A 1,153,433-nucleotide genomic window follows, 5' to 3' on the forward strand; every position below is an offset into this window, starting at 1 on the left:
ACAAAATCTATTAAATAAAAATCAAGAACTACGTTTTTAAAAATCTACTGATATACTTTGTTTGTTTAAATGTTGATGCATCACATTTACTAGTTTTTAAAATTATACTCTATAATAAACAAGTGTAGCAATATATTTCATAGTATCAGTAGAAATCTGGAAAAAAACTTTATTGTTAATATTGACAGATATATTAACAATAAAATGTGGTGAAATATGGATGAGCTGGTGTTTTGGGCAGATATCTGTCTGGTTGAATATTAATATGACCTAGCTCTTAAAATTAACAACGTTCCCCACTATATTTTTGCTGGTCAGGGAACCCTGATATCTACGGGCTTTCCACCCTGAAGTGAAATTCAATCAGTTACGCTGAGACTTAATTTTGAATCTATCCTGGACCAGCTCTGTCCAAGGCCTCTATCCTAAACAAACTACAAAATGATGAAGTAAAATTAGTTTCAATGATAATTTGGTTACAGTTAAAGACCGTTGTAGCATGAAGTTGAAAAGAATAATGTAGAGTGATACCAAACTGGCAGTTGCATCTTGATGCCACATGTATAAGGGTGTGGGAAAAAGTTTGATTGATTGTTTAGATTTATTATCACATGTACCTAGGAACAGTGAATTTTGTTTTCCATGCAGCACGGGCAGGTGATACCATCCAAAGTTCATTAGGGTAATAGAAAAGAGTAGAGAATGAAATGTTATGGCTGCAGAGAAGATGCACAGAGAGTGAGATCAACATTAAATTTAAAATTTGAAAGGTGCATTTCAGAAGTCTAATGACAACAAGGGAATATTTGTTCCTAAATCCATTTGTACATGCACACAAAATATTATGTGTTCTGCCCAATGGAAGAGGGTGGAAGAGACCAGGGTGGGTGGTCTTTAATTGTGTTGGTTGTTTCCCTGAGGCAGCTTGAAGTATAGATAGCGCCAATGGATGGAAGGCTGTTTTGTGTGATGGCCTGGGCTGTGTTCATGACTCTCTAGTTTCTTGTGCTCTTGGGAAAAGCAGTTGCCAACCCACACCGTGATGGATCTAGATAGAATGCTTTCTGTGGTGCATTTATAAACATTAGTAAGAATTCTTATGGACATACTCAATGATCACTGACACAATTAAAAAAGATGTGTACCTTTTAAGACTAGAGCCAGTTGTGATGTCTAATTATATTGCCCTCTTCAAAGAGAATCATACCTTGAATTGCTAATGCAGTTCAGATAATTGTATCACTTAAGGTGATTTGTGAAATTCACAAAAATAGCTAGAATTCTGTGTTTGAGCTTTTGTTATTGGTGGTTTTATTTTCTGTTGCAAATTGTATTCATTGTACCTTTGTTATTATTTTAAACACTTTAGTTTCACAGAACAATGATGTAATAAACCCTCTTCAGAAAAGAGACATTATTAATGATGAAAAAAACAATTTAAAAAGCTTTGAGAAGACCAACAAAAGGATTAAAACATGAGTTCCAGAGCCAGCCAACAGCACAGTTATGAAATGTTGATAAATCAATGACAAGTGTGGAGTTTAATAAAGAACAGACAATGAATGCCATCACGCGTTGCCATGCTTCAGACTCCCTGAAGTAAAGAGGTGCAGGTCACCAAATATTGAAGAAGAAAGAAAATTTCACACCTGAATCAAATTGGTGCTATTACGAGTCTCTATGTTTAGCAAATGGTGGAGCGCAATTACCTATTAATCGGTGAAACTCAATGGGAATTATAGGTAGAGAGAAAGATAAAGAAAATTCTTCAGCTAACAGGTTTTAACAAATGGCCGCGAAATGAAAAGCAACGAAATTATAAAATGGGGATTTTGCAACACTATTTAACACATGCTGCATCTGAGCTTAGAGATTTGGGTCCTCCAATTCTCATCCGCTTTCTTCAGCCATTCATTGACACTCTTGTTTGCTGCTGTTCAGGTTCTAAACTTTGGAATGCCTTTCTAAAAACCTCTCTGCTTCACCCTTCACCTTTGCAATGCAGTTGAAATATATTTTTTAATTAAGCTCTTGGTCACCCATCCTAATATCTCTTTCTTTGACTTTGACAATTTTTAACTTATTTCTCTGCATTGAAAGCTTCAAAACATTTTACTATGTTAGAATGATATATAAAAATACCCTTCAGAAGGTCATTATAAAATAAATTGGAACATTTTTAGTTCCTTGCTCTGAGACTCATCTTAAATAAATATGACCATAACATGAAATTAATTTAGTGGTACAACAAATTTTAGTTTTCAAATAAATCATGCTGGAAGATCTCATTTCAAAATAACAGGTGATTTCATGTGTTGTAATGGCAAGATAAGCCAGTAGTACTACAAATTACATCCATCAGAATTATTTCAGAATTATAATTGAAAACATACTCTGAACCTTAACCTACCTGATTTTCCTAAATTTGAATGATCCAACAGCCCCAGATAGAGGATTAGGGGCTCAGAACACTTCAACCCCATGGCATCACTGTGGACTTCACCAGTTTTCTCATTTTCCTTCCCCCCCCCCCCCCCCCCTTACCCCAGTTCCAACCTTCCAGCTAGAACTGTCCTCATGACCTGTCCTACCTGCCAATCTTCCTTTTCACCTATCTGCTCCACCCTCCCCTTGACGTGTCACCTCTATCCCCACCCCCATTCACCTATTGTACTCTTTGCTATCTTCTCCTCAGCCCCAACTCCCCCAATTTATCTCTCCACCCAGGAGGCTTTCTGATGAAAGGCTTTTGCCCGGAATGTCGATTTTCCTGCTCCTCGGATGCTGCCTGACCTGCTGTGCTTTTCCAGCACCACTCTGATCTAAACAGAGGATTAGGGATCCCTGTTCTATCGTCACCTGTGAAACAAAGCTTTAAATGTGCTTTTTACCTAGTCAATAATCAATAGTGCATTTGGATATGATATGCTTAAGTTTATATTTCTGATTTTTAGTGTTTTCATTACAATTGTTGCAACATTATATCTTTGCAATATTGATATCGCTTTTCCAAACCTTTTGTATTTACTGGTTGTATCCTTGTACACAGTTCAAGAGGCTAATTAGCCCCTTCAAATAAACTAAAGTAGCTTTCACTGAATACTAGGGATTATTATTCACATTGATTGCACCACTGTTCAGCAGGAACATTTCTGCTCGGTCTGATCCAATATGTTCAGACAGGGTTGAATATTGGCTTGTGACAAATTAGTTTGCAGAATCCGAATGAATTTTAATAAGGATGCATTGATTTGTATAAATGAGAAAAATGAAATCTTTAGGCAAAAGTGCAGTTTTCAATAAATTCAAGCATCTTTTACTGACATCGGACAATCACAGTTTTGCACTTTGAACAGTGAAGCAGCACCAATGCATGAGTGAAAATGTCACATTTGTTCATAAGTTCATTCATGTGGAAAATTAATGTAAATACAAGCTAATCCATATCTTTCTAACCTGAACTGCTCAATCCCTGTCCTTTCCTTGGTCCCTTGGGAGTGAGAGGAATGAAATTATTCTCAGTAAAAGCATGATCACATTTATAGAATGCATTAAAATCTTTGCAAACTTGTTTACCTTAAGCGAAAAAAATGAACAATGAACTAAAAAAAACACACAGGAACTAAATATTTGATCCAGAGAGAAAGAAAATGGAGCAAGGTTTCAAAGATGCCAATCACCAATACTGTCCAGCCAACGTGTGTGTTTCTGCCCTCCTCCTGAGCACAAAATACCAATAATCAATTAGTTTCACCAATCTATATTTTTCTGTCACTGTTTCTGCCAGTGGTACTCAAGAGAGAAATGATATTTTAAAAATTGCACCCAAGCACAAATCTGTGAATGAAATCCTTAGAAAGCAGATGGAACTCAGCAGGATTTTTTACAGACTTCTCTGATCATTATCAGCAATAAATGGAAAATGAAAAACATTTAGTGAGTATGGATGCATGTTTACTCACTGAGTTAGAAGGTTTGTTTTCAGACTTTTCATCACCGTACTAGGTAACATCATCAATGAGCCTCCACTGATGCACTGGTGATATGGCTTGCTTTCTATTTATGTGTTTATGTTTCTTTGGGTGGATGATGTTATTTCCAGTTCTTTTTTCTCAGAGGATGGTAAATGGGGTCCAAATCAATGGTTGGACATTATTGATAGAGTTCCAGTTGGAATGCCATGCTTCAAGGAATTCTCGTGCCCATCTCTGTTTGGCTTGTCCTACGATGGATGTGTTGTTCCAGTCAAAATGGTGTCCTTCTTCGTCTGTTTGTAAGGATACTAGTGATAATGGGTCATGTCTTTTTGTGGCTAGTTGATGTTCATGTATCCTAGTGCCTAGTTTTCTGCCTATTTGCCCAATGTCGTGTTCATTACAGTTCTTGCAAGGTATTTTATAAATGACATTCATTTTGCATGTTGTTTGTATCGGGCCTGTTTCAGTGTGTTGGTAGGTTTCTGGGCTACCATGATGTCAAAACATCTGAGTAGTTTGGAAGTCATTTCAGAAATGTCTTTGATGTAGGGTAAAGTGGCTAGGGTTTCTGGGTGCGTTGTGTCTGCTTGTTTGGGTTTGCCACTGAGGAATCGGCAAACTATGTTTATTGGATATCTGTTCTTCTTGAGTACGCTGTATAAGTGTTTCTCTTCTGCTCTTCGTAGTTCCTCGGCTACTTCTGCTCTTTGTAGTTTCAGACTACTTAGACCTCTTGGCATCATGGTAGCCCACAAACCTTCCAACACACTAAAACAGCGACTAATGAACTGGAAAGACCTTCTCCAAACAACAAGAAAAACAAATATCACTTACAAAATACCTTGCAAGAACTGTAACAAACAGTGAATTTTGAGAAGATTTGTAGCTTAGGTGAGGTTCTGGAAGTAGGTTTGTCTTGCTGAGCTTGTTTTCAGACATTTTGTTATCATACTAGGTAACATCTTCAGCGAGCCTCCAAATGAAGCATCAGTGGTGTAGCCCACTTTCTATTTATATGTTTGAGTTTTCTTGGGTTGGTGATGCCATTTCCTGTGGTGACATCATTTCCTATGATGATGTCATTTCCTATTCTATTTCTCAGGGTGTAGTAAATGGAATCAAAAAGAATGAGTCGCCAATGAGCAAAGTCCAATGATTTCTAAGCAACAAATCCAAACAAGTTGACAAAACATGTCCAGAAACCCAAGCCACTCTCCCTGACATCAAAGACATCTTGGAAATGACTACTAGACTACTCAGACCACTTGGCATCATGGTAGCCCACAAACCCACCAACACACTAAAACAGCAGCTAATGAACTTGAAAGACCCTATGCAGACAACAAACAAAACTAATGTCATCTACAAAATACTTTGCAAGAACTGTAACAAACACTACATTGGACAAACAGGCAGAAAACTAGCCACCAGGATACATGAACATCAACTATCCACAAAACGACATGACCCATTCTCACTAGTATTCTTCCATACGGATTTGAAAGGACACCATTTCAACTGGGACAACACACCCATCGTAGGACAAGCCAAACAGAGACGTGTGTGAGAATTCCTAGAAACATGGGATTCCAACCAGAACTCTATCAACAAACACATTGACTTGGATCCCATTATAACTTAAATCATTCAAAGTAATCGCTAAATTAGTGATTTTTTAAAAAAGATTTGTAGCTCAGGTTGAGGTTCTGGATGTAAGTTTGCTCGCTGAGCTGGAAGGTTCATTTTCAGACATTTCATCATCATACTAGGTAACATCATCAGTGAGCCTCCAGTGAAACACTGATGGTATGTCCTGCTTTCTATTTACGTGTTTAGGTTTTTTATGTGGGTGATGTCATTTCCACTTTTTTTCTCAGAAGATGGTAAATGAGGTCCAAAGCAATGAGTTTATTCAGAGAGTTCCGGTTGGAATGCCATGCTTCAAGGAATTCTCATGCATGTCTCTGTTTGGCTTGTCCTAAGATGGATGTGTTGTCCCAGTCAGAGTGTATGTTTATAATTGGGCTCATAAGAAAGGTTTGGATTACTTAAAATTATCGAAGTGGCAAACATTATGAACATAATTATGTAATGGATGTTCTTTACAAACATAATACGTCAAATAACCATTTTTAAAAACAATTCATGCAAAATGGGATTGATCAAACTAATAAAGTAATGAAGAGGTCAGGTTGTGTTTATCTGGGCTAATTATTTAAAAATATTGGCTATGTTGAGTGGAACTTTAAATTTATCTGGACACTGATTTAGGTTGAGAGTGAGGAAGTTATTTTTCCAAAGATTAAGGGCCTTCATCAGTTCATGCACTGAATGAAATCTTTTTTTAACACATTCATTCACGGGATATAGGCATCACTGATTGCCCACCCCCAATTGCCCTCAGGAAGGTGGAGGTGAGTTTTTGAACTGTTGCAATCCTTAGGTTGGTGGGTTGTGAGCTTACCCAGAACGCAATTAGGAAATTTCAGGATTTTGACTCAGCGACAGAGAAGAAATGATGGTGTAGTGCCAAGTCATGATTGTACATACTTGAAGGAGAACTGGTGGCTGGTGATATTCCTGTGTATTTGCTACCTTGTCCTCTTACAACTGAAAATCAAACAAAGAACTTTGGATGCTGGAGATCTGAAAAAAAATTGAAATTGCTGATAAAACTCAGCAAGTCTGGCAACATCTGTGGGCAGAAAGTGGAGTTTACATTTTGAGTTCAGTGACTCAAAACTGGTGAAGAGTCACTAGACTCGAAACATTAACTCTGCTTTCACCTCACACACTTGCCTGACTTGGAACCAAATCACTGTTCCTTCACTAACACTGTGTCAAAATTCTGAAACTCCTTTCCTCACAGCACTCTGGGTATACCTATACCATGTGGACTACAGCAGTTCGAGAAGGCAGTTAACTACCATCCTCACAGGGGCATGAGTGATGAGCAATAAATATTGTCATCACTAGTGGTTCCCACATCCCATGAATGAATAAACAAAAATAGGAGATACACAACTTTCACACATCCCTTAAAGGCTGTCACGATGAATTGCCCATGTACTTGATTAGATTAGATTCCTTACAGTGTGGAAATGGGCCCTTCAGCCCAACAAGTCCACACCGACCTTCCAAAGAGTAACTCACCCAGACCCATTTCCCTCTGACTAATGCACCTAACACTATGGGCAATTTGACATGGCCAATCCACCTGACCTGCACATCTTTGGATTGTGGGAGGAAACCCACACAGACATGGGGAGAATGTGCAAACTCCACACAGACAGTGGCCGGAATTGAACCTAGGACCTTGCTGCTGTGAGGCATCAGCGCTAACCACTGAGCCACCATACTGCCCTTGTAGAGAGTTCATTCCTTTCCAGACACTCCATGCCCATTCAAGGAATGAGGGAACCATTGAACACCATCACCCTACTATTTGACTCTAAACACTCTTCCACTTAACTGCTTGAAGGACAATTATTACCACTGGGCTTCCCCTTTGGAACTAATGGCAGTTCCCACCTGGTCTCTGACTACTGGGCGCAGCTCCCATCAGGCTGATTAAATCCAATCTATAAATCAAAGTCAAGATGATCCGTCAGACTAGGTTTGATCACCTAAAGATATTTGCTTAAATTTAAAAAAATGTTTTATTTCTCACCACAGCCAGGATATCATGTGGTTCTGTGTGGGTTAACAATATCTGTATCGTGATGCATAGATCATGCCAGTTATAAGTGACAATCCAGGTAGACCCCTCGAAAACCTTCTAGCTGAGAAGTGAGAATGCTACTTGTGAACCAAGGATGACAACTAATACTAGAGTTATCACTACCACTGATGTATGAATGCAAAATAGACACTATGGCTCATAAATTAAGTAAATTAACACATTTTAAATTGCAAGTGGTTCTTTGCACCAAATAATGTGTGAAGTATCAGTTTATATGTGAATGTGATAATTATTTTAACTTGTGCATGAAACATTTTAGTTTCAGAATATATCCATATCTATCTATCTATCTATCTATCTATCTATCTATCTATCTATCTATCTATCTATCTATCTATCTATCTATATACACACACACTGAGAATGCAATACACACAAACTGCTGGTTGTCAGTTGTAAACCCAATAATGAATCTACATCAATACTTTTCATCTATAAACTAGTGAATTTCATCTGCAAATGATGGCACTTCCTAGTGAAACCATTTTATATATCATTCATGGACTCCATTTCTACTTCTCATTGCTGTGGAAAGGCAGCTAGCATTATCAGTGACCCCTCTCACTCTGGTAATGCTCTCGTCCAATCTCTCCTGTCAGGCAGAAGATAGAGAAGCTGGAACACATCCAACAACAGGTTCAAGAACAGCTTTTTCCCTGCAGTTATTAGACTGCTGAATGGACTTCTCTAATTTTGAATAGATCTTACAAATGTTGATCTTGCTTTGTGCACGTCCTGTGCGGTTGTAATCTTGCATGCTTCATTATGTCTAAGCACCCTATAAGCTGCATGTCCTTGTTTGCTATGATCTGCCTATACTGGTCACAAAACAACGCTTTTCACTGTAACTAGGTACACATGACTACAGTAAATCAAATCAATTCAAATTGATCCATGCAGTGGCATGTAGTGAACTAGCAATTCCTTATACAAAAAAGAAAAGATAGCTTAAGTTTCAAGGTTCCTGAGCAAGTGTAACAGTCTAATAACCTCTCTATTACTCCCAATGAACTCAGTTGTTTTTTTTTCAGTTATACAATTGAAATACATTGTAGGAGAACCCTTCCACATGGCCCTTCAAATTTAAACTTACTACATCATTGAAGCCAAGGCATTAACTAACATTGATCCATTCAGTAGCAGAGTGTAACAAGACTCGCCTGAGGAGAATTAGTCATTGTGCAGTTGCTTGTTGATGTTAGTTTTTATTTCATTAGATGGAAACTAAGTAAACTTCTACATTTAATTAGCAATCTAAGGATCAGAGCATTTTTGAAGTATTCGCATTTCAAAGAGGCTGGTATGGCTTTCAATCTTATAAAGAGCTTGATTTTTATTAAAGAAAAGCATTTGAGAATGACAAGAAAGGTTAAGAATCATATAGCACCAGGTTATAGTCCAACTGGTTTATTTGGAAGCACTAGCTTTCAGTGCGCTGCTCCTTCATCAGGCTCCTTGTTCACAACCACCTGACGAAGGCGCAGTGCTCCAAAAGTTTGTGGTTTCAAATAATCCTGTTGGACTATAACCTGTTGTGTGATTTTCAATGTTGTACACCCAGTCCAACACTAGCACCTGCAAATCAGAAGAAAGGTCAGCGCGGATATTCAGTGTGTCTTGAATAAATTTGCCTAGGGTACGTAGAAATTTAGCGTGCAGCTACCGAAAGCAATGATTCGTGGGCCTTTATTACAAGAATGAGAAAATTTTGTCAGAAGTGTACTGGTCTTTGCTAAGGATATACATGTGTTGAAGACAAAACATTGTAGTTTGCTTCCTGGAACAAGAGGGTTATCCAATGAGTGGTTGAGTAGATTGGAAGTATATATATAAAATAAGAGTAGGGCTCAATGACACAAAGATTCCAAACTATCATGCTGAGACCTTGATTTTTATCGGGATGGAGAGCCCTCATTGTTGTGAAAATGTTGCAATATGTTGCAAAGCACAATTTCTGCCCCTCAACTTGTCATCTCTAATTAAGGAGTAGTCCATTTTTTTATTCAGTTAATGACCAGCTGCCTCCACTGAAATGGGATTTTGGAGTCTTTGATGTCTAGGTCCTGGATTGTGGGCATTACATGAGGTAAGAACACGTCTCCTCTCAGTGCATTTTTTATGGTTAGCCAGATAAGGAAAATTACCTTGGTAAGCATTGTCTTTGATATATTTGGAATGGAGGTCAGGGACTCTTTGGAGAGTGGGGCTGGCTATTCAAACCTTTGGGGATGGGGAGAAAAATCTTTATGGAGGGAGGTTAGGTGTACTTTAGGATTGTTAACTGTGGAGAGGATGTATGTAAATACTGCATGGATACTTGTAGATTTTTTGAATTCGTTCATGTGATGTGGGCTAGGTTGACATTTATTTCCCATCTCTAACAGCCTTTGAAGTTTTGTTGGGGTTCATACGCTGCTGTGAGGGAGGGAGTTCCAGAATTTTGAATCAGCAACAGTGAAGGTCTAACATAATAATTCCAAGCTAGGATGGTACATGGTTTTGAGGTATATATTTTGGTTGTGGTGCTTCAATCTATCTGCTGTCCTTGTCCTTTTGGGTAGTGATGTTGGAAGATATTGTCTAAGGAGCTTTGATGAGTTGTCACAGTGTAAATAATAAATGGCATATACTGCTCCCACTGTGGCAATATTTTGGAAATGAACAGTCAAGGTGATGGACAAAATATCAATCAAAAGGATAGTTCTGGATGGTGTCAAGTTTCTTGGAGCTGCATATGCCCAGGATATTTAATGCATAGACATGGTATGTGAAAACAGAAAGGTGAGAGTTGGAAATAGGCACTAAATTCACATTAAGGAATGAGGAGCCACATAGATTGTAAAATAGTGTGAGACTGTGTGGATGGGGCATTCAGATTGTGTAATGTAAAGAGGAGTGAGGAGTTTCTGAGGGATGAAGGCTGCAGGAATGTTGTATATTTGTCAGTGATTGAAAGGATAAGATACCTCTTTTTTGATCTGGTCCTTCAATTTTGTTTTGTGAAAGATACCATTGACTATGAAAAGGCATGCTTGTGGGTTTAAAGAAAGTACAAAAACTCATTGCGTTTGGAAAATTTGCCAAGAAACTATTCAAATAAATATGGAGCAATAAAAAAAACCTGTCCATATAAAACCACTAAAAGATATATGCTGCGTGATCAATTTCCTGACCTATGATGGGATGCCCATTGATGGACAGCTCCAATTTATTGTTGCATGGAAATTCTTGTTGACATAAGCTATTAACCATGTCAGTGAAATGTTTATTTACTCAAGAGGTTGAACATCTAATTGTAAAGATTGTTTTCGTAAGTGAGTTGATGAAACAATTTCACTGTTTTGGATGTTTTCTATTAATTAGAGTGTATTTTTTCTTTCATTTTTAACATAATCAATTGATTGGTAACTTTATTTTCAGGCATGATGCCTCCTGATTAATACCCATGCTGAGAATAGGTAAACTGGCATTGAGAGAGAAGAACAAACTCCCATTGAGTTGCATGGAGGCTGTGAAGTGCTGTGGGGATGGTAGGGGACAATGAAGCATCACGGACCATGGGAGACTGGAAGTTCGAACTTGGGTGGTAAGGGGCTATGAAAGTCCACAGGGTGGATGCAGAGGCATTGATTGGCATGAATAGAAAATAGAGAATGTGAGGTGCAAAAAAGTAAGGAATGCTTTCTGTTTTAGTTGTTATTTTTAACATTTGAACAGAAGGATGGAGATGCCAGATAGGTTTTCCACCCAGGTGCCTTGGGATCTGAGCAGCTTTTCGTACTCATCTCAAGTCATCCGGCCCAAATCATATTCCAGCACAGTCCCACAATCCCAAAATCTGAAGTGTGGTGGGCTATTTTATAGGTTGGTTTCATGGAGCCAGAATTTCTCCTGTCTCTGTTCCCTTGATGTGGGAACAAAAGTTAGGGCTTGAGATATTGTTTCTCTTAACTGGGGAATCTACAACCCAGGATCAGTCTAAGTCCTAACTGACTGAGTCCTTTACCTGCAATGAGGAGAACATTTCTTCAAAGAGACCAGATTGGAAAGTAGAGGTGAAAAGACAGAATTTTAGACAAGTTCCAGTGGCCATGTAGTCTACCCTAGTTCCTATATTTCTTGCTATTTGATATATCTTTTGTTAAGGACTCTGCCTGTTTGTATTTTCCAGATTTCTGATGGACTGAAAAGAATTGTTCTAAAGACCAATTTTCGCTATACCTTAGTAGCTTCAAAATAATATTACAAAACCAGAAAATGGATAAAAATGCCAGCACTGCTATTTTGATCCTTAACAGAGCAACAATCATTTCTTGAGGAAATTGAATTGGATTAATGTGAACTTGCTGCTCTTGGTGTGCATATCTACTCCAAGAGGTCTCATAGGATAGGAAAAAGCCAAGCATCAGATAATGAGAGCTTGCATATTAACTTCAAAGCTCCAGTAACTAAGTGGGACAGAGATGAAACAATTGTATCAGAGGGAGAAATTGAACTTTATCTAACATTAGAATTGCTGACTATCAAGTTCTTTAACATTTGATGGCATAATCACTTAAGCAGTTCAGATGCCTTAGCATCATGTAATGTTAATTATTTCTGCATTAATTCGGACTGCACAATACATAAGAGATCTGTAGGAAGTTAAAACAACTAAGTTTTTTTTAAGACAAAGCAAAAAATTAGCTTTGTGCACCATTTGACTATCTGTGCACATATAGCACATTTCTAAAAATAAAAAGAAAATTTTGATTGTTCACTTTGTAATCAATAATATTTTTATTTCACAAAATTCTCAATGCCACTTTAATTGCAAAGTATGGTTGTAGACATATTTCTCCTGAACTTGTTCAAATTGGTTTTATGTAAAAACTTCCAAAGCTAATACATTGCACTTTGAAGTAATTTCATTTACCCTTATCACAATCTTTCTTGAACTAAATACATCTTTTTAAATTTAAATGTATGCATCTAAGTGTGAGTACATATTCATAACATTTCTGTACTTGAGAGTGCTAAGTTTTCAAAGACAATGGGCAGAGACTTATATGAGACTGAGCAACTATGGTGAGAATCAATCATAAAGTCCAGTGAAGACTATCTCAATACTGGGAGCATCTTGCTCCATCTTGTATCCCTTGGTTGACCAGCTTGATAAGTGCTTCACTAGGAAGCAGTGAGTTGCCAATTAAGAGGGAAATAATGGCTTGTAAAACACAATTAAAGCTACAACATATCTTATTAATGTTCAACTTCCCATCACACTGAACTAGCCAGACAGTGATAATTCTTGACATCAAAACCAGACTGGGTACTTGGTTCAGCTTACCACTTGCTCCAAAAGGATCTCCATGTTCAACACTAAGCACCAACATCTCAGACATACTCTATAGGACCAGCTGCATGCGCCCCACATCCTCAGGCATAGGCATCTGAGGTGTACCACCACCTTCCAAGAAAACTCATGGCACATCTCCAATCCATTCACACCCATTTACGCTATGCTTCTGTACTTCAATGCTACACCTTGAGCCATAACAGCAATTATCACTGGAATGCTGCAGCAAGGACACGGTGTTCTTAGAGACAGAAACCCAGCTGATGGACAGGATCAGGCTGCAGCTCAGGGCTCTCCACTTGCTGACATTGTGTTCACTCAGCCCGAGCCTAGTTGGATGCTCATTGCATCCCTGCCCGGCATTATCTTTTCATTTTTTAAAAAGATTTTGTACCTTCAGTAAGATATACAATGCTCATATACTTCTTTCTTGCCTCGCTCTTTAGTGCAGACACAATGCCAGAAAGCTTGTCATCATTGTCAGCACTTCTCAGTCATCAAGAGAAATTGCCTTGGTACAGGTGTTGCTGGCGCGGTGAGCCAAGGGCAGCCTCTGATACCAACTGGAATATGACAACTACTCAGTGTGGTTAAAAATTAGGTGCTATCTAAATCAGGGGTGAGGAGTCTCATGTTGGGCAGCCACCACCCATCTTGAGACTGTTTTTCCTGAAGAAGGGCTCATGCCCAAAACGTCGATTCTCCTGCTCCTTGGATGCTGCCTGACCTGCTGCACTTTTCCAGCAACACATTTTCAGCGGCAGTTAAGAGTCAGCCACATTGCTGTTGGTCTGAAGTCGCACGTAGGCAGGACCAGGTAAGGATGGCAGCTTCCTTCCCAAAGGGCATTAATGAACCAGATGGGTTTTTCTGACAATCAGAAATGGCTCATGGTCATCATTAGACTCATAATTTCAGATTTGTATTGAATTCAAATTCCACCACCAGTCATAGTGGGATTTGAGCCTCTGCCCGCAGAACATTACCTGGGTCTCCGGATTAACAGACCAGTGACAATATCATAAGGCCATCGTGTGTGCAAACCACTTCAAGCTAACCTGTATCTTTTAAAGGCATGGGTTCATCCACAACTGGGAGCAAGTGATCTGAACAGAAGTCTTTGAAGGAATGAACTTTCCTCACATTTCACACCACTCCCTGTAGACTCCACAACCTTTAATTAGTACAATCCTCCAAGCACTTCCACTTAACCAGTGCCAACCAATAGAAATTAATGAGCAGCCATCTGAAAGGTGGTTGAGGATCCCTTTACTTGGTACCATTGTGAAATGGGGGGTCATTCCTGTTGCTGAACATGTGATCTGAAATTAAGAGAGGGTTTAATGTCGAATCAATGTGACATGCTGACTGGCGCCCTATCCAAAACCATACCCAACAATGGATTAGTGGTGCTGGAAGAGCACAGCAGTTCGGGCAGTATCCAAAGTGCAGTGAAATCGACGTTTCGGACAAAAGCCCTTCATCAGGAATAAAGGCAGTGAGTCTGAAGCGTGGAGAGATAAGCTAGAGGAGAGTGGGGGTGGGGAAAAAGTAGCATGGAGTATAATAGGTGAGTGGGGGAGGGGATGAAGGTGATAGGTTAGGGAGGAGAGGGTGGAGTGGATAGGTGGAAAAGGGGATAGGCAGATAGGACAGGTCCGGACAAGTCATGGGGACAGTGCTGAGCTGGAAGTTTGGAACTAGGGTGAGGTGGGGGAAGGGGAAATGAGGAAACTGTTGAAGTCCACATTGATGCCCTGGGGTTGAAGTGTTCCGAGGCGGAAGATAAGGCGTTCTTCCTCCAGGCGTCTGGTAATGAGCGAGCGGCGGTGAAGGAGGCCCAGGACCTCCATGTCCTCGGTACCTCATACCTGGCAATGCCTACCCCAAACTGTTGTTTCAGGTCTACCATGATGACCACAGTTTGGAGTACCAAGAATACAGGCACCAAATCCAAACCAAAGTTATATATGTCAAAGTTTGCAACAAAAGAGTTTTGCTATTTTGATGAAGAGAATGAAGGTTACCTAGGTATCATAAAGTATCATGAAGATTACCTTTAGGAGAGGTGGATAATTGTCGAAAAAATAAAATCTTTGATTTAAATGCAGTTTCAGATATAGATATCCTATCAAGATTACTATTGAATCTTCTCAAACCTAAAATGATGAGAGCTCAGGAACATGTTCATTGCATTTAAAGAGAGCACGGATTCAACCTGACAAGTGCAGCAACTGACTATCGACCTCTGAAAGATTAGTTGTGTTCTAAAGCACAAGATCAAAGGCAAAATCATAGAAGCAAAGATTTTTGATGGAATTCCAAGAACAACCTTTTCATCGCTCACTTCTGTTCTTAAAAAGAATTATCCGTCAACCTCGATGGACTGAGAAATGTGTATTTTTAAGTAAAGGACTGCTTCAGACAGGTTTTTGATTTCAATTAATAAACAGTGAAACTGTGCTGAGTCAAATTCAGATAATTCCAAATTCTAGTTGTGTCAAAGTTGCAAGAGATTCCTGCTAACTGGATAACAAATCTGATGGTAAAACATACTTCCTGACTGGTAACTCCAGATTAGGCAGATGATTTGTTATAAAACTGCACCGACCAATCAGAGAAGAAGTAGGCCATGCTACAGCATGAAATCATGGCTTGGCAAACCATCATTTGACATCAAGGACTTGCTATAAAGTGATTTTCAAACACCGTTAAAATGGCTAAATCTGTGAGATTGTTAAAAATGTTGTTTATCAGAGAGAAAGTGAATTTCATACAATTGGAAAACTCTGATCTGAAGTTAAAAAAAATGTATCACTGAGGAGTAGGAGATTGCACCAGTGGGTTTTCCAAACATTCTAGAGCAAAGATTCTCCCCAGCAAGGAAGAGAATGACAACGGCTGATTAAAGCGATGAGGTAGTTCTGCTATTGTAATTCGAAGGGACAAGGATAATTGTAAAAGAAATAACATCGCTCATTGGAAAACGAAGTCACCATTACAAAGCTGCTGGGTCACCAAGAATTCACTGACTGGACCAATTCAACACAAGCCTGGTGTTATCAAATAACCATGGGCCATTTTCTCAGCGGCAGTTGCAGTAGGAGGGCGAAAGCAAGGACCAGAGGCCTGACGGGAAGGTAAGAATAAATTTTTAAAACGTTAGGCAAAGCGCACGCTGAGCAGGAGTGGACACAGGACTGTTGGGTAAGTGCAGCTTTATATCTGGGCATTTGTTTTACCCGAAACACCACTCAGGTAGTGTCTCCCATCCATCTTTCTTCTCTAACCAAAAAAAAATAACCTGTGTGCCAGATTGATAAGGTGACTAGTCTTTTTACCCTCTCTTTTAGTTTTCAGTAGGCTCTTTGGGAATTTAGAAAAGTGGGAATGGAGGTTAGGGCAGTTGAATGCTCCTCCTGCAGAATCTGGGAGATAAGGGTCACCACCAGTGTCCCTACAAACTGCATCTACGGGAAGTGCACCCATCTTCAGCTCCTTGAAAACCACGTTAGGAAACTGGAGCTGGAACTGGATGAACTTCAGATTATTTGGGAGGCGGAGTGGCCTTTTGAGAGGAGTTACAGGGAGGTAGTCATATCTCAGTTACAAGAAGAAGGTAGATGGGTTACCGTTAGGGGATGGAAAAGGAACCGGCAGGCAGTACAAGATCCCTCGTGACTGTTCCCTTCAACAACAAGTAACCAATAGGGCACAGGTCTCTGGCACAGAAGCTGTCCCTGTTGCTCAGAAGGAAAGGGAGAAGAGGAGCAGAACATTAGTCATTGGGGACTCCACAGTTAGGGGATAGATAGGAGATTCTGTGAAAACGAGAGAGACTCATGGTTGGTGTGTTGTCTCCCAGGTGCCAGGGTTCGTGATGTTTCTGATCATGTTTTCTGGATCCTTGTGGGGGAGGGGATAGCAGTCCCAAGTCATGGTCCGCATAGGCGCCAACGACATAGGTTGGAAGAGAGATGGGGTTTTAAGGCAAAATTCATGGAGCTAGGGTGGAATCTTAAAGCTAGGACAAACAGAGTTGTTACCTCTGTTTTCTTTGCCTGTGCCACATGCAAGCGAGGCAAGGAATAGGGAGAGAGAGGAGTTTAAAACATGGCTACAGGGATGGTGCAGGAGGGAGGGTTTTGGATTCCTGGATAATTCGGGCTCTTTCTGGGGTAGGTGGGGCCTGTACAAACAGGATGGTCTTCACCTGAAACAGGAGTAACAATATCCTTGGTGGTGAAAATTTGCTAACGTTCTCCAGGTGGGTTTAATCTAATTCAGCAGGGGGATGGGAAGCTAAATTGCAGTTCGAGTATAGAGGAGGTTGGGAGTAAGGAGGTCCAAGATAAGATTTCAGGGTTGCAAGAAGGCACTGGCAATCAGGATGTTGGTTTGAAGTGTGTGCATTTTAATGCCAGGAATATCCAGAATAAGGTGGGTGAACTTTGCAGCATGGGTTGGTACCTGGAATTTTGATGTTGTGGCCATTTCAGAGACATGGGTAGAGCAGGGACAAGAAAAAGTTTCCAGGATTTAGATGTTTCAGTAAGAACAGAGAAGATGGTTAAAGAGGTGGGGGTGTGGCATTGTTAGTCAAGGGCAGTATTGCAGCAGTAATACTGAGATAGTATGGCTGAGATTAGAAACAAGAAAGGAGAGGTCACCCTGTTGGGAGTTTTCTATAAGCTGACAAGGTATTTGTTATGGGGGACTTCAACTTCCCAAATATTGACTGGGAAAACTATCATTTAAATACTTTAGATGGATCAGTTTTTGTCCAATGTGTGCAGGAGGATTTTCTGACACAGTATGTAGACATACCAACAAGGGGCGAGGCCACATTAGATTTGGTACTGGATAATGAAACCAGTCAGGTGTTAGGTTTGGAGGTAGATGAGCACTTAAGTGATAGTGATCACAATTTAGTTGTGTTTACTTGAGCAATGGAAAGGGATAGGTATACAATGGAGGATAAGAGCTACAGCTAGGGGAAAGGCAATTATGATGTGACCAGGCAAGATTTAGGATGCATCGGATGGGGAAGGAAACTGCAGGGAATGGGCACAATAGAAATGTGGAACTTACTCAAGGAACAGCTACTGTATGTCCTTGATAAGTATATACCTGTCAGACAGGGAGGAAGTTGTCGAGCGCAGGAGTCATGGTTTACCATGGAAGTTGAATCTCTTGTCAAGAGGAAGAAGAAGGTTCATGTTAGGATGAGATATAAAGGCTCAGTTAGGGCAAGTGAGAGTTACAAGGTAGCCCAGAAAGACCCAAAAAGAGAGCTAAGATGAGTGAGGAGGGGACATGACATGTTTTTGGTGGTTAGGATCGGGGAAAACCCTAAAGTTTTCTATAGATATATAAGGGATAAAAGAATGATGAGAGTAAAATTAGGGCCAAACAGGACAGTAGTAGGAAGTTGTGCGTGGTGTCGGAGCATGTAGAGGAATCACTAAATGAATATTTTTCATCAGTGTTTACACTAGAAAAGATAATGTTGTCAAGGAGAATACTGAGAAACAAGCGACTAGACTAGATGGGATTTAAATTCACAAGGAGGATGAAATTCTGGAAAGTGTGAAAATAGATAAATCCACTGGGCTGGATGGGATTTATCCTAGGATTCTCTGGGAAGTCAAGGAGGAGATTGCTGAGGGTTTGCCTTTGATCTTTATGTCATCATTGTCTACAGGAATACTACCAGAAGACTGGTGGATAGCAAATGTTGTTCCTTTGTTCAAGAAAGGGAATAGAGACAACCCTGGTAATTATAGACCAGTGAGCCTTACTTCAGCTGTGGGCAAAGTGTTGGAAAAGGTTAGAAGAGATAAGATTAATAATCATCTCAATAGGAATAAGTTGATTAGGGATTTCAGCACAGCTTTGTGAAGAATAGGTTGTGCCTCACAAACCTTACTGATTTCTTTGAGAAGGTAACCCAACAGGTGGATGAGGGTAAAGCTCTTGATGTGGTGCATATGGATTTCAATAAGACATTTGATAAGGTTCCCAAAGTAGGCTACTGCACAAAATATGGATGAGGGCATGAGATTGAGGGCAATTTAGTGGTTTGGACAGATGTTGGCTAGCTGAAAGAAGGCAGAGAGTGGTGGTTGATGAAAACTCTGGGATGAGTATTTTAGTTACTAGTGGTATACCGCAAGGATCTGTTTTGGGTCCACTGCTGTTTGTCATTTTTATAAATGACCTGGATGAAACCATGGAAGGATGGGTTAGTAAATTTGCAGTTGGCACTAATGTTAGTACAGTTGTTGACAGTAATGAAGGATGTTACAGTTTACAGAGGGACATAGATAAACTGCAGAGTTGGGCTGAGAGGTAGAAAATGGAGGTTAATGCAGAAAAGTGTGAGGTGATATACTTTGGAAGGAGTAACAGGAATGCAGATGGTAAGGTTCTTTGTGGCGTAGATGAGCAGAAAGATCTTGATGCCCATGTACGTAGATCTCTGAAAGTTACCACCCAGGTCGATAGGGTTGTTAAGAAGGCATATGGTGTGTTAACGTTTATTAGTAGAGGGATTGACTTTCGGAACCATGAGGTCATGCTTCTGAAGTACAAAATTCTGGTACAGCCACACTTGGAGCATTGTGTGCAGTTCTGGTTACGGCATTATTGGAAGGATGTGTAAGCTTTGCAAAGGGCTCAGAGGACAGTTACTAAGATGTTGCCTGGTATGGAGGAAGGTCTTAAGAGGAAAGGTTGAGGGACTTGAGGCTGTTTTCCTTAGAGAGAAGAAGTTTGAGAGGTGACTTAATTCAGACATACAAGATAATCTGGGTTAGATCGGGTGGACAGTGAGAGCCTTTTTCCTCAATGGTGGTGGCTAGCACAAGGGGAATAGTTTTAAATTGAGGAATGATAGATATAAGACAGATGTCAGAGTTAGTTTCTTTTCTCAGACAGTAGTGGGGCGTGGAACGCACTGCCTGCAACAGTTGTAGACTCTCCAACTTTACGGGCATTTAAATGGTCATTGGATATGGACAAAAATGGAATAGTGTAGATTAGATGGGATTGAGACTGGTTTCACAGGCCGGCGCAATATTGAGGGCTGATGGGCCTGTACTGCGCTGTAGTGTTCTATGTTCTATATTCTAAACAATTTGTACATTCTAAATTGACACATAGCTGAAAAAAAAATCAGACCTGACAGAAAATTGGCCAGATTAAATTAAACAGTAACCAGCAGCTATTGGCTACAGAAAACAGTGGAAACCAAGATTAAAGAGAGCACAAATGTTCAAGGAAAACCAGTTATAACCAGCTTGAGGTCTGTGTACTAGAAGTGTTGATCAGACATTCTGGCATTTTGGCTGCCTGAGTATATGTACTCTACACTGCTTCGCACGGCAACAGTGAAAAGCATTGGCACAACCCCATTAGATGATTTGTACTCGGTTCATGACGCTATTGGCCAAAGGCTACAGAACTTACTGGAATGTCAGGGATGATACCACCCCAACAGTAAAGACTACGTAAAAACTCAATGAAGACTCACAATGAAGACTTGATCTGGCCCAGTAGCGGACTTCTAACTGCCTGGAGGAAGAGAGAGAGAGAGAAATTACTCACACTGACCTGTGAGACTCAGTTTCATGGAAAAGAGACACCCTTATGTCGGAGAGGATTCTGATGGTCCAGTTCAAAACCTGGATCGTTGTAGGTAATATCCTTTCTCAAATGGATAGATCTAGATAGACAGTAAACGTTGTGGGAATTTGGGAAATGCTCACGTGGTGTCTTTAATAAAATCAAGTAGAACCACAAACCAAATTTGGTGTCCCTTTTGTTCACCTCACTGACAAGAGCACTTGGGTAAAGGGTTTTTAATATATAAACTGGTCAAAGCATAGAGAATACTGGGCATCATTTTCTGTATGAGAAGTAGTGAGGGCACAGTAGTTATAGCAGCAATGACAGATCGTTGGTTGCAAAATGATCTTGCCAAATCAGAATAGTTATACCCAATAAACACTTTTAATGCACATAAAACCGAATGGTTTTATTGTCTTTTGCCAGATCTCTCATTGATGCTTAAAGATGAAACATGAAATGGCAGACAGTGGAGAAAGGAATGTGTCATTGCTATTGCTTGTGCCAACATGGATGGCACAGAAAAGCTGCCACTTCTTGTCGTTGGCTAGTAAAAGAAGCCAAATAGCTTTCCAAATGTCAAAAAAACACTACAAATGTAGAATGAGGAAATGGATGACCACCAACATTTTTGAGGTGCAGATCAAGAAAGTGGAGAAAATGTATCAAAGGAAGAAAATAATGTCATTTTCTCAAGTTGACTGTGTTTTCATTTTACTTTTGAATTGAGCACATTTATAAGAAAAGTGGTTTACATTGGGGACTCCTTGACCAGCATGAAGCTCTGCTTAACACAAATTTATCGAGCAATCTTTTCAGATTCAATACACTGTGAATTGACTGTACTTTCCAAATATGAGATGGATCTTCTTTTTCAGAACTTTCCAAAGCCAGGTGTGACCCATTGCTGTATGTCCTTCACACAAGTAGGTTTAGGAGGCTGGTTGCAAATTAAACCAAGCCAGAGAGAGAGAGATCAAACCTTGTACTGTTGTTACCAATCTGATCCATATTAGTCTCCTCACGAACTGAGCGCACCATCTTATCAAAGATCACTAGTTGCTGTGGCAATATTCATTTCTACGTTCATTTTGTGGCCTGGAGCGAGGGATAGTAATAGTTGAGGCCCAAATGCTTTTCCATGACTTGACCAACCAGACATTGCTTCCACTTTTATCACTTGCTTTTTGGAAGGATTTACAAGTTGCCGTCTGTTTGGTTGCATTATGAATTCTCCTTCCTTTGTCATCACATGCTAGAATGGCACTTAAACCCACTTAAACTGGAGTTTCTGGCTCAAAGGCTGGGAAATCCCTATCACACCATAAGTTCTTCCAAAGCAAATTACATTAGGATTCTTCTCGCATCTAATACTTTCGTTGATAGAAAATTTAGATTAGATTAGATTACTTATGCAGACAAATGCAGCATTTTTAAACACATTAATATTTCGTAAAGCAACATAAAGTATAGAACCAAGGATGCTGGAAATCTGAGAGAAAAATAGTAATTGCTGGCAAAACTCAGCAGATCTAACAGCACTTATGGGGAGAAAGTGGAGTTAATGTTTTGAGTTAGAACAAAGAAAATTTACAGCCCAGGATCAGGCCGTTCGACCCTCCAAGCCTGAGTCAATCCAAATGTACTGTCTAAACTTGTCGGTCAATTCCTAAGCATCTGTATCCCTCTGCTCCCCACCTACTCATGCATCTGTCCAGGTGCATCTTAAATGAATCTACCGTGCCTGCCTCTACCACCTCTGCTGGCAACATGTTCCAAACGCCCACCACCCTCTGTGTGAAGTACTTAGCGCGTGTATCCCCCTTAAACTTTCCACCCCTCACCTTGAAAGCATGACCTCTCATTATTGAATCCTTCACCCTGGGAACAAGCTTGTCTCTATCCAACCTGTCTATACCCTTCATGATTTTGTAAACCTCAATCAGGTCCCCCCTCAATCTCATTTTCTCTAGTGGAAATAAACCTAACCTACTCAACCTCTCTTCATAGCTAGCACCTTCCATGCCAGGCAACATCCTCATAAACCTTCTCTGCACACTCTCCAAAATGTCCACATCCTTTTGGTAATGTGGCAACCAGAACTGTACACAGTATTCGAAATGCGGCCGTACCAATGTCTTGTACAATTTTAACATGACCTGCCAGCACTTATGCTCAATGAAGGCAAGTATACTATATGCCTTCTTGAGCACTCTATCCACCTGTGCAGCAACCTTCAGGGTACAATGGACCTACGCTCCTGGATCTCTCTGCCCATCAACTTTTTCCAAGGGTCTTCCATTCATTGTATAATTTGCTCTAGAATTAGGCTTGCCTAACACCTCACATTTGTCTGGATTGAAAGCCATCTGCCACTTTTATACCCAACTCTTCAGTCTATCTATATCCTGCTGTATCCTCTGACAGTCCCTTAGGCTTTCTGCTACTCCACCAATTTTTGTGTCATCTGCAAACTTGCTGATCATACCAACTGTGCCTTCTTCCAGATCATTTATGTATATCTCAAACAACAATGGCCCCAACACTGACCCCTGTGGAACACCACTGGTCACCTTTCTCCATTTCGAGGAACTCTCTTCAATTACTACTCTCTGTCTCCTGTTGCTCAACCAGTCCTTTATGCACCTAGCTAGAACACCCTGCATACCATGTGACTTCACTTTCTCCATTAGTCTACCATGGGGAACCTTATCAAATGCCTTACTAAAGTTCATGTATATGACATCAACAGCCCTTCCTCGAAGAACTCTATTAAGTTGGTAAGGCACGATCTCCCCCAGCACAAAACCATGTTGCCTATCACTGATAAGCTAATTCTTTTCCAAATATAAATAGATCCTATCTCTCAGTACTCTCTCCATCACCTTCCTCACCAACGACATCAGGCTCACTGGTCTGTAGTTACCTGGAATATCCTTACTACCCTTCTTGTACAGGGGGACAACATGATCAACCATCCAGTCCTCCGGCACCTCACCTGTATTTAAGAATGCTACAAAGCTATCTGTTAGGGCCCCAATTATTTCCTCTCTCACCTCCCTCAGCAACCTGGAATAGATCCCATCCGGTCCTGGGGGTTTGTCCACCTTAATAACCTTTAGCATACCCAACACATCTTCCCTACTTATGCCAATGTGATCCAGAATAATCAAATATCTATCTCTAATCTCAAGATTCATCATGTTCCTCTCCTCAGTGAACACTGAGGACTTTTCAACAGAACATATGGTATAGGACCAATTATCATTTGGATATTGTTTGAAATTAATAGTCAAAAAGACCATAAGACATAGAAGCAGAATTGGACCAGTGGAACAACAAGTCTACTCAGCCATTCAATTATGTTTTTTCAATCCCATCCTCCTGCTTTCTCCCCATAACCCTTGATCCTCCTACTAATTAAAAACCTATCTCTCTCCATCTAAAACACACTCGAAGACTTAAATGTCCTAGACAATGCATAAAATTGCCAGGTAAGGCAATGCTATGGGAGGAAATTCCCTTTCAAATATAAACATTTGCTGTTTTGATATTATTTTAATATTACCTGGAAAACTCCTATTAATTCCAAAATGGATTGACTAACCCCAGTGGGCAGCACAGTGGCACAGTGGTTAGCACTGCTGCCTCACAGTGCCAGAGACCTGGGTTCAATTCCCGCCTCAGGCAACTGCCTGTGTGGAGTTTGCACATTCTCCCCGTGTCTGCGTGGGTTTCCTCCCACAGTCCAAAAATGTGCAGGTTAGGTGAATTGGCCATGTGTTAGGTGAAGGCGTAAATATAGGGGACTTGTTGGGCCAAAAAACCTGTTTCCTCACTGTAAATGATCTAATCTAAAATTACCTGTAGTGGTAGGTGTAGGGGAATGGGTCTGGGTGGGTTGCTCTTCGGAGGGTCAGTGTGGACTTGTTGGGCCGAAGGGCCTGTTTCCACATTGTAAGTAATCTAATCTAATCTATCATAATTTTCATTTACTAGCACAGTATTAATGTTATTCCCTGAGAAGAACATTATTTAGATAATAAATCTTTATTATTTTGTGTGAGTGTAATTTCCAAGTCTTTGTTTGTCTTCCAGATATTTTTACTTTGCACCAAGGTATGTCACCTGTACATGAGTTTTATATAGTCATTTGTTATCTAGTATTTGCAGAGAAAAGAAAGTGGTGCTGTAGGATAGTAGCAGAAGTACTCATTAACTCATTATGGTTGAATCCCTTAAGTCTGATTTTCTTCCCCCTTCCATTCGACTGAAGCAGCTTTTATCCAAGTTACAAATGTCATTCTGGATGATTGTGACAAAGATAAACTTTCTTCAAAGTGCTTCTCAGTCTGTCTGCAGCCCTCAGTATGGTTGACCATAAGACCATATGATTTTGGAGCAGAATTCGGCCATTCGGCACATTGAGTCTGTCCTGTCATTTGATCATGGTTGATATGTTTCTCAAACCCATTCTCCTGCTGTCTCTCTGTAACTTTTTACCCCCTTACTAATCTATGCCTACATCTAACCCTTCAACATTGCTCCACTGTCATCCACCTGCTCTCACCTGGTTCCATTCTTACATAATTATAGCCACAGAATTACTCTTAACAGCTTCTCTTCCTTTACTGCATCATTACCTCTTGTGTCCCGCAAGGGTTTTATCCTTATTCTGCACCTCACCCATTTCTGATCTGTGTGCCTTCTCTCACTGACATTACCTGAATGCACACCCTTTGTTTTCAAGTGGCACTCAGCTCTACCTTACCACCACCTTTCTGAATCCTTCACTATTGCTCAGTTATCAGACTGCTTATCCAATATTTAGTGTTGGGTGGGTGAAATGTTTTCCAAATGAATATTGGGAGGCCATAATTTTCTATCTCTCTTCTAAATGTTATTTTCAGCTATTGATCCTATTTCTGTCCCTGGAAACAGTCTGGGATGGCGGCAGTTTTTTTGTTATCTTGGTGTCACGTTACATCTTGAGATGATCTTCTGTCCTCATATTCATACTGTCACTATAACCACCCATTTTCACCTCTGTAACATCACCTAGCTTCACTCTTGTCTGAGCTCACCTGCTGTTGAAAATCTCATTTAGGCCTTTGCTAACTTTAGACTTGACTACAATAAAAGCATCAAGAGTGTGGTCCTGGAAAAACACAGCTGGTCCAGCAGCAACCGAGAGCAGGAGAATCGAAGTTTCGGGCTTAAGCCCTTCATCAGGAATCCCCAAGCCTATGCCTGAAATGTCGATTCTTCTGCTCCTCAGATGCTGCCTGACCTGCTGTGCTTTTCCAGCACTACATTCTCAACTCTGATTGCCAGCATCTGCAATCCTCACTTCCTATTTCTATAAAAGCATTCCTAGCTGGTCACCCACACATTACCCTCACTTAACTCATGATCATTCAAAACTCTGATGGCCATGCCTTAATGCACAGCAAGGGCTTACAAAACTATATAAGACTTAATACTGAAATTCTCATCCTTGCTTTAGAATTCCTCCATGATGTTGCCTTTCCCTATTGCTATAATCTCTCAAATTCCACAAATCTCTGGGATATCTGTGCTCCTTTAACTCGGGCTTTGTGCACATCCCAATTTTGATTACTCCACCATCGGTTGCCCAGTTGGATCAATTGCCTGGGTCCTAAGCTGTGGAATACACTCCCTGAGCCTTTTTGTATGTACCTTATTTTCCTTCTTTAAAATACTTCTTAAAATATATCTTTTTCACAAAGATTTTTTGGCATGGCACTTAATCTCTCCATAAGTAGCTCAATGATGGATTTTATTTTATAATGCCCCCGTATTATGTCATGGGATGTTTATTACATTAAATGTGCTCAATAAGTAGAAACTTGTTATTGCTGTTTACAGGTTGGATACATTTGCTGATGCTTTCTTGAGGTGTAGCTTTTTGAAGGAAGAATCAGGGGTCTCCCAAATATTCAGGGCTAAAGTTTGACATTTTGAATTGTGTTTTGGGGTGGTAGGTATACATTTATTGCTCCTCAGCCTTTTGAGATTGGGATCATTACATCAGCATCTTGTATTAGGTTTCTGAAATCCAGTCATTGACACAAGTTAGAAACAATCATGGAGCTAATACCAATTATGTTGGTACAGAATTAGGCACAATCCCATTTTCAGTTAATAGATATCACATTATGTGAAAGTTTAGTGTTATCTTCAGCAACAATTGATGGTTCATATGATTGAAAAGGAAAAAAAGAAACAAGTGAATTACTCTTCTGTGAAGATATTGCCACATTCTTTATCAAAATGTATGCATTCTTATTTCATCAGTGACCCAAACCCTTCAGAAATCATATACAGTTTAGACAGTCCAGTTTTTGTAAAATGAGTACTTTAATATTTTTAAGGCAATCTTGCACAATACAAACTGCTTAACATCCAACAAATCACATGATACTGTAGTACAGTATTTGGTTTAGAAATTTGCCATGCAGAGAGAAAATGAAATAAATTAAAAGCACCCATGCTTTTGGATATACATAACCCTCATTCTAAATTACCATAAGTTCCATGAACAATGTTGTTGGGTGCAAAATCACATGACTTGAAAAAAAAAGACTTGCTGTTGTTTTGGCACTGGCATGCAAACTGTCAAAAAGTAATGACAGAACAACAGAATTATACAATAGGTCACTGTAACAGCTTTAGTCATTTCTAGCCCATTAAAATTTCATAGCCACATTGACTACCGTGGTAAAACTAAGAGAAAATGTCCCAAAGAAAGAATGGCTCATTACCTGTGAAATTGAATAAATAACGCAGAACTCACCCAAATGTTAATGGTCTTTCTAAAGTCTTCGAAATATCCAACTTAAAATCATATCATTTGATCAATGGGATCTTTTACCTTCCTTTTACCATGGTAAGTTAAGCAAACATGTTGAGACTAAAGAATTTACAATAGTTTGTGATGGTTATAGTCACACACAATAGGTGTACAGATCTGGATTGAGAACACTTAGGCAATGCCTAATGTCATCATTATTTCAGTTGATGCAGGTCCATTGACAAAATGCACAGCACACTTTACATCAATATTGAGATACAGATTTTGGGAAGTATTAATTATTTGAGGATTTGAAAAAAAATTACAACAAACCTAAATTGGGAACATTTCTTGCAACCACATGAGGCATTCTACAAATGTTGTATGATTCTATATCTTTCTTAATACTCAGCATTAAGAAATGCATGTTGTCTCTTTAGATGTTATATAATGTGCAATGTATTCATTTTGGAAACCTTAATGAAATCTAGTCTTCAAAGATGCACACTTCTTTCAATATGCACAGAATATTAGTTTAAGTGCATTCTAATAGGCTAAGGAGCTTGATACCATCAGTCCAGTCTATTTTTTATAGGTTTTGGCAAATTTTAACAAAAGGAGATGAACAAATGCACAATTGATTTTATTTTAATGAGTTAACACTGTTTCATAAATTATTTTGAAAGGAATCTAAAATAAAGAAGTACCCAGTTCATAATTACTGATAGAAATATCACCGGCTGTATTTTTTTAAGGGGTTGTTTCATGTAACTATCAACAGCTTACCTCAGCTGAGTGACTATTGGATTCATTGTACCTAAACCAAAAGCAAAAGCATATTTCTTTGTTAGCGTGTTAAAATTGTACTTCAGAGTTTGCTTTAGAACAAATTTCCTCTTTCTGAAAGCCATGAAATAATGGCTGAAATGCTATTAACAAATATACTCCTACATGCTCCAAATCAAGACTACTATTGCAGCATTTTATTGCTGAAAGCGATCAGAGAATGTGCTTGGCACAAAGCCTATTGAAGTTGAATGGGAATATTCCTTGAGTAAATTTGTTTGTTTGGTAAGTAAATATCACATGACAAATCTTGCTGCTGTACTTTGTTCACACTCCATTAAGAGCATAAACATATGCGTTGCTCCTCAGGAAGAATGGATTGGCCTTTGAAGAGGAAGGCACAGATTTGCTTCACAGAATAGTACAGACAGTGAGAGGGTTGAATAATAAAAGCAAGTTGTACAACCTGGCTTTTGTTTCAATGAGAACAGAATATTTAGAGGTAATCTAATCAAGGCATTATTGAAGCACGCAACACAGGAACGGAGCATTGGACTCAATGTGCCTATTGGAAAACAGAGTTGTGGTTAGACCCAAACTGATGTAACTTCAAATTCCTCATCCTTAAATCTGTTTCCCTTCTAAAATTATTTATGGTATCAGCTATTTATATAGAGTTCCAGATACTGACAACATTGAAAAATAAAACATCTCTTTTCACCATGATATCAAAATCTTGCATCATCGCGAAAACCTCTCTTTCCTATTCATGTCCTTGTCCAAGTGTCTTTTAAATGTTGTAACTGTACCTGCATCCATCACTGCCCCTAGCAGTTCATTCCACATACAAACCACCACCCTCTATGTGAAAAAAGCTGTCCCTCAGTTCCCTTTTAAATCTTTTGCCTCTCACCTTAAAAATATACTGCTTAACTTTGAACACTCACATCTTAGATTAGATTCCCTATGGTGCGGAAACAGACCCTTCGGCCCAACAAGTCAACATTGATTCTCCGAAGAGTAACCCACCCAGTCCTATTTCCCTCTGGCTAATGCACCTAACACTGTGGACAATTTAGCATGGCCAATTCACCTGACCTGCACGTCTTTTGACTTGTGGGAGGAAACCGGAGCACCTGGAGGAAACCCACGCAGACATGGGGAGAATGTGCAAACTCCAGACAGACAGTTACCCAAGGCTGGAATCGAACCTGGGGTGCTGGTGCTGTGAGGCAGCAGTGCTAACCATTGAGCCACCGTGCCACCCCTTCAGGAAAAACCTTTGCTATTCACCTTATCTGTGTCCCTCATGATTTTATAAACCTCTGTAAGGTCACCCTTCAACCTCCTATGGTCCAGTGAAAAGGTGCCACCTTTACCTTACACTTCAAAACCTCCAGTCCCGGCAACATTCTGGTAAATCTTTCAGAACCATTTTCAATTTAATAATATGCTTCCTATGGCAGGGCGACCGGAACTGTACACAGCACACCAAAAGTGGCCTCACCAACATTCTGTACATCCTCAACATGATGTCCCAATTCCTTTACTCAATGGTCTGAGCAATGAAGGCAAGCATGCTAAATGCCTTCTTAACCATCCTATCTATCTGTGATGCAACTTTCAAAGAACTATGCACAAATTTACATGAGGATCAACAAACATTTCAAAGACATGTTTCAGTAATTGCAATATCAAATATGCTGCAGTCTGTTCACATCACATCAGTCAAAAAAACAAGTGATAACTTTTGTCCTTATTCATTGATATGCAGTTGCAGTGTAACACACTGTACAATATGTAATAAACTTCCACTGGATACTAAGAATAACCTGTAATAATTAGATACCTGGAAGCAAGTAAAAAGGCAACATTTAGATTACGACTTTTTTGGGATGGCACAATTGTTACAGTAATGTACATGATAATGCTTAAAATTATTGCAAAGGTGAAATGGAAACAAGCTGACAATCCTTGACATGTTACATGGTGTAGAATGTCAAAAAAATCGATTCTCTAGTGTATTTTCTCAAGTGACCTTTTTTTGCTTATTACTTTGTCAGTCACACACCCATATGAGAGCTAGTTGACCTTTGTGGGCAAGGAACATCCTTGCCAAATGTGTCAAAAGAAACCAGCGATGGAGGTTAAATGAAATACTCACGATATTTTGAAATAAAACTGAACTTGATGTGGACTAGTCAATCATGTATCCTGAAAACTAGTCAAGGGCTTGAAGAAGGTTCAATATGAGAACAGTTGCTCAACAGCCAAAGGATTAAAATGTGGCTGTAGCCCCATCAGAAATAAGACAATCAAGGAGAGAAATTCGTTAAAGAAAGATCAGTCCGAAAGATGCCAGATCCAGTTGACTGCTATCAACCTAGACTGACTACATTGGGAGTAACAATGTTTTTTAAAATTGTTTTTATAACTTTATTAGGTTTCATGAGTAAGTTAGTTGAGAAGTACCACAACTTTTCTTGCTAATAAAGGATGTTGGATTTGGAGTAACATTGAATCAGTTGTAGTTCTCAAATCTCTCAATAGTTATAAATACAAAAATTGCATATAACTTTAAACTAAACTATAATAAAATTATCATCTCTAATATCCTCTAAAAAAATCCACATTTTATACGCACAGGCATAATTTATTTCCACTGTGTTCATTATAGCTATAGGAAGTGTGCTGGCAGATAATGTTGATTGCTATGTGTTAGTGATGTGTAGTTGTAACAACCCTTAACATTTAACAACACAATGGCTAAACACGTTTATAAAACAATAAATAACAATTGATGATGAGGAAATGTAACATACATACAAACAATAATGGTGCTATCCAAAATGTTAATCAATGGACATGGGATGCGTATTTCCTCAATCTTCTATTTTTATTTAATATTTTGAATTTACCAAAATTTACTTTTGTGTTTTTATAATATGATTGGTGCTATCTTATGTGAACAGCAGAGAGTGACAGGTAATAAATGCTATTTAGTATCAGAATTTTGACTAAGGTTGCAATCACTTTATTTCTTTTGTTGTTAACGTGAACTGAAAAGCTGATGCAAGAGTAAAATGGAGCAAGTTAACTAATACAGGCAATAATTTGCCCATCAATACCAACAACCAGAGGAACACAGTCCTACACATAATTGAAATATCTGAAATAAGACCTAGCATTCAGTGTCACACCATCCATTGTTTGATAGACATTGTTCTTATGGATAAGAGAAGTTTGTTGAGGTACTTCTTCAGTTCCATACTTTTAACTGTTTGGTGATTGTTCATGAAAAGTATATAATTGGGATAAGGGATGGAGCATGGTACAAACTGAGAAAAGTAACATACCATTGTGATTAACATAAATGCATAATCCTCACTGATTTAAATTGTTTATTCCACTGGATGAATGGACTTTCTACTTTATCATAACTTAATATTACACATTAAATTGCATAAATGTGTGTGCACTTTCTAACTCTTGAATTGAAAGTTAAGTTCATTTCTTAAAGAGAAAATTTATAGTTATTATTATTAAAATTTTCATTCTTTTTTAGATCATTCTGTTTTTTTTAGTAATTTAGGATGTATTCTTCCTTTTGAGCTAATTTCTGTTGTCAAATGTGTGACCTTCATAACAGTCGGGTAGGATTTGTTATACTGAATTAAATCTTACACTGCTTTAGGAAAGTAGACACCTTGGATTTGTATTTCAGAATTACTCTTTTAAAAAAATGAAGGCCACAAAATTAAACTCTATTGTGTCAACAGATGTGGGTGGTATTTTGGAATTAAAAGGACACCTGTAGCATGCAGGATGCTTTCAAGATGAGGTTATTAGCACAGTCAGTGCAAGTATGAGGCACAAACAGATTGCAACTTCAGTAAGCATCACTGATCTGATACTAGCACTGACTATAACATTATAAGGTGTGGAAGCAGAAATAGCTCATCAAGTCTGTTCTGCCATTCAATAAGATCTTGGTAGATCTGATTGATTATCCTCAAAACTATTTTTCTGCCTTTTACCCATAACCCTTGATTTCCTTACTGATTAAAAATCTGCGTATGTTATTGAGCCACCTTGATGGTAAAGAATTCCATGGTTCAATACCTTGTAAGAGAAGAAATTTTTTCTCATCTCCAGGACAATCCCGTATTCTGAGATTATACCCTTTGGTCCTAGACCCTTCCACAGAGACAAACACCATTCTAAATATGCCCTGCGCTGGATCCTAAGAATCTCAGATGTTCGATAAGGCCATCTCTCAATCTTCAAGTGAGTACAAATCCAACCCATTCGAATGGTTTTGAGAAGGAAATCCTTCCATACCTGGGGTTCACTGAATGAATCTTCTCTAGACTGCCTAGGAGTATATCTTTCCTTAGTTAAGGGAACCAAAACAGTATTTAAGGTGTAGTCTGTCTGGTACCTTGTACAATTTTAGCAAGACCTCACTATTTTCATATACCATTCCCTTTGAAATAAAGGCCAACATTTCATTTTCCTTTTGCCTTCCTTATTATCACTGATTGTGAATGCCATATTGTTGGTATTCATGCAGGAAGACTACAAATCCCTCTGCGCTGCAGTTTTTTGCAGACTTTCTTTCTTTAGAAAAAATTCAACTCATCCAATTTTCCTGCCCAAGTTTCTCATGTTATATTCCATATGCCAAGCATTTGACCACTCACCTGACCAGTCCACATCCCTCTCAGACTCCTCAATGACTCTTTTGACTCTTCCCTTGCCACTTGCTTTTGTGTCTTCTGCAAACTTGTCCAAGTCTTTAATGTATATTGTAAAGAACTGTGGCCCCAGCACTGATCTTTGGAACTCTTCATTTGATGTAGATTGTAATCTGAAAATGCCACTTATCCTTAGTCTCTGTCTTCTATTAGTTAGTCAATCCTCAAACCATGTTAATAAAGCACCTTCAACAAGATGAGTTCTTATCTTATTAAGTAACATTAGGTGGAGTACCTTATTAAGTCCCTTTTGAAAATCTAAATATATTACATTTACTATTTCACCTTTATCTATCCTGCATATTACAGCTGGCTTGCATTACTGAATGATACCAATAGCACAGGTTTAATTTCCACATCTACTGAGGTTTCCATAAAGGACTCTCCTTCTTAACCTCTCCCCTCATCTGAGACGTGGTGACACTTAGGTTAAACCACTACCAGTCATCTTTCTCTGATAAGAGAGCAGCCTATTGTCCTCTAGGACTATGGCATCTTTAAATTGTTAGCTTCTGAAAGAATTCTAATATTTTTGTCAGGCATAATTTCTCTTTCATGAAACCATGCTGACTCTGCCTGATTATATTGGTGTATTTCTAAATACTCTGTTCATTTTAAACCTCAACGCACAACTAATGCCCTCTGTGAAACCTGTATAGTTGAACATGCATTCAGCAGCAGAAAAGGAACCCCACTCCCACTACTTAAAAGTTTCATCAATAACGCACAGCTCAGTTCCTGAGTAATCTCTCATGACAACTTATGAATTTTTAAAATGGCTTAGTGCCATGTTAATGATAATGTTAATGATAATGTTAAAATAATCAACCATTCATCAAGAATTGATTAATTCTGTGAATTGGTTTACTGAAAGCAGTAAAACTCAGTTTAAGTTATGAAGCAGACACTACAGGAAACGGAGTGCAGCTTGCAAATGCACAGTAGATTAATGTTTAAGCAACATTTTAAGCCCAGCACATGGAATCCTTAAAGGTAAGCACTGTTAACTGCAAGGTACATAATCCCCACTTAACATAATGTTGAGTTGGTTAAATTTGGTAATGTCCAGACAAACTATTACATATGATTCTACAATTGTACTTCTCCTTCAGCAGGAGCATAACACGCAGATGAAACAGAGGTTGTAAAAAACAAGGCAAGATTCTTCCAGAGCAAATAGGAGCAGAAGGGGGAAATGAGCTCTTAGAGGAGTTCTTATGCACCTAGGAGTTTCTAGAAGCATTTCTCTTACCTTCACACTCAAGAAATGATGTGAGTGTTAACTGTATATTGTGAAGATGCTCATAGAGCTGATGCTGTTTCATGCAATCAGGGCTACAAGCTCACACTAGGGCAAGGATGTCACTGTCAGAGGTTTGATGTTAATAAGGTCCAAGCTAGAACAGGTGACATGTTAAATATTCCCTAGTTTGTTGTCAACTGGTGCATTAGAAAGCTGAGAGAACTCTTCATTTGAGAAAAGAAGAGTTGATTATGCTTTTTTCCTGAAGATCGAGAAAAGCAGGTAGAGGGCACAAATGGCTTTGCCAGAATGGTGTACATCTCTGCGGTGCACAGTGCTATCAACTGCACATATGTGACTTTGTAGGTATTGGATATCAATACTGAAGCGTATCACAACCACAACATTTATATTTGGTGAACATACAGATTGTGCAATCATGCTCTGACAGCAGTCATAATTATTTCATTCTGTTGTACTGTCAGTCTATCTCCGGTACATCAAATCAGACAAGGATGCAGGGTGACAAGGCCCAATTACTTTCTGCCTGGCTTATGACTCTACTCCACAAACCAGCCACTCATGGGCAGCATGTGTACAATGGAGTCCATTCTGTCATGGGAGAATACATTGTATTGAAGATGACCAGGCAACATTTCCACTGTGTGCCTGTTCTCTCTTGCATGCACCCTGATTTGTGGTGGACTACAATACTGTCTAGAATTTACCTATCACATTGGCAAAGCCCTTGCAACCAGATAAATAATAAACAGCTCAGCATTTAGAAGGGAGAAGGCTGCTAGTACATCCCTATTTCAGCCACGATCACCTTATTTAGCAATGCTTCTGGTTATCACAGCCCAAATACCCATATCAGTCCCACACCTTCCAATCCCTCTGTTACAAAATATGACATGATCTTTTGGCCACATGGTTGAATTAAAAGCCAACAACAAAAAAAAAAATCAACACCACTTTATCCAACAAAACAACTAACTAAACAATGCTTTGTAAACTGGGCAATGCAATCCCACATTCCCTATCTTACGTATAACATTGTTTGGTCCATTACTTCTGTGCAATTCCACCCCAGTAGTTGCAGCAAGGCTGTTGAAAGGCTACCAATATTTGGTGAGGTAGCCAAATGAGGAACAGTACAGTAGATCATTATAAGGTGTAGATGACCTCAAAAGAACACATTGAATAACTCTGGATTTGAATCCCTTCCATTGGACATCACCTTCTTATTATGAATGGCAGCAGTCTGAGCTGGTTGGACAATAAGCAACAATGAGGGAAATGGGAGAAGTAATCCTGCCATCTTGAGAAAGGGCCTGCAAATTCATGTTCTACATAGCTACTGCCACTCCCCAAGGGTGGTGCCTTTATAGGTCTAGCAATGCTGGATAACAGATTACTGAGCTGTTGTGAAACTGTGAAACCTTGTCATGCACTGGTAGGCAACATTTCTGATCACAGTGTACAGATTTTATGAAGCTTCCACCTGCTATTAGACATTGTATCGTTGTTAAGTACATAAGATTTTCATCGGCCTTGTCACCACTTAGACACTGGAAAAAATAGACTCAAAATTGTATAAAATCCTATGCCAAATTGGAACGGGATTTCTTAATAGTGAAAGCAAGCCTTCTGACTGATCTACCAATGCACCAAGCATTTCTTTATGCATGGTCACCAGCTTTTTTTCTGTACTCATCTGAATCCATTGCTACATAATGTTGAAGTGACCTCACCCTCTGGCAGGGTTGTATCTTTTTCCTTTGCCACAGTTACAGCCCACTCATGCCCAAAGACTTGTTATCTACTTCCATACCACCAGCTGGTGGCTGTAACTATGTTAATGAATGAAGGTCTTTCTTTTTCACCAGTATCTTGTTCCTCATATACTTTAGGCTTCCTCACCACTGCCTTGCAGTGTGATAGTACTGTGAATCTGAAAGGATACAGGTATAAAGGGTAAAAGTGTGGCAAGAAAAGTGCTGGGGTTGAGCAGAAGGAATTGGGAGAAACACCATCTGTAGCATGTTTATCAGAAGAGATGGCAGAATAAAGGAACAGTTAAATATGACAAGGTTTCTTAAGTAGAAACATACCATCATTCTTCACAGTACTACTCTCACTGCTGTCATATCCTCAAGCATGGCCACACCAATGATAGCCAGCACCATCTCCTTCAATGAGGTGAGGGCATGCAGTCACATTGGACTTGTGTCTGAGTTGGTTGCGATATGTTTGGCTGATGTTCTTGTCATGTTTGTTGTGATATAGCACATATCTATCATCAGGCAAGCTTGTAACTTTAAGAGAGTTGAGTGGTGACATCAGATTGACATCATGCCATGTGGTATTCTTGGAAAAGGTCCACATCTTCAATATCAGCTGAATATCTCTTGTGACAGTGCAAACTAACATTGCTGTGGTAGCAGTTCCCAGCCAATGTGTGAACAGGATTGCCAGAACTACCTTCAATACTTTTCTGGTCCGTCTGCCACCAAATCTTCATTCAATTCCACTAATTTAACTTTTAGGAAGAGGCATGAAATACAAGGACGACACAAGTAGACAATTCTTTATATGAAATTCTGAAAACCAAAGACTTTTTCCTTAAGTTTTTTTTTCTCATTAACAAAGTTGTTTGGCGTGCAACGCAACTCCACAACCACGTCACTCAGCTGTGACGTAATGGCATGGCCCAGCACTGACAGGCATCAATTTTGTCCCAGTGCTCATAGTAATCACATGTGGGTCTGTTGTTCAGTATTTTTTAAATTTTACTATGAAAATGTCATTTAATCCTTTATCCAAAAAATTCCTAAATCCGAAAGACAGCTGGTCCCAAGGGTTTTGGATAAAGGATAGTCTATCTGTACACACAACGTTATTTCCTACTTTTGGCTCAAATGGTGGCCAATTATAATTGAAGTCAATGGGATTACATTCCATTGTCAGCACCAATCACCAATTTGCCACTTTCTAACTAAAAGCTGATGCAACCATCCCTCTCTCCCAGCAATAAGAAACAGTAACCACGGCTGTAATGTAGTTCAGCAAATCTCAGCATTCAGAAATAACTTTGCAGACATTTCTGCAACACACAGTGAAGTTGGTGCAAGTGCATAATGTAGAAGCCACAGTGGAAGCTAAATTTCTCAACATGGATGGCAAGCGACAAACCTCATAGCAAAAATTCAATCATTCCAAGAAAAGACGCTTCACTCACTAACGAATAGTTGATCACAAAGAGAAAGCGATAAAACTCCTCATTGGTGGAGAAAATTAAAACGAGAGTTTATTCTTCAGGTTTCTCTGACAATGACTGAAAAGACTCGGAAAAGATTTTTAATCTCATGGAGGATCAGTTTAAGGTTAGTATAAAGTTCTGAATTTGCAGCTTCAGGTTTAGGTTTTACAGCTGGCAATTGTGTAAAACAACTGGCCAGCTTGCTGGTAGATGTTGGTGCAAAAGTTTAGAGTTAGCTGAAAGTCTCATGGAATTGGTCATCGCTTCAAAATCAATCAATATTCCAAAAAACAACTGGTCAAAGCCAAATTGCAAACAATTGAAACATTATTGGAAGAATGCTTGAAGCCAATGTTGCAGGGCAATATTACCTTCACGCTCTTGATCACATCTCAAAAATAGCAATCATAAAGAAAGTTAATCAAGCGACCAAGTCACGCATGAGGTGCTATTTATCCCATTTACCCAGTGCAGCATCCAGCATTCTTCAACACATGCAAGGTGTGTGCTAGAAAAGGGCACCGGACAAAGATGTGCAAAACACTTAATTATCAGGAAAAGGCACGATATTGCAAAAAAAGTTTAAAACACATGAAAAGGTCAGCTAAAGTCAAACACAAGAGATTTTGAAACACATTGTCCACATGTATCCAAATACATATAATATAACATCTTCTTGATCCTAACCGTACCATGCATCAGTCAATCTGACACACCATGTTAACAACTTCAGAAAGCTCAAGAATTTACTAGGAGCCAAGTTATGTATTCCAGAAATCAACAGCATGAACTCTGAGCTAAAATCCACACAGGTGCAATGCTGACGTTATTCCATTACACATTCTGAATGAAACATATCTACACAAAGGGCACAACATTGTGAATGCCACACAATGCAAAAACATTGTCTGAGACACCAAAGATCATGGACAAATGTCATATTGATTCATTCACTTTGCTCATAATCATGCAGAACAAATCCAATATGATGATGATCAACTAATGCCATGACACATTTAGGAAGTTCTCAAACATGGACATTCATTTTGGCCATGTCGAGTGGAGTTACATGTAAGAAGAAATGTAATTTTTAAGAATAATCAATGTGTATTTCCAAAATCTTGCATCCAAGACATGGTCAGCCTTCTTCATTTTGGTCATGTCGGTGAAGAGAAAACCAAAAGGAATGGCATACAATTCTGTAAATTAGCCTGGCGTCAACAGAGAAACAGATTGATTGATACAAATGTGTGAGTCATTCCAACCTCAACAATTGCAGCAGAATAAAGAATCACTTGTGCGGCATGAAATCTCCTCTGAATCACGGTTCCAGATTGCTCCAAACCTATTTTAAGTCCTGGCACAATATAATATATTGATGATAAATCACTTCAGCAACTTTTCTTTCAACAAACAAGTCAAGGATAATTCCACATTAAGTACTATTTTCTGCAAATCGTGTCAGACAATGGTTCTCAGTACATATCGAAGCCTTTCCAAGTTGTGTGTAGGAATTGAGGCGTCACATTGTTGCCTCCTTTCTGTTTTATCCAAAACCCAATGGCCTTGCACAACATACTGTATGTACTTAAGGCAAATATCAAGAAGTGTAAAGTAACCCATTAAGAATTCAGCATTACTATGTTGAACTCGTGAGTGGCACCTCAAGACAAAGACCTACCTCCATCTGCAACTCTTACGATTGGAAGACAAGTTTGTATTGTCTTTCCATCTCATACAATTCACACCTAACTGTATTGACATAACTTCTTTCATGGAAAGAAGAGAGACAATGGTAAAGGAACATGAATGAAAAGCATGTTGCCAATTATTTCAGTTTTACTCGGGTCAAAACATAAGGGTACCAGACAATGACACCGATACTTGGATGCATGCAAAGAGGTTGAGAAAACTTGCTCAGCACAAACCTTATGATAATACTGTATGAAATGGTCATGTTCTAAGATGAAACAGAAGCTACATTCAAATTGCATATGATAATCCATGATAACCCAAGACTGTAATTCATATGAAAAATATTATGTTAACACCAAATGACAATACATGTACGGTGAACAGTTCACACCAATCTACACTAGCAGGCAACACATAACAGTGTGAAATTGTGCAAAAACATCCTGAGAATGGTACAAGACTTAATCTGGTTACATTATATGCCTACTGAATCATTATATCAAAGTATAAAGATGATACATGTGAATGCATCTCTGCTATTTTGATCTATTTCCTTGTATGGGCATCCTATGGAGAAATCCTATTCCATAAAGGAAAAGGGGGTTCTTGTGTTATTGTGTAAGACAGTACTGACATTAGTGTGACATCATGTCCCGTGATATTCTATTATAAAGGTATCAGCTCCATCTTGAATAGCTACTGCCGTACTTTGTAATTCATCTGGAATATCAAGTTAGTCAATCATCTTGAGACCAAACTATATAAATGCCAGTTGTAGAATGGTGATATATCTATTTGCCCTGTAAATATATCATCTGGGGTCACTGTCAGTAATTCACAGTCTCAGAGTTCACACTTTGAGAGTTAACATAATAGCAAAGAACCCTAACCCAATGACCGAATAGTTGGCAGTGTGTGCAAGCTGTGAGGTGCGACAAAATGGCTTGCAGCAGTGTGTGAGAGTGAAAGCAAGACAATAAACATTTCGTTTAACCTGAGCTTGATATCGGCAGTTGAATGGTGAGTGAGGGTTCTGGTGCTGTATTGGACATTGTGTGCAGTTAGTGGTTCATTTGTAAGAATATGGCATTTTAAGATGCATCCACTGACCTTGATAATCCATGTGAGATGATTGAACTTCTTGCAGCACTGAACCAAAATCCTCTGAACTAGACTAATGTATTGACTGCTATGACTATCTACTTCAGTGCCTTTATAATGTCTGTCTGGAGTACTCATTGGTTCCCTAAGGGAGAAGGATCTTTTTCTTTCTATCCAGCCTCACTGAGCACTGAAGTGGGACATTTCTCTGTCCTTCCAGTTCCGCTTTAACTCTTGCCCATACATATTTTCATGATGATTTCTAACACACACTGTTGTCAGAGTGCACCTTTATTTGGGCACTGGTTGATTATGTATCACAATCCTTACCCCCATGTTGGACTTGTTGCATTTCTAGCTTGGGGTGTTCTGCCTATTTGCAAATACCTTGGCTCTTCCATGCCAATTTTAAATAGTCACACATGCATTAATTGTGATATTGCATTTGACCTAGCTGATCAATTTCTCCATTGTGCCAATGTTGGTTTAAGTGTACATCTTTTCATAACTGAACCAAAATACGCTAACCTTTTGACAGATAATTTCATCCTTAATCCATATAATTTAAACAATAAAATGAAAGGGAAAAACAGAGTTCATATATAAAAACAGGTTATAAATTGGCAACTGATTAATGAGTTAATTAAATGGCACAAGAACCATTTATTGTGTCTTGAATGACATGTAAAAATTTGAGGTGACTGTGGAAGTATTTAGTAAGAAAGTGAAAATCTCATAGTTCCCTTTAAAATATAGATGTGCTGATTTCAAAAAGATTAGAGCTAGACTTCCAGCCATTGTTAAATGCTTAGAATTCTGTGTAAGAGAGATTCCAGTATAGCTTTCAGATACAAAACAATAAGCCACATCCAAAATGGGAAAAGAACACGTTAGATGCAGGGAACACAGAATTTATCTTACACCAGAACACAAAGATGCAGCAGGAAGAATAAGTTAACCACCCAATCGAATCAGCTTGGTGCAGAAATCAGTCTGATTACTTTCATCTTTGTGATGCAATTCCAACTCAATGTTGGACTAGGAAACTGGCATGATGAATGTTTAACAGCCTTTTAAAGCATTGCACACATAGACACATTTAATAGATGAAAGAATACTAGTTGAACACAGATAGATAAATGACTATAAGTCATGCAGGGGACAAGATGATTTTTTTCTCTTCTAGCTGTCCAGATTCTGGCCTAAATTATATACATTTCTAGATGGTTAAATACTCTGGAAAACTACTTTTTTGCTAGTCTGGGCCAACATTACACACTGAGATATGAAATGTCATTCAAGCAGGCTTATTCTTTATAACAGAAAAAATAATCCATGTATTCCAAAAGAAAGGCATGATAATCATTCTGATTAAAACATTTTGATACAGATCTTCAACTCTTCCTCCAAAATGTATTGGCAAAGCAGGGAGCTGGTAGGAGTAGAAAATGAGATTGGAATAAGTTGATGCATAAGCAATGATGGATTTTAAGAATGCCTGCCTATACCTGGCTTCAAATATTACTTTGGTGCCAGCAATGCTACAAGGACTGCTACTGCAATCTGTTCACCAACTGCTTATAGTCTCTGCATTGGACACTAGGGAATATGTCAGAAATATTTTAACTGACTGGTCAGTGATGAAGCAATAGTACTTGTAAGGATCTTGAAGTAACCTACACATGTAAATCGGCATTTCTGTAACCTGTGTTTCTCTTTCCTGAAGTAATTTTGATTCCTGTGCCAATGTAAGAGCTAACTTGACGTTCAGGAGTAATGTCATTGTCAAGTGCATTAAACATTGAATACTTCTCATCCAGCAAATCAGGAAATAAATACCACCGATTATCTTCCACTTATAGAATCCTGGAATCCCTACAGTGTGGAAACAAGTCCATTGGCCCAACAAGTCCACAGTGACCACCTGAAGAGTATCCCACTCAAACCTATTCCCCTACCCTATTACTCTGTATCTACCCCTAACTAACACATCCCTGAACACAATGGGAAATTTAGATTAGATTCCCTACAGTGTGGAAACAGGCCCTTCTACAAGTCCACACCGACCCTCCAAAGAGCAACCACCCAGACCCATTTACCCCTGATGAATGTACCGAACACTGTGGGCAATTTAGCATGGCCAATTCAGCTAACCTGCACATCTTTGGATTGTGGGAGGAAACCGGAGCACCCGGAGGAAACAAGAAGGATGTTAATGTATGCCTGTGAAAGGACAGAGAATCAGTGGGAGCAACTTTTGGATTCCATGTTTCATAGCGGTGTTCAAATGCCAAAATATTCCAGTTTCTTAATGAAAATGATGGTGAAAGCTGGCAATTTCATCATCACTACAATCGTAAAATGGTGATCAATAATCCTGAGGCCAAGTATGGCATGGTGTGTGAAGGTGAGAAGAATTCTCATTAAACAAAAGATGCTTTTTAATTTTGGAAAAGAGGAAGATCTAGGCCTTCATCTGCTATAACTTCATTATACATTATTGAATGAACGTTGAAAATGAAATTGGTTTGTGAGGATAATGCACACTAAACAAAAATGAATCAGCAGCGATTTCACATTCAAAACAATTGGACAAACTGTGAAGTGGCTGTCGATTCACTCATCCTGTTTGACATTACTGTGAAAGACCAAATTCACCCATACTCTGTACTGCAATTCTTGAAAATGTGATTTACATTGCAATGGATTGCCGTGGCATTAAGAAATATTGCATCAGTGGAAGACTTAAGCAATCTATGGTTAGACTTTGGGATTGGTCTTTAGAAATCAGCACACACTGCAACTGCAAGTAACTTTCAGTCTCTTTCTTACACGGTGCATGTGCAATAATGTCAACTTTATCCAATGCACAGTTCACAGCTCAACATTAAGATACAAGATGATTTAATTAGGAACCATCAAAAAACTAAAAAAACAGAACCTCTTCATCTCTGTACTCCTAATCTGGAAAACCTGAAAGCTTTGCAGAAAGCTTATATAGTCAGCCGACTAATGACTTGTGGACAGACCAGTGTTGCTTGATGTTTTTATTCCATCATTTTTACCAGATGTCTTAGAAACTCAAATGTCATAAGCAATGCTGAAATAATTTTCATGGTGATTCAAGTTTCTCAACATTTATGAGAAGATGGCAGTTAGAATTTTGATACCAAAATTGCAACAACAACAAACAAATTACTGCTGCAATCCATCTCTTATGGAAATAAAACTCAAGTCAAATGAAGTTCTTCCAAACATCAAAAGGTTAGTAGGACACAAAAACAGAGCACAACAGCATTTCATTTTGGATTTTACTTTGAACATCAGTAGTTATTAAAGCCCTAACAAGTGGGCATCTTTTTTGCATTCTTAATATAATCTGCTTTATGCATGCTAACAAAGAGTGCAGTAACTCAAATTTTCAGATTAACTGCTAATTCAGTGAGCCAGATAACGTTCTAGGGGTCCAGGTTCGAATCCTGTCATGGCAGATGGTGGAATCACAAATCTAATGATGACCATGAATCCATTATTGATTGTTGGAAAAACCTGTCCTTTAGGGAAAGAAACTGCTGGTCTATGTGAGATTGCTGACCCACAAAAATGTGGTTGACTCTTAACTGGCAGATGGGTAATAACTGCTGCCTAGCCAGTGATACGCTCAACTCATGAATGAAGAAAAAAAGTGTTACAATGAGAGTATTAATTCATATTGATGCTTAAACCAATAATTTGAACTTAACTGGCACTAATATTGCTTAGCTCAATCATGCTGAAGAATAGTCAGTTAAAGATTTATGTAATAACATTTATATGGTCACTTGGTAGCACAGAACTTGAATGTTGCTGAAAAGAGACATGCTGTCAAAGCTTTTCACTTTGCATTCATCAGGACAGACAGAAGCATGCCAAAAATCAAAGGGAACAACAACTTATACTGCATGAAATAAAGGTGCTAACATAAGGTCAAGTGACACTGGTTGATATAGGTGTTGTCATGCAGAAAGCACCAGGGAACTATTATCATTATGCTTTTGCTTAATTCAAAAATATTTCAGAGAAGTTGGTATCCAAGACAATAATGTTGCCTAACAGCTATAGTTAATGGCTGGAATAGATGCAATTTGTAGATTGTGAACAAGTATTAACATTCTGCAGGTAAAGTCTATTGTGCTAATATTGATTCTTGATTATCCCAATTTTCTGTAGAGTGACAATCATCGTTTGATTGCTGCTCTGCTGTTATGTATGTCTATCTAAACTGGTTCTTCATTTCTAGCTGGGTGTTCCTAGCCCTGTCTCTTCAGAAAATTGGATTTTATTATCAGTTAAAGAGCTGCAGGAGGGTCAGGAGATAAAAGGGATACAAGGACAAAGCACGTTCTCTTTTTGCAGTGCTAGCTGCTGTATGGTGAGTTTTATGTCCAATATAAATGTTTCTGAATGAGTGGCTTCAGTATGCATAAATGAGTAAGGTGGTGATATAAATGGCTTCATGGCAAGTGAGTGAGGTGGCAATGGATAGGATGGTTAATTGGGATGGTCAGGTTGAGTCAGGGGTGTTAGTCAGGCCATTGGGGATGTGGTCTGAGGATAGTCAAGTCAGGAATTGTCAGGGAAGCAGGAGAGTAGTTGAGATGTCAAGTGGGGAGCTGAAGGATCAGAGTGAGAGATTGGGGAAGTCAGTTGTGTAGTTATCCTAGGGTCAGACTAGGATCTTTTTCTGACTAGCATTTTCTTGAAACTATTCAAGTAAATACATCAGAACTGATCAAAGTTTCCTACTCAAACAAAGAGAGGGAAACCTTTTGGAGATGGTTACAGAATTGTTTAGATTAGATTACTTACAGTGTGGAAACAGGCCCTTCGGCCAAACAAGTCCACACCGACCCGCCGAAGCGCAACCCACCCATACCCATTCCCCTACACTTACCCCTTTACCGAACACTACGGGCAATTTAGCATGGTCAAGTCACCTGACCTGCACATCTTTGGACTGTGGAAGGAAACCGGAGCACCCGGAGGAAACCCACGCAGACACGGGGAGAATGTGCAATTGTCGACTTGAAGTTCAAATTTCATGGACAATTCCCACCAATGTCAGCAATGCACTTCCACTGGATTCCATCTTGGGCCATATCTTCAGATATCAACAATCCAAACACCAGAAGATCTACGATATTTGAGATCCTAGCTCCCAATACATGACATTGTATGGCACATGGACAATCTCTTTGTCCTTTCCACAACTGATGGGTAAACTCCATTATATTACTTGCCCCAATTAACATGAAATTGATGTAACAGGATGAATTTATAGGGTTTGCTTGTGGATTTGCTTCAGTTAGGTGCCTCAGGCTACTATTGAGACAACGGAAAAATGGTCCTTCCTGATAGATTAAGTGGTTCGTATTTTCTGCCTAGTTTTGACGAAGGCAATGTCCAATTCCATTTTCTAAACTGATTCTGAGCCTTTGATATGTACTTCACCATCAGTATCAAGATCTAAATATGAGAATTATGCTGATTCTACTCTCTATACTCAGTAAGTAGAAAACAGATTGATCAAATATGTTATGCATGTAGGTCTCATTCTGCCAAGAGACTTGGTTTAAAAAATGCTCTTGGGATCTGAATGCAGTCTTTCAGGGCAAAAATCTGCTCAGCATTTTTGTTCATGCAACAATCTTTTGACAAGCAGTGTTTCACAGTTATAACATTTGTTCTTCCAAAGTAACATTGCTCATCAAGAATTTCGCTGTAGCCTTTTGTACTGCAAGAAACTGAGTATCTTGTGCATTAGTAAGGATCAGAACATGCAATGTAATTGTACAGTTGAGGCTGTCTAGAGCTAGATTAAGCAGATTTCTCATTGTTATCTAATGCAACCAATGCTGGAAACAAGGGAAAAACATCTTTTAGTAATTTCGATAGGCCAGCAGTTTGGTTGTTCTACAAGAATTGCACATACAAAGTGCCACAAGTTGAACCTATTATCTTTTTTGCACCTTTGATAAGTCAGATTGTCAAATTGTTTTAAAAATAAAAAAAAAGCTTTACACAGTCACTTACTGTCTTAAGGTTCTGTGTGAAGCTATATCAGAAATGTTATATTGAGAACAATATACAAGTGTCAAAAATGTAAAGATCTGATTTTGAGATAGATAAAAAGGCAGGCCACAGAATAGGTCTGTCCAAATGAATGGATACACATACATCATAAACTAACAAGGCCGCATTAAGAATAAAACATTAATTTGCATGCGAATATAAACTCTCACTGTTTAAAGATAATTTTGAACCAAGCTACAAATCAGTGTAATTATGCTGCAGTGTTTTTCGTGCAGTAATTGTGCTTCTAACTAGATCTACATACAAAACGTTTGTTACAATCTGTTTGTTGATTGTCAATGTATTATAGAATGTTTTTTTTTCCCACAGGATTAGGGCTAGATTGGATGACAGAAATAACTGCATTGATCTGATTTATAACCCATATTAAAATAAAGTTTGATTTAGTACAATCCTAAGTTAAGCACAATTAAAAATTTACCCACTTCAAGTAGAATTTTCAACTGGAGGGGAGCAATAGTGCATCAGTAGGATACCCATTTGATCCCCTTTTCTATTGGAGCCAATTGAAAGGACAGCCAGGCAAACTGTCCAAGATTTTTCTCAACTCCTTGGGCAATTTAAAACTTCCGTTTTGTGCATGATAGAAGGGAACTGTAAATGGTGTCTAAAAGACTAATCCACATAGTTTTTTAAATGTTAATGTTATTACCAATGTTGTTAATGCCATGTTCATGATGCTGAAATTAACAGATAGTAACTGTATAATGTGAATTTTGAAATTAAGATCAAACAATGTATCACGAAAGGTAGACATTATATTGAAACTAGAAATTTGAATGATTTTTAAGATGCCATTTACAGTTTTCCTTAATCACTTAGTTATTAAAGTTATTAACACCTTGTGTTGTAGATGGCCAAAATCTGCTCAGTTTACACACATGTGGAAATTGAAATTTCTGTTCTTTATGTCAAAGAGAAAGTACTCTAATTTGTGCAAAGAAGATCAAATAGATCATTCCTTATAACTGTAATTATAACCTTCAAATTCATATCTATTGTATTTGCATGGTCTGGTATAGCTCAGGCTATAGAATTTACATTGAGCAGTTTATAATTCTTTTTAACTCGTTTGGCCTAAAGGAACTCTAAAACTAATCACTAAAGCTACAAAAAGAAACCCACTAGAAAGATGCAGTAAACAATGAAACATGAGAAATTCCTATTGATTTTCCAAACAATTGACTAAAAGAGTTTCTGTATTATATAAACCATTCAGATTGTACAAAGAATCAATTTGTAAACTTCAAGAGACAAAACAGACAATTTTCAAATGGTACCAATGTCATCAAAATATTCAGTAAGTAAACCATCTGCAAGTCCTCAATTTATTCCGCATTTTCTACTCACTATATTCCACACATTTTATCCGACTTCACTCCTTGAGTGGACTGACAGTCAATCCCTTCTGAAACTCCAGCAGAAGTTTTCACAACTTTCTTTGTTATTCTGTCTTCAAAGAATCGGGACCCTATATTTTGGTTAACCTCAATCACTCAACAATATTGTACTTGTAGAACAAATCTTACGATTGAGTACAAGAAACTTCTCAAGATGTTCTGCTTTCTTGGCATCTGGCTACAGCAGATGAATAATCAACACATTAAACATCACAAGCCGTTCCTGGCAAGTTTAAGTATCCCAGAAATGATGTTTGTCAGATCTGTGTGTGGACACCAAGGCCTGTAGGTGTGTATGGTGGTGGGGCAGGGTTGGGCTTGATGCTTCGGGTTTTCATGTAGGAAATAAACTGGTCTGGAATCTCAGCCAGAACGTCTTTAGCCAGTCGAGCCATGCTAAGCACATGGTTTCCTGTGCGGTCAATGTAATCTCGAAATGGCACAAACTGTAAGGAAATAATATTTAATGCCACATTATTTACTAGAGAAGAAAGATTACATGGAATTAAACTTACAGCAACTTCAGGAAATTATTCTCAACAGATATGAACCTAGCAGCAAAATTACCATAATTACATAAATATAAATGAAGACTAAGTAAATTAACACAATATCATATAAATATTTCATTAACCTGACTGCTGTTTTGAAATGAATTAATGCTCTCCATAATGTTTCATCTCTTTATGTGCCTGATTGAGATATTGTGACAACACGTACAAAGTACCAGAAGATGTTTTCATCTCTTCTTGACAGCCAAAACCTACTCTGTTTGATTTGGATTACGATTTTTCTTTTACTGCATCTTGAAAACCATGGGGCAATCTTCATTCACTTTCGTCTTGCAGGGTGGAATCCAACTAACTTGCACTCTAACACCATGAGTTTGTCAGATTATAACTAGATAAGGAAGTTGAAAGTTGCATGAATTATCTGTGCTGTGTGGGTATTAGGAATTTGCGCTATGAGTAACTAAATGCAATTGATATTTATTCCTTCACATTTACCATTTCATAATTAATTATGAGGTTTTACAGATCCCATGTTCGTATTGTTTAGTTTTGGCAGTGAGTTCTCCTTTTAACATGCTGGTAATCTATTAGTGTCCTTTAAAACTTCTTTGTAAAAAAAAGGGTTTGTTTTTTTCTGAATTAATTCAAGAGGGAGAGCTTTTCTGGCTTGATGAAAATTGGTCACAAAAATAAGTTACTCTCAAATTTGCTGCCAAAATTGTGGTCCGTTAATTATAAATTTTGTCACTAAAATGGAAATGCTTCAGTATTTTGGGGTGGCGCTAGAATTGAGAATTACCTCAAGTTGCCAGACAATGTGGGCTATTCTGCTTCTTGAAATTGGTATCTCTCCTTTAGTGGCCATAACTTCCATAAATTAATTATTTTTCAATTGATGTTGCCACCAAACATTATATCTCTGATAAGTACCCTCAGAATCATGAAATAATTGTTAATCATTAAAAGTTAACTTCACTTTCCCAGTACGTGATCAATAAAAAAGAGTGAAGTTCCATTTCTTTGGGTTGTTATAGATTTTAACAAGTCCAATTTTAAAAGAAAGAGCTTTTATATAGTACTTTAGCCTCTCCCTCGCTCCATCCGATATTTTTTCTGTACCCTTTATTTCTATATCTATACATGATTTGACATTGACTTCACTTTTCTTTTTACAGTGCCCTTGCCTTTGTTTTCATTCCTCAATTTTTAAATTTAATCAGTTTTGGAAACGCATTGTTAGTCTTGTTGGACACCAAGGTCTCAGGTGACCTGTTATCACATGCTGCAGACCAAATCCCATTGGGCTGAAGAGTGCAAGATAAAGTTTAGCCAATCAGGCATATCCCAGGAAATCATGGCTCAATATGTTTTCGTTTGCTTCTTTGAAGAGTGTTTCAACCACATGCGCACAGCAGTAGCTAAGTATTTACAATACACAAACTGTACTTTGCCATTTATGGTCAGCTGTGTAATCTTTATGAAAAGTGACATCATCTGAGTTCACTCTGCAATATTTACTTACACTATGTTGCTTCTGTTTCTACATACATACCTGTACAATATCTCTCTCTGCAAGTTTCCCTCGTGAAGATACTCTGATGTCATCACCATCCAATTCCACCATTGCTGCAAACAGTAAGTAACAGATTTTGTAGCAAATGTATGTTTGAAAAACTGTTTTATGAAAATTACATGGTCCCCTGTGGTCCAACATTACATGGTAGCGCAGGTGCACTAATGTGTTGGCAGAATACTAAATTTCACATGTCAATAAGCAAGCCTGAAATGCAATGGAGATCAATTTTACTATAACTAAATTAGCTGTAATCTCTTTGTGTTAAGGTCAATAAGCATTTCATAGATCAATTTCTGATTCCAGAGTAGAACTTTATTTCATTGTACTTGCTGTGTAAAGCATGGGTATGTTTTAATATCCGGCAAAACTAAGTAGAAGATTAACATCTTATTCAATAAAAATGCTATAACTTAAACGTGGCTGGAAAATGTAGCAGGTACTGTGCCATAATCTTCAACGACAACTTGTTTTTTTGGTGAGTTACATAACTTAACCAAAGTAATCAATGGTGAGGAAATGATAGGGAGTAGAGCATGTGGTGGGTATGGCAGGGAGTAATCAGAGTACAATCTATGCTGTTAATCTTCACCTTGTTGACATTGTGACATCTGGCCTAAGTCACTAACTGGTGATGTGCACGGACATAGTAAGGAAAGTAATTAATTTGCACATATTGGAAGGATAATATGAAGGAAGTCTTTAAGATGGCCTTTCTTTAAGCGGCAAATACCGCAGCTTTAAAAAAGAAAATGTGGTATTCTTACTGGAGTACATTTGAGATTAATGAGTCTAATAATGGGCAGCAGATAAGGTCCCAATGTTGAGGGTTAGATGTTTAAGACCCTCCAGTCAAAAAAGTAGAAGCTAAAGTTAGATTATTGTGGGATGTTCAGAGCACTCTTCCCACTGGTCAAAGATTGTAAATATTGGGCACAAACTAAGATGTCATTGTTACAAAGACACCAAGTGTGCTCTTCACATTGATCAGTAATTGCATAGGGCTAGAAGTTGTTAGGTGCATTTACAACGATCCATATGTTTGGGCTGGACGTTGCAAAAGATGATTGTAAAAGAAATATGACATTTGGAAAACATCACTGGGGTCTTTGCATTTGCTCAGGGATCACATTCATCATAGAATGTTTCTATGGCATTTGTTGGAACAGAGAGTTAGGAGTTAGCAATACAGCACATTAGGTTAGGTAGTTTTCATTTGCATAAGATGTTTTCAATCAATAGTTAATTGTTGGTTTGGGGTTTCGATAGCAACCAGAAATGACTAATTTTCAAAGATAAGGATACCCACAACAAGCCAGTCTAAAGATTAGCATCAGAATCAAGAATTAGGGCTAAAGTAATTGTTTTAAAAGGAAGGGAGCAGTCTTTTATTAGAAAACTGTTCCAGTGGAGTAGGGGAGAAAGAATGAGTGTGTGTGTGTTTGTGTGTGTCTGTGTGTGCGTGTGTGTGAGAGAGAGAATGATCCACTGGAGTTGAAGTCTTAATGGTTCAAGGATTTATATGTTATATGTTATATTAATCAAGTTACATTGTCAAAGGACATTAAAAGTCAAGAGACCAGATTCAAGTAGAGTGAAAAGCCCCAGATGTCCTAGGATCCTTGAGAAAGACAGATTGACATCTCTCAACAATTTGCACACTAATGATTGTTCTTTTTGTTACTACGTTTGCTTCTTGGCAAGAATATTTTTACCCTGATATTTAATAGGTAACCCAAATCACTACAATTTAGTTGAGGTAAATCAATCCATGTGACTATTGTGACCATGTCTTGATCAATATTTACTTTTCAATCAACACCACCAAAACAGGCCATCTGGTCATTATCACATTGCCCTTTATTGGAATTTATTAAGCTCAAATTGGCTGCCATATATGATACATGACAACATGTGCTTTAAGAAAATTGACTGTAAAACATTTTCAGACTTCACTATGGTGACATCTATGGTCTATTGAGGAAATAACTAAATCTGCATCATAGCTCCACAGGCACTGGCAGGCTCTTGGTATCTTGCTTCCTGGAGAGAGTCATAGAATTTACAGCACAGAAACAGACCCTTTGGTTCAACTAGTCCATGTTGACCAAGTTTCCCAAACTAAGCTAGTCCCACTTTGCCTGCTTTTAGCTTGTTTTCCTCTAAACCTTTCCTACTCATGTACCTATCTCCATGCCTTTGACATGTTGTAACTGTACCTGCACCTACCACCTCTTCTAGCAGTTCATTCCACACATAAACCACTATGTGTGTGAAAAAGTTGTCCCTTAGTTCCCTTTTAAATCTTTCACCTAGCACTTGAAAATATGTTATGGACTAGACCAGATCCCCTCAAAATATTTCAACAAAGTAGCCCAGAGTCTAACTTTGTTAGTTGTTTTGAGCCGGTGTAACGTGGATATTCCAGGAGTGTTGCAGTTGGCTCAATCACTCAGCTTCAAACAAAATTGAATTTATTTACTGAGTCGCAGGTGGATAGAATAGTGAAGAAGGCATTTGGTATGCTCTCCTTTATTGGTCAGAGTTTGAGTACAGGGAGGTCATGTTGTGGCTGTACAGGCCATTGGTTAGGCCACTTATGGAATATTGCATGCAATTCTGGTCTCCTTCCTATTGGAAGGATGTTGTGAAACTTGAAAGGGTTCAGAAAAGATTTACAAGGATGTTGCCAGGGTTGGAAGACTTGAGCTATAGGGAGAGGCTGTACAGGCTGGGGCTGTTTTCCCGGAGTGTCGGAGGCTGAGGAGTGACCTTATAAAAGTTTATGAAATCATGAGGGACATAGATAGGGCAAATACACAAGGTATTTTCCCTGGGGTGAGGGAGTTCAGAACTAGAGGACACAGATTTAGGGTGGGACGGGAAAGATATAAAAGAGATATAAAGGGCAACCTTTTCATGCAGAGGGTGGTGTGTGTATGGAATGAACTGCCAGAGGAAGGCTGATACAATTGCAGCATTTAAAAGACATCTGGATGTATATGAATATGAAGAGTTTAGAGGAATATGGGCCAAACGCTGGCAAATGGGATAGATTAGGTTAGGATATCTGGTCGGCATGGATGAGTTGGACTGAAGGCTCTGTTTCCATGCTGTACATTTCTATGACTCTATAACTACTGAACGAAACACAAAGGAAAACCCAATTTAGAATAACTTAACCTAACTGAAAACTCAATTGACTCTAACGCAACTTAACAATGCCATTGCAAATATTGGAACATCCCCATAAATACCTCTTTGGCAAAAAAAGATACAATCAAACACAGGTTCTCAATGGAGAGCAATGTCAAAGAAAGAGAGAGGATCAGGATGGAGCCCCACCTAAAGACTTGCCCAGCAGCTTCAAACAGACTGCTTGCTAAAACCAAACCAAACCAAACCCTGAACTGGGAGAACTGGCCACTCCCCTTTCATTGTACAAGTGTTTTTTGAAAAAAAAACTTCAAAGTCTTCTCAAGTAGATATTTCCAGACATATAGGAACCTCTGCCTTTACATCCCATCGTGAGAAAAGCCAAGGACAACATAACCTTGTTAAAGAAGCAGCATCATCACAAACATTCCCCCACTCTTGGGAAAAGATGTTTGTTCTTCATCTTATATATCCTCCTCATGATTTTATAAACCTTTATAAGGTCATCCCTTAACCTCCTACACTCTAGCGAAGAAAATCGCAGACTACCCAACCTCTCCTTATAACTCAAACCCTCCAGATGAGCATGTGCGAAACAAATCACGATTTATTTTCTAGCAAAACTGCAATGTTGCAATTTTGTTTTGTCTTCAGCTTTGCAACTTTGATTGAATGCTTGAATAAAGTCCTGAAATCTTGTTAGCCTTTGTATTACCAATTGATGGTAGTGCACCAGCATTTCATTGAAAGACCGAGATGGAATCACTGGTTTCCCTTCCAAAGAACATTGCTTAATATCTTTATTGCACATAAATGAGGAAAAGGACAAACAAAATGTTGTGGATGCTGGAAGTCTGAAACCAGAAGATTAGATTAGACTTACAGTGTGGAAACAGGCCCTTCGGCCCAACAAGTCCACACCGACCCGCCGAAGCGCAACCCACCCATACCCCTACATTTACCCCTTACCTAACACTATGGGCAATTTAGCTTGGCCAATTCACCTGACCCGCACATCTTTGTGACTGTGGGAGGAAACCGGAGCACCCGGAGGAAACCCACGCAGACACGGGGAGAACGTGCAAACTCCACACAGTCAGTCGCCTGAGTCGGGAATTGAACCCGGGTCTACAGGCACTGTGAGGCAGCAGTGCTAACCACTGTGCCACCGTGCCGCCCAAAAATCGCAGACTACCCAACCTCTCCTTATAACTCAAACCCTCCAGATGAGCATGTGCGAAACAAATCACGATTTATTTTCTAGCAAAACTGCAATGTTGCAATTTTGTTTTGTCTTCAGCTTTGCAACTTTGATTGAATGCTTGAATAAAGTCCTGAAATCTTGTTGATGTTGAAACTGAACAGATCTGACAATGTGTATGTGCAAAGTGAGGTGCTTTATTATATTTTTATATGTCAGTTTACATAACATATAGCACAATTAGTTTTTTTTATTGAGACAGATGCCTTGAACTGTATTTATAACAATAATTATTTAGATAATATCTGCAATATCACTGACTTACACTGGACGTACATTTAGTCTGGGATCTGTAATTATTGTGCATTACATACGCATAGCTGACTAGTTGATAACATATCACTGAATCCATGACACAGAGAATGCCTTAAGTTGAGGCAGTGGAACACCACATGTTGTGATGTACTTTAAAGATACAGGCCTGACAGTGCTGGAAGTTATGTCAAAATACGACAGAGAGAGGCAGAGTTAATGTTTCAGATGGACAACCTTTCATCATGAAGGTCGCAGACTTATTTCTCTTGATAGGTACTGCAAGACCTGCAAAGCGTTTTCAGTATTTTCTGTTTTGTCATGCACAGAAGATACCAAACTCAAAGAACTCATAAGATGAATGCCATGTTAACTAGTACAACCTGGCATTTAAAAGCACTGCCCCTCTCTGAGATTAGGAGTGATACAATGTGAATAAGCTGCAATCACGATCTCTTTCACCGTCTCACATTAGTGTCTTTGATTTTTCTGACTATTCAAAGTTAAGAAGTTCTTTTTTAGGTAAAGAATGATAGACGAGTAGAACTCCATTTTCCACAAAAAAGTAATGGTTTAATAATTTTAAAATGTGAAACTGATGGACAAAGGCATTAAGAGCTTTCAAATCAAGGTGAGAAGCTTCAGAATAATAATCAGCTATAATCTCATTGAATGAGAGAACAGGCTGATTGGCCTAATCCTGTTCTTATGTCCCATATCACAATGTGGCTAAAATCAAGATTAGCTAACACAGAACATTTCTGGATTTGAACACAAGAATCTTCTTTATCTACATACTTCAGGATCACATGTGAAGTATTGATCTGAACTCTTGCCTTGAAGATCACAATTTTCAATTGTTTCAAATTTTCAAAGGCATAAATGAATCATAAGGTCGGATATATTTATAAGATCATAAATAAAATTAATACTGTTTTAAACATTAAATTTGTTGTTATTTGCTGAAACATTGGTCAGCTAATGACAAAAGATGTGTAATATAACTTTTAAATATAAGAATATGAGAAATAGGACCATAGTAAAATTATGAGCCTGCAAGTGTAGTCCACCATTCAACAAAATCATAGCTGATCTTCTATCTCAACAACACTACTTCTGCAAAATCTCACTATCCCTTAATTCATTTGGTGCCCATAATTCCAACAATTTCTGTCAAAAGTTGGCAATTTTAAAGACTCAATGATTTGAGTGAGGGTATTTCTCCTCATCTCAGTCCCAAATATTCAAACCCCTATTCTAAGTCTGTTCCCCTGTGTTATAGGCTCCCAGCCAGGGTAAACACTTTCTGAGTATCTGCCCTGGTAACATTCTTAAGAATTTCAATGTAGCTTCCCATTTTTCTAAACTTGGGGGAACATAGCCAGTTTAGTCGATCTCTCTTTATCATGGTAGCTCTTTATCTACACAATTTACTTGCCAAATGAAAAGGTATAATAATGGTTAAATAAAAGAAAAGCACTGTGTCCAGCCACATCTGTTCGCTTTCTTCCAAAAGTCTTTACGAATACAACCTCAGAACTTTGGTGAGGTCAGCTGTGTTAATGGCAAATAAACATTTGTTGCCAATCAAAGAACAATTAAGTCTACGAATGTTGGCCTTGCCAGCAACACCCATAGTTTATAAAAAAGTAATAGAAGTTTAAAAACTGGTTAGTAATTGAGATTTCTGTGGTTATCAAGTCACCTCCTCACTCCCCAAACCTGTCCATCCTCAAAAGGAACAAATCAGAGCATGGTAGAATATTCTCCCCTTGACGGGATGACTACAAGTCCAACAACACTTAAGAGCTCACCACCATCCAGGATAAATGCTTTATCTATACCTTGTTCACTATCTTTAACATTCTTTATGAGTATACCTGCACCATATGGACTGCACTGTTTCAAGAAGGTAACTCCCCAACACCACCATCACCATCATCATCTCAAGAGCAGTTGAGTGTGGTAAATATATGCAGACCTTGCCATGGACTCTTGCAGCCCAAGATCAAATTTATCTGCTGCACTTCAGTTGAATGTTTAAGATGGTGAACGAGGTATAAATCAAGCATTTGTGCTGAATGGTGGTGAGATCTTAAGTGTTGTTGGACCTGCAGTCATCCAGTCAAGTGGAAAATATCCCATCACATTCCTGATTTGTACCTTGTAGATGGTGGACTGATTTGGAGAGTGAGGAAGCAACTTACTAACCGCAGAAATCTCAGTTTTTAACTTTATAGAAAAACGTTCGTTATTCCTTTATGAAATGTGGGTGTTTCTGCCAAGGCCAACATCTGTTCTCCTAATTGTTCTTTGATTGGCAACAAATGTTAGCTTTGCCAACAATGCAGCTGACCTCACCAAACTTCTGAGCCAGTATTCCCAAAGACTTTTGCAAGTGGAAGAATGCCAACCGTCCAAATCAAAAATGGAAAAGTTTCAATTAAGAATGGAAATGAATGCTTGATGGGATCAGTACTTCTTTATTTAACAAGAAATTTCTTGTCCTCCAGAACTTTCTTTAATATTCTTAGATATACAACTATACCTTGACACCAAATATAATAAGAAAGCACTAAGATTTCAATAATCTACTCACCATCAAATTCTGCTTGTCCAACTCCAACAATAATAATTGACATCGGAAGCTTAGCAGCCTATATAATGAGGAAAATGTAACAAATTTAGTGATGCCATGTTATCTATAGAGGGACATGTTAAAGGACATGCATATAATAGATTTTAACTGCTCAGGCATTTGCAATTCTGCTTTTGCCTTGCATGCATTCTGGCTGACAGTGAGAGTAAAGAATTGTCTTGAATTTGCAGAAGGGATTCATACTAAGTTAGAGGAAAGTCAAAAGATTGGATTGTTGGTTTGTGATTTCTACATGAAACCAAAACGGTTAATAATTGATTGAGTGCAGGAAATATCACCCCTTCTGAACATATCATAGGAACTTGGTCAGAAAGTGAAACAAGAGCTGGTAGGACACAAACTGGAAACTGAGTGCTCTTAACAGTCTCTGTAATGTAGATCACTTTCATGTAAATTGTAAGCATTTGCAGTAATGCAAAAAGCTTCATTTCATTTGTGAAACAAGATTCTTCTAGTTAGACCAGTAGGGTGGCTATCTTCATCTTTGGTAGACCACTTCAGGCTTGAATGGATCCAAACACACAGTATGAATGTCCCTGGGTCTTTGATATTCCATCGGCTTAGCTTCAAATACTGTAATTTGCTCTAGGGTTATTTTTATGACTTTTTCTCAGGATCCATTTTATACAGTGAAATACACAGTCATACCATCACTGTGGCATAGTTTATATGATTTTGAAGAAAGATATTCCTGTGATTAAAAGCATGATTAATTTATAAATAATAAATAGAGAGACTGCTGATGGAACTAGAAAGCACAGATTTCAGATGATTGGCAATGGTGGGGGTGGGGAAAGAGGCATAAGGAATAACATTCTTATATAACAATGGTTGGGATGCACTGCTCAAGAGAATAATGATTCAATAATAGCCTTCAGAAAGAGAATCAATAAATTCTTGAAGAAAATATTGCAGGGTGTGGGGAAAGAACAGGACAGTGGGACTTCTTGTATTGCTCTATGAAACAGCTGGCACTCTATCATTTAGCCACACAATAGGTTTCTGGATACAGGAAGGATTTAGAGATGAGACACAACTGTAATCAAGGGATAACATCAAACTATATATGTAGGAAAAATAAATCATCCACTGGACCAGAGGCACTTAACTGTGCTTTTGAGTTTTAAAGACAACTTCACAAGAGATTGATTTTCTTTTTACAAACTAACACTTACAAACATGCAGGGAGTAATTTTCAACTTATCGCTGGACCATTGAACTAGCACTGGAGATCAGATGCCTATTATAGAATCTGCCCAACCGTTCTTCCGTTTGAAATCAATACAAAGGAAAAGTCAGACTGTTTCTATTATGAGGGTCCAATTCATTTTCTGTTCCAGACATAAGTTCAAAATTACCCCCATAGTTTGCTGATGAGATCAAGTGTCACTGGATAGAGTATACTGTCATTTTCCGACGAGCTTGAACCTGTTTCAGTGCAAAATGTACCAGCAGAACATCAGAGTTAAATCAGCAATTTCACTCCAAAATGAGATTCAAATACAAATGATAACAGGGCTGCGTCAAGCTGGCATTCCCCTCTGGTGTGAATTAATTAAGATCATCCAAACAGTCTTTTGGACTCAATGGGACTTGCGTATTCTTAGTCAATCGCAACGTCGAAACTAACCTACTAGAAAATGTACCTACTTTTCTTGCAACTTATAGAGAGTTTCTCCATCCTTGACCTCAGAGCAAGGTGTTGCCAACAGTATAATTTGAATCTGCAAACTGAATATTGTTACATGTGACTAGTTTTTGATCCAATAGCTGTTAGATAACTGCATTCTGTGTGTTGTTTGGCTTCATCTTTTCTAAAAATTATGCGTGTCATATTTTACCCAGAGGTTGGATTAATGAGCAACTCACACCTCTGTAGTTTGTCTCACTGATATCTCACATGTGATTATAGTATCAAATCAGGTGACGACATTCCAGTTGATTAAAAGAACTAATTGGAAAGTTAAGCAGAAGGGTAAAATGAAAAATGTTCAGAAATTTCATGGATCAAGACCAAGATAAGTTGAATGCAAGCAAACATGTTAGGTCATCAGTAAAATCAAATTAACACTGAACTTTATTGATATACAGATCCTTCCAACAAGCAATGTTCAATATTGAATAACTAAGGATAAATCAAACAACTAACATAATGAAAATATTTAACTTGCTTCTACATTTTATTAACGTTGGGTTTTCCCTGTGTGCCATTTTTTGACTTTTCCTGCAGAACTTCATTAGTTTGATATTTTCCAAGGGATTGCGATTAATATAATAATGTTATAATAATAATTATAGCTAATATTTGGTAAAATCAAGCCATTGTGTCAATTTGGGAGAGTTTCTCTCCATGTACACCAAACAAGTTTTTGTACACAATTTTACACAGCTCACCAGTGTCACATTTCTAGGGCACCAGCGATACATTTAAAACCCAAAGTTAATTGCTGCAAGTCAGGACCTGCCCTTCACCATGGCAATGTTGGAGGAAATTCCCTATAGATTGCCAACAGTGGCAGGATGGCACCTAGAGGTCTTCCTGGATTCAGTGGTGCGGAGGATGGTCATGCTCTTCCCTCAGGATTTTCAGAGGAGACTATGGCACCAGGACCTGCCAGGCTAGTCTAAGGTTGCCATCCAGGTTAGCGTGTCTCCATGGGTGTGGAGGAATGTCCAGCAATTCAGGAAGAATGTTAATGAAGCTTTTGGACTGTCTTCTTTCTACTATCCTACAGATACTTCAACTCTGCTATCACACTCTCCTCCTAACTAAACACACAGTCTAGTATTCTCACTAACGCATGCAGCATCTTCCCTCAGCTGCTCTCATCTAATCAAGTCTGTCCAAGAACCTCACCGCCCCGCCCCACCCCACCCACCCCCAGGTCCCCAAGATCACTAGCCTTGTGTGTCGTCTGCACTGCCTACTTATTAGCTCATGAGGCCTCACTTCCTTTTCCCTATGTGGATGTAGCATTCTTTTGCTCCCCAAGTCCTCCTGATCTCTGAGCTTTTTATTATATCCAAGTTCTTTATTGCAGACACAGGATAATTTGCATAATTGGTCATTTCTCAGTCAATGATTGTTCAAGGCAACAGCTTATGGCAACTAGTGGGAGAGAACAGCTAGCTATCTTCCAGGTTTTGGTTAATTCACTGCAGACAGTGAGAGTGAGTGAGAGAGAGAGAGAGAGAGAGAGAGAGAGAGAGAGAGAGAGAGAGGAGGCGACCATTTCTCTTTATCAAACTGGAGGTTTCTGTCCCTACAGAGTTCCTACAGTCTCTCTTCACCTCCAAGAGCCAATCAGGGAGTTGTTTTCAAGCTCATGATTCTGGCCTTCACAACTGATCCTCACTGGACAAACCAATAAGCAATCAGGGTGAAGGAGGTACAAATTCCAGATGGTTAGTATGGTCTCATGTATTAGATATCTTACTCCACTGTTTGAACAAAGCAGCAGTGTAAACAACAGCTCACAATAAGTTTGAGTTACTTGTTTGTTTAGAGTGCAGAAACCTATTTCACAGTTTCTTTGGTTTATAGCAGTATCCTTTTTCCATTTTAGTCTACAATCCAAAGGAAAGAAAAATAAAACTATGTGATCTTCACATCACAGGCTCCACATGGATTTCACACTTTGACCTATTAAATAGACAACAATATTTGACCATGTAATTTAGCATTACAAATTAATCTGCTAATGGCTATGAAGCATAAGTCATGTAGGGTGAAAGAAATTCACCTTTAGTTGCAAATTAACAATTATGTTTCAAAATTCGATAACTCTCACAAGGTGCAAGAGCTGCTTGTCTCACACCGTGGACTATAAGGTGGGCAGCACGGTGGCTCAGTGGTTAGCACTGTTGCCTCACAGCGCCAGGGATCAGGGTTCAATTCCCGCCTTGGGCAACTGTCTGTGTGGTGTTTGCACAATCTCCCCGTGTCTGCGTGGGTTTCCTCCGGGTGCTCCGGATTTCCCACAGTTCAAAGATGTGCAGGTTCGGTGAATTGGCCATGTTAAATTGCGCTTGGTGTTAGGTAGATTAGCCAGAGGTAAATGTAGGGGAATGGGTCTGGGTGGGTTGCTCTTCGGAGGGTTGGTGTGGACTTGTTGGGCCGAAGGGCCTGTTTCCACACTGTAGGAAATCTAATCTAAAAGAATGTTCATGCAGTACTGACTTTCATGGGTGTAGTAGAGTTTGTGGTGAGGGAGAAGTCCTCATTATTGATGCTGCACACACAATTTGCTACGGTATGTGGGCAAAAAGCTTTATCTGATGAGAGAGAGGCAGCAGTATCATACTTTGTTCAGAGTTGGAGATCAGAATGCCATCTCATGCTGTCTCGGGATCTGTAACACAACCCTTCTTCTACTGGGGCTAATGAGGGCTGCATCAAGTTTCCATGTGGGTCATGTCTGAGGACTCATGCCGGTACTGTCCAGCTGGAATCTCTACTCTGATCAACTGCATGACCTGCTGATGGACAATGAGGATCACTGGGAACTGCATCTCAAGTATCCGCACACCTTCCCAGGTGGGCTGTGACAGTGATGGCAGCTGTCTTTCATCTGTATTATATGAGCGTTTGTTTAATGTTATTGGAGTATCCCGGAGGTATTGGAGACAGCTATCCAAGATGGACCCCTGGAGAGACAAGCAACAAACTGGAACCACCAGGTACTCAATCTGACTGTCACACCAGGAAGTGCCGCTGTCTAGTTTCTCTTCACCGTAATTAAGACAGGAAATTGCATCAACATGAGACATGATCCAATTCTCATGAGATGTAAATGCATACAAATGGCTGCTCACTGCTCATTAGTGAAAATCTCATCTCACTGTTCAAACCTTGGTTGGAGAATCAGATTATTTTTCTTGGCACTGTGACTCTCATTTTTCTGATATTGTTATGGGCTTGGAAAATTCAGTCCATGGAACTTAAATCATTTGTAACAAACTGTCTACAAAATGTTGGTGACCTTTTGCATCCTTTAAGAAAAGCAATCACAAATACATTGTTGATAATTTTAGTTGAAGGATTAGAGATTGAACAGCTCTTCAAAATAGAAGGGGTAATTTTGAATTTGTACAGTACTGCTAAATTGGCAAACTTCAATTTAATAAAAAATCTACAGAAATGTAAATAAGCGCTGCTAATTTGTATCAGCTGTTTCACACATGATAACACCCAAGTACTTTACAAAAGAGATAGCGTCCTTCAAATCTCCAAGTCCAAATGATTGTAAGAAATAAAATGCATCATCCCATGGTATGAAGATAGCAAAATACAAATTAAATAACATGGCAAGTAACACTGTAAAGCAGACTTGCTTGTTAAAAGAAACAGTTAGTTATTCACTTGCATGTCAAGTCATTCAACAGATATCCTTTTAACTTCACATGATTAAAGGCTTCTTTTTTCAGTGACAGTTTAATTTTTGATCCTGAAGTCATGTCAAAATTGTCAGATGTGGAATTAATCAAAATCACAATGGGAAGATTTTAGACTCTGTTCTTTTGGTGTTTAAGTATGATCTGGTAAGATGCTGTGGAAAATGTTAAATGGTGCTGGCTTGCCATCATTCCAAAAACATAGAGTTATTCCTGTGCTGTTGGCCTGAGGTCCAATCAAAATTCAATCTTAAACCTAAATTTATATTAGACCAGTGAGTTGAAGAACATGCTGCACACCCCAGGCACCTCACTGGTATAGCAGACATTACTTTCGGCCCCTTTAATGACAGCGGCTGAACTTGCTTTATTGTGGGATAGGGTTGGAAGAATAGGGTGGTGAATAGTATTGGACCATGGAGGGGCCAGCAATGTTCTTGAAAATATTTCCAGAACGACATGACATATTTATCTTGGCTCCACATTTAACTCAGTGTATTTTAATTAACAAAACCTACAATTATGGGAGCAGCTTCCAGCAGTATCTGTAGTCTAATATAAATGTAGTTCCTCTGAACATAGCAGATGCAATGCCAACTACATTGAGAGCAACCCAATTTTGGGAAGAAGTCTGAAAGCAAGTGTTAGTTTCTCTATTTGCATATACAGCAGGCCTAATGTCAATTTGATGTGTGGGCCCTGGCACCAATATTGTTCTTTATCAACTGGGCCAATAGTAAACTTGCAGCACAGAATGCCACATGCACCTATTCTTTGTTATAAGGACTTAAGACATCCATTTACTGCCAGTAAAGCTGGTACCTCACCAATGAAGCAAAAAAGAAAAATAAATATATTTTTAGCCTTAAATCCCTCTGTCCTACTTCTGTTATTAGTGGTAAGTGCAGCTCCTTTATCCAAATGACAAAATAGAAAATAAATAATTAAAAACTGGTGAAAAGTGATGCTTTTGAGTGATTCAGTCCAAGAATGTGGCCATTACTGGCAAGTCCAACATTTGTTGTGCTTTGCTAGTTACCTTGAGAAAGTAATGAGTAGACTTAAACTACTGCAGTCTGTTTGATGAATATATTACCATAATGCTGTTCTGCAGGGAGGTAATGAAATTTGGCATAGTAATGATAAAGGAATGGTGATTACAGTTCTACATCAGGATGATGAATGACCTGGAGGGGGTATCTGGAGAACTCTACTAGCTCACAAAGGAGCAACTATTACAGGGCAAATGTTTGGATAGTTTTAGGGAAGTTCTTCAGAAAAATAAAGGTGAATTATAGATTTTAAGTGTTACCTGTAGCTCATCCTTGAAATGTCAAGCTTCACCAAAATCAAGAGTTACTGACTGCATGCTTGATAATTGTCTTACAGTGTCAGAATTACGGCCCGAACAATAGGATAGCAATGGAAGAAGGCTTGATGATTAAATAAGTCATTAAGGTTAGGGACTTTTAAGCAAAAAGTATCATGAAAAATTCAAAAACAGGGAGTTACCAGATCCACAGGTCATAAATAGTATGCTATTGAAGTGAGGCTGTCATCTCAAACTTTTATCAAGTGAAGCATGGGTTCAGACCAAATATAAGTTACACACAATGACCTGAATAAACAGCTGGGGATTTTGAGCACAATCTCAATCAACAAAGGAAATGAAATAAACTTGACATTTATAATTGGCTCATGCAAATTATAAATGGCAAAATGGAACTATGGAAAAAATGACAGCATCAACACTGTGAAGTATGATATAAACTGTGTGATTTATATAGTCCTCGAATATAATTTATTTTAAGTTTGGGTTTTGAATTTTGAATTGTAACACATGGGTTTTCTGTGAGTCTGCAGTTAATTAGTTTGTAGATGCGGTGATTTAAAATTGTTCATGAGAGCTACTCTGACAGTCTAATAGGTTCTTGTTTAATTTAGACTTTTATGATTTAGTAAGGTTATACTCTATATTTTAATATCTGTTTGGCATTTCTACTTTTAGAAAGATTTTCTAAGCTTAAAATAAACACCATAGCTTGGGGAAGTGATTTTAATTTTACTTTGTTTTGGCTATTCTGGGAAGTTCTTTCAAAGGGAAAGTGTAGAGCAATGCCACTGCGAAAGGAAGAATATGGTAAAACTAGATTACCTTAGAGTAAGGTGTTCATGATAATACCAGACGAAGGTGTTGGGATAAAACCCTGAAGAGGACTGGAAGCAGAGTTCATTTAAACTCAGATGTGTGCTAGCCCTGGGAATAAGTTATCAGAGGTTCCAGTATAGGTGTTAAACTCACATTGGCTCAGTGATTAGCACTGCAGTCTCACAGTGCTAGGGACCTAGCCTCGGGCAACTGTGTGCATGTATTGAATTTGTATGTTCTTTCCATGTCTGCGTGGGTTTCCTCAGGGTGCTTCAGTTTCCTCCCACAGTCCAAAGATGTACAGGTTAGGTAGATTCATGATGGGAAATGCATGGTTGCAGGGATGGGGTGGGGGGGGGGGTGCGGGGGAGGCAGTGCAGAGATGGTGAGTCAGGGTGGGATGCTGTTCGGAGAGTAGGTGTGGACTTGTTGGACTGAATGGCCTGTTTCCACTCTGCGAGGATTCTATGAATTACATCTAAATGCAATAGGGTAATGGTTTGTGATATAAGTACTGTACAAGAGATTTAGAGTTACAGTCACGTACATCATGGAAACAGATCCTTTGATCCAACTCCTCCATGTCAAACAGGTATCCTATGTAAATCTGGTCTCATTTGGCCCATATTCCTCTAAACCTTTTGTATTCATGTATCCATCCAGATGCCTTTTAAATGTTAATAGTAGCATCCTCCATTACTTCTTCAAGCAGCTCATTCATACATGCACCACTTTCTGCATGAAAAGGTTGCCCCTCAGGTCCTTTTTAAATCTTTCCCCTTTGACATTAAACGTATGCCCTCTCATTTGGACTCACCAACCCTGGGAAAAAAGACCTGGGCTATTCACTCTATCCATTCACCTCATGATTTTATAAACTTCTATAAGGTCACCCCTCAACCTCCGACGCTCCAAAGAAAAGAGCCGCAGCCTATTCAACCTTTCCCTATAGCTGAAACTCTGCAACCCCAGCAACATCCTTGTAAATCTTTTCTGAACCCTTTCAAGTTTCACAATTTCTTTGCTATAGAGAGACCAGAATTGAATGCAGTATTCCAAAAATGTCCAAACAAATGTCCTGTACAGCTGCAACATGACCTGCCAACTCCTAAACTCAATGTACTGACCAATAAAGGCAAGCCTATCAAATGCCTTGTTCACTACCCTGCCTACCTGTGACTCCACCTTCAAGGATCTATGAACCTGCATCCAAGGTGTCTTTGTTTGGCAACACTCTTCTGGATTTTACCATTAAGTGTACAAAGGAACCTTAATTATCCGAAGGACACGGCCAGTGAGTATTTCGTTCGGTTAATCGAATGTCGGATAATCGATGCCGGATAACATAGTTAGCCATGCAGTGGGACCTTGCGATGTTATTTGGATTATCTGAAATTTGGTTAACTGAATGCCTGATAATCGAGATTCCTCTGAGTATGTTCTGCCCTGATTTGCCTTCCCAAAATTTCTCTTACTTTCTTTGGGAATTGGTAAAGTAGTATTCTGGGATTAATGGAATTGTATATTTATGATGTATTTACATTTTATTACAAGTAAATAACATGGTTTATTTTATTTTATCTTCATTATTTTTGCTTAATAAACTTCTTTCTTATTGTTAAAATGAAAACTGTGACACTACGTATTTATGTTTCAGTGAAAGATCACCTTGTTAAAACTAAACAAAAATGTGTCCTATCAAAAAAACCAAAGAACTCCAGATACTGGAAATCAGAAACAAAATCAGAAATTGCTGGAAAATCTCAGCAGGATCAGTGGTGCTGGAAGAGCACAGCAGTTCAGGCGTTGGATCCAGAATCTGGTTTCCAGCATTTGCAGTCATTGTTTTTACCCAGTTCGATTAGATTAGATTAGATTACTTACAGTGTGGAAATAGGCCCTTCGGCCCAACAAGTCCACACCGACCCGCCGAAGCGCAAGCCACCCATACCCCTACATTTACCCCTTATCTAACACTATGGGCAATTTAGTATGGCCAATTCACCTGACCCGCACATCTTTGGACTGTGGGAGGAAACTGGAACACCTGGAGGAAACCCACGCAGACACGGGGAGAATGTGCTAACTCCACACAGTCGCCTGAATTGAACCCGGGTCTCTGGCGCTGTGAGGCAGCAGTGCTAACCACTGTGCCACCGTGCCACCCACAAAGTACTCAATTCGTGGGACTAGGTGCAATGGTCAAGGATTTTGTGTCTTCTTGACATAGATTGGATCAGCCTTGAATATTCAGTTTCAACACAAAAAAGAGTAGTAACATTAAAACTAAAGTAACACATTATCTTGAAGAAATTCTTAATACCAGTTCTATTTGTCCACAAGTGCCGATGGGATAAGCTGCAGAGGCTTCAGCACATTTCAAGATGTGGCCTTCAAAGATGGTTAACTCTTCATCCATGTCTTGAGGTACAGCTCTTGAAGTGGATTTGATGGGGTCCCAGGTCCCTGTCCATCCACCCACATGGGACCATATGGACTTACTAAGGAGACAGCACCCTCCTTTGACTGCCACCAGCCTAAACAATGAAAGCTACCAGGATAAGTTCTTGGCATGTACCCACTTGCTGCTGGCTAAATCGATGTGTTGGCAGGATAATGTCATTATGTGGCAATTCATTAGTGATTTAAAGCCTCAATTTTTCACGGACACGTTGGCTATTTGATGCCTCTGCTATGGCTGGTAAAATTGTGGCAGTGCAAGGGTGGGTAGGTGGTGGGCTAGGCATCCATGCTATATTACAGGCCAGCCCACCTATAAACTTGCAGTTGAAGGGCCATAACATTCAGACCCGAGTGTTGATATCTCTCCAATTTTTAGTTCAAGGTATTCATGCAATTATGAATTTATGCAGTGTTTGCAGATATCCTTGTCTTTGCTTTGCCCATCCTAGTCACCTGCTACATATCTGCACGTTTGCTTTCTATTCCCTGTCCATGACTGGACCAGTTCATGAGCTGAACTTTATCCTCACATCTACGTTGATTTGCTGCCTGTCTTTCTTTATATGGGAATGAGTCAGAATTTTCTTGAATTGTATGTAGTAGGAATAAAGCCGTCATTAACTCCCCAGCAAATACTTCCTTAGCTTGCATTGATTCCACTCCCTTCCCTGCTATTTGCTTACCCAAACCAGGCTGTTGTAAAACATTAACTTCCTTGATCTACACAGAACACCAGAAAACATCAAACGAATGGAGGCCATTCAATCCAATACGCTTGCAACGTAAAATTAATCCCACTATCCTGCTGTCTCCCCATAGCACTCCATCTATCATTCTTTTCAATATTCAACCATGTTACCTTTAAGAGATAAAATAATGCCTCCCTCAACTGTTTTCTTTCCATCATTTATCCATGGCATATATAGTACCAATTAGAACACACTGATCTTCTACTAACATTGCAGAGACAATCGCAGTTAATGTAAATATTTAAAAATTAAACAAAAACAGGGACGAGATACATTAAATGTGAAATTGTAAAATAAAATCCATCCAGTTCAGTTATGGTAAATGTACCAGGACATTTTAATTTGATGAGTGGAAGGGAACCTATATGAGTGAAGAGATTAAGCTTGACCTTTGGTCTCAGCTGGCCAGCTTATTCTCAATTTAACAAGTTGCAGACACCCACATCTTCATTGCTTAAATAGAATTCTGCCTTGCTGGTTCCGTTCCTTCCTTTTGTATAAACTTGCTGAAGAGGAAAATGAGCTGTCACATAGATCTGTGTATCAGCTGCTCACTCACTGCTAAGCAACACATTATCGTTGCAGAGAAACTCAGGGCTGTAACACACCATACTGATGACCACCACATTTCAAATTTAAAGGATGAGTTTAATATGGGATTTAATTAAATATAAATGGTTTGGGACAGTTAGTTTTGCACTACGAGAACTGACAAAATTAATGTTTTCAAAATTCACCTTGCTGTGGGAAAGCATTCCCAATTGTATTAGTTGATGTTGACGAAACAGTTGGAAGACCTTATACATTCACTAGCCTAGAAATTCGCTTGTCCTCAAAAGCAGATACTCAAGAGATGTTAAATAGGCTAATAGTGCTGTTACAGGCTGCAAATAATATTTCATGCCAGTCATGCAATGGCTGTTGCCTCCTTGTGGTGCAAACAAAAGGTTGCCACAATATCTTAAAGGCAAGATACACACTGGCTCCAGACATGAGAACATTAGAAACTGGTGCAGGAGTAGGTCATTTGGCCCCTCGAGCCTGCTCCATAAATCAACAAGATCATGGTTGGCCTGCCCCCTAGCCTGAACTCCTCTCCCATGCCAGCTCATCCTAGCCCTCACTACCCCAATATTCCAAAAATATATCTACCTCCTTTTTAAATACATTCACTGATTTAACCTCCAGAACTGCTGGAGTGGACATTTTCTATCCTCCAGGAAAAAAAAATTAATTCTAGTCTCAAGAGTGTCCCTTTCTTCTGCAACTGTATTTCATAGTTTGAGATTCTCTTATTTGTCAAAACATGCTCTCAAAATATGCTCTCTTAAACTTCCTACTCAGAATTTTCTAAGTTTTAGTAAGATCACTCTTTATACTACTCCACTGCACCATAGATACTCTGCACTGCACCTTTTGGAATCTACCGCCATTTAAATAATATGCAGCCTTTTGATTCTTCCTACCAAAGTGTGGGACCTCGCACTTTCCCAAAGTCGATCTGCCACGTTTTTGTCCACCCATGTAACTGTTCTATAGCCCTTTGCAAGTTCTTTGTATCACCATCACAATATGCTATATTTTTGTCTCATCAGAAAAATTGTATCGATTAGATTTCCTACAGGGTGGAAACAGGACTTTTGGCCCAATAAGTCCACAACGACGCTCCAAAGAGTAACCTAGCCAGACCCATTTCCCTCTGATTAATGCACCTAACACTATGGACAATTTAGCATGGCCAATTCACCTGATCTGCACATCTTTGAACTGTGGGAGAAAGTGTACACAGACACAGGGAGAATATGCAAACTCCACACAGACAGTCACCCAAGGCTGGAATCAAACCTGGTCCTCTGGCACTGTGGGGCTGCAGTGCTAACCACCAAGCCACCATGCCATGCCAGTGCCTGTTAAGTCATTAATATGGATGGTAAATAATTGAGACCCTAGAACCAATCCTGTGCCAGTCCACTATGTAAATCTTTCCAACTTACAAAAGACCTATGAATCCTGGCTCTCTGTCTTTGCGTAAAAAACAATCCTTGATCCATATAAATACATTGCCTCAATACCTTAAACTTCTATCCTTTTAAATAACCTTTTAGATTATACCTTGTAAAATGCCTGCTGAAATCCAAATACATTCCTGGTTCACTGATTTCCTTATCTATCCTGGTCTTCCCTACACGTGACTCCAGATCCACAAAAGTGAAGTGAGTCTTAACTGCCCTCTGACCAAAGGAGGATGGCGATATTTCCTGGCCTAATCAGTGATGTGTGCACCCAATGTGGAAAAAAAAGTATCCCTTTATTCACTCTGCTTGTTCTAACCTCAATGATGCCTAGCAAATTTGTCAAACATGATTTTCATTTCATAACCCATGTTGATACTGTTTGATTGCCTTAAGCCTTTCGAAATATCCTGCCATTTCTTCCTTAACCATGGACCTCTAGCATTTTCCTAACAACAAGCTAGCTGACCAATAGTTTCCTGCTTTTTTTGTCTCCTTGCCTTCTTGAACAAGTTTGTCTAAACTGGGCTGGAAAAACAGACTAAGAAATGTCAGTGGATGAACAGTGGTAGGCATTTAAGCAGATATTTTATTCTGCTCAATGAAGATTTATTCCAGTCAGAAAGAAGGACTCAATGAATGGGATGAAGCACTCATGGTTAACAAGGGCGGTTAAGGAGAGCATCCAAACAAAAGTTAAGGCTTACAAAGTGACAAAAACTGCTGGTAGGCAAGAAAACAGTGTTTTTTTTTGGAGCCAGTAGAAAATGACTGAAAAGCTAACAAAGAGGAAAACAATTATGAAAGTAGATTAGCAGTAAATATAAAAACAAACATAAACTACCTGACATTTATGACATGTTTTTTTTCAGAACTTCACAATGTCCTTATGAAGACTTGCCCAGGTATTATACCTGTTAATTGATGCTTGCATTTTTCATATTCCTGTAATGGCTACTGATCTCCCAAGTGGCTCATGAGGCTCAATATTCACAGACATTGTTAATAATTACCATTGCATGGGCAACATTCTCTTGCCAAGGAAAACCATTAATCATCTCCCTCCTGAAAAAAACTCAGCTTCAAATCCTTTGATCATTATTTTAACTACTGATTCTGTCAATACTCCTTAAACTTACTATTGCCTAGTTCCACATCACGTCTTCAATAATTCCTCACCAAAATCTGCTTAGTTCAATTTCAAATAAAAAGCCTTTGTTAAAGTCAACGTTATCCTCTTTGTGTTTGTGACTAATGGATGTCCAGGTGCCACATAATATTTTTAAAAGTTAATTCAAGGGATGTGGGCTTCACTGGCTGGGCCAGCATTTATTGCTCATCGCTAATCACCTTTGAGAAGCTGGTGGTGAGCTGCCGTTTTGAATCATTGCAGTCCATTTTGTATAGGTACACTCAACTGTGGAGTTCATTATGGTCAACCATTGCATTCTCTCACACTACTCTTCTTTTGCGATCCACTTCATTGTGGCTGCTGTCAATTCTAATAATCCAAAAGTAGCCAGAACATCTCCACTTGTAGGTTATCTTCTCCTATTGGAAGGATACCAAAGACCCATGTCTGACCTGTTCCCATCCTCTCATTGCTGAAAATGTGTTGCTGGAAAAGCGCAGCAGGTCAGGTAGCATCCAAAGGGCAGGAGAATCGACATTTCGGGCATGAGCCCTTCTTCAGGAATCTGATTCTCCTGCTCCTTGGATGCTGCCTGACCTGCTGCGCTTTTCCAGCAACACATTTTCAGCTCTGATCTCCAGCATCTGCAGTCCTCACTTTCTCCCATCCTCTCATTGACAGTATTCATAACCAAAAGGTCTGTTTGCACACTCATACTGACCACTGATGTCATAACTTTACTGGAAAGTATGCTCTGATGATCATGCCGGACTGTTCTACAAGCTGTCATAATATCTCAATTAAACCACCAAAGTAACCACTTTGCCTGACTGACTGCTATTCATGAACAAAGCAATTCATACCAGGTTTCATCATTAACAGAAAATAACTTCATTTGTTGTACACACTTAAATTTAACAAATGGAGATAATAGAAAGGTTTTGGAATCGACTATTATGGGACTTAAACTATCACAAGTACATCAGCCTCCGCTATTTTCGCCACCACAACCAGACTCCACCACCAGAGCTAAATTCTTTCCCTACCACCATCAGCATTCCGCAGAGACCATTCCCTGTGTGATTCTCATATTAGGTCCACGTTCCCAGCCCCCCCCCCCCCCCCGCCCCCCCCAACCAACCCCCCCCCCCCCCCCACTCCTGGCACCTTTCCTTACTGCAAGAATTGCAAAACCTGCATGCACATCTCCTCCCTCACCTCCATCCAAAGCCCCAAAGGCTCCTTCCACATCTGGCAGAGATTTTTCTGCACATCCAAACACCCCACCTACTGTGTCTATTGCTCTCGATGTGGTCTCCTCTGCACTGGGGAGACAGGATTCCAACACACTGGAAATAATGCACTGGAAATTTCAGGGAACATCACTGGGACACATATACCAAAAAACGCCACCGTCCTGTGGCCAACCACATCAACTCCCCCTCCCATTCCACCAAGGACATGTAAGTCCTGGGCCTCCTCTATCGCCAAATCCAAGTTACCCAATGCCTGCAGAAAGAATGCCTTATCTCTGCCTTGGGACCTTCCAACCACATGGCATCAATGTTGACTTTACCAGTTTCCTTATCTCCCTTCCCTCCACCTCATCTCAGATCCAACCCTTCAACTTGGCATCGCCCTCTTGAACTGTCCTATCTGTTCATCTTCCTTCTCACCTGTCCGATCCACCCTCCCCTCTGATCTATTATCATCACCCCCCCATCTGCATTTGCCTCACCTCCATCCTCTTATTTATCTGTCAGCCCCCTGCTTCCCCCCACCCCCCATATTCTTGATGCAGGGCGTATGCCTGAAGTGTTGACTCTCCTGCTCCTCGGATGCTGCCTGACCTGCTGTGCTTTTCCAGCATCACGTTTTTCAATCCTAAGTACACATACAATTATTCACAATTAAGAGAGACAAAAGACATACAGTTTGACACAGCTACTATGGGTGGGAAAAACTATAGATGGGAACAAAATTCTGAAATTCAGAGCATAAAGGTGCATTAAATTACCTCTCTCCATTTCTTTTGATTTCAACACTGATGATACATTGTTATCAATAGAGCAATGGTTATTCTTCACTTCAATAGTTGATCTGGTGGACCTAGATTTTTTTTGTTAGAATTCTACCTTTTAAACTTGCTTGTTTTTTTCTGTCTTTTCATCCAGGAGGAGAAAGACAGAAATGTGTTCAGCTTGCAGATTTGGATGTCCCTAGCCATCTTCCACTTACAGCTTTATAATGACCTTTATCTCACCAGGCACGTTTTTTTTTAACTCAAAGACTCATGGTGGCTCTCAATCTCAAAGTACTTCCCTTCATTGCTTCAGGAAGTAACATTGCCTTGAATGTGATGTTTCCAAGCTGTAAAGATCTCTTGATATGACGGCTATACAGCACTCCAACTTCCAATTCAGTATGTACTCCAAAAATAGGGATGTGTGATCCCTTGCAGAAGCTGTTACCCCTCACCACTGCCACTCCTGAAATCAAGACAAGCACTTTGCATTTCAGCAATTCCTCACCTCAGTCATTCCTTCACTCTGAGGCTGTGCCCTCAAGTCCTGGTTTCACCTATTAGTGGAAACATCTTCACCACATCCAGTCTATCCAGGCCTCCCAGTATTCTGTGAGTTTCAATCAGATCCCCTGCAACCTTCTAAACTCCACTGACTTCTGACCCAGAGTCATCAACTGTTCTTCTTACGAAATGCCTTTCAATCCAGGGATCATTGTTGTAAACCTCCTCTGGACCCCCCTCCAATGCCAATATATCCTTCCTTGGATATGGGTTCAAAATTGTTCACAATATTCCAATGTGACCTGACCAGAGCCTTACAAAGCCGCCACAGTATATTTCTACTCTTGTATTCCAGCCTTCTTGAAGTTAATGCTAACATTACATTTGTCTTCCTAACCACCAATTGAACCTGCATGTTAACCTTAAGAGAATCCTGAACTAGGAGTCTGAAGTTTTTTGTGCTCATATTTCTGAAGGCTTTCCCCATTTAGAAAATAATTTATACCTCTAATCTTTCTACCAAATTGCATAACCTCACACTTTCCTACATTGTATTCCTGCAGTCATCACTTTTCCCACTCTTCCAGCTTGTCCAAGGCTGTCTGCAAGTTCCTGCTTCATCAACACTACCCTCCACCACCTTCCTTTGTGTCATCTGCAAAATTAGCAACAATGCCCTCAGTCTCTTTGTCCAGATTGTTAATGTATAATGTGAATAGTTGTGGTCCCTATGTGGATCCTTGCGACTGGCTGACATTCTGAAAAAGACCCCTTTATCCCTCTCCTTCTGCCAGTCAGCCAATCCTCTATGCTATAACTTTCTTGCATTTAACATTTACATCCTACGTGAGTGACTTGCACTAAACATTTAATGCATTGTTTTGGGCTCCAACCTGTCCCTGGCAGCTTACTGTTAGCATTCTCTCCAAATTGAGCTTTGTACTCAAGTTAAGCATTACAGCACAGCCGGTCTCTTTCCTTATGTGACCTGCACTGTTGCTGAAGTCTTTCTCTGCATAGCCGGTATTGTTGGATACTTGGATACTTACTGCAAGTTCTAGTGCAAGCCTAATCAAATGCCTAATCATTTAAAATAGTATATAAAGTAACTTATACTCATACCCAACTGTGCCTCAATCACCAAATATCTTGTCCTTTGTTCAGGTCTTTGCAGCAACTAGATTATTCTGCTGCAACTTTCTCTAGCTCTGCATTCGAAGTTTTTACATTTGGTCATTTTCAAATCAGATTTCAATTCCACTATTACTACTTTCTGAAAAATGCAAAGCCAGAAATCATCTTTATTGATTTGAATTCTCATAAGTCCTTCCTGTTGTTACTTCTCCCCCGCCTTTGAAAGCTTCAACACCAATCTCTTCAATCACACTTTTGAATATCTCTCATAACCCACACACTCGTGTGAGAAATCTCTTTCTCCTCTGTGAAGTGCCATGCATCCATTACTCCTTGAAAGATGCTCTGTAAATGATAATCGCTTTCCTACTACATTTTATTCAAAAGACCCTGACCTTTCTATAAGTTGAGATGTCCACTTTGCACAAACATTTATTTAAAAAACATCTAATTCAATTAATGTCATTGAAATACCATTATAGAAAAAGAGTATTTGCTGAAAAGTCTAATGCAGCAATTATTATTTCCAATATGTGCAAGGATGACTATTATTTATCTACATTCATTTTGCATATTTTGATAGTAAACTGATAAAGAATTAAATTGTAAAAGTGCGTATGACATGGAAAGAATCCTAAAGATATTCATTAATATTTTTAAACATTGGCTTGTGATCCAGCTCTAGATGTTTAAGAATATTTCTACAAACTAATTATTATAAGATCTAGCTAAAAGGTAAAATTGTGATTTGTTTCAGAACATGACTGAAAATTTTTTTCACAATAAGGTCACAGAACGGAAGTTACCATGAAGGACTGGAGTGAGTAATCATACAGATGAAGATCAGGGATGCATTTCAAAATCTTGCCTCGGGATAAATTATCATTCAAAGTAATGTATTCAGACACAGAAGGAAAAAATTGGTAATGTTTATGCTGAGAGCAAGTTAGCAGGATGCCGTTATAGGCATGCATGTAATTTTTACAATATTACTCACAGGATTTACAGAGGACCAGTTTTAATGCTCAAAGGAAGGCAGTGGGACTAGATTAAAAACAAAACACTCATAGGATGTGGGTATAAAGTAGTAGAACAAATCCAATGCTGGAGAAGCATATCTAGTCTGATTAGAAGAGATGTAGAGAACACTGAAACTTCATAATGTAAATGTCCATGGTGTTTAACTTTTCAGTCATGTATTTCATTAAGGTTAAACTCATACCTTGGATTTGTTATGCCATTATCATCTGGAATCAAGGTAAATTTTGTAGAAGTTTCTATTCTTGGAAAAGTTATGTGTGCGTATTAAAATCTAACAGGAGGCTATTATAATGTTAAAAGATTAAATTGTACTCTCTCTCTGGACATTAATGCATTGTTAAAGGGTTAAACTGTACTGTCTTTCTCCCAGAAGCTGAACATTCTGGAAGTGAGTGGGGGGCGACAGTCATGCAGAAATGTGGATGACTCACACTTCAGTTGGGCAGCCATTTACTACTATTGTACTGCTATTATCAAATTCAACTCTCATTCAGTCCCCTCCATTCAGAAATACTTTCATAGTCATCCCCAGCCAATCAAATTCATTTGCGTGATCATCCCCTGATACTGAAATATATCACATCGACATTGTCTTGGGGAATCACAATCAGGAAATCATCTGCATAATGATTCCCCAGGATTAGGGCATTTACATTTACATTATCTCTGACGATGACCTCATCCTACTATTGTACCTGGGATAACATGTGGTTATAGGAGGGCAGTGGCTGGAGTACCTGTGAGCATTCCCGACTGACCTATATAAAGGGGATGTGTTTCCTATATTCGGGGCTTCTTTGATCCAACTTTGCACACCTGCGAAGTGGGTCAAAGGGGTCACCTGCTTGTACAGGCTTTAATAAACTTTAACTGTTTGCAGAAGTTGATGTGTGTGAATTGCATCTTGTGTGTGAAACCTTGGGAAAAGAACCTAACACTATTTCACTGTATGCACACTGTTTATAGAAGTGATGAGTCTTCTACGTTCATCAACTAAAACTGCCCTCTACAACTAGATCACAGGGATGGGAATGCTGCTCCATTTCAGATATTACCTTTCTATAAATACTTGCGATCTTCATCTTGAACAAAGTTATTACTACGAATTGAAAGTTTTTCCCTCTTCTGTCATCCTGTACCAGTATCTGATGCTTGCAATTCAGTTACACTACAGACAAAATGCAGATCAAAATTACATGTAATCTGTTTTAGCAATGGCCTATCACACCAAGTTCAGAGTATATCTGATTGCATTAGTGTGTAATTTTTTAATTCCTATAATCTGTACATGATTTCCATCATGACCAACACTTGTATTTCTCAGAATAGAGACGAAAATGACAATGATCCATATGCAAATCTTTTGTATATTTTTGAAAGGAACAAACAAATTAAATTAAGTAACAGAATGGTTTTATATGTGTTTTAAGTATGTTCACTAAATTCAATTATAGTAGAATGTGTAGCCCTTTTATAAGTATAAAAAACACATTGTAACTTGAGTGTGGAGAACATGAGGACTGCAGATGCTGGAGATCAGAGTCAAGAGTGTGGTGCTAGAAAAGCACAGCAGGTCAGGCAGTGTCTGAGGAGCAGGATAAATATCGTCTCAGGCTTAAGCCCTTCACCAGTAATGAGGCTTGTGGGCCAGGGCTGAGAGATAAATGTGAGGGGGTGTGGCTGGGGGAAAGGTAGCTGAGAATGATGATGAAGGTAGATGAAGGTGAGGGAATAGCTGCAAATGTGTTGCTGGTCAAAGCACAGCAGGCCAGGCAGCATCTCAGGAATAGAGAATTCGACGTTTCGAGCATAAGCCCTTCATCAGGAATAAGAGAGAGAGAGCCAAGCAGGCTAAGATAAAAGGTAGGGAGGAGGGACTAGGGGGAGGGGCGATGGAGGTGGGATAGGTGGAAGGAGGTCAAGGTGAGGGTGATAGGCCGGAGTGGGGTGGGGGCGGAGAGGTCAGGAAGAGGATTGCAGGTTAGGAGGGTGGTGCTGAGTTGAGGGAACCGACTGAGACAAGGTGGGGGGAGGGGAAATGAGGAAACTGGAGAAATCTGAATTCATACCTTGTGGTTGGAGGGTTCCCAGGCGGAAGATGAGGCGCTCCTCCTCCAGCCGTCGTGTAGTTGTGTTCTGCCGGTGGAGGAGTCCAAGGACCTGCATGTCCTCGGTGGAGTGGGAGGGGGAGTTAAAGTGTTGAGCCACGGGGTGATTGGGTTGGTTGGTTCGGGCGGCCCGGAGGTGTTCTCTGAAGAGTTCCGCAAGTAAGCGGCCTGTCTCACCAATATAAAGGAGGCCACATCGGGTGCAGCGGATGCAATAGATGATGTGTGTGGAGGTACAGGTGAACTTGTGGCGGATATGGAAGGATCCCTTGGGGCCTTGGAGGGAAGTGAGTGTGGAGGTGTGGGCGCAAGTTTTACATTTCCTGCGGTTGCAGGGGAAGGTGCCGGGGGTGGAGGTTGGGTTGGTGGGGGGTGTGGATCTGACGAGGGAGTCACGAAGGGAGTGGTCCTTGCGGAACGCTGATAGGGGAGGGGAGGGAAATATATCCTTGGTGGTGGGGTCCGTTTGGAGGTGGCGGAAATGACGGCGGATGATACGTTGTATGCGGAGGTTGGTGGGGTGGTAGGTGAGAACCAGTGGGGTTCTGTCTTGGTGGCGGTTGGAGGAGCGGGGCTCAAGGGCGGAGGAACGGGAAGTGGAGGAGATGCGGTGGAGGGCATCGTCGATCACGTCTGGGGGGAATCTGCGGTCCTTGAAGAAGGAGGCCATCTGGGCTGTGCGGTGTTGGAATTGGTCCTCCTGGGAGCAGATGCGGCGGAGACGAAGGAATTGGGAATATGGGATGGCGTTTTTACAGGGGGCAGGGTGGGAGGAGGTGTAGTCCAGGTAGCTGTGGGAGTCAGTCGGTTTATAATAGATGTCTGTGTTGAGTCGGTCGCCCGAGATAGAAATGGAGAGGTCTAGGAAGGGGAGGGTGGAGTCTGAGACAGTCCAGGTGAATTTCAGGTCGGGATGGAAGGTGTTAGTAAAGTTGATGAACTGTTCAACCTCCTCGTGGGAGCATGAGGCAGCGCCGATACAGTCATCGATGTAGCGGAGGAAAAGGTGGGGGGTGGTGCCAGTGTAGTTGCGGAAGGTGGACTGTTCCACATATCCTACGAAGAGGCAGGCATAGCTGGGGCCCATGCGGGTGCCCATGGCAACTCCTTTAGTTTGGAGGAAGTGGGAGGATTGAAAAGAGAAGTTATTCAGGGTGAGGACCAGTTCAGTCAGTCGAAGGAGGGTGTCAGTGGAAGGGTACTGGTTGGTGCGGCGGGAAAGGAAGAAGCGGAGGGCTTTGAGTCCTTCGTGATGGGGGATGGAGGTGTACAGGGACTGGATGTCCATAGTGAAAATAAGGCGTTGGGGACCGGGGAAGCGAAAATCCTGGAGGAGGTGGAGGGCGTGGGTGGTGTCCCGAACGTAGGTGGGGAGTTCTTGGACTAAAGGGGACAGGACCGTGTCGAGGTATTGGGAAATGAGTTCGGTGGGGCAGGAGCAGGCTGAGACAATGGGTCGGCCGGGGCAGGCAGGTTTGTGGATTCCTTCCATCCCGACCTGAAATTCACCTGGACTGTCTCAGACTCCTCCCTCCCCTTCCTAGACCTTTCCATTTCTATCTCGGGCGACCGACTCAACACAGACATCTATTATAAACCGACTGACTCCCACAGCTACCTGGACTACACCTCCTCCCACCCTGCCCCCTGTAAAAACGCCATCCCATATTCCCAATTCCTTCGTCTCCGCCGCATCTGCTCCCAGGAGGACCAGTTCCAACACCGCACAGCCCAGATGGCCTCCTTCTTCAAGGACCGCAGATTCCCCCCAGACGTGATCGACGATGCCCTCCACCACATCTCCTCCACTTCCCGCTCCTCCGCCCTTGAGCCCCGCTCCTCCAACCGCCACCAAGACAGAACCCCACTGGTTCTCACCTACCACCCCACCAACCTCCGCATACAACGTATCATCCGCCGCCATTTCCGCCACCTCCAAACGGACCCCACCACCAAGGATATATTTCCCTCCCCTCCCCTATTAGCATTCCGCAAGGACCGCTCCCTTCATGACTCCCTCGTCAGATCCACACCCCCCACCAACCCAACCTCCACCCCTGGCACCTTCCCCTGCAACCGCAGGAAATGTAAAACTTGCGCCCACACCTCCACACTCACTTCCCTCCAAGGCCCCAAGGGATCCTTCCATATCCGCCACAAGTTCACCTGTACCTCCACACACATCATCTATTGCATCCGCTGCACCCGATGTGGCCTCCTCTATATTGGTGAGACAGGCCGCTTACTTGCGGAACGCTTCAGAGAACACCTCCGGGCCGCCCGAACCAACCAACCCAATCACCCCGTGGCTCAACACTTTAACTCCCCCTCCCACTCCACCGAGGACATGCAGGTCCTTGGACTCCTCCACCGGCAGAACACAACTACACGACGGCTGGAGGAGGAGCGCCTCATCTTCCGCCTGGGAACCCTCCAACCACAAGGTATGAATTCAGATTTCTCCAGTTTCCTCATTTCCCCTCCCTCCACCTTGTCTCAGTCGGTTCCCTCAACTCAGCACCACCCTCCTAACCTACAATCCTCTTCCTGACCTCTCCGCCCCCACCCCACTCCAGCCTATCACCCTCACCTTGACCTCCTTCCACCTATCCCACCTCCATCGCCCCTCCCCCTAGTCCCTCCTCCCTACCTTTTATCTTAGCCTGCTTGGCTCTCTCTCTCTTATTCCTGATGAAGGGCTTATGCTCGAAACGTCGAATTCTCTATTCCTGAGATGCTGCCTGGCCTGCTGTGCTTTGACCAGCAACACATTTGCAGCTGTGATCTCCAGCATCTGCAGACCTCATTTTTTACTCGAAGGTGAGGGAATACACAGGATTAATGTGGATTTCACCAATTTCCTCATTTCCCCTCCCCCCACCTTATCACACTCTCAAGCCTCCAACTTGGCAATGCCCTCTTGACCCGTCCATCGTCTTTCCCATCTATCTGCTCCACCGTTCTCTCCAACCTATCAAATTCTCCCCCACCTTCATCTACCCTTTGCATTCTCAGCGACCGTAACCTCAAGACAAACACCCTCCCATTTATATCTCAGCCCACCGGCCCACAAGACTCATTCCTGATGAAGGGCTTATGCCCGAAACGTCACTTCTCCTGCTCCTCAGATGCTACCTGACCTGCTGTGCTTTTCCAGCACCACACTCTCGACTATGTAACTTGAGTGTGTAAAGGAATATTGTGTCACATTTTTGTTAATTACCTTCTTTATTATCAATGTTTCTTAAGGTGCAGTTCATTTAAAATGATTAGTTTTGTTACGTGTGGTAGTTGAGATATTTGATAAAGACAATGTCTAACTAATGATCTCAATCAATGGTCATGCAAGTGTTCAAGTGAACCCACTTATCAGATCAATGTTTAATACATACTTTAGGTATTTAGTGAATCTTCTTTATCTTCACAATGGATGCAAGGTTTGGTGTAACAGCCGTGTGCACTAACATTGTCCAGAAAATTAACATTCAACTTCAATTGAACTGAATAAGAATTTTCATGTTATTGACCATTGAGTGATGACTATCATTTATTTGCAATCAAAGTTTAAAAATGTTTAGAATTTTAGTTATTGAACTTAACATGATTCCATCCTGTAATCAAGGTAATGCCTTATTTCACTAATTATAATTATAAAATGCATTATTCTCTATTAAATAGTCAGAAAGAAATATTATTATTCTGGATTCATGAAGAATATCTATAGTGTTTAATTTAAAATAAATACATCGTCATTTATAAATATTGTTCCATCTTCATCCTTTTCCTATTGTGCTATTCATTTTCCAGCATGAATTATATAATGAACATTATGCAGTCAAATTTTAATAACCTCTAAAAACTGACGTAAGGGTCATGATAAGTGAATTACTCTTATCTGTCCCTTTTGATGCTAGTAATATGCAACATTTGTGTTGCCTGATAATATAAATGACAGCAATGTTCAATTGAGAACTAAAAGTGGTGTTGAGTGACTGCAGTCGATGTAAGAGGCTCAAGATTGTGAAAGGTTAGACATCACTTAAATCCAGTCTGCACAATTTAAAGATTTAAGGAAAAGATCATACTGACTGAAACAGGTACTAGAAGCAGTTGCAGAGAGGGAGGAGACTCTGACCTGCAAGAAGACTGACTAATAGCAGGGACAAACAGATGTCATACACTATGTTTCTGCACTGGAGACCTGAGTGCAGGTGGTGATATATCCTCCATTCGTGTTAAACCAAGTGGCCCTCCAGACCCATTCTGCGATAGCAGTGGGAGCAAATAACTGTCATGATTAATGGAAGCAAGTTAGCCCCTGATGATCTGGATTCAGTGCTACAAGAAGAAGATTTGTTTGAATAGTCATAATTAATGAGTGTGTCTTCAAATGTCAGATCCTTAAAAACTGCATCTTTAATTTCAGAAGCTGCTCTGTTCACTATCACCCTCAGTGGCCCACCTAACAATAATCTGTGGTCACAACTTAGACTTCACAGGTACAACTCACCCTCAACACCCAGCTCTGCTGCAAGCCTTACACACACAGTTTACAGACTGTACATGCTTTCATTATTCCACTATGATCGGCACATTGACCAGACACCACACTCACCGACGCATGTCTCTCTTTCTTGCTTGCAGAGAAGGTGGGACACAATGAGAGAAAGCAGCAACTACTCATATGGAAACAGTAAGAATGCATGTCCTTCCTGCAGTGGAGGATTGAAATGGCTATGACTGAGACCATACTCAGTGGTTGGGCTGATGCCATCAATCCTGGAGCATTTTCAGATCTAAAGTTCCTTCACTAGACCCCTCCTCAATCACAGACTGTTCTGATTTATAAGGTGCAGGCAGTGTCTTGTTTGGTGTCCTGTCCAACATCTATTGTTTGCTGTCCTGATCACAACCTATCCTTAGGTCATCCACCTTCCAGATAGGCCAAAACTGCTAGCTGTCAGCCAGTGGTAGAAGAACAAAATACCGAGAAGAAGAATGTGTGGTCACTCACTCTCATACTCACAGACATCAATACAGATGCTGAAAGTGCACATATTTCAGAGAATGCTTCAAGCTGAAATCTGCACAAGGTTAGACACTGGGCACAAAAGGCATAGTATGATTCAGATACCACTCACCAAAGACCAAGGTTGTATGTAGGTTTTGCTGCAGTTGATGATTTTCAATGGTAAAAGGAAGGCTGATAGGCACACATATTCTCACATGGATGACACCTTGGCAGATATGTCATACTCCCATTATATGCCCATGGATGCAGACAATGGACATTTGACTTTTTAGAAGGAACACAGATGGGTGATTTAACTGGACAGGGCTCTTTGCTTTTTAGGTTAATATCTCTTCCTTCTGAAGTGATTATCCTAGCTTCCATAAAAAAATCATCACAGGCAAGGAAATGGAACTTCTCTCTTACTGGCTCAGTATAATTTTGACAGTTTACAATTCGGGTCGAGAGTGTACTGCTGGAAAAGCACAGCATGCCATGCAGCATCTGTGGAGCAGGAGAATCAACGTTTCAGGCATGAGCTCTTCATCAGATTCCTGATGAAGGGCTTATACCCGAAATGTCGATTCTCCTGCTCCTCGGTGGCTGCCTGACCTGCTGTGCTTTTCCAGCACCACAATCTTGACTCTGATCTCCTGCATATGCAGTCCTCCCATTTTCGTGATTTACAATTCTGGAGGTCAGTCACAGCTTTCAGCAGGGAGAAGTCCAAAACCTGCTGTACCTCAAAATAAACCAATATGAATAATTCTGAAACATCCGCCCTTTTTCCCTTCAGTGAACAAAAAAGGATTTTTTAGGTCTGCAATGTCTCCAATGACCATTTTGTAGAAACTACACAATAATGATACTCCTTAAAAATATAAGTGCATGTTACTTTTTCATTACCATCAACTTTTCTTGTATCAATAAGAACTAGGCATTTATTGCAATCGGAAAATGATTGCTTATTCTTTCTTTTGACTTAAGCTTACAAGCCTTGCTTTGTAGTTATTCTTAAAAGTCATAGCACTCAAGGGGTCAAGACACTCCCTGAAAATACATCAAAATACAGTGAGGAGAGAGGTGGGAGAAACAGCAGATTATCTCATATATTGCTACCCATAAAAGAGAGTCTGTGGTCATTGCGAAGGAGCATTGAGGAATGATAGCAGTCCAGTATTCTGTCCTCCAGCATCTCTATAAACATTGGTTTATGGGACTATATTAGTTTGGGATGTCTTAGTTGGAATGTTCAGTTTGGACCAAAGAGTCTATTGCCATGCTGTACAACTCTATGAGTCTACACCAGTAGAATTGTTGTGGTTTGCTCTTTGGAAATGGCAATGGTTCTTTGGAGCATGTACATGTTCTCCTCTCTCAGAGTGATAACATTTGAACTTCTATCTGAGGACAAGTATGTTGACCAGAAACCTTAAAGGGAGAACTGCTGCTCCACTGTAGACATTTAGCAAATTTAATTCAGGTTGTATAAACCTGAAACACTCCTACGAGTTCAGCAATAGCCATCTGAAGTTAATCAGCAATTAACATAAAAGTAGTTGATGCAATTTTAATATAGTACCGATGAAAGGGACCTTATGGCACAGTGATAGTGTCCCTACTACAGAGCCACAATGTCCAGATCAATGTCCACCTACTCCAGAGGCCATAGAGGGTTACAGCATGGAAACAGGCCTTTCAGCCCAACTTGCCCTGGCCACCCAATTTTCTCAATTAACCTCACCCTACTTGTCCCTCTTTGGTCCATATCCCTCCATACTTATCCCAGCCATAGTTACAAATCACACAACACCAGGTTATAGTCCAACAGGTTTAATTGGAAGCACTAGCTTTCGGAGCGCCGCTCCTTCATCAGGTGGTTGTGGCTACCTGATGAAGGAGAGGCGCTCCGAAAGCTAGTGCTTCCAATTAAACCTGTTGGACTATAACCTGGTGTTGTGTGAATTGTAACTTTGTACACCCCAGTCCAACACTGGCATTTCCAAATCATCCCATCCATGTACTTGTCTCAATGTTTCTTAAATGATGAAATTGTACTTCCTTCCACAACTACCTCTGGCAGCCCATTCCACACACTCATCATCCTCGATGTGAAAACATTGCCCCTTTGGACCCTTTTATATCTCTCCTTTCTTACCTTAAACCTATGCTCTCTAGTTTTAGACTTCTCGAAGGAAAGCTGTTGGCTTTCTATCTTATCTATGCCTCTCATGATTTATAGACGCCTATAAGGCCACCCCTCAGTCTCCTACGGTCCTGGGAAAGAAGTTTCAGTCTATCCAATTTCTCTTGTAACTCAAACCTTCCAGAGTAGGTGGCCATCCTATTAAATCTTTCTGCACTCTTTCTAGTTTAATCATATTTTTCCATGGTAAAACAACTAGAACTGCACACAGCTGCAAATGTGTTGCTGGTCAAAGCACAGCAGGCCAGGCAGCATCTCACCAGCATCTGCAGACCTCATTTTTTACTAGAACTGCACACAGTCCTCCAAATGTGGCCTTGTACAGCTGCAACAAGACATCCCAACACTTACACTCAATGCTCTGACCAATGAAAGCAAGCATGCCAAAAGCTTTCTTCACCATCCTGTCTATCTGTGACTCTGCTTTCAAGGAGCTATGAAACTGAATCCCTAGTTCTCTCTGTTCAACAACTCTCCCTGGACCTGACCATTAATTGTGTAAGTCCTGTCCTGAATTGACCCACCATAATTTAACATCTTGAATTCATCTAAATTAAACTCTATCTACCATTCCTCAGCCAACTGGCTGAGTTCACCAAGATCTTGCTGCATTTTCAGAAAACCTTCTTCATCATACCATCAACCTTGATGTCATCCACAAACTCATTACCCCATACCTCCTAAATTCTCATCTAAATCATTTACATAAATGTTGAGTAACATTGGACCCAGCATCAATCCCTATGGCACACCTCTGGTCACAGGCCTCCAGTCTGAAAAACAATTCTCCACCACCACTCTCTGTCTTCTACCATCAAGCCAATTTTGTATTCAACTGGCTAGCTCTCCCCGGATCCCTTGAGATTAAACCTTACTCAAAAACCTACCAACTTTGTCAAAGGCCTTGCTAAAGTCCAAGTCTTACCGTACTACTGTCATCTACTTTCTGGGTCATCCCTTCAAAAGACTCAATCAAATTTGTGAAACACAATTTCCCATGGACAAAGCCACACTGACAGTCCCAAATGAGTCTTTGCTTCTCCAAGTGCCTGTAGATCCTGTTTCTGACAATCCCCTCTAACAACTTAGCTACCACAGATGTTAGATAATGCATAACATTGTTGAACAGGATGATTAGAAAGTATCTCTAGCATGTCCTTACTGCAACTGATACTTTGCTCAGCCTTGTGTCTTTAAGAGAGAGTATTATTTGGAGCTTTGAACTCCAAGTGTCATTTGGACATTATTGTTGTCCATTGATTGATATCCACAATCTGTTTACTCTGCATGCTCCCTGCCTCTGCCACAATGCCATTGCCAAAACTGCCACAACATTTCAGACAGCTCTAATGCTTCTTTGGAACAAGAATGACAGCTATAGTACTGAAGATACAGGCTGTAAACCACAAATATTGTGGTAACTAACTCCAAAAGTTTAAAATTAAATTTGAATTTCAATAAATATTAAACTATTCTTTTTACAGTACAATCATGACCATTGATGTATCCCTAATAGTTTCCATAGGGCGTACAGTTGATGTTTAGTTGAGACACATTAGGATAATAATATAGTCTCTTTTCATCTTCATTTCAAAGCACAGTACAGACACACTGAATTTAAAATAAAACACATCATTAGCTCTGATGATTAATGGATGTAACATCAAATGTCCAGATGAATAACTCAGAGTGATTATATAAATGTAATCATAAATTCAATTGCATATCATCACTTTATACATTAGATGAAAGGCATTTTGATATTGATAATGTTTTAATATTAAAATCATGGAACAACTATGTTGTTTCCTTTTCAGGTTGTTTGACAGTCTCATACAAAATCAGCTGGAAATATGATTTAGTCTTTTGAGGTCATATACTTGTTGAAAGGTTTTCACAATCCAACTGTTTACAGCTACTTTAAAGCAGATTAAAATGCTCTAAAAGTGCTATTATGATGAAAGTAAGCACTAGCTATTTTATATCATTCATACTGCTGTTGACCCACATACCGAGAAATGCTTTTAGGCAAAAAGCAAGCAAAGATTTCTTTTGGTAGCAAACTTTCAAAAACAGACTTTATAGATAGGAGTGGTAGGGAATTTTACAAACATAGTTTGCCTAACTAGCTTATCTCCTCTTTTAAAACAGCTCCGCTTGCCACCAGCTGCTTTCTCACTCTATGATTCTCTTGAATCTGTTTGTATTACTCACTTCAAAGTTTTCACTGGCAATTTATCTTATGCACTTTGAGCAACATAATTCCATTAAGTTCTTCACTTGTTATTAAAATCATGGAAATCATTAAAATCACCATTAAGCTCCTTTAACATTTGAAAACCTTGAAGTAATCACAAAGTCACTCCTTGTCTAATGCCATATTAGTTGGATCGTCATTACTATTCATCATCATGACTAAGTACTTCTCAAACGTTCTCCCCCATGTCCTTCTTCAGAGGCTTGAAAACTGGTGCAACCTTTCAGAGAGAACTGAGATACTCAGAACCTGTAAGAGAGGGTCTGTAGGTGATATGACTCAGTCAGAGCTCCATGACCACAGCATTTCAGTTCACCACCCCACTTGAGGGAATTTTTACAGAAATCATTGAAAATCAGTGATAATCAACAGTATTGATTTACAACATGTTCATGTCAATTCAGGAAGTGCTGCTGCCTCATTTCCACAACATAGGAACAGGAGTAGGTCATTGGGTCTATCAAGCATATCTTGCTATTCAGCCTATCAAGCCTGCCTTGCCATTCATTACAATCACGATCGATGACTTTTATCCATCATATTCCCATAACCCTGTGTGCCACTGGTAATTAGAAATTTATCAATCTCCACCATAAACACATTCAAAGCTTCCAAGCCCTCTGTTGTCAATAATCCCAAAGGTTCACACACTATGTCAATCCCCCTTACTATAATGTCCCCTACTACTAACACATTCTTTTTTTGCTCCTCCTTCATCCACTAATTGAGCAGCTTCCTATAGATTAGATTAGATTACTTACAGTGTGGAAACAGGCCCTTCGGCCCAACAAGTCCACACCGACCTGCCAAAGCGGACCCACCCAGACCCATTCCCCTACATTTACCCCTGCACCTAACACTACGGGCAATTTAGCGTGGTCAATTCACCTAACCTGCAAATTTTTGGAGTGTGGGAGGAAACCGGAGCACCCGAAGGAAACCCACACAGACACGGGGAGAATGTGCAAACTCCACACAGTCAGTCCCCTGAGGCGGGAGTTGAAAACGGGTCTCTGGTGCTGTGAGGCAATAGTGCTAACCACTGTGCCACCGTGCCACCTATACCATGGTGCCATTGTCAGGCTGCTCTCCAATTCACATATCCTGCTTTCAATCACACAAACTCTAGAGCAACACAAGCCTATTTGACAGGAGCAAAGTCTAAGACTCTTCTACTACTGTCTGCTTAAGCTCTTAACCTGCCTCATTCATGATCACATCATGTCATCCCTCACTACTGATGAGAAAAAGGTAACTCTGTTAGAGGTATGACCGCCTTCCAAAACAAAGTGTCCAGGTATCTCTCCCTTTCATTCTAGAATGTAGTTGCTGCCTCTCAGCTCCGGATCTGTAATCCTGATCTGGAATTCCTCTAGCTGTTTACACTTTTTGCAGACTTGTTTGTCCTGGGTTGCCATGGTATCCAAAAGCTCCTAACTTCGACAGCTGCAACATAACATCTGTTCCTTTGTAATAAACATATGCTATTTAATTAACTTACTTTAGTTACTTTTGTTCGTCAACTTATAATAATTCTTGTGCATTATGGAATTTATTGTTAAGTGTTTATTAAGTGCTGGAACTACCTTTGATTAAAGTTATAATCTCCTTAACTATGGAGATAATATTTTTAGGTATATTAGTTCTTTATTATTACCTATTTTGTTTTTATGTCTAAGTTAGTTGCTAACCACCTCATACACCAAACATTTATCAAACAATAATTTACAAATTTCCTGTGCTCTCACAGTTGTTTTCTCACTCAGTTTCTTCAGACCTGGACTCCATTCCCAGGGTAGTAAAGGCTACACTCCAATCCCTGTGTTGTACGGCTAACCCCAGTGCCAGACTGCCTTTATTATGCTCACAAATAGGAAATGCTGCACTCTGATCACCATGCTTTATGGACACAACTGTCTCTGCTCAACTTCAGTGATAAATTGATTACTCATAGGTGGTGTGAAGAAAATACTGATACACCACAAGGCATTCAGCTCTGGAATTCTCTCCCTGGCTTTCTTTCCTTGGGATGCTCCTTCAAACCTCCATTTTTAAAAAAAAACCTTTTGATTATCTACTCAATTACCTCCTTACGTAATTTGGTGTCAAGTTTTTCTCCATGATGTTCCAATGAAGTACCTTCGGAGGTTTTTGGGTTAATGGTACAATATTATTGTAAGTTGTTGTTTATTTAGGTGTCATCCTCAATCTTTAAATTATATGCATAAAATTGGTAGAACAGGGATCAGCCAGCACTGTCTTCCAGTAGGTTTCAGTGGTCTGATATCATGATCACATACTTTTGTACTTGGTCAGCAGCCATTGTTAGAGTACTGGTATATTTAACCATTCCCTACACACCAGCAAAAGACAACATCAAAGATAACCTAGTCCAAATTTGCCAACTCTGCCTCTGAATTATACTCATTTGTTCTCAGACTTGGCAGTCGTTGAATGTTGCTATTCACTTCAAGTTTGTTAACTGGAGCCTCAGTTGGTGCATTTCCTACTGCATGCTGCATCTTGTCCCAAACAAATTGCATCCAGCTCCCCTCTCCTGAATACTAATCCTCTATTATCTAACTCCTCCACTTATGACCGAAGTCTGTTATTGGTTGAATCTATTTTTGTAATTGTGCAGGTTTCTTATCCGATTTAGTCAATTTTTCCAGATTCTTTTGAATGTTCTTTGCAAGTGTGTTGTAAGAAGGAATGGTCATCAGATGCTCCCATAAATCTCCAATCATTATTAATTCTATTGACCATCATCCAAACTTAACTGTTTCTTTCACATTTGGGTGAATCTAACTGCATCAAACTAGTCAGGGACAACATGCCTCAAATCATCATGTGTGAAGTCTTTATTCCAATGATATCCCTTGCAGACAAAAGCAAATCTTGTATATTATTGAATCTGCACATAAACAATCTGGTGACCTTTATGCTTTGCACACTGTGCTATGCTTCAAAATAGCTTTGAAATTATGAGGTGAATCTGCCACTGCTAAATATTAAATTAGCTCTACTTGATTTATTACCTTCTGGAGAGCAGTTAAATGTAGAGCTTTGCAGTTTACTTTCCAGAGAACCTCCTGCATTGAAATATTGTATGAAAAACTATATTTATATAGTTGTATCAAACTTTTAGGAGAGGGGAAGAGAATGTTAATGATGATAAGTGTGGTAATGGCAACAATGAGGTTAATAACTACAACGAATATTTATGTAAGTAAAAGAAATTTGGAGGAGATGTAGTATAATGAGAATTATGAAAATCATGACCACAGGACTCTGAACTCAGCCAGAATGAGCATGTGAAGAGGGATGTCTTAGACACTACACTAATGAGACTGTCTCTAAAGATGTAATCAAAAGTCTGTAAAACAGTGGTTGAGGAGTTGAAGAGCCTCATTTAGATAACAAGCAAACTGCCTCAGGAACAGTATGTGTACAGGCAAGATACTGTAGACTAGTATCTAAATGTACAGGTAGCACTAATAGCTTGAAGCACAAGATAAAACTCACAGCATCAATGATTATCTAGATTTGTATTTGGGTGATGTACAGTGCATATCTTGTATTCAGAAGTAACATAATGTGTTAGGGGTGGCGCATGAGTCTGGCATCATTGAGATGTCTGTGAAGGCGAGTTGGATTATCTGTATGTTTGCTGTAAGTCTGAAGTATAAAAGAATGCTGCTCGGTGAATGATGGGGTGCTGAGGATTAAACAGTGTGACAGATTCCATGAGATGTCATATGAAGATGCATTCACTGACTTTGACCATTTTGTGACACCATTACACCTCGAAGCTTGAGGATGACTGGGTCTAAACCTATGAAGTTGGCATTCCTTGTCACCTGCTACCTTCTCCTGTGCCTCCTGGTGGAACATATTGTTTCTCTTCGTTCCGACAAATACCTCCAGCACCAAGTTCATCACCTTTGAAGGTTCCCTCTCCCAGGTGTTCAACACTCTGATGTTTTAAATTCAGCAATTTTATTTGGTGCATTATCACTTTCACAGGGTCAGCCAGCCTTTAAGAAGAGCAGCATCTTCCACAATGCACTTTGTGTCAATCTCCGTGATTCCCCAACTCAGCTGACAGGAAGTCAGCAGCATAAAGTGACAGGAAGTAGTGAAATACTCACTTGGCCCTATGTCTGTGCTGTATTATGAAATAGATCTGAAAGGGTTATAATGTGAGCAACACTGAGATTCACTCACTTTGATGATGTCTGGGTACAGAATCAATTACTTGGACTCTTGGATGGTTTTTTGATATAGGCACACTTTTTTTTAATCAACTCTTGTTATTAACAGTCAGTATTAATGTTAATGCAACCTGTATATTGTTACTGAGATGTAAAACCAAAATCCCTTGTTATAAGCCAAGAAAGTCCTGCTATGCTTTGTTAATAGCCTTCTTTCCCACTACCATCTACTAAATAGCTCCTTGGACTAACACAGAAAGGAAAATTATGAACAGCACAATCCCTCACCGCAAGCCACCAGTGGTTTGTAACCAGGTATCACATGGTGGCAGCAATGCAATCTGACCCCCACCGAGAGGAGGAAACCTAGAGACCTAGAGCACTGCCATATTAAGAAAGGCTCAGGTAGCCAGTCAGCAGCTGAAAACATGTAAACACATGTCTGCACAAGCATGAGAAAATGGTGACTGCTTCATAGCTGTACTCAGAGGCAATAAGGCAGCCAGGCCTGTGGGAAAAAAGCACAGAGAAGCCAGCCCACCATGAGACATCTCCAAAATGTAAAATAGGACAAAAACGTCAAGTTATGTTGTGGTTAGGATAACCAGAGACAAATTTAAATATAAGAATTTTAATGCAGCAGAAGATCAAGCCCATTCAGGCATGCCAGGAGAGAAGAAAAGTACTAAGAAGTTAGAATACTTAATGAAGAAAAGAGCACAAGTATGCCATTTTGTCAGGGTAAAAAAGGCACAAATCTTCCCAAGAAGAAGGGAAGAGATCACAAGCCATCCATTGTGTTCTAAAAAACAGGGAACTTCCCAAGAAGCCAAAAAGATGGTAAATCTCCCTTTTAATTTTTAAGACCAGTAAGATTACACAGTACTTCAGAAAAAAAAGCTTAGAAATGTTGAAACATTTAAAAATACCTGGAAAGTTACGATGCAAGAGTATTACAACAATACAAAATTTTTATATTATTGAAATAATACAAGCTTTACAAGATAAAAAGAAGGTAACATTTGGAAGCATTTAGCCACTGCAAAACAACTAATAAATATAATTTAAAGCTTTATTAAAAGAACTTGATGGTGAACATTGATGCACAATTAACAACGACTGGTAATTAAGGGAAAAAGAAAAACAAAGACACTAGTAAGCTTTACAGTAATTTAAAATAAAAACAATACTTTTGAGAACAAGACATCAAGCTTATAAAACATCAGATTCAAAACTATACTGAAATTATACTGATGTAAAATAATTCCAAAGTCGGAAGTTTAATCAACACATTCAGGAAAAGTGGAAACAGATGTGATACATCCTAGCTAACACAAGATAAGAGATGGATTTATAGAACACAAGATTTCACCTCATCAAGAAAACTGTTTGTAAGATGTAACATTGCATCAAAGTTAAATATGAAATCAAAAGCAGAACAAACTGATACACCATTATATTCAAATGAAAATAACATTGCTGAGTATAAGGTAATACAGAACATTCGGGTCAAACCAGATCCCTCTAACAGTTGATGTTTCAAATTTCAAGAAACAAAAATTCAAACACTTTTGATGTCAGGATGGTGAAAAAGGGAGATCCATCACAATTTTATTTGACTGACCTCATTTACGTCAGTGGATATTTCACTCAATTCAAACTCGATGCAGGGGAGAGTGTCACTGTCTTAACTGACTGAATACCATGAATTCAGTACTGATATGTTATAAAGTTAAGATGCTAGGCCATTATATGGATATTCCACATTTAAGAAACAACTTCACCAAATGTCTGAAATTGTATCATTTCCTGGGTGAACAAACTAACTACGTGATGTTTGGGCATGGCTACTGTCTCAACCGCAATGGATCGATCAGAGTATGGATTAATTAGTACTGCTTGACTAAGTGGTAGGGAATCCATTTGTGTCTACTGTCAATGGACATTTTGCCGAACAGTCTAAAAGTAGAATTTTTACCAAACCAGTTGTCAAAAGTGGGTTCTGGCAGATACAATTAGATAACTAATCAAGAGTGCTCACACATCATTTGGGAGCAACTGATTCAATTAACTGCCATTTTGGAATGTGAACAGAGAAGCAATGCAGTGCTAAACGCCTACAGGCAGCAGCTTCTCTCAAATGAAGTGTAAATTCTCCAAGGAATTTATGTGTTTCTTGGGACACATTATTGACAAAGAATGGATGAAGCCAGACCAATGCAGAAGATGACTGTTTCAGAGTTACTTCGTCCAAACTTGGTTCAAGACTTGCAAAGATTTCTGAGGATAGTGAAGAAGTTGGCAAAGCTTTAGCCTCACTTGGCAATGATAAGTGAACTTTTGAGATAGTTATACAGAAAGGTGCAAGAATACTGTTAGGATTCACATCAGAATGAAACATCTGTAATAGGTCAAAGGCTAGCCAGACCAAATGTCCAGTGAGTTGGCAGTGGAGACTTGTTTTGAGCAATGACAGCATTTCACCATTACTCATGACCTGTTGGCTTTGGATGATGAGTTCATCAATCCAGCATCAATCAAAGGTATCCAGAAAAACTTGGACATTATTAAGTAGAGAGCTAGGAATTTGGCATTGATATTGTAGGCAGTGATCTCAAAGGATCTTGTAGTGGACTGTGAAAGTTGTGCTGGTTATAGGCTTGAAAACATAGAATTACTGATCCCCAACATGTTCCCCAGCAGACCATAGAAATGAGTTGAAACCAATGTATTTGTGTTTCATGGATGGTCTCACCTGATTGTTGAAAATAGACTGAATTTTAAAAAATTGTATTCCACCACCATAGATGTAGTTGTCAGGATCGTACATGAGATCTTCACTACATATGGGATCTGTGATGTGATCATATGTCAATGGAGCCCAGGTTGCTAACAGGTCTTTCAGACACCCCCAAAGTTTGATATCTAACAAGCTCATTTTGGTACCCACAGTCAAATAGGGTCGCACTGGGGTAAAATATGGGGTACAAACGGTCAAATTAATTTTGAAACAAAATACTGCCATTTTTGCAAATTTTTAAGTTCCTAGTCCATCCCACTCCTGATGTCTTATTTCCATTAGAATTGCTGATGGGGAGAAAAATTGATGACTCAGCTTACCATCCTGCCTAATTCTAGGTTCTGCAGTTGAGTACAAAAGGCTATAAAACTGTCCTCAACAAAGAGCAATCTTCTTGGGTTTGTGGGCTACCATGATGCTAAGAGGTCTGAGTAGTTTGGCAAACCCACCAACACACTAAAACAACAGCTGATGAACTTGAAAGATCCTATACAGACAACAAGCAAAGCTAATGGCATTTACAAAATACCTTGCAAGAAATGTAACAAACGCTACGTTGGATAAATGGGCAGATAGCTAGCCACCAGGGTACATGAACATCAACTAGCTACGGAAAAGACATGACTCACTCTTACTGGTATCTTTACATACAGATGAGGAAGCACACCACTTTGACTGGGACAACGCATTCATTCTAGGGCAAGCCAAACAGAGGCGTGTACGAGAATTCCTAGAAGTATGGCATTCCAACTGGAACTCTATCAACAAACACATTGATTTAGATCCCATTTACCACCCACTGAGAAAAAAATAACAGAAAATGACATCACCGCAGGAAATGAAATCACCACAGGAAATGACATCACCAAGTCAAGGAAATCCAAACACATAAATAGAAAGTGGGCCATATTGCCAGTGCTTCATCTGGAAGCTCACTGATAATGTTACCTAGTCTGGTGGCAATACGTCTGAAAATGACCCATCTAGCTCAGCAAGCAAACTTACATCCAGAACCTCAATCTGAGCGACAAATCTTCTCAAAACTCACTGATGGTACATTAATGTTTCATTGGGATGAGCTCAATGAGAAACATTAGGACAGTCATGGTTCATAGACACTCAAGATAAAGATCAATATCAAGATCAATAATCCTCAAATCAATGACCTACTGATCTTTTATATCTGAACAAACAAATTCTGGAAGAATTGGGAAATCTCCATTCTGGTGGAATTTGTGAAGTCAGAGCCTTGAGAAGAGTAGGGGTATATGTAATACATTCGATGGTATCATGGGTTACCTAAGGAATACAAGCTTGAGATTTGGAGATGTTTTATAGGGTAACAGCTCTGAAAAAGAAGTTTTGAGCCACAGTGAGTTCTGGCCTTTGATATCGTAACACAGCCTCTGGGTAGAATATTATGAAGGTGTAGAGGTATACAGTACCTTTAAGACAGTTGAAAAAATAGCAAGGACTGATAAAACACAGAGAGTCCTGAACAAAGTAAGAATATAATATTTGGGAAACAAATAGCTGCAGCTAAATTGGCATGGAACAAAAACAAATTCAAATTTGGCCAATTAGTTTAAATTATGCCCCAAGATAACAAAGTCCAATTTAGTCAAATTTGAATTTAGTATTTTAATAATAAGAAAACCAATGAAATGATCCAATGTTTTGGTGTATAAAACCGGACATTTTCAGCAGTTGGAAGGGAAACTGCCAAGGACATCCGCAAGCATAGGTTGCTAGTCAAAGAGTTCTCTGAAAGGGTGCCTGTCTATAAGAAGTTTGCGCAGTAGAACATTGAAACCAACCTATAGAAAACCTACAAAGAAGAATCAACAAAGCTGACCAGTTTTTGAAACTTGATTTTTTTTTTGGTAAATCATAATTGGGATTTTTTATCGGACCAGTATTGTAGAGTGGGAGGTAAAAGATAGGTTTAAGACAAAGGAGTTGTAAATAGTTGTTGGTTTTAATATTCTCTGTTGGACTTAAAGAATAAAATTGTTAATTTTTACTTTAAATAGTGACCAATGGGATAATTCTTTGCCTCACAAATTATACAGATTACTGGTTGAGGTGAACTTCTCTGTGTGGCTGGTTTACCCTGTGTTGTAGCAGTTTGGGGGGCTCATTTGGGAATTGAACCCAAGATCGCTCGCAATTTTAAGAGCCATTTCTCTCAGTTTTAATTAAATCAACCACAAGTCACCAAAATTAAACACTTTGTCTCACCTACATTTTATTTATAGATCTAGGACACTAACCTGCAAGTATTTAAATCTGCTGGGCTTTTTCATACCCCAAATCTATTCAAATCAGTCCAAATCTCAGACTGGATCTGTCTAAACCTGTTCAAATCATGGATGAAAAGCCCCCAAACTATTACCCCGTGTTGTAACAAAAATGTCATTTGGACTCCTAGTGGAGGCACGTATTTCTTTTCTGCCTCTCGTTACTAATAAGTAATATGCCAAACAATTAATGCAACTGTGTTACTTATACCTCCATCTTGTTATCAAAGATAAGAACCTCTCTGCTAAAGCTTATTAATGGCCCATCCTCCACCACAGATGACTGAACAGCCCCTTAACTTAGCGTAGGAAGAAGGATTGGTGACAGGACTCTAAAAATCACAAGTCACCAATGGTTAGTAACCAGGAATCATAACTGTACACACATAAACAATTTCCAGTAGGGCACACAAATACTGCCTGGGGGCTGAATCAACAGCGGAAAAACCAAATCAATGCATGTACTGCCACCCTACAGGAGAACAACACAGACATCAAAGAGTTAGAATCAAACATCAGACTCTCAAATTCTGCACAGTTCCTATACAGGCTATGTAAAGTTACTGAGGCAACAGGGGAGATCAATGTAATTAAATCTCAGAATGCTACTCTCAGTATGATATACAAGAGTGGTATTTACAGCATGATAATCAAATGGCAAAGTGCGCCTCCCAGTGTGATTAACAAGGACAAAAATCTGTGGCCTGCATATTAATTATTTCTCCAATATGAATTGTAGGAAATCCTTTGTGAGACAAAGCTAAAATGTGCATTTAGAGAAAAATGAAAATTAAAGAACAAATTAAAATAGATACAGGATGTTTTTTTTTAAATGTCACTAAGATAAATTACAGATTGGAATTCTCAATTGAACAAATTCACAGATCTGCCAATAAGGTATCTCTTTCAAAATATATTTTGGTTTAGCAAAAAAAAACCAATACAATTATTTTAAACCTTAACTGTGGGGTTATTTCTACAATCAGATGAAAGAAGCCACACAGGATATAATTTAAGGCACAGTCTTAATTCCAAATTGGTTTTGCTGTGGGCAAGTATCAGTGTGATTTAGAAGGTTGCTCAATGCTCCAGCGATAACGTCTGCGGCATTTTACTCCTGACTCTCATTTCAGTTCAATTGGATGACATCACATTGGTCCCAAGTAGGAAGCAGTAGGAAACCACATTGTTCTGAGGTTATCTGCTGACAACACTTGGATGGTGAATTTGAATACTGGGCTGTCCATGCACGGGGTTTAGGATTTGGGGTGGGAATAAATAACTCCAAGTAACCATTCTTCATCTGGACACTCTTCTGCACACTATTCAATCATGAAGGTGCCAAAACTTAGTGCAAACGTTTCTCGCCTGATAAACATATATCACCAGCAATGGTTGCAGGATAAAATCAGGAACATGAGCTTCAATTGATTTTTCCTCACTTGCCCACTGCACTGAGGTCAATTAATAAGCTGGTTCAGCACAGCCATCAAATTGTACCTGAAGCAGTTTTGCTCCGGACTGCTAAGATCTTGCTGCGATCATCAGTTGAATCATCAGATGCAAATGATTTTTTATAAGCGCAGCATTGCCCTTTTAATCACTTCAGGATATTAGATTGAAATAGGGAACAAACATTTACTGCATGAGCCAGGTCTTAAGAACTTTCTTCTACCATGTTCTCTAATCACTGAATTTTATATTCAGGGCAGGATACAAAGTATTGTTATAAGTTCTATTTGTTAAGTGTGACAAAAAATTAAGTTGTCAAGCAAACTAAAGAAAAGATGTCTTTAGTATAGAACAGATTTGAACAAAACAGCAGCACAGTAGGATAACAATTGCTAAATTAGCAAGAGTTCCATGTGCTTACTGCCACAATAACACTAATGAAACATTCAAATGCCACGCTAGAAAATGGCCTTGCAAATATCTTCCTGCTAGTTGTACTTTTGGCTGGATGAAGAAGATCAAAGTTCAAGGTGATATCACAAACTAAGAAGATACACTTATGCTCAATAATACTAAAATTAAACTGATTCATTTGCTAAAGCGTTAACATGCGATCTTTCTGAAATTCACTCCCATCTTTATGACAAAGAATGTCTCAATGCAATTGGTATCTGAAATATTTCAACACAAATTTTGTTGCTATTTTGCAATAATAATTTCAATGTTAATTCATGTTCTTGTTTACGAGTGCAGATGGCATATGTAATTCACACTTACATTTAAACATAACTGATTGTCTTAATGTGAAATCAACACTTAAGTTCAACCATACTTAAAAAATATAATTTTGAAACCACCGAGTTAGAAACTGACAAACAGCTTGATTTGTGCTTGAAGCAAAAAAATGAATCATGTGTAGGTTCAAGGCTCAGTGGGCAAGGTGCCAAAGAATCAACAAAACCAATCATTTCAAGTATCAAGTAAGTAGCATCTGTTTGTGCTAAGCTATATTTATGACCATCTTTCACAGTGGCTGCTTCTCTTTTCTTGAAAAGTCACTTAGCAATCTAAAGTTACTTCTGCTTCTCTTATCAGTGAAATAAGAAGTTCAAGTCAGCAGCAAAAATCTATTCCCCGAAGGAGATCAACAATTCCATATCTAAAAAATTCTTTACTGATAGCTTTGAGCATTAAATAATAAATCATTACTCACAAACTGAGAGTCAATATAATTTAGGCCTCAAATGGACCCATGTTAGAAATGGTCTACACAAAACTGTAGGTCAGCAACCTTCAGGGCTAAGTAGCTGCATAGTGGGCAAATCATTTCCCAAATCCCTCACAAAAGGATTTGTTTCCTTTTTCGCAGCCAACATCTCATCCATGCAGTTGTTTTCATTTAAAGGACTTCAAATTTGTTGACAGGCTTATCATGTGGCATTTTATCAAATACACTTTGGAAGCCAATGTACACCACACCATTTGCATTACCAACATCAACATTCTACTACCTCATCAGAATCTCAATCAAATCAGTTATGATTTTGCCTCAAGAATCCCATGCTGTCTTTCCTTAATTGATTCACATTTGCCCAAATGACTGTTAATTTTGTCTTGGGTTATTCTTTCTAAACACATTCCTACCAAAGAAACTACATTGGTCTTGTGTTCAAACTGACTGAAAATGTGTCATCTGGTTTTATTGTAATTCAGTTATTTGAATGTTTGAAATTCTCCAGTCCTCTGGCACTACCCATGCAAAAGGGATTGGAAGATTAAGGTCAGTGTCTAGTTACTCTCTTGCATCTGTCAGTTACCTGCAATGCATTTCATCCCATCCTATGATTTACCAACTCTAGAGCTAACCTTTCTAATATTTCCTCTTTATCGATTTATAGCCCAAACAGTGTCAGCAATGACTCCTCTTTCAGTACAACATTGGCAGCAATGTCTTTCTTCATAATGGCAGATGGGAAGTGATCATTTTGTACCTCAGATATGCCTTATGCCTCCGTACCTAAGTTTCCATTTTGGTTCACAATCAGTTTTACTCCATTTTACACCTTTTCACCAATTAAATGCCAAAAGAAGACATTGGAATCTGTTTTACACTAGCTGTCAGTCATTTTTTAAATCCAATCCCCTTTTCCTGTATCAACTTTCCAGACACACATTCATCTGCTCTATTCTCCTATTTCTATATTCACTTATATATGGCACGGACAGTAATTGGAAAAGTGCCACATCTGATGTTCTGCTTATTAATTTCTTCCCTTGTTTCTTAAATTCTGCCTGCAGGACCTCATCCTTCTTTCCACCTGTGGTGTTAGTTCCTATATGGATCATGACTGTTGGCAATTCATCTACCACTTTAGAGTGTGATGTAATCCATCAGTAACATCCTTTACCCTGTCATCAGGGAGGCAACACATCATTCTTACAACTATTTCTGCAGAAATGTTTGCCTGTTCTCTATCATTATTGCCTTCCCAATCTTCTTCCAGCACTTTGTAGAGTGAAGCCAGCTACAACACCATGTACTCGGCTCTGGTTGCACACCTCAGAGGGAAAACAAATCTCACCAGTATCCAAAACTGAACACAGATCGGAGATAGAGTTGCGTCTGTCTCCCGTACAGTTTTCCTGGTCCTGTGTATCTTTAACTATGGGGCTGACCACATCCAGAAATGTGTTATCCATGAAACTCTCTGTGGAGCACCTGTGGTTGTCCAGGGTATGAGTAGCCGAGAGTACCTTGGGTTCCCACACAGAACAGGATGGGTACGTAATGGATTCAGATACCCTGCTGTGTCTCTCCACTGTTAGATTATTAATTAACTTAATAGAAATCACCTGAAACTTAAATAAATGCAACATTTTGATAAGAATAAAATAATTTGTTCTGGTCATTGTATATAAATGATATACAAATATCATTTATATTTGACAATGATAAATTTTGGCCTGATCATTTTTAGTGACCTGCCATGCTTTTTTAAAAATAGAGTCATGGGGCCTTTTATATCCACCAGTGAGGGCGGACAGAGCCTCATTCAATTCTCATCCAAAGGACAGTTCCTCCAATTGTGCAGAACTCCCTCAGTTGACTTCAAGCTAGTGGCCCCGATCAATGAGAGTTTAGAATTGAATCAAGTCTTTGCAGTGAACTCAAAGAAACTCAGAATGCTTTTAATGATTGACCAGTCATCACAAGTCATTGAGAAGATCTGAGAAATTAGGACTGACATTGGGGCTGAGATTCTTCCAACCCAGCTTCAGCAAACCACACAAGCTAGGTCTCTCATGGAAGCCTGGCTCTATGTGGAAGCCGACTTATGTTCTATGTGTTTTTTTCCCTTGAGTAGTTTTAGCTGGTTAAATTGCAGAATTATTCATTTGTAGATCTGGGGAAGTCTTACTTTCTACAGAAGATTATATGTACACTCCATGTTTAGGAACAGAAACTATGCTAAAAGGACATTCTTAGTGCATTGGCCTGGTGAATTTTAAACATGATGATCTCCAGTCCATGTTCGACACCCAGCTGACTGAAACGTATCCAGTTCAAGTAACAACCTTTTGTGTAAACTAATTTAATACAATTAAAAGTTCAGCATGAGAGGAGTATGAGACTTGGGATTCCTTTCACGCTCGGCTGCTTTAGCCTTTCTTGAAATGAAAAACACGCACTAAAGCACAGTTAAGAATTAAGCTTGCAGCATGATAAGTAGAATCACAGTGTTGAATGTTACAATTGAATAGAATTGCCTGCAGAGGGAGCCTACACAAGAGTAGCATTCTGATTTAAGTGCTAATTTATTATCAGACATAGTGCAAGCAGAATTCTCGTGAGTTCCAATGCGACTTCTTTCCAAGTACATTTCTATTACACATGCTGACAAGTGCCAGGAGCCACCTTGTGTTTTCTGGTTGAATCACACGATTCAGCCCTGCAGGATGATGCCAAGACAGGGAAAGGTCGTCTTTTGACAAGAGATGCTTTTATCAATGTTCAGAGTGAATGTTATGGTATTACTAAAATACCAGATGATGTTCAGTTTCTTTGAGCAGAGTAACAGCAGGTGTACCTTTAGTTTGTCACCAAGAAATAAAAGCAAAGAAAAAATCTGGTCAGTTTGATGGGGTAGCTTTGTCCAAAATGCATATTATTATGTATTGTTCCCCAGTAAATAACTTGCCTATATAATGCTCTCATTGTTAAGTATATTGAGAACATTCTCATCATGCACGTCTCAGTTGTTCAAACTTAAACCTTCTCACTAAGTTTTCAGAAAGCAGTGCCTTAGCCTCATTACATTCATTGCATTCATATCAAAATAATGGGTGGCACAGTGGCACAGCAGTTAGCACTGCTGCCTCACAGCGCCAGAGACCTGGGTTCAATTCCCACCTCAGGCGACTGATTGTGTGGAGTTTGCACAATCTCCCCGTGTCTGTGTGGGTTTCCTCCGGGTGCTCCGGTTTCCTCCCACAGTCCAAAATTGTGCAGGTTAGGTGAATTGGCCATGCTAAATTGCCCGTAGTGTTAGAGGCAGGGGTAAATGTAGGTGAATGGGTCTGGGTGGATTGCGCTTCGGTGGGTTGGTATGGACTTGTTGGGCTGAAGGGCCTGTTTCCACACTGTAAGTAATCAAATAAAAAAAATCAAATCCTCTGTGAGCAGTTTAATTTTCAGCAATTAACTGTTAATTTGTGTGTAGGAATTTCAAAGCACATAGCAAAACTTGCAATTGACCATCATTTATATTTTTGAGTAAATTAAAGTTGTGAGGTTTGGTGGAATACTCACAAATTTCTTGCCCATGTTACACAGTGGATTGATTGAGAAACAATCTTGAACCAACAGGCAGTAGCTTCCGGTCAACAGTGCTGTTGGGACAACTGTTTCTAACTGCAACAATAATTACTGCACATTTTTTCATCCTTTCAGCTGATCTCTCTGTCCCAGCTACAGCAATGAACCCTTTGCTGCAGCCATCCACAGACAGCAATGAGGAAGAGGAGTAGTGGAGGAGCCATAATATCTTGCTATGATACCAGCTGGTATGTCTAGAAATGTTTTTTAAAGTCTTAGGGATGTTTAGTGATTATGAAGGAGGCAGTTGGCGGACTGGACATCTCTAATTAATAAGCCAGGTATTAAAAATTCTTGGGCATTGTTTGAACTGAGTAAGGCAAATAGATCCAAACCGTCAATGTTGCAAGCCTCCTTCAACAGAATCAACAAATTTGCCATTGGAGGTTTAAAGCTGATCAGGTCTTCTCAACGTGCAACAGCAGCAAACATCTCAACATTCACCACATCTGAAATTAGAAAATCTGGCCTTGGTCATTGCCAAGACTACAATACAATGCCATTCAATAATTGGACAAACAAGTTCCTCCCCATCATTTGGGGACCTATAATATGGGTGGGAAGAATACACGAGGTCAAACATTTGGCTAGTTGTTTCAATATATTAAAAAAGCAACACTGTGGCTCTCTGGATGGTCGTACCAATGAACCACAGTGTGGCAAGACAAAAACCCTGCACAAATGATTCATCGAGCAGTCAGACTGATGATCAGACATTTCCAAAGTTTCCAAAAGACTTGCGGTACATTTCCAGAGATGCTTATGAAGCAACCAGGTAAATACTTGGAAAGCCTTGGGAACAGGGCACACTGTAAAGGAAAGCTAAAAGGTCAGAAAAGTAGTTTGAAAACTTGGGGGCAAAGAAATGGAAAGATTGGTTAACTAGAACAAGTTGGATGAAATGAAATGAGCGATTGACTGACCTTTGTCACAAGTCTGCTTTAATCAGCAATCTCAGCTTCCTTAATGAGAAATACCTCCTGAAGTCTAACATTTTCTCAAATATTTTAAGGGAGTTTTATTTCATTGCTTTGGTCAAAATTCACTTGAGATACTATTCATTGGATGTTCTTACATTCTACTAACGTGGCTGGGTTCCCAAAGATGAGGTCTCATGATACAACGGGTCCAAAATAAAATTTTGAGGATTTGCCAAGAGAAGTCACCTAAGTAACCTGCTCACAATTCACGTTGTTTTCATCTTTTCATGTCTGCTGCTAGTTGCAAGAGAGCCAAAGCCGGACAATCTGGCTACACCAATGAGGGTCTCATACAGAGTGATATCCTGTCATTCAATACTGAATATATTCTCAAATGCGTGGCTTCTATGACTCATCACATTTATCTTTGATGGCCAACTTCCATTCAATCACTGTATTCTCACAACACAAAAAAAAACACAAATACTAAGTGAATAATCATTAAGTAGCCATATCATAACAATGCTTTAAAATTATGCAAAGTTATAATTGCAATCTAATTAAGCAAACTATTTGGAATTTAAAAGCTATTCGTCTCTGTCACTGGAGTTGGTTTCTTCAATTGCTTCAAATGATAAATTGTTATAATAATCTAGAACATTGCAGGCATTGTTGTCAACAATATTTGTTCTTCAAAATATACATGCTGCTTACCGTAGGACAACAATTTTAAGTACAGTTATTGAGGGAGTTAAGGCTATTTGATTAGTTAGATAGTCTCTTCGTATCTTCTTGATTCATAGATCTTTCCGAACATAATTATAGTGACCTATTTTCATACATGGCCTTCCCAAGCTGCACACTGCATTAATCATGCCTTTGTAACATTATGGAAAGTATTGGTATGGTTAGCTCATTTTGATTACACTACATCAGAAGTTTTCAGGACAAAATTTCTGAAGTTATGTAGTTAACTATAAAACCCAATTCAAGTTTATTGCTTTTGCATCAGCTCTACATTGGGCTGAATCTTACCAAAATTGAGATTAAGATTGAGATTCGTTGAGGGTTTCTGTTGGGGAGACTAAGCAAATTCTCTCATGCAGTCATTTCAAATTCACCACATAACAGTGTACTGCACTCCTATGATGCCTCTTTAGTCTGATGCTAGCCTAATTCTCCCACTCACTGTAAAGGGAAGTACTCACCAGTGCTGGGATATCCTGAGATCATTGGTGGCAGCATCATATTTAAAAGGCTCTGGAGCAGTCCAACCTGATTGGAGACATTCACCTTAGATTTGGAAGACAAAGGGAAATTGGTATCCCACTATGCAGCAAGGAACCCGGAAGTCCTGATGGATGGAATTATGCAGAGCAGAGATGTCCTCTTTCCCCATGACCAGCAGAAGAGGCCATGATACCAGACCCTGCCAGGCTGGTTGAGATTGCTACCTGGCACAGTGCAGTGTCCATGAACTGGCAACAGTCTAGCAGAGCCAAAAGGAGGTCAATTATCTTTGCCACTTCACCAGCTAAATGCTACCATTTTCTCTCCATTACCTGACATGCATTCTATCTCTGCCTCTGCTCCTACCTCCCAACAAGGCTCATGCTCTATCCCTCTCACCATGGCAGACAACATCCTCTGATGTTAGCCCTCACTACCTTCAACCTCCACACTCTCCACCTCACTACTAACCCTGCATGTCCTCTGCACTGCTTACTCACTTGTGGCATCTTTCCACCCACCTGCAACAGCACTAGTTTCATTTCATTCAACCCCTGCCCTTGTTTCCTGCCATAATAAATTGACCAATAATAGTCTGAAAGAGACAGGACAAGTGGTGAAGTGCTAGATATTTGTCTCCCCAACCTATTACAAAGTAAGAATTTTGGCCCTCATGGTGAGGTCCAGGACTTCTCATGTAAGATACCGAAACTCTGTATCCTGACAAACACGTCAGAAGCATCATTCATTGCTCTGTTACTCACCCATTATTGCACTATGGACATATTATTATCATACCCCTGAATCATAGCACATTCTCTCTTTTTCTCTTGCAGGTACAAGGGGTATATCACCTATCTTTATAGTCAAAAGGACAACACTACAAGACATCTCCTCCACCTCTCAGGAAGAGAGTATGGATCCCTCAGAGGAAACATAGACAAGCCTGCCTCCTGCACTGCCAGCTAGTTCAGATATTACCACCTCGATGAGCTCCTGCCCAAAACATCGATTTTCCTGCTCCTCGGATGCTGCCTGACCAGCTGTTCATTTCTTGTACCACTCCAATCTTGACTCTAATCTCCGGCATATGCAGTCCTCACTTTCGCCTAGTTATTTCTGATAGAGTCTAGAGGATCTGCTGGTGATGTGCTTGTTCCCACATCTCCGCAGGTGGTCAAGAAAGAAACGACACAGACCACTGGCACTGGAGGACTGCCAGGGAGCAAGCACCTCTCAGCCTTATGCAGAGGACCCCCTGCTGTTAGCAACGAGGGACTTAATTGACATGCTGAAGCAGCAGGCAGTTGGGCCCCAGGGCAATTTGTGCATAGGTTGCCCGACTGTAGCAACGCCATCAGTACCCTGCTGCCTCAGGTATGTGAACATTTTGGCAGCATCCACAGTCAAGTTGGTGGTTGTCACTTGGTCTGCTGGATATTTGCATAGTCCTACACTCACTGCTCGAGCCATTGGTACAATGATAAGGTGAGAGAGGAACAAAGGACCTTGAACTGACTTCAGATACCTCTTCCTCACAAGGTGGTGTGTCAGCACCAGACACAGAAGAAATGAAACATAGAAACCCTACAACATGGAAGGAGGTCATTCAGCCCATCCAGTTCACATTGACCCTTTGAAGAGCATCCCACTGAGAACAACCCCCTATACTGTCCCTATAACCCTGCATTTATCACATCTAATCCACCTAGCCTGCACATCCCAGGACACTTTAGCATGGACAATCCACCCAGGAGGGGTAAAAAGAATGTTTCTTGGACCGGGGAAGGAAGCCAGATCACCCAGAGGAAAGTACACAGAGGTCCCCCAGGTCTCCTCTCATAAGACACCACCTTAGCTATGGCACACTGGAAGTGAAAGAAAGAAGACCATCTGAGGCCACATAGGTGGTATGGGCATGCAAATGTAAATTCGTTTTCACATTGTAAATATGGTGCACGCGTGTGTGTGTGAGTGAGAGTGTGGGGGTGTGCAAGGTTTTGTGCCAATCCATAGCACTACATGATGTTTTCTAGTCCAAGATATGAAGTGTGCTATGGATAAATTAAAGGTTGTTGTTAGTTTATCACTTTTTTGAAATTCGAGAAACATTTCTGTTGCATCACAGCCATTCTTGGATTCATTCATTTTCTTGCATGCTAGTCAGGAATGCCTGGTGTGAAATATATGGACTTCACACTGTAGGTCCATGCCTAATGTTCATATAGCACGTATATGTCTCTCAACTTTATTGTATATGTATCTGTGAAATTGTATTGCCTTTAGAAGGGTCTTAAATCACTCAAAATTGGAGTCCCACTCTCTCAGAATGAAACATTTATTTTACCCAATCTGGGTGTAGTGGCACCCATTTTCATCTAAATTGCCCACTTGTTATTTACAGCAACAGTGCCCCTCAAGCAGATGTGTTCAAGGTCAGCATTTTAACATTGGTGAACCCTAGACATTGCATTGCTGGTAGACAACCCGTCTATTAGGTTTGAACATCCCCAAGCTCCCTTACAACCTCACCATCTAAATGTTCACTTTACCTCTCCTACCACAGTTTCTCCTCTTAAAGTCCCAGGTACATCAAGTAAACATGCCAGATCCATTCTCCATTTCAAAGCCAGGGTGCCACTGACTGTTCCCTCCCACATTATTCCTTCTATGTTGCCCTTCTAATGTTTCCTCCTCTTAAATGCCGAGTTGACCCCATTCACTGTTGTAATCCCCTGTACATCCAAGTACTCGGAGTCTAATCTCCCTGATAAGTTACACAGTCTTCCTCCCAGCAGTGTTCCCTGGTTACCGCAACCCTTGGCTTTTCGTGGACAGAGCCCCCAGACTGGAAAAATCCAGTCTCTTGAGAGACTTGAGGACACCATGAATGATGAATGATGAGACCATTGACTGAGATACATACAATTTTCAGAATGTGTTCTTACAGCTTACAGATAGATTAGATTAGACTCACATGACTGATGGTCACCAATTCTCCGGACCGCAGAGTGATAGACTCCATAATGCTGATTAACCCTAAGCCCCTGGAATGATATCCCTTGACTGGCTGCTTGGTAGTCCCCTGACTGAAGGGTGTCTCCCTAGGCTTGACTGTGGTCAACTTTACTCAAATGTAGGCATTTGTGTGCACCACTTAGTGAATTATATTTGTACACAGCAGACACATGTTAGTAATTATGTAGTTTGCTTCCCCCACTTGCACACTTTCGTTACTGTCATCTGTGCAGGTATCACACTGACATAACACTGTGCTATACAGAAACATGTCAACTGCCTTGACTGAGGACTGCTGACAAGCATGGCAAAGTGCCTGGCTTTGTGTCTGTGTTAAACTGCAAGATAAAAGAGGAATACTGTGATCCTTTAAGGGGCAAAGTGCAAAAAAGAAAAGCAAGACAAAGAGGAAGCTGTGAGCATCCCGGTTGACACAATGTGAACGAGTGCTGCAACAGAGAATGAGAAACAGCCCTGAAATGGAACCTGGCCCTGTCGTCAGCTGTGTGCCTGTCCAAGCATGTCAAATGTCCTTGCTGCAGTCCTACAAAGAGAGGTGCCAGAACACTCCAATGTTCCCCAGTGACATGCAGAACTGTCCCGTAAGCGGATCAGAGAAGGGGAACAATGATGTGCTGATGTTGGCACATGTTGGATGGCATGGTCTGTGGAGGTGGGTATATGCAGTCATTGACAGTGCAGGTTACCTTGAGATTTGGGGCTGGAGGCCCAGAGCAGCAAATGTCGAGCTGGAGTCACTAAGGGCCCACTCAGATCTCAATATCAGGAATTCTTAGTGTCCAGTTACTTCCTGGTGAGTGGTTGAGTGACAATAATGAGGTGAAATTAAATAATAACGAGAGTGACAATGAGCAATTATCACTATCAATAGGCTTCTCGCTATTCAGTCTGGAGGATCTCATCATGTTGTGGCTGTACAGGTCATTGGTTAGGCCACTGTTGGAATATTGCATGTAATTCTGGTCTCCTTCCTATCAGAAAGATGTTGTAAAGCTTGAAAGGGTTGAAAAACGATTTACAAGGATGTTGCCAGGGTTGGAGGATTTGAGCTGTAGGGAGAGGCTGAACAGGCTGGGCCTGTTTTCCCTGGAGCGTTGGAGGCTAAGGAGTGACCTTATAGAGGTTTACAAAATTGTGAGGGGCATGGATAGGGTAAATAGGCAAAGTCTTTTCCCTGGGGTCACGGAGTCAAGAACTAGAGGGCATAAGTTTAGGGTGAGAGGGGAAAGATATAAAAGAGACCTAAGGGGCAACGCTTTCACATAGAGGGTGGTACGGTTATGGAATGAACTATCAGAGGAAGTGGTGGAGGCTGGTACAATTGCAACATTTAAGAGGCATTTGGATGAGTATATGAATAGAAAGGGTTTGGAGGGATATGGGCCGGGTGCTGGCAGGTGGGACTAGATTAGGTTGGGATATCTCGTCGGCATGGATGGATAGGACCGAGGGGTCTGTTTCCATGTTGTACATCTCTATGTCTCTATATCTCTATCTTGGTGTCCTGAACTATTGGCTTGAATATCATGAAAGGCCTGGCTCGTTATCCTCCCTGAATTTTCCCACATTTTTTCAATAACCATATTGTTTAAGAGCAGGGAAGATTCTGCACATTATTAAAGCTACAGGTGAATCAGTGTCAATATATCTCACAAATAATGGCATGCTTCCAAGCTCTACCTGCAAGGAAGTATCCTCAGCAGGCAAAATTTAAGAATCCGAAAGCAAGGTAGAATAGCTACTATCATGTAGTTGGCTCAGTTCTAACAGGGCTAGTGAATAGATTACTTTGTATTATACTTTGGACACAGAGGTACAAGATACAAAAATTAATGTGGGCTGGTGTGAGAATGGAAAGTTATTTGCTGCATGACTCCAGAATGTTTAGTGAAAAATAGGTAAACATGAAGGATTAATAAGCCTTCCCATAATAAAAAAAAACAAGCTATAAAAGAAAATGATATTCTAAAGGGCAACTGTGGTCACTCAATACAAGAAATGTCAGAAGAACAGATGACAGTAATGAAAGTGTGCAAGTGGGGGAAGCAAACTACATAATTACTAACATGCACGCACACACAGAGACACACACACTTTAACGCTATATTCAGCATTCATTAAGAGGATGCTAATCTTTTTACTGAGTTCTTACCTTACGTAACTGAAGCACAATCAGTTTTAGGAATTTAATCTATTCTTTCATAAGGTTCCTATGAAACATTTGTGGACTCATTTTGTGAACCCTCTTATTGTACTAGAATGTTAATCAAAAAATACTATTAATCAGATTGCATGTTTGTAATAAAAATAATAGATAAGAATTATCTTAAATTGAAAACAAAATGGATCTTTTAACACATACAGACTCAATTCATTATTTTTATTATTTCACAGATTGTTAACATCAGTGGCAAGGTCAGCATTTCTGGTATTATTCAAGAAAAGTGAAGTCTTTTGAATTGTTGCAGTCTGTGTGGTGAAGGTACTTCTACATTGTTGTTAGGCAGAGTGTTCCAGTATTTTTACTCAACAAAGTCGATGTAGTGATGTAGCTTCATATTAGCACAGCAGTTTATGGCAGTATTTGTTGCTCCAGTGTTGGAGACAATGAATATTTGAGAACATAAGACATAGGAGCAAGATTATGCAAAAATGACACCCTAAGCCTGCTCTGCCACTTTGGTATGATATGGCTGGACTTACAACTTAACTCTACTTTCCCACCTATCCCAATTTTAATTGATTTTCTTTTAGTGCCAAGAAATCTAATGATCTCAGTCTTGAAAATACTCATTGACTGAGCTCTCTTCCTTCCTTCATCATACCAATGGGAGCTGATTACCTTACACCTCTGATGAGGGAAAAGCAGAGTAGCAACATTAACAGAAAGGGCACCACCAGGAACAACATAAACACCAAGTACCTTCTCCTTAACCACAACCTCTCTACAGGGCAGAGGGGATAGATATAGATCCACCTCCACATGATACCCCAATGTATAGTATGTCTGTGCCATTACATCAGGAGGCTTCAAGCCTTCAAACAGGTCATTGATATTATCTCCAGCCTTCTGGAACAAGACCTGCCCACTCATGGACTAAGGGAAGGACAACATTTGTGGAAAGTGACTGTGAGGCATGGTTATTAGATCACAGTAAGATTAATAGAGAGGGTGAGTGATGGCTATTTAGACAGGGATGTGAGGAGCCTGGAGATAGAGAAAAATGGAACTGCATAGTATGTTGCTCTTAGGAGTGTTATTGAGGAGGATGCTGGCAAAGTCAGAGTGTGGAGTTTGGGACCTGAAATTTTTCACTGCTCACCTTTCCCACCCTTTTCAGGTTTTGCATCCTCTGTGTTCCGTCTTCACTTGGGTGTGATCATGTTTCTTCCATTGACATTCATGGCTACTTCCATTCCCACCGATTATTGGAGAGGTAGTCAACTTCCCCTGTCCTTGGGATACAGCAGCTCACTGAAGTTCCTCCAATCTCAAAGCAGGGCCACCAGATAAGAGTGAGACCCTGAGGCCCCTTCCCAGGTCACCTTTCCATTCCTGTGATTGCAGCAATCTCCAAAATCAATACAGAGGTGACTGTTGGTTCTTATCCATGCATGGTGCCTCCAATCCTTTGACAGATTCGGCATGCAATTCAATCTGCCCACTCTAATTGGAGCTCGGAAGTGGGATGCTAATCTATAGCTCAATTAAAAGGCCAAGACAAAACCCACTGGTAATTGCAATGAATTCTCATCTGCTTGTAGTCCCTCTGTTTCAATAAAAATTAAGTAATGAAAATTTCACCCATTGGTTCTGGTTTTCATTCTCTTCCTTGAATAAATGGATTACATTCTTTACGTATGGTGATTATTCTAAAATTGAAGTAGTTTTAAATAATCAAAACCAATGCACCCTTCGCTCTACAGCCACCTCTGGAATGTCAGCTATAAGATCCAGTCAATTTGTTGACTCCGTGCCTCATTAATTTACCCAGCACTTTTTCTTTGCAGATTTATTTTTGAAAGGTGATGGAGATATAACCCAGAAATACATAGAATTCACAGCACAGAACCCAAACAATGCAAGGTACTTGCCATTTAAGGTTTTCTCACTGACAAGGAATTAGGTGCAAATTGTCAGTTTACTATCTTTCCCTTAATAGTCAAGGTCAGGGGTGGGGAACCTGCAGCCTTCTCGGTTATTGTGTGTGGCCTTTTGAATGAATCCAAATTTTGCAGAACAAGTATATTATTTTTTACTAATATGTTTTTTTTCATTCTTTATTATTTTTATTTTAATCTTAAAACGAATGTATTTAAAATACCAGAGAGTAAAAGAAAGTTCAACTAAATAATCCTCACAGACTGACCACCACAATTAAAAAAATGTGAATTTTGAAGAATATATAATTGAAGTTTCTTGGATGCAGCCTTATTAGATTATAACTAACGTAACGCGGCCTTCCAACATGAAAAGGTTCCCCATCTCTGGTCAAGATCGTCAGCAGACATTTTCCATTGACAAAGACACCCATTATTACTGTACCAGACATCTCCTCAGGAAAGCCCAGATGACTTAAAAATTCATGAACTTCCCAACCTCAGCAACCATTGCAGTGCAAATGATTCATGTTAGTTTAGGTATTGTAAAGAATCTGTCAGATTATAAAATAGCCCTCAAGGCCAATTTTCTGGTAATGAACAATTAATGTCAATTTCTAACTAAGAAAGAACCCCTGGTTATTTTACAGAAAGTTGCCTTTTAATTATTCAGTAAATGAATATATCACCAGGGTACCTTAAATTAAGCAAAAGCAAAGTGAATCCGAAAACATTGTCACTTTCACCATCATTGAGTCATTTTAGCTTTGGGAGAAATAACCAAGTTATTTTATTAAATCAGACTTTGAACATTTTCTTACGGGAAGATATTAAGCTTGTGAACATGTATATTACTGCACAAAATTGTTTTAATTCTTATTATTTGTTCATGGGATATGACATCAGCATTTGCAGCCTTCATTGCCCTTGTGTAGGTGATAGTAAGCTCTATCTGGAATCTCTGCAGTCCATGAGGAGTACGTACTCCCACACAGCTATTAGGAAGGGTGTGAGGAAACAGTTACAAAGTCCAAAGTCAGTATGGTGTTTGATTTGAAGTGAAACTTACAGGTGGTAGATTCCATCACTCTAAGAAGAAGGTGAGAACTGCAGATGCTGGAGAGTCAGAGTCGAAAAGCGTGGTGCTGGAAAAACACAGAAGGTCAGGCAGCATCCGAAGAGCAGGAGAGTTAATGTTTTGGGCAAAGGCCCTTCATCTCACATTCCTGATGAAGGGCTTATGCTTGAAATGTTGACTCTCCCGGTCCTTGGATGCTGCCTGATGCGGTGCTTTGCCAGTGCCACCCTTTTCGACTCGATTCCATCATTGTAACCCTTTAGCACAGGTATCCACAAATGGCTTGTCCCAATCCCAGAACTATGGAACAAAAGTTTGTTCTTGCATTTAATTATGACAGAATCTGCATATTTCTCAGTTTTCCTAGCAATGCAAGACCTCCACTTTTTATCTCCAACTCTAAGTATTGGGGCATGACTATGATTTATGTTTTGTGTGGAATCAAGTCTCAAGTGTAAACTCTACAGATTTTATGAAGATTCTTTATGAGCTGTTAATCTTTGTGCTCATAAAGGAGCACCGATCACCATTTGAAAGAGATAGATTCAACACACACAAAGAAATACTATGCTCGAACAGATTACAATGACTCCATTTCAGGAACTGGAACAGAATCGGGGTATTATGATAAACAGTTGTAGGATATCACAAAAGCATATGCAAAGATCTATCCTTATTTTATATGAATTTAGAATATAATTGTTTCAAATGTACAAAAACACAAGCACTGATAAAGCATAATCAAGGATTGATGTTCCAAGCCTCATTTGGAATCCCTCAAAGAATGTAAGACCAAGTGGAGTAGTATAAACTGAATCATAGAATAATACAGCACAGGCCATTCAGCTTCTTGTAAACAAAGAACTCACTTAGTCCAATCCCTTCTTTCTCTCCATCATCCTGGAATTCTTTTCTAGCTAGATAATTATTAGATTCTCTTTTGAAATGTGTCCACCACACTCAAGCAGTGAATTCCAAAACCTCCTTTCCTTTTTGATTTTAAAGTGCGACTTTCTATTTTTATACCACACATGGCATTGTCCAAAGGAAACCTGCAGCAACTATTGCATTTACAGTGCACTTTTAATGAAAGGAAACATGTGACAGCACTTCTCAGGTGTGTTACCAGACAAAATTCTGCAAAGAATCACATAAGGAATCATAGAAACTAGAGCGAAAGATTGGCCAGAAAGCTTTAAGGAATTTTTTTTAATGTAAGTGGAATGTCTGGTATAAGAAATCCCATAGCTCACGGGCTAGACACCTGAAGATACAGCCAACAATGAAGAGGGAAAATAAATAAATGGTGTTGAGGGGGTGGGGGTGGGGGGGCATATAGGATATTAGAGATGTAGGAATACACATGTCCAAGAGGATGGTAAACCTTGAGGAGATTATGGAGAAAGGGTAGTTTGAAACGACATATGAATTTGAACAAAGATTGAGAATCATTCATTCATGGAATTTCTGGCTGAGGATCCACTGGAAATCAGCATGAACAGAAATGATGGATGACCATACAAGTTATTTTACAGGTCATTATGCAGATGGCAGTTTTGGATGAGCTCAAATTTATGAGGATGAAAGACAGTATATGAGCCAAGGCAGCATTTGATTCATCAAGTCCAGAGGTAACAAAATCATGGATGAGAGGTTCAGCAGCTGATAGGCTGATGCAGGAATAGGAAGGGAGTATTTTCTGGAGGCAGCAGGAGGGGGTTTGGAGAGAAAAAGACAGATAATCAGCTGCTCAATTCAAGGCCAAATAAGAATATAAAAGAAACAAGGGAATTAATATGTAATGGGTTTGCATTCCAGAGAATTTTAATGGAGTAGGTTTCACATTCAGCCAACAATGAATTGTAGCAAAGATAACCTTTGAAAATGTGTGTTTGTTGAAGAACAGTTTTGGATGCTGGAAACAAAACTGCATAGATTCCAAAGATCCTCAACAGTGGTGATCAGGACATTCAGGATATTATCCAGTCTCATATCATGTTGCTGGGGTTTTGAATTAAATATTGCAGGTAGACCTCATTTGCATAGATGTAGAGGCAACACAGTGAACAGCTGACTGCAGAATTGGTTTTGCAGCATGGCATTCCAACACACTGAACAAACCTTGATGGACAGAACACTCAAAACATTTTGCATGTTTTGTATCTCTTTGGGAAACAAATAAACATGATAGAATGACACTTGGCTCATAGTAGAAGTCACTGTTCTCAGACTTCAGAATGCAAAATGGCTGGACTGCCTCAGAATGCCCCTCAAGTCAATCTATGATCACAGAGACTGATTTTCAATTATTTCTTCCTCAACTGAAGCCTTGGCCAAATTTTAGATCAAATATAAATCCATTCCATACTGGATGCTAGTGTTACCTTGTCTTGTGGATTTTATTCTCTCCATCTGAACCTAGTTGCTAAAGTATAAAATCAATTTTGTAGGCACTTAGTATTTTTAATGAAAATTGGCTTTAAATAAAGGTTAATTAGGTTTTTTTCAAGAGACTGTGAAAGCTTTCATGGGCAAATGAGCAGGCATTTAGTAAAGGCCAGATTCTAGTTCTACTGCTGTGATATCTGAGTTAGAGCTGACCATCTCTTTTTCTGAGCTCTTTTTGATGTCATATTGAATGACTTGGTAAGTGGTGACAGCGGGAGAGAAAACCCTTACAGTTGAAGATGAGCTCGGTTGAAATTGGATTGGCAATTATGTGGACACATTCCAATTTTAGAAATCAGAATGTCATGCTTGCCACATTTTGCAATTTTTAATGTCTGGAAATGTTAACATCCATTTCTTCTAGATGAGTCTGACCTAGATTTTGGGTTCTAAAATTTGCCAATCAGGGCTCATTAGCATTAAAACTCCTTTCTGCACTTGTCAAATGATTTGATGTCTACTTAAGCTATCCAAGTGACCAACAAAGCTCATGTTATTCTGAATAGCAAGAAATAAATTAGGCATTGAAATTATATCGCATAATTAATTGATAATACCAGTTGTTCAATTTGGAAAGGCAACTTTAATATCCCAAGCTCTAGATGCTAAGTATTTACTTTTATTTGTAGTTGGTATCTAAGAGTTGACATCAAATACAAAGTCTTCAAATTTTATAAGCTGTATGTATAATTTACTGGTGTATATTACCGCAAATTCCACATGCTTTAATTTTTCTGACCAACCTCCTGTGATGATTTCATCAAAAACCTTTTGAAAGCAGAATTATTTTACATCCATTGAATAGGGCTCCTAGACACAAAGTAAAAAATCACACAGCACCAGGTTATAGTCCAACAGATTTATTTGGAAGTACAAACCTTTGGAGCACTGCTCCTTCATCAGGTAGTTAGTGGGGCAGGATCAAATTTACTATATTTACTAAAATTCTGTGTCCAATGATACTACCCCACTAGCTATCTGACAGAGGAGCAGTGGTCCAAAAACTGGTACCATCAAATAAACCTGTTGGACTGTAACCTGGTGTTGTGTCATTTTTAACTTTGTCCACCCCAGTCCAACACCAGCATCTCCACATCTTACACACATGGTAGTGTTTCTGAGCCAGGCTTGGGATCAAATCCTACTTATCTCAGATGCGTCGTGTGTTAGCACAGTGACTCAGTGGTTAGCACTGCAGCCTCACAGTGCCAGGGACTCGGGTTCAATTCCAGTCCTGGGTGACTGCATGGAGTTTGCATGTTCTCCCTGTGTTTGTGTGGGTTTCCTCCCAGTATGGTGAATTGCCATACTAAATTGCCCATAATGTTATGTGCATTAGTCAGAGGGAAATGGGTCTGGGTGAGTTCCTCTTCAGAGGGTAGGTGCGGACTGTAAGGAATCTAATAAAAAATAAATAAAAATAATATAGCCTTTAATAAGGTGCCTCATGGGGGGCTGCTGAGTAAGGTGAGGGCCCATCGTGTTCGAGATGAACTATTGGCATGGATTAGGGATTGGCTGTCAGACAGAAGCCAGAAAGTTGGGATAAAAGATTCTTTTTTGGAATGGCAGCTGGTGACAAGTGGTGTCCCGCAGGGTTCAGTATTGGTTCGTCAGCTGTTCACTTTATATATAAATGATGTGGATGAAGAGACGGGGGGCATTCTGGCGAAGTTTGTCGATGATATGAAGTTAGGTGGACAGACAGGTAGTTCTGAGGAGGTGGGGAAGCTCCAGAAAGTTTTAAACAGTTTAGGAGAATGGTCCAAGAAATGGCTAATGGAATTCAACGTGAACAAATGCGAGGTCTTGCACTTTGAAAAAAAAGAACACAGGCATGGACTATTTTACAAACAGTGAGAAAATTCACAAAGCCAAAGTACAAAGGGATCTGAGAGTGCTAGTACAGGATTCTCTAAAGGTTGTCTTGCAGGTTGAGTTCGTGGTTAAGAAAGCAAATGTAATGTTGTCATTTATCTCAAGAGGGTTGGAATGTAAAAGCAGTGATGTGCTAACGAGACTTTATAAATCTCTGGTTAGGCCCTATTTAGAATACCGTGTCCAGTTTGGGGCCCCAGACCTCAAGAAGGACATACTGGCACTGGAGCGTGTCCAGCGGAGATTCATACGGATGGTCCCTGGAATGGTAGGCCTAACATACAATGAACGGCTGAGGATCCTGGAATTGTATTCATTTGAGTTTAGAAGGTTGTTGGGAGTTCTAATGGAAACTTACAAGATAATGCATGGCTTAGAAAGGGTGGACGCTGGAAAATTGTTTCCGTCAGGCGGGGATACTAGGACTCATGGGCGCAGCCTTAGAATTAGAGGGGATCAATTTAGAACAGAAATGAGGAGACATTTCTTCAACCACAGAGTGACGGGCCTGTGGAATTCATTGCCACAGAGTGCAGTGGAGGCTGGAACATTAAATATCTTCAAGACAGAGGTTAATAAATTTTCAAGCTCACAAGGAATTAAGGGATATGGGGAAAGTACGGGTAAGTGCCGTTGAATTGCCTATCAGCCATGATTGAATGTCGGAGTGGACTGGATGGGCCTATTGGCCTTACTTCCACTCCTATTTCTTATGGTCTTATGTCCAAGCAGGTTGATTAAAATAAAATGAATACTCTATCCATTTGCTCTTCTTTTATCAATTTTATGTTTAACATCTCCGCAAAACTCCAACAAGCTCATCCAACAAATCCATGCTGACTATGCCCAATTAGATAATTAATATCCAAATGTTATTTGTTACAACATGAACATTAGATACTAGCATTTTCCCTACTTCTGGTATAAGGTGAACAGGTGTGTAATTCCCTGTTTTATCTCTAGGTTTCTGCCTAAGCTGCAATAAGATGGCTCCAGCCGGAGCTCCTCTGCTCCACCCCTTTTTTTTCTTTTCTTCTCCCTCTCTCCTTCCTTCTCTTAGCCTGGGACACCCGGCCTCAGTCTCCGAAAAGTACCAGTGGCTGGAAAAAGGACATCAGCATCTGAAGTGGGGATGCCAGTGACCAGAGCAGGTATGCCAATGACCAGAGGCCCAGTGCAGGATGTGGCAGCAGTCAGTGGTATGTCCATGTGGAGGCCTCCTGTGCAGGTTTGTTGTGGAGAACCTTTGGAGAGAGATTATGTTTGTCTGTTTAACTTTGCTTCCCATTTTTCTGAACTATGATTTAGTGTGTACAACTGGAATGTTACTTTTTTCCTCTTCATTTCTCTAATCTGTAAATAAAAATTGTACCTAGGTAGCTTTCACCTAAGGGGGCACTGTAAGTGACAAGTTCTAAACTTTCCACTGTACCCATTTCAGTACATGTGACAATGAAGCTCATTCAATTCATTTAACTCAATTCAGTTAAAATGTTGGATGACATTTGTTACCTTCGATGTGCAGGAATCATTCCAGAATTGATAGAATATTTGAACATAATCACCAGTTCATCAACCAACTCCAAATCACCTCCTTTCCAACATTAGGATGAAGAATATCAGATCATGGGATACATTATCTTTCTCTAGCACAAACCTCTCATAAATATGAATTTCCTTTAACTCCTCATTCTTCCGAGCTACTAGGCTCTCTAGTTTGGGAAATTTCTTGTACCTTTTTCGGTGAAAGTAAACATAAAGTAATCATCTAGTTTCTCTGTCATTTCTTTATTGCCCATAAGGTTCCCCCACTCTGCAATGAACACAAATTCATTTCAGTAAAACAAAGAAGTTTTTACAGTCCATTTTTATGTCTTGTGTGAAATTATATTCAGATTTTACCCTTCCTTTACTTATTCGTTTCTTTGTTGTCTTTACTATAGGCTTAAAACCTGCTAATCTATTGCTATTTCTTGGACCCTTGCAGGTCCTTTTTAAAAATCTGTACAGTTCAGAACTCCCTTTGTTTGCCACAGAGGACTTTTGTAGCTTGAAGGAATGTATAGCGGCCATAATTCATGTAATAGTTATTTAAAGTTGTTCATTGCCTAGTTACAGTCACGCCTTTTCATGTATAAGCCCAAATCACCTCAGCTAATTTGTGCCTCATGGCTTCATAATTTCCCTTATTCAAATTTAACACCCTTGCTTCAGACTTAACTACCTCACTTTCAAACATTATGTAAATTTCACTCATTTCTCAAAGTTCTTGTTACAATAGTCAGTTTCTCCCCGTGTCTGCGTGGGTTTCCTCCGGGTCCTCCAGTTTCCTCCCACAATCCAAAAATGTGCAGGGTAAGTGAATTGCCATGCTAAATTGTCCATAGTGTTAGGTTAAGGGGTAAATGTAGGGAATGTGTCTGGGTGGGTTGCACTTCGGCGGGTCGGTGTGGACTTGTTGGGCCGAAGGGCCTGTTTCCACACTGTAAGTAATCTAATCTAATCTAAAAATAGTGTTATTAATTAGCCCTTAATCATTACTAGTACTAGGACTACAACAGCATGCCCTCTAGTTCACTCCTCAAAATAAGATGTGTTGCTTTCAAAAAGCAAAACTCTTGGAAGCAGTGTGAGTTCATGTGCACTACCTTGAAAGAGTGAGCTCCTCCTTTAAGAAACTGGCCAACCTCATGGAGGTTGTGTGCAGCAACACTTGTAAGGGATGTATGACCAACACTTTAGCTTAAACCGAATAGTTTTAGCACTCTCTAGTGTGGACAACTAGATGGTGCTGATGGCACAAATATGCATGGAATGAATACCAGTTGTGCCCTACCCAATAGTCCTCTCTAGTAATTCACAGTACACCATCCCATGGCTGAGCAGTTACTGAGGAGGATGTGGGTGCTACCCTGCATGGTGTGCCAGCATCACAACTGATTTTAATCCACTATGATCAAAATATTTAAAACAACACAATAATCAAATATTACAGCCAAGTTACAATAATTTGAGTATTGTATTGAGAAATTTAGATTATAGAATGATAAACATTGTGTCACCTTTCAGTCAAAGAAATTATTCCATATTTCAAAACATATTCAGCATTGTGTTACATAAAATCTTATTTAGTATCGACTTATTTCCAGTAAATAATAAAATAATCTTTATATGATCTTGTATTTGATTACATTTTTGGATGTAGGTACAAACAAATGTCAAATGTTTTCAGGAATGACTTTGACTAGAATTCAATTCACACTGAATATGATCTGCTGGATTAACAGGAATAAACTAGGACTTACATTAACAATAGCTTCTTTAGTCTGTGCCATGTCTGAGATAACTCCATCTGTTATAATGAGCAGAACAAAGTACTGTGAGCCATCTTGTACTGCTGTTGCATATCTGTAGAAACCAGACAAAGTGGGTATTAGAAAATGACAGCACTAATTAGAATACAGTGCTGGTTAAAAGAATTAGATGTCTGACAACTTTGGACAGATTGCATAATGCAGGATACTGACCACTGCATGGGGCAAAAAAAGCATCAAGTAAAATACACCATTTATCTCCACACAAAATAAGTGTGCACTTCAGACAAATGACTCATTCTGTTGGACCTCAAAAGGTGAGATCCTGAATGAAGCAATATGCAATGAGTCCCTCACAACTTGACATTATACACAGTGCTTTCACTGCTGCAAATTGTTTAAATGGAATTCACGTCTAAAAAGAAATGCTGCATCACATTTTTAAAGAAGAATCCCATATTTAGGAAATTCCTCACTTGTCCAATTTGTATCCACGTTCCTCACCAATTGGAAGATATGACCTAAAGGGAGAGGCAGAGTAGGCTGGGGTTGTTTCCTCTGGAGCATCGGAGGCTGAGGGGTGACCATATAGTGGTTTATAAAATCATGAGGGGCATGGATAGAATAAATAGATGAGGTCTTTTATCTGAGGTGGGGGAATCCAAAACTAAAGGGCATAGGTTTAGCGTGAGAGGGGAAAGATTTAAGAGGGATCTAGGGCAACTTTTTCACACAAAGGGTGGTGTATATGGAATGAGCTGCCGGAGGAAGTGGCAGAGGCTGGTACAATTGCAACATTCAAAAGGCATCTAAGTGGGAATATGAATACGAAGGGTTTAGAGGAACATGGACCAAGTGCTGGCAAATGGGACTAGATTAATTTATGATATCTGGTCGGCATGGACGAGTTGGACTGAAGGTACTCTATTAACTACGCCCATCATCCAAATGTGCCTATCTCCTGTCCAATGCTTCCTAATGTTTATGGTCTAGTACTTTCACAATGGTAAGTGAGGTGATGGGAAGAGGGAAATTTCCTTGTTAAAAAAAATTGGTTTATGCTCATCATTGGAAAGGGATTAGTTTTAATTCACAAGGGAGGACAGAATATCTGTAGTTTCCATTTACATGTTTCGATTCTCAATTTGACAGCAGAAGTTGTAAGCCCACATTTGGTCGGGTAATTGAAAGAACCGAGAACAGATACATTGCAAGATTGACAGGGAGAAATACTGCAGGACATGAGGATGTTCTGAAGCACAGAGATATTTACCATAAGTAACATAAGGGCAGAATAATGACTGACAGAAGCAAATAGGCCATTGGTTTGCAATTACTTTAAGAGTCAAATTCACGAAGATTTCAATATTTTTGTTTATGTTTTAGATTTCTATTGTCCAATTCCATCCTTTTTTCTGTACAAGTCTGAGGTTGTCAAAACAAGATTAAAAGTAGAAGAATAAAGAGAATTAAGTGGAAAGAAAAGAAAACAGAAATAGTGGAGACCCTGCAAGGAATTTGAGTAAAAATAGCATATTGTACATGAGTCAGACTAAGACAGATTGTTCAATACAAGCTACTGACTTCTTACAGAGTACAACATAAAATACAATCAAGTAAGATTGACAGTAAACATTCTAGCATGTTTCTGAAAGGGAAAATGGAGGAATAGTGAGGGTGACAGATATTGATGTCTCATTAGCGGAGCAGGGAAAAAAGAAAGCAGAATTGTTTGGTGCGTTTTTGTGGGAAGCAGGGGCAGAATAAAAGGACAGAACTCAGCTTTCTCCAGCCTGTGGAGAGGAAAACAAAGAAAGCAAATACAACCAAGTACTGCAGAACATGGAAAAACTAGGTCCAGAAACTAAACTAAAGGGAACAGTTGAAGAGAATGCAGAGAAGAGAGAATTGCAATGCTGGAAGGGTATATACATTGTGCAAAAAAAAGGGGTGCTGTTGGGAGTGTAGCAATATAGAGGGAGAGAGAAAGAATGCTGAGAGGTACACAATGGGTTTATATCCCTTTCTAATGTCATTATGAGGTGGTAGAAAGCCAAGAGAAGAATAATAACTATAGAGGAGTGGCATGGAGGAACGCTGCAGTGGAAAATGTGCAGGGACACTCTTGAGTTGGGATGTTTGCGCAGCTAAGAGATTCAGAAAAGGCCAGTGTAGTATGAGACCAGTGAAGGAAGACCACAACAACTGTAGAGGCATGTTCAAGGTAGATTGCAACAACCAAACAGGTCACACTGTCTACACATTGCAGTTGCATAAAAATGGATTCATATAGGTCTAGAATGAAGGGATGAAGAACATTGAATTGTATTTATTAGTGAAGTGTGAGGAATTATGTGTGACAAAATTCTCTAGTTGTCCATTTGGACTGCAATAAAGGCTTGCTGAAAAAATAACTTTGAACCACTTAATAAATTTGTTACTTGATGACATTACTACTATCTAATTCTTGACCAATAGCTGATTAAGAATATTAACAGTTGATACAGTGAGTAAGTGCATTGATTTGCTGATCTGTCGAGTAGGTGTGAAGCTTGGTTGCACGTTCCTATCCTAGATGATTGAACAAATCATTTCAACTTTCACAGGATTACTTTGAAGGAAATCGTTCCTTTGAAAAATGACTTTTCCTTGACAAAGCAGAGTTAGATGAAAGGCAAGTTGAAACATGCATCCAATTCTTCTTGGATAGTCTCAAAAATTTGTTGACAGAGTTTTAAAAGAATCAAATCTGGACAGTGTCTTTGAAGATTCTTAATTGGATTCAAATAATGCACAGTTTGGTATGATTACCAGGCAGCCTAAAAGCATTGTCTTAGGTGCAACATAGAAATGAACATGTCAAGAATATCTAGTGGAATGGGACTGAATAAAGCATCATTTTTCTATCCCAGCAATTTCACATGCTCTTTTTGCAGTGACTATGGACCGAGAAATAGAAGACTAATTTGGCTGAACACCAATGAGCAAAACAAGGACTACTCAGGCTATAGACAGCGAGTTGGTTCACTTCCAGCTAAGTGATTGAAGTGATTTCCAACTTAGACTAACCACATAAAGATCTGTCTTCAAAAGCAGATGAGTGATAGGCAAGTCCAGATCAGGTAAGTTATCTCCTGACTCCCCAAAAGCCTGTTTACTGTCTCCAAGGCAAAAGTCAGGAGTGTGATGGAGTATCCACTGCCTACGTGAATCCAACAGCACTCAACAAGCATCATTCTATTCAGGACAAAGCAGTTTGCTACACTGGCACCCTATCGACCAACTTAAATATCTACTCCCTCCATCAGCTATATAGTGGCGGCAGCATGTACTATACAATACGCATGGCAATTACTCAGCAATGCTTCCTCCAAACCCAGAACCTCTATCACTTAGATGCACATGATGACCAGATGCATGGGAAAACCATCATGATGTTCCTGGACAGCAAAGAATGTTGCCTGAGATTACAAAGGAATCTTGATCAGATGGGCTAATCGGCTGAGAAGTGGCAGATGGAGTTTAATTTAGATAAATGTGATGTCCTGCATTTTGGAAAGCAAATCATAGTAGGACTTATACACCTAATGGTAAGGTCCTAGGGAGTGTTACTGAACAAAGAGACCTTAGAGTGCAGGTTTATAGCTCCCTGAAAGATAGGATAGTGAAGAAGGCGTTTGGTATGCTTCCCTTTATTGGTCAGAGTATTGAGTACAGGCATTGAGAGCTCATGTTGCGGCTGGACAGGACATTGGTTAGGTCACTTATGGAATATTGAGTGCAATCCTGCTCTCCTTCCTTTCTGAAAGATGTTGGGAAACTTGAAAGGGTTCAGAAAAGATTTACAAGGATGTTGCCAGGGTTTGAGGATTTGAGCTATAGGCAGAGGTTGAATAGGCTGGGGCTGTTTTTCCTGGAGCGTCAGAGGCTGAGGGGTGACCTTTTAGAGATTTGTAAAATCATGAGGGGCATGATTAGGATAAATAGGCAAAGTCTTTTCCCTGGAGTTGGGGAGTCCAGAACTAGAGGGCATAGGTTTAGGGTGAGAGGGGAAAGATATAAAAGAGACCTACAGGGCAATATTTTCACGCAGAGGGTGGTACGGTAATGGAATGATCTGCCAGAGGAAGTGGTTGAGGCTGGTACAACTGCAACATTTAAAAGGCATTTGGATGGGTATATGAATAGGAAGGGTTTGGAGGGATATGGGCCAGTTGCTAGCAGGTGGGACTAGATTGGGTTAGGATATCTGGTTGGCATGGACGAGTTGGACTGAAGGGTCTGTTTCCAAGCTGTATATTTCTATGACCCTATGACCTCACATTTACCTTTGAAATACGAAAGTTAGGGTTTAGGTTACTTTCTTAATTTAACATCACCGACACTGATGAGGTGGTGGAGAATGACTCAACCGAGTAAGCAGGGGAAAGAGGTACTGACTGAGAAAACCAACAAGGCTAAGGACCAAGATGACCAGACCATGTTAGCGCATTCTCTGGATGATGAAGAGGTGAAGGAGCTGGCAGCCACATCCACAGCAAGTGGCAATACCTGAGGGCATTCCCCATCACGGAGGAGAGATGTCCATGCCACTGGCATGCGTGGAAGAGGTGGGGAGAGAGTGGGGGTATGCTGCTCATAACTGAATGAATACAGTGTATGCAATCCTTTCAGTGCTAAACGCATGGTGGCTCAGTGGTTAGCACTGCTACCTCACAGCGCTAAGGACCTGGGTTTAATTCCAGCCTCTGGAGACTATAGTGCGGAGTTTGCACATTCTCCCTGTGTCATGGGCTTCTTCTAGGTGCTCCAGCTCCCCCCCACAATTCAAAGATGTGCAGATCAGGTAAATTGTTCATGCTAAATTGCCCATAGTGTTAGATGCATTAGTCAGGGTAAATAATGGGTTTGGATGGATTACTCTTTGGAGGGTTGATGTGAACTTGTTGGGCTGAAGGGCCTGTTTCCATACTGTATGGAATCTTATCTTTACTGTCACGTGATCAAAATCCTGGGGCTCCTTTCCTTACAGCACTGTTGCTACACTTGAACTGCAGCAATTTAAAAGAGGTGGTGGCTCACCACCCTCAAGGGATCTTAAGGGTCAGGCAACAAATGCTGTGCCTTGCTCCTGATGCCCAACACAAAGAATAAAAGTAAGGATCTGTCTTACCACACTGTTTTTCAGTATCCCTTTTAAAAGATAGGAGAAATGTATATGTTGACAATGGGAGGATTAGTATCGTAGTGTCTTACTGTTACTGTTCTGAGAGCGTATTGCAATATACTGAGATATTGGTCAAATTATGTGGGAGCAACAAGATACTAATTCAAGGAAATATATAATGCAGGTTTAACATTTGTAATGGCGGTATTACTGTTTTATGAAAAAAAATCACAGCAAAGGCAAAGTAAGGAGTGGGTAAAAGGCCAAATTGCCTGCAGCATCATGCTGATTCCATTGACCACAGAGACAGGAAAATTTGCTGTAATCAATTCCTTGTTAAGCTGGACCAAGAATTCCCCTGCTTTTGAGATTGAGAGAATGTTAAAACATTTTTGCCCAGACAAAATACAGAAAACAATTTGCATAACTTTGCATGCAAATTAGTCACCACTTCAGACTGAAAGATATGTCAAGCAGTCTGATGTTTTCAACAGAAAAAAAGAAATCTGCACCTTACAACATTAATAAATAAAACAAAAGTTCAAAATATTGCTAAAAAGGGATATATTTGAGATTATTGGAGGCAGTAGTGATGGGAACTGTAGAAATAATAGAAAGGGATTGTTTTAGCCGTTGCAATACATCAATTGATCTGGAATTAACATTTTTGACTTTTGATTTTATCCAGCTATCCAATAATAACAATGCCAAAAGATATGTCCAGAATTTTTCTGAGGTATGTTAATATTAACATTTTGTTATAAGATTAATCTGCTGCTAAGATGCTTTGGCAGCATCTGTACAAAACATAATTACATCTGAAGAAACCAACTTGGTAGTGGACCAGTTTGGAGAGGTATTCTATTGAGAAAGTTCTTAATTGTTACTTTTTAAACCACTCCCAGATATGAATGACTGGCTGAGATTCGGGATTTGAGAATAATTCAATTTTTTTCTTTAATGCCCTATATGATAATATTGAAAATGGATCTATTGGTATGCATAGGCATTCTCTCTAGAGACCACACAGACACATCAAATCAGGAATAATAGCTTAGACTGGTTACAGACCAATAGATGCTGTCATTGTGATCATACCCTGACTGTGTTTACTGCAGAAGATCTTGCATCAGAAATTTCAGACTTGCAACATAAAATATCTGTGACATAAGCAGGCACCAATTTAAGTGTATCAAAAGTTGCCTTAAAAGTCAAAAGTAATTTCATGACTGAAGTTTTTAAAAAGGTTACTTATTTGAGATTGTTAAAGATACAGGATATTTAACGCTATTGTCATTTAATGTTTATAACAAGTTCTGTGTCTCAGATCCCAGTATATTTGTGCATGCCACATCTAAACATGAGAACATTTATTAATATGCATGTAAACTACTTAGTTGGTATTTCTTTCAGGTATCAGCTTGCAATAGTCAGTTTCTCTTTGTAAATGCATGCTCATGGACACAATTCATGTTAATTTGCATTCGGGATGGAATGAAGTTTCAAAATGATATAGCACCTGTATCAATTTAATGAAAACAAATTATGTTTCTGCCTCCCAAGACTTCTATGATGTTAGAAATTGAAAGAAATGCAGAGGCTGTAAATCAATGACAAAAATAGAATTTACTGGAAAAGCTCAGCAGGTCTGGCAGCATCGGTGGAGAGAAAGCAGAGTTAACGTTTCGGGTCGAGTGACTCTTCCTCAGAACGATTCTGAGGAAGGGTCACTTCACCTGAAATATTAACCCTGATTTCTTTCCACAGGTACTGCCAAACCTGCTGAGCATTTCCAGTAATTTTTGACTTCAAAGATTTTGTTTGGAAAACTTTGTTAACTATTCTCACTGTTACACCTTTTGTGTAATGACAATGGTAACTTTGAGCAGTAGCCTTGAATACCAAGCTCCCGAGACAAAGGAATCTTTAACCCTTAAAATTCTTCAATCTTTGATTTTGCAGCATTACAAGTTACTACTATGATTATGCATAAAAGAAAAATACTTCATGCTGTAAGGTTTTTTTTAAAACTGTTAGCAAGTTTTGAAAAGATTTGTAGCTCAGGTTGAAGTTCTGGATGCTACATGCAGGCAGAAAACTAGCCACCAGGATACATGAACACCAATTAGCCACAAAACACGACATGACCCTCTCTCACTAGTATCCTTACATACAGATAACGAAAGACACCACTTCGAGTGGGACGACACATCCATCCTAGGACAAGCCAAACAGAGACATGCACAAGAATCCCTAGAAGCATGGCATTCAAAACAGAACTCTATCAACAAACACATCGAGTTAGACCCCATCTACCACCCCCTGAGAAAAAGCACAGGAAATGATATCATCACAGGAAATGATGCCACCACATGAAATTACATGACCAACCCAAAGAAACCCACACATATAAATAGAAAGCAGGAATTATCAACACTGATTCGCCTGGAGGCCCATTGAAGATGTTACCTAGTAGGGTGACAAAACATCTGGAAATGAACCTTTTTTAAACTGTGTTTTGCTTTTGAATACCATGAAGACTTTATTTTCCCTGATTTAAAACACTATTCATTACAGAAACACGTAAAATATGAGCTGGAATTATATTGCTTCTGGCAATGAGATTGTTTGGCACATTTGATGGCACATGTTGGAGCTTGGTAATGTGGTATCCCTTGCTTTCCCTCTAACCTCTTTGCTACTATCTTAAGAATGTGTGGAGTTATACTAAATTAAATGCAGAATCAGTTATATTACTGGGTACCACAGTTACACTACTTGCTTGAGGCTCCATGAAGTCAAAAATGTCAAATCACAATTTGTATCGATATATACTTTATAGTGCACTACCTTCTGATACTAATAAGATTTGTAATTTGTTTAAAAAGATCTAAGAAACGCTAACCTTTTATTTTGCTGTTCCAGTGTCACTGCCATTTGAAGTCCCTAGAGAAAACATGTTTTGAACTCAGACTTCTCGAGGGGCACTGTAACCTTACTCTCAACCCATAAAATGTCTGCTCAACACAGGCCATCTTTTTATGACTGTGTGGGAAACTGTCAGCTCTTAGAAAACTGACCACTGGAAGCTTCTAGCCTTAAGCCAGTTAATCAAAAGTGGACTGCAAGGAAATATAGTGTTGCCATTCTCATTAATCAAACAGCCAGTTTTATGCAATTGTACTTTAGAAGGTTCCATCAACTTTGATATAGATGCCAATCAGGAGATCAATTCAGAAGACTTTTGTTCATCAGAAGCCCCTCTAATATCCCCTTAAAATAAGGGACTATAAACACATGAAATGAATACTTGTCCAGACTACCAACTGCAAGACTGATCACAACAGTGCTTTGGGATCCAAGTCTAAAGACTTTAATTTAGCAAATTACTTTTTGTTCCATAGGAACAGCCTACGGATGCCGATTAATGGCCATAATGGAGTAAGACCTAGTAGATTGCTAAGTATATTACACAAAATTTGACGAATCAATGAACCAGTCTTAATTGTAATGCTGTCTAAATGACAGTGAATTCACTGAAACACCTATGACAGACAAAAATGCTTGAAGTGAAGGATAACTATCTCAAAGTTCGACAGAGCAAGAGGAAAATGTTGACAACCCTATTACAGTAAAACTGGGATAAAATTGGGAATTTAACCAATTGGGTAATATCCAACTTGAATTGTGCTGAAGTTGGATTTTTCCATTTCTTTATTCTCTAAGTGGTGAAATAGGGTATGTATAGTTACTGCAATAAAAGTAGAATTTAATTGGCTGGTTGAAGTTTAGCAAACTCCACTTAGTAGGTCAATTACAATTCAAAACTGAAAATACAAAGTTACAGTTGGCACAATTTAGATTTAATTGAAATTTTTGAGAATTTGTGCACACTTCATTTAACTAAGCTACTGAGATTAATATTTCTGTAGTCCAGCTACACACAAATTTCAGTTTGTTTTTTTAAGTTTTGAAGATGATTTTACTTTAGTACTGGATTTGAAAGATAACATGTAGAATAGTTTCCCATTATATAGTGACCATGTCTAAATGAGCTATTAAACTGATGAAAAGCAGAATCCTCAATATATTAAATCAATAACATACCTCAAACCAATCTCAGAAAAAATATTCTCTACTGCACAAATGAGACATTTCCATTCTTACAGTTTGATTTTGTATACCTGTACTTATTGGACCATTCATACAGTGTACTACTTCAGTCAATCAGCACAATAGGCTAACTCATCACCGTACATTTCAATGTTTATCTTTTGTGTGTACTATTTTTTCTTATTTAAACCTTGAATTGGTGAGTTGTAATGGTGATGTTACAATTTTAATATAGGCTATGCCATTTGGATTGATTGTGACCTTCTTTCAGTGATTATTTTATAAAAGGATTATTTTGGAATTTTTAACCATTTGTTCGAAAATACCTGAGTTTAAAATAGAGAATGTTGATGTAACTAGCAAATTGCCAATGGCATTGCCAAATGAATCAGAACTGTGCAAGAATAAGGATATTAGTCCAAGGAATTGGCAGTGTTGATGATGAGATTGAACTCAGGATCCAATAGCATTGTTTCTAAAGTTCCAATAGCATTTGAAGGAAATCTTATGTGAAACTGAAAAAAGAAAATGCTAGAAATCACAGAGAGCATCCATGGAGAGACAGCAAGCTAACGTTTCGAGTCTAGATGACTCTTCGCCAGAGCTGAAGTGAAGTGTGGAAGGGACAGCATTTAAGCTGTAGCAGGGTGTGGGGGAAGGGTGGTGAGTGAGTGTGGTGGGTGTAGGGTGCTGGTGGAGAAATGATGTTGATACTTCAGATAAAGTGATCATAATGTGAGAATGGCAGCACAGTGGTGAGTCTACCTGCCAGACCTGAAAGGACAGACAGTCTTATTGGAACAGGCAAGGGGAGAGAGAGGACATGATAGCAGAATGTAACAAGCTAAAAGAAAGGGAATAAATGGGAGTTGGTTCATATTTTGAAGGTGTTGAACTCAATATTAAGTCCAGAAGGCTACTCTGAAGATAAGATGTTGTTCCTCCAGTTTGCGTTGTGATTCACTGGAACACTGCAACATGCTGAGGACAGACATGTAGGCATTCAAGAAGGACACTGTGCTAAAATGACCAGCTACAGAAAGGTCAGGACATGCTTACGTACAGATGGGGGGAGGGGGTGTGGTTCCGCAAGTGGTCCCCCAGTCTGCATTTGGTTTCTCCAATGTAGAGTAGGCCACATTGGGTACAGGGAATACAATACAGAAGATTGGAGGAGATACAGGTGGAATGCTGCTTCACCTGGAAAGACTGTTTCGACCATTGGCTGGTGAGCGGAGAGGAAGTGAAGGGTGTTGCATCTTTTGCGGTTACATAGGAAGATGCGTGGAGAGGATGAGTTCTGGTGTTGGAAGTTGTGGAATGGACTAGAGTGTCCTGGAGGGAGCAATCCCTGGAAATGAGAGAATGAGGGGAAGATGTATTTTTACATGGTTTTCTGCTATAGTTGTCTGAAATGGAGGAGAATGATTCTTTGAATGTACAGACTGGTGGGATGAAAACTGAGGAAAACGGAAACTGATCACTCTGTTATGATTGATGGAAAGTGGCAAGGCTGGGCGATAGGTCAGATGCAGTTGAGGCTCGCTTGGCCACATTGTGCAGGAAACCATGGTCATGGAAGAAGTAAGCCATGTCAGCACCGCTGTTTTGGAAGGTGACATCATCCATACAGATGTGATGTAGGTGAAGGAACTGGGAAAACAGGATGGAGTCCTTGCAGGACGTAGGGTGTACCGAAGGTAGATATGGGAGTCAGTGGGATGGCAGTGGGCAGCTGCCTCTAAAGAAATGCAATGTCTAAACTTTTGTGAGTGATCATTAGCAGGCTACATAAAACTGTTAGAAGGAATTATGAAAGAGGACATGCTGCTGCAGCTTTATTGACCCTGCTCCAATCTAACCATGATCTGATCTCACTATGATACAACACTTCTCACACCTCCCCAGTGGTACCTTTGGAGCAAATGTATAATTAATCCTTTACTTTCGAATCTAACATCACTGGGAAAAGAAGTCTGGGATGGAGAGCATTTGAAGGTGAGATTCCAGAATCTATGATAATGGTGTTCATCCTCCAGCAATGGAACTATGGTCCAGTTGACCATGAGTGCTGACTGTGAGTCTTAACATATGAATGGAGAAAAGAAATTGTCCTAGAACAGAGTCATGAGAACCTAGTATTAGTCAGGAGTATAGTTCTGGTGAAAAGAATATCAGAATTAGGGCTTTTTCAGACGTATGTAAGAAAGCAGCTGAAAAATCTCACAACTCTATGAGGGAAAGACCCAGTGGAATGTGACACTCAATGTCCTTGACCTTGTAGGATTACCAAGCTCCAGTCTCACTCACACTTCCACTTGCTAATCTACTCACATGCAAAACTACTAAATGGCCATATCTGAAAATTATAAAATGTGTGGTTTAGTTTATTTAAAGTCTTACCTTGTAACTGTCTATTATGTAATATCTATTACAGATATTAATATTTGAAATAAAATTGGTAAATATTTTGAGTGGCTCACCAAAACATACGTGGCTGGCAACTGCTAATATTCTAAGTTCCTAATTAAATGTGATCATAATTTGTGATAAAAGCTCTTGCAAGGGAAGTGCATGCAAGAAATTTGTCAGTAAATATCGATGTTGTAACTTAAATAATACCAGGATTTTTCCACTTATACATAAGTTCGAATGCAGGTCTACGGAAATGTGTTTCTCTTTTCATCATTAGCATTATTTAAAGGACTCAAAGCACTACAACATTTATCAACATAATGATCTGCTGTTTTCGCTCAGACTGTGACATATGATAGAAAGCATGATTTATTGGAAAACATTAATCAGCGTTAATTTAATTCCTGCGGTGCTCAATAAGTCAACAGATTCACAAAGTCTTTTTAATCTGTGTATTACCTTGTACCAAAATTTCTAAACAAGGTGAGTCAAATAAATTTCTGATTTACACATACATCGGAAAAAAGTCAAGACTGTTAAAATGGTGCGCTGAAGAGCTGCTGATGTTACCTTGCTACGTGATTAATCACTGGTGCAAAGTTTGTTGGTCCATAAAGCTGCACTGTTTTGAGGCTCCTGTGATATGCTTCAAGAATTCCTTCAATACCATTACAATATGGGTTGTCAGGGTTGCCATTCTGTAAAGATATTAAGAGGAAATAAAACACAATTGAAGGTTAGTGTGAAATTCAGGGTTTTTATCTGGTATTTGTTTCAGATCCCGGCTTTATTTTTCGTTAAAGATTAGATTAGATTCCCTACAGTGTGGAAACAGGCCATTCAGCCCAACCCCAATCCACACTGATGCTCTGAAGAGTAATCCACCTAGACCCATTTCCCTCTGACTAATGCACCTAACACTATGGGTAATTTAGCATGCCCAATTCACCTGACCTGCACATATTTGGATTGTGTGAGGAAACCAGAGAACCCAAAGGAAACCCACGCAGACATGGGGAGAATGTGCAATCTCCACACAGACAGATGCCCGAGGCTGGAATTGAACCTGGGACCCTGGTGCTGTGAGGCTGTGCTGCTGTGCCACCGTGCCACCCCAAAGTAAAAATATTATTTGTCATTTATTCACCTCTTAATGTACAATGTACTTCACAGTTTGGCTCATGTTTCAACCGTTATGCTGTTTTATTATAAAGTTCAACTGCAGTATCAGGTAATTCTGGGATAATGTGCGTTTTGGCAGCGAAATTTGGCTACAACGTCACTGAAGAATTAGGGAACGATATTTTCAAGTACATTTACCTCCGTTCATAATAGCATGATTCCAGTGGGGATTGGTTCGTGCCCTTCGTTCTGCGCACACGTGCTGTCAGTGCCAATCTGTGTATGTGGGATGTCAGCACCGGTCTTTGTGCTGTACTGACACAGCATCTTTCTGTGAGAAGTATTGTACAGAGGGCAGCTTTCTTACATTTCTTAAACATACTGTGTTAAATTTATTTTTGTTTCATTAACAAATTTCAACCTTCAATCAGGCTGTGCTATACTTTGTATTAGACCTCTGGTTCATCTTTGAGGGATCGGAAGTGATTTTTTTGTTGGTCTGCTCCTAACCCCACTTTTCCAATAGGCCCCATTATTTCTATTAAATGATTTTCTATTAAGCAGTGTTGTTTTGCTGGAATGCAACTATGGTGCTTTAGGAGAACTATCTATTTAACAACTATTACTGAAAGGCACTGAACATACTGAAATAATTTGGCACTATTTTGAGGTATGACCATCAACAATTGATCTTTACTACTTTGCATTTTACTGTAAAATTTATAGAAGTACAGAGTCCTTGTAGTGTGGCAAGAGGCCATTCACCCTATCGAGTTTGCACCTAACTTTTTCCCATAACCCTGCATTTACCATGATTAAGGGCTGGACTCCTGTTGTGTGAATAAAACTTCAAGGCATCTCAGGATCCTTGACTTTGCAATACTACTGAGTCTTACATTTTGGATCTCTATCATAAATGCTGTAGTTAAAAACTAAATGGATTTCCAACAAAAGTACCCTTGAACTTGTCATAATCAAATGAGGACAGTTAATCAGCTGATAAAATGAACATCAGATTGAAAACAATCCCTCTAATGAAATCTTAAGATTGTCAGTTCACTGCATATTGTTAATCTCAATATATTTTGCAAGAAGAGCATCTTGTTATACTAATTGGCAAATGTGACAACATTATCAAAGGCACTTCTCTTCAGGTAAACATAAAATAATGGCTGCATGTCTAGGAATTGTGTCAGTAACTGAGATATGGAAACATTTGCTTTTCCCCAGCCTTATTGTTAATTGATTTATTTTTAGTCCATATTCTCCAGTTGTGTGTCTACAACATTAATTTGCTCTCAAGCTTCTCCCAATGTCAATCGTGAACATGCAACTGAACTGATAACAAGTAGCGTGAATCAGTGATAACATTTTCCGATTTTGTTTTCACCCTGTGGAAAAATTCCCAATACCCAATTAAACCTTGCAGTTGAGCATTTTCTTTTCTTTCAGACCCAGAATGAGCAATGATAATTAAAACGGAAATGTTACCTTTAAAGAAACAACTCCCATTTATGTAGAATTTTTTCACATAATTTCATAGAGTCTATAACACAGAAACAAGCCACTTGAACCAATTTGGTTTTGTAGCATTTGTTCAGCTTTATCCAAGCCAATCAGCACACCTTTTGATCCTTTTCTCTTCATATGCATATCTAGCTTCCATTGAAATGCTTCTACATTCTTTTTTGAACTACTACTTGATTTAATGCACTCCCCATTCTTCCCAATTTTGGGTGAAAACACTTCAATTGCTTCTAGTTTTGACACATATAAGTGGAGACATTTTCTCTAATTTTGAAGCATTTCACAACCAATTAAGTACTTCTGAAACATTGTCCCTGCAGGAATGCTATTGGTAAATACAATAATATGTGCAAGATGAACAAGCATCTTATGATAAAGTCCCATGTGATCAAAGGTTCAGGAATCCATCCACCCAGTGTTGGCAACCCTAAATATCCTCAGTGTATCTCTGAATTGAGATGCAGTTTGGACATTATCCTGAAGGTGCCCAAACATACATAATAGGAAATCATACTCACAAGAAACAAGAATTTTCTGTTAATCAATTCATGCAAGCATTATCCTCCATTGGGTTCTAACTCTTTGTGTTCTATTAGTTAGCAGGATAGCGTATGAAAATGAAATCGATGCAAAAGATTGGCCAAGATCTTATTGAATTGTGGAGCATCTATGAGACACAGGTTCTGTTCCATTTTTTATTTCCCTAATAAGTATACTAAAGCTTTGCACACCTGCTCTATTCCCATCCATTCTTCAAGTGTCTTTCCTCATATGAGATCTTACATTATAAAAGCTGAAAATTAAAATATTTTACCAAAGCAAACTCATGTGAAACTCTTCCATCGGGAGGCAATTTAGCTCCAAATCCCAAAGCTGGAAACATCTTATCACTGTCATAGTCCTGAATGATTTCCCCCACTGCTTTCAGTGCCATTGCATATGCATTCATCTGGTAAGGATTCATATAGTGTAATGAGGTGGACTGAGATGGATTTCCTGGTGAAACAAATAATAAGAAAAGCAATCTATTAAAACAAAATCATTTAATAAAAGGCAGTTGGCTATGTTATTTCAAGATGCCTATGAAATTTTACTGACTTATATTAATATCATTAACATAGCAACTTATGTACACATTAGGACAGATCCCCCAATGACCATCACCCATATTCCAGAGTGTCACTGGAGTGCATGGAAATCAAGTGTATTGTGTCCGATTCAAAGGTTTAGGTGATTTGCTTCGATGCGTGAACCTTGACTCTAAACTGAAAGTTAGACAGAAACGTTCATCACCAAGCAGCACACTTAGACTCCTCTCAATGGAGAGGGCCTGAGTAAAGGTGTTTATTTGTTATGGGCACTAGTCATTCTTAGTTCAATAGGAAAAACCATCTTTTCTGTAACCAAAAGAGAAAATGCTGGAAAATCTCAGCAGGTCTGGCAGCACCTGTAAGGAGAGAAAAGAGCTGACATTTCGAGTCTAACTGACCCTTTGTCAAAGCTAAAAAACAGGGGAGAAATAGGGAGGTATTTATATTAGGCTGAGAGAAGGTCAGTCATGGCTCCAGAAGCAAAGGTAGCAATAAAGAGATGATAATGACAGTGCATAGAGAGATTATATGGAGATGAAGAACTGTGAATGACTGAGGCTGAAGCCAGTGCTGTGTGACAAAATATGTGGGGAATTGGGGGGAAGGGGTGAAGCAGAGGCAAAATGGAAAACAGGGGAGAAGGGGAGCAAAGGGGGAAGAGGAGAGAAAAAGGTGATGAGAGAGTGGGGAGGGAGAGAAAAAGAGACATTCAAGAAATAAGAGGTACAGAACAGTGAAAAAATTTTTTATTTAAAATAAATAAAAACTATTGCAACGAATGCAATAGACCAAATTGAAAGAGGTACAAGTGAAACGCTGCTTAATCTGAAATGAGTGCCTGGGGCCTTGGATGGTGAGCATGGGAAAGGTAACACCCGCTGTTGCAACTGCTGCAAATCCATGGGAAGGTGCTGTGTGTGATGAGAGAGGCGTTAGGTGTGACGGAGGAGTGAACTAGTTTGTGATGGGAGAGGCGTTAGGTGTGATGGAGGAGTGGACTAGGTCGTGATGGGAGAGGCATTAGGTGTGATGGAGGAGTGGACTAGGTTGTCCCGGAGGGAATGATCTCTGCAGAATGCAGACAGGGAGAGGGAAGGGAAGATGTGTTTAGTGGTGGCGTCATGTTGGAGTTGGCAAAAATGGGGGAGGATTATTCTTTGCTCCTAGTCCTAGACAACCTAGTCCACTCCTCTATCACACCTAACACCTCTTCCATCACACACGGCACCTTCCCATGCAATCGCAGAAAGTGCAACACCTGCCCTTTTACCTCTTCCATGCTCACCACCCAAGGCCCCAGACACTTATTTCAGATTAAGCAGCGTTTCACTTGTACCGCTTTCAATTTGGTCTATTGCATTCGTTGCTCCCAATGTGGTCTCCCCTATATCGGAGAGACAAAACGCCGACTGAGTAATCGCTTTGCTGAGCACCTTCGGTCTGTATGCAATCAGCTCCCGGACCTTTCTGTGGCTTGCCACTTCAACACACAATCCTGCTCCCATGCCCACATGTCTGTCCTTGGCCTGCTGCAATGTTCCAGTGAAGCTCAATGCAAACTGGAGGAACAGCATCTCATCTTCCGACTAGGCACGTTACAGCCAGCCGGTCTCAATACTGAATTCAACAACTTCAGATAATTTAATTCATTTATTTTATTTATCTTTTAAAAAATTTTTTTCACTGTTCTGTACCTCTTCTTTCTTGATTGTCTCTCTTTCTCTCCCTCCCCACTCTCTCATCACCTTTTTCTCTCCTCTTCCCTCTTTGCTCCCCTTCTCCCTGTTTTCCATTTTGCCTCTGCTTCACTCCTTCCCCCCCATCCCCCGCATATCTTGTCACACAGCACTGGCTTCAGCCTCGGTCATTCACAGTTCCTCATCTCCCTATAATCTCTCTATATTATCATCTCTTTATTGCTACCTTTACTTCTGGAGCCATGACTGACCTTCTCTCAGCCTAGTATAAATACCTCCCTATTTCTCCCCTGTTTTTTAGCTTTGACAAAGGGTCAGTTAGACTTGAAACATCAGCTCTTTTCTCTCCTTACAGATGCTGCCATACCTGCTGAGATTTTCCAGCATTTTCTCTTTTGGTTTCAGATTCTAGCATCCGCAGTAATTTACTTTTATCCCAACTTTTCTATGCCTGGCCACAAAGGATCAAATCTTCCCTTGGCATAAATTGTAAGGGAATTATCCGTACTTTCAATGACATGTCGATTGTCATTAAGACAAACAGCAGCCGTTCCATCATTACAACAGCAGAACATATTTCTATCAAATTTAAGATCAAATAACAATCTTTACTCAAGCTTCTTGGGTGGTTGTTTCAATTATACTATTTAAATAAAAGACCATTGCTTGGACTTTCCTCAAGGGTATTCCCAGCCACTTGCAGCAAACTATCAACAAGTTATCAAACAAAACATGCTCGTCAGTGGATAATTATTAACAACTTTTGCTAAACATTTTCAATATTTAATTTTGTAAAACAACAGCATTAGGAAAACAAGCTCACTCCCGGTAAATGCTGCCTAATGCATTGTATGTCCTTTCCATTGACTTTATTTTTTTTCCCTCTTTAACAGTAATTGTAGAAACATCTTTCCAATGCAGCACAGTAATTATACAACAAATATAAATAAACTACATATGGGTGAATTAAAATTGTGTAAAGATTTCAATTTTACTTTGAAGATTTTCTAAACCATGATAAAATATTTATTGTACCTTAATGTCTACTTTATCCATGGAAAAACAACCAACTGTTTGATTTAAACCATAATTCAGTAACTCATTGCCACCTGCATAAGTGATACAAACTCAATTAGTAGTGGAAAGTTATCAAACGCTTAAGCACTTACCATTAGAAGCTGTGAAATCAATAGCCACCGTAAAGTTTATCTGTGTTCTGTAAGATTAAACAGAGAGACATAACATTTTATCTCAAATATAATTCTGAGACTTGATTTTGTGTTGGTTTCTATTTCAATAATGGTCAACTTAGCTTTCCTTGACATGTTCAGTGGTTTAGATATAGGTTAAAGATATTTTTCAGAACAGCAGAAACATTCTGTGATCTTTGTCAACATCATTAGCTCAAGAAGCACCATAAAAAGTTAATGATTTATCACTATTTGTAAGACATGAAATTGGAATGTTGTAGTAGACTTGATTCTTAACATATTTGCATAATAGAATGCAGAAATCAAATTTTAAAAAAACTATTTTATGGATTTTTTCCAAAGAGGTCATGATCAGGCTTTGTAGCACTTCAATCAAATTGAACCAAAAATACTGCATCCACCCAGAAGGCATTCAAATGCTGAAGACAATACAAAGAAAGACATGACTCTATTCCTCAGTGCCAACAGTGAAGTTATAAGACATGGCTGAAGAAGCATTTGTAGCATGTATCCGTAAAATGATCTTAAAAGGTTCTTTCAATTAAAATTGTTGTAGCACTCCGGCTCAAAATAAAAAAAAACTTAAACACATAGATCAGGAAAATATCCTGCATAAGTGTTTTGTTTTATGCCTACATCCATGAGTTTGAGTTCAAGACAGATTGGTCGTAGAGGAGGCATGATCAAGAACTGTCTTCAGGTTTAGGCTTCATTATAACTTTTCTTGAAAAAAACTTATTAATGCTAAGTACTACAACACATGGTATTCAGAGATATACCAGCGTCTAACATTACTATTGTGTTATTGAAAGACTATTCTTAAGCAGTGCTAGTTGGTCTATTCCACATGCTTTTTTGAAAGTGTTTCCAACATTCACGTAACTCGACTTCAGGCTTCAGACTAGATCCCTGTGTGCTTTTCTCTTCTTTTCTTACTCCATTTACATTGTGCTATTTATGCCCAGTGAGGAGCAGTTCCATAACAAGGCTGTTCAAGGACTTTAAAGCCCTTTAACAAGCCAAAGGATCATCAACATGGGAATGAGCTTCCAGACAGATTGCTGCCCACAAAAGTATTTTATAAAAACATGTATTTAATTTAATAAAATATTCCAATGTGACACATTTCAAACAAAATAAGACACTGAAACATGCAAGGAGATCACTGGGGTAAATAATCAAAAGCTTGGCTTAGATTTTGAGGAGCATTTTAGAGTAGAGAGAGGGGTGGACAGATAGGTAGGTTAACATGGAGGGATTTCCAAAGTTCAAGGCTTGAGTAGCTTTTAAGCATGACAGCCAATTGTAAAACAATTAAAACGCTCTAATGCTCAAGATGCCAGAACTAATAAAGTGCAGTTATTTCAGAAATTGTTGCTTGTCTGCAGGTAGTTACAAAGTTAGAGAACAATGAGACTTTGGATAGTTTTGATTGGAATTTTAAAATTGAGGCATTACTGAAGCGTGAGTCAATTTGGTCAGCAAACACGGAGGTAATGGGAAATGGCAGTACAGTATTTACGAGTCAAATATTCCAGGGATCTAGATTAATGATCTGGAAACTTGTATTCAAATCCCATCTTTGCATCTGAGGAAGTTAAAATTTGTGAATAAATCTCATTGGAAAAGTTAGCAGCAATAATGGTGATTCTGAAACTATCAGATTGCCATAAACAAAAAAAAAAATCTGCTTCACCCGTATTGTTTATGGTATCCTTACCTGGCCCAGATATAGGGGATATTATATAGGGACAGTGAGGTTAAGAGTGGGTTTTTTTTGAGGAGAGGTCAATGAGAGTGATTTCTAGATGAGATGCAAATAGTACTTAAGATGACAGAATGTGTTTTCCTCTGTCATTGTTTACTGCTTCTTCCTTTTCAGATGTGATTGTTAGATAAGTTAATCTTCTTTCCTCTCAAGTGCTGTTCTCAGAGCTTCTGTTACTGGCATTCTGTAATTGACCAGGACACAGATCTTAGCTGAGCAGGAAAAACTATTGTGAAGTGTAAATGATATTTATAGGAAACCACTGAGTATTTTGCTACTGTGTTCAGTTGGTTGGTGAACTAGGCAATTGGATTTGATTGTGGAACGATGGTTTGTTTAGTTGATTTAATCAGCGATCAGCTTGCTGACAAATTCTGAAAACTGGTCTGGAGCTAAGTGTTACAATTGTTTTGTCAGACATTATCAGTTTGTGGTCATATTGTAATGACATTTTTTTGGGCAGTCAGCATTAATCTTTAGGTAGTGGGCTGTGTTTATGTAGTAGATGTCAAAGAAATTTAATACCGTATCTCTCAACTTGATGGCAACTGTTCACAAAACAAACAGTAATGACGTTTGCTGAAAAGACACAAAATACCAATAAACAATCTGAAATGATAAGAGACAGGAGATTGAAAGGTGCAATAGGGAAGGTGATAGCATAATGGTATTGTTGCTGCACTAGTAATCCAGAGAACCAGTTAATGTTCAGGGGGCTTGGGTTTGAATCGCACTCCCACAGATGGTGGATATTGAATTCAAAAAGAAGTTTGGAATTTAGTGAAGGAAATCTGCCATCATTACTTGGTCCTACTACACAATAATGTGGTTGTATCGCAACTATCCTGTGAAGTGGCCTAGCCAACTCAGTTGTATTTTACTGCTAAAATGTTTCAAAAAAAACAAATGCACTGACTAACTTGCATTGACCCAGGCACCAGAAGCAACAATGGCAAACTAAACCCTGTTCAGCCTGCAAAATCCTGCTTGCTAACATGTAGAAGCTAGTGCCAAAGTTAGGAGATCTGCCCTACAAATTAGTCAAGCAACAGCCTGACATCACAGAACCATTCCTTACAATGCCCTAGACAACACCATCACTGCCATCCTCCCTCATATGTCCCACTGGCAAGGCAGACCTAGCAGCATGAAAGTATGCTGTCAGGAGGGAACTACCCTTGGGATTCCAAAATTGACTCTGGGAGCCACGAAGTCACATGCCATTAGGTCAAACTTAGGCAAAGAATCCTTCTGTTCATTACTACGTAACAACAACCTCTCACTGTGAAATCAGTACTTCTCAACGTTGAGCACCATTTCAAGAAAGGACTGAGGGTGGCAAAAGCAGACAACATGCACTATTTGGGGGACCTCACTGTCATTCACCTAAATTGATTTATTAGTGCTGCAACTAACCAAACTGATGGCAGTCCTAAAGGACATACCTGTTAGGCTAGATCTGTTGCAGATGGTGAAGGAACTATCACTAGGGAAAAACATACTTGACCTCATCCTTACCAATTTGTCTGCCATAGATACACCTCTCCATAATAGTATCTGTAGGAGTGATCACTGCCCTGTGCTTGTGAAGAGGGAGTTCTGATTTCACATTGCAAATATGTCCACCTTGTTGAATGGCACTACCGCTGTGCGAAATGGGTTAGATTTTGAACAGATCGAGCAACTCAAAACTGGGGCATCCATGAGATGCAATGTGCCATCAACAGCATCATACTTGTACTCCAATACAATCTGCAATCTCAGAGCCTGACATATCCCCATTCCATCATAACCATCAAGCCAGGGGATCCAACCATGGTTAAAAAAAAAGTCCAGGAGAGCACACCGGGAATGGCCTCAGGTATACCTAAAAATGAGATGTGAAACTGATGAAGCTAAAACACAGGTCTACATGGGAGTCAAATATCATAAGCAGCAAATAATGGATAGGGCTAGGTGATTCCACAATTCACAGGTCAGTCCAAACTCTGAATGTGGCAGAACTTCAGTCATGAATGGTGATGGACAGTTAAAAAAAATCACTGGAGCAAGCAGCTCCACAAATATCCTCATCCTTAATCATGGGAAGCCCAGCATGTCAGTGCAACAAAAAAGGCTGAAGTATTTGCAATAATCTTTAGCTAAAAGTGCCAAGTGGATGATACACGATCTCCACCAGAGACCACAGTGTCACAGGTGCCAGTCTTCAACCAATTTGACATCAAGAAATGGCTGAAGGCACCGAATACTGGGAAGGCTATGGACCCTGACAATATTCCAGCAACAGTATTAAAGACTAATCATCCATAATTGCCTCACCGCCAGCAAAGCTGTTGCAGTAGAATTGAAACATAGGTATCCACCCAACAATGTGAAACATTGGTCAGGTATGTCCTATACACAATAAAGGAATAAATGCAACCCAGCCAATTATTACCCCATTAGTCTACTCTCAATCATCAGTAAAATGTGACAAAGCAACACTTGCTCAGCAACAACCTGCTCTATGATGGTCAGTTTGTCGTCTACTTAGTTTCTTATCTCATTACAGTCTTAAGTTAAATATGGGCAAAACAACTGAACTGCAGTGATGAAATGTGAGTTGACTATCCTTGATATCAAGGCTGCTTTTACCTAGTGGTTTATAAGGAAGCCCCAGTAAAATTGGAGCCAATGGGATTAGGGGGCAACTCTCCACTGGATTGACTCAAACCTTGAACAAAGGAAGATGGTTGTGGTAGTTGGAGGTCAATCTACACAGCTTCAAAGCCATCTCTGCAGGAATTTCTCAAGTTACATCTTAGGCCTAACCATCTTCAGCTGTTTCACCAATAAACAATACCCCAACATAAGATCAAAAACAGGATTGTTTGCTGATGATTACAAAATGTTCAGGACTCCACAGATTTTGAAGCAGTCCATGTCCAAATCTAACAAAACCTGGTTAACATCCAGGCCTGAGCTGACAAGTGGTAAGTAAAATTCAAGTCACACAAGTACCTGACAATGATCCACTCCAATACTCCAACAATGATCCACTCCAAGCATTGCCCATTGACACTCAACAGCGTCATGATCCCTGAAACCCCCAATGATCGACATCCGGGAAAAGCAGTCCACTTGATTAGCATTACATCAACAAACATCTATTGCCTCCACCAGTGGTACACAGTAGCTGCAGTGTGTACCATCTACAAGGAAATTGGTAAAGACTCATTAGACAATGCCTTCCAAACGACAATCACTACCATTTAGAAACAAACTTACAGTAAATACATGGGAACATCACCACCTTCAAGTTTCTCTCTAAGCTGCTCACCATCCTGACTACTAGGAAATATTTCACTATTCCTTAACTGTCTCTCGGTCAAGATGCTGATATTTCCTTCCAAACAGCATTGTGGATGTCCCTACTACAAACAGACTACAATGGTTTAAGATGGCAGCTCAACATCACCTTTTCAAAGACAACTAGAGATGGACAATGAAAGCCGATTGTGCCAGAAAAGTCTACATCCCCTGGAAGATTAACATAAAATGTACTAAGACTTGGCCTTTCATTTATTGATTGGTTTTGATCACAGGTATACTTGTGGCTGCAGGATTCCAACTTTGAATTAATTTGTGACAGTCTCAACCATGTTATTGGTAATCCAATGCCCTCAAAGTAAAACTGTTCTTCATTGGATACCAAATGAGCACTTTCACCAGAGGAGGCTATAAGGTTTCTAGCATGTTAAACACAAAACAAAATGTATAACTGTGAAAACCTTGTGGAGTTCAGGCAAAGGCACATTGAGATGTTGTTGTATAGGTAGCTATATTTAACACAAGCAGGTGGAAGTGCGAAAATCTGATACGGAGCATCCGACTGCATTCTGCTTAGAAATATCAGCATTTTTGTCATTTTAACAGGCTTGAAGATTCTCTTAAATTCAAAGAAAATTTTGAAAATACAACAAGCATATTGTTTTAATTCTCAGAATTTCCTGAGAGGTTTCAGCACAACTATTACGTAAGCAAGACACCATATCATTTTTCTCATCGAGGAAATTAGTGCGTAACTGAACAATGTCATAGATTTAAAACCAACAAGTTAGGCATATCGCAGCCCAAATTTATCTGATATCAACATTTCTGAGATTCACCATTCCATATTGATATGTGCTTTGCATTTCATTGGATGTCTTGTCAATCTTGGTGCCCCCAAAATGTTTCAGACTCTAATCATTCCTTCAGATGAACTAATTAATAAGTCTTTACAACTAAGGAATAGCAGAGGCTCTGAGAATGATGTATCTGGGCAGGAGATAACATGATTACCCATGTGGGTGACACTGTATTTTTGCTTGTTTTACGTCAGCTTCCAAATTTCAGTTAGGACAAGAGTGTTTACATATATTTTGGGCATAAGTTCCTACCAGTCAGATTGGCACAGAAACTAGTTTAGATTGTGGCACAATTTCTGTGCAAATGTGATCCAGGAAACTAGGCACCAATATACATAAGTACAAGGAAAGAAACAACAAAATCAAATTTTCACAGAATTGTTTCAGTTCAGGAGGTTGCCAGTTAGCCCATTATTTCTGTGCAAACAGAGCATCTTCATCCAACTGTTCACCTATAACACTCCACAGTTTCTGTTTAAATAAATATTGACTGCCCTCTTGGACACTTCAATCGATGCATTCCAGGCACCACACTTTCAGGCAATTTATTACAAACTCGAACTGCTTGCTGTATGAGTAAGCTTTTTCCTCACATTGCCCTTTCTTCTTTTGAAAATTACTTTAAATCTGTGCCCTCTGATTCTTGATCTTTTCACTTTCTCCCTGTATCTTCTGTCCAAACTTCTCCTGGTTTTTAAAACTTCAATTAAATCTTCTCTTAATCTTCTCCTGTCCAAGGAGTAAAAACAGAAAATGCTGGAGGAACTCAGAATCTAGAGGGAGAAACCATGTTAATGTTTCAAGTCCTGTGAATCTTATGAGAAACTGTAGAAAACGTAAAAAGAATTGTTCCCAAAGTCTCCAATTTAGCTTCATAACTGAACGTTTCTCATTGTTTGAACATTTTTGTAAACCTCTCCTGCATTCTTTCCAATGTGTTCACATCCTTCCTAAAGTATGCTGTGCTGAACTGTTTACAATGCTCCAGCTGAGATATAACTAGTGTCTTATACAGGTACATGTTCAGCACAACCTGCCCCAACTTGTACTCTATGCTCCTATTCATAAACCCTTGGATATTGTATGCTTTACTAACCACTTTTTGCCACCCCTCCAGCCACCTTTAATAACTTATGTACACCTACAATCAAAGTCTCTCTGCTCTTGTACACTCTTTAGAATAGTACCATTTCAAATAGTACCAAAAAACTTCTCCACATGGAAACTAATCATTCACTCCACCAATCTGTCAATGTACTTTTGAAGTTCAACAATGGCCTTCTCACTGTTTCTAATGCTTCCACGCTTTGTATCATGCACAAACTTTGAAGTCGTACCCTGCAATCCAAAATCTAGATAATTAATAAGTATGTGTCAGAAAAGTTAAAGTGATAATACTGACTCCTGGGGAACTCCACTACAAATCTTACCCCATCCCAAACAAAAATCTATTGACCATTACTTTCTGTTTCCGATCACTCAGCCAATGCTTTTCCACATCCCCACTGTCTGTTTTATTCCATGAGTTGCAAGTTTTCCACAAGTCTTATGTGTGGCAGTGTATGAAATACATTTTGGATGTTCACCACATCAACTGCATTTACCCTCATCAATGATCTCCATCACATCTTCAATCATTTTCTTTTCTTTGTTCCACATTGTGCTGTACTGTTGTGTCTGAAAATCAGTCTGCTGTTTCTTCTGTGCACAATATTCCTAACTCAGACATTCTTAGCTAATGAGATTTATTTAAAGTAAGATGTTCCAATAAATTCAGGATCTCAGAAATCTGTTAGTGGAGCTGAAATAGATGTTGCAAGGCTTTAATTCCATTATGGGGATCAGATCATTCTTGGACACTTACCTAATCCAAGTACATATTTGACATTTGCAATATCCTGTGTATTGTTTGATTTTAGATTATGGTAAAGTCTTTATTTTAATGATTTTATTCAATATATTCAGGACTCAAAATCCTACTTGAACGCCTAGGTACAGTAACCGATGGTTCAAAATACAACTATCACAAATCTTTCTTGAGCTCAAATCTATAGATATAAAAATAACACTTCAAATTAAATTATTTAATGGATACAAGTTCGACAAGAGTCATATTTCATGGTTCCAACATTTATAAGGTTGCATCATTTGAGCAGGAGCAGGCAATATGAACAAGAAATGTTTTATTTGTCACAAATAAATTATTTGGATGTGGAGAATATAGTAAGATTTCAAAATTTGCCAATTATACTAAATTTAAAAGAGTGTTAAGCAGTTAGGACGATATGAATTGTCTGCAATAGGTCAAAGACACATAAGCTAAAGGGGCAAGCATGAAGCAGATGGAATTGAATACAGAAAAGTGTGAGGTTATACCTTTGAGCAGGAGAAGAAGCGGGAGGCAATCTAAAATTAATAGCACAAGTGTGCAGGAACAGAGTAACCATGGGATGCACGTACATTTCAAAATAGCAGAACATGGCAAACAAGTTATAAAAAAAAACTGTGGATGCTGAAAATCAGAAACAAAACCAGAAATTGCTGGAAAAGCTCAGCAGGTCAGGAGCATCTGTGGAGAGAAAGCAATTAACATTTTGGGTCCAGTGACCGAAACCCTTCTGATTTTGTTCATGGAAAGAAAGTGGTTTGCATGGAACCTAGGCTTCATGAATTGAGTACAACAGGAGAGAATTATGCTGAACCTTTCGAAGGCCATTAGGCCCCAACTAGAATATTACATCCAGTAATTCTGGTCATCATACGTGAGGAAGAATGTGAAGAACCTTGAGAAGGAGCAGTAGAGATTAACCAGGAATGGGAGATTTTAGTTACAGGAGTGAAATTTAATACAGAAGGTCAAAACACTGCATCAGCTCATTTTGAGAAGGTCCAATGAGTTAAATACCAATTAGGCATCTTAGTACGGAGCAGCAGGCTTTCTGCATGATTGGAAACCTTGCAGACCAACAGCTGTTAGCCAATCAGATCTCAGCAGGTTTTCATTTCTCAGCAGGGAACTGATAGCTGCTGGTAGTCCTCCACCCACCAGAGGGCCAAGTTCAATGATAGAACCAGCCACAGCTGAGTGATAGTAGAAGGGACGATTGTAGAAGGGGGACTCCAAGTGATTACAGGGCATCAGCAAGAGGGCAATTTCAGAGAGTCTGGTACTCAGCAATCCCACTTTTCCCCATGCTGGATTCCTCAATCAGGCACTTTGAAACATTGAATTGTTAGCCATGACTGAAGACAATCTTTTGACAAGCTTAAAATAGAAAATGGAAAATATAACTTTTACCTTGTCAGCTTTGAAATAACTCTACAGAGGTCGGTATTGCATTACTAAGTCACCTTTTATTTATAAGTGGAGAATCCTTGACACTGATCCAGCTCTCAGAATGTCAGGATGTTTGACATGCCTGTTCTTTTTTTTATTTTATTAAACAAATTACAAAAACAGTTGATAACAAACAGTTACATTTATAGCTGCATACAAGAGACAGCAATTTTACAAGGGAGAGGAGCAGCAAAGCCAGGCCCCAAAACCTACTGTTCTCCAGTTTACAGGGACAGGAGGACAAACCTCAAATCCCAGTTTCACATAAAAATAGAAAGAGACATCAACAATGACATTTGTACATTAGACAACACTGTTACATACAAAAGTGCAGACAATACAGACCCAGCAAGCCCCCGCCCCTCCCACCTTCCGACCACTCTAAGGCAGCCCGCCACTACCCACCTTCCGGTTCTCAGTCTGCACCATGCCTCTTCCAGTTCTTGGTCAGCCCTGACACACCTTTCGACCACCTCTAGGACAGCCCGCCCCGAGACATTCCCGTTCTTATCTACCAGCCAGGGCTCCCTGAATTGTCCAGATTAGCAGGCCCAAACAGGGAACTCATATTATATGATGTCACCCTAGCTAATCTCGTTATATTCACTACAAGTTTCTCGATTGTTTTCTTGGCTCTAAATTGGTTTAAATAGTGTAGAATAAAATTCAACAAATACAATTAGGCAGAGATTAACTGTCTCTATGAATTTGAAGAGAGGTTAACTCTTGTAAACGACAAGGTGAAGATCACACAGTTGCACATCAAATCCTCCTAGCACAGGCCCCGATGAGAGGACTCGGCTGCACTTTAAGACTGCTCCGAATCAACACTGCTACACATTTCTTCCAGGATATTCCAGCACCGACCCCACAAAAAGGCACCTCATATTATCTGTTGGGGAACTCTGCACTACAGTAGAGCAGAGGTTGCAGCTGACAGGACATGTCTTCTTCTTAAAGCAATATCTGCCACATGATAAAATTAGCAGGTCCAGTCTGTGACCATTAATGACTGAATGAATGAACAGTTGAGTGGATAATTGAGTGTGGTGAGTAGGTGGAGAGGGTAATGTGGATGAGATGGGTGGCTAGGTTGGATGGGAAATTGGCAATGGGAGTTGGTCAAATCTTATCAGGGATTTACTTTGATTAGGTTGGTTCAGATCAGGTGATTGAGGGCATCATTGAGCTGGATTTGGGGACTGGGTGTTGATGGTTAAATGGGATAATTCGGGGTCAGCCTCACTCCCCTGCTGCCTCTGTAAATTCTTGGGCTCCACCCCTAATCACCCAGTTTTAGCCCTAATTCTCTGTCACTGGCTTTGTTGACAACACTCACTGTCCAACGGCATTGCTTCTTCCCGTCTTGCTAACCGCTGCCACTTAACATACTCCCACAATCACAGATTGGTTCTTTCTGGCTGCAGCTTGTGATTGCATCAGCAACTTCCTCACGATTGCATTCCATTCTGTTTACAACTTGGGGATGGTTTAGCTCAGTTGGATGGACAGCTGTTGATTGTGCAGTGTGATAACAACAGCACCAGTTCAATTCCTATACCACCTGAGGTTACCATGAATGTCTGCTTTTTCAACCTCACCTTAGGAATGGTCACGCTCAGGTTAAACTCACCTTCAGTCATCTCTTGTTAATGGAGGAGTGGCCCTCTGGGAATTATAGCAACTTTGCATATTTACAGTGACGGCTTTTCTCTGGTTAGTCATAATGGTGAGTGATTTTTTTTCTGGGTGATTTGGAAATATTATGCTGCCGCTGTGTATGACCTGGCAGGTGGTGGATCTCAGTGCCTTCCACCATTCCACTATCCTGTATGTAGCCTGACGGGACAAAATTTCAAATGGGAAATCCTCGTGGGTGGCGAGGAACATCACAGTGAAATTCATGGCACAGAAAGAGGTTATTTGATCCATTGAGTCAATGCTCACCTCCCCTCCACCCCTAAGAGCATCTAACCTGTCCCACTCCCCTACATGATCATTGCAAACTTATTTCCTTCAACCTCAATCCCATTTCCATTTGAAATCAATTATTATTTCAATGTCCACCATAAACTATTGGGAACATGACAACAGTATTGCTTACATGATTGTCAAAGTTTTTTGTTATTTATTAAGAATAGTAAAATTCTTTGAGTATGTGCTAGTATCTAACCATAAACAAGGAAAATGTCTCTATCCTGTATTAAACAACATTAATTTTTTCATTACTTTCTCACATTAACTTACTTCTAAACTCAGAATCATTCCCTGTTCATGTTAACCAGCTGATGAAATGAAATGTGGCATATTTACTTTCAACTGGACATGTAGAGTAAGTGGCTGTTGGGTGAGGTACTCTAATGAGGTGATAACCATAGAATCATTTGATGAGTGTGAATCTTAATTACCACTTTCTTGCTCTGATAGCTTTCACTAGTGACACAACAAATGAACTCTACTGCTGTCTCAAATCAATTAAAAATATTTATGGCATCAGTCAGAATAAAATAGTTTAATTGTCATGGTGCATGAAAGCCAAGGAAGGCAATTTAGAATATATCCAAATGGAAGCAAATGTAACTACTGTTACTGTTGTGATTGGAGGAGAGGAGGAAAAGCATGGCATTTTGGACTATATACTGTGTGGGCAACATCTAGAGTTAGAAAGGATGATTTGGTGACACTAGTCAAATCATTAAATCTTCTTCAGTATTGCTGCCAGAGTTTGGTCCAATAATAGGTTATGTGCTTTGGCAACATCATTTATCAGACAGAAGGCAGATCTCCTTATTTCTCCTTGACATATTGCACTCATCAGCAAATTGACAAGAATACTTTTGTACCTTTGCAATATTTTATATTACACAGGTGAGGACTACTAAATGGATGAAATGGAAGTACACTAGTTAGATGATAATTGACAGTTAATTGCCTAGTTTGTTTAAATTTAAACCAGATAAATATGAATCTGATTATTTTAAGTTTAAACATACTTGGCAGTTAACTGTTGATCATTATCTAACTGGTGCAATATCAAAAGCAATGGCTCAACGAATCAGAGTCCACTTGCCACTAAACAACATGCTCTTCTCATTCAATATAAATGTTACTTTCCCTTTACAGAGGTTGAATACGCTGGGGCTGTTTTCCCTGGAGTGTCAAATGTTGAGGGGTGAACATATAGAGGTTTATAAAATCATGAGGGGCATGGATAGGATAACTAGACAAAGTCTTTTCCCTGGGGGTGGGGAGTCCAAAACTAGAAGACATAGATTTAGGGTGAGAGGAGAAAGATATAAAAGCGACCTAAGGGGCAACCTTTTCATGCAGAGGGTGGTCTGTGTATGGATAGAGCTACCAGAGGAAGTGGTTGAGGCTGATACAATTACAACATTTAAAAGGCATCCGGGTGGGTATATGAATAGGAAGGGTTTAGAGGGATATGGCCAAGTGCTGGCAAATGGGACTAGATTAGGTTGGGATATCTGGTCGGCATGGACGAGTTGGACTGAAGAGTCTGTTTCCATGCTGTACAACACTATGACTCTCTGACTCATTGCTGGTCTTGTGAATGCAAAATTGAAGCTTTGACAAAATAAGTACTTTTTCAGCAATGTTTCAGTTCAGCACTAATGAATGGCATAATGCCTGAGGGAGCATCAAGTTAAACAGTAACAGTGCCTGTGGCGTTACATCACAGGGTCATAACAGGCATTACTGATTATCAGAGAATGTACAGCAAAACCTGCATTAAATATAAGGAGGGTAGAGTACTGGTAAATGTAAATGTTACTTTCACAGATCAGTCAAACTTTCAAGCACTGCAGCATGTTTTGTGATGGTATGTAATATTCTCTGTAGATATCTTAAACAAGGAAATTGTTTTTCAGTTGGATTCAGCCAATGCAGAGCATTTAGGGGAACGCTGATGACAAATGTTCCCTTGAAAATGTAGTTGTTGTGCACAGTCCTTTTTAGTGTATGATCCTTTAATTTTGTTTTGTGCAGCTGTGCACACAAAGTATTTGTGATAGAGCCAACCCTGCAGGGAGAACTTTCAGGCTGCAAGGAGGCTGTTCACCATGGAGCTTTGTACAAACATTTTGTGGAAACCTATAACTCTATTCAGCAGTCAGACCACCTGGAAAACATGCACAAACTCCCAGAGCAATATTACACTTATACAACTCGAGAAACCAAATGATCTCTGGAAACTCTTGTTCATGAAATATCATTAGCACTACACCCAAGATAAACTCTAGCAGTGAAGTTTAATCCTACAGGAGCAATCCAAATAATTTTGTTGAAATGAATCTCATCATTAATCCATGCAAATATTTTCCTCGATCTTTTCTTGTGGAATAATAAATTGCATCTATAAATGCATCTGGTTTCAAGCAATTATTATGATCATAGCGTTTATAAATTAACAATAGTCAATCTGACTTAAATAGTGGATTACTGGTTAACAGATGCACAATTCTGCAATCACTGTAGTGTGGTGGACATTGCAGTTATATAACATTATCCTCTGTAGCACTATATTCTGCTCATTAAGGAATGATCACTTGTAATTAGATTTCTTGCACGATATTCCCAGTGCTCATTGAAATTGCTTAATTCCTCCTCGTTCCCACTTGCCCCATATTATTGAATCATTCGTTTTCATCTCAGCCCACTCCAATGCTGCAGTTAATGATTCAGATCGAGCCATGTCAGATTTCTCTCAGTTCTTTTGAGAAATATGCACAGCAAATCACCTGGTCTGCAGATAAAAGGCAGTAGATCACAAGGCTCACAATTATTTAGATGCAGAGGGTTTGGATTATTTTAAAATAAGATGTAAGCTGCAAAAGCAAAATATTGAGAATCTCATACACTTATTAAAAAATGTATTGGCTAAAAAAAAAGCATAAATGCTGTAGCCTAACAAACTGGATTGAGCCATTGTTTGGTACAATCATTGAAAGAACAGCTAGCACCAGGAACAGAGCCAGAAAGCAGCTACATTATTGGTAATTTCATACTAATTTTCAGCTCCAGATGATTTATGATGAAACATTCTGCACAGGAAGTTGTGAGGGGTAAATATTAAATAATTGTGAATCAAAATATTGAAAAGCTTTACCCTACGTTTTCAAGTAATGGTGAAGGTAGAGTGTTCCCAAACCAAAGTGAAAAAAAAACAAGTTATGAGATTGTAGTCCCATTTCTTTCACAGGATTATCTTTAAGAAATGGCACAGTCACAGGCTATTTGATACATTCATCTATACATTATGCTTCATTCAGCTACTATGGTAGCAAGTTCTACACTCTCACTAAAATACAATAAAGAACTGCAGATGCTGGTGATCTGAAACAAAAACAGAAATTGCTGATGAAACACAGGTCTGACAACATTTGTGAAGAGAAAGCAGAGTCAATGTTTCAAGTGCAGTGACTCTTCATCAGAGAATCAGCAATTTCTGAATTTTTGTTCTGCATTCTTCCTATCCTTTGTGAGAAGATGCTTCTTTTAAACTAATGGTTGGATTCCTGGGTGATTATTTTATGTTGATGGCATTCAGTGATGTTCTGCCACACAAAGTGGAACATTCTTTCCACGTCAACTCAATCAAAGCTTTTTCTTATTTTGAAGACTCCTCGGCCTTTGTTTTGCAAGAGGGAAGGAAAGAGATTTCAGGGACAGGTGATTAAATTATCAATGAGGAACATGTCATAGATAAAGCGCAGTATTCCACTGCAGGTAGAACATTGAGGCAATTAAAAATGGCCCACACTCCAGAAAGTCCAGTGTGGTTGCTCTGACCATATATTCATGACCCACATTAAGGAGCGTTTATGCCTGGGATTCCCCCATTTCCATCAACAAAACAATTCCAAATTCTTTCTTAACCCCATAGCTTACCCACTGAGCCACTTGCTGCTTCATATGGTTTTGGGTGATCAAGTTGGCTAGTGATATGTTATTAGGACCTGACCAGCAAAATTGCCCAGAAGTCCTCCAGCAGCAACTCTGGGGTTGAAGGTCCAGCATCTTCTGTTTCCCTCTAATGAGTTAAAATCTCTCCTTTAGATTTCTGTTTGCTGTTGTTGAACAGTTATTTCCAGTAAATTGAAATACAAAACCTTTTCTCTATTCCACACAAAAGCACTGCTGGGAAACTCAGAGAAATCAGTGGGTTGCAGACAGAACTGGCTGTGACCCATTGAGACATGGCTAGCAATGATGCTGTGACAGAAACATTAGTCTCCAAAACACAATTTATGAATTTGAAAGTCTTCACATCTCCTGGAATATGCCAGAGACATCTGATATCCATAAAGAAAAGTTCAGCTTATTTACAAGTGTTGTCCACTGAAGTTATAAAATTGCATTTGTCTAATATGCAAGGATAAACATTTTCAGTGCTTACAGTATCTGTATTGTTTAACCACTTAATTTGGAGTGGGAACAGGTCGTTTTAATCCTTTTGTGGTCTATTCTAATGACACTATGCTGGGCTATTCTGCTCAACACCATAACTTTCATAACTTCCATTCCAATTTTCATAATATACTTGGCAACATTACAATAGTTCCATGATGTTTATGTGGGCTACTTCAGGACAAGCTGGCAAGGATTTATGATAAATGTGGAAGGACTTAGGGAATATGGAGAAAACAACAACATCAGCAACTAATAGTTGGGGAATGGTTTTCAAGGGTAGAAGGGAGAGATGATGTTTAAATTAGAGTAGGCTTTTTCAGGAATGAAATTGGAAACCACATTTGACACAAAAAGTAGGAGAAATCTGGAACTCTGTTCTCAAACAAGCTGTGGGCTTTCATGACATGATTTTGTCAAAATATCAAAAAGGCAAGTGAATGGCATTAAGTGAAAGTCTGTCATAGAATACTTGAAAAGAGGAGTAGGATTGTGGGCTGGCTAAACTGTTCTTCTTTCTAAAGTTTCTAATAACTAAACCTTTAAGTTATTTAAAGGAGAATTAATTTTTAAGTGATATATCTTGTCACATTTTATAACTTTGCAACCTTTAGTTTAGGGGTTCGAGCAGCATCCATGTTTGATCAAGAGTTTCCGCCAGTTGTTCTGAGCAATTCTCGTAACTTTAACGGTTGTTGAGAAATATGGAGCAACAGAACAGTTGCAGCACTAAAGGCAGTCATTTGGCCATCAAACCTGTGTTGACTTCCTGCAAGAGCAATTTAGCTACCTCCCCAGCCATACTTCCACCATCCCCCTCACATCCCTGAAATTAGTTTTCCTTCAGGTGTTTATCAAATAAAGTCACGACAGAATCTGCCTTCATTACACATTCAGGCAATACGTTTCAGATCATAACCATCTGCTGTATAAAAAGGTTTCTCTCATGTTGCCTTGGGCTTTTTCTCGATAATCAATTTAAATTTGTATTCCTTGATTCTCAGCTCTTCAGCTTTTCTCGATCCACACTTTCTTGATCTCCCATGATTCTAAATGCTACTAGAGTGGCACAGTTCTCAGTGGTTAGCACTGCTGCCTCATAGTACCAGAGACACGGGTTCAATCCTAGACTTGGGTGACTGTCTGTGTTGAGTTTGCACGTTCTTCCTGTGTCTGTATGGTCCAGTGTGATTTCCTCCAAAGATGTGCACATTAGGTGGATTGGCCATGTTACGTTGCCCTGCAGTGTCCTGGGATGAATTAACCAGGGTAAGTGCAGGTTTATGGGGATGGATGGGGGTTCTGGGTCTGGGTGGACAGCCTTCAGAAGGTCATTGCTAACTTGATAAGATGAATGGCCTCTATTTGCACTGTACAGCTTCTAGATCAACACATAACCTTTTAACCACTCAAAATGTTTCCTTCTCCAAGGGGAACAACTTTTTCCAATTATCTGTGGGACTGAATTCCCTCCTCGAAACATTCTCACTGTTTCATTGTTCTCACTATACAGACTTTACGTTCTTCCTCAAGGTGCAGTGTACAGATCTGAAAACAATACTTTAGTTGAGGCCAAACCAATATTATAATGGTTCATTATCAGCATTCTTGAGCTATGGGAATTGAACCTGTGCTATTAACATCACTCTGCGTTGCAAACCAGCCAACCCTACGGTTCCTTGAGACAATGACAACTTTAAATAAAGTGGAGCCTCGCTTAATGATGTGTAGAATGAAATGCATAGATAAAGTACATGGAAATGAAGGAGCATAAATAAACATACACTGTGCTACCTACTTATTTAACTTTAAAATTTAAAATAACAGTTTTAAACAAAAATGGATGCACTATCAGTTTGCGATTTTATTTTAAAATGACTGTGCCCTCATTTTTGGTGACAATTAAGCAATGATTTATTAAACTACCATGGGCTGATTCATTACTCATACACTGACACATTCTTACAATTTATAATGTAGGATTCTACTTCTGAATCATATTCTGCTAGTAAAATGCTGAATTTTCAATTCAGTGAGGATCTCAGGTTAAACTGATCTCAGGTGTTTCACCCGTGTGTTACAATCAGATATGTTGTGTGCATTCCAATGAGATTACTCATAGAACTACTTTAGATTTTGAAATCACACCCAATAAGAAGGGAACAAATATAATCACAGCAGAATATCTGAGACTTTAGTATACTGCACAGAAATTATCTCATTATCTGAATCAGGCTTGGTATTCTCTGTTTAATTATATGGTTTTACATAAATACAATGGGATTATCTAACTGACATGAACATGGAACAGGTCTTTTCTGAAAACTTTGGACACTTGTTAAGCTTAATGTCCTTTTTGTTTAGACACATTTCCACATTCCAATTTCATTAAAATACAATTTCCTGATGTGCTTTGCCTCCAGCAGCGTATGTTACCTGATGTAGCTATGAGATGTTATCCCTGGTAACATAAGAGCATAGTTAATGTGCTGTTGAAGAATCCAACAGACATTTATTACAGCTATAATTATATACAAACATTATATTTCATAGACACTTAATGTCTGGACCAATATGGAAGATCATAAGTTACAACAGAACATTAACTGTCCTGCTACTCCCCTCCATCCTCACCCCATCCCTTATCAATTGTAGCTTTTAGTCAACGTGATGCTGGTTTTTAAGGTTATTAATGATTTTCAGAACTTCTCTTGCCTCACACCATCAACATGGTATGTGACATTAACATTGTGAAAAATCTGTGAATTTTGTTAACTCTGTTTCTCCACAGATGCTGCTAGACTAAGCAAGTTTCTCCAGCATTCTTTGCTCTTATCTCATTCACCTAAGGCCTGAAAAGAATTGCCAATGAGGTAGTGGATGAAGTAATGTTAATTTTCCAAAATTATCTTGATTCAGGAAAAGTTCCTTTGGGACAGAATGTAGTAAATATAACCCCTTCTGTTCAAAAATGCGGAACCAGAAGTTAGGAATATGTAGGTAGGTAGATGAGACTTGTTGTAGGGAAGGTGTTAGAATTACTGGTAAGTTTATAGCTATGCACTTATAAAACCTCAAAATAATTGGGAAGAGTCAGAATAATTTCATCAGGGAAAGATCATATTTACTGAATTTACTGGTGTTCTTTGAATGAGTACATGTTCTGTGGATAAACAGAAGCATGCAGACATAGTGTATCTGGATTTCCATTAGGTAACAAAATAAAGTATTTAATAAGGTAACGTAAAAGGTTATTATGAAAAATAAAAGATCATGCTGTACAGGGTTACATATTAGCATGGAGCAATGGTAGACTAGCTGCTAGAAAACTTGTTTAAAAATGGATCTTTATCCAATAAGCAGGATGTGATTCTGCAGGAGTTTGTGCTGTGGCTTCAATCTTTTACAACTTTGTATCGATGACCTAGATGAATGGAGCTAATGTATAGTAGCTGAATTCACAGGTAACACCAATGTACCTGGAAAGTATGTTGAGAGGTAGACATAAGGATGCTGCAGACAGATACAGATAGGCTGAATGAGTGGTCAAAATCTGGCAGATAGAGCATTACGTTGGAAGTTCTTGTTGGCAGGAATAAAAAAAAACTTAAAACATGAATGACCGTAGAATTCCAAGGTACACAGGATTTTGGTGTTCTTGTGCATAATCCCAAAGAGTTAGCATGCAGGTATAGTATATCATCAAAAGGGCAAATGGCATGCTACCCTTTATTAATAATGATATTGGTAAGGCCACATCTTAAATACTGTGTGCAATGCTGGACTTCTTTAAGGAAGGATGTAAATGTACCATTGTGGCTGTTCAGAGGAGGTTACAAGATTAATAAGTAGAATGAGCAGATTGATTTACGAGAATAAATTGAACAAGTTGAAGTTGTTTTCACCAGAGTTTAGAACAGTGAGGGGTGAATTGACTAAAGAGTACAGGTTCTGAACAGTTTTGCAAGGGCGGATGTAGAAAGAATGTTTCCTCTTGTGGGTCAGTTCAGAACTCTGGGCACTGTTTTAAAATTAAAGGTTGCCCTTTTCAGCGAGAGATGGAGAGAATTTATTTTTCCCAACGAGTTATGTAACATTGGTACTTTGCCAGAAAGGGCAGCAGAGGCAGCATTATTGTATATTTTTAAGACACAAGTGGACAGATTCTTGTTACGTAGAGGAATCGAGAGTTACTGGGGGTAGATGGGAATGTAGAACTCTCAACACAACAGATCAGCCGTGATCTTAGTAAATAGAGCTGCAGTCTCGAGGAGGCAAAATGTCTACATCCTATTTCATACATTTTTATGCAATCGGACAATGTCATAAGAGCAATATGATACCTGTCTTAGGATTAATACATAAGTTATTGAATTTGGAATTACAATTCTTTTTTACGTGGATGACCGCATCCCATTGAGAGGCGTGATACATCCAGGACAAAATCCAACAGATCTATAAAAGTGACACACTCAAAAGAAAATTAAGATCAGGGAGTAAAGCAGGGAGGTAATTTTAATGATATCCTCCAGAACCTTAATTACACACAGTTGAAAATGTAAAATGACCCTTCAAAGGACACAGTGAAAGTTCACTGGAATAAAGGTAGATTGCTACAACGTAAATGATAGCACTCATACAGGCACAGCAAGTGATTGACCTCATTTCATGCTATAATTTTTATGATTATAGCAGCAGCTACTGATTTACTGAAATTTTGGGAGCAATCATTGCAAATTCCTACATTAGGCATTATTGTCTCAGTGGGTAGAAGTTATCAAAAACAAATATTCTCATGCTGTGGCTGAACACTTGGCAGTTTTATTTCTCACTGTGTGCCTCTCTGTGCCAAACACACTGTCAGTTCTGAGGACTGGAATACTTTATCTTGTTTTTTTTATCAAGGCCTACCAGACCAGGCATGGCACAACCAACATAATTCTTCCAAAATAATAGAAGTGCTATGTGGTGTGGGCCAATATGTCTGTGCAGGTAGAGTGGCAAGCTTTATTGAACAAAGTCAAAAGGCAAAAAAGCTAACATTGAGCATGAAATGGAGGACAAATGCAAGTGGCAAATAAGGAACTCAAGCAATCTGCAACTAAACAAATGAATATTAGTGTATGTCGTGTTGCTCAGAGTGGTGCTATGTGAACCAATGTTCTCCAGCCCCCATATGTCTTAGACGGTTTTGGGTCTAGTGCATAAAACAATTCACATATGTTCAATATGGCTTGTGTTGTGGCCAAGCAAGTTCAGCAGCAGGACTGCATTCTGCCAATTGATAAAGTTTCCTATATAAATATCAAATGTCTGTCTCAGAAACAGGCATTTGGCTCTTTACAATAGCAAACCGGGAACTTAATGAGTTTGAAGTCCACTTCTCAGGAATAGACTGTCTTGAACGCAGTGGGGGATAGGACGACTGAATCCAGAATAGGGGACAAACTTGCAGCTTGTATGGAAACCCCTGAGGTCATTTCCAAAATGATACCTTTAATGCTTTCCTGAGTGTGGAACAGCAAGGTGTAGTCCTGAAAACTGTTAATTGCCTCCATTCCAATCACCTCCCTCTCCTCTTGATCATATCCTCTCCACTGCATCGCCAACACACTGAAGGTTCTACTTCAGGCACACTGCCAGAGGTGCAGCCTACATTCGTTATCTTTTGGAAACCTGAATGGAAGGCATTATCAGATCATCAGTAATACACTGATGAGGCCAGAGTCCCATTTCTGAAGAACGTTAGACCTCTACTGTCCAAAATGCACTCCCAACATGTCACAACCTATTTAAAGCCTAAAAATGGACCAATATTAGTTTCTACCTCTTGTGATTTTGTCCAGATCAATGACTGGTAACTGAAGGCATATCTTGCAGACTGGCAAGGGCAAGGTGTTTGATTTCCAGGACCATACAGAAACTTTTCAAATCTTTGTTTATTTAGTGTGTGATATTGACAGATTATTTATTTGAATCTATTTAAACAGTTAAGGGGTGATTTGGGTAAATGAGTAAAATGCTTGCATCTTTACATTGAAGGAAAAAACCTAACGTTTTTAGGTCTTTATATATCTCCTATAAAGTAAAAAAAATTTATAAACTCTCATTTCAAGAATGTGGCATAGATAGCGGATTGTTCATTATATTGGAAATACCAAATAATTCAGTTAGGGACTGCATTACATGTTGGAAAAAGTTTAAACTAACATGTAAAGGTTGTATCTCTTTATTTTCTCATATTATTGAATGTGAAATGAGATACTAAAAAGGCTGTTGTAAGAAACAAAGATTGTGGGAAGTATTACTGCATTTTTAAAAGCAAGCTAGTTGTTACTTATTGTAAGCATTGTTTACACTGTTGTTTATTGAAGCATTCGGGGGCAGAGAGGTGGGAGTGGAGAGAAGTCTAGTTGCAGATGAGCTGGAGCCAAGAAGTGTGCATGAATAGAAATTCGGCCAGCAACAAGTAGCTGATTGGTTTGTGGAACAGGTGACCTCGCTGACAAACCCTATATGATTGATTCCCAGGCAGATTATGGGTGTGAACGTTTGATCAGAAGCCATTAGATCTCTGCAAGGCAAGGAACTATTCTTCCCTCTTCAGTGGAAAAAAACTTCAACCCTGAAGAAAGCAATTTTAATTGTCTTCATCAGTTGCTGCAAGCTATGGTTTTTAACCAATAATTCAGAGACTTTAAAAATATAAACCCACCGCTCTATGCCTTCTGCAAGAAAGTGAAAGAACATAGAGAAGGTAGAGTGAGAAGCAAGTCCAGAAAAGCCAAAAGGACCATCTCAGTGTACCCTGTGGACAAAGATCATTAAATTGTCTCCTCAGTCTTTTCTTCTGCCCCAACATATTTATTTTTATGTCTGTCTGTCATATTCAGAAGAGTTTGATAAGGGGATAGTTTTAATTAGTAGAGTTATATATTGACGGTTCATAACCGTTTAAACAAATTATTCCACCAAACTCTCACCAGAAAGGAAATATATAAAGATGGCATTGGATTTTCATTTGTGTTTGAAACTTAACAAGGAATACACTTCTCTGGAATTTAGTGATTCAGTTGCCAATTTAATACTTAGTCCATGTTGATTTAAATGTGTTTATAACAGGAAAAGTCTTAAAATCTTATTGTATGCTTCTTTGAATTGGCCACTGGAAATTCATATCTTCTTTGAAAAGGTGTCAGTCTTGACATGATTGCAATGATCACACTTTAAATTTGCACCAAATAGGTCTGAAGCTTTGACAGAGAAAAATGCAAGCACCTGCTCCCTTGACCACTTTAATTGATGAGGCATCTGATACAGTCTGGCAAATGCAGCCCAGCTGCTTTTATAGTGTCAATAGGAAACACTGTCTTGTTTCTAAGGCTTTCTTTTCTGAACTGAAGTGATTATCAATGCTTGGCAGGGCTTTAAAAGCCACAGAATATATCACAGTCAGGGAGTGTGTTCACAGTTTGACTGAAAGAGATGATTAAAGAGATTTTATGTCTTTGTGGCATAGTTAATGAACAGCTATCTGATTTGAATGATCATCTAAGAGAAATTAATCTGAATTTTTAAACACATTTAAAGATTATCTTTTTTAGTTACAGATTATGTATTTTCATTTACAGTTATGTTTATTATTGTTTCAATAACCAAGCACCAATGAACTTCAGAACTGGAAATCTGAAATGAAAACAGAAACAGCTATAGAATCTCAGCAGGTCTGGCAGCATCTGTGGAGTGAAAGCAGAATCAACATTTCAGGTCCAGTGGATTTTTTTTCAAAATAGTTTGAAATGAACCCAAAATGTTGTTGCAGCTTTATCTCTACAAATGCTGCCAGACCTGCTGCATTTCCCCAAAGATTTCTGTTTCTATTCCTTGTTTCAATGTCCATATCAAAGGATTGCCATTGCTATTACATTGCTATTGTTCCAGAGGAACTGCCCATAGTGGATACTGGAGGAGTGGCTATGGAGGATGACATGGGGCCTTGGATGCGGCATTGGAGTATGACAGAATGGAGGATCAAAGGGGTATGGGGTGTGGCTGGATGAGATTGAGAGAGTGGTGGATGAGGATTAGGGAAGAATAAGGAACAGGAACCTGGGCTGATAAAAACATTGGTCAGATTTTGCATTCAGGTGTGACTCTGATTTACAGAAGTCTGTAGACTTTCTTTGGGCTTCTTTACATTTCAGCACTATGTCTTCTGGAGGGGATTTAGGATTTGCGGGAATCCTATATTACCCTAGGCATTCAAATTGAAAGATTCTTGGTGAGCAACATGGAGTCTAAACCAGGATGCATTTGTTTAAACATTTAAGTCAATGTGAAATCATGGACAGAAAACATAATAAAGCAATGAATTTGATTAAGAAAGAAAGAAAGATGTAAGAGACAAAAAGTAACCTTTTAAAAATCTCCAACAGTTAATTAAAAACAGCAGGAATGAATTTTCAAACTTGTGAATTGTAAATGTCAGTAGCACGAGATGTTACAGTAATTAATACTTAACATATTGCTAAAATTTTACCTGCATTAGAATAAGTAAACTTAACATTTTGTGGTGAGTTTACTGGGGAATTTTCTTTATTTTTAATACATTCATGGGACATGGATATCTTTGCTGGGCCAACATACTCTTTAGAAGGTGGTGGTGAACTGCTTTCTTGAACTGTTGAAATCCATGTGTTGTAGATACGCTCCCAAAGCTGTTCAGAATTCCAGGAGTTTGACCCAGTGACACTGAAGGAATGGCAATTTTTTTGAAGTTAGGAATGTATGTGGCTTGGAGGGGAGCTTGCATATGGCATTGTTCCCATGTATCTGTTGACATTGTCTTTCTTGATTGAATGGTTGTAGAGTTTGGAAGGTGCTGTCTAAGGAGCCTTCATGAATTTTCAGAGTGCATCTTGCAGGTAGTACACACTGCTGCTATAGAACATCAGTGGTGGAGGGAGTGATTGGATGTAATTAAGTGAGTTGCTTTGTCTTGGTGGTTCCATTAAACTCCTGATTTGTGCCTTGTGGATGATGGACAGGATTTGGGAAGTCAGCTTACTCACTACAGTATTCCTAGCCCCTAACCTGCTCTTGTAGCTACTATACAAGGTGAGTGCAGTTCTGATCAATGGCAACCCCCAGGAATTTGAGGAGTTATGAATGATGTTGAACATCATGCAAAAAACAGTGAAAATATGTGCACATCTAATGGATGGAAAGTCATTCATGCAGCAGCTGAAGATGCTTATGGCCTACAACACTGCCCTGAGGAACTACTGAAGCATTGTTCTGAACTGAGATGTTTGACCTCAAACAATCACAACCATATTCTTTGAGCCAGAATGATTTAAAATTGTGGAGACCTTTCCTCTTGATTCCCATTGACTTCAGTTTTATTGGGGGTCCTTAATGCCATAGACAGTCACATACAGTCAAAATGTCAATGATAGTACATCCACTCTTCAGTTCAACCCTTTTGTCTTTGCTTGAACCAAGGCTGTAATGAGGTTAAAAGCTAAATGACCAGGGAGGAACTCAAACTGATGTCAGTGAGTGGATTATTGTTCATGTAGTGCTATTTAACAGCATGGCCAACAACCACTTCCATTAATTTGCTGAATATTTGAGGGTGGAATGACAGAGTGATTGTGGTCAGATTGGATTTGTCCTGCTTTTTGCAGACATGACATAGCTGGGCAATATTGTGCTTTGCCAGTCACAGCTTTACTGAGACAGCTTGACTCAGGCCTGGCTAGTCCTGGAGGACAAGACTTCAGTACTATTGCCAGAATGTTGTCAGGGTGCGTAGCCACTGCTGTATCCAGAGCCTTCAACTATTTCTTAGAGTGAATCAAACTTTTGGACACTGGTATTTGTTATACTATGGACTTCAGGACATGGCCGAGATGAATGATTCATTTGGCACTTCCAGATTTGGGTGATTAAAAATACATCGGGCTCCCACCTTTGAGGATGTGGGGATTTGTAGGTCCTCCCCTTTCCCACAGCTGTTTAATTATCTGCCACCATTCAGACTAGAAGTGATAGGAATATAGCACAGGTTTGATTCCTAGTTGTATCCATTGCATGATGCTTCCACTGTTTTGCATGCAATAAGTCTCATCTTGTAGTTTTAGAGGCTGACATCTCACTTATGGGTATGCCTGGAGTTACACTTGGCAGGCTTTCATTACTTCTTCATTGAACCTGGATTGATCCCGATCTAGCTGGTATTGGGTTGAGTGGGAGAATTTCGGGTCATGGCATTACAGGTTGTGGTTGAATACAATTTTGCTGCTGCTGATGGCCCACAGTTGATGGTTGTTCAATACCTATCCTATTTAGGACAATGGTAATATTACACAACCTGATGAAACACATCCTCAATATGAAGGTTGTCAAGTAGTCACTCCTACCTGTACTGTCATTGACAGATGCATCAGTGACAGGTAGATTAGTGAGAGTGCAGTCAAACAGATTTTACACTCTTTTGGCTCTCTCACCACCTGCTGCTGACCCAGTCTAGCAGCTATATTATTTAGGTCTCAGTCAGTTTGATCAGTAGTAGTGCTATGGAGCAGTTCTTGCTGAGGGACTTTGAAATCCCACATTCAATGCTTCTCCCTAATGGTAAAGCATAGATGAGTACTGACTCAGCAATAGTTTGGGTAAAGTGTGGTAAGGGGGAAATGGGGGCTTCCTTGCCTAGATTAAGGTTTCTACCATGAAAATTTATGGGGTACAGAGTCCATGTTGAGGACACCCAGGGAAATTCCCTCCTGACTGTATTCCCTGTTTGAGTGCAGCACTGAGTGTCAAGGAACCTCAGTCTGTATGCAAGCAGTTCACTGCAGTAAGCTCAAATCCCTTTTAGGGCTCTTGTGATACAATTGTAGTGTCCCTACCCCTAGACCAGGAGGCTTGGGTTCAAGTCTCATCTTCTTCAGAAGTGTGTAATAACATCTGTGAACAGGTTAATTGGAAAATATCTACCACAATGCTGCCACCTTTGGCGGATCTGTCCTGCCAGGGCTGTTGTGTTATGTTGAATTGTTAGTATGTCAGTATAACTATCAGACATGCTCATGACATCAGCGCTGCATCAGAGCATATGACCAGAGGGTAAGAAAATTTCATACTCTATCTTAGCTCAAATCACTGGTCGCAAAATTTGAAGCATGCTGTTCTGTTGTAAATTTGCAACCTATTATGAGTCCAGACACTTACATGTCTGAGGAATGTAATACTTGTACAGGCTAATGAGTTGTAATAAGTGTCTGGTAGATTTTTCAATAGCACAATATCCGTATCCAATTTCTTACAGGAGATATCACAATCATTGCCACACAGGTAAAATATCTTGATCGAGGCAAACTCACACCAAGTATTACAGATCACACTCCAAGATGATGAAGGTGGTCTCCTGAGCACTGTCCCTAAATTAATGATGCTGTCAGCATGACTGTATCAAGTTGTTGCTTGACTTTCTATGGACAGCTCTCCAAGCTTTGGCATAAGACCACAGATATTAGTAAGGAGGACTTTATAGGGTTGACAGGCTAGGCTTGCCATTGGTATTTGGGTCAACACTGTACTATCTGTATAATTTCCATAAAATATAGGACCAGAGCATGGCCATTCAGCCCATTGAATCTGCTCTGCCATTCAATGTATCTTTGCTGGTCTAAATCTTCAACCTCACTTTCTTGCTTTTTTCCCCAAAGCCTTTGATCTCCTAACTGTATCCATAAGCATTAGCCTGAGCTGCTGGATTATTAATACTGACAATAACACTTATGCCAATGCCTCCCTTTGATAGCACTGTCAATGATAACTTCCATCACATTAATAAAATTGAACTTTGATTGTCTCACCATTATTTTTACCACAAACTCTGACTATCTTATATAGCATCAGCAAAGTACAAAAAAAAATCACATTAATGACATTACTCAGTGTCTGGATTGTTTTGTCAAGTGATACTGATTGCAAAATATTCCTTTTACTGTTCAATTTATGCACTGTAGGAAGTCTCATTATTGTTGAGTAGTTTCCTGTGGTCATGAAATTACTTAAATAGTTCTGCAAAGTTAACACCTAGATTGAAAATTTGCATTCATACAACTTAAAGATGTTTTTAAAACTGGGATATCCTTCGTAACTCTCAAGTAAAAGCATCTACTCTGTGTAATTTTGTCTGCTTAATTTACATAAAAACTCAGAGGTCATAATTTGTAGCAGCAGGAAATCTATTGTGCCTGTAATTACTTAGATCTGCCCTTGCGTGTTGAGGATTCCAGATTTTTTTTTACAGTGGATTAGTGAAAGTAACTGATAACAGTGCTGCAAGGCAAAATAGGCAGCTGGGACCAGCACCAGCAATGTGTGTCTCCTTTACAAATGACATTGAAGGATTAAGAAATTAACAGGAGAAGAAATGAGCAGGAAATGTATGCTACACTGGGTGAATTTAGGAATAGAAAGAAACAAAGAGGGAAAGTGAGCCTGAATTGAGAAAGAGACAGAAAGAAAAAGGTCATCCATTTCACTAAAAAAAACCTCCATTTTTAAATTTGTCACAATGGAAACCTGAAGGAATGAGATTCCACAGTTAATGGTTAACTGCCAGAAATAAACAGTTACCATATAGTAGAAAGGAAACTGAAATGCAAGATTTAACTTTCTGTTGTTAATGAAAGGTGGACAGGGAGTTGATGTCCCAGTGATAACATTACCAGACTGTTAATTCAGACATGCTGGTAACAGACCGAGTTTGAATCCCACCACCTCAAACGGTAGAATTTGAATTCAGTAAAAAGAATGGAATTAAAAGTCTAATGATGACCATGAATCAATTGCCAACTGTTGGAAACACTCATGTGCTTTACTAATGCCATAAATTGTTATCCTTTGTGTATATGTGATTCCTGATCAATAGTATTATGACTGATCCTTAACTTCTCTCCAGGCAATTAAGGGTGGGTAATAAATGCTGGCCTAGCCAGTGATGCCCTCATCATGTGAATAAATTTTTTAAAAATCCACCATGCAAACAAAGCAACTATGTGTCACTCAAAGAATTTCAATGTTGAGCTAGACAGCACAAAGCTGTTTTGTGCAATTAATGGCATTGGAACAGTATTGCTTGGATTTTGACATGCATCTGCTCTTACATAAAGTTGTAGTAGCACTTACGTATAAGTAATAGTGAGTCACGTTAGTGTCACCATGATTCTGACAGCAAAGTATGGGCTAGCAGTTAGATTTGCTATCTAATGCACTTACCAATAAGGTTTGGTACATCTCACACATTCTCAATTTCTTAGAAATTATAACACACAAAAGACTATCTGATTTTTTTTTAAAAGACCTCCTTTTCATATCCATGCACAATTTTGTTTGAGTCTCATGCATCAGTTTCTTCTGGTGGTAGTACATTCCACAGTTTTTGAATTCTTTTTTTGTTTATTCACTCATTACAAGAGTAGGATGTCAACGGCCAGGCTAGCATTTATTGTCCGTCCCTAATTACTCAGAGGGCAGTTGGGAGCCAACCATATTGCTGAAATCATGTGTCAGCAGTTTCCTTCCCTTAATGACATTAGTAAACCAGATGGGTTTTTGACAATCAACAACAGATTCACAGTCATCATTAGACTCTTAACTCCAGTTTTTTATAGTTGCATTCAAATTCCACCATCTGCCATTGTGGGATTCGAACACAGATCTCCGGAACATTACTCGGGTCTCTGGATTAACAGTTCACCAATAATACCACTAGGCCATCACTTTTCCTTTTTTCCAGTCTCTTCTTTTGAATTTCTAATGGTAATCTGATATTTTAAATCTTCCCTCGATTACAAGGCTACCATTACAGCAGAAATAATACATCATTTTTCATTCACACAAAATTGCTTTTGATCTTGAAAATCTTTACAAGATTACTGTTCAAAAATGTGTTATATTTCTATCTTTACTTCAGAACTATAATTTTTCACTGCTTGTCTCCTTTTCATAATACACTTCTACATCATAAGCCAACATGTCAGATAAATTTTCTCATATATGGTGCAGATCATGCTTATCCAAACTTTTAAGTGTTATGTAAATGTCTTTATTAATACTTGCTAAATATTAAAAGAAAATAAGCAATTCCAAATTTAAATTCCCACTTAAATATATTTAACGTTATCTTTGTTGATAAATGATTATTTCCTTCATTGAATGTTTTGATCACAACCATTTATTTTTCTGCAGAAAGATATTTGGATAAAAACAAAGTAGATTTATAATTCACATTCTCTGGCAGTTGGAGAGTGATTGAAAACCAAATACTTCGGGAGTCCAAGATTACAGTGATGCCGGTACATGCAACAATGTACAGCTAAGTCCAAAAAATATTAATTGAGATGAAGAGCTAATTAATCTATTGATTTTGTGGTATTATTTTTCAACCATCCCCTAAATCACAAACCAGGTTAGGCTGTAGCCAGCTGGCTAGGCAGACCCCCTCTTAGTTCAATATCTCAACAAAATTTATACTTCTACTTTGTTGAAGTATTGTGCATTAAAAACCTGTAGTGGAGCTTGAAACTGTGACCTGTGATTCTTAGAAGATAGGAGCAGGTGTAGGCCATTCAACCCCTCAAGTCTGGTCTGCCATCCAATATGATCATGGCTGATCGTTGAGCTCAATACCCTGATCCCACCCTCCCCTCATATCCCTGAATCCCTTTAGCTACAAGAGCTATAACTACCTCCTTCTTGAAAACAATGTTTTGGCTTTGGCCACTTCCTGCAGTAGTGTATTTCACTGGTTCACCAATCTCTGTGTGAAAATATTTCGATCTCACTCCTGAAAGTTTCACCCTTCATTCTTAAATAATGACTCCTGGTTTTGGACTCCCTCACCATCGTGAAAAAGCTTCCCGCATCTAACTTGTCTAGTCCTGTTAGTATTTTTAATGTTTCTATGAGCTTGACCCTCATTCTTCAAGCCCAACTGATTACAATCCTAAGCAACTCAATCTCTCCTCGTATGTCAATTCTGCCATCTCAGAAATTAATTTGGTTATGGAAAAGTACTAGAAATGAATCAGGATGACATTGTATAAACCTAAGAATGTATCAATGCACACCTAAATATAAACCAAACTGAGACGTATTTATCATTATTCATGTTTCTTTATTTATTTGAATATATTAACTAATTTCTGTAGTGTCCTGGCAACCAACCTTGTCTGTGCAAAAAACCAAAATAAATTTAATATCTTAGACTTCATTAACTAAACTTTGAATTTTATACAAATTGATTTAACTTTGAACTCTTAGATGGGATTTCAGTTTGATTAATACGACAGACAATTTTCATGGAAGGCAATTTAAGGCAATTCTATATGGTTTCTTAGCCAATTGTTATCAAGGATTAAAACTTCAAACATATCTATACAGGTTCACCCCCAATTAAGATACTACATGTTATTGAGCCTCACAGCCCATGCATCACATTATATTCTTCTGAATCTTCTTCCTCCAGGAACATCAATCAATTTTGCAAGAAAAAAAGATTTTGACCAACAATAGTATTACATTGCATCTGTGTCCAACTAGTTTCAAAATTTACTCACCCTCCTTTAATATAATCGAGGAATGTATGCTCAGATTCAACTGTGAAAGATAACAATGTAACCTAGAGGGAAAGGGAAAATATGGTGAACTAAAAGAAGACAAAGCTGTCTTGTGAAAAAGTTGGCACAATTGCTTATCATCGAAAAGTTTACCTAAATTGATAGCATAAAAAAGCTTTCGCATAAAATAAATCCATGCTTATTTATAAGATAGGTGGTAATTCAAATTGAGTTTTAGAACAGGTTTTGTGGAGGTTTTGGTTGGGCCATGCACCTATACAAAATCCATATATTACGCACATATATTAAGCACTTAATCTGCAGTTGCATTGCTCTGCAACACAGTTATGTCTTTGCACTCAAATAACTAATACAATAAAAGTTAGGCACCTGTTTCTGAATGTTAATAACTGTTGCATTATGCCAAACAATTGACAAAACCAGCAGTATAAATGGTGGCTCATCAACCCATAGTGACTGGGTAAGTTCTTTTAAAGAGTTATCCAATTTATCTTACTCCCCTGATTTCACCCCTTAGTACTGCAAGTTTTTAGGTTTTGAATTAAAATAGAATTTTTACTATTGAATACTATTCATGATCAAATACTATTGTTTTCACCATCCTTTTTGTTGGTATATTTGAGATAATCATAGTTTGCTCGATTACAAATAATATCTTCATCTTCTCCATGAATGTTTGTGAATCATTTTGAATACACATCCTCTGGTTACCAATCTTACCGCATGTGGAAAACATTTCTTCTGATCTATATTATCAAAATCCCTCTTAATTTTGAACTTCTCCACAAAATCTCCCCTTAATTTTTTCTGCTTATCCCTGTGTAAATTAAAATAGGAACAGATACCTTCTAACCTGTTACATGACAAATGATCAAATAATGGGAATGTTATGTTTCCATAGACAGAAATAGGGAATCTTGAATTATTCACAACAGTTAATTTTCAGATATCTCAGAATGACTTAAAGTGAAAGAAATATGTCAAATGTGGATTTATCTTTATTGTTATTAAGAAAATTTGATATCTAATGAGTTTCCTTCTCAAATATTGAATTTTTTCATTACTTACTGCATAGAGTATGAAAAAGGTTTTATGACAATGATCAATGTGAGGTATGCTGGACATCACACAATTCCTAATGTCTAGAAGCAGACCATTTAGCCCATTAAGTCAAAACTGATCCTCTAAAGAGTATCCCACCTACACCCTGTATCCGAACTCTGGGACCCTGCATTTCCCGTGGCGAATCCACCTAACTTGCCCATCTTTGGACTGTGGGAGGAAACTGGAGCAACTGGACGAAACCCAAGCAGACACAGGGAGAATGTGCAAACTCCACATAGACAGTTACCCAAGAGTGGAATCAAACCTGGGTCCCTGGCACTGTGAGATAGCAGTGCTAACCACTGAGTCACTGTGCCACCCTGCAGGGCATGGCCCATGTTGTAATGATGGTGAAAATGTCAATGCATCCCATCATTGCACTGTCAAACTGATTGCATGTTCTAGTACCTGCACATATGCAGTAAAGTGTATAAAAAGCTTGTAGCTGCTGTCATCAATCCCCCTCTCTCAACAGCTTCACTGCTGAAGAACCCAGAGACAAAAACATCAATAAAGCGGTGCTGACAATGTCCCATTCATATTTATTTAATACTGCTGTGAGGAGTCCCCAGAAGAAAACTGCCTTGTTTATTAAGGCTTTTAATGGTGCACTAAATCATAATAACTGCTGAACAATCTTCCTGGCCTTTGAAAACTGACTTAACCTTTGTGGTTGTCAAATATCTCTTCATAAAAATTCCACAGTCATTTATTGTAGGTGGTTATTTTTCTGAAATTTGATCCATTAGTTATAATGAAAACCATACATACCATTGTTGAGAAAATTCACAGGATAGTGTAAAACCTCAAAGAACACCCACATGAAATATAGCCCTAGTGACCAAATGTAGAAGAATATTACTTACTGTTCCTGAATTAACATATTTCTTCTTCTTTATTTTCTTTTTTTGATTTATTACCTATTTATGAATAAGAAATTTAACATTATGTACATAACTATCAAGGGTAGCAATCACAACAGTCTGTTCAATTAAGGATATCTCATGCAGGAAAATAATCTAGAGAACTGCAAATGCTTGAGATCTAAAACAAAAACAGAAATTGCTAGACAAACACAGCATCTGTGGGAAGAAAGCAGAGTTAGTGATTCTTCATCGGTAACCAAATTCATAACTCTGCTTTCTTCCCATAGATGTTCTAGACTTGCTGAGTTTCTCCAGCAGTTTCTGTTTTTATTTCAAACTTCACACAGGTCTATGCCATATCTCCACAATAGTGTATCTTCATAACTCACAAAGAAAATCACAAGCAGAATGCATTTAAACTTCTTGAATTAATTATTGCTTATTAAGATATGAAATTGGACTTCGAGCAGGTAGAGTCAATGTCAGCAATTTTGATTAACCAGTTTACAAATGTCTACAGAAAAAAGCATTATGGCATAACTTTAAGCAGGTAAGAATATTTCCATTGGGCAATGGTAATATTTATGTTTGTCATACCAGCTGGGTTTTTGTCGGTCTATCACAGATACTGCGGTTTTTACTTCCAAGTTTGGACAATTTTGGGCAACTTTATTGCTGGCAATGGAAAATGACTCTCAGAATTTGAAGTGAAATAAATGTTTACAGCATATTCATTCCATCAGTCTGGGCTGTATTTAATTTGATGTTATAAATAAATGGGCAATTTAATAATTCACTGTACCAGTTTGATCCCCTTCCTATTAGATCGTAGACTTTGAGACTTTGAAATTGACATAATAAAGCACACTATAAAACTAGAATAAATAATTTTGTTTAAAATGTTCTGCCAGTTTTACTGATGGCTGAAAGAAAGAAATCACACATTTAGCTAACTATGATTATATAAAGATGACCAAAGTGTTTTTAAAGAAATTAAATATGTCAAAATGTGATCTTTTCTATGTAACCAAATAATGCACTCAATAGGTTCACGTGAAGATCTCATAAACAATAAACTACACAGAAAGCCAGTGAATATATTTCTTGTGCCATAGTTGACATAAATGTTGGTCAGAAGACCAGAGGACGCAACATCCTTTCAACAATCCCAACATCTAACACATGAGTTGAAAGGGGCTTTAGCTGCATTTAAAAAATAAAACTGTGAACAATGTAATTTAAGTGTCTAGGTTCTATACTGAGATGGTTGAACCCAGGAAATTGTGCATCAAAGGCAAGAATACTACTGATGTGGAAATGCCAAAGGTGGACAAAGTCAGAAGTCACATTACACCAGGTTATAGTCCAACAGTTTTATTTGAAATCACAAGCTTTTGGATTGCTGCTCCTTCATCAGACGAAGTGGAGGGAAGCGCACAGCACAGAATTTATAGGTGGAGAGATAATTTTAAGATAATTCCAGTTAATTAAGAATGTCAAAAGATAGTACAAAATGGTGACAGTGGATTGCAGTATGAGTAAAGTGTCAACAGCTGAATAACAAGTGAAGGGATCACCTATGATCTGATTAATTAAAGCAGAGAGATAATTACAAAAAAATCAAAAATAAGATGGTGCTAGAGACAAACTAAATAACTGGAATAACATGATAGGTACTGAAAATGTGTTGCTGGAAAAGTGCAACAGGTCAGGTAGCATCCAAGGAACAGGAGAATCGATGTTTCGAGCATAAGCCCTTCTTCAGGAAGGAGCTTATGCCCGAAACGTCGATTCTCCTGTTCCTTGGATGCTGCCTGACCTGCTGCAACACATTTTCAGCTCTAATCTCCAGCATCTGCAGTCCTCACTTTAACATGATAGTTATAAGAACCACATGATGAGGGTCTAACCAAAATAACAAGTAATCCAAAACTGCACAAACTAATTAAGGTAAAGAGATAATAACAAGTCATCAGGGTGATGGTGTCAAAACAGAAGAGTAAGGAAGATTTTGCAAACACCGAACAGTATGTTGGCAGTGAGATGTAGTGTGACATGAACCCAAGGTCATGGTTAAGGCTGTCCTCACGGGTATGGAGCTTGGCTATTGGTTTCAAAGAATATTACTGTCATAGCCAAATGAACTGCTGCAATATGTTTTAAAAAATTCAGAGACTGGCTGGTATGACCAGTATTTAGAAGAGTAAGAGGTCACTTAATTGAAACATTCAAAATCCCGAGAGGACTTGACAGGATAGATATGGAGAGGATATTTCCTCTTTCAGGAGAACCTTGAACTCAGGGCTCATTATTTAAAATCAGGTGTTGCCCTTTTAAAAACAGTAATGAGGCAAATTTATTTTTCACAGAATATCCTGAGTCTTTAGAACTCTCTTCCTAATAAGGTGGTGGAAGCAAATTTCTTGAATATATTTAAGGCAGACCAGATAGTTCTTTGCTAAGCAAAGATGTGAACGTTTGTCAGGGGTAGGCAGATATGTGGCTTTGAGGTAACATTCGCAACAGCCTTGGTCTTTTTGGATAGTGCAGAAAGCTTGGTAGGCTGAATGGCCTATGCTTGCTCTACATTGAATGTTCATTTTAGGTTTGTGTGGGGTCATAAAGGTGGCGTATGTGATCTGAGGGTACGTGGGGTGACAATGACTTGTGAATATTTTTCTCACTGAAGAACTAGCCCAATTTTAAATGGAGAAAACATCTTTGAAGGTAAATAAAATCAACTCCCATTAACAATTTTGTTTCAAACAAGCAAATGTTCTTAAAAATGGACGAGAGAGGAGAAATAACCTTGGTGGTCCTGTCAGATTTGTAGCTGCCAGGAGCATTCAACAATGTACTCATCACAGTTTGGCAAATTGGTCACAGGACACTTACTTTCCATGGATCTGCCTGATGTCAGCATCAGTGTACATGCATCTCCGACATACACTTGGTTATCTCACAATGTGGGATACTCCAGCACCTGCCTGTCAGTTGGAGAAGCTGTCTAACCACACTCTCCAAAATCTCTCACAATCCCCTGAACCTGTGATCTTAATTCTATTGAGTATTTGCCTCTATGTTGAGTCAGACTATGAAGAAAACCTGTTAATTTCTTCTGGGGTGCTTTTCTGGTTTGGGTTTCGCAGCAGAGCACATGCCCATTTGACACATTACATCCCATTAGGCATAGTTACCTTCAGTCCAATACCTTGTTCTACCTGAACAAGGTAAATGGGAACTTCCAGCCTCTTTGCATCATTTACCTTGTTCAGGACAGAAAGAGCTACCACCCCTGATAACATTCCTGCAAAATCCTTAAAATGGTGGGGAACAAATGGAACGATGACTTTTGCAGAATCCTTAAGATTATTTAAGTTCATTTTAATTAATAGACAATTTCTCTAATTTCAGCTGAGTTAATTGGAATTTCATTGAAGTGAACTGGTCATATAATTTTGAATATTTTAGACAATGCAAATTAGAAACAGAGGTTAACCAATGCTTCATGGTGTAATTATATGGAAAATATTGTGTGGGATGTTGGTGATTAAAAAGGTTTTATTTGTTGAATAATTTTGGAATAGATAAACAAATCAGTGACAATTATTTCAGTCAATTGATCTCTGAGTTTCAGAGTTTCCTTGTTACAATAGTGGCAAAATGAATTATTAATTTTCAACTTCAGTGATTTGTTTTAAATACCTTTGATAGTTCATGAACTAAATAAATTTTTAAAAGTAAAAAATAGTTAAATTGGCCTCACTGATCATCTGATCAATTTAAACAATCTCATGAAATGCTTAATTTTAAAAAAATTAAACCAATCACTCAGATCTATATCTTTTAGTTGATTGACACCTTTCTGGAAGTTTCATATATTTGGATGAAAGGTGCCTGCAGATTATCCAATCAAGCCAGGGAACATTTTGTAAACACAGTGTCTTTTAAATACTGGATGTTTAAAAAAAAAACTATGGACTGAAATAAGAAAGAACAGTTTTAAGACCAGTTTTTAAAAAGGGTGCTGCATGTTTTCAAAAACAACTAGCCTGATACCCATTATAGGCATCATAAATAACTGTTTGAACAAGCAGTAATTGGAGATTGAACTGTAGCCAATTTAGAGCTGAGGGATATTAGATACAGCTTTAGCTCACAACAAGAAATTGATTGGTCTATGGACTAGAGATATTTTCTCTTCCTGCCAACAACTATGTGATTGGTTCTCAGGTATCTGAACTGCTAGACGTTAAAAACAGAGAAATGTTCTGTCCTTCCCGAGCTGGAAAGAAATCTTTCTGCGCTCAAAATTCAGTGTAAACCTCAAGAAAAAAAAACTTTCCTCCTGTTATAAGCTGTGACTTTAAACTGAAAAGTCAGAGAACTGTTAAGAGAGAACCAGTTACCTTGTGTCTATTACTAATCAGTGGAAGCATTCAGAAAAAAGTAGACTGAAGCAATGTGCTGGCTCGCTGAAGCATCATACGGATCATCTCAAAGACAGAACCTTGGAACAAAGGTTACTGAAATGTCTTTCCCAATTTTCCATTCTGGCAAAGAAGCCATTTTGAGTTTTCTGATTATGTGCAAGATGGAGTTCATAAAGGGGTTAGAATGTTAAAAGCTAATAATATTTTATGTCGATTTTTATAATTATTTACCTGAAGCTAGAGACTAATTACTTGTAATGAATAGTGATTCTTGCTCAGTACTGAAACTTGGTCCATGCTTTCTATAGGAGAAAGTGAGGACTGCAGATGCTGGAGATCAGAGCTGAAAATGTGTTGCTGGAAAAGCGCAGCAGGTCAGGCAGCATCCAAAGAGCAGGAGAATCGATGTTTCGGGCATGAGCCATTCTTCAGGAAGGGCTCATGAAGAAGGGCTCTTCCTGAAGAAGGGCTCATGCCCGAAACGTCGATTCTCTTGCTCTTTGAGGCTGCCTGACCTGCTGCGCTTTTCCAGCAACACATTTTCAGCCATGCTTTCTATAAGCTTGCATCTGAGGCTCAGGTAAATTGGGGAACTTTGTCTACATTTTAAAGTCTTTAACTTTTGTGACAACACCGGCAAAGCAGGTTTTGATTTTCAGCAGACTAGATCAGTCAGTCATAACAATATAAATGAACAGTATTTTAGGAAATACTATTGGGGTAAAGCAAAGAAAAGAATGGTGGAGTTGTAACAGCTGAACTGTAGGCTTCATACCTTTCTATCTCCCTTTAATAAAGAGCACCTGATAATAAAGCAAATTAGAGGAACATTCACTGCCAAATCAAAGCCACTGCTGAGGAAACAAGGCATCAATTAAACAATCATGATCTCAGGTTAAAACCAAACACCTCAAGAATGGTAAAAGACTTTTCAAGCTGCCTGTTCTTGAGTATACTTTTCACATTAGACACTAGGTCCATTTTAAACTTTATACCAATGCTTATGTGTATTTTTGATGTCACATTTCGAAGACGTTTTTCAGGGTTAGTAATAAAATTCCTTTTTCAGTCAATCAAGAAAACCTTGTGATTGACTATGTGTTTTAATTGAAGTGAGAGTTACTTGCATGGTAAAAGAAGTCAAAACACGTTGTAACCAATTGAAGGAGTTAGAAAGACGAGATCAGATTCACCCCTTCTTCACTTAATTTTAGTACCCTGTGAAACTTATCACACCTAACAAGAACCTTTTCTCTGGAATAATTTTTATCTCATTATTATACTCTACCAGAGGATAACCATGTCACAAAAAGGTTTAATCATAGCATCCTACGTATGGAAGTAAGGAAGAAATCCTACAGCTTTACTGCTCCACACGTGATGGAAGGGAATACTCTTAAATAAATCATGCAAACTGCATTATTTTGTAAATGAGGAACCACAAACTCAATTGCAGCATATGAATTTGCAAGTTATGGTTTCTCAATGCAATTTGAGTCATAGCTTACTTTCTTAATACTGAAGAATTTCACTCCTGGTCGCAGTATTTTAGACGAGATGATGCAAACCATGAATGAAGGGCACACACTTTCACATCACAAGCTGCAGATAGAAAGCATTCTTGTATTTCACTTGTTGAATCCTTCCAAATACATGTGTAAACTCATAATGGGAGTGAGCAGCTATGGTTGAACCAAGTACTTTAAAATGTAGAAGAGCCGTATCCAAATTTTGAACTGAAGTGAGATGATGCACGGAAAGACTGCGGTAGAAATGGGATCTCTGTGCCCAAATGTGAAATGGTCAAGTGCAGGTCCAGTTTTAAGAAGCCTCAACTGTACCTGATCCAGGTCAAAGACATTGATGGCAACATAGTGGGATAGGTAACAGCTAGGTGAAGGAGATGAGGCTCAAATCATATCTAAGTTGACTGACGATGCAGATTAATTCTGGACCTGACATGCTCAAGATTCTTCAGCAGCCTAAACAAAAAGAATAATTCTCATATACTTTGAGGAATTGGAACATTCCTTTTAGAATCACAAGACTCCCAAGGATCTCTATTGGCTTATGACTACATCCTCCTCCCAACTTTATCCTTTTAATATATCTAAGACCTTAATTAATATTGTAAACAGCCTAAAATTGAGTTTGCTACAGTTGGGAAGCTTATAATGGAGATGTAACAGGGATTGACAGCTCACTCAAACTCATGTAAATAGCGCCAATTTTGGGCAAAGCCTTGTGCTTCCCAGTTAGTGTGGACCAATGGTGATTATGGACCAAGCATTAGACAAAACCCATTTTCCCTCTTTTAATTCTCTAACTACCATTACATTTGAAACATATACTATTCACACGAGCTTCTGTCAAACAAATGTTGACTATGACAGCATAAATTTGCAATAATGACGTTACAATTTTTAGTTGTGTAAAAGCCATTATCCATAAACTGCATGGATTATCCAAACCATTAAAAGATTCAAGTTACCCAGTTCTAGGAAAAAGAGAGCATATACAGAAAAAAAACCTGCTTTTTTTCTCCTTTGAACAAATTCAATAATATTACTGGCTTGTAATAACTAGATAGATTTAGGCTGAGTTAGTATTTTAGATATGAGCATGTTCCATGTTCTAGTTGTACCTGATAAAATATTTGCTGGTATTTGTCAGAAATCCATCTTGTTACATCCTGAACTGCTGTCTTCTGTCCTGCCTTCCTACTTTTTACATTTTCTTTCAACTACTTTTCTTCGAATAATAATTCTATGTTGCCACTCGATAAGTACCATATCACACATCATAAAATCTCACAAACGCATTCTATAATTTCCCATCTCAGGTATAAATAAATTCTTACATTTTCTTTCATTTATGTTTTTTTTAGACTAGATTACTTTCAGGCCCTTCGGCCCAACAAGTCCACACCAACCCGCAACCCACCCATACCCCTACATTTGCCCCTTACCTAACACTACAGGCAATTTAGCATGGCCAATTCACCTGACCCGCACATGTTTGGACAGTGGGAGGAAACCGGAGCACCTGGAGGAAACCCACGCAGACACGGGGAGAACGTGCAAACTCCACACAGTCAGACGCCTGAGGCGGGAATTGAACCCGGGTCTCTGGCGCTGTAAGGCAGCATTGCTAGCCATTGTGCCACCGTGCCGCCCACTAATACTTTGAATAATAATTCTACGTTGCCACTCCTTGATAAGTTCCATATCACACATCATAAAATTTCATACATGTATTCTATGATTTCCCATCTCAGGTATAAATAAGTTTAAAAGTGTGCATACAAGTCTTGGTTTGTACCAACAGGGTCTTCTGTGTATAAAAAGCAGTTGCTAAATCTCTGGAGCAATTACATTTAAGATTGGGAGTTAATGGACTCCAGCTTTTGTTCAATAGACTATGTACTCTCAAAACCAATATTGTTATAATTGACTGTACACTGCATTGACAAAAGTTTTTTTGTTTAAAATCAGATTATGTCACATTTCTACATCTATAATGGAAAATGAGTCTTTATCACTTGCCTTAAGGTTCCTTTTTACTAAAGACTGAAGTGACTGGAGTGCTGAAGTGACTGAAGGTAAAATAAATTCACCACTGACATAATAATAAATTTGACTATAAAAGCAGGCTGTAATAATAAACAGGAGTTCATGTAGGAATTTAACGATGATCTATGCAGTAGAAAAAGATAATGCAAAGAGAAGGCAAAAATGAGTGAGTGAAACTTAATTTCATCATGGTATGGTCTTATGAAGTTCCCATTATAAATACAAAATAATTGACAAACACATTAAGAAAAAGATGGCAAAAGTATTGTGTAATTATTCAATGTAAAATATGTTTTTAAAAATCCAATAAATTGTGTTAACTCAGAATTTTCGTGAAAGCCCAGAATCATTGCCAGAAATTAATATAAATGAGATTTCTCCTGCTCTCTTCGTGAGTTCAAAGCAACAGAATGGGAGTAACTCTGAGGAAAACACAGGCTATAGACTTGAATCTGGGACAGGAATGCAGAATGTGAGCAAACATCAATTTGCAGTCACATCAAACCTTTCACATTTAAGAATATTCCAAGGCACTTCACAGACATATTATTAGGCAAATCTGATATTGGGCGATGAACACTAATTAAACTAAGCAACCAAATGGTCATTCATGGTAGGAGGATTTTGAAGGAGCATTCTGGGAGGGGAGAGAGAGAGAGAGAGAGAGAGAGAGAGAGAGAGAGTGAGAGAGAGATAGAATTTATTGGTGAAATTCCACGGCCTAGACAACCGTGGGTATGACCATGAAGGTCAAAGCTACACAAGTGACCAGAAGTAAAGGAATACAGAGTTCTAGCCGGTTTGTGAAGACAGAGAAGGATGAGGCATTGGATGTATGTGAACACGAGGACAAAAAAATACATTTGAGTCACTCCTCATCTAGGAGTCCAAGGCAGATAAACAAGCGAAGTGAATTTGGGTGAAGGTGCATAAACTAAGATACAGGCAGTGAAGCTTTGGTTACACTAAAGTTTAAGGTAGGTGGAAACAGGCTGTCATGCTGAATGAGAAGATATCAGATTAAAACCTAAGTTCAAAGCCAAACAGATACCAATGATGGGAACCACCCATAGGTCGCAGGTCATTTTATAATCTGGGCCTCATTTAAAGTTGACTGCAATATCTCTCAAGGAAGCTGGCTGGGATGATATAGAAGATAGCAGATAGAAATTAATGTTAGTCTGCAATTAGATTTTCAAAAGGCCATTCAATAAGTTATCAGATAATAAAAGGGCGGCATGGTGGCACAGTGGTTAGCACCAGAGAGCCAGGTTCGATTCCAGCCTCGGGCAACTGTGTGGAGTTTGCACATTCTCTTTGTGTCTGCGTGGATTTCCTCTGGGTGCTCCAGCTTCCTCCCACAATTCAAAGATGTGCAGGATAAGTGAATTGGCCATGCTAAATTGCCCATCGTGTTGGGCCAAAGGGCCTGTTTCTACACTGTAGGGAATCTAGTCTAATCTAAACAGGCTGATAAATAATGTCAAAGCATGATGTCAGGATAGTTAGCTGGCTTAAGGGCAGAAAGCAGACAGTAGAGTTAAAATGTCACTCTTCATATGGCAGAAAGTAAGACATGAGATCTCATGAAGCATGATGCTGGATCCATATTGTTCAATCAGGAACAATAGCTGACATTACAGAGAACTGCAAAACTCTGTAAGATGACATGAATATACCTGTGAAAGGGTCAAAACATTTACAAACGAATAAGCCTGAAGTATCACATTTTCTGAAGAAAAATGAGGGAATACATTTCTTACATGAGGAAGGGCGTGAGAAGATGTAATTGGAGCAGATTTGCTGCCATTAACTGTTTGAGCCAAACCGTTTGATTCTGTGAATCTTATATGTGAAATATGACTCAGATACAGAAAAAATACATATTTACATATATAAACTCATTTCTTAGCACTGTGATCATTGAGGAGCTAAAGACCGTATTCTTAATGTTCATATGCTGTACGGTTAATGGAGAATGGATTAATGTCAAAGCAAAACCTCGAAGGATATATAATATTTGGACTAACATCTACAGGTGATATCACCAGTATACTAAAGGTTCCTCTTTAGTTATTCTCAAACACACTGACAACTGTGACCTTCACTTTAATTGGAAGTCTAATGTTCAAAACATAGTAACATTTATTGATTTATTTTAGAATCAGTGCACTGAAGTAAAAGAAAATTAATATAGCTTTCTATTTAAAAATATGTTCTTATATCACATCTACCTATGATACTTAAAACGTATTTCAATTTCTCTCCTCTTGTCATTTTACTTCTTGTAAAGAAAAAAAACCAAAATCGAGTCAGAATAACGGTCAATAATGCTGATGTAAAATAAGTTGAATTTAATTATTGTAGAGACCTCTTATTGAATCATCCAAACTGATGAGTTCTTTAAAAATTGATTAATGGCAGAGGAAACCTATCAAAATGTTGGGAATAATTAATCAAAGCTCACAAATGCATCGTACTATCATTATTTTTGGTCGACATAGTAATAAAAAAACAATTTTAGCTGAAAGAAAACATAATGTAGAATTATAGCGTGGAAATAGGCAGTAAGTTTTGCTGATGCTTATACCCAACATAAGCATCTTCCTAATCAATTTTATCAACATATCCTTCCAATCATTTGTCACAGAAGTTTACTTAGCTTCTCCTTAAATGCTGTCTAGATTAGAGTGGTGCTGGAAAAGCACAGCAGGTCAGGCAGCATCCAAGGAGCAGGATGCTGCCTGACCTGCTTCATTCATGATGAAGGGCTTTTGCCCGAAATGTCGATTTTCCTGTCCTCGGATGCTGACCTACTGTGCTTTTCTGGCATTACTCTAATCTGGACTCTGATTTTCAGCATCTGCAGTCCTCACTTTTGCCTCCTCCTTAAATGCATCAATGTTCCTTGCCTTAACTATTCCACATGAATTCTGATTTTTTTTCTATAAATATTAATCTTCGCTTTGAATCAAGATTATAGCTGACATTTTTGACTCTTGTAATAAATTGATGAGTGAGTTCATTAGTTCCTAGAGACAAGCTGGACATTGTTGGTATCCTGTTTGGTCACCACAAAACATGTGACAGAATTGAACAGAAACTAAAAACTGAACTTTGTGGATGTCCACAGAATCCTTACAGTGCAGAAAACAGGCCATTTGGCCTGACAAGTCCATACTGATCCTTTGTACATTTCTAAACAACCATATATCACAATTGTTTGAGATTCTAAAGCCATGTAAATTAAAACAAATTCTATGTTGCCAATGTCAGTTATAGCAGCATTGCAGCAAACAGTGTAGTCACAATATTAAATCGGAGTTAGGAAGCAAGTTTAAAAGTAGGGCCTCAAATGGTAGTAATCTTAGGATTGCTCCCAGTGCCATGTGCAAGTAGCAACAGCAGGACATATCAGATGAATGTGTTGCTGGATAGATGATGCAAGGTGGAGGGATTCAGGTTCCTGAAATATTGGAACCAGTTCTGTGGTGGTGAAACCAGTGAAAACTTGCGGGGAACAACAAACTGATGGAAAAAGCCTCAGTAGGTGTGTGAACAGAAAAGGATGACTTAAGACAAAACATTCTTACAGTCAAAAACAGGGGAAGTTATAATCAGGAGATAAGCAGATTGCAGATTAATCCAGGATAAAATTTGGTTCTGCCTTCACAAAGAAGGGCACAAATAACATACCAAAAACATTGGGGAACAGAGGGTACAGTGAAAAAGAGGAACTGATGGATATCAATAATTGTCCGGAAATGGGTTGGGGAAATTGATGGAATTAAAGACCAATAAATCCCCAGGGCCCCATAATCTACATCCCAGAGTACTTAAGGAAGTGGCCCAAGAAGTAGTCAGTGCAATGATTGACATCTTTCAAGATTCTACAGATACTGGAACAGTTCCTATGGATTGGAGGATTGCCAATGTAGCTTGACTATTTGAAAAAGGAGGTTGAGGAAAATAGGGAATTACAGACTGATTAGCCTGACACAACAGTGGGGAAAATGCTTGAGTCCATGATAAAAGATTTAATAGCAGAGCACTTGGAAAATAGTGATAGGATCTGACAGAGTCAGTATGGATTTATGAAAGGAAAAACAAGTTTGACAAATCTTTTGGAATTTTTTGAGGATGTGGATAGTGGATGATGATAGACATTCACTGGAGTTGGTATATTTGGACTTCCAAAGGGATTTCGAGAAGGTCTGGCTGAAGAGATTGACATGTAAAACTAAAGACATGGGGCTGGGGCTAGTATACTATCGTGGATCGAGAACTAGTTGGCAGACAGGAAACAAAGATTAGGAATAAGTGCGTCTTTTTCTGTGTGGCAAACAGTGACTGGGGGGTACTACTAGGATGACTGCTTGGAACCCAGCCATTCACAACATATATTAATGATTTAGATGAGGAACTAACTATAATATCTCCAAGTTTGAAGATGACACAAAACTGGATGGGAGGGTGAACTGTGAGGACAGTACAGAGATGCTTCAATGTGATTTGGACAAATTGAGTGAATGGACAAATGCAAGACAGATGAAGCAAAATGTGGATAAATGTAAAGTCAACTACTTTGATAGCTAAAACAGGACAGCAGATTATTATCCGAATGACAATAAATTGGGAAAGGGGGAGTTGCAATAAGACCCAGGTATCTTATTATTATCAAGCATATAGGTCCACTGGAATTGAAAAAGGCAACTGGTATGTTGGGCTTCACAATGAGAGGGTTTAAGTTCAGCAACAGGGATGCCTTGTTGCAACTGTGCAGCACCTTGCTGAGACCATACCTGAAGTACTGTGTGCAGTTTTGGTCTCCTTATCTCATTCTTTAAAGATACAGGGTCGACCTTTTAGGACTGAAATTAGGAGACATTTCTTCACTCAGAGTGGTGAACCTGTGAAATTCTCTGCTACAAAAACCATTTGAGGTCAAAACATAGAATGCTTTCAACAAGGAGTTAGACATAGTTCTTAGGGCTAAAGGCATCAAGAGAAGGCGAGAAAGCAGGAACAGGGGACTGAGTTGGATAATCAGCCAGGATTGAATGACGGAGCATGCTCAAAGTCAGAATGGCCAACTTTTGTACCTACTTTCTAAGTTTCTAAACGAGACAGATGCAGCAGTCCACAAATGGGCATGTACGATTTGCTGTTGACCCTTCAGCAGAAGCATCACAAGTTAGCAATTACATAGCCTGACACATTCCTCATTACTTAACCACCATTCTGGAAGACCAACTCTCACAATACATGATAGTAAAAATTCCTGATTGAAATAGAACCAAGCAGTCCTTTGAACAACTTTTTATATTCATTCACGGGATGAAGACATCAATCCAACATTTACTGTCCATTCCCACTTGGACACAGGACAGTTAAGAATCAACCACATTAATGTGGATCTGGAGTCTCATGTCTTTTTCTAAATATCTTCTATTAAAATCACTAAAGCAAAGATCTCTGCAAGTAACCGGTTTACCTTTAATGTTCATGACAGCAAAAAAATTGACCATTTGTTTCCAAATACAAAAATATAGATATCCTTTCACACCTACTCAAAAAGAGATAAATGATTGCATATATACATACAATGCAGAAACCTGGACAATCAAAGTCTCCCATTGGAAGCAATATTGAGTGGATAATGGGACAGTCAAACCCAACAGATATTTAAAGCAGAGGGCAGACAGGGAACCAGTAGTTTCAGGCTTCCAGCCCAAGTTTGTGTAATTCCAACCTATGCTACTAAATAGTCTGTTCACAATGAATAACAACAGAACAAGTGTAAACAAGATGCTGTGACTGACTAGAAGAAAAAATATTGCTAATGTTGCTAATAATACAAGGATGATTATTTGAATAATTTCTATGATTTCTACATTTTAAAGAATGAAGAGAATGCAACACTGTAAAACAAGGAAGTAAGCAAAAAGTCATTCACGCTGCAGTTGAGTCATGCTCCCAGGATGAAGACTTTTCATTAATGGGGTTGATGAGGCAGGCGGAGGAGGGGCATTGTTGTTGGGATTCAAAAAAGCCAAAAGCATCTGATGAACAAAATCAAAACAAAAATGTATGAGTGGCTGGGAAAAAAAAATTCTGCAGAATAACTCATGGATGATCAGTAACTGGTCAGACCGGAGTATAAAGTCCTCTCTAGGCAATGAGAAAACTCACAATATTGCAATACCTCTCAAACAGCAAACTTAATTTTCAACCCACACTGTGTAGCATCACAAAATGCAAAAGCTGCTAAACTGCATCAAATTCCATTTTCAACCAAATAATTCTTTGGAAGTTAATATTTACATGGATCTTATGATATTCAAAATCAAATTTTAACTATTTTGCATTCAATATTTGATGAAGATCTGGAATCCTGGAAGAGAATGACTCTCATCAATCAATTTGCGACAATAACAGCTTCCATTTATATATGACTTTTAACAGAGAAAACAAAGTTCTATAAATCTAGCTACTTGTTTCTTGATAATGAGACCATCATAATTTCCAACCCAATAAAAAAGTAGAATGAGAAAAAGAGAACAAAGATAGCTGATAATTTTAAAGACTGTAATGCTACAACCAGCAATATTGTGAACCACCTCAAATATTAAGTACCAGGGGACTAGGAAGGGTATAAATAAGCAAACCTCAATGCATTGAGGATCTTGTGGTAGCACCTTTATTTCTTGGCCAGAATTTCTGGGTTCACAAGTCCCACCAAACTTGACACAGATCTTAACAGGTCAATTCAAATGGCAGCATGGTGAGGATTTCATGGAAATTATACCATTATTAAACAACAGTACGATAATAACTAAGTAATCTATTTTTGCATTGTTGATATGGGGTAAATATTAATCAGAACACAGGGAATAACTCCCCTGCTCTCTTTAAGATTACTGCATATGATCTTTTATGTCAACTGAGAAGATGGGGCTTCTATTTAATATTTCATCCAAAATACAACACCACTTAAAATACCAAACTCACTGTCTATTGTACAGAAACTGTACGTGCATGTGTGAGTGTGTGCGTGCAAGTGCACACACATTTGTGTATCTTATTCTGAGAGTGAGTCCCCTTGTTCTAAAATGCCTAGCCAGTGAAAACATCTTTTTCTGCATCTTGGCTGAAACAGACAGCATTCTTAAAGAGCTAGACAATGAGGTCACCTCTCATTCTCTAAACTCGAGAAAATAAAGACCCAATGTCTTCAATCATTGCCCATGAGACAATCATGCCATCCCAGCATTCAGTCTGGTGAACTCCACTGCACTCCTTCTATGGCAATAACCATCCATCCTTCCTTTGGTAATGATCAAACCTGCACTCAGCACTCCAGGAACATTGGGTTCTATACAGTTGAAGGAAGACATCTTTACTCCTGTACTCCTGGAATAGCTCTTTGATTGAATGAGCACAATAGAGAGGGGTGACCGAAATTCAGGAAACCAAGATGTGAAAAATGGTTTGTTTAGAGTTGAGAAATGATGGTCAGAGAGTTGATTCTCCAGCATTGATACTGTGCACGAGCACCCTGGGGAATTTGCTTCAAACCACACTCAGAATGAATTGCACAGGGCAATGAAGATTCCTCAGGTCAATTCCCAATGCCTGGAAGAAATGTCTTTTTAAATTGAAGAATTCAGATTGTTCAAATGAGGAAACTTTCAGTCAAGAGACCCCACTCTGGAACTAAACCCCTCTTCTTCTTCTCTGACTCTGACACCCCCATTCCCCTACTCAAAACCTGACTCCCTATTCACACCCCTGAGACCTGACCATTCTTTATTATCCAGGACCCTGTGCTGGAACAAAACCCTTCACCCACTCTGGACCTGAGTATCTTCTCACTGCCCAACATCTGACCTCACCTCTACGCCAGATATGAAGCTCGACTTCACCTATTCCAGAGCTGACTTGTATTAGCTCCCGGGAGCTGATGCCCATTTCCCGCTATGGACCTGACCTTCCCTCACTCCTAGGAATCAATCTCCCTTCAATCACTGTGGACCTACTCCAGCAATCCCTCAGGGCCTGGTCTCCACCCGCCTGGTCTGCTTTCCTTTCTCACCACTTCTGGTTCTGGGACCGTTTCACAATTCCGAAGAAGCTGCGAATGGAAGCTCTTGTCAGAAATATGGAGTGCTGCTATTTAATAAAAAAAGGTGGAGTATGCAGTGTTGGAACACACCTCTGGAGCAGGAGAGGCTTGCAACCAGGCCTTCAGTTTCAAGAGGCAGGGACATACTACCATTGTGTCACAATGGCCATTAGTCAACACATTGAACCCATTGATATCAATTGTACACAGCTAAGAACCAAGCACTGACCCTTACCATAGCCCACTCATCATAATTTGACAATCATCAAATGATTCAACTGTTCGTACTTTGTTTTCTTTTCATCAACAATCTATGTGTTCTTAGTTGCGCTGGGGAGACCACAGTAACTTAGTGGAATCCTTATTCACTTGAGAATATTGAACATCACCTATTTCAAACCGACAGCCTCCTGCTGAGTTGACAAAGTCCTGGGAATCATGTAGCACTCCAGAAAGGGAAAACTCAAATGGGCCTTCACCACTTTACACAGACATGTCCTCTCAAGGAATGGGCAGTAAACTGGTAAAATGACAGAAATAACAATTCCATTTTATTTTAATTCTGCTCATAAGAACTAAGAAAACAATTTTGAAAGTTTGGAAACGTTCTAAAATTATTTCTGTTCATTAAAGTTGCACTAGCATTTGAACACAAAGAGTCTAACAATGAACCCCTGGTCAAAGTGATGACTGAAATACTTTGGATGTCATCTTGAATATTCAGGCAAACAGTCAGGAAGAGAAGTAGGAACTTACTGCTTAGGAAAGCTGTTAGGAGATTGGCAAGGTACATGTTATTAAGTATGCAATTGTTCCCTCTCAGCATATGAGCTTTGGGTGAATCAATATCTTTCAAACTTTGATTTATGTTGATACATTAACATGAAATGTATTTCTAAATTACTTAAGGAAATGGAATTTACCTTGAATTGATTTAGAGACCCAATCTTACTACCTCGGAAATGTCACATTGGAGTTGCTGCCTGTGTTATCAAAACACTCTTAATACTATACAGAAATCAACAGTTGGCTCTTGCTTTCAGAAATGGATTAGTTCTTAGCTCTTACTTGGGTGCCTTTAACTTTAAAATAATATTGAATGATAGAGTGAGAAACATGCACAACTGTGTAGGAATATTATTTTGCTGCTTTGCCATATTGTTAGTCATTCCTGTTGCATTTTCCAAGATATACTTTGTTTATTGGTCTTGGTTGTATTTATTTCAACACAGCAAGATGCCTTCACTCAAATGAGAAAACCGAAACTTGTAGTCGAATCTCCTAGCTCCATCTCAACTTATGTTTAGAGGTCTGGCCATAAATTATTGATTAAGGAGTGGTAAAGTTGGAAAACAAAGTGTGTCATGGATGGACTAGGAAGAAAGAAAACACCTTGGAAGTTTAAACAAATGATCACAGATGACAATCATCTAAAGATTAAATGAAGAGAGCAATGCACAATAATGCTTTAACAACCAGGATGGTGTTTTATATTGAGACATACCTATCTGCAAATAACAATGCATTCTCAGAGATTCTACTTTTGATATCTGCAAAACACACTGAAGTAAAATTCTCCCATCTTGTCTGAATTTGATAAGTGAGCATCATTTACATACTGAGAGTGGTTTTTGGATCAATATTGGACATGATAGTCTCAGTGCGTTGGGAACAAGTGAGAGATACCAAGAGGCCCTTTGAAATGGTGGTGAATAACATAAAAGCTACACACAAATATGGATAAAGTCATTAATAACAATTACTAAAGCTGAGTATTATCTTTTAACTTTTGCAAATACTATTTGAGGAACAAAAGTACTTTTTAAATAAACAATCACTCGAACATCCTTTTTTTCGCAGCAGGGAATGGCGGGAGCTGGGCGGAAGTGAAGTCGGAGCACAGAGCTGGTCGGGAAGATAAGTGATTGTTATTTGAGTGGAGGCACGAGGTCCACCTCTGAGGTTCAGAAGGGAAAGGGGGAGAGGAGGAGACTGCTAGTTATAGGAGACCAAATAGTTAGAGGGACAGACAGGCAGTTCTGTGGACATGGGCGAGGCTCTCAGTTGGTTTGTTGCCTCCCGGGTGCCAGGGTCCAAGACGTCTCGGACCGTGTCTTCAAAATCCTTAAGGGGGAGGGTGTGCAGTCAGAAGTCGTGGTGCACATTGGCACCAACGACATAGGTAGGAAGAGGGGTGGGGAGGTCGCTCAGGGAGCTCAGGAAGCTAAAAGCTAGGACGGATAGAGTCGTCATCTCTGGGTTGTTGCCGGTGCCACGTGACAGTGAGGCAAGGAATAGGGAGAGAGTGCAGTTGAACACATGGCTGTAAGGATTGTGTAGGAGGGAGGGCATCAGGTATTTGGACAATTTGACTGCATTCTGGGGAAGGTGGGACCTGTACAAGCAGGACGGGTTGCACCTGAACCAGAAGGGCACCAATATCCTGGGAGGTAGGTTTGCTAGCACTCTTCGGGGGGGTTTAAACTAACTTGGCAGTGGGATGGGATCCAGACTTGTAGTCCAGCAAGTAGGTTAGCTGTTTTTCAGAATGTCCAAGAATGTAGGAAGGCTACGGAGAAGGTAGCACTGACAGGGAATATTTGCAGACACAGAGATGGGTTCAAGTGTGTATACTTCAATGCAAGGAGTATCAGAAATAAGGTGGGTAAACTTAAGGCGTGGATCGGTACTTGGGACTACGATGTTGTGGCCATCACGGAAACATGGATAGAAGAGGGACAGGAATGGTTGTTGGAGGTTCCTAGTTACAGATGTTTCAGTAAAATTAGGGAGGGTGGTAAAAAAGGAGGGAGGGGGTGACGTTGCTAATTGGAAATGATATAACGGCTGCAGAAAGGCAGTTCGAGGGGGATCTGCCTTTGGAGGTAGTATGGGCTGAAGTCAGAAAAAGGAAAGGAACAGTCACCTTGTTGGGTGTTTACTATAGGTCCCCCAATAGCAGCAAAGATGTGGAGAAACAGATTGGGAAACAGATTTTGGAAAGGTGCAGAAGCCACAGGGTAGTAGTCATGGGCGATTTCAACTTCCCAAATATTGATTGAAAGCTCTTTAGATCAAGTAGATTGGATGGGGCGGTGTTTGTGCAGTGTGTCCAGGAAGCTTTTCTCACTCAGTGTGTAGATTGTCCGACCAGAGGGGAGGCCATATTGGATTTGGTACTTGGTAACGAACCGGGACAAGTGATGGGCTTGTTAGTGGGTGAGCATTTTGGTGATGGTGACCACAATTCTGTGACTTTCACCTTGGTTATGGAGAGAGATAGGTGCGTGCAACAGGGCAGGTTTTACAACTGGGAGAAGGGTAAATATGATTCTGCAAGACAGGATCCAAGGAGTATAAGTTGGGAGCATAGGCTGTCAGGGAAGGATGTCGTTGAAATGTGAAACTTTTTCAAGGAACAGATATGACGTGTCCTTGATATGTATGTACCCAGCAGGCAGGAAAGAGATGGTCCTGTGAGGGAACCTTGGTTGACGAGGGAGGTTGAATGTCTAGTAAAGAGGAAGAAGGAGGCTTACATAAGGTTGAGGAAACAAGGTTCAGACAGAGCGTTGGAGGGATACAGGATAGCCAGGAGGGAGCTGAAGAAAGGGATTAGGAGAGCTGAGAGAGGGCATGAAAAATCTTTGGTGGGTAGGATTAAGGATAACCCCAAGGCCTTTTATGCGTATGTGAGAAACATGAGAATGACAAGAACGAGGGTAGGTCCAATCAAGGACAGTAGTGGGAGACTGTGTATTGAGTCAGAAGAGATAGGAGAGGTCTTAAATGAGTACTTTTCTTCAGTATTTACAAATCAGAGGGACCGTATTGTTGAAGAGGAGAGTATGAAACGGACTGGTAAGCTAGAGGAGATACTTGTTAGGAAGGATAATGTGTTGGGCACTTTGAAAAACTTGAGGATAGACAAGTCCCCTGGGCCTGATGAGATATATTCTAGGATTATGTGGGAAGCAAGAGAGGAAATTGCAGAGCCATTGGCAATGATCTTTTCGTCTTCACTGTCAACGGGGGTGGTACTAGGGGACTGGAGAGTGGCGAATGTTGTGCCCCTGTTCAAAAAAGGGAATAGGGATATCCCTGGGATTTACAGGCCAGTTAGTTTTACTTTGGTGATAGGCAAAGTAATGGAAAAGGGGACTGATGAATAGGATTTATGAGTATCTGGAAAGACACTGCTTGATGAGGGAGAGCCAGCGCGGATTTGTGAGGGGTAGGTCTTGTCTTACAAGTCTTATTGAATTCTTTGAGGAGGTGACCAAGCATGTGGATGAGGGTAGAGCAGTGGATGTAGAGTACATGGATTTTAGTAAGGTATTTGATAAGGTTCCTCCTGGTAGACTTATGCGGAAAGTCAGGAGGCATGGGATAGTGGGAAGTTTGGCCAGTTGGATAGAGAACTGGCAAACCAGTCGAAGTCAGAGAGTGGTGGTAGATGGTAAATATTCAGCCTGGAGCCCAGTTACAAGTGGAGTTCCGCAGGGATCCCAGTTACAAGTGGAGTTCTGGGTCCTCTGCTGTTTGTAATTTTTATTAACGACTTGGAAGAGGGAGTCGGAGGCTGAGTCAGTAAATTTGCAGACAATACAAAGATTGGTGGAGTTGTGGATAGTGAGGAGGGCTGTTGTTGGCTGCAAAGGGACTTAGATATGATGCAGAGCTGGGCTGAGGAGTGGCAGATGGAGTTCAACCCTGTCAAGGTTGTCCATTTTGGAAGGACAAATAAGAAAGCGGAATACAGGGTTAACGGTAGGGTTCTTAGTAAGGTGGAGGAGCAGAGGGATCTTGGGGTCTATGTTCATAGCTCTTTGAAAGTTGCCACTCAGGTGGATAGAGCTTGTAAGAAGGCCTATGGTGTATTAGCGTTCATTAGCAGAGGGATTGAATTCAAGAGTCGTGAGGTGATGTTGCAGCTGTACAGGACCTTGGTAAGGCCACATTTGGAGTACTGTGTGCAGTTCTGGTCACCTCACTTTAGGAAAGATGTGAAAGCTTTGGAGAGGGTGCAGAGGAGATTTACCAGGATGTTGCCTGGAATGGAGAATAGGTCATAAGAGGATAGGTTGAGAGTGCTAGGCTTTTTCTCATTGGAATGGTGAAGGATGAGGGGTGACTTGATAGAGGTTTAGAAGATGATCAGGGGAATGGGTAGAGTAGACAGTCAGAGACTTTTTCCCCGGGTACAACAAAGTGTTACAAGGGGACATAAATTTAAGGTGAAGGGTGGAAGGTAAAGGGGGGATGTCAGGGGTAGGTTCTTTACCCAGAGAGTGGTGGGGGCATGGAATGCACTGTCTGTGGGAGTGGCAGAGTCAGAATCATTGGTGACCTTTAAGCAGCAATTTGATAAGTACATGGATAGGTGCTTAAGCTAGGACAAATGTTCAGCACAACATCGTGGGCCGAAGGGCCTGTTCTGTGCTGTATTGTTCTATGTTCTATGTTCTAATACCTTCTTATTCACTACCATTTTACGTCCAATAACAATAAAAGGGACTGGCCGCATTCAATTCTTCACTACTTGGCTGCAACATTTTCTGCATTTTTAAAACAGTCTTTTGGGACGTGGGTGAACATGGCTGTGAACATTTATTACCCAACCCTGGGTGGCCTTGAGAAGGTTGTGGTGAGCTACCTTCTTGAATCACTGCAGTCCACAAGTAGACCCACCCTTTCATTTTGGGGGTAATTTCAGGGTTGAAATCCTTTGAGCTGGAAATGGTCAAGTTTCTCAAGTCATGTTGGAGATGCAGACATTCAGGCAAGTGGAGTGTATTCAATCACATTGAGTACTTGTACCTTCTAGATATTGGACAAGCTTTGAGGAGTCATTAAATGAGTTACTCACCATAAAATTCCAGGCTTCTACCTGTTTTTCTACCCACTATATTTGTACAGCTGTCTCAGTTGAGTTTCTGGCAATTTTAACCCCATGATCTGAATAGCAGGGGATTTTGCAATTGTGATGCCACGAATCATCAAGAGATGATGGCTGAAGTCTCTCTTGATGGTGAGAATCCAGGTCTTACTAAATATGGACACACCTGCTTCAGTATCTGCAAAATGGTAAACAGCACTGAACATTGTACAACAATCAGCAGGCATTCCCACCACTTATTTTATGAAGAACGTCATTGATGAGGCAAACCAAGATGGTTGCACCTCATATAGTATCCTGAGGAACTCTTGCATTGGTGTCCTATCAATGAGATGATTGATCTCTAGCAAGTACAATCCTTTGTGCTCGATATGAAGTTTATCAGTGTAGAGTTCTCCCCATATTCAGTTTTGTTACAGCTTCTTGAATCCACAGTCCAAAAATACTGTCATGACATCGCCCTCACTTCCCCTCCTGAGTTCAGCTCCTCTGTTCATGTTTGACCAAGGATTTGATGAGGTGAGGAGCTGAACGAATTTGGCAAAACCCATTCTGAACCTCAGCCGATTGAGGGAAGACCAATGGGTTGGAGATTGGCTGGGTTGGATTTGTTCTGCTTTTGGTGGGCACAACATATCTGGGCACCTTTTCACATTGCTGAGTAGATGTCAGTGTTTTAGCTGTACTGGAACACCTCTGTTCGGGGCTTAGCTTGCTGTGGAGCATAACTCCTCAGTACTATTGCTGGAATGTGGTCAAGGTGCAAAACCATTTCAGTGTCCAATGCCTTCAACTATTTCTTAATATCATGTAGTGCAAATAAAACTGATGGAAGGCTGGAATTTGTGATGCGCAGGACACGACAGCTTATTCTTTAGGCATTTCTAGCTGAAGATGCTTGTAATGCTTGCATTGATGTGCTGTACTACCTGATCATTGATGAGATGACATTCATGAACCTCCTTCACCAATGAGTTGTTTCATTGTCCACCAAGTGATGGAATTCCAGAGTTTGAATCTAATCTATTGAATGTGGGATTGCTTAACTCCATCAATCATACATTGCTAACACTGTTCATCCTGTGTTGTAACTTTATCATGGTGACACCTCTTTTCTCAGTATGAAAGGTGCTCCTCATGTGCCCTGCACTCTTCCTTGATCTAGGGATGACCATCAGCTTGATGGTAATGTTTAGCAGCTTTGTATTTTCAGACTTAGCTAGCTCGGTCAGTAGTGGCACCATTTGGGTGGATGACTGCAATATCTATCATGAAGATTCCATTATATCTCCTTGTCACCTTTGATGCTTCCTCCAATGGTATTCAATATGAAGAGTGCTATTTCTTTGGATGATGGATGTTGGTAGGCAGCAACGTGGTTTCCCTGCCTATATTTGATGTAATACTGTAAGGCTTCAGGAGGTCCAGAGCCAATGGCTTGTTTGATCAGCCTGACTGTTATAGAACACAGAACATAGAACATAGAAAAATACAGCACAGTACAGGCCCTTCGGCCCTCGATGTTGCGCCAATCCAAGCCCACCTAACCTACACTAACCCACTATCCTCCATATGTCTATCCAATGCCCGTTTAAATGCCCATAAAGAGGGAGAATCCACCACTGCTACTGGCAGGGCATTCCATGAACTCACGACTCGCTGAGTAAAGAATCTACCCCTAACATCTGTCCTATACCTATCACCCCTTAATTTAAAGCTATGCCCCCTCGTAATAGCTGACTCCATACGTGGAAAAAGGTTCTCATGGTCAACCCTATCTAACCCCCTAATCATCTTGTACACCTCTATCAAGTCACCCCTAAACCTTCTTTTCTCCAATGAGAACAGCCCCAAATGCCTCAGCCTTTCCTCATACGATCTTCCTACCATACCAGGCAACATCCTGGTAAACCTCCTCTGCACTCATTCCAATGCCTCCACATCATTCCTATAGTATGGCGACCAAAACTGCACACAATACTCCAGATGCGGCTGCACCAGAGTCTTATACAACTGCAACATGACCTCAGGACTCCGGAACTCAATTCCTCTACCAATAAAAGCCAGTACGCCATATGCCTTCTTCACAGCACTATTTACCTGGGTGGCAACTTTCAGAGATCTGTGTACATGGACACCAAGATCCCTCTGCTCATCCACACTACCAAGTATCCAACCATTAGCCCAGTACCCCATCTTCTTGTTACTCTTACCAAAGTGAATCACTTCACACTTAGCTACATTGAACTCCATTTGCCACCTTTCTGCCCAGCTCTATAGCTTATTGATTTCCCGCTGTAACCTGCCACATCCTTCCTCACTGTTAACAACTCCACCAACTTTCGTATCATCTGCAAACTTGCTCACCCAACCTTCTAGCCCCTCCTCCAGGTCATTTATAAAAATGACAAACAGCAATGGTCCCAAAACAGATCCTTGCGGAACACCGCTGGTAACTGCACTCCAAGATGAACCTTTACCATCAACTACTACCCTCTGTCTTCTTCCAGCTAGCCAATTCCTAATCCAAACCTCCAACTCACCCTCAATGCCATACCTCCGTATTTTTTGCAGTGGCCTACCATGGGGAGCTTTATCAAACACCTTACTAAAATCCATATACACCACATCTACCGCTTTACCCTCGTCCACCTCCTTGGTCACCTTCTCAAAGAATTCAATAAGGTTTGTGAGGCACGACCTGCCCTTCACAAAACCATGCTGACTATCCTTGATCACATTATTCCTATCCAGATGTTCATAAATTCTATCCCTTATAATTCTCTCTAAGACTTTGCCCATAACAGAAGTGAGACTCACCGGCCTATAGTTACTAGGGTTATCCCTACTCCCTTCTTGAACAAGGGAACCACATTTGCTATCCTCCAGTCTTCTGGCACTATTCCTGTAGACAACGAGAACATAAAAATCAAGGCTCTGCAATCTTCTCCCTTGCTTCCCAGAGAATCCTAGGATAAATGCCATCAGGCCCAGGGGACTTATCTATTTTCACCCTTGCCAGGATTTCCAACATCTCTTCCCTACATACCTCAAAGCCATTCATTCCAATTAACTGTGACTCAATATTCACATCGGCAACAATGTCCTGTTCTGAGTGAATACTGATGAAAAGTATTCATTCAGTGTCTCCCCAATTTCTTCAGCTTCTGCATGCAACTTCCCACTACTATCCTTGACTGGACCTATTCCTACCCTAGTCATTCTTTTATTCCTGACATACCTACAGAAAGCCTTTGGGTTTTCCCTAATCCTACCAACCAAAGACTTTTCATGTCCCCTCCTTGCTGCTCTTAGCTCTCTCTTTAGATCCTTCCTGGCTACCTTATAACTCTCAATCTAACAGTTCAATCTAACTGAGAGGCTTGCTGGGCACTGAAGAAACAACCTCATTACTGTGCATTGGGGTCAAATTCAGCCAAAGGGAAGATGGCAGATTTTCCTTCCTTAAAGGACATCAGTGAACCATATAAGGTTTTACATCAATTCACTATGGTTTCACAATTAATTTGCTTTTACTTTAAGGTTTATTCATTTATTTCAAACGTTACTACCTGTCATGGTCGGATTCACCTGGGTATCTAGATTACTAGTCCACTGAAAATACCACAATACCACTTCCTTCTCTATACTATGCAACAATTAATTTATTATCTTACCTGGATAATGAACAAAAGACACATTCAAAGCGGTTAAACTGGCTTTAGGATAGTTATGTATAATGTGTGATCATGTAACAATGTGATTCAATGGAAAAGACAGAAAGTGTAACAGAATGTTGATTGTTGTTTAAAATCACTCCTTTTGTACTAGTGTACAAGAATAAATTTTGCTTTTGAAAAATCCTCCAATGTTTGTCCATAAAGAAAAAAGTCCTAGAAAAATAGCATCAGAAAAAAAATCCACAATAGTCTGTGGAAAGACTAAGTTCTCTCCTAAGCTGTTTTCCAGAATCCATTGGAGTTATCAGAAAGCTTTATCAAGCACTGTGCTCTGATGCACTGGAAAATGAATGCAGATTCAAAAAAAATCAGGTGATCCTCAAAAGTACCTAAATTATGCTCTGATATGTGAGATGCCCACCATCCAGTAAACCTGGGGCCAGCCCCAACCAAATCAACTCTATTTTGTTTTAGAAAGGATGATCCACTGGTATGGGGAAGTATATGTATTTGCTTCTTTATATTATTTAAAGACCAGCTTACATAAATCTACAAATTTAGAAAATCATATTAGTTGCACCATATTTAAAGCTAGTGTGTAAAATGCACATACAAAAGACATAACTATTTAATTTAAGCCAAAAACAAGTGTTATATTTATATTCCTGGGTTATGCTATAAGTACTGATGAGTATAAACCAACTTCCATTAAAAAATGATCATATGGCTTAATGATGTGTCTAAAATCACTGAACTCAAAAAGGCATCCATAGCAGACCAAATTCATAACAGTAGATTTCCAGCACATTGGAAGAAGGCACAGAGAGATGACTTGAAGAAACAGATACTTGTCCTGTGGTGCATGTTAGTTGTAGAAATCCTTGCTGGAAATGTTACAGCTCTGTTTTTGGTATTTTATGAACCTACAACATGCATAGTCAGCTCTATGAACAAGTTGTTGCATTACATCAATAGAAGGACACTGTCAGATGAACATGTGCAACTCAACTTCACTCTGTTATTCTTTCTTCTCTTCATCAAAAATACTTGGTGGATCCCCATGGGCAATTCATTATTCAAATAAAATGGGTGCCTTAACTTAAATTGACAATACCAGAAAATAAAGCCTCTTGATCAATGAAGCAGAAATAGACAATAAAACACCGAATAAAGGTTCATATTAGAATTGAAACTCAATACTTATCATATTATATTATGGCACTGAAAACAGCACCTCCTGAATAGTTATTGATTACCTGACTGAGCATTGTTACAACATTGTAACAACATTGGATAATTGCATGAACATCCAAATTACATCTTTGGAGCCTAATTTTAATATGACTAACATTCATATCAGGGACAGGTTATAAGTTTGTTTAAAGATTTGCAGGTGCAATATGGGTTGAAATCTAAGCATAAGCATTTGGAAAGTTTACATACCACGCCTGCAGTGGCTATCAATATTCATGTTTAGAACCTCAAAGATGTAGTCTCCTTATCAGTTCTATTTAGTCGACACTGAGATAAGTCAAAAGTAATAGAAGTGAACAGATCAAGGCATTGAAGGAATCTTCTTGCCATTAGGAACAAGATGATGTGTCACAATCTATGCAAATTATTAGTCTGAGTTCAAGTCTTTCAACATGACATTCTTTGATAAAAATTAACGATTATGATTTACAGTAATGGCATATTCATGTGACACTGCTCTTGTCCTTTGCAATTATATATTTAATATAAATCCCAATGAAATTTGAAAAGAATGTTCACAAATGAAAAGACAGCAACTAGCGTATAAAGCTGGCTGATTCCCTGAATGCATCATCACATCCTAAGCAACATTCAGGGAATAAATTATAGCCACGTTATGATTTGGAATAAATAGTTCAAACATAGTGCAAACAGATCACATTTTACTAAAATCAATTATTTTTTGGTAGAACATACTGTGGGTGAAAGTCATGTTATTACATTAATCAGAACGTATCTTGAAGAAATATCACTTGACATAAACTGCTTCAATTCTTTCCTCTTTTTGTAATGATGACCTAGATATGTCACACACTATAATGTGCAAAACTGAGCTTTTTTCTCCGCATATAGATTGGAAATCTAACGTTGGAAAGAATTTTTTAAAAATAGTCAGGCTACATCACATCACAATCTATTTTGATTATTTATTTTCATGTACACACAATACATGCATATATGCATAGTTTAACCTTCAAATTTCAGGTTTTATTTGTTTCTATGCTGTATAATGAAAATAAAGCCATTGGTCCGTATTAAGAATGTGCTAGATATTTTGAATAGAAGCTAATCTTGCTGTCAGATACATTAGTGTAAGTCTTGACCCAGTGGCAGGACTCTTATTGCATCCTCTCCCTTGCTGAGAACCCCAATTTAGAGGGTTATGCATTCAAATCCCACTCCAGAGATCTGAGCACAAACCTTAAGCTGACATTCCAGTGCAGCAATGAATGGGGTTACTGCCCCCAGATGAGGCTCTAAACATATGATCCTATCTGTTCTCCTGGATGAATGTAGAAAATTCCTGAGCATCACATGAAGAAAAGTGTCCCAGTCAATATCCCTCAAACAACAGCCAATGTATTTTGCTTTGTGGGACCTTAGGCTGCATCAATTGACTGCCCTATTTCTTACGTGATAACGGTGACTGCACTGTAAATGTTTCATTGGTTGTAAAGCATTTTAGGACAGCCAGAGATTCTGAAAAGATGCTATATAAAGGCAAATCTTTCATTTGAAGCTTTTAGAAATTTGTGAACTAATTTTATTGGACAGTATAACCTATTTTAAAGTCTGAGATAGACCATAACATACCATCAAATGCATCAGGAAACAGTGGAATCTTATTTTAAAAATATAATTGGGCAACAACAATGATTTTGGGGTTCAGTTAGCGTTTTATCCAGAACAGGAATCCTTATGGTTTTAATCTGGATGAAGCTAAACACAACAATTTATACAGCTCATTCAGTGATAGAGAAAGAAACAGTTGGAACTTCACCTAAGTATTATTAAGCAGAATTATCATAAACCCACGTAACATGATGCAAGGGTAAGTTGGCAAAGGTTTAGTGAAACAGATAGGTGTTAAGGAGCATTGTTACATAGGTAATAGATTTACAGAGAGAATGCCAGACCTTGACACTTTGGCGGTTGGCAGCATGGACACCAATAGAGTAACAAAGATAGTCAAGAATCCTAAGAGGCCTGAGGGGTAGTGAGGTTTGGAGCAGATCATAGAGGTACACCTACAATGACATAGCTCGCAAAACTTCTGATTCATTTAGGTAGGTAGGGGGACTCTTTTCAATGAAAGCAAGATTTACATTTATATGGTATCTTACACAACCTCAAGATTAGATTCCCTACACAGTGTGGAAACAGGCCATTTGGCCCAACAAGTGCACATCGACCCTGCAAAGTGTAACCCACCCAGATCCATTTCCCTCTGACTAATACACCTAAAACTATGAGTAATTTAGCATGGCTAATCCACCCGACATGTATATCTTTGGACTGTGGGAGGAAACTGGAGCAGCTGGAGGAAACCCACGCAGACACAGGGAGAATGTGCAAACTCCAGACAGTTGCCCGAGGCTGGAATTGAACCCTTCCCTGGCGTTGTGAGCTGCAGTGCTAACCACTGAGCCAATACACCATGCTGTATCGTAGATAAAATACTTTTCAAGTGTAGTCACTTATGTGTTGGAGGAAACAGGGAACCAACTTGCCTGCAGCAAGATCCAAGAAATTTCAAGGAATAAGCAGATTATAATAAAAAAAAAGAACAATCTATATAGCTAATGGTAGAATGTGCATTGATAACTTGGAGATGGTTTATTCATCAGAGCAGCTTAGCACCATTAAATGAGTAACATTTAAATGTATAATAGGATGCCTGTGCAGAAGACTGAGAGACCCCCACCCATTTACCTCTCAGCCTCCCCGCCCACAAACCTCATTCCTGATAAAGGGTTTATGCCCAAAACGTCAATTCTCCAGCTCCTTGGATGCTGCCTGACCTGCTGTCCTTTTCCAGTACCACACTCTCGACTCTGTTCTCCAGCATCTGCAGTGCTCACTTTCTTCTAGTATTAGTATGATGGTTTGTTTTTGAGGCTTGTGACTTTTTAAATAGTGAACTATTCAGCAGAATCTTACTGCCCCATGAATGGGTTTGCAAGTAGATAGGCCCACTCAATTCCCCTGGTGGTTTTTCACCCCATCCTCTCACTTCCGATCAGTCTACAACTTTACATTGACCCAGTGTCAGGTTTTGAACGCACAATGAAAAAGAAGTGATGATGCTTTTCTTTACAATTTAAGCTGGAAAATCCCATGAACAACACCATCAGATGCACTGCTGTTTCTGGTAGTCCTATGGAGCAGACATCAACGTTTCAGTTAGAGTCTGGAGCTTCCAGAGTACTCTCCTGGTCTGAAAGGTTGGGTTAGTGATTGGGCTAGAGGCCCAGGGGACAACTTCAGTAACGTCGTGAGCGTGTCTTCAGTGCCCCCTTGCCAAAGGGCTGCTCTGAACAATCTTAATAATCTTAACAATCCACTTTGATTTAAGCTATGAATCAAGCAGGGCTTCACATCAGATCTGGAAGCTCTTGAACAAAGAAGTCTTTCCAGTACATCCCTGGAGTAATAACAAGAGATCATCAGAAGGAAGTTTCTGTCCCTCCCTCTAAGTAAACCTTGTACTGTAGTTGAAAAAAGGCAGGGTGGGTTAATGCTTTTCATCCTGCACTCAGGCCCATTCGTAGGGAGAACTAAGATGTGTACTGCAGTATAGGAGAGTTGATTGCAAGACAATTCTGATTGGTAAAGGCATTACCATGGAAGACAAACGTCGATGCTGATTCACAGTTAACTGCCACGTTTTGTTTCACTTTGAAACCAGGCAGATTGATTCTGATTGATCATGGCACTGCCTAGAAAGGTTCGAGAAAATGGTATTCACCTATTTTGTTGAGTTGAAATAGCACAATACATGTACATGTCCTTCTGTCTGCAAAGAATAGGACCTGTGCATTAATGCATCTAACTTCCAGTATATGAAGTATTCCAGCACTGCAATTCTTAACTGCACTTCAGCATAATTCCTCACCCATTCAGGATTATCGAGCAAATGTTATCTAATTGAAGCACCACATCTGCAGTTGGACACTGTTTTGCAAAACAGAGCAAGAGAGAGATTGAGTCTGCGTGAGTGAGTGATAAAACATTCAGATTTTTTGGGTGAATGTATGAATAAACAATCTTCTACATTGAAGCACATGAAATGCTGGTTAATCAAACTGTCCTCACCCCTGGGTTAAAAAATAGAGACAGGTTCCTTTATAAAAACGACACCAACTAAAGGTGATAAGGAAGCAAACAAATGTTTCAATAGTTCTCTGATCCAATCCACAGCAGTAAGGGAATTAGCATCACCAAGAAGGACGATGTTGAGGCACGTTTAAACACTACTCTTTGTATTAGCAAGGATATATCTTTTTTATGTATGAATTTTGAATTTGTATACTCATGCCAATATTAAGCTTTATTACTGATTAGAAGTAGTCTACTAACAAGCAAGGTTGATATTTTGTCTAAAGATAGAATTAAGCAGTAAAACAGAAAAGTAGGCTTTTCATGCAAGAAACTGGATGATTATCAGACAATCCAAATTGAACAATTTTGAATTGAGAGAAGTCAGCCAATGCAATGTTGCTTGACTTGATTAGAATTTCAGTGAAGCCCTCAGATAAATTGGAAACTGCTCAAATGGAGAAAGTAAGTAGTTTGCAGATAACAATATTGAAAGGTGCGCCCAAAAGCAGCAACACAATTAGGCAGAACCGCATAGAAAACCACATCGGTACAGTGATTTTTATTCCTTTAGGCCAATGGAACATTGAAAACAAAATCCTAGTTACAATGAAAATTGAAAGCACTCGATGTAAAATATCAACTAAATGTGCCTAGCAAGTATAACCTTATGTTAGTTATGGCAGAACAGCAAAAGGTGGCTTGAATCATTCTGCACATTAATAACTGGATATCTGCAATTGAGCAGAAACCTTATTTGCTGGAACTTGTGCCAGATCTGTTGTCATCTTGTCTGCTGCAGGGAGAAAAATGCACCAATGTAACCATCTCCCTGGAATACCTTTCTTTGAATTGTCTATCATCAATTTTAATTACACATTCCAGAGCAGAATTCCACAAAGGTAGTGGCACAATTCTTCTGCTACCAGCATTGTACAATTTTGATTACTTTTGGCACACATTACTGACAGACAGCTGTTGTTTTTTCCTCATACATCATTACTGGCTGGATTAAATGTCAATTTGAGCTTACGTTATTTTCATCAAATTTGGGTGCATTGCATATATTATATATATATAATTCATTGGAGAAAGGTTTTGCTGTCTGTGCAATATTAAAGTCAGCATTGAGATAATTGCCTTCACTGGATGTTCCAAGTCACTAACACAAATTTTTAGCCCTTTGAAAGTTGTTGGACTTTCATTATTAGCTTGCAACAAACTGGCAGTGCCTACTGCCGCTTTCGATATTAACTTGTTGGACCCAGCATCACAGTGTTGACAAACAGGCAAAGAGATATATGTGTTAGGGCTTTTGTTTAATAGCAACTTGTATTTATGTAGAATCTTTAACATAGAAAACATGCAAAGGTGCTTCACAATGATGTAATTAGACACTAATCAGAGCTAGTTTAAAGAGCCTGTAAACACAAATAAAAATTATTGGCTTTAAGTTCAAGACACAGTAGGAAGGCAGACTGAGGAATGGAATAGATTTCCAAAATGTAGGGTCAAGGCAACTAGAAACAATGCTAGTCATAGTGGACTAAAGAGAATTTCACCTTTCACAAGTGGTTAGTGGGTGGAATGAAGCTTTGAAGGTAACCAAAGCTGATAATGAAAATTAGTACCAAACAACTTCTCTGACACTAAAAATGTATTTTACGTATATAGAATCTCACTCCTTCAGATTTTACTTATTGCTGAACATTTGTAAAAAAAAAATTAAAATTTCTTTTATCCCCTCTTAATCTAATCTTCATTTTTACTTCAGCTTGATTTCTTATGCTTGAAGGTACATTACATTAATTATTATATTTTTCAGGTTCCTGGTTTAGGATTTACAAGTGCCAGTAAGATTTCTTCATTTGAATTGGCTAAAGAGACATACAGGCGAAAGCGGTTACTGCAGATGCTGGAGATTAGTCAAGATTAGAGTGGTGCTGGAAAAGCACAGTAGGTCAGTCAGCATCCATGGATCAAGAAAATCGACGTTTTGGGCAAAAGCCCTCCATCAGGAATGAGGCTGGAAGTCCCGGGGGGGGAGCAATAAATGGGAGGGGCGTGGGGCTGGGGGAAAGGTAGCTGAGAATGCAACAGGTGGATGGAGGTGGGGTGATAGGTCGGAGAGGAGGGTGGAGCGGATAGGTGGGAAGGAAGATTGACAAATGGGACAGGTCATTATGCTGGTGCTGAGCTGGAAGGTTGGAACTGGGGCAAGGTGGGGGGGAGGGGAAATGAGAAAAATGGTTAAGTCCACATTAATGCCATGGGGTTGGAGTTCCGAGGTGGAAGATGAGGCGTTCTTCCTCTAGGCGTTGGGTGGTAAGGGAGCGGCGATGGAGGAGGCCCATGCCCTCGGCAGAGTGGGAGGAAGAGTTGAAATGTTCCGCCACGGGGCGGTGGGGTTGATTGATGTGGCTGTCCTGGAGATGTTCTCTGAAACACTCTGCAAGTAGGCGGCCAGTCTCCCCAATGTAGAGAAGACACACAGTTGTTTATTCAGTTCATATATTCTGCAGATTTCTTACAGACCATGAAAAACATTCCAATAACTGTGAATTGCCATTCAAATGTTCACAATAAGTATGTAGGCAGCTGTGAGAGTAATGAGAGTATCATTCCTTTGCCACTAGTGGAGAAAAAGTCATAGTTTGTTTACAGCTGGGAAAGAGGTCCTTCGGCCCATTGTGTCTGTGTCTGTCATCAAGCATCTATCTATTCTTATCCCATTTCCCAGCATGTAACTTGTATCCTTGTATGCAGCGTTGTTTTCAAGTGCTCAGCTAAATACTTCTTAAAATGTCTTAAGGGTTCCAGCCTCTACCATCCTTTGAGGTTGTAAATTCCAGATACTTAACACCCTCGAGGTGAAAAGAAACTTTCCTTAAATCCTCTGAAAACCTTTTCTTCCTACCTTAAAACTATGTCTCCTGGTTATTCACCCTCTGCTAAGAGGAAATATTTCCTTCTATTTATTCTATCTATGCCCCGAATAACTTTATATACCACAATGAAGTCTCCCCTCTGTCTTCTCTGCTCTAAATCAACCACACCTTCTCTAATCTCTCTTCATATATAACTTGTTCCATCCCAGGCAACATCCTTGTGAATCTCCTCCGCATTCCCTCTCATGTAATCATACCCTTTCTGTAGTATGGTGATCCAAACTGCAACAGTACTCTACTGTGAATCCATAATGTGTTCTGTTCTATCTCATGACTTCAAATCATGAAATTCTTGCACTCTTCCTCATACATAAGACTCATTTGCTCAGGATTGAAACTATCCTGCCCTGTTGACAATCCTTTTGGCTGCATTAGTTGTTACAGGTACTTCTAATCATCAATATTCTTCAACATCAGAGGAGAGGATTTGCACTGAACACACATTATTGTCAAACCCTACTGACAATTCACAGCATGTTTTCGTGTCGGACTGTATATTTCAGTAAGTGTCTATCAATCTCTGTAGAACGCTCTATGAACAGCAAGACCCTAAATGAATTTAACAAATGCAATTCCTTTCAACTCCATGCAAAATTTAATCAGCATAGGATAAAAAAATTCAATGGCAATTAAAGTTGACTGACGATTACTGATTAAAGATGGAATCTTACTGTCCTGCTTGCTGAGCTCCAGAGCAGGACAAGGAAGGATTTTAGAGGAATACCTACTAGGTTATTGGGTTGGCATATTGCTGCTTCTGGAAACTTTTCTTCCAGACAGGCCAGCAGGAATATAAGTAACTTGCCCATCAGTGGCAGACAGCCAATCTGCATAATTAACTGTCCATTTGTGAGCTGTCTGGCCATGCTTCCAGGATCCTTCCTGCAGTGGATTACTAGCCACTGGAGGAGGTGTGTTGTCAACTGTCAGTGGGTTTTTGGGTTAATATGCAATTCAGTGCAAATCCTTTCCTCTTGAGGCTGATCAATGTTGATGGTTAGAAGTGCCCGTGACAGCTAAAACATAAAGCCAATAATATTGTGGTGAGGGCAAGGCAGTTTTTGATTCCAAATGAATGCTGTCATGAGGCTTTGAGGAACATTTCAAGAATTTTGACCCATTGAGGACCCAGCCAGTACTTGGAGGTGTTTTGCTAGCATTAAGCCAGATTCCTGCAAGGTCTCTTCTTTTAATAAAAGTAAATATGGAGGACAAAGATCCAAAATAAAAACCAGAATATTGTAGGCTCTCAACAGATCTGGTAACATACTCTATAGAGGGGGAAATAGAGCTAATGTTCAGTATTCAATAACACTCTTTGAAATACCTATTTTAAGCCTCCAATAAAGACAGTCATCACTGAGCTGGAGCCTTAGCTTGAGATTATATCGTAGAGGAGTTTCCCTTTCACAGTCACACCTTGCAGGAGTTGTCAGATTTAATCAAAATTAATACCTCTTCAGGATGTTCCTTAAAGATCACATCACCATCATACTGTACTCATGCTCATCTGTTTTACAGGTGGGGGCTGTTCTGATTGGTTCTGAAGCTTCAGGGGTTTACTGGCAGCCTCTCAACCAATCAACTTCAGATGATCACTTGGGCCGCTGTCTTGGCAAACTGAATTGGGTGGCAATCTGGAAATGATCTCGCACCACACTTGAAACCTGCCAGTGGTAAAATCTGCCTTTGAGATGATTGGTTGATGAATTGTGTGAGTTACGAAAATGCTTTCAGCAGTACCATCAATTGACATCCAGATTGCTACATGATCTTCTGTATCTTCAAACCTGCTCACAAAAATGACTTTTTATTCCAAATTGGTGTTGGAATCTTTATATTATTTAAAGTGGACTTCAAAACAAAGTATGTTAAACATTTTCCAGTGCCAGGAATAGATGTGATCCATCTCGTAAATTCAATCTTGGGAGTCCAAGTGCTCCTCAGGCCTGAACCTCGCTCTTAAACGATTCCAGAGGTTTCCCTCCACCACTGAACTGAAAAACTGTTCTGGATGTTCGTGATACTTTGAATTAAACTGTGCTTGTAGAAAGACTTCATCTTTGACCAGCTCAGGCCATATTCCTCATTTCTGCAGAAGAATTTTTTTTTCAGTTACTTTCATAAGTGCAATTTCTACCATATTTGCACGGCAGGAATGATCTTGCAATTTTGGATGTAAGTAAGTGACTGTGATCTCAGCTGCAATATTGCTGTTTGTTGACAGCTATCCTTCAAACATATGTACCAACTCTCAAAAATGAGTGTCCTCTATTTGTGCAAATTCCATGACCCTTTAAACATTGTGTCCAGAGTTTCAGATGCAGGAGGGTAGCCTTTTATTTTTTGTCTGCTGCATCTTTGCAATTTCTGAAACGTAATATCTCACTGGCTATGATCTTTGAAGGGCCATGTGGTCAGCACCCATTGTGGGAATGTTTGAAAATTCTGGTCTCAGAGAATGCTTTGGCATCCCAATGCCCCCAGAATAGTTCCAAATATCCAAAGGGCTGGTGGTGTGGAGAAGTGGTGAAGGGACTCTTCTCTGATTATTGAGAACCAAATTAAATTTTCACAGAAGAATCTGTTGTGTCAACTAAAAATAGCATGAATTCTGTCCCTTATTTGTTGTGCCAGGCCTTTGACCACCTCTTCGACCTTTGAGACCTAGGCAGGGGAATGACAATCCTCAACATGACTGCCACTTACCTTTGCCTCTGGGACCAGGCAGGCAACTCCTGCCTTCTGGAAGTGTTCAGTGACTTTAACCAAATACCTGCCCTTTTATGCCTAACTGGAAACATTATTTACAGGATGTTCCAGTGAGGGAAACTGGAGCTATATCATTAGAACTTGCTTAATAACTAACATAGTAGCCAAGTGGTACTGAGACTTTAGATTCCAGTTACTTGACACTTAGTTTCAGAACACTATAAAACTCAAGTTTCCTCAAAGTCTCTCTTTTTCTGGTTATACCAGTCTTGTGACAGGTCTAACTGATTCTCTGCAGTACTAATGGCTGGAGGAGATATCTAATGTGACTGATCACTACGAATCCCAGGTTATTTTTGCAATTTGTTTTTATTCAGAGCTCAATCAAATATTGAGTAGATTTTGTTTTAATAACTTTAGTCAGGGCTTGTGTTGTGGCTACAATGGCATCACGATGTTACTAATAGTTATTGCTACTGCTTTATCTTATCCTTTTACATCATTAGCTGTCAAAATATGATGGATTTCCCTTCTGACTTGTTTGTTTAATTGAGTGAGATCTACACACAAACTTAGTTCTTACTTTGTTCTTGGAAATGATTACTCGTCTTGAGCAACAGTCTGTCTCCACTTTCAATCATGGTGTCTAACAGAGATTTCGCTTTATCCATCTAAGGAATTTTCCTGCGAATGCATCAATGATGGGTTCAACACCTACTTGCAGAGTAATGTGATATCCCTGCTTTAACAGGTCTATGACTTTGAATAGCTTTGGAAATTCTTGCCAAAAGTCTCTCTGTCTTCGTTCTGAGGCAATGGACTGAACTATCTTTAAGGGACCTAAACGAATACACACATTTTTGCTTAGAAACAAGTTATTCTGATTCCTCATTATACAATAATGGCCCAGACTTTCAGATTTCTGCGACATAAACGGAAATTCTGCATCAGAACCCTGTGGAATCCCACATGCAGCAGACTTTGAAGTACTTGCCTGGGAAATTGAAGGTTTCATTGGGAAATCCACCAACACCAGAAACCCTCTGAAAGGGTCCATTTAAATTGGAAATTTCAGACAGTTCCACTGCAGTTTGGTAAGTAGTTATTCTGGAAATATTAGACTATTTAAAACCTATTTGAAGTCCTGGGTAGGTAGCAAACTGATCCCCCGTAACTTACCTCACATGGCTCCAGTCCTTTGCATACCCACACCCAGATCCAACACCCTGTCTCGGCACAGCTGCTTACTCGACCCTCTAAATGTGGGAGCCTCCACCCATGCATGGTACCTGAGCTGCCATGTCCCGGGACCAGAAACCACACCTGTCCTCCTGGGAACTGAACCCCAATCACTGCCCCCAACTCTGTCCAGGAACCAACAAATCTAATCCGGAAAACACGCCTCTCTGCTAAGGACCCGACATTCCAACCCCACCTCGGCTTCACTTAGGATCCCAACACTGCTCCTCTCCCCACTAGAATCAACATCCCACCCCAATACTAGACCTGGCATAAGACCAAGTGCCTGGTCCTTGCCACAGGACACAACCCTCCCTTTGCTCCCACCACTGCACTCAATATTACTTGGCCAGCCTGACCTCCCCAAAATGCCATAAAATACTAGGCTACTTTCCCACCTTGAGGCCTGGCATCATACCCAGTTGACATCCTGCAACCCTACCTCTATACTTACCTTACAAACTTATTTTTATATATCAGCTATCAACAAAACGGCTGTCTGTGACAGTGGACTTTAAGTCCTAGAAAATGGCTGCATGGGTTTTCTTATTTCAATAATCCTGCATTAAGAGGGACCTGTTAGAATTACATTTCTGAAGGAACCCTAATCAGGATCTACTGTCAGGTATACAGACACTCTTCTTAACAAATAAAAGAATGCACTAAATGGCTATCTGAATGAGATAGGTACTGTTCAGAAAATCCATCCCACTGTTTCACTGACATGCTGTCCTCTGTGAATAAGCTTCACGGTGATTTTCCCACACATCTGAAGGTCTGTGCCTTGTGGACCTTGATTTTTTGTGTTTGCTGTTCTGAGCCTCATAGACCTCATAGTGAATCATCTACTACAATGAAAACATTGCTTCCCTGTTGACTTTAAGTTCTGTTTCAAATTCTTCAAGCATCAGTTCAATGGTACAGAATCTGTTTTGATTCTTCAACCTCTTCTAAGAATATTGTGTTCGTTTTTTTGTTCTTTACCTTTGACATTTTGAACCATTTCCTTGTTATAAGAATTATATTTCTCTGGAAATTTTCCTTTTGCAGGACCTGTGCATTATTTCTGAGGTGAAAATGTTGCTGTAACTTAAAATATTTTATGAAGTGTTTTAACTGGCCATACTGAAAGTTCGCAAGCTTTGAGAAGATTTGTAGCTCAGGTTGAGATTCTGGGTGTAAGTCTGCTCGCTGAGCTGGAAGGTTTGCTTTCCGATGTTTCGTCATTATATTAGTTAACATCATCAGTGAGTCTCTGGTGAAGCACTGGTGTTAGCGACCCACTTTCTATTTATGTATTTCGGCTTCCTTGGGTTGGTGATGTCATTTCCTGTGTTGATGTCATTTGCTGTTCGTTTTTACAGAGGGTGGTAAATGGGGTCGAAGTTGATGTGTTTGTTGATAGGTCTGGTTGGAATGTTATGCTTCTAGGAATTCTTCTGTGTGTCTCTGTTTGGCTTGTCCTCGGATGGATGTGTTGTCCCAGTCGAAGTGGTGTCCTTCCTCATCTAGTAAGGATACTAGTGAGAGTGGTTCGTGTCTTTTTGAGGCTAGTTGATATTCATGTATCCTGCTGGCTAGTCTTCTGCCTGTTTGTCCAATGTAATGTTTGTTACAGTTCTTGCAAGGTATTTTGTAAATGACATTAGTCTTGTTTGTTATCTGAATAGGATCTTTCAAGTTCATTAGCTGCTGTTTTAGTGTGTTGCTGAGTTTGTGCGCTACCATGATGCCATGAGGTCTGAGAAGTCGGCAGTGATTTTTGAGATGTCTTTGATGTAGGGGAGAGTGGCCAGGGTTTCTGGATGCATTTTGTCTGCTTATTTGGGTTTATTGTTGAGAAATCTGTGGACTGTGTTCATTGGGTACCTGTTCATTTTGAATATGCTGTATCAGTGATTTTTCTCTGCTCTTCGTAGTCCCTCTGTGCTGCAGTGTGCGGTTGCTCGTTGAAATAATGTTCTAACGCAGCTTTATTTGTGTGGGGTTGTGGGTCCACCAGGATACATGAACATCAACTAGCCACAAAAGGAGATGGTCACTCTCACTAGTATCCTTACATACAGATGAGGAAGGACACCACTTCAAGTGGAACAACACATCCATTCAAGGGCAAGCCAAACAGAGACACACACAAGAATTCCTCGAAGCGTGGTATTCCAACCGGAACTCTATCAGCAAACACATTGACTTGAACCCCTCATACCACCCTCTGAGAAAAAGAACAGCAAATGATACCACAACCGGAAATGACATCACCAACCCAAGGAAACCTAAATACATACATAAAAAGCGGATCACTAACATCAGTGCTTTACCAGAGGCTCACTGATGATGTTACCGAGTATGATGATGAAACGTCTGAAAATGAACCTCTCAGCTCAGTGAGCAAACTTACATTTATACTGAAAGTACTCAGCTCTTTCTGCTAAACAATGGTTGCACTTACAATTCTGTTTGGAGTCACGACTTCTATGACAAATGATGATGGGGATTCCAACTCTTTTGGTATTTTGGAGCATTTTCAGAAGGGTGACATAGTCATTTTGAGTCCTATTTGTACTCTTATTACGTCAGAAGAATCCTTGATGTTTCCTTGCAATACAGATCAATTTTAAGCTTTTTTTTACTTCCCTAGTGATTTGGATCACCCTTTACAAATTTAAATCCTCCTTGGAATGAAGAAAGTAATTTGTCATCATTCACAGCAACTATCATATACCCAGGCTGTGTCTTTCTCTTACTGATGTCATCATCATAATGACCAATTACTGCCATTGTGATTTAGATCAAACTCGTATATCACAGTCACCACTGATTTATTTAGTAAAGTAAATCATTAAAAGATGTTTTAAAGCATTAATGGCATATGAGAGATGTGAAAATTGCTGAACATGTAAATTTGTTAAGCAAGCAAAGGAGATGTGAGGGGCAAGTTATTTTTTACACAGAGAGTGATAGGAGTCTGGAATGGCTGTCAGGAGTGGTGGTGGAGGCAGATACGAAAGGAGTGTTTAATGGACTTTTAGATAAGCATATGAATATGTAAAGAATACAGGGATATGGACCAAGGGCAGGCAGAAGGGATTAATTTAATTTGGCATCATGCTTGGCACAACATTGTGGGCTGAAGGGCCCTTTCTTATTCTGTACTATTCTATGTTCGATGTAATCCAAAAAGCCATTTTCAGGAGTTTTTTAGAAGGAAGACAAGAATTGAAGCAGTCCCATAACATTCTCCAACACCATTATGAACACTCAGAGGCTTGACTACAGTCTGTATGAATTGACTCATTAGTATAATCAACACTTAATAAGAGTTTTGCTCCTGTAGGCATTTTGTATAGATATACAAATGACTTTTAAGCTTATCTATGACTAACTGTTAAGTCAAACTATTTTATTCCACTTCATAAAGTGGTGTAGGATAGTGAAAAAGGGTTACTGTTTTTATAAACAGTAAAATAAAAGTAAACAGATTGACAATAATTTATTTGGTGAGTCAAGAATATTTTTAGTTTTATAGCCTTTTATAGCCAACCACTATATTCTTATTAATGTAAGTCATTTCCAAAATTAAGAGATTCCTGTTTCTGTATTTTACTAGTTTATTGTTTGTTTATAATACATGAATGCTAAAATACTCACTGAATTTACTCTTGACTTGCTTGTTGACAGTATTTGTTAAATCATAAAAATACCCTGAAATATTTCTGACATTAATGCAAAACTGAACAAAGTTTTTAAAGTATAGATATTTATATAGTTTAAACCTAATAGATTCATTGTGCTGCATTGTACATCAAGTCAACCAACTGACCTCCCATTGCATGAAATCAAGACCAAATAAAATCCTCTGACCAAGTGAGGTTGGAAGGAGGACACAGATGAAGGAGGCTGACAAGGATGCGGAAAGGAAGGAGTAGGAAATAAAGTGGAGAGTAACAGGGCAAATTACATTTAATTCAGCAAGAAGCATATACCCAAACAAAAATAATTCACTGTTTATATACTCAATGAGTGGTAGTAATGTTTACAGAGAGTGCATGTGTCCAAGTAAGGATGGTGAATGGTTTGGAGGGGAATTTGCAGGTACCAGTATTCTCATGCCCAAACTTTTTCAGATGGAAGTGGGTTTGAAAGGTGTGGCATGAAGGTCTTCGGTGAATTTTGCAGCACATTTTGTAGGTCGTGGACACTGCTGATACAGAGCATTGCTAGTGGAGAGAGTGAATCATTGTGGATTTGATGCCAGTTTGCAGATATATCTTCAGAAATCAGTGAAATATAACTGAAAAAAACCTATAAAAGATTAAGTAGTGCTATGGCCTAAATAGACTTTGAGCCTTGTATCCACTCCACAAGATACAAAGGAAATACTCAAATTCTGAAGATGATACTGAAAAGTTCCATGATACTAATCCACAGTATCAAAAGACTGAGCAATGAGGGAAAAGTGGGGAAACAAACTTTTAAGTTTTGAAAGAAAAATCTTATTGAGAAATGCATGGTAACATATGGTCCAGGACAGGAAAACTCAGTATTATTTCATGTACATTACAGCAGTAAGATATAACAGGTAAATTTCAACTGACGGTTGAGTAGAATTCCTTCAGATCAAAAGTAATCAACATTTGGAATAGACATCTGATGGTTCATGGAGGTAAAAGCCACTAAATAATTAAATAATGTTTGCAGGTTTTTAATTAGAGTATTCTTTGAAAGCTGAAAGAAATAGTTAAGAGCATGCCTTTGCTTTACTATCACCTTACGTGCCCTGTTCTGTAATTTGGGATATTCCCACCCAATTTGTTAGGGAACTGAGATATGTAGAATGGTTAGAGCCAAACTATTTTGATCTTGATCTTTACTGTTGACGTATGTATCCTACTTACATTTGCCATTACGCAAAGAGAAATTCCCATTTCCCTCAGTCCCATTGGCAATTAAAATATATACTCAAAATTCAGATCTGCCTACCACAAACTGTCACCCAATCTGTTCTACTCACTTCTTCACTATCTCCTTCTGTTCTAAAGTCTGGCTCACAATAATCCTTTTAACACTTGGCATTCTTGAAGCTTGAATTTCATGAGGCATAGCAATTTATTTCTGTTTATCAATGCAATATCTTCATTCAATTTATGTTTTCAGTCATTGTCTGCTATATAATAAATTGTGTGTGTCCTTCAGCAAGCAATACATCAAAATACCCTGAGAGAAACATTTCAATTATTGGTTTAACATACTGCATTTGTCCTGTACAGTTTATTCCCAGTCCTACCGCCATGGCCTCCTTGGCAATTGTGATGTGTTGCAAGTACAGGAACGAAAATTCAAATTATTGCACTGGGAAAGTGAATTTAATTATAACACGAAATGAGCTTTTATGCAGCTTTTGGGCATCTATAAAGAGTTGATTTCTAACATTAAACTCAGTTGCATGAATTTACCTCATAAACATTGAACTGACTTTGGCCTCTGGCAAGTTCTCGATAGCTTGTTGTAAACTCTCCAATGAAGTCATGGCTGAAATCACAAGGAGGATATCATTAGCTACTTTCTATTAAGAACTGTTCCATCCCATAAGTTAATAACAGTAATACAAACTTAATTTTACAAAGTTTAGCTTGATATCTAATTAATCATAGCTAATGAGGATAAATATGATTGATAAACACAATTTAGTGAATCACAATAAAAAGATATTGACATTAAACCCAATCAACCAGGTGTTTCTTACGTTCGATTGGATATTTTCTTGCATTTCAACTCACTCAGTTAGATATTTTATTTATAGCAATGATCAAGTAAAGCGGAACCATATTTGCACACAAAAACAAAACAAAAATTGCTGAAAAAAACTCAGCAGGTCTGGCTGCATCTGTGAAGAGAAAGCAGAGTTAATATTTCGGATCAAGTGACCCTTCTTCAGAACTGATTGAGTAGTTTGGCATATATGCTGAAGGTGAGGTTGGGGGGGGGTGGTGGTGGGTGGGGGGAGTAAACAGTAGCTACACACTTCATTTGAGCAACAGACAACGCAAGTTATAAAGGTAAATAAACTAAGACAACATGAATATTTCAAACAGGGGCTTCTGCTGAACTACAATTTCAGTTGATATGAGTATATATGGATTGCACAGGCTTGATCCTACAACCTGAACACATATTTATCTTACAAGCAAATGTTTAAAAATATTTTCAGTAACACCAGCTTAGCCCTGTGTTATAAAAATTGAAAGAACTGTGGATGTTGTAAATCAGAAACAAAAATAGAGATTGCTGGAAAAGCTCAGCGAGTCTGGCAGCATCTGTGGGAGGGAAATCAAAGTTAACATTTCGGGTCAAGTGGCCGTTCCTTAGAACTTTAACTTTGATTTCTTCTCCACAGATGCTGCCAGACCTACTGAGCCTTTCCAGCAATTGTTTTTTTAGCTCTGTGATATCATTGGCTAGATTTTAATGTAGTCAGCAAATGAGTTACACCCACAATTAATTGTCTCTTTTATTGCCAAGAGACTCCACATTGGAGATTGATACACACAGGTGCTTGAAATGTTCCCTTCATGGCTTCTACAAATTTTGTGAACAGGGGAAGTGACTGTGGATCTTCCCAAACAATGATTGTTGAAGTATTATAGAATGAGCAGCCCAGAATCTGAATGAAGTAATATAAGTTTAGAATCGTGAATTCAAAGTCAAATCGGGTAGAAAAAGCAAAATAGACAGAAAGGAAGATTGTGTTAGGAGAGAGCAAAGAAATAGGAAAAGAGAAGAAAAATGATAAAAGAATGCTTTAACAGCTTAAACCTGATGGACTGAAACTCCAGACTTGTAAAAACTAATCTGAAGTGACAGTATTTATCAGCAACTAAACCATAGCACTCAATTAGAAAGGGACTTCCACTGAAATGCACAAGTCCTAAATTTCTATGGCAAGTTACGTTGTAACCATCATAAATGTACATGCTGTTCACTGTGTTTTAATGGTGTGGCACATGGTGGACACCTTTGCACATGCAGAGACTAATGGAGACTGATAGTGGAATCTCCTCTACTACTGAATGATGAAAGCAATGGCAAGAAAGTTGTGGAATGCGCAGAGGACAACTTTCTGATGTTGAGAGCAACATGTTTCCTTTTCCAACCAAGTATTGAACAGTGAGCCAAGATTCTCGCTAAGGAGTGGTTAGGGGCCTATTTGTATGTATTAGAATCTTCATTATGCTGCCATTTTACATCACTGATGTGCAATATTTCATTCTCCCACCTATCAGATAGAAACTAGATGGTGACAATTCATAGCATGAAGGTCTAACCGTGGTAACCTGGTGATTCCAGCTCAGGACTTGCTTCCCAGTGCTGCATTAATCACCAACATCTCAGAGCATGCACTATAGATAATGATCACATGCAATCCCCTTCCCCAATCCAAAAGCACCTCCAGGTTTCCAGTGGGATGTCAATTACAGAGATGCTTTAGACTTTATATACTCTGAAGTCAAGGATTGTATTATGCATCTGCCTGTGGATGCCAATTTCCCTCTATTTGACATGTTTGGGGAAATTGACAGGATGTGTGCAGGTTACATGCAGACTGCCAGTGCTTGACTGGCTCCGTGGCTGTGATTTAAAGACGGCACTGATGATAGGAATCTTAGAACAACTTGCTGTGGCCAATACTGTGATCTAAACTGAATGGAGAGTGTGATGGTGGAAAAGCACGGGAGGTCAGGCAGCATCCGAGGAGCAGGAGAATTGACACTTCGGGCATAAGCTCTTCATCAGGAATGGCTTATGCCTGAAACATCAATTTCCCTGCTCCTTGGATGCTGCCTGACCTGCTGTGCTTTTCCAGCACCACACTTTCAACTCTCATCTCCAGAATTTGCAGTCTCCACTTTCTCCTACCTGCAATAGGGTCAATACTTTGAATGGGGTTCCACAGGGATGGGGTGCATATTTAAGTTTGGAAAGAGAATGCTCAGGAGAGAAGCACTCTATGCAACTCTTCAAAATTAACACAACTGATTTCTGGCAAAATTTAACCCATTGACTGACTGCACATGAATAATGAACAGCACTGTTAGCCTCACTGATATTTTAACAGTAAATCCTGGCCCCAGGAATATCATTATTCAGTTGTAAAGACTCTGAAGAGTCCACCAGTAGGGAATTGATACTTATCTTAATTACCTTCATATACATCAAAACTATTCAAAAGTGAAGAGGAAATAAATATCTTATTACTAAACTCCCAGTAAATTATATCACAAAACATGAACTCCTGACCTACTGGACTTTGAAGAAATACGAACATTATTTGGTCTATCCCAAGAACGGCTGTCAGTTTTATAATTTGACCTTGACTAAATCTAATAGTTTTCCAAATATATTGGTTATTCCTCCAGACCTAAGCATTTCCCTGGTGCATTACAAAATCCTTAGCTTCATACTATATAAGATCTAACCAGTCACTTTAATTGTGTTGCAGTAAATTGCAATTGATCTGGCTGCTCAACCGCAGTTCAATATAAATCATAGGATATAGTAAAATAAATACAAACATATATAAACATAATATAAATTTTCTGATTATTCCACTTTGCTCCCTTCCCCATTCACATTGAATTTACAACCAGACAACATGCGGCTTGTAATTGTCAAAACTGTCCCATTGCAGAAGAAACTTCCACGAAACCTCCTGTACTTAACTAAGCATACAAAAGTGCACCAATATTGATGCAAGCACATTTAAGCTTGCAATATAATAATTGATGCACAAAGCTTCAAAAGCGGAGTGGCCATGTCTGAACCTCTGAATTTAAAATTCAAAGTGTGTGAAAAAATTCAGGCTCTGCAAAATATATCATAGACAAGCAGGAGGCTGGAAGAGCACAGTCAGCCAGGCAGCATCAGGATTGCTTGCTTGTTTACCTTGGATTCCAGCATCTGCAGTTTTTTTTGTCTCCTTGCAAAATATATCAGCAGTTTTTTCAGTTTACAGTGAAATGTTGACATGAAACGTTTCATTATTTTTGACTGTTTCTGCACTTATGACATCTTGTTTGAACATGAAAATCTTGAGACATTCAATGTCCAATGTTACAAACATACAGCTGAGCAGTACATTACGATTTTCAACAGTTTACTGCTGAGGTGCTGGTCTGAGAACTGGCTTTGAATAAGCTGATGCATCACTCCTGCTGCAATCCATCTGCTGAAGCTTTGCCTTTACTATACTTCACTGTTTCAGTGATCTCACACTCAAAGTAGTTGAAAACTCTGCTCCTTTCTTTACCATTTTGCACTATGCCCCATTCATCCTTCATCCTTGTTTTTGGTGGCTTACATTGATTCTTGAATTGACATTTCCTTATATTTTAAAGTGTTCATCCTTGTGTTCAAAAACCTCCATATCTCTATTACCTTCTCCAGACCTGCAACCTCCTGAGAACTCTGTATTCCTCCAACTCCAGCCTCTCGGATATTTCCAATTTCCTCTGCCTCACCACTGACACTTGCCACCTCAGAGATATTCTCTGTGCCACCTCGGACTTACTTGTTGGAACTCCTTTTCTAAACCATTGCCACCCTGCTTTCCCTCTAACAAAATCCTTGAAACCTACCTCGTTGACCAAACTTTTGCTGACTTATCCTAATATCTCCTTATGTAGTTTGATTTCACATTTTGTCTGATCGTGCTCCTGTGAAACGTGTTGGAACATCTAACTAAAATAAAATATTTTACTGTAAATTATGTTTGGGCTGTTAAACTACCCTGATCTCATTACTACTTAGTGTTTAAAATGACAGTTACTGTAATTCATAGCAATCATGTATGTACATGTTCTTTTGTAAAAGAATTGAGAACGTTTGTTAACAATAGAAAGCTATTTCTTAATGTGCTAATAAAGCAATAATTGTTTGCTGATTATGTCATGTGTGTTTTGTACATGGTAAGGACAAAGATCAATGTCAGAGACCATTTTTTAAATAACCCTGACAAGTTTGTCAACTCCACCCCCCGTAGGGTAGTTTATAATCACAACTGTATTGGCATGCAATCACATAAAATAAATCAAGAGAGACAAACAAATGTTACATTCCTGTTCAAGAGAAATCATCGATTTTATGACAATAAATTTTACACTTGTTGTTCAGAAGGTAAAAGCAGTAAAACTGCCTGACACATACTGGTCTGACTCATTTTGTATACTTCAAAGCAGAAGTTTAATATAACCAGTATGTTGATTTCCAAGTATTACAGGTTTTTTTTAAAATATCTCATTTTTCCCTCTGATCAGGAGCACTGTTATTTGACAAGAATAATTAACGAGTGCTAGTATCTTACTTTTTTATACCTTAGGAAATATCTTTTTCCCATCTTAAAAGAAATTACGTCTGATTAAGATTTAATTTGGGAAAGAGAAAGATTAGGAGAACCAATGGGAATTCTGCATCATTTCTCTTGCAGAAGCCCAACTATCCTGAGGGGTTGTGTTGGCCTGGTGGAATTATCGCTAGACTATTACTTCAGAAACTGAGCTAATGTTCTGAACCTGGGTTTGAATCTGGCCATGGCAGATGGTGCAATTTGAATTTTTTAAAAAACCTGGAATTAAGAATCTACTGATGACTATGAAACCATCGCCGATTGTCAGGAAAAACCTATCTGGCTCACTGATGTCCTTCTGCCGTCCTTGTGTGGACGTGGCCTACATGTGACTCCAGATCCACAGCATTGTAAGTTGGCTCTCAACTGGACTCCGAAATGGCCAACTAAGCTACTCAGTTGAAGGGCAGCTAGGGACAGGCAATTATCATTGGCCAGACAACGACGCCTATGTCTCACAAACGAATTTAAAAAAAAACACTTAATGAGCCAGTGATGGCCGTTTCACATGACGGAAGCTGCTGGAGGAATAAAATATTAGCCGCATTTAACAGTTCACCTGTGGTGGCTGCCTGGCAGTGCCCTTCTGGGAGTTTGAAATAGTGGGCCTCCATCTCCTCCAGAGCACTGCTCTGTGGGGCTGCTCTGCTTGGCTTACTGTGGTGCTTTGGCCTTCCTCCCCCTCCTCTTGTCTAATGGCTCTCCTACATTATTCCACCAGTTCAGGCCACAGCCTGCCCGCTGCTTCAGGCACCACCTCAGGGAGAGGGTAGGGAGGGTGGGTTCCATGCTCAGCTGTGACTGGTGGCCCTTAAGCTATGGGAGAAGGGGAAGGGTAGTTGCTGAGCTGACAAGGGGACAGCAGGTCACGGTTCCGAAAGGCATTTGCAGTCGCATTCTGGGTGAGTGTGGCCCTTTGGAGGGGGGATGTTGTCAGGTATCTATGTGCTCAGGGTCAAGAGACAGCCCCAGCTAACATACTGGGGGCTGGTGGGTGAGTAATCCCTGATGAAGGCCTTGGGCAAGATTGCAACACCAGGAAACACCGCAAATCACAAGGCTGGGAGCCACTTCAAGTCTGAGAAAGGGACAGATTGTGTCAAAATGATTCAAGTAATGTATTATAATAAACAACATAAAATAAATCTCCTGGCATTCAATGAGGTTTCCAGCCCCAATTACTTGATGATGCTAAAACAAAGTAATGCTAACAGGGAAAAAGTTAAATCTGGACTTCTTGTACATTATGAATGTATCATTTGGCATCACCACTAACAACAACATGGGAACAGCAACTGCAAATTGTCACTTAATGGTTTGGGAAATCTTGCAAATAAGGCAATGTCATAAAAATACAATAAGAGGTTGGTCAAATATTTTCTTGTCATCACCTCAAGTATGTAGTTTGCAGATTAAGGTATATGTTGTTGCATTTTTGGAGAATAGTTGAAGAATTTGCCAGATAATGAGCAGTCTGACAAGATACGATGTGAATATTTCTTCCAAGGCCATAGCTTTCTTGTGTCATGAATTCCTGACCAAACAGACCTGGAAAACAATCACAGCATGTGATCGTCCACTTGTAAAGGCATCTGCATCAGTCACTCTCTGCGTATCATGGAGTTAGTGATGTGTATTGAGTCAGCAAGTTGTGTGTGCATGTGTGTATTATGCAGTAACATTGTGCAAGCACAGAATCTAGTCTTAGCTGAATTTTCTAAGGAGTGACAATTATATTTAGACTGCCATTCTGCTCCTTATTTTATGTTAAGAAAGACCTTTACGTTTCTGAAAGGGAATCTGATCAGGGGCCCCTTCAGAAATGTGGAGCCCTGTTTTACATCTGATTTGTCCATCTTAGTGCAGGATAAGGTCAGCTACGCCCTCTTTTTCATAGCAGCCAGTTGCCATATTCTGTGATTTAAAGATTTAACAGGCAGATTTGACAGTTCATGTGAAGGGGTAAGAAGAGATGATGCAAGTGAGGGTAGGGTGTTGGAAGGGTTGGGTGTCAGGTGAGTAGGGGTGAGGGACTCAGGTGTGGAGGGTACCACGATGCCAATTAGATAGATTGCCAGTGTGCAAAGTAGGCAAGGGGCCAGGTAAATGATGGAATGTTTAGGATCAGTCAGGGTGGATGGGAGATATTGGGTCCAATGGCAGGTTGAGGGGGTACTGGATCCTGTGGGGAGGAGAAAGGAGGTGATTCTGCAAAGAATATTGCAGAAACTTATGTCCTGGAGAATGCTGCAGCAGGATGTCAGGTTTATCAGCAGGGGAGATGTTTACAGACAGCAATGCATGGGTATGGGTGTCAGATCCTGTGGACAGAGAGATCAAATCAGTGCTGGGGACTTTGAACCTGGGAGTTAATTGAATCCAAAGGTTGAGTCCAGTCCCTAGACTGTCAGGTATAGGGCCAGAATTAGGCCATTCGGCCCATCAGGTCTACTCTGCTATTTGATCATGGCTAATATTTTTCTCAAGCTCATCCTCCTGCAACCTCCCCATAACACTTGAACCTCTTACTAATCAATAATCTATCTATCTTAAATACATTCAATGACTTGGCCTCCACAGCGTTCTGTGCCAATGAGTTCCACAGATTAACCACCCTCCGGCTGAAGAAATTCCTCTTCATCTCAGTTCTAAAGGGGCATCCCTTCACTCTGAGATGGCGCCCTCAGGTCCTAGTCTTCCCTACTAGAGGAAATATTTTCTCCTTGTCCACTCTATTCAGACTTCTCATTATTCTTTATGTTTCAATCAAACCCCACACTCTCCCCACTTCTAAACCCCATCATGTCCACAGTCCTCAACCTCTTCTCATATGAAAAGCCCTTCATCCCCTGTATCATTCTTGTAAACCTCTCTGGATCCCTTTCAACACCAACACATTCTTCTTTAGATATGAAGCCCAAAACTTCTCACAATATTCCAAATGCAGTGGAAGAGGATGTCATCAGGTCCATTGGTGGGGTGCTTTTGCTCCCAGAGATTTGGATGTTATTGGTTTTAATGGCAGAGATGTTGGGTCCCAGACAAAGTTGGCTGACAGGGCAGGGTGTGGTGGTTGCGAGGGGTCTAGAGGAGGTGTACTCAATGTGTTATTGATAAAAGGGAACAGGTCTAAAAACAGGGCGTGAAAAAATATCTATTAAAAAGTTGTGTCTTCAAAGGGGACTTGTCAAATGTTAAACATGCTTCATGATATGTTTTTGCATTTGTACTTGGAAGTCCACTTATAGACCAGATTAAAATTATACTAGCACTTAAGCAAAATGCAAAATGTCTATCTCACTCTCAAGAAGTCAACTACTAAATTACACTGAAAATTGAAAGTGCTTCTCTGTTATTGGTGTTTCATGAATTGAAAACCTTGTTCTTGCCTGTTAATGGGTTTATAACACAACAGAAAGAAATTAATCTTCAGGAATGACATTTTATTTCCCAGTTAATTGCACTAACTGGTCAAACAATTCCATTGAAATAAATGTTTTGCACTGCATGATCGCTCAAATATCACCGAAATGGATGCATTTGTATTGTGATTAGAAACATAAAACAATGAAACTGTAGTTACGAGGAACTTTATGTTTGCAATATATTGCCTGCCTTGAAATGCAAATATAACAACTAGATAACTGTGACGTAGACCTGAAGCAAAAAACCTTTTTCCACATGAGCAATTTATGCAACTAGTATATGTGAATTAGACTTGAAACAAACTAATGGAAGAAATGGCATTTTAGAATCCCAGGCAATTTACCAGATTAAGTATTTAAACAATTAAAGGAAATTAAGTGGAAACTATTGTTAGATGCCATAATTAAGAGCAATACAACAAATTTACCTTCAATATTTTATTTCCATAATTTTAAAAAAGACAACTGGACTATTGATATCACTACCAATGGATAGCTAACATATCTAAATAACTAGAATTAAAATCTGTGGGGTTTGGAATTTTCTCAGTGGGTGTAACCATAGATCAAACACAAAAAAGTGTATCTATTCATGGGCTCATCCTGCTACAAATTTCAATGATATATTTTTCTGTATAAAATAGACATAAATCAATGTAAATAATTGGGATCTATAGAAAACTTCAAAAATTCACTGAATGGCCAAGATTTGGTGCTGTATGAACAGGTGACCTTCAGTTGTAATGAATTAAGGTTCTTATTGGTGAGAAAGTCAACTGGATCAAACACCAATTAAATATTTAAATACTGTTGAACAAGCTTCTCACCACTGAGATCCTGCCCCAACTCAGGCTGCTGGCCAATCAGACGTCAACAGTTTCAGAGAACTAAAGAAAGTTGATAGAAGTTGAGACTGTGCAAACCTGTCAGGAATGCAACTGCTTTAGTGCCTTGCAGGATGGCAGGCAATTGGGGAAAGGGTGGGATGGGGAAAGGATGGGATGGGACCCTTAGGTGGCTGTTAATTAACCAATTAAATGCCTTAATGGTGATGGGTTGAGAAGATCACCCATAGATCTTTACACTCAGAACTGAGGCAGCTGGAATGAGTCAAGTATCTCTCCAGGATCAAATGACTGTCTTATTTGCCCTTCCCATTACATTACTCACCACCTCTATAGGCAAGATAAGTGCATCCATTTCACTGAAGTATGAAAATCAAAGTTTCCCTTACTGACACATCACCAAGCATAGCGTTTTTTTAGATTAGATTACTTACAGTGTGGAAACAGGCCCTTCAGCCCAACAAGTCCACACCGACCCGCCGAAGCGCAACCCACCCATACCCCTACATATACCCCTTACCTAACCCTTACTACGGGCAATTTAGCATGGCCAATTCACCTGACCCACACATCTTTGGACTGTGGGAGGAAACCGGAGCACCCGGAGGAAACCCACGCAGACACGGGGAGAACGTGCAAACTCCACACAGTCAGTCGCCTGAGGCGGGAATTGAACCCAGGTCCCTGGCGCTGTGAGGCAGCAGTGCTAACCACCGTGCCACCCTAATAGCGTTCTTTGAAAAAATTTGCTTTCAATGGAGTTTTTCAAAACTTAACATGAATTCAAGTTTTTATAATAAAAGTCAATTCAAAGAAATAGCAAGTGCTCTACTTGATAATTTGATTTCAATTTGAAAATGACCCCTGAGCAAGCAAATATAAAAGGCAGTCCTGCTTTTGGGCAAAGGGATAGACAATTACTCAATATGAAGGAAAAGATATATGCTGTCAAAAAGCTCACTGAATATGTTTACCACAACAAAGGTCTTGACCTGCTTCAAAATCACTTGAAGCTATTTGACATTGTGGTGTGAGGACATTGACCAAAGCCTTTACAATAAAAAGGTTAATGTTGAAAGGGTTATAAGAAGACTCAGCTAGACACGTATGCAGTAAAATAAATATGTGGGCTGCAATGGAGCCAAACCAAGATATATCTCTTGAAGGGAATTGTTGATACGGCTTTTGTGTAGTGGGTGTGCAATTACGAAACTGTACTTTAACCAGCTATATGTTGTGTTTATTCCCACAGCAACTGGCTAATGTGGGAAAAATAGAACTATTGGAAATCTACCGGAGAAAAAGTTAACATAGAGGAAAAGAAAAACATTAAAGAAAACCTGGCATGTATCAGAGTTGGTTCTGATCCACTGTCATCTGAACGCCCAACAAGTATTCAAAATGAGACCCAGCAAGTACACAGAACATACTATACAATGTAGTAATTAGCCGGGAATTGACTGATTGTGCTGAACAAACAGGTAACACCACTTAGTGAGAGGAGCTTTGAAATTTGGAATTGAATGTGTAGTTACACCCATAGTTTAGGATAACCATCTCCTATGGTTTGATTATCAGCAAGTTGGTATTGATTCTAAACTTACTTGGTTTTGCGCACTATAAGAGATGGCAAAGAGTATAGGAAAAAAACACGAGGCAAGAGTTCATATTGCTGGATCAACCTGCATAGATGGTATAGCCAAGTACCTTTACAAATCTAAGCTCTACAATCTGCCAGAACCTACATGCAGTAGAGTATTATAGAAATGGGTAATACTATTAAGTCCACTACTCTGGACCAGACCAAGGGCCAAAAGGGGAAAAATGAAAACGCGAAATACAAATTCAATTTGAACTGTAAGTCAATTGTAAACAAACAGGCGTTGGTCTCAGGGAAAGAAACACAGACTGTCTAGGCTGCACAATCAGCAAGGTAAGAGGAGGCTTTGGGTGGATATGAACAATGTCTGATATGTGTACTGTGGAAAATACTTTACATCTGGTTTACAGTTTTAAATTGATCCAATTGCAACATACATGACTTTAAACATGCAAGAGATAAGAACTTGTGGCAATTTGGCAGTTTAAAATCTGATTGAAGATTTGTAGCTCGGGAATCCGTTGTTGTGGTTCTGCTCGCCGAGCTGGAAGTTTTTGCTGCAAACGTTTCGTTCCCTGGCTAGGGAACATCATCAGTGCTGTTGGAGCCTCGTGTGAAGCGCTGCTTTGATGTTTCTTCCGGTATTTATATTGGTTTGTTCTTGCCACTTCCGGGTGTCAGTTTCAGCTGCAGTGATTTGTATGTGGGGTCCAGGTCGATGTGTCTGTTGATGGACGTTCTTGCCGTTTCTGGGTGTCAGTTTCAGCTGTAGTGGTTTGTATATGGTGTCCAGGTCAATGTGTCTGTTGATGGAGTTTGGGGATGAATGCCATGCTTCTAGGAATTCTCTGGCTGTTCTCTGTCTGGCTTGTCCTACGATAGTGGTGTTTTCCCAGTCAAATTCATGTTGCTGGTTGTCTGAGTGTATGGCTACTAGAGATAGCTGGTCATGTCGTTTTGTGGCTAGCTGATGTTCATGGATGCGGATTGTTAGCTGTCTTCCTGTTTGTCCTATATAGTGTTTTGTGCAGTCCTTGCATGGTATTTTGTAAACTACGTTAGTTTGGCTCATGCTGGGTATTGGGTCCTTTGTTCTAGTGAGTTGTTGTCTGAGCGTGGATGTTGGCTTGTGTGCTGTTATGAGTCCTAAGGGTCGCAGTAGTCTGGCTGTAGTGCAAGGACTGCACAAAACACTATATAGGACAAACAGGAAGACAGCTAACAATCCGCATCCATGAACATCAGCTAGCCACAAAACGACACGACCAGCTATCTCTAGTAGCCATACACTCAGACAACCAGCAACATGAATTTGACTGGGAAAACACCACTATCATAGGACAAGCCAGACAGAGAACAGCCAGAGAATTCCTAGAAGCATGGCATTCATCCCCAAACTCCATCAACAGACACATTGACCTGGACACCATATACAAACCACTACAGCTGAAACTGACACCCGGAAACGGCCCGGAAACGGCAAGAACGTCCATCAACAGACACATCGACCTGGACCCCACATACAAATCACTGCAGCTGAAACTGACACCCGGAAGCGGCAAGAACAAACCAATATAAATACCGGAAGAAACATCAAAGCAGCGCTTCACGCAAGGCTCCAACAGCACTGATGATGTTCCCTAGCCAGGGAACGAAACGTTTGCAGCAAAAACTTCCAGCTCGGTGAGCAGAACCACAACAATTTGGCAGTGTTTAGTCTTAGATTGTTAAAGACTGACACTCCCTATGTAAAATTAAATAAACAATTGTAACCTGTAGCTGAGTCTGCTGGTGGTTTACATAGTTGAACCAGAAAAAAACATTTATTCATTTATGCTGAATTTGTTAAATAGAAGAAGCATCTTTTGTGAACATAACTGATGAACAAACATTATGAATATGCTAAGTTAATAATACATAGCTTCCATTCACACTCAGCTTTTGCAAATGAGGAAATGTCTTGGATTTTGACACTTACCTCTTTCATTGCTTGTTAACAAAAATGAACTATCAAGTGCATACCTTATAATAAATCAAATTTAGCACCCTCCTCGTTAATATCAGGAAATTGTAGGTGTGTAAGTGGATTAGCCACACAGATAATGTGGCTGTAAGTTCAGGTTGTGGTCAGCTGATTCCTAGCATCCACTGGGAATTCTGTGGTAGGTAAGTTATCTTACCAAAACATGGTTATTAACCGCAAGGTGTATGTTAGGAGTGAGGGAATGCCAAGATTTGCATTCATAAAGCAATTTACATTTGCTTTAGATCCTTTACAGGAAATGGAGCATTTTTCTGACGTTTGTAATACAGGAAATGTGGCAGCAAATTTGTGCATAGCAAGCTCCCAAAAACGGCAATGCACTTATGGCCAAGGGGAGAGTGGCAAACAAAGCTGCATTAGAACATTATTTCAATGAGCATCCACACACTGCAGCACAGAGGAACTATGAAGAGCAGAGGAATATCACCTATGCAGTGTCCGCCAAAAAGAACAAGTATCCAAAGAACACAGTCCGCCAATTTCTCAGCAACAAACCCAAACAATCAGACAAAATGCGTCCAGAAACCCTAGCCACTCTCCCCTACGTCAAATACATCTCAGAAATGACTGCCAGACTACCCAGACCTCTTAGCATCATGGTAGTCCACAAACCCACCAACACACTAAAACAGCAGCTAATGAACTTAAAAGACCCGATACAGACAACAAGCAAAAATAATGTCATTTACAAAATATCTTGCAAGAACTGTAGCCAACACTACATTGGACAAACAGGCAGAAAACTAGCCACTAGGATAATGAACATCAACTAACCCCAAAAAGACATGGCCCACTCTCAATAATATCCGTACATACAGATGAGAAGGACACCTCTTCAACTGGGACAGCATATCCATCCTAGGACAAGCCAAACAGAGACATGCATGAGCATTCCTAGAAGCATGGCATTCCAACCAGAACTCTATCAACAAACACATTGACTTGGATCCTATTTACCACCCCCTGAGAAAAAAGAACAGGAAATGACATCACCAAAGGAAATGATGTCACCAACGTAAGGAAACCTAAACACATAAATAAAGAGCGGGCCATACCACCAGTGTTTTACCAGAGGCTCACTGATGATGTTACATAGTATGGTGACAAGATGTCTGAAAACAAATCTTCTAGTTCAGCGAGCAAACTTACATCTAGAACATCAACCTGAGCTACAAATATTCTCAAATTTTAAAGTTCATTATTAAGGATGAGATTGTGGAGTACTTGGAAGTGCATGGTCAAATAGTGCTGAGCTAGCACAGCTTCATCAAGAGGAGGTCATGCCTGACAAATCTTTGAGGAGGTAACAAGCAAGTTCGACAGAGGAAACACAGTAGAAATTGATCTATTTGGATTTCCAGAAAGCCTTTGATGAGATGTGCTACTTAGAAGGCTACTAAATAAAATAAGAACCAATGGTGTTCGGGGTAAGATACTGACATGGATAGAGAATTGGCTGAAAGGAGGAAGGCAGAGAGGGGGGAATAAGGGCGTGTTTTTCAGAATGGCAGCCATTGACTAGTGTAGTTCTGCAGGGACTACACTGATTCACATTATTCATTGCTGATGTGGACAAGGCGCTGAGGGCACTGTTGCTAAATTTGTGGATTATACAAAGGTAGGTGGAGAGACTCATAATGGGATGTGGGAAAAGGACATAGACTGGGTAGAAGAGTAGGCAAAGAAGTAACAGATGGAATACAATGTGGGAAAGTATGAGTTTATGCATTTTGTTAGGAAGTATCGATACACAGACTATTTTCTAATTGGGGAAGAGCTTCAGAAATCTGAAGCATAAAGGGCCTTAGGAGTCCCAGTTCAGGATTCTGTTAAGGTCAACGAAAAGATTCAGTTGACAATTGAGAAGGTAAATGCAATGTTAGCATTCATTTCAAGAGGGCTAAAATACAAGAGTAGGGATGTATCTCTGAGGCTGGTTAAGACTCTGATCAGACTGCATTTTGATTATTGTGAGCAGTTTTGGGCCTGGTATCTAATGAAGGATGTGCTGGTATCAGAGGGGACCTTAGGAGGTTTACAAGATTGATCCCAGAGATGAAGGGCATGTCATATGAGGAACGGTTGAGGACTCTGATTCTGTAGTCGATGGATGAGGAGTGATCTCATTAAAACATACTGAATACTGACAGGCCTGGATAGTTTGGATATGGAGGAGATATTTCCATAGTTGAAGAGACTAGGACCCATGAGCACAGCCTCAGAATGAAGGGATGACCTTTTAGAACTGAGATGAGGAGGAATTTCTTCAGTCAGAGGGTGGTGAGTCTGTGCAACTCATTGCTGCAGGAGGCTGTGGGAACCTAATCACTGAATGTGGTAAGACAGAGATAGATAGGTTTTTGATAAGTGAGCAGACCAAGGGTTACAGGGAGAACGCAGGAGAATGGAGTTGAGAAACATATCAGCTATTATCAAATGGTGGAATGGACTTAATGAACCAAATGGCCTAATTCTACTCCTATATCTTATGGTCCTTTGGCCTCTAGCACCTACAACTAGAATAACAGAAACCTGGAAACACCTGAAAGTTTCTCTCCAGGTCACTCATCATATTGTGCATCATTCTGATTTGGAACTACATTGCTGTTCCTTCACTGTCTCTGGGCCAGAATCTTTGAATGCTCTCCCTAACAGCATTCTGGCTGCACATAGAGCACAGAAACTGGAATGGCTTTAAAATCCAGCCCACCCACTTCTCAAGAGGTTAATACCATACTTGCCAGTAACAGCCACGAACAAACCAGATGACACTGATTAGTTGCTTGCCTTCCACAGAATTGCATTGAAACATATAACATAGGATATTTAAATACACTTTGTATTACAATGGTTACATGCAACATTGACATGAGCACTTGCCAGCTCCCTCCTGACCATTAATGACCACCCCCCCAACCCCAGACATTTGCTGGCTGTATCACACTGACTGGGTGCCATTTGATACCCTGTGAAGCTGTGACAATTAATTTTCCTGATGAAGTAATGTTTTGCAAATGCCCCCTTACAATAGTATCTGTTTTCCAGTGTTCTTTCACAAGGTTATCTGTTCATACAATTAGTTATATGTCACTCGGTCCTTGGTGTTTCCAATATTTGTCCTTCAATTCCCCTGGTGATGGGATGGGGGCTTCTCGCTCCTACTTACAAACATTTGTTTAAAAGAATTCAGCTAAATTCCTTAATGTTAATTTTTTAATTGTATTCATAAATTCAGTATATCTACATGCATAATTTGTAATGGCAATTACTTAAAAAGTCTCTAATTATGGTGAGATCAGACTTTCCCTTCTACACTTCACTAAATAATAAGCTTTCTCTTTCTCACGATGATTTCTATGAGACATTTCAGTATCTGATCTGGTTGCCATGAGCATGAAGGCCATCATTCTGACTGTGGAAACTGCTACATCAACTAACAACTCCCTTCAGCAACATGCAACTCCAACACAGGACATTCAGCCCATCAGCCAGTCTCCATGTGAGCCTCCAACTATCTTTCCTCAACTAAATTCATCAGCATGAACCCCCAATTCTCTTCTCCTTGATGCTTTTCTGAAGTAGTAAATTTTTAAACTTATCATGCTTAGCAAGTGGGGCAATGTGGTGGTGGAGTTGACTTTAGCCGTTTCAGTCGGATGGGGTGAGTGGAAGGGGTAAAAGTGAACTTGAGATTGGCTTGACCTGGCAGCCACAAATCTGAGTTGGAAACTGAGGAACACTGATAATATCTAGTTTAGAGATCAAGCCAAAAACCACACGGATTTTCAAGCTGAATAGATGTTAGTGCAAATAAAAAGGTATCACCAAAGTTCAAACTGAGCATTGCATTGAAAGTTAGAGGAACGACTGCAGATTGAAGGTAGTTTTCTTTGGTATGTTATAACTAGGTGGGGTGCTACTAGGACACCTTTCTATTAGCAATATTTGTTTTAACTGAAATTTGATTGGGTTTTTCTGACGAAAACTAATGTACATGAATATATAGAATATGATGTGACAACAAAAGTAGAAAGCAAGCAGGTAGAGAGCAGAAAACATACACAAAGTGAAGCAAGCAAATTTGACAAATGATTACAACGGACAGTATGCTTATTATCTTGTTTCTAATGGGAAAGAAGTGCACTATTTCAATACTGATAAGTTCCCTGCAAGGTCATCCATAATAAGATGTGATAAAGAAACTCAATTCTGAGAGTCGCTTAGGGGTTACAACCTGCAATTAAACCAGGACAAATTAGAAATTTCAATAGAAATGTTGACATAACAATTTACAACTTGAAAGGTTGACAGTAAAGTATGGCCAACAATCATAACAACACAAAGCGTGAAATGTGTGTTCTGTGCAAATCTTTTCAAATAATATATGGATATTTAACAAATTACTGACCTATTTAGTGATCCAATAATGATAACCACATTCGAGAGAAAAATGTATTTCGTAGATTCTTAAAACTGGGTCAGTGACCACAAGGTCACTGATTTGAAATTATTCTCATTTCAATGCTGACTACAGCTTATTACAAATTCTTGAGGTTTAAAACCAACAGTGATCCAAAGACAGTCTTTACATCATCGGTAATAGATCTGTAAGAAGATATCATTTTTACAGTAATCAAGGGGCTCTGTGCTGGAAAAACACAATGGAGTCAATGCAGTCCAAGCTAGTGGTAGAGTTTATGTTCTGTGCAACCAAGAATAAGAAGTGCAACTCTGTGAAATGCAGCAGAGAATCTATGCAAGAAATAGTAACTTCCAAACTAATTAGTTGAAGGGTCCATGCAAACAACATTTTCTAATTGATTTTGGTGAAAGAATCAATGAAGGTAGCCCAAGTAGATGTCATCTACATGGACTTTAGTAAGGCATTTGATAAGGTTACCCATGGTAATGAAGAAAGTTAAGTCACATGGTGTGCAGGGTGTTCCAGCTGGTTGAGCAACAGGAAAAGGAAAGTAGAAGTTGAAGGGACTTTCTTGAAATGGAGAAAGGTGACCAGTGGTGTTCCACGGGAATCAGTGTGGGGGCCACTGTTGTTTGTGATATACATAAATGATCTGAAAGAGGGCATTTGTGGTCTGATCGGTAAGTTTACAGATGACATGAAGATTGGTGGAGTTGCAGAAAGCAGAGGGGGCTGTCAGACAGTACAGGAAAATAAAGATATACTAGAGTGCTAGGCAGAGAAATGGCAGACAGAGTTCAATCCTGGCAAATGTGAAGTGATGCATTTGGGAAGTCTAATTCTAGAGCGGACAATACTGTAAACAGAAGAGCCTTGGGAAAAATTGATGAGCAGAGAGATCTGGGAGTTCAGGTCCATTGTACCCTGAAAGTTGCTGCACAGGTGGATAGCGTGGCCAAGAAAACACATGGTATGTTTGCCATCACTGGACGGGGTATTGAGTATAAGAGCTGGCAGGTCATGTTAAAATTGTACAAGAATTTGTTTTGGCCATATTTATAACACTGAGTACAGTTCTGGTCGCCACATTACCAATAGGATGTGGACACTTTTGGAGAGGGTACAGAGAAGGTTTACGAGGATGTTGCCTGGTATGGAAGGTGCTAGCTATGATGAGTGGTTGAGTAGGTCAGGATTGTTTTTATTAGAAAAAAGGAGCATTACAGGGGGTGGGGGGGGGGGGGAAGGGGGATCTGATTGATGTCTACAAAATCATGAAGGGTATAAACAGGGTGGATAGAGATAAGCCTTTTCCCAGCATGAGGAATTTAATGATGAGAGGTCATGCATTCAAGGTGAGAGGAGAAAAGTTTAAGGCAGATACATGCGGGAAGTACTTTACACAGAGGGTGGTAGGTGCCTGGAATGCGTTGCCAGCAGAAATGGTAGAGGCAGACATGGTAGATTCATTCAAGGTGCATCTGGACAGATGCATGTGGAGGTGGGGAGCAGGATCCTTAGGAATTGGGTGAAAGGTTTAGATCAGCATAGGATTAGAGGGCTGTGGGGCCTGTTCCTGGGCTGTAAATTTACTTTATTCTTTGTTCTTTTGATAAACTGTTATATGATGGAGGCAGAGAATGCAGTCCACCAAAACATGTAATGCAAGATAAGGTTCAGATTTCCTTTTATTTCCTTTCCTCTTTTTATCACAGTTGGTGCTCACAGTAATATTAAATTTAGCTGACAAATAAGGTAGAGAGACTGAAATAAATTGCCTTAGTAACAAATACATTTTTGCCAGCTAAGTTGTTTGGATGCCTATAAATAAACAGTAAAAGAATTTCCAGATAATTATGAGAATTCATACATCCTTCATAATATTTTTATTTCTGTCTCAGTACAAACCTAATTAAAACAAATAATCAGTACAAAGGTGAGTGGTATTTGGGTTTCTGTCATAATTCCCTCTATTTTATGCATTATTGCTTCATACAGAGCTGATATGAGGAACAATTTCTTCACTGAGAAGGTGATAAATCTTGGGAATTTTTACCTCAGAGGGGCACAGAAGCCAGTTCACTGAGTACGTTCAAGTCAGAATCAATAGATTTCTAGACACAAGATATAAAACATAAATGGATATGTGGATAGTGTGGGTAAGTGGCATTGAGGTGAAAGTTCAGCTATGACCCAGAATGCCGGAGTGGGTTCAAACGAATGGCAGCCTTTTCCTGTACCATTGTTCCTATACATCATTTTCAAGAGAATTTGTGGCTGTGTGAGAGTGCATGTACAGGACAATGCACGTACAGAGTAATATATGTGAGGAAGAGCAAGGTTGTGTTTGAGAGATGGGAGTGGGTATGAAAGAGATAATGAAAGAATGAGAGTGCAGATGTTTATGAGTATGTGTGTATTTCGATGTCAGTGTGAAGGAGTACATGTGAAAGCATGTTAACAAGAGTGCAAACAAGAGAAAACACCAGATGAGAATGTGCACAAGGATATGTCCTTGAGAGGGTGCACTTATGAGACAGTGTTAGCCATATAGGGAAGGTCTTGGCGAGGTGTTCATCCTCATCGATAATGTGTTGCAGGCTGCGAAGAACACTGAGTAGTTTCTCTGCTCCCGAGCAATCTAGGTTTGTTCAATATATCATTTCAGTTGCATGACACTGTAATCTTTTGCTATAAATTCTGTGTCTTACGATTCTATCCTACTTCTACCTGATGAAGGAGCAGCGCTCCGAAAACTAGTGCTTCCAAATAAACCGGTTGGGACTATAACCTGATATTGTGTGATTTTTAACTTTGAGACACAGTGTGTGAGAGGTACAGTGTGTCAGTGTGAACATTAAAGTGAGTGTGTGAGTACATACTGAGTACATGAGTGCAAGACAGACTGTGATATGCATCTGAATGCAGATAAGTATATGTACATGTTCACATGTGAATGTTTATGTGCATATGTTGAAAGATATCTCAACAGTACTTTCCTATGGAGGGTAGTAAAGAGATAGATCGAACTCTTGTTAAAAGAAAAATAAAATTTCTCAGAATGTACCACATTCTGGAAGTTTGAAAGAGTGAGGAAAAGGGGAGAAAAGCAGGAAAAAAATTGCAATTTAAACTATTACAAACAAAACAAATAAAGTTACTAAGCATTTATTTATGTACTAATTATTAAGTTCAGTTAGTGTAAGATAAATTATCCAGAAACATAACATAATAAACAGATATTGGTCATTATTTGCTTTAGTAATGTTTCTAATTTGTTTCTTAATTTGTTTAAACTTGTCTTTATGAAATCCAACCACAAGTACTCCCAGTTCTATACTGCCTGGACACTCTAATCCTTCATCATCCCAAAACTTCAACTTGTCCAAAACTGTTTCACATATTCCGACTGCACTGTCACTCACCTAGCATTCACTTTCTCAGTGACCTGCGCTGACTCCCCATCCTTAATGCATTGGGTTAATGAAATAACTCCATGAAGGCTGGTAGCGCATCACCAAGTCATCCTTTATTTACAGCTCATGACTATGATCAGCTAGCTGAGAGCCAGTCCCTAGAGAGGGGAGAATTCCTCTGACTCTTGTTTATATCTGTTAGCCAGGACTCTGTGACTGGCCCAGGTTAACAACCCCAAAGAGGGAATCCATATTCAATGAGATCCATTTAGCCAACCTTGGTGCAATCAGTACTGTTAAAAATATGTTGTCATGCATAAATATTTCCATGGCTCACCTTCTCCAAACTTTCCAACTTCCTCCAGCTTGCTATTCCCTCATAAGAGCAGCAATGGCCTTCTGTATACCACCCTCTCCTTGATGACATTCATTCACCTGCTAATTGGTAGCATACCCTTCAGCTCAATTAGTTTGATCCCCTAGACCCCTTCACTTGTGCCTTTTCATTTCTCCCCACATTTAAAAATGTTCTCAATGCACATTGTGTTCTCCAGGTTTTGTCACCCTTCCTACTTGTTTTCTTCTGACTGGCTCCCTGTAGCTTTCTGTGAAATGTTTTGTGATATTTCACCATGTTGAATGCTGTCTAAATATAAATCCTTTTTGAAAGGTTAACATTTCCAAAAGAAAAATTTCTAGAACATTGTTTCGTATGCTTGATTTTGCCTTTTTCTAATCAAAATGATTACATAATAAAATTATATCTGAAGAAATAAGCATTTTAAATGCTTTAAAAATGCAGACTTATTTTCTCATTATCTTTGATTCAGATCAGTGTAAGATGAACTACTGTTGATCTTCAGTTATGTGAACAGATCTAAACGTGATTCTGTCAGCAAAACCTTCATACTATTTCTTGAAGAAAATATGTGTACAGCTGTAGACAGACGTAAATGCTGGGACAATAGCAACAGTTACACACACTTCAACAAAAGGTTTATGCTGGAGAAAATAGTGCAATCTTGACCTAAATGTTCTGACTCCCACACACTTTCTATCCTGTCAAGCCTCATCTATTAAATCGAAGTGTGATGCATTCTGAGGATCCCTCTTCCAAATGTTTTCAGATACAAAAGAAAAGCAAGACTGCAAAAAAAATTCAGATTGTCTGCCACATTAGGGAAAATCCAGTCTGTTAGACTTCAGTGTCCGACACTCCATCAGTTCCATGCATCTGTCAGGAAAAGATGCGGATATCATTTTCCAGTTGTCACTCAACCAGTGTGCCTGGAATGGTGGAAGCAACGTAGATGAGAAGAAACCCTTGCTTTTCAGTCTTTCAAAATTAAGTGCTAAGGCAATGCAATTAAACCAATACTATCAGAAAGGAACAGAGGCACAAGTTGTTCTGCGATAATGCAACAGTTGTGTTCCTCTGACACCTCGCACTATAGAAAAACACACTATGGAAAACTGCTGTAGAAAATCAAGCTGCAGAAGATTGCTATCAGAAAATCATTATATCCATTCAGTTGAAAGTTTGCATTATCCAAACAGCGTCCACAATTTGTCAATCGTGTCAAAGCCAATTTGAGCATTGTAGCAGAACAACCTGTAGTTTAGATGAAAAGAGACATTGATATTTGGATTTATGTGGAATGGACCTTGGGCATAGTACAATGAAGGATTAAATAGAGTTTACTTTTCTAAGAAATTTGAAATACATCTTTATCTGAAAGGTTGACAACAAGGGACAAGTAATGAATCATTATTGATAAAAAAAAACTAAAGGAAGATGGGCAATCTTTTAGGAGAGATAAAAACCCGATGATTTAACAAGGAACACAGAACATAGCGAAGTATCATAGGGTGGTATAGGTCTGTCAATATTGTAATCCTGGTCCATCCACTCAAAAGGGGGAATTAGTAACACTTTTTGCTGGCAGGTAATAGTGGATGGGGTGGTGCACAAGCTGGTTGAACACATGGAGGCATTTACTGCAGTTAGGAACAAGTTAAGCATTAGGATCACAACTGACCTCACAAAGAAAATCTGTAATCAGCAGTAACCGGCCACTTCACCTGACTGTATCATCAATTTATGCGAAAACAAATAAGGACCTGCCAAAATAAAATTCAAGTAGGCAAAAAGAAAAATGCTGAGTTATTGGGTTCTGTCTCATGGCTCGTTTACCTTTTAAGATATGTGCTTAAGATATCATTGCTGCAGCATAGCACATGATCTGAGAATCACTTGAGTGCTGCTCCAACAACACTCGAGCAGCTTGATACAATCCAGGACAAAGTAGCCCACTGGATTGGTACCACATTTATAAGTGCACACTCTATCTATCACGGACACACAACAGCAACAGGATGTACTATCTACAGGATGCACTGTTGAAATGCGCCCAGTTTCCTCCCATGGCATTTCCAAATCCATGACCTCTACCATCTGGAAGGATAGGACCCACATTTTGTCTTCCAAGCTGTCCTAGGTGGGTCAAAATCATGCTGTACTCCGTCTCTTATAGCATTATAGGGACACCTACACCATGTAGACTGCAACCTTCAAGAGGCAGCTTGCCTTTAAGTTGGAGATGACACAAAAGTTGGTGGAGTTGTGGCTAGTGAGCAAGGTTATCAAAGGATAAGCAGGATTGGAAAGTTGGGTGGAGGAATGGCAAATTGAGTTTAATCCAGACAAGTGTGAGGTATGTTTTTTGGGAGACGCAATACAAGAGGAAAGTATATAGTAAATGGCGGGACCTTTAGGAGCATTGATATACAGAGGGATCTTGGCATCCAAGTCCGTAGCTCTCAGAAAGTGGCAACACAAGTGGCAAAGAAGGCATACAGCAAGCTTTCCTTCAGTCAGGGCATTCAGTATAAAAGTTGGCAAATCATGTTGCAGCTGTATAAGCCTTTCATTAGGCCATATTGTATGCAGTTTTGATCGTTGACTATGGGAGAGGGTACAGAAGAGGTTTACCAGGAAGATACCTGGATTGAAGTGTATTAGTTGTAAAGAGGGGTTCGTCAAACATGGATTGTTTTCACTAGAATGTCAGAGGCTGAGGCACAACTTGATAGGAGCACATTAAATTTTGAGAGGCATGGACATGATGGATAGTTGGAATCTTATTCCCCAGGATGAAAATGTCAAATACTAGAGGACATATATTTAAGGTGAGATGGGGAAAATTTAAAGGAGATGTGTGTGGAAATTTTTTTAAATAGGTGCCTGGAACACGTTTCCAAGGCAGTTGGCAAAAGCAGATAGATTAATAAAGTTTAAGAGGCATTTGGACATACAGGTAATAGAAAGAGACACCTGTGCAGGCAGATGGGATTAATTCAGAATGGCATCATGGACCTCACAGACATGGAGGGCTGAAGAGCCTGATCCTACGCTGGACTGATCCATATTCACTACATCCTTCTCAAGAGTAACTTGGAATGAGCAACAAATGCTGGCACAGCCAGAAAAACCTGTATTCCATTAATCTCTTTAAGAAATGCTCTTCTGTTGTAAACGAGTACTTGCCCAGACATGCATGTACCTGAGGAATGAAATGTTCATATGTAATATTGCCGTAAATGTCTTTTGAATTCTTCAATACCATGTTATCCAGGCCCAATTTTTGTACTACAGGAGATATCAGGAGTATTCTTCCTGCTTTGCTGAGCATTCCTCCAGGCAGCTGAGACTTGACTGATCCAGAAGGCAACCTCAGACCAAGTTGGCATAGACTGGTGTCATGTCCTGGGAAAGGACGATGGCCAGCCTGTGCAATACCCCATCAAACAGGACCTCTAACTCCCTGCCCACAAAGAGAGGCAACACTTTCCCTTTCTTTGCATGTTTGGGACCAAAGCCAGGTACTGCACCTGACACTACTTAACTGGGTGCTTGACAGGTTTTTAAAGATGGCATGTGCACAAGGGATGCTGGTCAATTCTGGGATATCCAGTGAGTAGAGAGTTGCCCCACAAATGGTGTGTAGTGAGATGAGGCTAAAATCAGGTGAGAGGTTCTCCATAGGGCAAGGTAGGTAGATATTAAGGCAACTTTTATAAGATACAGCAAGAACACTGTTAGACATTATGGTGTAAAACCTTCCTGGAAACTCAACACAATTGACACTTCGCCTAAATAATGTTAAGATTCAGCCCTAGGTGCCTGAAGAATGTATTATTTATGCAGAATAGTGTACTGAATTTTATTTAGACTCTGCAATATCATGATCTCCACTCCCAATTTCTTGTGCCATGGGAGATAACATAAACATTGCTACACATGGTAAAACACCCTGTTGGAAGCAAATACACACTAATAAGGTAACATTTTAAATTGATGGAAAATAACTTTCAGAATGGCAACTTTCCAAAATATTTTCAAATATTTTCTATGGATAAAACTGCCAGGAAAAGTCAAATACTATGCTGTAAATCTAATCCTGCAAAAGGATTTATAAATATTAACAGTTTGGAAAGTGCAGATGTACAAAGAGAGCTAGATGTCCTTGTCAATCAGTCACAGAAGGCCAATGTACTGGTACAACAAGGTATTAGGGAATGTAATGGAATGTTTGCTTTTAATGCAAGAGAATTTGAGTGCAAGAGTAGTGAAGACTTGCTTCAATTATATAGGAGCTTGGCTACCCTGTGGAGAACTGAATACAGTTTTGAGCTCCTTATCTCAGGAAGGTTATTGCTGCCACAGATAGATTGCAGTGAAAGCTCAGCAGACTGGGGTCTCAGTGGTTAACACTGCTGCCTCATAGCACCAGGGACCTGGGATTCAATTCCAGCCTCAGGTGACTGTCTGTGTGGAGTTTGTATGTTCTCCTGTGTCTGCTTGGGCTTACTGCAGAGCTTGTTGATGTGTGGATTACATGGATTGGCCATGCTAAATTGCCCATAGTACTAGCAATGTGAAGGCTGGGTGGATTAGCCATAGGAAATACATGGCTACACAGATAGGGTAATGGATAGGTATGGACAGGATGCTCATTTGATTACCAATGTGAACTTGATGGGCCAAATGGCCTGCTTCCACACTGAAGGGATTTGATGAATCTACGATTTGTTCATGCAATGGAACTATATCCTCTGAAGAGGAAGTGTGAAAACTGGGTGTGTGTTCATTAGAGTTTCAAAGAATGAGGGATAATCTCATTGAAACCTCTAAAATACATAAAAGGACAGACATAGGAGATGCAAGAATGATGTTCCATTCGTTGGGGAGTCTAGAACCAGTTGCCACAATTCAAAAATAAGGGGGTTACCCATTTAGGACAAAGATGAGGCAAAATATTTTTCATTAGAGTTGTAAATCTTTGGAATTCTCTACCCCACAGGGCTGTGGACACTTAGTCTTTGAGTATATTTAAAATAGAGATTTTTAGGCTTCTGATCACCAATGGAATAACGAATTAGTGGGAGAGTGTGAGTAGAAGACACAAAACATTTGATAAAGGGATGATTGTATTGAATGGCATGGCAGGAATTATGGGCCAAATGGTCTACTCCTGTTTCTATGTTCTTATGTAAGGTTAGATGAAGATCCTAATGTAAGGCAGGGCCATACACCTCATTGGGGCTGTAATGGAAATCAAATCCCACTATTCCTGGAGTCATCACAAAAGCTAAACATTTTAAAAAGTATGCGTAATTCCTTAATTTATCTGACTTTCAGACCCAAGTTGACAGAAAGCAAAGAGCAGATTTCTATACTTAAGAAATGCTTAATACTATACATGAATGGACTCTTATCGTAGATAAACAATTATGAACTGCCAGCATATAACTATCATAGTTAAAACTCTAATCACCTTATAAACTCCACCTCCACACACCCATATCAAGAGACAAAGACAGTGGGGAATGAAAAAGGGTATTATGGAAGGAGGGATAAACTGAGAAAGTAGTTCAGTGGTCACTGTTTGTAGAATTGCTGAGATGATTCTTGTTCTGATCAGAACATTGCTTCTCAATCTTCCCTCTCCAGATGCTGTCATTTGTTTGCAGGAAGCACAGGATGACTGGTGCATGCCAACAAAGATCTCTGCCTTATTTATGGCAGTCACATATTATTGCAAATGCTGAAGGAAAAACAAACTTTATTTCCAGCTTGAGGTATTTTTATACTACAGAGAACAGCAATGGCTCCTGAGCTAATGGAGATTTGATTACATTATATTATCCTTTTCATTGTCCCAACCTCCTTAGCTGCCTCAGAACCAGTCCCACAGCTGTTGGAAGGCAGAAGGCCTTTGTAATTGATATCTGGTCACTAGTCTATAGACCAATCAGCTACTTGTCTCTGGCTAAACCTCCATTTGTACTCACTTCTTAACTCCATCTTGTCTGTACATTTCTTCCTCTATTGTTTGAACAACGAGCTGTTAAACAGCAATTACAATGACTGTCAGGTTACTTGCTTTCTAAAAAGCAGCAATCCCTCAACAATCCTTCTTGTTTGAAACAGTTCTTTTCCAATTTCAGTCTACAAACAAAAAGACAGCAAGATACAATCATTGCAGCACACTGAAATTAGCTACTGGGACAGTCAGCAAGTGTCTGCATTCACCCAACCCAATAGTGGTCCGTTTCCTTTTCTAGGATGATTCTGGGGGATTTGAGGCGTGAGGAGTGTTGGAGATTAATTGTGGGAGAAATATAACATTATCATTGTCACTTCTTGGGTGTTATAATACACTTGGGCAAATTGATCCCATTTTGCAATCACTCAGGCAAATGCCAAAGATCCTCATTCAAAGCAGTTCTCATATTGTCCAAACCAACAATCAACATCAGTAAAATTGACTAACTCACAACTACACTTTGTAAAATGTTGCTACATTTCCTGGCACTTCTCTTTAACAGTGACTGTAATTCTAAACATACTTAATTGGTTGCAAACCCCAATAGAACATCCTGGAAAGGCATAAGGCACCATATCAGTAGAAGTTATAGTCTATTTAATACATATTTTTATGTTTTTTGCTGACCCTATTTCATAATAGCTTTACTTTTTGTCCCTTGCAGCTGCTTAATGCATGTTAGAGAGTCATAGAGTTATATAGTATGGAAACAGATCCTTCAGTTTAACTTGTCCACACACCAGATATCTTAAACTGATCTAATCCTATTTGCCAGCATTTGGCCCATATCCCTCTAATCCCTTTCTATTCATGTATTCATTAAAATGTTGTAATTGTACCGCCTCCAACTCTGGCAGCAAGTTCCATACACACACCACATTCTACATAGAGCATAGAACATAGAACAATACAGCGCAGTACAGGCCCTTCAGCCCTCGATGTTGCACCGATCCAAGCCCATCTAACCTACACTAACCCACTATCCTCATATGTCTATCCAATGCCCGTTTAAATGCCCATAAAGAGGGAGAGTCCACCACTGCTACTGGCAGGGCATTCCATGAACTCACGACTCGCTGAGTAAAGAATCTACCCCTAACATCTGTCCTATACCTACCATCCCTTAATTTAAAGCTACGCCCCCTCGTAATAGCTGACTCCATATGTGGAAAAAGGTTCTCATGGTCAACCCTATCTAAACCCCTAATCATCTTGTATACCTCTATCAAGTCACCCCTAAACTTTCTTTTCTCCAATGAGAACAGCCCTAAGTGCCTCAGCCTTTCCTCATACGATCTTCCTACCATACCAGGCAACATCCTGGTAAACCACCTCTGCACCCGTTTCAGTGCCTCCACATCCTTCCTATAGTATGGCGACCAAAACTGCACACAATACTCCAGATGAGGCCGCACCAGCGTCTTACACAACTGCAACATGACTTTAGGACTCTGGAACTCAACTCCTCTACAAATAAAAGCCAGTACGCCATATGCCTTCTTCACAGCACTATTTACCTGGGTGGCAACTTTCAGAGATCTGTGTACATGGACACCAAGATCCTTCTGCTCATCCACACTACCAAGTATCCGACCATTAGCCCAGTACCCCATCTTCTTGCTACTCTTACCAAAGTGAATCACTTCACACTTAGCTACATTGAACTTCATTTGCCATCTTTCTGCCCAGCTCTGCAGCTTATCTATATACCATTGTAACCTGCCACATCCTTCCTCACTGTCAACAGCTCCACTGACTTTCTGTGTGAAAAAGTTGCCCCTCAGGTCCCATTTGAATCTTACGCCTCTCAACTTAAATCTATACCCTCTAGCTTTGGACTGCCCTACTCCGGGAAAAAAAAGACTTTGGCTATTCAGTCTTTCCATGCTCCTCATGATTTTATAAACCTCTGTAAGATCACCCCTCAGCCTTCATCACTTTATGAAAAGAGGTTGAGTAGATTAGGTTTATTTTCATTTGAAAAGAGGAGATTGAGGGGGGACCTGATTAAGGTTTACAAAATCATGAAGGGTATAGACAGGGTGGATAGAGACAAGCTTTTTCCCAGGGTGAAGGATTCAATAATGAGATTTCAAGGTGAGAGGTGGAAAGTTTAAGGGGGAATACATGCGGCAAGTACTTCACAAAGAGGGTGGTGGATGTCTGGAATGAGTTGTCAGCAGAGATGGTAGATGTAGGCACAGTAGATTCATTTGAGATGTGTTTGGGCAGATACATGAGTAGGTGGGGAGCAGAGGGATACAGATGCTTAGGAATTGACCAACAGGTTTGGACAGTAGATTGGATCGGCTCAGGCTTGGAGGTCCAAAGAGCCTGTTCCTGGGCTGTAAACTTTCTTTGTTCTTTGTACTTCTATATGTCTTACAATGTTCAATAGAATTGCTGTTCCTTATTTATAATTACATTCCATTTCAGTTTTGTTAATTTTTAAATGCACATACTGATAAGATCTTGTAAACAAGGCAGGTAACTCAGTTGGTCATTGTTTCTGAATGGTCCCAAATCCATTAAAGTCAGAAATTGTGCAAATAAAATTTGATACAGGCACTGTGGAATTTAGGATAACAGAACTTATGATATTTTGTCAGATAGCATCTATGGAGAGAAAAACAGACTTATTCAAAACTTATTCAAAACTCTGATAAAGAGTCATATTCAATGCAGAACATCAACTCTGTTTCTCATTCCCATAAATGCTGCCAAACTTGGTGAGTTCTTCCAGCACTGCCGGGTTTTATTTCGGACTTCTACTACTGGAGTATTTTGCTTCTATGATAGTATGTTTGTCTGGTCTAACTCTGAAAATCAATCAACTCCCAACTCTCAACCTATGAGGACGTAAGGAACATAGTACAACTCCCAAATTAAAACTGAACGACTGTGTTAACAGAAGTAAGTAATAGCTTAATCTGTATAACTGCTACCCATTTTAGCTAAAGATGATGAAGTTCCCTTATAAATAAAGTCAAGCAGTTTTATTGCAGTTTTTAAAGACATTAAGACTATTGTCGACACTGGTGACAAGTGTCACTGAGCTTAATTCAGAAATGCCAAGTAATGTGATTTGCATAAAGAGTGCAGTTTTTCCAGAGATGGCATTCACCACACGTTTGCTCTATGTCATAGTTGCCTGGGTAACTATTAGCTGTAGCGCATTACAGATGTGTTAATTGATTTCTTCAGTCTGGATAATGAGAATGCTTTAGGTTACATTTCCAATTTCACCAACATTAACATGGAAAAAGAATCAGTTTGTGCACCTTACATTCTTTTTTAACCATTGAGAAATTTGCACCATTTAAAGTTTCATTTAGCCCACTTATTCTCTTTAATTGGTTAAACTGCTTCTTAAAGTTCAATGTAAAATGGTTATTTGCAATGCTCAATATAGTTGAGTCCATGCATAAAGATTTGTTTAAAACCTTGTATATGGTGACATTTGAATTTAATAAAAATCTGGAATAAAGGTCTAATCTAATAGTGACCATGTTGATTGCTATAATAATCCATGTTTCACTCATGTCCTTTTGGGAAGGAAATCTGCCATCCTTACCAGGTCTGGTCTACATGTGGGTCTATACCCAAAACAGTATGGTTGACTGTTGACTGCCTTCTGGGCAATTAGGGATGGCGATAAACATTGGACTATCCAGCAACATCCACATCCACATCCACAAGTGAAGAAAACACTCCTGCCATCTGTAATATACAGCACTAGTTTGGGAGCTCTTCACTTTGTGTAGTTAACATCAACTGCTGCAAATGTGTTGCTGGTCAAAGCACAGCAGGTTAGGCAGCATCTCAGGAATAGAGAATTCGACGTTTCGAGCATGAGCCAAACCTAAACAATTATTTTCAATGTAATGGCAAAGGGTGGGCTCCATATTTTTCTGCTGTATGTTAAGGGTCATCACATCTGGATAGCATTGAGCTTTACCCACTGTTAGTTTGAACAGTCCTCAACATTAACAGGAAAAGCCCAAGGCCATAAATGAACAAATCAACTTGTATTTAGATAATAGCAAAATTTGGCAGGTGCTGGAAATCTGAAATGAAAACAGAACATGCTGAAATATTGAACAGATCGGGCACTGACAATGGGTAAAGGAAGAGAATCCGCTGCCTTGTTACCCATACTTGGTTAGAAACAAAAAAAAACCTGCAGATACTGGAATCCAAAATAGACAGGCAGAAGGCTGGAAGAACACAGCAAGGCAGGCAGCATCAGGAGGTGGAGATGTCAACATTTCGGGTTTAACCCTTCTAAAGACATCAACTTCTGCACCTACTGATGCTGCTTGGCTTGCTGTGTTCTTACAGCCTCCTACATGCCTACCTTGTTGGCCATACTGCCAGGTCTATCCACCATATTGTATTTGTAAAAACATAGCTTTAGTTTTGTATTGAGTTTTGAGCCAACAGCATGATCCAACATACTTTAGTCAATTAATAATTTTTAAGGTGTGATCATTAATGCAGTTCTCAAAGCCTGTCTGTTGATACCCTTTAGCAATGGTTTTACACCAGTCAAGATCCCCAACAGTGCTAAGACTAAGCAGCAGTGCAGGAAATCTCAAATAAGAAAAAGATCCATTTGGAAATAAAACATTCAAAGTTCTTTCAATTGCTGTTCATTTCCAGCTTAAGGAATCAACAGGAGATTCAAGCAATTTATGAAATAATCTATCAGTGATGGCAGAGAGATGCAAATCTGTGTAAAGCAGGAAAATATAAAGCAACCAAATGAATGATCTGGGATGAGTATATGTATAGGAAGGGCTTAGAATGATATGGGCCAAATGCTCGCAAATGGGACTAGATAAATAGAATATCTAGTCGGCATGGACTGAAGTGTCTGTTTCTATGTTGAACATCTCTATGACTGACCTAATCATTTTTTAAAAGTAGTTCACAGTAGATGGCATCACTGGCTAAGCCAGTAATTATTGCCAATTCCTACTTGCCCTTCAGAAGATGTTTTCTTGCTGCTTTCTGGAACAACTACTATCCCTGGGGAGCATATACACCACAATGCCAGTAGGAAGGAAGTTCCAGGATTTTGAGCCAGTTAAGTGAAGGAACAGCAGAATAGTTCCAAGTCAAGATGGTGCGTGACTAAGTGATTAACTTACAAAGGGTGTTTCCATACATTTATTGCTCTTGGTCTTCTAGGTGGCAAGGTTGCTGGTTGGCTATAGACCCGAGAACCTCCCATCTCTTCAGTATGATTACATACATCTATATTTAGAGGATAAACAGCATCCACTTAATATCTGATCTGAAAGATAACAAGCTGGATTTCCTGGGAGACCTTGAAATCCTCCCTGCCGGGTCCAAAAGTGGGACCTGATCCTGCTCCAGCAGTTAGCAAGATCTTAACGTGGCACCTTTCTGACATCAGCCAATTAAAAGTCTGTCTTCCAATTGAGGATAATGGTCCATTGGCAAGCTTTGTCACCCAAACAGCTCATCAGCACCACCACTGGTGACAATTGCTGAGACTACAGTTCTCAGGAGAAGATCCCTCAATAACGGAGGTGTTCAAAAACAAGTAGGTTTGGTGAAGGGAAACTGGAATCACACAGGAAGGTCCCAGTTATTAGAGGCTTGATGCAGTACAATGGTGTGGCATGACTGTTGGTGGGTGGATATTTCTGCCAGTGAGCATTGCTGTGGATCACTAAGCAGCCATCATGTAGAGTGCTGCGTATAGCACCTAGAAATCGTTCGGGGATTGTCGAAGTTACCTAGCAGCTTGTCTACACAGTATTGGGAGCTCCTGATACAGGCTAAATGTCCACATAAATGGGAAGTTGTCCTTAATTAGCCACTTCATTGACTCACTTGGCAGCACTGCAGACTGCTGCTGCTGGTTTGACTTAGCAATGGGAATGCTTCAGGCTCCCTTCTTCATGCTTTTCCTTAGCAGATTCTCAACCCTCTCTCCTTTCATCCCATCATCAATAAACCAATAACATTCAATCCAATGTTCCTGACAATGTAGTACTCTCACAGTAGTGCACTGAAGTGTCAACCTAGATAGTATGTTTTGGCATTCAGATTGAGTCTTGGACAACTTTCTAACTTAAAACATGTGCAGAAACTTCAGAATTTAATTATATATGTCATAGAACTGCTTCTTCTCAGTTTGCACTGGCTCTCAAGAATTTACTAACCAAGGCAAATGGAAGAAGTCCATAGTAATGAGACTCTTAGCCCATTGTAAAAATGCTCACCTAGGAATTAGATTAGACTTACAGTGTGGAAACAGGCCCTTTGGCCCAACAAGTCCACACCGACCCGCCGAAGCGCAACCCACCCATACCCTTACATTTACCCCTTACCTAACACTACGGGCAATTTAGCATGGCCAATTCACCTGACCCGCACATCTTTGTGACTGTGGGAGGAAACCGGAGCACCCGGAGGAAACCCACGCAGACACGGGGAGAACATGCAAACTCCACACAGTCAGTCGCCTGAGTCGGGAATTGAACCCAGGTCTCTGGTGCTGTGAGGCAGCAGTGCTAACCACTGTGCCACCGTGCCGACATTGTGCAGGGTATGCTGAAATATTGAGTGTTCATGGCTATCAAATCAATAAATCTTAATTTGCTAATTGTGTTTTTCAATTTTAAAGCATTAGGAAAACATAATCATGATATCACTGACAATGCAGGACACTGTTATGGGAAGAGAAGACCATGAACTGTTCCACTGGGACATCTTCGTGTAAAAGGAACCATATGAGTAATTGTTGACATTTTTCAAACTGGAGAGAAGACCAATAATTAAGCTGTTTTTAAGCTGTTTGTTGCAATTGGAAGGCAAAATAGCTGAAAACAACTGAAGATATCTGAAAAGCATAATATTCTGACCAGTTACACTGCTTTTAGAAAGGATCATTACCCTGCAACATTATTCATTGTAACTCTTATTCAGTGCTTTGTGGAGAGCACAACACCAAAGCTTATAAACTGATACTTTTTCAATACAGACAAATGCAGGAAATGAACAGCTATCATGAAAAAGGTTCAAGGAGAATGGGAGCACTAATATTAAAGTTGATCTCTTCTTGTCAGCCAGGCAATGTTAGCTTTGACACTTTTGCCATTAAATTGGAAAGGTGAGAATTACGACTTTAACAATATAGTTTGTACACTATCATAAATTGCAATGTTTCCCGAATCACAATAATCCAGTATAGTGCAAAACAAAAATGTTTATTTATATGTGACTGCCGGAGCTCATTTCCCAGATAATAGTCTCATTTTATATTCATTGATATGTTGGTGAATAACACTTGAAAAAGCACTTGTCAAACCATTGTAGTTGGTTTGAGCTTCTTAGGCTGTGTTCAGTTGCTGAAATAGTTGTAATCATAAATAGAGACTGAGAGAAAAAAAAACTTCTTGTGCACTCATTGCCAGCAGTAATAGGAACACTCCCACAGCGTGAAACAGTGACTTATTATGGTTAACTCAGAGTACCGGATTTCATCAGTCTTACACTAAACAACATTTGGAATATAGGACATATCATGCAATTAGAATGATTGGCATTATCAAGATGTGGATCAGATGTTAGGGCTGAAAACAACAAATGCTGGATCACAGCGTGTCAGGCAGAATCCATGGAGAGACAACAAGCTAATATTTCAAGTCTAGATGACTCTTCATCAGAGCTGAAGTGGAGGGGGCAGCACTTATGCCAAAGCTATGGGGTTGGTTTGGAGTGCTGGGGGAGAAAGAATATTGATAGCTCAGATTAAGTGATCGGAATGTGAGGATGGCAGAACAATGGTGTGGCTAACTGCCAGACTTGAAACAACAGACAGTCTGGGTGTGACCAGAAGAGAGAGGACATGGTGACAAAGAATGTAACAAGTAAAACCAAAAAAAAGGGAAGGAATGGGAGTTAGTTCACAATTTGAAGGGTGTTAAAATCAATATTAAGCCCAGAAGGTTATAAAGTGCCAAGTCCGAACATGAAATATTGGTCCTCCAGTTTGTGCTGGAACACTGCAACATGCTGAGGACAGACTTGTGGGCATGCGAGCAGGAAGCTGTTTTAAAATGACCGGCTATGGGAAGGTTGGGGTCATACCATCGCACAGACCGGAAGTTCTGAAGAAAAGTATCACCCGTGGTTTTCCACCCACTGGGATTGACAGGGCCCTCAACTGCATCCGACTTTGACCCTTCCCATCACTCACAACAGCGTGATCGGGCCCCCCTTGTCTGCATTTTTCATCCCACCACCCTCTGATACAAAGGGACATTCTCCGCCACTTCAGACAACTCCAGCAGAACACTACTACTAAACACATCTTCCCATCACTTCCCCTGTCTGCCATTTGCAGGGATCATTCCCTCTGGGACACCTAGTCCATTCATCAACCAATAATACCAGAAATGAAGGCATTCTTCAATTTACCAGAGTCACTTGGCTAAATCAAGAATCTTGTTTGTTTTCAATGAGAGATGAATAGTACCGTTGTACGTAAAGTGTAAATATTCTTCTATCTACCGTGTTACAGAACTACTTGAAATACAGTTTTCTACACACCTCTGATTTATTTTCCTGTAATAAATTTCAAGGAATAATATTTGAATATTTGAATTTGAGTGATTGTTGTTTTGGTTGATAGTTTACAGACTAATTACTGCTATGACCAAGGCTGGAGGAGTTCTCCACAGGTCATAAAACAACATAAAAATCGCTCTTCCAGGTACTGAGATGGCCAGGGACCTATCTATATCAGTTTCTAAAAAAAATCAACAAGGATTGTTCTCAAATGCATTTATTGTTTATGAAAACAAAATGTATTAAATTTAGGTCCAATATTTGATTAATATACACAGTTGGCAATATATAGGCATAAACATCTATCCCACCCAATAAATAAACTCCATTCATGAATAAATAAACTCCACCCATCCCCCACCCACACACTCACTTCCTAGAAAAGTAGGAAAAGATGTACTTCTGTGTAGAAAATGAATTTCTGAATAAAAACGCTTTGGCCAATTAGTTACTCTTGACGACAAAAGTGGAGTTTTCCAAAATACATTCCTCCAGTGTTCTGGCACGAGTGGTGAAGCCCCTAATAGGACTTGCAGACATAGCCTTCTTAAGAAATGCAATCCAAGAAATACAAGTCATGATTTGGAGATGCCGGTGTTGGACGGAGGTGTACAAAGTTAAAAAAAAATCACACAACACCAGGTTATAGTCCAACAGGTTATAGTCCAACCTGTTGGACTATAATCTGGTGTTGTGTGATTTTTAACCAAGAAATACAATTTTGAGAAGTTCCTTCACTCTTTCAGAAACACATTTAGATTTCACCCTGAATTTAACAAGATAATTTTCATTGCAGAAATGGAGAGATCAATTGGGCAGTCCTTCCTTGGACGCTTCTTGTCCCCCAACTAAAGATGAGACAAAATAAGAAATGTTTGCAACTAGTGCCTATCTAAACAACTCCAGCAGGATTGACAACAAAACGAGCTGTTATCACTAGTCATGTGATTTTCAGGAAGCTTTGTTGAAGAAATCTCCAATATTTCACTGTGAACTTTTCAACAACTTCTTTTGAAGTTATTGCTCTGTGTATTTAAATAAAAGCTGAAAATGTGTTGCTGGTTAAAGCGCAGCAGGTCAGGCAGCATCCAGCATTCCTGATGAAGGGCTTATGCCCGAAACGTCGAATTTCCTGGATTCCTGATGAAGGGCTTATGCCCGAAACGTCGAATTTCCTGTTCCTTGGATGCTGCCTGACCTGCTGTGCTTTAACCAGCAACACATTTTCAGCTCTGATCTCCAGCATCTGCAGACCTCACTTTCTCCATTTGAAGTTCTGGAGTAGAAATAGGGACCATGCGGCCTCCTCTGTACCATAACATTTCTTTGATTTTGTGAACCTCAATTGAGGCTGTGATTGCTGCTGGCAGACAATCTAAGGTCATGAAAAATCAAGCTGTATGGTAAGAGATTTATTAGCTAAGAGTGGGTTCCTGATATTATGGGATTTGTGGAGTGAATGGGGAAGGTCAGTCAGAACCAGTGACAGGCGTGTAGTCCTCAGTGGACAAGTGCCCCTGCCTAATGAGCAAAGTGCAGAATATTTAACGCAAGGTGAATGTTGTCTTTTTAAATTTGACTTGATCAACATACGGTGACTGTTCAGTATAACCTGACTCTAGGTTCAAACATATCACTTATGTGATTGACATACATAGATGCATACGCTGATAGAAATGTATTTTTTTCTGACACTTTTGTCTAACAAATCATTAAAAATCTCAGGGAATATGCTGATTAATTAAAGCGTATGTCACATGACAAATATGATCATTATGTTTGTCATTAATCTCTTTGGATCAATTTATTTTTGCAAAGAAAAAGGGTTCAGCAATATACCACTATTTTCAGCAATAATCTTTTTTTTTTGTTTTCGTTATTGTTATTTATCTGCGATCTAGTTTTACCCTCTGTAGAATGTTGCAACATCACTTCATATTTAGTATTTCCAGATGACCTAAGTTTTAAAAAAGTGTATAAATAGTGTTTTATTTAAATACTTCGACGTTTCGGGCATAAGTCTGATGAAGGGCTTATGCCTGAAACGTTGAATTTCCTGCTCCTTGGATGCTGCCTGACCTGCTGCGCTTTTCCAGCAACACATTTTCAGCCCAGAACTTCAAATGACCACTTCGACTGATGGACCCCATTCCTCAACTGGATGAGAGTTCAGTAAACAACTTTGACTCCAGTTTAGCGAAGAAATTAGCTTTTTGTCTAAAATGGCAAAACAACCAGAGAAGGTAAGGCAGGCAGAGAAGTACTGCAATAAAGGGACTAGAGAAGCAGGAACAGAAAAGGTCCTGCACTAGACTCTGGAATGGTGTGAAGTGAAAGACTATGTATGTTGAAAATGTGAAAAATGCGGGAAATACTACTGTTCTGGCAGGATTTGTTGAGAGAAAAACAGAAATTATGAAGCAGAATCTTGTTGAAGTGACCAGATTCTTATGGGCAAGCTGAAGAGCCAATGAGAGACCTGTACTGGGTCTTTCATGGAAGACCTAACAAGCCTAATGCCAATGAGGCACTGCTGAGGTGACAGGCAGTCTCTGTCCAGAATCATTATCCAAGGGCCAGAGGTCCTGCCCAGCCAGAGCTGTGGCTAGTCAGAGGTTAGCAGCTTTCACACGTAACCTGATATTAAACAATAATGAGTTAAAACTAATGTTCAAAAGTGAAATAACTGAATTTCATATTAATGTGTTGAGCACTCATATCAACTCTTCACCAGCTCATTTCAGGGAAGAAAATAAAGGATATAACTCGTGCAACTGGTGGAGGCAGGTTCAATTGACACATTCAAAAGGGCATTAGATGATTAACTAAATAGAAACAATCTGTAAGGATATTGGAAAAAAGGCATTGAGTTATCATGGTCATTTGGAGGTCAGGAGCAGAAATAATGGGTCATATGGCCTCCTCTGTACCATAACATTTCTTTGATTTTGTGAACCTCAATTAATCGTACAGCGAATAAAGCGGGAGGCTAGTGTAAAATGATACTGAGAAACCATGGTTTATTAAAAGAATCAGCCAACCCCCACTTGAAACATATTTACCAATGTGCACAGTTCATATACTATATATTTTGAATGTTCCACTGTAGCAATCAGCTTTTCAATCTGGTTTGAGTGGGCCAATCATGCAAGCCTGATTAATGGCTGTTAGCAATTAGAATACATTTAGAATGAGCATTTATTAAATGACTAGTTTGAAATAGTACAAGTATAGGGTAAAACTATAAGTTTTCCTTTCTGAGGACTGCTTGTTTCTCTAGCAACAAGCGAGATTAATATTATCAGGTAATGACTCCAGTCGTTAGGGTCAGAAAATTTAAGGAATCAAGGGCAAATTGGTCAACTGAAGATTACAGCTTGTGTTTTTGGTATGCATTCAATTTCTCATTTCCTGAGACTGGAGCATGTACTGGATTATTAATATTATGATAATTATGATCATTCTAATTCCATTAAGCTGGTGGATTCTACTCATTAGCTGTATGTGTAAGCAGTAAGATAAACACTCTCCAATACATAGATATCTTTAACAAATTATACACTCTAAACTGCTTGAGGATATCCAGTAAACTGGTTTCATTAAGATGATTGCTGGATTGTGGAAGTTAATTTGTCTGTGGTGGTGGAATAGACGTTCCTTTCGTGTACCATCATTTGATTCAATAGTCTGGTCAGGAATTAGACCAGTCACACTGGATAGCCATTGTGAACAGCTCATTAGTGGGCCTTATGAATGCCTCAGAAGGTTAACAACTGATAACAGGCAAATGTTGACAATGAGACCTTTGCGAGTAGCTTTGATGACTGAAGATGGCATTTGAGAGAGTTTATGAAATTGATCAAGACAAACAGAATGGGAGACCTGAATATACTGTAGGTACAAATGCTTTAAAATAGACAATGGAAGGTGAAAAGTAACTGAAGAAAATGCTTTTACTTTGTGGCTCAGACGTGACTTATCATGACTTAAAATCAGGTACTTTAAATCAAAAATAACTTTTATGGAACAATTGAATTTGTCAGTTTGATAGGACTATGCCTGAAAAGAGTGGATGCAATGATACATTTTTGAAGGAAGCCATTGTGAAAGACAATGGAGAGGAGCCTTCACTGAGAGGATACTGACTAATTTCAGACTAGTATTCTTGAACAGGTCGAGGAGTCATCAACATAGAAGACACCAAGAAAAGAGAAAGAAGAGAAAGTGAAGTCATCCTTCCCTACATGGACTTGCTACTTGTTACAGTTTGATTAGATTCAATAGACAATAGGTGCAGGAGTAGGCCATTCTGCCCTTCGAGCCTGCACCACCATTCATTATGATCATGGCTGATCATCCTTAATCAGTATCCTGTTCCTGCCTTATCTCCATAACCCTTGATTCCACTATCCTTGAGAGCTCTATCCAACTCTTTCTTAAATGAATCCAGAGACTGGGCCTCCATTGCCTTTTGGGGCAGAGCATTCCACACACCCACCACTCTCTGAGTGAAGAAGTTTCTCCTCATCTCTGTCCTAAATGGCCTACCCCTTATTTTCAAGCTGTGTCTGGTTTGGGACTCACTCATCAGCGGAAACATGTTTCCTGCCTCCAGAGTGTCCAATCCTTTAATAATCTTATACGTCTCAATCAGATCCCCTCACAGTCTTCTAAACTTAAGGGTATACAAACCCAGTCGCTCCAATCTTTCAACATAAGATAGTCCCGCCATTCCAGGAATTGACCTCACGAACCTACGCTGCACTCCCACAATAGCCAGAATGTCTTTCCTCAAATTTGGAGACCAGAACTACGCATAATATTCCAGGTACGGTCTCACCAGGGCCCTGTACAGCTACAGAAAAACCTCTTTGTTTCTATACTCAATCCCTCTTGTTATGAAGGCCAGCATGCTATTAGCCTTCTTCACTACCTGCTGTACCTGCATGCTTGCCTTCATTGACTGGTGTACAAGAACACCCAGATTTCTTTGTATTGCCCCTTTACCTAACTTGACTCCATTTAGGTAGTAATCTGTCTTCCTGTTCTTGCCACCAAAATGGAAAACCATACATTTATCCACCTTAAACTGCATCTGACCACTCACCTAACCTGTCCAGGTCACCCTGTAATCTCCTCACATCCTCCTCAAATTTCACCCTGCCACTCAGCTTTGTATCATCAGCAAATTTGCTAATGTTACTATTAATACCATCTTCTATAGCACGAATATATATTGTAAAAAGCTGCGGTCCCAGCACTGATCCCTGCGGTACCCCACTGGTCACCGCCTGCCATTCTGAAAGGGAGCCATTTATCACTACTCTTTGTTTCCTGTTAGCCAACCAATTTTCAATCCAAGTCAGTATTTTGCCCCCAATACCATGCGCCCTAATTTGGCTCACTAACCTCCTACGTGGGACTTTATCAAAGGCTTTCTGAAAGTCCAGGTACATGACATCCACTGGATCTCCCTTGTCCATCTTCAGAGTTACATCCTCAAAAAATTCCAGTAGATTACTCAAGCATGATTTCCCCTTCATAAATCCATGCTGACTCTGACCTATCCTGTTACTGCTATCTAGATGTGTTGTAATTTCATTCTTTATAATTGACTCCAGCATCTTTCCCACCACTGAGGTCAGACTAACTGGTCTATAATTTCCTGCTTTCTCTCTCCCACCTTTCTTAAAAAGTGGTACAACATTAGCCACCCTCCAATCCGCAGGAACTGATCCTGAATCTATCAAACTCTGGAAAATAATCATCAACGCATCCACAATTTCTAGAGCCACCTCCTTCAGTACCCTGGGATGTAGACCATCAGGCCCCGGGGACTTATCAACCTTCAGACCTAACAGTCTCTCCAACACCAATTCCTGGCAAACATAAATTCCCTTAGGATCAGGTCCTTCAGCCACTGTTACCTCAGGGAGATTGCTTGTGTCTTCCCCAGTGAACACAGATCCGAAGTACCAATTCAACTCTTCTGCCGTATCTTTGTTCCCCGCAATATATTCCCCTGTTTCTGTCTTCAAGGGCCGAATTTTAGTCTTAACCATTTTTTTCCCTTTCACGTACTTAAAAAAGCATTTACTATCCTCCATTATATTTTTGACCAGTTTACCTTCGTACTTCATCTTTTCTCTGCATATTTCCTTCTTAGTTATCCTCTGTTGTTCTTTAAAAGCTTCCCAGTCCTCCATTTTCCCACTCATCTTTGCTATGTTATACTTTTTCTCTTTTGACTTTATATGTTTCTTAACTTCCCTCATCAGCCACGGCCACCCATGCCTCCTCCTGGGATCTTTCTTCCTTTTAGGAATGAACTGATCCTGCATCTTCTGCATTATACACAGAAATATCTGCCATTGATACTTCACTGTCATCCCTGCTAAGGTATTGCACCATTGAACTTTGGCCAGCTCCTCTCTCATTGCTCCATAGTTCCCTTTATTCAATTGAAATATTGTCACTGCCGATTATACCCTCTCCCTTTCAAATTGCAGATTGAAGCTTATTGTATTATGGTCACTACCTCCTAATGTCTCATTCACTTCGAAGTCCCCGATCAATTCTGGTTCGTTGCACAATACCAGATCCAGAATTGCCTTCTCCCTGGTAGGCTCCAGCACCAGTTGTTCTAAGAATCCATCTCGGAGGCACTCCACAAAGTCTCTTTCTTGAAGTCCAACACCATCCTGATTCTCCCCGTCTACCTGCATGTTGAAATCCCCCATAGCAACTGTAGTAACATCTTTGCAATAGGCCAATTTCAGCTCCTTATTCAACTACACCCTCCATCCATACTACTGTTTGGGGGCCCGTAGATAACTCCCAAGAGGGTCTTTCTACCCTTAGAATTTCTCAGCTCTATCCATACTGACTCAACATCCCCTGAATCTAGGTCCCCCCGCGCAAGGGACCGAATATCATCCTTTACCAACGGGGCCACCCCACCCCCTCTGCCCGTCAGTCTGTCCTTCTGATAGCATGTGTAGCCTTGAATATTCATTTCCCAAGCCCTGTCCACTTGAAGCCACGTCTCAGTTATCCCCACAATACTGTAGCTACCAATTTCCAAAAGAGCCTCAAGCTCAGCCATCTTATTTCTAATAGTTCATGCATTCATATATAGTATTTTTAATTTGTTATTGCCCTCAGCCTTCCTATCAACCCCTATTTCACTCAACCTTAAAGCATGATCCGTTTTTTGAGCTTTCTGCTTCATTGATACCGTTGTCTTTCTTGACTTCCTTTGTTTTAACTTTCCCTTCAATTTCCTTCTTAAAATTCCAATTTGTTCCCTCTCCCCCGCTATTTAGTTTAAACGCAGCTGTGTTGCAGGAGCAAAACCTGCCTGCCAGAATGCTGGTCCCCTACAGTGTGGAAACAGGCCCTTCAGCTCAATAAGTCCACGCCGTCCCTCTGAAGAGCAACCCACCCAGACCCATTCCCACCACTACGGGCAATTTAGCATGGCCAATTTACCTAACCTGCACATCTTTGGACTGTGGGAGGAAACCGGAGCACCCGGAGGAAACCCACGCAGATACGGGGAGAACGTGCTTTTTAGCTAGGCAACATGTTTTATATTTAAAATCTATAATATCTATATCTATAGTTCCAATTAAATTCAACGATTCATGATTCTGGTTGCAACGGATTATTTAGATACATTGATAATTATCATGTGTGAGAAACAAAGCTCACTCACTGCAATAATTTCAGTCCGAGACAAGATCTGAATCAGTAGTGCCCTTTATTTCACACTTGCAAGTGGGTGTGATGTCCACAAGGCAGGGACAAAACACACTGAATTCAACAAATACTCGATATTTATATAATTTGGTTCCTACATATTTTTGTCTTATTTCATTGTTCCCCCCCCCCCCCATTTACATCCTCCACTTCCCTAAGACCGGTACCCATTACTCCTGTTTATTTCTTGTCTTATCCGGCCTTGTCTGTGACAAAAAAATGCTCATTCCTGTTCTCAAGGCCATTTGACGTCATCCTGCTGTGGGCACATCCTTGCTTTACCATTATTTACTCCCTCCATCTGTGCTGCCCTTCACAGCATCTTATCACTAAGCCCTTTTAATTGGGGTTTGTTCCTGTGTTTCTGTAAAAGTGGGAAACAGATGTTTATACCTATTGTTTATAAAGGCCTGTCTTCACATCATCTTATCTAGTGCCTGTATTTCTACCATTGTCTTACAGTCCCATTTTTTTCTTGCATACATTTTTAGCTAATACAAAAAAAACAATTATGCATTTCCTCCACATAGTTCCCATTCTTGTTGACTCATCTCCTGGCTGAAACAATTACACACTGATGTGAGTTCATTCACCTTGTATCAGAAATTATAATTGAGAATTGCAGAAGTAACATTAATTTACCATATCCCACATCATGCATAAATTACTTCTTCTAAAAATATTTTTTTCTTTGACAAGGTGAGCCATGTTTAACATATAGCCAATCTTAAAAATAAACTTCCACATTCCTAAGTCCTCACTTCCAAACTGAATCCGATAGTTACATTGAAATTTAAAAATAACTTGGACAAGAATTTAATGCAATCATGTTAATTGGGAGATAAGAATCAATAGACAGGGTCAATAATATCCTGCCATGCCTATTTTTAGTCAAAAATAACTACTTGAATATTCAGATATCTCAATGCTTTTAGAGATTCTGGTCATTTTCATTACATTTTGAAGACTTCCTGCTTAATATTTTTGAGGACTTGAGTTTTGAAGGATTGTGGGAAAATTGGTTTATTTCATGTCCTTTAGAGATACCTGGATTGATTTTAAAGGGGTCACTGACAGGTCACTTTTGAGTGTTGGATTTTTTTTTAAATAAGGCAGTTCTTGGAAATCACATGGTTTCAGATAATTGATTGAATTCCCATCTGGGGAAACAGATCACTAAATCTATGACTGGGAGTGGAAGATTTTTGCTTAGAGATTGTTTGGTTTTTTAATTGAGGAAAGGCCTGCCTTGCTCATCTCTCAGCTGTTCTTCTGAAGAGCATCTGGAACATCTCTCAATACTGTATTTCTGAGCAAGGTGCCTTTGCAAAAACCCCAGGCACAAATATGCCTGCTGAGTGCCTTTATGTGTGCCAGAACACTCGATCGCCAACCATTGTAACATTCTGTGCCTCAATTACTTTCCCTCTGTTGTAGTCCTAAAGTGTTTCATCTCAAAGGATATCTTTGCCATAACAAATCCATTTTCTTTCTGGAGAGAGAGAGTGTGTATGTGTATACGTATGTGTACGTGGGTTTATGTGAGTACACATTTTAGATTATGCAGAAGAGTAAACACTTATAATTTTAGGTAACAAATTATGAGTTGACCAGTTTTTCATCTTTGTTGAGTTTGTTTTTATTAAAGAAATCCAGTTGATGGATATTATTCTGCTAATGGTCATGCTAAGATCTCAGTAAAATAATTGCATTTGTGTTGGAATTCATGCAATAATGAGACTAAAGCTTTTTTTCACCTGATCATAGCATAAAGTTAGGGGCTTGCAACAAGGCACCAATGCTGGCTGTACTGCTAAAAGTGTGGTAATAAGAACTGAAATATGATAAGATATGATATGCTTAGTTTCTTCTGCTGCATCATTAAACCAACACAGTTACTAAGAGTTTTGGGGAGATGGAAGATTTATCCCTTAATGATTTAAAGAAGGAAAAAAGAAAGCTAATAGAATTGGTGGACAAATTGAAGCTAGATTAGGGAAAAGAAAAACAGAGAAAAGTAAAAGAAAGGGGTGGTATGGTGGCTCAGTGGTTAGCACTGCTGCTTCACAGTGTCAGGAATCCGGGTCAATTCCATTCACATGTGACTATGTGAATTTGCACATTCTCTCCATGTCAGCGTGGGCTTCCTCTGGGCGCTCCAGTTTCCTCCTACAGTCCAAAGATGTGCAGGTTAGGTGAACTGGCCATGGTAAATTGCCCACATTGTCCAAGGATGTGCAGGCTAGGTGGATTACCTATGGGAAATGCAGGGTTACAGGGGTGAGTCTGGATGGGATGCTCCTCAGAGGCTTGAAGTGGACTTGATGGACCGAATGTCCTGTTTCCACACTGTAGGGACTGAGTATTTCAGAAAGACGAAAGAGAAAAAGAATTTAAAAGGCTGGAACTAGAATTGGAAAGGTAAAGAGAAAGTGAAAACAAAAGTTAGGCAGGACAGTGAAAAATACTAATTTATTGAAATACCAGCTTCAAGAGCTAGAACAGTTAAAGAAGGACATTTCAGAGTCTGAGGAAACATCCAATGGCTAAAGACTTCAGTCCAAATCAAGGCTCTGGAGGGAACTGTTTAATTTTTTTGCAATGCCTTCTAAAATTCCCAGAGGCTGTTCTCTTGAGAACAATTGACGCTGAATAGCTGAAATGGTGAAGAAGTTAACTCAGTTCTTCATTTGATCGGATTACTGATGGAGATTCCGTCACTTTAAGCTTTCAATTTTACAACTAAGCTATTTTCAAGAAACTACGAGCAACCTGAGTGTAACATAATTAAAGGCATCAGCATATGACCCACAGATTCCAGTGTATAGAAACCTCAGGTGGGATGGTGAGGGGCTCCTGTATTGAGTCCAAATGAAAAAATCTAAGAACAAAATGGAACAATTGCATTCCTAGGAGCATTCTATAAAGCTGCCAACAGACAAAAGAAATAGAATGACAGTTTGTATGAAAATTGATTGATTGTTGTTGTCACATATATTGAGATACAGTGAAAAGTATTATTTTGCATGTTATATAGGCAGATTGTACCATACAAAGTGCAGCAGAGTGGCAGAACAGCATGCAGAATAGCATGTTACAGCTGCAAAGAAGGTGCAGAGGCAGATCAGAATTAACATTTAACAGGTTTGTATGAAAGTCTGATAACAGTGGGGAAGATAAAGTTCTTGAATCTATTCATTTGTATATTCAAATTTTCATAACTTCTGCCCGACAGTAAAGCTCGGAAGAGAGTATAACCAGGGTGAGAGGGATCTTTGCTTATGTTGGCTGCTTTGCTGAAGCAATGGGAAAAATAGATAGAGTTGATAAATGGGAGGCTGGTTTGTGCGATGGAACTGGGCTGTGTTCACGGCTCTCTAGTTTTCTGTGGTCTTAAGAAGAGCAGTTGCCAACAACACTTTGATTCATACAGTTAGAATCTCAGAGAAGTGTTAAAATGAAATAATAGTAGGAGATTTCAACTCTTCAGTATTAACTGGAATAGACAAAATGTGAAAGACGTAGAAGGCACAGATTCTTAAAATGTATGTTGGAACGATTTTTAAATCAGCACATAGAAGGTCCTGCAAGAGAGGGTGTGATGCTGAATCTAATTTCCAAGAACAAAGCCAGGCAAGTGGTATAAGTATCCATGCGAGAGTTTCATGGTAATGACCATAATCCATTAAGACTTATGGAAAAGAGCAAAGAAAGACATTAAATTAATGTTCTGAACTGGGACAAGGCTGATTTTAATTTGATAAAACAGAACCTAGTCAAAGTGGACTGGAAGCCGCTACTTCTCGGAAATGCTATAGCAGAGCAGTGGGTTTCATTCAAAAAGAAAACAGTAAGAGTGCTGGGTCAACATCTTCAATTAAAGGTGTTGGAACCAGCAATCTAGAGAAATCTGAATATCAAGGAACATTTAAGACTGAATAAAGAGATATTGTAGAGATTAGATTAGATTACTTACAGTGTGGAAACAGGCCCTTCGGTCCAACAAGTCTACTCCAACCCGCCGAAGCCTAACCCACCCAGACTCATTCCCCTACACTTACCCCTTCACCTAACACTACGGGCAATTTAGCATGGCCAATTCACCTGACCTGCACATCTTTGGATGTGGGAGAAAACTGGAGCACCCGGAGGAAACCCACGCAGACACGAGGAGAATGTGCAAACTCCACACAGAGAGTCGCCTGAGGTGGGAGTTGAACCAAGGTCTCTAGTGCTGTGTGGCAGCAGTGCTAACCACTGTGCCACCGTGCCACCCCAAAACAACAAATATCCTAGAGATGTATAGAAGGTGCAACTGGATATTTGAAAAACTTAGGAGATCAAAGAGAGGGCATGAGAAAACACTGATGGCTAAAATGCAGGAAAATCCAAAGTTGTTTTATAGATAACTTAGGGGCAAAAGGATAACCAGGGATCCAAGTGGGACCAAAGTGGCAATATGTGTGTGGAGCTAGAAGACATGGCTGAGATTTTAATTTAGCACTTTGTATCTGTATTCATAATAGAGAATGAAGATTGGGTATAGAAATCAGGGAGAGCAACTGTGGTATATTTGAATAGATTTGCAAGGAGAGGGAGTTGATTCTGGCCAATCGAGCAGGTTTAGAGTTTGATAAATTCCTAGGGCAGTTGAGACTTATCCCAGGCTACTGTGTGAGGTAAGGGAGGTGATTGAAGGGGCCCTGCATTAATTTTTCTAATTGTCTCCGTCCACACAAGAGATCTGCGAGGATTAGAGGACAGCTAATGTAATAGCATTATTCAAAGAAGTATTAAGAATAAATCAGGGAAGTATAGGCCCCTGTGAGTCTAACATCAGTCATGGATAAACATTTGGAAAAAGATTTCTGGGAGATGGAGATGGAGAGGCTAGGATTCATCAAGAATAGTCAGTATGTTTTTATCAAGGGTAATCATGTCTGACAAGTTTGATTGAGTTTTTGGAGGCGGTGATGAGTAATATACATGAGGATAGTGCAGTTGATGCAGTCTACATGGATTTTAGCAAGGTTTTGGCAACATATTGCATGGGAAACTGGTCAAGAAAGTAAAAGTCAATGAGATTCAGTGCAATTTGGCAAACTGGATTCCAAATTGGCTTAGAAGCAGCAGGGAGAAGGTAATGGCTGAAGGCTTTTTATTGTGACCGGAAGCCTGTGTCCAGTATCATTCCATAAGATCCTGTGTTGGATCTCTTGTTGTTTGTAGTGCAATCTAATGATCCAGACATAAAAAGGAGTGAATATCAGTAAGTTCGCAGATAACACAAAATTATTGGGGTGGTGAATAGTGGCGAGGAAAGCCTGAGATGGCAGGATGTTATAGATGGACTGGCCAGATCAACAGGATTTTAATTCTGCAAAGTATAAGGTAATGCATTTTGAGAGGATTGACAAGGCAAGGTGTTACACAGTGAATGATGGGTTTAACAGAGGATAAAACTGACCTTAGTGTGCATGCCCATAGATCCTAAATGCCACAGGACAGGTGGATAGGGTGGCAAAGAAGGCATATGGAATACTTTCCTATATTAGTTGAGGTACAGCATACATGATCAGGGAGATTGACATGGAGCTATTTAGATTATTAATTCAGCTACAGCTGAAGTACTGGGTGCAGTTCTATTATTACACTTTAGGAAAGATGTGATTGAACTACGAAGGGTGCACAGAGGGTTCACTGGGATGTTGCTTGGATAAGTGTATTTCAGCTGTGAAGAAAGCTTAGAGATCCTGGCCACCTGAAATTCATCAAATCAGTCCAGCAGTTTCAACTCTTCTAATTTATGAATGAGTTAAGAGATCATCTGAAACTAAACTGCAACTAATAGGATAGATAAAGGGAAATCAGATCATAGAACAATGTTGTGCCAAGGATTTAATCCTAATGTAAAATATAGTAACTCAACCTACGGACCCATCAACTCACTGCTATCCATGTGCATGTCCAGCAGTCACCTTCATTTCTAAGGGAGTAGGGTGTAAAATAAGAGGTTTTGCTAAAACCATACACGGCACTGGTCAGACCACACCTGGAATAGTTTTGGTCCCCTTAACAAAGGACCATATTGGAGGCAGTCCATAACAGTCTCATGAGAATGATTCTTGGTATAGAGGACATGTTTTATCAGAAGAAGCTGAATAAATTAGGCTTGTACTCATAGGATTTTTTTTAAAAATGAGAAGACATTTTATTGAAACATCTACAATTCTTAACAGACTTGACAGAGTAGATGCAGAAAGGTTGGTCCCCCTTGTGGGAGAGGACAACAGGTCAGGCAGCATCCGAGGAGCAGGAGAATTAACGTTTTGGGCAAAAACCCTTCATCAGGAGAAGTATTTGCCTTAAACATCGATTCTCCTGCTCGTCTGCTACTGCCTGACCTGCTGTGCTTTTCCAGAACCACACTCTTGACTCTAATCTCCAGCATCTGCAGTCCTCATTTTCACCACCCCTTGTGGGAGAGTCTAGGACCAAAGGGTATAATCTCAGAATAAGGGGTTGTCCTTTTAAAACAGAGATGTGGAGGATTTTTGTTCTCTCTCAGAGGATCATAGATCTGCAGAATTCTTTACCACAGAGGGCTGGTTCTTTAACATATTCAAAGTTGAGAATGACAGATTTTTAATCAGTGAAAGAATCAAGAGCGTTGGGAATAAGGAAGGAAAGAGGGGTTGAGGGTTATCAGATCATGATCTTATTGAATGACAGAGCAGATTCGATGAGCCAAATGGCCTACTCTGGTTTTATCTTATGATCAAATCAAGGAAAACATTTTAGAACAAAGGAATTAACTCTACATATTATGGGACGAAGTGACTTGCTGTTAATTTAACTGGATGGGTAATTGTGAACCCATGATAATGGTCTAAGAACATGAGTTCATATCTCACCATGGGAGATGGTAAAATTTGAATTTGGTAAAATTTGAATTCAATAAAATCTGGAATTAAAGCTAGCCTAATAGTGATCATGCCATTGTTTTGCCACTGTTGATTGCTGTAAATACCCATCTGGTTCACTAATGTCCTTTAGGGAAGCAAATCCCACTATCCTCACCTGGTCTGTCCTATATGGGACCCATAGCAATGTGGTTGAATTTGAAATGACCTGAAGATCAAATCAGGGGGAACTAGGAACAAGTAACAAATGCCAGCCTTGACTGCAACATCCACATCTCAGACAAGAATAAAATCCTTCCATATCCATGATCAGAAAGCAGTTCACAGGAGCCAATGGCTCAGCTTGAAGTTTCACAAGCAAAATGAAGAAACGGGCAGGAAACATGCCAAAGACAAATATTTCAACCAGGGGAGGAAGTATTGGGATCATTGCCTTTATCAGGTGAAAGCATAACTCAGTGGTCCATATAGGATCATCAAAAAGATCGGTTATTATTTGATTGACATCCTAGATTGCTGGGAAAAAGAATTGGCTGAGTCATGTCAATATACAAAAGCAATACCATTGTTAGGAGGAGGATAAACAAACTATGGGATGTCAAATAGTAAGGTCAGTGGAGGTTGAAAAAGATAATGGCAATGAGGCAGAAGAACTAAACAAGCCCTCTCCCAACCAGCTGGCTAACAGTGAACTATTCTGGAGGCTAGGCACCGTGCTTTCATATTTAGATGCAAAATAATGAGGAGATGTCACAAGGCTACCTGTAAAATTGAAAGAAGCCTTTCGGGACCAACCAGGGGTCTAACTTTTGCAACACGTTATGTGAATGTGGGAGGAGCCTCTTCCACAAAACAGCAGCCTCAGGTCCACAGAAACTGGCCCATGTAAAAACAGAAATCCATATTGGGAGACTGCCAAATTGAACTCAATCAAAACAGCTGGAGTTCTCCAGAGTTTATGGTTCAACTGGATTCTGCACAAATGCCACAAAGGTCAATGCATTAACAAAGAGAGATTTCTATCCAATTCCTCATTCATAAACTGAATAGACAGAGTTGGCTGTGTGATATTTCATACCATAATGAAATTGTTGCAATGTTACTGACAGGTTCCTCTAACATTCCGAACTAAGACAATATCAGCCTTTGCCGTACCATACAGTCTTTGCTACTACTGAGTGATGCCATCAGGGGTAGAAACTGTCCTTGCCACTTTTCAGAGACTAATGCAGAGACTAACCACTTCCCTGTGTGGTTTATCTTGACAACGTATTGGGATACAGTGCACTTAGAAAGGCCACTTGAAACAATTAGAAACTGTATCAAACAAAATTGAAATTAACCAATTTAGTAATAAGCCTAACCAAAAATGAATTTGGAAAAGTGTGGTCACTTTCCTAAGGCATATAGCAGGGCAAGGCCAATTACTGCCAACAACAATAAAAGTAAAAGCTGTGGTGAACTTCCCTGTCTCTAAAACTAAATGAGGAATTATGAGGTATTTGGGTCATGTGGTTTCTATCACAGGTTTGTACCAAACTTTAGTAATATGTTTGCTCCATTAACAAATTTGTCACAAAAGAGAGCCAATGTAATATGGTCAGAGGAGTACTCAGCATGAGTTTGAGAGGTCGAAAGCAATTTGATCAACAAACCAGTGTTGACTGACCCTAATTTCACCATACCCTTCAAGATAGCAATGAGTGCTAGTAATCTTGTTGTAGGAGTAATCCTATTACAAGAAGACGAATCAAGAATAGCGAAGCCAGTTGGATATTTTCTCAAAAAGCTGATTTGACATCACAGGAAATATTCTACAGGGGAAGAGGAAACCCTATAATTGCTACTGCATTTTGAAGTGTATGTATCCAGGGAAACATTGGCTCGTGCTGATTGTAACCTTTAACTTTTATGGTAAAATTCAAGAAAAAAAGAGAATATCAGACTGGTCCAATGTAGTTTACTATTCAGTTTTATCACTCCAAGATTGTTCACATTGGCAATTACATTGTTTAAAGCAATGTTTTATGAATAATGCAACTGTTTGAATCACAGTGAATTCCGTGAAAGTCTAAGGTTTCAGTATATAGGTTATATATAACAAGGGAAACAGACTTTGTGCGTGCCTTAATTAACACATTTGAGAACAGTATTTTGTTTTCTCCAAGGCCGAAATTGTTATGAAGGCTTCATATTTAACATTTTGTTGAAGACCTGAGTTTTGAAGGATTATGAAAAAACAGATTTATTTCAAGTTCCATGGAGACAACTGGATTCCTTTTTTAAGGGGGTCACTAAAATGTCACTTTAGATATTGGATTTCTTTTATTTAAACAGAACATTTCTTGGAAACAACAGGAACTCACTTCTGGGAAAACACATGACTGATTTCATGATTGGGAGAAGGGAAAAGCTAGTTTAAGTTGGAGATTATTTGGCTTTCAGTTGGAGAAAAGCCTGCGAAGGGAAATTGCTACAAAGTTCATTTCTCTGACTTTCTGATGCACTCTTGTTGAGAATTCAATGTGAAGCCTGATTGCCTGTTCAATACCATTAGGAAAACCTCTTGATATTGTATTTCTTGAGCAAATTGCATCCACCCTAAAAACAACTGCTCACTTTTTGCATTTTCAATTAATTGGTTTTGTTTTATAATAAATCAAAAATGTTGCACTTAGTAAAGACATTTTGTTGATGGATCTTTTTATTTTAAGTCTAATTTAGAGCAAGCATACGACTGACCATATCAAGAAGAAGGGCTCATGCCCCAAACGTCGATTCTCCTGCTCTTTGGATGCTGCCTGACCTGCTGCGCTTTTCCAGCAACACATTTTCAGCTCTGATCTCCAGTATCTGCAGTCCTCACTTTCTCCTCGAAGATTTTAACCTACTGTGAAACCTCTTGCAAGGATGCCTTCCTTGAAGAAGCTCTCTTCCTCCCATTCCTGAAGAAGGGCTCATGCCCAAAACGTCGATTGTCCTGCTCTTTGGATGCCGCCTGACCTGCTGTGCTTTTCCAACAACACATTTTCAGCTAATGTCAAGAATTGAGTAAAACAACTAAATTGATCTTGTGTCCTGTGCAGTAGGGGGATTAGGAGATGGTGCAAGTCTCCTATTACAGTTAGAGCAATTACATAAATTCTTGGTTCACACCATGTTGTGAAACTATAGCCAGAGACACATTAAAAATTAAACAACTTTATTCATATTGATGTCACTGCAAAATATTTCATGTTGAGCATTTCTTAAATTGATGGGAAAAAAACTCTTATTGTTTCCTTTGTGAGTACAATGTTAGAACAATGGAGATGCAATCCGCTTTTTTAAAAGTGAAGCGATGTAAATGTATTTCTGAAAGCAAGACTTCTCAGCAAAAGTTTACTTTATGTTAAAGTAAAATCTGAAACATGGACTTTGCTGTGTTTTTTAACAGTGGGCGGTTGGAGTAAATTTCCTCCCAGCATGTAAATGCATCAGAATTAACTTTAGAAAAATGCTAACAGAACTTTAATTTCATGAATCAAGTGAATTTAGACACAATACAGATTTAGCTATGAATGGAGTGACAGAGAAAGTGTCAACAGATTATTCAGAACCAAAACCAGAAATTACTGAAATAGCTCAGCAGGTTTGGTAGTATCTGATTTGATTAGATTAGATTACCTATAGTATGGAAACAGGCCCTTCAGTCCAACAAGCCCACACCGTCCATCCGAAGAGCAACCCAGCCAGACCCACCTCTCTCTGACTAATGCGCTGAACACCGTGGGCAATTTAGCTTGGTCAATTCACCTGACCTGCACATCTTTGGATTGTGGGAGGAAACCTACGCAGACACAGGGAGAATGTGAAAACTCCACACAGACAGTCGCCTGAGGCAGGAATCAACCTGGGTCCCTGGTGCTGTGAGGTAACAGTGCTAACCACTGAGCCACCGTGCCGCCCCTGTGGAGAGAATCAAATTTAGCATTTCGGGTCGAGTGACCCTTCCTTAGAACAGGTTACTCAACTTCATGTAATGCTGAGTTAAGGATTCTTTTTAAGAAGAAAATAAATAATCACCAGAAAGACCAGAGAAAGGGACAAAACAAAACTGAACAATTCATGCAATATTCCAAGCCATAACCTAAATGTAGAGGCAAACATTAAATCTCAGGCCAGACCTGAAATTAATTATCTTAATGGCATGGGTGATCAGGGTAGCAGTGAAAGAATAAAATCAAAAAGAAAATTTCCTCAAAATTCTAATAATATTTCAGAACATCATCTAGCAGTAAAATGGTGTCGTCAAGGTATAAAAATATGCCAATGTGTTTCAATGAAGAAATGCATGTCAAGACAAAGGAGGTGTGTTAGGAAGTGACCAAAAGCTTGGTTGAAAGCCAGAGCTCGAGATTGACTCATAACGAAGTAAAGGGAAATTGAAAGGGAGAGGAGTTTAGGAAGATAATTCCAGAGAGTAGGCCTTGATGGCTGATATTGGTGGGACGAACAGAGAGAGAGTGATGCAGAGTTCAATTCCAGATGTGATTTCAGAGCAGAAGATTAATTTTGTTCTCTATTATACATAATTATCACAGTTAACCACGATAACCTTCAATCCTGTGCCTACTCAGATTCCTATCCAGTTCTCATTAAACATTATTTAGTGCTGCATTACCAGTTACTTTATCACATGATCCTTCTGACATTTAGGATTACTGATAAAATAATGTGAATTTTTTTAAAACGTGAGTGAAATATGGAGAGCAAGAAAAAGCCACTGTGCCAATAGATATTATACATTGAAATTTAACTGAAGCTCCCGTTAACACAAGTAGTCAGTACAGACAGTGACACATTTGGTACTATATGAATTACGCTGAACCGTGCAACAGTTAATCAGCAAGCTTCAGTGAATCAACCATAAAGAAGCTGCACACAGCAAAATTCATGATTATCGCAAAGATACCCACCAGCCTGACACATAAATTACTGCAGACCAGACGGTATCTGATCTTTCCAGAACTCACAAGAGCTGATAAAGATGCAGAACGTAACAGGACCTGGCCTTTTGGCCGATCAGATCTAATGTAACTATGTTCCAGTGGATTATTCCTATTTCACGTGTCATTAAAATGCATAACTCTTACCTCCCATCTCTGTCCCAGTCGTATACCTCCACCTTGATTGTTCTGTAAAGAAAGAAAAAAATAATTAATACCCTATGCTAAACTAGAGATGAGTTAATTATTTAAGATGATTACCTGTTACAGTTAACATTCTCTGTAATTCCAAAGAAAGATACTGTGATTATAATTTCTGTAAGTTAGATGAGTCAGATTTTGAAGCATTGTTGGGACCTAATTATCCTTGTAAAATGTACTAACCCATTTGTGGACTACCGGCAAGTAATTGCTTACTTACAGACTCGTACCATCATACAGCATGGAAATAGATCCTGCAGTCCATGCTGACCAAGTTTCCCAAACTAACTTAATTTATTTGCCTGCATTTGGTCCATGTTCCTTGAAACCTTTCTTATTCATACACCTATCTAAATTACTTTTAAATGTTGTAATTATATCCACATTTATCATTTCCTCTGGCAGTTCATTCCACACATGAACCACCCTCTGTGAAAAAGGTGCCCCTTAGGTCCCTTTTAAATCTTTCTCCTCTCACTTAAAAATATGACCCTAGATTTGAAGTTCCCCACGCGAGAGAAAGGACCTTTGCCATTCACCTTATCTATGCTTCTCATGATTTTAGAGACCTCTAAGGTACCCCGTCAACCCTCTACATTTCAGTGAAAGGAGCTCCAGACTATGGGGTGGCACAGTGGCTAGCACTGCTGCCTCACAGTGCCAGGGACCCGGGTTCAATTCCTGCCTCAGCTGACTGTCTGTGTGGAGTTTGCACATTCTCCCCAACTCTGTGTGGGCTTCCTCCACAATCCAGATGGATTGGCCATGCTAAATTACCCATAGAGCCAGGGGAAAATATATGGTAGGGGAATGGATCTGGGTGGGTTACTCTTCAGAGGGTCAGTGTGGACTTGTTGGGCTGAAGGGCCTATTTACATTCGGTAGGGAATCTAATCTAAATCCTTATAACTCAAACTCTCCAGTCTTGGCAACATCCTGCTCAATCTTTTCCGAGCCCTCTCCAATTTAATAAAAATCCTTCCTATATACTTGTTTAAATCCTACAAGGATATCGGAAAAATGGAACATCTGAGATTGGAATATTAATATCCAATATGACCAGGCTAACCTTTATGATATAGACATTTAGTTCATTGGAAAATTTGCTTTTAATGCAGTTAGAGTCATATAGCACAGAAACAGACTCTTTGGTTCAACTTGGTCCGCTTTGTTCAGACATCCCAATCTGACCTAGTCCCATTTACCAGCACTTGCCTCATATCCCTCTAAACCCTTCCTTTTCATGTACCCATCCAGAGGCCTTTTCAGTGTTGTAATTGCACCTGCCTTCACCAATGCCTGTCCACCAATTCCTCTGGCAGCTCATTTCATACATGCACTACACTCTGTGTGAAAATGTTACCCCTCAGGTCATTTATAAATCTTTCCCCTCTCACATTCAACCTATGCCCTCTAGTTTTAGCTTCCCCATCCTAGGAAAAAGACCTTGGTATTCACCCTAACAATGCACCTCATAATTTTATAAATCTCTATAAGATCCCTCCTCAACCATCGAGACTCCATGGAAACAAGTGGTTGCCTATTCAGCCTTTTCCTATAACTCAAACCCTTCAGTCCTGGCAACATCCTCATAAGTCTTTACTGCACTCTCTCAAGTCTAACAACATCTCTCCGATAGAAGGGTGACCAGAATTGTATGCAGTATTCTAAAAGTATCCTCACCAATGGTCCTGCATAGCCACACAACACATCCCAACTCCTAAACTAAATATACTCACCATTGAAGGCAAGCGTGCCAAATGCCTTCTTCATCACTCTGTCTACTTGTGATTCCACTTTCAAGGAACTAGGCATCTGCACGCTAAGGTTTCTTTGTTTGGCAACACTGCCAACGACCCTAACATTACCTGTATAAGTCATGTCCTGTTTTGCCTTAGCAAAATGCAACACCTCACATTTATATAAATGAAATTCCATCTGCCACTCCTCAACCTACTGGCCCAAGTGATCAAGGTTCCATTGTACTCCAAGATAACTGTCTTCACTGTCCACTATACCATATATTTTGCTGTCACCTGCAAACTTACCATCCATACCTCCTATAGTTACATCCAAATCATTTATATAAACGATGAAAAGCAATGAATCCTGCACAGATCCTAATGGCACATCACTGATCACAGGCCTCCAGTCTGAAAAGCAACCCTCTTCCATCCTCTGTCTCCTACCTTCAAGTCAATTTTGTATCCAACTGGCTAGCTCCCCCTGGATTTAACCGTAGTAACCTAAATGTTAGGTAACGAACATTTTTCATCCTAAATTTGCAAAAAGGCCACAAAACAGAACGATCCAGGTGTAATTTTGCAAAAACAATTAAACATTATGAACAAACCTGAAAAGTGGTTTATTTCAAAAAACCTTTTATTCATACAGGAAATGACAGCTCCACTGGCCTAGCCAGCATTTTTGCCGATATGGAGAAGGTGGTGGGGATCTGCCTTTTTGAACTGCCAAAATTCATTTGTTCAAGATTGAATCCTGGGCTTTATACATTGAGGCATAGAATTTAATGGCCAGAAAGTGAAATCTACATTAAACATTACAGAAGTAGTATGTATCCTTCTGCAGAATTTGAAAGAGGTTTGAAAAAAAAAGTGAAACATTTCCCGGAATAGAATCCCGACAGTGTGCAAACAGGCCCTTCAGCCCAACAACTCCATACCGACCCTCCAAAGAGAAACCCACCCAGACCCATTCACCTACCCTATGTTCATCCCTGACTAATGCACCTAGCCTATACATTCTTGAACACTATGGGCAATTTAGCATGGCCAATTCACCTGACCTGCACATCTTTTGACTATGGGAAGAAACCAGAGCACCCTGAGGAAACCCACACAGATACAGGGAGAATGTGCAAATTCCACACAGACAGCTGCCCAAGATTGGAATTGAACACAGGTCACTGGTGCTATGAGGCAGCAGTGCTAACCATTGAGCCACTGTGCCACCCATGGAATAAGGGATTACAAACATGGAAACAGATGGGTGAAGTGATGGTTCTGTTTCTGACAGCAATGAAGGCTAAGAGGAGTTTTAAGAATTTAAAATCAAGAAGGGTTTAGGTAGAGTAAATAAGTAATTTATTAGTGGATGACCTCAAGTTAAAGGTAATTGGCCAAACAGCTAAAGAAGGTATGTTGAAAACCTTTTAATGCAGGAATTAGTATTTCAAATGCACGGCTTGATGGCAATGAGTCAACAGAAACTGAGATTGTCCCAATTGGTTGCTGTAGCATCATTGTGGAAGAAGGGCAGAAATTCTGATATACACTATTTGTTTCTGCCAATCTTCTGCCAGATGACAGGAGCACTGAGGAATTTTCTGAGAAGAGTATGAGAGAAGTGTGTACACATAACTCCACTTCTTGTGTTGCTATGCAGAATTTGTATTATTTCCTCTGAGGAAAGACAGAAGCAAGGACTGTTAGCAGCAGGGTAATCTTCATTGATGTAATTGAGGAATATCACATAAATATCGCACAGATAGGGGCATGCAGTGCCATCTGACACCAGGGAATCAAAGTAATTCAGTGCTAATTTCTCTTTTTATATTGGTTCAAATAGGAAGAAGAAGATTAAAACAAAAACATGCTGAGATAACAAATAGGAATATAAGAAAAAGTGCTGAAAGCAGAGCTGGATTGTTTCTACTTTCTCCTTATATGTAAATTGCATTGTTAATTTTAATTTAGTAGTTTATAGTAATAAAACAATTCCTTACAACTTATTACTGAATTGATGCAGTGAGATGCTCATCTACAAATGCTTAACATGCCCAGCTAAAACTTTCCTTTTTTTTTACAGAAAATGGCATTTCATCACATTGGTTCTCTCCCATATGTTTTGTTTTTCTAGAAGTAAAATTTAACTTTATGATGATACCAAAGAGGGACCCAACGAATAGGGTGCACATTATACACCTTGCCTTATTTTCCTTTTTAAGGAAAATTGGACAGTATAACAGACAGCTACTTTTCTATCACATTTCTTTTGCCCTTGTCAAAGTGGACTTTACCTTTAAAAACTTGAAATGGAGAGATTACACATGTGTATGCCTATAGTCTGGTTTGTAATGATATTGTTCCAGTAGTTTTGCAGGACCAATATGTTAAAAGGTTGAAGATGTACCAATTGCATAAGCAACAATACAAAGTCGTTTACTATAGCCGGCCAATCTATTTGAGGATTATGGAATGCACAGGAGAAGTAGATTCCCAGATGGTACAAAATGTAATGGGAGTGCAGCAACTGTGAATGTAAGTGGACAAAAATAATTTTATTAAATATATCCTGCTTCATTTATATGATACTTTAGGATAGAGTTTTTAATTTGAGTATAATTACCAATCTGGAAGCAAACATGTTTCAAAGTTGCTCTTGATTTCAGAAAATAAATTCATTCTTAAGTTTATGTGGCATGGTGGCTTAGTGGTTAGCACTGCAGCCTCACAGTGCTAACCAGTGGGAGGTCTGTTCAAAATGTGAAAGGCAATCAAACCCCAGATAGTCACTCATGTACCTGTTGCCATTTATTGTGAATGTTTATGAATGTATTTTAGAACAATCACATATCCATTTTTAAATTTACTGCTTCTGCATAGTTCCCAGGGGCCAGGAAAGTCAACAATAAAATTGAGGAAGGAGGGTCAATTCAGAATGAAAGTGACGGTTTTAGAACTCTTTCTGAGTTATAATTGCATGGGCAGCTTGCCTGAGGTTTTCAAACTTCCTGCCTCTACAACCCTGAAATCATCTGGAACAAAAACAAAAGGTGCTGGAAAAGCTCAGCAGGTCCGGCAGCATCTGTGAAGAGAAATCAAAGTTGCCGTTTTGGGTCCAGTGACTCTTCCTCAGAACTCATCTGGGTTCTTCAAGTCTTAATAAAAGTTCAGAACAAACTTCTCAGTAGCTGTTAAACTATGTTAATTATTATATTATACTTCATGGTAAGACTAAAGAGAAACATGCTCTGAACTGCACAGGCTCCAACTTCAGCTCGATTACAATTCAATCTCTATTCCCTTGGCTCACAAGCCTCATTCCTAATGAAGAGTTCTTGCCTGAAACGTTGATTCTCCTGCTCCTCGGATGCTACCTGACATGCTGTGCTTTACCAGCACCACACTCGACTACAATTAAATAACCATCAAGGTCAGAGATACGTCAGAGGCTTACCTAAATATTATTTAATTCCTGATTTAACACATTTTAAGGCTTGAAAGATGAGCACAACTTGCACTAGTTTCTACAAAAATGTCCCAGTTGTCTTCCAATTGAAGAAAAGAATTCAAATGTAACATCAATTCAAAGACAAAATTATTAAAACACACAACATGCTTTGGTATTCCTGTTGGATCTAGATCACTTTAACAACTTTTCCTTCACATTGAAAATACATTTTACTCAAAGGCCTATGTGTATTTTGTTTCTGAATTAATGAAATCATGGGATGTCAAGGACGAAAGGTTAGGCATAGGGCTTCATGCAAGGAAACACTGAATTTCATTATCACCTTGTCAAGTGAGAGCAGCATCATAATTGAAGGTATGGATACACACTAGTGTCAGGTAAAATGAGGCATTAAAGAACATCAAGCATTTACTTGATTTAAGATGTTCAATATCTTAAGCTAGGATAGCAAAGGCTGCTGTGATTCCTGTTGAGGTAATGAAAGATTAGTGGAATAGGAATGGCTACGGCTGCTTTTTGTGAAGGATAATTCAATAAAATGGGGAAATAAAAAAGCATGTCAGCACACAAAGTAAATTCATAACTGGCATGCTTCTGGCACAGAGAGAAGTTTACATCAACAGTATGAAAAATATCACATTGCTCTCCAATATCTCATGATTGAATGGCTGAAAATCCTAAATTTTATGCAATATGATATAACAGAACTTGTATTAATTCATAAAAGAAACATGGTTAAAAGTGAAATGTTTTAGTAGTATTCTGACCCATAGGGAATGATGGCTCAGTGACATAAAAATTATGTTTACAATTCTAGAGAAGATTCACAAACTGAATCCTGTGTCAGGTGACTGAGTTATGAATAAGGTTGTAAAGATTGGCCTTGAAAAGATGTGGATGACAAAGGAGAATGAGACCTCTATATTGAATAACCTTAAAGATTATTTCAAATTAAAGCATGAATGTAGGACAAAAGGATATTTCTACAAGACTGTCAAATACAAGTTCAGGACTAATTTCATGAAATATGTCCTGATTAATCATCAAGCTAGCAGAGCTAGCAAAACTATGGAGTTATTCAACAGGTAATGTCAGTGATCATTTTTAATGGAAGGATAGGTTAAATAATTCTCCTCACCAATTGTTTTTATGATTATGATCTCTATCTTCTCTTCTCATCCCCCCTTTGTAAGTTCATCTCATTGGGTTGAATTCTCATAGGGTCCAAGCCATGTTGGCTGTGGTGAAATTTGTGGCAGACTGAGAAATCTGGTGAGGCCTATCTTGACATTGGGAGCCATACATCTTGCTCCACACTTTAAGCTTACTTTACCTTTACCTTTTTTTGGTATAAGACCCCCAAAAAATTATATCTCAGTGACTTGGCACATCAACATCACCATGAATTAATTTCTGCCTTTTTATTTTTTCTGTCATACTTCTGGACCATTGTCAAATTTCCTTCTTCTGCAACTCTGAACTCATCTGGGATCTTTAAGTCTTAATGCAAATTCAGGCCAAACCACTCAGCAGCAAGCTATACTAATATTATATTGTACATGATAGTAAGGCTGGAGAGGAACTCGTTCCGAATTGTTATGAACCAGGACAAGATCGCCAAATTGTGTCACGATCTCAGAACAATTCGTAAGTGTTCAGTAAACTTTATTTTTAAAGTCAACCAAAGGGGAGACCTAGAGGAATTATCAAGAGCATAAAGCCATAAAATACCACAGCTTTGCATCAAAACTCTGTACTGCACAAGTTAGAACAGTTATACAATCTGCACAACTTATCTTAAAAACCAGAATTCAGATATAATATGATCAAGGATGGAGGAATGCACTGTCACTCAAGCTCCATTAATCTACATCAGGGCTTGGGAAAATCGATTATTAGGGGACAGTAACCTGAGCCCTGGGGTCTAGAAGGTCCTCTGTACTTGGATCAGAGGATCAGCCATGAATTCAGTCTCTGTTCTGTTTCTAAGGTTGTCACATAATAAAAATGATTTTTTCCCACTCGCAAGATGACCAATTAGGTATCTTAACTATAGAAGGTTTCAAACAAAACATCTATTGACTGGAGTTCTTAATAAACACAATATTCATTTGTTATCAAAACAAAATGTATTCAATAAAGATGCAATAATTGGTTAACATACACAGTATTAATGCATATCCCTGGAATACACACAAATAGAAATACTGGAAAAGCTCCTCAGATCTGGCAGCATCTGTGCAGAAAAATTGGAGTTAACGTTTCGGGTCAAGAGACACTTCCACAGAACACAAGAAGTGTCAACCAACATGAAACAATAACTCTGATTTCTGTAAAATGTTTATCTGTAGCTCTGATGTTATGGCACATATGATAAAGTGACCAATCATTCATATTTGTCCCCAAAAAAGAATTGCTGTCAAATTTTGCTCAGGAAATGTAATCTTGAGATTATCTTGCAACCATTCTATCAAAAGAAAAAGAAAATAGTTTCACCCTGAATTGAATACAAGGATTTTCTTTTTGGAAATTGGAAAGAATAGCTGGACAGCTTGTTCTTAGAAGGCTTTTCTCCAACTGAACTAGATAAAGTAACAACCTGTCTAAGCCCATCACAGTTCAAAGACAGCCCTATCATGGTCTATTGCACAGGAAGCATTTCCTATCAGACGTGATTTCTAGGAAATTTTTGATAAAAAGAATCTCAAATGTACATTGTGACCTCTCCACTGTCCTTTTAAAAAGATACCATTCTAGATATTGCCAAAAAACTTGAATTAAATATTTTTCCACAAACCTGCAGAACTTCAGCCCTCAAAGCAATATTAAATAAGAAAGACCTTTGTAACATTTGATAAACCAGTGTAATGTACTGTGTTCGAATAGCCTCCACCATACATCAAGTAGCAAGTTCAATCATGATAGATCTCATGAATTCCTCAGCAACTCTTTCCAGAGGTTAATAAGATGACAGATCATTAAATCTCATTAAACTTCACAAAGGATTGTAATTCTTCTCTTATATCAATCTGGCCCCCAAACATCTCGTCAAGAACTTTTCTGTCATGGACTGGCTCAACAATTGTTCCTGTCCCAGTTGATCATCCTCCTGCCTTGCGTTTCTTCTCTCTGAGCTTTATAACCAAACTCCAGCACCCTTCACCAGCTGTTAGCTTCACTAATGTTTGTCGGTTTTCCATGAGTGTGAATCTTATATGAAGTTAATACAGGGCTCTTTAATCTCCATTCTCTTAGTTCCACTGTCAGATTAACGCTTGCTGAGCTGCTCACCACCTACACCAGTACAGAGCCAGTGACCGTCCCACTTTCTCAGCTTTCCACAACTTCTTCAGATTTGTTACTTCAACTCATAAATGCTTAATGATTTCTCAAACTTCTTCATTCTAACTGCACAGAACTATTCAATTGCTCATCTCCTTCGCTGCAGGACAGCTAAAAGTTAGCATGCCTGACACGGAATCTGTCCTTGTCTCTGCCTCTTCGTCCAACTATTTGTCCTACAACTTCCCGATCTTCAGCCCAATCTATATTTTTTCACTGCTTTTCTGTGACCCCTGAAGTATTCTGATGGATCTATTAAAAATGTAATTTTATCCACCAAAAGATATTTGCATCTGGTTCAGGTTAGAAGGGAAAAAGTTAATTTCAAATCCAAACCAGCTCAATGTCAGGCTCAGCCACTTCTGGTTTTAATGAAGGCAGGAGGAAATATTAATGACCAATTCAATCTCAGGCAGCATCTAAGTTTTTAAAGAGGTGGGTATTTGCATTTTAACAAGGTTCCCACTTCTAAACCATCTTTGATTTGGAAGCACTTCTCAGAAATAAACCTCTCTCCTCATTTCTCCTGACCATTGAAGCTTTCAAATCTCTCTTCTGAACTCTCATGATCACCAACTTCCACTAGAGAATGGTACCTGGGGAAGGCTGACGAGGGAGAGAAGGGAAATTTGTGTGTCTGGTGGTGGCACCTCACTGGACGGGGCAAAAATGGCAGCTGATGACCCTTTGGATGTGGATGCTGGTGGGGTGTTATGTGAGGACCAGGGAGACCCTGTTGATGCTGTGGAAAGAAAGAGAGGACGTGAGGTCCGAAGTGCGGGAGATAAGTTGGAGATGAGTGACGCCTCTGTCAACCATGGTGGTGGTGAATCCTTGGTTGAGGAAGAAGATGGACATGCTGCCTGCTTGAAACTATCCTGTGTACTTTCAGACCTTACAGAATGGCTTCCAGGTCCCAGTGACAATTTTACCCCAATTTTAAAGAGTAACCATTTGCCTTTCTCTTTGTATTCATGATTTTTTTAATACTTGTACACTCCTAATTGTTGTTCACAACTCAGTGCTTTCGCTATAGCTGAAGAGATATGGGTGAAATCCAAAACGGTGATGGTGCATGAAAATCAGCAAGAATAAGTTGCCTCAAAAACCTACAGTAATTCAAGTTAATTTTCCTCAAACAGAACATTTGTAGGAATCTGTACTTGACTTAATGAGGTAAAGTGAGAAAAAGCTGGAACAATGTAACCTTGATCAAAACAGTTCATCCTGCACAAAATAACACCAAGAAATAATACCGGATGTGTTTTTTCTGCCATTCAAGGTCTTTTTTGTTATGTTGTGCTGACATGTGACTCAGTCAGCCATTAGCCTACAAAACCTTTTGAACTAAAGATGGACTTTCTGTGACAGCTACTCCATCCCTTTGATGGGACAACCATTAAGTAGACATTTCAGTTGAATGGACTGATGAAAATTTATAATAGAACTGACAACTTGAAAGAACACAACAGTGCTTATAATGAGAAATTCTCTCTGTTAAGCTGCCACAAAAGAGGCAGCCAGAACTGTGAATTTCCTGTGGGTCCACCATATTAGGAAACAGAAGGACAGCTGTTTCACACAAGTGGTAATTTAACCTACAGTAAAGCGCAATTTATTGCCAGTGGTCTTCAATTAATGAACATCACAATGAGCAATGGCAGCTACTCAATGACAGATTGATAGAGAAAGAAATGCGAACAAAGATAGAAGTTCCTAAGATTCAGGAATAAGTAAGAGGAAATGTCAACAGGCTCTGAAAAAGGAAAGCTGACAGTTCTTCCCAAATGACTGTAATTTAAACTTGTCCTATTGGCAGCATGTGGCCAGTAATGCATAATATTTTCACTCAACAATGTGGAATGTGGAAATTACCCAGGTGTGCTCTGGCCAGAGAAAAACAGAAAAAAAAATCAATCACCACTCTCTCAACTTATTGTCAATCATTGCCAAAGTGATGGAAAATGTTGCTAACAGTGTTATTAGCAGCATGTTCTCAGAAATAGCAAGTTAATTAGCATGGTCGGCTGGATGGCTGATTTACAGTGTAGAGTGATGCCAACAGCATGGATTCAATTTCCACTCTGGCTGAGATTATGATGAAAGGCTCTCCTCAGACTCTCTCCTTGCCTGAGACATGGTAACCATCAGGTTAAACTGTCACTAGTCACCTCTCTCCCTAATGAGACTAGCCCTATAGTCTGATAGGAGAAAGTGAGGACTGCAGATGCTGGAGATCAGAGCTGAAAATGTGTTGCTGGAAAAGCGCAGCAGGTCAGGCAGCATCCAAGGAGCAGGAGAGTCGACGTTTCGGGCATGAGCCCTTCTTCAGGAATGAGAAAAGTGTGTCCAGCAGGCTAAGATAAAAGGTAGGGAGGAGGGACTTGGGGGAGGAGTGTTGGAAATGCGATAGGTGGATGGAGGTCAAGGTGAGGGTGATCGGCTGGAGTGGGGGTTGGGGCGGAGAGGTCAGGAAGAAGATTGCAGGTTAAGAAGGCGGTGCTGAGTTCGAGGGATTAGACTGAGACAAGGTGGGGGGAGGGGAAATGAGGAAACTGGAGAAATCTGTGGTTGGAGAGTTCCTAGGTGGAAGATTAGGCACTCTTCCTCCAGCCGTCGTGTTGTTATGGTCTGGCAATGGAGGAGTCCAAGGACCTGCATGTCCTTGGTGGAGTGGGAGCGGGAGTTGAAGTGTTGAGCCATGGGGTGGTTGGGTTGGTTGATCCGGGTGTCCCAGAGGTGTTCTCTGAAAATGTGGAACAGTCCATCTTCCGCAGCTACACTGGCACCACCCCCCACCTTTTCCTCCGCTACATTGATGACTATATCGGTGCTGCCTCATGCTCCCACAAGGAGGTTGAACAGTTCATCCACTTTGCCAACACTTTCCACCCCGACCTCAAATTTATTTGGACCATCTCAGACTCCTCCCTCCTCTTCCTAGACCTTTCCATTTCTATCTCAGGCGACTGAATCAACACGGACATTTACTATAAACCGACCGACTTCCACAGCTACCTAGATTACATCTCCTCCCACCCTGCCCCCCTGTAAAAACGCCATTCCATATTCCCAATTTGTTCGATTCCGCCACATCTGCCCCCAGGAGGACCAGTTCCAATACCGTACAGCCCAGATGGCCTCCTTCTTCAAAGACCGCAATTTCCCCCCAGACGTGATTGAGGATGCCCTCCACCGCATCTCCTCCACTTCCCGCTCCTCTGCCCTTGAGCCCCACCCCTCCAATCACCACCAGGACAGAACCCCACTGGTCCTCACCTACCATCCCACCAACTTCCATATACATCGTATCATCCGTCGTCATTTCCGCCACCTCCAAACGGACCCCACCACCAGAGATATATTTCCCTCCTCTCTGCTATCAGCGTTCCGAAAAGACCACTCCCTCCGTGACTCCCTCATCAGGTCCACACCCCCCACCAACCCAACCTCCACTCCTGGCACCTTCCCCTGCAACCGCAAGAAATGCAAAACTTGTGCCCACACCTCCCCTCTTACTTCCCTCCAAGGCCCCAAGATATCCTTCCAAGTCCACCACAAATTCACCTGCACCTCTACACACATCATTTACTGCATCCGCTGCACCCAATGTGGCCTCCTCTATATTGGGGAGACAGGCCACCTACTTGCGGAACGTTTCAGAGAACACCTCTTGGACACCAGGACCAACCAACCCAACCATCCCGTGGCTCAACACTTCAACTCCCCCTCCAACTCCACCAAGGACATGCAGGTCCTTGGACTCCTCCATCACCAGACCATAGCAACACGACAGCAGGAGGAAGAGCATCTCATCTTCCGTCTAGGAACCCTCCAACCACAAGGGACGAACTCAGATTTCTCCAGTTTCCTCATTTCCCCTCCCCCCACCTTGTCTCAGTCTAATCCCTCAAACTCAGCACCGCCTTCCTAACCTGCAAACTTCTTCCTGACCTCTCCGCCCCCAACCCCACTCCGGCCTATCAGCCTCACCTTGACCTCCTTCCACCTATCGCATTTCCAATGCCCCTCCCCCAAGTCCCTCCTCCCTACCTTTTTTCTTAGCCTGCTGGACACACTTTCCTCATTCCTGAAGAAGGGCTCGTGCCCGAAACGTCGACTCTTCTGCTCCTTGGATGCTGCCTGACCTGCTGCGCTTTTCCAGCAACACATTTTCAGCTGTATAGTCTGACTGGACAGTGATGACTTTCGTGAAATCTTTTACTCAGAGGTAACCTGTTCATCAATGTCTAGGTTAGATTCTGCCAGGGCCACTTAGCTTTTGACCTCAATACAACATTGACAAAGGAACTAAATTTGAGGGATGAGGTGAGAACACCTTTGACACCAGGCATTATTTAACCAATTATGATATTAAATATCACCAGCAAAACCAGAGTCAATGGGAATTGGGGAAAACAATCTCCATTGGTTGGAATCATACTCAGTGCAGAAGATGCTTAAAAATGTGTTGCTGGAAAAGCGCAGCAGGTCAGGCAGCATCAAAGGAGCAGGAGAATTGGGCATAAGCCCCTCTTTTGAGCATAAGCCTCCTGCTCCTTTGATGCTGCCTGACCTGTTGTGCTTTTCCAGCAACACATTTTTAAGCTCTGATCTCCAGCATCTGCAGTCCTCACTTTCTCCTCAGTACAGAAGATGGCTGGAGTTGTTCAAGACCATTCCAGACTCAGCACAATATTGCAGGTGTTTTTCAGTGTAGTATTATAAGCCTAACAATCTTCACCTGCTTCATAAAGGACATTCCTTCCAACATTAAGTCAGCAGTGGGGATGTTTAATGATGATTGCACTGTACTCAGGAACATTCACACCTCCTCAGATGCTGAAGCTGACATGCAAACAACATTCAGGTTTGGACTGATAAGTAATATTTGCACCATATATCTCTGGCAACAAGTAATCTATCTATCTCCCTTTGAGATTCAATTGGGTTACCATTGTTGAACCCTCATTATCAACATCCTGATGGTTACCATTAGTTGGAATAACTATATAAACATCGCAGCTAAAATGCTGGGACTAGTAATTTTGCAACAAGTAATCATTCCCTGTCATTCTCAAGGCCCTTTATTTTGTGTGTACATACATCACATGAAATGCACCCGTTCAAGAAGATGGCTCACCTGCAGCATCTAAAGGGATGGACAATAGACATTGGCCTGACCAATAATACACACATTCCTTGAATTAATTTTTTAAAAAACTCAAAAAGAAATTGAACATTTAACAACCAGAAGATTAAGCCTCAAATTTTGATGTTCCAGATGATTTGCCATTAGTTCATCCGTGCCTTGATTTGTCTACAAAGTTAGTCATTTTGAAAGCACCACATACACCCTGACTGGTTTAATGTCTGGGACTGAAGCAGAATATGAGTTAGCATAATGAAATCACTATTACGAAATGGAGATAAAGAAAAATAAAGGGGTAGAAAGAAAGACGAGACGAAGCAGGAGAGAAAAGAAAGAAACTCAACGTTTAAAATTTTGCATTTTAAAAGAATAAAATTAGTGGGCGGCACGGTGGCACAATGGGCGGCACGGTGGCACAGTGGTTAGCACTGCTGCCTCACAGTGCCAGAGACCTGGGTTCAATTCCCGCCTCAGGCAACTGACTGTGTGGAGTTTGCACATTCTCCCCATGTCCGCGTGGGTTTCCTCCGGGTGCTCCGGTTTCCTCCCACAGTCCAAAAATGTGCAGGTCAGGTGAATTGGACATGCTAAAATTGCACGTATTGTTAGGGGCAGGGGTAAATGTAAGGGAATGGGAGGGTTGCGCTTTGGCGGGTTGGTGTGGACTTGTTGGGCCGAAGGACCTGTCTCCACACTGTAAGTAATCTAATCTAAATAAACCATAAGAAATGAAACTCCATGCATGAAAACACTAAAGCTAAAAGTAAGTTTAAAAGTAAAAAGAAATAGACAAGCCCCTTACTTCCTATTGTTAGATTAGTTCTGATTTACTGTTCAAAACAAAACTTTCACATTCCAAAATGCAGTTAAGAAGGCAACCCACAGGGTTGAAAGAAAGAAACATCTCAATTTCTCTGTTTCACCACGCATTTGTCCTCATCAGGTTGCCATAGAACTTACATTTAAATAATGGTGAATATTTCTCACTCATTATTATTTTGAAAACAACTTTTGAGATGTTAACATTTGCCTTTCAAAATTCAGAGATTCAAAATGCTCTCAATAATTTGTGTGAATATTTAAATATTTTTACTATTTAACGTATCAACACTATTGTTTATAAACAATAAGCTACCACATAGTTCATGTAACAGAACCGGTCTACATTACAGCATGTTACAGTTAGGCAGATCTGTCAAGCTAGACTTGTTTTTCCTTTGAAACACATTTTTTAACAAATTATATTTGGACCATGTGGAAACTGTGGCAAATGAAAGTATATTTAAGATTAGCACTTCAGAAAGAATATGCCTTTCAATACATATTTGGACGAGATTTCAAAACTTTTAGATTAGGAATGAACAATCGGATAACATATCAGAAATTGACAAGATAAAGCCAACATTAATGACTAATAAAAATATCACTCATCTTGGTCAAAGCTCTTAAACTTTAAGAATTACATGGAACAGAATCTCAACAAAAACACTATCAATTCTATCAATTATTTTCAAGTAATACTATATGATCTATAAATTACAATCTATTTAGTGATTTTTTTTTGCAATGAAATACTCCAACTTATGAAGAAGTTGGACCAAAGGGTCTGTTTCCGTGCTGTACACCTCTATGACTCTATCATGACTCCATGTCAAGCAAAAGGGAGTAATGTGGAAGAAATGGGCATTAAGCACATTTAAGCCAAAAATTACTGTAGAAGACATTTTTGAAATTGAGATAACCTATAGAAAGATCAAGGAAGAGAATTCCTCAGTGCAGAAACATATCCCTGGGGATTCTACTAAGCATACTGCTATGGAATAGGGAAAGTACCTTATTAATTCAGCATCTTAAAATGCAAAGACATAATATTGGAAGACATTGCTGAGAAATGAAAGGCCAAGCAAAATAGCTAAGGAGTTCCAACCAGACAACTGTTTAATTGGCATCTCAAAACCAACTGTTGTTTTAGAAAATGAATAGATGCAAAGATTTATGTTTTATATAATTGCTGTTAATTGTTGGTAAGTTTTGAAATCTATGTTGAGGATGCAATCAGTAGCATTGGATTATAAGTATTAACTTAACAATTTGAAGTTTAGTTGGCAGAGGTCAAAATGAAATGTGTGGTTCATTGATGCTGATACATGTCGTGTTGATTAAAGTTTCTCAACCTTGGTAATTTTCCTCAAGCATTTATATATTTCCTTGCTTAAACCATGATTGACTATGCTTTAATAATTATTTGCAGCAGCACATTGAGACACAGTCTCAGAATTTCCTGACCTGATTGGTGGAAAATGGAGTAAACAACGATATTGCAGCTAATCAGCTGTTTAACAAGGTCAATAATTTGTTAATTCTTTTTTTTCAAATGGGCATGTGAGTTTTCGATTTAGACACCTGCATATACAGCCTTTTGTATTCTCAGAGACTGGTGGGATGACACCAGATTGCTAACTCAAGGTCATTATGCTAAATTATATGGAAGGACCTGGGTCAGTGTCTCCAAATTGCAGGTGTAAGATACAGGCCTATGTTCCATGACTCCAATATACTTTATGTAATTGAGTGCTTAAACCTGCAGAAATTCCTCAGCATCTTGCTTTGACGTCCAAAGTTGCTGTTTAAAGGTTCAGAATTTAGTGACCCTGTTCTCTGCCCAAAATCTCTGCTGTGTACCTGCACCAAACTGCAGTGATACAAATCTCTGAGTCTCCTAACAGGCCTCAGGCTTTCTCTAGTTGCTCTTATTCTTCATCAGTTTGATAGACTTCCCTTTCTTTGTGACAATTTGTGATAAATTTAACCATTATTTTCTCGATATTCTCATTCAAAACTATTTATGTATACATGAAAATGGTGGATGTCTCCAAACGGATTTTCAGTTGCAATTTGACAATAGGGGAACAAATCCATTTCTACTTAATCCTTTTTTCAAGCTTCAGCTGTCCCCCTAAACATGCCACCACTTTACTTTAAATACCAGGAACCTTAATTGGCACAAGTTTATTCAATGAATATTGAAAACCCATCTTTGTCCATCCAATCAGCAATTTGCTTAAACAATTCAATTGAACCAAATCTAGTGAAACAGTACCATCCAAATGGTATCATGAGCACTTGGAACTTTTCTCCTGTTGAGTATCTCTGATTAGCCTACATCTTTTTAAATGTACAGGAAGGGTTCTTGCGATACAGTGGTAGTGTCCCTACCTCTGGACTAGCAGGCCTGGGTTCAAGTCCCACTGGCTCCACAAATCTTAGCAGGACTTATACACTTAATGGTAAGTTCCTCGGGAGTGTTGCTGAACAAAGAGACCTTGGAGTGCAGGTTCATAGCTCCTTGAAAGTGGAGTTGCAGGTAGATAGGATAGTGAAGAAGGCGTTTGGTATGCTTTCCTTTATTGGCCAGAGTATTGAGTACAGGAGTTGGGAGGTCATGTTGCGGCTGTACAGGACATTGGTTAGGCCACTGTTGGAATATTGCGTGCAGTTATGGTCTCCTTCCTATCAGAAAGATGTTGTGAAACTTGAAAGGGTTCAGAAAAGATTTACAAGGATGTTGTCAGGGTTGCAGGATTTGAGCTATAAGATGAGGCTGAACAGACTGGGGCTGTTTTCCCTGGAGCATCGGTGGCTGAGGGGTGACCTTATAGAGGTTTACAAAATTATGAGGGGCATGGATAGGATAAATAGGGGTCGGGGAGTACAGAACTAAAGGGCATAGCTTTAAAGTGAAAGAGGAAAGATATAAAAAAGACCTAAGGGGCAACTTTTTCATGCAGAGGGTGGTACGTGTATGGAATGAGCTGCTAGAGGAAGTGGTGGAGGCTGATACAATTGCAACATTTAAGAGGCATTTGGATGGGTATATGAATGGGAAGGGTTTGGAGGGATATGGGCCGGGTGCTGGCAGGATGGACTAGATTGGGTTGGGATATTTGGTCGGCATGGACAGGTTAGACTGAAGGGTCTGTTTCCATGCTGTACATCTCTATGACTCTATGACTCTAACAGGTTGATTTGAAATAGGCAACAGAATCTGCGTCAAAAGATTGGAAGATGCATTGGTGGTTGTCATGCCACACTTAGAGGCATGCGTCTTGCATGGCCTTCTCAGTGGAGATATATTTCTAACCTCAATGGAAATGTGTGTGAAAGGAAGGTTTAAAATCTTAGTCAGCATCACAGATCCTTTTTATGCTGCAGTGTTGATCTTTGATTAAAATCCTCAATCATGTCTGCCTCAGAACAAACTACATGGTAAAGTATAAAGACCGAAAAAAGTTAATTTTGCTGGTTTTGACCTGACACATCACATTGGTAAATGTCAGTCCATGTCATTGTACTGTTGTCAAGCTACAGCTCTCCCATCATCTTATTCATGACTGTGATGTCATCAGCTGTGTAAACATGACAAGGCATATTCTTAATTAGATTAGATTAGATTCCATACAGTGTGGAGACAGGCCCTTCAGCCCAACAAGTCCACACCGACCCTCCGAAGAGTAACTCACCCAGACCCATTTCCCTCTGACTAATGCACCTAACACTATGGGCAATTTAGCACAGCCAATTCACTTGACTTGACATCATTGGATTGTGGGAGGAAACCTGAGCACCCGGAGGAAGCCCACGCAGACACGGGGAGAACATGCAAACTCCACACAGACAATCGCCCGAGGCTGGAATCAAACCTGGAACCCTGGTGCTGTGAGGCAACAGTGCTAACCACTGAGCCACTGTGTAAGGGTCATATTCATATACTGCTGAAGTATTTACTGGTTAACTGATAACTCAAATGGCAACCATCAGAAACAGTACCACCCAAATGGGATCTCAAATATCATGAACTGTTGGGACTCTTCTTCTATATGGATAACCAGTACCCATGCTTCACATCTAGCTTGGAAAAGAATTTGGCGCTGTAAAATTTAGGATCAAATTCTTTCAGCACTAATATTTTTTGTGGACACCTTTTAAGTGACAGGTTAAGGTACCTTGGATCTAGTCATACATCTTTTTTTCTTTCAGATGCATGTGGTGGAGCTATACTGATCTGTGACTGACCTTCTGAAAGATAGCATTTCTCTCCAAGTCATTCAGTTCCACTCAAAGCTTTTCCTGATTGCACACACTTCACTTCTTTAAAGAAACAATCCTTGAGATGACATTCTGCATCACCTTTGAAATTGCCAACTGCATCAAAATGCTCTGGGGACAGCTGTTTGATACCACTGGTGGATTTGATTGTGTCATGTGCGGTCTGTTCACCCCAGTGGGTGATGTTTGAATTTCATAAACTGTGACTACGCAGCAATACTGCTGTTCCAACCATGGATGAATCATTTTTTGTATAATTCATATATTTCCAGAACTCAAGATGAGCCTGTATATTGTCACTGAAGTGTGATTTTGCCAATGTAAGGCATTGATGATGCATTCTATGCTGTGAGAAGATTGCTCATAGGCTGTGCCATAGAGTGCTCCTTGCTCAATGTGCATAGTGGTAATATGTTGGCATTAGCTCCCATCTTGATTTTCTTCTGATCTTCTGATCACTTGATACTGTGAACCAGCTGTGTGAGGCTAACATTACAGGAAATCCACTGATTGTCACAAAAATCTACCCTCATTCAGTAGTTTATCAATGATTGTATGGATGTACAATCAATGTAGCAGGCATCACAGAGACGTGGTTACAGAGGGATCAGGACTGGCAGTTAAACATCCAAGGATTTTCAACTTATCGAAAAGGTGGGCAGAGGGGGTGGGATTGCCTTGTTAGTTAAGAACAAAATTAAATCTATGGCACTGAATGACATAGTGTCGGATGATGTGGAGTCTGTGTGGGTGGAATTGAGGAACCACAAAGGCAAAAGAACCATAATGGGAGTTATGTACAGACCTCCTAACAGTGGTCAGGACCAGGGACGCAACATGTACCGGGAAATAGAGAAGGCATGTCAGAAAGGCAAGGTCACGGTGAGCATGGGAGACTTCAATATGCAGGTGGACTGGGTAAATAATGTTGCCAGTGGAACCAAAGAAAGGGAATTCATGGAATGCTTACAGGATGGCTTTTTGGAACAGCTTGTCATGGAGCCCACAAGGGAGCAGGCTATTCTGGACCTAGTGCTATGTAATAAACCAGACTTTATAAAAAATCTTACAGTAAGGGAACACTTAGGAAGCAGTGATCATAATATGGTATAGTTCAGTCTCGAGTTTGAAAGAGAGAAGGCAAAATTGGATGTAATGATGTTACAGTTAAATAAAGGTAATTATGAGGGCATGAGAGAGGAACTGACAAAAATAAACTAGAAGCAAAGCCTAGCAGGGAAGACAGTAGAGCAAAAATGGCAGGAGTTTGTGGGCATAATTGAGGACACTGTACAGAGGTTCATCCCCAAGAAAAGAAAGATCATCTGGGGAGGGATTAGACAGCCATGGCTGACAAAGGAAGTCAGGAAATGTATTAAAGAGAAAGAGAGATCCTATAAAGTGGCCAAGAGCTCTGGGAAATCAAAAGATTGGGAAGGCTACAAAAACAAACAGAGGATAAGAAAGAGAGAAATAAGGAAGGAGAGGATCAAATATGAAGGTAGGCTAGCCAATGATATTAGAAATGATAGTAAAAGTTTCTTTCAATACATAAGAAACAAACGACAGGCAAAAGTCGGAAATTGGGCCACTTCAAACTGATGCTGGAAGCCTAGTGATGGGAGATAAGGAAATAGCAGGAGAACTTAACAAGTCCTTTGCGTCAGTCTTCACAGTGGAAGACATGAGTAAAATCCCAACAATTAAAGGGAGCCGGGGGCTGAGTTGAATATGGTTGCCATCACAAAAGAGAAAGTGCTAGAAAAGCTAAAAGGTCTTAAAATTGATAAATCTCCTGGCCCCGATGGGCTACATCCTAGAGTTCTGAGGGAGGTGGCTGAGGAAATAGCGGAGGAGTTGGTTGAGATCTTTCAAAAGTCACTGGAGTCAGGGAAAGTCACAGATGATTGGAAGATCACTGTTGTAACGCCCTTGTTCAAGAAAGGATCAAGACAAAAGATGGAAAACTATTGTCCATTTAGCCTAACCTCGGTTGTTGGTAAAATTCTAGAATCCATCATTAAGGATGAGGTTTCTAAATTCTTGGAAGAGCAGAGTCGGATTAGAACAAGTCAACATGGATGTAGTCAGGGGAGGTCGTGCCTGACAAACCTATTGGAATTCTTTGAAGAGGTGTCAAGTAGGTTAGACCAGGGAAACCCAGTGGATGTGGTCTATCTAGACTTCCAAAAGGCCTTTGATAAGGTGCCACACCGGAGGCTGCTGAGCAAGGTGAGGGCCCATGGTGTTGGAGATGAGCTACTGGTATGGATTGAGGATTGGCTGTCTGACAGAAGGCAGAGGGTTGGGATAAAAGGTTCTTTTTCGGAATGGCAGCCGGTGACAAGTGGTGTCCCGCAGGGTTCAATGTGGGGGCCGCAGCTGTTCACGTTATATATTAATGATCTGGATGAAGGGACTGGGGGCATTCTAGTGAAGTTTGCCGATGATACAAAGTTAGTAAGTTAGGACAGGCAGGTAGTACTGAGGAAGTGGGGAGGCTGCAGAAGGATCTAGACAGTTTTGGAGAGTGGTCCAGGAAATGGCTGATAGAATTCAATGTGAACAAATGCGAGGTCTTGCACTTTGGAAAAAAGAATACAAGTAAGGGCTACTTTCTAAACGGTGAGAAAATTCATAAAGTCAAAGTACAAAGGGATTTGGGAGTGCTAGTCAAAGATTCTCTAAAGGTAAACATGCAGGTTGAGTCCGTGGTTAAGAAAGCGAATGCAATGTTGTCGTTTATCTCAAGAGGGTTGGATTATAAAAGCACCGTTTTGCTACTGAGACTTTATAAAGCTCTGTTTAGGCCCCATTTGGAGTACTGTGTCTAGTTTTGGTCCCCACACCTCAGGAAGGACATACTAGCACTGGAGCGTGTCCAGCGGAGATTCACACGGATGATCCTTGGAATGGTAGGTCTAACAGCTGAGGATCCTGGGATTGTATTCATTTGAGTTTAGAAGATTAAAAGGAGATCTAATAGAAACTTACAAGGTAATACATGGCTTGGAAAGGGTGGACGCTAGGAAATTTTTTCCATTAGGCGGGGAGATTAGGACCCGTGGACACAGCCTTAGAATTAGAGGGGGTCAATTCAGAACAGAAACGTGGAGACATTTCTTCAGCCAGAGAGTGGTGGGCCTGTGGAATTCATTGCCGCAGAGTGCAGTGGAGGCCGGGACGCTAAATGTCTTCAAGGCAGAGATTGATAAATTCTTGATGTCACAAGGAATTAAGGGCTACGGGGAGAATGCTGGTAAGTGGAGTTGAAATGCCCATCAGCCATGATTGAATGGCGGAGTGGACTCGATGTGCTGAATGGCCTTACTTCCACTCCTATGTCTTATGGTCTTATGATCTTTTGATAATAATTTATAAATATTTTAATATTAATCAGACATACTTCTTCTTTTGTGCATACAACTTCTCAATCCTTTCCTCTGCACTGTATACATAACGTTTTAATTTAATTCATTATAATTCTATGTGCAGTGTTATGACATGGATTCAGACAGCTAAACCAAATCAGTCCTTTTACTTATGTATTCACAACATAGGTGACATTAAACTGTCAAAGACCCTCAAATAGTACACAATAACTTGAACAGTGGAACAGTACAACAACACGGTAAGCCGAGGTAAATACTTTAAATCTAAACCATTTGTTTTTAGTCCCCCATACTCAAAACAAACAGACAAACAAACATAGCTAAGGGATAAATAAATTAACAAAACTCACCAGACTACTTAATTGAGTTACATGATATGTTGTTTCATAGGCATAAATATGGATTCCTTGGTTGCTTTTTTGAAATGAGAACACCCACATAATGATAGCAATACATCCACTCTGGGCTTTTGGAAGCTGGTGTAGTAGATTTGAGAGGGAGCTTTACAATCTTCATGCTGTCTCAGCAACAGCTGAAAACCATCTCCCAGAAAATATAGTTCAACAAAACAACTTCAGTCCTGGTAGATTGATTGACTCTTCCCAAACCCTCAACTACCATTGGACAACTGCCATCTGTTTGAACACAGGGTCTCTTCCAGACTTACTGGAACCAATTCCCAGGTACTCACTTAGTCAATAGCCAACTTCTGCTATCTGTTTAAACGCAATGCTCTTCCTGAAGTCACTGTGTCTGTTGGAACCCTTTTAATCAAAAATCCAGGGCTGGCCTCAGAAACAAACAAAGCTTCTTTGGTCTGTCCTTTTTCTCCTACCACAAGCTATCGCACAGTTCACAAGTCATTTCCAACACACAATCCAAAATTGAGAACAGGGTCAAAATATAATAATTAAAATTATTGAGGGTTCTTACAGCAGCAATTACAAAACAACGTGCAATGACAATAATCCAACATGTGGCTTTAGTGAGATAATTCATCAGACCATGATTCTGCTCCTTTGAGGAGTAGGTTCCACAATACATGAATGGACATGCAGACATTTCTATTTCTTCAGACTGTTTTGGTTACAAAAATACGCAGGAGCAGGAGTAAATATTACAATTGACTAAAGGTTACAACAAAGACATGAGGGAGCAGCTGGTCAGAGTTGATTGGAAGGGGAACACAGCAGGGAAGATGGTGGAGCAGCAATGGCTGGAGTTTCTGGGGGAGATTTGGGAAGCCTCGAAAAAATTCGCCCAAGGAAGAAGAAACATGCTTCGAGGAGGTTGTGGTAACCATGGCTGACAAGGGAAGTCAGGGACAACATTAAAGCAAAAGAAAAAGCATATAATGTAATGAAGATTAGTCAGAAGCTAGAGGATTGGAAAGCCATTAAACACTAACAGAAGATAACTAGAAAAACAATGAGGGGAGAAGGTGAAATAGGAGAGCAAACTAGTAATGCTAGTTTTTTTTAGTGTCTAAATGATAAAAGAGAGGCAACAGTGGACATTGGATTCCTGGAAAATGAGACTAGGAAAGTAGCAATGGGAACAAAGAAATGGTAGAAGAACTGTAAAGGTACTTTGCATCAGTTTTCACAGTGAAAGACACCAGCAGCATACCAGAACTTCAAGAGAGTCAGGACTCAGAGGTGAGTGTAGTGGCCATCACTAAGTAGAAAGTGTTGGGGAAACTGAAAGGTATAAAGATGGATAAATACACACTCCAGATGGACTATACTCAAGAAATGTGAAGGAGATGGCTGGGGAGAATGTAGAGGCATTTCAGGAAACACTGGAGTTAGGGAAGGTGCCAGAGGACAGGAAAATGGCTAATGTAACACCCTTGTCTAAGAAAGGATGGAGGCAGAAGACAGCAAGCCATAGGCCAGTTAGTGTTACCTCAGTCATTGCTCATAATGTTAGCATCCATTATTGAGAATAAGATTATAGAGTACTTACAAGTGCATGGCAAAATAGGGCCAAGTTAATATGGCTTCATCAAGGGGAGGTCATGATTCTTCAAGGAGGTAAACAGCAAGTTAATAAAGGACAGCCAATGGACCGTATCTATTTAGATTTCAAGAAGGCTTTTGACAATATGCTGCACAAGAGACTCCTAAATAAGATAACAGTCCGTGGTGCAAGTTACTGGCATAGATACAGGATTGGCTGATAGGCAGGGCAGAGAGCGGGGAAAACTGAGTCTTCTTTCATGATGGCAGCTGGTGACTATGGAGTTCCACAGGGATCAGTGTTAGGACCAGAACTATTCATATTATACAGTAACTATCTTAACAAAGGAACTGAGGGCAGGTTTGTTAAGTTTGCAGTTGACACAAGTTGGAGGGAAAGGTAGCATTAAGGAAGCAGGAAGCTGCTGAAGGACTTGAACAGGCTAGGAGAGTGGACAAAGAAGTGGTGGATGGAATACAATGTGGGAAAGTGTGAGGTTATGTATTTTAGTGGGAGAATAGAGATGCACATTATTTCCAAAATTTGAAAAGTCTTCAGAAAATCTGAAGCACAAAGGGACTTAGGAGCACTAACTCAGGATTCTATTCATGTTATCATGTAGGTTCAGTTGGCTGTTGGGAAGGCAAATGCAATATCCGTCTTCATTTTAAAAGATTTAGAATGCAACAGCAGATACGTACTACTGAGGCTGTATAAGACTCTAGTCAGATTGCAATTGAAATATTGTCAGCAGTTTTGGACTCCGCATATAAGGAAGGATCTAACAGGGAGAAGGCAGGATAATGGTGCTAAGAAACACATCAGCTGTGATCAAATGGTAGAACAGATTTGATGAGTCAAGTGAACTAAGTCTGTTCCTTTATCTTTTGGTCTTATGGACCTTGTAGCCTGTTGAGCCTGCTTCAAATATTCAGTATGATCATGACTGATCTTGAGCTTCAACTGCACTTTCCTACCTGATCTCTATCTTCTTGATAACCTTAAACTGATTCACAATGTAACAACCATAATACTCTGGAGTACAGAATGCCAAAGATTCACAGCCATTTGAGTGAAACAATTCCTATTCATTTCTGTTCTAAGTGATCAGCCCCTAACGTTAAGACACTGCCTGTGGGTTATTGTTTCCACTAGTTGGGAAAATCTTTTAAAATTTATCCAATCAAGCCTCCAAAATCACCCGTTTCAATGAGATCACCTCCCTTTCTTCGCAACTCCAAAGAACACTTGCTCAATTTACTCAGCCTCTCATCATATGCTGACTGTCTCATTCCATAGAGCAATCCAGAGAATCTTTGTTAAATTGTCTCAGAAGGAAATAAATTCCTCTTTAAATATGGAGAACAAAACTATACATAGTATTCCAGATGTGGTCTCAGCAAAGACCTGTACAATTATATTGGTACCACTCCATTCCTGTAATCCAATCCCCTGGGACAAAATGCCAACATATTTTTCTTCCTAATTGCTTGTTGTATTTGTATGCTACTTCTCTGTGTTTCTTGTATGAATATACCTCGGTGTTTCTGAACATCAACAAGTTTCACACCTTCCAAAACTTATTCTATTTCTCTATTCTTATAACTGAAATGCGCAAATTCACACTTGCCCACTTTATACTGCATCTGTCATCTTGTTGCCCATCTGTGGTCATTCCCAAAGCTCATCCTTCTGTCAAGCTTTGTACCATCAGCAAGTTTATGTCCTGCTTATGTACTGAGATTGATAAAAGCTGCAAATTTAGGAACTCCAGCATCAACGATAAAGTTCGCTCAATGCATATTTTTACAGCATTTAAATTCTAAACAGATCATTTCTGATAGCTTATCTTTCAAGAATCTGGAAATTCCAGTTCTCAGTATAATCTGATAAAATAATGTCAAATATCATTTTAACCTTGGTGCTTTTGGCTCCTATACTTGCAAACCCCACTGGTATATCGATACCCTGCTGAAAACACTTCTGTCTCATTAGGAGCAATGTCATTTTTATTCCACATAATGTATTCAGAGACATTTAATAGACATTTCAAACAAAAATGTTCCCTGCAGTTCAACTTTCCAAAAACTCCCTTCACTCTTGTGTATACAATTTATTCTGAATTTAGCAATTGTGAACAGCATCAGCAAAAATCAAGCTATATTAATTCCAGTCTCTCACATGTTGTTTAGAAATAATTTGACCTTTCATATTTCATTGGCATTGCCAATTACCCCACCTGTATGTGAAGCATTACATCCCACAGGATTTGATCAAATCAATGTATATATGCTTTCATCATCTCTAATCCCATTCCCAACTCGTGACTTATTCAACTTTGTTTTGAAGAAAGTCAATCAACATGTTGAGTAATAGTTTTGCTGAAAGTCCTCTACGTATGTTTTTGACTCTCCGCAGGTGAAAAATATGTCTTCTTACTGCAAGCTTGTTTATTTTTTAAGTCGTGTATTCTCTCCTTTTCCATTCACAATCCACAGCTATACTTTTTGTGCCTGACAGTGCTTTTAATCACACAGATCGTTCCATCTTGCTGTACCTGACAGAGCTGCATTGCAAGTGCATCATTAGAGGGCTCATAAGGATGGACTGTGTGAGAAATTTAAATATCACACTGACAAAATAGGGTAATCCCTTCTGTGTGATTAAGGAATACTTGATGGAGTTACACTTGAATGTAAAACATCCTCAGTTCCAACAATGCCTGAGATTATTTAAGAATTTGTTACGTTTATAAATGGTAAATTTATAATTTTTTTTAATGGAGAGACACCTGTGGAATACTAGCTTTGGCCTCAATAGTTCCAATATTGTCCACACTGGTATCTCACTTTACATCCTCAGTAACCTTGAGCTCACACAAAACTTTACTGTCCATATCCTAACTCATACCAAGTCTCATTTAGCCAGCATTTCTGTGCCTGCTGGTGTACACTGTATCTCAGTCAAGCACACCTCATTCTTACAACCTCTATTCATATTGTTAAATTTCTCCATCACTCCATCTCTATAACGCTCTACTGTTTTACTAGCATTTGATATTTCTGCATCCTTCTAATCCTGGTCTCTTGCATATCCCTCAATTTCACTACCTCATTGTTGGTTATGACATTTTCAACTGCCTAGACCACAATCTCAAAGTTGCTCTCTAATCCTCTCCACCCTTGTTAATGGTATTCCTTAAAGCATAATTCATTGATCGAGCTTTTGATATTTCTCCCATACAACTCTGTACGTGGATCAGTATCACATTTGTGGGCAGCACGGTGGCACAGTGGGCGGCACGGTGGCACAGTGGGCGGTACGGTGGCACAGTGGTTAGCACTGCTGCCTCACAGCGCCTGAGACCCGGGTTCAATTCCCGACTCAGGCGACTGACTGTGTGGAGTTTGCACGTTCTCCCCGTGTCTGTGTGGGTTTCCTCCGGGTGCTCCGGTTTCCTCCCACAGTGCAAAGATGTGCGGGTCAGGTGAATTGGCCATGCTAAATTGCCCGTAGTGTTAGGTAAGGGGTAAATGTAGGGGTATGGGTGGGTTGCGCTTTGGCGGGTTGGTGTGGACTTGTTGGGCCGAAGGGCCTGTTTCCACACTGTAAGTAATCTAATCTAATTTGATAGCTAACATTCTAGTGAAGCATTTTGTCAAGATAATGGCATTTTATGAATGCAATTGAATGTTGTAGCAGTGTCCTTGATATAGTCATAGGTAGGAGATCCAGTCTAAGTCTGAAGCCATCCTGGTTTGACTTCTCCTATCCCTTTATGGAACGGGATGCCATCTTCAATAGCTGGTAGCCAGTTGGAGGCTATAAGGTCTTCAGTGCCATGGACCAATGACCATTGATGAATAAACAAACAACTTGGAGCAGCAAAAACAGAGAAGGCCCAGAGGAAAGGTGGGTGGAATCAGGATGGTTATTGCTATTTGGGCAGACTCTATAGTATGACTGAGAAACTATGTCATTGCTGAAGATGACAGGGGTGTTATCATAAGGGATGCCCTTGTGGACCTTAGAATGCCTGAGTGATTTCTCCATGTGGTGGAGGATTCTCCCCCAACGGTAGGATGAGATACTTAAGTGTCACTTAGTTGATTCCTAAAAGGCTCCATTTAGTCTTAGAGCAGGGAGACCAGCCTCCATCTTCTGTAATGCTAAATGGGTCAAGTGGAACTGGAAGGCAACGGACATTCTGGGCCAATGGCCTTCCTGGTTTTATATCGCCCAGCATTGCCCCAGCCCACTCTTGTGGGCCAGATTAAATTCAGCCCTATGTGTACATGTTCTTAAGTGGCAGATTTCTACTGATGCTGGTTCTGTATTAACCAGCACCTAATTTGAACGTAAATTTGAAGGGGGATTGCAGGCCCATACTGGGGCATTCCATTATATTAAATTGTGGATTGGGGATGTGCAATCCTATCTGCTAGTTCTCCCATTTCAGTTTTGGCTTCTTCAGAATCCTTCAGGATCATAAATAAAGGTGAAGATCTAGTTATTCTCATTCAGTGCTACTGCTTCTCATTTTGATGTACATTCAGAAATAAGGGAAACCAAATGGCATTATAAATTAAGTTATATTCTTCTCATTTCCACTTGTACCTATCTCACACAAATTTTATTCACAGTGCATCTCATATTATCTTACATTAGTTTTACAATTGAAATGCTTTAAGCCTCCTGCAACATTAAAATATCCAGCCTTTTATTTTCAGACTATCAAATACTGACTGATAATTTATTGCAACTTTCTGCAATGTGTTGTAATAAAAATGCCAACCTAAATTATTTGTTAAATGTTTTACAAGCTTGCTTTTTTGTTCTACTCTCTTTATCCAATTCAAGTAACTTAAGAATAACCAAATTTGACCAATCCACTTACGGATTAAATGACATTGAGCCGTGAATCACACCAATGCTTTGCTAGAACGTTCCAGACAGTTGAAATGCTTATAGACAAAGAGGACAGTATTGGCTTCTGAGAAAATAAGACAAAACATCAATAACATTGATGATGTTTGACACTATATTGAAATTAATTTCTGAAACTGAGCATGTGAAGATTCTTCAACAATATGTGATTTCTTTTCTACTAAAATTTGTGCTTAAATCTGCACTTTCTTCGTAAAATATCAGTTTCACCATGGTTTGTTGAGGGCTTCTCTCTATATCTCTCACCACAACTTACCAAACCAGCATCATTAACAACAACCTCACCCTTACCATGCTACTTTCACTCGATTCTAACCCAACCCAGAAGAAGTTGCCAGTCACTGGCTATCCCCTGAAAGACCAACATCACTGACACCCATACATCTTTCAAAGGCCACTGTACAGTGGCACAAACACATTACACTGTACACATCACACTCACAATGTAATGGTACTACAGTCATAATTAGATTCTGCTCATGGTACATAGCCAGCACGGTTAACACTCCTTCACAAATACAACCCCATGCTCTCACCATATTCACTGGTTAACAACCAGGCCGCAGTGTTTACCTGTCGTTAACTACTTCCTGTCTATTCACCATCTCTAAGTCATGACCACTCTGTTCTCAATGCCCACTCTAGGTTTGCACCTTGCTATGCCCAGTAGGGAAAATTCACATGCAGGCAAACAATCAGATAATTCCAAAGGTTAGAGTTTTGTTTATTTTCACAGTCAGCACAAACAGACAGAAATAAACTGAAGAGAAGCTGCAGTATGCCACAACAATGTAAACGAAATGCTGGCACAACAACCAACAACTATTTTACTGTCCATGATAGTTTGCTGTACCCAGCTCTCATTAACTGGAACCAGGTATCAATTAGGTCCTGTTTGCCTTGTAGCACCTGAGGCAGCTGAGTTCTGTCATTCATAAAGAGAACTTCGTCTTCCCTAAAAACTGCAAAATACCATGGATGCAGAGAATCCAAAATAAAACTAGAAAATACTGCAGAAACTCAACTCGCCTGGCAGCACCTGTAGAGACAGAAGCACAGTTAATAATTCAATTCTCATATAGATCTTTTTTGAAAGTAAGATCAGATTCAACTTGGAACATTAACTCTGTTCCCCTCTCCACAAATATCGACAGACTTGTTGAGATTTTCCAGCATTTTCTGCTTTTGTTCCTGCTCCCTACTGCCCTGATCCTCTTATTCAGAAGATTGCTCCCATTCCCCAGTTCCTTAGCATCCAGCACATCACCTCATTGTCTACACCAGGATGATGTGGCATACTCCATCAGGAATGTACTGACTGGTCCACCTTCAGGAGCCATGTTGTTTACTCTACCACAGCCCTAAATGAAGGGTGATATTGTATCTGCATTGTCTTCCTAAGTACCTGAGGAACTCTCTGCTGTCACCTTGCTCTGAACTGAGTGCTTCTTCACCAAGTATGCCTTCTGATGCTGTTCTGCTTGCTCTCATCCTAACTTCAGTATCTTCACATCACTGTCTTTGAACCCCCTCAACAGCTGCCTCTCTTTCCCTTCCCCTAGCCTTGCTGCCCTTTGGCAATGAGCTCCCTTCGCCCCTTCCTTACCAATTAACACCCTAACCTAAGACTACTTGTCCCAGAACTCTGGCCATGCCAAACAAGATGTGACTGACCAAACCACTGACTGTTATATTTGTAGCTCCCTAACTGATGCTGTGCTATTCCCTGATTGCTGGTGACACCCTACAGGACTGACTGTGGCCCACTCTCCAGATTAAAGTCAGACATGTTCCCTGATTATGATCAGCCCAAACAGATGCCTCAGAGTCAATGAGGCCCTGGATTGTATGAAGATTGTGCCCATGAATGACAGTAGCAGGACTCCCTGACTAACAGCTGCACCCCCTAGAGTGGACTAAGGACAACTCCTCACCTCCCTCCCTCCCTACCTGGCCCTTTAGTTGAACGTTTGTGCAGTATTTGTTATGCTGTCAGCTGACATATGCTATGAGCATTAGCTTGATGTCTTGGTGTGCTGTATAACAAGATTTCCCCCTCGCACTCCCCAACCAACAAACAGATCCCAAATGACTAGCAGCCTATTTGAATGTCTACCCAAAACAGCATGTCAATCCGGTAGATGTAGTGAGTTGCTCCCAATGTCAAGATAGGCCCCGTTGGATTTCTCATGTGATTCTGCCATATTTCCCACTGTAGTCCACGTTATTAAGATTCTATCATTAGTGTCTGTTACTGACCTTGTTAATTTAAAACACTGAATGTTTTATGAAGTGTGCATAATTGTGTAAAATATTAATATAGTTGTGTTTAATAGGACACTTCATGTTCAAAATATTTTAAGAATGATTAATATAATCATGTAATGCTTATTTTTTTTCTATGTTACTTGCATATATGTTCACGTGTCGGCAGTTTAGAAGAAAATTTGTCCAGCATACAACATTCTTAATGGAGCAGTGAAAATGAATTCACTTCTAAATTCTGTTCGAAATGAACTCACTTCTTCTGTAAAAATAGTGAATCTGTAGCAGCAGAATGCCGGTTCACAATGAGTATTCTTACCCTAAATACAATGCAGAGTGATGCACAGTGAAATACCAAAAATAGAAAAAATACTGAAAAGTGAAAGCAGTTTGATATTCCTGCCAGAATTTTAGTCTGCTGCTGTAGATAGATGAGTAAAAGTTCCAAAATCAAATTTAGTTTATTGTTTATCAAAAAAACACTAAAATATAAAACAGATTATTTCATTTAACTGGAATTTGCATCGACAATAATTCCATGTAGCTTTTCCCCATATTACTTGCAAAATCACCAAATTTAATTTCCTCAGGCTGGGGTTTGTCATGGTCAGAACGGTCCTGGTACAGAAAGCCAATCTGCAAGGGTAACTCAAATAGTTCCACATTTTCCATTCATTTCCAAAAGCCTCTTTCAACAGAAGTTGTGAGCATAGCTTGCCTTGACAATTAAGAAGAAATTACTAATTTACTATCTGGGCCATGTTCTTTGACTCCATGTGTAAATCTCCTTTTTGATCACACTCCTCTTACTCACCTTTTATGAACATGCCTACGGAAGACAATATTCCTGTTATGTTAGCTGCCTGTCACTTCTCTCTTTATATCTCTCATTTCTTTTATTACTTCCCTTCTGAACTTCCTTATTCAGCTCTAACTTATGACATTTGTCATGTGAGCTTTTCTTTCCTGCTTCATCTTTCTGTATCTTTTATCTTCCAAGGCTCCAGCTTTCGGTGCTCTTCTGCTCCCCCTCAAGGGAACCATCTCCTCATTAAAAGAAATCCATTTTTCAACTGCAGTTTTGCCTGTCAATCTTTGACTATAATTTAACTTGAACAGATCAATTCTGACCCCACTGAAACTGCCCTTGCCTTGGTGAAGTATTTTTAATTCAGTTTGCTCCTAATCCTTTTCCATGACTAATTTAAACCTTATGGCATTATGATTCATGCACTTCTGGTCTCCCTCCTATTGGGAGGATGTTGTAAAACTTGAAAGGGTTCAGAAAAGATTTACAAGGATGTTGGCAGGGTTGGAGGATTTGAGCTATAGGGTGAGGCTGAATAGGCTAGGGCTGTTTCCCCTGGAGGCTGAGGGGCGACCCTATATAGGTTTGTAAAATCATGAGGGGTATGGATAGGGTAGACAGACAAGTATTTTTCTCCCAGGATGGGTGAGTCCTGAACTAGAGGGAACAGATTTAAGGTGAGAGGAGAAAGATTTAAAAGTGACCCAAGGGGGAACTTTTTCACGCAAAGGGTCGTGCATGCATGGAATGAGTTGCCAGTGGAAGTGGTAGAGGCTGGAACAACCACAACATTTAAAAGGCACTGGATGGATATATGAATGGGTAGCGTTTACAGGGATATGGGCCAAACACAGGCAAATGGGACTAGATTAATTTAGGGTATCTGGTCAGCATGCACATGTTAGACTGAAGGGTCTGGCACCGTGTTGTACATCTCTACAACTCTCTATGACTCTATGATTACTGTTAACTAAATGCCAACTTCATTCCTTAGAAAGAGTTTCAGCAATGCCTGCCTCCTCATTGGACTGAAAACATACTGATCAAGAACTGCTGAAACTTTTTGGCCTTTATATTGTTACTATCTCAGTCTAAAATATCCATTAACAATACAATGTTGTCTTAACACAGCTTTAATCTCCCTGAAAATTTGCCCCTCTGTATCTTTTCAACTTATTGGTGGCAACAGAATGCATCCAGAAGTATAACTATATATCAATTAATTCTGAACTCTGACCAAACGTAGTCAGTCCTTGATCCCTCTAGAATATCTTTCTCTCTATAGCTCTGCAATATTGTCCTTAATCTATAGTCACTATTCCTTACTTCCTTTTCTTTCCTGAATGCACTGTAACCAATAACCAGTCCAATCCCTTTTTTTGGGCCACATCCCAGTTGTCACCACAAGATCATATTCCTATCCTATTATTTGCACTTTCAGGTCACCAAACTTTGTTTGCTCAAGTCTTCTTATGTCTCAAAAGAAGAGCAAAGAAATTGAAAACTGTCCAAAGAAAACATGGTAGATGGTTACGGCATTTTCATAGTGATACCAAATAACAATGAAGTGGAGGAGCTGATGTTGGACAGGGGTGGACAAAGTTAAAAATCACACAACACCAAGTAAAAATCCAACAAGTTTATTTGGAATCAGTGGCTTTCAGAGCATTGATCCTTCATCAGTACCTGCTTCCAAATAAAGCTGTTGGACTATACCCAGGTGTTGTGTGATTTTTAACTTTAACTAAATAACAAGATGTTTCAAAGTAGTTGTACTCAGTGTTGGTGTGATTAATAAACTTAGCGGAGGATGGCAATTCTATATATGTTTGACTATGATATGCAGGCTCACAATGATTTAAACTATTATTAAATCAAAAGTAGCAACATCTTAATTAATTTCTTTCACTTTCGATCCTGACCATTTGCGCTATGAAGATACCTTTCACTGAACTGAACATGCCCAGTCAATTCTTTTCTTGAAAACATATTCTGTGCATCTCCATTCAAAAGCTACAATGCCCTGAACTTACCTATCATAATCACCATTACAGAGGGCTCTCACTGGAATACAGAACTGCAGCCACACAGGATTCAGGGTATTTTTCACCACTTCTGTTTTATGGCAAATTGTGAAGCTAAAAAAAAGAAATAAATACATTGTGAAAACAAACGCATTATTAAGGATATTAAAGCATAGTAGCAGTAATTATGAAAATTTCCTCCAGATTGTTTTGCAAGTTGACAAAATTGTAATAATCATTTTCTTATTTGCGTTCAAGAAGCAAAAAAAAACATTGTGATATATTTTAGAAAGAACAAAATATTTTCCTATGACATCCAGTTCAAAATCATCTATTTTTATTCTGATGAAAGAGTAGATCTCAACTTGCATTAAAGTTGTGACAGAGCTACATACAGTTAGTTTGGTTACCAGTGTATCCTAGATCAATAATGTAGCTCATCCCAAAAGACTGAGCTTTGAAATGCTCAAGCTTCTGATTTAGCAATGGCTGAGGTCAAAAACATTTGTCTCTGGACATTGTTATGCATTTGACAGATATCAACTTTCTTTAACCTTGGGCAGCTTGGCGAGAGTGTGGTGGTGGAAACCAATGATGAATAATTAGTTTCTTTAAATTGAACAGATTAAAGAAGTACTTTTGGCATAATAAGCTTAAACTTTGGAAAAACGTTAATGTTCAAAATAATTTTTTATATCAAGAATTGTAGTCAACAGCATGATGAATAATATCTATATATTTCTTTTTTTTTATTAATTGAATCTCTGACTTTTAAGCCAGTATTCAGTTATTCTAAAAATCTGCAGCCTCAGACTTCAGAGGCATTGTAAAGTTTTTTCAGCGCAGTACTGAGGGGAACTGCATTTATCATTGCGTCATCGATTAAAAAAGATTCTATTTGCCAGTTTGTATGGTTCAAGTGGGCATTTAAAAACACAGCACTGATTTAAAAAAAAACTTCCTGGGTTATGTTTAATAGTCCAAGACAACATTAGTTTTTGAGCTGAGAGAAAGATAACCACTGGTGCATGTATGATATTGCTGTACATTTCAAGATAGACAGGTTTCATATTTCCATACTGCAACGTCAAGAAGTCAATATTTTCTGAACCTAATCTGGTAGGTTTCCAAAGATGGTCAATTTTAATACTAATGTACCAATTAAACAGGACCTAATAGATTATTTATCTCACATTAACAGTCATGAAAGAATGGAAACAGATTCTGTGGTAAAGCTGGGAAGGGAATTGGATATATACCTGAAAAAGAAATATTTTCATAGCTACAAGGAAAGTGCAGATGAATGGAACAAATAGCTCTTTTATTGGCAGACTGATTCTAGCAAAATGTCTTCCAGACCATAAACGTTTAAGAGAATTGACTTATAAAAATATAATTGTGTCAAAATAGACACATTAATGCTACAGTCTTGCATGTGAACTACAAATGGCTCCAAAGAACTACAAGGATTTTAATGGGAAATATCGGTGTTGTATGGTCCCGGTTGAAGTTTTCCTATTTTGGTCTACAGACAGGGATGGTGATGTGACTTTAAGAAATTATTTTATCCTATTTTGCTTTTGACAGGTTGTAAGGTAGAGGTGCTGAGCTGGCTAGTTAAGACCACCTGAGTAAACTGCGTGGTAGGCCTTGGGTTTTTTTTTAAACAGCCTGAATTGGTATGACTAGCTTTCACAGATCAGGATTTCTGGGTTTTTGGTTTAGCTTTAAGTGGAAGCTATGGGATCTCAACAGAGTTAGAAATGTCAGTGAATGTCTCCTGGGTGCTACTCTCTCTGAATTTTCTCAATGTCTTTTTCCTCCTGAATGTGAGAATCTGTGTCTGAATTTTCCTTTTTGCCAAGGGGGATGTTTGTAGGATGTTATTATATTGGAGCAGTTAATTAGTAATAGTTACTGCATCTATTATTCTGTGAAGGTTTCCAATAGAGTTGTCATTCTAAATTTCTCTTTCTTCGATTGTATTTTAATAACAGTGTTTAAATAAATTATATTTTCCGTAATATTAAGTAGTTTGACCAGTCGCTTTGCTTCTAGGCTACCTTTTTAAAGTATTTTGAGTGAGTCTGGTCTGGTCTGGTCCAGTCCATAACAAGATTAAATGTCATTTCCAACCTCTTGGATCAAACATCAATGGTTATTTCGGTGGATATTGTCTTATTTCGTAGACTTATGCAGAGCAAATTGTTTACATTTGTAGATTTACTGCCAAATCATTGTTTCAAATATCACAGAGAAACTAGTCAGAAGAAAGTGTTCAGGAAAGCAGCGAACAGTTCTGCATCATCAGAAGGGATGTCAGCTGAGGTGGTCTACCTGCCATTCCAGTTTGGAGAAAAGGTCCTATGGCATAATTTGAAGTGGAGCAGGCGAGCTAGTCCACTAACCTAATTGACCTTCAACTAACTTTGTAAAGCTGACTTTCTGTTTATATCTCTCATGGAGTTTGTGTAACCTCATTGGGCATAAATTGTTTGTGGAGTTTAATTGGACACACTTTTCTCTACATTATCACAACGGTTATAATCATTCACAAGAGATAAAACATCTGAAAAATAAACCTTGTTATGGAAGGTGCAAACACTCTATTTATTTCTTTATATAGTGGCACCTAAGGCATTGAATTCATCTCACCTACAGTTAGAAAAAATAGAACTGTAAGTTAAAGAATTCAATACCATTTTCCAAGTTATTGCTGTCTTAATATAATGCAGCTCATTCTCAAAAGCCCAAGCCTGTATTCAAGATGGATGAGGACAGTTGATCGAGTACAATTTAAATCAGCAAAAAGAACCGAGCTAAGAAATTAAACTCTTTTCCTGCTGTTCTCAATAATGTGAGCTTTCTAGTTCCCCTTGGGTCTTTTCATGTTCTATTTCTAGATTCTTACCTGGTGGCTGGAATAAATGAAATTACTGGTTGTTAATTCAAGCCTCTTTTTAAAGTTTTATTCTTGCATGTGGGTATAGCTGCTGGACCAGTATTTATTGTCCATCCCTAAGTGCCCCTTGAATTGAGTGGCAGCCAGGCAGTTAAGAGTCACCTACATAGCTATGGTAATAGCTACATAGCTAGAGTCACGCTTTGGTCAAACCAGGTAAGGATGACAGGGTTCCATTTCTAAAGAACATTGGTGAACTAGATGGTTTCTTACAACAATTGACAATATTAATTGATATTAGGTTAGCTTTTAATTCCAGCTTTTATTTAAAAGAAAAAGATTGGACTTCAAATTTCACCATCTAACCTGGCAGGTTCAAACCTATTCCACTCCTGGTCTTATTAAGTTCTTGATCTCACAAGCAAGTAAGGGCTACGGGGAGAGTGTGGGTAAGTGGAGATGAAATGCCCATTAGCCATGATTCAATGGCAGAGTGGACTCGATGGGCCGAATGGCCTTACTTCCACTTCTATGTCTTATGGTCTATATCTTATGCTAGCCTGAGTCTGTAGATTACTAGTCCAGTAGCATTACTGCTACACCACCATCTCCCTTATGGAGATGGCCTTTTGTCTGCTTGCGCTTATCCAATTGTGTTACAATTGAATTAATTGTATTCACTGCTCTGGTGCATGCATGGTCTTGCTTGTTTTCTGCCCATCTGCCACTTAATCTAGTGGAGTGCTGGAGGGCCCACATGTGGAATCACTGTGTGAGGCAGCAATCCTCATCTGTATCTACTCCAGACATGCCAATGACGCTTGTACTCATTTTGCATGTTACAATTGTAAGTGGGAACATATTGTTGACAAAAATTAAACCAGAAAGGTCACATTTAATGATTCTAAGCAATCACACAGCATGTTATAACTGTAAAAGAGAGACTGCTAAAGATTGCAACATGAAACCTCTGGAGCAACACACTGATCTTTCAAAAAGATATTCCAACTGAGTCTGTTATTAACTCTACTGTAAAATGGCATGTTATCATCATTAATTTCTCAAACACTAACAGAAACATTGTGTACAAATTCACATGTATAGTAATGGACACTTCAATTTTTGTCATAAATCCTTTGTATAGTCCCAATAATTGCATAAAACACTTGCATTACATCCTTTTTTTTGAAACATAGACCATCCAGATAAGAATACAAGGGCCCTGGAGCTGGGAAATACTGAAATCTCCTCTTAAGTATTTGCTGCTCATCTGTCAATGTTGCCTGCGTCTGCTCACTGTGACCTACATCACATCATATACCACCTGGAACATAACCATGTACGCTCCACATTGATGCACACTTGAGATGTTAAGAGTGAATGACATTAGGAGAGAAAAAAAAGTTTTTATAGAGGAAAGAGTTGTACCTGCATTTCAGGGAATAAAAATATAGAAAAAATAATGAAACAAGCTGGCCCATCAAATCTACTCTCATTTATCAAAGCAGAAAGCAGCAATGGCTAGAATTATATTCTGAACGATATTTTTGTAGTATTAGTTACTTAAGAACTTGAGTGTATTTCTGAACTAGGTGTGTACACAGGGAGGAGATGGACACTTAGGCAGGGCAGAATTGACACTTCCGCTTGGGGAAGATTCAATCTCAATTTTCTCTACTCTATGTATGGCATCTTAATGAGTTATAGTGTGGTCTCTTAAAAACAATGTACATTACAAAACCTTACACTCAAGCATCTCTGCTCCATTCTGTTCTGTGTGCACTTGTCTTGTAAATGGAGGAGCAGAGTTGAGAGTGACAGCCCAGTGGTCATGTTGCAACCATTGAGGCTATATGTACATGCGTGCATCATGCAGTTACATTTTGTTTGATTTTCTCAAAGAGTAAACATGTAAGGATAACACTACTACAAAAAAAGTATTACAAACTAGGACTGCTACCTCTTTCCATAGGTTTTGTAGCACACGCTTGTGACAAAATTGAGAAGGTGCCAAAAAAGGCAAACATCATTTATCAACAGCTCCACCTTTACATTTGAAAACCTTGCACTTAATCCACATCACCACTCCATTTTCCATATAATTTTTCTTACTTTACCAACCAAACTCACACATCTTCTAAACTGTTGCTGCAGACAATGACGTCCATGAAGCAGCATTGGATAGTATCCCTTAAACAGGAAACTCCCAACTGCTCATATGTAACACAATAGGGACTTACAGTACAAGGATAATCACAATTGACACCAAATGACTTAGCAAGTCACATGCCATGTGTAAATCTAATGACATAAAGCTCATTATGTAAGATTGCTAACACCTCCAAACAGTCACCAGAAGATCTTTCCTCTATCCTCAAGTCTTGTGGACCTCATCACAGAAGTGGTATCAGTAGGTCATAGAGTCATAGAGATGGACAGAGTGGAAACAATTCGTCCATGCTGACCAGATATCCTAACTTAATCTAGTCCTACTTGCCAGCACTTGGCCCATATCCCTCTAAACTCTTCCAGATGCCTTTTAAATGTTGCAATTGTACCAGCCTCCAGCACTTCCTCTGGCAGCTCATTCCATACATGCACTACCCTCTGCATGAAACAGTTGCCCCTTAGGTCTCTTTTATATCTTCCTCCCCTCACCCTAAACCTCTATCCTCTAGTTCTGGACTCCCCCATCCCAGGGAAAAGACGTGGTCTATTTATCCAAAATCCTTTAATATCAGAACTTGTTTAAAATGCTGAAATCAATTGAAAGAATCACAGAGAGCAAGGTAAGGTTGATATTTAACTTCAACACTCTAGTTTCTAAAAATAATATTTATTTGAGAAATTGTTCGTCTCTCCTACAAACCCAAAACATACTTACGTTCCATCTTCATTACTTCTATAGAAAACCATGAAAGGATCAGATTTTCCAAAGAAATCTTTCTTGTCAAGTTTATTGGCACAGAATTGCATTGTTGCAACATCCTGCAGGAGAAATAAATGATATTGGGCTTTAAAATGCTATTATCATTTATTTAAAATTCTCTAGTATACCAACAAAGCTATAAATAAAATGCCTCCTGGATAACATTGGCCTAATTTCAGTTTGCATGCCCATTAACTCATCCTTGAGTAATCATGAACCATACGTACCAAAATGCCATTCTGAGAGTAAAGCCTAGAATATAACTTGTAAAAGGTATGAACTAATTCTTAAGAAATAATGACAGACTCACAATCTAACGTTAGCCTGACCTCCATTTGAATGTCAGTTCAATTGAGATCATGTTTAGAAATCTGAGAACTATTTGACGAAAGTTTGCCTCTGGCAGATGTGATAATGTTTATGGTATCTCCAGAAACATAGGAAACTGGGCATGGATCTTGCAGTACTAAAGAATCCGACGCAAATTTATTAGAGTTAACTATTATGTCAAAAAATACATTCCTAGGCACATAATGTCTGAACCTGAGTTTACATAGCAAATGAGCAGGCTTGCATTAGAATATCTGAAGTAAGATGACATACAAGGCCTTTATATTCTTAGGTACCATTCTTTGATACAGTGCAGTGATGATATCATGAGTATGTCCCGGGAAGGTATACTGACATATTGACCACAGCCCTCATTTGATACACCTTGGCCAGTCCAGCTTGTATTTGTGTAATCCAGATTCAATTCGTAATTTCCTTGAAATTACACATTAATTTATTCCAAAGTAACAAAGTTGTATTTTTTTCCCAAGTGAACCAAATAATCATTTATTAACTGAAAACCCAGTTTAATGTCAGTGTTGACATGAGTATTGGCAGTAGTAAAACAAAGTTTCAGTTAACATTTCCACTGCATAGCCACGCAAAATCCACCCTGCTGCAGAAGATCAAAAAGGATCAGGATTCAGGCGAAAATCCTTTCTGCATACACCTACTGAAACTATTCGTGCAGGTACTCCATTTAAGAGGTACTCCATTTAAGAGGCACTGCCTGTGTAAATATGCATCATTAAGGATCCACACATATGTGAAACTATATATATCTTTGGTTCAGGATACTTTGTAAACAATTCGGAAGAGAACAAATAATTACCTTGGAAGAAACAAGTCATTGCATAAGGTTACAGAAAGATCTCATTGCCACAATCAATAGGCCAGCATGAATTAAATGGCATCAATAATCTTTATAGTAGTACAATAGAGCTTTCGTTTCCGATCCTCACTGGTTTTCTACATTATTTTCCTCCAAGACAGTATCTTTCCCAATTACAATAACCAAAGGTTTCATGGGTATTGATCATTCTCAAAAAACTGACTCAAGTATCCATTTAAGAATCTCAATATTACCAGCAGATTGCTGAAAAAAAAGAGTATCACATGAAACTAATCTTGTCCTCAGCTGAACTTTACTGATGTGTTCTTCAAGCAATGATTTCTAGAGACCAATTATGGATGCAACCTTGACCCAATAATCCTCATCCAAACTTACAGAATGTGAGTGAGTTACAGAAAATTATAGGACCCTAATGCAATCTCAGTGAACCCTCTAAATGGCAGAAACTAGGAAGAAATTTGTCTTACTATCATAGATCAACTAAACACTGGGATAATTCAGTCAGCCTTCAGGACAGGCATTATTCATTTTTTAAATAAAATAGAATTGAGTAAGCCCAGTGCTTTTTGCAGCAATTTGTTTCTACAATTATATGCAAATGCTAGCAATATTTTCCTTTGGCAGTAAGGTGAAAACATTTATCTTTGACTAGCTTGACAAGAAAATTATGACAAAGTATGGGTACATGCAGTAAAATTTTATGCAAAAATCATTCTGTACAGAATTGGTAACAAGAAAAAAGAGAAATAAAATCAAATAAAGTAATGAATGGAGTCTCTATTAGAAGGAATTTTGAAGCTGGAATATTTATGTTCATTATCAGAGGTTAGCCTGCTGTTAATGTCAAATATATATGCAGAAATAACATTTGGGAAATTTTAGAAATTCATAACTATGCACTGAAAATCTTTCATACAGAAGGCTGAATAAAGGTATCAGAATTCCTTCAATTCAAACTTAATTGTAAGACTACGAGAAAAAAACTAATTGACTCCAAAGTGCCATGTACTAAGTGCAGCATAATTGAACTGGTAATGTTCATCTTTCCATATACTTGTGTCTTTACTGTACTATATTCCTCCATGAGATCTTAGGTAGGCAGGAACAGGTTTATTGTAAATGTAATAATATCTACATAAATATGCCACTACGCTATAAGAGCAAAGAACTCAAACCTACAATCCAGGGTTCACATCTGTTTAAAGATCAGCACAAATGGAAGAAATGCAAACATGCTAGATACTGACAACTACGCCTTTGCATATCAGAAAATGCATGTCTTAATATAAACAATCTCTCCAGCATTTCTTTATTCAAAGCTGCAATATTTGGCAAACCATTTTGTAACATCCTTCTATTCTTATACTGTTTCTGTTATTTTTAAAATTGTTTTTGGATTAATAACAACAGCTAACATCACCAAGTCATCTTGAAGTTCATAGCACATTAATTCAGCTTCACACAGTAGATGTGCACAGCTGAAGTGACACACCAGCTGAAGCATGCTGAGCTAATGGTTGTACCTACTGGTGCTAATTTTATAACTCATCTTAGCCAATTCCACTTATGATGCCATCATTCACTGTTAAAAATACAAGTGAACAGCCTACCCAGTACGCCTACCCAACAACTCACTCTTTTGATTTCCTTTCACACAATAACACCCAAGAACACACAAACTTGGGTCCCAAATGTAAGATATTTGTACTTGAAGCATTCAGTGAACATAATGGAACCAGGGGGCAAATATGATACTTAAATGTGCATTAGAACTTAAAAGTACAACCTTAAACTTGTATAATTAGCTCTTGTTATGTCTAGTTTTAAAAGAATCTTATTTATTGGTCTGCATATAAATGCACATACTTGTGGCCCTACTTCAAATAATAAGGTTCTGAAGAACATTCCAAGTTTTAAATGTATTGCCGTTGTTGAAAATTGGCCACACACAACAGCACTGAAGGTATAAAAATTCTTTTACATTTCATCTTAGTTGGTTTCAAGTTAATACTCTGAATATAAGCTGCAATACCCATTAGCCCAGCCTTTAAATACTGCTCATTTAAAAACTGCAACAAAGGTGGCATTTGACAAGGTCCTGATTAGGAGTCAAAAATGTGTTGCTGGTTAAAGCACAGCAAGTCAGGCAGCATCTAAGGAACAGGAAATTCGGCGTTTCGGGCCAGAGCCCTTCATCAGGAATGAGGAGAGGGTGCCAGGCAGGCTAATATTGGGGCGACGGGCCGCCTACTTGCAGAATGCTTCAGGGAACACCTCTGGGACGCCCGGACCAACCAACCCAACCACCCCGTGGCTCAACACTTTAACTCTCCCTCCCACTCCACCGAAGACATGCAGGTCCTTGGACTCCTCCATCGCCAGAACATAACAACACGACGGTTGGAGGAAGAGCGCCTCATCTTCCGCCGGGGAACCCTCCAACCACAAGGGATATACTCAGATTTCTCCAGTTTCCTCATTTTCCCTCCCCCCACCTTGTCTCAGTCGATTCCCTTGAACTCAGCACCGCCCTCCTAACCTGCAATCTTCTTCCTGACCTCTCTGCCCCCACCCCACTCCGGCCTATCACCCTCACCTTGACCTCCTTCCACCTATCACATCTCCATCGCCCCTCCCCCAAGTCCCTCCTCCCTACCTTTTATCTTAGCCTGCCTGGCACCCTCTCCTCATTCCTGATGAAGGGCTCTGGCCCGAAACATCGAATTTCCTGTTCCTTGGATGCTGCCTGACCTGCTGTGCTTTAACCAGCAACACATTTTCAGCTCTGATCTCCAGCATCTGCAGACCTCACTTTTTACTCCCTGATTAGGAGTCACCAGACTTGCAACATTAACTCTGCTTTCTTCTCACAGATGTTGCCAGCAATTTCTGTTTTTGTTTCAGATCTCAAACATCTGCAGTTCTTTTTTTAACTTTACTGTGTTGGATGATCCGCCATGGCGATATTGAATGGTAGGACAGGTTCCAAGGGTCAAATAGCTTAATCTTGCTTGTATTTTTTATGCTTCTTTCATAATCTTCCTGATCTCTCAGCTGTTTGAGTTATCTTCTACACATTGACTCTTCCTTGGTGTTGCAAACAGTGAATTGGCTGCTTTCCTGCTAACAAAGATATCCTATATGTCCTGATCCAAAGAAAATATGAATCACCAATGAAAACAACAATTGAAAAGCTTGAGGAAGAATAGATTATTTGAGTTAATTTTAGCAAACCTGCCCATGTAGAAATATTTGTTCTTACAGTCTACTAAAGTTTACACTCCACTGAAGACCATTGATGTGAAGTACTATTGCATAGGGTTCAAAGCTAGTCTTCTATCCAATTTGATTACTTCATAACCGGTCAGGAAAGCCATGTCTCTCCAATAACTGTTTTCCTTGTCAACCAGGTTAAACATCCAATGTGAATCAATACAAAATTAAACTTAGAGATTGGCGCACGAACAAATTGGGTTGAGCTACCACTTGGAATGACTTAAATCCCAATCTCCCAATCTCCTCACACTCCATACATGTACTCCCAATCTCCACACACTGCAGAAAAACAATCCCCGCAGACTCAATCTACAGACATTCCAGACACACACTCCCAATTTCCAGACACCATAGACACACATTCCCAATCACCACACACTGCAGACACACACAACAAATCTCCACACACCCAATGTCCACACACTCCAGACACACACTCCCAATCTCCACACATCACAGACACACATTCCTAATGTCCACACATCACAGACACAAACTCCCAATCTCCACACACTCCAGACACACACTGCCAATCTCCACACACTCCAGACACACACTCCCAATCTCCAAACTTCCAGACTCACACTCCCAATCTCCACACACTCTATGCACACACTCCCAATCTCCACACTCCAGACACACACTTCCAATCTCCACACACTCCAGACATACACTCCCAATCTCCACACATTCCAGACACACACTCCCAATCTCCACACTCCAGACACACACTCCCAATCTCCACACATTCCAGATATACACTCCCAATCTCCACACACTCCAGACACACACCCCCAATCTCCACACACCGCAGACACACACTCCCAATGTCTATACACCCCAGACACACACTCCTAATCTCCACTCACCGCAGACACATACTCCCAATCTCCAGACACCCCAGGCATACACTCCCAATGTCCACACACCGCAGACACACACTCCCAATCTCCACACACCGCAGACACACACTCCCAATGTCTATACACCCCAGACACACACTCCTAATCTCCACTCACCGCAGACACATACTCCCAATCTCCAGACACCCCAGGCATACACTCCCAATGTCCACACACTCCAGAAACACACTCCCAATCTCCACTCACCTCAGACATACACTCCTAATCTCCACACTCCCCAGGCACAGACTCCCAATCTCCACACACTCCATACACACACTCCCAATCTCCACATTCCAGACACACACTTCCAATCTCCACACACTTCATGCACACACTCCCAATCTATACCCTCTCCAGACACACACTCCCAATCTCCACACACTCTCAATCTCCACACAGCGCAGACACACACTCCCAATCTCCACACACTCCAGACACAGATTCACAATCTCCATACACTCCATACACACACTCCCAATCTACACACACTCCAGACACAAACTCCCAATCTCCGCACATTCCAGACACACACTTCCAATCTCCACACATCACAGACACACACTCCCAATCTCCATATACTCTAGACACACACTCGCAATCTCCACACACCTCAGCCGTACACTCGCAATCTTCACATTCCCCAGACACACACTCGCAATCTTTACACACCCCAGACACACATTTGCAATCTCCACACACCCCAGACCTGCTAGATGGAGCCAGGCTGCGAACTGGAAAATCATCTCCATCAGTTTTTGAAAACAATTTCACGTATCAGTAAATAAACTCACTGAGATAGATTTTAAAATTTTACTCTCTGGGTGCAGGACTTCACAATACCTTTATTGGATGAAAAACCCTGCAATGAATTGTTGCTCTTCATCTCAGTTTCTAATATGTGACCTTGAACAGACAGAGTGCTGTGCTTGGAGCTTATATGAATGTAATTTACCACTCCCTGTTAAAGAGTGATGAAAATTATGCTTAGTCACGTAAAATTGGAAAAATAAAGTGTTTAAAAAAGCTATTACACCTCAATCGATAGATGATCTGTACAAACTAAGATGTGGTTATAAAATCCTTGAGATTTTTTGTCTCCATGCTTCGCCTATCCAAGTGACCACTTACATTTGTAAGGGTGTGAGATCTTAACTACTTTGTTGTATATGCTGACAATAGTTTGATTAAGAAGTTTATGGCTGAAAATGTGTTGCTGGTCAAAGCACAGCAGGCCAGGCAGCATCTCAGGAATAGGGAATTCGATGTTTCGAGCATAAGAAGTTTATGTGCTGGCGTGACTCTAAATGTATCCTATCCCTGTGAATGAATACTATCTCACTTCTACTTGAACCCTCCATGATGATTGGCTAATTATGTTGGGAATCACAGCACAATAATGTATTCCACAATTTACTGTACAGAATTAAGTACAATATTACATTGCACAAAGAAACTCTGCAGCAATCATTTCAGTGACTGCCTGAATTTACAGGATTTTTGATTTGGCTGTTCCAGGAACTGAATCTGAAAAGACTCGCCAACAATTTTACTTGGTCACGTTTCTGTGACACAGGACCTGCATAATACTGACTTTGTCAGAATCAACTCAGAGATGGAGTGTCTTGCTTGAATTTTGAAATGCAACTGACATCGATCCTCATACTTGCTCGACCCTCTGCTGGGGAAGGTATAAGCAGTCTTAATTATGCTGCTCAAGCAGACTGCCTACCAGATCAACCAAAGAATGACACAGTCTGTAGCACAATCTGACAGCTGGACTATCTCAAACACTGAAGCAAGAAATGGTCTGCCAATTGCAGAAATACACCCACAAGCAAAATGCACAACTAACTTCATGAAGAAAATGTCTCCCATTGTAGGTGTTCATTAGAAGCAATGATTAGAGCAGGATTAATGTCAAGCAGATATAGTACACCTTAAATATTACTTAGTTTCACTACTCCTGAAGCAAATTCATTCCATCCTTGTCTGACAATTGTCAAGGCTACAAAGAAACACACTTACATTTTTAAAGCACCTTTCAAATATATAGGATGTCAAAGAAATATTGCAACTTTTAAGTTAGTTGATTTTCAGGTGCCACAGCATAAAGAACAGCAGTGTAAGAGTCAGGTTGGTGCATGAGTAATTCAGAGGAATGAATTCAAATCCCGCCATGGCTGCCGGCAAACTGATAATTCAGTTAATAAATGAATCTGGAATCAGAAACTCGCATCAGATCATGTGGCTGCCATTTTACACTAAAAAAGAATTCAATTTTGTCTTTCATGGAAGACAATCTCAGGTCTTATTAAATCATGCCTTTAAATTTGTATCTTTTACAAGTAATTCATTATGCAGACAAACAAATATTTACCTGTAATAGCACATCTTAAATAGGCAATTTTATTAATCCAGCACTGACAGTACTTCATTCAACTGTTAGTTGAGATCAAGTGTTAAAACCCTGGACAAAGGCACCTAGAGGCACGTGTGTTATTACTAATCAAAAGCTGGCACTTAAATAAAAGTACAACAGCAGCAGCAAAATGTTGAAAAAACCTTCTGAAACTTTAAATTCACTGCAACTTTACTTTTGACAAATAAGTAATTTTACACTAATGGAGAACTGATGTTTACTCCATTTCATAGTTTACCAACACAAGCACTTTGTTCTTGCATCCAGGATTGAAATAATTGGCCATTGCAATATAGTACAGAATATCACAAGCCACTTGCAAATCATCATCTGACCTCCACATTTAACATTTATTTCAAACCTTTAGTCATGCCATTTTTAAAATCTTTATCCTTATTGGTTTTCCAATATTGCAATTAGAGTGTGACACAGTAGTCATTTTAAAGCTGTTCACAAATGATCAAACAAATATCACTGGACCTTAATAATTTACCAGTAAGAAAATGGTCATCACTGACAACAATATTATGTTTGATGTTCTGTATCTGGCCTTTCTAAAGTGACATTGTAAAGTTAACAAAATAGATTTTTTTTAAGCTCAGGGGCAGTAATTACATTGAGACAAACAGCTAAAGAATACAAAGCAGTAAGCAATGAGCAGTTTTTGTCCAGACTGAATGCATGTGCATCGTGGCCCAAATCTTAAACACAAAGAAGGCTGTAGTTATACTACAAACAGTCCCGTTGTGTTTACAGGTAGCAAGCAATTTATAGGAACTGCAAAACAGAAATTCTTTCAGGGGCTCTTGAAATGTTACCATCATAAGAATTACAGTGTGTTCAGCAGCATATTTTGATACCTCCAGCATTGCAATGAGTAACCAGATATAACTGGGGAAGCTTTCCAACATTCAAAGGAATTTGCTTGTTTTCAGAATTTCTAAATCATCAGTTTTGCTGCTTTGGGGTATTGCTAAAGCACACACTAACGTTTGCTGAGATTCGGTGAGAGATTTTATGGCTCTGTGCTGTGAGAAAAGTTCAAAAAGAAACTCAATGTAGCTGACACAACTAAAAACACTAAGATTCAGTCCACAGTTATCAACATGCAGTTACAGTCATGTGTCACACAAGCATTTTCAAATGCATTAAAGGATGAAAGTGTGTGCGTTTGTGTGTGTAAAATACCAGATGATGTACACTGGCATTGCTTGACAGGGAGTACTGGAAAGGATATTTATGCAAATGGTGCATCAATGTCTTTCATTAATCAATAATAGTGTTGGGATTTACTTGAAGTAAAATTTCAATGGTCTTAGAAAACAAAAGGCCTCATCCAACTTCAAAATTGACTCCCTCTAAATACTCAGTTTGCTTTCCAGTTTGAGTGTTAAATTATCTCACACTTTGTCCACTGAACAGCTAATTGCACATCAAGTGTTTTTTGCTGATGTTTGATCGAAATCACAATGACCATACCATAAATAAAAGACTGCTGTCAAATGAAGCAATAACCTTTATCTTAAATCATCTATCAACATCAACCTCACTGAGTTCAGCATAATTTCCCAAACAAGAATCAATAAATATTTGTGCACTCTTCCCGAAGGAAAGCATATCAAAACAGATAGTTTGTAATACCCCATATACAGAGAAGGATACTAAATAACCACAGGACAAAGCAATTATTACAGGTCTCATTTTTAAAAATTCATTCATGGGCATTGCTGACTGGGCCATCATTTATTGTCCATCCCTTATTGCCCAATAGAAGGTGGTGGTGATGTACATTCTTGAATTACTATAGTCCAATTGCTGTAGTTAGATCCATAATGTCATTTGGGAGGGAGTTCTTTGATTGGAACAAATATGCAGAGAGTCCAACTGTGTGAATGCTTGAAGTTACATCCTCTCCAACATTTACCTGTTGACATAAGTCAATATATTTTTATTGAAGATGTGTGGGGAATGTTGTCTTCAAGTTATTGAGTTGTATCTTTTCTGCAATTGAACTCTATTTTTGATCTACCCAGAGTCTGAGGGCCACTAACTACATAATATCGTACACCTAATTACAGATTTTCTTCTGCTTTCAGCAGAGCCAGACATGCCTCAGTCTGGTCACATAAAGATCCCTGGTTTGTGAAGTTAGCTGCAAGGGTGATTTTTATTTGTGTTTCTACCCCACGCTAGCCAGCAGGGGGCACTGCCTGTAGGGACGAGGTAGATGGGGGTTTTGAGAATCTTTGTCACTGAAATTTATACACCGATGGGTAATGGAGTGTTTTGCTACTATCTGAAACCAATTTCAATTTTACTGTTTCTATTTTTAAAAGAAGTCGTAAGAAGAAGAGAAAATATTCACACTTTCCTCTATCCTTCAAAACCTTCCTTTGTTATGCATACAAACAAATACATAAACCATAGAACCATAGAAACAATGCACCATGAAAGGAAGCCATTCTTGTGTATGCTGACCAAGTATGACTCAGATGCCCTTTCTAATCCCATTTTGTCCAATATTTCATACTGCTCCTCTCAGGTTATTATACCCACATTATCCCTTCCTTTGTGAATACAGAGGCAGAAAATGCATTTAAAATTCTTCCATACCCTCTGCATCTTCACATGAGCTCCCTTTTTCACCTCTGATTGGTTCCACTTTTTCCTTAACTATCTTTTTGCTCATTATAAACTGATAAAACATCTTTAGGTTTCTTTTATCTCACTGACTACTTTTTCTTTGATTTTTTTTCTTTTTTTTACTTGACATCCAAACTTCCTGTGCTCCTCTAGGCTATCTGCAGTATTGAGGTTTTTGTGACTATCATAAGCTTTTTTTTTCTGTTTAATCATTCCTGAATTTTTCCACACAATCACAGGGGTGTCTAGATTAGGCAGTACCATTCTTATTTTTTGAAGGGGACTTATCTGTTTTGTGCCTGAAGGATCTCACTTTTTAGATTCTCCCACCGGTTTTCCATGGATATATCCTTTAGCGTCCTGTCCAGTCTAGATCACCAAAATCACTGCCCAGTTTTGTAAACTTTGCCTTTCCTCAGTGCAACATTTTTACTCCTAATTTATCTGTGTCTTTATCCATATAATACTAAATCTAACCAAATTATGATTACTTTCCCTGATATGGTCACTCATTGTCACTTCACCCATTTGCCTGTTTTCATTTCCTAAAACTAAATCCAGAATTGCATCTCTTCTCATGAGGCTTATTGTGTATTGTTTAAAAAAAGATTGTTCGACACAGTACATGAATTTTTCACCCATAATACTGTTTGAACCCCAAAGTCGTCAACTATTACTGGGCTCTTTTCTGACAGGCAGAAGTTTGTCTACATATATTCTTCTATTTCCCTCTCACTATTTGGGAGTTTGTAGCATTCTGCTAGTTGTGTAACTGCTCCTTTCTTATTCCTAAGCTCAAACCATAAAGCCTTATTGATTAACCATTTGTCATTCATACTTCGTCTCTTCTCACAACTTGAATTTATTATTTAAAATACTGTTAACCCCTTCATTTTTGGCACCCATTCTGTCCTGTCTGAAAACTGTACATCCAGGGACATAGAACCGATAATTTGGCCTGGTTTCCAATATTGTGCTGCCATGTGTCTTTTTGTGCCCTCAGTTCATCTGCTTGGTTTGTGATACATCTTGCATTGAAGTAAAAACAGCTCTACCCCAACAATTGCGGGATGCTTTTAAATCATTTTTTCTTTTGTCTTTTAGAGTTTCTGACCACATTGCTAACTGATGTGGCATCACATATTTCCTGATATGAATCAGACCCATCTGACCCTACCTTTGGTTCCCATCCACCTGCCTTACGAGTTTAAAACCACATTAAACATATGAATCAGGAACAGGTGTAGGCTGCTCTGTCATTCAATAATATTCAGCCTTTCAGGGCTCTTCAGGATTTTATAATGTTTCAATCAAGTTGCTTATCTTCTAAACTCCACTGCAATTGCATAGCCTGTCCAAATTGCTTTGTTTAAGAAGAGGAAGTGTTGAATGTTTTAAAATGCATAAAAGTGAATAAATCCCTGGGACCTGATCAGGCGTATCCTCAAACATTGCGAGAAGCTATTGAACACATTACAGTGCCCCTTGCTGAGCTACTTGTATCATTGATAGCCATGAGTGAGATGCCAGAAGATTGGAGGTTGACTAATGGGTGGTGCCATTATTTAAGAAAAGCTATAAGGAAAAGCAAGGAAACTATAGACCAGTGAGCCTGACGTCAGTGGTGGGTAAGTTGTTGGAGGGGATTCTGAGGGACAGGATTTATATGCATTTGGAAAGGCAAAGACTTCCTGAAGAAGGGCTTATGCCTGAAACGTTGATTCTCCTGCTCCTAGGATGCTGCCTGGCCTGCTGTGTTTTTCCAGCATGACATTTTTCAACTCTGATTAGGGATAATCAACATGGCTTTGTGAACAGGAAATCTTGTCTCACTAAGTTGACTGAGATTTTTGAAGAAGTGGCAAAGAAGATTGATGAAGGCAGAGCAGCAGTCATTGTCTATGTGGACAAGACATTGGACAAGATTTCATGGAATCCATGAAGAGCTCGTCAATTGGATACAAAACTGGCTTGATGGTAGGAGATGGAGGTTTTGGTGGAGGGTTATTTTTTGGACTGGAGGCCTGTGACCAGTGGTGTGCTGCAAAGTTTGGTGCTGGGTCCATTACATTTCAACATTTATATAAATTATTTGGATGTGAATACAGGAGATATAGTAAGTTTGCAAGTAACATGAAAAATTGATGGTGTCATAGAGAGTGAAGATGGTTATCTTAGGTTATACAATGGGACCTTTATCAGATGGGCCGATTGGCTGAGGAGTGGCAGATGGAGTTTAATTTAGATAAATATGAGGGTTGCATTTTGCTAAGACAAATCAGGGCAAAACTTAAACACTTAATGGTAGGGGTCTGGAAAGTGTTGTCGAACAAAGAGACCTCGGGATTGTTATGAAATTGAAGGCTTGTACTGTACCTTTAAGAGAAAGTAAATGCTGGCAAGCACTTAGCAGGTAGAGAGTGTGCTGGAAAATTTAAAAATGTAACGTTTGGCTGTGAAACAAATAGTGAGCTATGTGGCTATGTTTCCATTACAATTCAAATTTAGCCAATTATTTTAAATTATGCCCCAATATGCTAAAACCCAATCGAATCTGAATTTTACTATTTTGACAACATCAAACCAATAAGACGATTTAATGTTTTGGGGTATAAAAATCAGGCATTTTGAACAGTTAACCAGAAAGACAAAGAGCTGCCCATGGAACCACTCTCTGAAAGGTACCTTTTCATATGTAAGATGTATGCAGCAGAAGACTGAAGGAAAAAAAACAGGGATCTATAGAAGAGAATCGACACAGCTGGCTGGATTTGAAATTTGATTTTTTTTTGTAAATTTAATTGGGGTTTTATTGGATCAGTATATTGTTATAGGGTGGGAGGTAGATAAATAATTAAGAGAAAGGAGGCTTACAGTGTAGATAGTTGTTATTTAATGTTCTCTTTTGGAGTTAAAGAATAAAATTTTTTTTTCAAATAGTGGAATTTGGGTAATCCTCTGTCAGTCATACTTTAATGATTATGAGGCAAGATGAGCTTTTCTGTGTGTTTGGTTCAATTGGCAGAAGGGTTTACTTTGTGTCGCAACAGGATGCAGGTGCATAATTCCTTGAAAGTGGCATCGCAGGTAGACAGGGTGGTGAAAGTGGTGTTTGGGACACTTGCCTTCATTGGTCAGTGAGTATAGGAGTTGGGACATCATATTGTAGCTGTACAGGACATTGGGGAGGCCACTTTTGGAACACTGCATTCAATTCTGGTCTCCCTACAATAGGAAGGATATTGTGAAATTTGAAAGGATTCAGAAAAGATTTATAAGGATTTTGCCAAGATTGGAGGGTTAGAGCTATCGGGAGAGGCTGAATAGGCTGACGCTTTTTTCCTGGAATGTAAGAGGCTGAGGGTGATTTTATAGAGCTTTATAAAATCATGAGGAGCATGAATAGGGTGTGGACATAGATACCACTATTAAGCATGGGAACACATCCCACCTTGTACATGGCAGGTACTCATGTGACTCAGCCAATGTTGTCTATCTTATATGTTGCAGACAAGGATGTCCGGAGGCATGGTACATTGGGGAAACCAAGCAAAGGCTATGACAATGGATGAATGGGCACCACACAACAATCAACAGACAGGAGGGTTCCCTCCCAGTTGGGGAACACTTCAGTGATCCAGGCCATTCAGCCTCGACTTTCAGGTGACCATCCTCCAAGGTGGACTTCGGGACAGGCAGCAGAGGAAAGTAGCCGAGCAGAGGCTGATAGCTAAGATCCGCACCCATAGGGAGGGTCTCAACCGGGACCTTGGGTTCATGTCACATTACAGGTGATCGTCATTGCACTGTACACACACATACAGGTATTCCTACACACACACACACTCTCACATACACACGGAGACAGATACACACAGACGTGCACACAGACACCCACACACACTCTTATAGACACACACACTCCCACGCTCACACATGCAACCCCTCGCAGACTTAAGACACTCTGCACCCACTATATATACACACACACACACACACACTTTCTCACACTCATAATCCCACCCCAGAGACAGACAGACACAGACAAAGACCCACATGCACACATATATTTTGTGTGGTGAATTTGTATTGCAGAGTTACATTGCACTGTGCTCAAAAACTGCATACATTCATGTCGAACTCTGAGCTCAAAAACTGCAGGAATTTATGTAAAACACTGTTATCTCACTTATTAGATTAGAATCAATCTAAACATCAGATCATAGACAGAGAACACAGGGGGCTAACACCTTCAACATATTGTCTAGCTATCACCATTGTTAGCAGCTAACCCGAGAATGCAACTTTAAAAAGAAAGGTTTTGTGATTTATACATGAAAGAAGTGAAACTATCACTGTATTCTAACAGATGAAAGGCTTAACAGACAATCAATTTTTCAATGTATAATTTCAGTTACATCACACTGCAAATTTGCTATAAATTCTGTGTTACGATCGAGCCCTCCACAATCACCTGATGAAGGAGCGTCGCTCCGAAAGCTAGTGTGCTTCCAATTAAACCTGTTGCACTATAACCTGGTGTTGTGTGATCTTTAACTTTGTACACCCCAGTCCAACACCAGCATCTCCAAATCATGAATGGGGTGAGTAGCCAAAGGTCTTTTTCCCAGTGTTGGGGAGTCCAAAACTAGAGGGGTAGGTCCAAGGTGAGAGAGGAAAGATTCAAAAGAGACCAGAGGAGCAACTTTTTAACAAAGAGGGTGGAATATGCATTTATAGAACAGAGGAAGTGGTGGAGGTGGTACAATTATGACAATTGAAAGGCTGTGGATGGGTACTTGCACAGGAAGAGTTGAGAGTGGTATGGGACAAATGCTGGCAAACGGGACTAGATCAGTTTAGAATATCTGGTCAGCATGGACGAGTTGGATCGATGGATCTATTTCTGTTCTGTGAAACTCTATGATTGTGTATGAGAACTCACTCATTTCAAGTAGGAAACTACTAAACCTATACTGTTCTGCTCCAAAAAACATTTACATCCCTCCTGATAAGGAGACCAATACTGTACACAGCATTCCAGATGCCACCAGTGTCTTTTATAAATGAAACACAACCTTCTTAATTTGGATCAATCGCCCTCACAATAAATGATTACATTACCCATGAACATACAAATTATAAGCAGCAGTAGGGTAGTCAGCCCATTGAGTTTGGTCTGACATTCAATAAGATTATGGCTGATATGTTTATAAAATGTATCTCCACCTTAAAAATATTCAATGATCCTTGTTTCCACTGCCTTCTAAGGCACAGTTCCAAAGTCACACAAACCCACGAGAAACAATTTTCTTCTCATCTCTGCTCTTAAAGAGTGACCCCTAATTTTTAAACAGTGCCCTGAGTTCTGGACTCATGCACAGAGGAAACATCCACATCCATCCTGTTGAGGCATTTCAGGATATTAATACATCTCAAATATATGACCATTCCTTACGTGTCGTTGGGTCATAATTCTAGAACTGTCTCCCTCATGGCTTTGTACCTACAATAAATAGATTGCAAAAGTTCCAGAGGCAGCTCACCACTGGCTTCTCATGAGTAACTGGGGATAGGCAATAAATAATGGTGCAACAATTCATGCACACATCCTGTGAGTGAGCAAGCAAAAATCAAGCCATCCTTACTTCTAGATTCCAATAGAAACAAGTCTAATCTGTCCAAACTTTCCTCATAACACACTCTTTTCAAGAATGAAATCTCTTTTGAACCGCCTCCAACATGTTTACATTCTTAGAACGTAAGGACACAAAGCCACATACAGTATCTGAGATGTGGCCTCAACAATGTTCTCTATAACATCTTTATGTTCAATTCTTTTCATAACAATGGATAATATTTCATTGGCCTTCTGAACAATTTGTTGCTTTCACAAAGCTATTAGGTCACATTTGTGCAACTTGGAGTTACAGAATATTAAGTTGAAATGGACACTGTCCTTTAAAACAAAATGGGCTTTAGACATGAAATGACCTTTTCTTTTCTGCCATCTACATGGAAATAAGACTCCGAATTAATCTTGGCTAGACAAGATTTGACAAAGTCATTAAAATGCAAATTACCTTCCCAAACCTATCTATGAGCAGTTATCAGAAGATATTTCCCACGATGGCTGTATCTCTCCAACTCAAAATAAAAACTTCTTTCACAATATTGCTTGGAGGTTCTTCAATAACAAGTTCAAATTCAGAAAATTGATGAAGAGTATCCCTTTTATGTCAATGATATGTGAGTGGGTGATATTGGACTAAAATGTTTGACAATAGCCTAGCCATCAAAAAGTAGCTGTACATGAGATAAACTAAGTTTCTGTGCAGGAGATTCAATAAACTACATTTTTAGAGCAAATGGGGGAGAAACATTCAAACCAGTGAAGGAACAAAAACCTGCCGAAAGAACAAGTAGGAAGAGATTCAAATGGCCTCGACATCTTTTCTAAGGAAATGGACCAGGATTTGATGCCAGGACTGCATCTTTTCTGAAATGAAGCAAGAGAAATCTGCTGGTGCAATCAATACACAACAGTGAATCCATCCTTCCAAAACTTCCAGACTCTTCATCAATGAATCAAAAAAGAATTACAAGGCTTAGATTACTGGGCAGCACGGTGGCACAGTGGTTAGCACTGCTGCCTCACAGCACCATAGACCTGGTTTCAATTCCCACCTCAGGCAACTGTCTGTGTGGGTCTGCTTTGGTTTCCTCCCAATGTGCAGGTTAGGTGAATTGGCTATGCTCAATTGCCTGTAGTGTTAGGTGTAGGGGAATGGGTCTGGGAGGGTTGGTGTGGACTTGTTGGGCTGAAGGGCCTGCTTCCACACAGCAAGTCTTTATACTATGTAAAATCAACTGTAACAAAGAATGCTTGACCACTTAAGACCTATGTGCCTGCTACCTTTTGCAAATGCTATCATTTCTTGAGTGTATTTGAACCTGCAGAGGTGTGCTCGTGGTGTGGTTCAGTAGATGTTCAGCTGTAGGAAATGAAACTTTTATCTTTCCTGTTAAACGTGGAGGAAACCTGTCATTCTTCTGTCCCTACCAACTGCAGCATTCAGGGAATAAAATTGTTTTCTGAAAGCCATGTTAATTGCAAGATGGATGAAAGGAGATGCATTCCTTTCCTCTTTCTCCCCTATCTGTAACAAACAGGGCCAGCGCAGTTTGGATAGCAATCTTTAATTCCTGACATCGTGTCAATACTTTGGCTGAAGGTGATGTGTCATTTCGCCACAAATTTTGGCAAATGCCATTAGCATTTCTCATTATTTTATGCAGCAAGATAATTAGCCATTGGCCCCAAATTTTGATGCTGAGGAATTGCATCCATTATGCCAATGAAAAAGCTAGGATTAGTTCCTATATTTCCTGTCTTGCATATCCTTTGGATATAAGAACTATTTAAACAGAGTTTATTCACTTATTAAAGGAACAATACAGCACATGGTAATCTCTCACTTGACTCTCAAATAAATGCTTAACTGCCTATCTAATAAATTATTAACCCCTCACTACTTTATTATTATTGAAAAATGTAATGCCAGTGTGATAATGCGTTTTTGAGACTAATGTATCAATTTTCGACTTCCACTATCTGATTTTAAAATCTGGGACTGTTCATTCTCTAAAATAATTTTTAAAAGGAAAAACATTGACATAAGATGATTTTAGTGATCATCTGCCCAAAATACTGAGGCAACTCATGAAGTCATCAAAAAACAAGAATGTGTGAATTGAAATTAACATTAACTCATATGGCCGAGGCTGAATGAGTGTACTGAGACTCTTGTTTCATTACTCCATGAGTCACAACATAAAACAAAAATATTTACGAAGATGGCCTATTCATTACTTTATCCATATCAGGTTATATATTAAACAATCTAGCAACCAGATTTCTTTAATTATCACAATTATTGATTTATCAAAACAAAATTTCTTTAATGAAGACAGAATAATTGGCTAACAAACAGTTGATAACAGATTTATCAAAGTTTATTTTCAAAATAACAAAAACACAGAAAGCATGCAGACACATATTCAGGAAAGCAGAAAATAAAATGGATTTCTTTCTGCAGATGTTCTCTTGTTAAAAAAGAGATCTGGCCTTCAGCATTATTCTTGAAGACAAAAGCATAAAATATTCCAAAGTCTGTCAATCTGATGTTCTGGTATGTGTAGTCAAGTCACTAAGCACACATACTTGTATCTGCTCTGAAAATAAAACATTGAGAAGTTCCTTCAATCAATCCCCTTCAAGGAACAAATAGATTTCACTCTGAACTCAGGAGTAAGGTACTTTTCAGTATTAGGAGAGATGAAAATTCCTTACACACATCTTATTCCCCAGTAATTCCAGATACCAAAACATTCTAAGATGTGTGCTTTGCCTTTAAAGGGTGGCTTTACTTAATTCAGGAATGCTCATATTATCCCTCGTAACATAGAAAATAAGACATGAGGAACATGGTAATGAATGATCCAGATTTTTATTATACCTCACTAAATATTATGCCCATCTGTGTGCCCATAAGCTTTAAGGTGTGATTCCATCAACATGTCGTGATTCCATCAACTGTGTGATTCCATCAACATGTTGTGTTTCAAGTGATCCAAGTAAGAATGGTATCTGAGGCTCTTATATCCTCAGGTTACATTTTATGATAGAAATGATGATATAATGAGTATATCCCTTCAAAATGCAGTGACACACTAACGGTGAGATAAAATAACATTCTCCAACAACTTAAATTTTAAAACCCCAACTGAGGCCTACAATAAAACAAACAGTTGAAAATAATCTGATTTATAGGAAGCCTTCTTAAAAAGAAAATCTCAAATGAACACAATGGCCTTTCAATAACGTCTTAAATAAATTATTCCAATTATCCTTACAAAAATTGTTTCTACAATCCTTGAAAATTTAATGTTTAACACAAACAACTGAAATCAGTCACTCAGAACCTTATCCCATGTTTGAATTACACCTTTCCAGAAGTTTCACACATTGTACTGAAAGACTCACCAGTTTGAAAAAGAAATGAAGCCAGACACTGAAATACACAAAGGAAGTACATATTTGGCAACTGATTTTAGGCATAGCAGGGAGAAGAATGATGATTCATAAATATAGAGCTGGAAGGTTTGCTTCTCTTTCTCAAACAAAAGCAAAAATGACAGATTGTGGAAATCTGAAATTAAAACAAAAAAGCTGGAGGAACTCAATAGGTCAGGCAACAGTTTAGCAGCTCTGAAGTTATTAGATTAGATTCCCTACAGTGTGGAAACAGGCCCTTTGGCCCAACCAGTCCACACCAACCCTCTAAAGAATAACCCACCCAGACCCATTTCCCTCTGACTGATGCACCTAACCAATGGGCAATTTAGTATGGCCAATTCACCAGACCTGCACATCTTTGGACTATGGGAGGAAACCAGAGTACCCCCACACAGACACAGGCAGTCACCTGAGGCTGGAATCAAACCTGGGACCCTGGTGATGTGAGGCAGCGGTGTTAACCACTGAGCCACCATGGACTCAAGGTGTTAGCTCCATTTCTTTCAGTTCTACTGAGTTTCAGTGTTTTCTATTTTTATTGCTTTTTTTCTCTCTCTTTTACATTCAGCTTGTTGAAGACCACACTCAGTTAAAAGCTAATTAAATTGACATGCATTCACAAAGAATGTAATGATATCTAAAAATTTCACTAGCTCAGTAGAGTCAAGCCATAAATTAAATAACTGTGGTCATGGGTTAACATGTCAAAGATTTAAGGACGTTTAAAACTGCATTTCTGAACTTTTCTTTCACACAAGATACTCTCTCCTTTTTAGACTTTACACCTGTGTTCATGTGTGTTTGTTGCCACATTCAATATTTTAATCAAGGTTAGTATAGAAATAAAATTCCCCATTTATCACTCAAGAAAACATTGTGATTTGTTTCTGCATTTTTGAATAAGTAAACTCCATCTTAATTCAAGCGAGATACAGCTGCATGCTAATCAAAAATTAAGAATTTTGTTGTGGTCAACCACAGGGTTGAATAAAAGGGTGAATTCACCTCATACCAAGTGGTGAGAACACAACAGAATGTGGATCAAACACCCAAGAAAAATGCTAAACTTTACTCATTCAGATATTTGAGCTTAACTATAGGAGACTGGAAGTAAGAAGAAAGAAAACTTTGATGCATGTTCCAATTAGAATTATTTCTTGGACTGAGCAATTCATCTTATCACTGGATACACCTCAGTTGGCCATCCTAAGAAGCCATTTGAAGAAGCCTTTTATTCACCAGCATCCCAAACCATTGAAGGAAATGTGCTCAGGGTTTTATATTTTTGAACCTGTTTTCTGAAGTTACATTCATATTGGTTGAAACCAAGTGACACAAAACAATTATACATTTGAAGAATTTTCATTCATGCTGCTCCTTCCTATGTTGTGGCTCTAAATAATGAAGATTATAATTGCAACTAACAGAGATGTAACTTTCCACTGCATGCTGCCAGTTAAGCAAAGCAAACTATTTTATTATTCATTCAAAACTGTGTTAAATTGTTTCATGAAATGGTGTCAGGAACAAGGCAGAAAATAATTTGTAACCCATGAGCTGAATTTTTATTGAGCTGTGGAGGTGCACTTGGACAAGAATGGTGATTCTGTGTGTTTTTGGAGCAGTCTGATTTCCTTCTGGAGTTCTAACTCTGCACCTGTTTACTGTGACCTTTTTTTGAGTCAGAAATGCCTAGTGCACGGAAAACCCGAGCCATCCCCACTGAAATCTGCAATCCTATTTCATGTAGAGTCTGAAAATTGGATTACATCCTGCATTTTATTTTTATCTGATGTTATAAGCTTTACAAAGCCTATTCAATGCAAGCCATGTTTGAGAGTTTATGAAGGAAAATGGAAAGGTGCTGAGAAGGCTGGAACATTTTGAAATGCAAAGGTCAAACATTTTTGCGTTTCAAATGCCTCTGTTTAATTTTGTGTTGTAATTTAGATGCATTTTAAAAGCAGTGATTCATCATGGGGATCTGTCTTTCAAAGTTAACTCTTATATGGACTCCTTTCAGATATTTATTCAGGTGCATTATGATGCGTTCATAAAACAGTCAACAAAATGAAGTGAAAGATTTTTTTGTCTCTCAGTTTTATTCTACTGTGATTTAAATGGGTCCACCTGGCAAAAATAAATTGCTTCTAACATTTGTCAAAAAATCTAACCTCCTATTCCCTTATACTGATTGACAAATGTACTGAAATCAGAATATGCACCTTCTGTTATTTCCTTCCCAGAGAATTTCCTATTGTTTAGACAGCTGTGGTCATTATCAATGCATGGCTGAATTCCAAGTGCTAATGTGTTTTAACACTAGGTGTTCCATTCATCTGAGAATGAAGTTTCAGAAATTTGGAATAACAAACACATTGCTCATTGGTGTTATTTCTGATTTCTTAACATAAAAGAAGGGCCCTGTTCAACATGGTGGAAGGGAATATGTGGCTGAGGAACAAAAAGGCATAGTAATTACATTGATACCAAAGATGGCACATGGATAAATGCGGATTTCAACAGCTTCCTTATTTCCCCTCCCCCCACATTATCCCAGTCTCAAGCCTCTAACTCGGCACCGCCCTCCAGACCTGTCCATCACTCCCTCCCGACCTATCACCTTCTCCCTTACCTTCATCCACCTATCGCTCTCTAAGCTACCTTTCCCCAAACCCCACCCCCTCCCATTTATCTCTCAGCCCGACCCACAAGATCCATTCCTGATGAAGGGCTTATGCCCGAAATATTGATTCTCCTGCTCCTCGGATGCTGCCTGACTTGCTGTGCTTTTCCAGCACTACACTCTTGACACTGAAGATGGCATCATCACTGCTAATACATTTAAGAGCTAGAAGAATTGAATATAGTTGATAAAAGAAAGACAGTGGGAAATGTTGTCAAGGTCACTGTGGGAGTTAGAATGCCAATTATGAATATTTGATCGTCTCTCCTGGCAAATGATGAAAGAAATGACAAGGATGGGAAGGGAAGAGAAAAAGTAAAAATGGACCATGTGAAGGGATAGAATAAAACTGAAGGCAAAGTTGCTGCAATTTATTAATTTGGAGAGAGAACATGAAATATTCTGCTAAGCAAGTTAAGGATCCATGGTGTCAGAGGCCAGGTACTAGCATAGACAGAAGATTGTCTGTCTGGCAGAAGGCAGAGAGTGGATACAAGAGTCTTGCTCAAGATGGAAGCAGAAAGATTTAGACAGATTCAGAGAGTGAGCAAAGAAGTGGCAAATGAACTACAACATGGGAAAGTGAGGTCATGCACTTGGGTAGGAAGAATAGAGGCATGAACTATTTTCTAAACCGGGAGAAAATTCAGAATTTGGAAGTACAAAGCAACTTCAGAGTCCTAGTCCAGGATTCTCTTAAGGTAAACTTGCAGGTTGAGTTGGTAGTTAGAAAGGCAAATACAATGTTCATAGATTCCCGACAGTATGAAACAAGTCCACACCAACCCTCTGAAGAGTATCCCACCCAAAGCCATTCCCTTATCTATTACTCTACATTTACCCCTAAATGACACAACCCTGAACACTATGAGCAATTTAGCATGGTCAATTAACCAGACACAGGGAGAATGCACAAACTCCACCCAGACAATCACCCAAGGCTGGAATCAAACCCGGGCCCCTGGCTCTGTGAAGCAGCAGTGCTAACTACTGAGCCATCGTGCCGCCTTGTTGTCAATCATCTCGAGAGGAATAGAATATAAAAGTAGGGTCATATTTCTGAGACTTTATAAGGCTCTAGTCAAGTCACATTTAGAGTACTGTGAGCAATTTTGGGCCCCATACCTCACGAAAGATATATCGGCTCTGGAGGGGAACCAAAGGAAGTTCATGAGAATGATCCCTGCAATGAAAAGCTTAATATATGAAGAACATTTGACAACTTTGGGACTGTACTCAAATGGAGTTTAGAAGGATGGGGGGGTGGTCTGCTGGAAAATTTCAGAATACTGAATGGCCTGGACAGAGTGGACATTATAGAGATGTTTCCATTGACAGGCGAGATGAGGACCCAAGGGCATAGCTTTAAAATAAACGGAAAACCTTTTAGAATGGTGATAAGGAGAAACTTCATTAGACAGAGAGTGGTGAATCTGTGGAACTCATTATCACAGAAAGCTGTGGAGGCCAAGTCTCTGAGTACTTTTAAAATGGAGATAGATAAGTTCTTGATTGCCAAAAGGGATCAAAGGTTACAAGGAGAAAGCAGGAAAATGGAGTTGAAAATCCTATCAACCATGATTGCATGACAGAGTGGATTCGATAGGCCAAATGACCTAATTTATACTCTTTTGTCTCATACTCGTATCATCTAAGGTTTGTGGCAGAACTAGTTGCATCACGAATCAAGCTGTTCCAACAGAGTTACAACACTGACAGAGACTTAGCAATATGGAAAATTGTCTATGTGTGTCCTGTCCAATTAAAAACAGAATATATCCAACCTGGCAAACGACCCAAACAGACTAGTGCAACTCATCAGCAAACTGATGAAGGTACGTTGAGAGTGCTATCAATATCCTGGAGTATATCATTGACCAAAAGTTGAACTGGACTGGCCATAACTGAGGAGTAACTTTTTCATGCAGAGGGAGGTGCATGTATGGCACAAACTGCTAGAGGAAGTAGAAGAGGCTAGTACAATTACAACATTTAAAAGGTATATGGAGGGGTATATGAATAGGAAGGGTTGAGGGGGATATGGGCCAAATATTAGCAATCAGGAGTAGATCAGATTGGGATATTTGGTCGGCATGGATGTGTTGGATAGAAGGGTCTGTTTCCATGCTGTCTAACTCTATGACTCTATATACATATTGTGACGACAACAGCAGGTCAGAGACTTGAAATTCTGTTGTGAAAAGCTCACATCCTTGCTCATCAAAGTCTGCCTACCGCCTATAAGGAACAAGGCAGGAGTAAGATAGAGGAGAAAGTGAGGTCTGCAGATGCTGGCGATCAGAGCTGAAAATGTGTTGTTGGGAATGCGCAGCAGGTCAGGCAGCATCCAAGGAACAGGAAATTCGACGTTTCGGGCATAAGCCCTTCATCAGGAATGAATGGGCTTATGCCCGAAACGTCGAATTTCCTGTTCCTTGGATGCTGCCTGACCTGCTGCGCTTTTCCAGCAACACATTTTCAGGCGTAAGATAGAATATTCTCCATTTGCCTAGACCAGAGCAGCTCCAACATCGTTCAAGAAAAAACAACCCACTTTATTGACATACCATCTAAGATCATTGACATTCACTCCCTCCACCTCCCATGCATGGAGACAGCTCTGTGTGCATTCTGTGAAATGCACTAGAACAATTCACCAAGACTCCCTAGATGGCACCTTCCAAATTTCAGGTCGCGGCCAACCAGAGGACAAGGACATCAGATACTTGTGATTATCACTTGTGCAAGGTCCTCTCAAAGCCACATGCCATCCTGACTTTGGAAGTAGATTGCTATTGCTTCAGTAGCTTTGGGTTAAAATCCTGTAACTTCCTCCCTAACAGCATTGTGGGAGTTCTCATTCCCAAGGATTATGAAGATTCAAGAAGCCAGTTCATCATCACCTTCACCACAGCAATTAGGGATGGATATTAAACGCTGGCCTAGGAGGCAATGTCTGAGGAATTAATGAGAAATAAAGGTGGAAATTTACAAATCCATGTGGAATATATTGATAGCCAATCCCAATTATTTATTTAAGTAAATTAAATTAAATTAAACCAAAAAACCCTATTCTTGAAGGGTCAGCGTTTTCCAAGGCTATATTTTATGGGTACTGTTTGCCCCAGCATCAATTGATGACTTCTTAACTTTGAGTATTGGTAATAGATTTCATCACTGCATTCAAATCAAAATCAAACCCAGTCCTGCATCTTATTACGTGGAGTAAAACACTAGCACAGACTAGTTGGGCCAAACAGATTGGTCCTGTATTTTGTTATTCTATACAATTCATCCTTTACTCATGAACGACTTGCCATGTCTTATGGTCTTATGGTCTAATGCTGAATAGTGGTCAGGAGAGTTGATTGTAACACTATGGCAATGTTATAGTGGTCATGATGTAAAGTATGATGCTGCTCTGACATTATCAAAAAACTTTTGAATTGAGAATCTAAAAGATAAAGAAAAGTGTACTTGAGAGCTGAGTTTGGTGTAATGTTGAATACAATGTAATGAACAATTTAAAGAACTTACTGAGAGCGAGGGAAAATTATTCTCAGCTAAGAATAGGTTGCAAATTCAAGGGACTCAAAGCAAAAGCAGCCCAGGCAGTGTAGCCTCTAAGAGTGCTGTACTGACATTAGAAAACTCATGGTAAACAAAATGCATGAAAGAGTATGATTCCAGGGAAGAAGCACAATCCTTAGGTTTTACTGTCACAGTCCATGATGTCACAGTAATGTTCTCCTAAGACACCTCCCATCCACCCCCACCACCAGTGTGTTCCCTCTACCTAGTCAACTACTGTATCCATCACTGAGGTCAGAAAGATTAGCATGGCATAGACTGTGAACCTGATATCACTTGAACATGTTAGGTTTGAATGAATGCACTGAATTTATCCAATGAGTAAATTGGTTTCTAAGGCTTAAAGCCAGTTCAACGTTCTAAAGTCAACATGAGATAAATATTTTAAGTAGTATAAAAATTAAGCTATTAATAACAAGAATACTGGAAAAAAAATGTATGTATGCAGTTGTGCAACACACACACACTCCATTGTGAGTACCTTAACACAATAATCTCACAATCACTTCATGACTCATAGTGCAATAACCTAAAAGCAACAAATATTTCCCTAACTTACTGTTCAACAAAGAAGCTTTATCAGCCCTTCCAATGTTTCAAAATAGAAGTAAGCTTTTCAGAATATATAAACACAGCACATTTTGACATTAGCTGCTGTTGTAACCAGCATTTCTTTGTTGCTTTTACAGGAATTGAAAGATGAAAATTATAATGTAGACAGAAAATGTAACTTCACAGTTATTCCAGAATCATTTGGAACAGTAATTTCTTGGCTGATTGAGTGAAGTGCAAGCTTTCCACTATTAGCAATGAAGTGAGCCCCTATGCAGCACATCTCAGAACAGTACAATACTGATGTATACATTTGGTCTGTTTCCAGACCTCTGGGAGATACTTCTTTTTGCATTTTGAAAACAAATCCCAGTCCTTGCCGAGTTGTTGTTAAATGCATGGAAGCACAGCCATACAGTCATTGAACAATTTCCAGTCCACAAGGTACACATGTCCAGGTAAAAGAACTGCATACATTTGTGACTCTGACTTTTCCTTAATAATAATGAAAAATTATGAAAAATTTTTATTTACCCACAATAGCAAATACAGCCTGAATAAATGACAACCTCTGGGTAAAATTCTACATCAGCTTACATGTTTCTATTTAAGAGTGGTTTCACTTTTTTTACATCTAATTTTCTGCCAATGCATACATTCTCCAAGCAACCTATTGTTGAAATCATCATTTAATTTTCAACTCATCAACACTGTGTTTGTATTATTGTATTTCTTGTAATCCTGAAGTAAATTAAGCAATTTATTGTTTTATTTATCTCGAATATCAAATATTGGATTAAGTACCATATTTTTCACATTTATTTATCACTCACTGTTTCTGTGCTCAGCAGTGGTCATTATCCCTGCACCTATTTTCTTGGCAATTAGAAAGGAGGCTTCTAAGTCCAAATTGTATTGTATCATGAGTGCATAAATGCAGAAATTAGACAAGTGTGCATCAAAGGCAGAAATTATTGATGGAGAATTTTAACTTGAATATAGATTGGGAGAGGCAGACCTGTCACAAAAGTGGTGAATTTCTGGGGTGTCCAGGGTAATTTTGTACAGTGATATATCCTGGCTGTAACAAGGAAACAAGTAATACAGTTTGGGATTGAGTAATGAACCAAATTTAATTACTAACCTAATTGCGTATGAACATTTATCAACAGTGATCATAACATGATCAAGTTTATTATAGCGTTTGAAAATGAAAATCAAGAATCATTTACTAGAGTTTTAGATATAGGTAAGGTCAACTTTACAAGGTGAGACAGAGACAATCCACAGAAAACTGGGATAATGGGTAAAACAACTGAAGAACAGTAGAGGATCATTAAAGAAACACTTCACACAATACAATACCAGTTTATACCCCTGACAGGGAAAAGCTACACTTCACGGATAAAACAGCCGGGGACAACTAAAAAGATAAAGGAACAATGAAACTAAAGGAAAAGCTTACAAAAACACACACACAAAAAGCACAGATCCTGCTGAATGGAATAGATACAAAAACCAGCAAAGGGTCACAAAGTAGCTTACAACAGCTACTAAAAGGAATTATCAAAGGAGACTTGCAAGCAACATCAAGATCAGTAAGAAATTTTACAGTTACACAAAGGGGAGTGGGTGATCAGGAGCAATGCTGGCCCACTAAAGACTGAAAGTAAATATATTGTCAATGACCATGGCAAAAATTGCAGACATGTTGAATAATTACTTTGCCTTAGTATTTAGAGTAGAACAGGAGGATAGCTTGCTCAAGTCCCAATAAATTAATAGTGGATCGTGGGCAGGGTCTAAATTAAATTAATAAAACATTTGCAATGAGAAAATTATCAGAAATAATGAGTGCCAAATTCCCAGATGAATTCATCTGAGGGTGTTAAAGGAAGTAAATAGACATCCTAACTACAATCTTTCAGAACTCCCCAGATACAGCGGTCATCCTTTTGTATTGGAAAATTGCATATCATTCTGCTTTCTAATAAGTGTGAAAGTGGAAAACCAGGGAATTATAGGCCAGTTAGCTTAACATCTGTGGTGGGAAACCGTTGGAATATAATCACTGACTACATCTTTGAACACCATGAAAATTCTCAATAAATCAGGGAGAGTAGTATCAATTCATGACATGTCTGACAAATCTCTCTGAAGTTTTTGAAGATATGACTTGGGTAGTAAACAGAGAAATGTCTGTGGATGTTGTTTGTATTTGATAAAGTCTCACAGAAGAGATTATTAACTAAGGTCGAAGGCCGCAGAACTGAGCAAATTACTGACATTGCTAAGAAATTGGTTGAGTGGCAGGTGACAGAAACTAGGATAAAATAGGTAGGTACTCAAATTGGCAGGATGTGACCAGTGGTGTCTCGCAAGGATGTGTATTAGGGTCTCATTTAATCACATTATTTATCAACAACTTGGATAGTCATAGAAAGTCATGTGTCCAAATTTGATGCTGACACAACATTAAGTGGCATTGTGGACAGTGTAGATAACAGCATAAAACTGACAAAGGTATATTGATAGATTTCTGATGAAGGGCTCATGCCCAAAACATTGATTCTCTGGCTCCTGAGATACTGCCTGACCTGCTGTGATTTTCCAGCACCACACTCTCAATATTGATAAATTAAGTGACTGGGCAAAACTGTAACAGATAGACTTTAATATAAGCAAGTGGTCATTCATTTTGGACTAAGAAAGGACTGATCAGTGTATTTTCTAGATGGTATGAAGTTGAGCACAGTGAATGTCAAAACTGACTTTGGAGTTCAGGTGTAGATCTAAAAATGTCACAACAGGTGCAGGAAACAATCAAGAAAGCTAGTGGAATGCTGGCCTTTATATTGAGAAAGCTGAAGTATGAGGATGCAGAAGTTATGCTGCAGTTGCACAAAACCCAGTTAGCCCCCACTTGGAGCACTGTGAGCAGTTCTGGGCATCACACCTTAGGGAGTATGTGTAGCGGCCTTAGAATGAGTACAATATAAGTTCACAAGAATGACACCTGGTCTTCAGCAGTTAAGTTATGTGAGAAATTATGCAAATTAGGAGGTTAAAGGGTCATCTGATTTAGTCTTCAAGAGAGTAATGGGAAAATATAAAGTTAAATATCACACAACATCAGATTGTAGTCCAACAGGTTTATTTGGAAGCACTAGCTTTTGAGGCACTACCTCTTCTCATAATCACCTGATGAAGGAGCAGAGCTCTGAAAGCTAGTGCTTCCAAATAAACCTGTTGGACTATAATCTGGTGTTGTGAGATTCTTAAGTTTGTCCACCCCAGTTCAACGCTAGCACCTCCAAATCGGGAAAAGACAGGGTAAATAAAAATAAACTAACATCACTTGTTAGGATTCTGGAACGAGGAGATCATAGTCTGGGAATTAGTGCCGGATTATTCAGGAGAGATGTTAGGAAGCTGTTCCATACACAAAAGATGGTAGATGTTTGAACTCTCTGCCACAAATGATGGTGGATGCTTGCTAAATTGTATTTTAAATCTGAGACAACTATTTTTTGTTCAGCTAAGATATTAAGGGATATGAGCCAAAGGCAGCTATATGGAGTTAGGCCACAGATCAGCTATGACCTCATTAATAGTGGAACAGACCCGGGGGTCTGAATTGCCTACTCCTGTTCCTATGTTTTTAAACACAGATTCACAGTGAAATATTAAAGAGCAGATGCCACAGAAACAGAAGTTAAAATTAATTCAGTCTATTCTCATTCCACAGCAGGCTAAAATAATCCATTTTTGCTGGTGTACCAAGTCTGGAGCCAGGCTAATTGGGATCCTATGTTATACTTAGGCATCCTTTTGTGCATGTTGGATATGAATGGCGTTTTAACCAGAATTCTGAATCCATCAGGGTGGAAACAGAGACCTTTATCGGTAAGTTCTAAGTGAATTTTTAATGTGGTCAAATGGAGAACGAATACTTTTCCAGGCCTGCAAGGAAGATCTGGGTCTTTACTGTTTCAAGTTCCATATTTTTTCCCAAAGTCCTGCTGAGCACCCCTTCCTGAAGTTCTGATTATCAACAACCTTAAGGCCACCCGATCCTCAGCTGCTGCTTTATGTTTAATTCATCTTGCTGGTCTGAAATGAGAATTGGAAATTAATGATGGTCAGACTTCCCACTCATATTCCCACATAAGTTAAGGCTTTTCCTGGTGTACCTAATCAATTTAATTGTACAGCAGTGATAGAGGACAAGATACATTAAACAGGCAGCTAATCAAGGTCTTATCTGGACAATTTTTTTTTACTGAATTGAAATTCAAACCACACACATTTCTGGAGATCCAACTCAGAAAACTGCAGGTGACCTGATCAAAGGGATGCTTTGTTAATATATTCTTCACAGTGAAATGTTAAATATTATAATTTTCATTGTGAGGGGTGGCAAAAATAATGGTAACAGATGGACTGTCTGCTACAAAACAGATATTCACTCTTTTTCCACCAAGTTCAGAAGTAAAATTCGCCCTTTTGTGAGTTTCTGAGATTCGGACAGAGCTGGACAGGAAATACAAAATATATTTCTTCAGCACAAAGGAACCATTTTGGGGAATGTTTGGGAGGGAGGGGGGTTTGGTGAGAAATGCTGGAGGTGAATGGGTGGGGTGTGGGTGCAGCATCAGGGTAAATTGTCAGGACAATTGTGAATCATCTACCAAGAATGTGTGGATGCTCCATCATTGATATTGGCAGATTTCTCATTTCAGGGAAACTCTAATAATTATCAGAGCAGGCAGTTGAATGGAATCAAGGTAGAAGATCAGGCATGATTATCTTGGAAGACAGAGTAGGGCCAAGGGTCCACTCCTGCTCCTGTATTGTTACATTGGTTTGAGAATAAATTTGCTTATTGGAATGAACAGTTAACCAAGATAATGAATAAATCAAATATATTTTTACTGTGACCATTCTTTTTTAAGCCATTTGTTTCTCTATGCACATTTATTAAGAACTATTCGAAAGCAAATTTATTCTTGGGATAAGTGCCAGGCTTTTGCCCTTTCCTGGAATGATATCGAGGTGCCTGAGTTGGACCAGGGTGGACAAGGTCAAAAGGCACATAACACCAGGCTACAGTTCAACAAGTTTATGTGAAATCATAAGCTTTCACAGCGCTGCCCCTTCATCACTTTCCTGGAATGTTTTCCTTGTTTGTTCCCTTATGCTATCCTTCTGCTGAAGATAGTGGTTGTCACTCTGTTGTTGGAAATTCACTGACTCATCTACTTAGACCATTATTGCAACTGACGTCTGGAGAAGTGTATGCCTGGAAGAACTCGAAATGAGCAACAATGATTATGTTAGCAAATGCTGCTTTCTAACACTGCTAACAATTTATTGCATTATTCTGCTGACAATAGAAAGCAGCATGAAAGGAGGGTATCAGTTGGTGATTATAGACAGGATATACCTGGACAATTTTCCACATTATTGAATGTCAATGTTGTAGGTGAGCTTGGAAGATGAAATTATGCACGCATTCCGTACAGCTAGAGTACGACAAGATAGATAAAATAACCAATTTGTTTCAGTCTTAAATGTTAATACGTCTTGTACTACAGCAGCATATTTTGAAGTAGCTATCACATCCAATTATTCTAAAGCAATTTAGAGAATAAGTGACCTATTATTCATTTACACATTAGTTGATATTGGCATAAAAAGGCCTAAATTTTTTTTTCTTAGATCCTTGGAAGAAGTAAATATTTTTTTTTAAAGATTCCAATTTTAAGGCTAAACCAGAACCATTGGTTGAAATAATCTTTTAATGCAGTGGGAACCTGTAAAACAACAGCTCTTCTCATTAGATAAGTAGAAAAGACCTTGCCTAAAACAAACAGGCTCCCTGTTAATACTTTTTTAGATAAAGAATTGAGTAAACAGAAACAATCAAGTAAAATTTATCAAATAATTTCTTCATAATTCTTTTGGCTGCATTTATATTCTTCAATTACATTATATTCACAAAATTGCCACAATTATATCATTAAAGTAACCTGTAAAAGAAATCACAAAGGAAAGAAAAACACAGCAACTTCACTTTCAGTAACTGCAGAGATTCAGAAAGGTGACCCAATTCCACCTTCTGAAAAGCAATGAGGGAGGAGCAATAAATGTAGTCTTTCTTATGATATCACATTTGAGAATGCATAAAAAAATAGCCTCAAGATAAGAAAGTTGATGGAGTAATAATATTGCTGTTTGAACTGTTGCCCTGGTGCTTCCACACATAAATAATTGGCATGGTACTGTCAAGAAAGGACCTGACGCTTTGCGTACTGATTAATAAAAATGGTTTCACTGTTTCAGAATTTAGAAATGAAACCAGCTTTCAAGAGTAAGACACACAGTCCCATTCTGCGATATAGCTTCAAGTCTGGCTTAGATATTCTCTCAAGGGTGGCCACTCACATCTGAAGATCTTCTCTTCAAGGATGTGTCCAATGTCTAATCACTCATAGTGCAGGCCAAGGGTTTCAGAATAGGACCACCTGTGATCTTTAACACAAATGCTTTTCCAATCTTTCAGTAAGCCAACTGAAAACAGAGTGGCATGTGACCAGTTTATAAATATTAAGCTTCTTCGTTTTACAAATGGCAAGTGAAAGTGCAGAGTAACAGTAAAACGCAAACAATTCTATTTCAATCTTCTTGCAAATTATAAGGTAAACAAAGTTTCCCATGGTTGGTTTAAAACTTGGTCAGCAGGTAACTAAAAGAAACCATAGCTGGCATGTCAAAGAACTGCACTACCCATAGCAATGTCCAGCAACGTATTCCCCAGTCAGTGTTCACCCTCTGCCAAACTGCAGGTCATCTTCACTATCAGCTCCTTCCTGAACCACATGTAGCCTATTCATCACTGATCTCTCCACCCCAGATCATTAACTGGTCACTTAAGGGCATTAGTTGGTGACAGAGCATGAAGTTAAACACAAAACGTCAGAGGTGGGAAAGCAGCGAGGTTCAGGCACATCATCATCATATCCAATTAAAAGCCCTTTCTGATTCCAAGGTCACTACAGAAACAACAGAAGATTCCACTGTTTAGTTTCCATTTGAACTCACTGCTAGTGTAGTCTGTCCATAATTCTCTGCGCTTTCCCTTTCCACAAGAAACTTGGTATAATTTAACGAAAAAGATCTAAATAATTTTCTTGCTTGTTTTAGAAAATCATCTTGGAAAACATGCATTACAAGTAATGTTTTCATAAATGAGGCAATTACAAGGTGATTCATTAATAAAGCTCTAGAAATAAGATGGACTAATAGTTTGCTGCTTAAAACTAGTTATCAGTCTGTTACCAGAGAAACAAAGAAACACTATTCTTGTTACACACATTTTTCATTCACTGGTGAGGCATTATTCAGAAAATGTCCATCATTTATCTTGCCCTAATTGTTTTTTATGCAGCTACAGAATACATGGCAGCAGTCTGAGCAATGCAATGGGTTCCTGTCTGTGCTAATTTATTACAGAGTCCTTGGATTTACTTTCATCGAAAGACCATTCTCACCACCCATTAACTCTATGGCCCCAATTTTCATTCCTAGGTCCCATGTGCAGAGCTGAGAGAATTCTCAATCCTGTGAATGCAAGATTTAAAAATGGCCATCTGTATTACCCACTTTTGGTCTGGTGGTGAATTAGCTGGATTGAAACCTGGGAGCAGCATCAAGTCTGAGAGAAGGCAAGGTCACCTCAATTAGATCGAGTTGTAGAGTCAACAATGTTAAACTAAATCTTGCCACCAATCTTGAGGTTTCAAACACCAATAACATGATAACATTAAAGTAAAACAACATGAAATGGGGAAACATTAAATATGGACTCCCTCCGTTACAAACAGCACTCTACTGAACAAAGCACCCTCATTCATAAAAACACACTTTGACACTTCTCAACACAATTCTGGACAAGTTGGATAGTCCCAAGCAGTTCATGCACCTTTTATATACAACCATGACCACAGCTAACAATCCTGAAGCAACTACAGCAATAATCCATAATTACTCCCTTTCCACAAGGGATCTGTGATCCTCCCCCCACTCCCAAGTGTTCTCGGAATATATCCAGAGGGGTACTTCAGCTCTCCAAAATGTTCCCTAACTATCCAAAAATAATACATTGAGGAAAAAAAACTGCTCTTATCAGATCTAAACTTAACTCTCTAGTTCCAGATACCAGATGTTACATTGCCAGCTGTCCACTGATTGAAGCAGAAAGCAAGATACAAACTATTCTCCCACAAATGTTTGTTTGCCTTTGATAGTTAAATTTCAACTCCAGTTTGTCATCTCTCCTTCCTAATTACTTTACCTCACTGGGGAAAACCAACCCTCAAGTAAATACTCCAATGTCCATCAACCACCTGAAATAAAATCAGAGAGGCCAGCATCCCATCAGCAAATCACCCTTCATTTACACGAGGAAATTCCTTGACACTGATCCAGCTCCCTCAGAGCCAGCTCTCAGACTGAACAGAGCCTCTGACACTTTTGCTTATATCTGTCAGCCAGGGCTCCCTGTTTTGACTAGATTAACAGCCCCAAACAAGGAACTCATATTTTATGAGGGTCCACATGGCTGACCCCATTACAATTACTACATCCTTTCCCCTCTGAGTCACAGGCTGGTTCTTCTCTCTGTAACTCTTCCTGGGGTGTTTTAGTTCCTCTGAGTCTGCCTCGGATATGGATGGCATGTAACACACAGAAGCTCATCTCTTGCACTTGGAGCACCTCTGAAGAAATTCATTCTATTCTTCAGGCAGAAAAAGGTGTTGAGGCAGAAACATCTGCTAGGTGTACCTCCGATTCTGAGATCTCTTCAATGTTTGACAGAGAGGGAGAACCCATGGGTTTCCATGGCCTTTCTGACTTTTCCTTCTGGCCTGTTGGCAAGTTTCCAGCATTCCTACAATCCATATGCTTGTTCAGGACTGTCACACCTATCTGAACTTTACATGCCACAGGAAGTGACCTCACATTGACCATGCCTCTTAACCATGCAGGGCCGTTGTACCCCCTGAAATAAACTCTCTCTCTTGCTTGATGGAATTTTGTGTCCAGCGCTGGCATTCCTGATGCCACTTCACCTTCCCCACCAGGTCTGAGAAGATCAAATATAACCTGGAGCAGACTATTCACCCCGTTAGCAACTCTGCTGGTGTTATTGCTGTAGTTGTAGGAGAAGTGGTCCAGTAATCAAATAGGAATTTGGACAATTGGTATCTAGTGAAGCTGTAGGGCTGCTTGTTTAAGTCTGCCTTTAAATTTGGACCACTTTTTCTGTCAGGTCATTGGATGATGGGTGGTATGGAGCTGTCCTGATATGTTGAATGTCATTCAACTTTAGGAAATATTCAAATTCCCTGCTATTGAACAATGTTCCGTTATCTGTGATCAACACTTCCAGGAGTCAGTGTACTGCAAAAGATGTGTGCAGTTTTTCTATTGCCATCCCCATGTTTGATGAGTGCACTCTATGATTGTCCAGCCACGCTGAGTGGGCATCCACAATGACTAAGAACATTGAACCGATGAAAGGTCTGCGTAATCAACAGAATGGGGTTCAAGGTTTACCCGGCTATTCCTACAAGTGTAGGGAAGCTGCTGGTGTGTATTTTTAGTCCTTTTTGGCACTAGGACACTGCCCCACAAATGCAGCCTTGTCTCTATCCAATCCTGGCCACCAGACATAACTCCTCACCAACATGTTCATTTTGCGAACTCCTAGATTATCTTGGTGGAGTTCAGCTGGTATCTGGCAGTGACCTTTGCTTAGGACAATAACTCTTACTCCCCATAATAATATGCTGTCCTCTGTGACCTGGTCTCTCCTGGTCCAAAAAGGCCCTTTTCCTTCCACCAGCACCATTAGCTGTTTCAGTTTTGCCAGGACCAGATACTTCTGTGTGCATAGAACTCAGAACAGTACAGCACAGTACATAACTTTCGACTCTCGATATTGTGCCGGCCTTCTATCCTACTTGAAGATCAGACTAACCTACATACCCTTCATTGTACTATCTTACATGTGACAATCTAAGAGCTGCTTAAATGTTCCTAAAGTATCTGACTGTCCCTAATGTATCTGATATTATCTGCTGCGACTGGAAATCTGTCCAGAAAATTTGAAACTATTACGGATTCTTCCAGTGACTCTTCTGGTGCTCTATCTGCCAGTGGGAATTGGCTCAATGCAACAGCACCCACTACTTGGCTCCGGGACAGTGTTCCAACTTGTATTTGTATGCACTTAATATTACAGTCTAGCACTGAATTTGGCCTGAAGCTATGACTGGCACTGCCTTATCCTCTTTAAGTAGATCTAGCAGGGTTTTGTGGTCCATTATTATTACAAATTTACATCCATAAAGGTATTGGTGAAACTTTCTTACTCCACAAAAGACCATCAAAACTTCCTTCTCTATTTGGATATATTTACATGCTGTATTAGCTAAATTCCTGGATGTTCGTCTCCACTGGGCCACCTATGAGCTAATAGTATCTCAATCTCATACAGGGAGGCATCACATGTCAATACCAGATCACACCTCGCTAGCACCTTAGAGGATGATAGCTATTTCTTCAATTCATTGAAAATTATGGCTTGGCTACGTACCCATTTCTAAGGCTGACCCTTTTTTAAGAGTTGATGCAAAAGGTGCCAGCAGAGAGGACAGGTTGCGCATGGACTTTCCATAAGAATTCAGCAGCCCAAAAAATAGAATGAAGCTCCAACACAGGCAGGGCACCTCTGATCACCTCACTTTATCTTCCAACAGGTGTAACCCAGTCTTCTCTGTAATCCAAGTAGGTCACTTGGGGTGCCTAGAACACACATTTTTCCCTTCTAAAGCATATAGCATGCCTAGGAGAAAAATAAAAGTGTTCCTTATTGGTCTGCCCTGTTATTAGCATGGCATCTAGATAATGCTGACCTGGCATAGACCAAACCAGAAGTATATACTCCAGTGAACATCAACTACATTGAAATAACTCCACAGAGATCAATGTCCCTGGAGGCTCCCTGCCTACAGTCCTGATGAAGGGTTTTTGCCCGAAACGTTGATTTTCTTCTCCTCAGATGCTACCTGACTTGCTGTGCTTTTCCAGCACCACTCTAATCTCGACCCATCACTAAGCCACCCTATATTTATACATGGAAAATCCCTGACATTGGTCCAGCTTCCTCAGAACCAGGTCTCAGAAAGACAAGATGTCTGACACGCCCTTTTTAAAATATTTTTTCTTCTTTTTAAGAATTTTTTTTAACCCCCACACTACCACCTAACTGCGGTCGTGCTTATTTTACTCCCTTTTTTTTTCTTTTTTTTAATCCCCACACTACCGCCTAGTTGCAGGTGTGCCTACTTTTTTCCCAACACCCAAATCTCCTTTTATTTACTTATTTTTTAACCCCCACACTACCGCCTAACTGTGGTAGTGCTTATTTTACTCCCTTTTTTTAACCTGTCAACCAGAGCTCCCTGACTGGACGAGATTAACAGCACCAATCAGGGAACTTGTATTCTGTGAGGTGCACCTCGTTGATCTCATTACAATCACGACATACAGTTTATTATCTTTGGAAAATATGTTGCAGCATTTTTAAAGCAATCATCATGAACACCATTGTCACTCGAGAGTCCAAAGTCTGATCTGAACAGAGACAGTGGACCATTTAAAGCTCCAGCTGCCTTTGCAAAATGCGCATGCATGAAATACAGATCACACTCCCCCAGACTGCTATTACAAACGTTGGGCTCAGATGGTGTGCTTAAGATTTCCAAGGTCCTTGGCCATTTTTGCCACAATAAGAAGCTCTCTGTCACAGTGGAAATCTGAGTTCACAAGTGCAAGTAGCTTGAAATTAAATGGCACAATAGAAAATTAATTTCACTGATCAAAACACAACCAAAAAGGTGTTGGCAGCAATTGTTGGTTTCTGCTGAAAAGACACGGCTTTGGTAGAGCAGATATACAGTCCACTTGCAATGACCATTCAACTTTCCAGTGAATGCCAAGCTGTGGCACCAATTGGTGACCCCACTGCATTAATGGCAAAACAGGGGCTCATCTTGGTCCGACAGAGAACCACGTGATTTTCAAGCAATAGCTAGTCAGAGGTCCACTGGTTAGGTGCTTGAATGCCTACTACAGGTAGACAGAATGAGCATAGCTGCCCTTTCGCAGCTTAAAGTTGAGAAAGAGACCCTTCACCAAATGTTGGATCCAGATTTTGATATTTAAACAGCTTTCAATTGAAACAGAGAGGTATACAGTCCCCAATTTGCAACTTGCTTTACAACTCCATGGGATGGCCTTGAGTACCAATGGACTGAGGCGCTTTCACTCCAATTCTCAACTGACAGTCACATATTTGTGAAGTGTGAATATAATAGCTAACAAATATAAAATAAGTTCCGCTGGTTTTAGAAATACAAAAGCACAGAGTGACATGACATTCTAAGATAATAATTATATCCAGGAGGCATTTTCTAACCCTAGTTTCTCCTGTGACAATGAAAGCTTTTACGTACCCGACAATTCCCAAGTTCTTCAGCTGACAGTATGATTGCCCCACATTTCTTTCCTGGAATTCCGCTGTGGACAGATAACAAAACAGAAATAAAAATGTGACATTTTAATTATTATTTTTCAACTGATTTTCAATCCTTAGCAAATGAAAAGAACCATGTCCAAAGAATATGCATTATAAAGTAAAATATTTTCTGTAACTCAGAGCAATCGGGTTGACTATAGAGTTTGCTTTCCTCCATTTGCAGTTTGTAGTTAAAAAGAAAAGTGGCTGGTAAGAATAAAAAATACTCTGTTATCTACATCTTTGCTAACATTCAAAAATGGAAGAAAATATTACAAATAATTACTTACGGAACTATTTGTTTTCTATGTAAAAAATCAGTACTTGCTGGATTATTCACTTTGTTTAATTTTGCCTTTTTGATAGATTATTCTATTAACAATTCTGTTGGAACATTGTACAAACATTACCATTTAGCAACTTCCTTCACTCATTTCAAGAAAATGGATGGTGATAATGGAAAACAATAGCAAGTTTCTTCTTGTTTGCAGAGACAATAGTGAGCATCAGTGTGCCAAGTTTAGCACGATTGACTGCAACAAAGACATGTTCCAGTTCTGAACAGATGTACTTCGAAATGTGTTTGCCTGCAGCAGATTGTTATTTCTTCTCACTCTGCTGCCTGTTTTCATACCTCCAGTTTATTAAATAGTAGCAGCTAACATTTAGTCATATTTCGGATGGCAGCATATTATATGAGGTGATTTCATGTCAAGTGGCAAATAAAGTAAATTCAATCACAGCCCCTTCCCAATCTCTACTTTTGCTGAAATTTTAAACAGGAATGTAAAACATACACTAATGATTTTGATAAAATGGAAATAGAAGATGTGGCCCTTACTGTAGCAGCTATATTTTGGTACAATGACTTAATTACATAATTAATACTTTAGTATCCCATCAGATAACCAGTTGAATCCTCTTTTCTTTAGTGTTCCAGCACTGGAAGAGTGTATACCCTTACACTGGGAGATTGGTTCCTATCCTCCGACACATTGCTGTAAATCTGAGATCTGCATACACCTGACAGTAATTACTGTCGTAGAGATAATGTCAGATTATGTTTCTCATTAGCAAATAAGTTGATAAATATTGCAACAGGAAGCCAATAGAATATGGGTGTATAATGGCACTGACCTATTGTAGTTCAATAATTTTATTTACCTTTGTATTAAATTCAATAAAAAAAAACCCAGCCAAGAAAATTCATCAATGCTATTGCATTATACTATGTATGTAAATGGGTGAAGTCAAAACAATTCAGCCAAAGAAAGTTACTCAGCTTGTACTGCTTCAAAGATTTCCATGAATTCAGGAACATTTCATGATTAATTATATCTGGACTATACCATTATTGGAGAAGATCATAAAAAAATGGCATTTAAATGTAACTATTCTGGTTCAAACATTTTGTGTCCATTTCCAACAAAATATGCTGGAAATCTGAGTGGCTCTGGCAGCATCTGTGGAGAGAGAGCAAGCCAACCTTTCGAGTCTACACAGTCTTCATCAGAGCTGACATTAAGTATTGAGGGGGCAGTACTCAATATCAGAAAATGGAATGGCAGCATGGATTCCATCATATGCAGTAATTTTCTCTTACATTGTATTAAAAAGTATGTTTAAAGACATAAGTATGTGAAAGGGAGAAAATCAGAAATTGGATTTGAACAATTTTGAGGTCAAAGTTAGAGAACAGAGAGTCCCATTCAAAGAGGCTGCTCGTGAAATAGCTTTGCAGAATTCACTGGGAAGGAAGCTGCTTTGGTGCTAAGGGTTCCCTGCTTTCAGAGACAACATCATGGGATTCCTGCAAAAAGCTTCTTAAGACTTAGCAACTGCTATTGTCACAGAGCAAATGAATAAAGAAGCTCTTAGATCTAAAATAAAAGCAAAATGTCAGCCCTTTATACACCTTGCCCCATTTTATTTTCCACTGGCTATATGCCACTTCATGAAAGAGTCAAGAACAATATCTGATGGCATACACCTGGCAAGTATCACTTTTGGAATGCTCCACTGCTGTTAAAATTCAAAGCTAGCGTCAACTCATGAGAACGTGTTTAACAGCCTTTATTTTTGATTTCTAATGGCTTGTCTTTAGTAGACATCTCACAGTTGATTTGCATTCATTGTAACTAGTGGAAACAGCTAATCAGACAACTGAAACCTCATCTACACAACTTACTGCATTTATCCACTTATCCAACAATCTGGAAAAGTAAAATATTCATCTGCTGCTTGTCAATGCCTTAATCAATGTGCCAAAGCAACTGTATCAAATCTACAGTGGTAGTAAATCAGAATGATGGGCAGCAAGTTAACAGTGACACAGAACACCCGTCAACCCATCCTAGCTCCATTGTTTATATATTTCTGCCACTGAATCTGTGGACACTTTCCACCCGAAAACCTGACAGATGTTACACTGTGACTTTTGGATTGAAAACCTGACTGATCAATGGCCCAGTGTCAATTCCCATCCTCCACACAATGCAAAGGTCTGCCCTCCCCAATAGAGTCATTTGGAATCAATGCACAAACAATGGTTTATTAGATCCTGAATCATTGTTCATCAATGAAGAGAATCCCACCAGCTCAGCTGAAATCCCAACTCCGGAATTGTTGGCCTCTACTTAATGCATTTCCTATTCTGTGTGGTGCTCAAGTGCAAATATTTACTCAAGTGAACACATTAATAAACGTTTGATGTTCTGAAGCAAGTCTCCCTTCAGTAAATTAATAGATGAAGTTAACTCCCATGACTGTACTGAGTGTTTTCTCGACTCTTGTTCTAAGTTTTATTTAGAGGTGCTTGTTAGTCAGTAATATGCTATCAATATCTAACTTATCACAATTTCTGAGAGAAAGGATCAATGTGGTACCCTCAAGTTATGATGTTAAAAAGTTAAAGGTTTTTTTAAGCACGTTACAGCGTATCACACAGTTATAGGAGATGTTCCAAATTAATCATTGGGAATAATCAAACTGGCATCTTAGGAATCAAAATCCAGTAAATTCTTATTCTTCAGCCTCAATGGAAAGAGATGGATTGGCTCAGTTTCGAGGTGCCAAGTGATAAGATGATACATCATGATTTCGGAAACATATGAGAATTGTTTCTTGTTATCAGGATAAATTGTGGTCAATAAAATAAACATTGTAAAGACGATCATAATAACAACCTGGTCAAAACAAGTGATGATCTGTTGCAGGTGAATTTCTGTCCTAATTTAACAGTTTTCAGGACTCAGAAATATCCAGAGAAAATCTTTGAGATTTGCAAAGCACAGACATTCTTTGAACCATAGGACAGGATTCATTAATCATCTCAAAGAATAATCGACAATCAATATTCTGGTTGTACAAACTAGACTTTCTTTTTCAGTTGCAAGAAATAAGTGGGGACAAAGATTATTTGATAGGATTTATTTCTAAAAGAGAACAGTGTACTCAATGTGAGAGTTGCTAGTGCATGAATATGGGACATTTACCAACACCATAGGCAGCATGCAGCGTGAATTCCACCAATCTGTCTGCATCTAACACATGGTTTGCCTCTCAGGGCAACCTTTGTTTGCAATTCAGTAGTTTTCTTTGTACGTCAGTGGCTAAAATAATGCCAATTTTTTTTTTGAGCAATTTTAACAAAGTTTAATTGGAGTGTTATCAAACAAAATTGTCTACTGTACCACTCAAGCATACAGTAGGAGAAGTAACAAAACACTGACATCCCTACGCTATGTTGCGTCTGACACATAGTGTGTTTTAACTCTTACACCGAACAAAGAAACTGCTAGTCGATTCTTAATAAATAAAGGGTAATATTTATTTATTTAACACAATTAATATTATAATAAAATACTCTACAAACTAACAATTTACACTATAAATCTAATCAAATATCCTGTGCTTTAACTTAACTTTGGATATCATATCCCACCACATTTGATCTTGGCCTTGATCCAAGTGGCGAGGATTGCCTGGTCTTCTCCCAGTGGTCTCCCATTGTCTTCTCCTCTTGGTGGTTGGTCACAAGTTACCACTCCTGAGGGTGGTACTGCAGTGACTCTTATAGTTCAAAGTCTTCTAGCCCTTTTGGGAGGGTCTTTATGTGCCCTGATAGATCGCTCAGGGCTTGATCACCCTGATTGATCGGACCCAATGTTGACATGTTGATGGCAGGGTGGTCCTTGGGCATCCATTCCTGGAGGTGTTAGGCACACATAGGTCAAGTGGCCCTCTCCAAACAAGGGTGTGAGATGTCCGTGTACCTGATAAAAAACTCTGTGTTTCTGATAGTCCTGGGGACGGCACTCAGGTCGATTCTATTCAATTCTGATTCAAGTGTATATTGTACTGTCAGTTGCATACTGTCTAACTGTAGCTACAGCCTGTTTGGATTCTGCAGCATGTTTATTCCAGAGTCTTTTTGTACAGTCACTTTCGGTCAAGGCTTGTCTCAATTTCCCAGTATACCTCATTTATTGTCAATTTTTCATAATTCCATCATTTTGAGCAGCCCGTCTAGCCACACCTACATCAGAAATGTCTCAGAACTAATGAGACTTCTACATCCTTTGGAAATAGTAACAGCACACATACCAACTACTTTGCCAGCTACTATCCAGGACAAAAGACTGCATAATCACAACATGCAGGACAAATGTGATAGACAAAATACCATGCAGCAACTGTGAGGAACATTACATAGGCCCAGTGGACAGGAAATGCACCACCAGAATACACGAGCATCAGCTTGCAACAAAACGACACAACCAGTCCTCCCTCAGATCAATAAACACTGACAATGAAGGACACCAAATCAACTGGGACAATGTTACAATACTGGGGCATGCTAAACAAAGACAAGCTTGGGAATTCCTGGAGACCTGCTATTCATCTACTGGTTCCATAAACAAACACGTTGAAATGGACCCATCTACAGACCACTACAGCACAAAACCGAAGTAGAACTGCCCGCCACAACAGACAGAACTGTATAAATTTTGAGCAAATCACAATGTCAGAACTTCATTTAGAAGCTACACAGCACTGAAGATGTCACACAGGAGGGAGACAAAATATTTGCAAGAAAATCAATCCAGCTCGGCAATAACTTCAAAGTGACAAAATGTTTAGTCAAAAGGATCATTTTTGAGTATTGTCTCAAAGAAAAGCAGAGATCAGGTGATGGGAAGGTTTAGGGAAGGTATTTCAGAGTCAAGGGCCTGGCATCTGATGGCACGACCACCGACGGTTAAGCAAATAAGATCAGGAATGGTCAAGACATCAGATTGGAGGAGCAAAGGTGTCTTGGTGAGAGCTATGGGGAGTGGGAAGAGTTGGAGAAGATTACAGTGAAAGGATGGGCTCAGGCCTTGGAAAAGATAGATAATTTTTCAATGGAGCCATTGTCAGATGGGGAACCCATTATTTCACTGAGTTCAGGGCTGGTGGGTAAACAACACATGATGAGCATTAGCGTACCATCAGCAGTCTTTCGGATGAACTCTAGATAATGGGAAGTGGAAAAAGGAAGGCTGGCCAAGAAGCTGGTAGAAAAGTCAAGACTAAAACTAACAAAGACATGAATGAGATGTTCAGGGACAGATAACCTGAAACAGTTTGGAGAGAATGGGGGGAAGATGGGCAAAGTTAGAGATGGAAACATGTGATCTCTGTCTTGGAGCAGATCTGACAGCCAAACTTGTTTCGTGATTACATCTGTCACCAAATTTATAAGCAGTGTGGTTCAGCCTCAGATAATAGCCGGATAAAGGGATGGAATCAGTGAAATTAGTAGGCCACATGAACTGCTCTTACCAATATGTAGGTGGGAGATATTGCAGATCCTTCAATACTGTCAATGAAAAAAGAATTAAGTAAACTGAAGGTGAAATCAAATAGGACTTCTACAGCCATATGAGAAGAAATTTTCAAATGTTTCGGCTATGGTAACTGACTGCAGTAACAACATAATAATCAGTGTGCTACTCTATCTCTTGCAGAATAAATGCAATTGCACATTCTCCTCGTGTCTGCTTGAGTTTCCTCCGGGTGCTCCGGTTTCCTCCCACAGTCCAAAGATGTGCAGGTCAGATGAATTGGCGATTCTAAATTGCCCATAGTGTTAGGTGCATTAGTCAGAGGGAGGTGGGCCTGGGTGGGTTACTCGTCGGGAGGGTCAGTGTGGACTGGTTGGGCTGAAGGGCTTGTTTCCACATTGTAGGGAATCTAGTCGAGAAACCATGCTATTTACTACAATTTGAAATAAAGTACAAAAACAGTAGGGCTGATTTCTTAATGAGATCTTATATCGGCATAAAAAAACAATTTTACCAACATAATCTGGCCTCTTGCTGAATGTTTTATAAAAAGATAATATATTTTAAGTAGTAAAAAATAATTTCTAATTTTGCATCATGGAACTGAGACAGTAAGTGCAAGACTGGATCAATCCACAGGATTTCTTCTTCAAACTGCCCTTTTTCCTCTTCCTACAGTAGAACCTGAATCTATTATTACACAATGATCAGCTTCAGTCACTATTTCATCACTTCTTCAACACTGATATGGAATATTGTATTCATGTTTGAGAATAACAAGATTCAAACTGCAAAAAGGCAAATTTTAGAATGATATTTACACCATCTTCCCAATTAACAGACTAGACTCTCAAATGGAATGGGAAAGTATGGATTTTGAAATTGCGTTACAGAAAGCCATTCGAATGGAAAGTTGTTTTCTACTACATTACAACAAAGTGCAATTTAATTATTGCATAGGCTGGATCATTAGCAACATTAAAAAGAACCAAATCTGATTCTGGCTGAACTGTGTATATTCATTTCAAGCAATTTTACAAACGTTTACAGGGGAGAATACCACAAATTGTGGGAAGAAAATTCAAGGATTTGTCCAGTTTAAAATGTGCAAGAAGCTCTAAGTGTGGATTTGATGGTTTACTCACCATCAGAATTAAATTAGACACCACGTTAAGATAGGGCAAAAGCAGGAGCCAGCACAGTCTGTCTGTTCTAGATTGGGCAATTTGTTGTCATTGATCCCTCTCTCTCTCTGGTGATTCTATGGCCTGCCTAATTACAGGGTTAAAGGATGAATTATTGGTTAATCAAAACAGAATAGCCACTTATCTTATATAACAAAGTACTTTATGCATGATAGCAACAGATACAGTTTATTTTGCTGACATTATTATTTTGGACTATCAGGAACTGTGTAGCGTACACCTGCCTCTCTCTGGAACTCGTGTGGATCACCACTGTTATGCATGTGACATCATCAGAATGAGTGGAACTTAACATGAACATAAATTCATTCACAACCATTACTTCGTAAAACAAAGTAAACCTGCAAAGCCCTCCAACTAATATCAGAAGAATTATACCAAATTTGGTTGAGTTGTTGAACAGACTATTAAAGCAACAGTCTGACATGGCCATTCTGATAGAGACTGTAGAAACATATGAAATAGGAACAGGAGTAGGCCATCTGGCCCCTCAGGCCAACCCCGCTATTCAATAAAATCATGGGGCTGATCTTTTCGTGGACTCAGCTCCACTTACCCACCCATTCACCAAAAACCCTTAGTTCCTTTATTGTTCTGAAATCTATCTTTGCCTTAAAAGCATTCAAAGACGTAGCCTCAACTGCTTCACTGGGCAGGGAATTCCATAGATTCACAACTCGTTGGGAGGAGATGTACCTCCTCAACTCAGTCCTAAATCTGCTCCCCTTTGAGGCTATGCCTCCTAATTGGCAGTGGAAACAACCTCTCTGCTTCTATCTTATTTATTCTCTTCTTAGTTTAATATGTTTCTGGGAGATCACCCATCATTCTTCTAAATTGCAACGAGTATAGTCTTAGTCTATTCAACCTCACCTCTTCACTCTGAAATCAATTTAATGAGCTTTCTCTGCAGCCTACAGTGCCAGTACATCCTTTCTCAATTAAGGAGACCAAAACTGGACATAATGCTTGGTGTGGCCTCATCAGCACCCTATACAGATGCAGTATAACCTATCTGTTTTTAACACTCCTCAAGCAATAAAGGATAGTACTCCATTTGCCTTAATTAACTGCTGCATCTGCAAACCAACATTTTGTGATTCATGCACACGAACACCCAGGTGCCTCTGCACAGCAACATGCTGCAATTTTTCACTATTTCAATAATAACCCATTTTTCTGTTATTCCTCCAAAAATGGAGGCTCTCACATTTTGTAACATTGTACTCCATCTGCCAGTCCCTTGCCGACTCAATTGACATGTATATGTCTCTCTGCAGAATTTCTATGTCTCCTGCACATTTTCTTTAATGTTCCAGGTTCCTCTCACAATGTTTTCTCTCACTGGCAGGAACAGGCCCACAGGAGGTACATAGTTTGATGGTCAAGAGGCAGTGCAGGAGTTCGGGAGACAATGAAGTATCAGGTCACAGAAGAAATCTGCTCATTACCATCAACCAGGTTCTACTGGCTAATAAATCAGTACTCTTTCATTCTGAGCACCATTTGGAAGAAGCATTGAGGAAAGTAAAGGGAGAGAACATAGTTTTGTTGGGGATTTCAATGCCCATCCCCAAAAAAATGGATCAGTGTGACACTACCACAGAAACTAACAGTGGTAGTTAAGTCCCGAAAGAAGCAGATGCTAAACTGAGCTGATGGGAAATAGTTAGAGAACCAACCTGATGGAAAAGCCAACTTGACCTCATTTTTGTCAACCCTGAATGCTTGCATTCAATCAAACCCCAGTAGTTTTGGCAGGAGTGATCACCACACAGTACTAATGGAGATGAATCCCCTCTTAACATTCAGGCACCCTGCAATATGTGGGACACTATCACTATGCTAATTGGGACAGAGTCAGAACAGATCCAGCAGCTCAAAGGAGAACATCCACTAGGCAGTGAGTGTGTTCATCAGCATCAGTAGAATTGTATTCCACCACAAATAGGGATGTTAAGGCCCATTATGCCTCACTCTATCAATTCCATGATGCTGGAATTCTGTTTTTTCCATTTAAGAAAGCATGGCAACAGCAGCATGTGATGCACCCAGTAAAACTACAACACAGGACTACATGCACGCATGGCAGTGGAAACCGCACGCAATAAACACAGCTGCATAATCTCAACAATTGGCATCCTTCTGTACTCCTGCCATATCCATTAATAAATGATAGTGAGTAATTCATTATTAAATTGGAAGGGGAAGCTCTATAATCATCCTATCCACAATAAGCTTATCTCATCAGTGCAAACGGTTAGAGCATTTGCAACCATCTTTAATCAGAAGTGCTACATGGTAGATCCTTTTCAGGCTTCTCTTGCATCCTCACTATCACAGAAACCAGTCTTCAACAAATACTTTTTGATTAGCTCAGTTCGCAGGATGGCTGATTATTGATGCAGAGTGATGCCAATAGAGTGGGCTCAATTCCTGAAACAGCATTGGTTATAATGAAGGAATCTCCTTCTCAACCTCTCTCCTAGCTTGAGGCATGTTGACTCTCAGGTTAAACCACTACCAGTTCTCACTTTCTAGTCAGATAGCAATCATCTGGGACTACAGTAACTTGCTAAACATTGAGGATAGCATAACATCTCACAGTCAATTTGAATGATTATCCACAATTGTTTACGAATACATGTGTTAAAATGAAACTATTCAGTTTGAGTCAACTTTCCTTTAGATTTCTCTGTTATGGACTATTGTAGCTGCAGTAGCTTGTCACAGGCCAATGTCATCAAACGCTTCCGAACAGCTGCATCTGTCCTTGAGTGACAAATGATAAAATGCCTGGGTCATGGAAATTTTCAGAACTCAATTGACTTGAATCAGCTTGATTTCAAATTGAATAATAATTTTTGAGTTACAATTCTGGGCAAAGTGACCTCAGGGAGAGGAGGGCCCTTAAGTTGGGGTGGAACTTTGATCCATAATTTGTTAGGTTGTGGAGAAAGCAGCCCAGAAATTCCCACGACAGGTATGAAGCAGTGATATTGCAGTAGCCTTAGTGTTTCTGACTTTCTTTCTTGCAATTCGACCCAACTCCCTTCATCCATTCCCTTTTCAATGTTAAGCACCCCAATCCAAATACCACATTAATAGATGCAGAATAAAGTTCATTCTAACCTACTTTAACAACATATTTGGACCATGGAAAACTACCTCGACTTAGTTTCATATCAGGAACAATTTGCTGCTCAGGGTCCACAATTTTTTAGGAAGTAGGGTTCAGTCAAAGCTGTCTCAGTTAGGGCCCTTTAAAGAATTTGAGCCAGATTAAGCAGTGAAAGGACAGTGGGTTTATCTACTGTTACTTGCTTTTCATATTCCGCTATTTAAATTCATCCATTCAATAGTCCTTTCAGTGGAAGAGTTGAAACATGAGAATTCAATCTTAAAAACAGACTTACTTATTCAAAGTTAAAAATCACACAACACCAGGTTATAGTCTAACAGGTTTATTTGGAAGCACTAGCTTTTGGAGCGCTGCTCCTTCATCAGCTGGTCACAACTAGCGCCTCCAAATACACCTGTTGGACTATAACCGGGTGTTGTGTGAGTTTTAACTTTGTATACGCCAGTCCAACACTGGCACCTCCAAATAATTAATTATTCAAAACTGAAATTAGGAAGCGCTTTTTCACATACAGAGTAGTGAAAGTGTGGAATTCCCTTCCATAAAATGCTGTGGAATGCAGAGCCATTCTGAATAGATTTTTTTTAAGTAAGTACAAGAAGCAATACAGATGAAAGGCAGGTGAATAGAATTGAAGTACATTTCTGAGAAGATGTAAGTGATGTTTGGATCAGGCTCAAAGATTAAGAGTCCCGATGAGCCGGAGAGTTTTAAATGCTCTATTCCCTGTTTCATAATCAAAACTGTCACCCCTTCCATTTCCTCTCTTTTTTGACTCTTCCCACATCACTATCACTAAAACTGTGAGTGATATGGAAACATAACATTAAATTTAGTGTTCCGGAAATAATGCATTGGTGAAGCCAATGAAGTCAGCTGGCAATTCTGCATCTAATCCTGGCCCGTTAAAAAAATGCTCTGGTCAAATAAGAAAGTTTTAGGCTCCATAGTCGTAGCTTTCCTGCCCAACTCCATTAGCATGAACATAAGATTTCAGATCATAAAGATAGCGCAGGAGTTTTTCAAAATGAAATTCCACGTATAAATACTCCTCATTGCATTTGCTTCATATTTGTCATTTTGTGAGTCATTGATATTTGGTGAGACCTCATGGTTGGCACATATTAGTAGGTACTGGGGAATGAGAGACATTTCTCTTATTGGTGATATTATGCGTTTGCCTTCACACTTTATTAAATAGTTGTATCAGTGTCCAGTGTGGGACTCACTACTCTCTAGGACATCACCGAAATTGTAGTATCAGCTGCTCCACTCTCCTCTGCATTCTAGTCCAAGAACAAGGGTAATTAAAAAACTGGAGCAGAACTCAAATCCTTGTCAAGGCCTCTTAAGTAATACTTTTACATTTGGAACCCTTCAGCTTCCTCAGTTTCTTGATAAATACACCAATAAAACCATGCCCCCGGCACACGCAAGATGTTTGGCTCTTCCCACTCCACTCTTCCATGTCCCTGACTCTATTCCATAGCCTCTCCTTACTGCTAACTCACTCTCATCAGTCCCAAGCCTCTATGCAAGATGACATTCTCTTGCACCCTTCCCTTGCGCTGTTGAATTAAACAAGGAAATGGCACTGACTTCATACACAACTGTACAAAGTCGACTGGTACATGCAAAGATAGATAGATGTTTGAACAGTAAAGAAATTAAGGGTCATGGTGAACAGGAGGGTAAGTGGAGCTGAGTCCATGAAAAGATCAGTCATGATTTTATTGAATGATGGAGTAGGCTCAATGGGCCAGATGGTCTACTCCTGCTCCTATTTTTGATGTTCTTATGCTACCTTTAAATGATCATAAATTGGGTGTTATGAGATTTATGTGACATTTTCCAGAAGGTAGGACTTCAATGAAAATCATTTCATGATCATGAGTATTTATGGAAAACGATATCCTGAAGAGCTCTGAACTTGCAAGGCTACAAGTCAAGGGGTTGCCAAGTGGGATTAGAATGGATGGCTAGTTCCTTCAGATGGCACAGACATGATGGGCTAAATGGCTGCTGTCGGTGATCCTATATGCAAAAATAACTGAATTATAACATGAATTATTTCATTAAAATAACTGGTCTTCACCTCAAAATGGAATGAAAATGAGTAACTTTCAGATTACTAAAAATTAATGGCATTCCAATTTTTACATCAAATATGGATGGTTAAGACACCAGATGGATTTAGGTTATTACACAAGTGGTTAACACTGCTGCCTCACAGTACCAAGGACCTGGGTTTGATTCCACCCCAGCTGACTGTCTGTTCGGAGTTTGCATGTTCTCCCTGTATCTGTGTGGGTTTCCTCTGGGAGTTCCAGTTGCCTCCCACATCCAAAGATGTGTAGTTTAGATGGATTGGCCATGCTAAATTTCCCATAGTGTCCAGGAATGTGCCGGCAAGGTGGATGAGCCATCAGAAATGTAGGGTGATAGGGTTAAGGTGGGGGTGTGTCTGTGTGGGATGCTCTTCGGGGGGGGGGGGTCAATGTGGACTTGATGGGTCAAATGGCCTGCTTCCATGCTGTAGGGATTCTACTAAGTAATTTCTCTCTCAAAAAAGACTAAATTTGCAGAAAATACATAAACTAAGAAGTTATTCAAAGCAAATTTAAAGCAGTAACTTTAATTAGAACAGGAACAAAGAACATATTGGGACTACAACAGAGGAAAAGTGGAACAGAACTTCCTGAAATTTAAAACTAAAAACTTACACAAGAAAGAACGAGATTTAGAGCACCAGGAATAATAAAAACAAAAATAAATGCACAAAAAGATGTACAGGGAAAAAGACCATAACTATTTCAAACTGGACTCATTGATTGCATCATAAGTATCAGTAATAAATCACTGCTGTAGAATTCGTGATTAGTACAGAAGTATTTTTCTGTGAAAATAAAACATTGAGTCAACCAGTTGTAAATTGACACAGCCCTTCTAAATAATAACTCAGCTAAAGTCTGAGTTATTATTTGAGGTACAGTAAGAACAATTAACTAAAATGAGAAAGAAGTGAAAGAGAGATTATATGTGATGGGTTTCAAAGATAAACTCAATTTTTGGAATGATACATACAACTCCATCCATAGATAGCAAAAAAAACTGGATAATGTACTTAGTAAATATGTCAAAGAAAGCTGCAGGGTATTAAAATAGGCTTTGATCTTTGTTTAAATATTTTAAAAAAGCATAAAATTAATATAGTTAATAAAAGAATTGCTTTCGTATATATTTTTATGATTTGGTCCGAGCTGTAACACAAGAACTCATAAACACAAGAAACAGGAGCAGAAGGAAACCGCTGAATCTCGTCATATTGACATCCTGGAGATCACCAATGAACAGAATCTCAACTGGACTAGTCATATAAATACTATGGCAATATGAAGAGATCAGATGCTTGGAATTTTGCAACCAGGAACTCACCTCTGACTTCACAAAGCCTGTCCATCTACAAAGCACAAATCTTAGAATATTCCCACTTGCCTGGATGAGTGCAGCTCCAAAAGTACTCAAGAAACTTCACATCATCCAGGACAAAGAAGCCCACTTGACTGCTACCAGATCCACACATACCTACTTCCATCTTAGATCCTAAGACAGCACTTTCCAAACCCTTGACCATTCCCATCTAGAAGGATATAGGGCAGCAGATAGATTGAAATACAAGCATCTGCAAGTTCCCCTCGAGGCAACTCACCATCCTGATTTTGAAATGTATTGCCATTCCTTCACTGTTGGGTCAAAATCATGGAATTCTCTCCTTAGCAGCATTTTGGGTGTACCCACCCTAAATGGAGTGCAGTTGCTCAAAAATAAAGCTCACCGCCACCTTCTCAAGGGCAACTAGATGGGTAATAAATAGTGTCCAGCCAGCGATGTCTACATCCTCTGAGTGCATAAAAAAAATCTTGACCTTGCTCCGTCATTACATATGATCATGGCTGGCTTGGGTTTCAACACTAGCTTTCTGCTGAGTCTCCATATCCCCTAATTCGCTGAGACCAAAAATAAATCTATCCATACCAGCCTTAAATGTATTCAATAATGTAACATCCAACACCCCCTAGATTTGAGGAATCCATAAAATTCACAATAGTTTGGATGAGGCAATTGCTCCTCACTTTGCTCCTAAATGATTAAGCCCTCATCCAAGAAGAGGGTTGGTTAGCTCAGCTGGCTGGATGGCTGGTCTTAAGTGCAAAGTGATGCCAACAACACATTTCATTTCCAAATGGGCTGCAATAACATGGAGGACTCTCCTAAAACGTTCCTTTCTCCTGCGGCATCAGTGACCATCATCAGTCATTACTCTCCAAAGAGAGAGCAGCTCTATGGTCCTCTAAATGGTGAGATATATGAAAGATTCGGGCAACACGTACAATGAAGCTAATCTTGATGTTGAGATCATCTCACTCTATCTTTTATGCTTTTCAGAAGCAGCATGGATGGATCCTTGCTAACCAATAGAAAAGTGCTAACAAACTGTCAGTTTTGATTGTAAATGCACTAGTAACAGCCCAATTTGCCTCATCAATATTTGGACTACCATCTTACCAAACCCGTCAAGCAAGTTCAATCTCAAGAAATCCCATCAAAGAAACCAGGGTGAGCACTTGGTGGATCCATCTCTCCGCTTGCTCTGAATGGCCTGTATACTGAAGACCTGGCACCAAAACAACAAGATATATTCAATGGGCACTGGCCACATCCACTCCATGTCAACAGACATTGGCATCCACCATGTATCAGCCTCTGAAAACCCTCATGATACATCTCTGATCCACTCAGGATGCTTCTGCACTTCAATGTGCAGAGGCAACTAACACTGTCATGGCTGCAGCAAGTTCACTGTACTCAGGGCCATGCAGACAGCTGATGCACTGGACCAGGCTGTATCTCTGGGCCCTTCACACAACACCATAGCACTCATTCGCTCTGAGCCTACTTGGCCTTGCTTTTGGTGCATTGTCACCTCAGCCAGAGATATCAGATTCATATGACTTCTGTCCTGCCTTGCCTTTTACAGCTGACACACAGACAGAAGGCTTGTCATAAAAGTCATCAGCCCTCAGTCCAGTCAAGGGGGCAGACTTCAGTCAGGTGCCCCCAGCACAGTACCTTGGAGCAGCCTCGAGTACCAGTCCAGAGCCGGCTCCAGTTTTCAGACTTAGTGTCCTTTCCTTACAATGGGTAAGATTAGATTACTTACAGTGTGGAAACAGGCCCTTCAGCCCAACAAGTCCACACTGACCCTCCGAAAAGCAACCCATCCAGACTCATTCCCCTACATTTACCCCTTCACCTAACACTATGGGCAATTTAGCATGGCCAATTCACCTAACCAGCACATTTTTGGACCGTGGGAGGAAACTGGAGCACCCGAGGAAACCCATACAGACACAGGGAGAATGTGCAAACTCCACACAGACAGTTGCTTGAGGTGGGAATTGAACCTTGGTCTCTAGCGCTGTGAGGCAGCAGTGCTAACCACGGTGCCACCGTGCCGCCCACCTTGCCGGTAAGGAACCACATGATAGACAGCTTACCAATGTTTATTCTTTCTGCCTTAGTGTGGGCTATTTTCCTCCTGGAATGAGACGGGGGGCCAGTATTATGTGAGATTAAACTGGCTGGCACAGGTATTACTGTTGATGCTGGTGGGGTGATATTCTAAGCAAGTGAACAGGCAGCACAGAGGCTAGGCAAGGTTAGTGGTGTTGAGTGGGTGAGAGCAAAAGGGGAAGGTATTGCAGGCAACAGTGAGTGTGAGCTTTGGTGGGAGGTGGGTGCAGTAGCAGAGATAAGAGTGTGATGTATTAGAGAGAACAGACAGACCTTAACCTGGCAGAGTGGAAAAGGTGGCTGACCTTCTTCCCATTGTACTAGGCACTCCTCCAGACAGCTGAGACTGCTTTAACCTGGTGGGAAATTCAGATGAGGGGGCTAACATGGTCTAGTTCCATGGCCTCCATTGTTGGTCCTGGGGGAAGAGGAAGTCCTACATTGGCACCATTCTGTCCAACAGGACATCATGACGCTGCCCTCAAAACAGGGCAGTGATTTCCCATTGGCCGTAGCAAATGTCATAAAAATACTTTCAAAATAAGCCACAAATATTCTTTCTCTAACTGAACTATTTTGAATTAGGTCACATTCATTTTTCGGCGTAAAACAACCGTTGTCTTGAGTAATTAATAACTGACAGTATAGCTCAACGTGGAAGTTCCATACTTTGGGCAAGATGTTAATATTCTGTTGGCTGTTTTGCAAAATATGTTTGCAGAATAATATTGTGGTACAGACGGATAGTTTTGTGAGAATATCAAGGAGGTCAGTATAGCATTGCACTATATGTATATTTTTTAAATTGGCAACATTGTTGACAAGAGTACAAAAACTTAGTTGTTTAAACAAAACTCTTATGTTGCCAACATTGAATATTTATTTAATTGATGCATTTTATCCAGTTTCTTTTGTCAAGTGAAACAGGATTGTAAAAGTCCATTTACATTAGTATCTTTCTTTTCTTATTTTCTCCTTCAATGTTTTCTTGGCCTGGATTCTTTTATTATAATATACTTATAAATGCAGGCAGTCTGCTCAAGTTGTCATTGCAGATGTGTGCCTTTTGGTGCAGTGGTATGTCCTTCCTCTTGACAAAAACATCTGGTGGCATAACATGCCTGAGCAAGTTGATCAAAACTAATGTTAGATGCACATACTTTGGAAGTGAATGATATCATTGTGCAGTCCTGTCTTACTTTCACTGGAAGCATATTCCCATGCATTACCAGTAGAAGATGGCTGGTTGGGGATGAAGGGACATGCCCTACACTTAACTAAGAGAGGTTGCAGTCCATAACAATATTTGTACTACAGTGTCAGCTTATAAGTCTGGTAATTCTCAATGAATACTCTCAAACAACAGTTGCCAAAGATTGATCCATGTAAGACACAGAAGCAGAAATAGGTCATTCATCCTATCAATTCTGCTCCATCATTCAAAGAGATAATGGCTAAACTGATCATCCTCAAATCCACTTTCTTGCCTTTTCTTTATAACCCTTGACTCTCTTGTTGATTAAAAATCTGTTTATCATAGCTTCAAGTATATTTAATAACCCGGCCTCAATCACCCTCTGCAATAAAGAATTCCATAGATTCACTGCCTTCCAGAGAAAAAAACATTGTCCTCATCTCTGTTCAAAAATATGTGACTCCTTCTTCTAACATTATGTTCTTTTAGATTGTTAGATCTCTATTGCTAGATTCTGAACTCCTTGTACTTTTCCCAATATTTCCTGTGGTGGAGAATATTGTATTTATCTCATACAGGCTTTCATGAAACATTTTCAATGACTATAGAGTCATAGACTCTTATAGCACAGAAACAGAACCTTCGTCCCAACTCATCGATGCTGACCAGGTTTCCTAAATTGAACCAGTCCCATCTGCCTGTGTTTGGCTCAGATCCCTCTAAACCTTTCCTATCCAAAAGTCTTTTAAATGTTGTAATTATATTCACCTCTACCACTTCCTCTGGCAGCACATTCCATTTATCCACCTCTCTCTGTGTGAAAAGGTGGCCCCTCAGGTCTTTTCTCTCACACGTTTTCTTATTCTATAAATGTAAAATTTTAAAATTGGAGTGCAGCATCATTAAATTTTTACTTCCATGGCTTTCAAGCTTCCTACGTATCTGTTTGCTATAAATTCCTGCAGATTTTCTGCCTCCAGCAATCTCCAAGTGGTCAGGTGAAATGTACCTTCTGTCTTTTTTCTCTTCCCACAGTGGCCATTACAACTTTTTCCAGTTACAGCACTTTCCATTTAACACCAATCTACAAGCAGCCAAAATTAGTCATAGATTAATGCTTTTCTGCATTTTATGGGATGCAGTTTAAAGCTGATGAGAATTTAGAATGTGTTTGATTGGAGCTTCCTTGCTTAAAAAAAATCAATAGATTGCAAACAAAGTAATTGGTGTTGGATTTCCTGCCAACTTCTTTTTCCCTTGTTGATTGACAATTGAACAACTGTCGAACTCTATGTATCCATGACATCTGCTGGATAAGTCCAGGTGATAATATCTAAATAACACCAAACTGAAACTCAGTTTAATAGAATGAAGTTACCATCAATAATATTTGTTCTACTTTTGGATAATAAACCTAAGTTTACATACAAGTAATGAACAAAGGAGCAAAAGGTGTTTTCAAAATCTTTCATTATTCATTTAAATTGGCAGCTTGTTGACAATGGTAGATTTGAAGTTGTTATAAAGCAGTGTAAACGAGTCAGCAGTTTTGATATCGGAGGCAACATGAAAATTCAGAAATGACAGGTTTGGCTCATAACTACAACAACTCTATGTGTGCAGATAACAACAAAAAACAGCTTCCTTCACAAAAATAGTTGTTTATCTTTGACCACTCTGTTCAGCACCTATCCTGATATTCTAACAGGCAATGAAGTGGGTTTGCTATTGCTGTCCTGTACACAGAACTCCCTCAGCTATTGTGAAAGGCAAACCGTTGTCAAGACACAGTTGGTCTAAAGTGGATCTGCCACTGTAAAAGCTACCCTAAAGAACCAACAATGCAATTACTATAGTAACAGCGGGCAGCTGGGATTACAAAAATGATCTGTAGTTCAAATGCAGCCAAAATCAAAACAGCTCCATGTGTTATATGAAAAAATACTCTAATCATACGAAAAAAAAAGAAGTCAAATTTACTGCCAAGGGATTCAATCAATCTTTACAATAACTACATCATCCACACAGATCTTTGAAATGCCAGTAGTAGTCTTGCAGAAAATATACAACATGCGCCAAAGAGTGGTGCTAGTTTCACCTAAGCTGCACGTTTCACAGGACTGACACACAAAACAATTCAATCTAAAATTTAAAAATGCTATTTTCCATTTGGAGTAATCTATAAATGTATTACTATTATTTTTTAAATCTGGATTTCAAAATCGAGCAGATGGCTGTTGGTCACTTCTGTGTTGGGATTTCTATTTAAATAAAACTGAAAGAGAGTATTTTTGGAACGGTAACTAAATCCAGCAATTTTATCAGTATGCCTGGTCAATGTAATCTCCTTGGGAGTTAATGGAAAAATGTTTATCCTGTTAGATTTATAAAAGATAGAGTAAACATGTAAGGTGATAAGTTTTGTTTTTAGTTCAGTAAAATCTAGGATGAGAAAGTTTTTTTAAAAAAGAATTCCATTCAGAAGATTTCGATGTTGAGTATAGACACAAGTTTATTCTTTCTCCTAGTATGATTCAGGGATGAAATCACTTTAGCAAAAGGATTTAGGTTGTGAACCTTGCAAGCTAGGAGAGTTGGTTAGATATCCACAGGTTGTTAGAATTGAGAAAGTTTAAGCTTAGACTTGTGAAAGATTCAGGTCACCAGATCCTGGAAGGACTCAGTTGAGTAGAATTGCACAGTCAAGATAGGGAAATCATTTATCTGGATTGGAATTTCCATAATGGGTAGTGTCAGGAGTCAGGCTGAAACTTTATTTTACTGAGTTCTAAGATAATTTAATGGTCTTCTATATTGATAAAACCTGTTTTGTATATCTTCTTTTGTGTAATAAATGTCTGCTCTGTCGTTATAGAAAATCTACAGCCACATGTGAATACATCTTAGTCACTAACTACCAAGTTAGCTAACTAAACAAAGAAAAAGTATCAACAATCAGGCCAGATTTTATTCTGGGATATGACTTGTCCAGCAGTATCATCATCTGGGATCATAACAGTAAGCAAACAGGTTAGATTAGCTTGGAAGAATTTATGCACTTGATTTTACCATGCTAAAGCTCTTGCATTTATTTAAAAATGTAATACTTTGTTCATATTTGCATACAAAAAATAACGGAGCACAATAGCTAATATTATGGATTGAATGTGGACACTACAGACAATAACTTTCAAGAAAACTGTTTTGTACTCCTAAACATATAATGTAGCTAAGAATAGAAAACTGAGGGAATTCACGTGATTCAGATAATGCCTTGTGCTGTGAGCAATCCAATAAATGAATATTGCCCTTAACTATATTCCTGATTTGCAAGGGCAAGCACTTAAAGTTGGTAGAATTGCTGACCATGGTAGGTACCACAGCTAAGTCTCCACATTAGCCAGTGCTTCCACCAGATTGAATTGGATCTTTCAGTGAAACTCTCACAAAATCAGTTGAAAAGGTTATATCACTAACCCCTGCACCAGGCTTCTGTCGATCACACACACAGATTCTGATGCTGAAAAAAAGTAGTCCACAGTCTGAATGTACAAACCACCCACTATTAAAATCAATGCTAATAGTCAAAAGTTAAACTAACTTCCAAGCCAAATGTACAGGAAATGCTTTTATTTTACTGAAGTTCCTCATTCTTTAACTATTATCCATACTTTGGGACATTCTTGATTTTATTTCTTGTTTTCGAATTGTGATTCATGCTGAGTTAAGCTTTCATGGGCTCATACCCTTACAAAAAAAAGTTCATGATGTCCATTTTGCAAGGCAAACTTGAACATGCACATCATCAGTCATTTCAACAGAAATGGAATTGTATTGTACATGATGCTGATGTTCACAATGTTTGACCATATGTTTAATTTCTTTTTCTATTCGTTTCTTCCATAGCTCAGGTACACCCTCACCATGTTTGGTGCTCTAGGTGCAGAAAATTTAATTAGATCATTGTGGAACCTTAGCCTTTGAACTGAATGCAGATCTAAACAGAACAACCTGACAGTGCATCAGATCATAATAAATAGAATTTGGAGTCTGATAAATGGTCCTTCAAACCTTCTCTGCCATTCAACAACATCTTGACCAATCTTCTTTTACATCAACTCCACCTTCCTGCAATGTTCCATATCCTTTAATTTCCATAGTGCCCCAAAAAATCTTCCAACCTCTCTCTTAAAGACTGAACACCAACATCAATCTAGGATGGGGAATTTCAAGTATTTGCCACCATTTGGTGAAAGAAATTTCTCTTCATTTCAATCCTAACTAGCCTATCAGTTATTCGAACATTCTGATCGCATGTTCTAGATTCCTCAAATAGTTTCTGAGAGCATCTATTCATTCAAAATACCTCAGAATTTAAGTATTTCCATTAAGTCACTTCCTCTTCTTCAAATTTCCAGGGAATAATTGCCTATACGACTCAGTCAGAATCAATCTAGTGGACCTTCATTGCACTTCTTGTAGGGCAATTTGGACTTTCCTTTGGTAAGAAAGCAAAACTGCACATAATACCCAAGGTATGGCCTAACCATTGTCTGTATAATTGTACAATTCATTTCTCAGTTTGCAACAAAATTTAATATGAAATTTAATTTCTTAATTTATTACTGCTGGTGTAGATTAACTTGCTGTGATGCATGTACAAGGACAAAATTGCAGGAGAAGACAACATTAAAGCTACTTGCACACAGAAGCTAGTATATCTGGCTGTAGTCTGACAGCACAGCAGGGAATGCATGAAGCATAGCTACCAACTGTGCATTCTCTAGACTGCTGTATGTCAAGCAGAAATGCACCAAAAATACAGATTTCCATCACAAGCTGACATTTTGCTGCCTCTTGCCCACAAATAACAAAAATCAGAAGTTATTTTTCTCATCTGCTGCTTGTCATGCTGAGCCAAGCAGAGTGGAATGAAGCATGGAGGGATTAAAACAGAAGTCCCCTCCAGTCACACTGCTACTTATGCATTCAACTCGGATCCTCAATGCTCTTCCCCAAGAGAGATGCTTTTCCAGTGGTGGGGATACAATGGGGAAAATGAAGGAATGACACATGAGCGGGTAATTCTTTCTACATTCAGGAACTAAAAAAAACCTAACAGATAAATCCTCAAAACAAATGGGTGAGTAGGAAATCTCCCTGCAGCTGTGTATGACTGGAGTCTTTAGCAAGTTAACAGATTCAGGCAAAACTGACACATTCGAGAGACTTCCTTCAACAAACTTTCCAGTATTAATTCTCTCTCCTCCAGCATATGTAAAATTATTCCTGCATTTCTTCTCGTGTATGCTCCTGCTTAGAGAGGTGGATAGAACAGGCTACAAATATCTACATCAGTGCTGTCAAACCACTACTTAGTCTAGCCTTCAGATTTCACACTCGAGTAATCTGATAAGTGAGATTGTCGCAAGATTTAACCATTCAAGATAAACCTGAACGAAGAACAGGATTTAGTAATCTTCAAAATCTCCAAGTTTTGCAATTGTTGCCAATAAGTTTATATTCTTGCAGTGATTGACATAACCAGGGAAATATAAAAAAATTTGAATTATACAGAAGCGAGATTCAAAAAGTCTTTTGAAAAAGTACCAGAAATTAAAGCCCTGATAACAATGTTGAGTATATCTAATTGATGCATATACATTTTGACTTTGTGGAATTAAAGTTTAATCAGAGAAAATGTGACAAACGCAATTAAAGCATATGGATATCTATCACACGTAAAAGGCTAGGGTGATGTTGCTTTAAAAGGTTAACAGCTATAATGGGAGGATCAAGTGTGTTTGCTGAGCACAAAACAGTGACTACACTGCTTATACAATTGACAGTTCAGAAACACTGGTAGCTTTGAGAGTTAGAGTGAAATTAGTTAAAGGCATTCAGTGAACTCTGAACATCCCTTTTACTTAAGTGGAACAAAGACAAATTTGTAAATGAGAGATACCTAACCTCGAAGACAAGGTCGGGATAGTTTGGTGTATGCTAATTCATGGAGATGGCTGGAGCTTAAGAAAGTTCTTTGATTTCCATTTATTCAGGTATATGTTTGTTTTGAGCATTTAGTTGCAGTTTGGAACTGGGCAGATGCTGAAACAGAAGAAGTGGTTCCAGACAGCAAGAGTGCTGCTGTTAGCAGACTCCGGGCATTTAAAGCAAAAGGGAAGTCCTGAAGAGTGATGGCTCCATGCCATGGAAATGTTTTAGTGCTGAAATGTAGCCCAAGGAGCTATTGATAAATCATTGCAATTGAGAGTGGAGCCTGCAAGCAGTATTTGCTCGATGCAGCTGACAAAGATTGGAACTTAGAAAAATTCAGCAGCAACTTGCTGAAGCCAGCTGTTTGATAAAAGCTGACATTGCTCAGTTAATTGGAGGCTAGCAGCAATCTCAGGCTTCATAATGAAGAGGCTTTGATAGCATTCCAAGGCAAGGTCTTTGTAAGTGAAGAATTTGAATCTTTTGCAAAGGATACAGAGTTTTAATGAGAAATGGTAACCCATGGAGTCACTGATGTCTGGTTGGGTTCCTGACGAGTCAGTGGAACCTAACTTAACTGATTGTCACGTAAAGTGCAGTCTGTGGGGTGTTCAATCACTGTTTGTCTGTTAACTCATTTTCCTCATATTAATCCCAAATGTTGGGTTCTAAATTGTATATTATATACAATATACCATGCATTTTAGAATCATCTATTTACTCCCTCAGTATGCCCATTCTGCTTACTATCGTACCCTTGGTTCTGACAGGAAATCATATTCTTGAGTAAAAGATTATGATCTATCAAGCCAAAACATTGCGAAGATCCCGCTTGTTCAGTATTCACATAACTAGGTCCAAAGAAAATGACATAATTGTGAAAACCTCGATTAATATTTAATGCTGATAAAATAAACACCTACACCTCTTGGGAAAAATGATCTCCTGCTTTGCACTTTTAAGTGAGGAGATAATTATTTAAAATTCATTGGTGATAAATGTAACAGATTTACACAGTACCTTAGATATCAACATGAACACAACACCATTTATTGGCTCAAGATCAATGTAGTACTGAGTAATTTGCTAATCATGAACTTCCATTAAGATCAGAGTTCAAATTGTTTTAACTTGCATCAAATGGAAGGCTTCATCTGAAGGTCATAAAGCTCAAACTTCTGGACTTCTTCAATTTCATAAATGATTGTTTTGCCTTTGTGGTTGCCTGCCAACGGAACAGTCATAGATTTCAAACTTTTGCATGTAATGTTGTTACTTGGTGGAAAAATAATGCACCCTGTTAAGTTAGGATTCAGTTGACTCCAGCTACTTTTTGTCATGTCAATATAAATCTCTGCTTCCACAATTATGACATTGAACATTAAATAATTTATACTAGAAGGCTATAGCATGAAGGTAAACCTTTTATGATGGAACGAAACTTTCAAGATCATGTGGAGAAGATAGTAAATGAGTTCAAAGACATGTGATTTCATAAAAATAAGTGGTATCAATGTTGAAAATAATAATTCAGAAACTAAATTTAATGTGCAGAAGATGTAATTGAGCTTCTTTTTCATTTGTTCAAGGTAGGCATATAAAAGATAACAGACATCCAGAATATTAGATTACGCTACAAAATATTTAAGTTATGTTCCTTTTGTGCAAAGTAACAGATGGAATAGTAAACATCATATGTATTAACCAGAAAGCAATTTATCATGATGTAACTTTATTCACACTCAGTGCTGCAGAAGGTATTTACACTGGATGTAGCCTGCTCTCAGAATCTTGATTCCAAATCACCTGACTCAAAGTAAAGGTGTGAGGAAATTTCCAAACAGATGAATCTCTTGAGTTCGAAATCTTATAATAATTCTTAACTTTGGGAGCAGAGGGTGATAAGTGGAAGGGATTCTCCCCAGTGACTATGCCAATATTTATCCTTTAACCAATGTTATTGAAACAGATATTCTGTCATTATCACTTCGGTGCTCATGGGACCTTGTTATGTGCAAATTGGCTGTCATGTATCCTACATTACAACAGTGATTTCATTTTAAAACTCTTTTGTTGACTGTGAAACAGTTGGAATACCTGTGTCAGGAAAAGACCAAGTATATGGGCGTTACTACAAGTAAATGACTAAATCATTGTGATAAGAGTCGAGATAAAAACAAGGACTGCAGACGCTGGAAACCAGAGTCTAGATTAGAGTGGTGCTGGAAAAGCACAACAGGTCAGGCAGCATCCGAGGAGCAGGAAAATCGACGTTTTGGGCAAAATAGCTCTATTCCTGATGAAGGGCTTTTGCCCGAAACGTCGATTTTTCTGCTCCTCAGATGCTGCCTGACCTGCTGTGCTTTTCCAGCACCACTCTAATCTAGACTGTGATAGAATCTGGGACCAAGGATGGGGAAGAAAGGGAAGAGATAAAAGAGCAGATGTTGTATTGCCTGTATTTGTACAGGAAGATGGCATAGGAAAAGAGTAATTGAGAAGTGGGACAAGTTGCTTTAAATACAACTGTCCCTTTAGAATTGTAAAAGATGTTTGATACTAGCCTCATAATGGTGTGACAGAAGTGGCAGAGTTTGAATGCTCTAACATGAAACCTGATGGGTTGTGCAATGTATTCATTTGTTGTGAGCAATACCAGTGTGAGTTGTCATCACTCAACATTTTACTGTTTCTCTCTTTACAAGATGTCCCCAGTACAAAAGAGACAGGCAGGAGGCTGGAAGAACACAGCAAGCCAGGCAACATCAGGAAGTGCAGAAGTCGACGTTTCGGGTGTAGTGCTTCTGAGGGTTACACCTAAAACGTCAACTTCTGCACCTCTTGATGTGGTTTAATAGGAGAGGGGAAAGAGTGCGTGTAGTAGTCTGGGAAATATAGCCTGGCACAAGGTACTGTCAATCAGGGGTTAGGGAGTGCGAAAGCTTTTGGTTAAGAAAAAGTAAAGACATTTTTGAAATGCTGGTCTAAAGGGTTGCGTTTTCAGAACTGATGGACAGAGAGATTGGAATGAAGACTAGAGAATGGAATCCTGGGAGGAAGTGGAATTGAGACAACTGTTGAAGTGAGTGGGCTTATGATGTATGTTTCTGGTTAACCTACCATGAGAAATGGAAACAGTGAGGTTGAACAAGAGTTGGAGATAGATCATGCAAAAATGTGAGAAAACTGCCACCTGGAAGCAATGTTTTGCGAGAAGAGACAACCACAAGGCGGCTTCTATCCTGACTAGAGAACGTCGAGATGAGAAGAGACCATGTATAAAATTGAATAGAATGAACAGAATACATGGCCCTAATAAATGGAATCACATGAAAGACCACAGTGCCAATTGGTTGTACTACAATCCAAGATACATTACTCAGACCTTACAACATAACCGAAGGTGCAACCCCAGGATGCAGTTTTAAATAGGACCATATAAATCAGAAATGTACTAGGCAGACCAACAATGGAGAGCAATGCTCAGTGAAGTCATCATCTTGAGGAAGTGGGAAAGATTGTGCCCCCACTGTATATCAGGCAGATCAGTACCATAATCTAACTTGGTATGTTGTATGAAGAACTTTTTTGGTTTATTCCAGTCCAGTTTGCAAAGATTGTGGTGCAGTTTTTATAAAATATAAATTCATCTAATGAACTAACTATTCAGCAGGGGATATGGTAAAGCAGTAATTCAGTCAGTTGTTGTTAAATTGGAGTGTGACATACTGCCTTTTCTCAAACATTTAACCAAAGCAATAAGATATGTTAAATCACTCTGAAATGCATGATTATGTTTTGAGTCAGACTAATCATGAAAGCACAAAGGCAATCCTAAAGTAAGGGATAATTATTCCTGGTAGGAATTTAGGATGAATATCATGCTTCATCTCTGGAAAATATATATATTTCCCACACCCTGGTAATCATCCACTTGGCTAAGTTGGTAATCTTACCAACAAACCTGCTGCTAGAACAGAGAAAACTAAAATAACTGCTAACAGAAGTGGCAGACATTAATTGGGAATGAACTGTGGAAATATCTCAGTGAATTTTCAAACAAAATCACATAAATATTTGAGGAAATGACTGTAAGACAGTGATGGCATTACAAAATATTGTTCTCAATCTGAAGCACCACACCCTGCAATAAACTGCATCGTGCTGAGAACATCGCTTTCACTTTGTTGCCTTTTCTAGACAGCAATGTTACCAAACTGAGACAGAACAGCAATAAATTGAGCAACATTACCAGAAAGAAACAAAAGCTTAAAGCCAAGAAATTAATGAAAACTTAGTTGTCTGGAAGCCTTTTCACTCTCTCCCCAGTGTGTGATGATAGGCTGCTCCTTTAACAAAGTTATGTTGCCCTTGACATTTTTGTTCAGAGGGGTTGTAGAGACAGAGGTTCCAATACGTCTGGGTTTATCTACTCGAAGAAGCTTTTAGATTTTTTAAAAACACTTATACAATGAAAGAGGAGTGGTTAAATTCTCCCAGTACAGCAATTGGTTTGGTTTATTTTTACTAGGCCATTTTGTTGACAGCTGCTGATCAAGTTTTTGCTGGGAACCCAGAGAAACAGCTCCATCTTGATCATCTCTCTCTCTCTCTCTGACATCTGTCGTGTAAGAACCTATGTTTGTACTTATCTTTTTTTGCCAAGTAAATGTTTATGGTACTATGACATGGGTTAAACCCTCCTGCTTAATTTAACCCAGCAACATAGAAAAGATTTATCCCATGCAGTAATCTGTGAAAATTCAATAGGCCAAGAACTCGTTAAAGTAAAAGTAACAACATTTTTTTCCGAGAGTATAACAGAGAATAATGAACTAACAACTATTTACACCTCCTTCCTCTGACCTATCTTTTATTTTCACTTCTATAATACTCAGGGAACTATAGAAACCCCCGATCAAGATTTATCAAAACTCAACTTTAAAAAAAAACAGTCAGATGTTGAATATTCTTTTCTCCTTCTTGGGGATTCTGCTTCACAGGTTACTGATCGATAAAGATACCTTTAAAAAGCTATTCTCTTGGTAGTTTGCAGATGTTGTTGACTTGGCAGTTCTCCTCTCAACAGTTCAACTTTCCCCAGTTGTATACTCCCAAAGCACTGGATTGTGTCATTGACCTTTAAAATTGTCAATATATTAAATTCAAACTTGTTTGGAATTTGTTTCTTTTTTGGGTATAGTTTAAACTGATTGGCATAATTCAAATCTGTTTTTTTTTGTCTCCAGGCAACCAGCTACATTAACAGCTGGACCAAACAGTTACATTATATCTTTTTTCAGAGTACTTGGTGCTGTCAGATACTTCTGTTGCTTTTAATTCTCTTGAAGGTATAGCATACCCACATTTTCATAACAATGTTGCAGACATTTGAAACAGCATCATTAAGTTGAGATAATCTGTGGGTTGTCAGATAGGCTTAACTATTCTGTATTCTGTTCTCCTTTGTTTGCATTTCATTCAGTAATCTAAATAAATTCTGTTTTGTTTGAAACCCAGGAGTGCTGACCAGCTGCGCCACTCTTGGACCATCCACTCTACATCTGCTTAATACAACTAGAAATGTTAGTGTTTGGGCTTCCGTCTTGAAATGTTTTGAGGGGGTTTGGCCTGGTCCATAATAAGTGGCTTTGCCATTTAGATGATCTGTCAGTCTCTGATCAGTCAGACTACCAACCTTAGACTGCTTAATCACAAGCAATGTGGGCTCTCATCCACCTTCCATTGTGCAGGCTAGATCTCCATTACTTCTGCCAAATTCAGCAGATAATCTCAGTTTCTCTCCACAGATGCTACCTGACTTGTTGAACAGTTCCAGCATTTCATGTTTTTATTTTAGATTTCTAGCATCTGCATTATTTTGATGATATGAAAAGTAGTCTGGTCAGGTTCAAAAGGATGGCAATAAATGTGAAGTTGATGATGTTCAAATGATTATTTATACTTTCTTTCCTGCTCAAACAATCAAACAACTAATGGATTACATTGCATTTAAAAAGCATGCTTTTACAAAACATATTTTGAGTCAATCTAATAAAGTCCAGTTGGTTGAGTATATTGCATTATTGTCTTGAAACTCTGGATTGGACAGGTGAATGTAAAATAAACTATTCCACCTTTCTTCCATCTTAGTGTGATCCAACACAAATATTTCCCATTCTCTACTTGTTTGTCTCCAATTCAGGGGATAGATCACTGAATCCCACAGCTACCTTGACTGTATACTTTCGCACCTTTTGTCTTGCAAGATCTTTCTACCATTACTGAAGTTTCTTCATTTCTATCATACCTGATCTGAAGAGGCAAACTTTGACATCAGCACATTTACATTTTTAGATCCTTGATTAAGCCATTTATGGTCTTCCAGGCTCAATTATTAAAGATTGTAATCTTTGCTCCCATTATGTTTTCTTTGAATGTTTTAATATTTCTCTTGATTCTATTTTGGATGAACATTGTTCATCATATTGTCATTCACATCTACTCACGATAAACCTCTGTTCCTTACCTTGCCCCATTTATTACACTCTGTCCACGTACAGCTAACACTGTTGTTTAATCTGAAAACAAAAAAATGCTGGAGATAAATCCACTGTGGTCACCAGCATTTTTTTTTGTTTTCAGTACAGATCGCAGCATCTACAGTAATTTGCTTCTTCTGTTGGTTAATCCCTAGGACTATTTAATCACCATAGCATCAACTTTCCCATTTGTTCTTTCTCCCTCCCTCCAGCATTTTGTTGCCTATTGTGGCTGGTTGTGAAAGGGTTAATGCTGAGGAGGGCATTACACATCCTCAATGTGATGCTGTCATATGGACTTAGGTCAGGAGAATAGTTCTGTATCTACCTACCAGTGGGTGTCCTCATAGTCTTAATAACAATGTCAATCATATCAATGTAACCTGGGTCTGGTGGCTATTATACAATATACTATATTTTGTTTAAAATAAAAGCTTTCCCTTGTTTGACTTAAAGTAGTCTTCGAGTAAAAAATGAGGTCTGCAGATGCTGGAGATCACAGCTGCAAATGTGTTGCTGGTCAAAGCACAGCAGGCCAGGCAGCATCTCAGGAATAGAGTAGTCACCACCACTCAACCAAGTTGAGTGCATTAGATCTGAACCTAAAAAGAGGATGTTGGCTACAAATCTACCCAATGTATCTTTCCCCAAGGTGACTGTGGTTAAGATTCATCGTACAATAAATCTCACCATCTTAAAATTTATTATATTTCTTAATTTTCCCAAATTTGATGAAAATCACCATTGCAAAACATTAATCCATTTTCTCTATCCACGGGTGTTACCAGACTTGCATGGAATTTCCAGCACTTCCTGTTTTTATTTCTGATTTTCAGCATCTGCAGTAGTTTACTCCTTAACATTTCTAGAAAAAGGGATGTTGGCTATTGATTCAGTTTTTGCACCTGGAACATGACATTGAATATTGAATCAATCAATTCTGCCTGTGACATTTGACTGGAGTTTATATTGAATGTATATTTTGTATCTAACATTGCCACATAGAGTCATAGAGTCATAGAGATGTACAGCATGGAAACAGACCCTTCAGTCCAACCTGTCCATGATGACCATATATCCCAACCCAATCTAGTTCAACCTGCCAGCACCCAGCCCATATCCCTCCAAACCCTTCCGACTCATATACCCATCCAGATGCCTTTTAAATGTTGCAATTGTACTAGCCTCCACCACTTCCTCTGGCAGCTCATTCTGTACACGTACCACCCTCTGAGTGAAATGTAGACTTATGGATTTTAACGATATGCTGATAGCATCAAATGAAAAAAGTTCAGACTTTGCAAGCATGATTAAAAGATAATTAGCAGAGGATTGAGCTGTGAAGGCTGCTCAAGTTTTCATCAGCAATCTGAAAATGTTCTATCCTTCAATAAATCTATTTCTTCTCTTGTGCTCTTATGCACAAACAGTCTAATAAAGTATAAAGTCTGGAGCAAATCAATTGTGTCGACTTTTCAAAGGCTTTGGATAATATACCATGCAATAGGCTCATGATGAATGTTAATGTGTGCTGAGGAGGACACATAGCTGAATGGATAGCAAATTAGAAAATGTAAGGCTAAAGGGTAGTTATTCAAAATGGAGGAAGAATGAAACATAACGCAATAGAAGATGAATTTCAAAAACATACAATCCAGACAATCAGTGGCAAGTTAAATTGAGCAAGAAATGTGAGATAGTGCACTTCAATGAGGAAAAAAATAGAAAGTTGTGGGAAATAGGTAAAGTAGTGGGACTTCTGCAATTATAATTACTTATGCAAGGTAAATGCACTCACACCAGTGTATAATTGTTTCAATCAAGAGCTGAGTCAACAAGAATGAAAACTATGTGGAGGAAATATATAATTGTTTCTGTATTAGCTAAAATGTGAATGCAAGAATGAAACGTGCCTGCTAACAATGGTAGACAAATAGATAAGGTGCTGTGAGGATGTAGGTTAAGCCAGATATATTTGTACAAGCAGTAGTTATAAGCAGATGTTTCGTCCCCTGTCTAGGTGACATCCTCAGTGCTTGGGAGCCTCCTGTGAAGCGCTTCTGTGATATTTCCTCCTGCACTTATAGTGATTTGTACCTGTCGCTTCCGGTTGTCAGTTCCAGCTGTCTGTTGCAGTGGCCGGTATATTGGGTCCAGGTCGATGTGCTTGTTGATTAAATCAGTGGATGAGTGCCATGCCTCTAGGAATTCCCTGGCTGTTCTCTGTTTGGCTTGTCCTATAATAGTAGTGTTGTCCCAGTCGAACTCATGTTGCTTGTCATCTGAGTGTGTGGCTACTAAGGATAGCTGGTCGTGTCGTTTCGTGGCTAGTTGGTGTTCATGGATGCAGATCGTTAGCTGTCTTCCTGTTCCTATGTAGTGTTTTGTGCAGTCCTTGCATGGGATTTTGTACACTACATTGGTTTTGCTCATGCTGGGTATCGGATCTTTCGTCCTGGTGAGTTGTTGTCCGAGAGTGGCTGTTGGTTTGTGTGCTGTTATGAGTCCTAGTGGTCGCAGTAGTCTGGCTGTCAGTTCAGAAATGTTTTGATGCATGGTAGTGTGGCTAGTCCTTTGGATTGTAGCATGTCCTCATTCTGTTGTCTTTCCCTTAGGCATCTGTTGATGAAATTGCGCGGGTATCCGTTTTTGGCGAATACATTGTTTAGGTGTTCTTCTTCCTCTTTTTGCAGTTCTGGTGTACTGCAGTGTGTTGTGGCCCTTTTGAACAGTGTCTTGATGCAACTTCTTTTGTGTGTGTTGGGGTGGTTGCTTTTGTAGTTTAGGACTTGGTCTGTGTGTGAGGCTTTCCTGTATACCTTTGTGGTGAAATCTCCATTCGGTGTTCTCTGTACCATCACGTCTAGGAATGGGAGTTGGTTGTCCTTTTCTTCCTCTCTAGTGAATCGGATTCCTCTGAGTGTGGCGTTGATGATCCGGTGTGTGTTCTCTATTTCTGTATTTTCAATGATTACAATGGTATCATCTACATATCTGACCCAGAGTTTGGGTTGAATTTGCGGTAAGACTGTTTGTTCTAACCTTTGCATTACCGTGCAAAGACTGCAAGGACTGCACAAAACGCTTCACAGGAGGCTCCCAAGCACTGAGGATGTCACCTAGACAGGGGACGAAACATCTGCAACACAAATTCCCAGCTTGGCGAACAGAACCACAACAACCAGCACCCGAGCTACAAATCTTCTCCCAAACTTTGAGTAGTTATAAGCATCTGTTTCCCACTTTTGCAAAAACACAAAAACAAACCCCAATTAAAAGGTCATAAGGATCAATATGGTTGGGAAAAGGGAGGAAATGGCACAGGTGGAGGAAAGAGATAATCATGAAGGAGGATATACCTAACAATGGGCCACAGCAGGATGTGGTGAAATGGCCGAGTAAAACTTGTATTTTGTTATGCACAAGGCCGGATAAGGCAAGAGATAAACAATAGTAATGGGCACCGGGTTTGGAGTAGTGAATCCTATATAAGATATGTATTTGCTAAACTCTGTGTGCCAATTCCAGGCACCACGCTTGCAAGTGTATAATAAACATACTGATTGCTTCAGATCTTGTCTTGGACTGAAATTATTGAAGTGAGTGAGCTTTGTTTCTCACAACTGGGGGCCATCCGGGATATTCTTCCATCGCCGGGGGGAGTGGCTGGCCCTGGACACTGGGAAGACACATCCTGTTCCCAATTGAGGAGCGGTCTCATGTCCCGGTTTGGTCCGCTCCCTTGGGTGACTGGTACAAATCCCACAAGAGAGACATCTGAATCAGGCAGTGAAAGGAGGTCGACAGAAAATACGGCCACAAGGGGCCAGGCAACTCTGTGCACAGACCAAGATTAGAAAACTGACTTTGAAGTATTGCTTTGGTGGCGGGGAAAAGGGGTATTTAATCGTTGAGGGACTGGCGAGGGCCCCGAGAAATGGGGGGTAGGCAGAGTAACTGTCACGGAATAAAGGAAGAAAAAGTCCCTGGTAACATTCCTCCTGAAAGTCCGTTGGGGAGGATGTTGTGGGAATGGACAAATAACACTTGTACAAGGGTAAAAGATAAAAAGAAAATGATTAAAAATTGTTGTTTAGTATGGACCAAAGAACCAATCCTTCGCCTGGCTGTCTACTGGCCAAAGTATGCTTCAGACGAGGATTGGGTATGTCAGTATTTAGAGTTGTATGCGAATAAAAAAAAACCTATTAGTCAAGAAGAGGCGGACTACGCGTCCTGTTGTAAGGGCAGTTTGGGAATGATGGCGGTAAAGACAAAGGATTCCCCCTCTGCCCCACCCAGTCCCTGGGATCCTCTTGGCCGCTTGCCACCCCGCCCCACCCCCCCCACCGGTACCATAAAATCAGATTAGGTGAAAATGGGAGAGGAGGAGAGACAGACAGACAGGGACAGGGAATGGATGACCCACAAGAGGAGGACAAAGGGGCGGTGGACGGGGATGTTGTTGTTCCCGACCCTCAATCCTCAACAAAAGAAAGGGAAGATAAAGTAGATGTAGAGGAGGCCTCCCGAGTACCTAAACCAAAGTCTAAGGGGGAAAAACAAAAACAAAAAAAGGGGAAGAACGTAAAGACTTATCCCCTTCAGGAGGTACCAATAGGGGACAAAGAGATTGGGTTTGTAAGTGCCCCCCTCACCAGTGAGGAGGTCCGAACATTTAAAAAGGAGATGAAGGTCCTGGTTGAGGATCCGGTTGGGTTGTCTGAACAAATTGATCAATTCTTGGGGCCCAGTTTATATACGTGGACTAAGTTAATGTCTATTTTGAATCTACTATTTATTGGGGAAGAAAGGGAACTTATACGAGGAGCAGCCATTAAAATATGGGACAGGGAACATCCCATTGGAGATGGGGATGCTGGACAGAGAGAGACGAATTTTCCCCTCAGAGACCCTCAGTGGGAAAATCAAAACCCGGAGCATAGAGAAGAAATGAGGGAATTGAAAGATCTGATTCCAAAAGGAATAAGAGAGGCAGTTCCGAAGTCGCAGAATTTGACTAGAGCCTTTGAAGTTCGACAGGAGAAAGATGAGACTCTTTCAGCTTTCTTGCAAAGATTCAGAGATTCAATGAGGAAATACTCTGGAATGAACTCTGAGGACCCAGTGGCACAGGGTCTTTTGAAAGTACATTTTGTGACAAAGGCATGGCCAGACACACAGAGAAAGATACAGAAAATAGAAGGGTGTAGCGAAAAACCATTAGATGAATTGTTAAGAGAGGCTCAGAAAGTGTTTGTAAGGAGAGAGGATGAAAGACAAAAACAGAAGGCAAAAATGATGGTAGCTACTGTTAATGAAGTAGTTAAGAAAAGAATGGAACCAATAGTGAGCAATCGAAGTGGCAAGTGGCAGTATGTAGGACAGAGAGGAAGAAGGAGAGGGAGAGGACAAGGGGGAGCATTTGATAGAGGGTTTGGGCGACAGGGGCAGAGATGGAAGTCTCTACAGGCAGGATGCTATTATTGATAGGGCATTTTAAGCGGGAGTGTCCTGATGTACAAAGGGAAGAAAGGGCAATTCCGCTTATGAATTTTGATGAAGAATAGGGGTGTCAGGGGTTCCTGCTCCAGGGGACCCACTGGGAACCCTTGATAAACTTGAAGGTGGGACCCTGTAGGGAAGAGGTAGTCTTCCTAGTAGATAGGGGGCAGCATGGTCATCACTGAATTTTAAACCAAAGAAAGTAAGAATGTCAACACGGTCAATTGCTGTTTCTGGGGTAAAAGGGGAAGGATTTACTGTTCCAGCATTTGAACCTATGATGATACAAGGTCCTATGGATACAGTCACAGAGGAACGGTTATATATATCTGACATAGGAAGTAACTTACTAGGGAGAGATTTAATTATCCTCTTAGGACTGGAGATTGGAATTCAGGAAAAAGAATTAGTTGTACAAATGGCAATGTTGACAGAGGATGTAGAAAGAGAGATAGACCTTATTGTATGGGCTAGAGAAGGGAATCATGGAAAAATACACATCCCTCCCCGAGAAATAAATTTAAAAAGGAAAGGGAACGTTGTCTGTGAGCAACAATATCCCATTTCCATAGAAGGTAAACGAGAACTGCAGCCAGTAATTGAGGGACTGATTAGAGATGGACTGTTGGAGCCATGTATGTCTCCTTATGATACCCCAATCCTACCAGGATGGAAATCCGATGGAACTTATCGATTGGTGCAGGATTTGAGAACATTGAATCGAATAGTACATATCAGGCACCCAGTGGTGCCAAATCCCTATACATTATTAAGTAAGATCCCGCATGACCACAAATGATTTAGTGTGATAGATTTAAAGGATGCCTTTTGGGCTTGTCCCTTGGCGGAGGAAAGTAGGAATTTGTTTGCCTTTGAATGGGAAGATCCCAAGACAGGACGGAAACAGCAATACCGGTGGACCGTTCTCGCCCAGAGGTTTACGGAATCCCCGAATTTATTTGGACAGATGCTAGAACAAATATTGGAGAAATTTAGCCGTAAGGGAACTACCCTGTTGCAGTATGTAGATGACCTCTTAGTAACAGGAAAAAGAAGAGAAAGAGTAGTAGAAGCTACTAACAAATTATTGAATTTCCTGGGTCAGCAGGGACTGTGAGTATCTAAACAAAAACTACAATATGTGCAGCGAGAAGTGAAATACTTGGGACATTTAGTTAGTGAGGGAAAGCAAAAGATAAGCCTGGAACGGATAGAGGGAAGAATGGGGATGCCACTGCCCAGGACTAAACGGGAGTTACGTAAATTTTTGGGTCTAACGGGATATTGCAGATTGTGGATTGATTCTGATGCTCAAAAGACTAAGAAATTACATCTCAAACTATTAGAGGAGGAATCAAAGTGTCTAAGTTGGGATGATGAGGAAAAAGAACTAGTTGAGGAACTCCAAAGAGATCTGATCCATGCCCCCGTGTTAGTTTTACCTTCCCTAGATAAACCTTTCCACCTCTTTGCTTCCGTAGATAAGGGAGCGGCTTTGGGAGTATTAACCCAGAGGTGGGGAGGAATGAAACAGCCAGTAGCATATCTTTCGAAGCTATTGGATCCAGTATCCCGGTTGTGGCCTGAGTGTGTGCAGGTCGTGGCTGCCACTGTACTTTTGGTGGAAGAAAGCAGAAAGCTTACATTTGAGGAAGCCCTAATAGTAAGCACTCCACACCAAGTGAGAACGATCCAAAATCAAAAAGCTGGGCGATGATTGACAGACTTGAGGATTCTGAAATATGAGGCAATATCAATAGAAAAAGATGATCTAATGTTGGTGACGGACAATTGTTTAAATCCAGCTGACTTTCTTTGGAAAGGGGAAGGAGAGTCTCCTCAGAATCCAGAGCACACCTTGACATTATAGAATATCAAATTAAAGTCTGCATGGACCTGAGAGATGTTCTGCTTCATGCAGGAGCCCGAATTTTTATACACGGATCATCCCGGGTGACTGAAGGGAAAAGACATAATGGGTATGCAGGAGGCGGGAAGAAAGGTAGGGTGGTGGAGGCAGGAAGGTTGCCAAATGGGTGGTCAGCTGAGACCTGCGAACTCTATGCATTGGAAAGAGCCCTTAGGGTGTTAGAAAATAAAGAGGGAACAGTATACACGGACTCTAAATATGCATTTGATGTTGTGCACACTTTCGGAAAGATATGGCAGGAAAGGGATTGATCAATAGCCGGGGGAAAGAATTAGCACATGAGGAGTTGATTAAATGGGTCTTGGAGTCCCTATTACTAGCCCGAGAATTAGCGGTAGTGCATGTAAATGGTCATCAGAAAGGAAATGAACCAGAAGTTAGGGGGAATAGATTAGCCGATGAAGTGGCTAGGGAAGCAGCCCTGAGCCCACAAGAAGTGGTGATCCATTCCCTAATACCTACTGTCCCAGATCCTCGGGAAGCTCCTACATTTACTGAAAGAGAGGAAAAAGAATTGCAAGATTTAAGGGCTGCAAAAATAACAGACAGGCATTGGATGTTACCTGATGGAAGGGAAATGTTAAACAAAATGATGCGAGAAATTATGGCTGTCCTACATCAAGGCAGCCATTGGGGAGTGCAAGCAATGTGTGATTTAGTTCTTAGGGAATATGGATGTAAAGGAACATATACAATTGCTAAACAAATATGTGAGGGATGTATAATATGCAGAAAGGTAAATAAGAAAGTCTTGAGAAAACAGACCCCGGGAGGACGAGACCCGGGATTGAGACCCTTCCAGAGTATACAAGTAGATTATACTGAACTACCCAGAGTAGGAAGACTAAAATATTTGCTGGTCATAGTATATCATCTATCTGGTTGGGTTGAGACATACCCCCTACCTACCACCACTGTGATTGGGGTGTCTAAAACAATATTAGAGCACATAATTCCCCGATATGGGCTAGTGAACCATATAGATTCTGACCAAGGAACTGATTTTACCTCTAAAGTGTTACAGGAGGTAATAAAAGGGTTGGGACTTTCCTGGGAGTTCCATCTCCATGGCACCCGCCATCATCAGGAAGGGTTGAGAGAATGAACCAAACACTCAAATGACAGCTCTCTAAATTGATAATAGAAACCAGACTCCCTTGGACCAAATGTTTACCTATAGCTCTCTTGCGAGTATGAACAGCCCCAAGGAAAATTTTGGGATTATCCCCCTATAGATCTTATTTGGATTACCTTATCTGGAAACGAATGGGGAATTGCCAATTCCCGAAACTAAAGACTTGTTCTTAAAGAAGTATATACTGGGCTTGTCGTCCTCTTTGTCTGTCCTCAGGAAACAGAGTTTATTAGCACAGACTCCACCCCTTGAATTCATCGTTCATTCCATCCAGCCAGGAGATTGGGTTTTAGTAAAATCATGGACAGAGAGTAAATTGCAGCCGGACTGGGAAGGGCCGTATCAGGCTCTTTTGACTACCGACACAGCAATAAGGACGGCGGAGAAAGGCTGGACTCACTACACTCGGATCAAAGAGCCAGTGGAATCTCCAGTTGAGGAAGAAGTCTGGACAGCTGAATCAACGCAATACCCACTGAAACTCAGACTAAAGAGACTTTGAGTAACTGATTATATAGTGGTGACGCTAGCGAGGGATTATTTCTGTAGGATTGTTTATTAAGTTTTTTTGTGCTTCAGCACGTTTTTTTTAGAATGCTGGGGATGTTTAGAGTTATGATGCTAGCCCTCTTAGTATCGGGATTTTGTCAAATATCATTTTCGTACGTGTTATTAACGGTTCCTGAATCTGATAATCCACAAGTAATAGACGCTGATACATGCAGCTTAGTAAATGTGAGGACGTAGATAATCAGAGACAGTACCGCAGCTCAGAGATACATCTTAAGTCCTATGGGGATGGCCTTGGGGATGGTACTTGGTTTAACGGTCTCGTCACAGTACAGTGGGCCCCCTTCCGACCAGCTCTTGATTGTCCCGATAAAAAGTGTAACCCAATATACCTGACGATAAAGAAAACCACATGGCACGAAGCAATTCTGGGGAGGGGGGGGGGGCGGAAGCACCTATGAGATACAATTAAATGAAACATTTGGGATAGAAATGAAAGCAAACGGGAATGATTTCTCAGGCTGTTGTTTTCGAATTGGTGCAGGACAGGGAAAACAGGTAGAACTACTGGATAATAAGGTACAACCTTTCACCCCTCCCGATGACCTTGAAGTAGTAAACATTATAGAGGTAAAGGACTTAAAACAGACCATTGAAATAGAAACTGGATATGGGGATGCAAATGTCTGGGTTGAATGGGTAAAGTATACTGTAAAAAGTCTGAGTAAGAGTAATTGCTATACATGTGCCTCCGGTAGGTCAGTGGCCCAGGTGGTTCCCTTTCAGCTCGGGTGGAAGTGAGACAGGAAGGGCATGAAATGTATGATAGTCCTGTATCAGGATGAGACTGCATGGAATGATAGGAACTGTACCTCCCAATCTCTGACGTTCCCTCCCTTGGAGAAGAAAGATTCAAACACCCCCACTACGTTTTCAGCTGCAGCCGGAAATCACACATTGTGTGTGCGTAGACGAGGTACAAATCGGTCTACAGATTTGGGGGAGCTGAAATTATGTACAGAGATTAAGAATGTCACCGCAATGGACAAGGGAAGGAACTACTCAGTACTAAAGGTTCCCCAAGTGGATCTGTGGTGGTACTGTGGAGGCAAAATACTGAGACCCACCCACCCTCCCTCCGGATTGGAGAGGGGTATGTGCAATTGTACAATTGGCAATTCCATTTACCCTGGCATTTCAGAAGGAAAAGATAGTAGGGAAAAAGGGAAGGAGTAAGAGATCACTGTTGACACTTCTTTCGATGACAGGATTTATCTCGATTCTGTAGGATTCCTAGGGGGGTACCTGATGAATTCAAGGCTCGTAATCAGATTGCAGCAGGCTTTGAGTCAGCTCTCTTTTGGTGGATAACAATTAATAAAAATGTAGATTGGATTAATTACGTTTTCTATAATCAACAGTGATTTATAAATTATACAAGAGTTGTAGTTAAAGGAATGTCAGAACAGCTTGATGCGACAAGTAGGATGGCATGGGAAAACAGAATGGCCCTTGATATGATTTAAGTGGAAAAAGTGTGTGTGTGTGTGTGTGTGAGATGTTAGGAGGAAGCTGTTGTACCTTTATTCCTTATAACACTGCGCCTGATGGTTCAATTACTCGGGCCTTAAAAGAATCGACTACCTTAGCAGAGGAACTGGCTGAGAATTCAGGAATAGTCACATCTCTCATGGGATGGCTTGAATCCTGGTTTGGAAAATGGAAGGGGGTGATGGTTTCCATACTTACTTCCCTGATAGTAGTAGTCGGGGTATTGATAGCTATTGGCTGTTGTATCATACCCTGTATACAAGGGCTCACCAAAGACTGATTGAAACAGCCTTAATGAAACAGATGCCCCTAAAAGGGAATGACGCAGAGGAACTTTATCGATAAAATATTGAGGGGATGAGTGAGACCAAGATGGATGAAATCTCCAGAATGATGCTTGCGAATTTTGGGGGCGATGCTTAAAAGAAAAATGCAGAAGATAACAAATGGTAATTAAAGAAAAAGGGGGAAATTGTGGGATATAGGTAAAGTAATGTTACTTCTGCAATTATAATTACTTATGCAAGGTAAATGAACTCACACCAGTGTATAATTGTTTCAACCAAGAGCTGAGTCAACAAGAATGAAAACTATGTGGAGGAAATATATAATTGTTTTTGTATTAGCTACAATGTGAATGCAAGAATGAAATGTGCCTGCTAACAATAATAGACAAATAGATAAGATGCTGTGAGAATGTAGGTTAAGCCAGATATGTTTGTACAAGCAGTAGTTATAAGCATCTGTTTCCCACTTTTGCAAAAACACAAAAACAAACCCCAATTAAAAGGTCATAAGGATCAATATGGTTGGGAAAAGGGAAGAAATGGCACAGGTGGAGGAAAGAGATAATCATGAAGAAGGATATATCTAACAATGGGCCACAGCAGGATGTGGTGAAATGAACGAGTAAAACTTGTACTTTGTTATGCACAAGACCGGATAAGGCAAGAGATAAACAATAGTAATGGGCACTGGGTTTGGAGTAGTGAATCCTATATAAGATATGTATTTGCTAAACTCTGTGTGCCAATCCCAGGCACCACGCTTGCAAGCTTATAATAAACATACTGATTGCTTCAGATCTTGTCTCGGACTGAAATTATTGAAGTGAGTGAGCTTTGTTTCTCACAAAGTCAAATTAGAAATTAAAATGAATGAATTAGAAGAGCAAAGGGGTCTAGCGGTGTGGAAGCATCATTGAAAGCAGTTCTGCAGGTCAGCAAAAGCAATTAAAAACAATAATCTAGTACTGGGATTTATTTCTTGTGCAAAGATTTCATAAGCTATTTTTAAATTCATATAGGATCTTGCTTAGTCTGCTTTTCGAAGATTACTCTTATCTCCACATGATGAAGAGAGATAGAAGTAGTAATACAATATTGGTAACATTCAAAAAGAAAGGATTTAGAGACATTGAGATGTTTAAAATAAGGAATGGTTTGGATAAGTCAAGGTTATTTTGGAGATAATTTTCATATGAGTGGAAGAATCCAAATCAGGTGTGGTAAGTACAATAACAGGTTGCTTCCGTAGAGAAATAAAGAAAAGGTTCTTTTAAAAAAAGCTGTCAATTTTATACAGTTATAATTTAGAGGATTTAAACCTTGCATAGCCAATGGTAAAGAAAGTGCTCTTCAATTTGTAAGAGTAGAAGGAAAGAAAACAGACAGGTTTCCTCCCTCTGATTTAACACAGGAAATAGGAATGACCCATTAAGCCTTTCCAGCATGCTCGACCTTTCACCTTGTTCATGACTGTTCCGGAATCTCAATACCCTTTGCTCATCCTAACTCCACATCCCCTAATATATTTTTATATTTAAGTTGATATCTACCTTGAATATACACAATGACTGAGCTTCCACAGCTCTCTGGGCAGACAATTCCAAAGACACAATATCCTCTGGTTCTAAACCTCCAATCAAGGGAACCATTCTTCTGGTGTCTACCCTGTTGAACCCTATAAGGTTCTGGGTACTTAAGTGAAATCACCTCATATGCTTCAAAACTCTTAAGAACATGGACTCAAATTCATTTTTTAAAAAAATTGTTTGGATTTCACTGGGATCTCCTTCCCTTCCAAACCCAGAGGTCAATATTCACAACTCAGAATAAAATGATCACTTGAGAATGATAACAAAAGGCCACTGCAGAATAGACCAATCCTGGGGGTTGGCAAAATGGGTGGGTGTGGGGGGCGGTGGGCAGTAAGTGAAATTTGAAGGTCAGAAAAGGAAAAAGTGAAAACCTGCAATTACCTCCATTCAACAGTTCAGCTTTAGATCCCTAGAGGTTTGTGACCTTGCAAAAACACTGCATTTAAAGGCTAACAGACAGCCTGCACATTAATCAAAAAAAAGGGACATCATTAAATTAAACTGCCAAGTTGCAAGATCAGTAATTAGAAGCAGGGTTCAGCTGCAATTAGCATCTGGTATACGTCTGTAAGTTGATGGCCCAGAATCTTCTGGAAAAATAACATGAGTTTAATGGGCAGACTGTTATCAATGTGTAAATTGTGACAAGGAAGTGATATTTTCTGAATTGTCAATCACTACAAATTGCTGGACTATTTACACCATTCCATCATTAGCCCAGTGAAAATGGCAGTTTCATGCCTCCTTCTCAGGATTTTCTAGATATTGCTGCATTTGAGTAGTAAATACTAATTAAGCTCATCATAGGGAGTTAGAGACAGCATACAACACAAACACTTTTTTTTATGAGGAGATTCATATTGCTGCAATTCCAATCAACATCTCTGGCCCAGAAATTGAACAAATGATACTGTGGAGACTCAATGCCAAGGGAAACAAAATCAAGGTTTGGAGAATGTTAATTTTTTTTTCTTTTCCTTTCTCTTTGTGTTTATTTTCTCTCTCAATCTATTCTTCCTTACCCTTCCTCATTCATCTTTATGTACTCTTCTCTCTCGTTATCACTCACTAATAAAGATGACAAACTTCTGGACCCATCATTCATTATGTCCCAAATGCCCCAATGTCCTCACCAGGCCATTGTCAGACTGCATTTCCACTTGTTTAATGTGCAAATTATTTGAGCTGAAGGGTGAAGAAAAAGACATAAACAAGGGAAAATGCTACAAGAAGCCTACTCTGGAGACTTAGGGGTGACCTTATAGAGGTCTACAAAATTATGAGGGGCATGGATAAGGTAAATAGGCAAAGTCTTATCCCTGGGGTCAGGGAGTCCAGAACTAGAGGGCATAGGTTTAGGGTGAGAGGGGAAAGATATAAAAGAGACCTACGGGGCAACTTTTTCACACTGAGGGTGGTGCATGTACAGAATGAAGTGGTGGAGGCTGGTACAATTGCAACATTTAAGAGGCATTTGGATGGGTGTATGAATAGGAAGGATTTGGAGGGATATGGGCCGGGTGCTGGCAGGTGGGACTAGATTGGATTGGGGTATCTGGTCGGCATGGATGGGTTGGACTGAAGGGTCTGTTTCCATGCTGTACATCTTTATGCCTCTAAATATTTCAGTCTATGACACTGTTCTTTTATTTTAATGAGCACCAAAAAGCAGTTATGACTGGGGATTAGACAATTAGAAAAAACTGTGTACTTTACTGCAATATTACAGCACAAATTCTTCAGGAGTTTATATTAAAAATAGAGATGTTGCATCATTTTAGTTAAAATAAATGGATCACCTTTGTTGCTGGAATAACAGGAAGAGGAGCTTGCCACATAACATTAGATGGAGCGATTTTCGAGGTAAAACCTAATGTTAGTTAAGTTACTAATTTTTGGATCTGAAATTCAGGAACAGATTGTTAATATTCTCTGTTAAGCTTTTGGTGGCCACACTGGGGAAATAAATTCAATTTTGTGAATGAGTTGCCCATGTTACACCTTCCTGATTTTCCCCTTGATTCACTGGGAAAAGTGGCTGAGGTGAAATACTTGTTTGAGCAGATTTAATAAACTTACTTTCGAAAAGAGAGCTTTCTGGTTTGGGGAAATAACATTCATAAGTACCATAAACAACTACAGTGGCAACTATCAGGTTCAGGGATGAAAGAGGAAATCATTGAAATTGAAGGCTTTTTATGGAGTGCCAGGGACTAATATGCTACAGGCACTCTGGAGCTGTCTGTGATGACCTCCCACAGCTTGGTAGCTGCTTAAACCTCTATGGATTGACAGCTTCTGTATCATTTATCTTACTACACCCTTGAGCAAATTCAATCACACACAGCTATAAGCATTATTCTTGTCAACTTAGGATCAACACTGATACACAGCAGATCCATACACTAAACAAAGTCAATCATAATCAAGTACTCATTTTACACAGTGACTAGAGGATATAGTAAAGGTCTGCAGCATATAGACCTAGGCATTGCCATTTTAAACCTGCTAAATTAAGAGAGGGAAGTCAACCATGGCAATCTCATACTTCCAATTAAATCCAAAAAGGAATTCAGACAAACTTCTGGTGTTATGAAAAACTGGAACTTATCGCCACAATGTAAGAACTGTGTCTTTTTTATTTTTGTGTCTTATGAATTGCAAGGAGAAATAATTTTGTTTTTGAAATGACAGGATTAACCAGAATGGCTACATCCTATCACAGCCACTCAGTTTCTAGTATGAACTCTCATTTTGTAATTGAGGGTTCCTACAAAGTATAGATGATCAGGAGCAAAGGACTGCTTTACAAGTGATTCTGAGCTCTTCTCCACTAATGGAGCATGTGGGGATGTGACAGGGGATACACATACACGTGGTGTTCTCCCCTAACAGATGCTGCCTGTTCACTGCAGTAAAAGAAAGGTCAGCTTAAACATAAAGAAAACCAAGAACCTTGCCTGTAAGAGCTGCCTGACCTGTGACTTCTGAATTCATAGATCAGAGACATTTTCCAAGTGAGTCAGTCACTCTGCACTTCATACATACCAGTGAAAGCATCCAGAGAAAGGAATTGAACAGCAAGGTGCTGACTAGCTGAATCATCATGAAGGATCGTGAACATTGGAATCATAAAGCAAACACCACTGAACTAGCTTCACAGTTTTTCTTGACCTCCACCAATAATCTATTTTCCTTATTTTGTTGTCTGTATGTGTATGTGCGGCCTTAACTTTTAGTTAGTAGTGTATGCCAATGGTTTATGTCTGTTGTATTAGTAGTTATTATCTAATTACTCATAATGATTTATTATTTGTATATAGTACCAAAAGCTGGACTATGCTTTCTACCAACCTTAGTCTGAAAGTCAGGTGTATTAGAGTAAAAACACTTCAACATTTGGTACAATTCTGGAAATAACAGGGCTCAATTTACAGCACAGTAACCAAGTGCATCTCAATAAGATAACGTGAAGTAAATAACATGGATGCAGCTAAGGACAAACTGCATAGGTACATGAAGGAGAAATGAATGGAGTACCAGGTTAGTTGGATGACATGAAGTAGAAAATGATGCGAGGAGCACAAACATAGAGTCATAGAGATGTACAGCATGGAAACAGACCCTTTGATCCAACCCGTCCATGCCGACCAGATATCCCAACCCAATCTTGTCCCACCTGCCAGCACCTGCCCATATCCCTCCAAACACCTTTTATTCATATCCCCATCCAGATGCATCAAGGTAGGCCTGTTGGATTGAATTCATTCATCATGTAATTCTGTTGAATTAGGTTTTCACTGAACTTACATGCATGCTAAAATCAGATCTGCAAGTAGGGATGTAACCTGTGCAATTAAGATCTATACATTTTCATACTGTATGAGGCAACACAAATGAGTTTTAAATGCAACTCAAGAAATCTGACTGGGAAATCTGCAGCTGTCCCCTTCCTTTTCACTGTCCGTCATGAGATTCTGTGATGTAGCCAAAAATTCCCAAAAACAGAGCTTGTTTCCAGAGGACCTCTCTAAATAGGTTTCAGGGAGATCAGTGGGTGGTCAAACCAGTGTGCATCTGTGAAAATTCACAAAAATCTTCCAAAACTATCTTTCAATTTTGCTACGTAGCTGCCTCAAATCTCAAAATAATAGTTTTTGGTCATGTTCTCTCGCTCTCCAGTATACAATGCAATGGCCAGCAAGGCTCCCTCTACGTTTGCGCAGCTGCTCTATGCATGGTGATTGGCATTGGCACGCCAATTGCGATACTGGCTTCTAGTCCCAGAAGTCATTGAGGAGCATGGATCTTGGGCATCCACACAGCCAAAAAGAAAATTATAAGGTGAATTATAAGGCTAGCAGGTGAAATCAGTGCTCTGTTTTGGCATGCTGCCAGGTGCCCACAGACCTTCCAGTATGAGCTGGACTCTTGATCGCAGTCCTTTGACAATCAGTTTCATTTTTGGGTGCCAGCCAACTAATTACAAAACAAGAACTGGGAGGCCAGTTTTATAATCTTTCACAAATCCTTCTTTCACCGTACACAATTCAAGCAAATCAATGGTCCTCTCCACATTGACTCTTATAGATTGTGCTGTTTGAAACAGGAATCAGATAGCTGTGCAGGAAGGCTAGAAAGAGGGCAGGATATTTCGTGGATTACCCAAAAGGAAACAATGATAGGTATAATGCTGGATTTTTTCAAGAGTTTTGAAAGAGACACACAGGGTGACCAGGGGTCTAATCAAGGAAGATCAAAGTCCATCTTCAAAGGAATTGAAGATGTCAGAGCATTAATGAATTCTCCTCCCACTTTCACACTGTTGGCATACTTTACTAAAATTTCAAGTTTCATCCTTCCTTGGTGTCAACCATAACCATATTGTCTCAGAATCAGAAATTCATAACTTCAAACTCCACTTTCTTGGGTGATAGTTAATCATGGTTCCATCTGCTTGCATGAATGCACTTGAAGCACTCAATGATACACTGTGAAAAAAACAGGTGAAGTCCTGACCAAGATTTATCCTACAAATCACAGCTCTGAAACAACTTAATTCCAATTCATCTTGTTGTGTTTGTGGGATTTTGCTGTACAAATATTGAATGTCACAAATAACAGTAACCATAGTTCAAAAATAATTAACTAACTGGGAAACACTCTGATGTATCCCAAGCATAAAAAAAATCCCTTTATGAATGCAAACTCTTGTCATTTTTGTATTACCGCTTACTAATTTTACATATTAATAGAAATCTATTTCAATCTGCATACTGAAGTCAACCCATTTATTTTCTACCATTTTTCTGTTGTCAGATTATTTATCTACTATCAAACCATGAGCAAGAACTTTCACTAATTGAACACTGTCAAAACCGAACCCAGTGTGTATTTGGTGTTTTTCTTGCTGAAATGATGTCAGCCATTGCTCAGTTGTTAGCTCTCTTGCCTCAATAGATTGTGGGTTCAGGTTCTATTTCAAACTTAAAGTAACATAACATTCTAGCTGCACAACCCTGAAGAGAGCTGCAACATTGGAAGTACCTTCTTTTAGATAAGACATTAAAATCAAGGCCAACTTGCCCTTACAAAATAGATTGATGGTTCTTACTTTCAAAGATTGGCAGTCTTCTTTGATTTCCTGAACAATATTTAGCACTCAATGAACATCGTCAAGAATAGTTTGTCTGCTCATGATAACATTGCTGTTTTTAGTAGTTTGCTGTGAACAAAGTGATTACTCTGTTACAAACAAATCAACAGGGACTAGACTTTAAAATACCTCTTTGGCTATAAAGTTCTTTGGGACATCTGTTGGCCATGAAAGATGCTACATTAGTGCAAGTGTATTTGTTTTTTCAACTATATCTCCCTCCCCATTTAATCACTCAGCATATATCAAAGACTGTAACATCTTTGCCTTGGCATACCAAATTATGATTCAACTTCCATTTCTCATTCATCAACAATCTTGTTCATATCTGCATTTGCAACATTGTCCCTCTGTGTATGATTTCACTCCATCATTGCTGAAAATGTAATTCTCTTTTAATCCACTTCAACCTTGATCACTCCAATATCAATGTCTGCTCATTTCTTATATGTCTTGTACTCATGTATTCATGATCAGCATCAACTTTCCCTCTGGAAAGCAATTTGGGCAGGTTACCACATCCAATGCTAACTGTCACATTCACCTATCATCAAGTCATACAGCGTAGAAACACTGGCTTTGGCCCACCATGTCAAAACCTACCAACAAACTATGCTACTCCTATCTATTTACCTGCACTTGGTCCACTACGCACTGGATCATTCAAGATTCTTCTCAAATGTTGCGAGAGTGTCTCCCTCCACCATGCTCTCAGGCAGCAAGTCCCATATTTCTATCATTCTTTGGGTGAAAATAGTTTTCCTCAGATCCTCTCTAAACCATTTGCTCCTCACCTTAAACATATGTCCTCTAGTCTTAGCCATGTCTGCCACAGAGAAAAGATTCTCACAAAATATCCTACCCATGCTTCTTGTATACCTCATTCAGATATTCCTCAGCTCCAGAAAAACAAACACAATCTATCTAGTCTCTCTTTTATAACTGAGATTTTCCATCCCAGGCAAAATCCTGATGAATCTTCTCTACAGTCTTTTCAGTGTAATCATGATCTTCTGATAGTCCAATGATTAGAACTACATAGTATTCCATCTGTGGCTAATCAATGCTCTAGAAAGTTGCTAAAAAACACCCCCGCTCCTATCCTGCTTGCCTTCTTCACAACCCTATCTACCTCTGATGACTTCTTCAGAGCTTTACAGATTTCTACACTAAGGTCACTTGGTTCCTCAGTACTCCCTAAGGATTGACTATTCATTGTGTAATTCCTCTCCTTATTAGAACTCTAAAAATGGGATTAAATCCCATCTGCCCTGCTCTGTCCAATTTACCAGGTGATCAACATCAGACTGTAACCTCAGACCATCGTCCTTACTATCAACAACAGCACTAATTTTCATGTCATCTACAAATGTACTAATTATGCTTTCTCCATTCATATTTAACTTATCAATGTACATAACACCAGCAAGACTCCTGGTGCTGATCCCTATGGGCACAGGGTTCCAATCACAAAGTCAAGCTTCCAACATTACCCTTTGCCTTCTTTTTGCAAGCCAATTTTGGATCCAGTTTGCCAACTTGTATTGGATCCTATGGGCTTTTACCTTTCAGTCTATCCTCTCATGAAGGACCTTGTCAAAGGCCTTTTCTGAAGGCCACATAAACCACGTATCTAATTTCACTCCATCACCACTGAAATTGTTATTACCATTTTAATCAATTCCAATCTTGACCATTGCAATATCAGATTCACTGGCATTCTGAACTCATCTGAAACTGTGCTACTTGTACTCTGTCCTAAACAATGTTTTATTGCCCAACTGATGTCCTTACTACTGTCCAACATATTATAATCCTCAGTCCATTCAATTTCAGATGCTTCTTCCTATGTACTACCCCTAACAATATAGTTAGTCACCTTTTCCAAAAAAAATCAAGTAAATTAGTCAGACAGGATCTCCATCCAACAAATCCATGATAACTATTCCTGCCTTTCGAAGTATTGGTTATTCAGAATGTTTCCAATAATTTCATTACAACTGACATCAGGCTAACTGGTCTGCGATGACTTGGCCTATCCTTGCTGCCCTTCTTGAACAAAGGAACAAGATTGGCTGCAAAGTATTAAGTATCTCCACCAGGGCCCCAGCAACCTCCTTGTCTCCCACAACAGCCAAGGATATATCTCATTTAACCCTTGAGATTTATGCAGCTTTATGCCTGCTAAAACATATAATATCTTCTCCCTATCAATCTTAACATGCTCTAGAACCCCGCATCCCACTGAAATCTTTAGTTTCAATGTATTTTTCCATTGTGAATATAAATGAGAAATATTCATTTCAGACCTCCCCCACGTTTTCTAGCTACACACAGACTTTCCCTTTCGTATCTAATAGGCCCCACGCCTCCCTGGTAATCCTCTTGTTATCATTTCCCTTCTGTCATGATTTGGTTTCCTTTTTGATACAGGGCAGAAAACTACATCTCATTCCTGTGCACGAGAGGAATTTCAAATGCATGGTTCCAGACCATATTTATAATAGCCTGGAAAATAATTTAAGAAGTGCTGAAATAAAGAATTGATTGCCTGTCTTTGTAGCAAATTAAAAGTACCCTAATGATTTTTATTTTTAGATTTCTTCATCCTGGCATTATGCCTCCGCACTGATGTCCATTAGCAGCGACAATGGGAGAAGTCTCTGCTGTGGACTTCTCTGTATGCACAGTCAGTGCCATTCCATTTTAATGAGCATTCAACAGCTGGCATACCTATTGAGCCAGAATATTTGCCTTTGGTTTGATTTTAATTTTCATGCATTCTTTCCTCAAGGGACCCACTGTGCTCTGCATTTATTGCAGTGATCTTGCCAAACGTTTTTGAAGCTCATCCATTGAAATATAACTGCATTTTATGACTGAATTAGTACTTTATGAAGATGCTTTATATTGAATGTGGCACACACCAGTCTTATGTTCTGAAGCACTGTTGAAATGGATGCATTTCAAGTTTCACAAGAATACCTAGAGTGGTTTCTTTAACAAGGTTCCCTGTGAACATTGGAGATTATGTTTTAAACAAAAATTCCTGTAAGTTATGTGATTTGTGATAACTATTTGATTTCTTATAGATCTCTGTTGAGACTGTTTTGAATAGTGACCAACTTGGGGAGGTGGGCGCGGGTGGTGGTGGTGCTTGTTTCATTTGGTTCCATTTGAGACAAGCTTGCTAAGGCAAAACATCTGAGTTGGAGGAAACCTTGCTAAGGGCATACTGTCCAGCTGACCTCTCCTTTTTCTGGAAAGGGAGTCTCCATGATGACTTCAGGATGAGACCTGTTTACTGTTTTGAAAGAGTGATTGAAAGAACATCTCAAGACTTTATTTCCTGAACTAGCTGTGTCTGCAAGACTATGAGACAATGGTGTGTGATTAGAAATTTGATCATAAGTGCTGGAACATCAGAGCAATAGATTCCAGAACATATTATGCTTTATTCTTCTGTATTCATTTCGGAAAGCCAATTTGTTTTTAAAAAACTACCTTTTTTTAACCGTTCTCTGAATTTGTATGTGTGTATGTTTGTATTTCTGTATGTATTTGATGGATATTTGGAGGGAAAGGCATCCATACTTCTATGCTACTGGCTGTCTGTTAGATAATTATTGCATCCTTATTGATAACCTTTGCTTTGATAAAAAAAACCTAGAGTTGTGTTCGTCGATCTTGTTGTTTTAAACCTGATTTGGAAAGGTTAATTAATTGGTTTTCTTGGAACTGGAAGAAATAGCTTTGTTTTATGCTGAACCTGTGGAATGGGGGATGAGAGTGTCAGTGCATTCTTTCAGCCTCCATGCTTTGGAGATGCCGGTGTTGGACCGGGGTGTACAAAAATCACACAACACCAGATTATAGTCCAACAGGTTTAATTGGAACCACTAGTTTTCAGAGCACTGCTCCTTCATCAGGTGGTTGTGAGCAGCGCTCCAAAACCTAGTGCTTCCAGTTAAACGTATTGGTCTCCATGATAACAGCATCTCTGAATTGGGAAACAAAGGATTTTCTTCTGAATTAGCTTTATCAGATGAGTACAGTGAAAAGTTTACAAGTTACCATTCATGGGACCATCTTAGGTACAAATATGCTGAGATGCAGATTCTTAAGTACAAATTCTTAAGAAAAAAATAGAAAAAATAAAGAAATGAAAAGTTCAGAATAACAGGCTTTCCAACCCAATCTGCACTGGCACCTTGCTGCCAGATCATACTGGCCTTGCCTTCAGTCCATGCCAGCCAGTGCCTCCAGACCAAGCTAGGCTTCACCTCGAGGTCGTGAGTCTGTGCTGAGGCCAGGGGCCTGTGACGACCTCACTCAAGGCTCAAGGACGGGAATTAAGAAGAAAGAAGGGAAAAAAAAACATGAAAAGAGAGAAAAAAAAGAAACAAAACAGGTGGAGTGGATGAGCTCAAGCTGACGAGTCCTACTCCACTGCCATCTTGGGGTTAAAATTGAACCCATCTATAGATTGAGCATCCAAGACAACCAGCTAAACTCTGCTGATTTTTTACACATGTTGTATTAAAGCTTTGCCTAAGATATGTTTGTAATTGAGCAAGTTACCTCAGCTCTCAAACCCCACTCCTCCAACTGCAACAAGAACAAAAACCCCTTGTCCTCATCTTCTACCCTACTAACATTCGCATAAACTGCATTATCTGCCGACATTTCCACCACCTCCAAACGGACCCCATCACCACAGATATATTTCGCTCCTCACCCCTTTCCATTTTCCAAAAGACTGTTCCCTCCGTGACTACCTGATCAGGTCCATGCCCCAAAGACCCACCCTCCCCTCCTGGAACATTCCCCTGCCACCGCAGGAATTGCAAAACCTGCACCCACACCTCCTCCCTCACCTCCATCCAAGGCCCCAAAGGAGCTCTGCACATCCAAAGTTTTACCTGCACATCCACCAATATCATTTATTGTATTCGTTGCAACCGATGCGGTCTCCTCTACATTGGTGAGACTGGACACCTCCGAGCAGAGCGCTTTAGGAAACATCTCTGGGAACCCGCACTAATCAACCCCACCACCTTGTGGCCCAAAATTTCAACACCCCCTCCCACTCTGCTGAGGACATGCAGGTCCTGGGCCTCCTCCACCGCCGCTCCTTCATCACCCGATGCCTGGAGGAAGAAGGCCTCATCTTCCTCCTCAGAACACTTCAACCCCAGGGCATCAATGTGGACTTCAGCAGTTTCCTCAATTCCCCTCCCCCCACCTCACCCCAGTTCCAACCTTCCAGCTCAGCACCATCCTCAACACCTATCCTACCTGCCAATCTTCCTTCCCACTTATCCGCTCCACCCTCCTCTCTGACCTTCATCCCCACCTCCATCCACCTATTGTACTCTTGTCTACCTTCTCCCCAGCCCCACCCCCCTCCCATTTATCTCTCCACCCTGGAGGCTCTCTGCCTTCATTCCTGATGAAGGCTTTTGCCCGAAACGTTGATTTTCCTGCTCCTCGGATGCCGTCTGACCTGCTGTGCTTTTCCAGCACCACTCTAATCTTGACTCTGATCTCCAACATCCGCAGTCATCATTTTTGCCGATATGTTTGTTACTACTTGCCTTAGCTCACAAAGCACAGAATGGTAGTAGGATGATTGGTTCCCAAACCTCAAGTACTTAGAAGTATCACCAGTGATTTGTGATCATAAAACAAAATGAAATTACTCAAAATAATAGCACAAATACCTTGAGCTAGAATGTTGCTTGATTGCAAGAGAATTTCACAAGTCCTTGTGGATTTACACTTACCTCTACGAGCCATTAAATGTTGCATGAAATTGAAAACGCACCACATACATACATCAAGTTGCATCTTTGTAGAATGTTTTAACATAGAAAATGGCCAAAACATTTCATTCATTAGAACCCAAATTGCAGTTCAGATATCACAGTCCAAATTGGCACACACAATTCTCGATGAAAAGCAATCTTTGGGCAAAGAAAAATAAAGGCAATTAACTTGTAATGAAAAGAAAATCAGAAATGACTGCAGTAACAAATTATTGAGCATCGGATAAGGGGAAAGGGTGAATATAATATTTCAATTATGCCCCTGACCATGTAACCACATTATGGAATAAGATTTCCAGGAAGAAATAACTGGGGGCTTTTGAGAAAATTATGACCTTAATAATCAAGGGTGATCTTAATTTGTGAGTAGATTGGAAAAATTAATTTGGCATTGGCAGCCCAAATGATGAAATTAAGGTATATTTTTGAGACGTTTACTTAGAACAGAATGCTCTTGTGATATGTTCTATATGGAAGAGGATATACTCAATGTAGTAGTGTGTAATTCGACAAGATCAGCTAGTGCTTTCAGAGCAAAGGTGCACGTTGGTAGCAGTAATCATAAAAAGATCGAATTTCACATTCAATTTGATCAAGCGAAGAGCAATTTGAAGCCCAGTGTTTAAACTTAAATAAGAGTAATTTTGAGAGTGTAAATTGTATAGCCAAATTGTATAGACTTATTTCACAATACTCAAAAACAGTACTTTCTACTGACAAACAAAATAATTTTAAAGGAAAAAATGTCACAGCTAATTAAAGAAGCTAAAAATTGAAAGGAAAGAGAGGTAATTCCACAAAGATGAATGAAATATCAAAAGATTGGAGGGAATAAGGAAGAGCAAGTAGTGAGTAACAGATGAATACGGAGGCATAAATTAGTCAGGGCCAGCAAGTGAGAAATATATAAAAAGAAAATAAGAATTCCCACTGCATGCAAATTGACTATTGATTGTGAATGTTCAAGAGAATCTGGAGAATTAGTAATGGAAACTAGCAAAATGTCAGATGAATTGATTGAATATTTCACATTTATCTTTGCTGTAGAATATCTTGACAGCATCCCAGAAGCAACTGTGAATCAGAATGTGAAAGGGAAGGAAGAACTTAAAACCGGTACTTCATCAGAGAAAAGATACAAAATAAATCCTGGATCCTTCTCGTTTTATCGAAGTTTTAGCCTTCTGTTGGTCTAGTGTATTTTTTCTCCTTATAACCTGTTTCAATAATTATCATTCCTATTCAAATTGTTTTTCTGTTTTCTTGCTTTGAAACCTTGGCCTCTTCCACTTGCTACTTTTTTTTATTTCTTCCATGTCTTGCTTAGATTCTTTCACGAGAGCATCTTTGCTGGAATTTATTTTTGAAAATATTCTCTCCTAAGTGTTTTGCAGCATTTTATTGTGTGTGCTGTGCACTTCCATCCTGTTGATGTAGAGCTGCCAACTTTGCCAGTTTGATTTTGAGCTAAAGTCATTGTTTCATTAGCTGCGGTTAAGCCTGTCCATTTTACAAGGGAGGTGTTCTAAATCTTCCTGTCAACCAACAATCTTTTCATTAGAATGATGATACACAGCCAGCCATTCAACTTGCTTCTCTTGCCTTTCAGCTGTTCATGCAACTTTGTGATGAATGGAAGCACCCCTGAAGAATGTCATCTTCAGAAACGGTATTCTCCATTTCATATTGATACTGAGCAGCTTTTTCAGCCTTTTCCTCTTGAGCTTTCATTCTTCTCTCCACGAGAGAGTTGATTTAGCTCCATTAATTCAGAAGAAAGCCGTGTTTTTTTCTCTATTCACTACTGCAAATATTTCTTGAATTCTGCTACAGTTAATGTTCTGTCTCTGATGCTGGATTGATTGTGACTGCTGTGAGTGCAGGTAAACTTGAAATGGCTGGTTGAAAAGTGTTTACCATGAAGAACTTCTGTGACATGCAGGGAATTGATTGTACTTGCACTCCAGCACTACAGGTCCTGCACATGGAATTGCTGAATTATGTGCAGAATGTTCATAGGGTTTTATCATGGCTTCCCATTTCTGCAAGTACATGTGTTTAGAATTTGTGGGGGTAAAATTGATGGTTACCCTGTGGTACTCTTGGTAAATGATGATCAGTCACTAATTTTTTGAGAACAGATCATTTGAATTTTTGTAGACACTTCAGACAGGGTGATGACTGATCTTTTCCACAAACCTGACAGTGTAAAAACACGTGTTCATCACTCTTGATCTTATTATGCTCATCATCAGATTTGTTAACCACTCATGTATGTATCTCTGGAGTGATTCCAGATTGTCTTTTTAGTACATTGAAGATACTCCAGGTTTGGGTCAGTTCACAGTTCATTGTAGTTGCTTCAACTTTTGCTCTACTAGTTTGGTCATTCGTATCTTTTGCCACAGGCTTTGCAAAAATGATCAAATGTTGGGCATTTCCTTGGTGCATGCAGAAGGTTAGACCTCTCACATAGCTTGCTATATTTGAGTGTTTGCCTGATTACATCATGTTTGTACTGAAAACCATAAGCTTCATTGACCTGCAAGGATGACTTTGCACATATAAATCCCTCCTTCCATGTTCTAAGTTTTCACTTTATATAGCTTCTGGAAAGCTTCTATATGGGAGGGTGGGGGGGTACGATTAGCAACCTAAGAATTATGTTTGCTTGCTCCCCGAATGAAATAAATCTTTGAATCTGCTCCTGAAGTGGTTTATGGATTCTGCAGGCTTCTGTCTAAATGGCTTGAGTTCTACCAATGAATGTGGAAGCTTAATCTGACTTTGAAATTCGTTTTTAATGCGGTCCATATCTTCTGGGGATGGTTTAGCTTTTTCAGCTCTTAATCCTGATGTCAATTCTGTGAAGATCTTACTTTGCCATTTCTAAGTAAATCTTAATGGCTTGCTTTTCTGCATTGGAAATGCCCAAATCTAGAAACCATAGCTCTGCAAACATTTTGAATTCTGTGAGGAGGTCTGCTGTGTCTTAATTCAAACTGGGGAATTTTGTGTACATTCTGACTATGGCTTGAAAGAAGTTTTGAGATTTACATATTAATGAACTAAAACCTGCAACCCAATCTAAAAGATGAAAGGTTTAACAGCAATCTAGGTTTGTTCAATATATCGTATCAGTTGCATGACACCGTGATCTTTTGCGATAAATTCTGTGTCTTATAATCCTGCTTCACGGTTACCTGATGAAGGAACAGTTCTCCAAAAGCTGGTACTTCCAAATAAACCTGTTGGACTATAACCTGGTGTTGTGTAGTTTTTAACTTTGCCCACTCCAATTCAACACCAGCACCTCTACAGCATATATTTATGCATGATCTAAGACTGTTAACCATATTTCACCAGTAAATTAACTTGCATATTGACTGTTCAAGCCACTCAATGTATCCCACCACTTTCTGTCTTTTCCACAGTAGGCTAACTGCTAGACAGAGTCACATTATTGCATATACACAGCACTTGGAGCCCTTAAAAGCGAACTTCCTTGAAGGCAACATACATATACAACAAGCAAATGCAGGTAATGGTGAAAAATGACTACTGTCAGTTCTTTAAGGCGTGAAACTACAACATCATGGCAGAATAAAGGCAACATTCTTTATGAATCAAACTAATATGTAAATCCCCAAACTTCTTCCCAGAATTGTTCTCAGAGGTGGGAGTGCAATTTTGACAGGGCTTCACAGATGAGGTGTACGTTCCTGCATTTTTTTTGTCTCTCCCAGGAAGTGGGATTGGGATAAGCACAGTGGAAGGAGCAGGATATGTCCTCTAAGATGACAAATCAGCAGCTTTTCCTATTCACAAATTGACTATTGATTGTGAATGTTCTAGAGAATCTGGAGAATTAATAATGGAAACTAGGGAAATGTCAGATGAATTGATTGAATATTTTACATTTATCTTCACTGTAGCAATGGGCAGCACAGTGCTAACCACTGAGCCACTGTGCTGCCCATTGAGAGGAAAAAAGGAAAGAGTGGTTAACGTAGGGGATATTCCAAACATAGACTAGGACTGCCATAGTGTTAAGGGTTTAGATGCAAAGGAATATGTAAAATGTACACAAGAAAATTTTCTGATTTAGTGTGTGGATGTACCTACTAGAGAAGGTACAAAACCTGACCTACTCTTGGAAAATAAGGCAGGGCAGGTGACTAAGGTGTAAGTGGGGAGCGCTTTGTGGCCAGCAACCATAATTCTATTAGTTTTAAAATAGTGATGGAAAAGGAGAGACCAAATCTAAAAGTCAAAGATCTAAATTGGAGGAAGACCAATTTTGACGGTACTAGGCAAGAACTTTCAAAAGCTGATATTCCTGTTAGAGTGAAAGGAAAGGCTGGTAGGTATAGGGAATGCTGGATGACTAGAGAAATTGAGGGTTTGATTAAGAAGAAGAAGGAAGCATATGTCAAGTATAGACAGGAGAGATCGAGTGAATCCTAAGAAGAATATAAAGGCAGGAGGGCTATACTTAAGAGGGAAATCAGGAGGGTGAAAAGGGCACATGAGATAGCTTTGGCAAATAGGGTTAAGGAGAACCCAAAGGGTTTCTATAAATACATGAAGGACAAAAGGGTAATGAGAGAGATAGTAGGGCCTCTAAAGATCAGCAAAGCAGCACGGCAGCCTAAGTGTGTAGCCGTAGGAGATGGGGGAGATACTAAACCAGAATTTTGCATCAGTGTTTAGCATGGAGAAGGACATGGAAGATATAGTATGTGGGCAAATAGATGGTGACATCTTGAAAAATGTCCATATTATGGAGGAGGTAGTGCTGGATGTCTTGAAATGCATCAAGTTAGATCAATCCTCAGGACCTGATCAGGTGTACCCTAGAACCCTATGGGAAGTTCGGGAAGTGATTGTTAGGCCCCTTGCTGAGTTACTTGTATCATCCATCATCACAAGTGAGGTGCAAGTAGACTGGAAGTTGGCTAACCATAGTGCCATTATTTAAGAAAAGTGATGGGGAAAATCCAGGGAACTATAGACCGGTGAGTCTGACATCGGATGTGGGCAAGTTGTTGGAGGGAATCATGAGGAACAGGATTTACATGTATTTGGAAAGGCAAGAACTGATTAGGGATAGTCAGCATGGCTTTGTGCATGAGTAATCATGTCTCACAAAGTTGATTGAGTTTTTTGAAGAAGTAACAAAGAGGATTGATGAGGGCAGAGCAGTGGATGTGATCTGTATGGACTTCAGTAAGGCATTCGACAAGGTTCCTCATGGGAGACTGGTTAGTAAGGTTAGATTTCATGGAATACAGGGAGAATTAGCCATTTGGATACAGAACTGGCTCAATGGTAGACGACAGAGTTTGGCGGTGGAGTACAGCTTTTCAGACTATAGGCCTTTGACCAATGGAGTGCCACAAGGATCGATGTTGAGTCCACTATATTTTGCCATTTATATAAATGATTTGGATGTGAACGTAGTGGGTATAGTTAGTAAGTTTGCAGATTACACCAAAATTGGAAGTATTGTGGACAGTGAAGAAGGTTACTTCAGAGTACAAAGGGATTGTGACCAGATGGGCCAATGGGCTGAGGAGTAGCTGATTGAGTTAATTTAGATAAATGTGAGATGCTGCATTTTGGAAAGCAATTCAGAGCAGGACTTGCATATTTAATGATAAGCTCCCAGGGAGTGTTGCTGAAGATAGAGACCTTGGATTGTAGGTTCTTAGTTCCTTGAAATTAGAGTCGCAAGTAGATAGGATAGTGAATAAGGCGTTCGGTATGCTTTATTGGTCAGAGCTTTGAGTATACAAGTTGGGAAGTCATGTTGTGGCTGTCCAGAACGTTGGTTAGGCCACTTTTGGAATAGTACGTGGAATTTTGGTCTCCTTCCTCTGGTCATTGGATGATGTTGTGAAACATGAAAGGGTTCAAAAATGCTTGTAAAGGATGTTGCCAGGTTTGGAGGATTTGAGCTGTAGAGAGAGGCTGAACAGGCTGGGGCTGTTTTTCCTGGAGTGCTGGAGGCTGAGGGATTACCTTACAGAGCTTTATAAAAGCATGGATAGGATAAATCTCCAAGGTCTTTTTCCTGGTTTGGAGAGTCCAGAACAAGAGGGCATAGGTTTATGGTGAGAGTTGAAAGATATAAAAGAGAACTAAGGTGTAACCTTTTCACACAGAGGGTGGTGCGTGTATGGAATGAACTGCCAGATAAAGTTGTGGAGACTGGTACAATTTCAGTGTTTAAAAGGCATCTGGATGGGTATATGAATAGGAAGTGTCAGAGGGATATGGGCCAAATGGGGCTAGATATTTTTTTCTTTAACAGGATGAGGGCATCACTGGCTAGGCAGCATTTACTGCCCATCTCTAATTGCCCAGATGGCAGTTGAGTGTCAACCACTTCGTTGTGGGATTGGAGTCACATGTAGGCCAGACCAGGTAAGGATGGCAGTTTCCTTCTCTGAAGGGTGTTAATGAACAAGATGGGTTTTTCCTGACAATTAGCAATGATTTATAGTCATCATTAAATTCTTAATTCCATATATTTATTGAATTCAAATTCCACCTTTTACCATGGTGGGATTCAAACTCTGATCCTCAGAACATTACCTGTATCTCAGGATTAACAGTCCAGTGATAATTCTACCTGGCCATCACCTCCTCACTTAGGATAGGATACCTGGTTGGCATGAATGAGTTGGACCGAAGGGTCTGTTTCCATGCTGTACACCTCTCTGATGTGGTTTGAATTTCTAAACAGCTTAATACTAATGTAAAAAGTGAGGTCTGCAGATGCTGGAGATCAGAGCTGAAAATGTGTTGCTGGTTAAAGCACAGCAGGTTAGGCAGCATCCAAGGAACAGGAAATTCGACGTTTCGGGCCACAGCCCTTCATCAGCAACACATTTTCAGCTTAATACTAATGTAGTTTAGCTTGTATCCAACTTAAGGCATCCAAAAAGTTTTCAGTGAATATTTCTAAAATTTAAAAAAATGTTGCTTTTCCACTGTAGGGTCGATTTGGTTTGACTCTAAGGTATTTCCAGTCTGCCCATGTCAAGTTAGAAAAGCTGTGAATTGCCTCATTAATAATTAATCAGGGATATGAAAGAATAACTCTCATCTCTAAACGAAACACAAAAAGGTGTGGCTCAAGGCATTGACAAGTACCAGTCATGGGTGGGAAAGCACTGCAAAGGAACAGAAGCCAGCCTGCGGTTTAATCTGAATCCCTCCGGCTGTGACACTGACTGAAATCAAATGGTTCACAATGCTTGAATGTAGCTGGGGGAGCTCATTACCATGGCACCACCAGAAGGGGTAAGGGTAGTAAACAATATCAAAAAATTGAGAGTTATACAGGCTGCCTAATCACATTTCGTTACATGCTGTATTTACAGAATAGAAACATACCATTCACCCCAACACATGAGCGGATTGTAACTACATGTGCTACTCATATGAATAGGACAAGGAACAATTCTATAGTTTTTCTCTCTGTAGCTTTAATTATTGATGTACAATGGTGCTCAATAATTTCAATCGAAATTTAGACTTCATTCAACCATTTATTGGATACCTGATCTTCTTATACTTTAAATGCTTAAATACTTTGTGGGCGGCACGGTGGCACAATGGTTAGCACTGCTGCCTCACAGCGCCTGTAGACCCGGGTTCAATTCCCGACTCAGGCGACTGACTGTGTGGAGTTTGCACGTTCTCCCCGTGTCTGCGTGGGTTTCCTCCGGGTGCTCCGGTTTCCTCCCACAGTCACAAAGATGTGCGGGTCAGGTGAATTGGCCATGCTAAATTGCCCATAGTGTTAGGTAAGGGGTAAATGTAGGGGTATGGGTGGGTTGCGCTTCGGCGGGTCGGTGTGGACTTGTTGGGCCGAAGGGCTTGTTTCCACACTGTAAGTCTAATCTAATCTAAATCTGAGGTGAGGATCAGGGCTCAAAATTCACAGGACAGCAAGCAATTTCACATCTGAAAGGCATCAAAGCACCTGGCATTCGGACATGATAGCAACCATGGGAGAAATAAACTCCCCCACTACGAGAACAGAATGAATCTCTGAGTTTTACTTTCTCAGTCACATGCCACTTTTTCTCTGGTTTTATCTGCTGATGGACTTACTAATGAGCAGCAAACAGAAGAGAGAACTAGATGTGACTATCTCCTCCGGAGCTGAGAAGGCAAGAAGTTGTCGTGACTATTACAATGGGATTGATGTCAGCTGTCATAATTAGAGTAGTGCTGGAAAAGCACAGTAGGTCATGCAGCATCTAAAGAACAGGAAATTTGAAGTTTCGGGCCAAAGCCCTGTGTGTCTAGGCTTCAGGATGGGCAGAGTCCGAGGGGGAGACATGATGAGAACTGCACGGACGTTAGGGGAACAGAAGGAGACTGCCACTGAAAGGACGTACAATAAGATTTAAAATATACCATCATTTGGGAATTTAAATTTTAACTTAGTGACAAGATGTACTTTGGTTTCAGTTTGAAGAAGGTGACGTACTTGTTTTTTTAAAAAAAACAGGTTCAGAAAGTGATTTGGAACAGTGGCCTGAAGACACCAGTTCCAATAAAGCATATAATTTAAGTTAGTTATCTTGATCAGACACCTGAGCACTTTGTTATAGAATGTTTGCAATTTTGAGCTTTATGATCTACATAGAAACAAACTGTCAGAGACCAGAAGAAGGGTTCATGCCCGAAACGTCAACTCTGCTGCTCCTTGGATGCTGCCTGACCTGCTGCGCTTTTGCAGCAACACATTTTCAGGTCAGAGACCAGAGTCAGGTTTCAGTTCAGAATAACAGTTCCATGACAGTTGAAAGGCAGGTTATTTTATAAAAGTTTTCAGACTGAGAATTTTTAGTTGATAGCAATCTTTAGGTTGTGAGAACCAAAATGTCAGGCCTGGAATGAAACTGCTCAGCCTCAAATCCAGGAAGAAAACTTGAGGACATCAAAACAGGAGTCAGTTGAGCAAGAAATGTTAAACGTGAGGTTGGAGTGAAACTTCACTGGAATTAGACCTATGTATAGGATACTGCTGAGAAAACAGTTGAATTTTATTTTTTTGCTGCTTATATTAAGCTTTTCCAAAATTTCAAATTTTTTTCCTCTTTTGTGTAATGAACTTTTGTATTTCTGCTAAAAGATTATTGGCAGCTCATATGAATGTGTTCAACAACCTAATCAACTTAACAATCTGCAAAAATAAATCATGACCCATCTCACCAGATTTCAACCTGGAACCTGATTTATCCATTATTACCATAAACTGGAGTCCTACAAGCTCAGAAAGGAAGGTTACAAGATCAATGGGGTACTCAAATATACAAAAAAATGAGGTTAAATTAATTGAAAATTATGCCATTTTCCAAGGAATATACAAGAGCTAAAATGTAAAAGTTAAAATAAATTAATGCCCAGCATCTACAAGTTATGTTCATCTAATTATCTAACAGCATGGCTGGAACACAAATTCTGTGCAATATTACTTGGTGACCATTTGTCTTTTACGGCATATTTTACCTGTGCAATGTTTTTATCATCCCCTGTAACACTAGAACAAGAAACAAAGAACATTACAGTGCAGGAACAGGCCTTCGGCCCACCAAGCCTGCGCCGATCCATATCCTCTATCTAAATCTGATGTCTATTTTCTTAGGATCTGTATCACTTTGCTCCCTGCCCATTCATGTATCCGTCTAGATACATTTTAAATGACACTATCGTTCCCATCTCTATCGCATTCCAGGCACCCACCACCCTTTGCATGAAATATTTTCCCCGTATATCTCCCCTAAATGTTTCCCCTCTTACTTTGAATTCATGACCCCGAGTAATTGGGTCCTCTACTCCAGGAAAAAAAGTTCCTTGCGATCCACCCTGTCGACACCTCTCATGGTTGTAGGCCTCAATCAGGTCTTTAATCTTTAATCTGATCTCCAGCATCTGCAGTCCTCACCTTCTACAACTTTCCAATCTATCTATATTCTGCTGTATTCTCTGACAGTCCCCTTCACTATCTGCTACTCCACCAATCTTAGTGTCATCTGCAAACTTGCTAATGAGGCAACCTACACATTTCTCCAAATCATTTATGTATATCACATACAACAGTGGTCCCAGCACGGATCCTTGTGGAACACCACTGGTCACTATTTTGAGAAGCTCCCTTCCAATATTACTCTCTGACTCCTGTTATCCATCTAGCAAGAATATCCTGGACCCCATGCAACTTCACCTTCTTCATCAGCTTATCATGGAGAATCTTATCAAACGCCTTACTAAAATCCATGTATATGACACCTACATCCTTTCCCTCATCAGTCAACTTTGTCACCTCTTCAAAGAATTCTATTAGGCTTGAAAGACATGACTTTTTCTGCACAAAACCATGCTGCGTATTACTGATGAGCCCATTTTCTTCCAAATAGGTAGAGATCCTAAACCTTTGTATCTTCTCTTGTAGCTTCCCTATCACTGACGTCAGACTCACAGGTCTGTAATTATCTGGATTATCCCTGCTACCCTTCTTAAACAAGAGGACAACATTAGCAATTCTCCAGTCTTCTGGGACCTCCCCCGTCTTCAAGGATATTGCAAAAATATCTGTTAAACCCCCTCTCTCGCTTCCCTCAGTAACTTGGGATTGATCCCATCTGGTCCTGGGGACTTGTCCACCTTAATGCCTTTCAGAATACACAACACTTCCTGATTTGACCTAGAGTAATCAAAGATCTATCCCTAATCTCAATATCCGCCATGTCCCTCTCCTCGGTGAATACTGATGCAAAGTACTCATTAAGAATCTCACCCATTTTCTCTGACTCCACACATAACTTTTCTCCTTTGTCTTTGAGTGGGCAAACCCTTTCCCTAGTTACCATCTTGCTCCTTATATTTGAATCCAAGTCTTTGGGGTTTTTCTTAAACATTCTCGCTTAGGATATCTCATGACTTCTTTCAGCCCTCTTAATTCCACATTTCAGATTGGTCCTACATTCCCGATATTATTCCAAAGCTTCGCCTGACTTCAGCCACTTAGACCTTATGTACGCATCCTTTTTCCTCTTAGCTAGTCTCACAATTTCACTTGTCATCCATGGTTCCCTAATCTTGCCATTTGCATCCCTCATTTTCACACGAACATACCTCTCCTGAACTCTAATCAACCTCTCTTTAAAAGCTTGCCACATATTGAATGTGGATTTCCTTCAAACTGCTGCTCCCAATCTACATTCCCCAGCTCCTGCTGAATTTTGGTATAGTTGGCCTTCCCCCAGTTTAGCACTCTTCCTTTAGGACTACTCTCGTCTTTGTCCATGAGTATCCTAAAATTTGTGGAATTGTGATCAGTATTCCCAAAGTAATCCCCCATTGAAACTTCGAGTACCTGGCCGAGCTCATTCCCCAACACCAGGTCCAGTATATCCCCTTCGTGAGTTAGACTACTTACATACTACTCTGGAGAACTTTCCTGGACGCTCCTTAGCTCCTTACAGATTCTGCTTCATCCAATCCTCTAACATGAAGTGAAGCCCAGTCAATGTTAGGAAAACTAAAATCTCCTTTCACCACCATCCTGTTGCTCCTACATCTTTCTATGATCTCTCCACATATTTGTACTTCTAGCTTACGTTTACTGTTGGGAGCTGCAAATGTGTTGCTGGTCAAAGCACAGCAGGTTAGGCAGCATCTCAGGAATAGAGAATTCGACGTTTCGAGCATAAGCCCTTCATCAGGAATAAGAGAGAGAGAGCCAAGCCGGCTGAGATAAAAGGTAGGGAGGAGGGACTAGGGGGAGGGGCGATGGAGGTGGGATAGGTGGAAGGAGGTCAAGGTGAGGGTGATAGGCCGGAGTGGGGTGGGGGCGGAGAGGTCAGGAAGAGGATTGCAGGTTAGGAGGGCGGTGCTGAGTTGAGGGAACCGACTGAGACAAGGTGGGGGGAGGGGAAATGAGGAAGCTGGAGAAATCTGAATTCATACCTTGTGGTTGGAGGGTTCCCAGGCGGAAGATGAGGCGCTCCTCCTCCAGCCGTCGTGTAGTTGTGTTCTGCCGGTGGAGGAGTCCAAGGACCTGCATGTCCTCAGTGGAGTGGGAGGGGGAGTTAAAGTGTTGAGCCACGGGGTGATTGGGTTGGTTGGTTCGGGCGGCCCAGAGGTGTTCTCTGAAGCGTTCCGCAAGTAAGCGGCCTGTCTCACCAATATAGAGGAGGCCACATCGGGTGCAGCAGATGCAATAGATGATGTGTGTGGAGGTACAGGTGAACTTGTGGCGGATATGGAAGGATCCCTTGGGGCCTTGGAGGGAAGTGAGTGTGGAGGTGTGGGCGCAAGTTTTACATTACAACTCCGCCCCTACTTCGATCCCCCACGTCGAGCAACGTCACCACGTCTAACTCCGCCCCTACTTCGATCCCCCACGTCGAGCAACGTCACCACGTCTAACTCCGCCCCTACTTCGATCCCCCACGTCGAGCAACGTCACCACGTCTAACTCCGCCCCTACTTCGATCCCCACGTCGAGCAACGTCACCACGTCTAACTCCGCCCCTACTTCGATCCCCCACGTCGAGCAACGTCACCACGTCTAACTCCGCCCCTACTTCGATCCCCCACGTCGAGCAACGTCACCACGTCTAACTCCGCCCCTACTTCGATCCCCCACGTCGAGCAACGTCACCACGTCTAACTCCGCCCCTACTTCGATCCCCCACGTCGAGCAACGTCACCACGTCTAACTCCGCCCCTACTTCGATCCCCCACGTCGAGCAACGTCACCACGTCTAACTCCGCCCCTACTTCGATCGTCGCTTCACGTAACCCCGCCCCCACGCTTATTTCCGTCACGACGCATGACCCCGCCCCCACGTCGAGCAACGTCACCACGTCTAACTCCGCCCCTACTTCGATCTTCACAACCAAGACTCCCGCCCACCCTCTGACGACCCCTTCTCCCGCCTCCAACACACCCCATCCACCTGGACACCCCGTGCAGGCCTCCTACCCGCCCTCGACCTCTTTATAGCCAACTGCCGCCGTGACATCAACCGACTCAACCTGTCCACCCCTCTCACCCACTCCAACCTCTCACCCTCAGAACGTGCAGCCCTCCACTCCCTCCGCTCCAATCCCAACCTCACCATCAAACCCGCAGACAAGGGAGGCGCGGTGGTAGTTTGGCGCACTGACCTGTACACCGCTGAAGCCAAACGCCAGCTCGCGGACGCCTCCTCTTATCGCCCCCTTGACCACGACCCCACCTCCCACCACCAAACCATCATCTCCCAGACCATCCAGGACCTCATCACCTCAGGGGATCTCCCATCCACCGCCTCCAACCTCATAGTCCCACAACCCCGCACCGCCCGTTTCTACCTCCTGCCCAAAATCCACAAACCTGCCTGCCCCGGCCGACCCATTGTCTCAGCCTGCTCCTGCCCCACCGAACTCATCTCCCAATACCTCGACACGGTCCTGTCCCCTTTAGTCCAAGAACTCCCCACCTACGTTCGGGACACCACCCACGCCCTCCACCTCCTCCAGGATTTTCGCTTCCCCGGTCCCCAACGCCTTATTTTCACTATGGACATCCAGTCCCTGTACACCTCCATCCCCCATCACGAAGGACTCAAAGCCCTCCGCTTCTTCCTTTCCCGCCGCACTAACCAGTACCCTTCCACTGACACCCTCCTTCGACTGACTGAACTGGTCCTCACCCTGAATAACTTCTCTTTTCAATCCTCCCACTTCCTCCAAACTAAAGGAGTTGCCATGGGCACCCGCATGGGCCCCAGCTATGCCTGCCTCTTCGTAGGATATGTGGAACAGTCCATCTTCCGCAACTACACTGGCACCACCCCCCACCTTTTCCTCCGCTACATCGATGACTGTATCGGCGCTGCCTCGTGCTCCCACGAGGAGGTTGAACAGTTCATCAACTTTACTAACACCTTCCATCCCGACCTGAAATTCACCTGGACTGTCTCAGACTCCTCCCTCCCCTTCCTAGACCTTTCCATTTCTATCTCGGGCGACCGACTCAACACAGACATCTATTATAAACCGACTGACTCCCACAGCTACCTGGACTACACCTCCTCCCACCCTGCCCCCTGTAAAAACGCCATCCCATATTCCCAATTCCTTCGTCTCCGCCGCATCTGCTCCCAGGAGGACCAATTCCAACACCGCACAACCCAGATGGCCTCCTTCTTCAAGGACCGCAGATTCCCCCCAGACGTGATCGACGATGCCCTCCACCGCATCTCCTCCACTTCCCGCTCCTCCGCCCTTGAGCCCCGCTCCTCCAACCGCCACCAAGACAGAACCCCACTGGTTCTCACCTACCACCCCACCAACCTGCGCATACAACGTATTATCCGCCGCCATTTCCGCCACCTCCAAACGGACCCCACCACCAAGGATATATTTCCCTCCCCTCCCCTATCAGCGTTCCGCAAGGACCACTCCCTTCGTGACTCCCTTGTCAGATCCACACCCCCCACCAACCCAACCTCCACCCCCGGCACCTTCCCCTGCAACCGCAGGAAATGTAAAACTTGCGCCCACACCTCCACACTCACTTCCCTCCAAGGCCCCAAGGGATCCTTCCATATCCGCCACAAGTTCACCTGTACCTCCACACACATCATCTATTGCATCCGCTGCACCCGATGTGGCCTCCTCTATATTGGTGAGACAGGCCGCTTACTTGCGGAACGCTTCAGAGAACACCTCTGGGCCGCCCGAACCAACCAACCCAATCACCCCGTGGCTCAACACTTTAACTCCCCCTCCCACTCCACTGAGGACATGCAGGTCCTTGGACTCCTCCACCGGCAGAACACAACTACACGACGGCTGGAGGAGGAGCGCCTCATCTTCCGCCTGGGAACCCTCCAACCACAAGGTATGAATTCAGATTTCTCCAGCTTCCTCATTTCCCCTCCCCCCACCTTGTCTCAGTCGGTTCCCTCAACTCAGCACCGCCCTCCTAACCTGCAATCCTCTTCCTGACCTCTCCGCCCCCACCCCACTCCGGCCTATCACCCTCACCTTGACCTCCTTCCACCTATCCCACCTCCATCGCCCCTCCCCCTAGTCCCTCCTCCCTACCTTTTATCTCAGCCGGCTTGGCTCTCTCTCTCTTATTCCTGATGAAGGGCTTATGCTCGAAACGTCGAATTCTCTATTCCTGAGATGCTGCCTAACCTGCTGTGCTTTGACCAGCAACACATTTGCAGCTGTGATCTCCAGCATCTGCAGACCTCATTGTTTACTGTTGGGAGGCCTGGAATACAGCCCCAACATTGTTACCGCAGCCTTTCTATTTCTGAGCTCTGCCTATGTTGCCTCACTGCTCGAGTCTTCCATAGTGCCCTCCTTCAGCACAGCTGTGATATCCTCTCTGACCAGTAATGCAACTCCTCCACCCCTTTTACCTCCCTCTCTGTCCTGCCTGAAGCATCAATATCCTGGGATATTTAGTTGCCAATCATGCCCTTCCCTCAACCAAGTCTCAGTAATAGCAATAACATCATACTCCCAGGTACAATCCAAGCCCTAAGTATATCTGCCTTACCTACTGTACTTCTTGCATTAAAATAAATACTCCTCAGACTACCAGTCCTTCTACATTCATCTGCTGCTTCTTGCCTACTCCTCCCCTTAGTCACGCTGACTTCATTATCTGGTTCCTTACAGGCTTTAATTATAACCTCCTTCTAGTCTACTAATCTCCTCATTTGGTTCCCATCCCCCTGCCACATTAGTTTAAACCCTCCCCAACAGCGTTAGCAAAAGCACCCCCAAGGACATTGGTCCCAGACCAGTCCAGGAGACCATTCAATTTGTAACAGTCCCACCTTCCCCAGAACCAGTCCCAATGTCACAAAAATCTGAACCCCTCCCTCCTGCACCATCTCTCAAGCCATGTATTCGTCCTGATTATTCTATCATTCCTACTCTGACTCGCACGTGGCACTGGTAGCAATCTTGAGATTACTAACTCTGAGGTCCTACTTTTTAACTTGGTTCCTAACTCGTTAAATTCTTTGTGTAGGGCCTCATCCCAGTTTTTACCTATATCATTGGAGCCTACATGCACCAGGACAACTGGCTGTTCACCTTCCCCATTGAGAATTTTCTGCAGTTGATCCAAGACAACTCTGACCCGTACATCTGGGAGGCAACACACCATTTGGAAGTCTTGTTTTCAACCACAGAAATGCCTATCTACTCCCCTTACAATTGAATTCCCTATGACTAAAGCCCTTCCACTCTTTTTCCCGACCCTCTGTACAGCAGAGCCAGCTACTGTGCCATGAACTTGGCTACTGCTGCCTTCCTCTGGTAAGTCGTCTCCCCTACAGTATCCAAAACAGTATACCTGTTTTGGAAGGAGATGGTCGCAGGTGACACCTGCACTGCCTTCCTGCTATTTTTCTGCCTTTTGGTCACCCGTTCCTTTTCTCCCTCAGCAATCCTAATCAGCGGTGTGACCAATTCACTAAGCATGCTATCCACGACCCCCTCAGCGCCATGTACACTCCAAAGTGAGTCCATCTACAGCTCCAGAGCTGTCATGTGGTCTAACAAGAGCTGCAACTGGACACACTTCTTGCATGTGAAGGATCCAGGGATACCAGTTGTGACCCTGAGCTCTCACATTGAGCAAGAGGAGCATAACACGGCAGATGTTCTTCAGGATTTCTTTAGGTCTGGGTTACACCTGAAACGGCAATTTCTCCGCCTCCTGATGTTGCCTGGCTTGCTGCATTCTTCCAGCCTTCTGCTTGTCAATCTTAATACTATACTGACACACTGATTGTGAGATGTACCACAGTAATCATGGTTCCACATGAACAGTTCTGCACTTTCAACACCAGTTTGTCTGCTCAACGGACAGCTTCAGAATCCAGATATAATCATTGTTCAAAATTTCAGAATGGAAGTAAAATATAGTTGGAACGGTTAATGATATTCACACTTAGCAAAATTTGTGAGACTTAGAAATATGAAGATTGCACTAGAGAGGAGAGTATGCATTTAAAGGTCAATGTAAACTGCTAACCTCATCACTCTGTGGGAAATTACTTCATATTATGCTGTGAAAATAACATACTGAGCAAAGTATCCATTTTGTCTTTCGCTTAATATTATTGTTAGTGTAAAAATAAGCCGGACTTTTAAAAAAAGTCCCTGTATTTGTGAAGTCTGAAAAAAAATCCGATGAACAACATTTTAGAGACGAAACTAGATTGGAGAAATTTCTCAGTTAAGCTGTGATGGAGCTGAATTAATCAGTGAACAACGTCATTAAATAGCATGAATTTTAGTTCATAATGTTAATAATATGAGATGAATATTCGGGGATGGTGGCATTAATTCAGACTTCTTTAATGACCAATTAGTCACTTTCAGAATATCAATATTCATTACTCTTTATATTAACATTCTTTGCTTTCACATAACTTTTAAGGAATTAATACTGCACATGCTAGATTGTTTTTAAAAAAGGTACCAAGTCCATGAATGATTGATTGCTGATATTCTTGCCTGAAACTAAATGTCCTTTTATCTTCACATTTTATTGTTGGCTTTGTAAAAATAGTGTTACATCACTCTCACTATGGTATCTGGCCATATTCATGTTTCAATCTACAGAACTGACAAATGCAACAAGGCTTATTTTTGTTCATTAATGTTGGTGAAATACCAGCTGGAAAAGTCCCAGGTGTCAACAGCTTCAGCCTGAAACCCTGGCAGAGTTGCAAACCAATGGAAATATGCTACCTGATCATATTGTGATTGGTTGTCAGTAGCAAAACTAATGAAGACAGTAATCCTGGTAAATAATGGAGTTGTGACAGTCTGACACATGTGAATTGAAATGAAGGGATTTTCAGTGCCTGAACCAGGCTTCCTTAAGTCTGGGAACCTTCAATACAGAGACAGCACTACTACCAGGTAACTGGTAATTAAACAAATATTCCTCTTCTTGCTGGTCAGTCTCAGCTAATTGCACAGCAAATAAAACGATGAATTCAATACCATTGCCATCTGGCACTGCAATGTTTTGTCGTTCATATGCCAGTCTCCAAACATACAATCAGCAACCATTTCTACTGCACAAGTTCAAAACAATGGTGAGGTAAAAGGTGCAGGATGTGCACGTGAGTTTATGTATTGATGCAACTAATGAGCCAAAATATCATGGAACATTTAATGAGCCTGAAAACCATATGCAGTATTATACATGCTAACAAACCACCTCCCTTTGATAGTCATTTAGCTATGAGCATTTGAAGTTAACTTGCACTTCTGGAATTAGCACTGCCTAACTCTCAAATAGCTAACATTAATAGCAATATCAATGTCTGTGTAATGTAGCATTGAGAGAAACTTGCCATACAGTCTTAATTTTTGAGTTTAACTATTAGGTCAGTGCAACATCCCTTTAATTAACATCGTTGAGAATTTCCTCACAGCGCCAGAGACCCGAGTTCAATTCCCGCCTCCGACAACTGACTGTGTGGAGTTTGCACATTCTCCCCGTGTCTGCGTGGGTTTCCTCCAGGTGCTCCGCTTTCCTCCCACAGTCCAAAGATGTGCGGGTCAGGTGAATTGGCCATGTTAAATTGCCCGTACAGTTAGGTAAGGGGTAAATGTAGGGGTATGGGTGGGTTGCGCTTCGGCGGGTTGGTGTGGACTTGTTGGGCCGAAGGGCCTGTTTCCACACTGTAAGTAATCTAATCTAATCTAATCTAAGTCACAAGCATGTACAGAATTGGCTGGTTTGTTAATTTCTCAAAGACATGATAGGATACTACCACATCACCAACAAGTAGAAATATTATTAGAGATAAGCATCCATTATCTCTGATGTGCAAGTAAACAAAATCATGAAGGTATTTGGATGAAAATGCAACACCGTACGAATGAGTCTCTTGGTTTGGCATATTTGTGTGACCACTGCCATGAGGCACTCATTGCTGGCAGCCAGCTTGCAAAATGATAGAGTGCAGGCAACATTGTACTCACTGAGTTCATAACATAATGCGAGAAGTAGAGATGAGATTGAGAAGACCTGTATTAGTAACAAAACAACTGAAAGAGGAACATAAAAATATTCCTGAAGTCTGTTAAAAGCCACACTGAAAGAGAAAGTAAGTGAAATAGCAGGCTGTAACATGCACTGGGCGAGTTCACACAATGGCTATAAATGTAGCTCTCCAAGCTCCGGTTGAAATGAAAGGTAATTGAGATAAAACTGGCAGTTTCAATCACTCACAATAGCAAAATGACAATATTGCAGCAGGTTTAATTATCAAGCCAGTGCAGCTCGACGGAGCTACACTTTAACAATGTTGAACAGAAAAGAAACATACACTGTAGAAATTCTGAAAACGTTGATGGCACGCTTTGAACCCCAAGTGGACACAAATATTGAAAGGTATATGTTCCATATTAAGATTCAAAGTGAAAGAGTCCATCATCAGTGTATTACCGCATAAACACAGCTCACAGAATCCTGAGGGTTCAGTGAATGAGAAGGTGAGATAATTAAAAACAAGATTATCTTAAGCATAAGCGACCCTATAGGAAAAGCATATCTACTGAGAGGGGAGAAACGTACTCTCAGGAAAACAATTGGCACATTCAAAAGCGTTGAGGTTGTAAATTATCAGATAGAATATATCTACAATGGAAAATTCATATTCTTCACTGCCGATAGCCATTTCAGGACAAATAGAAGAGATATATCATGGAGAAAAAGCAGGGTGCAAATACTGTGGAGGACATCATACAAAACAAAAGTAGCATGTGGTGAAAAGGTTTGATGAAGAATCATTGGACTTGAACTGTTAACTCTGCTTTCTCTCCCCAGATGCTGCCAGACTGGCTGAGTTTCACCAGAAATTTCTATGTTGCTTTCAGATCTCCAAAATCTGGAATTGTTTGTTTATTACTTTCCTTGGCCTCTGATAAATACTCGGATTTTGGTTCTACATCTCATTCAACAAGGGACAATTTATTCAAAAGTATTAAATTAAGACTAATAAAGTGCAAGATGGCACCTTTTTATCTGTTTAGGAATTGATTGCAGCCAATCAAGAAGATAACTAGGGAGAAGGTAGGCACTCAAGGATAAAAGAGGGAAATTGTGCTTGAAGGCAAAGGATGTGGGTGAGATCTTAAATGGTCCTTTGTGTTGTTGTTCCCCCAGGAGAAAGCTTTGAAGGATAATGATATTTGTGTGGAGCATGTTAATATGCTAGGACATTTTGAGATGGAAAAAAAAGTGGTGTTAGGTCTCTTGAAGAGCATGAAGGTGGATAAGTCCTGAGGGCCGGATGGTATCTACCCCAGGTCATTGAGAGAGGAAAGACAGGAGATTGCTGAGGCCTTAACCAATAGCTTTGTATCCTCGCTAGCTGCTGGAAAGGTACCAGAGCACAGGCAATTGCCTAATGTTGTTCCTCTGTTCAAGAAAGGAAATAGGGATAATTCAGGAAACAATATACTAATGAGTCCCATATTGGTGGTTGGAAAGCTAATGGAGAAAGTTCCTAATGATTGGATTCACATGCATTTGGAAACGTATGGCCTAATTAGGCACAATCAGCAAGGCTTTATGGGGTAGGTAAAGTCTTACTAAATTGATTTAATTTTCTGAGAAGGTGACAAAGGTGATCATTGAGGGTAGAGCAGTGGATGTTGTCTATACAAATTTTAGTAAGGCTTTTGACAAGGTCCCTCATGGTAGGCTCATCCAGAAAATTAAGGTGCATGGGATTCACAAGTGATTTGGCCACTTGGATTCAGAATTGGCTTGCCCATAGAAGACAGAGGACAGAGCCTATAACCTGGTGTTGTGTGATTTTTAACTTTGTGCGTCCCCGTCCGACATTGACTCCTCCACATCACGGCTTTATTGGTCGGGGAATTGAGTAAAAGAGTCAAGATGTCATGTTGCAGCTTTATAAGACATTGGTTCGGCCACAGTTAGAGTATTGCATACAATTCAAGTTGCCACATTACAGGAAGGATGTGGAGACTTTGGACAGGGTGCAGAAGAGATTTACCAGGATGATCCTGGATTATAGGGTATGAACTATAAAGAGAGGCTAGAAAAACTCAGGTGGCAGCTGAGAGGAGACTTGATAGAAATCTATAAAATTATGGGATGCATAGATAGGGTTGATGGTCAGAATCTTTTTTCCAGAGTTGAAATGGCTTAAACTAGGGAACATGCATTTAAGGTGGGGGGTGGGGGGGGGGTGGTGGTGAGGATATATGATTAAATGTGATACGAGGGACAAGTGTTTTTATACAGAGAGTGGTAGGAGTTTGGAAAGCACTACCAGGCGGTAATGGTGGGGGCAGATATGATTGGGGCATTTAAGGGACCTTTAGACAAGCATATGAATATGCTAGTAATGGAGGGATATGGATCAAGGGCACGCAGCAGAGATTATTTTAATTTGGGGTCATGCTCGGCACTGCATCGTAGGGTAAAGGGCCTGTTCCTGTGCTATACAGTTCTATGTCCTATGTGCTACGTTCTACATTCTCACAGCTTAAATTGGGCGCCCCATTTGGAATTTAAAAATCTTTGACAACAACAATTGAATTTCGATGTGAAACCATGTCTGGACTCTAGAAGAAGTTGCTGTCAGTTTCAAAGCTGTAATGACAACAAATGCTGTCAATTTCTCTATCAGTAACACTACCAAATCTGGGACATAATGCTATCTCCATCTCCAACAGATCAAACTGCCACCCCCAGGTTCAAAACCTTTTGAATATTGCCACTGCTCAGCATTTTAACATGTAATCAAAGGTATATCACTCATTCCAGTAATTAGGTTTGAGGGCAGATGCGTGACATCAAACTCATTTATTACAAATACTTAAAGTTGCTATGTTTGATTTTATTAATATTTCACAAAAAGCTGCACATTCCTAGATATTATAAGAGCACTCTGTTGAACTGTATTTTTTGTGAGAACTGTGTATTTTTGGAGCCAAATGTTCAGGGCAGGAAGAGGATGAACTCCTTTGTATTAAATTTGATTACCTCCCCCAGACATTGCAATGCAAGGTTGTATATCTCCTCCTTCCTTTCTCTGCAGTCGAGTAATGTATTAATATTTCTTGTCAACACCCACTCACAACTACCTTCTCTCATTTCCTTCATCTTTTATTTTCCAGAGAGTCAGACTTTGCCTGTCCTGCACCTCTTATGTTCAAGTTATAAAGGAATATAACAATTATAATTTGATTACAATATATAACGCTCTGCTTTTCTGCCTTCTGTAAAACAGCCAATGAAACAGTGAGCATCGTGTGTGAGAATACATGGAGCTGAACATCTTGCTTGAAGGATGGCAATAGAAAATCAGGCCCGTCAGTTAAATCTGAGGAGTGGCAATTTCACACAGACTGTCATTCTGCTCCTTTTCTTTATGAAATTAAAGAGCTCTGCTTTTCTGATAGGACATTCCAGGAGAAAGTAAGGACTGCAGATGCTGGAGATCAGAGTTAAGAGTGTGTTGCTGGAAAAGCACAGCAGGTCAGGCAGCATCCAAGGAGCAGGAGAGTCAACGTTTGGGGCAGAAGCCCTGCATCAGGAATGAGGCTTGTGGGCTGGGGGCTGAGAGATAAATTGGAGGGGGTGGGGGGGGGGAGTTGGGGGAAAGGTAGCTGAGATTGCAATAGGTTGATGAAGGTGGGGGAAAAGGTGTTAGGTCAGACAGGAGAGTGGAGGGGATAGATGGGAAAGACGGTGGAAAGGTCAAGAGGGTGGTGCTGAGTTGGAAGCTTGGAGGGGAGGGGAAAGGAGGAAACTTGTGAAATCCACTTTGATCCCGTGTGGTTGCAGGGTCCCAAGGTGGAAGATGAGGTGTTCTTCCTCCAGGCAACGGGTGGTTAGGGTTTGGCAATGGAGGAGGCCTAGGACCTGCATGTCCTTGGTGGGAGGGGGAATTAAAGTGTTCAGCCACAGGGCAGTGGGATTGGTTGGAGAACATAGAACATAGAACATAGAAGGATACAGCGCAGTACAGGCCCTTCAGCCCTCGATGTTGCGCCGACCGAATCCTACCTAACCTATACTAGCCCAATAACTTCCAAATGCCTATCCAATGCCCACTTAAATGACCATAAAGAAGGAGAGTTCACCACTGATACGGGCAGGGCATTCCATGAACTCACAACCCGCTGTGTGAAGAATCTACCCCTAACATCTGTCCTATACCTACCACCCCTTAATTTAAAGCTATGTCCCCTAGTAACACCTGACTCCATTAGCGGTAAAAGGTTCTTAGTATCTACCCTATCTAAACCCCTAATCATCTTATACACTTCTATCAGATCTCCCCTAAACCTTCTCTTCTCCAATGAGAACAGCCCCAAGTGCCTCAGCCTTTCCTCATAAGATTTTCCTACCATTCCAGGCAACATCCTGGTAAACCTCCTCTGCACTCGTTCTAAAGCTTCCACATCCTTCCTATAGTATGGCGACCAAAACTGCACACAATACTCCAGATGAGGCCTCACCAGAGTCTTATACAACTGCAACATGACCTCAGGACTCCGGAACTCAATTCCTCTGCCAATAAAGCCCAGTACACCATATGCCTTCCTCACAGCACTATTTACCTGGGTGGCAACTTTCAGAGATCTGTGTACATGGACACCAAGATCCCTCTGCTCATCCACACTACCAAGTAGCCTACCATTAGCCCAGTAATCCATCATCTTGTTATTCCTACCAAAGTGAACGACTTCGCACTTAGCTACATTGAATTCCATTTGCCACATTTCCGCCCAGCTCTGCAACTTATCTATATCCCGCTGTAACCTACCACTTCCTTCCTCACTATCCACAACTCCACCGACTTTTGTGTCATCCGCAAACTTGCTTACCCAGCTTTCAAGTCCTTCCTCTAGATCATTTATAAAGATAACAAAAAGTAATGGTCCCAAAACAGATCCTTGTGGTACACCGCTAGTAACTGCGCTCCAAGATGAACATAATCCATCAACTACTACCCTCTGTCTCCTTCCAGCCAGCCAATTCCTAATCCAAACCTCTAATGTATCCTCAATGCCATACCTCCGTAGTTTTAGCATTAGCCTACCATGGGGAACCTTATCGAACGCCTTACTAAAATCCATATACACAACATCTACTGCTTTACCCTCGTCCACTTCCGTAGTCACCTTCTCAAAGAACTCAATAAGGTTTGTGAGGCACGACCTGCCCTTCACAAAACCATGCTGGCTATCCCTGATCACGTTATTCCTACCCAGATGTTCATAAATCTTATCCCTTACCATTCTCTCTAAGACTTTGCCCACCACTGAAGTCAGACTCACTGGCCTATAGTTACTAGAAGGTGTCCCAGAGATGCTCTCTGAAATGCAAGTTGGCGTCCTGCCTCCCTGATGTAGAGGAAAATGCATTGGGTGCAATGGATACAGTAGGTGTTGTGTGTGGAAGTACAGGTAAATTTCTGTCGGATGTGGAAGGATCCTTGGGGCCTTGGATGGACATGAGGGGGGGAGGTGTGGGCACAGGTTTTGCAATTCCTGCGGTGGCAAGGGAAGGTGCTGGGAGTGGGATGTAGGCTGGTGTGGGTTGGGGGGGGGGGGGGAGGTAGACTTGAATCTGACAGGACATTCCAATCAGGGCTCCCTCAGGAATGCAGGGCTACACTACCATTCAAATAGATCCCTTACAGCACTGAACATCTGGAGGAAGACAAACCACACCCTGTTTTCCAAAGTAGTCAGTTGCCATATAATGTAAGTTAATGGTTCAACATTCAGAAAAAGCCACTTTAACAGTTCAGGCAAAAGAGTAAGTATGCAAAGCAACTGTGGCATTTGGGTTCTGGGAGGGTAGAAGATAAGGGTCCAGGCAGAGTGTCAGTAAACGAGAAGCAAGGAGTTGGAGTAGGTGCTAGGTGGGTAGTGTGCTAGTGCATGAAACAGCAAGAGGACCAAGCAAGTGATGGAGTGTTTAGGATGGGATGGGATTGGTATGGGAGGGAGAAGTCAGGTCCTAGGATGGTGAGGGGACAGGTAGGGGTCGAATGGCATAGCTGGTGATGTGTCTGATGGGAGAAAGGTTGTCTGGGTCCTACGCTGGGGCAAGTTGTGTCAAGTCCGTTGGAAATAGAAAGGGTGTTGTGATGCAGGGCAGCAGAAGGTTGTCAAGTCTCAAAAGGAGAAGGGAAGGGTGTGGAGGGTATGGCAGTGGGGAGGTAACAGCAAAAAGTAATTGGGTCGGATCTGGTATTGGGGGCAGGGGGAAATCATCAGATCCTGGGGATACGCTGAGTCTAGTGGCATGGGTGTGATTGTCTCAAGCAAAGAGGGGGTGTATTGAGTTGGGCTCTGGTCAGTGGGGTATAGGGGTCTGGGGGAATTGCAGTTGAGTGTGCGCAAGGTATGTTAGAGAGGTGAGTTCAATAGACTTGGTACTTAATCATTTATATTTTTCTCTGATTCTGAGCAGAATCCCTCGAATTCTCTGATTTTACTGACACATTCAGATGGTTTCAGGTTTGGGAGAAATGCCCAGCAGGATCTTCAACTTCTTCCTCAATACCTTCTGCCACAATGGGGATTCTGCAAGATGCCCATACACAATTCCTATTTATGCTTCAGAAAGGATTATCTGGCTATCAGAAAATCAAAGTGAAAGTTTTCAAAAGAAAATTAAACAGTACAAGGAGGGGGAAAAACATTGGAGGCTTATGTGATAAGATTAGATAGATAGCTCTGACAAAGATCCAGCATATGTCAATGTGTCAAAAGATCTCCTGCGTTATAACCATCATACTTTTCTAGTTCCTAATTTGCCTTTAAAATATCCATAATTCAATACATACATATTCAAAACTAGAACAACAAGTTCAGAACAAAGGTACAAACTGTTCATGAGTATCAGTAATTAATATAGGGAAGTTATGGTAGGGGATTTTAACTTTCCAAACATTGACTGGGACTGCCATAGTGTTAAAGGTTTAGATGGAGAATAATTTCTTAAGTGCGCAAAAGAAAATTTTCTGATTCAGTAAATGGATGTACCTACCAGAGAAGGTGCAAACCTTGACCTACTCGTAGGAAATAAGGGTAGGTGACTGAGGTGTCAGTGGGGGGAGCACTTTGGGGCCAGCAACTCGTTTTAAAATCATGATGGAAAAGGATAGACCAGATCTAAAAGTTGAAGTTCTAAATTGGAGAAAGGCCAATTTTGACGGTATTAGGCAAGAACTTTTGAAAGTTGATTGGAGACAGATGTTCGCAGGTAAAGGGATAGCAAGAGTCCAGAGAAAGTATATTCCTGTCAGGGTGAAAGGAAAGGCTGGTAGGTAGAGGGAATGCTGGATGACTAAAGAAATCGAGGATGTGGTTAAGAAAAAGAAGGAAGCATATGTCAGGTATAGACAAGATAGATTGAGTGAATCCTTAGAAGAGTATAAAGGAAGTAGGAGTATATTTAAGAGGGAAATCAGGAGGGCAAAAAGGGGCCATGAGATAGCTTTGGCAAATAGAATTAAGGAGAATCCAAAGGGGTTTCACAAATATATTCAGGACAAAAGGATAACTAGGGAGAGAATAGGGCCCCCCAAAGATCACAAGGCGGCCTTTGTGTGGAGCTGCAGAAAATGGGGGAGATACTACATGAATATTTTGCATCAGTATTTACTGTGGAAAAGGATATGGAAGATATAGACTGTAGGAAAATAGATGGTGACATCTTGCAAAATGTCCAGATTACAGAGGAGGAAGTGCTGGATGTTTTGAAAGGGGTAAAGGTGGATAAATCCCCAGGACCTGATCAGGTGTACCCGAGAACTCTGTAGGAAGCTAGATAAGTGATTGCTGGGTCTCTTGCTGAGATATTTGTATCATTGATAGTCATAGGTGAGGTGCCTGAAGACTGGAGGTTGGCAAACGTGGTGCCATTGTTAAAGAAAGGTGGTTAAGACAAGCCAGGGAACTATGGACTGCTGAGCCTGATCTCGGTGGTGGGCAAGTTGTTGGAGGGAATCCTGAGGGACAGGATGTACATGTATTTGGAAAGGCAAGAACTGATTAGGAATAGTCAACGTGGCTTTGTGCGTGGGAAATCATGTCTCACAAACTTGACTGAGTTTTTTGATGAAGTAACAAAAAGGATTGATGAGGGCAGAGCAGTGGATGTGATCTATATGGACTTCAGTAAGGCGTTCAACAAGGTTCCCCATGGGGAGACTGATTAGCAAGGTTAGACCTCATGGAATACAGGGAGAACTAGCCATTTGGATACAGAACTGGCTCAAAGGTAGAAGACAAAGGGTGGTGGTGGAGGGTTGTTTTTCAGACTGGAGGCCTGTGACCAGTGGAGTGCCACAAGGATCGGTGCTGGGCCCTCTACTTTTTGTCATTTACATAAATGATTTGGATGCGAGCATAAAAGGTACAGTTAGTAAGTTTGCAGATGACACCAGAATTGGAGGTGTGGTGGACAGCGAAGAGGATTACCTCAGATTACAACAGGATCTGGACCAGATAGGCCAATAGGCTGAGAAGTAGCAGATGGAGTTTAATTCAGATTAATGCGAGGTGCTGCATTTTGGGAAAGCAAATTTTAGCAGGACTTATACACCCTAACGGTAAGGTCCTAGGGAGTGTTGCTGAACAAAGGGATCTTGGAGTGCAGGTTCATAGCTCCTTGAAAGTGGAGTCGCAGGTAGATAGAATAGTGAAGAAGGCATTTGGTATGCTTTCCTTTATTGGTCAGAGTATTGAGTACAGGAGTTGGGAAGTCATGTTGCTGCTGTACAGGACATTGGTTAGGCCACTGCTGGAATATTGTGTGCAGTTCTGGTCTCCTTCCTATCGGAATGATGTTGTGAAACTTGAAAAGGTTTAGAAAAGATTTACAAGAATGTTGCCAGGGTTGCAGGATTTGAGCTATAGGGAGAGGCTGAACAGGCTGGGTCTGTTTTCCCTGGAGCGTCGTAGGCTGAGGGGTGACCTTATAGAGGTTTACAAAATTATGAGGGACACGGATAGGGTAAATAGACAAAGTCTTTTTCCTGGGGTCGGGGAGTCCAGAACTAGAGGGTATAAGTTTAGGGTGAGGGGGAAAGATATAAAAGAGACCTAAGGGGCAACTTTTTCACGCAGAGGGTGGTACGTGTATGGAATGAACTGCCAGAGGAAGTGGTGGAGGCTGGTACGATTGCAACATTTAAGAAGCATTTGGATGGGTATCTGAATAGGAAGGGTTTGGAGGGATATGGGCCGGGTGCTGGCAGGTGGGACTAGATTGGGTTGGGATATCTGGTCGGCATGGACAGGTTGGACCAAAGGATCTGTTTCCATGCTGTACATCTCTATGACCCTCTAACTGTATCTCCTCATGAAGGCACATGAATTTCCTCCAAGAAGTTTTTGAAATGGGTATAAGAATAATTTTAGTTGAGCCATTTTTTAATGTATGAGCACTGTCATCATATTTTTACAAAAAATAACTAAATGACCAAATTAACTTGTTATAGACACTTCCAAGTTTTTTTTAAATCTCCAACGTACAGAACCAAAAAGTGCTTAACTGGAAAAATGACTGATTTGATACCCTGTACATCTGCAGAATGTGTTGCAGTATCACAGAATTGTTTCCATGCAGGAGGAAGCAAACTGGTCCACTGTGTCAGCGGTGGCTCTCAGAATACACATTACGGCTTAATACAATCTTTCTGTCTTTGCCTTGCAACCCTGCACATTCTTCTTTCTCAAATTTACTTTTGAATGACATTGATTGAATCTGCCTCCAGCATGTTCTCTCACATTGCATTCCAATCCCAAACACTGCAGGACAATATTTCTGTTTACGTTGTGATGTGTTTATGTTGGACTAGCGTGGACAAAGTTAAAAATCACACAACACCAGGTTATGGTCCAACAGGTTTATTTGGCAGTACAAGCTTTCAGAGCACTGCCCCTTCGTCAGGTAGCTAGTGGTGCAGGATCATAGGGCGCAGGATCATAGGGCACAGAATTTGTAATAAAAGATCAGAGTGTCATAAAACGGATGTGATGTACTGTACAAACCTAGATTGCTGTTAAGTCTTTAATCACTCAGAATGGGGATTGATTGATTAATATGTAAATCCCAGAAGTCCTTTCAAGTCACAGTCCAGAGATAACTTAAGGTTTTATTTTTAAAAAGTGACATCTCAGCTCAGACAATTCATTACAGGTATGAGGTCTTTTGGTGACCATCCTACAAGGTGAACTTCAGGATACACAACAATGCAGAGTCACCAAGCAAAGGCTGAGAGCCACGTTTGTTAGCCATGGGGATGGCCTCAACCGGGACCTTGCATTCATGTCACATTACAGGTGACCCCTCTACACTGTACACTCTTTCTCATACACACAAGCATGCACGTACACACACACACACAATCATACTCACACAGACCTCTCTGACGCAAACACAGACAAAAAAATCCATCACAATCACACATGCACATGCACACATACACACAACCACACAATCTCTCCCTTTCTCTCTCTCTCTCTCTCACACACACACACACACACACTCTTTCCCTCACACATACAATCACACACTCTCTCCCAAACATACACATTCTCTCGCTCACACACACAGACACACACATATAAATCTATGTATTTACAGAATTTTATTTGCAAATACATTCTATTTTGATCTAAAAGCACACAATTAGTAGGCAGTAAGTCCACGTGACATTTTATAAATTCCTACTTTGGAAATAGAACCAGTCTGCCTCAAGGTTGGGATACAGACAGACTCTAACCTCATACTTTTAATGCATTGTCTGAGCTGAGATGTCACCTTATTTTACAAAATCTTAATTTATCTTGGGACTGTGACTTGAAATAAGTTCTGGGATTTACAAATTAATCAAATGAAACCTATATCCCAATGCTAAGAGATTAAAGACTTAACAGCAATCTAGGTTTGTTCAACACATCACATCAGTTCTATGATACTTTGATCTTTTTCTGTAAATTCTGTGCCATATGATCCTTCCCCACAAGCTACCTGATGAAGGAGTAGTGCTCTGAAAGCTTGTATTGCCACATTAACCTGTTGGACTGGTGTTGTGTGATTTTTAACTCTGTTTAGTTGCTTTTGCTTCTTTTATGAATCACTTGAAATCTGTGCTGTTTTGATTTTGATATTTTCACAGTTGGGAACATTTTCTCTCTATTTTCTAAGCCTAAAGCTCTCATGATTTCTGCGTACTTAAATCAGATCTCCTCCCAGCCTTCTTTTCTCCAACTCTCAATTTCTCAAATCTATCGTCGCAACTGAAAGTTGTTCTTCACTGGAGCCATTCTTGAAAACCCCTTTTGTGCTCTCTCCGGCACCTTCACATCCTTCTCAAAATGTGGTTCTCAAAAGTGGATGCCAGACTTCAGCTGAGGCTGTCCTATGTCTTCAACACGGTCAACATAATCTCCTTACTCTTGCACTCCAGTTTCTTATTAATAAAAGTATCCTGTTTCTCTTCTAAATTGGAAGCTACAACATCAAATTTCATCCATGAATTAAGCTCACTTATACAAAAAATATTTAGAAATTGTCAGTGCAACTTCAATGTGTCATCATCCCTTTGTGGAACAATAACATGTTAAAAATAAAGGAACACCCATAATATCAATGGAAAGAAAAACACTGGATAAAATCTAACTTCTAAAATTTTAACAACTCAATTTAATTCAAACATTAATTCACAGGGAGGTAGCTGGGTAGTGAACAGGAAAGTGGAGTTGAGACAACGATAAGTTCAGTATGATTGTAATAAATGGCAGAGCAAGTGCGAGGAGTCAAATAGTCTACTCACTCTCTTTATTCAGATATTTGTATGTAGGTCTCACAGACAGGAAGGAGAAGGGAGCTGAATTATTTTTACTGGTCTGTTTTCTGAGCATAACAGAGGTCCACGAAGTCAATGTCCTACGGAGGTCCTTCAGTCGGTTGTACTCAGAAGTCTCCTTTACAGAATCTCATGCAGCTAAACATGCAACAGTTATAAATTGGAAATTGGTTAACCTGTAAACAAAACATTGGACTCATGCCAATAATGAATCTTTTAATTAAGAGAGCTTGCCATCAGAGACATGTTACTTAAGCCTGATGCTGCTTTTGCTGTTTTCTCTTCTAATGTTAAAAGCACACAAATGAAAGAAGTGAAATATCTCTAAATGTATATCTAAAACTGTTCCAAAACAATGAGTTTGAGATATATGATCAAGCCTCCTGGTTGAGGCATCCATTAACAAGATGGATTTCATGTTATTTAATCAATAAAACCATTGTATCCTTTAGATTGTAACCATTAGCACCATCTCATACATAAGGTGTTTTAATTGTTTTCTTTGTTCTCAACTCACTGAATGTAGACTTCTTATCTGTGATTCGTTTGTTGGCTTTTCTGGAATGCAATTGATGTGACATTCTAGGAGGATGATGTAAGTTTTTGTCTTCTCATTACTGCTGGTCAGAAATTTCCAAAAAAACTGTGAGCACCTAGTGGCATATAATCAATGACAGCCATGTTGTGAATCCAGCAAAGTGCTTATTTTTAACAAAAATGTAAACAAAAGACTACATATAAAAGGTGTATAAATTAGGACTACAGTCTTCTTGGCTCTAGATGTAACAAACTGAAGAACATTTCAAGAAGAGAGATAAATTCACTTTAAATAATCAGGCAAAGATAAGCCTCATATAGTTGTAAGCTTTCACATTTCTTTACACACAAATGGTGCAGCATGTGTAATCTCTCTACTTTTCAACATAACCTCTGCTATTCAATTGTTTTAGCTCTCTGACTATACTCATGGAATCATACACCACATAAGAGGTTCTTTAACCCATCAAGACTGCATTGACCTACCTACACTGATTCCACATTCAAGCACTTGGCCCATAGACTTGTATTTCCCAAATATGCTTCACATGAGCATTACCATCGTGCACACGGGCCACAACAATCTTGTTGGCATGGAATATGCAGGCAGTCCCTTCACTGACCTCGCTAAATTGTCTGGTTGGCTCTAACAACACTGAAACAGCAGTAATTTTGTTCAATACACAATCCCTTGCCCTCCCTGTCTTTAACTCTATGTTCTTTCCAAGTATACGACATACATAACACTCCTCTACTCTATTCTCAAAGACCGTTTCAAGACTAGGGTCAAAAGCCGCCAAACAGAAAATATTCAATTCACAGAGAACGTTGCTTGCTTTCAAATTTTCAGTATGCCCTGAATTGCTAAATAGACACATAGGCTGAAATCCAATAACCTTTCATTTAATCCTTTGCTTCTTAGCAGGTGATCCTTCAGACAACCTCTGGCCACTTGGGCATTTCTTAGATTGAATGATTTTGTGATCAGGACCACAATTAACTCTTGTTCAGAATGTTGTCTACTTTTCTTGGTGTAAAAAAATTGAAAATACAGTGTTTCCTTAAGGACATGAGTCATCCAATGGTAATTACAATGTGTCAACATTGAATATGATATTGTAAATATAACTAAGATGTTCACTGATGTTAGTACAGATAAACATTGGTGAAAATGCACAGTTGGCTTTTGCAAATAGGCTTCCAACCAGGAATAGCAATTCCAGTTCAAGTATAGCTGGCAAAAGCTAATTACCTTTGCAACTTCTAACAGCCAACTGTCAGGCCCACTCTTGGGCATTCCCTCCTAATGGCTCTGACTTAAGTGATGTTGAGCTATTTATAGGTTTGTCTCTGCAGTGAAAATGCAGAGGCAAGTGTACATGAAGATATCAAGGCTTGTAATACATTTACAACTGAAACATACACAATTGACTTGAATCTATCATAAAACACTAAAATAATGACAACTTTATTAATTTCCATTAGTTCATATTTGAACATTTCCCACCACCAATTAGCCATCTTCATTGGTATTCCTATGCTGTTGATTTTCATCAGGTTGCTTATCTTCATAAACTTCTTCATTTCTTTTCCAGTCCAGCATTCTTTTTTTTAAAGCAAACCTTTTCTATCTTTTACTGTGCTGACCTACATTTGATTGTTCTTTCCCTGTTGTTCTCTGAATTTATCATAGTTATTTATCCCACCTTTTTCTGGAATTATAATGTTTCTTTCATCATTACAATAGAAATATATTAACTTGGATGGATATGTCAGATACATTTAAAGAACATTTATTACTTTGAAAACATTATTTTATTTCAGTCTATAGCTAGATATTATTATTAGTTTGCCACAATTCTCTCCAGACTATGAGTAAACATGTTTTTAAAGAAAAATCTCATCTGGGGCACAGTGATTCAGTGGTTAGGACTCCAGCCTTGGCCAACTGTCCGTGTGGAGTTTACACATTCGCCCCGTGTCTGTGTGGGTTTTCCCCGGGTGCTCCAGTTTCTTCCCACAGTCCAAAGAATTGGCCATGCTAAATTGCCCATAGTGTTAGGTGCATTAGTCGGGAGTAAGTATGGGTTAGGAGAATGGGTCTGGGTGGGTTGCTTTTCGGAGAGCCGGTGTGGACTTGTTGGGCCAAATGGCCTGTTCCACATTGCAAGGAATCTACTCTAATCGGCCTTCAAAATGGAAAATTGTACTTTTTCCTTTTTTTAAATTTCACAACTCTAAATGCATGGATAATATTTTAGGATTGGTTTTAAACGTATTGCACTCCCCAGAAATGTTCAACTTCCAATAAGTCAGGGAGAGGAGGTCACTGCGCAAGACAATGCCAGCCTGGTCCAAGGGTGCCACCTGAGTCAGTCATCAAGAAGAATGCCCAACAATGTCAGAACAAAATCAATTACCTTCTCTGCTCTGACAGGGTATGTGCCAGATCAGTGCTCTGCGACCTCACACTTACTTGCATATGCCTCCCATCACAGGCTCATGCTCCATCACTCTTTTACATGCAATATTTTCCTCATTCACTTTTACCTACCCAATTTGCCCCTCACCATTAACCCTGCATTACCTCTGCACTGCTGACTCACTCGTTTGGGACAATTCACCACTTTTCCCCCAACTGTCCCAGCCCTAATAGCTGTGACATTCATTTTCACCTCACTCAATCCCACCTTCTATTTCATTCCAGGAAAAAAATGGCCCATAGCTGGGAAGAAAGATCCAAGATGAATGTGGGGTGTCCAACATTTGGTTCCTCATAAGAAGAGGTTCCTGATGAGGAGAGGATCGTGCCCAAAGCCCTGAAGTGACATTGGGAGGCTGTTGTTGCCTTACTGTGTCTGGACCTGCTGACTGAAGGGGATCTCCCCTTGACGAGATGGAGGACCACCCTCATCAGATTTTGACACATGATCATTTGGTTGATATACATGCCGAGTTTACTGATGGCACATGCCGCGTTTACTGATGGCACATGATGTAGGTGTGAGATTGACATAGCACTATGCCATACAGCAACATGTTCATCGCCCTGACTGATGAGTACTGCCAAACATGACAAGTCTCCTGGATTTGTGTCTACACTAAAATACAAGGCAAGAAAGAAGTGTTGTGCACCTAATAACTCTAACTGGAGGGTAAAACTTCCAGGTGATGCCAGGATACAGCAGGCACTCAGAAAGCAAGCTAGCAGCTGTGAAATGCAACCTGGTACAACCTGTCAGTTGGGTTCCTGTCCCTCCATCCCATACTGCAACTTTAAAATGCAAATGCATACTGTAAGCATACTGGAAAAGTGCCATGATGTTGTGGAGGGGCTGACATATGTCGCGTGCCAAGATGCATGGACAGAGAGTGCATTCAGCTACTGTCCATGGAGTCTGCCCTGAGACGCTGGTTTCAGGTTTCCAAGATGGAGGTCCAAAAGGACAAACAGCAAACTGGAATCGTCAGGTACCCACTCTGACTTTTGTGTCATGGATTCCTGATGCCTAGTTTCCGTCTGATGGGTGGGAGCATAGAAAATTGCATATCAACAAAGTGAGGTTAAGTAATAATCAGAGTGACAATCAGCAATAATCCTTGTTAATCAACCTCTTGCCAATCTTTCATGAGAATCTCATCTTGACATTCGGAACTTGGTTGAAAAAAGCAACTTGCTGATCCTGACATTGAGAAAGGCCTTGCTTGACTTCTCTCATAATTCTTCCAAACTCCTTCTGTAGCCCATGTCCAAATTGAAGCCATTTCTCCATTATAGGTATTGTACCATTTTGCTCATAAATGATTAAACCTTCTAACGTTCCACAGAAAATTTGATGCAGAGGAATGAAATGTAAACGCATCATTTTTAAATACAATTAAATTGCTGCTTTTAATAGTTTTGAATAATTTTTCAACACTTTCTGCCTCCTGTTCTCCATAAGTTTCACAAGCCTAAACTTGTACTCGGTGAATTGATTTTCCTTCCATTTTCGGTTTATGCTCAAGCTTCATCATATACACTGTCATAACAGATTTTTAAAATAACTTAGTGAAACTACATGTTTTTATAATTGGCAAATTGTTTTCAAAATTTAAACGTAACTTTCCCCTGAGCTTGGTAATTTGGCTTCTTCATAAGGCTGAAGAGTTAGAAGCAGCTGCCAAACCACAGAAAATTTGCTCACCAATTAGCCTCTAATTAAGTTCAGTGGAAGCTTGTGTATAATCACTTCCCTAAAGGGAATATAGCAGTCATGGTCTTAAAGGACTGGGCCAATTTTTAAAGAAACTCCACTTTAGTAAAGTAACATTACACTTGTGTTTTAATCTGCACAGTGGTTAGCACTGCTGCCTCACAGCGCCAGAGACCTGGGTTCAATTCCTGCCTGAGGCAATTGTCTATGTGGAGTTTACATGTTCTCCCTGTGTCTGCGTGAGTTTCCTCCGGGTGCTCTGGTTTCCTCCCACAGTCCAAAAAAATGTGCAGGTTAGGTGAATTGGCCATGCTAAATTGCCTGTAGAGTTAGGTGAAGGGGTAAATATAGGAGAATGGGTCTGGGTGGGTTGCTCTTCGGAGGGTCAGTGTGGACTTGTTGGGCCGAAGGGCCTGTTTCCACACTGTAAGTAATCTAATCTAATCTCATACTCCACAGCAGCCTGTGCAAAATGACAGTGGAACATTTAAAAACAAGTCATTGCAATTTAGACAAAAAATATTATTACTGGTCTGATTTCTTCCATTTTGTATCATCAAATTGAATGCTATGCTCTTGAAAATGTACTTTTTCGAATATGAGCTGATTTCATATCATGGCTCCTAATCTTTGAATATTATAACACACTAATGTGAAAACAATCCTATGGTGATCAAGTTATAACAGCATGGCAATTATATTTGTCTCCTGTAATGAGCTTCAGCCTGAACAAACATGAAAATCTTGGATTAAGAATGCGAAATGGTTCAAATGGGTACATTAAAAAAATACAGGGTGACTCCTGTATCCGTGGAATAATTTTTTTTGGTTTCCGTTCCCTGCGGCCAGAACATATTATAGTGACAGGGATCAGGAGGCTGCCGGGGAGGTACGTTTCCCATTAAATTGAATGGGTTCACTCTTATCCACAGTTTTGGGCTTCCGCAGTAGGTCCTGGAATGTACTCCCTGCCGGTATAGGGGGAATACTGTACAGCTATTTGGAAATGATGTGAAAGCAATGACCAGAAAACATTCTTATCTACCTGAGGTTTGCATATAATATGTTCATTTTTAATAACACACAAATGACAGCAGTCAAATTTACTCCCTAAAAATCCCCACAATACGTGCAAAAATTCAATCATATGAACCAAATGGAGAAAAATCTTCCCTGCAAATAGGAGAAACACAATCTGTGAGTAGCTGTTTTGATAATTGTGTTTCTAATGCTGCTGCTTCATTTCCATCACTCAAACGTCCCCTTTCTTCCACTCTCACTGCTTTGCCAGGTCCAAAATCTCAATTCATGGAGCAGGAGTGGGAGGGAGGTAACCTGTGTTGGTTACTCTGGTTTGATCCTGGGCCCACCATGCAGCAGTTACAGAAGGCTACAGTAATGGTATATTCAAGAGGTGTCTGCCCCTCGGGGCTGGGCCTGAGTGATGGTAAGGTATTGTTGATAAGGTAGTGGTGGAGCTCAGCATTGCCCAAGCGATAGCAGAGCTGGTGGGGAGAGCAATGCCCATCAGTTAGTCAGGCAGGGAATGGCAGAACTCCAAGTCTGGTGCCAAATGATCCAGTGCCAATTGGGTAGTATCATAGCTTTTATACAAAATTATCTAAATTTAATATATTTACAAGATGTTTAATTAAAAATGTGATGAGGATCAAAGGATTAAAAGATCCAGAATATCGCTACCTGATTAAGATCAAACCACCTTATGACTGACCTTTTTACTAAATACTTATGGACATTATGACTCAACATCTACCACTTGAGTTCCTTTGGGGTAAATAAAAACTCTGTGAATCACTTTTATTTTTGTTTATAAATATCTGCAACAGTAAGTTCGAGCACTTGATTGTCATATAAAATTATCACAGTTTTATTAACCTTAGTCAATGACCTAAGTGCTTGAAAAACAAAAAAAGCCTAGATGTACACTATAAAAAAAAAACTCTCTTATGGAACAAAATAATCAGACATCAATTTAATTTAATTCAAGTTTGGCCTGAAGTTAATTATTTTGTTAAACACATAGCCTTATTCCAATTTTTGAGACAGATAACCCACAGATTCCTTTGTGTAATCCAGCCTGTTGACAAGGCCACATTACTTATTTTCTCAGTAGGATGAGCCAGCTAAAATAATTGCTTGTTTAACCTCGAGGTAGAACACTTTAGTCAACAAACAATAAAATTTATCATGTGACAGTAGAAAGAATATTAACTGAGTTAAGTATCGCGAAGTTTTGTTGTTACTCTTCAGAATTTAGTGAACTGTTAAATGGAATTTCAATTTTGCCAACAAGTTGATATGATTTTAATGTGTGTAAAAACTAATATTTAGTGCAAGGCAGGTTGGGTCAAATGTGAAGTATATCATGACAGCATGGATGGTATAATTTTCTCTATGGAAATATTTATATTGTTCTGTGTAATTTGCATGTTAATCATTTTGAAAGATTATACAAAGTGTTAAAAATCATTATGCACAGTGAAAAATGGTAGATAGACAGAATATTCATGCAACAGGTTGGAAAATATTTATCTGCATATCCACAACTATAACTTATGTTTATCTAGAACCATAGACATAGCAAAGCTTTACAAAGTGCATTATAAAAGAGCTAACAAATTAAGTTTGACAGTGAATAACATAAACATATATTAGGATAGATGACAGTCAAAATGATGGGTTTTGCAGAATGCCTTAAAGGAGACCACCTTTGGAATATTGCATGCAATTCTGGTCTCCCTCCAATAGGAAGGATGTCGTGAAACTTGAAAGGATTCAGAAAAAATTTACAAGGATGTTGCCAGGATTGGAGGGTTTGAGCAGTAGAGAGAGGCTGAATAGGCTGGGGCTGTATTTCCTGAAGTGTCGGAGGCTGAGGGCTGACCTGATAGAGGTTCATACAATCATAAGGGGCATGGATAGGGTAAATAGACTAGGTCTTTTTCCCTGGGGTGGGGGAGTCCAGAACTAGAGGGCATAGGTTTAGGGTGAGAGGGGAAATATTTAAAAGGGACCTAAAGGACAACTTTGCCAAGCAAAGGATGGTGCGTGCATGGAATGAGCTACCAGAGGAAGGGTGGAGGCAGGTACAATTACAACATTGGATGGGTACATGAATAGGAATGTACCAAGTGCTGGGCCAAGAGGGATATGGGCCAAGTGCTGGCAAATGGGGCTAGGTTAATTTAGGGTATCTAGTCGGCATAGACGTGTTGGACCAAAGGGTCTGCTTCCAATCCTGTACATCTCTATGACTCTATAAGGAAAGTGAGCTAGAGGGGTTTATGGAAAAATAAATTACAGAGAACTGACAACTAAATTATGGGAAGAAATATGCATAGGAATATGCAGAAAATGATTAAACCAAAACACTTGTGATGTTGTCAGATGAGTTAAAAAATTTAAAGTGAAGGCAGAAGTGATATTTTACTGGGGTTGAGAAAATGTAAAGGATATCACAGCAGAAAAGACTTCAAAACTTTCATTTGTGTTTTTTATAAAATTTTGACAAATGATTATATATAGATGACAGCTTTGCTTTTTATGCTTTTTCTTTGTCCAATAAATTGACATTTTTTGTTAAATTTACATTTAATGTATTCACACCAGGCAACTAGTGGCAAAAAGTAGTGATCTTCAAAAGGAGATTTAAAAAATGGCTGTGTCATCATGAGACCACAAGCTTAAAGTCCTTTCCAAATAAAGGTATTGTTTATATTAATTCAAATATCCTGTGTTGTAGTTTAACGTGGTCAAAAATCACATGACACCAGGTTATAGTGTCAGCGCCTGATGAAGGAGCAGTGCTCCGAAAGCTCGTGCTTCCAATAAAACTCGTTGGTCTGTAACCTGGTGTCGTGTGATTTTTGGCCCTGTCCAACCCAATCTAACACTGGCACCTCCACATCATAGCTTAACATCATTGAGACAGTCAACTTTTGAATGCAATATCATTTTGCTTGATTTCTAGGAAAAACATTTATTCTCATCAATCTGAAAATGTTCATTGTCCCTTTTTGATAGAGAGGAATAGTTCTAATCCACAAACTGATTCAGATGATTTTGGGCAGCTACATTTTCTAGCCTTTTAACCTTTAAAATTAGTTTGTAGTTTAGAACAGAACTTGCAAGCATTGTGCATGACAATGTAAAGGCTTTGGAGGGAATGAGGGTAAGATTTACCTTGATGGTTCCAAGGATAATAGATTTCAACGGGGAGAAAGTGAGGACTGCAGATGCTGGAGATCAGAGCTGAAAATATGTTGCTGGAAAAGCGCAGCAGGTCAGGCAGCATCCAAAGAGCAGGAGAATCGACGTTTCGGGCATGAGCCCTTCTTCATTCCTGAAGAAGGGCTCATGCCCGAAACGTCGACTCTCCTGCTCCTTGGATGCTGCCTGACCTACTGCGCTTTTCCAGCAACACATTTTCAGCTGTAATGGATTTCAGCTACATGGATAGATAAGAGAAGCTGAGGTTGTTCTCCTTAGATGAGGAAATATTGAAGGGATGTTCAAAATCAGGACAGGACTATAAAAGTAAGTAGACAAGAACTATTGTAACTGAAAAAGATTTGAGAAGCAAAGGGCATAATTTGAGGTGATTCACTAAAGAATCAGTGATAAAAGAAGGAAGAACATTTCTGTAGAGTCAATATGTTGCAGGCTGTATTATCCGAATGTATGATGGAATCACGTGAAGAGAAATCAGAGTCACAGGGAGGAGATAGATGAGTGCAACAAAGTGACTTGCTTTCATCGAGCTGAGAAGGATATGGTAGCAAAAACGGCCTCCTTTTTGGTAACTTTTCTATGTTTATGGTGGGTGTAAAATGGTGCAGGACAGAACATTCTCCTCACGGTGGTCATGAATCTTGGAAAGGCATTTACATAGGTGGAATGGTGTTGTATCTGAATCCTACTGCCTTCTCAACACTACCATAATTGAGTTCCAAAAGCCCCTGGTAGACCTTCTTACCCCATCACCAATTAAGATCTATAAGGTCCAATTAATTATTATTTAAGTGCCCCATCACCATCCATAGTTTCTTTGGAAGTAACAAATTTCTAAGTAAATGATAGAAAAGTAGCACCACTAGCACAGATTGTGTACTCTGGTGAAGCATACTACATTGCCAGACATATAAGCCTTTAGTGCTAACCTCATAAAACATCACTCCAGGCAGCATTGCACTGAGAAAGAAAGTTCTGAGATTTCATTGTTATATTATTCCAATATGATTAACGAATTAGATTTCAGTGTGAATGTAAACAGGTACATCCAGACTGCCATATCATTCATTACTGCTCTTGTCAGCATACTGAAATAACAACCTATCAGTCCACTAGTCACATAGAGCTGCAGCAAATCCATTTGATGAAAAGCTCCTGTAGTTGTGATTTTCAAATTTCTGTGAACCATAAGTCACAATGATTTTTAACTAATATTCATAAAATTAAGTTTACTTTGAGAAAATTGGCTGGCACTCTGCTTTCCTCTGGTACTCACTGAAGTCCCCTGAACTCACTGAAACCCCTGAAGTCCAACATTATCATTCATACAGACACTATATCATCTCCAGAGCCCATGTGTTGCTACATCATTCGAATGAACAACAGAGCAGGCTCGAGGGGCCAAACAGCCTATTCCAATTCCTACATTTTATGGTCTTATATGGAATGCATCACTCCATGTGCCAAAGAAAAATTGGATCCTTCACCAAATATGTGATCCATTTTACCTGGCAGCAAAAGTACTGAACCTGCCAATATGATAAATAGACAGGGAGATTTCAAAGCACAGAATATGATTTGGCTGCTAAATTCCATTAAATCCTGAGATGCTCATGCCAAACCTACTTTAGCTCATTTGTAAAATGAATTGTGCAAAAGTACAAGGCATTAAATGATTTCATAAGGGAGGTTACAGCAACAGCAGAGCTACTCTCATAAGACACCAGAATTGGATACAAAGACTATGCAGCAACTGGGGAAAACTTCTCATCAATAATAATCAAGCTCAACATCTCAGATTTGAGTTAAAATGTTAATATAGGAACCATATCATAACTGCACCATATACATGTACTGTCAGATACAAAATACATGGGAATTGGTGTCTTTCAGGTGCAATTGTTTGAACTGTTAAAATTCTTAGTGTGTACCGGAAGGTATCTGTCCAACTCAGTCCAATGTGGCTTTTGTTCAATTACTGGCTTGCTTAGAAATCAATACTCAAGTCCCCAATAGTCATCGGGTCTTGTGGCACAGTGATAGCATGCAAATCTCGGAGCCAGAAGCTCTGGGTTCAAGTCTCACCTGTTCCAGAAGTGGGTTATGACAATTCGGAACAGGTTAATTAATAAAGAAAGAAAATCACCAATACTTGCTGTTCTCGCAATTGTGGAAGTCGGCCTTCTATAAAGAAAGAGTTGTCTCAAACTATGTGGAGTAATCTGTTTGATCCACTTTCTCAGAGCTTTAGGACTCAGGCCTTTCTCTAGCCATTATCACACAAATCTCTCTGTTTACAATACGTTTTACATTATGGTCTGATTTAGAATTAAACTAAAACTCACTGTTACATATCTAATGAGCATTAGATAAAAATGAGGAAGGAAGAAATGGAAAGATGATAGGGTGAGGTGAACTGAAGTGGGAGAAGGTTTGTGTGCAGTGTCTATATGTCTATATGCAGAGCATATGTTTATTATAGATTGTTTGCAACCCAGCACGATAAATAATGAGGCCTCAAAAGATTTGTTAGAGAATTCTGGAATTTTTTTCAGCTTGAGGAAATGTCCATGACTGAGAGATTTTAGTTTCACTTTTGACTTTGAGTATGTTAGTCCTGTGAAGACCCTGGTTATGTACAGCAGTGGGCTCAGCAGGGAATGATAGATTTGGTGAATTAGGTTATCTTGGAGTGAAATATTAATGCTAGTCCCAGACCGAAACTATTGGGATAAAACCTGGATATGCCTATTTATGTTGAGTACATTAAAGCTCAGGTATGTGACAGCTCCAGGAAGGAGGTATTGCAGTTCCAGTTTAAAATTAATTTAAACCTACAGAAGCATTAGGTACAGGGACGTTATCATGAATATCATATCAGTGTGGTTTTAAAGACTGTAACAGGAAGGGTGTGCTGATTACACAAAGCTATGTTTTTTTTCTTTACAATGTATAAAAATGTGTTTGGGATAAATGGGATTATATGTTTACTGTGTGTTTAAAATATTTGCATTTGTATAATAAGTAGACACCTTGTATTCATTGATGCTTATTATGTCTTTTGTAATAAACTTCTGTTTTAATGTTAAAGCAAAATCTGCAGCATTGTGTGTTTACATTTCAGTGAGAGACCATTTATTTAAAATCAAAGCAAATAAAATTATGACCTGTCAAGCCTGGGAGCTGACTTGTGTGGTAATAATATCAACTGGGGATCAAAATAATTTTCTGACAGTCTGTTTAAACTTCAAGGGCAACCCTTGTGGCGGTGCTGGTGTTGGACTAGGGTGGATAAAGTTAAAAATTACACAACACTAGGTTATAGCCTGGACTATATCCTGGTGTTGTGTGATTTTAAACATGTTTAAGGCATTGTAGAAATAAAACTTGGCCATTTGAAACTTGAACCAAAATGCATATAAAAACACTTTGTTGCAGTAATTAAATAGAAAGCGACAAAGTAACAACATATTTTAACCCAGGGCAAGATTGAAGCTGACTTGACTGAGACCATAAACTGAAAATGCCGATGTCCTTGCAGGATGAGGGAAGATAACTGGGAGAATCATGGTTTGTAAAGGATAAATTCTTTTTAATTTTATGTATGAGATGTGGGTGTCACTACCCAGGCTAGCATTTATTGCCCATCTCTAATTGCCCACAGGGCAGATAAGAGTGAACCATATTCCTATGGGTCTGGTGTCATATGTAGACCAGCCAAGTAAGGATGGCAGATTTCCTTCCATAAAGGATACTAGTGAACCAGATGGGTTTTTACAGTAACCAACAATGATTATATGTTCGCCATTAGATTAGCTTTTATTCTGGGCTTTTACTGAAGTCACATTTCACTATTTGTCACAGTGGGATTTGAACTTCAATCCACAGAACATAAGTCTGAGCTCTCAGTTGCTAGTCCTGTGATATTTAAAGAAAAAAGTAGGATCTACAAGGAATGTATTCTGTGTAACCATCCTCTCTCAAGGATGCTCTACACAGGATGCTGTATATCAAATTAATATAATGCAGCAAAGGAAAACATCTTACTAAGGAAGACAAAACCACTAACAAAAACTGACTTGGTAAAATATGGGCCTAAAAATTGAGCTCCACTCGTGTAAGGGAATGATTCCAGTGCTTCACATATTGCACATGCCTATTAAAGCTGGTACAGGTACACAATCCTTTATCCGAAACACTCGGGACCAGCTGGCTTTCCGAATTCAGAATTTTTCGAATTTTGGAATAAGTGATAGTTTGACAGTGAAATTTTTAAAAACTCTGACCAAACAGCAGACTCACTGTGAATACTATGGGCCAGGAGACAGAATTGAGGCCTGCCAGTGTTGGGCCATGCCCCTCCTCCTCCACATCACATCTGACTGACATGCATCGTGTGGAGTTGGATTAACTGTTTGCATGCCAAACAACTTTGATTAAGAAAAATAAAATTCACAAGAAAACCTTCTGATTTCGGAGCTTTTTGAATGAAGGGTTATCTACCTGTATCAAGTTCAGAGGCAATTATCAGTCAGTTTACTTGCTGACCAACTGCAGTTGCCAGTCATAGCACCAGAAACAAATCATCAGTCTCTGGAACAGAGAGAAACATCACAATCACCAAGGCCAGAACACGACAGGGCCTTGTGTGCTTAGGCTGCTGTACTTGGGTGAGGACTAGAGTCCTACACTGGGACAGCACTGACCACCATGATTTATGTCCCTGCCAGGCTCTGGAGATACTGGGATCATCCAACCTGGGCACTAGGTGAGATCTTAAGTTTAGCTTAGAGGTGAGGGAATCAAAATAATTTTGTTTCCAAGGGTTTTTCTTGAGATTTTCTGAAGGAACATTGGTTTTGGCCAAGAAGCATTCAAGAATATACAACAGAAATCTTCTCTTCTGTCTTTCGACCCTACCCTAACATAGTAACATTGCTTCACAGTGCCTGGGGCCCGAGTTCAATTCCAGCCTTGGTGACTGCGAGGATTTTGTACTTTCTCCCAGTATCTGTGTGAGTTTCTGTCGGGTGCTACGGTTTTCTCCCACAGTCCAAAGATGTGCAGGTTAAGTAGATCAGCTGTGATAAATGTGGGGGTATGATGACAGGGTGGGATGCTCTTCGGAGAGCTGGGCAGACTTGATGAGTCAAATGGCCTCTTCCCACTCTGTAGGCTTTCTAATTCAATTCAGTGAAAAAAGACGAGGAGCTCAAAACTTAGGTTAACTCTTAAATATGTTACATCATTCACTCAAATTTTAACCCCACATACATGGTGAGAAGAGGGCATGTGAGAGATTAAAATGCTTGCAGAATAGAATTTTTAAAAAATAGACTTCCTATACTATGGAAACAGTTCAAAAAGTTCACACCAACTGTCTGAAGAGTAACCCACCCAGGTCCATTCCCCTACATTATGTTTACTCATGACTAATCCACCTAAACACTATGGGCAATTTTAGCATGGCCAATTCATCTAATTTACACATCTTTGGATTGTGGGAGGAAACTGGAACAAACCCACACAGACACAGGGAGAATGTGCAAACTCCACACACACAGTTGCCCAAGGCTGGAATTGAACCTAGGTCCCTGGCGTGGTGAGGCAGCAGTGCTAACCACGAAGCATCCACGCCACCATGTAAAATCTTTCTCACCTGATTCACATGATGCTCTGGTCCAGTTAGGCCTTTGCCCCAATCAAGCAAAGGTTAAAACCACAGTCAGAGGTTGGACATTGATTGCATCGTTTGTTATCCCAAGTTTATTTTAACTCTCACCAGGCACATTCAGTCACCTTGCCAGAAACAACAATCACCACCCATCCAAACTATAATGAAATATAGTTTGTTTTTTTGTGAAAATGCTTCCTGTGAGACAGGAAAAACAAAAGCTCCCCGAGGCTCCACAAGGAAACCAAGATTTAATTTCTTCAAGTGCTAGATTTTAAAGAGTATTCAAGCCATTGTTATAGTTTCAAGCACCCCGAAGCTCAACTCTAAAATGTAAAATGTTCACATATATGCACAATGACTGAAACATCTGTCACCCTTCAGAAATCACAGTCTGACTTGAATTTCCCTGCCTCCCTTACACAAAAAATATAAAGAAACAAAGAGAGGTGTTGATATCCCTTTGGAGTGACCAATGGCAAAGTAAATTATGTGGCATGTGTAATGGATGTTACCCCTTTACTGCCTTTTTTCCACACAGTGGACGTTCAGTTTCAGTCTTAATTGACCGTCTTTGGCTAATACATCAAAGTGAGGCCTCTCATCAACTCATGTGGATCGAAACGTTCCTCCCCCCAGTCAGATTACCTGTCCCTCTCCTATTTAATATGATGATTCAAAACAATTTTAGATCCAAATCCTCTCAATGCCCATCTACAACATGACATGCTTAGATTCAGGCAGAAGTCAAACCTGAGGCTTGGAAGTTGAAAATGGATGGCACCATATTCCAAGCCCTATGATCAGTCTATTCCTCTCAGTAAAACTAGGCCGATTATGTATGTGACACAATGTTTGTTACCTTAGGCTAAAACCAATCACAGAAAGACTATTACTGAATTTCTTTTCTTTGAGAGATGAGTCATTTTAAAAAAATATTGCCTGTCAACCATTTATGACATAATGCAGATTGGAAGTGAGACAAAAATTAAACCATAAATGCTTGCTATAATTTTATTTTCTGAAATCTTTATCTTGGAAAGATGAATAATTTCCTCAAGCTCTAGGTTTTTAAAACTATTCAGACCACTGTTACAGTTTCAAGCTCCAAGAAGCTCATATCTAAAATGTAAAATCTTTACATATATGCACAATTCCTGTCTATCATATTTCAAACATCTGTCACCCTTCAGATTCACACTCTATCTGACTTGAATTTCCCTGCATCTCTCACACAAAGAAACAAAAGCTGTTATTGAAATCCTTTCTAAGTGACTAATGGCAAAGAAAATCATCTGGCATGTACAGTCAGTTCTGCTATAATGCAGTGATTCTGTTCATGTGCAATAAGAAAATTGTGTAATAGCAGTACCATTTAAAATAATGGGGCCGGAATTGCGTTATAACCAACACATCCTTTAAAACCTTGTGCTTTAGAAACAGTGTCACTACTCTATCAAACCTGTTAGAGCGAATTTGTGTTAGCAAAACGCGCGGTATAGCAGAATGACCTGTTTAATGGAAGTTGACCTTCTACTGCCCATTTTCCACACAATGAAAATTGAGTTTCAATCTTAATTGAACATCTTTTGTCAATACATCAAAGTGAGGCCTCTCATCAACTCGTGTGGATGAAAAGGTTCCCAGTGCAGTTTAAAAGAAGGGCATGGAAATTACCCATGCCAACCCTAATCTCTCAATCAACATCACAAAATGAATTCACATTACCTCGTCATCATCAGATTGCTGCTAGCGGGTATGTGCTGCCTGCAAAATTGGCTGCCACATTTCCTAAACTGCAACAGTGACAATGCTTCAGAAGTGCTTCAAATGCTCTGAAGCACTTTGGGACAAACAGCGATCCTGAAAAGTGCTACTTAAATGCAAACCTTTTCTTGTCTTCTTTACATTCATCCCAAAGAGAAATCCAATACTTGTCAGAATATTGTTAGGAACTTCAAGAAGATCAAGCCATGCAAGGGCTGGCTCAAAGGTTCAAACTATTAACAATCATTGCCTATTAAATACATTGTTAATCCAGTCTCAGCCCCATGTGATCGGACATCATAATTAGAGTTCTTTCTGCAAGTGCTCAGTAACTGTTGTCTTCATAGTATTATGGATCAGACCAAACCCTCTCAAAATATATTCAGGAGATAGTAGTATAAGGTGTTATGTTCAAGATGCAATTCCATTCGTCACACTACCAGGTTTGAAGCAAATTTTTTACAAAATTATAAAAATAATGAAAAATAGTATAACAATCTTATAGTATAACAATAAACAAACGACTACTCTACTTCACAAACAAATTAGAGAAAAAAATCTATCCATACTACAATTCAATAAATAATTAAACAAACAAAATTAAACTAGATTGAACTGAGTTAAATTACAGCACTCAGTGCAACCCCATTAAAGCTCCCTATCACCAGGAGCATCAGTTGGCATACCCATATTTAATCAGGATTCTTCCTCTCAGGCACCCCTGGCCCACCAGACACAGCCCTCACGGCTACATAAAAGGCCCTAATCAATTTAGCCGGCAGGTCTGCATCCATATAGTTCAAAAAGGGCTGCCATGTCCAATAAAAATGTTTCATTTTCTGGTGAACCATACATGTAAAGAAGTCAAGGGGAATATATTCCATAAGTAACATGGTGGGCGGCATGGTGGCACAGTGGTTAGCACTGCTGCCTCACAGCGCCAGAAACCCGGGTTCATTTCCCGCCTCAGGCGACTGACTGTGTGGAGTTTGCACGTTCTCCCCCTGTTCTGCGTGGGTTTGCTCCAGTTTCCTCCCACAGTCCAAAGATGTGCAAGTCAGGTGAACTGGCCATGCTAAATTGCCCGTAGTGTTAGGTGAAGGAGTAAATGTAGAGGTATGGGTGGATTGTGCTTCGGCGGGCCAGTGTGGACTTGTTGGGCTGAAGGGCCTGTTTCCACACTGTAAGTAATCTAAAAAAAAACTTACACCATCATGAACGTCCTTGGGGTTTTCCGAAATTCAGCTCATCCAAATGTTCTTCCTTGCACAATATGAAAGAATATTAAATATTTTCTTCTTACGCGCATCCAAAGACGGCAGATTCGGCAGACCGAAGAGGAGGGACACCGGATCTACCTTGACCCCGGTTCCCAAGATCCGTCTCAAAACACTTGTTATAGTGACCCAATACCTACGAAGCTGGTGGCATGACCACAAGCAATGAGTAAGAGTACCAATATCTGTTTTACATTTGGGACACATTGGAGATGTTCATTTTTTTAAATTTCGCAAGCCACTCCGGAGCTAAATAAACACTATGGAGAACTTTCAGTTGCATAGCCTGTGTCCTATTACAAATTGAAATCTTCCTCACATGCTTTCAAATATCTTCCCATGCCCCTGACGTGATCTCCACCCCCAATTCCTGAATCCAGATCCCGCACAGCCGTTCAATGGCCTTTGAGACACTGCCTCCCAGTAAATGGTAGAGGGTACTGATCGAGAGAATGCCTGTGGATCGAAGAACTGTCCTATCCATATCAGATTTATAGGGATTAACCAATAATATAGCCTTTTACTGGATAAAGTCCCTAACCTGAAAATAATGAAAGAGGTCCCTCCTGGACAATTCATATTTCAGGTTTAGCTGATCGAAAGTTATCATGACCTCCCCCTTAAATAAGTCTCCCAAACAGGAGACGCCTCTGGCCTCCCAGAGCTTAAAGACGGAATCCATCGATCCTGGTCGGAATTCTGGCATTCCCAATGTGATAGTAAAAAGGGAAGTTTTCTATAAATTGTCCTTGCTTTGTCACATCATTATCCATGCTTTAATTGTGTTAAGGACAATCAGATTTCTGCAATGCTCCATGACAGTCCTCTGCTTGTTCATACACAACAAATTAATAAGGGGACATTTTGCCTGGGAGGCCTCGCTGTCCAGCCAAATTGACCTCGGGTCTTGGCAAGCCCAAGCAGCCACATAGGATAATAGGGAACTGAATTTATATTTCTTATCATCTGGAAAGTCCAACCCCACCCCCAACACCCCCATCCCTTGTGGAAGCTGGATTTTGGCAAGCTAATGAGAGGCTGCCTGTGATGCCAGATGAAAGAACCGAGCTAGCTGTTAAGTCTCCGTAACGCTTGCCTAGGCACCATCACAGGGAGCATTTGCATGGGATGTAATAAACAAGGAAGAACATTCATTTTAACCAGAGATATTCTGCCCAACTAAGATATTGGTAGAGCCTCCCAACATTGAAAGTCCTATCTTACCTTCTCCAGCAATTGCACAAAATTAGCTTTAAATAATTGATCAAGGCCAGAGTAACAAAAATGCCTAAATACAGGAACCCCCCTGCCATGACTACCTGAAAGGGAATCAGATTCAACCCTCAAGATCAGGTACTCTGACAAGAACCCCCCCCCCCCCCCTCCCCCCACAGACATGGCCTCCAACTTCATACAATTGATTTTATACTCCAAGAAAGAGTCAAATAGATGAATATTTTGTATTAAATGGGGCACAGATATTGTTGGGTTAGATAGAAAAAGAAGAACATTGTCTGCATAAAGGGTGATTTTATGCCCCCCAATCCCACTTGCAGAGCAACTATATTGGGGTCCCTCCACATAGCCTCCGCAAACGTCTCAATCACTAATGTAAACAGCAACAGTGAAGGGAGGCACCCTTGTCAGCTGCCTCTACCAATAGTAAAATTGTCAGACCTTATGCTATTAGGGGGAACCGCTGCCTTAGGATCATTATATAATACTGCCACCTACCTGGCAAAGACCCCCCCCCAAGACCTAACTGTTCCAGTACATTAAAATGGTAAGGCCACCCCAGCTGGTCAGACACTTTCTCTGCATCCAGGGAGACTACCAAGCCCAGACTCGACGCCTGCTAGCATACCTGGATCACTTTCAGTACTTTCCTAATGTTGTTAGAGGACCTGCGATCCTTAATAAAACTTGTCTTGTCTTCTTTTACATTGGAGGGCAAGACCTTCTCCAACCTCAACATCAGAGTTTTTGACACAATTTTGAAATCCATGTTTAACAGTGATATGGGCCTGTATGAAGCACAGTCCTCTGGGGTTTTTTCCTCTCTTGAGAATAAGGGAGATGTTAGCTTCTCTCAGAGAGGACGGGAGGCAGTCCTGACTGTACGAATAATTATACATATCCAGCATTGGCCCGGCCAACACGTTTATAAACACCTTACAAAACTTGCTCTGAAATCCATCTGGGCTGGGCGCTTTAACACTCTGGAACTGCCTCACGCCTCTTGTATTCCTTGGATTGTCAGAGGGGCATTCAAAAGGGCCGCCTGCTCTGAAGTTACACCTGGAAGATCCAAGGTCTTAAAAAAAGAACTCATCAACCTGTCCTCCCAGCCCTCCAATGGCACAACGCAGAATAGAATTTCCTGAATGCTGCGTTAATCATTTTGGAATTGCAAGTGAGAGTATCAGCACGCTCTCTGATGGATGTAGTAGATTGGGGAGCACTCTTCTTCCTGGCCAGATATGCCGGGTATCTACCCGGTTTATCAAAATACTCAAATAACTTCTGTTTCAGAGTTGGAAAGTGTGGTGCTGGAAAAGCGCAGCAGGCCAGGCAGCATCCAAGGAGCAGGATGAATCGATGTTTTGGGCATAAGCCCTTCTTCAGGAATGAGGCTGGTGTGCCAAGCAGGCTAAGATAAAGGGTGGGGGGGAGGGGGCTGAGAATACGATCGGTGGAAGGAGATGATGGTGAGAGTGATAGGCCGGAGAGGGGGTAAGGGCAGAGAGGTTTGGAAGAAGATTGCAGGTCGAGAGGAGGGTGCTGAATCCGGGGGTTGGGACTGGGATAAGGTGGGGGGAGGGGAAATGAGGAAGCTGGAGAAATCTACATTCAAGCCGCTTGGTTGGAGGGTTCCTAGGCGGAAGAGCACCTCATCTTCCGCCTAGGAACCCTTCAACCACACAGGATGAATGTAGATTTCTCCAGCTTCTTCATTTCCCCTCCTCCCACCTTATCTCAGTCCCAACCCCCGGTTTCAGCACCCTCCTCTCGACCTGCAATCTTCTTCCAAACCTCTCTGCCCCTACCCCCTCTCTGGCCTATCACCCTCACCTCCTTCCACCTATTGTATTCACAGCACCCCTCCCCAAATTTCCCCCCCCCCCCTTACCTTTTATCTCAGCCCACTTGGCACACCAGCCTCATTCCTGAAGAAGGGCTTAAGCCCGAAACGTCGATTCTCCTGCTCCTCGGATACTGCCTGGCCTGCTGCGCTTTCCCAGCACCACACTTTTCAACTCTGGTCTCCAGCATCTGCAGTCCTCACTTTCTCCTAACTTCTGTTTCACAAAGGCAATCTCCCTCTTTGCTGTCTGGGTGAGCGCAGAGTTCAGAGCAGCCTTGAGGGCTATATTCCACTGCAACGTGGTCACAGATGGCCTATCAACATATGCCATCTCAGCTGCCTTCAACCAGCCCTCAAGCATACGCTGCTGCTCTCTCCTCTGTCACTTTGGGTCGTTGAGTAAGAAATAGTCAAACCCCTTGTTTAGGCCTTGGCAGTCTCAAGAGCACCGATGCGTTATTGGCCGTACCTGTATTAATATCCCCAAAAAATGTTTAAATTCTTGCGAAAAGTAGTCAATAAACTTACTGTCCTTCAGGAGAAAAGAATCCATGCACCAATGCCGCAAGCCTATCCCATTGCCTCTGGCCCTAACCTCCAGAAACACCGCTGCATGGTCAGAAATGGCTATGTTCCCAATCCTACAGGACAACACCGAATCCAAAAAGTGGAGCCAAAACATGTCAATCCTAGTGTGGCACTTGTGTGGGTTAGAAAAGAAGGTAAAGTCCTTAGCCTTAGATTGACAACATCTCCACACATCCACCAACCCCAGCTCCCTACTCAGGTCCACCAGTTGTTTGGATTGCTTGCAAGACCCCTGGGCATCCTGTTTGCCTCGGGGTCCATAGATGATTGAAGTCTCTCCCTATAATCGTGTGGCACACTCCAAGGGCTATCAACCTGGAAAGTGCATCTGTTAAAAATTTGAGGGGTGTGCCGGGAGGCAATAAACCTGTACTCCCCATCTATGAAAGCTTTGATGATCACAAATCACCCGTATTCATTCTTAATTTGGTCTAACAGCTGAAAAGGGAGATGCTTCTGAATGAGTATAGCAACCCCCCTACTTTTAGAATTAAAAGACGAGAAAAACACCTGGCTGAAGCCTCCCGACTGTAACTTTAAGTGTTCCTTATCGCTGAAATGTGTTTCTTGCAACAGGGCAACATCGACCCTTTCTTTTCTAAGACTTGAAAGTATCTTCTTTCTCTTAATCGGTGAATAACTCCCCTTAATATTCCAGGCGCACTATTTAAATGAACAATTAGTCATAGCCATCCAAAACAGCCCATTACCATCCAATATGAAGAACCCTACTCATAATGTGCCAAGTGGAAACAGTAAAAGATTCATATAAACTAGAAAATACAACTACCAAAGCGAAACTTCTCAAAAGCACTCCTACAATGAACCAACGCATGAAACAAATAAGAGGAGACTTTCCCCATTGCCCACAGGGGCACTCAAACTCCCCACAAACACCTCCATAGCTCCTTCTAGCTGAAGCAATGCTCCAAACCCAGGCAAAACAAAGTAAAGAATACATGAATCTTATAACAAGAAAATTAGAAGTGGGCATTCAACCGGTCCCACCCATACATCAGCCCCAATCATTACTGAAAAAAAATCCCCAAACCCGACAACCATCCCAAACTAAGAGAAAATGCAAAAAAAGGGGAATAATAGAGAAAAGACAATAGAAGGGAAGAAAGAAGCGAAAAAAGGACCACCATATATTAAAAGAGCAATACAAAGTAAACAAGGTAAACAACAGAGAAAACAAAGGAAACTCTATTGTCCATATTACTTGAACCTGCCAGTCTATTGTAAAGTGTCCAGGAAGTCCTTTGCCCTCTCTGATGAATCAAAATTACACATGGACCCTCTGTGGCTGAAATTTATCTATCAGAGTATTAAATATTCAAGTCTCTTAGCCTTTTCTTTACTTCATCAAAGGTCTTCCTCTTGTGGATCACAGCTGCAGAAAAGTCCTGAAAAAACATAATTTTTGATCACTTGTAGATCAGGGTCTGTAGATCCTTCCCCAGTGTTCTGGAAGCTTCCAACGCCATTTTCTTATCTTTATTATGCTGGAGTCATACCACGACCAGGCAGGGGCATTGGTCCAATCCAGGCCTGAGCACTGCGACCAGTGGGCTCTCTTGACTCGACCTGGCCCGCCTCGACTTCTAGCCCCAAGAACATTGGGAGCCATTGCTCCAGAAAGTTGACTAGCTGGCCTCCTTCCTCCCATTCCAGCAGCTCAATAAGGCGGATGTTCTTCCAATGACATTGACGGTTGGAGGGGTGGGGTTCCACAGTTCCACCACAGAACTCACTAGATGGCCTCCTTCTTTAGAGACCGCAATTTCCCTTCCCACGTGGTTAAAGATGCCCTTCAACGCATCTCGTCCACATCATGCCCCTCCGCCCTCAAACCCCACCCCTCCAACCGTAACAAGGACAGAACCGCCTGGTGCTCATCTTCCACCCTACCAACCTTCGCATAAACTACATCATCCAACGACATTTCCGCCACCTCCAAACTGACCCCACCACCTGGGATATATTTCCCTCCCCATCCATTTCCACTTTCCGCAAAGACCATTCCCTCCGTGACTACCTGGTCAGGTCCATGCCCCCTACACCCACCCTCCCATCCTGGCACCCTCCCCTGCCATCGCAGGAATTGCAAAACCTGCGCCCGCACCTCCTCCCTCACCTCCATCCAAGGCCCGAAAGGAGCCTTCCACATCCATCAAAGTTTTACCTGCCCATCCACCAATATCATTTATTGTATCCATTGCTCCCAATGCGGTCTCCTCTACATTGGGGAGACTGGACGCCTCCTAGCAGAGTGCTTTGGGAAACATCTCTGGGACACCCGCACCAATCAATCCCACCACCCTGTGGCCCAACATTTCAATTTCCCCTCCCACTCTGCCGAACATATGCAGGTCCTGGGCCCCTCCACGGCTGCTCCCTCACCACCCGACGCCTGGAGGAAGAACGCCTCATCTTCCGCCTCAGAACACTTCAACCCATGTCATCAATGTGGATTTCACCAGTTTCCTCATTTCCCCTTCCCCCACCTCGCCCCAGTTCCAACCTTCCAGCTCAGCACTGCCCTCATGACCTGTCCTACCAGCTTATCTTCCTCTCCACCTATCCACTCCACCCTCCTCTCTGACCTATCACCTTCATCCCCACCCCCATTCACCTATTGTACTCTATGCTACTTTCTCCCCACCCCCACCCCCACCCCTCTCATTTATCTCTCCACCCTGCAGGCACCCTGCTTCTATTGCCCGAAACATCAATTTTCCTGCTCCTCAGATGCTGCCTGATCTGCTGTGCTTTTCCAGCACCACTCTAATCTAGACTCTGAAGAATCTTTATGTTGACTGTAGGTCATGGAAAAGGTCCCAAATCCATTTTTATTGAGGACAAAGGGAGAAAGAGGCTGATTACAGTGCAGTAAGAGCAGAGTAGCTTCATGGAGTCTTCAGTCACTGAGGAATCTATAGCTTGGTTGAAACCTACATGAGTACAAATTATGTTAAAATTACAGATTTTCATGATGATGTAAGTTGAACTATAATATTTCAACTTTATGATTCTGTCCAGAATGATCCTTTTTTTTTGGTGATGGGGATTATGTTAATTGATCAAATGCTAAAATGAAGACACATTAGAAATTGTATGGAGGCATTGGGCTAAAGTTTCTTTCTTTTGTTCCACGACAGAACAGGGGATTGAGAAGAGGAAAGCTTGCTGTTTCACATGCCACCCCAGCCATATGTGTTTATTCCTCTCCTTTATGTTTTGGATCATCAGTCGGCTTCGCAATGATCTAAGCAATTCATGACTTACCTTTGCTGGACAGAATACCATAATCAATCAATCACCAGTAAAAATGCTTATAATTTACAGTGCAGTGTCTAACAAGTGAAACCGACTGAATGGATTTTTAAATTTCAAATTTCAACATCTGCCAATGAAAGAATTCCAGGAGCCACTGACTGTTTGGAACTGCTCCCACCCCATGGTTCACAACTCCTCTGAAGTGCCTTCAACCAGATTACAGGGATTGGAATGCCCACCCCTAAAATGGAGGCAGCAAGCACTCACAAGCCAGCTATCTTCCCTCTCCTGCACCAAAGGAACCAATATCATGAGAAGTGGGAACGTGAATGTCAACCCCAGAATAATGCCCCCTGCACCATTTTGTAATAGTTCCTGAATCAGGGGATCTGGTGAAAACCTTGATCATCTAGGTGTCCATTTCTTTGTTCTAAAGATTAATCCTATCTTCTCAGACTGGACATTGAAAATCTGTGAGTACAGTGGTTCAAGGCACTTTGTGGAACTTTAGTCCCTAACCTTACATACAGATGACATGTAATGCAGATCCAAATTACACGTTTATCATTAATCAATATAGGAATCAAAACAAAATAAGATGAGACTTTCTATTTTACTAAGTTTTCAATATATTTTGAAAGTTACTAACACAAGACAAATAAACCTAATAATTAATCAGATAACTGGCATGGTTATATTTGGACACACATGAGTTGAATCTTTGTTGAGACTCACTCTACAATTTAGCTTATGGCTGACTTGCTTTGTTAATAATGAGTGTTCTTGTAAGAATCTGCTGTAGTGTATCAGCCTAACCAGGCAGAAAAGAACTATTCTCCCTGCGGGCTCCCACTATTTCATCTGACTGTCCGGTTTCTGACTCTCCCATTGAATAGTTTCGTGAAGTGGTTGGATATTTATGCATCGTCGCTCGATGACATTATTGGAGAAGATCATCTTTAACTGTCAAATGACTGACGAAATTTTACTCAGTTAAATCTTTCTACCATTTAATTCCTTTTTCATCACTCTAAATATAGTTAAAATGGACACATTTAAATAAGTTAGATGTGAGGTAAATAATTAAAAGTGAAATATTCTTCTCAAATACTTTCACGAGTGGGCTCTTAAACAATGCATACATTCAATCCACAAGCTATTGAAAGCAATTATGGACCATGAATACATGAAGAAAGAAGTGAGGGCCATACAGAAAACAGAAGGAGGAATCTTTAAGGATCAGGAATGACATGGGCTACGGTGAAAAATATGGCAGAAATACATGATAAGTCCAGCAAAGCCTATCTCGATGTGGGGAACAACTTGATTTTTCTTTTTAACTAAGTTCCGCGTGCTGAGGGGAGATTCTGGCTGCAATGAGTGTGCATTAAGCAGATTTATGTTTGTTAAATACCTTCTTAACTGTACCCCTCACCTCATTAATATGCAGCTTCCTATCCTACCACTCGCTGCAAGCAAACTAGATGCTGAGAATTCTGGACATGGAAGTCAGAGCAGGTACCCAGCAACTTCAGCTCACTGCTGGCTGTGAAGGGCCTTATGTAGGTAATGATGCAATAGCATCTCAGCACATGATCCACGGATACAAGTCCTTGTCCAGGAACCTTAGCATCCAATATTTGATGACACATCAGGATGTTCAAGGCACCTGTTCATCTACTTAGAGGCTGTTAAGGAAGTATAGCCTTGCCTATAGGCTACAGACAGCAGTGCTCATTAGTAACTATTATTAAAAGTCTGCTGTAAGGACACTTGGCATGTAGAGACTAACAACAAGCTCAAAGATTCGATCAGCATGTATCTAAGGACTGCTCACTTGCTGTCTTAGTGCTTGCTTACGTGTTGCCCACATACAGACCGTAGCAGCCATGCCTTGCATTGATTTGCTATGTTATGCCATACCATACTTGTTAGATTTGCTATGTTATGCCATACCACACTTGTTAGATTGCTGACATTTCAGCCAGAAACCAAAGGCTATCAGAACCATGCTACTGACATACTCTTCTGTATCCAAACTGATACACTGCTTGACATGTTTGTCAGTAGAGCTCTGACTAGGGTTGGAGGGCAGAGGAAACCTAGATGCTAGGTTTTTTTTGTGATTCATGCATTAAGATCCCAAATCCCTGTGCTGCAGTTTTCTGCAGTGTTTCCCTACTTAATAATTTTCAGCTCTTCTATGAGTTCTGCAAAAATGAATAACCTACATGTTTCCACATTATGTTTCACATCTCAGATTTTTGCCCATTCACATATCCTATTTATGACTCTTTAGACTGCTTGGGTTTTCATACCACTTACCTTTTCACTTCTTCATCTGTCATGGCAGGTTTGGTGAAAGCACATTCACTTTGGACATGTAAGTCATTAATATATATTTTTAATGACTGTGTCCTGATCTTGCTACTCCACTAATTACAGGTTACCACCCTCAAAATACCATACTGCCTTAATCCTAAATCTGTCTTGCATTAATTAGCCGATTCTCTATCCATGCTACAATGTTGCTCCAATACCATACTCTCTTAAATTGCTAAGTAGCCTTATGGGTGGAATCTTATTGAATGCCTTTGAAATCCAGATATATTACATCCACTGCTTCCCCTCTATCGACCCTGTTAATAAATAACATGTTTATGACAGACAGAGAAAACACATTACGTCAATTAGTTTTGTTTCACCTTCAGAGCAGAAGAGTCAAGTTTCTTCTGAAATGATCTGAACAACAAGAGTATATTTCAGATCAGATAAATCAGTTACCTCCGAAGTATCTCCTAGCCTCGAAAGTTTCCAAGCTAGGAAAACTTGCATAGAAATCTTCAAGTTGTAAGCATAAAACAAGTTTATACCTTCAGAATTAACAAAGTTTCATATGGCAGCACAGTTAGAGAGATCCTAAAATTCACTCCACAGTCCATGGAAAACAGACTGGAAGATGTCAGTGAAGTAAAATCGTAAAGAGCTAAGATTGGCATAATACTTCTCTGAGATTGAGTCTCTGTAAGAGATGATGTTGGCAAAATATGTTGAGATGTTTTGAACAGTAATACATGTGTGTAGCCTTGTTTTATTTCTTCATTGATGGGATAAATTGATGTTCTGTTGTTAAAGAATATATTTCAATGATTAATATTCCAACGACTGACAACCAATGAGACACCATCATCTATGATTATCACTCCAACACACACACACACACACACACACACACACACACACATCTTTAAAAATTGCCAAGTTGCTCTGTGATACCATAATATAAATGACTTCTCTCTGATGCCAATAACACTTCATTATTTCCTTTTCTCTCCCAATTTAATGCTCATACATTAAAAAAGAATGGATGAACAAAGACAGACTCGGGGTTTTGTGGGGGGCAGTGGGTAGGGAGGCCAGTTTGGCTATGTTTAGAACATGGTTATAATTCATATGGAAGATAAATTTGTTCTTAAAGATTGGTTCAATTAAACTTCTGAAGTTTGCAGTTTTCAGTGCTGCATTTGGAAAGAAACAGGTCATAATGTTATCTGGCTAAACCTAATAATAACCAAATCCTAGAATGCACAACAAATATAATAGATGTTCAGCAAGGCAAAGATGAGAATTAAAAACTAAAATAGAATAATAACTCTCATTTTGCAACAACATGGACAGTCATGGGGATAAGCAATTTTAATCATATGTTCCAAAAGAGAAAATAATTTTTGTATAAAGTTGTTTAAAAGTCTTTGTTTGGGGAGAAGTTAATGCAAAATCCCAGAATGATGAGGTTTTCTGCAGGGTCAGTAATTTACAATATGGACACAGACAGCAAAACCAAATGGGCCTTTTTACATTTGTATTTGCAACAAAATAAAATTAAACAATCAGAAACTTCCAATATTTATTCAAGGGTTCGTCAAAAGACTTTTGAATAACCAATCCCCAAATTTGTGAATAACTCGTTCCAGGCACTAGCTTTGTATCGCAAAAAAAATTAACAATTTTCAAATATACAATAATTTTGAGAGGAAATATTTAACAACAAGGTAAGCTGATTAATGCCTATGCTTCAAACCCAAAATATCTGTTTTCATTCCCCATTCACACAAAAGACACAGACAGACAAACAGTTAAGGACAAATAAAAGAAAATAACAAACCTAGTCAGTTTTCCGAAATGACTTTCATGTTGCGTTGTTTACTGAAAAATGTGTTGCTGGAAAAGCGCAGCAGGTCAGGAAATCTTCAGGAAGGGCTTATGCCTGAAATGTCGATTCTGCTGCTCCTTGGATGCTGCCTGACCTGCTGCGCTTTTCCAGCAACACATTTTTCAGCTCTGATCTCCAGCATCTGCAGCCCTCACTTTCTCCATGTTGCGTCGTTTCACAGGCATAAAGATTTTATAGCAATTTATGAATAAAGAAAGTGGAATTAAGAAAAAAATTAAGAAAAAACATTGAATTACTGCCAATCAGGGTCACCTTCACCATTCCTCTAAATATGGGTTGTAATACTTCTAATTCAGCTTTCTATCCTTTCGGCTCCCAGAAGCTGATATAGCTGATTAAGCAAGGAGCTTTCAAATTTCATGCCATCTTGTCAGCAGCCAAGCTTGTCTCATCCAAAACATCAATTCTGATTCCAATCTGATGGACTGATCATCTCTTCTCAAGGCCTCAAATAGTACTCAAGATCGGCCATCTGCTTGAACATTGCTTCTGCTAAGTCTGGAAGAGACCCTATTCCCAGGTACTGACGTTGTTTATAGCCTACTTCTGCTTTCTGTTTAAACACAATACTCTTCCTTGGGTTGCTCTGTCTGTTGGAACCCCTTTAATTAAGAGTCAGCCTACAATTACCCTCCAGGCCTGGCCTCAGAAACAGATAATGCTTGTTTGGTCTGTTCTTTTCCTTTTACCATAAGCTGTCCCATTGTCCACAAATTATTTCCAGCTTACAGTTTCCAGTTCACAACTCCAAACCAAAACTGATTAAAGAATAAAATTGAAAATAATGAAAACTCAGAGTTTTAATACATAAAGAAATTAATTTTCAATTAGTTGCTATTAAAGAACATACCTTAAAGTGTAAATTTTACCCGTGCCGTGTTTCTAAATACTATCTCTCAACCATGAGTTGTGACCATGCTTTCAATGCAATAAGTAGGCCAGGCACTCATGCGGTCAATCGTCAAGTTGAAAATATGATCACTGAATATTTAAGTAATATTAGCTTAAAAGATACATTGTTCTAAAGACTATTCCAACCTAAACCAACTACTGACTAATTTTGGATATCTGTTTATGTTTATGTATTGAAGCCAAGCAAGAAATAGTATTACTGCCCAGAACTAATTAGTTGCACTAAAGAACTTACTTGAATAATGATACATTTAGTGGTAATATTCATGAGGCCATAAAATGAAAATTAACATATTACCGTTATCTCCAGAATAACAGGCATAGGGAGAACATAATAGTCATGTGCTCTAACTTGTACCCTTAGGGCCATTATTATTGATGTTTGCAATTAGAAAGCATAATGAGTCCAGCAGAAATTGGAGAGCTTGCTGTGAAATTATCAAGAATGCTCCAAGCTGCTCAGTTACTCAGAAATTCTGTCAGACATTAAGATTTTTTTTCTGGAAAGTGGCTTAGGTTGCACCAGAGTCTCTAAGCTCTATCACCCTCAAGTCGCATTTTATGAGAATGTAATTACTTGTGTCAATATGGTGGTTAAATATAGACAATCAATTTTCAACTTCAAGAACTTCATGCACTAAAATGGTTTTAAAATGGAATACACATGGACCTAAATTAGCTTCAGTGAGCACCAGAGAAAAGATTCAGAAAAAATACAGGAAATTAATGTGGAATAAACAAATTCATTTGAAAGGAAATTATCATTTCACAAGGAGTCATTGAAACTAATTGTCGAGTCAGGCATCAAGAAACTTATGACAAGTTGCACATGTTGGATGTGAAAGATTCCTGAAAGGTTCCATTAGACTGGAATGCAGCAAGTATAACTGTTTCTCTTAACCGCTCAAAATAAACCACAAGTAGGAATGCATTCACCAGAGCTCAAGGGCATCTACACATTTTGTCACTGCTGAGGATCTGAGATTTCAAAAACAATCATCATCTCATGCTAAAACCTTAAGGATGTCAAGGACTTTTTAAACTACGTATTTTTGATCTTCTCTCCTGTATTAGATACTCTCTACTTCGCAAACTTTTGATATCATGTTTTATTAATTTTTCTCAGTGTAAATAATAACTCACTCACTGGCTCCTTAATTTTGATCTATCAAACTATGCTTTGAATAGTAAAAACAACTAAAAATCTTTTGTGTAACCAATAAAGGGATTTAAAAAGAGGGGAACTGACTTACTCTGGACATAATATCTATAACAAAGACATGAAAAAACAAAATTTGACAGAATGCCACATAATGTGATATTACGGCAGATGATCAAATCCTTAGTCAAAGAAGCAGGTTTTAAGGAGTGTCTGAAATAAGAAAGGTGAGGAAAAGAGCCCATAAGATTTTGGGAGATTTATTTCAGAACTTAGGGGCCTCGACAGATGATAACATGGGATGTTCAAGAGGTTAGAACAGATGTCTCAAAGGGTTGTGCAGCTGCAGGAAATGACAGAGCTAGGGAAGGGTCAGGGAAGGAAGAATTTGCAAATAAGGATAAGAATTTTAAAACTGAGGTGCTGCTCAAGTCAGAGTTAACTTAAGTTAGTGAGCATTGGCGTGATGGGCAATCATGACTTACTGCAAATAAGGATACAGGCAGCAAAGTTTTGGATAAACACTTTATGGAGTATGGAGTCTATCCAATAATTCATTGGAATAGACAAATCTAGAATTCATAAAGGCACAGACAACATTCAGCAGATGAGCTAAAATAGGGTGCAGGTGAATGATGTTATGGAGGTGGAAATAGCCCAACTTAGTGATATGTCACCATTTAGTTAAAAACCTATGTATTGCAAGCGTACACATCGTAGGTTGTATATAATCTGGTTCATGTTAAGACAGTTGCCGGTGAGAGGGACACACTTTCTAGCTAAAGAAAGGAGTTTGTAGCAGAGACTGAATTTCTTCCAGAAGCCTAATGCTGGGACTAAAAGGGAGTGCTGAGTCTACACTTGCCAGTAGCATTTGGGACGGACTAAGCATTTTTTCCAAGAACCAGCTTTTCAGTTGGATCCTCTGAGCATCCCATTCAATTAAGAATGATAGGCATGCTCCCAATACAACCAGCCCAGGACAAGTTGGCACAGCTAAGGCAAGTTGGAAATGTGAAAGCTTCTTAAGATGGAGGTATTCTCAGAGACACAGGTTAAAAATAAAAATCCAAAGGGACCAAACATTTAACCCTTCTTACTATAAGAGAAACCTTGCCAGATATTTGACAGCCTTCCATACTGCAGCTTCATTTTAGCCTCTGGACTGCCATGGGGAGACTGTGTCAATGAACCTAGTAGTCTCTGTAAGCACCAAGAGCTGTTCCTGTGTCGACAAAATTTCAGTGTGAGCTGGTAATATCGCTCCAAACTGAAGTCTTAAGTTCAATAAAGCTAATCCATCGCCATCCTGCCCTGGGAAACTTCCCACTGTGACAGGAAAGCATCATGGACCAGTTCCGAAGTGGTTCTTGCCATTGTCCTGCAATTGTTTGCAAAGACCTCACTGGCAATTTCAGGTTAGATAATTGACAATTTGCTTCTTCTGCCAATGATTTAAACAAGTAATAAGTTTGCAGATGAATAAGACTAATTTTAGAAGTCAAAGACTGAGTGAAAAACTGGTAGAAAGTCAAAGTGGTTGGAAAGTGTGAGGGTACATTTGAAATTCATAAGTGTTTGAGAGAATATTCTTTAAAAATCACATGTGGTTCTGCTGGGGAATCACTGAATGAGTGGAAGAAGCTAACATGAAAAGGAATCTACAGCCACAGATCTCTGCATGCAGAAGACTTATATCTTGATACAGAAGATGTGGACATTTGAACCAGAAATACTGTGATAGATCACAGTAGTTAAATCTGTCTGAGAGGCTGAGTACTGAAAATTGGCTTCCCTAACACAGTTTATCTTTCACACCAATATTAGCTCCTTTATTAAGATAACTAACAGCTTCCATTCTCAAGTAGACCGAGACAAGGCACAGAACTGTCTAGGTATTTTTTAGAATAAAATTGCTTAAATTCTTTAACATGAACCTTGAATCAATTGCAAATTGAAAAGTTCTAACCCATGAAAATAGTGCACACAAATAAATTTACATGACTTACTTATACATTCATATTCATCATTCAGCAACCTGAAAGATCTGAGAAGTGGCAGTCTCCCACAGGTTGTAACTATGCTCCCTCTGATTTATAAGATGAACAAGCTCCACATTTCTGACAGGAGACTCCAATCAGGTCTCTACCAGAACAATGGAGCATTACTTCCATTCTGACAGTTTCCTAATAGTGCAGAACTGCCCAGGGAAGGCAAATCATGCCCTGCCTCCCTCACAGCAGTCAGTTACGGTGGTCTGAAATTTAAATATCCAGAACCAGAGGCAGACACTTTGACAGGTACCGTGAAAAGATAACGACACAAGGTGAATGTGAGTTCAGACGCAGGGAGAGTCAGGTGCCAGGTGAGCAGGGTGCCAAAATGAGTAGGATGCCAAGAGGATCTGGGATAGGGTGCCACAGCATAGGTTGCAGGGTAAGGCGCGGTGTGTTAAGTAATGGAGTGCTTCTGTTGGGGTAGGTGGGATACATGTGGTACAGCAGGGTGTAGCAGAGTGGGGATGTCAAATCTCAGAGGGAGAGAAGGACAACGAGAGTCACAGTGGGGTGGAATAAGGCAGGTCCAGAGTGGGGGAAAAGTGGGTGTGCATTTAGTGATGGGACAGGGATGTCAGGTACGGTATAGGGGAGGAAGAGTTTGGGTCCATCATGTGGGGAGAGGACAGAGGTAAGGAGGAGGAGGAGGAAAGGTGTGCTTGGATCCATCAGCAGAGGGGATGTCAGTTCTTTGTGGGGGAGAGCGGGAAAGAGAGAGTGAGGCAGGAGTATCAGCAGGGGTTCGGTGTCAATTCCTGAGCAGAGGAAGGTGGGGATCAGGCCTTGAGTAGGGAAAGAGAGGATGGGATCCAGCAGCAGGGTGAGGTTATCAGGTCAGGGAAAGGGATAAATGGTTGTTTGTGTCACGGGAAAGGGGTGGGGGGTGCTGGAATAAGAAGAGATTTACATCTGGACCAAGGAAAGGGAAGATCAAATTTTGGGTCCTGGACATGAAGGAGAGTATTGGTCCAGTGGCAGGGAGTTTGTCAGGTCAAAGTCTGGGGATGGGTGGCGGTTTTCGGCAAGCGTGAGGTAAGTTGGAAGAGTCAGTGAAAAATTTACTCGAGTGATACACCAAGCATTCACTGCAATGGAATCCTCCAAATTCTTCACATTAAATTAAATATTTCAGAGGCTTCCAAGCATTGGGATGCTGCAGAGCAGAACACTCAATTTCTGAGATCAATTCCTTTGAAGTTGGCTGCAATGTGAAGCTCACAGAGTCCCTTTGCACAATTCCCATTGATACTTCAGAAATGATTATTTGGCCATCAAAGAACCTACACCATCATTTTATAACTATATCAGCAAAATACTACAGTATTTTGAGATATCAATCGATAGCTGGTCAAGACTAACGAATTGCTAACCGATTTGTATTGAGATTTTCTTCAAGTACAGCACTAGAGAGCTGTTGCTGGAATACCACCTCTGGGCTGAAATATTTTCACTTTCTCCAGTAGCTTCTACATCCAAATCTGGTTCTTTAATTTAACACATTTCCTAATCTCCGGAGTTAACGTTATATTTGATTTTTGTTTTTCACTGCAGGGCAGAGGAGATGTTATTATCCTTCATAAAATGTCTCACAAGAACATCAATTGCCAAACAGCTACCTCTGTGGGAATATAAGCCTGGAAGTTTGGCCTTAATTGAATTTGTTATCATATGACCTTTGGCTTTCTGCTACTAATTATAAAGACAGAAATGCAAGAAAGACTATGGTTTCAGCCCTTATTGTACAGTATGGCAATAAGTGAATGATCTGCTATTAAGGCTGTTCAACAATTCAAAGTAACGTTGCAAATTTATTGATGATGCATTTTCTTAGAATGCAGACCTTAAAGACTGATGGAAAAATGCTCCTGAAAACCAACTTCTCAGGTGCATCTTTGCTCTGCAAACTAACTGAATCTTAGGTACAGTCATCAGTTTGTGCTGGGATCATATGAATGCCACAGCTCATTTCAGCATCGATTCTTTGGCCTAATTCAGCATCTCCTTGAAAACACCACCAAAACACATACTTTGCGAAAGCCATCTGCTTCACGTGTGAGCCATGTGGATTTCATGCAAGAGAAAAGAACAGCAAAGCATCACAGGAACAACAGCATAAAAACAGGTGTTGGAAGTTGAGGGAACGCTGTCTGAACACAGTTGTTTTACTGGCCATAATTATGTAAAACAAGCTATCAACATAAAAAAAAATCTGCTTGTTAAGACCCAACAACATTGAAGTGCAAAGAGCTAATCAATTGCTTTGCTGCGAAGATTGAGGGAATTTGTAAAACTTCATATGCCATATCCATCCCATTTGCCCATCCAATCCTGAATTTCCATTATATTCTAGTTTCTTTTTATCTGCCCTCACACCCTTACCTAGCTCATCCTGTTCACAACCTCCACCTCTTGCTCCCTGACCCTATTCCCACAGAATTCCTGACAATTCAAGTTTCCATCTAACCCCATGCTGGCTGATATCAATAATTCCTTCTCCCCGTGCACTGGAATCCTTCCATCAAAACTGCTAGCACCACCTACCTCCTCACAAGACCCATCTTAATTCTGCCATCCTTGCAAGCTTCCACTCCATCTCCAACCTATATAGTCTTCTCCAAATTCCTTGAATCTTTTGACACCATCACCTCATTCTCTGTCCATCTCTCCAACAATTTATATTTGAACCCATTCATTCAGGAGTCTGTACCTGCCAACACTAAAATAGTCCTATTTGACTGCAATTTTGGCATACTCTTTTTTTTCTCCAACTTACAGATCTGTCCATCGCCTTCAACATCCTCCAATGTCTTATAATCACAGGAAATCCTAAAATTACAAGAAATCCAAACAGGAGTTGGCAATTCAGTCCCTTGAACCTGCTCAGCTATTTAATAACTTCATGTTTGAACTAAGTACTGCAATAAGCTAACTTTCTTGCTGGTCCCCTAGAACCCCCTTCGCTCACCTAGTTCTTACTTAATCAAAGTTCCTGCAATGGCTTTGCTTCCTGTTTTGTTATTGTTGCACCTCTCAAGAAGCTGAATTGGCCCCTTTATATTTCTCATCTACATGCTGGAAAAATCTGCTTCTCCATGTACATCAATAAAACCTGGAGCTATCTTTCTAACACTTAGCTTGAACACGCCATTTGTTGCACGATGGAATGAGTGTGAATTTTCTCCCACTGAAAACTGGGATGGTCAAAGTATTGCTTTGAGCCCCTTCACAAATCTTGTTCCTTAATGGTGGTAGGGAATGAATTTGTGGCCAAAAGCAATGGATTTGGGTTAGCTACCCAATTCCCTGGCCATTATCTCAGGCACTGTTTTTAATTTCAGGTCTGATTTGACCTTGAGGTGCATCTATGCTTCATATTCTCCCCATCAAAAAGATCACCAACTAACAACTTCTTAGTGACCCTTCTACACTCAAGCTTCAGCTGAACTATCCCTGAATGTCTTATCCATGCTTTTATTAGAGGCAAATCTATCTTTTCCAAGACTATTCTTACTAACTTCTAATCAACCATCTCCATAAGCTGAAATTCATCCAGAATTCTTCTTCTTCTGTCCTAACTTGCACTAAACCCCACCAACATTGGCTCCCAATCCTTGAGTACTTTCTTCTTTAGTTTGGTGTCAATTTCACTTGGTTCATCTGTGAAATGGGCACAGTTACAAATGTTACAGTCCCCAAAGATATGGGCACCTTTTAGAAAGGTGTTTGATTTCTAGTGACTGACCAGAAGGATGATATTTTCCATCTTTCAGATATTTAATGCAGCAAACACATGAAAAGCAGCACTGGCTACAATGTAATAATTGGAGTCACAATGAGAGTCACATGGGCCCTGTATCCTTAGAAATGCGAATAAGTTATCCTCAGGTTTCTGAAACCAATCAGACAATAGAACTGGACAATTTAAAGTGTAACAATTTGCAAAATCTTTCCTTTTTATCACTTTCATGTGACTTAAAGACTAGCAGTCTCTCCACTTTCAAGGGAGTTACCCTGGTTAATTGCTTACAACATCCTTTCAGTGATGCAACCTGGATATTTCTTTCATCTTCAACAACCATGGCACCCCACCCCAAAACTGAAAAGGATGCTGTCAGGCAGAGCAGGTCACATGGCCTTCTATTTTATCATGAATTAACAATAATTAACAATTATTGCTGACCTCGCCAAAAAATGCTCCAATTCCTACAATGAATGGGAACAAATAAATTTTTAAAAAGAGTGATAATACTAGATTTTTGAAGCAGGCTACCAGAAATTTCACCTTGTACTGGCTGGAACATTGGGTTAAGTTTCTCAAAGGGATCAGTCATTGCAATTGACAAAAATTGCCACAATTTTGCATGACGCAATCTCAAAGCAAAACAATCACACAAACTTCATCTTTGTAAAAAACAAATGGAACACATAGTCCCAACCGAACATGTACACGTGGTTACCTGGCAATCTGATAGTGGTGATACCACAGAATTCATTGCCACAGAAGGCTGTGGAAGCCAAGTCACTGAGTTCTTTACAACCGAGGTTGATAGGTAAAGGAATCAAAGGTTACAGACAGAAAGCAGAAAAATGGGGTTGAGAATTATATCAGCCATAAATGAATATTAGAGCCGTCTCAATGTGCCAAATGTCCTAAATCAGCTTCTATATCTTTTGGTCTTCCAATCCAGACCAGCAGGCTAAGTCTCCTTAATTGTAGTATGCATTCATAAAGTTGACCCTTGCAAATTCAATTTTGAGTCCAAATGTCATGCATTATGGACATCAGACCTCTGAATCACTTCAGGCAAAAATGAGCTTCTATTCTCTGTTACCAATAAACTCCTTTAATTGCACAGTGTGAGAATCATTGTTAGGGTTCCTCTCCTGCTACAAAGGGTGAAAAGAATAATCTCCACCACTCGAAACTAGCTAAACAACTTGAGGCGTATAATCAAAATTATTTGATTAAACACTGTCAAATTGTTGGGTGCTACACTGTTTTGCAGAAGAACCACTGAAGCAATTTGAAATTGTCCCTAAATACAGCTTTGTCTAAAGAAAAATGAAATATGGCAAATTACTTTGAAAATTCACAGAAAAATGCTGTCATAGAATGTCACTGTTGAAAATGGTCAATTTTACATTGGAGAAGTGATTTGTGTACAAAGTAATCTTTAGCATATTGTCAATTCTGAAACCTGCTGATCAGTAATCATTTATTGGGATATGATTTGACTAACATTTCTCCCACAACCTTCACAGTCGTAATGTTGTCTGTTTCTGCTACATCTGTCAAATCTTTTTGAATTATTTATTCCCATTCATTCTGGAAATAGACTTTGCTCACGAGGTCAGCATTTATTCTAGATTGGCTTATTCTAGCTTCTTCCTTCAGTTTATTCAGATTGAAGTAACCTCATCAGTCTCTGTCCCAATGCTTCTGGTCTGAGACTAACACAAAAGCTTTACTCTAAAGTAATCTAGTTCACTATATATCCCTCCCTTCTTAAAAGCACTGTCATACATAGCTATCCTATTCCAAGGGGTTCACAGAATTCCCCAAACACAAAGTAAAACTGAAACCAAACCTCCCTCTTCCCAAACAATGGGTGCTTCCCTTAATCTTAAATCCAACTTTAAGTTCCAGAAGCTTCTGACAATTCTTGAGACCCCAATGTTTACCTTGCTGAGTTGCATGGCAATCCAAGATAAACAAAGAAATGCTTCCATGGTTCACTCTAAGCTTGAAACCTGTCTTACATGAAATCTCTATTGTTACAAAATTACTTACAAGTTAATTGTTAACTTTAGTTACATAAAACTCCACTTATGAGCACAAAAATCAGAGAAACAAATTTAAGATAGACCATAGTTTACATAACAATTTTCTCACTCTGCTTTAGACAACATTCTTCCTCTGTCTAAAATTGCCCTAATTTAAATGAAAGATATTGATTTGAGATCCAAGTTGCTCTCCCTCAAACTGAATTCCAAATTCTACCATATTACAATTTCTACCTCTACAGGATTTTTAACTAAGAGATCTCTTATTAAACTTACCTTATCATATGTTACTGGGTCTAAAATAGCCTGTTCCCTGATGCACACTACAAATTCATCTTCAATCTTATACATGCCCATCTGAGTTGTCCAGTGATTGTGCAGATTCAAATCAGCCATGTCATTTACAGTGGTCTACTTGCACGCCTCATTGTTTTTCCATTCATATTTTCTATAAGAGTGAGGAACTCTCTGTGAATCTAAAGAAAACTCCCACCTGTTACTTCTTTCTCTTGGCTATTCCTTAATTCTATCTGAAATAGATTCCACATCATAATTTGCAACTATACCACTATTTTTCATTACATGGACACCTTCATTTTTTTAACGACGCAACGCCACCTTGTTTTCTTTCTGCCTATTCTTCCAGAACAAATACTCTTGAATGTTGAGTTTCCAGGTTTGGTCACTATGCTATCATGGCTCCATAATAGCTATTACATCATATTCATTTATTTATGTTTGCGCCACATACTCATCTATCTTGTTACAAATGTGATGTGCACTCAGGCAAAAAGTCTTAAGCATTGACATTTTTTGACTTATCACTGCTTAATCTGACTCTATTTTCTGCTGCATTCTTCTACTCATATTTCCCTTTCCTGTCACACTTTAGCATTTGCCTCTTCACTATCTTGCAGCTCTCTTCTTTCATTTTCATTTATTCAACTTCCCTTCAGTTGAATCCTCCCCACTGACAAATAAGTTTCAAGTTCTATCTAAAACCCTAGTTACACGACTCACCAGACACAGGTCCCAGCACAATTAAAATGAGGCCCATCTCAAGTGAACAGCTCTTTCCTGCCACAGCACTAGTGCCAGTGCCTCAGAGCCCATACCTCTCACACCAATCATTCGGCCACATACTTACCTCTCTAGTTTTATTTACCCTATGCCATTTTGAACATGGCACAGGCAGTACTCCAGAGAGATTAGTGTTTTGAATTTAGCTGTTTGTAATCCATCAGCAGTCCTTCTCCCTAGTCCTACCTATGTCGCTAGTACCTACGTGGCGAAAGTGAGGACTGCAGATGCTGGAGGTCAGAGTCGAGAGGGTGGGGCTGGAAAAGCACAGCAGGGCAGGCAACATCCGAAGAGCAGGAGAATTGACATTTCAGGCATAAGCCCTTCATCAGGTATCCTGATGAAGGGCTGATGTCGGAAATGTCAATTCTCCTGCCCCTCAGATGCTGCCTGACCTGCTGTGCTTTTCCAGTACCCCATTCTCGACACTGGTTCTTATGTGGACCAAGGCAACTCAATCCGTCTCTCTCACTCCAAATTCTTCTCCAAACCAGAAGAGATTTCCTGAACCTTGGAATTAGGTATGCAACATGGTGATACCATGAATGCTGGAAACTAATAGTATCATGCAACATACAATCAAATAAATGGTGCAAGATTGTAGCAAATCAGACTTACACACGAGTCCTACATAGTTCTACCATGGCTCATGAAATGAATGATACTCAAATATCATGGAATGGGAAAGGATTCTAAAGCAATTAGGTAACTAGGTTATAATCAGTGTGAATAATTCACAAGCTCTCATTCTTGGTTACAGTTTTTAAACAGTAAATACAATACACATGGAAGGACATTTTAAGAGATATTCTGTACATTGCAGTCCCTTTGGGTAAAATTATGCACTGCTCACATTGATTTTTGACTGCATTCATTTGGCACTTTGATACCTCTTCTGCTATCCCTCAAAGCTGAACTTAAATGTGCAACATTAATGCCTCACAAAAAGCCATAAATCTGAAGTTAAATTATGTGTAAAGTAATAAGCTGATATTTAATATTACACACGACAAAAACTTGAAAGCTCGATGCAACCACATCCTTTATGCTAACATATTTATCTCCACTTAGAAATAAATACCTTTGCAACAATTTTATTTGACCTTTAATAAGCTTCATTTAGTCATTCAAAGGCCCTGTTGTTGGATTTCCAATTCATGCTCAATTTAATGTTTTCAAAACAGTGATGTTTGTATTTGTTAAATGGGCCTTAATAGTTGAATGAAGATTTGGTGATTTCATGATAACTTGGTAAGGCTTTCCCTCTTATCATGGGGTTTACACTATGGTGGTTGGTTAGCTCATTTGCCTGATGGGTTGATTTGTGATGCAGAGGGACACCAACAATGTGAATTCAATTCTTGTACTGGCTGAGCTTACCATGCGTGTTATTCCTTCTCAACCCTGGCCTCAAGCATGTTGTCCCTCATGTTAACCCAACACCAGTTGTCCCTATCTAATGAGAAAGCAGCCCTATGGGATTATATCGTTACGTCAGCACTGTTTCCATAACTTGTCCGGACTTGTATTACCTGCCTATCTCCTTTTCCACCTATCCACTCCACCCTCTCCTCCCTGACCTATCACCTTCATCCCCTCCCCCACTCACCTATCGTACTCTATGCTACTTTCTCCCCACCCCCACCCTCCTTTAGCTTATCTCTCCACGCTTCAGGCTCACTGCATTTATTCCTGATGAAGGGCTTTTGCCCGAAAAATCGATTTCGCTGCTCCTTGAATGCTGCCTGAACTGCTGTGCTCTTCCAGCACCAATAATCCAGAATATGAATTTGGGTTCTTGACAGACTAGTCAAGGAAAGGCAAAATCAAGGACTGTTTTTCACTCAAAGTAATACTACTAATTATGCATTTGTATTAAATACAGTGAAACAGGGTAATGATATACATACTAGGCTTTGCTTTAGCATTGCGTTAGAGCATTTGTCAATAGTTTAATTATTTTATTTAATTATTTTAATTATTTAGTTGTGGTTAGAACCAATTGTAATAAATAGTGGTTCTTGTTAAGTACAAAAACCCATTCCATGATTCCTGTTAACCTGGGTCTGTCTGGCAGGTACACTAGGGACTTTGATGTCCTTCCATAAAATTTTTAACTTTGTGGAAACTTTGAGGAAAGTGGAATGAAACTTGGGTGGGGTGGGGGGGGGGGGTGTCCTCATTCAACTGTTACTGAAAATAAGCATGCAAATGCAACAGGGGATTGAAATGGACAAATAGTTTGTTGGCCTTCATAGTGAGAGCATTTGAGTACAAGAACAGTGATGTTTTGATGCAGGGCCTTGGTGAGACCACACCTGTTATGCTGTATGTCATCTTGGTCTCTTTATCTGAGGAAGGATGTTTTGGATAAGGAGAGAATGTATCAAAGGTTTACTCGTCTGATTCCTGGGATGGTAGGACTGACGTATTGAGAGATTAGGGGTTTAGATAGGGTTGACCATGAGAACCCTTTTCCACATATGGAGTCAGATATTACAAGGGGGCATAGCTTTAAATTAAGGGGTGGTAGGCATAGGACTGATGTTAGGGGTAGATTCTTTACTCAGCGAGTCGTGAGTTCATGGAATGCCCTGCCAGTAACTGTGGCGGACTCTCCCTCTTTATGGGCATTTAAACGGGCATTGAATAGGCATATGGAGGATAGTGGGCTACTGTAGGTTAGGTGGGCTTGGATTGGCGCAACATCGAGGGCCGAAGGGCCTTTACTGCGCTGTATTTTTCTATGTTTTCTATGTTCTAGATTGGACTGGTTATAAACAATGTTCACTGGAGTAAATAAGGAGGGGATGTCATAGAAATCTATAGAATTCTTACAAGACTAGACAGGAAGGATGTTGCCAATGACTGGGGAGTTCAGAACCTGGGGTCACAGTCTAATGAAACAGTGAGGCCTATTTAGGTCTTAGATCAGGAGAAATCTCTTCACCCACTTCTCTGCCAAAAAAACTGAGGGAGAGCAAAACACTGAATAGTTTCAAGAAAACAATAGGTATATTTGTTAGGGCTAAAGGAATCAAAGTATATGGGCAGAAAGTGGGAGCAGGTACTGAGTTGGATGGTTAGTCGTGATCATATTGACAGGTGGAGCATAGCCAAATAGCCTACTCCTCTATGTATTTGTTATCTTTCTATGTTCTACATTAAGAACAGAAACTGCATTGCAAAAGGCTGCAGTTATTGAGAAACCCTCTGGGATAGCCTGAGGTTAGGACAGGTGACACAAAACTATAATTTTGCTTTTCCCTTTAGTAAGGCTTTCAGTTGGTAACAGAACACTTTGATTTTATTATTTAAAACAACCTACATATTACTGATTACATATAACTTCTTCTTTAGACCCAGGAGTCTTGTATTTCCAGTAATCTAGGACTCTTGAGGCCTGACTTTCCATTTTTATGTATGCTGTTAATAAAAATTGTTTGTCAGACCATCTTGTCCTCTTGGGCTGTTAATTACAGCATATTGCTACTACACAGGATTATTATTAGACTGAGCCAAAGGGCAGCGTCCTTACTTTGCAATTATTTCACACCTCTAAAGGACTGCAAAAGCCAGGCAAAAATCAAATAAAGTGGCAGCTAGCACTCACTGAACAGAGGCCTGCAACTGCAATTGAATAAAGGCAGGTGGGAAGTATTTGTTTCATTAATCATGGAACTGAAGAATGCAGTCATCGAAAATCTGAGACATCTTTCATGCACCTGGCTTCACCACCACAAGAAGTCAGGAGAATCTTAGTGGCAGCATGCAAATCAAAAGAATTGTCAGAATAAATTTGAAGATTAATAATCATCCAGCTAATTGACATGTTCTTTCTATCCTCACCCCAAATTGTAACACTCAGCATTATATATGACATTCAGCATAATATATTATATCATAAACCTACACTCAAAGCAGCAAAAAGTTTTTCATCACAGAGACTATACAGAGAATGGGAATTTTTAAAAATGGAGTGTGAATATTAAAATAAATTGTCAACAACATTCTGATGGCAAATTATATTTTATGAATGGCCTCCTTTAAAATACCAATTGCATTAGTTTAGCTGCACAGGGATGACTTCCCTTTACAGCACGCACATAGGTTCTACGTAGAGAGTTCTGCACAGTCAGTATGAGGGGCTGCAAATGTCCAAATATAAGAAAAACGTTTATGATGTAATATGTTATGCTGACTGTCACAATGTGGGCTGAGAATAGAAATAGCACACCAATTGGCTGGATGACTATTTATCTTCAAATTTATTCTGACAATTCTTTTGATTGTGTAGGATCTTTAATATAATTTTCACTCTGAGCTTTGCATGCTGCCACTAAGATTCTCCTGACTGCTTTTGGTGGTGAAGCCAGGGGCACGAAAGATATCTCACATTTTCGATGACTGCATTCTTCAGTTCCATGATTAATTAAACAAATATTCCCTCCTGCTACAAAAACTAAATCTGACCCGGCACTCTGGAACTTTTTAAAACTGAAAATGAAGCTCTCTCAATGCTGACCCCCAAACACTCCAGGACAGAGACAACATGGGTGAGGTACAGGGAAAATATCCCTCTATTCTTTTAAATTGAAAGTAAATCACTCTTGGCACTATTTCCATCAAACACTCCCAAGACAGGATAACACAGCATTAGATATAAGGTCTCCTCTACTTTCTCAAAGTGAAATTAAAACTCTCTCCATGCTGTCCACATCAAGTTAAAAAAAAATGAAGTACAAATGTAAACTAGTGGGAAGCTTTTAAAAGAAAGACAATAAGTATATAAAAAAGGAAGAGAGAGGTCAAAGCGAACATAAGCTCCTTAGAAATGAATCTTGATAACAAGGAAATGGCAGAGAAATTAAACAGTTACTTTGCATCAGTCTTTACAGTGGAAGATGTTTCAAATATTTCATTAACAGTGAAGTATCCAAGGAACAAATTAAGTACCATCTTCATCTCTAAAGCAGTTGTATTAGATGAAGCTAATGGGACAAAAGGCAGATATGTTCCCTGTACCTAATGGCTTACATTCTAAGATACTAAGAGGTAGAAACAGAAATAGTGAATACATTGGATGTAATTTTCCAAAAATCATTGGATCTTGAAGTAGCACCATATGTTTAGAAAATGCCAATGAGACATTCCTTTTTAAAAAGGGAGGGAGGCAAAAAAAGTGGGCATCTATAGTCCAATTGTAAGAAACGTATTGGAACCAATTATTAAGGAAGTATAGCAGAATATTTGAAAACGCATAATCTAATCAAGTAGTCAGCATGGCTTCATGAGAGGAAAATCACATCTGAGTAATTTATTAGATTTTTTTGAGGAGGTCTCAAACACTGTGGATAGAGGGGAACTAGTAGATGTGTTATATTTGGTCTTCAAGGTATTTCAAAAAAGTCATAAGATAAGAGCCCATTGCATTGGCAAGCATAGGGAATTGGCTAATGGGCAGGATACAGTGAGTAGAGATGAGTTCTTTTTCAGGTTGGCGACCTGCTACCAGTGGGGTTCCACAGGGATCAGTGCTTGGACCCCAACTGTTTACAATATATATTGATGACTTGGAGGAAGGAAGCAAACGTACTGTAGCCAAATTTGCAGATGACAAAGAAAAGGTAGAAAGGCAGTTTGTAAAGCAAACACTTTACAGAGAGCTATTGATACGTTAAGAAAGTGGACAGAAAGTTGTCAAATGGAGTATAATGTGGGAAAATACATTTGAAATGAAGAACAAAAGTCCAGAACATGTAAATGGAGAAATAAATACTGCAGAAAGCTGCAACACAAAGGGACTTGGGGGTACTTGTGCACAAATCATTGAAAGCTTGCTTGGTACAAGAGGTAATCAGGAAGGCTAATGATGGAATGTTGGCCAGCTGAGGTGAGGGGAAATTTCATCACTCAGAGAGTTGAGAATATTTGGAACTCCCTGCCATGGAGAGATCTGGGTGCAGGCTCCTTGTTTATACTTTAATGCTGAAACAGATAGATTCTTGATCAATAAGGTAATCAAGGTTTATGGGGAATGGGAAAGAAAGGGGATGTGAGGAAGGTCATTGGATCAGCCACAATCATATTGAATGGCAGAGCAGGCTCAAGTGGCTGAATGGCCTACTCCCATTCCCATTTTCTCTGGTCTTGAACACACCCAGGGCAGGGACAGCAGATTGTTAGATACAGAGTAAAGCTCTACACTGTCTCCATCAAACACTCCCAGGATAGAGACAATACAGGGTTAATACAGAGTAAAGTTCCCTCTACTCCTTTTAAATGAAAATAAAGCTACCTCTACTCTCTTATGTAGAAAATAAAAAAAAAGTTAAACAGCTCTTGCTCGGGTATTGCATAAAAAAAGTCACAAATCAACATTTTAACAGAATCTTATATAATGAAACAGAAACTGACAAAACTAAACTAATGTTTTCCTGGGGAACAATGCACCCCAGCCCCTGAGATACCCACTGGTCTCTAAAGGCCTTGACTGTGCTGGTGAGCACCGCGTGCTCCCTCTGCAGGGACACTCAAGTGTGGACAAAACCGTGGAAGAGGGGAAGACAGTCAGGAACCACAACATCCTCCACAACCCACTGCTTGACCTGTTAATGGCCAATTTAGTCAGGCCAAAGAGTAGACCCACGAGAAGGCCCTCTGATTTGTCCATCCCTCCCCTTACAGGGTGCTTGCAGATCATGAATGTCGGGCTGAAGTGCAACCAGATATTGAGAAGCAGCCCCTTCAAAAAGCCAAAGGCGGCCTTTAAATGAAATCAATGGAAATACAAGAAAATAGTTTTCTCTATCATAACTACATTGAATTCAGTTAGCTTTATTGTCACATTTAATCAAATGACTGCAGTGAAAGTTTACAGTCACCGCATTACAGCACCATTTTAGATACAAAGATACATGTGGCCTGAAACCCACTGAAGTACTTCTTTCTATACTGGGCCTGAGAACCTGTTTGGTTAACAGTGCAAGATAATTTAACCACTCATGAATCTTGACAGAGGTACCTGGCTTAACAATGAATTTATTGTGTGATATTAATCAATAAAAGTTATATTGTCTGTTTAGGCATAATTATTCAGACTGTGACCGTCAGGAGCCAGGATGACATGCCTGACACATTCAGGGTCTCACATTAGATTTCCTTTTACCCAACCAAGACTACATAGTATGATCAGATTGAATGAAGCTGAATGTTGCCTCCAACATTAACCCTTTCAGAGGTGTTATCTCGTACAACGAGGTGCTCAATCATGCTGGAGTTCAAAATTATGCTTATAGAGTTGGACACCACTTCTTTGTTGAAAAGTATTCCAAGCTTTCCCTATAGACCTGAGTACGCTTGATGCTATGCTCCTTCACAGGCAACCTCTCATTGCCCCAGATATCTCATTGTGCACACCCACCAGCCCTTTTTCTACCATATACCCGATCAAATTGCTTATCTCTGTCCTCTAAAGCACAGCTCATGTATAATCTTGCCCTCCAGTGAGCTGACACCTGCATTACCCTTGTCCAGAGTCCAGCCCACTCATAACTCTTGTCAAATCTTGTGCAGATACCGCCTATTTCCTAAATTAGCCACCATATTATTATAAGAGTTGTGAGAGAACGAGTTTGAGTGATGGTGCTACTTCATCACTGTCATGTTGTTCTTCCACCACTGCATGGAAAGATGACAGCTCTTGGACAGAGAGAGAGAGAGAAAGCAACAGGTGGATTCATACACCATCTATAGCTTATAAATCAAAGGACATGGTGGGATAAGGGAGAGGTGGGATGTGAACAACAGGCTTAGGTATGAGGATAATGTCATCTTAGAGTCATAGAGATGTACTGGATGGAAACAAATCCTTCAGTCCAACTTGTCTATGCCGACCAGAAATCCTAAATAAATCTAGTCACATTTGTGAGCACTTGGCTCATATCCCTTTAAACCATTCCTTTTCATGTACCCACCCAGATGTCTTTTGAATATATAAAACTCCACCACTTCCTCTGGCAGCTCATTCCATACATGCACCACCCTCTTTCCCCATTCACCCTAAACCTATGTTTTGGACTTCCCCATCCCAGGGAAAATACACTGTCTATTTACCCTATCCATGCTTCTCATAATTTTATAAACTTCTACAACATCACCCTTTAGAATCTGACATGCCAGGAAAAAGAGCCTCAGTTTATTCAACCTCTCCCTCGAGGTTCCTTCCAACCCTGGCAAAGAACAAAGAATAAAGAAAATTTACAGCCCAGGAACAGGCCCTTCGGCCCTCCAAGCTTGAGCCGATCCAAATGTACTGTCTAAACCTGTTGGTCAATTCCTAAGCATTTGTATCCCTCTGCTCCCCACCTATTCATGCATCTGTCCAGACGCATCTTAAATGAATCTACCGTGCCTGCCTCTACCACCTCTGCTGGCAACGCATTCCAAATGCCCACCACCCTCTGTGTGAAGTACTTATCGCATGTGTCCTCCTTAAACTTTCCACCTGTCACCTTGAAAGCATGACGTCAGGTTATTGAATCCTTCACCCTGTGAAAAAGCTTGTCTCTATCCATTCTGTCTATACCCTTCATGATTTTGTAAACCTCAATCAGGTTCCCCCTCAATCTCCTTTTTTCTGGTGAAAATAAGCCTAACCTACTCAACCTCTCTTCATAGCTAGCACCTTCCATACCAGGCAACATCCTCGTAAACCTTCTTTGCACCCTCTCCAAAGCGTCCATATCCTTTTGGTAATGTGGCGACCAGAACTGTATACAGTATTCTAAATGCGGCCGAACCAATATCTTGTACAATTTTAACATGACTTGCCAGCTCTTATACTTAATACCCCGTCCCATGAAGGCAAGCATACTATATGCCTTCTTGACCACTCTATCCACCTGTGCAGCAACCTTCAGGATACAATGGACCTGCACTCCCAGATCTCTCTGCCCATCAACTTTTCCCAAAACTCTTCCATTCATTGTATAATTCGCTCTAGAATTAGTCTTGCTTAAATGCTCACATTTGTCTGGATTGAAAGCCATCTGCCACTTTTCTGCCCAACTTCCAGTCTATTTATATCCTCCACCAATCTTTGTGTCATCTGAAAACTTGCTGATCATACCAACAGTGCCCTCTTCGAGATCATTTATGTATATTACAAACAACAGTAGCCCCAATATTGACCCCAATATGGTCACCTTTCTCCATTTTGAGAAACTCCCTTCAACTACTACTCTCTTCTCCTGTTGCTCAACCAGTTTTTTTTTATCCACATAGCTAGAACACCCTGCACACCATGTGACTTCACTTTCTCCATCAGTCTACAATGGGGAACCTTATCAAATGCCTTACTAGAGTCCATGTATATGACATCAACAGCCCTTCCTTCATCTAACAATTTGGTCACTTCCTCAAAGAACTCTATTAAGTTTGTAAGGCATGATCTTCCCCACACAAAACCATGTTGCCCATCATTGATAAGCTAATTCTTTTCTAAATATAAATAGATCCTATCTCTCAGTACCCTCTCCAGCAACTTCCCCACCACCGACGTCAGGCTCACGGGTCTGGAGTTACCTGGAACATTCCTACTACCCTTCCTGTACAAGGGGATAACATGAGCAACCTTCCAGTCCTCCGGCATCTCACGTATTAAAGGATGTCACAAAGATATCTGTCAGGACCCCAGCTATTTCCTCTGTCACCTCCCTCAGCAATCTGGGATAAATCCCATCCGGTCCTGGGGATTGGTCCACCTTAATAACCTCTAGCATATCCAATACATTTTCCCTACTTATGCCAACATGATCCAAACTATTCAAACTTCTACCTCTAATCTCAAGATTCATCATGTTCCTCTCCTCAGTGAACACTGATGCAAAGTAATCATTTGGAACCTCACCCATTCTCTCAGGTTCGGCGCACAGCCTTCCTTCATTATCTTTTAGTGGACAATTCTTTCTCTAGTTATCTGCTTGCTTCTTATATAAGAATAAAATGCTTTGGGATTTTCTGTAATTCTGCTTGCTCAAGCTATTTCATGACCCCTTTTAGCCTGCTTGAATCCTTGCTTACGACTTTTCCTACTCTTCCGATGTTCCTCCAGGCCCGTTCTGTTCTTAGCTGCCTAGACCTTATGTACACTTCCCTTTTCCTCTTGGCTAGTCATACAATTTCTCCTGTCATCCATGGTTCGCGAATCTTGCCCTTCCTATCCTTTGCCTTCAATGGGACATGCCTATCCTTCTAAGTCTTTCCTGAACCCTTTCAAGTTTCACAACATCCTTCCATAGCAAGGAGACAGAATTTCATGCAATATTCCAAAAGTGACCTAACAGCTGCAGCATGACCTCAACTGCATTTCTGGCCACAGACTAAGCAATAGCCTCTGCAATGATGGCCTACATATCTTTTGAATGGGAATTAAGAGCATAACAGGTACCACATTCAAGAGAGAAAAGGTGTGCTAATGAGTGTAGTCTATACTGTTTAAGTGAAGTGAGGGTTGGACAGGTCAGAGGGCCTTCTTGTAGGTTTACTTCTGGGCCTGGCTAAATTGGCCATTATAGGTCCAGCCAGCGGGCTGTGGAGGAGGACGTTATTCCTGACTGTTTTTCCCGTTTCACGGTTATGTGCGTGCTTGGGTGTCATTGGAGAGCATGCAGTGCTCACTGGCATGCTTGAGACTGGTGGGCACTACAGGAGCTGGGGTGCATTGTCATCCTGGAAAATGTTATTTTAGTTTTGTAAGTTTCCATTTTATTATATGAGATTCTGTAAAATTGTTATTTTTTTTAATACAATGCCCTAGCAAACGGTGTCCTGGTTGAATAAATGGCAGCTTGATCCAATTGTGAGCTGTAGTAGCAGCAGCTCTAAGAGTACGCGGGTGTGGTGGAGCGATGAGTAAGAGGCATAGTTCTGATTGATAAAGATCAAATGGTGAGTGAATGATATGTATGTGATGTATTGAGAAATGTGTGAGGGTGGTGGTCTAATTAGGAGAAAGGTGCGATTGATCTAAATTCCTGAAGAAGGGCTCATGCCCAAAATGTCGATTCTCCTGCTCCTTGGATGCTGCCTGACCTGCTGCACTTTTCCAGCAACACATTTTCAGCTGGTGGTCTAATTAGCGGACTGTCATTCAGATGTACATTTTATTTGTCTATCGAAATAAAAGTCGTGTCCAACTCTGTTAGCATAATTTTGGAGTCAAACATAATGCAGCACCCTGTTGTATAACAGAATACTTTTGAAAGGGTACGAGGAGTGCAGGATACATTTGGACATATTTTGACAACCCATATGATATCATGGAACACTTTACCGCACTGTATTCTAGTCCTCGGTGCTTTACTCCAGACATTGTCTGCTATTATTCTTTTCCCAAGTATTTGTTTGAAGTGCATCATGAGTCTTTGAAGATCCAGCATTTTCTTCTCCCAATGGCCTCCAGTTCAACATTTGAAAACCTTGAAATAACCCATTATTCCTTTTCCAGACCAGAGGGACTTGCACAAGTATGTCCCATATATACTCCAGGTATAATAAAACTCTCTTTTATGACCTGCAGGCTGGTTTTAAGAAGTGCAGGTCTGTTTGAACTTATACTAGCCTTTCAAACGTTGGGGCTTGTGGGGAGATACAGCCACTCAATAGCAAGGTTATTATTGATGGCATGCTGCGTTTGGGGAAATGAACAGGCACCATAAACCTGGTATAGCTTCATCGCTTTGTAAAGCTACAGGGTGCTAACACATTGCAAGTTTCATTTTAAGGAAAGTTCAATTTATCTAAAACCAATAGGTAGGAGATGGAAGCCATTAGTAAGCCGCGAATATCATTAGAACCTAAGACCAGCCTTTAGAATTCCCTCTCATCTACATATCAAAGCAACCTGGCTTTTTCAGAAAATTGAATTGTTGCCACCATAAATGAAGTTTAGCCAAAGGAACTAAGCTTTAATCTTCCCTTAATTTATTCCAAAAACTGAAAAACAAAATATGCAAACAGCTTCCACCATTCAATGTAAAACAAAGTCTTCCATTAACATGCCTCATAAGTGAAGCCTTATCGGCCACATAGGGTCAAAATATAATCCCGTACATCCTTTAGATGTCAGCTTGATCAAAGCCCTTCTATGTAGTTGTCTAACTTTGTTCATTGTCAGATTGGACATAGATACAATGTCTTTTAACAGCTGTACAGAGAAACAGCTGTGATAGCCCAAGGTATAAAAATTCCAAGCATCTATTGCTTTAAATACCAAAAATGGATCTGTGCCAACTTAAGAATGAGGACTCTGCATGTACAAGATAACAGAACTCATTGATCTTATTTGTGTCATCAAAACTGCCAAAAGCTGTAGTCGTCTGCAAATTCCTGATGGATTTCTTAGATCTCTTAACTGCACGTCCCATTTTGTCCAAGATAGCAGTGGTGGCATTCTGTGCAAATTTCTATTTATTACACCTCCACTACCTGTATATCTAAGCAAAGTGTCACTTGCAATAGGACGTATTCTTGCTCGATTGAGCATAACAAATTGCTCATTCTTTATTCGAAAAGCTAAAGATTTCAGTTTATGTTTCCTTCCAGTGAAAAATTCCAAATAGCTGCAGCTGTAACATTTGCTCTGGCAACTATAAATGTCTCGTTCTCCATGAATGTTACTGTTCATGCTGATGAACACAATGCCAAAATTTCCACAACTGCAAGATCTTAGTTTCATACACCTTACAGCTTTCATCAGGAGTAAGGTTTTTCATAAGGTTTTAATGTTACTGCAGTTTGGGAATATCCTCCCATCCTTACGAGATTAGAGGTTCCCAAAATAAAACTAGCAAATCTCCCTGCCAGGACATTGGTCTCTTTCCAGTTCAGGTGAAACCCATCCCTTTAAAACAGGTCTTTTCTGCCCTAGAAGTGATCCCAAAGATCCAAAAATGTGAATATGAAAATCTTTCATAAGGTTTCATAAACCTTACAGCTAAAACATGGAGTCTTCCTTCACCTCAGTCACTGCACATATTTACTCAATGCTATTGCTGAATTCATTGTGTGGACAAATAAGATTATGGCTGAGATAATTGTGGCTTTTCCCGCAGACTCCCCTGTTGATCAAAAGTCAGTCTTATTTAGCTATTTGCTGGGGTAGGGAGCTCCATTGATTAGCAAGTTTAGAAGAAATTCTTCTTCACCAAGTTTTAAATGAGAGACTGACTCTTTTAAAACTGCTCACCATAATTTCAAATTCTGCTATGAAATGAAATCAAGTGCTGCGGGATGCAGGGTGCGGTATAAAGAATTGCAGAACAAATAAAAGTACTGCAATTTTGTTTCTTTTCATTTGCAGGATTTGAACTTATTATTGTTTCTGTTTCAGACAGCAGTTACTCTTCATTCCACCTTCGTTTCTGCTCTCGGCACATTTCGCTTTATTACTGTTGTACGTGCAGCTAAACCACATATCCACCTCAGCATATGGTGGCTTTGCTGCTATCATCCTCTGAGTATAGGCAACTAAAGGGCCTACTTGGTCTCGTGAAGTAGAGGAAACCCGCTAATTAGTTTAACAAGAGGCTCTTATATTCAATAAGAAGTAATGTATTCCATGTTATCAATAATTGGTTAAATTAACATAATGGCCAGTTTTACAAAGCTTATAAGGATGTCTGAATGTTAGGTTTCACCTCTACATGATCCTAAATTGTTCTGCCCAACAATCCATATGACATTTTCACAGAGGGTATAGTTTAAGGTAATGCTCATTATTAAACCTTTCAGGTCCTTATGCCTTCAATCAATGATCAGCACTTGTGTGGCCCTGCATAACAATTCTTTTGTCATTTATTTTCTCCCATTTCCTATCTTATCATAGTCTCTCCCTTTATTTTTCTCCCACTGCTTTCCTTTGTCATCTGCTTAAAGCCAATATATTGCTCACTTTCCCCACTTCCAGTTAAAAGTCTATAAATTGAAATTTTATCTGTGTTTCTCCCTGCACAAATGCTGCTAGGTCTTCTGAGTATTTCCAGCATTTTCTGTTTTTTTTTTAAATTTCATTCACTATATATATGTTGTTGCAGAGTTATCTAAAATTAAATAGAAAGCTTTCTACTGGATTTAGCTCACTGCAAATGACACAAACCCTTCAGTGTTCTTCAGATTTTCAATTAGCAGAAAAATACACAATCAAACAATGTGACTTGAGCTATCATGGATATTATCTGCTGATTAAATTTATGTCCAGCTCACCTTATAGTAAATAAAACTTAAGGTGACCAATAAGTCATTAGATTAGATTACTTACAGTGTGGAAACAGGCCCTTCGGCCCAACAAGTCCACACCGACCCGCCGAAGCGCAACCCACCCATACCCCTACATTTACCCCTTACCTAACACTACGGGCAATTTAGCATGGCCAATTCACCTGACCCGCACATCTTTGGACTGTGGGAGGAAACCCACGCAGACACGGGGAGAACATGCAAACTTCACACAGTCAGTCGCCTGAGTCGGGAATTGAACCCGGGTCTCCGGGCGCTGTGAGGCAGCAGTGCTAACCACTGTGCCACCGTGCATATTATAAATATATAAACCATTGGACCAAATTCCATAGATTTTCCTGTATTCTCCTATTATAAACTGTAAATTGGCTTTTAGTTAACATTTAAGTGAAACCAACAGTTTAAATTCTAAAGTTGCCAGGCATGAACAGGCTTTTTACAAGCTCTCTGGTGATGGAACAGTTGAGCTTAGTTAATTAAAGGAGTAGCTGAAACTGGTCCACAGTAACACAACAACTGAGTCTTTTGAGTTAGAAACATTCAAAACCACAGTGAATACCTCGTAAGTGAGTAATATTCATTCTATTCCTAGGATTCAAAACAATATAGCAAATGGCGGCAAGGTTATTAACTCATAGCAAAAGGAACAAATATATAACCAAGTAAAATAATTACATTATTTCAAGAACATTAAGTACAGGAGGATAGATTATTGCATGCAATTTTTTTGTTAATTCAAGAAAGCTTAATTAATTTGGTTCATTCAAAACAATAAGTACACTTGGAACAGGGAGAAAAGGTATCGATGTGGGAAGATTCCTTTCTTAGAATAACCTTGTTACCACCAACTAAAGCAGCTGGATGAATGAAGAAGGGGAGCCAGTTCTACACTGGTCCTTACATCTGCAAAGTAATCTGAGAAAGCAAATGAGATTTACTCCCTCTTGCCTGAGAAAAGTGCCACTGATGGCAGCATCAAAGAAAGAGTATTATCAATGGAAAGCAGTTAGTGCTGAAGGCATACCATTGGGCGGCATGGTGGCACAGTGGTTAGCACTGCTGCCTCACAGCGCAGAGACCCAGGTTCAATTCCCACCTCTGGCGATTGACTGTGTCGAGTTTGCACGTTCTCCCCGTGTCTGCGTCCAAAGATGTGCAGGTTCAGGTGAATTGGCTATGCTAAATTGCCTGTAGTGTGAGGTAAGGGGTAAATATAGGGGTATGGGTGGGTTACACTTCGGCGGGTCGGTGTGGACTTGTTGGGCCGAAGGGCCTGTTACCACACTGTAATCTAATCTTATGGTTTTGTGAACTAGGAAGTGACCAGAGCAGATTTACCTTAGAGCTTGTAATGTTTACAGAGGTGGAAAGTTTTACCATAGATCTCTCACCCATGCCATTTCTGTTCCCTCAAAAGGTCTCTTCTTTCTTTTCTTCGTACTACATCTCAGTGCAACCCCTAGTTCTACAGCTGTACTGGAAGTAACCTGTCCTACAGCGAAATCCATTGCCCCTGGAAATTTGGTGAGGTGACCTAGTGGCTATTTTTTGAGGGTACAAACATGCTAAGTGTGTCCTGGTCAAGGCACTGACACTATGGAGGCCGGGTCACTGAATATACTCAAGAAAGTGATGAATAAATTGTTAGATCTTGAAGGGGTATGTGAAGAAGTGGTATTGAAACAGAGGATCAGCCATGATCATAGTGAATAGGGTGTAGGTTTGCTCGCTGAGCTGTAGGTTTGATATCCATGGATATCAAACCTACAGCTCAGCAAACAAACCTACACCCTAAACCTCAACCTGAGCTACAAACCTTGCAAAAATCATAGTGAATGGTGGAGCAAGCAAAAGGCCTACTCCTGATTCTATTTTCTCCATTTTTATGCTATTATATCATGAGCAAAACAGACTCTTTGCAGCCAGTGAGGAACAGAGGTTGTCAGGAGATTTCCATGTCAAAAGTTTTCTGCCTAGTTTGCTCAGAGCAAGTGGTAGGATAAAATGCTGCATATTAATGAGGCAAGTCATGCAGGTATAAAAGGTTATTGACACATAGTATTCCCTCATAATAGCAACTCACCACTGCCACAGACCTGAAGTCCCAGAAGTTGGCTAAAAGATGTGATAAGTTGTTCACGGCATCACAATAGGGCATGCATGATTCCAAATGATACATTTGCTGAAGTGATTCTGCCACAGTTTTCACTATTGCCCACATCACTCAGGCCCCAATAAGAATCTGCTCCAAATCTCTTCGCTTGCAATTTCTGAATCCACTAAAGCAGTATCTGAATGTGAACCATGTCAGCAAACATGACCATGAGGATGCTGAATTGTCCATGGAACTCTAATGGTTCATGAATAATCTCACAGCAAGGAATTCTGCTACCTTGTCAATTTTGGCTAATTTGTCACTTTAGTCACCCCAAAATATAGATGAAGGGCTCTTGCCCGAAATGTCGATTCTCCTGCTCCTCGGATGCTGCTTGACCTGCTGTGCTTTTCCAGCACCCTCCTCTCAACTCCAGCATCTGTAAGCCTCACTTTCACCCAAAAATATAGCCAACTCTTGTCTACTTTCATAAAAGACCTTGCAAGCTATTTAGCTGTACATATTTCAGAATACTGGCCTTACAAACGATGCACAGATCCTACACTTGAATTTTAGAAATGTTAGTTTCTTCCCTACTTCAGTATTCAAAGCAGCAGGATTGCAGTGCATTAACTGTTGTCCTCTGATGAATTTATTTAGTCCTTCGCAGAATTGATTGGATTTATTTTTCTCCAACGGGAATAGAGGTGTCAGAATTTCATTTTCAGAAAAAAATTATTTCACAGACACTTCAATCATTCACTCAAATTTTGGAAGCTTATCCTTTCTCTGGAAGGCAACGTAGAAATTGAACAGCTGTGAGCAAATCACAAAAAGACAAACTGCTAACCAACTAAATCCAGAAGCTTTCAATCAGGACGTGACATTTTCAGTACTAAATAACTATGACAAACTGGTTGCTAATTCCTACTTAGTAATGGACTCTTCCAGACAATTTTAGTTAAATAATTCTAAAATCTACTCCTCTATACTAAATGACACAACTAATATTATTAATGTCACCCACATGATCCTAAGTGATAAACTGCAAATTGTTTTCAGTTAAATGATATAATTATACATGTAAAATGCAGCTCATTAATTACAACTGAATTCCTGGTTATTTCCAGTCAAAACACAGTGGAAATAATAACATCACCAGTGAGAACTGTTTTAAAAAACTGCTCTCATTTAGCAATAATTAAAAATGTGAAACTACTTAATTCCAGGGCTTTAGTTGTATAACACCATATAATATCTTCATGGTTTCCAAAATATTATTTGTAAAATTAAATACTTCGCTAGTGTTCGAACTACCATTATGTGCAATTTTCAGGGCAAATAAAATGCATTTGAATGATTTAAGGTTCATCATAATCAAAGACTAAATGAGAGGAAAAATAACAATTTCAATAAACTCAGCTACTCGAAAATCTTCTGGAGTTCTCTTTTTATGACTTATAGCCTTTAATCTAGAAGTTTAATGTTACTGCTTGAAATATCAATCTATAAGGTATTGTATATCCTCAGCGTTCTAATTAAACCAGTGTACAGGAAACTAGTTGTGCAAAATGTATCCTGCAAAAGCAACCTCAAGGGAATTTGGACTGACAAAAGCAGTGTTAGAGTGCAGATAGACAGAAAGGAAAACTGAGAAGCAGCAGGTAGGTAGGAGTTGCTTCAGGATACATTATCCGTTATATTTAGGAACCCATATTTTCTAATTAATATGCCATTTAATCTGCTGCAATAGTATAGATATATCATTTAATTAAAAGTGTTTTGGAAGTGTTTTGAAGAAGAAAAAGAATTTAATGAGCTACCTATTGGAAATAAATTCCTCAAAGTGCACAATGAAGGTTGAGAGGGAACCCTTTTACAAAATCTCAGATGTACTCTTCCTTTTATAGAAACTGAATGAAAACATCTAGGAATGGAAAAAGCCCATTAATTCCAAAAGGGGAACCATGGAAAATATAAGAGAGCAGGAGGGAAAGAGAGGCCATGGAGGGCATTTAGATTAGATTAGATTAATTACAGTGTGGAAACAGGCCCTTTGGCCCAACAAGTCCACACTGACCATCCGAAGAGCAACCCACCCAGACCCATTCCCATACATTTACCCCTTCACCTAACACTATGGGCAGTTTAGCATGGCCAATTCACCTAACCTGCACATTGGATTGTGGGAGGAAACTGGAACACCTGGGGGAAACCCACACAGACGTGGGGAGAATGTGCAAACTTCACACAGACAGTTGCCTGAGGTGGAAATTGAACTCGGGTCTCTGCCACTGTGAGGTAGCAGTGCTTACCACTATGCCACCATGCTGCCCATTTATACGCATAAAAGAGGCAATATTTATATGTGGGGATATCAAAAGATTTGCCATGTGGGTGGAGGTTTTGCGGCGGGGATGGGGGGAAGCGGGCCAGGGAGGGTGTTGAGGCTGTGAGGTGTTGATCTTCATCATTAAAACAGGGTGCATATCCCAGTTAACAGAAACAGGCACAAAGGCCTGCCAGCCTTGCTTCCTTCCTACTCCCACTGCCACTTTTTTTTGTCTATTCATTTACAGGATGAGAGCGTTGCTAGTTAGGGCAGCATTTATTGCCCATCCCCACCCTTTCAGACCCAGACGTCTCCTGCCTTTACTTTCCTACCAGGAGAAAATGAGGACTGTAGACTCTGGAGATCAGAGTCGAGAGTGTGGAGCTGGAAAAGCACAGCAGGGCAGGCAGCATCCGAGGAGAGGGAGAATCGACATTTCAAGCATAAGCCCTTCATCAGGATTCCTGATGAAAGGCTTAGGCCCAAAACATCGATTCTCCTGCTCCTTGGATGTTGCCTGACCTGCTGTGCTCTTCCAGCTCCACACTCTTTACTTTCCCATCCCCTCTATGAAAATCAAGTCAAATGTGGCATGACAAAGAAACCTCCAAGAATATATTCACCCAGAGTTGACATTCCTCGAAAGAATGGATGCGCAAGGATAATCAGAATAAAATGGATTCTCAGCAGGGAGGGTCAGTAAAAACAAGACCATATACTTACTCCAAACTGAATACATTGCCTTCCCACCATGGTCTAATCTGAACTTGCTATTCTGAGTGAGACCACTGTAGGAAGAAGAAGGGTCGATACAGACTGAGTCCTAGTCACATCATTGGTCTCAAACTGCAACTGTCATCAAAAGCCTGACTGAATAAGTGTCTCAAGAGCTGGACTGTGTTCTGGAAGAAGCTAAATAAAAATTTGCGGCAACTGAAGTTTGGCTGATTTGTCTTAACAAAATTGCAGAAAGTATAGAAATTTCCTGCAATCAAGTGGGCCTCATGACCTAACATCTCACGGAGATCCCAAACTTTGAAAGGAAAGTTTTATAACACAGACAACTTTGCATTTTGGGTTTTGGAGGTATTGTCCTTTCCTTCAATAACGGTTTTGTGAGTTGAGATTGAAACACAGCTTCTGAGAAATGACAAGAGTGTAGCTTTGCTAGTCGCACTTAAAAGTGTATATTACTCAGGGAATACAAAAGCCATTTGAAAGATTTAGTCCATTAACAAGCTTTCTGAATGATATTCCCCAAGGCCAACTCTGACTCTCACAAATAACATTAACATTAAGCTCTCTCAACCTTTCAGCTCCATGCCTCCTTACTCAGCAGCACTGATTAACTGTCCTGCCTTATCATATGCAAACTGTGACATGATGGATCTAGTTCTTTTGTCCAAAAATGGCAACTAGAAATCCAAAAAAATAGAAAAAGGAGACAAAAAAACTTCAAATTATCAATGCTGCAATTTTGTTAATTGCTTAATGACTGCTTCACAAAATAGAAAATAATTGATATAGAAATTATTATACAATGTACTTCTTTTGCACATAAAATAAGCTTGAAGGATACCACACTAAGAGTTATTGCCTACACCCAATCTGTGTTTACGTTAATCCCTGTGTAAAATTTTAGCACACATCAAAATTGGTATTAGACCCTGCAAATATGTAAATTGGGGTCCACCTGTTTTGGATTCTTTAGAAATATCAGCTAAGAAGTAGAGGCTCAGGATTTTTCAGAAACACGATCAGAAATATCTGGAAAACTCAGCAGGTCTGGCAGCAACTGTGGAGAGAAAGCAGAGTTCACATTTTAGAGTCAGTAACTGTGCTTCAGAACTGATTGTAGCTAGGAAAAGGTTAGCACAACTGCTCGAGAATCGGTTTAGAGTTGGAGGAGAAGAGTAAACAATTGATGGAGATGGACACTAGATAGAGAAAAAAACAGCGGGACAAACAAAGCAGTGGGTAACGGTCAGCCTGGGAGAATGATAACTGTTAAATGGGGATCATTAGTGGCTGACAATGGGTTGTTTGTGATAGCAGCCCATGTGCGATGACAAGGTCTGGTGTGAGAGGGTTGGGGTAAGGATAAGGGAGAAGGTGCTCAGGCCACAAAAATATTCAACTTTATACGGAATCCAGAAGCCTGCAGGGTTCCCAAGCGGAAAATAAGTTGCTGTTCTTCCAGGTTGCATTGAGCTTTTCTAGAGCACTATAGCAACCCCCATCACAGACACTGGCTGGGGAAATATAGTGGTGTGTTGAGATGGCAGACAACTAATAGCATAGGGTCATTTTTGCAGTTCTGCTACAACCAGTTCTGAAGAAGGGTCACTGAACCCAAAACATTAACTCTGCTTTCTCTCTCCGCAGAGCTGTTAGACCTGCTGAGCTTCTCCATGAATTTCTGATTTCAGGCATCTGCAGTTCTTTGGCTTCTTGTCTTTCACACTCAGTGACAGCCAACCAAAACAGGTAGTTTTGAAATTTTCATTCTCAGAAACAGTGTTCTAGGGAGGCAGGTCAAGGATTGTTCAATGTCACTCTACAAAAAGTGCAATCAATCCTTCCCTATAGCCATTTCTAACTACTACGATAGCTCCACAAAACTTCTGAGTATCATTTTTCAGGACTGATTTTTTGACAATTCATTCACAGGATGGTGGGTGTCATTGGCTAGGCCTGCACTTATTGCCCTCTGCAATTGTTAAGAGTCAACCACATTACTGAGAGTCCAGAGTAATATGTTGGCCCCACCAAGTAAGAATGGCAGATTTCTTTCCCTGAAGGACATTAAGTAAACCAGATGGGCTTTTCCTGACATTCAACCAATGGTTTCCTGGTGACTATTAGACTTCTGTTTCTGGATTTTTTTTTTCCTTTTTTGAATTCAAATTCTAGCAGCTTCCATGGTTGGATTCAAAGCCAGATCTCCAGAACATTACCTGGATCTGAGATTTTGGAGATGTATAGCTCAGGTTGTGGATCAGGTTGTCAGTTTGCTCACCAAGCTGGTAGGTTTATTTTCAGAAGTTTCATCATCATGCTAGGTAACATCATCAGTGAGCCTCCTGTGAAGCACTGGCGTTCTGTCCCACTTACTATTTGTGTGCCTTGGTCTGTTGTGGTGGGTGGTATCATTTCCGATTCTGTTTCTGACAGATTGGTAAACGGCCACAAATAGCAAGAGGGACAGAACACCTCAGCTTCACCGGGAGCTCCATGATGTTACCTAGCACGGTGATGAAACGTCGATAAACAAACCCACCAGCTCAGCGAGCAAACCGAAAACCTGACTATCTGGGTCTCTGCAATAATAGCCCTACAATGATACTACTAGTCCATTGCCTCTCCTAATGCTCGCCCAAATAAATAGACAAGGTCTAAATAGAGTCTATTGATCTTTTGTTTTATACACACACTGCCCATGTAGCATTTCGTCTCAACTTTGATAATCCTATCCTTAGTAGCCACACACACAGATGACAAGCAACATGAATTCGACTGGAACATCACTACTATTATAGGACAAGGCAAACAGAGAACAGCCAGGGAATTCCTAGAGGCATGGCACTCATCCACAGATTCAATCAATAAGCACATCGACCTGGACCCAATATACCGACCACTGCAACGGACAGCTGGAACTGACAACTGGAAGCGGCAGATTCAAACCACTACAAACGCCGGAGGAAAGATCACAGAAGTGCTTCACAGGAGGCTCCCAAGCACTGAGGATGTCACCTAGACAGGGGACGAAACGTCTGCAACACAAATTCTCAGCTCAGCGAACAGAACCACAATACATATATCCTATTCTGTCTGTCTGTTTTACCCCGTTAATAAGCGTGTGTAACTTCTGTTCAAAATGGAACACTGATATCACCTACACATGTAGAATAACATTTTAAAAAGACCTGGTAGAACAATTAACAATTTCTTTCACATACATTCATCGCAATAAACTGACCACCACACTTTCTGATATTTAGTCTGGCCAAGAAATTATTCAAGACAACAGAATGGCCCGTCTGATATTCACTTGACCTATTTTTTTCTTCAAAACATGATAAGTGATAGCCATTCAGCCATGTGATACTGTTTCAATTACATTAGAGATGATTTCCCCACTTAGAATCTATAGATCATACCATCATCTGATCAATCTGGATGTTCCAATTATTCCAGCATTATAGCCTCAGGAAGGAATTTTAGATTTCTATTGGTTTTGTGAGAAGTATATAATTGCGTGCTTTCATTCATTACTAATGCCCAAATTAGATGATTGTGAACAGCCTATTCTTTTAATTTCTTCAAACATCCCATCTCTCATGAAGGTATAAACATATGACAAAGTAGTTCTAGAGCTGCAGTCAATGCGCCAGTCATCATACTTTACTCTTACCCAAGACTCTGGGTGACAGTAGATTAGTTTGTTCTGCAGGCAGCAGCTGGGATTAATCATATGCTCAGCATCTATTCCCATGCTCTCAACAAGGGTAACAGAACAGCAAATTAGAATATGAACACTGCATTCTATTTTGTCTCCTGAACCTAAGGACATGAAGGCTAACTCTAGACTGCACCTGCTGACCTCAGTTGAGGCATGAACGAGAAGACAAAGTGGATAATGAACAGAGCAAGTAACAGTTATATAATCTTCAATGGAAGGAAACATGGCAGGGAACTCGAGGGAACATCATAAAATCAAGGAAGGCACTGAGTCACAGTATGCAGGCCAGCTGACCAAAACGTTGGACAACACGTTCTTTCTGAAGAAGGAAAGTGAGGTGTAGCGAGAGTATTCCAAATCAGATGGTCTACACAAATGAAGGCATGGAATAAATCCTGGTCGATATTTATCAAATCAACAGACATTTCACTTATTTACCAGTCATCCAGTGAGGTTTTGTTTGTTTAGCTTTTAGCAAAGTAATTTAAATAGATTGAGAAAAAATTTGTATTAATGACGAATCTAAGAATCTTAAAAACATGACTGCAGCACAAAATCCTGAAGAAATGCTTCTGCTGTCATTAAGGCTGATGCTTTTATTCCCAATGATCCAGAGCAGCTGAGGAATCCAGATCTGAAGCTTTCCTCCCTGAAAGTTGTCACCAGCGTGCTGAGAGTCCTAAAGCAAATCCCCTTATTAGAAAGGGAAAACAGATATTGTTTCTTCTCATCAGATCAAAAAAAACTTCACTGAACTGGGAGAGTGCTTCAAGCCCATTGCAACTAAATTTTCACAAACATATACAAAAACAGATAGAAGATTTGCAGTTAAGAAATTAGAATGAAGACATGATATTAATCAAACTCATAGGCCTTTTGATATTATTGTTTTAATGAGAGGGCAGTTTGAAAGTACTGAAACAGTTTTCTTGGTAATTTGACATCTTTTTGGCAGAGCAATTCATTTTTGTTGCCTGCAATAAGGAGCTTGGTTGGCTTAAGTTAAATTTAATTTAAATTAAATTAAATTAAATTAAATTAATCAGAAGCCCTGGAGTGTTTAGTTCTCCTTGGAACAACTAATTGAAAATACTAACCATGCTTCGGTAAGAATCTTCACCGTTGCAGTACAAGGTGTTGGCGAGACCGCACTGTAGTACTGTGCACAATTTGGTCCCTTTCTTTGAAGAAAGATGTAGAGTTGGAGACAGTTCAGAGAAGGTCCGCGAGATTGATCCCAGAGATGAAGGGTTTGTCATATGAAGAGAGATTAAACAGTTTAGGCCTACACTTTCAGGAATTTAGAAGAATGAGGGAAGATCAAGTTGAGATATTCAAGATAATAAAAGATGCGGATAAAATAGATGTGGAGCGGATGCTTCCTCTTGTTGAGCATTCCAGAATGAGAGGTCGTAGTCTTAGGATAAGAGCAGCAAATTTAAAACAAAGTTGAGGAGAAACTACTTGTCCCAAAGGGTTGTGAATCTGTGGAACTCAATACACTGAAGTGCGGTGGATATTGGGACAGTGAGTAAATTTAAGGAGGAGTTAGACAGATTTTTAATCGCTAATAGATTGGATGGATATGGAGAGAAAGCAGGAAGATAGGGGTGAGGAGCATATCAGTCATGATCAAATGGCAGATCAGAATCGATGGGCTGAATGGCCTACTTCTGCTCCTATATCTTATGCACTTGTGACCACACTGTTCCCAATTCAAAAACATGTGATAATCGTTCAATGTAAAATTGCTGCTGAAGCCACAAGATTCAGGTCTCTAGCCTCCGTAAACAGGCTCCATTTTTCTTGTCACTGTTTTTCACTCTTTCATTTTCTCACTCTCTTTCACTTTCTTTGGGCTATTGCTGGCAAAAGCAACAGGCTTCAAATGGGCAAGATGCCTGCAATGTTGTAAGCATCCAAGAGAACAACTCTGGATCAATGGAGACTGCAGGAGGGCATGCCAGGAGCAGCACCAGGCATACCTAAAAATGGGAAAAAAAACTAGATACCGGAATTCAGAAAGAAAATCAGAAATTTCTGTAAAAACCCAGCAAGTCTGGCAGCATCTGTGCAGAGAAAGCAAACTTAATGTTTTGGATCCAATGACCCCTCTTCAGAACTGACTGTAGCTAGGAAATGGTTGGTAGGGGTGGAAAGAGGTGAAAGGAATCAATAATATTTGGAGATGAAGCCCAGAGAAAGAGAATAAAACACTTGATCACACAAAGGAGTGGATAAAAGTCAGAGTGAATAAAACAAAAAGGAAAGGCTGTTTATGTGGTGCACATGGAATTCCATAAGGCTTTTAATGCAAGTCTCACATAAAAGATTAGTGAGGAAAATGATAGGTTATGGAATAGAAGGAATGGTAGTAACACGGATGCAAAATTAGCTGAGGGACAGAAAAGACTAGTGGGTAATGGACATTTTCTTTGGGCGAGAACAGTATTAGTAGTGGAATTCCCCAGAGGTTGGAATCGTGGCCCTTGCTTTTCCTGCTATTTATAAATGATTTTAATGTGCAGCAAACAATTTCAAAGTTTGAGAATAAAACAAAACTTAGGAGAATTGTAAACTGTGAGAAAGACAGTGTTGAACTTCAACAGGACATTGAACAATGGAGTGGAGGAATAAGTGGCAGATAAAGTTCGATGAGAAGTGAGAGGTGATACCAAGAACATAGAAAGAAAATATAAAATTATGGGTACAATTCTGAAGGATGCACAAGTGCAGAGAGACCTGGGTGTGTACATACATGGAAAGGTAGCCCAGCAAGTAGAAAGAGCTGTTATTAAAGCGTATTCAAGACTTCATAAATGGGAGGATAAAGGACAAGAGCAAGCAAATTAATCCATTTAGGACTCTGCTGGAGTAATGTGTACAGATTTGGCTACCATGTATTGCAGAGAGGTTTAAGGGATGAGGCACTTTAATAATGAGGAAAGATTGGAGAATTTGGGATTGTTCTTCTTGGAGAGGAGGAAGCTGAGAAGATTTCATAGAAGTTTACAAAGTTATGAGGGTTCTGGGCAGAGTAGATAGAGAAAAATTGCGGCGAAACTGGCAAAAGCCCTAAATTTTGATTTTCCTGCTCCTTGGATGCTGCCTGACTCGCTGTGCTTTTCCAGCACCATGCTCTCGAGGGAAAAATTGTTACTGCTGATAAAAGGATCAAGTACAAAAACCACAGTTCTAATGTGTTTTATAAAAGAAGCAAATGTAAGATGTGCAAATAACATTTTCACAGTGAATATTGAAGGCACTACCTGGATGTGTTTTGGAGGCAGGTTACAGGTAAAATGCCACATATGCTGCTTGCACTTGACACAGATGTGAGATTGGTGTCACATGTTAATATCCATTAATATGTTTACCCATTGACCGATCTCTGCTGACAACCAAGGCAAGGTTTCTAGTTCTGTGTCTGTCCTAAAAGGGAAGGCAAGATAGATGTACTGTCAGCACTTAAGCTCTGGTGAAGGTGAAATGTGCATAAAGGTAAGGCAAGGCAAAGCAGAGATGCTGTGACCATCCAAAAAGGAGAAAAATTAATGAGTACTAAGATAGTAAGGGAGCAGCATCGTGGTCAAATTCATTGTCTCTAAGCACAAACTGTTCTGAAAGCAGAATTCCAATATTGGATGCTGGTGCCCTCCAAAGTGCAGAACTAAGTTGCAGAACCAGATTTCATTGGAGATGTGACTTGAGGAAGCGGAGAAGCTGATAAATGTCAATTGTCAATGTCTGTGGAAGGATTATACATGTTTGCTGCCCATAATGGAGGACCAGAGAAACAAATGGTGAGCTGGAGTCATCAGGCTATTGCTCTCATCTACACATGAGAAATTGTCACTGTTCAATTTCCATCCACCAAATGGAAGAATGTGGCACTGCACATAAATGAGCTAGGATTAACTAATAACATGATGCTAATATATAAGCATCTCTGGTGAGATTTGTCATTTCATCATTCAGCACATGGTTAGAAAATGGGACATTTTGCTCCTAACATCAAAAAGATTCCCACGGTCAATCTCACAGTTGTCCCAATTTTCTTGCCAATGCCCAATTCATTCTCTGCCTGGTAAAGACCCGTACTATATATCAAAATAATAATTAATCTGCCACCTACTTTGACACATCCTGAGGCTGTAAAAGATCCTATTTTCATGCAAATTATTTCTTTTTAACATACATTCTTGATATCATTCATAAAGCAAATTTAGAGCTCATAAATTGGACAGTTGATTGTTAAATACAATTACAAATTATGTTTTCCTAACATTTTTGTCATTTCTTTCCATAAATCTGTTCCTGGTTTCTTCACTTATTATTTCCTATTTGTTGCAAGGTTATCAAATCCTTTTCTCAAAGTGCTTCAATTTACCTGTTCTTTATTTGTTTGAATTTCAACATGTCTGCTTGTCATGCAGTTCTGATTTTTCTTGAATATTTTAACGTTTTCGATTTGCTTTGCTTTTTATCTCTTTTTTAGTCTTTCCTGCCTTCGGTTCTTTTTTTTTCTCTCTTGTAACTCACTTCTGACTTGACATTCAATTTTCCTTTCTATCCAATTATTCAGCTTTACATTCAAGACTGTTTTCTCAAGACGGGGAGACATGAATTGGATAGGAATGAGATTAGGCTAAATTTACTGTGTAATCATGTGGCTCATGTAACAAATCATTCCATTTGTGACACAAGTTGCTGCCGCCTCTGGGAAGGAGAAAAACGGTGCAAGAAGAAATGCAATGAGAAGAAATGTGCTAAAATATAGAACAAAAGAGAATGTAAACAAACAAGTGAACAGAGGATCAAAATATAGTCTCAAAATATATCTGCCAAATGAGTTGGAAATTGCTGCATCAAGTCTTGCGTGACTTGTTCCGAAAGATCCAAATACATCTTGTAAATTTATATTGAGAAGGTGGACAAAGTAAAATTAAACAGCCCATAAGATTTCAAGTGAAGGAACAGAAAATTGGAGAACAATCCTTTTCTTGACCCTTCTTTATTATATTGAAAGCCTCTGGTAGAGAGATACAGGTTGTCATCTCATTATTCTATCTTGATGTTATTTCTACAGGCATGCTTGATAGAATCCCTGCCACTCCCAGGAAACTATGCCAATTACATTACCAATACAACAAGAGCTAAGTGCCACAGAGGATATACATGAGTCACGCAATGCATTACAATGGGCTGTTATTCAAATCTGGGGTCAAACTACAGTGACCATGTGTAAACAAAAATGAACCATTCCAATGTTAGGACAGAAAGGGCTTACTGCACACCTCCTCTTGCTCACTGTGATCATCAGGTTAAAAATATAATGTGCTTTATGGTTTTCTACATGTTAGCCTGCCTGACATAAATCACACAAATGGGTTGTTGTCAAGACAGACGTTTATTGAAGCACTAATATCATGTAAGTGTCTTAAAAGGTACAAGCCTATCTGATCTGGAATCTATATCATAATGCAACAAAATTCTCTGAGAAATTGGGATAATTCCTTTCCTTGCAAAATGTTACAATGATGATGTCTACAAGTTTATTATGTTTTGGTGATGTGTCTGTAAATATAGGGTAAACCAAGGGTGTTGTACTTGCCTGTTCGAAAGTCTGTCTCAGCAAGGCTGGCTGGTTTAATTATTGGAGAATAGAGAGCCCCCGACTGTTTTAGTGGTATGAAAATGTAAGATGTTCAAGCAGCCTGAGTGCTAACAGTAGAATGAATCTCTCCAAATCCCAGAGAAATAGGCTGAGAATATTAGATCATAAACTATTGTGCTTTGAATCATCCATTTAATTCCACGATGAAAGAAAAATGGGTACCCAAGGAAATTAAATCGGCATCAGTACCTTAATATAAGGCCTATGTGATTCAATTTGTTAAGAGGATTGTCTTTGAGAGGGGAGGAATCTCTATGATATCTCTGTGCAGAGATAGCCAGTCTACCAGGTCTGAGAGTGAAAGTGAACAGATAGACGCCAAAGCTCTCCATGGTCCTCTGGAACAGAAAACAGTTCATGCTCAGAATAGAAGGAACAAATTTATAGGCAAATCAAAGGAAGCTACAAGATTTGACTAACTCTAGCTGGGTACATACGTTTCCAGGAAAGTTTGGTCAATAAATCACAATTCTAGAGTTTTAAAATGTGAAATCCTGTACAATTCCTTCTGCTATCAGCTGGAAGTTCAAATTTGTCTTTAGAAATTTCGAACTCCAAGGGGATCATTATAAAGAGGATGAAGATCTTGTTGTGAATGAAGAGTTAAATCTACTAGAATTGATGCTGAGTTTGGATACTGCCATCGTCCCACAACTTTCCTAGCTTCCACCCAGGTGAATGTGAAAACTGGCAAGGCAAGGCATTTGAACATGATAATGAGTCAGCAGCTCATGGAGGTGAGTGCATAATAGGGAGAGCTATTTGGGTAAAATTGATAAGTTTGACAGTCAGTGATTAGTGAACTTGATAAGGTGAAGCTATGGCCAGATGAAAAGCCACTACCAACAGCACTACCTTGTCAAAAGTGTTTTGATTCCTTTGTAGGATACTGCCAAATTCTTGGCAATCACTTCATTTGTCATATACTTCACTCGGTTTTAACTGTACTCCCCTGCTGACAGCCTACACCATGGAAGCAGTTTTACCAAGCATCTCTAAAAGAGCAACAGCATACAGTCATAGAATCATGGAGATGTACAGCATGGAAACAGACTCTTTGGTCCAACCTGTCCATGCCAACCAGATATCCCAATCCAATCTAGTCCCACCTGCCAGCACCCAGCCCATATCCCTCCAAACCCTTCTATTCATTTACCTATCCAAATGCCTCTTAAATGTTGCAATTGTACCAAACTCCACCACTTCCTCTGGCAGCTCATTCCATACACGTGCCAACCTCTGCGTGAAAAAGTAGCCCCTTAGGTCCGTTTTATATTTTTCCCCTCTCACCCTAAACCTATGCCTTCTACGTTTGGACTCCTCCACCCAGAGAAAAGACTTTGACTATTTATCCTATCCATGCCCTTCATAGTTTTGTAAATCTCTATAAGGTAACCCGTCAGCCTCCAATGCTCCAGGGAAAACAGCCCCAGCCTGTTTAGCCTCTCCCCATAGCTCAATTCCTCCAACCCTGGCAACATCCTTGTAAATCTTTTCTGAACCCTTTCAAATTTCACAACATCTTTCCGATAGGAAGGAGACCAGAATTGCACACAACATTCCAACAGTGGTCTAAACAATGTCCTGTACAGCCGCAACATGACCTCCCAACTCCTGTACTCAATACTCTGACCAATAAAAGAAAGCATACCAAACGCCTTCTTCACTATCCTATCTACCTGCAATTCAATTTTCAAGGAGCTATGAACCTGCACTCTAAGGTCTTTTTATTCAGCAACACTCCCCAGGACATTAGCATTAAGTGTATAAGTCCTGCTAAGATTTGATTTCCCAAAATGCAGCACCTCACATTTATCTGAATTAAACTCCATTTGCCACTTCTCAGCACATTTGATCAAGATCCTGTTGTATTTCTCTGCCCTCATTAATCCTCTTTGTTACTTCTTCAAAAAACTCAGTCAAGTTGTGAGACATGATTTCCCATGCACACACAGCAACAGAAAAACCACCAGTAGTAACAATGGCACCTATGCCTTTTTCTCAGCCGTGTGTTATGCAAGTGGGCAGAGGGATGGGCACACTCATTTAATTCAAAGGACGCAAGACCTCACCACATGGTCCACAGGCAAAGGATCAGCTCTCCCATTACATGCAAGCACATGAGTTACTGATGACACACACAGCCTGCTGGAATAAGACCTCCTTATTAAATGGGTCAGGTGGGTAGGAATTCTCAGTTACCATCAAAATGCCAGTCACTAGAGAGCTACCTTAATGCAACCCTGAGTCTCTGCCTTTTGAGTTTGTGCACTCTCTGGTCGGGAAGGAAGCAGAGAGTTGTGGGGGTTAACAATGGTTTCAGTGGGGACAGGAGGCAAGAAACCAACAGAATGAGGGTAAGTGAGAATTTTGGCGACTCAAACTGAGATGTGAGGTGCCTGCTGAGAGAAGAATGAGAATAGTGGTGTTGCCACGAGGAGTGCTGTGCAAGGGATTGCTGTAAATGCCAGAGTGGGAGATGTGCCAACTCTAGTTGCTATGCCACTCCTTTTCTTGCCAAAATAGGCTCCTAGATCCTCAGTCTTTAAGTTGGAGGGACCACACTGAGCTGTTGACTTTCTGTGCGACATCCACTAAGCTTACCAGATTGGAAAGATTATCCATCTTCCCCAGTCTTGGGAATAGAAATCCTACAGCAGAACTTTCAGAAAAGACGGAGACACCCAGGCTCGGTCTTCTCAGATCTACTTTCCATTTCTGTGATTGCTGCAGCCAAACCATTCCTGCTCAGGTTGTGACCCCTTTAATGATTAATCCTTCCTTTGGCAGAAATTTGCCACCCCCATGACTGGTCAGGGAACCTTAAGGTAAGATGCTTACACCTTGGCTCAGTTGAAGAACCTCAGTGATGTGTACTGGAGAGTTTAACAGATTCCTAACCCGTGAATGGTACAATAATTAAACAAAGACCCACGGATGCTGGAGACCTTAAACCAAAACAGAAATTGCTGGACAAACTCAGCAGGAGGGGCAGTATCTGCAGGAAGGAAGCAGAGTTGAAGTTTCAAGTTTGGCGACTCTTCACCATCTGTTAGTAGCGAGCAAAGAAAGAATGAGAAGTCTTCTAGTGGAAAGTTTCAGGAGTTGCCCTTCAAGCTTATTTAGATGTACTTGCTCCTCTGTTAAACCAATATTGCAATAGGCATCCATTCAACTGGGTTTCTAACCATGACCACTTGTAAGGTAAAAGTGGTAAATCAATACCATGTCCCTCACCATGGTGAGGCCACTAGATGGATTAAAACGTGTGAAAAATTGAAGAAGCAAGCAAGAAGACAGCTGGAATGGGTCAGCTCCTTTTGTTTCTATCGAGAAGATTATTATAGTTCTTGGGAGCCGAGAAATATTGAGGAACAGCTTGTAGAAGCGAATGCATTGTGTGATTGACATGTCAAATTCTTGTGGTTTTCTTTTCACAACTATTAGAATCCATTACCAGCACTCTCTCACATTCATATGAAGCCACATTATTAACTTTCACAAAATAGGCTTGTCAGGCTATTGAAAAGAGTTAAACTACATACAGTACACAGACACTTACAAATGACAGAGATTTAACTTTCATTGAACTCCACTCCTAATCTTTATTTGTGCCTATTTTGCAAAGTTGACAGCACTGTAATGTTCTCAGATGGATTTTATCCACCCTCAGTTGTTTTGCTAACAAGAAATGGGAATCATCAAGTGCACAGCAGTTATAACTGTGACCACACAATATACAGCATTATTGATTACAGAAACTGGAGACTGGCAAACTTTGTAAATCTTCTCAATCAATTTTTCGTCCATTCTGTATCTCAACTTGTCACACTCTATGTATTTTGCAACATTTTGGCTGTTGTTGAAAGCAAATGCAAAGTACTCATTTAACAACACAGTGTAGTTTCCAAGCATAGATCCCTTTTTCAGATGACAATCAATCCCATCCCTTCTCTTAGTAGTGTTTTGTTTGTAGGAAATATTGAATACTGCAGTCCTGATGAAGGGCCGAGCCCTAAATGTTGTCTCTCCTGCTCTTCAGTGCTGCCTGAGCTGCTGTGCTTTTTCCAGTGTCACACTATAGATAATCTTTTATTATTCATACATCAGTCAAAGAATTTTGAATTTGCCTTTATGTCATTTACAAATGTCTTCCTATATCATGATGCCCTGGTTAAAAACTTCAACCTTTAACAAACATGGTCAAGTAAGTAAACTTGACATTCACAAATAGGCTATCTCATATTTTAAAGAGTAGTAGTGAATGCATTTTGCCAATTCTTTGTCAGGTATAAAACACTTTGGATTTTCTAAAGGATTGAAAGATGATCGAGAAATCATTAATGGTTCCTCTCTCTAGTTTTAAGTTGTTTTTAAGCCATCATGCCACCCATATATGGAAGGCTGACTTTGCTTTATTCTTTATTCTTGTCAGGTCTCAGTAGCCTTACTGTTACAGTATTTTAAAATTTAAAAATGCACATAGACATAAGCGCATGCATGCATTACCTTATGCCTTCTTATCAAACTTTTTAACAAGATTTCAAATTTGGCATAAATCACACCCTGAGTTCTTATTGACAACTTAACTATTCAAACCCATTTCATGAAGCATTCTCATTGCCAGCAAACTAAAAAGATATGGTCTAACCTTGTGCTGTCAACCAAATTACATTTGTCACTAATTTTAAACTTATGTAGTTTGATTCTATTCCATGAAATATCTGAATTCCTGTCTCTTTTTGCCATTTCTACTGTATCTGAATTTTTCCAAACCTGGAACAGGAGCTCCCAATGTCATGTCAGCAAAGACAATATTTTACACAAATAATTTTGAGTATTAGGTCGAATTAATTTCGAGCTGCATTCGACTTACATTAGTGGTTTCTCTAATCGGCTTCCTGATGAGCCCACAATCTCCCCCAGGGTGCAGAACATCTGTCCCAGAAAATCCTACAAAGTAGCAAACCATATCACAGTTCAATTATATATTTTACTTTCCCGCAATGACTGATCAAATGAAATCGTCCCTGACAGAATACATTGCTCTAAGGATGATAGGTAATTAAATGACCTGAATAGCACTCTATTTTATTAATGCATATAGGGGTGGAACTTCTTGATAAGCACCATTATTTCAACAACGTCTTTAATCTTAATACAATTGTCAGTAAGTTGGAAGTTGAAATATGTCCATAATAATGGCCCAAAGCTTTCCAGGAACAGCAGTCATTTTCAGATTGCTTCTCTGCTTCTACCTTCTGCAAACTGAAGCTGCACATTCAGGTGGGTTATGGGGTTGGCAAAGGCAAGAGAGACAGTCAGGTGGAGAGGTATGGGGGAGAGGGGAGCATTGTGGTAGGGAGAGGCAGGTAAGCTAGGTATTCAACCATTTCAGGAGGAATTTTCAATCTAACATTTTCCAAGTAGCTACTCAAATAAGTCAGGACTGTCTGAAATCTTCAATTGTAACCAAGAGAAGCTTTCAGATGGTCCTGGACAGAAGGGGATTTCTTGTCAGAATTTCAGAATTCATGAGCAATTCTCTCCAAGTTGGGGCATCCAGACTGCCAAAGGTCCCAAAGCCATCTTTCTTCTCATATGCCTGGTTTCCAACTAACTGAAGACTGGAAGATCTGGACCATTATGTTGTAGCTATTGTGTCAATTAGAATGCATTGGTAAGATAAGAGCCATTAAAATACTAACTGTAATTATCAACCAATTTATAAAATTAAAGTCTTTAATTCACTGGCACAGTAAATATCCATGACAGTTCCTTTGTGTATATGCTCCATTCTCAATATTCAAGAACAGACTAGAAAATGAACATTTTGTTTTGATAGATCTACAATTTAGAAATAGCTTGAAAATAACACTCATTGTTTGACATAAAAACTGCAAAAGCTTTCCAATCCTTGCCTTCAACTGTGTGCACAGGTTCTTGGTTATACATTATAGTACCAATTTTCCCTTCTGGACAGCTGGAAAATATTAGAATCCACATGCAAAGGCAGAGGAAACAGATTTGCAGACCCATTATGATTGGTCATTGTCTCCTTTACTTTGTTCAGGCGTTTCCGTGAAAAAAGAAAATAAATGCTAAAATCAAATCTAAACTGCCATGTAGAAATGTAGGAGGAGGACAATATTAACTCCTTGATGTCAATTCCTCACCAATATATTGACATGTTTATTGAAATGTTAACATGCATTTAAACTCAAGTCAAATATCATAATTATTAACAGTGCATTGAATGAAATACATAAACAAATACTGCCCATCTCGTGAAAGTAATGACATGATTTTGTTTAAATTTCAAGATAAAATAAAAATCTGTTGAACACAAAGATGGTTAAAGAGAAGAGCAAAGCAAAGCTAAATTTTAGTGGAGGGGCATTTTTGGAAACAGTGACCATAACTCTGTAAATGTTTAAATGATTATGGATAAGGGTAAGACTGGTCCTCAGGTGGAAGTACTAAACTGGGGAAAGTTAATTTCAACATAATAAGGCACGAACTGGATAAATTACAATGGGGGAGGTTGGTTGAGGGTAAATCCACATCTGACATGTGGATGTCTTTTAAAAAAAGCCAGTTGATCAGGGTTGAGAACAAGCATGTTGCTGCTAGAATGAAAGATGAGGATGGCAAGATTCTGGAACCTTGAATGAGAAGAGCTATTAAAAGTTTACTCAAAAGGAAAAAGGAAGTACATATATATACATATATATATGTGTGTGTGTGGTTCAAAGTTTGTGAGAAGATTTGTAGCTCGGGTGCTCGTTGTTGTGGTTCTGTTCGCCGAGCTGGGAATTTGGGTTGCAGACGTTTCGTCCCCTGTCTAGGTGACATCCTCAGTGCTTGGGAGCCTCCTGTGAAGCGTTTCTGTGATGTTTATTGTATGCGCTTCTGCATCCTGAATTACAAAAACAACCACCCCAAGACACAATAAACAAGTTGCATCAAGACACCGTTCAAAAGGGCCACAGCACACTGCAGTACACCAGAACTGCAAAAAGAGGAAGAAGAACACCTATACAATGTATTCGCCAAAAACGTATACCCCTGCAATTTCATCAACAGATGCCTGAGGGGAAAGACAACGGATGAGGACATGTCACAACTCAAAGGACTAGCCACGTTACCATACATCAAGAACATTTCTGAACTGACAGCCAGACTACTATGACCACTAAGACTTATATAAGCACACAAACCAACAACCACTCTCAGACAACAACTCACCAGGATAAAGGACCCAATACCAAGCAGGAGCAAAACCAACGTAGTGTACAAAATCCCGTGCAAGGACTGCACACAACACTACATAGGACAAACAGGAAGACAGCTAACGATCCGTATCCATGAACACCAACTAGCCGCGAAACGACACGACCAGCTATCCTTAGTAGCCACACACTCAGATGACAAGCAACATGAGTTCGACTGGAACAACATTATTATTATAGGACAAGCCAAATAGAGAACAGCCAGGGAATTTCTAGAGGCATGGCACTCATCCACAGATTCTATCAACAAACACATCGACCTGGACCCAATATATCGGCCACTGAAGCAGACAGCTGGAACTGACAACTGGAAGCGGCAGAGACAAACCACTATAAGTGCCAGTGGAAACTTCACAGGAGGCTCCCAAGCACTGAGGATGTCACCTACACAGGGGACGAAATGTCTGCAACACAAATTCCCAGCTCAGCGAACAGAACCACAACACATATATATTTATCATATATATATATATATATATAAGGTTTAGAAAAGTGAAATCAGACAAGGCCCTTGAAGAATACAAAGTGAGTAGGAGAGAACTGAAATGGAATTAGGAGGACTCAAGGAAACCACAAAATGTCTTTGGCAAGTAAGATTATGTAGAATCCCAAGGCATTTTATCTGTATATTAGAAACAAGAGGGTAGATCTGGAAAGAGTAAGTCTACTCCAAGACAAAGGAGAAAATTTACATATGGAGCCAAAGAAAGTAGGTGAGGTCCTCAATGAGTATTTTACAACAGTAATCACCAAGGAGAAGGACATGGCTAATATTAACATTATGGAGGGGTTTATCAATATTAGGAAGGGGTTGGTGTTGGTTGACTTGAAAACAGTAAAGTAGGTAAGTCCCCAGGGCCTGCTGTGATCTATCCCAGGATGCTGAGGGAGGCAAGAGAGGACATTGCTGCAGCTTTGACAGAAATCTTTGTCTCCTCTTTAGCCACAGGCAAGGTCCCAGAAGAGTGGAGAATAACCAATGCTGTTTTTTTTTTGTTTAAGAAGGACAGTAAGAATAATCTAGGAAATTATAGGCCTGTGAGCCTTATATCAATGGTAGGGAAATTATTAAAGAAAATTCTTAGAGACAGGATTTACTTGCATTTGGAAAAGAATGGATTTATTAGGGATAGTCTGCATGGCTTTATGCAGAGAAAGTCTTGTCTCTCAAGTTTGATTGAGATTTTTAAGGAAGGAGATGGTTGATGAGGGTAGGGCAGTGAATGTGGTCTACGTAGACTCTACAAAAGCATTTGAAAAGGTTCCTCCTGGTAAGCTAGTCCAGAAGATTAAGGCACACAGGATCTATGGTGAGTTGGTAGCTGAATTCAAAACTGACGTGGTCATAGAAGACAGAGTTGTTTGAGGAAGGATGTTTTTCTGACTGGAGGGCTTTGACCAGTGCTATTCCACAAGGATCAGTGCTGGGACCTCTGTTGGAATGTATATAAATCAATGGGATGAAAATGTAGGTGGTCTGATTAGTAAGTTTGCAGACAACATAAAGATTGGTGGAATTGTGGGTAGTGAGTAAGATTGTCAAAGGATGCAGCAAGATGTATATCGGTTGGAAAGTTGGGCAGAGAAATGGCAGATGGAATTTTATCTGGACAAGTGAGAGGTGAGATTTGTTTAGGAGGTCAAGTGGAAGAGGAAATCATACAATAAATGGCAGGATCCTCAGGAGTATTGATATATAGAAGGATCTTGGGGTGCAAATCCATAGCTTCTTGAAAGTGTCAACACAAATGGATAAGGTATGGAAGAAAGCATAGGACATGCTTGCCTTCATCAGTCAGAGCACTGAGAATAAACGTTGGCAAGTCACATTGCAGTTGTACAAGAATTTAGTTTGGCCACATTTGGAATATTGTGCACAGTTCTGGTATTTAAGAAGGATGTGGAGGCTTTGGAGAGGGTGAAAAAGAGTTTGCTGGATGTTGCCTGGATTGGAGTGCATGAGTTACAAGAAGTGATTGGACAAACGTCAACTGTTTTTGCGAGAATATTGGAGGTGATGGGGTGACCTGGTAGATGTATATAAAATTATGAGAGGCATGGGCAAGGTGGACAGTTGGAGATTTTCTCCCAGGATGAAAATGTTAATAGTAGGGGCCATAGGCTTAAGGTGAGAGGGGATAAGTTTGCAGGCGATGTGTGAGGCAAGTTCTTTTTTATAAAGAGTGGTAGGTGCATGAAACATACTGCCAGAGGAGTTGATAGAAGCAGACATGTTAGCAAATATTAAGAAGTGTTTAGACAGATACATGAACAGGCAGAGAATAGAGAGATATGGACCACATGCAGATTAGACAAAGATTAGCTTAGAATGGCATCATGGTTAGCACAAAATAGACAGGCAGGAGGCTGGAAGAACACAGCAGACCAGGCAGCATCCTGAAGTTGGAGAAGTCGACGTGTCGGGTGTAACCCTTCTTCAGGATCCCTCTCTGCCTCCTGATGGTGCCTGACCTGCTGTGTTCTTTCAGCCTCCTCTATGTCTATTTTGGATTCCAGCATCTGAAGATTTTATGTCTCCATCATGGTCAGCACAGACATGGTTAGTTGAAGGGCCTGCTCATGTTCTGCCCTATTTGTATTCTAATAGTTAATCAGATAGACATTCAGCTAAAACAAACACAGAGAATGCTGACAAAACTCAGTTTTGAAGAAGAGCCATACTGAATCCAAAACAGTAACTGTTGCTCTCACCACAGATACTACCAGACCTGTTGAGTTTCTCCAGCATTCTGCATTTGTTTCAGACTTCCAGCATTCTGTTGAGCTTTTTTGCTTCTTCTAGAAATGTGAGTCAGCCATTCAACCTTCATAACTTTTTGAGGATTCATTTAGATTTTGGCTGATGTCCAATCCAGAGATGTGCAGGTTAGGTGGATTGACTATGCTAAACTATCGTGTAGCATCCAGGGATGTATGGGCTCGGTGGGTGAGCTATGGTAAATGTGGGGTTAGAGGGACACAGCAGGGCCTGGGTCTGATTGGAATGTTCTTTGGAGGGTCAGTGCCGACTCGATGGGCCAAATGGCCTCTTTCCCCACAGTAGGATTCTACAATTGCATGGTCTATGTATCAACTCTATTTACTTGCATATCATCTCTTGATATTCTTAGCAAATGAAAAATTCTGTATTTTAATCCTGAAAATTTAAAGTGAATCAGTATCCACAGTCGCTTTGGCTTGAGAATTTCACATACTCTTTGTTGTTTATATGATTTCATTCCTATATGGTCTAGCTCTAATAATAAGATTGTGCCCATTTATTCTGGACTCACTGAATGAGGAGGATAGTTCCTCGTTATCTTCTCCATTGAAACTTTTTACCAATGTCCTGACTTTCAATCAGATTACACTTCATGCTCTTATATTCAAAGAACTACAATCTAATGTACATTACCTTTCCTCATAATTAAAGTGTTGTTATGCTAGTCATTTGCAATATACTATGACAAAATGTTCTCAATTCACTACAGTTGGGAGAATCAGAATAAGTTAGCTAGCACTTAGTTTAAATCAAAATTAAATAATAGAACATAATGTAAAAGTGGAGAGGATCAGATTACTTACATGTTTTGATAAATCTGGGCTTTTTGAATCAACATCATACCTAGAAAGAAACAGCACCAGAAAATATCACTTTACAGGAAATGTTTTCAATTTAGGTCAGATATTAAACTAATAAAAAAAGTGTAACAATCTTTTTTTTTCTCCCTGTGGAACTTTCAGACATTTCATATTTTTTTGCCAGTCGAGATGCGGAGTCATACAGAAAATAATTAACTTCTGTCCGATTAATACAATGGGAAAAAATTGACGTGATGCATTGGCTGAGGAATTAAAGTTTACCTCTTTGGCTTTCTTTTCCCCAGTTTTATTTATATTTCTCCATTATTCTCAGGATTCTAGTTACAAGCCCAAACTCTCAGATGGCTGACAAAGTTGAAATAATTTCATAGCTTGTCATTCTGAAATGTGTGTACTTGAGCAATGTTACAATAAATAGGTAAGCCTATACATGCAGCATTCAGTTCAAAACAAGTTAGTATTTCAGCTCCTTGATTTGTGATTAATGAATGCTCCTATCAAGTTGTTTATGAAACAATGTTTGTAATAGAAAGATTCCCTTGTTACATAGGATGTTTGATGGGGATTGGTTAGCTCAGTTAGCTGGATAGCTGGTTTGCTTTGCAGAGTGACATCAACAGAGCAGCTTCAATTCCTACACAATTACCACAGAAGGTCCCCCCTTCTCATCCTTGCCCAAGATGTGGCGACACTCAGTTTAAACCAAAACTGGCCAACTGTCTCTCTCCTCTGGGACTATGGCAACTCTTACCTTTACATGTTAGATGCTGCTCTGTGATTTTCCTTATTTTGGTCCTCAAGTGTAATACTGATATGGGTGGAGATCAGCCTCAGCAATAAAATGATTAAAGTGTATCATCTGTTGGAGAAAATGCTTCTTCATATTTCTGGAAAGGTAGGTTGATGTACAACAGCAGAGTAAATAAAAAATGTACAGGGATCAAATGTTGTGATTAAGCTGCCCATCTTTAATGTAACGCAGTGAACATACATCTATCTTCATGCTGCCTGCTCATTTGAATTATCTCTCATGCAACAGTGCTGTTGATTTGCAGCATGGAACAACTTGGAATGTAAAATCAATACTTGCAAATACCACCTAAAGCTGTATTGCTTAAAGGAATGGTGCATTGTGACTAGACCAGGTGCTGGGAATCCTGTCTGATCTGGATCTGACATGAGAAAGAAAAGAAGAATAGCTGACAAAGGTAGAATGCACATCCAAGCTTTTGATGCTGCTCTGGAATTTTGGATGGAGCATCTGGAAGCAAGCAGTGCCATGCCATCCCTGCAAGAGACTTGAGGAAGCCTCCAAACAAATACTGAGAAAGTTATAGAAACAGGTTGTCATGGAGGTCAATGCCTTGGGCCCAAGGATCTGGACGCAGTGTCATAAGAAGTTCAGTGACCTCACAAGAGTGGCCAAGCATAGTAAATTCATTGTCAAATGTAATATTTCACCAAGGAATGACTTACCAGCCAAAATCACCACATCGCTATCTTGTCTGTCTGAGCATATACATATCAACCTCATGTTTCATCTCACCTTCATGCACTTAGCACGATCACACACCTTACACCCACTTTTCAGATCTTGCCAGCCGACTCTCGTGCTCCTCAGATGCTGCCTGACCTGCTGAGATTTTCCAGCACCCTACTCTCGACTCTGATCTCCAACATCTGCAGTCCTCACTTTCTCCTACTCAAACATATAACCAAAAACCCTTCAAACAATTCACTGATATTCATCCCTCTCTAATCAGAAATGATTGTGCACAAATGAAGATAGCAGAAATTTATTTGAATCCAGAGAGATATGCCTGCTGTAGCCTAAATGGGGGAGTTACAATGGCTGAAGCAATGAAGATGACCCTATGCCTTATTCTCTTCCTCTCCAAATAATCTCTTCAGATTTAGGATGGGTGTTGTGAAACTTGAAAAGGTTCAGAAAAGATTGACAAGGTTGTTGCCAGGATTGGAGGATTTGAACTATAGGGAGAGGCTGAAAAGGCTGGGGCTATTTTCCCTGGAGCATCGGAGGCTGAGGGATGACCTTACAGAGATTTATAATATCATGAGGGGTATGGATAGGATTAATAGACAAGTTCTTTGTCCTGGGGCAGGGGAGTCCAGAACTAGATGGTAAGGTTCAGGGTGAGAGGGGAAAGATTTAAAAGAGATCTAAGGGGCAATTCTTTCATGCATGTGATTGATGATACCCTCCAGCGCATCTCCTCCACTTCACGCAACACCATCCTTGAACCCTTCGTGATTTTATAAACCTTGATAAGATCACCCCTCAACCTTCTATGCTCCAGTGAAGAGAGTCCCAGTCGAGAGAGTGGTGCTGGAAACGCACGTCTGGTCAGGCAGCATCCGAGGAGCAGGGGAATCATCAGGAATGAGGTTTAAGGGTCAGGACTGAGAGATAAATGGGAGGTGGGTGGAGCTGGGGGAGGTAGCTGGGAAAGTAATACATGGATGAAAGTGAAGGAGAAGGTGATAGGTCATAGGCGGGAGTGATGGACAGGTCCGGAGAGGGGTGCTAAGTTGGAGGCTTGGGACTGGGATAATGTGGGTGGAGGGGAAATGAGGAAGCTGTTGAAATCCACATTTATCCCGTGCAGTTGCAGGGAATATGAGGCATTCCTCCTCTAGGCGTTGGGTGGAAATACTTTGGCAGTGGAGGAGGCCCAGGACCTGCATGTCCTTGACAGAGTGGGAGAGGAATTTGAAGCGTTCAGCCACTGGATGATGGGGTTTGTGGATGCAGGTGTCCCAGAGATGTTCTCTGAAACGATCCACAAGAAGGCATCCTGTCTCTCCTATGTAGAGGAGACCACACCGGGTGCAAAGCATGCAGTAGATGACATTGGTAGAGGTGCAGGTGAATTTCTCACATATGTGGAAGGATGATTTGGAGCCTTGGATGGAGGTGAGGGGAGTGGTGTGGGCACAGGTTTTGCACTTCCTGCACTGGCAGGGAAAGGTGCCAGGAGTGAGGCGTGGGCTGGTGGCGGGTGTGGTCCAGACGAGGCAGTCGCAGAGGGAATGGCCTTTTCGGAACGCTGATAGGGGTGGGGAAGGAAATATATCTCTGGTAGTGGGGTCTGTTTGGAAATGGCGGAAGTGGCGGTGGATGAAGCATTGTGTGCGGAGGTTGGTGGGGTGGAAGGTGAGGACCAGGGGCGTTCTGCCTTGTTGCGTTGGGAGAGGTGAAAAGCAAAGAACCTTTCCCTAAGATGGGGGAGTTCAAAACAAGGGGGCATATTTTTAAGGTGAGAGGAGTAAGTTTTATAAAGGATATGAGGGGAAACTTTTTTTTAAACAGGATGGTTCATTTGTTGAATGAACTGTCAAAGGATGTACATGCATTACAACATTTAAAAGACATTTGGATAAGTACATGAATACGAAAGGTTTGGAGGTAATATGGACCAAATGCAGGCAAGTCAGACTCATTTCATTTGGAATAATGGTCAGCATGGACTAGTTGGACTGAAGGGTCTGATTCCATGCTTTTTGACTCTATTTTAAAGGAAATTATTAAAATATTTCCTTTGCGTCTGATCAAACCTGACTCCCTGGTGCTGTGAAGCAGCAGTGCTAACCTCTGTGCCACCTCATGACAAATTGTTGTCAGTTTATATTTGGAAATTATAATACAATTTGCTCATACCAAAGTATCAAAAACAATGAGTTAAGTAGTTGTTTACTCTGTTTCAGTGACAATAACTGAAGGTTCAGTGTAACACCAGAAGAACTTCCTGCCCTTCTGATTTTAGGAAGAGTGCAACTGATCTCAGAAGCCATGCTGTGCCTTGGTATAATGTTTTATCGCAAAAAGAAAATCAATAGCACTTCAAGTTAATTGTCAGCACAAATTGTGCTCCAGTTCTACTATGTGTCCTACAATTTGTAGTTAATTTTACATAACATTTAATTTATAAAGATCATATATAGGCAAGTGCATAGAATAGGTAATGTCCCAGTTATTGACTTGGAGATCATAAAATTTTCTAAGAATATCCTTTCTAAAAATAATGCATAGATTCCTGCCCCAAATTGAGACATTTCCCTTTCTTTAGATCTACTGAATGCTAAGAAGAAGACTGCATTCTATAATGTCTGCATTTATTTTAATTAGAATTGTAACAACAGACTAATTTAAAGGTATAGCTGGATCTGTGCAGACCCAGAGATTATGCTTCCAGGCTGCATATATTGAATAATGGGGCAAAACAAATGTTTATGGCAGCCTAAGCAATTTATATTTGTGGATCTGTTGAATATGTCATAAATGCAGGCAATGACTACAGGACTGTGACAATATCCTTGCGTTCTAACAGCATTCATAATCTGCACAACATTGTTGATATTATTAGATCATCTCTGACTTTTAACAGCTTTAAATTCATGGGCAAGCTGCCATTCACCTCCTCATAAATATTTTCTGCACAGTGAAAACATTTTTTTTTATCCTGAGGCATTTTCTAAATTAATTCCATTAATATATGCAAGCAGAAACCATTGGTGATGAAAAGGAAGTAATTATAAACAGCCTATAATCAGCAAATACATTCAATCTCTGTTCTGCATTGATCAAAACATGTTGAGGCACATGTTACTTTGGAAGTTGGTATTCAAGTTAAAAAGTAAAGAAATCAATGCCGCATTGAAAATATGACACCAACATGCCACTATCAGAAGGTAACTGCAAGATTCAACTGCCAGCAAGTATCCACCTCCGGAAAACTAAGGTTGTCAATTTCAATACGTTAATTGCAGCATTAACCTGGGGCTAAGGATTCTAGTGCACACCTTTCCCAGATTTCCAGGAACTCACCAGTGAAAGCAATATGGGCTTTCTTTCATAGTGACAATTAAAGGAGCTGAAGAAATAATAGGCAAATATTCTAATAAATATCAAAACCTCACAGCTGCTTTCCTGCTGAATTTTCTGAAAGTTCTTTGTTCTCAAGTTGAAAGGGGACTTTCTACGATTTGGAATTTGATACATCTGATTTTTGGAGCTTATAGCACATCAGCATGGATGCTGCTAATGCTGCTTTTCTTTGCATCTCAGAATGGTATCAGGTAGAACAGCAAAAGATTACCAGCAATAGGAACACAGCTAAGAGAACAAGCAATAATCTAGTCCTTAAAGACCTGGCTTTCCACATTAGAGAGATGAGTTTAGAATAAAAAGAGTTGCAATTTGCAAGAGGAGATCCCCGCAACATGTTGCACTAAGAAGATGAGCATCCTGGACATTTCAGAATACCAGTCTCTCAGAAGACTCAGGTCTCATGTCAGTTTCAACCAACTGAGGACAATTTGCTACCAAATGCATTTAGAGCCACACTTCACCTGTCACCACAACCCACAAATTATCTGTGTCCGTCTTCTCCTGCATCATTGCTGGAGTCATATGCAGGATATCAATGCTTCACATCCTGTAACAGCATACCATCCCTGACCTCTTCACACCATGACACGAGCAGCTGGTGGATTGGCAACAAGAGTCAATAATTTGAAACATGGTTAATCAACACTCATCAGGAACCCTAACAATGAAAGCCCCATGATAAGTGGATGCATCACAGCCAACCACAAAGAAAAAGATTACATTTCAGCTTCCTTGACAAATCTGGAGACTCCCTTCAAATCTCCTTCTGTGCATCAAGACCAAGGATGGCTTTCTTCAAGATTCGGGTTGTGTTTTGAGTTAAGTAAACGGTCCAGTGACAGGTCTGCACATGCCCAGCCACATGGGGGTGGTGGTGGGGAGGTGGGGGGGGGGGGGGTTGTTGGTTGGATGTGATGCTTGTTTTTTTTTGTATACTCCTTCTGCTGTTTGTGCTTGGCCTCCACCTGGCAGGAAGAGGATACTAATTAGGAATGATCAGCCATGATCATATTGAATGGCGGTGCAGGCTCAAAGGGCTGAATGGCCTATTCCTGCACCTATTGTCTATTGGTCCCGTTGGAGATGCCAGGCAGTCTGACATCTTTTTTGCAGATTCTTCTTGGTACATGTTTGAGCATTCTTGGTACAAGGTTCACATGAGGAATTGGAAACATTGCATTTTTTCATGCAGTCTCAGTGTGGAACATGTTCTTAGCTCTCCAGGTAATCATTTGCCATGATAAAACTCAGAGCAGAAAGCTTGTTTTGTTATTGATATCCAAGGTATGTCCACCACAAGTCCATCACTTACTTTAGCCACTCTTTGTTTTTATGTGCCTGTGGAACCTCTTGCTATTTGTTTTTATGCCTTTTGTCAGTTTATTGTCAGTTTATTCTTTAAAACTGATTGTAGCTGGGAGAAGGTGGGTATCTATACTGCAGAAGGGGTGGGTGAGGGGGAAAGGAGTAAATGAAGGTGGAAATGGAGCCCAGCGAGAGAGAGAGAGAGAGAGAGAGAGAGAGAGAAAGAGAGAGAAAGAGTTAAGCAGACAAAGGAATAAGTAAAGTTCAGCCTGGGAAAATGAATAGTTGCTAATGGGAACCATTAATGGCTGATAATGGGTTGACTGTGGTTGCAGCCTATGTGATGACAAGGCCTGTTGTCTGGAGGTTGAGGTAAGAACAAGGGAGAAGGTACTCCAGCCCTAAAATTGTTGAACTCTATGTTGAGCCTAGAAGGCAGATTTTAGTACTTCATTGAAGCTTACTTCTTTATTCTTCCACAGAATATCAGCATCATCAGCAAGACCAGCAATTGTTGCCCATCTTGAATTGCTCTGAATAGAGTGATTTGCTGCAGCACGTCAGAGGTCCGTTTAAAGATAATACATGGTTGTGGATCTGGAGTCACATGTAGGCAGACCAAGTAAGGACAGCAGATTTTTCTCTTTAAGAGACTTGGTGAACCAGATGGATTCTTACAATGATCAATAATAACTGTCATGGTCACAACTGACTAGCGAGTTACTGAATTTAAAGTCCACTTATTGTCATGGTGGAAGTTCAACCCACATCCTCAGATAATTATCCTGGGTCTCTGAATTACTAGCCCATTAGCATTACCAATACGCCACCAACTTCCCCAGTGTCACCTTTGCCAGCATTCTGGTGAGTTTTTCCAGAAGTGTTATCCACCAAATATTTTGGATGCTGACGAGTGCTACATGCAGTACTATTGGATTTTCCACTTGGCTGAGCCAGGTGAGTGTGTTGAACTGGCCTTTTTGGATTTCTTTGTTATTGAGTTTTGAAAAGATTTGTAGCTCAGGTTGAGGTTCTGGATGTAGGTTTGCTCGCTGAGCTGGAAGGTTCATTGTTATTTTAATCAAACAATCCCCTGTACTTCTTGGTGCATAATACAGTGACCTTGTTCGTAGTACTCTATACTGCAGCTTGAATGTGTTCCCAGAGTTCTCCTGGAGTGGAATCAACAGTGAGGCCACTCTTGATATCTATGTCTCCGAGAAAACTTAGCAGATTTCTGACTTGAAATTTCTTTGATGGGTTGTCTCTATGGCAGTTCCTGTGTATAGGCTTGAAGTGAAATCTCAGCTTTCAGCAAATAAATGGTAGTCTATATGAGAGTCTACACTGGGCATGTTTCCTGATGAAGGGCTTTGCCTGAAACATTGATTTCCCTGCTCCTCAGATGCTGCCTGACCTGCTCTGCTTTTCTAGCACTACATTCGACTCATGGCTCTAGCAATGCAAGGAAGATATAGCCAGCAATATGTTCTGTTGAGCTGTCTTGCTCTGAGATGTGGAGCTCACTCATGACCATTATATCAACATCTAGTCTGGTGGTTTAAAAATCACATAATACCAGGTTATAGCCCAACAAGTTTATTTGGAAGCATGAGCTTTCGGAGCACTGTTCCTTCATCAGGTTAGGTTGTGGTTAATTTGTGGAACATCAGTACTGGTGCTTCTCTGCTGTATTACCTTAAATCCTTGCTCCACTTCAACCAACTCCATCTTCATATCCATGTAATTGCCTTTATTTCAGTTAAGATATTAGTTTTAGTCTCACATTTCTGGTCCTCAAACAGAACAATGCTTTCTGTCTCCTTTGTTTTCTGTTCATACCTTCCCAAAGTACCTATTATCAGTTCTCACAGGTGTTTTTTTTCCCTTTCACTCTGTGACTGATGAACAAGACTATACTTTGAAATCTGTTCAATGCACTTGGTTTTAATTATGTCCCTTTTGCATATCAAGTAGAATTTAATTTAAATTCATTCTGCCTTGAGAGAAAAGCACACAAGCTGCAATTACTTGCCGATGGCTTGCCTTGAATGCACCAAAGTATGTTGTTTGCTCATGGAAAATGAACCAGTGTTTGAAAACAATGCAAATTTGAATAGCGCTATATTGCAGAAATGTTAACTGTACTTTTGGCAAAACAAATTGAATGTTGTGAATCAAATTTAATGAACACAAAGCAGAGGTTGTACTTTTTAAACGGAAACATTTCAATGATAGTTTGTGCTTTGGTTTCTAAATCACCAATTCATCTATATTCCCTCTTAAGAGCTTGAGAAATATATTCATGCAACAGCAGTGAGTGAAGGACAACTTACAAATCAAATCGGAGATTTTGTCGTTCTTCAAAGAAGTAATCTAGAATGAACTTCCGTACAAAGTCTGGATTTAAGGTGTTGTCGATTACTTCTGTTCTTCCAAACTGCAAATAAATTAGAGAGTGTTAGCTTCCCTGTTCATATCAGATAGATTTTAAAAGCATTGCAGAGAAATTAATTTCTAAACTGGATGGTTTAATGGCTTCAACGCTGCCTTTGAATTCTGTGACCATGGTTCGAATTCAGTTCAGACCACCTGATGATTACAACAGTACTGAAGGACATTAGGTTTTGACAGTTTCAATCCAGTTCATAGCAGGATAGACCTACAGCCCAAACTTCCCTTCAACACAGACAACCTAGCCAACTTATGCAAGCATTCCATGAGATTACTTGTATTGGGAAATGACAAAATGTCACATTGGGGCTGTGGTAAGTACTTTTATGAGATGGCAGCTGAGCCATGTTATTACGATAGAGTAAAGGGAATATTACTTCACATCAGAGAGTATTATCCTTCAACTTTCATTGCTTGGTGTCAATAGTGGATGCTTGACATGTACAATTCTATTTTACAGCTCTAGTATCTCACGCCTAAATGACCAGAAAACAGTTAAAGGCAATAAATAGCACAATACCCTAACTGCCTGAAAAACTTCTACTTTTAAAACCATTACCAAGAAATTGAGACATGGACAAAAATAATTCACAATAAACAGAAATAATAAAGGATGAACCATCTCTGTTTCAGTTACTCTATTTAAGAATGAAATTTAATGCTCAACGTAAATGTTATTGCAGCACACAGACCAATCACATCTTCTGTTTATACATTTGAAATAAAGCAGTGCATTTGGAATGAAGGGCAAATGTTTCACCATGCCTTAAAATGGAGCTGTTGCACAAACTCCTTCAAAGATAAAAATAAAGACACTGAATACAAAAAGGCCATCTTGGAGATCAGGATTGCTAAGTTGACAGGTCTTGTAAGACTTTCAAAATTACTTATACTACCTTAGAAGGCACAAATCTGGCAAAGTACATGTGCAAAGATGTTTTAGTGAGAAATTCAGAATATCAGTTTAACATTATACTTTCCATAGTTTCAGTTCAACTATTTGTATTCGATGGATGGTATTTCCCTGTCCTAGAGAGTATAAGAACCAAAGTGTCTATTCATTATAATTAGCGAGCATTTCTAAATACAGCCAGCTAACTCTAATGCACCAAAATAACAACACTCTGACCAGAGTTGACTGTCTGGTTGAATTTAATTCATGAACTGCAAGTGAGAGTTAACCATTCCTTCAATACTTCCACGCAGTGTTCTCTCTAATTTTCTTACCGGCTGCACAAGCCTCTGAATTTGGTGAGCAGCAGCGACTTCTGAAACTGAGCGGACACTGCCTTTATTAGAACTCCCGAAATAAATATGTCATCTCACCGACACATGGGAATAACTTGCCCCTAGAACTCAAAGGCATCTTCAAAAGGTGCAAACCACTTCAACTGTCACTGAGCGGAGCACACAGAGGCCAAACACAGACAGCGGAAACAGCACGCAGAATACTGAGTGACCCACATACCCACCTCACCAAAACCTCCGGCCCTGCTTGTGGCAGAATCTACAATTCCAGGATTGGACTGTTGAGCCACTGCAGAACCCACTTCCCAGATTGGAAACAAGTCATCCTCAACCCAGTGGGACTTCCAACGAGAAAGGACTAACTAATCATCACCATATTCTCATGTTGTACTGTGTCCTTTCTAAAATTGGTTTTCTTGTTCTTTGGTCCCGATGTGTACAAGATGAAATGTTTTAACTTCATGTCTCTTTTTAGCAACGATTTTTTACTAAGTAGCTTTTTTTAGAAAGGAATTTGTTAACAGACAATCTACTGTGAATAAATATTTATTAGTTTATAAGGAATAAAGGCACCTTCTGATCTATAGGAAAAATATCACTGGCTGTTAATGGTTTGTTCTTGAAGGAAAATCTGATAAATTCTAGGTCTTGGGAGATGTAGCTTGTTCAAGAAATGTGGTAGCATGAAGTCTTCAGGAGGATAACAATGTTTTACATTGGACTCTCACCAATAGGCTTTTCAGAAACAAGAGGGAGATAAGCTGAGAAGCCATTTGCAAGCAGGTCTTCCCCCAGTTAAAATCAAAACAAACAACCAATCTTCAGATAAATGTTCAAACAGAAACTAGCTGTCTCCCCATCTTAAATTCAGCTATGTGTTTCCCCAGAACTAAATACAAGCAATCAGATTTAACTTTGAGATTTCCAAGAAACGTCTTTTTTTTTAAAAAATGTTTCACTGTAGATCATAACCTTCTAGCAATCCTTCTAAAAAGGAAACAATCTCTGTAATTTCACAAAACCTGCAATCAATCATTCTTCCACAATCCTTCAAAGCTCAAGTAATCCTGCAAAGTATTCAATATGAAGCCTTCATTAATTGAAAGTGTTTGAAATACTCAGGTGAAAGGCACCATCTGTAGTGAGAAAGACAAAGCTTTATTCTTTCATTGTTCGTGATATAACTTTTGTATTCTGCACACTGTTTAATATTTTAAAGGATTTAATTTTAACCTATCTTGGTTTTCTTTTCCTCAATAGAAGTAACTGGATAGAAGTTGATGATACATTTGAGCTTCAGCACATAGCAGAAGTTGTCTCCAACCTTGAACCATTTTACGAAGGGGGAATGTCATTTTTTTTTGTTATCATCATGTCTACAGCCAAAAAACAGTGTCCAACCTTGAAGATTTCACCCCTCATTTTATAATATTAAAAATGAGTGCCATGGGTATTCACTTAAATACTAAAATATAAAAAGAGCTGTTAATAGGCATGAAGTTGAATGATTGCAGTATTAATGGTTTCTGACTTTGATTGGTCATAAACCATAGAAATGGAACTGAACGTATTCAGGGATACATTATTACTAAGTGATAATTTACATGTAGATAAAGGCTAGCTAAAATATTTCCCACTTGACCACCGAGCCTTTCTGTTCCAGATTTTATTGTGCATAGCTTCCAGGGCCATAATCAAGTCAGCAGAAACACTTTAAGCATCATTTTCATCACTCATTAAATCATCTGAAACTTTATGTTGCAAGTTACCTTATTATTTATTGATTGTTAACAATGTGATGCAATTGGTTCCTTTATATGTGCCTTCAAATGTATAATTTTTACTGTCGTGGATTATCTCTGAGTGTGTATTATGCTGTACAGAAAGCAAATAACCAGATAAAATATTTTAGAAAATTATAAAAATTCCTTCTTGAGCCCCAGAAACAACAAGGAAAAAGAAACCAGATTCACTTTATTTTATACCATCCAGGGCATTCCAAGCCAATCAGTTTTGTGTGGGGAGTCTCAAATGAGCTTTCTATACATAAACAATATGCAGCTCATAATCAGCATGTTTCTGACAGCCATACTCTCAGTTTTACACAGGAGCACAAGACTTCAGAGTAAACGTAGGTCGCTTGGCATTGAGGCTTGTCTGCTATTCGATAAGATCATGGGTGACCAGGTTTCTTCTTGAATTTCCAGTCTGCCTTCACCACAAAGCATTAACTCACATACATGGAACATCTATCAAACTCAGCTTTGAATAAATGAAATGGACCACTATCCAATGTTTTTCCTCATCTCTGCCTTAAAAGGGAGACTGCATTCTTCAGCTGATGTTTCCCTAGTTCTAGTCTCCCCACAAGATAACATATTTTCCCAATCCCTACTCTCTTACTCAGGATATTGTATACGTAAGTAGGATTTCCTCTCAGTAGGTAAAGGCCCAATCTTTTCAGACCTTCTTCACAAAATACATCCTTCATTCCAGCAATAACTCCAGGTAATTTCTCTGAACCGCTTCCAATGCAATTGCAGTAAACCTTTTATGAATGGGACCAGTAGTGTACTGATTTATCAAGTATTCTGGTTGATCAAGAGATCCACATAATCAGTGTAAAAAAAACACACTAAATAATAGAAATGCAGTGTAAGGAATATGCACATCATTGTTATACTTTACTAACAGCATAAATCACTTAAATGATAACACAACTTTGCCTTAAATAAAGATTATGGCAGAGAGCCTTCTCACTCACACCCTCAACTGATTACTCGGACATCACGGCAGATAACAGAATTTGAGAAGAAATTGACTCGAAATTGAATCAATTTTTGATATTGCACGTGGCCTTTTGATGAACATTTATAATTAGGTAAATTGAGGTAAACAAATTAAAAATATGTAATAATTGGACAGAATAATATAGTAAACTTCATGGTATTTGAGATATATAATTTTTGCCAGTTTATCAAGCATGCCAGTTCCTAAGGTGTCAGTTAAAAAAAAGTTTGCTGTATATCATTTTCACAAATGAGACCAACAAAAAATGAGAGCTACTACTCCAGATACTCCATTGTACTCAGGCCCTTTGGAACTGCAGCAAAACTTTGTCATATTTGCAATTCAATTCTCTTGCAATTAACTATGCATGCCATCCAAACCTCGTGCTGTTACTGCAAACTAACATTTTGCAACTAATCTAGCAGGAAACTCAGATGTCTGTGTACCATTCAGATCTCCATGCAAATACTATATTGCTCTTCTATTCTTCATGATATGGATGACTTCACATTTTTCCACATTGTAATCCATAATTACATGCTGTATTTATTTTTCTCTTGCATACTTTGTCCTATAGTGTAACTTTGATTAGGGGGCCTATAGATTATTCCCGCATGTGACATTTTACCTCTCTTGTTTCTTACCTCTATCCAAATTCATGTTCTATCTTGCAATTTTGGTGCTAAGTCCATCCTTCAATGCAGTACTAATGTCATCCTGAATTAAAAGATCGACCCCCACAAACAATTCCTTCGCTTCCTGTCATTACAAAAGATTAGCTACCCTTCAATACCCAGGTCTCATCATGTCACTCTCACAGCAACCATATCATACATATTTATTTGCACCTATGCAAACAATTTAACCATTTTGTTAGAATGCCGTGCATAGCTACATGGTCTTTAACCCTATATTTTTGGTGTTATCTGCTACTGTACAATTACATTTGTTTCTCTCTTCCTGGAGCATATTACTAATCATGATACAGGTTGCTATTTTGATCTACTTTGTTATTTCCCTTTAATTTACCATATCTCCCCTTTTTAATCCTTCCCCACCTCCACTGTTTACATTAAAGCTCTTCAAAGTCTCAATTATAAGACTCACCAACACAATCGTAAAACATGGTCCAGCTGAAGATCCAAATCTTTCCTGATCATACACTAATGTGTACAGGGACCACAATGACCAGATACACCATTTCACTTCAAGTGCACCTCCGGGCTAGAGTAGTAGACCCAAGCACTGACACTGAACAAGCAATCTTTCGGACTCTTGCTCTCAACTACAGAGAACAGAATCAATTTCCCAGGCTACACTGTTCTCTACCACCAGTAAATTTCAATCTACTCATCCCACTAGAATGGCTTCCTGTTCCATGGGCCTTGGTCAGTCACCCAACCACCCTATAACCCCACACTAATTTTAAGCTGCAAGAACCTCAAACCTGTTGGGCAATTTCAAGGACTGAAGCCCTAGCCGTCTGCTTCTATTTTCTTGATCCCCTGACATGTCTCATTCTTAGTGTCTGACTACTGACCAAATCAGAAGATTCTAACATAAGTGGTGTGATTGCCTTCTGAAACAAACTGTCACTCCTTCTTAATGCATCACAGTTTCTATAGCTCAGACTCTAGCTCATTAATTCAGAGTTGCAGCTTTTGAAACTACAGACACATGTTAGCCATGGATCACAGCAGCATGCACCTGTACCCATATACTATAGCTGTAACAAATTACCTGCCTTGCCATCTTTATTGTGTTAAATTAACTTGGAAACATGAATCATGTTATGTACAAGAATCAAAAACACTGTACCTTTAATACAACTAGATGCCATTATATGAGACTAGTCTAAAAGATGTCCCATCTTGTTCCATGTGCAGACAAGCAATCTTTAGAATAACAGCCAATTGGTCAATAAGGCATTAGGCAGCCAGCAAGCTGTCCATTATTCAGTAAACTTTGTATATTGCATAATAGCAATATAAGGAACCATAGCCCAGACTATATATAAGTCTGAGTGGTTATATTAGTGTATGTAGTCAGTAGTATTAAAATTTCAGATACCTGTCTCAGTTAGAACCTGAGTTTCTGTAATTTGGGCTAACATTGTGGGTGGTTCCAGGTTCGATTCCAGCCTTGGGTGACTGTTGTGTGGAGTTTGCACATTCTCCCCGTGTCTGCGTGGGTTTCCTCCGGGTGCTCTGGTTTCCTCCCACAATCCAAAGATATGCAGGCCAGGTGAATTGGCCATGCTAAATTGCCCATAGGTTAGGTGCGTTAGTCAGAGGGAAATGGGTCTGGGTGGGTTACTCTTCGGAGGGTCGGTGTGGACTTGTTGGGCTGAAGGGCCTGTTTACACACAGTAGGGAATCTAATCTATATAGAAAACCAAATCAACTTATAATTAGTAAAGCCCACAATTAACAAGCTTCCCTGCCAGTGAAATAATATTAGTAATGTATTTTACTTATAATAACGAGTAAAATAAATGCTTCAAAGAATTCTTATGATTTAAATTAATGTTTGACTTATAATCAGAGTCATACAGCATGGAAACAGACACTTCAGTCTCACTCATCCCTGCTGACCAGGTTTTCCCAAATGAAACTAGTCCCATTTGCCTCCATTTGGTCCATATCCCACTAAACATTTTCTATACATTGCCCTCAGTAAAATTCCGTAACCTAGATACATGAAAAGGAAAAATGTTGACCACTGAATTGACCACTTACTTTCTTTGCTGTTATGCCACGTGTTAGTTTTCTATGGAATGCTCTGAACCCACAGATTGATGTCCTGAGCATGTCGACACTTGTTGGTGTCCCTAGGTTGATCTTCTACTTCTGGGAAACAAATTCAAGTTTTTTACAGCTCCTGAAACTGTGAGCATTGTAGAAAAAAAAGGAGAACCTCTTCTGCCACCTTTTTCCACCAACTCTGGAATGAACCAAGTTTCTAATTGTACACTTGGTTTACACTTCACTCAATTTTCACACACTGCAAAGTTATTTAGATTTCTAAAGTATTTTCAGAGTGTTAATAAATGTCAACACACCAGAATACAGCACCTGATCTTAGAAGTAAAAAGTATGGTTTGTCTGCACAAGCCTACCCTGTGTCATGAAGGATGCTATTGCTATCATGCATGTTTGGCATTTCTGAAGAGGTTAGGTTCAGAAGCCTCACTTAGTAATGCAGAGCCTGGAATTGCACAAGAAAGAAGCAGCAAGAACAGGAATTGGGTGTTGATCATTACTCTCAGAAGATTCAGGTCAATGTGTTATCACATCTGAACTTTAGCTGAAGTTGTACTCCAGATCAGGTTTCGGCAAAACTTCCAGTTAATGATACGTCAGCAATTTCAGCGAACTTTCACTGCTGTGCTTTCTATAGCAGGATGATGAATGACGACAATTGAAAGGTTTAGAATTCTAAGTATCAGCTCTGAGCAGCATTTCAAATGATTATCCAACTGTAGTACAGCAGAAATGACAATCATGTTTAAATGCTGGAAATCTGGCTTATTCAATACAATGCTGGAAATCAGGTTTATTCCATGTCCTGACAGAAATGTTCAGGAGCCACCCAGAAAATTGCTTTAAGGAAAAATGGCCAAAAAAAAAGGCTGCCAGTCTCACACATCTCAAGAAGTGCAGTGAGCAATGCTTTAAGACTTTACAAGTATAAAGATGCAAAATGGAGAAAGAGACATACAGTAAGTACATAGAAAAGTCAATGCAACTTTCATTTTGAAAACTGAGCCATGACCTTGAAGTATTTTAAAATTTTCATCAACTTTCTAAAATTAGACATATAATTAAGCATAAACTCTATTGCATTTTGTTTACATAAGCTGGCTGGGTTTTGTTTTGCATGAAATTAAAGATTTTAACATCTTAAATAATCTTTATTTAAATCTCTGAATTTCATATCTTTAACAGAATCCCAACACATGTTCTTCAACAATTTAAAACAGAAGATTGTGAACTGAATGTATAACTCTCTAAAACAACATAATCTTTCTTGAATTTTATTTTCTCCTTTACCCATGAGAACTACGTGTGTTTTTATGTTGTATTGGGATCATCAAGGTAAGTAAAGGCATTGACGAATGAAATAGATTTCATAATCCTATTCAATCCCAGCATGTGAATAACATTAAAATCCAATCCTAATTACCATAAAATTCTATTGTAGCAATCTAAAATTCTATGTTCAACTGTAATTCATAATTAATAAATAACCAAACTGCTGTTGTAATTGGTGTTATTTATTTTGGCAACAAGGTGTATAAATTTTTGGCATTTTCAGTTTTGAAAATGGTGAGAGTCTACTACCAAAATGGTCTTTTACCTGACTTGTCAATGTTTGTATTCGCTCCCATAACAGAAGAAAATGAGCATGGGCATTGTGATATTGAAGAATCTAATAAACATTGATCACAACTACCCATTATGTATGGACAATATATTCTTCTTCAACATGAAGCAATGATGTTATAACAGAGCAGCATGCTCCTACAAAAGAGTCATGCTCCAAGTGGTCTAAGGTAAGATGGAGCTCTTTTAATCTTCAGGTCACATGTTATGATACAGTGATGATGCTATTAATATAAGTGCATACACACCAGGAGATGTAACACAAAAGCTATCATTTGATTGGTAATTTAAAAAAAAATGTTGCTTCATGGCTTACAATAATATAAATTGAAATTGTTGTGCAGGATTGTTCAGCATGCCATTATTAAACATAAACTGGATAGTAACACTCAGTACATTTGTTAAGTGATGAGTTTAAGGATTTGTCCAATATCCTTGTTAAATATTCTTAAACGGTATCAATTCTAAATTGTTAATGAGAACAACTTGTTCATGTAATATATCTAGCAATGCTACTATTAGAGATGTTAAGTTTGTTTGATTATGTTTTTGCATAGTTTCTCTAATTTAGGAGAAAATGTGATGGGTCATAAAAGTTTGCTTAATAAAAGCTGCCTGGGTGAAGTGACTGTTAAAGATGAAGGGGTTGTTTTGCTTAGAAAAAGGTGTAAGGTGTTCAGACTTAGATATAACGGCACTGTTGGGGCGTCAGGGTAATTCAGTACTGGGGTGCCTTAGGTTGGGGTTAAACAATGTGCTATTAGTACTACAGCAGACATTGTCAGATTCAGTCCCTAAAGGGTTAAACACAGCCATGCAGGGAAATTAACAATTGCAAGACTGTCTGTCTGGGACCACATTCCCTGATGATTAGATCAGGTCAGCCAGAACCTGGGAATTCAAAACCAACAAAGGAAAACCGGTAATAGTTGAAAGGTGTAAATTATACCATCGAAACAGAGCATGGATAAATTGAATGCCGATGTCCCCGATGACGTGAATCCCCATTGAAGCCAGCAATAAGTTATAATGACTGTTGATCAACCTTTGTAGAACTATTGTCTCAGTCAGGGAATACGCCTAGGCAGAGAGACGCATAGTAATGAACTTAACTGACTAAACAATGGACTACTAATTACTGGGACGGAAACTACCGGACCCGTGAGGGCTGAATCATTGTACAAGCACAGTAGGGGTTCGACAGGTATAGTAAGGGTTTTGACAGGCACCTCAGTATGGCCAATGAGAGTCCAGGTCCACTCGCACACAACCGAATGGACCAACGAGGAGGCCTGATGGGGAAGGTGGAACTGGACACTCAGAGGAGCGGGGTTTAAAATATCGTCGGGTCCACGAGGGAATGCAGAACGCGCGCCTTCTCCGGTGAGCGAAACTGCTCACTGTACAATTCGCTCTCGGAATAAAGAAATCTTTGTACCTTTTGAATCTGGCCTGGTGTCTCATTCCTCTGAAACGAGCACGGGGTCGGCAGTCCCGACCTAACAGGCACCATCACCTGAATTTACAGCAGTGAGGCAGCCAGATTCCCAGGAAGGAGCTGAGATTATTAGGTTAACAGTTATATTTAAAATTGATCATTTACTTTGAAAGCAGAGCTAATTTGCTATCTTCATAGGTCCAAGATCTATGTGTTTCATACTCCTTGGTAGATGAGCTTTGAGAAGAGGATCCAAAGTCAATAAAGCAAATAGCTTGAGAGGCTTTTCTTAAAAAAAATGTTGGAACAATAGAAGGAGCCTGAATGGGTGGGGTCAAGCTCCCATAGAACCAGGATTTGTAGTTTTAGTTTTCTCCAGTTGTTGGGGTCTTGAGGCTGCATGTGGAAATTCTTAATCCTCTTTCTGTTACAGCTAAAAGCTGCAGTTCTCCTCCTTCTGCTAGAATTGTAAGTGAAACAATCTATTTTACTGAATTTGCCTTTGCCAAGGGTGTGTTTAGGGGATGTTGTAATATTGGAAATGTCAATTAGTAGAAGCTCCTTCAAATAAATAAATTTGTTAAGCATTTCAATAGATTTACAGTTCAGCCAATTTTTTTCTTTTCATTTTGTCTGTACTTTAATTGCAGCATGAAAATAAAGTGTGTTTTGCTAAAAGTCAAGCAGTTTGATTAATTAAATTGAATCTGAAATGCAACTCCTTATACTTACCTTTAAAATAAGAAAAAGGTAGGGACTGGTTTTTTTCTTCATATAGTTTGACGGGATTTGGTCTGGTCTGAAACAGTAGGGAGTGTCCTATAAACATCACTTAGGTATCAGGTCGCAGGCTCTGCTGAAGCATCATCAAATCTCTCACATAGTCCATCTGAGAGGAACCAGGAGGGAGAAGCAGTTCGAAGCCAAACATCTTTCATTGTTCACTTTGTGAGAAAGTAGTGACAGATCCCACTCAGACTTAAAAAAAATTCAAGACAATTTAAAATAGGCTGAAAAATTCCCTTAACTTGAGAAGTAGGAATATTTTTGAGAGAAAACTCTCCCATTGAAAAATAGATCAAGGGTTAAAAGTTTCTCACCTGGGAAAGAACAATACCAAAATTTAATCCTTGGGGAAAGGTGGATAATTTTCGACTTGCTCTAGGCAAATTGAATGTTCACTTCAGAGACATTATAAAATATAACTGGAAAGCAGGATTTTGGTTGTGTTACAAGTAAAAATGGGAATCCTCTTCAGTAGTTTGAAGTTACCTACAATTAGTTTTTCATATTGCTCCTGAGTAATGTTGCTCATCGTAAGACTTTTACTTTAACAAGTCAGGCAGCATCCAAGGAGCAGGAGAAACAACCCAAAGAAGGGCTCATGCCCGAAACGTCGATTCTCCTGCTCCTTAGATGCTGCCTGACCTGCTGCGTTTTTCCAGCAACACATTTTCAGCTCTGATCTCCAGCATCTGCAGTCCTCACTTTCTCCTTTTACTTTAACAAGCAAAGTAAGTGATATATTGTTGCTTCATCCTTTCAGTTGGTAACTGGAAGTTCAAATGTCATTTTCCTGTCATGTATTGGTCCCTTTATGTATCATTACTATTAGTTATACTTGAAATATTTCCCTGTGGACAAGTCATACAGTAGATCACTAACTACAGAGGAACCTTGATTATCTGAAGGACACAGGCAGGTAGTATTTAGTTCGGTCAATCAAATTCTGGATGATCGAATGCTGGATAACATAGTTTAGCCAAGTATCGGGACCTTGTGATCTTGCCAAATAATCCAACATTCGGATAATCAAATGCCAGATAATTGAGTTTCCTCTGTATACAAGCTATACCGTGTTCTTTATTGATATAATTTAGAATGCTATATGGGCTATTCAGGAAGCAAGCCATAGCACTGTCTGCCCCAGAGAATCGGCAAGTCAGTGTATTGTTATACACAAACAGATTTCTTTCCGTAAATGTTTACAATACACTATTCAAACTGCTCCTTCAGTATAGTGTTCAGTTATGATGATCTCAAAAACTGATTTAAAATATTAAATTATAACTTCCATGCTCATAAGTTGATGAATATTTTTAAAAAGTGATAAGGGAGAGTAGAAAAACAAATTAGGATGTCAGGAGTATTTAACTTGTAATTGATGTTTTGCTAAGATATTGGAGAGGTGAACAAATTAACACAAAATAAGCGCCACTTCTCCTTGGCTTTCTTTAGGAATATGCAAGCAGCTGATCTTAATGTCTTGCCGCTAGTGAGTCTTCCTTCTCCCACGTCTTAAGGTGATATTTAATTTCTTTGTTTTTAATCATTTCAACACAGTGTAAATTTAAAAACAAGTGTTCATCATATCTTTCAAATGTAAAAAGTAATTAAATACTGACTGCATAATGCAAATCAAACCAATATTAAATAGCAAATGTTTTATTCCCAACCAATCCACATTGATTTTAGCCAACTGATTTTGAACAGTGTTACATTAAATGCTAAAAGGATTAAAGTCTGTATCACAGGCACTGGAACAAATAGAAATCAGGTGCATTTATAATTACACAAGATTAAGTGCTAAATCCCATCAATTATACAGTTACTAATTATATGTCATCAGTCATCTCTGGTGTTTGAATTAATAACTGGACTTGAAACTGTTCAAATCTCACCAATTAATGTCACAGAAGTTCTAAGTATATCATATGGACTTTTAAATATGATCGGACACATAAAATTAATGATCTGTATTTTGAAAGAACAATATTTATCAATTCAATTATACATTGGGACTTCTGCCGAAGAAACAGTAAAGAACATTGTGAGGGATGATGTCAGTGGTTTGGCTCAAACTGCTATTAACTATTTCGGTGTGGGTGCTTGTTATAAACAAGATTCTTTCTGAAATGAGCAACGCTAAACTGGCCTCCTACAATTGCATACTCTGAGAAGAATCAGGAGAGAATTCTGACAAGTAAAGGTCATACTGGTCCTGTAGGACCAAAGGGCTGTTTTCTCATTACAGTGAGATGAGTAGTGGTGATTTAACCTGAGGGTCACCTAAGGGGAAGGGTTAGGTTGCGAAGGAGAGTCCTTCATGGTAACCTCAGGCAGGGCTGGTCTGAGGAAACATGGTGACCCAGAAGCTGGGCTTCCTCACATACTCTAAAGATTTAACTCCATGTCCTTTTGTTTTGGCCAGGTTTCCTGCTGAGAAGTCAGCCATATTGACTTCTGATTGTGGATGTTGTAAATTTTAAATGAAAAGTGAAAATGATGGAGAAACTCAGCAGTTCTGCCAGCATCTATGGAGACAGAGGCACAGTAAATGTTTTGAGTCCAATATGACTGTTTTGCAGAATGGGTAGTAGCTAGGAAATGATGACTTTTATGCTGTTGACAGAGGGAGAGGAGCAGTAGGAGAGAGTGGAATAATGGTGAGGGTGCCGAGAACAAAAGACAGATGGAATACTAATGGTGATAGAGGAGTGATAGATGCATATGGTTGGTGTAAATGTGAGGGAGAACGGGACTGGACTGCAAGGGCAAAACCAGAAAGATTGCTGCAATAAAGATAATGTCATCATACTTCCTGTTCTCATTCAGAACTGGAAAAAAAATCATCAGCTTTGCTTCTAATTTCTGTTCTTCTCTACCTTTCACTTGGTTCATCGCTGACTCTTCCTTCCTTTCCTTGACTTGACTGTCTCCATTTCTGGGGATAGGCTGTCTCCCAATATTCAGCACAACTCAATGGACTGCAACAGTTACCTCAGCTCCACCTTTTCACATCTACCTTCCTGCTGGGCCTCCATTCCATTCTTACAGTTTCGCCATCTAATCTTTTCTGGTGATGCCACCATCCACGGGGTGCCTCAGACATATCCTCCTTTTTGTCTAGCTGAGAATTTAAAACCCTCATTGCAGTTGATGAGTTCATCAGCTATATCTGATTTATCTCCCATAACAATAGGGTTACCCTTGTCCTCACACTTCATCCACCCATCTCCATATTCTAGTACAGAAACTCAGCTATTACTGCAAAACAGAAAAAGAGACTTTTGAATGGGAAGTAAATGCATTAGGAGGATACAGCATCAGAAATAAAATTAGCAGGAAAATTTAGTTTCAGGGAGTGGCAAAACAGAAAACAGAATTGGACATCTTTGAAAAACAATTCTCAAGATACACAATGCAAATTAGATTTTAAATCAGAAACTGGTCAAGTAAATATCATTACATACATTTGAGTATATAATTAATAATGTTATAGCTCATAAGTATGTAAATGAAGTGCCAGATACCTTGGAAGTAGTACTGAAAGTCCAGAGTAATTATTTCAAGTTCAGGAGTAATAAAATGCTTGAAAGTGAAAGCATTATTTGAAGACTTTAGCATCTAAAGGAATCATTGGATGATTTCATTCATTATGTCTACAGATCAGTGAGAAATTTGACTATGGGTGATTTAATGTCAGAATTTGAGACAGACTGATGTCAGAACTGCTGATGACTCTTTGTTACATTTGTTACGGTGAAAACAAGATTTAGCTCGAGGCAAAGCTATTTCATTGGTGAGTGAAGCAGAAGTCTGGAAGCAACACAGGTCAATCCTAACAGGGAAAGATGAGTCTTGGCCCAAGTTTCCTCTCAGCTGCATGACAATGTTCTGCGCACAGCGATCAGTGTCAGCACTTTGATGGTGTGATCGACTTCTGCCTCCAGGAGTCACTACAGTGAAATGGGCTTCAGAGGCCTACACAGCTAGTTAAAAAAATTAAAGGAAATGCTCATCTTGGTACAGAATAGTAGTGGAATCCACTATGCTTTTAAAGTACAAAACCACAAAAGGAACACATGACAAACCAATACAATGAGCAGGATAGGTATCATCAGCACCTTGAAACAAAAAAGCCACAAAAAGATACAGACTGTACTTTATTTCTCACATAATAAGACACAATTTCAGAAAAGCAGAAAGTCAAATAGTTGCCCACGCAAAGAGATTAATAACGTACAAAAGTCTACAATGAAAGAAAGGCCTAAATTATTCCTTGTGTAAATAAGTGATCATGTTCTTACTGTTTGAAAAAAACTGATTTCAAAGAGATTCAAGTTAGACATGTCTGATCAGGAAGTGAAACATGATTGAAAATAAACTGTTGACAAACAACCCACATTGTAAACATTTGTTCCAGGGGCACAGCACTTATGATTAAATGTATGCTGCACTGGACTCTCCAATTATGAGGGATGGCAAATACTTTATGTACTTCATCTAATCAATAATTCTCACTCAATTGGGAATGTAAATCTTGCCTTCCATTTTCTTCAAGAGATTAAACAGCAAAAGCAAAAGATCATCTTTGAACAGGTATACATTATTTAGGGATTTAGGGAAGTTCAATGTTCAATACAGCATCACTCCTGAAAAAAGATGATCAAATATTATGTCTTCATTCACCCAGAAAGATTCTCGAATGAAATGTGTTAAGGAACTATTTGCAGAGATAACAAGAATGGGTTTCATTTCCTTGGTTAAGAAAGCAACAAAGGTACTCAGACATACTTACATGACCTGCACCTAATAGGTCCATCTGAATTTAGAGTTTAGTTAGATAATCTAAAATAAGTTTCACAAAGCATAATGCAAATGGTAGATTCTGGCCAATGTTATTGAAACAGCAATGAAGATAATTCAATATTTGGGAGTTTCATTTCAACAGACTATCATTTTGGACCATCCTTGCCCAAAGACTTTTCAATGAATTATGTCCAACCTTCAGCAAGGTTGTTAAGGAATCCTATGCCACATAGATGACGCATTGACATTCCTCAACTGCTCCCACATGAATGATCAGAGAATGCATATCATCATGAAAGCAGATAGCAGCAGAAAGGCATACCTTTTACAACTGGTCTGAAATCTCCAAACAGTGTATAATTTTCTTAGGTTATATCATCAACAGCAGTTGTATAATGGTGGGCCTGGCGGAGACTAAAACTATTAAAGGGATTTCCACTCAAGTTCATGACCTCCAAAGATCTTGAGGGATTCAGATAAAGATATATAGTTGATCATAATCTCTTGGGAATTTGGCTTTTAAGGTAAAATAGAAGTGTGATTTCAGATCTGGGAAGATTTGTTATTTAACCTATATTTTGCATCAATCTGTTCAGAGATGTTATTATACACCTCTGCATCAGGTGGGACTTGAACCTGGGACTCCCGATCCAGAGATAGGAACTCTACCACTGCGCACAAAAAAAGGTCAGAAAGTCATTTAGAACAGTGCAATAAGAACATTTCCAAGAACACCTCTGACTCCAGTTAAGTGCCTAACTGGAGTACTATGCTGAAAGTCAAGCCCCTGTTATTCCTACAGTCATCCCAAAAGTTAACCATTCTTAAAGCGCGCAGAATTCCTTAGTTTACCTGACTTTTATATTCAGCTTAACAGAAAGAACAGATCACTTTTCCATACTTAGCAAAATTACTAGGAGAAAGTGAGGACTGCAAATGCTGGAGATCAGAGCCGAAAATGTATTGCTGAAAAGGCGCAGCAGGTCAGGCAGCATCCAAGGAGCAGGAGAATCGACGTTTTGGGCATGAGCCCTTCTTCAGGAATGAGGAGAGTGTGCCAAGTAGGCTAAGATAAAAGGTAGGGAGGAGGTGCTAGGGGGAGGGGCATTGGAAATGTGATAGGTGGAAGGAGGTTAAGGTGATGGCGATAGGCCGGAGTGGGGGTGGGGGGCAGAGAGGCTAGGAAGAAGATTGCACGTTAGAAAGGTGGTGCTGAGTTCAAGGGTTGGGACTGAGACAAGGTGGGGGAAGGGGAACTGAGGAAACTGGAGAAATCTGAGTTCATCCTTTGTGGTTGGAGGGTTCCTAGGCGGAAGATGAGGCGCTCTTCCTCCAGCCCGTCGTGTTGCTATGGTCTGGTGATGGAGGAGTCCACGGACCTGCATGTCCTTGATGGAGTGGGAAGGGGAGTTGAAGTGTTGAGCCATGGGGTTGGTTGGTCCGGGTGTCCCAGAGGTGTTCTCTGAAACATTCCGTAAGTAGGCTGCCTGTCTCCCCAGTATAGAGGAGGCCACACCGGGTGCAGCGGGTACAGTAAATGATGTGTGTGGAGGTGCAGGTGAATTTGTGGCGGATATGGAAGGAAACAAAATTACTACTTATTACAAATAGACAGACTCTGACCACAGGTAAAACATTGTGAACCATCAGCATATACCTCTATTCATTAAAACTATAACCCCCTTATAAACTCCCCCTTTACACACGCATGGAGGGAGGAGAAATATGCATGTTATGGATGGAGGGAAAACACTAGGAAAGCAGTCTGTGGTTCCTGTTCACTGCATTTGCTGAAATGACTTTTCGTTGGTCAGAACACTATTTCTCAATCTTCCTTCTCCAGATGCACTCAGTTGTGTGCAGGACACACAGGGTAACTGGCTCCTACCTGTAAGGTCTCTGAAGTATCAAGTAAAAGTCACAGCAACTGTTGAAGGAAAAACTAACTGGCTTTGTTCAGCCGAAACTTAAAGTGTCATTTTTCTTACAGAGAATAGAGCCAGCTCCTGTACTTGCAGAGATCTATCACAGTGATGTGCCAAAGCTGATCAGCTATCTAGGAGCCAATTACATAGTTGTTAGAAGGCAGAAGGTTGTTGTCATCAATAATTGGTCACTCCTCCATAGATCAATGAGCGACTTGTTTTGCCAACTGAATCTCTATTTGTACACAGCACGTGGCTTCAACCTGTCAGCAAACTACACTTGAACTACCACTTGAAAAAGCAACTGTGTAAACTGCATTTGCACTAAGAGTCAGATATTTCCTTTCCAAAAAGTGCAGCAATCCTTTAACAATATTTGATTTTTGAAACATGTATTTTTCCCATTTCAGTGCACAATTAAAAATAGAGAAAAATAAAAAGTCTTTATGGTGTCAATCAAAGTTGAACTTCCAGGATAAACAGAGAAAAATAGGCCAGGGTAAATAGTTTTTCAGTTCAGTTCAGGTCTCAGAACAGTTTCATTCTAGCAAAAAGATTACTTTCATGAAGTCGATGAGGTGAGAGAGTTTGGTTAGAAGTTTCCAAGTGTCAGAACTGAAAATATGTTTCAGGGCTCAGAGCTGGAAAGTAATCCATGCCCTCAGAACTGGAAAGAAGTCACTCATCTATCAAAACCGGAAAGAGTCAGTTAAACAAGAAACTAAAGAGTTAGAAAGGAGTTACACTTTACTGGTATTAAATATCTGTGCGGGATATTGCTGGAAGAAAGTGAGAAACTTTGTTTAGATTTTTATGTTGAAATATTTCTAAACTCTCAGCTATGAATTTTCTCTAATTATGAGTAAAAAAGAAGTTTGGCTTTTCAAAAGAACATCGGCAGCCTCATGAGCAGTAACTAATCACCTCAGTAACAAATTGCAAAAAAAAGCTAGGTTTTATTCTGGGATCTGATCACTTCAGTATTACCATCAGCTGGAATCATAACCTGATTGTAAATTATTTGATAATTTTGTTTTGCCTCATCTGGTGAGCAATACTGAGCCCTTGAGTAACAAGGATGGTGTTGAGTTCACACTCAAAGGATTAGAAACATGTTCATGCCCACAGATGTCCTGGTCCATCACATTATTCCTTTCTTAACATATAGCAGTTATTGCTTCAGTTTAGGAGCGGTGCTCCTCAAAGAGTAACCAGATGGTTGTAGGAAACTAGTTGATTACACATCATCAGTCAGATACCGAAACCGGATATGCAATGAGTGAGAAAGAGGTTCTCTTGGTTACATGGGTTTTCTAGATATTTTCAGACTATATCCTCTGTGTTAAAGTGCTCATAGAAATGTATGACAAACCTCTAGTGTCTCTAATGAACTAGCAATAATGTCTCAAAGAATACAGATATGTTGTTTCTGTCTTGATATCAAGTGTATTCGTGAAATCAATACACATACTCTGTTATGTGACCAGCAAGTCAAAATCAACTCAACCAAGTGCAGCTATTTCAGAAGAGGGAACAGGAATGTTTCACCAACCATTTGTGTGGTGTTCACTCCTGGTCAGATCAAAGGTTGATCAAACCTACCTTGTGTTTTAGCAACCAATAAAAAGTTAGTCCAAAGTGATCTCAAGAAGTATCACCATATTAACAAAATTCTAAAAGATAAAACAATAAAAATAGCCTTCCATTGCCAGAATTCCAGCTGGAAACTTGAATGGAGCTGCCGACTTCATAATTAATGGACATAACTCGCCTTTGCAAAACACTCCTTCACTAATTAAACATATTGAATGCAACATCTGGTGTAGTATCCATGGAAATATTGTAAAACGTACTCCTTCCAAAAGAAAATGCCATTGTCAGTTCAAGGGAAATGGCAAATTACGTAAATAACTAATCAGATTGGTCCACTAACCACTGCTCTTTTGTTTCTGTTTTAGCTTGAGAAGTAATTAAGTTCTTGAGTCATTGTTACAACAGCTGCAGACTCAGTTTCATACCAAACGTAACATCAGGCTTATGTCGTTTTCTAGTCACCACAAAATCCACATGACTATCACCAGCAAAAAACACTCATCAAACCTCCTATGGTGTAAGCAGCTGTGAGGCAAATCTAATGCTTCTTATTGTCATTCTAACTTGCCAAATGATCTGTGCCTGACTTAAGTGGGGACATCGATTTTTTATTCACTTCACAGCTGGAATTTGCTACATTCTGCTATATGCCTGAATTTGTCACAAGTTTTCTGCTGTACTGATCTGATTTAGGATCTATGTTGGATCCTAACTCAATAGTAATGCGTTGCCAAAAAGCCTTCATTTTACTTTTGAATTTTCTTTTTTTTAACTTCACACCTGAAGTCTGCAAATCGCAACTTTGGAATGGAGTAAATAAATGTTGACGTTTGGAAGAATTCCATTCATAGCAAGATGCTTTCGTCTGAAGAGCAGAAGAAATGAAATTCTGATTCTCACTTCATCCATAGAAATCAGCACAAGTTGTACGTGCATTCCTTCAGATGTTCTTTGAAATATATTTAACATCTTTGCCGATCAGAATTGGTAACATGAATCCGCCAATCCCCTGCCACCCAAAACCCCTCCACTCCACATACCACCATGACTATTATTGTCCATTTCCATTACATATGAAATAACTGAAACAGGATTGTATCGCACGGCCCCTCAAACTCTGGCACCACTTCAGATGCAGCAAGCCAGGAACTTACACTGTTCTCTTAGGAAACCCAAACACCTCTGAAAGAAAAAGTAGTCCTTTGTTTTCCAGATAAGGATCTCGATGTCCTTCCAGGTGAATGGGATTCAACGGAGGACCATGTTCTACCCAATGAGCCACCAGAGGAAGCAAAGTCTCCAAATACAGCAGTCTGAACACAGATAATGGTCTGGGTCAGTGTTGTCTCCGAGTCAGACGGCATGCACAATAATGCAGGAAAACAGTTAATAGATTAGATTCCCTACAGTATACAAACAGGCCCTTCGGCCCAACAAGTCCACACTGACCCTCTGAAAAGTAACCCACCGAAACCCATTTCCCTCTGACTAATGCACCTAGCACTATGGGCAATTTAGCATTGCCAATTCAACTGACATGCACATCTTTGGACTGTGGGAGAAAACTCTTGCAGACACAGGAAGAATGTGCAAACTCTACACAGACAGTCGCCCAAGCCTGGAATCAAACCGAGGGCCCTGGTGCTCTGAGGCAGCAGTGCTAACCACTGAGCCACCGTGCTGCCCACATTCTGTGTTTCATAAGATTCAGTGCTATCATCTTCTCTCTGCTGTCTCACAGTCCTTGAACTCTGCTCATGCACACAAACTCCGCCAATGCTCATGGGCTCCCAACCTCACTGTTCCATGCAGCATCGTCACTTAGCAGTACTTACCTAACTCATCCTCCACACTGCTCACCCTTCTCTGTGAGGTTTTGGTCTCCCACTTTAAGAGAGAATGTAAATGCTTTAGAAATGGTGCAGATGATTCTTACTGAGCCAGTTTCATCTGTGGAAACAGGCTAGACATATTCTCACTGGACTTTAGAAGATCCAGGATTGATCTGATTGAAGTTTAGAAAATGCTAATACTCTTTGGAGGGGTTTAAACTAATGCAGCAGGGAAATGAAAACCTGAATTGTAGTTCCAGTGAACAGGAGGTTGAGAGTAGTGAGGTCAGGGATAGGTTTACAAGGTCGTGAGAGGGCACAGGCAATCAGGATATTGGTTTGAAATGTGTGTACTTTAATGCCAGGAACATCCGGAATAAGGTGGGTGGTCTTGCAGTGTGGGTTGGTATCTGGGATTTCAATGTTGTGGCTATTTCAGAGACATGGCTAGAGGAGGGACAGGAATGGTTGTTGCAGATTCTGGGATTTAGATGTTTCAGTAAAAACAGAGAAGATGGTAAAAGTTGGTGGGGGAAGGGGGAAGTGTTGGCATTGTTAAACAAAGGTAGTATTACAACAGCTGAGATAACACTTGAGGACTCATCCACTGAGGTAGTTGGACTGAGGTGAGAAACAGGAAAGGAGAGATCACCCTGTTGGGAGATTTCTACAGGCCTCCGGGTTGTTCTAGAGATATAGATGAAAGGACAGCATAGATGATTCTCAATAGGAGCAAGAGTAACAGGGTAGTTATTATGGGGGGACTTGAACTTCCCCTACATTGACTGGGAATGCTATAGTTCAAGTAGTTTTGATGGATCAGTTTTTGTTCAATGTGTGCAAGAGGATTTTCTGATACAGTATGTAGACAGGCCAATGAGGGGTGATGCCGTATTCGATTTGGCACTGGGGAATGAACCTGGACAGGTATTAGATTTGGAGGTAGCTAACACTTTGGCAATAGTGACCACAATTTGGTTATATTTATAATAGCAATGGGCAAGGATTTGTATACCGCAGGAAAGAGGTATAACTCGGGTAAAGATATTTATGATTTAGGATGCATAGGATGGGGAAGGAAACTGCAGGGGATGGACAGTCTTGAAATGTGGAGCTTATTCAAGAAACAGTTACTGCGGGTCCTTGATAAGCATATATCTATCAGGCAGGAGGTAGGTGTCAAGAGAAGGTCCATGGTTTACTAAAGAAGTTAAAGTTCTTATCAAGAAGAAAAAGAAGGCTTATGTGAGGATGAGGCATGAAGGCTCAGTTAAGGGGCTTGAGAGTTATAAGTTAGCCAGAAAAGATCTAAAGAGAGGGCTAATAAGAACCAGAAGGGAACGTGAGACATTGTTGGCAGATAGGATCAAGAAAAACCTTAAGGTCTTCTATAGGTATATCAGGAATAAAAGTATGACTCGAGAAGGATAAGGGCCAATCAAAAGTAGTAGTGGAAAGTTGGTTGTGGAATCTGAGGACATAGGGGAAGCGCTAAATGAATACTTTTCATCAGTATTCACACTGGAAAAGGACAATGTTCCTGAGAATATGGAGATACAGACTACTGGATTAGATGGGATTGTGGTTGACAACGAGGAGGTTTTAACTATTTTTGAAGATCTGAGAACAGGTAAGACTCCTGCAAGATGGGATTTATCCTCAGATTCTCTGGGAAGCCAGATGAGATTGCAGAGCCTTTGGCTTTGATCTTTATGTCATCATTGTCGACAGGAGTACTGCCAGAAGACTGGAGGATAGGAAATGTTGTTCCTTGTTTAAGAAGGGGAGTTGAGACAACTCTGGTAATTAGAGGTCAGTGAGCTTTACTTCAGTTGTGGGTAAGGTGTTGGAAAAGGTTATAAGAGATAAGATTTATAATCATCTGAAAAGGAATAGTTTGATTAGAGATAGTCAACACAGTTGTGTGCAGGGTAGGTTGTGCCTCACTAATCTTATTGAGTTCTTCAAGAAGGTGACTAAACATGTGGGTGAAGGTAAAGCGGTTAATGTGGTATATATGGACTTCCGTAATGCAGTTGATACTGTTGCAGTTGCACACTAGGCTATTGCACAAAATATGGAGTTTCAGAATTAAAGTGATTTAGCAACTTGGATCAGAAATTGGCTAGCTGAAAGAAGACAGAGGGTGGTGGTTGAAGGGAAATGTTCATCCTGGAGCTCAGGTGCCAGTGGTGTGCCACAAGGATCTGTTTTGGAGCCAGTTGCTGTTTGTCATTTTTATAAATGATCAGAATGTGGGTATATAAGGATGGGTTAGTAAATTTGCAGATGACATTAAGGTAGGCAGAGTTGAGGATAATGCTGAAAGATGTTGCAGGTTATAGAGGTACATAGATAAGATGCAGAGCTGGGTGGAGAAGTGGCAAATGGGGTTTAATGCGGAAAAGTGTGAGGTATTTCACTTCGGAAGAAATAGCAGGAATGCAGATTACTGGGCTAATGGTAACATTCTTGGCAGTGTAGATGAACAGAAAGATCTTGGTAAAAACAATGACTGTAGATGCTGGAAACCAGATTCTGGATCAGTGGTGCTGGAAGAGCACAGCAGTTCAGGCAGCATCCAACGAGCAGTGAAATCGACGTTTCGGGCAAAAGCCCTTCATCAGGAATGCTTACCTGGCAAGAAAGATGTTGGTGTCCAGGTGCATAAATCCCTGAAAGTTGCCATCCAGGTTGATAGGGTTGTTAAGAAGGCATATGGTGTGTTGGCGTTTATTGGTAGGGGAATTGAGTTTCGGAGCCACGAGGTCATATTTCAGCTGTACAAGACACTGGTAAGGCCGCACCAGGAGTATAGCGTACAGTTCTGGCACTGCATTACAGGAAGGATGTGAAAGCTTTGGAAAGGTTTCAGATGAGATCTACTTGGACGTTGCCTGGTATGGAAGGAAGGTCTTAAGAGGAACGGCTGATGAACTGAGGAGGTTGAGAGGTGTCTTAGTTGAGAGTATAAGGTAATCAGAGGGTTTAATAGGGTGGACAGTGACAGCCTTTTTCCTTACATGGTGAAGGCTAGCATGACTGTAGTTTCTTTACTCAGAATAGTGGGGGTGTGGAACGGCCTGCCTGCAATAGTAGTAGAGTCACCGACGTTAAGGGCATTTAAATGGGCATTAAAAATACATATGGATAATAATGGAACGGTGTAGGTTAGATGGGCATCAGATTAATTTCACAGGTCGGCACAACATCGAGGGTCGAAGGGCCAGTACTGCGCTGTAATGTTCCATGTTCCAAAATGGATATGGAAATGAGGTGCCCTCATGTGAATTGGTTCAAAACTAATTTATTTTATGACAGGGAGGTCATGTTGCAGCTGTACAGGAGATTGGTTCGGCCACTTTTGGAATATTGGGTACAATTCTGGTCTCCCTCCTATTGGAAGGATGTTGTGAAACTTGAAAGGGTTCAGAAAAGATTTACAAGGATGTTGCCAGGGTTGGACGATGTGAGCTACAGGGAGAGGCTGAATAGGCTGGGGCTGTTTTCCCTGGAGTGTCAGAGACTGAAGGGTACCTTATAGAGGTTTATAAAATCATGAGGAGCATCGATAGGATAAATAGATAAGGTCTTTTCCCTGAGGTAGGGAGTCCAAAACTTGAGGGTATTAGGTTCAGTGTGAGAGGGGAAAGATTTAAAAGGGACCTAAGGGGCAACTTTTTCACACAGAGGGTGGTGAATATATGGAATGAGCTGCCAGAGGAAGTGGTGGAGGCTAGTATAGCATTTAAAAGGCATTTGGTTGGGTATATTATTAGAAAAGATTTAAAGGGATATGGGCCGGGTGCTGGAAAATGGAACTAGATTAGGTTAGGATATCTGGTCAGCATGGATGACTTGGACCGAAGGGTCTGTTTCTGTGCTGTACATCTCTATTACTCTATAACAGAGATGAATTGAAATATTTCCTTTCAATGGATTGGGTGACTTTGGAATTGTCTGCCTTTGAAGCGGGTGCAGCTATAGTCATGATCATTTTAAAGACAGAGATAGATAGATTCTTGTTAGGTAAGGGAATCAACTGTTACTGAGGAAATGTGTGGAGCCATGATTATATTGAATGGTGGAACATCCTTGAAGGACCTGGAAATTATGTCTTTACGTAGGAAGGAGTTCACATGTGGAATGAACTTCCACAGAAAGTGGTGGAAGCGGGTACAGTTACAACATTTAGTTAGGCACATGATGCTGAAGTGTTGAGAAGGATATGGGCCAAGTACAGGCAGATGGGACTAGTTTAGTTTGGAATTGTGGTCAGCATGGACTGGTTGGACCAAAGGGTCTGCTTTCATGCTATATTACCTTATGACAGAGTAGTCTGTTTCTGTTCCAAATCCACCAAGGCAGGCAGCCTCCATGGCAATGCAAAGTGCTAACAAATGAAGCTTAGAACCATAAAGTTCATCCTGCGTAGTAGACACATGAGATGCAGAAAGTAACCTGGCAGGAGAATGCAAATTAAAGGTGTCCCAAAGCTTCAAAGTGAAGTGCTGAAGGGCTGAAATGAATTTGGAGTTAAAGCAAAATCATGATGACAATATGGTAAGGCTGCCAATGTCGACTTCAGTAAATGAAGGGCAAGGGAGGATGCTGTTTCTGGATTATTTAAGGACATGGTGAAGGGACATTAAAGTGGATGCCAGAGAAATAAATGGTGACCTGCATTCACCAGATAGCCATTGTGACTTTGATGCCATGAACTGTCACCATCTAGTCTCTTGAGCGGGGATGAACTGCAAGGCGCACGAACTGAAGTGTAACTATCATTGAAATTATTATCTAGATAATGATATGGAACACGTCTTTCAATATAAAATCTCCTCACTCTTGCCTCTTCTCTGAAAAAAAGAGACAATTTCTCCAGAATATCTTTGGCACTGAAACTTCTTATCTCTTGAACATCCTTCCAGAAATATGGTCTCAGATTTGAACAAAAACTCCACTTAAGGCAAAAACAATGTTTTTATAAAGTTTTGCCAATACATTTTTGCTTTCGCACTCTATGGCTTTATTTATAAAGCCCAAGTTTTGGTATTCCATCTTCATGACTTTCACAACCAGCCACCTTCAACAATTTATGCACGCGTACCTTCATGTCTCTCTGTTTCCATTTCATTTTTTTTAGAATTCTATCTTTTATTTTATATTGTTCTTGTTTTTTCCTCTCAAGCTATATTACTTCATCCTTCTAAATGTTAACTTTCATCTACCATATCTCTCTATTCTACCCAATTGTCTGTTTTCTTCATATCTAGTACTATTCTTTTTTGCAAGTTTACAATATTCTAATAAAATTGTCAAATAGAAGTTCCCTTTCATGAGTCCAGTTTGACTGTAAATAATCAAACAATGATTTTCAAAGTGGTCTTTCTCCAGCACTGATAAATAGACAGGTCCCAGAATTACTGCACAGACAAAAGAGTCAGCAGGAGTGAACCAACGTTCGTATTTTCTTAATAATAGATTCCAGCATTTTCCCAACTGCTGATATGAGACCAACTGATTTCAGGTTTCTCTTTTTTCTCTCCCCCTCTTTTGTGAGTAACAATGTTATGTTTGGTAATTTTCAATTTAATGGGAATATTCTAAAATCTGAGGAGTTCTGAAAACCATATTTATATTTGTTCAAATTAAGTGAATGTTTTGCCTGTTAAAGAAAAAAAATGACAGTCAGTGTATTTGCATCAAATTTTATTTATTAGTGACTAAAATGTTTTAGGTTCCAGATATTTTTGTGTATTTGTCCATACATTGCAATCATGTTAAGTTCATCTGATTTACAGCTGTGAATTCAGTACATCATAAAATATTCACCCTGTAGGTGAAAACATGAGATGAAGTTCCATTCATAAAGTATAGTTAACTTACAACATTTTTCATAATAGTTTATAGCCAAATACTAGTTGTAGGACGTCTATCAGCCAACATATATCGAATGAGGCCCAGATAAAGCACAGACAATGACATTTTTAAAAATTTAACTGAGGGAGAAATATTATTTAGGATACAATCAATTGCATTTTTCTGAAACTTAGTGTACAATAATAAGACAAAGGAACAAAATCATGAACTATTTGCATTAGAATTCATTTTCACGATAAATATTATGGGTAAAAAAAATGTTCCATATTAAAATAGCATAAATTCCTAATACATTGGAAAATGTTATCTATATAAAAGTGGGCAGATTTCTACGTATTTTAAGTCACATTCATTGATGAAATTTATTGAGCAAATATACATTATCTGGAAATGACATTAATCTGCCTTTGACATTGCTGGTCATTAATGTTAGGAAAACTGGGGAACACGAATATTAGAATACCAGGGCATGGGTGGCAATGAGAGAAATGTCAAGGAAAATGAGGATTTTCACTGCTGCTTGTACTCATGCTGATAAGTAGAATTGAAAATTTGTTCTGCACTGTTTGTCACCTATTGGAAACCATACTTATTTGTTCAATAAATTAATTGTTCTGGAGTCCATCTCACATCTTTATCCAGATAAAACTTTTCGAAGACTGATTTGAAAAAAAATATCCATTTGAATCAATTTTATTTCATTATTATGGAAAAATATCTCACAGATCTCTATACTGACTAACAGAATTGTTAACTTTATGACTTGCATTCATTCGCATTTCCTCATCTGGGTGAAGACCAATTATGAAGCCAAGAATCTTGAGTGTGAATAACATGCTGTTACTATAGACCAAGGTTGCTAGATTTTTCAAGTCTGTCCATCAAATGCACTCTCCCAAATGAATACTACTGACTATGCCTCTGACTCAGATGAGTCTCTTACAACTGTATTTGTGTAAGGAAGGTTGGGGATTTAAGGAAATCTTTAACATTAAGCAGTTTTATGTCATTTTTTATTGTCTTTTAATTGTTAGCTTGAGCATTAAACACATTAGCCTGTATCTTGCGCAGCTCTTTGCATTTATAGTGTGTCTATACAGCATAATGGAAAGCCACATTAAAAATTGAAAATTCTTTGAAAATTGCAGGCTCATAAAGATGCTAGTGCCAAAGAAGAGTCACATTTGATTCAAATCATTAACTCTATTCCTCTCTCTTGACAGGCAATGCCAGACCTGCTGAGTTTCTGCAGTATCTTCTGTTTTTACTTTAGATAGCATCCAAACTATTTTGCTCCTCTTAAATGTGTCAGACGAATATAAACGATAGTTAATTGGGTTGAAAATTAAATTTTAATGCTGACAGAGGAAACAAACTAGTGCACATTTGGTAATTTCTTGGTCTCCAATTGTTCATATTGATTTATGCTCATTTTAAGTTTGAGCATGCTCTCATGTAAGTGGGAGGATACAGAATAGAAAGATTAATGCAACATTGCATATATTTGCAGGGCCAAATTCTTGGTTGAGCTGAAGAAAGAAAACGCTAGGCTCACGCCCCGTGGGAGATTTTATGATGACCTTCAATTCATTGCATTTCTATAAATGTTTCATACACATCATGGTGTTGGAGAACTGGGCAATGAACCAGCAATAAAAAAGGATGAAATGGTTGCAGATTATAAAAAGGTTACTGAAGAGTGTGAGAATAATTGAAATTTTAACATACCAGATATTGAAAAAGAAACTAGTTGACGTTCCAATCTCATTCCTGGTAAATATTCATTAAAATATCGATATGAGATTTCCTTTTGCCTGAATACAGAACAGTATGATATTGCTATGATCCAGCTGATGTTATGACTGGATATGTAAAATCCCAGAGTGAACCCTGACTTGAAAGATATTATTTGCGTTTAAGAGGGCAGTCTTTCGCTGAACCACAAACACCAATGCTGCAGTTTTGATTTTAACAATAAAAAATGTTTATCTTTATTTATTTTACATAACAAAATAGAAAAAAAGTACACATAACAAGTTTAAAGATGTCAAAACAAATGCAATTCTATTATTCCCAACAACACTCCTTTGCAGTGTCCACATGAGAGAATTCTCTTAACTTTCACATCTACTGGGCTTAATGTAACTGTGGCTTCAATTTCCCTTTAGCAGAAGCTGACAGGAAGGCTCAAGGAAGAAACTGAGTTTAAACTACCTCAGCTTCAAATAATTCCTTCAGGGTTGTAATATATAATTTCTGGTCTAGAACTTCCAAACAAAACTGCTTACATTGAGGTAATCTGTGTTCTAACAGTTTTAAACCATTTCTTTTCATCAGAAGCTACTGTTGTGCACATTCAGCTTTAGCCAAGATTCCTGCAAATTCAACCCCTGACCTTCTAAACTGAAAGCCTAATGCACAACTGTTTGTCTGCTCATAATACATTCCCAACGAAAACAAAACACCATTACTATATAGGAAGTATAGGAGTAGGGATATATTGTTGCAGTTATGCAGGACCTTGGTGAGGGCGCACACCTTTAGTATTCTGTGCAGTTTTAGTCTTGTAGTTTTAGTCTTGCTATTGAGGGAGTCCGGCAAAGGTTCACCAGACGGATTCCCGGGAGGGCAGGACTGACATATGAAGAAAGACTGGATCGACTGGGCTTATATTTGCTTGAGTTTAGAAGAATGAGGGGGGATCTCATAGAAACATATAAAATCCTAATGGGATTGGGCAGGTTAGAGGCGGGAAGAATGTTCTCGATGTTGAGGACGTCAGAACTAGGGGTCACAGTCTAAGAGTAAGGGGTAAGCCTTTCAGGACTGAGATGAGGAAGAATTTCTTCACTTAGTGAAGTTATGAACCAGTGGAATTCTCTCCCAGAGAAAGCTGTTTGGGCCAGTTCATAGCTATATTCAAGAGGGAGCTGGACGTGGTCCTTGTTGATAAAGGGATCAACGCATATGAAGAGAAAGCAGGAATGAAGTGCCAAGATTTTACCATCTGCCATGATTATATCAAATAGTAATACAGGCTCGAAGGCCCAAATGGCCTACCCCTGCACCTATTTTCTATGTTTCTGTTTTAAAAGGAATTACCATCATTTCAGAAAGATTATGTGTTAATCCTTAAACCCCTTCAGACATACAAACCAAATCATTCTGCCACTAGTTTAAGCCCAAATTCTAAAAATGAATTATGTTAACAATATAGATAAATTATACATCTGACTTCACAGAATACAAGTTATGATATTGAATATAAAGGTAATTCATTAGATATGAATGTTAGCATACAAGAGATTATTTTCCTGCATTATTTCATTTGTTCTGTTTATTTCAATTTATTGATTCCCTGTCAATTCATTGTCTCTGGTGATTTTCTTACTGATTATTTATCCTTTAGCAAATAAGCCCTATTCTGATCTAGGAAGTTTTTATCATTTATTCTGCCTTTTTCTTGCAATTTATCTCCTCTTCAAGTTGTTTTCCATGCAGATCTCTTGTTTCTCTAAGCCCTTTAGCACATTCAGACTCAAGATCAGATGTTTTAGTCATAAATTTATTAATCGATTTAAAATGATTGGAATAATTACAAATCCTTTTCTTACCCAGGTCACATAAGGAACTTAAATTCAGCCAATGGGGATGATGTGGACTCTCTGCTCACCATTATTTAGACTACTCATTGAAATCAAAAATAGTAATGTTAATGTTGCTGAAGTGATAAAATGTATAAGGGTAAACACTGCTGCCAACATGCCACCTTTAAATTAATGCTAGAAATTCTAGCAAACTGGCTACCTATTTGGTACTGAAGACAGATAAACATCATTCTGGTAGTTATGGCAAGATACTCCTCTACAAGTTCAAATAGTTTCGTTAGTACATTTTTAAATTAACACTTAATTTAAAGCTATAAAATCACCCAAACTACAAGATGTGCTTTAATGTATTAGAGAAAAAGAAAGGTACAACAATCAGCTTAGCAAAATAAAAGCTACAATTCTGACTTCAAGTCAGTGACTGAGTTGATTATGAACCAGTCTGCAGCAGAAAATTTGAGAACAGCTCTAAAACTCTCGACCAAAACACCTCGCTGGATAAAATTCAGTAAGCTTAAAATAAGTATAAGGATTATTTATCAAGTTTAGCTATCCTGGTTCTACAAAATTCATATCATATAATCCAGGTATGAAACATTCAGATCCCAACACATTCAGAATTATATTCAAGGTTAAATAATAGTTTGTTTGAAATATTTGAATAAACTTCAGTTCTATTTGTTTTGATCTGTACTAAGGTCTGCTTTACAGATAGTGGGCATTTTTCATTTACTGAAAGAAAGCACAAGGACATCAGTGCAGTAAGAAAATTATTTCTTACCTCTCTCCACTGTATCGTCTCAATTCCTTGTACATATAGAACACATACTGTAAAAATAAGAAGTTTTCAATCAGAAAAGACAAGGTAACAATGGAAACTTCTTTCAAAAAAATATCAGCAAACTCAGCAGACATGAATTTATTCAAGTAAAGATCAAAGTAACAGGCTTAGCTCATGCGCCCATCACAACAAAAGGCATTCTCTGCATATAAATGATTGAAGAATGGATCATATTCTTCAGAGCACAGCTTTGAGGTCAGATAGCAAAGTTATTTTTAAATGGAATGGACTGGGTGCTAAGAATATCTCCAAAACTTCACAGCAGAGTTATTCTTTAGTTCACCAAGTGGAATAACGTATTTGCTCCAGGTTTAGTTCTGTTTTGCTCAAACAAGGTCTCATTGATTAAAGAGATCTTTTTGATAATCATGAAATCTGGGTCCCTGTGGGTAGGTCAAGCTCACCTTTTGACCTACCTGACACATGAATATGGAAACCACATTCACACTTGTTTAGTTCAAAGGTAGTTTTATAACCTCTCCTGTTTGAGGGGCTTTTCACTTCTCAGAGGTTTCCAAAATATTAATGTTCAATTATTTTAAACCGCACATATTTTAAACTTTTGTTTGCTTGTAATGGCAATGAAAAAACATATATCATGCAACCTATTGTGTCTTTCTTATCCAGATGTCTATCCAAATAGGTTTAATGACCACTTCCCTCTTTCCCCAGTCTAGCTACTACGGAACAGAGTTTAGTTTGCATGTCGTTGATAATTTCACAATTATTCAGTCTTCCTCTGCTTATTCATCAAAAGCTAGTTTGTTTCAAATGCAAAGGGGTTAAACTTCTGAATGGTGAGCTTCTGAATTGGCTACTGGTCTGGAAATTAAATTTCTGTCTGGTAGCAGTTGAGAATCAGTGACATCTTGGACTCTTTAAAAATAGATAGATTTGAGGCCAAGTGAGAAAGTTAGACTGCAACAGTAGACTTTTGGATAAACTTCAATTTATAGAAGGTAGAAGATGGGAGGCTGGCCCAGAGCAGCACTTGATATTTAAAGTCCAGGGTAGCAAGGAATGGACGAGGGTTTCAAAAGATGAACCGAGGCAAAGTGGGAGATAGGTGATGTTACAGAGGTGGAAGTCTGTATTCTTGGTGACAAAGCAGATATATGGTCCAAAGTTCAGCTCAGAGTCAATTACCAAGGAACTGAGCAGTCTGGGTCAGTGCCCTATAGCTGGCAGGGAAAGGGATAGAGTTGATGGTTAGGGAACCAAGTACGTGATAGGCAGCAGAAATAATGGCTTTTGTCTTCCCAGTGTTCAGCTGAAAATTTCCATGACTGCTGTATATGTCCAGTGGCCTATTTCTATATTAAATCACTTCATAAGGAGGTGAAATAATTCCTTATTGTAAGGGAGGTGTGACAAAGATGAATTAACAGTATCAGCAATTCTGGTTATGAGAGGTTTTTTTTGTTCATGTTGCTGTCTTGCCTAGACTTGACCAAATAGGTAGAAGTGAGAAAACATCACCAGAAATATCTCCATGTTCTGAACAATTTGCTGACAATCTCTCAATCCTCCCTGCTGTGGGATTTGTAGGAATTCAAAACAGAGGCCACTAAAAAAATACATTACGAAAGTTCTCCAATTTTGAAACTAAAGTGGTTTTTGGAATAATTTAATACGTGCCAGGTTCTGAGTAAAATAAATTTAGACTAAATTACAATAAATTTGTGAGCATCATTATAAAGCCAACAGTCAGTTCATTTCTTTACCGTTATTCATTACTTTGCAGCATCCAAGTGTATTTTCAATCCATTTCACATTGTCTGAATGCCTCAACAACTTTATTGCATGATTTACATTTTTTTATGTTCCAGTCCTTTAATTAACACCTTTTCATACAGCTGCATCTCAATTTAAAAATGATCATCTTTGATAACCTGACCTATCAGGTTCACTTGTTAACTCAGCTTTATCACAAAACATTAATGGAGCTCAGTAACACTGAACTGGGTATCACGGATATTAATCAATAATTAATACAACTTCAAAAATAGTATCAAAGGAAAAATTTTGAGAGATGCTTTTTTGATTCTATTTCCAATTCAGAGAAAGGAAAACTACTTGTAAATTGGCATAAGTGCGAGATCAAAACATTATGCCACGATGCAACCATTATGCAGCATTTGCTTTAACAGGTAGATGGTAAAGACCAAAACTAAATTTTGCCATTAAACTCTCAGTTCCTCTTTCTCAAAGCAGCTCTGTAGTAAGCAAAAAACTTAAATGAGCAGAGACCATTTTATTACTGATTTAATTTCTTTATAATAGGTAATTTTCAAATTAATTTAATAGCATTAAGCTGGAGCGGTGAATCAAATGAACAAAATAGAATGGATAATTGAGCATACTATATTGCAACCCGACACATGTGATTTTTAAGGTCCAGTGTTAAGTTGAAAACTACTGCCCTAATGTCACTGATTCTACTTACTGACCCGGTTGATCATTGCAAATGCTTATTGCTCTCTATGTGAAGTGATTTATTTCTCGAAGACATTTAAAATTTCCACCTCACTGACTTTTTTTTTCTCTATTGGTATGACTGACCTTAAGAATTATATTGTGTGTGAACCTTATCTATGCTGTTTAATGCCTTATATACCTTAATATAATTCTGACTGTAGAGCTTAAACTACTTGAGTGGTCCATTATCATTTGTTCAATTTGCATATAAGATCATTCTGCTTGCACTCCACAGCACATTTTCCAACAACTTCCAATACTTTCGGCAATGCACTCAATATGACCAAAGTCTAATTACTGCATTGTGAAGTTTTACATAACTTCTATTGGCAAACCTGACCCAATGTCACATTTGTACTCTAGTAAATCGCTTTCCTCTGAGTCATGTGGTTAAGGTTCAACCTCATTTGAAAACCTGAGCACATAATCAAGGTTAACACATCATTGCACTTTTGAAAGTTCTGCATTGTCTAAGGTTATTTATTTTGAACAAGCATTGTCTGCTTGTTCAGGTCTCATTGTCCAATTCAAAGAACAGGTGGTTGAGGGGTGGAAGGGAGTGGAGGAATATTCTGATGCCTTGACAAACAATTCTACTCAACTAACGTTACCACAACAGATTAAGCGAAATTACTTCAGATGCTACCCAGGGTGGCTTTGCGAATAATAAATTTGTGGTGTGGCCTAAATAACAACAATAACATTAAGTAATTCATTGGTTTTGAATTATTTTCAATTGTCATAAGATATAAGTAGCACTACTTTCACTGTACCTATTTTTTAATGCATTGTTCAAGCTATTGACACAAAGTGCCAAATGTACTAACAGTCTGTTTCAAATGTTCCATGGGCTAATGTTAGTCACATCATTCAGTTATATCGATGTAGTGGCAAGTCATATTCATGCTACATGTGCCAGGCAAGGAACATCTCTGACAAGCGGGAATCTAGCCATCGTTCTTGTCATTCAATGGCATTACCATCATTACTACCCACTAACATTATCCTGGGAGGTACCTTTTTACCAGAAATTGAACTGGACATATAAATACAGTGGCTACACCAGTTAAGATACTAGGAATCCTATAGCAAGTAACTCACCTCCTGACTGCCCAAAAGCCTTTCCACCATCTGCAGGGCAAAAGTCAGGAATGTGATGGAATACATTTGCCTGGATGAGTGCAGTCCGACAACAGAAGCTTGATACCATTCAGAACAATGCAGTCCACTTTACTGGCACCATATCCACAAACATTCACTCACTCTACCACTTACACTATGTCAGCACTATGTAACAGCACTATGTAACATCTACAAAATGCACTTTTGAAACTCACCAAGGCTCTGTGGACAGCACCTTCCATAACCATAACCACTACCACCGAGAAGGACAAGGGCAGTGGATAGTGGAAACACCAAGATCTGCAAATTCTTCCCCAAGGCACTCACTGTCCTGACTTCAAAACATTATGACCATTTACTCACTGGTAGGGTTAGAATTTTGCAACTACCTTGCTAATAGTATTGAGAGTGTACCAAATAAATGGACTGCAGAAGTTCAGGAAGGCAGCTCACGATCATCCTGTCAAGAGCAACTCGAAACAGACAATAAGTGCTGGCAGCGCTAGAGAAGCCAACATCTCCTGAATGAAATGACTTTGTCAATGCTATATCACTGGACAGTATGCTTCATAAACAGTTCAACATGAATTGCTCTTCAATGTATATCGAGCATACCGCATTTATGGTTGCTCAGCACCCAACTACAGTGCAATAATGCATCAGTCAACCAACTATTTTGAGAGCAGAAATACACTTCATGAAGCTGCAGCACTTTGAGCTGAATAGTGTGATCATTTTGAACTTCTGGAGCCATAACACATAGCAAATTGAGTTTAATACCAACAGTTATTTTTCTGCCCAAGAAGAACATAACAAATAGGATCAAGGGTAAGTGTTCAATCTCTCAAAACAGCCCTGCCATTCCAGAAGAATGTGGCTGATATGACCAAGGCCTCAACTTCTTTTTCATAGTTTTTTGCAATATTTTGCAATATTGAGGACTATCTAACTCCTCTTTATATACATTCAGTGTCAAAATACTCTGAATCTTGTACATTTCAAAAAGAAAATTAAAACCAACAAATGTTGCAAATCTACAAGATTCCAAGGGGCTTGACAGTTCTCAGAATTCCAGGCATTCAATCCTCTCAAAGATGAGATTCCTTCACATCGTAGTTTTAAATGAGTGCCTTCCTATTCTGTAACAACATCCTCTACTGGCCACACTAGAAGAAGTACCTTCTCCACAACTACCCTGTCAAACCTCTCAGAATCTTCTATACTTCATTAAGAAGAATAATACCAACAGGTATAAAAATATGCAATTCTAACAACCTAGAGAATTGTGAAGGGTGGGTAACTGAATGTGTTTGAAGAGGGGGGAAGAGAGCCCTTAGCTCCTTGATATTGTGAAAAGTTATGAAGTACTCGCTTGAAAGAGCAGTTGAAACCTTGGTCATTTGAGCCACACTCTTATGGAATGGCAGAGAGGCTTGAGAGGCTGAAAGACTTGCTCTTACTCCTATTTGTTATATTTCTGGCAAAAAAATAAAAACATAAGAAATCAGAGAAACACTAAGCTTTTCAGCCTCTTAAGCCTGCCCCGACATTGCCCATCTCATTCTTCTAAACTCTAATGAATAAAGGCTTAACCTGAATAGCCTGTCCCGATAAATCCATCCTTTCTTTGCAGGAATCAGTCGAGTGAGTCTCTTTTGAACTGCCTCCAATCTCAATATATCCTTATATAAATCCTAAAACCTAGTCCCCAGATTATCCTCATCACCACCCTACACAATTATAACAAGTCTTTCCTAGATTTAAACACTAGCAATAAAGACCAAATTCCATTTGCTTCTTCATTACTGCAGCGTCTGCATGTTCATTTTTCAGCGTTACTACAAGAACACTCAGAATTGTTTGCAATGTAATGTGCTGAAGTCTCTCTCTCTCTCTCTCTCAACTTAAATAATAGGCTGCCTTTCAATTCTTCCTACCAAAGTGCATGATCTCACACAAAAATTTGCATTAAAATCCACCTGGGAGGAGAAAGTGAGGACTGCAGATGCTGGAGATCAGAGCTGAAAATGTGTTGCTGGAAAGTCTTTGCCCACTCACTCAACCTATTCAAGTCATCTTGCAGGCTCCTTATGTCCTCTCATTACATGCTTTTGCACCTATGTTTTGTCTTGTCAGAAAATGTGGATACATTACAGTTTGCCTCTTCCTCCTCCAAGTTATGAGTATCCATCATAACTAAATGAAGCCCTAGGACTGTACCCTGTGGCACTCTACCTGTTACATTTTCCCCACCTGAAAAAGACCCATTAATCCCAATTCACTCTGTCTTCTGTTTGTTAAGCAACCTCAATTCATGTTAGTACATTACTCCCAATATTGTGATCTCTTACATTGTGTAATATCATTTTCTGTGGCACCTCATTGAATACTTTCTGGAAATTCAAGTATACTACATCTCCAGGTTCCCCTTAATAAAGTCTGCTTGCTGTATCCTCAAAGGATCCTAGAAAATTTGAAAAACATGCTTTTCCTTTCATGTAACCATGTTGATTATGTTTAATTGTGTTTTGTCCTTCTAATTTCTATTTCCTTTCTATTTCTTCCTTAAGAATAGGCACGAGTATTTTCCCAACAATAGATGTTAGGCTAACTGGCCTACAGTTTCCTGCCTTCTGTGTCCTTCCTCTCATGAAGAGGATCATCACAACAATCCACTAGACCTCTTCTGGAATCCAATCGGTTGCACAATACTGGCCAATGTTTCCGTTATCTCTGTAATCACTTACTTTAAAACTCTTGGATGTAGGTTTCAGGTCCAAGTGACTAGTCTGCTTTCAGACTCAATAGTTTTTTTAAAACCACTGTTCTTTGTGGCAGAGACTATTATAAGACCTTTCCTTCAATTAGCATCTTGCTTATCTGATATCTTTGGGATGTTCTTAGTGTTCTCCACCATGAAGATCAATGAAAAATACTGGTTTAAATGATCTGCCATTTCCCTGTTTCACATGATCAATTCCCCAATTGCATTGGTTAAAGGCGCCAAAATCACTTTCACTACGCTTCTTATATACCTGTAGAAATTCTTGTCGTCTCTTACAAATTTCCTTTCATCATCATTTTTCTCCCTCTTTATTAGCCCTTTTTAGTCATCCACTGCTCGTTACTAAAAAAAACCCAATCCTCTGGCCTAACATCAACTTTTGCCACCTCGTATGGCTTGTTTTTATTGGATACACTCCTTGACTATCTTTGTTAACAACCTTCTCACTGAGTCCCTCTTTTTCACTGAAATGACATTTTGGATGAATTCAGCTTTAATGGCTATCTTTGTTCATGAACTGATCTTCCCCTTAGTCTACTTTCCCAGCCACTTTAGATAGTTTCTTCCTCATATTTTTGTAATTGCCCTTATTTAATTTGAAGACATTGGTTTGAGACCCAAGTTGCTGTTCATTAAACAGAATTCGAAATTCTATCATGTTAATGATTGCTACACCCAAATATTCCACAACTACAAGAACTCTTATTCATCCTACCTCACTTCACATTACTGGATCTAAAATAGCCTGTTCCCAGTCAGTTCTGCAAGGTAATGCTCTAACAAACAATCCTTGAAGCACTCAAATTATGTTGTATCTTTCTCTTGCCCATCTGATTTGTCCAACCAATATACAGATTAAAATCACCCATGACAATTGCAGTGCCCTTCTTGCACATCTCAACTTTTTCCCCAATTTATACTTTGTTCTACAGTAAGGCAACTCTTCTGGAGGCTATAGTTGAGTCCTACACATGATTCTTTACGTGCTATTCCTTATTTCCATCAAAGATAACTCCATATCCTGATATATCACTCCTTATTAATTCACTGACACCTTCATCTATTAATTGAGCTATCCCATCTCCTTTTCCTTTTTGCCTATTTTTCTGGACTACTCTTGAATATTGAGTTCCTCATTCTTGCTACTCTATATATTACTGTAGTAGTTATCAAGTCATATTAACTTGTCACTATTTGTGCTAATAACTAATCCACCTTGTTATAAAATGCTGTTTGCACTCAAATAAAAAGTTTTAAGCTTTGACTTCTTATCATTATTACTTAATCTCTTTTTAGGTTCTGTCCCGCTCTTCTGCTTTTCTTTACCCCTTCCTGTCACACTGATTATTGTTCACCTTTTCACCAACCTGCATCTCTGTTCAAATTTGTCTTGAAACTCTTAAGTTTCTCTTCATTGAACCCTTCCCTCCTAATTAATTTTAAACCCTATCTCATCCCTAGTTATATGATTCACCAGGATACTGGTCCCAGTGTAGTTCAAATGAAGCTCATTCCAACAGAACAGCTCTCTTTCCCCAGTACATTTGTTCCTTGAATTGGAACCCCATTTCTTCCACACTTACCTTTTACACTAAGCATTAAGCTCTCTAATCTTATTTACCCATGCAAATTTGCATGTGGTTCAGGTAGTAATCTGGAGATTAGTATCTCTGCTTTTTAATATCGTCCCAAACTGCTCATAATCCCTCAGCAAAACATCTCTCCTAATCCTACCAACCTCATTGATACCAATGTGGATCATGATAACTAGATTCCTCCCCTCCCACTGCAGATTCCTCTCTAGACCAGAAGAGGTGTCCTTAACCTTGGTAACAGGGAAAAACAGTCTTTGGATCTCTGTCATTGTTGCAGAGAAGTGAACCTATTTCTTAAAACATGCTATCGTCTATAGTATTACGTTTCTCTTTCCTTCCCTTCACTGAGAGTGATGCTTTCAACCACACTGCTTTGGTCAGTTAACTCATTTTCTCTAGAGTTTGTGCACTTGTTTGCTATGGGAACATAAACCTCGTAGCTATTAGAAAAGGACACTGAAGCTCTGGGCAAAGTGAAATTCTAGATCAATGTCTGCCTCATTTGCAGTCACACTCTCTCGACTGGAACCAAGTACCAAATGTGATGTAATTAGTATAAGGTGTGACTATCCTCTGAAAATGTGTCCAGGTACATCCCCCATAGTGTCCACTGCTCATCAACTCTGAGCAGTAAATACTTTCCCCAAATGTGGTTACCATGGTCCACACCAGCAGTCACCAGCTCCCAATACTTACTGTATTCTTTTTAACTAATTAATTTGAAAGTTAAATCTTTGAAAGCGAATTTCCTCACTGTTCTCTTCAACTATAATAAGTCACCATTTGGCAAATCAAGGTAGACAGAACAAATGCCCACCTGTTTCCCTCTAACATCACACTTTGTTTCTTATAAGCAGATTCAAGCTGAAGGCTTTCTGCCACAATTTCTTATATCGTACATCCACTGCCCTTCTCACATAGGTCCAATCCTGAGTCCAGTTCTCAGTGATGCTGACTTGCAGCACACTCCTCCCAGTCTGATTAACAGCGATGCTGACCTGCAGCACACCCCTCCTAGACTGTGCCACAGAGATGCTGACCTGTAGCACACTCCTCCCAGACTGTGCCACAGAGATGCAGACCTGTAGCACACTCCTCCCAGTCTGATTAACAGTGATGCTGACCTGCAGCACACTCCTCCCAGTCTGTTCCACAGTGATGCTGACCTGTAGCACACTTTTCCGAGTCTGATTAACAGCGATGCTGACCTGCAACACACTCCTCCCAGTCTGATTAACAGCGATGCTGACCTGTAGCACACTCCTCCCAGACTGTGCCACAGAGAGGCTGACCAGTAGCACACTCCTCCCAGTCTGATTAACAGCGATGCTGACCTGTAGCACACTCCTCCCAGTCTGATTAACAGCGATGCTGACCTGTAGCACACTCCTCCCAGTCTGATTAACAGCGATGCTGACCTGTAGCACACTCTTCCCAGTCTGTTCCACAGTGATGCTGACCTGTAGCGCACTCCTCCCAGTCTGATTAACAGTGATGCTGACCTGTAGCACACTCCTCCCAGTCTGATTAACAGCGATGCTGACCTGCAGCACACTCCTCCCAGTCTGATTAACAGTGATGCTGACCTGTAACACACTCCTCCCAGTCTGATTAACAGCGATGCTGACCTGTAGCACACTCCTCCCAGTCTGATTAACAGCGATGCTGACCTGTTGCACACTCCTCCCTGTCTGATTAACAGTGATGCTGACCTGTAGCACATTCCTCCCAGACTGATTAACAGTGATGCTGATCTGTAGCACACTCCTCCCAGTCTGATTAACAGTGATGCTGACCTGTAGCACACTCCTCCCAGTCTGATTAACAGCGATGCTGACCTGTAGCACATTCCTCCCAGACTGTGCCACAGAGATGCTGACCTGTAACACACTCCTCCCAGTCTGATTAACAGCGATGCTGACTTGTAGCACACTCCTCCCAGTCTGATTAACAGCAATGCTGACCTGTAGCGCACTCCTCCCAGTCTGATTAACAGTGATGCTGACCTGTAGCACACTCCTCCCAGTCTGATTAACAGCGATGCTGACCTGTAGCACACTCCTCCCAGACTGTGCCACAGAGATGCTGACCTGTAGCACACTCCTCCCAGTCTGATTAACAGCGATGCTGACCTGTAGCACACTCCTCCCAGTCTGTTCCACAGTGATGCTGACCTGTAACACACTCCTCCCAGCCTGATTAACAGCGATGCTGACCTGTAGCACACTCTTCCCAGACTGTGCCACAGAGATGCTGACCTGTAACACACTCCTCCCAGTCTGATTAACAGCGATGCTGACTTGTAGCACACTCCTCCCAGTCTGATTAACAGCAATGCTGACCTGTAGCGCACTCCTCCCAGTCTGATTAACAGTGTTGCTGACATGTAGCACACTCCTCCCAGTCTGATTAACAGTGATGCTGACCTGTAGCACACTCCTCCCAGTCTGATTAACAGCGATGCTGACCTGTAGCACACTCCTCCCAGACTGTGCCACAGAGATGCTGACCAGTAGCACACTCCTCCCAGTCTGATTAACAGCGATGCTGACCTGTAGCGCACTCCTCCCAGTCTGATTAACAGTGATGCTGACCTGCAGCACACTCCTCCCAGTCTGATTAACAGTGATGCTGACCTGTAGCACACTCCTCCCAGTCTGATTAACAGCGATGCTGACCTGCAGCACACTCCTCCCAGTGTGATTAACAGTGATGCTGACCTGTAACACACTCCTCCCAGTCTGATTAACAGCGATGCTGACCTGTAGCACACTCCTCCCAGACTGTGCCACAGAGAGGCTGACCAGTAGCACACTCCTCCCAGTCTGATTAACAGCGATGCTGACCTGTAGCACACTCCTCCCAGTCTGATTAACAGCGATGCTGACCTGTAGCACACTCCTCCCAGTCTGATTAACAGCGATGCTGACCTGTAGCACACTCCTCCCAGTCTGATTAACAGTGATGCTGACCTGTAGCGCACTCCTCCCAGTCTGATTAACAGCGATGCTGACCTGTAGCACACTCCTCCCAGTCTGATTAACAGCGATGCTGACCTGCAGCACACTCCTCCCAGTCTGATTAACAGTGATGCTGACCTGTAACACACTCCTCCCAGTCTGATTAACAGCGATGCTGACCTGTAGCACACTCCTCCCAGTCTGATTAACAGCGATGCTGACCTGTTGCACACTCCTCCCAGTCTGATTAACAGTGATGCTGACCTGTAGCACATTCCTCCCAGACTGATTAACAGTGATGCTGATCTGTAGCACACTCCTCCCAGTCTGATTAACAGTGATGCTGACCTGTAGCACACTCCTCCCAGCCTGATTAACAGCGATGCTGACCTGTAGCACATTCCTCCCAGACTGTGCCACAGAGATGCTGACCTGTAACACACTCCTCCAAGTCTGATTAACAGCGATGCTGACTTGTAGCACACTCCTCCCAGTCTGATTAACAGCAATGCTGACCTGTAGCACACTCCTCCCAGTCTGATTAACAGTGATGCTGACCTGTAGCACACTCCTCCCAGTCTGATTAACAGCGATGCTGACCTGTAGCACACTCCTCCCAGACTGTGCCACAGAGATGCTGACCTGTAGCACACTCCTCCCAGTCTGATTAACAGCGATGCTGACCTGTAGCACACTCCTCCCAGTCTGTTCCACAGTGATGCTGACCTGTAACACACTCCTCCCAGCCTGATTAACAGCGATGCTGACCTGTAGCACACTCTTCCCAGACTGTGCCACAGAGATGCTGACCTGTAACACACTCCTCCCAGTCTGATTAACAGCAATGCTGACCTGTAGCACACTCCTCCCAGTCTGATTAACAGCAATGCTGACCTGTAGCACACTCCTCCCAGTCTGATTAACAGTGATGCTGACCTGTAGCACACTCCTCCCAGTCTGATTAACAGCGATGCTGACCTGTAGCACACTCCTCCCAGACTGTGCCACAGAGATGCTGACCTGTAGCACACTCCTCCCAGTCTGATTAACAGCGATGCTGACCTGTAGCGCACTCCTCCCAGTCTGATTAACAGTGATGCTGACCTGCAGCGCACTCCTCCCAGTCTGATTAACAGTGATGCTGACCTGTAGCACACTCCTCCCAGTCTGATTAACAGCGATGCTGACCTGCAGCACACTCCTCCCAGTGTGATTAACAGTGATGCTGACCTGTAACACACTCCTCCCAGTCTGATTAACAGCGATGCTGACCTGTAGCACACTCCTCCCAGTCTGATTAACAGCGATGCTGACCTGTAGCACATTCCTCCCAGACTGATTAACAGTGATGCTGATCTGTAGCACACTCCTCCCGGTCTGATTAACAGTGATGATGACCTGCAGCACATTCCTCCCAGTCTGATTAACAGCGATGCTGACCTGCAGCACACTCCTCCCAGTCTGATTAACAGTGATGCTGACCTGTAACACACTCCTCCCAGTCTGATTAACAGCGATGCTGACCTGCAGCACACTCCTCCCAGTCTGATTAACAGCGATGCTGACCTGTAGCGCACTCCTCCCAGTCTGATTAACAGTGATGCTGACCTGTAGCACACTCCTCCCAGTCTGATTAACAGCGATGCTGACCTGCAGCACACTCCTCCCAGTGTGATTAACAGTGATGCTGACCTGTAACACACTCCTCCCAGTCTGATTAACAGCGATGCTGACCTGTAGCACACTCCTCCCAGTCTGATTAACAGCGATGCTGACCTGTTGCACACTCCTCCCAGTCTGATTAACAGCGATGCTGACCTGTAGCACATTCCTCCCGGACTGATTAACAGCGATGCTGACCTGTAGCACACTCTTCCCAGACTGTGCCACAGAGATGCTGACCTGTAACACACTCCTCCCAGTCTGATTAACAGCGATGCTGACTTGTAGCACACTCCTCCCAGTCTGATTAACAGCAATGCTGACCTGTAGCGCACTCCTCCCAGTCTGATTAACAGTGATGCTGACCTGTAGCACACTCCTCCCAGACTGATTAACAGTGATGCTGACCTGCAGCACACTCTTCCCAGTCTGATTAACAGTGATGCTGACCTGTAGCACACTCCTCCCAGTCTGCTTCATAGCGATGCTGATCCGCAGTACACTCTGCACAGACTGCTTCACTGTGATGCTATTTTACTGCATACACCTCCCAGTAATGGCATAATAGTCTTGTTCAAAATCCTTATTTGTATCCCTCTTCCTATTACATTCTCAATTTCACTGTCAACTCACAAACTTTCAATTCTGCATTCACGTTACAATTTTGAGGACCACTGATAAAGTCAAAGCGTGTGTAGTGGGGGAACAGCACTGCCAGTCAGGCAACTTCCGAGGTGCAGGAAAGTCGATGTTTCAGGCATAAGCCCTTCATCAGGAATGTCAATTCCGAAGGCAGACGCTGAGGAAGGAGATGTGGCTGTGATAGCGAGTCTGCTTCAGGATGTGGTTGAAGAGCTTCAGGGCAGAGGGGATGACCTTGCAGGAAGAAAAAAAGGGGAGGTGGGGGAATGCAATGAACGAGAGACTCACTGAGAGGGGTTCAGAGAGAGAAAGAGACTCAGAGTCCATCGAGTCTCCTCCTCCTCCGATGCTGCCTGACTGGCTGTGCTTTTCCAGCAGCACACTCTTCAACTCTGGTCTTCAGAATCTGCAGTCTTCACTTTCTCCTCTGATAAAAGTAACCTACACCTCCTCAGCCCTCTTGTCATATATTACACTTTTCACATAGTTCATTACAGCTTTCTTCACTGTTGACCAACTCAGCATGTCAGATTTACTCAGTTTACTTATTCAATACCAAACTTGCCAATCACCTGCAATGGTTTCTCTTCCCATTCCTGCACATCTATCTCTGGTGTTCCCAAAGAATCTATCCTTTTCTGCCACTCCTATTTCTCATTTGCATTCTTCTCTTATAATGACATTTAAAATGCCAGTTTCCAAATACTATATATTTTAATATCTACCCACCTCCAGCACAAACTCTCTTGACCTCTCCTCTAATGCTATATTGCCAGATAAATTGTTCAACTAATATCTAATACTGGATCAATAAAACTATCCTGTAATTAAATTTAGGCAGGTTAACCCCTTTGTGTTCAATCTCTACCACAAACTCCACTCCCTAGCCATCCTACGCCCATATTTGCTAACTGCAAATGATAATAAGTTGCACACTTCAATTTCATAATTCTGATTCTTGTTTTCCATTCCAACTGATTCCACATAAAAATCTATTTCAATTATATCACTACTCACTGACACCTTACATAACAACTGTGCTACCCCAATGCGATCAAACAATCTTGGGGCCCAAATTGAACAGTCTAAATTGACTCACAGTGGGAGAGAAAAATCAGGCCTGATAGAAAATTGAGCAAGTTAAATTAAACAGCAGCCAGCAATGGTCAACTACAGAGAACCGTGGAAACTAAGGTCAAAGAGGTCACAAGCTTCAGGAGGAACCTGTTACAACTAGCCCAAGGTTGTATTTTGGAGAACCATTGATCAGACTGTCTGGCACCTTGACTTCGAGCCAATGTTTGTGGACATGAATTTTACACCTCCTTATCATGACAACAGTTAAGGGTCAACCCCATTGGATTAAACTCTGCTCATGACACCATTTGCCAAAAGACAAAGAACATTCTGGAAGGTTCAGGGGGGCAGGGTGGGGATGGAAGCTATCCCCTCAGCAAAGACTCGCAGCAATACTCATGGCGGAAAACCATAAGACAACTCAAGGAAACCCAGGACGAGATCTGCCTTGACCTGCGAAACGTATCTTCGTAGATGAGAGCCAGCCCTACGTCAGAGAGGAAGGAGATTCAAATTGTCCAGCTCAAAAACATGGAACATTATGAGTAAAGTCCTTTCTCGGTAAGATAGAAGTATATGGAGTGTAAATGTTGTGGGAAGTTGGGAAATGCTCACTTGGTGTTTTTGATAAGGAATATTTTGTTATTAAAATCGAGTTGAACTGCAAAATGAATTCTGTGTCTCTTTATCCTTCTCTCCAACAACAGTACTTGGGTAAAGTGTGTTAAATACGTAAACGGGTTGAAGTGTCCAAATCATGGTCAACATTCCCACCTCCTTTTCCTTTTGGTCTATTTTTCTGGAGTACCCTTGAATATTGAGTCCCTAATCTTGGTGACCCTGAAACAATATCACTGCGATAGTTAGCAAATCATATTAATTTGTTCCTATCTGTGCCATCAACTCAGCTACCTTGCATGTTCAAATACAAAAAGAGCTTTAAGCTTTAATATCTTCTATACATCTCTGAAACCTGTTCTAGTTCTTTAATGCTCTCTAATTCTGGCATCAAACAGTCCTGATTTTAAGTCCTCTGTTACTGATGGTTGTGTCTTCAGTTATTTCAACCCTAGTCTTTGGAATTCATTTCATATACCTCCCTACCTGACTTTCCTTCTTTAAAGGCACTTCCTTGAAATCCTCTCTCACTGACCCAGCATTTGGTTATCCGATATAATAGCATATGTGGCTCAGTGTTTTAAGAAAACAGACAAGTGATTGAATATCAAGTAGAGAAAATTTAGACGGATTGGCTAAAGTTTTGTGTGAACAGACAGGTTTTGAGACGTTTGAAAAGATGTACGAAGGCAGGAAGGATTTTATAGAGAAAGTTTAAAATAGGCAAGTCTAGATTCGTAAAAATTCTGCTCTCACAGTGGAATTAGTCAAAGATGCAAAACGTGGTCATACAGCAAGTTGCAACCAGATTGAATTTGTTTATTTCCTTCAAGGAATTCTTTCATCAGGGAAAAATCACTCAGCAATTCATTTTGTGAGCTTGTTTTCCTTTCAGCCTGATTAAAATTTTATTAATGATATTCAAGAAAGTGCCTGAATTTGGGCATAAATGCATCCAGGAAGTGTTAAGGTCTGAAGCATTCTAAGCTATTTAAAATGACTTCAAAATCAATTTCAACAATACCTTTATTTAGTTTATTTGGAGCTCGATATATAAAAATAAATTAGAAGTTTAGAAATGTCTACCAAATAGCAAGACCAGCCAGTTGATTTTAAATTGTTCCATAGGAGAAAACTAATCAACTCCAATGAATGGTCATTTACATTTTGTCTCAATATGTTATCGATTGCAAAAGCTGTTCTCAAAATCATTGTGAATAAAACATGAGAAAACTGCATTGATTATCGTCTTTCAGCTAATTACAAACATTTTTTTTGTCCTATGCTCCAGAATCGGATCAAAATCCTGCCTTGCATTTCAAAAATTTGAGTACTAATTAGGGCTCATTTCTCAATTCATTCTGGGATTACTGTCAGCTAATTGCCTGAGTGACAGAATAGGTTGCAGTTTGTTAAAGGTTCTACCTTTGTCTCAGGCATTTGAATCATTTGTTGTGATTCCAGTTGATGTTATTACTGCACATGTCAGATTCCATGGCTCAATAGAAAATATTTTATGTTTGTTTCCTTCTAGTTTTAATGAGACTATTGCTCACTGAAACATAGACATGCAATGCTGCAGATTTTGTTTAAACAATAGATCAGAAATTAATTAATCAAAAGAAACAAAGACAAAATAGAATAAACCAAACAATCTACTTTTAATATAAATTCAAAAGTTTTAAGCACACAGCAAAAGTAAAACCTCAGAATACCAGAACATTCCTTGACAAATTACAAAAAATGTCATCATATCGTATCCAAAAGCTTTTCTTTTGCAGTACTCAGATCAGTGAACAATTCAATTGGTTTAAGGCAAGTTTGACTTTAAGTTCTAGACTGAAAATGCTGATACCACCAGGAAGAAGCTATCATATGCATGAGCCTAAACATAATCACCTTCAAGTAACATCTTCAGGGTTTTATCACAACACTTCTGGTTTTGGGACTATCTCCTTTCTTGATAGGATTCAGATTTTAGTATACATTTTGTCTTTCTCAACTGCACTGCTCTATATAACTATCTCCAAAATAAAAATCACTAAACTACCCAAGACAAGTAAAACATGAAAACATCAAATTTCAGGTGATTTCCTGAAATTAAAAAAAAGCTCTTAAGTATGGAAATGTCTAACATACATTAAAGCACAATGGTATACCTTACTAAGTTATAAAGCCATTAGTGCTACCAAAGTCACTGTGGCTATAGAAATACGTACAAGTTAACTTCAAATCAAAATCCAAAATTAAAATAAATGGCATCTTATAAATAAATCAGACAGTTTATCTTATCCATTTTTGTTCTTTATTAGGTAAAAGACTGAACCTTCCAAGGAATGGCAATTACTGGATAACTACTCTATTCTTCCTTTTCTTACCTTGCCCAGACGCTCCACATTTCTGGCCTGAGCTTCTGAATCTGGTTTCCTGAGAAATCCGGAGTGTACCTGTTCTGGGGGTGTTCCAGCGAAGTGTATAATCAGTGTTGGAGGCCAAGCCACGCCCCCTTTTTACAGTAGTAGGTTCTGTATTCCGGGGTTTTAAGGTCCCAAAGGTACTTTGACAAACTATGGAGAGAAGTGTGTAAAGTAAGTAGGTGAGGGGGGCAGGGTAGCAGGTGGGGATGTAAGGGGGGCAAGATAGCATAGGTGGGATAGGTGAAGGTGGCAGGTTAATGGGAGCATAGCTGATAAGAGCAGGGTTGCACTTTAATGATGGTATAGGTCAGGTTAGTGGGTTGCTGAGGTGGGTTGAGGAGAGAAGGGATCAGTTTGATAGTTAGCCAGGAGTTAGAGAAGGTTTGAATCCTTCTATCCATTCCTGGTTAGCTATTCAGGTAATTGAGTCAGAAGATCCAAAATTTTAGATTCATGTCAGATGGTTTGAGCATGGGAAATTCAGGCCAAGTTTGGTCAGTTGGGGTCAAGGGGCAGGGTTACTTGAGACATGGGATCGAGTGGTAAATGAAATGGTTTTTATGCTTGGATTGAATTGCTATACAGTTGGTCACTGGGTTGCAAACAGGTTCCAATATAAAAGGAGCCATAAGTACAGGAAACATTCATATCCAGGTCTTTACAATTATACCCCGTATGAGATCATGCTCAAAAGTTCATTAAGTCAGATGTCCGTAAAATCAGGGACCCCCTGTATAGCTCATTCATCTGCATTTTTAAATTGACCATTGTTAGGTGACGCAATGACCACATATGTACAGAAAGAAAACTTCCCATCTTTACGGGTTAACCATCTAATCTGAGCAAAAACCTGTGACTCATGATACAAATCCTGACTGATTTCAGTCTTCAAACTCCAGTCCACACATGCACAATGATGAGATCAATGGATCAATTTACCCATGCATGCTTGCTTGCTCACATGCATCCACTTCCCCTTTCTTGGCCTTGAACACAAGCAGATGTTGCCAGACATCATATTGTGGAATTAGCTGCTCAGGCACAGACACATCTCCATGCTGACTGTGGTGCACATGCAGAACGCAACATCATTGCACATGTACACATGTTCCAGAGCATTGAACCACATATGGATTTGTAGGTGTTGTGACGTCATCATGCATACACAGTTGAATACTGATAATACAAGTTCCATTGCTGCTGCCTAAGGTCAAATGCGCCATCTGTGCATGTGTAGACTCTGGCTGCCATTTTTAGCATTGGAAACACATACTCTAATCCTATTTCGTTCAGTAATACAGAATTTGTTAATGACTTAACATATCATAAAATTTTCAATCAATATGTCGTGATATCTATAAGCAACTTGCCTAATCTCCCTGTTGAATGCTTGGAGTCAGAAGTCAGACACTTGAGTACTCACCAACTCTACCTATAGGTTAAAGCGATCGAGCACTGTACAATGAGCTGTGATCAGACAAGCTTAAACGAAAACCACCGCTGTAAAGCTGGTACAAGTCTGGAGACATACTGCAAGACCTAACTGAATTGTCCAGATTTTCTTTAATATTATTCAATTAAAATTCATGTATGGACCTTCATACAGATGTTTGATTTTCAGATTCTCAGATCTGAGGTACCCTACATGCAATATGAAGTTCTTCCCTGTTGGTATTTGATCTCCGTCATTTTGTTGTTCACCCCACCCACATCCAGCCTCTTTTTTAAATTCTGATTTAGTGAGATGCTCAAGATTCACATGCTAATTGATGAATCTAACTGAAGTTATTTCTCCATATTTTAGCGGAGACAAACTACAGAAATATTGCTGAGAACATAACAAACACTAGTTAAATCATAAAATTGTAGAATTATTACAACACAGGAAAAAAACCAATCAACCCATCATGTCCATGTTAGTTCTCCATTGGAACAATTTACCTCGTGCCACTCCCCTTTCTTTCTTTCAGTCCACAATGTTACATAGTCATTGTTTTCAGATAATAAGCTAATTTGCTCTTGAATGTCTCAATTCAACCTCCCCCCGCCACCGTGAAGCATTAGATTCCAGATATGAACCATTCACTTTTCCCCTTTCAGTCTTAAAATTTCCTTAAATTATGTGCTCTTAGGGTCAGAGAGTCATAGCATGGACCTTTTGGTCTAACCAGTCACACCGACCATGTTCCCAAACTAAACCAGTCCCACAGCCTGCATTTGGCTCATTGTCCTCCAAATCTTTCCTATTCATGAACTTATCAAAATGTATTTTAAAATTTTTAATTGTACCTGCATCCATTAAATTTCTACTAGGGCCCCCACAAATGTTTCCCACAACTTCCAGGGACCCACTTGATCAGGCCTGAGAGATGTATCTATCTTTGCATTTTCTAAGACCTGCAGTACTTCATCTTCTGTAATGTGAACGATTTTCAACCTTGCACCAATGGGAACATTTTTCCTGTACCTGACCTCTCTGGACTGTTCATGACATTTGCCAAAACTCCTCCTAATCTTCTTCAAGACAAATAATCCCCAGTTTATCAATCTAAACTGAAGTTCCTTGCCCATGGAAACATTCTCATGAATCTTTTTGATATTCTCTCTTGTGCCTTCAATTCTTTCCAAAACTGCGGGGCGCAGAACTACACAAAATACTCCAACTGAGGCTGAATCAAGGTTTTATACAAGTTTAACACAGCACCTTTGTTTTTTATATTCAATGTTGCTAATAATAAAGGCAAAAGTGAGTACTGCAGATGCTGGAGATTAGAGTCAAGAGTGTGGTGCTGGAAAACCACAGCAGGTCAGACAGTATCCAAGGAGCAGGAATGTTATATGCTTTACAAACTGTTTTCTCAACCAGACTGATCGCTACAATTATTTATCCATATATATCAGGGTCCTTGCACCCTATTTAAAATCATGTTTTTCATTTTATATTATCTGTCCATAATCTTCTTCCAAAATGTATTGCTTCACACTTTCCTGTATTAGATTCCATCTGCTCATTGACTGCCCATTCCATAGTACTATCCTCTTTGAAGTTTGATATTATTTCTCCGACAATTGACAAGGATTCTGTTTCATAACATCCGAAATTGTCAAATGTTTATTGCATTTATTACAAAACACACTTAATAATTGCAATCAATTAATAAAAAACTGGGTACTCACATGGATCAGATTTTGAGAATGTATCTTTATCCAAAAGATTCCTGTGGAGAAAAAGAGATAGATCATAAGACCATGAAGTAGAGGAGTAGAATCAGGCCATTTTGCTCAGTGAGTCGGCTCCACCATTCTATCATGGCTGATATGTTTATTTACACCATTCTCATACCTTCTCCCAGTAATCCTTGACCCCTTACTAACCAAGAAGATAAATTACATTGGTTGCATAATAGCCAAACTTAGAATGTTGGATCATAGCAAAATAAAACAAATTTGTCTTCCCAGTACCAAAACTGTTCACATTTTATTGTATATCAAATCATTATTCAACAACATACATAAAATAAGTTTGAGCAGACTGCAATTCAAACTATTTTTTAATTTTGTTTTGATTTTTGCCTTCCCTCCTTAACCTTAAATTCTTCTTTTGCCACTTTGCATTTCAGATTTTCCTTCCCAAGCATCATGGTACCTCTTCATAACAAATCGGATGTCAAATGATTTGATCTCAAAACTTCTGCAAAATTACTTAGTGATCATTCAGGTGTCAAAGAATGATGCAAGTCAGTTCTTTCCCAGAATTTTTCTCTATCTCTGAGGTCTCTGAATGATGGCCTTCCATAAACCTAATTTGGTTACCCTCCAAACAAAAACATCTTTGGTTCAAAAAAACTCTGAAAGAAATGGTTCATGATTGAATGACCTGTCAAACATCAGTAATTATAAAATTGATAGAGATTTGACAGCACCAGTTTTTTTTTCTCATATTTAACTAAAATTTGTTTTCTGGGAAGTAAAGAATGAACATGGTGTTTTCATGACTATTTATCCTGCCTTTCAAAATCTGTACATATTAATTTATTAATATGCAGTACTGAGTTCCCACTCTTAGAGTATTATTAACTAATTAAGCTGAGTTCCCAATAACACACTTTATAACTAAACTGTAGGGGTGTGCACTTCTTTAATTTCATCATAACGCCCAATTTAACCACAGAAAGTAATTGCAGTACAACTGCACCACAGGTGACATGACAGTGAAACCTGAATTGAGCAACAGTGTTTTAAATTTATCAATGCCTATTTCTAAAGAAGGAAACAAATTGCCTAAGAACCGGTATTTCTCAGTGAATAAAAGCATACCTTATGCTTGGCTGTGCTTTGTGTCTATTTAAAACATAAAACACCTCAGTTTTTTTGATTTTGAAATAGTTGAGTACTGATTAAAATTAGGACATTTTCAATCTAATCGGTGGTCATTTTTTAAAAAACTTTGAGCAACAAAATATCTTTTTTGCAAAACAGAAAAGTACATTGAGATATTTTATGTCATTGTACGCAGGACGGCAAAATATGGGATTTTTTTAAAAAATGAAACACATTGATGAAGACCACAGAATTAGAAAATGAGGTAACCCATTGAACTTGATTAACTTGAAATTAAAATGCATCAGTTTCTAAACAGTGAATATTATGTGAACATAATTATGTTAATACCTCCTTTTAATATGTGCTCTCCTGAATTAATTAATGTGTGAAATAGGTTGTGTCAGGATAATTGAAGATAGTTTTTGATACATCAGAAATTAATACATTACTCTACATTAGTATCAGTCACAATTCATTATCACCTGAAATTTTGAGGACATGATACACTAACACTTTGGATGTCAACTTCCTGCAGGAGTGAAGTTTTTCCATCAGGTTCTCAGTGTGTAACTGCCAAAGGTTTAGCAGGTCGATACTGTATTTCAAAGACTTAAAACTCTATATTAGTATGGATTATTGGTCCGTTTCCTGAATCATAGCTAAATAATCTCAGACATCGGGAATTTTCTGATGATTGCATTTCATATTCTTCTGCAGCAACATGGGGACAACACGGAGGTTTAAATTGCAAAACGTTAAACACTTGACAATGATCGTCAACACACAATACAGTCTAATCACCTCCCTCAGCATTCAAATGGCATTATCAGCCAACTCCCCCAATTAAGATGCTAGTGGTCACTATTGACAGAAAACTGAACTGATCGAGGTACATAGCTATTGCAGCTCCAACATAAGCTAGAGTCAAGGTATTTCTGCACTAATGACTCACTCCTGACATTCGAACATAAAGCATAAGAAACAAGAATAGTAGTAGGCCATGTGTCCCTTGAACCTGCCCACTATTCAATAATATCATGGCTCATATTTTCATGGACTCAGCTCCACTTACTTGCCCACTCACCTTTTCCCTTAATTCCTTTCTGTTCAAAAATCTATTTTTGACTTAAAAATATTCAATGTGGTAGCCTCACTGCTTCACTGGGCAGGGATTTCCACAGATTTACAAACACTTGGGATAAGAAATTCCTCCTCAACTCAGTTCTCAATCTATTCCCCCTTATTTTGAAGCTGTGCCCCCTAGGTCTAGCTTCACCCACCAATGAAAACAAACTCCCTGCTTCTATATTATCTATTCCCTTCATAATTTTATATGTTTCTATAAGATTCCCCCCCAACTCTAAATCATCTACGTAAATTATTAATACTTTCTGCTATATATAAAGCACAAGCTAGAAATGTGACAAATACTTAATGTACAAAATTTGTAGTTAAATGTTTCAATATCTTAGTGGTAATGCCACTGTAGTATTTGGCAATCCAGAACCCCAAGTCAATGCTCTGAGGACCACTACTGCAGTTGATGAAATTATAAAAGTCTGGAATTTTAAAAAAAACTAATCTAATAGTAACCATGTAACCACTGTCAATTGTCATCAGAACCCAATAGTTAACTAAAATCCTTTAGGGAAAGAAATCTGCCATTTTGATCTGGTCTGGCCTACATTTGACTTCAGATACAAAGCAAGGTGGTTGACTTCTTCATGCCCTCTGGACATTTAGGAATGAGCAATAAATGCTGGCCCAGCCACTGATGTCCACATCCCATGAATGAATAAAAAATATGCATTTTGCAGCTTGCACATTGAACTAATGGTGTGTATGTGTGTGTATATAAAATAGTTCAATTGAAAGCATTTTTGAAGTCATAGTTTCTTAAAACCAAAATGTGACAAGTATAATTAGAATCTAATAAGAGCTTGTCTATATTATTTATTTTCACACTCAAAAATTCTTCCAGTGTAGAAGAACATTGGACTTCAGTGAACAACATTTTCATTGTTTTAAGGGGAAAAAAAAAGACATCCAGCTTGGAAAGCTATTTTGGTTTCACCTTTGCAGATGTCTTGGTTGAAGATGGATGTTTCTCCAGTAGAAGGGAGATGGTTGAGAATTGTTAAGAATTAGGTTACTTCAATGGAAGGAGAATAGTTATGAGGTTCTAGGCCTGAAGTGTGCAGTTAAAACCCTGAAGAGGTTACCTAAAGCTGAGAAAGTCTAAGCTCAATTGTATGCAGCCTCAAACAAGAGATTATTAGATTCTTAAGACTGAAAATTTAAACATCAGTTAAGTCCTGTTAAAAATAGAAAACATAGAAAATTAGACATGATTTGGAGATGCCGGTGTTGGACTGGGGTGTACAAAGTTAAAAATCACACAACACCAGGTTATAGTCCAACAGGTTTAATTGGAAGCACACTAGCTTTCGGAGCATCATTCCTTCATCAGGTGATAATAAAATTAGGAACAGACATAGGCCATTGGCCCCTTGATCCCACTTGGTCATTCATTGTGACTACGGACAAATGTCCAACTCAATAACCTATTCATAATTTCCCCATGTCCTTTAATCCCTCATCCTAAGTGCTACATCCAACTCCTTCTTGAAATCACTAAACGTTTTGGCATCAATCACTTCTGTAGCTGAAAATTCCACAAGCTCACTGTATTGATTAGAACCAGGTTGACTACAAAGGCATTGATTGGGATTTTTAACCTGGTCCAATCAGGAAAGCCCTGGTGACTAATATAACCAGGCGATGAAATGGATGCTGGGAGAAATTTTTAAATAGGAAAAAAATACATAACAAGGAGATTAGAACTACCTCAGTTGAGGACTGACTGGGAGCTGGCTGGCCACAATCAGTGTACTCTGCGCAAATTGAAGAAAGGGTGACTTGGTCATAAGAAAAAAATATATATAATGAGGAGATTAGAATCTCTTCAGTATACTGTGCATACATATAAAGGGTGACTTGGTGATGTGATACTGGCGTGTGTGCAGTTATTTCACTCAACACTCTCTAGGTGAGGACATTTCTCTTCAAGTTGGGCCTAAAAGGCCTAGGCCATTTCCTTAGACTGTCACCTCTGATTCTGGACTTTGCTAGTTGTTGGGAACATCTTTCCTGCATTTATCCTGCTTAGTCTTGTTAGAACTTAAAAGTTTCTATGACATCCCCCAGCTCACTCATCTAAATTCTGGTGAATATAATCCTAACTGATCCAGTCTTTCTTCATATGTTAATCCTATCATCCCAGCAATAAGTCTAGTAAATCTAATAAGTCTTCTTGCACTCTCTCCACAGCCAGAACATTCTTCTTTAGATTGGGAGACCAAAAACTGCACACAATGTCCAAGTGAGGTCTCACCAAGGTTCTGTACAATTGTTGCAAGACATCCTTGCTCATGTTTTTGTATTCTCTTGTCATGAAGGCCACCATACACTTGCTTCTTTACTGACTGCTTAATTTCAGCAAGTGATGTGCAAGGACAACTAAGTCTTGTTACACCTCCCTCTTTCCCAATCTACCATCATTAGATAAGAATCTGCCTTCCTGTCTTTGCTCCCAAAGTGGGTAACCTCAACATTTATCCACATTATACTTCATCTGTCCTGCATTTGGCCACTCACTCAGCTTGTCCAAATTACAATTATCATCTCTGTTTCCTACTCAATCATCCTCTTTTTCTTAAAAACTCCTATATTGCCTAAAACTCTGGAGTGAAATGAAATCGCTTCCAGTCCTGACGTAACTAAACAATCACACACCCAGCCACAAGAAGATGTCTGATGATGGGTTTTCACTTGGTCTCTACTTGAATCTGTCAGGGATGCTCACAAAGGTTGGCACTTATGCAAGTGTTTCTGCTCCAATTTCAGTGGTCTTGGTGGGCAAATAGCATTCATGAATCAATGGGGATTGTTCAATCTTTCTACAGAGGCTTTGAGAATATTCTTCAAGTATTTCTTCGGCGCTCTTGGTAACCATTAGCCATGATGTAGTTCAAAGTACTGAGCTCATTTGGAAGTCTTTTGTAAAACAAGTCGACAATGTGGTTCACTTAATGCAGTGGATTGGCAGTGTCCAGTGTCTCAAAGCTGGGAATGTTGGTCTGAGAGACGACACAAACACTGGAGTGCCTATTTTACAATTAGACTTGCAAATTTTGCAGGAGATATTTATCTAGGAATTTCAGATGTCTGACACAGTTTGCCCATGTACACAATTACAGAAAGGCGGATAACACTGTTACCTATAGATCATAAGCTGGGAGCCGGTTCGAATGATTTTCATCGGCATCAATGATAAAGTTCAACATCATCTGAGCCTATGCAGCCTTTAACTGTCTTAGGAACAAACTCCTTGATGACAAAGACCTAAACTTGGGACCAAGCTCATGGACCACAGGACAATGTTTCCTGTCCTGCCGTCCCCATGAAAGATTGGAAAACTTGGGGAAATTAAAAGTTTCGCAATTATAATTTGGGACAGTGTTCCTGGACTTTGATCAAGTGACACTTTAAGACTCCCCTCATTCTAAGCTCTCAAATCTTTCAAGGTAGTGATACACCACTAGCTTCTGGGGGCAATAATTACTGGCCATGCTAATAACATTGATGTGAATATTTGGTTAAATTGTAGCCTCAACTCCACTTTCATTCTCAATAACTCAATGGTGAGTCAGTCAATCTCCCTTTAAATAACATCCTACTCCTTTTCTTCTTGCCAAAGTGAAACAGTTCACATTATACTTCAGCTGCCAAATTTTTGCCTGTTGACTTATTCCATCTACTTTTGTATATTTTTGATTTCTCTTCATTAGGAGATCCACTTCCTGCAAATGAATATGACTGCACAAGACAAATTCAATCAAAGATTCTGCCCGCATTACTAAAGTTATGTTGCTTTAAAGCTACAAAAGATATAAATCATAAATACAATCACAAATTACTATGACATAGGCCTTGTTCAATTCCATTGTCAGCTTGGCGAAATAATTATTTGTGGTATAATGAGATTCATGCAAATAATGATAATGTACCTGATCACATGACTCTGATATTAGTCAGAGAGAAGACATCAGCCTAGAATGAACATGTGAAGAAAGAGATCTGAGATACTATGGTAGATTGTATAAGACAGTACCTGAAGGATTAACTGATAACAAAAATAATTTCCAGACATCAGATACAATGGGCTTCTTTTTGAGAGGTACAAAATACTCTGCTTGATTTAAATAAGTGATTGACTGACCCTAAATATACTGAATAGAACAAGTTTTCTGTAATCCTAAGCAAATGATATTAGCTTTGATCTTGAAAACTCAGACTGAATGCAAATTTGTTTTCTAAAAACGATGCATATTTTCTTAGTTATAAATGAAGCAAAAAACGTTTTTTAAAGTACACAGTTAACGGCTTCATTCCTCATGTTGACCAACCAGGTCATACTCTATTACTACCTCACCATTCTGCCCCTTCCCCACCCAAAACCCTCGCCCTATCCCTCTCCTTATTTGCAGCTCCCCTATCTCCACCCCCAGCCCTGAAAAAGGATTACACGCAAAATGTTGACTTCTCCACCTCCTGATGCTGCCTGGCTTGCTGTGTTCGTCCATCCTCCTGCCTCTCTACTTTGGATTCCAGCATCTTCAGGGTTTTTTTTGTTTCTAATATAGTTATAACATAGCAAATAAAATATGAGAATATAACTTGTTTATGTGCGAGGTTGTGAGGTGATCAAACTCCACTCACTTCTTAATTTTCTGATTTTTTTTTCACTCCATGCCAAGAAATGTTCTCACATTTCATACTTTAAGTCCAACTTGCATTAGTTAAACACTAATTCAATCATGGAATCTAAAGTCTATTGTTTGGCGAGTTTGTCAAATCAGTTTCAATGTCTCCAAGCCAACCAAACAATCAGATGGCAACTTTCACATTAAGCAGAAACTAATTGTTTACCTTTGCTATGGTCTCATAAATACTACAAAAGCAGATTACTAAAGATGCCGGAACTCTGAAATAAGGACTAGTCAACTGAAAAAATAAACTTTAAATACAGTTCAGAAACAGTTCATAAAGAAAAACAAAGTAATGATTTCAGAACCAGAAGAAATATCATTGACCTGAAACACAACTCTCACTAATGCTGCCTGACCAGCTGATGTTTTCTTTTGCATTTTCTTGCTTTTATCTCCTAAACAGAATTCAATTCAAGCTTAGCACATTTCACTAAATGCAAACTCTGCCATGAATCAGAAAACATCAGCAACATTTAAAAATATTTCAACATTTAAACAGTTTCAGCAGTAAAAGTCTAATTATGTGATTCTTTTGAACTTCGGGAAGTAACTGACATTACACTCGTTATATTTAAAAGAAGCAACTTGGTGCAGTCGGCTTGTTACATGAAATGGGTTTATTAACAAACCGTTTAAAATCAAAATGTCAATATACTCAGATGGTCTTAATTCCTGAAACTCATTTTCAAAAATAGACATCAAAACATTCTGGTGACATTGTCACATCGTGATACTTTTAAAATTTGCACAAGAAGTCAACTTGGACTGAATGCATTTTGTGGCAGGCACACTGACAAACGAATGGTGATGAACAAGCTCAGTACCATTAAAGAGAGGACCTAAGAGCATCAATGGGGACAAGATTGTTTCATCAAACTAAACAAATATAGGCAATATTCTGACAAATTAAACTTTTCTACTGAGGTAATTGAGCTTTCCCTAAACTGTTTCACACTCATTTCCAGCTGAGAAACTATATTCACTTCTGATCCTAATCAATCTTCTCCGAACTCTTCAAAGCTTGGCTTTCAAAGCTAAAATTCAGTCCTTGATTGTCCTAAATCAAAAACAATCTATTAGTATTCAATGTTTACTTCACCTGTTATCAACCACCAGGATAAAAACAAAATTCCCATGAACATTTCAGGGACTCCATATTCTCTCACACATACTCAGTTAAGTCACTTTTCAGAAATGTCACTCTGACCTAGCTTTTTTTAAAACTTTTCACAAAAGTAACCAACCCCTTAAACCACTAATTTAAAATGCAAACTGAATAAATAATATTCTTGTCTATAAAAATCATTTATCTTTCCTCAAAGTAAGTTCACTAATATGACATCTTAGACTTAAATATATAGTTGGACTTACAGATATTTTCTAATCAACCAGTTCAGATGTGTTTTGAACTCATTGCTGACTGTATAACAGACTGATTAACAAACTGACTTGTTGCTTCCTTACAGATTGTAAACTGAAGGTAGAAAGAGAAAACCAGCGATCTTTTATTGGAGACCACCATATCAGAATGCTCAATGAAAACTGAAAGAATCGCAGATGCTGTAAATCAGAAACAAAAACAGAAGTTGCTGGAAAAGCTCAGCAGGTTTGGCAGCACCTGCAAAGAGAAATCAGAGTTAACGCTTTGGATCCAGTGAACCTTCCTCAGACCTGAAACATTAAGTTGGTATGTCATAGAGTCACAGAGTTATAGAGATGTACAGCATGGAAACGGACCCTTCAGTCCAACCCGTCCATGCCAACCAGATATCCCAACCCAATCTAGTCCCACCTGCCAACACCCGGTCCATACCCCTCCAAACCCTTCATATTCATACACCCATCCAAATGCCTTTTAGATGTTGCAATTGTACCAGTCTCCACCATTTCCTCTGGCAGCTCATTCCATTCATGTACCACCCTCTCCATGAAAAGGTTGCCCCTTAGGTCTCTTTTATATCTTTCCCCCTCAGCCTAAACCTATGCCCTCTAGTTCTGGACTCCCCCACCCCAGGGAAAATACCTTGTCTATTTATCCTATCCATGCCCCTCATGATTTTGTAAACCTCTATAAGGTTGCCCCTCAGCCTCCGACACTCCAGGGAAAACAGCCACAGCCTGTTCAGCCTCTCCCTATAGTTCAAATCCTCCAATCCTGGCAACATCCTTGTAAATCTTTCAAGTTTCACAATAGTTTCCGATAGGAAGGAGACCAGAATTGCATGCAGCATTCCAACAGTGGCCTAAATAATGTCCTGTACATCCGCAACATGACCTCCCAATTCCTGTACTCAGTACTCTGACTAATAAAGGAAAGCATACCAAACACCTTCTTCACTATCCGATCTACCTGCGACTCCACTTTCTATAGCTATTTTAAAAGATATAGTTCTTTTTAAGGCCTGTGCACTAAACAACATCCCTCCCTTTCCCTTGAAAGAACTGGAAACCTTTCCTGATAGATAAATACCAGGACACACATCAGTACATCCTTCTTATATATTGACATTACACTTTGGCAGATATACAATATGATCACCTATATGTAAACTTCTGTGGATGCTGAGAATTTGAGATAAAAGCAGAAAGCACTGGAGAAATCCAAAGTCGGGCAGCATCTCTAGAGGAAGAGACAGAGATAGCATTTTAGGTCCAGTGTGACTTGTTCAGAACTGAATGCATCTCAAAAAACGCAGTTTTCCAGACTTCTAGTCCCTATGTGCTGCCGTCTTCTTCTGGTACCTACCTGCTATAAAGAAGTTATTGGGATTTTGTATAAATCAGGTCAGATCATGTACATTGTAGCATATCCGGTGTGTTTTGAGACAGGTATCTGGAAGTTTATGGACAACTATCTACACTAATATGATATTTGAGACTTACATATATGGTCTGAGTTATATGCCTACATTACTGTTATGGTATAAACACTGTTAACTGGTGTATTAATAAACTGGCTAGCAGATACATTGTCTGCTTGCTAACAAATTGCTAACTGAATGTGCAGAAAGTAAGATGGAAACCTTGAATACTAGACCATCACAAGTTGCGATGTCATCTAGCTGTCTAAAAGGATACAGTGCTTTTCTGAGAGCTGTGCAATAATACAAAATGTACCTCGTTAACATGAGCCATTAGCAGAAACTAGCAATAAGCATTCACATCATTATCATAGACATGTCAAGGATTTAACAGATATATTAAATAACCAATCTGAAATTGGTAACAAAATAAGTCAATGTTTTAAGATTCATTTTACTGGAAACTGACTCAGGTTTTCTTTCTCTAGAAATAAAGCTAATTGAATGATAATTGTTCGATGATCACAGGCAAGCTACAGCTAAAGAGAGACTTGGTCAGATGAGGTCTCTGCCTGTATGAAAGACCAGTTGCATTGATACTTAAAATAAATAACTATACTTAAAAGGGCTAAAAATTTTCAGTTACCTCAGATTGACTTTTATGTTTCAGCAAGCATCTGTGTGTGGAAGGAAAAAGGTAGTGAATCACTTTATGAATCAATAGTGCGATAAGGAAGTAGACAAATCAAACAGGTATGGCGGTAGTGGCGGTGGAGGGGAATACCAAGATGGCAGCAATCGAAGAAGATCGTGTTGCAGAGCTCTGCACCACAGGGCAAGCGGGACAAAGTTTTAACCCGCTCTACCTGGACTGCCACAATATCTTGGGACTCTGGAAAGGTCTTGCTGAAAAGGTGCAGCAGGTCAGGCAGCATCCAAGGAGCAGGAGAATCGACATTTCGGGCATAAGCCTTTCTTCAGGAATGATTCCTGAAGAAGGGCTTATGCCTGAAACATTGATTCTCCTGCTCCTTGGATGCTGCCTGACCTGCTGCGCTTTTCCAGCAACACATTTTTCAGCTCTGATCTCCAGCATCTGCAGTCCTTACTTTCCACAGAAGCGCTTCACAGGAGGCTCCCAAGCACTGAGGATGTCACCTGGACAGGGGACGAAATGCTTGCAACAAAAACTCCCAGCTCGGCGAACAGAACCACAACAAACAAAGGTTATATGAGCATGGTGACAAACTGGGCAAGTACCTAGCATATCTCGCCAGGAAAAGGAGTGCCCCTCAAGCCATTACGTCGATTAGGGAAGGGTCTGAGAACCTAACATGTGATTCCAAAAAGATTAATGCGGCGTTCCAGAGATTTTACTCTGGATTATACCAATCTGAGAGTTGTGAGGAGGGGCAGTCCAAGCTGGAGTCCTTTTTCAAGGATCTCGAGCTCCCGAGTGTGACCCCCAAACAAGATTCTTTTCTCAATACCCCCTTATCAGAGCAAGAGGTGCAGGAGACTGTGAAACAGCTTCAGAGTGGAAAGGCGCCCGGTCCTGATGGACCGACCAGTGATTTCTATAAGGAATTTATAAGCATATTGTCAGACCCAATGCTCAACGTATTCAATTACTCATACAGTCATGATCGTCTCCCACCATCTCTAAGAAAGGCCAATATTTCACTTATTCTTAAAAAAAGGGAAGGTCCCGGAGGACTGTGCTTCTTACAGGCCTATTTCACTCTTAAATGTTGGCTTTAAAATCCTCTCTTAGACTCTTGCATAAAGGCTGAAGACTGTGTTATCTTCTAATGTTATAGAGGGCCACATGGGCTTCATAAAGGGCTGCAGATCCTCCAATGTAAGGAGGCTGCTTAATGTAATTCAGCTGGGTCAACAACAGTCAATACTGGGATTGGTGATTTCTCTAGATGCAGTGAAGGCATTGGACTGAGCTGAGTGGCCAGATCTTTTTTATACTCTTGGGTGAAGCATTTGTAAGACGAGTAAAGGTTCTCTAAAGTGACCCTTTTGCTGCGGTCATCACCAATGGGTTACGATCAAGCAATTTTAGCATTTTTAGAGGCAGCTGACAGAGCTGTCCCCTTTCGCAGTTGCTTTTTACATTGATGATTGAACCGTTGGTGGAGGCCATTCATCGGGATCCTAATATATCGGCTCCATAAGTCAGATCAAAATTACATAAGATTTTGTTGTATGTAGATGATGTCCTGACTTTTTGTCAAATCCAGCAGTTTCGGTGCCTTCCCTGTTTCAATGCATCAGCTCGTTTGGCACCTTTTCGGAGTACAAGATTAATTTTGCGAAATCAGAGGCTATGCCTGTGGGTGGCCTTACGGAGGTGCTAGGTCTTGAGGGCGTATCTTGATTCCCATTTAAGTGTTGGGGGTTTATGTGTTTGAGCATCTTCATTACTCCAGTTCTTAATTGGTTGTTTAAAGCTAATTTTGTTCAATTATTTGACAAAATCAAACAGAATTTTCAAAGATGGAAGGCACTTCCGGTCTCATGGTTAGGTTGAATAGTTCTTATTAAGATGAATATTCTCCACTGTTTGCTGTACCCTATACGGATGCTCCCCCTAAATTTTGAGAAGCAAATGTTCAGGAGACTGAATGGCTGGTTCAGCTCTTTTATTTGGCATCGTAAGTGGCCCCTTATTAAATTAGCTAAACTGTAATTGCCTCATAGTCTGGGGGAGTGGATCTCCTGGACATTAAATACTAATCAACTAAGCTTGCTTTTATCTTACCTGAATGATTGGGCTTGTGGGGACCCTTTTTCAATATGGTTAGAAACCTCTCAGGCAAAGTGCCTCCTTACCAGTTTGCTGTTTTTCGACAAAATGAGGACAGTTAAAGAATATTGCCATAACCCAATAGTAATCAATACTGTTAAAGCATGGAAGGCAATTCGGCAGAGGGAAGGCAATATTGTCAAAACATCTTTTCTTAACCTATCGTGGGTATTTTGGGCTTTCAGCTAGGGATGATGGATTCAGGATTCAAACATTGGGCAGCAAGGGGTGTGTCTTGCATGGGTGATTTATTTGAGGGAGACACAATGATGTTGTTTGATCAGTTAGCACAGAAATATGAGCTGTCTAGCAGGGACCTCTTTCTTATTTTTCAAGTTAGGGATTTTATTCAAAAAAAGACTACACTTTTGACTGATCTCTACAAATCCGACATAGAGAGGAGGCTGCTCAGTGCTAAGAGTGCACTTTCTGTCAGCACTTTATGTCATCAATTGAGGGGATGGAGAAGGGGGCTCAGATGAGTTTGTTCGAGAGGGGTGTGGGAGAGAGATCTAAGCGTTGAGTTCTCCTCAGAGGCATGGGAAGATATTTGGGAAAACGCAAGAAAGATATCAATTTGCAATAGGACCCATGCTTTACTGTTGAAAATTATCCACAGGGCCCACTTGGTTCCAGATTGTTTGTCAAAATTTAAAGCAGGGGTATCTTCAACATGTTCGAAGTGTAAAGTTAGTATGGGCACTCTTACCCTTTGTCTCTGGTCCTGTGGTACGCTTCAAATATACTAGAATGCTGTGGCAGGTGCAATGGAGGGGATTTTGGGTGTAAGGATGGAGAAGGACCCAATCTCTCTCTTCTTGTCTTGCTCAGTGTAATCCCTGTAGATGCGCTTAAGAAAAAGCTTTTCAACATCGTCATTTTCTGCACAAGAAAGAATATCTTGTTAGGCTGGGTATCCGGAAATCTCCCGGGCCTGTCGTGTTGGTGTAAGATTGTTATGGAGGATATCCCCTTGGATTTTCTCACAAGTATAGTACAACACAAAACTGAGAATGTCAATAAGATATGGCTGCCCTTTTTGGATGACCTGGACACAGATTTGCCTGCCACAATAATAAAGGCTGTTATATAGCCACAATAATTGTGCTTTACGAGTCCAAAATCCAGAGAGGGGGAATTGCGAACATTTGACTATGAGAAAGTAATGCTCTCGATATTCAAGAGTTGGTGTTTTGTTTTGCTGAGCTGTATTATCATTTATTTGTTTGTTGTTAGTTGTTATTTATTTAGTGAAGTAGTTAGTTGGGTGTTTTTTTTAAATGTATTTTTGTGTATTTATTGTTCATGAGGACGGTTTGGGTTTTAAAATTTTTTTTGGTGTTCTTTCTTTGTATTGTCTTGAATTGTATTGTTTTGTATTTGTTGTAATATTAAAAATCTAGTTTTCAATAAAAATATATTTTTTAAAACGTTGATATAGGTTCTGAAGAAGAAAAGATTTTAGCAGGCTTGAAACATTAACTCTGTTTTTCTCTCACCACAGAAATTGCTCGGCCAGTTGAGTTTGCCTCGTATTCTCTGTGCTATTTTGAGAAAAAGCAGGGTACTGTCAACAGCTTGTTTGCAGGATTTTAAAAAAATATTTTCGAATCAACCGGCTCTGATTATAACATACCTCTGGAGCAGGTGGGACTTGAACTCAGGCCTCCCGGCTCAGAGGAAGGGTCACTGCACTGCACCACAAGAGCCCCTTCATTAGGAGGCTTTTTGTTTGAAAACCAATCTACTTAGAGACTGTTAAGACATTCCTCTGAAGCAGGTCAGGCTTGAAACTGGATCTTCTGACCCCAAGATTGCGACACTACCACAGCATCACAGATCCCTATTAGCAGACTTTCCTTAAAAAAAACCCCAGAAGTTCATATTTTTCTCCTCATACCAAATCACCCATGTTTTTTTTTCTTTCCCCCATCTACTAACCACACTTTTAGCAGGCTTCGTGAACAATTCTAAATATAAACAGCTGACAACAGGGAAGCATGAACAATGAAGCACCAGAAAGTTAAGTTAAAAGCCAGAGAGCAAGCTAAGGATAGAATTAGAAGACTGATAATGGGTATTAGCATTGGGAAGGCTGATGTGAATATTTGGTTGAGCAAGGACACAAAGAAGATTTAAAGGTTATGAAGCCATGGAAGTTAAAAGTGATTTAAGATTAGACTGCTATTCCATGCTTTAAGACTTTAGCACATCATTTGACTCTTTAAGACCTTTTGACAGGCAATTTTGTAAAGTCTTGTGAATAAAACATCCAATTCCACTCCAGACAAAATGTTATGGATTATAAATTTTACAAATGAGCAATTGCAGGAGGTGGCGGACATGTGCAGGTTTCAGTCCACATTTTTTAGTAAGTTTGGCGGTCTCCAAGTAGTGCCAAAGCTCTGAGAAGATGGAAAAGAAATGGTTCACATTTGCCAGCCATCCTACACAAGCTGGATTGGTACTCACTACTTGACATCATCTGATGTCTTTGCTGCATCATTAGTGCACTATAGTTTGCCTCGACCTTTTTTAGTATTCAGTGGTTATAGTCAATACTGACTGATTGGAGGTGATTGATAACAACAAATTGTGTTTAAAGTAACAGATTAGCAAGCTTAGAAACTAACATCCCTTCAAAGTAAATTCAAATACAGTGCAGCCCTGATCATGTATACCCTCACCATTCACACAGTGACTTAGCTGCCAAAATGTTTATTGAGTTTAAGCTACTGAGATGGCTAGAACTGACAGAATTTACCCCCAAAGAAACTAACTAAAGCTATAGATGTTCAAAAGAGTCAATTTATTTAACAGATTCATAAAGACACTGAAATATTTAGCAATTAATTGAAGAAGGAGTTACTCAAAATTGTCAAGTCCACTTAGAGTTCGTAAAAGGATAACTGAGTGTTCTTATGCCCCAAGCATCAAGCTCAGATCAAAAGAAAGGAGGGTTATTTCATTAACTGCCCATCCAACAAGTGCAGTTTAGTGCTGGGAACACAAGTCTTACTAAATTTACCCACAGATTGACACTTTGGATTCAAATTGATTTATTATTGTCATGTGTACCAAGGTAGAGTGAAAAGTGGTCTTACTTGCTTTACAGACAGATCTGAAAGATCAACATTGCCAATGCAGATCTAATAATATCCAAAAGAAGAACTGCACAGTATTAAACAACTATTCATACCATACAACATTTTTCATTTATTCAGTCATTTGCTCCTGGAAAGCAGAATGAAAACTAGCTGAAATGCGTATTAGGCAAAATAGTGCATCCAATTACTTTTATACAATTGCTATTTCTTCGAACCATGCTGCATGGAAAGCGGCTATTTGAATCTCTGGGCCTGTGCCAGCATCTGAATGAGCTATCTAATTAGTCCCATTCCCTGCTCTTTCCATTTAGCGATGTAATTTTTTTTGACTTGTAGTATTTATCCATTTGCAAGCTGCTACTGAATTTGATTTCAGCACCATTTTCAGGTGGAGCATTGCAGCTCATAACTTACTGATGAAAAACTATCACATCTCATATCAAATATTTTGCCACGTTATTTTTATCCTCTAGGCACTGACATTTTGGCTAAGTAAAAAAGTTTTCCTTCACACAACCTAGCAAAATGTTTCAGGCTTCTGAAAACTTTTATTAAATTTCCTCTTAACCTTTCTCTGTTCCAAGGAGAACAATCCCACATACTCAATCTGTCCATCTACTCAAAGGTTGTAATCTCTGAATTACCTCTGGTGCCACATGCTAGAGAGAGCAGGAATAGGAAAATTGGGCAGTAAATCAGTGGCTGAGAATATGGTGCAAGAGACAAGTATTCTGATTTTTTGGATCATTGGGATCTCTTCTAGGGCAGAAGAGACCTGTTCAAAAGGGATTTATTTCACTTCAACTCGAGAGGATCAAATATCCTTATGGAGGGATATGCTGTGCTGCTCATGAAGCTTTAAACTAATATGGAGGGGGTTGGTGGGATCCTAAACAGTAGTGACAATAGAAAGACAGATGAGGATGGTTCGGAAGTTAAAAAGAGCAAGTTAGTTCGACAGGGCAGGCAAGAGCAAGTCAGAGAAAGAGATAACTCTGAAGAATTAGATTAGATTCCCTGCAGTGTGGAAACAGGCCCTTCGGCCCAACAAGTCCACACCGATCCTCTGAAGAGTAACCCACCCAGACTCATTTCCTAATGCACCTACACTATGGGCAATTTTAGCATAGCCAATTCGCCTGACCTGCACATCTTTGGACTATGGGAGGAAACCGGAGCACCTGGAGGAAATCCATGCAGATATGGGGAGAGTGTGCAAACTCCACACAGACAGTCTATCCAAGGTTCGAATTGAACCTGAGATCCTGGTGCTGTGAGGCAGCAGTGCTAACCACTGAGCCACCATGCCAAATCTGTATTTCTTTCAATACAAGGCATCCGGCAAGTAAGGCAGATGAACACAGGGCATGTCTGGGAACATGGGCCTGGAATATCACAACTATCACAGAAATATATTTGAGGGACTGACAGGACTGGCAGCTCAATATTCCAGGGTTGAGATGTTATAGGAAGGATAGCGTGATGATGAGAAGGTTTGAGAAGGTTATTCTGCCTTTGGCTTTTCTTTGAGAGGGGTCATAAATGCAGAGGTTATTACATATCTGGTTTGTATGGGTTTTCAGGCCAGTTTAATTATGGTTAACAGGCAAAAGGCTTTCAAGTTGTAAAAAATATCCTTGTACAATGAAAGGTGAATGGCGAGCTCTCCCAGCTCAGCTGTTCGATGTTTTGATTTGTTTTGGTTTTAGCAGTCTGGCTGTGTTGCAGGTGCTGGTCAAATCTTAGCTGCTGGACCCAAAGAAACAGCTCCATGCTGATCCTCTCTCTCTCTCTGTGATATTCCTCCTATAAGAATCTACTTTTGATTTTATATTTCTTGCCAAGGTGGTGTTTATGGGGATGTTGCGAGTATTTGGATAGTTGCAATAGAGTTGATTGGGTTTTCAGATGAGTTATGCTATTTTATATTCTGTTCTCTTTTGGTTATATGGAAATACATTCTGTCTGGTTTAAAACTGGGTGGTTGGGCTAGCTTCATCACTTCTGGTACATATACTTTAACCTCCTTCCACCTATCGCATTTCCAACACCCCTCCCCCAAGTTCCTCTTCCCTATCTTTTATCTTACCCTGCTCGGCACATTCTCCTCATTCCTGAAGAAGGGCTCATGCCCGAAACGTCGATTCTCCTGCTCCTTGGATGCTGCCTGACCTGCTGCGCTTTTCCAGCAACACATTTTCAGCACATATACGTTTCACCTGCTTCAAACAACTAGAAACGTTAGGGTCTGGTTACCGAGAGGACCTGACCTGGTCCATAACAATAGAAAGGGGAGCCAGAGAGGAGGGGAATGGTGTCTTTGATTAAGAAAAACACTACTGCTGTATTTAGAGAGGACATTCCGAGGGGAATTATCCAATAAAGCTATTTGAGTAGGACTCAGAAATAAGAAGGGGATGATCACCATGATAGGATTGTACTATAGAGTCCCCAGTAGTCAGCAAGAAACTGAGTAGCAACTTTGTGAAGAGATCTCAGACATTTGTACAAAAGAACAGGGTTATAATAATAGAGGATTTTAACTTTCCAAACATTTCCAAACATGGGACTGCCAAAGTGCTAAGGGTTGGATGGGGAGGAATTTGTTAAATGTGTTCAAGAAAAGTTTCTTCATCCAGATATTGATGTACTCACTAGAGAAGGAGCAAACCTTGACCTTCACTTGGGAAATAGGGCAGGGAAAGTGACTGAGCACTTTGGGACCAGTGATTGTAATTTCTACAGTTTAACTATGTTATGGAAAAGGATAGGCCTTGTATAAATTGTAAGTTCTAAATTGGAGTAAGGCCAATTTTGACAGCACAAGACAAGAACTTTCAAAAGTTAATTGGAGCAGACTATTCACAGGTAAAGGGATGACTGGCAAGTGGGAGGCTTTCAAAAGTGTGATAACAAGAGTTCAGCGGCAGGACATTCCTGTTAGAATCTAAGGGTAATGCTGGGAAGAGTAGGGCACAATTAATGAATACAGATACTGAGGCTCTGGTCAAGAATAAGGAGGAGGCAGATGGAGGCACAGACACTTTGGATCCAGTGAATCTCTTGAAGAGTACAAGGGGTGTATGAGCATTCTTATCAGGGAAATCAGGAGGACAAAAAGGGTATAGCCTTGGCATAATAGGTTAAGGGTAATCCAAAGAGATTCCACAAGTACGCTGATGATGACACCAAATTTGGTGGGATAGTATGTTATGGACCAGGCCAGACTCCTTCAAAATATTTCAAGAAAGTAGCCTGGATCCTAACCATGCTTTTTGTTTTAAGCAGGTGTATAGTGGATATTCCAGGAGTGACGCAGCTGGCCCAACCATTTAATCGTAAACAAAGCAGTTATTCACAAGATTACTAAATCAAACACAAACAAAAGAGAACAGAATGTAGAATAACTTAAATTATCTGAAAACCTAACAGGTCATATCACGGTGGCTCAGTGTTAGCACTGTTGCCTCAAAGCACCAGGGACCTTGGTTCGATTCCAGACTGTCTGTGTGGCATGTGCACATTCTCCCCGTGTCTGTGTGGTTTCCTGTGGCTGCTCCAGTTCCCTCCCACAGTCCAAAGATGTGCAGGCTAGGTGAATTGGCCATGTTAAAATGCCCATAGTGTCCAGGGATGTGTAGATTAGGTGCATTAATCATGGGGAAATGTAGAGTAATGGGGTAGTGGAATGGGTCTGAGTGGCTTACTCTTCGGAGGGTCGGTGTGGTCTTGTTGGGCCAAAAACGGCCTGTTTCCACACTGTGGGGATTCTATTCTATGATGAACTTATTGATGCTGTTCTAAATACTTGCAATAATCCCCATAATCACCCCTTCACAAAAAAAAAGAAAAATCCAACACAGGGTCTTACAGGAGAGATGTCAGAAAGATAGAGGATCAGCATTGACCTACTTCTTTGGGTCACAGAATAATAGAATTCCTACAGTGTGGAAACAGGCCATTCAGCCCTACAAGTCCACACTCACCTCCGAAGAGTAACCCACTAAGACCCAATCCCTGATACTAATGCACCTAACCTACAAATGGCTGCACACTATGGGGCAATTTAGCATGGCTAATTCACCTAACCTGCACATCTTTGGACTCTGGGAGCCAACCGAGGCACCCGGAGAAAACCCACGCAGACATGGGGAGAATGTGCAAACTGCACGTAGACAGACGCCTGAGGCTGGAATCAAACCCGTGTCCCTCGCGCTGTGAAGCGGCAGTGCTAACCACTGAGCAACCATGCTGCCCCAACTTCACAACTGACTGTCTGTTAAAACCAAATCAAACCAAACCAGAGGAAAGCTGAGCTGGGGGAACTAGCCACTCCCCTTTCATTGGACAAGTTTTATTTTAAACTTGAAAGCCTTTTTCTTGAGACAGTATCTGTTAGCTATAATCAAACTGGCCCTAAAACAGTTCTGTGAAAAGTGCATCACAGGTAGACAGGATGGTTAAGATGTCATTGAGCATGCTTGCTTTCATTGTTCAGACTTTTGAGTTTAGAATGTTGCCGTTTACAATAATGTTATAGGATGTTCGTGAGGCCACTTTTGGAGTACTGTGTACAGTTCTGGTCACCCTGCTACAGGAAGGATATTATTAAATTAGAGAGGGTGCAGAACGGTTTAGCTTGGGGAACTGGGTCAGCATGGACAAGTTGGGTCAGTTTCCATGCTATATGACTCTATGACTGTATAGCTATAGTCCTTCATATCGGTACCAATCTTGTTTATTTCCTCTGAACCTTCTCCAAAGCCTGGGACAATCCCTAAATTTGTTATTTTATCCACACTTTGGTATGCACGGTTAACAGTTTTCCAAGTGTGGGCATTTTAGCTTTCAAGCACAGGCAGTTAAAAATGCTAATATAAAAATGGTGACTTATGTCTATTGTGGGCAATTATGAGTTAATTCAGTTCAAATGAGATAGGTGTCAAGATGCATATTATTGATTGCAAGTGTGACTGTTGAACTTACAAACCAAAGGTGCTTCCCTCCAGCTTTGTTTTCATTGCCAAAGGCACCACGTTTACATCCCGTTTCTTTTCTTTTGCAAATCTGTAGCCATTGTGGAAAATCTTTCCTCTCCTAAACCTTTATCATACATTCAGAAGCTTTGAATACAGTTTTTATGCAGGGAAAATAATATTTTATCTCCTCAAGGTTATACAAAATAACAAATGGATAACACATAGATATTTGAGAACTCACAAAACCTTGCTGAACAGCTAAAGCTGAACAATTTGCCTTCCAATTCGATGCATATTTCGTGAACCAAACAAAGTCTCGGAATGAGACATTCCTAAAGAAAGTAACGCCTGGAAACTGTCCAGATCGATAATAGTCCCTTGTGTAAACATTAATTAGTTTAAAGAAAAGCAGGCAGGATTTGTCATTTTGAAGTTAAAGAATGGCACTGGACATCTTAGGTAACACCACATCCACTATGGTCAGTGCTGAGCTTACCAAGCATTCATCTGCTTCTCAGTTCATTTCATACGCATGCAAGTTCTATGGCAGGTTAAATGGAAAATCCCACACAGATAATGACCAGATGTTGTCACCCCCTTAAGCTGTTCCATTTGCCAACTGAGCTTGCAGATAGCCCAAAGAGACACTGTACCTTGCTCCACTTGGACACTGATTGCATTTGCAGAATTATAGTGCAAATAACCGAAAGCATTGTTTAAGTCGGTCTCACTAGAAAGGACAAAGATATATGTACTTACCCTGAAGTGGATTAAGAATTGAAACACACAAGGTACACACGCGCTTTTGCAGCCAGTTAACTGAGCTTCTGAATTAAATAGAGGTCCATTAAAAAGGCAAAATTCATTCCAGTGAGTTGTGGTATGCATGAATTGCAAATGTTACAGATAAGCTTCTGATCACCTGCTGGTGAGATGGTTACCTGAAGCATAGAACTTAATTACTTAGTTTATCTTGATGGAAAGTATCTGCTATTCTGCCTCTCACTGGATTATGTACACCTGACAACACTCTCATCAAAAAGGGGAATGGAATTTCACCCATTTGATATGGGCAATAAAAAATGCTTATTTGAAGTGATGAACAATACCATGAAACATTTAGGGTTAATTACATTATTTTCAGAAAATGTGCTGTATCGACATTGGTAAATGATTTTTAAAAGTCAACTGAAACACATACAATTCTATTCAAGGATAGAGTCATCCTGTGCCAATATGTCATATTCGGACACATTAAATAGGCTACAATGATGAGAATTTTCTGTGAAGCTTCCAGTAAAAAAGGTATTAGTTTTCAGAGTGTTTAAAACCTAATATTTTGCTTACTTGGCAGTACTGGCAGTATTATTTACTGCAACAAGCTCCATTTAAAATTGTAATAATAGCAGCTGAGTGCGAGAGTACATTTACTTTGACACTTGCTACACAGCAGCAGAAAAAATAGACGCAGGTCATCAATTGCTTTGGTTCAAAATTCCTAATCTTTGTCAGGTCATAAAAGTAAAAAATACTGCTAACTTGCAATGACAATTCTTCACAACAAGAGAATTGATGGGAATGAAGATAACTCATTACGTTACAGAGTTATGTTTCACCACAGAGTGAAATAATTACAAATGTAGGTAAACAAACAAAGCTTTTTTTTTATTTTTCCCCCAGACCCCAACAGATGCAGACCACAGAGTTTGAAATGCAACAAAATAGGTAAATAGGTAACACTTTCAAACCGAGTCTACAGGATTCTTAAGGCGGAAGGTGAGCAGCCAGAAGTCGTGGTACACATCGATACCAATGACATAGGTAGGAAAAGGGATGAGGAACTGAAAAGTGAATATAGGGAGTTAGGTTGGAAGCTAAAAAGCAGGACAAGCAGTGTAGTAACCCTCAGGATTGTTACTGGTGCCACGGGCTAGAGAGACTAGGAACAGAGAGCGAATGCAGCTGAACGTGTGGCTGCAGCGCTGGTGTACGAGAGAGGGCTTCAGATATGTTGATCACTGGGATACCTTCTGGGAAGGTGAGACCTGTACAAGGAGAACAGGTACTGAAGGGATATCAATATCCTGGATGGAAGGTTTGCTAGACCTCTTCAGGAGGGTTTAAACTAATTTGGCAGGGGGTTGGGAACTGGAGCTACGGATCAGAGGATGGGGTAGCTGGTGACCAGACAGATACAACATGCAAAGTGTCTGTGAGGAAGGATAGACAGTTGATAGGGCAAAATTGCAGTCAGTGTGATGGGTTGAAGTGTGTCTATTTTAACGCAAAGAGTGTCAGGGAAAGGGTGATGAACTTAGAGCATGGATTTGTACTTGGAGTTACGATATTATGGCCATTGCAGAGACTTGGATAGCACAGGGGCAAGAATGATTGTTGGATGTTCCAGGGTTTAGATGTTTCAAAAGGAATAGGGAGGGAGGTAAAAGAGGTGGGGGAGTGGCATTGTAATCAGGGATAGTATCACAGCTGCAGAAAGGGAGGTTGTTGAGGAGGGTTTGTCTACTGAGTCAGTATGGGTGGAAGTCAGAAACAGGAGAGGAGCAGACACCTTATTGGGAGTTTTCTGTAGATACTTCAATTGCAACGGAGACATGGAGGAGCAGATTGGGAGGCAGATTTTGGAAAAGTGCAGAAGTAGCAAAGTTGTTGTCATGGGTGACTTCAATTCCCTTACATTGATTGGAATGTCCTTACTGCAAATAGTTTGGATGGCGCAGATTTTGTCAGTTGTGTCCAGAAGGATTCCTGACTCAATATGTAGATAGGCTGACTAGAAGGGAGGCCATATTGGATTTGGTGCTTGGCAATGAACCAGGTCAAGTGTCAGATCTCTCGATGGGAGAGCCTCTTGGTGATAGTGATCACAACTCCCTGACCTTTACTATAATCGTGGAGAAGGATAGGAGCAGATGGTATGGGAAAGTATTTAATTCAGGGAGGGGAATTACAATGCTATTAAGCGGGAACTGTGGAGCATAAATTGCAAATGGATATTCTCAGGGAAATGCATGCCAGAAATATGGAGGTTGTTTAGGGAGCACTTGCTGTGAGTGCTGGATAGGTTTGTCGCACTGAGACAAGGAATGTATGGTAGGGTGAAGGAACCTTGGATGACAAGAGATGTGTAACATCTAGTCAAGAGGAAGAAGGAAGCTTACTTAAGGTTGAGGGAGCATGGATCAGACAGGCTCTAGAGGATTAAAAGGTAGCCAGGAAGGAACTGAAGAATGGATGTTGGTGAGGTAGGGAGGGGGGGGAGCATGAAAAAGCCTAGACAGGTAGAATGAAGGAAAATTCCAAGGCATTCTACACTTATATGAGGAACAAGAGGATGGCCAGAGTGAGGGTTGGGCCAATCAGGGATAGTGAAGGGAGCTTGTACTTGACTTGTGCCTGGAGTTGGAGGTGGTGAGGGAAGTCCTTAATGAATACTTTGCTTCAGTATTCACTAGTGAGAGGGACCCTGTTGCTTGGCGATGATCTTTGCGCCTCACTGTCCACTGGGATAGTCCTAGATGATTGGAGGGTGGCAAAGGTCATTCTCTTGTTCAAGAAAAGGAATAAGGATAACTGTGGGAATTACAGACCAGTCAGTGGTGGGCAAATTATTGGAGAGGATTCTGAGAAACAGGATTTAAGCAAAGCTTGATTAGAGATAGTCAGCATGGGAATGTGAGGGGTAGATCCTCACAAACCTTGTTGAATTCTTTGAGGATGTGACAATAAAGATTGATAAAGGTAGAACAGTGGATGTGGTGAATATGGAATTTAGAAAGGTGTTTGATAACGTTCCCCATAGTAGGCTCATTTAAAAAGTAAAGAGGCATGGGATACAGGGAAATCTGACTGTCTGAATACAGAATTGGCTGGCCCATAGAAGATAGAGGGTGGTAGTAGATGCAAAGTATTCAACCTGCAGCTCGATGACCATTGGTGTTCCACAGGCATCTGTTCTGGGATCTCTGCTCTTTGTGATTGTTATAAGTGACTTGGATGAGGAAGTGGAAGGGTGGCTTAGTAAGTTTGCCGATGACATGAAGGCTGGTGGAGTTGTGAACAGTGTGGAGGGCAGTTGTCGGGTAAAACAGGATATTGACAGGATGCAGAATGGGGCTGATAAGCGGCAGATGGAGTTCAACCTGGAAAAGTTTGAAATGATTCATTTTGGAAGGTCAAAATTGAATGCAGATTACAGGGCTTAAGTCAGGATTCTTGGCAGTGTGGAGAAACAGAAGGATCTTGGGGTCCACATCGCTGGATCCCTCAACATTGTCACTCAAGTTGATTGGGTCATTAAGAAGGCATATGGTGTGTTGGCTTTCATTAGCAGGGGGATTGAGTTTAAGAGTTGCAGGTTATGCTGCTGCTCTATAAAGCCATGACTACACCACACTTGGAATACTGTGTTCAGTTCTTGGAATACTGTGTTCAGTTCTGGTCACCTCATTATAGGAAAGATATGGAAGCTTTAGAGAGGGTGCAGAGGAGATTTACCAGGATACTGCCTGCACTGGAGGGCAGGTCTTCTGAAGAAAGGTTGAGGGAGCTAGGGCTTTTCTCATTGGAGTGAAGAAGGATGACAGGTGACTCGATAGAAGTGTGCAAGATGATGAGAGTGGATAGCCAGAAACTTCTCCCCAGGGACGAAATGGTCATCATCAGGGGTCATAATTTTAAGGTGATTGGAGGAAGGTTTAGGAGAGATATCAGAGGTAGGTTCTTTACACAGAGAGTGGTGGGTGCATGGAATGCACTGCCAGCAATGGTAATAGAGTCAGATACAGTAGGAACATTTAAGTAACTTTTGGATAGGCACATGGGAGGATAGTAAAATGAAGGGGATGCAGGTTAGTTTGATCTTAGAGTAGGATAAAGGTCGGCACAATATTGAGGGCCAACGGGCCTGTACCGTGTTGCACTGTTCTACATTCTATGTTCTAAACAACTTTTACTCTTAACGCTAGATTTGAAATATCTGTTCAGTGTTGGCAAGAGGAGACATTAATGAATTTCCTTTTCCCATTTGTCAGTGATTGGTATGTAGTATAACTGGTAATTTTATATCAGGAATAAACCAGTAGAGTAAGGTATTCCCCAAATGTATTTTTCACAAAGATTGTGTCCTTTATTATTTAAGTCATTACAATGTAACATTATAATATTCAAAGTACCACATCCATCAACCCTCCAAAATACCACCATACACCACTATATGCCAAAAAAAATTGCAAAGTGTGGCTTAATTTTCAATGACAAGCTTGCAAAAGGAAACATTGTGAATTTGCTTTGGATAAGCTACATAATCATGTATTTTAGCAGCATCAGTATATCCAGTGATTACTCTAACGAATTCGATCAAAAAAGCAAGCATGACTCACCTTTAGTAAGTAAAGTAGTCTTTCTAAATGTTTACGAGCTGACTGCTGCTAATGAATTTTTAATCTTTCTAAGCAGGAATTAAAATTTTATTCTCCAGAAACCTAATCATAACTGATGCTAGACTGATCAGTCCCCTTCTTTTTCCTGAATTGCATTAGCAAGTGTCTGAGACAGACTCCACATTCAAGGATGCAGGCAAGACTATTACCAACAATCCTGGTTTTCCATTAGTATTCTAAGGTTCTTCCTTTTTCCAGACATTTCCCTATAATTATCCAATCTAATTACTACACTGTCTCTTCTTGTATATTATCATTTAACAGTAAATTATTCTACTTCAAATCAAAATTATGCCAGCAATTGTCATAAAGACAAAATAAACAATAGAAATTATTAAAATATTGCTCAAAAGAGATATGTTGCCCAAGTCTTTAGTCTTGCATTCATTGTTGGGCCGAAGGGCCTATTTCACACTGTAGGGACTCTCTGTAAGACAGACAAATTTCAAACAATCATAAACATACACTATGAATGATGTAGGGTGCTGTTTGGTTTGCAATTGACTAATTGGCTAGTACATTTCCATGGAGAAATCAATTCATAGAATCCCTACAGTGCGGAAACATGCCATTCGGCCCAACTTGTCCACACCGACCCTCTGAAGAGTAAGCCAACCAGACCCAGCCATTTACTCTACATTTATCCCTGACTAATTCACCGAACCTACACAGCCCTGAATATTATTGGCAATTTAGAATAGCCAATTCACCTAACCTGCGTATCTTTGAATTATGGGAGGAAACCAGAGCACCCGTAAGAAACCCAAACAGACAAGGGGAGAATGTGCAAACTCCATACAGACGGTCGCCCGAGGCTGGAATCGAATTCGGGTCCCTGGCGCTGTAAGGCAGCAGTGCTAACCACTGAGCCACTGTGGCACAATAATGTGAAACCACATAATTCCATAAAAGCACAAAGCATTTGATTGCTAAGGGCAAGTTCCTGTGAACAAATGTACCTCACTTCTAGCAAGTGTAAACTAGTTATGTTACAAGCTTAACTGATTACCTTAAATTGATAAGTAATCTGACTATTAATGCACTTTGTTGTTCCAGGAGCTGTCCAATTGGAAAATCACTTGATAGTCAATCACTTGGTTTAGGATTTGCTGGTGTAGGCTCATCGAGTGTGGGCAACCGACAGATTTGTCACAAATGAAGTTGACACCTTTAAGTTTGTGAATTTTATGTACATTTTTAAATCTGGTGTCAGTGATACATTTTATTACTTTGACTTCAATTCGTACTGTAATGTAGAAAACTTTACAAATGGATGCTACAATGGGACCACACTAAATATTGAAATCTGCACTTGGATCCCAGACTTGTATGAAAAAAAAATTCATTCATGAGGCATTGATGTCACTGGTTAGGCCAGAAGTTAGTGACATCTCGAGTTGCCCTTATAAAAGCGGTGGTGATCTGCCTTCCTGAACCATCAAGGTCCATTTGGTGTGGTTGACCCGGTTGGCTAGATAGCTGGTTTGTGATGCCAAAGGGTGAGCTCAATTCCATACCATCAGAGGCTACCATGAAGGTTCCACATTCTGAACTTTGCCTGAGGCATGATGACCTTCAGGTTAAACCACCACCCGTCTCTAATGGGAGAGCAGCCCTATGGTCTTCTGGGACTAAAGTGATTTTACATAAGTACAACTACAATGCTGTTTTGGAGAGAGAGCTCCATGTTTTTGATACTGAAGGAACACAATATATCTCCATGTCAGGATAGCAAAGTTGCAGGTCGTGGTGCTCCTATTCATCAGATGGTAGTGATCTTGGATCTGGAAGGTTCTGTCAAAGGAACTTTGGCGAATTTCTACAGTGCCTCAGGTAGATGGAACATACTGCTGTGACTGAACATCAGTATTTAAGGACATATATGTATGTTTGTGGTTGTAATGCCAAATCAAGTAAGCTGCTTTGTCCTGAATGGTCAAACTCCTGAACTGTCGATAGAGTTGTACTCATCCAGGCAAATGGGGAGTATTCCATTACATTCCTGATTTGTGTTTTGTTGATGATGCTCAGGCTTTGAGGAGTCAAAAGGTGATTTAGTTGTTGCAAATTACCTAGCATCTGACCTGCTCTTGCAGTTATAGTATTTATAAGGTTCATCCAATTCAGCTTCTAGTTAATGGTAACTCCCAAGAAGATGATAGTGAGGGTTTCAGGAAAGGTAATATCATTGAATGTAAAGGGGCAATGGCTAGGTTCTCTTGTTGGAGATGGTCATTACTTAACACTTGTGTGATGTGAAATCTTACTTGCACTTTAAGCTTGCAATTACATCAACAATTCCACAAAAAAAAATTCAGTCATTTACAAAATGATTTCTTGAGAAGTGGTTTACATCACTTTTCCCTGATAAAGATTCATCTTGGAACCACACGTTGTTGTGAAAAATTTGAAGTACTGGACGGTTTCTGGTCGAAACATCAATTCTCCTGCTCCTCAGATGCTGCCTGACCTGCTGTGCTTTTCCAGCACCAGATACTCGACTCTGATCTCCAGCATCTGCAGTCCTCACTCTATCCTGGTTCTACCACATGCTTAAAACAGATCCTCACAGAATGCCAGAACAAAAAAGGCCATTTTGCCCATTCCTGCACCAGCTCTACAAACAAGCATGATTACCTTGAGCCTATTTCCTGCATTCTCCCCGTAACCTTGCTCACTAGTTTTATCCAAGTAATCATCTAACGCCCTCACGAATGCCTCAGTTGTGTCCATCACACTTGCAAATAATACATTTCATACCCTAACTACTTGCTGAGTGAAAAAAAATTTCTCACGTCACTCTTGCTTCTTTTCATATCACTTTAAACGTATGTCCTCTCACTCTTGTTCCTTTTACAAGAGAAAAACAGTTTCTTGATATTGACTTTATCCAGACCACTCATGATTTTGAAAACCGCTATCAAATCTCCTCTCAGCCTTCTTCCCTCCAAGGAGGACAGTCCCAACTTCTTCAATAACTGTTCATAACTGAAATTTCTCAATCCTGGAACTATCCTTATCATAGCGTCATACAGCATGGAAACCACTGCATGGAAACAGACCCTTAAATCCAACTTGAGCGCCAACCACATATCCCAACTAGCAACTCTGACCTCACTGAAATGAACACAAGTTACCTTACAAGTGTAATAAATCCAGGTTTGCTTGAGTTACACTTATAACAGCATTGCACTTATCCATTTCTCAACCAGACACCTTTCGTTAAAACTTCAGTTCCGAACATCAAAAGATATATTTATGAAACAAATGAATCATAAAGCAGATTTTTACAATAGATATTTTTGTTCTTTACTCCTAACCTCATGTATAAATATATCTAATGCTTTAAAAGCCTAAAACCATATTTTGTTATTTCTGCAGTGTACCTGTTTGCTTAACTTGTTTTCATTTTGTAACTTGCAGTTTGAAGGGAGTTGGATGATATTTTAAGCCCTCATTATTACTATTTATAATGGTAAGAGAGTCTAATATGTTTCTTATGCTATCTGCTTTTGGAAAGCCATCAAATTATTTAAAGGTTTTTTTTTTGAAAGATCACATGGATTCATTTTTTGATACTTCTAATTTCTACTATGAACTAACATTTGCCAAGCCTATTAAAGTTTCTACTTTAGGGATTTGGAATATTTGTTGTACTATGCTGAAATATTCTTTGGCAAAATCAGAAATTGTGAATGAGGAACATGATCATTTCCTACTATACATCTTTTGTAAAAATCAAAAGACAGGTAGATTTTATTTCCTAACAAATTCCAATTTTAACTACAGCAAGTGTGGAAGCATGAACATTAAATAAAGATAGGGAGGGAGATTAGAACATAAATGACAAAGCTCAAATGACATAAAGATCATTATCTTAAATTCTGCATGCTTGTCAAATTATATAGGAAACTACATGTGTACTCAGATTCGAAAACAAAGCAGATGCAATTCTACATTAGATAAATCATTACCTCTTAAACTAGGTCCAGGAACAAATGTTTGATTGCATAAGGAATATAGTAAAGACATAACACAAGTTGAGATGGTGTAGACAATTGCGAAAACAACCAGAAAATGGGTAATTTATTATTACATAAGAAAGCAAGTGAATACTAATTCTAAATGCCAAAGTGCACTCAAAGAATTTCAATGAACTTGGAGTTTCAAAGTACATATAAAGAAAGCGTAATTCAATAATCTATGTCAAACTATAGCCTCTTTACAATCAGTGCTATATTACTAAGTATCATTGACTTTGTTGACCTGAAATCAGTTAAAATTGTATCTGTAAATTAAACTAAATGTTAAAGAAAGACAATCTAATTGACTCAATCTCTGTCTATAAAATACTGAACCACTTAACTGTGGGTCATGGGAATTCAGATTTTCATTCAATTTAAAAATGGTTTTTGACATTTAGGCTAAGCTTAAGCAGGAATTGATCAAATAATTAAGATAAGACATAGATATGATAGCTACAGATGGGTGCGTCATGATGCAGTATGTTACAGCAATGAATCATAGAATCCCTACGGTATGGAAACAGGTCATTCAGCCCATCTAATCCATGCTAACCATCTGAACAACATCACACCCAGATCCATCCCTTACCCTATCCCTGCATTTCCCATGGATAAATCACCTAGCCCACACATTCTTCTGGGCAATTTAGCATGTCTTTGAACGTGCATGTCTTTGAACTGTGGGAAGGAACCCATGCACCCAGAGGAAATCCACACAGACATCGAGAGAATGTGCAAACTTCACGCAGTCACCCGTGGGTGGCATCAAACATGGATCCCTGGTGCTGTGAGACAGCAGTGCTAAGCGCTAAGCCACCATGCCACCCCAGATCATGGACGTGAACAGTAAACAGCAGGTGCTCATTTTATAGTCATGAATTCCATCCTAAGTTTTATACAACACACATTGTTTATGCTTAAGTAACAAAATGTGCTGCAACTTGGGAAGCAAGAGAATTGAATTGAAATGGGTATTATGACTTCTTCTGAAATATAAGATGCTAGCAAATCAAAGTCACAACAATATGGTCAATGGGAGACTGTGATTACAACATGACAAGTTTTTTTTTATAAACAAGCTGCTTCCATCACAATAACAGATAAACTGACAATGAGATGGGTGTGGGAGAATAAAGCTTGTTTGTACACCTACAGAAGCAGTTATAGTTTGGGACCACATTTTCCCGTTTCGTCTGGAAATTGGAAGTTAGTCACTGCTATGCAGCTAAAAAGTACCAGGAGAGTTTTTTTTTGCAATTTGAAGATCAACTGGTTTTGTGTGATGCATACTTTAGCAATGCATAACTATGTTAATTTACAGAGCAAGGATATTTTGAGACAACATTGCACCAGGAGTCTTTGAGTTAAGGAAAAACAGCCCAATGACAGCCTTTAGATGGGTGCAGCTGCAGCTTATTACAGGCCTGGGAGTGCAGTATATGCAGAGACATCTAGAGGCCTATAAACAAAAAGCAGCTGTCAGTGGGAGAAAACATCTACTCATTCCCACAAGATAAATAAGCTGATACCAAATATGGAGTGAGTGACTTATGAGCAGGGATTCAGTAGTTTGGTCTTGCACTTATTGAAATTTAGAAGAAGGAGAGGTGACCTCATTGAAACATACAAATTTCTTTAGGGACTTGACAAATTAGATGCAGAAAGGTAGTTTTCCCTTCCGGGAGAGTTTAGGACCAGAGGACATCAACTCAGAATGATGTCTCCCATTTGAGATATAAATGAGACAGAATTTATTTTCTCAGAGGGTACTGAATCGGTGTTTCTTTTTACCACAGAGGGCTGTTGAGGTTGAGTCATTAGATATAGTCAAGGCTGAGAGAGGCAGACTTTTAATCAGGAGGGGAATCAAGGATTATAAGGAAAAAGTTGGGAAGTTGGAATTGAGAATCAGTAAATCAACCATGATCTCATTGATTTGATGGGCTAAATGGCTACTTATGCTCCATTTTATGGTTCTTTGCTGCCATTACCTCACCAAGCTGCAAGTTCTGTGCATGCCACTACAGCAGTGAAACCTGGACAAATACAAGATATGATTAGAAGAAAAGGCTGAACAGTTTACATTGTCACTGTCTCAGTTGTATCCTCAGTAACTACTGGCAGGGTTAGGTCAACAATGAGATTTTAGAGCATTCTAATTGTATCAGCATACACTACTAAGTCAAAAATGCTTACACTAATTTGACAACATACTTTGGATCAAAGACTGTCATCCATCCAACGACCTTCTGCAAACTCGCTGGGCATTCAAGAACATGTGCAAGTGAGATATAAAGTTAATAGACACTTACATGACTGGGAGATCCCTGCTCATGGCCAGGACCTCTCGAGGCATTGTTTGTGAAGCATTGAGACAGATGGGGAAAAAGAGAACTCAGGTAATTGCTCATCTTTTCAACCCGCTAACTTCTGTAGCAAATACTCTGGCATAGATCTCAATGTGGGAAGATTCCTCAGCCATGCCAGGCAAGGTTTTACCCAGAGTTGACAATGGGCCATCAAGTTGGATTCCAGAATATCTAGAACTATTTGTCAAACACATTGGGCAGGTGGAACGTGTACCCAGACGTCCTTGCCCAGAGTTAAGGACACAAGCACTGTATCATAAAAGCCTCTATTCCCTAATAGTTAAAATGTCAGAAAACTTAATTAAATTTCTGATACTTGTCAAATCAAACAGTTTATTTCTTTCATGCAATACACCAAACTCCACTATTTCAAAACTGAACAGTCAATGAACGGAATGCAGGAAAGGATCAATCTGAGAGATTTAACCCAATACATCCAATACCTGTTTTCAGGCAGTGTATTAAAATGTCTACCATGCTTGTATTGATTCCACCTTTCTAGTGATTAATAGTAAACCAACCTAGCTGGTTTTGCCTGTATTTGTGTACAACCCGACATGGCAGATAGATAACTTCTCTCTGTTGCAAATTTATTCTTCCAAGAAAGTTTAATTGTTGCAGAATTTGAGGGAAGCATAAAGATGCAAAATAATATTAAGATGACACTATCAAAGCTCACTTCATGAAGCATTCTGAACTGTTGTGAACAATATTGGATTTGAACACAAACAGAAGAGGTAAAAGGACTAATAATTGATTTAGCTGACTATTTTTAACATGTTCAGCTATAATGAAAATATAAATGGCCGGAAAGGCTTTGATAGAACTGTCATTCATAGATAAATTAGAGGGATAATTGATTGACTTATTTCAGAATGTTTACTTCTTCAGTTGCACCAGTATGTTCTCTCCATTTGCTTTGGAAGTCTATTTTATAATTCATACTGTTCTAAAAACAGTCTCTCTGATCTGAAACTGTCATATCTTAGTCGTGACTTTCCCTTTTCCTCAGCAAGGGTTTCTGTTCTGTGTCTCTATTCCACCATTTTCCTCCTTTCTGCAGTTTTTATTCCACCCTGGTTCAAATGCTCCCATTTAATTGCTTGTCCCTTCATTCCTAAATTGAACTGTGGAAGCAGAAGAATCCCCTCAGCAGTGAGAATACAAGATCAAACAGACTTAACTGACCACACAGAAACAAAGTACGCATCACTGCAACATGTTGTAAGAGCCGTTTACCACAAATTTTCTCACAAAATCTGATGCTGTAGTATGTTCAGAAAACATAGGACTAATTTGTGGTATGCGGAGAATTTTTGATATAGGTAATTTGCATCCAGTTTTCCCTATTCTGTGTGTTATTTTGTAATTAAATGCCTGCTATCATGCAACCTTCATGTCACAGAAACATTCATTTCATTTGAAATCTTTGATGTACCATAAGGGGGGTGATTATTCAGTTTTAGACACTAGATTTCCAGTGGTCTTGAATACACATCAAACAGCAAAATTCATATATAACAGTTAAAAAATATAGGTTTTATAATGCATGCAAATTAAAGATTTAAATTGTTTATCATTTCCAATTTTAGCTTATGATATCAACAAGGCATTATACACTGATGACAACTGTCCACTAACGTCAATTTATAAAATGACGAGAAAGCTTTTTGATTTAACGTAAAAGCACTTCGAGTTCATTTCATAATTTTAATACCCTAAATAGTTACAATATAACATTTCAAGTACCTTAATGAACAAAAGAAATCATTTTGTGAAACTTAAGATTGCCTTACAAGAATATTTGAGAACAGAAAAATGTTACACCCAAAAAGTCATTTTTCTTTCCCAGAAATGACTCCAACGATTTACCTCAATCTATTCTCCAGAAATCTAAATCATCTCCTGAATCTCTTCAAGTGTCCATTTCAATCATTTCTCAGTAACTTATTCCAGAGCACAATTACTCTTTTGAATGAAAGGAAAGACTACCTTATTTCACACTGACTCTTTAGCTTGCTCTCCCATGTAACTGAACCCTTCATTATAATGTAGAACAGGGGCAAATTCGGTCTTAGGTGGTAGAACAAAACAATTGAAAACTAATCAGAGCTAAATTTTACACACAGATTTTATTTTCCATTTATGGCATAGAATATTTGGCAGAGTATAAAACGGGCTGCATGCTTGCTATTGTTGGCTTTATGTTTCTACCCAAAATATGTATAATTATGTGCAAGAATTGTTTGGGTTATCAGCAAATTAAAAATTAATATGATTCAAGTTCATCAATCATTAACATGTGAATGAAAAGTGATAAAGGAACACAAGTAAAAATTCAGAAGTGAAGTCAAACAGTTTTTCTTTTCATTCAAAAGGGTAATCATCTTGTGGAGAATAAGTTACTGGGAAATGATTGAAAAAGATACAAAAAAATTCTGGAAATAAATTAGATTTCTGTAGAAATAGACTGAGGTGAGTGTCACTAGGGTTATTCCTAGGGGAAAATATACTTTTTCTATTCTCGAGACGTTATCAACGGAATCTTATTATGCTTTGCAAAATTATGGAGCAATTTCTTCTCTTAGGTCCTCCATTGTCTATGAGTTTACAATGTAACGTAAGTTGAAATGATTAATTAGGTTCAAAAACAAAATCAACAAGGATAATGCAATTTAGAACTTCACACACAAAGGAAAAGATCCACAAGTTGTTGTCAGGTAAGTGTATTAAAGTATCAATGTGGGTTGATGGAGACAAAAAAAAACTAATCAGCCAAGATCTAAACGAATGAAAGAAGCAGCTCAAGAAGCCAAAAGGGTGTGACTTCTGTTCCTGCAGAAACAGAACATAAGGCAAAAGTCAAAATTATGTAATATTTGGAGCACTGAAACAGGCCATTCAGAGTCATAGAGATGTACAGCATGGAAACAGACCCTTCGGTCCAACCCATCCATGCCGACCAGATATCCCAACCCAATCTAGTCCCACCTGCCAGCACCTGGCCCATATCCCTCCAAACCCTTACTATTCATATCCCCATCCAGATGCCTTTTAAATGTTGCAATTGTACCAGCCTCCACCACTTCTTCTGTCAGGTCATTCGATACACGTACCACCCTCTGCATGAAAACGTTGCCCCTTAGGTCTCTTTTATGTCTTTCGCCTCTCACCCTAAACCTATGCCCTCTAGTTCTGGACTCCCCGACCTCAGGGAAAAGACTTTGTCTATTTACCTTGTCCATGCCCCTCATAATTTTGCAAACCTCTATAAAGTCACTCCTCAGCCTCTGACGCTCCAGGGAAAACAACCCCAGCCTGTTCAGCCTCTCCTTACAGCTCAAATTCTCCAACCCTGGCAACATCCTTGTAAATCTTTTCTGAATCCTTCCAAGTTTCACAATATCTTTCCGATAGGAAGGAGACCAGAATTGCACGCAATATTCCAAAAGTGGCCTAACCAATGTCCAGTACAGCAGCAACATGACCTCCCAACCCCTGTACTCAATACTCTGGCCAATAAAGGAAAACATACCAAACTCTTTCTTCACTATCCTATCTACCTTCAACTCCACTTTCAAGGAGCTATGAACCTCCAAGGTTTCTTTGTTCAGCAACACTCCCTAGAACCTTACCATTAAGTGTATTAGTCTTTCTAAGATTTGCTTTCCCAAAATGCATCATCTCACATTTATCTCAATCAAACCTTTATCTCAATTAGTGGGTGGCATGATAGTACAGTGGTTAGCATTACTGCCTCACAGTGCCAGAGACCTGGGTTCAATTCCCACCTCAGGCGACTGACTGTGTGGAACATAGAACATAGAACATAGAAAAATACAGCGCAGTACAGGCCCTTCGGCCCTCGATGTTGCGCCGACCGAAGCCTACCTAACCTATACTAGCCCAATAACCTCCAGATGCTTATCCAATGCCCGCTTGAATGACCATAAAGAGAGAGAGTCCACCACAGATACTGGCAGGGCATTCCATGAACTCACAACCCGCACATTCTCCCGCATATGGAATTTGCACATTCTCCCCGTGTCTGCGTGGGTTTCCTCCAGGTGCTCCGGTTTCCTCCCACAGTCCAAAAATATGCAGGTTAAGTGAATTGGCCATGTTAAATTGTCTGTAGTGTTAGATGTAGGAAAATGGGTCTGGGTGGGTGGTGGGTTGGCTTGGACTTGTTGGACCGAAGGGCCTGGTTCCACACTGTAAGTAATCTATCTTAAAAAAAAGCTCCATCTACCACCTCTCATCCATTAGCTCATCTGGTGGCGATCCTGTTGTAATCTGAGGTAACTCTCTTCTCTATCCACTATACCTCCAATTTTGGTGTCATCTGCAAACTTACTAATTGTACCTCTTATGCTCGAATCCATATCATTTATGTAAATGACAAAAAGTAGAGGACCCAGCACCGATCCTTGTGGCACTCCACTGGTCACAGGCCTCCAGTCTGAAAACTACCCTCCACCACCACCCTCTGTCTTCTACCTTTGAACCAGTTCTCTATTCAAATGGCTAGTTCTCCCTGTATTCCGTGAGATCTAACCTTGCTAATCAGTCTACCATGGGGAACCTTGTCGAATGCCTTACTGAAGTCCATATAGATCACATCTACCGCTCTTCCCTCATGAATCTTCTTTATTACTTCCTCAAAAAACTCAATCAAGTTTGTGAGACACGATTTCCCACGCACAAAGCCATGTTGACTATCCCTAATCAATCCTTGCCTTTCCAAATACATGAACATCCTGTCCCTCAGGATTCCCTCCAACAACTTGCCCACCACTGATGTCAGGCTCACTTTTCTATAGTTCCCTGGCTTGTCCTTACCACCCTTATTAAACAGTGGCACCATGTTAACCAACCTCCAGTCTTCCGGCACCTCACCTGTGACTATCGATGATACACATATCTCAGCAAGAGGCTCAGCAATCACTTCCCTAGCTTCCCACAGAGTTCTCGGGTACACCTGATCAAGTCCTGGGGATTTATCCACCTTTATCCAATTCAAGACATCCAGCATTTCCTCCTCTTTAATATGGACATTTGACACAAAATGTTTGTGTTTGTTTACACAAACGGTGAATATAGTTCCTAACATTCATTGCCATAACCATTCCACCTTTTGCTAATTTGCATTTCTACCCTAATATAAAAACTTTTCAAATCTAACTATCTGTGGAGTGAAACAAAGTTAAGATTTTGGTCAAATGACTGCTCGTGGCTCCTGAAAAATCGTTTTAGTTGACATGTTATGTTTTCTCCACAAATTCTGTCAAACCTGAGTTTTTATCGCACCTTTTGTTTTCATTTCAGCATCCACAATATTTTGCCTTTCTACGTTTATGCTCTTCCTTTTATTACAGCTTACTACTGGTCCCTTAACTTCACATTTTGATCTGACTCATGAGTCAACAAATACCTTTTTGTAAGCTTTTTAGAAAACCAAATATATTATGTTTAATATATTGCAATCTTAATTTGTGCTTCAAAAATACAATTAATAAGAGGTCAAGCATGGCCTCCCTTTTTCGAACCCATGATTATTTTTGATACTATTTCCAGTTTCTAGTTGCATTATTCTAAAGCTTTGCATGAGGATTCCATAATACCACATCACAAAAATCAGGGACAATCATCCAGGGGAAGATAAAATCTGCAGCTGTTGGAGTTCAAAAGAACAATGGGAGACCTTAGACCATAAGACGATAACATATAGGAGCAGACTTAGACTATTCAACTCATTGAGTCTGTCCGTCATTTGGTTATCGTCATATGTTTCTCAACCCTATTATCCTGCCTTCTCCCTGTAACCCTTGATTCCCCTGACCAATCAAAAAGCTATCTACCTTGATCTTTAACATACTCAATGACTTGGCCTCTACAGCCCTCTGCAGCAATGAGTTCCACAGATTAATCATTTTCTGACTGAAGAAATTCCTCTTCATTTCAGTTCTAAAACATCATCCATTCACTCTGAGACTGTGCCCTCAGGTCCTAGTCTCTCCCACTATGAGAATGAAAGCAAATGCAATGCCAGAATACCAATAAAATGTAAATTGGCTTGAGATATCACCGTTAATAAGAAGAATTGTAATAAATGAACATTTTGGTTTAAAACAACGCACCATGTCATTTCCTGTTCGCTAGTAATACTGTCGTCATGGAGAGGATTCTCTCTTTAGAGTGCATTTTTATTTGTAGGCGTGAAGCTAATGGAAAAAATCTTAATCTTCTGATGAGTTTCTTGTAGTTAAGATTTTACTTAACATTAATAATTTACATCAACCAAGGTGACAATTTTTTTAAAGATTCAACGAGGCTAGTACAATTGCAACATTTAAAAGGCATCTGGATGGGTATACGAATAGGAAGAGATTGGAGGGATATGGGCCAGGTGCTGGCAGGTGGGACTAGATTGGTTTGGGAGATCTTCTGGCATGGACAAGTTGGACCGATGTTTGTGTCCGTGCTGTACATCTCTATGACTCTATAACCAATATTAACTGAGAAACAAACAATTCTGCTTTACATTTATTTGTCTTAACACTTCTTGCCAAGCAACCTGTGCTCCAACATTATGGAATAGAATATTTCATTATTCATTACACATCAAGACAATTCAATCCGTAAACTAATCTGCACAACACATTATTTGAAATACTTCTCAGGCTTGACAGTTACTGTTATAATATTGTCAATGTGTGTGTTACGTTTGAAGACGCATTTTCTAAATTTCAGTAAGTATTTGAGGCAAAAATTAAGATTAATCAACTAAATGTTGCTAGGGTTGAAGGATCTGAGGTACAGGGAGAGGTTAAACAGACTGGGGCTGTTTTCACTGGAGCGTCGGAGGCTGAGGGATGACCTTATAGAGGTTTACAAAATTATGAAGGGCATGGATAGGGTAAATGGACAAAGTTTTTTCCCTGGGGTCGGGGAGTCCAGAATAGAGGGCATAGGTTTAGGGTAAGAGGGGAAAGATATAAAAGAGGCCTAAGGGGCAACTCTTTCACGGAGAGGGTGGTACGTGTATGGAATGAGCTGCCAGAGAATGTGATGGAGGCTAGTACAATTGCAACATCTAAGAGGCATTTGAATGGGTATATGAATAGAAAGGGTTTGGAGGGATATGGGTCGGGTGTTGGCAGGTGGGACTAGATTGGGTTGGGGTATCTGGTCATCGTGGACGGGTTGGACCGAAGGGTCTGTTTCCATGCTGTACATCTCTATGACTCTATAACTCTATAAATTGAAATAAACCAAAATAAAATTAAAATGGCTAAAATGGTGAGAGTTTGCTTCCTTTAGATCAAACTTTAGTGTGGAGCAATTGTTTCCTCATCTTTATACCAAAAGATTTAATATTTTATTTCTAAGATTTTATTTTCCAATTCAGACAGGTGGATCCTTAAAATAATTTGATTGTAACGATAATAGGAATTTATTTTTGCCCCAAAGAAATTCTCCCAAACTGTCCATAATGCTATCAATTATAAAAAAGCATTCATTTTAACCTTTTCTATACAGATCAGTATGCAGCAAGAAAACAAACTCATGGCAGAGAAAAGGGAGAGGAGAGTCAACACTCTAAATTGCACACCCATCTCAGAACTGAAATTAAAAATTACAGAAATATATTAACAGTCATAATGAGTAATAAATATAAAACACATAAACAAATCCAAGGCTTCGATGCAATGATATGATTGGTTGTTTCAGTCTAAACAGAAATATATAGATTTCTTAATGTGTCAGTAGCTAAAGAAGTGAATGATGGTGGGTGAACATAAAATAATAGGAAAATTGAACAGTGTTTTTTTAGATTAGACTTACAGTGTGGAAACAGGCCCTTCGGCCCAACAAGTCCACACCGACCCGCCGAAGCGCAACCCACCCATACCCCTACATTTACCCCTTACCTAACACTAAGGGCAATTTAGCATGGCCAATTCACCTGACCCGCACATCTTTGGACAGTGGGAGGAAATCGGAGCACCCGGAGGAAACCCACGCAGACACGGGGAGAACGTGCAAACTCCACACAGTCAGTTACACAAGTTATGTCATCATTCTCAAGCCTAAGTGTCAAGGTACTGAAGTCAACATGCAGATGAGAGTGTGTCAGCAGAAAGAGAAGGTACTGTTGTCAAGCTTAAATGATGCATTATTGGAAAAATGTACAAGGTTAGTTAAGTTAAATTAGAGCTGGACTGGGGGGAATTAAAACAGGAGACCAAAGGAAATTCTGCTGCACTTGCAAATATAAGGAAGGTGTTCATCTATTTCATCAACATTTGGTCTGCCCACCTCAGAGCAGATAACAACACATAAGCTATAAATGTAAATTGGAAGAATTACATGGAGATGAGTTTTGCAGTGAACACAATGCAAATGGACAGATATTGCTTTCCTTGAATTTGCACAGGAAAAGTTGCAAAGAGTTGTTGGTATCTGGACTGCTAGAAGAATTAAATCAGACCATCTGGAAAAGTGAGGTGGCAGTGAGATAAGGGAAAGATGCATATTGGGCAGGGCTCATGGCAATGGCAGGAGCGATGGGTGAACAAAGGGTAATAAAGTGGGCCGATGTTAAAATCAGAAACAATCCTCAGCTGAGAAGTGAAGAAAATTTCATCTGTTTCATTTTGCTTTGCACTGATGAGATTCTAACATTAACAGAAAAGCAAGGAGAAAAGCATAGGGTCGTTAATAGATGTTATTTAGGCAGCATTTTGTTCAGATAGCTATAGGAACTGGTGCAAGGATGGACAAATGGGGTCAGAAGTATTGCTGTGGGTAAAAAATGAGGTCTGCAGATGCTGGAGATCACAGCTGAAAATGTGTTGCTGGTTAAAGCACAGCAGGTCAGGCAGCATCCAAGGAACAGGAAATTTGACATTTCGAGCATAAGCCCTTCATCAGGAGTATTGCTAGCAACACAAAATCAAGATGCTGTGCATGTTGGAAATCTGAAATAAGCACATGTTCAATTTGTTGGACACAATCTACAGAGAAAGGAACAGAGTTAAAATTCAAAATTGATGCCTTCCGATTCCAGATCAATGGCCTGAAATAGTAACTTTGTTTGTCTGTCTGTCATATGCTGCCTGACCCATGAGTTTCCAGCATTTTCTGTTTTAAATATAGATCTAGAGATAGTGAGAAATCAGTGCGAAATTACAATAATATAATTTCCCAGGGCAAAAAGACAGCAACAAGCAAATTTCAATGCAAATGGTAAGAGAGAACAGAGATGTCTGGGATGAGAAGAAAGATCAATCATTATATCCAGAAAAAAACAAGATTAGCTGGGGTTCTTTTGGATTCATTACACTTTTTTCTCAAAAGGGAGTAAGTGAAGTTTGCAAATAAATTGATTAAAGGTAATAACAACCTCCATGTGGAGAATGGTTGATGGAAACCAAAGTCTCCAATTTCTATGTGTAGAAAGTGAGGATGGCAGATGGTGGAGATCAGAGTGGAGAGTGTGGTGCTGGAAAAGCACAGCAGGTCAGGCAGCATCTGAGGAGCAGGAGAAAGCCTGCGTTCCTGATGAAGGGCTTATGCCCGAAATGTCGAATCTCCTGCTCCTCGCATACTGCCTGACCTGCTGTGCTTTTCCAGCACCACACTCTCAACTCATCCAATTTCTAGATATTCATTGTCTCTACAAGGAGGTCTGTACCTGCTGCTTCCAAATTGTCCTTCATTTTGGCACTCAGGGATTCTTCTTTGTTGTGATCAGTAGATCATTTGATTGGCTTCATATAATTTCCCATGGATTTGTTTTCACCCCTCCTCCCAAAACTGAGAAAAGTTTCTTAATTCCAATGTTCATCCTGCTCTTGCCTTACAGCATCATTGCCAATTGTCGGAAAAACCCATCTGGTTGATGAATGTCCTTGAAAGAAAGAAACTGCTATCTTTACCTAGTCTGGCCTAGATGTGACTCCAGACCCACAGCAATATGGTTAATTCTTGACTGCCCACTTGACAATTAGGGATGGGCAATAAACGGGGTGACACAGTGGTACAGTGGTTAGCACTGCTGCCTCACAGCACCAGGGTCCCAGGTTCGTTTCCAGCCTCGGATGACCGTCTGTGTGGAGTTTGCACATTCTCCCTGTGTCTGCATTGCTTTCCTCCGGATGCTTCGGTTTCCTCCCACAATCCAAAGATGTGCAGGTCAGGAGAATTGGCCATGCTAAATTGCCCATAGTGCTAGGTGCATTAGTCAGAGGGAAGTGGGTCTGGGTGGGCTACTTTTCGGAGGATCGGTGTGGACTGGTTGGGCTGAAGCACCTGTTTCCACACTGTAGTGAATTTAATCTAAAAATACTGGCTGAGTCATCCTCTAAATGAATTCAAAATTAGAAGCAAGCAAAACTAGAAAAGTTGTGGTCTTATAGTGCAATGGTAGTGTTCTTATCTCTGGAACAGAAGGCCCATGTTCAAGTCCTACGTGCTTCAGAGGAGTGTATTAACATCATGAAAAGGTTTATTAAGGAACTACCAAGGGAAGATGATTAATGGCAGCACTCCAACTAAATGGCAAGCCCCCAGCAGTTGGTTCTGCAACACATGAAAAATGGAACCAAATGGTGTGACAATTGCATAAGTATCTCAAGGTAATAAACGGTGAAAAATAAATTCCATTCATCCCAGGAAGAAAAGAGATTTCAGAAGAAGTGAGTTTGCCCTCTTTAAAATGACAGATGAAAATAGGTAAACAAACTATCAGCTTCGCACATACATGTGGGAACAATAAGTAGGGCAAAAGCAACATTCCAGAATAAAATCTTCACTTCAGAGCTGGCAAGAGACACAGAAAAAGATGGAGGTTAGAAAGAGAGTAAAATTTAGTTTCGATGAAGTGACAGACTTCTTAAAGATAAACGAACAATGGAAGCTCCATCAGTAGAGTCAGAAGTCCCTATGGGCAAGAGATTAAAACTACTTTAAAATAAATGGCACATAAAGGCCAGGCTGGAAAGGATAGAAAGTGAAAAAGAGCAATTCCCCTTCAAAATCAGCACTGCTACCATTGCAAACAGAATCTACAAGAAATAGCTACCGATGGAGCAAGGGCTAGGAGATTAATATATACTGAGGCCATAGTGCACGAAAGTCGCAGAATAGATTTAAGGTGACTGACGTGCAAAGTGGTCAATCAGAAAATATTTATTTTTGTAATTTGATCACCCCAGCGTTTGTCAATGACCATATTAACACATGGCTGCCAATCTGCTTTAGCCCTTCTTCAATTCCAGTAAAGTATCACTCAAATCTTAATTCTTGAAATTTATCACTGAACTGGCTGGGAAGAGAGCTTTAAACTAAATAGTGGGGGATGCGGTTTAGTCATGTGGAAAACTCTGGAAAAAATTAAACATGGAAGGGATGGGAACAGCACAGCAGAGGTGATTAAAAGTTCCCAGTACAAGTAATAGGACGTAGAACATGGAAAAGGTCAGGAATCTAATGTCGGGCACAGCAGATTAGAGGGCAACTATGAGAAGGGGTGGATAAGCAGGAGGCTGGAAGAACACAGCAAGCTAGGCAGCATCAAGAGGTGGAGAAGTCAACATTTCCGATGTAACCCTTCTTCAGGACTGGAGAAACATGACACCTGAAAAGTTGATTTCTCCACTTCCAGATGCTGCCTGGCTTGCTGTGTTCTCTCAGCCTCTGGATGCTGCCTGGCTTGCTATGTTCTCCCAGCCTCCAGATGCTGCCTGGCTTGCTGTGTTCCTCAGGCCTCCTGCTTGCCTACTTTGGATTCCAGCATCTGCAGTGTGCTTGTCTCTAACTATGAGAAGGGGGGCAGTCAACACAGGATTAAAGGTGTTGCACTTAAATGCATACAGTAGACAAAAGAAGGCAGGTGATTTTGTAGTGCAGATTGAAATGGGCGGGTACAATGTTGTGGTCATCACAGAGACACAGCTACAAGGGGAGCAGGGCATGTGTTATGCTGGGGAAATAGTGAGTGTTGATGATGATGCTAAATGGCTTCAGAGGGACACTGACAATTGGCTAGATGAGCAAACACCTGGCAGATGAATTTCAATGCAGAGAAATGTGAGGTAATATATTTTGATAGAAGAAACACAAAGAGACAATGTAGCCTCAAATGGTACAACTTTGAGGGGAGTACAGGAGCACAGGGATCTCGGGATTCATGTACATGATTCGCTGAAGGTGGCCAGACAAGGTAAAAATGTTGTTAAGAAAGTAAATTGGATTCTTGGGTTTATAAAGAGGGGCATTTGGTACAAAAGCAAGGAAAAGATGTTCCATCTCTATAAATCATTGGTCAGACCATGTTAGAGAATTATGTTCAATTCTGGATATCTTACTTGAGGAAGGATGTTAAAACACTGGAGAGAGTGCAAAAAAGATTTTGACAGGGTAAAAAAAGGAAAGACTTAGATATTTCAAGTCTCTCCAGCATCTGCATGAAAGCAAAGAAATCACTCAGGCATTGGAGCTCTTCAGCAATCAATTCAAGGGCAGGGCGGAGATCATGGTGCTGGACATAAATTATGGTGTTGCAAATGAAGTAGTCAGGCTATTATCTTTCCAACGGTTCGTATATCAGTTGTAACTATGTCACAATTTTAAAAGGTTCAGCAAAAAAGCTAGGAGTAAGTTGAGGGGAAACCTCTTTATTCACAGTTGTTAGGATTTGGAATACAGTGCTGGGGAGAATGGTCAATGCAGATTCCATAGGAAGTTTCAAAAGAGGGTTGGATTTATATTTGAATGTGATGAATTTAAAGGGCTATGGAGATAGGGCTGGAGGATGGGACTAGCTGGGGAGCTCTTTCAGGAGTGTTACAGACATGATAGGTCGATGGCCTCCTTCCATTCTGTAAATTCTATGACTCTATGAATTGGATAGCATCTGAAGGTCATAAAGTATGGGGAAAGATCAGAGGAGTGAGATTAGTTGAGCTTCTCTTGTAAATAAGAGGTGCAGGCTTCACAGCCTGAATTACTTTATTTTATACTCTAACCATTCTACAATTCTCAATTATACCTATGCTGAAATTTTGAACAAGCTGGGCCATTTTTCTCTAGAACAGGGAATCAAAGGATGACCTGATTATGGTGCGAGATTCTGAAAGTGATTAACAGAGATGATGTTTCTGCCTTTCAGGAGAAAGGAACTGGAGATTATGACTAAAGACAGTGATTAATAAATCCGAAATGGAATTCAAGAGATTTTCCTTCTCTCTGGAGAGTGGTCAGAATGTGGAAACTTTTTACTCAGTAAACTAGCAGAAGTTTATTTAAATGGGAAGCTAAATAGGTAAAACTAGATGAAAGGAAATGATATATGGATAGCTTTATTTTTAATAGTTTATGCAATGTGACTGTTGCTGATCAGGTCAGCATCTATTGATCTTCCCCAAATGTCTTATGATCAGCTGCTTTCTTGAATCACTGCACTCAATGTAGTGTGAGTTTACCTCAATGCAGTTTGGGAGGGACTGCTCGGATTTTGATTGAGCAGTAATAGAATAACAACTAGGCTTGGAGGAAAACTTGCAAGAGGCATTCCCTTGCCCTTTGAAATAATACAAGTGACTGGTTTGGAAGTTATCGTTGATGATGGTTTGGAATATACTGTAGATGCATCGATGGTGGCCCATTGGTAGAGGCAGTGAAGATTTAAAAGATAGTAGATGGGATGCTGATCATCTGACTTGTCAAACTTCGTAAATTTTGTCCTTCTTCAAGGACCGCAGATTCCCCCCAGACATGATCGACGATGTCCTCCACCGCATCTCCTCCACTTCCCGCTCCTCCGCCCTTGAGCCCCGCCCCTCCAACCGCCACCAGGACAGAACCCCACTGGTTCTCACCTACCACCCCACCAACCTCCATATACAGCGTATCATCCGCCGTCATTTCCGCCACCTCCAAACGGACGCCCCCACCAGGGATATATTTCCCTCCCCTCCCTATCAGGTCCACACCCCCTACCAACCCAACCTCCACTCCCGGCACCTTCCCCTGCAACCTCAAGAAATGCAAAACTTGCGTCCACACATCCTCCCTTACTTCTCTCCAAGGCCCCAAGGGATCCTTCCATATCCACCACAAGTTCACCTGCACCTCCACACACATCATCTATTGCATCTGCTGCACCCGATGTGGCCTCTTCTATATTGGGGAGACAGGCCGCCTACTTGTGGAACGTTACAGAGAACACCTCTGGGACACCCGGACCAACCCAACCCAATCACCCCGTGGCTCAACACTTTAACTCCCCATCCCACTCCACCAAGGACATGCAGGTCCTTGGACTCCTCCATCACCAGACCATAACAACACGACGGTTGGAGGAAGAGCGCCTCATCTTCCACCTGGGAACCCTCCACCACAAGGGACGAACTCAGATTTCTCCAGTTTCCTCATTTCCCCTCCCCCCACCTTGTCTCAGTAAAATCCCTCAAACTCAGCACCACCTTCCTAACCTGCAATCTTCTTCCTGACCTCTCTGCCCCCACCCCACTCCGGCCTATCACCCTCACCTTGACCTCCTTCCACCTATCGCATCTCCATCTCCCTTCCCCCAAGTCCCTCCTCCCTACCTTTTATCTTAGCCTGCTGGACACACTTTCCTCATTCCTGACGAAGGGCTTATGCCCGAAACGTAGAATCTCCTGCTCCTTGGATGCTGCCTGACCTGCTGCGCTTTTCCAGTGACACAATAGTCAGTCAATCTCAGATCAGTTCTTGCAATTACAGTGTTTAAATGGCTACATACAGTTTCTGGGCAATAGCAATTGCTAGGTTGTTGATAACAGGAGATTCCATTGTTGTCATTCCTTCTAATTTAGGGTGGCATGGTGGCTCAGTGGTTAGCACTGCTGCCTCTCAATACCAGGGACCTTGGTTGATTGCAATCTCAGGCAACTGTCCGTGTGGAGTTTGCATATTCTCCCCATGTGTGCGTGGGTTTCCTCCCACAGGCCAAATGATGAGCAAGTTTGGTGAATTGGCCATGCTAAATTGCCCATAGTTTTCAGGGATATGTAGAGTAGGTGCATTAGTCAGGAATAAATGTAGAGTAATATGTTAGGGGAATGGGTCTGGGTGGGTTACTCTTCAGAGGGTTGGTGTGGAGTTGGGCCATAGGACCTGTTTCCACACTGTAGGGATTCTGATTTCAAGAAAATATTGCGAGATTCTTTCTTGTTGGTGATGGTCTGGCTCTATTGTGGCATGATTGAAAGTAGACTGATACTGACATGCATTGAATTTGACCTTTTTTTATGGATATTGCATATCTGGACAATTTTTGTCAGGGATAAATGTTGATGTTGTTCTAGTCAAACAGTTTGGTAAGACACACAAAACTAGTTCTTAAGCTTCAATGTTAGAGCTGAGATTTTATTGGGATTCCCAGCCTTTGCTGTGTCCAGTACTTTGGGGGCTCTTTGTTGATATTACATGAAGCAAATCACGTGAATTGGTAATGCCAAATACCTCTGTCAGATACCTATACAGGTCAGCCAATCAATATATCTAGCTGAAGATGGTTACAAATTTTTCAGCTCGTCACTTGCACTGTGTGAAGATGATGACAAATTCAGGAGGCATTACTTCCTCTCCTCCTTAGCTGTTTGACTATCCATCAGCATTCATGACTGAAGCTTTGATCAGAGAATGAGAAAGTGTTGCCTCCACTATCTCAGAAGCATGTATTCTTGTAGTAGCACCAGGATAACATTTTATTTTTAGGCAAGTTTTAGTTGCAAAGGAACAATGTTGGTGGATTTTATTGTCCCTTTAAGAAAAGATGATTGCTGATGATTTATTATGCGTTCAATTCTGTTGTACAGAAAAAGTAAACTGAAATAAAACTTTGCCCTGAATGTCCACAAGAGGGCACACTATCATATGGCAAGAACATTAATTAACCTTTGCATAAGTTATCTTCTGTTTGATTAATTTCTCTCCTGTGGCCCAGTTTATATTCAGCTGGGAACTGGGAAAATCCAGGAGGCACTTTGTCCAAATAGCCAAGTTTTTAAGAGCTCTGTCAAAGTTACCGAGTATGAGATCAGCTAATAAAGATCTCTCATATCTCTGTTCAATATGTTTCTGTTCGCATTGGGAATAATACAAGGAAGAGTGTTCCTATTCCTTACTGTTTTTCTGTCAAACAGCTCTCATTTACAAGTGGAATACATAATGTATTCATCCAGGGCACTATACTCATTCTCATAATCCTTCACTCAAATTGGGGCACACAAACACTGCACATCTTGCCTGAATAATCAGCTTTGAAGGAACTGAATTATTTGCTGCCTATGCCTCAAACACTGAATAGAACTTGAATTAATAGAACGCCTATGAATCCTTTTGAAGGGGAATAATTGTATCCGGGTACGAGTACTTTTAATTAAAAGTGTTTTCCCCAGAAGTACGGAAACAAAAAAAAGGTCATAAGCTAGTCTTATTCCTTTTTTTTGTAGCCTAGCTGGGAAATGAATACTTCGATAATGTAGCTGAAATGTTCAACAATGGCTTACATCAGAGAGGAGGCTTTCTGAAGTCCCATAAGCTGAACATTTGAAAATTTAATATAATTTTGCTTGCCAAGTGCCTTAATCATTTTCAATGTAAGTTACAATTTAAAAAGGCTGCTTCTTTGAAGTAGTGTTTTGACTTCTATTTTAAATTGCATTAGGGAACCAACTACAGTGCAAAAAGATTAAATTGTTAGAGGAAAACAGACAATGGGAGGCATCAATGAGTTTCATGTCTAATTACTCCAGCCATTCAGTTATACAGTATCACAGACAAAATCATCATCAGGAAATCATTTATCATTTGTATTAATTTTGCTGCTAAAATTTCTATCATGTGAAAATATATTCCTCTAAATACAGTCTATTTAACATACATTCCTTTATATTCGTTGTAAACGAAAGGTGCATACATTTCTATGGTTAAATTTATTTTAAAATATCAAATTGGTAATTTTACAAGCACAGTACTGCATTTTTTTTTTAAAAATTACCTTGCAAATTTCTTTGGCTATGTTACTCAACCATCTGTTTTTACTACTACCAGGCTACTTATGGCATTCAAGTGAGAGAAAATATAGAGAAACAAAAAGATAAACAGAAATACAGAAAGTGAAAAGCTGTGATATTAAATTAGAGAATATAGTGATATTTGAAATATTATTCCAAATAACGTCATGGTATGTCAGCTTGTAATTTACATGGAAATTTGAAATCTTGGTTAAAGTTTATATTTGGCCTGAATAGCTAAGGACTAGGTCATAAAATATATGGTTTCAGGATAAAGGTGCAGGATTCCACAATTCTGTTTCAGACAAAGAGGTCATCCCATTAATTTGCAAACACCGTTTGGTCTTAAGTGTACAGAATTAACTTCAAAATTTATAACTCGAGGTCTTTTAGGGTATAAAATCATGTTTAATATGTTCACACTGCATCGGTTGAGAACACACAATGTGAATTATGAGACACTCCCAGTTAATTTCTGAAATGGAAAACTTTGAGGTTCCTGGACCTGCAAGATTTTCCCTAGTTTAATTTTTTTTAAAAAAAGTGCCATTTGCATGTGCAAGAATACCAACCAAGTCTCCTAAGAAATTATGGTATCTAATTGACAGAACATTGTATTTTCTATTGACAGTCACGAGGGAATAAAAAGATGGCCAATACTACAGTTGATAGCTATTAACCAAAAGCAATCTTCATTATTTAATCCTCGGTTGGATTGAACTCTACAGTTAGTTAGATAATCAGTTTTTTTTTTAAATGTAATTTTCTCGAGAAAGTTCGTAATACAAAGCACAGATCATGACTTAATTAATCAAATATATCAGCTTGGGATGATTGGAGGGAAATGATAAATTATAGCAGTGAGTTAGAAACTAAGTATGACTTGTTAAAATTCAATTCTGACAACACAATGCATAAATTAGACACCAAAATAGTAAACAGAAGCATGGATGTTGGAGAAACCTGGCAAGTCTGGCAACATCTTTGGAAAGAGCCCAGAGTTAACGTTTTGAGTCCAGTGACCCTTCATCCAAACAGCAGCTGCTGGAGCCGAAGGTTGGCGGGTGAGTGGGGGGAGTATATAGTTGGAGATAGAGCTGAAAGAGACCGTGGGAGAGATAATGGGTTTGGAAGTATTTGGAAATGGGTGACTGTGCAAAAAGTAACTCATAAGGGGATACGGTATGGGGTGAGGGAAAACCATGGAAGGCTGGAATTAGGCTCTAGTTACTGAACTCAATGATGAGTCTTAGAAGCTGCAGAGTTGCCAAGTGGAAAATATGTTTTTTTCTGACCTTGCACTGAGGCTCGTTGGAACACTGCAATAGAAATGTTGGCATGGGAACAGGGTGATCTGTTGAAGTGGCATGTAACTGGCATTTTTGTGGACAGAGTGCAGGTGTTCTGCAAAGCGGTCACTCAGTCTATGTTTGGTCTCCCCAACATAAAGGAGGTCACATTGTGAACCATGAATACTAAGGTCTGAATGAAGTGCAGGTAAATCACTGCTACACACGGAAGGTTTGACCGGAGCCTTTCATGATGAGGAGGGAGGAAGTAAACAGAACAAGTATTTCATCTGTAATTGCAGGAGAAAGCGCACGGGGATGTGAGGAGATGTTGGGAATGCAGGAGGAATGTCCCAGAGGGAAAGTCCCTTCAAAATGCTGACAAGGTAGGGAAGGGGAAGGAAAGGGACTGTGTGCCTGCTGTGGCATCAATTGGAAATGACAGAAATGGTAGTTCACAATCCTTTGGATGTGGAGGCTGGTAGGGGCCCTCTGGTCCTTACTTACCATTCCATCAGTGTCACGGGTGACAATGGGTGAGGGTAGCAGTGGCAGGAGATGGATCAAACACAGCCAAGGGCTGTATCAACTATGTTAGTGGGGAATCCTTGGTTCAGGAAAAAGGTGGACATTTCTGAAGCCACCCTGCAGAAAACATGGTATCTTCAGAACAGATGTGATGGAGATGGAGAAACTGGGAGAATGGGATGGAGCCTTTACAGGAAGCAGGTTGTGAGGATATATAGTCAAGGTAATAGTGGGAGCCTGTGGGTTTCTAGTGGATATTGGTGGCCAGCCAAACCCCAGAAATGGAAACAGAGATTTCAAGGAAGGGAAGGGTAGAATCAGAGATGGTCAAGGTAAAGATGAGAGCTGGGTGGAAACTAGGAGCAAAATAGATAAACTTTTCCAATCCCACAGACAGGTAAGCAGTACCAATGATGTCATACTGCTGTAAGAGTTGTGGTTGGGGGCCTGAGTAGGACTGCAACAAGGAAGGTTCTACATACCCTACAAGGAGATAGGCATAACTTCAGTCCCACCTGCTACATTTGATCAGAATACAGCAGGAAGACTTAAAAGATTAGCTTTTCTAAATGAGGACAAGCTCAACCAGGTGAAGGAGGGTAGTGGTGGATGGGTACAGTTCAGTCCTTTTATCGGGGAAGAAATGGAGAGCTCTGAGGCCATGCTGATGGGGGGATGGATTTGTAAAGGTATTGCATATTCATGGTGACCAGGGAGCAGCTGGACCTCGCAAACTAGAAATTCTGAAACTTATGTAAAGTGTCAAGAGAATCACAGATGTTGGTGAGGAGGGACTGGACTAGAGGAGAAGTAAAAACAATGAGGTTGGAAGAAATAGGTTTTGAGGAAAGGTCACTCGATCTGAAGCATTAACTCTGACTTCTCTCAATAACTACTGCCAGACTTGCTGAGCTTTTCCAACAATTTCTATTTCTGTTGTCGATAATAAAACAAAACTGCTTTGGAGAGATATTTAATAAACTTTGCACCTCAGGTGGCAAAATGTCAAAGAATGCAGCAGGCAGAACTATTTTTGTCAGAAGAAAAATATCTTAATGATAATGTAAAATAATGATAGAATATGACAGATACAGACAAGTAAATGTGCAGGGAAATAGCAAGTGTAAAAAGGGTACAGAGCATAAAGAACTTCATTATCTTAATATAGCCTCCAACATAATATAAAGATGTGTGAACAAACTTCTTAAATGTGCTCACATTAATACTCTGATCATCCATTCCGGCACAAGGAAGGAATGAGGAGGATTGATTGAATGAATCAATTTTCAGGAGCAGAATATTTCACGAAGTGACCAAAGCAGAATTAGTAACCTAGAGTAAAATGACTTAGCTGGATGTGGGGTAGTGTAGGGCGGGGTGGGTGGGCCGCAATTTCAGAGGGTTGTGAAAGCAGCTGATCATGAAAAGGTGCTTAGAAAAAAGGGTGCTCAGGCCGAATGTCACACTGGCCCCAGGATCTGAAAGCTCCCTCAGGAGCCCATGCCCCACAACTTGAGCTGCCTCTTGGCTATTGGAGTGTGCAAAGAAATGTTTTTTTATACAGGTCGCTGCTGCATAATATTCACCTTGACTCCTTTGTGCATGCCTAACCTTGGCCTACTTATTTACTGCTGGGCAGCAGGGATCTCAATGTGGAGGGTTCTCTTTGCTACAGTCCTCCCACTTTCCACAGAGGACCTGGAGTGGAGGGTATTGCACGCTGGAGTCCCACATAGCCACAGATTGTGGTGGTTCACAGACTCCCAAACAAGCTGTTTATTTTGCAGCATGGTGGAGTCTGTGGGCCATGTATATTTTGGGTTTGGGTGTTTGCACTCCCTTTTTAGTCATTTGAAAAGTCTTTTATTGTGCTTTTGGTTGGACTTCAGCCCCACCTTTGGACACCTGGTGTGAAGGGGTGTGGGTAGATCGCACGACCTCCTGGTGGGTCTGCTCCTGGACCTGGCCAAGTTGGCTATAAACAGGTCCAGGCAGTGGGCTATGGAAGGAGTCATCTCTGCCAACTGTCTGGCCCTCTTCTGCAGCAATGTTTGTACTCAGGTGTTGTTGGAGAGGAAGACACCATGTCCATTAATGCTCTCGACGCCTTTAGGGCGAGAGGTGAGCACCATGGGGATACAGTGCTTTATTTCCCCATCCACATCCATTTTTACTTCATCCTCTCCCTCATTTTAATGGTTTGCATTGTCCATAACAGGCTTTGCATTTACATTTTTAATTGGCTGCATGGGTGATTTCTGATGGTTTAGATCAGAGTGGTGCTGGAAAAGCACAGCAGGTCAGGCAGCATCTGAGGAGCAGGAAAATCGACTTTTCGGGCAAAAGCCCTTCATCAGCCCTGATAAAGGGCTTTTTGCCCAAAAAGTCAATGTTCCTACTCCTCAGACGTGCTTTTCCAGCACCACTCTAATCTTGACTCTAATCTCCAGCATCTGCAGTACCACCTCCATTCTGTTGTATGTGATAACACTTCCAGATGTAAAAAAAGTGCAACAAGCATAAGGTGTAGCTCTCCAATATTTCAGGTATCTACAAATGGAACTCTATATTTTTGATCAAAACAATCTTCAGACTGATGCAGTCTCTTCCAATCACAGTGGGAAGAATGTAATGGAGTCTGTTGCATTTTCTTTGTGTCAGCTTTGCATCTTGACATATTGGACTGCCGCAAGATGCTTTTCTCTGGAACATCTCTCTCTTTCTTCAAATAAAGAATGCTGTTTTTCCTTATTTTCCCCTTGCTCATTTTCCTAACCATGCTGGCATTATGGTTTGGCGAAAACTTTCAGATCTCTAATCAGGTCATTTTTAAATGCTCTAATTTTGTAGGTGTCTGCTAAATAATATAAGTCACAGATTCATTTATCAATGTTCTCTCCTGGCTTTCACTTCCATTTATTAAATTTTGCTTCTTGATGATTACATTGTGCTGAAAACTGAAGTTTGTCTCGGAAGCTCAATAATCTCATTGTAAATGGTTCTTTCATTCACTATTATCTTGCTTAAATGTCATCTTCAATGTTGCCAGTTGCATAGAATAGGTCACTGAGCTCAGCTTTATTTGATTTGCTGTTTGCCCTGAAGCACTCCCTTTTAAGTCAATTGTCTGTGCCACTTCTGCTATTTCTCAGCTATCCGTGACTGTTCCACATACTCAAAATATTCTGGTATTGTTAAATCTGCGCCAGGGCTTACTCTCATTGGAGCTTGTATCCCACCTTTGGTCTTGTCATTGTTCGCTACACTGCCAGAAACTTCTCAGCCACTGGACTGCTCAGTGAGACTTTCCCACTTCTCCATCCTGATGGAGTTGCCTTCACAGACTGTGATAAAGTGCCACAAAATAACCATTTCAGCAAAGTTTAAAAAAAAAATTGGAATAAAAATGGAAGTAACAGATAGGACATGCAGCTGGCTAAGTGACCAGGAACAGAAGAGAGCGCGGAATGGTTGTTTATCAGACTGGATACAAACAACAATCCTAGTATTGACCTTCCAGTAGTGTTCTCCAAAAGGAAAATATTAGGACTTTTATTTCTTCTCTTCATATCTACTAATGACTGAGACTCAAATCATATAGGGCACAATTTCAAAATTCACTGATGATATAAAACTTGGAAGCATTGTTCACTGTGGCAGAGGGTAATGATAGATATCCAGAGGACATAGGCTGGTGGAATAGATGGATGGGAGACTAAATTTAACAGACAGAGATTTGAACTGACACATTTCCTCATTTTTCTTACAGTTGTAATCTAAAATAAGAAGCACACTTTTACAGAAAGAGTGATTTCATGGTGTACCATGACGGGGCAGATTGAGAAAGTGTTTTTTCAGAAAAGTACAGGATCCAGAACTTTTGGATTGGAAGCTTGGATAACAAAAGCAAGAAAGTCTTTTTTAAAAAAAGATTTGTTCATAAAATGCAATGACACTGGCTAATTATTTATTAACCACCTTTAACTGCAAAGAGGGCTGTTAAAAATCAATCAAATGTCTGTGGGCCATGTACAGGGAAAGACGGCAGATTTCTCTGAAAGACATTAGTGCACCAGACAGATACTTTTATGATAATTGCTGCTATTAGATTAGCTTTTTATTGCAGATCTTTTTTGAACAACTGAATTCAAAGTTTCACAATCTACCATGTTGAGTTATGAACCCATGTCCTCAGAACATTAGTCAAAATGTCTTGATTACTGACATTACCATTACACTACTGTCTCCCCCAGGAGCCTTTATAAAATGTTAATTTAGCCTCAACTGAAGTTGTGTATCTAATTCTGATACCATACCTTAGAAAGGGTGTGAAAGTTTCAGGAAATGCAGAAAATATTTATGAAAACGATCCCAATGAAAGAGGGACTTCAGTGGTATGGTTCGCATGGAGAAGCTGGGATTATTCTCCTCAGAGACATTGAAAGGAAGTTTGATAGAGGCATTCTATATCATGAAGGGTCTGGACAGAGTGGATGGCGGGACTATCTTATGTTGAAAGATTGGAGCGACTGGGCTTGTATACCCCTGAGTTTAGAAGACTGAGAGGGAATCTGATTGACACATATAAGATTATTAAAGGATTGGACACTCTGGAGGCAGGAAACGTGTTTCTGCTAATGGGTGAGTCCCGAATGAGAGGACACAGCTTAAAAATAAGGGGTAGGCCATTTAGGACAAAGATGAGGAGAAACCTCTTCACCCAGAGAGTGGTGGATGTGTGGAATGCTCTGCCCCAGAAGGCAGTGGAGGCCGAGTCTCTGGATTCGTTTAAGAAAGAGTTGGATAGAGCTCTCAAGGATAGTGGAATCAAGGGTTATGGAGATAAGGCAGGAAAAGGATACTGTTTGAGGATGATCAGCCATGATCATAATGAATGGTGGTGCAGGCTCAAAGGGCAGAATGGCCTACTCCTGCATCTATTGTCTATTGTCTAATGGATGGAGAGAAACTGTTCAAACTGCCTGAAGGGTTGATGACCAGGGGACATCCATTTTGGGTAATTAGTAAAAGGATCAATTGATGCATGTATTCTTTCATATCACAAGTGGTTAGTAACTGGAGTGTATGGCTCAAGAGGATGTGAGAAGCAGATTATATTCTGGTTTTTAGAAGAAAACTCAGTTAAACAACTGAAGGGAAATGATTTGCCAGGCTCTGCAGAAGAGGCACAGTGATTTTGTTGTAAAGTCCATAAGTCATATGGGAGTTATACTTTTAACTACCTTGTTTAAGACAAGGTAAATATAGTCATTTGGACAGGAAGGGTGAAATGACCTACAGAATTTTGGTGGTGACAAGTCCATGTAATCTAGTTGATATTTGAGCAAATGTCCAAGCCAAAACTTATCGAAAATACTTGCAAGTTTAAAAACCTGAATACAAAGGCAGGTAGCGGATCTTGCTATTTATAAACTCAGACTCTGGTCATTTGGACAGTTTTTTTTGGGAAGATGGCCCACACTAGGTGCTGTTGTGTCTCACACAAGAAAGTAACCATTTTTGGATGACCCAAAGTGAAAGTTAGAATGGATCTGCTGTTCAAAAACAAAAGTTTTGTGTAGAATTAAAGACTAATGAGTTTCAAGAGGTGGCCTTGATAATTGAAGTCCATTTAAATTGTGCTCAGATATCAACTATATGGACAGCCAAAACAGTGGAAGATTTACCCTGATGGGTTAGAGTGGAGCTAGGGACTTGATTCAGAAGAAGACATTTCTGCTAATAGTGTGCTGTAATATATAAACATGGTGTGTAAGTTTCTGTTATTTTATGCAGTTAATAGAACAATCTTTTCTGTAGTTTAATGTACTTATTGACAATTATTACTTAATAAGCAATGTTAATTTTAGGTTGTTAGTTAACATCTTGAATCTTGTTTGATGCTTTACATTACTCAGGAGTAAAGTTGTCAGCTCAACGAGCATCGTACGTTGTTCTTACCAAAGAACTGCTCAGACTCAAATGAGTAAGTGACTGCAAACTTTAAATTCCTCTAGTTTTCCCCGGCTAACTATACAAAGCCTGCAACTTAAATTCAGAGCCGCAAACATTTTCAGAGGACTTCTGGCACTGGAAATTGCCCACTGCAGGTTTCAACCTCCCAAACTTTCTTGCAGAGTTCAGTTGTTTTGGGACTTCCACACAGTCCCAAGCAGAACTCCAGTCTGCACTGCTGTAACAGCCATCCTCCCATCAGAAGAATTGGACAAAGGCATCATATTTCCTTGCCGCTGTAATGCCCTGCAGATAAATGTAAACTGACTGCTCCAGAGATACTGCATTTTTTAATCTAAATGTGCATTCAAAGCCTTCAAATAGGTGATAGGACAGGTATTGGTGAGGAAGCACAGAGGCTGCAGCACAGAGGTTGCAGAAGGACTTGGTCAGGCTAGGAGATTGGGCAAAAGATATAACAGGTGGAATACAATATGAAAAAGTGTGAGATTATGTACTTTGGTAGGTAGAATAAAAGTGTAGGCTATTTTCTAAATGGTGGAAGGCTTTGGAAATCCGAAGCACAAAGGGGACTTAGGAGTCCGGGTTCAGGATTGTCTTAAGGTTAATGTGCAGGTTCAGTTGGCATTCTGGAAGGCAAATGCAATGCTAGCATTCATTTTAAGAGGGCGAGAGCAGGAACGGGGCTGTATAAGGCTCTGGTCAGACTGCATTTGGAATATTGAGTGCAGTTTTGAGCCCCATACCTAAGGAAGGATCTGCTGGCATGAGAGGGGGTTCAGAGGAGGTTTACATGAGTGATCCCGTGGATGAAGGGCCCGTCATATAAGGAGCAGTTGAGGGTTCAGTCAGTAATCGGTTGAGTTTAGAAGGATAGGGAAGGATATCATTGAAACTTTCAGAAAACTGAAAGGCCTGGATAGAATGGATATGGAGAAGATGTACGGACGACCCTTTAGAACAGAGATGAAAAGGTATTTCTTCAGCCAGGGGGTGGCGAATCTGTGGAATGCATTGCCACAGGAGACTGTGGAGACTAAGACATTGAATGACTTTGAGACAGGGATGGATAGGTTCTTGATTCGTAAGGTTAGGAGAAGGCAAGGGAATGGGGATTGAGAAACATTTCAGCTGTAATTGAATGACAGAGCAGACTCGATGGGCAAATGGTCTTGTTCTTCTCCAGTATCTTATAATCTAAATCAATGATAACAGGTAGCAAACAGTAAAGATAAATGAGACATAAATTGACATACTGTATCTAATGAAGTTCTAAATAGGATGGGAGAATGGGTCTGGGTGGGTTATTCTTCAGAGGGACGGTGTGGACTTGTTGGACCAAGGGGCCTGTTTCCACACTGTAGGGATTCTATGAAGGATTATGGGGCCTTATATTTATAATCTATATTCCTGAGTTTGACATTATTTCTTCTCAGTTTTCTGACCACACTGAGTGAAGTAAGAATGCATGCTGTGAAAAAGACAACAAGATGTAGACAGGTCAAGTGAGAGGACAACAGGTGGCAATAGGTGTATAATGTGGGGAGCTGTTAAATTACTCATTTTGGTGAAATGCAGAATTTGTTTTTTAAAACAAATGTGAGAAACTTGTGAACTCATTGCTTCCCAAACCTTTTCCCCCTAAATCTATTCTTAATATAAGACTTGATAATGTTTGTAATCCCTCAGGTGAGGTCCAAAAGAGTTGAGGGGCAGAGATAAGAGACCTGTGTGACGGTGTAAGTGGAACATCTTGTCTGCAGGATGGAAACCTAAATGAGCTTGGTGAGTAAGCAGCTATGAGAGCAGCTGCCTATTAGTTCAAGATTACAGCTTTTCTAACTCACTTGGAGACCAACACAGCCATTGCTACCTCAAAGTTTGCAACTCCAAGAGTTAGGCTCATGACCCCACCTGGAGGACCTCAGCCCCACTTTGGGATTCCTGTAAGTGTATTCATGTGGAATACATGCAGATAGAAAACCAACAAGACAGCATGGAAGCACAGCAAGCAATTAAGGGAATGCCATCTTGGCCTTTTATGCAAGATTGAATTCCACATGAATCAGAAACATTTGCAACAATTGCACAGAGCTTTGGTGAGCACACACCAGGAAAAAAGACAATGTTGTTGAGGAGACTAGATGTTGAGGTACACACTATTAGATTAGATGGGATTGAGGTTCATAAGGAGCAGGTGTTAGCAATTCTGGAAAGTCCCCTGGGCCCGATGGGATTTATCCTAGGAAGTTAGGGAGGGGATTGCAGAGCCTTTGGCTTGGATCTTTATGTTGTCATTGTCTACAGGAATAGTGACAGCACTGTGGCTCAGTGGTTGGCACTGCTGTCTCACAGTGCCAGGGGACCTGGGTTTGAACCCACCCTTGGGCGACTATGCAAACCCTATACAGACAGCCACCCCATGTCTGTGTGGGTTTCCTCCAGGTGCTCAAATTTCCTCCCACAGTCCAAAGATGTGCAGGTTAGGTGGACTGGCCATGCTAAATTGCCAATAATGTACATGGATATGCAAGCTTAGTCAGTTAGTCATGGGAAATGTAGGATTACTGGGGTAGGATGGGGGAATTGGGTTTGGGTGGAATGGTCTTCAGAGTTGGTGTGGAGTCAATGAGCTGAATGGCCTATTTCCACACTGAAGAAGTTAATCTTGCTTTGGTTGTTGCTCTGTTGCTCTTTACTGTTTCTGGAACATTATCTCATAAGCAGTGTGTTTTACTCATTGAACACGAGCTTCATTGCCTACTCAATAAACAGATGGTCTGGCTTCTAAATAGCTATGTCTTATTTTTTGCAAATGTTCTAAGTTTTCCAGAACAATGAATTTGTATGATGTAGCTATATATAGGACGGCAGTGCTGGAAAAGTCTTTAGTACTATTTTATGAAGCACTGCTGCATCTGTAAGAGTTCCATTTTATTGTTTTGTTGCACTTATGACCAGAAATTCTAGGTAGTCATAAATCGAGCTCCATGAACTTATACTGTTGTAGATTATTTGCAATGTTACCTAATTGATGACCTCCACTAATGTTTCTATATTTTTTATTGGTACTGCACTGATAACAGGCTGTACTAGCATAACATCAACTGTAGTTTGCATAAGATTTCCAAAACCCCAACATTTATCTCTGGGATGTTTGACTATAGGAAGAGAAACAAAAGAAATGTGTATTTTCTTTTTACGATATCTTTAAAATGAAAAGGGCCGCCAACTACCATGTATGCTGTCAAAGTAAGATGTTGAAAGCATGGATAAATTTGCAAAGAATTGCTATGATATGCGTACATTGTTAACACAAGTTTTCAGAATTGACACAAAAACATTGGCATACAGGTGGTAAGGCAATTTATAAAGGCAGTGGTCAAATGAAAGAAGTTCTTGAATAATGGAACTTTCATGAATACACTCTGTCTGGATGAAATCTGTGTATTGTTGATGCATGTTCCATTGATTTTTTTTTCCAAATGGCTTAAATGGAGCTTAGTCAGACGCTGTTTCGATAAGTTTTTGTTTTATCAAGTTAGTGGAGATTTTCTACAATTGATGGCAATACTCAGTATGAGGTGAGCACTCACTTTTTCTTTAACCTTACTCCTGCGCAAGGTCTTTCTTCAGGGATTACTGATAATACCATATCCAAGCAAATTGTCCAATTTTTCAAGGATTATCCCTATAGCTAGCCGAGAAGTTTTGACTGAAGATTTTTTTTTGCTATATTTGAGTAATGGTTGAAAGGAAAGTCAATTTTGCAACCTTTATAATTCTACTACTCTTCACTGAAATGTGACTCCATTACAATATAGTTTGTGTTTTGTCCTCTCAAGTTTCTAATTTCAAATGTGAGAACCCAGAGGAAACCCGCGCAGACACAGGGTGACTGTCAGTATAGAGTGTGTAAAGTCGCCTCAGGGTGGAATTGAATCCAGGTCCCCAAGAGCTCTGAGGCAGCACTGCTAACCACTGAGCCACCACACTACCCTGTGGAACTATAAAGATAAAATGTTATAACAACTAAATGATCAAATAATTAAAATATTTGTTTTAAATGACAAGAAATCGAGCAAAACAAATAAATTAGCACTACAGAAAAATGGAAGGTGTTGCAATATGAAATTAGATAATCTCAATTACTTATAAGTGTGCAAATACAGAAAAGTTTGATGCTTATTTGTTCCAGTTACAAATTTTTAATTTCAGTTGAAAGAGTTGTTCCTGTAGTGTGATTGATGGGAACTAAGGTGTATTTTAAGTACCAGTCTCAACCTAATTTTCATGATATACAAAGTGAAGCTGATATTTAGTTACTTACTAGTCTGTTACTTTCAGCAGTAATGAGGTCAGTAGTGAAATTGTACAGTTTGATTGCACTTCCAAACATCTGCTTCATGATTCCTATTTTTTTAAAATGCCATGTCAGCAAGGGAAGTGTCTCTTTCCTCGTAACAGGGCTCTGAAGATCTATTAAAGTCTATTTTAAAGCTTTGTACCCAGTTGAACATGTACCTAGTAAATAATTAGCATTCATAAATGACTGAGCACTACTCGATTTCAGTATATTCAAGAAGTGGTTCCAGCTCATTCCCTTCAATAGAAAAGAAGTATAACTGCTCCAGGTTGCCTTGGTAACAAGGGACCAAAATTCCTCAGAAGAATTGAGAAATTCAATGCAATAATATAGTTATAGTCATCAAGTCAGAACCTTACAGCACAGAAACAAACTCTTGAATCTAACCAGTCCACGCTGACCATAATCCCAAATTAAACTAGCCCCACCTGCCTGCGCTTGGCCCATATCCCTCCAAACATTTCTTATTCATTTGCTCATCCAAACGTCTTTTGTGACTGTACCCACACCCACAACGTTTTCTGGAAATTCATTCCACACATGAACCACTGTGTAAAAAAATTAGCCCTCCTGTCTTTTTACATCTTTCTCCTCTGACCTTAAAAATATGTCCCCTAGTCTTGAAATCTGCCACTCTACAGAAAATACACCTGCCATTCACTTTATTTATACCCTTCATGATTTCATAAATCTCTATAAAGGTCACTCCTCAACATCCTACTCTCCACTGAAAAAAATCCCAGCCTCTCTGTAAAACTCAAACCCTCTGTTCCTGGAAACATCCTGGTAAACCTATTCCAAATCCTCTCCAGGTTAATAGTCTCCTTGCTATAATAGGGCAACCAGAACTGGATACAGTACTCAATGATCTCACTCCAGGTCAAATCAGAAGTATTGAAAAGAGCATTCAGTTACGTAATGGCATACCTGAAATATTTGAAATTTATTTAGATTGCAGCACGTTCCTAGAAATCTCTTTGTAAGAACTCTAACACTATGTTTTGAATTTATAACCCAATGCATCCTGACCTCAATAACTTTAATACAATCTGCTGTTCCATTTCCAAAGGGCTTCTCAAACCACAGATCATTATTGTAAATTGTGTATTGGGGTAAGAAAAACATTACTTCTAAACCCTTGTCTTTAAGCTTGCCCAGAACTAATTACTGTATTCCAATGTAGTAAGTAGATCCCTTGGCAACAGTTGTGATCAATCGTTAGAAACCCCATTGTACAAATTTCCAATGATAACAATGTTTAAGTATTAAGCAATCATAACCATGTCTCCAGATTTTCAGCAGATAAAACATCTGGATTAAATAAATAAATGAATTAGTTCAAATGTAACTATTAACTGTGTTCCAAAGGGACACATTAATTATTAGGTCAATGATAACTCTCTCTCCACAGATGCTGCGAGACCTGTTGAGTTTCTCCAGTAGCTCCCATTTGTATTTCACACTCCCACATCTGCAGTATTTTGCTTTTATTTAATTAACTGAATTCTAAAACATTCATTGTAACAGTCTGTCATCTGTGGCAGAAAATAACATATTACCTATATGTTCTGAGCAAGAAGGAGAGGTGATGCTGAAAACTTTAAAGTAGTTATTAACTGAGACACAATCAGAAAATTAGAACAGAAAACAGTGATAGGCTTCCTGAAGCAAATAGTTCATCACTTGATTCTCTAAAGCCTCTCTATCACCTATGAGCTACAAATCCAGAGTGTGACAGACGAATCTCCTTTTGCTTGGGTGGATACAGTTTAACAATATTTGAGAAGCTCAATACCATCCACGCGGGACAAAATCATCATCTAACCAGCTTTCCACTCACTTCTCTCCATCACACACACTGCAAATGGTACACACTGCAATCAATGCACAAAGCAAGAATTCACTTCAGCTCCTTCACAGCATTTACTGTATCTGTGACCCAGTGATTGAACGCAGCAGATGCAAGGGGGCAGCACCATCTAACACAGCACCCTGGACATTAATCATCATTTCATCATTGTGAAAGCACCTTCATCATACGGACTGCAGAGATTCACTCAACAGACCCAGCACCTTCTCATCAGGGATGGACAATTGATACTGGCCTAGCCAGTACCCCCACATCCGAAGAATGAAACAAAAAACAAAGCACTGTGCAAAATAACTTCAACGTGGATACGCAGTAGACATTAACTTAAAGCGAGAACAATCACTGCTCTCGGTACAATACCTCAACCATTTCACACGGTGTGTGCTGATGGAATGAATGACAGAACATTAGGATCGTCTTCCTATAAATTTGCAGAGAAAATGCAAAATTTTCATTATCCGGGGATAATCTGACCGTGCAGATATAAAAATGCATTTTTAGGACACGTGGTTATATTCCCACAAAGTGTCTTATTAATAGAGCGGACCAGGGTACTTTAATCATTGATCAATAGGTTCGCATTGTGCCCTAACAATATACATATTGGAGAAAGAATCACACGGTGCAAACTCCCAAAATTTAACAGGAGACCACATCTAAACAAATAACGCCTGGCGTTCTGGAACACATCAGAAAGGAAAAACAACCCCCTGATTTCAAGGTCTGTCTCTCAATTTCCGCCTACACATCCACAGAGCAATCGATTATAACAATGCAGACATCGCAATAAAAGCTACTGTCCAACTCGGGGATTCCTTTGATGCTGATGGTCCTGATTGACTCATTCGGAGACCAATAAAGACGGAGCAGCGCACACAACTTGAGGGAGCGCGAAACTGCCCGGGGATTGGATCCGGAAAACTCACTGACCTAACTCTTCACAGTCCTCCCTCGAGAGCAGAGTCGTCGTTTAGGAATTTAGGGCGGGGGTACGAAAGGAAGGAATTAAACGCAAACAGACAGGAAATAACTTCAATTTACCGCTTGTTTTAAAATGCCGTATCTCTAAAACACACAGTAAACCTGAGGAGGGTTATGCTAACTAGGTAAGGAAGTCAAAATTGGTGACACAATAAGTTTGGTTTTGGACAGAAACACCGTCTCGCTCTTTAGGTAAAAGATGATCATTTTCATTGTTAACAGGTTCCGAAACTACCCAAGAGACAATCCCCAGGCGATTGAGTTGGAGACTGTTGTTCGCGGTTCCCTCTTGCTTTGGGGTCTCCCGAGCGGGTTATTGTATCGGGGACCTGAGGTGGCTGACATCAGAGATCCAGAGAAGGGACTAAAGTTAGTTGCATTCCCTTCACCAGCTAATAGGTCACTCCCCCCCGTCGTCTTAGAGAAATTGTTTCAAGTTGCATGATCTTATGCTTCTAGTCGATGAATTTTCGACAATAGTTAACTTGATAATATAAGACATCAAATCTTAAACAGTGATTGTGATACTGCCACCCAATGCAAAACACCGCTTCCAACAAATGTATTCTTTAACTAATGCCTATCTTGGTTTCTGTGTGTGTGAAACTGCATTTAGAGCCATATTTGTACAATCTTCATTCTTGAAAAATAAAACTTAAGACCACCTGCAGCATTCTTTACACAAACTGACGAGAACAGCCGCCCCGTTGTAGTATTTCACAGTTGCACACATACCTGCAGGAGACGGTAATCTCCACTTTAGTGGCCGGGATGCTTCCTTGAATAGGGTCGAATTCGCTCACAGAAGCCATATCATCGAATTTGTCCATCGCGTCTTCCATCGGCATCCAGTAATTCCAGGCTGGTTCTCTCAGCATCAACGTCACACCACAACAAAGCCAAGGAACGGCAATTAAAGGTTGCCTGTCTTACTGGAGAGAGAGAAAGAGAGAGAAAATATATATCAGGAATCGGAGTTCGGGCTAACTACAGCAGACTTTGCCTGCGATACTGAACGCTGCTGCACTCAAATTATTCAGCGCGACCTTTTTTTTCCCTTCCCCTCTTGGTCTAATTGCAGAGATCAGACACTGCTTTAATTACAGTTTACGGACTGAAATGATATGCTCCACCCTCTGGTCTAAAGATAACTTACATTGCTTATCACTGTCAGTTTTCAGGAAAGTACTGGAAACCGACTATTGAGGCATTCTTAATGGCATGGCACAAACATTGTTCTCTCGCCAGATTGACTGTCACACGTTAAAACGGTGCTTCAGTCATGAATATGTGCGTTGTCTCTCTCTGACTCATTGATAATGAACAGTATTTGCAAATAACAGAATCGCAAACAAAATGGTAACGACACCTTATTAGTCGTGTGCATCAAAACTGAAACAAAGCTCTTGTGATGTTCGAACTACAGTTTTGAGCAGGATTTCCCCGTGTGATACATAACTCTCACAATAACTGCACATATGTTCTGGTCAACATGTTATTTCCGTCCAGTTTCCCGGGTTCTATATGGAACGGGAAACTTGGCCAAATCACCGAATTATTTAGCTGTTTCGCCAGCTCCAATGTAAAGGACTATACTTCCATTCTATATTGTTCGCATCTCGATTTCAATTTGTGAAAATGAATTTCAGTTCTGGAATAGCACCCAAGGGTCCCCCACTGATAAAGCTGCCCACCCACGTTTTCACCGTTTTAAATGTGTGCTGTGGCCGGCGCTAACGCGTACAATTCCATAATAACTGTGGCCCTCAAAAACAGAAAGACCAAATTTGACTCGTGATTCTTCCGCGCCCCCTAAAGGGCAAACTTTGAGGAACAAGAATTGAGGGATTTCACAATAACTAGTAGATATTTGAAGGAATCTTTCATGCCACACTTTATTCAGAATGGATTAAAATCAACTCCAGTAAAATAAGATAGGATTTTAGCTGCGTGGTGTGAAATGTTGAGGCACAGCCACTACAGCTATCTGCATAAAGGCGCTGGTAACCTAACTGCGAGCAATGTGAAGCAACTTATCCCACTCCCAGCTGCTTTACCACTTTTTTCAACTAAAGTAATCGACAAGAATTAGCATCAATGTCCGCATCCAGTAAACAAGCCTTGCTCTATATTTCGACATGTTTGTGTATTTGAGCAGAGCAGTTCTAGTGTGCATTAGAAATTGAGTTTCACATATAAAATTTGCATCTTCCTGCAGTATGAAGAGAAACGTTCAATTACAGAACTATTTAATTAAACCATATGTCCTGCAACGTCCCAAATGTATCATTCCCAATCCTCCTTTATAGCCATATTGCAGCTTAATTAAACGGTTGTGGGGTCAAATTCCTGACACTAGAGTACAATCCAGGTCAAGTTTCAGTGTAGCATTAAGGAGATACTGAAGTGTCAGAAATATTAAAACTATTCTCCCACAACCTAAATTCCAATACACTATTTTGAAGAATAACACTGGAGTCTTTCTCTAACACCCTGCCAACAAATCTCCCTGCTCACATCACTGACTGATTTTCTAAAAGAGCTGGGAAATTATGTAGTTGTGTTCTAATCAGAGATTTTGATATGTTTTGTGGCTAATGGAATACCTTCCAAATTTCGTACCTGATCCAGTGTCATAAACTAGGCAATGAACTGGCTCCACATCGGTGAGTCACTACCCGTTTTAGTTCCCCTTCCCACTCCCTTTCTGACATGACCATTTTCGGCCTCTTCCATTATTACAGCAAATCAGGCCGCAAATTGGAGAACAACACCTCATTTTCTGCCTGGCAGCCTCCAGCCCAGAGCACACATCATTTAAAATAAATTCCCTTCCCATCACCCTCCCCCCTTCCCAGCCCCTCCCCCCTTCCATTCCTCTGATGGACCCTTCCTTCCAGCTACCAACCGGATTCATTCCTCCCATTGACCAACCAGTTTGTACCCTCTACCTGTGTTCATGTATCCCTACCTCACCATTCTGCCCCCTCCCAATCCATTCTCCCCCATCCCCCTTTTATCTGCAGCTTCCCTTACACCCACCCTCAGTCCTGAAGAAGGACTACACCTGAAACGTTGACTTCTCCACCTCCTGATGCTGCCTGGCTTGCTATGTTTTTCCAGCCTCCTGCTTGTCTACCTTGGATTCCAGCATCTGCAGTTTTTTTTGTCATTAACTGGCACACAGAAAACTCCCACCAACGCGGTGTGATAATGACTAGGCAGTCTATTTTAGTGATCAACAGAAGGATTGCCCAAAGTAATTGCGATAATTCCTCATACCTTCTCATTAATAGGGCATTACTATCTTTTACACCAAGTGGAACAGGTATCTCCACCAGACAGTGGCAGTTTCCATGATGCTGCATTCCATCAGTATTGCACCAGTGTCATCTTCATTTTTGTGCTCAAATGCTGGAGTGACTCAGAAGAGAAAATGCTACCAATATCTGGTCACTGCTTGTGGGAGCTTACTGTTCCCAAACCACCTGCTCAGCTCATATATCACAACAGTGACTACACTTGAAATACTTTGTAGGAGTAAATTACTGCAGATTCTGGAATCTGTACTGAAAACAACAAATGCTAGAGATCACAGCAGGTCAGCAGCATCCAGGGAGAGTGAGCAAGCTAATGTTTCAAGTCTAGTTTATCGGTTGTGAATTGCACTGGGAAGGCCTGAAAGACACTATAAAAATACAAGTTATTTCACTCTATAGAAGAGCCACTAGTTTTACTGGCTCCTAAATAACATGGCTGATCATTCAAAATTGCAAAGTTGTTCACATGCTGCTCTAAAATGCTATTGACTATCCTGAATTATAGTCTTGGTTGTCTATTGTTGTTGCTAAAACCTGATTTTTGAACTATACTATTGTTTTAAGATAAATGTTACAATGAATAAAATCCACAGGGAAGACAATTCTTGTCAAGTGTGTGGTCTCCAGATGCAGTGGCTAAAATAATTCCATGATATTCAGATGCTTAAATAATTTCCACAAAAAAAGTGAATACGTTAGGTAATATAATAAAATACAGAAAAACAAACCTTTCACCAACAATTACAGATTGGGTTTGCTGATACTGATCATAGAATATTTGAATCTCAACTGAACTCAACTGTGATATGGAAGAAATTCATTCATTAATTCAATATATTCTCATTAGATATTTTCACATTCTGCTTGATCTATGCTTGCAAAATGATCAAAAATGCCAGAGTTATTCAGTAAATCCTATAAAAACTAAGAGACTTCAGTACCTTTTCCCTTACAAATCACAATCAGAATAGTTGGGGAGCGAAACATGGACACAAATTGCATTTACAATGAGTAGCATTTATCTGCATGTCCGAGTAATATCTTTAGAAAGTTCTAGCTCACCTGGAACATCAAGATATATTTCACAAGTTAATTATGGATATAAAAAGATTTTTCCTCTAATCTTTAAAATTATAAAGGTGTGATGGACTCCTCATGCCAATAGTATAGATTGATAGATGTTGTGGTAAACACAAATCCAATTTATATTTCAAATCTTGTTCACAATATGAATGGACAACATTTATCGCTTTCCAAGCTTTTTTTTTGACAAGTACTTCAAATGTGCTACTATCAGAAATAATCAAAAGATCAGTTTAAATAGTTATTATTATAGTAAAAGGTAATTTATGTTCTCATAGCAACAGGAACAAGAAGCTCAAAGTGATTAAAACAATGACAATTTGGCATATTTTTGAGAGGTTTGACTGTAATCCTAAATTCATTATTAACTATTGAACATGATATTATGGTGTGAAACTACAAAATTCCATTAGACAGCCTGGTCACCTTTATTTATTTAGCAGCCTCTGTCAATTCTGCTAAACCTTGCTGGGAAACATGATTGAAAAAAACCCTTGGAATTTTCAAGACCATTCTATTTTTTCACAGTAGCACAGTAGCCAGGCTGTATGGTTTTCTTGTCAAGGAGCCGTGTAGATTTATGATTTTGTAGGACATGCTTTGTTCAGAATTTAAGTAATTTTTAGATGTTGCAAGACCTGTGCTAATCGAACTATTACACTGGTACAGATCTGTAGTGTATTGTTGGAGAGCCCTCTAATGGTCAAAGTCAAAATAACCACTTTGAGTAACAAGTACTTTACTGTGAATAAACATCAAATATTTAATTTCAAAAAGATTAGCATCTTATTACTATTAAAACTAAATCAGCATTAGGGAAAGGGGCAGAGGGTAAGTATGGAGGTGTGTTTTTCTGACTGGATGTCTGTGACTACTGGTATTCCACAAGGATCAGTACTGGGACCTCTGTTGTTTGTAATACATTTAAATGATTTGGATGAAAGTGTAGGTAGTCTGATTAGTAAGTTTGCAGAATGCATGAAAATTGGTGGAATTACGGATAGTGAAGAATGTTGTCAAAGAATACTGCAGGATCTAGATCAGTTGGAAATTTGAGCAGAAAAATGGCAGATGGAGTTTAATCTGGGAAAAATGTGAGGTACTGCATTTTGGGAGGTTAAAGGCAAGAGGAAGGTGGACAGTAAATGGCAGGATACTTAGGAGCACAGAGGGATTTGGGGTGTCAGTCAATAACTCCCTAAAAGTGGTAACACAAGTAGACAGGTTGGCAAAGAAAGTTTATGACATGTTTGTCTTCATCAATCGGGCACTGAGTGCAAAAGTTGGCAAGTCATGCTGCAGCTGTATAAACTCTTACCTAGGCCATGTTTGGAGTATTGGCAGTTCTGGTCACCACACTGTAGGAAGGATATGGAGGCTTTGGAGAGAGTGCAGAACAAGTTTATTGGATACTGCCTAGATTGAACTACATTAGCTATAAGGAGAGGTTGGATAAACTTGGATTGTTTTCACTGCAGTATCAGTGGCTGAGGGGCGAAGTATATAAAGGTATGAGGGCATGGCATAGTCTTTTTCCCAGAGTGAAAATTTGAAATACTAGGAGTTTAAGTTTAAGCTCTAGAGGGTCGAGGACCAGAGCGAATATTTTCAGAAAAAACAGGCAACAATGGTAGCAACGTTTAAGAGGCTTTTAGACAGACACATGAACAGGCAGTTGGGATTAATTTAGAATAGGATCATAGCCTGCACAGACAAGATGGACTGAATGAATACTACAAGATACATATCCTGTATTAAGCTGTTCTATGTTCTATAGTTCAGAATGCCTAATACATTCATTTCTATTAATTTAACAGGTACTTAAACATTAAAATGTTCAAACTTACACCCATTGAGGTTGCCTGTAATCAGAATTTTGCTTTAAATTGCAGCTGAATCCCTTACTCTAGAACACAGAGTTTCCTATATTTTTATCCTATAAAATATAAGGTTCACCAGGATTATCCCTGATACAGAGGGATTGTCTTATTTAAGAAAGAGGTGAGGAGGAATTACTTCAGTTTTGAGTCTTTGGAACCCCTTGCCACGGAGAGCTGTGGGGTCAGGGTCCTTTTTCTCTTTAAGTCCGAGATAGATGGAATCTTGATCAGTAGGGAATTAATGATAATGGGGAAAGGCAGGAATGTGAAGCGTGTTGGTCCATCCATGAGGCAATTGAATGGCGGAGCAGGCTTGAGAGACTGAATGGTTTCCTCCTGTTCCTCTTTCTTACAATTCATAATTCCAGAATGCACAAAACCTGACTGTGTCAAAACATTACAACCGCAAACTGAAACTTTTTCTATCTTGTTATGGTGCACAGTCTCAAAATAATAGCAAAAAGACTGCCCAGAACAGTTTTAGTTTTGATCCCGAAATCAAAATTTTAACTTGTGTTAGCAATAATGGTCCTGAAAATAGCTTGAGTTTCTTTGGAGAAAGTGAAGTCTGCAGATGCTGGAGATCAAAGTCGAGAGTGTGTTGCTGGAAAAGCACAGAAGATCAGGCAGCATCCGAGGAGCAGGAGAATCAGCATTTCGGGCTGGAGCCCATCATCAGGAATGGGGCTGGGAGCCTTGGGGTTGGACAGATAAGTTTCTTTAGGTTTAGGAATTAAAAGAAACCAGTCCAAAAGTATATGTTAAAAAAAAAGTTGTTTTTTTTCTGAAAATCTGTTGGCATAAAACAGCAAAACTAAGGAAAACACATAGCATTTCAGAGAAATTAATGGTTGTGGTTTGATGACAAGTCCTGCCAGTTAATCTTTTAATTTCTATCTTCGATGTAATGATAAATCCAATTTCTATCACTTTGATCAGTAAGATAATCATTTTCTTTCCAAAAAGACCTCATCAACTCATTTGTTTGTCTCCAATGCCTCATGTAATATTTTGTTTCCTTCATTACAGCACCAATGGAAATGGAAATGCAAAATGTCCCCAGATATTGCCACAATATTCCTAAATATTAAGTCAACCATTGACTCAAAGGAATACAATGAGACTGGGAAAGGCCAGGAAACTTGATTTTTATAACATATGTGCTGTGTCAATTAGCTGCCAGTGAAAATCTGTAACAGATTCTACTCACAGCTTTCACTAGTATTCAGAAAATACATTGAATTCATTACCCTAAAGAAATCTTGTTACACAAAGAAGGACAACTTTTAAGTGCAGCTGTTCACTTTGGCTTTAAGTACAAGTGTCAGAAACCAGCAGTCAAACAATATTCATCTACTATCCTTCAGCCTATCACATTATTCTGCAAGACAATTCACCAAAAACATTTCCAAAATCAAAATTTCAAGTGTTATTTTTCCCTAAAAAAACATAATTTCTGAATATTTAAGTTTCTAAATATTAACAGATGGATGATTACATGCACAAGAAAGCAAATATTGCAGATGCTGGGAATCTGAAACAAGCACAGAGAATACTGGAGAAACTCAGCAGGTCTGACAGCACCTTGGGAGAGAGAAATAGAGGTAACGTTCTGAGTCCGCTATGACTTCTACAGGATAGGATCAGTTCTGAAGACTCATATTGAACTCAAAACATTGTCTCTGCTTCTCTCTCCCAAGGAGCTGTCAGACCTGCTGAATTTCTCCAGCATTCTCTGTGCTTGTTTCAGATTCCCAGCATCCGCAATATTTGCTTTCTCATGCTTATGATCATTCATCTGTTAACACAGCCAAGCAGAACTATCCCAACCAACTCACGACTCTATGTGTGTCGATGACTGCACAGTCACTGCGTTCAGATGCAATTATGGATTAGCACCCATAAAGTTGTACCAAATATTTGGTGTGAAACTTTATATATGTGTGGCAGGTTGTTGGGCAACTCGGAGAGCATTAAACCAAATTGATCTAAGTTGTGGATTTCTACACAAATGAACAATGACATTTGGTGTATCTGATTGATCACTAGTTTTACAAAGGGCACCCAGTTATAAAATGAGTTGTACAGCATGGAAATAGACCTTTCAGTCCAACATGTCCATGCCGACCAAATATCCTCAATAAATCTAATCCCATTAGCCAGCATTGGCCCATATCCCTCTAAACCCTTCCAGTTACCAACAGCCTCCCAGAGGCTCCATTATCCAGTATTAGTTTAATTTTCTGGTACCTGGTGATGACTTTGTAGAAGCGAACCAAAGTATTAATGCTAGAGAGAATTATATTAAATTTGCTTCCCTATAGTCTCCCCTTAAAATCATATAGTTATTATATTTGATTTTTACACACCAACTGATCATCTATCCACTGACCATAAGACATAGGAGTGGAAGTAAGGCCATTTGGCCCATCGAGTCCACTCGGCCATTCATCATGACTGATGGGCATTTCAACTCCACTTACCAGCATTCTCCCCTTAGCCCTTAATTCCTTGGGACATCAAGAATTTACCAATCTCTGCCTTGAAGGCATTTAGCGACCCGGCCTCCACTGCACTCAGCGGCAGTAAATTCCACAGGCCCACCACTCTCTGGCTGAAGAAATATCTCCGCATTTCTGTTCTGAATTGACCCCCTCTAATTCTAAGGCTGTGTCTACGGGTCCCAGTCTCCTCGCCTAACAGGAACAATTTCCTAGCGTCCACCCTTTCCAAGCCATGTGTTATCTTGTACGTTTCTATTAGATCTCCCCTTGATCTTCTAAACTCCAATGAATACTTTGCAGTGTTTCTACAAAATAGATCTATTATTGTCATTAAATCTATACACCAGAGAGTATTTCTTTAAATAAATAATTCAGCGGATTATAAATGAAACGATCAGTTAAGTCAATTGTGTGAATGATGCTGTTGAGTCAGAAAATACAGGACCGTGCAGGGGGGAAAAAAATACACAGCGTTGATGAAAATAGAAACAAACCCAAAGCAGATTGCAGAATGTGAAGAACACAATGAACAACAAAAGATGTGACCAGGAAATGAAAGTGACAGATTGAAAACAGGAGAGGAAAGTAGGTGAAACAGAAAAGGGGAAATGTGGGAGAAAAGATTAAACCTGCAAACAAAAAACGAAAAGGAAACGGTTTTAAACATAGGGACACCAACTAAATTCGCAGACAAGTGAACTGAAGTGACAATCATGCCATTAGTGCAGGTTGTTCAGCCTACAAAGTCCAAGATCAATAAAACCCACAAGATACTGTTCGGTTAATATTTACCTGTGAGGAACAGAGGTCCCAATTTATTACACGCGATCTCGGTGACACGGAAAAGAGGAAATCTGCAGTCTGTTCCATTTTCTTCTCGAAAAGAAACACAATGATGCACGATCAGACTGTATTTGCACTGGTCGCTTTGATTTACTTTTACAAAGTCGTCAGCAGCTGCAAGAAAAATGAACTAGTACTGGATAATCGAGCCGCTGTGAATGTGGCCTGTCTCTTCCTCATTGCCCAGCCTCTCTGCCTGCTGCTGGGGGGATATACCGGCGTGGCGGCTTACTTCATCACGGCTACTTTCTCCTACAATCTTTTGCCAAGGAATACCGAAGCCGCTGAAGAAAAGGAAACGGCCATTCCGTCCCATAAATCACTACGGAAAAAGAAAGTTAACTGATTTTGTTTTTCTTCTTGTGCAAAACCTGGACTTTTGGAGTCGAAGTTCATACATCAGGTTGTAACAACACTTCAGAGGTTCGATTTCACCCTAGCACTCCTATTATGAAGCACCTCGATCAGAATAATTTCCATTAGATTTGAATTTCAATAATTACCTTTTGAAAGGAGTTTATGAATTATTATTTTTTAATCTTGTGCTTACAGTAGGTTACTGCATTGTGTATGTATTATGTGCAATGACCAGAGAGACACTTGCAACATAATAATCTGAGTAAAGACAAGCAAAATAACATGAGAGCTGGGCATCTGCTGCAATTTATCAATGATTAATCTGCTGTGATATTGTGAATTGGCCAAAGCCATTCACTGATGTGGCAAGGCAGCCTATCCCAAAGGTGTTACTACCCCACCTGCACCCTGTTAACATGAGAAGGTGATACATGTGTTATTTTGTTTTCTCTGGGAACATCAACTGAAGGAAACTTTGCAGTTGGACCATGCTTTGCCATCCTGAAGTTCAAAATCAAAATCTGAAAGAACATCACAACTTAAGAGACTTTCCAAAGAATTCCAAGATTGATATGTCTCAGACTGGTCTCCGAGGTTGAAGTAGAGACAGCTTATCATTATTAATGATGCCAAGAAAGATTGGCAAAAATACAGGGTATTAAAAGTGTGGAAGAACAGTGCAATAAATACAGAGGGTGACTGTCATTACAGATTACCTGTTGCTCCTTTAATTTGAGAAACTCATCATTGGATAAAACATTCATATATTCACACCAAGTGAGTGGATTGTTCAAGTGCCTTCAAACAAGCAGAAACCAGAGAAGAATACCTAATTAAACTAATTAAAGCATAGGACCTGATTATTGCATATTCTTTATGAAACATTAAAAATTAATTAATTAGTGAATTAAAAATGTAATCCTGCTTAAGTCAGGAGTTCTATAAACTTCAGATTAAAAGTATCTAGTGTCAAACATTTATACTGTAAATCTTCATTCAAGATGAGTATGAGCAGAAACTGATCAATTCAATTTACATGCTCAAGTGATTAAACATCACCTTTACATCTCGGTGGAATATGATTGAGGATTATTTCCTTCATACAAGGAAACAAACAATCTTACATAGTGCCCTGTGCAGTTTCTTGGGATTAGCTCAATGCTCTATACATTTCATTTAAATGAGGAAACTGTTGTCATATAGTACATGTGCACAGAAAGATCACACAAATCAGCAAATAAATGAAACAACATTCAACCGATTTTTAATAGCATTAGTTGAAGGAAGGATATTGCCCAAGACCTTGGGAGAATGCCACGTTCTTCTTTGAGCAGTGTAACTGAATCTACAGTGTCCTGATGGACCATGATAGCAATCAACTAATGGTTTTGGTTTAACTACTCAGCTTAGCAGATTGTCTCGAACATTGATTCTCCAACTAAGCTTTTTTTTTAAAGTTATCAGTATGTAGAATCCACTGTCATGGTGGAATCATTTTGTCCAACTTTTGTTGCCTTGAGAAGCTGATTCTTGATCTTTAACTTGAATGTGGTGCTCATATTTTCAAAGTACCCCAACAAATTCAGGGAGTTAGTCAAGGAGTTCCAAGACTTTGACAAAACAACTGCAAAAGCAATGGTATTTATCCAAGTTGGAACGATGTATTACTTTGAAGGGATGGTGCTCAAACACATCATCTGTCATTGTTTTCATAGCAGGTGGAAATAAATTAATTTCATTTTTTTGTTCTGAAAGTACTTTACATTAACTGACTTCCTTTAAGATTTTTTTTGACTGAGAAGCAATGTTCTGAATCTACTTTATCTATTGTTACAATTTAATACTTCAGTGAGGCTAGCTGTCTTATCTACAGAATTTGATTATCATTTTTTTCTGCATAGCTTATCTCTTCTACACTTATTCTATTTTTTATAACCAGTCCAATATTTGTCAGTCTTTTCTAGTGAGGATACACAACTGGCTGGTACATTGTAAAGTCTTAAGGTAATTTGTATATATCTGCATTGTGATAGTTCTGACTTACAGCCTAGTATTCCATCACCTTTTTAATTGCTCTGTTTCATTGTATAGAACTGGAGTATACACTAATAGCCATAGTCCCTTTCGGGTCATCTTGTGCTATCTCATTACCATTTAGTATAGATTTACGAAGCAACCTTTTGCCCTATGTGCAGTACGTTAAAATCTGGGTCATTTATCTTAGATAGCTAGAATGTATGCAATGGATGTCAATGCTGTGGGTTCAATCCCTGCACTCAAACATAGAAACATGGGAAATAAGTGCAGGAGTAGGCCATTTGGTCCTTGAAGCCTACACCACCATTCGATATGATGATGGCTGATCGTGCAATTTCAGTAACCCACTCCTTTTTCTCCATACTCCTTGATCTCTTTGGCTGCAAGGGCCACATCCAGCAACATATCTAATGAACTTGTCCAACAGCTTTCTGTGGGAGAGAATTCCACAGGTTCACAACTCTTAGAGTGAAGAAATTCTTCTTTATCTCAGCCCTGAATGGCTTACCCCTTATCCTTAGAATGTGATCCCTGATTCTAGACTTCCCCAACATTGAGAACATTCTTTCCATGGCTAGCCTGCTCAGTCCCATCAGGATATTATATATTTCTATGAGATTCCCCCTTCATTCTTCTAAATTCCAGCAAGTACAAGCCCAGTTGATCAATGGTTCTTCATATGTCAGTCTTGCCATTCTGGGAACCAGTCTGGCAAACGTTCACTGGCCTCCCTCAATAGCAAGATTGCCCTTCCTTAGTCTATGAGACTAAAACTGCACACAATAATCAAGGTGTGTGGCCTCACCAAGGGCTATATAACTGCAGCAAGACATTCCTACCCCTGTATTAAAATCCACTTGCTATGAAGGGCAGCATGGCCATTAGCTTTCCTCACTGCCTGCTGCACCTGCATGCCAACCTTTAGCGGCTGTTCCACCATGACATCAAGGTCTCATTGCACTTCATCCTTTCCTAAATGGCCACCATTCAGATAATGATCTGCCTTCCTGTTTTTGCCACCAAAGTGGATATCCCCAATTTTATCCACATTATATTGCATTTGCCAAGTATCTGCCCTCTCAGCCAGCCTGTCCATGTCGCCCTCCACCCTCTTAGCATCCTCCTCACAGCACACACTGCCATCAGCTTAGTACCAGCTGCAGATTTGCAGATATTACATTCAGTTCTTTTGTCCAAATCATTAATGTATTTTGTGAACAGCTGAGGTGCCAGCAGTAAACCTTGTAGTACCCCCCTCGTCACTGCCCTACCACTCTGAAAAGGACCTGTTTATTCCACCTCTCTGCTTCCTGCCTGCCAACAAGTTCTCAATCCATGTCAACACAATGCCTCTGATACAATGAGCTTTAAGTTTGATTACTAATCTCTTGCGAGGAACTTTGTCAAAAGCCTTTCGAAAGTCAAGATGCACAAGGTCCACTGATGCACCCTCGTTCACTCTACTGGTCACATCCTCAAATAATTATGTTAATTCATGCAATTAATTCAGGCAACCTCCTTGCCATGCATCATGCCTGATTTTGACTTGTACTCCTGAAATCATATTAAATCACTTATCTCTCTCTCTACTTGAAAGAGATGCCCATTGTCCCACATGAACTATGACTAATTACCTTATCTACAATCCTTGGTGTTAAATTGATGTGTCATTTCCCTGCAATTCTCAAGTTACATTGTTAGATCTATTTTATCATCAGGAAATTGGATTAGTTTACAGTTAGTTTCAGCATCCATGTTTAAATAATAGCAGCCTGCACAATTCACAAAAACTTGACATCATGCTTGAATAACAACTTGCTTTTATGTAGCATACTTAATCAAATAAAATGTGGCTTTTAGTAACAAGGAAGTTCTTGTTGGTTGAATTAGGAATTTTATGTATAGGTTATATTTGATTTAACACTGGCAAACAGGGAGCAGGTTATTCATCAATCTGATCCTTACCAGACTAAAACCAAGAGATATGAGACGCCGTCAGGAAACAATCTCGCATCATTTCGGTTTCACACTGCCTGCAACGTAATTGCACCCCCATGCAAAGTTACATTTGGGTAGTTTCCATTTGGTCTGTTGGACTTTTACAGAACTTTTTGAGTTGTGCCTGCTGACTCCATTTCTAATTTCAAGATTTAACCAGCCGGGCAAATGAAAGCCTTTACCTATATACTTCCACTGTTGAAGAGAATTCATCACTAAGAAGGGTAAAATGTTGACTAAGCAGCATAATGTTAGCCTGCAGACTCCTTGTCATATTCTACAAGCACTGAGACAAATACCTATAAATAACTACTTTAATTGAGATGAACGGAAATTGACTTTGTACATAATGTTACACAATTGAATCATACACAGCAGAAGTCCTTTCTCAACAGTTTGGCTGGCGAGGAGATTGATGGTTGAGCAAGGCTTTCCTGGTTCAACCATCTATCTTGTGTCACAATTAGGAGCTGAGAATAATTAGTTCTACAATCAAGATACCAATAATAGTGTGCCCATGTTCTGGCTTGGTTAGTCTCCTCAGCATGTGGTTACGTTCCAAATGAACAAAATAAATTTCGTTAAAAATTAAATCATGCTTGATCATACAATTTATCCTAAAATTCATTGTAGTTATTTTTATAATTTAACATGTGTACGTCACATGGACTGGTGAATACCAATACTTAAACATGATTATACAGTTAATGATTTATCAGATACTTGATTTTCCATTGCAACTCAACATGTTAACCAATGGGCCACAGTATAAAACTTCATCCAAAATCAGAGCTTCACTGATGATTATGGACACATCCCTTGATTTGAAAGGTGTTTGCTTGACATAATATCTGTCGAGTATACAATAGCAATCTTATTCTTTGATTAAAGAGGAATCCCAAAAAAAATGTAATACCAATTCTTTCTCACAAAAACGTCTGATCATCATTATTTCAATTCGTATTCAAGTAAAGTGGAAAAATCAAATATTAAACTTGAACAACTACTTTGCTGGTCATTTCATCTCTATATTCAAACAAATTTAAGAAAACAGCACAAACATTATACAATAATTTAAGGAAAAACTAAATTAACCTCACATTTTGCAGATAACAGTATGCAATATCAGAATAGGTCCCAGCATAATGTAGTGGTTCAAGAATGATTATTAGATTGCAGTTTTAAATAATAGATTCTTCATAACTTGGAAAAGCAAATCAGAGCAGGACTTATACACTTAATGGGAAGGTCCTGGGGAATGTTGCTGAACAGAGAGACCTTGGAGTGCAAGTATGTCGTCCCTTGCAAATAGATTTGCAGGTAGATAGGATAGTGAAGATGATGTTTGGTATACTTTTCTTTATTGGCCAGACCATTGAGTATAGGAGTTGGAAGATCATGTTGCGGCTGTACAGGACATTGATTAGGCCACTTTTGGAATATTGCGAGCAATTCTGGTCTCCTTCATATCGGAAGGATGTTGTGAAACTTGGAGGGATTCAGAAAAGATTTACAAGGATGTTGCCAGGGTTGGAGGATTTGAACTACAGGGAGAGGCTGAATAGACTGGGGCTTTTTCCTTGGAACATCGGAGACTGAGGGGTGACCTTATAGAGGTTTATAAAATCATGAGGATAAATAGACAAGGTTTTTCCCTGGGGTGGGGGAGTCCAGAACTAGAGGGCATAGGTTTAGGGTGAGAGGAGGAAGATATAAAAGGGACCTAAGGTGCAACTTTTTCACACAGGGGATGGCATATCTATGCAATGAGCTGCCAGTGAAAGTGGTGGAGGCTGGTACAATTACTGCATTTAAAAAGCATCTGGATGGGTATATGAATAAAAAGGGTTTAGAGGGATATGGGCCAAGTGGTGGCAAATAGGACTAAATTAGGTTGGGATATCTGGTCGGCATGGACGTGTTGGACCGAAGGGTCTGATTCCATGCTGTGCATCTCCATGACTTAATTTCCAAACACAGCATATTACATTATCAGTGTAACAAAAGCTTTCTTTCCATGATATAATAACATAATACCTACCTGTATTATATAATATAGAATTAAAACAATTGTGGACGCAGATGAAACAAGAATTAGACTTTATCTTAGTTTCACCTCGCACTAAAAATAATGGGGAAGTCTTCTGAAAATTATCCTGCCAAGGATTACTGACATTTTCTCCTCCCAATGTTTATCAAAGTGCACACAATGATGGTATAAATACCAGACACATCTTTAAAAGCTTCTTACAGATGTGAAAATACCAGATTTGAGTCACAAGGCTGCATACGTTTAATTATTCATTCGACATGGTAGCGGCATGAGTCCGGTACTTGCCACTGTGCTCTTCAGTTTGTGAATGTGCTGTCTTTAATACTGTAGTATTATGTGCACTTTCAGGAAACAGAACTTAGTAATAATTGTAATTATTGCATGATATGTTACGGTTGAGGATTTGTGGGTCCTTTCACAAAGAGGAAATTGAAGAAGCAACATTATTAGTCTTTGACAGTACCTAATTGTGGAGAAACTGCATAATTAAAAGAATGATAACTTTAAGTCTGTCCTCATATCCAAAATATTGTGGAGATTTTCAGACTGTGGAGCTGAGTAGGGATAGAATATAAAAAACACAATATATTTTAGCATGGGACTACACATACAACGTAAAGTCATCTTAGCCTCCAAAAGCCATTTTCTTATTAAGGAGAAATGACTGGTGGTGAATTTAACCAGAGGATCCCCACACTCTCAGGTGAAGTTCAGTCTGAGGGACCTTCATGGCAATCTCAGATGATGTGTACAAAATTAAAGGTCATGCAACACCAGGTTATAGCCCAACAGGTTTAATTAGAGGCACCAGCTTTCAGTGCACCGCTCCTTCACCTGATGAAGGAACAGCGCTCCGAAAGCTAGTGCTTCCAATTAAACCTGTTAGACTATAACCTGGTGTTGTGTGATTTTTAATTTTGTACACCCCAGTCCAACACCAGCATCTCCAAATCAGATGATGTGGGAATTGAATGTCAAACTCTATTGTAAACCAGCTATCCAGCCAACTGAGCCCACCACCTGACCCCCTTTGTTACAAATATATATATAATATATATATAAATTGAGAACTTACACGCTTTCCTAATTAATTTTTCAACTGCCAGTTTTATTTATTTATATGTTCTGGACATCTTTTCCCAGGCCAACATTTATTGCTATCTCAAATTTGCCTTCAGAAGGTGACTTTTGGGTCATTTTCTTGGATAGTTGCAGTCCATGTGCTATAGATACACCCATAGTGCTATTGGAGAGGAAGTTCCAAGATATTGAAAAAATAATATTGTTCCAAGTGAGGATGATATATAACTTGAATGTGAAATTAAGTGCTGGTGGTTCCCATGCATTTTCTGCCCTTGTTTCTGTCAGTGACTTGGAAGGTGCTCTTGAAGACGCCATTGTGAATTGCCACAGTGCAGCTTGTCAATGTCACATGCCTTATAATGACTGTGTAGTGGTAGTGGAGGGAGTGGAAGATTAAAATCGTTGATTAGGGGCTGATGAATTGGGCTGCTTTGTCCTGCATGGTATCAGCTTTTTGAGTATGTTGGAGCTGCATTCATCCAGGCAATTGGAGAATGTTCAACTCTGGCTCCTGTCTTTAAACAGTTGAGGAATGAGAAGTTAAGTAACTTACTGCAGAGTTTGGCTGATGCAAAATAATTGCAGAATATGAAGAAGAAGACAATAAAGACCTCGGGCATTATTGTAAAATGTCTTTCAAAAACTCATATCTTCAGAGGATAGTAATTATAATTTTGCATTTAACAGCACACTGAAAGCATCACTTCACCAATCAATTCTGACCCTGCAAACATTCATCTTACTCCCTTCTCTCAATAATTCGTGTCTTCTTTCCTTCATCCATTTACTCTTTTTCTAAACTCAGAATGTTTACCAGATATTGGTGAACAGAAAATTCATTGGTACAGGTGTTCCAATTATTAGCCTACTAATACCCAAGCATATGGTTGATTCTGTAAATTATTCTCACACTATTTTCAGTGAATGAATTGTTTGTGAAGATTGTACACTGGATTGTACATTAACTTTGCAAATGAGTTGGTGGTGCTCCTTTCAATAATATTTAAGAGATCATCAATGCCACCAGTAGGAGTTTTACAATATTGCATCTGCTTACAGGAGATGGACATTCTGATGAGTTAGAACTGATCTTTCAATGCCTACACAAGGAACCAACATTAAAACCATCATTAGGGAACTGAGCAGTTAATGAGTCAATTCTGCATGAGAACTTAGTAACACACATAGCTAAATTGACAAAATTGTTGAAACATTCTAGTACAGTTAGACAATCCTTTATCCAAAATCCGAAAAGGTCCAAAGTCTGAAGGTTTTTTTGTGAAGTTTTTTTTCTCATTAACTAGGTTGTTTGACATCCAAGCAGTTAACCCAAGCCGACACTGACTTGATATGTGCCACTCAGATGCGACATGGGGGGCATGGCCCAGCATTGGCAGGCCTTGATTCTGTTTCAAGGCCTGTTTTACTTAGGGAGTGTGTTCCTCTGGTAAGATTTTTAAAAATTTCACCACCAAATTGTCACTCATTCTGAAATTCAAAAAAATTCAGAATTCCGAAAACCTGGTCTGAAGCATTTTGGATAAAGGATTGTGCACCTGTAAAATGACTTGATCCACCCATGTTAATTCGACTTTCACTTTGAGTGACCATTATTACCTCCACAATACTCCTCTCAATTATGCCACACAAATCACAGCCGATACACAAATATAGAATAAAAATAACAGAATTGAAAACTAATCAGTTATTTTTAGCAGGTTGATATTTTGAGAATGACATTTCCATCCTTAAGCACATACACTTGAATGTTACTCAGGCTCAGAATTGCACTTGTGTGTGATTGTATGGTATAGTTGCCATAAACTTCACAATTTATTCTGCTTTATAATAGCTACAAGACAACTGGATTTCATACATTCTGGTATTTAAAGGACAGCACCGGGTTTCTCCCTGACTTCTATTATTTTACAGATTTTTGACTTTGTTCAAACAGAGGTAAAAATTCCTTTTGTGTGTACATGCAACAAACCTGCCAAACTCATACAACCCAGATTTTTCATTTGGTTACACATGCCACGCAGAAACTGTGCTCCCATGGTATTATCCAATTTTTATATTTATACTAGTAATACCTCTGCTCAGAAGTTATTTCTTTACTTCATTTTACATGGTAGAAGGATGTGTTACAATTTTCCAGAGATACTGGTAGACATTAACAGTGAACTTTACACAATGCAAGTCCAAATAATAAAGCTAATTTGCATAATTCAATACAATTCAATATCTATTCTGACATTGTCAGTCATTCAAACAAGGTGACCAGTTTAACTATAAATCTCTGAGGAACAAAGCCAAAAATGCTGTGATGTAAGGAACAATGCAAAGGGAAAGATAAATGAGTCATAAGGAAACAAAAAAAGAAATGAAATGAGAATAAAATCAAGACACTATTAAATGGAAATGAAAAGAATTAGGCAAGTTAATATACAGATATTAAATGATTGGAATGTTAAAATGTATGATTACTATTGGGACATCTAAGAATGAGTTTATAGCAAGATTGTCTCTGACACCTTGAACTATTCTTCATGCAAAGCCATAATGGTAAATCGTCAAAAGGATTAGCCAAATTCCATGCACAGTACAGATAGGCAGCTGACAGAACAGCTATTCCAACCTGTTGTCTGAGGGCTGTTCCATATTGAGAGCTATGCCCCATTATCGTGCAGCCAGCAAGTTGTATACCCTAAAGAAACATTCGACTGCAGGAGGGTCAGCACCACATCAAGTAGCCCAGAGGACAACCTGACCAGCAGGAATGTTGAAGCAGGGGTACTCGGTGGAGCCATGCCCCAAATTGTTATGGTGGATCCTGCAGGAGGACTCTGTTCTGCCTCAGTGAAATCAATATACTCAGCTTTATGGCACACTTTCCTCATCATTTCACTGTTCAACTAGAACAAACATGTCCATCATGTGTTTTTCCTGTGTGTAAAATGCACTGTATCAATTCAGCTACTTGTTACACATCTCTCTCAACATTCACTGAAACAAAATGATCAATTTATTACCAAGTTCAAATTACCATCCAGTTGCTCAGATCAAACTTTGTATCTTCATAAATGTATTTATTAGCAAGACAGCTTTTTAGTGGGAGTTATCACGAAGTTTGAATTGATAAGATTGAATTGTCATCTGAGGACTCATTCCATGATACAAGGTAAGTTATTAATGCACAGGTATACATTTAATTCAGTTTTGAAAAGCAGTAGTTAAATCACATGAAAAAAAATCTCTAATTACAACAAATACTGGAAATATTTGAGGGATGTATCCAGAAATAAACTGAGATAATTAAAAATATGAAGAAGTTAACTGTAGTTTCCATTTAGAGTATTATAAAACAGGGTGTGTAGGTGAACTGTAAACTGCAGTTGGCTTGCATTACTGCTCTTAGCTGCTTACTAACTTTACTTCCACACAGTGGTTTGCAACAGCCATTTCAATGACCAGTTGTTACAAGTCTTAATATAATAAGCTTGTTAGCAAGTTTTGAAAGATTTGTAGCTCAGGTTGAAGTTCTGGATATAAGTTTGCTCGCTGAGCTGGAAGGTTCATTTTCAGATGTTTCATCGCCATACTGGGTAACATCTTCAGTGAGCCTCCAGACAAAGCGCTCTGTTTCCTGCTTTCTATTTATATGTTTGGGTTTCCTTGGGTTGGTGATGTCATTTCCTGTTCTTTTTCTCAGGGGGGTGGTAAATCAGGTCCAAGTTAATGTGTTTGTTGATAGTTTCTGGTTGGAATGCCATGATCCTAGGAATTCTCATGTTTGTCTCTGTTTGGCTTGTCCTAGGATGTATGTGTTATCGCAGTCAAAGTGGTGTCCTTCCTTATTTGTATGTAAGGATACTAGTGAGAGAGCGTCATGTCGTTTTGTGGTTAGTTGATGTTCATGTATCCTGGTGGCTAGTTTTCTGCCTGTTTGTCCAATGTAGTGTTTGTTACAGTTCTTGCACGATATTTTGTAAAAGACATTAGTTTTGTTTGTTGTCTGTATAGAGTTTTTCAGGTTCATTAACTACTGTTTTAGTGTATTGGTGGGTTTGTGGGCTCCCATGATGTCAAAGGGTCTGAGTAGTCTGGCAGTCATTTCTGACATGTCTTTGATGTAGGGGCGAGTCGCTAGGGTTTCTGGATGTATTTTGTCTGATTGTTTGGGTTTGTTGCTGAGAAATCTGCGGACTGTGTTCATTGGGTACCCATTCTTTTTGAATGCACTTTTTGAAAATATCGTGCAAGAACTGTAACAAACACTACATTGGACAAACAGGCAGAAAACTAGCCACCAGGATACATGAACATCAACTAGCCACAAAACGACATGACCCTTTCTCATTAGAATCCTTACATACAGTTAAGGAAGGACACCACTTTGACTGGGACAACACATCCATCCTAGGACAAACCAAACGAGACATGCACGAGAATTCCTAGTAGCATGGCACCCCAACCAGAACTCTATCAACAAACACATTAACTTGGACCCAATTTACCACCCCTTGAGAAAAAAGAACAGGAAATGACATCATCAAACCAAGGAAGGCCAAACATATACATAGAAACCAGGAAACATCAGCAGTCCTTCATCCAGAGGCTCACTAAAGATCTTGCCTAGTATGGTGATGAAACATCTGAAAATTAACCATCCAGCTCAGCGAGTAAACCTACATCCATAATAGGCTAGTGGCAGGATGATCACATGCCGTGTTGTCTCCTTTCCCCATGAACGGTGGTGGTTTAGCCAGAATTTTACCAAGCATCAGCAAAGGGAAAGGTTGAGAAGGAAAGTCCTTCATGGTAACTTTAGTCTGTGGGGGTGGGGGTGAAATTAACCAGCAGTATTGCCATCATTCTGGGTTACAAACCAGCCATCCAGCCAATTGAGAAAACTGATGTCTTCCTTTCCCCACAAATTAAATCTTTTATCATCATTGTAACCTGCCATTTATAAGCATATTTGAGAAATAACAAGATCATGTGAACAAGATATGACGTTCTAATGATGCACTTTCAGGAAGCAAGCATTCACTCATTAATGAAATCCCAAAAAAGTTATATTTAAGAGTGGCTGAAAATAAGATAAAACTTGTTCATAATTAACCATCGTATAGGGACTGATCAGATCAATAAAAAAATACACAAATGAGTTATCGTCAAATTTTATAATCGGGAATTTTAGCTGATAATTCATATGCGAATACATCGACACAAACTGAAGCTCAAAACAACCATCACATCTATTTTGAATTTTCAGAAAGTTAGTTTTTAGAAAATGGAAACAATTGCTATATTATAGCTTATTTGTAATTCCACATTTAGTCACGATGTTTTAGCTCCAATATTTCACTCATGGGACAATAGCAGAAATTGTTGCTAATTAATTATGATCTACTTACTTATAAATATTTTTAGATCTTTATAATCTCAAAAATGCTGCCTATTCTAAAATTAATCATTGTGTTGACCTCTGTCAAAATGGTTAATGAAATAACTCCACAGAGGCCAGTATCCGAGCACCAAGTCACCTTTTATTAACATGTACATAGTACCTGACACTGCTCTGGCTTCCTCAAAGACAGGCTTCAGGGTGAACCTCTGACATTCCTGGTTATACCTGTCAGCAAAAGCTCCTGGACTGGACCAGGTTAACAGCCCCAATCAGGGAACTCATATTCTATGAGGTCCACCTGATTGACCTTGTTACAATCATTACATTAAAGTTAATTTTAACAAGTCAGTAAGCAATGGATTTTGCTTTAAAACCAAACCACAGGATACCAGAGGTAGTCATCCAAAACATATCAGTGAAGGAATTTCTGATCCAATGAGCAATCAGACATGAAACTAGAATTCATTTTTAATTACCTTTTTTCTTTTGGCACTATAATATAAACGCTGGTGTCCCTGAGATTAACTGGCCTTTAGTAATATAAAGTTTGATATTTTAAAAAAGTGTTTTTTTTAATACATTTGTGGGATGTGAGTATCTCTGGCTGGCCAGTATTTATTGCTCGTCCCTAGATGCCCTTGAGAAGGTGGTGGTGAGCTGCCTTCTTGAACCGCTGCAATCCACCTACTGTGGGTTGACCCACAATGGCATTAGAAAGGGAATTCCAGGATTTTGACCCAGTAACAATGAAGTAATGGCAATATATTTCCAAGTCAGGAAGGTGGGTAGCTTGGAACTTGCAGGTAGTGGTATTCTCATGGATCTGCAGCACTAATCTTTCTAGATAAATGTGGTCATGGGTTTGGAAGGTGTTGTCTGAGGATCTTTGATGAATTTTTGCAATGCATTTTGTAGATAGTACACATTGTTGGTGGTGGAGGGAGTAGATGCTTGTGAATGTGGTGCCAATCAAGTGGGCTGTATTATCACGGATGGCATCAAGCCTCTTGAGTGTTGTTGGAGCTGTACTCACCCAGGCACATGGGGAGTATTCCATCACTTTTCTGACTTGTGCCTTGTAGATAGATGATAGACAGGCTTGAGGGAGTCAGGAAGTGAGTTACTCACCACAGTATTCCTAGCTTCAGGCCTGCTGTTGAAGTCACTGTTTATGTGGTGAGTCCAGTGGTTGAGTTTCTGGTCAATGGTAACCCCAAGGGTGTTGATAATAGGGGATTCAGTGATGATAATACTATTGAATGTCAAGGGGTGGTGGTTACTTTGCCCCTTATTGGTGATGGTCATTTCCTGGCATTCGTACAGCCTGAGTGAATGTTATTCACCACTTGTCAGCCCAAGGCCAGCTATTGTCCAGATCTTGTTGCATTTGAACATGGACTGCTTTAGTATCTGAGGAGTCACGACTCTGCTGAACACTTAAAATAATGAATTCATCATAAGAGAAATAATTTAGGATTGCAGCTAATTTGCTCTTGATTTCAATGACAATTTGTTGAGCAGAACTACCAAAAGCATGAAAACTATTTTCTTGTGCTTTTGCATTACATCCATTCAGAAAAAGTAAACAATATTTAAATATTTTCCAGAAAATATAAACCTAAAACAAAAATGTGACATAAGAGATAATCTATGGGCACCGATGGTCAGGTGAAGTCTTGACAATATTCAATAACATTTTAAATTTATGATTGAACAGATTTATGATCCGAGATGGGTTGTTGTTTAATGATAGCTGAAAGAGAGCTGAAAGACCTATTCTCATTCTTGTTTGTATGATCTTTCTCTCAATTGAGAAGGCACATATGATCTCTGAGGTCATTTGAAATAGGCCATTTGCTGAAGGACAAGCTTTGGACCACTACAATGAGTGTATCATTGCTGGACAGATTCAGGATAGGCTCACGGCCTGTACAACCAACCTTCACGTCTCGGGCATCAGTACTTACACACTCATGAAGAAACACAAAAAGTACTGTATATTAATGAGGAGTGATCTCTCTACAGCTAAATGGTGGACTAATCACTTTAATAACTGAGAAGGTCATTGCTTGCTCTGGGGATCTGCATTCACTGAATGAATAATTTGAAATTGTCTCTTAACAAATTCCACAATGGTTGCTGGATGAACAAAAAGTTCTGTTTTTGTTCAAAAGAATATATGGTTAGTGAATACAGAATAATCTGGGGAGGAAGGGCTTTGTCTAAGTACTTGCAAGTTGCAGAGATGGCAGTAGTAGGTGGCAGCAAAATGTTTTTTTGCTTCAGAGCTTGAAAGAAAAACAAGTTTGAAATATCCTCAGGCTGCACTTTTGGTGGGATATGCCTGCTGTCAGTAATTAATATGAATACTAGCTTGGTATGTCACTATTAATTAAAGCTCAGTTCATTCAGTAATCAAGATTCTAATATTGATAGAATTGGACCACAATAATAAATAGAAATGCAAGGCACACATTTTAAAGTACTGACCTTGGGGTTTTGGTTTACCTCCTGGGTGTGATCAAGACATGAGTCCAGTACTTTCAGAAAGAGCATTATGGAAGTAAAACAGAGGAGAACCACCGTTTGCTTGTAGAGCTCAAGGAAATTACTCCTGACTATCGTAGCTCACAAAGAAGGTACTGTAACTATTGTGTATATTTAATCTTTCTTTACTTTGTTTCTTCTGGTCCTGACTGCTGTTCGCAGCATACTCTTTCAGAGGGGTCACACCTGCTATACAATATAAAACTGGGCAGCCATAAATTGAGGAAGCACAACGTTCATTTTTATAGAGTACCTTCCTGGCTTGAAGATGGTGTTCTTACAACTTCCAATTGAAAGTTGTAGTTGGCCAGATGGAGGTAAAAAAAGACGTGGCAAATCACTTACTTTATAACCTTCCCATTAATTGACCACGGAAGGGCTTTTATTGCTGGCAAGTCAAGAAAGCTCCCAGTGAGTTGGGGAGAGCAATGAGAAGCTGATGAGTCTCTGCACTGCCAACTTGCCGAATTATTTCCCCTCTCGCTAGCTGTAGGGAGGGGAAATTCCACCCCCATCCTCTGAAAGAGGTACTTGTGTGCAGTCAATAGGTCCCTGAACAATTTGGAATCCAACTATTCTGGTAAATCCATACTCTTGCTGACCCTGCCTGGAGACAACCCATGATAATTGCTACTTTTTGTACATATGACCTTAGTCACCAACTAGATGCAACATACTGAAGGTGCTGTCTATGTCATCCACTTCTGCCTGGCATTCTCCTGGATCAATTAATTCCAATTTCCAAAGAGATTAATCAAATCACCCCAGGTTGCACTTGAATTGGCCAGCAGTGAATCCTAAACCATTTTACATTTTTCAGGGCTTCAATAGTGTTAACAATATGACATCCAATTTCATGGCTGAAAACTTCAATAATAATGGTATAAATTGGTGATTCACGAAAGTGATCGTTCAAACACCTTTCATCCATTATATGAACCTGGTGCAGGCCTGAGATTACGATGGGAGCATGGGACAGGAGACTGTCCAGAGACCCGTGAATTAGCAGTCAGTCAGAGACTGGCTAACAAAGGAAATGTCTGCTCCACAGCAATAATGTGCCGCGGGCAACATTGACAGGTTAAAGGTGGGGCAAACTTCTACTTCTGATAGGGAGGAAGTTTCATTTTTGATTGTCTTGCAGCTCCAAGAGATCATATAACACCAAATATTTGGTGGTGGGTCCTACTGGGACTGCATTCCCATGAACTATAGCACGAGTTAAATCAGGGTAATATTAGGCTGGGGATGATGGTTTTAGATTTAGACGTAAGAGATAGGTATAAAAGAAGAGGGCTACTACCTCCTGCGGTGTCCCCCAATGGATCTCACAGGCACCCTCCAAAAATAGTCCCACCATGAGTTCCCAAAAAAACTTAATAAAAACAAGCTGCTTATTCCCACATGGCTGCTCTGGCCAACTGTATTATGTGAGCAGGATAATGTTGGGATCAATTAAGTTTTTAACAAACTCAGTTGACCTTGATTTATTTACTTTCATCGGATGGTTCAGCCTGTTTCAGCCTGTCTGTATTATGGGACTGAATACATGGATGATTAGGAAACTGGTGGATGAGATATCTAATTCTTTGCCATAGAAATAGAAATATATATTCGTATATTCATAGAAGGAAGAGAAATGAAATTTTGTACTTATTCTAAGTGTTTAGGAAGCACAACACAGAAACACAATCCTTTGTCCGAACTTCCGAAATCCGAAAAGCTCCGAAATCTTTCACATGGAATGCGGAGCATGATTTTGGTGTGCGAACAGGTGACCCAATTCCACACCCATTGAAACCATGTCACTCAGCTGTGGCTTGCCAGCACTGGCAGGCGTCAGTTGTGTCTCAGCACTCATCCTATTCACGCGTGTGTCTATTTTTAGGTAACTTTTTTTTCAATTTCACTTATGTCATTTATCGAAAAACCACTGGCCTCACGGATTTCGGATAAGAGATTGTGTACCTGTATCTGCAGGTGGCTTTTGCAACAAAGAAGTCAGATCAAGCAAAGCATAAGGATAGGCTAAATTTGGCAAGAGGATTTTGGGTTACTAATCTCGAAGCTCAATAAATCATTCAAAAAGCAACTTGTAAAGAACCTGGTTTGAAGTTTACTTTGTACAGATGTAAGAGCTGGACCATATGGTTGGGAAAAACCAACATGCTAAATAGCTTTGAAATGTAAGTTTGTTGGAGATTGGATAGGTCTGCTCAACAGAAAAAACAATACAAAAAAAAAGGAACAGTGCTGTGGAAATTTAAGAATAAGAACATTTGTTGAACACAATTAAGAAAAAGCAGACAGACTGGATAGGTTACATTTTAAGAGGAAGTGGAGTTGTAATAGAGAGAAGATTCCCAATATAAAGGGAGAGGAAAACATGGAATATCATGTCGGATGGCTTGAAATTGAAGGAATTTATTTATTTATTGGCAAATGAAAATACTGGCACAGCATATTGATAAATGGGAAAGATTACAATGGGCCAAGGAGAAGAATGCCTGATGATGAGTCTGATGACGATAAGATGCAGGTATGTTGCATATATGAGATGATTATTCTGAATAAGTTTCACTCTAAGAGCAAACAAAACTGAAATGAGTGGTTCCTTCATTAACTGACAATTGTCTGCTCCTAATTCATCTTAGTTATAAATTTGAAAAGTGATTACAGAATGTAGAATACAATTCATTTCCAATGCATTTTAAATAAGTTGCTAATTGCTTAAATAAATGCAGCTCTTGTGTGTGAAGTTACAATATTATGATATTTGCTGCATTTGAGATGTGTGGTAACTTTAGTCATTTGCTGCTGCATATTGATAAGACTTTCCAATTAACACATTTTATTTCAGTTGACAACAGTATTTACATTCACCAATTATGCATTATAAATATTATTTTACATTTGTAAAAATTTATACATCTACCATTTTTAATAGGTTTGACATAACATGAAATCTTTTTACAGAAATGTACAAGCAAAACAGTAGAATAATAAAGGCACTTATTCTATTTACAGTAGTTTTAAGATTAACACTGTTTACAATTGTGCTAAACATTACTAACTATATTAAAATTGAGAATAAACCCTTCTTGTCTGCAAAGTGAACAACTTGTCAAAACTGACAGGACATTTGCCTCAAATTCTGTTCCATGGGAATATAACATTTTAAAAAAAAATACATTTCCACTGGATTACGTGGAAAGTTCAGAAAACAATTCAGAAAACCAAAAAAAAAGAGAGCCAATGGCAGACTCTTAAAATCAAAATTTCCCACAGAAATTAGAGACTTGACAGCTGTAAAGTATATCCACAAAGTGAAAACTTCAGAAACACGGTTTACAACATTTCATTCCAAGGTATCTGAATCATTTCCAGTACAATTAAAACAATTACATTTTCTTACACCTTGAGCACAAAGTATGATCAAATACCAAAAATTATATTGAAACCATTTGAATCCTGTTGGAGATACAGCTCACATTTTCTCAAATGACATGTCAGAAAGATAATTTTATAAAACTTTGAACTCAGTTCTTATGAACTGTCTTGCCAAGAACAGTGAAAGACATTTTAAGCTTGCAAAATAAACTGTCATGTGAGATATACAACAAATATCCAAATTACAGCATCTACATTTACAACATTGGTTTGCCAAATATTGTTTGTCCAAGTCAGTTTATTGACCTTCCCCTCCCCTTAAAATATTACTGAGCTGTCATAATCTTAATTGCAATTCAAGTGGTGTGATGAAACACTTCACATGTTACTTAAAGAACACCAGAAGAGTTCAGAGGAATGGAACAAATACCTATTTGTACTAAATCAGCAAGAAATTATATCTGGGCATGTTTTACTTCTATTATTGGCCCCATTTTGAATTTGTTTTGCTAAATACATACATTGCTGTATTACAGTAAAATATTATGTGTCTTCTCATTGCAAAACATTAAATGTGCCAAAGCATTACACTACCTTTTAATTTACAGGTAATTTCTAAACCTGACTTCTAAACCTAGTGAATTCTAATCAAAACCAAATGACACACAAAACATATTCAAGTCAAACATATTTCAGTGGCCAATTCTTTTTAAATGGCTCAGTACAGCAGACTAAATAATATTACAGTGCCCTGATCAAAGAGAATTACAGAATACCTACAATTGCAAACATTAAATAATTTACACATAGTTCTGTCTAACAAAGCAACATTGCTGTCACCAAAAATTTCAGTTGCTCCTAAAATGTTTAAGGTCTCAGAGAGGATACTTATTGCCATGTCTCATGAATTGTGGCAAGCAAGTTTCACATATATGTTCCATTCTGTTATATGATGCTTAAAATCAATTCATTATATAAGAAACAGCAAAAGAAAGATTTGTCCATCACAAGACATAATGTAAAATAGTTCCCTGAAGCCTACAAGGCAAAATAAAAAGAGATTTTGGGATGGATTTTACCCAGTGAGATGACAATTCACTTTTTGGAAGAAAATTTGCTGGAAGCTGGCTTGGTGTTAGTAAGCCATAATTTTTCAATATTGGGACAGTGCTCCCTCACTTGGAAGAATGGCCCTTTCCCCACCTAGGAGCTGTCAGCCCCTCCTGGCAGCACCAGAGATGTGTAGTGGGCATTGCCACAAGTATTGGAATGAACAGGAGGAAATTAATGGCTGCCCAAGAAGCTAAATCCCAGGATATTCCTACAGTGCAGTAACAGGTCATTCAGTCCACTGAGTCTGCACTGACTCTCCAAAGAGCATCCCATCCAGAGCCAGCACACATCTTATCTCCATAACCTTGCACTTACTTAGGCTAACCCACCTAGCATACATATGTCTTCAGGGCAATTCAGTGTGACCATATTATTGGTGGAGAGAGCATCCTGGGATCAGGCAGCCAGATGAGGATCAGGTTTTAGTAAACTCCAAATGAAGCGCATCCCCAATACCTTTCTCTTTTTGTTGATGTAGGCCTTTGAAATAGCATGCGCATTCTCACCAAATTTTCTTCAGTTGTATTCTGGCATGGGCTCAGTATTATTCAAGTCAACAGGCTCATTAATATAGATATTTATTTAAATATGGCAGATGGTAGTCGATTTTGGCACTTAGCTATCCAGCATATTATGGAACTTAGGAGGAGATAGGAAGATTGGGGCATGTAAAATCTAGTCCATTATTTCTAAGAAAAAATGAATAAACTTTGCTACAACTGCATAAGCTATATCGATTCATGGGATACAGAGAAAAAAATAAAAGTGTTGATTTTACTTATCCACAGCTTTTGAATGAAACCTTAAATTTTTCCCTCAAATGGGACAGGTAGTTACAAATTGTGCCTTTATTCTGCATCTATCACATACTGCTCAAAGAAGCTGCTCAGATAAATAATTACTGCAACATTGATAATGTTAACATTGATAATTTCCCATAGGGATTAAAGGGAGAGTCAAGAGCTGAGTTGTTTCCTTAGAACCACTGGAGGTAGGAAAAGTCAGAATTCCTGTGAGTTGTGATCTTTGAAAAAGCCAAAATTGAACAAGCACCTTTAAGAGCATTCAGCAGCAAGGGTATGCCAACACTCCATCATAGAATTAATGGTTTTGGACAAAGTTTGAATCTATTAGAGGAAGTCATAAGGACCAGAGCCTGAGTTTGACTAGTAAATAACTAACATCAGCCTCCAAAGTTCTCAAAAATATGCAATCTGAACTGCTGCTTGCAAGCTTTGCTCAGTTTGGTTAGTGTGACCATATGGACTTGTATGGAAAGAACAAGTGAATAAAGACAGAACTGAAGATGATGAAAAAAGTGTAGATGATTAGAAAAGTGTAATAGTTGCTACACTTGCAATCATTGCAGGACTATTCAATTTATCCTGATCAATGTCGTCCCCACAAATCCAAACGTTTGAAGGCTGGAGATTCATGTCAGTGCTATATCAATGTATCTGGAAAGCACGGTCAAACTCATAGGAACTAGACATGAAATCTCTATTGGCATCGTCTTGAGGTAAACCTTCATGGAAATAATTTGAATACTGATAATGCTCTTAATGAGGATGAAAGCTTGTTACTAAGTGCACTGGTATGCTTAAGTTCAATCCAGGGAACTCAATTCCACTGGCATCACACAACCTGCCAAAGGCAATGGTGATTGAAGGCATTCAATGTGTTCGGGTGCATTGATTTCTCGTGTAACATTCACATGTATCTAACAGAAATAGCAGCACCAAGCACAGTGAAAACTATGTTTACTTCTTACGGAGATAGATATTACAGTGGAGGGGTTTTTCCTTATCTATCCCACTCATTAATGTAATGCCAGTAACAGATGTTTGATTACAGATGTGTTCCCAGATGTAATTAAGAACTCAAATTTTGCACCTTTCAGGTTTCAGAGAAAGTGACAGATAAGTGTTACTTCATGATTTGTGCAATTTTATGAAATATTTCATTGAACCATAATGTTCTGTTTGATTATTCATTATTTGGATTAAAAAGACTATTCTGTTGACCTGCTTTTCCAGTATACATATATATCATGAGCAGACCGGTCTTTAGACTCAATACTAATGCCTGTAAGGGATCACAGTGATGAGCTGCAATATTTAATTAACACCAGCACAAGATGACATACCATGTAAACTTTAAGTTATTGTGTTCCTCTGAAATTTTTCACCAATTCATTGTAATATTACTGTCAAAATTGGTGGAGTCAAGGACAAGGTTTTTCAGGATATTTGACAAAGAATAAACTGTTTGCCCAAAGGACATGTACATCCAAAGCTCAATATAGTATATTAATTACTCTTTGACAGAAGTTTTCCTCCATCTAGCTCAACAGTATAAATGAAGATAAAAGAGAATTGTAGAGTAAGATCAAGGATGGAAATATGGGGACTGATAATAGCTTACAATGAGATGTAAACTGCAGATAATAATGTGAGAACGAAAAACTTCCACTCAAACATACATGCTTTTGCCTGACTTACCAAGCTAGAGTGCAGCTCAATTTTGTTTTGTTACATGAACATCACAGTTAGTGCTGTTGAGAATTACATTTGGAATAAGATACTTGTGAATTATTGCTTGCAGTACATCAGGTCACAATGGCAAAATACGCTTTTCTTCCTCTACTCAGAAAACCTTGAAAGCATGATTTTCATTTCATTCCAATCCACCATTATTCTTCTTTAAATATAACTTGGTGAATTAAATACAGTTAGATGCTGTCAGACAATTCCTGATTAATGTCTCTAATGTCCAACGTATGCCCATTTGTTAAACCTTTTGAGCTCCATGTTTTTACCGTGCAGTCACTGAAAGAAATAATACACGTTAAGAAAATACATTTTGATAAATAACTATCATAAATCCTATCTCTGGTTCTGTAATGAAGTATTATTGCATTATCAAAAAATGTTGTTAGAAAAAAAATTTCAATTTTCCACCTTGTGGCATTATAAACATGAAGAAAACAGGCTTGAAAGCCATAGAATCATAAAATAATTACAGTGCCAAAGGAGGTAATTAGACTTGTCATGTCTGTTCTGGCTCCTGCACTAGTAACTCAGCCAGTTCCAATCCTTTGCTTCTTCTGAGTAGAGCTGCATTTTTTCCCTTCACATGTTTATCCTATTCTCTTCTGAATCCCACTCTCTTAGGCATCACCTTAAATTGGTGTTCAATAGTTCTTGGTCTTCTGCAAATGAGAATAGACTCTGATGCCTCAAGAGTTTGAACTCCCCTATCCAATAACCTCACTATCTTCTCTTGTCTGAGACCACCAACACTAGTTTCTCCTATTTATGTAATTTAAGTGCCTCACTGTGGCACTATTCTTGTAATTTTTTTTCTCCGAATCCTGTCTAAAATCTTCACCATCTTAAGTGTAGTGCTCAGAATTTGAATCCAATTCTTCAGTTTGGGGCAAAAACAGCATTTTATAAACATCCGTAATAACTTCCTTGCTTTTGTACTCTTTGTCTCTCATGATGAAGCACAGAGCTGCATCTGAATTTTTGTCCCCTTTCTCAAATTACCTTGTGACCTTCAATAAATTATGCACTCGTACCCCCCAAGGGCTGGATTTAATTGAGGTTTTCCTTTAGCCCAGAATAAATGATAAGTATGAGCATGCTGATATGAATTTAACTGTTTTGAGGCAAGACTTCTGTTCCTGTTCAGTCAGACATCCTGCTTTATAGGGTTGCCTGATGCCTACTGGAGGCCAGCAATACCAAGCAGGAATGGTGGTCACTGCCAATACTATACTGAGGACATACAGGATGCATTCAGCATTGGACCGTGTGCAACAGCTAACTCCTGGATCTTTGCCAGGCAGGAAAGGATGAGGCAGGAGGGGTAGAAGAGGAAAAGGGATAAACTGCAATAGGGTGCCTCATATTGGCACAAGGGATTTGAAAAGTGGAAACTATTACCTAACCCCCTTTGACCAACCAAAGCCTGTAAGAGCAAACCTGTTGGCCTACATATTGGGCACAGAACTCTCTCACTGTCCATTAATTGGAATAGGGGCAGGATGCAGCCCTTAAGCAGGTATTAACAGCCATTTTGGAGCCTCAATTCTGCTCTTACAACTGAAGTAGGGACAGGCTGTTGGCTTGTGGGCAGAATGCCCTTATTTTGTGCCACCTGCCAACTTTCCAGTCATAGGTCACTTTGCACCAGTACTGACTTTGGATTTAATGAATATTCCATCTCTTCACCCCTCCTACTTCACATTTCTTAGTATTGAATTTAATCTATGAGATAATTGCCCAATCCACTTACCTGTCTACATCGTGTCATATTGAACTATCCTAATCACAATATTTCAAAGGTTCTGTCATCTGCAAATTTGAAAATTCGTCTTGTACACCCAAGCCATGGTGGTCCTAATCGAGACCCTGAAGAATTTCACTGAATACTTTATTTCAGTTTAAGAATAATTGTTCACAATTCACTTTCTTTCCTGTCACTCAGCTATCTTTGTATCCATGCTGTCACTGGGCTTCAACTTTATTTGCAAGCTGGTAACGTGGAACACAATCAAACCCATTTTTGGAAGTCCCTGCTGACCACCAACAATTGCAATCCCCTCATAAAATCTCTTGATAACATCAAAAAAACTCAATCAAGTTAGTTACATATGAACTGCCTTTCGCAATTCTCAATCTAAATGATGCATTGACTGTTAATTTTGTCCAAAAGCTCAGCACCATTAAAGATTCAACTTATTGACCTATAGTTGCTGGGTTTATTTCTATTCCTTTGTTTGCATTTATCCAGTCGTCCGGGAGATTCGAAGATTATTGTCAGTGTTCCACAATTTCTTTCTTTATTTTGCTCAGCATCCTTTAAGTATTCCCTTCTAGGGCCTAATGAATTATCGACCTAAGTACAGGTAGCCTGTTGAATAGCCCTTTTATCAGTTTTTAGCCCATCCAGTATCTTTCTGATCTCTCTTCTCACTATCATCTTCTTCCTTGGCAATGACAAATGTAAAGTACTAATTTGGTAATTCAGCCACGCTGTGCACCTATGTGTGGATCCTCTTTTTCATTCCTAACTGACCACACACCTCACTATATTTTTATCATTCATAAGCCTATAAATATTTTTGATTCCTTTTTATATTGGTTGCAATTCTCTTCTCACTCTTTCATTTTCTTTTTTACTTCCCTTTTGTGTTCTCTACATTCAACCTGAATTATCCATCCAACGTCTATCATATATATCCTTTCCCTCTTCCTCTCACTGGCTTTCAGTATCCCAAGAGTTCGTGCCCTGGATTCTTCATGTTTCTCCTCTGCAGGAAAGGACTTGAACTATGTCTGAATCATCTGCTGTATATAAGCAACTCACTGTTTGTTATCAGCTTTGACCAAACTTTAATTCCAAGTTACCTGCAACTAATCAGTCCTCATTGCGCCAAAACTGGCTTTTCTCCCATTAACTAGTCTTACTCTGAATTGCACGCTGTCCTTTCCCATAGCTAAGACATTTTCTGGCTGTCCTAATATAGACCATCAATGAGACATTTTCAAGTCAGATAGCCTGGCTTTCAAGGCAATACACTTTTTTATGATTCTCTCAGCACAGTTCTGGATGGTATCAAGAGATTGTAGTGACAGAATGTCAAATCATTTCATTCACAAATAACTTTAGTGAGACACTATTAGACTGTTTCAAACTTATCACAAACAATTCATATCACTTTGGTGCTTGTCAGAAATATATTTTATCCTCCCTTTTTATATCTCCCAAGAAAAACCTGTGATTAGGTTTATTTGACTGAATTTAATTACATGCTTACAGCAAATTCTCATCTGTCATAACAGTTGCCTATTAAAATGTTGTCCTCCTCTCCACGGCTGTGAAACTTTCCTAACTATCATTTATATCACTTTCTGATGGTAGAACCATCACTGACAAGCTAGGTTTACTCAATTGAAAGCAAAATTTAAAACAAATATCTCATCTCTTTACTGTGGTCTCATCAGCTACATTTTTTTTTCAAAATTAAGTGCAGGTTAAAACCACTTCACCCAAAGGTCACTGGCAGAATCAACTGAAAAGCTGCACATGCTTGAATTATTTCAAAGTAAGAAGTTGATTTACGATATTGTTATGATTCCTCGAGGAAACATTTTTCCTTAGTTACTACTATATATGTATCTTCCTAGATAAATCAGAACATGGTTTATTGGAATTTAAAGGTGAGACGTGTGCCATATGAACCCCCCAGGGTTCATTTAAACTTGAACTTTGTGCTACCTTCTAATTTCATAACAGACTAAATGTACATTATTGTTTCAGGTAACACATGCCTTCACAAATTCTGTTCAACGATTCAAAGCTCCAAGATTTGTGTGAATTCAAGTAGGAAATAATTCAAGAAGATGCATTGATTAAAAAAAAACATACAGGGAATGAAATGAATGTATTAAATTAAATGTGCTAGATGTTAATATTATTCCCACATCTCAAATGATTAAAAAAAAACATGAAAAGAATATTGTAGAAGGAGGAAAACTGCATCCTATCTAAAATTTCAACTTTCCTATTTGAAGGTGACATGCATATATATGACTCAAACTTCATTTCAAGTACTTTGACAAATTACACATATTACTGTAAAATGATTTGAAATTGGACAGATTTGCCAGCATGGCAGGAAAATTCAAAGAGAGATTTCGCCTTGCATTTATGATTGGCAGAAGGGCTGGTATAATTTACCCCTGTGTTTGAGTCCACTTGAGTGGGAGCTCAGTATTCTAGCAGCAGAACTCGACAAACATGATATAATTTATTTTGTAAAATGATGGTTAGCACTTCTTATCATAAAAGGGCAAAAACACTTTGAAAAGATTGTAAATATTTGAACTTGACAAAAGAAACTGCTCCAGAATAACCAATTTCGTTACTATTGGATTAGGGGAATTAAAAATACATAGAATCATCTTCTGGACTTAATGTTCACAACGGTGAAATTTATGGCTTTCACTTTAATTCAGAAAGGCTTAAAAGACAAATCATCATACCAATGAGCAGCAAAGAAGAATCAAGTATGGAGCAGAGCAGAAATCAGGAGATTAAGGTATACTACTGGCACGACTCTTAATGGCAAGGACACGTCGAGGTAAGCAAGGAGTGAGGCCTGCAACATAATTCCATAGCTTCACCCGGCAATCGCTGTAGCAGGAAGGAAAGAGAAAAGAGAGATAAAGGAATATAATACAAGTTGGAAGATGTGAGAGGGAAGAGAGACCCCAGAATCTATTGATGCCCACCAAAGGACCTGCAAATAAAGATTTCTCCTTCGTATCATCTAGATTTTGATTGAAATCAAATTTTCACAAGGGGAAGTAGTGCTATGTCATGAAATTAGACTGGCCTTTCCTAGGCATTTAGCAATAGTACCAAACATTTGCTTAGCCTAGGTGGAGACACAATTAAATAAATATGAAGTTTATTTTCAACAATCAAATTAAATGATGTCATGAAGCTAGTATTATAATTTAAGACTTGTAAAATAATTTGGTCACAATGTTAATACCATTTTAATTAAAGCATCCATCTTCAGAGAAGAATGAGACATTAACTTTCTGGATTAGAAAGAAATAATCTCCCCTGGTGATTTATTTGCTGGCAGCGCTTTGATCCTGTTAGAAATTCTGTCTTATACTAAATATTTTAATTCCCAGCATTTAAGCTACTCTCCAAGCACACTGTTGACATGTTCTTCCTTTTAGCTTCACAGTGTATAAGCTCTCGTGAATTTTTTTTCAAAATAGCAAAAGGAATTTTCTAAAAAACTAATCTGAATGGTCCATTTACTTTTAAGCTTTATTTAAAGCCACTTTATGTTTTCATACCTGCACTTCTATGCTGAATACTAAAAAATACAATTACAGTTTTTCAGTGCAGTACAATATATTAAATGCATCAATTGGGAAACTTTTAAAACACATATATTGTTAATATTCCTCTCTTTTCTGTCAATGGAGTTCTTTGTAGTCTAATGCCTCAACATTTAAATGAAAATCAAAAGGAGCAAGTATTCTTGATCCAAGAAATTTCAGGAATCCTGAAACAGTCCATCCTGTATCATTTACCAAAGAAAGATTCAAGGATATCAATGCTATACAGAGTATCCAGAATGTGATCTTACCAATTCCCTGTACATCTATACAAGACTCTTACTGTGTTTATTTTTCAGACTAGCTTTTTTCCCAGTACTCTAATTTTTCCTTACTTTTATCATTATTTGTGTTTTTTTTAATATTTTAATCAGCAATCTAAACTGCCAGCCATCTTTGTACAATTGTGAGCTTTTTCTTCATGTTTCATACTATTTTTTACATTTCTGGTTAACCTTGGGCTGAGCTTCTTTCCTGTACAAAGTTAAAAATCACACAACACTAGGTTGTAGTCCAACAGGCTTATTTGGAAGCAGTAGCTTTCAGGGCGCTGCTGTTTCATCAGGTGGTTACACCTGATGAATGAGCAGCGTTCTGAAAGCTAGTGCTTCCAAATAAACCTGTTGGACTACAACCTAGTGTTGTGTGATTTTTAACTTTGTACACCTCAGTCCAACACCAGCATTTCCAAATCATTATTTCTTTCCTGTGGTATTTTACTTTCCATTTGGAATTCATCCCATGTAGTCAAAAAAATCATTAAATGTCTGCCACTGTATCTCTTTGATCCTATACCTTAAAAAAACATTTTAACAAGGTGAAGTGCACCAATCATCAGAACCAAGGTTCTTTTGCTTCTGAAAATCTGCAGCAGAATTTTCTCTCTTTGAACAACAATGACCTTTCTTGGCAGGGTCACTGAATTGACTCTCATAAACCAGCATGATTGTTCACGACATACCTCGAAGCAGTGAAAATCCTGCTGGAGTTTGTGCAGATGGCATTAATGGGGCTGTCATGGCCTCTGATCTCTCCCAGTGGTGTAAAGTTGTCTATGTTCCAAACTTTAAGCATTCCTCCTCGGCAACCACTTAGCAACAAATCACGACCAGGTACAAATGCCAGAGCACATACCCAATCCTTGTGAGCATTAGGTATTTGCTAATTGAAATTAAAATACATATATTAAAGACTAGTATGAAAACATAACAAAACATCGAGCACAGAAATTAACATATTGCTCCAGAAACTCTGATAATAACAATGCAAATAAATCTTTAAATAGATACATCATTCTTGAATTGCCACTTGTTAAGATTAAACTATAATTGAAAATATAGAATCTCTACAGTACAAACAAAGGTTATTTGGCCCATTGAGTCTGCATAACCCTCAGAAACGCATCCGACAGACCCTCACAAACATCCCTACACACTAATCCCATAACCCACGTTTACCATAGCTAACCCACCTGACCTCCATATCCCTGGACATTATGGGGGAATTTAGCATGGCTAATCCACCTAACATGCAAATCTTTGTACTGTGGGAGGAAACTGGAGCACCCGAAGGAAACCCACGCAGGCCTGGGAAGAATGCGCAAACTCCATACAGACAGTCGTACAAGGCTAGAATCGAAACTGGGCCGATTGCTAACCACTGAGCCACCGTGCCACCCCTGTAACACATGGAGTGAATCAAATTGGTTGAAGCTTAGCAGCAGTGATACTGGGAACCACTGAAGGAGGCCAAGATGGATCATCCACTCAACACTTCTGGCCAAAGACAGTTGTGAATACTTTGGCCTTATCCTTTGTACTAATATGCTGGGCTCAATATCGAGTTCAATAGCGAAAGAACCTGATTCTGTCCTTCTCTTTTTTTTAAACAACTCTCACAGCCAGTCCTTTTTGACATGGGTTGCTTTTCGCACAACCAACCCATTTTCACCCACTCTCAGGCCTATTATCACATCCCGATTAGTTTTCACCATTCTCTGCTACCCTCAACTCTTATTATCACTTATTCAGCTTCACTTCTGTCCTGGCCTGCAATTAATAATACCCTTGTTTATTTGCCCCTTTCATATCTCTCTCTTGCTCTCCCTGAAGTGTATCTCCATCTATGCACTCACCTACCTCACTCCCAACCGCAACCACAGGTCTCCAACAGTGTTTCCCAGCTGCTAACAGTTCTGATGAAGAGCAACCGGACTTGAAATGCTAACACAGATATACAGGACATGCTGAGATTTGTCAGCAATTTCTGTTTCAGTTTGAAAAGGATCATTGATCCTGGGAATGAGATGACTAACATGGAGAGGTGGCATTGGGCAATTGTTTAAAAACTCCACTGTTCTGGAGGACACACTACCTAGGACTTGAAAAACAGAACAAAGGACAGGTCTAATTAGCTTCATAATGTGCAAAGTTGGAGAAATGCACAGAAGAGTGTAAAATTATAATTACCATATACATTTTGTAACTTGGAGATGATCAGGATGTTGATGTAACCAATATAACTGGAAAATATACAAATATGCGACTCAAATTAATTACTGGGAAACTAGTCTCTTGGGATGTGAGAATAAACGATTGCCTTGTTTGGACCCACAATTGCTTCCATCTCCAGTGTAATTTTAACAAGATTACACAATGCAACTCTGAGTTAAAGCTCAGTAAAAGCTTTAATGATAGGGTCATGCTTTGTAGCAAGTCTGCCTACTAGATGGGGAAATGGTGGCATAATGGAAATGCACTGAACTAGTAATCCAAAGTTGGAAGAGCAACACCTCATCTTCTGCTTGATGACATGACAGCCTTTAGGACTCAATATCAAGTTTATTCCATTACTCACATCTACACCTCAGTTCCTATCATGACATGGGTGCTTTCAGTGCAGCCAACCCAATTTTACTCACTCATAGCACCCATTTTCCCTCATCAACTTCTTTCCTTCCCTGGCTTACTAGCTCTAAACCTTTGTCCACTTAACATTTTCCCTGTTCTCTCTGGCTCCCTTTCACCTATCCACTCACATCTTCCACCAAGATCCCCTTCGCCCTACCACCGACCACCCAACCTCCCCTCCCCATCAACATAAATACCACCTCTTCCTAGCTATCAGTTCTGAAGGGTCACCAGACTCGAAACATTAACTCTGTTTTTCTCCACAGAAATATTAACTCAATTTCCCTGTCCCATCTTTGTGTTTTAGATCCTCTCACTCCAATTCTTTGTTAGATAGCAGTAATCCAGAGGCCCAGGCTAATGCTCTGGGACACTGGTTCATATACTATTACTACAGCTGCTGGAATTTTAGTTAATAAAATCTGAAATTGAAAGCTCGCCTCAAAAATAGTGACCATAAAACTGATTGTTTTGAAAACCCTATCTGGCTCACTAATGTCCACTAATGAAGCAAATCTCATCTGACTGCTATCTAATTCATTAACAGGGTAAGAGCATTGCAGGCTAGGCCAGCATTTATTGTTCATCATTAGTTGGTCAGGGGGCAGTTACGAGTTAACCATATTGCTGTGGGTCTGGAGTCACATGTAGGTCAGACCAGGTAAAGATGTCAGCTTCCTTCCCTAAAGGACATTAGAGAACCATTTAGGTTTTGCCTGACAATTGACAATGGATTCATGGTCATATTTAGACTACTACCTCCAGATATTTTATTGAATTCTACTCTGGCTTTGAACCCAGTCCCCCACAGCATTACCTGGGTCTCTGACTAAATAGTCCAGTGATAATACCATTAGACCATTGCCTCCCCTGTAAATGATTCCAGTATCACAGCAATCTGGTTGACTTTAAACTTGACCTCGGAGGTGGCTCACCCACCCACTCAGGGATATTAGTGATAAGCAACAAACACTGAGTTAACCGCCAACACCCACACACCACAAATAACTCATTTTTTAACACATGTGATCCAATAATAACTTTCAAAATCTTTGCTCATACTTGGATGTGCATATTAAATTAATATGTATGTTATGAAATGGGCACAGGACTCAACTTTATTAAATAGGTATTGGCTGAATTATCATGCTGGAACATTTTATTAAATTACAGATTCCATTAATGATAAGAGTCAAGAGGAGTGTGTCAAAAAGCTGCTCTGAATAAATTAAGTACAATTTGGAAATTGTGCACAGTTTTGGGCTCCATATCTCAGGAAGGATGTACCGGCCCTGGGCCAGTGTTCAGAAGAAGTTCATGAGAATGGTTGTAGGAGTGAAAAGTTTAACATGTGAGGAACATTTGAGGATTCATACTTGATGGAGTTTAGAAGGATAAGGGGGGTTCTAATTGAAACATACAGAATACTGAATGGCCTAGACAGAGTAGATGTTGGGAAGATGTTTCCACTGTTGAAAAGACTAGGACCCGAGGGCAGTCTTAAAGGAAAGACCTTTTAGAACGGAGATAAGGAGAAACCTCTTCAGCCAGAGAGTGGTGAATCTACGGAATTCATTGCCATAGAAGGCTGCGGAAGCCAGATCATTGAGTATATTTAAGATTGAGTTGGATAGGTTATTGAGTATCAATGGGATAAAAGTTTATGGGGAGAAAGTGGGTGAATGGGGTTGAGAAACATATCAGCCATGATTGAATTATGGAGCAGAGTCAATGGGCTGAATGGCCTAATTGCTGCTCCTATATCTTATGGTCTTATGGACAATCATTTAACACTGCAGGGATATTTCTCCTTGATATGTTGGAAATGAAAAATTACATATATTCTATTTATTACAAAAGAAACTTAAACTAACGAAAAGAGAATTAATTATAAAACAAGTTGCAGTCTTTTGCTCTCAATGCAGACATTGAAGATGAATTTTTGTACCTGTATTTGTTCTTGCCGTTCCAGGTCCCATTTTTTAATTCCGTTGTCTCTGGATCCACTAAATAGAATATCCGCATGAATTGCCAAAGATTCAATTCCATCATAATGGGGAGGTTCAAAATTATGAGTGGGTCCAACAGTTCCAAGAGTACTTTCAGCTATTTCAAACTTCTAGATAGCAAATACGTAGTTGTTAATATTTAATCAATTAATGTAAATTCAAACATTTTCAGAAGGCAATTTAATAAAAAATGTAGTTTAAACTCTGAAGGAACTTAATTTCCAGAATAGTAATTTTCTGAAGTCACCAATAATAATGCAATTTATGAATTGAAGCTAGATTATCACAAACAGTTTGAAAAATTGCGCTTCAGTGGGTAAATAATCTGTCCTAAGTTAAAGTTCTGCACTAAAATTAAAGTCAGTATCAAATGTAACAAATAATTTCATTTCAATTGGAGTTGCTCTTTGTCAGAGTTAGAAGGACAGGCCCCTTTCATGCTCAACCAGGTCAGCTCCAGCAGTTGATGTTGATGAGACTATTTATCTTCCAGATTATAGTTCTGCCCACAGTAGTCTTATACCTTTTTGTTTAATTCAAACAGGTGATTTGGCACTGCGTCACAAAAAAAAATCTCAGAGGTGAGTTCTTGAGGGTTTGTGTGTCAATGGTAATGTCCCTGCCTCTGAGCCAGATTGCTAAGGTTTAAGTCCTATATGCTCCAGATGCACATACATTGTAAATTGCTTTGTTTTTAACCTGTTAACTGAGTGACTTGTGTTTTTTTTTAATCCAAAGAAAGCTGAATTCTTGATTGGGTGTTCAGGTGATGTGTTTATAAAACTGAAAAAAATACTGAGTTCAGGGATCTTGTGCAGACAATGTAGAGTCATAGAGATCTGCAGCATAGACAAAGGCACTTTTGCCTTTCATGTCCATTCCAGTCAAGAAAAAACAGTTAAATATTCTAATCCTATTTTCCAGCACTTGGCCCATAGCATTGTATGCTTTGGCATTGCAAGTGCACATTTACATACTTCAACGTACCTCTTCCACCCTTACAGGTAGTCAGTTCCAGATTTCCACCACATTTCCTCTAAACCATCTGCCTTTACCTTACCTTAAATCTGTGCCCCATTGTCATTGATCCCTCCACCAAGGGGAATGAGCCTTCCTGTCTATTTTATCCAAGCCAATTTTATACATCTCCGTCTTGTCCCTTCTCAATCGCCTTTGCTCTAAGCAAAGTAATTTTCCTATGTTTGAGCTGGGAAGTCTGGGTTCAGAACCCATGTTCTCCAGAGATGTCTCATAAAATATCTGAACAGGTTGATTAAAAGTGTCTATAGGTCAATCTTAGAGCCCTATCTCATTCTGAATTTTCAAAACCAAAAGAAAGAGTTGAGCTCCAGGGCCTTGTGGTGCAGTGGTAGTGCTTCTACCTTTAGGCTAGAAGGCACAAATTAAAGTCCCACCTGATCCAGAGGTGGGTCATAGCACACCTGAACAGGTTAATTATATACAAAATAAAACTAAGTTTGCATATCCAGGTTCAAGTTCTATTTGTCCCAGAGATGTGTCATAGCATTCTGGATAGGTTGACTCAAGTAACTAAGACCCAAGTTCTTTAGAACTGCCCCTGGGCCTGGCTAAAGTAGCCATCAACAGGTCCAGGTCCAGATAGTGGGCAGTGGAGGGGGTCATGAATCTCAAACGCCTGCCTCTCTCCCATGACTATGCTTGTACCTGGGTGATGCATGGCATGTCTGCCAATACACCATGAACCTTGGAGGCATAGTGGAGGCGGGAGTGCATTATCCTTGCCTTTAACAGTATTTTGATTTTGGCCCCTCCCTTCTTCTCTAACCCTGCCTCCTTGATTTTGTATTGTCACTTTGACCCTGGGTGTAGTGTTTGTAATTAGGTGATTGGGTATTTTGTTTAAGTGGTGGTTCATTATTTGAAAACAAACGGCCAAGTTCTTCCCCATTGGGGTGTTGGTTTCTGGACAGAAAAAGTGTCCAGAATGGAAAGATGAAAACCAACAGATAAAATCTTTGTAAATTTTAAAGTTTTTGCTGCCAAATTCGTGATATGAATGCTGGTGCCCAAAGCACTTTTGTGTAATCCAGACAACAGTGAGTTTTTTTTTACCTGATAAATAATCCATAGTATATTTGATTGTATAATAGTGCTAAACTTTACTTAAAATACTGCTTGTTTTTAATTAAATCAGTGGTTTCACGTTGCAAAAAGACATACATTTAAAGGTTGTTTTGTTACTGAAGGGTTGCTACCAGAACTGGATGAGATGATGGTTTATAATACTGGGTATGGATCACAAAGAACATTACCTTCACATAGTGATCTTTGGATCCAGTGATGACCAAGTCATGTTTTGTTGCCATTCTCTCTACTGTGAGGCACATTACTGGACCAATATGGCCTGTGAGTTTCCCAACAGGTTGGATTCTAAATGAAGAAAAAGGCAAACATTAATATTGGAGCTGACCAAAGTTAGATCAGCATTCAGCCAACCACATGTTGCATAATCAAAGAATCATTCTTCTGAAAAAATACAAACCTGACAATCGGCAATGGCTTCATGATCATTATTATTATTGGATTCAAATTTCACAGGCTGCCAAGGTGGGATTCAAACCTGGGTCCCAGAATGTTGCCTGGGTCTGTGGATTCATAATCTAGCAATAATACCACTAGGCCATAGCCTACCTCGAAGACGTATAACCAGAGAACTACCACGCAAGACAAAATTCTAAATCAAAAAGTAAAATAACTTTTTCTCAAGGTTTATTGTCCTCTAAAACTATTAAGTCTTAAAAGTTCATTCCCAGGTTGTGAATGTACTAACAAGAGTGATATTTATTGAGCATCCCTCTTTGTCCTTTAAGGTGGGCAAACTGCATTGGACTGCCAGTTCAAGTATTCTGAATGAGTGACAATGAAGGAATGGCATCCATTTCAGGATGGCGTGTGACTTGGACATGAACTTGGAGGTGATGGTATTACCATTCACTTTTTCATTCTAGGCAAATTGCTGCAGTGCATTCTTCATAGTAGATAGTACTCACTGCAGCCAAGGTATGGTAGTGGTAGAGTTCAATGGATGGTAATGCTTGTGAATAAATTACTGATTAAGCAAACTTCTCTGTTCTTGAAGATATTAAAATTCTTGAGGGTTTCTGAAAGAATCCTCAATAAGCAAGTGACAGCATTCTCCTTTGTGCCTTGTACATCATTATGAGACTTTGGGGAATCAGCAGTTAAGTTGAACAAATTCATTTTTTTAAAAGATCATTGCCTACTTCATAAGTAACCATCGAGAAACCATATTAATCGAATAATGAAGAATCAAAATAACTGTTCTGTATATTATTTAAGAACGTCACATTTTATCAAATACACTGAAGTTAAAGCTACTTGTAAAATATACAACAAACAACATAACCAGGAAAAATGCCTTACTTTTTAAGGTCCCAGATGCGAACAGAGTTGCCAGTAGCAGCATAGAGGAGAGTGCCAGCAGGATTCAGTGCAATCTGATTGATCTGGTGCTCACCTTGTGCAATTCTCACAGTGCGATTGGTTGTGCTGGCACAAGCATCACCTGAAGTCACCTGACCAGAGGAACTGATCATATAAAAAGATAAAATGCTATTTGTCAGTGTGCACCAGGTTGAAGACATCTTGTAATTTGTTAATTTCATTGCATTCAATCTCTGACGTCATGAAGTGGATTGGCACCTGCCAGCCATTAACCTCCTGGAAAGTGTTGTATTTGAGCAGGAAACAAGGGACTAAGTTGACATCCAAGCTGCATTGAAAACAAAGTGCTCTTGCTCTCTCCCAACAAACTACAGAGTCAAAATAATTTCTAATTTTCACATGAATGACCTTGTGAAGTAAAGAGGCTTGTGAAACCACCAACTTCATGTTAATTTTCTTTCGTGAACTTCCTCTTTTATCCCACCCCAAAAATCAATCAAAGTTGATAACTTACAGAAAAATAATGAGGACTGTTATAATTCTGACTATATTAATCCATTAAAATATTACTGATAAATCTCCAAATATGCTCTTTGCTTCATTGTGTATATCGTCTTCCATGAATCTATTACTTGAGTCATGTTTTTTGAGCACAGGGTTCCTGTGGGATTACAGTTGAAATACTAGTTCTTGATTAATTAATTCAATTGGACTTCCTTAATATTTGAAGTGGATCCTTTTATATTTCTCTATTATACTTTCTGTCACTGGCATACCTTCTAATATAATGAATAAAATCAAACATAATTTTCTGAATATGGTTTGATTAGAACTTTGTAAACCTTGAACTTACCCTTGTTAAAACTGCCTTAGCATCTCTATATAGCTATTCTGTTAAGATCGCTAATTCCTCTGGGGAGTGGTGGCACACTGGTACTGTCACTAGATTAGTGATCCAAAACCCCAGGCTAATGTTCTGAGGACGTGGGTTTGAATCCCATCACAGCAGATGGTGAAATTTGACAATTCTATCCAGTAACCTCAACATCAGAAATAGGTTCTAAAAATGGTTTATATGTGCACCAGGTGGGGTATGGCTATGGGACACTGCCACTCCTCTCCTCTGTTACATCTCTTCTATTCTGCCATCCAGATCCAAAAATTCTGAACTAATCACTGTCAGCCAGACTATGCTCCAATCAATTGTATTTTTGACAATCTCTGAAGCAGAATGTCACCAAATGTCTTTTGGAAGATTCTAAAGACAATTTTATAGAATTTATACAGTGTGCAAACAGGCCATTTGGCCTGAGAAGTCCACACCAGAGAGTATTCCATTCCTACCCATTCCTCCACCTTATTACTCTACATTGTCCTGGTTAATGCACCTAGTCTACACATCCCTGAACACAATTTAGCACGGCCAATTCACCTAACCCCTGCACATTTTTGGACTGTGGAGGAAATCAGAACACCTGGAGGAAATTCACGCAGACACAGGGAGAATGTGCAAACTCCACACAGTCACCCGAGGCTAGAATCAAACCTGTGTTCCTGGCGCTGTGATGCAGCAGTGCTAACCACTGAGCCACCATGCCACCCCTGAGTGTTGAACAATATCCAAAGTCAGCTCCCTGTCCACTGTGTTAATGGGCCATATATAAAATACAACTAAGGTTAGTCAGACATGATATACGCTTCACAAATTCATATTGTTTTTCTTCAATCAGATTATTCTTGTCAAACAGTCACACATTACTTTGATGATAGAATCGCATGACCTCCCACAATGTACATTAAACTGACAGGTCCATATTTTCCTGCTTTCTTCTTTCCACTCTACTTAAACACTTAAGGAAGAAAAGTAATTTTCCCCTCCAGTGCAATAATTCCTTGAAGTGAACAGCTTTGTGAGAAACCATGAATACATACTCCAGACTAAAACTGTGTATCTCAAGAATTCTAGCTTTCGTTATTTTTTTTAAAAAATCCAATTACATGCTATACCCTAGATTCCTGTAGTGTTTAAACATTAAGAAGAACGTTGTTAAAATTTTGTTAAAGGCATACCAAAAACCGAAATTAACTGCCTTGATTCTGGCCTCAAGAAAATTAAGTAAATGGATCTGACAACAGCTTTCATCTCGACACTAGTTTTCTGTTTTTGATTATTTATGTTAATCTGTTGAGACCACAATTATCCATTTTTTTGACAGTGTATAATTTGTGTCACTATAAAAGTGTTTATTTCCATATAAATGGATCCACAGCCACACATATTTATTCTTCATGAAATCTTCATTACAATAGGTTCATCTGATGTCCCCAGAAATTAGATCTGTGTGACTTACTAATCATATGTCCTTTTTAACTTAATAAGCATCTATGGCTCATTTCAAAAACCTTTGGGATAGAAAACTATCAGTTTAATGGATGAATATTATACTTGTTTTACTGAACAGTTCCAGAAATGTATTTAAAATTTTAAACATTTTTGTCTTCCATTATTACACCATCATGTCTAGATTTTAGACTTTTAACTTGGTATACCACATCCAAGGTTTCTTAAAAAATAATTAACAGCCATTTCAGTTTGTGCTAAACTCCTCCGAAAGTTCTCTCCTATTAACTTTAGTTTTTTGTAGTTCATTTTTCTTTCTTAATCTCCTTCAATTTAACTATGCAATCTTTCTGGGAATGTTTGTTTATCTTACTTGTAGTAAAGGTTTGTTCCATTTTCTTCAAAATGAGTTCCCTTCCAACAAAGCTTCCTAGTTGATGCTGATATTATTCTTATTTGTTTGAAACTTGTCTTTCTACATGAACTTTTAAAATATCCCTTCCAGATGCACATTACCAGATAACCTTACAAATAATTATATATCCAGCAAGTACAAGTTAATTTGAAAAAAACAGTTAAGTTAGTTAATGACAAAAAAAAATTCCAGCAAGCTATTCCAATCAAAAGGTGATTAGGAATCCTTTTTAAGCTGCTGATATGAAGGAGATACTGTTTGCAAAAAGAAATGAGTTGAATATAAATAATAGGATAATACAAGACAGACATTCTATCGTTTAACTTTTGAGAACTTGCACTCAGGACAATACCAGTCGGGGCAACCAGTGGGTGAAAGTGAGGACTGCAGATGATGGGGATTAGAGTCAAGATTACAGTGGTGCTGGAAAAGCACAGCAAGTAAGGCAGCATCCGAGGAGCAGGAAAATCGACACTCCTGGATGTTTCTACTCCTCCCTGCTGTGCTTTTCCAACACCACTCTAATCTTGACTCTAAGTCTCCATCATCTGCAGTCCTCACTTTCACCCCTGGTTCTGTGGAAAGATTGGATGAACCTGAATTAATTTGTTTGAGATTAGATTCCCTACAGTGTGGAAACAGGCCCTTCGGCCCAACAAGTCCACACTGACCCTCTGAAGAGTAACCCACTCCTCCTCTAACTAATGCACCTAGCAACTATGGACAATTTAGCATGGGCAATTCATCTGGCCTGCACATCTTTGGAATGTGGCAGACACAGGGAGAATGTGCAAACGCCACACAGACAGTTTCCCAAGGCTGGAATCGAACCTGGGACCCTGGTGCTGTGAGGCAGCGGTGCTATCCACAGAGCCACCGTGCTGCCCTTTTGTTCCATGTTTGTTTTGTTGCATGTTTAATAGAATCATAGAATCTCAACAGTGCAGAAAGAGGCCATTTGGCCCATTGAATCCACATTAATCCTCTGAACAGCATTCTATCCAGATCCAGACCTAGCCCCCACCCTAATCTTGTAACCCCATGTTCATCATAGCAAATCCACCTAACATGCATTTCTCTGGACTGTGGGAGGAAACGGGAGTACTGGGAGGAAAGCCATGCAGATATGGGGCAAATATGCAAACTCTACACAGACAGTCACTCAAGACTGGAATTGAATCCGGGTCCCTGTCACTATGATGCAGCAATGCTAACCACTGAGCCACTGTGCTGCCCCATTTCTTATTTTTATTAACAAACCTCAAGTTCAACCAAAAATACTGACAGGGTTTACCATACGTATATGTAATGAATTATGTTTCTATTAGATTTTTTTATGGACCAGACCAAACTCCCTTCAGATATTTCAAGGAGATAGCTTAGACTGTAACTTTTTCTTATTTAAAGGTGGTGTAAGGTGCTGTGTTCCAGATGTAATTCTGTAGGTTACACTACTTTTTGAAAAGCACAGTTTGTTCTTAGCCGATCGTTAAAATATAAAAAAATAATTGGCATAACTCTATTGAAAACTGAATGGAATAATAGATTATTTAACTATTAAACAGCAATGTTTCCAAAATAGTAACATCCCATGAATACACCCTTTGCAAAAGCAAATTAAGAACATAGATTGTCTCACATGCAATGTTTCTCCAGCCCAGAAGGAAAGAACATCAAAAGAAAATTCTGGCAGAGAAAGAGAACTCTGCTGTAGCAAAGAGATGAATTACAGCTTCCACAGCCAAATTCAAAACCCCAACAACTACTGAAAGCTAAGTTAAAGCCCTGGTTCTGTGGAAGCCTGACTCCACTCATTCATGCTGCTTCTATTGCTTCAACTTTTAAAAAAACCCAAACCCTCATGAGCTGTTTACTGAGTTAGCTTGGAGGAGACACCTTGGCATTTACAGCTCAACACCTGTCTTCAAAAAACAAAAAGAACCAAATACATCTCTTAAAGCCATAATATCAACACAGACTGTAGGGCAAGTTCCTTACGTTAGTGTCCTGATGCATTTGGGGCTCTCTCGGATATCCCAAATTTTAATGTATGATGTGGAGACAGTAAACACAAGACTGGAGTAACTGCAGTATTTGACGGAGACGACATTGTTCGGGTGCCCTTTCAGGGTACTGATTTCCTGTCCTGTCGCCAAATTCCACACTTTACAAGTGCGATCTGAATAAATTACAGAGCACAAAATTAACCAAGGAACAGAAATTTTTCAAAAATCGTTTTTTTACTGATACAGAAGGAAAGTAGAAACAAACTATAAAATAACCTAACCTAGCAATTAAATGAATTTTCTCAATGATCAACAGACATATACACCGAAACAACCACAGAAAGGTCATCCTGATGAATAACGAAACAATTTGATTTATCTGTGTCCCATTACCTTCTTTTAGGTTTTAAATTGTTGGTTAGAGGCAATCTGGCAACAACAATTTTGTAGATCACCTCGTCTAGTTCAATATCATGTACAGTGCTGTCCATCATCTAACAGGCCAGTAAACAAAATTGCCTTTGACTGACTCAAGTTCAAGGTTTTCAATCAATACTCAAAACAATTATGAATCATTTCCCAAAATTTACAAAACACCCACAAAAAAATGTACTCATAGTGACACTAATCAGAGAAAGGTCCCTGCCATTCTATTCATGGGGTGAGGGTGGGGGTGGTGGGGGAGGGTGGGGGGGGGGGGGGGGGGGGAGTGAGGTGCGGTGGGGTGAATAACTACTCCTCCAATCACAGATTACAAGAACAGCCTGTGGCTGGTGAAGCAGTGACAGCTGGATAAGTAAATGCAGGGATTGACAGAGTCGCTGGGGGAACAGGGAGACTGAAGCTTGCACGTGTGAAGATTGGTGGCCAGCTTCCTTTTTGCTGAGGCTGAAATGTGAAGCTCGCCTTTTTTTAGGGAGCAACCCTTCTTCCTGCTTTCTCTGTGGAATTTTGTGAGAAAAGGAAGGCTGCAAAGGAGCTTGTGGTCTCAAGGGGCAGCGAGAGGGGTATGTGGAGATTGGGAGTCTGCAATGAGCTTGGGAGAGGGTTTAAGCAAGGCAGAACAATGAGGAGAGTCAATGAGGGGAAAGGGACAAGATTGTTTTGCAGAGTGGTAAGGCTGCATATTGCAAGGGAGAGAGTGGGTGAGAGTGAGAGGGAGGTTGCAAAGACGGAGAAGATGAATTAAATGCAAAAAAAAGTTTCAAATCTAGTCTACAAAGGAACGCTCCACTAACTCGTAGCATGGTTAACTAGAAATCACGGAAGTTAATGAATTATATGCAAATAAATATTTCTTACCACTTGCTTAAAACTGCACAAGAGCTATACTATGGAGAAGATAGTAGCTAACACTATTGTAATGAACTCTGTGTCAGTCGTTAAAAAAAAAACCAAGACCGAAACTAAGAAAAAGGTAGTAGCTGTTTGGTTAAACAATTTTAACTTTGTAAATATGTTACGGAAACAAATTAGTTGCAACTTTAGCAGTCTGTGGAAGGTGTGTTTAGAGTCACAGCTTTTTGTGTGTCTAAATATTTGGAAAAAAAAATGTTAATTTATGCTTCTCATATTAATTTAATTACTATAGTACATACTCCTTATATGTCATCTTTAGATTTAATGGGTTAATAATTATGGAGAACATTAATGAATTCCTCTAATTCTGCTTCTGTGTGAGTCCAAGTAATTTATACATCAACACAAATACAGAAGGTAATGCTACGTGACTGCATTAGCCAAAAGAAGTCAGTGAGAATGAAAAATGGCCCCGATGACCAAAAAGAAAAAAACATAGAGAAGATCCCTTAAAAATTAAAATTGTCGCCTTTAAATTTGAAAGAGCTTTTTACATTAAGTGGTTAATGTAGGAACCTTAGCTTACTCCATTGTTTCTTCTTTCCCGAAACATCAGATTATACCTCTTTAACGTGCTAGTAATGCCTTCAATTTCAAAGCCTATGCCTTTATATTTATTAGATTGAAACACAACACATCAAATTATGCCAATAAAGAGGTCAATGTTCAGAAGCCTTCAAAAACTGGGTGTGCAATCTCAGCCAATGTGTCCACAGGCTGACGCAGTGAAATGGAAAAAAGAAATTAATCTGCACCACTTTCTGCCACTTTTGCCCATCTGGTTGGATTGCAGTGTTGACACAGCTCTATGCACCTGACATGAGCTGGCAGCAAGTGAAAAACGATTTTTTTCACGACCTTCAAAAATTGTTACCAGGACAAATTAGGTTACAGGTAGACAACCCTTTATCTGAAATCTTGAAATCCGAAAAGGTCCGAAATCCGAAGGATTTTCATGAAGTTTTTCTCATTAATAAGGTTGTTTGGTGTGCAAACAGTTAACCCAACTCCACACCCACTCGATGTGTGTCACTCGGATGCAACGTGGGACATTGCGGGGCATGGCCCAGCACTGGCAAGCCTCAATTCTGTCTTAGGGCCCGTAGTACTCACAGTGAGTCTGCTCTTCGGTAAGTTTTTAAAAAATTTCACCATCAAACTGTCACTTATTCCGAAATTCGAGAAATTCCGAATTCCAAAAACCAGCTGGTCCCAAGTGTTTCAGATGGAGGATTGTGTACCTGTAGTACCTGTTCCTTAACCACATATGCCAGAATTAAAGATTGATTTTACAATATAAAAAGTTGAATATGTTCTACCATTTGCAATAATGTATTATACTTTTTTTGTATTAAACACAGTGATTTAAGCATAAATAGCAAACAATCCTACATAGTTTAGGATTGAAAGTTATTGAGAATGAAAATATAGCCCCTGAAAATCAGATACAGTCCTCTAGAGGAGATTGGTAGTTGGAATTCAAAAGATATTTGAACATGTACCTCAAGATTAAAATAGATTAACAGGGTTATGTGGAATGCTGGGAGATATAAGGCTAGCTGAACTGCTCTTGCTGAGAGCTAGCATAGACACAACTAATTGAATGGCTTTATTCTGTGCTGAAACTATTCCTTTCAATGTCATTTTTTTTTGTAATCAATTTTCAGGCATTGTGCAGTCAAAAGGCACATTAACTAGTGAGCATATTACAAGGATAAATAATTTTCACTGCCTGAACCTTGCACGGTAATTTTGTGCTGGTTCAACATTCAACATAAAATACAACCGAAAATGCAGCAAAGAAATAGTCATGCACATCAGATCTTGACATGAAAACAACTTGAATAAGTCAGAATAATTTGTAATGGCAAAACGCCAAGATAAGTTACAGTCGAATGAAATGAACTGAAAATGCTTAAGTAGTAATGAGGAACAAGGCTTTATTAGTCAAAATCAAATGTTTCTTTCTGCTGTCATCCAGTGCCCACAGAATATATTAGGTTTTCCTAATTTATAGCAGAGCAAAATATTGTAACCAAGTGGTTATGATTTTTTGAGAAGATTTGTAGCTCAGGTTGTGGTTCAGGATGTAAGTTTGCTTGCTGAGCTGGAAGATTTGTTTTCAGACGTTTTGTCACCATCAGTGAGTCTCTGTTGAAGTGCTGGTGTACTGTCCCGCTTTCTACTTACATGTCTTGGTCTGTTGTGGTGGGTGATATCACTTCCGTTTCAAGGACACCAAGGTAGAGGATGATGTGGTCATGGTTGCCTTCAGTGTGACGGCCCTATTCACGTCAATTAACATCAGCCTGGCCAAAGAAACACTGGCCGCCCTACTGAAAAAACAGGGACACCAACACCAGACTGCACCAACTCGATCAGCAAGGACATCCTCAAATTAGTAAACTTGTGCCTCACAACCCACTTCAGCTTCAATGACAAGATATAAAAGCAAATCAATGGGACACCCATGGGATTACCAATATCAGGATTCTTGGCAGAAGCAGTTCTGGAGAGGTCGGAATGAGCAGCTCTCCCCATAATCCAGCCCAAGCTTTAGAACTATGTGGATTAGAACAAATTAGAAGAAACCCACAAACGCAAACAACATCCTTACTGGTATTAAGTTCACCAAAGAGGAAGAGAACAACAAGAGACTCCCCTTCCTAGATGTCACAGTAGAATGAAAAGCCAATGGACAGCTGCAGACTAGTGTCTACAGGAAAGCGACACACACTGACCAGATAATCAACTACAGGAGCAACACCCACAAACAGAGCCGCATCGGGACATTATTTAAACAAGCCACAACACACTGCAGCACCCAGGAACTACGGTGCCAAAGAAAAAGACCTATACAACGTATTCAAGAACAACAGGTACCCGATAAGCACAGTCCACCGATTCTTACACAACAAACCTAAACAAGAAGACACAACACACCCAGACACTCAAGACACACTACCATCCAACAAAGACATCTCAGAGATGACAACCAGACTACTCCAGCACCCTGGCATCATGGTAGCCCACAAACCGACAAACACACTGAAACAGCTTTGATGAATCTAAAGGACCCCATACCAACAACCAGCAGAACAAAAGTCATATACAAAATACCCTGCAAGGACTGCAACAAACAGTACACCGGACAGACTGGCAGGAAACTAGCCACCAGGGTACACAAGCAACAACTAGCCGTCAAAAGACACGACCAGCTATCATTAGTACCCTTACACACAGACACGGGACACCAGTTCGACTGGGACAAAACATCCATCCTAGGAAAGACTAAACAAAGACACAAACAGGAATTTCTAGAAGCCTGGCATTCAAAACGGAACTCCATCAACAAATACATCAATTTGGATCCCATTTACCAACCTCTCAGAAAAAGAACTGGAAGTGATATCACCCACAACAGAACAAGCACACATAAACAAAAAGTGGGACAGTACACCAGCGCTTCAATGGAGGTTTACTGATGATATTACCTTGCATGGTGATGAAACATCTGAGAACAAATCTTCCAGCTCAGCAAGCAAACTTACAACCTAATAGTAACCAAATTTAAAACATTGTTCAACCATTTAATGGCAACTGAAGCCTGTGCTGGAAACTGAAATTGCTTGTCAGGAGAGGTTTACATTTTTCTGAGGAACACAGCAAAGTATAAAATTGATGAAAACTGTGTGCGTAATTTGGACATAAAAGTACTTTTTCTCCAATTTGATCATTTCAATGAGAAGCTGTCAAGCTTGAAATGACAGTTAATCGTGGAATACAATTCATCTAACTCTGTCGAAGAAATTCCACCTCAATCTTTGAAAAGCATCCACTCCTGAACAAGAAATGCATTTCACTGTTCCCTGAACAGGATGCCTAATTCAACACTGGTGTCATTCCATTTGCCTGTTAAGACCAGCCAGACTCTCTTACAATGGATCCCTTCAGCTGGAAACAAGGTTCACCATGTTGGTTTAGAACACATGTGAAATCCCAGAGATAAAATGTCAGCTTGAATGTTATTGTGCCACCCAGCCTTGCATCTCTCCTCCCCTCACTGAGTTCTTACCTTTGGAGCCTGTGAACAGCAGGTCATTGGTTGCATCTAGACACAGCACAGGTTTAGAGTGCCCTTCAGCAACAGAGATACATTGGAGTGGGGCAGTCCTGCTGCCTTTGGCACCACCAACTGGGTTAATCACACCCCTGATAAGAGAACAAAGGATCAAATCATAAACTCCTGGTCTCAAAAACTGGCTTACTTGAAATGGCTTCTATTTATTAAAATAACAAAAACACATGAGGTGACTTTGACGAAAATCCTATACTACTTTCACTTTCTAAAACCAAGGGGAAAAAAAGTGTGACATTGGTCAATCAATCATGCACCAATATTCCAGATCAGAACAACTGCCTATCGCAATACATCCAATGCAGATATGAGTCTGAACAGCATTTAGACACACACAAACAAAAAAAAACAATTTACAGGAACTGAAAGCACAATATTTCTGATGATTGATTAATTTGAATGAATCTGCATGAATATTAGATAAATATTTTTATTCAGTAACATTTGAAAATTACACGATGCTGTAATGTTTTTTAAAAAAAAATCATAGAATCCCTACAATGCAGAAGGGGGCCATTTGGCCCATCAAGCCTACACCGACCCTTAAAGGAGATCCCATCCAGACCCCATAAACCTGCACATTTACTTTTAACCATGCTGTAGCTGCCATTGAATGGAAATTTGCATTCTATTTAACTACTTAAAGGGGTGAATCTTACAGCTTGTCAGTAAAACAGGCCCCTCAGTCACAGGCACACGATAACGCAGCTGAATTTTGGTTTTTGGCAGGCTTGGAATAGGTTCTGAGAGCAGCAAATCTCATCTCGTGCAGCTGCTGACCAGAAGTTGGCAGCTCCTGCACTTAACAGCACCATGGAGGTAACTGTGGCTGCTGGTGGAAGAGCACTTAGGATCAGGGGTGAATGAATGAGTGAAGCAAGTCATTTTTGTGCATGCATATGTGTGTGTATGAGTGCATGCATGCATGTGGGTTGCGGGAAGGGAAGGAAGTTGAAGGTATGTTCTAGGGCTGAGGTTTACGGGAAGAGTAGACAGGGGAACCAGAAGCAATGGCCTGGATGTTGCCCACACCAGACACTGCATGGCTTGTCAGCAGTTCATCAGTCAAGTAGGCATTGTGACAGGTCCCTGTGCAAATGGGTTCAGTTGCAGCAGGCTGAGATCCTGAAATGGTCTTTATTTACAGGTAATTTAGAGTCTCAATTAGTAAAAGTGTGGCAAGATTGAATATGGGCTTTCCTGCTGGGGACTTAATTCTGTGGAGGGGGAAAGGTGGCAGTATTGTGGGAATGCCACTATCCCACCCCAAATTCCATGGTCTTCTCACCTCCAAGTTGGCCACCTCTGGGAACAAGTTTGCAGCCCTAGCATATTCTCCAAAACACACAATATCGAAACTTGAATCCAAACGACCAGATCCCACTTACCCGCTCTGGATTTTTATACTTAGAACTGTCAGTGTGACATTCTGATCCTCTCACTCAGCATAATGTGTCCTTCTGAACATGAGGAACCCCATCTCCTCAAGTTTAATCCTAAATTCTTGACAAAGGATGCACTGTTGCTTTTTTTTTGGCAAATGGACCTCTGCAAAGCTGAGGGAAACCCCAACTCACAGACATCTCCTTATAGCTCCCCCTGGACCACCAAGCATTCAGACATTTTTAACAAGCCTGCCACTGACTTCATCTCAATTCCAGGTCCAACCTAAACTCCTCAACCCTGCACATGTCACTTCCAACTCCTTTGCAAAACCCACAAACTAAGATGTCTTGGTATATTCATCACTTTAACCTGTTTCATCCCCACAGAACTGATTTTCTTCCTCCCTTCTCTTCACTTAATTTCTTTATCTCAAGCCAAGTCTCAAACAGGTAAACATGTAACCCTTTCAATTCCCATTGCCATTTTAATACTTTACTTTATCCTGCATTTCATGATGTTTAGAAATTACAGGATTATCTAATTGACGTTTTCACAACGTTATGGGCAGTAAATAAGGAAAATTGCACTTTGGCAAAAAGAATAAAAGCATAGACTACTTTCTAAATGGTGAGAAAATTAGTAAAGCCAAAGTACAAAGGGATCTGGGAGTGCTAGTCGAGGATTCTCTAAAGGTAAACATGCAGGTTGAGTCCGTGATTAAGAAAGCGAATGCAATGTTGTCACTTATCTCAAGAGGGTTGGAATATAAAAGCAGAGATGTGCTACTGAGACTTTATAAAGCTCTGGTTAGGCCCCATTTGGAGTACTGTGTCCAGTTTTGGTCCCCACACCTCAGGAAGGACATACTGGCACTGGAACATGTCCAGCGGAGATTCACACGGATGATCCCTGGAATGGTAGGTCTAACATACGAGGAACGGCTGAGGATCCTGCGATTGTATTCATTGGAGTTTAGAAGATTAAGGGGAGACTTAATAGAGACATACAAGATAATACATGGCTTGGAAAGGGTGGACGCTAGGAAATTGTTTCCATTAGGCGAGGAGACTAGGACCTGTGGACACAGCCTTAGAATTAGAGGGGGTCAATTCAGAACAGAAATGCGGAGACATTTCTTCAGCCAGAGGGTGGTGGGCCTGTGGAATTCATTGCCACGGAGTGCAATGGAGGCCGGGACGCTAAATGTCTTCAAGGCAGAGATTGATAGATTTTTGTTGTCTCGAGGAATTAAGGGCTACGGGGAGAACGCTGGTAAGTGGAGTTGAAATGCCCATCAGCCATGATTGAATGGCGGAGTGGACTCGATGGGCCGAATGGCCTTACTTCCACTCCTATGTCTTATGGTCTTATGGTCTAAATTATTTCCTTAGATTGGGAAAATCTAGGACAAGGCTTAAAAGTTAGAGCTAAACTTGACAGAATGAAATTTATGAATACTTTTTCATGGTCAAGGGTGACAGAAATTTGAATGTTTTACAAGTGGAAATTCATGCCAAATTGCTAATTTTAAAACTGAGATTGATAGTTTTTTGTTAATTAAAGTTATTGAGATATAGGTTAAAGGCAAAGTATAACATTAGGTTACTGATCATCCATGATTTACTAGAATAGTAGAACAGATTTGAGGTGTTAAAATGCCTGTTCCTCTGTGTTTGAATGCTTTCACAGATTTTGCCTCAACTCTTCCCAATGGAATTCTGATCCATTTTCTGATCACTCTGTGTAATAAAGAATTTCCTGCTATCAGTTAAAATTAACTTCACATAAATTGAACCTGTTTTGCTCCTATGATATAGTTAATTTCTTGATTAATCCTTTTCATTCTTTAAATAATTATACTCACTTCTTCAACAATACTTTAAGAATGCCTCTTTGCTAGACCAAAAAGTTCAAGTAACTTCTCTAACATTCCTGTAACACAAGGTCAGCCACATGGCTCCTCTCGATTTTTCTACCAGAACTTGAAAATATATCTTGCTTCAATGTGATCAGAACATACTGTGACAGTCAAGGTGAAATCTGATTAATCACTTTGAAATGAGATAAATACTTCCTCAAATTCATATTCTAATATGTTATTTAATTGTTCAGTGTTTCATTGGTTGTTAGTTAAGTGTATTGGTTGAACATATTAAGTATCAAGTCCATAAAGGTACCTATACCTCTTTCGACTTCATCCTAAGCTACAACATACACACTATTTGTCTGCAAAGCTTTTCCCACCTCTCCACCAGCTGTCACTATCAACTCCCTCCTCCAAATGCTTTGCAACCTTCTCCAACTCTACATCCCCAGATTTCTAGTCCTCCTCTCCTGGGATGTGGGAATTGTTGGCTGGTCAGTGTTTATTCCCCTTTCCTAATTGCCCTTGAGTGGTGAGCTGCCTTCTGAACTACTATAGTCCATGTGAGGTGGTAGACCCACAATACCCTTAGGGAGGAATTCCTGGTTTGTGAAGTGAATTCCAGCAACAGTGAAGGAATGGCAATATATTTTGAACTCAGGAGGGTGAGTGGCTTGGAGGGGAATTGCAGGTGGCAGTGTTCCCATGTCTCTGCTGACCTTGTCCTACTAGATACACATGATTCTGGGTTTGGGTGACGCTATCTCGGGATCTTGGGCTAATTTCTGCAGTGTGTCTTGCAGATTGTACACACTGCTGCTACTGAGCATAGCTCCACACTCCTTTAATTCTTGCCTCTTGCGCATCCCTGATTTTTCTGACTCCACCACGGATCTTTGGGTCTTAAGTTGCCTCGGTTCCCAAGCTCTGGATCTCTCAACTTGAAGAACCTCTCAATTCTTTCTCCATTAAGATTTGTCTTAAAACATACCTCTTGATCAAGTTTTTGGTCACCTTTTGCAAATTTCCTTATGTGACTTGCTCTCAAATTCTGTTTGACAACTGCTGCTGTGAAGTGCCATGGGATGTTTTATGATATGAAAGACACTATGTAAATGCAAGTTGCTGTTGTTTCATGTATCCCAATGATTTTTACTTCCAAAATTCAGTCATTTAAATTTTTCTGCAAAAAAACTTCTTGTGCTATTGTCCTGTCCAATTAGAAAGAAATATTTGGAGATGACTGGATATTCACCACCTTAAGCCTGTTCTGATGTACACTTAAACCATGGCCAAACTGTTTTTTTTGTTTTTTTCCTGGATATTTAACAAATACTTCACTACCCTTTATGTAGAAAAATGCAAGTTTTTTTTTCCTCTTAATTTCTGTTTTGCTAATTGCTTCATAATCTGCTACTCATCCTAATTCATCACCATTTGAAACTCTGACCACTTTGTATTGTGATTTGGGATCCAGGTCATGCTATTTAAATTTAAGAACAGTAGTAGTTCTAACAGCAAATCCTGAAGAACACTGAACCTATCCTTCCAAATTTGTTAAAACTCATCTCATGAGTACTTGTCAATGTTTTAGCTACTCCCAGCATTTACCCGCAAACTTTAATTTGACTAAAGTGTTTTGTATGGAAGTTCATCGAAAACATTTTAAATGGTGAGACCTATGTTACAGTTCAGAGCAGTTTCATCCCAGTAGAAGTGCAATTCAGTTTCTCAGGTCATCAGAGATAGAAAAAATGTCTTAAGCTATTTTAGCGGTCCTTAGTTATTTCTTTCCCTTCAGAGTTCATTGAGGAAAATCAGTGAGGTGGATGTTGTTTGTATGCCTCGGTGAGTGATAGAGAAAGCTAGTGAATGTGCAGAAAGCTATCAAAAGGGAACATTTGCAACCTTGTTGATGAATAAGAGAGATTGAAGTAAAAAAAACAGGAATAATATTTCACTGAGGTCAAGTGTCTGTAGATAATATTGCTGGGCAAAAGGGTTGACACTTGCAGTTTGCTGTTTCCCAATAATATTTTTCCAAACTGTCACGCAGTTAATTTTTTCTTTTTGTGCAATAAACTTGCGTTGTTTTGGTTCAAGTACATTGATAGCCCCTTGTAAATTTTTTCAGTGACTAATAACCACCCGTAGCTAAAAATAAAACTTATGATCGATCAAGACAGCTTCACTTTGGAAAATGACTTGTCCAGTATTACCATCAGGTGGAATCATAACAGTGCTTAAAAACAGTGATTCTGAAGCAAGGTTCTTCATCATGAAGAACAAATCAGCTCGTTAGAAGCATTTGAAAAACATTACAGTTCATTTATATGTAAATTGAATGTGATGTCTGATGATTATATTGAGTTGTTAAACAGAGGTTGAATTTGCAATGTTTAAAAAGAGCTGCAACGTAGATAGTCTGGAAAATATATTTTAAATAACTGTATCATTGTTTTTTTTTAAGCCTTACCTTCATTTTGAATTTGAAATCACTGAATCCTGCGAGTAAATCCATAGAGTCAAGTCTTTATTTAAATCACAGTTACAAACTCTTTGATCTGGATCCAATCACTCCATTCGGTCGTGTTAATATTTCCATGAAACATTACCAACACCCAGTGATCCAACGTAACAAATATTTACAGATATTTTCTAGTTTGACTATTTCAAAGCCAAATGAAAAGGTGCATGCAAATTAGCCCAACCAAAAAACACAAACCAAAACCAGACTGAGAACTAAAACCATCCTTGCATTAGAATTCTCAATTAAAATATGCAATAAAGTTGTCAACAACCAACAAACTAGTGTGCAGAACAATGTTGTTTTTTGGTACAAAATGCAGTGCAGACCAGATGTAACACAAATAGTAACATGCAAACAGCAAAGCAATCAGCTGCGTGGCCCAATTAGACCAGAAGCAAGAGGCCTGCGCAATGCAAGAGGTAACAAAAGAAACTTGTACCTGGGAACCTCCGAGAGAGAGGAGTCACTGTCATCAGACCTATGAACAAAACAGCAGCAGGATTATGGGGAAGAAAGATAGAAAAGCTCCAGCGTGTCGGACTATTGAGTAGAGTAATTGATGGAAACAAGGTAGAGCAATAGTAGGTGTGCCAAGTCAAGCAATATTGAGTGCCACAAAAGACAGAAACTTACATGGAGGAAAAGTTAAGAATTTTGATTTTTTTTGTTTTGCCAAGAGTTATTTTCTCAAATCCATCCATTACATAGTCTTCTGAACAAGCTAGATAATTCTAAGAGACAATCAGAGTCTTAAAAACATAAGAATGGAAATATGCTGTTGCATATTAAACACATAACACTCATAGCAAAAGAAAGACTGAGATGTAATTGTGCCCGTGTGGAGAATGATGATAAAGTCCTCTTGCTGTTGGAGTTGTCTTCCTATTCAAGATGTCTGAGCTCAGGACTACTCCAATAAATTCATGTGTCACAATCTCCATTAAGTGTTTTTTCATTAATATTGGGATTTCAGTTATCTCACTTCACTGGGTGAAAAAGGTGATGGCCAGCTCGAGTAGAAGTACAAAATACATAACCTCTTGTCATGAACATTCTGATATGCATGTGTTACCAATCTAAGTTCAGTTTGAGGTTGCTTTTGTTTCTCATTTTGCTATCTGCGATCACTCTATAATCCATCTCTCACTCTGACTACCTCAAGCACTTCTCTCTTTCTCGGCACTGTTTCCAATTGTTGCCCACATTCTGCTCGATTCACCATTTCTATTTCCAATATCCATAGATTTCCTCATCACAACAGAAGAATGGAAGAATAAAAATTGAAAAGATTGGGGAAATAAAGAGCAAATGAAAGAAAAGGACATATAAAAGATCTGACAAAATTAAGCACAATATTTGCCTTTTTAGAAAAACAGTTCATGTAAGTCATACTTTATATTCAGTGTATTGTGTGCTTTCCGTTATAAATATATATGAGTGTTTGTATGTGTGTGTGTGTGTATGCAGACATGCATGCATGCAGTGGGTGGGTAAAGAGGAAGACAACAGACATTTCATAGGAATCTCTCTATCCAATACCTCAAAAAAAGGGACACTGGACCTGAAACATTGATTCTGCTTTCTCTCCATAGATGCAGTCAGACCTGCTGAGGTTTTCCAGCTACTTCTGTTTTTGTTACGCCAAATTTAAAGTGTGCACTGATTGAACACTTCAACTGCCTCACCAATTTCCCAAACATGAGTTAAATTCTCATACGAGCTGTGGAAGTTCAGGGAGATCTGCCTCCTCAACATGCTCCACACTTATAGATTAGATTCCCTACAGTGTGGAAACAGGCCCATCGGACGAACAAGTTCCACACCGACCCTCCGAAGAGTAAGTTCACCAGACCCATTTCCCTCTGACTAATGCGCCTAACACTATGGACAATTTAGCATGGCCAATTCACCTAACCTGCACATCTTTGGAATGTGGGAGGAAACCAGAGCACCCAGAAGGAATCCACACAGACACGGGGAAAATGTACAAACTCCACACAGACAATTGCCCGAGGTTGGAATCGAACCCAGGAACCTGGAGTTGTTAGGCTGCAGTGCTAAGCACTGAGCCACCATGCCACCCCTTTATACAATGCTGCCACTCAAGATGTATATAGCCTATTGCCCCTTTATAGTAATAAGAAATATTTATGGTCCTTGTGGACTATAGCTCATCATTTGAAAAAAACATTTGGATTAAAATGTATTCCAAAATCTTGCTTGCCATAGCAAGATTTCTGAGGAACTCCAGTTTTACGTCTTAACTGTAATCATATATATACGGAACCTTCTCTTCCAAGCCCCCCTCTGAACGCTTTACTGACAATTCTTAGCTTTTTTTTCATTTAAGAGGTTAAAAATGTATATGAGCTGCACAACAATGATGCAACTAAAAACAGCAATGTCAAGAATGTTACAATACAAAAATATATACCACAACACACAACCCTGGAATATTTTTTAAAGACCACCAAATTGAAGTCAAAATAAACCAATATCAACACACTTCTGCAAAAAGCCAGCCAAACATTATCAAAATTGATGCCAAGCAAAAATTATTCTTTTAGAAGCCATTGTAAATTGAGATTAGTTTGAAAGATGTTGGGTATATTGTGAGTATGTCACTGTGGGTATGCCTTAGGTGAGTAGTGCAAAATATAGTTGCAATCAGATTTGTTGCACTCCAAATACACAGATGGAGACGCTGACCTTCCCAAGACATGAACTTTAGTCAGTTTGGTAAGATTTGAGTTGAAATACAAGAAACTAATTTTGGTTGAGCAAACTCTTCTGCGGCTTTAAAAACCACACCGAAATACCAAGGGGGAAGATCAATATGCTTACCGGCTTTCATTTCTTTGCTCTAAATATTATGACTTAAATCTTCTGATCTATTATTAAAAGCATGTTCAGGAGGCATGTAATCCACACTGGACTGTAAGTGAGCTACAGTCATGCGATCAAGAAAAAAGCATCAAAGATAAAATGTATTAATAGAAACTTTGAATGTTACTTGGCATATCTACCATAGTATGATAACTAAGACATGTATATGCACAGCCAACATTGTGAAAAAGACAAACTTTGATGACACAGACCAACAAAGTTAATGTTATTGGGATAAGCAAACTTATCGAAATTGTGAACAGGAAACACAAGAGTAATTCATCTATTCTAGATACCAATTGGAATGTTCATGTAAAAGTCATGCTTTCTGAGAAAGATAAACACAACACTAATTGTCCTCCTTCAAGTTATGCTTCTTGAAGGATCTTCAGAAGTAAAACAAAGCACAATATATATCACAAAATTATATTTAAGCAAAAATAACCAGTAACTGTTAGTTATGCAAATACACATGAACCTCATTTCAGTCAAACTGTTTCGAAAAATCTATGGCACACAAAGCTTCAAGTGTTTGAAGAATGGAAAGATCCAGTATTCTGTACTGGATATGGCACATCTAATTAGACCGCCTTGACTTTAACGGTCAAAGTGTTTTAAGCAGAAGTGGTAAGAGGACATAATGCATCGGGGTTCCATGTTCATCAGATTCGTATAAATTACAGTCCCCACTACTTAAACCATTTATGTTTATAACAGGTAGTCACTTAATGTTCATCAGACAAAATTATCCATTTCCATTAATGTCAATTTCAAAGCATTAGTTATGTGCTCAGTTCATTTGGGAGGGACAGCACTAATGTTATTCATAGAATCACTACAGTGTAGAAGCATGCCATTTGACCCATCAAGTCCACACCGATTCTCCAAAGACAGGGTTATCTTCTCACCTTATTGAATTTAACCAAAAATGCCCTGAAGTCCTTAATAGAATATATCATTTTTATTTCTGTTCATCCATTGAAATTATGACCATTACAATTTAAACCAACCTTGGCCATAACATTATTCAAAACTGCAGATATTAGAAGCAATGATGATTTACTGTTTGGGGTAAAAACATGGGTGGTCATCTTGATAAGACTGCAAAAACCTACATGAAACTATATTATAGGATTGAGCAATTGTTTGTTCTGGCATAAAAGTGTCTACAGGCATATTTATAATCACTTCAATGAAAGTTAATTGTATAAATCCTGTACAAATGAATGGACATTGATAAAAGAATGATTTATGATTGTATTTAATTTAGTCACTATGTTTTGGGTGAATGTAAAAATAGCCAAAGGGAAAGTTGTAATAGAAGTGTTGCTTTCCTGTAATAACTATGTAGGGTCACACTGCCTTGCTTGTGAGAAAATTTGATTTATAATTTCTCTGAAATCATACTCACAATTTTAATCTGCAGCAAACTGTGGGTATTTTTGCTTAAGGTAACTGCTGGTCAGCTAATTTTTCTTTCATTTTCAATTTTAGCCTAGACTGTGTCTGGCCATTATTGCTGTTTGTATAATCATGTTAATTTTATTACTGCTATTGTACAATTGAGCATCACGTACAAATTGTGTTCACTTAAGCAGTGAAGTCTGTTGTTAGTAAACCACATGCACTCACCACCCCATGATAGTAGGCAGGTGACTTGAAGTATGGGTGGAAAATTTTCATTATCATTTTGAATTGATAGCCACTAACAGACAAATCTCAGATCAGTGAATTGTTGAACATTAGCCTACACAGATTAGTTGTTTAAAATAAGGTTTGCTTCTTTAAAAAAATGTATAGATCATTTGCCTAATTAAGAATGAAGAGTCAATCGAAGAGTGATACCAAGTGGAAACAACTTAAGCGTTTGCACTATTAAAAAAAACTGGAATTAGGTTAGAGGTGGAGAACAAAAAGATAAACTGTGTTAAGCATTGATTATCAAATGGGGGAGCACAATTAAATTCCCTTTTTAATCTTGTAAAGAATATTTCAATTGGTTTAAGTTTCCTCAACAGTAAGTTTCATAACCTGTAGATTGCAAAATGGTAAGTACAAAAAAATGGTGCTGAGTTTCAAAATAGATTGTTGGGGTTAAAATCATGCAATAAGAGAACTTTTGACTACCTTATCCTTAGAACAGGTTTTTATTAATTCATCTGTGGGACTTGGGCTTCGCTGGCTGGCCAACATTGATAGCTGATCCCTATTTCCCCTTGAGAAGATGGTGGTAAGCTGCCTCTTGAATCACTGCAGTTCACTTGCTATTGGGTTCATTTCTTTGTTGTGACTTTATAGTAATTGGTACAAGTGAGTGGCTTGCTCGGCCACTGCAGAGGGCAGTTGAGAGTTAACCACATTGCTGTGGCTCCGGAGTCACATGTAGGCCAGACCAGGTAAGGATGGCAGATTCCTTTCCCTAAAGGACATTAGTAAATTTTCCAACAACTGACAAAGGTTTCATGGTCATCAATTGACTCTTAATTCCAGATGTTTTTTTAATGAATTCAAATTTCACCATCTGCCATAGCAGGATTTGAATCCAGGTTCTGGATTAATGATTGAGTGATAATATCACTAGGCCATCACCTCCCCAGTATGGGGTTCATAAGCCAAAATTAGTGCTGCAATGGAGTTATTGTCATGATGTAAATATTATAAAGTTCGAGATGCTCTTAAAAAATAACATAGACATTCCACCTCATTATAAACTACAAAGAGTTACATTGAATTTGCCAATTTCTTGTGAAATATGATACAAATCCTAAAAGGATATGACTTGTGGGTGAAAGTTCAAAAAATCCTGGCTCCAGTTTTACTATCTACAACGAAAACATGCTAACAAACCAGTTTATAAGAACTGAATTTTTAATAAACAGACGTCAACATGTACACTTCTATCATAGAAAGTGCTATTTACTCAGATTAAAAAGGATCTATAGATTATATGTAACTTTAATAGTAAAAGCTAATTACTGTTTCAACTATATTCCCCATATGATGTAATCAATCCCTGGTTGGCATAAATGAGTTAGAATTGAGGAAATTGATAATCGTGAACTTCTGGGTTAACAACTTCCAAAATGATTACATTTTGAATAACATATCAGCACCGTGCAAATAAATAACCAAACTGTTGATTTCAAATTTCAGACAGGAAAATTTCATAAAAGGTCAGTATCTGTTTTATAAAAGAAAGGATTTCAAAAAGTTTCAGGAATTTCAGGGAGTGAATAAATTTGAATAAATGTTCATACGTGTACTAGAAAAACAACAGAACACATTGCTTCTGTGGTGTACTTACTTGTCATGTGCAGGGAAAGTCTGAAGTTGAGTACTAGTAAGTCGGGAAAACACATTCCTGTCATTACGAGCCCGGGTTGGAGGGGAGGAAGGAGGAGTTATATTAATTTCAGAGGACCGCCAATCCGTCCTGTAGGGAACAATAGTTTCAGTCAGAGCTGAAAATTTTAATAGTGTGCAGTATTATTATCAATTAAATATTAATATTACTCAATCATTCCTTCAGTTATTTAACTTTTCTCTTTTTCGAGCATGATGAATTGGGAGTAAGTCGCGCAATTCATAAAACAAATGCAAGGCGTTCATTAGAAGAGACTAATCCAGTTCTGCACACATCAGAACTTCACTGACTGCAGGATATAATGGTTTGAATCATGCAAACCTTGAATTTCCAAGTATAACACAAATTATAAATATTTTAAAATGGTAGGGTTACTGTGCACCTTATGACCTGAAAACCAAAGTCATAATATTGAGAAAGTAGTGGCAAAACTAAGAAGTTAGTCATGAACTAAAATGGATACAAACTGACAAACCAAAATATGCTGCTGCTATTTTTCAATAATTTGTTCCATTGAAACTAGTTGAAAGATGAGGCAAAATAATAACCAGAAGAACAATGGATGCTGGAAATCAGAAACCAAAACAGAAATTGTTGGAACAGCTCAGTAGATTTGGCAGCATCTGTGAAGAGAAATCAGAATTAACGTTGCAGGTCCAATGATGTTTCCTTAGAATTGATGGCATCCAGGAAGTGCTAGTCTTTATTCAGAAAATAGGGTTGAGGGAGGAGGTAAGGAGCAAAGCATAGGTGATAATAGAGCCGAAGAGAGAGAGGAACAGTTGGACGGACAATGGAGTGGATAACAATCAGGCTGAGAGGGTGAATAGCTGTTAATGGGGACTGTTAGTGATGGACAATAGGCTGTGTAGTTAATAGTAGTCAAACAAAAAGCAATATTTTCCTAGCTGCCATCAGTTCAGAGAAAATATCACTGGACCCAAAATATTAGCTATGATTTCTCTCCACAGATGCTGCTAGACCTGCTGAGCTTTTCCTGCAATTACTGTTTTTGTTTGTGAAAGATAAGACATCTCACCTAATGGTTCAGAAGTAAACTACTGAAAATTGATAGCTATACAGCTGTTAGATTTGGACATATCTCTATTTAAGAATTATTTCGAGCAAACATTTTATAATGTGCTCACAGAACAATCTGTGTTTGCAACTGGCATATCTCAATGCAAATTTAAAATCCATTGAGGGTAAACATCATTTTCTTTTGAAGTGAATTTGGGGTTCAGCACTCAAGTTACCTTCTGAAACTTGGAATTTCCTCAGGTTCTCCCCTTAATATCTACAATAACTGGCAGAGACACTGCAAAAATACAAGAAATGCCCATTTCCTTTATTTCTGCAGAGTTTCTGACAACATTCTGCTGATGTTATGATGGAGGAATTGGGAGAACTAAATCCAAAATGTGATTTCCCCAGTGAACTGCACTCCACATTCTCAGTTATAGCACTGATGATTTCAGAATATCCAATGAAAAGAGCTGTTTATAAATTAGGAGAGATGCTGAAGTAGAGGTATTCTCACTGGAGTAGAATCAGAACTCCAGTTTAACATATTCCCCCCTACTGACCAAGCCCCATGGCAGATGATGAAATTTCAATTGGCTAAAATTCTGGAATTTAAAAGGAATGTAGAGTACATAACCATCAGTTGTTGTAAAAGCCCATTTAGTTCATTTATGTCCTTACCCGGTTCAGCCTACATGTGACTTCATGCCCAGGGTAATGTCATTATTTTATACTATCCTCTTGTCAATTAAGAATTTTCAATGAATACTGGCTTAGCTAGTGACACCTACATCTCATGATGAAGACAAAACAAAACTCTGCTAAACATAAAATAATGAATTTCAAGATGGTATCAAAAACTTGGAGAAAGATGGAATTCACTCACATAAGTCTAACCTGAAGGACAATCTCCAAAATGAGAACTGGCAACATAACTAGTGACTGCAATTGCTGGCAACTATCCAAACTACTCGGCATGCCAAGCTTTGCATGGAGGGCTAGTTTAATTCTGAGGTCCAATGTGCAGGAATAGTGTAGAGGAATAATCACATTAAAACTTAGCATCCAAAATACAGAAATATCTGTGTATTTACTCTTACTGATGCAATATTTCACGAATGCATCATTCTTTACCCCTACACTCAGAGTTCATTTCACCCTAATATGTTGACATGCACTCGCATCATGGTATAGGTTACTGTGTTTGTATTCAGATAGCAAAAGTATCAGAAATTAAAGCAATTTTACCCTACCTGAGGAAAGTTGCCTAAAATGTCAACTCTGATTTTTCTACAGATGTTGCCAGATCTGCTGAGCTTTTCCACCATTTTGTTTTTGTTACTCTAACTACACTCAAGTTAAACTAACATGCTCATTATGTTTTAATGAAGACACAAATGCCTTATCTGAAATATCAATATTTTAGCAAAGTCCCCTTCGATGGTTTGCTGTTTAGTATTATAGTCACCTGGATTTGTCAGTTGACATCTGTACTTTCTCATAGGACTTTCTCCTCAAGAGTGGTGAAGTATCTTGTAGCTTTTTAGCAGATTGCCTGGGACTTAAGGAGAGAGAGGTTTTCAGTTAGTTGTCAATGGAGCTTTTGAATAAAGAAAAATCAATAAATTGCAATGTACCATATTTCCTATGACTATCATTTATTACGACAGATAAAATTCTTTCTGGTTCAAAGGGACAGATGTGCATCAGATATAAATGGCAATTTGCACTGTTCTGATAGTCTTCCAAGCTTAATCCATTTTACAATGAATTATGGAAATAGCACTACTCACTGCAAAGGACATAATATCACTCCTGTGTAAGATGAAAATAAGGTTGCTGTATAGCCTCATTCTCATTATATAAGACTTCTATTTCTCCTTAGGTTTCTTTACTACACATTGTTTTGCTCAGGAAGGCTAGATTTTGTTCACATTCTGAACAAAGTCAGGGCTGCTGCTCATGAGAACGTGGCTGAAAGCAGATCAGGTTCACCTGACAAATTTCTATTGCTGTTTAAGAACTGGATGTACAACTCTGTAGCTAACATACAACTATAAAATCACAGGAAAACTGAATTTAAATGTAAAACTTTCAAATAGATGGGCATGGTATAAATGAATTTACAAAGAGATATTCATGTACTTTACAATGAAGTTAAGACAGAAAAATATAAACACTGGAATAGGCCATGCTCAGAATGCAGAACACAAGCCCAACATTCTGAGATACAAGGAGCAAGACTTGGAGTCAATGCCTTTTAAAAGAAATGACTTAGGTAATGGTATTCTGGTTCTCTATACTTGGGAAAGAGTGGGATCTTGTGATAACTTTGAAATAAGTTACAGAAACATCTTAGCATTTCAGTTAGATATTGCTTTGAAAAAGACTGTTATTTGGCTCATATGCAATATCAATAGGTTTGTCTACAAAACAACTGAGTCTTCTTGACTTATTCCTGCATGAATTAAACATTTAGCAGGTTGATGTTTTTCCAATCTGTGGGACATTTCTTGATATTTTGAAATAAAGCTCAGCACAAGCTTGTTCACTGCAAAAATAGAACGTTGACTTACAAAGTGTTTCCAGATCGAGGCTGGAAAACAATGGATTCTTTGTCCTTTGGAATTCTAGAGAGGCCATCAATTTGCATAATGCCATTTTCCTTTATATCTGCTGATCTCATTACACTTGAAGTGGACAGGTCCAGAGCAGAGCCATAGCCTTCCCTGTAATGCAACTCTGTCTTTTGCTCAGCCTGAAAATTAAAAATCAAAACGATGATCCCACATTAAGAGTATAAATTGAATATGTTAGTTTAGGAATAGATAGTGCATGTTAGTATCAATACAGGTCTAATACCAGGACCAGGTCCTGACTTAGCCTTAACAATGCAGTAAAAAATGGAGATACTTAACCTTTCTTAGCTGTAAGGTTGTGTTTTTGTGTGTGAATTAAACAGTTATTGTAACATTTGGAACCAGGTCAAGTTGGAGCAAATGTGACATTCACACACACATGCCTTAAAAATAAGCTGCCAGAGAGATCTCTAAATGCAAGAAAATAGTTTTTAAAAAGCATCTTCATTTTAGGTCCGTAATTACAGATTAAACTGATTTTCTGAAATCTAAAATTATTATATTAATAGAAAATCTACTACAAAATGGCATGTAAATGATATGCTGAAGGATAATACTATGCTGAGGTACATTAAATATAGAACCATTAAAATATACAGAGAGAATAATGTATCCGTTGGCAAAGTGCTTATATAAATGCAAACCACTTTGATGATAAAATAACAGTCATACCTTTATTCTAAAATCTCCTTGGCTTAGGGAACGCTTTGAATAAGAACTGGATATTAAACTGGAAAGAGTAAACATAACACATATTAGTATAAATACGTAAATGTACAGATTTATTATTTCAGGAAAGGAGTGGGAAAATTACATACAATTCTTAATACACAATCCATCACTTTCAATCCAAAAAGCACAAGATTGATAGTTACACTTCAATAATTATCACATAAACATTTAATAAATTTAATTTAAAAATCTGCCTTGTAGTTTAAAAACGTAACTGATGTTGTTAATGAATGATTCACAGTCAATTGTCACATAGCTGGCTTTCTATTTCACTCAATGAAAATATTTGGCCAGAATTATACCAAGGATATATAATCAGTTGCTAGCAGCTCATCATGGACTCTTTTGACTCGAAGGGCAAATGCTTTTATTCAAAATACAAAAACAGTGAAAATGTACAACATGCTTTCACTACATCATTGACAAATTAATTTCAGTAGCCTACTGGCAATAAGAAGTTTCTGAATAGTTAAACCCCAAGATAGGTGCATGAGCTTCAAGGGCAAAATCAGTGATGAGTCTGCAGTAAGCTAGATCTCCTTTGGAACTTTGATAATAATTTAATTATCGTTCATATTCAGCAGGGGAAAACGTAAGCTATCGCAGTACGTTGCTTCCACATTAAAAAAAAGAGCTACCAGCAACATGAAAACATAAAAAGCCAAGTACTGTGGAGCTGGAAATGTAAAACAAACCCAGATTGCTGATGAAACTCAGCAGGTCTGGGAACATCTGTGAAAAGAGAAAATATTGTGAATTTGGGATGACTTCTTCAGAACAAAAGGAACATACAGGACTCAAACTATGAACTTTGATTCTCTCCCAATGTTTAAACATACTTCAATATTGTTTGAAAGCAATAGAATTTATTTTGTAAGAAAATGTTTTTTCAGAATTTTGGCATGATGAGCATAGAACCTAACTTGCCTGAAACTTAGTTAATTCAAATCACTCATTATTTACAATCATTATTTTACCACACTTTTCCTGTCGGAAACAAAGTTCATCCATTAGTAGGGCAATATTTAAGAATAATTTATACATTATAATAAATATTGCTGAATTTCTGAATGAAAGCATTGCAAGAATCTATTATTTTGTCCTATTGGAAGTGATTAGACGTATAATACCAATGTACCTTGAGTGTTCACTTGTACCACAACAAAGTGACCGTTCTTGACTTGTGAGGTTAGGTGTAAAGTATCAACAGGAATCTTTGCCTATAGCATCCAGTCCAGCCCCCAATACAGATACGTACACAAACAATGCATACACACAATACACTTGCTTGAAAGCAATAAGAACTGGGAAAAGGAAATAATTTCTGCACTCCCTCCAACCTATGAGTTATGAGGATTACTGTAATATTCTATAAGACCATAAGACATAGGAGTGGAAGTAAGGCCATTCAGCCCATCGAATCCACTCAGCCATTCAATCATGGCTGATGGGCATTTCAACTCCACTTACCCGCATTCTCCCTGTAGCCCTAACTGCTGCCATCGCTAAGTTCTAACCATGGGTTTTCCTGACCTATAACTATTTGCTGCCCTAATCAAACACAGAAAATGCTGTAAAAACCCAGCAGATTGGACAGTATCTGTGTAGGCAGATATGGAGTTAATGTTTCAAGTCTCGTATGATCCTTATCCAGAGTTCTGAAGAAGGATCATATCAGACTTGAAACATTAACTTGTTTTCTCTCCACAGATGCTGCTAGACTTGCTGAGTTCTTTGAGCATTTTCTGTGTTGGCTTCATAGTTATGACATCTGCAATACTTTGTGTTCAGTTTGAGCTTGAATCAGTTCACTGGAAGTTCTGAATATACACTTAGCTCATCATTTGTACTGACATATTGTTACTGGTTCCAAAACACCATCTTCCACATGATTCTGGTTTATTACAGGCCATTATGGGCAGCAGCATGACATTAAGGTAATACTTTAGTTTAGGAATTTACCCAAGAACAATAAAGTTGTTGTCAGCATTTCTGAAAAGCTTACCTGCTATCAAGACCTGAACTGCACTCAGATATTTCCTCATCACTGCTCAGCTCTCCATTTTCTGAAAGTTACAAATGTTAGATATAAAAATGCTGTTCTCTCAATTTATCATTCTTCAAAGTCTTTTGTTCAGACTGTATCCCATAATTCTTAGATAATTCCTTTTCTGCTTGTTTAACACAAGAACTGAAATCAACTTTTTGTCCAAAATACGGAGAAAAGTCATTTTTAAATCTTTGAAGAATTTTAACAACCTTTGAATTAGTTTCTGCAAACTAGTAGCTCCAGTCTTTTTGCATTCACTCACACCATACAGATATTACTGGCTAGAAGTGCACAATGGATCATGAACTCAAACCTGCTGGATGAAGATGGTTACAAATATTTCAATCTCTCCCAGTTCAAAATCTGAGATGAATAATGAAGCTAAATATGTGAGGTAGCAGATGTGAAAAGAGGTAAAAACATAAAACTCTCAGGTTCTGTGCTATGTATAAATATCTAATTACCAAAGTATGCAAAATCCCAGCGATGTTATAATCAGTAGAGAGCACATTACCTTGTGAAACACTTTGAAGTAACGTCTGTAGTTCAGGAATAGACTCAGCTTTTTCCCGTAACATGTTAATGAGCTGAGTTGGAACAGAATCTGTCACATCGATTTGCTTTAATCGACCTTCCAATAGCTTAATCTGAGCCTCTTTTTGAGCGACCTGCATGCCCTGGAGTTGAAAGCAATGGATATAAAACAATAAAATGTAAAGATTTTAACCTTTTACTTAAACAACTGAATCTCTCTCTCATGTGGATGATATTCTAATCTGTTATTTTGTCAGCCCCTATCTACAAATAATGCTGAGGATGGTTTCCTGCATTAAAGTTACTAAACTGTTACATCAGTATAAAATGAAAATTTCACCTTGAATTTTAGCCAAATTTCAGGAATTAAGTCATTTTATGGTGGTTTATCTTTTTAATCAAATGAATCCAATGAATTTAAAAAGTGAGCTATCTAACAAATTAGTAATCAATGTCAAAGGAAACTTTATATGAGGAGGTTCCTGAAATGTAGCAATGAACATCATTGAAAAATTACAGGCCTAGTGCCCTTAATCTTCTACCTCCAATAAATATATTAGACATTGTATGCCCATAAAATCCTAGCTAGTCAGTCTTGTACAGCACTGCTCCATATTGAGGTTGCCTAATCAGGTTCTGTCAATATAGGAATTGCTTGCAGAGTGAAATCCTTCTCCCTGTCTTCAAACTGCATTTATTCATAACCTATTTACTGTCAAGAGGAAATATTACTTTTTTTTAAAAATGAGAAAAAATTCTACTTTGGGGAATTAATTCTTTCAACAACTGACATTAAAGGCTACTGTAAAGTCTGTTGAATTTTTCATACATACAATATTCATTTTTTTCCCCGTTTACTTCCATCTGTCACAAACATCAAGTTGAGAAATGGTCAGATACCAGATGATTTTCAATGTGTCACCTATTTGTATATTAGATCCAGGCGTCCCATAGAACAAAACATATGCACATGCTTTAAACTTAATCTTTTGGGAGCATAGTAATTTATCTAGACCCAACACAAAGTCTGAATCTCTATTATTCTGGGCCCTTTCTCCTTCCGACTAGTGAGACTCCGTCAAAACTCTATATCCCACAATATTTACCTATCAGTTTAACACCGATGATTTTCTGGAAATAAAGGCAACAAATCTGGTTCAGTCCTTTACCAATAGTGTGGAAGTAGCTGAATTAAAGATCTGTCCAGGTGTAATGCTGACTGGTTTCACAAAAATGCATCAGATCAGGAATGGTATAAAGTACGGAAATTTATTATTTACAACACAAATACTTTTTATGACTGACCAGTAGAAGTCACTTAATCAGGGTATCTCAATTACTTAGAGCAAGGAGGAGAGAGGTCAATCTGTTACCTTGTCAATGGACATTTTAAGGAAGTGATCCAGTAGATGGCGCGCTTCAGCCAAGGAACATGAGCTAATGACAACAGATGTGTCTGTTGAATTAATTTCATCCTGCAAGCAACAGTCAGAAAGAAATCAAAGTTAAACAAATGGATCTTGCCTTGCTGAAGATTGAAGAGGGCCTTATGAGTCAACGGTAGAGTCCCTACCTCTGGGTCAGAAGACCAGGGTTCAATGCCTACCTGCCCCGGAGGTGTGTCACAATGTCTCTGAACAGGTTACAACTAACGGCTATTGGTGAAGACACTGAGAAGACAATGCATTTAAGCATTTTTAAATTCAGGTCCAGACCACAGTTCCTGCTGCAGTAGCCTTTTAAAAAAGTTCTTGGAACGTGGTGTCTTTGGCTAGAGTAGAATTATTTGTCATCCTTAGATACCCTTGAGAAAGTGACAATGCTTTTCATTTGGATCAGACTGGCACTAATTGCTAGTCACTATGATGGTCACTTCACTATAGAGTGGCTGCAAGAAATCGGAAGACTAGCGAGCATTTACATCAATCTGCGACTTTCATTTCTGCCTCTTACACAGGTTGTATTATTCTCCTAATTTGGATTGCTCCCACTCAAAATCATGGAAATATGCACAACAAGCAACCACATATTTTTGGACACGTGAACAGTATCAAATTCCACTTCAGTTAACTCACTATTGTTACTTTCTATTCTACCTCAGCTACCAACAATCTGGAGATTCCTCCATTACAACAGCAACAGAACTTCAATATTATATCACTGGCTGTAAAATACTTTAGGATGTTCTGAAGTTACAGAAGGCGAACCCTGTAGATACAAATCTTGTTGTTCTTCTCTCTGTTATTACTACTTATCATAAAATAATTGACAGAAGTCAATAAATTCTGCAGCATTGATTTGGGTTATGTTACAATTTTTAGTACCCAGTTTAAAAGTCAAGGGATTTCCAGAGCTGCAACCATCAGCTGCTGTTCCTCATTCCTGGTCATTTATGGTCAAACCTAAAATAGTTTCTTTAAGGTTAACGTTCTTTCAAATTTTCTGAGTTTAATGATTACTCTTCAATAATGCGCTCTCTGTGAAGCACACAGACTTAATGGAATAACAATAGGCCATTTGGAACCTGCAATTAATTCAGGATTTAATTTCTACCATGAGACAACACCAATTTGTACTTCCTAATCCTCTTCTTTCAGCTTAACCACGAAATATTGAAAAAGGTGAAACCGTTACTGCAAGCTTTTAATGAATCTATTCAAAATGATATTGTATCATGCCTAGCTCTTTTTCATATGGTTTAAAAAGAAAGGCATCGCATTTTAATTTAGACTATTCAAATAGATGGTAAAAACAATGACTGCAGATGCTGGAAACCAGATTCTGGATCAGTGGTGCTGGAAGAGCACAGTAGTTCAGGCAGCATCCGAGGAGCAGTAAAATAGATATACTATCCCACATTTGACTGAGCTGGACCCACTTTTATTTAGACAACTTCTCGTTGCCATTTAAGTCCTGTTTACTCCCATTGCCTCAGTTAATCACAAATTCTTGGACAGTCGCCAGAAATTTGCAACACTCCTTCTGTTCCGCACTATTTCTCTGATGCCCTTGCATCTTGTCCCCATGCTGCCCCTTGGTGATATCACCTAAAGGCACAATGCTTGTTTTTACATCTACATTTATGAGACTAACTCTACCTCACTACCATCTCTCTGACTCTCCATTCTTGCTAAATTATCAGACTGCTTGTCCATACTGCCGGAGAGATGGTGGTATAGTGAAAGAAGGCACAAGACTAGTCAATTCAGAAGCCCATATTAAAGCCATATCACCTGTTGGAATTAAAAATTCACTGAATAGCTCTGGAATTGAAAGCTGGTCTGTGTAATGGCGATCATAATAGCTATCCTGGCAACAAATGTCCTTTGAGGAAGGAAATCAACCCTTCTTCCTGAGGTTTACCTCTACACTCTGCATATCCTAGCAAGCCACTCAGTGTAAAGGCAATTATGAATGAGGAAAGAAGTGCTGGTCTGGCCAGTGACAGCCATATTCCATAAAAGAACACTGACCTCACTGGTAACAGTCTGAGACTAAATCAGTCTCTTCATCATCTTGGTATTGCATTTTGTTCTGAGATGCGCTTCTGACTTATTTTTACCATCACTATTACTGTCTATTTCCACCTCCATGACATCACTGGACTTTGTCTCATTTCAGGTAATCTCCTGTTAAAACACTTTTCCATTTTTTTTTGTTTCCCTCTGGCTGATCTCCCACACTCTACCTTCCATTAATTTGAGGTCATTTAAAACCCATGACTTTAACTGCATCAAGTTCCAAGTCCCTGCCACCCCTGTGCTCCCTGACCCAAACAGAGCCCAAAGCAATTTCTTGATTTCAAATTCTTCCTCAGCACTCTCCCTCCCAAATCTCTTGCAATCCCACAAGCCTCAGATATCTTTCCTCTCCTAATTCTGCCTCTTGTGCATTCAAAGATAAAGTTGGTCCACCACTGGGAGCTATATCCTCATTGTCAGATCCCAAACTTTACAGTTCCCTCCATACTCTTCACGATATCCGCCTCACTTTCCCTATTTCAGTCAGATCTTAAAACTCATCTCTGACCAAGCTTTTGGTCACTTGACACCTAATACTACTTATGTAGTTCTGTATCATACTTCATTTCATAAAGCTGCCTATAAAGCACTTTGGGATGTTTCATTACATTAGAAGATGCCATAAAATAATTTGTTGTTTGCCTAATTTCTATATTTATGTTTTTCCCTGCAACACTGTCTCATGTTAATATCACTTTAGCAACCAAATTCTCGATTCTCTTTAAAAGATGACGGATCATTGTATGCAGCCTTCTCTCGCATGTGTTTCTCATTCCTTGTCTCCTCTTTCATCTGTTTCTTCTTTAATGGTTACTCATCATTATAATTTCTAGCTCACATGAAGGATTACTCCTGAAACATTAACTTGCCTGTTCACTCCATTAACACTGATCAAGCTGTTGAGTGTTTACAGAATGTTTGATTGTCTTAGAGTTTTAGCTGTTATCCTCTTTATTCAAATATATCTTCAATACAGATAGCAGTTTCAGATACCAAACCAAACATTAAATATTCTCTCCACTATTCAATATGTTAACTTGATTACCTTGGTCTCTTCTATCTGCATTATCGTAGCCTGGCATTCAAAAATGCTGTCATTAATATAGTCGATATTTGCATTTAAAGCATCGATTTCCTCATTTATTTCCTGAATGGACTTATCGTCTGGATTTTCCTTTAGAATCCGTTCCCGTTTCCCAAGCAGCATTTCATGCAAGCCATTTAATTCCTCTCGTTTCTGTAAAAGGAATAGTAGATATAAACGCTTTAAAAAGATGAAATGCAAGACGAGAACAGTGTGTTCATAGAACAGTGAATCAAATTTTCAAATTTGACTTCGAAGGAACTTGATAAAGACTGAGCTGAACAGGCTTCCCACTATTTAAAGTAGCAGGGAACACATTATGGCTCTTGTGTGCACAAGTCACAGAGTTGTAGAGTCATCGAGATGTACAGCACGGAAACAGACCCTTCTATCTAATTCGTCCATGCTGACCAGATATCCTAACCTAATCTAGTCCCATTTGCCAGCACTTGACCCATATCCCTCTAAACCCTTTCTATTCAAATACCCATCCAGATGCCTTTTAAATGCTGTAATTGTACCAGCCTCCACCACTTCCTCTGGCAGCTCATTCCATACACACACATCACCCTCTGCATGAAAAAGTTGCCCTTTGGTCCCTTTTATATCTTTCCCCTCTCACATTAAACCTATGTTCTCTAGTTCTGGACTCCCCCAAAAGATGGAAAAGAGTGCTTTGGAAAGTAACGTTGCACATAATGACTTGTATAATGACTGAATCTGAATACCCCAAGCAGGCGATTCATATCCGCTTCCAAGTTGGAAATAGTCATCCTCTGCATCACAATGTCAGATATTCTACACTCCAGTGCCTGCCACTTTAGCCGGGCTGTCTTCGAGAAGCCCTCGCCAACTCCCTTTTTCTGATACTTGACCTTTCTGCTGAAAAATAGTCAACAAAAAAAAACTTCAGTATAAACACTAAAAGGATATACATTGTTTATGTTATTAGTTGGTGTTGTGGATAGAGGGATCATGTAATATTCTCACGTTAATGAAATACATTTTCTTATATTGCAAACTGTAATAGCAACTCGTGTCATCAATAAACATAAGGTTTAACAAAATAGGATTTGCTGAGAGTCAAACTGATGTAGCTGAATTCTGTGCTGCCCACTTCAAAGACTTTATCTCCCTTTCATGTGTATTCCCTTGATCCAGCCTGTACCTAGTGTTCTATCATGAAGGCACACATCGATAGAATATTTTTTCTTAATGCATGAAAGGAAATGAAGGTTAAGTCTTCTACGGAACAAAGGCCAGAAAGAAAATGAACATTATTTCAAACTTTAAGGAAACATCCGTAGTTTACAGAGTGAGATTTTTCTAAAGTTTTACTGTAAATTTGGAGAAGTCCTGTGAAATTCTTGAAATAGAATGACTGTATAGAGCAATGCTCTTAAAAAGGGAATGATATATAGCTTTCCAGGTTATCTAAGAGTGAAGGGATAGTGTTCATCCATCATAAAAGTTGTAATAAATCTCTGAAGAGGTTAGTTAAAGTTGAGTACATTTGAGATGTATGATAGCACCAGGAAGAAGCTATCTGTAGCTCCATTATAATTGCTGAAGTCCCAAGTGAACTCATCCTATTGCAGTGATAAACATAGGAACTCTGGTGTATTGCACAAGCTCTGTTTGGGTACTTTCCAAAAGTTGTTTTGTTTGTTTTCAATTCATAAAGTTGTGCTTTGAGATTGTACATATTTTGTGAGCTTAAAAATCTTTGAAATTTTATTTTAAGTAAATAGATTGGTTTATTGTACTTTTTAATCTTTTATTGTTTAGAAACTTCTGCTTTATTGATGAAGAAACAAATAGTTGCATTCAATGCTTACGTTCCAACGTGAGACTATATTGTTAAAACCAAAACAGATAAACGCATGATTTATCATGTCGAATTCATATCTGGGAATTGACTTGTCTGGTAATATTAACTGGAATCACAGCACCTTGGATAAAGAATTGGTTCACCGATTGGAAATTGAGAGTAGATATTCAAGGCTGAGATGGACACTTTTTTTCATTACTAAGAGAAGCAAGGATTATGGGGAGAAGATAAGAAAGTAAAGTTAGGGATTATTAGATCAACCATGATCTCATTGAATAGTGTAGCAGTTTTGATAAGCTGAACAATCTATTTCTGCTCCTGTATGTTATGGTGCTATAGAAGTAAATGGAGGGGAAAAAATAAATCGAATCCCAGTGCTCAATCATATTTAGTGTAAAAACAAGAACAGAGAACATTAAAATTGAAAGGGAGACATGAGGAATCATGCAGAAGAACTTATTTATACCAACTGATGAAAGTAAATTCTTTCTCATAAATAGAAACAAAACTACTCATCCTGCATTTTTAAACATCAATTACAGATGCACAGCTTTTTCAACCACTTTTGCCAAATCACATTACCTACCTATCTTCAGAAATATTCATATTTACAAGAATCCTTCCCCAAATAGGATTTATACACAAAATTCAACCACCCTGCCCCCAATTAAAAAATTGATTTTTTTAATGTTCATATTTATGTTCTGAATATAAAACGCTGATGCCATGTACAGCCAATTAATGTATTCAACCAATTATTTGAAGAAAACATGCTTTGTGTTTTTATGTTGTTTATCTTTTGATCACTTCCTTTGCCATCAAACATTTAAAGAGGCCAGCTTCACAATAGGACTGAAAGTAAGAGTGAGTCCCATCACTATTATGAGATGCTTTCCACATCCTCTTTTGTGAAACAATGAGCTTATCACATCTCATTATACCAAAATAGCTCTTCCATCGACAGGAATTCATTAATATTGATTCAGTTTTCACTTTAAGATATGTTATGGATTACATGCTTACCTTGCTGCCCTTGTTCCATTCACTGCGGAAACTGTCTCGTTCCAGGCTGCATTTAACTTTCTGTTCCACTGTTTAACAATATTGGAGACAGATTTTGAGGCAGATTCTGGTTCTGAAGACGTAGTACTGGCTGAAAGTTCTGTTCCAGAGTCCAGGACATTCTGCTTCCGGTTTACACGACCCGCGACTCGGTTGGACATTGGTTTGGCTAATCGACGTAGAGCACTAACCTGAGCACAACAAAAGAAAAGAATAACTGCTGAAATGATGCAAGATGCGGCAAATTATAGATATTCTCTTTTAAATGAGACTATTTCATCACTGATGCTTCCTACTTGAAGAATGTTATTTTTAAAAGGTATACTATCCATCACTGATACACATATTAAAATTCATGTAACTGTAAAATCATCTGATTAACATTACCACTGCCAGTGTAACTTATTTAGATTTCTCAAAACCCCTGCCTTGGGAGGTATAGCCAACTGAGGCCCATGGCATAGGAACCCAAAACTTGGGAAAGAATACAGCAATGAATTAATTTATCACTACCATAAAATCCTAGTAAACTTGCAAATTACTTTTGCATACAAGTAAACATTTCCTTTCCCTTCTTACAATTTGCCAGCCAAGGTCTGAAATGGAATCTTTCTGTGTACACTTCAGTTTCACGGTCCTCAGCTTTTGGGAACTATAGTTATATAAAAGAAAAACTATTTTATGGCAGATTAGCATAATTTTTATAAATACTAATTAAGTTACTGCAATCTTTTGGTACGATAGCAAAACTGGTGGAATTCTTTCTCACAGATACTTGGGATTAAGTCAACAAATTTGCGCAACAGGACTACATAGAGATATTAATAAGGATTCTGTGGCTGTCTTCGTGCTTGAATAGTGTTGAGTTGTTCTATCTCCTTCCAATGTTAAGCTTTATAGCCTGTCTGATTATTATACAAACATAAACGTATTTGCCTGCTATTTTCTGAGTTCTCAATTTTGTTTGAATTAAGATATTCAATTTAAGGATAATTTTAAGAACTTACGAGAATGTGATATTATAAAAATGTTTCTAACAAAGCCCTAAATGTACTAATCACAATGCTATATAAATGACAAAAAAAGACTAAAGAGGCTAACAAAGTAAATTAAATCATGCAAGAAACAGAATAGAATACATGAGCTTCTGCTTTGCAGTGGCATAGAGCAAGCAAACAGCTCATCTAAAATGCACTACGTTAGGAACTAGAACCTGGATTTTTAATAGCAAATGCACACCTCTTGTGTTTTTCTGCGTAGGACGATTTCTTGTTGCCGTTTCTGAGACTCCAGGGCTCTAATTTGATACTGAAATGAAAAATGATAAAAGCAGACCAACTCAGTTAAAAATCTTCGGAACTGACTAAACAAAACACACTCAGCAGCAGGTAAAAACTGGTAAGCTGCATCATCTGGGCTTCACATTCCAATGTCAATCTGAATCCAGACAATTGGGATCCACGTACAGCCAAATCACGATGAGTAAATAATGGTTCACCTGTAAGCTCAGTTGTGAAGTTGTCACTGACTCATGCTAGCAGAATAGGAAATCCCACTGAAGGATGCCCATGATAAACCAAAGTTTTGGACATGTAAGTCTAGATTATCCAAACTTGTTCATGCTTGTCATACTCCACCAGAATGGAGTAAGGCAGCTCTGAAGGACAAAATCAAAGCTAAGACTGCAACAATGACTGCAAATAGGTCTTGCCCAATGAGTATGAACGGAGTGATATTTTTAATGTAAATGAAACTGAACTATCATACCATCTCTTACTAAATTTCACATTAATTGCTTAAAGACAAAATGTGTAGTGGTGTGTGATTGCTCCTGTCTGAGCAAACCATGGATGGGAAGAAAAGCTGTTGCATTTTGTGATAGAAATCTTTGCTCATGTCAAGGCGTTACTGACACAATATGAGCCTGAATGACCTCCAGCACTTCTGAGGCATGGATCAGAAAGCAGACAGAAATGTATCAATGGAAGAACAAGGAAGCAATCATGCTGAAGGACCAACGAATATCTGTCTTTTCACAAGCCTGTTTCCCTAGCAGAAATTGCAAAGGGATAAAAATGCTCCAGGAATTCAACCGCAGCATAAAAACGTTGACGATAGGAGTAGGTGGAGGCCATTCGGTCCTTCGAACCTTCTCTACCATTCAGCATGATCATGGCTGATCATCCAACTAAGTAGCCTAATCCTGCTTTCTCCCCATATACTTTGATCCCATTCATCCCAAGTGCTATATCTAGCCACCCCTTGAATGCACTCAATGTTTTGGCATCAACTACTTCCTAATGAATTCCACAGGCCCACCACTTTTTGGGTGAAGAAATGTCTACTCATCTCTTTCCTAAATGGTCCACCCTGAATCCTCAGACTGTGACCCTTGGTTCTGGACGCACCCACCATCGGAAGTATTCTCGTGCATCTACCTTGAATAGTCGAGTTGGAATTTTATAAGTCTCAATAAGATCCCCCCTCATTTGTCTGAGCTCCAATGAAAATGATCCTAACCTAGTCAATCTCTCCTCATAAGTCAGTCCTGCCATCACCAGAGCCAGCCTGGTAAACCTTTGCTGCACTCGAGGGAGAGCAAGAGCATCGTTCCTCAGAAAAGGAGAGCAAAGCTGCACTCAATATTCTAGGTGTGGCCTCACCAAGGCCCTCTACAACTGCAACCACACATCCCTGCTCCTGTACTCTAACCCTCTCCCAATGAAAGCCAACATACCATTTGCCTTCTTTACCGCCTGCAACACCTGCACGCTTACCTTCAGCGACTGGTGCACAAGGACACCCAGGTCCTGCTGCACACTCCCCTCTAGCAATTTATAGCCATTCAGGTATTAATCTGACTTCTTGGTTTTGCTTCCAAAATGAATAACCTCACATTTATCTAAATTATACTGCATCTGCCATTGATTTGCCCATTCACCCAACCTGTCTAGATCATGCTGAAGGATCTCTGCATTCTCATCACTGTTCACTCTCCAACCCCAACTTGGTATCATCTGCAAACTTTGAGATGTTACACTTTGTTCCCTCATACAAATCATTAATATATATATATGGGGAAAAGCTGGGATCCCAGCACTGATCCCTGTGGCACCCCAATTGTTACTGCCTACCAATTTGAAAAGGACCCATTAATTCCTATTCTTTTTTTCTTCTCTACCAACCAGTTTTTTATCCATCGCAATATACTTCCCCCAATCCCAAGCGCTTTAATCTTGTACAATAATGTCTTATGTGGGGCTTTGTCAAATGCTTTCTGAAATATACCATGTTGACTGGCTCCCCCTTGTCAACTCTGCTGGTTACATTTTCATAGAATCCCAATAGATTTGTTACAATGATTTCTCCATCATAAATCCATGCTGACTCTGTCTGCACCTGCCACTGCTTTCTAAATGCTCAGCTATAAAGCTCTTGAATTCAAGAATCTACCCACTACTGACGTTAGGCTTACTGGTCTCTCATTCCCTGATTTCTCTCTACCTCCCTTTTTGAATACTGGAGTGACATTAGCTACCCTCCAATCTGTAGGGCCTCTCCCAGAATCTATAGAATCCTGGAAGGTGACCACCAATGCATCCACTATTTCTAGAGATGTAAACATGGAAAACATGTTGACTGCATTGACACCATAGTACTGCTCAAAGCAGTACATTAAGCAGAAAAAAGACTACTAAGTGTTTCCAAAGGCAAATCATTTTCAAAGCCTTTTAATGTACATAGTCAGGTCATTTTAAGGTGTTTTTGTTCATTGTGTTTTGACATAAAGAACATTTTAGCCAATCAGGTCACATTGGATCTTCCTTACCTATCTCACAGCTCTGCACAATCCAAATTTATGGACGGGTCCCTGTGATTCAAATTATCATGATGTTTGTGTATTCTTGTTTGATTATGACTGTAATTTATACAGTATTCTAGTTAGCTATCATTTTCATTTTTTTCAATCAGGTTACTTACTCGGATTGGTAACAATGTTTTTTTTATTTTAATTGATGATCTACTTAATCTGAAAAGTTTTTCTCGCTGCTCCAAATTAATATTTTGTAGCCATTGTTGGATAGAAAAATCAGGGTTAGAAGTGGGTCTCTTCCTTGTCATGTACTATGTCTGACTGAGTAACAGACTAGCATTGCTATACTTCCTGCCAGGGAACTAGCAGTGGGAGAATGTCAAAGCTTTATTTAAAAAGCAGCAAATCTCTGCTGGTGATTTTCTTTGCCTTACTGGATCGAAGGTTTAAATGACCTATTCTTGCTACTACATTCTATGTTCCTCAATGTTGACAAGTTAGCCTTCACTTATTATTTTGGTCGACTTCTTTTCCACCAATCTCCTAATCGACCTGGTGGTAAACATTTAAATCTGCCCATGTGTTACAGATCTGATCTTGTTACACACGTTCAGAGTAGGCAATTTATCCACTATCAGTGTCAAATGGCCTTAAAACAAATTTAACACAATCTTTTAATATCAATACTTACTGTGGGGGCTCAGAAGATTAGATTAGACTTACAGTGTGGAAACAGGCCCTTCGGCCCAACAAGTCCACACCGACCCGCCGAAGCGCAACCCACCCATACCCCTACATTTACCCCTTACCTAACACTACGGGCAATTTAGCATGGCCAATTCACCTGACCCGCACATCTTTGTGACTGTGGGAGGAAACCGGAGCACCCGGAGGAAACCCACGCAGACACGGGGAGAACGTGCAAACTCCACACAGTCAGTCGCCTGAGTCGGGAATTGAACCTGGGTCTACAGGCGCTGTGAGGCAGCAGTGCTAACCACTGTGCCACCGTGCCGCCATCAATGTTGTATGCCATTAATAACTCAGTACAGCCAAGAGTGAGGGTTGAAAAGCCCATATACAACATTCTTGATGCAACAGTGAAAGGTTGAATTTCAATTAAAAAAAAGTAGTACTTGGTGAAGCTAGCTGTCAGTGAAAAGCTGAAGTTGTGAGTGAGTAAGTGCAGGTGTGGAATTTCCAGAATCCAAGAGAGTGTTGATCCAAAAACAGATGGTGATCAACCAGAATGGCTCGTGAATGGGAGTTTCGAGGCCAGATTTGCAGAAGTGAAGGACCATAATCTTTTCTGGTGAAGTTTGGTGACACACCGTGTGACTAATAATTCAGGAACTTTGCTCAGAAATCCATTGCATCTGTTTTAACTGCATTTGCATTTCGATGTGTACAATTCAATCACAGATTATGATCAGAATTAATATGTGTTAAATACAGTGTGTTAGAATAAAAGTCATACATTTATAGTAGGTTATATTACTGTTCTAACATTGGACAAAAATATTTATTGCTGTTTGTTCAAAACTTAGAAACTTGTGTCTTTATGCTCCAAATCCCTTGAAATTCACATTTCACCTACTTTAAATGAAGTTACTAGTCCCTCACTGGATTGTAACATAAATTTGGTTGTCTGTTCCAGGATTGTAATAGCCTTTCACTTGAAAAAATTTCCCTCGATGTCTCAAACAAAATTTGACACCAACTAGATTTTCCTGATGAACAGCTTACACTCGAAACATCGACCCTCCTCCTCCTCAGATGCTCCTGACCAGCTGTGCTTTTCCAACACCACACTCTTCGACTCTGATCTCCAACATCTGCAGTCCTCACATTCTACCAACTGGATACGGCAATGTGATTGGTGACTAAACACTTAGTGAGACTAAAAGAAGTAGATTTAAAAGAGCATTTTTTTTTATTATTCATTCCAGGATGGGGGCATCACAGGCATGGCCAGCATTTAATGTTAAGAGTTAACTACAATGCTGTGAGTCTGAATCACATTAGGGCGGACCAGGTAAAGATGGAAGTTTCCCTCCCTAAAAGGACATTAGTGAACCCCATGCGATTTTCCCCAATGATCGACAATGGATTTGTGGTCATCTTGAGACTCTTACTTCTGGATTGTTTTTATCACATTCAAATTCCACCATCTGTCGTGGTGGGATTTGAAGCCAGATCATCAGAACATTACCTGAGTCTCTGGAATAGGAGTCCAGTAATAAGCGCTGTCACTTCTCCTGAGGATAGAGGAAGAGACAGCGGTAGAGATGTTTAAGGAGGGAATCACAGAGTATCAAGCTTGGGTAATTTTTAAACACAGAGAAGTCCATTAGCCAATAAATCCTTTTTTCAATCCTATTTGTGAATATCTTTCTTCTGTATCATTTGCCTTCAATGTGAATGTTGTTGCCAGTCCTCAACTTTACTGATGATTATGACCCTTTCATTAGTACTTACTTCCTGTCGCCTCTGTTCCTTTTTCAACTGTGCAATCTCACGGTTTCTCTTGCTTTCAATCATTCTCATTCGCTGCTGATCCTCCCTCATCTGTTTCATGAGTGTTACCTAACAAAACCAAATTACAGGAAAAATAATTAAATTATTGCACACTGTGGACTGATATTCTTATTGCATAAAAGATTGGAAACACAAAGCAAAATGTTTTGTACAGAGATAATAGGAATACATTTTCAGAAATAATTGAACGCTGGTAAACTTCCTGATCTACATCAAGTGAGATGTGAAAAAAATTCGAACTATTTTGTTTTCTACCTGAGGTAATGTTGTTTCGAAAATAAACATTAGCTGCATGCTTTGGAGTATTACATCTGTGACCAGCAAAATATCACAGTTACAACAATTAGGAATTAAAATAAGCCAGCAATAAGGAGCATATGAATTAGGAGCAGAGGTAGGCTATTCAGCTCCTTGACTATTCAAGATTATAGTCAAGATTAGTGGTGCTGGAAATGCACAGCAGATCAGGCAGCATCCGAAGATTAGAAAAATCAGCGTTTCAGGCAGGAGCCCTTCATCAGGAACCCATTCAAGATTATAGCCAACCTGTTTGTGTTCAATTCCACAATCCCTTCTAGACCCAATAATCTCTGATGCTTTTGCCAAAAAATAATCTATCTAAATCTGCCTTTAAGAATTACAAGAGATATTTCACTCTTGCCAAATTGAACAACTTCACCGTGTTCCATTTTATGCTCGATACTTGCCCATTCACTCAACCCAACTATTCCTATCTGTAATATCCTTTCATTTTCTTCATCACAAGCATTCCTAGCAATATCAATGTTGTCCGTGAATTTAGCTACAATGCCTTTGCTCCTCTCATCCAAGTTGTTGCTGTGAATTGCAAAATCTTGAAGCCCTAGCACAGATCCCAGAGACAGACTTTACTCAATACATCATGTGAATCAGGCAAAGACCCTTTTACATGGGTTCCATTCTGCCAGCCAATCTCTATCTATGCTCAAATGCTAACCCTACACCATGAGCTTTTATTTTCTCAAATAGTCATTGTCAAACGCCTTCTGGAAATTCAAGTGCAGTTCACCTCCAACTCACTTTCATCCACAGTGCATTTTCCTCATTCAAGCCTCTTCAATAAATTGCTGGAACATGATTTTCCTTTGATAGTGCCATACTGCATCTTCCTGATTACCTTGAGTTTTTCCAAGCACATAACTATAACCTCTTTAATGACTGATTCTAACACCTCTACAATCGACACTAAGCTAATTGGTCTCCAGTTTCCTGTCATCTTCTCTTCTTGAGTAGAGGGGTTATATTTGTTATTTTCCAGTCTGATGGAACCTCTCTAGAATCTAAGGAATTTTGGAAAATTAACACCAACACATCTACTATCTCATTAGTACCCTTTGTTTTAAGGACCTATGAAGGAGTCCATTTGGCCCCAGACACTGGTCAAACTACAGTCTGGTCAAACTTCCATCAATTTGCTTATTACCCCTTATCTTGTGATTGTAATTTCACCAAGTCCCTCTCTCTCTTCCACTTCCTAATTTATAGCTATTACTAGGAAGATTTGTGTATCCTCTATAGTGAAGACAGAAGCAGAATATTTGTTCACTTCATTCACCATTTCTTTATTATCTCAGCATCTAGAGGATCCGTACTCACTTTGCTTGCTCAAATGCCTGTAGAAACTCATGTCATGGAGCAAACTTCCTCCCCCACCCCACCCAAGGTATTGCAAGGAGATAGCCTAGATCCTAACTTTTATATTTAATTAAAGAAAACTCTAAGGTGCTGTATTCCAGATATGATTCAATTGGTCCATCATTGGGTTTTAATTAAAACACAGCTTATTCTTACAACAGAGTTAAAATACAATGAAAAAGAACTGGCATAACCTTACCTCTGTTGATATACTGAACAAAACTATGTACTATTTAACTGCTAATCATCAACAGTTCCAATATAGGCAGCATTGCATAAACACGTCCTTTGGCAAAAATTTCTTTGCAGCAAAAAAGCAGTGATTGTCATGCGCTGTTTCTCTCCAGTCCAGAAGAAGCAAACAATCTGTTCCTTTTGCTTTTTAAGAGGAAGCCTCACTATCTAAGATTTCACTACACCACAGAACTCAAGCTTTTAGCTCAGCAGCCAGCAGAAGGCTTCAACCAACTAACTGAATGTAATTCTAAAAACCTTCCTGGGTCTGTTTGAGCCCTGACCTTGCACAGTCACGTTCCTTCTTTCTAATTAAAAAAACAAATCAATTTACTGTCCCTGCCTGAAGCAGCTACCTTTGCAGCAGGGTGACAACACCCCTCTGCATGAGAAACAGGACAGAACACATCTCTCTGAAAAGCCCAGTATCATGGCACTCGTGCTATCCATTTCTATGTTTTCTGCTAGCTTCCTCTCATATTCCAATTTTTTCCTACCAATAAATCTTTAGTTATTCTCTGCCATTCTTTATATTCTGATCAATGAAGTGACCTTGCCCTGATCTTTACAGTGATACGCTTTTGCCTTAATTTTCACATTTTCCTTAACATCTTTAGTTAAACACAGATGATGGGTCCTCCCATTATAATTTTTCTTTATAGTAGAACTAATTCTACCTGTGAGTGTTCTGTAATATTATCTTAAATCTCTTCCACTGTGCCTCTGCTGATCTATTCTCCTAGCCGAATATGCCAGTACACTTCAGCGAGCTCAACTTTCAGTCCTAAGTAGTTGCCCTTAATTAATATTTAAAATACTAGTCTCAGATCCAATCTTTTCCCTTTCAAAATGGATGTAATCACATTATGATCATTGCTACCGAGGGGTGTCTTTCCTCTATGATTGCTCAGTAGTCCTGTCACATTATGCAATTCTAAGTCTAATACAAAGTTCTGAAGAACAGTCTTTAAGCTCAAAATGCTAACCGTGTTTCTCTCTCCAGGGAGGCTGCCAGACTTTCCTGTTTTTATTTCAGGTTTGAATCGTCTGCAGTATTTTGCTTTTACTTAACCAAGTCCAACATAAAGACCTCTGGTCAGCTCTAGAATATGCTCTGCTTAGAAACTAACATGAAAGCATTCTCTGAACTCATCTAGACTCCTACTGCCAATTTGACTTTTCCAGTTGATGTGAGGATTGACATCACCCGTGCTATTTCTTTAACATAAGAACCGAATATTCTTTTTCTATAGCTTGTCATAAATTGAAGGGGGCCGAGTTCACTTTCGTTCATGACGTCTTTCCTCCATTATTCCTCAACTCCACCTAAACTGACTCTCCATCCTGATCATCAAGAATTGTGAAAATGCCATCCTTGATTATCAGTCCAACCCCTCCAGATTTGCCTATTTTCCTACTGTTCCTGAATGTCATTCACCCCTCAATGTTAAGGACCCAAATCCAATGCTGAGGTGGCCAGGTAGACTACAGGAGTTTGAAGGGTGCCTGGGCAGGTCAAATAGGGTGACGGTCTGAGTAGTTCTGACTCTCTTTCACCTTGGGTTTCTCCAGCAACCCAACTCCACGATCAGATCCCATCCCTCAGATATCCCCCAACTCCGACATCTCATCCTCTGCACTCAGCCCGAAATATCAGCCACCAGTGCAGAGTCCCTTACATTCTTCCTCCAGTGTCAGTCAGTCTTGTAGCCCATGATGAGATTTCACCCAGACAATTTAAAAGGTGAAGATAATTATGAAGATTGGATGTTTAAGATGATTTCAGTCGAAGAATGTGTGTGCATGATACCTTTGTTTTCCTCATTTCTGCCACTTCACTCTGTAGTTTCCTCAGCTCTCGTTCATATCGAGTTTGATTCTTCAGCAGGCGTGCATGCTCTTTCTGTGCTAACTGTAGCTTCTGCAGCTCTCGATTCATTTCCTTCAATTTTTTCTCATAGTCTGCTTTAATCTTGCTGGCTTTCTCTTCTGTGTTGCATTCCATAGACCCTGAGCAAATAAAATCACACAAACAACTCAAATAATTTCACCAGTTAAAAGTTCAACCAGTATCTGGAACTGAACAATAATGCTGTGCTTGTGAATCTAAAGATAAGATTGCAATCCCTGTTGGGTGTGCTGGTGTCCTGGGCCCCTATGTATTTAGTGGTAGGGGAAATTTCAATCAGATGGGAAGATGGTGGTGGGTGGAAACCATCTGGCATTCCCACCTCCATCTTGATGATATCAGAGGCAACATGGCCTTCCTAACCTGTCACCAAATGAGACTTTTAAGTCGATGCTAAATGCACACTTAAGGGCCTCATCCATCAATCGCAGGTGGAGGACAATTCTTCATGCAGGGAGAACATCAAATAAACACATATATAGTTGTTTGTTGGTTCCTGCGGGCATGGTGGATCCTTCATTCAAAAGCATTCAGTGCCTGATCAAGGAACATGGCATTGAGAGAAGGAGTCTCCACTGATAGTGAATCCTCTCCCCATCCCACCAACCTAAACCTCCTTCCATCCTATGACACTCTCCGACCATGACTTAAATTGGCCTGGGATCCAGCCTCAATTGAGTGTCGGAGCAGCTGCAGCCACTATTTCCTGCTGAGACTGCCATTCAAAATCTCAACAAGCAAGACCTCTGTCCCCGGGGTCATCATTTCTGGGGGAAGGCTGACTGCTGGCCTTTCAAGTGTCTGAGTGAAACAAGGCATGACAAGCTGTCCAAAATGAGGCTGCATGGGGCTCTCACTGGCTGTCTAGCCACTAGGTGAGACGCCAATCACCTCCACAAGAGTTCACCCAAGATTTCAGATTTCAGCTTATCCACCAATGGCACATCAATTTGGAAAGAAGGAGGAAAAATATAAAGATGATGGAAGAGGAGAAATGAAGAAGAGCTAAAATAGGTCATTGCCACACCTCAGGGAAAGTCTTGATATTTGAGAATGCAGTGTCCTCAACTCAGATATTACATTGAACCACATTGTCACGAAGACAAACCAGATGCCCTGATTAACTACTGATAACAGTATTAGCTTTCAATCACTCTACCAACTCAACAATTACTGAAGGGCTGTTTTAAGAGCTTACAAATTGTTTCTGCAATCCAGAAAGAAAATATCCAAGTACCAAGAAGACTATAAACTGTATGATTTTAGTGCTCATGCTGGATATACTTGCCTCTGTGCTCCCAATAGGGAATAACTTCCAAAACTTTAGGTTGAGTTCCACTTGACCTTTCACTCTAGATTTATTTGAAAAAGGAAAATTGGCTCACAGCCAAAGACAAGAAAGTTCTACCTAAGACAAGAAAGTACTACCTCAATCCCCATCAGACCCTGGGATAATTCAATCACAGAATATCCAGCCATTGCTGAAGAACTGAGAGACAAAGATTGAACAGGCAGACAAGGGCGAGTACACAAGGGAATCAGAATGGTCTCAAATAGCAAGAACACATTTGCTTTGTTGTTGAAGAAATACATGCAGATCAGATGTTGTGGTTCTGTTCGCCGAGCTGGAAGTTTTTGTTGCAAACGTTTCGTCCCCTGGCTAGGCAACATCATCAGTGCTCTGGAGCCTCCTGCGAAGCGCTTCTTTGATGTTTCTTCCGGTATTTATAGTGGTCTGTCCTTGCCGCTTCCGGGTGTCAGTTTCAGCTGTCCGCTGTAGTGGTTGGTATATTGGGTCCAGGTCGATGTGTTTGTTGATGGAGTTTGTGGATGAATGCCATGCCTCTAGGAATTCCCTGGCTGTTCTCTGTCTGGCTTGCCCTATGATAGTAGTGTTTTCCCAGTCGAATTCATGTTGCTTGTCGTCTGCGTGTGTGGCTACTGGGGATAGCTGGTCATGTCGTTTCATGGCTAGTTGATGTTCATGTATGCGGATTGTTAGCTGTCTTCCTGTTTGTCCTATATAGTGTTTTGTGCAGTCCTTGCATGGTATTTTGTAAACTACATTAGTTTTGCTCATGTTTAAACTAATGTAGTTTACAAAATACCATGCAAAACACTATATAGGACAAACAGGAAGACAGCTAACAATCTGCATACATGAACATCAACTAGCCACGAAACGACACGACCAGCTATCCCCAGTAGCCACACACGCAGACAACAAGCAACATGAATTCGACTGGGAAAACACTACTATCATAGGGCAAGCCAGACAGAGAACAGCCAGGGAATTCCTAGAGGCATGGCATTCATCCACAAACTCCATCAATAAACATATCGACCTGGACCCAATACACCAACCACTACAGCGGACAGCTGAAACTGACACCCGGAAGCGGCAAGGACAGACCACTATAAATACCGGAAGAAACATCAAAGAAGCGCTTCGCAGGAGGCTCCAGAGCACTGATGATGTCGCCTAGCCAGGGGACGAAACGTTTGCAACAAAAACTTCCAGCTTGGCGAACAGAACCACAACAACGAGCACCCGAGCTACAAATCTTCGCACAAATCTTGAATGCAGATCAGATGTGTGCAAATTTAGGGAAAGGTGGGGAATAATTGACAAGAAAAGGACTTGATTAATTTCTAAGTGACACTCTTAGAAGTTATGTAGGAGAGCAACATGTCAGCATGTAATTGAGTTGAGTTTGTGGCCATAACGGGGCTGCACAAACAGCTAATATTTACCAGTGGGTTCTCAAGTCAGCTGAATATTTTCCTCTGTGCTGTACCTATAGCTGTACAGCAGATGGCACAATACAAATACTGCTTTGCGAGCAAAACACAACTCTTTTGAATATCAGTCTTCGTTCCAGTAAACCACTTAGCATCTGGAGTCATGGCATTGATACCATCAGATAGGCACTAAAAATTAACTATACTGGAACCACTACACTAGGCCTCATAATTAACCTGCTCAAAGGAGAGGAACAAAAGAAGGGAGGACATTTGTTTTTGATGCACAGCTTGAAATCATAAAATGTTTTGAAAAATACAAGTCAGAAAGCCTTTAACAATGCTTCAAAATAATTTTCACATTCAAAACTATGTTTTTTTGACAGGAACTTGAAGAAACAAAATTGACAGAACAAAGATAAACAAGTTATAAAATCCTTTGAAGTTCCAGAGTTTCAGTGGTATTCTCAAATGCCCACCATAATGCTCATCACAAGCCATCCTTAGTTCCTCTTCCTGAAAGTCTTTCAGACGTAAATGGTGAACGGTTAATAAATGAGAGAAATGTAACCTAGCCTGAAACCTCATACCTAATTTATACATATAGTGAGGGAAGAGTGCAGCAGCAATCTAAGGAAATCTACCTCTAAGAAGGAATATTATGCAGAGACTGGATTACGATTGTGTCCGAATTTAGACCGCAATTAATTATGGATTTCTCCTTCCTCTCTATTTCCTCAGCACATTAATATTTAAAGCTTAAAGACATCCAAACTTAAATGTCACTAAGGCAAAAGAGAAAATACATACTCTAACTCACCCACCAAAAATAATTGCAAGACAGAACCAATTTTTTTTTTTGATTGGCAGGGATAGAAGAGAGATGGATGTACAAGGACAGTTTTTTTCAGCTCTTACTTATTGGATTAGTCTCTCACTTGTATGTGAAGTAACACATGTATCTGAAAATATCAGAAGCGATAAAGTAGATATATTTTCAACATGTATGAAAGACAATAGCATTTTAGAAATATAAGGACAAAAATGACACAAGTGCTGGGAATGTTCTTCTTCCAGCTGTAAAAACTGCACATCCTTACACGATAAAAAGAAAGTAACCCATACCAAGGTTCTGGAGAACACGGTCTCTCTCTAACTGTGTGTCCCGGATCTTATTCTGTAGCAAGATCAGTTTTTCCTCATACTGCTGTTTCAATATTTGCAATCGCCGCTGGCTATTCTCGAGTTCATCAATGAGTTTCTGCTTGATTTCAATCTCACAAGTTATATCAGCAAGGTCAGCCTGGTAATTAACTGCGAAATAAGCAAAGAAACAATCCATCAAACCATTAACACAATTTAACAAGCAGCAATTCAAATTTCAAGACTACCCTTGTCTTAAATGCTTTAGAAACATAGTTACATAATCTCCAACAAAATAGAGATAGCTCACCAACCAAAAGAACAGTGCAGGTGAGAGCACAGACTGCGTTTAGGAGATCTCTCTGCAGAATTAACAGGTGGAAATTGAACTAAATGTATTGAAAATTATGCATCTCAGACATTTCAGCCACCTCCAATGCTTGGTTACGTTCAGTCAGTGTCTAAAGTGCAGAACAGATGTCAAAATGGTAATGTAAAAGATTTGGACAAGAAATTATGGGCAGAATCTTCTGCTCCATCTGGTGCTGAGCTTAGAGGCAGGAAAGGTAGCAGCATGGTGACATACATGAATTCCACTGTTTTCCAGCTCAGCTTGAAAGTAAGAGCAGCTAAAGACCTTATTCAGCCATCACCACTCTAACTCATGCAACATGCACAGCATCTAAACTGCATGGCCAACTTGTCACCTCCAGGTGAAACACCACCCCTGACCAATCATATTGCCAGTCCAAGCCATCACATGATCTTGGGACCTTGTTAAATGTTAGTCTGGCAGCAGCCACAGCCTCAGCAAGAGCTGCCAACCTTTGATGGGTTGGCAGCTCTTAGTAGCAAAGTCTTCTGCTCCCAAAGTTTTGATTCCAAGGGAAGACTGGTCTCGCCACTGCCTTATGCGGTCTGTGGTTCAATGGGCCTTCATGAAAAGAGAAAAGGGAGCTCACTTGCCAGCTCTCTAGCCAGCAGGTGTAGCAGCCCCCCCAACTTTCTGCCCAAGATTCTGCCCAATAACTTTCAGAAAGTGAACTCATCCAAGTTTGTAAAGCAGAATTTGCAAATACTACTGAGTACCATGTTCAACACAAAAAGTACAGTCCGAAAAAACTGACAGGATGAAGGTTACAACCTTATGTTCAGCTCAGCACCAAACCAATGCTGACACAGACCACTTGGTGAACCTTAGCAGACTGCAGGATAAACACCCAAGAAAGGAAATCTGAATGTTTCTTTGATTCAGGAAGAAACATCATTGAAAATCCCATTAACATTAATACAGCTTTATTTTTATGCTGGTAAACAATGATAATCATACGAACCAAATAAAAATGTACTAAATCATCTAAACCTGCACTTAACCAGAATCACTGAAACACATTCTGAATCAGTTATTCATTAAGTCTCTTTTTGCAGACATTAATCAGCCTCAGTAACAGTCCATTGCCACATGAACTTTATTAACTTTAAGCTTGCTTGCTTGAGGGCTTGTTAACATTACATTGATGTCTTCTCTCTATCTTGTAATCAAATAGTAAACTGGAGGATACACATTTAAATTACATAGACTTTAAAGATTTGGGTCTCTCTTACAAATTTTCTTCAATCTGCACTGAACTTTGGGACCAGGATATTTTAGGAATTGTTTCATAATACAATCCTCACTAAGAGCTTAGAAATTGGAAGTTGCCTGAATTAGGGCATGATTCATGTACAATACACATTACAACTGTCGAAGGAAGCCACTGGGCAGACAATAGGAAAATAGGCCATTGGCCTCACTAATACTGTAGTGATGAGCAGTGGGTCCCAATTATAACCCCAAAAGCAGCTTGTCACTCATCATGGGAAACAGCAACTTACCAGGATTTTACACAATAGCAGCAAGTAAATTTGTGGGTGGGGAGTGGAAAATAGTAACTACAGCATTCTGCAGTTGGGGTATGGAGGTATGAAGTACATTTCTGTTCTTCCTGGCTCCTCATTAAAGCAAACTGGCCTCCATTTTTACAGACCATGAATCTAATGCCTTGAGAGTATGTGCTCTGGATGATTAGAATGTGAGTTAATCAACATACAGGGTTCTTGTGATGAAGTGATAGTGTTCCTCCCTCTGAGTAAGGATGTGGGTTTCAGTCCCACCTGGTCCAAAGGTGTGCACCACATCACTGAAGAGGTTGAATGGAAGATGTCTAAACCAACATGGTGCTGGTATAATGTTTTGCTGTTAGAACAGTATTCCAAAGATCCAGATGATGTTCTGAGGACTTGGATTCAAATTCAATCATTCTGGAGTTAAAATTTGAAGTGAAACCATTGTTGATTGTTGTTGAAACCATATGGTTAACCAATAATGGTATGTGCACACCCAGTGAAGAGTGTGCATATGTGCACCATGTAACATATTGAATCCAGCGCCATTTTCCCTCCAAACATATTTTAGAGTTTTATAAGCACAGCCGTACAATAATTACAAAGTGTATTTCTAACGATCAAATGGTGACACTTTTTTACTTACATTAAAACTTTTGATTTATCCTGCCACATAATACATCTGTCTGTTTCCATTGCACTCTTCACAAGCAGATATTTACAATAAACTCATTTAATTTCTTATTATCTTTATGTTCTGACTCCTCATATATTGAAAAATTATTCTCCTTAACTTTTGCATTACTCTCAAACACTATGCTCGGCTGCTGTGGTTGGATTTTGCTACTTCTTAATCCCTTCATTTTTAAAAGGACTGAGGTTTATAGAAGGAATTTTACAATATCAGGACATCCCAGAATGCTTCCTTGTTGCAGCAGACGACCATATTTTGCACTATTAACTGCAGTGGGTTAACTCTAGCTGAAGCTTAATCTGTATGGTTTTAATGTTCTAAATATTCTTCTGGGCAGTGTGGTGGCACAATGATAAGCACTGCTGCCTCACAGGTTCAATTCTATCCTTAATGATTGTTGTTAAAACCCATGTGGCTAACAGATCATGGTATGTGAATACCCAGTGTGGAGGGCGTGCCCAAGCCTCAGGTGACTGTAAATGTGGAATTTGCATGTTATCCCTGTTGTTTGCATGGATTTCACCTGATGCCCCATTTTCCTCCCACGATCCAAAGGTGTGCAGGTTAATGCGTGGTTATGGGAACCGGGGGTTGGTCTGGGTTGGATGCTCTTCGGAGGGTAAGTGCAGACTCAGTGGGCTGAAAGGTCTCTTTCTGCACTCTAAGGATGTGATTCTGTTCTCAATCCCACTTAAACTAATTCTACCAAGCTCAGAAAATTCCATTATAGGTTGGGATTATTACCTTTTTCTTCTGATTCTGTATCGGTTTCATCAAGGCTGCCATCACTGTCAAATTCTTCATCATCTCCACCTTCCTCATCTTCACAGCAACTTTCTTCATGCTCCTCCTCCTGAAATTATACAAGAACACAATGTAGATGGCAGGACAGGTAAATTCATTGTGGGAGTACTTGAATTAATGTAGCGTGTCAGATATATAGGAAGACATCGGAGGGCTCTGTAGGACGTAGAAAAAGCAAATAAAATTAATGTCAAACATGAGCAAAATAGGAGGATTCGGTGCTGTCAACATAAATATGTTCCATTTGTGCCGACTTAATTTGGATTTTAAGACATTGTCTTAACTTGGAATTTGATTTTCAATTAGGCTGTGTTCTAAGCACATTTTTTTTCTAAACATTGCCCTGTTCCATTTAGCTTCAGGGCAGAGGACAAGTAATAAATGAAACCAAAAGAGAAAATGCTGGAAAATCTCAGTAATAAATGATGTTCACAGGCAGCGAGGTGCCCTGTAGGAAAATAAGGCCAGCTTCAAGACAACAAAATATGCTTGAACTGTGGCTAGTTCAACAAGGACAGACACGAGAGACTTTATCAACTGGGCCTCTGTGGTTTACTGTTTAACTATTGAGCTTAGTCAATGCAAATAAGAATACATCTCTTATTATACAGAAATTGTGTTTGTGAAATAGAGTTTCAGGAGCACGAGAACGTTAGTTTGTTGATAATTGCAGGTTTAAAGAGTCAATGCTCATATACTAGAACTCATATACAAGGTTAAGGCTGATCTTCTACCTCAATTCCAACTTCCCAACTTCAAATCCATTGATATATAAAAATGCATTCCTCCTTGTCTTGAATATATTCAGGAAGTGAGTGTACACAGCCCTCTGGGATGTGAGTTAAAAAAAACCTTTGATCTTTATTCTGAAACTGTGACCCATGTTCTCAATTCTCCACAACAGGAAAAAGCTTTCTCAGCATCAACTCTGTCATAGAGTCATAGAGATGTACAGCATGGAAACAGACCCTTCGGTCCAACCCGTCCATGCCGACCAGATATCCCAGTCCATATCCCTCCAAACCCTTCCTATTCATATACCCATCCAAATGCCTCTAAATGCTGCAATTGTACCAGCCTCCACCACATCCTCTGGCAGCTCATTCCATACACGTACCACCCTCTGTGTGAAAAAGTTGCCCCTTAGGTCTCTTTTATATCTTTCCCCTCTCACCCTAAACCTAGTTCTGGACTCCCCGACCTCAGGGAAAAGACCTTCTCTATTAATCCATCCATGCCCCTCATAATTTTATAACTCTCTATAAGGTCACCCCTCAGCCTCTGACGCTCCAGGGAAAAAAGCCCCAGCCTGTTCAGCCTCTCCCTGTAGCTCAGCTCCTCCAACCCTGGCAACATCCTTGTAAATCTTTTCTGAACCCCTTCAAGTTTCACAACATCATTCCGATAGGAAGGAGACCAGAATTGCATGCAATATTCCAACAGTGGCCTAACCAATGTTCTGTACAGCCACAACATGACCTCACAACTCCTGTACTCAATACTCTGACCAATAAAGGTAAGCATACCAAACGCCCTCTTCATTATCCTATCTACCTGTGACTCCACTTTCAAGGAGCTATGATCCTGCACTCCAAGGTCTCATTGTTCAGCAACACTCCCTAGGACCTTACCATTAAGTGTATAAGTCCTGCTAGGATTTTCTTTCCCCAAATGCAGCACCTCGCATTTATCTGAATTAAACTCCATCTGCCACTTCTCAGCCCATTGGCCCATCTGGTCCAGATCCTGTTGTAATCTGAGGTAACCCTCTTCACTGTCCACTACACCTCCAATTTTGGTGTCATCTGCAAACGTACTAACTGTACCTCTTATGCTCGCATCCAAATTATTTATGTAAATGACAAAAGGTAGAGGGCCCAGCATCAATCCTTGTGGCACTCCACTGGTCACAGGCCTCCAGTCTGAAAAACAACCCTCCACCACCACCCTCTGCCTTCTACCTTTGAGCCAATTCTGTATCCAAATGGCTAGTTCTCCCTGTATTCCATGAGATCTAACTTTGCAAATCAGTCTCCCATGGGGAACCTTGTCGAACGCCTTACTGAAGTCCATATAGATCACATCTACTGCTCTGCCCTCATCAATCCTTTTTGTTACTTCTTCAAAAAACTCAATCAAGTTTGTGAGACATGATTTCCCAAGCACAAAGCCATGTTGACTATCCCAAATCAGTCCTTGCCTTTCCAAATACATCGACATCCTGTCCCTCAGGATTCCCTCTAACAACTTGCCCACCACCGAGGTCAGGTTCACCGGTCTATAGTTCCCTGGCTTGTCTTTACCACCCTTCTTAAACAGTGGCACCACGTTTGCCAACCTCTAGTCTTCTGGCACCTCACCTGTGACTATCGATGATACAAATATCTCAGCAAGAGGCCCAGCAATCACTTCTCTAGCTTCCCACAGAGTTCTCGGGTACACCTGATCAGGTCCTGGGGATTTATCCACTTTTAACTGTTTCAGCACTTCCTCCTCTGTAATCTGGACATTTTGCAAGATGTCATCATCTATTTCCCTACAGTCTATATCTTCCATATCCTTTTCCACACTAAATACTGATGCAAAATATTCGTTTAGTATCTCCCCCGTTTTCTGTGGTTCCACACAAAGGACACCCTGCTGATCTTTGAGGGGCCCTATTGTCTCTCTAGTTACCCTTTTGTCCTTAATATATTTGTAAAAACCCTTTGGATTCTCCTTAATTCTATTTGCCAAAGCTATCTCATGTCCCCATTTCTCCCTCCTGATTTTCCTCTTAAGGATACTCCTACTTTCTTTATACTCTTCTAAGGATTCACTCGATCTATCCTGTCTATACCTGACATATGCTTCCTTCTTTTTCTTAACCAAACCCTCAATTTCTTCAGTCATCCAGCATTCCCTATACCTACCAGCCTTCCCTTTCACCCTGACAGGAATATACTTTCTCTAGATTCTTGTTATCTCATTTCTGAAGGCTTCCCATTTTCCAGCCATCCCTTTACCTAAGAACATCTGCCTCCAATCAGCTTTCGAAAGTTCTTGCCTAATACCATCAAAATTGGTCTTTCTCCAATTTAGAATTTCAACTTTTAGATCTGGTTTATCCTTTTCTATCACTATTTTAAAGCTGATAGAATTATGGTCGCTGGCCCCAAAGTGCTCCCCCACTGACACCTCAGTCACCTGCCCTGCCTTATTTCCCAAGAGTAGGTCTAATTTTGCACCTTCTCTAGTAGGTACATCCACATACTGAATCAGAAAATTGTCTTGTACACACTTAAGAAATTCCTCTCCACCTAAACCTTTAACACTATGGCAGTCCCAGTCGATGTTTGGAAAGTTAAAATCCCCTACCATAACTACCTTATTATTCTTACAGATAGCTGAGATCTCCTTAATATTTTATGTTTCATTTAGATCACCCCTGAAAATATTTAATCAGAAGGTAGATAGAATTTTGAAAAACTGAGCCGTTGTGGGCATTGAGAAGCTGGACACGTCGGAGGACTGGAGGCCTGGGCAGATCAGCCATTATCTTATAGAACGAAGCAGGTTTGAGGGGCTTTGTGGTCTACTCCAGCTCCTACTTCTTACATTCTCATTCATCTAAACACTAAGAACTGTGGGCATATCACTCCACACAGAATAATCCCCTCATTCCAATGCAATGAACCTTTGTTGCAATTCCTCTTGTGCAAGTACAGGTGGTTCTCCTACAGCACACGATTATTAAACGTGATTTAGTTGTAATGCGCTTAGTGAATTGCAGACTTATTAGAGAACTCTAGTTCACGGTTATGCAATTCCATCCTTGGCACTAGCTAAACAGCAAAATCCAGCCTCAGGATCCTCTGTCTGCAAAATGCAAATTCAGTGTGTTCAGCTAAAACAGGAATGCAATCAACTCTGCAAGCCTTGAAACTGGGAACTGGAATCTACATTTAGAAGGAACTGTATTTCAAACCATGAGAGAATCTTGAGGAGGATTGGATTCCATGTCGGCATCACATGGTCAGTTGGCCTACATATTTTCTGGTAAAGAGCTTTGTTGAAGGTACAATGCTGTAGTCAGTGATTCCAGTGTTTTATCTCATTAAAATATATGATTTAAAGATTTATGTAGACTGTGCTACATTTTTAAGCTAACTACTAGTTTTGTTTCAATTTTTACTGATACTTTTGGTGGTTCACCCCAACCCTGTATTTCCTATAAGTCCCATGACTTATACTGTGTGATTTTCTATAGCATGGTGTCGGATGGGAACACAACTACTGTGTTATAGGAGAACACCCCATATGTTCTTCCTTAGATAATAAGAGCTAAAGTGCACACACTACTCCAGACAGGACCTGACAAATTGCATGTGTGATTGTAGCAAAACCTCCCACTGTTCCACTCCAAACCCTTTAAAGCTTACTGTAATTAATTTGCTTTTAAGAAAGCAGTAAAGTTACCCTGGCATTTAAACAATATTTGTGCCGACTGACACAAATGAGTTAATACAGTTTAGTTTTGTAACAGAAGCCTCCAGATGTATTCATCTCCTGTAAAAGCAAGATATGCACACCTAGACCGCTAGCACAGGTATGGAGGGCAAGGGTTTCCAATGTAGCCTGATCCATCTGCCATTCTATTGTTGGCCCAATTATTCATTTTCAAAATCATAAAAAAAAGAGACTTCGACTGAATTTGTGCCACCAAGAATGGATATGGATGTAGAAAACAAAAATATTAGAATAATTATGATCAAAGATGCATAAAAAAGAATACTAGTATTAAGAAACCTCAGTTTAAACTAAATCTTTAAGAATTCTTAGGCTTTCCTTACCCCTTCCACTTCATTGTCATCTGTCTCTTCCCAATTCTCTTGCTGTAAATTCCCTCTTCTTTTCTCTTTCACTGGGCTTTGAAAGAAAAGAGGATATATAGCAGGAAAAGAATTATGAGAAAATTAAGTTTGTGCCTAACACATTTACAGCCTTGCATTTTCTTCAGTCAAGTGATTTTCTGTTTGTTGACTTTTCTTTATAACGCAATTATTACAGCATTTTAAAAACCTGGTGTTAACATGTTAGCAAATAGGAATTAGGCAGAATTAGTTTTCAAAGTATCATTTCTGTTAGAAGATTTAGAAGTAGAACCTCAATGCGAATAAGAATAGCATTATTTATACATTAAACAGGTGTAAAGATTAGCCAGAACAGTGTTGCACAATCTTTAACATCTACTTGAGAAGCAAAATGTGACCTTGATACAACGGTCACTTGATGATTGTCCCACTGACGGTGCAGCATTCCCTCGCGACTTCACTGAAGTGTCAATCTACATTGTATCAAGTCTCTGCAGTCCAGCTTGAACCTATAATATTTTGAATCCACCAAGGCTGACTCATCTAGTCAACAAATAGGCAATAGATCAGAGGGACAAAATGGATGTAACCTATATGCAACAGAAGGAAAATAGCAATATAGGTTTATCCAGTACATATCTCACACTGCTGTAAATTTAAATGATTGTTGTACATATGCAGCTAGTACTAAATGCAATATTGAGTGGCTGCACATCCTCAGCAGAGGTGCAATATCACCATAGGCCAGCACTGGGGAAGGTTGGTCTACACTAATTAAAGCCAGTTTACACCACTTAATGGCTAAAGTGGGCAGTGAAAATCTTTTTAAAAACACGATTTTGAAATGGGATCAAACAATGGCTGACCATGGCCCAAGATATTCTAATACTGCATTTGGGGGAGTTTGAGAGGAGAGATGTTAAACACTGACTGCCATCGAATCTATCCATTCCAGCACTCCTAAACTTCCTGAAGAAGAGCTTATACCCGAAACGTCAATTCTCCTGCTCCTCGGATGCTGCCTGGCCTGCTGTGTTTTCCCAGCACCACATTTTTCAACTCCTAAACTTTTGTCTGGCACATACTCAGCATCAGAGCTATGCGCTCCAATGCCATTTTATGGACAAAGACCAGAAAAAAATAAAACTGGACAATGTGGAGCCAAGTATCACAGACTAAAATGTGATGCATGCTGGACTGAAATTTGATGGTTTCTATTTTAAAGGCTTTGCCTACAAGTTACTGGTATCCAGGAGGCCCAGGGTGGGAACTCAGTCAGCACTGTACAACCGTTTGGTACATACTGCTGTGGAATTTGTTACTTTATTACATGTGTGCATTACTCAGTAGAATTTATGCACAAAATTACCTATTTCTTTTTCGTATCCTTTCCCTTTTCTTGAGCAGCTCCAAGTCTTTTTTTGCCATTTCAACAATTTCAGAAGTATCAGATTCCAGGGAACCAACTAGGCTGGACATTGAGCAAGGCATGGGAGACAGTCCCGCTGCATACGAGGACCTGGACGTCAATCGAGATATGTTGCGTCGGAGGGACTCATTCATTGCTTCACTCTCCAGTAGTTTGGTCCTGGAACAGAATAGGTTTTATTTTTTTTCTGTGAAATCAGAGGGCTTGAGAAGATGTTTCACACTGAAAAATACATTCTAAAGAACAATATAGTTGGAATACTCTGAACATTTACAATTTATATTCCATATCAGACATCCCAAGGGCAAAACATGACAGGTGGAAAATAATAAGAAATGCATAAGCAATAAACGTTTCTCCGTATACTATTTTCCACTCAGATATGCCAGTATTTTTTTTAATGCTCATGTTCATAATTTATGTTCTGGTTAAGCATGCAACTAAATAGATTTTATCATTTCTAGTCCCAGCATTTACTCTGGCTGGAAGGCTGTAGGCAGCGACATTTCCCTATTGTGCTTCTATGGAATCTGCCCCAAATTTTAGTGCATCCCATAGCACATAGCCCTGGTTCTTGGAATGTACTTGTAGTTGAGGGTGACTCCTAGCAATGGAAGACCAACACATTTCAGGCAGACCAAGCAATGTTATTCATCAGTATAAATGGTGCAGCATGATGTGTGTGTGTGGAGTTTGCACATTTGCGCCGTGTTTGTGTGGGTTTCCTCTCGGTGCTCTGGTTTTCTCCAACAATTCAAAAATGCACAAGTTAGGTTGATTGGCGATGCTAAATTGCCCATTTTCTCCATGGATGTACAGGCCAGATGGTACAGCTGTGGGAAATGCAGGATTACAGAGATGGAGTGGGTCTGGGTGGAATGCTCTTCAGAGGGTTGGTGTAGAATCAATGGGTTGAAAGGCCTGATTCCACACTGTAGGGATTCTCTGATTCAATGAAACAAAATTTGCTGGAAATAACTCTTCAGGCCTGACAGCCTCCGTGGAGAGGAAGCAGAGATAATATTTCAGGCCCAGTGACCCTTCTTCAGAACACAGGGCTGCTCATTGATTTGATGCCTTTCCAGCAACAGTTGGTATTTATCTTGGTGGATATCTCTGGTAACAGCCCATAGCACAGAGTCCTGTGTCACAGAGCTGCTCAGAATGAACTACAATAAAAACTACTGCCTGTCTCTCCAGGTACTTTTTGCAAAGGTACATAACAGCCTCTGCCCCATCACACCACCTTGTCTGGAGGGAGGTGTAAATAAATGGTTCAGGAATGGTTGCCTACAGTTTATCTTAGTGCAATGACATACACTATAAGGTACACCTCAGAGGAAGGGTTTTTACTGCGTGAAAAATAATAGTGACGCATTCAGCATTATTACAGCAAATATTTCAAATCAGACAAGAAAAAAAACTTTTGTTTTCCAAATATAGAATCTGAAAGATAAATAGTTGATATTTGTTAAAATGAGTTAAAATTCCTTGACGGAGCATTCTTTTAAGTCATTCAAGATGGTGGCATCGCTGGCTAACATTTATTGTCCAACCCCTAATTGCTCAGAGGGCTGTTGAAGAGTCAACCACATTGCTGTGGGTCTGGTGTCACATGTAGGCCAGACAAAGTAAGGATGGCAGTTTCCTTCCCAAAACGACAATAGTGAACAAGGTGGGTTTTTCTGATAATTGCCAATGGACTCGTGGTCATTATTAGACTCTTCATTCCAGATATTGGGTTTGAATCCTGCCGTGGCAGACGGTGGAATTTGAATTCAATAGAGTCCCCAGAATATCACCTGGGTCTTTGGATTAACATTCCAGTGACAATATTACGAGGTCACTGCCTCTCCAGTTATTCATTACTATCCAGTTAGTAATGAAGCCTTGGCATTTTTTTTCTGTGGGCAAACATCATGAAGAAAAGATTTAGAATGGCCTGGATGATAAGTTCATATTAGCATCTGAATAAATGAAGAGACTTTCAGTCTAACAATTTGTGGATGATTTTAACAGAGCTGCCAGAGGTAGAAAGACAGAATTCTGACACAGTTTCACGAACCACATATTCATTTTTGAGAAGTCCTTAAAAGACAAAACTTAGATCCAAACAAATTGTTACGAGATGCCAAGTAGATAAGTGATGAACTCTGAGTGGAAGTGTACCTAAAAGACGCTCTTCTGCTAGAATGATTTCCATTAAACTGATAGTGGGGAGAAAGAACAATCAACACCAACATACAGAACATAATGTTCATGAACTAACCTGAGATCCTGAATTTCTCGAATATAGTTTTGAATTAATGCACCTATTTCCTCATTGTTATCTCCTGCAGAAAAAATAAAACAGTGAACTGTTGGACATGCAAAATAAGAACCAAAGTGGAAAGTTTGCTTTGATGAAGATTTATGTGTATATTTTTTAAGCATAGCTTAATGCACAGACCACCTATACTGCAGGATTACCTCTGATAGTGCAGTTACAAACATAGAAAGAGGTCAGCAAGCAACTCTATGGGTGCAGTCCCACCCAGGCTCTATTTAATTCAACTAAAACATCTTTACTCCTGTATGCAAATCCTCTTGTGATAAAGGCCAACATATCATTTATCTTCCTAATGGCTTGCTGCACTTTTCAGTGTCATTTGTTTATGGTTGCCCAGATCCCTTTGGACATTAATTCTTCCCAATTTTCCACAAGTTAAGAAAAAAACTGCACCTTCATTCCTCCTACCGATGTTGATTGCCTCACACTTATCCAGGTGACATTCCATAAGACCATAGACATTGGAGCAGAAATTAAGCAATTTGGCCCATTGAGTCTGCTCTGCCATTCAATCATGGCTGATAGGTTTTTCAACCCCATTTTCCCACTTTCTCCCTGTAATCTTTGATCCCTTTGGCAATCAAGAACTTATCGATCTCTGTTTTAAATATACTCAAGGATTTGGTCTCCACATCCTTCTGTGGCAACAAGTTCTGCAGATTCCCCACTCTCTAGCTGAAGAAGTTTCTCCTTATCTCAGTTCTAACAGGTCTTCCCTTTACTCTGAAGCTGTGCCCTCAGGTCATTTTTCCTGCCAATGGAAACATCGTCCCAACGTCCACTCTGTCAAGGCCATTCAGTAGTTCCATCTAGTTTTGTGTCATCTACAAACTTAGAAATATTATATTTGGTTCCCAAATAACATTCATTGATACAGTCTGGGTTCGAAGTAGTAATACTTGAACTACACTGTTCTTGCAACCTGCCATGTGAGAATAACCCACTTATCTCGCTATATTTCTTTCTGTTAACCAATCGTTGCTCTCAATGCGGTTTCCTCTACACTGAGGAGACAGGATGCCAACTTGTGGAACTTTTCAGAGAACATCTCTAGATACATGCCCTGTGGCCAACCACTTCAACTCCCCCTCCCACTCCTCCAAGGATATTCATGTCCTGTTTCTCCACCACCAAATCTAAGCCAATCGACATCTGGAGGAAGAACGCCTCACCTTGTGACCATTCAACCACACAGAATCAACGATTTCACCTGTTTCCTCATGTCCCCTCTCCCCACCACATCCCACATCCAATCACCCTACTCAGCATCGCCCTCTTGGACTGTCCCACATGTCCATCTTTCTTCATACCTACCTGCTCCACCCTCCCCACCGACCTGTCACCATCACCCCCCACCTGCATCTACCTATCGTCTTCCCAGCTACCATCCCCCCCTGCCCCACTCCTCACCTATTTATCTCTCAGCCCCTTTCCTCCACCCACTCCGCACCCCACCACCACATTTCTGATGAGCTTATGCCTGAAACATCGATTCTCCTGTTCCTCGGATGCTGCCTGACTTGCAGTGGTTTTCCAGTGCCACACTTTTCGATCCCAATCCATGTCAGCCTCTTACCTCTATTCCTATACGAAAGCGTTCTGAAAATTCAAAAATATCACAGCAATTGATCTAGTGTATCTACTCAGCTAGCAACATCCTCTGACAGATTTGTGAAACATGATTTCCCTTTCATAGATCCAAAAAGATTAGTGTTTTGTAGTATCCAGCTGTCACTTCTTCAATAATATATTCTAACGCTAAGGTGCAGCTAACAGGCCTGTACTTCCCTATGTTCTTTCTCCCTCCTTCATGTCGTGGGGTTACATTTACAAACTTCTGATCTGTGAACACCATTCAAGAATCTATAGAATTTTAAAAGATGGTCACCTCTTTCAACACTCTGGTATATAGATCAAGTCCCAAGGATTTGTTACTACCATCAAAGTGTCCAGTACTACCTCTTTACTAGTACAAATTCCATTAAGATCCTCATTTTCTTGAACCTCTATTATTTCTCATATTCCTTGTATTTCCCTCCCTGAAGACTCATACAAAGAAGCTGTTTAACATCTCTGCCACTTTCCTATTTCTCATTAAAATTCTCCTGTCTTTGCCCATAATAGACTCATATTTGTCTGTGCTAATGTATTCCTTTATACATACAAGTATTACAGCACATTAAATTTTTTTGCTAACTTACATTCATATTTTGTTTCTCCTTATATTATCAGTTTTCATTTGCCGAATTCTAAAATGTTCCCATTCCTTACGCTTGCTACTTCTTTGGTGATTTCATTAGCTTCCTCCTCTGATCTAACATAATCTTCATCTTTTGTTGTAAACCACAGATGATACATTTTCCTGTTTGGCTTTTATAGCTTTAAAGAATGTATATTTGTTGAAAACAATGTATATTTCTTTAGCTATCCTCTGTCTGACACCATCTTAACTTTTAATGTTTTTCCTTCCAGTACACTTCAGCTAGCTGTCAAAAATGAAATTTCAATCCCTTAAAAACTACCCATTGTATGTTAGTTTAAGTAATGACACAAATACACTTGTAGTCTTTAAGGACAAGCAACTAAAATGAACTAGTAAATTCTACTTCTTAACAAAAAGAGCTTTTTGAAGAAGTAACAAAAAGGACTGATGAGGGCAGAGAAGTAGATGTGATCTATATGGACTTCAGTAAGGCATTCAACAAGGTTCCCCATGGTTAGCAAGGTTAGATCTCACAGAATACAGGGAGAACTAGCCATTTGGATACAGAACTGGCTCAAAGGTAGAAGGCGGAGGATGGTGGTGGAGGGTTGTTTTTCAGAATGGAGGCCTGTGACCAGTGGAATGCGACAATGATCAGTGAAGGGCCACTACTTGTCATCATTTATATAAACGATGTGGATGTGAGCATAAGAGGCATAGTTAGTAAGTTTGTAGATGACACCAAAATTGGAGGTGCAGTGGACAGCGAAGAATGTTACCTCAGATTACAACATGATCTTGATCAAATGGGCCATTGGGCTGAGAAGTGGCAGATGGAATTTAATTCAGATAAATGCAAGGTGCTGCATTTTGGGAAATCAAATCTTAGCAGGACTTATACACTTAATGGTGAGGTCTGAGGGAGTGTTGCTGAACAAAGAGACCTTGAAGTGCAGGTACATAGCTCCTTGAAAGTGGAGTCACAGGTAGATAGGATAGTGATGAAGGCATTTGGTATTATTTCCTTTATTGGTCAGAGTATTGAGTACAGGAGTTGGGAGGTCCTGTTGCGGCTGTACAGGACATTGGTTAGGCCACTGTTGGAATATTGCATGTAATTCTGGTCTCCTTCCGATTGGAAAGATGTTGTGAAATGTGAAAAGGTTTACAAGGATGTTGCCAGGGTTGGAGGATTTGAGCTATAGGGAGAGGTTGAACAGACTGGGGCTGTTTTCCCTGGAGGGTTGGCGGCTGAGGGGTGACCTTATAGAGGTTTACGAAATTATGAGGGCATGGATAGGGTAAATAGGCAAAGTCTTTTCCCTGGGGAGGGGGGAGTCCAGAGCTAGAGGGCATAGGTTTAGGGTGAGAGGGGAAAGATATAAAAGAGACCTAAGGGGCAACTTTTTCACTAAGAGGGTGGTACATGCATGGAATGAGCTGCCAGAGGAAGTGGTGGAGGCTGGTACAATTGCAACATTTAAAAGGCACTTGGATGGGTATATGAATAGGAAGGGTTTGGAGGGATATGCACCGGGTGCTGGCAGGTGGGACTAGATTGGGTTGGGATATCTGGTCGGCTTGGATGGGTTGGACCGAAGGATCTGTTTCCATGCTGTACATCTCTATGACTCTATGAAAGACTGCTGAGCAGTAACCAAATAAAGTCTTTCAGTCATCAGTCATCTGTCCGAAACAATAGAAGTAAAGTTAATCACATCATGAGAAAACAGCTTCCTTTTCATAAAGCAGCTCGAAGGGGAAATATAAGTAGTGAAACAGAAGATGGGATATCATAAAATACCATGATTTGATTAAAATGAATTGACCAATTATTCAAACCATCAGAAATACAGCACAATTCATTCAATAAATTAGAGTCATAAAATAAATTTACTAAAACCATTTGATTTGATTTTCTTATAGACTATGATTCACAGCGGCTTGTGTCTATAAAATTAGAAAAATCCCATCTTGGCCATCAATCTCAGTTTTCAGCAATTATCGTGACCTGGAAGTTTAAATGTTAGCTCCCAAATCATCTGCAAATAACATCAGGAGAACTTGTAACCTAAAAACCTTCATCTAGTCCACTTTGAAAAATTAGAATTGTAAAGCATTCCATCACTTTAGACAATAGACAATAGACAATAGGTGCAGGTGTAGGCCATTCTGCCCTTCGAGCCTGCACCACCATTCAATATGATCATGGCTGATCATCCTCAATCAGTATCCTGTTCCTGCCTTATCTCCATAACCCTTGATTCCACTATCCTTGAGAGCTCTATCCAACTCTTTCTTAAATGAATCCAGAGACTGGGCCTCCACCACCCTCTGGGGCAGAGCATTCCACACACCCACCACTCTCTGGGTGAAGAAGTTTCTCCTCATCTCTGTCCTAAATGGTCTACCCTGTATTTTTAAGCTGTGTCCTCTGATTTGGCACTCACCCATCAGCGGAAACATGTTTCCTGCCTCCAGAGTGTCCAATCCTTTAATAGTCTTATATGTATCAATCAGATCCCTTCTCAGTCTTCTAAACTCAAGGGTATACAAGCCCAGTCGCTCCAATCTTTCATCATAAGGTAGTCCCACCATTCCAGGAATTGACCTCGTGAACCTACGCTGCACTCCCTCAATAGCCAGAATGTCTTTCCTCATATTTGGAGACCAGAACTGCACACAACACTCCAGGTGTGGTCTCACAAGGGCCCTGTACAGCTGAAGAACCTCTTTGCTTCTATACTCAATCCCTCTTGTTATGAAGGCCAGCATGCTATTAGCCTTCTTTACTACCTGCTGTACCTGCATGCTTACCTTCATTGACTGGTGTACAAGAACACCCAGATCTCTTTGTACTGCCCCTTTACCTAAATTGATTCCATTTAGGTAGTAATCTGCCTTCCTGTTCTTGCCACCAAAGTGGATATCCATACATTTATCCACATTAAACTGCATCTGCCATGCATCTGACCACTCACCTAACCTGTCCAGGTCACCCTGTAATCTCCCAACGCCCTCCTCACATTTCACCCTGCCACCCAGCTTAGTATCATCAGCAAATTTGCTAATGTTATTACTAATACCATCTTCTATATCATTAATATATATTGTAAAAAGCTGCGGTCCCAGCACTGATCTCTGCGGTACCCCACTGGTCACTGCCTGTCATTCCGAAATGGAGCTGTTTATCACTACTCTTTGTTTCCTGTCAGCCAACCAACTTTCACTCCAAGTTAGTACTTTGCCCCCAATACCATGCGCCCGAATTTTGCTCAATTTAAATTCAATTCCCATGGAACTAACAAACTGATGACCATTGTGTAACACGAGAGAAACTTTAAAACCAGGAATTGATCAAGTGAATAAGTTGCATGTTTATCGAATTTACTACCACAACTGGGCAGCAATGAGAATTGCCTATTAAATGAAAAATATCCCAACAGAATTCAGAGCATATGTGAAATTTAATGAGTTAATTTTACCTGCACTGGCTATTATCTGAGTGGCTTCATTACTCAAGAGCTGTGTCACTCTGCTATTAAGTGCTTCAATTGTTTCTTGCATGGCTTTTACTCTCATTCTCAGTGTGTCATTTTCTTTCTGTAGCATTGCATTTTCTTGGCAGAGGTCATTGTAACCTTCTGAACCGTCTTCCCCGATAACTCGTTTCCCCTTAAAAAATACAAGCAGAAATGATTCCAATATCAGTTTACTCATTAACTCTTTAAGCCGTGAAAAGAATCTGAATATTTCAGTGCTGGAAATTTTAACAACATATGGACCAAATCTTCCAATAAAGATTAGAAACCCGGATTTGTTCCTGATCAGATTAAAAGAAATACACACGAAGAATTATCTGGGCAAATTTGTTGGTCAGGACCCTTCTCAGCTGAAACAGGTTCGTCCAGGCCAGGAACTTACACAAGCAGCAAAATGGCAGTGAAAATATCCACTGCTTCATATAATTCGTATTATATTGTAGGATTAAAAAGGTCCTTAAGCCACTTTCACAGCCATTGAGAGACGGTAAGAGCATCAGGTAAGTGAGAGGCAGGAACAAAAACAGAATTTGCAGGAAAATCCCAGCATCTACAGAGAGAAATCAGAGTTAATATTTCAGGTCCTGTGACCTTTATTCCATCAGACCTGCTGAGACTTTCCAGCAATGTCTGTTTCAGTTCCAGATTTCCAACATCCACTGTTCTTTCAGTTGCTTTTTCCACCAAGTGAGAGGCAGATGTGTGAGGAAGCTGGGGTTCCAGATGGATTAGGTTAGGGTAGGAGGCCACAGCAGTTATGATGGTGGGGATTGTCTTCGAGATATGGCAGTGATGGAGTGACAGGGATAAGTCAGAGCAGATTTGTATCTGTGGAGACAGTGAGAGAATATGTGTGCTGTGGTATTGGGTACTCGCCAGGGTACATGCTGGGTGCAGGAAGGGCGTAGAATGGAGGAGGTGGGAGTCGAAGGGAGGTCAAGGTGAGTAGTTAGTGGGATGGGGTTCAATTTATTATTTACCCAAGATTACTGGTTACACAGTAACAACATTATAAGATTGCAGAGGCTTTGAATTGCTCTAACATTACCTGGGTGGCTACTGAGCTGTGACTCTAAGTCTAAACTCTAACTCAGAGTTAGGCACTTTTTTGGAGATTCCCAGACGGCAGGCACTTGGAAGTTTCACTTTCCAGGGGAATTCCCAGTCAGTAAGCAGTTTTCAGACTTCCACTTCTGCATGATCCTGACATGCCACTCTAGTCTATGCCCTTGCAATAACTAAGGCTAGATGCCTATGTGGTTGAGTTGCCCAGATTTGGTTATTATCATCATGTCTTGCAAGCAAAGTTATAATGAACTGCAGCCTATTTTGCAAAAGAAGCATCCATTTTTTAAAGTAAATAAATTCAGTATCCCAGTCTATTTAAACAATTAAATTAATATTTATGTGATGTGCCTTTTTCAATTTATGCCTAAAATGCTGTTTCAAGTCTATGAAAATCTGAAGTGTAACAGATATTTTGACAGTGTGGCATTTTTGTATACTAATCAATTTCTTGTTTAGTTCAATCCATTCTGAAAGCGGTGACACCATTTGAAGAATTCTGATTTGGATCTTTAGCCAGTGCTTCCTAAACATTCACTGCAAACATTTCTTACTGTCTTATATTCCATCAGCTCCATTTGAAGTCGAGCAATCTCAGCTCGCAAGGCACTGATCTGCTGGCTGGTCTTGTCTTGATTGACTACAACTTTATTCTTGATGTTACGGGCTCGGTTTGCATATTTGAGAGTGTTGAGAGTTTCCATGAAGTCACGATCTGATGGGCTTATGCAAGCAATCATGATAGTTCGACTGTAAGAGAGACAATAATTTTCAATCCTTTAACGCAAGTTTTTCATGGTTTTTAAATTCAAATGAGTAGAAAAAGGACAACTTCTTTGCAATCATTGCTATTAATGCACTTCCAATACAAAATTTATTAACAAAAAACCTGGAATTATCAATTTAAAACATAGGTATCAATCAATATCTATGCTACTCAATTAGACTTGAGACTATTCACTAGGAATAAAGAAAGATATAATTCGTCAGAGTGTTAGAGATGTACAGCATAGAAACACACCCTTCAGTCCAACTAGTCCATGCCGACCAGATATCCTAATCTAACCTTGTTCCATTTGCGAGCAGTTGGCCCATATCCCTTTATACCCATTCAGATGCCTTTAATGTTGTAATTATACTTCCCTCCACCACTTTCTCTGGTAGCTCATTCCATACATGCACCACTCTCAATATGGAAAAGTTGCCCTCTAGGTACCTTTTAAATTTTTCCCCTCTCACCTTTAATCTATGCCCTCTCATTCTAGATTCCCCCACCCAAGGGAAAAGATCTTGACTATTTACCCTATCCAAGCCTCTCATGACTTTATAAACCCATATAAGGTCACTAGACACAAACATGTGAATTAGAAGCAGAGGTAGCCATTTGGTAGATCTGATTATGGCTTCAATTTCATTTCCTGCCTACCTTGGATGTTCTTTGGCACGCTTGTTAGTCAAGGTCTGCCTTACGAATTATTAAAGATGCCTTGCATCCAATACATTTTGTGAAAAGTTTCCACATTTTCAGCTCTTAAGATAAACATTTTCTCATCGTCTTTCTAAGCACAATTTCTAACCACTGAATGTTATCATAAATTTCCCTTGAATGTGTATGTTTGATACTGTAACAACATTCAGATGATAGAAGTATAATTCTCCTACTTTGCATGTTGCTTAGACAACAGCTTTAGAGATGTTTGTTGATTTTTAATTTGAAAACCTGAGTTTTGAAACTTCTGTCAATCCACAAATACAAAGTAGATTTTCATTTTCTGGAAATTTAATCGCATTAATGGTAAGAATAAAGACTAATCTTTACTTCCACTATAGATGTCTTATTCTTTGTACCTGTTTCCACCCAGAGAGTCTTGCAGAAGCCTGGTGAGTTTAGAATCTCTGTATGGCACATGGTGGCTCTTCTTACTTTGATCTCCCAATGCACTGATGACATTTCCCAGTGACAGCTTTGGTCAAAGTTCAAAGGGAAAGACAGGAGAAAAAAAATAATTGCAATTACTTTTTACCCTCAATGTTAATTTAAAACCATTGTTTTATCAATATACACACCCTCTAAGTGATTCTTCAACTCAAAGTTTGTGAGAAGATTTGTAGCTCGGCTGTTCGTTGTTGTGGTTCTGTTCGCTGAGCTGGGAGTTTGTGTTGCAGACGTTTCGTCCCCTGTCTGGGTGACATCCTCAGTGCTTGGGAGCCTCCTGTTAACCATTTCTGTGATGTTTCCTCTGGCATTTATAGTGATTTGTATCTGCCGCTTCCGGTTGTCAGTTCCGGCTGTCCGCTGCAGTGGCCGGTATATTGGGTCCAGGTCGATGTGCTTATTGATTGAATCTGTGGATGAATGCCATGCCTCTAGGAATTCGCTGGCTGTTTTCTGTTTGGCTTGTCCTATAATAGTAGTGTTGTCCCAGTCGAACTCATGTTGCTTGTCATCTGAGTGTGTGGCTACTAAGGATAGCTGGTCATGTCGTTTTGTGGCTAGTTGGTGTTCATGGATGCGGATCGTTAGCTGTCTTCCTGTTTGTCCAATGTTGTGTTTTGTGCAGTCCTTGCATGGGATTTTGTACACTACCTTGGTTTGGCTCATGCTGGGTATCAGGTCCTTCGTCCTGGTGAGTTGTTGTCTGAGAGTGGCTGTTGGTTTGTGTGCTTTTATGAGTCCTAGTGGTCGCAGTAGTCTGGATGTCAGTTCGGAAATGTTATTGATGTATGGTATTGTGGCTAGTCCTTTGGGTTGCGGCATGTCCTCGTTCCGTTGTCTTTCCCTTAGGCATCTGTTGATGAAATTGCTGCCGTATCTGTTTTTGGTTGAATACATTGTATAGGTGTTCTTCTTCCTCTTTTTGCAGTTCTGGTGTACTGCAGAGTCTTGTGGCCCTTTTGAATAGTGTCTTGATGCAACTTCTTTTGTGTGTATTGGGGTGGTTGCTTTCGTAGTTTAGGACTTGGTCTGTGTGTGTGGCTTTCCTGTGTATCTTTGTGGTGAATTCTCCGTTCGGTGTTCTCTGTACCATTACGTCTAGGAATGGGAGTTGGTTGTGTTCCTCTCTAGTGAATCGGATTCCTGTGAGTGTGCCGTTAATGATCCGGTGTGTGTTCTCTATTTCTGTGTTTTTAATCATTACAAATGTATCATCTACATATCTGGCCCAGAGTTTGGGTTGAATTTGTGGTAAGACTGTTTGTTCTAACCTTTGCATTACCGTGCAAGGACTGCACAAAACACTGCATAGGACAAACAGGAAGACAGCTAACGATCCATGAACACCAACTCGCACTCATCCACAGATTCAATCAACAAGCACATTGACCTGGACCCAATATACCGGCCACTGCAGCGGACAGCTGGAACTGACAACCAGAAGCGGCAGATACAAATCACCATAAATGCCGGAGGAAACACCACAGAAGCGCTTCACAGGAGGCTTCCAAGTACTGAGGATGTCACCTAGACAGGGGACAAAACGTCTGCAACACAAATTCCCAGCTCGGCCAACAAAACCACAACGATTTCTTCAACTAAAATTTGAAAAGGTTTCTGAAGAATTGGACTGGAAACATTAACTCTGATTTCTCTCCACAGATGCTGCCAGACCTGCTGAGATTTTCCATCTATTTCTGTTTTTGCTTCAGCTTTCCAGCATCTGCAGTTCTTTTGGTTTTTTGAACACAATGGACCCGTTTTGTCCTGTTATGTCTACGTAGACCTCTTGGTCTAGGTTACCACTATTCCCTTTGCCTTTTGTTCTGGGTAGTCTCTCAACCTGTTGTACTCGCTCCTCCTCCCCCCTCTACCAACAGCATTTAAACATCATTTTCCAGCCCTCTCAGTTCTGAAGAGTCACATTTGACTCAAAAAAAAACAACACTGTTTCTCTCTGCACGGATGCTTCCAAATTTGCTGAGTTTCTCCAAAATGTTCTGTTTGCCTTACAGATTTATTAGATTTATTTCAGGACCTGTTAATGATAAAATGCATTTCTCCAAACTACGTTCTAAGTAAAGGAGAATGTTGTCTCTCATTTTAACCAGAAATGCAACAAAATGTATTTGTAGAACATTTACACTCTGTAATTACACGAAGTAACAATTGGAAAGGGGCTGTGTTAACATAATCGACCACTGGGTGGTACTATTCACAGCTGCTGAATGACAATACAGTATTTGGTAAATTGGAATAATCAACTTCTCAAGTTACAGAGGTGAGAGACAAAGTTAAAATAGAAATCTGAAAAGGAGACAAGATAAAGAATATCTAACCCATGAAAACACTGAATTGTTAATGGACAAGCTATGAAAATATTGGAGGAAATTTAAGCAGTATCACCCCATGAAAAAGGACAGGACTGGTGTATTGTAGAAAATGTTTCTGACTAAAATCAAATGACACTCATGTTTCAGGTATAACAGGAAATTTGTTAATCTTATAGAATTTTACCCTCACTTTAAATCTTTACTACTACCCATCATCTTTCAATCGATCCAATCTTTAAGTCACCATTGGTCTAGTCAAAGACAGAGTTCACAGTGCAGAATAATATTCAATATAAGTTTCCCTCTCCCCTCCTAAATGAAGGAGCAGTCTGAAATGACTCCATGAGTATCCCATCACCAAGTCACCCTTTATTTACATGTGCATAGTACCTGACACTGATCTTGCTTCCTCAGAGCCAGCTCTTAGAGTAAACTGAACCTATGACACTCCTGTTTTTATCTGTCAGCCAGCGTTCCCTGAATGAACCAGGTTAACAGCCCCAGTCAGGGATCTCATATTCTATGAGATCTACCTGGCAGACGTCATTACAGTTATGACTCAGTCCATTCAAAGAACACATTCCATTTAGTTGTCAACGCACCATACTATTAAAGCCACATGTTAACACATGAATACTCTAAATGAGAGTACAGTTGTAATCTGAAACTGAAATTACCATCTTACACCATCACTTAATTTTCACAGTAAATTAAAATAACCTGCATTTCCATATAATAGTTTTCATGTCCTTGGGATACCACAGAATATTTCACAGTCAGGGAATAACTTTGTAAGATGTTACTTTATTGGAAAATGCAGCAGTCTGCACTGAGTATACTTTGAAATATTCAGGTTTTGTAGATACACATATATAGTATATTACATTTGTAAAACAATACAATTAGTATTAAGTTATTGAAAATGGTTATTGGTTGGAGCTCTCCCAAAATTCTCTCCCAAATGTTATAACAATTTAAACCTATGTTCCATCTAATAAACAATAATCTAAACTTGGAATATGTGAGCAGAGTTAGTAGTTTATATAAGGCTCTTAGTAAAAGACACTAACTAAAGAAAATAGCATTGAGTGGATGCATCAATTTGCCAAAGAGAAACCAATTATAGTCATGCCAGCTGAACAAGGAGTTTTCGAGTGAAGCACAAACATGTCATTTTGGTTTGACAGCAGAGGCACACACTTCACTGAGGTTTGACAGTCTGTAAGGTTGTTGTGGGGTAACCAGGTTTATTTCTTTGTGATACTTGTAGTAAATCTGTTCTCAATAGTTCTTGTAAGCATAATATGGTTTGTGTCTTTCATTTTTGAAATAAACTGTTACGTTCTTTTGTTAGAAGTATATTGGCAGGCTCTTTTAAATGTGTTCATTTACTGACCTCCACAGAAAACAAAACTAACAAAGAACACTTAATGCCTATCAAGTCAGATATCACTCTGAGATCTAACCTTTCCAATATTACCATCAGCTGCGATTATAACGATCTGTTGTCATTTATTAATGTTGTTCACTCTCTCGAGGGTTTATTCGCTGACCCCTATAACAGTTGGTTGGAAACAAAAGCCTTCCTATGTTCAGCCAACAAAAGACATTTGATAGTTAGTCCTCTTATGTAAACTATAACGATTTGCATCTACTTTGGCAATATACTTATCTGCTTTCATTATTTTTAATTCCTCCAATACAAAATCACCTTCAGTTAATAAAATAAATAGGTCAAAATCTTCAAAAATAGAGACAAATGTTCTATTCTGTATATTATAAAGTAAAGCACCATCAGCTAACATGTATCCACAAGAATAATCAGTTTTATGGATCTCCTTAAACTTCTTTAATTTAACTTAGCACAGATAAAAATGACTAGGTCAGTTGAAACACTCTACATTTAAAATACGCTATTTTAAATTTGGAATCTAAGTTAATCTAAAATCTTAAAAATAAAAATGTATTAGCCTTCATTTAGCTCATTCGGCTTCCCTACCATCACAGTCCCCTTTCTTTTTGGGAGATAGATATCCCGATCTGGGGATCTCTCACTCTGGCATTTGACAAAGGCTGCAAGTGGCTTTTGTAGTGCTCAAGAGATTCTAACCAAACTGGTGATGGGACTAGTGCCCTTCAGACTCGAGTTCTGTTCATCCTGTTGCAATTGTTAATGTTTGAAGTGCAGGAGCATGGTGGAGAGGTTGAACAGGTCATCAGGAGTTAAAATGGTGGTTGAGAGATGTCTGGGATTATCACTTTTGGCTGCAGTGTACTTGAAACTTTAATCACATGATATTTTGACCACCCAACATCTGAATCCCCATTGCATAATCTCTCCATCTCTCACTGAAACAATATATCTCAAGCCTCCCAGTTCACCAATTCCCAGGCTGCACCTCTCCTCCGGATCCTTCTCAAAATCTTCAGCTCTGGTTCCTCCTACATCTGACCCAATTTGTCCTTTTCTCAGCTCCTAATCTCCCGCTCACCCCTCATGACTGCTTTCAACACCCGTGATCACTATTCCCCAGAGCGCCAAATCTTTGATAGCGAGGGTAGAATCACTGGGTTAAATCCAGTAAAATATATATTGGAGTCTAGTGTAATTGATAGAATGCAGGGTTCCTTCTACAGTATTAGTGTTGAAGAAACTGTTCTGTCTCCAGTTCAGAGCTGTGGAAGCATTCAATCCCAGAGGCAGAGTAGTTTCACGATGACTTTGGATGCTGGGTAAACAGAACATCATTCCACAAAAGCCATTTTATTCATCCAATCATCTTGCACCTATCCAAATAATCCAATTAATAATGGACCTGTAGGTTAATGCATTGTTGGCTATCCATGATATAATGTGCAAGTGATCACAGTTTCAAGATGCAGTTTAGATCCATTACCAGAATACAATGCTGCTAAGTGGCTGCTTTTGGCTGTGCACAAATACTTAGAGGTTCTCCAGCATGCTAAGTAAACCTGTTCACAGCACATGGCACACAATACTTCCTGGGCCGCAAGGTGGTCAAGGCTTGCAGCATTTTCCAAAAATGTGAACATATTGAAAAGTTACCCAGGAAATTTTATTCTTCATATATGAAAGCCTTTCTGAAAATATCCGTTCTGATAAGATATGGGGAGTAACCTACAAGAAATGAGAGTAGTCTAACCATTAAAACAAAACAGGATAGGACAGCATAAGACTGACTAAACTACAGGAGGATGTACATAGCAAGAGAATAATGAGAATTGCATTACAGGATTGTGAAATGATGGATAAAATAGTTAATAAAAGTAAAGTTACATTGTTTATGTTAATCCATAGTGTCTGTATTAAACCAGATAAACTGGAGACCATAAACATATTTCAAGGATCCAGATATAGTAGAGATGACTCAGAAATTGCTACAGAAGAACCTTTTAAGATGGCGGAGGGGTCAGAGTAGGAATTTTTTGGGCCCCCACGTTTGTTCGTTCCCTCTTGCATAGCCAACTGTATCCTTTTTTCAAAATTTTATTTTCTTCATCTAACTTTTGAATCACACTCATCTTTCTCTTTTTCTGCTGTTGTGATGGTGGAGAGGGTTTGCAGGAGCTGTTGAATGGCGGGTCTGGTCCATTCCACGTCGCCATGGTGATCGCGGCTCGAGCAGCTGTTCCAGTGTCGATGTATTAGGGTCCACTCTTCGCCTGTGATGTTTCGACAGCATCTACAACGGCGGCGGAGTGAACAACCTCTGTTAATTTGGATGGCCAATCAGGTCCTGGACGTTGGAATAGGCCCTGGTCCCCGAGATTTGGGACAGTCTCTATACAGTTTTGGTCTCCTTACTTGAGAAAGGATGTCCTGGCATTGGAGGGGGTGCACAGGAGGTTCACTAGATTAATTCCGGAATTGAGATAGTTGGTTTATGAGGAGAAATTGAGTAGACAGGGATGACACTCTTTGGAATTTAGAAGAATGAGGGGGGAATCTTATAGAAACAAATAAAATTATGAAGGGAATACAAAAAAAGGAAGCAGGAAAGTTGTTTCTACTGGTGGGTAAAACTAGAACTAGAGGACACAGCCTCAAAATAAGAACAGCAGATTTAGGACTGAGTTGAGGAGGAACTTCTTCTCCCAAAGGGCTGTGAATCGTGCAATTCCATGCCCAACAAAGCAGTTGAGGCTATTTTGTTGAGTGTTTTAAGGCAAAGATGAGTTGATTCTGGAAACAGTAAAGGAATTAAGGGTTATAGTGAGCGAGCAGGTAAGTGAAGCTGAGTGCACAATAAGATCAGCCATGATCTTATTGAAGGGTAGAGCAGGTTCGATGGGCCAGATGACCTAATCCTCCTGCTCCTATTTCTTATCTTCTTGTGTGTCCTTGCTATGGAGACGGCTGGAGTCTCAATGGTGATGAGGCGGCTTTGGCAGAGGCAAGGTTCTGGGTCCGGTCAGCGGCAGTAGAGGCTGTTTCAGCATTTTTCCTCTTTGGCATTGTGTCCTCAGGAAACAGGTTGGTGGCTGTGGATTGCAGCTACTTAGTAAATCACAAAGCCATGGATGGAACAAAAAAAAATGAAATTTGTCCTCACTTTTTATGATTTATTTATTTAATTAATTAATTCACATAATTAAACTGATGCCAGCTTATGGCAACATAATTACATGTAACAATACATTCTGCACCATTATAGTATCAGGACTGGGAATTGAAGTCCAAAACAAATTTATGAGAATTGAGCTAGAAATGGGATTTTACATGCATAAACCAGGAACAGGCTTATGCTTTAAAAGATGACTGACAGATGAAGTCATCGAGGTGTTTAAAATTATGAAAGGTTCTGATAAAGTCAATGCAGAGACAGCCACCAAGAACTCAAAAAGGGAATTAAGAGAGAATGCAGAACACTTTGATACAAGGAATGGTTTGAAATGAATTGTAACTTGCATTTAAGAGAATCCTGACAATGTGGAAGTAGGCCCTTTGGCCCAACATGTCCACACCAACCATGCAAAGAGTCACCCACCCAGACCCATTCCCCTATGTTTACCCCTGACTAATGCATCTAACCTACACATCCCTGAGCACTATGGGCAATTCACCTAACCATCACATCTTTGGATTATGGAAGGAAATCAGAGCACCCAGAGGATCCCACGCAGACACAGGGAGAATGTGCAAACTCCACACAGTCACCCAATGATGGAATCGAACCCACATCCCTGTCGTTGTGAGGCAGCAGTGCTAACCAATGAGCCACCGTGCTACGTGTGAACATATGACGGGAAATGGAATAGAATTGTGCTAATGGAGTTAGGTGACAAAAGATCGGAGGAAGTTCGAGTAGAGCATAAACAGCTCCACAGCTGTTTGAAAGAATGGCTTATTTCAATGCTGCATATTCTTTGTGAATCACTTTGGGCTCTTTGATACTGAGATGTTGCTCAGACCCTCCAGTTAGTACTGGGTGAGTCTCTCACTGCATTCTCCCAGTGCCCTCCACACTTGTCAACTACCTTTAGATTGTCCAGGCAACTCAGGTATGTTATAGGCACCTTGTAATTAGGGAAGGCAAAGTTTTATGCACTGAAACATTGGCTGCTACAAGTAGAACATAAATAAAATGACATTATCCATTTTTGTGGTTGTATGAATTTGTGGCAGGTCTAAGTAAATGAGCCTTAGCAAAATATAAACCAGACGCTAGTACTTGGATACCAGTCTTCCTGATTCTGAATGACTACTACAAACGTATAAAAGTAGTCATAAATAGCTCCAAAATTGATCTGGAAGGCGGCCAATGAAACTCTCCATTAATTTTATACAATTTCAGTCCCATTCTAATTAGTGCGATATCAACCTCTTTAAAGAGTAAATAGGATTTATCATTGATATGTCAAACAATTTCAGGCATACTGTGAAAAATTACAATTCTGCCTTGTTTCTAATTGCATGTGTCCCTATTCACTGCCATTTCAAACAGACTTCCCTCTCCACAGGTGAGCAGGTCTCTGGTAAGCAACACAATTAAGTCTTCAGGAAGACAAAAGCACTGATTCAAAAACAGTTCATGCTATTAGTTGGTTTATATAAATGATCAAATGAAATAATTTGAAATTAAGTGTTTAGAAGAAGTAGAGTAACACAGAAATAAAACAAACACATTTATATTGTGTCTTTTATAATCACAGGGCATCCCAAAGCACTTGACAACCAATGCAGTATTTTTAATGAAATCACTGCTGTAATATATAGCAATATAGCAATTTGTACACAGCAAAATAATAATGACGGGTATTCTGTTTTGTGTGCTCTTGACATCCATGAAAATGCATCAAAAATCTAACCTTCTGTTTTACTTTTCCTGAAGCTGGTTATTAATGAAACGCATACTTGAAAACAAAGTAGCGGTTATTATACCTTCCTAAAATCTGGGTCAGCTCCAGCCCACACATATTTCACTTACCTGTCAGAGATAGTAAACTTGCAAATGCTGTCAGTGTAAGCCTGTATACTGAGTTTTTGACATATATTTCTTGATATTTTCAATAAGCAGCAACAGCTACAAATATGTAAAGGAAACAGAAATTCCTGCATCAGCAGTTCTTTTGTTTTTGTTTAAATGCAAGCACGTGCCTTTTATGAGTTCCAGTGCTCTGGAGGTGGGAAGTCTGACTTGTACAAGGCAGTCCAGCACCTTAACTCTGAGGAAATATAGTAGGGGTTTATTAGATATTAGGTCATGGATTTACAACTGAATGCTGCACAGCTCCTATGGTTTTGGGTTATAAACATTTTGTCAAGACTTATTGTGAGATTTCTACCAGCATGAATCACAAAACACATCAGGGCCATCATTATGGATGTGTCAAAGTGAATTCTTTATTTCACTAATATGAAACATAACCGTGCTGTTCACAGATATATCAAAACCACTGCACAAACTGGGAAAATGTGAAAATTAATCAGTTTTGTTTCCCTACTTACCAGACCACAGTTGATAGAAATGCCTTCTTTGGCCCGCTCTCCTGTTGCTCCAGTGCGTTTTAGCCTTTCTGAACCAGCAAGGTCGACAAAATGGAATTTGGCTGTGAGTGTTTCATACTCATTCACTGGTTGTGATTCATGTGCTACTCCGTTGTCCTCACCATTTACCTAAAGTATGCAGGCACAATGATACAAGTAGTGATTTAAGTTGATTTTACCAAAAAAGAATGACTTTCATTTCCAGAAATTGCACTTTTCGTTTACATTTATAGGTTTACATATCACAAAGCTCTTTGTGAATTCCTTTGAACTATGCCTTGTGTTTGTAGGCAAACACATCAGTCCACTTGCCCAAAAATGCCAAGTGAGGTAAGGTCTGTTAATCTGTTTTATTCATTCAATTCACGTACGAATGTTAATCAGGTGATGATGAGAACATGCCTAATATTATTTGAATATGACATGACATCTCTTACAGTGAGTCAGTTGGACTCTTGGTCTAAAATCTGAAGGACAACACTCTGATTATAAACTTAGCAAGGGTTGTATTAACAAGAGTCTTTATTTAGGTTATGTTCTCATGCCTTGGAAACCTTAAATTGAACTCATGACTCGTTACATTTGACAGAGGCAGAGGCCAAGTCAAGATGATCATTGAAGATGTGCAACTGACCTGCATATTATTAATGCCATTCTAACTACAACGTTTTACCATAGTTCCTAGGTTGTTTATTCAATTTTGGGACAACAGCAAAACTGGTATAAATGTAAGGTAACCACAATCTTAGCAGACCATAGGTCTGTTCTCTCATGAGAGAGACAATTTATGGTGGTTTAACAGAGGGTCAGTATGCCTCAGACAAGGGGAGAGTCCTTCATAGTAATCTCAGGCAGTGCAGGAAATGAACCCACAATGTTGGCATCATTCCGCCACCAAACCAGCCAACTGAGCTAAACTGACACCCTTCTAACCAGTTACAAACACATTATCTTCTCCCAACAATTCTCTCCTAGCTCTAGAAAATTTATCTCATCAGTTTTCCCAACCAAATAAACCATCTCCTCGAATAAATTCAGCCCAGCATCAGCTCAGTTCCCATCCAACTTTCGAGACTTTCATCCTAAAGATATACAAGTGTATTTATTAACAACAGGAACAAGACCAGGGTTGTCAGTAAAGTGAAATGAAGCAGTAACATGTCAATTGGGAATATGGTGAGGGCTGTGACCTACCTATTCCTTATTTTATTGCAAGGTGATGGTAGGTCCTCTTCATGAAATTGTGGCAATTCTTTATGAGCCTTGCAGTACTTTGATACAACAGTCTAGCTTGCTGAGCTATTTCAACCATATTATTGTGTTACTGGAGACCAATTAGGGCCACACGCAATGAGAACTGGCTTTCTTCTCAAAATGATATGAACGAGCCAGTTGGGGTTTTTATGACAAATCCACGGTTTTATGATCACTTTTATCAAGAATCAATTTATTTAAATGTGAAAAGACAAGAATTCTTAAACACCGCTCTTAAATAGGAGGAGACCTAAACATTAGCATTTGGGTAATTAAATAAAGAGAATCAAAAATGCAACAGAGAGTCCTGATACTGGGTAAAGACCGAATGTAATGTTCTAATTTGGTGCCAAGTCCACAGTACAACCATATGTTACTCTGTGATCCAAGATCTGTAATGAATTAGTTGCTCACAGCCAAGGAAGCAGTGGGGAGGTTAGAACTAGCTACAGCAAAGACGAACTATATAGTGGCAGTCTGGTGGAGGGCTGATGCCAGAGTAAACCCGCCTCAGGCGACTGACTGTGTGGAGTTTGCACGTTCTCCCTGTGTCTGCGTGGGTTTCCTCTGGGTGCTCCGGTTTCCTCCCATGGTCCAAAAATGTGCAGGTTAGGTGAATTGGCCATGCTAAATTGCCCGTAGTGTTAGGTTCAGGGGTAAATGTAGGGGAATGGGTCTGGGTGGGTGCGCTTCGGCGGGTTGGTGTAAACTTGTTGGGCTGAAGGGCCTGTTTCCACACTGTAAGTAATCTAATCTAATAAACAACAAGGATATACACAATGAATGATTGTTCCTAAATACTTCCTCTGGACCTAAGGGATTGAACTGTATGAGTCCATAAATCCCTGAGGTAGAAGTCAAGGTCGATAGGGTGGTGAAAATGCTTGCCTTCATTGACTGGGTCATAGAACAGAAGAGCAGGGAGGTCTTTTGCCAAAACTTTATAAACCTTTGGTTAGGCCACAGATGAAATACTGTGTGCAGTTCTGTTTGCCACACTATCAAAAGGATCTGATTGCACTGGAGAGGATGCTGGGGAGATTCACCAGGCTATTGCCTGGGATGGAAAATCTCAGTTAAAAAGACACACTGGACAGACAGGGTTTGGTTTCCCTGGAGCAGAGGCAGCTGCAGGAGGATCCAGTTGTGGTGTACAAAATCATGAGAGTCATAGAGAGGAACGTTCATGAGAATCTTCATGTTATGACAGACATCGAAGACCAGAGGACATACATTTATGATGAGGAATAAGTGTTTCAGAGGGGATCTGGAGAAAAATGGTTTCACCCAGGGTGTGCAGAAATATGGAATTTGCTTCCTGATGGGGTAGAGGAAACAGGTACTCTCGCAATGTTTAAGAAGCATCTGAATGAACACTTAAAAATGCCAGGGCACAGTAGGCTATGAACTAAGTGCATGTAAATGGGATTAGTGTACCTTGGTGTCTATTGGTCAGAATAGACATGGTGCACCGAAGGGCCTGTGTCTACGTAGTATGATTATGACTCTGTTACCAGATCTCAGCTTTTGAACCCTGGATGAAATTGGACTATATTGCTCACAATGTCACATAGGGCAGAATTTTCTAATTTTTTTGCAGTGTTAAAATGTTTTGTCAAGTGGGCGGTACAGTGGCACAGCGGTTAGCACTGGTGCCTCACAGTGCCAGAGACCTGGGTTCAATTCTCGCCTCGGGCGACCAACTGTGTGGAGTTTGCATATTCTCCCCGTGTCTGCGTCGGTTTCCTCCCGGTGCTCCGGTTTCCTCCCACAGTCCAAAGACGTGCAGGTCAGGTGAATTGGCCATGCTAAATTGTCCGTAGTGTTAGGTGAAGGGGTAAATGTATGTGTGGGTTGCGCTTCAGTGGGTCGGTGTGGACTTGTTGGGCCAAAGGGCCTGTTTCCACACTGTAAGTAATCTAATCCAAATTGAGCCCTCTTTAGTTGAATGAGTTGCATGGCAGCTGATCCAATGTAACTCATTGATTTTTCTCACATAATCTTCCATCTTTACCTTACTAATGATGAAACTGGGCTGCTGAGCATCTGTCTAAGGGAGCTATATGGAGGGAGAGGCTGAAATGCTCACCACTGCTGGGAAAGTTTGCTTTCACATCTCTGCTGCCATTTTTAAGGCCCTGCTACACACCACTTCAAATGCTGTGATCCAGGAACCAACCCTCACACTGTGGTACTTGATCTTCCACGTTCAAAGCATGGTGAAGTGGAAAGGAAAACTCACTCCCTGCTCTGCATGTGGACGTGTTGGTGGATGGGCTGGTCGAGAGCAGGGCTGTCCTTCCTCTAGCTACCACAGTAGGCTACACCACCAGACAATGCCAGCCTGGGACAGTACTATGCCTTGGGTGTACAGGAATCCCAGCACTATAAGAAGAGGATCAAGGATCTACTGTGTTTCTCAAGGTTAAGTGCCATCACACTCATCCTACTCTGCCAATGCACATGCATCTCACCAAAGGTCTTGGACTGCAATTCTCATTGTTGCATCCATCATCATGACCGCTCAACCCTTCATCCACCTCATTCTCTCAAACATTTTGCCATATCTGTGCCCCTAATTCATTCACTGGGGACATATTCCTAATTCTCCTGGTCTTGCATCAACACTAACCGTTCTTCCATTTATTTCTACCACATTCCAACCACAACTTTGTTTCACTGCAGGTCTCAGACCAATATCTCTCACATTCCAACTGACCTATCTGTAATCCTCAGACTGTTTGCGCTATCCATGGTTCAATCTCCAGACTGCAAAAATATGAATCTCTGGAAACTGACCATAGCCAAACCCCCAGCACTGGAACCGGATGAGCCTCTTGACTGAATGTGGCAGTACTCCTGGACTGACTGCAGATCCCCCTTCATCCTACTAAAGGGCTGATCTCCCTCTGACTTTTCTTTCTAGCCATTTGCTTAAAGTACCTGTAGACCATTAGCTGTAAAAAAATGCTGGCATGTGCTGCAGGTATTACATTGACACAGCCACGTTGCACAGCAACACATGCACCCATTTGGTCAATCAATGCTCCCCTATGGCACAAGCTGAGTAACTCTCCTTCTTTGCTAAACAGCATCCAGGCCACAGATAATGGCAGCCTGTAACTGAGCACTAAAGACCTGTACACTAAGAAAATGATACAATCCACACTGAGGCTAGCAATCCCAAAGTAAGCAGCAAAGTGAACGAGCATGAAGAAAACAAACTAAATACCAGGCAAAACATGTGTCCATCTCAGCAGAAAATTAACAGGGAGATCAAGTTTAAGAGCCGCAAGGTTTTGCTACAGCTGTACAAGTCCCTGGTGAGGCCACACTTGGAATATTGTGTCCAGTTCTGGTCGCCCTGCTATAGGAAAGATAGAGGCTTTGGAGAGGGTGCAAAGAAGGTTTACCAGGATGCTGCCTGGGCTGGAGGGCTTGCTGTATGATGAAAGGTTGAATAAGCTTGGACTTTTCTCTCTGGAGAGAAGGAGGAAGAGAGGAGACCTGATCGAGGTATACAAGATAATGAGTGGAATAGATAGAGTCAATAGCCAGAGACTTTTCCGCAGGACAGGACTGACTGATATGTGGTGTCATAGTTTGAAGATTTTAGGAGGAAGGTATAAAAGGAGACGTCAGAGGTAGATTTTTTACGCAGTGAGTTGTGAATGCAGGGAATGTGTTGCCAGCTGTGGTGGTGGAAACAGAGTCATTGGGGACATTTAAGCGACTGCTGGACATGCACATGGATAGCAGTGAGTTGAGGGGTGTGTAGGTTATATGTTACATTAGGATTAAACTCCAGCACAACATCATGGGCCAAAGGGCCTGTTCTGGGCTGTACTTTTCTAAAAGAATCCTAGGCAAATATGTGAAATGTGTGTGTGTATGTGTGTCCATAAGGAAAAAGCAACCAGGCAGAAGTATGAAAACTGTAGGTGTCCTTGAGCTCCAAAGTTAAGTGTTGAAGTGGCATCCGAACCAGTCCAGGAGCAGTGATGCTGAGGTGGCAAGGTTGGTAGTTGTGAATTTGCAAGGGTGAAGGGTTGAGGAAGGTGCATGCACGGACATTGCTGAGGAAGCAGTTGGACAGGTAGCCTATCTGTCTAAATACCAGGATTTTGCACCTCATCTAATTTCTTGGTGAATTGGAAAGTGTCTTACAAGGTGTTATGCTATAGCACAACAGTTGTGTTCCTCTGCAACATTGTGCCACAGAAAAATCATGCTGTGATTTTCTATAGATTGCTAATTCAGAATTGCTACATCTGTTTAATTGAAAGTTTGCATTATCCAAACAACGTGCACAATTTGTCAATCAAGTTATCCAATTTGTGCTGACAAAATACGCATTATAGCAGATCAACCTGTACAAGTAAGGCAATCTTAGACTTTAACAAGATGCAAATGCATGGAAATAACTTAGTTGCCTCTAAATGATGGTACTATGAAGTTGCTATTTAAAGCTTGAGGGGAAGTTAGGAACATTTTTCTTCACATTGAAAATGTCTGACTCTCATTCCCACTACATGTAACCACCTTCAAGTCACTACTCATGCCACACCAGGGAGGGAAAAATTTTGCCCATAACTTCTAACACAGACGGTTTAGAATTACACATGAGAAACAGTCATGTGTGTGAGGCACCAAAATATTACCTGTCCCAAGCAAAAGTCCTCTGTGAGTCACCATCTTTAGAACAATGAAGTATTGAGAAATACAGCAATACTGAAAAACATTTGTTTAATTTAGTTTCTGTGAAGTGTACAATACAAGATAATGTGCACATATGGTTTTGTATCAGTTAAGAGTATTTAATGATCTCCAGCTCATGAGAGAGAGTACATATTTACTAAGATCCTATTTGGGTCTCTCGTGCAGTTAACACAAAAAAGCGCTGGAGACACTAGATTTCAAATGAATGGGATTCACAAAAAACAAAGACTTTATTCTCGTAATGAATGGAAAACACACTATGTTTTGCTGTTTGGAAAGAAAGAGATCACTGTGCATTGTTCTTCCTTTTTAAGAACACCAGATGACAATCAGAGCCAGTGGGTTCTGCAATAAAATTGGTCAATCAAATTCCTTGAAAGAGTTTTAAATATAAGGATTTATTCCACGTGCATATTGGCTCCTTTCATTTGATAATAGATTTTAAAAACCAGGAATGTCTACAATAAATTCAAATCCTGAAACTTCAGACATTTTATACCTAACAATACCGACATTGAAGGAGATACCTTAATATTCATTAGCTTCAGGTTTCACCGAACGATAAAATAACACTATATTTCAGCCTGAACTACAATTCGACATTACCATATCTGGTCTGGAGCAGACCCTCATTTGGCAGATGTGGATTGTAAATATAGCATGGGAACGGGAACTCTCTGCATTCATCTGTGTACTTGCAGTGCTGCGAGCGAGAGCACCCAGCTTCAAGCATTGTATCATCTGGAAACAAAAGTCAAGAGGACTAATCAGTCTTTCACCAGCTTCCTGCTGACTTGATTAAGGTGACAAAACTAATCAACACGTAATTCCCAACTATGGCTGTCAGAAACCAAGCAGTTAATAAGAAATATTGCATTCATGGCAATGCAGGACCTTGCTATTGTACACAGAAACAGAAAACTTAGAAGTTAATTATTGTAAAAGAAATGGCAAGTTTAAGATGATTGACAATTAACAGCTTAATGATCTTTCTGCAACTGGCCAACAAGAAAAAAATGGATATTAAGAAAAATGTCATTCATATTCTCAATACCTTTTGTGCTTTCTTAAATGTATTTAAATTCACTGGAGTTATGTCCCTCAGAGATTTTTAACTTCAAAATAATTATCCAAGTTGTATCATACTCAAAAGAAAGGCAGGCTTAAAAGATTTTCAAATAATTCACCAATGGGGTAATTCATTCCATTAAGTCAAAAAATGCCAGCAAAATTGAATCCAAGAGAAACAATTAAATCATAGTGAATTTTATTTTCAGATTGAATTATAAATTTGCATAAGGATACAGAAAACAAATGCTATTCTACATCTAAATTTAAAATTCAAAAGTCTAAATTATTTGATTTATAAAAAAATTAGGTGGCATTGTTGTTGTTTTTTTTAGATTAGATTAGACTTACAGTGTGGAAACAGGCCCTTCGGCCCAACAAGTCCACACTGACCCGCCGAAGCGAAACCCACCCATACCCCTACATTTACCCCTACCTAACACTACGGGTAATTTAGCATGGCCAATTCACCTGACCTGCACATCTTTGGACTGTGGTAGGAAACCGGAGCACCCGGAGGAAACCCACGCAGACACGGGGAGAATGTGCAAACTCCACACAGTCAGTCGCCTGAGTGGGGAATTGAACCCGGGTCTCAGGCGCTGTGAGGCAGCAGTGCTAGCCACTGGTCTTGGAGATTAAATCACAAATCACTCAAATTCAAATTAGAAGTTACACCAATAGCAAACTAGGTAGAGGCAGTGTCAGGTGCCACTGAAGAGCTTAGGTTTGATTCTCATGCTGTATTGGTTGCTTGAATAAGCTATTTAAAGGGATTTAACTTCATTTGAGGTAAAACCCAGCAAAATTTCATGTCTACTGGCAGGAAGGAAAAAAGTGCCATCAAACTTATTATAAGTTATCTTGTTAAGGTAGACACAACTACTTTTGACTTGGAGGAGCCAGTGTTGGATTGGGGTGGACAAAGTTAAAAGTCACACAACACCAGGTTATCGTCGAATAGATTTATTTGGAAGCACTAGCTTTTGAAGTGCTGCTTCTTCCAGGAGCACTTCGAACGCTCGTGCTTCCCAATAAACCTACTGGACTATAACCCGGTGTTGTGTGATTTTTAACAACATCTACTTTTCTCCATCTAAAAAAATGTTCGAAGTAAATTTTATTAAAAATATTACTTGAGCACTATTTCCCACATGTGAACATATAATCTGTATTGCTAAAAATCTAACTCAAATTATATTTTATGACTTAAAAAATAAAGCTTTAATTCATTGATGTATATGCTATGTCTCAAGAGACATCACTTGAAAAATGTAACATTGTATCTACTTATCCAAGCTACACATAAAACACGGTTAATTATAGCTTTAAAGTAGCCCTGTCAAGTTTTATCATCTGCAGGTCATCATGCAAAACTGAAAGCAGCAGAGGTCAAAAAAGAAAACATAATCTAGGTCATGAGGAAGACTGAGTGATTGTAAAGTGCTCTGCTTTCAACTCTTGACAGGGCAAGTCATCTTTCATTAATCCATGGTTGATCACAATTCATTCACTGCTGCCAACCTCCTCTGCAGTGAGTCTATTATCATGATTGCTATTATTCATGCTCCTCCCCAGCGCACATAGATCTCATCAACATTTTAAACAGCAGCTGACAAAATAAAGTGCAAAAACTGGAACAAAGAATAGTGAACTGGCAATTTTGTTTTAAACTATTCATGGCCATGATTGATCTAAAAATCTTTTAAATAATCCATCAGAAATACAATATGCATTAAAAATATGCTCAGTTGTTTCTGTATTTACCTCTTGTTCTGAATTAACAACACGTGAGACAACCCCACTGGTGTAAATTGTTCCGTTGGCACCTTCATGAATTTTTATGTTAGATTTCCTCTGCCGTGAATCCAGGTCACGTGTATTATCAAATAGATCCAGTATCTCTTCATTATACAGCTGCAAAGAGATATATGATACATTTTAAGCAGAGGTCTGAACATAAGATGCTCGTACAGGATTCAAGTCTCCTATTTAAAAGATTCACTCCCTCCAGTGATTTGCAGTGGCAGCAGTGTGTATGATATACAAGAACCACTGCAGCAACTCAGCAAGGCTCCTTGAACTGTACCTTCTAAATGCACAACCTCGAGCACCTAGAAGGACCAAAGACAGCAAATGCATAGGAAAACTACCACCTGTGACTGTGCCTCCATACCACCCACCACTATTTATAACATATTGTTATTCTTTCACTGTTATGAATGAAATAGCTCCACATAGGCTGGTATCCTGTCACCAAGTCAACCTTTATATGCATGTGTGATCACAAACACATGAATGAAATCAAGCTCAAAAACCTCGGATTTGGGTTAAAAGTGCAGTTAGCTTTGGATCGTTTTTAATCCCAAAATTAATGTATATTCTGATCAAAATCTTAAGAAACAGCATGAATTCAAACAGAAATGTTTGACTTCAATAGAACATTATCTTCATTAAACCTGACCTGTATTGAATTATAGGAGAGAGTGAGGACTGCAGATACTGGAGATCAGAGTTGAGAGTGTGGTGCTGGAAAATGCTGCAGGTCAGGCAGCACTCGAGGAGCAAGAGAATCGACGCTTCGGGCATAAGCCCTTGATCAGGAATGGGGGATTTATGCCCAAAATGTCAATTCTCCTGCTCCTCTGATGCTGCCTGGCCTGCTGTGCTTTTCCAGCACTACACTCTCGACTTTATTGAATTATGGAATATTTGATACATCGAGGCCCCTGAAATGATCTTGTGCAATGCAAGCAATCTGCTGACAAACCTCCAGAAACTGAGCTGTCACTTTGAACTCAGGTGGCTGTTTCTCTTGATCTTGAGCAGCTCGCTTTCTCTCTGTGATTCCTTCAAAAAGATGCCTGACTGCACGTGGGATTATTCCTTGCTCTTCCATTGTTATATTGACATCAAACCCTGTACCCATGCTGTAGGTCTTCCCAGAGCCAGTCTAGAAGAAGGATAAAATGCAACATAAGACAGAAATTCCACAAAACAACTCAACGTGCAATAAAGATAACAACACAGAAAATGCTTGAGAAACTCAGCAGGTCTGGAAGCATCTGTGGAGAGAAAGCAAAGTTTACGTTGCTGGTTCAGTGATCCTTCTTCAGAACTATTGGTAACTAGCCAGGACTCAATATCAAGTTTAATAATTTTTTATTCTAAGCACCTTCCTCTGTATCCTTTTCCCATCTCCACACCCCTGGCCTTGTCATTACATGGGCTGCTTTCAACACAGTTAGCCTGGTCTCACCTACTTATGGTCCACATTATAAACTTTTCTTTCTTACAGACTTACCCATTATTCCTCCCTGTTTTTCACTCTGTCTGGGCTCCGTCTCCACCTATTTGCTTACTTCCATCCTTCTTCTGTGTTCAACATATAAACCAATCTTTTCCTAGCTACAAGTAGTTTTGAAGAAGGTTCACTGGATCAGAAACGTTAACTTTGCTTTGTCTCCACAGATGCTGTCAGACCTGCTGAGTTTCTCGAGCAATTCCGGGTTTTGTTTCAGATTTTCAGCAGCTGCAGTTCTTTGCGTTAACATAGAATAGTGATGCTTAGCCATCAGAGACATAAACTTTAATAAGATTTTTAAAACAGGATTTTAAACAGACATGAGGCTGAACCTGTTGGTTCATATTCACAAAAACAAAACTCCTCAAGATAAATTACATAGATCATATATCTGGACAGAATGAAACAGTAATGCAGAGCACCACGACACTCAGTATTAGTGTTTTCTGTACTTTATTCTCATTTACATGTGACTGCTTATATTTCCATGTTAAGGTTCATAATCGTAAACGTTTAATCTTTTGAAAAATGTCACCAGATTCCAGTAGCACTGTACATGTTTGTTGGACAAAGATTCAAGATCTGATAAAAACGTTACTCCTCAGCATTTTATTTTTGTAATAACTTTATTATTATTATTATAATACAGATGAAATGAATTGTTTTCAAAGGCCTCTAACTTTGGTTTTTATTTTGTCTTGTGTATTTGCAATAAGCTTAAGTCTTAGGAAGGGCATTAAATTTATTCATGACAATATAAACAGTGATAGGTTAAGGATTATGATAATATGATGCTGTCATTCTCTGCACATCAGTATCCCAACTAAACATTTATGAGGCCATAGGAACCCTTGACTGAATTACTGTCTAATGTTAATATGAAATCTTGTGAAGTGTAGTACACAAGTCACCAGCTCATTTTCTTACACTAATATGTTAACACCGTGCAGGAACATCAGAATTTAGCGCTTACCTGTCCATAAGCAAACACTGTTGCATTATAACCTTCAAAGCACCCTTCCACAAGTTTGTGCACACAAGATTTATAGATCTCATCTTGTGTGGCATCTATATCAAACATGAAGTCGAACGTGAAAGCCTTGTCTTTTCCCAGGATGACTTGTGGCTCTCCAGGTGTAACCAATGTACAGATATGACATCCCTCAATTTTCTCTTTGGCTGACTGCGGACGTATTCTATGGAAGGAAAGCACAAAACAATTCTGGCATCTTTCCAAATACATAAATCACTGGCAAAAAAAGTTTTCATTTGGAATGGCAAATATCGAACAATAAAACATGATAAACCAATTTTTAAAATGGTGAAACATTTCAAAGTAAACAGAGACAACATAGACACAGAATGTTCACTTTTCTTCCCCTTCAAATCTTTACTTCAATAATGCATATCTGAGGGAGGTTGTGTTATACTGAACAGTATTAAAGTCTCATTACAACACAGCATTTACAAAACTTGCTGGGCAGTTTTCCCAGTTTTAACCAGGCATTTCAGAGCCTCAAAAGATGCATTATTGACTCTAATGGGTCAATCCTTCATGCTACAGAAAATGCTTTACAATAGGTGCCTTATCAGAAGTCAATTACTTCCTATACCTGGAAACAACAGAATAATGGAATCTGATAACACAGAATAGTGAAACAAAACCTCTGTATCTCAGTTAATGATCAAACAGGTGCATAAATAGAAATTATATTATAGAAAATATTACAATGAAGTGACAGTAAGTTAAATTGCTCCAGTGTTTTGTTTGCCCAACATAGAATTAGAAGTTGTCAAATAAAAGCTGGAGATCTGAAGCAAAAATGAAAAATGCAAGAGAAAGACTCAGCACATCTGGCAGCAGCTATCAAAAAGGAGAGAGAAACAGAGTTAATGTTGGAGTCTGATTTAACTCTTCTTCAAATCAGAAGTGATAAATACTGCCGATGGACTATAAATGCTGGCTTAGCCAGCAACACCCACACTCATGGAGGGAAAAAAAACTGAAAAAGGAAAAGCTTGGAAGCCACTATTAATCATATAAAGTTTTTCACTCCATAAGACATACAAAGAGGATGACTTGAGAAGTTAAGAAAAAAGTAATCAGGACAACCAATGACCTTGTTAATACTCTATCTCAAAAAGCTGAAGGCTGAGGCTATCTGGTCCCATCCTAAAACAGCACAGATCTCTGTGGGTGGCTGTGCAGGCCTGCCTGCCTGTAAAATGTCCTTCTAAGAGCTCAGGAGCAGAACACTCCTATGAAAATCTGCTGCCAAAGTTACTACACAGGCTCAATAAGCTGTTATCAGTACACATGTTTATCAGCGTTTTGAGTAAAAATTGATTTTTGTGGTTCAGGGCAAGTTGCTGAAAACAGTCTTTTTCTCATATTTAGGAATGTGGGTTCAGTACCACAAATTCTCCACTTTTGTGGCAAAAGGAAACAGCCAAGAATTCTGCTGATAACTGATCAACTCACTTATCTGGGTTTATCTCAGTAATTATTTCTCAAGTTCAGCAGAAATCTCTCTTCTCCCTTCGGCGAGGGAGGATGGTGGCTCAGTGGTTTGCACTGCTGCCTCACAGCACTAGGGACCTGGGTTCAATTCCACCCTCAAGCGACAGTGTGGAGTCTGCCCTTTCTCCCCCTGTCCATGTGGGCTTCTGCCAGGTACTCCGTTTTCCTCCCATAGTCTAAAGTTGTGCAGGTTAAGTGGATTAGCTATGGTAAATTACACATTGCATACAGGGTATGTATGTTAAGTTTGCTGGTCTTCTTCACCCCTTGGGCTCCATCTCTACCTATCCTGTCACTCCTTTAACCCCTACTCCTGTCTTCGATATATCCCACCCTCCTATCTACTACTGAAAAAGGATCACTGAGCCCAAAATACTGACTCTGCTTTCTCTCCAAAGATATTGCCAAACGTGCTAAGTTATTCCAGCAATTTCTGTATTTGTTTATTAGCGTTCAACTTGTATTTTTTCATGATAACTTAGACCACCTTTAGGTAATGCTGACAGAAAGTTCACAACAAACTTCAGATTTGTTTTTATTTCTGGTTATATTGTACTCAGCAAAACAAGAACAGTACACAAATCTCTAACTAACCACTTGGACAGTCCTATACGTTTGACGTCAATTAAAGATAGACTCGAGATACAGAAAGACTAAAACTGGCTTTGCACTAAACATACAACAGGCCTAAGACAGACAGATAATCAGCAGCCTATTTCTGGTCTCTCCATTGAGAGTATAAATCAGGAAGGCTGTAAAATGGGATGTCAATCCATTATTACTCCTTTTGCACTAATGTCTAGGAACAATTTAACCCCATGCTCTTTGCAGGAGGTAAGAATCCAATTATTTCTAATCTTTCATAATTTCTAGCTTCCTGCCATCACAGAGGCAGCTTAATAATTCAAGTCATAATAAATAGCAAATGTTCTTCAATAATAAAATGCACAACAGAAAGTGCGAGAGAAACTAGTAGGTCTGGCAGCATCAGAGTTAACATTTCAAGTTCAATGATACTTCTTCAGAAATGTTTCAAAGGAGCATTAACTCTGTATCTCCCAAAGGAGAGACATTAACTCTCTCTCTCCCTCCCCACAAGTGCTGCTAGAACTCCTGAGTTTCTCCAGCACTGCTTTTATATCACATCTCCAGGAGCCACAGTATTTTTCTATTTCGTTTGGTTCTCCATTATTAAATTTTCTTTTAAAAAAAAAGCTCTCCAGAGTGGCAAATTCCTTTTAAATTGTGAATTGTCATTTAACTTCTTGTTATGTTTAAGTACCTGTGTTTTCTTTTGTGATGTTCAAAAACGAAAATAAAGTATTTTTACTTCTGTGAAAATACCATTTTGACTCAGTTTCTTAAACAAAAACACTTCTAAAAAAAAAAATCAAGATTTTAATGAAGCAAAGTAAAACTGGCATTTTCATGCTATGGTACAATCTCACAAAGTTCTTTCAGTATTGCTAAGTAACTCCTGGAAAGAGTTGACTCATTTCCATTTTCTTCACTACTCCCCACCCCACACACTTTGTCTTACAAACATCCTCTTCACTACAGACTTTGTCGATCTCTTTCGCTAGTACCAATAACCAATGCCTGTTCATTTCTGTGTCCTCTTATAACAATATTTATGTAGGAAGGAAATGAGTCTGTTAGATTATGACACAAAATGAACACAGCCCATAAACTCTCTGAATGACCTGAAGATAAGTTCAACAAACCACTGTAAATCAACATCATATTTTCCGAGGGGTGGATAGTAATATCATGCCCTTTAATAGATCATGGCCCAGTGTTGCATCCTTTTCTGACCAACTATGTAGCTACCATTCAAATATTCGACAAGGTACTCTAACTTTTCAACTGCTACAGCAATGAAGCTATATCAGTGCTCATTAGTGCATCTGGTAACCTCAAAATTATTCGCAAAAGGTTTCTTTGCAAACATGTTCATTCCCTCTGTTATGCAATGGTTGATATCCTCATTTGAGATCATTCATCATCACCCCATCCCACATACAACAGACTCTGGTGTGAAAAAATACAAACTTGCATTCATCTGGAGTTTTCACAATGAGCTGACATCCAAAAGGTTTTTACAGTGAACAAAGTGCTTTTGTAGGATTGTCAAAGAGGTACAGTTGGAAATGCCCCGCAAACAGCAAGTGATATTGATACTCTGTGCTTGTGATGGTGACTGAGGGATAAATGTTGGCCAGGGCAATGAGATGAAACTCTCGCTCTCTTTAAAGTAATCCCCTAAGATCTATTATGTTCACTTGAGAAGGCTCATGGACCGATGTTCAAAATACATTTGTATTTCCATTAATCCTGGGAAAATGTACCCATGGACACGACCAGAGAAACAGTGCCTCCATATTTGAAATGGAAGGAAATGGGTGAGAAGCTGCTTCTCTCCCATGCTGGCTGTGGATAGGTTTGAGAGAGCTGTGGGAATGAATGTCCAGGTCCAGGAGATTCAGGGAGGTAGGGTGACAGCAAGAGCAACAATCCAGGAGTGGCTCAGAGCCAGGGAGCTATTTGCTGTGGCAGCCATCTGTCTGCCGTATCTGGATGCACTGAGAAGGGGGTTGAAGATATTGAGACAACAAAAGTCTTTGGGAGAGACAGGGATGCCACAATGGGGATATAGGAGGAGATCACGTGGATTATCAGGGGTTGGAAGAAGTCGTGAAGTTTGTATGGGGCCTGTGAGGAGGCTACTATGCTGGTGTGGAAAGAGGGAGAATGCATGGGTGGGGAAGACAGAGTGAAAAGTAAAAAGGCTTATGCTCGAAACGTCGAATTCTCTATTCCTGAGATGCTGCCTAACCTGCTGTGCTTTGACCAGCAACACATTTGCAGCTGGGAAGACAGAGTGGCTGTGAAGAAGAGAGAACATGGAGAAACCTGTCAAACACTCCACTAACTAAAGGCCATGAGAACCTGAAACCACAGAGAATGAATTATTTGCAAGTGAATGTCATATCTCCAGCTTAATGGGGGTTAAATAATGGATGTCATTGTCATGAACATTTTGTCAATTGTTAAATTTGAGCTCTGAGATGCAATAAGAAGGGTGGTATCTGCCGAGTTGAAGTCATACAGTCATACAGCATGGAAACAGACCCTTCACTCCAACCAGTCCATGCCAAATATTTCAGCTTTGTGCTTGTGTAATGAAAGTGTATTCGCTGTGACCTCACCAGTTTACGTAGGCTTTTTTTGGGTGACAGCTTCTTGTATTTGCCACTTACTTTGGGAAGAACTTTTCAAAGAATGTTCAAAGAACTTCCAATTAACTTTAATGGACTACACCTGGGGAATCATGTGGTCTCAACTCAGCATAAGTTATCACTTTTAGTTCTTAAAAGCTTTGTCAGATCCTAATGAAAAATCATTGCCCACTTTAATGCACAGTGCACTTTCTACAAAATCTATGAAGGTAAAACATTAAGCCAATTGTATTCTTCAAAGACCACTTAAATTTTTGAAACATTGAAAATCAATGAAGTCTTCTGTGTAAAATTGCATTCGCTTAAAAGCATACCATCAAATACATTCTACAGTAATACTACATTAACGAGTTGGCAAGGTTAACTTCCTGATCAATTGCCTTTGGATTTATAATGATTACAATTGTATAACATCTAACGAGCAAGAATGACTTGCATGCTGATGCACTGCTGACTCGGCAAAGAGCAAGTGCATCTCAGTGGTCTATTATTCTCAAGGGATGTAGATCATTCACTTGCCAGGAAGTTCCTAATACCACTGCATACTGCAGCTGTAGTACAGCAATAAAACTCAATACAGGAAACAGTGGCAATGTTTGTGAAACGACGCACATTTTTTTGTTCACAATCTTTTTTTAACCACTAATACAACCTTTCTGAAATAAAAAGCTATTACTTCAATCGGAAAAAATGGATAATGCGCACACAATAAATTCAACCAAAAACATTTAACAGCTCGATACAAGTTTACTTGTGTTTCAGAAAAATGGGTCAATTCAAAACTTGTCTGTTTTTTACTCAAAAAATTTTGTTTGGGAAAATATTCATGTCTATTTATATAATTGGGAAGGAGGGAAAATGATTCTTACAAAATAATTTGAGCCTTTGGACTTGTAATCTAAGTTCCTATTACTGTCTGAAACATTGAGTTTCAATTTTCTTCAGTTAATTCTAATCCAAGAAAATTCAGCCTCACCTCTCTTGTTTGCAAAAGATGGTAAAATCAATGGACCAGCAATCCAAATTCCCAGGAATAGTGACCGAGGGACTTGGGTTCAAATCCATCGCAGATGGTGAAATTTGAGTTCATTAAATATTTGGAATGAGAAGTTGACGTAATAATGACCATATAATGATTGCCATTTGTCACGAAAACCAATCTGGTTCACAAATTTCCTTAAAGGAAGGAAATCTTCCTTTCTTACTTCATGTGACTCTCGACCCAGAGCAATGTGATTTATTCTTAACTGTCTCTGAAACGATCTACTTCAAACTACTTAGTTGCTTCAAACCACAACAAAGCCAAAACGAAAGACTAAAACCAGACAGCCTAACCGATACCGAGGTAGGCACCAGAAATGCTGTTGACCCTAAACAACATCTAGGTCAAAGTTGAGAGAGCTGTCACACAGACTAATCAGGCAACTCCTGACATAGTCATCTACAGAATCATATCTTGCAGACAATACCCAAGATACCATAATCACCAACTCTATACTAGTGACTAGACAGATCCATCAGAAGATATGGCAGTGTTAAAAAGTTGGGAGGAAGTTGCATTGGGAGTCATCAATGTTGATGCTGGTTCCCACAAAGTCTCATGGCTTTGGGTGAAACATAGGAGAGGAAACCTCCAGAATACTGGACCCCTGGTTGCCCTACCACAGCTGATGAACCAGTATCCGTCCATGTAATGGTTTCTCTAAGCTGGGCAGTTGCACATGCGTGTGGCTGCTCCAATGTTCTGCATATCAGCAGTGGGCTGGCCACTGCATTAACTCCTTCCAGAAGTCACTGCCGCGCATGGCCTCAGAGGCCCTTGCAAAGAAAATTCGAGAGAACACCGGTTCCATGTTGAACACCACCTGGAAAAAGCACTGAGAGTGGCAGGAATACAAAATATACTGTAGGTGGCACACCTCTAATGTCAATCACCAAGAATGACACAGTGTTACCACCACTGATTAAACTGGCCAAATCTGAAAGGACATTGCTGCTGGACTGGATCTGTGACAAGTGATGAGGAAACGAACAAGAGGGAAGAATGTACTTGACCTCATCCTCACCAAACTTCCTGTTGCAGATGTATCTGTCTATGTTAGTATTGATAGGAGTGACCGCCACATTGCAATTGTACAGACAGAGACCTGTCTTCACACTGAATGTACCCTCCATGGCACCATGCAGAATAGGAAGACACATCAACTCGAAATGGGGATTCTAAGTGATGCTGTTATGTGAGCCATTAGCAACAGCAGAATTGTATTCATCCACAATCATTAACTTCATGACACAGTATATTCCCACTGGAATGCTGCAATCTAGCCAGGAGGATAATCCTGGTGAAAGAAGCATACAAATGAGGTATCAACCTTGTGAAGCTACAACACAGGGTGACCTTACATGAGAAACAATGAAAGCAGCTTGGAATAGACAGGACTAAGCAATTCCATAACAAAGGAATCTTAGCTCTGCTGTCCTACCACATCCACTCATGAATAGTGACCGACAATTAAACAGCTAAGAGTAGGTGAAGCACTATTAATAACCCACCTTCTCGAATTAGGGAACTCCATACATCAATGCTAAAAGCAAGACTGAAGATTTTGCAGCAACATTCAGCCAGAAGTGTGAATGGATGATCCATCTCAGCCTTCTCCTCAGGTCCACAGCACTCTAGATTCAATGCACTGGGCACTGCAAAGGTTCTAGACCTGAACAACACTCTGACAATTGTAGTGAAGGCCTAAGCTTCAGAATAACTATAGCCTGAGCAAAGCTGCTCCTTTATAGCTGCAACACTAGCAAACAATGAGGCAAATTGTAAAGCTAGAAGCAGGAGGACAAATCCAAACTGGGTCATTACTGTGCTACTCTTAAATCAGCAAAGTAATGGAAGGTGTCATTGCCACTGTTATTGAGCAATGATTGCAAAGGAATAATCTACTCAATGGTGCTTTGGACCCCATATACAAACCACTACAGCTGAAACTGACACCCGGAAACGGCAAGAACATCCATCAACAGACACATCGACCTGGACCCCACATACAAATCACTGCAGCTGAAACTGACACCCGGAAGCGGCAAGAACAAACCAATATAAATACCGGAAGAAACATCAAAGCAGCGCTTCACACGAGGCTCCAACAGCACTGATGATGTTCCCTAGCCAGGGAACGAAACGTTTGCAGCAAAAACTTCCAGCTCGGCGAGCAGAACCACAACAACGGATACCCGAGCTACAAATCTTCAATCAGATTTTATGCAGAGAGTCTCGGACAACATCCAGGCTTAGGTTAATAAGTGGCAATTTACAGCATAACAACATTCACAGCACCCAAGTGCCTGGTAATGATAACTCCAACAAGACAAAATCTAACAATCAACCCTTGACATTCATCTGATCATATAACAAGGAGCAGATGGAGTCATAGTCATACAGCACAGAAACAGATCCTTCGGTCCAACTTGTCTCCGCCTCACAGACATCCTACACTGATCTAGTCCCATTTTCCAGCATTTGGCTTATATCCCTCGAAACATTTCCTGTTCACATACCAATCCAGATGCCTTTTAAATGCTGTAATTGTACTAGCCTCTACCACTTCATCTGGTAGCCCATTCCATATACGCACCACCCTTTGCATGAAAAAGTTGTCCCTCAGGTCCTTTTTAAATCTTTCCCCACTCACCCTAAACCTATGCCCCTAGTTTTGGACTTCCCCACCCTGGGAAAAAGATCCTGGCTATTCACTTTATCAATGGTAGACAAGAAGGAGGCTGGAAGAACACAGCAAGGCAGGCAGCATCAGGTGGTGGAGAAATCGATGTTTCGGGTATACCCCTTCTTCAGGACTGTGGGTGGATGTGAGGGGAGCTGCAGACAAAGGAAGTGGGGGATGGGCAGGGTGGTGAGGTGGGGATGGGTGAAGACAGAAAGAGGGTATGACCTGGTTGGTCAATGGCTGGGATGAATCGGTTGGTGCCTGAGAGGAATGTACAGGAGGGAGAGTGGGTGGGAAGGGAGTTGGGTGATGGGAAGGGAGTTTATTTGGAATTGGAGAACTCAATGTTGAGTGCTTTGCGCTGTAGGCTGCCTAGGTGGAAGCTGAGATGTTGTTCCTCCAATTTGGGGTTTGATTCATTGTGGCAATGGAAGAGGCCAAGGATCGTCATGTCAGAAAGGGAGTGGGAGGAGGAATTAAAATGGGCGGTGACTGGGAGGTCCGGTGCCTGTCATGATTTTATAAACTTCTGTAAGCTCACCCCTCAGCCTTCATCACTCCAGGAAAATAACCCCAGTCTATTCAGACTCTCCCTACAGCTCAAATCCTCCAACCTCAGCAACATCCTTGTCAATCTTTTCTGAACCCTTTCAAGTTTAACAACATCTTTCCAAAGCAGGGAAACCAGAAATGAATGCAGAATTCTAACAGTGACTTAATCAATGTCCTGTACAGCTGCAACATGACCTCCCAACTCCTATACTCAACACACTGACCAATAAAGGCAAGCATACAAAATGCCTTTTTCACTATCCTGTCTACCTGTGACTTGATCTTCAGGAGACTATGAACTTGACCCCATAGTTCTTCATTTTCTGGGGAAAAGTATGAATCCCACCATAGCACGTGAAACTTAAATTCAATAGAATTTGCAATTAAAATCTCTGGTCTAATGGTGAACATGTAACTCTTGTCAAATGAAGTAAAAGCCTATTTGGCTCACACATGTCATTTAGGGCAGGAAATCTGCCATCCCAATCAGGTCTGCCCTAAGTGACTTCAGACCCATAGCAATGTGGAAGACTGTTAACTGCCCACTGAAATGGCTGAGAGAGCCAATCAGTTCAAAAAGTGACTAGAGATGGGCAACAAATGCTGCCCTTGACAACAACAGTCACATATTAAAGGATTAAAAAAAGGGTTTCAAACCCCACATTCCCACATCACACCTATGATGTCCTTCCACATCAAGATTCTATCCATCTCTGTCGTAAAAATATTCAAATATTCAATGATGGCCTTCGTGAGAAAGCTTGTAGCTTACATGTGACATATTTGCTACAGGGTATGCGGGAAAGTGCTTGACCATGGAGGGGGGAGGCATTTGTTCAGAAGAATTGGAGACATCTGTTCTTAGTGTCAATGGATCGGTATTAATAAGGTAATAACATTTGTTCACATGTGGAATGTGTGGCAGTACTTCTTTCTCATGTCTGGAGCTGGAAAATTGTGCATATTTCACAGTTAGATGTTGGCTAACTAAATTTCTGGTTATATTGAAGACTCTTTACTAAACTCATACTCAATAGGAAAAGAATTTGTAATTTAATAAACTGAGTGGAATATGCATGTAATAGAACAATCCTGATACATTTTCATGTATACCACACTGAGCAGGTTTGAATTTATGAAGCTCAGCTCCCTCATCTTGAATGTGAATGTTTCATTTCCCTGACATAGTAAGAAAGTTGGAAGATGTTTATGTGTGAGTGAGAGAGAGAAAACATTCTTCTGTAAATTACATTCACTGACTAAAAGGTTCAAGGGACAGAGCGAGACATAATAGAAGCTGGTGGAAAGATTAACTTTTTGTGGTCTGATTTGAGTGAACATTGACTTGTCATGGATTGAAGGTTTGCGTGTTGTTCCCTGGAGCTCGAGCTCCGGGAACGTCATGAATTTAATTTGCATTCTGGGAATCTGAGATAATTTTTTTAAAAAGCCATTTTGAAGGACAGTGATCCTGGACATGTTACCTAAGCGAGATTACCTCATGACCTTTCCACATAGTTTAGACTAACCCTTCGTTATGGTGTACAGTTAAAAGGGAAGGTTATCTAGCCAAAACAATGTGCCAATTGGGGCCTGGCTTGATCAAGGTTTCTCACTTTGATGTGTATGTAGCTTAATTAGTCAGAGTACTCAGACCTGTCTATGAGTTTCTCTTCCTCTGCAAACTTTTGCCATTTTATTGCTGTTTATCTGATTATGGACATGTGGCATTTTTGTAATTTTAATACCAAACTCTGTATGAAGATAGTTTGGTTGCAGCAAAAAGGAAAGAGAGAGCGCTAAGGGGTAAGAACTGGGACCACTATTTTGCTAATGGTTTTAGAATCTTAGCTCAAGCCTGGCTTGTGAGTATCTATGCTGTAGTGTTCCATTGATGCCATTGGTAAATAAAGGAATAATTTAAATAAACTGTCTGTAAGAGTTCTATATTCCAGAGTGCCACAGAGTACAATCTCTAGGACGAACCAAGGAAGGTTTTCAGGTCAAGTCCATCAGGGATTCCCTGAGCCATCTTGAATAGGTCACCCACATTCTGAGGTGAGGAGTTTCAAAGTCTGATAACCTTCTGAGGCAGAAAATGTATCATTCTGTCCTAAAAGACCACCACCAATTTTAATGTCCCCTCCTTCTGTACTCACCCACAAGTAGAAACATTCTAAGCCCACCTTGTCAAGGCCATTCAAGATCTTATATACTTCAATGAAATCACCTTTCACTCTTCCAAACTCCAGTGAAAAAATAAAGTCCAGTCTGTACAATCAATCCTCATTAGACAGTGTACTCCAGATACAAATCTGGTAAACCTCAATTTAGCCACCTCCAAAGCCTTTACAGCCTTCCTTCAACAAGGAGACCGAAACTGCACACAATATTCAAGATGTGGTCACACCAATGCCCATTGAGCAAAAATGTCTGCATTCAATTACATCGCCAAACTCCTCACTGTCAATATCTTCAGGCTTGTTAAATATCATACTTAGGACAGATATGTGACAATTTCATAATTCACTGGTGATTTTTTTTTACATATTCTGCATCCAAAACATAATTTATGAGCTTCATGTGAGTATTTCAAGGATGCATGTAAACTATTTACAAATAGGCTTAAGACATTTTTTAAAAAGTGATTACATTATTGCTTATCACATTCCAGTGAGAAAATACATTAACAAACGTGCTTAAACCATTCCCAACATAATGTCCTTGAGTTCTGCTCCGCCTGCCATGCTATGTTGTCCACTCCCTCACTCAACCATGGACAGAAAAGGAGCAAATTACTGCATGTGCTGGAATCTGTTCTGGACATAACAAATCCCTGGAAATCACAGCGGCTCTGATAAAGAGTCATCTAGACTTGAAACAATAGCTTATTCTCTCTCTCTATAGATGCTGGTGACTCGCTGTGATCTCCAGCAATCCTTGTTTTCAGTCAGTGAACAAAACAGCATTGGGTGAGGGTAAAAATATTAAGAACAGAGATTTGAACTGTTTTGAACCTGACACTTTTTCAGCCACTGGTGACCCAGTCCAAGTGTTTATTGACCAGCCTCTTGTTAAAGAGGTAAGCTGAAGCCTACTCAAAATGCAAATATCAAGGTCTAATAATGTAATCAGCACTGGAATGTTGCTCGAGTCCAGCATCTGCAGTCCTCACTTTCACCTACTGGAACGTTCCAGCCATGGTAAGCCAAGTGGAGCTTTATACTGTCTGCTGGTCAGTCACAGATCCACAGTAGGTGAAGCTGGAAGAGATCAAGCTAAATTTAAGAGATTTCCCTTTGTTTGAACTCTCTCCATTCATGCCAATTAAAATCCCCCTGTGCTTCTAATACACGAGAACACAATACTTCCTGTGGCTAAGCCTATTAATTCCATTTAAATTAGAAGACTGTACTGAAATTCTCAACCAGTGTATATTTTTCTTCGCATGCTTTACTTCTCCACAGCTGAAACAGCACTTTAAAAGTTCCAGGATCAAATACCATGTGGCAGATGTAAAAACTGTTTTACTCACATTGCCTTGTGGCTTCCAATTTCCCTCAACCCTGAAAAGGTGCAGCTGCATTGTAATTCATTCAAACTCATTGCACACAATATGATCTGTTGATTTGTAAGATACATCAAGATGGGCTTGTTCATCACCCCATGCATATTTTGACAAATATTTGAAAAAATGGTACAGAATTAAAAGTGGAATATGCAAATTAGTTTTACGCACCAAAATAATCTCCAGTGAAGCATCTTTCATTCTCAACTGGTCAAAAAACAATAAAACAAGTCAATGAATCATAACTAATGGTTAAATTTCTACAATGTTGGCCCTTTTCACTACTGACTGGAGGCAAATGCCTGGTTTTCTTGGTGAAATTAATTGAGACAGTCACTACTTACTAAGAAGTTAATATAAAATCAAAATATTCCAGCTGGACTACTTAGTTCAAATAGTATGCCAATTTCCTCTCGCATTACAATACTTCAAATATTTTACAATGTAGTATGTTGGAAAGCTTTTGATTAAGAAATGATTAAAACCCAAGCTCAAGCAATTCCAAAACAACAAAACTAGGAAACAAATGTAATTAGCATGCAATATCTAAACCACAAGATCTCACTACATTCCAAATTCAACAATTCACTTCATTTAAAATCCCTCAAAAAGCTAAGCTGAGCGTACCATAACTTATGCACAGAATATTGGTCAGTGATCACTGTGGATCTGCGATTGACCAGCATGGTATAAAGCTCCACATGGCAATAAAACCAAATGTCATGTCCCACATATTGAAACACAGCTGCATTTGTAAAATGTACCCTGTTTTAGGAAACAAATAAAGCAAGCAGTGCCTGGACAGCATGGTGGCTCAGTGGTTAGAATTGTTGCCTCACAGTGCCAGGGACCCGGCTTTGATTCCAGCCATGGGTGACTATTTGTGTGGACTTTGCACATTCACCCCGTGTCTGCCAGGAATTTCGCCGGGTACTCTGGTTTCCTCCCACAGTTCAAAGATTTGCAAGTTAGATAGTTTGGCCGTGCTTAATTGCTTGTAGTATCCAGGGATGTGTAGGTGAGGTGAATTAGCCATGGGAAATGCAGGGGTAGAGGGATAGGGTAGGAGGGCTGAGTCTGGGTGGGATGCTCTTTGTAGGGCTGGTGTGGACTTGATGGGCCAAATGGTCTGCTTCCACACAGTAGGGATTTTATGACTCGTTACCATCATTTTAGTCACGGTCCACTTACTTTTCAAGGTATTGCTTTTCATTATAGAGTTCTTCAGCTGCTGTTTTTGAATCTACTTCACAACAATTCATAATTTAAATGAACGATCATTTCACAATAAACTGTACTAATACGTGACAGGGTGACAGCAATTCACTAATGGCAGAATCTGATCAGACAATTTTTATTTCACGGACAGGAAGCAGGGACATTAGTACTGAAATGGAGCTCTCAGGGATTAATCATTTTACTTCCTAAGAACAAGAACTTATTCTAGCAGTCTGAATAATAAACAAACACCACATGCAAATTAGGGAACAGGATACACATTATTTATGTGACTAAAATCAGCATTTCATTATCTGTACTCAGGAGAAAATGCCACATGGATAAGCAAATAGTGTTGCGGGATATGCAAAAACACCTAAAAAGAACAAGCATATTACTGTACGAGATTCAGTTCACAGATCTCTTAGGTTCAAAAGAGTTCAAATGCAGTTACATGTTGAATGGGGGAAGTACAGTGGCTAGCACTGCTGCCTCATCATGCCAGGGACCAGGGTTCAATTCCAGTCTTCAGCAACTGTCTGTATGAATTCACACATTTTACCCGCATCTGCATAGATTTCCTTTGGGTGCTCCGGTTTATACCCACAATCCAAAGATGTGCAAGTTAGGTGGATTGGTTACGTTAAATTGCCCACAGTGTCCATGCTAAATGCAGAGTTACAGGGAAGGGGATTGGGAGGGGAGGGCTGCTCTTCGGAGGGTGGGTGTGGACCTGATGGGCTGATTGGCCTGATTCCACACTATAGGGATTCTATTATCCTACGATTCCAGTGACACAAGTGTTAAACACACTGGTCATTGATATCACAGAGAACAGAGGACTCCAAACATTGGGTTGCAATAACATTAACAAGTGGGAATGCGAGGTGGTTCAAACAAGCACAACTTGATTGTGCTGACAAATAGCTGCAGCAACATGAAGAATTGATTGCAATTCAGTGAAGGGTGAACCTGTTGCTGTTTCCCTGCAGCAGCTCATGCACCAGTGGCACAGAACACCGAAGACAAACTGGAGCTCAAACTGTGTTCAAGCTGGAGTTTGTAGACCCACCTGCCTCCCTTCATGGCAATAGAGCATGACAACAGCAATGACTGGAGCAGTTTTCACAAACCAAGGCACATGCGCTAGGAAGGCCAGAATATTATAGAGTCTTCTGGGAAAACACTGGAAGTGGCACCATTTATAATCAGTGTGTTCAGGCTGTTGCTCAGTGACCTCTACCACTCTTACTACTGCAGCTGATGATGGCATCAATTTATCATTGGGACAGTTTCAATGAACCAAGTCTTGAGAATCAAAGGGAGTCTCAAGCACAGTTAGATCAAGGCTCCAGAATAAGCCACAATGATTTTTCTTATTGCAAGAAACTGATTTTACTTTTTGTTAATTAATGATGTCCATTGTATTGTACCATATCAATCATCCTATACTTTGAAATTTGACAGGTCCTGTGCTTATACTGTACTCCTTCATTCTGACACTGCTCCCACCAAGAATGGGTGTTACCATGAGCATGAAAATAAAATTCACCACTTCTATTCAAAAATATTAGATGATCTCCCAAGTGTGGTAGGGTTGTAAAACGTTCAGCCACCCATATGACACAAATTCTCCTTTGTTCTGACAACAGTGTAATGAGCAGCTGAACCAATACAGCCCATTGTAGAATCATAATAGCACAGACACAAAATAAAAACTTACACTTCTGTCAAGCTTTTCATGGCCAAGAATATCACAAGTATTTTACAACCAATTAAGTACTTCTGATCAAGCTTCATGAATATAATATAGGAAGTGTACACAGTGCAGACAAAGAAAACCAAATAAAATTTTGGCTTTTATCTGAAGGCGGATGGAGGGGAGATAATTATGGAATTAATAAAAGTGCCGAATGCATTGGGGATTTCAGTTTCTTCGCATCCTTATCTGGAACAGAAATTCACTGTGGCATCCAGAATTCCAACCACTTGGACAAAAAGATTGAAGGAGCAAAAAAAAATACAAGATCTTGTTATAAAGGGACAATGCAGACTGCTGCAACAAAAGGGCTGCAGTAGACGAACATATACGATTAACTCAGTATATTGTTTCTTGCCTCAGTGAATTACTAATCACATCACATCAAAGCAAACCTTTTACCATTGTATGCTAACTTGATCCATAAGCACGAATAAAAAGGCACTCGAGAGAATAACGCTCAAAATAGCTCACACAATTTAATTCCCATACATTCCATCCGATCACAGGTGTAAGGAATAAGACAATAAAGGGCTGACTTACCATTGTTACTTGATGAGTAAATAATAGCAGGCACATGATGCACAAAGAAATGTGATGCTTCTAAAAATTGAAGCTTGTGATTTGAAAAAAGAAGAAACAAAGAACATGCTTGTTTTGCTCCTTTTATGACCAAAATGTGTCTTGAAGGAAATTACAAAGAACACTGGAAGACACTGTCACAGTTTAGGCGTGGTTGCTAATAAATACACAGCACATTTCCACAAAAAAGCAAGGTGATAATAATCAGATTATCTACTGTAGTGACATCAGTTGGAAGCTAAATGTTGACAAAGATATGACGAGAACTTTCCAGCCCATTTCCAAAAGTATGAGTGTTTTAACATCTACCAGAAAGAGCCAGTGTTGATTGGAAATCGACAGCATTCAGTCCAAAGCTCCCATGGTGCTGTCCTGAATGGCTAGTATGGATTAGAAGCTCAAATCCCTGGAATGGATTTTGAATCAATGGCGTTCTGTCTCAAAAGCTGAGATTGCTACCATTCAGCCATGACTGAAAATCGCAACGAACAGCTGTTAATCATCTTTGGCATTAGTGTAAAGTTACATAGTTTAACAAGCAATCAATGTTTATCACAATTTTGTTTCTTTAATTTAAAAAATACATTTGTAAAGGTTCAGGACATTCAAAAACAACAATAAAGCAACTGTAGGGTTAGAGTCGAGAGTGTGGTGCTGGAAAAGCACAGCAGGTCAGGTAGCATCTGAGGAACAGGAAAAATCGACATGTCAGACATAAGCCCTTCTTCAGAAATGAGGCTGGTGTACTGCGGGGTTGCTGAGAGATAAATGGGGAGGGGTGGGCAGGGTTGGGGGCAGGTAGCTGAGAATGCGTTGGACAGATGAAGGTGGGGGAGAAGGTGATAGGTCCAAGAGGAGGGTAGAGCAGATAGTTGGGGAAGGTGTTTGACAGGTCAAGAGGATGGTACTGAGTTGGAGGCTTGGGACTGGAACAATGTGGGGGGAGGGGAAATGAGGAAACTAGTGAAATCCACATTGATCCCATGTGGTTGCAGGTTCCCAAGGCTGAATATGAGACATTCTTCCTCCAGGCATCGGGTGGTTTGGTGATGTAGGAGGCCCAGGACCTGCATATCCTTAGCCGAGTGGGAGGAAGAGTTGAAGTGTTCAGCTATGGAGCAGTGAGGTTGGTGGTGCAGGTGTCCCAGAGATGTTCTCTGAAACAATCCGCAAGTTGGCGTCCTGTCTCCCTGATATACATTGGGTTCAACAGATACAGTAGATGACATTGGTGGAGGTACAGGATTAGCCCATTGTCTCTCAAGCACATAGATTTATGGAGTGTGTGGTCAGGTGATCCATGACCTCTAGGATTGTTACAGAAATATTGACATTTTTCTATGAGCATGGATAAAAACTTGAAATGGGGAAGCCAGTTTAAACTGAATCAGACTCTGCAAATTTGCAAACTGCAGAGCTGGAACAGACAGTATTCATGCAGCCAGGCCTTGGCCAATCAACTTCCCCTTGAAACCAGGCAGACCTGAAACTACATGGCCAGATGCTAACAGCCACATTGGTTCAGAATGAGTCGTTGTTTCCACCTCCGGTGAACCTATGTTGTTAGAAGAATGCTATACACACTTGATGGCCCCCAGCTCAGGCGGAAGCCAGGAGTATTACCGTGGCAGGGACAGCATTTGACAGATTCAGCCTCATTGGATCTTCCTGCTCCCACCTGATACTGAACTAAGGCCACACAGTGTTCAAGAAAGGAATGACGAGTGGGATACCTGAAAGGGCAACCTGAAGCCTCAGCGCTCTGCTTTTTGCACCTGCTGTAGCAGCGTCCCCAGAGAGCACCTTTGATTGGCAGTTGAGCCTCCAACATCTCCAGCTCCTTGTATCTCATGGTGAGCATTATCAGACAGACCAGATTCAGACAACTATCCTGAGGCATGGCCTGAAGACCAGAATGGCCTGAAGCTCAAAAAGATGACTGCAGATCCTGAAACATCAACCAACCCCTCAAAAGATCGAGAAACAACATGCTCCAGCCTTATTGAATGGGTATTAACAATCCTTTCAGAAAAACAGTTCAAATTCAACGGTAGGGACTTAGAGTCATAGAGATGTACAGCATGGAAACAGACCTTTCCGTTCCAACCAGTTCACGACGACCAGATATCCCAACCCAATCTAGTCCCACCTGCCAGCACCCGGCCCTTATCCCTCCAAACCCTTCCTGTTCATATACCCATCCAAATGCATCTTAAATGTTGCAATTGTACCAGCCTCTACCACATCCTCTGGCAGTTCATTCCATACATGTACCACCCTCTGCGTGAAAAAATTGTCCCTTAGGTCTCTTTTATATCTTTCCTCTCTCACCCTAAACATATGCCCTCTAGTTCTGGACTCCCCTACCCCAGGGAAAAGACCTTCTCTCTTTATCCTATTCATGCCCCTCAATTTTGTAAACCTCTATAAGGTCACCCTCAGCCTCCAACGCTCCAGGGAAAACAGCCCCAGCCAGATCAGCCTCTCCCTGTAGCTCAGATCCTCCAACCCTGGCAGCATCCTTGTAAATCTTTTCTGAACCCTTTCAAGTTTTACAACATCTTTCCGATAGAAAGGAGACCAGAATTGCACGCAATATTCCAACAGTGACCTAACCAATGTCCTATACAGCCGTGACATGACCTCCCAACTCCTGTACTCAGCATACCAAACGCCTTCTTCACTATCCTATCTACCTGCAACTCCATTTTCAAGGAGCTATGAACCTGCACTAAAGGTCTTTTTGTTCAGCAACACTCCCTAGGGCCTTACCACTAAGTGTATAAGTCCTGCTAAGATTTGCTTTCCCAAAATGCAGCACCTCGCAATTATCTGAATTAAACTCCATCTGCCACTTCTCAGCTCACTGGCCCATCTGGTCCAGATCCTGTTGTAATCTGAGGTAACCCTCTTTGCTGTTGACTACACCTCCAATTTTGGTGTCATCTGCAAACTTACTAATTGTACCTCTTATGCTCACATCCAAATCATTTATGTAAATGACAAAAAGCAGAGGGCCCAGCACCGATCCTTGTGGCACTCCACTGGTCACAGGCCTCCAGTCTGAAAAACAACCTTCCACCACCACCCTCTGTCTTTTATCTTTGAGCCAGTTCTATATCCAAATGGTTAGTTCTCCCTGTATTCCATGTGACCTAACCTTGCTAATCAGTCTCCCATGGGGAACCTTGTCGAACACCTTGCTGAAGTCCATATCGACCACATCTACTGCTCTGCCCTCATCAATTTTCTTTGTTACCTCTTCAAAAAACTCAATCAAGTTTGTGAGACATGATTTCCTACACACAAAGCCATGTTGACTATCCCTAATCAGTCCTTGCCTTTCCAAATACAGGTACATCCTGTCCCTCAGGATTCCCTCCAACAACTTGCCCACCGAGATCAGGCTAACCAGTCTATAGTTCCCTGGCTTGTCTTTACCGCCCTTCTTAAACAGTGGCACCACGTTTGCCAACCTCTAGTCTTCCAGCACCTCACCTGTGACTATCGATGATACAAATATCTAAGCAAGAGGCTCAGCAATCACTTCTCCAGCTTCCCACAGAGTTCTCGGGTACACCTGATCAGGTCCTGGGGATTTATCCACCTTTAACCGCTACAAGACATCCAGCGCTTCCTCCTCTGTAATCTGGACATTTTGCAAGATGTCACCATATATTTCCCTACAGTCTATATCTTCCATATCCTTTTCCACAGTAAATACTGATGCACAATATTCATTTAGTATCTCCCCCGTTTTCTGTGGCTCCACATAAAGGCCACCTTGCTGATCTTTGAGGGGCCCTATTCTCTCCCTAGTTACCCTTTTGTCCTTAATATATTTGTAAAAACCCTTTGGATGCTCCTTAATTCTATTTGCCAAAGCTATCTCATGTCCCCGTTTTGCCCTCCTGATTTCCCTCTTAAGTATACTCCTACTGCCTTTATACTCTTCTTAGGATTCACTCGATCTATCCTGTCTATACCTGTCATATGCTTCCTTCTTTTTCTTAACTAAACCCTCAATTTCTTTAATCATCCAGCATTCCCTATACCTACCAGCCTTTCCTTTCACCCTGACAGGAATATACTTTCTCTGGATTCTTGTTATCTCATTTCTGAAGGCTTCCCATTTTCCAGCGGTCCCTTTACCTGCGAACATCTGCCCCCAATCAGTTTTCGAAAATTCTTGCCTAATACTGTCAAAATTGGCCTTTCTCCAATTTAGAACTTCAACTTTTAGATCAGGTCTATCCTTTTCCATCACTATTTTAAAATGAATAGAATTATGGTCGCTGGCTCCAAAGTGCTCTCCCACTGACACCTCAGTCACCTGCCCTGCCTTCTTTCCCAAGAGTAGGTGGGGTGTAGCAAATCCTTGGAAATGTGTGTCAGCAGTAAATAGCCAATATAGATTTGAGACTGTTGACCAAAGAGTCCTCTGAATAAACTGATAGAGTTTAATTAAAGCACACTAGTAGATTCTGATAAATATCATTTTTCCTTCATGAAGTGTTTAATAAAGTTGTATTGAACCTTCCCCTGACATTTGTTCCCTTTATTTATCACACCTGGGTTCAAAAGGATTCCTGCAAACTGGTCCACGTTAGTCACTGTACATTTACCAACCTTTCACTTCACAATACTTCATATGCAGAAGGCATGAATGGGTTTGAAACGTTAAACGTTCTGGCTTATGTGTGAAGATGAACTTTTCTGGCACAAAATATGATTATATGACACAAGTTGACTAGTTGATGTGAATAAGTGTAAAGTTATTCACTTTGGTAGAGAAACAGAAAGGCAGAATTGTTCTTGACTGGAGAGAGATTGGAAAATGCAAGTGTCCAAAAGGAACCTGACTCCTTTGTTCATGAGTTACTAATCGTTAACATGCAAGTTAAGTTCGCGATTAAAATCATAGAATATCCAGAGTGTGTGGGAGTAGGCTACTTCACCCATTGAGTCCACCTCGACTCTCCGTGCTACCCTGACTCACCCCTCCCACCCTATCCCGGGCAACCCCACATTTTCCATGGCTAATCCATATAGCTTGCACATCCTCAGACAGTATGTTCAATTGAGCATGGCCAATATACCTAACCTGCACACCTTTGGACTATGGGAGGAAACCAGAGCACCTGGAGGAAACCCACACACACATAGGGAGAATGTGCAAATTCCACACAGCCAACCATCCCCTAAGTCTGAATGGACAACACACTATGCTTTTGTTTTAACCTAAAGAGAGATGTAATGGATTTGGGGGTAAACACACCATGGCTTATTTCAAAAAGAAAAGAAATAACACTAAGAAAATTTTTGACAAGAGACAACATTGCTACTTACACACAAAAGAGAACAAATAAGTGAATCCAAATCATGTCTCCATGCCATAACTGGACCTAAAGGTATACTGTGTTCCCTTTTGCATAGAAACATAGATGAGAGGAAGGATAGGCCATTTGACTCCTTCAGCCTGCTCTACAATGCAATATGACCATCAGCGATCTTTGATATTAATGCTCAACCCTATCCACCCCACATTCCTTGATCCCTTTAGCTTATAGATCTTCCTCTTTCTTGAAACCACATTGAGGCCAAAACAACCTCTTTTCTGTGGTAATGAATTCTATTGGCCCACCACTCCCTGGGTGAAGGCATTTCTCATCTCAGTCTTAAAGCATTTACTGTTCATCCTGAAACTGTGACCCCCTGCTTCTGGCAACGGTTTCAGGAAGCAGCAGCTGAATTTAGAAAGATCTCAATTACCTATGCACATCTTGGAAATACTCTTAAAATGTTAATGGTACTTTTCATATTTCTGGATGAATTCTTCAAAATGTCTTCTTTTAATATAGAAAACAGACAGGAAAGACAAAAGGCAAACAGCAAAAAATTTCGGAGTTTGCAAAAGACTAATATATTCAAACAGTAACAGCTGCATTTCCAGCGCAGCTCAGAAATTAATGCACTTTTAGGTGATAAACATTAAAGTCAAAAAATTAGTTTCCTTTGGATCTAAATTAAAACATTGCAAAGTTAAACTGGTGCAGATTATCGAACTTGGCCTTCATGAATTGCAGCATCGTATTTCGAAGCTCAAAGATTGTTTTGACAAATGACCTATAAAAAAAGTGTCAAGGGAGAAACGCAGACAAAAAAAAAGTTGAAATCTTTGAATTAATTAAGCCACAGATATAATGTAGAAATGCTGTATAATGCTTTGCACATCCTCAACATTCATTCACTCTGTTAAATATTTCATTGCTCATGATCAAGAAACACTAAGATTTTAACCTTTGTTGTTTCAGCTCTAATTCCCTGGAGAAAGAAGCAATAGATCTAACAGACTTTTACCTAAACCATCTAATTACTTCTCCCAAGAAACTGCTTAACAAATCTATCAATAATAAATGGATGCTCATATATCTAAATCAATTAAAACAGCAAAATGTCCTATGCTGACAAACATCCACATTTTTAACATATGACTTGCTTGACAATGCTGTCACATTTGCAGTCAATGACACTAGATAGTGAACCACAGTAAAAGGTGAAGCTTCAACTTAGGTTAGTATAGATTCAGTCCAGTTCAAGGATTTGAACTCAAGTTCTTGGTTCTCTACTGCACAGAGATTTTGATTATCGGCATCAGTTCAAATTTGGCTCTCCATCCATCAACCTTAAACAATCATTGTCTCCACCACTCGTACACTGCGGCAGTGGTACTAACCATCCACAAGATATTCCGCAGCAACTTAGGAGGCTCCTTTGAGAGCACCTTTCAAACCTATGACCTCTACTAACCAGAAGGACAAGGGCAGAAGATGTATGGGGAGGATGTCGTGAAACATGGAAGGGTTCAGAAAAGAAGGATTTTGCCAGGGTTGGAGGAGTTTGAGCTCTGAGGAGAGGCTGAATAGGCTAGGACTATTTTCCCTGGAGCGTCAGAGGCTGAAGGGTGACCTTATATAAGCTGATAAAATCATGAGAGCACAGATAGAGTGAATAGCCAGAGTATTTTCACCAGAGTAGCGGAGTCCAAAACGTAGGTTTATGGTGAGAGGAGAAAGATTTAAAAGTGACCTAAAAGGCAACTTTTTCACACAAAGAGTAGTGTGTGTATGGTGTGCGCTGCCAGAGGAAGTGGTGGAGGTTGGTACAATTGCAACACTTAAAAGGTATCTGGATGGGTATATGAATAGGAACAGTTTAGAGGAATATGGGCTAAATGCTGCAAATGGGACTAGATTTATTTAGGATATCTGGCTGGCATGGACAAGTTGGACCAAAGGGTCTGTTTCCATCCTCTATGACTCCATGACTCTTTCTCACTTAGGTTGCAGCAATTCAAGATGGCAGCTCAACAGGACTTTTAGGGCTGTGTACTAAATGCTGACATAGAAAGTGACTCCCACATCCTGTGAACAAAGAAAAATAATTGCTGAAATGGTACCAATAAATTCACAATGAAAGAAATCCTGAAACACATCACATTTGGACACTCTTAGATTCACATTGCAGGTGTGGTTTGTAGTCTCTAATCAGTCCTGAAATGGAGACAAAAAAAATCAAAAAGTTTTAGTGTGTCATTTATTCTTTTTTGGATATTGACCAAATAGTTGTGCATTTCTAGTGCATTTCATCCCAACCAAAAGACTAATGTAGGCTTTCAATTCTGATTTCTGGCTGTGTTTTGTTCATTTCCAAAGCATTTGTCTGTTGGAATTTATTGCTACTATTTTTCATAAATTTTACACTCAGGATAAATGTACAAAGACAGGTAGTCTAGACATAACCCAATTACAGAAACCTGTAATGAAATTGCGCGAAGGTAGATTGATATTTATTATATTTCCTAGACAAAAAAAAATTATTTACTCAGTGATTGTCTCCATTAGGATGACTGTTATAAAACATATTCTGTGAACGTTAAGTGCTAAAACTGGCCTTCATGAGTGATTGAATTATATATTTATGTCAAATAAAGTGAACATTATCTGCATGTCAAAGATGTGTGGCTGTAGTCAAAATTCTGTTCTCTGACACAATTCTTGATTGCAGGAAAATGTCCATTTAGTAATTTTGTGACACAATGGGGCTTTGTGTTCCAGCACTTCCAGTACCCAAAGAAAGATCATAAACTGAAACATAGTTCACCAACTTTTTTTTAAAAGTACAGTCTGTAATGTGGGATAAGGCAGCTATTACTTTTGCCCACATTAAAAGAATGTAAATACTTCCTTTCAATGCCACAGGGATACAAACAGACAGGGTCAACATAATGGTGATGCCTTTAAAATGTCAGTAATACAGCAGTCTGCATTACCAGTTAATCAATTGTACAATTTACAAAACAGATTTCAAGATTCAGATTCTATCTGATCTTTGCCACCATTTATGTCTTTTCAAGAGATTAACAACCAGAGGTCAGTAATCAATGTAAATCATATAACAGCTACAGATCATAAGCAGTGATCTTATGTCATAAATTTATTCATTTATCAAATAGCTCTTTCAATGAACAATTTATGACTCATCTGAATGGGTTCTGCAAGGTCGAGCATGTTGTGTTTTGAAATTCTATCTCATGTACAAGAATAATTATAGAACATTGTCCCAAACAGTGCTCACATTATTTAAATGGATTGACAGGACATTTTGCTTTTGGTTCAGCAAATCCATTAAATTTCCTTAAAAATCTTTAAAATTTCTTCCGCTCACTCCTATCATTGTGTGCTCTCTCTGGGACCGCAGAATAAAACACTCATCCTATGAACCTTTCTCAGATATTCCAGAACAGGGGAGATTAAATTAATACCTCAAATCCCTCACAATGGGGCAACATCCATGCTTCATTCACGGAAATAGAAAACCTGAACTGACAAACAATACTATTATGGCAAGAAATAAATTACAAGCATCGATCACTGCCATAATAGATGGTGCGAATCATTTTATCATCTGCATTGTTGAAAGGCAGGTGGATTGGGTGTTAATGCATGCTCAGGATTTAAGAAAATAAAGGGATTTTCTTTTTAAAAATTGATAAAATCTCCTCACTGAAGTAAACAGCATGAATATAGCCACTTCCAGCCGATAAACCTTTTGATTTTAATAAAGTTTAGATTCAAAAACACCAAATGCCTAATAACATCACTGTCATTATCTGAAATTTATCTATTACAGGATTTTTGTTTTTATCACAACTAAGTGTTAGAGAGTAGCTACCAGTTTTTAAGGAAACATCATTTTATGAGAAATCCAACTCAAGATTTAAGTTGATGAGTATTTGTCAGTTTTTTTTTATTCCTTCCTTCAGGATTTGGTAATTAAATTGTCATTTTCTTATCTTTCTCTTCAGAAAGATGACTTTAAAAATAGTCCAGATGGCTGTAGCTATAGCTTTAAAATATACCAGCTGTCAAAAACAGATAATCGCTTCAGGGTGGGATGGATTTAGACATGAATAAAGGTGGATTTTGCACTCAGAAGCAATCATTGCATTTACTGACAAACTATTCATGTGATTTTGCACTGGGATTTGATAGGAGATTGAAAACAGCATAGCGTCCTTTACAGAGGATTTGGGTCCAAATGAAACAGGCAATTAACTATGAATCTCCTTAACCATTCAAATCGAAGAACCGCATGAGCAACACAGAATCTCGACCAGGAAATAACAGTGAGAATATCTAGTCCAAAGTCCTGAAAATGCAGAAATTGACCAATCATTTGGAAGATCAAGGAGGGGTGGATTTTGCGGCAAGGAGAGAAGACCGTCTCAAAGCCCCAACTCTCCTTGATCAATCCTGGTCATAACCTATGGCTAAGTCAAACTGCTTTCAACCTGAGTGCCCTTTGAACCCAAAATGAGATGTTGATCACATAGCTGTGTCATCAATAAGAGCATTTATTTCCACCTCTAACTGCATCTGACTTTAATCCAGCCTCAGTTCATCTGCTACTAAAACCTGCAGATCTTTCTGCAGGTACTGGGAATTCTGGTCTTGTCATTGGAATAGACAATCAACAAAATCTTTTAAATTATCAGCAACAGAAGCCTTAAGAATTTCTTTATCTTGTGGAAACAAACACAATTGACAAAATGAGATCAATTTTATGGGAAAGAAATTGTGTCATCAGCAAGCTCGCCATCTTCTCTGCCTATGTGAACACACGCATTCACATAATTCTTTTCCTGAGTGAGCTTTCAGGTTTGCTCCCTGAGGGCTGGACATGTACATCCACATAGTGGATACTTAATGAGTAAATGAGCAGATACCTGGGTGCATGGGGAGCAGGTGAAGAGTGAAGGACTTTTAAGAATAATGTAAAGATCTGGACCAAGCTTCTAACTAGCCACTTCTTCACTTGTCTGTCTCTGTCAACACCTCAGTACAGCCGAGGGAGCCACACAATCTGAAAGTCGCATGCCATAATTTGAATAACTCACAGAAACCAATAGCTTCTGGGCATGAGAGTGTACTGATTGTAACAAGGTCAGCTAGGTAGACCGAATAGAATATGAGTTCCCTGATTGAGGCTGTTAATCTGGTCCAGTCAGGGAGCCCTGCTAACAGGTAAGGACGGGATGGTCAGACATCCTTTGACTCCGAGAGCTGGCTCTGAAGGAGCTGGATCAGTGGCTGGGACTTTCCACATGTATATAAAGGGTGACTTGATGACAGGACACCAGCCACTGTGGAGTTTTTTTAGAAAGGACATAATGATTCAGGTTTGAGAAGTCAGAAACTACTTGAACACATGCTTCCTGAATCCAAGATGAAGATCCAGCAGCAGGTAATAAATCCAATATATGAACTGGAAAGCTCTGCCTCTTATAGAACAAGGTACATAAGAAGCCTGAGGGCAATTTGCCTTAATTATTCTACACACCTCCTGGCTAACAACTATATCAAGAGCCATTGTGCAAATAATTTCCTAACTTTACATTACTGATTGGTAGCCTCAACCATCAAGTGCCAATTTCAGAAATGTGGGCACGCACCTGCTAAGGATCTGCTAATTAATTTACCCTGGATTTCCTGATGCCTTTATGTTACCAGCTCAAATATTGCATTCACAAAATTCTGATGTGCATTTCCATAGGGGGAACATGTAGTAGATTGGAAAATGATTCCTTACATACTCAGACAAATCTATGTACATTGTTAGATGGAGAGGTGAAAGGTGATCCTGACACCAAGACAAAACACAAGTCCACAATACAAACTTCTACAAAGCTCAGAAAAGAGAGGAAGTCAAGATACCTATTGAAACAAACTTCTGGTACAAAAGTCAAGGTTCAACAATGTACTTACATGTATGCAAGTGCAATGGCTTTGGAATACAAGTACTGTGCTCAGCAAAATTGGTTTCTGTCACAATCACGCTTGGAGCTGTACTGACATGGTTACTAGTGTCTATTATGTGACTTCTCTGGCTAAATAAATTCAGGATGCACTCCAACCTTCCAAAACCAGACAGGACACAAACCAGATGTTTTTCAAACTCAGAACAGATTAATTATTTCAGAATTCTGCCAGTAATTCTATCATTTAAAATTATGGACTGAGTAAAGAATGCTATGAATGTATGATGTGAAGGTGCTAGTGTTGGATTGGGATGGACAAAGTTAAAAATCACACAACTCAGCAAGATGGTGGCGATTCTGTAGAACTACTGTGGACGGCTCTGCTGTCAAGGCATATTGAGGTTTTTTGCCATCCCTGGCCAATTTATGTGGAGGAATTTAAACTTAAATAACACATATCTGTCAATAATTTGGAATGGGATGGATGCCAAAAGGAAAAAGAGTGGCAAACAGCAGCAGGGAGGACAGTCCCTTGCAGCACCGGGCATACCAGAGGCCGCAGCAGCAGCCTCTCCCAAACCCCCAGGGGACCTGACAGACTCTCAGGAATTGGCAGCGTTGATGGCACATTTGAGGCTGCAATTGATGAGATTCGTGCCTGGGTCCAACCCATCGCGTCCATGCTGCAGAAGCATGAACAGGAGCTCCAGGGCCTCTGGAAGCAGATGGAGGAGGTGGAAGGTCGAACCACGGCCTCAAAAACAGCGATCGAGTCCTCATCCGGTTAGATCCAGGAACTGGAGCAGGAGGTGCAGGCCTTACGAGATCAGGTCGACGACCTCGAAAATTGAGGTCGGAGGACGAATCTGCGGATTGTCGGGCTCCCGGAGGGTGAAGAAGGTGGGCTGCCAGTCAGCTTCTTTGAAGACTGGCTGCTGCAGTTCCTGGGCCTTCAAATTGAATCTGGAAGGCTGCAGCTTGAAAGGGCCCGTCAGGTGGTGGTGAACAGGTCTGGGCCGGTACAGTGCCCCCGCCTGGTCCTAGTGCACATCCCCACATACAGGGACAAGCAAAATGTGACAGAAGCCTCCAGATCACTGGGAACAGACCCACATGGGTCTTTAGTTGCACACGGGGGCAAAAATCAAGTTTTTCCAAGATTTCTCAGCAGCTGTAAGTCGAGAGAAGAAGTCCTTCGATGAAGTTAAAAAATGGCTGAGGAATCTGGGCATTCAGTACTCCATGAGGTACCCTGCGGTGCTCTGTTTCAGCCACGGGGACTCCGTTTATATGTTTGACTTGGCGGATAAAGCTAAGAACTTTATAGACACTTTAAAATAGACCAAATTGTCTGAAGAATACTGTTAATGTTCATCCTCTTTTCCTTCTTTCTGTGTTTTTCCTATTCCCCCCCCCCCCTTTTAATTTCTCTTTCTCTTTCCCTAATAATTTTTTAAAAATCTTGGAATATATTGTTCCTATTATATTTTTATAACTGGATTTTATAATGGGAAATTTTGTGGGGTGTCCTTTGTTGTCTCCCCTTTCTCTTTGCTCTCTTTCTCTTTCAGTCACAAGTAGGGGTGACATGGAGCCGGGGATGGGTGGAGTGCTTATCCTGACTGTCTTTTTTGTTGATTTAAGGATCATCTCCTTGTTTATTTACTTTTATTTTGCCTAAGGCTGGGGCACAGTCTGGGCTTGAAGGAGCTGTGAAGGAGGGGATAGGTATGGGTGAGTGCCCCCTATGGGCAGGGGGAAGAGTCTCACAGAACACAGAACAATACAATGCAGAACAGGCCCTTCGGCCCTCAATGTTGCGCCAACCAGTGAACTATTCTCAGCTCGTCCCCCTACATCATCCATGTGCTTATCCAAGGATTGTTTAAATCTCCCTAATGTGGCTGAGTTAACTACATTGGCAGGTAGGCATTCCATGCCCTTACCACTCTTTATTATATGGGTATTTGTTATATTTAAATAACTTTACATTTTTGTAAAGTCAAAAAAAAAGTTTTTTTTGCTAATAAATCTATTTGCAACAAAACAAAAATTGCACAACACCAGGTTATAGTCTAACAGGTTGATTTGGAAGAACTAGCTTTCAAAGCGCTGCTCCTTCATCAAGTAGCTGTAGTTACTGACACTTTATACTGTTAATCTTCCTCTGTTTTAGCCAGACTTCATCTCATTTTCAGGTGGCAAATTCCTGCTGAGGTACTGGAGAAACGCAAAGATGTAGAAAAGGGCAAGACCACAGAGGGATTAAAATTGGAAGAGAATTTTTTTTTAAATGGATAGACCATAAAACATAGGAGCAGAAGTAAGTCATTCAGCACATCAAGTCTGCTCCACCATTCAATGAGATCCTGGCTGATCCAATAATCCTCAAATCCATGTTCCTGCATTCTCCCCCTAACTTTGAACCCTATACAAATTAAAACTCTCTCTATTGAATGCACTACATGGTCAAGCCTCAACTACCCTACTATAAAAGGAATTCCACAGTTTCACAACCATGCCCAAGGCTATGATAAAATGCTGAGGGACTTCATAATGACAGAAACCATCACAAGTAACGCCCGCTTTCATGCTGGTTAAAAAAGGTGGAAATCTGGTTGGAGGGTCGCTATTAGGTGAGGAGTGTGGTTTCGGAGGAAGCAATATACAGTCGGTTCCGATATAAAATGGTGGTTCCATTCTCGTGCAATCCCGTGTTATAAGGAAATCAGGCAATAGCAACACCATCTAAAACAATGGGGCTGGAATCACATTATAACCCATGCATGCTTTAAACATTCACGCTCAAGAAACAGTGTCCCCAGTTTGTCAATCGTGTTATAGTGATTTCGCATTGACAAAATGCACATTAAAACAGAACAACCTGTAATGGACAGAAGTGGGAAGTTGTGTGTGGACCCTGTGGAGATCAGAGATGTGCAAAGTGAATATTTCTCATCTGTTTTCACTCAGGAAAAGCAGAATATTGTCGAGGAGAAGATTGAGATAAGGGCTATTAGACTTGAAAGGACTGAGGTGAGTAAGGAGGAGGTGTTATCAGTTCTAGAAGATGTGAAAGTAGATAAGTCCCCTGGGCCAGATGGAATTTTTCCGAGAATTCTCTGCAAAACTAGGGAGGAGGTGGCCAAGCCTTTGGCCTTGATCTTTCGGTCGTCATTGTCTACAGGTTTACTACCAGAGGACTGGAGGATTGCAAATGTTGTGTCCTTGTTCAAGAAGGACAGTAGAGATGACCCAGGTAATTGTAGACCAGTGAGCCTTATGTCCGTTGTAGGAAAAGCTTTGGAAAGGATTATAAAACATAGGATTTATAATCATCTAGCAAGCAACAATTTGATTGGAAATAGTCAACATGCATTTGTCAAGGCCAGGTCGTGTCTCATAAACCTCTTGAGTTTTTTGAGAAGGTGATCAAGCATGGGGATGCGGGTAGGGCAGTTGACGTGATGTGCATGGACTTCAGTTAAGCCTTTGATAAGATTCCACATGGTAGGCTACTGGAGAAATTGCAGAGGCATGGGATTGAGAATGATTTAGCAGTTTGGATTAGAAACTAGCTTTCTGGTGGTTGATGGAAAATATTCACCCTGAAGTCTAGTTACTAGTGGTGTGCCACAAGGATCTGTTTGGGACCATTGCAGTTTGTCATTTTTATAAAGACTTGGACACAGGCATAGGTGGATGAATTAGTAAGTTTGCAGTTGATACTAAAGTCGGTAGAGTGGTGGACATTGTGAAAGAATGTTGCAGGTTGCAGGAGACTTGGTTAAACTACAGAATTGGGCTGAAAGGTGGCAAATGGAGTTCAATGCAGATAAATGTGAGGTGATTCACTTAGGGAAGAATAATAGGAAGGCAGAATACTGGGTCAATGGAAAGATTCTTGGTAGTGTGGATGTGCAGAGGGACTTTGGTGTCCATGTACATAGATCCCTGAAAGTTGCCACCCAGATTGATAGTGCTGTTAAGGCATACCGTGTGGTAGGTTTTATTGATAGACACATTGAGTTCCGGAGCCATGATGTCATGCTGTAACTGTACAAAATGCTAGTGCGTCCTCACTTGGAATATTGTGTATAGTTCTGGTCGCCCCATTACAGGAAGGATGCAGAAGCATTGGGAAAGGTGCAGAGGAGATTTACCAGGATGTTGTCTAGTCTGGAGGGAAGGTCTTATCAGGAAAAGCTGAGGGACTTGGGTCTGTTCTCATTGGAAAGACGAGGGCAAAGAACAGATTTCATAGACACATACAAAGATGATCAGAAGATTAGTTAGGGTGGACAGTGAGAGTCTTTTTTCCTAGGATGATGATGTCAGTTTGTATGAGGGGGCATAGCTGCAAATTGAGGGGTGATAGATTTAAGGCAGATGTCAGAGGCAGGTTCTTTACTCAGAGAGTGGTAAGGGCATGAAATGTCTTGCCTGACAATATAGTTAACTCAGCCACAGTAGGGGCACTTTAACAGTCATTGGACAAGCACATGGATGATGATGGGATTGTGTAGGGTGATGGGCTTAGATTAGTTCACAGGTCAGCACAACTTCGAGGACCAAAGGGCCTGTTCTGCATTGTATTGTTCTATCTTCTATGACAAGCGGTGTGCTGCCGTCTCTAAGCAAGTCATAAATGGAATGTAATAGAGTCACAAAGTCATACAGCGTGGAAACAGACCTTTAGATCCAACCAGTCCATGCAGATTGTATTAATTCCTCAGTTCCAGTGCCAAATTCAATTGCTTCAGAAGGAGACTATTTTGAAAAGCTCATAGTGTTTCATTCTTGATTCAGCAGCTCAATGGTTCTCAACTTAGATGCCTTCTGTTGATGGTAGTAAAGGTACAATAATGATATTAAAAAAGACATGGTTCTCTGGTTTTCATGCTGTCAAGTGAAAAGGGTTATTTCTTTCCATGTCACGTGAGCTTACAAATGTGCACCAGCGTTGGAACCAAACCAAAGAAAAACACTTCACCTCCCACCTTCAACCTCATTCCAATTGTGCTGAATCGGGAAGACCAAATGCAGACTCGGGGACCGGGTCACAGAGCATCTGCAATCTGCATACATCAACCAACCTGACCTCCCTACTGCCATCCACTTTAATTCCCCCTCCTATTCCCCTGGCAACATATCCATCCTTGGCCTCCTCATTGTCAGAGTGAGAACGAACAGAAACTGGAGGAACAACACCTTGTATTTCACCTGGGAAACTTACAGCCCAATGGCCTCAACGTCAACTTCACCACCTTCCAAGTCCCTCCTCCCCCAGTCTTATCCCATGTCCAGCCCTACCCCTCCTCCTCGCCTCCCTGAACTGTTCTAACCTGACCATCTTCCAACTCACCTATCCACTCCAGTCTTCCCACTGACCAATCACAATAAATCCCTATGTGCATCTACCTATTATCATCCCAATTACCCTTCCCCCAACCCCAGGCCCTCCTTCAATGTACTTATGGCCTCCCCACACCCCCTCCCAAGTCCTGACGAAGGACTTTGCATTAGAGCGTTGACTTTCCTTCTCCTCGGATGCTGTCTGACCTGCTCTCCAGACTTTCTGGCTTCACATCTATGGACTCTGATTGTTGCCAAGCTATCTCAAAGGTTTCTCCTCTCCCAATGCCCCATTCTGTCTCCACCCACTCTCCAGCCACCTCCCCGCACCCACAACTTACCCATATGAACACACCCTTCAAGTTCAGAGAAGAAAGCATATGTCAGGTATAGACAAGATAGATCGATCGAATGAATCCTTAGAAGAGTATAAAGGCAGTAGGAGTATACTTAGAAGGGAAATCAAGAAGGCAAAAAGGGACATGAGATACCTTTGACAAATAGAGTTAAGGAGAATCCAAAGGGGTTTCACAAATACATTAAGGACAAAAGGGTAACTAGGGAGAGAATAGGACCACTCAAAGATCAGCAAGACGGCCTTTGTGTGGAACCTCAGGTGATGGGGGGAGATACTAAACGAGCATTTTGCATCAGTGTTTACTGTTAAAAAGGACATGAAAGATATTGAATGGAGGGAAATAAATGGTGACACCATGAAAAATGTCCATATGACAGAGAAGGAAGTGCTGGATGTCTTGAAACACATAAAAGTGGATAAATCCCCAGGACATGATCAGGTGTACCCTAGACCTCTGTGGGAAGCTAGAGAAGTGATTGCTGAGCCCCTTACTGAGATATTTGTATCATTGATAGTCACAGGTGAGGTGCCAGAAGACTGGAGGTTGGCTAACGTGGTGCCACTGTTTAAGAAGGGTGGTAAGGACAAACCAGGAAACTACAGACCAGTGAGCCTGATGTCGGTGGTGGGCAAGTTGTTGTAGGGAATCCTGAGGGACAGGATGTGCATTTATTTGGAAAGGCACAGACTGATTAGGGATAGTCAACGTGACTTTGTGCATGGAAAATCATGTCTCACAAACTTGATTGAGTTTTTTGAAGAAGGAACAAAGAATTGATGCGGACAGAGTGGTGGACATGATCTATACGGAGTTCAGTAAAGCATTCGACAAAGTTCCCCATGGGAGACTGGTTAGCAAAATTAGATCTCATGGAATACAGGGAGAACTAGCCATTTGGACACAGAACTGGCTCAAAGGTAGAAGTCAGAGGGCAGTGGTGGAGGGTTGTTTTTTCAGATTGGAGGCCTGTGACCAGTGGAGTGCCACAAGGATCGTTGGCGGGTCCACTACTTTTTTGTCACTTATTATAAATGATTTGAATGTGAGCATAAGAGTCATAGTTAGTAAGTTTGCAGATGACACCAAAATTGGAGGTGTAGTGGACAGCGAAGAAGGTTACCTCAGATTACAATGGGATCTTGATCAGATGGGCCAATGGGCTGAGAAGTGACAGATGGAGTTAAATTTAGATAAATGTGAGGTGATGCATTTTGGGAAAGCAAATCTTAGCACGACTTATATAAAAAAAAGGTAAGATCCGAGGAAGTGTTGCTGAACAAAGAGACCTTAGAGTGCAGGCTCATAGCTCCTTGAAAGTGGAGTCGCAGGTCGATAGGATAGTGAAGAAGGCGTTTGGTATGCTTTCCTTTATTGGTCAGAGTGTTGAGTACAGGAGTTGGGAGGTTACATTGCAGCTGTACAGGACATTGGTTAGGCCACTGTTGGAATATTGCATGCAATTCTGATCTCCTTTCTATGTTGTGAAACTTGAAAGGGTTCAGAAAATATTTAGAAGGACGTTGACAGGGTTGAAGGATATGAGCTACAGGAAGAGATTGAATATCCTGCGGCTGTTTTCCCTGGAGCATCAGAGGCTGAGGGGTGACCTTAGAGGTTTATAAAATCATGTCGGGCATAGAAAGGATAAATAGACAAAGTCCCTTCCCTGGGGTGGGAGAATCTAAAACTAGGGGCATAAGTTTAGGATGAGAGGGAAAAGATGTAAGAGAGACCTATAGGGCAATATTTTCATGCAGAGGGTGGTACGTGCATGAAATGAACTACCAGAGGAAGTGGTGAAGGCTAGTATGATTGGAACATTTAGAAGGCATCTGGATGGATATACGAATAGGAAGGGTTTGGAGGGATATGGGTGGGTACTGGCAGGTGGGACCCAATCCAGTTGGGATATCTGGTCAGCATGGACGAGTTGGACTGAAGGGTCTGTTTCTGCGCTGTACATCTCTATGAATCTATGTAACCATCAGTGTTGATCCATTGTTCTCAGGCTGGTCTGCTACCCTGTACACTGCCTCATACTCATGAGAAAAAAAAACACATCTTCTTCCCAATTAAACAATCGGCTTTCCAGAATATGCTTCAGAAATAAACACAGGAAGTCAAACCAAACTAACCCCATACTTATCTCAAAGTATTCATTCCAGCCTGCTATAATCTCGTCACACCCAGTTGTTCAATCACACCGCACAGGCCAAGGTCAAAAAAATATTTTCTTAAGCTGGTGAAAACAGGATTTTCTGACATCCTCAATGTGACGTTTTCCCCATATTTTAACAATAATTTTTCCAAGAAAAGTGACAATAGGACGATCCAACTTCCTTAGTCGTTCTTGTAGTGAAATAACTTTTAACACTTCATGTTTATCTCTTCAACTTTGCTACGTTGTTTCATAAAAAGTAATGCTTTATCCAGGATGTCTACAATCTAGCATGGTGGCACTGTGGTGCCTCACAGCATTGGGGATTTTATTTTGACAGAATCCCTACAGTGTGGAAACAGGCCCTTTGGCGCAACAAGTCCACGCCAACCCTCCGAAGAGTAACCCACCCAGACCCATTTCCCTAACCTATACTTACCCACGATGTACCTACCCTACACATCCCTGAACACTGTACAATTTAGCATGGCCAATTCACTTCACCTACACATCTTTTGGATGTAGTGAAACTTGGAAGGGTTCAGAAAAGATTTACAAGGATGTTGCCAGGTTGCAGGATTTGAGCTATAGGGAGAGGCTGAACAGGCTGGGGCTGTTTTCCCTGGAGTTTCGGAGGCTGAGGGGTGACCTTATAGAGGTTTACAAAATTATGAGGGGCATGGATAGGATAAATAGGCAAAGTCTTTTCCCTGGGATGGGAGAGTCCAGAACTAGATGGCATAGCTTTAGGGTGAGGGGGAAAGATATAAAAGGGGCAACATTTTCATGCAGAGAGTGGTATGGGTATGGAATGAGCTGCCATAGGAAGTGGTGGAGGCTAGGACAATTACAACATTTAAGAAGCATTTGGATGGGTATATGAATAGGAAGGGTTTGGAGGGATATGGGCTGGGTGCTGGCAGGTGGGACTAGATTGGGTTGGGATATCTGGTCGGCATGGATGGGTTGGACCGAAGGGTCTGTTTCCATGCTGTACATCTCTATGACTCTATATGATGATCACACACGGATTCATAGTGAGAATGCAAGTATACCTTTAAAGGACATGCGCATGGCATTATTACTGTATCACAGCTCGACAGCTAGGAGTTGCAAACAGGTTCAATTCTGTAGTCCTTTTGCAAGTTGATTTGTACGTTAGTCAGAACACAATGCGAGATAATGGAAAGTAGTTTTTGTTAGTACAGGATATGTTCCTATGTCAAGTTTTTAAAATTTCAAGCATGTGTAGGATTGTATTCATAAGTATGACCTTTTGGAAGTGAGAAGTTTGTAAATCAGGGCATCATGTATAATGATCATATTATCCATCTCAATGACTGCAGATGCTAGAAACCAGCTTTTGCCCAAAACGTCGATTTCGCTGCTCCTTGGATGCTGCCTGAACTGCTGTGCTCTTCCAGCACCACTGATCCAGTTATCCATCTCAATGTGGAACACTTGAAACATGTCCTGCTGTAACCAAATAGTCTCATACCAGCCCAGACAATGGTGTGCCTGTGAATATTATACATTTTAGTGAAGAGGAATAAAGTACATTGGATCTTTCAATCCCTCATTTCCTATGCCCATTTTCTTATGTTTTGAAAGATAATGTAAGCATTGCCAGATCAGGTAAAGGTACCCTATTTGAGGCATAAAACATATCAGATGTGATTCATGTCCAAAATATTGATGATGGAGAAATTCAAGAAGAAATCTATAATGTCCAAGCAGGAAAAATGCCAGTCTAAAAGTGCTGCATTATTGCAACAATGCTTAAATCAGCAGGATCTCAAATAGGTAAAATGGTGATATACCATTTAATAAATACCTCAACACAGTTCAAGTAACTCTTCGCAAAATGCCAGAAAATAACATCTTAGTGTATGCAAACAGTAACCCATAATCCACATTTCTGACTCTCATTGAAGTCATAGGATCATAGAAAGGCTTTATGTAGCTCCAGTGTATACCTTTAAATATTCAATATGCTTAATTTACAAAGCTACACTTTAAGACTACAGCTATTCAAATTTACTGCAGTATATAATGCACATTAGACCAGAATGCGTTGGATAATAAACCACTGTCCCAAAGTTTCATTGCACATTTCTGTACCTGTAAATATGGATTCCACATTTAATATTGGCCTGTTTAGTGCTATTTAACTTTAATGTCATTTGGTTATTAGGTCCCAAACTCTTTCTGAATATCATGAGATTTGCTTTATTGTTGTTTTACTGTTGTACACAGTTCCAATAAGGAGTCACACTTTCTTAGGCTTAACGTCATTACTAATGCTCACCTTTTGACACTCAGTCCCTCCCCATGCTGCCATCACCACCTGATGGTAACTCTGAGAAGATGTATTAACTCTACCCCACTCCAGGCCTCCTCACCTGACAGAGTCCCCACTCATGGCAGGCTGGCAAGGTGCCAATCACAACCGAGCTTGGTAGACCTTTCTCCACCTCCATACTATGCACCCCACCCAACTAATACCTCAGACAGCACCCCAACACCATGTGACAGACTACAGCCCTCACTTGGGGGAACAAATGGTGGGCTGGGGGGAAAGTGGGCATGCTGACAAACTATTGGGCTGGGGCTGGTAGAAATCAACATTTGCCCCTTTGCCCAAACTAAATTGCATCACTTCCCCACACCTCTCCATCAGCTATGAGCCATCATTTTCCACAGGAACCCCATAACACCAGAGAAGAAGAGAGAGAGAAAAAGAGACAGAGACAGAGACAGAGACAGAAAAAGGCAGTGAATGACAGAGAGGGCCACAAACAGAGAGAGACATACATACATACAGACACAGAGAGAGAAGTACACACAGTGACACAGAATGAAAGACAGAGAGTGACAGAGACTGAGAGTAACATACAGAGACGGAGAAGAAAAACCATTAAAGCAGTCATGATAGATATCCTGCTAGCCAAAAAGATGAGGAAAAAGGTCATTGAGGGCCAGCTGTACCAAGTGGTGGCCCAAGTGCACCCAAAAATCATTGGTATCCAGCAAGAAGGTACACCATAGACCTCCCGAAAGACACCACAGGGCAGTAGCCCCAATATGGGCAGAAACAAGCGATGGCAGCCTGAGCCCGATGAACAAATGCTTCTCAGTGTACTCTCTGGGTGGCACTGCCCCATGCTCCACTCTCAGATGGCCCACAAATATAAAATTCAGCCATTTAAAATACCACACTTCAATCTAGCAGGCACAGGTATAATATGTTAATTTTTCTCCCCCCACCCAACTCCAGTTTTCACCTTGATTCCTGAGGGAATTAATGGTTAAAGTTGTTTAATCTAATCTTGTAAGTCTAAGGAATATACCTACAGATCCAGCACTGTGAAAAGTGACAGAAAAGTATCAATATGGTGCCATACTTATAATAAAATTAACATCTAAAACCTGATCAGGTCAGGCTCCATTTACAAAGTGACAAAGTCATCCATTTTAAACTGCTGTTAACATAACTCAAACATTCCATATGAGGTGAGGAAGTGGAAGGATAGAAATTAAATGTTTCATGTAGGCACATTGTAAAGTGGGGGGGGGGGAGGGGCACACCACACAGTGGACGTGTTTTCAAGGTTGCTGAGTGAGTAACGAACATGGTGTGCTGGGACATAAAATCACTCAATTACGTTTTGTAAATTTATTTCAAAGGCACATGGAGCATTAGGATGTAATGTCAGGATGATTGAACGTACAACAAAAAAATACTGTTGTCTTGAGTGCCCTTGGAGTGTGACACTGAAATCTTGGAGGAGGTTTTAAAATGTAGCTTTGTTTTTAGAACAGGCTTAGGGACTAAAGGGTAAGAGTAAAATTTGAGACTCAAATGAGGATTTGAGAATTAGACTTCATCAATATTTATGTAAATTGATTTTATATAGATCACACATGTACCTCAAGGACTCTGGTTTTTATTGAAACAGGGATCTGAAAGTGTTTTTTTTAACTCAGTCATGGGATGTGGTTGTTGCTGACTGGACCAACATTTATTACCCTGTGTAATTGGGCGCTGCTTTGTTGAACCACAGCAGTGGGTGCTTTGTTGGTCGACTCAAAATGCTGATAGGAAGTGAGTTCCAGGATTTTTCACCCAGTGACACTGAAAGAACAGTGATGTATTTCCAAGTCAGGATAGTGAGTGGCTTGGAGGGGAACTTGCAGGTGGGGAAGTTCCTGTATATTAGCTTCCCTTATGCTTCTAGATGTAAGTGGTTGTGGATTTAGAAGGTACTATCTAAGAAGCCTTGGTAGATATCCTATCAATGGTGCATGGTGTTGCTTCGGAGTGTCTAGAGTCAAGACAGTGGATGTTTGTGGATCTGATTCCAATTGACCAGGTTTGTGCTGGTTGTTGTCAAACTTTTGAGGGTTGTTGGAGTTGCACTCATCCAAGCAACTGGGGAGTATTCCATAACACTCCTGACTTATGTGCTTATAGATAGTGGACACACTTTGGTGAATCAGAAGTTGAATTACTCACTACAGGGTTCCTAGTCTCTGACCTGCTCTTGTAGTCACTGCATTTATTTGGCTGGTCCAGTTCAATTCCTGGTCAATGGTAGCCTACAGAAAATGGGTAGTGGGAGAGTACATTCATTAACATTACCATCACTGAAAAGGGACAATGATTGCAATTTTTGTGGCACAAATATTGCTTGCCACTTTCCAGTTTCCAGCCCAAGCCTCTATATTGTCCCAAGTCTTGCTACATTTGATGTGGATGTGCTGGTGTTGGACTGGGGTGGTCAAAGTTGAAAATCACATGACACCAACTTATAGTCAACAGGTTTATCCTGGACTGATGTCCAATCACCAGTACCACCTTCCTTTGCACCACATATGATTCCAACCAGCAAAATTTGTCCCCAAGTTAACACCGACACTAGTTTTGCTCAGGAAAGGCTCCTCGGTTCTACACTTGGTCAAATGTGCTCTTAATAGAATCAGAGAGTCACACAGCAAGGAAACAGACCCTTTGGTCCAACTAGTCCATCCTGACCATGTTCCCAAACTAAACGAGTCCCACATGCCTGAATTTGGTCAATATCTCTCCAAATCTTTTTGATTCATGGGCTTATCCACATGTTTTTTAAATATTATAACTGTACCTGCATTACCACTTTCTCTGGCAGTTCATTTCACACACTAACCACTCTCTGTAATAAAGTCACCCCTCATGTCCTTTTTATTTCTTTCTCCTTTCAACTTAAAAATATGCCATATAATTTTGAATTCCCCCATCTTAAGGAAAAAACTTTTGATTTCACCTTATTTATACCCCTCATGATTTATAAAACCTCAATAATAATACCCCCCAAACCTCCTACGCTCCAGTGAGAAATGTCCCAGCCTGTTTTTATAACTCAAATGCCCCATTCTCAGCAACATCCTGATAAATCTTTTCTGAACCCTCTGCAATTTAATAATATCCCTCCGACAGGAGGGTGACCAGAACTGTGCACAGCACTCCAGAAAAGGCTTACACCAACATCCTGTACAACCTCAACATGACATCCCAACTCCTATACTCCAAGGAGTGAGCAATAAAGCCAGGTGTGCTGAATGCCTGATTACCTGGTCATGCAAATTTTAAAGATTGTGTAACGCAGTCACTCTCATCCCACATCTGGCATTCATCTCTTTTGTCCATGCTTGAACCAAGGTTATAATGAGGTCAAGAGCCAAGTGGCCTGGGCAGAACCCAAACTGAGCAAGCATCTGTGATGTTTTCTCCCATGACCGTCCCCCACCCCAACACACAGGCTGGTATCACAAACAACCCACTGCCGATGACAAATGGCCTCCATTACCAAGCCACTGATTCACCCAGGCTGACATTTACCCATTCATTTGCCTGCCCAATCACTATTCTCCCTCCGGGGGTTCCATTTCCACTGATCATTTATTCCTCACCCCTCCCCATCTTCAGCATACATACCAGCCTTTTCCTATCCACAAACAATTTTGAAAGAGGGTCACTGGACCCAAAACATCAACCCTGCTTTCTCTCCACAGATCTGCTACATTTTACCAGCAATTTCTGTTTGTGTGTTTGTGAGAAGGTAATTGCTAAGCAAGTGCTGCTTGGTTGCATTGTTCCATCACTGTACTGGTGATCAGGTGTAGAACCGAAGGAATAGTGATTGGTCAGGTAGTATCTGCACTGGTTTTGTGTACAGGACATAATTAGGCAACATTCTACACTACCAGGTAGATGTCAGTGTTGTAGCTCAACTGGAACAGCTTGGCTAGGAATGCAGCAAGTTCCAGGGGAAATGTCTTCAGTATTATTGCTGGATTCTTGTCAGGGCTCACAGACATTGCAGTATCCAGTACCTCCAGCTATTTCTTGATATCAGAGTGAATTGAATTGGCTGAAAATTGGCAATGGAGACCACAGAAGGTCACCAAGATGGATCATTCACCTGGCACTTACGGGTGAAGATTGCTGCAAATGCTTCAGCCTTACCCTTCGTACTAACTTGCTGGACTCTGCCATCACTGAGAATAGCGATATTTGTGGTGCCTCTTCCTCCAGTGATTGTCCACCACCATTCATTGTTGGGTGTGGAAGGACTGTAGAGCTTAGATCTGATCCTTTGGTTGTTGATTCAGTTTCTGCTGATTGGCATGGAAGTAATACTGCTTTGCTGCTTCACCAGGTTGACACCTCATTTTTACATATGCCGAACACTGCTTCTGGCATGCCCTCCCGCACTCTCCGTTGAACTAGGGTTGATCTCCTGGCTTGATGGTCAAGTGGGGGATAAACAAGGCTATGAGGTTGCAGATTATGTTGCCATACAATTCTGCTGGCCCACAATATCACATGGATGCCAAGTCTCGATTTGTTAGATCTGTTCAAAGTCTACCTAATTAACACATTGATTGTGCTACACAGTATGATGCAAGGTGCTCTGAATGTAAAAACAGGTCTTCATAGCCACAAGTGCAATGGTCACTTTTACTGATACTGTCGTGGACAAATGCAACTATGGCAGGCAGATTAGTAGGGATCTGCTGAAGTATGTTTTTACCTCTTGTTGGTTCCCTTACCACCATCCAAAGATCCAGACTAAAAGCTATATTCTTTAGGAACCAACCAACTCAATCCAAGCCAAGCCATTCTTGGTGGCGGACACTGAAGTCCCCAATAAGAGTACGTTGCCACCCTGAATCTTCCTCCAAGTAGTGTTCAATATGATCAGGAGGTTGCGATTCACTCTCTTTTTTTCACCAGATACCAGACAACTTGTTGGAGTTTGGCATCAATGTTGAGGATTCAAAGAACAACTCCCTCCCAACTACATACCACTGTGCTGCCATCTCTGCTGGGTCTGTTCTACCAATGAGACAATACACACCCAAGGAAAGTGGTGGTGGTGTCTGGCTGTTACTGACTTGTCTGCGACTCAGTTCTCCCAATTTTGGCAGTAGCTATTAGTAAGAAGGACTTTGTAGGGTTGACAGGGCTGTGTTTGCCATTGTTGTTTCCAGTACTTAGATCAATGCAAGGTGATATGTGCAGTTTTATTGCTTTGTAGAGACTTTCTAGTGATTGTTATAACTGACTGGCCTGTTTGGTTATTTCAGACGGCAATTAACAGTCAATCACTTTGGTCATAGGTCTGGAGTCACATGTAGATCAGCTAAGGACCACAGCTTCTTTTCCCACATTAGTGATCCAGTTGAGTTTTTCTATCAATTGACAATGGTTTCATGGCAATCTTTGGACTTTTAATCTAACTGTGTATGCTAAATGACATCTCAGACTTACACATACAATCTGACTTATAGATACTTTCAATCAACCTGTTCAGAGACATTGAATGCCTGGAACAGTTGAGACTTGAATTCAAGACCTGACTTAGAGGTAGGGACACTATAACCGCAGAACACAACCCTAAACATTAGATTGCTATGACATTACAAATGTGCTTGATTAACTAACCGCTAGACTGACTGCTGACTGTAGAACTATTCAGGCAGACAGTAATTTAAACAGTATGATGCAAACGTCTTATACTTCAAGCATTACATGTTGCGGTTTTATCTAGCTGTCTTAAGAAACAGAATCTATGCAATAATACAATTGCTTCTAAGCTAGATAGGTTAAGGAGAACCATAAAAAACAATTGACTGTTCAGATGAAAATGTATTTCTTTCTGGAAAATCAGTGATCTCTGGAACAGGTTATCAACAACAGCAATGAGTGTCATTCCCAAGGAGCTAAATAAGTTTCTGAATTTGCTCAAAGTAACTGTCTAAAAAAATTTAGTGGGGCAAGAGAGGGCATCTGTCACTTCCCAAGTTCACCTGGAATCTTTCTAACCTTTGGAGGGTAGAGTAAAATTTCTTAGAACTTACTAGATTACTTACAGTGTAGAAACAGGCCCTTCAGCCTAACAAGTCCACACTGACCTGCCGGAGCGCACCCACACAGACACAATCCCCTACATTTACTCCTGCACCTAACACTACGGGCAATTTAGCATGGCCAATTCACCTAGCCTGCACATTTTTGGACTGTGGGAAGAAACCGAAGCACTAGGAGGAAACCCACGCAGACACAGGGAGAATGTGCAAACTCCACACAGACAGTTTCCTAATTTTTTAATATATATATGTCTGCTAGATGGCAGTTTGGGAAGAGTAGAAGATTGCTTGTGCAGAACTCACAACATGACAGTAGCTGCATTTTCTATGCTCATTCTCCTGCCAGACAGATGATGCAAATATATGTTGGTGCCAGGTTACTATGATCAGCACATTCTCTCACTTGTTGGAGATGTTATATTTCTTAACTGTTCATTTGTCAACTCGCATTTAACATGGACAAACTAAAGCTGACTAGATATTTTCTAGCCAACCTATTCAGAGACATGATGGCACACCTTAAAGCAAGTAGGACTTCAATCCCCATTATATAGATAGACTTTTAAAAATTATGCCACTCACGACCACTCTCAACTCCAGTGAAAATTATTGTATGTTTTGCAACATCTCTGTCTTTGAAGGGGCATTTACCAGACCTGAATCTGAACTCCAGTCTCAACTCAACCTTCTGTTACATGCCAAGTCTCATCTATTTCAAATCAGAAGAGAAGGAAAAAAAACAGGATAAGAATACTTTTTTACAATCTGCACCAGAGATGGCATCCTGTTAGAAAAAGATGTTAGCTGATGCTTTCAGACTAATGAGTTTGCAAAGGTGAGACCATAAGCAATCGCAAAACTTATACAGGAAGTGCAATTTTACTAAGTTCCAAGTTAAAAATTAAGCAAGGTCTGACAAAGATGGTTAAACCCACAGAATGACACAACTAGCATGCATAGTATCATCCCAACTTCTATATAGCTCAAGGAGCACTCAAATATTCTTTTCAACACACAATAGGTTTTAACCCAATCTACCTTTCAATCTTTGATTTCAGTACAATGTTTCAGAAAGTTAAGGTTTCGGTGGTGTTGAGGCTTTAGATGAAGTAGAGAGGACAGCCGCTAGATTGATTCCCAGTTTGATGCACCTTAGTTATCAAAACGGACTCAAAAAGCTAAGAGTTTATGCTGTAAAGTAGTAAATGGGGTAATTTGATCAAGACTTGAAAGATTAGGTTGTCGATTATATTAACTTAGACAGTCTATTTCAAACAAATAGATTAGAGTGTGCCAGGAATCATAATTCCAAGTAATGCTAGGCAAGTACCAGGCAAGATAAGAGAAGGTAGTGGTTTTTGGAATGAAACTTTTCCTCACTCTCAGAAAGCAAAAAAAAAACTAACGATGCTTGGAAGAGCAATTTTCAGCATGAATCTTCACACTCAGAGGCTGATCAAGATCCAGTCTTCCATTGCTTAAAACGATTATTCACAAGACGTCAGACAATTTTAGCAAGTTTGCAAAAAGTGTAGGAACAAGAGGCAAATGAGATATATCAAAATCTTTGAACGTAGATACTTATCACCACTACAAAAATAAATTGAATCATTAATTCTAAGTCTAGCATGAACCTAACTCACTGATCAACTTGATGCAAATGAATCTACTTCTTCTAGACAGTAACACAGCTTCAAGATTCAAGAATGCACCCAGCAGCACAGTGCAATCTCCAAGAATAGAAATGTATTCCCAAACCTAAGTTTATTCAGCTTACATGCTTTAATCAAAAAGGTATACACGACCAGAAGATATCAGAAAGAATTAGGCTATTTTGGCCATCTAATCTGTTCCGTCATTCAATCATGGCTGATAAGTTTCTCAGTCGAGAGGCTGGTGCTGGAAAAGCACAGCAGGTCAAGCCATATCTGAGGAGCAGGAGAATCAAAGGTGGGGTCTGTTTGCAGATGGAGGAAAGAGGAGGCCATCTGGAATGTTCAAAGACCACAATTTCCCCTCCCACATGGTCGACGATGTCTTTCAGCGCATCTCCTCAACTTTCTGCTCCACCGCCTTTGAACCCCACCTCTCCATTCGCAACAGGGACAGAACCTCTCTGGTCCTCACTTTCCACGCCACTAGCCTACACATACATTGTATCATCCTCTGCCATTTCTGCCACCTGCAAACAGAGCCTACCACTTGGGATATATTTCCCTCCCCACCCCTATCTGAGAGACCATTCCCTCTGCAACTTACTTGTCAGAACCATACCCCCCCCCCAAAACTGGCCCTTACCCCACCCCCAGCACCGTCCCCTGCCACACCCACACCTCTCTCCCAACCTCCGTAAAGGCCCCAAAGGATCTTTCCACATCCGACAGGAATTTACCTGTATTTTCATGCACGTTATCTATTGTATCTGTTGCACCTGATGTGGTCTCCACTACACTGGGAAGACAGGAAGCCAACTTGTGGATCATTTCAGAGAATACCACCAAGACACCTGCACCATCCAACTCCATTGCCCCGGGGCTGAATATTTTAACTTCCCCTCCCACTCCACCAAGGACGTGCAGGTCATGGTTTCCTCCATCACCAAAACCTTACCACCTGACGCCTGGAGGAAGAATGCCTCACCTTCCACCTTCGGACACTGCAACCACACGGGATTAATGTGGACTTCACCAGTTTCTCCATTTCCCCTCCGCCCCACCTTATCCCAGTCCCAAGCCTCCAACTCGGCATTGCTCTATTGACCAGTCCTACCTGTCCACCTTCCTTCCTTCCCACCCATCCTCTCCACCCTATCACTTCCACCCACACCTTCACCTACCTATCACATTCTCAGCTACCCTTCCCCCAGCACCAACACTCCCCCCCCCCCCCCCCCCCCCCCATTTATCTCTCAGCACCCTGGCCCACAAGCCTCATTCCTGATGAAGGACTTATGTCTGAAATGTTGATTCTCCTGCTCCTCAGATGCTGCCTGACCTGCTGTGTTTTTCCAGCACCACACTCTCAACTCTGATGCCCAGCAACTGCAGTTCTTACTTTCTCCTGATACTTTTCTCAACCCATTCTCCTGCTTTCTCCCCGCAACCCTTGATCCTCTGACTGGTCAGAACTTATCAACCTTTGAAAGGCATTCAATGACATCTGCTGTACAGCCTTCTGTGGCAGAGTTCCACAGATTCATGACCCTCTGGCTGAAGAACTTTCTCTTCAACTCAGTTCTAAAAGGTCATCCCTTCACTTGGAGGCTGTACCATTGGGTCCTAGTCTCTGAAAACATAGGAGTAGGGCTAGGCCATTCTGCAAGCCTCTCAGGCCTGCCCCACAATTCAACAAGATCATGACTGATCCAACCCACATCTCAACTTCTCTTTCTTCCCAGCTCATCACAGCCTTCAACTGCAGAATATTTCAAAACTCCATCTATCTCCTCTTTAAATATTTTAAGTGCTCTTCCTCCACATGTCTCTAAGGTAGAGAATTTCAGACATTTGCCACCCTCTTAGAGAAGAAATTCCTTCATATCTATTTAAATGAGAGCCCCTAATTTTCAAATTTTAATATCTACTGTGGTGGAATCTTCAATACAATGAAGATCCAATAAAATATTGAATTCGAATGAGGCATTATACAAATAGAGAAGCTAATTGGTTTCTTATTAGTTAACAGACTTTAAGAGCTCAATATAAAGTGGTATCTAGGGACTTTAATTCACTCATGGGACACAGACATGGCTGTGGGTATTACTGGCTGGCCAACATTTAATATCGAACCCTAGCTGGCCTGGAGAAGGTAGTGGTGCGCTGCCTTCTTGAACTGCTACCATCCATGTACTGTATGGTGACCAAAATGCCCACAGGGAGGGAATTCAAGGATTTTGACCCAGTGACAGTGAAGGAATGACATTATATTTCCCAGTCAGAATGGAGAGAGGCTTGGAAGGGAATTTGCAGGTGGTGGTATTACTGCATGTTTGCTGCCCTTGTCCTTCTGGATGGAATTGGTCATGGGTTTGCAAGATGCTGTCTCAGGACCTTTAGTGAATTTCTGCAGTAAATTTTGTCGATAGTACACACTGCTGCTACTGAGCATCGGTGATGGAGGGTGTGGGTGTGGTGCCAATCAAGTAGGCTGCTTCGTCCTGGATGTTGTCAAGCTTCTTGAGTATTGTTGAAGCTTCACCCATCCAGGCAAGTGGGAAGCATTCCATTACACTCCTGACTTCAGCCCTGTAGATGGGGAGTCAGGATTTCAGTTACTCACAGCAGTATTCCTAGCCTCTGACTTGCTCTTATAGCCACTGTATTTACATGGCAATTCCAATTAATCTTTCATCCAAGTTAGGAAAAAGTTTTACTGAGTTTGTTCAATTGTCTACATAAATACTTACATTCAGTCCCTCACCTGCATTACTTTACAAAGTTGTTTGATGCTAAATCTAATCCAAATACCAACTCAATATCTCCTAAACTGTAACAATTACCTAATACTCTTTTGAAGGGTGGTTTACTGTGGGACTATTCACATTCCATCTTGTGCACAGGCTAACCTAAACACGATCCTTCCAGAGTATTCGGTGGTCAGTTAGCTGTCATTGGATAGCAGGTTTGCACCGCAGAGTGATGCTAACAGCATGGGTTCAATTCTCACAATGGATGAAGTTAGCGTGAAGGACTCTCTTTCTCAAACACTCCCTCACCTGAGGTGTAGTGACCCCCAGGTTAAAACAACACTAATTGTCTCACCTTTTATCTGGTAGACTCTGGCAATTTTACTTTACCATATGCAATGTAAACAGCATCCCAGGACCAGATATCAGAGTTTGGCAGCAGACTGGAACACAGTGATAAATGGGTGTGTCAGTTTTGCTTTACAAATGCCTGCACTCCCATGGCATCAAAATTAAAATCTAGCAGTTCCAGTAGCTTTCTAGTAACAAACAAAGAACAAAGTACCCCTTTTTTTTATTTTCTTACTTTCTCCATTTTTCTCTTGCTCTCCTGAAAGCCTTGCTTCATTGTGGGTGCTCTACCCAAATAAACTTTGGTTCCATAGGCTGCTTTCTGAGCACAAGTAGTGAATGGTGTATCACATTCAAGTGGCCGTTTCCCAATTGAGCTGATACAAGTATTTAGCCAGAAGATTCAATCTTTAATGCAACGATTTGAGCAGGAAAGTGCAAAATTGGACTGAAATTAGGACGCACATTTTAACACTATTTCATCTGTATGCAGGCTCTACTGAAATTTTCAATTCTGCGTTTGGTAGATTGTTAGAAAGGGTATCATAAAATGAGTAAGAAAGGTAAATGGAGTTGACATAAAAATCACCCATGATCAAGAGTTTCTATAATTTCCCTTCACTGTGCTCAAGCAATTTGTTGAATCCTTTGGAGCCTATTAGGAGACAAAGCATACATGCAATCTCTGATACCTCCCTCCCCTTCCTGGATCTCGCCATCTCCATTAATGACGACCGACTTGACACTGACATTTTTACAAACCCACCGACTCCCACAGCTACCTGGATTACTCCTCTTCCCACCCTACCTCTTGGAAAAATGCCATACCGTATTCCCAATTCCTCCGCCTCCGCTGTATCTGCTCCCATGAGGACCAGTTCCACCACAGAACACACCAGATGGCCCCCTTCTTTAGAGACCGCAATTTCCCTTCCCAAGTGGTTAAAGATGTCCTCCAACGCAACTTGTCCACATCCCGCACCTCCGCCTTCAGACCCCACCCCTCCAACCGTAACAAGGACAGAATGCCCCTGGTGCTCACCTTCCACCCTACCAACCTTCACATAAACCAAATCATCCGCCGACATTTCCACCACCTCCAAATGGACCCCACCACCAGGGATATATTTCCCTCTCCACCCCTTTCTGCCTTCCGCAAAGACCATTCCCTCCGTGACTACCTGGTCAGGTCCATGCCCCCTACACCCACCCTCCCATCCTGGCACCTTCCCCTGCCACTGCAGGAATTGCAAAACCTGCGCCCACACTTCCTCCCAATGCCCTAAAAGGAGCCTTCCACATCCATCAAAGTTTTACCTGCACATTCACCAATATCGTTTATTGTATCTGTTGCTCCCGATGCGGTCTCCTCTACATTGGGGAGAGTGGACGCCTCCTAGCAAAGCGCTTTAGGGAACATCTCTGGGACACCCGCACCAATCAACCACACCACCCTGTGGCCCAACATTTCAACTCCCCCTCCCACTCTGCCAAGGACATGGAGGTCCTGGGCCTCCTTCACCGCCGCTCCCTCACCACCAGACACCTGGAGGAAGAACAACTCATCTTCCGCCTCGGAGCACTTCAACCCCAGGGCATCAATGTGGACTTCAACAATTTCCTCATTTCACTTTCCCCCACCTCACCCTAGTTCCAAACTTCCAGCTCAGCACTGTCCCCATGACTTGTCCTACCTGCCGATCTTCTTTTCCACCTATCCACTCCACCCTCCTCCCTGACCTATCACCTTCATCCCCTCCCCCACTCACCTATTGTACTCTATGCTACTTTCTCCCCACCCCCACCCTCCTCTAGCTTATCTCTCCACCTTTCAGGCTCTCTGCCTTTATTCCTGATGAAGGGCTTTGCCCGAAATGTCGATTTTGCTGCTCCTTGGATGCTGTCTGAACTGCTGTGCTCTTCCAGCACCACTAATCCAGAATGCATCTTTAACAGGCTTCTATGCAGTCTGTTTGTTCCTGTGTGGGACACAACCAATTGCTGTATTCTGGACACTCATGCAGCTGAGAGGAACTCTAACCACGAGCTCAGTGAATAGTAGTACAGAGACAGAATGACCTACACTAGTTTCAATTTCATACAATTCAGCATATTCTTATTAAGGAGTGTGTGACCTTGATTAAATGTACAAATTTAATACAAACATACCAGAAAATACTAAAAACATGTTCTGTATTCACATGTGACTATTACACTCTCTGATTCAACTGAAAGGATATGATGTTCGACATGGACTGGTCCATTTTAACAAAAAACAAGGAACGACTGCCTTCCACCAAAGACAACTCTTGAGGCAACCATCGACAGAAACTACAAAGACCGTTTTCTTCCAAAGCAGCTCGTCAACTGCCTTTCTGCCCAAGGGCAAACCAGAACGGAATAAGCAGCAAAAGATATAGTCAAAGCCACATCACTTGATATCTTCAAGATCCATTTTCAGATTTTTCCATTTAAACGTTTTCATTATCAAAACAACTATCTCAGCAGGTTATGCCTGGCTAGCTTCTACTAACCATGGAAACACTGGTGGAGCACAAATATCAATTTGAGATGCCAAAAGAATTCAAGCAGAAGTTGGAGCTTTTCCCTAAGCATTATATAACCATGTTGGTCCAAATCCAAGGAACTGATGTCAACATATTGGAACAGATATTAAAAAACAACTGTACATAATCATTTGTTGTTCAGCAGTTAACATCATGCGCTTATTAGTGATTTGCAATCTTTAAGTTACATTATCTCAGCTGATCAGAACCTGTTATAGTTGGAACTACATCTTCATTTTACAAAACTTTAAGGATATCTTGACAGAGCAACAATTTGCAGTGTACCAGTTTGATATCACTTCTATTTAAATTTAATTGGTCCCCTCTCAAACACTGTCCCAGCGGCAATCCATTTTTAAGACAGGAGGAAAGAGAGGAGCAGCAGAAACTCCCTTCCCTGGCTAAAATAGGGTCACAGGACTTTAAGCAGCTATGTATGCCAGCACACAGACTTCAACTCAACTAAGTCAGCCAAGGGTATGCACTTCAAAATCATGTAACCAAATGGCATTGAATTGTCAGCCTAGTTTATGAGCACAAATCCTGCTTATCCAAATGAGAACAGGCAGTGCAAAATCAAGCTGATGCTATATTTTGAACACCAGTCAGCATCTACATTGACTCTTGGATCAACTCAAAGAGAAAACAGACGTCACTGCTCTTTCACAAGTTTATCTTCCACCTTAGTTTCAAACACCTCAGACAGACTCTTATAGGATCCTACATGGGAGCAACTCACTGCATCTTTTATGCCTCTGCCAGGCACTGAGGAGAGTTTCACACGAGGCACAGCATGTTGCCAATTAAGGGGGATTCTTGATTGTTAAATGCCTTATTAACTGCACATCTCACCTCATTAATAATGAGCTTCCCATCTCACTAAATGCGTTGAACAAACTAGATGTTGAGAACTCTTTTCATGGAAGTCTGGCCAAGTGCCTGGCAACTGGCTTAGAGGAGCTTCCATGTTGCTTAGCACAAAGCAGCATCTCAGCGCTCAATTCATGTGCACCAGCATCCGTCATCCACAGACACTGCCATCTGACATTTGTCAACCTGTCAGGATCCCCTTGGAGGCAACCCACTTGTTGGATTCTGAGGAAGTACAGAGCTGCATTACACCAGTGTGGAAATGGTGCTGCAAGGTCACTGACCATAGGACAAATACTGCTAGCTCATTAGATCAGGCTGCACATCAGGGTACTGACGACCGAAGGCGCAACCTGCCCACAGTTCAGGGATTGACGAGAGTCGATCATCTATTCAGGTCAGTCACACAGTCAGGAGATTGTCCAACTAGAGTTCAGGGGATGGACAATGGTCAGTCTGTAGGGTCATCACAGGCAGTCAGGGAAATCATGTATCATCAGTCAGGGAGATGCAAAGACACTAGTCATGTGTGTGGTCAGTCTTGTCTAGGGGCTACTTATTAAAGTCAGACAGAGGTCTTGGACAAATAAAGCCTTGGAGATCATGTGATGATTGGCAAAAAGAGATGGAGAAATCACTACAGGAAGATGGGGAAATTGAGGCAGGGAGTGGAGGTGGGGGGCTAATATAGTCCAGACAGAGTGTGCCACGTTATCTTGGCATGCTATGCCCTGCATGATTGGAGCAGGCAATCATGTGATGCCAAGATGCCAAGGAATTGGGATGTGGCCGCAGCCTTTTGAGAAGAAACAGGACTGGGGAAAAAGACACTGTCCCTGCACGTGACAGAGCTCAGCTGTTGAATGCTACAAACCAGACAGCTTCTGATTGATATAAAAACAGAAATTTCTGGAGAGACTCAACAGGTCTGGTAGCATCCATGGAGAGAAAACAGAGTCAAAATTTCAGATCCAGTGAGCCTTCATCATTGACGTCTAAGTTTCTTCTGCAATTTCTGTTCTTGTTTCAGATTTCCAGCATCTGCATTTCTTGGTTTTACATTAGCACCTAACTGACACCTTGTTCCAGGTGGTGACAGCTGGGTACAGAAGACAATCATAGAATGGATAATAGTTAATGGTTATGATGCCAGCATTTGATTTGAATAGTGAGGATGAACTGCAGCTTCTATTAATTTTGTTTGTGTTGCCTTTTGTTCTCTGTAAAAGCAGCTCATGATTGCAATTGTCTGCTTGCTTACCGAAGTGGAATGTTCCCCAAATGGGCAGCGACAAACGGAGTCTCCAGTGAGCACTGCAGACAGAATTGTAGTGACTTAGAGAGGGTGTTGAGACAGGATGTAGCTAAGAATAGATAAACTGTGTGACCTGGTGGTTGAATAGTAACTAGGGTGACAGAATGCAGTTGTAGGTGTGTGGGAGTGTCAGCCATGTTGGCTATCTGCCATGAGCAGCATGCCTTGTGGCTGCTCTGCCACGACTTTACAGACGAGGGACAATGTAGTTTGCCATCACTTGTCCGCGTGCCCAGCGGGCTTTTGAAGATGGTGCAGGCCTCAGGGATGCTCGTCTTTTGATGGAGATCTTGTGAATAGCAAGCAATTGAGGGAGCAGCACGTGGTAAAATGGGTCTAGAAATTGGACACTAGGGACACCATATGGGCATGGTGAGTGGCTAACAAAGAGAGTTTGGTAAGATGCAAAGAGAAATTTCACTAAACCTCACAATGACAATCCCTTCAAAACAAAGTTAAACACATCTGAAACTCAGCCAGAACACTTTAAGATTAAGCTATTTGATACCAAAGAAACACACTTTCCACTTATTAGTCTTGGTTACCTGTACAACTGTTACATTCCTGCCCAAAGCGACTAACTGTGTGGAGTTTGCACATTCTCCCCGTGTCTGCGTGGGTTTCCTCCGGGTGCTCCGCTTTCCTCCCACAGTCCAAAAACATGCAGGTTAGGTGAATTGGCCATGCTAAATTGACCATAGTATTAGCTGAAGGGGTAAATGTAAGGGAATGGGTCTGGGTGGGTTGCGCTTCGGCGGGTCGGTGTGAACTAGTTGGGCCGAAGGGCCTGTTTCCACTCTGTAAGTAATCGAATATACATCATCATTTAGATGCAAATTCACCAGAGAATTAGGCTGCACCTTCATGCAGAAACTTTAAAGAACGTCTCATAAGCAAAGCGAGACTGGTTGGCCTGCAAGACTGATAAGACTTTGTTTCTATGTGTAACATGGTATGAGTATGGCATGATACAGAGAGACATAAAAAGCAAATGTAATAAATTTAAAGGTGTAAAACAATTACATCAGAAGATTTGGAACGCACCCTTGACACAGAATGAAAATGTTCAGAAACATTTTTGCACCTTTTCAACTCCTCAAACATCTGGCTCCAATGTCAATTGTTTCGGAATTTCACAACTTCCATCAACTCAAAACCTTATGTAACTTACATTTAGAAAAGTCATTACTGAATGGTTAGGGAAATGAAAAGAAAGAAAAAATACCTTGAATATAAAATTTTTGTCCAGTTTGTGGGGAAATGAATACAAGTTAAATTTAAATGAGCATATCATTTCCTTCCTTCAACAGTAATCTGCTGCAACCCTGGAAATTCATAGCTGGGAGAGTGAAATAATGCAATAAATTAGCTGATGACTGGAGATCATTAATCGGCAAATATCTCTAATATTAGCAGGAGGCAACAGCAGTCATAATTTTAAAATCACACTATTTATGTATCCACTTTGAGAAAGAAAAGGTATTTTCTGCAGTCTTATCCTCACTGTAGCTGAGCCAATCATCCTTAATAATTCACAACAGGCAGGGCAATTTTAGACTGGAAGTCATCAAACCATATTCTGACAAGATCTCTGAATTCACCTGCATGAGCCATATGCTGATGATATTCTCTCATTTTGGAGCACCAGTGTACAAGCAATCTGTGTTTTTAAAGTCTGGTTGAAGATTTGTAGCTCGGGTGTCCGTTGTTGTGGTTCTGTTCGCCGAGCTGGAAGTTTTTGCTGCAAACGTTTCGTTCCCTGACTAGGGAACATCATCAGTGCTATTGGAGCCTCCTGTGAAGCGCTGCTTTGATGTTTCTTCCGGTATTTATAGTGGTTTGTTCTTGCCGCTTCCGGGTGTCAGTTTCAACTGTAGTAGTTTGTATGTGGGGTCCAGGTCGATGTGTCTGTTGATGAATGTTCTTGCCGCTTCCGGGTGTCAGTTTCAGCTGTAGTGGTTTGTATATGGGGTCCAGGTCTATGTGTCTGTTAATGGAGTTTGTGGATGAATGCCATGCCTCTAGGAATTCCCTGGCTGTTCTCTGTCTGGCTTGTCCTATGATGGTAGTGTTTTCCCAGTCAAATTCATGTTCCTGGTTGTCTGAGTGTATGGCTACAAGGGGTAGCCAAAGGATAGCCAACTCCCATTCCTAGACGTGTTAGTAGAGAGAACACCCAACGGAGAATTCACCACAAGGGTACACAGGAAACCAACACACACAGACCAAGTCCTAAACTATGAAAGTAACCACCCCAACACACACAAACGAAGCTGCATCAGGACACTATTCAAAAGAGCCACAACACACTGCAGTACACCAGAACTGCGAAAAGAGGAAGAGGAACACCTATACAAGGTATTCGCCAAAAACGGATACCCACGCAGATCCTAAGGTCCCATCACCAGATGCCTAAGAGATAGACCACGGAACGAGGACATGCCACAACCAAAAGGACTAGCCACACTACCATACGTCAGGAGCGTCTCAGAACTGACAGCCAGACTACTGCGACCCTTAGGACTCATAACAGCACACAAGCCAACTTCCACACTCAGACAACAACTCACTAGAATAAAGGACCCAATAGCCAGCACGAGCCAAACTAACGTAGTTTACAAAATACCATGCAAGGACTGCACAAAACACTATATAGGACAAACAGGAAGACAGCTAACAATCCGCATCCATGAACATCAGCTAGCCACAAAACGACACGACCAGCTATCCCTAGTAGCCATACACTCAGACAACCAGGAACATGAATTTGACTGGGAAAACACTACCATCATAGGACAAGCCAGACAGAGAACAGCCAGGGAATTCCTAGAGGCATGGCATTCATCCACAAACTCCATTAACAGACACATAGACCTGGACCCCATATACAAACCACTACAGCTGAAACTGACACCCGGAAGCGGCAAGAACATTCATCAACAGACACATCGACCTGGACACCACATACAAACTACTACAGCTGAAACTGACACCCGGAAGCGGCAAGAACAAACCACTATAAATACCGGAAGAAACATCAAAGCAGCGCTTCACAGGAGGCTCCAATAGCACTGATGATGTTCCCTAGTCAGGGAACGAAACGTTTGCAGCAAAAACTTCCAGCTCGGCGAACAGAACCACAACAATCTGTGTTTTTCTACTAAAACAAATATGAAAACTGTATGATCCTGGTAGAAAATTGATACAATATATATATCTAGAGAATGTTTGTAGTACCTGCCACGAGAAGCCCACCAGAGTCATACAGGAGGAATTCCCCAAACAATTGAAGTGGAGAATCTACTCTGACAGAAGTAAAATAGGAAAGAAACATTCTATCCTCACACAACCCAGAAGAACTTGCATTGAGATTTATAATAATGTTCCCTGATCACCATCATCACACCCTCCCAACCCCAGTCTGTGATACATAGAAGAATGGTTTGCTGATCACTGTATCAAAGGGTACAAAACCAAAGCACTTGTTTGCAGAAACTACATTGTTTATTGAGGGAGGCTGCTGTCAACCAGCAAGGCTGCAAGTCATAACTCTCCAGCTCTGCTCTCTATCATGCATCCTCAAGGGAGACGATAAACCAGTAACAGCTGGCAAGTGGCTGATCCAGAACTGGGATCACTTTAAGCCTTAATTCAGCAAGGTTAAATTCAAGCCCTTGGGATGGACACCAGATTCCAAAGACACACAATAATGTGTTGTACAACATTCAACAAATCAAGGATTGTTAAACTTACAGTCCCAAGAGTGAAAAACAAATCTATAGTCTTTTCTGAAGTGGCATTTTTTCCGAACAAGCACTTAGTTATCATGACCCAATATGGCATAATTTGAAGAAATGATCTTTTTTAATTTAGAAAAATGGCAGATGATGAGAATTGCAAATCATTATCAACACATGTACAGATACTGCATATCAGTTCCCTTGATTCAGGATCTTTTCAATTATTGTTCCTTGTCAGTGACAGAACATCTCTTGTGTGCAATTCTAGTCTTCCTGCTATAGGAAGGACGTTGTGAAACTTAAAAAGGCTCAGAAAAGATTTACAAGGATGTTGCCATGGTTGTGAGTTTGAACTATAGGGAGAAGCTGAATAGGCTGGGACTATTTTCCCTGTAGGCTCAAAGGCTGAGGGATGACCTTATAGAGGTTTATAAAATCATGAGGGATATGGATGAGGTAAATAAATAAGGTCTTTTTCCTGTGGTGGGGAAGTCCAAAACTAGAGGGCATAGGTTTAGGATGAGAGGGGAAAGATTTAAAAGGGACTTAAGGGGCAACTTTTTCACAGAGAATGGTGAGTGTATGGATTGAGCTGCTGGAGAAAGTGGTGGAGGCTTCTACAATTACAACATTTAAAAGGCATCTGGACGGGTATATGAAGGAAGGGTTTTTGAGGGATACGAACCAAATGTTGGCAAATGGGACCAGATTTATTTACGATATTTGGTTGGCATGGAGGAGTTGGCCCAAAGGGTCTGTTTCTGTGCTGTATCTCTCTACAGCTCCTCATTAATACTGAATTCACAATTTGATCATAAGATCAACAATATAGGAGCAGAATTAGGCCATGTACCCCAGTGTGCCTGCTCTGCCATTCAATCACGGATGATAGGTTTCTCAACACCATTCTCCTGCTTTCTCCCTTATGTAACAACTCACCAAGGCTCCTTGGACAGTATTTCCAAACCAGCAAACTCTACCAGATGGACAAGGCAGCAGATACATGAGAACACTGCAAGTTCCCCTTCAGACCACACACTATCCTTTCTTGGAACATTACTGGAATTACCTGACATTCATTGAATCAAAATTTTGAAATTCTGTTGCTCACAGCACTGTAAGCATACCTACGCTCCAATGAGTGCAGCAGTTCAGCGCGATATTTCACCACCACCTTCCCAAAAGGCACTTCGGGTTGGACAAATAATACTTGCCAGCTAGCAATACCCTCATTCCCTAAACAAACTGCTACAAAAACTGAACTGAATGGTAATATGCTTAAAGGCAGTTTTCATCAAATGATCCTATTGAAGTATGCAATGGTGAATGAAGAAAAGAATAAGCTCTGTCACTGGACTGCGAGCTAAAGCAAATCTAATTTAAATGGATACAATGAAAGATGAAATTACTAGCAAAATAAAGTTTTGTTTGGTGTGAATATTATACATAGCCACACATAAATCAGCATCAATCTAAGAATCACAACACTTATACTGAAAAAGCGAGCAACAAACTTATTGTGTTACTTAGCTCACATCTGTAAACAGGTTTAGAGTTTGGAGTCATAGCGTTTTTACAGCATGAAAAGGGGTCCCTTGGCCTATCATATCCCGGCTGGTCATCTGCATCAATTTACTTCCATCCCAGTTTCCAGCACTTGACTGGAAGCTTTGTATCCTGTATCTTTTCCAAGTTCTTAACTAAAAATGTCTTAAATATCATGAGGGGTCCTGCCTCTGCCACCTTTTAGACAGTGAGTTCAAGATATTCACCATCCTCTGGGTGAAAGAAAACTTTCCTCAAATCCCCACTGAAAATACTGCTCTCTACGTCAAGACTGCTCCCCCGGGATTGACCCATCGAAGAGAGGGAAATGTTTCTTCCTTACTACCGTACATTTGTCCCTCATAATTCTGTACACCGCAAACAGGTTCCCGAAATCTTCTCTGCTCTATGGAAAACAACCCCATCTATTGTAATTCTATCTTCCAGCACTTGGCCTGTAGTCTTGTATGTTATGGCGTTTGAGTGCTCATCGATACATTTCTTAAATGTTGTAAGAGTTCCAGCCTTTGACACCCTTTCAGGCTGTACATCTTCCTTCTCATCAGGGCTGGACACAAGAACTAACAATTGTCTCCCTTTCTGACCTTCATTTACTCTGTCTTTTACTCGTCACAACAGTTAAGTTCAGCTTGCTATTTTAAAAAAGGACTGGTTGTCAAATCATTTGATACTTTCCACTGATTTCCAGATAATGCTGGCAAAGTGCAACATTTTCAAACCAGTGCAAATTACCCAAGCGACAACATTAAAGCTGAAGGCTGCCTTTCCTGACATTGGGTAAAAACAAGGACTGCTGATGCTAGAAACCAGATTCCAGATTAGAGTGGTGCTGGAAAAGCACAGCAGTTCAGGCAGCATGCGAGGAGCAGGAAAATCGAGGTTTTGGGCAAAAGCCCTTCATCAGGAGTAGAGGCAGAGTGCCTGAAGGGTGGAGAGATTAATGAGACGGGGTGGGGGTGGGGAGAAAGTAACATAGAGTACAATAGGTGAATGGGGGTGGGGATGGAGATGATAGGTCAGGGAGGAGGGTGGGGGAAGGTAGCAAAGAGTATAATGGGTGAATGGGGGTGGGATGAAGGTGATAGGTCAGAGAGGAGGGTGGAGTGGATAGGTGGGAAGGAGGATAGGCTGGCAGGACAAGTCATGGGGACAGTGCTGAGCTGGAAGTTTGGAGCTGGGGTGAGGTGGGGGAAGGGGAAATGAGGAAACTGGTGAAGTCCACATTGATGCCCAGGGGTTGAAGTGTTCCGAGGCGGAAGAGAAGATGAGGCATTCTTCCTCCAGGCGTAGTGTGGTGAGGGTGCGGCAGTGGAGGAGGCCCAGGACCTCCATGTCTTCAGCAGAGTGGGAGGGTGAGTTGAAATGTTGGGCCACAGGGCAGTGTGGTTGATTGGTGCGGGTGTGCCGGAAATGTTCCCTAAAGCGTTCTGCTAGGAGGCGTCCAGTCTCCCCAATGTACAGAAGACCACATTGGGAGTAACGGATACAATAAATGATATTGGTGGATGTTCAGGTAAAACTTTGATGAATGTGGAGGGCTCCTTTGGGGCCTTGGATGGAGGTGAGGGAGGAGGTGTGGGCTCAGGTTTTGCAATTCCTGCGGTGGCAGGGGAAGGTGCCAGGACAGGAGGGTGGGTTGTTGGGGGGCATGGACCTGACCAGGTAGTCACGGAGGGAACGGTTTTTGCAGAAGGCGGAAAGGGGTGGGGAGGGAAATATATCCCTGGTGGTGGGGTCCGTTTGGAGGTGGCAGAAATGTCGTCAGATGATTTGGCTTATGCAAAGGTTGGTAGGGTGGAAGGTGAGCACCAGGGGGGTTCTGTCCTTGTTATGGTTGGAGGGGTGGGATCTGAGGGCGGAGGTGCGGGATGTGGACGAGATGCCTTGGAGGGCATCTTTAACCATGTGGGAAGGGAAATTGCGGTCTCTAAAGAAGGAGGCCATCTGGTGTGTTCTGTGGTGGAACTGGTCCTCCTGGGAGCAGATACGGCAGAGGCAGAGGAATTGGGAATACGGTATGGCATTTTTGCAGGAGGTAGGGTGGGAAAAGGTGTAATCCAGGTAGCTGTGGGAGTCGGTGGGTTTGTAAAAAATGTCGGTGTCAAGTCGGTTGTCATTAATGGAGATGGAGAGGTCCAGGAAGGGGAGGGAGGTATCAGAGATGGTCCAGGTAAACTTAAGGTCAGGGTGGAATATGTTGGTGAAGTTGACGAATTGCTCAACCTCCTCGTGGGAGCATGAGGTGGCGCCAATGCAGTCATCAATGTAGTGGAGGAAGAGGTGGAGAGTGGTGCCGGTGTAATTATGGAAGATGGACTGTTCTACATAGCCAACAAAGAGACAGGATAGCTGGGGCCCATACGGGTGCCCATGGCTACCCCTTTGGTCTGGAGGAAGTGGGAGGATTCGAAGGAGAAAGCGTTGAGGGTGAGGATCAGTTCAGCCAAACGAATGAGTGCGTCGGTGGAAGGATACTGTTGGGGACATCGGGCGTGGAAGAAACGGAGGGCTTGGAGGCCCTGGTCATGGCAGATGGACGTGTACAGGGATTGGATATCCATGGTGAAGATGATGCATTGGGGGCTGGGGAAACGGAAGTCTTGGAGGAGATGGAGGCCATGGTTGGTGTCTTGAACATATGTGGGGGGTTCCTGGACTGGGGGATAGGACAGTGTTGAGGTAGGTAGAGATGAGTTCAGTGGGGCAGGTGCATGCTGAGACAATGGGTCGGCCAGGGCGGTCAGGCTTGTGGATCTTGGGAAGGAGGTAGGATCGAAACCTTCCATCGCTGCCCCTCTGTTGACCATTGTGCCGCCCCCGCTCTCAAACATTGAGCACTTGTTGCCTCCCACCTCTGTCTCTGCTCCTCTTCCCAAGAGAAGCAGCAAATTACACAGAGAAGAGAGTGGGGCAACAAGAACAGGGCACCAAGTGAGCAGAACAGAAACAGGAGCAGTGAGTGAAGCAAGTGAATGGGCAGTGAAGGCAATGACAAGGTGGGTGCGAGTGAAGCAAAGAGTGGGGCACTAATTGTGAGGCAGCAACATACTGCCAGAACTATGACATCAGCAGCAGCAACTTCTGGTTCCAGCATTGTGGCAGGAGATATCAGTGAATTATGAAATACAGTACATGACTGTGAACTAGATCTTTACTTGGGATCATGATTGTGGAAAAGCAATCTACACCATTACATCTTTTGTTATGTAACTTTAGATCTGAAGTCAGTGATGATAAGTCATCGGTGTCGCAATGTACAAAACGTGCTTCAAGGTTTTTCCAAGTTGCAAATCAATTGTTGTTGAAATGCACTGGTTCATTTTGATGATTTAACAAAGAGACTGGACCACAGTTTTAATGTATTGTCCACATCAATAGTGACTGGAATTAATGCAGTCTAAAGTGGAATACAAGTTGCAATTTAGTCTCTATTGTGCTCACATGAAAAGATTTTGTAACAAGGATCTGCTTTTGCTGAAACTTCTAATGCTCAGATCCATTTCCAACTACGAAGCTAAATTTGCACAACCTAATAAAAAATAACTGATTTTTGTTTGAGGGGCATGGAGTGATTTATTGGGATATTTATGTGACCTGTTTTACATAGTATGCTCACACCAAATGGCTTTCCCAAAAACTAAGGGCAACACATGTTGTAAACCTGAAATGACTACCGAAAGTGCTGAAAAGCTCAGCAGGTAGGACAAACAGAGTTCAAGGTCTGAATTATCAATGGCCTATGCAGCCAAACCTGAAGGGGTTGGGGGGTGGGGTGGGGTGAGGGGAGTGGAGCACAGAGAAGGGCTCAAAAACAAGAAACAAATCCCTTCAGGTGAACTCTACAGCAACTCTGCAGGATTACGCAGGAGTTGGAATGATAATGGGAAGGGTTTCCTGACCAGTTGCAGGAGGTAAAGAATCAAACCCCTCGAGAACTTAATGACGAACTCTTTCCCGACAATACCTGCATTTTTCCAGCCAGCACATGGATTCTCCATCAAAGTAAGGAAGATGTCTGCAAAGCCCCTCTGTGGCAGACCAGATAAGCATTGGAATCCATCACTCCATTCAGTGTGGAATATGTAGCCCCATTTTGTTTTTAATTGCAAGAAAATCTTTTATTCATAAAAAATTATCTTTATATACATACACTGGTATTAAAGTAGTTCTGTAGCCTCTGCATATAAAGAAAAACATTTGAAACTGACATTGCCTGCAGTTGCAACCCAAGACATTTCCTCTTCACGCAGGACACTATTTAAATATATTTTGAGGCAAAGGGAGAGACAATAACTGAACAGACCCTCACAGTACTTTGGCAAAAAGACCTTAGGAGGTGGTCTTCCCCCTTGCAGCTTTGCAGCAGCTGCCCCAAGTTTTAGTACACCCCTCAGCACATAGTCCTGGATCTTGGAATGTGCCAACACTCTGTCGGGGTCAACGCTTTATACTGGAAGATCAACAAATTTTGGGCACACACACTCACACACACCACACAGTTCTCAGAGATCTGTGCTGTAACAGGTTTGGTTAGGGCGAATCACTGATCCCAGGGAACACCTGACCCAATTGGGAATGATCTTAAACCGGATTTTAAAACTGATATTCAACAGTGAAATTGGTCATCAGTTTCTAATTTTCTGCCTCTCCCCTTCCACTTGTCGATGAGGGTGGCCTTATGGATTGGCACAAGCTCCCAGCCAGTAGGATACTGCCATTCACCTCCAGCAGTCCTTGGCCAATCAAATCCTACAGAACTGCCTACAACTCAGTTGGTAAGCAGTCGCTTTCAGTAGTTTCATTCTTTTCCAAGGACACAAGGGCCTTGGTCAGCTCATCCAGAGATAACAGCTGGTCCAAGGTACAGTCACAATGACAATAGCACTTGTTACTATGGAGGATGGGAGAGGAGCTATCCCCCTGATGTTTAAGTGTGCCACACTGTGATCCTCTGTGGCAGGGGGATCAGGAAAGGAGACAGCTTTATACTTCCCTAAAGATTGTAGCATTGCAGGTCTACAGTTGTTGAATGACCTCCTATTGGTCCATCAGATTTAAGAGCATCATTGTCCTCAATTAGACTGGGTTCTCAAGGAGCTCATTTAATTAGTCATCAATTCCAAAAATTACTATGTGGGAGCCACAGCCAACATTTTTGGATCTTGATCCACTTTCCATCCCAATAGCATGAATGTGATTCAAGTATGAAAATGACACCCCTTGTTGGAAAGTTCTGATGGAAGGTCACTGACCTGAAATATTACATCGGTTGAATAAGATTGGGCAACTTGCTGTCATGCATTTGATATAACACTACTGGTGCACAGGCATCAATAGAGGGTGTAAATGCTAAAGGTGCTGGACGGGATGCTATTCATGTCAGTACTACTAAGCTTCTTGAGTATTGTTGGTGCTTCAAACATTAGGTGAGAGAGTATTCCATCATACTCTGATCTGTGCCTTTTAGATAGTGGACATGCTTTAGGGAGTAAGGAAGCAAGTTATTCACTGGACAATTCCCAGTCTCTGACCAGCTCCTGAAGTCACAATATTTATATGGCTCATCTAGTTTAATTTCTGGTCAACAGGAACCATAGGATCTTTATAATGGGCAATTCAAACTTGATAAAACAGTTGAACATTAACAGATTACCAGATTTCCTTTCCTGGAGTTACGGCCTGTCAATTGTGGAACACAGATGCTACTTATCACCTCTTAGTCCAGGTCTGAATGTTTGCAAACACAGACTGAGGAGTTCCGAATGGTAGTGAACTGTAAAACTATCAGCAGACATCCTTCCTTCTGATCTTATGATAAAGTGAACATCAATGAGTAAGCAGTTGATGACAATGCTTGGGACACTGTCCTGAGGGATTTCTGTGATGATGCCCTATCCTGAGATGAATGACCTCCAACAAGCACACCATTTGCCTCGATTTCTAATCATTTACGCGTTGCTAGGGCTTCTCAGGCCACACTCAGTCAAATGCTGCCTTGATGTCAAAGGCAATCATTCTCTTCTAACTTCGGAATTCAGCTCTTTTTTCACCAGGTTAGAACAAAGCTGAAGTCAAAAGCCAAGTGGCTATGGCAGTACCTATTCAAGCATTATATGTCTTATACACTTTAGCAGCAATCAATTCAATATTTAAACAAGATTTTGAAAACATCTGAGCTTCATAATACTCTGTAGGGATTGCGCTACCTTAACATTAAATTTCAACAGCTAATATTTAGCAACACATCGCCATTCACAAACACAATAAATGCATTATACTCCTGCAATAACTTCAGTCTATTCTTTGATCTTAAAATTTGGTCACACACCAAATACTTCAATAACAGCAGTCTTATCTCTTGGTAAGAACAACAGAAACCTTAAAGTACATTCGTGGCTTAGAGTTGACATTGTGTCCAATTACATAGGTGCAGATAAGAACCAAAACTGATCAGAAAACCTTTAGAAAGAAAAAAACGGGCTGCCGATGCTCCAAGGTACTGGATATTCCTGAAGCTAGTTAAAGGATGTTTACAGCCCTTAAAGGGAATAAGGTTACAGGTCACTTAAGGTTTCTCTGAATGACAAAGGAAAAGAGGATCTCTAACAGTCCATGTTTTTCAAACACTTCTAGGAGATAAAGATTCTTATGAAAAGTCAGTGATCTGAAACACACTGTTTCTCTCCACTGTTGATTAATTCCAGCATTTTCTGTCATTATTAATGGAAGGACAGACCTCACCATCTCATAAGTTGGTACAAAGATATCCAGACAAACTACTCAAAAGTTGTGAGCAGAGGTGATACAGGGAGAAAGCGAGGATGGCAGATGCTGGAGGTCAGAGTCACAAAGGTGTGGCACTGGAAAAGCACAGGTCAGGTAGCATCCAAGGAACAGGAAAATTGATGTTTCGGATATAAGCCCTTCATCAGGAATGAGACAGTCAGACATCAACAGAAATATTGCACATATACCTAACTACAAAACCAGGAAATTTTTAATGATTTGACTAGGATTACTACTATCTCACAGCACCAGGATCCCAGGTTGAATTCCAGCCTCGGGCAACTGTCTGTGTGGAGTTTGCACATTCTCCCCGTGTCTGTGTGGGTTTCCTCCGGGTGCTCCAGCTTCCACCCACAGTCCAAAGATGTGCAGGTCAGGTGAATTGGCCCTGCTAAATTGCCCGTAGTGTTAGGGGCATTAGTCAGTGGGAAATGGGTCTGAGTGGGTTACTCTTCAGAGGGTCAGTGTGGACTGGTTGGGCCGAAGGGCCTGTTTCCACACTGTAGAGAATCTAATCTAACCTTAACTCAGATCTCAAGTTATTCTGCTCAAGACTGCACTGTCTGCAAGCCTAATACTTACATTTCTTTCTGCTTTTCAAATCTCTCTCCTATTTTAGATACCTGCCCCATAATTCTGAATTTCAGGAGGTGTTGAAAGTGGATATTATTAACAAACCCACAGCATCACATCAAATCATGCTTAGGCTCATTGGTTAGTTCTAACATGTGCAGTTGGACTAACTTCAATTGTTCATTGTATTTCACGAAAAGCCACCTGAGAGGTAATTTGTAATTGCTGGCTGAACATTGCTAAACATTATCTCACTCAAAGGTGTTAGCTGATGCTCTGACAAGTGTTTCATAAACACAACTAAGCATTTTGTGGGATTTCAATGTAACTTACTTTATTAATTGCACACTCGTGATTTTAATCAGGACTAGACGATTGCAATCAGATACCATCTGGCATTTTCCTAGAGTAGACCGCAAAAGGAATGGCACCAAATGGTGAATTAGAGGATCATGAGTGGGACAAATGGTTGATAATAATACAAAACCAGTGGATGACCTAATTCACCTTCTAGAATTCAAGCTTTGAAAAGCTGCACTGCAGTAGCAACTGTGCACATCTCATTCAGGAGCTTTTGTTCCAAGTATGATATCCTCTGATAGTATATCATAACTCTTTCATTCTGAATGTTAGAGATAGGCACTAAACTCATGAAACACCAGTTTATAAATTAAACAAAAGTTTTATAAATTCTTATGTTAACATTATACAAAGAAACTTCCCATAATTAAAGCCAGGTGTAAATTATATTCCTTAAAATGAATTTTAATTAGAGGCTTGAAGGAGCAAAATATTTACAAAAAGCAGATATCCTCCTTGACTTCAATTAGATGGTGGCAGAAATGAAAATGTAGCATTTCCAAATAAACATAAAATCTCATAGACTTCAAGGATATAAACAGAAAGTGGTTTTAATTTATTTAACAAGAAAAAGTTCAATGATACAAGCAAAAGCCATTTGCTTCTGAACATTTCACGTACTGCTCACTCTCATAAGAGGTGTCGCAAAGCTAATTTTAAAAATTTCAACACATAATAGTCACGATTTTAAAAAAACATGTTAAACATCCCAAGCAGGGTGGCTATAATCATGTGAATGGACACAGCAATCTAAATTAAACTTCTCAGAGGTCAACATCAGCCAGAAAATCAATACCCAGGTATTTCCTGACAGGTCTGAAATGCTAACTATGGTGTTATATCCTGTTGCGGGTGAAATAACTCCACTGAGATCAGTTTCCTGTCACCAAGTCACCCTTTATTTACACATGGGACGTTCTTGACACTGATCCAGCTCCCTCGAAGCCAGCTCTCAGAGTGACAGTATGTCTGACATTCCTGTTTTTTATCTATCAACCAGGGGTCCTTGATTGGGTCAGATTAACAGCTGTAATTGGGGAACTCATTTTCTATGAGGTCCACATGGCTGACCTTGTCAGCAGAGATGTTCGCCTGCAATAAAATTCCTACATGACAGAATTCCAAGTTACACTTATCCTGTGAGCTTTCTGAATTAGACCACTGGCTGGTTATCTGCAACCAAGTTAATGGAACCTCAATGCCAAATTCTGCTTCTGATCTCATATGAAATGTTGATTTATTTTCCAAGGTCAGAGAACGAAATATGTTATTTATAAATCAGGCATAGAATTCACAAACCATATACCTCTATCTCCATTTCCCCATTGTGAGACAGAGGAGCAATCTTGTCACTCATTCTAAGGTTCTTTTGCAAAAATCTACTTTCTTGATTTCAATGCACCAGCATCCCATGTGGCCTCAAATGCCTTAATTGAATCATATTTCTTATAGAGGTCAGCATGTGCTTTCTTCTGGATTTACCTCTTGCTAACTTGCAGGTGCCATGTGCTGTAAAAGCTAAAGCAAAACCCACAATCAAGTGAAATTATAAATGTCTGGCTAACAGCCTCGCATCACAGGCTTGGCAATCCCAGAAAAAGATATGGTTTATTCTCTCTCTCATTCCATTGTGGGATCTCCTGCCATAGTTAGTGAACTGGGTGTCTCAGGTGGAGCCTGGTATATTTCCTTATTTAGGGAGGATAAGCTATCAGATGGAAGCAGTAGAGGATAAATCTTCAGGATCAAAGGTGGTGAGAGTACAGTAGTTGAACCACACATATACAAATTATATTCAGGTCTAATCACCATCGCACAATAATACATACCTTATTTGGCAAGAACGTAGAAAACAAATCCAAAGATTAAGCTCACATAAAGGATGAACTGAAAAGAAAGGCTAGCAAAATGTAGGAATCTAGAAAGAAAAAGGACAGAGTTGGTAACTCACTACTGAGAAGATGAAACGGACCACCACATTAGAGCAATAGGAGCTGGAGATCTAAAAGTCGACCATCAATACGTAATTTGTGCATAAATTTTGAGATGGCATGTTTATTTGCCTTTCACTCACAACACTGTCTTCAAGCCTCACACTTGAACATTAGCCCACTCTCTATGCTGATGATGCAATATTCTCAACACTGAAGTCTTTGATAATGCAACACTGAATTTACATTCAATTTATTTATCGAGAGTGATGTAGAAGATCCCATGGTATTTTGCAACAAAAATAAAGATCAATATTTATACTTTAACCAGACCCATAAGAAGAGGTTTATTTGGTCATTCATCTTTGCTGCTCATGGGACATAGTTGTGCAAATACTTGCTCCTGTGTTTGCAAACATGAACAACAGTAGCTGTCCCTGGATATAACTGTTGTGAAACTGTGGAATGACCCAAGATGCTTTATAAATGCAGGTTAGTTCTTATTTAAATAGCGATGTTAAGAATAAGTTACAAGGGAAGAGAGCAGAATCAGAAACTTTGGGCTGTTCATAGTGTCACCACCCCTTATAACTGGTATCTGAGATATTAGAAGAGTGCAGTTAAGGGGCAGATAACTTCTTATCCTCTGTCCATGTTCTTAAACACTAGTTCCTCTTATTTTTAACAATGCTAAATAATGAAAATGCTGTTTTGGAAACAAGTACAACACTGTTCCTCACCCCAGAGAATATAGTAATCTGATGATTTTGTTCAGTCATCCTTGTTCCAGTAACTTACATTTTAATTTGTTGATCTGAAATATTCAAATAGCAGATCTTTGTATGTAAAGTGTGTCCTCACAGTAACATCCTGAATAGTCACTGAATACAGCCAATCGTCTTTGGTCAGAATTCTGAATTTATGAAATCACCGGAGACTTTTAAGTTAGTTTTAGCAAATGCTGTATTTATCAAATGAAGTTTTAGCACTAGCCAATTTTAGTCTGTGACTTAATATTTGATTGCGCAAACAATCTAACTTTAGGATTTTACAGTTGTTAGAGATTACGCACTTCAGTTTAGGTGGAGAGAAAAGGCAAAAGCCAGTAATTAACTTAATTCTCTTGTGCACTTTATCGCATCGATTAGCAGTCATAAATCCATAAAATCTGGCAATGAACAAAAACTGAGTTCATGAATTATCCTTTGTGCCAAATAGGATGACTAGATCAATGCATTTTTTTGCCCTAAATTGCACCTTGCATTTTGGCAAAAAAAAATGGAGCCCTTGCATTTATACAGTACTTTCCAAAGACACTGCAAAGCATCTGAGTTATAGTCAGGGTTATAGTGCTGGGAATGCAGCTACCAGTTTGGATACAGCAAGATCCCACAAACACAAACAGCAGTATGTTTGAGAGAGCTTTCCTCCTCATCTTCATGCAAAATCTTGATTGTGGGTTCAAATCCCAGTCTGATACCTCAGATGAAAGTAAAGTAATACTTACTGAGCTGCATCAGATACCAAAATGAGAGGTCCAATTCAGAACATAAAAAATATTCACTTTTACCTTCAGCTCAAGATATTTATTTTGGCCAACAATAGGAACATGAAGAATGAGTTGGCAGGGCAAATGATCATTTAAATTTTAAAAGTATTCAAATCTCATCCTTTTCTCCTCTTGGCCTCTGCCAATCACTCATAACAGAGATGGGAGTTGCATTACACTAAGATCAATGAGATGTTTCGTCGGCACAACATTGTGGGCTGAAGGGCCTGTTCTGTGCTGTGCTGTTCTATTATGCTGTCCTCTGCTCACCTCCGTATGCAGCAAATTAATACTTCAGTTGCAGATAAACTGAGATGGTAGTCAAATTGCCCATCCATCCTGCATTATTAACAGTCTGATATATACCATATCCCTGTACCAGGGTGCATCTAAGTTTATCTTACAAGAAATAAACACACCATAATTTAAAATTTTACATTTTCAGTAATTGGATCCCATTAATATACTGTATGGTGTTTTCTATTACATAAAATTTATATACACACACTGATAACGTTAATCTAACCCTGTGTAAATTGAATGTGTTTGTTTTGTAAACATTTGAGGTTCTTTTTGCAATCACTCCTCTCAAAAACAGATGCAGATAAGCTCTCATCACGTACCATGACAGTATAAAAGTTTAGTTTTAAGTTACCAACAGGCCTATATCCTTCCTGTAATTGCAATATTACTGACACTTCCTGATTCTTTACTGTGCTGCTTTGAACAGTGATGGCAGGAAGTAATGTCTGCACACTGAATTCATTAATGCCAGAGTATGCCAAAACAGGTATTCTATCAGTGTGACACCTGAGATATTGATGTTGTTATCATAAATCAATTGCTTCACTTCAAGATAGCTGATAGAAATTGAGTTTTGGTTTGAAATAAAATAACTCAATTATACAATAATGTTTACAAAAAAATTAAATCTCATCATTTTGTTTAGCACTCCAGCCTCCTAGAATGGTAATATCTTTCAAATCATTTCAGATATTTTTTGTTTTTCATAAATATTTTCAGGTTTGTGCTATTGTTCAAGTCAATTTGTTTCAACAAGCCATTTCTCATTGATACCAGTATTGAAAAGACAATCAAAGAATGAAATAGGATTCTTGTCAGTAATTACACTTTAATATTTTCTTTGTATTGTGTTCTAATGTTATCAAACAATATGTCACACTGAATTTTGTTTTTAGTGTGAGATCCAGAAAATAATAAATAAAATATATTTGAACACACAAAACCCAGGCGGGAAAACTACATGCATTAGAAACCTTTGTTTTAAATAAAACTTCTGCCTTAGCCAGGTGAATTTTTTTTTGGAAATCAGGAATTTTGCTGCATACATTAAAAAGAGAGCAATCACTGATTAAACAAGTTGAAAGTGACTTCAATGTGAATCGATTTAGTTCGGATAACAAGGAACAATTTTTCTCCCTGATACACAATTGGAGCAATGTCTGTACAAATTCTGAGATCACAGTGCAGAGAACTAGACACAGATATTGTAACTGAGGTTTCAAAAACCAATTTATTTCAATATCACTAGGCAAAATAACACTGATTATTCATAAAGATGTAAATCAATTTAGTGCCTTCTGATCCCTACAATCATGATCCATATTTCATCAGATGTTAAAAGGGAATTCCTATTCTTTGTGAAGTTGGGCCCTGGGTCAAACCAGAAGTAAAATGTTAACAAAAGCAGGCTATGACATCCAAGCTGAAGCTGATTTATTATTATTTGACAGAAACTATATTTTCCATTTATCTTTGAAACAGATGACTCATAAAGTATCCATTTAGTATATAATATAAAATTAAAACTCATTTTGTGAAATGGCTGAATGGGCTTACAACTGGGAGACAGCCAAGGTCAGTAGCTACAGAACAAATTAAATCATATGCAATCAATCGTCTGTCATCACATCTTTTTTGTCACTCCGCCCTCCTGTCTTTATGTTGTTCCCTAGTAGAATTTATCTCTTCTGCATTTAATAAAACTGTAATAATAATTCTATTCACACTTTTCTGATCAAAATGCTTCAGCCAAGGCAAAAGCCCTTTGTTCTAATTCTCCATTAGTCCATTTGAAGATTTCACAGTTTTTTTAAAAAAAGATTACTATAATCAAAATTTATTAAAAGGAGCAGCATAATAGTCATTATGAAACATCAAGAACATATTTCACAGTATACTTATCATTAAATGTTTCTTGGCTAGTGATCAACATTGCAAAACTGTCACTGTCACCATTTTGGAGGGGGGGGTACAAATACTGGAAAAGATATTTCAAAATAATTATAGTACGCCATTGACTTTACACTCCCTTCATCTGATTAGCAAAAAGCCCTTCACAGCTCATTTGAGTTAGCTATGATCTTAAACCCATGAAAACAAAGCAGTGACGCATTGTTTCTCCCCCATATGATATTGTTTCCGTATCTATATAATAATTCGAAATATTCTCCATGTTAACTCCTGCATGGACAGAACACACTATGATGAACAAAGACAGAAGAGTAGAGCTGAGGCAAAATGATCTGTGCAGAAGTGTATACTTTGGAAAGAATGTGGTGTCAAATGTGCCACAATAACATGGGTGGTGTCATTCAATGCAGTTCCCCAATGACTAAAAATGGTTATTCATAATTTTTTTTCACAAGTCATTATTTCTTAAAATAATCCATTGTCACCAAATATTACAGCCAACCAAATCAAAAGAGCGAATTATCAATGTCAAGCAAGAACTCAATACCAGTCAACATGAAACTGTTTGCATTGGAGTCAGAATACAGTCAATGACTAAATGGTACAATAGAGTTAATTGATTTAAAAATGCAAAATTAATTAAGTTTCTATCACCTATTCTCGCAAGCAATGGGGCACAACATCACAGAGCAGACACACAATGGATTACTAAGCGTTTTACTGTCCTGTTGTACTATCTTGGCACCGACTCAACGCTGTAATAAATAAGAAGCTGTCTTACCTTAAAGCGACTTTGACACTACAGCCGTCTTGATTAGTCGCCATTATTTTTGTGCAGCGTGCACTCTCCAAGCTTCATTCAATGAAAGGGAAAATCGCTGACCTACTGAGACGGCAGCGCAGTGAGTTTGAGGTATAAATAAATACAAGTAAATTTCTCACAGAACTTGAATCGTCTCATCCTGCAGTTAACGGGATCGAGAGGGTAGCGACATGATTGCAATTGCAACATCCTGTGTTACATTGTAGTCGCTGCAAATCCGCAATGCAACATCTGAAGTCAGCCTCCAGTAGCTCAGAGTGCTGATTGTCAGGCAACCGAACCTTGCTCAGAGGGGCGGGAGTCCACTCTAGAGTGACATCCACACCCATCAATCACATCCAGGGATCCTCGGGAATGGGCGGGCACCACGCGACTATTGTCCACTCAGAGTGGAGAGAGAGCCTTGAGACATCAAGATCGTCTGACTCCATACAAAAAGGAACTATTTAGGGGATGGTTGTCAGCTCAGAAACCCTGCTCCCTTTAAAAGGCGTCTGATCAATTCCTTTTGTGTGTTGCTGTTCTCTCTCTCTCTTCATCTCACAATTTATTTTGGAGGAAAAGACTCCTTTTCCAGTGCCAAATAGCATGATGCAGCCGAGGTAATTGTCCAGGGGATCGGTGCCAAAAATCCTTTATTCATTGTTTTGTAACTGGGGATTAGGAATGTCTTCGAGGCACGTATACATCTGAGTTACTCTTGATGCTGGAAAGCTCTGCTGTAATTGCTCTCGCCAAAAGACACAAATCAGACCAAAAAAAGAGAAAAATCCTTCGTAATGTGGGTCGTTATGTTAAAGCTTCTAAGAAGAAACAGATATCCAGGTGCACTATACAAAATGCTTCAAAAGGTCACTTGGAAAATTAGCTTTTTAGTGAAGCTGATTCGAACACAAAGGTGAAGAATGGATGCTCTAGTTCTAGAATCTTGGTCAGAACTCACCCTGACATTTCTTTCAGCTTATTGCTTCTTTCATCTTACTTGGGGTCGCCACAATGCTGGTTGGTCACATTTTTCTGTCTCCTCCTTCCTCTTCTACTCTCCACTTGATGGTATCTGTCCAGCTCTTTGGATGCTGCCAGACCGGCTGTGCTTTTCCAGCGCCACACTTTTCAACTCTGATCTCCAGCATCTGCAGTCCTCACTTTCCCCTTGATGGTATCCCTGTCCATTGCTCACAGTGGCACTTGTGTTGCTTGCAGAATAAACTCGAGCATGGGTACCATTTCCTTTCAAATCAATGAATGATCTTGGCAAGTGGCTTCACGACCGGATACCTTCAAATCACCAATCTTTCCACTTAATGACCTGGACAAAGGAACTGAGGGTATTGTTGCTAAGTTCATAGACGACACAAAGACAGGTGGATAGACAAGTAGTGTAGAATAAGCAGGGAATGCAGGAAGGACTTGGACAGACTAAGAGAGAGAAAAAATGGCAGATGGAATGCAATATAGGAAAAGGTAAGATTATGTACTTTGGTAAGAACAATAGAGGAGTAGACTATTTTCTGTATGAGCAAAGGCTTCAGAAATCTGAAATACAAAGGAGCTAAGGCATCTGAGTTCTGGATTCTCTTCAGGTTAACATGCAGGTTCAGTTAGCAGTAAGGAAGGCAAATGCAATGTTAGCATTCATTTTGAGAGGTCAAGAGAAGAGATGTATTCTTGAGGCTGTATAGGCTCTGGTCAGTCCACTTTTGGAGTATTGTGAACAATTTTGAACCCCATATCGAAGGAACAATGTACTGACATTGGAGGGGATCAAGAGGAGGCTTACAAAAATGATCTTGAGGATGAAGTGCTTGTCATATGAGGAGTGATTGAAAACTCTGGGTCTGTACTCAATTAGAAGGAGTGGGAGGTAAATCTGTTTGAAACTGACAGAATACTGAATGTTTGGATAGAGTGGATGTAGAGAAGTTGTTTCCACCAGTAGGAGAGGCTAGGACACGAGGACACAGCCTCAGAATGAAGGGATGACCCATTAGAACTGAGAGGAAGAAGAATTTCTTCAGCCAGAGGGTGATGAATCTGTGGAATTCATTGATGCAGAACATTGTGGAGGCCAAGTCATTAGTATATTTAGACAGAGATAGATAGATTTTTGAATAGGAAGGTGATCCAGAGTCACAGGCAAAAAAATCAGAAAAATGGGATTGAGAAACATATCAGATATGATCAAATGCCAGAGTAGACTTGATGGGCCAAAAGACCTAATTTTGCTTCCATAGCTTATGTTCATTTACCATGCTTTGGAGTGGCAATAATTCACACTAGCTTGCCTTCAGCACTGGCTGGGGTAGAGCTCATCTTGAATTCTGCCTTCAATCATGGGTACATAATCTCAGAAAAGATATCCTACCTAAGAAAAACAGAAAGTAGAACTCTTGGTGAAAGGTTATCAATTTGGAATATTCGGCAGCATTTAAATGGGCTGATTGGAATTACCATAATGTGATGGGTGGAGAATTGGGTGGGAGTATCCACATTAGAATGCTGTAGTTGGGTATACATGCATGAATTAAGTTGGAAATGGAAAAGGCCAGAGGCATGTATCTTGGCTGTTGTTGGCAGGAAATCAGTTAGGTTCATTAATGACTATTTAACAACAATTATCCTTGAGTCTCTCAGAATTTAATGGTGCCACAAGAATTTGATGGGACCCATTTTCAGTGCCATGCTACCCATTGAATCCTATCAGGTTTCCTGTGAAGATGCAGATTAGGGAGAGGATTTCTTCACTGACATACAAGTGAGGGACACAGCATTTGGGCATGAGGAACCCATTGATAGCCATACATTGCCTTTGACTTTGATTTCCAAGCCCCTGAATGTCTCCTCCAGATCCCATTTCACCTCCACACCAAGTGGCATTGCTGGAAATGGAAAGCGACTGACCTCTGATGAACCAATAGTTCTTGAATAATGGAATTTCCACTTGTGGGGTCTTAAATTATATGCTAGCCAGTCAAGTGACCTATGGGTAGTTTCATGTGTTGGGCTTGCCCACAGAATTGACACAGCATTCCAACCTGTTCTCCACCCATTGAGGGGGTGATCCCCCTGTTGCAGGAACAAAATCCTCGACATTACGATAAGACCTTAAGATGTAGGAGCAGAAATAGGCCATTCAACCCATTGAGTCTGTTCTGTCATTCAATGAGATCACGGTCTATTTGATCATCCTCCCCTCCACTAAATATAAAAGCCAGTTACTGGATACTTTCTAGTCCCTCCACAAAAGAAAAGAGACACAGGATGAGATTTTTGTTGTTTTCTCTTTGCAGGCTAGGTGTTTCTGCTGCACTTGTCCTGCAGAAGCCATGGTCACCTGTTCAGGATCCCCTCATTATCAAGCAATTGTGCCTTAGTTCAAAACCCATCAGTTCCATTCTGTCTGCTTTTGCTCTCACTGTTCCAGGGAAATCAACGTTGTATGCAACTTACAATATGCTGCAGTAAACTATTTTAAAACTGCAGCTATCTCTTTGCACAGTCCCTTTGGTTTTATCAGTCTGTCTTTATAGTTAAAATGAGAAATGTGGGATATGAAGTTCAAAGCCCGTGTGATGTAGGCTGTACATACAAAAGACTGACTCTCTTTAGCTATTTGCAACAAAGTAGTGACTGTATTCAAGTAACCTCAAAACACAGGGTCCAACACTAGATATTATTCTGCAATTAGACAACACTTTCAAAATGAGTGCATTAAGCATTACGCTGGCAACCAATTAACAAGTATCAGTTAGCCTTGCTGTACGGTATATTTACATATACTGAAAGCTACATATACAGTTTCTTTTTACATACGTTAATACACAGGGTCCAGTTCTTTGCAGACAGAAAAACCATGCGCACATTGTGTTCATTTCTTGTAGCTGAGTTGAGGTGTAAGTTCTGAGATATGAGAGGATTTTGAGATAACTGCTGGATTATGATTGGACGTTGGACGGTCATCAGTTAAGCTGAGTTGCTATCACAGTGAAGCAGTCTGGAAAGAGTGTTTTCATCGTCTTCAGAAGATCTCAAGATCATTACTGGATCATGATTCCAAGCAGAACTTGGAGGATCGTCAGTTGAGCTGAGCTGCAATTGGTAGATTTTTAGACTGGCTTTAGCCTAATGCCAGTTCAGTGATCAGCAACCAGAGTTAAAGCCTCCGCAAGTGCCCACAGTTCAGGCCATAGGGTCTGCAATACAGTCAGAGTGACTGTGAAGAAGGTGGAGGAAGACTCCATGTGTGAGGTGGGTCCTCCTGGATTGCTGGGGGTTCCAAGCAGCAGCTATTTTCTGTCTGCAGGATTTCCCCAGTAGTGCCTACTTTGACGTGACCTTCAGGAGTGTGAAGCAGTGTGAGCATCTCCTGAAGGTATTTGAGGAGAAAGGAGCTGAAGGTCTCCTCTCCATCTTGTCTGCAACACCATTTTTCTGTCTCCCAGCACAGAGCAACCGGGTTGTTAGAATCCACATGTACAACTCTCACATCCCAGCAGCAGATGACCTGGTTGTGCTGGGAAGATGTGTACAGAGGGATGTAGCACCAACGTAGTGGATCCACTCTGAACCTGGACCAGCAAGCAGCAGGTTAAGGTGACCATAAAGGTGGGTGCTACTGGGAACATCCTCCATCCGCCCTCCAGCTTCACAACTGTAGGGAGCTGAGACTTTGTGACATACACAGGGCAGCCTAGTGTGCTGAACCTGGTGGCAGACCGCACAGTGACCCTCTGCAGTCACTGCAAACAGGAGGGGCACCTGACTAAGGACAACAAGGAGCTGCATACAGGGTCATCTCTAAAAAGGTCTACCAAGCCAGGGGGCCTCCATGTATGTTCCGATGTCTGTATGTGGCAATGTGAGGCACGGGCCCCAAAGGACAATAAGGTATTATCTTCCAGGAAGAAAATTGAAATGAGGGGCATCCAGAAGGAGGTGCAGGATGGAGAGGATGAAATGGTAGCCAGTGCGGAAACACAACAAGCGACTCAACCTCCATCTTAACAGATGGAGTCAATGGAAGAGGAAATTAAGGGAACAGGGTAGTGGTAAGAATGAGAAACAACCAGAAAAGGGAAATATGTTGACACCCAGTCGCCCCCCCACCAACCCCAATACCCCTCTCACACTGGTTCCACAGCAAACTGGAAAGAGGCAGCTGCATGATGGCTGCTCCTCTGATGATAAAGGTGCGCAATAGCACGGCCACCAGCAAAACAGAAGGCACAACACTAGAGAAGGACAAGATTATCCCGCAACTGGGAAACACCAAGCATTATGAGGGGCATTAAGTCCAACTCCAGCCATCAGGAACCAAAAGGTACTCATCAAACCACAGTTCCGGGCAACCAGGAGCGGCGATGGTCTGAATTAGGGACAGAGTACAACTGAATGTCGATCAAACTCCAAACCACAACATCCTGGCTCTGTTCTTACCTGATGACACTGGATCAGGCAATCTCCCCAAGAAGGAACTCCCCAGGATGCTACCTCAGTGTTCAGAGGGTCCAACTGTTTGCCCACACCACTAGGATGCAGGGAGTCCCTCAGTGACAAGACCACAAGTGAACAAACAGTGGGTCTACGGGTAATTCTATAAACTCTGAAAAGAGGTTTTAAAATTCCCAGCATTAATGTGCTTAATGTTAAAGCTACTACGTGTTGTGTTTCTATGTTGACTTGTCTGGGCATCCTCAACGTGGACCTCCTGTTTCTGTTTCTGTTGAAGTTTGGGATATCGCACCTCGGCAGCTACAGGAAATGGATGAGTTTATGGAACCACAGGCCTTCATTTTGCTCGGGGGAAACAATAGCCGTTTCTCCGGCCTGGGTGTTCTGTTGTGAGGAGGCAACTTCACCATCTCTGAGGATAAGGAGGAGGTGGGTGGGCGTCTCTTTGTAGCAGACGTCATGTACAGACACACCCCCCTGAGACAAATTAACGTGTACGCCCCAGTGGTATAGAATAAGTGGCTGGCCATCTTGCAGTAGCTCCCATTGCAGCTGGCGCCATCCAAGCCAGTCAATCTGGCTGGAGACTTCAATTACATTATCACTGCAGATGGATGATCCAAAGGGGCTGACATCAAACTGATGCCAAGTCCAGATTCCTGATGGAAACTGTTAAAATTGCCAAGCTGCACAATTTTTTCAGCAGCCCTCCAGATGGAGCACAGTGTAGGTACACCTGGTCTATCTGCTCGAGGATAGATTTCCTGTTTGTGTCCCACACATTCTTGGTCGGGTCCACCGACATCAAGCTGGTGTTCTTCTCTGACCACTGCCTCCTGCTGGCCATCTGTCACCTACAGGGCAACCCAGTGTGGTGGAAAGTGAATGTGAAACTGTTAACCCCAGAAAACATTAAGGAGCTCAAAAGAGATTACACAGGTTGGAGAATCATGAAGACCCTCTTTGTTTCCCACCAGTCCACCTGAGACGCAGTCAAGAGGACCATCAATAGGTTATTTATCCTCAATGGTGTTCGGAAGGTGAGAGAGAGAGAGAGATGGGAAAAGCTGTCCAAATTCCAGAAAAGCAAGCAGAACCTACTCCTGCTGCAGACAATGGGGGTCGATATCCTGGAGGATCTCCAGTAGGTGAAGAGTCAGCAAGCCTCGCTGTTTGCCTCTGAGGTCTCCCAAGGTGAACAAAGAGAGCTCTGTGATCAGCAGCCTGAAGGAAGAAGGTGGCCTGGTCACAACATCTCAGTCTGACATTCTGAGAATCAGCAAATCCTTTTATGCCAGACTGTATGACACAAAGCCCACAGACAGCGTGGCCTCCCAGTCAGTCCTGTTCTTTATCGTGATGGTCTTACTCAACAGCATGCGGGACAGGCTGGACCAGCTATTGTATCTGGATGAGCTGACCAAGGCCCTTGAGTTCTTGGATAAGATTAAAACTCCCGGAAGCGATAGGGGTTTACCAGCTGAGTTACAATCAGCCCTGTGGGACTTGATTGGGCAGGCACTGCAGAAAGTGTATGACAGTGTGCTTCTGGTATGTACCATGTGAGAACGAATGAAGAAAGGTATCCTCACCCTCATAATACAAGTAGAAAGGGGTGTGGGGGGGTGGGGTCGGGGAGGAGGAAATTAGAAGTTGGCAACTAACTTTACTGCTCAATGTGGATTACAAAATCCTGTCTAAGGTCATTGTCAAATGGGTCAGGTCTGCTCAGGGATCGGTAATTCACCCCAACCAAACCTGTCCTCTACCAGGCAGGACGATCTCTGAGAGCCGCACGTGGCACAGTGGTTAGCCTCACATCACCAGAGACCCGGGTTCAATTCCCGCCTCAGGCGACTGACTGTGTGGAGTTTGCACATTCTCCTCGTGTCTACGTGGGTTTCCTCAGGGTGCTCCGGTTTCCTCCCACAGTCCAAAAATGTGCGGGTTAGGTGAATTGGCCATGCTAAATTGCCCGTAGTGTTGGGTGAAGGGGTAAATGTAGGGGAATGGGTCTGGGCGGATTGTGCTTTGGTGGGTCGGTGTGGACTTGTTGGGCCGAAGGGCCTGTTTCCACACTGTAAGTAATCTAATCTAAACAGCCTCCTGCTCCTCAGGGATATGATCGCCTACATGGTGGACAACGAGGTGGACTGTCTGCAGGGTATGCTTGGACTCTGTGCATCACCAAACACTGCCCATGAAGTGTCTGCAGGGTAGTGACTATCGCATCTCCTTCTGTAATATGCCTTTGCAAAAAGAAGTCAGTGGAGACTTCCTCCCAAACACTTCTGTGACTCAGTGCTTTAAAAGTCTGTTCCCTGGGATGCACACTTATACAAATATCATCTGTGCCTGGAAGACCATCAACTCAGTGAAAGACTGTTTGGTCTGCCCAAAACATGTGGTCTTTCAGAGCAAGGAGTTGATCTTGGTTGAATGTTGCAGAATGGCACATTCCAAGGTCGGAGACCACATGTTGAGAGACACACAGAAGCTTGGGCAGCTGCTGCCAAGACACAGTGGAGAAATACCTTAGCGTTGAAGGTATTTCTGCCAGATTATAATGGGGGTTCACTCAGTTATCAGACTCTACTGGAAGTCTCAGCTACATGTAAATAGCACCTAGTACCTTGTATTATTAAAAAAAAACACCTTTGGATTAGTTATGACTATCAAGAAAGTCAAACACTTCCCCCGACCCCTTTCTGCTTGTATTTTATTCTCCCCATGTGCAAAAACTACACAGATTTGAAATGCTTTAGTAACTGTGTATGTGTGTAAAGATTTATTTTTCATGAATAAAGTATCCTTTTTAAAAAAAAAATCATATTTTCTGTCTGCAGGCTTTTCACAGTGGTGGGTATATCAATGTGACCTTCCAGAGTGTGAAGCAATGTGAGTGTCTCCTGAAATTATTTGAGGAGAAAGGCAGTGTGGATCCTTTTTCCTTCCTGTCTGTGGCATCATTGTTCATTGTCCCAGTACAGTATTGCCAGGTTGTTGCAATCCATATGCATAACCTGGCAGCAGATGTCCTGAACGTCCTGGGAAAGTTCATACAGCTTGAAGAAGGCAGCAACAATGTAGTGGACCCCTTTGGAATCTGAACTGCAAGCAGCAGGTCAAGGTGGACACGAGTGGGAACATCTTTCACTCTCCCTCCAGCTTTACAATTGGAGAAACCAAGGCTTTCTGACATACGTGGGACAGCCAAGAGTGTGTCGAACATGCAGGAGGTCAGGGCACATGGTGGAGGACTGCACAATGACCCTCTGCAGGAACTGCAAACAAGAGGGGCACCTAACGTAGGACTGCAAGGAGTCCAAGAGCTGCAACCTGCGTGGGGCAGCAAGCTATAAAGGAGCAACAATGGTTTATACATATTGAAAAGACAGTGCTGATTAGTTGGCATACAGAATCTTATTAGTAGAGGCATTGCCATGGAGAATGTACCAGCTAGGTCAATTTAGCTGCCAATTCATATGGAAGTCTTCATAAAAAGTTGAATTATGTTGTGCACTTTTAAGCAATACATGAACTGAAAGTTATAAAGCTCTATTGGTTAAGCATGGGTTTGCTTGTGAATTTGTTGTCAAGGTAAAATATACACATCAGGATTAAATGAGACAGTTCAATTATTCTAACTTTCTTAAAAGGGGAGTGAAGTAAGGTGGAAAATGCTATGCCACTTTGCCATGATTAGTAAGAAACACTGGAACTGAATGATAAGCTTAATCATGGTGCTGAAAAAAAGTTTTGGAAAATTCATCGCTTTGCTTCAACTGGACAGAGTAATGCATAAGAACATTACAAACAAGCAATATAATAGCCTGTTTAACTGCAACTAATACCACATTGTAAGTGAGCAAACACTTCATCATCAAGGCAGTGCTTATTTAACTATTTTTGTTTGATGGAATTATGCCCATCAAAAATGAAAGGAAAATATAAAGGAAAGCTTTTAGCATGTTTGTACAGCAGAAGTAAAATCCAAAAGCAACAAACCATGTTAAGTAGCTTCCTTCTTCTCTTCCCACAAAGCTTTTCAAATATTCATCTGCCTTGCAGCCAATCTCTCTCCAGTTCAAGGAAATGGTAAGACTGACTGAAATGACCTAACAGTGATAATCCAAGCCTTTTACAGAGTTAACAAAATATGTGAATGAGTTATTTACAGCTGATTTGTTCATGTGCTCACCTGCATCTTTATATAATCATTTTTGGGTAACCTCTTTGTGATATTGTTGTGGTTCTGTTCTTTTCTGGGGAAACTTGTGTTGCAGACGTTTCGTCCCTTGTCTAGGTGGCATCTTCACTGCTAGGGAGCCTCCTGTGAAGCGCTTCTGTGATGTTTCCTCCGGCATTTATCGTGAACAGAACCACAACAATGAGCACCCGAGCTACAAATCTTCTCCCAAACTTTGAACTCTTTGTAATATATTTTGATTTGATATTCATATATCTGCATTTATTTCTTCAATACGTTCGGATACATATTCAGAATTTGTTTCATCTGTGCAAATTAATATTTTAAATATTTCAGTAGATTTTCCTATGTCATTTTGTTTAGGCTGGAGAAAAGGAAGTTTTCAAGTAATTCATTTTCTTCACACACTTTGCCACATTCTCCTTAGAAATTAAAGTTTGGTAAACTATAATCAATGTTTATGGAAATATATGTACATCCTTACTAATTTTATACATTTAGAAACAGAAAGAAATGGGTAATTGATTACCTCCAGTTGTGAAGAAGGGTTACAGGACCCAAACTGTTAATTCTCTCCACAGATGCTGTCAGACCTGCTGAGTTCCTCCAGCAATTTCCATTTTTATTACTGATGTCCACATCAGACACCTTCTCTTTTCAATTGTGGTTAAGTTGAATCTAATGGCAGGAAGTATTTGCATTGAAACAGGGTCTTGTTTATGAAGGATGCATTTCCATTGCAACATTGACATTGTTGCCAATTTATTCTCGTAATTTCTCCAGGTTGGCTCTGCACACATATTAGGTCAATTCTCTCTCTGAGCACACAATTTACAAATGATCAAATTCTTCATTTCTCTTTCTTTGAAATCAATGCTAGAAGCATTGAGATGAGTAATTCTCTTCAGTGTATTTCTTTTCTGGGGATTCTTGTGACACGGTGTTAATGTCGCTTCCTCTCAGCCAGAAGGTCCAGTTTCAAGTCTGATCTGCCCCGAAGATGTGCCACAGCATATTTAAATAGGCTGCTAAGAATAACTGTTCTTTTTCTGTCCACAATCCCGATTAGCACCATTGCCAATGCTAATGAGTTCATTGTTCAGTGGATTACTGGAATTTAGACAGTCCAAATATATGCAAAACTCCTTAAGCTTTGTAAACTCTTCTAGAGACTTTGCAAAAATTATTTTTATTACATTTAAATAGTTATTTGTATGATCACTTAAAACTGAAATTAAACTTCTCCACGAGTCAATGTGATCTAAAGAAGCCTCCAAGTGACTTTGCCCTTCAGGTTGAAGTTTTTTAAAAGATTTCAGACTTTTTTCTACAAGTCACAAATAAGTTTACAAATAATTCCACAAACGATTCCTTGAACATAGAGGTTACTGATTTCTGGCCATGTGGTTATTAATCTTGCAAAAAAAAATTAACAAAACAGTAAAATGAAATTGTGCTATGTGTCAGTTAACACCAACTTGCTCTGTAGAAAAACCTTAAATCTATTTGAATGCAATAGAGTTAAGAAAGACATGTTGTTTTAAAACAAATTTATGTTGATACTCATTGGATATGGAAAACACTTGATTAGGGAATTCCTAAGTTTAAACTGATGCCTCTCAGCTATCATGATAAACTAGACCAATGCATCCCATGAGGCTTTTAGTTTTGGAGCTTGTTTATTATCTGTCACTTTGAGTGTCTTTCTATGTTGTAATGTTAAACAACTCCATAAGTTACTTTCACTTCCATATTGCAGAACTTCACTGCTGCCCTGTTAAACATCAAAATGTCTGATTTGCTGACTGAGATCAACACCACAGACATGAGCCTGTTAGCTCAATCATTACCTGTTTTTTTTCATCAGCTAGTGTGACAGCAGGTCTCCATTTGCAATTTTGCCTCTGTTATTGGAAAATTTAATGGCTAAAAAAAGCAAACCTAATCATCAGATAGTACAGAGATCAATAGATTGGCTCTGGGATTTGTAGGTGATAAATGAGAATGAAGTTCTTTTTAAAAATGTTGGGGTGAGCAATTCACTAATGAGGTGAGCATGTCGCTGATCACTTGTTACCCAGCAGGTGTTATGATGATAGAATCTCTACAGTGCAGCTCAAGGCCATTTGGCCCATTGAGTGTGCACCGACTCTGCAAAGATCATTTCACCCTATCCCGATAACTACACATTTACCATAGTTAATCCACCTAGCCTGCACATTCCTGAACACTGTGGAGCAATTTAGCATGGAAAGCCCACTTCACCTGCACATCCCTGGACTGTGGGAGGAAACTGGAACACCCTGCAGAAACCCACACAAATATGGGGAGACTGTGCAAACTTCACACAAACAGTCACTCAAGGCTGGGATCAAACTCGAGTCCCTGGTGCTGTGAGGCCGCAGTGCTAACCACTGAGCCAGTGTTACTGAGTCTCTTTTCCATGCAATTTTTAATCTTAACACACACAGACATCTGTCACCATATTTGAAAATCTGCAAGTTGAGCTTCAGGGAAATCTGTGCAGTCCTCCCTGTAGGGACTTGTCAAAATCAGATTATGATAGAGCCAAGAATCAGGCCAGTGCTGGAGTTTAGCAGCTAAAGATAGGCAGCTTAATAGTGCAGGACACTGTAAAGTTTCTGCTGCTTATTCATTGGGAGTCTTGGATAATTTAGTTATCTGGAGTGAAGCGAGGAGAATTCCAGTCTCCAGTGAAAGAACTTCCTGGCTTCAGACTGACTAATCCATAGAGAACTGTAATGGAGTACTGCAAAACTGTCTTGCTCAATCTAACAGCTTAGAAGCTTAAGCAGGTTTGACAAATTGGAATACAAGTACTACTTTAGCTACTTCAAGCAAAATACATGACATTATTCCACCTGAGGCCACCAGCATCACAAATGCTATCTCTCTTTCAGCCAATATGATTTGTTCAACCTGATAGCAAGAAGATGCTCAGCGTATATTTTTCAGCAAACGGCATGTGCCCTGACCAGCATTTCCTTTAATTTTCTGAACGGTTGTGTGAGCCTCTGAGGCTCATCTATGGCATGTCTTCCAGAATTAGAAGTCAATGCCACAACCAGCGCATCAACTCTGATCAACATGTGCACAACATCGTTGTGGCTGTGCATATGTTCAGAATGGGTTTCCCAATGGCCACTGGGCTTCAAACTTCACTAACTGGATAAAACAAGTGGATTCCAGATGTCAGGTGCAAGTAACAGTCTTTGATATCAAGAGAGTGTTTGATTAAGTGGGGCATCAAAGAGCATTAGTAGAAATGAGGTCAGTGGGAATAAGAAGGGAATCGCTACACTTGTTAGAGTCATATGTAGCACAAAAGAAGATGGTTGCAATTATTAGAGAATATGCATCTGAGGATGTACCCCCAAGTTTCTTGGGGTAATAACCTATGGGTAGCACTGTAGCTCAGTGGTTAGCATTGCTGCCTCACAGCAGAAACCCCGGGTTTGATTCCAGTCTTGGGCAATTGTATGTGTGGAGTTTGCACATCTTCCCTGTGTCTGCATGGATTTCCTCCGGGTGCTCTAGTTTCCTCCCATAATACAAAGATGTACAGGTTATGGGAATTAGCCATGCTAAATTTCCCATCATGTTCAGGGATGTGTAGGTTAGGTGCATTAGTTAGGTGTAAAATGTAGAGTAATAGGTTGGAGAATAGATCTAGGAGGGTTACTCTTCAGAGGGTCGATGTGGACTTGTTGGGTGGAGGGCCTGTTTTCTTGATTGGTTTCAGTGACAGTTCAAATCAGATTGTTTTAGTTATCTATTTCCTGGGCATCATCAGGCATTCTGTGTTCCCAATAGGTTTTATTAGCTATGTCTTCAGAGACCATAAGACCATAAACATAGGAGGTGAGGTAGACCATTCAGCCCACCAGAACTGGTTCACCTTTCAATGAGATCATGATAATCCTCAACCTCATTTACCTGTCTTTTCTCATATTCCTTGATTGCTTTGCTGATTAACTTCAACTATCACAGCCTTGAATAAATAATGATCTAGCCTCTACATACTCTGCAGTCAAGAATTCTACAGAATTGCCCCACTCCGAAAGAAGAAGTTCCTCTTCGTCTCTGTCTTAAATGGGTGACCCTTTATTTTAAGATTATGCCCCCTTATCCTTGACTCTCCCCCAATGGGTAACCACCTCCCTGCATCTAACCTGTAAAGTTCCCCAAGAATCTTGTTTGGTTCAATTATGTCACCTCTCATTCTTCTAACTAAAATGAATACAAGGCCAACTTATGCAACCTTTTACCTCACGACAGTCCCTGCCCACCTGAGATTGAAATGGACCTTCTCTGGACTGCCTTCAGTGTCAGTGTATGTCTCCTTAGATAAAGGGACAGAAACTATTCACAGTATTCCAGCTGCTGTCTGATTGGTGTCGACTATTGTTATAGTAAGTCTTCTCTATTTTTAAGAGCCATCCTTTTGAAATGCAGGTCAACAGACAGCTCTTGTGTCCAGAGGGACACCTGCTAACTCTATTTTGAGGTATGAAGAGTTCGGAGAAATTGATTGGACTAGGATGAAAGCATCATAACAGTTCTCTAGGTATCTTGCACAAACACACATATTGATCATTTTGTGGTTGCAAACAAAATGGAGTTTTTCAAAATGTATTCATTCACAGGATGAGAGCATTGCTGGCTAGGCAACCATTTATTGTCCATCTCTAATTTCCCAAAAGGTAGTTAAGAGTCAACCACATTTCTGTGGGTCTGGAGTCACATGTAGGCAAGGTAAGGATGGACATTTGCAAACTAGATGGGATTTTCCCAACAATTGACAATGGATCATCATTAGATTCTTCATTCCAGATTTTTTAAAAATTGAATTTAAATTCCAACATCTGCCATGGCAGGAATCGCATCTGTGTCCCAGAACATTACTTGGATCTCTGGTTTAACCTTCGAGCCATTATACCACTTGGCCATTGCCTCCCCTAAATATCTCCATCTGAGTCTTGGGAGGAGCAAATCAAGAGCTATGGTGACTTTGACAATCACTGCAATGTGTGCCTTCCTGATTTACTTGGAGGGTCATCATCAAGAAGGCTGCAAACATCAGCAACCACTGCAGCCTCTTGATGAACTCATGTGGAACATGTTCAGGAAGTTGATCTTCCTCCTGTGAACTCTGTGTTGGGGTTATCATCTCTTGCCAGCTGGAACTATGTGCTTATCTGTTCTGTCCTTCAAAGCAGCAGGTAGGTAAGGAGAAAGTGCTCTGGTGGATTTTGGTGTTGCTTTTGTTGCTGTCATTCCTTTTGAGGCCCCAAAGCAGCATAAGGATCATTTATGTGAACAAAACTTCAACAAGTGGAAAATGTAGGCCAGACACACTAAACTTGAAGAATAAATAAAGTTCAAAGAATGAAAGTCTCAAAAGTGGTGGAAGCAAATGCAGAACAAATCGCGTAAACCAAGTCCGTGCACTTATGCAAAAATGCAGGAGCGATGCCTAGTATTTGCAAAACTTATATTTGTTCAGTCAAATTCTGCTTTCTTTTTCCCTTGATTTTATAGGCGAGTTTCACAAGGTTCAGAAATATCACGCACATGGGATCAAAATTCAAATCTGCAGCTCTTAAAAGAAGAGCACTTTACATATTATAAGTGATAACCTGCCTCTACCATGAAAGTTTCCACAGTCAGCTGAACATGTTAAAGGCAGAAATCAGATGGTTACTGCGGGCTTTCTAACATACTGCAAATTCCTTTTCACCAACGGACTGCTTCAAAATGCAATCATTTTCCAAGTTAAGATGCCTTCCAAAGAGTATAAATGGAGTAGTAGTTGCAAGTACAGAAATCACTAAATGGAGGAATGCAATCTAATAAGGATGGTAAAAATAGCAACAAAACACTAAGGTTCATTGATAGAGAGATAGAATTAAGACATGAAGAAGTTATGTTAAATTGTGAACTTAGACCGTATATAAAGCAAGCCTTTAACTGATTGAAAATCCATTTACTTATGCATTGTTAAAGTCAGGCCATCAGAATGCTGGTCTCCACATTGTACAAGAGCTGACAGTTCTGGAAAAGGTGTAAAATTAGTTTTCAATTGTGATAAGAGATCTGAGCAATGACACATATTAGCAAAGATTGAATAGGCTCAGGCTGTTTTCTCTAGGAATGAGGAAGGCAAGCAATAAACTTGCAGTTGGCTTTAAGATTATAAGATACACAGGGAAGAGCACTTACAAGGGAGTCAAAAACTGGTGGTCATCAGTACATAATAATAATTAACAAATCCAATGAGGAACCTAGGATTAATTCCATCCCTATAGATTCAAATGAATAGGGAATTTGCTATAAAAAGGCAGCAGTTGTGATTAACATCAAAAATGCATTATGGAAGTGCTAGATAACATAAAGGGGAAATAGAATACTGTAGTATGTTATATTGATAGAGGTACATAAAGAGGTTTAGGAAGACCATTCACCTATAAGACAATAAGTTATAGGAGCAGGAATAGGCCATATAGTCCATCGAGTCTGCTCCACCATTCAATTAAATCATAGCTGATCCAATAATCCTTAGCTCCACTTTCCCACCTTGCAACCATAAACCTTGATTCCATTGCTAATTTTAAAAAATCTCCATCTAAGCCCTGAATATACTTAATAAAAGAGCGTGTTGAGAAGATTTGTAGCTCAGGTTGAGGTTCTGGATGTAGGTTTGCTCGCTGAGCTGGAAGGTGCATTTCCAGACATTTCGTCACCCTACTAGGGAACTTCCTCAGTGGGCCTCCGGTCGAAGCCTCTGCCCGGAGGCTCACTGATGATGTTACCTAGTAGGGTGACAAAACGACTGGAAATGAGCGTTCCAGCTCAGCGGGCAAACCTACATCCATACTTAATAATCTAGCCTCTGCAGCCCTGTGATAAATAATTCCACAGATTAAATTACTGAGAGAAGAATTCCTCCTCATCTCTGTTTTCAGTGGGCAATTTCTTATTCTGAGATTACTCTATCTTGTCTTTGACTCAAATCCTTTCACTGGATACAGACTACCCACCAAGAGACAATCAAATCAATGGTCAAATTTTACATCAAAATTATTCAAGGAATTTATGGATATTTTAGGAATAAAACAATTCAAATTCACGATGTACCATGTTTCTCTGCACTGCCTCCAAGGCCAGTATACCTTTCTTTGGATAAGGGACCCAAAAGCACAGAGGAATGTTGATTATCTGAATATCAATTATCCGAATCAAGGTTCCTCTGTATACCATCTGGGCTTTGACAAGTTACTTATTTAGTTTCTGCAAGACCTTCCCATTTTTATACTCCGCTCACTTAGGAATAAAGATCAACACTTCATTTGGCTTCCCTATTACCAACTAAACCTCAATGCTAGATCTTTGTAATTCATGTACAAGGACCCCTAAATCACTCCAGTTAAATAATATTCAGCTCCTCCATTTTTCCTCATAGTCTCACATTTTTCCACATTTTGTGCCAAACTTTTGCCCACTCATTTGTATATCATGCAGATGTCATTTATGGGGATCAGAAATATTGACGTGGACCTGCTGATTTGTCTGTACTGTGCATTCTAATTCCAGACCTGAGAGCAACCATGGGTGATCTACTGGAGTTAATCAAAGAGTTCATCAATAAAACAATTGAAATGATATGAAAGAATAAAACTCTATTATAAAATTCCGGAATTCTCTTCCAGTACATTGGCCTGCCGCCCACCACTCTCTACAAAACACTTCTCTAAATATAGCTCTCAATATTTTTGTTCATTTCCACCAATTCACAATTACTTGGACATTACATCTGAGAGACCTCGGTGCATAAAAGTGGCCAAATGTTTGTATTGTTTACCTTGTTCCTTTCCTTATTGAGCACTTTGTGTTTATAATTGTCACTGTAAAGTATTCAGCACAGATATTACTGGCTCACTGTCTGTCCCTGAGAAGTGCACATTCATTCAGTTGCTTTTGATTTTAATCTTTTTAATATTTACCCTGAACATAAAAATAACTCATCTTTCACGTGAGAGTGAGAATGATTCCCTCTATGCCTTTTCACACTCTCTTCTATGTAATCTAGTTGATGATAAATGCACTGGTAGAAGAGACAGATGAGCTGTTTTGTTTTACTTTTAGAGGGGGTGACCAACAATGAGTCCCAGCTGCAATCTGCCAAAGCTGATTATATGCAAGGCCAGTCACTTGAAGTAATTGCCACAGGTAAACCTAAATTAATCATAGCAGTGTAAAGTGAATACTTTAATAATAGGCTGCTTAATTTGTGGAATATTAGAGCCGATGAGTTCTAGGTTTACTATAGGTCATTCAGTACAAACCAACAGAGTGCAGGGTTATCTTGAGAGAAAGAATTTATGGAAATCCCCTTTAATTTTTTAAAAATGTAAATTTTATTGATGACCAAGTGATACTGTTGAAGAAAAAAGCACACAATGGTGTTTAAAATTTCATCTTTTTGTCAAATATTTGTTATTTAATAAAGGACAAGACAGACCAGCCTTTTTTAGCAATGAAGGAGAGTGTTGTTTATTCATAACTTCTGTTCAACGTTGCACTGAGGTTCAGGGCCAGTATTAAATAAATTAATAAAAACTAAATATTTCAGTGTATCACCTACATTATGTATTTGAAAAACCATTTTCTTGTACCAAATGCACATTCTCATCTTTAGTGACAATATCGCATTGTTCTTGAATATTTTGCTGGACACTACAACATATTAATTATTCTAGCAGCATATGGTAACACAATGTGTATAAAAGAATTTTAACAGAATACAGTTTTTTTTCCTGCAAGAATCACAAAATAACAGGGAATTACTGTCAATGTTGTGTTTGTTTTTGTAATAACTTTATACCGTTCTCTTGTCTCTGTTACTTCCCAAGCTGGGCATTTATTCAAACACTTAAAAAATTTAACTAATTCACCATCATAACTCGTTCAATGTCCTGGGCTCAGCTGTTCTGTATTACCCATGACTAACATAAATCCCCAAACAAATTAGTGTAATGTGCATTGGTGTCCATTATTTTGACATCCACAGTAATTTGATAGTTTCCTCAGCAATTTCTGTAATTTTTTTGAATGGGACATGACAGCTTTAGCCAGAGAGACTCAACTATAACTTATATTTAGTTAATTAACAAGGGATTATATACAAACCTTCGTCTCCTCCGAAGTACAGCTAAGTAGGTACCCTGGGTTTGTCTGCAAAGACTACTTAAATATCAAGAGAGTCCAAAGCTGTTGCAGTCACATGCTGAGTCTTTTGTTACAATATGTATATTCTAACATATTCTCTGTGATGAAAGCAGGAGAAGCAGTACTTATCAGCTGTTCCTGACAACTGTTCACCAAATATCAATAATTTCTCTAAGACTGATTCATTATCTGAGTAAAGGTTAGTAGACAAAATCAATGTTATACAATTACAGCACTAAATTCTAGGACATATTTAGTTCAATCATTGCTCAAAAAGTGAAACAATTGGAAAAAATAAGTAGAATTTGAAATGAACAAGTACTTCGTGGTTTTGTGAATTCAATGAATAAAGGTAAAGTCTGTACCGTTCACAAAACATTTGAACGTTGTCATTGCCACATATGGGATATGAACATAAACCAATGTTTTTCAACCATGGTTTTAGTGAGATTTGAACATTAAATACGTTTATCAATATGTATGTACCAGTAAGAACTGTAAAAATCATATTCTCAACCTGATTAATAAATGGGAAAGTGCTGAGTCAAAATGGAGCTTGGAGTTCTGTTTGCTTCTGATAAGATTTCCCTTTTTTATTTTGTTCATCTTCATTGCTTTCACATTCACTTTCATATCTGACTGGGACAGGATTTTGCATTTCAGTTTGGAGCTTTGATGACAGGGTCAAATGTGGGTTGAGACCCTGTGTTGTTTGGGTGACAATCACTTGCCAGTGATTTTGCCTTCGTGGCCCATAAGGTGCCACAGGGGACATTCACCAATTAAGAGCAAAGTCTTCAAGATAATAACAGGAAAATACAGGGTAGATAAACATAAACTATTTCCACTGGTTGGGGGTTCTAAAAGTAGGTATCCAGTCTGAAAATTAGCGCCAGACCATTTAGCAGAGATTTTAGGAAACACTTTTCCATGCAAAGAGTGGTAGATGTCTGCAACCCTCTTCCACAAAGGGAGGTTAACGCTATATCAGTTTTCAAATTTATCGATCTTAAAAATTTTGTTTAGACAAAGGTATTAAGCGATGTGGTGCAAAGACAGGGTAAATGGAGATAGGACACAGATCAGCCATGATCTCATGAATGGTAGAACAGGCTCAAGGTGCTATATGGCCTACTCCTACTCCAGGGCCCAATGGCAAATGCGCTATCCTATGAAAAAGTGTGGGGGCCAGTAGGTGTGCCAGTATTGGAGGAGATGCCTTGTACCTTTGCAGATGAAGGAGACGGAACGTGCCTTTAATTTGAGATGCGTTCTTAAATTTAAACAAATATATATTTTTAAAAAACTCTCCATTACTGCTAGGGCCACAATATGGAGGGGAAGTCCTGAATATGAGCTCTGATCAGGTATGTTGAACAGAGTGGGACTGTAGAGATTAGCTGGAGCACTACGACTATCTTTTAATGCTACCAATGACTGGGAGTAGGAATAGGCCATTCAGCCCCTTGAGCCTGTTCCACCAATCATGAGATCATGAATGATCTGTGACCTAGCTCCATCTACCTGCCTTTGGACCACATCGCTTAATACCCTTGTCTAAAAAAAGTAATTTTAAGGTAGATACATTTGAAAACTGATCTAACATTAACTTCCCTTCGTGGAAGAGAGTTCTACACATCTATCAACCTTTGGTGGAAAAGTGTTTCGTAACATCTCTGCTAAGTGGTTTAACCCTACTTTTCAGACTGGATACCTACTTTTAGAACTCCCAACGAGTGGAAATAGTTTATATTTATCTACCCTGTCTTTTCCTGTTATTATCTTGAAGACTTTGTTCTCAATTGGTCAGTGAATATCCCTGTGGTACCCTATGGGCCACAAAGGCAGAATCACTGACAGCTGATTGTCACTCATACAACACAGGGTCTCAACCCACATTTGACCCTGTCATCAAAGCTCCAAACTGAAAAGCAAAATCCTGTCCCAGTCAGACATGGTCACTTCAGCCTCTAAGCCATGGTCTTATTTGGCTGATTAATTAGTTTAATAGGGTTCCCACCATTTATGGACTGATAACTCTTCCGCCCCCTGATTGGCCGTCAGCAAAATGGCTCAGGAGTGTGTTGGTGTCAGAAAGTGGAATGCTGGATAGTGGCCCATAATTAGTCAACTTCCTGTCTCCATTCCCATTCCCATACCTGATTGAAAATTCTAGACAGCCACGAAGACCCACATTCACAGCCACATTTTCTTTCCTCAGCATCTGTCACATAAACTTCAACTAAGATTCCATCTTCATGTTTTGGATCCACTCTGATTTAAGATGACTCCAAGGTATTTGGTGTTATTTGAGCCACTGCCCTTACAACACCTGAGATTCCTGCTCGTCTTAATATCCTATCGCATGAATGTTCTCAACATTTCTTTTAAACAACATTGGTTCACTGCCTAACACTATCCAGTCCAAGGTTCTATTTCATTCCTTGCCTCATCTGTTGCTTCAGCATAAAGCATTTTTCTTCTTCTTTTCACGTATGAAGGACCACAAGTTTCAACCATTCATGGATACCAAAATCACTTGTGATTCCTCTTTTCCTTTACCTTACTCTGACTCCAGACCTGATTCCAGTCTCCATTGTTGGAGACAGATGAACAAATATAAATGCTATGCCCACTTCCACTGCTAACTTCAGTATATTCTGTTCATACTTTTCAAGTTTCTCCACCTTCATTGCATTTTCCTGGATAGAGCACCTTCCATGCCAATGCTTCCAATAGGTTTTTCTACATCTAAAACTAAGAACTCCCCCATTTTGACTGAGAGGGTGCTTTGACTACAGATAACTTCAACTTGTATCATGAAAGCCTGATTACTGTAATTGCCCCTTGAAGGGATTCACAAAGCTCACAACTGGAGCCTGTTTGCTCAGACAGAAATAAAGCCTTACTCTGCTTACTCAGAGTATGGTCATTTCCCATTTCCAGTGCACATGTACAAGCGGTATGGGTATGGACAGGAACACAGGTTGCATTTGGCACAGAGTCTCACAGTCTGGTAATCAAGCTGCTCCCAAACCTTATGTTTCTTTCTTCCTTGTTTTCCTTGTGAGGCTCATCAGTACTGAGCTTCCAAACATTCCCTGAAATAGTTTTGAATTACAAAATCATCTCTGAATATTGCCCTGATACCCAGGGCCTACAGCACAGCTATGCTAACCATCATACTGCATTATCCTCTCTCCCATTGATCCCAAGAACCTAAGATATAGGAGAAGAAATGGACATTTGTCCTATCAGGTTTTCTCTGCCATTTCATTATGGCTGATGTGTTTCTCAACCCCTTTCTCCTGGTAACCCTTGATCCCCTTATCAATCGATAACCTATCTATCTCTATTAAATATCCTCAATGACTTGCCTCCACAGCCTTCTGCCGCAATTAATTCTTCAGATTAACCACCCTCTGGCTGAAGAAATTTTTCCTCATCTCAGTTCTAAGGAATCTTCCCTTCATTCTGAGGTCATGCCCTTGGGTCCTAGTCCCTCTTACTATTGGAAACGTCTTTTTCGTGTCCACTCTATCCAAGTCTTTCAGCATTAGGTAAGTTTCAATCAGATCCACCCTCATCCTTCCCAACTCCATCCAGTACAGAATCAGAATACTCAACCACTCCTCATATGACAAACCCTTCATTACTGGCATAATTCTTGTAAGCCTCCTTTTCACCCCTTCCAATGCCAGCATTCCCTTCCTTGGATACAGGGCTCAAAATTGCTCACAATATTTCGAATGCAGTCTAACCAGGGTCTTACACACCACCAGCAGTATAATTCTAATCCTGTATTCCAGCCCTCTTAAAATGAATGCTAATGTTGCATTTACCTTCCTAATTATCAATTGAATCTCCATGTAACTTCAAATGAATCCCAAATGAGGACTATGAAGGGCTTATGCTCGAAACGTTGAATTCTCTATTCCTGAGATGCTGCCTGGCCTGCTGTGCTTTGACCAGCAACACATTTGCAGCCCAAATGAGGACTCCCAAGTCACTTTGTACTTCAGATTTCTGAAGCCTTTTTCCACTGAAAATTGTTCAAATCTCTGTTTTCACGACCAAAAAGCACAATTTCATACTTTCCCACAATGTATTCCATCTGTCACTTCTTTGCCCAATCTCCTAGCCTGTCCAAGTCCTTCTGCATCTTCCCCACTTCCTCAACACAATGTGTAACTCCATCTGTCTCTATATCTGCAATCATAGCATTAATGCCCTCAGTTTGTTCATCCAGATTGTTAATGTGTAACAAGAATCTTTGTGGTCCCAACATTAATTACTGTGGAACTCCATTAGTCACTGGCCATTCTGAAAAAGACCCTCTCTTCTTCTGCTACTCAGCCAATCCTCTATTGACACCAATACGTTGCCCTTCACACTATGGGCTCATACCTTATTTAACAGTTTTCTGTGCAGCAACTTGTCAAAGGCCACTTGGAAATCTAATTGGATGATGTCTATTGGCTCTTCTTTGTTAACGTGCTTGTTTTTTCCTCAAAGGCAGCAGCATGGTGGCTCAATGGTTAGCACTGTTGCCTCATAGTGTCAGCGACCCAGGTTCAATTACAGGGCAAGTGTGTTGAGTTTGCACATTCTCCCCGTATTTGCTTGGGTTTCCTTCGGGTGCTCTGGTTTCCTCTCACAATCCAAAGATGTGCAGATTAGGTGAATTGGCCATGGTAGATTGCCCATTGTGTGCAGGGGTGTGTAGGTTACATGTGCTAGTTGGGGGTAAATGTAGGGGAATGGGTGACTCTTCAGAGGGTTGGTGTGGACTTGTTGGGCCAAAGGGTCCATTTCGACACTGTAGAGATTCTATGAAAGATCAGACATGATCTCCCCTTGATGAAGTCACGCTGACTCAGCCCTATTTTACCGTGCACTTCCAAATATTCCACGATTTTATCCTTTACAGTGGACTGTAAAATCTTAGCAACCATAGTCAGGCTAACCAGTCTACATTTAGATGTCTTCTGTCTTCCTCCCTTCTTAAACAAGGATGTTAAATAGCCATTTTTCTGTCCTCTGAGACCTTTCCTGACCTCAGTGATTCCTGGAAGATCGCCATCAATGCCTCCACAGTCTCCTCAGCTATGTCCTTCGAATGCTGGGATGTCGTTCAAAGTTGTGAGTTCTGGGTGAGTTGTCCACCTTCAGACCTTTCAGCTACCCCAGCACATTCTCCTTAGCGATGGCCACTGCACACACCTCTACCCTCTGACTCTTTTGAAGTCCTGGTATGCTGCCGATGTCTTCCACTGTGAAATTTGATGCAAAGTATTTTTTCAGTTACTCCACCATTTCTTTGTTTCCTCAGTATCACTTCTCTCGCTCCTCATTTTCCAGCGGTCAGACCTTGCCTTTTATATATATTTTTTAAAACTCTTGAAGTCTTCAGCTACATTATTAATTGCTTACTTTCATATTTCATCTTTTTATTGCTTTTTTAGTTGTTCTCTGCTGGTGTTTAAAGGCTCCCCAATCTGATGGCATACCACTAACCTTCAGCACATTGTAAGCTTTCTTGTTTGCTTTTATTGCTGTCCCTGATTTCTCTTGTCAGCAATGGTTGCTCTGGATTCCCCTTAGTTTATTTCTTCTTCTTTGGGATGAACTTCTGCTGTGCCTCACAAATTACCCCCAGATACCCCTGCCATTGCTGTCCCACTGTTTTCCCTATTAGGTTACCCTTCCAATCAGCTCTGGCCAGCTCCATCCTCATGTCCTTCAGGTTACCTTTACTCAATTATAATACTGTTAGATCTGCATCCAGCTTCTGCCTCTCAACCTGACAGTGAACTCTGTCATGATGGTCACTGCTCCCAAGGGTTCCATCACTTTAAACTCCCTAATTAAGTCTGCCTCATTGCACATCACATCCAGAATTGTCTGTTCTCTACTGGACTTTATCACAAGTTGCTCCTAAAAGAAAAAATCTTGTTGACATTCCACAATTTCCTTTTGGTGAGATCTGATACCGAACCTGGTTTTCCCAGTCCACCTGCATATTGAAGTTCCCATGATTATCGTAATCATATCTTTCTTACATGCTTTTTCTATCTGCAGATTGATTTTCTTCCTCACACCCTGACTACTGTTCAGAGGTCTTCATTTACTATTCCCCAGCTCTACCCACACAGATTCTACGCCTTCTGATTCCAAAAGCTTCCTGCATTGATCAAATTTAGTTACTAATGAAGCAATCCTGGCCCTTCTGCCCACCTGCCTGTCTTTCCAAAAGGATGTGTATCCTTGGATATTTAATTCCCAGCCCTGATATCCTTGGAGACTCAATTTGATACCCACAATACCGTACCTGTCAATTTCAATCTGCTCATTTACCTTGTTTGGGACACTGTGCATTTAAGTACAACACCCTCTGCCCTGTGTTGACTGCTCCACTTCTCACAGTCATCTCTTTATTTACTGTGCCTGAAGTTAGATTTCTGACCCTTTCCATATTCTCTCTCTTATTACTTGGGGCATTTGTGCTTGCATCGATGGTTCCAAACATCTTTGTGAAGATAAGACTTAGACTTTAAAATCAGGATGTTTTTCTTACCTTTTGGCTTTCTTTTATTTTGGCTTTGAAACCAAAGTGGTGCTGCAGAATGACAACTTTGTACGCTTTCCACTGTACTCATGTTTTCCTTTACTTTCATACATGTGACAATAAATTCTAAATTTAAATCTAAATTTAATCACCTCTGCTGAGCATCTATCCCCCCCCCCACTTTAACTTTTTCCATAATTTTCCAAGTGATTGAACCCATTCCTCCAGTTTGAAGCACTATTCACAGCCCTAGTTATGTGATTTATCAGGACTCTGGTCCCAGTCTGATTCAGGTGCAGCCTATCTCATCAGAACAGCGCTCTCCTTCCCCAGTACTGGAGCCAATGTGCCATGAACTAGAATCCATTTCTCCCACATCAATCTTTGAATCACACATTTACTTCATCAATCTTGAAGACCATGTGTTAATTTGCTCATGGCTCAGGTAGTAATCCAAAGATTATTACTTTTTTTTGGTCTGTCTCTTAATTAGCTCCGAACTGCTCATTTTCCCTCCTCTCTCGTTGGTGCCTCTGTGAACCATAACAACTGGATCTTTCTCCTCAAATTCGAAGTTCCTCTGCAGCCCAGATGAGATACCCTGAACCTGGACACCATGCAGGCAACACTGACTTTGGGGCTCTTGATCTGATTTACAGACAGCAGTGTCTATTCAGAGTCAAAAACTGTGGTGCTGGAAAAGCACAATAGATCAGGCAGCATCTGAGGAGCGGGATAGCCAATGTTTCGGGCATAAGCACTTCATCAGGAATGTGAAAGTGGAAAAGGGGGGTGAGCAATAAATAGGGAGGTGGAGGTGGGGGTGAAGTGGAGGGAAGGTAAGTGGGAAGGTGATAGTGGATGCATATGAGGGGTAATTGTGATATGTTGGTGGGAGGGTAGAGCAGATAGGTGGGAAGGAAGGTGGACAGGTAGGAAAGTTCAAGAGGGTGATGCTGACTTGCAGGGTTGGATCTGGGATGAGGTGGGGGGAGGGGAGAATTTGGAACCTGGTGAAATAGACGTTGAGGCCATGTGTTTATAGGGTACTAAGGCAGAAGATGAGGTGTTCTTCCTGCAGTTGGTGGGTGGCTTTGATGTGGCAGTGGAGTGCATGTCCTTGGGAGTAGGAGAGGAAGTTGAAGTGGTAGGCCACAGGGCGATGGGATTGTTCGGTACATGCAGACCAGAGGTGTTCCCTGAACTGCTCTGGAAGTAGGCATCCTGTCTCCCCTATGTAGAGGAGACCACATCGAGAGTAACAGATGGGGTAGATGAGGTGGGTGGATGTCTGATTATTTTATTCCCGATTAAAAACTGCATTTCTTTTTTCTTCCCTCTCTTGCATGGACCCTGAACCACAGTGTTATGGTCAGTTTGCTCACTCTCCCTACAGACTCTGCTCTCAACCACAGAGGGAGCTAGAATTTCAAATCTGTTATTAGGCATGCTAAAGGGCTGAGGGTCCATCAGCACTACCTCCTGGATCCCTCTTCACACCTCACTCATAGTCAGAATCTTCTGTCGCTGATCATTAACTGAATTCGAGGTGGTTAAGCTAAGGGTTGTGCTTACCTCCTGAAACACAGTGTCCAGGTACCTGCGCCCCCCTCCCTGAAGTGTTAGTGCTGGAAGCTCAGATTCCAGTTCATCAACTCTGAACCAGAGTTCCTCAAGCCACCAGCACTTGCGACAGAAGTGGTAACTTTGAACCATAATGAGGTCCACCAGTTTCCATATCATGCAGGTACAACATATTGCCTGGCCCATTTCTGTTTCATTTATTTAGTTCTCAATTAGATTTTTAAAAATTTCCTACTGGTCTTTTAGCTTGTAAACTATAAATATTTCCCCTATTTGCATTCAATATGAAATTAACCTCTAATTAGTCACCATTCACAACTAATGAACTTATGGTTTTCTATGATGTCACACACTGTTTTGAGCTGGGCCCCCATCCAAGGATTCAATATCTCCTGCCAAAAAAAACCTGACAAATTATGAGCCAAAAAGAAGGCAAAAAGCACCTCTTCCCATCTGCACTGAATTCCCGCACCTGCCTCCAAATTCCCCAAATTGTTTAACCTAAAATACCCGCTGATGCTAGAAATCAAAACAAAAACAGACATTGCTGTAGAAACTCAGCAGGTCTGCCAGCATCTGTAGAGAGAAAGCAGAGATAATGTTTTGGGTCCAATGACCTTTCTTCAGAAGTGTCTTGCTAACTCTGCTGTCTCTCCACAGATGCTGCCAGTTTTTTTTTCAGTTTTTATCTGCTGTTTCTGTTTCTGTTCCTATTAAGGCCCTTTTCAGGCTTCTGTCTCTCAGTCAGCTGAGTCAGCTACTTCATTAACCCTTTTTTAGCGAGACTACTGAATTTTAAACATTTAACATGTGGAAAGAAAGGAAAGATTTACCAATTCTACTCCCATGCTGCCTCCTAATTCCTCAAACTATATACAGTACTCCCTCAGGCGATGCTTCACTCTAGGTGTGATTCCTCCTTCCAGACTGTGCACATATTGAGGTGAGGGTGATAGTGACCATTAATGAGGAATTGTCACTTGACCCAAAATATTAACTCTGATATCTCTCCACAGAATGCTGCCAGACCTGCTGAGCTTATTGACCAATTTCTGTTTTGAACTCTGAACATCTTCCCTCACCCGCTTGCACTAACCTCAAACCAGAACATCTCTAATCCTACATGCCCTCTGCGTTGTCTAACCATTCACTCAGGACATTTCCCCAAGTCACCTGCATCAAATGGAACAATTAGGGGAAACACACTTTTATTTCCCGTAATAACTGCCTTTCTCTCATTCAAAGAGGAAAGCAGCCCACAATGGGGCAGAAAGAGGAAAGTTGGATAATGGGCTGCTCAACATTCAGTTCCTCACCCCTTATGTAGCAAGCATCCTGACTCTAACTGTCCTGAATAGTTGAAAGACCATGGGTCGTGTCTGTGGTATTGGAAAAACACAGCAGATCAAGCAGCATTCAAGGAGCAGGAGAATCGGCGTTTTGGGCAAAAGCTCTTCATCAGGAATGAGCTGAAAGACTATTTTCAAGGTCTGAACTGGTGCCAGATACTTCTCTAGATTTATTGGACCAGGATGCTCTGAGGGCAGGTTATCACCTTTTACTTGACAAATGATTGTTGACAACTATGACAAGCTTCCTGGCTTTGTGACTGCAATAAATGGCAAAGATAAACAGCAATCATGTGACTTAATACCGCTGGCTGAGAGGGGTCAAACTGTACATAGGTAGGGCAAGACATTACAAGGCAGAGTTGCTGTATTTAGGAATTTAGGAAACTCGATATTAATATGGTAAGTTGCAGCATTAATGAGGCACTCAACACCTATGAGACCCTTTGCTTGTCAATTCACTGAAGCCTCGTATGAAATTCACCTCTCATTGTGACAAAAACAGAAAAGTTGGAGTTAGTTGCTCCGAATGTTGTGTCAGACCTCACGTGATTCTGCCACAAATTGTGCCACAGCACTGCTGCCTGACAATGCCAGGGACCAGGAGGTTCGATTCCAGCCTCCGACTTGTGGAATTTGCACATTCTCCCTGCTGATGAGTTTCTTCCAAGGATTCCAGTTTCCTTCCACAGTTTGAAGATTTGCAGATTAGGTAGATTGGCCACATTAAATTACCATTCCTGGTATGTGCAGGTTAGGATTAGCCATGGAAAATGCAGGGTTATGGGGATAGGATTGGGGGATGGATCTGGGTAGATGCTCTTCAGAAGGTCAGTGTAGACTCAATTGGCTGAATGGCCTGCTTACATCTGCAAATATTCTATGAGTCCATTTCACTCAGACCCCTATAAAGTTCCATGCAGAATCTCTGTAGCAGTCCACTATTTTTTCAAAAAAACTCATTTTCGAATTAAGGGCTATAAATAGTGATTTGGGCTTCCAGTTGTCAAATCAGTGGTACTTCACATAGAATCCAGAAATATCCTTTGTCTGATTCTTTGAGCACAGTTGTCTGGATCTGGAAGCACTGGCCCTAGAGATAGAAAATGAACCTAGCTAGACCTCTCACACAACCCACCACTAGTTGAAATTCCTAAGCAGTTCCAACCACAGATCTTATACTGTTTGAGCTGCAATTATTTCAGCTCCAGGAAGGTGAGAAAAAGTAGGCCCATCCAAATTAAAAACCAGTTCTGGCACGCTGTTGAATTTGGGGCCTTCAGTCTACACTGGGTTATGTAAGACCAAGTGACTGGACTTATGGTAGGAGGATAGTATCTGAGAGCTGCCATCCTCCTTCTTATGCCCTTCCCCTACTGCCCCAACTGCAGAAACAATATCTTCGCCCAGGCCAAAACTTAATTATGCTATCAATTAGCTTCCATCTGGGGGTCTCTCCAACACACACTGCCTACCTTTATTCATTAGCTTTCTCCCCTGACTCTACATCCACTACTGTATAAACTTTTCACCATATGCCGAGAGTGTGGTGCTGAAAAAGCACAGCAGGTCTGGCAGCATCCAAGGACCAGGAGAATCAATGTTTTGGGTATAAACCCTTCAACAGGAATGAGGCCTCAGTCAATATGCCTGAAATATTGACTCCCCTGACCCTCGGATGCTGCTTGACCGGATGTGCTTTTCCAACACCACACTCCTGACTCTGATCTCCAGCATCTGCAGTCCTCACTTTCTTCACATTTTCCACCGTGCTCAACCACTCTCACTGTTGCATATAACATTTTCCTTCTCATCCAACCCAATCCCCCATGCTATAATCCTGTATCGCATCTGCACCACCTACTCACTCTCCTGGAACACCCACCACATTTCCTCCACCTGCAGTAGTGTTAACAGCTATGTCACCCACTTTCTCCTCAATCAATCCCTGCCTTTCTCTCAATGTAAGAGAAAACAGCCTCAGTGGTCAGGCAAGAAGAGCTAATGGGTGGTAGGATGACAAACATTCAGCCCCTCATACCTTGTGAAGAGAGGATCATGACCCTGTCCATCCTAAATGGCCACCTGCCCTTGCCCAACCCCCTGAACTGAAACCCGAGGTTGCCCTTAACTTATTGTGCTGGAGACAACCCTTGACATGATCGAGCTCTTATGTCAAAACATATGTTTGGTTGAACATATGTGGTGTGTGTGCAACATCAGCTATTGGCTCATGATGCAGGCACTGTAGTATATATATCATACTATATATGATTATAGTAATCATATAATAGTCGTATCATAGAATCCCTACATGTGGAAACAGGCCCTTCGGCTCAACAAGTTTGCACTGGCCCTCTGAAGAGTAATTCATCCAGACCCATTCTCCTACCCTATTACTCTATATTTACCCATGACTAATGCACCTAACCCACAATCCCTGAACGCTATAGGCGATTTAGCATGGCCAATTCACCTAACCTGCACATCTTTGGATCGTGGAAGGAAACCCATGCAGACCCAGTGAGAATGTACAAACTCCACACAGACAGTCCCTGAGGCTGGAATCAAACCCAGGTCCCTGGCATCATGAGGCAGCTGTGCTAACCACTGAGCCACAGTGCTGCAGTGTACACCAACATGTCCACATTTTGACTGTGACTGCCATCAACCAAGACAACTATTTGACTTTGAGTCTATGTGAAAAGGCAAGCTGTGGTAGGGCAAGGCATTAATTCTGAGAACATCCAAGTAGGCAGGAGGTGAGTGAGCATTAGGATGTGAGCACTGAGTTGTAGATCTGATTGAATCTCTGAACCAGGTGCATGTCCCTACCTGCAAAATGGTGTTGGAGCAACATCCCAGGCACTGGTGCACTTCAAAGTATTGTAAATGATCAGAGATGTGCCACAATGGGTGCAGCAAAGCTGGCATGCATTGTATGCCAATGTCCATGGCAAGAGATTTGTGCATCCACTGCTCATGGAAGACACCCTGTCCTATTGCAATGTTGTCACTTATCTCAAGAGGGTTGGAATATAAAAGCACCGTTGTGCTACTGAGACTTTATAAAGCTCTGGTTGGGCCCATTTGGAGTATTGTGTCCAGTTTTGGTCCCCACACCTCAGGAAGGACATACTGGCACTGGAACGTGTCCAGCGGAGATTCACACGGATGATCCCTGGAATGGTTGGTCTAACATATGAGGAATGGCTGAGGATCCTGGGATTGTATTCATTGGAGTTTAGAAGATTAAGGGGAGGCTTAATAGAGACGTACAAGATAATACATGGCTTGGAAAGGGTGGACGCTAGGAAATTGTTTCCATTAGGCGAGGAGACTAGGACCCGTGGACACAGCCTTAAAATTAGAGGGGCTCAATTTAGAACAGAAATGCGGAGACATTTCTTCAGCCAAAGAGTGGTGGGCCTGTGGAATTCATTGCTGCAGAGTGCAGTGGAGGCCGCGACGCTAAAGGTCTTCAAGGCAGTGATTGATAGATTCTTGTTGTCTCGAGGAATTAAGGACTACAGGGAGAATGCGGGTAAGTGGAGTTGAAATGCCCATCAGCCATGATTGAATGGTGGAGTGGAGTTGATGGGCCGAATGGCCTTACTTCCACTCCTATGTCTTATGGTCTTATGGTCTTATTGGGATCAGGTGCCCAAGATAGACGCCTGGCGTGGCAAGGCAGAAACACTAGGTACTACTCTGACTTTGATGTCGGGATGTCATGTTGTCTAGTTTATATCTGGCCTGTGATAGATTCAGGAGATCTATATTAATGAGATGAGATTTGGTGTTCATGAGCTTGAGTAATAATTGCTGTTAGTAGGCATCTCACTGCTACAGAGCAGAATCTCATCTTGAAACCTTGAATTCTGATAGAAAGTGCGATTTGTTGCTCCTAGCATCTTGGCAGGCCTCGCTGGACTTCTCATGCGATTCTCCCAGATTTCTCACCATAGCCCATGATATTCAGGATCTAATAAGATTCTGCCTCATGAGGCAAGTCATTCTGTATTAAATAGGCTTGCTTGATGCTGGCTGAATGAGCTTGATTTAAGAATGACAGCAAAAAAGCTCCTCCATGTCATTAAGAGATAATTCTATAAAAGTCATCAGGAAATGCTTTGCTGTTTTGCAATTCTATGATAATAAGTAGACGAATACATAAAAATGATGATAAGAGACATGTCTAGCTCCAGCAATAATAAATAAAAGGAAAAGCATACTGTGGTTTTATCTTACCAGTGATTATTTTAACAAGAGACCAACTGGAGACAGCAAAGTGACTGTAAAAGCTTTACTCTTCACTCATAAAGGAGATCATTATTGCAATTAGATTAGATACTCCATTCTTCAACTACACATCAATTACAATTTTGAAATAATGCATATATTTATCCAAGTCTTTCTGAATGTTAAGAGTTAAACAACATTCAAACTTCTCTTGGCCATCATTCAAATCAACAGAGTCAAATGGAACACTAAACTAAAATCTCAAGCAAAATCCTGGGTAATGAAACCAAAGGGGGTGTTGCAGTGCTCTGATTGTCACAATATTGGGCCTGGATGACATTGAGCAATAGGAAAATATTAAAATCAAGCACTTTGAATTTGCTGAAGTGACGTTGTGGATATTCATGCAATGTTAAGAATAAATGCATTTTATATCAAAGAAATAAAAAAAATTATACTCCTAAATTTCTTCTGAATTTATGTTTTCCATTTTCATTGTCAGTCGGGGCCATCATGGTACTGGTTAGATCTGACTTTAAAGTTCCTGAAAGGAATCATTATTTGACAACAGCTACACTCGAATGCCTCTGACATATGCTAGCAGACCAGAAGGATGTGTGAACAAAAACACTACTTCCGATCTGTCAAGGTTCCAGTGAATAATTCAGTCCATATTGCCAAATTTCAAAGTACTTTTATGAATAATTGAAAAACCATGTGGACAGACTGATTAAGTCCAAACACTTCAGTTTATAAAATACCCTGGAGGCAAATGGAGAGTTTACTAATCCTTTATTTTTTGGATATATGATTTCTTTCATTGATTAAAATGCATTTTCTTTTTGAAATTGTAAGGAGGCTTTCATCCAGCATAAATATAGTATTCTCTACTAATCAAAATGCAGAAATAGTCCTACATTTAAAATGTGTGATATAGCAATGTTCACACTGAAAATCTAATTGATTTCTCAAGCTGTTACACATTTTGGAATTAAGACCAAGCTTGTCCCCAGGTGAAATGAGGTTAGAGTGTACACCTTGATCTAATTAGGTTGTGCACCTTTGATGTCTATTTCCCTTTAAAATAATTACTGTCTCACAAAGTAGTCATTCCCTTGGGCATGGCTGTCATTTTTACTCCTTTAAGTCCAAGGGGTACAACCTACTGCAAAAAAAGACCATTCTCCATCAGACCTAGATGAAACATATAAATCACAAAGAGGTCCTGCTTTCATCTCCATAAAACGCTCATTATTTCAGGATCACACTGGAACTTTTGCATTTCTTTGTTACTAATATTCAGACTAATCAATGGGTTTCCTCTCTCTTACCCCTTGCCCAACAAGTCAAACTTCTCCACGGTCTTTACTGCCCTCATCGCACCTTTCACTGTTTCTCTATTATCTCCCGTCATGCTCTCGCTGAGCTCATCATGCCCATGAGACACACCACCAGCTCCTTGCACTCTATTCTCAACATATCGTTAATCAACTAACTCCAATTCCTGGTTGTTTCCTCAGCCTACTGTTTCTCTGACATTTAAATTTGCCCTCTTTCTGATAATACCCATCTTCAACTCTTCTGTTCTTTAAACATAGAGGCAATCTCCGGGTTGCAAATGGGTTCTGTTCTTGAGTCTGGTCACAATGGTTTGCAGTGATTCTTAAGTAGAGGAAATGTGCATATTTCAGATCTTTAAAATTACACCCTTGAATGAGATCGGATTTGTAAGTATGAGTATTCATAAGTCAGTTGTTCATAAACTGGGAACCCCGCTGTACAGTTCCAAAGTTCCTTTCTCCTCCAGTGTTTTGGAAGATACTGTCCCCTCCCAAATCCATTCCCACCATTCCTGGAAATACACATTTGAATTGTTCCAATCAGGTTCCCATCCCTGTCACAATGTTAAAGCAATTGTGTTAAAGGTAAACCATCGTTCCATGTTCCCCTCGAACTATTTGCAGCCTTTTGCATGTTGGCATTCCATCCTATTCCAACATCGTCATTCATGTGAGAACCGACTCCCCTAGTCTTTGTCTTATTGATCTAGTCTCTGCCAGAATTAGATTCTTTTGCAGCTCCATTATAATTATATCCAGGATGTGTCATTGGCCCCTTTCATTTATCCTCTATATAAGACCATAACATGTAGGAGCAGAAGTAGGCTACTCAGCCCATTGAGTCTGTTCTGCCTTTCAATGATTTGGAGATGCTGGTGTTGGACTGGGGTGTACAAAGTTAAAAATCACACAACACCAGGTCATAGTTCAACTGGTTTAATTGGAAGCACTAGCTTTCAGAGTGCTGCTCCTTCATGAAGGTGTTATGTGATTTTTAACTTTCTACCTTTCAATGACATCATAGCTGATTTGATAAATCTCAAATTTCTTTCCTTTTCGCTGAACCTTTGATGCCTTGATTACATGCTGATTCTCAGTATTTCATCCAAAATACAGAAGCACTTTCAACATATATACTGAAGACCATCTCTCCTGATCTTTCGATTTTCTCTAAATGGTTAAGACTGCTTGTATGACATTCACTAGGGGCTGAGCAGAAATTTCTTGCCGTGAAATCTCCACGTCCTAGCTGACTAACTCCAACCTTCTCTATGACAACAATCCGAGATTGCATTTCTTATTCGCATAAGCTTCCAACCACATATCCACACTAACACAAAGACCCCCTAGTTTTACCTCTGTAACAATTCCTGATTTGTTTTCCATTTTTAAATTTCTTTTGTGAGATGTGGGAATCACTGGCAAAGGTCTGCATTCACTGCCCAATTCTAATACCCCTTAAATTTATTTCATTCATCTGCTGCTGAAACACTCATCTAAGTTTGAATTAATTCTAAACGTGGCAATTCCAACTTATTCCTGACTTTCCACATTTTGCTCTCTGAAAATGTGAAAACTCTTCATGCATCCAAACTTACAATAAGTTCAATCACCTTCATCACTATTCTCACTTACCTATGTTGGTTCACGGTTTTGATTTGAAAATTCTAATTCTAGTTTTCAAATTCCTGTATGGCTTCATCCCTCTATATTTCTGCAATCTCTTCCATCCCTCCAATCCTAAGCATTTATTTGTGTTCTTATATTTTTGACCACTTGAGCATTCCAGATTGCAGAATAAGCTTTTATTTTCATAAAATTTACAAAAATGTACTAAAAATATTTCAAGTTGAACATCTTCTCATTACAAGGTATTCCATTCTGATGTAGCTCAATACAATTGCAAATGCCTTGATTTTTACAATGTACAATCTATGACAGTTATAGAACCTGTAGAATTCAAATCCAGTTTCTAGCACCTTGGTGTAACATGGCTAAAATATTGATTTTTCTCTATTAAGCTTCCAACATGTCAGCCTAATACTTCATGTACCTTTCAGCACATAGTCCTGGAATGTGGAATGTCCCAGACTCCAAAACTTGATTGAGGACAACTCCTTACTAGCGTATTTCAGGCAGACCAAATCTTTCACCAAGTCAATGATCCTCCAGCTGCACTTGATGTTTCCCTGGAAGGCACAAGCACCTTCAACCTCCTAAGCTTTGGGATTCCCTCCTTAAATAGTTGCTTTTGTAGAGGCCATTTCTTCTTTAAGATGTTCCTGAGAAACTATTTGGTCATTAAGCCTAATCTATCCTTATGCAATGCAGCAACAAATCTTGTTTGATAATATGCCTATGAAAGACTTTGGATCACTTGGTGTCGAGTTGGGCCAGAGTGGTTAGGTAGCAAGTGGGTGGGGCCGCAGGTGAGCTGGGACCGAATAATTTGTATGGTAGTGTGGTAGGTTGGTATGGTGACAAGGTTGGTATGGTGACAAGATGGGAAGTTGGTAAGGATAACAAGTGGGTGATGGGTATGAGGCATGAGTGAATGAGGACTTAGGCTAAGTCAAGTGAGATTGGGTCAGGAACATTCAGGAGCTGTCAAAGGGGGGCGGGTGGGGATGGAAATTTGAAACATAGAAAATTGAAACAAACAAAATAGGTGCAGAAGTAGGCCATTTGACTCTTGAAGCCTGCCACTACCATTCAATACGATTATGGCTGATCATGTAATCTCACTATCCTCTTCCTGCCCTCTCCCCATACTCCTTGATCCTTTAGCCAAAAGGGCCATTTCCAGCTCCCTCTTGAATATTTCTAATGAACTGTTACCAACAGCTTTCTGTGGGAGAGAATTCCACTGGTTAACAATTCTGTCAGTGAAGAAATGTTTCCTCATCACAGTTCTGAATGGCTTGCCCTTTGTTCTTAAACTGAGACCTCTGGTTCTGGATTTCCCAACATTCTCCCTACATCTAACCTGTCTAGAACCATCAAGATTTTATGTGTTTCAATGAGATCCCCCTTCATTCTTCTAAATTCTAGCAAGTACAAGCCCTAGTTGATCCAACCTTTCTTCACATGTTAGTCCTGCCCCCCAGGAAGCAGGCCGGTGAACCTTTGTTGGATGAGTGGCATGGTTGCTCCGTGGTTAGCACTGCTGCCTCACAGCATCAGGGACCCAGGTTTGATTCCACCTTCGGGCACTTGTCCATGTGGAGTTTGCACGCTCTTTGTGTGTCTATGTAGGTTTTCACTGGGTTCTCTAGTTTTCTCCCACAGTCCAAAGATGTGCAAGTTAGGTAGATTTGTCATGCTAAATTACTGATCGTATTCAGGGATGCGTAGGCTAGGTGTGATAGCCCTGCGAAATGCAGGGTTACAGTGATAGGATAGGGGGATATGTCTGTGTGGGATGCTCTTCAGAGGGTCGGTATGGACAAGTTGGGTCGAATAGCCTGTTTCCACACTGTCGGGACTCAATAGCAAGAATGTCCTTTCTCAGTCTAGGAGACCAAACAAACCAATTTTTGGTTTTCTGTATGGTGTAGGAGATATAATGGTGAGGCACTGAGAGTTGTAGGTGGGCAAATTTAGAGAGGAGAGTCAAAAAGTGTGTTGCTGGAAAAGCACAGCAGGTCAGGCAGCATCCGAGGAGCAGGAGAGTGGACGTTTTGGGCATAAGCCCTTCATTAGTCTATGTTTTTCCAGTGCCACGCTTTTCAACTCTGACTCTCCAGCATCTGCAGTCCTCACTTTCTCAAAATTCAGGAGAGGGAATGGTGTTGGGTTTTATGAGGGAGGGAGATGGTATGCTGGGTGTCTGAGAGAGGTCCTGGGAGCTTGAGTGTGAGTTGAGGGCTTGATATTAGCTATCCAGGATTTAGAGCCAGCTTTAATTTCTCTGACATTTTCAGGGTAACTGTAAAACTAAGTACATCAGAACATTTCAAAGACTCCTATGCTAACTCAATTTTGGGTCATTTGTGGAGGGTCCAGATGTCAGATAACAGAATTACAACTTTGTGGGCATTTACTGCAGAGTCAGCCACATTGTGATTTCTGCATGGTCCCTGTGGACAATTACAGTCAACACTTCTGCGATGATTATTGTCCTAACAAAGCTGCAGAGCCACCAAATGGCAAGCCAGCAGAATTACAAGGTGTATAAGAATTCTGTTCTTAAATTGTCACTCAAAATGTTAAAAGTTGACCAATGTCTAAAAGTATTACAAATAAATATGCACACTCAAAATGAGATACCATCGGTGAGATGTACACACAGCATAACATTTTGATTTCATATGTTTATATATATGTCTGTAGAGGAAATGGGGCAAAATATATACACTTCACTGTTTTTGATTCTTAGCTGCTTCAGTTGTTATAACCCATCTTGCGTCAAGTTATAATTAATATATTCTTTCTTAAGCATCTTCTTTATACATCATTCTTGATCCTTTCCATCCTTGGTACTCCCAGTATTCTCCTCTGTCTGATGTTAGAAGCTTGCACGAACCAAACTTCCTCATATTCCCAATCAGGAACATGGATGCATGTAGGAACCATCAGACAGGGTCAGACAATAGATATGTAGAAGAACATATAACGGTATAGCAGATTGGGAGGTTGGTAGACAGTGACACTTGGTTGATGCATTTCAAAGGTTTAAACAAAACATATTGAATGTAAGCTTACTTCAGATCTGTTCAGACTGAGAGAAGACCAATTGTGTAATGATACAAAGACACAGAGACCTATAAACAGTGAATGAAGGTTGGGGTGTGATGGGAGAAGGGAAATATCATGATAATTGGTACACCAGGATGTCAATCTAACACCTATAACATGTGCCAGTTGCCTGCGTGGCAAATACACTACATGCTTACGCAACCAAAAGGTTCTGTTAGAAACTAATGGTGGCTAGTCCTGAGTCTAGTCAAGAATGCTGCAGCTGTTTAGGGCATGCTGGGACCGTGCACACACAGTCCAAGAACGTTACCATGGTTAGTTTTCCACTTGGGATGCTCAGTACAGTCTAAGGAGGACTCATCAGTCAGTCTTGTAGGCCCAGCACAAGCAGGCAGGTGGGACAGTATACAGCCAGTCAGGGGAGCTGCAAAGACAACAGTCAGGGGTCTGGTCAGTCAGGTCTAGAACCTGCTCTTCAAAGTCCAAATGAGGGCTGGGATGTTTACAGGCCTGGCGGTCCATCTGTTGATCTTTCAGGATGGTTTAAAACAGATCACTGCCAAAAGGGGAGGGGGATTTAAGGCTGGACAGGGAGTAAAGCAGAGGCATTTTCAGTGATGGGAATAAGGAAAGTGACTAAGGGAAAGTCAAGGTGTATTGGGGGTATGCAGAACAGCATCAGAGGATTTCAAAAGCAATGGGACGGGGTTATTTGGCAGTGACCTTGACAGGAGGAATGTGAAGGAGGGTGTGTGCATCATTATGGGAGCATGGTTCAGGGGAAGGGAGGACAGTCAGAAGTGAAGTTCAATACGGTGGTTCTTCACATGCAGAGATTGGATGGAAATTGGTCATTAGGGTAGAGTCGGTAATAGGAGTTATGGAGGCTCTGGGAGGGTACCTGGTGACCAGGCAGGGCCCGGCAAATGCCACAAGCTGCTTTTCTTGCCATCACTTTCTACTCTGTCGGTGCTGCTAGAAAATACCTGGGACAACACCCAAGGTGGGCAGCCACACTGTCATGGACAAAAGTACAGCATCCACTTTTGCTGGAGCTAAGACATTGAAGGAACAAATACATGTAGCAGACATTTGTAAATACCAACTGCACCTAATTTACCATCATTTTAACTATCACTTGCTGTGCATGCAGAGCGAAAGTGCTTAAGCGTCAGAGGCTGGTCAGAGATAATTAGTAACATGCCATTGGTGCTTCCAAATTGAACTTAGGTAATTCAGTAATGTGGAAGTTAGCACCACGAACGTTAAAAAAAAGACAATGCTTGCCAAAGGAGAACAGTCGCACATGCAACTTCCAAGTGTGCTGTGTGAGCCACACAACATTGTGCTCAGTGGTTAGCACAACGACCTCACAGCATCAGGAAGCCAGGTTCGATTCCAGCCTCGGGTGACTGTATGAAATTTGCACATTCTCCCCGTGTGTATGTGGATTTCCTCCATGTGCTCCGATTTACTCCCATAGTCCAAAATTGTGCAGGTTAGTGAATTGGCCATGCTAAATTGCCCTTAGTGTTCAGGGATGTATAGACTAGGTGCATTAGTCAGGAGAAATGTAAAGTAATAGGATAGGGGAGTGGGTCTGGATGGGAAACTCTTCGGAGGGTTGGCGTGGACTTGTTGGGCCAAATGGCCTGTTTCCATACTGTAGGGATTCAATGAACATTGCTTGATCATCTGTCATATGTGTAATAATGGTCTGTACTGAATGGAGTGAGAAAAAAAGAGCTTTTGATTTGTGTCTAGTGTTGGAGTGCTGCAAACTCTCCATTCTCAATGACATTTGGTGGGGGTGGCCTCTCAGGTTGTGAGATACTGTCACTAAGTTGCTGCACAGGCTGAGGCTGAATGTGGGTAGATGATGAGACATGTCCCTCATTATCAGGGTGCAGCCTGTCTCATTAGGTAGAGAAATGGGCATAAGCCTGGATATGTTGTTCCTAGATTTGAGAAGCTCTTTCACTTCTTCTATTCCTAACTTAGGCCCTATTCCCTAGGTACCTAATCTCTAGTCACTGGGTACTACTGTTGGTGACATTTTGGTGGCTCTGGCTACCTTCAGAAGTAGTCCAGGACAGATGCAGGAGAATTGGGTCAGGCAGAAAGCCCAGGTACAATGGCAGGCCCCTGGACAGCACGAGGAGCACTGACACTGGGATCGTCAGCATGTTTAGAGTTTGCAGGATGTCCAGAGTATTTTAGGTCTGAATCTATTTCCTGGGATTGAGGTGCAGTGCCAATGCAGGCTCTGTCTGCCTTTGGACAATGCTGGGTGGTGAAGGGAGACCTGAGAATTGTTGGAGTACAAGGTCATTCTCTCCCAGCAGTGACAGCCACTTTAAACTTCCAGGCTACTGACCTCTTCAGAATGGCCTGTATGGGAAGTCTCAGTCATGTATTTACAAATGCACCAGGCAGTGACTGCTGCCACCTGCGCAAGACCAGACCAGGCCATATAAATCCACCACAACAGCCCTGGCAGTAGAATTTGGGAAGATAGTTGAGTCCCCTTGAATGCAGGGTGTCATCAATACACATTGGTGACATTGAGAGAGTTGTATCACAACACAGCAGAATTTATTAACAGCAAGAGATTCCATCCATTAATGTTCAGGGAATATATGATCACTGTTACAGCTTCCAAAAGACGTGTGCCCATCACTCTGGCAGCTGCCACCTAAAACTCCTCAAGTTATGCCTTGCTGCTGTGCAGACTCTGCAGTCTGTGTGTGGCAGCAACTTCAGGAATCAGAGGTCAATTTGTCCACATGCCCATCATGTGAGCTAACTATACTACTTGAGGGAACATTGGCTGCCATGACTCCTACATCCTAGACCACTCTTTGTGTATTCATTATATTTGAGGGTCCAGGTACCTTATGACACTGGTTACTGGGGTCAAAGGCTACCCACAGAAACCATGGCTCTTGACACCATTGCACACTGTGCTAACCAATGCAGAAAGGACTTTGAGTGCCAGTGTTTGGTGTCAGTGAAATGAATGTTTGGGAGGGGTGATTATTAAGGAGACATTTTAAAGAGAGGAAGGCGGTGGGAGAGGAGGGTACGGAATCACAGTATTGGGTTTCAGAGGCAGCAACTTGGGTTACAGAGAGGACAGCAGCAGTGAAAGGGGGTATTATTGACATATAAAGGGCATGGAGCTGGTAGCTCATGGGAGTATGGGAAGTGCTGTGGGAGGGAGGTTTTAGACATCACCACCACAGTGGACTTGATGGTGGGGCTGTGCAGCATGATGGTGGGCATGAGAAAAACTGTAGTGCCAGTGCTCAGAGGGTAGGGATGAAAATTAGAGTAATGTTTCAAGCTGGTAGGTGGAAACATTGAGATTCAGTAAAGATGGGACATGTCAGGGATTGCAGGTAGAAATACATGCAGTCTATACATGTATGGGGTGCAAATGATGGTCACATGTAATGTTGATCATTTCAGTGGTCTTTGTAAATTGAAACGGAAGTAATCACAGGTGAACTTAAAAAGACACCTCCGGATCACAAAACACACAGCTCATACAAGAACTTATAGGATGCACAGCTGATTCCCTCTCAACCTGAACTTTAACTTGTAATATAATATAATCTTATAAACAATGATAGCCTGTGTGGGTGATGTGGGGCTGGGAGCAGACAGTTCAACATTTATGTAGCACTTACAGCCTCTTATTATCTTCTTATGCCAGGACTGGTGCTGCATTGAGTGGAGTATGGACTGATGCTACATTTCCAAATGGAGTCATTCCAAGGCTCTCCTTGTCAGAATGCTCCATGTCCCACTGTTTGGGGAAGCATATTATACATAATTTGCAAGTATGGTAAATGCTTCACTTCCCTAAGGAACTAAAGTAGACAAACAGGAGGCTAGAAGAACACAGTAAACCAGGCAGCATCAGGAGGTAGAGAAGTCAATGTTTCGGGTATTAATCCTTTGTCTCTTACTAAGGGAACTGTTCTGTTTCATAGAATCATTGAATTCCTGACAGTGTGGAAACAGGGTATTAGGCCCAACAAGTCCACACCGACCGTCCGAACAGTAACCCACCCAGACCCAATCCCTCCAACCCTATTACTCTACATTTATCCTTGACTTATGCACCTAACCTATATATCCCTGAACACGATGGGCAATTTAGCATGGCCAACCCATCTAACCTGCACATCTTTGGATTGTGGGAGGAAACTGGATCACCCGGAGGAAACCCGCACAGAAACAGGGAGAATGTGCAAGCAGCACACAATCACCCGAGGGTGGAATTGACCCCGGGTCCCTCGTGCTGTGAGGCAGCAGTGCTAACCACTGAGCCACCGTTTTACTAACTCCCCAGCCAAGTACATTGGAAGCCTGATTGATGGTCCAGGCGCATCAGTTATGGGGTGATACAGCTGCAATAGTAAGTTTAGGAACAGCAGCAACTGCCATTTGATGTCGATCAGCCTCCCATAACATGATGAAGTTGCAACTGACCGACCTTCCAGGATGTGCAGGAGGGCTGGTGTCTTTAAACTTCAATGCCATTCCCTCTGGACGTGTGATAGAGTCACAGATAGTATCATAAAGATGTACAGCACAGAAACAGACCCTTTGAGCCAACTCGTCCATGCTGATCAGATATCCTAACCTAATCTAGTCCCATTTTCCAGCACTTGGCCCATATCCCTCTGAACTCTTCCTATTCATGTACCCATCCAGATGTCTTTTAAGTGCATCCACCACTTTCTCTGGCAGCTCATTTCATACATGCACCACTCTCTGCATGAAAACGTTGCCCCTTATGTTCCTTTTAGTTTTTCCCCTCTAACCCTAAACCTATGCCCTCTAGTTCTCCCACCTCAGGGAAAAGACCTTGTCTATTTACCCTATTGATGCCCATCATGATTTTATAAACCTCTATAAGGTGACCCCCCTCAGCCTCTGACGGTCTAGGGAAAACAGCCCCAATCTATTATGCCTCTCCCTATAGCTCAAATCCTCCACTGCAGACTGCTGATGTCCTTGGGCACTGTCACTGAGCAATGCCAACTGTGACTTGATGAAATGGGTGGCCATCCTTTCCCGGTGACCCTCAAAGTCAGCGCTAAATGTTATTTCAACTGCGGAAAAAATGGGGAGCTGTGTGGGATCTCTCAATCATCCAGGTGCAAATGTATCAAATTTGTGCCCATTGATATCTGTCTCCTTGACAATGGCAGTGCTGCAGTCTGGGCAGAAGTATTTGGCAACATTGCTGTTTTTTCTCATGTGCAGGGCACTACAAACAGAGCATACATGTCACATTGAGAGGACCATATTATAACCTTGCAGAGTTCATCAATGTGCAAATCATCTGGGATCATTGGTGCCACTTAATAAATGTTTGTGCCTGTTATCCTGGGAGCTACCATGATGTCTGCATCCTTGGGAGCTGTCACTTGACAGTGCAGATGCCTTACAAGAATGGTTACTGACAGACAAGGACTACCCTCTGTGAACATGGCTGATGTCTCCATTATGCACCCCTATCTGAGTTGGACAGTAGATATAACACAGCCCATTGTTCATCCAGTGGAGCAGATGGTAGGCGTCTTGAAGATGCTCGAATGGAGCTAGGCAAGACCTTGCAGTACAATCTGGACAGACTGCATCACAAATTACGAGCATGGTGGATGCAAAGAGGGGAGGTGATGGAGCCTGGGAGTGTCATAGCAGAATTCTGAGAATGAAGGTGAGGTCATTGAGAGGGGGCACATTACCTTCTGCATGATATGAGTTTGTTTTTGATTTATTATTATCATATGTATCAAAATACAGTGAAAAGTGTTGTTTAGCATGCTACACAGGCAAAATACACTGTGCAAAGTGTACAAGTGTAGCAGAACAGAATGCAGAATACATTGTTATAGCCACAGAGAGAGCTCAACATTACCATTTGAGAGATCTATTCAAAAGTCTGATAACAGCAGGAAGAAGCTGTTCTCAAATTAGTTCATATGTATATTCAAACTTACATATCTTCTGCCTGACAGAAGAGATTATAACTGGGGTGGGAGGAGTCTTTGATGATGTTGGTTGTTTTCCCAAGGCAGCAGGAAGCACAGATGGAGTCAGTGGACAGAAGGCTGATTTCCTTGATGGATTGGGCTGTGTTCATGATTCTGTCATTTCTCGTGGTCTTGAGGGGAGCAGTTGCCTTCCCACACTGTGATGCACCCAGATTAGATGCTTTCAATGGTGCATCTATAAAAATTGGTAAGAATCATTGTGGGCATGCCAAATTTCCTTAGCCTCCTGAGAAAATAGAGATGTTGTGGGTGGGTTGATGTGGGTGGACCAGGACAGATTCTTGATGATCATCATTCCCAGGTACTTGACAATCTCGACCATCTCCACCTCAGCACTGTTGATGCAGACAGGATCGTGCCCTCCACTCTGTTTCCTGAAGTTAATGGTCAGCTCCTTCATTTTGGTGACATTGATGGAGAGATTATTGTCTTTACACCACACCGCTAAGTAGTCAATCTCTTTCCTGTATTCTGTCTCATTCTGTTTGAGATCTGACCTACAATAATGGTGTTATAGGCAAACTTGTAAATGGAGTTGGCCACACTGTTGTGAGTGTATCAGGAGTATAGTAGGTGGCTGAGTAGGCAGACTTGTGGAGCACTATAATGAGGATTATGGTGGAGGAAGTGTCACTTATTCTTACTGATTGTAGTCTATGGGACAGGAAGTAAAAGATCCAGTTACAGAGTGGGGTGCCAAGACCTACGTCTCAAAGGTTAGAGATTAGTTTGTTTGTAGTTGTGGTGCTGAAGGCAAAACTGTAGTTAATAAGTAGGAGCCTGACATGGATATCCTTGTTATTAAAACATTCCAAGGATGAATGTAAGGCCAGGAAGATGGTGTCTGCCATGGACTTGTTGCAGTGATACACAAATTGCAAAGAATCAAGGCAATTTGGGAGGTTGTAGTTGATGTGAGCCATGACTAACATCTTGAAGCACTTCATAATTATGGAGGTCAGAGTCTCAAGGCAGTACTCATTGACACACAGTGCATGGTTTTTCTTTGGCATTGGAATGATGGTGGCCTTCTTGATGCAGGTAGGGACTTCAGATCCTAGTAAGGAGAGGTTAAAGATGTTTGCAAATACACCCACCAGCTGGTCCACTCAGGATCTGAGTGCACGGCCGGGGACTCCATCCAGGCCAGTCACTTTCTGTGGGCTCACTCTCAAGAAAGCTGATCTAATGTCTGTGGCGGCTTCCATGGGTACAGGAGCATCTGAGGCTGTTGGGATAGGTGACATTGTTTCACTGACCTTCTGTTCAAAGCAAGTGCAGAATGCATTGAGCTCATTGGGCAGAGATGCACTGTTGCCTGCGATTCTTTTCAATTTTGCTTTGTAGCTCATTGTGTTGTGTGTAACTTGTTACAAAGGACAGGTGTCCATGTGGTTGGTCTGGGTCTCAAGCTTAGTTTGGTATTGCCTTTTGGTGTCTCTGGTGGCCTTATGAAGGCCGTACCTGGATTTCCTATATAGGTCAGGGTTAACTGACTTGAACGCCTCAGACCTGGACTTCAGTAGCAGGTGGACTTCTCAGTTCACCCATGGTTTTCTGTTGAGGAACATTTGGATTAACTAGATTTAATTTATTATTGTCAAGTGTACCTAGGTACCATGCAAAATTTTATTTTGCGTGCATTACAGGCAGTTCATACCATGCAAAATTCATGGAGTGATTGAACAGAACAAGGAATACAAAGGTACAGCTGCAAAGCAAGCGCACAAAAAGCAAGACCAATATTAGATTTGAAATTTGACAAGTCTATTCAGAAATCTAATAACAACAAGAAGTCATGCGGTATGTAGTCATTTGCACACTTCCTAGTGATTTAGGTTGGCCACTGAGTTCTTGAATATGGACTAGACCCCCGACTTGAGTAGAAGCCCTTCCGTTGCCTGAAACCAACATTCCAGTATGTTCTGTTCTGGGCCTCACCCTTCAATTTCTGCTTGTAGTATAGTGCAGCAGCATTAAGTACTACAAGCCAGACAGGATATAGTCATCACCCAGTTCCAGTAGATCTAGATGCAGTAATCTCTTCTTGGCTTTAAAATATTTGGTACTGAACATACAAGCAGTTAGGTTCTGTTTCAAGAGGCACATGCATCTGCTGATTGTTTGATTTCTACTGTTTTTCAGCGTTTTAATGGTAAATAAAGTAAATATTTTGATGTGATTGAAAGTTTCCTGTATATAACAGCCCCATATCGAACAATAAAATGCTTGGCAACTGTGGGCATTAGGCAAAGAGTAGGGCTATAAGATAAGATGTAGCGAAGGACAGGGGAGCAATGTGCCCGAATGTTTAATCAGCAATGGGGGTAAGAATGCGTCATTGAATGTACAAAGAGGTGTCAGCCATGCCACATATGTGCCATGGGACATTTTGGTTTGTGTCTGCTGAGCTACTACATGCACAGGGATGTGCAATTCTGCATCAATGCTTAATTGGGTATAAAGCTTACTGGGGCAAGTTTGCAATGATCATGCAAAAACACCCATTTGGCCTTGCAGAGAGAAAGCTTCCATGAAACTTCATAAAAATTACACCTCGCCAATTCCTTAGATTCAAACTTAGATGCTTCCTGTTTCAAACATTTATTTTTCATATTAGCCAATGCATTTCCCAATGAAGTTTTAAAGCAAGCTGAATCAGAATGAAATCAGCGCTCTGATTAAGCATTATTTCTGCTGGCAAGAATGGCAAGGAATCAGCACACTTAGACTTGAACTGCATTAGCAACTTTCCATTCAAATTTTAGCGACAGCTTGGAGTCATGTGAACACAACTAAACATGAACCAGATTTAACAGCATAATGCAAATCATAAAATTTGGTAATTTATATTCTATTTACTCTTCCTACAATCTTTGTAGATTTTCAACCGAATTTCTAACTTATGTCTAATTATTTTTCTGTTTAATTGACACTTGTTATATAATCTAATATTTGCCCTATTCATTTTGTTAGACTATTGTCTAAATGAATTTTGATGTCATGCGTGGTTGGCTTTAGCTTCAATAATCATTGCATTTGAATGTAGAAATGTGTAGAATATTTACTGCATCAAATTGTTTACTAGTAGTGACTCCTTAATAAGAGTGCACTCTGGTCTCTAATGCTTGTGGCTAATAAATATTTAAATTCTGTCATTATATCTGGATGACCATTCTCAAATGTTAGATTTTATTGCAGCAATCTGCTTCTAAGTGAGCATGAGTCATATGTTTTGAGCAATAATGCATGCTTAGCTGTGGTGGCTACGCACAAACTTCAATACTCAACTGCTGGAAGGTTTGTATGAAATGTACAACTTGTTTTTCCGTGTGCATAATGATTCATTGTGGAAGAAAAATAAGAAGTACTCAAAACATTAATAAGGGTAACAGTTGATATTAATTTATGTTCTCACACATTCAGTTCTGTTTTAATACAAAGCCAAGAAAATCCTAAAATCAGCACAGATATGTCGAAGTAAGTATTCCTTTGTGCATTTGGGAAACGTATCAATTTTTGTATGTTAAATGGATTAGAAGTATAATATGTCTTATTCTATTCATCAGTTAGGCATGGGGAATGCGTACGTTTTTCATGAAAGGAGTAAATGAAGATGGTTCAGTCAGTGGTTAAAGAATAATTTTGTTGATGACTTTTTTTTACCTCTAAGCATTAAATGTCAATGTATCCACTCAGTCTTTGAAAAGTCTGCAGTGAATCACTTCAAGTTTGTTTGAAGCCATAGATCAACGCACAAAAAAATCAAGCTGGAAATCAAATTAACAAATTGCCTGAAAAAAAATACATACACAAAGTTCGTGAGAAGATTTGTAGCTCGGGTGCTCGTTGTTGTGGTTCTGTTCACCGAGCTGAGAGTTTTTGTTGCAAACGTTTCGTCCCTTTCTGGGTGACATCTTCAGTGCTTGGGAGCCTCCTGTGAAGCGCTTCCGGAAGCGGCAGATTCAAACCAGTATAAATGCCGGAGGAATCAGCACAGAAGCGCTTCACAGGAGGATCCCAAGCACTGAAGCTGTCACCAAGAAAGGGGATGAAACGTTTGCAACAAAAACTCCCAGCTCGGCGAACAGAACCACAACAAATACATTCACACTTGTTCTAAGAAAGCAAGGCAATCCTTTTAGTTAGTGTTGCTGGAACCTGTTTGGTTTTCTTCACATGTGACACATAGAGAACCCACAGGAGCATAAAGAGCAGCCATTTTGTTCTAACACTTTTTTTTGTTGAGATAGGACATCTTCATTGATTTGCACCAGTTGAAAATGTCAAATTCTACAGATAACTTTCTTCTTTATTGTTATGTCGTAACCACTTCTGTTTGTTTTACTTTTACTTTGTATTTGAAGGCTTTATTTTATGCTTAGGAACATGCTTTATGGTAGCAAAATGTGCAAAACAAAATATTAAATACGCCCTTAAAAGTAAGAGAAAGGTAGAACAAAATCTGCAGAAGAGAAAAAAAACTGAAAGCAAGTAGAATCTTCAGGCATGTTTAATAAATTGGCTTTATATTGCACAAGCATAAACATGTGGGCATTTGAAAATAAAAAATCAGATTTGAGCATGCATAGTCAGAAATCATTATTGGATGATTAGATCAACGTACTGTCTCTTAAATTAAAGCAGTGCCCACCGGATTGGTTTATTTTTGGCTTAATTCATGCACTGGCTGAGGTTATCATGAAACATAGCTCCTTCTCAACCTCTCCCCTTGCTTGAGGCATAGTGACCCTCAGGTTAAACCACCACGAGTCATCTGGTCTGGTAAGACTATGGTAACTTTACCTTTTATCCCTGGCCAACATTTAGCTGCTTTCATTACTTGCCACTAGATGGCAATGCCAAACTATGAAAAAGGGGACAGCTGCATGGAAGAAAGGCAGACCAGGTATTCAGACGTCATCAGCTGGCAAGTATGACGCAGCAAATGATAAGGTGCCAGAAGAAAACAAGAGAAATTGTTTCAGGATGAATGTCGGTTTAAACATCAATCAATCCATGGTATAAAAAGAAATCAATGCAAATGAACAAGAATGCTTTCCATCCATTCAAGAGAAGCAGTAGAGTGTGGAATTATTTTCACACAGAAAGCTAATTCAATTTCTAATTGAATTTTAGATGTGCAATGAAGTTTCTTTGAAAATCAAGCCACTTCCATAATTTGACGCTAATCCACTGTGGAAAAACACAGAAACTGAAATGCAGGTAATCTGACTTACATACAGCAAGACAGCATTGAAGACAGCAATGGTGGAAGCATGTCATTAATAAATACAGTTATTTGGTGAGCCATAGAGTCATAGAGATGTACAGCATGGAAACGACCTCTTTGGTTCAAGTCGTTCCTGCCGACCAAATATCCCAACCCAATCTTGTTGCACCTGCCAGCACCCAGCCCATATCCCTCCAAACCCTTTCTGTTCATATACCCATCCAAATGCCTCTTAAATGTTGCAATTGTACCAGTCTCCACCACTTCCTCTGGCAGCTCATTCCACACACACCGTTCTCTGCATGAAAATGGTGCCCTTAGGTCTCTTTTATATCTTTTCCCCCTCACACTAAACCTATGCCCTCCAGTTCTGGACTCCCCCACCCCAGGGAAAATACTTTGTCTATTTACTCTATGCATGTCCTTCATGATATTATAAACCTCTATAAGGTTACCCCTCAGCCTCCAACTCTCCAGGGAAAACAGCCCTAGCCTATTCAACCTCTCCCTATAGCTCAAATCCTCCAACCCTGGCAACATCCTTGTAAATATTTTCTGAACCCTTTCAAGTTTCACAACATCCTTTTGATAGAAAGGAGACCAGCATTGCATTAAATATTCCAAAAGTGGGCTAACTAATGTCCTGTACAGCTGCAATATGTCAGGTAAAGACAGGAGAGATCAAGTGAACCCTTAGAAGAGTATAAAGGCAATAGGAGTATACTTAAGAGGGAAATCAGGAGGGCAAAAAGGGGACATGGGATAGCTTTGGTAAATAGGGTTAAGGAGAATCCAAAGGGTTTTTACAAATACATTAAGGACAAAAGGGTAACTAGGGAGAGAATGGGGCCTCTCAAAGATCAGCAAGACAGCCTTTGTGTGGGGCCACAGGAAATGGGGAGATACTAAATGAGTATTTTGCATCAGTGTTTACAGTGGAAAAGGACATGGAAGAAATAGAATGTAGGGAAATAGATGGGGACATCTTGCAAAATGTCCATATTACAGAGGAGGAAGTCCTGGATGTCTTGAAATGCATAAAAGTGGATAAATCCACAGGACCTGAACTCTGAGGAAAATAGGGAAGTGATTGCTGGGCCTCTTGCTAAGATATTTGTATCATCGATAGTCACAGGTGAGATGCTGGAATACTGGAGGTTGGCTAACATGTTGTCACTATTTAAGAAAGGTGGTAAGGACAAGCCAGGGAACTATAGATCAGTGAGTCTGATGTTGATGGTGGATGAGTTGTTGGAGGGAATCCTGAGGGACAGGATGTACATGTATTTGGAAAGGCAAGGACTGATTAGGGATAGTCAATGTGGCTTTGTGTGTGGGAAATCATGTCTCACAAACTTAATTGAGTTTTTCGAAAAAGGAGCAAAGAGGCTTGATGAGGACCTCAGTAAGGCGTTTGATAAGGTTCCTCATGGGAGACTGGTTAGCAAGGTTAGATCTCATGGAATACAGGGAGAACTACCCATTTGGATACAGAACTGGCTCAAAGAAAGAAGACAGTGGGTGGTAGTGGAGGGTTGTGTTTCAGACTGGAGGCCTGTGACCAGTGGAGTGCCACAAGGATTGATGCTGGGTCCACTACTTTTTGTCATTTATGTAAATGATTTGGATGTGAGCTTAACAGGTATGCAGTAGTCAGTAAGTTTACAAATGACACCGAAATTGGAGGTGTAGTGGACAGCAAAGAAGGTTACCTTGGATTACAATAGGATCTTGATCAGATGAGCCAATAGGCTGAGGAATGGCAGATGGGGTTTAATTTAGATAAATGTGAGGTGCTGCATTTTGGGAAAGCATTTAACGGTAAGTCTTATGGAGCCTGATAACCTATTTGCAATCCTATCATTTCCTTTCTATACATTGCAGAAAATAGATTTTATTCAACACGTTTGCTTGTTTCAGTTAATAGGAATTGCAATCAGAAGTTTTGGACAACACACCAACTTTGTGTTCTATGTGTAAAAGCATATTGAGGCATGGAGCCAGTATGAACCATTAGGTAGGCGCAAGTCTCAACAAAGCACTCAGAATTGTGACAGATTAACTCTCGGTGAAGCTAGTTCACACAGTCCATGTCAAAATGCTATGGTCTTTCCCACTGATCACAGTATTGAGTCATGCAGCGTATAATAAACTGCCCTGAATGTTGTACGAGTTCTACCAAACACTCAAGACTGGCCCAGGCAACTGAAGTGTCATTTCATCACTAAAGGGTTTTTCTTTTACATGTGACACCACAACTAACACAGATTGCCCACACATATGGGGGTTGTGCACCAAGGTCATGATCAATGTTGTCACCCAGTTAGCACTCTTTGTTTGTCAAGGAGATGCACGGGTAGCTGGCACAGGGGATAGTGGAAGAATGAAGGCAACATGACATCAGGGTATTAAGCATTAGCACAGGTGTATGGTTGTACATCACTTTGATGTAGAAAGATTGGAGTTCTTTTAAATTTACATCTCAGAATTGCTGAGCAGTGTCCACAAAGTGATGTGCACATAGAAACTGATACAATGCACCATGAGGAAGGCTGTAGTTGGTTTGCATACTCCACTTGTTGCTCTCTAGCTGGTGAGAATTAACTGTAGTTAGCTATCTTTGAGTCTCGAGATATCAAGGTTTCCCTTAGAGAACAATGCATAGCAAATTACAAAATTTTGTCACAGCCTCCTACTCAAGCCTGGAAGGTCTAGATACAAATAGCATTCATTGACATAGTTTCTTCATGGCCATTGGCAATATGGACTTTGTCTTGTTCTAAGGTTTCAGTTATAGCGGCAACAGATTAAAGATTTCCATTAGAATGTCGTCATTGAAGATCTAACATCTCATACATGGTTACTTGCTCAGGCTAAGCAAGGGAATTTGATACAAAACACACTGGATGTTTGTGACCTCCTGCTGTGTACCTTCACCTCCTTGCACCCCCTCCCTCTCTTAGCAGCTTGTTATGGTCTGTGCGATTTCTATTCATTGCCCAAATCATATCATATTCCAAGGTGATTGCATCATGTCTGGGAGCAACTGGTTTGCCGAGAGAACCAAGTTCCTCTCTATCTCGTGGGACATGTTTATAACTTCAAAAGACACTGCAAAACAGCAACTATTGCTACAATCATTGGTACAAATGATAGAAATCAATCAGCAACTAGCTGAAATGAGTTGATGTTTCCTTTAAATGAAACTTTTGGTTGGGACCTGGGTGGACCGAGGGTAGTGGACTAGATAGGTTTGGAGGCAGCATGTGAATAGGAGATTGAGTAGGGATTTCTTCCTGTTCCTGGTCAATTGTGTGTGATTAAGACATCACAAAACCATCCAATAAAGGAGCAGAATTAGGCCATTTGGCCCATTGAGTCTGCTCCACCATTTGATCATGGCTAATCTCTTTCTCAACCCCATTTGCTTGTCTTCTCTCCGTAACCATTGATCCCATTACTAATCAAGAATCTATCTATTTTTGTCTTAAATACAATCAATGACTTCACTTCCATAGCCTTCTGTGGCAATGAGTTCCACAGATTCACCACCCTCTGGCTGAAGAAATTTCTCCTCATCTCAATTTAAAAGTGTGTCTTTTCACTTTGAGGCTGTGTCTTCGGGTCCTAGTCTCTCCTATTAGCGCAATCATCTCCATGTACACTCTATCCAGGCCTCTCAAAAGTCTGGACATTTCAATCAGGTACCCCCTCATCCTTCTAAACTCGATCAAACCCAGAGTCGTCAACTATTTCTCAAATGACAAGCACTTCATCCCTGGGACCATTCTTGTAAACCTTCTCTGGATCCCCTCCAAGACCCTTCTTCAGATAAGGGGCCCAAAACTGCTCACACTGTTCCAAATGTGGTCTGACCAGAGTGTTACACACCTCAACAGTACATTTCTGCTCTTGTATTTTTGACCTCTTGAAATGAATGCTAACATCGCACCTGCCTTTCTAACTGCCAACTGAACCTGCATGTTATCCTTCAGAAAATCCTAAACTAGGATTTGTGAAGCTTTTCCCTATTTAGAAAATATTCTTCCTACCGAAGTGCATAACTGCTTCTTTGCCCCACTCTACTAAGCTGTCCTAGTACTCCTGCAGCCTCCTCACTTTGTCAACACTACTTGTCCCTCTCTCTATCATTGTGTCATCTACAAACCTACAAATGCCCTCAGTCCCTTTGTCCAGATTGTTAATGTATAATGTGAATTGTAGTGGTCCCAACACATACCCCTGCAGAACTCCACTTGTCACTGGCTGCTCCCCTTGGGTGGCACAGTGGTTAGTACTGCTGCCTCACAGCACCAGAAACCAGGGTTCAATTCCTGCCTCAAGCAACTGTTTATGTGGAGTTTGCACATTTTCCCTGTGTCTGTGTGGGGGTGCTCCGATTTCCTCATGTTAGGTGAATTGGCCATGCTAAATGGCCCATTGTGTAGGTGAATGAGTAAATGTAGAGGAATGAGTCTGGGTGGGTTGCTCTTCGGAGGGTTGGAGTGAACTTGTTGGGCCGAAGGGCCTGTTTCCACACTGTAGGTAATCTAATCTCTTTTAAACGCACATGTCATCAGTCCTCTGCTCCTGATACTTTTTAAGATCTGGTGTGGTATTACCTGCAGCACTGAGTTCCAAAATGTATGTCAAATCACTTTTACACAAGAGTGCAAGTACACCACAAACTCACCGTTCTGGACCTCTAAAGCCACCGAGGAAAAAAGTGTGCAATAGGTCTTTTGGTCATTTTTTCAGTCATTATCATACTTACGTCCTCTATATGTGCTACACGAACACCATCATCCTTTTTGTTATAGTTTTCAATTTTTAAAAATCAATGTTATTCACCTGTGAATGAATCCCTTACACATGGGAGTAATTCTCTGTACTCATGTAAAACGATACTGAATTGGAAGTTCATTTTACATCGCATCCAATTTTTATTGTTGTTGACTTTGTTTGATTTTCTTCTAATTACACAAAAATCTTATTGTCGTTTGATTTTCTTCTAATTACACAAAAATCTTATTGTCGTCCTAGCATGAGTCATGTCTGATTTTAATGAATACAGTATTCTAATTGTGATTTTTCTTCAGAAACAGAACAATGTGGAACTTCCATCTCCGCCTTTGAAAGTAATTCTGAGTGAATGATTGAAGGATCTGGGCTTTCCCATTCTATGACTGATTTTCAATCTTGTGCCTCTGGCACTTTTTATGCACTCTGCCACTGTTCATTTTATAATTTAGTTTGTAAAATTCATTTTTGCTTCTAACATCAGCCAAACCAGTTTTGCACTATACAAAGGAAGATGCTGTTAAAGGTGCAGTTGCTGTAAAAGGTGTAGTTACTGTAATTTTGAAAAGAACATCTATTCTTAAAAGCTGCTGTCAGATCACGAAGGAATAAATGACTTTTTCTAAAAATTCCAAAGTTATAGAAACATAGAAGAACCATCAGCTTCAAAAATAAAACATCTCATTCTATGTGCTATGGCAGGTGGTATATTGCATATTTACCATCAAAATATCCCTTGGGAGTCAATTTTATTGCATTATAAAGTAAACATTGCTTTCCTAGCAGATGGCAGTCATTGATTAGACATTCTCTTGAGCTTTGTATGTTCTGTTGTTTGACTGTATGATAAAATTTTTCGATTGCACTGCAGGGACCTGTGTTAACTAAACCTACCACTGCCCATGTTAAGTAGGATATATTCTAATTAAGCATATCTACCAAAGAATTCTGACATTTGTCTCAACCTTTTATTAAATACAAATCATTTCAAATGCAAAAGATAATTTATGTGTTGAAATATTTTCTTCTTGTTTCTTTTGTAAAAAAGCACATATAGATTCACTTACTCATTCTTAAAATCATTTCAACACAAAATGTAACTTACATATTTTTATTTGTCCAGTATTTTGTTATCTAGATGTGGGTCTGCTGCTTCCATTTCAACATATCTCTCAAGTGGATATGTTAAAACAAACATTCAGGAATATATTGGGAAACACAAGCAGCCAATTTACAGTAGGTAACAAGGTCACATGGGTGTCAAGAATTGATTTATTTTCCTAAAAGCCTCCAGAAATCTGAAATTTTCCCAAATTAATTCTGTCTATTTCTTGTTCTCATTAGATCTTACAACACATTTTCGCTTTCGTTTCTGCTTAAGAATTTGCCAGTAGTGGTGTCCATCCCCTAGGATCTGAGCTCTTAATGTTTTCAATTGTGTTTTTATTAATTTTATGAACATACTTTCCTCCTCTTTTCAGACTTTTCTTATACCAATAATTTATAAGCATATAAGTATTTATTAAGTGATTATCTGTTTTTCCTCTAAAAACAGTGGATATTCAATATTGGATAGTCTTGCTAGTATCGCCAAGATGTTCCAGAAAATGCTGAAAAGTAAAAAACAACTCCAGATGATTGAATGTGAGTTCGCGAGATGAAATGTGCCATCGTGGCAGTCAGTCTGCAGGAAGTATTTATGATCCAGCCAAAGTTTACATGTTTCTTTCTGTACTCTAAGGTAACTGACAAGTAGGAACCCAATTGTTTCTTAATCTGGCACGGATGTGCTGAAGAGGAAGCTAATTAGTTGATTTATATCAGGATTTATGAGAATCTGAACCAGGAGTCCTGAGAGGCAGCTGAATGGTTTTAATTGAATTGCTTCTCCATCTTTGTAACAGCATCCAACGATGTGAACATTGGAACATAGCCAGAAGTTGTGGTGGCGGTAGCTGGTTTTCCTATGGTCTATTCAGCATCTTTGTATTCATCAAGAAAAAGAAACAGAAATTACCCCGCTTGAGAGTGGAGTCATACTCCAAGCATCTATATAGTTTAATGGTTCTGAAATTTGATTCAATTGTAGTTCTTTCACCAGCTAAGCAGTATTATGACCCAGGTGATATCATTACTGGATAAGTCAGACCCCAGACTGAAACCTGACTTGGTATGTTATATTTTGCTTTGTTTTGATATTAACAAAGTGAACTATCCATGAAGCATAAGCATGCAAAGTTACAGATTTTGTTTTAACAATAAGACAAAAGATTATGAAGTAACATAAAGATAAAATAGAATAAACTAAATGATAACTTATAGCACAAATTCAAAGAATTTCAAACACATAATAAAAACATGAATCCTAAAGCACTAACTTACAACTTCCGAAAGAAGATCTATCGAACAGTACCCAAAAGTGTTCCTTTTACAGCCCTCACACCAGGGAAAATCTTTTTCCTAACACTTCAGTATGCTCAAAGTAAGTGGTAGTTTTACTCCTATATTGGAAACACTGCTTGTTTCTGACTGCATCTAAGCTTAAAAGTGATCACGTTCAATTAACCTCTTCAGGGTTTTACTCTAACACTTCTGGTTTAGAATTATTATTAGTTTCTTACTCTATGATGATCTAACTTAACTATATCATCCCTTTCACAGGACCACTGTTTATACATCTTGGGACTTCACAGAACTGTCCGAAACAAAGTGAAGTGAAAATAATCTCCCTCTAAGCTATGGGCGTTTCCAATAATCTTGAAAAAATATTGAGTCTAGAAAATGTTAACAGTATTTAAAGCATTATCGCTTACAATGTGGAGTTGTAAACATCCTGAACTAAATGAACATCCATTAATGGTTACCCTTTGGGGTGAAATTCATTTTGATAGATGCATAAATGAGAGAAAATAAATGGCAGCTTGGTTCACTTATCCCTCAATTTGTAATAGTAGCAGTATGAAATAAAGATTAACGCACAACCAACATTTTTTAATTGTTGACCCCGTGTACAGGTCCTGATCTCTGAGATAGCCGAAGGAGTTCAACTGCATTCAAAGGAACAACTACTTCAAATCTAGTTCAGAGGCAAGTTGCTGTTGACCAACCAATTAAGAACAACTATTGCAAAATTCAATTGGGTTTTCTAGATTCTGTGGGAACTCAAAAGAAGAAATAATCCATTGAACTTACCTATGTTGGTGTAAGAGAATTGTTTCCCACTGCCAAAAGGAAGGATATCTGAGAGTATACAAGAGTAGTGGAAATGTTTTCCATTCCTAACATCACTTAAAAAAAATCAGAAAACAAAAATCAGTAGAATTTGCCAGAAGAAGTAAATACAAGGAACACAAACAAGTAATACAATCTGATAGAACTCATTATGCAAACTGTCAGAAGGTGTACAAACACTAAAATGAAATGATGAACAAATTATACAGGAGTTTTGACTTTGACAGCAATGACGAGTCATCATAAACTCAAGTGCTGCATTTCAGTCCTTTGATTTTTAAAGAAGAATGATCAGTTCCAGTGAAGAGATAATGAAATGCAAGCAGGGATCTTATAGTATCATGAATGAAGCCTTGATCATTTTAGTTTACCAGGACTGATGGTGATGGAAAATATCCAGCCTACTCAATAAGCTAACTAAAGAGATTATCAATACAAATAATCACAAATTTAAATAAAGATTTGCTTAACAATCCTGGGGTGAGATATATGCGACTCCATGGAAGCCAAATAAATTCATGACATGGTTTAAAATGAATTACCTAGCTCAAAAATCTAACAGACTGGTAAAAAAAAACATTTTTTCACATAGCAGCCATCTTCCCTGATGGACATTTATGAGATGTGGAACTCTATCTGTTTCGAACAAAATCAAGCTGTTTATCTTTTATCCCATCAGCCATCATTTTATCATAATCCTATAGACTAAATACTTGCAAGGTTCTCTTTCCCCTCTTTAAAAATATCCAATTTGTTTTCAGACTTCACATTTAATGTTTCATATTAAAGCCACTTGTGCACTAAATCCAGAACAAAATTCACTGAATATTGCTAGTCAAAAGTATAATGCTTAAGAGATACTGTCCTATGGTCAAGATTTCTGCTTAGTTAGAAAAATAAAATTGAATAACGTGACCACAGAACAAAACTATTACTTCATAAATCTGTGTGAAGTAACAACAAAATCTCAAACAGGAAAAAAAAATCTCCTACTCTCTCTTCATGGATAGAAAGACAGTCCAATATTTGTAAATTTTCTGCAAGATTTATTTCTGAAGAGTGAACAAAGAAGCTGGCTTTGTAAAAAGAGTTTAATTAAACATTGTTTTTCTCCAGAGCACCGTCAAAGCTGAAAACAATAGAGAAGCTGAGGTAGAATGGAAATGTATCCCAGGTGATCCCAAGCTAGAATTTTAACAATATGAAGACCAGGTTTAGATGGAAAGCAAAACTAAGGGAAGTGAGAGATCCTATGGCTGTTTTACTCTGGAAAGATACAAAAAATGAATTAATTATGAACTCAATAAAATGATTGTGGCCGAAATTGTATTTGAAATAATGAGGGAAAATGCCCACTTTTAACACCTGGACATTAAATAATTGGTTCTGTATAGAGAGTGGAGGCCAGTTAGGTGGGTTCCATTATAGGTAATGTTCTCTGCCTAATTTTCATCCCCATGCAGCACCCCAGTTAATTTAACACTGAAATAATAAGGGGGAAACCTGCAGCAATATTTCTCAATACATGAGAGTTTCAAAAAAATACATGATTTTATTTATACAGATTGCTCCATAAAGTATCTTCGCCTTCAAATTAGCTGTTTTATCAATAAATCTTATTACATAAAGTCCCAAACTAAACTATAAAGTGCCAACACACAAAGTTAACAGAAAATGTTTTAAATGATTTATGTCTCATTACATATGTTATCTTACATTTCCACAACTTTGAAACATGTACAAGGAATGTACAGATTCAGAAGTATTATCTGGATACATTTTTCACATTTTCTCGATCAGCTCCCAGTTTTAAAGCAACCTCCTCAGTCTTTGTGTCTTTCAGTGTTCAACTTGTTACATATTAATGAGACAGAATCAAAGAACTGGTTTTGGCTCTTCAATAAGCAATAGTATTTAAGCTGTCTGTGTCGTGAAGCTGCTTACAAACTAGAGTAACAGGCACAGCTGAAATAATGACGGTAATAATTATTGCCCAGTTTTTCTCTTTATTGGAACATAATGTTTCTTAAGTATTTCCCTTGGGAATCTCACTTCTCCGTGAATGTTAGCCATGAGAGTGAGAGCCCGTCATTGTGGTTACCCATTTATGACCACGTTTTGGCAGGCAGAGACGACAGTTACAAAAGCTGATCTCTACTCGTATTCATGCAACACAAATAAGATCCTGTTTTCACTATACTGGTCCAGCAAATAACATGGTTTCCACTTTCATTTCTTAAAATAAAATTGGAATCTCAAATATGAAGATCATAGAACAAGGAATTGTCCAGTTTACCTATAACGTTAACACACATTAGTCACGAATGGTGTATGTAAGAACTTGAAACTAAGGAGGATGCTATCCTCTGTAACTAAATGTAACAAAGCTCAATGGCCATTATTACCAAGTGCTAGGAATCGGAATTTTAGTCTCCACTTTTGTTACAGCATCCAGCGGGTGTACATCTGTTAAAGCACTGGTCAGCTGCATATGATTCTAATATTAACTTTAGAACTCTTCTTTGATTAAATTTGCCTCAGTTTCAATACAGCCTTACAACTTGAGAAAGAAAAGACTGTGATCCTATCAGTCAGAAGGTGGCTTTAGATTGTTTTAGTGCTGTTGCCATACAGACAATCCAGCCATCACTGACACTCTAATATGAATTTTATCTCAGAATTGCTGTTTGTATCAGAGACAGAAGACATTTTTCTTCTGTCCTTTAACTTTTCACTGAACATCAGTTAAAATATGTGTATGAAATTGTGTTCCATTCTTTTTAACAATAGGCATTATGGACCTTAAACATGGATCTTAACTACAATGGATGAGCTGTATATCATGGCCAGAGGAAGGCAATGAATTGGCCAATTCTCCACAGTGTGAGGATCATGAACCTAACGCTCTTGTTTCATTTAAATTAAGCCAGTCTCCTAACTAGACCAAGTGGGAAAGGGATATTTTCAGCAGAGCCTTCTGTTATAGACCCAACGACGTAGTACCCTGAAATCAGGTAAGTGGTGAGGAGGAAGATCAGGTTGGCACTGAAGTCGACCAAGCAGACCAGCACCTCGATGGATGAAGCCACATGGTTCCTGGTGATCTGTTGGAACTTGAGCTAAAATTGCAGTTGAACCCTGATAATATCATTCAAGCTTAATCATGCATATTCACTTCCTTCTAGTGAGAGACTGACTTATTTGGTCAAAAGGCAAGCTAAAATTTCAACAAAGAAGAAGGCAGTGGAACTGAAGGAATCAACTTGTTGTGGCTATTTTACAGTCAGCTGGCTTGGTTTCTGCCAGAGAAGCAAAGTTAAAATCTGGTCTTTAGTCTTCTGACTAGAAAAGAAGTCTAAATTGGGAGTGACATAAATAGAGATTGTAGGCATTGATTATCTTTATTCATGCTTTTCCTAGGATGAAGGGAATATAATTATCATATCAGATTTTGTTGTGAGATTTAATGTTCTTGTAAATGTGCATAACTGAATACTGGAACTGTTATCATTGATAGAGTCGTAGAGTCATAGAGATGTACAGCATGGAAACAAACACTTCTATCCAACCTGTTCATGATGACCAGATATCACAACCCAATCTGGTCCCACCTGCTAGCACCCAGCCCATATCCCTCCAAACCCTTCCTATTCATATACCCAACCAAATGCCTTTTAAATATTCAAAGTTTGTGAGAAGATTTGTAGCTCGGGTGCTCGTTGTTGTGGTTCTGTTCGCTGAGCTGGGACTTTTTCTTGCAAACATTTTGTCCCCTTTCTAGGTGACATCTTCAGTGCTTGGGAGCCTCCTGTGAAGCGCTTCTGTGCTGATTCCTCCGGCATTTATACTGGTTTGAATCTGCCGCTTCCGGTTGTCAGTTGCTGTCCGTTGCAGTGGCCGGTATATAGGGTCTAGGTCGATGAATTCACGAATTCTATCAACAGACACATCGACCTAGACCCTATATACCGGCCACTGCAACGGACAGCAACTGACAACCGGAAGCGGCAGATTCAAACCAGTATAAATGCCGGAGGAATTAGCACAGAATCGCTTCACAGGAGGCTCCCAAGCACTGAAGATGTCACCTAGAAAGGGGACGAAACGTTTGCAAGAAAAACTCCCAGCTTGGCGAACAGAACCACAACAGCCTTTTAAATATTGCAATTGTATCAGCCTCCATCACTTCCTCTGGCAGCTCATTCCATACACGTACCACTCTCTGCGTGAAAAAGTTGCCTCTTAGGTCTCTTTTATATCTTTCCCTTCTCACCCTAAATCTATGCCCTCTAGTTCTGGACTCTCTGACCCCAGGGAAAATACTTTGTCTACTTATCCTATCTATGGCCCTCATAATTTTGTAAACTTCTATAAGGTCACCCTTCAGTCTCTCCCTATAGCTCAAATCCTCCAACCCTGGCAACATCCTTGTAAATCTTTTCTGAAGCCTTTCAAGTTTTACAACATCTTTCCAATAGGTAGGAGACCAAAATTGCACGCAATATTCCAAAGGTGGCCTAACCAATGTCCTGTACAGCCACAACGTGACCTCCCAACTCCTGTACTCAATACTCTGACCAATAAAAGAAAGTATACCAAATGCCTTCTTCACTATCCACCTACCTGCAACTCCTCTTTCAAGGAGCTATGAACTCCAAGGTCTCTTTGTTCAGGACCACTCCCTAGGACCTTACCATTAAGTGTATAAGTCCTGCTAAGATTTGTTTTCCCAAAATGCAGCACCTTGCGTTTCTCTGAATTAAAGTCCATCTGCCACTTGTCAGCCCATTCACCCACCTGGTCAAGATCCTGTTGTAATCTGAGGTAACCCTCTTCGCAGTCCACTACACCTCCAATTTTGGTATCATCTGCAAACTTACTAACTATGCCTCTTATGCTTACATCCAAATCATTTATGTAAACGACAAAAAGTAGAGGACCCAGCATCGATCCTTGTGGCACTCCACTGGTCACAGGCGTCTAGTCTGAAAAACAACCCACCACCACCACCCTCTGTCTTCTACCTTTGAGCCAGTTCTGTATCCAAATGTTTAGTTCTCCATTATTCCATGAGATCTAACCTTGCTAATCAGTCTCCCATGGGGAACCTTGTTGAATGCCTTACTGAAGTCCAAATGGATCACATCTACTGCTCTGCCCTCATCAATCCTCTTTGTTACATCTTAAAAAACTCAATCAAGTTTGTGAGACATGATTTTCCACGCACAAAGCCATGTTGACTATCTCTAATCAGTACTTGTCTTTCCAAATACACATACATCCTGTCCCTCAGGATTCCCTCCAACAACTTGCCCACCATTTATGTCAAGCTTACTTGTCTATAGATCCCTGGCTTGTCCTTACCACTCTTCTTAAACAGTTGGCACCATGTTAGCCAACCTCCAGTCTTCTGGCACCTCACCTGTGACTATCTATGATATAAATATCTCAGCAACAGGCCCAGCAATCACTTCTCTGGCTTCCCACAGAGTTCTAGGAGACAGCTGATCAAGTCCTGGGGATTTATCCACCTTTACCCGTTTCAGGACATCCAGCATTTCCTACTCTGTAATATGGACATTTTTCATGGTGTCACCATCTATTTCCCTACATTCTATATCTTCCATATCCTCTTCCACAGTAAATACTGATGCAAAATACTCGTTTAGTATTTCCCCCATTTTCTGAGGCCCCACACAAAGGCCATCCTGCTGATCTTTGAGAGGCGCTATTCTCTTCCTAGTTACCCTTTTGTCCTTAATATATTTGTAAAAACCCTTTGGATTCTCATGTCCCCTTTTTGCCCTCCTGATTTCTTTTTGAAGCATACTCCTACTGCCTTTATACTCTTCTAAGGATTCACTCGATCTATCCTGTCTATACCTGACATATGTTTCCTTCTTTTTCTTCACCAAACCCTCAATTTCTTTAGTCATCCAGCATTCCCTATACTTACCAGCCTTTCCTTTCACCCTAACAGGAATATACTTTCTCTGGAATCTCGTTATCTCATGTCTGAAGGCTTCCCATTTTCTAGCCGTCCCTATACCAGCGAACATCTGCTCCCAATCAGCTTTCAAAGTCTTGACTAATACCGTCAAAATTGGCCTTTCTCCAATTTAGAACTTCACCTTTTAGATCTGGTCTATCCTTTTCCATCATTATTTTAAATCTAATAGAATTATGGTCGCTGGCCCCAAAGTGCTCCCCCTCTGACACCTCAGTCACCTGCCCTGCCTTATTTCCCAAGAGTAGGTCAAGTTTTGCACCTTCTCTAGCAGGTACATCCACATACTGAATCAGAAAATTGTCTTTTACACACTTAACAAATTCCTCTCTAATTCCCATCTAAACTCTTAACACTATGGCAGTCCCAGTCTATGTTTCGAAAATTAAAGTCCCCTGCCATAACTACCCTATTATTCTTACAGATAGTTGCAATCCTTTTACAAGTTTGTTTCTCAAATTTCCTCTAACTATTAGGGGGTCTATAATACAATCCTAATAAGGTGATCATCTCTTTCTTATTTCTCAGTTCCACCCAAACAACTTTCCTGGATGTATTTCTGGGAATATCCTCCCTCAGCACAGCTGTAATGCTATCCCTTATCAAAGATGCCACTCCTCTCCCCTGCTCTTGCCTCCCTTTCTATCCTTCTTGAAATATTTGTATCCTGGAACATTGAACAGCTAGTCCTGCCCATCCCTGAGCCATGTTTCTGTAATTGCTATGATATCCCAATACCATGCTCCTAACCATGCCCTGAGTTCATCTACCTTCCCTGTCAGCCCCTTGCATTGAAATAAATGCAGTTTAATTTATTAGCCTACCTTGTCCCTGCCTGCCCTGACTGTTTGACTCACTTCTGTTCTCAACTGTACCAGTCTCAGATTGATCTCTTTCCTTACTATCTCCCTGGGTCCCAACCCCCAGCTTACTAGTTTAAATCATCCTAAGCAGCTCTAGGAAATCTCCCTGCCAATGGCCCTTCTCCTTCGTAAGAACATTCTGTGCCCTCTCTGAAACATCCTTGATCCTGTCGCCAGGGAAGCAACACACAATTCTGATTTTTTGCTGCTGGCCACAGAAATGTCTGTCTGTACCTCGGACTAGAGAATCCCCTAACACAATGGATCTCTTGGAACCCGATGTACCCCTCGTTGCATTAGAGCCAGTCTCGATACCAGAAACTTGGCTGTTCGTATTACATTCCCCTGAGAATCCATCACCCCCTACATTTTCCAAAACAGCATACTTGTTTGAAATGGGTGTGGCCACAGAAGACTCCTGCACTAGCTGCCTGCCTCGCTTACCTTTCCTGGAGTTAACCCATCTATGTGACTGTATCTGAGACTTCCCCCCTTCCTATAACTGCCATCCATCACATACTGTAACTGTTGCAAATTACTCATTGCTTCTAATTGTTTCTCCAATGATTCATTCAATCTGATAAGATTCGCAAGCAAAACATTTATTGTAGATATAATCTTTCTTTAAACTCCCACATCTGACAAGAAGCACATATCACTCTACTAAAGGCCATTTTTACTCCCTCACAATCTGCAGACCAGAAAATAATGCCATCTTATTCCTCTACAAAACACTGACTCGGGTTAAATTAATAGTTATGGCTTATATTTTAAGTTTAATCAAGAGACATATCTCAAAAAACATATAATCAAGAAAGAACCCAGTCTACTCACTACTGCAGACTTTCTGGAGGCCATACTTAAAATAAAACATTTATCTGATTCTGTGCTGTGAACTTCACCCAAACAGTTCTTCCAAGATCAGTTGTGAATTTCACTGTTTGTTAATTTTCCCAGAATTGCTCCGATGTCCAGAGATGCATGAATTCAAATAGCAAAGGCACTATTGTGCAGGTACACTGCTGTGACAGTTTCTTTCTCTCTCTCTCCTGCACTGATCTCACCATGTGCTTCCTTTGTCTTTTCTTCTCCCTTTTAAAACTGCTGCTGTTTTGACTTTTTTTTTCCAAAGTTCCAAAACAATGTAATAGCACATAAAACAGTAATTGCTGCTTCTGGAATTTGAGGAAGTCACCTTCAAACACCTAAACCATCTCAAAAAAGGAGCAGCTGTTACAGCCAGACATTTTTCCTGTCCTCCATTTTAGATTACCCAGAATCCTTCTGTTGGGGATTGAGTTATTATGAGAAAAATAAACAGGAAAGTTCAAATGTTTCAGCATTAAAAAGGAGGCAAAAACAGAATTTGCTGGAGAATTAGTAAAAGAAGGAGAAGTAGCAGGATTATTTTGTTGTTAAATAAAAAGGAACATGGTGGAGATGATCTTATAAAGCAAGTAGTAACAAATGGCAGAGGAAAGTTTCATCTGAAGTACTGCTCTGAATGAGATGAAGGAATGATCCTCACGTGATCAATATTTAACAATTTGTTTTGTGTATACATGTTGGCTGGGCTAGCATTTAATGCTTATCCCTGTTTGCCTTTGAGAAGGTGGTGATGAGCTGCTTTCTTGAACCACTGCAGAACATGTGCTGTACATAGACTGACAACACACCTAGGGAAGGAATTCCAGGATTTTGACACAAAGACATTGAGGGAATGGTGATATGTTTCCAAGTCAGATGGTAAGTGGTTTGCAGGTGAATTTGCAGGTGATCATGTCCCATTTATCTGCTCCCCTTGTCTTTTGAGATGGAAGTGATCGTGATTTTGGAAGATAGGCCTTTGGTGAATTTCTGCAGTGCATCTTGTTGATAGTGCAAGTTGCCAAACAATCAGATGCTTTGTCCTGGATAGTGTTCCACCTTTTTGAATGTTGATGGAGCTCCCTTCATTCATGCAAGAAAAGAATATTCAAGCAGACCTCTGACTTGTGCCTTCTGATTGGCTCTGGAAATCAGAAGGCAAGTTACTTGCTATAGAATTTCTAGCATCTGATCTGTGTTTGTCGCCATTGTTCAATTTCTGGTCAATGGTAATATTTATGCTGGGTTTCAAAATGGAGCTTAGGACATGAAACTCTGGAATTATTTAAAGATGCAGAAACGGTGGTCAATAAGATCATGCTGAATGGATGAATTATGATAAACCATACAGCCTTTCTAACCCATAAGATCTTGTGATTCTGTGATCTTAATTATATTAATTATCATCAAAATATTTTTCAAAATAGAATTTTAGCTTGTTCATTTTATAAATATTCCTTTCAATCAATTAGAAATGCAATCATGCATGAGAATTTAGGATATGAATGAATGCTAAATGCACTGGCAACTGAATTATGACTAATCAATCTGTCACAGGCCAGAGTTGATTCATTTATGGCAAACTTCTGATGAAGAATTTGTGTAAATGAGTGGGAGTTATTAGTTACACATTACAACATGTATAAATTCAGAAAATAATTAATTTTAATTAGAGTTGTCCCATAGCAAGTTCACATGGTACTTAATCATTGTGTCCTTCTGCATACGGTTCATTGTGTCTGGAAAATTCACCATTCTGGTAATTACAATTAACATTACATTTATTTCAATGGTATTAGATGGTGAGCATATAATAACATTATATATCAATGGCCTAATTGCAGCATTGGAAATTATTGTCAATGAATATATTTTAAAACTTCCGTAATTTAATTAAATAGTGTACCATTGTCAGTTCCTAGGTGTCAACAAAATTGCTCATATTATGCTATACAATATAATTGGATTGAAAAATGTGTTGCTGGAAAAGCGCAGCAGGTCAGGCAGCATCCAAGGAACAGGAAAATCGACGTTTCGGGCATAAGCCCTTCTTCAGCTTATGTTTGAAACATCGATTCTCTTGCTCCCCTGAAGAAGGGCTTATGCCCGGAGTGTCGATTCTCCTGCTCCTTGGATGCTGCCTGACCTGCTGCGTTTTTCCAGCAACACGTTTTTCAGCTTTGATCTCCAGCATCTGCAGTCCTCACTTTCTCCGAATATAATTGGATTGTCAATATTTAAATAAATAGTTGAATAATGGTTTAATGAGAGATTATTTTGCAACACCTATATAAAATATTTCTGTTTATTTTTGTCACAGAAAAATATGTAAATATATGGAAATAAATAGACAATATAAGTTCGCACTGTTACGAATACACAAAAAATTATATGACTAACAACTTATGATAAAGACAGACCTAAATATAAACATGTTGGTTCAGTGTGCAAGTAACTCTTATGTTTAGAATCTGAGGTCATTTGGATTGATGGTGAATTTCTTTCAATACAGTAACACGCAGCATTTTGCGATACATTTTTCGATGTGGACACAAGATGGCACTAGTGATCCATTGTACAGAAGGATATTTGCAGCATTAAAGGTCAGCTACTTTGACTGCTTCTGGAATTCTTTCTCTAGAAGTCCATGGATCATAACTTGTGAAGACTTAGGGGATGAAATTCAATATTGATGGAGCGGAACATGTACAGTAAGTGAAATGGCTGACCTTTATATACTCTATCCCCTGAAGGTGGGTGCGATGTCAAATGAACGGCTGCCATACTGTTGTACATTTGTTCCTACATGACTAAAATATGTGCTCAGGACTGTTAGACATTGTTGTAAAGGCATAGATGATCTAAATAGTCCAAAATACATATTTTCAAGATAATTGTGGAATTCCCACACCTCTACCTATTTTGGAGATCATATATAATTTCTTTACTTTGCTTCCAGATAGTTTACCCCCTGCTTTTTCAGAAGGAAAATCAACTAAAATCTGTGAAGAATACATACTCATTTGGCTTGTCCTGTATACCTTAAAATCGAACTCCAGTCGGACCAGTACTTTTACTTCTAAGTATTACTAGTAATGTCCCTCGGGATTGTGCCATTTGATTTGGGTGACCATTTTTCTCTTGCCCATTTCTAATGGATTAACCATCTGCTCCCTGTTAAAGCCGAGATGCTTGACTTTAAGGAACACAGCACCCAACCACGTTTACTCTTAAGACCAAATTTATAATAGAACAGTCAATGACCCTTTTTATCAATGTGCTGATGATCATGAGTAGATCAAGTTGGATTTATTTTGGTTTTTGTGACCAGGTCATTACATAGAATATTCCTCCATCCAATTTTCAAAGTAGCAATGTCTTTAGAGACAATACTACATGTGGAAAACTAACTACATCCACAACTATTACTGTCATATAGCACTACCAATGACAGCTATAGTCAGAACTGCATTGACCTTTTAAGCTACAAGGCCATTGCTGGTTACCATGACAACAAACTATGAGACCCAAGACACATAATAGGTTCGGCTCAGGTTAAAAATGTTGATTTACCTTTCTGGGTTGTCATTGCAAGGATCAAGTGAGCTGTGTTGTACGGTATTGGAGACTGCAAAGACTATGGGCAACATGCTGACATCAGTAGCAAAGACTTTTATTCCAGAACGAGCTGCATCTTTAACCAAGCTGTTCCAGTAGAGCTACAACAGTGGCATCTACCTGGCAAAATGGAAAATTGCAGAAAATGTGTTGCTGGTTAAAGCACAGCAGGTTAGGCAGCATCCAAGGAACAGGAAATTCGACGTTTCGGGCCAGAGCCCTTCATCAGGAATCCTGATGAAGGGCTCTGGCCCGAAACGTCGAATTTCCTGTTCCTTGGATGCTGCCTAACCTGCTGTGCTTTAACCAGCAACACATTTTCAGCTCTGATCTCCAGCATCTGCAGACCTCACTTTTTACTCGAAAATGGAAAATTGTCCAAGTTATGTCCTATTCATGAAAAGCAAAACAAATCCAAACTGATCTACTTGCAATCATCAGCACAATGGTGGCAGGGGTCATTGACAGTTCTAAGAAGTGACACTTACACAGCAATAACCTGTTCACTGAAGCTCAGTTTGGTTTCCACCAAAACCCGTCAGCTCCTGACCTCATTACGGCCTTTGTTCAAGCTGTACAAAGGCTTGAATGTGACATCAAATTGATTGAGGATTGCACCAGGGAGCCGTATCAAAAGTGGAGTCAATGGGAATCATGGGGGAAAGCTCTCTGCTGGTTGTCGTTTAAGGAAGATGTTTTTCATTGCTGGAGGTCTATCATCTCAGTTCCATGGCATATTTTGAAGTGCACCTCAGGGTAGTGTCTTTGGCCCAATCACCTTCAGCTGATTCACTGATGTTGTTCCCTTCAATATGATATTAGAAATAGGAATGTTTACTGATGACTGCATCATGTCAGTACCATTTACAATTGCTCAGATAGAGAAACAGTTCAGGTTCATATGCAACAAAATCTTGACAGCCTTCAGACCCTGGCTGCTAAGGAACATTAATGCCAAACAAGTATCAGGCAATGGTGAACTTTACAAATGATAATCTAATCTCCTCTCCTTAATGCTCAATTGCATCCCTGAATCCCCAACTATCAACCCTTTCATGGTAACCATTGACCATATATTGTATTGGACTAGCAATAAAAATACTTGAACTTACAAGAGCAGGTCAGAGGCTAGAAATCTGTGGCAAGTAACGTACCTCTGGACTCTCCACAGCCTGTCCATAAGTCAGAAGTGCAATGGAATACTCACTACGTGCCTGGGTAAGTGCAGCTCCGACAAGACTCAAGAAGACTCCAGCCAGGACAAAGCAAAACACATGATCATACTCTATCCACCAATTTAAACATTCACTTTCTACATGATTGATACACAGTGGCAGGAGTTGTACAATACACCGTATTATAGGAACTCATCAAGGCTGTTTTAAGGGCACTTTGCAAACCTGCCCTGTATCACTTGGATGCATGGGAATACCATTGCCTGCAAGTTCTCATCCAAAATGGACAGCAAGCTGGCTTGGTGTATTGGTTTGGTGGCTGGCTTGGTGACTGTATTGCAGTTTCCTCACTATAGTGGGATCAAAATTCTGATTGTCACTCCCCTACAGCATTTGCGGGATACTTCCACCAGTGGGTTGCAGCAGGTGAGAAACATAGATCATCACCACCTTCTCAAGGGCAATTAGGGTTCAGAAACAATGCTGATCTAACAAGTATTGCCTACATTCAACCATAGTATTAAAAGTATGAGTAAAATAAAATTGCAATCAATTGCAATCACTTTATATGTAGTTATTACATTTGTTCCTCCAGTATTATCTTTGATTTCATTATTTTTAAACATCGATTTTGGTAAAATGCAGCAATTGATATTTCAGGGTTTGGCTTTTGCTAAATTTATGAACACTGGAGAATGCATCATGTTAACTATATTGATTTTAATGTACACTTCAGAGAAAAACATGAGAATTTAATAGCCCTCTGTAGTTTCTCATAAACATCTCACATGCTGTGGTACTGGCAAACTGTCAAAAATTTGACGGAACAGATTTTCTTAGCTGTCATCAAACATCACCAGGAGTTACCCTTTACATTTATTTGTTAATTTTAACAAAAAATAATACAACAGTGGTAAACATTAGATTATTAATTTGTACTGAACACTGCTCAGAGTATTTCTACAATTCCAAAATTTGATTGTCAAAAAATTAGCAATAAGCCCAGTAAAAAGATGTTTTGAGCTTGTTAAAACATGATTAAACTCATTAATATAAAATAGGTTCACCATTCTCCAGTTGCACAGTCATCCAAAAGTGAGTAACTAGCTCCTTTTCAGAGCTGGGGTTGATGAGCTGAAGGCCTGACAATATCAGTACAAAGTAACAAAGAATAATAACAAAAAACAAAGTCTTTTTACTTGTTAAGGAGGTTAAAACAATGACTGCAGATGCTGGAAACCAGATTCTGGATTAGTGGTGCTGGAAGAGCACAGCAGTTCAGGCAGCATCCAAGGAGCAGCGAAATCAATGTTTCGGGCAAAAGCCCTATTCCTGATGAAGGTCTTTTGCCCGAAACGTCGATTTCGCTGCTCCTTGGTTGCTACCTGAACTGCTGTGCTCTTTTTTACTTGTTACCTAGTGAGAATCTAAGGAACAGTGAGCTGAATGCTTTATGGAATGAGTGGCTGTGAAGGTCAGACTGCATTTACTTCACTGCCATAGGGACACCTCACTCAGATGTCAGCCACTTTGGTGACTCCATTTAGACCATTGATGCTTGCTTAATGCACAATAAAAGAATGGCAGATTGAACTGCAATAGAAGTGAATTGTTTTTGTTTTGAATTGTGTTTAATTTAACTGCTGTGCAAATTGAGTTTCTATGCAATGGTTGTTGAACTGTCTTCTTAATACTTGGTCCAATTTTAAAGTTAATCTGGATAAATAAGTGAGTAAGAAAGGAGAAGCTGCAAGGAAAGTGCAAAAATAAATCAACTTGTTTGAACCGTTCTTTTTTTGTTTGGTGGGTGGTAGAGTTGAGGTCCTTTATTGAAACTTCAGGAAGCTCACTGCTATTAGTGCAGGGCCACATGATGCTAACAAACTGATCTGAAATTAATTAAAACTGGCTGCTCCTACTCTACTCCAGACATGTTATTGCTGGAGGGCAACTCCTGAGATCACTCACTGATTTGTCTGAACACAGAACAGTGGTCATGTACATGCTTTTGGAGTCCCTGCCTCATAGTTTTCTCTAACCATTCTCAAAGTGAACTGAAGATGGCTGTAACTACATTTATGGAGTTCGGGCCACAAAACCTCAGAAGCAATAGAGTCTTAATTAGCAAAATAAAGAAAGAACTTGCCTTTTATTGTGTTTTTTACATCCTTAACTTGGCTCAAAGCCATTTGCAGCCAGTGAATTACTTTTGAAGTGCAGTTACTGTTGCTCAGCAACAGACCAGCAAATTTCTCACAGTAATGTACCACAAACAGCAGTAAGGAAATGGGTGAAATCTTCTGCACTATGTCCCTGGCAGGACAACGGGAACATTTTGTGTCTGGAACCTGATTTCCTACTGAGCAGGCTTTGGCAAGGCTCTTTCCTTGACAAAGAGCATTAACATTTTGTAGTCTTCCTGACTATTTAGGAAGGTTGGAAGCACTATACATCCATTCTGTAGCAAAGAAGAGTGACTAATTAAAGGGACCACAGCATGTGTTCAGCACATGAACTAAAGGCGGCAGAAACCACAGGAATGGAAGGGAGACCAAATCACACAAATCACATATTCTTACTTGGAGACCCTGTTGTGGAATGTGAAGGACTGTAATGAGGTGATATCTCCAAATGACAGAAGGGGACAACCAATCGGAGTATCCAGTGGCAAAGGAAGTGAGCAGCTGACAAGTGGTTCCTTGGACCATAAGACCATAAGACATAGGAGTGGAAGTAAGACCATTTGGCCCATCGAGTCCACTCCGCCATTCAATCATGGCTGATGGGCATTTCAACTCCACTTACCCGCATTCTCCCTGTAGTCCTTAATTCCTTGTGACATCAAGAATTTATCAATCTCTGCCTTGAAGACATTTAGCGTCCCAGCCTCCACTGCACTCTGCGGCAATGAATTCCACAGGCCCACCACTCTCTGGCTAAAGAAATGTCTCCATATTTCTGTTCTGAATTGACCCCCTCTAATTCTAAGGCTGTGTCCACGGGTCCTAGTCTCCTCGCCTAACGGAAGAAATTTCCTAGCGTCCACTCTTTTCAAGCCATGTATTATCTTGTAAGTTTCTATTAGATCTCCGATCAATCTTCTAAACTCCAATGAATACAATCCCAGGATCCTCAGCTGTTCCTCATATGTTAGACCTACCATTCCAGGGATCATCCGTGTGAATCTCCGCTGGACATGCTCCAGCGCCAGTATGTCCTTCCTGAGGTGTGGGGACCAAAACTGGCCACAGTACTCCAAACGGGGCCTAACCAGAGCTTTATAAAATCTCAGTAGCACAACGGTGCTTTTATATTCCAACCCTCTTGAGATAAATGACAACATTGCATTCGCTTTCTTAATCACAGACTCAACCTGCATGTTTACCTTTAGAGAATCCTCGACTAGCACTCCCAGATCCCTTTGTACTTTGGCTTTACGAATTTTCTCACCATTTAGAAAGTAGTCCATGCTTGTATTCTTTTTTCCAAAGTGCAAGACCTTGAATTGAATTCCACATTGAATTCCATCAGCCATTTCCTGGACCACTCTCCCAAACTATCTAGATCCTTCTGCAGCCTCCCCACTTCCTCAGTACTACCTGCCTGTCCACCTAACTTCGTATCATTGGCAAACTTCACTAGAATGCCCCCAGTCCCTTCATCCAGATCATTAATATATAATGTGAACAGCTGTGGCCCCAACACTGAATCCTACGGGACACCGCTTGTCACCGGCTGCCATTCTGAAAAAGAACCTTTTATTCCCAACTCTCTGCCTTCTGTCAGACAGCCAATCCTCAATCCATACCAGTAGCTCACCTCGAACACCATGGGCCCACACCTTGCTCAGCAGCCTCTCGTGTGGCACCTTATCAAAGGCCTTTTGGAAGTCTAAATAGACCACATCCACTGGGTTTCCCGGGTCTAACCTACTTGTCACCTCTTCAAAGCATTCCAACAGGTTTGTCAGGCACGACCTCCCCTTACAAAATCCATGTTGATTTGTTCTAATCCAACTCTGCTCTTCCAAGAATTTAGAAACCTCATCCTTAATGATGGATTCTAATGAAGGAGGAAGCAGCTCATGCTGCTGCTGCTGGAGCAATGCTGACATTACTGTGGCTTCTGTTGTTGCCACTCATCAGCAGTGAAAGTTGGAACTGCAGAAGTTGCTCCTTTGCCACATTAGAGGCTGGCAGTTGTGAACTGCAGCTTAAGATGAGTGAGGTGCCTTCCAACAAGTTGACTATCACCCGTCACATAATGAAAAAAACACTCTTTGAGAGAAGAACTGTCGTCAATAACAGCTTCTCAACTAGCCATGGCTGGAGCTCTGGGATGTATGTATGAAGAAGGCACACGGTTAGACTATTCAGCCAACTCATCAGAGACTTCAGAGTTTCTCAGCTTCATTGAAGTAACGCCTTCCATTGTGCATTGGCTTCAGTGACTCTAACAAAGTGCAGATAAAGCAATGTTGCTGTAGACTGTGAAAGAAAAAGGAATCCATGATTAAGATGCTTTTAATTGCCTTTCTAATTTCTTCATACAGAACCCAAGGAAACTCAGAGCTAGCGCTAGAGAAAATTAGGAGAAGGTGGGATGACAGGGTAGGCTGAAACTTCTCTTATGTCCAGAAGAGCACTCATGCACATATGAAAACAACAGTGGACAATGTTGGTGGAAGTGGGCTTTTTTGCTGAATATACAGCTGGCCAACTTGTTCAGCTCACAATGGCTCCAAAGCAGAACAACAACCTTTTAATTGCAGTTGTTCAAGTGTCCTCTATGTGTCTCATACATGTTATGGACTAGATCAAACTCCTTCAAAAAATTCAGAATGTAGTCTAGATCCTAATATTTTCTTTCTTTTAAAGGTAAGTGTAAGGAGTTGCATTCCGGATGTAATTTGATTGGTTGAACTACCAGATTTGAAGCAAAACGCACTTTATTTATATACTACAATTGAAATACAACAAAAGAAAAAGAATTTGGAATAATTAACTTTATTGGAAACCTTAACAGAATGATAGATTATTTAGGTACTAAACAGTGCTTTTTCCACTATAGTGACATCCCATAATCACACCCTAGACAGAGGCAAATTTAGAAAATTGATTGTCTGACATGGAGCGCCAGCAACAGATGGAAACATCATCAGGAGAAAACTCTGAGAGACAATGCAGCAGGAAGAGATGTACCACAGCTTCCAAACCCTGATAAGCCCTAAGCAACTATTGTTACTGGAAAACTAAAACTGGAAAAAATCCTGGTTCCATGCGAGCTTGGCCACCCGTTTAGGCTGCTTCTATTGTTCCATCTTTTAAAGAAAAACCTAAAGGACTCACAAGCTGTTTACTTTATTGACTTTCAGTAGACAGCTTGGTATCTCTGCAAATCAGGCAGCATCCGTGGAGCAGAAAAATTGATGTTTCAGGCAAAACCCTTCATCAGGATTCCTACTGTGCATTTCCAGCACCACTCTAATCTAGACTCTGATTTCCAGTATCTGCAGTCCTCACTTTTGCATACCTCAGTATCTCTGTCTTAATACCTCTTTTAAAAAAAATCTAATTCAAAATACACCTCTTAAAGCCATAGTACTGTCTCATTTATTTACTGATTCCTTTTTCTCTCGTGTTTCTCACTTTATGTTGATGAAATGTATCATCCATTGACTTTATATCTTGGTGGAAATTTGTAAACTTTGGATTTAATATGTATGGAGACAACAGAAGAGGCTAAAATGCAATACAATCACTGTTATTTCAGTATGTCCTGATTTGTTATCAGTTTTCTAAATAAACCACTCAAACTTCTGTCACTTGCTGTTAGTGTATAAAGATAAAATGCAGGAATAGCTTTTTCAAGAACAAATCAACTTGTTTCTCTGCAGGCTTTTAATGACTGTTTTCCCCTTCAGTTTTGGTTATGGTGATGCATGCAAGAATATGAAGCAGTCAGTGAATGAATGTCACTGCAACAAATTCTGATTGCGCGTGTGCCAAAGTGATTAATTGCCATATTCATGCAGTGATCCTGGCATGTTAGGAAGTACTGTGGAGTAGCATTATACTCAAGATTCCCAGAAGGTACAGTCTGTATTCACAGATTTCAAACAGTTTTTGAAATAGATTGACAATGATATTCTATTTGTACCTGAACCTTTGTTCACACTGATATTTCATTTCTCAAGCTAAGGTGACAACATGTTTGCCTTGACATAATTTTCCCTGAAAACACCTCAACAATGTAAATAAGGCTTCATGCTCAGTTCACATTTTTTTATGTGCTAGTGCTATATGTGAATAGTGAAGATTAGAGTGGTGCTGGCAAAGCACAGCAGGTCAGGCAGCATCTGAGGAGCAGGAAAATCGACGTTTCAGGCAAAAGCCCTTCATCAGGAATGAGGCCAGAGGAGATGACCTGGGGGTGCAGTGAGAGAGAGAGACTCACCGGGATCTTTGTAGAGAGAGGAGGAGAAATTCTTGAAAGCAAGCATCCTTGCAAGAGGATTCGCGGTAAGGTGAAAATCAACTAGGCAAATGTGGGACTGCAGATGCAGAGAGGCCTCTATTCCTGATGAAGGGTTCCTGCCCGAAATGTCGATTTTCCTACTCCTTGGATGCTGCCTGACCTGCTGTGCTTTTCCGGAACCACTTTAATCTTGACTCTGATCACCGTCATCAGCAGTCCTCAATTCTGCCTATATGTGAATAGCCCATCTTACCCAGTTATGAGAGAAATTCCACCTGATTCACATGTGTTAAAGTAAACAAAAGCCGAAAACCACAATTTTATTATTACGTGAATAATGGTCTGTGGTGTTTTGATGAATGGAGGACAGGCAGGTTAGTATGTTGGGTAAAATCAAGTATTAGACCTAAATCAGTCTGCCCTCTTTATTTTGTCAGTTGCTTTGTATATTATATCCATTACTTTATTTAAGATGTTGTAGCAGCAATCAGTACCATTGCATGTCATGTTGTTTGAAGCACTACTGGTCACCAGAGGTTAGCTTTAGGTCATTCTCTCTTGGGGCAGAGATCTACAGGATTTGCTTAATCTGATGTAATAGCGTAAAACCTCTGATTCAAACTGGATTTGCTTGATAGTAACATTTTAGAACCTTGTAGAACCTTGCGTTGGGTTATGAAAACACAATTATCTGAGAAGGTTGAAAATAATTCAGTTGGTTGACTATATTAGCCTGCTCCCTGTACCATATATTGTATACACTATGTCCTGGAGTAACTCATCAAGCATTTTTCAACATCAGCTTCCAATCCCATGACTTTGACCACCTTAAAGGATAAGGGCAGCAAACTCACAGGAACACCGCTACTCAAAGGTTCTCCTTTAAGCCACATGCCACCTTGACATGGAATGATATCATTGTTCCTTCATAGTTGCAGGATCAAAATCTTAGGTTTCCCTTCATAAAAGCACTGTGGATGCACAAACACCAGATGGATTGTAGCCATTTTAGATGGTGGCTCATCACCACACTTGCAAAGGAAGTTAGGGATGGCTACCAAATGCTATACTTGCCAGCAATCCTGACATCACAGGAAGGAATCAAATAAAAATCTCGCATGTGAGTTTTAGGATATATTTTAAATCTTATTTTGCACCTTGTAGTAGCTGAACATAGACATTTTGTGAAACCTGATAGAGTATGTTAATAAAGCATCAATTCTTCACCAGCAGAGAAAATAAAGAATGTACTCAATGTTGGCACATGGAAGGTGTTTACAGAGTGAAGTTGGTCTTTGTCAGCTATGGAAAATGGTCTCATATTGAATTGTCAGGGGATTTTTCACAGTGCTTGATAGATCTTCCATTAAAATCCACTCTTTAAGGAGATTTCTTTCCTTGTCTCACTGCTATTTGTCACTTTGTTTATCATTAAAACTGTTGATAGTGTTTCCCAAGTGTTATGGACAAGACCAAACCTCCTTCAAATATATCGAGGATTGAGCCGAGACCCTAATGTTTTCTTATTTAAAGGTAAATGTAAGATGCTGCATTCCAGATGCAATTCAATTGGTTACACTACTTAGCTTTTACTTAAGGCATCACAAGTTGTTTACTTTATTGACTTGGAACAGACTGCTTTCCACCTCTGTCTCAACCTCTTTCCATAAAAAAGGGACAATGCTTACCTCTAGAAGCCACAGTATCATCACACAAACCAAAATACAAAAACTGGAATAGGGAAAAATCCAGTTTATCTATTTTGCTTATTGCCATCTCACATTTTATACTAATTTCACTTATTAAAAAAACAAGATATTTCATTATTAGCATAATGTACTTATTTGTCGCACAGAGACAGTGGGCTATCACTTTGTTCTGCCTTTTGGATCCTCAAGAATGTAGAATGCGTTCTGTAAAGAGTAGAAAATCTGCTCCTTCAGATTATTTTTCAAGTGGTGGTGATGAAAATTTACCGCAAAGAAAGGAAAATCCAATTTTTCATTGACATGAGTTTTTGTGGCATTCCTGAAATGGAATATAAAAATGAACATTGTAACAACAAGGTAATTAGGTGTAATTTATCTCATTTCTTTTTAACCTCACTCTAGATCTCAACATATTTTTAAACTTTTCTTTTAGTGTTAAATTGCCAGCTGGTATTATTACTGGACAAGGACAGATCCCAGAAAATTAACTTAATAGATCATATTCTGTTTATATTTATTGACGAGGTGATTTGTCATTGAAACATATGTATGAAATGTTGCAGGCCTTATTTTAACAATGGAACAGAAGTTTATTAAGCAAAGCAAATTAAGATAAAATAGAATAAGTCAAACTACTTACATATAGCACAATTTGAAATATTTCAATATACATGATAAAAAATACGGTACCAACTATCCCTACTTTACAATACTCAATCGCCAGAAAGAGTTACCTTCTCTATCGCATCTATAGATTTGTCATATCTATTTCTTTCACCAAAAGCTTTCCAGTCAATGAATTCTTCTCTTATACAAAGTTAGTCAATTTCTGATTCTTCTTAACTGAAAACACGTTGAGACTTTTCAATCTTTACTCTGTCTAATTGTAAAACTCTCACAATGCAAATAAATTTCCATTATCTCTCTGGGAAGTCCCTCTCTCCTACTTCATGGCTCCTAACTCAAAATAAGTAAGATTAATGCATATGTAAGTTGCACACTTTACATCATCGTAACATGAAGCTTTAATTCAGTACTTCAACTAAAGTTGCAGTCAGTTAGACCAAAACTGTGCAATCTATTAGAATATATTCCTCAGTGAAAGGTACTGTTATATATGTATTCTCAAGAGTGGTCCTCTGTCTTTCTTAGTTGGACAGTTTGTAGGTAAACTTTAACATTCAATATGTACACTGTAAATGTGAATTAAAACAGGGACACAAAACCTTCTTGATGCTGACTCTTGCTTGGTTTCAATATATTTAGATAAGGAGATAATTTCAATGGAGATGACTCATGGGCCGCAATCTATGATCAGATGGTCATGATAACCATTTTCGGACAGCGTTTGTCATTTATAAAACTCCGGTCATCTGAGTTGCAGAGGGATCTGGGTGTCCTAGTGCATAAATCACAATATGTTAGAGTGCAGGTCTAGCAATTAATTTGAAAAGCTAATAGAATGTTATCATTTATTGTGATGAGAATTGAATTCAAAAGTAGGAAGGTTATACTTCAGTTATTTGGTGTACTGTGCACAGCATTGGTTATTTTATTTGAAGAAACATGTAAATGCATTGGAATCAGGCCAAATAAGGTTTACCAGATTAATACCTGGAATGGATGGGCTGTTGGAAGAGGGAGGATTGGATATATTTGGCTTACAGAAGCTGGAGTTTATAAGAGGAAGACACATTTTGATTGAAACGTATATGATGTTGAGGATTTTGAGAGGGCAGATATGAAGGTGATATTTCACCAATGGGAGCATGGGTAATTAGTGTCACAGTGTAAAATTCAGGGATTATTCAATTACAATTGAGATAAGGGAAATCTTTTTCTCTCTGAATGTCATGAGTCTTCGGAACTCTTAGTGAAAAGGTAGTGGAAGCACTGTCTTTGAATATTTTTAAGGAAGGGATAGCTAGACACTTTTGAGCAAAGTGGTGAAATGTTCTCAGGACTAGAGGAGAATGAGGATTTGAGATTACAGTCAGATCAGCCATAATCTTCATGAAAGGCAGAGAAGGCTCAATGGGCTGAATTGCCTACTCCTGCTCCTTGTTCATATGTTCAGATGAAAAGTCTCAGCTTTAACAATCAGATGATGGAAGTCAAAAATTATCCAAAGTTACTACTATCCAAATGATACACAAATAAACAATAGGTACTCAGGTTGCAGGTATCATACAAACTATTAACACAGCTGGAATTTGAATTTCTCAGTTAATACAAAGACACTATCTGTGAATGGGTTAATAATCATGGTAACAAAAAAAAATAGCATCGCTGAAAATAGCACTTCTATTTGTATCTCTATGCATCAAATCCTAATCCTGCCAGAGAGATGTAAATAACTTCACTAACTGTTACCATATTATATTCCTTCACCTTATGAATAATAAAAGAGCAATCCTTCAAGCACTCTATTAATTTGTCAGTAATGGCCACATGGTGTAGTATTCTGTTACAACAAAGAATAGCTCGTCTTGTGAATAAAATGTGCCCCATGTAAATGAGTCTTTTGGGAAATGGAGTAGGGAATAAGGGCAGTGCTATTCATTTTACTTTATTAAAATGCTGATCTGTGCAATTTAATCTATCCAGAAGAATTTTTTTATAAGGCTGTTAAGAGTAATATAAAAGCTCACTAAAGAGTTGGCTTCCATTGTAAATATGTTTCAAAATTATCATGGGCAAAGAGGTGACAGAAATGCAGCAAGAAGCATAATTTTAACTCCAAAACAAAGTCCCGATCTTGGGCTTCAGTAATATTCTGCATATAAGCTATTTGAAACGGAAATCTTGAACTGAACAGAATGAACAGAAAACTCAAGTGAAGTGAACTTGAGCTATGAGAATGTATGAAGGTAAGAAAAGATAACTCGGCCAGCCTTCCCCAGTCAATTGGAGCAAGCTTCAACTTCCTAATGCCTCACTGTCTGGTTTAGACCACTCTGCCATTAGTCTTATTTTGATTGACTATAAATTAGTTTTGGCATGCAATTATTTATCACATGTGGTGTATTCATTTATAAAGAACTTATTCCTCAATTTACCTAGTTCCTTAGGATAAGATCACATTCCTTGGATCTGATCAAATTGCTTCTTATACAGTTTACTGATTCATTTTATAGTTATAAAACCTTGTTATAACTAACTATAGTTATAAAAAGATGTTCTCTTCTCATCTTTTTATCAACAGTGAAACAAACTCTTGCTCCCTTTTTTATGGCTTACTGTTCTAGAACCTGTTTATATGCTTTGATTCTATCCCTGACTACTACCCCGGCTGTCCTATCAATAGTTTTTCATCAGCTATGAGTATAACCTCCTTTAGCTTATACTTTCTAGGAAAAACAAATATACCATCAAACCTGTGATAACTTTGCATTTACCACGCTGGTCTATTCAATGCCTTTGCCATACTTTTAAGGATAGACAATAGATGCCAGCATTATCAGCTATGCCTATATCCCTTAAAAGAGTAAATGAAACAACTTATTCTCTTAACAACATCACTCAAATAAATTTGTTGGTAACTTATATCATTATGGTTGCCACCCATGTGTAAAAAGTTTCTTCAGTTTAGCGCTGTCCAATATCCAAAGGAGAAATTAAGTCCAATTAGAAGGTTCGGAGGAGAAATTCAATTCACAACTGTTGTGGATTTTATATCTTAACACTATGCCAGGATAAGGCTTGTTTTAACTTGTGCAATAGATTTTATTAACTGTGCTTTCATAACATCTACTCCAGGTTTCTGCTCCAGCTAAAGTTTATTTGCATGCATATCAGACATAGATGATTTTTGCTTGTGGCAAGAACTCTCATGCATAGCTGCTCAACATTGGGAGGCTGTTGTAGATTTACAGATCGATAATAAACCTGTTTGGCTGCATTATTAGATTAGATTAGATTCCTTACAGTGTGGAAACAGGCCCTTCGTCCCAACAAGTCCACACCGACTCGCCGAAGCGCAACCCACCCATACCCTTACATTTACCCCTTACCTAACACTACGGGCAATTTAGCATGGCCAATTCACCTGACCCGCACATCTTTGGACTGTGGGAGGAAACCGGAGCACCCGGAGGAAACCCACACAGCCACGGGGAGAACGTGCAAACTCCACACAGTCATTCGCCTGAGTCAGGAATTGAACCCGGGTCTCAGGCGCTGTGAGGCAGTAGTGCTAACCACTGTGCCACCATGCCGCCCACAACACATTGTTTGTTGTCATAAACGTTTGAGATGGGACTTAACCCATTTGATCTGTTGCCTAGAGGTAGACAACCAATTACTGCAGCATGAGACTTCCTCCCTTACTTGCACTTGAAAATCAAACAGCCAGGAGTTGAAAATTTAGTGTGACACCTCACCCAAGGCCCACCAGATGACAAAATCAATTTGTCTTATGAATGATTGAGTAGCCAGCCAGAATCAGATATCATTTACTAGGTTTACAATCGAAATCAGGGTTCTGTGCTGGTGTCAATTAATGCAATCTTCATTTACAAAAGGGCAGCACTTATGTGGGCACTCTATAAGTTTCACCTAGATGGATCCCGTCTTGAGTGATCTAACAAGTGGTCCTTAAAAATTAGGAAAATGATTTATTTGGAGTTATATTTTGGAGATTTTCACAACTTCACAATAACACTGCAAACTACTCATACTCTTACCTCAACCCGCTTGACTTCATCTCCTCCTCTCCTTTTTTCATGCAAAGGCTCAGTTCTGAAGAAGAGTTGTAATGCACTTGAAACGTTAACTCTGTTACTCTCTCTACAAATGGTGCCAGACGCGCTGAATTTCTCCAGCATTCTCTTTGTTTGTTTCAGATTCCCAGCATCTGACATATTTTGCTTGTATAAGAAATAAAACTATTGGTGACACTGAAATCATATATAGATCACACACAAAAAGTATGCTAAAGGTTTTATGACAACCCAATAGTTTCATGCTCAACATTATTGATACTATATTTCTCTTCTAAACTTCATTAATTAACAAGATTTAATCACCCAACTTCCATAATTGGGATTTGAAATGATATCTCTGGATCATTAATACAGGCCTCGGGATTACTAGCCTATCAGCAAAACTACTGTACGACAAGACCTTTTTTTATTCATTCATAGGATGAAGGCATTTATTGCCCATCCCTAATTTCCCAGAGAGCAGTTAAAAGTCAACCACATTGCTGTGGGATTGGAGTCACATGTAGACTGACAATCAACAATGGATTCATGGTCACCATCAGATGCTTAAGTTCAGATTTTGTATTGAATTCAAATTCTGCCATCTGCCATGGCAGGATTTAAACCCAGGTCCCCAGAGCACTATCTGGATCTCAGGATAAACATTGGTGATAATAGCACTGGATTGTCACCTCCCCTGTTATTTTCTGCTTCATTTTCAACAATATGTTTTTGATACATAGAGAATTCAGTGGAATGGTTTAGCTGTCATGTGAATTGTTGATTAAGAGTAGGTAATTTTGAGTTTAAAGAAAAGGTGTTTTTTTTAGAGATTATCAATTATTCACTAGCTTATTTCACAGATGCTACTGTAGCAATACTTTGTTAAAAGTTAAAACAAGTTCAAATATTATTATTGGAAAGAAGGTGCAAGATGTTCACCCTATGGTCAAACATAGGGGCATGTAAGATGACTCTAGATATACTGTTAGTCTCAAAGTCATAGGGTAGTGTTCGGAATGTCATGTTTTTAACTCAGTTATATTTTAAACTTTTTTTAAAATTTTAAGACAGAATGGAGTTGATTGTCTCAAGGATAACTAAATAACATTTCTACCTGGTTACAAGGTCCTTATGATTCTTGGTGTTCAAAATTAGATTGCAGGTAGGCCCTCATGCTGAAATTGAAGAGATGATGATCATAAGGGTGTAAATGAGTCTAGAAAATTTTTGGAACCTTAGAAAGAAGAAGAGATATTTTGCTCATGATAAGTCATTACCAGGAAAAACTATCTGACAGGAAGAATAAGGAGGAAGTAAGCCATCAGAACTAAGAATATTTTTAGGTTGTTCTTGGAAAATGAAGTATCAGTTTTAAGGGACAGAGTAAAGTAAAACTGAGTCCATGTGCAGCAAAACTTGGAAAACATTCAGGATTTCATTGATGAATGGCAACTAACATTTATGGTACCTAGGGTTCAGGTAATGATTATCCCCAATAAAAAAAACTGATGATTCCTCTTTGGCATTTAATGGCATTACCATCACTGAATCCTCTACAATCAAAACCGGGGGTTACCATTAACCAGAAACTGAACTGGACCAACCATCTAAATATTGTGGCTACAAGTGTAGACTAAAGTTTGGAAATTCTGTGGCTAGTACCTGACCTGCTGACTCCAAAAGCTGTCCACTATCTGTAAGGCAAGATTGAAGTGCATAATGGGATATTTCCATTTAGTTGGATGAGCATAGATCCAATAACAGACAACGAACCTGACATGATTCAGGACAAAGCAGCCTGCTTGATCGACATCTAATGTACTACCTTAAACAATATCAAAACCACCTTAAACACAGAGTGGCAGCAGTGTCTACCAAATAAAAAACAATGCAGGATTCCAAATCCATGACCTGTACCACGAGGAGGACAAGGGAACAACTGGACTGGGAACAACAATAACTGGGAACACTTCTACCTGCATGTTCCCATCCTACAGGTAGATCATGCTGACTTGGGACAATATTTACAAATCCTTCACTGTCACTGGATTGACTTGGACCTCTCTTTGTAACAATGACAACACTATATCAATAGTAGCAATTCAAGAGTAGTTCACTATAATTTGTAAGAAAATTAGGATGGGCAACAATTGCCCATAACGTATTAGGGAATAAATGGAAAATAAATTAAAATCAATCAAGAACGGGGACTTTTCATAAAGCAATGTGTAGCTAATGCTGGAATTCTGAAATACAACAGAATAAACAGAAAGTGCTGGAAAAACTCAGCAGTTTTGGCAACACCTGTGGTGAGAGAAACCGAATGAACACTTTGAAGCAATATGGTTGTTCTTCAGAACACAAGGAATCTTCAGTTGTTTCAAAAGATAAAGGGGGAAAATTATCTGTAGTCTCGAGTTTAGGTTAACTATAAAGTGTCTGGTTAATGTTCTTTTAGATATAGCTTGTTACAGTAAAAGTCTTAACTTGGAATCTTGCCATATGAATCTTTCTGAAAGTTTCTGGAAATTTATTTTTGCTTTAAAAGATATCCCTCTCTATAGAGATCATAGAAAAAGGATATGTTCTGTGTGAAGTTTGCTGGTATGAGGGACAAAAGGAACAATAAAAGACTGAAGCGAATAATATTGTTATGGGGTTCTGAAGATACAAATTTCAAATGAACAATCCATCAAGTTATTTTCTAATGTTATGCACATCCGAGATTTGAAATTTATGAGGACACACTGAAATAGATACATAATATAAGCAGTACTCTGAGGTGAAAATGAGACATTAGCTTCCTACAGCAATTTTTTTAGTATAATTATTCTGAACAAGTTAACAAAGTCAGCATATAAAATTATAATCGTGAATAGAACATCAATCATGGGTTGAATTGGCAGTGTGAAGATGCATATAAAAGTGACGGGAAACATCATGACTGCTAAGTAGCACAAAAACTTGACATTACTCACAGGAGTACAATAAGATGTCTTTGCCAATGAGTTATGGAGTTATACACAGTCAATATATTTATTAATTATGCATTTGCCAAGAGAGAGCTGGAGCATCTCCAGACTTGGAGAAATGTATGGATCAGCAAGCTGCATTTTGACATTCAGGTTAAATTCTTTCATATCAAGGTTAAATTTGCCATCATTGCCACAGCTAATATTTTTGTAATGTGCAAAAAGAAAAAGCATTAGCTATGAGAACAAGGCACACTGTGGGAAAAAATAATGTGATCCAAATAAATATATTTAATATTAATTGTTGCAAAAAAAACCCCAGAAGAAAATTAGAATTATTTGATGGCCAAACATTGAAGACGTAGTTATCATGAAATCTTTGAAACTCGTGATGTAGCAGATACCATGCCTTTGACATCAGTTAGAGACAAGACACTATAAAAAGAAGTCTTAGATATCATTTGGACTACTTATGTTTTGTAATTTACTTTGTGTCAATATTCTAAAAAAAGAAATGGTATGATATATAAGAAGTCGAAGAGCTCTACTCAGCAATAAGGAACAAGCAGCATTTTGGATAGTGTACATTAGGACATCCACAGCCTGATATGTTCCAGAATGGTTTTTCAGTGTGTCGTTAACAGTATTTGTTTAACGCACAAAGTAAACACAAAACTTTAACTAAAATTCTGCTTCCAGTTAGAACCAGTTAGAAGAATGCTAACATACTTTGTAAGATCCATAGAGAAAATGTTAAATGCAGCAGTTACTTTATGTGAAAAATTCTGCTTGTTGAGTATTTCAGAAAGCCTTTCAAGCTGATCAGTGCAAACAGCATACAGTATGAGAACGTCAGGCAAATCCAATCAATACAACCGCAAATGTAAAAGATGTTTTTTTTTTTGCGATTAAAGCTTTTGTCTTTCCCCCGAAGTGGAGGCAATGGCCTAATGGTATTATTGTGAGATTATTAATCCAGAAACCAAGGTAATGTTCAAGGAGGCCCACCATCGGGGGAATTTGAATTCAATAAACATCTGGAATAAAATTCCAATGATGACTATGAAACCATTGTCAATTATCAGGAAATAAAAAGACCTGATTCACTAATTAACATTTGGGGAAAAAACTACTGTGCTTACCTGGTTTGGCCGAAATGTGAGCCCAGACTCCTAGCAGTGTTACTGATTCTTACCTGCTCTCTGGGCAATTACAGATGGCTGGCAAATTCTGGACTAGCCTTGTAATACTCACTTCCTGCGATTGAATTAAGAAAACAGCCTGAGTATGCTGAGGTGCATTTAATTTGTTGCAAATATTTCCTGTTTATTTTTTCAATGAAGAGCTAATTATGATCATCACACAGCATGATGTACATATTAACAAATCCCAACTGTATATGCATTTTCTGTTTTTCGCTGATTTATCTAATTTGAGATGATAAACTTAGATTAATATATGGCTGGCGGTGAATTGTGAGGGGGAGAATTCAGGTAAAGAGATCAGATAATACTATAAACTATATGAACAAAGCAAGATGCAAATTCTTTTGGAGTTTAGAGTTTAGCCGACAGTGAAATATCATTTGCATAATCAGGCTAATCTTGTCCAAAATATCAGTTTTCCAACTAAACCAAGACTGGAGCTTTCCTATTCTCAAGCACAGATTTCCTCCCTTCCATATTGATACAATCTTGAGATCAGAATCATGGGACTTCAGTGATTAAAAGGAGATTGCAAATTGGATAAAAGTTGTGATTGAAGGCCTTACTGAAGAGATCACGTGAGACAGAGTGTCCAGATTAACCTTGCATTTTGGGGGTGGGTATACACTAATATTAATGACTGATAATGTTGGTGGCAGTACTGGTAGCAGTACTCATAGTGAGGTCAGAGTGATTGCTTTTGACATCAAGAAACATTTGACTGACTGTGGCAACAGGGGGCCATGACAAAAGTGGAGTCAATGTGAATCAAGGGAAAAACAATCTTCCCTGGCTGGAGTCATATTTCACACAAAGGGAGATGGTTTTGTTTGGTGGAGCTCAGTTATTTCAGCTCCAGGATATATCTGCAGGAGTTCCTCAGGGCTATGATCCTAGGCCCAACCATTTTCAGTGCTCCTCAACTCAACTTCTTTCTCAATTACCTTCCCTCCATCATAATGTCAGAAGTGAGAATGTGCAATCATCAGCAATCAATGTTCTGCAGCATTTTCAAATTCTCAGATATCAAAGTGGTCCATGTCCAAACACAGAAAGATCTGGAGAATATCCAGGCTTGACACAAAAAAAATTAGAGTAACATTTATGCTACATAAATGCCAGATAATATCCATCTCCTATAGGAGACAATCTAACTATTGGTGGCACTACCATCACTGAATGGTCCACTATCAATATTTTGGGGTTACCATTAGCCAGAAACTGAACTGGACTAGCCATAAAAATAAAAGGCGTTGAATACGACAGCAAATAACTTATCTCCTGACTCCCCAAAGCCTGACCACCACAAATTAGGAGTATGATGGAATACTTTCCATCTGCCTGGATGAATGCTTGACACCATCTTGGATAAAGCAAACTGCTTGATTGGCATCATATTGACAAACATCCTCTCTCTCCACCACTCATACTCAATAACAGCAGTGTGTATTATCTTTAAATTCATCAAAGTTGCTTTGACAGCAGTGATTAGAATAGTTAGATTATTATTTTTGACTGGTGTTGTTTTGATGGGCTGAAGGGCCTTTATCTGCACTGTAGACCTCTATGACATTATGACAGCACCTTCCAAACTCTCAACCAATATTTCAGTTGAATAAGGGGAACTATGGAGCTATAAGGGAGGAACTGGCCAAAGTTCAATGGCTCAATACCCTAGCAGGGAAGGCAGTGGAACAATAATGGCAGATATTTCTAGGTATAATGCAGAAGATGCAGGATCAGTTCATTCCAAAAAGGAAGAAAGATCCTAAGGAGAGGAGGGTGGCCGTGGCTGACGAGGGAAGTTAAGGACCATATAAAGACAAAAGGAAAAAAATATAACATAGCAAAGATGAGTGAGAAATCAGAGGACTGGGAAGCTTTTAAAGAACAACAGAGATTACTAAAAAGGAAATATGCAAAGAAAAAATAAGGTAAAACTGGCCAAAAATATAAAGGAGGATAGTAAAGGCTTTTTTAGGTATGTGAAGAGAAAAAAATGGTTAAGACTAAAATTGGGCCCTTGAAGATAGAAACGGGTGAAATTATTACGGGGAACAAAGAAATGGTAGAAGAGTTGAATTGGTACTTTAGATCTGTCTTCACTGGGGAAGACGCGAGAAATCTCCCAGATGTAATAGTGGCTGAAGGATCTGAACCAAAGGGAATTTATATTCGGCAGGAAATGATGTTGGAGAGACTGTTAGGTCTGAAGGCTGATAAGTCCCCGGGACCTGATGGTCTACATCCCAGGGTACTGAAGGAGGTGGCTCTATAAATTGTGGATGCATGGGTGATCATTTTCCAATGTTCTATAGATTCAGGATCAGGGGGCTAATGTTGTCCCACTTTTTAAGAAAGGAAGGAGAGAGAAAACAGAGAATTATGGACCAGTTAGTTTGACCTCAGTGGTGGGGAAAATGCTGGAGTCAATTATAAAGGATGAAATTATGATACATCTGGATAGCAGTAACAGGATAGTTCAGAGTCAGCATGGATTTATGAAGGGGAAATCATGCTTGACTAATCTTCTGGAATTTTTTGAGGATGTAACTCTGAAGATGGACAAGGGAGATCCAGTGGATGTAGTATACCTGGACTTTCAGAAAGTCTTTGATAAAGTCCCACATAGGAGGATAGTGAGCAAATTTAGGGTGCATGGTATTAGGGGCAAAATATAGACTTGTATTGAAAATTGGATGGCTGACAGGAAACAAGGAGTAGTGATAAATGGCTCCCTTTTGGAATGGCAGGTGGTGACCAGTGGTGTGCCACAGGGATCAGTGCTGGGACCACAACTTTTTACAATGTACATTAATGATATAGATGAAGGTACTAAAAGTAATATTAGCAAATTTGCTGATGACATGAAGCTGGGTGGCAGGGTGAAACGTGAGGAGGATGTTAGGAGAGTACAGGGTAATTTGGACAGGTGAGGTGAGTGGACAGATGCATGGCAGATGCAGTTTAATGTGGATAAATGTGTGGTTATCTACTTTGGTGGCAAGAACAGGAAGGCAGATTACTACCTAAATGGAATCAATTTAGATAAAGGGGCAGTACAACGAGATCTAGGTGTTCTTGTACATCAGTCAATGAAAGCAAGCATGCAGGTACAGCAGGTAGTGAAGAAAGTTAATAGCATGCTGGCCTTCATAACAAGAGGAATTGAGTTTAGGAGCAATGAGGTCCTTCTGCAGCTGTAAAGGTCCTGGTGAGACCACACCTGGAATATTGTGCGCAGTGTTGGTCTCCAAATTTGAGGAAAGACATTCTGACTATTGAGGGAGTGCAGCGTCGGTTCACGAGGTCAATTTCTGGAATGGCAGGACTATCTTACGCTGAAAGATTGGAGCGACTGGGCTTGTATATGCTTGAGTTTAGAAGGCTGAGAGGGGATCTGATTGAGATGTATAAGATTATTAAAGGATTGGACACTCTGGAGGCAGGAAGTATGTTTCCACTGACGGGTGAGTCCCAAACCAGAGGACACAGCTTAAAAATAAGGGGTAGGCCACTTAGAACAGAGTTGAGGAGAAACTTCTTCACCCAGAGAGTGGTGGGTGTATGGAATGCTCTGCCCCAGAAGGCTGTGGAGGCCAAGTTTCTGGATACTTTCAAGCAAGAGTTGGATAGAGGTCTTAAGGATAGTGGAATCAAGGGTTATGGGGCTAAGGTAGGAACAGGATACTGATTGAGGATGATCAGCCATGATCATAATGAATGGTGGTGCTGGCTCGAAGGGCAGAATGGCCTACTCCTGCACCTATTGTCTATTGTCAATTTATCCAACATGATGGTGGAGCTCTTAGAACTGGAATTGTGGGTCATTTTTTAATGCTGCCTGTGTTGAGAATTGAATGGCATGTTGCTGCTTTTTTGGGGCTGGCATGTTTGGGGCTGGCAATTGAGAAAACTGTTCAATTTTAAATGCTCATGCTTATGCCGTGAAATGCATTTCGCTTGTAAAACGAAGTATTACTTTATAATATATAACCAGATTGGTTCATCTTGATATTGCAGCTTAGTAGATATTAAAATGGTAATTTTGCCAAACACAATTAAGCTACAATATGGAAATGGACTACAGGTAATATCATCCAAGTTTACATTTTCACTGATAGCTTTTCCCATCAGGTGTTAAAACTCTTTGACTGCTCCTGAAGATTGTTTTACATGAACTGCTGAAGATACTCCTAAAGCACAACTAATTGGAAAACACTTCAATTTCTCATGTGAATATTTTCATTTCTACTAAAAACTCCATAATACAATGGAAACTTTCTTTTCTTGCGAGGATAAAGGGTCACTTGGAAGGACACTAACAGACCATTATCACGATGAATGTGCAAAACATTTTTGTGTATGGAAACTGGTCATCAAAAATAACTTTTTTAACTGCCATTCATTAAGAAGAACATTAGTTGCTCCTGGTGTTTCCAGTGTTATTGTCCAGAAAGCTTCTTGAAATAGCTCATTAAATGAGGGACAAATGGCACAGATCATTACACTGATTATGGTCCTGCTGATGTTCACTGTGTAGACCAGAAAAATAATTATTCCTTACTAATGGCGAGTTATTTCAGGTAAATCACTTAGGGGATTGTGTGTTTTCATTGTCGTTCATTGTGATCCGCTGAGGCACTTGTGAATTTGTAGGTGTTTTCCAAGTAATACAAACTGTATCCAGATGCTTAGTGTCTTAGCCCATTTTCAGCAGGAAAGATTAACAAACACTTGAGGCAGGGGTGTAGAGAAACATATATTTGGACCTATTAAAATGCAGTTGAACATTGGATTTTGGGCAGGAGATCATTTTTCAGGGTGTTTCTGCCAGATCACTGTTGGAATTACATCTTAATCATGACGGTAAGCCTTATTGCCCTACTACCTAGTAAGAAAACAAAATAATTAAAAGTAAAAATGCTGTAAGCCCAGATACAATTTATTATATTTTTACTTTTAAATGTGAATGCCATTTGATTTAGGATTTACTATAGTTGACCCAGAAGAGAGAGAATTAAAAACAAATGCTGTTTCTGAAAGAGTGAATTGATAGTTGTTTGGCATTACAGAGCTTTGAATATTTCTGAAAGAAGAAACATGCAATAAAAATTTTTCATCTTGGTCTTGTCAGACCAAATGTAAATTTCAAAGGATGCAACATTTTGTGCTGCCAAGTGAAGGATGCTGATTAGTTGGCATGTTGGCTGCAATTAGTTGAGGCATTGACATGGAGAATACATCAACAATCTAATGTTCCCCATGCTTTTGTTTCTTTCAAAAAAGGTGCAATGTCTGGACTTGTTCCTTTTCTCTGCAGAGGACAGAACCTTGGTAAATGAAAACATGTAGTTTATAGCATACATAACTGGGTCACATTGTAAATATGACTAATTGTAAATTTTTTTTGTATCATTTTTAGCTCTCTTGGTATGGTTCATTATGTGCTAGCCAATTGTGGAATTATATCTCATTTTCCACATTATGTTCTAAATTCTGCAAGCACACACTATTTGAGCATGGTCAGGATGTGCTATCTATTCATTAGGATGGATAGCCTTATCTTAGCGCTAACAGTACAATTTATATTTCACAATACTTACTTGGCTGATTGGAAGAGTGCCTTTTCATTTGGCAGCAGCAACCAGTTCATGGAAAATAGCACTTGAATTGTCACTGCGTGGTAGTACTGTGAAATGGTTAGCTTCACCTGTTGCTTTTGAAAGTTTCATATACATTATAATAGTAAGAGTAGACTTTGTGTTCTTCTTCTGAGTATTGATTGAATTGGAGCAATGCTGATTGATCAACTGAGGGAAAATTATAACTGGAATTGGCTGGAGATTTCCTTTCCCAGGTTGCTATGAGATTCATAGGATATGGAAATAGTGTTGACTACCAAGATATCATCGTCCTGATTGTATCTCAATTTGATGCACCCTTGGTTGGATCTGCCCTGCTAATGAGACAGATATAATGATTGACGTGTCTGAGATTTTGGGTCTAAGTGGTGATTCTTTGAGGATGCCTACATCAGGCTGTTGCTAGTCTGTGGACATGTGTCCAACTTTGGAAAAACGTACCCAAATGTAAGTTAGGAACGCGTTGCCATGTCCAGTGGACAAGGTATGCATTGTTTTTTTTCCCAGTGTTTCAGTCAATGTGGTTGTCAATCCAGTTTCATTTTTTTCATCTGCTATTCTGTCTCTATTGTTGCCCTGACCATAACTTCTGTTTCCTCTTTCAGTGTAATATTCACACCATCTGTTTCCTTTGTAAAGGCAAATGCAAAGTTTTCATTCCATACATTTACAGCAAGCTTTACATGAAGTTTCCCTTTGGGTCCTTTGGCCCAACTTTATTTCTTATTCTGTAGATGTTTACAGAATGTCTAAGTACTGTTTTTGACATGGTATACTAATCCTTTATTGCTAACCACTCTGCCTCCCAAATTAACTTTTTCAATTCCCTTCATACCTTCTATAATTTTCCTGGCTAAATAACCGAAACTCAATCCTGAAATAGTTTCATAATGTTTATTCTTAATTTTTACTTCCTTAGTCATTAGAGGTGCATTGGTTTTAGTTGCTCTGCCATTTCCTGTCAAAAGAACATGTCTATTTTGCACCAAAACTATTTTTTCACTGAATTCGCCCCATTGATACGTAAGTACTTTACACCATATTGTTATTTCCAAACAAATTTACCACAGCAATCAGCTGACCATACAACTTAGCTAAGTTTTATGAAACCAACATGACATAATTGCAATTGCCTGAATTGAAATGACCATCTTTATCAAAAGATACTGAAGCTCATCCAATCAGTCAGGCAGGAATGAATGCTCAACTCTTATTTTCATATAGAACTTTATAAGGTAAAAACAAGGGCTGCAGATGCTGGAAACCAGATTCTAGATTAGAGTGGTTCTGGAAAAGCATAGCTGTTCAGGCAGCATCCGAGGATCAGGAAAATTGATGTTTCGGGCAAAAGCCCTTCATTAGGAATAGAGGAAGAGTGTCTCCAGGGTGGAGAGATAAATGAGAGGAGGGTGGGGGTGGGGAGAAAGTAGCATAGATTACAATAGGTGAATGGGGGTGGGGATGAAGGCGATAGGTCAGAGAGGAGGGTGGAGTGGATAGGTGGATAGGAGGATAGGCCGATAGGCTAGGGACAGTGCAGAGCTGGAAGTTTGGAGCTGGGCTGAGGTGGGGGAAGGGGAAAGGCGGAAACTGGTGAAGTCCACATTGATGCCCTGGGATTGAAGTGTTCCGAGGTGGAAGATGAGGCGTTCTTCCTCCAGGCATTGGGTGGTGAGGGAGTGGTGGTGAAGGAGGCCCAGAACCTCCATGTCTTCAGCAGAGTGGGAGGGGGAGTTGAAATGTTGGGCCACAGGGCAGTGTGGTTGATTGGTGCGGGTGTCCCAGAGATGTTCCCTAAAGTGCTCTGCTAGGAGGCGTCCAGTCTCCCCAATGTAGAGGAGACCACATCGGGAACAACGGATACAATAAATGATATTGGTGGATGTGCAGGTAAAACTTTGATGGATGTGGAAGGTTCCTTTGGGGTCTTGGATGGAGGTGAGGGAGGAGGTGTGGGCACAGGTTTTGCAATTCCTGCGGTGGCAGGGGAAGATGCCAGGAAGGGAGGGTGGGTTGTAGGGAGGTGTGGACCTGACCAGGTAGTCACAGAGGGAATGGTCTTTGGGGAAAGCAGATAGGGGTGGAGAGGGAAATATATTCCTGGTGGTGGGGTCCGTTTGGAAGTGGCAGAAATGTCATTGGATGATTTGGTGGAAAGTGAGCACCGGGGGAGTTCTGTCCATGTTACGGTTGGAGGGGTGGGGTCTGAGGGCAGAGGTGTGGGATGTGGACGTAATGCGTTGGAGGGCATCTTTAACCACGTGGGAAGGGAAATTGCAGTCTCTAAAGAAGGAGGCCATCTGGTGTGTTCTGTGGTGGAACTGGTCCTCCTGGGAGTAGATACGGCAGAGGCGGAGGAATTGGGAATATGGGATGGCATTTTGCAGGAGGTAGGGTGGGAAGAGGTGTAATCCAGGTAGATGTGGGAGTCGGTGGGTTTGTAAAAAAATGTCAGTGTCAAGTCATTCGTCATTAATGGAGATGGAGACGTCCAGGTAAATTTAAGGTCAGGGTGAAATGTGTTGGTGAAGTTGATGAATTGCTCAACCTCCTCGTGGGAGCACGAGGTGATGCCAATGCAGTCATCAATGCACATCCACCAATGTAGTGGAGGAAGAGGTGAGGAGTGGTGCCGGTGTAACTACAGATGATGGACTGTTCTACGTAGCCAACAAAGAGACAGGCAAATCTGGGGCCCATACGGGTGTCCATGGCTACCCCTTTGGTCTGGAGGAAGTGGGAGGATTCGAAGGAGAAATTGTTGAGGGTGAGGACCAGTTCAGCCAAACGAATGAGAGTGTCAGTGGAAGGGTACTGTTGGGGATGTCAGGAGAGGAAGAAACTGAGGGCTTGGAGGACCTGGTCATGGCGGATGGAGGTGTAGAGGGATTAAATATCTGTGGTGCAGATGAGGCGTTGGGAACTGGGGAAACAAAAGTCTTGGATGAGGGGGAGGGCATGGGTGGTGTCTCGAACTTATGTGGGAAGTTCCTGGACTAAGGGTGGATAGGACAGTGTCGAAGTAGGTAGAGATGAGTTCAGTGGGGCAGGAGCATGCTGAGACAATGAGTCGTCCAGGGTGGTCAGGTTTGTGGATCTTGGGAAGGAAGTAGAACCGAGCAGTGCGGGGTTCCCAGACTATGAGGTTGGAAGCTGTGGGTGGGAGATCTCCTGAGGTGATGAGATTTTGTATGGTCTGGGAGATGATGGTCTGGTGATGGGGAGTGGGGATCTTTATGACAAGTTTAATGTAAAGGCTATGAAGCAAATCACATATAATTATGCAGTTTGAAGACAACAAACACAGACATTGAAATACACAATCTAGTGTCTATTTCAGGAAGCTGCATTTGACAGAGCAGAGGAGGCCAAGAGAGTTTTGAGAAGGGTTGAGGTTCTGGATGTAGGTTTGCTCGCTGAGCTGGATGACATTTCATCATCATACCAGGTAACATCTTCAGCAAGCCTGTGGATGAAGCACTGGTGGTGTAGCCTGCTTTCTGTTTATATGTTTGGGTTTCCTTGGGTTGTCGATGTCATTTCCTGTGGTGATTTATTTCCTATGGTGATGACATTTCCTGTTCTTTTTCTCTGGGGTGTGGTAAATGGAATCCAAATCAATGTTTTGTTGATAGAATTCTGGTTGGATACCTGATTTTCATTGTAAGTGTGATTTATTCAGCTGTCTGTGCAAGTAGTGGGGGAAGGTTTAGTTGCTGATGAACGAGAGCCACAGTGAGGTGTATGAATGGAGATTTGACTGGCAATATCTAGCCGATTGATCTGTAAATGAAAACTAGTTATTGATGACAAAGACTTTCTGTCTGCCAACAACTACGTAAGTGCCTCCCAGGTGACTGAACAGCCTGAGGTTGTGAAAGTTTTTGGAAACAGCTGACTTCTAGAAGGGAAGAAGCTGTATATGCTCTGCAGTGAAAAGCATTTCAAGGCTGAGAGTAGACAGCTCATTTACCTTCAGTGGTTGTTGCAATCTGTTTATTTTAATTAGTAAGTCAGACGCTTTATAAATATGAACCAACCACCCTGTGCCTTTCACAAGTAAGTGATAGTACCTGGAACAGGAAGATGAAAGTGCAGTATCTTGACAAGTAGAACCGATTATTGCAGTGAACCCTGTAGGCAGTGATCAAGGAACTGCCTTCCTCATTTTCTCACCAACTTTATTTCATGTCTATCTGGAGGTGTGCGGAGAGAGTTCTGTAGGTGGGTTAGAGTTTTGACGAGTGGACTAATATATTAATGGTTCAAACTGTTTACCTGTAGCTACAATACATTTAATTGACATACATAATAATTCTTGTTAAGCATATAACTTACTCAGTGTTTTCTGGACTTAAAAGACAAGCAGATTGGGGAATTCTGCATACTTTTTAAAACCTCTGTAGAATGGGTGAAAGATCCCCTTATCTCAGTCTCTTGAAGAACTAAGCACCTGGTGCTAAAACAACCTTAAGGTGAACATCCAAATACGAAGGACATAAACAGACCTGAACGATTCACTTTGACTGATGGTACAAGATATCAATTAAGCCACTCAGGTCCGAACCTTTCCATCTCATAGACACTGAAGGTGTTTAAGCTGAGCATTCCTTTCACTTTCCTTTCATGATGGATGCTATCCTTTTTTAATGTTGGTCTCATATGCATGCATGTTGCATATTACTCGTTTTTCTCAGAACTAGCAAATAATAAAATTGTTGTTCCTTTCATTCAGCAATCTTGTAATTGGCTCCTTACTGTTATCGTAAACATTGGATAACTACACTTTTATCAGAGGTATATCCTCATGCCAAAAAGAACATAAATCTTTGCGTAGGAAGTTAAAAAGGAGGAAGCACACTTACTCCTCCTCACCAGGTTATAACAGCTCTGATCGAGTCATTTCTGGAGGAGGTAAATACAACAACAAAATTCATTTTCCACTGGTTAAAGCACTTAATTTACAAAAGAAACAATGGAAAGATGAGTCATAGAGGATGGGTTACTCTTCAGAGGGTCGGTGTGGACTTGTTGGGCTGAAGGGCCTGTTTCCACACTGTAGGGAATCTAATCTAAAACAAAAGGTGTACAGCATGGAAACAGACCCTTTGGTCCAACTTGTCCATGCCAACCAGAATCCCAATCTAATCTAGTCTGATTTGCCATCACTTGGCCCATATCCCTCTAAACCCTTCCAATTCATCTATCCATCCAGATGCCTTTTAAATGTTACAATTGCATCAGCCTCCACTACTTCCTCTGGCAGCTCATTCCATACGTGCACCACCATTTGCATGAAAAAGTTGCCCCTCATATCCCTTTTATATCTTTCCGCGCTCACCCTAAACCTATGCCCTCGAATTCTGGACTCCCCCAACCAAGGGAAAAATACCCTATCCATGCCCGTCATAATTTTATAAACCTCTATAAGGTCACCCCTCAGCCTCTGACGCTCCAGGGATAACAGCCCCAGTCTATTCAGCCTCTCCTTTTAGCTCAAATCCTCCAACCCTGGCAACATACTTGTAAATCTTTTCTGAACCCTTTCAGGTTTCACAGTATCCTTCCAATAGGAAGAAGACCAGAATTGCAGGCAATATTTAAAAGTGACCAACTAACATCCTATGCAGCTGCAACATGACCTCACTATACTCAATACTCTAACCAATAAATGAAAGCATACCAAATACCTTCTTCACTGTCTTATCTACCTGCGACTATACTTTCAAGGAGTTATGAATCTGCACTCCAAGGTGTCTTCGTTCAGCGTAACACTCCCTAGGACCTTACCATTCAGTGTATAAATTCTCCTCTGATTTGCTTTTCCAAAATGCAGCACCTCGTATTTATCTAAATTAAACTCCATCTCTTACTCCTCAGTCCATTGGCCCATCTGGTCAAGATCCTGTTGTAATCTGAGGTAACCTTCTTCACTGCCCTCTACACCTCCAATTTTAGTGTCATCTGCAAACTTACTAACTATGCCTCCATATGCTTACATCTAAATCATTTATATCAATGACAAAAGGTAGTGGGCCCAGTATCGCTCCTTATGGCACTCCACTGGTCACAGGCCTTCAGTCTGAAAGGTCACCCTCCCCCACCACCCTCTGTCTTTTACCTTCGAAACAGTTCTGTATTCAAATGGCTAGTTCTCCTTGTATTCCATGAGATCTAAACTTGCTAACAAGTTTCCCACGGGGAATGTTGTTGAACACCTTACTGAAGCCCATATAGATAACATCCACTGCTCTGCCCTCATCAATCCTCTTTGATACTTCTTCAAAAAACTCAATCAAATTTGTGACATATGATTTCCCACGCACAAAGCCATGTTGACTATCTCTAATCAGTCCTTGCCTTTCCAAATACATGTAAATCCTGTCCCTCAGGATTCCCTCCAACAACTTGCCCACCACCAAGGTCAGGCTCACTGCTATATAGTTCCCTGGCTTGTCCTTATCACTTTTCTTAAATAGTGGTACCATATTAGCCAACCTCCAGTCTTCTGGCACCTCACCTGTGACAATCGATGATACAAATATCTCAGTAAGGGGCCCAGCAATCACTTCCCTAGCTTCCCACAGAGTTCTGGGGTACACCTGGTCAGGTCCTGGGGATTTATCCACTTTTATTCATTTCATGACATCCAGCATCTCCTCCTCTGTAATATGGATATTTTTCAAAATGTTACCATCTATTTCTCCACATTCTATATCTTCCACTGTGAGCACTGATGCAAAATACTCGTTTAGTATCTCCCCCATCTCCTGCGGCTCCACAAAAAGGTGACCTTACTGATCTTTGAGGGCCCCTATTCTCTCCCTAGTTACCCTTTTGTCCTTAATGTATTTGTAAAAACCCTTTGGTACTCCTTAACCCGATTTGTCAAAGCTATCTCATGTGCCCTTTTTGTCCTCCTCATTTCCCTTTTAAGTATACTCCTACTGCCTTGATACCCTTTGAAGGATTCATTTGATCTATCTTGACAATAGCTGACATATTTGAAAAATGTGGTGCTGGAAAAACACAGCGGGCCAGGCAGCATCCAAGGAGCAGGAGAATCGACGTTTCGGGCATAAACCCTTCTTCAGGAATGAGATTGGTGTGCCAAGTGGGCTGAGATAAAAGGTAGGGGGGAGGGAATTTTGGTGGGGGGCGCTGGGAATACGATAGATGGAAGGAGGTGAGGGTGAGGGTGATAAGCCAGAGAAGGGGTGGGGGCGGAGAGGTGGGGAAGAAGATTGCAGGTCAAGAAGGCGGTGCTGAGTCCGAGGGTTGACACTGAGATAATGTGGGGGGAGAGGAAATGAGGAAGCTGGAGAAATCTACATTCATCCTGTGTGGTTGGAGGGTTCTTAGGTGGAAGATGAGGTGCCCTTCCTCCAAATGTCGTGTGGCCAGGGTCTGGCGATGGAAGAGGCCAAGGACCTGCATGTCATTGGCGGAATGGGAGGGGGAGCTAAAGTGTTCAGCCACGGGGCGGTTGGGTTGGTTGGTGCGGGTATCCCAGAGGTGTTCTCTGAAACATTCCACAAGTAGGCAGCCTGTCTCCCCAATGTAGAGGAGACCGCATTGGGTGCAGTGGATACAGTAAATGATGTGTGTGGAGGTGCAGGTGAATTTGTGATGGATATAGAAGGATCCAATGGGGCCTTGGAGGGAGGTGAGGGGGGAGGTGTGGGCGCAAGTTTTGCGGTTGCAGGGGAAGGTGCTGGGAGTGGCGGTTGGGTTAGTGGGTGGTGTGGACCTAACGAGGGAGTCGTGGAGGGAGTGGTCTCTCCTGAATGATGATAGGGGTGGAAAGGGAAATATATCCCTGGTGGTGGGGTCTGTCTGGAGGTGGAGGAAATGATGGAGGATGATACGATGTATCAAGTGGGGTGGAAGGTGAGGACTAGTGGGGTTCTGTCCTGGTGGTGATTGGAGGGGCGGGGTTCAAAGGCGGCGGTGTGGGAATTGGAGGAGATGCAGTGGAGAGCATCGTCGACCACGTCGAAGGGGAAATTGCGGTCTTTGAAGAAGGAGGCCATTTGAGTTGTTCGGTAGTGGAATTGGTCCTCCTGGGAGCAGATGTAGAAGAGACAGAGGAATTGGGAATATAGGATGGCATTTTGACAGGGGGCAAGGTGGGAGGAGGTGTAATCTAGGTAGCTGAGGGAGTTGGTCAGTTTGTAGTAACTGTGTTGAGTTGGTCGCCCAAGATAGAAATGGAGAGGCCTAGGGAGGGAGGAGTCTGAGACGGTCCAAGTAAATTTGAGATCGGGGTGGAAGGTGTTAGTAAAGTGGATGAATTGTTCAACCTCCTCGTGGGAGCACGAGGTAGCACCAATACAATCATCGATTTAGCAGAGGAAAAGGTGGGGGGGTGATGCCAGTGTAGCTGCGGAAATACCTGACATATGCTTCCTTCTTTTGCTTAACCAACCCTCAATTTCTTTAGTCATCCAGCATTCTCTAAACCTAACAGCGTTTCCTTTCACCCTAACAGGAATATACTATCCCTGGACTCGTGTTATCTCATTTCTGAAGGCTTCCCATTTTTCAGCCATCCCTTTACCTGTAAACATCTGTGCCCAATCAGCTTTTGAAAGTTCTTGCCTTAGACTGTCAACATTAGCCTTTCTCCAGTTTAAACTTCAACTTTTGGATCCCGTCTATCCTTTTCCATCACTGTTTTAAACAAATAGAATTACGATTGCTGGCCCCAAAGTGCTCCCCCACTGATACCTCAGTCACCTGCCCTGCCTTATTTCCCAAGAGTAGGTCAGGTTTTGCACCTTCTCTGGTATGTGCATTCACATACTGAATCAGAAAATTTTCTTGTATACACTTAACAAATTCCTCTCCATCTAAACCTTAACACTACGGCAGTCCTATTCTATAATTGGAAAGTTAAAATCCCCTACCATAACCACCCTATTATTCTTACAGATAACTGAAATCTCCTTACAAATTTGTGTCTCAATTTCTCACTGACTATTATCGGGTTTATAATGCAATCCCAATTAATTGATCATCCCTTTCTTATTTCTCAGTTCTACCCAAATAACCTCCCTGATGTATTTCTGGGAATATCCTCCCTAGGTACAGCTGTAATACTATCCTTTATCAAAAACGCCACTCCCCCTCCTCTCTTGCCCTCCTTTCTATCCTTCCTATAACATTTGTATCCTGGAACATTAAACTGCCAGTCCTGCCCATCCCTAAGCCATGTTTCTGTAATTGCTATGAGGATATCTCAGTCCCATGTTCCTAACTATGCCCTCAGTTCATCTGCCTTCCCTGTTAGCCCCCTTGCATTGAAATAAATGCAGTTTAATTTGGAGAAGCTTTTCACACAATCTGAAATGGGATATGAAAGTATGCTGAAGGCAGGTTTAATCAAGAAATTCATGAGGGAATTAATGTATTATCTGAAAAAGAATTTGCAAGATTGTGGAGAGAGGGTATTGGAAGGACAGAAAATACATTTCTCCTTTGAAGAGAAAGCACAGACAGAACAAGTCTGCCAAAGTTAAAAATCACATAACACCAGGTTATAGTCCAACAGTTTGGAAGTACTAGCTTTCAAAGCGCTGCTCCTTCATCAGATTTTAGTTTCAATTGCATGATACTGTGATCTTTTGCTATAAATTCTGTGTCTTATGATCCTACTCCACAGCTACCTGATGAATAAGCAGCGCTTCAAAATTTAGTGCTTCCAAATAAACCTGTTGGGCTATAATCTAGTGTTGTGTGATTTTTAACTTTGTCCACCCCAGTCCAACACCGGTTCCTCCAGATCAGAAAAAGGCTGAACAGCCTCCTCTCCCATAACAATTCTGTGATTCTGTTACTTTCTGCAGTCTTCTGTTCCACTCTCCTGCCAAGTTAATTTGAAGTTTCAGTAAAGGAAGACTATACTTATGTGTTGAAGCAAATTTCTGACTTTATATATTTGCTTTGCTGATGAAGGTTTTTGTCATCAAAGGGACTATAACCAATAGTCGATAAGTTGGATGGCCTTCAGTCATTCAAGAAGGCACTTCCAGGGTAATTAGGGATAAATAAATAAATAAAATTTAACATAACAGTGTATGTTTTTCACCAATGACAAAGTGCATCAAGGCTTGGAAAAAGAATATGTTGCATAGCTTAAATCAGGAAATAATATTGATAGATGCTTTTACTTGTAATGCAGCAATCATATTTTTGCAGGGCAACTTTTACAGAATGGATCAACATTAAAATTTTCCACGAGGCTATCATTGAAGGGACTGTCACTTAACTTTGCCTCTGAAATACTGCCCAGGCAAACTTTTACAGGATTGCAAGCATCTGTGATCTGTATATGGTGGCAGACAGCTATACAAAACATTGATGACTCGAACTAGGGAGGCAACCATCACTAAATAAAAAAATTTTGGCTGTATTGAAGCAAGATTAAACCATTCTGGATGGAAGTAATTTGCTGAGCCTTGAATTCCTGAAATATTTCATCTTTTGGAAATACATGATAAGTTGAGTGGAGAGGAAAATTGTGCTTTAGGGAACAATACCTGACTTCAATCGCTGATTTATTCAATTTTTATATATATATGTAATCAAGTTAGTGCAATGAAAAATCCTGAGTAAAATGTACAATCTACCAGGACTGCTTGATAGTCTGACTGTTTTTCTTCCTTATCCTTTGAATACTGGATGAATAACAATGATTCTCTCCTCAGCTGAAGATCCTGGTTTGATGTGATATTTATTAAGTTGACATTTTAAACTATCGTGCTGACTGTTATAATTGTTGATGTTTTTATCACATTTCTGTGTTATTGTTAAAGAAATCATATTCTAATGGTTGATAAAGTTTAAGTTCATTTGCAGTTGTTGAGCTGATCTGTTTGGTTTCAGGTTACGATGCACTGAATTGTTTAATTTACTAATGTGAATGATACTGAACTTGCAAAAGTCTTAAATCATGTGTTGTCATTTAGGCAGTAAATGAGTGCTGACATTGTGATTTATCACACCAATACTCTCAACAACTGTATGATGAATAATCCTGTCAAGTAAGCTTTGTAACTTTACAATGAACTGACCTTTAGTTAATTAAAGATTTTAATTGTGTAATTGTCCATACACAATTAGGCTGGAAAATAAACAGTAGACTAAAATTCATGAAAAGTAAACACAGTACTCTTCATTATCATTCACCATCAGATACGTTATTCAGTGTTAGCTAACCAATCCTCCATTCAAGCTAATTTGTTAACCCCCTGCATATCAGCTCTTACTTCGTTAATATCCTTTGATCTGGCACATCATCAAATTCCTTGCACAAATCCAGTACACCAGTTGTATAAATTTCCCTTTATCCAGGTTGCTTGTAATTAGAGTCATAATTTCTCAAAAAAATTTTCAATAAATTAGATAAACTTGTTGACTCTTTCACATAGCCACGTTGACTCTGCCTTATTGCATAAAGCTTTTTAAAGTGCTCGGCCATAACCTCATTAATATACGAATTTAGTGTAGCATTTTCCCAATAACTAAAAGGCCTGCAGTTTATTGCATTCTCACCCCTCTTTTTTTTGAATAAAGGATTTATGTTTGCTGTTTTCACATATGGGAACATTCCAGAATAAAGGAAGTTATGCAAACTTACAATCAATGGATTTAACATCATTGCTTTTAAGACCCTAGGATGCATCAGGTCCCGAGGACCTGTCAACTTTTAGTTCAAGTAATTTTCGCTGTAGGCTGGAATGATAGAAAATAGGAGTAAGAGTATACCATTCGGCCCTTTGAGTCTGCTCCACCATTCATTACGATCATGGATGATCATCCAACTCAACAGCTCGTTACTGCTTTATCCCATGTCCTTTGATCCCTTTAGCACCAAGTGCTGTATCGAACTCCTTCTTGAAGTCATGCAATGTTTTGGCATTGAATGCTTTCAGTAGGGGCAAATTCCACAGGCTCAGAAACTCTGGGTGAAGAAATTTCTTCTCATCATAACTCTAAATGGTTTAACCCATTCCTTAGACTGTGACCCCTGATTTCTGCTTACACAGAGCTTTTCATGCCAAGTGGAAAACAGTTCTGTGACATCATCATAAGGTTCCTCCTGGGTCCTAAAGCATCTACAAAAGAAGTACAAAAAGGGTTATTGACATACTGCAACTTTCAATGTCTGTGCTCCAATTTTAGCTGTGCCCTTAGTTATGCTGTTCTACTGTAGCTACAGCATTGACATCTATCCAACAAAATAGAAAATTGTCCTGGTGTATTTTTTCCAAAGAAAGATATGACAGATCCAATCTGGTCAGTCATTGTCCCATCAACTACCGTGTAGTCTTGCCAGGACTACACGCCTCCACAGCTCATTACAACTTGGTCCAAACGTGTGAAAGAGCTGACTTCTCGGGTGAGGTGAGATTGTCTGCCCTTAGTTGATGTCAAAGTAGTGTTAGCCAAAAATATATTAAGTGAATTTGTTTCAGAAAAACTGAAGCCACCATGTAAAACTTTTAAAGAAGGTGTTAAAGGACAAAATAAAAGATAGAGACAACCATATAATTGTGAGACCTGTAAGTTCTGGAACTTTTATTTTGTAATAAATTTTGTTAGACCATTGGAATTTTCATAACCGAGGAGAAGAAACAGATATTTAAGACTTTTTACAGGTGATTGAGTAATACAGTTGATTTTTCACCAAAGCAGGACAGTGACTGTTGATCCAGGGGGTTTTTCTATTAGAAGATGTTATCTTAGTGCAGCAGGTTGACACAGAGGCTTACCACTCTAATAAGGAGCCATACAGAATACTTTAGATAGAGCATTGTCATACCAACAGGTTGCTCAACGACACATCCCATTTGCAGCAGTAGATGAAATAAGACATTTTTTCTCCCTTTTCCTCTCTTGCTTATAGCTGTTCTACAAGGAGTGCTGCATTTATGTCTGCCTGTGTTGTACCATCCTCATGTATCCGCTGTAACTGATCCATAACCACCATGTGATGTCTGTCATCCTTCCATACATAGGTCAGCCCCTCGTTCTATTGCTTTCTCCTTTGTTTCCTAAAAGAGATCTCTGGAAGGCAAAGTGGAGAGCAGCAATAAGAAAAATAGTCTTATTGACATGAAAGGAATCATAAAGCTATTTATGTCACAGAGGATGTTGCTTGGCCATTGTATCCATGCTGGCTTATTTTAAGCAAGATGTATTGAAGTCAGGAACAAAGAAAAATGCACTGACAGATGTAAAGTTATTAATGTAAGCCCTGCATTTATTTAATAAATTAGTTAATAATAATTTAGGAATAAGAGTTGATCAGCAAGAAAGAATTATGCGGATGTTTTATAAATCAATCTTAAAGCTATGAATTATGCAACTTGAATAATTTGTGAATACCAATCTGATTTCTATTTAAGACCCTAAGACATTCCATTGTTTTGTTTTTACTGGCAAATTACTTATTTACCTGATGCAACTGATGGAAATTTAATTCTCCGGGAGTTGCACAAATATTTGGGTTCAGTCATATGTGGCATTATATTACTTTTGATTAAGTCATGTAAAACCCCATGAGATAAAGAGCTTGCTGTCCATTGAATATGGCTTGGCTGGGAGACAAACATTCATACTGTGAGCTGGCTGCTGCCTCCTACAATCTCTGCAAGTTTGCAAGAGGGTTCAAAAAGGAACAAATTCAGAGAATCAGATTTTCTATGCTTCTATTCAGAATGTTTGTTGAATGTTGCTGGAGTTTCAGCTTTTTCCATGGTGACTGTGTAGACAGGAAATCAACTGTCCAAAATACAGATGACTTAGGGTTGGGAATTCTTAAATAAATGTTCTTTAGAAAAGGTACAATGAAAACAAAAATCACTAAACTGAAGGGATTTGATTTTGTTTGTAGACTACTGTTGAGCCTCTAAGTTATAACTGGAAATTTTGAAAAGAATAGTAAAATTGGACAGAGCCATAAATAATGAAAGGAAAATGATATTTTCGAGGCTGTTATTTGTAGCATCAACATGATAGAACCAGTGGATGCAATGTATTTAGGTTTTTGGAAAGACTTTTGATAATGTACCATAAAGATAGGTAATAAATTTAATTAGAATGCATGAGATTGGAATGTAGTGGTATGGATTGAGAACTGGTTAACAAACACAAAACAATGGGTAGAATAAACAGATCATGGTCAGAGTTCTGAGGAAGGGTCACTTGACCCGAAATTTTAACTCTGATTTCAGCAATTTCTGTTTTTGTTTCTGATATACAGCATCTGTGTTTTATTTTGGTTTTTAAATCACAGGATAGCAGGATGTTACTATTGGGGTCACATGAGGGTGAAGTTAGATCCACAACTGTTCACAATCTACATAAATGTTTGAATATGGGTCCCATTTGCAATATTGACAAATTTGTTGATGACACCAAACTAAGTGAGCATATAGAATGTGAAGCTAATGACAAGGAGACTTCAAAGGTATTATGAGTTGCTTTAGTCTCCTGGTCTAACTAAGGATATAATTATGATAGAGGTAGTTTCAATGGATGTTCACCAGATGAATCTCTGGAATGGCAGAATTGCCCTATAGGAGAAATGGATGAAAGTGGACCTATATCCGTTAGGACTTTGAAGAATGAAAGATGATTTCATTGAAACTTAGAAAATTCATTGGTGGGGGGGGGGGGGGGCGTGGACCATGACAGGGTGGATTTAGATAGCATGTTTCCCCTTCTTACTGATTCTAAAACCAGAGACATAATCTCAGGATAGGAGGTATACCTTTTAGGGTGGAGATGAGGAGAAATTTCTTCATTCAGAGGGTGGTGAATTGATAGAATGCTTTAATGTAGAGGGCTGCGGATGCCCAATCATTGAACATGTTCCAAAACAGAAGTTGACAAGTTCCTGAAGACTAATGACATAGTGATGTTGAAATAAATGATCTAACTGAATGGCAGGATACACTCAATGGACTGAATGGTCTGCTCCGATATTCCTAAATGCCAGTACGCTTTTAAATGAATCAACTATTTCCATAGCAACTTTTGGAATTAATTTTATGATGTTGCATTTAGTAATGCTAAAACATTTATCAATGATGTATCCATAATCTATACACCATCTGTAATGATCACAAAATAATTTTAAAAAATATTTCTTATGCAAAATGTTGTTCATGTAACTTCTGTGAACTATGACTTTGGGACCAACAATTAAAAACAAGATATTTTACTTAAAAATGAATTTGATTTGCTTGGTTAGCTTTTACTAGCATTGAACAACAAACCTTCCTATATTTCTAGAATACACTTGTAATGGTTAAATAGTGGATACTCTACATCAGTTACAGAGTGGACTTTGCCCTACAATCCTGCACAACATCAGATACATAAGTAATTTTGAAATTTACTTCTAGTCCTATGAATCAGAAGTATGGTCGTATTAGCAACAGTATTGGTGAGAAGGGTTTGAGAATGAAATTCTAGATATTGTAATTAGGAGGAATTCATGCAAAGCTAGTTCACCAGACTAATTGCTAGGATGAAGAGATTATCCTATGAGGACAGTTTGGGGATGGACCTAAATTCCCTACAATTTAGAAAAATAAGAGGCAATCTCACTGAATCATCTTTTAAAAGCCTACTGGAAAAATGCTTGGGAAGCGTTGAAATCGGGGATCACTGTCTCAGTATGAAGGATCAGTCATTTAATAATGTGCTGAGGGGAATTATATTTACTTATAGAGTTGTGAATTGAAATTCTTTATCCTAGAAGGCTGTTGTTGCTCACTTGTTGCAAGAAAGAATAATACAACATTGGTGATTAAGGGCCTGGAGAATTATAGGGAAAGGAGGGGAAAGTTGATTTGAGGTAGAAAATCAGCCATGACCTTATCAAATGATGAAACATGGTCTCAAGGCTGAATACTCCCTGCTTATAATTCTCAATTTCATATTGTCTTTATGTACAATTGCATTGGAATTGACTACAATGATTTCTAACAAACAAATTAGTTAACCAATTTTCATTGCTGAATATTTGAGATAAACAACTTTTGTGAAGAATGGCTGGCATAATTGAACACCTCACTCTCTATCTTGGAATGAGAGGTTGGGGTAGGTGTATGGATTTGGGCAGGATGTTCTTCAGAGAGTTGGTGTAGACCAAATAGCCTACCTCCACACTGCAAGGATTCTATGATTCTCTGATTACCCTGCAACAAAATGGCATTCATTGCAGCCAGAGGTGGGAAGTCACCATGGAATAGTTAACATATATTTATAAATCATCTGGTTAGTGTTGGTCATCATTCCTTATAAAATATGAGGCGTGATTTTACAATGTGCTACAACATTGAATCTTTTATTGCTCACAGAAAATTAATCATATTCATGAGTTCGTTAGCAATGGAATTGACCTAGGTATATTAATGTAACAATGGAAAAGCTCAGCCAGTCATGATGCAGATCTGAAATCCAAGAACTGATAATGGAAGGAAAATCCATTTTGACTTAGATATACAAGCAAAGTAATAATTTACAATTGAACTTGTAGAGCTAATGCTCCTTGCTCTGTTCTAATTTATGTTAATACCTAGGATTTAAGTTTGTCCTGGATTGTTTGTATGAGAAAGCTATCCCTGCATCTATTTGTAAAATCAAACTTTTAGGAAGTGAATTTATGTTATAGTTAAGTTCATGCTATTGTTGAGACTATCAGCTTCTCCATTCTAGACAAGAGGCAAAGAAATCAACTGGTCTCTGAGATCTTCCTTCCTGCCAAGTCTCTCATCCTTCACCCAATCCATATCCAGTAGTTAAACATGTGTCAAGGAATGAGTGTCTGATTCCTCTGCTGGGTAGAAGATTACGATTCATAGTAGCATTAAGAAGGGTAGGGATCCAACTCCAATATTCCTTGTTCTATTTCCCTTCAATTTCCATCTGCTTGGAGCTTATTTGTCTGGTAGATTGCGGGTAAATCAAGTCCGTGATATCCTAGAGATTTTCTTGAATGATTCTTCCTAAAGATACACCGAAGATAAATGAATGAAGAATAAAATCTCACTAAGAGGCTGAATAATGCACTTATTTGCTGCTCAAGTAGACACTTAAATGTATTTGGTTGAAAAATATCCTCGATTAACCAGTAATGAGTGCAAAAGTACTGGACTGTGAAAAAGAAGATGGATGAAAGGATACAATCAATAGGTGTTGTGCAATTAACTATTGATAAAGTGATCCTTGGACTTCACACTGTGAAGTAGTTATACTTTAAAATATATTGTGTACTTACATCCATCCACTATTAATCTTTTTTTTTAATGTTCCCTTAATTACAGAAATAGATAATATTATCAAATTGCTATGGTAACATATAGTGGCAATACCATTAGACTGGAAAATGGTCTGTTTCTGCCAATTAACAAGGAAAGAAACACAAAAATCATTGGATATTTCTAACAAAGAAAAGACACATTCAAACATAAATAGTGAAGAGGCAGTTTTTAAGAAGGGTGGATGAATGATCCCATTTTTATCCTATCCATCTCTATGGAACCATTTACCTTTCAATTTTATAGAGGTGTTTCTGGAAATAGACACACTGAAGACTTCTCTGGAAATGAATGTGGATTGAAGGTTAAAAGGCAATCTCCGTTATCTTCAGTGCTGTTCTTTTTTTAAAAAAACTAGTCCAACTCTGGAATGTATATCAATTGAAAGTGCGGATGTTCCATGTGGTTTTATTATTTGAAATGGACTTGACAAACTTAGATAGCTATTGAAGTGATTTTCTAAAAATGTGATTTTATGGAAAAGGACATTCCTGAGTGTTATTATGAACCAACCACAGTCAGCTGGAATTTACAGCATGCCATGTTCCTCGCTCCTGGCTAAAATGTTGGGGGCAGCCAACTATGATGGTGGCCTACCTCTATTAATTTAACCCTTGAAGCAATGTTAACTACTTTAAGACAAAACTTCCACTAGAAGGAAATCCTGACTAAGCAAACTGCCATCTGATTAGATGGCCAGAAATTTGGTAGTTACAGCAGTGAGAGCAGTGGCCACTACAGCAACTATTGGAAGTCTCAAGATGTCAAGGAGGTCATGTAAGTTGGTGGTCAGCGCAGTGCAACTGTTTTAAGAGCTATGTATACTAATTAAGTTGATTCCACTTACAAAAATTTGAAGAAAACATTTACCCTGCAAAGTATATACCTAAATAAATAAAAATATCTCCTATTGTTGTTGGCTTTGTGAACACATTTCCCATTTTTGCCAAACAGAATTCCACATGGAACATAACTCCAAGAAGAATGTGAAAAGATTCCTAACCATCAAAGTTGGGAAAGGCAATCCACCAGAAAGGTTCTGAGAACTTAATACCTAACTACCAGCCTACTGTCGGGAGATTGAACTTTTGCCTTCCACCTAATTAAGATCCACTATCCTCTATTCTAAAGGTTCTATGTGGGTCAATGGATGAAGCCAAACAATTGAAAGCTTTTGCTGCTGTTAATAAGGGGAGGCAATGGTATACCTAGTAGATAGTGAGCAAAATTAGGGCATATGGTACTGGGGGCAAAGTACTAACTTGGATTGAAAGTTGGTTGGCTGATAGGAAACAAAGGGTAGTGATAAACGCCTCCATTTCAGAATGGCAGGCAGTGACCAGTGGGGTACTGCAGGGATCAGTACTGGGACCGCAGCTTTTTACAACATACGTTAATGATATAGAAGATGGTATTCATAATAACATTAGCAAATGTGCTGATGATACTCAGCTGGGTGGCAGGGTGAAATGTGAGGAGAGTGTTAGGAGATTACAGGGTGACCTGGACAAGTTAGGTGAGTGGTCAGATGCATGGCAGATGCAGTTTAATGTGGATAAATGTATGGTTATCCACTTTGATGGCAAGAACAGGAAGGCAGATTACTACCTAAATGGAATCAGTTTAGGTAAAGAGGCAGTACAATGTTCTTGTACACCAGTTAATGAAGGTAAGCATGCAGGTACAGCAGGTAGTGAAGAATGCTAATAGTATGCTGGCCTTCATAACAAGAGGGATTGAGTATACAAGCAAAGAGGTGCTTCTGCAGCTGTACAGGGCCCTGGTGAGACCATACCTGGAGTATTGTGTGTCCAGTTCTGATCTCCAAATTTGAGGAAAGACATTCTGGCTATTGAGGGAGTGCAGCGTAGGTTCACGAGGTCAATTCCTGTAATGGCGGGACTACCTTACACTGAAAAACTGGAGTGACTGGGCTTGTATACCCTTGAGTTTAGAAGACTGAGAGGGGATCTGATTGAGACATATAAGATTATTAAAGGATTGGATACTCTGGAGACAGGAAACATGTTTCTGCTGATAGGTGAGTGCTGAATCAGAGGACACAGCTTAAAAATACGGAGTAGACCATTTAGGACAATGATGAGGAGAAACTTCTTCACCTAGAGAGAGGTGGCTGTGTGGAATGCTCTGCCTCAGAGGGCAGTGGAGGCCCAGTCTCTGGATTCATTTAAGAAAGAGTTGGATAGAGCTCTCAAGGATAGTGGAATCAAGGGTTATGGAGGTAAGGCAGGAACAGGATACTGATTAAGGATGATCAGCCATGATCATACTGAATGGTGGTGCAGGTTCGAAGGGCAGAATGGCCTACTCCTGCACCTATTGTCTATTGTCTATTATCGCTAGAATGTTAATCTAGACAGCCAGGTAATGTTCTGGGGACCTGGCTTTGAAGCCCGCCACAAAAGATTGTATAATTTGAGCTCAGTAAAATCTGGAAGTAACAATCTAATAATGACTGAGAGTTCATTGTCGAATGTTGGAAAAACCAATCTGGTTCACTAATGTTCCTTAGTGAAGGAAGCTGCTATCCTTGCCCAGTCTGGCCTCCATGTGACTCCAGACCCACAGCAATGTGGTTGACTCTTAACTGTTCTTTGGGCCATTAGGGACGTGTAATAAATGCTGGCATGGCCAGCAATACCCTCATCATGTGAATGAATGAAATAAAACTCATATTCCGGTAGAATATGTGGAAACACACATATTGGATAAAAGTTGACACAAAGGCTATTGCAAGCAGCCTGCTATCAGAATTCTGAAGGATATGTGTCTGGTAATCAATGATACAAACTTCAGCAAGAAAAATTGACTACATATAATGGGTTAGCCAATTCTTACTTTGGTACATTAACAATTAAATTCAACTAAGACAATCTTGCAAACAAACTGATGTGTATTCTACCTAGTGGACACAAATGAACATTTAAGAGCAGGACTACCAGTCTGTGCGGAACTCAATATTGCAATAGTTAACAAAACGACCAAGATACTAATCGCAGCAGACTAGGTCAAGTGTATGCACATTGATGTCTACCACTCCCCACCCTGACTCCCTCTCATTGCCTTCAAATGTGCTAGTGGTTGAATGTAAAATATTGTCCATTAGTTCATATTTTACAGTGCTAACATTGGATTTCAATTACATTTGTCAAATTATTTTTATTTCCCCAGGATAAATTATGAAAACAATGCACAAGGGAAAAATTGACATTGAATATTAAATATGTTTTTACATGTAACACTTTGCCATTGTAAATAATTGCCTGGAAGGAGCGAAAGACTAATTTTGTGAAGGCTGCACAAGGTTGGCTTTCAAAATTACATGTTCCAGTTTACCATTTTCACAACATTGGCTTTCTGGATTTCTATTGCCAAAAAATGTAAGCATTTTATCAAGATTTCTGCTGTGTCATGAAATGCTTATATACTGTTGTATTCTGTTCAGATATAGAATAGGGATGCATATTCAAATTAATCTTAACAAATCTTAAATATGTACAAAAATATGTAAATCCCAGAATGTCTTTCAAGTCACACTGTCAGTCCATCTGACATTTTATAATTCCTACTTTGGAAATAGAACCAGTCTGACTCAAGGTTGGGATACAGACAAATTCTAACCTCACACCTTTAATGCATTGTCTGAGCTGAGTTGTCACTTTTTTTATGAAACCTAAAGTTATCTTGGGAATATGGCTTGAAAGAGATTCTGGAATTTACATATTAATGAATTGAAACCAATTCTAAATGATCAAAGACTTAACAGCATTCTAGGTTTGTTCAATATATCACATTAGTTGTATGATACTTTGATCTTTTACTATAAATTCTGTGTCCTTTGATTCTGCTCCACTAGCTACCTGATGAAGGAGCAGCGATATGAAAGCTTGTTCCTCATTCTTTCTGCAGCTGATGATGTCAGCCTCCTCCAAAACCTCCAGGTTAATAGACTGATTCCATTTTTATCTAAACATTGGCAGAAAAGCCCTTGGACTGGCTATTGCTACCCCATTGCCACTAGTGTCCCCTCAAAGTTATATCCTTGACTCAATTCCTACTTACCATGTACATGCTGCCCTTCAGTGATATCATATGAAAACATAATGTCAATTTCCACATGGATGTTGACAACACCGAACTCTACCTCACCACCACCTCTCTCAATGTCTGTAAAATTTCAGGCTACTTATCTGAGATTTGGAAAGAGATGAAATTTCTTCCACCCAAATATTGGGAAATCCGAAATCATTTTTTTCTTTCCTCACCACAAATGTTGTTCCTAGCTTTCAGGGGAACATAGGGAATAGGCGTAGAAGTGCACCATTGGCTCCCTGAGACTATTTTGTCATTAAATTAAATCAAGGCTGATCTTCTACTTGAACTAAATTTTCATACACCATTCTCATATTCTTTGAAGTTAATCATATTTAGAAATTAATAGATCTCTGTCTTAAACATAATGACTGAGCTCACAATTCCTTGGAGTAGAGAATTCTGAAGATTTACCATCTCTTAGTGAAGAAATTCTATGTCATCTCAGTCTTCATTGGCCTACATCTTATTCTGAAACAGTGTGTCTGGTCCTAGAATCTCCATCCGGGGAAGCGTCCTTTGTGCATCCACCCTGTCAGGATCTGGCAGAGTTTTGTATATTTTAATGAGGTCTTGTCTTCATCTTGATAACCTTAGAAATTACAGACTTGGTCTCCACAAACTCTCCTCCTGGAGCAATCCTGCCATTCCTAGAAAGCATTCCTTCTGAGACAAATACATTTTTCCTTCAGACAGGAGACCAAAACTATCCATAGTACTCCAGCTGTGGTCTCACCAATGCATTACACATTTGCAAAAAAGTAATTAAACTTCCCATAATGAAATCTCTCAGAAAAAAACACCTGCCTACCAATGGCCTTTCCAATTGCTTATTGCTTTCTGTGAATGTCTTCAGACACTCTAATAAATTAAAGATTTTACATAAATACAAGTTGTTGTCGATTAATCTTATTGGTAAGCAACAATTATCTCAAAGGAGTAAATTTATTTCAGTTGCAAAACCTTTATAGTTGTTCCATCATCCTTGAGAAATGGTCCAGTATCCTATTTAAACTTCTAGCTAGCTTTCTTTTGTGCTTTTTTGTGGTGTTTATAGCCAACACACTAGCTCATCTCCCAACTCATGAATGGCACAGGGACTTCCTTTTAACAGAGACTTTAAGAAATACTCTTTGAAATTTTCTAAGGCGGATGAAAGTTTCACAAAACTAATCAATGTGGGAGGGTCAGGTGGGGATGTGAAAACAATTGATTTGCATTTTCCCTCCAATAGGTTATCTTCACCTGATACAACAATGCTTGTATTATCTGTTGTAACAAAAGAAACCGGGATGTGGGTAACATGACTTTGAAATAGATGCCTAGTACAGTTCATTAATATATTCAAATATTACTTTTATAGACCTGTGTATCTAGACTAACAATAATCTGTTCAATTAAAACAGTAGTATGTTTTCATCAATGTGTTATGAGTCAAGTGGCGTAAGTTAAGATACAGTCTGAGACTTTTTATACACTTAGATCACATGCTAACATACAGTGATGTAATCATGAGTGTGTCTCTGAAAGATATACTGATATCCTAACAGCACACAACAGGAGTCACAAAACCCACAGAGTGTTTGGATACAATCTGATTTCAATGTGGATACCTCATTCAATTCTAGTTTTGAGTCTCCAATCAGTGGAAGTGATATTCACTTACATGGTGCTATTTCAATGGAACTATTTAAAGATCAATGGAAAATGTAGAGAAGATTGGAGCCATAGAAAAAAAAGTTCAAAGGCTACATTCTTTGTCAGTGATAATTACTTCATGCAAGAAGAAGGCAATATTCCCAAACATTGGCAAGACAAAACTTGCTGGCGTCAAGAAAATTAGGTCAGAGGTTATTGAGGAAATCAGTAGCTGAGGCGTACTGTCTTGAAACTTTCTAAGTCTGATAAAAGTTTTTATGTTTTCATCAGGGTGGGAGAAGTGCGATGGGGTGGGGATGTGAAAGCAATTGATTTGCATTTTCCCTCCAGCAAGTCCTCTGTAGGAAATGGTTATACATCCTAAACATTTCAGGAAAGACCTGTCTTATCAAGCTTATTCCTACATATCACTCCTCAGAGTTACTTAAATTTCAACATAACCCATCATCCTCTTTCAATGCAATACTTGACCTCTCCATTTATCAATATAACTGCACCTCAAATCAATTTTATGCAATGTGATGCCACTTCAGTCAGCTTGTCCAATGAAAGAAAATATATTCATGTCAGAGGCATTTGTGATGTATTGTCTGTTAGTCATATGTTTCCAATGCACAATATTCACTGGGTGAACATGTGGCTTATAGGCACTCAGACTTTTACCACTTCCCATTGCAGAAGAAGGGAATAAAAAAATAAAGGAGAGAGCAATGACCATAGTTGATTCACCACGGAATGAACACTTAGCATCTGCATAGCAGGAGGCCATTGAACTCCTTGAGATACCTGCATCCCTGATAATTGCAGACAGAGGCACTGCAGAATGACAGCAACACATATCTGACCCACATCTTAACTTATGCCACTTGACTCATAACACATTGATGAAAACAAGAGATTAACTTAATTTCAACACCGAGTGAAATACAACCATCTTAAGCTAAGTGGCAATATTTATACTATCCCCTTAATAATTCACGTTCATCAATTTTCTCTACCAGAGCTACAATGTAAAGAACAGAAATTCAGGGTCAAATCAGGTGATAGAATAGAAGATGCATGAGTACCTTCCTGCACATTGCAATTGTATATGTTTTGATGGGCCCTGACATCGGATATCAATTTAAAACGTTAACTCTATTTCTTTCTGCACTGGAGTAGCCAGATCTGCAAGGTTCGTCAAGCATTTTATCTTTTTATTTCAGATTTTCAGCATCTACAAGATTTTACTTTTGTATTATTGTTTAATTCCCTGTCACTGCTTTTCCAGGATTGATCCCCTTGAAATTGTACTGTTCTTCTCTTCGAAGGGATTTTGTTTCTTTCTTTTATCTTGTCTATGTTCATTGGTTTCTATTTCCTTTCTTGTGTGTGGTCAGGTATTTCACGTTACAATTTTTCAAAGCCATATCTCCTTCCTCAGCAATCATCCCTGGCTCCAACTTATTTCATGTGGATTCCAACGGAAACAGCATCCATTATGTTTCGGATCAATTCATGATTGTAGATAATTCCAAGATATTTGGTTTTCCTCAAACCACTGAATTCACCATATCCTGAAATCATTATTCAATGTGAAAGCACAAGAAAGCTCTCAGCCTCTCTCACTTCCGCAGTTAATCTCACTTTCTGTAGGTTGTAGTATTACCTTGGCACTTTCAGTACTATGAAGCAATGATATCTGGATTTTCCATGAAGAGGTAGGACTATATCAACATGAAAAACAGAGTAAGTTTCCAGAGGAGGATTATAAGGCAATTCCTCTGTAACTCTCTGATCTGTAAGGCTATTTGAACTGTTGACCTCATTTTGCATGAAATCTCTGTCAATAATAAAGGAACAACAATTCCCGTTCTCTCTATGCAGGTTTTGTTTTGAAAGACTAGTCAGAAAGTTTTCTTTAACTAATCATTCACCATGATCTTGAAGTTCAAAACTTTACTACAATACAGACACTTTTTCCTCCATCAAATACATTCATTTGCTGTGTTACTTGGGCAAAAGCATTGATTTTCCTCGTAGCCTGCAAGGATTGATTGCATTATTTCTCTGCTACAAGGTAGAGATTTAGCCCAAGAGTTTCACTGGGCTGCACTGAAATATCCCAATTCTTGTTGAATTTTGATCTGTTAAAACTTTGAATTTTGATCTGCTACACAATCTTAAGCTTTGTTGAGGCATTCTGTATCTGTCAGGCCTCAAGAGTTTGATCTTTCAGGCTTTGACTGAACAATCTGTCTAATGTTTCCATGTCTTGCTGATAGTTTTGCCTTGCATCTACTGCCACTTAATCAGATAATCAGCTTTGCACATTGAATACTTAGCCTGCACATAAGAATCTTTATTTTCTTTATTAGCTATTTGGAATTGTTATAGTTCTTTTTGATGGACATTTTCTGAGAATTTAAGTTTGTTTCTCTGTGCATGATAAGCTAACATTGATGTTCTTTCAGTACAACTGTGAAGATGCATTGCATACAGTTGGCTTAACTGTGTAGCTGGACACCATCCACTCTTCCTGAAACTTCAGCGGTGCTGAATTTGTTTTGAAGTTCCAAGGCTTCTTCCCTGCATGGTTAAATATTGCCTTCTAACTCCACGCTCCCAAATATTACAGATTCTGTGAGGGTCTGTTTCAGTGCTGCATGCCTCTATGATTCTGCTTTTGGACGTCTCCTTCCTTGCAAGTGGTCTAGGCTTCCACTATTGAGGTAACATTTACAGCTAACCGGGATTGCAGTTGCTGTTACTCGATTTGCCTCTGTGCAATAAGCAGACAACCATATTCCTTCTTCTGTTTTGATAAAGGACTAACACTTCTTTTAAGAGAGAGCTGGACTTTCAGGAGCAGAGTTACCTGAGCCCAAAGGTACAGGGAGGTCCAGAGTTTCAGACATCAATAAATTAACAACTTGAGTGATGGTTTCCTTCTCTGTAACTAGATGCTCGGAGAAGGTGAGGACTGCAGATACTGGAGATCCGAGTCGAAAAGTGCAATGCTGGAAAAGCACAGCACTAGGCAGCAGGATAATCACCATTTCAGGCATAAGCCTTTCATCAGGAATGTTGGGGGGTCTGGGGACGCTGAGAGATAAATAGGGGGGTGAGGGTGGGCTGGGGGGAAAGTAGTTGGGAAGGCGATAGGTAGATAGAGATGGGGGCTGATGGTGATAGGTTGGAAGGAGAATGGAGCAGATAGGTGAGAAGAAAGATGTACAGGTAGGACAGTTCAGGAGTGTGGTGCCAAGTTATAGGGTTGGATCTGGGATCAGGGTGGAGGCGATGGGGGAGGGTGAGGGGAGATGAAGAAACTGTTGAAATCAAGGTTGATACCAAGAGATTGGAGTGTCCCAAGGCAGAAGATGAGGCATTCTGCCTCCAGATATTGGGTGGCTTGGATTTGACCGTGGAAGAGGCCCAGGACCATATGCTGAAAAAGCATCCCTCTTGTGGCACTGGGGTGGTACCCTATGATTAGGTTCAGGTCCCACCGACCTCAGATATGTGTCATAACAGGTTTGAACTGGTCACGAAAATTTTTTTATCTGCGCTGAAAGAGCAAACCACTGCCTGGAGTGCCCTCTATTGGCTGTTTGGCATCTTCCTTTCCCACCATTTTCAGCTACCATTTTGAGAGTTGCTAGGGCTGGAGCATCTGTAATGGAGAGTGATTGTTGTCATTCTGAGCTTAGGTCAACATCTTTGGGATCTACCATCTGAAGAAAATTTAAAGCATGCAAGTAACCCCTCTTAATAAAGAATCAGAAAGAAGATCGCTGTATTCTCTCCTATCGCAGCAAAGTGAAGCATGCACTTAGTTTGATTCTAGCATTTACTTAATTCCAAAGTTGAATGGAAGATTGTGTGAGCATTCCTGGGCTCAATCACAGTGTAGCAGCTGAAAGGACTAATATATCTGCCCTGGTATCCAATTTAAACTAATTCTCCTACTGTTTTATGTGGACATTGGGAAGTAGTCTGGAGTCCCTCCTCCCTACCTTTTATCTTAGCCTGCATGGCTACTCTCTCTCATTCCTGATGAAGGGCTTATGCTCGAAACGTCGAATTCTCTATTCCTGAGATGCTGCCTGGCCTGCTGTGCTTTGACCAGCAACACATTTTCAGCTGTGATCTCCAGCATCTGCAGACCTCATTTTTTACTTGGAGAAGATTGATCCCAGGTCTGAGGGACTGTCATATAAGGAGAGCTTGAGTAAGTTGGGTCTGAGAAAGGAACTAGGAGAGGAGGAAGTATTTCAATCCCTCAAGCCCACTCCATCATTTTATAGCATTATGACTGATCTCATCTTGATCTCAACCCCACTTTCCTGCCCACTCTTCATAAACCTTCAACCCATTGCTCATTAGTACTCATTAATACTTATTGGCATTTAGATAAAAATGAGAGGTGACCTTATTTAAACATACAAGATTCTTAGAGGACCTGACAGGTTAGATAGAGAATGGCTGTTTTCCCTTATGGGAGAGTTGAGGACCAGAGAGCGTAATCTCATGACTTCTACCAAACGTATTGAAAGTATTGCTAAAATCCCTATGACACCTTGCATCCCTAATTGGAGACACATCGGGGTATGCCTGCTGGTTTCAGCTGGTATGTTGCTGAGCAGAGGTGGTTGTTCCATTAAAAAATGGGGTCAGTGAGCTCACCTCAGGAGGTAAGAAGATCAGTGGATTATCCCACCACCACTCCTTCACTGATATTAACCATTCATCTGTCTTATTCTGCAGAGTAGTTGAATTTGGGGCTGAAATGTGTTCAGACATTGTTCCTGGTGGCTACCTACAGCCAGATTCAGATATGTTTTCACAAGTAGATGCTTACAATTAACAGTAGTGAGAAGCTTGGCAATTTCTTTGCCTTTAGCAATGGGGATGCTGAAGCCAATTTTAGCTACTATCCTTGCTGAAAATTGGCAAACATGGTAGAAACTGGACATCAAAACTGCCATCTTTTTGACCTGATATGCTTCAGTACCACATCCATATCCCCCTTTTTGTTGTCTTTTTCTCCTTTTCCGAGTCAAAAACTGTACAGCTTACTTAATCACACCAACAATCTAAATCTCACAATAGCAGGAACAGAACCAAATAAGTTCCAGAAGGCACAGCACAGCAACACTTCACAGAAGGCTCTACAGCACTGAAGATGTCACCTAATTAGGAAATGAAATATCAACAAATCAACTTCCAAGCTCAATGAACATACCCACAACTACGGCAGATTATTATGAACCAAATTCTTTTCCTTTCAGCGTTATCTTCAACGAAGGTATTTCCACTGGCTGGAGAGATGAGGACCGGGGGCACAGCCTTAGAGTAAAGGGAATTTCCTTTAGAACAGAGATAAAGAGAAATTTCTTCAGCCAGAGTGGTGAGTCTATAGAATTCACTGTGGCAGAAGGCTGTGGAGGCCAGGTCAATGAGTATATTTAAAAGAGAGGTAGATAAGTTCTTGATTGTCAAAGGGATCAAAGATGACGGGGAGAAAACTGGAAAATGGAATTGGAAAACCTGTCAGCCATGGTTGAATGGCAGAACAGATGTTTTGGGCCGATTGGCCTAATTTCTGTTCCTATTTCTTAGTCTTATGGTCTTATTACTTCTTATTGTGTTTTAATGTCATAATTCCATTCTGTTTAAGTACTCAGATTTTAACAAAATCATTGAAGACAATTGTGTGGCAATTGCAGCAGATTCATTTGCAAACCTACATACTCTATGGCGGCACGGTGGCACAGTGGTTAGCACTGCTGCCTCACAGCGCCTGAGACCCGGGTTCAATTCAGGCGACTGACTGTGTGGAGTTTGCACGTTCTCCCCGTGTCTGCGTGGGTTTCCTCCGGGTGCTCCGGTTTCCTCCCACAGTCCAAAAATGTGCAAGTTAGGTGAATTGGCCATGCTAAATTGCCCATAGTGTTAGGTAGGGGTAAAATGTAGGGGTATGGGTGGGTTGCGCTTCGGCGGGTCGGTGTGGACTTGTTGGGCCGAAGGGCCTGTTTCCACACTGTAAGTCTAATCTAATCTAATCTATAGCATTTGATAAAAATGCAAGACACCTATTGGAAAGCTGGTTGTATGTAGTTCTATTAATGTGCAGACTGTGAATGTGAAGTACAGAGAATGTAAGGTTAGCTAACAGAATGCAAGGTAAGCTAAATTTTAGGGTAAAAATTGTAACCAATGGAGCACCACAAGAATCAGTACTGAGGCCTGAACTCTCTTCACCGCCCACATATATATGGAGAAACTGAATAATAGCGAAACTTGCTGTTGGCACAAAGACAATTAGGAAAATACATGGTGAATGATCCAAGTCTTCTGAGAAGTGGCAAACACCATGAGATCATCACTCTGGGTGAACTTTCTCCAATTTGATGCTGCTCTACATTTCTTGCTGGGGTTTCCAAGCCTAACTTTACTGGAAATACAGACAGCAGCATCCCTCAGAGAGGTCCACTGAATTGAAGTAGAATTAAGTGGGGTGTGGGTGGATGTTGAGATGGGGAGACTGGACATGGTTTCATTTTACAATATTAGCTGTTGTGCAGTTAGCTTAAAGGGCCAATGCGAAAATTAGTGAATGGATGAATGGATGAGTGGATGAATGAGTAGATGTGTTAGTAACTGAGTAGTGTAGGTGAGGTTGTAAGTTGGCAAAGTGGCAGGTGCATGATGTTGACGCTGGGTAAGATGATCAGTATGTGAGATGGTAGATGAGTAATGTGGGTCTAGGGTAGTCACATTGTTGAGGATGGTATGGATTTTGGTTGTGTTCACCGGAATTGTCTGAGATGCTTTGAGTAGATTATCTGCCACCAATCCTTCTTATCGGTTTTGGAGAACATTAGTTGCTAATACCAATTACGAAAGAATAACTACACCAAGGTAAAAGAGAGAGCAATGTGAGTTTATCACATAATACATAATACCTAGTTATCTTATATTTGAGTTATAAGAAAGTCTCTGATGAGATCTCATGCTAGACTTACGAGTAAATATATACTGTTGTTTATTTTGGATCAGTGGCGCTGGAAGAGCACAGCAGTTCAGGCAGCATCCAAAGTGCAGCGAAATCGACGTTTCAGGCAAAAGCCCTTCATCAGGAAAAGGCTAACCCAGAATTGGAGACCTTGGTGGAAATTTTTGAGGAGGTGCAAATTGCCCATAATAGTTTAAATTTCTTAGCAAGTCCCAATAGATCAGTGCATCAGAACTCCTGTGAGGGCCCAGCATACACATCATACTCCCAGCCCCTAATAATCCAGAAACTGGAAATTTAAGGCACTTTAAACAAATTTCAGCAGGTTAAGTAAGTGGACAAAAAAAATGAGGAACATATATAATGTTGGAAAATGTGCACTATGGTAGAATAATTTAAAGGGAACATATTGTTCAAATGGAGTGAGATTGCTGAACACTTAAGTACAGAGATATCTGGGTGTCATAGTATGTGAATCACAATGCTTTCCTCTTGTAATTCAAAGAAGAGTAGTATATAAAGTAGGGAAATTATGATACACTTGTACAGGCATTGGTGAGACCACATCTAGAGTACTGCATATAAATTTGGTTTCCTTCCTTGAAATGGGAAGAAAACTAAATGTATAAGAAGCAATTCAGAGAAGTTCAACAAAGTTGATTCCTGTGATGAAAGGGTTACCTTATGAGGAAGATGTGGTCGAGTCAGTCTTGTGTCTAGTGGAGTTTAGAAGAATGTGACAAGATTTTATTGAAACGTTTAACATCCTGAGGAAAGTTGACAATATGGATGCTGAGAGGATGTTTCCCCTTTGGGACACATTAGAACAAAGGGAAATAGTTCAGCAATAAACTGTCTCCTTTTTAAAATGATGATGAAGAAAAGTATTTCCTCTCAGGGTGTTATTTTCTGTGGAACTCTATCCCCATGGAGCAATGGAGCTGATTTGTGATTGACAAGTGAGTCAAAGATCATACAAACTAGAGAGGAAAATAGAACTCAGGCTAAAATTAGATCAGCCAGGATCTCATCAAATGGTGTAGAAGGCCTGAAGGGCTTAACTGCAGAACCCTGTTCTGACTTCATGAGTTCATGCGAATATTCACATGTGTAGATTGTGTGTTGAGTGAAGTAGGACTGCTTTAAAGCAGCTCTAATTGAGTCGATCTTAATATGTTTTAAACTTTAAATAATTTGATACATGGTGCCTAAATTTAACTCTGCGGAAGTGGACAAGTCCAGAAAGGGTTAACATTAGGTCCCACACTGTCAGTGTTTATATGATAGACATACATATAATATATTGAGGAGCAGGAGAATCGACGTTTCGGGCATGAGCCCTTCTTCAGGAATGAGGAATGACTTTCCTCATTCCTGAAGAAGGGCCATTGCCCGAAACGTCGATTCTCCTGCTCCTTGGATGCTGCCTGACCTGCTGCACTTTTCCAGCAACACATTTTCAGCTCAGATCTCCAGTGCAGTCCTCACTTTCTCCATATATATAATATAATTCTTTTGATGTTGCGCTAGCACCATGCTATAGATATGAGGGTAAATAAGTAGGAAAACGTTTATTTTCTTTCCAGATCTCTGCATGGCCTATTTAAAGAAAATTCCCAATTTAATACCAAATTAGGAACAAATTATTGGCAGTTTGTGTTGTTGACCAAACGAGCAGAAATTTAATAAAATTTAACTAGAACGCTGAGAGAAACAATGGAGAAGTTTTGGATTGGATTCAAATTAAGATTCTGGAGTAAAGGGTTTTCCATTGCTCAGGAAGTTCAATATGCTGTGAGTATTAATTTTCTTTGAAAACTCAGCATGATATTTTTAGGAAAAGTAAATTCAAGATTGATTTTCAATAATGTTTTGGGTATATTTTATCAATCAAAAACACTACTCAAAATTCCTTTGTGGAATTAATGGCAGAAGGTAGAGATTTTGAAGCACGCAGCAGGCATCACAATCACTATTTCTGATCCAAAATGACCTATGATGGTTTTTATGCCTCCAGATAGGAGTTTGCTGGAAAAAGAAACAGAGTGAGAAATGATCTGAGCGAGACCCTTTAAAGGGTTGCAGCAAAGAGTTGATGGGCTGTAGCCACTTAAAAAGTAAGTGTTCACATTTGGGATGAAAAATCCTTTCCAAAGTCTGAAAATAGTTTTACAGTCTTTCTAAGAAGCTATATTAGTGGAGGCACATTAGACCGAGAAAGGATTGGCCCACACCAAGGAAGGATGGGACACATGCTGACATGACACTGATATCACTGGATTAGTGATCCAGAGATTACTGCTCTGGGAATATAGGTTCAAATCCCAATATGGCGGCTGGTGGAATTTGAATTCAATTAATTAATAGTTGGTAAGTAGGAAAAGTTAGAATTACGAATAGTGCCACGAACCTACCACAGATTCTCATTAAAAAAAAACCCACTCGTGTTTTAGGAAAGGAAATCTGCCAACCTTATCCAGTTTGGACAACATGTCACTCTTGAACCTCAGGAAGGTGCTTAATTCTTAACTGTCCTCTGAAATGGTCAAAGCCACTCAATCCTGTTGTAAAAGGGCATCAGAACCCATGAGCAGCCTTGCAATGATGTAATTCAGCTACACATCACTAAGCATAAATGCAACAGTGTAGACAGAGTTAGAACGCTCTGGAAGAATGCAACCCAGGTTGCAACATTCTAAAATGATAACCATATGATATGAACACATGCAATTATCTCTGAACTTTGGAAATTGCTGTCCCTTTGCCATTCAGTTATCACCAGGGCAATCCTATCTTCCATTTTGTGTTATTTTGCAACAATATCCATTTGAAGTGTAAACTTGCAATAAGTGAATGCCATCTGTGAACAGCATCTGATCAAACAAGGTGGCTTTATATTTAGTGTAAGCAGCCAGAGCTAGTATGCAGGAGAAAATTACTGCAGATGCTGAAATCTGTACTAAAAACAAAAATTGCTGGAGATCACAGCAAGTCAGGCAGTATCCATGGAGAGAGAATAAACTACCATTTCATCTCTAGATGGAACACTTCATCAGAGCTGGTATTGAGGATCTAAAATCTGGAGTTAGATCTTTGTTTGGAGTAACCATTTTATGCATGCTTTTATTAATAACAAAATGGCTTCTTAATGCAAAGTAACATAACAAAATGAATTCAGGCTGCAAATTAACACTGTGTTTAAAATGACTTCTCACCCTGCTAAAAGCTGCATTCCTGCCTTGCTGGACTAACTGAATCAAAAGATAAAGTAGAACAATAGACCCTTCACAGTATGGAATTAACTAAGCTAGATAGGACATTACTAATCATTCCAGCTAACCTTGAAATGTAAGTGCGAAGAGATAATGGGTGGTAAACAACTTTGTTTCCCAGGAAATATCATTGGGTTAACCTGCAATCCATTATGTCATTTTGGTACACTTTCTTGGATTTGCAATTAAGGCTGTACTATTTCTTAAGAAACATATAAAAATTGCCTTTGTTCCAAGTGAAATTGTGCAGTTTCTCCAAGGAACACAGAAGCTCTTAACCTCTGTATTGCTGGACAAACCTATGCCTGGCATTGAAATAAACAGTGAAATTTTGCTGAAGCAGACTGCATTCCTGTTGATTATTTGACTAATCGCAGAACCGAGAGACTCCTCTCAGGGGGTTGAGGTAATCAGTATATCTGTGGTTACCATGTGCAGCCATATTTAGTATTAATGTACTGTGTAATAAATAGTAACCTTGAGTCTAATTCTGTAGGCAGTCCTTGACTTCTCTTTTACTTGTCTGGAAACAACGCAAACTCATAGAGTGGCCTCAAACTAAACAAAAAATTAAGTTGTAAGGTAATTGGGGATAGGCAACAAATGCTGAATTTATCAACAAACCCCCACCTGTGTGTAAATAAAGAAAAAACACATATTGTAAATTAAGAGGAAGAAAATGGTATACACAGGCAATTACAGCAGTGATTCCAATGCCTGACAGTGAATTGGTGGGACTACTACACAAGGCAAAGATGTGAGGAGCTTGGGTGATGGCATGTCAAAGTGCTTCTTCACAAAAAGCACCTCCATGTTTGGCAGGAGATAATAACTGTTCTACAAAGTATATACTACCTATACCCATAAAGATCTGAAACAAAAACAGAAATTGCTGGAGAAACTCAGCAGGTCTGACAGCATCTGTAGGTAGAAAGTAGAGTTAGCCTTTTGAGTCTGATGACTCTTGATCTGACTTTTCATCCCTCAAGGATGTTGGAAAAGCAATATTAGCTAGCTACATCATTTGCCTAATTAAATATATCTGTTGCAAACAATTGCTTGTGAACCTATTCTGTTTTTACTGCTAACCTTCAGGGCTTTTTTTACAGTAAATATAAAGCCCATTTCTTTGCTTAGAAGCTGTTCATGGTTGATATTCGCTTATTACAAGTTTGACATTTTGAATGGAAATTCCTGGAAAATAGAACAAATTGGATTACCCTGGTGATAACTAAATGGCAAGGGACAGCAATTTCCAAAGTTTAGAGATAATTGCTATTATTAAGTTGATGCAGGACTTTCATGTTGCAAAGGCACATAAGTATCTGAAAAAGTCACTATTGAGGAGTGTCTGAAACATTACCCAATAAGATGATACCACATGGATTTGATGGAAGAAGAGCTTAGGATCACAAAGAAATAAGACGTACCATCCAAATCTTCCTCTTAAGCTCTGTAACCATGTCCATTATATTAGTATAATTTGTACATAGTTGCTCACATGCAATAGATTATATGTTGTCAGACTGACAAGTGGTTTTCCTCTACTATACTTGACCATGGAGGCCATGTTGATCCCTATCCTAAAAAAAAGGTTGGTGGCAACAAGCCTACCACATGGTAGCAATAATGCAGACAGCCTGTAAAACTTAGTTATCTGCAATGAAGATTGCTGATACACCATTTTCAGCAAGAGTAAAGCACACATACTATTTGGTGAGGCTATGGTAGAAGTCAAAGGCTTTTATGAAGCTCCTTTTGGTTCTTGTGAAGGTTTCTTTTCCAAATGAAAATTGTGTCCCAGAATTTTAGAAGAACTGAAAAGAGTGAGCAGCATGAAATGGGACTTCAGATAGAATGGTGCATTTACTGAATTAACATTTGACTACCGCAATAGATAGATTAAAATTCCATATTGGACAGAGGCAGATTTGGTCACCCAATCTAGCCTGCAAGCATTATGTCTTGAAATGAGTTTTCTAGTATATTAATAATAGTGTGCATATAAATTACAAACATCATTTGTAATATGAACAACAGGGTTAATTTTTCTCAGCCATTTAAAGCAAATTTGTCCAGCTTAGTAATCAATGTTTAGAGACTATCATTGGTGTACAGCAAGATGTCAATAGTGTAACAATATTCAGGTTTAAGAAAACTGAGAAGAAAAAACAAAAACATCTTCTTCTTTTTGGAATACTTCAAGTCTCTATTGTGCATTATGTCAGTCCTGGTATTTATAAATAAATTTCTCTATATATACTTAGCATGTTTCTCTCTGTCCACCTTAAAATTACACAAATAGTATGGGGAGGTTATGAAAATGTGAACATAGATACACTGTTTATTAGATTTGAGTAACATTAATAGAGACAATTTTAAAAGAATATCTAATAGTCTTCTCTAGACATATTAAAAATAAAAAATGCCAGAGGAATGAGAGTTTTTTTTACAAACAAAATAGAAATCTATGCATGGAGAATGAAACATGGCTCAAGTACTTTACAGCTGAAAATGTGTTGCTGGTTAAAGCGCAGCAGGTCAGGCAGCATCCAAGGAGCAGGAAATTCGACGTTTCGGGGATAAGCCCTTCATCAGGAAACATCGAAACGTCGTTATGCCCGAAACGTCGAATTTCCTGCTCCTTGGATGCTGCCTAACCTGCTGTGCTTTAACCAGCAACACATTTTCAGCTGTGATCTCCAGCATCTGCAGACCTCACTTTTTCCTCAAGTATTTTGCAGCAGTATTTATCAAAGAAGACTTTATCAAAAGTGTGGTAAATGAGGAGGTTTGCTGGTTTTTACTGGTTGAGATGAAATCAGTTAGAGGAAGTACCAGCAAAACTGATGATACTTCAAGTGGATAAGTCACCTCATGCAATAGAATGTATTCTAGGTTGCTGAAGGAAGTAAGGGGGGGGGGGGGAGATTTGGAAAATTAGTTTTGAGTTTCCAATCCTCTCTAGATACAAAGTACCAGATTATCTGAAGGTTGAAAATATTACCCCCCCAATCAAAAAATTGGAAAGGAATAATCCAGGCAATTATTGGCCCATAAATTTGATGTCAATGTCAACTTGTAGAAACTTTGGGCAGAGTACGTACAGCCTCTGAATGAAATAGGCAATGTGAGAAAGTTGAAAGAATATGGCAGGAATGAAGAAAATGAGATTCCGGACATCAAGAGAAAAAGTCCTATTTTCACTTAAGGTTGCTTTGGCGAGATGAGAATCTCGCTAGTGAGCAGTGAGGGTCCTAATGGCACCATTAACTCATTGTTACCTAAGCTCACTGGCTTAATATGTAGGTTATTATTCTCTCAGTTATTGGTGAAAAAGTAGACAACTAGAAAGTCAGGGAGGGTTCCTGGCAGCAGTAACTCAGCAGTATCTTCTCCAGGTCTCCACCTAGGCTAAACATTCCTCAACTCCTCAGTCTACATTCCCTGGTCAGTGATCACATCCACTATCCATCCACGTAAGTCAACATCTGCAAAGTACCAACGTTAACATGGCACATCTTGATCTAAATTATACACAGTTCAACTTTTCAATATTGTACTTCATAGTTCACCAGCACCTTACATTGCAAAACTGCTGCCAGATTGCTTCACACTCAGGATAGCACTCATATCATACCTTCGAACTGAGTGGATCTCAAGGTTCTTAGCTCATTTTCTTTGTGCTTGCTCTTCACTCACCTGGGTGCACGCAACATTTCTGCCTTCCTTGCTTTTCAGAGTGGACAAAATGCCAGGCAGCTTGCGATTCTCACCAGCACTAAATAGTCAAGGGATGGACATGCTGTGGTATGGCATTCTGCGATCATCCACCTACAGCATGTGACAACAGCTTGCATGGCAAAGAAATTACTTAAACCAAACATGAAAATCTAAAGGGAGTAGATCGGAGTCCTGTCAAGGGGATTATGGTCTGTAAAGGGGCTGGTCAGTCCTCATTCAGGAAAGGTGGTGAGGTGTCTCAAGTGAGTGAGTGGAAAGCTCAGAGGGCAGGAAACGTCAATAGTTTGGGCTGAGGGGGTGGGTGAAAGTCATTGAGATAAGACGTTGCATGCAGTGGTGAGCGTGCTAGTCCATAAACTTTGGTGGGAGCATAGTCTGTGTGAGGTAACAAGCAGAAGACGATGACCCTTACCCTTACGGAGTGCATTAGGTCATTAACTTTTATACAGACACTTTGACCAGTTTATTACTCATAAAATGAGTTTACCTGGATGCTCTCACTGTACGAGGCAAATAAAGGACTGTGGTTCAACCTTAGCTTTATTAAAACACTCACAAGTTAAAGAAAACAACTTGTACACAAATTAATCTTTTCCAAAGTAGACTGACTGCCTAAGAAACACATTGCTACCAGCACTGGTGAACTTTATTGGAGTGCTGTATCCAATTCACTGAGGTCTGCAGACATGGCATTCAGGATTTTCTCAGTACGAAGATGGGTCTTGTGTGGATGTTTCGCTGAGGGGATGGCCACCAGGTGACCCTTCTTATCCCCTATTTCTCACTGAGTTGCGCACTTTAATAAGATCTACAACATATTTTAATATGCAAGCTTTTTGGAGAAGTTTTCGTTAAAGGTTCATTTTATTTTGCAAAGTTGTTTATCTCACTGAGTTATTGCCCATCCCTAATTGCTCAGAAGGCATCTTTAGAATGGTTCTAGAATGGGAAATTGCAGTCACGTGAGTAGACTACAGACATCGTGTTGGTTTCCTTAGGGCAGAGAAGACTAAGAGGAGCTTTGATGTAGCTTTTTAAGATTGTGCATGATTCAGATTGAGCACATGAGAAGGAACTATTTGCCACAGTTGAGGGGTAACATCCAGAGGGCACCAATTTAAAATGATTGTCTAAAGAACCTGAACCATTTTGAGGGAAAAATATAAATATGTATAAGATGGTTCATATTTGGAATTCATTGTTTGATAAAGTTGTGGATATAAGCTCAATAGTAACCTTCAAAAGGAAATTGGATAAATATGTGAAGGAGCAAGTCAGTAAAGGAAAAGAGTACTGTCTGGCTCCAATTAAAACCTTTTCGAAAGAGCTGGTGCAGATTTGATGGGCTGAAAGGCCTTATTTTGTGCTGCAACATTTTACAATTCTCCAAACAAAGAATAGATTCCCAGTCAGATTTCTTTTCTCATCCCTAGTTAGGCATTGTCTGTTCCAGAAGATAACCCAGTTAGCAAGGAAACCAACAAAGTACGCTTGTTATAGATGGAAGGGACTGAGTCACAACAAGGGCTGGGTTTGAATTGCAAGAATCAAAAAGGAACTGAAACACTCCAGCATTACAGCTGCAAAGCTACTGTGACCCACTGTTTTTTTTAAAAAGCATTCCATCTAAACCTATCAAGCATCTGCCCATCAAATGAAACAAAAATGGATTCCAAATATGATCCAATGCAAAAAAAATCAATGCTGTCTACTTTATAACAATGCAATTTTTGTTCTTTTTTCAATAGCAGTTAACAGGTCAGTTCAGTTCAGTTCAGTTTGTACTCTGCTGTCGAAGCAAACAATTTCAAATCGGCTTGTCAATTCAAATGCAGATCGTGCCAGTGCTCTTCATGTGGAATGGAATGGCTCCACTGAGTTAAATGCTGCATACTGTGCACTTAACAAGACCCCCTTCCTCTCATGGACGTTGGCCAGGTCTTACGAAACCCTTGGTCCATGGGATAGGGAATTCTCTTTTTTTAACATAAAAAATGTTCTTTCTTGTAGCATAAACAATGACATCATTCATTGATCACAGGAAGCAAAGCAATGTGAAAGATTTGTGGGAAATCTTTGAAAATGATCGCGTTCAATCCTGACAATTGAACAATAAAGCGCTGCTTTGAAAAGATGCACTTGCTCAAAAGCTGCTTTTGCCCCGCAGCCAAACTGAAGCAAAACAGGAAACAGCGCATCACTCAGATGTTTTGTTACAATAGTTTGTTGACTGACAGATGTGGGTCATTCAGCAGACTGGTTAAAACTTGCAGTTTCCTGACAGGGGTGGAAAGGATCCAACTGAGAACAGTGAAGTTAGTTTCAACTGCCTTCATTGAATGTGGGCTGAGAACACCGACAAGCAAAATTACAAGCTAATATCAATGCTATCTTTTCTTTACACAAGTAAGTCATTGGGGTGCCCAAAACTTATATTTTGCATTTATTTATGTGTCGTTTGTATAGAACAAACTAGTAATTCCATTTGGTGACTGTAGAGATGATAAAACTGGAAGACGTCAACTGCAATTCAAAGCAATGATATATTGGAACTGATTTAAAAAATAATTATATTCATTCCCAGAATGATCACTGGCTGGACTGGCATTTATTGCCCACCCCTAATTGCCCAGATGGCAGTTAAGAGTCAACCATATTGCGGTGGGTCTGGAGTCACATGTAAGTCAGATCAGAAGTTTCCTCCCCTAAGGGGATACTAGTGAACCAGATGGACTTTTCCCTTAACAATCAGCAACAGTTTCATTGTCATCATTAAACTCTTAATCACAGATGTCTTTTTGTTTACATTTCATGGGTCTCTGGATTAATAGTCTAGCAACACTACCACTGGGCATCACCTCCCCATTAAATATTATCTTAAATCACAAAGCTTAATTTGTATCTGCACCAATCTCGATACTACTGGGTTTCATTTTATTTTTAACAATTTACATTGTACTCTAAAGTCATATTACTACTGTTTAATATTTCATTTACTCACATGAAACAATGATTGCTCTATGATGAAAATATTAATCCATTACCCTTACTCCCAGTCCCATGATCACATCCTGATTGCCAGATCTTGTATTGAAACCAATATTGACCCAGATGTTGATTTCTTTGTATGCTGAAAACACACTGACACATCATTCTGGTCCTAGCCCTGGCTGGTACTTGTGAAAATGTTGTGTAACTGCATCTCCTGGGAGAAGCAAACATAGACAAAAATGATCAGGGACAAAATATTTGAAAAGGTTTTCCCATACAGCTAAGGAGAACAAAACAGTTGACCATAACTATTGCATGACATTTCAACTGTCTTAATAAAATATGGGCTGAGAAATTGGAATTATTCTCATTCACATTTTTATGAGTATTACAAGTGCACTGAGAACTCCAAGATGGCATAAAATATATGTGCTAATGCTTTGGTGGAACATTGGGCTGAGAACATTAGCTTGTGTGCTCGAGTTGGCTGACAGAGGTTCTCAAAATAGGGAGATCATGATGATAATCAATGTGCGATCTTGATTGAATGCTAATGGTGTTATTTTGGACCCAAATACTTCAGGTAATGGTCCCTCAAACCTCTCACACTGGACATATGCTGAACATAAGGGCCACTCCCCACCACCCCATCAGTGATATTTAAAGTTATCGTTAACTGTTTGCAGCTTAGTTGCTGTTTGATTTCTTCTGATACCTGTTTCATTTTTACAAATGCTTCATAGATGTTTTGAAGGGGACGACAGGCAGCGTTGTGGCAAATCCTGAAGGCATTTTTTGCTTATTCCAAGGCTGTATACGAACCAGAAATGAATACATGAGCAGGCCTCTCCTTGGAATACAGAATGACTTGGAGAATGAATGGAAAGTCTGCAGAACAGGCCAGGCTGCTAGAAGAGGGCAAACAGTGTGGAAATGTGAAGAACACTTTCAGGAGTTGGCGGTTCAAGAAGTAATTCTCCTATGTGAATCTCAGCAATGAAGAATTGCTTGTATTTTCTGATAGCCAGACAGTTTTTTTTCCAGTGTGGATGGGAGTTGTTCATGGGCAGCCTGCAGAAACCCCATGGCAGCAGACCTAAAGGACTTGTCCAGGAAATTGAAGATTCTGCTGGGAATTCCTCCATGTGGGAAACCCTCTGAAAGTCTTCAGTCTAATCAGAGATTCAAAGATTTCCAATGAAATTAAGTAAAATGGTTACTTAGGAAATTTTAGACTATTAAATACATAGTTAAATTCCTGATGAGCAATTCAACCACCCCTTATTTCTCATCCCCTCCACCCCAAATTATAATGCCCCAGAACACTTGCATCCCCCACTCCCTGACTTCACATCCCCACAGCACTCGAGATCTGGTTCTCTACCTTCACTCACTCTGGATCTAACCCCCCTTCTCTCACAGGACCCAAACCCCCCCTCATGTCCAGGATACTGGAACCCTCCTTTAAGCCTCCCTATTACTCACATCGACCTGTCCTGCTCAATTCCTCCTCCACTTTTCCAGCACAGATACTCCTTCCCTCCTTCTGGATTGACCCCCCTATTGCCCCCACCCCATAGCCTGAATTCTCTTTACTCTCTCTAGAGCCGAACCCCGTTTCCCCACCGTCCGTCTCCAATTCTGGACCCAATCTGCCTCAGGACCTCACTCCCCAACCTAGAGACCTGAACCCTCCTATCCCACACTGTCAGTCTTACTTGACACCCACTCTCCAATGTCCCTGCCAGACTTGATCTGTCGCACCCACCCTGACCTAACCTGGACACTACATCTCTTATGTGGCTCACTTGCCTCCTTGCATCCTATCCACCAGACATCCTATTCCTTACCCAACTGATGCATAACATACCTAGCCTCCTGGCACCCTTGCAAGTTGGCATCCATCTTACATACCCCCTTATCCTGCCAGCACACTAACCTCATACATTATGTATTTACCATTTGATAGAAGCTGTCAATGCAGCGGCCTAATTTTGGACCTTCACATTTCATAAGACAGCAGCTGTCTGCTGTGAAAAGGGACTGTGATTTGCCTTTCCCTGCACTGTGACTGAACTGTCAGAACAGAAGTACAGCTCCAGCAAAAACACAAAATGCTGCCGAAACTCAACAGGTCTTGCAGCCTTTGTGGAAAGAGAAACAGAACTGATGTTCAAAGTCCAGTGACTCTTCAGTACAGGATTGACTTGTGGTGTCTAAAAAGTGCTCTACCTATGATCAAAGACAGTCTGCATCCTGGAAAATCCCACTCTGCGTGAGGTTACCTCTCCTTGAAAAATCCGTCCCAATGTGTGAGATTTCTGTGCTTCAGGAAGGATACCCTCAATGAAACCTATCACCTGCTGCAGCAACAATTGCAACATGAAAGATGTCAATAGCCCGTTGCCTAGTTTCTTCCAAGCTGGTGATATTTGCAATATATCACACTTTTTCACTGTTGTGCATTGGAGATTATTAAGGCTCTCTGTTGAACTCGAACCAATTATATTTATTTTTCTTTTGTAAGAAAGAAGCAAATGAGTAAGTACATTGCTTCACTGGGATTGCAAGATTTTCCATGGCACACAACACTCGTGACTGCGTACACGTCATTTTGCGGACATTACAAATCAATTCTGCCCTATTCTGTAACTGAAAAGGATGCCACTCCTGCAGCATCCAGCTGGTGTGCGACCACAGACAGTGACTCATACAGATCAGTATCAATATCTTGCGTGCAATCCTGAAGCATCGACACTGTGGAAATCAGCAGAGCCAGCGCTGTATGAACAGTGGTCCAGAATTTGCTGTAAATGGTCAACAAGTGGTACCGGTGATGTTAACCTTGTGCTTGCCTGGTTATTCACCATGCTATTCTGTATTCTGTAGGTTGTTGCAATGAGCTAACAATGACACAGTAATTTCTGGCATATATTTCAGACATACTTGAACATATTATGGATCCAGATTGTTAAAAGCATGCTGAGGCTTGAAAGTTGACGTTATCTAAATTTCAGTGAGTTTATAACTAATTTGCAATGCCAGCAAATACACTTAAGCCAATATACGTCAATGGTGAGGTACCATTTTCAAGAAGCTAATAGTAGATGCAGTATCTCAAATAATAAGTTTCAGTTTCCGTGTTTAATCACATATCCCCATCTCCTTAAGTTGCTATAATGCTTCTACATAAAGGGAAAACACTGCTGCTTTGAAAGCAAATTTTGGTCAATGCTGGTTACAAATAATGTCAGAAGTGCAAAGGAGCCCTTAAATGTATTCATTAAGTCAGTTTACTGGGTCTATCAGATAATGGAAACTTCAGATTTCAAATTCAGATTCAACAGTGTAATTGTTACCATAGCTCTTAGCAATAAAATAATGAATTACTGCAAAAAAATCAAATAGACATAACAAGGTTTGGCAGAAGTGGGCACTGCATTGCTGAAGATTAGAGTTGTGCTGGAAAAGCACAGCAGGTCAGGCAGCATCTGAGAAGCAGGAAAATCAATGTTTCAGGTAAAAGCCCTTCATCAAGGTTTGGGACAATAGTTCTCAAGAATAAAATGGATCGCTGGTCATGGATAGGAATTTAGAAAGCAGGATAAGAATTTTTTCTATACGTAGGAAAGATTAAGCTCTTGTTATGGATAAATGTGTTTTGGTCAGTTATATTGCTATGAAATATAATTGAAATTTTAAAAAAATTCATGCACATTAGTAGTTCATCCAGACTTTGTGAACTATAAACATGAAGGATTAAGTAATAGCTCTCATCTATTAGAATTTGTTTGCCATTATAATTCAATCTTCAGATAGAGGAGAGTTACAATGCAGAGGCCACATTGACAGCCTGGAAACTGAGCAACTGAAGAAACATATTTATAACTAATTTTGTTGAATTGTCTAAACATTTGACACTTCAGCTCAGTTGCATGCCACAGGAATGTGTTATTGTCACCAGAATCTCTGCCAGTAATTTTATAGAACATAGAACATAGAAAAATACAGCACAGTACAGGCCCTTTGGCCCTCGATGTTGTGCCGATCCTAGCCCACGTTCCTCCATATGCCTATCCAATGCCCGTTTAAATGCCCATAAAGAGGGAGAGTCCACCACGGTTACTGGCAGGGCATTCCATGAACTCACGACTCGCTGAGTAAAAAATCTACCCCTAACATCAGTACTATACCTACCGCCCCTTAATTTAAAGTAATATCTGACTCCATATGTGGAAAAGGTTCTCATGGTCAACCTTATCTAAACCCCTAATCATCTTATACTATTTTGATGCTATATGGCCAAGTAAATAATGATCAAATGGTACACATTTGCTGCTCTGCTCAACCATGAACGCACAGCACAACCGCAGTCCTGTTCTCCACATTTCCCTGTAGGTCATGGATTTTAATATGGGGACTATGTTGTTTCAGTAGAAAACATTTTTCCAATGTTGACTTTCTGGAGAAAGATATATTGACAAATTATTCTGCTGTGCACTTATCAGAAAATGAAATGCAAAGAATGCCAAATTTCAACTTATGTTACAACAGAAAAAGGGGTGTTGATTGGTTAGCAATAGACATTAGACAATAGGTGCAGGAGTCTGCCTTTCTGGCCTTTGAGCCTGCACCACCGTTCAATATGATCATGGCTGATCATCCTTAATCAGTATCCTGTTCCTGCCTTATCTCCATAACCCTTGATTCCACTATCCTTGAGAGCTCTATCCAACTCTTTCTTAAATGAATCCAGAGACTGGGCCTCCACTGCCCTCTGAGGCAGAGCATTCCACACAGCCACCACTCTCTGAGTGAAGAAGTTTCTCCTCATCTCTGTCCTAGATGGTCTACCCCGTATTTTTAAGCAGTGTCCTCTGGTTCGGCACTCACCCATCAGCGGAAACATGTTTCCTGCCACCAGAGTGTCCAATCTTTTAATAATCTTATATGTCTCAATCAGATCCCATCTCAGTCTTCTAAACTCAAGGGTATACAAGCCCAGTCGCTCCAATCTTTCATCATAAGGTAGTCCCGCCATTCCAGGAATTGACCTCGTGAACCTACGCTGCACTCCCTCAATAGCCAGAATGTCTTTCCTCAAATTTGGAGACCAGAACTGCACACAATACTAGAGGTGTGGTCTCACCAGGGCCCTGTACAGCTCTTTGCTTCTATACTCAAATCCTCTTGTTATGAAGGCCAGCATGCTATTAGCCTTCTTCACTACCTGCTGTACCTGCATGCTTACCTTCATTGACTGGTGTACAAGAACACCCAGATCTCTTTGTACTGCCCCTTTACCTAAATTGATTCCATTTAGGTAGTAATCTGCCTTCCTGTTCTAGCCACCAAAGTGGATATCCATACATTTATCCACATTAAACTGCATCTGCCATGCATCTGACCACTCACCTAACCTGTCCAGGTCACCCTGTAATCTCCTAACATCCTCCTCACATTTCATCCTGCCACCCAGCTGAGTATCATCAGCAAATTTGCTAATGTCATTACTAATACCATCTTCTATATCATTAATATATATTGCAAAAAGCTGCGGTCCCAGCACTGATCCCTGCGGTACCCCACTGGTCACTGCCTGCCATTCTGAAATTGAGGTGTTTATCACTACCCTTTGTTTCCTGTCAGCCAACCAACTTTCAATCCAAGTTAGTACTTTTCCCCCAATACCATGTGCCCTAATTTTGCTCACTAGCCTCCTATGTGGGACTTTATCAAAAGCTTTCTGAAAGTCCAGGTACACTACATTTACTGGATCTCTCTCATCCATCTTCAGAGTTACATCCTCAAAAAAATTCCAGAAGATTTCCCCTTCATAAATCCATGCTGACTCTGACCTATACTGTTACTACTATCCAGATGTGTCCTAATTTCATCCTTTATAATAGACTTCAGCATCTTTCCCACCACTGAGGTCAGACTAACTGGTCTATAATTTCCTGCTTTATCTCTCCCACCTTTCTTAAAAAGTGATACAACATTAGCCACCCTCCAATCCACAGGAACTGATCCCGAATCTACTGAACTCTGGAAAGTAATCGCCAACGCATCCACAATTTCTCAAGCCACCTCCTTCAGTATGCTGGGATGTAGACCATCAGGCCCCGGGGACTTATCAACCTTCAGACCTAACAGTCTCTCTAACACCAATTCCTGGCAAAATAAATTCCCTTAAGTTCAGGTCCTTCAGCCATTGTTACCTCAGGGAGATTGCGTGTGTCTTCCCCAGTGAACACAGATCTGAAGTACCAATTCAATTCCTCTACCATTTCTTTGTTCCCCGTAATATATTCCCCTGTTTCTGTCTTCAAGGGCCCAATTTTAGACTTAACCATTTTTTCCCCTTTCACATACCTAAAAAAGCTTTTACTATCCTCCTTTATATTTTTGGCCAGTTTACCTTCATACCTCATTTTTTCTCTGCATATTTCCTTCTTAGTAATCCTCTGTTGTTCTTTAAAAGCTTCCCAGTTCTCTGTTTTTCCACTTATCTTTGCTATGCTATACTTTTTCTCTTTTAACTTTATATGTTTCTTAACTTCCCTTGTCAGCCACGGCCACCCATGCCTCCTCCTCGGATCTTTCTTCCTTTTTGGAATGAACTGATCCTGCATCTTCTACATTATACATAGAAATATCTGCCTTTGTTCCTCCACTGCCATCCTTGCTAAGGTATTGCACCATTGAACTTTGGCCAGCTCCTCCCTCATAGCTCCATAGTTCCCTTTATTCAACTGAAATGTTGTCACTATCGATTGTACCCTCTCCCTTTCAAATTGCAGAGTGAAGCTTATTGTATTATGGTCACTACCTCCTAATGGCTCCTTCACTTTGAGGTCCCTGATCAATTCTGGTTCGTTGCACAATACCAGATCCAGAATTGCCTTCTCCCTGGTCGGCTCCAGCATCAGCTGTTTTAAGAATCCGTCTCGGAGGCACTCCACAAAGTCTCTTTCTTGAGGTCCAATACCATCCTGATTCTCCCAGTCTACCTGCATGTTGAAATCCCCCATAACAACTATAGTAACATCTTTGTGACAGGCCGATTTCAGCTCCTGACTCAATTTACATCCAACATCCAGACTACTCATTGGGGGCCTGTAGATAACTCCCAAGAGGGTTTTTTTTACCCTTAGAATTTCTCAGCTCTATCCATACTGACTCTACATCCCCTGATTCTAGGTTCCCCTGCGCAAGGGACTGAATATCATTCCTTACCAACATGGCCACCCCACCCCCTCAGCCCTTCAGTCTGTCCTTACGATAGCATGTGTAGCCTTGAATATTCATTTCCCAGGCCCTGTCCACTTGAAGCCACGTCTCAGTTATCCCCACAATATCGTATCCGCCAGTTTCCAAAAGAGCCTAAAGCTCATCCGTCTTATGTCTAATGCTTCGTGCATTCATTTATAGTATTTTTAATTTGTTACTGCCCTCACCCTTCCCATCAACGCCTATTTCACTCAACCTTACAGCATGATCCCTTTCTGAGTTTTCTGCTTCATTGATACAGGTGTCTTTCTTGACTTCCCTTGTTCTAACTTTCCGTTCAATTTCCTTCTTAAATATCTAGTTTGTCCCCTCCCCCCACTACTTAGTTTAAATGTAGCTGTGTTGCAGTAGCAAACCTGCCTGCCAGAATGCTGGTCCCCAATCCATTAAGGTCCAAAAATGGGAGAGATTTTTAGTATCAGGACTCCAATCTTCCAGGAAAATAAATTCTTTCTTTTTACTTTTGATAAAATACAGTCTTCCAGCAGGTTTGGAATCAACTACTGAGTAACTAATTATTGCCTGGAAAAGACAAAAAGCAATATGGTATGTCAAGTGTTAATAGTAGCCTTTTCTCAGTTGTATGGACCTTCAGGGTCTTTTTGCAGTAGATCTTCCATATGTTGAGATCAATGTGTTGGCACATGCATGGAACCCCTGAGGAGCTGCATGCAGCTTAGAGTGAACATTGGCTAAAAGCCATTCTTAGTACCCAGTATTACAAATGTCACATGGCACATCTTCTTGAAATGCCTTCTTTCAATAATCTATTCCATATTGGAGAAGACAAATTCTATGCTTCCAAAACCTGTAGCGGGAATGTACAGCAAGACAGGATATGGCAGATTATGTCCTAAACATTCTTTCACCTTTGCTAACCTAGATCCATTGAAGAATTGGGATATTTCGCTAGCAAATTCCAGACTATGTCTACTGAGGTGCTGGGCTACTTGAATGATATTTGCATTGTCACCTGTTAGCAATATTTCATACTAATGTATTCCCAAAAATTTGATTCAAAAATGGAAATAAATTAACCTGTCAAAAAACACTGATAGAGGTTCTATCATTTCCAAGGATCACATCTCATCTGGGAATTGAGTTCTATTCATAAATCTTTCTCCAAACATGCTGAATAAATTGTTTCTTAGAATTACCCTACAGCTACAAAATAATAGAATTGTGTTTGTGATGAAGGTTCCTCAAATGTTTTTCTTGTTAAAACTACTTCTCTTTTTCGAAGCACTTATATAAATTTGAGATGAAATGAAACCATATGTGAGTTTATGTAAGAATGCAGATGTGTTCAGTTTCACTGCGCAATTACATGTTACAATAAATAATGTTGAATGACATGATCTGTACATTTTCCATTCTGAGAAAATATTATACTGGAAAATTATTTTAAACTCATACATGCTGTCCCTACTTGGAAAAGAACTACTTTCTTTCTTCTGTCTTTTTCATATGTTTCATACCGTAATTGCATTGGAACAGAAAGAAAAGAGGTTTACTTACAAACTTGTTTGCAATTCCTGAAATTGTGGCTTCTCAACTGATCTCTGAGTTTTCTATTTCTCTTCAACTGATCCACCTAGTGGCCAATCTAATAACAGGCAAAGTTTATTTGATGCATTTTATAGTGTATGTATCAGCGTTAGGCTGATTGCTGATGCAGGTTGACTGAGTATAATTAATCAATTTGGCCAACTGTACAGAAAAGATTAAAAAAAAGGGAAACAAGATGTTTATCCAAATTAACATTTCATACAGAATTAGCTACTGAGGAATATATTTTCTACGTTTACCCATTGTATGCACAAGTATAATGCAGTAACAACCCTCAGTTTAACACTGTTCTAGTGGCTTAGGTGAATGTTAAAAGTTCCAAAATATTATTTTATGTAGTCTAGGTCAACATTCTTTCCAGAGCTAAGTAGATAAGATTCAATTCACTGATAATTTCTCCCAAACTTTTGGAGGACATTGCTGTTTGCAAATGCTTTCTGTGCCTCTGAAGCAACAAAAAAGTACATGCATCAAAATTGATAACTTCTGAAAAGCACTTTGGGATTTCAGTTAACAATGTATTCATGCTACAAAATTATAAGTTATTTACTTTCTTGATAATATTAATGAATGTCAGGAAACTATGCCTGATAGGATTTAATCATCAGCTATCCAGATTCAGAATTACACCTGGCTTTATAGACCACTGAATTTTATTACTTCAGATTAGAAGCTGAGAATATGTTACTGCGGAAAGGGTTTTCAACTGGTGTCAATAGGCAATGAGTGGTAGCAATATGCAGTTGACATAAAGCTATTGTCTTGCTATGATAAAAAGTCCAGAAAAATCCGCTAAAATATTTTTAAAATTAAATCTTTTGCAATATTATGTGTGCTGCCAGCCATATATTCTAAGGGTGTGTGTTCTTTTGAGGCTTACATGGTCTAGTGTGTACAAGGGTAGCCATCTTCTAGTTTGATAAGAACAGATTGTAGCGTAAACAACATGTTTATTGCATCTCTGTAAATATTTACAGGTTATATCAAAAGACTCTATTCTTCTACAAAGGCTCTTACAATGACCTTTTTTTTGTCTTTGTTTGTTGATGGGATGTTAGCATCACTAGAAATGCCTGTATCTGTTGCCCATCTCTTATTGGTTTTGAACTGAGTATCTTGCTAGGACTGCTTTAGGTGACTAGGAGTCACATGTGAAAACCTCATCTTAGGTCTAGCTCAGAGTTATAGAACACAATGCAGAATATAACGTTATAGCTAAGAGAAGATGCAGAGAAAGATCAACTTTAGTGTATGAGAGATCTATTGAAAAGTTTGATAACAGCGGGGAAGAAGCCATGAATATGTTGGTATGTGTTTTCAAACTTTTGTATCTTCTCCATGATGTAAGAGGGTACAAGAGATTATAACCAGGGTGGGAAGAGTTTTTGAATATGTTGGCTGCTTTCCCAAGGCAGTGGGAAGTATGGATGGACTCAATGGAAGGAAGGTTGGTTTGTGTGATGTACTAGTCTGTGTTCACAACTCTCTTGCGGTCTTGGCAGAGCAATCGCCATAGCAAGCTGTGATGCACTCAGATAGGTTACTTGCTCTAGTTTATCTATAAAAATTGGTAAGAATAATTATGGACACACCAAATTTCCTTAGCCTTCTGAGGAAGTAGAGATGTAGTATGGTCTCTTGATTGTAGTGTTGACATAGATGGACCAGAATAGATCAGTGGTAATATTTATTCCTAGGAACATGAAGCTGTTGCCCATCTCCATCTCAGCACCAATGATATAGACAGGGATGTGTCGTCCACTCCATTTGCTGAAGGTGATGACCACCTCCTTCTTTTACTAGGATTTGAGGGAGAGATTATTGTCTTTACACCATGACGCTAAGGTGTCTATCTCTTTCCTGTACTCTGGCTTGTTATTATTTTAAGAGCCAACCCACTATGGTAGTGTCATCAGCAAAGTTGTAAATGGAATTAGAGCAGAATTTGGCAACACAGTTGTGAGTATAAGGAGTATATTAATTGGCTGTTTATGGAGGATCAGTTACAGGGCATAAGTGTTAAGGATTATTGTGATGAGGTGTTATTGCCTATCCTTACTGATTATGGCCTGTGGGTCAGGAAATCAAGAATCCACTTGAAAAGGGGCTACTTAATTCCTCCCTGTATTCTTTTAGCATTAATGGGATGTTTGAAGTATCTTCAATTGTCATGACTGATGTAAAATATCTGCTTAACTCTCTGCCATTTCCTTACTCCTCAATACCATCTCCCAAGATGCATTTTCTAAGTAGCCCATGTTCACTTTGAGCTCTCTCTTCTTTTATATATATTTAAAGAAGCCCTTATTGTCAGTTTTTATATTCCTCACTAATTTGTCCTCATAGTTTACTTTCTATCTCTTTAGTAATTTTTAGTTGTTTTCTGGATTTTGAATTTATCCCAGTCTCCATGGCTATCACTCACTTTTTCCTCCTCATTTTTTTTTCTTTCAACTTAATATTCTTCTTAACTTTCTTGGTTAGCCATGGTTGGTTTATCCTTCTCTGAGAATCTTTCCTCCTAACTGGAATGTATTTCTGCTGAGAGTCATGAATCACCTATTTAAATGACTGCCACTGCCTGCGCCTGCATACTGTAATTGCTGATGATCTACCTGCCCAGTTCACTATAGCTCATTCTATCTTTCTTTCATTGTAATTCCCTTTATTTAAGTTAAACATAGTTGTTCCTGACCCAAGTTTCTCACTCGCAAGTTGAATATTAAATTATATCATGTGATGACCACTATTCCCTTGGGAATCTTTTGCTCTGATGTCATCTGTTAAAGCAGATTCAAGATTACTTCCTCCCTGATTGACTGTGACATATTGCTCTAGGAAACTATCCCTAATGCATTCTATGAATTCATTGTCATAACTATCCTTTCCAATTCAATTAACCCAATTAGCATGAAGATTAAAGTTGCCTTTAATTGTTGTTCTACTGCTTTTACATACTCTTACTATTTATTGATTTTATCCTGTCCTGTAGAGTGGCTCTTGTTTGTATGCTACTCCTGCCAATGTCTTTTGTCCCGTGCTATTGTTTACCTCCACCCAAATAGACCCTACATCTTCTGAGCCTAGATCATCTCTCACATCATTCCTCATTTAAGTTCTTATTAGTGGCTACTCCACCACCTTTTCATCCCTCTAGCATCTCTAGAAGGTCAAATATCCTTGAACATTAAGTTCCCGGATTTTTAAAAAAGTTCAGGATATACATTCATATGTCCAAACAATAATGGTATAAAATTAATATTTTAGATAACAAGTCATCATAATAATGCACAAATATAAAGTGCATGAAGCTAATTTATTGAAAAAAACATTTGGAATGTTAAAGTGAAATATACAAATCCTAGACAATAAGTAACACATATGAACATTGACAATCCAATCTAGAATATTATTTACTGCAAATAGGCAATGTATTTTTATAATATGGAAACATTTGTAAAGTCAGTGGGAGAAAGAAAAATCAATGCACTTCTCTTCAGGAAAAGCCAATGGGACATATTAGAGAAATGAAATCTGTTTGCCAAGATTTCAATGCCAACTGAACATAAGGCTGGCATTTTCTATTTTATTATAATACTGTAAATCAACAATATGGTTTCTTCATTCATAAAACTCAAGCATTAAAAAATGCCAGAATGAATTTTGCAGATGTTCTGTGACAAAGAACATAGCTGTTGTGAAAACTGCTGAGGACATTCTGTACTTCAAGGGTTATGAGAATGGGGTCATTCTCTGCTAAGGAGACATTAGTGGAGCAGGTAACCATTTTCCATTTTGCACATTTTATAAATCTTATATGTAATCTGGGGCCTGATCAGGTTACATGTATATTAAGATATTCACATGAATCAAATGCAACACACAATTTCTTTTTTAAATTTCCTGCAGATGCAAAAACAACATAAATCACCAGCAGAAAGGATCTAAAAAGTAGGAGACACAGTATGACAGTTACTGGCATTTTATTGAACTCTTATCTTTCTCTAATGGACCTTCTCATAAGAAGATCTTTCCTCAATTAATTAGAATTTACTTTCTTATTGATAGTCTGCCCTTCACAAGGTTGTGAACATATAGGATTAATTGTCCTTTCTCATAGTGATCTACTTATAGCTTCAACTAGAGCGTCACACAAGAACAGTCTGCACAATTTATTGCTAAAATATTGAGTGCAGCACAAATTTATTACTGGTCATAATAACTAAAAATATTGCTTCACAATTTAAATGGTAATATGAACACAAACATACTTTGTAAAATGGCATTAAATATACTATCAATTCAATTGTGAGCAAAATGTACAAAGTTTTTCTCAAATCTTAAATCTTCATCTAAGATCAGGAAGAATTTTATTTGGGCTTAAGTGATGTGACCTATGGTGATATATGCCCCTGAATTGAGTGAAAACTCCAGCCAGATCTATTACTTTTTTTTCACGAGGAAGTTGACCCACAGTACACTGGCTATGGCCAGTCAGCTTGGAGTCAGTCCCCTGAACTGAAGAGATTCTAAATCTCCCGTTTATTTTTTTCCCAGTTACCCCCAGACACTGTAAGACAGCAGTTGTGCTTATTTTCTCCCACAGCACCCATGTTGTGTGTGTAAGTGCAGGGATTCATTGAAGACACCATTCTGCAAATAATTATATTCAGTATTTCCACCACCAGGAAAAGGCCAGGGAGCCAGTACCAGGCAAAGCCTGATAGGGAGAATGCCCGTGTGAAAAAGTAAAGGAGGAGGGCTCAGTGTTGGGAGCATCTCACTGCATCTTTAATGCATTTGCTAAGTGGGGAGGTGAATTTCTCATTTGGCACTGGTGAGTTATCAATTTAGTGAGATTAGAGCTTGTTAGAAGCCGTATTAAAGACACATCATTAAATTTCAGCTCCCTAGATAAACCAAATGCAGTGAATAAGCTAGACAACATGGAAGTTAGTGCAGGTGACTTTAGCCCGCTATTGGCTGTGGCAATTCTCGATGTTGGGCAACACCACATGTCATCTTAGGACACGGCCACCAGCCAAAAGCAACCCTCATCTGCATCAGACATTGACATTTGACTTTTACCAACCAAACATGATTATCCTGGCAGCTGTCCACTTGCGGGTGTTTTAGAAGCACAGAATTGCATTGTAGGGCACAGTGTCCATGAGCACTGAAAGGCTGCTGCAAGGGCACATAGGGAAAGATACTCAACTCATGGATTGGACCAGGTTACATTTCAGGACAACAGTATTTGTAAAGGGTGATGTGGTAAAATATAGGTAGGAAGGCTGGTCACACAGCAGGGGGAGGGTTCGTGGTTTGTTCCCAGGTCAGGTGCACCCTGGCTTCAAGCATATATAGACATATGCCAGGGGTTGGGAGCCAGGGAATAGTGGGCAAGTGAAAGATTGTTTAGATAGTTTAGGTGGAGACATGGTGTTCACAGGAAAGGCAGATCTGGATGTGGAGGTCCTCACTAACAAATAGATGCAAACAATTAAAGCTCACTGTTACCTTCCGTCGTGCTGGAAATTTAAAGTATGGCATAGGAAAGAAAATGGCTCTGACCACACCTGGAGTTTATGGATTAAGTATTTCAAACAGTGAGGAAAGGAGCTGTATGATCCACTTGTGAGGACCTTTAAAGGAAAACATCATTACACACAGATTCATGCGCTGTGTAGGACGTAGACCTATTGGGTCCCCAAACCCTGGCCATGCTAATACATTGGCTCCCTGTCCCAGACATCAATGACCTCCTCATTCTCGCCAGCTCTTTTGGACAAAGAGGTCAGGGAAAGAAGGGGGCATAGTGGAAGTGGGGTGCCTGGAATACTCAGGGGTGGCCTGAGATTGTGCTTCTGAGGGGTCTGTATGGGTTTCCTCCTCCTGGAGGAATGCGGGCTCATACATGACAAAGGGCTCCTGCCCGAAACATCGGTTTTTCTGCTCCTCAGATGCTGCCTGACCTGCTTTGCTTTTCCAGCACCACTTTAATCTTGACTTCCTCCTCTTGGTGCCAAGTTGCCTCCTTGTGAGAAACTGGCATCTTGAATGCTCACCAGCTTCTTCAGGCCATGGTTTTGGCCCTGAAGATGAATCACTGGGGTGATGGGAGTGCACATTTTTGTGTCTCTGTGGCTGACCATGAGGGTGTTGGCCTTGATTCTCCAGTGCAGCCACCATATGGGCGGCACGGTGGCACAGTGGTTAGCACTGCTGCCTCACAGCGCCTGTAGACCCGGGTTCAATTCCCGACTCAGGCGACTGACTGTGTGGAGTTTGCACATTCTCCCCGTGTCTGCGTGGGTTTCCTCCGGGTGCTCCGGTTTCCTCCCACAGTCACAAAGATGTGCGGGTCAGGTGAATCGGCCAAGCTAAATTGCCCGTAGTGTTAGGTAAGGGGTAAATGTAGGGGTATGGGTGGGTTGCGCTTCGGCGGGTCGGTGTGGACTTGTTGGGCCGAAGGGCCTGTTTCCACACTGTAAGTCTAATCTAATCTAATCTAATCAAACTGTCCATTCTACTGCTTTGGACAATGCATCCTACATACTTGCTTGGCACTCCTATATCTCTCTGTGCATGAGGACAAAGTCCCTGATTGGCAACACAACTGGGGCATCTCCTGCTTCTGGCAGCATGGACGCCTGGTCACTGGCAGTGCTCTGAGTGTGAATGATCTGAGCATGTCTTCCTTGGCAAACTGCAGAGCTGTCACAGTGAGGTGCTCACCAGTATATGCTTCCAAACGTCTTAAAATTGATGTTTCTACCAAGGTATCAGTATCTGAGTTGGTGGATGGTATTGGAGACAATGCCTCCTGTGAGGCTGCCATGCTTTTATCCTCAAGGGTCAGGGAGGTGGTTTCTGGTGGAGCCAGAAGTTCAATTGCTGAGGTGGTGGACATCCATCTGGTATCTGCAAGACAAAATGGAGAGAAGACATTGTGACTGGTGCTTTGAAGTGATGTGTAATGAATGACACTGAAAGCAGTGTTACCGAGAGAGTTGAGAGAATTTGCATGTCTTGGCATCCATGCAGGAGCAGTTCCATCTTCTGCAGTGAAGAGTCTAATGTCAGGTACTATTCCACTTGTCCAGTCTTTTTTGCATTCCTGATGTGGGTTGCCTTGTCTTGTGATAAATGAAATAGAGAAACTGAGTAAGCTGAGAGTTGGTAGCATGGCTGTTATTGCAGGTGCAGGTGGGGGAATGTGGTGAGGTTTTCTGAGGAAGTGAGTAGGTAGCACAGAGGTTGTGTAAGGTTAGTAGTGTGGGTTGTTCTGGGAGTTGAAAGCAGGTGAGGGAAGATGTTGTAGGCAATAGTGAAAGTAGCAGAGCATGAGCGTTATTGGGAGGTGGGTGCAGTCGCAGAGATAGACTGATTGTGAATAACTTAAAAATGTGTTGCTGGAAGGGCTTATGTCCGAAACGTCGATTCTCCTGTTCCTTTGATGCTGCTTGACCTGCTGCGCTTTTCCAGCAACACATTTTTAAGCTTTGATCTTCAGCATCTGCAGTCCTCACTTTCTCCTGAGTGTGAATAACAAAGAGAAGAGTTGGGTATGTATCCTACTACAGCAGAAGGCATTGACTTTGTTTGCAGTGCTGTTGGTTGTTCCTCCAGCCTACTGAAGTGGCATTCATCATATTAGTAACCTCAAACTTGACTTCTAGGCTCTGGTTGTGTTGCCTCTTCTACTATTCCCTCTAGGTCCTGCTGGAGAATCACTGCGCCATTTTCCTCTTCTCTAGCATGTTCCATATCTGTCCATCACAGTGCAACATAGTTTTGGAATGCCAGTGCTCAACTGGGTGAATGGCAATCTTTTAGTTACGGTGCCGTTACTAGAAATACTGGTTATTCAGCACATATCCAGTGTGTGATAATTAGTCCACGCATGGCAAAATCAGGGTAGAATTGTACATGAAGAATGACAAATGGTAGTTACTAAGATGAGGTAGTAAGAGATGGCTGACAATCTTGCTAGGCCTCATGGAGGGAAGCTCTCCAAAACACTTGACTTAACTACTACTTAGCCTCAAAAATCATAATATTCAGCCCATAAATTTTATGCGACATCCTATCAAATATTGATACACAGAAATGAACTATTGATTTAGAAAAACATTTCCCTTTTCTTGCATTCCCCAACCCCAATTATGTCATTAGACAGAAAAAAAATCTCATCTCCCAATACCTCGACACGGTCCTGTCCCCTTTAGTCCAAGAACTCCCCACCTACATTCGGGACACCACCCACGCCCTCCACCTCCTCCAGGATTTTCGCTTCCCCGGTCCCCGACGCCTTATTTTCACTATGGACATCCAGTCCCTGTACACCTCCATCCCCCATCACGAAGGACTCAAAGCCCTCCGCTTCTTCCTTTCCCGCCGCACCAACCAGTACCCTTCTACTGACACCCTCCTTCGACTGACTGAACTGGTCCTCACCCTGAATAACTTCTCTTTTCAATCCTCCCACTTCCTCCAAACTAAAGGAGTTGCCATGGGCACCCGCATGGGCCCCAGCTATGCCTGCCTCTTCGTAGGATATGTGGAACAGTCCATCTTCCGCAACTACACTGGCACCACCCCCCACCTTTTCCTCCGCTACATCGATGACTGTATCGGCGCTGCCTCGTGCTCCCACGAGGAGGTTGAACAGTTCATCAACTTTACTAACACCTTCCATCCCGACCTGAAATTCACCTGGACTGTCTCAGACTCCTCCCTCCCCTTCCTAGACCTTTCCATTTCTATCTCGGGCGACCGACTCAACACAGACATCTATTATAAACCGACTGACTCCCACAGCTACCTGGACTACACCTCCTCCCACCCTGCCCCCTGTAAAATCGCCATCCCATATTCCCAATTCCTTCGTCTCCGCCACATCTGCTCCCAGGAGGACCAATTCCAACACCGCACAGCCCAGATGGCCTCCTTCTTCAAGTACCGCAAATTCCCCCCAGACGTGATCGACAATGCCCTCCACCGCATCTCCTCCACTTCCCGCTCCTCCGCCCTTGAGCCCCGCTCCTCCAACCGCCACCAAGACAGAACCCCACTGGTTCTCACCTACCACCCCACCAACCTCCGCATACAACGTATCATCCGCCGCCATTTCCGCCACCTCCAAACGGACCCCACCACCAAGGATATATTTCCCTCCCCTCCCCTATCAGCGTTCCGCAAGGACCACTCCCTTCGTGACTCCCTCGTCAGATCCACACCCCCCACCAACCCAACCTCCACCCCCGGCACCTTCCCCTGCAACCGCAGGAAATGTAAAACTTGCGCCCACACCTCCACACTCACTTCCCTTCAAGGCCCCAAGGGATCCTTCCATATCCGCCACAAGTTCACCTGTACCTCCACACTCATCATCTATTGCATCCGCTGCACCCGATGTGGCCTCCTCTATATTGGTGAGACAGGCCGCTTACTTGCGGAACGCTTCAGAGAACACCTCCGGGCTGCCCGAACCAACCAACCCAATCACCCCGTGGCTCAACACTTTAACTCTCCCTCCCACTCCACCGAGGACATGCAGGTCCTTGGACTCCTCCACCGGCTGAACACAACAACACGACGGCTGGAGGAGGAGCGCCTCATCTTCCGCCTGGGAACCCTCCAACCACAAGGTATGAATTCAGATTTCTCCAGTTTCCTCATTTCCCCTCCCCCCACCTTGTCTCAGTCGGTTCCCTCAACTCAGCACCGCCCTCCTAACCTGCAATCCTCTTCCTGACCTCTCCGCCCCCACCCCACTCCGGCCTATCACCCTCACCTTGACCTCCTTCCACCTATCCCACCTCCATCGCCCCTCCCCCTAGTCCCTCCTCCCTACCTTTTATCTTAGCCTGCTTGGCTCTCTCTCTTATTCCTGATGAAGGGCTTATGCTCGAAACGTCGAATTCTCTATTCCTGAGATGCTGCCTGGCCTGCTGTGCTTTGACCAGCAACACATTTGCAGCTGTGATCTCCAGCATCTGCAGACCTCATTTTTTACTCAAAGAAAAAAAATGGCTCCCAAGAAAACAGACAAAATCAGTCGCCATACTGCTATCTCTGAATTTGAGCACATAAATTAAGTTTAATATTACAGAGCAATACAAAGAGGTACTGCATTGTCAGAGGCATCATCTGTCTGTTCCAATGAATGTGAAAAGTGTCATAATGCTCCAGTCAGTAGAGACTTCCTGGTGTCCTGACTGACATGTATCTCTCAATCTATAGCATCAAAGCAAGTTATCTGGTCATTTATCCCATTGCTGTTTGAGGAATCTTATTGAGGAATCTTATGAAAGTTGTCTCTGAAATGTATCATAAAGAGAATTTTAATTTTTGGGAAACCTTGAGGTCATGCAGGTATATAAATTCAAATAAATTGTTTTGAAATTCAAGACAATTTGAAAATATACACTTCAAAAAATGTACAACATGTAGATATCATACCCTGCAAGAAGTTAAAACACATTTTAATTTGCATTGAGGACCTGTGATGTGACTATGCAAACACAAAAGAAAAAGTTTAATTACACAAGCAAGTGCAGAAAAAAACATACACCAAGTAGTAATTACCAACTCAAAACAAAGCTGCCATCTGAACTTGCACTAGAAGTAAATCTCCATGTTGGTGGTCGTTACAGTCTGTTGTATTCTTTATAACAGAGATACTAGACAATGCAATAACTTGGTATCATGCTAAGTGTTCTTTTACTGCAGAAAGGTCATATCATTCTATGAATTTGAAGCTTTTTGTGACCCCTCCAATACATATAAAGCTATTGTTTATGCCAATATAATATTGTAGAAAGACAGGCAGACTTTCAGTACTCACCATAAAGAAAATTTACAGTAGTCCCATGGATCTGAGAAGAAAATAATAATTCACTGTCTACAGTTACAAATGTTGGTGGACACAAGTTGGGGTGCTGGTGCTGGTCATTGGGGATGGGAGAGCTTTTTTTGTCAACAATCCATTTGTTTCTTTCCATTAAGAACTTAAATACAATTTTGTGTCTTCAGCTGTTACTCATGCATTTATTGTTTCTATCAGATGATAGGCACCAGTTTCTTTTGTGAATGTTGTAATTGGTATTCAATAAATTCAATAATGTGACAGTGAAGACACAAACAGAGAGGTACCTTGTTCTACACAGTATTATTCACCCATCACATGATGTTTGTTAACTACGTTCTTGTCCTGTAATGCAATCATTGAAAATGTTGTCCTCATCTAATAAGCTGTCATCATCTCTGCAATCTCCTCCAGCCCATGAACACTAATCAAATACCTTGTTGGTATGGTTTTAACTGTCTATATCACTTCCCCTTCCTTTGCTTCACCTCTGGTTATTCTGTTGACATTCATTTCAGTCTCTTCCCCTGAGTTGCCCTGCTTCTCCACCTTTTTTTCTCGTAACTACCACTAAAGATATCTTTCTGACCAAGCCACAGTCATCCAACGAAACCTCTTAATTTAGAGGCAGATTTTCAACACACCGCTCAGGACATTTCCCAGCCAGGTAGATTTCCTCCAATTTGAAACGTACCTCTGGAGGTGAGGATGAGAGTCAGTTAGCTCTGCCATCCCCAGAAGCAGATCATTGGTGGCCATGGGGTTGGCCTGTCCATCAGAAAGTCTGTATCAATACTTTGGGACTGTGTTCCAGTTGTTTTAGAAGCTATTGGGCCCTCTTGTTTCTTCAGCATCACTGCCCACCCATGCATGTCAACACATGCCCCCCACTCAATCCAATCCTACCTCAAACACTCCATGACTCTTTCCATATCAATTCATGCTGTCTTCTCCCACCACCACATACCCTCCTATAACCCATCCATGTTAACCCATGATCAAATTCATGCCTTCTCATGTCCTCTATGGCCCCTCACACCTCTATTCTACCTTCAAAACCACAAATCCAGTATTCTGTACAAGTATACCTCGTAGGTATACCTGTATAGGTAAACATACGTAGAAAAGAAACTTATAACAATTTCATACAGCTCTCAGTCATATGAACATCTCAGAAATACTCCCATTCAGAAATCTATTCAAAGCTTTTCAAGCTCAAGTGGTTAATTTATTACTTACAATATCCAACTTCTATTCAGATGTGATATCAAAGACAGGCAATCACTTAATAGTCTCTTTAATGTGTCAATCAAACTGTGTTGAGATAATGAAGTTTTGCTGAGCCAATTAAATATTTTGGAGGTATGGTCATTGTTTAAATGCAGAAGACATGATAGTCAATCTGTGCATTGTAAGATCCAGCAAACAGCTATGCTACAAAGAACCAATAATCTGTTTCCATGATGTTGATAGAGCACAAAGTATTAGCCATGACACCAGGATAGCTCTTTGCTCTTCTGCAAAGTAGCGCCATTGGATCATTTAAATTAATCTAAGCTGGCACATATGGCCTTGGTTTAACACTTTGTCCAAAAGATGGCATCCCAGCCATGTGGCATTCCCTCAGTGCAACAGTATCAGCTGTCAGTCTAGAGTTTATCCTTTCATCGCTGATGCAGGATTTAAATCTGCAAATCTCTCATGTTTCGGAGATGAGAATGCTACCACTGAACCTTTATAGTGCAGAGCTTTGATCAGCCAATGTATTATGCAGTTTGTTGATATTTCAATGTTGAGCCCACAAACTTATTCCTTTTGAATTTTGTCCTATTTGAATGAAAAGCCACTTTGTGGCCATGCTAGTAACTGCCACCCAACCAAGATGCATACATTTGGTTTGCAATGAGATTTGGCACTCAAATTTGATTTCTTCGCACTGTCATTAAGTCAAGCTTTGACTTTGGTGTGCTTAACTTACAAAAATCTACACCTAAGCAATGCATTATATATTTTTTCTGTATTTTACATTCAATATTATTTTATGTGACAAATGGAAAGGATGTTTGTCGCTCCTTGGAGATACTGATCACCATTTAGGGAGACTCCTGAAGAGATAGTGAAATTGCAAATTAGCCATAAATGCTGCAACAAAACATTACATTTAACAAATTGCAACAGAGCCAGTGCAAATTTCTCACTTAGTGAATCATTGAAGCATAGTTTTTATTGCAGTCTTACGGTAAGTGTTTTCTCAGAGCTAATGATGATGGAGATAAGACAAAAAAGCATATTACTGGAATGATGTCTGTGATGATAAAGTACATTCAATGAGTCTCAGGACAAGAAGCATAAACTTGTTTCAGAAGAAATTATTTGAAATATCTGTGAGACAGTGACTGAAAAATTGAAAGGCAAATCTCCCAGCCGTAAATAAAGATAAATAACAAATAAAATAAGGTAATGTTAGTTGCCACAGACATGTTTTGCATTAACTGATAGCCAATGTACTGGTAAAGAACACATTGCAAATAACTTGATGTTACTCGAAAGGCCATAAGCATTTTTCATTATATGCTGTGTTCTAATAATGCAAAATAATAATTAAAGATCCTATTGTGTAAATATTCATTTTAAATACAATTTTTTTTTGTGCATGGATTTTGGAAGTTTTGCAAAATAGTCTGTTTCTTTCCAATTTGATATAATTGATTTGTTTAACCCAGAAATTCAGTTGTTTGCTTTGAATGGGAGTCAATGTCATAGAATCAATGAGTGTAGCAATTTGGAACAGAAATCACTGAATCTTCCTCACTCCATCAACTGAAATGATTTGCAATCAAAATTATTTACTCAGGGTTACTGAAATAAAGATCACTCAAGCAAATGAATCAACAAACGTGGCTGATTCTTACAAAACAAATCGGTAAAGTGTCAATTTCCAGTGAGTTTCATGAGGGTTTCTCTCTGTGAAATCGAGCATTTTTCACACACAATTCCCTGTTGCTCATCTCATTATGTGCTGCACCGTGTCTCAACAGCACCCCTCTTGTGCGACCATGTGCTCTATAATGGCAGAAGAACTTGTCACTGCCAGGTCTTCCCAGGATTCTTGGTGTTGGGAGTTATAAACAGAGTTGTGCCCTTCACTCTTCACATAATGGGAGAGATACAAAAAACATGGTCCTGAAAGCACATAGATGGGTGACATCTTGTTACAAATACAAGCTCACACATTTTACATTATCAACTGTCTGATTGATTGTCATTATACAAAAATCAAGGTCCACAGGTCCCCCATCCTCAGTGTCATACTACAGAAGAACACTGCCTAAGGGAACATCACTTCTTTCCCTAACGTGCAGCAGTGGGGTGCAGCATCTTTGCATTGTTCAATGTCAGAGTATCAAATGCTGGAAAGCCTCTGAATAGTTGAAAATATTAACTTATATTGGACAACAGCAAAAGCAAAGAAAAGAAAACAAAAGAAAAAGAGCCATGTTTGCTTCTGGGAATAAACTGGCCCTGTTGGTCAATCAAGTACCAACAGATTTATGGTCAATGAGTGGTCGCTGCTCCCTGGCTCACACCAATTAAACAATTAAGTCCTGTCTGGTTTGTATTGTGCTGTACTGTTATCTCATGCAGAAACCGATATTCCTCTTGCTCACTACTTTCCTCATCCTCTTTGTAAGACTGTTGCCACTCTCCTGGCTGTTCAGCATTCCTTCTATGCCTGCTCCACTTGTGCAGCACACAGCAATTATGGAAAATGTGGTACACTCTGTCTGGAGTATAGTGCAAGCTTCTCCCGTCACCACAACTCTAATTGATCCAAGCAATGGAACTTCACTTTTAATGGGCCTATCTCTCCCTGGTTGAAGAATGGACTGTATTGTATCTATGTTTGTCCTCAGTTAGGGGCTTGCATGGTTGTAGATGGGAGTTCTTGTCTCCCAGTAACTAGAAGGCAGTAGGCATCCAACCTTGGAAACAAAGTAAGAATGTGAGAGATCTCAAGGATATAGACATCCATGGCAGCTTCCAGTATAACTGGAACAGATGTTTAAGATGCAGTACCACACAGCACTTGCACATTGATGTAATGGAATGTTTTTGAATTGATGAAGTCTGCTGTACTATGACATGGCCCTCTCAACATGATACATGCACAGATCCCCAGTGGATGCTTGCAACTGCTAATTGCATCAAACATTTTGCATATCTGTCAGATTGGTTGCTAATGGGATAAGATAGTCAGCCGTCACTTCAGTTATTGGTCAAGCAGTTGGTGTAGGTGCATGAAGGTGTCCAGGGACATTCACAATCTATACTGGTAGAGTGCCTTGTTCAGTTGGAGGAAATGATATGGAGGATGATAGATTCTGAGCTTCCTGTATGTCTTTGAACTTTTGAGGGGACTTCAAGCTGCAACTTCTTGTGGAAGGTGTTTGGCAGCTGCTGGTGGTCCTGGGTTTGTTGACGCATGTGTTCTTCTGCCACTTCTCTCCACCTTTGTAGCATTACAGATTCATCACAGTTTCAATGAAATGACCTGGGGAACACCAGAAACAGAAAAGGGTTTTAGTAATTTGAACAGTTAGTGTTCACATCACACACAAGTGATAGTTCAGGATTGTCTTCTGTATCGTGGGACATGAAGGATTCCAAGAAGGAGGGCTTTGGAATGCCTGTACATAGACCTTTGATAAATAACTTTATTCTAATGCATGTAACACAAGCCATACCACACAACTACAGTGGGACATTATAAATGTGGCAGGAATGCAGATGCTTTATTACCACCCTGCCACATCACCCAGAAAGGTAGCATTGCATTTAAGAACATGTTGACTAATATGAAAGTTCAAGGTGAGAGGAAATCAGCTCTATGGTTTTGTGTAGCTTTTGAGATCTTGGATGGTCCATTTGAATTGCGACTTGCAGGTGAAACGAGAAGACGATGGTCAATCTGCAATGTTGAATGACATAATCAAGATTCCTTGTGACCAGGATTTGCTGTTCCACACAGTTGCACACAACGAGGATCTGTGTGAGCTTATTCTAGTGACAACTTTGTGATAAGGTTTCTCTGTATTCCATCCCATCTCTCTAAGATGTGACATTATCATTATGATGGCATGCTATGGAGATACATACATAGAGCATTGAACATACAAAAGTACAGCACAGAACAGGCCCTTAGGCCCATGATGTTATGCTGAGGGTTTAATCCTAATATAAAATATAGTAACTTAACCTACATACCCCTCAACTCACTGCTATCCATGTGCATGTCCAGCAGTCACTTAAATGTCCCCAATGACTCTGCTTCAACCACCACAGCTGGCAATGCATTCCATGCATTCACAACTCTCTGCATAAAGAACTTACCTCTGACGTCTCCTTTATACCTTCCTCCTAATACCTTCAAACTATGACTCCTTGTACCAGTCAATCCTGCCCTGGGGAAAAGTCTCTGGCTATTGACTCTGTCTATTCCTCTCATTATTTTGTACACCTCGATCAGGTCTCCTCTCTTCCTCCTTCACTCCAGGGAATAAAGTCCGAGCTTATTCAACCTTTCTTCATAAGGCACGCCCTCCAGTCCAGGCAACATCCTGGTTAACCTCCTTTTCACCCTCTCCAAAGCCTCTGTATCTTTCCTATAGTAGGGCGATCAGAACTGGACACAATATTCCAAGTGTGGTCTCACCAGGGACTTGTAGAGCTGCAGCAAAACATCGCGGCTCTTAAGCTTGATCCCCCTGTTAAAGAAAGCCAAAACACTATATGTTTTCCTAACAATCCTATCCACTTGGGTGGCAACTTTGAGGGATCTATGTACTTGCACACCCAGATCCCTCTGCTCCTCCACACTGCCGAGAATCCTGTCTTTAATCCTATATTCAGCATTCGAGTTCGACCTTCCGAAATGCATCACTTCGCATTTATCCAGGTTGAACTCCATCTGCCATTTCTCAGCCCAGCTCTGTATCCTGTCTACGTTGTGCTGCAGCCTGCAATAGCCCTCTATACTATCGACGACACCTCCAACCTTTGTGTTATCTGAGATATGCCATCACATTTAGCATTATTTAATGCAGTCAGCATTATCTAACTAAAATACATGAACAATAATCGATTGGAGTTTTATATCTTTGTCAGGTTTATGTATTTGGATACCATGTATAAAAAAAAGGAGATTGCATTTAGTACAGTTGAATTCAATATATGGGCAAGCTACTATAATTATCACTTTGTTTCATACATTCATTATTCATTAATCATTTTTGCACAGATTCATTTTGTAATGATCTGATTATATTCATTGTAGAATTGGGTTAAATGGAGGAACATTGAAAAACATTGATAGCTGCAAATGTCACATCCAAACTGCGGATGGCATCATTGAGCTTCTTTGCAGGCTGAAAGAGCTCATAATTTATGACATTATTGTATGGACGGAATTATCTGAGGTAGAGGAATGCAACTCATTTTAATTTTGAATTGGATTAATAGAACATAGGATGAATAACAAAGTATTTTCCTCAGGGTAGGGAAGTCCAAAACTGGAGGGCATTGGTTTAAGGTGAAAGGGTAAAGATTTAAAAAGGACCTAAAGGGCAACTTTTTCATGCAGAGGGTGGTGCATGTAAGAATGAGCTGCCAGAGGAAGTGATGGAGGCTGGTACAATTACAACATTTAAAAGGCATTCTGAATGGTACATGAATAGGAAGGATTTAGAGGGACATGGGCCAAATGCTGGCAAATGGGATTAGATTAATTTGGGACATTTGGTTGGTATGGGCAAGTTGTACCAAAGGGTCTGTTACTATGATGTACAACTCTATGACTCTAATATCTTTTACAACATGCCTCCTAAATTTTACACAGCTTTCTTTTATCTTTCTCTCATTATGTATCATCCAATAGCACAAACATTGCCCATGATAGAGCATGTTATAGACTGCTTACTATGGTGTCCATGCAATAAAACATTGCTTCATTCATTTCTCCAGGGTTTCACCAGCTCTTGTGCAAAGATACAGTGGACTAGCTGAAGAACCCCTGCAGAAATTCAATTGCTATTGCTTATAATACCAGTCATAACATTTTGGTGATTATAAGAATAGTTTAAGGATCTCAATTAAAGTTAAAGCTGACATTGGCTGCAGTTAATGCCAAGAGCAGCAATGTTAGGAGTATGGTGCTGTGCTTGTTTTACATTTGGTCATACTGACAAAATTACTTGAGGATGAAAATGCACTGCAAATAGAAACGAGCTCTAATCATCAAGTATATTAAATGATGGTCAGATTTGTCATTTGTTTGATGGGTGGCTTAACATCTATGTCAAACTAGCAGAAGTTACCAACTGAATAGTTGGCAACTTGATACAAGTATAAGGTACAAAACCATAAAATGATACATGTTTATTACTTAAAAAGGCAGGTAATTATAGTTGGCTTGGTTAAAACAACAGGATGAAATTCAACTTCCAGTATCATTACAATACTAATGGCTCAAACAACAGTACGTATTGCCACTCAATATTTACTTCAATCTTAGCCACTTCCTCCATGTTTTTATGCAGCATTCATCCGTAATAGATCATTTTTCCATCACTCTCTCTTTAAATTCAAACTCCCCACTGCCCACGACCTCACCTCAATCAACTTAAATCTGTTGACTCAAGCAAGCTGTTACTATCAATTATCTCATTTCTTAAAATAATTCTAAAAGTTTCCCATTTATATTTATCTAGCTCAGATCAGGCATCCATTTAGAAATCTGGTGTCAACATTTAAGGTCAATTCAAAGTTTGTGAGAAGATTTGTAGCTCGGGTGCTCGTTGTTGTGGTTCTGTTTGCCGAGCTGGGAATTTGTGTTGCAGACGTTTCATCCCCTGTCTAGGTGACATCCTCAGTGCTTGGGAGCCTCCTGTGAAGCGCTTCTGTGATCTTTCCTCTGGCATTTGTAGTGGTTTGAATCTGCCACTTCTGGATGTTCGTTGCAGTGGTCGGTATATTGGGTCCAGGTCGATGTGCTTATTGATCGAATCTGTGGATGAGTGCCATGCCTCTAGGAATTCCCTGACTATTCTCTGTTTGGCTTGCCCTATAATAGGACAAACAAATATATGAACAAATCAACGGCACACCCATGGGCTCACCCATCTCTGAACTCATAGCTGAAGCAGTAATGCAAAGATTAGTACAAACAGTCTTACCACAAATTCAACCCAAACTCTGGATCAGATATGTGGATTACATCTTTGTAATCATTAAAAATACAGAAATAGAGAACACACACTGGATCATCAATGCCACACGCACAGGAATCCAATTCACTAACTCCCATTCCTAGACGTGATGGTACAGAGAACACCTAATGGAGAATTCAGCACATCTTCCTGTATGGCAGTGTGCTATGTCAATCTCATACCAGCGCCATGTCCCAGCAATGTATGTGGCAAACCCATGACGTATGCAGCAAGCAACCAGCCATGATTTAAAACCTTCGGGGAGTAGCTCCACCAAAAACCATGGAGGCACCCATCATTAAAGGGATCCCAGCACAATATGGCAAAGGCAGTCTCCAAAACAAGCTCAGACATCCAGGTGGCTTTGGCTTGGTCCATGTCTCCGCAGCCTGGGAAGTGGGTCATAATCAGACCTGTGTGGCCCCATTGCAGCCAGTCTGAAGAATAGGTCAGAAGCAATTAAGCTTATTTGATACATTGGGTAGGGACCTGAGGCAGTGGGTGATGGTGTGGTGCTGGATTGGTGGGGTGAGAGCATGCAGGAGACATCCTTAATAATGCTTCATCTAAGGCCTTGGAACTCTATTCCTCAGAAGTTGAGGAGATCCCTTCTTGTGAACCAGCCGGTTTCCCTGCCAAGGCTACAGCTATGCTGCTGCACTTGCAAGACATGAAAGAGAAGGCTTTGCAGTCAATGAATAGAAGCAATGTGTTTTGGCATGGTAGGCACAGCGTCCAGTGGGGGCCCAGTTGGGGACCAAGCAGCTTCAGCGGTGGCTGCTATGCTGAGATCAGCCCAGCCTGGCAGTGACGATGTTGGTGGAGGCGAGATGGTGCTCAAGAATGGCAACACAGTTCCAGCTGCAGTGGCATTCTGGTTGTGACAATTGGCAGTGATTTAAGGTACCCAAGTGTTCGCAGACTGAGGGATGGACTTTGCCACTTCGTCACGCTGGCGGCAAGGACTCATGGCAGAGGCAGGTGGTGATCTGGATGTTTCCTTCTCTTTTGGCTGTTTCTTTTATTTCTGCTTCTCTTTTAATGCTGCCTCTTATACACTAAGGTGGCACCGGAGAATGGCACCTTTGTACACTTTTCACTGTACTCCTGTATTCCTGTACTCGAGTATGCATAACAATAAAAGATCTAAATCTGATATTTGGGTTAATGTGAGAGTGCAGTGGAATAAAGAATGGTGCGTAATTGGTTGGCAGAACATGGATGTTTTGGCATCCCCTTTGGCGTGGTCCCAGTCTTCAGCAAGGTCCTCTTTTTGGTGATGAGAAGCCCAATGTCAGGCAGCCCATTCATCCATCCTAGCCCTTTCTGCCATTTTATGAGCTGTTTTATCCTGTAATGAGAGAAAGGGAAAAGCAGTGAGATATTCTGGGTGAGTGACTAGGCAGCACAGAGGGCACGCTGGGCTTGTGGAGTGGGAAGTTCAGGAGGATGAGAGTGAGTGATGGCACATGTTGTGTATTTTAGATTAGATTCCCTTCAGTATGGAAACAGGCCATTTGGCCCAACAAGTCCACACTGACCCTCCGAAGAGTAACCCACCTGACCCATTTCCCTACCCTATATTTACCCCTGACCAATGCACCTAACATTATGGGCAATTTAGCATGGCCAATTGACCTGACTTGCACATCTTTGTATTGTGGAGGGGAAACCTACGCAGACAAGGGGAGAATGTGCAAACTCCACACAGACCGAGGCGGGAATCGAACCTGAATCCCTGATGCTGTGAGGCAGCAGTGTTAACAACTGAGCCATGTGCCGCTCATATTATAGTGAGTGAGGCAGGGTGTGGGCCTTGGTGGGAGGTGGTTACAGTACTAAGAAACGGAGTGAATGTAAGAGAGCAGAGAGAAGACTGTGTCACTTACCTTTCTGGAATAGAAGAGATAATTGACATTCCTCCTACACCAATGGCTATTATGTAGACTACACTGAACCGAGGGACACCTCAGGGCAGGTGGCCAAGGTTTGTGGCATTGCTTTCTCTGCTAACCTTCCAGGAAGAAGACAAACCCTGTCAGGGAATCATAGTACCATTTTCCTTTGGTCCGATGTCTTTACATTGACTGCCCCTCACCAAGTGGGGCAGCTTTGGAATGACAATGCCCGTCCCAGTGATAACTGACCCTTAAAGATGCTTTGGGTACTGGGGATGTTGGTCTTTCAAAAGGATGTTTGAAGTGTTGAAATTTGTTCTGGGTACAGTGAGTGGTAGAATGGGGCAAGAATTGGGTGAGGGGGCATCACAAGGGCAAGGGAGCTAGAAACTGAGATGAGTTTGGGAAAAAGTGGTAAGAAAACTCACTCGGCCTAGCTGATAAAAACCCTTGAAAACTGACTCTTAGCCAAACAACAGTGAGATTCAGCTGAGAGAGTTTATGTTTCATGACATTCATTACTTAAAACAATATGTGTGTCTCTCTCCTCAGAAACACGACCAAATCTGTTCAAGATTTTGAGCATTTTTTGATTTTACTTCAAATTTTTAGCCTTCCAAGTAAATGACTTTTGGAACAGGCTCAGTTTCACGTCCTTTACATAATATAGCACAGCTGCCTTTAATGCAGCACAATTGTCAATTTGCATCATTAAAGAAAAGACTATCTGGGCAAATCCTGAAATAGAGTCTGAAAGTAAAACTTGCAAATCAAAGGTAATGATCCTGAGTTATGGTAACACTTGTCGAGTATGACAAACAAAAGACAAAGTGACCTCTCTGGAGAATCAGTCCAGAAAAATTAGCAGCAAATGAGGAAATGTAGCTGCATATTGCCAACCAATTGGCAACATGTGGTTTAGGGGCTAACAAGATTGCCATCATCCATCAGAATGAACCTATTTGAACTTCCATTTTTTTTTAAATAAAAGCATACTTTTCTAAAGATAACCTTCAGCAGAAGGAAAGCAATTACTGTAAAAGTAGAAGTGTTTATGTTAATAACATTTTGATTACCACTGAACTATCAGCTTTTTTGTTTAAATACAAAACTGTGCTAATAATAGCCCAGTATCTAATATTATGGCAATTGCTATCACAATCAGTCGGAGTATGACATTGTGGTGGTCAATGCACAATTTGCATAAAGAATTAAATCTTTCATGTAAGAAATACATGTAGTTTGACATAATTTACAAAAAAAAATTTAAGAACAAATTGCTTAAATTAAACAAGGCATCTCATATCAATGTCTACATTATGCATTTATATTGCGGGGTTAAAAAAAAAACAACCTTAACTTATTTGACCACCAATTAAAGGTGCTGACCTTTGTCAAAGTCACCATTCATTATCCGCAAGCTAAGACAACAATTATCAGTAGGATAACAAGGCATTGGGAGCGCTATAGACAAGCTTCATCACTGGGATCATTGTATAGTTATCAGGGCTGAATGTTCATTTTTCAGCTCCTTGTACAAAACTGCCAAGGCTAGGAACTGCATGCTTGATTAATAGTAGGAGTGTCCGATGGTAAATTTCTGGGCAGGTTCTGGGCATTAAGCCCAAGTTTGTGAAACTAAGGTCAGTGACAGAGACATTTTTGGACAGGCCTGGAGACTTAATTCTGCCCATTAAAAGTGTAAACATCCTGGTCAAGTGCTGCATATGTACGTGGGTTAGTATTTCCTCAAATCTCTGCAAGCAACAACAGAAATAAAAAATTCAAAAATCCCCACTGTTGTAGAAGATCTGGGCTAATCTCTCTGTGGAACACTTTGTGACTTTTTAACATGTGAACTTTAACAAAGCATTGTTCTTTTATTATTGTTGGCATCTATAACTTATAGCACTGCACAATGTTAGGTAGAATGAGGGGGTGTTTTAGTTATGCTTAGAACACAACAAGTTACTGGGCAGGCAAAGATAAACTGATCTATGAAACCTGCTCTACATCCATGTTATCTAAATAATCATGAATGGACACTTCCTACCCCTTATGATCCAGAAAGCTTCCTGGGAGAAATATAAAGCCAGTTATTTTTAAGAAAGGGAAATAAATTATGGAAAACCCCTTTACCATCTTTCAACCAATTGAGACAATCTGAGACTATATTGACCATGATTGGACAATATGGTCTTTGAAGTGCTTGCTTAATCCACCTGCTGATTATGTGGTAGCAGCATCGTTTTCTGTGATAACAATATCCCATGACATAAAACCTTACGGCACATAATTTACAGGTCATAATTAATCAGGCACAAAACACCTAATGTATCGCTCACAATCATGATAAATGTAGCTTCCTTATAATTCTGAATAATTAGTTGGCACCAGATATTTTGTTCAAACAAGATTGGTTTTGAACTGATAGGATTGATTTTGTTTGCATTGTGAAACCATTTCCTTTGCATCTTGACTAAACCCAGTTCAGTCTGGCTGCAACTTATTACCTGTCACAGCAAGAGACACACCCTCCTGCGCACATGTTATCATTTTTATCCCAGTTAACTGGGTTTCATTTGAAACAATCAATTAGCTGATGCAGTCAGTATTGCCAGATGCGACCTTAATAAGTCAAATCTCCCTGGACTGCCAGTGCTTAAATTTCTAGAATTAGACAGCATTTGCAAAAATTGCCTACATTTGAAAACTGCAATTGGCCAACAACATGGATTAAATTGTTCAACTAACATGTTTAAAAACGCATGGTTATTGATTTAGTATTCATTTTGATTCTAAAACTCTGGTGTTACTTAAAATAAATTGATCTTATATTCAGTTTAGTGAGGAAATCATGAATTATTCTATTATTTAATATTTCCAAACACCTTTTTATGTTTCAACATTTTAGTGTTAGTCAAGTCCTTTGGGGTTGAATGCCAGCCTTGAGGAATTACACATTTTCATTCACATTGGTATTATTCACAGTAGAGACACCATTTTCTCCTCATACATTTTTAAAGCATGTGGGCTAATAACCTCTGCTGGGCATGATGTCACAGGTTGTCTCTTTTGTCTTGTAAATGGGTGGTGAGGTTTATCCAAGTCCTAACACAATGAATTTCAGTAACCCAAGTGTTTCAGAAACCAGGGGTTTACACATGGCTTACTATGAGTAACTTGGATTTGTTTGAAACAAGACACTATTTAAATTGCTTATTGTGACAGCATTGACTCTCATTGTCTAATACCAGTTGTAGATGGTTAGTGGAAGCTGGTGATCAGAATGTGTAGGATTCACTGTCGTAAATACTTTGAAAGTTGGGAGGAGCATGAGTGTACACATTGTCCAAGGGAATAAGATATAAACAAAGAACTGCAGATGCTGCAAGTCAAAAACAGAAATAAAAATTGCTGGAAGTCTGGCAACACCTGTGGAGAGAAAGCAGAGGTCATGTTTTGGGCCCTGTGACCCTTCTTCAGAACTCCTCCTGTTCTGTTTTATTTTTGCAAGTTTTGGTTTTGCCCCAAACGGAAACCTTCAGCCTTCCTTTCCTAGGCTTCCATTCCTTCTGACAAGCACCACTGTTCCCACCATCACCTCCCATCTATACCCCCAACCAACATCACATTCAGGGGTGATGCAGACAAATGGGACCAGTTTAGGGAAACCTGGCCAGCATGGACAAGTTGACTGAAGATTCTGTCTCTGTGTTGTATAACTGTATAACTCTGAGTGGATTCATTTGATATGATATGGTCAATAAATCAGCCAAACTGTTTTGCTTTCCTCTTCCAGACACAGTGCCCATCTTCTGCCTTTTGCCAACTTCCACCATCCACCCTCCCCTTTAATAACTAATCCTGCTTAAGTTTGGTAGTGCCTCAAAATTTCAGAAGTTAAGACAAGGAAGCAATAAATTAATTAACCATTTAGTGTTATTTGACGTGATCCAATATGGTCTGCAACATGATACTTCTGTTATTGATAATATCCCCGTCCTGATTCCTCATCTCAACCCATACTTCCAGCAGATGGTTGGAAAGGGAATGTCTGAGGTACAGATTAGGTTCCAGAAAGGAAACTTAGAACAGATGTCCATCATATAACCTTCGAGCCTATTCTATTATTTAACTGTGATTTAACTTCATGAATCAACCTTTGTTCCATTTGCCTTAATAGCTTTGGTTAAGAAAAATCTACCTTTACAGATTTAAAATTAACACTTGATCTGATATCAATTGCTGTTTGCATCCAAGAGTTTATTATCCTTTATATGTAGAACTATTTCATAACTTATTCCTAAAAGTTCTTGTTCTAATTTTTTATACCATGCCTGCAGCTCTAGATTGCCAAACCAACTTAAATGGCTCTACTCTAACCTAAGAGGCAACAGATAAGGTCAGGATTTTTATGAAGTTTAAATCTACATAATGTGCTTTTGTATCCATGAGTTGTATATTACTGCCTTTTCCCTCTCCACATTTTGTGATGGGTTTGCAAGTGGTAGGTGTTATAGATGCCATCCATCTGCCTTCCTTTCTGTCACCAGAATTTTACCAACATTTATTAGCCTCTTAAGTGTAATGTACTACTGCTGCCTGGATTTAATCAATGGTGGAAGAGGCATACACTCAGCATTCACCTTAGTAGCTTCCACTGCATGGTTAGTCATGGGGAAGAGGATATGTATCTATTTAGTGGGTTTCATTATCAGGCCCCCAATGATGATCTACCCCTCTTCCATTTCCCTTTCCTCCTCCATGGTCTACACTGAACTGTGTTTACCCCACAATCCCTACCTAATTCCCAACACCCCATGCAGTGTCGCAGGATCTGTGAGCATGACCCTAACAATATACCTTCCACCTTTCACTCTCTTTCCATGGCTCCATATCATCAGTGAGTGGGTGCTGTCTCAGCAATAGCCAGAGTTTCTGATGGCTCTACATGGACCAAAGAGCTGCCTGATATGTGATTGGCCAGCACCTCTTGAAGGCAGGACTTTTCTGCTCAGTTGGGGATGTCTGTTCACCATAAATGAATTGCCTCTTGCCTGAGGATCATTGAGTACTTCAAGGGCAACCCATTGGAATTAAAGTGGCTACTCTCTGGATTTTTCAGGGAGTGCAAGAGCCTTATCACATGTTAAATACAACTTTGTTCAATAGTTCTGAACATGACTGTCAAACTAAACTTACTGTGCTGGTCTGCAGGGACAACCTATAATTCATCATTTTAAAAATGAATCATAGAAATAACCTTAGCCCCTCACAAATGTGATTTGATGTACCTCACTGTGTTACAATTATAATCTGTCTTAATAAAAGCATAGTTCAAAATTGTTCTCCATAGGGGAGGTGGAAAGGTTCAGAGGTTCCAACACCCCAGGCAAATATCATGCATCACCTATTGATTAGTGACTGAGTGAAATGTGAAATGGTTTAGTATAGAGTAAAGAGAACAGACAGAATGCCTGAAATAATTCACAAGAAGAAAATAAATCTATTGTTTTAGGTTGTTCTTACTTCACCTGCAACATTCTTACGATGGATGCAGAGTAAAATATTTACTATAATTGGATCATTGTGGACAATTCCACTCCAAGCAGCCACAGAGTTGGCATCAATTACAGTGGAGTGGGAAAATAGGGAGAATATTGAATCTTCATATGTAAAAGCCTTGAAATGTTCTTTACATGGAATGTCAATAATTACAATAGGTACTTACCAACCTTAAAGAGAGAAAACTGCGGTTTTTCTTCAGATCAAGAATTGCTACATGATCTATGGCAAGTGGCAACACCTTGAGCTTTGTATATAATTCATCAGGCTCATCATTATTTGGAAATAGGAAAGGAGACATATACAGTGACAATTTGACATATTGATCTGTGTCAGCTTGAAACCTGAGATAAATTCAGCTTTGGGTCCCACTTAAATTCCATAACTGAGTTGTGGGCATGAAACTCCCTCCCTACTGCAGCTCACTATCAAAGGAAAGCAGGAACTTGGCCACATCTGTGGCTGGTAGATTGACTCTTGAGAATGGCAAAGCAATGCAAGGATCTTTTCCTGGCGCCACATTAATAAAAGTCAAACATTTTCAAGCCCTACTTTCCATTGGGCAGCTTCCAGCATTTGTTGAATGAGTAGGTCTGTCCTCTAACTGATGGATGCTTGAAGCTTGTTCACTTTTATGTCACTTTCACATTTAGTACCATAAAATTGTACCTAAGATGGTGTTGTAAGTAATAACTCGTAAACTTTTCAATGTACTCATATAAGTACATGTGACAATAAATCTAATTCAATTCATGGATATTCCACAGTGAGAGTATCCGATACTTTAGGTGCTCCATGCGGCAAATCTAGATAATTGAACTTTGTTTTTATGAAATATGCATTGAGGCAGTACATTTGTGATTCTGTATTAATGATGGAGCAGTAATGTATTGCTGATGAGAAGCTAGATCCAGTGAACTATTAATTTAATTGAGGAACATTACAACTAATGGGAGTTTGAGTTATCTATTACTGGTCTGGGTGGAAATGAGACCGATTAGACCAGTAGTTACTACGCTGTTGCAATGGAAAGATATTATCGCTCTTATAATCCCAATCAGCACTATACATGCAATTTTCGTTACTGTGCTAATGTTATGATAGAGATTGACTTGTACGACTGGCATTTTGACTATCGCATCTTGGAGCCACGTGTAGGTGTTTTGCATCAACAGCCTATGCTGAAAACAAAAACTTACAATGTTACTTGTCAGTTTCATGTGCTGCATGTGTGGTGGAACTTGCCTCTCAAGGATTGGTCTTCAGAGCCATCAACAAAGATGCATCAAATGAAAACCCCATATCCAAATGGATTGTTTGGTGGCTATTTGCCATTATCTCATGTAGGTGGAAAAACACCAAACAGACATGTAGTTCTCATATAAAGTGTGTTTTGGCAATGCAATATAAGGTCACTGAAGAATTAAAGAACGCTTATCTCTACTCAATAGCACAATTCTAGCGGGTACATTTTGCATCTTTCGTTCTTTGTCAGCTGCTATTAAGGCATGCAAGGCATTGAGCACTTCATCTCAAGAAATAAGCTAATGAGTGTTCATTGTTCTCCCTCTGAGACAAAAATATTCTTGTATCATTCCTGTAGGACTGCATTACTCTTACAAATATCATTTGCCTTTCTAATTTGCTGTTATACCTACATATCATATAAACTAAACCAACCCCTAAGAAACAGTCAGAAGACAATCAACCACAGCCATCTACTACTGCAACCACAACAGCACCTGAAGGTGGTGATGATGATGATGTTGATGACCCTCTGTCCCTGCATTAACAATATTTTTTCAATGTAATGTGTAAGTTTACTTTTGATTTGTTAATAAATATGATTTTAAACCTTCATTCAGGCTGTGCTATCTTTTGTGTTAAGCTTTTGGCTGATTTTTGAGCGACCGTGAGTGTTACCTTTTGATGGTCCACCCCTCACCCCACTTTTCCCATAGGCCCCTTGTTTCTGCTAAGTGATTTTCTATTAAGTGAGGTTTCGTTGGAGCATAATTACAATGTTGTAGGAGAATTACCTGTACCACAGTTTTCCCTATTTGTAACAGAATAGTGTCACATATTTCATCATCTCTATAATTCCAGATTGCATGACTATTGGCTGGTTTGTTGACAAGCTGTGAATTAATGATCTCCCTTTCCTGGAACACCCACTAATGTAAAGATTAGCTTATTTGATGGAATATTCACAGCTAACGTTTGATGAAATTAAATATGCCCTGTAGTTTTAAAATGGCAGTAATATCGGCAGATAAATGAAGGAAACAACATTTACATGCCACTCATAAATTCTACCAGTCTTTCAGTGGTCAATCAAGAGGATAGTCCCAGGGTACATAACAAGAATTTATTATCAGTTCTACTTGTTTAAAAAGGGCAAACATTTAAAGAGTGTCCTTGAAGTGTCACCATTTCTTTAGTATGTGAAAGTATTGCCTGATGTGATACAAGTCATTCTGATGAGAATCCTGTTATCATGCAGAGTCCTGTGCAGAGTCAGCTGGTGCATCAGTAGAAGTGCTAAATTTAGCACTAATTCTCTGGAGTTTTAAAAGGAAAAGAATCAGTCACGCTATACTGTCTCTGGTTTGAATGAATCCAGCTTGAATGTGCTCCGGTGTGGAATACATCAAGAACAGGATTAGAATTAGCTATTATTCTCCTGTTTCCCAATATTCCTCCAACACTTGTTGTACAGGTTCATACTCAAAGATTTTTGATATTTGTTTGATGATCAATGGGATTTTGGTGATTTTAGATCCATGAGCTACAAAAGGCAACATCTTCAGGAGGAAGAAAATGAGCAAAGACATCTCACATTTTTAATAATTTAATAATTTATATCATTCTTTGGTTATCATGACAAAACCAGCAATATTAACAATAGCAATAGTGTAAACTCCGTAGTACCCTTAACATAAGAAACCACCTCCCAGTGCTGAATGTTGTATTTAACAACAAGATTTGACACCAATCCAAATAAGATTTTATACAGATGACCTAATGAGTTGTCAAAGATATGGCTTTATAAGTGGATCTGAAAGAAAGACAGAGAGAAGTAGAAATGTTTAAGGATGGAATTCTAAAGCTTAAAGCCTAGGTAGTTAAAAACACAGGTGCTAATCAAGTGAACAATTAAAATCAGGGGTGTTCAAGAGACCAGAATTGGAGAAGCGCAGATATCACATAGATGTAGGACTGGAATTGATTATAGAGTTATTGAGGAATGAATACAAAGCAATTTGAAATGAAGTCTATTAACATTGACAGCAAAGTAAAATACTGCAGTTGCTGGAAATTTGAAATAAAAATGGAGAAAATATGGAAAGAGTTTACAGTTCATCTGAGGAGAGAAAAAGAGTTTTAACATTTCAGATTGATGATTCTTCACCAAACATGGGGAAAGATAAAAACTTAATTGGCTTTGTGCAAGGGAAGGCAGGAAAGGCTGAGGAAGAACAAGGAGGAGGTCTGTAATAGGGTAAAGAACATTAGACATGATATAATCAAAGACTTTGTGAATAAAGGTCCAAGACAATGGCAATGGGTATAGTAAAGAAACAAATTATACGCCCATGAGAAGTGTGAATGACTGGAATGCAACCATCTGAAAGTAAAGTGAAGGAATGATGACAAAGTATAAAAATAAAGCAATGAAACAGAATGAAGTCATGATGTTAAAGTTTTGTGTTCAGCATTGAATCCAGAAGTGCCGAGTCAAAAGAAGCAGGATTGACAAATTCCATGCACAATCCTTTTCCCTAGTTTCAGAAGAGTTGAACAGAATTATGTTAGCAATACTGTTAGGCATCCTTTAGTTCATAGAATGGTAACTTTGATATTACATTTAGTTAAAACATTGCAACTTCTCCCTGTAAATTAATCACAGATAACATCCATTGCTCATTTTATTAAAAATCTGCTCATGGGATGTTGGTGTCACTGACTGGGCCAGTATTTTTGCCTGTTCCTAGTTGCCCTTGAAGGTGGCGGTGAGCTGCCTTCTTGAACCGCTGCAGTCCATGTGCGGTAAGTGGTATAACCATGCCCTTTGGGATAGAATTCCAGGATTTTGACCTGACACTGAAGGAACAGCAACACTTTCCCAAGTCAGGTTTGTGAGTGGTTTGGAGGGGAACTTGCAGGTCATGGTGTTCCCTTGTATCTGCTGCCCTGGTCATTCTAGATGGGAGTAATTGTGGGTTTGGAAGGTGCTGTCTAAGAAACTTTGATGAATTTTTTCAGCTCATTTTCTACACTGCTGCTACTGAGTGTTGGTGGTGAAAGGAGTGAGTGTTTGTGGATGTGATGCCAATCAAATGGGCTGCTTTGTCCTGGATGATGTCAAGTTTCTTGAATGTTGTTGGAGCTGTGCCCATCCAGGCAAGTGGGGAGTCTTCCATAATACTCCTGACTTGTACATTGTAGATGATGGACAGGTTGGGAGTCAGTGTGTGAGTTAGTCACCGCAATATACATAGCTTCTGATCTGCTCTTGTAGCCACTTTGTTTATGTGGTGAGTCCAGTTGAGTTTCTAGTCTACGGTTACACTCAGGATGTTAATAGTGCGGTATTCAGTGATGGTAATACTATTGAATATCAAGAGGTGGTGATTAAATTGTCTCTCATTGATTGTGGGGTCATTTAGTTCTATCACATACCCTTTATGCTGTTTGGCACACTAGTAGTCCTCTTTAGTAACTTCACCTGTTTGATGCCTCACTTTTAGCCTGGTGCTGGTCCTGGTATGTACTCCTGCACTTCCCATGGAACCAGGATTCATACCCTGGGTTGATGGTTATGGTTGAGTGGGAAATATGCTGAATTTCATGTGATTGCAGATTGTGCTGGAATACAGTTGTGTTGGTTTCACTAGCCCACAACACCTCATGGATGCCTAATCTTGAGTTGCTGAATTTGATCGAAGTTTGTCCCATTAAGCAAGGAGATAGTGCCACACAACTCGACGTAGGGTATTCTCAATCAGAAGGCACAACTTTGTCTGCAAAAGAACTGTGTGGTGGTCACTTTTACCAGTATTGACATGGACAGATGCATCTGCAACTGGCAGATTGGTAAGGGTGAAGTTGAAGATGTTAACCCTTTTTGTTGGTTCTCTCATCTCCTGACACAGACCCAATTTAGCAGCTATGTCTTTTAAGGACCCGGCCAATTTGATGAGCAGTGCTGCTGCTGAGCTACTTCTTGTGGTGGACGTTGAAATCCCCCACCCAGAGTACATTTTGAGCCCTTGCCACTTTCAATGTTTCCTCCAGGTGTTGTTCAACATGGAGGAGTACCGATCCATCAGCCTGGGAGGATGATATGTGGTAATCAGGTTTGCTTGCCCATGTTTAACCTGATGCCATGAGACTTCATGGGGTCCAGAGTCAATATTGAGGACTCCCAGAGTAACACCCTCCTGACTGATAACCACTCTGCCTCCACCTCTGCTGGGTATGTTCTGTTAGCAAGACAGGACATATCCAGAGATGGTGATGGTGTTGTCTGAGACACTGTCTGTAAGGCAGGATTCCCTGACTATAACTCTGCCAAGTTGTTGCTTGACTAGTCTGTATGACAGCTGGCCCAGACATTATTAAGGAGGACTTTGCAGAGTCAACAGTGCAGATTTTGTGGCGCCTAGATCGAAAGTAGGTGGCCCATCCAGTTTCAATTCTTTGATGAGGCTTTGCAGTACTAGATACAAATGATTACTCAGTCAATTCAGAGGGCAGTTTTGGGGTCAACCACATTGCTGTGGCTCTGGAGTCACATGTAAGATCACAAGACCATAAATTAGAGGAATAGAATTAGGCCATTTAGCCCATTAGGTCTGCTCTACCATTCCATCATGGCTGATATGGTTTTCAACTCCATACTTATGCCTTCTTCCCGTAACCCATTGATCCCCTTACTGATAAAGAACCTATCCATTTCTGTCTTAAATAGACTCAATGACTTCATCTCCATAGCCTTCTGAGCAAAGGGTTCCACAGATTTAACACGTGCTGGCTGAAGAAATTCATCCTCATCTCTGTTCTAAAGAGTTATTCCTTATTCTGAGGCTGTGCCCTCAGGTCCTAGTCTCTCCTAATAGGAGAAATATCTTATCCGTGTCCACTGCATCCAGGCCTTTCAATATTCTTTAAGTTTCAACCAGATCCCCCTCATCCTTCCAAACTTCATGAAGTACAGATCCAGAGTCCTCAATTGTTCCTCATGTGACAAGCCCTTCAACCTTGTAAAATCATTTTTGTAGGACCCCCTCCAATGCCAATACATCCTTCCTTAAATACAGGCTCAAAACTGCTCATGATATTCCAAATGCAGTCTGACTAGGGCCTTGAAAAGCATCAGAAGTACATTTCTGTCCTTATATTCTAGACATTTAGAAATGAATGCAAACTTTAAGATCATACAGTTATAGAGTTATAGACTTATACAACACAGAAACAGACCCTTTGGTCCAACATGTCAAAGCCAACCAGATTTCCTAAACTGACCTTGTCACATTTGCCAGCATTGGCCCATATAGCTTTTAAGCCCTTTCTACTCATGTACCCATCCAGATTATTTTTAAATGTTGTAATTGTACCAGCCTCCATCATCACCTCTGGCAACTTATTCCAGACATACACCACCCTTTGTGTGAAAAAGTTGCCTCTCAGGTCCCTTTTAAATCTTTTCCCTCTCACCTTAAACTTTGGGTTTTTGGGCTCACCCACCCTGGGGAAAATATTTTAATTATTTACCCTACGTATGTCCCTCATGATTTTATAAACCTGTATAAGGTCACCCCTCAGCCTCTGATACTTCAGAGTAAAAAATCCCCAGTCTATTCACCTTCTCGCTATATGTCAAACCCTCTAATCCTGGTAACATCCTAGTATATCTTTTCTGTATTCTTTCAAGTTTAACAACATCTTTTCAATAGTGGGGGGACTAGAATTGAATGTAGTATCCTAAAGGTGACCTCATCAATGTCATGTACAGCTGCAGCATGACATCCCTACTCCTGTACTCAATGCACTGACCAATGATGGCAAGCATGCATGTTTGCCTTCCTAACTGCCAACTGAATATGTCTATTAACCTTAAAAGAATTCTGACTCAGAATCCCAAGTCTCTTTGTGCTTCTGATTTCTGAAGCCTTTCCTTGTCTGGAAAATAGTCCATGCCTCCCTTCTTACTACCAAAGTGCATAACTTCACACTTTGCTGCTTTGTATTCATCTGCCATTTCTTTGCCCACACTCCTAGCCTTTCCAGGTTCTTATGCAGTTTCCTCACTCCCTCAACATTATCTGCCCCACCATCTATCTTTGTGTCTTCTGCAAACATAGCAACTATACCCTCTGTTCCTGTGTCTAGATGGCTAATATAGAATGTGAATAGTTGTGGTCCCAATATGGACCCTTGCAGAACTCCACTGGCTGCCACCCTGAAAAAAGTAGTTTTATACCTACTCTCTGCTTTTTCCAGTCAGCCAATTCGCTAGCCATGCCTGGACCTTGCCCCTGACACTATGGGCTCTTATCTTATTTTATAGTTTCTTGTGCGGCATATTGTTAAAGGTCTTCTAGAAATCCAAAAGATCACATCCACTGGCTCTCCTTAGACTAACTTTCTCATTACCTCCTCAAAGAATTCTAACAGTTTGTCAGGCATGACCTCCCCTTGACCAATGCCCAAGGTCTGGCTAATCGGTCTATACTTTCCTGTTTTCTGCCTCTCTCCCTTCTTAAATAGGGGTATCACATTAGCCATTTTCCAGTCCCTTCCTGACTCTAGTGATTCCTGAAAGATCACCCCGAATGGCTGTACAATCTCCTCAGCTATCTCTTTCAGAACTCTGATGTAGTCCATCTGGTTCAGGCAATTTATTCATCCTCAGATGCTTCAACTTCCCAGCACCATCTCCTCAGTGATGGTCACTACTCGCACCTCTGCCCTTGATGCTGTTGAAGTTCTGGTCTGTTACAGGTGTCCTCCACTGTGAAAACTCATGCAAAGTGCATATTCAGTTTCTCTGCCATGTCTTTATTCCTTGTTACAACTTCTCCAGCCTCATTTTCCAGCAATCCAATGGCCACTCTTGCCTCTCTCGTACCTTTCCCATGTCTAAAAAAACACACTTGTAATTTTCTTTTATTTTACTAATTACAACCTAGCTCACCCTCATATTAATTTTCTTCCCACTTATTGCTTTTCTAGTTATCCTCTGCTGGCTTTTATAGCTTTCCACTAATCTTCACCACATTGTATGCTTTTTCTTTTTCTTTTATGCTGTCTCTGACTTCCCTCATCAGCCATGGTTGCCTTGCCCTCACCTTTGTATGTTTCTTCTTCTTTCAGGTGAATTTCTGTAGTGCCTCCTGAATTACCAGAAACTTCTACCATTGCTGCTTCACCATCTCCAATGCTAGGCTCACCTTCCAATCAACTTCCTCCCTCTACACTTTTTCTCAATTGTAATACCATTACACCTGATTCTAGATTCTCATCCTCAAACTGCAGTGAATTCTAGCATATTATGGTCACTGCTCTCTTGGATTCCCTTCACGTTAAGCTCCCTAATCCCTACCTCATTATAAATCTCCAAATCTAGAACTGCCTGTTTCTTAGTGGGGTCTAGCATAAACTGCTCACAGAAAACATCTTGTAGACATTCCATTAATTCCTTTTCTTAGGTTCCACCTGATTTTCCAAGTCCACCTGTATATTGAAGTCTGCGTACATGGTTATTGTAATAGTACCTTTCTTGTTTCATGATTTATTTTCTTCCCCACATCTTGACTATTGCCAGGAGGCATTTACATAACTCCCATCAGGGTCTTTTTCCCTTTACAGTTCCTCAACTCTGCTCATAGATTCTACACCTTCTGAGTCTTTATCATTCTGTATTCTCAACTTAATTTAGTTTCTTATTAACAAGGCAACCCCAATCCCTCTGCTTATTTGCCTGAGCTTTTGATGGCACACATATACTTGGATATTTAATTCACAGCCCTGAACCTTTTGCAGCCAGGAATCTATAAAAACCAAAACATCATACCCACCAAATGAGGATACCATATCACCTTCTCTGAAGGCAATTAGTGAACCAGAGGGGATTTACCCCCAACAATTAAAAATGGTTTCATGGCTGTCAGTATATTCCTAATTCCAGATATTTTTACAGAATTCAAATGCTGCCATCTGCTATGGCAAGATTCAAACCCAGATCACCAGCTGAATTTCTGGTTTAATAATCTAGTGATAATACCAGTAAGCCATTGCTTCCCTTGAATAATAGTTTATCAATGTGATAAATTATTGGGGACAGATGTGAAAAAGCCATCTAATGATATTATTGCTCAAGGACGAGCATTGCACATGCCTGCTATCAGTTGACATTGGGCTAATAAATTCTTGAAACACACTGAGGTATATTTTTCTCTTCTAACTAAAATCAGTGAAAAATGAGCTTAAGTATAAAGCAGCAGAACACATTTATTGGTGACAGCAAAGGGAAGCATAACATTCTTTTTAGAACTTATTGATAAAGAAGCAATTATTTATTTTTAATGGAGGCAGCAGTATCTGAGTTACTTCATCTTCATTTCCAAAAGTCATTATTTACACAAACGCGCTGTCTTCATCAAATGCTTTACTGTACATAATGGAGAAAATCATCATTTTTGTGAACTTAAATGCAACTGGTTCTTTAAAGTGTCCAAAGACTGATTACCTCTGAGTTACACACAGTCCATTACATCTACCACAATACCAATGAGATCTACTCAATAGACTTTTTTGAAGCTAATGTTTCATATTTTACTCAATTTTTAAGGACACTTTGTGCTTTAGTTCATATATTGAGATATGGCCAACAACACATTGACTCAGATGCCGGATTAGTGCAGGATCCCAATGTGGTGTGAACCTAATGAGGCCAGTGAGATGGCGCAGTCAAATTGACCAATTTGTTAATTACTGACAAGCTGCAGATGCCCTTTATTAAAAAAAAGCTGTCATTCAGGTGTCACTAGTCAAGGAGTCTTATCCTTAGTTGCCTTTGAGTAAATGATGATGAGCCATTTTTTCAAATCATAGCATAGAGAAGAAATCCTGGTCATTTCTGCTGCATAATATGATCAATAAAGAAAGTTGAACAATGTCAATCTAGTGGCAGGACAGTGGCAGATTTAGTTGTCAATTTCCTGAAGAAATAAACCATGTCATGCAAGGTAGATGCGTCTGATGCGCAATCCTGTTGTAAAATCAACCTCAAATAGTTACTAGGCTCCTAACTTGTATATGTAAAGGGCCTTGTGCCTTTCTCAGGCTCACGGTAGAAATGCGTTGAGGAGAATCAATACAATTGCCAATTCACTCTACTGCAGAATGATGAATATAGGCCATTTCCCATTTTATTGGACTGATAGATGTTTGTTTGAATCAAGTTATAGATCATTGTCTTAGTATTCAGTTTTATTCATTGACTATGTAAATATTTCCTCAAATGCAGAATATTATTACACCTGTCTGTACATGCTGCACATGGTGTATTTGATTATATTCAAGATGAGAGATGACTGACTGCTTAGATGGATATTGAGAGATCATTATAATGACATTAGGTCATGATTGATAGCTTGTCTACATAATCTACAAATTTTGCAAAGCACAGATAAAATATAAGCCATAGATGCATCAGTCTCTGTTGTAAGGAGTTGAACTGAAATAGTTAGATAATGCAATGCAGCTGACGGATGTTCCATCCTCTGAAACACTTAGATCACACAGGATGGCATAATAGTTTGATTGACAAATGATGTGAGGTTTTGTTTTGACATCAGCTTTGTCATTACATTAACTGTGGAGCTATATTTTGTTGAGTTTCTCAGAGCATACACATACTGTGGTTTAAAAAAAATCTTGGCTAGTACTCATCTTCATATCACAGTTGCGAACTGGATAATTTACATAAACTACAGAGAATTCACCCCATATTGGATGAATCCTCCTGTCACATAAGCTAAAATATGAACTGTTTGTAGACAGTCATTATGTTACCAATCGACATGTACGGTGCCTCATGTAGGTCAACATTATCAAGTGGAACAAAGTTCTTTAAAGTACAGGCCAACAATACCTACCATCTTTTTACATTCCTTATTACACCTGAAGGAAATTTTTGACTATGGTGTCGATTAGGTCAGTATGTCATTCAATGCAGTTAGTGGGTTGCACTATATTGATGGGAGGAGCAAAATCTATTTCGACGACATAAAAAAAGGTAGAAAGGCAGTTTGTGAGAGGGATAAAAACAGTTCCCAGATTGGTATTGATTGGTTAAATAGTCAAAAATTGGCAAATAATGTGGGAAAATGTGAAGTTGTTCATTTTGGAAGGGAGATCAAAAGAACAGATTATTTGAATGGAGAAAAACTACAGAAAGCTGCAATACAAAGGGACTTGGGGTATTTGTGTATGAAACATTGAAACCTAGCATACAGGTACAGCCAGTAATCAGGAAGGCTAGTGGAATACTACGAGCAATTTCAAGGGGGTTGGACATAAGAGTAGGGAGTATTGTAACTGTACCAGGTGCTGATGAGATCACATTTGGAATACTACGAGCAATTTTAAGCCCCCTTTTTAAGGAAATCCATCATTTCATCGGTTCAGTTTAGAGAAAGCTCGCTAGGGTGACCCCTGGTATACAGGGATTATCTAATGAGCGAAGTATAAAACTAAGAGGTGACCTCATTGAAACATGCAGGATTTTTAAGGAGCTTGACAGGGTAAATGCTCAGAGATGTTTCCCCTCATGGGACAGACAAGGACCAGAGGGCAGAATCTAACAACAAAGAAGACTGAGATGAGGAGGAAGTTCTCTTATTAGAGGGTTGTGAGTCTTTGGAACTCTTTGCCACAGATAGCTGTGGAGACAGATTTCTTGTATGTACTTAAGGCTGAGATGGATAGATCCTTGATCATTATGGGAATCAAGAGTTATGGGAAAAGGGCAGATAAGTGAACGCGAAGAATGTCAGATCAGACATGATCTTATTGAGCAGTGCAGCTAGTTTGAGGGGCCGAATGGCCTACTCCTGTTCCTATTTCTCATGGTCTAATGGTCAGTCAATGGTAAATCTAAGCAATTCTTATAGCTAGGACTCATTTACTTGCAAGAGGTGAGCTGACAGCATAATTCTACTTCTACAAGACAGCTCACCATATTAATAAGTATGAAACTTGATAGAGTCATTGCCCTCAAAGACAGCCGCAGCCCTTAAAAAGGGGATGCACATTTCAAAGATGCTTAATGGAGAGTATCCAATAGAAGCAATATCATCTATCTAGGCTACTCACTTTCCAACTCCTTCCACAACCTCACCCTCTCTGTTGTCCAATACTCCCCTTGGAATTACCTATGAGGCAAGTGAGGAAGGGGAAAGAAATCTACTCTCCTTGAGAGGGATGACAGGTTTCCCATCAAAGAACTGCCAACAGAATGTGCAACAGGACAATACCAGCAGCTATCTATGATATTGCATAGTCTCCCTTCATGGAGTATATTTCAAGAAGCCACAAGGCTTTACCACTGTGCAGAGTTGTTGCTCAGTGTGAACGCTTAGGCCATAAGCTGGAGCACAGTTCTGTAGCTTAGTGTGGAGTCATGAGTCATGTAGCCAAATCAGCCAGCCTCTCAAGTCCTCTGCAGAGGCTAAATAGTTGGAGAAAGGAGGGGTTGGAGGATCGTTGCATGGTAAAAGCATCATGACAGCTGTCTGAAACTTGTGCGCAGAATTGTCTAATAAGATGCTGAGGATCACGCCCTGATCTACTTTAATGTCTTGGAAGTTATTGTGATTCATGAAGGCAACTGGAATTTTGAGAAGAAACCTGTAAGTTGGTGTGTGGGACAGAATGAACCTGTGATCAATATGAACCCCACATCCTGATCTTTTTGCTTAAGATAATCATGGGTAAAGTGAGGGATGTACATGGTATGAATTGTCTGTGTCAATAAATTGCAGACTAACTGATTTTACACAAATCTGCTGTGGCAGCCTGGAAAAAGCTAAAAGCAAGGCAGTCGGGGGTAACTTGATTGGCAACTCATCTACCACCTTAATTATTCACTCTGACCACCACTGCCGCAGAGTAGCATATTGTGTCCTACCTACAAGATGCATTGCTGTAACATACCAACAATTCTTCCAAATGCATGACCATCAAAAGGACAAGGGTATCAGATGGATGGAAATACCACTACTTGCAAGTTTTGTTCACTTGTATGTAACTCCAGTGCTTGCTAAAGTCTGCCTAGCTGACTGAAGATATTATGATTATAATGTTCTCTGATTAAAGAGCAATATCAGAAAATAAAACTTGAAAGAAACACGTATTTGCTTCAAGAAAAATATCTTGTAAATTAAAAATTAAATTCAATACTTTCTTCATAGACTGAACTGTCAGCCAAGCTCTCCTGTGATGTATTGCTTATTATGGAGAAATGCAGCTGGTTATAATTATATTTTATTCCATAAGAGAGGTATTTTTCATACATTAACGTACCCTTGAATAGTTAGAATCATACTGAGCAGTTTATGCCCTGTAGCTGTCCTATAGGGAAATTTTGAACAGAAAATTTAAAGGTATCAATAGACTAAGCAAACATGATAGTGAAGACACTTGAGACAATCACAGGAAAAACAAAAATATATCCAAATTGATATAATATTTTATTATCTATCAAATAAAAACAGAATTGTCTAACTTGATACTTTATACTTCATGTTTTCTGTAGGGTATCAACATGACTGTGCCTACACATAACAACCAGGTCTAATTTATCACAAACAAAAGTTCCCAAGGGCAGTCATATTGGACTCAAAATGTTAACTCTGATTCTATCTCCATAGATGTTGCCAGAACTGCTGAGTCTCTCCAGCATTTTCTGTTTATAATTTATCATAATATATTTCACAAATGATAAAGCTTGAAATCATTAGCTTTTGAAGGGCTTTTACCAACATACAAACTGGAACAAGACCTGATTACAGTTGCTGAAAAAGTCTGTAAGTCAGTTTGTTCAATTATTTCATTGCATCTTTAGAATTGCTCTGCACATCTTTTAACAGATTCAATAAAAGAGTTCAAAGTTTTATTGTCTAACTGTACACGACATTGTGGATGTTAAATGAAAAACTAAATTTGAGGAAATAAAAAATGGAAAAACAAAAACTGGCTAAAGTTGTGCATATTATGCAGAAGAAATAATAATTTTCAGTGTTAATTTGAATTATTTGTCATTTGAATTACATTAAATCTGCGGAAAACAACATATGCCAATTTGGAGCATTGAGAAGTCTGACGCTGCAAACATCTTCCACACGCATGAAATATTTGTTTCAGCATATCAGATGTGTCATCCCTATAGATGTCAGTTAAAAATAGTGTCTTTCTAACCCCTTGGGGTTGCATTAGTAAATAAGCCAGTAAGAAACAAAAAGGTCTAGAAACACCATCACATAACAATGCTGGGACCCGGGTTTGATTCCACCCTCAGGTGATTGTCTGCATGCACTTTGTCCATTCACCCCATGTCTGGTAGGTTTCCACTGGATGCTCCAGTTTCCTCCCACAGATCAAAGATGTAAAGGTTAGGTGAATTGGCAATGCTAAATTGCCCATTGTATTCAGGGATGTGCAGGTTAGGATGATTAGTGATGGCAATGCAGGGATAGGTTGGGAGGATGGGTCTGGGTGGTATGCTCTTTGGAAGGTTGATGCAGACTCAATGGGCCAAGTAGCCTCTTTCTTGACTGACGGGATTCTATAATATTTATTTGAATTGCTTAAAGTGATTAAAATGGTTTCTAAGTTACTTTGCATTGATTTGATGAGGCTTTAATAGGATAATTGTTTGATGTCTTAAAAAATGTCATTTGAACATTATAGCTTACTATAGATATTTCTGTAGGGTAGGCCATTTAGCAGAGAACGCAAATAAGTGGTATGTAGACTCTGTATAAATATTATAAAAGATCAAATAATTTGCGTTTGGATAATTTTGTGAAAATCAAAATTAAGTAATCATTTAACTATCTTTTAAAGCTGTCATTTTCCAGCATATTCAAATTTATATGAGTAGGATTGTTTCAGTGAGAATTCAGGTTGGAGATCTGATCCTGTAATGCACAAAATTATTGGAGCATCATTTAATAGCAATTGGAAGAAATTTCTGTTCTCAGAAGGTTATTTATCTTTGGAATTCTCTTCTGCAGAAAGCAGTCGAGTTTGGGTCATTGAATGCATTCAAGGCTAAGTTTGATAGATTTTTGAACAACAAAGGGGTCAAGGATTATTGGAAGCAGGTGAAGAGGCTTGAAAGATAAAATAGCCAATTCTCACCTCCTATGACTCATGAACTTATGCTCATGTAGCTTAGATCAATTTCAACCCAATATTATAGGCCTGGATGTAACAAATTAAGGTTGATGACTAAGCTACTTTTTAAATGTCCAGACACTCATTTAGCTGAAAAGATGAGAACAATTATTGTACACTCTTTTTAAAATTTTGTGAGAATAATATTGAAAATGAACTGCCCTGGTAACAGAACATTGTATGTGTTTCCAAGCATGCACATTATGGCCTGTGAGCAGTGGGTCTGCCTACAGCAGATTGCATTTTAAGGATTGCCTAGTATTTGTACTTCCATGGCAATCAATAATCCTTCGAGACACTAAGGAAAATTCTGTCAGCGTGATATAAAACTAAAAAACAATTCTAATCAATTTTACTTACTGAGTTAAAAGGGGAAAAAGCAGGTAAAAGATTGGTTTCTACCAAAAACCTCACCTTTTCCCTTATTTGTGTGTGGATGGCTGTCCTGTAATTGATGGATCAAACATACAGAAGGAGAACTGAGAAGAGGAAATCATGGTAGAGAAGAGTAAGGCTAGGAATAGATTTTTGGGTACTGTCTGATGTTATGCATTAGTATTTAATAAATACTGGCGTGGTGAGGTAGGGGTGCAAGGGCTCATTTTAGTGGATGTAAAAATTAAAATGCATAATAGTCTTGAAATTAGTGTTGTAATGATGCTCTTGTTTTTCACTTTGTAACAATTACATCTTGCATTAGCATATTATTCATTGCAACACAGAGGAAGGAGATAGGGAGAACTGGGAACATAGCAAAGACACAAAATCAGAATTTTAAATTCTAATACAGAACTCTGTTCTGAAGATGAATCCTTGGACCTGGAAAATTAACTCTGCTTTCTCTCCACAGATGCTTCAGACCTATTCATTTTTCCAATAATTTCTGATTTTATTTCTGATTTCCAGCATCCACAGTTCTTTGCTTTTTGTTTAAACTTAGGAAGAATATTTGAGTTTCCTACTAGCAGGTCAAAGGCTGAGGATTGATATAACAAGTGCTGCAGGATGTTGAAAATTATAAATGTGCGTTGAAAACAATTTGGGTAACCAAAACAATCTTCTCCTTTGCATATGCCTGAATAAAATCTTTGCTTGCTTGATTTATGCAAACTTAACAGTGAAGGATAGTGAAAAGAAGGGTCAGCTGACCAGGAAGCAATAACAAGATCTTCATGTGAAGATTACGAGTTGGCTAAGTTAATAAATGAATTATTTGTCTTCACTAGGCAGTAAAAGTAGACAAATTATACAGAACAACTATTGATAACCCAGTGATATGTAAATAGATGCAAGAACTTAAAGTTGTGAAGTCAAGTTATTATGTCATTCTCTCACCTATTAACTGGTGTTTAAATTTTTCTTGGTCTGCATGGAGATCATAACAATATTGATGAAAATAGTAATTTATATCCTGAATAGCAAGATATGATACTTGTAGATTAAGATGAATTAAGATGAAGAGAAGATTATACATTTTAAATTAAAAGCAATTATCTTTAATGGGATAATCAAAAAATAAATACCAATTTAATTGGTGTGTCACTTTATAGTTGACACCTGAACCTCTTGGAGCTATTATTTTCTTCATACAGTCATTAATTCAGTCATTAATTAAATAAATTATTTGTTCATTCACAGGGTAGATATATCAGTGGTTTGTTGAAAATTTCTCATTGCCCTTGAGTAGATTGCTGTGAGTTGCTATCTTGGACCCCTGTAGTCTCTGTGACAGAGGAATATCCACACTGCTATTAGGAATACAAAACATTCTGAGCTGGAACAGTGATAGTGTGGATCTGTGAGAAGATGTGTAGATTAGTGGATAGACCATGGTAAATTACCCTGTTGTGTCCAGCAATATGTAGGATAGGTGGTTTAGCCATGGGAAATGAGGGGTTATGGGGACATGGGTCCAGACTCCTCAGAAGGTCATGCAAATTCAATGGGCTGAATGACCTCTATCTGCTTTGTAGGGATTCTTCTTTGAAAAATGTTTAATTAATGTTTCCCTTTCTGATCATAATTCAGTGATGTTTATTGGTTGTTAATACATGTGTATGATAGGTAAATGTAGAATTATGCACAGGTATGATTGTCTCATGTTCAACTAGCTTACCAATATACAATATTATTAAACTATACAAGTGTATATAAAGTGATAGGCAAATCAGTCATCTCACATGCCTGAGATCACCAATGATGAAAGTCATTACTGTGAGGTCATGAACTGCTGCAAATCTGTGGAACTTCATCCCAGCCCAAGCCACCACTGTATGGGCTCATGGGAATTTTAATAAATAGGACCAAAGCCTTCGAGGAAATCTGATGCCAACCCAGAGGCAAGTAGCACTCACGGGAAGATCTGGGCTTTTGTCCCACAGTGGTACTTCCAATGTATGCTGTGAGACAGCTGTTGGCAGCACAAACTTAGCCCTTGTATGACATTTACTGTCAGAATCACGTTCTGTGAAGCTTTGGGAAAATAAATTACAAGCAATGAAAACCCAATAGCCTGTATACTTTTGCTCAAGATATTTACATGAGTAAACACAATGTATTGCCAGGGAAATTGTAATTCCTTGGTTTATTAAAGCAATTTAACTGAAATACTTATACATTTTAACTATTGTATTATTGTTTAAAAATATGATTAAACATTGGTCACAAAATAGAAATTGAACAATATTTTTAATGAGGGCATGAATAATGAAATGTTTAATGAATAAATCAATGAAAATTCTCTGGTGTGTAAGCAGCAGAAAGATTAATATTTTCATCCCTGATGACACTGCTGCAGACCTTTGATAGTATCCTATTAATATTCGAAAACGTGGGGAACTAATGGCTGAGAAGAACCCAACCTCACTAATCCTAAAAGGAACAATTGAGAGCCATGTGCGAGGGTGTGGCATTAAAGATAAGAAGGATTTTAGGAACAAAATATGCCTGTTTAGTCTGCTGTATTAGTGCCGCTTGCATTGATGCATGTTGTGGCATAACTCGTGTGAGAAAGAAATAGGGAATAAAGTCAAAACTGTGATGCAAAGAAGGGAGAAAAGGCAGCTTGAAAATTTTAGTTTGGATTAAAGCTATATGTTTCAAGGTACTCTGGTATGTTAGTATATAGTATCCTGTCTATATTGTAAGATCATGCTGTCAGTCAAATGCCCATTGAAATATGTAGTAGATAAACATTTCAGTAGGAAGCCAAGAGCATTGAAGGAAGACTTAATTGAGAAAACTTGAGTTAGTTCTCAGCAGTTCAGCTACATTGGCAGACACCTGTAAATGACATAAAGGAGTAAGAAAATACAACTAAAATGGAGGAAAACTGGGGGCTAAAACTTGCTGTTGTTTGCACTCAGGCATTTAAGTCATAGCCTGTTCATAACAGTTTCAGAAGAGATGAGCAGCATGTACAGTTGGTGCTGCTGTTACTTTTCAAGTGATTCTTACATTGTTGCCTGTCTCAACATTCAGCAGGGAGCCTGGTAGTATTCAAGTGTGTGGGGGTGCATCGTCTGTAAAAAGATAAGAAGGATTTTAGGAACAAAATATGCCTGTTTAGTCTGCTGTATTAATGCACCTTGCATTGATGTATGTTGTGTCGTGTGAGAAAGAAATGGGGAGTAAAATAGTGAATGAAGTCGTAAAGTGAGTAATTGGTAGCAAGTGGGTTTTATTGCAGAATTCCAGTGAGAACTCCATGGGGACGCAAACCGGAAAACAATGATGTTCAGAAATGATGGATATATTGACTAGCCTGCCAACAGTCTCCTATCATTTGTTAGAAACATGGAGAAATTGAATCCTAACTTGGCAGAGGAAATCTTGTCGAGCTTGCTTATTTTGCAGTCTCTGATTCATTTTCTGTTATTTATTTGAAATCCCCACTTTTGAAATCCCCAGTCATAATGAATACATTTATAACAAGATCATATTTAGCATACAAGGGAAGCTATTTCCTCTCCTGTGTCTTCAGCCCTTACGCACCTGTTAAAATAAAGTTGAAAATCACACAACACCAGATTATAGTCCAACAGGTTTATTTGGAAGCACTAACTTTTGAAGTGCTGCTTCTTCATCAGGTGGTTGTGAAGCAGGACCATAAGACACAGAATTTATAGCAAAAGATTACAGAGATACAATGATACATTGAACAATCTAGGTTTGTTCAATGTATCATTACATGTCTGTAATCTTTTGCTCTAAATTCTGTGTCTTACGGTCCTGCTTCACAACCACCTGATGAAGAAGAGATGCTTCAAAAGCTAGTCCTTTCAAATAAACCTGTTGGACTATAACCTGGTGTTGTGTGATTTTCAACTTTGTCCACCACAGTCCAACACCAGCTCCTCCAAATTATGGCTTCCATTAAAATAGGCCTTTGTCAAACATTCCTTATCATTACACACAAGGTTGAGTTGTGGAATTAGGTAAACTAGAATAGTTCCAGCAGATTCAATATCCATTCTGAAGCAACTAGTGTTGCTACATCAATTTAATGGATCAAATTGTCACTTTTATCAAATTTGCACTTTAGATACAAGTTTGTGTTGAAGCGAATGAGTTTTCAGTTGAGCTATTTTCCCTGGAGTGCTGGAGGCTGAGGGGTGACATTATAGAGGTCACCATGAGGTGCATGGATCCGTTGAATAGCCACAGTCTTTTCCCTGGGGTGGGGTAGTCCAAAACTAGAGGGCATAGTTTAAATTGAGAGGGGAAAGATTTAAAAGGGACCTAAGGGGCAACTTTCCAATGCAGAGAGTGGTGCATGTCTAGAATGAGCTGCCAGAGGAAGTGGTGGAGGCTGGTACAATTATTATATTTACCCGGATGGAAGGGTTTAGAGGGTTATGGGCTAAATGCTGGCAAATGGCACTAGATTTATTTAGGATAATTGATTGTCATGGGTGAGTTAGACTGAAGGGTCTGCTTCCATGCTGTAAAGCTCTGTGACTCTATAACCATTCTCTATGGGAGGTTGTACTCACTTGCTTACTAAGTAATTGACCAATCACGATGGAGCTCAAGTAGTTGGTTGCTGGATCAGCGGTCTGGATGAAATTGTCAGTATGTGCAGTATGGCAAAAGTGGCACATATGTACTTGACACCAATGCCAATAGCAAATTATAAAATTCGTTTAATCAATAAAGCCAACTGCTTGCAATAAGCAGTGGTAATGCAAGTGCTGGAGAATGTGGTTTCTCCATAAATGATCTACACTTGATAAAAGGGGCACAATATACACATTTTACAGATGATACAAAAATAGGCAGCATTGTTGATTTTCAAAAGTGGCATACAAATACCATTCATAGGATTGTAAATCTGATATGTATGTTACCATGGAAATTTCACCAAGAAAACAATGGAGTGATGCATTTTGCAAGGAACAATAAGAAAAAGAAATGGGAAAAAAAGATTCCAGACTTCAAAAAATCCCAAGCTCACCATTTAAATTAATGGTGAGGAAATTATGTGCTGTTGTTGAAGTGCTGAATATGGAATAAGCTCTATATAATAAACAGGAAAATGTCAAATGGAGTAGAAAAGGAGAGACTGAATATTTCAGATACACATATCTATTAAAGTGGAAAAACAAGTATTTAAAGTTGTAAAACATATATATATATATATATATATGATTATATATGAAAACTTCACTCCAAGGATATACAAAGAATTCTTGAAACATCAAAATATCACTTGCATGGATATAAGGTTGCAGGAAAGCAGCACTACCCAGAATATGGCGTATCATTTTTTGTGGGTCAAGATCATTGTTTCGTGGAGATAAACTCTCCAAAATTGCTGGAGAAAGTGAGGTCTGCAGATGCTGGAGATCAGAGCTGAAAATGTGTTGCTGGAAATGCGCAGCAGTTCAGGCAGCATCCAAGGAACAGGAGATTCGACGTTTCGGGCATAAGCCCTTCTTCAGGAAAGAAGGGCTTATACCCAGAACGTCGAATCTCCAAAATTGCTATCCTCTTTAGTTAGTCTGAAGTTTAAATATCATCCCTCAACACGTTTGGAAATGACTCAAGAGTGATTTATAAAATTAAAGAAGGGCCTGAATGGACTTATTTTCAAAAAGCTGAGCAAAGCCAGGGCTCATTTTAATAGTGTAGTTAATTAACATGAAACATGATTGAGTTGCTCAAAATTTTAAATGAAATTGTTAAGGTAAATAGAATATAAATGAAAAAGTCCAATTGTTAGTAAATTCTTAACTAGATGGCTTTAATTTGAGATCACCACAGAAAAGGAAATTGTATGATTGCAGAATTTGATTTTATGTGGAAGTTCATTAGAATTTTGAATACTCATTAGAAATTATAATGGGAACAGAACACATAATAATTATTTAATAAGTATTTGAATAAACAAATGTTTTAAAGGTGATGTGGAAAGGGTAAGAGAATAAGATTAGATGCAAAGCCATTAAAGAGGAGACACAATGTACAGATTTACTTTCAATCATTCTCTACAAAGGATATAAGTATAAGTAATAAAAATCAGTTTATAATTGAATTATGCAAGTTTCCTGCAATAGTTTTGTTTCTTTCTTCTCTGTAGGATCATCATATCAGGAAATGGTTCTGAAAGAGTTAACACTAAAATCGCATTAAGTTTCAACCAATCAGATGATGTCACTTTGTCTGAGGATGAGAGTAAAACAGTCTAGCATAAGGTTCAAATAGATACAGTGTGTCCTCTCTGGTTCTAGATAGTCTTCCGGTAATAATGTCGAACTGGTAAATGTAACATATACATATTGCTATCATGCAATAAATTGTCTCATATAATACAACTGTTTCTTCTTTTTATGATGCACCGGAGGTCTATCTTCTACCACTCACAATTAGACAATTATAGAGTCATAGAGATGTACAGCATGGAAACAGACCCTTCGGTCCAACCCGTCCATGCCGACTAGATATCCCAACTCAATCTAGTCCCACCTGCTAGTGCCCGGCCCATATCCCTCCAAACCCTTCCTGTTCATACACCCATCCAAATGCCTCTTATATGTTGCAATTGTACCAGCCTCCACCACATCCTCTGGCAGCTCATTCCATACACGTATCACCCTCTGCATGAAAACATTGCCCCTTAGGTCTCTTTTATATCTTTCCCCTCTCACCCTAAACCTATGCCCTCTAGTTCTGGACACCCTGATCCCAAGGATAAGACTTTGTCTATTTATCCTATCCATGCCCCTCATAATTTTGTAAACCTCTATAAGGTCACCCCTCAGCATCCGACGCTCCAGGGAAAACAGCCCCACCCTGTTCAGCCTCTCCCTGTAGCTCAGATCTTCCAACCCTGGCAACATCCTTGTAAATCTTTCCAATAGGAAGGAGACCAGAGTTGTACGCAATATTCCAATAGTGGCCTAACCAATGTTCTGTACAGCTGCAACATGACCTCCCAACTCCTGTACTCAATACTCTGACCAATAAAGGAAAGCATACCAAACACCTTCTTCACTATCCTATCTACCTGTGACTCCATTTTCAAGAGCTATGAACCTGCACTCCAAGGTCTCTTTGTTCAGCAACACTCCCTAGGACCTTACCATTAAGTGTATAAATCCTGCTAAGATTTGCTTTCCCAAAATGCAGCACCTCGTAAAAAAGGAGGATTGTTGGCAGCACTATACCCTAAAACCAAAGCTGATGTTAATCCAGCATCCAATAGAGCAGGCATCTCTTATAATTAGATCAGAGTGGTGCTGGAAAAACATAGCAGGTCAGGCAGCATCCGAGGAGCAGGAAAATCAATGTTTCGGACAAAAGCTCTTCATCAGGAAAGGGCTGATGAAGGGCCTTTGCCCGAAACGTCGATTTTCCTGCTCCTCGGATGCTCCCTAACCTGCTGTGCTTTTCCAGCACCATTCTGATCTATACTCTGGTTTCCAGCATCTGCAGTCCTCACTTTTGCCTATCTCTTATATTAACTCATAAGTCAAAGGCATTTCATCATCTTTTACAACTAATCTGAATATTTAGTTCTGATCTCACCAAACACCAGAATTATTGACGCTGGGCAAAATCTTATAGGGATTGAAGCAAAGTAAGGTATGTGAAATTTGTGAATCAGATGAGAAGTCTGGAGAGGCTGATCTCAATGTTGGGAGCATCTCAGTCCATCTTTAATGCTTTTAACAAGCAGCAAGTCAGGTTGACAAATAGTGGAGATTAATACTTATTAAGCACCTTGTTAACAGCCCAACGTGACTCATTAATATTCCACTTTCTATCTTCCTAAATGTGTCAAATAAGCTAAACATCAATAAATCTTTACTTGGAAGCGCAGCAGATACCTGGTGACTTAACTCGTTGCTTGCTCCAAAGGGCCTCCATGTTGGTAGGAGAACACAGCATCATAGGCATAATTCATGGGCTCTCGCCCACAGAGCTTAGCATTTGCCAACCCTTCATGACCACCATGGCATCTCTTCAGCACACTAGCAGGGTTCTCTGGAAGCACAGAATTGCATTGCTGGGTGCCCCATCAACAACATTGGAAGGATGTAGAAGGGGCATTTTGTGCGCAAGGGCAGGCACCAAACTGAAAGTTTGGACCAGATGGCATCTTAGGGCTGCTCACTTGCTTTCCAATCCTCATTGACTTATTACCTATCTTCATGCTCACACTTTCATTGCTTTGCTATGCTAATTGGCACAATCAGAAGGCATTTTGACTTATTAACAGCATCCTCCTTCATGGAGGGCCAACACCTTGCTGAATGGCAACCTCACACTTTTCAGATTTAATTCCATTTGCCACTTCTTTGCCCACTCTCCCAGCCTGCTATGTCAATCTTATGCATGTCCCATGTGCCGGCAGCTTACAGAGCAAGCAACTGCATGTGAAGGTAAGGAAGGAGTCATGTCTCAAAGTTTTAGGGGAACAGACCTCAAAGAAGTGCACAGAGAATCCATTTGTCTGTGGATCAGGGAATAATAAATCAAAGGACCCACTCATATGAGTCTGGTAATTGGCCATAGTAAGATGATAAGATATAGGAGCAGAATTAGGCCAACTGTCCCATCATATTTACTCTGATATTCAATCATGGCTGGTGTTTCTTCAACCCATTCTCTTGCTTGTAACCTGAGATAAATTCTTGATTCATAAGGGAATCAATGTCTACCTTAAAGGTACACCCTTGTTTTATTTTATTTAAGCTATTCTACAGAATTGGGCTGTGGACTGGGGAAAGGGTGAATGGGGAATGGCAAATGTGAAGGGGAGCAATGGTCTCTGAAAGTGGGGACACGATGAATTAAGGATGGGAAAGGCTCATTCAGGAAAGAGTGTATCCACTTTTAGGAGCAAGCAGTGGGGAGGCATAATGTATGATCACACCTGGGGCACTGACTCCATATGCCAAGAACTGGAAGAGAAAGGGCAGCTGCAGCCTCATGTAGACAGGTTGTAGGCAGCTTTGATATTTATGTTTTGGTGGTCCAGAGATTTCAAGGTCACTTTGTCAGAGGCAAGTCGAACTTCCCTGGTGTGAACATCCAAGGGTTGAAGGAGAGGAGGCGGAGTTGAAGTGAAGGGTGTCGCCATGTCTTTAATCCTTGGGACCAATGGTCGATGCAGTAGAGACTAGGTGTGTGCACCTTTCCAGCAGACCCTGAGGTTACTGCGCTTGGCTCTCCAGGACAGCTGCCAACCTGCCAATGTTGGCAGTCAGTCAGTCATGTGACTTGCTGTACTGCTGGGCGGTGAGTTCCATTGCTTCCCACATGTAAGTCTGCCATTCCTGCCCATCTCTCTGCATGTGGGGGAAACCTGTGATTGGATATTGCAGGGTCATCTTCTGCCTGGGGCTGAGCTGGTGCCTGCTCTCTGGTGGTCCTCCGATTGCCAGTTGGTAAAATTCTAGAATCCATCATTAAGGATGAGGTTTCTACATTCTTAGAAGAGCAGATTAGAACAAGTCAACATGGATTTAGTAAGGGGAGGTCATGCCTGACAAACCTGTTGGAGTTCTTTGAAGAGGTGACAAGTAGGTTAGACCAGGGAAACCCAGTGGATATGGTTTATCTAGACTTTCAAAAGGCCTTTGATAAGGTGCCACACGCGAGGCTGCTGAGCAAGATGAGGGTCCATGGTGTTCGAGGTGAGCTGCTGGGATGGATTGAGGATTGGCTGTCTAACAGAAGGCAGAGAGTTGGGATAAAAGGTTCTTTTTCGGAATGGCAGCTGGTGACGAGCGGTGTCCCGCAGGGTTCAGTGTTGGGGCCATAGCTATTCGCATTATATATTAATGATTTGGATGAGGGGACTGGGGGCATTCTAGCGAAGTTTGCAGATGATACAAAATTAGGTGGACAGGCAGGTAGTACTGAGGAAGTGGGGAGGCTGCAGAAGGATCTAGACAGTTTGGGAGAGTGGTCCACAAAATGGCTGATGGAATTCAACGTGAGCAAGTCTGAGGTCGTGCACTTTGGCAAAAAGAATAAAACCATAGACTACTTTCTAAATGGTGAGAAAATTAGTAAATCAAAAGTACAAAGGGATCTGGGAGTGCTAGTCGAGGATTCTCTAAAGGTAAACATGCAGGTTGAGTCAGTGATTAAGAAAGCGAATGCAATGTTGTCACTTATCTCAAGAGGGTTGGAATATAAAAGCAGAGACGTGCTACTGAGACTTTATAAAGCTCTGGTTAGGCCCCATTTGGAGTACTGTGTCCAGTTTTGGTTCCCACACCTCAGGAAGGACATACTGGCACTGGAACGTGTCCAGCGGAGATTCACACGGATGATCCCTGGAATGGTAGGTCTAACATATGAGGAACGGCTGAGGATCCTGGGATTGTATTCATTGGAGTTTAAAGATTAAGGGGAGACTTAATAAAGACGTACAAGATAATACATGGCTTGGAAAGGGTGGACGCTAGGAAATTGTTTCCATTAGGCGAGGAGACTAAGACCCGGGGACAAAGCCTTAGAATTAGAGGGGGTCAATTCAGAACAATAATGCGGAGACATTTCTTCAGCCAGAGGGTGGTGGGCCTGTGGAATTCATTGCCGCAGAGTGCAGTGGAGGCCGGGACGCTAAATGTCTTCAAGGCAGAGATTGATAGATTCTTGTTGTCTCGAGGAATTAAGGGCTACGGGGAGAATGCGGGTAAGTGGAGTTGAAATGCCCATCAGCCATGATTGAATGGCAGAGTGGACTCGATGGGCCGAATGGCCTTACTTCCACTCCTATGTCTTATGGTCTTATGGTCTTATGGTCTTCAATAGGAAGGAGACCAGAATTACATGCAATATTCCAACAGTGGCCTAACCAATATCCTGTACAGCCGCAACATGACCTCCCAACTCCTGTACTCAATACTCTGTCCAGTAAAGGAAAGCATACCAAACGCCTTCTTCACTATGCTATCTACCTGTGACTCCATTTTCAAGGAGCTATGAACATGCACTCCAAGGTCTCTTTGTTCAGCAACACTACCTAGGACCTTACCATTAAGTGTATAAATCCTGCTAAGATTTGCTTTCCCAAAATGTAGCACCTCGCATTTATCTGAATTAAACTCCATCTGCCACTTCTCAGCCCATTGGCCCATCTGGTCCAGATTCTGTTTTAATCTGAGGTAACCCTCTTCACTGTCCACGACACCTCCAACTTTGGTGTCATCTGCAAACTTACTAACTGTACCTCTTATGCTCGCATCCAAATCATTTATGTAAATGACAAAAAGTAGAGGGCCCAGCACCGATCCTTGTGGCACACTATTGGTCACAGGCCTCCAGTCTGAAAAACAACCCTCCACCACCACCCTCTGTCTTCTACCTTTGAGCCAGTTCTGTATCCAAATGGCTAGTTCTCCCTGTAGTCCATGAGATCTAACCTTGCTAATCTGTCTCCCATAGAGATACTTGTCGAACGCCTTATGGAAGTCCATATAGATCACGTCTACTGCTCTGCCCTTATCAATCTTCTTTGTGATGTAAAAAGTTGCAGGCACAGTAATGGTGGCAAAGTATGTGCCTCGGTGGGAGGTGGATGCAGTAGTAGAGATAGAGTGTGTGAGGAGGCTGAACAAAGAATGTGGTAGAACGGATAAGGTCATTGACCTCCTTGTGGCCGTGCTGGTCATTCCTCCAGCTATGGGGCTGTGATGTCCCAGCAGGTGTACGCAGATGAGGCTGCCAGGATCTGCTGGCGTGGTGTCCTCTGCCAGCCCTCTGAGAAGAAGACACCTCTCCTTTACATCAGCCCCTCAACCAGGGTCTCCATGTCCCTGTCAGAGAATTGTAGTGCCATATTCATTTTCTCACACATTCTTAGGAAAAGTCTTTGATTGCACAGGGCAGCATTGAAATGTCAGTGTTATCTACGTACACTGCAACCTTTTAAAAACATTGTAGACTCAAAGGTTGTCAATCTTTTGGTAGATATCAGCTGAGTAGTTGTTTTTGGGACTGGAATGTAGTATGATGAGGCTGGAATCATTTGTGATGAATGCCATAGGGGTGGGGTAGTTATTGAGGCAGGTTTGGTAAGATACAGTGAAAAATCTCAGTCAGTCCCATTAGTTGAGTCCCTCCAAAAAACCTAACCCAATTCACACAAAAGTGTAAAATACAGTCCACTGTATTTTATGTTTGGTCATATTTTATCTATTTCTAAACTATTTTTATGTGATTACAAACATATAAATATTTTTACCAAAATACTTATATACGCAATCCACAATATTTGTACCAAAGTGGTACAATGCTGACATTGTATCTAAACATTGGGTCAACAGAAAAACACTGTAGTAAAAGACAGAGAGCATTTATTGCTTTTATGAGACAACAAGATCCATCATGGTTCATGCTGAATAATGGCTGACTGTTTATTGTTTGAGGACATCCTTAACTTGAACCCCAAAATAAAACCACTTCAACCTTCAGAAAGATCAGACCAAGTTCAATGTTTCTTGTTACAGCCCACCCTAACCAGCAGTTGTACAGGTACTTCTCTAACCTCTGCCCTTTTGCACAGGGCTTCTGTTTACCTTTTGCAAGCACTCATGTGTTATTCAGGAGATGTTTTGTTGATGATTTGCTTTGTTTTGGAAAAATCTTTGTTTTGCACCATCATTGTTTACAGGAAACACTGCTGCAAAAGGAATTCTTCTTCCTTAACATGGTCTGAACCGCCTCCTGACATAACCATGAGTTGCCCTGTGTTTGTTGATAATATCTTGGGTGTAGCTTCTTTCCTGCAGTCTTGTCATTCCTAACTTGTTCTCTGATTTCAGCTGACTAATTCTCAAACCATACAGCACAGAGGAGAACATCTGGCCTATCTCTGAAAGAGTTGCCAATTATACCCCTTCTGCTATTCTTTCCCAAAAGCCTTGTATTTTTTCTCCGTGAAATAATTACCAAATTCCCTTTTGGAAGTAATTGTCAAACCTGTTTCCACTCTCTATTTAGGTGATGCATTCCAGATCATATCAACACACTGAACAAAACCATAGCATTATCTTCCCTGTCACATTTTGTTAATAATCTTAAATCTGTCTCCTTTGGCCATGATCCCTCACATCTTTGGAAACAATTTGTCTCTATCTATTCAATGTTAGTAAAGCATCTTAAATTTCTACTAAATAATTGTTGTGCACTGTTGAGTTTATAAAGGTGAGCTTTATCAGGTTTTTTTTGACCTGTACAGGCTTTCATTTCTTTCATCTAATATTTCAATGTCCCATTTTATCCTTTCCTTCGCTCTCTCTTCAGAATATATGCAAGTACCTGTTTTACAAATGAGTGACAGCAGAATATGACAGGCAATACAACGGAGATTCCTTGCTTGAGATAACAATGCAATCTGACACACACACACACACACACACACACACACACACACACACACACACACACACACACACACACACACACACACACACACACACACACACACACACACACAGTATGATTTTACTCCTTCAGGGTCAGTGAAGTAGTTCAGCAGTAATTATGAACTTAGTATGCCATTAAAACTCCGTTTACATTTCATTCATCAAAGGCTTCTGTATAGGGGGACTAAGAGTATAAATGAGGAAGTTTCTGACAAATTATAGACATTTCATTGATTGAAGTCTAGAGAACCTCCATTTACCTAAAGCAGAAAAATGCAATTCCTGGCATTAGCTTCTGGATTTCTGTGTTTGGTTGCGCATGTGCTGACTCCCAAGTTGCCTCAGTTTCAGAGGAGTAATAGATAGCAAAGTTGATAGCTTCACCACGACTCTTACTGCAAATCCAAGTTTTTTTTCTAAAAACTTAAAATGCAAAATCTAACCTTTCTCAGCGACCAGCTGCACATTTCTGACTCTGTTCTATTTCAGATTTAAATATTGGTTGTTTTCTATTTATTCTGACAGTTTCCTTCATATTTTTTCAGTAATACACAGTGGTATGCCTATAGACTTCTTGACACAATATCTTTTATTAACGTAAAGCCTTTTGTTATTCAATGACACTACTAAAGCATTTCCTCATGTCTATTTGTACGTTGTAAATTGTTCTTGTTAAAATAGTAAATTCCTGAAAAGTACAAAAAAAGGGTCAGGACAAAGGAACCTATCTTTTCTATTTTGGAAGCATAATCACAATCAACTTGGAAAGCTAATTCGATTTCTCTCTCCACAGATAGTACAAGACCTACTGAAAATCCCCAGCATTTTAATTCACATTCCAATGTCATTACGATTTTGCTTTTTTTTAGAATTAGAATTATTTTTAGAATTAGAATCACTACAGTGTGGAAACAAGCCCTTTGGTCAACAAGCCCACATTGACCCTCCGAAAAGTAACCCATCCAGACCCATTCCCCTACCTTATATTTACTCCTGACTCATGCACTTAACACTCTGGGCAACATAGCATGGCCAATTAACCTAACTTGCACATCTTTGGACTGTGGGAGGAAACCAGAACACCCAGAGGAAACCCACGCAGACATGGGGAAGCCATCAACTCCTTCTCAGGAGATATTTCCTGATGTTGATTGAGAGATAAATACTGGCCAGGATACCATGGATACCATCTCTCCATTTCTTCAATGTATTGTTCTATTTTTGCATCCATCTGAGGAGGTAGATCGAGGCTTGGTTTGCTGTGTCACCAAAGATAGCATTTTTGACAGTACAGTATTCCTTCTGTACTGCACTGGAGCATTAGTATAGATTTTGTGGTGTGGTATGGAATGGGACTGGTATCTTACAACTCATATGTAAGAATGTAACCCACTGAACCATAACTGACTGCAGTAAATAGATTAGTTACTGTAAGGAAATAAGATGATGGCTATTAAGTTTAACTGATATCAAAATAACTGTGAATAAACGAATCTTCTATCACATACTAAATCAAGATACATTTAATAAATCACTTCAAAATATAAAGACTTTTATAATGTAGACAAATGCTGGAACAATTTTACAGATAGCAAAGTGACAATTCTAATCAAAGGATGGAACCTTATAGAGGTCTGAGTGATATAGGCTATGGCAGGATTTGTGGCAGGATTGAATGAGAAGTCTGGTGAAGCCAAATTTGACATTAGGAACATCTTGTTGAACTTCTAATCTTTTGATGAGTTGTGGGATGAGTTTTTCACAAGGCCACAGTGAGTTAATAGTAAAAGAAGATTATTGCTTTTGGGTGTAGGGTTGCTTGCTGAGCTGGAAGGTTCATTTTCAGATGTTTCATCACCATACTAGGTAACATTTTTTTAGTGAGCCTCCGGAGGCTCAGTGAAGACATTATCTAGTATGGTGACGAAACATCTGAAAATGAACCTTCCGACTCAGCAAGCAACCCTACACCCACAACCTCAACCTGAGCTACAAATCTTCTCCAAACCATTAGGATTATTGTTTGTAAAAATACCTTGTTGATTGTCTACTTGCCTCATCAATATTTAGCTTTCTATCTCACCAAATGTGTCAAAGAGGTTAGACGTCGAAAATACCTGACATGGAAATCAGAGTGTGTACCTAAAGAATTCAGTTTGCTGCTTGTTCCAATGGATGCCCATGTTGGAAACTGGATACCAACATGTCAGGACATGCTTCATGTGTACTAGTCACGCACATCCCACATCCATGGACATTGGCATCTGATAGGTCTCTAACAACCCTCATTGCACAATTCTAATCAACATTTCTGCATCATTGGGTACACTGTCACTATACTGTTGCAGCAAAGACTGTGTGCTCAGGAGCACGCACCCATCTCATGGAATGTACCAGACTGCATCTCCAGACTCTTTGTTCACTGTCATAACACTTACTCTGAGCCTACCTGAATGCTCACACCATCCCTGCGCTGCCCTGCCTTTTACAGCTTGCCCCCTTAACCAGACATATAATTGCTGCTGTATCTTGCTATGCCATTTAACACAGGCACAAAACCAGGAAGCTTATCATTGTTGTCACCGAGCCTTAGTCAAGTCAATGGGGAAACCCTTCACTCAGGACATCGCCATATACAAGTCAAGGGCAGCCTTTGATACTGGTCAAGGGGCTTTGAAATGGTCAGTTGTCCATTTGGGATAGTCAAAGCCAGAATGTTATCTATACAAGGGGTGAGGAGCTGAATCACTTGCCTCTCCACCATCTGTCTTGACTCCTTCTGCACTCTCAGGGGTCGTTTTCCTTCTGGAATTAGAACAGTTATAATGGGAGAAGAAAGTGGGTGAAACACAATGTTCCCTGTAAGCTGTGTGGAGAGTCCACGCACCCCTCTTGGTGAGTGGACACATTGGTGTTCTGGTTTCAGAAGTGACTGTCATGCATGGACTTTGGATATCTGTCAGCATCAGGAAAGATGAGTAGTAATGCAGCCATGCCAGCTGTTACTATTAGTGCAGGGGCGAGGCAAGTGATGAGGCAGTGCTGGGTCATTCAGGCTGAGTGGTGTTGGATAGGGAAGATTTTGCAGGCGATAGTGAAAGTGGTAGACCACATGCCTTGGTGAGAGGTGGTACAGTAACAGAGCTGGAATATATGTAAAGTATCGGAGAGATATTGGCACTTTCACTGGCAGAGTGGAGAAGGATGTAAACCTTCTTCCTGCAGTGCTGGGCATTCCTTCATTGTTTGGACCCAGATGGCAACCTCAGGCTGACATGGTCTGGTGTTGTGGTCTTCACTCCTGGTCATGGAGGAAGTGGAAGGCCTGTCTGTGTATCACCCTGACCTGCAGGAACTCCAGGACCACAGTGGGACATTGATCCACCCTTGTCTGCCATGTGCTGCACAAACGTCAGGAACTGTACAGGGCAACTCAAGAGTGATAGCACTTGCCCAAATGCGCAATGGGCTTTCAAAGATGGTGCCTGCATAAGGGATGCCAGTAAAGGTGTGTGCTAAGATGAGGCCAGAATCAGATGTAACGGATGCCGTGAGTCAGGTCGTAGCTATTGGGGTGGGTTTGGTAAAATACAGCAAGGAAAAACTGCTAAGCTTCTCACTGAAAACCACTCCAAAGAACTTGACACAACTCAGACTTAGCCCCAAAATGCTGAAGATTCAGCCCATAATGACTGCTCTGTTTGTCAGTTTGTTGCAATGCAAATGAGCAAAGAATGAACAATCAAGCCAACTTCCTCCTCCTCTTTGCGTAATGCCATACATGCTATCCCTTTCAATTTAGGCACTGGAATAGGCAGACATAGATTATCATCTGCGATTCATGCATCTTTGTCAGATCAACAAGTCTCCACTTAGATTATGCACTCAGGTTCTGAAGTAGAACTGGAATCCAGAATTTACCTTAAAGGTAAAGAGGGCAAGTACCTGAACCAAACTGACAGCGTCCAGTCAACCAGGAGTTAAAATTGAGTCTAGATTAGAGTGGTGCTGGAAAAGCACAGCAGGTCAGGCAGCATCTGAGGAGCAGGAAATCGACGTTTCGGGCAAAAGCCCTTCATCAGGGATTGAGGCAGGGTGCCTGCAGAGTGAAGAGATAAATGAGAGAGGGGTGCGGAGAAAGTAGCATAGATGAATGAGGGTGGGGTTAGAGGTGATAGGTCAGAGAGGATGGTGAGGGAAGGTAGCAAAGAGTACAATGAGCGAATGGGGGTGGGGATGAAGGTGATAGGTCAGAGAGGAGGGTGGAGTGGATAGGTGGAAAGGAAGATAGGCTGGTAGGACAGGTCATGAGGGCAGTGCTAAGCTGGAAGGTTGGAGCTGGGGTGAGGTGGGGAAAGGGGAAATGAGGAAACTGGTGAAATCCACATTGATGCCATGGGGTTGAAGTGTTCCGAGGCAGAAGATGAGGCGTTTTTCCTCCAGGCGTTGGGTGGTGAGGGAGCGGCGATGAAGGAGGCCCAGGACCTGCATGTTCTCGGCAGAGTGGGAGGGGGAGTTGAAATGTTGGGCCACAGGGTGATGTGGTTGATGGGTGTGGGTGTACCGGAGATGTTCCCTAAAACGCTCTGCTAGGAGGTGTCCAGTCTCTCCAATGTAGAGGAGATCGCATAGGGAGCAATGGATACAATAAATGATATTGGTGGATGTGCAGGTGAAACTTTGATGGATGTGGAAGGAGGTGAGGGAGGAGGTGTGGGCGCAGGTTTTGCAATTCCTGCAGTGGCAGGGGAGGGTGCCAGGAAGGGAGGGTGGGTTCTTGGGGGGGGGGGCGTGGATCTGACCAGGTAGTCACAGAGAGAATGGTCTTTGCGGAAAATGGAAATGGGTGGGGAGGGAAATATATCCCTAGTGGTGGAGTCCGTTTGGAGGTGGCGGAAATGTCATTGGATGATATGGTTTATGCAAAGGTTGGTAGGTGGAAGGTGAGCACCGGGGGGTTCTGTCCTTGTTATGGTTGGAGGGGTGGGGTTTGAGGGTGGAGGGGCGGGATGTTGACGAGATGCTTTAGAGGGCATCTTTAACCATGTGGGAAGGGAAATTGCAGTCTCTAAAGAAGGAGGCCATCTGGTGTGTTCTGTAGTGGATCTCGTCCTCCTGGGAGCAGATACAGCGGAGGTGGAGGAATTGGGAATACGGTATGGCATTTTTGCAGGAGGTAGGATGGGAAGAGGTGTAATCCAGGTAGCTGTGGGAGTCGGTGGGTTTGTAAAAAATGTTGGTGTCAAGTCGGTCGTCATTAATGGAGATGGAGAGGTCCAGGAAGGGAAGGGAGGTGTCAGAAATGGTCCAGGTGAATTTAAGGTCGGGATGGAATGTGTTGGTGAAGTTGATGAATTGCTCAACCTCCTTGCGGGAGCATGATGTGGCACCAATTCAGTCATCAATGTAGCGGAGGAAGAGATGGGGAATGGTGCTGGTGTAACTATGGATGTTGGACTGTTCTACGTAGCCAACAAAGAAACAGGCATAGCTGGGGCCCATATGGGTGCCCATGGCTACCCCTTTGATCTGGAGGAAGTGGGAGGATTCGAAGGAGAAATTGTTAAGGGTGAGGACCAGTTCAGCCAAACGAATGAGAGTGTCGGTGGAAGGGTACTGTTGGAGACGTCGGGAGAGGAAGAAATGAAGGGCTTGATATCCATGGAATAAAGGTATAATTATGATGGTAAAATCAACATCCTGAGGATTTTCCAACATTGATTCCTGTTAGATCTATAATGATCTAACTGGCACTTTAGCAGTGGGTAATGATTTTGTAACATTGCATGTGTTAACATGACAGTTAACTTCATTAAATAGCTTTGGGCCCAAGTAATACACAATTCTCACACCAAAAGGATCAGTAATTAACTAGTTTATGTACCATATGAAGCAGTTAACTGATTATACGACCAAAACTGGGAACATTTCATAAAATCTGAGTTAGCTAAATAGAAGTCAATAAACAGCCACTTTTAAGTCAAATGTAACCTCAAAACTGCAAATGGTCTGGTTTAGCCTCTAATAATTGTCAGGAAGAGACAGAATGTTATTCATTAGAGTATGGAATTGTAGCAGAGGCCAAAGGCAATGGATTCCATATTTGGTTGGAAGAGATGTTCTTTTTGTCCAAGCAAGCAGTATGACAGTTTAGGGGCAACATATGGATTGAGAGATGTGGTGATGAAAGAGAGTTTAATGTCATCAACATACACGTGGACGCCAATGTTGTTTTCAAATGATGCCACCAAGAAATAGCACATTAATTAGAAACAGGGAAGGAGTTAAGGGTGTATACATAAAAGACAACAGATGTAATGTGTGGAATTGGAAGACAAACCACTGTAGGTAACTCTCTACCTATATTTCATTTTTTTTCATTTTCTTTTTGCTTTATTTTGCATCCAGATGTGCTCTTACACATGTTTGTTTCAATCACCAAATCATCCATAGTAAATTCTCTGGTTATGACTGGATAGATAAAATAGAACCATCTGAATATTCCACCCAGCCAGATGACTTTAGAGAAAAAATGATGCGATCAATCATGTCAACGGCTGTAGTCATGTTGAGAAACATGAGGCAGAGTAGTTGTTGCAGTAATAAGGGAAGATAGTGGTGTGGTGCTAATATCCTTAGACTTTAATCTAACAGTATAGACTAATGCTTAAGGAATACTGGTTTAAATTCCATTGTGACAACTGATGGAACTTACATTCAATGAATAAACCTCTATTTATTCATTCATGTCATAATAATAACAATAATCAAAACAATTATCATCAATTGATGTTTCAATAAAAACATAGCTCACTAATATCCTTTAAGAAAAGAAATCTAACATTCTTACCTGGTCTTGTTGACATGTGAGTCCAGACCCAACTTGAGAAGTGTACATTTCCTGAACAAAAAAAAGAATTGGGTAGGATTTTATTTCTGACTCTGAGATATTTTGATGCTTTGGCAGAGGCAGATATCTAAGATTCAGATTCTCAGATTCCATCATGTACTTCCGAGAAAGATCTGAGAGGTGATTGCATGTTCAATGGCACCAGAAGAAAGTGAGGAAATGAGCTGGTAGTTTGCTCTGAGGAGAGAGGTGTTATCAGAGGATTAGAAGGAGAGGTGACAGTAGCCAAGGACAGAAAAGTAATAATTTTATAACTTTATTAAATATAATATTGTATCAACTCCTTATGGACTTCAATCTTAGATTGTTTGAGACAGGTCAAGAATTTATTTTGCTTTTTTCTCAGCAGTTAATGGCATTTTTCTAATCATTGAAATATGTTTGAACTTGTTCAGAAGTTTATTGCAGTATGATTGATTTCAGTATGTGGGGAATTTTCTCAGCTGATTTTACAGAATAAACCTGTGTGAATATTTGCAGCTGGCCAACATTTGTTGTCCATCCACATGACTAAAGATCAGAACATTTAATTTGATACTCAGGATGAATTTTTAATACTTTAATTGGCACTCGGAGGATTACAAAATGTGTATGTACAGGAGAAGGGTGTACAGTCGATAGTGTGGAAAAGCACAGAAGGTCAGGCAGCATCCGAGGAACAGGAAAATCAATGTTTCAGGCGAAAACCCTTCATCGGGAAGACACTGTACAATGGCAGACTTGGCTTAATAGCAGTACTCCTACCTCTGAGTGTGGTAAATAAGATGGTTCCAGCAAGAAAGTGCTTCATGAGAAGGATGTGCATAATAAGGACATAAAACCGAATTTCAGGCAGGGAAAGGCTATTTTGTTCTCCCTTTCACAGACCCCATTGAAGGTTCCATTTTACACACACTAATGGATTGCATTTAGTTCTGGAAGAAACAGATTTGACAACACAAGCTCAAGCATTTGAGAAAATACATTTACTGGGTCACTCTTGTGACCTGCACAAAAGGATAGGCAACACTACAAAGATGCAAGCATTACAAGATGCACCAAATAGCCTTGGACCTGATTTCATCAATGAAAATGGTAGTTTTTTTGGCAATGGTACTGAACTAGCAAGTTGGGGCCATTGTATTACTCCTTTAATAGATATTAACAAAATCAAACATAGTATCGAAGCAAGAGAAAACCACGCAGGCTTGCTCTATAATTTCATTAGATCATGGCTGATATGTACTTCACCTCCATATCCATCTTTCTTCCAAATTCTTCAATATTTGATGAGCAGAAACCCACTAATTCTTGTGAGGTCCCATTATCTGAACATTTACAAGTTTCTGGGGGAGTAAATTCCAGAATTCTCCTTTAATGGGAGGTGATCGTGAGATGAGGGTGGATAAAGGGAAACTGATCATTGAGTGTGTTCATGTGACAGACAGAAATGGGAAAGATGAAGTGGAATTAAAAACAAAATAGTGGAAGGACTCAGCAGTCCTGATAGCACCTGTGGAGAGACAAACAGAGCCGATACCCAAGGTCAATGACCCTTCATCAGAACTGGGAAAGTTAGTGAAATGTTAGAGACAGGTTTCTATAAAGGGGTAGATAGTGATAATGCAAATGTCAGTGGTTGGAAGACATAAGGTTCAAGCTGGGCTTTTTAAGGAAGGAGATGATAGACTCTTTGGAATATCTGTTTGATGAAGAGGAGTTTAGGAAGGCACTTTGGGTGCCTATCTGAATAGTAGTTGTGTGTACATAAATTAATTTTGAAGGGGGGCAAGAATGTATGAACTTAATGGCTGGATGTGGTGATAGAGAACTGGATGAGGCTGCAATTAGCACATTAAAGTTTTGGGGAAGAGGAGCAGAGTGAGGAGAATATCTAAAAGCTGAGGGAGCTGTATCACAGATGTAGACACAACAGTAAATCACAAGCTCCTTGTATATTGTATCCAAGGTGAAGAGCATACTTGACTTCAAATTGTTCAGAGAAGTTTTATTTCTTCAGCAGAAAAAAATGATATCTGTGTCTATTTCTGTGTAGATAAATAGATCAAGTTCAAGCAGCACACTTCACTTCCAGTGTTTATTGTGTAAGACACATTCATTGCCTGTTTTAATCACACTGCAAGTAAAATAGAGGTAGTACCTGCCATTAAAACAACAACTTGTATTTATATAGTTACTTTGGTGTATAAAACTTTTCAACGTACTTCAGAGGAGCATTAATAACATTTGATACTGTGATACAAGTAGAGATATTGATCCGGTTGAGCATTTTAAAGGAAAAAAAAGTGCTAGATTTACGGAGGGTTTTCAGAGTTTAGGCCTGGCAACTGCAGGCATGGTGGAGCAATTAAAAATGGATCTGCTCAAGAGGTTAGACTTAGATGGGTCATAATATTTAGGCAGTTTGGTATTGGAGGAAATTACCGTACAAAATTAAGGAGGGGCCAGGCTATTGAGAAAGTGTTAAAATGGAGATATTGTCTTGGAGCTAATGTAGATCAGCCAGCTCAGCATGATGGACAAATGGAAGTTGTTGCAAATTAGAATATAGGGGCATCGGAGCTTTGGGTAACTGTGCACTTACAGAGGGTAGAACAAGGACTGCTGGCTAGTGATTCTATGAGTACACTGAAATAATCAAATCCATAGATAACCGAGGCATGGATGAGGTTTCACCATCTAAGGATCTGAAGCAGGGATAAAGTTAGACAATGTCACAGAAACGGAGATAGGTGGTCTTATGTGGAGATGGTGTAAAAGCATTCACAGGACTTTCCACCAATAATGTTATCAGTAAGATTTTGGTCACTCTCGGAAGTCCTTGCCAACAGGAACAGGCAGCCAATTAGAGGCCAGCAGCTACTGTACTTGGCAGTGGCACATAGAGGACTGTGGCTGCTGCTGGTAAAGCAGCACCAGAATCCAGGAGCAATGCTCCGAAAGCTTGTGATTTCAAATCAACCTGTTGGACTATAACCTGATGTCGCGTGACTTCTGACCTTGTGCACCTCAGTTCAACATTGGCACCTCCACATCATGAACGAACATAACTTTAAAGCATCAGTCCTTGTATAGAATGACTCCAAACAACAGCAGAGCTCATTTCTTTCTTTCTCTTCCTCTGAAGAAGAAGCGGCACTCTGAAAGCTTGTGATTTCAAATAAACCTGTTGGGCTTTATTCATTCAGTCGAGGGAATATGTTCAAACTGCATTGTTGATTATTATATTGACTGACACTAGGAGAAATGTAAACTATAACAGAAGAACTATAGGTTACAAATGATACACAATCATTTCTTAGTATAGCTTTTGTAAAAAGCCTATTTATATGTATATGTCCCCATAATCTAATTTACAGTAAAAAACATGGAAAATCAGTAATTAACATTTGAAACTGCTTTCACCTACAATAATGAAATTGTTAATTTTGTTGCATTATGTGTACATTCATTATTAGCAGACAGTTTTTTTGAAAACTTGGCAGTTTTGCTGTTAGGTTATAGCTATCAGCATAAGGTGCCATTGCAATTTTTTTTCTTTGAATTGGTAACAACAGAACCATAAAGGAGATTTGTTTCACATTAGGATCAAAGCAAATTATGCTCTGTAGAACTCAGAATGTATTTTGAATACCAGACAAGTTAGATGGTAAGCAATTCAGCAGCTGTTACCCTCATAAAACAAAGACACTCAATATTACCTGCCACAACCTGCATTTATAAAGTGCCTAGAGGGTACACTATGTCTCTCAGAAGCATAATTAAAATCAAATGGACATAGAGCTAAATAAGAAGTTATGAAGAGGGATCTGATTGCTCAGTGAAAGAGATGCTTTTTAGGAAGGATGCTCAAGCAGATGTCAGTGATAGAGTGTAGAAGTTTAGAGATTTAATCCTTGAGTGTGGGCCTTAGGCAAATCTTAAAATGTGACTGTCATGACAGCAATGAAAATCTTTGTAGTGGAAAGGGTATAAGATCTAAACCTACCTTAGGGTTCTGAAGTTTCGAAGAATCCTATCCAAAATATGGAAGTGAATGGGAAGGAGAGATATCATTGTGACAAGGACATAGAATTTGTGATGGAGGGCAGAAACAAAGACTTTGGTTTACCCAAAGTTTAATAGAAGAATTGCAATTCACTGAGGCTAGATTTCAGATAAATATTTTAACATAGTCACTCTGTATTGCCACTTGTTGGTATGGGACTGCTTTGAGACCCTCTGAATGAATGCTATCCCCTTGACATGATGGACGCTTGCTGTCAACTATAACAAGCTTCCTGACTTTGTGTCTGTGCTAAATGTTAAGACAAAGGTAATATGACTATGGTAGTTGAGGCGGCAAAACGCACAAAGGCAAGGCATGCAAAATTGTTGTGAGCATCCAGGTAGGCTCAGAGTGATTGAGTGCTATGACAATAAGTAGAGGGCCTGGAGATTGAGCCTGGTTCAGTTGATGAACTGGGTTCATGTCCCTGACAACACAGCATCCTTGCTGCAGCATTACAATTATAGTTGCTAATGCAGCCAAAGGTATAGCAGTGAAGTGCAGAAGTGTACTGTAAGTGGATCAGAGATGTGCTATGAGAGTTCTTAGAGGATGGCATGTGTCAGATGCCAATATCACTTAATGCGGAGTGCTTATGTCTGGTGGATATGGAACATGTTCTGACATGACAGTAAGTGGAGGGCCTGGAGATTGAGCCTCGTTCAGTTGATGAGCTGGGTTCATGTCCCTGACAACACAGCATCCTTGTCCTGTATTAAACTTTGAAATCAATCAGAACAAGGGGCGAGCTGAATTTGCCAGCTATCCACTCAGGAGTTCCACTTAGGATTTCTCAACATCTAGCTTGTTTGGCATGTTTGATGAGAAAAGAAACTGAATAATATTGAGGCAAGTTGGGCATTAACAAGGTGTTTAACAAGCAATAATCCCCTTAAGTGGCACTTCAGGGTGCCTGGAGAAAAACTCACTTGTCAAAAGTTTAAGAGATGGTGGAAAATGCTCCTGATGTTGTGATAGGCCCTGCGAGAACTCTCATGCAATTCTGTCACAAATCTCGCTGTAGCTCATGCTACACCAACTCCTCTAAAGTGCCTGCAAGGTAAAGTATATTTCTCAGAATCACAATTAAAATCAAATGGACATTGAGCTAAACAAGAAGATATAAAAAGGGATGGCCTCTCTAAGATTCCAACTGGACTCTTCAAGATTTTAAATCAGATTCTGGATGTAGATTTTGAATATGCAGGTGATGAAAGTGGTTGAGGATAGGCAAGAATGTGGACATAGGTGAAAGTGGGTACTGCAGATACTGGAGATTAGAGTCAAGATGAGAGTAGTGCTGGAAAAGCACAGCAGGTCAGGCAGCATCCCAGGAGTAGGAAAATTGGCATTTTGGGCAAAAGTCCTTCACCAGGAATGTGCACATATCAAATCAGCCATGATCTTAATGGCAGAAAGACAGATATTTACATTTTTGGTCACAAGTTTTGATATATTGCTCAATTTAGTTTGAAATATCAATCTGCTCTGGGTTTATGACCAGATAAGTGAATAATATTGTTACAACACTAGAACAAATAAGGCAAATCAAATCAGTCTCCCTATCCCTGTATTCATAATGTACTATAATTTGTACATTTAATGACCCTCAAAATTTTCCCAATGGTTTCTAACAAGACCTTATCAGAACTGATATCAGACACTAAATTTACACTTCAGCAAAACTTAACAATTTATTTATAATACTGTAACTTCAGCAGAGCAAAATTAAATAAGGTAATCTAATTAATGCCCATGATTTAAACCTAACCTTTTTAGAACATAGCCCCACTTAGACAGTCAGAAACAGTTAAGGGATAAATTAAAAAGAAAAAAAGAAGTGATATAACCGGGCAGTTCATTTAAGCAATTTCAATGATGCATAGTATCACAAACTCATGAGATTGTATCTTCTTGATTCCTCAAGACACCAGTCAATGGAAATATCTTTCAGTAGACTCTGTGGAATATTTATTTATTTTGTATAGTTAGGATTCCATTCTCTGAAATTTCAATGAAGGAGGGAAACTAGAAAACAACCAAAATTCTTTCCAGCAGCTTTCACAAGCACAGTCGAAAAACCAACTTCAGGTCAATTCAAACTTTGGTTTCTCTTCCTATTTTTCTAATAGTCTCTTCATTAAACCGATTGGTATAAGCCTCCCTATGATGGCTCCTGTTAACATCTAAACATTTGCCAGCTTTTGAACATAATGCCAAACTCTTTTCTTTGCACAATAATCAACCTGCAATTTACTTCTCAGGCAAGGTCCCAAAAACAAATATCAGTTTGTTTGATTATTTTTTCTTCTTAAAGCAAGCTTGCTGCTGACAGTCCAGAGATCACTTTCAATTCCAGCTCACAATTCCAAACCGAAAACTGAAAATAAAACAATGACGGCCTCAGCAAAATAAACAGTTACTGGTAATCTTATGTTCTGACTTGCGTAAACTTGCTTGGCTACAGAATGTTGCTTTTCACCTTCTAGTGAGCAGTAAAATGGAAAGATGAGCATAGGTACTGATAACTTGAATAATATATCATTCAAAAATGGCAGAAGTTGTAAGTAGTTTAGTGTAAGCAGGAAAAGTCACCATTATGAGGACATCAAATGCAAGTTGTATCTTGTACAACTTTATAAAACAAACTTTACTGATAGATTTTCTTATGTAGCTTCACTAATATCGCACTCTGATATGTGGCAAACATTTTCTTTTCTGTTGGCATAGAGGAAACAATAATGTCTAATGATGTGACTGTAGGTTCAATTGTTCAGTTTTTTAAAAATTTGAAAGAAATTTCTGGAGGGGCAACATCAAAAGAACTGCAAAGGTCAAGAAAATGAAAACACATTGTGGATCACAACTACAAAACCCATCTGTGAACTGGAGATAAACTTCACAAATATACATTTTACACAATGATGTTGCAAGTTCTAAAAATAAGCAGCACAGCATTCTGGTAAATATTTTTATAGTAACATGCTTACAAGTTACAGGTCACTGCCAGTAAGAAGAAAGGTTCTGCAGAAATTACATCACAAAGTTTATATTAAAATATATCATTATATTTACTTGGTGACCTCTTCATTGTCAATGCAACCATTGTTGAGGCATGTTTTTTCTTAAAGGAAGCTACTGCAAGTAGAAAATTAATAAAGATCACAAACAGAAATATAGTTCAAATTTACAACTCATTTTCTATTTGCTGAATGTGAATGGTAAGGTTTATATTGTTACCACAGAGATGTTTTATTTGCTGTAATGCGACTTCCCAGATAATTTTCTAAACATACACTTTCAGATGCATAGATTGAATACTGTAGTAAAAATTGAAACAACATATTTTGCTTATTATATCATCATGCCCCATTGCTAATATTCTCTATTTATTGATTTGGACAGATCATTCTGTAACTATCCTTGCTCCATGGTTTTCACCTAGAAAAGCAGGGTCTTCCCTCACTCCTCACTCCAGCTGAGCTTACCGTGAAGTTCACGCCTTCTCACCTCTCACCTGAGGTGTTATGGCTCTGAGGTTAAACTCATCATCCATTCTCTCCCTCTGATGAGAAAGCAGCCTGATGGTCTTTGGGGAGACTTTACCTTTACATTGTTCCACTGTATAATATTTCCTCGCTTCCCACAGAATCTCCAGCTAAAACTAGAGAAACACATTTGGTTCAATGTCGGCCTAGTCGACGATGTTAACACTCTTTATCAAACCTTGATACACTTAAATTGGAGACATCAGGACACATTCAGTGGATTGTCAATGCCTTTAATATCATCAGCTGTTGGGAAGGAGACATGTATGTCAATTGTAAGTATAACAGAGAGAGAGTGTTATCATTTGAACACACTCACAGGCCCTTCAGCCCACTAAGACTGCGGCAATTCCTATTCCTTATTTAGACTTACTATTTATTGCCCATAAGTGGTCTCTATCCCTCCGTTCACCTCACATTCACACGTCTATCATGATATGCTGTGAACGTTGCTTACAGATCTGCTTCCAGCACCTCCACTGGCAGGGCGATACAGGCACCCACCACCCTCTGTATGAATCATTTTTCCTCACACATCTCTCCTAAACCTTCTCCATTTCCTCTTGATCCTGTGCCATCTTGTAGTTGATCTGGGCAAAAGACTCTGACAATCTACCCTCTCTAATGTTGTAGACCTCTATCAAGTTACCCCTCAGCCCTGTCTTTCCAGTGAAAACAATCTGAGTTTATTCAACCTCTCCTCACAAGTAAAATCCTTCAAACCTGGCAACGTCCTGGTAAACCTTTTTTCCACCATCTCCAAAGCATTCACATACTTCTGGTAATGTGGTGAGCAGAACTGCACTCAGTATTTCAAATGTAGCCGAACTAAAGTTTTGTACAGCTGTAACATGACTTGCCAACTTTTACACCCAGTGCCCTACTGATGAAGACAAGTGTGCTGTATGTCTTCTTGACCATCTTTTCCATTTGTATTGCCACTTCCAGGGATCTGTGGACACTATCAATGCTCCTAAGGGTTCTGCCATTTATTGTATAATTTGCACCTGAACTGATCTTCCAAAATGCATCACCTCGCATTTGTCTGGGTTAAACTCCATCTGCCATTTCTCTGCCCAAATCTGCGACCTATCATTTTCCTACTGTGTCCTTTGACAAACTTCCTCACTATTTGCAACTTTGCAAATTTTGGTGTCATCTGCCAACTTACTATTAGACTGCCTACATTTTCCTCCAGATCTATATATAATACTTACACACACATATATATATATATATATACACACACCAACAACTAAGGTCCCAGCACTGATCCCTGCAGAACACCACTCGTTACTGATCTCCATCCCGCAAAATATTTTTCCACCCTACTCTCTGGCTTCTGTGACCAAGTCAGTTTTGTGTCCATCTGGCCAGCTCACCCTGGATCCTATGAGTCATTTGGGACAACAACATTAGCCATCCAGATGTGAATCTATAGCTGGTTTATACTCAGTTTGGTTTACTTTTTCAGTGATTTCTCTGGACAGGACATTAGTTAAAATGTATAATATGCTGCTGATTTGCCTGACTTCTCCTGCTGAAAATTTATTTCATCCGCTTGGTTGTAAAATAGTATGGAGCCACTTAGTAAGTAAACATTAGCCCAGAAATGACTAAGGAAAACAGAAATTCTGCATCTATTTAAGAAGGGACCCAAAACATGAACGCTGTTTTCTCTCCACAGATGCTGGCAGATTTGTTGAGTTTTTCCAGCAAAATCTGTTGTTGTTTCTGATTTCCAGCATCTACAGTTCTTTCAATTTTTATTTGCCCAGACATGACTAGTCAGTTTGATAAATTCAACTTCAGTACTTGTGACCAGTGCACCTGTACTTATGACTTCTCAAGAACCCTTACCATTCTGTGATAGTGTCCAAAGGTAACCTCTTTAACTCATTCACTTGGTGATAGAGATTATCAATCTAAGAAAAATTATGATCAGATTTCAGTACTGAAATTAGCTGCAATCATTTTTAATTTCTGGTCATTTCTACCATCTGAGAGAGGAGAGCTTTAATTAATCAGGACAAAGTGGATTCAAAATTTGATCCAAGATTTCGACACATTAGTTCCAGTGATTGTAATTTTAGCATCTAGGCAATTGCTCTGAATTCTAATTTTGTATGACGCACTTATATTTTGTATTAATGCAATGAAAGATGATTCCTGAAGAAGGGCTCATGCCCGAAACGTCGATTCTCCTGCTCCTTGGATGCTGCCTGACCTGCTGTGCTTTTCCAGCAATACATTTTCAGCTCTGATCTCCAGCATCTGCAGTCCTCACTTTCTCCAATAAAAGATGATTGGTTAACCTCTACATACCATACTACTCCAATGATCAGGACACTTCCTTTGACATTATTTACTTAAATGGGCTATTTTCCTTGCATACCATTGCTTGTAGAAGTAACACAAAAGCCTTGCAGGAAAGCCTGTGTTCTTAATAGTGCTGGTCCATTTCCTGCATGCCTACATGATGCTCTGCCAGGGGAAGGAAGAAGGCAAGTATGTGTGCTCTGAAACATGCAGATTTTGCCCCACTCTACCATCGGGTCATCTATTCAACTGATAGGATCCTAAATCTGTCTAACTCATGTCCAGCAGCATCTTCGTGCTTTACCTAGGATAAAACAAGTGTCATGTGATAAGGAGGGTGCAGAGGAGTATAATTTAAAGAAGCTTTCTCTGATTGCAAATTGAGTAATTCTTTGGAATGCTTTCAATTGCAAAATATCTGGAATCCCTCTGGCACAATCCCTCTGCTTTACTAGTTCCTGGAATTTCCAGAGAGTGTTGCCACATTATGAAGGGGGAGGAAGCAATGCAGAGGAGTAAGTGACCAGTACACATAAATATCAAGGAGGTGCCGCCGCAATATGGGACAAAATCTTTGGGCCTTTCCCTATAGGTTTGTAGGTGGTGAAGATGTCTGTAAAACTTTGCAGAAGTCCATTCCAAATGGCCATTGAAGTGTTGCTTCTCATGTGCTGTAATATTTTGGGTGGTGGGAAGAGTTCAGGGATGAAGAAGGGGAGGGAAAACGTCTCTCAGAGGCCTACTTTCAAATCAGGGTCCACCTGTAATTGCCAATTTATTAACACCAAAGTGTTCTCAGTGGCTTCCACAATCCTCACCAGCCCTCTATCCAAACAGCATCCAGTCGTGAGCCCAGTGGAAGGTCCTGGGTTCTCACCTTCCATCTGGCTCCTGGCAATTCGTCGCGAGGAGTGGATGCAGTTCAAGTATGGATCACTGCATCCAATGGCAAAGCTGCGTTTACAAGGGCTTGGCAACAGATGGCAAGTAGCTCTCTGAGGCAGGGCCTCTCTACCCAGGAGTGGGGCGGTGATGATGTAGTATCACTCACCCAGTAACCCAAACAGTCATCCTGTTTTGCGTCAAGGCTGTTGGCTGCAATTAAGGGCAAATTGCAGCACAGAAGCTGCTTGGAACACCACTATTCTTCAAAGAATCCAATATTGTGTACTACTCATCATGACCTAACACACAGGTAGCAACTTCAATGCCCCCAAAGATGGTGTTATCTAACTTCTAACTTCTAATTTTTTTTAAGCAACTGTATATAAATGAGGTCAGGAATGCTAAGTCCCCAAAAACAATCTTGATAAAAGCTAAAAACTGAAAAAAAAACTGCGAATATCAGAAATCAGAAACAGGAATTGCTGAAAAAATCTCAGCAGGTCTTCCAGCATGTGTGAGAGAAATCAGAGATAATGTGTTGGGTCCAGTGATCCTTCCTTAGAACTCAGTTCTGGACCTTGATTTGAAAAGTTCCTAAGAAGGGTCACTGGACCTGAAAGGTTCACTCTGGTATTTTTCCACAGGTGCTGCCAGATCGGTTGAGTTTTTCCAGCAATTTCTGTTTTCATTCCCAGTAAAAAGTATTGATTGTAAACTCCTGAAAACATGAGCGACTATGCAGACCATCTCTGCTTCTTGCCATTTTGAAGTCCTAACATATTGTACAACAAGGAGCATGTTTATTTTCAAGAAAAGTTTGCATGTCTATAGTTCACTAGCATGAACTAGCATCTTTTTAAAAAAAGATCTCTGAAAGCACTTCATGGCAACTGATTACTTTGAAATGTACAACAGTTGCCATACACACAATCCACATGCAATCTGGCATACAGCAAGAAGCTGTACAAGTTGACATGCTTGTTTCTTGTAATGGTAGTTTGAAAGTTAAAACACAGCCCATGTCGTTAGGAGAACTCTTCATTCTTCTGTGGGCGGCACGGTGGCACAGTGGTTAGCACTGCTGCCTCACAGTGCCTGAGACCCGGGTTCAATTCCCGCCTCAGGCGACTGACTGTGTGGAGTTTGCACGTTCTCCCTGTGTCTGTGTGGGTTTCCTCCGGGTGCTCCGGTTTCCTCCCACGGTCCAAAGATGTGCGGGTCAGGTGAATTGGCCATGCTAAATTGCCCGTAGTGTTGGGTAAGGGGTAAATGTATGGGTGGGTGCGCTTCGGCGGGTCGGTGTGGACTTGTTGGGCCGAAGGGCCTGTTTCCACACTGTAAGCAATCTAATCTAATACTTCGAATACTATCACAGGATTCTGAAATCTCCATCTGAGCCCCTAAAACTATGGCTTCATTTAATGTCTCACCTAAAAACAATACTTCTGACAATGCAGCACTCCTTCTATACTGCATTGGAAAAAGAAATTAAACCCAAATTAAAACCTCTGACTGAAAGGTGAGGAAGTTATGATATGAGTCCAGTTAACATTTGTATTGTGCAGTAGAGCTTCAAAAAAATGTCTGCCATTTTAAACCATCTTGATATCTTCTTACAAGAGAAAAAAGCTTTATTTCTATGTCTGTATTTTCCATTGACATTTCCAGTATACCTACCAGCAGAGTTTAAGATCCTCCTTCATTCTTCTCCCCAAGATCCATTGAAGGAAATTACCACAAAGGATAGCAGTGAATAGTTTGAAATTGAGAAAGAAGCTCTTGCTTCCAGGAGGGTGTTTACCTAATGTGGCTATGTTTATGTTATCCTCTGCACATAAGAAACTAAGTGCAGATATTGTGATTATTAAGAATCCAACTGATGTTTATTGAAGCTATCTATTCTACACAAACATATTGTTCGCTAGATATCTAAATGTCTGCGTTAATATTTTGTTAATAGGTTACAGATGAACAGTATGCTTCCAGTATCTTGTCATGCTTCAAGAGATCCCTGGGTAAGGTGGAGTATGAGATATTTATACCCTCAGGTCACTCTAATGTAGAGATGGTGCAGCTTGTCTCTTAAAGTTATAATAATGACAATGAGAAAACATAATACTTGGAGAAATCTCCCCATGGATTGTCTCTAAACAATAAGGAGAACAAAGGCTAATTGGAAGGATATGGAAACAAAAAGATTAATTTACTCTGATATGAGCCTTGAACTACATGCATTAAGGAATCTGTCCAAGCTGGCAATTGAAAGAAATTATCAAAATTTTAATGAGGCCAAGTTTTAACAGATGGTGGAGTGAACTCTTTGTCAACATTATCACCCCAATCCATATAAAACTGGAATCCATATAAAACTGGAGGACAAACTACTTTGTTTCAGGCATTTAAATAAAACATGCAATTTTACATTAAGGGGGAAGTCACTACCATAGAGCACCAAAATAAATTAGATGTCATAGCATAATTAAAGGTCGTTTAAGAGGACAAACGTTGATGAAGAAAATACATACAGTTGGTATTGGAAGACACTTTATTGCATTTTGTTTTGTCCTAACTGTCCTATTTTGCAATCCATATACCTTATTGATGTGGGACCCATCCAAATGACAAAGCTAAACCCCAATTAGACATGTGATCATGATTTTTATTTTATTAATTTTCACAATTTACTTCAACTCCAAGTTAAATTTTGACCATGGAGTTCAATGACCTTTAAAAAGGCTACTGAAGGTAAAATTGGGTACAAATTCTTATGTTTTGCAAGGTTTCTCTAACTGTTGGTCACTTTTTCTCTGTGCAGAGAGAGTGTGGTAATCGACAAAGCAAAACTGAAATGGAAAGAATATGGATAAACAATGGCATAAAACTTCTAATAGGGGAAGACAGTCATTACAGTAGTGCATGGGGACCATGTAAATATCCTGACACAGCTGACTCTGCGATGATTGCCCTGGATGGTGAAATTTCCTGTGAGTCCAACTATCTGGAGTCTAAAACCCCTTGATAAAGGGTTTCAAAGTATTTCAACTTATTTATCTGAATAATTAACCAGGAAAAGTTAAAGGTATTAAAGTTTGTTCCATGTATAAACCTGATCTCTCTGACCTCCCAGGAGCACCCAAGAACCTCTCTGTCTACATACATCTGAATAGTCCCATGGGAAACTGAACCCATCACTAGTTCCAATTACAGCCCTCACATGCTTCTATCCCCCCACCCCACAAACATTAGATAGACCTTCCTACTGTGAAGGACATGGTGAAACAGGTGGGTTTCTATGACAATCTGATGATATCTTGATCATTATAAATAAGCATTGTATCATTCCTGATGTATTAGTTAATTGAATTTAAATTTCCAAAGGTGCCATAGTGGAATTTGAACTCACATCTCTAGATCATTACTCCAGGCTTTTGGATTACTCACCTTCTAACACTTCCATTATACTATCACCTGCATTTTCACAATGCAGTCACATGAGTTGGGTGATATGTTTTCCAAGAGTGGATGATAGGGATGTCAGTGACAAAAAGAAGTGATCAGAAATGGTATCTGTGATTGATGTGGTAGAATAGTGAATCCACATGAGGTGACAAGGATAAGAAGGTGGCTGTCAATATAGGTTGGGGGGTTTACATGGCAGGAGAAATTCAGAGAGAATAAGAGGACAGTGAATTCAGAGGAAGAGAGAGCAGGTTAAGTTATGATGATCATTGAATTGCTGAAGAAAATAAGTTGCTTGGTAAAATAGAAGTGAAGTGGTTATTCACAAGGTTGTGTTGTTTACTACACTATGGTTCAGCTGAAAATGTGTTGCTGATCAAAGCACAGCAGGCCAGGCAGCATCTCAGGAATAGAGAATGCGACGTTTCGAGCATAAGCCCTTCATCAGGAATGCATCAGTTCAGGCATTATAGTTTATTAGATTTGGCAATTCATTTGTAGACATCCAGAGAGAAAAAAAAATTCTGTATTACCCTGAGATATTTCTGTTGGATTCCTCTTGTAGTGGGGTGGAATGGGGTGGGGTGGGGTGGGGGTGGTGGTGAGGGGCCGCGGTGGCGAGGGGAGAGAGATGTTTGGTATCAGAATCCTTGGAGGCAAGGTGCAAATGCATTTGTTTTGAGAGTTCCACCAGTCTATAGCTGAAGTTATGGCAGTTGACCCAGATGAATTACAGGGACTTTGTTTTGCTAAAAAAACGTATTATGGGATAAGCAAATGAGAAATATTGTTGGATTCTTAATGCAAGTAAGAATAAGATTTTTAAGCTTTGTGCCTTTAAGAGACAAATAAATGGAGCTTTTGGAGTCAGTTTATATACATAATCCCTTATATTCTTACTTATTGCCATGGAGTTTTGTATCCTGACCGTAGATTCCTTCTTCTCTGAGAAAACCAAAAGCACAAACTTCAGCTCACACACTTCGAAGAGGATGAATCAGTAACTACGGACCAACAGGATTGAATTGCCTGGGTTTTGCCAGGCCTTTGATAAGGTGCCATACTGGAGGCTGCTGAGCAAGGTGAGGGCCCATTGTGTTTGAGGTGAGCTACTGGTATAGATTGAGGATTGGCTGTCTGACAGAAGGCAGAGAGTTGGGATAAAAGGTTCTTTTTTCGGAATGGCAGCTAGTGACAAGTGGTGTCCCACAGGGTTCAGTGTTGGGGCCGCAGCTGTTCACATTATATATTAATGATTTGGATGAAAGGACTGGGGCATTCTAGCGAAGTTTGCCGATGATACGAAGTTAGGTGGACAGGCAGGTAGTACTGAGGAAGTGGGGAGGCTGCAGAAGGATCTAGACAGTTTGGGAGAGTTGTCCAGGAAATGGCTGATGGAATTCAACGTGAGCAAATATGAGGTCGTGCACTTTGGAAAAAAGAATAAAAGCATAGATTACTTTCTAAATGGTGAGAAAATTCATAAAGCCAAAGTACAAAGGGATCTGGGAGTGCTAGTCGAAGATTCTCTAAAGGTAAACATGCAGGTTGAGTCTGTGATTAAGAAAGCGAATGCAATGTTGTCACTTATCTCAAGAGGGTTGGAATATAAAAGCACCGTTGTGCTACTGAAACTTTATAAAGCTCTGGTTCTGCTCCATTTGGAGTACTGTGTCCAGTTTTGGTCCCCACACCTCAGGAAGGACATACTGGCACTGGAACGTGTCCAGCTGAGATTCACACGGAAGATCCCTGGAATGGTTGGTCTAACATACGAGGAACAGCTAAGGATCCTGGGATTGTATTCATTGGAGTTTAGAAGATTAAGGGGAGATTTAATACAAACTTACAAGATAATACATGGCTTGTAAAGGGTGGACGCTAGGAAATTGTTTCTGTTAGGCGAGGAGACTAGGACCCGTGGACACAGCCTTAAGATTAGAGGGGGTCAATTCAGAACAGAAATGCGGAGACATTTCTTTAGCCAGAGAGTGGTGGGCCTGTGGAATTCATTGCCGCAGAGTGCAGTGGAGGCCGGGTTGCTAAATGTCTTCAAGGCAGAGATTGATAAATTCTTGATGTCACAAAGAATTAAGGGCTACGGGGAGCATGCGGGTAAATGGAGTCGAAATGCCCATCAGCCATGATTGAACGGTGGAGTGGACTCGATGGGCTGAATGGCCTTACTTCCACTCCTATGTCTTATGGTCTTGTGGTCTTATGGTTTGTGGGTCACTTTTTCAGATCTCTGAGATGACACAGGACACATAAGCAGTAAGCTTGGATATTTCTCTTCTTGAGCTTCTTGCAATCATTTTGATTTTTAAAATCCTTTAAGAAATATCAAGAGACAATCCTCACAGCTCAGTAGGTAGAATTTTAAATTTTAAATGATTGAGTTTAAAATGAAAGATTTTTTTTCAATAAATGAGCTGAAATCAATGACTACTCAGCTTGAAAGAATCAGATCAATATCCTCCACATTCAGGAAGTGCTCACATCTTAATATCTATCGAAAAAAAAGATTAGGATGTAAAGCTAGTAACTCTGAAATGGTTACTCCCCTGTGTTGCACATAGACTGAATGAAAAAAAGCAGATAAATGATAATGGGATGTTCTGCAGCATTCCAGTGTCGCAACAAGGTGTCATAATGGCAAATGCTGAAAAGATGAAGGATGTGGGTTTCTATTTGCAATTCCCATCATGTTAAATTCCTGCTATCAGCCACAATGCATAAACAAAACTGTGGGAGGTGTTGAAGGACTTCTCACAGCAAAATTACATTTTGCATCTGAGCGGGAGACAGCCTGGTAAAGGAGGCAGAGATTGTGAAATTCTAGATCTTTTAAATTGTACTTACGTAAGGTGTGATGCTAATATTTTCAATCATGTGCACGTGATAGACCATGTGCCGCCTACATGATTCTGAATCACAGGTAGTAGGTGGATGAACTTAAAAATATAGGTGAATGTGAAAATCTGGAGCGTGAATAAAATGCAGAATGCTATGTTAGAAAGTACTATTCAATAGATATTTTCCCCCTGTATATTCAATTATTTTTCATCAATATTGTTCTATCAAATACTATTATAAAATATCAATATCTTGGATAAAGTTATTGCTTTTTGTCCTTGCCTGTCACTTCTCACACATAAGAATCTGGTGCTAAAATTAAAAATACTTAGTTACTAATTATTTCGTCAACATGCACTATTAAAATACCTGCAAAAACAGATCAACAGATAGGCTAGAAAGTATTACAAAATGGAGAAAATGATTTGTGTTGAAAACAGTAAATTAGGTAAATATGGACCTATTTCTCCTGCAATAACTTAATTTAAATACTGTATTGGTGGTTGACTATTTCAGAGTAAAATCAGGAAGTGCTCTTATTCAGAAAGAGTGGTGGAAACTTTGGTTGCCTGAAGTATTTTATACTTACTAACCCTGATCTGTCAGGTTTACTCTGGATATCAGTAACCCCAGGTCATTCTCGCATTGGGATATACCAATGTTCTGCACCAAAGCAAAGTACACTGCAAAATTCTGCAGAAGTCCCACCTGTAAGAATGCTTACTAACATAAGAGAACTGGTTTAATCTGTCTAAGGATCAGACTGAAACAAGTGACCAGCCTGTCTCAACATCCAGTTGGTAATCAGACAGCCTTATCCTGTGTGAGCTAACTATTATTCTGAGGCACACTTTCTTACATACTTTTCCATATAAGCTGTCTGCCTGTTCAAACTTTGCCACTGTCTAATCTTTGGCAATTTGATCAGTTTTACCACAAACAAGCATCACAAATGTGTCATTTTATCCACAGTGAGTTTGATCAATTTCTTATTAAGACTTGCTTGTGTTCTGAAGAAAGAGGCTTATCTCTTGGTTTTAATGAACTTTGACCTCAACCTTTGCTTATTCAGGCTATTGCCACCTCTATGTCATTCAATTAACAATCTAATATTTATACAGCACCATTCTGTAATCGAGCACTCTCCTTTTAGCTGACAAATAGTCCATATTATCAGCTATTTCAATGTGTCTGTTTTAAACCAAGACTCCAGCCTTTCAGAGTTACTGTGACAAGTTAATCTATTACTGTTGAGTTACAGCACTTAATCCAAACATACATTCTTTCAGACACAGAAACATGTTAAAAGCAATGACTTTTCTAATCATTAAGTCACTATCTAACCATTAACATTTCAAAGAAGCAAGCTTCATGCATCTGTTTCCTTTCATTTCATTTCAAATAACCCAGCAAATTCTGGGTTAACGTCCACACTCTGCCCCCCTCCCCTTCATTCTAGATGGCTTTGAATTCTTGTCAGTTAGATTCTTCACTTCTGACATGGGTAGAGTATTGTTAGGTGTGGATATGGTAGAGTATTGTTAGGTGTGGATATGGTAGAGTATTGTTAGGTGTGGATATGGTAGAGTATTGTTAGGTGTGGATATGGTAGAGTATTGTTAGGTGTGGATATGGGAGAGTATGGAGCAAAGGTAGGAAAACTAAGTAGAATTTAGATCATTCCTGAAGCAATGGAATGGTCAAGCAGGATTGAGCATTGAATGTTATACCCAATTTTCCTATTTTGTTTGTTTAAAATTTGTAATGGACTTTTAAATATAGTAGTTTTAAAAGAAATGCAAAAATATAGGAACATGAGAAATATTCAAGCTTATGGTTTATGTGTCTAATATAGTCTCAGAGGTCTGACAAAGTGACTCTCAAACTCAAGCTATTTAATCCTGTTTTTCCTTAGTTACTAGTTCATTCTTTTTGACATGTGTAAGCTGAAGTTTGTGCTTGTGTGTTTTAGGGCTTTTCTCAGTGATCGGAGATGGGCAGAACAATGGCAAATGGAATTTAAACCTGAAAAGTGTGATGTGATACATTTTGAGAGAGATTGGTTGATTGGTTAATTTGTTGTCACGTGTATTTGTTACAAGTACAGGGAAAAGTATAATATAAAGTCATCACTCTCTGGCGCCATCTTTAAACACAGAAATAAACCAGACATAAAGTGTGAAGGTAGAAGAATAAAGAAATTGAGTTAAAAATTTCAATATTACAGTCCTTTGGAAGTGTTTACTTGTGGGCCTGGATCTGGGATCTTCCACGCTGCTGATGATACACGCACAAAGCAGTCGGCTAGCCTCGAGTCCCTTCACCAAGCCAACACCACAGAACTGTCTTGCCATTCTTTGGTGCCATCTTGTCTCTGTTGACAACGCCACCATCATGAGTCCACACTGGGCCGAGCTCAGCAATGCAGCCGCTCCTGAAGCTGCCTTATCCCACATTGGGCACTGGGTCCAAATTCCCCTCTCTCCGCTGTTGCTGGGAACAAACCTTTCCTCCAAAATGCTGGACATCTCCATGCCATCTGAGCTGTCCACAAGAAGGTGAGGAAGTAAGTTGACATTGTTAAAAACAAAGCAGCGAAAGAAGGCAAAAAGGAAAAGTGGCCAAAGTGGACAAGCTCCAGGTTGCAAGCCTGCATTGCTACTCTGTCGCTATCTTGACCAAACAAAGGAGGAATAACAAGGCAAGGAAATATACTTTGAATGGTAGGACTGTCAATATTCTAAGAATCAAAGGGAATTTGGTACGCAAGCCCACAGGTCCTTCAAGGCAGCAGGGCATCTAGATAAAGTGGTTAAGAAGGCATAAGAAGGGTTATTTTCCTTTATTCGTCAAGGCATTGAATACAAGAATAAGGAGCTTATGATGAAGTTGTATATAATGTTAGTTAGGCCTCAGATGGAGTACTGTGCGCAGTTCTGCTCCCCACACTATAGGAAGGATGTGATTGTGCCGGAGAGTGTGCACAAGAGATTCACCAGATGTTGCCTTGTTTGGAGTAATTCAGTTATGAAGAGAGACTAGATAGGTTGAAGTTATTTTCCTTAAAATAAAAAAGGTTAAAGGGGGGCCTGATTGAAGTGCGCAAAGTTTTGATGAACGTAGACGGAACAGTTAAGGAAAGACCTTCCCCCTGAGTAGAGATGTCAATAACCAGATGGCACAGTTCTAAGGTGAGGAGCAGGAGGTTCAGAGGGGATTTGAGGATAGTGTTTTTCACACTGAAGGATGTGGGCATCTGGAATTCATAGTCTGAAAGTGTGGTAAAGGCATGAACCCTCAAAACATTTAAGAAGTATTTAGATGTGCATTTGAAAGCCGTAGCCACAAGGCGAGAGGTCAGGTGCTGGATAAAGGAATCAAAATAGACAAATGTTTGAGAACTGGCATCGACATAATGGGCTGAAGGATCTTTTTCCATGCTGGAAGTATTCTATGATTCTATGATAAATCATTTAGCTAACAAGCTTGTTCTGCAACTTAACAAAATCATGGCTGTTTTCTAAATAGACTCCATGTACTCCTGATTGTCCCATATCCCTTTGCAATTATATAAGAATGAACATTGTCTGAATTCTGAAATTAAAATGCACAACCTCTCCTCTTACAATAGTTAATGATAAAATACAAAAATAAATAATATTTTAAAGGTGTCTCTACAGTTGATTTTACACAATAATTTGATTAATTGCTCTTAAACTATTTGCCAATGTGTCTAAGTTGTTTTATTTGAACTAAAAATGACTTCTCAATGCGTTAATGTCAGTCTGTAAGGCATTAATTCAACATATTTATTTTAAACAGTGTGTAAAGGAAAATCTGAAACAATACTGACGTAGAATGAAACTTTAAATACAATGAAACTTCCCTGTAGCTGGAATGAGGAAGAATTTGTCTCAGTTACTGGAAAAACCTCCTTTCTCTATCTAATTAACATATACGAAAGGAATTCGAAAAAGAGAAGTGAAAAATGCTGTCCAAATTGAGTTATAGAAAGCAGTCACTGAGGAAGTTTTTGAAATTTCATTGAGAAAAATCTAAAGTTTCTGTCCATAATCCAGCTGAGTTTTTTTTAATTTGCATTCCACAGCAAAGTTTATTTGAAGACTTCAATGCAAATTATGGATCAAATTCAGCATGAGGTGCTGCTTCAGGGAAATTGCTGTTTATAAAACTGAACATTAAAATGACAAGAGTGAAATTCAACTCTGTCAGGGATACAAAAGAGTTGATGGCAAATCAGATGCCCAGAATACACCCTGCCCAATTAGGTGGCTAATTGACCATTGCAGAAGTTGAACCCCCAAAATTTCCAACAGTTGCCTATTCAGTGTTGTTTCTTTCAATTATCTAATATTTCACGTGCAGTATTTCTCACAGGGGTAAGCATATTTCATTCACTTTGGTCATAGAATCATGTGATTATATCACCAGCATTTTGTCAAGTAACATTATATATAAGACACCACATTTTACACTAATTTCAAGCATCAGCAGTATTCCAGACCACAGACCATGGACCACATCTTTCCCACACGTCTGACTTTATCAATATTTCCTCAGTGCTTGCTCTATTTGTTGTATGTGTAGCTTCCTGCTTGTTGTTAACTTGTTAAGAAAATTGGATTAAGGATGCAGAATAAATTTCCCTGTGTTTTGCAATAAGTTAGAGCTTAGAGTTATCTTTGCGCTAATCTCCTCTGTGCAAAAATGACTTGTTGTACAACAGAACAGAAACTTCACCAGCTCACTTGTACACTCAAGAGACTTCTATTCCATTGACTTCAGCTGGGGTTTAACTCAGGGCCCAGAGGGCTAAGGATAACGTGCCAGTGTATATGACCAGCCAGTCCTTGCAGAACGAGACTTTTTTCTGTACCAATCTAAATATGAAAAATAGAAACATTACAACATTCAATGGAACTGCAAATATTCAAGCTATGCCCATGTCTGCATTATTGATGTAATGCTAAAGCTAAGTATACTTTGAACAATAAGGCAACCGCTGTTTAAAGGACTCTGAATGCAGCATGAAATGAAGCTTTTAAAAGCTTTGCTTTGTGCAGTGTAATGTTACATAAGCTACATATGTCCCAGGAGATGGCTTCATTGTATAGAGCAAGTAGCAGAGAGCTCATGAAATATTTAAGTAATATCGTCAGAAGAATAAGGGGGAAACAATCTCATCCAGATGAAAGCAAGATTTTTGACAGATTCAATTATTTGACTAATTTTCCACATGTGCCTTTGTTAAGCACTGTGTGATTACATGCTACTGATACTTAATCACAGGCTCAAATCATTTACATGATGAAAGGAATTTCAATTCTGAGGGGAAAACCCCAAAACACAGAAGTGACTATTATAACAATTATTCAAATAACAACTGATTATAGTTCAAGGTTATTTGGTCATGGAACCAAGGCCAATGTTGCAGTTATGTACTTAACCTGCAGGTGGTGTTTGAACACTTCAAATGGAAAGCACTAGCGTTTTGTGTTGCCCATGCCTTCATCTGCATTAACCAAGCGTGGCGCAGGCAAGTGGGGAATGGTGTCTGAGCAGTTAACGATGACTGACTTGTGATAGTCCTTTCAATAAGTGCAGCAGGCCTAAGGGGGCAGTATCAGTTCTTCTGTTTTGCTGTGTGAGCCTAACTTGCAACTGTATGCTTTGAATATTTTCCGAACTGATCACAGCAGGAATAATGTTTGCTTTCCTCAGAAAATCCTCCCTGATCAAGAAATAATGTTGTTGTTAATGCATGATTATCTGCTCAATACTTAGACCTGAGAAGACGTTAAACAATGCCCTGCTGCATTGTGTCGTAATATATGGGTGCACACTGATATTATGATAACTCTCCTTTTATTCTGCTGATCATTTACAAAAAGACGATTTCTTTAGTCGTACTAATAACTACTCTTTCTAAATTGTTTTGAGTTACTGTCTTGTAAATGGCTTTATTTTCTTATTGATTGCAATTTCTCAGATCAGTACAATGTTTAACTAAAAGAACAAGGCTGTATTTGTGTTAAAATGTCATGGTAATGAAAAGCCATTTTGCTGTTAAATGTAATTTTAATTTCAAAGTCAGGGTCCAGGCCAGACTGAATTGCATTTGAGGACGCAATGTCATGTTTTCCTTACAACTCCCATGGGTCTTAATGTATTGCTACACTAAAAATATTATACAAATGTCTTATCCCTGATTCAGGCCAGGCACTGTCTGCAGAGAGACACTACAATTTTCTAGAGCTGAAGCAATAATCTAACATTCTAGCTGTACATGTGTAAATACAGCTCTTGAAAGACTTAAACTTGGGTACTTCAAAGATCAATATTGTTGCAACTACTTTCATCCAATTAAGATGGTCTGTCAGTTGGTTTATGTAAAGCAAGTGACACCTTGTCATCTTTGAAGGATAATGTAGTCAGAAATGGGAATTATTTGTGCTAAACAATTAGGAGAAGAGGGTGGATAAGAATGGTTGAAGGTGAGTCATGTTGTTTTTGTACATTACTATTGAACTAGCCCTTTACTTCACTATCTTAATTGTCAATAACATGTTAAGCAGCAACGAGCATGACCAGTAACTAACCTTGTAGTCAATAAACCATTAGCTGTACTCATATAGCAAAGACCTAAGATCGAATTCTGACTCGATTGCTCTAAACATATGGATCAACCTATCTGTATGTCACATATGAAGAGTCATGGAAACTAAGCATTGGCATCTCCCTGGACTATCATAGAATCCATACAGTGTGGAAGCAGCCCTTCAAATCCATCCAACCCTCTGAGGAGCATCCTACCCAGACCCACTTTATCTCATTAATCCTGCAATTCTCAAGGTCAATCTACCTAACCTACATAACTTTGGACTCTGGAAGGAAATCAGGGCACTCAAAGGAAATCCATGCAGACACAAGGGGAATGTGCAAACTGCACAGAGAGCGGAATTGAACCCGGGCCCTTGGTGCTGTGAGTCTGCAGTGCTGGCCATCGAGCCACCATGCCATTGCAATTTCAATTTCATAATCATTGTAGTTTAACTATAGAGACAGGGGTCAAGTTCCTCCAAGGATTCTCCTCCTCACCTACTGCAATTTTGGCATTTTACTCTGTTTTCCTGACTTCTGCTGCTTTCTACCAAAATTGAAAATGTGTTGCTGGAAAAACGCAGCAGGTCAGGCAGCATCCAAGAAGCAGGCGAATCAATGCTTTGGGCATGAGCCCTTCTTCCGCCCTTCTTCGAGCTCATGCCAGAAATGTCGATTCTCCTGCTCTTTGGATGCTGCCTGACCTGCTGCGCTTTTCCAGCAACACATTTTCAGCTCTGATCTCCAGCATCTGCAGTCCTCACTTTCACCTCAAAGACTTCTGCCAAAATTGCCTTGAAGAGGCAGGGAAACCCCTATCCACCAGAGAAAGTACAAATTGTTTTGTCAACAATTTTTTGTAACACTGGCAAGTGATTGAAAGGGCTTATGCTCGAAACGTCGAATTCTCTATTCCTGAGATGCTGCCTAACCTGCTGTGCTTTGACCAGCAACACATTTGCAGCAAGTGATTGAAATGAAAACTTTCAAACTATTTTCTACCTACATTCACTATATCTATTCCAGCTAACTGAAAAGCCTTGAATAATGATGCCTGATAAATAATGTCATATTTTGATTGTACTAGAATTGTTTCTACCCCTTATAATATCTATGTTCTTCCAAACTAATAACCACTTCCCGTATAATTAACCTTTACAAGAAATCATGTAATCTTGTTCTTAGAATATAAAATCCTGACAAGAATGTTTTAATGCTGTAAAATAGTCATGTCATCCATAGATCATAAATGTGTTGAATTGAGAATTTTCAGGATATAGCAGTTACTGAATTCATAAGGGAGCATTTTCATTTCATTCTACTAACTATTATTCTAAGTTGCTATAAGGTGGAAACTGTGTTCTCTGATATTACAAAGAAATGCTTTATGTGCCATTCCTTTCCTCACATTATATTTATAAAGAAACATTACAGATAAACAAGTGCAGGAAATCTGGCATATATTCCTCCAGGGTTCTAATTATGGTGGGTTTTAATTGGCATTAATCCATGCCTTCCTCTCATCACCTCATCAACTGCAAGGCACCTTGAGATTTTTTTTCTCATGTCTTTTCATACCACTGATTTACCATTTTTTACTTATCTGAACTCATTAAAAAGTAAGTTTTCACTGTTTAAAAAAATCTGGTCAATCAAGGATGCTGAGTTCAAAATGTTCCCACTGGTTTCATGCTGCCTGCGTTGCAAATTGAACAGATTGTTGTTTCTAGCTGTTAAACCATAAATGTTTTTGTTCCAATAAACCTCTCTGATAATTTAAGTCTTTCACATTGAAATGCAATTTCACAGCAACACCACTGCATACAGCTATAGCCTGACCAGTGAATGAGTTCTAATAAGACTTTTTTTATGCATTTACTGAAGAGTCCAAGTGTGGCCACCTCTGACTAGCAATAAGACTAAGACCAAAATTATTTTGCTCATTAGCATTGATACAACCTTTTATTTTGAATCATGACTGTGTTTCAGTTTAATTATCAGCTTTAAGCTAGGTTTTGCTTTGGGAAACTGGTAATGGATGGTTAAAACCATTTCAATCTGTCTTTATAATTTTCCATTACAAATGGTTACTTCATTTAAATGTGCACCCCCTGCTGCTCTAAACGTGTGGAAGGTATTTCTAGTGACTGTGGTTAGTGACACAATGAGATAAAGTCTGGATGATCAGGCAACAGATTATCTTGCAGCAGTTCAACAGTATGGTGAGAATAATTGAATCCTGGACGAGAACGCAATAATGTTCATCAACACACCAATCCAAATAATAAAATATGATCCAGGCCCCTATGAATTTATGGCAACAATACTGGAGTGACAACTTTTCTCATCCAGGTGACAGTTAACTGTATTCATGTCCATCTTCATCAATTAAAGGAGAAAAAAAATGGAAAAGCGCAGATCAGCCAAAGTTTATACTTTTTTTTAAACACAGATGATGATTTTGGAAGTAGACACGCTTTTACACCATCAGTAATGCATGAATCTTTTTCAGACCTGCATGTTTACAGGTTTTTAAATACATATCATTTGACGCTGATGAGATGATTATCAACCTGTAGAATATGGTTCAGACTTAACAAGGCTCATTAATATAAAGCTGTTTGATTGTCCAAAAAAAAATCACAATTATGGAAACTATTTTCTCTTCTCTTGAGCAGCATGGGCAATGATAAGAAAGTTGGGGAAATAAGGTGAAAATGGATTAATCAGATTCTCAGCATTTCTGAGAAAACTAGTTCTTATTTCCCTGAGTCCAAAATCTTGCTAATAATCTTATTTCCATGTATTTTCATCAGATTTTTAAATAAACTTATTTTATTTCAATGCAGCTTTTAATGTTTTCCTCTTGCCCTGAGAAACGAGATAGTGCCAATTCCTGGCATGAAAGTCAGGCTGGTATCCAGACAGCAACAGCTCGTTATTTGCTTCTCTGGGATTTTATCTGCATCTTCACCACAACATCCTGACATGCTCCACTGCCACTACCATCTTCCACCACCACATCCATATGCTTCCTTTTGGAGCAAATCACATATCACTGCAGCCTTTCAGAACCTCACTGTGGAGCTCAGGCACTCTTGTGACTTAAAATGCCTCTCCCAGATCATTTTAAAATGGTGATGGAAAATGATAGACCAGATCTAAAAGTTGAAGTTCTAAATTGGAGAAAGGCCAATTTGGACGGTATTAGGCAAGAACTTTCGAAAGCTGATTGGAGGCAGATGTTCACAGGTAAAAGGACGGCTGGAAAATGGGAAGCCTTCAGAAATGAGATAACAAGAATCCAGAGAAAGTATATTCCTGTCAGGGTGAAAGGAAAGGCTGGTAGGTATAGGGAATGCTGGATGACTAAAGAAATTGAGGGTTTGGTTAAGAAAAAGAAGGAAGCATATGTCAGGTATAGACAGGATAGCTCAAGTGAATCCTTAGAAGAGTATAAAGAAAGTAGGAATATACTTAAGAGGGAAATCAAGAGGGCAAAACGGGGACATGAGATAGCTTTGGCAAATAGAATTAAGGAGAATCCAAAGGGTTTTTACAAATATATTAAGGACAAAAGGGTAACTAGGGAGAGTATAGGGCTCCTCAACGTTCAGCAAGGCAGCCTTTGTGTGGAGTCATAGAAAATGGGGGAGATACTAAATGAATATTTTGCATCAGTATTTACTGTGGAAAATGATATGGAAGATGTAGACTGTAGGGAAATAGATGGTGGCATCTTGCAAAATGTCCAGATTACAGAGGAGGAAGTGCTGGATGTCTTGAAATGATTAAAAGTGGATAAATCCCCAGGATCTGATCAGGTGTACCCGAGAACTCTGTGGGAAGCTAGAGAAGTGATTGCTGGGCCTCTTGCTGAGATAGTTATATCATCGATAGTCACAGGTGAGGTGCCGGATGACTGGAGGTTGGCAAACGTGGTGCCACTGTTTAAGAAGGGCAGTAAGGACAAGCCAGGGAGTTATAGACCAGTGAGCTTGACCTCAGTGGTGGGCAAGTTGTTGGAGGGAATCCTGAGCAACAGGATGTAGATGTATTTGGAAAGGCAAGCACTGATTCGGGATAGTCAGCATGGCTTTGTGCTTGGGAAATCATGTCTCACAAACTTGATTGAGTTTTTTGAAGAAGTAACAAAGAAGATTTATGAGGGCAGAGCAGTAGATGTGATCTATATAGACTTCAGTAAGTCATTCAACAAGGTTCCCCATGGGAGACTGATTAGCAAGGTTCGATCTCATGGAATAGAGGGAGAACTAGCCATTTGGATACAGAACTGGCTCAAAGGTAGAAGGCAGAGGGTGGTGGTGGAGGGTAATTTTTCAGACTGGAGGCCTGTGATCAGTGGAGTGCCACAAGGATCGGTGATGGGGCCTCTACTTTTTGTCATTTACATAAATGATTTGGATGTGAGTATAAGAGGTACAGTTAGTAAGTTTGCAGATGACACCAAAATTGGAGGTGTAGTGGATAGCGAAGAGGGTTACCTCAGATTACAACAGGATCTGGACCAGATGGGCCAATGGGCTGAGAAGTGGCAGATGGAGTTTAATTCAGATAAATGCGAGGTGCTGCATTTTGGGAAAGCAAATCTTAGCAGGACTTATACACTTAATGGTAAGGTCCTAGAGAGTGTTGCTGAACAAAGAGACCTTGGAGTACAGGTTCACAGCTCCTTGAAAGTGGGGTCGCAGGTAGATAGGAGAGTGAAGAAGGCATTTGGTATGCTTTCCTTTATTGGTCAGAGTATTGAGTACAGGAGTTGGACATTCATGTTGCAGCTGTACAGGACATTGGTTAGGCCACTGTTGGAATATTGCGTGCAATGCATTTGGATGGGTAAATGAATAGGAAGGGTTTGGAAGGATATGGGCCGGGTGCTGGCAGGTGGGACTAGATTGGGTTGGGATATCTTGTCGGCATGGACAGGTTGGACCAAAGGGTCTGTTTCCATGCTGTTCATCTCTATGACTCTATGACTCTATTTTGCATGCCAGACGCACACAACCGTGATTCTGCACAGGATGCATCTTATGACTCTTATCTTCATTCCTTATTGTTTGCTCACTTTGCATTTACTTGGATGCTGCTTACCTCAATAGCTTCTGTTGCTTTTTTAATGTTTATTCAATAACCTATGAGCTGGTATAAGTTGCAGAGGTGGAGGCTTGTCATGGCTCAGAGCACTGAACAGTCAATGGGTTAGACATGTCTATTTAGGTCGCGACATTAACATTACAACATCATTTCTTTTGTCATCAAGAGGGCTTCTGAGCTGGGGCTCAGCCTCTCTAACTCCTTTTCTTTCTTTTCTCTTTTATTTCTTCTTTCCTTCATTTACATCTTGTTCTGAGTTTCAATGGCATTGGTGGTGACAAGGGATCCCAGCACACTGGTGAGTGAGCCCTTAGTTACTTTTCTGGGATCGGAATTGACAGCTGTTTCAGTGACGGAGATGACATCGGCGAAGTAGGTCCAGCAGTGAAAAATGGCTGTAGGTGGATCCGGTGCTGGTAGTGGTGAAGCAGTGGCAGAAGGGCTCCTCCACAACATCAATGAGGTGGGCCCAATGGTAAGCAATGCAACTGAGCTCAGTGGGCGGCACGGTGGCACAGTGGTTAGCACTGCTGCCTCACAGCGCCTGTAGACCCGGGTTCAATTCCCGACTCAGGCGACTGACTGTGTGGAGTTTGCACGTTCTCCCCGTGTCTGCGTGGGTTTCCTCCGGGTGCTCCGGTTTCCTCCCACAGTCCAAAGATGTGCGGGTCAGGTGAATTGGCCAAGCTAAAATTGCCCGTAGTGTTAGGTAAGGGGTAAATGTAGGGGTATGGGTGGGTTGCGCTTCGGCGGGTCGGTGTGGACTTGTTGGGCCGGAGGGCCTGTTTCCACACTGTAAGTCTAATCTAAAAAAAACTCTAATGTTAATGGGTCCAGTGCAGGTGCCAGACAGATGCAACAGTGGAAAAGGTTTTCACTGGATTTTACCCTTTTTCACACTGTAAAATACATGTGACTATAGTCATTTATTTAGTCACACCTACAGTAGCTGATAGAACAAACCTACTGCATGTGCTTCAACCAAACAGTTACATGTGAAAATCAAAGGGGAGCAGTCCTCAGTGGGTTGAATGGGCACTACAGTCAGCTGGGGGTACTGCCACAGTCTGTCCCTGTGGTAATTTTTTTTAGTGTTAATATTAACTTTCTTTTTATTTATGCATATATAAACCACATTTCATAAATACACCTTTTTGAACTGAGCAATAAGATCTGGTACAGTGCTACTGGGCATTGAATTTGAGTAGCTTTCAGCACAAGGGGTTGATTGGATTTCAGACAAGGCATTTGGCCCACTGGCAGGGGCAACCAGTCTGGGGCTTAGTGGAATGTGAAGACTTCAGTCTGGGGCGGGCCAATTTCTCCTGTAATGCGACAAAGAGAAAGACCAAGTATGATGACAGCAGATAGAAGAGTTATTGGTGGTGATACAAGTGCAGAAGTTCTGATAAAATGTGTCCAGTGAGTGAGTAGGAAGCACAGCGGTCAGGAAGCTTTAGTAGTTTGGGAGGGTGAAATGGGTGTAAGCAATTGAGTGGACATACTGCTGGCAATCATGTAGTCTGTAGTCCTGAGCATTGGTAAGCGATGTGTGCAGGGGAAGAGTTGGACTGAGTGGTGGCCTTATGACTATGAAATAACAGAGAGAATACAGCAGCCACTTATCCATGTGGAGCACAGCAAATTATTAACCTTCTCCCTGCATCTCTGTGCAGTGTGTTTCTCTCAGTGGATCTGACTTAAGTTGCAAAGTCAAAGTCAGGCTGACTGAGTCTGATGGGATGGCTTCCTTTCCAACACCTCATCCACCAGTGCTTCCAGGTCCCTATCAGCAAACCAAGCAGCTACTTTCCCTTTCTGGTCATTCTCACACGGATAACGCTGGAACACCACAGTTTCTGGATTTCAAAACCTGAAGTGCTGTGGAGTCACAGTTAAATATGGCGCATGTAGTGAGAAAATTATAAAGTGGCCAGCATTTACTGCCACACAATTCCGTGGCAGATCAGCCACTGTGAATCTCATTCGAAAAATAATGCTCTCCAGAAAATTGGAAAAATTCAGTCCTATGTTTCTTCAGCTAAATAGAAGTAAATAATTCAAGCTTTTTGGCAAGTCAAGATCCAGTAGTTTGGGAGGATGAGGAGGGTGACAGCCATTGAGTGGACATACAGTGGGTATAAATGAGGTTTGTTGCCCCCGAGCCTTGGAGAGTGGTATGTGCAGTAGAAGGGTTTGAGAAACCCTTTTCTGTTTTAAATTCTATTTGCTCCTTTTAGTGGTAAAAGCTCTGGTGTTGTACCAGCAGATAATCTTCAACTCCCTTGAGATCACAAGACAGCAGTATGTAGGAATCCTACATGGATGGTCTGTGGTTAGCTTAAAATATAGAGCTTCTGAACATCGTTGACCGTACGTAGTTTGAGTCCTGTTCTATTTAATTGTGACCTGTAGACTATAATTATAGCTTTAACTAATTCAAGGATTCTAAATGCTGGCAGTCCATTATCGTAACCGGTAGAAGCACTTAATAAAATATAAATGGGGGCATTATCTGATCCTTCTTCAATTTCAATGCAGTAAAATATTCTCTTTATGGCAATAACAGAAATTCATTTTGTATCTATTTATATCAGAGAAGAACTTGGGTGTAACTCAGGTCCGTGAGCTCTTGCATTGTATTATGTCTGAAATGAGCATAAGCAGGCAGTATGAAAGCTAATAATCACTATGTGTTACCAAGCAAGGTGGGGTATGTTTGGTATTCGTATTGGTATCTTATCCATTTTTTGGTTAGAAAATCCAGAATCAATGCAGCTCTGTTAAAAGAGAAGACAAGCTAGAGGGAAAAATATTTCCTTTGTGCTGTTGTTACTGTTATGCAGTTGGAACCAAAAATAAGATGATTCAGACTTTCCATATTTAAAACTAAATATAAAGTGAGTGCTGATGAATAAATATTTCTACATGCTCAAAAGCATTTTATTTCAAAAACAGCAATTAGCTGAATGACCTTTACACCTCATGACTGTCTAAGTGTGACTTGTTAAATCTATCAGTTACATAACAAGGGCCTTTTTTTAGCTGCAATTACTTTTCACTAAATGGACAATGTGCACTGTAAACATGACATGACAGTGTAGAATTTCTTTGATGATTTTATTGACCCAAAGTGCTAAAAGCTACTCAAATTCAATGCCCATTAGCACTGTACCAGATCTTACTGCTTGGTTTAAAAGAGAGTATTGATGAAATGAGATTTATATATTCATAAATTTAACAAAAAGTTAATATAGCCCTAAAAGAACATTATATCTTAAACTAATGCAACAACTTGCACAAAGATAGAGCTATTTACCTAATACGTTGGAAGGTGTTTTGAGAGCGGGAATTGCAAGCGGTAGTCAGAGCAGATTAACAAGGCAAGCTATGAAGAATGGTGGACAACTCCATGACACTGATGAACTGTTGTCACATCAAGTGATTTAGCCTATTTATTTCTAGTTCTCCATTAGCAAATAACTAAATTTTCTTGCCAGTTTCACAACTTTCTGGCTAATTTTGAGCACAGTTAATCTAAACTAACTGGCATAGTCCATCTCGCTCAGTGTGGACAGATGTACAAAAATATGTCGTGTACAAATAAAACAGATAGGTATAATTTGATATGTCTTTCCCATATCAGAAATGAAGGGAAACAATTTTTTTCAATATAAAAGTAATGTTACTGACCATTGCAAATAGTTTTCATGTGCAGGTAGACAGAAAACTCTCCACTATTGCAAATCAAAAGAAACAAGGATAACACTATTCCATTTCCCAGCTTATGGATTTGCTGATGCTACATTGTAAAGAAATCAAGTAAAAGTTGGAATTCAGATACTCTACTTGAACTCTGCATTTCATTTAATAATTGTAACATTATTAAATGAAATACGGAGTTCCAGTAGAGTATCTTTTCACCATTTATAGATGTTTTCACTATTTTAGACCCCTTTTAAATGGTGGTGGGCACTTGGTTTATTCTGATTGGCATCATTAAATGCTTTTATTTTGATCCTAGTTTCATGGCCTGATGCTAAAGATTTTGTTTCTGGGAATCCTTTAAGGTATCCATCTAAGTCTGTTTTCTATGTATTCTGCATCTGCTTAAGAAAGGTGAAACGGAGCAAATGTAACTCTGATAAAACAAACTTCCAAAAGCATTCTGACATTTCACTAAAACATAAGACAGTGGTTCTTCAAATATACTCATCCAGCTTTACACATTCCTACACATACAAAAGGTATGCTAGTCATTGACAATCAGCATTGCCTGATTCTTTCCATGTTGTTTGGTGCCATCAGCCATCACCAGATTAATGGACTGCCTCCCTCATCCTCAAGTCATCCCAAAGAACGTCACAGTTAATTAAATTCTTTTGAAGTATAGTCATTGTTGTAATGGAGGCAAATTCTGTCAAGCTCCAAAAAAACCTCATCTCCCATTACCTAAAATTAGCTCCACCACTTCAGTCAGAAATTACACTGGTAGTGAATCATTGAGAAGTTGAACATTGAATTGGACCATAATATTTATCTAATTCTATTTGAGACTCCAATTTCACCTCCTTTCTTACTGCCTGTTCATAATTCTCCACTTTGATGAATTTAAGGTGTAAACAGTAATAAGATTATCTGTTACAATCTCATAATTTTGTCAAGTAAGTGGAAAAATTATCAGTTGTGTTTTATGACAAGTTTCATTTAGACCAGTGTTAGAAGAGAATAAGTTATTGCATTTAACATAGTTTCAGCTATGTTTATTTTGTTCCTTTTATATGTCTTTCAGTGGCTTTTAATAGCTTGCACAAACTTCCATGTCTCTTTTTCAATAACTACGTGTCTATATCCTCAATCTCAGCTCCATTCTCTACAATCTCAATCCAATATCATGCTGTCTATACTGTGTCTTTTTTTAAACTGACTACAGCTGAAAATGTGTTGCTGGTCAAAGCACAGCAGGCCAGGCAGCATCTCAGGAATAGGGAATTCGACGTTTCGAGCATAAGCCCTTCATCAGGAATGATGAAGGGCTTATGCTCGAAACGTCGAATTCCCTATTCCTGAGATGCTGCCTGGCCTGCTGTGCTTTGACCAGCAACACATTTTTAGCTGTGATCTCCAGCATCTGCAGACCTCATTTTTTACTTTAAACTGACTACAACATGGATACTTCAAGTTCATGTCTCATGGTAGAGGCCACATGATTGCAGCAAGGCAAAGGCATATTGGCACTGCATTGACATTGCATTTCAATTGCAAACAATCTGAGCTTCAATGCTTCAGATGTTGATGAGTGACCAGGAACTGAAGAGGCTGGTGTTGGTGACCAATACTTCAAGAAGCAAGAGCTTTGGTCATGAGGGCTCACATGTGTGTAACCATCTTCCTGTGGTCACAGTCAGCTGTGGAACTTGTTCTTGGCTATCTCCAGATGGTTTTATCTTCCATGCACAATCATTTTTTGAGAATTTGACATCCGTTGCCTTTCTGTCTTTTAATTCTCTCCTGTGTCTTCCTAATGTCTGGCACATTGCCTTTACTATGAAGGGTATTGTTTGTCACTATTGGACCTAAACATGACAGGTGTGCCCCCATTTCTAGCTAAAACCCTGGGAAATTCACCACCCAATCCTGAAGAAGGGTTACACTCGAGACATTGACTTCTCCACCTCCTGATGCTGCCTGGCTGGCCATGTGTTCTTCCAGCTGCCTATTTGTCTACCTTGGATGAGAAAGTGAGGACTGCAGATGCTGGAGATCAGAGCTGAAAATGTGTTGCTGGAAAAGCGCAGCAGGTCAGGCAGCATCCAAGGAACAGGAGATTCAACGTTTCGGGCATAAGTTCCTGAAGAAGGGCTTATGCCCGAAACGCCGAATCTCCTGGTCCTTGGATGCTGCCTGACCTGCTGCGCTTTTCCAGCAACACATTTTCAGCTCTGTCTGCCTTGGATTCCAACAGTTACAGTTTTTTTCTGGCTCTCCCCAAATAACCTGGGCAGCCTCTTCAGATCCTGGTTACTCACTCACTCACCCTGCTACATGAGTATTGCCAAAGTGCTTCTTGTTGCCCAGTGACCTGTTCCTCTTTGTCCCACTGACTCTTTCATTGAGCCAGAGTGATACCCTATGGCAACTATTACTGGTTCATCATTCTTTTCCTCCCCTCAGCTCTTCTGAAACTGGCAACTTTGGAAGTACATGTACCTATTTAAATGACCCATCCTTCTCCATAACCAACCTCAGACCAAGATTTTTAATTCAACAATTGACCTTAAAAGAGAGTACATTCCCAATGAAGAATTTATGCTCGAAACATCGACTGTCCTGCTCCTCGGCTGCTGCCTGACCAGCTGTGTTTTTCCAGTGTCACACTTTTTGATTCTTAAAAGAGAGTAGAGTAGGAGCCCTGTCCTGCTTCCTCTCTGCCCTAAGTGACCACTTCCAGTGTTGAGACCAGGACTTTGAAATTGAAACTGGTTATTTTCAGTTATTTTCAGGTCTGCACCATGCCAATCTTACTGGTCCCCAACTCCCACCCTTCTGTTCTTGATTTTCAAGATGGCTGAGAATTCAACCAATGGGATCGACCCTTTTATAGATGACACAAATTAAAGTAGATAAAACAATAAACATTCTAAGATACAGTGATGGAAACAACAAAACAACATATATAAATTAGCAGTTATGGGGAATAAGGCTGAGAATGTTTTAAGAATGGGAGATTATTACTGTTAATGAGAATGTAATCAGAGGCACATCAATATTTCCCCTCTAAAACCAGGCGGGATTCATCAATGCACTGATTAACCAGTAAGTGACAAAAATACAAAGACCCACAAATAAAATGTTAAATAACTTACATATCGTTAACCTCAGAACACCACTCAATGTACCATTTTCGCATTTTTGATTCATGGAAAGGAATTTTCATTTGGAGGACGTTGATGAATTATTAGCGATGATCCTTGTCTGGACCAGTTTCATGATTCTTTCATTATTAACTTGTGGTACAGTGACTAAATGATCATATGATGGGACAAATTTATTTCATTGGTACCCATCAAGTACTTAAAAATTAACAGTTCATTTTTGTCCCTTTAATTTTTACAGATTTGTGAGGAAACAGTTATCTGTGACTCACATTGAATGTAACATAAATTTTGGGTAACCTATATCATATGTTAAGTCATGCACTGACTTTTAAAATTAAGAAAATAGATGGCTCAATCCACTTGTAAAGTCAGCAAAAGACTTACTTGAGCAAATAATGAAGGAATGTCATTCCAACTTCTTTTCTGCTGGCAACTCACCAGAGATTGGAAAGCTTGACCTTGTTAGAAATGTCACATAAGACAACATTTAATCTCTGCTGTCTTTGTTTCTTGAGTATTGTACTGATTGGGGCTGCTTTGAAATGTAAAAGTAGATGAATATGAATAGAAGTTAAATGCATTACAGCATCAATTAATTTTATGAAGAACAATTTTTAAGTTTCTGATTACAGGTCTCTTTACCACATAATTTCCTCAAATTTCATCAAAATGAGTTGCACTCCTGTTCCCCATTTAATATGCAATCATTTAAAATCCTTGTAAAATGCAGGTAAGCAACTAAACCACTTGGAGACTTTGTGAAGCGATTTAAAAGGTTAGTTGACCTTGAACCCTGCTTCAAACCCAGGCCAGTCTCTAATACCTGTATAACATGACTTAGCAATACCTTTATTGCTTATACAAAATTGACATCATCTAGACCTAGAGAATAGCAGGTATGACACCAAGCCAATAAAGGGGATACAATTTCCAGGATGCAGACCACCAGACCTCCTTAAGGAAATTGAAGGAAGATGCAAAGAACCTCTGGTCGGTGTGCAACTAAATTATCCATTAAGTTTAGTTGTGTGACTTAGCAGAAGATGGCCCTGACATTGAGTAGTGACTTCTTCAGCCTATAACTGCAAAGCAGTGTCAAACAACATTCAACACATGCACTCAGGCTGGTAAGGGAACACATACCATTTCTTTCATGCTCAGTTTGTGTGTCAGCACATTCTTTGCCCGTTTACTGCAACACTTTCATAGCTAACTCTACACCAAAATCAGGTTAAGGGCAGCATCTTACAAAAAAAAGTCCAGCTGTTCTCATACATGTACAATCCTAAACTTCCTTTTTCCAACTCATACAGCCAAATCTCAATTACATTTTAATTTACAATGTTCTTGAGAATAACCTGGCAACAGTTTGCTCTGTTAAAGGTGCTATAAAAATGCAAAATGCAATAAAAGTTATTATTTTACTTATCTCCTGCTTCACTCTTGTACTCTGAAGGTATTTTCAGATAGCAACTATGGTTAGCTCATTACACAATGCAAGTAGACAATGACCTGAATGAAACACAGAAGATACTTAGAGAGCTTGACAGAGTTGTTGAGAGCTTGTATGCCCTTGTGGGAAAATCTAGGACCAGAGGGCGTATTCTCACAGTAAGGGGTCCAACAGAGACAGAAATGAGGATGAATTTAGTCTCTCAGTGGGTAGTAAACCTGTGGATATTTTTTAACCACAGTGGGTTGTTGAGTCTGGGTCATTAGGTATATTCTAAGCACTGATAGATTTTTAATGAGTAAAGAAATCAAGGTGTTGGGGAAAATGCAGGAGAGTGGAAATGAACATTACCAGATTAGCCATGACCTCATGAATGGTGGAGAGATGCAATGGGCTAACTGGCCTGTATCCTATGGTCTTAAATCTTATGTAATAATTGCAACATTGTTAGGCAATTATACAAATTACATACATTGATATGCTTATTTAATGTCTGTGTTCATCAATGCTATCTGACCATAACAAAGATATTATGGGACAGGGATATTACGGACAGCTGCCTTTCTAATTGATAACTTGTAATTGCTGAAATATTCACCAGAATTGCACTGAAGCTGGAGTTCCCGTTCAGAGGTCCATTAACACAGCCTCTGGTACATTTTATTTGCAAACAGACGTGGGCAATTTATGATGGGTACTTCTATACTACTTCAGGAAGTTTCCTTCAACGACAATAGACCATGTAGTTGCTCTTTAAAACTTTTTTGTCTGGGAAAAGAAAAAAAAAACAAATGGATGAGAAAGATAATTAAAATCAGTATAGAAATCTGCTGTCTTATGAGGCCTAAGTTGGGATCCCATATAAAACCCAACATGCTTTAGATAAACTGAATGAGTTTCTTTTAAGCATAGTAACTTATGATATAAGTTGCTATGTTGCTAATGGTAGATATACAGATTTTATTGACATCTATCCTCATGAATTCTACAATGCAGGGAAGAGACAGGTGTTTCTGAGACTGCAGGAATGAACCTAGGATGGTAAGTTATCTCCCTGGCACAAAAATCAAAGATATCACTGAATAATTGCAGAGATGTAAGAGGGAGAAGGGTAACCAGCCTGAAATTAGGGTTCACATTGTTACTCATGACAAAGAGAAATAAGGTAAAGTCACCATAGATAGGCTAACCAGATAGAGGGCTGCTCACTCGCGAGAGAGAGAGACAACTGATGTTGGATTAATCTGAGCATCACTGCATCTCAGCTGATGTGAAAGGTTGAGAAGGAGATACATTCATAGTATCCTCAGCCAATACAGGAATTGAACCCATGATGTTGGCATCACTCTGCATTGAAAACCCACCATCCAAGCCAATTGACTCTCTAAAGATGAATAAGGTCATGTAGGCAAGCAGGACATCAAAAATTGTAATAGCTAGATTATTTCTGACACCATGTGCAGTTGAGTTCAGATAGTGGAGGAATTAGCAAATGAATGCATTACAGAAATTATGGTGCAGGAAGGAGGGCTTTACACTGTTGGGATATTTTGATGAGCCGCTGTGGCAAATAGGACTTGTGTAGGGTCGAAGGTTATACCTAAATAGAACCATGATCTATGTCCATGCTGTGTGATTTGTTGGTACTATTGGGAGGGTTTAAACTATATTAAAGTTTGATTAATTCAATAGACTGGATGGTTGTTTGCAACTCAGAATTACAATAAATGTTCCAATCCTCATAGTGGCTTATGTCACCATCAAGGCCTTTCTTTCTCAAGTTTGGCCATGCCTGAGGCATGCTGACCTCAGGTTAAACATACCACCAATTGCCTCTCAATAATTTGAATGCAGCTGATGGTCCTCTGGGATTATGGTGACTTATAAACTAACTTGACAGGGTTGTTGGAAGCAGAAGAAAATATTAGACAGTAAAATTGCGATGCACAGAATAGTGGGAGAGGCAAATAGCATGAGAATATGGAATAGTAAGTTATTATTTAGAACATAGAGCATTATAGCGCAATACAGGCCTTTCAGCCCTTGATGATGCGCTGACCTGTGGAACCAATCTGAAGCCCATCTAACCTACACTATTCCATTTTCATCCATATGCCTATCCAATTACCATTGAAATGCCCTTAAAGTTAGTGAGTCTAATACTATTGCAGGCAGTACATTCCACACCCCTACTAATCTTAGTAAAGAAACTACCTCTGTCGTATGTCCTATCTCTATCACTCCTCAATTTAAAGCTATGTCCCCTTGTGCTAGCCATCACCATCCAAGGAAAAAAGCTCTCACAGTCTAACTTATCTAACCCTCTGATTATTTTAAATGTCTCAATTAAGTCACCTCCCAGCCTTCTGTCTCATGAAAACAGCCTCAGTTCCCTCAGCCTTTCCTCGTAAGACCTTCCGTCCATACTAAGCAACTTCTGAATAAATCTCCTCCGAACCCTTTTCAAAGCTTCCACATCCTTCCCATAATGCGGTGACCAGAACTGTACTCAATACTCCAAATGTAGCCACAACAGAGTTTCGTACAGCTACAGCATGATCTCATGGTTCCGAAACTCAATCCCTCTACCAATAAAACCTAACACACCGTATGTCTGCTTAACAACCCTCTCAACCCGGGTGGCAACTTTCAAGGATCTGTGTACCCGGACACCGAGATCTCTCTGCTCATCTACACTCCCAAGAATCTTAGCATTAGCCCAGTATTCTGCATTTCTGTTACTTCTTCTAAAGTAAATCACCTCACACTTTTCCACATTAAACTCCATTTGTCATCTCTCAGCCCAGCTCTGCAGCTTATCTAGGTCTCTCCGTAACCTACAACATCCTTTGTCACTACCCACAACTCTACCAACCTTAGTGTCATCCGCAAATTTACTAACCCATCCTTCTACTCCCTCGCCCAGGTCATTTATATAAATGACAAACAGTGGACCCAAAATAGACTTTTGCAGTACTCCATTAGTAACTGAGCTCCAGGATGAATATTTCCAATCAACCGCCACCCTATGTCTTCTTTCAGCGAGCCAATTTCTGATCCAAACTGTTACATTCCCCTCAATCACATGCCTTCGTATTTTGTACAATAGCTACCATGGGGAACCTTATCAAATGCCTCACTGAAATCCATATACACCACATCAACTGCTTTACCCTCATCCACCTGTTTGGTCACCTTCTCAAAGAACTCAATAAGATTTGTGAAGCGTGACCTACCCTTCACAAAACCAGAATCAATGCTAAGCTTGAGCCCAGAGACACAAGTGCATGTGATTGTAATATATGTCGATACCAGGAATAAAAACGTTTTGAATCTTTCAATATAATGCTACCCACATCTCATTCTTATATTACAGAAGTTAACATAAGTATCATATCATCCAGCACAAATACCCTGCTGAAGGTTAAAAGCCCATGACTACACCTCCAATAGATCATGAGGGCAGGAAAGATTTGATAACAGTGATGACTATATGAACCTAGATGTCTTCCCATATCACATCAAGAACTGTTTCTTCAGTTCTATCCATATCACTTTATAATGTTATGTACAATAACAGAAGTTAATCAGCCATGCAAAGAGTCATTTTGCAACTCGTACAGAAAAATTGTCCTTTGAAAGCTTGACATCTGGTCTAGTGCTAAGTTACGTTATGAGGAATTGTAAATCTGGCTATCTGTTCTCTTTAATGTCCTACTAACAATAATTTATTTTCAATTATACTTTTTCATGAGAAAACTATATAAGATATCTGGTTTTTACATGGATGTACAACAGATTTCATCTTTCTAACATTTCAATTGAAATTATTACACAGTATACCGAGAGGCATGCAGCAGTGTGCTTTTGGCTTTAGGCCAATATCTCTCAACCTGCACAAGAGTGGTAAAAATGGAAAGGCATGCAAGTGTGTTGCCCTGGTAACAGTAGCTACTTATTGTTGGAGAAAGTAAAAATTGTACTATTTTAAGCTTTTGACACCAGGGAGTCAAAATTACAAAGCAAAGGTTTTACCTTCCAAGTATCTGTGCTTTTCAATATTGAAAATGATTTAAAGTGATGATTACAATAGCTATAAAGCAGATAATATAACAAGCAATGACCATTTTAAAATTAATTTGAAATCAAATAAGAATTATTACCCTCAACGTCAAATCTATTACACTGTGCACAATATATTGTTTTATAATTAATAATCTACAAGAAACTCATGTTTAAGGGAAAATAAATAAAAATATGCTTTAGATTTGTAGTTGTTAGCAAATTCAGGTTCACCTATCTAATTTTCTGACAGTGCATCCATGTTCTGTCTGCATTATGGTAAGGCCTTATAGGAATTAGGAGCAAGCCTTCAGCTCTTCAAGTCCATTTAGCATTTCAGTTAAATATATCAGTTTCATTGTATCTAAATTCCATTCACCCACCTTAATTCTATATCCCCTTGTACCTCTGCCTAACAAAAATTTACCACTGTCATGTTTTAAACATTTTCAATTGCTGAGCCTCAACAATGTTTTGTGGAAGAGAATTCCAGAACTCCATGATGCTTTATATGAATAAATGATTTAATTCCAACTTAAATGACATAGCTCAATTTTTTTAGGTTACACAATTATGTTCTGGATTCCCTCACCAGAGGTGACAGTTTCTTATTATCCTATCAAATCTCTTAATAGTATTATACTCCTGACTTATATCACCCCTTAATCTTGTACATTTGAGTGAATATGAGTCTAGTCTATTCAACGTGTCCTCGTAATTAAATCACTTTCATCTGATATCATTGAGATGAATCTGCACTTCATTGCCTCCATTGTCAATATATTCTTTCTAAAGGCAATGCTTAAGATTACAACAGACAGAGTCTAACCAAAGCTTTCTACAACTATGGTGTCAGTTCCATCCTTTGTCATCCAGCATTCTTAAGATGAAGGCTAACATTCCATTGACCAAATCTCTCTGATCCTCCACAGCTTTTCATTATTTCAGAAAATACTATGATTAATCTTTTATTTAGATCCAATATGGGTGACTTTGCGCATTCTTACCTGAAAATCCATTTACCACAGCTTTTGTTCATTCACTTATTCAAACTCTGTCCTTTTGCAATTTCCTGTTCCAATCTATATCTGTCGATAGTGACTAGTATTTTAACCTAGTCAACTGTGGTGCTCCATTAGAAAGGCTTCACTTTATTTTCTCATCATATGTTAAATTCTGTAAAAAAGAATTTATTAGAAGATGTGTTTAGTGGACCAAATCAACATCACAAAATTTAATCAATTTCATTTGAACTTATTATTTCAATGGGTTTACAACTTCGTACAGAGAAGTACTTTAACTAATGAGTACAGGTCTCTGGAGTGTCAATGTAGGGCACAATGCCAAGCAGTCCTAATTTCAACTTTATTATTTTCCCATCTACCCTAAAACAAAGAGTGTTATATGAATATTATAAGAATAATACTGACAGTATTACGGTTGCAGAAAGGACATTTGAGGACATCTCTACTGAGGTACTATGTGCTGAGATTAGATACAGGAAAGGAGAGGTTACCCTGCTGGGAGTTTTTGACAGGCCTCTGAATAGTTCCAGAGATGTAGAGGATCAGATAGTCAAGATGGTCCTCTATAGGAATGAGAGCGACAGGGTAGTCGTTTTGGGGGACTTGAACTTTCCAAATATTGACTGCGAGTGCTATAGTTCAAGTACTTTAGATGGGTCAATTTTTGTCCAATGTGTGCAGGAGGGTTTCCTGACACAGTATGTAGATAGGCCAACAAGGAGCGAGGCCACATTAGATTTGGTACTGGGTAATGAACCTAGCCAGATGTTAGATTTGGAGGTAGGTGAGCACTTTGGTGATAAAGACCACAATTTGGTTATGTTTACTTTAGTGTTGGGAAGGGATAGGTATATACTACAGGGCAAGAGGTATAGATGAGGTAAAGGCAATTACAATGTGATTAGGCAAGATTTAGGATGCATAGGGTGGGGAGGGGAACTCCAGGGGATGGGCACAGTTGGAATGTGGAGCTTATTCAAGGAACAGCTATTGCAGGTCCTTGATAAGTATGTACCGATCAGGCAGGGAGGAAGTGGTCGAGTGCGGTAGCCATGGTTTACTAAGGAAGTTGAATCTCTTGTCAAGAGGGAGAAGAAGGCTTATATTCGGATGAGATTTGATGGCTCAGTTAGGGCTCTTGAGAGTTACAAGTTAGTCAGGAAAGATGTCAAGAGAGATCTAAGAAGAGACAGGAGGGTACATGAGAAGTCATTGGCGGATAGGATCAAGGAAAACCCTAAGGCTTTCTGTAGCTACATCAGGAAGAAATGAATGACTAGAGTAAGATTAGGGCCAATCAAGCATAGTAGTGGGAAGTTGTGTGTGGAATCAGAGGTGATAGGGGAACCACTAAATGAATACTTTTCTTCAGTATTCACACTGGAAAAAGACAATGAGGTAGAGGACAATACTGAGAAATCGGCTACTAGACTAGATGGGATTGAGGTGCATAAAGAGGAGGTGTTGGCAATTTTGGATAGTGTAAAAACAGGTAAGTCCCCTGGGCCAGATGGGATTCTAGGATTCTTTGGGAAAGCCAGGAAGGAGATTACCGAGCCTTTGGCTTTGATCTTTATGTCATCATTATCTACAAGAACAGAGCCAGAAGACTGGAGGATGGCAAATGTTGTCCCCTTGTTCAAGAAAGGGAATAGAGACAACCCTGGTAATTATAGACCTATAAGCCTTACTTTGGTTGTGGGTAAAGTGTTGGAAAGGGCGATAAGAGATAGGATTTATAATCATCTAGAATGGAATACGTGAAGGCTATTCAAAGATGAATTGCAGCACACTTCACTCAGTGTATCATGCTGCAAGAGGACTCAACAAGATGAAGGGGGAAACAAAGATAGAGAGTATAATTCTGACAAAGGGACACTGGACTTGAAATGTTAACTGTTTTTTCTTATTTACAGACCCTGTTGGATCTGCTATCTTCCTCCAGTGCTCTCTGTTTTTCTTTCAGATTTCCATCAACCAGAGTTCATTGTCTTTATTTAAGTCGGAGACCGTGACCTTATTACTTTCTAGTCACATGCCATATTATGGTAATGATATTGTGAGCATGTCACTTAAAGTTTTATTGAATACTACCTGGGGCATGTAACACAGCAGCTTTATATAGCAATAAATATTTGCCATGCATGATGCTATCTTGAACATCCATTCTTTGCCTTTTATCTAAGGCTTTATATTGCCTTATCTTCTTCTTATGTTAAAACTTCATTTTGTGAAGGATTGAGCTTGTGTGGAATCCTAAAACACATAACTATGTCAATGCACTGCATGACAGCTTATAATGGAATATTTCTTAATTTACACTATTCGAATAATACATTGAACAAGTGTTATGGACTAGGCCAGACCCCCTCAAAAGATTTCAAGAAAATAGCATGGATCCTAACTTTGATAGTTGTTTTAAGCAGGTACATAGCGGATATTCCAGGAGTGATGTTTTAAACAAAACAGAATTTATTTGCAAGATTACTGAATGAAACACAAACAAAGGAGGACAGAATGTAGGATAAATTAACCTATCCGAAAACCCAACAGATCATCCCAACTTAGTGATGTTGTTCCAAATACTTGCAACAATCCCCATAAACACCCTATTGGAAACAAAAAGGAAAAATCCAACACAGGTTCATACAGGAGAGATGTTAGAGAGAGGGGGGATCCACATGTACCTGCTTCTTGGGGTTCAGCAGCTTCACAACTAACTGCCTGCTAAAACCAAACCAAACCAAAACAAAGAAAAGCTGAGCTGGGAGAACTGGCCACGCCCCTTTGATTGTACAAGTTTTTTTAAAAACTTGAAAGCCTTTTGCCTGAGACAGTATCAGCTAGCTGTAATCAAACTGGCCCTACAACTCTTCAAATCTCGACCTCCTGGAGTCTCTGGGTTTACAAACCCTCTGAAAAAAAAAACAAGGACAACATAACCTTGTTAAAGGTGCAGCATCATCACACCAAGACCTTAAAAATAACTCTCACGTAGTTTTGGATTTCTTCAACAAAAACCTCTCTCATTGTTTATTGTGAAAGTAATGCTGCTCTAATGATTGTACTTTCTAACATCCATTTGGGGAAAAAAAACTCATAATTGCGGATGCTGGAAAACAGAAACAAAAGCAAAATTTGCTCGAAAAACTCAGTAGGTCTGGCAGCATCTGTGGAGACAGAGCAGAAATCTCTATTAGATTGTGCTAGCACAAAAGCTAAAGCCAATACCCCCACTCAGGTCCATGGTAAAAACAACTGTCAGTCCAAGTCTAATAAATCGCAGTCCAAGTCTAAAGTCTAATAAATCGCAGGGATCAAAAATTTCCAGCGGATGACCTTTTTACCTGACTAGTGAGTTGGTTGAAATCAAAGCTAGTGGGTTCAAGATAGGATATCACTGGATAAGTCTCCCAAATGATTATGCCTCCTTCACAATTTGATTTTTGCTGGGCAGAACTGCCCCATTAATCAATGAATGAAACAAGATGAAACCAAAATCCTCCAAAGTAATGTTAAGCAGCAAAGAAAGAAATAGTATTTAAATGTAGATTATACAATTGTTCAGGACTGTTGCTTCAGACCACTCCAGGCTTTTCAGTGCTGGCACAATAGAGAAATGCAATTACGTCCCTGATCAGCTTCATCAATTTTGAAGTACTTAGCATCGCTTGAAAAAGCAATGCTTCACAGGGCGAACAGTTGAACTGTTTAATTAGAGCAAGGATTTACAAACCTATGTCCAGTACTGTTCCATGGGGTCATCATCAAAATCGAAACACTGAAAGCTGCAGCTTATACAGCCAATTTGTTTCTCCCGGTGATGCCTGTCATTTGTCATTTGATACTGAACTCGTCAAATCTTCACTTCTGAATTTATAATGAATCATGATTTCCAAGAAAATTAGAAAACTCATTAATAAACACTATATTAAGACATCTGCACCATATTGTAAAAAAATATATTGTATTGAGAAATCTATTCCTGCATTTCAAAAATCATTCCAAATGCAAAATGATATTATCCCAACAGGTAAGACATGTTGTCATTGAATCATTGGTCCGAAACATCTTAAGTCATTCATAAAGCAGGGCATATTGTGATATAAAATTGTGCAAAAATAATTCATTAATTTTCCATGTGTATTTGTATTTTAAAAGGGGGAATAATGTTCAGTCTTTAATTTTGAGGTGTAGAAGTTTGCTGTTAAAGTGTAGTAGCACGTAAATATTCTCATTGTAGATCTCTTCTGGCTTTTGAGACTTGCAAGCATAATCTTTGCACCTTTCCAACAAATGGTTTCCGTAACATCTGAATTCCTTTGGGGAAAAAGCCTGCCCCAGTAAAGTAGACTCGAGTGAAGCAGGCTGTTAGAAATCTAAGCTTGTTGTGATACATGAAAATGTTCCAAATAAAGCCTAGTCAAGAGTTAAGTCTTTGGTTGGATCTTTGCCTGCCATCTCTGATGATGAATTCTAACGTCCCTCAATGGATAGTAGAACCAAGAATGATAACCAAACCATAATAATCTCAGGAGTTGAAAGTATCTAAAGCAAAGAAACAGAGACTAAGTAGATGTATAAAATTAAATTATGTTAGACTATAAAGTAGGTCTAACTAAATGCTTTGTAGTACCTCATGGTCCCACAATTTCCTGAAGAATGAATTCTGGACATCATTAAACATTAATGGAGGCAGTAAACTGCACACATTTTACAACTTACAGCCTATTTAAGTTTGTCAAGAGCAGTACATTTGAACTCTTAATTCAAATGAAACAGGGCATTCTTTTCCAGCAATGCTGTAGCTACAAATATGAAAAATGGAAATCTAAATATCTGGGACTTCAGGATACAAGAGGAATACTTGTTCCTATACAGGGATGGGAATGTCTGTATTTTCACTGTCAGCTTGGTTGAAAATATCACCACGGTCAACATTCACAATATTGATAATTTAAAGGAGATACTGGAAAAGTTCAACATCACAAGTAGTCTCTTACAAAGGCTGTTTTCCAAACTGCTCATCTTTTTCTTGCGTTTTTCAATTATTCTATCCATTTTTACAAAAGGATACACCACTGAAATATCCATATTGCAAAATTATTCATTTTGCTGATAGACCATTTTACATACCTCTGCAGTTTTACTGTATGATTCTGCAACTCTCTTTCTCACCTGTCAATTACCTCGTAAGAATGGCTGTTATCACTGAAATTATTCTCAATAGATCAATGAACTAAAATTGGTTATCACTGACCATGTGCTCCTTGGCTGTATTGCTATGATAGCACTGTTTTCAAATAGCCTAACAGGAATGAAAAATAGATTCATTTTATGAGGGTAATCTTACTTCACTGACAAACTACATTATACTGTATTACCAAAATGTAGTAAAACCCACAAACTGGTTGTATAATTAAGGAAGAATATATCAACAATTTAAATTTCATTATCTCATTGATATAAAAATTGAAATTTTAATAGCTTAAAATTTTTTTTGGTACAATGTTTATCTTAAAGCAGTCTATTTCATACATTGAAAGAATGTTCTTGTTTCAATTCCTCTGTTAGCTAATTTATTCTGAAGACAAATAGCTCAATAATATGATCGTTACACACAAATATATGAATTAAGAGCAGAAGTAGAGGACATGACAAAGATAATTGAATGAGAACAGGGTGGTAGCTGTTGACTTTTGTAAGGCCTTTGCCAAGTTCCCTCATGGAAGGCTGATACAAAAGGTGAAGTCATATGGGATCTGTGTTGAGGTGTTAAAATGAATACAGAACTGGATAAGTCATAGATGATAGAGAGTAGAAACATAGAGTCATCGAGATGTACAGCATGGAAACAGACCCTTCAGTCCAACTCGTCCATGCTGACCAGATATCCCAATCCATTCTAGTCCCACTTGCCAGCACTTGGTCCCTCTAAACCCTTCCTATTCATATACCCATCCAAATGCCTTTTAGATGTTGTAATTGTACCAGCCTCCAACACTTCCTCTGGCAGCTCATTCCATACACATACGACCATCTGTATAAAAATGTTGCCCCTTAGGTCTCTATTATATCTTTCCCTTCTCACCCTAAACCTATGCCCTCTAGTTCTGGACTCCCCTACCCAGGGAAAAGACTTTGTCTTTTTATCCTATCAATGCCCTTCATGATTTTATAAACCTCTATAAGATCACCCCTCAGCCTCCGAAACCTCTCCTTATAACTTAAATCCTCCAACCCTGGCAACATCCATGAAAATCTTTTCTGAACCCTTTCAAGTTCCAGAACATCTTTCCGATAGGAAGGAGACCAAAGTTACAAGCAATGTTCCAAAAGTGGCCTAACTAACGTCCTACACAGCCGTAACATGACCTCCCAACTCCTATATTCAATACTCTAATCAATAAAGGAAAGCATACCAAATGCCTTCTTCACTATCCTATCTACCTGTGACTCTATTTTCAAAGAGCTATGAACCTGCACTCCAAGGTCTCTTTGTTCAGCAACACTCCCTCAGACCTTACCATTAAATGTATAGGTCCTGCTAAGATTTGCTTTCCCAAAATGCAATACCTCACATTTATCTAAATCAAATTCCTTCTGCCACTCCTCAGTCCATTGGCCCATTTGATCAAGATCCCTTTGTAATCTGAAGTAATCTTGAGTAGTGTTGGAGGGATATTTTTCTGACTGGAGATCGATAACCAATGATGTTCACAGGGATCAGTGCTGGGATTGGTGTATATATCTGTAATATGTGATGTGGAGGAGAATGTAGACAGTTTGGTTTGTAAGCTTGTGCATGACACATAGATTGAGGGAGCTGCGGATAATGAAGAGGATTGTCAGAGGATACAGCAAGACAAGGATAGGTTGGATACTTGGGCAGAGAAATGTCAGGTGGCATCTAAATTCAGACAAAGGTAAGATGATGCATTTTGGAAGACTTAATGCAGGAGAGAAGTATACAGCAAATGGTAGAAGCCTTAATAGCCTCAAGAAACAGAGGGATTAAGGTGTACTGGTCCTTTTCTTGCAATCCACTACCAACCTGATATTCCCAGTCCACCTGCATATTGAAATCCCCCATGATCACTTTCTTACACATCTTTTCTATGTCCCTGTGTATCTTGCATCCCAGCTCCTGACTACTGTTTGGATGTAACTCCAACTACAGATTTTTTACCTTTGCAGTTCCTCAATTCTACCCACACAGATTCTACACCATCTGACCCTACTTCATTTCTTGCTATTGGTTTAATTTAATTTCTTACTAATAAGGCACCCCAACCCCATCTGCTTACCTGCCTATCTTTTCGAGAGGTTGTATATCCTTGAATGTTCAGCTCCCAATCCTGATCCCCTTGCAGCCACATCTCTGTGATGCCCACCATGTCATACCTGCTGATTTTGATTTGTTCCACAAGCTCATTCACCTTCTTCCTTATCCTGCATGCATTCAGATATAACACCTTCAGTCCTGTGTTAACTGTCCCTCTTCTCATTGTCATTCATTTGTCCAATGTGCTTGAAGCTTGATTGCTAACCCTTTCCAAACACTTTGTCCTATTTGTGTCTGTGATGGAGATTTTAATAACCTCTCCTGAGTTCTGCACTCTTACCTCCTCCTTTTATTTTGGTTTTCTAATTTCCCCTATCATTGAGCCCTACGAGTTCAGTCATGGAGTCATACAGTGAAAGCAGACCCTTCAGTCTAACTAGTCCATGCTGACCATACTAAGCCACTCCCACCTGCCTGTGCTGTCCTGTATCCCTCCAAACATTTCTTATTAATGTACTTAGGAATGAGACAATGAATGGAGGGATGTTGACCAGGTAGTGTCAAAAGACTTTTAGTTTTGCAAGGCAACATGCGTTGGTGCAGTCTTGGTGGGCCGAAGGGCCTGTTCCTGTGCTGGACTGTTCTTTGCTTTTTGTTAAGTGGGGCCATTTAGCCCTTTAAGCCTACTCCATCAACCAATAAGATCGTGGTTGATCTTTATGTGTTCTGAATTTCACATTCCAACTGCCCCAGATGACCTTTGATTGCCTTATTAACCCTTGCTAAATAGGAATCAATCTCTCTCAACTTAAAAATATTCAGCAACATTCTGCTAGGGTAGAGAGCTCCAAAGTTGCACAAGCACCTATGATAAAAAAAATCCCCTCATCTCTGTCCTGAAATGATGACCACTGATTTTAAAGCATTGTTCCCCCATATCTGAAAGTATCTTTTCCAAATCCACTTTGTCAGGACCATTTAAGATCTTATAGACTTCAATCAAATTACCCCTCACTGTTTTAAACTCCAGAACAAACACACCCAGTCTTTTCAACCTACCCTCACAAGACAACTCACTCATTCCAGGTATCAATCCAGTGAACCTCCTTGAGCCATCTTCTTTGCATTCATATTCTTCCTTAAATTAAAACTGCATACAATATTCACAAAAAAAAGGTTGCCTCCCTAATGCTCAGTAAAACTGAAGCATAAAATCCTAACTTCTATGTTCAATTACTCTCGTAATAAAGGATAGCTTTCCATACAATGTCTTAACATACTTGCCATACCTGCACATTAACGTTTTGTGACCCATGTACTAGAGCACCTAAATCACTCTGCATCTCAGAATTCCTCTGTTATTTTCAGTTTAAATAACTCTCTGTTTTTTAATTCTTCCTGGCAAAGGGAAATAAACTCACATTTTCCCACATGCTTCCACCAAGTATTTGCTCATTGATTCAACCTAAGTCTTATCTAAGTATCTGAGTATTTGTGATGTTGTTTTTGCAACATGCTTTCCTACTTATCTTTTTGTCAACTACAATTTAGTCATTATGTCTACATTTTTTCCTCTAATTAATTGATTTAAATTGCAAAATGTTGTGTGCTCAGTTCATCACATCCTGTGAATCTGTAAAAGAGCCACTTAAGCACATTTCCCGCTTTCTGCCAGCAAGCCAATCTTCTGACCATGCTAGTGTGTTACCCACCACTCCAGAACTCCTATCTTGTTCAAAACTTTTATAAAGCACCCTGTCAAATGACTTCAGGAGAGCCAAGTAGAGTACTTTATCTGCAGTGTGTTACTCCTTCAAAGAATTCCGAAAAGTTGACTAAAAACAATTTCCCTTTTACTAAACTGTGCTGATTTTTCCCAATTATGTCAGGTTTTTCCAAATAACCAGTTTGAATCACCTTCATGATTGATTCTAACAGCTTCCCCACAACAGATTTCAAGCTAATTAGTCTACACTGTAGACTTTATAGTTTCTGGTTTGCTGGCTCCCTCCCTTCCTGAGTAGAGTTTTGAAGGATATGGCTCAATTATAAGATTTGGAAACATTAAAATGCCAAAATGTTGCATTGAAATTAGTTAGAAACCCCCCTAAATTATTCCTAGTTGTTTTGAGGGGTGAGAAAGGCAAAATTATCAAAGGTTGCTTATTTTTATCCGACAACTTTGGAAACAGTTTTTGTTTTTGCCGCAGCAACTGTCTCAGCATTCACACTCGGACTTGAATTCTCTTGTTAATATTTTGTGTCCCACATTTAAGTAAGATTAGTATTTTAGTTGATTTTAGATTTGTGATCTGTAATCATTTTTACAAATAAACCTTCATTAACCTTCAGACCTGATTGCTGAAACATGCTTGAGTATGGTTTCATGGGGTCATGTTAACCTCTTACCCAAGTGAATCCAGCAAGCATAACCAATGTATTGTCAGTTGCACAATAATAACCAAACCCAATCCCAACTTCACCTGACGTTCCTACACAAAGGTACTGATCTTCACATATCCTGTCTGATTTCCCTTGGTTAAACTGGAAGGTTGAGATTTACCTTTCACTGCCTTGATCAGGTGGACTGCAAGAAATCTCATGGCTGGGCCATTTCTAAATGTATATCACCAGGGCCCAATCTGGCTTTTGAACCTGAGACCTGAACAATGGGGCACTAGTGGCTTCCTCCCAAAATTAAATCCAGCTAGGAACTAAAGGTTCAATGAAAATCATAAGGAACTTTACAGACAATTAAAACTTCTTGTAGTGTACTCAGTCTGCAAGATAGGAAACACAAGTCAAGTTATGCAGAGCAAGTGCAATCTGGCAAATAACAATAGCCTGAATCTTCTGAGTGGCAAGTCAGGTGAACATATAGCTGCTCCATCCTTATATCCTCCAAAATTGAGGCTCCTGTACATTTGGGGTGAGGGTGCGGTGGATGAGGTGGTGGATGAATGAGTGGAAAATTGAGTCGGGGTTTAGATAGGTGAGCTAAGTGAGAGAATGAGCTGGTAATTGGGTCAGGGATTGTCAGATGGGGTAGTGGCTGAGTGGTCAGGCATTAATCAGGATGAGTCAGGTTGGATCAGTGGGGTAGTCAGTTTGGTTGGCAGAGTCAGATTGAGGTAGTTGTTGGGTAGTTGGGTCAAGGATACTTCACTGAGGATAGTTAAGAAGGGAATTGGGGTAAGGAAGGAGGGTGGGTAGTTATGTGGTTGGAAATGGTCAGCAATGGTGGACAATGTTGGTTTTGCATGTGAGAGCCACCCAGATATTAGACCAGGTTTTAATCTGTCTGACATTTCCTGAGCAGCTATCCAGGTAAGTCCCAAACATCACCCCAAGGTTTCAGGCTCTAGTTTGGAGGCATTCATGGAAAGTCCAGTGAGGAAGGGAAATATTCAAGAGAAGCTTAAACTTCCAGGGCAATTGCAATGTGGTACATGAAGCAGAACTTCCACAGGACCCTAATGTACACTTGCAGTAACGTAGAGATCAGAAGAGTCCATCTGTATGTCAGTGATCTAATAATCTGATTTTGGGGTTTTGATTGATGGATAATACCAATCAGACTTTATTTAAAATGCTGGCATAGCTGTAATGTTAGTTGAAAAGTGTGGTGCTGGAAAAGCGCAGCAGGCCAGGCAGCATCCAAGGAGCAGGAGAATCGATGTTTCGGGGATAAGCCCTTCTTCAGGAATGAGGCTGGTGTGCCAAGCGGACTCAAATAAAAGGTGGGGGTGTGGCAGGGAATTTGGGGGAGGAATGCTGGGAATACGATAAGTGGAAGGGGGTGAGGGTGATAGGCCGGAGAGAGGGTGGGGGTGGAGAGGTCGGGAAGAAAATTGCAGGTCAAGAGGGCGGGGCTGAATCTGGGGGTTGGGACTGAGATAAGATGGAGGGAGGGGAAATGAGGAAGCTGGAGAAATCTACAGTCATCCCGTGTGGTTGGAGGGTTCCTAGGAAGATGAGGCACTCTTCGTCCAGGCGTTGTGTGGCCAGGGTCTGGCGATGGAGGAGGCCAAGGGCCTGCATGTCCTTGGCGGCGTGGGAGGGGGAGTTAAAGTGTTCAGCCACGGGGCAGTTGGGTTGGTTGGTGCGGGTGTCCCAGAGGTGTCCCAGACAGGCAAGTAGGCGGCCTGTCTCCCCAGTGTAGAGGAGACCACATCGGGTGCAGTGGAAATAGTAAATGATGTGTGTGGAGGTGCAGGTGAATTTGCGACGGATATGGAAGGATCCATTGTTAGTAAGCTAGTGACTAGGCAAAAACTCAAGTTCAAACCCAATCATGGCAGGTGGTGGAATTCAACGATGGGGTAGGCAGCAAAGTGGAGTTGAGTCTACAATCCACCATGATCTTATTGCAAAGTGGAACAGGCTCAAACGGTTGAAGGTCCGACTCCTGCTTTGAGTCATGTGTTTATCCTAGCTTCCTTCATAAAAGTTCATAGGATCTCCAACATCCATCTGAGAGGGCCAGTAGCGCTTGGTTTAACATCACATATGAAAAATAACAGCAGTTGCATCAGGCCTTCAGCACTCCATTGGAGTGTTAGCTTTTGGTCTGTGCTCAAGTCTTCATGAGAAACTGGAAGCCACAACATTCTGATTTGGAGGATAGATCATGTCAAATTGAACCACGGCTGATATTCATACCTGAAAGTTACAATGCAACCCAAACATTTGCCAATTGAAACCATTTCATAAGCATCAAGTTTAGGAACCCCAGCTCTTATTACATTTCCACTGCCCAGAATCGTAGCATGTGATTGTGTCAGACTTATCACTGCTCCAAATAGCATTGGCTAATTCGGTTCCACATAGTGATCAATTCTAGGTCCTCCCCAAAATGTATGGCACAGTGGCACACTATGCAATGTATTTATAAACTGAATGATGGGATGACCCCTACTTCATAATGTTCCTTCAGTCAGCCCCATTACTTTGAAACATTTTTGAGGGGGACATTTCAGCAGTATTCAGTGTGATCATTAGACCAAAGGTGAACTTTGCCCTGTCCTTCGCACTACCATGTAAACACTACATGTGGTTTGTAGCTTTCTTTTTATTAAAAAAAATTGTACACTATGCACATGTGCATCTCATAAACAGTAATTGCATACACACTTTCAAGGTTTTCCAGCGGTTTTCAGCCCTATTAAAACCTCAGCTGTTCCCCAGCAGTTGAATGACTGGAGATAACTACAATACTTGACCATGGCATTCCCAAGTGATTCAATCCATGGAGCTCTTTTGTACAAATGACAATTCATAGGACTGAATACATCTTTAAGTGCTTATATGGAAATGTTTAATAAAATGTTTGACAACTGGTAAACCATCAGGTATTTAAGTGTCTGAGAGTGTTTTTATGAGTCAAAGCTAACATCTGCCCAAACTTTCTTTTGTTGCAGTATGTAATGCCAATAGTAATAATAATTTATGTTATTTCTGTTCTCTTTCTGTTAGCACATCAACCTGTCTTCAGACAAAGTACCAGTATGGTCTGCAAACAGTCTGGAGCATAGGAGGGAGGGAAATGTCTATGATCAGTAAATTAGGAAGGATATCATTTTTATAATAGTTTGCTTAGGCCACTCAAATGGATGAAATTAACTAATTGTACTGTCAGACAGTGACATCATGCCCCAAAGATGTACTTTGCAGACCTCTGAGCACAACTGCACTTTATTTAATAGCTTTAAGAGTTCATGCTTTGTTTCAAGTGCTGGCACTCATGACTGACTGGCTGTTCTGTAGGGGGCTCTAAAGTACTTCACAGAACGTGAATGCTCAACACCTAGTCACAGACTTCATTAGAGAAGTCTGCAAAATTGACCTGGTCACCAAGGTATCAATCCCATGGCAGGTCTTTGCAGAAAATTAACACTTAATGTTTTAATATTACAATTGATCATGAAGCCAGAGGATAGGATCCAGAGAACATAAATGCTGTCAGTGACAGGAAATCACACTGGTGTTCCACTGACTAAGTTTTCGTGGAAATGTCTCTATGGTCAGTTATTCAGGGATCGGATAGCTGTTGACAAATTTCCTGCTGCTTTTGGTTCCTGTCTGGTCAGTGTTTAGGTTGGCCTCACAAGACCATTTCCTTCCATTGCTGACAAGGTCAAAGGTTAAGTGACTGCTCATAGTTGTTCCGATCACTTCTTGTATCAGACAAAAGACTAAAGACTTTGGTAAAATTTTTATTAGTTATGAACTTATAAAGAATCATATGCTTGAAAATACACTTTCAGTATCATTTTAAATTTTTTTTATTGACATTTACTTTTTGAGCTCAGGTGATTTATGTTATTTATTCAAATCCATTTTATTTTGCTTTTGTTTCACTTAAAATTGTGATGGATAAGACTTCCCCAAACACATCATCTTTCATTACATAACAGTTTTCATTTATACTGAAGTAAATTCATTAGGATTTCCAATCACACCAAACAAATTGAAGAAGGAAGGAACACAAAATAATTATTTATGTGATTCATTACTAGATGTTAATATTAGAAACAAGCAATACTATTCCAGGGCTTTTAAAAATTATTATCATTAAGATAACTTTTGTAATCAGCTAAAGTAGGCTACAAAATCTCTTTCCCTTCACTATTTTGGTAGCAGATCAATATTTGTCTGAACATAAGCTGTTTCAAGGGCTAACTTTGCTCTACCATAAAATAACTTTGTGTCCTGATTTTTTTGATCATCATATATATTCAAGAAAAATGTTCATTAAAATAAATACAGCTTTTGGCAATTTAACAATCAGTGTCTTGTTAACTGGATGGTCCATAATTCTGTCAACACTTCCTCCTAATGATTAATTAAGAGTAGTATTAATTTAACTAGATTGCACCTTGATGAGACATTCACAGGCGATATACTACAGTAGTTGTTGCATGTATGTGAATACGCTGGAAAAAATATTTTAAATATATAATTTGAGGATGTAAATACATTTTGAAGATATTCAGTAGTCAACAAGGAAGATATAATGCTAACTTGTACTGACTGAAATCATGCTTCTCCAAAAGCTTGGTAATATAATTTCATATTATATAATGATAATCACAATCTACGACAAGACATAAAGTGACCCATAAACCCATAGCTTATCCCAATTTCTTTTTTTGAAGACAGATAAAGGATCCAATATCCTGTATATTTTTTCCCTGTTGAATCTTGTTAAATGCAGTTACAAGTGCTTGTTGCTAATTCCTTGTCTCAGGGTCTTGCAGAGTAAGCACCCATAATTTATACCTAAAGTTTGAGCAATTTCTTGAATTCTATTTCTCCTTGATTTATGAGTTCCGCAAACTGTTTAAACACCTATTTCTGATACTTGAAAGATCACAGAATAGAATCATGGAATGTCTACAATGCGGAAAGAAGCCATTTGGCCCATTGAGTCAGCACCAACCCACCGAAGAGCATCCCACCCAGATCCCACTACCTTACTCTGTCCCTGTCACCTCATATCCATTCAGCCTACACATTCCCTGGACAATACAGACAATTTAGCATGGACAATCCCCCTAACCTGAACATCTTTGGACTATGGGAGGAACCTGGAGCATCAGGTAGAAACCCATGCAGCCAAGGGAGAATGTGCAAACTCCACACAGACAGTCACCCAAGGCTGGTATTGAATCAAGACTCCTGGTGCTATGAGGCAGCAGTGTGAACCACTGTGCCACCATGTCACCCAGAAACCCCCACCCCTTTTGATCATTGATCATTGATCATCTCCAATGTGAAAACTGAGATAAAATATTGAATTGTTTCTTTGTCACTCTTTTCTCTGCATTGAAAAGTTCACCTTCTATATTTCTTTGCTACTATCACTATATTTTTAACACTGATGTTTATCCTTTTAAGCAATCCCCCAGGTTAAGGATAACTTGTTTCCACTCTGAATGAGTGCTTTCCAAGATGGCTGATAAGGCTATAATATGATCTGCTACAAGTGATTCTTGAAAGTTCAGACATATGTGGTTTTAGGAGGATTATATAAACTGTCTGCCTTGGATCTGCCCCTGTGATCTGCTAAAAAAAAGTCTCTCAATATGTTTGGCACTTTCTCGAATGCATCTTCTTCAATTTGGTGGAGCACAAACCAGAAACTCAATTAATCAGTAGGGGCATTGGATTGCTTTGATGATGCTATGAGGGCATCCTTAAAGTATTTCCTCTTCCCTCTGCTGTGACCAAGATCTGAACAATTGGTTTGGCAGTCAAGTGTATGAATTTAAGGGAGGATCATTGCAAGGATGATGAAGGGCTTTTGTTCGAAATGTCAACTCTCCTGCTCCTCGGATGCTGCATGTCCTGTTGTGCTTTTAAAGCACTACACTCTCGACTCCTTCTCAATTATGTCTTCTCAGTGGCCAGGAATTTCCAAAATGCAGCAATTGCCCCTGAATAGCTGTCATGGGTATAATCGCCATTGTGCAGCAAACTTAAGAAAAATTGCAAGAAACACCTGTACTATACGCAGCCTTTCTAAGCTCACAAAAGTCAGTCATGAACATCTTTCACAATTTGACTGCCCTCAGAAATGTTTTACCTTCTTTTACCCACTGTGATGTTGTGAAAGCTGTGATTCTCACTATGGAATCATCACAGACCTTTTCCATGAAGACTGGGAACAATTTTATGTCATCTCACCTACAGTCTTCACCATTTTCTTCTCTGCCATACTGCACCTACTTCCAACAAATTAAGCAATTAATTTAACGAGTTGTTTGAAGTAAGCTACAGAACAGACAGTAAATTGCTCAATCCATTGTCAACTTCAGAGCAAAACGAAAATCCTCTCAACTTCTGTCGCAGAACTCCAATTTGCAGCTTATGATTGTATGTGCGCAGTCAGATACTGAGCTGCAGATCGTTGACAATAACTTCTACAAAACATATGGGTGAGTGATCTTTTCTTTATATTCCTCTTCTAACTGGCTCTCACAGCACAACTCCATTCCACAACAGTTAAGATCAACAGAGAAATATAGACTCAAATGTTATCACTAATGTTTAAAATTTGTTAAATTATTGCTTATTTTCTCCCACATTCCCTCACTTTCTACAGTAAGTATTGTGTGTCCTGGGTAAATTAATAAATCCATCATGCACATCCATATATGTTTAACTGGATAAAAGGCATCATAGTCGAGAGTGTGGTGCTGGAAAAGCACAGCAGGTCAGACAGCATCCGAGGAGCAGGAAAGTCGACATTTTGGCATGAACCCTTCATCAGGAATGAGGCTTGTGAGCCCAGGGAATAGAGAGATAAATGAGAGGGGGTTAGGGCTGGGGGGAAGGTAGCTGGGACTGTGATAAGTAGATGAAAGTGGGGGTGGAAGTGATAGGTCAGAGAGGAGGGTAAGGTGGATAGATGGGAAAGAAGATGGAAGGTAGGACATGTCCATTTTCAATCACACCAATCCATTCCATCCTCCTCTCCAACCTATTACCATTATCCCCACCTCCATCGACCTATCATGCTCTCAGCTACCTTTTCCCAGCTCCAACCCCCTCTCATTTACATCATCATCGTCTCGGCTCACAAGCCTCATTCCTGATGAAGGGCTCTTGCCCGAAACATCGATTTTCCTGCTCCTTTGGATGCTGCCTGACCTCCAATGCTTTTCTAACACCCCACTCTCCACTCTGATCTCCAGCATCTGCAGACCTCACTTTCTCCATAAAAGACACCATGCCTTTCCTTTGTGACAGCAGTGACGGTTTATTCCAGCAGTTGTAGGTCAACAAAATTAAGTGTTGCTTCAATTAATAGTAAAGATAATTTTAAAGCAAAAGTATATTAATTTGCTCAAACCAATGGCTGAATGGCATGAATTAATGGTACATTTTTAAGCAATGCCGGTAGGTTCAAATTCACAAATCTCTTGGTGAAATTATTTAATTCAGTATTCAAACAGATTATTGCCACTTTAAATCTTTGAAAAGTGTATTGATGTTCTTTCACCAAAACAACAATAGACATCAAACAATATAATTAGACAATGAAATTGTTAACAAATTTTCGATGATACAGTAAATTCTCCTGCTTTGTCAGGTCTGTAGCACAGACCAGATCAGAAAGAAGAGATGAGTCTATTTTAAAGGTAGGATAGTTCTTACCAGAATTATACAAGCCTCACTTTGGCAGAGTAAGTAGCAGTCAGTCATCTAGTTCTTATGTTAATTGAAGCCCTTGTGTGGTCAATTAACTGTTATTTAAAGGACTCTTTTCACTCCCTTTAGTACTTTACCATCTCTGGCAGATGGATATTTTATCATGGAATGATACTAGGTACTGCATCTAACAGCAGCCTCCCTGTGAACTCCAGGGGGTAACAATGCTACCACTAGAGCATGGTAGACCCCTTAGTGACATGGGTTTCTGCTGCCTGGAGGCCTTTCCCTATGCTCACATTCAATCCTGGCCACTCTAATTGCTTGCTGGGATAGACCCTGACAATTCGTGACTTTATCTCTCTATTTTAGGATCTTCTCCATCTTGAAGCTGCCACAGTTCCAGCCATGGCCATTTCTCCCAGTGGCGCTGCTGCGACTGAAGCACTGCCTGTCCTCTGGTTGGCAGGCAGCTCTTCGAAGTGGGACATTCAGCCTCAGAGTTGCAGAAGCTGCGACTGCAGGCAATTAGTGAAACTGTTTGACCAATGTGAAATTTAACCATGACTCCCAAGGGCACAGGCTTACCCCTGACTTTCCAATTGGTGGTTGGGACCAACACCTCCAAATGAAATCTGAGCCTATGTGTTTATGATTTGTCAGTTACTAAATATCGTATCGGCATGTCATTGCCTACTTAGTCAACCAAATAGTAACTTGGCAAAAAAAAAATTCAACTCACAGCATTTTTACAAATTATTCTACGAACAATTCTATTTTATTTTGTTTTGAAATAGTGTCAATAAAATGGAGCATTTTTGTTAGATTATTCTAATTAATAGTGTAATACAGGAGTCATTTTAATCAGAGGTTGGAAAAGGACTGCATTAATTCTTCACTGACAATAGATTTTACACAATTCTATGGCACTAAAAAAGCTTCACAATATTCTTCAAAGTTCACTATTATGCTGCATTCTTGATGTTGTGGAAGATTGTAACATCTGTCATTTCAAGCAGTTCCACAAATGTACTTCATAAATGACAAACTGTCCTATAGTTTATCACCTCTACCCTACCTTGCAAAATGTAAATTTTGATCTTCCAATGATCTGTGCAAGTGAAGGATTATACACTGATATGTTCAATGAAGATGAAGCTTACTTTCTCAGTTATTGCACATGGTGAAGTTCGCTGTCTGCTAATCTTGCCAGCTGGTCTCTGGAGCAACGGAGCTCCCAGAATTGTAAATGAGACCACAGTTAAGTAACAGTTCAGGATCAAGTGAGCATTGCTAAGATGCTGTGAAAAGAAGTGATGCCAATCATTAACTAAATAAAAGGCAATGAGAAATTATTATAAATATGCAGTGTATTAGATTAGTTCCCTATCCTCTGTGAAGAGGAAGTTCAAATTGGTGTGGGGGCAAAACATGTGGTTAATGTGCATTTCCTGTGTTTCAACTTAAAACCAGATGCACTAATGTTGTAGTATTGAGTCAAAATCTGCATTCAAATTGGCTTCTTTTTCAGGGTAGCACCTTTCTCAATCTGACAATAGATACCATACATTTACTGAAAGAATATATAAAATTGTATTTGCTGAGTGTCCACTCACTTGATTTTCTATCATTATATTAAACATTATTTTAAACATAGTGAGTAGTAGGCTTTAAAATCCATTAAGTGTTTATCCACCCTTCAATTAGTTATGGCCCCTCGACTGAATATATATGTAGCACAACTGACTTCTGGTGAGCATTAAAAATAATTGGTGTTTCTAGTGCTGAAAGGAGAAAGTGTAATCTTTTTGTGGCAGGTTTAAGGCATGTAGCCTTTGAGAAGAGTTTTCATTCTGTTTCCTGCTTTAAATCTGTGCAAAATGAGTGATAATTCAAAAGAGAATCCAAGCACGTATTTTGAAACACAATATGAATGCTTTCAACTCTAATTGTCCTCTCTCATAATAGTGTTAGATATCATTTCTACAAATTTTTCTTGAAAATTAATGCCAGTCTGCCCACTTTGTACTGCCACTGTGCAATGTGAATAGCACCTATAAGGCAGTGTCTTTCTCTAAATGATATTTTTCCATGTCTGTGTAGTCTATGAGCCTTTTACCTGACTTTAGTTATTAATTTTTGGGATCTACGAAAGAGATAATTGCCAAAATAAATTCACCATAAGATTATATTACAGTGTAGCAACTCTGATGTGGTGAATACAATAATTGCAGTAATAATATTTTACAATACAACAATCGCAGTAATAATATTTTAAAATTTTTTCACTCGTATTCAAGTTTTATTTAAACCAAAATACCCAGTACTATTTGATAGTTTATGAAAAAGTTAATTTCAGAGTAAATCAGTCCTTCATAATACAATGATTAAGTGTATTTGAGTCATGTACCCATTCACTTCAGTTGTTAGAATATTCCACGATGTATTTTTATTGACCAGAGGAATTAAAAGAACGTTCAAGTAATAGTCTGAATTAGAGTTGGTTTTGGATTAATTACCATGTGTCTAGAATTTGCCAATGGTCTTATTCTTTCACGCTTTAATGTTTTTGTTTGTCTCATGAATAAAATAGACTTTAATAGAAGCTGTAGTTTAAAATGTCTAATAGCAACACGTAACATGCATCTGATTTCCCCCAAAGAACCCCTTCATGGTGTGTTGTAATGTACTTGTTTGTTAACAGTGCTACTTAAAAGGTCACATTTGAATACAAGCAGTGGATACAGTCTGAGGTGAAGTGCACATACTTTACCTATCCTCAGATAATCAGATCATGACCTAGTTTCTTCCCACTTCCTTGCAAATACTTTTATTTACAATGATTGCTTCTGACTGGTATTATTTGCAGTAAGTGGGTTTCAGAGAATTGAATGGTGGTGGACAACCTTGGGGCCATGGGAAGCTTGACAGGATGTAAATCCTTTGGGGTCTAGGGAGTGTTTGATCTCTTCTCAACAAGCTGCTGATTTCACTCGGAAGGAATGTCTGGACTCCAGGGTTCCGCCCACCCACCAAATCATTAGGGATGGGGCGTAAGGTTCCACACAAAGCAGAGAGCTTTTTTTAAAATTAGGTCAGAAGCCTCAGAAATGTAACGGGAAGTTTTCTCGAAGTTTAAAGTATGTGCATTGAATAACTTCATGCATGAAGACCATCCTCTATCAGAACGTGACAATTATCACTTTTGTTTATGCTCTATATTGCTTAAGCATGTCATTAAAGACTGAAATCACATTAAAGAATTTAATATGATAGTACAATATTATTAAAGACAATTAACTTGCCGAAAATACTTCTGATACTTTAAGAAGATGTTATAAGATTATTTCATATTTGGCTTACTGAAAATTCCACAGATAATTTAAGAAGGTATTAGAAACTTTTGCTTTATCTGCAGAAAGTTAATAAAGAATAATCATGTGGATGAGTTTAATTTACTCTGAGTTCAAATAGCAAGTACAATATAGGATTGTTTCCTGTTTATCTGAGTATCAGACAACTTGGAACCTTGTTAATAAAATTATAAAATATATAGATCTGTTACAGGTGGAACCCTTACTCTGTTGTTGTAAATCTACAAGATTTTAGTATTAGGAATTATGATGAATAGTTGTATGAATTCTTCAGAAAACCTCTTCAGCAAGACAATGAATGCATCTGTTGATCATCAGTCTTGTGAGATGTAATATTCTCACTAATATTTTAATTGGCTTCTGATATTTGACCTATTAAAAAACTGCTTACTAGTAAAGAGATTGTGTGAGAAATGTGCCTGCATTACACCAGGTCAATCTCCTGATGTATGAGGAGGAGAATCTTCATGCTGCTGGAGAGGGCTTTGTAGAAATGAACTGGCAAATTTACTGCCATGTTAACTGCACTACCACCAGCACAGTCAGCAATTGAAAGTCATTCAGTGGAGAATGAATGTATCTCAAGCAGGTGAGCTGCTTAATTTGAAACAGTTAGTCATCTGGCAGTGTGTAATTTTGGAAAGCACAGCATATTACACATCCAAAAGCTGATTAAAAAACAGATAATCTTTTGTATCATACGGCTCACCTCAGCTCTATTACATTGGAACAAAAATCTATTTTCTAACCAGTTCAGGTACTCAAAACTCATTTTCCAAATGAGCATCTCAGTCACTATGATTGAATACATAAGTCTTCAGTGTTATTTAAAATGTGGGTATTTTAAAGCATTATTACATTATGAGATGCCACAAAAAATTAAATGCCGTTTAAACAATAGCATTAATCTAAACTTTTTTATTGGAATAACCATCTGTGAATTATTGCACTATAATTCAGGGGTTTAAAATGTAACGTATCTAATTCAATATAAAGTGCAACTGAAACATTTAGTACAAACTGTTAATATCTTGATTAAAATACATAATAAATATTTTTGATCAATAGTATTGGATATTTACTTATTGATGCATTTACAGTACTACAGTTCGGTACCCTGCATTTAAAATTGAATAGATAATGGAACGGAATGGTAATGAATGTGTGCAAATAAATATATATGTGCATTAAAAAAGTTCATGCAGTGATTAATTGACCATGTAATGCAGCATTATTATGGAGAATTGACAAAATATATAAAATAGGTGACCCTGTAATTTAGATGTACAAGTTACATAAGCTGTTTTCTCACAGCTCAATGAGAATTCCCAAGGTTCTTTCTGTGATGCACTGTGAAGCAAATCCTGTTTCATGGCCAGTGGCTCTCAAAAGACAATGTAGACAGCATTCTGTCTGGGGCTGCCACTCTGTGTGTGAATGGCAGTCATCTTTACAAGTTTCCAAGCAGCATCTGTTTAAAGGATCATTCACCGCCTCAACTCAGCGCTTGCAAACTCTGAAGACAAAAGGCTTCTGAAAAGGAGGTCAAGAATTCCTTGAAGTCTGCCTATGCTATTCTCTTTGTTTTGTCTGCAGAAAGTTGAATGGATTTGTGAAGGGGAGGGACACCATGAGGATCAGTTAGAGATTCCTATTTGTCACCCCTTATTCTAATGTATGTCTCAGGAAGAAAGAGTTGGAAATACTCAGGGGGGCTTCAAAGGAATTTAATTAACATTTAAATGCAGAAAATGATTTTTTTAAGTGCCATAGTTTATTAGGCCTTGAAGCTTTGTTCTTACCATTCTGACATTTATATTTAAAATACCTCTTTTTCTTTTATATACACACACATACATACACAGACACACAGTTTTTTGTGTATTCATCTGCATTATAGTTATCTGTGCTGGAAAATGTAAAATTATATTTCCACTTTTGGCTCACAGTGACAGCATGAAGTACTCCTGGGTTAGTCATAACAGAGTGATTAGAGAATTAAACCTCCCAACAAGCTAGCTCAAGTTCACCAACAATATGACCACCCCAGATATAAAATGTCTTCTACATCTCAGTTCAGTACCAATTTGGGTTGGATTATGTGCATGTGGACTCTCAGATTTTCCAAACACATTGCACATAGGATTTTTACCAATAGCAGACAGCAAAATCTTTAGACTATTAGTCAGCACTGAGTTCATTGAAAGAGCAGTGGGTAACTCATTGCACCACTAACCCCACTGTTCACTTTCATTGTAAAACTATGCAACACAATTCAGATCAGTAGCACCCGTTGTATGCCGTGCTGGCAGATCATGATGTCAAACAGCATGCAGAGCTAATTAGAAGCCAGCAGAATGATTTTGGAGTTCAGCAGTCCAGCTAGCACTCTTTCTTAACCTTGCATCACTGAAAATATGTTCAGCGCCAGGAAGGAACCTTCTCAAAGCATTATTTAAAGGGATCGTCAACAATTTATGGCTAATTTGCTGGTTGAGTTTTTTTCACTTTGCTTTGAATTATCACCTGCTTGATGCTTTCTATAATTATTATACCAGAGGTAAGTTATATGGACCCTTCAGCCAACTTGCCCATTCAATAAGACCATGGCTGATAATCAACATTAACTCCACTTTTCTCATTAATTTCCATTCGCTTGATTTCTTTACATTGCAAAAATCCATTAACCTCAGCCTTGATTATACTCAATAATTGAGCATCTATAAACTCTGAATGAAAAGACCTCTCTGCATGTCCATCCTAAATGATTGAGCCATTCTCATGAACTGATGCCTCCTATTTCTCGACAGACTCAATATTTAGCTTAAACAGATGTTTCATACACCTATCTGATTAAGTTCTTTCACAATCTTTGACTTGGATGGTTTTGCATGTTCTTAACCACAAAGAATATAAGTCAGTTCTACTTAATTGTCAAATAATGACCATCTCCAATAACAGATAATTCACCCAACACATCTTGACACTTAATGACATCGCCATTACTGAATTCCCCACCAACATCCTGGGGGTTACCATTAATCAGAAACTCAACTCAAATTGCCATATAAATATGTTGGCAAGAAGCAGACCAGAGGTTAAGAATACTACAGCAAGTAACTCATCTCCTGTTTCCCACAGGTCTGACTATCAAGGCCCAGTCAGTATTGTGATGGAACACTCCTCACTTGCCTGGATGTGTGCAGCTGCAACAACATTCTGGAAGCCAGACACTATCCATGACAGGGCAAGTGGCTTGATTGGCATCACATCCACAAGCATCCACTCCCTTGATCACTGACACTTAGTGCACACTGCTGCTACCATCTGCAAGATGCATTGCAGAAAGTCACCAAAGATCATTAGATAGCACTTTCCAAACCCATGACCCCTTCTATATTGAAGGACAAGGCAGCCGGTACATGGGAACACCAGCACCTGCAAGTTCCCCTCTAAATAACTCACCATCCTGATTTTGAATGAATGGCAATTTTTTCCATGTCATTGGTTCAAAATCCTGGCATTCCCTCCCAAACCCAGAGTCTATCTACAGCACATAGACTGCAGTAGTTCAAGAATAGCTCTGCACCATCTTCTCAATGGTAACTAAGGACAGGCAGTACATGTTGACCCAGTCAATGACACCTCCATCCCATGAGTGATTTTTTTTAAATCCAGAAGATATGGTTTTGCAGGTGATCCAGGAGATTGAGACAGGGCTGCACTAGTAGCCATTCACCTTGGGATACAGCCCAACTTGGGAATTCAACAGAGGCATTTCAGAGCCGAAGGACATTGAAAGATGGCAGATGAAAGGCTCATACAGCAGGACACTTCATTGTTTGACAACACAGTCATCTCTAGATAATGAACTAAACAGTTTTCTAAATGACACCAGCTTCTCTAATGCTATAACTTCAACATTCAAGCAAAGTTACCAACACTTGTTGGAAGAAAAGTGCAGGAAAGCATGTCAGGAACAGCACCAGGCATACCTATATATTAAACATCAACCTGGTGAAGCCATAACAGTATGCTTGCATTCCAAGCAGCATAACCAGAATGTGACTGATTGAGCCATGGTCTCACAAACAATGCTTCACATCTAAGAACTGCAGTCCTGCCACATCCAGTCTGAACAGTAGTGGACAGTTAAGCAACTCTGTCTAAGGAAGCTCCACAAATAGCCCTATCCTCAATATTTCTGATTCCCAGCAGATTAGTGCAAAATACAAGGCTGAAGTATTCAGACATACCTCCAACCAGAAACTGCCAAATCAATGATCCATCTCAGCTTCCTTCAAAAGTCTCCAGCATTACAGATGTCAGTCTTCAGCCAATTTATTTCACTCCATGTGATATCAAGAAAAATCTGAAGGCACAAAAGACAGCAAAGGCTATGAACCCTGATAACTTCCCAGGAATAGTTTTAATTATTTCTGCTCAAGAACTAATCATGACTTTAACTGAGCTATTTTAATATAGCCACATCACTGGCATCTACTTGGCACTGCGTAAAATTGCCCAGGTGTGCCCTGTCCATCAAAAAGCAGGAAATATTCAACTAGGTCAATTATCACCCATCAATCTATTCTCAATAAGTACCAAATTTATGGAAGGTATCATTGAGAGTATAATCAAGCTACATTTATACAATTTTAAAAAACTATTCACTGACATTCAGTTTAGATTCTAGCAATGAAACTCTGCTCCTAATCTCATTATTGCCTTAATCCAACTGTAAATGAAAGAATTGAACTCAAGAGGAGAAGTGGATGTGACTACTCTTGACAACTAGAAAGCATTTAACTGAGTATGGCGTCAAGAATTCCCCAGCAAAACCAGAGTTAATGAGAATCAGGGAACCATTCTCCACTGGTTGAGGTCATATGTAATACATAGCAAGATAGTTGTGGTTATTTGAAGGCAATCATCTCAGATTGAAGACATCTCTGCGGCGATTCTCAGGGTGAATATTTTCTAATGCACTTCTCAAAGGTATTATTACATACATCTAGAGCAGGTGGGACTTGAACACAGGCCTTCTGACTCAAAGGTATGGACACTACAACAACCCAGATACTCAGCATTGTGCTCTAACCTAACCATCTCCAGGTGCTTCATCAATAATTTTCCATCCATCATGAGGTCAGAGGTGGGCATGTTCACCCATGATTTAAAATGTTGAGCTGAAGGGCCTGTTTCCACACTGTAGCTAATCTAATCAAATCTAATCTAATCTCATTAAAATGTCGTAAAATATCAAGATCTGGATAACATTCAGGCTTGGGCTGATAAGTGACAAGTGACATTTGCACCATTCAAGTGATTGTCTTCAATGAGACCAAATGCAACATCTGCTCCAAGATATTCAGTTGCATTACTATCATTGACTTCCTCACAATCAACATCCTGGGGGGGTTATCATTGACCAGAAACAGAACTAAACCACTCATATAAATACTATAGCTACAAGTGCAAGCTCGAGGCTGGGAATTTTGCAGCAACAAATCAACTTCCAACTCCTCAAAGAAGGTATAGGTCAGGAGTCTGATGGAATAGTCTCCACTTGCTTAGATGGGTGCAGCCCCAATAACACTCAATTATCCAGGACAAAGCAGCTTGCTTGAATAGCACCCAATTTAACACCTTTAGTATTCGTTCCCTTGACCACCAACACATTGTGAAATCAATTTCTACCATCAACAAGATTCATTTCAATAATTCACTGAATTATTGACAGCATCTTCCAAACCACAACCTCTACTGCCTAGGAGGACAAGAGAAGCAAATGCATGGGAACATCATGACCTGCAAGCTTGCTGCTATGCCTCATCTCATCCTGACTTGGAAATTATTGCAGTTCCTTCACAGTCACTGGGTCAAAATCCTGCAAACCCTTCCAAACAGCTTTGAGAGATACTTACCCTTCAAGGAATGCAACACTACAAAAAGACAGCTCATTACCATTTGTTTGAGGGCAATTAAGAATAGGTAGTAAAGGTTAGCCTGGCTAACAATGCTTACACCCTGTGAATGAAAGAAAATATTTATGATTCCTGATTTAACTGTAAGCATAATTTTCAAAACTAATACAGCAGAGATGATATGCATGATTTGGAGTAAACATCAGCCAAGTCAATGCAAAAACTGCATGATCTCAGATTGATTTGATTGGTTGAATTCCTTCACAAATTTAGGTGATACTGAATTAGTTTTCACTCTATGTTCAAATATAACAAACAAAGTCAAGAATTAGTTAAAACTTAGTTCATCGTCAATATAGATTATCTTAATAACCTCTATCACCGAGCACTCGAAGAAATATTGGTTGGTTTCATTCTGGCAGGCAATTAGACTTCCTTTCCATGCTCCAATCATGCCAAGCTAAATACCCAGTGAGTATGGATGAAAATAAACCTTGAAGAGTTTTAAAATTAAGAAATAAGTCATTGTAGTTTTTTTCTCTCAGTACACACCGATGCATACGCACCAATGAGTACGCATACTCACCACCAATGCAAAGCAACACGGCTGTATTTTGTCAATGTGCTGCAGAGAAGGCTGTGAGTGAACACTTTAGACTTTCAGAGGGAAAAAAAAGTATATATTTGTTTCAGCAGCAGAAGCTGATAATCTTTCTGACCCGAGTCCTCCGATCCTCCGTATCAAACCTCAATTTCCTCACCACTTGTGATTTTCCTTTTTATATGACAAAAATAACACCTTGTTCACCTGAGCCAATAGTTTGTAGCACTGACAAATTTTCCACAGTTACAGTGGGAATTAGAAAAGAGGGTAACAGATATCTCTCCATAACATGCGTCCCTGCTGTTATAATCTGGTATCTGGTGAGATGGTGATTTGGGACAATGCAGTTTTGAACTTATCATATCTCTGCCAGTTTAATTGAAGAAGGGAGATAGAAAGTCTTTCATTGGACGCCCACACATTAAGAAACATTGATAATGTGATACTCAGTTTCTTAATCTTGGTTTAACATCTAGACTGGTCTTGACCAGAATTTAGAAACTGTTGGAACACAGCATGAAGGATTGAATTTATATAGGAAAAAGATGTATACAGATATCACATCCTTCACAGGTCAATGATGTTGCTTTGAAGTATATTCACTGTTGTAATGTAGAAAATATCACAGACAATTTGCACACACAAACTCCCACAACGCCAATCTCATAATTATTAGCTAAGCTATTTATCTGACATTGATTGAGAGATCAAATAATTGACCAGGGTACAAGGGATAACAAAACTGCTCATCTTTGAAATATTGCCATTGGATTTTTGACATACTATTGACAGGCCAGAAAGGGACTTTGTTGTACATCTCTCTCAAAAGGTAGTATCTTCACCAACGTAGTGCACCTTCAATGTAGCATCGAAGTGACACCCCTTGATTTTTACATGCGAGCCTTAGAGTTAGATTTAAGAACATAGAACAGTACAGCTCAGTACAGGTCTGTCAGCCCTCGATATTGTGCTGACCTTTTATTCTACATACCTTTCATTTTACTGTCATTCATGTACTTAACCAAGAGCCGCTTAAATGTTCATAATGTATGTGAGGAGAAAGTAAGGACTGCAGATGCTGGAAATCAGAGCTGAAAATGTGTTGCTGGAAAAGTGCAGCAGGTCAGGCAGCATCCAAGGAGCAGAAGAATTGACGTTTCGGGCATGAGCCCTTCTTCAGGATTCCTATCAACCACCATCCTCTATCTTCTTTCAGCTGGCCAATTTCTGATCCAAACCGTTAGATCACCTTCAATCTCGAAACTCTGTATTTTATGCAATAGCCTACCATATGGAACTTTATCAAACACCTTACAGAAGTCCATATACACCACATTAACAGCTATACCTTCATCCACTTGTTTTGTCACCTTCTCGAAGAACTCAACAAGGTTACTTAGGCACAACCTACCCTTTGCAAAACTGTGTTGACTATCCTAACCAAACCTTTTCAACAGCCCAATCAACTTGGATAGCAATTTTGAGGGATCTATGGATGTGGACCCCTAGATCCCTCTATTCTTCCATATTGCCAAGATTCCTGTCTTTAACCATGTAATCTACATTCCAAGTATGATCTAACCAAGGCTCTGTAGAGTTGCAGTATAAACTCATAGCTCTTAAACTCAATCTCCCTGCTAATGAGGCCAACACACCATATGCCTTCTTAACAATCCTATCAACCCTAAGATCCCTCTGTTCCTCCACACTACCTTTAACCCTGTATTCTGCATTCACACTTTTCCAGGTTGAACTCCATTTGCCACTTATCAGCCCAGTACTGCATCCTGTCAATGTCCCATTGCAACCTACAACAGCCTCTACACTATCCACCACTCAACAACCATTGTGTCATCACAAACTTATGAACCTACCCTTCCACTTCGTCATCCAAATCATTTATAAAAATCACAAAAAGAAGAGGTCCTCGACCAAACCCCTGCAGAACATACTCCAAGCACCAGGTTGAATACTTTCCATCTACTACCACCTTCTATCTTCTATGCGCCAGCCAATTCTGTATCCAGACAGCCAAATTTCCCTGTATCCCATGTCTCTTTACTTTCTGAAAGAGCTTACCATGGGGAACCTTATCAAACACCTTGCTAAAATCCATATTCACCACATCCACTGCTCTACCGTCATCAATGTGTTTTGTCACATCCTCAAAGAATTCAATAAGGCTTCTGAGGCATGACCTCCCCTCACAAAGCCATGCTGACTATCTCTAATTGAACTATGCTTTTCCAAATAATCATAAATCCTGTTAGAACCCTCTTCAATAATTTGGCGACCACCGACATAAGACTGGCTGGTCTGTAATTCCCGGGCTTATCCCTAGTCATTTTCTTGAACAAGGGAATAATATTTGCCACCTTCCAATCATCTGATACTACTCCAGTGGACAGTGAGGATGCAAAGATCATCATCAAAGCGCAGCAATCTCTTTCCTCGCTTCCTGTAGTAACCTTGAGTATATCTTGATTTTTTTCAAAATTTCCAGCATATCCCCCTTCCTAACATCAACCTAATTAAGCATATCAGTCTGTTTCACATTTTCCACACAAATGACAAGGTCCCTCTCATTAATGAATACTGAAGCAAAGTATTAATTTAAGAACCTCCGCTACCTCCTCCAGGCACAAGTTCCCTCCACTATTTCCTGATCAGCCCTATCTTCACTCCGGCCATCCTCTTGTTCCTCACATAAGTGTAGAACACCTTATGGTTTTCCTTAATTGCACCCAAAGATTTTTCACACCCCCTTCTAGCTCTCCTAAGTCCATTCTTCAGTTCCTTCATGGCTGCCTTGTAATCCTCCCGAGCCCTGTCTGATCCTTGCTTCCTCAACCTTAAGTAAGCTCCCTTCTTCCTCTTGACTATATGTTCCACATCTCTTGTCATCCAAGCTTCCTTCACCCTTCTATCCTCTCCTTACTTCAATAGGACAACCTCTCCAACATTGACAGCAAGTGCTCTCTAAACAACCGCCACATTTCTGTTGCGCATTTCCCTGAGAATACTTGTTACCAATTTATGCTCCACAGTTCCTGTCTCATAGCATTGTAATTCCCTCTTCCCCAATTAAATATTTTCCCATACCATCTCCATGACTATAGTAAAGATCAGGGAATTGTAATCACTAACCCCAAAACGCTTTCCCATTGAGAGATCTGACACCTGACCTGTTTCATTGCCAAGCACCAAATCCAATATGGCCTCTCCTCTAGTCAACCTATCTACATATTGAGTCAGGAATCCTTCCTGCACACACCTGGGCAGCACAGTGGCACAATGTCTAGCACTGCTGCCTCACAGCATCAGAGACCCACGTTCAATTCCCACCTCAGGCGACTGTGTGGAGTTTACATGTTCTCTGCGTGGGTTTCCTCCAGGTGCTCCGGTTTCCTCTCACAGTCCAAAAATGTGCAGGTTAGGTGAATTGGCTATGCTAAATTGCCCGTAGTGTTAGGCAAAGAGGTAAATGTAGGGGAATCGGTGTGGACTTGTTGGGCTGAAGGGCCTGTTTCCACACTGTAAGTAATCTATTTGCACTAAGGAGGTTCTGATAAATATTAGGGAAGTTGAAGTTACCCATGACAATAACCCTGTTACTTCTTTTGATAATCTGCCTCCCAATCTGCTCCTCTGTGTCTCTGCTGCTATTGGGGGGTCTATCAAAACTCCCAACAAAGAGACTGCTCCTTTCCTGTTTCTGACTTCCACCCATACTGACTTAGTAAGCAAACTCTACTCAACAATCTCCCTTTCTGCAGCTGTGATACTATCCCTGATTAGCAATGTCAATCTCCCACTTCTTTTACCTCCCAGCTCTCTCCTAGCTCATTCACCTCCTAACTTTCTCAATCAGAACCTGGAGTGCTATTGACTGAGTAACAGATACCATTAAATGTGGTTAAATACTGATTAACAAAATAATGTGAAATCTCTAATCACCATGTAAATGAATTATACATGTTGGGAAAAAACAAAGGCTAGTATCTTATAGGGAGCTGAACAATATGGGCTGTGGTAAGAAATGTGGCAGACATAGCGAGAAACCTGTCAAGGCCTATCTTAATGTTTGACACAATTTGATGCATCATAGAAGTAGGTTCCAAGCATTAAGGTGAGATTCCTGCTTTGAAGCAGCAAGTTACCTATTAAGGGAGATCATTGTTTGTTAACGGCCTTATGAACTCCACACTTCACCTCATTAATCTGCAGCTTCAAAACCTAAATTGCAAGGAAAACAGATGTCAAGAATTCCCGACATGGAAGTCAGAGCAGGAGATTTCAGCTGGAAGACTTCATGATGAAGAAGCTGAAGATGATTGAGCCTAGGACACTAACCTGATGAGCTCCTGCTGAGATGTCCTGGAGCTGAGATGATTGAGCTCCAACAACCATGACCTTGTTCCTAGGTGCCAGATACATCTTCAACCAGCAGAGAGTTTATCTCACGATACTCATTCATTCCAATTTTGCAAGGGTCCCTCGATGCCACATGGTGGAATGTAGCCTTGATGTCAAAGGCTGTCACTCTCAGAAATCTCTGAAATTAAGATCTTTTGTTCATGATTGAACCAAAGCTGTAATGAGATCAGTAATAGGGTGGCCCTGGTTTAATCTAAACAGGGCATCACTGAGCAGGTTATTTCTGAGCATGTACTGTCTGAGAGCACTGTTGATGACACCTTCCATCACATTACTGATGATTAAGAGTAAACTGATGAGGCGGTAATCAACTGGGTCGGATTTGTCCTGCTTCTTGTGTACAGGCCAAAACGTGCAGTGCTGGAAAAGCACAGTAGGACAGGCAGCATCTGATGAGCAGGAAAATAAGTGTTTTGGGCATAAGCCATTCATCAGGAATCATTCCTAACCATTTGACTACTTGCTGTAATCTTCCTAGTAGACGACCTGCTCTTGTAGCCATTGTGTTTATGTGGTGGGTCTGGTTGAGTTTCTCATCAATGGTAACCCCAAAGATATTGTTAGTGGTACAATTTGGTAATGGTAACACTGTTGCGTGTCAAAGGGTATTGATTAGATTGTCTCTCATTGGAGATGATCATACCCTGGCATTTGTGTGGTGCAAATGTTACTTGCTGCTTGTCAGGCCAAACCTAGATATTGTCCAGATCTTGATTCATTTGAATATGGACTGCTTCAGCATGAAAGGAGTCATGAATGGTTTCTGAACATTGTACAATCATCAGCCAACAGCCCATTTCTGACTTTATGATGGAGGAAAGATGTTTGATGAAACAGCTGAAGATGGTTGGAACGAAGACACTATTCTGAGTAACTCTTGCAGAAACATCCTGGAGCTGAGATGACTGATCTCTAACAACCACAACAATCTTCCTATGATCCAGATATATCTCCAATCCTAATTTCCATTGATTCCAGTTTTGCTAGGGCTATTTAATGACACACGCAGTCAAATGGGGCCTTGATGTCAAGGACTGTCACTCTTATCTCATCTCTGGAATTCATCTCTTTTGTCCCTGTTTGAACCAAGGCTGTGATGAGGTCAGGAACTGAGTGGCCCTGATGGAATCCAATCTGGGTGTCAATGAGCAGATTATTACTGAGCAGATGCTGCTTGATAACACTGTTGATGACACCTTCCATCATTTTATTAATGATTGAGAGTAGAGTACGGGGCGCTAATTGGCTGGGTTGGATTTGTCCTGTTTTTATGTACATGACACACCTAGGCTATTTTCCACATTGTTGGCTACATGCCAGTTTTGTAACTACACTGGAACAGTTTGGATAGGAGGGCGGCAAGTTCTGGAGCATGAGTCTTCAGTACTATTGCCAGAATGTTGTCAGGGCTAATGGGTTTTATGGTATCCATTGCCTTCAACTGCTTCTTGATAGCATATGATGTGAATTGAATTTGCTAAAGACTGATGTCTATAACGCTGGGCACCAGTGGAGGAGGCTGAGATGGATCATCCACTCAACATTTCTGGCTGAACGTTGCTGCAAAATGCTTTAATGTTATCTTTTGCACTGATGTGTTGAGTTCTTCTGTCTTTGAGGGTGGAGATATTTGTGGAGCTGCCTCCTTCTCCAGTGAGTTATTGAGTTATCCAACAACACTCATAGCTGGATGTGTCAGGGCTGCAGAGCGCAGTTGTGGGATTGCTTAGCTCTGTCACTTACTATGTACACTACTTGGTATTCAAGTTTGGTAGCTTCACCTAATTTTTAGGTATGCATGGTGGGGGCGGCTCCTTCACTCTCCATTGAACCATAGTTGATCCTGTGGGCTGATGTAAATGATGGAGTGGGAAATATGCTGGAGTGTGAGGTGGCAGATTGTGCTGGAGTTGAATTCTGCTGATGTTGATGGCCCACAGCATCACTCAGATGCCCAGTGTTGAGTTGCTAGATCTGTTCAAAGTCTGTCCCACTTAACACAGTTATAGTGCCATGATGGAGGGTATACACAACACGAAAGCCAGGCATTGTCTCCATAAGGACTGTACAGTGATTATTCTTTCCAATATCATCACATAGATGAATCCCTAGATGGTAGATTGGTAAGGTTGAGGTCATGTACGTTTTTCACTCTTGGTCCCCTCACCACCTGCTGCAGACCCAGGCTAGCAACTATGTCCTTTAGGACCTCACCAGGTCAAATCAGTAGTGTTGCTACCAAACCATTCTTAGTGTTGGTCATTGAAACCATTGAGCCATTGTCCTAAAAGGAGACTTTTGAAGAGTTTGAATGTGCTTCCTCTTCCAGCCAGATGATTCCAGGCAACCCACTGACTCCATGTGAGGAAGGGTCAGCTGGGACTGTGCACCAGGTTCCCCATACCCCTGTTGCATGACTTTAGTCTTGAGGAGCAATGGCTAAGAGTGCATGTACATCAGCAGCAAACCCTGATGGTTCCGGACCTGGCTGTCCATGGCAGTCAGATGATCATCTGCTTGTGACAGATAGGTCCCCATAGTGTCACTGCACTCCTGCAGCTGCTGGGCTCTGAGGAACACAGATTTCCACAAACCTCCCTGGGCATCCTTCCTGTTTCTCCCTGATGCATGTGGACAAAGTCCTGTCACTGATCTGGGCACCTTCACAGTGTCAGTGCTCATCCAGTTGCTCAGCAGTCTTTCAAAGGTGGCTGCCAGGAACACTGGTCTTCTGGTGGATATTTCAGTGTTAGCACTGTTGCCTTAAAACTGCTAGGAACCCGGGTTCGATTCCAGCCTCGGATGACTGTCTGTGTGGAGTTTGCAAGTTCTGTCCATGTCTGCATGGGTTTCCTCCAGGTGCTCCAGTTTCCTCCCACAATCCAAAGATGCGCAGGTTAGGTGAATTGGCCATGCTAAATTGTCCCATAGAGTTCAGGGATGTGCAGGTTAGATGCGTTAGTTAGTGGTAAATGTAGAGTAATAGGGTAGGGGAATGGGTTTGGGTGGGTTACTCTTCAGTGTGGACCTGTTGGGGCAAATGATCTGTTTCCACACTGGAGGGATTCTAAGTTCTAGGATTCCCCCCAAGGTCTTTTAACTTTAGTATGAGGTTCCATTCTCAAGTATCATTTTGAGCCTTTTCTTTGGCATATTGTGGCCTCTTTCAATTTTACAAGTTCCTGGGATATTGTCAATAGACTACCATACAGAACAACAAATATGACCTCAATGTGAAATATTATGATACATGATTAAATCCATAAAAAGGCACGAAGATTTCCTGATCTGTTTTCCTTGTTTCTGATCAGCACATTTATATTGAACAACCCACAATAATCATATCTAATTGTGGGAATTACTATCTAATTTAATGGTAAGTCTTTCTGACTTTTGTGACCTGGAATAGATTATTATGACTACAGTATTCCTGTTTACATATTAACCTGCATGAAGTATACATTTGTATAGCTTGCAACAGTTAGCAATTCAGCCAAAAGACAAAATATAAACTCATTGGATTCTTTAATGAAGCTCAGAGGAACACAGCCCAAGAAATCTGAAGGATGTCTTCAGGAAGTTGTATCACTGTTATAATTAACTGATTAAGGAAAGTGGTACTGTAATGATGAATGGTTCACAGTTATGTATCAGTAACCAGACTCCAGGCAAAAGCTCTCTGTTGCTATTACAATATTAGGCAGTTCAAGTTGGGAATAGTTCAGTTTTTAATGAACACATTTAGTTGAGTGGTACACCTCCTGTTTGGACTCTGAGTTAAGGCCAGTACTAGCTTCTACAAAAACTTTGATGCTCTAAATGTTGGGATTTCAATTCTTTCAACTAGGTATGTTCTCAATTCTGCAATTGTTGTTTAGGAAGGTAAGCTATATTGAATTGAAAACACACTTTTGATAGGTGTCTTTGTAAACATATATTTAGATGAAAATAAGGGTGTTTTTTTGTATCAAAACAAAGCAGATCTTGTCCTGGAATAGAAACAGAATTCACATGCACAGTGATAGCCATGTGTTTCAATTAGCTAAAAGTCCTTGACTCCAGATTAGTAGTTAGATTATGCATTTTATGTGTTGTGATTAGCAAGCCAGTGGGTAGTAATCATCAGAGAGATCCAACACACTGAGAACATTATTCTAGGAATGTTATGCGGAAGTAGTAGTATGAGTGATCTGTCTAATAATGGCTTCCGTCCAGTCCTAAAGCTCTTCGGGAATAGGCGACTGAAAATAATAGCCAAGAGATTTAATCAGCTTAATTTTTAATCAGTTTCCTCTTCCAATCCTAGCAGCAAGGACTGGATGGAAACTTCTCTTTTCACAATATTACCTAAGTAGATGCTTAACTGAGCCTGTAGGTAGGAAAGAAAATAATTTATTTAATTTGCAATTAAAGCTCATCAGATTATATCATTTAGAAATTCCACAGCTTGTTGTAGAAGTCCATGTTTCTACAGAAGTTGCTTATCATATTTTAGAGAGTTTTGAGACCAATTTTTCCAAAGGTACAAAGTTGCACCTAAATGTTGCTTCATTAAAGCAATGTGTACTCACAAAAGGATTTAAAAAAAACAAAGTTAAAAGAGAACTGACTGAGAATTAAAATAATTTATTTAAAGAACAAATATATTGAATAAAGATAGGTTTTTAGCCTGTATTAGGGTGAAGTTCAGAGGAATAGCCCAAGAAATCTGTAGGGATGTCTTCAGGAAATTGTATCAGTTTTATAATTAACTGATTAAGTGAATTGATACTGTAAGGATGAATGGTTCATAGTTACTGCAGCACCTTATCTTAAGCATCTTGTCTCAAGCACTTGGCACTTTCCTCTAGTTGTGAAAACACACAGATGGAAATAAGGACAGACATCATTAGCAGCTACATGATCAACAAAAAAACCCCAGCGCAGACAGAATTTCATGCAAATGTAGAAAATTAAGATGCTGGAGGCTAGTTAGAAATGTTTTTGTTTTGACCAAGCAAGACAGAAAGGTTATGGGGAGAAATTGCATGTTCATTATTTTGTATTACTGGACACATTGTGCTTAATGAGTGAGTCCGACATACTTGCTATTTTATATGTTCCATTGCTTCCTGAGAATAACCTCATATTTCAATCTGGCCTTGTCTCAATATGAGGTATACAGCAAGTCAATCGAAAAATTGGCATGTGATAGCTGAAGATGCAACTTCAGTTTGTATACCAAGGGTGATGTAATGTTTCATGCCTTGCGTTATGCTATGATTTATGTAGATATTGGGCAGTGAGTGTTAACTATGGGTTGACTGATGCCATTGTGCTCAAAACAGTACATGTGGTAAACCGGAATTTCCAACAAACCCCTAATCAAGCCTCTCAGAATAGTGTCACGTAATGAGTTACTCACAGATGCTGGAGAAAGAATATACACAAAATACTTGTGTTTATGGCTGCTAAAAAAAAATTACGATGACCTTGACTGTGTCCTTCACCACACTTGAGGAATGGTTTGTTTCTCGATGTATCAGGGAGAGAAATAGATCCATGCCAACAAGGTTCTGTCTTCCTTAGAGTCTGTATGAAATTCTGAGGTAGGATGAGCGAGAGCTTACACCTACAACAAATATGCAAAGAGCAGACATGTAAAATGATGCTTCCAGCCCTCTCACCCCATATTTCTATTAAGGAATCAGACGGATACCCAGTGAAGGGACTTTCAAAGTAATTATTTCAGAACCTAGTGCGTCTCCTTCAAACTAAAGAGTCTGAAGGAGGCACAGGGTTGGAAAAGGCAAAAAAAATGTTTTGACAGCAGCTGAAAGCACCGGAGTTGTCCAGTGTGCTTCTCTTAATTCCAGGATTAGGCTCCTGGATGAATGTGTACAATTCAAGTAAAGTTAATTGTAGCATGCTTGGGTGTATTGAGTAAAAAGTGAGGTCTGCAGATGCTGGAGTTCAGAGCTGAGAATGTGTTGCTGGTTAAAGCACAGCAGGTTAGGCAGCATCCAAGGAACAGGAAATTCGATGTTTCGGGCCAGAGCCCTTCATCAGGAAAGGTGTATTGAGCCTGACTCGGCCTCAAATGCAGAAGGACAGAATAGAAGGGAGACATCTAAAACTCAAATGATCTTTCCTAATTTGGAATCAAATATGTTTATACTGCTGTCATATCTGGTACATTAAAATTTATCTTCTAAAAGTTGTCATTGGCCTTGATGGGCATGATGATATTTGTGGATTTTAGACAGGCTGAAGGGTTGTGATGCCTGTCCCACTCTTGGTTATCTCACTAGCGGGGATTCAAATACAAACTTGTATGACTGCAGGACAATACTGATAATGAGGTTGTAAAATTTTGAGGAAGTGACACTTAAAGGGACTTAAACAAAGGTGCAGTGCCAGTTTAGGTAAATAAGTTCTAAAATTTCCTGTACAGTTTCAGCCGACAGTTAAACAACTGGCAGCTTTTGATAAAGTTGGAAGACTAATAGCCAACAGCTTTCATAAACTGAGAGGTTTCTGTGGCATTCAGTACACTCTTTTGTCCAGTTTTGTTTGATAATTTATACATGCTTAATTTCAATTTTGGCAAATGTTTGATATTTTTGGGATTAGTTATTAAGAGTTGGCATGCTTTTTTGTAGTAGCTTATGAGTTGTCTCAGATTTCAGACTAACTGACTTATATTAGAGTTGATTTATAAAAAATCTGAGGCAAATTAAAATATGCAAGGAGAGGTATAGATTGAAAGCCAGTTGAATTTTAATAAGTAATGGATCACTTAGAATAAAATTGTGTTCTGTATCTTAATTTACAGAAAATTGTAATTTATTTTCCTGTGCTCTCTTTAACTCGTGATATTTCCTTAGGGAATAATTGAGTAGAAGGGAAAGAATATAATTTGAGTAATCACATTTAAAGTGTAGGTGCAAGCTATTAGGATTCTAAGTACAGAAGAAAATCATTCAGTCCATTGTCCATTGGCTTTTCTTAGTCCTATCTCCTTGCTTTTTTGAAACAAATAATCCTCTATTTTTCTCTTCAAGTATTTATTCAATTTTCTTTTGAACTTACTGTTAAATTTGCTTCCATCATCTTCTGATACAGTGTTTCTATGTTATAAAATGTTTGCTATGTAAACATTTGCATGTTCATGTTACCTCTAGTTCTATTGCCAATAATCATCAATCTATTTTTTCAAGTTGCTCAAATTTCTGTCACTGGAACTCGGTTTTCCTTATTTAAACTATCAAACAACACTATCAAATTCCCATTGACCTGTTCTGTACTAGAGAAGAATGACAGATTCTCCAATCTCTTCATATAACTGAAAGCCTTCATTCCTGATACAACTCATAAATGTCTTCTGTACCATCTTTAAGGTTTTGGTGTCCTTTGTGATGTGCAGTGCTGACAGCTGAAAGTCAAGCATATTCTGTTTATCTAAAGATCTGGCACAGTACCATTGTACTTATACTCTACTCCACTGTGAATAATGCCAAGAATTCATTGCCAGCCTTCTCAGGTTGTCCTACCATCTTCAAACATTTATATTTTGTAGCCTCAGGTTTTTGTGTTTGAATAAATTCACCACCCCTACTGTGTTTCCACTTCAAAATTCTATTAGTTATTTTGTATTGCCTTTTATCATTTTTCCTGCCAAAATGTGTCACGTCATACTTGTATGCTAAATTTCATCTGCCACGTATCCGTTCCATTTCACTATCCTGAAGTTTGTTACTATTCTTTCAATGCTTATTGCATTACTAAGTTTTGCATCATCTGCAAACTGAAATTATGCCTTATCAGTCCAAATGAGTCCAAAGATGTACAGGTTAGGCGGATTGGCCATGGTTAATACAGGAGTACAGGGACAGAGTGTGTGTAGGGGGAGGAGGGGGTGGGGTGTCTGGGTAGGATGCTCTTCCAAAAGTCGGTGTGGACCCAAAGGGCCAAATGGACTGATTTCACATTGTAGGGATTCTATGATTCTTTGAAATCTACATGATCAACATTTGTCAATGAATACAGGGGTCCTAATACTGACTTCTGTGAAATACATTACCATCCAATCTAAAAAAAATTATGCATTACTTTCTGTTTTCTGAACCTTAATCAATTTTGTACCCTTCTGCCAATATCACTTTAAGCTCACGTGGATTATAGTTCCTGAAGTTTAATTTACAGCACATTGTTAAATGATTTTTAAAAATTCCTTATCAAACATCAATTCTACTACCATCATCCATCTGTTACTTCACTAGAAAACATCAGAAAACACAGTCCAGATAGACAAACAAAGAAATACTCTGATGACTCAGACAAGAACATTTTGTTTCACTGGGGCTGAGAACAGAGGCAAATTAGCACTAAAAATAGCATTGCTGGCCCATTGGCCTGGGGCCATTTTCATAAAGGCTGACTCAGTGCTAGTAACGGGGTTATCTGCCGACTTGCAGCAGGTAGCTGATCCAAATAGTTAAGGGTCTTTTAAGATCAATTAAAGGAATTGGGCAGTTTGGTTACCTGAACAAGACTTCAGTTATGGAATTAATGTAGAGATCATAAGATGGAACATCTAGGAATATGTAAGGAATATTTGGCAAGCATACCTGATTGATTTTGGCTCTATTACATGCCTCAGTGTTATCTCTTTACAGTGCTACTGCTTCAAGTCCAAGTAAAACTAGCGTTATCTAAAATATTTTTGTATAAGCTAATGGAAAAGGACCTGTATTTAAGTATTCAGTGTGGTATATGACAAACATTCACCATGTGAGTATGTTGTTTGACTTTAGATCACGGTTTACAATACAATGGCATTGTAAATCCAAAATCAGCTATCAATCTGAGACTGGAGTGAATTCGACTGAAAGAGATTGATATAAAATTAATTGCAGTTAAAGTCACTTCAGAACTCCCAAATTTCCCTTCGGATTTGTAAAGAGGACATTCTTTTTCTTACTTGTGGGTAATAGCACACATTTTTTCACAGGTTTTTACCCATTAGAACAGAAATTAAATGTTTAATCACTTACATCGATATTTGTGCAGTGATGGTGCCAGAATGTGGTTATTTGGAATAGTTCACTTTGGCTTTTATATTTGCAAGTTCCCATGAGCTTATCTTTAGAGTTTCGAAGAATTCTTCAGTTATTCTCAGCTGCATTTTTCTATATGGGAAAGATTGCAGATCCCATGCCTCCCAAAAAAATCAAGAGACTGAAAAATAATTTCAACCTATGTGGGTAAAGCAAGACAAAATTTGACTACAAAACACTGCTCTCATTGAAGAGCTAGGACTGACACAGCTGCTTTACTAAGTGACCCTCCTTAGTACCATATTTTCTGTCATACTATAAATCAGGGCAAAGGTCAAGGCACTTAAATATCTTAAAACTTCTAAACCCTTACAACATCTGCCTTGAAGCTTTCCACAGATGAAAGAAATCAGTACCCAGGAGTTATGGTAATTACTCAGTCCTTTCTGTTATAATAATGGGTGATGAAAAAAGCTGGAGGTTGGTGTATGAAGAGGGAGCAAAAGAATATAATTCAAGCTTATGTCGATCTAGTTGCCTCATGACAATTTGTGAGTACATCCTTGTCCAGAATTCTTTTTTTCAGATCACTTCAAAAGCTTGTGTTACTATCATTCTATTAAATAGTTATGGAGCAATTTTGACCTAACCTGCCTGTCAGTAAATTGATGTGACTGGCTGCGACACTGATTTTAAAGGTCGCCTAATTTTACTTTCGACTGAAGTCAACTGAGAGTATTAATGGGTCAGTTACAAAACTAATGTTCTTCTGGACACCAATGGCTTTCTGCATCATCTGACATTGAAACAGCATTTCTCATTTAAACTAATTTGCCACATCATCAAGTGGTAAAGGCAACAACAGCAGCTTGTATTGGGATTTTATGCATTTTGGACTGTTTACCAAGGAAAGGAAAGGGCTAATATACAAAAACTGAAAAATCTGTGGATTCTGTAAATAAGAAACAAAATCAGAAATTGCTGGAATAGCTCAGCAGGCCAAGCAGTGTCTGTGGAGAAAAATCAGAGTTATGTTTCGTGTTGCACAACCCTTCCTCTGAGGCAAAATTTGTGTTTTGTTTTCCTTTCTTGACTCAATTCCAAGTGAACTGGATGCTAATTCTATGTGGAGCATCAGGCTGATCCATCTGATCCCAGCATAGTTTTAACCCAAATATTCAGATCACAATGCACTTAACCACTCACTTTGTAATCCTATTGCGAAGATCACTTGATTGAAGCATAAATTGTTCTTCCGGATCTGCTTTTTAAAAACAAAATGATCACCAATTCTGATGAAGGGTCCTGCTCGAAATATCAAGTCTCCTGCTCTTTGGATGCTGCCTGACCTGCTGCATTTCTTTCCAATGCCACAATTTATCGACTCATTAGAACTACAAGGTAAAAACAATGACTGCAGATGCTGGAAACCAGATTCTGGATCAGTGGTGCTGGAAGAGCACAGCAGTTCCGGCAGCATCCAAAGTGCAGCGAAATCGACGTTTTGGGCAAAAGCTCTTCATCAGGAAGCCCTTGATGAAGGGCTTTTGCCCGAAATGTCGATTTCGCTGCACTTTGGATGCTGCCTGAACTGCTGTGCTCTTCCAGCACCACTGATCCAGAATCATTAGAACTACAGCCAATCCAAATTCAAATGGCCATAAAAAGTTATAGAAAACAAATGACAAAAAATGTTTTTGTTCAATGTCTTCTTTGTTAAGATAAATAATGACCTAAATAATTTTTAAAAAGCCTAGAGTGGAAGAATTACCAAATTCACACTTTTTATTTTTGGATATAAATATTCTGATTTAAATATAATTTTAGCTCCAGTAATATATTTCTTGATGAACAACATATGCAGTAGGATTCAAGTGCAACAGTGGCTCAGCTTTGGAAATTTTAGAACTGTTGTTAGTAGAAGTTACATGTTCAATACAAAATTGGATTTGTGCAGGTACTATAGTCCTGGTTGTCCATTTTCCACCTTGAGATCTGCTGTGATGGCTTAAATGCATTTAACAGAGTGGACCATCACAGAATGAAGGCATCATGACAATATATTGGATATTTACCTGATGATTATTTATCTTTGGTCACATCTCAGCTGGCTATTGGAGGAGTTGAATTTCCTTGCAAAAGTTGGCAATTAAAGCAAAAGATTATCATGGAATCTCCACAGTGTGGAAGCTGGCTATTCAGCCTACCAAGTCCACAGTGACCCTTTGAAGAGCATCCCATCCAGATCTGCCCCATTTCTGTAACCCTGCATTTACCATGGATAATCCATCTAGCCTGCACATTATGGCCAATTTAGCATGGCCAATCCACCAGACTTGCACATCTTTGGCTGTGGGAGGAAACTTTACTATATTCTCAGGAGAATTTATGCCTGAACTGCTGTGCTTTTCCAGCATCACTCTAATCTAGAATCTGGTTTCCAGCATCTGCAGTTTTTACCTGTGGGAGGAAACCGTAGCACCCAGAGGAAGCCCATGCAGACACAGGGAAAATGTACAAACTGCACATAGACAGTCACCCGAGACTAGAATCAAATTTGAGTTCCTGGTGCTGTGAGGCAGTACTGCTAACCATTGAACAACCATGCCACCCTATGTTTGGTCTACTTACTGCTCTCTAGATAGGGAATGAAATGTCATCTATTCTCTGAGCAGAGAGTATCAGTGGCCTCCTTCATTCATTTGCAAATATCTGCAGCTCCTTAAAGGAGCAATTGCATAAAATACTGTTGTCATCTTAACAGCCTCTGGCAAAGCAATCCTACTTGTACTGAGGGCACAGTAGCAGATTTCAATGGAGAGATTCTTGCTGAAATGTAGAATTATATATATTGCTTAGAATTGTGTTCATCCTCCACTGAGATTTGGTAAGTGTGCCTGGAATACCCTGTTTGGATATGGCCTTCTGCTGGAAGCCTTTTCCCCCTTCATCTCCTCTTAATTTCAGCAGATTTTCCTACTCTGCTTGGCCTCCGACTATTCTCTAAGTCATAGTTTAATGGGAATGTTTATAAATTCACCAGTATATGGGAGCAAATGGTTTAGCAAAAACATGAAGTCAGCAAAAACTCTGTCAAAACCTATCACACCAATCCGTTATAAATTGTTATAACGTTAATGTGAGGGGGGCAGGAATGGTTGTTTGATGTTCCAGAGTTTAGATGTTTCAAAAGAAATAGGGGCGGATGGGGTAGATGATAATAGAGGTGAGGGAGTGGGATTGCAAATCAGGGATGGTATCACAGTTGCAGAAAGAGACGTTGTTGAGGAGGGTTTGACTACAGGGTTAGTATGGGTGGAAGTTAGAAACAAGAAAGGAGTATTCACTTTATTGGGAGTTTTCTACAGACCCCCCACCCCCCAAAAGCAATAGAGATACAGAGGAGCAGATTGGGATGCAGATTTTTGAAAGGTGCAGAAGTAACAGGGTTGTTGTCATGGAGGTGACTTTGACTTCTCTAATATTTATTTGAGCCTCCTTAGTTCAAATAGTTTGGCTGGATCAGGTTTTGTCAGATGTGTTCCAAGAAGGATTCTTGACTCAATATGTAGATAGGCTGACCAGAGGGGAGGCCATATTGAATTTGGTGCTTGGCAATGAACTAGGCCAGGTGTCAGATCTCTTGGTGGGAGAACATTTTGGTGATAGTGATCACAACTCCCTGACCTTTACTGTGGTCATGGAGAGGGATAAGAGCAGACGGTATGGGAAAGTATTTTATTGGAGGAGGGGTAATTACAATGTTATCAGGCAGGAACTGGGGCACCTAAATTGGGAACAGTTTGCTCAAGAAAATGTACAACTGAAATGTGGAGGTTGTTTAGGGAACATTTACTGCTAGTACTGGATAGGTTTGTCCCACTAAGGCAAGGAAGACATGGTAGGGTGAAGGTACTTTGGGTGACAAAGGCTGTAGAACATTTAGTCAAGAGGATGAAGAAAGCTACTGAAGGTTGAGGAGGCAAGGATCAGAGAGGGCTCTAGAGGGTTACAGGTTAGCCTGGGAGAAACTGAAGGCGGACTTAGGAAAGCTAGAAGGGGGCATGAGACAGCTTTAGCAAGTAGGATTAAGGAAATACCCAAGGCAATCTACACTTCAGTGAGTAACAAGAAAATTGCCAGAGTGAGGGTAGGCTAATCAAGGATACTGGAGGGAACTTGTGCCTGGAATTGGAGGAGGTAGGGGAGGTCCTTAATGATTATTAGCTTCAGTATTCACTACTAAGAGAGACCTTGTCGTTTGTGAAGACAGCATGAAAAAAGCTGATATGCTCGAATAGGTTGACGTTAAAGAGGAGGATGTGCTTAAAGTTTTGAACAACATAAAGACAGATAAGTCCCCTGCCAGATGGGATATACCCAAGGTTAGCTGCAGGAAGCGAGGGAAGACATTGCTGAGCCTTTGGCGATGATCTGTGTATCCTCACTGTCCACTGGAGTATTATCAGATGATTGGAGGGTGGCAAATGTTATTCCATTGTTCAAGAAGGTGAATAGGGATACCAGTCAGTCTTATGTCTGTGTTGGGCAAATTATTGGAGAAAATTCTAACAGACAGGATTTATGATTATTTGGAAAAGCATAGCTTGATTAGAGATAGTCAGCATGGCTGTGTGAGGGACAGGTCATGCCTCATTTATTGAATTCTTTGAGGATGTGACAAAACACATTGATGATATAAAAGTAGCGGATGAGGTGTACATGAATTTTAATAAGGCGTTAGATTAGGTAGGCTCATTCAGAAAGTAAAGAGACATGGGGTTCAGGGAAATTTGGCTGTCTGGATACAGAATTGGTTGGCCCATAGAAGAGAGAAGGTGGTAACAGATGGAAAGTATTCAGCCTGGAGCTTGGTGTACAGTCGTGTTCTGCAGGGATCTGTTCTGGGACCTCTTCACTTTGTGATTGTTATAAATGATTTGGATGAGAAAGTGGAAGGGTAGGTTCTTAAGTTTGCTGGTGACACAAAGGTTGTTGGAGTGGTGCAGAACTGGGCTGATAAGTGGCAGGTGGAATTCAACCTGGAAAAGTGTGAAGTGATTCATTTTGGAAAGTCTAACTTGAATGCAGAAAATAGGGTGAAAGGTAGTGTGGAGGAACAGAGGGATCTTGGGGTCCATATCCATAGATCCCTCAAAGTTGCCACCCACGTTGATAGGAAGGCACATGATTAGATTCTCTACAGTGCGGAAACAGGCCCTTCGGCCCAACAAGTCCACACCGACCCTCCAAAGAGCAACCCACCCAGACCCATTCCCTTACATTCACCCCTGACTAATGCACCTAACACTACGGGCAATTTAGCATGGCCAATTCACCTAACCTGTACACCTTCAGACTGTGGGAGGAAACCAGAGCACCTGGAGGAAATCCACGGAGACATGGGGAGAATGTGCAAACTCCACACAGACAGTTGCCCGAGGTGGGAATTGAACCCAGGTCCCTGGTGCTGTGAGACAGCACTGCTAACCACTGAGTCATTGTGCTGCCCAAAGTGTTGGCTTCATTAGCAGGGGGATTGAGTTTAAGAGCTGTAAGGTTATACTGTAGCTCTATAGAACTCTGGCTAGGCCTCACTTGGAATATTGTATTCAGTTCTGGTCGCCTCATCATAGAAAGGATGAGGAAGCTTTAGAGAGGATGCAAAGGAGATTTAACAGGATGCTACTTGGACTGGAGGGCATGTCTTATGAAAAAAGGTTGAGGTAGCTGAAGTTTTTCTCATTGGAGCAAAGAAGGGTTAAAGGCGACTTGATAGAAGTATACAAGATAATAAGAGGCATAGCCAGAGACCTCTTCCCAGGGCAGAAATGGCTATAGTGAATGGGCATGATTTTAAGGTGATCGGAGGAAGGTTTAGTGGAAGATGTCAGAGCTAGGCTCTTTACACAGAGAGTGATGGATGCATAGAATGCCCTGCCAGCAATGGTATTAGAGTCAGATACATAGGGACATTTAAGCAACTCTTGGATAGGCACATGGATGATGTGCCTATACTCAATGATGAACTCCTATACTCAATCCACTGACCAATTAAGGAAAGCATACCCAAATGCCTTCTTCACTATCATATCTACCTGCGACTCTACTTTCAAGGAGCTATGAACCTGCACTCCAAGGTCTCTTTATTCAGCAACACTCTCCAGGACCTTAACATTAAGTGTATAAGCCCTGCTATGATTTGTTTTTCCAAAATGCAGCACCTCACATTTATCTAAGTTAAACTCCATCTGCCACTCAAGGCATAAATGTTTTTACAAGTGATAATGAATGAGCAGCTGACTGATTGGAAAGTATATGACAGCACATATTTTCCAAGCTAATGACCTCAGTATGTTGGAGCTCCCATTTCTCCATATTCTTTCGCAGTGGCCTCTCTGCATATTTCAAGCTAACTCTGATTCTTTTTTTACTGTTAAATCTTAACTTTTATTGTTAGTTTGAGTTTTCAAGTCAGTTGGTGGCTATTTGCCTCACACCATAAATGAGATTAAGTTTCACCAAAAAATATTTAACCTACAAGTTTATGTATGGAATTCCATCATCTGCTATTTTAATAAGGTCATGCCTTCTGTTTAAAGATTCACTTCTGCTGTTGATAGCATCTCAGCTCAGTGACATCAGTTGCTCCCATTAATGGTATTAAGATCTTTACAAGGAGTTCACTTCCGAGAATAAGGAGACTCAGAATGTAGCAGTGCAATTCTCTTGTGACTTAAACTAGATATTTAAATCTTCTGAATGCATACGTCTTCAGTTTCTCTGAAAGCTGAGTTAATGGATGTGTTTTAGTTTGTATTATTGTTGAAGTGTTTTATTTCACAGTAAGATAAATGCTTAAGGCAATCTTTATGGTCAAACAGATTCACATCCATGCATGCAATTTATCTTCCACATAAAATACTGAATAAATTATGCGATGTCTCTTCAGTGGAACATCCTGCTTGATTTAAAGATCCATAGCCCACTGTATCCTGATCCACAGCCCACTGCAGAACTTTCTGTCCTTGCATTTGCCTGTCTTTGGCTGTGGTTTGTGATTCCACCTTCTCTGTAAACTTATCTGATTTATACTGCTGCATTTTGATTGTTTATCTTGTGTTAGTGTAATGGGAAAAGAGTGTAAGTGCAGAATTTCCTAGTACGAGTCCCAAAAGGCAAAAACAGTAAAACTGGCGAATGAGACAAACTTGTCCTTCTTGACTTGTAATATTCAATGTGGAAGTCCAGTACAGCCAATATGTTCATTTTCAATTATTCAAACTTTTTTTTTCCCCCTTTGTATGTCATTACTTTGGCAGACAATTGGGGAAACACTGGAGAAGCAGCATAAACATTGCTTCAAACATTTCTTTGGCAATTCTGCCAGTTTTTCAGTTGGAGTAAAGATGGGATAGTTGGAGAGTTTCCATGGAACTTCCTGGAAATCTACTAAATTGTAGTAAACAGTAACTGTTGACAAATACACCAAGAAATGGACTGTGAAGTCAGCCTTACTTAAAACAATTACAAGTTGAACAGAAAAGATATTTGATTTTTGGCAATACACAGCTGCATGTTGCCAGGATTAATAGAAGTTTGTGTTTTTGTATTCTATAATACTAACAGAATACTGACATACTCAACATTTAGTTAAGTGGAGTCTTCTCAGGAATGATTGTTTTCAAGTGTATGGATCAAGGAAACAGATGATTCTTGACCTCTACTGCAATGTAATAGCATCGATTAAACCCTCATTTACAGGCTTGTAATCTCAGGGGCCTTGTTTATGGCAATTTATGATAGGACGCAACCTCCCCTTGGTCCAATAGAATAGTTGATCGAATGCCAAGGCTTCAGCATTTCCCATACGTGTCTTCTTCAGATAGTCCGGTTCAAATTAAAGAGTGCCTGCCCTTTTATTTGCTAATTCAAGAATCTCCTGTATGCAGTGGGATTGATAAGGCCTTCAAATACTATAGACCATGTCATTATTTATTGTGCACCAGCACATTGACATACAACCTTCTTACAAAAAGAAGATTGAAAGTTTAAGGCATTTTATCATTGTGACCTTTAAGCCTAATCAACTGGTTTAACTGACTGCAGAACAAAAGTTGAAAATGAAAACAAATTAAGCAATAGTGGAAACATATGCACTGTTTTACCCAATTAAGGATGGGCTTGCTGACTGAAGAGCAAAAGAAAACTAAAATTCTAAGAATTTGCTTTTTTAAAAATGTCGGTTAGATTATATAAATGAATCATAGGAGACATAGAGGCATAAAATCCAGAAGTCTAAATCAATGTTTTGGGGCCTAACCATTGAATCCTGTCATGGCAGCTGGCGGAAGTTAAATTCAATTTGTAAAGTCTGAAATTGAAAGCCAGTTTCAATGATGGCAATCTTAAAGTTATCAATGATTGTTGTACGTCCCTACTTCATTCTGCAATATTCTTTAGTGAAATAATTCCTACCTGATTTGGGTTAGATCAGATCCACAACAATGTGGTTGACTCTTAAATGCTGTCAAGCCCAATTAAGGAAGGCTGACATTGCTAATGGTAACCCCATCCTATCAATGAATAAAAGTCTTTTTTTTTATTTTAAAAATGTAGTGGATCTCTTGATGTGCAACCTATAGTAATATTGAGGATGGACATTACAGTTATAATCACAGAAACATTGCATAACCTCAGTTTTTGAAGAATTCTGACATATAGAATATATCAAGGATAATCAGCATGGATTTATTATGGGATAGTTGTATTTGACAAACTTGATCAAATTTGTTTGAAGAGCTAGTCAGGAGTGTTGATAAGGGTAATACATTAGATGTAGTCAATACGGAATTAGCAAGGTTTTTGATAAGGTCTCTCATGGCAGACTGGTCAAGAAAATAACAGCATCTGGCATACATCACTGAAGATGACAACAGTAAAAAAATACCTCTGGTTGAGGACTTTCATGTTCATCATCAAGAATGACTCAATAGCACCACTACTGACTAAGCTGGTCGAGTTGAAAGGTTGTAGCTGACAGACTTGGTCAGCAGCAGGTGGTGAGCCTATGGAATTGTCTGTCACAGAAAGTGTTTGAGGCAAAAGCATTTATTGTTTTCAAGAAAGACATTTAGCCCTCCCTGCTCAAGGGATCAAAAGTTATGAGAGCAAGTGGAAACAGGGTACTGAGTTGGATGCTCAGTCATGATCATATTGAATGGCAGAGTAAGTGCAAAAGGGCCAAATGGCCTACTCCTGTTCCTATTTGTTTGTTTCTATGTCTACAAAATGCATTGCAGAAGTTCACCAAGGGTCCTTAGATAGCACCTTTCCAATCCGCAACCACCACCGCTTGAAGAATGAGGACCACAAATACATATGAACATAACTATCTGCAAGTCCCCGTCTATGCCACTCGCCATCCTGACTAGGAAATATATTGCCATTCCTTCAATCTTGCTGAGCAATACTCTAGTAATCCTAAGGGTGTTCTTCACCAATGCCAAATGGACTGCAGAGATTCAAGAGGGCAACGGACTAAAGAGCAACGAACGATGGACAATATCTACTGCCTCAGCATTTCAAAGCTCACATTCCAGGAATAAATGAAATAAATGTCAGGTTGTTGCTTTTCATTGAATCTGCAAGATTGGAAACTCTGTCTTATCATCCTTAACGTTTTTCATGAGGAATGCTGCGCTCAACATCATGTCAGCAACAAACTTCTGTTTCCCTTGCTCACATGTAAGTCTAGATGATATCCAAGAAAACAAAATACCATTCTTTGCAGATGTTTTGGTGAGGTAGAAATGGTTGAGGAAGATGCTATAAAGTAGCCTGTGGCTGGACTCCATTGTCATTTTGTCTCTCTCAAGCAGATATTGGTTAAAATATTCACAAGCAAATTCAATGTCCAGGCAGTCTTTCTCAATCTAAGCACAGAGTTGGAATCATTCAGTTGATGCTCACTGCCAGCTGCAAATGCTGTCCTTGCTGCAGTATACTTCCAAGTTCTATGTCACTGGGATCATACTGTGATGTAACTTTATCATTGACATTGTAATACTCAGCATGGATATGGTCCTGAATAGTTTGACTCTAGTGAAAGCTCCTTCATGTTCTGTGCCCAACACTACTGCATATCCTTAGCAGTGAGCTTGCATTAAGGTTAGCATTTAGTTTTCAAATTAAACAAGATCTTTGCTAAAAGAAATTCAGGAAAAACAGCAAATCATTGCAATACTTTCACTTCTATGGTTACTGCAACTCTATTATAGCCCTCACATTGTCAGACATTAGGCAAAGTTCTTTTGTTGTCCAGCCATAACTTATACTTCTTTTCAGTCATCAAATTGCATACTTCTCTTATTCAGCTTCAGAGTCATTTGGCTGTGTCTCTGTCTCTGTCTCTGTCTGTCTGTCTCTCTCGCTCTCTCTTTGTCTCTCTCTCTCTGTCTTTCGTTAGCAGTTGCATTACATTCTGATTATGGTTTAGATGGATTCTTCCATTGTGTCTCCATGTTCGTAGACAAGCAGATCATCCACAATAGCTTACACTCTTGGAAGATCTTGTGCTGTTGGCATTAATAGTTTTCTGCAGCAGTGTAAATGTTAAATGGCATGCACAACCATCTATATTTCCTGAATGGATTCCAAAATGTCATGAGAAAACTGCTGCTTTCTTTCAACATTACTTCCTAGTAACCATTCTTTGCATCAAGGGTAGTTAAGACTTCTGTCTTGGCAAGATCTACCAAAATCTTTTCACTGGTTGGTATGCAGTAGTGAAGTCTGTTTAAAGTGTTATTGGGATCCTTTGGATCTATGTATGCTCTCAGTTTTCAAGGTTTTATTGACTGCTGCTATGCTGCTAATCCAGTCTGTCACATATAGCACTTTCTTGGTGATTCCCTCTTTTTCCAGCTCCTCCAACTTGCCCCTCAGCCTGGACTTGAGGGCAACTGGAACTCTCCTTGCCAGATGCTGAGTTGATCACACACAATCTCATCGACTTTGACATGATATTCATTACAAAAGCATAGAAAACCTGCCAAATGCAATGCTGTAATCTCTTAGGATCTGTTGAGCTGCCAATGGCACATTAATTTGCAAAATATTGCAAATCTCTTCTGGCATATTTAGAGTTACTAGTCCGCACCATATATTTGCGTCAGCTATGGTAAATGGATTTGCTTCACATTTACAACCTGGAACTCCAGACCTCTGTTCTTCCCATTGCATTGAGCTTTCAGCTTCATTTATCCTCTAGCCATAAAGATTACTCCCTCATATAGCCTTTGCTGGCTTCATTTTCACGTCACACTCCTGCACCATTTTCCACAGGTTTGCAAGATTTGTGAAGTTATCTGAAGCACTGGTGTCTATCGGACACTTGAGATTCAAATGAGGCTCTCTTTCTGAAGTCATCATTCTATCTCAAGCCAGCTATCATTGGGCCTGACAATGTGAATGTCTATGCACATAGTGATTCATCAGGCACATCACTTAATTTTTCCCAGCAGCCATTTTTAATTGGTTTGATTGCTTCTTTCTAGCTAAACATTTGCCTGCAAATTGATTCGGCTTCTTAAACTTAGATCTCTGCTTTCCCATACTTAACATATTAATTTTCTTTTATGCGATGATTACCACATCCTGTCTTCTGGTTTTAATTTTTTTTTTGCTGGTTCTAACTAGAAACAGCTCTTCTTTTTTTTTCCCCATTATGTTGGTTTTTTTCAGCCTGGAATGTTGTTTCCATAATGTAAAGCTGCATCTCTTCTCCTATTAATGTGCTTTAGCTTATATTTGAAATTCTCCCGCCTTCTGTACATGTCAATAGCTTTCTTGAGTGTGTTTCCCCTCTCACAGCAGACATGTTCTCATACAGGATCTTTTATACCTAAGACAATCCTATCTCTGATTACAACATCTTTCAAGAGAAAGTGAAGACTGCAGATGCTGGAGATCAGAGCTGAAAATGTGTTGCTGGAAAAGCACAGCAGGTCAGGCAGCATCCAAAGAGCAGGAGAATCGACGTTTTGGGCATGAGCCCTTCTTCAGGAAGGGCTGAAGAAGGGCTCATGCCCGAAATGTCGATTCTCCTGCTTTTTGGATGCTGCCTGACCTGCTGCGCTTTTCCAGCAACACATTTTCAGCTTACAACATCTTTCAGTTGACCAGACTCTCTGAATTCAGGAAGATATATCAAAAGTCCCCCTCCCTCCCCTGAGCTCTGATAATGCTGTACATCAATGACATTAGTATGAGATGCAAGGTTTGTCTTCAAAACTCCCAATATTTCTGCATTTTGCCCTTTCTGCTTGTCAGTGAGATTTAGGCTACAATGCAAACTGAAAGCAGGCTACTATTCTAATGTGCCCAGTTTTTTTGTTTAATTCTTTAGCTATTTCATAATGTTACCACTGAAAGTGGAAAAATCCAATCCTATCTCATATCTACTTTCATTTCTACACCAATAAGGAGTAGAAAATGTACAAGCATTTTACTCACCCAATAATTTGAAGTGTGTTTTTTCAATTCTTTCTTTTAGAAGATGGCTTTTTTCACACATTTCCAGCTGCACCATTCCTAACATCACATTTCAGGTGACATATTTTGATGATAGTCTCAGGCTGCACAAAAAAAGCGTTTACAGCAGAGGTAGAGGTCACATGACTGCAACAAAATAGGTACAATTGCAATTCTCCAAACAATGGCGAAGCGTTTTCAATTTTAAAGGCAAGTGCATTTTAAAAACAACTTTAACCAACAAGCAAATGACAGATTTGCTCTACTTGCAGCTAAAAACACTTTACAACAAATGAAGTTTGGCCCTGAATACCCCTTGGATTCTGATTTCCTGGAGATGTTCTGACTACTCAAGGATCAATGTAGCTGAAGATCCGTGCTGAATCATTTGTAGTTCTCTGTTGCAATTGCATTGTGCCAGTGGATTGACAGGCAAAACAGGGGAGGAGACCATTGTGTTCTCTTGATTTTCAGGCGATTTTATAAAAGTGATGACATTGACACCATCATTGTGCCTGCCATTTTGTTTCCTGATGTTCTCCAGCTATGTATGAGCACATGAAGCTCCTGTACAGTCCTTTATGCTGGTGGAAATAGGCTCAGCACCTTATTGCAGAGCATTTTGGGAATTGCTGATGCTACAAAAACACCAATTTATTTGTTCTTCTTCCCTCTGAAATTGAAAAGGTTGTGAGTTCTCAATCCTGTGTATATTTATCTCAGGCATTTTTATCCATTGAACATGATGGAGTATTTGCTCTTTACCCATTATGGTCACAAGCACCTGTAGCTGAATGTATTTTATTAGATTGTGTAATTACATCAAATGGTACACTGTGCCAATGCTTGATATTTTAACAGAAAATATTAGAAAACTCATTTGTGTCTTCCAGCTTCAGAAAGTCAACACACTATTTAATTCTTGTCACAAAACAGAATTACTTTAATGCCTCCCATTCTTGATATATACTCCACTTGTTCCATGTTTATTGTCATATATATTTCAGATTTTATTTTGTGCCATTTTGTTATTCAACCATGTGACTATATTGTCCATATTTTCTATCAGTCAAAAAGAAAGCTACTTATCAGTAAGTGATGATAACTCGGTTTGATAAGAACAACCAGTTCTTTTCAGATCAGAATTCAATGCTGTTTCCAGAGTTAGCTGAAGTGAAAGATAAATGAAGGATTGGAATGAGAAATGCCATCAGCAAATACTAGAAACAGCATAGAATCTGCAAGGTTACAATGTTAGTAAATTACTTTTGTTTTTCCCCCTTTTAAGTGCATGGGCATAATTGCTCCATTGATTAGTTCTTCGAAAAATTAGAATCAGCCATTTCTGTGAGTTCAGTTCTGATTACTGCTCACATTCAAGCACAGAGAAAAGTTCAAACAGCAACAGATAACTTCTTAAAGGTCAAATCCTACAACATGTGGCACTCATTTCATGATATAAACTCCTTAGATAGACAAGGTGTAGTGATAATTCCCAACTGGAAAAATGCTAATATCTGGTTGTAACACTTTCCTGAAAACTCAATTACATTCATTGGTTTACCTACTTTGCTAAATAAAATGATATTTCAGTTCCCTATATTTGATGTTTGTTTATAAATCTTGGTAGTAAACATCTATGTGTTATTTATAACTGAGGCGAAAGCAGCATAACTGGGCCTATCTGAAAAAATTATTTTCATTTCTTTACCTAAGAGAGATGGTGCCATAGAACGATTAAAACTCAGTAAGACATCTGTGCTGACTGGGTTGTCAATGGAATGAAAACCACCACTTACTGAAACCATTCTCATGCATTCTTTTCTGCACCTTCTCCAAAGCCTTCACGTCCTTGTTAAAATGTGACTCACAGAATTGGATACTGAA

The 1,153,433-nt window shown here is 39.8% G+C and overlaps 2 protein-coding genes across 5 annotated transcripts; both read right to left on the reverse strand.

Annotated features, from left to right (window-relative positions):
* Positions 1–47,794: 47,794 nt before the first annotated feature.
* On the reverse strand, positions 47,795–640,800 carry LOC132828184 (copine-8-like). The gene is made up of 20 exons (XM_060845121.1): positions 640,556–640,800; positions 575,204–575,244; positions 554,611–554,657; positions 523,418–523,521; positions 514,850–514,889; positions 508,849–508,925; positions 350,737–350,800; positions 311,774–311,877; positions 305,997–306,101; positions 271,722–271,763; positions 216,208–216,283; positions 172,795–172,848; positions 170,804–170,865; positions 139,424–139,470; positions 136,281–136,462; positions 133,388–133,515; positions 121,114–121,216; positions 57,230–57,287; positions 49,941–50,014; positions 47,795–48,322 (listed from the first exon to the last, which is right to left on the reverse strand). Exons 1-20 carry the CDS (start codon positions 640,696–640,698, stop codon positions 48,134–48,136), a joined length of 1,740 nt encoding a protein of 579 aa, XP_060701104.1. The 5' UTR covers positions 640,699–640,800; the 3' UTR covers positions 47,795–48,133.
* A 27,634-nt stretch (positions 640,801–668,434) lies between these two features.
* kif21b (kinesin family member 21B) lies at positions 668,435–851,009 on the reverse strand. Of its 4 annotated transcripts, none has more exons than XM_060845455.1 (35): positions 850,765–851,009; positions 777,959–778,181; positions 776,452–776,634; positions 775,449–775,598; positions 773,220–773,354; positions 766,602–766,769; positions 757,211–757,326; positions 755,917–756,112; positions 754,241–754,430; positions 748,493–748,556; positions 746,164–746,382; positions 744,774–744,849; positions 739,882–739,990; positions 736,542–736,730; positions 732,576–732,775; positions 728,798–728,905; positions 723,745–723,813; positions 722,467–722,696; positions 720,341–720,491; positions 719,574–719,765; positions 716,381–716,482; positions 714,988–715,150; positions 714,429–714,489; positions 712,364–712,421; positions 711,629–711,810; positions 710,521–710,613; positions 707,970–708,098; positions 702,219–702,257; positions 695,937–696,073; positions 690,495–690,675; positions 685,720–685,884; positions 684,588–684,705; positions 682,233–682,403; positions 678,337–678,536; positions 668,435–672,269 (listed from the first exon to the last, which is right to left on the reverse strand). In XM_060845455.1, the coding sequence occupies exons 1-35, from the start codon at positions 850,806–850,808 to the stop codon at positions 672,173–672,175; spliced, it is 4,908 nt and encodes a 1,635-aa protein (XP_060701438.1). In that variant the 5' UTR covers positions 850,809–851,009; the 3' UTR covers positions 668,435–672,172. The 4 variants fall into 4 exon arrangements, with proteins under 4 accessions (XP_060701438.1, XP_060701437.1, XP_060701440.1 ...); XM_060845454.1 differs by having other exon boundaries at positions 720,341–720,494; XM_060845457.1 differs by lacking the exon at positions 702,219–702,257.
* Positions 851,010–1,153,433: the final 302,424 nt, after the last annotated feature.

The sequence above is a fragment of the Hemiscyllium ocellatum genome, chromosome 26 (genome assembly GCF_020745735.1).
Source record: "Hemiscyllium ocellatum isolate sHemOce1 chromosome 26, sHemOce1.pat.X.cur, whole genome shotgun sequence".
NCBI classification, from domain to species: domain Eukaryota; kingdom Metazoa; phylum Chordata; class Chondrichthyes; order Orectolobiformes; family Hemiscylliidae; genus Hemiscyllium; species Hemiscyllium ocellatum.

What these genes read in the sequence shown, in the direction of transcription:
- LOC132828184 (XM_060845121.1), bottom strand. Translation starts at nt 640,698, where the DNA reads ATGCTGAGAGAACCAGCCTGGAATTACTGGATGCCGATGGAAGACGCG. An exon ending in CAAAATCTCCGATTTGATTT is followed by an intron (nt 514,890 to 523,417) that starts GTAAGTTGTCCT and finishes GTTTCTTTCTAG; the next exon opens with GTATGATGTTGATTCAAAAA. An exon ending in CTAAAGAAGCTATTGTTAAT is followed by an intron (nt 57,288 to 121,113) that starts GTAAGTCCTAGT and finishes CTCATTATATAG; the next exon opens with GCTGCTAAGCTTCCGATGTC.
- kif21b (XM_060845454.1), bottom strand. Translation starts at nt 850,808, where the DNA reads ATGGCGACTAATCAAGACGGCTGTAGTGTCAAAGTCGCTTTAAG. An exon ending in AGGATACGAAAAAGAAATAG is followed by an intron (nt 744,850 to 746,163) that starts GTAATTTTGTGC and finishes TTTCTTTCAAAG; the next exon opens with CCCAGTGAAAGAGAAAAGAA. An exon ending in TTAAAATGTCCATTGACAAG is followed by an intron (nt 715,151 to 716,380) that starts GTAACAGATTGA and finishes TTTCAACTCCAG; the next exon opens with GGCATGCAGGTCGCTCAAAA.